Consider the following 1,142,431-nt stretch of genomic DNA (forward strand, 5'->3'; position numbering starts at 1 on the left):
CACGGAAACTCAAAATTTATGACTGGGAATGTTGGGAACTTGATGAAATTTCAATTACTGTGAGATTTGAGTTAAAGATATTCCAGCAAGGTGCTGGAGAAGAAACATCCTGGTGTGACTCATCAGGGGTCGCGCCCACACTCCAGGGGCAGAGTCAGTTTTTTAGGGGGGTGTATCGGGAATTTTTCTTCGTACAAGGGAGATCAAGACTTCGTTTTGTCCTCAATAGTGCACACAAATCAAGGCAAGGGGAGGATTTGAACCCCACACTCTTCTGAATTCGCAGCTGATCCCGCCTTCCCCAAGCCTGTCAACTTGGATCATTCTCTCAGGTTCCCGTCTGATTTCCTACATACAGTGCATCTGAATTCTTCCCAGCAAATCGTTCAGCTTACCAACTGGAATGGCGCCGTCGGTGTACAGCCAGTGCCGGCGAGGATCCCCGCCACCGTAACGACCACCGTCGATGTCCCAGGCTTGCCCGTGTCTCTCACTCCCTGGCCCCGCCCGACCGTCGTACCGATCGCGGTAAGCCATGACGGTACCTATACTTAGGCGTGGCCCGTACTACCAACTTCTCTGTTCGTTCAGTTTCCTCCGAAGCCGATTACGTGCAGACGGTAGCCGTTCAATTTCCCATTTGGTGTAGGAAGATTAACTCAAATCACGTCATGGCGGGAGAATCGACCACCTGATACTTCTACTAGTCAAAAAATCTCCACGGTTGACGACATTTTGATAAAGGTCTTCATTTTTAACGCAATGTATACTTGCTTTCCGGCTCATCGTTTAAAATTTAATATACGCAGTTATGATTTTGACTTTTGACAGTAACAGAAGCCCACGGTCTGATGAAAAAGACATCGCAAGTCCAATTTGCTGTCGCTCAATTCCTGCTAAAACACAGCAAAACTCAGACTACAGAAAATTCGGACTAAATGCTGTTATCAGGCGGGGCTGAGATGCAAAACGCATGGAGCTTCTATTGGGCATTACACAGCGCTCTCAAGTTTTCAAGTCACCGAGAAAGATCATTCAACCGTGCGTGCTGCTGAATAGAGTCGATTCAGTTTCTCCAAAGTGGCATACCGGCATTTCTTTAAGTGCGCCACGCCAAGCACGATTCTGACCTTTTCCTCTGCGGGCCATTGTGTATGTTTGCCAAGTTCACTACATCTTGTTTTGAAAGATGTGGAGCGTAAGTTATGTGCCTCAATTCTCAGTTGGGTAAGTTGCAATTCGATTCCGTTTCCAGCAATTTCTGTGTTTAACTCTTTTCTGGGGGGGGGGGATCTCCTTTTTGCTGAACGTAAGTTGTGCCATGAGAGTTACTCGATAGTTACGGCTCCTTAGCCATCCTGCAGGGGTCAATTTTCTAATGTCTTTAGTCTTATGTCCAATAATTTTCTTAGCCTGTTCATGTAGCTCATCCATTTTATGTCCATTTTTAATGTTAAAATGTATGATTTACTGTGTCTTTCCTCTTCCTGAGAACTAATGACTTAAATGAAATAAAAATTGATTAAAAAAAATACAACCACTAAGGAAAACCGTGTTCCCCCTTGGTTTTTCCTCCCCTTAGCGACACTTTAATGCAGCGTACGACGCCAGCACGTAATAAACCTAAGACGGATTTCCTTTGGAAAATTCGCAACGCAAAAAAACACCCCGATTCCTTTCGAGCTTCCTGTTATTTGACACTTCATTTAATAAGAATGCGCATCTGCTGTACCTATACGACCTGAATAACTTGCAAGTAGATTCGAAATATCTGTATTTATTGCTAGAGAAAAGGGAATGACATTACTCTGCAAAATATATTTTAAAAATCCGAACAAATAGTGCCGAGAATGGAAAAGCAAGCAGGCAGTGGTCCCATGGCCGCAAAATTACTGTCAAGTTTCTGAAAATGTTCGAACAGCATTTCATGGAAACGGACCAGAAATACATACCTTCTAACACAATATAAAGTATCGAGCACAGACAACTCATAGCTAGATTCGAAGTACTTTTGCTTGTACATACTGTTAAATCAAATGCAGATGCGTAAAGTTTAGACAGTTTGAAAAGTAAATTTCAAGACTGTGCACATTTGAACAGAGCATGCACATATAACTGTTTATGTACATACACACGTGGTTTGGTGCATACAACTGGACTTAACGACACGCAAGAATGCCTGTACTGTATCATACTGTCTCTCTCTAGTTGTGTGCCACTGATTGGTTTTTTTTTTCCGGTTCGTAAGTGACTTCGTCACAAAGGTGGACGCGCCACGATTTGCAGGCTCTCATTGGACAACCGCTGTTGCGCGTCAACTTCCGGTTCCATGGTTCCATGTAAACGGCGATCATCAATGCATGTACACTATGTGCGGTGCATGTGTGCAGTGGGCGTGGTTTAAACCGAAGTGGCGTCACACTTACGAACCGGGTTGACCACTCACGATTTCTTTCCGACATTGTACCGTGCAAACCAAAGGTGAAAAAGAAAGTCGACTACATGTACCGTGATACAACTTGAAGCACGATTATAACAAAATACTGTTATTAAAAGGAATACTTATTTGGGAGCTCCAACTCCTTGAAATCGTTTGATTTTTTGTTTTTCCTCGGTTTTCATAACAAAGTCCTAGGTGTAAAAAAAATTGCCTGGTTCCCGTTACTTTGTTATACCTTGAGTTAATTGTATTACTGGAAAAAGTAGTCTGTACATTAATGACTATGAGGAACAAGGGAAAAGGCATGCCAAAATTTGGCAGCAGGCAAAAAATGTTAAGGAATTAAGTGACAGCTGTCAGTACTAAAATGTAACCATATGAAGAGCATGTCTCCACACTACTGTTTACATAAACCTTTGCAATGCGCAGTTTCATGTATAAAATTTCGTTCGACGGGGTAATACAAGTCAAACACCATCGAAAAAAAGTCATCAACTATACTCACTTGATTAATTAGACATCTTACAAAACACCCACTGCGAATGGCAAATATGTACAGTTTAATCTTACATTTGGTAAAAAAATAAATTGTCTGGTGGTGCCAATTTCCGACAAAACCTGCGATGTGAACTAGCAAAACTTAAGAGCAACATCAAAGTCACTGCAGCAATCCGGAACCAAAACGTGATACTGTTGCTCTTACATACATAAAAATCCATCACTTTAAGACATATACATGAAGTACAAAGCAACATAATTCCACACTTTGGAGGGTGTATTCATGAACGTGAGTAGAGGTTTCTAGGCGTTGGCGGCGTCTCCATGGTGTCAGGGGCTGCTTTGCACAAAAGGTTTACCAAGTCTGTGCCCAGGCCAGTGATACAGAACTTTCGCCCTCAAGAAGATGCATCAACGCAGAACCTCTACTGCAAACTTAACTAGCTCTTCGCTCGTTGCCCATCGCCCGAACAGGGCGTTGGGAAGGACTGATGGCCTTGCACAGCATGGCCTTGCACAGCATTGTGGGTGAATTTTTGCCAGAAGCGTGAGTTTCCTCAACGCATTTAATTCACAAGCGGCGGCTATCAATTCCGTATTTTTTTCTTTTTCTTCCTCATTGCTGAAAACATCCTCACTACACTTTATTCGTTCATCCAAAATTGACCAAGATAACCAATGATTTGAAATATATCGCCAAAAGACGCGTGATCAGTTATACTTTAAGTAATAGTGAGAAGATAAATTATCACACTGTGATTGTACCAAGGCCATGTTTTTTTATCATATAAGCCGACATTGGCTGCGTCACAGCATTGCCACTGATGAACCAAAAAATTGAAATAACGCATTGCTAATAGGAAGTGATAACCTCATGGTCACAGGTCGTTCACAATGTAGCCAATCCGCAGTGCAAAGCCATCAGCTCTTCGGCAGGCGACGAGCGAAGAGCTAGCTCTAGTGAACAACGCGACATCAACTTCCTGTGTACATGTACTATTTCACTAATTGTTTGTGTACAATTCTTGACACATGTAGAACCCAAAGGCTTCAGTAAAACGTGAACGTATACCTTTGCCATTTAAATGCTTTGCTGCTATAATGCAACGGTTGTTTTTTACAAGAATAAAGTTTCCCAAATCTTGCGACAGAGATAACTGTATACACATACATGTCCAGGCAGAGAAGCTTTGCAGCCGGGTAATGGGAAAAAAATAGACCACATATTATCATCTGATGTAGTTGAAAATTTCTCTACATCTGAAGAAGTTCTCTGAACACAATTCACATTTATATCAAAATAATAAACGTTTATCCGAAGGTTGCATGATTCATCAGTACTTGAGTAGAGATATTCTTGGTACACAATATCAAATATGAACAAAATTCACATAAGCTTGCACTGAACATCAAAGTGATAAAATCGAAAGAACTTACAAAAAATTAGAAATAGTACATAAAGGAGCTTGCAGATTTGACAAATTGCCTGAAGAATCCCGATCAAGACCTGAATTTAAATATGCAATCTCTTGATTTCAACAAGCAGCAGCTCTGTGCATTCGTGTGAATAAATTAAAGTACTGAATGCTATAGTGCAGAAGCTGACATCACAGTTCAGAATGTGAAAACGTAACATACCTGTATAATTAATACAAAGAAGTACCAGAAAATATCCTGAAAATATTTCAATAATAAAATCCATTACACAGAATTAGAGCTTCATTAAACCTTTCAATTAGACAGAAAGATCTTTTTTTTTTTGGTCTGTTAATGCAGCAGTGAATTGTACAAAAATCGGTGCATGATTTCCAATAATCTTACATTTAGTACATTTCGCATGAACTTGTTTAATGAAGGTTTGCAGCCTTCCAACATGGCATAGTTGGGCACAAGGCTTTTTGCTATATATTGACAAGAATAAAATAATATAATCAGTGCTCTGAAATATGTAATTACCGAACTGAGTACCTTCTCCAGGGAAAGCAGATTCAGGCTTCTTGCTGTTTAGTTACACTAGGCAGCTCATTGAAAATGACATCAGGGCTAACAGGGTCCAACATTTCACACAGACGCCAAATAGTTGCAAACGGAGCCACTTCAACTGAGTTTGGGGTGATTGGGCACATTTTGAAGCGCCCAGTGGTGGTAAATCTAACAGAGACAATATGCCCTAGAGCTGACCAATGGCTGGGAAATCGTTCACGGAAAGAATAGTCGCGGGAAAATGAAAACACTGGAGCAAACTGAACCTCGCCCGAGGTGACACGAAGGAAAGCCTCTACAGAATAAAGATGACATGTACTTACACTACCCCCCCCCCCAAAAAGATCTGATTTTTGGCCTTTGTGGGTTTGTATGGTCCCTTCAATCCCTGGGTATTTAAGAAGTAAATGGTCCAGATTTCGAAATCCCGTAACAGCTGTATGTTCGAAAGAATGTTCGGAAATGACAAAAAACTGCCATATTGGCAAAAACGTTTGTGATTTTTCTTTGAAAGGATCCAAAAGCCCTTTTTGAATACATTTAGACAGTCGACGAGAAATGTTCCCAGAGAATTGCACAAACACATTTCTCGAGAAAAAGTCAAATCGTGAACCCGATATCATCAGTGTCTCCGTGTCATTTACCACTCTAGAGTTGACCTTCCGTCAATTTAAAGGAAATGGGTCCAGGGACTAGACATGATTGGATGGGGGGACAAGGGTTACGCCCCCCCAAAAAGAATTTCTTGACAAATAATGGGAGAATAACAATTTTTTAGGCCTACTTCATTACTAGCCTTTCCAAAAGCATGCTACAAGCCCTCAAATGTAGTCTAAAGATTACACGAATGGTCCCCCATAAAACGAGTTTGGGCCGCCCGAATATTATGGTTCTGGATTCCCCCTTGGGACAAAATAAGAAATATTTAGAAGCTCCTGGATAGCGCTGATCAACTATTGGGCTCCTGAACCAGACTCCCCTACCTAGCGTTACGAGCAGCACCCAAACCGGCGTCGGGGGGTCTCCATGTTGCTGACAACAGTCCACTCGTCCTCCTCCTTCTCGTACATCTCCACGGAGCGCAGGTACTCGTTGCCGTCGTAGCCTCCCAGGGCGTAGAGCCGCTGGTTGATGGCGGCCAGGCCCACGCCGCTGCGGGGGTGGTGCATGGCCTGGGCCTGAGTCCAGGTGTCGTTGGCCGGGTTGTAGACCTCTACGCTGGCCAAACTGGGCGAGGAAAGGAAGACCCAAGTGCAAGCTTACCAGATAAAGTCTGACAGATATCATCCTAACAGGTGCATAACTTTCATCACAGCATTTAAAATCATCAATTTTAATGCTCCTTTTTTACCAACTCACAGACTTCCCCCCAAGATCCTGGCTGTCCCGTGGCTGATCTTTTTTTAAACTTAGCATGCAGGTAAAGACATACATTTGTACATTGTAAGAGTGTGCAGAATCAACATGTAACCCAACAAGAGTCTGGTTGTGCTCGGGATATTTTTATAGTTGGGGGCGGGGTGTCTGCTCCCAAGATCTTGGTTGCCCTAATGCCTAATCTTGTTGAACCTTGGCATGCATGTAACATCTATTGTGAGTGTATGCGTGAAGTGGAAATGTAGTCCGACATACATGTGAGGCGCAGCTGTTATGGTTATTTATGGTCCAGGCTTGCCGCCCAAGTCCGGCATTTTCTCAAGCAAGGTATGAATGTGGGTCTGATTTTCATAATATTGGCTTCAAAATGATGTTAAAGACGTTCTTGGAAAAACCCCTGGAGGTTCAGTGCCCCCAAGAAAGTTAAACAACATCGGAGAAAAATTTCCGTGCGAGGGGGGGAGGGGGACTGATTACCTCCCTCGCTCTTTTTGGGGTTAAATTGAGTTCACTCTCTGACGAGAACAATCCAATATACCTGATGCTGCAATGGCATCCACCAACCACGTAGATCCTCTCTTTGAAAGCTGTCGCAGCCACCATGGATCGAGCTGTGTGCATGGGGGAAACTGTCCGCCACTTCTTGACCTGTTTCAATCATCACAGCACAGGGTATTACTACTTGTCATCACGACGTGAGACGACACGGTGAGAAATTGCAGTCTTCTTAAAATGAGAATCCTCTAATACACTAAGTGACTTACAGTCTAGTTTGCCAGACAGTTGGTGAAATTATCACCAATGATGAAGCAAAATTACCATTTTTTATGGGGAGGACAATTTTAGATGTAGGTTAGATGAGTTTCAGAAACTTCAACTTTTCAACTAGCTGAAAACATTCTTCTGGGTGTCAACGGGAAAATTTTCACCCGCATCAGTCAGCTTCAACATGTGAAAAGCAAGAAAGTTGATGGGTAGACTTTACCCCTGGTGAGAAGCACTCCACACTGCTCAAATCGGCTGAGCCGTCGTAACCTCCGATCACATAGATGCTGGTCCCATGGGTAACGGCAGCAGCCATGCTACGCGGCGATGTCATTTCTAAAAATAGTGAGTGAAACAAAAATGCTGTCAATAATCTTCTATGAGATTCACTTGGAGTTAAGCCTGGTTTCCATATGGTTGTTGTAATGCCGACGGTCAGCATGACGTCAAGACGCAGACAGTCGCGGCAAAGATGCTGTGCGACATCATTTCACCAAAAAAATTTAACAAAAGGGCATGCAAGACTCAGAAAATTTTACAAAAAAAATGCCTTTTATAGGTGACAGTGTTGTCTCTTGAAGCCAAATTGATACTGCAGTTTGATGTACCGGTAGTTTGCTAAGGGTCAGCGATTTTGTTGACAATTGGGGCTACATATGCTAGTAATAAGGAAAAAAATGGATAAATGAGTGGTGCCAGGTGAGAGAAACATTGTTGTATGCCCCTCATGCCAGCATGCATGTTTGTATACCTGTAAGCCTACTCATTTACATGTACTTGACGAAGACAGTCGGCACAGTTCAACCAGGCTCAATTTTGCCGATCCGTCTGGGGCTGGTTTGCGTTTGTGGCGACACTTCCGTTTGACATTGTTTCCATTTGTCTGCGTTGCAGTTTGCGTCCTGATTGTGTCGCTCTCTGCGTTTCTCATGCCAACATGGAAACCGGGCTTCACTCTCTATCAGACTGAAATGTTGACGGGGAATTCTTTCCGTGGTGGAAGCTTGGCAAGCCAAGGGTGGATATTGAGGAGAGGAGGCCAACAGGGGCCACACATTCAAAATCAAAAAGGGGGGGGGGAAAAATGGTTTTGAAAAAATGAAAGAAAGGAAATATTTCAGGGTCTAGTTCATTTCCCTTTCCTTCAAAAGCATGAACAAAGCCCCAAAATATAGCATCACCCCTCAGAAAAGACATCAGAACCATTGTGGGATACTGAACTTCCATCACCCGCTCAGGACTTCCTCTCCAAAATTGATTCTCGATTATGGGCCTGAAACGTTAAAATTAAATTCAAACTGAAACATTTGCCTCTTTTGCGTCTTAGTGGACGTTTCCGTGTCACTGTTAGACTTACTGCTGAGCTAATACAACTTCAAAACCAGGAGGCAAAACACAAAAGATGGAGCCCCAGACAGAGACGAAGTTGAGTTTTGGAAAAAGGCCCAGAGGCTGGATGAATATTAAAACTACAGATTATTTGCCCTTCCAAATAAAAAAGTCCCCCCCCCCAAAAAAAAAGGTCGGTTCTGGATTTGCCTTTGTAGGTTTAGTAGACTAACAACTTTCAACTGCCCATTGATCACTTTCCCACACTGTTTTCAAGGTTTCTGCTATTGAATGAGAAGTACATGTACAGTAAACTTTAAGCTCCACTGGCAGGCTGTTTCAGCCAGGGGACTGACCTATACTGAATGGCCAGCTTACGACCTTGTAATTCAAAGGCAATTCACTCAATTGAAAGTCGCTCCTTTATCCAGTGGAAAACGAGTGGAAATCTACCATAGAAATTCAAGAATACAATCATTCATCCACCTACAGACAAAAAAAACCTACGGGTGCAATGTCAGTGATGGAAATATGAAAATAAATTTGGTTGGCAAATCTGCGAATCATATTGTCATTTGATTAGCATTACATGTATGATGAAATTGACTAGCAAAACCTACATGTAAATGGACCTAACAGCTTTGATCTTGGCCTCTTGCAATTTACATAACTCACAGTAAAGGACAATGCCATCCGGCAGATTCTCTTGTTTCAGCCATGGCATATCTCTCTGCCATTTTTCAACGGTATATTTAGAAGGCGCTTTCGGCATTTTTGTGGTGCATTGATTGCCTCAAAATGACAGAAGTAAATGTGCTTATATGTACATGTATATGTGAAGATATCACGCTTGGGGTGTATGTACCTACGTGTAGTTCATGGCGCCACTTATCACGCACTGAATGCATACATGTACGCTCGTACTGTACTGTACTGAACCACATGTGCTAGATAATCCCACAAAATCGCAGCAAACCTTGTTTTCCTCATGATCCGTGGGCCTTGAGCTGCACGAAACTACATGTAGGACAAGGAAAAGGGGTTTTTTTTGGGGGGGGGAGGTTGTATGACCGTTATTATGCATGATTTTTAAAAGAAATTTTCGTTCACAAAAATTGCACTAAATAACTTCCACGTTTGTCTCGCTTTTTGTGCAAAATGCAACGCATTTTGCGATGCGAATCCAGCTATTCCCATCACTGAATGTTTATATTAAGGGTGTGACATTTGCACATTTACATGTAAATGTTCCAAATCCGTTTACAGATTTTCCTAAAAGATTTTTGGAGGTTTGATGTTTTGATTGATGCGATCTAGCATTCATTTTTGTCATGAACGATGCCTGTTACATGCTGGGTTTTTTCCTTTCGGCATCCATGTACTTTTTGAGAAAAACAGTGGATTCTAAAACAATAAACATTGCTTGTTTTATATGCCCCAACATCAATCTACATGTATACATTAGTCGGACCATACATTGTTGAACTATATTTTTATATATTATGGAAAAAAGATTTTTTCAAATTAAACATAAATTCCCACTCTTAGTTTATATACACATTTTTTCCTCAAAATGTAAACTTGTGTACTGAACGCACACAACATGAGTACCTCCAGCTAATTTTAAATCGTTGGATTAAAGATACGAACTGAGAAAAAGTGGCAAAGTTAACAAATAGGAACAGCCATACAAAGCAACAACCATAACCAAGCTCTACTTCCTATTGGACTGCAACTGAAAATTGGGGAGTGCATGTGATGGGGATTTTTGTTATTGCAATGTATTGCTACTGGTAAGTACTACAATAGTACTACACTACACTTCAAAATAACAGGAAGAGAGGTCAAATGGCATTTGTTTCAAATGAAATGAGCCACACTCCGAAGGGCACTTGTTTTGCGCAAAAGTCTGCTCAGCCTTTTTTGCACCACATTGAAGCTGAAACAAGACACATTGTTTCTTTCTGTACTTCTAATTTCATGTTTTCCTGAAAATTCCCTTCCCGCTGAAAAACTATAAGGTTGCCTTGTCAAAATAGGTTAGGTAGGGAAACATGAAGCATAACCACTTTTTTTTGTTCTTTGGTAGCACATTTGTAACGATGACCAGCCACTCAACCACTCAACTCAACCACTTGCTACCAATCTACATGTACCTTAATACTCAATCCTTCCAAATCCTCCAGAGTTGCCTGGTGGATTCTGAAGGGTCTGGGAAGGTTAAGGATTTTCTTTTACACAAGATGACAAAGGAACTTGACATATAAGGCAGCTTTCGAAGTGGGATAGAGTTTGAGTTTAGCCAAGCCTTTTCAGTGCTGATACCTTAACCCTAACCCCCGAGGGTTGCTGGCCCTAACCTTCCCCATTCACACAAAGTTGAACACCCATAATGGGACTTTGTGCACAGAGGCTGTTGGGCTTTGATATTTCTGAGGTATGCCAAACCCAATGCAAAAGCCAGCTGTCTGGGCCTACCAGACCTATCCCCACAGAATTCAACACTTAACTACTGTTTAATTTTGTGTGGTCAGGGAAGGTTAGGGTTAACATGCGAAGTATAAACAAACGTACATGTAGACTGTAAGTTTCTTTTATTGAAGGAATCTTCATTAAGATGATGCATGTACGGTACCTGTCGTGTGTTTCCACTCATTTGTATTGGGATTAAATCGCTCCACTGTTCGGGAACTGGTCATCCCATTGTAGCCGCCAAATGCGTACACGTAGCCCCCGGCTGCCGCCACAGCCACGCTGCTGCGGGGCTCCTGGAGGGGCGCCAGGTAACGCCAGCCCCCCGTGGCAGGGTCAAAGCACTCCACCACGTTCAGCGCCGCGTTGTCCGAGCCGCCCACCGCATACAGGATCTTGTCCAGCATGACCGTGCCCACGCCCCGCCGTGGCGAGCCCATGGGGTTGACCGAGGTCCAGCAGTTGAGGGCCGGGGTGTAGCGCTCCACCGTGCTGGTGGTGGTGCGGCCCGGGTTCAGTTCACCGCCTGAAAACACAAGGATATAAAACCTCCCAATTTAGGCCCAAAATGTCCCGCATGTGCATGCATTTTCAACTTCAGTTTAAGCGACAGATGATAATCAAATTTTATCTTTGGTGAGCGTCAAGACACTATTACAGTCAAACTTGTACAAGTTGTTACAACACACTATCAGTGAAATACACACATGTGCAATGTACGTGTAGGATTAATCACCATATGAGAGGATAAAGGGAAACAGCATTTGGAATGCAGTCAGTTGAGGGCACAGACATGCAAGAGCTGGCCAATGTTTTGCAATTTGAACGGCTTTAGAATATCAAATAGTGAAAAAAAACAAGATGATACATAGAAATCAGTGCCTGGGCAGGCACAACAAGTTTTTGCATTTTTTAAAACTCTTTGACTAATAAGATGTAGGCACTTTACGTTCTGCATGATTTTCTGGGTTAGGTGGGGTAACTCTTTGACTAATAAGATGTAGGTGCAGGACGTACTGCATGATTTTCTGGGTTAGGTGGGGAAACTCTTTGACTAATAAGATGTAGGTGCAGGACGTACTGCATGATTGTCTGGGTTAGGTGGGGTAACTCTTTGACTAATAAGATGTAGGTGCAGGACGTACTGCATGATTTTCTGGGTTAGGTGGGGTAACTCTTTGACTAATAAGATGTAGGCACTTTACGTTCTGCATGATTTTCTGGGTTAGGTGGGGTAACTCTTTGACTAATAAGATGTAAGCACTTTACGTTCTGCATGATTTTCTGGGTTAGGTGGGGTAACTCTTTGACTAATAAGATGTAGGTGCAGGATGTACTGCATGATTTTCTGGGTTAGGTGGGGTAACTCTTTGACTAATAAGATGTAGGCGCAGTATGTTCCGCATGATTTTTTGGGTTAGGTGCGATAACTGGAAGCAAAGCTGAGGGTCAAATGTGAATAAAAGTGTTTGATTCAATCACAACATACATATGCATATATGCAAAAAAGTTGCAGGTACCAATGTACCATAGGGTGCCACACACAACATACATATGCATATATGCAAAAAAGTTGCAGGTACCAATGTACCATAGGGTGCCACACACAACATACATATGCATATGCAAAAAAGTTGCAGGTACCAATGTACCATAGGGTGCCACACACAACATACAGGAAGCGTGTGACGACAAGTGTATGCAGAAAAATGTCCTGGTACAGGTGTAGGTTCAAGTGAGTTCAAGTATTGAGTGCAGTAGTAGGGTTTCCCGATTTCCAAAAAAATGGAATATCGAATTCTCCGGTTTCCGCACCTAGATTCCAAAATCAAGAACTTCAGGAAGCCAGTCTAGGCCCACTGCAGTTAGTGGTTGTTGAGAAACATGTTCTCTTTATTGCATAATTTTTAATCAACGGGAAAATAAGTTATATATGTATGCTGAACGTAGTTCATGATGTACATGTAAGGGTATATTTTACTTTCGAAGCACCTTTTTTCAGATATCTGTACCCGGTTACAAAAATAGAAACAGGATAGTTCAGTCAGCTCAGAACTGGATGATGAAAAAAATCTGACTCAAGTCCCACCAACTGATTGCCAATAGAGGGTTTGCATGGTTGCCATCTTGCAGGCAACGGGATGTGCACAAAGGAGGCTTCCCTGTGGAATAAAGGAACTGCCCTGCAGGATGGCTTCCATGCCGGACCTGTGAACATACCAGCGGGGCCCGGGCCCTTAAAGTGCTGGGAAACGGCCGACCTTGCCTGACCTCTTTTAGGAGGCGCTGAGTGTCTGGAGGATTCTTCAAGCCCCCTCCCCTTCCAATTTAAGGTCTCTTGTTTAAACGTACAGTACATGTACATCAGTTTGGAGTTGACTCTTGTTAACTTGCCAACACTCATTTAGGCAGACTCCTTTATCTATCCAATACATTTCTATTGCATATCTTTTCTCTCTCCTTGGTGCACTTTTACAGAATGTGAGATGATTACCCAAACAACCTACGAGTGACGCTGACTACACTGGTTGTGGCAAGCAGGGCACTAGTCTGCCGTATGTGCCGTTAATCAACAACAACAACATAGCTTCCATGCAAAGCCTCCACATCATATTATGATTTCTTTGGCAAAACAAACCGAGACAACAGCACTGTGAGTCTTTAATACTCAGAAACAGGAAAAACTACATTGCCTGATACGTGTACAAGCTGACAATGTGAAATGATGAATAGATACTTTTAAGTTGTCTTGCACTTTTAACGATGTATTGAAATAACAACTGAATGGGAGTTTATTTCTGGCAGATGTTATTTAAGACGTCGTACTTACCAACCACATAAATATAAATAGACCGGCTGAATGAGTGCCTGGGTAATGTTCGAATGCTGACTTCCCAATGCAAGCCAGGGTAGAACTGGCTTGCGTGATACCGCCTCGCCTCGTCGAAAAAGCTCTTACATTTCTCGTCCGTGGTGACCACGTTGTCCTCCTTGACACGGCTGTGGAGGAACTCCCAAGACAAGAGAGGCAGGCGGACATGCTCGAAGATCTCCCCGACCCGCGGAATGCGCTCCTCGCGATTCTGGTCCACGTAGCGCATGACACCCTCGTACACGTCTTCTTCTTTCGGGACGTTCAACGCGTCCCGTCGGATCATGTCGATGAGGTCCTCCACGCCAAGGTGGAGGAACTCCTCCTGCTGCGCAACCTGGCAGAAGTTCTGCTGGGCGAACGTGTCGGCGGCCTGCTGCAGCTCGAAGCAGCCATGCCGCTCAGCGAAACCGCGGATGCCAAGGCAGTTTGACGGGTGCAACTGCGTCTTGAGGAACTCGCAGCAGAGGCTAATCACCGGCTCGATCTGCAGCAGGCACGCAGCCTTCAGCACCGACTGGACATTGTCCTCCGTCACGCTGACCTTGGCCGAGTACGCAAAGTTGACGATCTCCTGGATGGCCACATGGTCCATGTCCTGCAACGTGACCGTCTTCTCGTTGCACTCCCTCAGCTCGCTGGTGAACATGGCATTGAAGTAGGGGCTACAGGCGGCGAGCACCAGCCGGTGGGCCAGGATGGACCGGCCTTGCACCACTAGTGTCACATCGCACAGCTCCCGGCGCTGGTGCATGGACTGCATGACCGCCAGCATCCCCAGCGCGTGCTGTTGCCGCATGAGTAACGCGTCGTCTGTCTCGCTGCTGCTTATAAGTCCGTCTTGGATGCGAGCTCTCTTGTTGGGCCTCCAGGTCCGATCTTGATGGATGAATGTTGGTGTTTCGCTCTCTTCCATCACCTCGGGAATGTTGGCAGCCATGAGAGCAACTCAATTCAATCCCAATGGGAACAAGAGATCATTACTCAGAACTACTCTAAATCCTAAATATATAACAGACACAGAAACAACTCTTTAAAGTTATACCACCAAAAGTATTATAAGGTACAGTACACCATCCTCAATAGAGCTGTGCGGAATATCCGATCGACCGTCGAATATTATTTTCGAATTTGAATATTCCTGATGTCAATAGAAGGGAGCCAACCCACGCTTTTGTATTCGGCTCGGTAAAATGGCTGCTGATTGGCTTCTTTTTCATACAAAGGCGTTGCAAGTCCAGGTTTTTTAAATACGTCCGTGGGTCATGACGGAGTTAATGTACCTGACGACAGAGGCTTTGCATGTTTGTAACTGTCTAACTCCATGATCCAATTAATGCATTATGATTTCATCACATGTACCTCGTGCAACTTTATACAGACCTGCAAATGACAGAGGACACCATCCAACTTACCTGCTTTGGGGGTAGAGTTAGACAAAAAAAGTTAAAAAGGTAAAAACTGCTTGGTACATCCATACATGAGCTCTATATGGTAAGATGGTCCATAGACATCATTTAGAGGCACATACGTACAGTACGTACACGTACGTATGTGCATATAGAAGCCGCAACCGACCCGGCGCCTCGGTGCCTGGTCATGTTTAAGACGCATGCACACAGTTGCATAACCAGTCTGCGCTCCTCGTTATCAAAAACGCAAAATCCCATGAAGGGATATTGGAACACAGACTGCATCCCCGGCGTCTGGGTGGTTTCATTTTAAACATGGGGTTTTTCCTCTCTAATTGGTAAACAAAAATCAGCGCAGACTGCTCAAGATTGAGTAGAATCTGTTATAAATGTTCATTTTAGCAATAAGAATGATAATGTTGCTGTATAAAATTTATAAATGAGGGTTGAACTCGTTATTACCCACAATAATTTAATTTGATGCTCCCAAAGAGTGCAATACAAAATGCACTAAAGCCAGCCGTATATGGCGCGTGGCACGTAGCGGAGATCGATATAGCATGAACTTAGCCCCACTAACTCACGTCGTTGCTGCCCATGCAGAGTTAACTTTCTGAGTTTGAGAAAGGTGACGATGAGGTCCTGATATTCTTTAATCTTTTGGAAGATATAGGTGAGGTTCTGAGGCTGTTGGTCCTTTCATTGTCAAGTTTGTCTTTAGTCGTTTCGTATCAGGGATGCACCTTGACGAGGAGATAATGCAGGATTCCCAATTCCACCACCAGAACCAAACAGAGTAGGCCCACAGCGTGTAGGCCTATCATACCATGTTTTATTTTCCACAATATGAACATCAAAGGTTGCACTCGTCAAGTTGTTGTCGAGAAGTCTTAATCCTTCACAAGACAAGATGGCATGGAGGAATTAAAAGACCACACAATACCACATAAACACTGAATCTGCTTGCCCAGAAGAAGGTACTCAGTTACCGAAAGCTCGGCAATCACATATTTCAGAGCACTGATTTGATATTATATACTCGTCGATATTCCGATCACGGTGCCATGCAGCCCTTCCATATTTCTCCGAACCGCATAAACACAGTTGGCATTCTGTCTGAATCCAAGTCACAAGCTATTCAAATGTACTTTAACGTGTTTAATAAAAGCATTTCTTGGTCATTGATCACCCTGTTACTTGAGACAGGTCTTGTGCATAGTCTTGTGCACGGAGACTTGTGTCTCTGGTCTTGTGGTGGCCTCGACTACAACACTGATAAACATGACTGATCTGCTGATGTTGTTAACATCTGTTTGTTGTTGTTAACTCTATGGACGGAATTCTTAGAAACACAATACCAGGTTGTTTTTTTTTACTGTTAACTGAGGAGTGTTGGACAAGCACCAGTCTATTCTATTTTCATTCCAAAATCATTTCACAGTAAAGAAAGAGCGTGGAAAGAGCTGAAACATGGCAGAAAGTAACAGTCAAGGTCGGATCAGCATGACAGAAGGAAACATGGAAGGGGGAGGCACTGCCCCTGACCCCACGCCATGCAAGGACACCCTTCATCCTGAGGCTAAAGTAAGACTGATGAAAATTCTGAATGAACGGCAAGGGACGGCAAGAGTCAAGGCAGAGTAAGCAGGCCTGTTGTTTGGTTGTTTCGCTCATCCATCACGTCCATGTCTTCAAAATTTCCAAATGTTACTTATTCATTTCAAGTTTAAGCGGTGTGTCTCTGGACGTTGGCAATTGTTCTTACGAATATGTGCTACACGTACCCCCTCAACTCGTGTGGGCCAGAAGTTCTAGTAATTTACAGATCCCCTTCATCTGATTGGAGGATTGGTGGTGATATGTCATGAATTATTCATCCCAGTGCATGGTTATCTTAACATTCCTCATTCCTCTGTTTCAGTATGATTTACATACACCAAAGGGGGTAAGGGTTAAAACTCCATTGCAAAATTGAAATTGACATATTATCCATCAATTTTTAAACATGAAATGGAACATCCCATCTGTCACCTTGGAAGCATTGTTACACTGCTCTCTCTCAAATATTTGTAAATATAATTTTCGCACTGTTCAGTTTAACTTTTTGGTGACATCACGATTGAGCTTTTCATATGACCTGTTTTTCCCAGTTTTATCGATTTTGAGAAGATCCACTTGAAGTACGGATTTGGGAGCTCTGAATCTCATCAGCCACCTCCAAACAGCGAAGGAGATAGCAGCAAAACCCCAGGACAGACAGCAGATGCCAGGGGACCTCCGAAGAAAAAATTCAAAAAGGAAAGGGGGATGAACCACAACCGGCCCCGGAACCGTTGGGTGCCCGTCTCGGAAAAGCTCTGTCCATCCATAATCAGCGGCATGGTGTGCTCGTACGGAGAGAGATGCAACTATTCGCACGATATCGCCGCAAAGGCAGCGGCCAGAGAGCTGGACATCGGAGACCGCTGTTACAATTTTGAGACGTTTGGCAAGTGCCGTTACGGCGTGGTGTGCCGATTTGGGAGCTCCCACCTAACAGAAGACTTCAGGAACATCACCGATGAGGAGAAGTTTGAGGCAAATGCCAGCAAATCGACCACACTGAACAACTTGGCAATTGATCTCAAAGTTAAGCTCAGAAAGAAGAAGGTCAAGTTTGAGAAAGCCGAACAGTTCCTTTCCCTGTTGGCGAAATCCAAGAAAAAATCTCTGAGGCAGTTTGACAAGAACGAGATCAGAAATGGTGCGCCAGAGGAAACTAGGTGTCTTAGTTCTACACCAGGGACTGCGCCTTCCAATTTGCCTACCCCTGTCGATGAGGTCGGTCAAAACAGTGTTGCTGTCGATCAAGAAAGCACAGCCAATCAGAATCAGGTTTTAGAGAGTGGGAGTGTCCAGAGAGATGCAGCCACCAATCTGGGCCCAGATGACGCTGCACCCACCGTAGCAGCTTGCCAGGCGACTTCCAATCAGAGTGGAGACTGTGTTCCCCTGGCAACACAGCAACCAAGATCTGGCATTGTTACCAATCAAGACATCATAAGAACGAGGAAATGCGAGAAGAAGCAGGTGAACTTTGAAGGGAAATCATATTTGGCACCCTTAACCACAGTAAGTAAAGTGTTTTCATGGATTTGTAGTTTACCAGGAGAAAAGTGTTTTTCACAAATAATATTATCTTTGATAAGCAGAGTACAGTATTTACCTGTATATTGCCATCCCTATGGTTGCCATTCTTATGGTTGCCATTCCTATGGTTGCCATCTGTATGATTTGCATCCCTATGGTTGCCATCTGTATGGTTGCTGTGAAGAGCTTTCCCATACACGGTTTAATGTCCTCCGTGCTTCGGCACAGGGAATCCTTGCTATTTAGATATCATTCAGCATGAAGTGTTAAATAAACCCAAAAATAACGATCGCCAAAGTTGGAACTATTCCTCATTTGGTGACGGTGTCAAATGAAAATTTGAGCCCCGCATGTGCCGTTGACAGTGTGTGATGGCTTCATGCCTTCATATTTTTTTTCTCATTTTTGCTGTGATTCTAGGTCGGCAACCTTCCTTTCCGGCGTGTCTGCAAGCGTCTGGGTGCTGACATCACTTGCGGGGAGATGGCCATGGCTACCAACCTGCTGCAGGGCCAGCCCTCGGAATGGGCCCTGCTCAAGAGACACTCCAGCGAAGATTGTTTTGGTGTTCAGGTTGTACAAATAGTATTTTTTTGTTCAGAAGAATTGAGGATCTGTTTACAGAAATATTGAGGTTACATTTACAGTTCTCTTGGCATCTTGTTGAATATAATACATGACAAGTAATCACCCGTCTTCAACTGTGAAGGAACCCAAAACTATCCATCTACTCCGGCAAGGAAAGAACTGATTGTGATAAAATGCCCTGCTCAGGGACATCGGTTGATTCTTTATTTCCTCAGCTGGCTGGCTACTTCCCTGACACCATCAGCAAGTGTGCGGAACTCATCAACACATACTGTGAGGTGGACTTTGTGGATCTGAACGTAGGTTGCCCCATCGATCTGGTCTTTCAAAAGGTCAGTAAACCACATTGAAATAGGCAAGGAATGGCCAAAGAAAAAGACAAGACACTGGAGATTTGTGTCCTAAATGCTCGTCAGAATCTAACACCTAGTTTTACTTTGTGTTGGTGTATTCAGAGCAGAAGCACCAGTCAACTTTCCCAAATACATTGTCACCAGTTTTGTTGGATAAAGTCGTAGCATTTGACCTTGGACCCTGTCCATCTTCTCTCCTTTCAGGGAGGAGGCAGTGCATTGATGGGCCGAGCCAACAAGTTTGAAGACATCGTCCGGGGATTGGACGCAGTAAGTTTATTTTGAAGATCTCAGACTTCTTCTGTCATGTCAGGAACCCACTGCCTCTTTTTCTGTCTAACCGCATATCTTCCATTGCATATGAGACATTCATTCCAGTGAAAATATCAAATTAGTAGAGGGGAATTGGTCACTTTTGTATAGCAAGCACGTTGAATATTGGTGACCTAACTGTTAACAATTTCACAGGTGGAGTTGAACAAAATGAAATTGATACACAGATGAATTTTGCAACATCAGTCTTTCTTGAAAAACTTCCTTTGCAATCATGTTCGTGTTGAATTTTACTGTAGAATCCATCGGCCAGTGTTGTATATGAGTCCATCGCAAGTCCCTGTAAGTCCATCATAAGTCATTCAGTCTTAAGCCAATTCATAAAGTATTCATTAAGACAGTGAGCTGTGACAAAAGTATTCTTTTGTTATTGTTCACCCTGTTACTTATGACTGGCCTTCTGATGGGACCTGTGACTGGACTTGTGAAGGAACTTGTGAAAGGACTTGTGATGGACTCGAATACAACACCGCCGCCGGCACACTTAATTTTATGTGTGCTCACATTTTATATTGTTTTGTTAGCTTCTATCTTCAGTCCGTTAACCCCTCAACACCGGGATTCTTTTGACGCGACTGCTGGGCTGCGGTATGCCCAGTACGCAAAGCTCTGTCCATCAGCAGGCCCACATTGAAACCTCAGGTTCATGATTAATAGAATGTATGTGTGGTATGCACTCATCCTCACACAGAGCCGCGACTGTAGCCGTCTCCTGGCGTTAAACTCCTTTGCTTGTTTGATTTTTTTTTTCCTCTAGGTTCTGGACGTTCCCGTGACGGTGAAGATGCGGACGGGCATATCGGAGAAGCACAATACTGCCCACAAGCTGATCCCAAAGATCTACGACTGGGGGGCATCCCTCGTCACGGTACGTTGCGAGTTGCGTCAAGGCTGGCTGGGAGTTTGATTTAAAGTGGGTCTGGAATTCTGGTGTACGGATTTTTAGGTCATGTCCAACCATCCCCCTTCGCCCCCTCCCCCCAGCTTGTCACATTTCCATGGCTAGCAATGTTTTTCTACACAGTCATCCCCCGCCCCGTTCCCGGCACAGATTTGTGCCAGTGCTATCTGTTTCAAAGCAGGGCGCGAATAAAGGCGAAAAACAAACAAAATCACGATTTGGGTTTTTTTTGTACAGCTGCACGGCCGGAGTCGGGAGCAGCGCTACACGAGAACGGCCGACTGGAACTACATCCGGCAGTGCGTGGAGGTGGCCAAACCCCACCCCCTCATAGGTACATTTTTGGCTAAGTATAGAGGATTTTCAGTCACTTGATTTTTGATGGTCGGCATTCAGTTTACACTGTCGTGTGCAGAAATGTATGTGCCATTGAAGTCACTAAACAATCTGGCATAAATGAAACTGCCATTAGACCTTTTTTTACCCACATGACTAGATTGCGCTAAATGTAAATAATACCACCACAAGTGGATCGCCGTGGCCACGGTGATTGAATATATTCCTACAGGCAGCTTCAATCAGTACCACGCACAAGCGCACGTGTGAATGCTGCAGTTTATCTTGAATAAGTAGATCACCATCGCAGCACATAGAGGTCCAGCACGATTGTGACAACACAGGAAAAAGGTCTATCGAAATACCGAGATTCGAAACTGCACACGCCTCCACAGACAAAGTACGCTTCCTGTATGTTGTGTTTGCCCATCATTACATCACGCAAAAAACCTCTGTAGAGAATGCAGGATATTCCATATCAAGTAGTGGGTACCGTACATCAATGCGCCTTTGAGGAATGACGAACCTGCTTTGATTGAAACAGCTCTTAGACGCTGATGACGAGCTGAACTTGTCCTGTTGTTGTCCCTGCCAGGTAACGGAGACATCCTCTCCTATGAAGACGTGAAGACCCACTTGGAGAATTCCGGAGCCGCTGGAGTTATGATTGCAAGAGGGGCTCTGATTAAGCCGTGGATCTTCACTGAGATCAAGGAGCAAAGGTGGATCATGAGTATTCATATCTGTAAAGATTTGTAAGATTTCATTGAGAGATGAGACTGAATATGCATGATTCCCGGATGACTATGGCTGACTAATTTTTCTTGATGAGTTTTTGAATAATTAGAGCCCAAAACTCAGTTCTGTAATTTTGTGTTCCGTGGGTTTTTCCCTTAATGTTTTATTCATATTTCGTGGCAGACATTGGGACATCTCAGCAAATGAGAGACTGGACATTCTCAGAGAATACACCAATTATGGCCTCGAGCACTGGGGATCAGACACTGAGGTACGACTGAATGTAACATGTGATGTGATTAGTTGGCTGCCGTGGTTGGAATGATAAGAAACCAATTATTTATGACTTTACAAAATTTCGGCCTTGATAATAGAAGGAAGGCGCTGTTTGATTGACCAGTTTTAGCTTATTCATGTACATGTATATTGAGCTGTATAAATTTCTGGCCGTGTTGTTTCCAGTTTCATTGTTACACTATGCAATCGGTTGGTCTTCCAAATTGGGGGTTGAAAACCTGTTGAAAAAATTTGTGGACAGGGAGTGGAGAAGACCCGGCGTTTCCTGCTGGAGTGGCTGTCGTTTCTCCACCGTTACATCCCTGTAGGCATTCTGGAGCGACTGCCCCAGAAGATCCAGGAGCGACCGCCCTACTACGTGGGGCGCAGCGACCTAGAGACGCTCTTCTCCAGCACAAACTGCGCCGACTGGGTCAAGATAAGGTGAGGCCGGGAAACGCCTTTGCAGAATTGGTTCCCCCAAAGGCTGACATGATTGAGACTCAGTCTGATTTCCAGAGACTGGAATTGTAAGCCACTTACCGTGGAGGTGTTAGGCTTGTGTTGCAGGTCACACACATGACCTATGGGTCATGCCGAGATACTGTGGTGTGATAACGTAGTGTGCCAAGACACCTAGAAAAACAAGTGTGTCATTCAAGTGAGTTTCACAACAGTGGCATCCCTCAGAGTTAAACTATAAAGCTAAAGTCCAAAAAATTACAGGGGAATTATCTTTATACCCCACATGTACTAAGAAGGCATCAGATGGTCCAAGTTGCCGGCTAAGTTGCAGGTTAAGGGAAGTGTTTTCTGTTCAGCTTTGTTGCAAGTTTGGATGGCTTGAATTTGGTATTTCTGAAAAGTAAAATCATGGGCCTCTACTCCGTGTGTGGACTGGTGTGCATATCAGGGGTAGTATGGGCGATTCACAATAGTGTGCCCCTAAGAGTCTGCAACCAAACTGTCAACCCTTTCCGAAGGCACATTGGGTCGACAGATTCCGCGTATTGTGATTGGCCAATGCATTGCAAACTCTTGGTGACGCACTCTTGTAAATCGCCCCTATTGTAACCTTCCTCTGTTGGCAGTTTAGGCTGGTAATTTATTCTTAACTAGCCAATTAGCACTGGGCCTACACGTCAAAGTATCGTTTTCCTCTGTTCTTAATTTCATCAAGAAATCACAAATTTCTGATTTTTTTTTTCCTCTGTAGTGAGATGCTGCTGGGTCCAGTTCCTGATGGTTTTCAGTTCCTGCCTAAGCACAAAGCCAACTCTTACAGTTAGTGCCGTCAAGGGACCAGTCTGCTAAAATAAAATACTAAATACATCAGATCTAGAGCAAGGATGGAAAGGAGAATAGACTTTTTATTTTATCAATTTTATGAGAATCCAATCGGTCAGGCTCATTTTCGTTGAAAGTTGGGACACGTCATAGTTCAACAAGCTCCGCCTGTGTGCTCAAATAAGCCACTTGCGAGTTAAATTTGAATAAAATCTGGTACACTGTATTGTCTGATCGCACAGAAACGTAACAATTTGAATTCCCCAGACTAAAGACACTGTTGCTATACCTCGTGATTCAGGGCAAGCTTTTGCATAGCGACCACCATCTCTGGAATGGACTGGTTCCTTTGTGCCGTTCTTATCCATCGAGAACAGTGTATTATTGCAAGGCGTATGTTATGTAACTAAGCAAAAGTTTGTCCCGAATCACGAGGTACAGCAACAGTGGTTTTAGTATGGAGAATTTAAGTTGTTATGTTCACATGAATTTAAACAACTCAGTTTACCAGATTTTATTCAAATTTACCTCTGAAATGGCTTATTGGTATGTCTTTTTCCCAGCTTACATTCTTTGAAGGTCTCCAAAATGCCACTTTATACACAAAATACACGGTGCAGAATGCTTTAGCTTATGGTGTTGGGAATGGTGCGATAGTAAAAGTAGACATTTTGATTTTCACTCCGGGTGATTCTTAATCCAATTTTTTTATCAACTTTGTTGCGAATTCGTATTCGTCAAATGGTGTCAAGACTGATCTAGTGAGTGCACTGATCTAGTCGATGAATCCCAGGACCATGGTAACGCTATCACTAATCATCAGCAGTGGCCCCCGCCAATGGCGGTGAGCTGTGGGGGTAGCTGTTCCCATACAATGCCTTGTGCCATAAAGGAGGCCATGGGGAATGCCCAGTCAAACATTACAGGATACGCATACATTAAATTGTCATTGGCCAGTGTTGAGTATTATCGATTATCACTGAGATATTGGAATATGATTTATTTTGAAAAATCAATTATCAGGAGGTGAAAATCAGTCGGAAATAAAAAGAGAAGAGTCAAGTTCTTTTGTGCAAAATAGCATTGTAAAAGTATGTTTTATGGTGTTTAAGTAAATGTTACTGGCAGATGATGGAAAATGCCCAACAGTATGGCCACACAATTACTTCCCCTCAAACTTTTATTTTCCCTGTTTGTGTTGTGTGATCTCGGGGACTTTGAGAATAAATCATTTACATGTATTACGACTGAACATCATGTGGATTTCCAGCCTCCTTTTTTAAACTAGCAAGTGATTAACCCGTCTTGAAACTCACTCGGACCTTTTTCTACACAAACATGACCCTTAAATTCTGTGTCATATTTTGAATATGAATAATGTGGAATAACCGAACGGGACATGTTCATTTGTGTGGAAAAAAATTTGATTCTATTTTTTTTGTGAAATCATGGTCGGCCTTTATGAGGGGCGGGGCATTTTACACGCTATTAGAAGGCAAACAAACGAATAGATAAAAACCGCCCTTGTCTCGATATCTTTCAAAATCGGATCCTTGGGGGAAGGGGTTATGACCCTTCGGATCTGTCCTGGAAAATGACGCACACGATACAAAAAAAGGCGGTTGGTCGGGAGTTCAACAGAGGGCGCACTTCATAAATTCCATTGGCAGAAATTAGAAAACAAAACACTCCGGTCAGTTCAAGATGGCGGCCCCCGGAGACGCCGTCGCCAATGCCAACGAATCGGTAATGCAAGATCTTCAGAAACAGCTTGCTGTGGCGAAAATCAGCGTGCCTGAGTTGTCAACACTTGCCCAGAAAGGCAACGAAAAGGTAAGGATCAGAGGACGTGAAGCACCGATTCCCTTCTTCTGCAAGATTGTGAGTGCTTTTCGTGTTTTTCAATTCAAATTGGCATAGCCTAGGACTCGGAGCACTACATGTATCAGACCATGCATGCTCGCAGACCAGGCAGCTGGATTTATGGTTCGGTCATGTGATTTATGGTTCGGATGGTGTTGGGCGCGATCGGTCGGTCGACCTGAGCATGACCTGAGCGATCACTTGATTGCACAGTCATACAAAATATAGGTCTAGGCCTGGGTTACATGCAGACCTACGTCCGAGTTTATTTCGGAACTTTCTAATGTAAAGCAGGATAAACGGTGATACTCCCAGAATTGTGAGGCATGCCCACTCTATGTACATTGTGTGCCTCACAGTTCTGGGAGTAAACAGTGATCGTCTGATGATGATAACATTAGTGACAGATTGCACAGCAAGACTTACCAGTCATCATGGTCATCTGATCATGCAAAGACATGGTTATGATGACAGGTCCATCATGGCACATATTGTCACTGGCATAGATTTACCAATCACGGCCTGTGATTAAATCAAACAGCTAATCGGTTCATTGCACTTCCTTTGTAATTGTAAACAATTGTACGTAATATAAACAAATTTAAAACAGTTGTAAACAAATTGTGAGCACTTGTAAACAAATTGTAAAGTCCCATACTAAACATCATCATTAGAGTAACGGATAAGTGTTTTACAATTTGGCTTACTTGTTTTGCACAGCTGGTAGAGAAATTCCTTTCGGAGAGTGTGGAAGTCCAAGGGGGTTCCGAAAATATTCGCCAAAGCCAACTTTATATTGGTAAGTTAAACTCTGGCCAGTCCAAGTGGACTTAGTTTGTTTCAAGAAACAACCATTCTTGTTCACATGATATTGGTAACATTGCCAGATTCAGTCTTACTCACACTTCAGTGCGTTAATATTCCAAATTTTGGGAGTTCGAAACTTTCCATGGTCCCTCAGGTCTGGAAATCTTTCAAATTGATCCTGATTTCCAATTTGTGATTTTGTCAGCTGCTTTTTGGGGGTTTCCTGACGTTGTCAAGACCCTCCTGGAAGCTGGAGCAGATGTCAATTACCAGAACAAGGACACTTTGTGGACCCCACTGCATGCAGCTGCTTTTCAGGAGCATGGCAAGGTCAGCTTCCAAACTTTTTAACGGTATTCCCCCATGTACCGACTTTGATTTGTATTATTTACTTGTATTTATATCTGTTCATCCAACACAGTTACAGGATGGAGTGGCAGTTTAGAAGACAATTATGTTCAGCTTGAGAGGTGGGAGGAAAACCCTGGATGACTATTCCATAGAAAACCCACAGAGTCAGGCAGGAACTGAAAACCCAATCCACAAGCTGACCTAGGTGGGATTCGAACCTGGGTCGCAGAAGTGGAAGGCGAGGAAAGCGTCACTGCACCGACCCGACTCCCCATTAGAGCCATTGACTCAACTGTGGCCCATTCCCTGCCACATCTTTACAAATTCATTCTTGGCCTTTTTTATCTCGATGCCTCATCACTTCTCATCAACAGTCCATAAATGGTGACCATTTTTATGTTTGTTTCGTGCATGTCGTTGTCAATGTATTTTTTTTTACCATTTGCTGCCGTTTCATTTTGCTACTGTAATAACCGATTCACAGCAGTCTTTCATTTACTTTTGTCTTTCTGTCTATACACCTGCTAATTTTCATCTGCTGGATATTATCACAACCCTGTGCACCAGGGAAGCCACACGATGATGAAGAAAATCACGTTTTTTACATCCTTTTCTCCAGATCATAATGATTCTATTGGAGAATGATGCCAAGCCAGAAATCCCGGACAAGGAAGAAAGGTTTGTTTTCTGAACATCCTTTCAAATTTCTTTATTTTACTTTATACTGGTGAACAATCCTCAAAGAGAACTTTTGGCTCACTCGCAAATGACTTTTTCTTCTCAGGACTGCCAAAGACTTTGCGTCAGCGTCCGACAAGATCTGGTCTCACTTTGCCATCCTAGGCTGCAAGCGAACATCAAAAATAGAACTGATTGAGAAGGGAATCATCAAAAAGGTAGACAGAGAAACTGGAATGTGAATCACCCAGGGCAAACAGTAATAATCATTATTCAAATCAGCGATTCAGTTGGAGAAACAAGGTAGATGGTCCAACACATCCGTTCTTTTGGCCCGTATTTGATAATTCATATCAAGGTGTACATGTTCGTTTCCTACCTTACGATTGTTTGTGTGCAGCCGTCAGAACTCTGTTGCAAAAAAGTCATTTTTTGTTCACGAGAGTGAAAAGTTTCAAAAGATCAGTAAAAGATCATGGGTGGATCAGTGAGGGGCAGGGCCATGCATCCCCCACCCCTAAAAAAATGAAGGTTTTTCTTTTTTCAAATCAATCAGAAGTTAGATATTAAATGTCTTAAGCCGTTTTGTCCAGGAAATTGTGTCTGAGCAGCTGTTTAATTGTCACTGATGCGATCAGTTAATGCAAAGTGTACGGGGGCGCTGTTTACTTGGTTTCCCCTCCCCCCAGAAAAAAACCTGGCACCTGGATTTAGCCTTGTGAAAGATTGACTTGTGTGGGGGTTTTTTTTCAATCTTGTTTGAGTGAGGATATCTGCATAGTTATGTTAATGACCTTTGACCCGTGACATGTTTGTGAACAGGTAACTGCACCCCCAACAAGGAACACTCCTTCACCCTCGTCTATGGCAGGAGGGATCCGCATGGTGGGTTTATGAATGAATTGATTGGTCAAGCCGATACACATTTAAAAAATAACTAGAATTAAGCAAATGGTTTGATCCTAGTGACGCAAAGCCTGTGCCTTCGTACTCTGCCTTAACGCATAACTTCGATGGGCACGTTCTGTTAAGCTTCCAGGCAAGGAGTATACAGAAGCATTTTGCTCTCTTAGGCCGTGTCCGAAACGGGCTTCCAGAGCTACGGCTAGGTCTATTGTCTACGCATCTCCATGCATTTCTAAAGGAGTGAAGACCTAGACCTAGCTCTAGACAACAGATTCGGATGCAGCCTTAGTAGCATTAATGTGCAAGTTGTGCAGGACTAATGCTATTCAGTTTGACATGACCTGACCTGTACATGACCTGTTCTCAGGCAGCATCGTTCTCCAGGCCTGGGTCGGCCTACGCCATCAGACCAGACCCATTTGTCCGAGCCAAGAAGAACCCCAATGATTGTAAGTACTGTCCTCTCTCTTTGGGCAGGGGCGTCAGTGGGATGATATTTTCCGACCAGCGCTGATGGGAACATTTTTCCAAGGGAGCAGGGAAAAGCACATGAACTGTGGCTGGTACACACGGTGTGTTTATTTCAAACAGTGCACCCCTGGTTGCATGGAAGCCCCAGAGCTGCGTAGAGAGAAACTAGCACTAACCTTTAGACTTTGGATCCAAAATGGCTCTTTATTATCTGTGCAATACAGCATACAGTTGTGTTCTAATAGTCCATGTGCACCAATGGATAATCCACCATTTTGGTTCCAACAATTGAGACACTCATGTCGCAACTCGCTCTGTAAACAGCTCTTGGACACCCACTGGTATGACGCCCCCAGTCCCCAGTATCCCACTTGTTCCAAACTCTTTGGTTTATGCTGTTACTAAAACTAGCTGAAGCACAGCCCAAAATTGTGACAACCACTCCCGACTCTGTGATCCTCTTGACCCTGTCTTGACTCTATTACCCCCATTTCAGACAGGCATTCCAGGGTCGTGCTGAACCAAATAGAATTAAGAGCAACTTGGGTCAACCCAATTAACTTTTGGTTTTACACAGACAAACTTAATACGGACATTTCCAATGGGTTAGGCTCATGAAAAGAGCTGAAACGTCTGAAACCAAGTCGCTCTGGTGTTGTTCCGAGCATCTTCAAGTGTTGATCTTTCACCAGGTAGCACACTTGGCTCCTAATTGTTTCAGACATCGAGCTTTTGCCTGTCTGAAGGTTCTTTTTTTCCCCGCCAGTTGAACTATTGCCCGAAAGATGACCTTTCATTTATTGGTTCGACTTTTTTAACAGCCTCTCAAATGCTAGCAGCGCTGGGCGGAGACGTCTTGGCGGACGAGAAACCCCCAGATGCCGGTGGAAAGCCTCAGGTGCAGGATCCCTCTTTCTCTGTGTGGAGGAATTAGCAAAAAACATCTGGACGTCTTGTGAAATCGGTCTTCGAGCAGAGTTGGTAGCAGATGCTCCAAGTGGGCGCCTTTGATCAGCAGTTGCAGTAGACAGCCAGATGTCCTAATTCGGCCCATGTTGCTGAGCTGGACAAATGACCACAGATGACATTATGGACAACAGTGGACAGGTGTGTACTACAGACAGATGGTCGAACTTGAAGGAGACGCTTTTGAGAGGCGGTCAGGGTGGACGGGTGCACCGTCTGAGAGATGGCCCTCGTCAGTCTGTTGGATACAGAGTTCCATTGACAAGGATGGATGACCACAGGTGACAGATATGACACTATGGACAAATGGAAAGATCGGACTCATGGTTGTTGTGTTGGTGAGCCTTCGACTGGTGGTCAGCACTTTTTTTAGAGGCGGCCACTGCAGACAGATGAAATGTTGGAGAGATGGCAAACCCCAGTCTGATGGATCAAGTGAGCTTGGTGGCTGCGGGGGGCAGATGACCACACATGACAGATATGACACTACGGGCAAGTCGCTGCATAGGACAGGTGGCTATTATGGACAGATTGTCCCAAAGGATTCAAGGCCTTCAAAGTGAGAGGCCATCACTGTGCACAGGTGGGCATAACAGCTAGCCCTTTTTTGGCAAGTTATGGCAAAAGATTGCCGGTGTTTGACTCTGAACTGGCTTAGTTGACAAACCTGCTCAGTGATATATCCAAAGTTATCTCTCGCAGTTGTTTAATTCCCATTTTTTTTCTGTATAAAAATTGCAAACTTACTCTCATCCGCTGAGTAAAATTGCAGGTGTCAAAATACTTTACCAAAGTGCTGAGAGGGACAGGTGCATCGGTGCAAGAAAAGCAGTCAAACTCTTGAAATAGGCTTTGCAAACTTGCACAAAATATGTACATATATTTATTAGTGTACAGATTTTAAGTGATTGCGTGATATGAAAATTTTGTTATTGTATATTGATTTTAAACTGATACAAATGAATTGTACTGCCAGCAGTTTCAAGGTTCATTTATTTCCGCATTGTTCCAATCAATTTTAGAAAAAAAACAGTTAAATAGTTACAATAACATACATGTATTCCACAGATTAAATAAAAAAGTAAGCATTTTAAAGTCAGTGAAAATGCACAACTGGTCTATTGGTGCATGGGATGTATCCATTTGCACTGTGGTAACTCTGGCCTGGCTAGCGTACGTCTGAAGATATGGGCCATCACAGAAGTGAATGTAATGACTTTGGGAATTGCCAAGTGCACCTTATCCCCACAACTCATTGTGAGGGATGAAGTACCAAGGTGCCAACGTCATGCGTACAGTTGTGTGAGGAAAAGTCATTAGAGCGAGAGTCAGTTTGACTTACACGTGTAAGCTAATCGAACGCACCCAAACTCACGGTTATACGAGCAGTACTGGCGGTCTTAGCCTTTGATCAAGGCGCCCGCTGCGAAATGGATAGTCGCTCAAGAGCGAGGAGCTGGAGGAGACTAGTTTAAGCACCAAACCAACGCACGAAGAAAGACTACACGACGAACCGCACGAACGCCCTGCACTCGCGCGCACGCACGCACGGTCTACGACACACACAGCTCGGCTACTGCATGCGCATGCATGGTTAATTTCGGGCTTGTGCAACTCCAATCGGCGAAAGAAAGACAGTGTATGGAGACCTGCATTCTGGAGTAAATTCACATGCGTACTCGGCGTGCTTCGCGCCAAACGCGCGTATGCCGCATGCGGGGACTGTCAATTTTACTTTAAAACACGCCCTCGTTCCGCCAGGAGCGGATTGGTGCATACAAAGAGACATTTGAGGCGCACACACGCATGAATGCAGTAATGACCTGTTGTTGTGCACGCAAGCACATTAATCTTTACTGTTGTCTTTTTAAATGGTAGAAAAAAAAACACATTTTAAACGGTTTTAGTTATTGAAATCGAATAACGTCCTCAAGTTGGCAGTTGAAGCTTCAGAGGGCGAAGGCGCGGTTACTCCCTCATCGCCACGCAGCAGTTAACGACAATATAGGCCATGTCGAAGTCTGCATCGCTCCCCTCGGTCGCCAGGATGCCGCTGAGATTGATGAAGAGCGCCGGCAACTCGCGCTCCGCCAGCCCGCAGGCCATATCACCGTCTTGTTGAGCCGAGCAGATCTCGTCCATGATCCATTGGTTGTGCCCCGCAACCTGCAGCGGCCAACAGAACAGACGAATAGTGAGTGAAACGTATTACGATCAGAAATCCTTGTCCCCTCAAACAAGTTCCTATAAGAAAGCTGATTTAGAGTGCTGAACAAAAGAAACCATGCAGAGCATATACGGGTACAGTCCATGAATTTTTCGCTGGTAATCTATATCTGTGAAATTTCCAGTAAATTTTCAAATTAACTGGGCAGGGGGTACGTTGGCTCGGCGTGAGAGATTGAACTTCTTGAAACTCCAACACGTGCACTGGTGCACATAGACTTGAATCAAGTCGGACTTACGTTGCTCTTTACTCATAGTATTAAGTGGACACCAGGGCGCGAAGCAAGAAAGGGCGCGCAGCCTCGATGTGTGTCCAAAGCAGAAACGACGACGTCACAGAGATCCCGACTTGAGTCAAATCTATGGTGCACATAATTCTGAAGCGATCTTATTTATGAGGTTCAAAATCACTGCCTTCTTTTTTTACAGTTCCACACTAATGAGCCCAGACTGGACCAACAGAGGTGCAGTTTTCCTAGCAATTAGGGCGCCTTTGGCTGGAAGACCCGTGTCCGAAACGGGCTCCAAGAGCTTCGGCCATTGGTCTGTAGACCTGAAATATAATGACGTAACGCAATTTTTCCTGTAGTGCATTGTGGGAGTAATTTGGGACAACCATGCTAGTCTGGTTCCCTGCCCAAAGATTCGATTCCCTGACAACTCTGGATAAAAAATCTTAGGTCAGGCATCGCCGACGGATATAAATAGATATGACGCAAGAATCAGGGGTCACAAGTTGAGAGCCAGGGTATTTTCGAATTCATCAGTGGCAACATCCCAAAAATTGGCTTTTCCCATATCCAGTGGGCAATACAGCAATTGTATATTTCAGTGTATAAAGTCAAATACTGTGGGATCAACAGCTGGCATTAGGATATACGGGAGGTTACGTTCAACAGCTAGCCTACTTATCCAGCCGGGAATAACCGAACATCAACGGTACCATATGAACATGGCGAATGTACATGTAGACGGGTCAACTCTGGAATATTTTGGCTATTTCTGGAAAACTGGAGGAATTTCTCCAGTCTTGGTCACGTGCACATTGAGTGATAAGGGACCCTTGATTCATTGAGAAGTCAGAATCATCAGGTCTGTTCTGGTATTCAGACTACAGTCATGCGAGCTGTGGCGTTCGTCAACAGTTAGCACGAACCCTTTTGGAAAACATGAGCCTTCTCAATCTCATCTTTGTGACAGTTTTCCATGCGCGTAATGCTCTAGCAATAGCACGCGTAGGCCTACTGTCGTCACTGCCCTTTCCCTCAATGCGTTATGTCATTAGGTCTATTGTCTGCACGTCTCCACGTGTGTCACATGAAGGGAAGACCTAGACCTAGCTCTTGATCCCAGATTCAAAGGGAGCCAAACACTGATCTCAATTGTAATGGGGACCAATTGGTGTAAACTGAATTTCGCTGGTTCACAGACGACTTTCAAATGTTCGCGTTACGGTCACGTTACTACCAACCTAATGTACACTCTTTTGACTCTTTATAACTGGTGTGGTGGATGATCTGAGCAAGGCGAACACCGAAAGCCATTTTGTAAATATTCTACACTGCTGTGTGAACCATATATAAAAACTGAAGAAATCATTGTGAATTAAAAGTTTTATGAATATCGCATAATTATCTTGCATACTTCAATGCATCAACTCTGGTAATGCCTTGAGCCCCTCCCCTCCCCCAAGTGCGGGGGAGGGGATTTTGCCTCCTCTGATCCTCCGGCTTGAAATTAGAAACTTTACACAGGAGGAATGAAAAAAGGTCGGGGCACGTACCTCCTGCACCAACTGGACCACTTGACCGTCGGCCGTGCGTGCCAGGATGAGAGGTTCCGAGTCTGGCCGGGGCGGGCAGACCCTACCTGCTGTGTTCCTCCGCTGCCTGGGGTCGCCGGCAGACGTAGTCCCGTCGCTCTGCCGAAACAGGTCAGGGAAGCGCCTGAGAAGAAGGCGCTTCTGCCGGTACGTCAGCGTCACTATGGGGTGTTGATGCTGCGAGCTTTTTAGATAACTGGGGTTCTTCTCGAGCAGTCGGACGAGGTCTCGATTTTCCCTAACCTGCTGGATTTGACTCGCCTCAAGGGAAATGGAGCAGGACGGAGAGGGGAGACCTGGTCGAAGTCGCCAAAGGCCCTGAGGAAAACATCCCGCTATCATAGCGGTGAGAATGAGGGCTGAAAACGTGCCGAATGCCATTTTTTTTAAAAATTAGGATAGGGTTGGTCTCCTGTCTTCAGAAATATAATCTTGGTCCAAGTAGCGAGAGAGAGAGGTTTTACTGATCGTCTCGTGTCAAGCCTCTTCGGTAAGACTGCCAAGAATGTAGGTGCCCCATGTAGCCCGTGTGGCTTTTATAATGTTCGCAAAGACGCCGGGTTTTCGGGGGAAAGTTAATGACGGCAATGATATTTATAAGTCTGGGGTGAAATCATTCATGTTAACCGTCTTCTTTGTGAAAAGTCGTTCCCCCTCCAGCTGCAACCTGGTATTCCTTTTAAGCCTCCGAAAGATGGAAAATCTCGTTGTTGCGTAAACAGGGAGAACACTCACACTTCCTGGTGTCATGATCCTTTTAGCTGCCACCAACTTCCCTTTTTAAAAATGAATTAAAATTACCAGCCAAGGTATTATTCATGCCTAATGATAGTAACTTCGTCATACCCACGCACGCACCACTGACTGTAAGCTCAAATTCGATTAACACTGTAAATGGTACAATAACCTCCGGTTCAATGATTCCATGTAACTCCATGTGAAGTGGGCGTGATTTTGAAATACTGAAGGGACGTTACACTTCTACTGTTTGCTGGTGTTGGGATTTGCTGATACCCATGAATGACGTCATTGGTGTCTGTAATAAAGTGCTTTGAACTTCAAGCCGGCAAGTCTGGTTTCCTACCACAGATAATGTATTTGAGTAACGAAGGTCCGTATAGGCAGCTGCTAAAACAATGGATTCCTTCCCCCCCCAAGAAAATACCATCAAAAACACTCACAGAACCGTTTAATTAAAATCACATCTCTATGAAATTTTGGAAAAGGAGAACATTTCTTCGATGCATTAGCAAATTACAGTTTTATTGGCGCAAGAAAGTATAAATCTGATAACGTTTGTGTACAAACAGTTGTAATTCCATAGTTTGACGTGCTCTAATGACAGTTCTAAAAGAGAAAGGCCCATCTCTCCCCAGAACAAAATGTAAAGAAAATATTCATACAAAAAAGACAAATTTCATTTCCCCTTCTTCCTTGCAAAAGGCCTCATGAAATGCAACCTCATTCTCCAAGAAGACCATGCAAGTTACAGGAAAAATTCCCAACTCTCCTGCACCCATCCCTCAAAAAACGGTTCTGGATCCCCCCCCCCTGACGCGTTAGCGGAGGAAATGAACTGACGGGGGAAACCGGCGCGGTGTCACGGTGCAAGTGTCACGCAGCTTTGCACAACCACCTCGGCGAAGTCGAAAGCTCGACTGCTTTCCCGGCCCCCCGTCCGTTTGATCTCGCTCAGGTTGACGAACAGCGCCAGGACGTGACGGCTGATCACCCCGCACTCTTGGCCAGTCGCCAGGAGCGCGCTCACGGTGGTGTCGCACACTTCGTTCAGTATCCACTGGTTGACTCCCTGAGGCTGCAACGAGAATGAGAAGAAACTGAAGGGTGCACTGAACCAATTCAAGCTCCATTGAAAAGAGTATAAAATCAACCAAGTTTGGAGCGCCATGGCAGGCAACTGAAGTCCCCGAGGCCTGTCAAACATAAAACAATGTGTTGTTTGGTCCTTCAGATTTCATTTGATTTTCAATTTTTAGTAGGTTAACCTATGAATTTTTTAATTATCCGCCCAAAACAAACTCACCCCCAAAAAGTGAATGTTGCCAAGTCTTCCCAGCGGCCATTTTTCAAATGACACCCCTCACCTTCCTGGGGCTCTTCTGACTAATTTTCAATCGAATTTTTGTCTGCTTTGCCCCCGGATGGGTGCCCCTGAATCTACAGAGATGATTCTTGGCCATACTGACACAATCCCACTATTCCTTGGCCCAAACAGACCCCTCTTTTCGAAACAATCTCTGGGGGGTACTTTTTGTGCGGCTCATCCTGGCGGAGAATTTTCCTTGAATTGGGACACTGCACCCTGAACAGTCCACATGTAATTGGAAAGGCTGCATCCGAATGTGTTGTCTGGAGCTATTGGTCTATGTCATCACTCCATTGGGCATAATACGCGGAGATGCGCACCCATATAGTTCTGGGAGCCCATTTCGGACACGGCCTTGAAGGCTCAGCAAGGGCAGATTCAGAGCTTTTTTTTGTCCGGGTGGGAATTTCTTTCTGGGGGCAAACACTTTTAGGAATTCTGTTCATAAGCATATGCGGGCTTTCGGAGATGTAAGGTTAAATTTGGGGGATATTTACACGCACTTTGGAGGAATGATCCCACAAATCGCCTTTTACCGACTACTTTACAATAACTAAAAACCTTACACTATTTGTAGTGAACCACGTCTTCTCTGAATGACGTCCCAACACCAGCGCCCCCAGTTGCACTTTTCATTACAATAAAATTTAAAGGAATGTCAGGCCTTGTCCAGATTACTTGGCTGGACTTTGAACTTACACACGACTCTATGGAAAGTGGCCGCAGCCATTACCGTAGACTGATGCCTAATTTCAAGCTGCGGCCAGATAATTCGGATCCTGTGGCCTTAATTAATACGGGCGACTCCCAAATAGTGCCCCGCGAAGAGTTTGCAATGCGCTGGCCAATCACAGTGCACAAAATCTGTCTACCATTTTCAAACGCGCAATGGGTCGACAGATTTTGGGCATTGTGATTGGCTAACGCGTTGCAAATTAGAGAACAGGGTTACAGGGAAGTGTGTAATATGCGGGGAAAAAATTATTGTTAGTATCATTTTAACCTGTCGTTGCTTTAATACCTGTCCTAACTGGACGACTTGGCCATCCGGTCGGTACATGACTACCAACGCCATCGTCTGCGATACCGAGGGGCAGACCCGAGGGGGCTCATCCGCCCGACGCCTCCGCGTACTGTTCGCCGCAGCCAACACGGTGACCGTGCCACTAGTAAGCTGGGACTCGGCAAACTCCGCCTGGGTCCGGAACAGCTGAGGGAAGTTCAGCAGCATCTGCTCCTCCTGTCGGCTGGTGAAGTTGACGATCGGCCTCTGGCGTGCCTCGTCCTGCAGGAGCAGAAGCGGGTTCTGCTCGATCTCCTCGAGGAAGGCGCTGCTGCTCATAACCTGCCGGACTTGATCGGCATTCAGGGGGTCGATGGCGTGACTGGAACAGGTAGGACAGCAGACGTGAAAGTCACCGAGCACTAGGCCTGTCCATTTGGACAGGACACTCAATATAGTCAGGTACGTTCTAGCTGTCATGTTATTCCTTCGGACCGAGGGTATCTGGTGATGCCGAGGCTATGATTTTTGCGTGTTACAACTTAGGGAGTCAATTTTGAACGTGTAGGCTCTACCGTTTTACCGGTGCTGAAAACGGTTCGTCCAAGCTGACTCATCTGTGTCTCGATAGCATAAGGCACACAGAGAACGACCAATCCATTTATTCTACCAACTCACGACATATTTAGCAGCAACGCCTTTCGCAGCTGCCAAGGTCGTTGATGGGAGTATTTCATATACGGTCAACATACATGGCATTGTTAAGTTACGCTCGAGTTCCCATTTCCCATCAAAGTATTTTTCAGGCTTATGGGAACGCTCAACTTGTAGTGTTGTTCTAGTTTAATTGTGAATTACTATGGATTTTTTACTCCCCACAAGACAAAGATTTTATATAGGCCTATAAGACAGCACCATTTTGTTCCATAGCCTTTTATGAATACAAAACTGGTATGTAGTTTGCAACCTCACCTCTATAATGCTGAGACATTCTCCTTGTCTGTCTGTGAAGAAACACATTCACGTACATGTACTGCACGTGTTAAAAAACGCAGGTCTCCGACCAATCACATTCGCAGGTGGGTGGTTTTGGTTTTTCTGCGGGTATACTGACTGATTTTACGAGGCAGCCGTTGACGTTATGTCCGGAAGCACGCGCCACTCCGCGGCCATGTACAGCAGAGCAATATTTATAGGGGCACGGGCATACCATTATCTTGTCTCGCACTGAATAAACCGGGATGCGTTCGGCGTACGTTTACTATTTGTAAGTTCTGTCGGGAACACTCATAATTTCTAGGCCCACTTTGACCGTTGGCGTGCAGCATCAATTTCTTACTTTCTGAAAGCATCGTAGAAAACGGTTCGCTAACCGGCTAAAATGAGTTTCTTCTTGAATGGCAAAGTAGCTATCGTCACGGGTAAGCATTGTGATTTCCCCTCTGAATTGGGTCGATACGATATTCAGTCACCGCGTAATACCAAGAACATAGATCATACAGATGTTTATATACGTATACAAAGTTTTAATTAACATACATGTGGCTCGTATATTTTAGCTGTCTGCAGCTGGTTGCAAATTTACAGGTATTATGACAATCCATTTAACTACGCTTTCCCAGTAGTGTTTGTTTCTTTCCCGCTTACGCCATACAACGTCATTTTAATACGGCACATTGTGCTCCTAAGGTTTTTGGTAACTTTGGCCGTCCTGCGTGTGTCTTTTTGAAGGTGCTAGTTCAGGCATAGGCGCAGGGATTGCGCGCCATTTCGCTCTCCTCGGCTGTTCGCTGGTACTCGTGGGTCGAAACGAGGAAAACCTCCGGCTCGTGCATGCAGAATGCGAAGAGAGGGGCCTGGATGACGACAAGGTTTGTATGAATGCGGAGCTGTTGTGACATGAGTGTCTCAATTGTTGGAACCAAAATGGTGGTTTATGTATCACTACACGTGGACAATTAGCACCGTTATAATTATAGCTGTATGCTGTACTGCACACATAATGAACTGCCATATTGGTTCCAAGGTCTGAAGTTGGCGTAAATCTCTATAAACATACTATGGTGTATTCAATGCACGATGGATGTTTAACCTTTCGAGTCACCGGTTAGTCATGGTTCGATCAAGTCGTCCCGTTCTGACCTCATATGACCTCGCATAGTGTCGAGATGTCGCTAAAAAGACCAGGAAACCATAAGCTAAATTGGCTTGATACAAAGACGTCGATCATTCAGGACGCTTTGTCTCTTTGTAGGAAAAGTACCTTTAAAATCACCTTTAAATTCGAGTACGAAATGAAAAATATGCTGCAAAGGGCATGGTGTTGTGCACAGTAATTTTTACCCGACCTTTTGCCTTAATTTAGTGTAGACTCATTTAGTACTGGAAAAAAGTTATACCAAGAACTTTCATGCTACACCGGTTCTGAAAGGTTTCGTTTTTAATAACCGACAAATTTATGTAGCGCCCTCACCAGTGAAGAGGTTTCAGGTGACTGACTAGTGCCATTTACGTACTGTTCTGGCAAATGGGCAAAACCGCGTGAAGTACCAGTACTGAACAATTATCTTCCCATCAGATTTTATTGGTCAAAGCGGACTTGGAGAGAGAGAAAGACGTGAAGGAATTGATTAAAAGGAGCATTGAAAAGTTCCAGAAAATCCACATTTTGGTGAGTATGGTTAAGTATAACTGAGTTTCTCCCCCATAGGGCCAAAACTCATTTTGAAGTTTTTGAATGTCATACCGGTAACTAATTCAGACACCATTTTGGGTATCGTGGCTTGTTTAAAAAAAACGCCAGTTCGCTGAATCATTCCCAGAAATTTCAATGAAGACCTGACTATGTTCTACGTGTTAATGTTGAAACAGTGCGGTAATAGTGCAAATGTCAAAACAAAGAGATAATGAGAGAGAGGTACGTTTAATTGTTAATAAAGGTAAACAGTGCTGGCGTTTTGTCCTACGGCGGCCTAGAAGAGATGACCGTGGACCAGTTAGACTCGCTGGTGTCTGGCAACCTCCGATCTCTTTTCCTCGTTACTAAGCACACTGCTCCCCATCTTGCCAGGACAAAAGGTACCTATTCCTTACTTCGGAGTGCCATTATTTGGTTAATCTCGACTGGGAAAGACCCGGCATCTATCCAGATTTAGGGTCAATATTCTAACATGTATAATGCAATTGATGACACCAACTTTGCCGGTTCCCTTTTTTTCCTAGTGTTTTCGTTTATCGTGATATCTTCCTCCTGTTACCTAGTATATTTCCTCACTCCAGGGTCGGTCGTTAACATTTCCAGCACGTCCAGTCGTCGAGCGGTGAGAATTGTTCCAAATTTGTTTTTTCCTTTCCTTCTAATTAAACTGTTAGTCTTCCCCATGCATGTTGCTCAAGGATACCGAGGCTGAGCCTGACGAAACGAGGGAAGAGAGCCAAAAAATATCCCAATTTTCTCCGATTTGATTACTTGTTAAGACTACAATTCCCTCGAGATCGTCTCTACACCTCATAGGCCTACACGTAGTCATCTACACATAAGTGCTCGAGAAAAAAGATCTACTTAGCGAAGGCTCATTTAGGCTAGCTTTTCTTGAGGTCACTGGGCAGTGCTCCCACTAATTAGAAGTAATTTCCACGCTGAAATTGGTATTTCAGGTTTTGTTTTGCCTTGGGTCCCTCTGTAAGTATGTGAATTCGCATTTTCAATGCATTTTGTGCCATTGTAGTCTCCAGGTCTCCTTGGATACGGGATGACCAAGGCGGCAGTGGACCACTTCACAAAAACAGTTGCAATCGGTGAGCACCATTTTAGACACTATAGGTGGAGTTAATGGAACCGCTGCGAATACAAGTCTCCCGTATACGCAGTGAAAGAGGGGGAAATGACTGTAATGACCAACTCTATGACATCCCTAAAGCAATACATTTCTTTTTAAAGAAGGTGAAGCAGCGAAGTAAAAAGGATTAATTTTATGGTTACCGCGTGACACAGCGCCCTCTCTTATTCAAACACCGTGAGGATTATTTTTTTCTCACAGCCAGCTGGCTTCAAACTTGGATGTGCTGTTTCCCATTTTTACGCGGATCTGGGCTACCTTTATAGCGGTCGTAAAACCTCTTACATTGAGAATTTTGTTTTTGCTATCAAATTAATTAATTATTAAAGTCATTTGGACCAGGGCACTAAAATAATTTTGCGCTATTCATTCTTACTTGTTCTGTGAAGGTATAGAGGCTATTTTCATTAATTATCGCAGGATATAACGCATACCTTCCATCGTTTTTTGACACACAGAACTTGCTTCTAAACAGATCAGAGTAAATGCAGTGAGGTAGGTGGATTTTTTTTGTCAGGCTAATTTGATTTAATAAGATAAATAGACGACATTGTGTCCACTGTCAAATTTAGAAATGCTTATCCTTTTATATCCTTGTAGTCCAGGCTTAACTGTGACTCCGCTGTACAAAAAGGCCGCGCCAAGGTGGAATCCAACCGACGACAATGTGAGTTTCGAACCGCTGAGGCTATTCCATGGATCAAAAATTAAAAATTACAGAACCTTACTTTTATTAGAGCGCCCTTTATATGCTAAGGCGGGGTACTGAAACGCCCCTGCACACGGTCCCTGCTTGAAAACTGTCCGGTTCGTCAGTGACTTCGTCAGAAAGGCGGACGCACCACGATTCGTAGGCTCCCACTGGACGATCGCAGAAGTTGCGCGTTCACTTCCGGTTCCATGATTCCACATAAACGGCGATCAATGCGTGTAACTCTATGTGCAGTGCATGTGCAGTGGGCGTGGTTTAAACTGAAGTGACGTCACACTTACGAACCAGATTGTGGTCCTTTATGTTACATTTTCATGTCTGCACATAATCATTGATTACTCATTTTCCCCTTCTTTGACGTACATGTATGTTCATTCAATCGGTATTTCATGTGACCAAGGTCAACAGAATCTAGAGATGGCCAAAACTGGCTGTTAATTTGAATTTGCTATGCTCAATTTTAGCGTTCCATCCAATTACAAAGCAAAAGATAGAAACTGTCACCGAAATAGGAAGTGACCCACCGCTCGTGAAAATTTCGACCATCAAGTTTATTGTAAATCCCTTTCCACTTCCATTTTCAAGTTGGAGGAAGAGGGCAAGCGATGGCATCCATTGGGCCGGGCCTGCACTGTAGAGGACGTCGCCCAGTGCGTGGCGTTCCTGGTCTCGGACGAGGCGAGCTTCACCACCGGCGAAATCATCCCGGTGGATGGAGGCCGCCATGTTGCTCAGTCGCTTCGCTGAGGTCATTTTTGAACTACCAGTTCTGGCTGGAAATAGGGAATACCATTAATTGCAGCAGAATTCAAAAATATTCTTGAGTGATACGATTATTGTGTTTCCAAGGAAACCTGGAGTTAGGAAACGGTTTGTAGGCTGTGATCATAACTGAAACTTGTGGAAACTTCCAAGACTTTTCCGGAATTATTTTAGATGCTGGTGAGCATGGGGGGGGGCTGAAATTTTATGTCTAGTGCGAGTCAATCACAAGCCACTTACCAGTCATTCCTCCCCAGACACGGCGCCATAAAACAATGCAGTAGCCTACAGACCTGTCTTGAGATAACCAGGATCCATTGTGACCGACCAACGACAAAGTATCGTCCAGTCTTGATTAGAAAGCAAATAGCTTATGGGCGTTTTCGTGATATGTTTTCCTTGAGCCAAACCACTTATTCCAGGGGCGAAATTTCTGCTAAAGAATTCAATGAACAACTGACGGCTGGAGGAGGTCAATTGTGGGGCTATTTCAAGGAAATTAGAATTTTTCATCCCCTTGCACCTATTTTTGATTTCTTTCTTTCCCCGCCTATTTCCCCCTAGTCCCCTCCCCACGCCCCCACGCCCATGCAGCAATGGCAACATAAGAGAGAAACAAATTTACGGTCTGTGTGATTTCTCCTGTTTGATTGATAACTTGAATGAAATAAAACAAATTCCAATTATCCAAACCACATGCCTGAGATTGCTTATTATGTGCCTCGTACACGTAGACTGAAATAAACCCCTCGGTTTTTATAACTACATGTATCAGGGGAGGCTGTTTAATTTGCTGGGGGAATCGGCGGGCCGGGTGCTGCCCTGCACCGGGCCGTCCTCACCTGTGGACAGTGGACCGAGTAAACAGCAAGCAGCCGCGGTGTTTCGGGGCTGGCTCGCATTTAAAGACATTCAGTAGTGGCGTTTCACATCAGCGGGCCCCCAAGAGTTTGTAACGCGTTAGCCAATCACAGTGCGCGAAATCTGTCGACCCAATGCTCGTCTGGATATGGTCGACATATTCGGGCGTTGTGATTGGCCAACGCGTTGCAAACTCTTGAAGTGCGTTGTTGTGAATGGAATATACATGGAATACATATATACAATACATGGAAAGGAAAAATTGGCGAGATAAAACAGTTGTAAAAAGCCTACAGCAACGTGTATTCCCAGGTGGTCTCCCATCCAAGAACGACCTTGTTGCTTAAATCGGACGAGAACCGGTGTATTCAATAATGCGGTGTGGCTGTAGTCACTTGTACAGGCAAATTAATGAGAATTTATAGCTTCTGCAACCTGCAGAAAATTGAAAATGCCCTTAGTACAACACTGCACCAGGGTGGTATGAGTTTATTTTCTTAATATAATTGTGAATCCAAAATACTACAATTTACAGTGAACAAAATTATTAAGAACCTTGCGTTTCGATCACTTAGTTCATTTCATGCTGTGTATTTATCAAATTATCCAATAAACCATATGACTAATCTTTGCACATTTAATGTCAATCTTTACTATGTTCACATCAAAAGAAACAGCCAAGGCAGTTGAGTTGAAGACATTTAATCCACTCATGATTTTGTGTTGCGATTGGTTTTTACACATGAAATGATTCATCCCAAACTACTATTATGAAACGAGAAACTTTATAGCAAAATTGTAAAAAAAAAAGAGAGAGAGAGAATGAATTCTGGTTTTCCCTGCACGTGTTATGATTTAACCGTGGAATTGGCAATAAAATTCAAAATATGTATATGCAAAAAGCCTACAACACCTGGATGCAAAGGTGGTGATCGGCGGTGATCGGGCATCCTGCTCTACCCGGGATAAGTCCATTGCAGGGGTCATGGCCCATTCCCAGGTGGTCTCCCATCCAAGTACTGATTCATCCTAAACCACTCGAATGTTTGCCTGTATTATTCGAATCGAGAAACTTTATAGCAAAATAGTAGAAAAATGAAGAGAATGAATTCTGGTTTTCCCGGCACGTGTTATGATTTAACCATGGAATTTGCATTAAAATTCAAGATGTGTGTATGCAAAAAAGCCTACAACACCAGGTATAGACCTCGTCACGAATACGTTCTTATTTATGCAGTATGCACGCGTGCGCACAAATGACCTTGGCGGCAAGAAGCCTGAGCGTGCCATTGAAAATGTACAGGAGGGCGACTAAGTTGATCGTCTCCTCTCGGGTTTTTCTGACTTTGTTCAGTTTTCCTTCAAAAAATCAATCCCATTACCACAAATAGGTCATTTGGGAGACACTTTGTGGTAAATCTTTCAACCTTAGGGAGACATTGGTCATTAGGGAAATGTCTCCCTAATGCTCCAATTACCAGAAGGAGGCCGAATTTACTGTCCACAATATGAGAGATGATACATTAGGGTCTAAAATGAAAACATGCAAACTTTGGTTAAGATCAGATTAGGGAATATTGAATTATGGGACAGCACAGTTGGAAAAATTTTTGCACGTTGTTATGGGAATGGTTTCCCTAATGACCCGTTGGCGGTAATCATTATACTACTTATGATGGAAGGGGCCACACTAAGAAACGAAGATCTCGTGCACACAAGAAAAATTACGATTCAAGTTAAAATCTAACAGATCGTATGCACTGTATACATGTACACTGAACATGGGTAGGCTATGTGTTTTTACAAAATGCACAGGTTGGCTCCAAGAACACTAACGATGTAGTTTATTAAATCGTTTTTTGCTATTAGTTTGTAATTTAAGAGTTTTTTTAGTGATCACCTTCAAGATGGTGGCCTTCATGGACACCATCTTGAAGGTAAAATGTTACACCCTGTAATTCTGCCTTAAGCCTTGAGGGATGTCAGTCGGCGACAAGGAGGGGCGGTGCCCAGTACTTCTCCTTTAATTACACAACGCCTGTCATTTTCCAGAATCATTCACATTCATGACACCGAGCGTCTCCGGTTTGACATTTGAGGGGAAAAAAACAAGTGTCTCCAGCTTCGAAACATAACCGTCCCAGCTTGAAGTTGTTGGAGGCTGAGGAGGAAACATTGTTGGATCTGAAGCGGACAATTTAAAGAAAAAAAGAATAACAGTCGAGAGAGTCCATCGTTAGCCCCACAAACAGTAGTTGAATCTGCCATGTTTCCTCGTTAGGGAAAGATGAGGTGTACATGTACAAGTCTGAACACAGCATGCCTTCGTCTGCTAGTCCGTTTTTCCCAGTCCCGCTCACTGCACTGGCCGTGTGCTTCCCAACTTCTTCCTTGTAATTTTCCTGATTGTAAAATGCCACTTAGCCTTGTTTTCTTTATTAAAGAATAATGAAAACAAATGTTTGTGGGTACTTCTTGTTAGAGACACACTATTTCCGCCAACAAATGAGGTTAGGGGTTGCATTGTGCATTTTTAAAAGAGCAACCGTCAGGAAACATTCCCCAAGATCTCCCTGTCGTCAATTTGTTGGAGGGGGGTGGCCACTATCCATGGTCTTTCACTGAGTAAACAGCGAGCGTAAGATCGGATGATCGTAGGACCTGCCGTGGGGTCATGTGGTTCATTTTTGAAACTGTGAAGTGAAATAGTGAAGTCTTATACATAACCATAAGGAGGCAAAAAGCCACTGGGTTCCAGTTATTCAAAACGATCGAGTACAACCACTCGCCGAAATAACAACGCAAGGCATACAAAGTGCTCTTCAGTGCAAAATGACTTGGAGATGTTGAGTCCAAGGAAAGGTGAGGTAGTCTGTACATGTATAAAAATACATGTGCAGGCTGCTGATTACTTATTTGGCCGAAAATTCTTGCCAGAGACCATGCCCAAATTTGTCCACTGATTTATGTACATAAGGTGAATCACCACCAGGGGCCCGGCTAGTCATAGGTTATGAACTGGGTGACGTCACCCAACAGGCCCAGCTCATTGTCATTTTTTATTGGCCGTTAGGATTATGCAAACAGCGCGGTGCTCTCCCCGACCACAAGCCACGCCCGATTATTCAACGGCCTGGTATGGTGACGTCACTGAAGGGGGTTGCCCGTGGGCTCAGTGGTCTGGCCTGTGAAGGCTGTCCATGGAAACTGGCACATGTTGTCAATATTTTAATGCTTTAATATTGCTGAAAATAAAGTCCGTATGTATAGTTGCACCATGAAGATTTTATGACACCCAGGAGATGGCTTTGTCGCAGCTTGTCATTCGCCGAATGGGATTCTTTGAATTATTTTATTGCGAAAAAATCCTTACGCTGAGTTCATGAAGAACCCCGTTGTACGGTACTTGTCCATATCTGGAAATATCTCACAGTCACACAGCCAGGCTGGCTTGGCTTACATACGATGTTTCTGAAGGTCTAATGGTTACTTTATTCCTAAAATATCTTCTATTCTTTGGTTTCCTTTCAGTTTGGTTGCTGGCATATCAGATGTGAATTTTTTCATGCTGTATACCCATTTCCTTGTATTGGTGAGAACACCACTGCTTTATCTGTTATTAATACATGTATTAGATTCTGTGTGAAATATCAGTGATTTGAAAACATTTTTGTAAAAAGCTATTTTTAGAAAGTCAATTTGTTTTGTAAGAAAAAAAATTAAACATAAAGTCCCCTGTGGCTCAGAAACACGTAAAAGACCTCATTTATCATGATCAAGTGCAAGTGTGTGCTAAAAACATGTTCAATGTACATGTACATAATACACAGCGTATGCTGTACAAAGACTGGACACAGTGGTTGATTTCTTCACCCGAAGCACAATGCCAACATTTCGTCATCACAAAGCAGGTGGTATTTCCCCTTAATCAGCCACTTTGAACGCTCTCAATGAGCCCATTTATAGCTCCATGATGAGCCCAACAATTATTGTAGCAGGCACCAAAGCCACGATTTATCACCCCGGAACTAACCCACCATTCTCCTTATTCTCCTGAGGCGGCTGTGTCTGGCGACCGTCATTTTTGTCAGAGAGGGTGCACGTTTTTAATACTCAGTGACCTTTCTGCGGCCCTGTTGAGGTGAAATCTGCACGCACCCAGCCACCACGAAGAAATAATGAATGTTTTGAAGTCTCGTCAGTTCAACCTTGTCGGCATGCAGTATTTAACCTCGGTTATATAGCCTGGTGACCAAACACTCTCGACAACTACAAAAGTGTTTCACATTTAGGTTTTCAATTTTTTATCCAGTCGTGAAAGCAAACTTTGACAGGCAAGGTTTATTTCACGCTCAATTCACACTATACCTTCGGCGTTTGCCCCAAAAGTGCCAAAAATCTATCGTGGCACGGTACATTGCAACCAATACTGAATCCGACAAGTGGTCGATTTGTCAGTACAGCACATGCGCGGCTTGGCTGTCATTAGTGTCAATGGAGGTCGATTGTGGGAAGGACTCTCGTTCTGAAGAATGCGGAAGTGAGATTTCGGTCCACGTTCTTCGAATACAGAGCCTTCATGTACAGTACATGTACTGTACATGTACATGACTGTACAATGTACATGTACAAGTACTGTACGTGTACATTGTGCAGCCGTGGTTGGCGTCATCTGCAATTGTGAGAGACATTTTTGTGGTGGAAATATTTTGATCCCATAGTCTAGACCAAATGTGCATACATTCATTTTATGCGAATGACTCAAGTGCCCCTCAGAACCTCGCCGTCTATTCCTTCCTCCATGGTTCAACAATTCTCATACCGCTTAATCTAATTGTACAGAATTTGAGATTTGACCTAACCCTGCAGAATAAACTACACTACAGGACTGAAAAGCGGTTGCCTTGTGGACTGAGTTCTGCCGAACCAGCGGATGCGACAAACATGACGTTTGACTTTGAATGGGAGTAACCCCACCGTAAATTAAAAGTGTCCCCGATGAGTTTTTATCATGAAGATTATCGTCCACGCAGTGCAAAGGTTAAGGGTGGGCCGTATTGACGCTGACATCAATGGCGCCATATCGCTTGTTTATGAATGGAGATATATAGATTATTAGTTCCGAATATGTCAACATCCATTTGCATTTAAATGCCACCGACTTCCTGGAGTTATAAATGTAGTAGACCGGGCCCTGCGGGAGCTTGGGATCGGTTTCGAGTTTATTTTACCAAACATGGCAAATTTCAGGATCGAATGCAATCTCTTCTCTCGCTTTATCAACATCATCGTGTACACGTCACACTCGGCATTTTAATTTCTAACTAGGGCAGACTGCGTGATTGTTGCATTCCGAGGTGACTAGTTAACACCCAAAAGGGTTAGTTTCTCCCCCAACTTATAAATTGTTTGCACCCACTGTTGGCTGCTGGATGTCAACACTTATAATCATTATGGAGTCTGAGTCGGCCCCCACCCAGCTGACATTGCTGAAAGGAGGCCACCATGGCCACATCATGACCATCCTACCGAAACGTATCCTCCACGAGAAGTTACACGCCATACTGAACCATTACACTAACCATGCATGGCGGCCAGCGTTTTAGTCAAAAAGTAAGCCTGTTTAGAGATTTTTCTGAACAGACTGGGCGTCGGCAGTCCATTATTTTCGTGCATGTGGGAAACAGTTGAAAATTAACAGCAAAAGACTCCATGTTCAGTGGATATCGACAGAAAAATGACATTTTCTGGTCCAAAAAGTGCTTTTCAATTAGTTGCATGCTTAGCACAGAAATGGCTACCTAATGTGGGATATTTTGTTCAAGAAGACATGGAGGTATAGGAAAAGAACTTAATCAACTGTAATAGGTCATAACCCTGCAGTTCAGCGTTTTCCCGATATCACGGATTTTGCACCAGGGATGCAACAAGTATAACAAATTCAACTCCTATATGTTTAAAACCTGCTTCAGTATTAAATTGCATGTCTTTTGGGTGGCTATGGAAAGGCTATAATACGGGCCAAGGTTGCGAGCTGCAACCCTCAAAACTTTTAGTGCCAACCGCGCAGTGTAAGTTTCCAAAAATGAAGTCGAGGAACACGTCCCAGCATAATAGACCTGACCCTTCGATCGTTATTTTCGTCTTGAACGGCGGCCAGACTGCCGCAGATCGAGACAGGTTGCTTTGGGAGTAAACTTGGTAGCTTTACCACGTCCATGAACCCTGTAATTTGACACCAAGTGAGGCAGGAGGGGTGACTGGAAGACCGTGGTTTGAACTGGCGGTAAACAAGGGCTTGTATTATCCGCAGCAGTAAAATAAGCAAGTTAGACCCCTCCATGGTATGGGCATGTACATGTAAATTTCATTTCATTTATTATTTCTCAGGTACATTTATCAAGACATAGACAATAAACTTAACACAGAACACAATGCAAACTGATAACACCCCTGAGAGATTTCCAAGACGCAAACTTAATATCGTGTGGCTCTCCTAAGATGCTATCAGAAAAAAAGAAAAGAAATTACATATAATTATTAACGAAAATAAACAAGACACTAATTATCAGCTGCTTGTACAAATAATTAACATGCAATATTAAAGGTATAAATAATCTCAATCCTCATTAAAAATAAGATACATGTACACTGCGCTAATTACACAAAAATACACAAATTGCAATAAAATTCTTTTAAAAAAAGCCCTGAATACTTCCAAGCGCTCAATGCACATGTACATGCACATTGTACTATAGTATACTGTACATGCACCCATACATGTACTATATGCACATGTACTGTACATGTACATGTACATGCATGCCACACCTTAAACTTTTTATTTAGTTTCCAATGCCGGTTTTTCTTGGCAAAATAGACGCTCAATGGGTAAAGCTGTTCTGGTATTTTATTTCTGTTTCCTGGTTAACGGTACTTGCTCCGTCCAAACACCACTCCCCATGCCTTTTCCTCCAGTGGTAACGCAAACTGTGACCGGTGACTGTAATCGTATTCTCTTCTGTAATGAATATTTATTGGGTGTTTACGAGAATGAATCGTGACCATATTTATACTGGGTTTGTCCATCATTCTTCCATGGTTTGTCAGCCTCAGAACAGACCAAACATGGTCAAGTGAGTGATGTAAATTGAAAGGTGGTTCGTGTACGTTTGAAATCACGTGATCACATTGCCGAGGACATGGACCATGTTAGTAATTACTTCCATTCAAAGTGAGGTTGAACCCACGACCTAGATCAAGGACCGTACATGTAAAAGCTGATGACTAGCCGGCTCCATCTTGCTGCCCAAGCGGGGACGTACACAAAATCTGCACACACATATACAAAACTTCAAGATGAAACCTTCCATTTTTACACCAGAATATCATGACTGTGGAATAGTGCAGATGTGGAACAGATATTGTGGATAACATCAATTGCACACCTACATGTACAAGAAGGCCAATCTCGCGCATCATGGATTGCCCTAGTACTGTGGAAGTACATGTTCAGTACATTGTACATGTACGTTACATTTTAGTCAAGTTACACGAACTGCGTGTTGACTGACCATGTAATGAAAGTCCCTTTAAACAGATCCCACTTCGCGTATCCTGTAGCCGGACGCTGAGCGTTTTAAAGGGGTTGTCTTTCTAGATGGGAACCCGCCACTTCCTGCAGTTCCTGGTTTGGCAGGAAACGGGTTCACGCCACCCGAGAAAGTAAACTAATTTTTTTTGTGTCCAGGTAAATTTCACCTTGTTCGTGGGAAAAAATCTCCAATTTTACATGTTTGTCACTTAAGGTAAACAGCAAAAACAAGCTATACATTTCGCAGTTTTCAGGAAACACCGGCTCCATTTCTGCAATTTCCTGATACATGTAGCACTGCTCACGTTTAAAACATCAAATGTAGCTGCAGTCTTGAAAACAATGTCCTTCTTACAACTCTCATCCTGAGATCTTTCATTAGCAGTAAAAAAAAATAAGACGTGCATTAGTGGGGAAAATTTGAGATTAATTTCAGAATCAATTCGGAACGTGGGTCTTATTCGCTCTGTCAAACGCTTTGTGTCTGTTGAAAATTACCCTATTAATTAATGGTGGATTGTCATCGATGGTACAGGAAACAGCATAGAAACTAACAAATGAAAACGTTTCACAAACTTGGAACATAATTGGGCCTGCACAAAACCAGTTGTTTGACAAACGACAGGCCCGTTGGAAAGTATTGATCCCACTTTTTACCTCGACAATTGTCTGAATGAGAAAATGCGAGGGCATTCATCTTCTTGCTTACATTCAAATTTTTGAAATCTGCAACTGCACTCGCAATGATGTTAACTTCAGTCAGACATAAACTCGAAGGAGTGTGAATCATGCAAGTCGACTGAATTTTGTTTTTAACTTCAGGGGTCACAATCAAGTCTTTTTTTTTTTTAATATTTCAAAAATGTCTAAAAGAAGTGTGCATGTTCAAACTCAAGAAGTATTTTGCATAAGGAATGCATCATGCAAACACTTTAGAATTTTCTTTCCAAAGGGAAATCATTTTATTTATGCATAAACTGCCAACCACCTTGATTCTGTTAGGATTTACCTATTTCCTTGTAAAAATAATAAAAAAAAAATACGCCCACATTTTTCCCCAGCATTACAACCTTCAGGGAAAATTAGAATCAAGGGGGGCACAGGTATCGCGCGACCACAGCTGGACCTCGATGACTAAACCCGCCCCCAAACCAATCGCTGGCCTATCGCAAAGGCTGTTGTCCACGGTATTCTTTAAAGCACAACAAGGCTGTGTATGTTTATGCAAATCAGCTGCACGAAATTGTGACCAAATAAGGCGATGCTCGGCTATCGCGTGTTCACGTGGTGCGCTAGCCGCGCATATATTTAAAGGCTGCTTTCTCACCCACCTGTTATTCTGCCAAGTCTAAAGCACTGTGAACGGACGCACCTCGGGGAACCTATCTTGCACACTTGGTGAGTCTTTTTCCGTGTTTCACGTTGTATTACATGTTTCATGCAGTAAAACTGTGGTGCATCTCTGGGTCGAGGATCCTTTAAACACAATGTGCTTAAACGGGAATTGTTCCCAATGTTTGTGCTGAGTTGAATCAACCATGAATCAACTGAGGTTGAAACAAGTGAAATGATTTTGGGTTTTGTGAAGTATTGTCTGACGGTGTTAAAATTTAATGAATTTTGTGAATAGATTGCTCCAGAGCTGTTCCATGTCGCAGATTTGTATTTGATCAGACTGTATTTCCTATTATACCTGATGCCTGAATTGTAATGTTATTGCACGATCTGTGATTCACCCACCATCGATCATTCTGATTAGTGTGCTGTCACAGAATCGTACATCGGCCATGACTCATTTGATACGTTTCTGGCCCTGCAGCTCATGCCCTCACGGCCCTGCTTCCCACAGACAGAGAAATTAAATTTCTTGGAGTAACCATCTTGATTTACGCTCCGTGAAATTGCTTATTAGGTCTAAGTTTGCAGCACTATTTAAATTTCAGTTTAAATGTAAAGAACAAAACCTTTTAGAGAGATTTAATCTTGATTCTGGAAATTTGATTCTGATTTAAATTTGCTGAATAAATCTGGGATCGTTGAAAATACCCATATCTACCTTGGTTACATAGAACGTCGCCAACGCCCCTCTCTGGCACTCTTTAGCGAGCGCGTGTAGCGAAGCTCAAATCTGCCACCTGTACCGGCTTCCCTGAGCACGTGGCTATCTGACGAGACACACCCCGCGGCGGTGCAGTGTGGTGCATCCTCATTGGCTGTCATATTGCACATGATTAGGATAAATAGAATATTCATAGAGGGGCGTTGTCGATGGCCTTATTTGGGCATGTTTCAGCTCGCGGTCGCGCCCGGCTGACTTCCTTCAATCCTGGCTATTACTTATACACAGTGCTCTACGAATCTAAACGAGCCCTCGGACAAAAAGCATTGTGTATCCCGTCTCTGCTTTCCCTGTATACAAAATGTTAGCCAGATTTTCTTTCGCCGTTAGGATTTTTTCATTCAATTCTGAAGTCATTTTATTAACCCTAACCCTCCTCAGTTCTCCAACAGGTGAAGGATTGAGGAGGGTTAAGCATGTTTTGTTCCGTATTTTGTTTCCTTCTACCGAAAGGCCTGTAATGAATTTCAAAGATTATAGTAGTACTTCAGGTAATAGATAATTATTCAAATTTGTTTTTGCCCCACAGCTTTTCGTGTTGTGACTGAAACAACAAATCTTACAAAATGTGTGACGACGATGTTGCCGCTTTGGTTGTAGACAATGGCTCCGGTATGTGCAAGGCCGGATTCGCTGGAGACGATGCCCCGAGGGCTGTGTTCCCCTCTATCGTCGGAAGACCACGCCACCAGGCAAGTTTTACCAAAATTGCCCACAGAACATGGATCTAAAGAAATGAAACCTAAATCTAAAGTGAAACATGATTATTCTTCAAATTATTTTAATTTTAAATGTTGTTTGTTCTTTTACCAGGGTGTCATGGTTGGCATGGGACAAAAAGACAGCTACGTTGGAGATGAAGCCCAGAGCAAGAGAGGTATCCTGACTCTCAAGTACCCCATTGAGCACGGTATCGTCACTAACTGGGACGATATGGAGAAGATCTGGCATCACACCTTCTACAACGAGCTGCGTGTGGCACCAGAAGAGCACCCTGTGCTGCTGACTGAAGCTCCCCTGAACCCCAAGGCCAACAGGGAAAAGATGACACAGGTGAATAACTTCACATTATTTCAGTATCTGTATTTAATGGTAACGTCAACTGTTTCTCGAATATGTCAGTCTTTTGAAATGTCGGTTTTGACTGCAGTTTATTTGCCTCTTTTAATTCCAGATTATGTTCGAGACCTTCAACACACCCGCCATGTACGTTGCCATCCAGGCCGTGCTGTCTCTGTACGCCTCTGGCCGTACCACCGGAATCGTGTTCGACTCTGGTGACGGTGTGTCCCACACTGTGCCCATCTACGAGGGCTATGCCCTGCCCCACGCCATCCTCCGCCTGGACTTGGCCGGCCGTGACTTGACTGACTACCTGATGAAGATCCTCACAGAGCGTGGCTACTCTTTCACCACCACTGGTAAGTTAATGATCCATTGTTTGATGACGTTCGAAGTGCAAGACTGCTGTTAGTGAATCTGCTAAAGTGATTGTCAAAGTTGGCAAACTCATGGATGTTCATTTTTGTCCTTGCAGCCGAGCGTGAAATCGTTCGCGACATCAAGGAGAAGCTGTGCTACGTTGCCCTGGACTTCGAGCAGGAGATGCAGACTGCTGCTTCCAGCTCCTCCCTGGAGAAGAGCTACGAGCTTCCCGATGGTCAGGTCATCACCATCGGCAACGAGCGTTTCCGTGACCCCGAGGCTCTCTTCCAGCCGTCCTTCCTCGGAATGGAAACCGCCGGCATCCACGAGACCACGTACAACAGCATCATGAAGTGCGACGTGGACATCCGTAAGGACCTCTACGCCAACACCGTGCTGTCTGGTGGCTCCACCATGTTCCCCGGCATCGCCGACAGGATGCAGAAGGAAATCACGGCCCTGGCCCCGCCCACCATGAAGATCAAGATCATCGCTCCACCAGAGAGGAAGTACTCTGTATGGATCGGTGGCTCCATCCTTGCCTCTCTGTCCACCTTCCAACAGATGTGGATCAGCAAGCAGGAGTATGACGAGTCTGGCCCCAGCATCGTGCACCGCAAGTGCTTCTAAATGGACAGTAAAAACCTAACCAAAGACTGAGAACAGACCGGGTTTCAAGTCTCGCTATCATGATGGAGACTTGCTCCATAAAAACCTTTCCACGTTAACTTGCTATAATCAATGTCAACTCATTTTTGTGCCTAAAATTTTGTTCAAGCGCACATAAACTGTCCTGTTCATTTGACGTGTATGCATGCCTCAAACTATACAGGCCCAAAAATGTTAAACTAACACCAATCTAAACTTGGAAAATCTTATCCTTTCGAGGCGGTACTTTGTTCTATTGGTACTAAAGCTTAACTGAAATGTCCGTTTCCATCCTTGGCATTTCTAGCGCGGCTGTTTATAATGGTTGCTTCAACGGTTGCATGGGCTGTGGTAATTCACATGAAGTGAATTAGAAATGGTTAGCCCCTGTGGGACATGCCCCCATAGGAAATGAACTTGGGGCTGTTGAAACATCTGAAGCCATGAATCGGGAGGACTCCCAGCGCCGCAGTTTTTTCTTTATAACTTAAAAAAACTTGTATATTTAGATAAAAGTAATTTTTGTTACTGGTGAGGGCAATTTGTTGGTTTGTGTACTATTTTTTGACTTCTAGTGAGAAAGTTGCTAAGGCCAAAAAATAAAAAGTTGTAATTTCTTTGTAAATTGAAGAACACCGGATGTCCTTCATTTTGAAGTGTTGCTGTGTTTGATGTGGGTGGGTAAGCAGAATTTTGCATGCAATTTGAAAGGGAAATGAGGTCAGAGATATGAATTTACAGCTGATCATTTTTCAGTGTTTCTGGGTGGGAAGTAACCGATGTGTCGTGTTAATTTTGACATGGCCACTCGAGGGAAAACTGCAATAAGCAAATGTAACTCGACTTGAGAAAATTTGCATAAAAGCACTGTTGAAGATCAGGGGTTTTACGTAAAGCGGCTCTCCACATCTTTCATTTTTGGTACGTGGAGTCTGATCCCACATCTAAAGCGTTTACAAATAGCGACGGCTCACTTGCCAATTTAAAGCATTTTTAAAGCCTTGGTTCCCTGGCAACAAAACGTAGGCCTACAGCAGTGTGGTGCAGGTTGGATGGGGCCATATGAAAGGAGAAAAAAGTAATTTGACCCCAGCATCGAACTAACAGCGCCCTCGCGCTCACAGTCTTCCAATTGTTCCAATTGCCAAAACAAGCATCCCTTTTAATATATTAGAGCGCCCTCATACCTGGCTGCTAGAAGAGACGCAATCATGCTGTAGACGTATCAATCAAGCAACATTCATTTCCATAATGAGTTTCCAACTGGTAAAAAAATGAAATATACATGTAGTTTATATTGAACATATCGAAAAAGGTTGGGGTGAAGAAAGAACGATAAATTCGTCTGCACAATTATGGAGACATCTGCCGAAGCCGAGGGCTTATTATGTAGATGCCTTAACAAAAACTAAACCAAAAACAATTATAGAGACAAAATAACATGGAAAACTGTTCAGAATCCTGCAAGCTCCCTTCCTGTCCGTTCTATTCATGTCATTCAAGTTCGAGTGTTGTTTGGAAAACACTCCTCATGTTGGAGACCCGGAGAAGTACATATGTAAAGACTGAGTAGCGCCAACCTCACACTTCGAACCAAAATGGCTGGTGTGCGCTGGCGCATGATACCGCCATTTTATTTCCATATTTGTGACATTCAGCAACACGTATTTCCTCAACGGCAGGCCCATGATCATTTTGCCCCGTTAAAAATCTGCGAGCAGATGGTAAGTCCATGAAGGCCCGGTTTGCTACTTAATTACTGATTATTTTTAAATGTTAAATTGCCTTTTTAGAGAGTCTCATTAATAACGTGCATTGTACTGAGAACGCTTTGTTGGCGAGTTAATTGAGCTGGGTTTTTTTTTGGCCCATCTCACAGTCGCTGGAGGGTGGCGGCGGACGCCGCCCTTCCCTCTAAGAACTCGGCTGTGCAACGCCCAATTTTTTTAAAAACTTAGCATGCTGTATACACACTCCTTAATATTATTACAAATGTGAAGTTTGAACTCTGCAGGACGTGTGGTTTTGCTATGGTCAATTTCATGGCTACACTCGTGCATGGAGCACCGCAGTGGAAAAAAATATACATTTTTGGCTCTGCGCGAAAACATCATGTTCGATGTTTGCAAAAATGGTGTCAAAATGACCGCAAAGAGTGACTCTAAAAACTCCTAAAAGCTGAACTCCTGAAAAATTTGCACTGCGGCAATCTTGGAAAAAGATGTTTTACGGTTAAATCAAGTCTGCTGAGTTGTTAAAGGAAAGTTTCGAGACAGAATGCATGCTTCCTTCTTGTCAATACCGACGATCACCCACCACTTATCCCCCGCAAATCGGGGGACGTTTGCTAGGCCGAGTTCAGCTCACCAGCACACTTCACAGTCGATGAGAAGTGCAACAAACTGGAGGGTTTACACTGCAAAACCCATGGTGTCACATTGGTGTCAAATCAACACCTGTGCATTACAAAATGATTGAAAGTAAACGTAACAATGGGGAAACTAGGCTAAAAACCCTGTCTACGCTTCCATCGCATGGACCTTCAAAACTTCGAGGTTTTTAATGGTACTGATTTAAAATTCTTCAGACCTTGTCTTAAACTTTACGATACAGAACTTCAATGTACTTTATGATCGTACATTTCTAATTTTTTAAATTTTAATTGCAAATACCTGGTCTGGGTTTTCATGAAAGTTATTTATACATGCCGAATAGATATCTCCCAATGCATATAGAGTTGAAATTATCAAGTTTGTGCGTTTTTAGTGACTACGGGACAAGTTTACTTTGCAATCTCGTTTCTTCCGTGGTGTCAAACAGTATGCTCCCGTGTAAATATAGGAACAAAGTAACCTGTGAAGACGAGGTAACCTTAAGTGGATAACCACTATCTCCATTAAAAATTGGGAATGAGGTTGCAAATCACTATAAAAAAAGGTGCCCTAGAAAACGATGATGAACCCCCCCCCCTTGAAAAACCACTCCAGGAAAAATACAAATTTCTCAGTACCACACATACCAAATCAAAGCTCATTTCAGATACATATGTTTCATTTTCCTTACAATTTTGGGGGCTTAACCGATAACTTCTGAAGATATTTCTCCCCAGAAAAGATCATCCTTGAAGCAGTTGTGAAGCTATTGCCAATTCGAAAATTGATGCCTGACTCTCCTGCAAAAAAATACAACAATTTCGAGGACCCCGTTTTGTCCTATGCTTTGTAGTGTCGGCCCCGATAGTATTGGCCCATCGTTTCTCCCTTTTCCCAGTGACCCCGGACATTGATCATCGTCAAGCAGATATTCAACAGTAATTTAAAAGTATAAACGATGGCATGAGAAGAATTGATAATTACTGTCAGGGTAGTTGCTGGTCGGAGTTGACACGCTGCGCCGGCATCAGATGTAAATAAATGCCTTCAACGGACTGTCTCCGAGCTCACCTGCGTTTATACATTCGTTAGAGAAAGTCTGAAGACCGTTTGCGAGACCTCCACTGGTCGTGAGTATCACTTTGTTCCCCGAGAATTCACTTGATACACTTTCCTTTAACTGGTCTGAAAGGAGAGATAGTGGTTTTCGGCTTTCGACTAATTTAAAATATTGGTATATAAATCAGGACTATTCATTCATCTGCAGCATTCACACTCCCTACACTTCAAAACCGATTGCAGTAGGCAATCGACTAACTTGTCGCTCGACGGGTTGAGTTCTTTTAATTTTCTGTTAGCTTTTTCAGTAGATAGACCGAATGGCGTTCAAATTGAGGTTGTGTTTCTTCTTGTGATTTGCTTCTTAACCAGTCGGCTTGTTTTTGTGACAGGCGCAGTTTTCAAAACAAAGTTTTTTCTGATTTCAGGGCTGATTGGTTCTGGACCTTCCAATTTTGGGAAATTTCTGGTTCCACGCTAAATCTGGAGTGGTAGGATGGCCCTGTAGTGGTGTTAGACACCTGTTCCATCTTGCCAGTATAGGCTAAACTGGCTTGTTCCCATCCTGAGTGGGATTCTTTTTCATATAAAATATAGAAATATATATAAATATAAAAATTGTATCAAAAAAATGAAAAAAGGACAAAAAAAATTCAGTTAAGACAGTCACCAACCACTTTGCCATATGTTTCTGTATACACAGGCGGTTTGAGTTTGCCAAGAAAGTTCAGCAATAAGAATGTCCTTGCCCGTATTGTTCGAAAACGGTTCCACGGTGACCTATGCCGGGTTCGCGGGGGATGACACCCCTAGAGTCTCCTTCCCAACGGTCGTTGGAAGGCCAAAACATCAGGTGAAATTTCTTCGTGTTTAACGATCGCTTGTTCACCTAACTCTCTTTCATTTTGCTTGTTGTTCCTTTTTTTCCCTTCTCTTATCTTATTGTCATATCCTACCCTGTGCAATAGAAAGATATTCACGTAATTCTGTTAAGTTTAACTCGTTACCGAACCTTACTTACCTCCTTTCATACGGATGAATGCAGAAACTTACCGCACCATTTGACTTGAAAATATTGTTCCAAAAAGAGAACCGCCAGGCGTGACTGTGCGGCGGCAAAGAGCCAGTTAATTCCAATAGTTCATTCCGTCTCTATCTGTTCGAAGTTGAAGGCACCCCCAAGCGGCAAAAGAGAGACAGACGGTTGTAGGTTTTCTAAGCGAGTTCTTACGCGCGTTCTGCGTGTAGGATAAAGACAATCGCTGAAGTTGGGTGTTAACTTCCGGTTCCACGGTTCCATGTAAACTGCGATCAATGCATTTAAATCTAGTATATGTGCAGTGCGTGTGCAGTGGCCGGGGTTTAAACTGAAGTGACGTCGAACCGGACAAGGATAAATTCGTTACGCGTACTCAGCGTGCTCCGCGTGAATTCAAAGCCCATAAGTTTCGCTTTTGACAGGAGACTAATCAAGGAAACATAGTCTTTATTTGTCCCATGTGTCTTGTAATCTGTGGAGAGCTTTTAAATTAAAGGTTGCCTACTTTGGCGACAAACAACGAGGCAGCCTCAAGTATTACAGGAATGCACTGTAAGCCCCCTCCTCCGAATTTGCTCCCGTAGCTTCTGCATGTAGACTGTTGATGTTTGACATTTTGTACTTTCCTGAACAGAGTTTTTCGGTTGGCGTGGGAAAAAAGAATAGCTACGTTGGAGATGCAGCCCTGAGTAAGAGAGGGATCCTGACCCTCAACTACCCCATTGAGCACGGTATTGTCACTAACTGGGACGATATGGAGATGGTCTGGCATCACACCTTCTACAACGAGCTGCGAGTGGCACCAGAGGAGCACCCTGTGCTGCTGACTGAAACTCCCCTGAACCCCAGAGCTAACAGGGAGAAGGCGACAGAGGTGATTGGTAATGTCTAGCAACTCGTTTCCCCGACGATGCGAACCGAAAGTACGACTGGGTCGATTAAAGTCACTCATTGGCTTTTATTTTTTTCACAAGTCGGCGTCTTGAACTCAAAACCGAGTCAACCTCTGCAGATTTTGTTAAATTTTTGTTTTGTGGAACAATCATGATGAAGTAACTGGCAAACCATACGTTGCATCCAAATTATTGCCGCAATATCATGTCACTTCTGTTCAAATATTTTTTACAAGTGATGGTTTATCAGTATCTATATAGTAAATAGTCTGGCTCCATGCAATTTTAAGAGTGTTCAGTCAATAAAGTTGATTCGGGAAGCACCTACCAAAATAGTCATCTGCTGAATAAAGCCTGTAATAACTACTCGAATAAAGAACAGAATGAGGCAAGCTGTGATACAGACGTGTATGATGCAATCCCTGTCTAGATAATGTTTGAGACCTTCAACATACCCGCCCTTTTCGTGGCTAGTAAGCCGAAGCTGGCCCTGTACGCCTCCAATCGCTCCACCGGCGTCGTGGTCCATGTTGGTGGCGGCGTGGCTTACATTGTTCCCATCCTGGAAGGTTATCCGCTGCCCAGTGTCACCCGTCGTTGCGATATCGGTGGCCGAGACTTGACCGATCACTTGGCGAAGATGCTCACCGAACGCGGTTACGACTTCAACATTGCCAGTAAGTTGTCATCACAGTTTTCCGTATACTGCATTGTTTTAAGTTGGACGTCTGAATGAGTCACGAAAGCTTCGGTCGCAGTTACAAACCCTTCACACAGAATTGATTTGTAGTCAGTCTATTTTATTTTTCTCTGCCTTTCTTTGGTGAGGGAGAGGATTGTTACCCTGTCTGCCTGATTTGGATTAGCCTAGGTCTCAAATCCACATGTGCACACTCCATTAAGGGAAGGGAAGGGAACGCAGTCATTACCGAAAAAGAGGCTAGACTAGCACTGAACGCCATTGATGGTTGCATGGTTTAGGACCTTGTAGTGATCGATTTTGGTTTGAGCATTGTGGCTTGAAGTCTTTTGTCCCTCTTTATTTAGTATCTATTGAATTGGGGTGGTGTGTCCTGCCAAGATATTTTGCGAATCACTGAAGACAGAAGCAGAACGGTTGTTTTTTCACGCTGATTCACTCTGTAGCTCAGCGAGACATCTTGCGAGACATTAAGGAGAAGCTGTGCTACGTTGCTCTGAACTTCGAGCAGGAGATGCAGACTGCTGCCTCCAGTTCGTCCTTGGAGAGGGGCTACGAGCTCCCCGACGGTCAGGTCATCACCATCGGCAACGAGCGCTTCCGTTGCCCCGAGGCCCTCTTCCAGCCGGCCCTCCTCGGCAGAGATGAGCCGGGAATCCAGGAAGTGACAACCACGAGCATCACTGGGTGCGAGCGGGAATTCCGGCATGATATGTATAAAAACATCGTTCTTGCCGGTAGTTCCACCATGTTCCCCGGGATCGGTGACAGGATGCAGAGGGAAATCGTGGCCCGTGCCCCGCCCACCATGAAGGTCAACGTCATTGCTCCCCCAGAGAGGAAGTACCTCGTATGGATCGGTGGCTCTATCATTGCCTCTCTGTCCTCCTTCCAAGAGGCATGCATTACAAAGGAGGATTACGAGGAGTCTGGCCCAAGTGTCATTAACACACAAAATTATCATTTCTGAATGGAACTACCACACACTAAGCCTTAACACACTCATCATGACAGGGTTTAATTACATAATCACTTTTGACCTTTCAATTGGTGTATTTGGGAAGTTGAATAACGTAGGTGTGCCTCATTCATTATTCTCAATCATTATTTTGTTGAAGCAGTTGCTGAAGGCTCTTAAAGTCTCGTTATCGTCTGAACAGTTTATTTCAGGTTATATTTGTGGGAATTACAACAGAAGTGTGCTTTCAACCTCGTCGCAGTTCCTGTCTATATTGAGAATCAAAGGTTTTACCATTTCAGTTTTGATAGTTCAATAAAGTGGTTGAAGGTTAGTAAGATATTATTGATTTGTGAAACATAGAATAACAAAAGGCTCGAGCGCCAAAAACATATAGTTGATTGCTCCCTTCCAAATGAAGCCCAGTTACGCCACTGACCACAACATTACTGTAGGTCATAATCTTTGTAACAAATGAAAGATTCTCTCCACTTTCTAGGTCGAGATCGTTGACACCGTGGAAGAGGAGAGCATTAGTTCATATTACATCCAAAATAAAACTTAGAACTCTGCTGGTAATAACAGAATGTACAAAAATTATCCCTTTATCCCTTAATTTATGTATCACACATTCAAATGCATTTCCGAAGCCTAATACTTTTTGAGTGTAATTTTTAGGATGAAAATGGTTGTTGCTGATAAGGTAACTCAGAAACTGTAAAGGGTTTTCTTGATGGATGGTTACAGCGTATCATTGTCAATCAGTGACGTGTGCAATCTGTGTTCCACTCGTTTTTATGTTTCAGTTGGCGGCAAAGGAAGTTTGCAAATTTGCTGTGAATTCCAATCGTCGTACAATGAGCGCAACTGGCGCTCCATACTTTATCCGGCCGAGTGCAGGTGCGCACGCGCACAAAGCGATAACATCCTCGAAATGACATGGCAAGGACGTAGGCACGCCCCGGCACGCGCACCCCTATTAACTATGCATTGAGCTTGTTTACGTTTGTGGATGGCTGGCAGTCTGTGTCGCATCTCGTGTTATTCACGAAGGCACTGCTGGAAGTAACTTGCTAGCTGTACACTGTATGTTCAGACAGGGAACAGGACGAGACCGGGCCACCTGGAAGTGCAAGCAAGTAAGTTCAATTAGCCTACCTGTGACCTAGTAGTATTAATATAGTAATAGGTAGTATATAAGCCTAGTATGATCGTTGAGTGGTTAATATAATAAATGGCTATAATACAAGACTAATAGTAATACCAGTAGGCGTAAAGTAGGGCACGTTAAACCCTCGTTCAATGTCTCATAAGTAAAATGCAAGCCGCAGGATAGTTTGTGTGCATTATGGCAGCAGAGAATTTTTCCACTCAACGCCGACAGCAGTCGTTTGAGTATGGAGGGCCTCCTCCATGGTTCGAGCCACGGATTTGGCAACCCGGAAGTCTTAACCTCATACTCGAATGAATGGCGCCCCCACGCGTTGTATGTATACTAGTGCACGCATTTTCCCCACGCCGTCGCGTGTTTGGCTAGGCATGGGGAGGGCATATCCCTAACCGAATCTTTGGAATTTCTTCATGTGGCCCTTGTGGTCTCTTTCTGAGGGGCTGTAAGTCTTGAAATTTCGGGGAATGCATAAGCTCCCTAAATCGCCTTTCCCTGGTTATATTTCCAAAAATTTAGGGTTCCAGTAGTGCTTAAAAGGTAAACAAAATCACTAATTTAACAGCGAATTATTAAAACAAGATAATGTCCCAGCGATATTTCAACAGAGCTACCTCGCGAACAACTACGCGCGCACGCGATAAGTCTGTCCTGTCCATAGATATCGAAAGAATAAAAAACGTCTCATATGATTTGGTCCAATCAGCGTAGGCATACGCTAATTAGCGCGCGTGCTTTGTTCCCGAAAGACCTCGACTTTTTGAAATGCTGAACTGGCTCATTGTTCCTAGAAAAATGTGTCCCAGTTAGAAAAATGTGTGTCCAAATTAGAAATATGTGTCCGAATTAGAAGTATGTGTCCGAGTTAGAAATATGTGTCCCAGTTAGAAATATGTGTCCGAGTTAGAAATACATGAATGTGTCCGAGTTGGAAATATGTGTCCCAGTTAGAAATATGTGTCCGAGTTAGAAATACATGAATGTGTCCGAGTTGGAAATATGTGTCCCAGTTAGAAATATGTGTCCCAGTTAGAAATATGTGTCCCAGTTAGAAATACATGTATGTGTCCGAGCTGGAAATATGTGTCCGAGTTAGCAATGTGTCCGCCGTCTGGGAATTATGTCGTAATTTCACCTTTTATTTGATGTTTCCCTTTTGTTACATGTCAACAGCTTCAGGTTGACATTTTTGTGACACGATAAGCATTTGTCAAAATGTCTGGCGATAACGGAGCAACCTCCCTGGTGATAGACAACGGCTCTGGTACCATCAAGGCCGGTTTGGCTGGAGATGAAGAGCCGAAGGTTGTGTTCCGCACCGTCGTCGGGAAACCTCGCGATTCTACGCTGCAGTATGCACAGGTAGATTTTAAAAACCTCACTGATCTCCCCAAGAACCTCAAAGAAAGTGCAGAATACAAGCGAGGGTACATCCAATCCGATCTAATCCAATCCAATTCAATCCAATCTAATCCAAACCGATTCGATCCATTCCAATCCAATTCAATCCTATCTAATCCAAACCGATTTGATCCAATCCAAACCAATCCATTCCAATCCAAACCAATCAAATCCAATACAGTCAGGTCCAGTCCAATGCAATTCAGTCCAGTACAATTCAGTCCAATACAATTCAGTCCAATCCAATTCAACCAACCAATCAATCAATCAGTCGGTTTGGAATCGATCGATCAGCCAGGTATTAAAACTGTCAGTGTAGGCAGAAAAAGATATACACAGTTGATTTAATACTTACACAGCCGTTTGTTTGCCTGTGCTGGCTCACGTGCAGTCATTCACACATTCGGTCAGCATTTCTCGTGCGACCTCAGCTGTAGTGTATTGGATAGTCAGCCTTCTAGAATCAGTCAGTCGCTGGGTTGGTCAGCCAGTGGGCTGGTCAACTTAGTTCATCACTGATTCTTACAGGCAGTTGCTTCAACATCTTATTCAATCGCTCCAGCCACTCGATCATTCGAGCTCAATCACTCACTCTCACCCATTCCCTCCTTTGTTCATCTAGTCGTTTAACCATGCAGACAAGGTGCTTCGATCCATATGCAAATCCCCAGTGGAAAAGTTGTTCATTATGTATTTGTAAGTTTTCCCACTGTGGTGGCCAAAGGGTGTCTTTTACTGATCCGACAAAGTATCACTCCTGAATTCTTATAGGGTGTTGAGAATGTCTTTGAGAGGTCTCCATTTTTTTTGTAATAGACACATGTACTTGACCTAAAGGACACGTACTTCGGCGCTGAAGCTTTGCTGAAGAGAGGTATCCTGACCCTTAAGCACCCCATTGAGCACGGTATCGTCACCAACTGGGACGATATGGAGAAGACCTGGCATCACACCTTCTACAACGAGTTGCGTGTGGCACCAGAAGAGCACCCTGTGCTGCTGACTGAAGCTCCCCTGAACCCCAAGGCCAACAGGGAAAAGATGGCGCAGGTGAAAAAAATGTTACGTCACTTTGCTCAACAAAGTTGTTAGTGCCACTGAAGATGCCTGGGATTTTCCTCGTTTTGCAGCACACTAAATGTATTCCTCTGAGGGTTCTACTTTAGAATAGTGTTTTCTTTTCAGGCTTACTTTGTATCGTTTATGGAATCCAGTTATATGTATAAAGTTTTAATTCACTGTTTTTACCCCAACTATTTGAAGTTAACATGTTTTATCAGGACTTTTTTTAAATAACAGCAGTTTGGAGATTAGAACATATTTACTGTCAACAGAGATTGATATTTACACGGTTTAAAGCAAAAATGTACCTTTTGAACTCACAGAAGTTGATCTGTAATGTACTCATAGATCATGTTTGAGACCTTCAAAGCGCCTGCCATCTACGTGGCCATGCAGCCTGTGTTGTCCCTCTACGCCTCCGGTCGAACCACCGGACTCGTGTGCGAGTCGGGCTACCGCGCTTCGCACGCCGTGCCCGTCCGCGACGGCTACGCGGTGACCGACGCCATTCTCAGTGTCGACTACGGCGGTTTCAATCTGACGTCGTGCCTACTGAAGATCCTTACGGAGAGTGGTTTTAACTTGAATACATGGTGTAAGTCTTTTACACCACCTTCTCAGGTTGACACACAGCCACTGGAATCCGACCCCAAATTATCTTGTGTCCATAAGCCCAGGATTTACAGTTGAGACATTATGTAATCATTTATACAAGGAAACAGTAAAACGTTACAGCACAGTACAACTTCCAATTTCGCAGAGCTTTAGAGCACGAACGTATGTTCCCACCTGATTCTTGCTAGGTGCATCAATTTGCTAAGCGAATATATCTGGTTGCCGTTGTTATGTAATTAATTTTTGCTTGATGGACTTATCCGAATTACTTGGCTGTGGCTACAAATTACCCATGCACGAGTCCGTGGTAGTCGTCGCAGCCGTTCTCAGCTGTAATTTCCAACCGAAGTGATTTGGACGCGGCCAAGTCTCCTTGTTAACTTGGCTTCTCGTTCAAGGCTGTTATGGTAATGTGTCTGTTTTAACTTTTTTACTTTACCTGTGGAAATTCCCCCATAAAGTATGGCGATCGATGTTTCTTTTGAAGTCCAGACAACTTAATGTTCTACGTACTTTCAAAGATAATTTGCTCTCAGTAGGGCTCTTAGAATTAATTCCTTTGGCTTCTTCATTGCAGTGGATTTAGACGTCATCAGCGGCTACATCGAGAGGTCGTGCTACGTGGCGCTTGACTTCGACCAGGAGATGCAGAAAGAAATGCCCGACGTGTCCCCGGAGCACAGCTACGAGCTCATTAACGGAGAGGTCATCACCCTGCGCAATGAGCGGTTCCGTTGCCCGGAGGCTCTCTTCCAGCCGGCGTTCCTGCCCTACGGGGATTCCCAGCCCGGACTCCACCAGCTCGCGCACGACAGCATTGAGAAGTGCGGGGCGGAGCACGCCAAGGACCTGTACGCTGCCGTGGTTCTTGCTGGCGGCTCCACCCTGTTCACCGGCTTCGCCGAAAGGCTGGAAAAGGAGTTGACCGCCCGGGCCCCGCCGTCGACGAAGGTCAAAGTCTACGCTCCCCAGGAGAGGAAGTTCTCTGCGTGGATAGGTGGCTCTATCCTTGCCAAACAGCTCACCCTACATAAGATGTGGATCAGCAAGCAAGAATACGAAGAGTCTGGCCCAAGTATCGTGCACCGCTGCGGTGCGAAGGAGGCGAAATAGGCCAAAACTTCGATGTCTTGTGTCAAAAGAAGGACTTACAAATTGAGGATGCAAAGTTATATACTAGATGCAATATTGTAATTGGAATGAATTTTTAAATGGGGTCATACCTTTTTACAGTAACTGTTGCGGGTTGCCTAACATCGCGAGAGGGCGTTTGACAGCAGAGCCTCCGATTGGACACTGGATGTCAGTAAAACATTTCGAACAGCATGCACCAAGTGCTCTACTCTCTTTCTAGCTGTAAATGACAGTACTTTACTCACGCAGTTGTAGTTCACCCGCCATTTTTTTAACCTTCTGCTGTGTCTCTTTAGATTGAACCACTGAAACAGCAGGTTCAAGTTAATTTAAGTTCTCTAGATTTAAAGTTAACCTGAGAAGGATTTTTGACAGCCTTAGCTGTATAATTATTCGAAAAGCACCTTCTGTCAGAAATACTCTGAGCAAGCACAGTTTTATGGGAAGCTTTTCAATGATTAAAAAGTAGGGTTTTACAAAAGGTCTATATATGTTTAAATTGTGTAATTACGCCAACGGTGACCCAGGCCCAGTGTGCCTCAAGGTTTTTATATACTTCAAGGATAGATCGAGCCGACTATAGAAAATGTACCAAGTTCGCACCTACTCTTAGCTTCGTGCTAACTGTACAGGAAAGCCACAGCAGACATCTTGCACAGAACCCAGCACAATGCATCGCCGACAACTAGAGTGGGCTTTAAATGAGATTTATAGGGCCCCTGCAATGGAGTTTTCTCAGAATCATTTTTGTGTGTGTATGTATGTACTCTTTGTCAATGCATGAAGACTGTTGGACAACTCTTTTGGAGTTAAACAAACTGAAACTATACGTTTTGAACGCAAGTGAGGGCGCTTCCGCCTTGATGTAAATCCAGGAAGACCCTGTACAATTTGCATATTTTCATGTTCAGGTCGTGAACTCCAAATTTGCTATGTAAAAGCATTTCTGAGAAAATGTTGTTCACTCTATTATTGCAGTTTACTAACGGCAATTAATTACCAAAGGGGAAATGAAATCTACAATGGCAGTATTTAAAAAAATCTATAATTTTTGGTGCACAAATAGTGCAGCGTTGAAATTCAGTGTCTTGGATGGCATCATGGTTTACTCATGAATACACAAATGTGCGTTAGCGCTAAGACAAAAAGCTACTAGATGTGTGAGTGGGTTAGAATATCAAAACAAAATTTAAAGTAAGGTTAATTGAAACAAAAGTGTAGTTTCAAGGCTTTTAGTGAAATTTAGTAGAATGTTTCTATTGTATGGTCCCATTGATCAATCCCCTGCCAAACACTGAATCAACTTGAAGGTTTACTCTAGCTCCGTATTCCGTTTTCTTTAATATAAAGGGCGTTTGTTTGAAAATCGTGTGGGTTTGCTTCGGTTTTGGCAAACTGAGCGTCTCAACTATAAAAACGTCCGAAGGAAGTGGAGTCAGGTTTTATGCTTTGTTTTGTTTACATATCAATAATATTTTTTTGTTTTTTGTTTGTTTTGGTTGTTGGTGTGTTTGCTTCTTGTTGTGTTTGTTCGTTGGGGTGTTTTGTTGGTTGTTTATTAGATTTTGTTTTTTCTCTCTTTCTTTGATGGGTATTCCTTGGGTTTTTTTTCTTCTTTTTCATTTGGTTAATTTTTTTTCCTTTTACATCAGTTTGGTTTATCTAAGGCCCAGCAGCATTATACAGCAGGCAAATCGAACGCTCCGCGTCGCGATCGTTACTATTAACTTACAAGCACAGTACCGTATATATACGTGTACTGTGCATGTACGTGCACTGTAATCTTGCATTTTGAGGCTCATGAAACGCAAGCAGAGCACGTACTGATCATATACATGCATTTTAGCAATTAATGTTCCTTCAGAACTTACAGAAGTTGATTTGTAATATATCCATAGATCATGTTTGAGACCTTCAAAGCGCCTGCCATCTACGTGGCCATGCAGCCTGTGTTGTCACTCTACGCCTCAGGTCGAACTACGGGACTCGTGTGCGAGTCGGGTCACGGCGCTTCGCACGCGGTGCCCGTCTGCGACGGCTACGCGGTGACCGACGCCATTCTCAGTGTGGACTACAGCGGCTATGATCTGACGTGGTACCTAACGAAGATCCTTACGGAAAGCGGATACAATTTCAACACGCGGTGTAAGTTTTTACACCACCTTCTCAGGCAAAATCTCAGCTGACTCCACCCCGAAGCATTTTGCTGCTCAGTAATATGACATGCATGAAAGCCATGCGTTGTTTAAGAACGAACGAATGGGAAAGCAAACCCGTTTTCTTCTTCGTATCACGTCCATCAAAATAAATGTGATTGGTCAATTTAGGATGAGTGAGCTTCAAATCCGATTGGCAAATACTAGATTATTCATGTTCACGGTCATGGTTTCAGACAGAAAGTGGTGGTCAGGGAAGGGATTCTCCTTACTCTCTGTTTCGATTTTTGTGAAGAACTTTACCCTAAATGTACAATGCATCACCATTATGTGAAAAGAACATGGCGTGGTTCTGAGCTGAGCATGTGATCAATGGGAATCTTTGAGACGTTTGGTGGCGGCAAACATACCAGTCCATTGTTCATGTTGAAGTTCTGTGCATGCGCGCGTTCTGAGCATGCGCGCATAGTTATGAGGACGCGTAAAACTGTGAAAAACACAGACATATAAACGCATAGGCCACCAGATCCTATTCAAAACTACAGGGGGTTTTCGTGATCTGCGCGGCACCCGACTGAAATCAAAATTATGGGCAAATTCACCCCTCGGTTTAGGGAGTTTACTCACAGTTGAAGAATCCCAGCCATAAAATTCTATGAAGCCATTTTTCGATTGTAAAAAAATCCACTGTTTACTTAATCTAACCCCAAGGGATTCAAAATAATGCGGTTGCAACGTTTGAAAAGGAGATAGCAGAACAGAGGAGCAAATAAAGCTGAACGTATTTTGGGAGCACATGTTAACAAAATTTGAGGCAATGTAAAGTGCGTTGCGTGTAATGCGCACTGAACGCGCTGCCATCCATCGCTTCGCCTATTGTTTGCCCACACTTTTCAAAATCACGGTCATACGCCTAAGACTGGCGGTCTGTGCATAATGTCTGTGGTGAAAAGTCCGGTATGTTTGCTGCCACCAGCGTCTCAAAGTCTCCCATTGGAGACAGACTAATGTTTAGCAGGTACACTTCCTCAGAAGGGTTGTGCATAAAATTCCTTGATTGTTTGTCAACCTATCCCAAGGTGCATTGCGAACGTCGCCGAATATTCTTTTATCGTAGCCGATGAAACAGTCTTCCTTTTTCATTGACTACGAAGCAGGAGCTAGAACTTCATAGAGCTGCCAAGCAGGCAAATTTGTAAGCGCGAATAAGGTTTGCTCTATATCAAAAGCTGATTTCCAGCCAAGATATGACACACCTGCATATTTCCAGTAGCTGGTTCCCGCTTGGTTTTTGCCTAGCACATCAATTTGATCTGTCAAATCTGCCCACCATCTTTGGCATGAATATTAAACTCTCGCTGATCTCCATAATTTGTTGACGCTGGACTGTACCTTTTTGTCAGTGCTTTTGGAAAAGGAATCAAACTCATTTTCAAAGATAATTTGCAGCCAGTAGGACTCTTGGGACTAAGTCATTGGTTTCATGTCGATCCGAAATCACCTTTGTTTTTATTGCAGTGGATTTAGACGCCATCAGAGGCTACAAGGAGAGGTCGTGCTACATAGCGCTTGACTTCGACCTGGAGATGCAGAAGGAAATGCCCGACGTGTCCCCGGAGCACAGCTACGAGCTCAGCGACGGAGAGGTCATCACCCTGCGCAATGAGCGGTTCCGTTGCCCGGAGGCTCTCTTCCAGCCGGCGGTCCTGGCCGACGAGGAGTCCCAGCCCGGACTCCACCAGCTCGCGCACGACAGCATCGCGAAATGCGGGGCGGAGCTCGCCAAGGACCTGTACGCTACCGTGGTTCTTGCTGGCGGCTCCACCCTGTTCACCGGCTTCGCCGAAAGGATGGAAAAGGAGTTGACCGCCCTGGCTCCGCCGTCGACGAAGGTCAAAGTCTACGCTCCTCAGGAAAGGAAGCTCTCTGCGTGGATAGGTGGCTCTATCCTTGCCAAACAGCTCACCCTACATCAGATGTGGATCAGCAAGCAAGAATACGAAGAGTCTGGCCCAAGTATCGTGCACCGCTGCGGTGCGAAGGAGGCTAAATAGGCCAAAACGTCGATGTCTTGTGTCAAAAGAAGGACTTACAAATTGAGGATGCAAAGTTATATACTAGATGCAATATTGTAATTGGATTGAATTTTTAAATGGGGTCATACCTTTTTACAGTAACTATTGTGGGTTGCCTGACATCGCGAGAGGGCGTTTGACAGCAGAACCTCCAATTGGACACTGGATGTCAGTAACACATTTCGAACAGCATGCACCAAGTGCTCTACCCTCTTTCTAGCTGTAAATGACAGTACTTTACTTACGCAGTTGTAGTTCACCCGCCATTTTTTAACCTTCTGCTGTGTCTCTTTAGATTGAACCACTGAAACAGCAGGTTCAAGTTAATTTAAGTTCTCTAGATTTAAAGTTAACCTAAGAAGGATTTTTGACAGTTAAGACCTGTATAATTATTCGAAAAGCACCTTCTGTCAGAAATACTCTGAGCAAGCACAGTTTTATGTAAAGCTTTTCAATGATTAAAAAGTAGGGTTTTACAAAAGGCCTATATATATATATATGTTTAAATTGTGAAATTACGCCAACAGTGACTGTTACATGTACATTACTGTACATGTAAGTCGGCAAGTGAACTACGTGTACGTGACCTTCCCACAATCAAGAACATTAGCATAAATTATTATGAATGTCCCTTCCTCCAGTTGTGATATTGAATCTACCATCCGGAGACGGGTCGCATTGCATTACTGCCGCATTAAAAAAAAAACAATCTGACCAGAGTTTTGGCACGTTAACAGGCCTAGTAGTACGGTGGACTGTACTGTGGCTGAAGTAGGAAAGATCGTCGACTAGTTGGTCTTGCATGTATCAAAGTTCACGTTATTATGGCGTCATGCACGTTGGCCACCGCGTATGATAATGACCGTAGCTTTTAAACACCGACAGCTAGTCTGATCGACCCATTCAGTACAGTAACACGATTGCTGCTACTTAATACTAGTGAGCATTTTTGCAGCCTAGTATACTGAATTTTCCACAAGTGACAGCAATCGTGCGACTACGTTTTTGCAACCCGGAAGTCTCTGCCCAAACTGCCTGTGATTTCCGTTCTGCGGCCAACTAGACTCAGTGCCTGCGTACTTCAGACTTTCTTCCGACGTCGAGTGACGAGGGATAGGGACTCGAAAAAAGCAGGTAATTAATTCTGGATTTATGTTAATGAGGACAGAACTAGATGCTCACAGTGTAATTATGTGAAGAGTAGGGAGCTTTTCCTCTCTTTTTGTTTGGCGACATGAGTGTAGTATGTAATGCTTGTTCATGTGATAATTCAGTAGGATGATCGGTGGTAGGGGTTAATAATATTCCCAAATGATATGGTCAGAGAATTTAGCAGGAAAATCAGTAATTGCGCCGTGATAAATACATCTATTTGTAGGAGCCAACCATGATTGGGAATGTCGAGTGTCGATGTGTGCCAAGGCTGACTTGAAGAAGATATACATGTATGCAGTAGTTCAAGTTCAAACCAGTTCATCGATAGTATTCAAAGCCCTAAAGAATAGACCTGATTTACGAGGAAACCATTTTTTTCTCTTGTTTCCTGAGTATGCGATTCCATGTCAAATTGGCCGAGTATAAATAAATGCCCGGTAATTATCACTTGTTGATTATTGGGATTGGAACAGTCAGGTACTGCTGCATTCTCTAAAGAACTGCGGCCTACGTGGTGCGACGGTATGCAGATTTCCCCATGCCATGTTTGGCTATTGAGACCACTTTTTGTTCACTTTGTCCCCTGACAAGGGCTGAACCAAAGCCAAAATTTCGTATGGGGGGCAACACTTGCCCACGCAGACAGTAAAAAGTTGGATATTTCTTTATGTGACCGACTATGGCCTTCCTAAGGGTAATAGTTAAGGCTAAACTGAGGATTTTTACGTGCTTTGGGAAGAAATGTACTAGTTTCCAAATCGCTTTTCATTTTATGTAGCCTTAGGAAGTTAGGGGCGTGACCCCTGGTGCCTCGGAAAATTATGGTTCACCTGTGCGAAAGTATATGTCGATTGTACTGTATTGAACTAAATCAAACGGTTCATCAGAATAATAATATGTAGTTGAATGTAGATCATCGTTGCAATCTATTGTCTTTAGACAGTTGAACTATATTCCTCTTCTTTATTGTTGCAATACAGATGTTTATAAAGATATCCTTCATTTCACAGATTAAATTTGGCGTAAAGCGATTATGTGACTATGGTAACCCTGTCTCATACGACGTGGATTTCCTGGTCGAATTCCTGAAATAAATTTTCATCACCACATTTGGCGACAGTTGATCTATAATTTTTACAATGGTTTTCCGCTTTTATGGCCTGTCAACGACTTTAGGTTTTACAGTTTTGTGAAACGCAAAATACACCTTTGTTAGAAATGTCTGGCGGTAACAAAGCAACCTCCCTGGTGATTGACAACGGTTCCGATAGTATCAAGGCCGGTGTGACTGGAGAGGACGAGCCGAAGGCCGTGTTCCCCAACGTCGTCGGAATACCGCGCCATGTAAGTCTAATAGATTGTACGTTCAGAACCCCTCCAATATCCCTACTACTAATTCGAGGAAAGAGCAAAGTTGTAAGGAGCGACACATAAAATTGATGAAACTGAATCAATCACTCGATCATCTTGCAAGCACAATTGACCCAATTTTAATTTTTCCGTTTATTAAACAAGTGGTTACTCGGGCAGCCGCGTATTGCCTGTGTTCATTCGCTTGGCCGTGTAGCCATTCAATCATAGTTTAGTCGTCCAACCAGCGTTTTTGGTGAGCAGTCACTCCGCTCCCCCCCCCCCCCGAAAAAAAACATCATTTAATCGGTCGATCAGTCGTCGACCTGTCAATTTGACAGTCATAGTCAATCTTGCAGAGAGCCATCTTTACGGTCATTCCCCCATCACTGTGGAGCTACCCAGTCATTCAAGCTTAATCGGTTATTCGTAAGCATTTGAGCGGTTGTTCATTAAGCCGTTGAGCCGGACAATGCGACGACCTACATGCCAACCCACATGGGGAGATGCTGATATATGAAACCATTATAACACACGTTTCTTGTGTTTGCACGCTTCAAGTTCCGACAAGGCATCACTCCTGATTTTTTAAGGACGTTGATAACTTCTTGAAGACCTCCCAAGACCTACAGTCACCTGTAGGCTGCTATAAATACAAGATGGCGTCCAATGACACGGAAGAGTATTGTCTCCTTAAAGAGGTTTAGTTGAATATGACAGAAAAGTCAAACATTGGCCTAAAGCTCTTTGAATTGTGGGAATTTTAAATCTGGGTGCTTTTTCTTCATTCACCAGGCTGGCGTGGCTGGCCCAGGACAAAAGGACACCTACATCGGAGGTGAAGCCCGGCGCCTGAAAGGTGTTCTCAGCATAAGGTACCCCATTGAGCACGGTGTCGTCACAAAGTGGGACGATATGGAGAAGATCTGGCATCACACCTTCCACAACGAGCTGCACGTGGCACCGGAGGAGCACTCTGTGCTACTGACTGAAGCTCCCCTTAACCCCAAGGCCAACAGGGAAAAGATGGCACAGGTGAAAAAAGTTATTGTTACATGCAACATCACTTTGTTCTTCAAAGTCGCAAAGTGCGCCTCATTTTTGCAGCCCCGTGATATTTATTCAACCCCTGTGAGGGTTCTACCTGAGAAAAAAGCTTTAATTTCTAGTTTATTTTGTATAATTTATTAAATCCTTTTATAATGATTAATTACTTTTTCACACCAACCCACCATTGTATGTGTAAAAAAGTTAATGTTAAATTCGATGGATCGAAGGCTGCTTACGGTTAACGCTTTGTGTCTGTGAAAAAGCAGTATAGTTTGGGGCTTAGTTTCCTGCGAACAACGATTGATTTGTTAAATTGCTAAGACCAATTAATGTTCCTTCAGAACTTACAGAAGTTGATTTGTAATCTATCCATAGATCATGTTTGAGACCTTCAAAGCGCCTGCCATCTACGTGGCCATGCAGCCTGTGTTGTCACTCTACGCCTCAGGTCGAACTACGGGACTCGTGTGCGAGTTGGGTCACGGCGCTTCGCACGCGGTGCCCGTCTGCGACGGCTACGCGGTGACCGACGCCATTCTCAGTGTGGACTACAGCGGCTATGATCTGACGTGGTACCTAACGAAGATCCTTACGGAAAGCGGATACAATTTCAAAACGCGGTGTAAGTTTTTACACCACCTTCTCAGGCTAGATTTCAGCTGACTCCATCCCTAAGCATTTTCCTGCTCAGAAACATGACTTGAAAGGTGCATTGCGCAAACGTCGCAGAATATTCTTTTATCGTAGCCGATGAAGCAGTCTTCCTTTTTCATTGACTACGACGCAGGAGCTAGAACTTCATAGAGCTGCCAAGCAGGCAAATTTGTAAGAATAAGATTTGCTCTATATCAAAAGCTGATTTCCAGCCAAGATATGACACACCTGCATATTTCCAGTAGCTGGTTCCCGCTTTGTCAAATCTGCCCACCATCTTCGGCATGAATCCTAAACTTTCGCTGATCTCCATAATTTGTTGACGCTGGACTGTACCTTTTTGTCAGTGCTTTTGGAAAAGGAATCAAACTCATTTTCAAAGATAATTCGCAGCCAATAGGACTCTTGGGACTAAGTCATTGGTTTCATGTCGATCCGAAATCACCTTTGTTTTTATTGCAGTGGATTTAGACGCCATCAGAGGCTACAAGGAGAGGTCGTGCTACATAGCGCTTGACTTCGACCAGGAGATGCAGAAGGAAATGCCCGACGTGTCCCCGGAGCACAGCTACGAGCTCAGCGACGGAGAGGTCATCACCCTGCGCAATGAGCGGTTCCGTTGCCCAGAGGCTCTCTTCCAGCCGGCGGTCCTGGCCGACGAGGAGTCCCAGCCCGGACTCCACCAGCTCGCGCACGACAGTATTGAGAAGTGCGGGGCGGAGCACACCAAGGACCTGTACGCTACCGTGGTTCTTGCTGGCGGCTCCACACTGTTCCCCGGCTTCGCCGATAGAATGCAGAAGGAGTTGACCGCCCTGGCCCCGCCATCGACGAAGGTCAAAGTCTACGCTCCTCAGGAAAGGAAGTTCTCTGCGTGGATAGGTGGCTCTATCCTTGCCAAACAGCTCACCCTACATCAGATGTGGATCAGCAAGCAAGAATACGAAGAGTCTGGCCCAAGTATCGTGCACCGCTGTGGCGCAAAGGAAGCGAAATAGGCCAAGACGTCGATGTTTTGTGTCAAAAGAAGGACTTACAGTTTGGGGATGCTAAATTATATACTGGATGGATGCAATATTGTAATTGGATTGAATGTTTAAATCCCGATACGTTATGGGGTCACATAATTTTACAGTTGTCGTTTGGCTGACATCGCGAGAGGGCGCTTGGCAGCAGAATTGCCAACTTGCTACTGGATTGCGATGGAAGCAAAAATAAGAAACACCACTGAATTTCCTGCTTTCTCCAACCTTAAATGACAGGAACCGTACTTTCCCTACGCAGTTGTTCTTGATCACCTAACCCATCAGTTTTTCAGCTTCTGGTTTACCTTTGGTGTCATAATTTTAATTTTATTCACCGACAGTGCAGACCCAAATTTGACTTAATTAAGTCCTTCAAACTTTGATTCAAGTCAACCTGAGTGGTTTTGTTTGGCAGCTATGCGCTGAATAGATTATCATAGAGATACACTATTTAGAAGTACCTTTCATAAATAATTCAGCCGAGAGCTGTGTAGATTTCATAGATGGATAACCTCTGAAGTATCTTTTGCCTCCTTTTAATTGTGATGTTGCAGGTTTACATTAAGGTTTATGCCATTTCATCAATGTAATCTGACGATACAATTCCGGGGTAATTCTTTTCCTCTGTCGCTCACTCATTGTTTACTAATGTTTTGGCATACTAACAGTACATCAAAGCAATATGCGTTCGGTGCCTTTTCATCGGCAACCCACATTGTTTTTTTTATTCCATGAAGGGCGAAATCCATTCAGTTCGTTTTCTGCAGTGCTTGAATTTCATGCCTTTTAGAGGCAATGTGTGAAGTAATGAAAAAAGGATCGCATTCAGACGTAGAGGATCGCCTCTCAGTCTTCCAACTGCAGTTTCGTCAAAGCAGCTAAGATGGTATGTCTATAGCATCGGCTACCGTACTAGTTCCTAGCGTTGCTTCCGAGTCCATCACACTCCCTTGACAAGTGCAGCCACAACTCCCTTCACAAGGTCAGTCCTCAGTATCTGGATGAACAATGACAAAAGAATGCTTTTGTCACAGCTCATTTGAATAGTTTGCGAATTGGCTTGGGACTGAATGACCTGTGGTGGATTTGTGATGGCTTACTCGAATACTGCGATTTCGCTGTGTCCTTCGTATCATCAAGTCCTTATTCAATTTTATCTCTGAAAGTTAATTCTTCACTATACCGTAAGTGATTTCAATAGATTGTAGCAATCGGGGACGCTATTTTAATCATAAGTTAGTATTGATGTACACATGTCCTTGCATATTTGTAGGCCCGTGATAAAAAGAATAAAATGGTGGTGAGGCAGTCAAGCATTGGGTTTGATTTGGTTCGATTTATTGCTATTCACATACAGCATGACAGAAAATGTACCAGCCAGCATAAAAATCTGTTACCACGTGGATACAAACAACACGATGACAATATTTAAAACAGTGCTTACCAGTTAACTTGCCGCCAAATACTGGTTTCTGTGTCAGAAGTCTGCCACTGAGCTATAATTAGATCCAAATGAACACTGCAAAGTAGAGCATCATCTGAACTTTGGCCAAAGTAAAGATAACACACTGCGACAGCATCGACAGGAGTGCAAATCACAGTGCACACGAGTGTGTCGGGTTTCCCCACTTCCTCGGATAATGTGATGCTCAATGACATTGCAGATCGTTGCAGCCCGAAATAGGTATCACATGGTGTATTCGGCTGAAACATATTGTGCTTTCACTTACTGGATCCTGGTCCGCCCTGCCACACACGTCGGCTTGTTCATGTTGTCAATAGGCCTCTTCATTTCCTGTGTTCATACTTTAAACTTATTGCCGCTCTCATTTGACTTGCAAGCAATTTCAAACTGAGGACGTTCTCAAACGGAACACGTCCTCGGATGTCGAAAACAACTCCTCAGATGTCCTCAGTCTGTAAGCGAGTCTTAAGCTGTTAACTGTAAGTCTGACAAAGAAAGTAATGGTTCATCTGTTGTTACTGATACTCACATCTGCCAACCCCGCGGGGATAAAAGTCTCCACATATCACCAAATAATTATGGTCATAACTTTTTGCCAATGGGCCAATGGTTAAACATTTCATATAATCTTCACCCCTGGCATACACCACAAGCCTGTAGACTCCCATTGGCCAGACCTCAACCACTGCAGAGTAAGAATGTTTTAAAGATCAGTGTCCCAAAGATGCCCATATGATCGGGAAATGACCTTGTAGTATAAAACATCCACCTCGCAGCTCGGAGTTATTTTGGGGGCGTGGCTACAAATGTACTTCCAAAGCAGCATAATGGAATGTAGTTAGGGAGGGGACCTGAGGGATGTATTGGCTACCATAAAACAGTCGTCCAGGCCTAGCTCAGGCATGACCGAGGGCTCGGGAACTGCTGTGGGGATGATTTTCTCCGCGTGGAGAAAAGGTCCCCTTTTTGGCTTTGCGGCTCCGAGGGCTTTAGATTAAATTAGCGACTCATGATCACTACTTCTGACTTTCCCGATTAGCATGCTATACAGTTTTCCTCGTATAGATTTGATGTCCTCAGATTTACAACTCATGAGCACTCTCAGATGGGAATTGTAAAGCCCAAGTCAACTTTTTGTAGTTCTTTGAGACCAAAACAACCATCTGCAAAGCTCTTAAAGTAAATATGAAGTCCCGTATCTCTATCTCCCACATCGGTCTACCGGACAGTGCGTTTGGACGGGAAGGATGTCGCACAGCGTTGAACCTTGACCGCGTTGGCTGTGCAAACTTAGAACTCCACTCTATATTAATTAAACCTAACAGTCCTGAATCCTCCAATTTTAACATGATTTTACACACACCCTAGTTAGTTAGGGTTAACGAAAACTCCAATCAAAGTTCCATAAAACGATCCTTCGATCCTTGAACGCGTGCACACCGAAGGACTACATTACACGGACAATCAAACTCTCAAACGAAGTGAAACTCGAAACGTAATGGAGTTTATATTGACCGTTAAATTGAACTATTTTACAGCACGAACAATGTGGTACGTGATCAAAATTTAATCAGGCCCACCAATCAGTACGATGGGATTCGTTCAGACGACGTTCAAAAATGATCCACTGTCATTCTTATATCCAGCAAGAAATGAGACCAGGGGTACCCCCCCCAACATGTCCTATCGCTTTACACACACTTGACCATTGTTACAACCCCCCCCCATGTCTGAAAAGAATTCCTCAGATTCTAGTGACACTGTGACCAACACAAAGCAGGGGGGAGTTCTCTCCGTCTCGTATATTGCTTCATATGGTCATTCTTGCAGCCCCGTCTTCCCCGTCAAGATCAATCCCGTCAGCTGTGTCATTCTCACTGATCATGCCAGTGATCGCTTAATTACCATCACTGAGACCATGACTCCTTCGGCAGAGAGAATAGAGATCTCTATCTCTTTCTACACACCCAGTCACAGTTTTGTTGGCCTACCACGATGGCTACTAAACCATGGCTGGCCGTCAAAGTGTCCAGAAATCTCAAGCAGCTGTTAAAATATCGATTAAAACAAATGCGAACAGTTTGTGGGGCAAATGTACAACTTGAGGCAAAAAATCTACCTCCAACCAGCTCAAAGGATGAGTCCTGCAAACTTTGGCCGCCTGTGGGGTTACATTTTGCTGGCAATAATATCGTGATTGAGGGTAGGCCTGAGTATGGCCCACAGATGACCGCGGACATACCACAGAGCTATAAATTGAAAATAGTCCATGGAATTTACACAGCTCTCTACAGCACGGGGAACCAAGCGGAAATGTGAAGGCGACCCATTTTGTTTTAGATCCGTGTTTGTCTGCCGCCTCACATGTAATTCAGGTCAACTTTCTGCTCCCCGGACTATTCCATTCCGCCATTGTTGTGTTAGCGTTGCAAACCGGAAGAGCTCTGAATGAACTGACTTTGCCCAATTGGGATACTTAACAAGCACAGAGACGCACGCAGTTGACTTGGCCAGGAGGTCGGCGAGTAGATTCCATGTGAGTATCTTGGTCATTTTCTCGTGAATACTGGTTCAATAAGGCACATACCGTAATGGCACCTATTCCACTGCTTGTTTGTTTTCGGCAGTATACGGAACTGCCACGAGGCAAAATCCCACTTGCAAAACTTCCTCTGAAAACGAAGTTCGTGGGCATGTTTTCAAAGAATCTCTTCATGTTAAGCAGCATGCTCAAGTTCGACAAACCGGACGATCTGTTGGCACAATAAACATTGACCAAGGAACCCTTTTTTTCCGAGAAAGGGATATCAAAGACTGACGCAAGTTTTGTTCACGTGAAAAAATCGCATGACCTCTCGACTGCAACGATATTCTAGTTTTAAATTCAAATGCTGATATCGGTCGAACTCACCTAATAGTTCTTGTACAGAATTACTCATTTGGAATGCAAACCTGTATGTTGATGTACAAATCACTGGTATCACGCCATGTTTGTTTCTTTGGTTTTTTAACGATTATGTTGATTGTTGAGTGGGTTCCAGCTTACGAGGTTAGGAATCCGTAGGACACTCGAAATGCATCTAATTTCCCACCCCCCCGTGGGAAGCGAAGGTGAAATAAGTGTAGCGCGTATTTCAATGTACGTTCAAGTGGAGTTAGCTTTTGTATAAAAATCAACTATTGTAGCTGGACAAACAATTGTCCAAGGTCGTGTCTTGGTTATTTGGCTACGGATGGAAAGAAACATGTGCTTATGGGAGATGCAGGAAGCCGCTCGCTGGCGGTTTCCTGACAGGTGCGCGTGTTAGAGCCAGTCGCAGCCGAGTAACCCGGACACAGCCTGTGATTTCTGAGTTGTTCGCAGTTGTCGAGCGTATCCTGTACAAGGCGGAGAATGAGCTCGGTGCGTACCATCGTGATTGACTGCGGGGCCTACCAGACCCGTGTGGGGATCTCCGGCCGTGACGTGCCGGAGGAGTCCTTTCGCACCCTGGTTGGGCGTAAGAAAGAGGTAAGTATCTTCTGTGAACTATGCAGATAAACTTGTCATAACAGCAACCGTGTATTATCAGATTGGGTCCTAAAATTTCCTTCTCAGTAGCAGTGTTGTTTTAACGTTGTTCTTATTAATGGAAATTCTACTGTAGGCCTACATGATATTTAGGTGTTTTGTGTCTCATCTTCCCTACTTGTACAGGGTTTCTCTTAAAAGTACTTGCTACAATTTAGAGGAAACTGTTGTAATACTTTTGCATGTGTTCGTTGACTTTGTTTTTCTTCAGTTAAGCGAGTTGTATTGGTTCCATTAATAATTTTCTCCACTTCTCTTTACACCATTGTCGTTGTCAATTAAGTTTAAAGAGGAACTGAGAACATTCACGTTTTTATCAAGCCTTCTAGGTTGATAAAAAATGCATTCTAAAAACCCAGAGTGTTAGAAATAAGGTTGTGTGCATAACTAAACGAATCTACCATGGCGCAGCCATGCTCCGTGTAATCAATCTCGGGAACTATTTAACCACTTCTGCCCCGTACCCTCTTCTCAACTGTCTTGCCGTGGGGTGGGGGTTGGGAGAGTATGCCTTGGAGGACTCTCCAGAATATCTCAGGCAACCTTCCTGGTTGAAAAATCCTGCACCTTGATTAAAACAAGTACAAGATGGTGCTCCTCACAGGGATCAATCTCGACCAGCGAGGCGTCGGACGTCTTGATCGGGGAAGATGCTTACGAGATCCGAGACACGCTAAATCTCAGCTACCCAGTGGACAAGTACCGCTTCGCGTTCGACAACACGGAGGACCTGTGCAACATCTGGAAGTTCTCTTACCTGGACGTGCTGGGCTGCGACTCGCTGGAAGAGTGTCCCGTCCTGCTGACCGATGGCCCCCTGGAGGCGAAAGAGAAGGCTAAGTCCAGGGCCAAACTCGCCGAGGTACCAACAACGAAATAACAACAAAACGACAAAACAATAGTACCAGCGGCAAACACAAAATAACAAAACAACACCAGCGGCAAAACAAATTCAACAAAAACAATACCAGCGCCAAAAACAATTCGACAAAAACAACAACATTGGCAAAAATAATATTCAACGAAAACAATACCAGAAGCAAAACAATTCAACAAAAACAATACCATTGCCACAAACAGTTCAACAAAACAACACCATTGGCAAAAACAATTCACCAAAAACAATACCAGCGGCGAAAACAATTCAACAAAAACAACACCAGAGGCAAAACACAACAAACAATAGTAGCAACAACAAACAACAACAATGAAGACAACTGCGTCAAACACAATTACAACCCCGACAACAAAGTCATTCCTCTGTAAGAGAAATTAATTCATTAAACCAACAACTTCGGCTCATCTTAAATAATCTGGCATTCCCAAGATAGCCAAACTAAAATGGCAACAAACACTCGTTTCTGCTACCAGTGTTCTCACATCTGTTGTGAAGACATTTACGTCCATGTATTTTACATGCCTTCCTTTTATACGTTCGCACCATTTTATTTTGGTCTGTTTGCAGATCATGTTCGAGAAGTACAAAGTGCCCTCGTTCTACATGGCCCTGCAGCAATTCCTGGCCCTCATCAGCCTAGACCGAACCACGGGCCTGGTGGTGGACGTGGGAGACAGCATGGCCAGTACCGTCCCCGTCGTAGACGGCGCCGTCGTTCATGAAGCGATCGTGACCTCCGACGTGGTGGCCGGCCGACAGATGACAGATCTCTTGATGAAGTTTCTGAACGAGCGAGAGGACATCTCGATAGGTGAGTCTGAAAGATATTTTGTATTAAGGCTCAGTTCTTCCTTCTTTGTTTTTAATCACCCTTAATTTTTCACCTTTTTTAACCTATCGCAAAACAGATTGAACCATCGATTATCAAATGGGAAACAGCTTACAATGGCATTGTATTGATTGTGACTAGTAATCGGCGACGTATTGGCTCGGGGGGTAATCTGCAGTTGTCTGCTTTACTGTTTACGACCCTTCGCCGACTGAAGTGAAAAAGTTGTCACAAAGCATGGACCAAGCGCGAGTTGGTACTTGATCAATATTGTCTTGCACTTCAGCCACGCCACTGTGACGAACCTATAATGTCTTAAGAGCGAGGGTGGAGAAAAGTAACACAAACATATCACAAAATCTCGCTCAATCTCGCCCAATCCAGCTGATCGCGAGATTGCCATGGCCATCAAGGAGAAACTGAGCTACGTGGCCTGCGACTATGAGGGAGAGTTCAAGTTTGCAGGGTCGGCGACCAAAGATTACACCTTGCCAGACGGGCAGGTAAGGTGTCAGTTCAAGTCTCATTATTTTCCCCCCCTTCGTTCGCAAGTGACTTTGTCATACATGCGCGTCGCTGACTTCACCACCATCGCCACGGACTTCATATAAAGAATCTGGACCAGTATACTGCCTTTTATCAGCACACGGATTTCATATGAAGCCACCGGCAGCCATCTTACCGTGCAGAATGCAAAGCTAACACCAAAGCTTGCTGACCATTATTAACCAAATTCGTTCGTGGCATCAGTAGTTAAAATGGCAAGCGAGCCAACCATCACCTTTGTATTTGGCACGGTAAAATGGCCATCAGCACGTGGCTTCAGTCGGTTCGAAGGCATTGTGGGTGCAGATTTCCTTAGATGGGGTCCGTGCTGATATGAGAACTCACGTCACAGGATTGGTTGATGTGTTTGGATACTTTTATTACCAGCGTGTATCAGTCTGAATTCGATCCAGACAATGGCCCATCGTTGCAAGGGGGAGACACGCCCCTCATCTAGTGTTTCTCACCCAATCATCTACATTACACAGTTTTACATCTCTTGTTTAGGTTATCTCCGTCGGAACGGAGCGTTTCCGATGTACGGAGCCCCTGTTCCAACCCTCCCTCCTGGGCGCGGTGGATTCCCCAGGCCTCCACGAGATGGCCCACCGGAGCCTAGAGCTCTGCGCCGAGTCGGCCCGAGTGCCGCTCCGCGGGGCCATTGTCACCGCCGGCGGCTCCACCCTGACAACCAACCTGTCTGACCGCCTGAAGCTGGAGGCGAAGGCACTGCTAGCGGGGCACGGGGCAGAGGTACGGGTGCTGACCCCGCCCATGAGGGCGTGGTCGGCGTGGCTGGGCGGCGCCCTGTTGGCAGAGTGGGAGGGCTACCCAGAGTTGCCCGTCAGCAGGCAGGAGTACCAGGAACACGGCGCGGAGTTTGTGATAAAGAAATTCAAGAACTAATCGGGCACCAACCGCGACCTCAACTGCCTTTCCCAAACAAAGGCTTCGTTTGAGATTATGCATTCCATCTCGAGCACCACAAGCAATTTCAAACAAACATCTTAAAACTACTAGCTTTGATAAAGTCGTACATCCTAGTCTCCTTGTGGCGAAACCGGGGGTGGGGTGGGAGTGGAGCTCGGGGTGGGGCTTGAGCATAACGAGCTATTTTGGGTGTAATTTCAGGTTCGAGCCCCTCCCCCCGACGAGTCCTGAGTGCGCCACTGTCTCATATCACACGAGAGGAGGTTTTAACCGAGGAAAGTGGAGCTGCATTGAGCTTTAAAGATCTCAACCACGAGACTGAACTCATTAAAGTAAAAGACGCTAAAAATGAGAAAGAAGAGGAGATTCTGGAAAAGTCACCCAGCTTCCGAAGTTGGAGTCTTTTGTACAATTTCTTACGCACACTTCTGATGTACATTTAAGAGACTATGTATTAAAGGAAAGGGTATAAAATGTCTGTGGATGCCAAATGAAAATCTCTTGTAAAAGTTAACACTGAGAAATCCGATATCCTATCAGCAAAGTATATTACGGAATGAAAGACTGTTTATATATCGTCCAGATAGTACCTACGGTTCAGTTGTATAGAAATATTATTTGACACGTTACAATAATAATAATTGTACATGTGTACGTTTTCCTACTGCATCTTATAATAAATGATGGAGTATTTTGCAGTAAATATCTCCAAAGGTTCGGTAGATCATTGGATGTTCTCTTTGTCAATGAAATCCAATTCTGTGCATTTGTTAACTGTTTGGACATTTTGAGATTTTTGTCTGTCTCTAAAAAACAGCGCCTTTTGGATTGGTTGTATTTTTTGTGAATTTACTCATGCATCCTTCTCCGTTTGTTTCATGCTTAAGAATGGTAAATTCATTTTAACCAACACTTTGTGCGTTATAGGTCGCGGCAAAGTTACACAGCAGTTGGCTGGATGATGGAACGATACTCGTCTCTTCATCCCAGGATGTGATCGGTGGCAAGCTCTTGTGTGTCGTCAAAACTATAACTTCCCATTTTTTTTTATCTCAGAGAGATAATCGCAGATTTTCATCCGTCGTTTTCAGTTTGAAATTTTCTGTGGTTTAGCCTAAATGTTAAATGGAAACACAATTTGTGGATGCCTCGTTTTCTCCGGTTCCTCCACGTTTAAAGGGGGAATAATGCTTCCTTTATCATGTTGGTTGTACCGTTTAAGGCCATTCTGATGTTCGTTGGATTTTATGCTAATGACAATCTGCACATATTATATGAGTAAAGACTGATGTCATCCAAGGGAAGCAGTCATCAGTGTAAAAGCTTTTTCTGCACTTCAATTTGCTAGAATTTGGAAAGTTTGCTGTCATAAAATTGTGCTTGTTTTGAAGATTCGTTGTTAGCTTTTGACATGTAGCCAAGCCAGCAAAGCTTTCTCATAAACATATTCAAATGAAAAAAATCCAGGTTCACTGTTTGAGGAGAACTCCTCCTACATGAACAAGTAACAGCGTCTTCATTTCTCAGGAAAACACGGGAGCTGTTAAATGTTTGAAAGGTGCGCTTTTCAATGAAAGCAACCAATAAAAAGAGTGATGTCAAGTGGTATTTTCAAGGGGCAGCAATTCCACAAAGTAAGCTTCTAAGAAAAATTCATGGTTAAGAGATCACATCTGCATTCAGCACAGCCATCTTGAATGCAGTAACTGTTTAAATTCGACGTAGGACACCGATACCACTATGAGCTCCTCTTTTTTAACGTCACAACTTGCTCAGGCAACAATTTCGAATTCTGAATAAAAGGTGGATTCCTGGGATCGAGCTTTATATCCCAACACTTAATTTATTCATTGGAATGCCCCAACTCACATACAGTTATTTGCTTACTTTCCAGTCTTAAAGGTTTTTGAATTAAGAAATCAAGAGTTCGTGTCTGGAAGCCACTTAAATGATGATGAAAAAACCGTCTTTTTCGAGTTCATAGTTCGCCTCCTAGAAGCATTTGCAGTGCACGATGCTGGGCCCAGACTCGTCATACTCCTGCTTGCTGATCCACATCTGTTGAAAGGTGGACAGAGAGGCAAGGATGGAGCCACCAATCCATACAGAGTACTTCCTCTCTGGGGGAGTGATGATCTTGATCTCCACGTCGGGCGGGGCCAGGGCCGTGATTTCCTTCTGCATCCTGTCGGCGATGCCGGGGAACATGGTGGAGCCTCCAGACAACACGATGCTGGTGAACAGATCCCTACGGATGTCCAAGGCGCACTTCATGATGCTGTTGTATATGGTCCCGTCGATGCCAGGGAACTCCTCGCCAAGGAGGGCGGGCTGGAACAGGGCTTCCGGCGTGCGGAACCGCTCGTTGCCGATGGTGATGACCTGTCCGTCAGGGAGCTTATGGCTCTGCTCCAGAGATGAACTGGAAGCAGCGGTCTGCATCTCCTGCTCAAAATCCACTGCAACATAGCACAGCTTCTCCTTGATTTCACGAACAATTTCCCGTTCGGCTGCAAGAAAAAAAATAAGAATCCCAAAACAGTAATTTCAAACAGACTGCTTTTTTGTACTGAGTTTCCCCGTATTATGTCCTATTTGCCCTTAAAACAGAACTAACCAGTTGTGAAGAGACGATAGCTGCGCTCTGTGAGAATCTTCATCAGGTAGTCGGTCAATTCACCACCAGCAAAGTCCAGACGGAAGATGGCGTGGGGCAGGGCATAGCCCTCGTAGATGGGCACAGTGTGGGACACACCGTCACCAGAGTCGAACACGATTCCGGTGGTACGGCCAGAGGCGTACAGAGACAGCACGGCCTGGATGGCAACGTACATGGCGGGTGTGTTGAAGGTCTCAAACATGGTCTGTTGAGACAGGAGGAGAGTTAGGCCGTGTCCGAAACGGGCTTCCAGAGCTACGGCTAGGTCTATTGTCTGCGCGTCTCCACGCATTTCCAATGGAGCAAAGACCTAGACCTAGCTCTAGACAACATATTCAGATGCAGCCATATATCCATTTAAACTAATGGAGGCATGATATGTTCGTTTTGGGGTTCTGGCGAAAATATTTCCTCCCTGCAGTTTTCAGAAAATTACCTGTGCCATCTTTTCCCTGTTGGCCTTTGGGTTGAGAGGAGCTTCAGTCAGCAGCACGGGGTACTCGTCTGGTCCCACACGCAGCTCGTTGTAGAAGGTGTGATGCCAGATCTTCTCCATATCGTCCCAGTTAGTGACGATACCGTGCTCAATAGGGTATTTGATGGACAGGATACCTCTCTTGCTCTGGGCTTCATCTCCAACGTATCTGTCCTTTAGTCCCATGCCAACCATGACAGGCTTATTATCAACGAAAAGGGTAAAATCTATAAAAGAAACTTAACCAAACCAAAGCTGCTACGTTTTCGTGCTGTTAAGAAAAATAGTCATTTTCTTGAACCATGAAGACTATTTAAAGCTATCTTTGTATGGCACCCTTAACCGTCCCTCTTCCTTTTTAGACGACAACCCTAACCCTAAATATCCCTGTATCTCTTTTTCAGGGAAGAGAAAACGTCCTGTGGGCGTGGGTAAGTCTTCAGGACATCTTCCCTTCCTGCATCGCGTGGACATCTTTTGTTCACGAGTCCACACTCGTATGTATGCGTGTGTCTCATTTTTAGAGGCATCCTACTTTTGATGAGAATAGTTAACGTGATATTTGCCTGGTGCAGTGGTCTTCCCACGATGGAGGGGAACACGGCTCTTGGGGCATCGTCTCCGGCGAACCCGGCCTTGCACATACCGGAGCCGTTGTCGATTACAAGGGCAGCAACGTCGTCGTCGCACATGTCGGTCTGAGATGTCTGTTGTTGCTGCTGTCGCTGTAGTTATTGTTTTTGTATGCTGAGCGCAAGTGTATCTACACAACATTTACCGAGCACGTGAAACTGAAATGGTTACGGCCCGTCGCGAAGCCTGTCTGTTTCAGAACCATAGCGGAAAGAAACGTCCGTTATGCTGGTTCGAATGTCAGCCGCCATACTTGTGCCAAGTACCTGTGGAATATTGGCCCACCTTTTCGACCCAAACAGGTCGAAGACTCTGGATAATTTTGCTGGAATGAATTGCAAAGTCCAATGATCAATTTGATAAAATCACGATTAAGTATTGTGAGAATTTATAGCACTGCAAAAAGACCAATTTCAGAGTGTAATGATTTCATTGCTACGATCATCTTGTTTACACAAACTAGATCACGATGCTTCAAAAAGGTTCCAGGCAATACTTGTTAATGGTTGATTCAAGAAACGTCCGTAGTTTACAAGGTAATCGTTCCAAAACGGCTTTGATTTCACTTCCCTCTGATCAGCGAAACTCTTTTTTTTTACACAACGCGCTGAGGAAGCTCGACTTGAATAAAGACTATGATAGTGGCTCTGAAAGATTTTCTTGCAAATGGAGGGCTGACATGTCAACAGGTTAATCGCTATGAGGCTTGAAGACTAGTCGCCTCTCAAGACTGGCTATCCTAGACAGGTTATACAAACGTCTCTGGTCAAAGGGTAAAGTGGGTATTAGACGCTCTTCGTCGGAGCTAATAAGTACATCAGGAATTTCCTGAACACAAAAAGAAGCCGAATTATATAGCTCAATGTCTGGGGCTCAAAGTTGGCAAACATTTGATGTTGTAGAGGTGTCTTAGATGGTTTAAACTATTCGGGGGTAAATAAAACACTATTCTCTTAGGAAAACTTCTCTTTCTCAGTGTGACCAGTTCCCAGCGTCCACAAAACCGACACACACACCAAGACCTTTCTTTATGACTTTCGTACATTTATAGAAGTTTAAAACACATGTAATATGGTATAATGTACTTGTGAATACGTAAGTGTTGTAGGAATCAATTTGTCGTTTCAAACAAAGGAAGTAGTGTAATACTCACCCAATCGCAAGAAAACGTTACCATGGAATAGGAAATTATCTTTACCCAAAGAAACAAGTTTTACTTTCTATCCACCCAAGTATTTCACCCATGTTGGCATAAACCCAGCAGCACTCAACACATTCGTCCGTGAATACAATATATGATTTGAATATGGCCTCAGATATTGACGTTATGCTTTTACTCAATCATTCGTTGAGTTCATTCTGCTGAATAACAGAGCAAATTACAGATACCCTGGACCAAAAGGTAAAATCGTGATGAATTTGTTCTTTTGTTGATTAAGCTGTCAAAAAGGACACGTGTTGTCTCCACAGTCATACAGTTTTTCACAGTCTTATAGGTTTTGAAAGAAAGCCAGACTGAAGGCCAATGTGATATTTCGAGTTCAAAGTTCGCCTCCTAGAAGCATTTGCGGTGCACGATGCTGGGGCCAGACTCGTCATACTCCTGCTTGCTGATCCACATCTGTTGGAAGGTGGACAGAGAGGCAAGGATGGAGCCACCGATCCATACAGAGTACTTCCTCTCTGGGGGAGCGATGATCTTGATCTTCATGGTGGGCGGAGCCAGTGCCGTCACCTCCTTCTGCATCCTGTCGGCGATGCCGGGGAACATGGTGGAGCCACCAGACAGCACGGTGTTGGCGTAGAGATCCTTACGGATGTCCACGTCGCACTTCATGATGCTGTTGTACGTGGTCTCGTGGATGCCAGAGCTCTCCATGCCCAGAAAGGCGGGCTGGAACATGGCTTCTGGAGAACGGAACCGCTCGTTGCCGATGGTGATGACCTGACCGTCGGGGAGCTCGTAGCTCTTCTCCAGGGAGGAACTAGAGGCAGCCGTGTGCATCTCCTGCTCGAAGTCCAGGGCAACGTAGCACAGCTTCTCCTTGATGTCACGAACGATTTCACGCTCGGCTGCAAGAACCAGAAAGAAATATCAACATATACTTAAGAGTTTTGACAATCACTTCAGACAAACGCCTAGTGCTGACTTAATGGACTTATGCCTCAAACATAGAGACGAAATGACAGTAACTTACCAGTGGTGGTGAAAGAGTAGCCACGCTCTGTGAGGATCTTCATCAGGTAGTCAGTCAAGTCACGGCCGGCCAAGTCCAGGCGGAGGATGGCGTGGGGCAGGGCATAGCCCTCGTAGATGGGCACAGTGTGGGACACACCGTCACCAGAGTCGAACACGATTCCGGTGGTACGGCCAGAGGCGTACAGAGACAGCACGGCCTGGATGGCAACGTACATGGCGGGTGTGTTGAAGGTCTCGAACATAATCTGGAATTAAAAGAGGCAAATAAACTGCAGTCAGAACTGACATTTCAAAAGACTGACATAATTCGAGAAACACTTAACGTTACCATTAAATACAGATACTGAAATGATGTGAAGTTATTCACCTGTGTCATCTTTTCCCTGTTGGCCTTGGGGTTCAGGGGAGCTTCAGTCAGCAGCACAGGGTGCTCTTCTGGTGCCACACGCAGCTCGTTGTAGAAGGTGTGATGCCAGATCTTCTCCATATCGTCCCAGTTAGTGACAATACCGTGCTCAATGGGATACTTGAGAGTCAGGATACCTCTCTTGCTCTGGGCTTCATCTCCAACGTAGCTGTCTTTCTGTCCCATGCCAACCATAACACCCTGAACAATAAAAAAAATAAAATAAAATGCCACAGATTTGCTTTAGCGACATTTCAAGACAACACACCCAACAGACGCATATTGTTATTGATGTGATATGATTTGACCAGGAAATTTACCTGGTGGCGTGGTCTTCCCACGATGGAGGGGAACACGGCTCTTGGAGCATCGTCTCCGGCGAAGCCAGCCTTGCACATACCGGAGCCATTGTCGATCACAAGGGCTGCAACGTCGTCGTCGCACATGACGTTTTTCGTTGTTTGTTCTGGCTGTGAAGGTTATCTGCAAGAAACATAACAAGCGAAAGAAATGAAATTGTGGAGGGACTATCACTGGAAACGATGCAGTACAGTTAGTCCGTGAAACGAGGAATCGCAGAGAGTTTAATGTACACACACAGTCACGAATTTAATTTAAAAGTGGCTTCTCGTCATTCTGTTAAAACACGAAAACGTGGCTTTTACAAGACTCCCAACTGTTATTTATCTTCAGGAAAAATTGTTTAAAAGATTTGTTAAGAAATGGGATTCATGGTACTATGAAGCCGTTTCATTTCGGGGTTGTGGTTTTTTTTGTAGTTGCTCGTTTTTTTTCTTTCAGGAAGATAATGTTTTGAAAAAAAATCACTCTTTTAAAATGTACAAAATACTGGCCAACCGTACTTTCCCTCTTTTTTTTCATTTAGGCTTTTCCCTTTATTGAACTTCCTCCCCCGAGACATACAGAGTATCAACGTGAAGAAGCTGTCGGCTTTGAGGTCGATGATTTATTGGTTGTTTTTGAAACAGGAAGGAAAATGGATTACTGATGGGAAGGAGACTAAAACAAAGACTGGTCTGAAGGTAATTCAAGGAAATTGGAAAGCAGAACACGCGGAGGACGATTTTAACACAACAGCGCTGGCAGCCTTGACCGGACACAAAATCGAGTTAATCGCCCGCTTGTCTCAATCTCATTGTCCAAAATTTTTCTGTTCCGCTGTTCATCTCCACAACCAGACCTGCGGTAATTACCCATTTCAATTCAGGAAAACTACTATTTCCTCGGCGGTGCCTCAGAACAGGAGGAAAATAATACCGCTTTGTCTAAACCAGTTCTGGAAAATTGAAGATGTCACAACACCGGCAGGTGGTATAAAAAATATATATATAAGCATTTCACGAGATTGATAATCTTTGTGAATGCAATGCGCAGTTTCTTAATTACCGCGCAAAAATGTCCTGACTTTTTTTCTGAACAAAACCTTCTCTCGCGGGCTGCATGCATAATTATATGCTGTACCCGCAATATTTTCAATCGTTCCGTTATTCCAGTCAAGCTGAAAGAATGTTATGTCTGTAGCGCTACGATGAATGATTTATAGCTCTAGTTGTTTTTTTTTCCCCTCAATAATTTGCGATGTCGCCCGAGGTCGGACTGAAACCTCAAGAAAACTGATAATGTTCGAAGTTACGGCCCGACTCATTTTACCACCTGCTTATTTATTAATTCATTCATTCATGTCTGTATGTTTTTAGAGATGATTTTTCATATTTGGGATAGTTTTACCAGGTTAGTTTTGTTCATGACAGGCTAGCACTGAAAAAAGGGAGGGGAATATGTCAGTTTTAACGTTTAGCTAGACGCACTTCAATTTTAGCTTTTATTTGGGCCAAACATTATTTCACAAATAAAACAAGTCTATTTTTTGTCTCATGTAGGTATAGGTGCTGGCTAGGTTTCCTTTTGTCTCGAATTTCTTTACATCGACCCCATTGTAAACATTTAGTTCTTTTTATGAGTCAGTATCGGGACAGATCCCTGGAAACCATCTGTCATCTTGTAGGGGCTTCTCGGATGCTCTGTGAGTCATATTTTAGGCTCCCCGGAGGGACGTACATTCGCCAACGGGCAATGCGCTGCTCCTATGCCGTCCACGAACACAAGCGTATTCCTTCAAGTTGCTGGTTTTTAAACCATGGCATGTTTATGTACAGCGTCATTACGCCGACAGAGGCTGGTCTGATTTTGTGAAATGAGCGTGGCATGGCACGCGATCTTTAATCATTAAGCAGGTTTTCGCTGTTATCTCGGAGCGCAATAACGGAAGCATAGATCAGGCGGCCATTTGGGCGAATGCCACTGCTCGTGGGTGGCGATGTTTCTATGTGAATCGAAAAGAATTGTTTCAATGCCAAACAGCGGTATTCAGCTGTGGACATGGGGGTCCTCTTGTATTAATATTGGACCCAAGAAACACAAAAGACAAAACGCAAATGCTCGTATTTCGATGTGTGCTTCATTTTCATCGTCACAAGCGTTAAGTAAAATGAATTCATTTCATCCTAACTTCAAGATACGGCCAAGACATTTCAGCAGAGGGGAGGGGGTTGACAAGCTGATTTCAATCCAATTTAACCAACGAAAGTAGCCGGCCCTGCAGTTTGGCAACTCAGCCTGAGCACAAAATACAGTTCGAGAATTTCCTATTTTAGTTCATGGGAGAAGTTTCGGTTTTGCCCGTATCGATCTATTTTATTGTGCACGGCATTGCACAATGCATTAAATTTAACATCATCTCGCGTGACAACAGAGACCTCAGAGAACCTTATTTGTTCCAAACTTTGTTGACTTTGTACAAACCTATACTTGACATTCTCTCGAAAAGCAAATACCTAAATTAAGGCAAATTTCAAAAGAAAAATCAACAAAACACCTACTCACCCGAAACTGCCTTTTGTGGGCAGGAACAACCACCTGTTTACTCGCTGGAGTCCCGCTGCGGTGTGCGAGGCGCAGCCGCAAAACTAGAGCTCATATTGGCTGGCCTCCCTAGCGACCGCTCTGCTTTCGTATAGCCAAATATGGAAATCGTCGCAGTGCCGATTTGCATATGTTGCCTGGGTGACGCCCACTCGTGTCAGCGATAAGGCCATTTTTTTCTAATCTCGAAGACGGAAAGAATATATGATTACACCTTGGCCTCGGAAAACGCAGTGCCATCAAAACAGGTCGAGGACTGTCAATCATTTACAGCAGCGAACTTTAAAGTCCAACACTCACGCGATAGTGAAATCTAAAATAATTATCCTGAATTAATTGCTGTATTAAGTACAGTTAAAAGACATTTAATTCCGAGGAAATTAATATGATAGATCGCACGCCAAGGTTGTTTTAATTTAACAGGTTCGATGTTTCAGAAAGGCTTTAGAACTAGCTGCAAAATGTTGCAACTGGTTTCAAACAAATTCCCACACCAACAAGGGGTGAAGTGAACTCGTTTTCATTTCTGAACAGTATTTTGAGAAAAGCTACAAACTAGTAGCCTTTCCTCCTACGGAATGGCATACCTGAAATGCGAGTCTGCTGGATTGGGCTGGGTCAGATTGCCGAAAATAAGGTTAACCCTCCTCCCTCCTCAAAGAAATTATTTGAAACCTGCTTCGGAAGTCGGCACGCACGGCTTTAGGCCCATCGTTGGTTCCGTCTTCGGATATTTGTACTTTCCTCAACTATGACTGTATTTCAGTGAAACCAACAGAATACGGCCTAGAGAAGGATTGAACATGTTTGGGAATTTTTCTCAGGTTTTGTTTCAAAACACAGGTCCAATTTTCTTGAAAATGGCAGCATATTTACGGAACCCCTGTAGTAAACGGTGCACTGATATTCTTCGCATGTTTATTTGCCTCAGTTTCGTGTCTGCCATGCTTGGTGCAAAATGATAGGTTTTCACAGTAACATTACTGTTGGTCATGGTGGATTGAGAAATTATCTTGTCAATTTGTGCCACCCAATCAGTCCAATGCCCCCATGGAAAGACTTGTCTTTTTCCCAGCGCCACGGTACTACGCTGACGTTCGCACTTTGCTTATTTTCATGAGTAAATAAGTAATTTCTGGTCCGTTGCCAAACACCCAGGGTAGGGAAAGAGTCCCAAGGTGCATTGAACGACCCTCCTCGTAAATTGAATCGGTCGTGCACGCAAGCATGTCCAAAATTGGTCATGATTTCAAACCGTGGGCGGAGCTTAGGTAGGTAAATATTTGGGTGTGGTTATTCAAAAATATGATCTCAATAGATTGTTTCGGTGGGGCTTTGATGCCTTATTAGGGCAGGATATTCCGAGGTCACGCATAACCAGGAAAACCAAACAGCTGGCTCTGATCGAAGAAGGCTTGCGCAATGATTTGACTATCATGCGCCCGTCTCTTAATGAATTGAAAACGTGCTCATCAACCTTCACAATGTGCAAACTGCCCCGCCCCAATACCGGCCAAGCCCAACAGAGGGCGTTATCATGCCCGATGGCGGGTGGTCAAAAGAACCAAACATACCGTGACGAGCAAAATGGGTTGCCAAAAGAATGTTCTTACAACATGGAATCATATAGGCAAAAACGCAGTTATTTTACGAGTGCCAAATTCAAAAGCTTTCAAATAAAAGAAGAACACTTTCCTCAATCAAGGTAACATGCCGAAAATAATATGACAACTTCTTGCTTTCAAATCACTTTTTTATATTTACAATGTACATTTTAAACACGCTATACGTTTTTCATATTGACTTTTAAAATTGTTTGAAGCAGAGAAACACATGCAGAGGGAGAAGTCATGTCCAGCTTGTAAAGTAACTGGATCGAATTCGTGCACAAATGATTGAATAAATAATCACAAACCAAAACAAGTTCCGATTGCTTTTGACGAATAATTTATAAAAGTGGTGGAAAAAACTTATTATGCTTACCTAAACGACATTAAAACCACCCTGAACTGACTTTTTCAAAAAACAAAGGACAATACGGGCTAGTCACAATACAGTGTCTATCAGCGTCTAGTTGGTGAAAACTGTTACCTTTACACCCAAGTGAGCAGTAGCACCTTAAAACCACCTATCTCCTCTCCAATAATATATTATTTATTCATAAACGGTCATGGATGGCCGACTAATAATTCTTTTGGGACAATGGGACAAAATGGGCTTGGAACCAAGTCCTAGACACTGCAATAACCGTGGCATCTTTATTAGAAACTAACTTGACAACAATGAATGAATAATCACAACTTAACATTGCTTTCTTCAGGATATCTTTCTGCAGGGCTAGAACCTGTAATAAGCACATTAATGCAACACACATTTGATCCAGAGATTATGAAATGACTCGCCTGTCTGAACATTTCATAAATGAGATGGAGAATTGAAGAGAATTTATGCTGGTGTAACTAAACTGAAACTTGGTCCCAAGCCCATTCTGTCCCATTGTCCAAGAAGAATGATTAGTCGGCCATCCAATTTTCACCAACTTGAACAGAAATCTTGTTGCCTTTTTTTCATACTCACTGTAGAGCGCCTCCAAGAGTTTGCAGCGCGTTGGCCAATTACAACGTGCGAAATCTGTCACCTCTTTCCAAACGCGCATTGGGTCGACAGATTTTGGGCATCGTGATAGACCAACGCGTTGCAAACTCTTGGAGGGAAACTATTGTGAATTGCACGTATTAGCCAAAATAAGCAAAGAAATAAATATACAATTTACTTACATCATAAGCAGGCAAATAACTTCTGGAGAAATTATTTTGAAAGATTACATACTGTTTTAATAGTTGGTTTTCCCTGTCCACGTAATTTAATTATCACCGTAACTCTGTGATTTTGAAGATTTCTTCTTCTCTTGTAGACCCAAGACAAGTTGTAGGAAAATGAAGGACAAAAAACAAAATTTAGGAAATTTACATTTCACCCTCCGAAAATTCCAACAGTGAAGCAGGTTAAGCTATTAAATAAAAATGGTGTTAATATAGTTTCCAATTTCAATATTTACGTCTACCTACAAATCTCGGCATCATGATTGGTTGAGATCTCCCTTTGGCGTGAGATTATTCCTCGGGTCGGATCAGAATAATCAAGAGATTTGTGGTAACTGGAATCAACCACGTTGAAACTAAAGACCAACTCCGACAGGTAGCTACTACACACGGGTTACATATCTTTCCCGATTTGACCACTGTACAATTTGTCTCATCCAACATGACCACACTCACACTAGGAAAGTCCAAAATGTGTACAGTTCAATTAAACAATGACTACCTTACCACCAGCATTTCACCACACTGATAAAACATTTGGGATCGACACATTGTCCAAATCATTATCGACCCAACGATTTTTAATTTCATGCAAATAATTGCTTTTTGAGATCTTTCTATGTACATTTGCGTGCTTTAACACTGAAAGATCCGGGGGAGGGGCCTCAACATCTGTCTGATATTGCCGCAGTGCATGTTTATAGGAGTTGAGCCTCAAAGCCTTTTTAAGAGTAACTCTCTGGGGTTATTTAGACACCAACTTTGTGAAAATCGATCATACTATTCTTGCGCAGTGCATATTTTTCCGAGACAGGTCCGCCAAAAATGTATACTTTTTCTACGTGTGTAGCCTTGTGCTTCAAATGACCACAACAAAACCACATCTGGTGAGATGGGCCAAAACAGCCCGGTTCTTTTAGGGTTAAAGCCGTGTTCAATTTCTGCTGGACCACAAAATGACTTTAGCAATACTCTTTTATGAAATGGCATTGTGTAAACCCGACTCCAATTACTACATGTCCTAACTGTTCCCCTATCATAATGTCCATTTCCCCCCGCCCCCTACAAATCAAGCACATCTGTAACTTCAATGATCCAACTTCAATGATCCAACTGAAGCTACATGTACTTCGTTTAGCAATAAAAACACTGATGCAAGCCTCATCGTGGAGTAAATCTTTTTAAATCCAACAGCATAGGTGTTGAAAAGAATTATTCTACATTTGCACGGATGTTAACACATACTTTGATTTGATCCATGCCTTGGACAATAAAGTATTTTTTAAAGAATTCTGCCCCCCCTAAACAAAAATTTCAAGGATCTTCATATTTTTCCATGATATCAAGCCATGGCATTTGAGAGTCTCCAAAGCACTTCACACCGCCTGTCCGGGATAACCAACACTCTTATTTCTCCGATTTGACGCAGCTTCCAGAATTTGCCCGGCAGACACTGCTGCAAATACTTGTTCAGGAATTTCCATGACTGCGGAAGACGAATCCAGGTGATAGCATGGTCTCTGATTCCGTGATTTGGTTCCAATGTGGAGATCTGATGCCCAATGCACAGTCTTGTGAAGGTGTGGACAGCGTCTCATATGACGCTGCAGTAGCCACTGCAGCCCTGCCCTGCCGCCCCTCCTTGGCCCCCTAGCGACACCCCTCTGGACTTGCTGTCGTTCTCCCACAGACCTGGCGTTTGAATAATCTAGGGTCAGAAAACAGAACAGGAATTGGGGTAAGAACTCAGACTCGACGCACTCAAAGATTTGTTCTTACATTTTTGCCCAAGATGAAATCTATGAAGGTATGTTTGGATATAACCAATGAGTTCTGCAGATGAAAGGACGTGTCTGGACTTCGAGTCAAAGACCCAGAGTTTGGACCATTTATGATCAGGAAATAACCCCAATCAGGCCAAACGCAGCCAGATTCCCTGTGATTCACAGAGCACCTAGAGGGTTTTAGGGTTAAACCACTTGCAGAAAACCCAATTAAATACATCAAACAATCGTAAATGGTAACAACATGCTAAGTGTAGTGAACAAAGGGCATTCGAAAAGACGAGCGTTTCGAAGCTTCTGAGGTGGATCAAGTGAAGTGGATACACGAAACAGAAGAATAACCAAGAGCCGACATGATGATAGGATCATATTCCACTTGCCTTTTCTACGAGTTCTTCGAAGGCACACTGGACACCGTCTTTTGTCTTGGCACTGCATTCGATGAATAGCATGGCGTGTTTCCTGGCAAACCTCAAGCCTTGGTCCCGCGTCACCTCCCTCCTTTCCTGTAGGGGGAAAATTCATAAGACACAAACGACATCAGGCTCTTCATACGCGTACGTATACTGGCTTTTTTTTAGAACAAAATCCTGATTTTTCTGAAGCCATATGGTTAATGATACCTGTCATAAACCCCTGCAAACATTCTGTATTAGTGTGGAGACCGTCGCAATAATAGCTAGGGACACATAGATGAAGGAAACTACCCAATCATAGAATACAGACGATATCCCGGTCTCTCAACCATATGATGCAAGATATGGGGCGGAGAGAACCCCCCCCCCACCTTTGTGTTGGTCATCATTTGATCGGAATCTTGGGAATTCTTTACAGACTTCTATGGGGGGGATGTGTTAGGTAACAATAGTCTAGAGTGTATATAGGGTTTGAACATGTGAGGGGGGGTACCCATCGGCCCCATATCGTGCACGGTATCCTCTCAACAGGTGACGGTTAACCGGGATGAAGACTAAACTAACACTTTCTTCAGAAACTGTCTGTGTTACGTCCGAAATTCAAATACGTTGTGGTGCATTCAACTCATACTGCACACCTCTGAGCGCTAAATTGCCATAGTTGATTCCGTGCACAGTGACGGGTTGTGAACTAACTTTTGGCTCAGCACAAGAATTTGACAAGCAATGTTTCCCGCTTAGCGGGACCATCGTGGAATTGGATCCAGCGAAGTCCTCGCCCCCCCCCTTCCCCACAGAGCCTGGTGGGAGCCTGACCTTGTCGATCTTGTTGCCCACCAGCATCTTGATGATGTCCCCCTTTGTGGAGTAGGTGTCCAGCTCATTCAGCCACTGGTCCAGCCGCTGGAAGCTGGTCTGGTTGCTGACGTCGTACACTGACAAAACAAAGCACGGCCAAATTTGTCACCTTGGAGAAGACTTCTCCATTGATTGTTATCAAAAGCCCAATGAGGATCTACTGGGAAATTGTAAATTCTTTCTAAGACAAAGAAAACCCACATAATCCTGCAGCTTTCTCCATATCAGACTCGCTTTTTTCATTATCCTAATGAAAGCCTCACTTAATAAACCATGGACAAGTTTTAAAGACATCACACCAGCAGATCCATCAGTTCAACAGACTATCAGATCTGAAACATGAAGTCTGGCATTGCCTTGTTATACGTATTTATAAACAAAATTCATTCACGTATACCTCACTTTCATATGACATAATGTGATATCACACTTGCAAATGACATACTATACCACACTTTCATATGACATAATGTGATATCACACTTGCATATGACATGCTATACCACACTTTCATATGACATAATGTGATATCACACTTGCATATGACATGCTATACCACACTTTTCCTACCATATAGTTTAATATACATGCATTTGATGGAAAGAGTTCCATATACAGACATCACTTGACACAAAGTGCGCAAACCCTATGAGCCTGGTCTGAAAAATTGTGTTTTCTAAGTAAATGATTCAACATTTTCACTGCTAAATTTGACTTTTAGGGATATGTTATGATGTTGTTATCCCTTTCTGATGCCTTTTAAATCACTGCAAGGGGAAATAAGTGATGTCCGTATATGGAACTCTTACCTACTTGATATACAATAATAATATACCTAATATGACACCCTGTGCTCCTCTGTAGTAACTTGGCGTTAATGTTCTAAACCTCTCCTGGCCTGCTGTGTCCTGTGAGGAAGATAGTTTCGTAGAATCAATTATACATGTGTGACCGACACTTTCAGGGCAACACCATGGGAACGCCGAGTTGATATTCACCGATCCAAGCATGATATAAGTTTATATATAGGATTTAATAGTAAGAATCCAGTGAATAGGATATTATGCTGTCACGTCTCAAGTGACATCGGTCAAGTCTGGAATAGTTTGATGTTTCTTTAGCAATGCTCGACGTTTGGTTGAGCTAGACACTCCAAAGTTTGGTGGTGCCAGGGATGCGAGAAATCAGGCACATCTAGAGACAGACTAAGCCTAGACTTGGAAACACTCAAGCCAAAACCTTCCATTTAGCAGGTGCTTTCAATGTGGCTACTCAGGAGAAAAATGTGAGCATGGGGGAGGACTCAAATCACAAACTTACCCATATCGCTAGTTTGGCCGTGTTTCCATCTACCGACAGCGTCTTCACTTTGAAGTCGACACCTACGATAAAGAGGAGTGTGATTTTTTTAGATCTTCACATTTCACAATCATAAATTTCCATGGCAAAGTTATCCACTTTTTTTCCAGTGTTTTCCGATAAATGCTTACAGATCAACACAGATAAATTACAGTTTAGGTTTTTTCCTTTACGATGCAATCGGCAGGAAAAATAATTTCTATCAAAAAATGACGTGGTTGAAGTTGACAAAGCCAGCGATAAAATGATCATTTTCTACAAAATCTACAATAACAGGTACAGGGACATCATCATTATCCCAGTCCTCCATGATCCAACATTATCAACAAGGCCATTTTCGTGGAATATTGTAGGATTAAGGATGGCAGGGCTTAACGAAACCACTAACATTCTACAAAGGACTTCATTCCCAATCAGTACATGTACAAAGAATGTGCCATTGGTTTCCTGCACAGCAGAGGAGTGTGCAGGAGTTGGCAATGGTTTCGTCCTTACCAATGGTCGCCGCTTGTTCTGGATCAAATGTGTCATCTGTGAACCTCAGCAGAAGGCTGTGTGAAGGCAAGGAAACAAACACAATTTACAGCAATTCCTTTTTTTTTTTATTGCTCAAACTAAAATACATCTGTCAGGTTTGTATGAAGGTCTTAACGCTAACCCCCTTGGCCTTTTTTGCCAGGGACCCTCCTCAATCCTCCAGAATCCTCCAATTTGGGGGGGGTGGTGTGAAAAAAATTGGACTCTTCCTCAATCCTCTGAAATCCTCAAAAATTCCTTGAAAATGTTACTTGGTGGTGTGGCTACTGCCTCAATCCTTCAAAATCCTCCGGCAATTTCTGTCATTGTGTTGAGGCAGTGTGAATGGCATTCTTGAGCAGTGCGGTTGATTCAAAAGAAATATCGAACTGAAGTTATGTACGACTGAGCAAGAACAACACATGGTCTAACCCACAACCTTCACTCGTGGCATCCTTCGCAATCAGCCATGCACTTTTGCCATTCACCCTCAATCCTCCAAAATCCTCCAAAACCGCCCGAAGAATTTTGGAGTATTGAGGAGGGTTAGGGTTAAACAGTTCGTTTGAATATTGCAAAACATGATGACGCATTAACAGGGTGCATTAACGGGGATGACACCATTAGTTGATTTTGTCGTGGGACCTGGACGCGGACCTGGACGCGCACATGTGCTGCGCCGTGTGTGATGTTATCCTCCGCCACTGAAAATGGTCAAGCCAAGACGCGCAGCAGGCTCGCGGTCATTGGTGGGCTCAACACATGTGCAGTCTGATAAACACAAACGGCATGAATGGACCGACAGTCTACAGGCGGAAGCGAAAAACTGATAAGCAAAAATCTCTTTTTTTTTTCAAAAATATTCTGTCTCATGCTCTGAAATTTTTGTTATCCCCTTTTTAGGAGGTAAAGATTAAGCAGGTATGCATGCTGACAGGGGAAATTTGATTTAATAGCTTTCTTACAGCTGTGAACCATTTCACCATAAAAACTCGCTTCCAAAACCCCATAGCATTATGACGCCATGTAAACCTTGTCTCCTCGAAGTCACACGGAGTATCACAGAGTTAGTGACTAGAGTTCTCGAAAGTAGGGAACAGGGTGCTAGGCCTAACATGTAAATTAGACACCCTTTTTGCACATGGTCAACACCTCTAAGCCGGACACATCACTGGTTTGTCAGTATGACCATCAACCATGGTGTGGCCAACAATAAATCTTATCGATCCAGTTTCCTGAAGGTGCGTACGCACTATACCGTACGTTTGGCAAGCTACTGCAGTACTTGATTACAGACGTACGTAGGCCTACACCGACAGAAAAATATTGCAACACATCAGCTGGTCAGAGACAGAGTCTCGATCATGTCGATCGAAACCTGGCCTACCTCGATTTTCCCACACCACTTTCTCCAATAATAAGAATCTTGAGTGTTGTCAATATGTCGTCTTCGTCCATTCTCCTCGAAAATTACTGATTTCTATTTACAAAAGGTACTATAATTTACACGTATGTCCGCCTTCTTCACGTCACCTGGCACATTCAGATCTTCAGAAACTTTTTGTTGATTTCTCAAATCTCAATTAGTGATGACGTTATCAGTTCAACTGGATTTGACCTTGCCTCTTTCACAACTCCTAAAAGAAAATGTTTATCAGTAATTTTATCAAATACGACAACGTTTTTCCTGCATTTAAATATTTGTAAGTTTACAAATTTTTTTTTGATTATTTAATTGATAATATGTATTTATTTCTGTGGACAAATTATTTATTTAACAATCATTATTCGGTGTCAACTTTAACCTCAAATTTCCGCCATTTTCAAACTGTTGAGACAGTCGGAATTTTGTACGTTTGCATTCTTGTTTGTCTGCCATAGATGTATGCAGGTAAAATACTCAGAGTTCATAATTAATTGGGTAAAATTGTAACGTATAAAATAAAACTTTGCATGCAGGGGTTTTTGATTAAGAAGACAGAGGCAAACCAAAGCAACTTAACCCTCCTAATGCTGAAGTCACTCTTTCAATTCAAGTCTTTGGGTCACTTGCTTGGTAAACATCTCAAAGAAGCACAGCTAGCTAGCTGTGTCGTGTTGTGCACTGCACCAACATGCAAGAGAGTGATCTTGGGCACTTGTGCATATTTGTGCTGTAAAGCCAAAGAAGGGTTAATGATATCTATCCATAGGCATGATAGGCCTAACCAACCAACCGTACTTCATGTCATCATCTAGCCCCACTATTGTGGCACGGACTCTCACTCCCGATCCATCCTTAGCCATGTCAAGACATCCTGCTGCCAAAGTTTTGGAAGAGCCCATTGCTACATGTAGTATCTTATCGCTCGGTCCATTTATTACATATGTCTTGACATGGACATGATGGAACAGCCGACGAGACGATGAGGGGTCAAGTGACGTATTGTTCAACGATCTTTTTTAAAGATGGTGACTGAGAGATGGAGCCCGTTAGATTGAATGGATAAAGGCGAAAAGACTGGAAAATACCTGAATAACGTGAGGGAAATCATTCAATAAATGGTTTTTAGAAAACGGAAAGCTCAAGGATCATGTTCGTGTGCAAAAAAAATTGCGCCCACGATGATAAGTGGGTGCGCCAAAAATGTTCAGTACGCCGACACGAAATTGCGTATACGGATGTGTGGCTAAGGATGGATCAGGAGTGAGAGTCCATGCCACAGTAGTGGGGCTAAGCCTAGGCCTAAACCTTATCGCAAATAGGCCTAGGCCCCACTGCATGGGTGATTTTGCACAGTGGTAGAATAACTAGAAAGGCATTGTGGGAAGGAAAAAAGGGCAAATGCCTTTCTACCATTGTGCAAAATCACCCATGCAGTATTTGCGATAGGCTTATATTAACATCGAGTGGTCCATGAGACCATGGAGCTAGCCTATAGCTCCATGATGAGACAATTTCATTATGGTCATGTTGTGGTGGACTCTGCCACAGTGCCAGTGCCACACAAGTGACAAGACAAGAGAGGGCGGGATTCAAGGGTTACGGAAACTTCAAATGCTCACAGACAAAATCTAAACTGAAGCCTACTCCTACTTTCATTTCATAAAAGTAAAAGTGAAGCCTGTCATGCCTGTTTATTTGTCATGTTTTTGGTGTTCAGTCCTTCGGCCTGAGGTACACTTGCCTTCAGCCATTGCCACACGGCAGTCATGCACGGCAGTGCTCTCAATTTTTGATGCATTTAAACCATATGCATATCATTTCATGACCATGTGCATGTTAATACGTCCCTTGTAACGTCTATGACGGTATAGTCACCGGGCCCCTTATTTCACCACTTACTGTGAAAACCAATTTGACTTAACAGTAGGTGGCGAAATGAGGGACCTCGTGACTATGCAGTCGTGGAAAGAGTTTGCTACAAAACTGCTGTCTAGTGCTTGGTTCAGTCGTAAACAGTATGGAAAGAATTCCTGATTGGACCATCACAACCTTCAAAGTTGGAAGTTTTTCTTCTGTCCCTTATCCCCAGCACTAACTCCCTCAGCATGATGGCGGTAACAGCAAACCACGGCTGTCCTGGCATAGGCGAGCCCTCCGAACTGGACAAGTTAACCAATAACCTCCTGCAGGTCCAGGACACCTTCCTCAACCACTGGACGGGGGACCGGCTGCAGGAGTCCCTCCAGGAACACTGGCAAGAGCACCAGCTGGCCGTCCAGCAAGGCAGAGGTTGCTGTTATTTTCACGATTTTATTTTAGACATCAGAGAGCTTGCACGGTTGACCCTCACTGAGGGCGGGGCCAGAGTCGAAAAACTAGGGGTCCGCATTTGCCTTGAAGTGAAAAACAGGGCGTCTATGTCACAAAGATGTCTAGACACGTTTGGCTCGAAAATTTGGTGGGTCTTTGTTCCTCTGTGATCTGCATGAGTAGATCCTTTGTACTTTGTTGTTGAATTCGAAATAAAAAGATTCACCCGAAGATGCTCTACAGAAAGCCTCCCTTCAGTTAACACGGATACTGGATAAGTCCTTAGAGGGTTTGTTTGGGGGGTGGGGCAAGGAGAAGGGAGTTGTAGCTTTGCCTATCTACTCCGCTTTCATTTCGTCACATGAGCCAGATTTTTCCCTGAAGAATTTTCTGAATGGGTGCAGATTATTTTCCTGATTCCACCCCCCCCCTCTCATCAAATTTCTAATAACTGCCTCATTGGAGAAATCACTTTTTAGGGGGCTGCAAATTTAGTTTGATCTTTCCTTGAAGCAGTGGAGAACTAGGCTTCAAAAGAAGACAGGTACTCATCTGAAAATACATAAAGTCTGACTAGTTAACCTACAAATTCCTATAAGATCTGAAAGTTTTCATTTTGGGTATACTTACGGCAAGTGATAAAAGGAGCCACACGTGCCCAGGAAGAGATCGATCTTTCAAGCTAAGTGGTGTCACCGCAAACAACTTTCCGTAGTATAAGTTCCTATCTTGCCCCAACTGCATATATTGTTATTTCAACCTACCGCAGCAGTGGATGTGAAAACTGTTGCCTTGAAGAAAAAACTGAACAGCACTTGAGTTTGGTTCCGTCATTTTTTCCCCCCTTTGCAGACAAAATTGCATCACTTCAAAAGGAACTGAAGGATTTGGAGCAACAAGAGCTGAGCAATAAACAAGGTGAGTGGATGGAAGCGTTAGGAATACTGCAAACAATCTCTCCCTGCTGGGATAGTACGTTGCAGGGGCGTGGTGGTTAGCGGACAAGGAGCGGGCCTCCCGGGTAAAGGTAGTCATGTCTACGTAGCCGTTCGATCTAGCCTTAAGCAGGGTTACCGCAGCCTGGAAATGTCATGAAAAACTCAACTACAACACTGGTTACAGTACACTGCCTCCCCCCCCCAAAGAAAAATGTGCCACTGGATATCTGCTCTGCTCGAGACTTGCTTGTAACTGTGGCAGTGTCTGAAAAGTTTGGAGCAGGAACTTGTGTTCTGTTTTAATCGCAGTTGACGAGAGCCGTTCACTCCTAGAGAACTGCAACACATCCTTTTGCCCCAAGCTCAATTTAGAGGGTAAATTGCCAAGCGATTACTCATGGTCAGTCAGTCGGTCCTTTTCGCATGAATTGAAAAATAAAAGCTTGCTCCCGCAGATAACAGAGATAAAAGAAAAATGGGCTGACTTGTGGGAACTTTGAGGGTCCCCACACCAATTTTGGGTCCCAAAAAGAACTATGGGAAACTCATGTAGTCGAAGCCCCACAAACTCAGTGATGTTTGGATCAAACTCCGCCTTTGACACTCGTCAATTCTCCCAGTGGAAGAGGTCAACAGGAGGAGACTGCAGGAGCTACGAGAGCAGATCGAAGAGTCGTCGGCCAGATGCCAAGAACTGCTCTTCGAGAAGGAGCAGAAGGAGAAGGAACTGCAGGCCGAGACGGCAAAGTACAACCAGCAGAGAGATTGTAAGACTGTGTACAGATACTGGAATTTGTTTTTTACTAGGGCTGTGGCTATCTGCCATTAGCCTGCTGTTGTAGTAAGCCAAAGCCCATAACCAAGAGTACCTGACTTTTGATGAATGAGACAGTGAAAATCCTATGAGAGATAAAACAGTCCTAGTTTTCAAGTTTTGTATTGCATGCTACTTTGATTGCTATGCATGCGCTTTAACCTCTTTCACGGATGTGGTTTCTCAGGATTTTCCTTGATTTCAGGAATTTTGACGCAAGGCTTCAGGATTTTTATTTTTAGAAGTTTCATCGTTCGGGTTTTGCTACTTTCTGCAGTTTGCCAAAATTACTTTTGCCCTGTGAGTAAGCAGACTCACTTCAAACCTTTTAAGTTCAAAGTGGTCCTTCAAACATTATGGACTTAACAACATCATTATGTTAAGGTTATAACAGAAACCTTCAACTGTTCTTTTTGAGATGGATTCCAGCGAAGCCTTCACTTCAGACATGTTTCAGTTGATAGTGGAGCTGTCTATCACAGTTAATACGGGCGATTCACAGTAGTGCACCTCCAAGAGTTTGCAACGCGTTTCCCGATCACAAGGCGCGCAATCTGTTGACCCTTTCCAAACGCGCATTGGGTCGACAGATTTCACGCACTGTGATTGGTCAACACATTGCAAACTCTTGCAGGCGCACTATTGTGAAACCAACCGTATTAACACTTACATGTAACAGCACCCTTCACATGCAAAAAACCGAAGCAGTTTGCTGAGTATTACTTTTCCAAGTGCAGTGAAACCAATGAACAGGTCACTCTGTAAGTTGAAAACCGTAAATATTTTCAAAGGGCTTTGAAAGATGAGTCACAATGGTAAATTACAATTTCACTTTTTAGATATAGTTAATACAATCTATTGTGTAAAAAAACGAAATAAAGATTGCTGCTGACATCAAAAGCACGCGTTGAAGTTCTCTTTCATGTCAGGGAAACTGAAAACAAAACTTTTAAGGTCAAAGGTCAACTTCCTGTTGTACTTTCATGCACGCAGTGGTAGAGGCTCAAGAGAAGGCCACCCAAGCCCGACTGCGAGAACTGAATAAGGCAGGGGGACTGTACCGTGACAGGCTGGGTCTGCAGTTCAAGAACATCGGTGGTAGGTTCCTCAGCCTTTTACAAAGATCTTTTTCTGGTGCGCATCAAGTAACTCTCCCCTCACATTACAGCCCTTAACCTAAATTCCCTTGAGGTTTTGTTTTTTTCACCGAGCAGATTCCAAATGTTACATGTGAGTGTATTTCAGCAGGGTGCTTGGAGGAAGCACTTGAAGGTTGACTGGAGGAAAATGAGAGATTTGGTACTTCAGAAACTTTTTTGTTATATGTAATTCAGCTGGGTCAGTAACCCTTTCTCGATCAGTGATTTTTCTTAGGTGTTGTTCCACCACAAATGCGTAAGATATTTGAAATGCCACAAATGGGCCATCAATGATCTGAAATAATCCAAGAAATAGATGCAACGTGAACGCTGTAAGAGTAGTTTTTAAGTTGCATTTATTTCTTGGATTATTGCACGTGCACCACAAAACTCAGTCCAAATCACCAGAATTAGGTTCTCCCTACGTTTATGATAAAAACCGTAGTCTAACAATTTTCTATCAATCCCTTGTCTAGGCGGACAGCTGCAGTTTGCCTTCACCCAGCTCGACCAAAAAGACCACAACAGAGTGTTCCTCTTCACGATCAAGATCGAGAACAATAAATACAATCGTAAGCAACCTACGCAAGGAGACCACGTCATCCTTAAAACAACAAAACTTACACAAGCATTCCTTGAACCCCTGGCCTGCTTGTGGGAACTGTAGGGAATGTGTCCGAGATTGGGCATGCGACAGCAATTGGGCACAAGCCCGCCAAAAAGAAGGCTGTTGGGTCTAGACAAGGTGCATTCATTTTGAGCAGTTAGTCAAACTTCCAATTTATTGTAAACCTCACAGACTTCTGTTCAGTCGAACTTAGCGAGCCTTTTTCTTTTTATCCAGTTGTGAAACCACAGTCCCCCGTTAACACTCGAGGAACATGGCTTGGCATTAGCACAAAACTAAAGATTTTTACCCCAGCCAAATAGCGCCCTCTTCTGTGTCTGCCATAACTCAAATAGGCTAATCCTACGTCTCGACTGTTTCCTCGCAGTCACTGGCCTCACCACACACTCCCGTTGTTGCTTGCCGTTTTTTCTTTCATAGTGACAGACTGCAACCCGACTATCGAGGGCCTGGACGAAATGGTGGAAGAGCTGAACAAATCCAACGACTTGATGAAGTTTGTCATCACGACCAGGAGAAAGTTTAAAGGGCTCCTCTGAACCATTCAAGAATTTTTAAAGATGTAATTATGTCATTCCATCCTGTACAGGTATAGTGTAGATACATGTCCACTTCCTTTTCGTTTAAATATCGGGCCGAAGTCAACACAAAATTAAACGGTATCTTTTTTTGGATGATAGGAAAGAATACATAGGCTTTTAGTTCATATACGTGTATGTAGCTGCTTTGGGAGGTTTTTGGAGTGTTTCCCTTTTTAATAAACGTGACCAGCAGATCAAGAATATTAAACAGAAATCTTAAATGTTTTTATCAATTAAATGTAAAATCCATGAAACAGTCGATAGATTTTAAACACCATGAAATGCATATCCCCTCGCATCTTTCTTCTTTCAGTTTTACAGGCAACAAATGAAAACTGAAACTATTATTCCTCATATTATTTCCTTGTAATATTTGTGTTACAAAATGTGCAGTGTGTGTTTTTGTAGAATAAAAAAACATGTATTCCCGAATGCTACCAGAGTTTTGTACGAATAAGTTATTTGAATGTTTGAACATTTGCAAAGGTGAGTTCTTAAAATGTCGAATAGAGCAGCATTAGACTGGGTGGGAACAAGCTTTGAGTGAGGAGAGGGGAATGCTAGACTGAAGTTGAGCCTGGAGCAACACCAGGCCGACGGAGGTAGAGCATGCTTAGAATGAGGCTTGGGGGCAATGTAAGTCCGGGGCGGATTACGCTTTGAATGAGGGCTAACTATAGGGGTGCAGCAAAGGCACAGAATACGGTGGCCCACAACTGTCAAGGCGCTTTTGCTTTTTCCGTGGCGCTTTTGCCGTGACAGTTGTGGGCCATCTTACACAGAACGAGTGGAGCAACCTTTGAAATATAGATGGCTTCATCATATTTCTAGATATCAACTCTCTTTTCCCTACGAATATTAAGTTGGTTATACCACATCTTACTCCAAATTACTAGCCGGAACACAATATCAGTGAACTTCCACGCAGGATGCCCATGCTTTTCGTAAAGGGCGCCCTCTCCCGAACAGATCACTTTACTGGATAACATTGCTGTTTTATTTCGAGGGAACGAATCCACACCTTCTCGCTCAGCCATCACTTACTGATTTCTTGCCTTCAGTATATTTTTATTTTGGTATTAAAAGTGGACGGTTCTTCATAAAAATCTTGACGGATTGTACTCACTTGAAATTCGTGTCGAATCGGCCAGTAGATCCTGAATACACTTTGGAAAAGAAAGTTTGGAGAACTTGAAACCAATATAAAAACTTGGTTTTGCCAGTCGGTGTTTGTTCTACAATTGGTGTTCTGTTTCTTTTATTTTTAATAGTGAGCGCTTTTTTTCTCTCTGTAATTCCCGTGGATTGCCTAACCGCTTCTCAGTGATGACTAATTTTACGTGGGCAAAAGAGTTTTCAAAGTCGATTGTTTCACCACAAAAGACTTCGTGAATGAAACCAAAAGTTTACAATGGCTAATAGCGGTTAATTTATGGCACAAACCACCAATTAGTTATGACTAAGGCATCATAAGCCATCGATTACAGACCAGACGGGTGACCGGAAGTATTTAATGGTTGGTTGTTGATCATCATACTGATGGATGGGAGCCATGTGCGTGAGCGAACTGCACGTTAATTGCAACTTGTCAAGTCCAATTTTAGGGCAGTTTTCTTTCTTTTGGCAGTGGTGCACCTTTGAGTTGCACTTCAACTTGGTGCGGAACTAACTTGCTCTGTAATGAATTTGATTTGGATCAGATCAGATATTAGATTGGACTATAGATTAGATTAAATTGCATTTTAATTCAATTGTTTTCTAGCTCTGTAGTTCATCTAACCCTTCATAATTTAACAGTTTACCTGTCATAAGAATTACTTAAACGTGGTGGTGAATTTAATTTGGTACCGTTGTATGTGACTTTTTTTCACCGCAAAAATGTCGGCTCGTAAAAAAATGCGTCTCACGTATGGTCGACAAAGTCTTTCGTCACTTGGAAAGCCGTCCTGTCAGCCTGTCAAGTTTCCAATAAAAATCCTCTTCTTTCGTGTTTTTTATGAAGAGTTTTATCTGGCGGGCTAACGCTGAGCAAAAGCCTCAAGATTTCTACCCAAGATTTCTATTTCTTGCGCACTTTGCCCAGTTTTATTACCCCCGTGGGCAGCCTCGTCTAACGTGCAGTTGAAATCAAAACCACAGCGTCATGTAAAACGTGTACGACATATGAATCCACGGTACACACCCACTACACGTCTGTCAATATGTGTATGCCACTCTAGACAATTTTTTTCATTCATGAAGTTGGCAACGCCGCGACGGGAAGTAAGGTACAACGCGCAGGATTTTTGTTTGTAAAAAATTTAAGTTTTCGACCGCAAACTATGGCTTCTGAGGAAGACAGGCATTCGGGGGACAACATGTGAGTATTTTCTACAAGCTTTTTAGGTGAAAGATTCTGTAAATATAATTTCACTCAAAAAAAGCAGTATTCTGAAAGTGACAGAAAGTCGCCTGTGCTCTGGCGGTCAACGTAATGTGCACTGTTGCATTAGCGAACTCAACTGTCAACACTGCACGTTGTAGGCCGTAGGCCTGTATTATTTCCACAAAATTTAGGTCTTCAATTTCAAACATTTCCAAGGTTCAGGAATTTGGGAGAGAAAATAGCCTAAGTCGATGTTTCCTGCTTGAGTTTGAGGACTGCTGCAGTGTAATTTACGGATGGACAACACCAATCTGCTAATAATATGTTCCCTCTTACAACATGTACAGTGATACATTGTAACAGCGGTCAGAAAGTGATAGGCCTAGGGCCTAAGCCTACGTTGTATGTCCTAAAAAGTGAAATAGGCCTACATAGAACTCTTTTCATGTTTTCTTTACAAGGATGTGTGTTAGGGTAAGCCGCTGCAAACCTTTGTGAAGAATGTTTTTGATTCCATTACATGCAATTGTGAGGATTTCTGTTTTGAATTTGCAAACTGTTGTACATGTACATGTAGGCATTCACACAGTGGTCTGCCAACTGATTAACAGGGTTACATTTTGCCGTCTTTTGGATAGCAAACATTTAAAGAACTAATATTTCTTTTCATTTATTTTTCTTGAAAAGAATGTTTTTAGATTTCATGTCAGTACATGTACTTTTCATTGTTTTGTTCATTTACACGGAATGGTAATATGGTGTCGCTGATAAAATGAGACAAACCAAAAGAATGAAACATCAAACATTATGCAAAAAAGCCAAAAAATGATTCTCTGTGTTATTGAAGCAGTCATCCTGTCCGCTGCCTTTTGTTGTGAAAGTGAAAGGAAGCGAACAACATTTGAGCCTGTTAGATCTCTGAAGGGAAATTTCGAGGAAAATGCTGATCAATGCTTTTGAATTCCCTGCTTCCCTGTTTGTTGTTTTACATCAGCTAATCTTTCATCCTGTCAACACTACATCTGTTATTTAATAAGAGCTATAGGTATGTGATGCGGCCTACACCTTGGCCACTTGGTAACAACACCTTACCAGGAATAGTGTGGGACATGCCTGACTGGGTTGACGTTGATAGTCGGAGCTAAATTGCCATATGTTGAAGGAATGTCTCAAAGATCTTTTGTCGCTTGCAGTTCATAAGAGTTCAAGGAATGCTGCTCTGACATACTTTTGCTAAATTTGTCGCAGTGGGTTAATTTTGGTAATCACGAAAGAAGATGTTGACGTCTTTGGATATTCTTCACAGTCGATGTCTTTGGATATTCTTCACACTCATAGTTTGTTCAGTCCCAGTTCATTTTTATTCATGTACATACATGTTGTACTCCTGTGCACAGAACCTTGTTTAGTAAGATCAATATGTATACCGTACTTACATTGGTATTACCGTACGTGTTGTGAGAAGGAACTGTGTTAGGTTCAATTTTGAAATAAGCAAGTTCTGATGAGAGGCACGCACAGCTTGGAAAAGATTAAAAAGAATCTTACAAAAAGTGTATTCCTTACCTCAAAATGGCTTTTTCCAATCTCAAATTACACACTGCTGCAGTGTATCAGAGTGTGTACTGTAGACATTGTAAATAGGCACTTCTGAGTGTTGTACTGCTGGTAGGCCCAATAATATATTGTACATTGTAGTAACTCTTTTGAAATGGTAAATGAGGCCATACTGGGCCTGATCTTTCTATGTACATACATGTACATGTGCAATATGTAAAAGTCATATTTTTGTCAGCCAGTGGCTGGTTAAACTATGGCTGGCTGTCAGTACAAAAGTGATGCTTGTCAAATTGTAAAAAATTTCCAGTGCAGCTGTCAATACTGAATAATGTCTCCCCTTGAAATTATTGGGGCAAATGTACATTCAGAAGTACGGTAAGATCTGAGAAAACCAAGGATTTTCTGCAAATTTTGGCTGCCCGTACCAATAGTACTTATTCTGTGGACAGTATGTACACGCATGTATACATACATGTACAGTCCCCTTTGCACTGCACCGTACCACAACTCTCCACACTTATTTTTGCCCAATTTTTAAATGGTTTCCAACTGTGGGAACAATTCATCCACAGGGCCCTGAGGCACAGATGTTGGAGTGATTTTGTTTCTACCCACATGTGGGTTTCCTTCATTTGTGGCTTCCTCTTTGTTAACGTTTGTGTACCCCACCTCCGTTATGGGACTGAAGGACCTTCCTGTCAATGGATACCAGAATCTTAGCCACGTACCGGATAAAGGAAGGCCTACCTACTTGTACATGTACCCCGATACCATACATGTACATGTACATAAGAAATGGTTTCTAAGTGTATTATTCCGGATCAATGGGCATGTATATATTTTCCATTAGGTGCAGTTTGTACTTTTCGTTTTAACCCTAACAGTCCCAAATCCTCCAATTTCAATACGATTTTACATACAGGGTTAAAGTTAGTACATGTATGTCCCTGTCCTTTCAGAGTGGACTTATCTTTTTGTCTTCAATTGTGTGGGATTAGCCTTGTATCACAGAGCTACATTAGCATGATTTATTTCAAGCAAAGGTTTGATAATGAAGGTACATGTACATTGTACATGCTAATTTCTCGGAATTTCTGATACACAGTTCTTGATTTCATATTCAGCGGAGTGCTCAACATCTTACTTACAGTGCTCCGTTATGTACTGGTAGTGGCAGAAGCAAAGTACTAGATTGAATTTATGGTTGATAAATAACATGATCAAATAGTAGTGAAGGGATTATATTAGCAGTGAAGGGATTGCATGTACATGCACACGCTTAATTAATACGAGCAAGCATACAGTGTGTGTACTGACAACATGGACACACTGAAAATTGATGTAAGATATCAAATCTTAGATTTGTTACAGTGAGGATTCCGCTGAACCGTTGTGTAAACTCTGGGCCCGTGGTTCTCCTTTGCAGTACATCTACATGTACATTGAAAAGTGTGTACACATATTTTTCTCATACTCGTAGCATGATGAGATTCTGGAACAGTGGAAGTGTAAATCCCCTAGACTATGCCATGCAGTGTTTACATGTTCTGTCAGTGTTACTGTCTGACGAGTCGTTTTTCAGTCTCTTTTCAACTTTGTGCAGTTTGTGTACTATGTACACGTATGCACTGGTACCAGCTTTAATTCATTACTTTGAGCAGACCATTCGGCCTACAGTATTATCAGACCTTCCCTCTTTTGCAACTGAATAAACCCCACACAATAGCCACCACATTCCAGGGTTGGGCCAAAAGCTCCATGGCTAGTCAACGAAGATCAGTTGGAACCCAGTCAACTCGTTGCCAGAACAGTTGCAGGTGATTCTGCAATAGGAGGTCACAGTAAATAAATAATAACTGACTGCACAATAAACAAGGCCATGGTCGCTTTGTCGGTGGTAAGGAGGTTGTCAAAAGTGCTGGTTCAAAAGTGTGACTGTTGAGTGAAGATGCAAAGGCATTCATGACTCTAACACTGAATTAGTTTCAACGTGCATGTATTGCAAGATTTGACCTACTTAATGTCTTTCAAATGAACATGAGCAGTTTTAATGGAAAGAATGGGAATCGTGCTTTAATTTGGTTGTATTGCAAATCAAGGGCTTTTTCCAAGCTGTAGTGGGAAACCTGGCTTAATTTAACCCTAACAGTCCCAAATCCTCCGATTTCAACACGATTTTACATACACCCTAGGGGGTTAGGGTTTTAAGTGAGTGCTAAAGTACAGGGCAAATGGTATGATATTGTACACATTATGTACCAGTATGTACTGTACTGTACCAGTTTGTGGATGCACGTCAGCATTGTACATGTACATGCTTTTAAAGCAGTCTAAAGAAATACTTTTAGTCCATGAACCCTATATGCACAGTTAAGTACTCAGATTTTTCAAATCACGCTATCACAAATGGCCAAACTTATAATCTGTACATAGTGTCAGACCAGTGTAATGCACAGAAAGAAATTTCTCTTTAAATGTTTGAATTCGTGCCATTTTCAGCACTGATATTATTTCCTCTCCAGGAATTCCTAACTCCCAACCACATGTACGCCAAAGGAAATTAGAGAGACCCTGGCAATGTTGACATAGTCACTTCACTCGCTCATAATTGATCCCTGGCTGTAATTACTTGCTGACGGTCATTGAATGTAATTACACATAATTTCATTGGACTGGGTGAACGAGCATTCTCTCCCGCAAACTACAGTCCAGAATTCTCATCTTTAATTAGTACACTGGGCTGACTACACAGCTGATTGCGCATTCCTGCATTCGGTGCTTTCAAAGGGAACATTTTTCTCAATGTCATTTTGAGCTTAAAGTGGGGTGTAATGCTAATCTCAGTCTTTTTCAAATCTAGCTGAACAATATACATGTATTGGAAAAGGATTGTTCACTTTTTTACAAGATGTTGGCAGCACTAACAAATCTGTAAGTGACAGTACAGCCAGTTACATGTACATCAGCTTGCTACATTTAACTACCGGCACCCCCCCCCATGTGGATGTGTTCATCGTACGCACATGTAGTATGTACATTTTTTTTTTAATTAAGTATCCATCCCATCCCTTGATACTGGGGGCATTTCAAGACAGAAGAAAAAAGAAGATTTGTAACAGGTGCGGTGATACATGTAAGAAAGTCTTGGACTTAGAAGTGTTGTATTAGTATGCATACGTTGAATAAACATAGATAAATTTACATGCACGGGTACTTGGGAAAATTTCAAATATATGTTTATATATACCGGTACATGTAGCTAGACATCAAATGTTGCAGGTGCTGTTTTCCTGTACAGGGGTACAGTTCTTTAATTTTCACTTCATTTCGAGTTTTAATTAAGGATGCCAGGGAGTCTGCCAGAGGACTAGAGTTGCAGCTCCTTTAGGCTTCGAGTCTTGACCAGAGAGAAGAAACCTGCAAATTATAATCTGGCCGTTAGGAAAGCTTGCATGTAAGATGAAACACAGGCACAAGCCTCTGTCTGGCAGATTTGTCTGCGTTCTGTCCACATGTATATTGTACATGTGCAGGGTTGCTGAGCTTAATCAGAATGCTTCAGGATGAACTGGCAGATTTAAACCTTGCGCAGAATCTGAAGTTAGTATCGTACTGTAGTAAGGGCAGGGGGTCAGACTGTACATGTACATGTATATCAAGGGACAGGTGAATGTGGAACATACAGGTGACTGTCATTTGTATGTACATGTACATGAAGTGTACATGTAGGAACACATTGCAGAGCTGGTGGGCATATAACATATTGGTACGTGTACATGCACTGTACCTGTACGTACATGTACGTGTACATTTACATACATTGTACATATACTACATGTACATGTATGTTAGTTTGAAGGTTGCAGTGTCCATCATCTGACATACCACATCACTATGAATAAAACAGGACATGAGGGGATCATCGTGGATCACAGTATCCATTCATGATTAGGTTCTGATGGAATTTTTATGTACCGGTATACATAATTTAGCTGCTTGTACATGTACATCATGCAATTCCTACTTCATTAAGACTTTTTCTCGAGACCAAACTTCACTTTTGCTCACAGACATTTGCCGAGTGTCATCACCTATCTGTTCATTAAACATTTAAAAGCTTACAGTGACGACATGCCTATACATGTATATTCATGGGTTCACTGAGTTCAGCTTCACATTATGAACCGATTTAGATTTCACACTGTGATAAAATGCCAACTGTTTGTGCATGTTACATGTAGGTAATTAACAGCAATTGCAGTCAGTTTGGCGCACTGCACACTTTGAGTCTGATTAAAAATGTGACCGAGATAGAGAATACATGTAGGGAGAGAGAGTGAAGATACAAGTACAGCATTTGAGAGGAAAGAACCTTTCCTTTCCCTGACACTCTGTGTTCTGAACTAAGTGCCTTGTGGGAAGTTAGTAAATTTGCCCTGAAAGGACTTCCTGTGGCAAAGTGATGTTTCGTATTACTTTCCTCTCAGAGCCAGGTAGGGCAACAGCATTCTCATGTTTCCAGCTGGCTAGTGACTTGTCCATGGAGTGCCATTTGTCCCGATTTGAGCTTCCATTTAAAGAGGGAGGGACTTCAATCAAGTTTGACATGTAGATCATTGATACCACAGCCTTTTCTGCCATCAATGTGTATGATACATGTACATGTATATTACAACTGCAATTTACATGTACATGTAATGTATTACATGTACAATGTATTACCTACTATTATGCTTTTTTCAGAACTTTCTGTATTCCTTCTTTAAACTGAAGAATATTTACATGTATACATAGTTTGGTTCTCTCTCATATGATTGCTGTCATCATAACCGCAGAGAAATGTTATTTACTTGTGTACACTCACATGCTCCAGATACATGTGCATGTAGATTTGAAGTGTATCATTTTTCTTATTTGAACAGAAATGATAGACTTCATCGACTGACGGGCGGTACATGTACATCTGTAATGGATGATTCCCTGCATATTCTGCACACATTTTACCCGTGTGCCTGCTCTGTCCTACTCAGATCGTTCTGCCCTGTAGTTTTTCTATGGTTAGAATGCAAATCCCAGATTATTATGAATTCCAGCATGTCCTTATCGTAGATCTTCCCACAGTCAGTTTACACAGATGATAAACCAACCCGGGTCAAGTGATACGCAAAGAAAAACAAATTATTCAGATGGTTATCATATCAGCAGGAATAGCACGCTTTTTTCGTCTGTTCAGTGTTCCAGGTAGGGATACCCACAATAAACTTCTTTAAGAGTGGAGTGTGTAAATTGAGCAGTTATGATTTTGGCAGTTTTGATAAACTGAAATAAATTGAAACATAATTCATGATTTTTTCTGATGCAATTTGGCTTCTGAAAGTGTTAAGAACATGGTAAAAATGTTAACTCCCTAAGCAATCAGCAACAAAATATTTGAGCTGTCTCCAGTGTACAGGGGTACCTGTCAGTTAATGCAGTTAATGTACATGTATGTATAAAGTTGTTTTTACCATGCAACTTCAAGTGTGGCATCGGTACATTATTAGTATAAAAACAAACAGCATATTCCCTGTAATCCTTCAAAAAGTCCCCTCTCTTAAAAAAGTCATGCATCTTGCAGTCTTGATCAAATGTACCACAGAGGTGTATACATGTACATGATCATGTATCCTCTGCATGGTGTGTCTGCTGCTTTGGTCTCACTGCCAGAACCCACACTCCCCACCTTGTGCCCGTCAGGGTTTCTCTCTTTTAGAAGAATTGGAGGACATTGATTTCTTGGATTCCACTGCAGCTCTGCCTGTTTCCCACGCTTCTGTCTCCAGATCCATTTACATCTTGGTCTTGGTCTGTTAGAAATTCAGGTCGGCCAGGCTCTCGTCGTCAACATCAGTCCGTTATTACTGGAGGTGGTTACTGATGACTGATAATGTCGTGCTGAGTAGACCGTAAGACAGATGAATAATTTCATGGAACGGACTGTACATGTATTGTGTGTTATTCACCTCAACTGCGGTATTGATAAATACATGTACATGTACTGTACAGCCCATACACAAACTGTTGTTATACATACATGTATACTGTTATGTGCCCTGTTTATCCGACTGCATTGTAGTTTTATGTGTCAAATGTATTGGCCCATTACATGCACAAAGGACATAAAACCTGTACATTCACTGTGTATATCAGTGACAGCCTGTTACTTGTGCCTGTTCATGTACATGTATTCTGTAGTGTGGCACTTGTTGTAAAGTATGCCAAGTGCATTTTGTTTGTCATTCAAGGAGTAATGCAAATTTTGAAATAATATCAAAAGTTTCATAACACGTGCCAATTAAACACAAGATAAAAAGTACCAGTATCCTGTTCCCTCTTCCCATTCAATAGTGAGCAATGAAAAGAAATGAGTAAAAACCTCACAGTTGCAAAAGTTACTTTTATGTACATTGGCCTTCCTGTGGCAGGCTAATTTAGCTCTTCATTCAGTGATGTTCGAAATTCTGAAAATGCAACATACATGTAGTATGTGTAGTTTTGCTTGTAGAACCTGTCTGCGCAGATTACCATCACTTAGTCCTCTGATCTCCTAACCACATTTCACTGTGCTAGACACAACCCTATAGATGGATTTCAGCTTGGACGAATTCATTTTACGCTTGCTTTACAGCAATAACCTCAGCAGAGATTTGCCATTTCTGATCCCTCCTGCCTGACTTCCCTCGCTGAACATCATGCCCTCCCTAGAGCAGCACAGCCCAAGGTTATTGGGTTAACTTGCATCCAGCCCACCCGTGGTCCAATTCTTTCCCTGACAGAGGCTGTTGCCAAGCTCCGCCTACTTCAGGGAGCGAGGGGACAGAACTGACAATCGGGCCAAAAAAAAAACAGATTTTGAGTCACTTGAGACCTCATGCCGGAAAGGCTGCAAGAAAATTGAATTATGCTCACAGTGAAAATCTGACACATTCCACCAGTGTGAATACAAACTCTGATGTACAACACACTGTATGGGTTCATAGTTGTCTTTGATGAACAGCTTCAGAAAGCATGAATGCGTGCAGAAAATGTGAACTGACCATGTACAGTAGTGGTGTCCTGACATGAGTTGCACTTTTACTGTAGGTACATGTACATGTTTGTATTTGTCAGCAAAATTCTGTTTTGTTTTGTTCATTATGTACATGTATGTAGATAGATACCCGGTACCAGCAAAAATGGTAAGACCCTGAGTAATAGGGTCACAGAGACCATGACCATTGTCGCCCGGTCTTGGCCTTTGTACTATCTTGCGATGTTCTTATACCCCGGTAGGCTTTCAGGTTTTTAAAATGTGATTACTGTTTCCCAGATGAAAAGAGCTTGTCCTTTTGATGACCAAATTTACCTGCCTCATTCACATGTATTCCCACGAATTCCTGGTGTTTTTGTTTGCCTTTTTGCCAAACTTGATGTCACGAAGAAGGTTCATTTACCCATTTGCCAGGAGTCTGTTGACAGGTTGCCGCTCTGTATTTCTTGAGAGATGAATCATCAGTTTACAAATTTGTTGTCATGGAAACGAGATGGATGCGTCATCAGTGTTAAGGGCAGTCCTCCAGAAGAAGTTGCATTATATGCAATTTGCACCCAGCCACACAAGAGACTTGTTATTGTATTCTGCTCACCAGTTGCCTAATTCACGTCTGTAGAATCATGCAGAGTGTGGGTGTGTGAAATGTGAGATTTGTCATGTATACCCCAGTGTAGCTTTGGAAAAACAGATTTGCAGGACTCACTGCATGTTACTGTCAGAATCAATTCTGTGCCCTGAATTGGCCTTTGCTATTGTGCATGGCGAGTCCTGTGGACTATACAGTTGACTCACCAGAGAGGAATTTCACCTGTCATGCACGGAGAATGCACACTGTCACTGTCCATAAATCTCGGAGTGAGCCCTCTGCAGGTCAGACTTGTCCACCCTGTAGCACGATACCCAGCTTGTGGTGTCAATTGCTTGTCTCCCTCGCATTGAGTGAGTAAATTAATCTGCTGTAGATTTATTATTGATTGTGAAGCCAGAGGTGGTTCAGTGTAAGGCACAATTGGACAGCACTGTCAGTGCAGGCACATGCCATGAGCCGGATTTACATTATTGCCTATGGATTGGATAGCCACTTGAAAATTTCGACCAGGTGAAAAGCTTTCAAGATATTTCTCTGCTAGCACATGTACTTGAACATTCAGAAGTACAACTGTACAATGTACATGTAGGTACTTGGCCGCAGTGGTTTGTTACAGAAATCAGCCACGTTGTTATCACTATTGGTAGGCAGCACGGAAAAGCAGGTGAGAGATAGTAATGTGAAAGTGACAGCGAATGTTATTTTTAAACACCAGACATGCAAGCTGCAGGTGCAGTGCATTGTGTGTGAGTGCGAAATATGGATTTCAGATGGCAAAGTCTGTTACCACTGTGCCTTGCTTACAATCAGCATTGCACACCAGCATTATGGTAATTACAGATGTGATCAAACCTTTGAAATTCGTAGCTGATGTCCATTTACCTACATAGATGTGTAGATAAAAAAATGCAGAAATTTATTCCAGAAATATTTGACTATTATGCAACCATGTGTTAATTTCTCATTTGAAGTACAGAATGATGTATCCTCTCACACTTTGCAGAGGTGAATACACTTTGAAATAATTACATAGGTCTAATAATTACTTAGAAAGATCCAGAATTATGCCTCAATTTGAGGATTTGCTCATTGCAATAGGGTTCATACAGTGCCTCCTTCCCTAAGTAGACATTGCCTCTTTTAATAAATGGTTTCCCAAACTTGTGGTTGTGGTTTTAGATTGTACACTGAACAATACAAACTGTTATCCCTCCACCTGGCCCCTTCTGTGGGTGGTCACTCCATCACTTCGCGGTCAATTTCACAACACAAGACTGTTGTGTTGTGCCTTCCATGCTTGGCTTGTTTGCTTTGTCACCCAGACTAATTATAGAATAACTGTAACCAATTCTCTAAAGACCAATTAGAGCACCCCACACTATTAATACTGTCCATTAGAAGTAAATCAGTTAGCACCCTACCATATACCAGTAGGCTACTTACCTACGCAGGGCACTTGCGTGGCTCACTTGTGCATAGGAGGCTTTTTTGTGAGGGTCTCTTAAGTTTTACTTGTTGCTTGCCTCAGTCATAAGCCGGTATGGTTTCAAGAAAAGGCATTCAGCTAAAACTTCATGTCACAAAAATTGGTGGAAAAAGGTAAATTGCTATGTACATACATGTACATCTTATCCAGACACTTTATGGGATAAAGAGACTGGCATGGCAGACACACCCTCTGATTTTCTCCCCATATAAAATAGAGACTACTTTACTTCTGTCTATGCCTTCCTGATTAAAGTCTCCACCTGTAATCCATTCACATTCCCTTCCTGATCCCGGTTGAGTCACGCCTTCTGGGGGTGGAACACTGGCTCCCATTGACCCAAGTGCTGGACTCAGACTGAGCACAAGGGCCAATTTGTCCCAGACAAGGAGAGCCAGGAAACAGTGCAGTCCTGAGGTAGAAGATGAGAGGGCATTCTACATGTAGGAAGCAATTGGGCAATGTCCACTAAGTACATGTACATCCTACATGTATCTAGCCCCCTCCCAACACAGGAGTTGTCTTTAGAGGTGCTCTTAATACCAAAAACAATTTTGATTTTGTGGTGCAGTAGATTTTGAAGTATTTGTTGCAGCATTTGTTGTTCAAAAGGGTACACATGAATTTCTCTTACAAGATAGTTGCATGCTTTAAGTGTGAATAAGGTTTGCGTCCCTTGTACATGAATGCAGCATGGACCAGGAAACCAAACAGAATTACCTAATCCACTGAGAAATTTTCAAAAAATGGCATATGTGTTTGTACCACTAAACATAATCATGTAATGGATGTGCTCACCATCACTGATTACTTGTGCACATGTAGCCTTACAGTATGTAAAATAAAACCAGGACAGTTCATCTGAAGCTAGACTTCCCTGCACATTTACATGTAGGTTGAACCTGAGTGTCTCGTGATCTGTTTTGCATTGAGGTTGCATCTCATATTTCATATGTATGCATTTACTTGCATTATACCCCTGTACATGGCTACAGGTGCACAAATGCTTGTATGCAAATCGCATGGGTTGGCTAAATGCCTGTATTGCGTGCAGTAGTATCTCCAGCCCCTGTGATTGCAATCAGCATATGTTTTTGCACTTCTCCTTTTTTTCATATTTTGGGGAGAAATTCAAGCAGTAAACATAACCTTTGACCCATTGGCGTATATATCCCGAGGTCGGCTATGTGACCCCCTTGTCTTTTTCGCAGACATCAGAGGCTTAATGATGCACAGATGTTAAAAGGGCAGATGACCCTGTGGGACACTTTTCTTCCACTGGCGCTGTCCTGCGTATCATTACATGTCTCGCTGTTTCATTTATTAAAGTGTTCCCTGCCTTGAAATATGCACAGTGTACTGTAGTACGGTTCGTATGAGGAAAAGACTCTGTGGACCATAAGCAAAGCTGAGAGGGTGGTGGTTTGTTTATGGAATTATTCCACATATATTTTATTATTTTAATAACAAAACAGGAGTTTCCGGATGGCCACAGTGGAATAACAACATACATGTACATGTACTTCTGCATACATGTACCGTATATTGTTGCATGTTCATGTACAGGATGCATGATTTACATACAAAAGATGGATGTTTTTCCATATTTTTTTTCATCCTGCGACATTCTTTGAATTCTAAAAATGTATAGTTTTATAGTATTCAGTCTTTTTGAAATACAAAAATATGCACATGTAGTTCTAGAAAGTGTTAACAAAACCAGCTGAACAGGAAATTGTCTACAGTAAGCGTGTACAGGGAAAATTGTATCAGAGAACTAGACCGTGAATTCATTGGAAAGCCTTTTTTTCCCCAAGTTTGTGATGGACATCTGTCATGAAGCCAACAATTTTACTCATTGTTTTATCTACTGGGGCCAATTTCATCGAGCTGCTTAAGCACAAAATCTGCTTAAGCACAAAAAAATCTTGTTTAAAAAATAATGGTTACCTGCTTAAAATCTATGTGATTGTCAGGCAAACCAAAAGACAGGTGAGTACCGTTCCAAACAAATATACATCACATGGAATTTTGGCTGGTAACCTGATTTGTCAAGCAAGGTTTTTTCATGCTTAAGCAAATTCTATGCCTAAGCAGCTCTATGAAATTGGCCCCTGGTTGCTTCTTAAATGTAGATGCTGTTGGGAACAAATAAAACAGTGGCAGAACCGGAGGAGTGCCTTTGATAAAAAAGAAGTAGGCCCTAATAATAAAACTGCATGTTATGCATCAGGTGACTCAGCTCCACCGGTCAGAAATCTGACCAAAATATAATCTAATTCGTGGGCATTATTACCGGCTCAATTATTGACCAGGCATTTCTTGCGATCCTAATTATTAACAACCCCCCTCCCCTTGGGCACTGCAGAGGACCCACCCCCTTCCGTTAAAATGGAGGAGTCCATACTTGGTATATTTTTGTCCTGGCCAGTCAGTTATGATATGGCATACCAACATTTGTGCCTCATCCATTAGTCACTCCAGACAGTGCCATATCGAACCTCTGCAAGTGACGGGATTCCAGATTTCTGTCAAGTTGTTCTGTCATCGACACAGCAGAAAAATATTGGGGCATTGGGTACATCGCATAGAGTTTGTGGATAGCAATCAAGAACAGGCTCATTTGTGATACAGCCCTTCGATCTTGTGTGTTTGTTGTACTTCTTCAATCTGGTGTGAAGTTGCCTCCTTTTGGATTGGATTTTACCCCCACATGGATTCCCCGACTCCTGTTCTGTCAAAGTGAAAGTCTTTCGGTGGGTGATCATTTTGGATACCAGGGATTCTTACCTACCGGTCCAACAATTTCTGCCAATCAGTGTCGTGTTTGGCCTGTGTTGCTGTCCACCACAACCTAACATTTCTGAGGTAGGAGCAAAGTGCAGTTCACCCTATTGTCATTTTATTTTTCTCTGGGGAAAACACTTCAGTTTTTGCAGGTGCCCCTGTGACTTCCTTCTTGTGTTGTATTCGATATGATTCCTGTTAAGACTCATTTCAAAAATTGCCCATGATTTCTATTGTTTCAGTTCACAATACTGAGTACCGGTAAGTCTAAATTGAATTTGATCTCATAGTGCTTCATGCATTAATATTGTAAAGTTGGGGATTGAAAGACAATCCACTGCAGGGTGGCTATCAGTGTTCTGTCTGAAGAATCATCATACACCCAAGTTAATCTACAACCACAGCCTGACAACATTTTGTGGTACAGTGTACACTGTACATGTACATCACCTAACGTTTGTCGTACATGTAGATAGTATAGGCATAGTCTGCATTGTATGTACATGTACGTGCGGACATGTAGAGCTGCACAAGTGATGGAATGTGACCACTTCAGCCTACAGTGAGAATGGATTAAAGCCACACACATGTGAATTGCTCTGTTTTCACAAGATGTTTGAATGTCCTCATCAGTGTTTAACAGTGAGGATGCCTGCAGTACAGTGTACATGTACGCATGTCCAGTGCTTAGTCTTCTTGGCAGTTTCAAGGATGATGGATCAATTACCCGGCATTTAGTGGCTGAGTGTTTTTACAAGATCCAGTCCCCTAGCCCCCTGTATAGCTTCTAATTGATATTTGAATACTGTTAGACCCGTGACTCACTGATAATGACGCCCACTAAACCTTTTATTACCGACTAAGTGCCGCATCACAGGATTACCAGATTAAATTTCATTGGGCTTTCCCTAAAAGAACACGTGGCTCCCCACCAGGAATTTGCTGGTTTGCTAAACTGTGGTTAAAAATATTGTCCCCTGTATAACGTGCTTGTGGTTTTTGTGGCACGAATGATCTTTGAAATTAATGCTGCGCTCAATGCATGTCCACGTACACTATTCTGTGCCGGTACACTGTAGACATCTATTGACAATCTCTGCTGCGTGAATGCCCAATTACTGCAGTCCTCTGTTTACTCTCTGGCTTAGATGAATGAGTCATCCAGATTAAGTCATAATAATGCCACAATTACTGTACTGTGTGCACGCACAGTTTCATCCTTTCATACTCCGCACAACTCTTTGGCAAGGAAGAATTGCACCCATTACTACAAATTTTTGTTGTCAGAAAACGTACAAGGACTGCTCCTATATCTACATAAGCTACCGTATTTCATGTATTTCGCTACAGTATTATAGTGTACATTTATAAGTTTTTCATCATGAATGGTAGCAACTGTGCCATACAGTGTACATACTGTACTTGTGAATGTGTACATGTTCAGATTTATTAGGTATTACATGTGAGTGTATTCGTGTAAAGCACTTTCCCTAAAGGCAGTGAAAATAACAGTATTTGCCTGTGAAACTGAAACCAGTGTTTGCTGTTGGGATCCTTTGACTTCAAGCTCACCAAAAAAGCCAGGATAGATTCTCTTCCAAATATTGACCCTCTGAGGGGAATTTAAGTCAAGGACTGATCTTGCTACCCCGGTAGCAAACATGTTTGATCTGGATGCACTTGTAGGCACCAGACAGGTTTTAACTTGTGTGTGCGAGAAGTTTTTAATTGCTTGCACAGTAAAAGTACAAGAATGTACCCTTGCTCGAGATTCTACCCTTGAAAAGCAGAGATCAGTTTAACAGTATTGAGTGTTTGTACAGTCTGGTGCCTCCTTTGCAAGGAGGTGCATTACATTTACACACATGTACGTGCAGGTGTTTCTCCCACACCTCCCACTATTACTCTTATGCAGTTTGCTTCAACTGTGAAATTTGTACCCGTTTTCCTCATTGTATAAGTAAGGAATGTACATACATGTAGTTATTATTTTACATGTACACAATGTATTATTATTATACACGTATACATTTACCTTGCATTATTTCTATGTAAATGCCACATTTTTTCCAGCTTCATACCTTTTTCCTCCAAACACTGTAATTGTGCCGTACCATGACGGACGCCATGTCATTTTCAGTTATTCTCACTGATGCAGAGATACAGTACATGTTTAAAAAAATGACAAAACTCTGATCTCATTCTCCGTTTTAATATCCGGTAGCTCAGCGACCTACAGAGTTGTTTCAGCAGCTTTTAAGCTGCACAGTGCAGAAGTACATGTACTGTATTTTTTGGTTCAAGAATGTATATGTACATCCATGAAATTGACATGACCCTGTACACAATTTTGCCAAAATACCCTGGGTTTTGACTGTCTGTACAATCCGTTAGCTCCATGGTAGTGATTGGTACAACACGATGTACACAGTGCACTGTCAGTTCCTGGCTGTGTCAGACTGTCAGATGTAGCCTACATGTACATGTGCATGTACCAGTATGTACATGTTTGGGTACATGGGGTTGGAGGGGGGACTTGAAGTTGACATGTGTGCCAAGTACATGTGTGCATGTGTACCTTCGTGCATATTCTTAGGTACATGTACATGCACCCAACACCTGTACAGTACAATTACAAGTTTGTTCTAACGTGTGACTGTCAAGCCCAAAACACCTGTAGACATGTGGGTACGGTAGCTGTACATTTGTAAATTGCATTACGTATGTGACTGGTTACTTAAATTCTGATACTCGGAAGTGTTGGAGTTACACATTCATTTGTGCAAAATTTGTATACTTTGCTGGTACTTTGTCAGTGCAGAAATTTTTTTACGTTAACACTTATAAGTTGTTCAATCACCAGTTTCGCTTGTCCAGTCAGTGTATATACTGTACACGGTAGGTACGTTTATAATACACAAAAGCCTATCAATCCATGAGTCAGGACCATTATATCATGTTTACCCTCAATTTGTAATCAAATAGCAAACAGTGCCTATTCAAGCTTTTACATTTAATCCGGAAATGGGATTTTATTATTTGGACCTGCCATGGGGAAATCGCACTTCATTTCGGGGACTGAGCTACGAAGTGATTGTGACAGCTTTACAGAAGTGTATAAAAACGGAAAGTGTGAATTACAGAGCCAAATATTTAAAAAATTCAGGTCAGTGACTCAGACCTGCCCAAAATACTCTTCTCAAAGGGATGAAAGAATATGTTCATTGATGAAATACTGGTACAGTGTATGTCCAATTTTGTTACACTCCAAAATCCGCAATTTCCTGAGAAAACAAATGTCGTTGACCATGTCGACGGGATGCGCTATGAAGGAAATGAGACATGGAATACTGATAATCGACAGAGAAAATACATGTAAATTGTGTGTGATATAAACTATTGCCCCGTGTTTTTATGCATAAACCCTCGTTATTTACTTTTATAATCCAGTGTCATCGGCCACGTCTTGGCATTTGTCCGTGAATAAACCTGCACCCATTCCAAAGCCCAATCAGCCACAATCCAATCATCCAATCAATCAGTGACTTCTGACAAAAGGGCTGCTACTCTCTGTCCACATCCTACCCCCTATCTTCACTGTTTAGACACACTCTGTCCAAATGTGTTGCAAACCTTGGCTCCTTTGATTGCCATGTTTATCCCCAAGATGTCAAGCAGCCGAAAAATATGCAGCAATTTATGGCCTTGTCCCACTAACAGTGTTGGGGCACTGTGTTCCGAGATTTTTGCCCCGGCAACATACGCAGAAATTCTTTTAGGCTTAATCAAACTTATTTTCATTAGTGACAGTAAAAATATGTAGAAATTTTTCAAATGCTTTTATTTGTTGGCTTATTTTGTAAAATGTTATTTGCTCAAAGTGGAAAGTGAAATCATTGAGCCTACTAAAGATATCAAATGAAAACACTGTCGAGTGTGTTTCCTCCTGTGTTTAAGGGTTGCAGTTTTGCAGTTCGTTTTGCCCTTACAGCAAAGTCACAGGAACACTTTCGGAGTGATATTTTTGGGTTTACAAATTATTTGCTTAAGGCACTACATGAGTTTTTTTCCTCTTTCACTTTCAGTTGTTGTCAAAAGTTAATTTTTTATTACAATGTACAAGAACCCACATTTTGAAAGCTACCTGACAAAAGTAGAATTTAATGATTTGTGTACTGTGGGCAAATCAGTAGACCAGCGGACAAATAAGCTGAATAGTTGTTATGAAGCTTCCAGTTTTTTTAATTATGCATCACTATATGGTATGAATTGGTGTACATTTATTTTTTATTTTATGAACATTTAGAAACATTTTTGCCTCGACCTGGCTGATTTTATACTGATGTATGCATGAAGCAAGGAAGCTTTTGGTGAAATCATGTTATATGTGTACATGCATAATTCACAAAGATTCATGACCGTGCTAGAAAAATTCAAGCCCCCCCATGTCACAGTTTGGGAAGTTCTCTAAGTACACACCCATCCAGTGGTAAATACAGAAATGCTGATTAACTCAAAGAAGGTCAGTCAACAAGGAGAAATATCAGGAAAAAGCTCCCTCCGCTGAGAATAATTTATAGTTATTGTGAAGCGTAATGTTCTACTCCTTGTCATTAATAACGGTACATGTACTACAGTCAGCATTTGTTTGACCTCCTGGTTAGAGAAGGATGAGACAGATGATTGGGTACATACATGTGCATGTGTGTACATAACCCTGCCAAAATAAACTCACTCCCTCTGCAGCGGATATACATGTTTGATGTACATGTACATGTACCGGAATGTGTGGATTGTTGTTTCCAACTTGCATGTAGTCTTCTTTTCAGAGTTTAGGGGCTTGAAGCCAAAGAAAGATAAACTTCAAGAACAAATGAATTACGGTATCATTGTAGAACTCTGGACATGCGCACACGCAGTACTTGTTTGTCAAGGAAGGAAAGGGCATTGTTTTGTGGAGAATGCGCAGTTAAAATTGTGGTTTTAAAAATGTTCTGGTGTACAATTTATGTACTGGTTGCAAGACTTACAGTGCACCAATAATTTGAAAGTACATGTACATAAGTAAATGTACATGTATGTACAACAGTTTGCTGTACTTTGCTTGGATGCTAAAGCCATTGCCTTGTAAACTAATAATTTTTAAAATCATAGATTTACATGTACACGTTCATGTAACGGTACCCTGCATGTCTTTGTGTTGGGCCAGTCTCTTGTCATTGTGTATCAATGTTTGGCACATGTTTAACATACCCGGTACAGGACTGTACATGTAGCCGGTACAGCAAGAGTGCTGCATCTGACAGGTACACGTAGCTACATGTACATACATTACATGTACAGTACATGGATCATTTTCCAAGAAATGGTTTTGTCTTCCAGGTGGTGCATGTGCCATACTGTACATTTACATTTTGACTTCAATCCCACCCTGCAAACTTTCACTTTCCAAAAGAAACTGTCATTCAATCTGTTGCTCAGAATCAGCACAGGGATATCGTTCAGAGGCCCCAAGAGGTTTCATTGGCATTAACGTGGCCCCCAAGATCAACAAAGAAAGTCAGCCACAAAGTCAGCTAGCACAGCAGAGTGTAGTTTGTATTTTGCTTGTGTGGTAGCCTGATGCCCAAGATCATGATGCTGGGCAGGTATGGGTATATTTCAGTGAAGAGTGTCAGTTTGCTTGAGGGATGAGGTACTAGGTAAAGGATCAAATGCGCAGTACTCAACAGTGTGTGTACATGTACATGTCTCTGTACTTGTCATCTTGGATGAATGGTGCCAAGGTCTGGTGTCAGCAACTCAGCACCTTCCCCATTTTCTGTTCACAGCACTTGACTGAAATGTGGTTTGCTTACATACATGTACTTGCCTACAGTGCACATGTACAAGCTTGTACCGGTAACTTGGGAAATTACAAGAAAGTTTGCTCCTAATTCCTTGTGTTTGTTAAAGCAAAATGCGGGGTAAAATAGCTAAATTTCAAGATCAGTGGATGTGCTATATTTGACAAGAATCTGCATTTACTTGAATTTCAGAAAAATTTCGAAGTTTCTTGCTGCGATTTGCACTTTGCAAAACTCATTGTAAATGTTCTGTTCTTGTACATGTACATGTATGTACTACACGTAGCCTGTAGGTACATGTACATGTACATGTAGCAGAACCTGTGGATATGCACATTGTACTTAGGCATGTTTTTATTTTCAGTACATTGTACTTGCATATACATGTACATGTACTGGTATGTAAAATTCTGTAAATTTCACTCGAGGATTTTTTTCATCAATGTTGGAATTCGTAACAGTCAACAAGGAATTTTTCAGCACCCTAGTAAAATCTTTTTTAAAAATCCCGAAATAGACCCAATCATTAAGCATTCCCCTCACAAGCAATAAGCCGGGGTGCTGGGAGATTCCTGTTGACGTGTGGAAACACTTCATTAGGAGCCACACTGAAAGCACCAGGATGCCAATAACGGTCCCTGCACCGGGGCAGGTACATACACCTGTACCGGCAGGTTTGAGGAAACCACAGCACTCAGCATGCCAGTAATGTCACACCGGATGCCCTGCCCGCTGTGCTGAGAAAAACTTTCCTTTTGCCCTTCCTCTGGAAAACTATATTCCTTGAAATTCATATCCATATGTATTGGACAGATACATGTACATGTACCGGTACACGTATGTAAGTGCGATGCAGCATCCATGATAATCTGATGTGCATACGCGCAAAGGAGGAAATTTAGTTAGTGTAAAAGTATATAATCTTTGATTCTACACGTACATGTAAATTCTCCTAGGTCCAATTTTTACATGTACATGAATGTACCAGTACTTGTATTACAGTGCACATGTACGTGTATGAAAAAATTATTACTTACTGGGAAAACACCATTTGGGGAGAAGTTGGAGAGCCAATCAAGCAGTGATGCAGCACCTTAGGTATGCATATTATCAGTTTCTGACATGTACATTTACAGTGTAGTGTTTCTGTGCTTAGGTTCGATTTATGATGATACATAGTTTATGGGAGTGTATTGTAAAGAGCTAGATGTATGTACATGAACATGTACATTTATTGGCCCCTGGAGGCTCCGTTGCACTTTCCATCTACAATTTTTTTTCTTCCCTACATTTAAAAAAAAAAATCCCAGACATGACTGCATGCATACTGGTACCGTCACAGATGCTGAAATTGTATGCAAATAAATGTTTATTTACACACTATACCGTACATGGAGCTCAGAAATTGATTCAGCACAAACACAGGTCACCAGCGAGTATGTTACATTGCACACCAAGTGTAACATTGTACTTTTTATTGTATTGTAATATATTTTTGCTTAATACCACGTACATTTGCTGAGCAGAATTTCTGCTTTGTATCATGGCTGCATGAAACTGGGCCCTGGCCTCTGAAAGTGACCCCTGGAGGCAACAGCGTTCTTCTCTCCCTGTCTCACAAACATGACTGCATGCATTCTTACAGACGTTCAACTTGTCCAGCTACATGTACATACTAGCACAGCTTATCGTGTACGCGCGAACTAATGATCATTGGCTGGCTGACTCATTATGATAATTGATCCAGATGGTCGACAGTAATCGCTATATGATGAGACTAAAGTGCACCAAACCTGACTGTTTACACAACTGCAACAGAAATGGAACTAGTGATAACTGATGCAAGACCGTACCTTTTAGATACATGTACATGTATATTGTAATACAGTGTGCAGTTTGCAAGTAAACAGCAAATGTTGGAAGTACATGTACATCACTGTTGTTTTAAAAGTGCACTGTGCACGTACAATTTGTACATGAAATTTATTCATGTTTACCGGATAGTTTGATAATGTACATGTATCTGTATGCCAACCACCCCTCCGGATGTTTTCTAATTAATTTTTTTAAAAACTTTAATATGATTCCTTCAACTTTGATGATGATGAAATAGAGAAGCATTTCACTTTTTGTTGAAGCCAGATGCTTAAAATCTTCTTTCACAAAAAAAGGGAAACCACATGTACATATGTACGTGTTTCCATTTCGTGAGGGCCTGATTTGGAGGAACTTTGGCTTCAGCCTACGGTACTATGGGGCAGTGCGGACATCTGGGATTCTTGCAAAACTGCAGGTACTGTACTGCGCCAGTGAAAACAGCGACCATTGCGATGTACGCACGCACCAGCCAGTCCGAGGATCGGGCTACACAAATCTTTTCTTTGATCAGTATGTACATATACACGTGCGCTCGTTGCAGTTGTTTCCATCGGCGCGGTGTGGTTGCTACCTGCTGCCCCATAGGTAAAATTTTGCTGAAGTTTGAATACTCCAGAAATTCACTTTTAAAGGGCATTTTTTGGGAGGAGGGGGAGAGCCCGGAATGCCCATCCCAGGACCCATCCCAGGTCAGTTCATGTAAAATGTAAAATATATAAATTTTCCAGGTACAAGTACCTTTATATGTACTGTACATAGCATGTACAGTACATGTACATGTACATCCATACAGTGTTTGTATTGGTGGCTCACAATATACCGGCAGCCAGCATACCTGTATGCATAATGGTACATGTACCGGTGCATGCACTAACCATGAAGGATATTTTATGATACTGGTATGTACATGTACATGTCCATTTACATGTACACTGTGTGCCCATGGAATCAGGTGCATGAGCATACATACATGGATAGACAGTATGATCTGTTTATCTTGTGCAGTGCGAGTTTAGGGTGGAGGTGTGTCTGCAGTGTGGGTTGAAGAAGTGTTTCACAAGTCCTGCAGACTGGATTAAATTCCCAGTCAACAATGAGGTCAGTGTACTGCTGGAGTATGCATGTACTTGTAACACACTGAAACAATGCGAGGAACAGTTGGTTATGAACTAAATTACATCGACTTACAGTAGCAGTGAACTAAATTACATCGACTTACAGTAGCAGTGAACTAAATTACATCGACTTACAGTAGCAGTGTACATGTACATGTACCATACAGTGTACATTTGTACTTTATACCTTTTTCTGAATTGGCGGAATGCGCAACATGGTTGCCTGCAAAATGCCTACCGGGTAGTAGTGCCACTACATTTATCTCTCTCTCGCAGCAAGGCTCAGCAGCTGTCACTGCCTAGCAGCAGATATTGGCATTCAGAAATGCTTCCATCACAAACCCATTAGGAAAGGAATTTATTTCAGGCAAGGTAAAGAAGATGAAATCAAGGGAAGAGGGTGGGTATGTGGGGTTGAGACATACAAACATTGCAGCAGGCCCCCCAAGACATTTTTACCGCCCCCCAAAAAAAAGAATTAAAGAGGGTTTAAATCTGAAAAAAAAGAAGAAGATGATTCTTTACTTTTTCTCCAAGGAACCAGTTCCTGGCTGATAAATGCAATGAGCATTAAGCAGATATGTTTAACCGGACCATGATTTTACACTCTGACTGTGTGTACAATTGCACTGTACATGTACGTGCACATGTACAGGTATATGTGAGACCTATGCCTTGATGAATTTGCTGCCAGCAATCGGCTTCGGAGAAAATTAATCATTGGCCAGCTTTCATTATCAGTGGGTTTGGCCTGTGTACAGTTGGAAGTGGACAGTACAGACTCTAGCCAGAGTGACCCCCATAATAATGAAATCTGGCACTCAAGATCCATTTTGATTAATTTTCACGAAAGTGCAGGTTATAATTACGGCAAGGGTCATCAGCAGGCAATACGGCACATGAATACCTGTATTTTGTAGTAAGCTTGTAGCTCTAGGTATTTAAATAGATGTCAGAAAGCTGTCGCAGGTGCTGGACATTTGAATTATAAAGTAGCTCTGCTTATTGGACACCCTTGAACACTACCTGTACACCGTACATGTGTCTACCGGTATTCCAGATGATTTGTACAATTTTGTGAGATGATTTGTTTCAAGAATACAGGGACTGTTTCATACAGTGCACATACTATTTAGAGCATCGGTGGGTATACAGGTGCACATGTATGCATGTGTACTGTGCAGTGTACATGTAGATGTAATCTAGTACTAGGTGATGATTTTTGTATCCTGAGATGCACTTATGAAATACCCAGTACATTGTATGGGGGGAGGACTTGTTTGTGTGCACATAGATGTATTAGTTATGATACACAGTACAGGGTCTACATGTACATGTAAAGCTGGTTTTTACAGTTTATTCTGTTCTTTTTAGAGATTGTGTCTAATTGGGTAACGAAAAATGTGACGAAACTGCAGTTGTTTAATATGTTGGCCCAACATTGGCTTTCTTTGGTATGTTTGTTGTGTAAGTGCCAGGGGCATTACTTGTGAGTTACATGAAAGTCCAGAAAACATCTAATCTGAAGTCCCTGTGTACCTGTGCTTTCAGTTGAAGCCCGAATGTTGTCCATCGAGAGGTAAAGTACTTGCCGGCCCTGCTTTATAATTGCCTGGTGTACGTCTATCTGTTGCATTGCAGGGGTGACCAGGACAGTCTCAGTGACCACTCGGGCGACATGGATGCAGAACCGGACAGCGACCAGGAGCAGGACTTGGACAAGATGCTGGGGACATGGCTGGGCGAATTGGAAATCATGACCAAGGTACTGTACACGGCATATTTGTGTCGCACGTGTACATCTTGAAGTACAAGTACTCTGTTAGCCTATATGTATTTGAAGTATGATGGAGGAGATAGGACGGCATTATTCCAAGTGAGTAAAATTGGAGAAAACACAATTGATTTTACCCAAACCAAATAGCGCCCGCCTATTACCTCAAAAAGGATTAAGACCTGCTGTTAAGACAATGTTTGTTTCACACGGATCTGGATCACGATCAGGGATCCGTCATTGGTTTGCAGATACCAAAACCTGCATAGTGGATGGTGCGAATCAGACCGAGCTCCAGATCTGTGTGAAAGAAACAAACAAGCCCAATGCTAGAGTTGAGTCACCAAGCATCACACAGATGCCTCTTTTAGACCCTGATTCCTAGCCCAATTTGCTGTGCACTTCTGCATGCTCTGTGTAGGAAACTGTTTTTCTGTACTTTGTCTCTCTAGGGCTATCAATCAAGCCCCATGAATTGCTGGTGTGGTGCCGGTCTCACTCTGGCTTTTTATTACAACCACCTGGTCCATTTGGAAGGATGTTGGAAGGCCAGGATAGAACTAAACTCTTGAATAGCATCAGAGTCTAAGACCTTGTAAAGTGTATGGCTACAATGCATTCATGTAGGCTTATTTTATTCAGATTGTGAACCCAGAATTAACTCACTGAAAACATTTCTGAGAAAGGGTTGCTTCTTTATTTCTTTATGTATGTACTTACAAAACAATAAATCACCACATAAAAGTTCAGGCTACCAAAATCTGTTAACAAATGATTTTTTTGTACACAAACCAATGTAAAATTGAGATTTTTCTACCCAGGATGACAGAACAAGTTTGCTCATGAGTATGGCAATTCTCATCAGCATTAAAATCTAAAAGGTGGCAAAATACCTTTCAAAATGAAACATTTTGGAGGTTTGCATGAAAAAGTACCGGTATTCCACAGCAGCTACACTTTAGAGCCTGCCGTAAGCACATCATCAGCTCGAGCCAGCAGTGTTGCATGCAATTTAATAAAGTTGCTTTTCCCTATGTCCATCTTCAGCAGTGTCTCGGAGCATCTCATTAATGTGTTAAATGTACAAGTACATGTACTTCTTGATTTTTTTTTTCTTGGCCTTTTTTTGGGGGGAGGGGGTTGTCAGCAATGGTGGTCTTAGTGTGTTAATCCTGTCCCTTCTTGTCTGCCATCTCAATCTCTCTAATTGGGATTCATTCACCTCATCAAATGTTAATCCTCTGTTTTCAAATGAACCTGAAGCTGTTTTTCATGGTTGAACGACACCTTTCTATATGTATGTTTTTATGGTGCATTGCATTCACGATGCCTTCCAGGGTTTCACTTTCATGGACACAAAAATCGACTCCATTAACATAACACACATGTGCATTGCGTTCAGACACGCAACGCTTAGCGCAAGTGCTGACGTGCATGCGCAAAGGCACGTTTAGTCTTTTTCTGTCAATGCGTAGAAGTACAGTAGAACTTTCTCTTAAAAGAAAAACTGTTTTAACACAACCATCCCCGCGAGGGCTTTACACTGTTAAGTACATGTACATGATAAGAATGTGTCTGCTTTGTTTTGCAGAATTTGGACAGCAACGCCCCAGCGACTCCAACCTCCCCTCCTCTTCCTCCTCCCATCACCCCGTCAACCAACGGTCTGGACAACTTCCAGTTTTCCCTGCTCAATCTTGAAGGTACACATTTGTCTAACCGCTCCTCAATTGCATGCGTAATTAACATGTTTAACTCAACCCTCTTAAAAAACCGAGAGCCAAAAAAAATGTCTGTGTGCAGCCCTTGTGGCTTAACCTTAACTGCCCAAAACCTGCCATACTCCAAAAGCAGGTGTTGTGAGGTTTTGGCAGGTTGGGTACCATACCTGAGGAACTGGTTGTTGGATTTTGTGAGACTTGGGATGAAAGGCCCAGGGAGATGGTGTTGGATTCTGTGTGAGTTGGGACACACACGGGTCACTGTGTGCAGGGTCTGGCTTGCTGTACCAATTGTTGGACTATGCTTGATTTTGTCAGGCTTGGTACTGTTCAGTGCAAGTCATCCCATACTGCATAGACCCATCCATACCATATCACTCAAACTCCAACGGGCTCATTCTGTTGGAGTTTATCAGGTTTGGTACAGTGACCTGCATGTACGAGTACATAGACAAGTACATGAACCCGTTGGATTTTGTGAGGTTCAGTATGCTTTCTAGTGCAGGAGCCTAGGGGGTGAGGGTTAAAAATAGCTTTGGAGGGCGGAACGGGAAGTAAGTCTTGGTTTCAATTAATGCTGCGCAATTTTGGCCACCGTACAGACATGTATGTTTCAGAAGTGAAACAGCAAATTGTTGTTGTCACTCTTACATCCGGACCCGTAAATAACACAGATGTGTCACTTTGCATTGCACGATCAGATGCTGTTCGAATTCCTTTTCCTATCTCTCATGTGGCACCCTTAGACGTGCTCTTTCTCCTGTGCGCATCCTGTTCTTGATGTATTGCATGCCTAATTGGCGGCGTCAAAGTCAATTCTTGTTACACTGTGCCAAACGTCTCGGATGAGAGTCGCCCAGCAGTGCCCATGCGTATTCCTTATTGCGAGGTGGGAGAGAAAGGCTGCTTATCTCAAGAACCTTTGACAGATTCAGAATCTCAAAAGAATCCAATTGAAAGGCTACATATACCGGTAGTAATGAAAGAACTGTATAGGTCATCAGGTGTACTGGTCACAATGTTCTGTTGGATTGATTTACCGGTAGCAGTTAACATGCACAGTATACTAACATGTACAAAATAATGTACATGTACATACATGTACAACTGTGTACATGTGGGGTACCGGTCCTGTACATGTACATATAGTTCCCTTCTTGACATATTGCTCCATGCCTCCTGTGTACCCTTCCCCGTAAAAGGTGTTTTTGTCCTTACACTAAATTTGAACAGTAGATACATCCATGTACCACGCTTGCTACATACATACTGTACATACATGTACATGGCCGTATTATTGGGGCTGCATCTAGGCTTAAACTTTTGAGATGAAGGTGCTTTGTTTAAAGAAACAACAGTACACTGCAGTTGTTGAAATCTTGGTAGCCTCCTTGTATCAGCATTTGTTTCTTGCTGGAAAACAACATGCTGACCTCAATTGACCTCATCCTACACATTCAAAGCCGGTGGATTTCTAAAAGACAGTTTGTAATGATCAATTCCTTGGCAATTACTTAGACACGTTGACCCCTTCGCAAAAAACCGTCTGGAAAATCCATCAGGCATGTATTTTAACGGTGGCATCGCAGCTGAGCAGGTTCAGCGTGGGCTGGCACAGCCACTCGCATCCTCAGATCGCATCAGAATTGTTCGGTAATTGAAACAGGCCGAGCAAACATGAAGAGTTCAAGGGGCTGGGAGGATGCCATGACCAGTACCACATCTGCCGGCCATTTTCTCGATGATGAGACCGAGGGAGGACCGAGCCTGTGCCCCCCATCCTGGCACGCTGCGTCACCATATTGTAAATTGTCGTCCATGACTCACAGTGGTCATCCATATTTCATTTCTCCCCGGTATTACCAGAGATCAAGTTTTGATCTTAAGCATGGATTAGCGTGGGGCATATACAGTAGATACCTGCAGACCAGCTGTCCCTGCCTGTGAGTCAGGCTAATTCTAAGCCTCGGGCAAAAAAATTACTGGGTTTTGCACAATATGATTAGGACTTTCTGTATGATTTGGTACCAGGTATGCAAAGTGACGAGTAATGTTCAGTTTAGGTTTACATATAAAATGTACATATGTGCACACTAGAGGTATTGGTTCGCACTAGCATTGTGGATTAAGGTTTATCATGAACTTCCTGCAAGGAGATGTCCTTTGCTAAAACCTACAGTTTTAAGGAATGCAGTAGTTTTTTAAGGTTTCAGAAAGAAAGTCAATGTTCATTGGTTCTCCCAGAATATCCCTCTGAGGAGAAAACATTCCGCTCATCAAGTGCATTTGGAAGAGCGCCAGGCTTGTGTTTGAGGACCTCGAAAAGTTGGTTGTTTTTTCTTGTCCTGGTTGCTGGCATCATTTTAATGGCTTGTTTGTTTGGGCCATCGTTGAATGTAGCCATATGGTAAAGCTGTTGACCCAACCTTCAGCATTTATGCTGTGTGTGCCATAATCAATACAGTGGTGCATATTGCCCATAGGGCTAGCATTCAAAACTACTGAATATAAGGGAAAAGAATTTTCTTTACATTTGTATGATAAGCATCCTGGTGATTTGAAAAAGAACAACACACTTCTTGGCAGTGTATCATGTTTCTATCTGTGCCATCCATCCTCCTCTGCCCTGGGAAAAAAAGCAATTACATCCCATAACCAAAGAGCCAATTTTCTGATTATCAGGCCATTTCTTTGGAATTAGATCCCTGTACCACCGGGCCATAAACCCTGATTCGGGAAATGTACCATGCTCTCATCCAGACTGCCCTAATCTCTCAAAGGCACTTGCCACCGCCTGTCGCAGAGAGCGTATCAGTAATTTTTGCCGCATGCAGCCTCCAGTGTTGATATTCAGAGCACTCTTCATCAGGGAGGCATGACTCACCCCCCCCCAAAAAAAATTGGTTGGGAAAATATTCACTATTGGTATATTACGCTCATTGCCACTGGCACTGTCCAGTTTCCATCACCATGGTATTGGTTTACCAGTTGACCTAAAAATGCACTTTCTTGTCCATGTACTTAAGTGTGTACAGTACATGTACTGTGCATATGTAAGTATTACTCAAACATCCAATGAACTTACGGTACATAACACCCAATGCATTCTGTTCTTTTGTCGTCGTTTTTTCTGAATCCTGTGAGATAATGGACATTCACACTCTGGTACCACATGTGATGACAATTTCTACAAATCTGCCAACAGAGACAACCTGTTTTCTTTGGCTAAGATTAGTGGAAGTTTATACCCCTCCCACAATGCAAGGAGCAGGTCCACTGTATTTTCATTGTTTGTTGCTGTAAACGGCTGCTGCATTTATCAAAGGGGTCAAATATCTACCCCGGTATTTCAACACTTTTTAATTTGTTTTTGGGCTGTTCTGAACTGAGTGATTCAACCATAATTTTGTGGCCTCTCAATAAGTTGTCTGGCTTGATAAGGAACATGCATCATCGAAAGACTAAACCACACTGGAAGATCCAGTTCCAATTTGTGTGGTGGTGTTGAGTCCAAATTACATTTATTTATCAATGGTAATCTACCCCCAACTTATACCCACCTTGGAACGAGGAACAGAGAAAGCTTACGCAACACCATAACAACGTTTTGTTGACAGTCGGCCCATTGTCAAAATCAGACATCTCACCCCACCTGTTAAAGGAAGACCCCTATCAGCTCCAATTGTTAAGGGTCTAGACAGATAGTCCAAATGTAATTCGCAGCTTCCCCCTCCTGAAATAAACCTACCCCTTGCAGTACTTAAGCCACTGTGCAGAATTGAGTCTAATGTTCAGTATTTTATAATTTAAGCCCATTTTTTCCCTTTTTTAAAGGTTTAAGATTATATTCATTTAATCTTTGCGGCCAAAAGGCTGTATTACAGTTTAATACACATAGACGCATGTACATGTACATGCATGTACATTGTACATGCGTCTGTGTATGTGTATTAAACTGTAATTCAGCCTTACGGGTGTGTGCACACCGGTAATTTGATTGTCTAGTCTAATATTTGTTAGTCATCTGTCTAGTCTAATAATTGATTGGCATATCTGATTCACACAAACGATGTTTGTATGTTTTTATGAACAATGGATTTTATCTCATGAAAACAGGCCATTTTCAAATCTGATCAGCTCCATAGTTCACAGTGCACGTAATTTATAAACAGGTGCTTATCACGCACATGGAAGTTCCCAACACATTCAGATGTTTTGTTTGTTTTGAAGCCCTGTAATTGTAGGTTTTACTTAGTTGCATTGTCTCAGTCATTACCGGTCAGCAATGACCATGTGTGGAAGGATGTGGGTACTAAGTAAACCCGGCCAAACTGAAGACGTCAATTATGAACAGTAACAAGTGTTGACCATTAGGCATGAGGTGGTTGAAATGTGGTTTGCCTCACATCTCATAAAGTTTGCATTATACCAGTAATCGATTTGAAAACTTACAACCACCTTTGGTTTGTACTACATGTACATGTATCTATCGGTACATCATCAGTGTATAATTAAAAAAAAAATTTTTTTTGTCATGAGATGAAGTACATGTACCATATTTGCATATCTGACGTCAATTATAGAATGTATTTCACGAGCAGACATTTTTACATACATGTTTATTCCAATGGTTGACTGTGGCAATTACATGTATGGTACATGTACATGTACATGCCAGTATATACATGTATGTACATGTACATATACAGTTCTTGTACCACTTTACTCAACATTTTGACCAGTGCACTACCGGTATATGAAACAGCATACATGCACATAGGGTACGCTCAGCTGTACATGTACCAGGGTGTTTATTTATATTCAGTTCTGTTGCAAGCCTTACACACTTCCTTGTGTCCTTGGAGCTTGGACCCTTGATGTTTACATTTCTCTGGTTTTTAATTGTCAGAATTGTTTTAAGATCACTGCCAAAATGGCTCTCTCAAAACTACATGTACTTTAAAATGTACTAAAATTAGTTTTGTTTGTGAAACTTTCTTTACACTTCGCTATGCACCGGTACTGGTATTTTACGTGTATTTTCAAGATGCAATGCAAAAGAACTAACTTTGCCTTATTAGTTTGTTTTCATTTTGCATCATTGCTTTACAGTGCTGGATTTAATTTGATAACCCTTTTTATTTTGCACTTTTTTGTTTTCAAGCTGACAAGCCCTTCATCGTGTTTCTCTCTCTCCTTTTTTCGGTTGTTCTTTCCTGATTTCTTTTCCCTCAGCTGCCAAGGACTCATTTGACACCAGCTTACAAGGTAAATATCAGAACCAGGGCCACTTAAAATAGCTGCCTCCAGAGATCAGGCAGGATTTGGTCTGAATGTTTTAAAGGTGTAGACAGCCTCTGATGCCATTTGGTCGTGAGACATCGCGATGCTCCATAAAGTTGGGAGCTAACCACAATATAGTTCAAAATTACTTAGTTTTGGCTCCTAACATGCTGCCACATTGCCCTCAGACATTATTCCTTGTCTCTGAATTTTTTCAGAAAGAATTTTTTTATAGCCAGAGCTTATAAATTCATCAAAAGCCAACACACACTTAGTGAGATACTTACTGGCAAATGGACATGACGGAGGGATTGACAAAGCAGGTCAGGCGGTGTCCCAATATTATGGCTGTGGCTAACAGTAACACAGCACCTACAGAATCCAGTGGTTAGGGACTTAGTCATCTCCCATAGATACATGTACATGTGCCATTTTAGCCACAGCCGGTTAATTCAGGTACACTACCTCAGTCTGAAAATTTCACTGGCTCCACGCTCAAATCATTGAGGGCTGCTGGATTGCATGTTCCAATTTTGAAAAAAATCCAAGCCGCGTGAATTTCTGAAGTTAGTCTTTCGACCAGAGAATCAAAGGCTGTGTGTCCTGCGTTATGCATTTTGTGTGGGTACTGTTGTGACTGTGTTGTTTTGCTCAGGGTATGGCCCTGTGTGAAATATCATTGAGAAGTATACATGTTTGTGTGCATGGACTTGACTGCAAACTATGCATGAAATATCACCCTGCCTGAAGTGATGGGGTGCCCTTTTGTGCAATAATGACCAAAGATCCCTCATGTTTTCCCACAGGAATTGGATTTATTGCGCAGTTGGCACACCATACTTATTGCATAGTTTCACTCGTTCTGTGTTTTTGCTGACTGAGTGGTATTTGATCCCTTAACGGACTTTGCTTTCAGCCCGCCCCTTGGCGAAGGCATATTTGCCTGAAGTGCTTTAGGAGGCGAGAAAAATAGTTTAGCCATTAATCACATGACTGCATATGAACAATGTGATTGGTCAGAAATGGACTGTGATATTCCTATCACCCCTTCCGTCGCCAGTAGACAGATAAAAGGTCTCTGTGATGGAATTTACTTTCCTTAAAACGATTTTCCTAGGTAAATCGGGAAATTGGATTGCAGGTTCATTCAAAGGTTATTGAATTGTAGAAACGAAGCGATCATGAGAAAGGATTGCCAGCGGGAGTAATCTTGTTGCTTAAATCGTCGTCTGGGACTGCACGTGTACACAAAGAACAGAAAATGAAAAATGCTGCCAGTGCTATATCCACCAGTAAGCAGGGCCAGTGATGTAGCTGATATCTAGCTGATATTTAGTTGATGATGTACATGTACACCGTAGCTGAAACAATATCTAGCTGATATGTACACTGTAGTTGGCGAGGCCATTTGCTGTGCACACTGCAGTCTTCTCTGTATATAGAAAATGGATGAATTTATTTTGGGGAAAGTTAGGTAAAGAAGTTTGCAGTAGCACCATGCGAGGATATCTCTTTTGAGCATATGTGGTCTCCCGACAACGGATAGAGCATACTGTCCGAAATGTTGAGTACCCTGTGGTTCTTTTCAGAGCCACACGTACTGAAAAGAGATATCCTTGCCTGGTGCTACTGCAAAGCTCTTTACCTAACTTGCCTCCTCACTGTGAAAAGCTTCAAAGCTCATCAAAGCATAAAAGGTATTTGCCAAATTAGGGTTTGTGAGGCATCATCACAGACCAGACAGTTTGGTTCGGCAGAATTACGATGTGAGATAAAACGTGACGGTCTTCGGAATGAAATTGCCAAATCTCTTTGCACAAGTCAGAGTACATTTAGTTTTTAAAAAAATGTAATAGTGCCCATGCTTAATTGCAGCTTCACTCGTGGGAGAATGAACAAATGGAATTCTTGTTCAAGTCTGTTGAAGGTTCACTTAGCCAACATGAAGTCAAGGATTTGTTGCCTTTCCTTAATACAAACCGGAACGAGTCAACCTTTCATTTCACGTGTGTTTCCGTGACTTGTGAAATCACACCATTCTTGGAAGGCAGTGTTTAACGCTCTCTGTATGTGATTCATAAACAGTTGTGGTTGTAATAGTTTTAAGTTCATGTTCCTTGTCATGATCAGCAGAGTTCAAGAAACAGCTTTTTTTTCATTTTTGAGCGTGAAATAACAGAATACATTTACTTGAAAGAAGAATGACTAATGGAGACGAATGTAACCAAATTAGCATAAATTGTACTGTACGGTGATTAAGTTTTGTAGAAACACTTGTTCCGTCTACGGAAACAATCCAGTTTGTCATCGTGGGAAATTAATTCCTGGTTTTGCCCAATTGACACATTGCCCAGTTTCTCATTAGCTTTCAGCTAATGAAGTGTCGAGATAAGCTTTCAGAGAGGATGTGGCGAATTGAAAATGTGTATTTCTAGCAGGTTTGTTCCTCAATTTGTCTAAGTGAAATAAAGCAATTTCTTGATTGCAGCGTCACATGTGTTTGCAGTCAAATAGTCAGATTTGTATCAAGAACAGTGTGTTGCATGTTTCTGTCAGGAACAGTGAGACAGTTTGAAGGAGACATGGAACTGTTTGGGGCATGAACGTAATGTGTTGGTGAATTTTAGAGGTTGTGGTCTTTCTGTTTTTTTTGGGGGGGGGAGAGTTATGACAGAAGTTGAACTCAAACAAGAGAACCGTAGACTGTTCCGTATTAAGCATGAAAGTGAATATGAAGTCCACATTTTGACAGCAGATCAGATATACATGCAAATTTGTGTCTCCTGACCACGGACAGAGCATACTGTCCGAAACGTTTGAGTACCACCGGTTCTTTTCAGAATCTTATATACTAAAAAAAAGAGATATATCCATGGTGCTTGCACAAACCTATGTGGTTTACTTGCTACCTCCATTTTGAAAAGCTCCAAATCTCAAATTTGCAAAAGTTGAACACCTTCCAATTTGGCTGCAAAATGTTTTGTGACATCAAATTGGTTTTACTACCACATTTGCTGCAAGCGTGCCCTGGCCCAAAATTGTCCATTATGTGCATGTCGGTGTTAGCTTTTAATACAGGGCAGCAATGAGATTGGACAATGACAGGTTACTGTAGATACAGTTTTGGATCACAGTGAGCCATCTCAGTTTTGCAGAATAAAGTAGAAATGTGTGGTTATCTGTGTAGAAAGTAGATGCTCGTTATTTTATGTACTGTAAAGATTGCCCATTATTGCATAACAATAAGGCCCACATTTTGCAATTGCTGGCACCTACATGTACATGTACATTGAGAGGCTTGGCTCATCTTAGACAACCTTTCCACAAACTTGGCCCATGCCGAGTTGGTTAATCCACAGCGGAAGACGTTAATGGACCCCCAGAGCCCCACACTATACAGCTCTTTCCTACTCAAGGAGGAACTCTTCGTTAGCTGTCTCAAATGCAATTTCCTGTGGGCCCGTGATGGTTGTTTGTGAATCAGTCACTGTCAACTAGTGGAACTTGTTAATCCCACCGGATGGGCTTTGACATTCCGTTTGACCTTTATATTGCTTGTCGAATTGGGCAATTTGTTAATTTCTTGATAGATGGTATAGAAAACATAACATGTTTTTAAAAATCATACTTCTGGCATTGTTTGAGTAGCAGCACTTACTGTGTACTTTTGGCGTCCAAGTAAATTACTCTCTCCTACAGTTGGTGCTAGGTTTTAAAAATGGAGTGAAAACTTACCGTGATTGAAACTGTCAGCTGTCTGCCAAACAGGAATCGGAGTTGATAAGCAAAAGGGAAGTAATTGTAACTTTGAAGGAGTTCCTGAGATGTGCTGCAGGAACTCGACTACCCTGTCCAAGAAATTATTCACGTTTCATATGAATTGGCTTGGCCTCTGTTTCATTGATACTGCACATGGCTGGCATGAAATGTACGAGTATGGGATATTCATGTGTTTGTGTATTTACAGTGACCATCCCAGGTCTTTCAAAATCTATCAAGAAGTTTAGGAAGATTTGTTGGGTTTGGCACAGCCATGCATCTGTTACTAGATTTGATGCTCTTGCTGTTCCTTTAAACTAACAAGTGCCTTTTTTTCCTGCATTGTAAAGGATTTGGAGGATTCAGGAAGTTTCTCACAACTTCCCCCCCCCCAAAAAACAGGAAATTATAAATTTTTTGTCTAGCTTGTTGTCCCATTGATTGTTCAACTTTAGTTCACTTTTCTGCTGTGTCTAGCAGCATCCAACAGAGAAAAAATATGTGATATTTCCAATGAATAGTTGGTGGATTTTGTTAGATGCAGCAGGCATGGCATTTTGAAATGGTTAGATTCCATCAGATATAATGTGTGGCTATTTGAGGAAAAGGGGAAGAGGTTGTAGACATATACAGTGCCAGTTCTTGCTCTGATATGTACCAAGTTGTAAAAAGCTTTAGAGCGCATGTGTGTGTGTTTCGTACAGACTTTATTTTCTGAAGCCAACCTTTGTAATGAATACATGTAGCTGGATTTATTTGGCATGTTTTCTGCACTAGAAAATGACTGCATGCTTTGTGATTTGCACGTTATTAATATTGAACTCATCAATCTATGCAATTCGGACTCTGCAATTGAAATACAATTCAAATGCTGCAAAGAATATCAACTGTATGTAACTAAGATCCCCAATACACATGTCCACACTCTGCAACCCTTTATATTTACGCACATGTACATGCATCAAATGTTGTACTGCAATCATCTGCAGCTTGTGTATTTCTAGGAATTCATTCCATGCATTTCTAGTCTCGCGAAGTTATATATACATGTCTTTGAGATGTCAGGTTTGGTAAGTTGCTGATGTCTATTCACTAGTCTATAATGTGATGAAAAAGGTTAAGTGTACACCTCCAATTTCTCAAGGGGTTTAGTTACTGTCACAACCCCTACAGTGTTCATCGCCAGAATGACTAAGCCAAATGTATTAGAACAGTTTATCAGATTGTGTTGTTGAAGTTAATTGAGAACTTCATGATAGTTTTTTGTACTTTTTCAAATCGATAGACTCACCAGATGTGGACTTGGACGCCCTCCTGGGCGACCTGTGCCAAATGGAGCAGAGCCTTAATGCTCAGATGCAAGACTGCGACTCCAAGGGTGACACCACCCCACAGTTCCCCAGCTACAATGTCACAGACAGCACCGGCGCCGCCTCAGTGACCCGGGCCCCGCCCGTCATCCACACTGTGCCGGCCACGCCCCCCGTCACTGGTAATACCCCTCTCGGCCTGGCTGTGACGCCAGGGGAGGAGGACGTGGCCATGCCACCCCCTCCCCCACAGGCGACTTCCGACGCTGTTGACAGTGAGATGCCCCTGCCCCCTCCGCCACCTCCCCCGCCACCCCCGGCTGACATCCCGGACAACCAGATGCCCTCACCCCCACCTGAACCCCCACAGGCAGCCCCACCTCTTCCCCCTAAGTCTCAAACTGCGGACACAGCCCCGATTCCCAATTCGACGTTTGTGTGCGCTATTCCCCCACCCCCGTCAGTTGTCACAGCACCCCCGTCCTCACAGAAGACAGCACCAGCGTCACTATCGATAGAAATGGGAGGCGGGACCCCAGCAAAATCAGCAACGCCAAGTTCACTGACACCCATGTCTCCAATCAGCCCCGGGCAGACCCCGGTGAGTAACATTATATCACAGTAGCATCGGCCAGTTTGCTCCTCTAGGTCTAAAATCCAGCCCTGTTGTCAAGTACATTCTAAGTTGGGTGGGTAGGCTCATTTACTCAGGTACTGACAGTTATTGGTGAAAGTAAGAAAAAAACCTACACAACTATTGTTGCAAAAATGTGTGACCTGACCAAAGATAAGATTTTAGATTTCAGGGTGTCAATATTTGAAACACTTGCTCTTTCTGATGAAACTCTTTTATTATTGAAATTACACATAGCTGTTTGGATAGTGGCTGCAGAGAATAGTGCGGAATTTCAAGCCATAGTCAATTAATTTGGCCTTCACATATAACCAGATCAGTATTGAATAAGAGAAATGTGGACGGTGTGGTTAATCTGCAGTATTCCATGAGCGTGCGGGTCAAGCTACAGGACATCGAGGCCCAGCTGGCCAGCGACACCAGCCTAACCGAGGAGGAGAAGGCGGCCAAGCTGAAGGCTGAGAAGATCAAGATTGCCCTGGAGAAACTCAAGAAGGCCAGGGTACAGAAAGTAAGTAGCCCCTCTTCCTAAACCCCCTCGTTCTCCAAATTGGGACTCTGCCAGATAAAAGCCTCCAGCTTACAGAAGCGGTTAGCAATTGCTTATGACCGCAGAACCAGTTTCCGTCTCCAAAGCGCTTCCTTTCCCTAATTGCCCTTGCCAGATTCTTTAATTAAGATACTTCTGTTTGAGTTTTAGAAACAAATCATCATTGACACACCCAACTTCACCCATTCACTGCCAGTTCCTTTTTTCTTCTGTTTCCCATTTCCCTCCGTTCGATTCACGTCAGTTGCAATAAAAGAAATCTTTTGAGGTGATTTTCTTGAAGAGTCATCTTTTGATAGAAGATTAGAAAGTAATAAAACATTAAAGGATGCCGCGTGCGAGTTAATAAGAAAAAAAAAGACCAACTGTTCCGCAGGGTTTTAATGAAAAAATAGCGGAAAGAAACTTTGGACATTGTTAAAGATGTTCTGCCCTCTTTTTTCCCTCCTGAAAAAACTGTTACAGCTGATCATCAGGGTGTACAGTGAGGACGGCAGCTCCAAGACGCTGTTTGCTGACGAGACCATGACGTGTCGGCAGATCGTCCACACGCTGGTGGACAAGAACCACCTGGAGGAGAAGGCCGACTGGGCCCTGGTGGAGCAGATACCCGAACTGTACATGGGTGAGTGTGATCAACTAGGGCAGGTGTCACGAGACTGGCCAAGGACACGAAATGTGCACAGGACATAAATGCCAACCAGAGGCAGTTTACCGGCCAAAGAGCCGTGCAGTGTATATTACTTGAGACCGGTTCTCACCGTATTTTTGCTGGGTCACAAAAATCTACTACACTGTATTTTGCCAATCGTTAGCTTCCTGAAATTGAGCCCAGATCCACAACGAAGAATAAAAAGTGTTGTTGCTCTAAGCACGCCAATAATGCTCATTAATCTGTCAGGGAAGGGATATGGGAAAGAAGATGGACATGTAGAGTGCTCCTTATGGAGGAGAGAACAAAAAGAGGTCCACATAGAGATGGCGGTGAGGAGTTGTTAAAGTTCCCAGTTTAACTCTTCTGATAGTGCTAAAACCAGTTCGGGTTGATGCCTTCCTTTTACTCCTCTCTGTTGAATTGTTCTCCTTCCTCAGAGCGAGTTTTAGAAGATCACGAGCATCTTGTGACCGACGTCTTGCTGCACTGGAAGCGAGACACGACCAGCCGACTCCTCTTCTCGGAGCGGAGGGAGAAGTATGCCGTCTTCAGAAATCCACAGGTGAGAAAAATCGATTGACTTCCTCCAACTTAAAATGGTAAAGTTGGCGACTTCTGGATAGCTCGGTTTGTGGCGAACCACTGTCGTATTCTGGAAGTTGCAGGTTTGACAGAAGCCTGTACTACTGACAACATACTTTCCTGTGGGGCTTAGTAGACTGTGGGCCCCCACTGGCTCCATAGAAATGGGCACATGTAAACAAAGAGAGATCTCATCAGTACGTAGGCTTATTCCCATCCCCTTCTATGTCTTTGGTCTGTCTGAGGCTTTGTCCACTTGTCTTGGCTGGGGCTGAAATAAACCACTGGCTTCTGCTGTAGCCTCTTCCCATAGCCAGTTCATTTAGGCCACAGCCTGTTGATGACAGAAACACCTGTCATTTTCCCTTTGAGGTTTAGCAAACAAGCTTGTAGAATTACAAGCTCCAGTAAGTGCCCCAATTTATCACGTTCTCTTTTTTTTTTCGGGCGGCTTGTGACCACCCGCAGAATTTCCTCCTGTCGTCCCACACCTCCCAAGTGGCCACCGAGTTTGCCGAGAAGTCCAAGCAGAGCCTGATAGACGAGTTCTTCTCGGAGGGGAGGCAGGGCGTCCCCGAGATCGAAGGCCCGCTCTTTCTGAAGGCGGAGGGCAAGAAGTCCTGGAAGAAGTACTTCTTCGTTTTGAGAGCATCTGGGTTATACTACACACCCAAGGGGAAATCCAAGGTTAGTACCAGAAGTCCCTGTAAGTTCAAGGGGGGGTTGTTAAAGGTGTGTGAAAGCTGTATGACCACAAATGACTCTAAATTAGCATGAATGACTCTCTACATGAGCATGAAGGACTTTCTGAAAATGACAACAAATTACTCCAAAAAATGACCATGAAATGACTCTATAAATGACCACAAATAACTCAATAATACAAATAACACAAATGATGCTAAAATTGACCACAAATGACTCTCTAAAAATGGCCATGAATGACTCTCTAAAATGACCAGAAATGATTCTATAAATGACCATAAATTACTCTCTAAAAATGACCATAAATGATTCTTTAAATGACCACAAATGACTCTCTAAAAATGGCCGTGAATGACTCTCTGAAATGACCACAAATGACTCTATAAATGACCACGAATGAGTCTCTAAAACTTCAAAGTAAAATGACATCATTCCTTTTTTTAGAGCTGGACTAGTACACGTACGTGTTTATGGGGTTAAGCAATACTGTACTTGCTGATCTACCAGGATATTTTAATAATATTTTTCCACATTGATGACAAGTGTACTGTATGACAGATACAGCTATGTTACAATATTTTTCGTCATGCTTTTCCTTTCTGCAGTCCTCAAAGGACCTTGTGTGCTTGGTACAGTTTGAACATGTGAATGTCTACAATGGTGTGGGATGGAGAAAGAAGTACAAGGCACCGTCTGACCACTGCTTTGCTCTCAAGGTAAGATTTCTGTTGCAAAGAGGATCCAAAACCCCCTCTCATTAGTCTTCTCATATGTTTACCCCGTAGATTGGGCAAATCGTTTTAGAATTTGTGGACAGTAGACTCTTAGAATTATGCAGTTGAGCTATTGAAATCCATAGTGATTAATGACGATGAGCAATTCAATTCACTGGAGTGGGATGTCAACCTGTGACTTGAAATACCATACTGGTGCTCCACCCACTGAGTTACCCAGCGTTGTGTTGGCAGTTCCGCTTCAGCTGGTGATATCTTCATTCAAGGAGCACTAGTCAGAAACCAAACATATTACCAAATGGGAAGAACTGCTTACCCAGGGCTAGGTTGCTTAGTTGCTAGAATGTCAGTACAGTGTCCAGGAGGTGGCAGGCTCAAACCCTGCTCTTGTCGATTTCTTGATTGATTTCATCAATACGATTAACATGTAAGCACGTACTCAGTTTCCCCGTGTGGCTTGTTTGCTGAGTTTGTGCAGTCTAAAATTTGATGGGGGGGTTACCTGCTTTGGTGTGGATGGAGTTGTCTGTTGTGATAAGTGCTGATGTGATAACCTGTTATTCTTTGCTCACTCACAGCACCCCCAGCTGCAGCAGAAGTCCAAGTACACCAAGTATCTGTCAGCAGAGGACTACCGCACCTGCCAGAGGTGGATGGCTGGCATCAGGATAGCTAAGGTAGAAGGCACATTGCACCACATAAGCTGAACGTTTTAGCATTAAGGGTTTTCTGTGTGTTTATGGGTTTTTACTACTGTCGGGTTTCACTGAGTTGATTGGGAAAAGTAAAAAATGGTAGGCGACTGTTGTTTGGAAAAGTTAGCTCAGGCAGACCTCAGCCAGACACGTATAAAGCAGTGGTGGGTATCACCAGAGTTTCTGCATGACTCGCTTTTCCTAAACCCAATGTCAGAGTTCCACACAGTCTTCCAAGTTCATTCCTCACTACATATATGTGCTAAGCAGGACTGTCTCCCCCAGCTGCTCCTTGAAATGTGGCCCTGACTCCCCTGTCATTTCTGTTGAACTTCTGGCTGCAGTACGGACGGGTGATGCTGAGCAACTACACGGAGACCCAGCGGGAGATGGTGGACTACTCCTCCAGCGTGGAGAGCATGTCCACGAGCAGCCTGGGTGACAGCTCCTCCATCTCCAGCATGCACTCCAGTGCCAGCTCCCACAGCACGCAGAGCTCCCTGGGTAATGGATTTTCCCCCAAAGGGGTGGGGAATCGGGAGGGAGAAGGGATGGAGAGAGAACTTTTTTTTCTGTATGAGTTTGGAGGGTTATGCCTTGAATGCATTCTCAAACCAATTCTGTGAATTTGGACCAACCTTTCTCATAAAGTGTCAAGATTTTGACCCACGATGCAGAAAAATTATGGTTTTTCTTTGACCAGGCCCATGACAAAGTAGTTATTTACAGCACTGGTATGATATACCAATAATTAAACTCATCAGATGCTTTTGAAAAAAGTTGAAAAAGCATTGTCTATATTTAGGCTGAGTTTCTGTAGAATCTGCCCTGCATTGACCTCTGAGGGGTACTAATTGACAAGCTGTTTCCAGATCATTTCAAGCCGAAAGAGTTTGTTAGAAAAGTTTTTAGAATGGAAAACCAGATAGTTATTGGTTTGGGCTACTTAGAACTACTAAATTTTCTCTAAATAGTCACCTGTTGACTTTTTATATCAGCAGGTGTTAGTCCCAGTGGGAGCACCCTGAGCGTACCTCCAGTGCAGGTGAACACCTTACCAACCCGTCAGAGCAGCATGGGCAACATGTTTGCCAGTGCCTGGAAGAAAGGCAAAGAGAAAGAGAGTAAAGTCGACTCGCCAAACCTGGTAAGAGGCAAAAAATCCACCAGACCTTCCTTTGGGGGCACCATGCACAAAGGTGCCGGTACTGATGGTACATCTAATGGACGTGATCAGTTCACTGAGGCCAATGATTTGGCTCTACCAAGGGGAGTCAACCCGCCTGATTTGCCAACATTATTGCTTAGAAGTTGTGTCGACATTTGAGTACACATTGCACATTAAAACACACCTTTAGTTTTAAACGGTGACCAACACTGAGGTTGTAATGGTGTATTTTGCTCAAGCCATGCATTGACAGACAAATTATGAGCAGCAGCCATTTGCCAACTACCAGTCAATTTTGCTTGGCTCTTGGATATAGTTATTGCCGAGGTCAGCGGGGAAAATTTGCAAGTCATCGACAAATGGCCAATGCTTGGACATGCCCCAGGTTTCCTCCCCCATCCATTACAGTGCAAAAAAATCACAGTGCAAGTGGAAACAGGTTTACCCGGACATGCAGTAACCACTATTGTAAATTATCCCGTTGGGCAGAAGAAAGACGTTTGGTGCACAAAATGCACAAGGCAGAACAGTGGGGGGGTGTCTAAGGTCATGGAGGGGAAGTCACCAATGCTGTGGTCGTTCTCGATTAATATAACGTGTCCTCTCTGATGAGTTTTCAGTGAAATTTTAAGCAAAGATCGTAGAGTGACTCATTGTGGTGCAGAATGGAGAACTTCACCGTGAATACCCGTAAAACGTTGTAATTGCACGGGCACCGTTTGGGTAGGAATATGCCTGCGACAGGTACGCACACCTGGTATGCCTGCGCCTATGCATTAATGTTCACACTCGAATGGCACCCATGGTGATTACGCCTTTTTGGCAGAGTTCTCCATCTTGTGCCACCACTTGGCGCTGTATGATCTTTGGTTTTAAGTTAAGTATGGCACTCCTTGCCATGACACAGTCAACAAAGAGGCCTTTCAATCCAGTTTGGTAGGTTGCAGGCACTGTAAGATCGAAGCTTTGTGAGAGAACAAAAATAACTTCCTTTGGCTTCGTCTTACAGGATCGCTATTGTGGGAGATCACCAGGGCCAGGAGAAAGGATTCCAGATGAGGTGGGTGAACTGGAGTGGTTGTGCATTGTTTCACGGGCATATGCCTTCACTAAAAATATGCCACTGGACACCAGTCCATTACATGCAAGGTCTTTGGAGAAATCCCCTTGAGACAAATTATGTGGGACTGATTGTTAAAGTTGGTGTTATCTTTATTTGGCTCATCAGGGAACGTTCCAGTTCAAAGCGCCGCTAGTGTCCCAGTCGCATCCCACAACTCAGCGGCAGACCCCCAATGACAACGACGATGTGGAGCGGACCCTGATGGAGCTGGAAATGAACCTGGCCCACGACCAAGAGCCTACCCAGCTGGACCGGCAGCAGAGCCAGGTACATGCGCGCCCAGCATTTTACAAACTCCCAGCTCCGTTGGGCCCCAAGCCCAACCTCAACAACTCCAACGCTGGGCCTGTCCATGTCCACGTGACGGCTCGCAATGCTGAGGCGGTGACGGTCAAAGTCAGCCCAATGTCACCGTCATTCTCCACATCATCATCACCTTCATCCTCGCCCTCCTCTTGGACATCGTCCCCAAGCAGCTTCTCGGGATGCGAGGCGAGGAGTAATCCTCCTCCCGTCGCTCCCAAGCCCACCTTTTCCTCTTCTCCTTCATCGTCTTGCCTGTCATCTTCTACTAACAAAACCTCGCCGGGCTCTGATAGTAGTTGTGCCAAACAGACTTCGTCCATCATTAGCTCACGGCCGAGGGACACTAACCTGGGGCGGAGCGAGAGCAAGAGGGTGCAGTTTAAGGAGGTGCTGGAAGAGAAAATCCCCGTGCGAGGCCGCGCCGCTGAAAAGGAACCCATTGCATCACCCCCCAGTTCCCCCCTCAAGCCCATCTTGAATACCTCACCTCAAAACCCCACCCCGCCTTCCCAGTCCTTCTCCAAGACCTCCTTTGCGTCCCAGTCACAAGCCCCAGTTTCCTCCACCTTTCAATCCCCCACTGCCTCCCACCCTCAGCAACCCCCTCGCTCTTGCTCCTTCACCCCCAGCTCTTACTCACCCCCGCTTCCTCACACCACACTTCCTCACACCACGTTCTCACCCCCTAACACTTCTAACATCAACACAATTCATCAGCTGGCAAGCGGAGGGTTCTACAGCACAGCAAGACAGCCCAGGGCACTCCCCACCACGCCATCGACCCAGAGTAACGGCTACGGTCACCCCCAGCAGCCACCAGCCCAGCAAGGACCACCAAGGCAAGCCAATTCCTCTTTCCTTGCCGAACTCAACAGCGCTCTCGTCAAGCCCAAGCCCGGGGGTCCTGCAGGGAAACCCCCTGTTTCCCCGCGGCCCCCTCTGTCCCCTAGGCCCAAGCCGCTAAAGCAAGAAACAGCAACGCAGCAAAATATCACTAGGCCAGGGGGCCCCTCATCTCCCAAAATGCATTCTGTATCCCCCATATCGCCCAGAGACAGCATGACGACATTCAGTAACCCCCCTAAGACACAATTGGCTTGCAAGCAGGGATCGCCCGTCCCAAGCAGGGCACAGTATCCACCCACCTCCCCTGGCACCCCACCAAAATCTAACCACCGCCCAAGGGAGGGCCCCGCATCCCCAAGAGTCAGGGACTCCCCACCCTCTTCCCCTGCCTCCCCTGGGGGAATTTTTGTCTTGCCCCCTTCCCCAACCGCCCAGCTAAAAAGGGCATTCACAGCAGGGTCCCAAGTCAAAAGAAGCGGTTCCAATAAGGGAGCAAAACCGCCCCCACCCCCAAGGAGAGATGGCACAACCCAACTGACAACGGGGGACAGAAAACAACCCCCATCCCCACCCCAAAGGGCAACATGATGGCAGAATTAAATATTAAATTTCCGCCATATTTTTCTCAAGAAAAAGAGCCTCATTTCTACTCAAGTTCTCGAAGTATTTTCTCCCACCTCAATTTTGTTTTTGTTTTTGCATTACAAAAAAGTGGAAGCTTTGTGCTAATCTTGCCTGTTGATATTAAAGGCGACATTTTTCTTTTCTAAGTTCTTTTTGTTTTTGGCAACTTGGGCAATTGAAACATGAATGCTCTTGTAGTTGATATCAGCCCTGCCTCTGTCCCTCTTTGCAAAAAAGCTGCAAAAGTGGCTCTTAGAAGAAATGACACGACAGACATTGCACACCACATGTTCCCGTTCTTCAGTAACATTTTTTTGTCATCAATTTTTGTTTGTCTTGCAAATTGGACACATTTTTAGGGGTAATATAAAAAAAAGTCGGCTGTTGTTAAAAGTTGTGGAAAATGCTTTTGGTAGCAGGGTAAATATTGAAATGAGGCTCAGTATTACAGAGATTTATTTTAGTCAGAATAATTACTGCATTTGAAGAAATTTTAGCTACTGGAAATTCAGACTATTTTGCATTGCATTGGGGAAAGATTTCGTCACAAAAGGAAATCTTGCCCCAAATGCAAAACATCTTCATGTATTTGTACAATATGCAAATATTTGAAGCAAGTCAGTCTGATACGATGTGTTTTAATAACTTGATTACAAATATTTTTGTACAGAACAAAATACAGTAAACACTTGTACATTTATTGTTTAATGCAGTAGAGTTCTCCAGATTCTGAAGATATTGGACAGAAGAATTTGAAATCATTAAAAGTGCCCAATTTGAGGTTTTCCCCTTCTTACAGCAAAGAGTGTAGCCCAATTGGTAAAAATCTGACAGTAAGCTTTAAACAAAAGTCTTTCTTTAATGTTTTATAAAAACTAATCTTTTTGTACACATTGTCGGTTTTTGAATGTTGGTCTAAATAATTTAGAAAATGGAGTCTTTGTGGACTTTATCAAAATCATGCTGTATTTATAGGGCCATTGTAACCAGGCAAATAGCGACTCTACAATAATACAATTCAAAGGATTTAAAAACAGTCAAATCATCAGTATTTTTTCACGAGCAACTGTAAAATAAGTAACTAAATTTCTATTTACAAATTTATTAGATTTTCTACCTATTTATGACGTATATATACATGTATCTCGGAAAGTTAAACCATTAGATAATCTGCATGCATCATTAGCTGAATGTACTTAGGATAATCGATGGCAGTAAGTACGGAATCGGTCAGCCATCATTTAATAGACACAACTATTGAAAGACACATGCAAACTCATTAAAAGTTCATTTCTGATATTGTTTCTCCTATTTTTGAGTTGACTCTCGTTTCAGAACCTTTCTCCACAGTCTCTGCAGTTGGACCAAACCCTAAAACTGAACCACTTAGACTGTGGGGGGCGGGTTTTCCTGTAACCAGAAACAGTCTCACAGGGCCACTAAAACAAGAATTAATCAGAGGCTTGGCCGAATGTTTTGGCTGCGGCTCGCAGTGACACGCGAGTCTATTGGGAACTGGCAGTAGCCGCTAAGAAGTGGTTTCCATAGACACACGTGTTTTACCAAGCCACAGCCATGGCATTTGGACACAGCCATAGGTTGGCCCAGCAGCTTCATCTCCTTGTACGTACTGATCCAGTGGGGGTTTTTTTTGGTTGATACTCAAAGCTTCTCATTTTCCACTCAGCAGTTCCCAAAGCGACACAAATGGCACTACCTAACATTTCACTTCTTATGGTACTTAGATGTCACTCGTGGTGTGCGGTTTCGTAATCCATTTATCATCATTGGTTTCAGTGTTTTTATTTTCATTCCATTGATTTTGTGCCCCTTTGTGAACGTTCATGTCATATCTCATTTTTAACACCAACATTGAGATCACTGAAACTTGAAGGGGATCATTTGCTGGCATCAGTCAGGAACCGGCCAATTGGGGTTTGGTTTCTGCCTCAAGAAAAGAGTGGGACTTCACTTGGCTTTTATATACCGGCCTTCCTCTCCAAACTTGAAGGGGATCATTTGCTGGCATCAGTCAGGAACCGGCCAATTGGGGTTTGGTTTCTGCCTCAAGAAAAGAGTGGGACTTCACTTATATACCGGCCCTCCTCTCCAAAGTTGAGGGGATCTAAACACTAAATGTACATCAGAGAATTTGACTTGGGCCAGGTGGGGGTTTTTCAAAGGGAGCTTTTCCGGACAAAATTTGTTGTGCTCAGACAAATGAGTGACTGGCCGAGACGAGGTGTTACACTGCTTTGAACAGTTTCTCAGTTTGGAATTGCGAATAGCACTGTAATTAATTGAGCGTTTCCTGCTATGCAGTTGTAAAATGAGACACAAGCACCTTGACCCTTGGCTAACCCTTGATTGAAATGGGCAAATGCATGTACATGCAAATGGATTTGGAGAAAGGGCCTCTAAGCTGGCATTGTGTCACATCGCTGAAAACATTAGCACAAATCAAGCTGAAATGCTGACTCAAGCAGTATACGTGGAAACATCTTGTCGGGCCACATTTTTCTGTGCTTATCGTGTCTGGTCGCAGCACTAAAGACTTGCCAATCCGATCACTTCCACAAAGCTTGAGAAACACGATGTGTTTGGCGGAAGGGGGAGGCACTTTTTATGGATACAAACTTCAACGTACTCCCTGTCTGTTAGTAACAACGAGCTGTTTAACCCCACTGTCAATTTTGTGCAGATAGTGCATTGTGTCATAATTATGTGCAGCTTGTGGTCTTTGCGTATGAAATTCATGAGTCTCTTTGTTTTGCACCTCACAGGACACAGAGAGCTGATTTTGCAAATCATGGGGACCAGCATGTGCCGTGGTCACGCATGCAGTATTACATCTAGTCGTGGCATGTATCTTGTGTCCGACAACCTCGACCCCAGGGTACTGCCGGCTCCATCCCAAACTGTAGACTTGTTTTCCTGTTCTTCAAGACACAGTTGCTTACAAGTAAGTAAACAACTGGTAAAAGGGAATCCTGCAGAGGGTGAACAGGAAATGGAAGAAAACTGGTTGGGATGGAGGGTTTTTGCAGGGCTCCGGGGTGAAGGTTCGGACGCCATCTTGCCCCTCTCTCTGCAGCTCTGCATGATCTTTTTCTGATGCTACGCACTGCACACGCTCAGTGTGTGCCTCCTGGGATCGTCCGATCAAGATATGGGCTGTGCATTTCCGATGAAGTTTATGAGTTTGCATGGTTGTATTGGCTATTTTTTTGTTTGTCATACTTTGCAGACATGTCCAAGTCATCAACATCTCCATTCCACATTGAGATGATCTCAAACTTAGCAGCATCATTTTGAAACATTTTAAAAATTGTAGACTTTGAACAAATATTTTTCATAGTTTGACAAAATATGTATGCTGCTTTCATAAGCTTAAATGCTGAAAACCCAAAGGTTTTTTATACAAAGCGCTGCACTATAGCACACTTAGATTTAAATCCACATATCAGCTGACTTGGACAAGTCTGCCAGTTGCACTGTGCAATTTATTTATTTTTTTGCTTAGTTTACTTTGGTTTTAGTTTTGGTTTACAACAACGTAAATTGTCTCTTCGAGCTTTTACACCAAATGTTTGCAGAATGAAATATGTGTCATGCATTCAGAACAAGAAAAATGGCAAGGACTGTCTGGCTGACACTGAACTCCAAATATGTAGTTTTGTGTTTTTCGCTTTATATTGCTGTAACACGCATTGGTCTGTTTTTCAGCTTAAAAAGCACGGAATCATGAGTCTCATGTTTGAAAATATTTGTGTGATAGATCGCAAAATTGGTAGCATTGGCACTTCTTTCAAACAACTCATTTCAAATGTTCGAGTTCTGTTCAAACTCATGCAGTGTTTCCTCACGAAAAATTATTTGAACCAAACACTACATTGAACCAAATCTGTGATGGAATTCCCCTGTCGTCTGGAGAAATGTTCATCGCGTTTTGGTCCTGTGGTTTCAAAACCAGTGGCGTAAATATTTTGCCTGTCTAAAGTGAGCTGTCTGCTTGAATGAAAGCATGAAGCAGAGCTTGGCAGCTCCGTTGTTTGATCGAGGATTTTTCTGTTTAGCTTTTGTTTAAAAATGGTCAAAATTTTCAACAAACCTGGCAACACATTGGGATGAGTGTGAGGGTTTTGCATTGTTGTTTCAAATTGGGTCTGGAGGGTCGGCTGTCCCAGGCAAGTCAGCGTTTGCATCTCTCCAGGCAGTTTGGTCTCCACATTGCAAACTATGGAGATTCTAGCCCTCAGGTAGTCCAAACTCCAGGACAGGACCATCTCTCGTTGCTTTCGTATCTCAAATTAATCACGTCATCCACAAGACATTGCTGTATATCGTACCCTTCTGGAATATTCTGTAGCACAATATTAGTGTTTTTCAGATTTCTCTTTATATGGGTTTAGTGTTTGGCACATGGTGGCGAATCGAAGGGGCGGAGTCACAAAAAGAAGTTCGGGGGAGGGGTTACATTAAGCAAGGTCCAACAGAAAAAATACATTGAGCCTGGAGTTTCAAAGACATCATTTCAAGAAAAACAAGTTACCATTGCTGAAACTTGTTTAATGCAGCTTGGCTGTGGTTATCGTCTTGCGTTATTATTATTGGGATGTTCTTAATAGAGTTTTTTCCGTGCCAAGTGAGGACTGCACACCATGATTGACCTGTCTGTAGATATGTCTTGCCATGCTTGTGTGAAAAATGTACAGTGATGATTTTTTTGTGTGTTTTGGTTTGGTATCATGTGGATAAAATATGTGTATGTAGCTCATTGATTTTTATTTATTTTGTATTTTTCCTTTTTCATCTGCTGTTGTGAATCATGTTCCAATTGTATAAAAACTCATGCCCAGTTTGGTCAGTCTCTCAATACCAACATCTCTTTTTCCTGAAATTTACACCTCAAAATTCCCAGTTTTCTACAGAGGAGGTAGGTGCCATCTTTTGTGTCTGGAAAATGCCAAAAGAAGCCCTGACTTACCCGTGTGTGCTTGTTCATCCCTAATTGGGTGGCCTCCTTGACACAAACTCAGTGTGTCATTGCTCAGTCAAACTTGGGAGCTTTCTCTGTGTGGAGGTCAATGAGACTTGGCTGGTTTCTTAGACTCTTAGGTCAGCACAGGCTGAGGCTAATCGAGGCCATGTCCACAGGTTGTGGCTTTGGCTGGCAATTATGTTGTGTCCGTTGAAGCCACTGGCTACAGCTATTGGCGGAAGACATCCTCCATAGGCACATGCATTATTGCCGGCCGTGGCCACAAAATTTGGACACAGCCCAACATGGCACTGAACCTCAGTGACCTCCGACCTGCACATGGGCGAATGTGCATTGAACTTGGCCTCCAATATGGCTGTGTCCAATTCAACTGGCTACAGCTCAAAATATTACATGTAACTGTGGAAACCACTTGCTATTTAAAGTCAAAGTTGGCCTGTTTATCCAATGTTTAACCTCTGACCCTACAATCTTTATCTACTGCAAGGTTTAATAATGTGCTTATTGTATCGGTATTGACCCCGTGCCGCTGACGAGGTTACTTTACAACCTGTGATGAGAGCGTGCAAAGAGTTTTTTTGTGCTCACTGGTTTGCATACACTTGTTATTAGGCTATCATTATGAAATGGGTACCAAGACAACTGTAAACTGAGATGAGAAGGCCAGTTCCAGCCCTCTCCATTATCAATATATTCTAACCTCATCAGGAAGGACCCAGCTGATTACAGTATGGCTCCCCCACCCCTGATTAAAACGTACTTTGGTGAAACATCTTTTCATCAAAGGTCACAAAACCAGACAAAACTGAGAATTATTGCCGTCTGTAGTGAGAGCACCCTACGTTGACAGTACACGGAGGCTTGTATCGTGGAGAGTTGCAATTAACCACAGGATATTTGATCATGTATTTATTAGTTTTCATTCTGCACAACCTTTCCCCTCATTTCCTCTCCCTGTTTCCCCTTTTTTTCTTATTTTTTATAAGTTTGTGCAAAATGTGTGTCTGACCTTGTACATTTCATAATGTAATAATCTCCTAGTGTGCTGCAGTACCAATTAGTGGAGTACATATTTACAATCTCTACATGTATATTAGATCTGCAGAGTAACAGCGTATTTTATTAGAATATTTTACTTATATTTATTACCGGCAATATATGTGGTTTATTGCTTCAAATTGATAATCACTAGCTGTAGAGGCTGGTTACATTGTTATTTCAAAATAAATCCATAGATTGCTCATATCGCTTTGGACTTAAAGACTGCCCTCTCTTGTTTCGGTTGCTGAATTGCCAGTCAAAAAAGTAGGTATTATACACGCCTTTAGCATGGGTTCCGGTTGTTAGCAGGTGGTTGTATTGATGCTGTAATAATGGCATAACTTAGGAGGGCACGGGGGCATGCTCCCCCCCCCCCCAAAGCTTGTGCTATTGGGGGATGGTCTGCCTTGGTAAGTTTTTACTTTTCACTCCATGGGAGCAGGGTTTAGTTCAGATCCTAACATGCCTCCCCTTCCAGGAATGAGGGACTTCCAAGTCCCCCCCCCTGCAAAATCTAACCCCTGTTACTACCCCGTGAGACAGGTCAAAATATTTTATAGATCCATCCTTCCAGGGGTTAATAAATTCTTGCCTACTCCGTTCTTGTGGAAGACAATTGAGGGGGCTCTGTGACAAGACAACATCTTGTGACAAGGGTGTTTGATCATTATGTTGATACTCCCTACATAAACAATATTTTTACTGCATAGGCTTAATAGTGTGTAAGTAAAAACTGTTATTTCAATTAAAAGAGAACTTGATGCTTTTTGATTAATTTGTGTCAGTTTTTAATCAGTCATAAAACGACTCCCTACCTGCCTGTCTCGTTGTTCAATGTATCAAGGTGCCATTCCCCTGAAAGCTATAAAGCAGACAGCCCCAAGAAACAGGGAATTAGTCTTCATCAAATTTGTCAGCTGTTTTTTCTTTCAAAAATAATTCTGTTTGGCTCTCCAGAAAATTAATGTCATTTATCAAGTGGTCAATCATGCTTTGTTGTACAATGTATTATATATTAACTAAACTTGTATGAAGAAATATATAGCCGACTTTCAAATTGAACCATTGTATCCTGTGTGTGTAAGTTTCTTGTCTGTCAGGTAATTTGTAAGCTCTGTAATGTTTAACTGACTTGGCATTAGAGAATATTGGAAATGCACCTGTAAAAATACAAATTAAAACAAAGTGAAAAAGAGCTTAAAAATGATGGATTTTTACGTGTAGGCCATTCAACTTCAAGGGAGACATCTGGGGGAGAGGTAACAGGGCCATGACCCCATAGAATGAGCCATTTTTTTTTCTTTTGAAAAAAGGTGAGAGACGATATTAGGTTTTTTTAATTTCCTTTCCTCCCAGACACGTGGGAAAGCCCCAAATGTAGCCCCACCCTTCAGGAAAGCCATGCAAGGTTACATTTGAAAATTTCTAAGCCCCTCCCCCCATTTAATTCAGGTTACGTTCCAATCATCTTGGGAATCTGAAGCAAGGGAAACGGGTTTAGCACTTCTTCGATGGTGACATCAAAGGTCACATTGTTCGAAATCCTGCACCCAGATGGCAGCCAGTTGGTTAAGTTACTTTAAGAAAAAAGTTTTATCAGGGATTTTTTACAATATTTTTTACTGGGACATGCCAGTGAGTATCGTCACATGGAAGTGTGCGGCCAAGGCCGAGTCACTCGCTGTTCTTTTTTATTCGTGGTTTTTTTTTTTTTTTTGCCACATAAAACTTGGCAAATGACTTCACGAGTCTGTGGTAACGTAGTATTTATCCAAAGGATGGAACAGTTTTTTGCGCAACAGTGATGACTGCCATGCATAAAGCGCAGTTCTGAGGAAAATACGTTACTTTTGTCAGTCGTTTCTATTGACCCACGGAGGAAAAAGCCAATGTTCGGCTTACATTTGTTTGATTGCTCTGACGTCACAACGTGAGATAGGCGGCACGAAGAGCATGACCTCATCAAAAATTTTCTATTAATACCTGGCAGGGATTCCCCCTTACCGTTGGCGCAATCATCACTGGTAACACGACGTTATGATGAGGGTATGCAGGTTAATGGCCAGCTGCGGATACCAAGGAACTCTGGGCTTTCTTTCGACCGGTGATTTCCGATTGATCAACACTGGTAAAATCTGCTTTGACTAAGTATCGAATTAACGTCACTATATGAACTGCTCCTGAAAGCACTCTATGGCTGACCTGTCGTCAGTCGATAGTTCTTGAGTACTGACTAAACCATGGAGGCATGGTTGTCTCGCACAAATGAAATCAGTGCACTTTTGTTGGTTGCCGTTTAAAACCTGATGCGCTGGCCCGCCGGCACGTACACGCGGCCATCTTTAAGGCCGTGCCGGCAATGGGAGAATTTTGTCACTTTGCTGCTTCGCAGCAAACGATTAGAAGGCTATAAACAGTGTCCATGATGATTGCCCCTCGAACAATAGGGCCGGCTGGTCGTTCCATATAAATCTCCTTAGACTTGTAGGCCTAGACTAGTTGTGCGCACCTGCTTGATTGCACTGCGTGGTTGGTCGATCCTGCATGAAATCTCTATCTTTATTTTCCTTTTTTGAAACGATGGTGGAATTATCAGTAAATCATGCAATAAGAGTGGCAGATTGATGTTCTACAAAGAGCAAGAAACGGACAGAAGGGATTATGCAGATGGACTGGTCGCACCCCAACAAAACTATTTTCAGTTCGCACAGCTGTTGCTTAGGGCACGATTGAATTTCAAAAATACATAAATAATAAAAATAGAAAACAGTGAGTATTGGAAGTGGTCCCCAATTGTTTTACGTGCTGAAAATGTGGCCAAGAATTCCATGTATGGATGCCGCTAATTTTGCTCTGCTATTGCCTATTAGCCATCCGAAAGTGGTACTGCATGACCTAAAAGTCAAAATCAGCAGAGAAAATATTAAAGTAGTCACTTATTCACATAATGTAAGAAAACACTGAAAATTTTCAGACCATTCTCTTAGGGTTTGTGCACAGGGTTGCAAGTGGCGTGCAAATATGAAACTCTCACCAAAATGTGCGATGACTTCATACTTTTTTTGCAGTGACAAATCTTTGTGAGGTTCCATTCTTGTATTGTTTTGAGTTTGTATTTATGATGTTCGCCAGAGGATCATGTAAACATAATTTGGCCACCTGACAGGTTAAAACATCACGGGGAGCTTTGACTCAACTCCAGCTGATGTTTAAACAAAATGAAATAAAAATACAGTGTGTGATGGATTCACTACAAGTTAGTTTTTAAAAAATCTCGACATGCTTAAGGTTGTCATCCAAGCAAGATAAATAATAATAATGAATACTTATAGTGTGCAGGTTTCTGCCCGAAAAGAAGCTCACAGTCAGGAAAGCAAAAAAATTGATAAGAAATTCAATAGCAGTTAACGAAAAAGTGAGATTTCAAGGCAACTTTGATCTCAGAGACTGACGGGATAGAGTGAATATTACAAGGTATGAGTAGATATCTGTGTGAAGCCTTCCGCAGTTCCACTTTGTGTTGACTTATTTGCGATGCATGTGTTTCTTCAACTCCCATATTCAATATTTCTGTCAATGTCCAGATTATTCCCAGCGTGAATTGGAAGCAACCTGAGTGTCATCATCACCTGACAACTGTGACTTGAGCACAGACATTAAATGACATTTGCTGAACAGCTTCATTTCAGCCATTAGTGCATATAGTGAACAGCAAGCAATTAATGATGGCTTCCTACGGAACCGATGGTGATGCAGGAATATCGCAGTTTCTTTCGGCACTCTCAGCCATTAGTGATGAGCTGACAAGTTCAGAGGTTGACAAATTGAAATTTGTCTGTGGTAACCACTTGACCGGAACCGAGAAGGAATCTGTGAAGAGTGCTCATGATCTGTTTACCAAGCTGAAGGAGAAAGATCTAATTTCAAAAGATCGCTGGGACTTCGTCATAGAACTGCTGAAACGCCTTAGACGGAAAGACCTTGAAAATCGTTTCAAAAAAGCAATGCAACCGAAAGATCAAAGTAAGTTCTAAAGGTATATTTTTTGACTTTGACATTTCTTTTAATAGCATTTTGATTTTGTATAGTGAACTTGCTGTCCATCCAAAGTTGACTCAGACAAGTCAGGTGTACACCTAAAATTACATGTAAGAGGCATGAAGATTTATCTACATTGTATTTGTATTTAACCTTGCTTATTGATGGATTGATTTGAGCTCACCTGCCTAATGGATGAGTGTGAACATACGAAGATTTATTGGTGGAAGTAGGAAGATTGGCACAAAGTTGAAGCCTGTGAAAAAAACCGAAGCTTTGAGGCAGTGTTGCGACACCGATGTGTCACATTTGCAAACAGTAACTGAAAACTGGACCTGTAAACAGGTCCAGCCATATACACCTTTGTCAATGCTTCAGTTTATTGACAAAGGAGTATACGTCAGTAGGGCCCTGTTTACGGGTCTAACTGAAAACATGTCTTCTCTTCCCAGGTACCCAAGGACAATTTCAACCAGTCCCTAGCTACAGCACACGCCCACAAGAAATGCCGAGTTTGAAACCACCCAGTCATTTTTCTCCCACGGCTCGACCACCTGGTCCCACCAGTGTACTTCCTGAGTCATCCAGTCTTCCGAGTGGCCACCCTGCCCGGGCATCTTCATCATCTGGCAACACTGGTCAGTGTTAAGCCAGTTAATGTGGTTGTTGTAGTTTCGTGCAGGCAAATGGCAATAATCAGGTTAGGCTTTCTGTTTAACTCCTGTTTCTGCCTCCATGATGTGACCCGGAGGGGCAGTATGTTGAAGGACAAATCAGGAGTTGTTCTTTTTTATGAAGTTGAAGGCTGTTAGATCTGACAGACCATTTTATGACCTTTGACTCCTGCTCACAGGTAGCTCGTCTTTCTGAAGTTACCAGTACGCAGTAATGAGTAAAGGCAATTTAAAGCACAAACATTTTGCCATACATGTAACAAGAATGCTGTGCCCGAGTGCAGGCTAAGTTAATGCAACCTTATTAAGGTGCAAACTTGGTGCAAGCTTACATGTACGATGTGTACGATTGCGATGACAAGTTTGCAAGGGGCTGAGCCAGTCTTCCCTCCAATGTGGGTGTAAAGTTGCCAAAATTTATCCCTGCCTTCTTCAGGGTTGGTCATGGTTGGTGCATATTAAGCACTTGTAATGGTAACCTGTCTTCTGTTGTATGGAAACTTATAAAAACTTATTAAAAAGGTTGCATTGTCGTTAATTTTGCAATGCAATCATTTTATTTGCATTTTCAAAACAATGCCTGAAATTACTCACACATGTTGCATCCCCAGTTACCCAACCACAGTCTAATCTGGTGCCCAGTGACGACACATGTCAGCCAGGATTTCAGAGTTTGACATCAATGCATTCTCTTGCCCACACACCTCCACCGCCCACAACAAGCCCCTCCCAGGGATCAATCTCTTCTGGGAACGACCAGTCAGGGCACAGTGCACTTTCAGCATCATCTAGTCTTCAGTGCGACCCCCCTATTGGAAAGGCTTCGTTATCTGGTGACCCTGGTCAGTGTCAGATACTTTGTTAACTGTCTGGTTCTAGTTTCCAGAAACAAAATATCAGTAGTCTGACTCAGTATGTTGAAAGGTAAAAAGGCTGTTGGATCTGATAGAGCATAACCATAGGAAATATTCTTGCTCCGGTACACAGGTTGGTTTTCATTTTTTATTTCTGGAGTTAAGCCTGGTTTCTGGATGGTTGTTATAGAGATTGATGGTACGCAAGACGTTGAGACAGACAGTTGTGGAAGAGACCCTGTGTGGTGACATTCTGCCTAAATAGAAACAAAATGGCATCTAAAATGTAAAAAACTTGAGATAAGACTTGAAGGTTTTCATGGTGAAAGAAACTAGATGAGTAAAACAACTGCAGTGACACCATGTATCAATCTCTTTCTTGAGTATGTGTGGTTCTGAGAAGAACCGGCGAATAACCCGAAGTTTCGAACAAAAACTTTTGCCCTTTTGAGATGGTGATATATCTCTTGAGTAAACTGATACACCACAAAGCGAGAGAGACGTTGTACACTTATGCCTGTCATGCCAGCATGCATGGAGGCCCACTGTGGCCATTCAAAAGAGACAGTCTGCAAAGTTGAACCAAGTTCAAGTTTGCCAATTGTTCTGTCCCTGTTTGTGTCAGTCACGGATAAGTGTTTCCATATGGTTGGTGTCGTTGGAAACTGATCGTGGATGCTCTCTCCGTCCCTCTACGTCAGTATGGATTGAAGACAAGGCATTGCTGGAATGAGCGATCAATGCGATTGGAAACATTTTAACTCAAACCAGCCAAAAACAATTATCAGAGTTTTTGAAATGTTTTGCCAACTTTTCAATGAATGCAGGGTTTCGTGAGGATGCCACCAGTAAAGGTTAATGCCCTCTCATATTCCAGATGCTGAGCTAAGTTTTAGCAAGGGCGCACAGACTAAATACCGGATGGATCGCAACCCAAGGGGACTGTGTGTGATCATCAACAATATCAAATTTGAAAAAGGATGGAAAGATCGCAAAGGCAGTAAGATCGATGGAGGTTAGAGATTCTGTCCGTTATTTTGAGGAGAGTGGCAGTGTTGGGGTTTCAGGTACTATCTGGTAGTACTCGCACCCGAGTACAATTCGAATACGCTAGAGTACCCCACCCCTACTAGATTAACAGTACTCAAAAATTTGTTGGTATAGTACTTGATTCTTTGTTCTTGGATGTTGGGTGTACTCGGTACTCAACTCTAGTACTCGAGAAAACTTTGAGTACTTCACTTTTTACCGATAGCATTTTAGGGCACTGGATGACGAGTGAAAATTGCATTGCTCCACCCTGAACACAACACAGCGTTACAGAGGGGTTTCACTGTGTATTCTGTAACATGCACAGAATGCTTACCCTGCCCTGGGTACAAGGAACCTTGCTGCTTCCCCAAGATGCACACATATGGACTGACATAGAGGTATTTTATTGCACCTTTTTGTAGCGTTTTCATGGCTGAATAGGTTGGCGATTTCCGAAATTATAAAGTGGGCTTCTTGATAGTGTACTTGTACGTGTACTCAGACCTGGACTTGGACTTTGCCCAGGACTCGTCCCCTAAAGTACTTGGAGTACTCGGATTTGAAGACATGACTACAGCACGGGAGAGTGGTTGTACAGACCAGGGCTCCCAGTTTGTCTTAAATTCTGCGAAGACTCATATTTGACAATAAATGAATTTGAGAATAACTGACGTTCTTGTTGCTTCTTGAATTGAGTGGCAAACAAGCCATTCATGTTATGCATGCACCCTCAGAGACAGTGAAGTGGACAAACGTGAATTGCATGTACGTGTATTTTTCTCTCTTCAGAATTGTATATTAAGAATATTTTCAAGTTAAAGAAAACTAAGTTTTAAATTTTGAAAAGTAACAGGGCATGACATTGTGATCGTAGGGGAATCTTTCTCAGTTTGGAAAATGTTTTTGAAGTCAAGGAGAAAAAAATAGCCCTCAAACATCTTTTTAGAAAAGAGCAATCAGCCAGCCACTAGGCCGGAAAGTGAACGTGATTCCTCAGTGCAGAATTAATGAATGTCAAGTCTTATTCCGAGCAGTGCTTGTTCATTGACTGTTGTTTAACAGGTAGGGCCTAGTGGTAATTCATCACTCTTGGAAACTAAAGATAGTGTACATACAAATAAACAAACATACAAATAATCCACCAAATTAATAGTGACAGGAAAAATTGGACTCCAGATTTATAGCAGGATCTTCAGTGAAGATGGGCAGGATCACGTTTACTGATCAGGTGTATGTAATATTCAAATTGATTATGTTTATTTATGTGAAAAATGCCGATTGCATTTACAGACCAGCCATCAAACTGAGCAGAGCTGCAAAGGGATTCATCAAATCTATGAAAGTGTAAATAGATGAAGTGCAAGTCACTGGTCCAGATTTATTTGGTTTGACTACTTTCCAATATGAATTTTTCAATATTTGTACGACAAGATTAAGCCAAACCTCTAAATGTATGTTTTCTTGTACAGCTGACCTGCGCCATCTCTTTGAGAAGCTACATTTTAAGGTGGAATTCCATGAGAATCTGGAAGCCATCGAAATGCAAGATGAATTGAAAAGGGTCAGTCAGCTTGGCCATGGGGCCTATGATTGCTTTGTGTGCTGCATCCTGACCCATGGGGAGATGGGCAAAGTCTACGGTGTTGATTGGGAGAGTGCCCCAATGCACAAGATAACGAAGCATTTCAAAGCTGCTAAATGTAAGAGTCTCGCCGGCAAGCCAAAAATGTTCTTCATACAGGTATGTTTTTGGTGTCAGCATGCCACTGTTCCTCATATAAATCATAAAACTCAGAAAAAAGAATTGAAAATTTCAATCGGAGTACAAATCTACCCAAAGACTGAAACATTCCCAAAGCATTTTGTAATTTTTTTTTTGCTTTGCCTGTGACGCTTCCACTGAAAACATGTATGTGAATTGCTTGAAATATGTTTTTATACAAGCAAAAATACGTCTCCGTGTTATATTTCTACTCCAAACCAGGGAGTAGGTCGTTGTGGTTTTTAGATATTGGTAGGCCTACGGTGAAGATGCTGTCTGCTTGTAAAACGAACTGATAAGTGGCATGATTGTGTTCATAGAAAGTACTGACAGTTGAAATCATAATCAATTTATTTTGGAACAAATTAGTAAGCACTCCACATTTGTCAGGTTATGATAACACATACTGGTTCTCACTATGTGCATTTATGGAGAGTGGGTGGAAACAAACTACAGCCAAACCTCGTCAATAAGAGCACTGTCAGTACAAGGTTCTCCTTGTAACAAAGACATTTTTAAGTCCCAACCCTTAATTTTTCATTGTTTTCATTCCTGATAAGGTTTCTGTTACAACAAGGTAATTTGCCAAGACACGTATTAACGAGGTTCGACTGTATTTGTAACTTTTTTCAGTGATATGCGCCCTGCTGTTTGAGATCATAAATTCTATGATGGTTAAGTGGGGGGAGGGGCCAGGGGGTCATTGCCCCCTTTTTTTTGACTGGAGGGACCTGCCCCCCCCCCCCCACTTTTTGCAGGTCCTATAATTGGGTTGGGCTTGATGGAGCGAGCCCTAAATGGCTGATGCCTGATGATGGTCCAACAACTGCCCCCCCCTTCGCAAATCATTCCAGTGCTGGTGCATGTACATGCATGTTTTAAACAAGCCAGCTTCGTGGGGGGGGACAGGATATGGTAACTCAAGTCAAAGGGCCTTGACCCTTTGTGACTGTGCCACAATAGTGCTGCATTAGGAGGTATCCTCAGACAGATGGCAATTAAGCTAATCCAATCAGTTGCTCAAGAGCCCAACCCCTGTCCCCAGGGCAAATACCCCTTCGCCACTTATCCCCACTCCTCTTATAAGTGAACCCGACCTGACTGCACTCCTCAGCTGAAATGATCAAACTTATTTATTTTTTGCTCAATAAGCGATACATATATTGTCACATGTACATGTACCTATTCTGATATGTAGCAGGAAGTGTACCGTAATATTGTCACTGTTTGACTCTAGGCTTGTCGCGGCACGGACGAACAGGAAGGAGTGTCGGACGTTGAAACCGATGAACCGCAGCCACGTGGGATAGGCGCTGATGTCGGTACTTTGCCCAATGAGGCAGACTTCCTACTGAGTTTCTCCACTCCTCCGGGATACGTGTCATATCGAAAGGGCAACTTTGGCTCTTTGTACATCAAGACTTTAGTTGATCAAATAACCAAACACCACAACTCTTTAGATTTGGTGAGTATCTTGACCAAGGTGAGCAAGCGTCTTAGCAAATATACTGTGAAAACAAAAACTGGCAAATGGAAGCAGATACCAGCTATATGCCTCACATTGCGGTTTGATCTTTATTTGCCTAGTTTGGAGTGAAAAAAAAGGAAATATTTGAATATTTGTATAAATGTGATCTTGGTTAAGATAAATTTGTGGCCTCGCATTACATTAAATTGAGTTTGGAAATCAGTTTTGTGAATTTGTAAATACAGTAGATTCCCATTATAGCACTCCCGGATAGACATGTAATGCTCTTACCGATATAAAGCTTTAATTTCATTTCCCCAACTGCACACACGTTCGCTTTGTACTGTTCTCCGTGGTTATAGTGCTCCCATTTATAACACTTTTCGGAATATAACGCTCAGGATTTTCAGTCCTGAGTTAACCATATAAAGCATGTGAAATGATTCTGGTTACAGCGTCTTTACCTTGCAAAGCCAGATTCTTTGAAAATCCACACATATTAAACTACATGGCAAGGCTGCCGTGATTGGCCATCCTCTGGGACACCATTACAAATGTATTTAATGAAAACTGACACATTTATGTTCTAGGAAAGGGAACAATAAAGTTTGAATTCATACCTAACACTGGTGTGGGAAACAGAGAGGAAAGTGGTTTTCTTGCCTTTAAGCTGTGGTGACAGTGAACTCATAATTTCTATTTTTAAAGTAGACATGGTACACCATGTCAGTTGGGTGAGTGTTTTCTGCATGGAGACCAGGTATTTAAAAAGTAGGAGGCCAGAAAATCACAAGACTTTTTCCTAAGATCAGTAAAATTGAGCGATGTTTGACACTACAGATCATGCCACAAATTGTAGAAATTAGGTACAAGTTTTAATTCTTAAACGTCTTGAAACTGCTTGGCATCTTTTTCCGGTTAATCATATTGAATGGTGCACTTGTTTAACATATCCCAAAGTTTCCAATGTGTTTTTCCAATAACAAAGGTTCAATTGCAGTGATGCGTCCAGGGTTTTAATCCTAGGGAGGGCAAAACGTCTTTTATTTTTCTCAAAACAACTGTGCAGTAGTCAGACTACACTTTCTTCAAGTTGTTTATATTTTAATCTGGTAGGATATGGCGGTTTCAAAGAGACTCAGTCCAATGGTGTAATAGAATGACAGACTTTTACGCATCTATATTATATAGGGATATGTCATGATAATGAAAACTGCCGGCGGACAAGCAGAATTTAGTTTACAAGAGAATCGTCATTTACTGTTGATTTGTGGATACAAGACTCTAAACCAATGGCATTCTGAGAAGTTTGAGGGAATAATTTCCCTGCCTGAAAAAAACATGTAAAATTTAAAAAAAAGTAGCAATTTATAAACAAATGCGTAGGCTCTTACATTGTAAATATACATACATGTACACAGACTACAGGCCTACTATATTGGAATATTATTTGGTCTACACATTATGATGCAACAACAGATAAGACATACTTGAGATCACCATTTATGTGCTAACAATTCAAAGCATGTGTGTACCCAGGTTTCCTGCTAGACTGCACTAGTTTTCATTGTTCTTGTAAAAATTTGTGCATTTCTGTGTGACCATTTCAGCTGTGGTCATTACCATTTTAAAATGTTTTAATACTTGTACTCAAAGTGGTTTTTTGGTACTCTTTCTTGTGAAAATGTGCTCACATAAAAACTCCCATAAAAATGTTCCTGTACTCAAACTCTTGTTCGCTGTCAGTACTCATATTCATGCTTGTACTCCTGACAAGGTGTGATTTATACTCTCTAAAATGTACTTTTGTGTCCTGTGAAATATTTGCAGTTTTATAAAGACTTTTAAAAGAGTCAATTTCGCATCCTGTCAAAGTTCTTTTAGTCCTTAAATCCTTTGAGGTTTTTGCATTTTTATCCAGTACTTTTTCATGAATAAATCATATTTTGTCCTGTTTTGAAGTCAAATATTGGTGTCTTAGTCCTTATTCATTCAGTTTCCTGTGAATTTTCCCTCAAAGATTCTTGGTTAAGAGTTTTCGTTGTTTTGTGAGTTCCCAATCATATGCCATTTTCCCCTGTTACACAAATACAGTTATGCCCAACCAAGAATGCCTTTACTTTCAAGCCATTACGAGAAATCTCTTGTCTCTTTTGAAGAGGTTATGAATGAAAAAGTTGTGGAGCTCTCAGACAGTACTGTTAGACTCACACTCACACTCTTGAAAATGAGCTTGTACCTTGCTCTCGCAGGAAGGAACTCATATTCTTTGAAATGTACTCAACAACCTTGTGGCAGGCTTTTATTTAGCTTAATGTTCTTAATCCTTTCCTCCTTTAAGTTCAGAAGATTTAGCTACATGTCCATGTATGCAGACAAGTCCAGAGGCATTTCACAAGACGTTTCCGATGTGGTTGGCTTTTGTATCTTGATACTTGCTACCACCGGCAGGGGCCGCTCAACATGACTCAAATTTGTCAGACTAGTTTTTGGGGGTATATGTTATTCCACCTCTTCTGTTTGACTGTGTCATGTAAACAATACTCTAAAATACCCTTTAATGTTACAGAAACCAAAAAACTTACCTGCGGTTAAATCAGATACAGACTTGCACTTTGAAGGATTTCAGTTTTAGAAAAAATACATTGCATAGTCTTGTTATTCTAGAAGCTTAAGGGACTGATCTTTTTATATCCAAATATGCTAAGTGACATCAATGTACTTAGCAGTGTAATATTTGTAAAGGAAACTCCAAAAAAGTGTAAATAAATATATACGTACCCGTAAATACTGAAATTCCTGGAGTGAGTTGGCATCAATTTTATAGGCATTAGAAAGATATGCGACTAGTGTCTTAACCAGGATGAAATTTTTTAAGGTGGTTTTTGATTTATTTCAGAACATCACTCTCACTATAAGAAGTAGTTAGTTACAACACTACAATCTATACAGCCCAAGAGGATGAAAGATAGTGGCTGGCAGAAAGCTTATACTTGGTCATATGTCACCATGAGATACATTTATGCATGAAACAAATAGAAACTAATCAATTTGGGGAGAAAAGATGGATTCACTTAAACTAATAATTTACTATCATACAGAGATAACTACCACATATACAATATGTAACTACAGTATATAGGACATTGGGCAAGATGGCATCCAGAAACAAATGAAAGGTTTATGTCCAAATTTGTGATACATCCATTTAAAATACATGCAATTTTTCCACAAAGATGACAAAATGAAAAACTGTAGCGGGGTGCCATATTTCTCTAACCTTTTTAGTATTTTGAGTCATTAAAGTTGTACTTGGCTGTCTTAAAGGTGTAGAAACTGACTGCAGGCAACTGAGATGCGGTACTTATCACATTTTGTAAATAAAGTCTCAAATTTTGGGGGATGTGGGATTTTTTAGAGGGAGGCAAATATTTGGAAAGTTTTCATCATCATCTAACAGCCTTTCTGACAAGTGAGACAACATTTGGGACTGTTTACATGCTATTAGAAAAGTTAACAAAGTAGACCCCTCCCCAAAACACAGACTTTCTCTTTTTTGGAATTTTTGTGGGGCTTGGCTCCTTTTCCCCTTCCCCCCCCCCTCTACCCTCTGGCAACAGATCGAGGGGGTTTACACATTTTTTCAAAAAGGCACGCAAATAATCGGATGCTACAAGGCCTACATGACATTTCCTTGACGAAGGAACACTTATGTTCCTAAAGTGTAGCTGCAACTAATTTTTCTCAGACACAATTTTTATGCAACTTTGTACTCTTCTTTAATGTATGAATATTTTTAAGTGCACATTTTTCAAACGCTTTAAATTATCCATGCTTTCTGAGACTACTGAGACACTGTGGCAGCGTCACCCAGAAGAGACAGAGTGCAGTGTGGAGTCGGGTGTTAATCGCTAGCTGTATATAATAAACGCATGGCCCGGCCAAATCGAAAACAAACTTTCACGGACTTCAACAAATTGGAAATCGCCCAAAGTAATACATCAGAGTACTGACGGGGTGAGTGATCCATACACGCAAAAGTGGTTTCATGGAAGGCATTCTCGCTGAGTCCGCATTTTTTGAGTGGACCATGAGTACAGTGGACCGGATGGAGTCCAGTAGACTGGCCCCCCAGTCTGGGGCTAGGTCAGTGCAGGTCGTGCACATACAGGGTATGCGCATACACAGTTAAAAAAAAACTATGAGGTAATGTCCATTTTTAATCGGATGGGAATTCCCCCGATGAGCAATACTACGGCGCTGGTAACACGACACTTAAGGCGTTAGAGTTGGATACCAACAAGGTGTCTAGTCTGGGTTTATTCGTTCTGTACTGTGTAGGCCTATGGTTTCCCTTTCGGCGAAATTCCGCGAGGAATTTTTTCGGTTTGTGCCCTGGTTTGGAGTAACATCACTGCTTTGGGGCTCTTTGTAGCCTCACTGTCGTCCTTCAACATACTGCACAAACCATTGTGACCATATATGGTAAGTTTCTTGCCGATGAAGACAATTTTATTAAGCATGTTATGTACTAAAAATCATTGTGAAACTCCATTGTAGGCCTAATTGTTGATGAAAATCATCTTCAACTTCAAGCGGTAACATAATTGACCGAGTCCCCAACTGTGGCCACGGTCCCAACTGTACTTGGGCCGGCAGTGCCGTCAATTTTTGCAGGAAAGTAGGGGGGATGGGGAAATTAAGGTGGGGGAATGACATGCGGGGGGAGGGTTGACACAATGTGACTATGCTGCTTTCGAGTCTACCCATACCTTGGGCAACTCGCACCTTGGACAACTCTTACCTTGGGCAACTGGTACCTCGAGTTAAGACCACTCGTATCTTCATGTTATTAGTTCGGTTGTAACTTTTATGCTCTTCCTTTTCAGCATGTTTAAGATCAGATTTGACAAACAAATCAATATGATCAAGAAAATATCTTCATAATCTCGAGCACCAGCATTATTTTCTGCATAGTGCCTGCTGCAGGCTTTTGCGTCGTCAGGTTATGTGACGGACGTTGAGCAACCCAACCATTTGCCAACTTGACTTCCTTATTAAACATGACAACTGATTGCTGTCTTGATCGGAACAAGCATCAGCGCTGGAATTCTCGTCACTTGGGTCTGCCATGATGGCACACACTAAGGCTACTGCATTACATACGTGTTAACGCGTCGTTGCATAACAGTAAACAGTCACCGGATAAAGTACTCCGTCCTATGACATCATGATTCTTGGGAATTTCTTCAGACAACTTTCTATGCCTGGTGGCTGTTGTTTAGCTTTTGCTCCAAGAACCGAGTGAAATAGGGTCGTGAAAATTATAATTTTAACATATTTCCGTGCATTTTGAAATTAAAGCAGATGTGTTTTCTTATTATATACATGTACACGTATATGCTTGTTTTATGTGCTGATGCATATTTCACAAGAAATCTTCCCAGCACGGCCCATCCCCTTTAATATAAATCTGTAATACACTGCATGTATTCAAAAGGGCATATAGCTTTTTAAGATTTTTTTCCCTTTTTGAGTGACAATGAATGCCTTTGAGTCACGGAAAGTCCGAAAAATTCTTCACAATCCTCTTTTATTTATTTTTTTTTCACTTCAGAAAAGTGGGGGGGATGATTCAGTAGCCCATCCCCTCTCCGAAAGTAGGGGAATGTATACCTCCTCATCCCCCGGGATTTACACCAATGGGCCCAAGTGTGATTGGGAGCGAGCTAGGCCATAGTCAAATGTTTAAATAAAATTCTACAGATATTACAAGGGCCCTGTTTAAAATATGGCAAAAAAAGTGATGTTGAGCACCTGAGGTTTAAACTACCTGGACCATTCATCGTCCACACACTGCAGTCTATCCTGTCAGTCGGCCTGTTTTTTTTGTGTAATTAATTTGTAAGAATCCCTCTGTTATCTTTATGTAGCTCCACTAGTTGGTTATTTTTCTTCCCTGTCTTTGAAACATCCAGATGTATTTCAAGCCCATATTGGAAAGCTGTTCTGATTGATCTCCATCTTTAACTTGGGTTTGTAGTGACCATTTTGTCGGACAGCTGCAGAAATAAACACCAGTATAGAGCAAAAAAGCATTGACTATGGCTGCCAGCACTGACAGAGGAGTAAAAGTACCTCTCTTCCGCATGGCCCTGCTTCAAATAAGTGATGGATTGACAGAAAAAGAACTTAAGAAGTTGAAGTTTTTATGTGAATTGACTGAACCTCAAAAGGAATCCGTGGAAGCTGCACATGAGCTGTTCACATTTCTTCAGAAGCGTGAAATAATTACTCCTCAAAAGTGGGACTACCTGATGCAACTCCTGAACAGCATCAAGCGAGAAGATCTTCAAAATAAATTCCTGAAAATCATGGCTTCTGGTATGTGGCGTGCTTTTTAGCACAATAAATGCTTTGTACTTTCCAAATCACATTCACGCCCGATCTCATTTTGCTCAGCCAAGCCAGTATTTGTTTTGTTTTGTAAAGCAGGTCATTGCCAATGTTTGTGAAGTACGAAAACTTACTTTTGGTAGCCCCAACACCAACACCTTTCCTTATTTACTGCTATGATTTATTTTGAAATGCATTACTTCTGTCATTGGTTAGGCACTTTTGTTAGATCTCAATGAGTTCCAAATAATTGCATTTTTCAGTTTAGATTGGTTTTTAGTACTGCCTAAAGAGCTATAAAAAATCAAGAAAATGAACTCAGAGGAAATGCTCTCATGGATTCAAGTGATTAATTTATTCCCCATTATCACAAGCTCGAAGTGTAAAGTACATGTACATATATATAGGTGTTAATTTTACCACATTGTGCATGATGACTGCTTCAAAAGACATAGTTGAAAATTATGAACATGGGGGCCTGGCAGAAAGGTCTACTTCACTCAAGGCTAAAGTCCCTCTGTGTTTTGAGATTGTTTGCAAAATACCAGGCCTTTTTTTCTTTTTCTGTCATTCTAGGCACTCAACTTCCACTCAATCCGCCCCCTAGTCAGGGCAACTCAAGTCAGCAAGGAGGGCTGAATTTGAAACCACCACAAGATTACTTTCATTCTTCCCTGCCACCTGTTTCAACAAAAGCTCAGCCTCGCATATTTGAAGGAATTCCTAAGCCAATGAGAAGCTTTTCTGAGGGCCCAGCTTCCGCTGCTGACAAGAGCGACACAATGAAAGGGATATATGATGTTGATGGCACACCCAGAGTCACTTCTGGCAATAGCAAGTCAGTGCCCAGGTTAATTGCGAGATCGTCCAGTCTTCAGGGTGACCCCACTTCTGGGCAGTCCCCCTTCAGGCCTCCGTATCCAAATACTGAGGCATCTTTGTTTTCTACTAGTCCTGCTCAGTTCCAGAAAATGGCCCCTTCATCAAGCAGCTCATCTGGTTCTGTTCCCAAAATGCCAGTGTATGGTAGTTTTACCCCAGGAGGCAATGTTGAAGCGTCGATGGGGAAGCTGTCGTTGGAAGATTCTGGCCAATCAAAGGAAGCCAGTAACAGCCTCAAATTAGCAGAGCATGATCTTGTGACTGATTCGCCCATGCAAGTGAAACCAGTTGCAGGAACAGGTTCAGGCAGTAGAAGCCATCCGCGTGAGGTGTCATCTTTGCATCAGGGTCAGGGATCGGAATCTTGGCGTGTATTTGATCAATCCCTTGGTTCTCCCACCAACACTAGTCAGGCCAGAGAATTAAGGCAACCTTGTGGGATGTCCACTCCCCACCATGATCAGGGGTCGATATCTCAGCCTTTGTTAGACCTGTCAACAGACTCGCCCAGAGTCACGGAGAGGGGAGCAGGAGCAAGACGTCCCCTTGGCATGGCCTCCCCACAGCAGGGTCAACAGTCAGCATCGGGGCCTCTGGTAGATTTGACAACTGATGCACCCAATGGCACAGACCGCCAGGCTAGGCAGGGCAGGTGCGCACCTAAAGTGCCCCTAGATGAAAGGGTCCGCCACGTGGATCAAATGTTTGCACAGCATGATATCAGGGAGGAGGCCAGGGCTGCTGATCGAGTACAGCCTAATCTGAGGGCATACCAGAGAGAGCTTGCAGAGAGGCCCCTGGATGAGTTTCATAATTACATCATCTGTGCTCCCACTGGCAGCGGGAAGACCCTGACAGCAGCCTACATCTGCTACCAGTATCGGGCCTGGTTTGAGACCAATGTACCGCACAAATACTTCAAGGCTCTTTTCATTGTCAACATGCGTCATCTGACGCTGCAGCAGAGGGATGCATTCCAGTGGTACTTTCCCAATAAGCAGGCAGTGCGAACCATTGGAGAGCAGCAGTCATTGACAGAGGCCCTGAAGATGGACGAGGCCATGCCAGCTGTGTTGATGTTGACGGCGCAGATTTTTGTCAATGCCCTGAAGTCTGGCAAGGTGGATATCAAAGATCTGGACATGCTCATCTTTGATGAGTGCCACCACACCGACCTGAAGCATCCCTACAATGAGATCATGAAGACGTACCTGAAGCAAAAGCAGAAGCTGCCAAGGCCACAAAGGGTTGGAGTCTCTGGGCCACGTCTACCATTCATCATTGGCCTGAGTGCTTCCCTGGGTGTTGGAAGCGAGGCCCTGAGTCATCTTCTTACTCTTTGTGGTAACATGGACTCGAAGGGAGTTGTTCGAGTTCTTAGAAATGAAGAGGAGTTGCTACAACATGTTAACGCCCCAGAGGAGGATAGCATAGAATTGGCCTCTAAAAGAGCTGACAGTGATAAGCAGTTTGCAGATCTGCTGGAGGCACTTATGATCCAAATAGAAGATCAGGATCCTGATATTGAGGAGCATCCTTTGCCTCCTCGTGGATGCCAGGTCTTCGAAGCGGAAGTGATGAGACGTCTAACAGATGCACAGAAGTTGGGAAATCGTACCGCCATCATTGTCTACATGTACCTGTATGAGTACAACAGAGCCTTGATGTTGTATGACGATCTGAGGGCCGCAGACAGTCTCGCACATTTGGAGATGTTCCACAGACGACGGCGCTTGATTGCCAGCCAAGAGCAGGTGCCTGTTGAGGAGTACTGCCAAGGGCTTTTCAACCGGAACCTGAGAGAGCTAAATCGACTGGCCCATTCTGAGGATGAGCATAGCAACGACAAGCTTGGAAAGCTGGCAATTTTGCTATACAAAATCTTCACAGACAATCCTGAATCAAAAGGTACTGGACACATTTTTTTATTCGGATGAAGGGTGTCATTGTATGCCAAAGCAAATAAAGCAGAAAACGTTTTCCTTTGAAATATGTTTCCAAATCTGTAAAGCTATTGAAATGTGGATAAAAATCTGTTAATGCAACCCCATGCCTTACTATCGCATAATTCTGTATGATTTCATTGATCTTCTCCACAGGAATTGTTCTGGTAAGAATGAAGGTAGCTACAACAGCTGTGGCTGACTTTCTCAAAAAGTCCACGTTACTCCAAATACTACCTTGCAGAGTTATCCCTCAGCGATTTGTTGGACAGGGGGACATAGAGGATGGCTGTTTGACAGAGGCACAGCAGAAGGCAGTACTGAAGAATTTCAGAAAAGGTATTTTTTTGGGCTGTGTAAATTGCTCAGGCTTTTTCCCTGCCATTGATAACTTGCTGTTGACTGTTCCCGGTAAATGCCTATGACCAGATTTGGTTACACAGAAAAATGCTGGTGGCGGAACGATTTTCAAAGTGGGTTGGTGGGCAGTTGTGATACCATCGGGCCATTAATACGCTGATCCATTAAGCCCACCCCCTTGTAGACGTGCAAAAAGTGGGGGACTAACCCCCTCTGTGAAAAAGTGGAGAGCCACTGGCCCTCCCTACTTCCGCCACCAGTACGTATATAACTACATGTAGATCTGAAAGCAAGTTCAGTCATTGGAGTACAGATTTCAGAGCCACATTAAACTGGTAGACATACTGATTGGAAACATTTGGGCTTTTCCTGGAACATTTTGCCTGTAGAGGAGAGTAGTTGTTCACGTATCAATCCACACATTTAATTGAAAGAAAATTTTTTAGATTGGAAGAAAACAAAAGCTTGAAGTCAATTTCAAGGATGTTTCCCTGTCAATGTACATACCTGAACTTTAATTGGGGTGTAACATGGACACCAAAGTCACTCTCTGGACCCCAAATTTATAGGAATGACCAATACACTATTGGAATGAAATATGATTTTTGGCATGGAAGCCTTGTTTTAGGGAATTACTCAACACAGTGATAATTTTTGCCCAATTTTGACTGATGTGGACTTCAGCATGGCAAATTTATTTCTGTTATTGAGATCTGGTAGCTGTGCTTAAGTCTGCCCATTTTGAAAGGAAGAGGTATAAGGCCACATATTTAATGGAACAAAAATGCTCATTGGAATCCACAGAGGATGGCTGCAACGTGTTAGTAGCCACTGACATCGCCCAGGAAGGGCTGGACATGCCAGCCTGTAACTTTGTCATCCGTTACAACTTTGTGAGCAATGAGATAGGCACGGTGCAGTCCAAGGGAAGAGCCAGGGCCAAGGGCAGCCAGTGCTACCTCATTGTCGAAAGGTGAAGATCGTGGATTATGCCTTGTCACATTTTTATTCCCAAAAGTTTCCACGTTTTAATGAAGTTTTGTTCTATTTGCTGGACTTTTTGACTTCATGACATTCAAGGATATCGCTTTCTCAGCATTTCAAATTTTACAGATAAAATGTCATATGTGGAAGCATTTACATTGACTTTAACGTGCCTTTCTTTATTTTGTAGTGGATCGATGAATGAAAGGAGAGAACTTGAAAACCGTTACAAAGTTCAGAAGATGAAGGATGCAATGGAAGAACTGGAGGCAATGACAGAGGATCAACGACTTGACAAGATCACTGAGAGACAGGTGAGTAGGAATGCTCTTGATGCCATATTGAACCGCTGAACTAAACTTGTTAGTAACTTTGAGCCCTGTCCACGAAGAGCAGCGAGGCTTTTGCTGTGGATTCCACGGGGGATAGGGGAAAAGTAGAGGACACCTACATGTACTTATGAGGTCCACTTGTGAAAGATAATGTGCATGCAAGTGCACTGGTTCAGGTGCTCATGGCACGGAAAACATTCAGCCAAATTTTATCTGAATGTGCACATTAACTTTAAGGAAGGGTTGCCATGTGAGTGACAGGTGCGGACGGAAAAATGACATTCAAATGTTGCCATTTCTCTGACATGTGGCAAGTATGGGGGTTTCTATCATGTTTGAGGTCCCTGTTTTGTGCAAATTTTGCCTCTGAAACTCTGCATGCTTTTTGTCAACCTTGTCAAGATGGAGTCGCCTTTAGAAGGACGAGTTGTCCTCATTAGTGCCATGAAATTGGACCTTGATCACCCTGTACCAGCAGTTCTTAAGGAGCACACTCTCAAACCTTTATTATTCAGATTGAGATACTGGAGAAGATACGGAGGGCTGAGGAACAGGCGGAACTACAGGCGGCCATGTTCAACCTTGATAGAATCACTGTACATTGCAAGGAATGCTCCACCCTGGTCTGCAAAGCTTCGGAACTCCGACGGATGGGGGATGCTGGCCACGTGACGTGCATCAGTCCCAACTTCAAGAGATGGGTGAAAGAGATCAAATACAACAGACCACAGCGTTTCCGTGACACTGAGACTGTTGGTGAGTAGGACTCCAGAATGACCCTCCAGCATGGCTGTTACATTGCTGCTAAGTCAGAAGTTATATTTCGGGCAGTGTTGCCAAGCTTCCCAAGAACAGCAAAAATTCTTCATCTTTGTTTCGAGAGCCTCTTAAAACTCAGAATGCTCAGGTGGTTTACTGGTCACAGTACCAGTCAGGTTGGTACTAAATGCAGCTCTCATTGGAAGTATCAAACATTAACGTAGTACTAGCTCCAAATTTCCTTTTTGAAAACATGTTCCAGTACTTACATGTGCTTGGAAACACTAACAAACACTTGAACAGAAAGTTGGAAAACTGGGTAATGCAAGTACTTGTTTAATAAGGGAGTAAATGTATGGTTGGTCTTAAATGTCATCTAAGACCAGATTAGAGAATGAACCCTGAGCTGAATCCATTCATGAATACCTTACTCAGAAGGTCAAAGCAAGTTAAAGAATTATCAATTTCCAAAGATCGGGTTCATCAATGACTTCAGTTTTGGTTCCGAACACCCCTTCAGCCATGTGGTGCCACCCTTGAGCTGGTGCTCCAGCAACTAATTTAGACCAGCCATGTGACAGGCTCTAGACCAATAGGAATGGTTTAACTGTCCTAGGTATTCACTAATCCTGGCCAGCCCATTCTGTCTTATCGCAGGGGAACCCTTGACACACTGCTTCAAGTTGAGAACACACCTTGCATTAAATTGACCATTGCAAAATGAAATGGAAGAGGAAAATTGTGAGATGGCTGGCAGAGTGTGCCCCACTGTTTTTTTCTTATTATCATCAAACATTGGGGCTATACACCAAAAACTGGCATGTTGAATCCAACAACTACACGTGTGCACTCCGTGACCACACTTTAAAAGTGGTGAATTCAACATGTTGATTATCAAATCCAGCATTTTAAACTCAAAATCTTCCATTTAAGTGGTTAGTTGAATTTTCTTTTCAATGCTGATTCAACAATTCAGGAAAAATGTTGAACCGGCACTTTAGTTGTTCCAAGGATCCATGAAATGAAATTTTTCTTAGAATCACTTTTTGTGTATCTCTGTACTCTTCTTCTGTGTATGAAGACGGTGTCACATTGTTTTGTGTTATGTAAACTGAAAAAAGCACTTCTAAAACGTTCAAAATTGACCAAGTATTTCTGGACAAATGATGGCACTCTTGCTTTGATGTGAATCCAGGGGACTTAGTTCAGTTTGCATGCTTTCTAGGTTTATATTGTAATTAAACTCTAATTGTGCTATCTGAAAACATTTGTTTAAAGGATGTCATTGCCGTATATGTACTCACACAGCAATAAATTCCAAAGGAAATGAAATCTATGATGTGTTTAAAAATATCCAGAAATTTTCTGTGCACATATCAGTACAGCATTGATGTTCAGAGGCTTGGATGACATCCAAGTTCTGCTCATGAATATGAAAATGTGCATTAGCATATAAACTCAAAGAGTTTTAAAAAATGGGTTAAAATTACAATACATAGATTTAAGATCAGGTTAAAGGAAACCCAAAGGTGCAATTTCAGGGGTTTTAGTAACATTTATTAAAATATTTCTATTCCATTGTTCGTTTAACTGTCAGATTTGATGTAATTGAAAAGGATGGATTTTACATTTTATGCTTGTTTCACTGACTGCATACATGTAAATGCTATACGTGCAACATGTTAGTTTTTAGCTTGTGGTGTCATTGCTAGGCTACCATGAGTGAAACTGATCATGTGATCATGACATATCCAATGTAAGTATGACCAGTGACATGACCCGTTGCTACCCCCTGTTGACAAATGCAGGCCTCATCAAGTGCGGCACGTACGACTGCGGCAACCAGCTCGGCACCATGCAGAACTTCCTGAATCTCAGCCCACCTGAGGGATATGCCCTGAAAGCCCAGAGCTTCAAGATCCACTTTGAGACGGGCGGCGTCAAAACACCCAAGATGTGGAAGAAGGCGGGATTTCAAATCTTGAAAAGTCCAAACAATTAAAGGAAGGTGTCGATCTGCACTCTGCTGAGGGTTCTAGAAGGCAGAAATAGGGTACACCCGGCCTAACTTCAATAGCAGCAGAATATTACATTTTTTGTAAAATGAACATCATTTGCAGAAACTTAAGATTTCATACATTGTAACATTTTTCTCTGCAATGTCTCCCTTGCTAAGAATTTTGACCAGCACAAAACTAAAAGACGACTTTTAGTATCTGTATTGCTTGGCTTGCTAATAACTTGCTGTGGAAATTAAAATTACCAGAAAATGATCTTACTTTGGTAATTACTTATAGATGTGAGAAGCCCAAGGATCTGTTGGCTGTGGTTGTGTCTTGATAGAAACTTCTAACTTAGCTATAAATGTGTAATAATTGCAATGAGATATTTGAAATTCATTTTACAAGTAACAATTTGGAACAACTCACTGAGGATTAGATTACTGTAAATATAATGCTAGAGTTGCTATTAAAATAATGGGATATATGTTTTAAAAACTTGCTATTTTAAGCTACATGCATGTATTATGTACAACATTAACGATATGAAAGAAGCCAAGAAATAACATGATTCAAATTGAGAAGCAGCCCTATTTTTTCAAATCAAGCTTGACGATGACCATTCGTTAATTGCATCAAAAATGAATTAATTTGGCTTATCTGCTTAAAACTGAAACGTCTCATTGTATCAGCCAGCCTCTCACTTAAAATGTTGAAATCATGAATTAATGCAAGAATTTTTGCAGAGATTGCTAGAAATAGTTTGATTCTAGATAATTTTATATAGGATTTTATTTATATAGTGTAGCTGTCATTTTAAAATGCAGCGAAAATAGATTTTAGCATTCTGACTATTCTATCAAGTGAAACAAGAAAGGGGTGTCTTTTCTGTTTTTTTAACAATCTCAGTTCACATCGAGCAATATTGTTTTTAATTTTAAAAATATGCGTCCCTGCTAATTTGGCCTTAGCCGTACACATATCATGGCTTGAACAGAGGTTCTTGTATAATTACATAGTTGTAGTGCTAATGAAATAAGATTCAAAGAAAAAATGCAGTGGTAAAATATATAACCATACAATAATATATAATTAACAATTATGGTAACGAGGATGGAGCGGTAACTATGAGAATGCAGAAAGAAGCACACAGAAATCTGATACCTAGGTTGGCTGCAATACAAAATTAAAGATTCCATCTAAAGTCACCATCTACTTGGTGACTAAAAAATCCTCGACGTTGAAGTTTTCTGTTAAATTTCTCTTAGTACAGACTGGGTCATACTCATTGCAGATGCGGATTAACCGACTTTCGATTTCAAAAAACGTTTGCGGAGATAGTGAAATTCGCCAAAGTTGAAAAAGGATCTGTGTTCAACTTGTTCTAAATTGCAGCCCAATTTGGTGCTGAAGTCACACAAATTCGATCCGACTATCCGCATTCGCACCTTGATCGAATCAATTCATATGGAACCCCCAAGGGGACAGGCGCAATGAGAATTTTTGTTTTATTTTGTTCCCTCAAATTATTATTTCGTTCCCTTGATATCGTTTCGTTCCCTCGAAATGTTACTTCGAGAGAACGAAATAATAATTCAAGAGAACGAAACAGTATTTCGAGGGAACGAAATGATAATTCGAGATTACGAAATAATATTTCGAGAGAACGAAAAATTAATTCAAGGGAACGAAATGATTTCGAGGGAACGAAAAAATAATTCGAGGGAACGAAAATAAAATAAAATTCTCATTGTGCCTGTCCCCTTAGGGGCTCCGTAAATTCAAGCTTTACCTGCAATTAGAATTACAAATGACGTATGCACATACAGTATGCATAGTGTAACCGATGTTACACTTTCACTTCTTCTTTGGTAAATTCTGTTGTTTTTTTTCGAGGTATATATTTTTGAAGTTATTTTAGTCTGCATTGACGTCACCTTTAGTTTGCAGTGTATAAGATACAGTACTGAAGTTTGTTTCTGTCGGTTTTGTCGATTTGTTCTGACATGAACCATGTTCTCCAAGCACGTGACATCTTTTTTTGTCGCGAGTGAAGTCTGACACGGGGACAAAGGTTTTCTTTACTGCTAAATTTCCGACAAGCAGACACAGGGCCTGCTTTGCGCGCCAGCAAGCCTACAGTCCACGGTAGGTTTTCTCTGTGAAAGGTGCAATGAATATGAGGGGCGTTCCTATCGGTGGAAACCTTGATATGTTTTAGGCGTGTGTATCGATGTTGACTGCCTCAGTTATATATGCTTAAAACACCATGAAAATTTATGTCTGGATATGAGAGTATTTAAAGTACCTGATTACTGTGCTTCCCTATTGTATTGTTCGCTGTGAACTTGTGTTATTTTGGATTTGGTTTCAAAGCCACAAGGGTGTAATTTTTACAACTTTAACCTTTACATGTTGTTTCAACCAAATAAACACTGTCTTCACCGTTAATTAACATTGAGTAATTAGAATAACAACAAGGAAACGCTTGACAAAACTTTAAGGTATGCTAAAAGTACATTGCAATGCTATCAGTAATCGAGAAGAAATGTCATGAACTCGTATGATATTATTTGAACAATTATCTTCGACTTGAGAAGCATCATGCCAGTAACTATTTACCAGTAAGAAAATAGAGTATATTATAGTAAATTTGTCAACTGGCTTGGCCTGGCGTATTTGATACCGATTTCAGAAGATAAAAAAGGAAAATCGTTCCAAATTAACTTTGACGGGAGAAATTGGGTGATAAAGGTAGGCAGTAAATCATGCATCAACGCCATGAAATGTAGACTCACATTTGGTCAGATGTACATGTATAATAGTACATAGAGTGATTTTTAAAACTGTTTCCACATTAATGTTGACTCTTTTGTGAGATAAGGAGACCTCGAGAACTCCATCCGCCCAGATCTGTTGCGGACTATAATGACGAGTCTTAATTGGACTGGGTCTGGGTTCTGAATGACCTCTAGTCAGACATATTTCTGTCTGGTTCGTAGAACTTGAACCACTTGAAGTTCGGTTCATGCTCCACGTGTCAGATTGCAAATACATGTAGTTCCAATGGCCCCTTGTAAATGACGGAAAGCATAGTGTTTCTTATGGAGCCACTTTGTGGTCACGGAACTGTGACTTCATACGACTTATCACAGCGTTTACCACCATTTGCCAGGGGCCGGCTACTACCGTTGGCCGGTAATGACGTTGTTATGTGGTCATCGGTTTGATGTATACAAATTATGAATCAGTGAACATGTAAGAACGATTTCATGAGATGGAATGTTCCTTTCCAAGAGGCGATGGCACGTGGAATGGAACATTCCATCTGCCGCTGAATGGAATTTATATGTATTCTGTCTATTATGGAAACGTACTTTTTTACACACCGTTTAAATAAATCTTTGCATAGCCTGCGTAAAATTCAACATGAATTTGGGATTCTAATCCTTACTTCGTTTTTATCAATCTTTGGAGATGGTTCATCATTATAAGCCAACTCGAACCCACATGTATCACTTCAGGAAGACAAATCCGCATCATCCTGTTGACTGAATCGCGGTTGAACAATGAACTACCCCGTTGCTGTTTTCTGTGGAAGGAGACATTTTCATCGAAATTGACTGAATTTTCAAGGTTTAAATTTGCTCACATTTTGCAATCTTTGCGTTCATGCTGAGTATGAACTGGCCTTTGACCATGCACTTTGAAAGGAAATAAACATCACGCAAAATGAATGGCATCAGTTCCTTTTTTTCTGTTGGAGTGTTTTTGTCGTCTTATAATTTGTATTCAGGGGGCGTGTTCCGCGGGATGAGATCATATGACGTCACGTTACTCTGTCGGTTTTACAAAAGACTTCCTGGCTGAATTCCAAAAGCATATGGTTACACGGTTGATTGATGTTTGCGTTGAACAGTTACCTTGGTAACTGACTATAGATGGCGTAATCTCTTCAGTTAGCTATCTCAGTCACACCCAAACATGCAAGCGGGACTACAGTGGTAAACAGAAATTACATAATAATTAACTTTTGGAGGTATTAAAAACAAAATCTGTTTGGGGTAAGAAAGTGGCCCCATTGTTGAATGAAATTTAAGCATAGTTTCTCACAACTCCTGCAGTACTGCGGTCCTGCAGAAAATGATTGTGCCTACTGTATATTAAATTGACTGCGTCCATCTCTGACTATGATTAAGGCAAATTCCAAACTGTATTTGCAAGGAGAACTACATGTACAGCTAAATTTATAAAACGGGAAAGCTCTCACCTGGTTAATTAAAGACGACGCGTGTGAAAGGTGCCCCGATCACAGTTTTATTAGAAAGAACGATTGTCCACCTGTAAATTGGATTTGTAATGCACTCCTAAGCCGCGAGCTCTAACATTGTGTATAGTTCAACCCAGCACACCCTGCCTCTTCGTAGTAACCAAGGGCGAAATTTTAAATAGGGCGATGAACACCTCGCAGGACTTCGAAAGCGGCAGGGTTGATGGATGCCGCTATTTTGAAGGCAAGTTGATCAAATCGTAATTGAAGAACCCACGGTACAGCTTTTTTTTGGGGGGGAGGCCTGTTCCAAGGTCTTGCTACATCCCTATTTTGGGTAAGAAATTGATCCATTGTTCCGACCGCCGACTTCATATGGCGAGTCTGCCGTATTTCCCAGATGACGTCATAACACGGGCAAAATAAGTCCGGCGGGAAATTCCCTTTTCATCATCATTCTGGTCCCCGCGCTCACCGGCATTCATGAACACTCTAAATTCTCACTGGTAAACGGTCGGTCAAGGGTCAGGAAATGCGACATTGCAACATCGGCTTCAAAATACGGATGGCGATTGCGATTATTGCTGTCAAAATACCTAAGCCTGGTGAGGCTTTGCCTTGTGTTATCTGAACAAAAGACATCAGATGAATTGTGCATTGTATTTTTTTTCTCATAAAAACCGTGCACTCACCAAACACGATGGCAAATGATTGAGAACTAACTGGATTCTGGACGGACACTCGACACATGACTGAGTTATGCGCGTTTGAGCTTGTGAGTGCATATGCGCGTAACGTACAGCGGGACAGATGAACCTCAAAACACGGAAATTGTGCTGTCGACGCGGTTTTTTTCCTCCCAGTGTATCATGATATATTAATGTACATGTCTGTGATTTCAAGTAAGTTACTAACTCTTTTATTATAAGTCTCACTGAAGGAAAACCCTACATGTAATTGAATGTTGCCATGTCAGCTGGTCAACATAGGCCTCTGTATGACACGCATAAAGTGTATCATAATTCATTTGTGTTGCACCGTAACTAAACGTCTGGATAGTGTAATTCGACCACTAGAGTTAGAAGCCATTACTGCGGTGGCACAACGCTCGTGGACAGGTGGTACGCGCGCGTTACATGCCTCTTCGACCAACAGGGTGTCGTGGTTTGCCAAATGCATGCACGTGTCAAGCTGAAGAATGTGCGTGTGAGTGCGGTGTCACCAAAGTTATGGCAGCTAATCGGATTAGTCTATAGTGACCCAGTCATAGTTGCGACAGTACAGACTAGAGTGCTACAGTTGAGCTAGCACAACTGTAGCAAGAGTGCCAATAGGCAGTGAGTCATGTTTACTTCCCGTGTACCTCACAATTCAGGGTGTAGTTATGTCCCGACATCATTTCGTTTTGGTAATTGTGCTAACAGATCCAAGTATTTATTTGCCTTTTTGATGAAATTCTTAGGTTGGCATGTTTTGTTGAAAATCTTTGTTAGGTATGAACTGCAAAATCTTTCTTTAGAGCTTTATCCGACTGAAGTTTGTCCAGCCCAACTGTGGCACCACACGGTAGGAACTGTCCTGTCTGTAGTTAGGACTGATACCATAGTTGGGACAAGACGTACTTATCATGTTATGCATCTCCCTAGGTGTTTAATTTGTAGCTGCATGAAAACAGAACAGAGCTCTGCATTGGTCTCCAGCTAGCCATGGATGATTCTGAGATTTCGCCCTATCGTCAAACCCTGTTCTCCATCTCAAGAGATTTGACTGACGATGAGGTTGGGGAACTGAAATTTCTGTGTAAGGATCGGCTCACTGTGAGCCAAAAGGAGGGCATTAAAAATGCACGGGATCTGTTTGACGTCCTGGAGAAAATGGGGATCATCTCAGAGGACAATTTCAATTTCCTTATTGAAATAATGGACCACCTGCAGTGCCAAGTCCTGAAGAAAAAGTTGCTGGATCTACGCAAAATGCTAGGTATGTAGTCCCCAGCCTGAGGCCATATCCAAAAGTCAGGGCTGTGGCTAGCAATAACATGCAGGCCTATGGGAGATGCTAGCCAGAGGCTACATCCACCATGTCCACTTCCCACCTGCTTGTGTGACTGTCAGCCACCGTCAAGACAATTTGGAGGTTGAGGCATCCATAGGCTAATGTAGACCGTTACACTGTTAAGTGACTTTAGGTGTAAGAGGGTATGGCACATTGCGACAATACATCAATGTGTCTTGTTAAAGGAATTGTCAACAAAAAAGCAGTGCTTGCAATAAATGCACAGGAAATCAGACTCATATGCAATCAGTATATGATTCTGATGTTCTTCTGTGTATCTGATTTCATGTTATGCACAGGAATGCTCTTCCAGGCTTTTATTCTCTATTCTGGTTTCATTTATGTGGAAAGAATTAATGATAATGATATTTATTGTACATCCTGGTCGAGGAAACATAGCTGCAGCAGAATGGAGATGGTGTCCACGGTCCATGTGATGAAGCTCAGTTTTGCTCATCTACAACGTCCATTGTGAATTGAAGTGCCCAAGAAAGAGGAAAAGACAGAAAGGTGATAATCAACAAAGGGCATTATGGAATTGACAAGTATTTACTGTCGTTCCACAGGTCACTCAGTTGAAATGGAGGATGAGTCACCATCACCCCCCACAGCAAGCTCCAGAGTAGGAGCTGGCGCAGGCAGAACCCCAACTAGCAGCAATGCAGGTCCCAAAGGTGGAGTGACGATCAGGAATAGTCCTACAACTCGTGGGAGTAGCATAGGAAACACATACAACTATGGTATGAAGGTGTAATCAGTATTGCAGTGAAGTACATTTCTGTGAGTGTGAGTACGAGTATGAGTACTTCACCATGAATACGTAGAGAAATTTTGCTTAAGAGTAGGAGTATGAGTACATTTTATGAGTATGAGTACTTTTTCATAAGTACAAGTATGAGTACTAAGTACATGAAAACGAGTACAAGTACTTCACCAGGAATCCAAGTACAAGCACATGGAATTTTTCTTAAGAGTACGAATATGAGTACATTTTATGAGTACAAGTATGAGTACTAAGTACTCAAATACGAGTACAAGTACTTCACTAGGAATACGAGTACAAGCACATGGAATTTTTCTTAAGAGTATGAATATGAGTACATTTTATGAGTACAAGTATGAGTACTTTTTCATGAGGACAAGTATGAGTACTAAGTACTCAAATACGAGTACAAGTACTTCAACACTGATGCGCAAGCAGGGTTATAGCTACACTGGTCTGGGCCGGTCGGGGATCTCCACCACAGCATTCTAAGCTTGATGAAACAGCCCACTGACTGGCACAAAAATCCTTTAAACCCCCAGAAAATATATTAGTCACTGTGAAACTTTTCATATTTTTACCTGGAAGAATTAACAAAACGTGAACTCTGAATTAAATTGGAATAAAAAAACTCACTGAAACTCATTCATCTAGAGTCCCCTTAAGCAGGCCTTTGGATCCCTGGCTGTGACCTGATGGACTCCGGTCACTTCACTCTCTCCATTCGCCATTATTGAATTAACCTGCACAAAAATATGGTTGGCTGTAACACTGTGCACAAGTATATACCTGAATATTGCCAGTGAGATATCTCATGAAATTTCCAAAGTGCAAACATACATAAAAATACCCAGTATTTCAAAAAAGTGTTAGAAATCAGATCAGCACCAACCCTTCCAACTATTTTTTTGTAATTTTAGTGTTACACATTTGATGGCGTTGATGATGTCATAGTTTCGTTATGTGGAATAAATATTAGCAAGATTTATTATGTAGTCACGTTTAGGACACCAAAAGCAACAAAATAAAATTAAGTCCTAGGCAAATCCATATGGGTGATAACTTAACTCTTCTGTCGGTATTTTCTTATTTCAAATTGGTCCTCCGAAAGAAAGTAAGAAAGAGAAAGGTGCTCATCAAAAGTATTTATTTTCATATGGACTGATGTACTCATACCGCATACAGGCCATTCAACTAGGACACAAGATGGGTTCGCGTCACCTCCGGCAGCAGGCATTGGCACACAGAGCACCCCAGGGGGCAGTGATGCTCGTCCCGTGGGTGGAGCAACGATCACTAACAGCCCTCTGACTTTTGGGAATAGTTTCAGAAACACTTACAACTATGGTACGTACTTGTCCTGTGACAGCAACATATCTGCACAGGATCTTGTATGAGACATTCTGGAAGATTCTGGAATTTGAAATGTTGTAAATTGCTCCCTGGCGCTCAGGTTGGCAGGTATCATCTGAAGCCAAAATCTGGGTCAGATACTCGGTACTGTAAGAACTTAATAGAATAGAACTATTGCAGAAAATTGCAATTTTTTCTTTGATTCTATTCCCATAAGGTTCCAAGAAATCTCCTCCGACTGCCTCATCTCACTTTCAATCCCAGGGGATGGAGCCAAAGGCAGGTCATTCCACTGGCCATCGTCAAGATACCTCCCCAGCATTGTCGTTCTCCTCCTGGCAGACCAGAACCAGCAGTTCATCTCCTCTTAATCCTGGTGTACTGAAGACGCCAGCGGACTTCTCCCTTCATGTCCCAAAGGCGAGACCAGCGGAAGCAGCCATGGATGTCGACCCAGCTGATGGCAGCAGCTATGTTATAAATCCTCCTGATGACAGCCAAGATATACATGCACCCCTCACTGACAGCGCAGCTCCCAAGAGCCCCTTGCTCAATGCCACTCCATCTCCCTCCAAAACCAAGTTGAAAAAAGCCCGGATAAATGAAAAGCCAATCCTGGATTGGCCAAATATCATGACTCCCCAGCCATCAGAATCCAGAGCTGGTGATGAGGGCTGCCTTCTGAGACCAGTTTCTAACCCAGATGCAAGCCCACAAGTGGAGTTCCAGTCGAAAGGTATCAAAGTACACACGCCAATCGTCGGAGAAGAAATTTTTGTTTTGAAAAATTGATCAAAATATAAGTAACAAAAGTATTGGTGTGAAGCTTGGCCTGATATGAGGAAGAAGCTTCCCTGCACGTTGAGAAATAACTTCACAGGCTTTATTTCATTATATTGCAGGCGATGTGGAGACTGATGCACCTGGGCAGGCCGAGCTGTTCAAAGCACCAGCTTGTGATGTTTCCTCGAATGGGGCTCAACTGGAAAGCCTAATATCTTTGCTATCACAAAATGGCGATGTTGTTAACGGTAACAAAGAATTGGACAAAATTGGTCACGGAGTTCAGGATACGCAAGCAAATGGCGATGAGACCACAAAAGTGGTCCTTCGAGACTACCAGAAGGAGCTTGCCCATTACCCATTGATGACAGGAGGCAACTACATCATCTGTGCCCCAACGGGAAGTGGCAAGACTCTGACTGCAGCCAGCATCTGCTACAAGAAGTATGAGGAGTTCCAGGCCAACCCTACCCCAGGCAAGCACTTCAAGGCACTGTTCATTGTCAACATCCGCCACCTGACACAGCAGCAGAGCAATGCCTTCCAGGAGTACTTCCCAGACAGGTTGGCCGTCAGGACCATCGGAGACCAGCAGCCGTTCGAGTATGCCCTGATGAAAGACGAACCCATGCCGGTCGTGTTGATGCTGACTGCGCAGATCTTTGTCAACGCCCTGAGACAGAAGATAGTGTCTCTCCAAGATCTTGACGTGCTTATCTTTGACGAGTGCCACCACACGGATCTCCTGCATCCCTACAATGTCATCATGAAGATGTACCTGAAGGAGAAAACCGCCGCATCTCAAGGGGTGGGAGAGCATGTCGGAAGCCTCCCTCAAGTGATAGGGCTCAGTGCCTCGCTTGGTGTGGGCCACAGCCAGGTGGCACTGAGCCACATCCTGAAGCTCTGTGCAAACATGGATGTGCGTGACGTGATACGTGTTCGCGATCGCAGGAACAAGAAACAGCTGGACCAGTTTGTGAAGGCCCCCGAGCAGGATGACGTCATATCTGTGCCTCCAAGAGCCCCCGCCGAGCGACACTTTGGCAGCTTGCTGGAGATGATCATGGGCAAGATTGAAGATCAGCTCGGAGAAACCGCGAAGATTTCTTTGCCTCGCCACGGCTGCCAACCATATGAAAATGAAGTCGTAGCTCGTCAAGAGAAGTCCCCCGAGCACAAGCACATTGTGGTATACAAATATCTCAACGCATACAACAGAGCTCTGATGCTGTATGAAGATCTGCCCGTCCAAGACTGTCTTCGCACACTGGAGGAGTTCTACGAAAGTCGATCTGTTTGTCAGAATGAGGCATATACTCCAGAGGAGAAAATCTGTCGTGATCTCTTTGACAGGAATCTGGCAGAGATGGAGAGGGCAGCTAGAGAGGAAGGCGACGGCAACCCTAAGCTGCAGCAGTTGATCAAACTCCTGGCCGACCAGTTTACACTGAATCCAAGTTCAAAAGGTATGCCCCTTGCCTTCAGAAGTGCCTGGCCCAAGTCAGGTACAACTGCCCATTAGTTGTACGTGCTCAGTCTCATTGTCTGCATCTTGACTGTTATGTGGCCACTGTGGTCAATTCGGATGGTCGCAGATTTGGTCTTTCAACAGAGAATCTGATTTGTGTGCACCAGAATGTTCAGTTTTTTTTAGTAAAATGCCAAAAAATAACCCTGATGTGGAAAATTTAGAAAATGGTTGTTTTGAGAAGAAGCCATCCAAAGGTCAAATGTTTACCCTCAAAAGCTCAGTTGTTGTCTATGCCTCTCTTTTTTCCACAGGCATCATCCTGAACCGTATGAAGGTTGCCACTGTGGCTCTCTGCGAGTTCATCCGATCGTGCCCATGCCTCAACCAGCTGCCCTGCCCTGTCCGGCCTGAGCGCTTGGTGGGCCAGGGAGCGTTGGATGAGTATTGCATGACGGAGAGCCAACAGAAGATGATCTTAGAGAGCTTCAGGCAGGGTGAGTTATTTCTCCTCTTTACTACTGGTAAATGAAAACGACACAAAGTAACATTTTGGGATTACAAAGGTATATAATTTAAAATACCTAATTTCATAATAGGATTATTCCATTAACAATTATTTTTCGTATCCCTGTCATATCTGATTATGAGGCTCAGAGCACATTCTTTGATTTCCGAGAGTGATATAAATTAATTTCCAAATGCCTTAAGAAGAAAAGTTTGAAGTCAATTTCAAGGATGTTCCTGTCACAGTATGTACTTGGGGTGTCACAGAAACACCGGAAGTCACTCTTTGGACCCTAAATTTATAGAATGACCAATACACTATTGGAGAGAAATATGATTTTGGCATGGAAGCCTTTATTTTAAGGAATTACTCAATTAAGTGATAATTTTGGCCGAAGTTTGACTGATGCAGAAAATTTGTTCCTTTTGTCAACATCTGGTAGCTGTGCTTAAGTCTACCCATGTCCAAATATGTTAGGCCCTTTTAATCTCATAAATGCAAGTATTCACCTTGGAATCCACAGAGGATGGCTGCAACGTGTTAGTAGCCACTGACATCGCCCAGGAAGGACTGGACATGCCAGCCTGTAACTTTGTCATCCGTTACAACTTTGTGAGCAACGAGATAGGCACGGTGCAGTCCAAGGGAAGAGCCAGGGCAGAGGGCAGCAAATGCTACCTGATTGTCGAGAGGTAAGCACATTTTGAGCAACATTTCTTGACAGTCAGAGAAATTGAAGATGAATCAACAGAAACATTGCTGCCCAAAGACGCCATAGTGCTGTGCGGCCATTGTTTACTCCACTGACACTCAAAGATTGTGGTCATTCTTGACTATTTTCATCTGAGCATTAAATATTGTTCTTGTCAAACCAACATCTCCCTAAGCTGCTTCTAATGAGGCAATTTTGGTATCTCAAAAAGGCAAGGGGGGTCATTCTGTAACTTTGGGGTCCATTTTTTCCTGTCCTTGTTACGTCTAATTACCTGCCAAACAAACAAAATACTCAGTTGAAGTCAGTTGCAATGACATATCCCATGTCAAATGATACAGGTCAGGTGTACCAGGGACAGAAAGACATAACACTTTGGACCTAAGGTCAGTTAAGAATGAAGGGCTGTTAGCAAATAACCTTGGACATGCCTCATTTTGGGCATGTGCTATTGGAAAACCATACTGGCTCATTCTCCAGCCCTTGGTGATATACTGATCAAGCTTGATACTGTGGATTTCCAGCAGTTTGTAAAATGTATCCATAAGGCTATATCCTGAAAAAAAAACAGAGTTCTGCTGGTATTGTATATACAGTTGAGCCTCTGTAATTAGAACACTGTTAAACAGGATTCGGCTAACAAGAAGGAAATCTGTAGGTGGGTCATTCCATGAGGTTGGGGCACAATTTGTGACTGCATCCTTGTTACATGGGTAACTTTCACCACCTATCATGACCAGTAGAGTAGGTCATTTACTTTGTAAAAGTAACACACACTTTTGTATTCAGCCTTGCAAGATGTATAATTTGGAATCCGCATGCAAGGAAATAGCTGTTCATTTTTACGGAACCCACGTAACAATTGCCACTGTCACAAATTGTACCCCAACCTCATGGAATGACCCAGGTCCCAACCCTTTTTCATTGTTTTATTCCTGATAATACAAGGTTCCTGTCGTAAAAAGGTAATTTGCCAAGTCTGAAGAACCTCCTATTAATGAGGTTCAAGTGTAACGTAATAATTTTACAAGCCACATACTTCGCTTCTCTCCTCTGTTAGTGGTTCTACAAATGAGCAGAGAGAGCTTGAGAATCGCGACAAGGTCAAGAGCATGGAGAAAGCCATGAAAGAACTGGAGGCCATGCCCCAGGAGGAGCGATTGAGGTGCATCCAGGAGAAACAAGTAAGGAAGCAAGAAAACATCCGGTGAAATCAAATCATGATGAAGAGCAACTTTATCATTAATTGACGAATTAGTTGACCAACTGATTCATATAGGTTTTCTTGGCCTCAGTTGGTAATATACATGTATTTGTGTTTTTACTGTACCACACTGAAAACAATAAACACTCAATGCGTGCTTTCTGACATGACAATAACCATCTCTTTTCCGTGGAAACAAGCTTCCTTTTGTCATGCCGACAATGTTGTAAACTCCAGTGCTCACTGGTGGATTGATTCCAACTTACCAGGCAAGTTTTAGTAGCTTGGTTGTCAGCTAGCAAGACGTGCTCGCTAGTAAGCAGGAGGTGTTGTATTCGGACCATGACACTGCAAGTTCGTGGAAAGCACTGAGCATTCAGTGCATACAAATAATTTGGTGATAAGCAAAACTAAAATTCATATTGACAAGACTAATGATTGTTGTTTTTGACAAGCGAACTTTTGTTGTTGGAGAAACTTGGGCACAAGTTATATCCTGTCAACAGGACAAGCTTCTGCTAAGAATGCAATGAGGTTCTATTGCCATCGTGATTTTGTACTCGACAGAGGGAGGTTATTGCAGCGATGCAAGAGGCAGAGCGCCGGGAGCAGCAGCTGGCCGCTCAGATGAAAGGACAGCAGATACTCTTGAAATGCGCCGAGTGCAAACAGCCAGTCTGTTACAGCTCCGACCTGAGACGCAAGGGAGCGGGGGGCTACGTGACGTGCATCAATCCCGAGTTTGAGGATCGGGTGACTGAGATGACACTGGAGAAACCACCGACACGCTTCCGGGATTCCCAGAGCGTCTGTGAGTTGTGTTTGCATTTTCCTCTTAGCGTAAATCATTGATTTGGTATTCCTTCAGGTGGAGGGTGGATCCAGGCAGGCCAACAGGGACAATACCCCCAACACAACAAAAAGGAGCTGCAAGTTTGTGTCTAAAAATAATGAAAGACATTTTTTCTTTATTTCATTTACATTCCTTCCAAATCCCCAAACCTAGCCTCACCCCTCAGAAGGGCCATGAAAGGTTACATGATAAATTCTAAATTTTGTCCCCCCCTCCCAAAAAAAACAAGTTTGTCCCCTCCCCCATTAAGTTGGTTCTAAATCCATGGTCCATCTTTGCTTCTGGTTCCTATAAACCCAAAAAGCAAACTTATAAGCAGTGTTCAGTAAAATCAAGATTTTGTAGTTACAAAAATTCTGTTTGTCCCCTCCATGCATCATTTTAATTGTCTGTGAGTGTTTTTCATGTCATGTTGCATCAAAGCAAGGAGATATTTACCCTGGCCAGCACAAAGGACACCGTTGAAATTGAGGACATTACAAGCCCCTGGGAGTCCATCACAAGTTATCCAGTCTTAAGCCAGGTCACAAGCTTTTCAAATGATGAACTGTGATAAAAGAATCCATTTGTCATTGTTTCTCCTGTTATTTGTGACTTGTCTTGTGGAAGGACTTGAGACTGGACTTGTGAGGGACTGTCACAGAGGCATTTGAATTGCTTGTGGCTCAGTGGGAGACTGGCGGAGTCATGATGTATTTCTGATCGAGCGACAAGGTCCGTGCAGACTCGCATCGTTGACATTGGGGTTAACCCTTCTCCTCACAGGCAAAATTATGTGTGGCACTCGCACCTGCAAGAACCAGTTTGGCACCAGGGAAACGTTCTTCATCTCCTCCGACGAGTCACTTGGCTTCAGCCTGCGAGCCAAGAGCTTCATCGCTCAGTACGGGTGCGGCGGCGAGAAGAGACTGAAGAAGTGGAAGGAGCTAGCCATCGTTGAGGATGCTGATCTGTGACCAACAAGTCCGACAACTCACAGCCTGTGTGCCTTGAAATTATATTAAAAATATCAAGTGGCACCATTGTCGTGATCTGTTGTGGTTTCCACTTCCGTCTTTGTATTGAATCTTTTAAGAAATACTAAAAATGCAGAAATTCAATTGACTAGCAGACAAACAAAATTAATCTGTAAATTCCACCCAGCCAGTTTAAATATGCTGTTGGGAGCTTGTCGTAAATCATGTATTTTACCCTGAAATCGTAATACGTGTTGTTTTAGGCAGCACAGAGATTATGGTTGCAGTTTATGTCAAATTATCAATCATGCTGACATTTGTGCAATGAGGAACTTAGCCCCTGTGTGACCCTTACATGAGAATTTACATCATATTAAGAACAGTCCGGTAAAATAGGTCGGGTCTTTGTGGTGGGTAGAAATAAGGGTGGAGTTTGCCAACTGAAATGGGTGGATACGTGAATTCTGGATTCCAGTGAAAACTTGTTCAAAATTCTTGACTTCGTTCAATACAATACACTGCAGTGTTAGCGTCAATTGTTTGAGGTGTATATAATTGTGTTCAACTGTATAGTTCAGATAACAGCTGGCTCTAAAAGTAAAGTTGTCAATTCGACTGAAATTAACAAGTAAGAAAGTGGACGTCACTCTGGCCTCTCGCTCCAAGAGCTCCCCATGGACATGTGTCGTCTAGTGTCAGATTTCAGGTTCAATCCTGTCCTTATTACATCGAACCACCTTGTGTTCTTGAGCTGGACACTTTGCTTCAATACCCTCTAGCATTGGTTATACTGATTACCCCACAAATTGTAAAATAGTAGCTCATATATAGTCCTCTGTAAGATGTTGGAGAAACAGATGTGATCTAGTAATGTTAAATTATTACTACATATATATTATTATCGCCACACCTTGTTCTTTAGTATTATATTCTATCCGAATGTGGGGTAATTTATCCTTTTTAAGATGAGTACTATTTTCTTACTGCATTTCCAGAAATGTATATCTTTTGCCGTATTTCTTTCCTTTTTATCTGTTTATCTTGTAAAGCTCAAGCAAAAACTCTGAAATCTTCAAAAGCTGTTTTTCTTCCTTCAGAACAACTCTCTGAATTTTTTTTTTTTGGGGGGGGGAAGTAACTTTCCTACGAATTAATCAAACATTTCAGGTTAACCCCGTACCATTTTAATCAATTCTACTTAAACTTGTAAGCCTTTTCTGTTTCAGTACAAGTTTAATTGGTTCCCCTAAAGTGATCGGCATATGTCTAATTCCTTCAGAATGATTTGCACGGAGATAAAGTTGGCCTTGGTTGTTAAAAATGCAATTTTAAGAAATTTACCGTTCAACATAAATTTATTCATAGCTAGTTGACACCAGACAGCGTCACAAGCTTCAGTGACTTTATAAATGCAATTATTAAAACAAGAACACAAATATAATGCAAAGTCCAATAAAAGTGGTTGGGAAATATACAAACTACGTCATCGATCCATACTTCATAGCTTATCTTGACTGAAGCCGAAAATAGTGTGGGCCTCTACCGCAGATACAGTGAGACCTTCCCGTTTTCCTAGAGTAGATTACGATCAAACGAAACAGGTCATGTGAAAATCTGGTCAGCAGTCTCGTGCATCTCAAAGTCTACGGTTTATAGTCGACGCTGCAGAAAAACAAGCTAATTATGCTGATAATTTCAGGGTAATCAGGGAAACTCTCAGTACGTGATACACGTAACAGTCCCATCAAGAGCGCCCCCGTACTTGTGGCAAAATTCTAAACAAAGGGGGGGGGGGATGATATACCAAAATGTAACCCTGAGCGTCGAACTTTGATGGGGCTAGATTGAAAAGGAATCCGAGAGGATAACTTTTGGAATTGATACTTCCTGTAATTGCGGCTCATAGAGTGGCTTTCCATCAAGTAGAATAGCACCTAAGGATTATCGTATGGGGCGTAGCTACCGATCACACCCCCCCCAAAAAAGGTTTTTGCCTTTTAGTTCCAAGCTAACCACGCACGTGGTTTACTTTGGCCCAACATTACAGTCATTTATCTCCATGTCTCGTCTTGTGACCAGCATGACAGTGACCTTTGAATTCGTCATGTGATGAGCGTTTTGCGTCAATTTCCCACTGGATATAAATTCCCCGAAGTGTGCATTTCCGAAATCATTTTGCCTAGTTCCACTGGCCGAAATCGACCTTCCCAGTTTCCGTACAGCTGAGTAAGTTGAAAATCTTAGTGCTTATTAACCTATTCAGTTTGATAAATTTTGTTTTAAGACACTGAAATGCAAATGTCGTATATTGGTGGAGTACGGAGCCCTTAAAGGGGCATGCGTTTAAAACAAACTCGGAATGCAAAAAAATCAGTTTGTATTTCGTGCATAACTGAAATTATTTTTGTATTCCCAGTTTGTTTTCACTGCATGCCCCTTTACGGGCTCCGTAGTGGGGTATCTAGTACGACAACTTTTCTGCAGAAAAAAATTTGTTCAAGTTTAATTTATGCCCAACTTAGTTTGATGCGAGAATTTATTTTGACAGACATTAAGGATTCGAAGACGATAATTTTTCCGAAATGCACATTTTCGCATCTTTTCGCACTAGATGACGGCAAGTGGCGTAGGGCCCACTAGATCTGTAGTTACAACTTTTAAGTAGGTTTCAACAGTTGTTTCCATTTCCTCCTTAAGCCTCCCCAGTTGACCTCGATTTTTCCCCTCTTTGCTGATGATCAAAGCCTGCGCTCATCACCCGGGAATATTCACTTAGAATAACCCGCCTGCGCGAATAGCATAGCGCGCGGTAACGCTCATTGCTGTGAAAGGAATGCAGCTTGGGGGTTCTCACTTTTTTGCGGGGGGGGGGTTAAGCCCAGTCCGAAATGTGATTTCTACTTCTCTCGGGTCTCTTTCTCCGGTACAGATTCATCTTTTCTTCCACGATGCATCTCCTCCTCGTCCTGTGCCTCGTGTACGCTGCTGCGGCCGAGATGGCGCCGCTGTACCTACCCAAAGCTTACGGCATCAAGGGACGCTACATCGTTTCTCTCAAGGTAGTGGCTTTTGGTCGGCTGTGCCTTCAGAATCGCAATGTATGCTTAAGCTAGACAAAAACAACTTTGGGATATGCCTTTGGGGCGATAGAAGGTTTGCATAAGCTGTCGGTAAGATCATGAAGTAAGGATGGCTAAACTAGCTGTTTCTCTTAGTTCTACGGCTTTTAATTTGTTTGAAGGACTTTGCAAATTGATGTACGGTCTGGGAAAAGCTTGTTCTTAAAAAAAGATATGACGACAAATGTTATACATTTTTTTAGCTGTTGGGTAAATGCAGTGTCTATTATTTACACATTTACAGGACGAAAGTCCAAGAGTTGAGGAGTTCCTGAACGCGACCGGCAGAGCGACGGTTACACCGACGACGATATACCGAGGCGGAGCCTTCAAAGGGTTCGCTGCCGCCATGGACTCTGTCCAGCTGGCCAAGGTGAGCCAAAGGGCCGCTGAGGGGTGGCCTGAGTGCATTTCGAATTATTTGGCTACGGCTCGATAGAGGGGAGTCGATCTAAAATGTGAAGCCTCTATTCCAGCTTTCATATTCGGGTTTATCATATCAAGTAGGCCTATAAATTCGGACACGACTTCATTTACCTCTTGACAGGAAATAACCATGCTCCCGAATAAGAGCAATACGCATGACGAGAACACCGGTACCGGTAACAATTTTGAACAACTTCAAAGGTCCCGTGAATTGCATTTTCCGTTAGCTTGAATGAACGCATGCTAATATACCCCCCCATCCATTTATTTTCTTCAAGATCCGACGAAGGCCCGAGGTCGCGTACGTGGAGCAAGACGCTGTCGTCCGAGCGCAGTGGGTTGGGTCGTGGGGCTTGGACCGGGTGGACCAGCGCCACCTGCCGCTGGACGGGATGGCGAAGTTTACCGGTAAGTTCTTCCATCACAGAGCGCAAGGCAGCCTGTATCCCTGTCACAGACCCCAAATCGTTGTGCAGTTATGTGGGAAATTTCACTCTAAGTCATTGCGAAGGAAAAAAGTGAACTGGTATGGAACGTGTAATCACCTTTTCAAATTTGAATTTTCTTTTACAGATTCTGACTTTAATTTTCAATATTTCATTCTGCAGGAACGGGTGAAGGAGCGCATGCGTACATCATCGACACGGGAATCTATCCCAGTAATTTCTTCTTTGCAAACCGATCCGAAGTCGCCTACAATGGTGTTAAGGACGGATACAAGGTCAACATTTTAAGGCAGTGAGCCACACGCGTAGTCCTATCTGTAAAGAGCCGAGGTGTATGTTATGCGATGGCCCATGTACGAGTGACGGCTTTCATATTTTCCCTTGCCGTTGGCTCCTAATCGGCCATATCAGAAATTTCAAGATAAAAAGAAGCACAGAAAAGTTGGCGGAAGAAAACGTTTACCCGGCCGAAAGAGACAATAATTACAAGTAAATTCCTGCCTCCGACAGCACAAATTCCGAACAAAGCAGTTAGAGAAAATGATCCAGATTTATTTGCAGTAACGAGCATTCGCTGAACTGTTGGTTTCTACATCGATAGTGGACTACCAAAGTTTGATTCCCGATATCGATTTTTTTTAGGGAGTCGATTGCAATGGCCACGGTACTCACTGTTCGGGCACGATTGGCGGCGAGGTATTCGGTATCGCCCGGGAGGCTAAGCTGTACGGCGTGAAGGTGCTGGGTTGCGATGGAATCGGAACTGTATCTCAGGTTATTGACGGTAAGGTCCTTTTCTTTTTTCTTCATTCTTTTTGATAACCATGTGCAAACAATGGCTAGTCACTTACCATGCAGGCCTACATTTTCTTTTGTTGACTTTGCCTCAAAAACCGGTTGTGCTACTTTGAAGCCGAAATCGGATTGTACGAAAGCCCTAGAATACCATCATTTATTTTCAAAAAGCGAAGTATCTTTTTGTTTCAAGTTCGTGTTTATGAAGTATATTTTTTCAACGTGGTTTATACGAGATAAAGTTTCCCAAGTTAGTTTGTTTGAGACATATACTCTCCAGTTCGTTCTAATGAGATCCAGTGGTATATTTAGAAACATATTGTCCCTTTTAGGTGAACAAATCGTTTTTATGAGACATAGGCCTACTTTGTCAGGTTCGGATGTATTTCTCACAAAAAGAAATTTCCAAAAAATAATAACTCATAAAAAGGAACTTCAAAATCTCCTAAAAAACGAACTTGGAAAATACTTCTCATAATAACGATTTTTTTCTACAAATTGAAACCACGTTTCTATTTCTTGATCTTTACGGGAACAAATATATACATGTAAAAACAAATTTGAAAAACATATATTTCATTAAAACAAATTTAAAAGAAATGAAGTTCACTTTTTGAAAATATTGACGGCACTCCAGGGCTTTCATATGAGTGTTCTCAGAAAACTCTTTAGTAACCGGCTGATGGCGAATCGTAGGGACTAAACGCTAAACGTCGTTGAAAAATTTTATTGATTGAATCAAAAGAAAAAAGTGCACACGTGATTCGAATGAACGGCTGGGTTTTGGACAAAAGACTCCTAAATTTTTAATCATTTGTATCTAGGATTTTCATCAAAGTGACAAATTGGACATTTTTTTCAGCAATACTCCCCCAGTAATCTATCCCCTTGATGGGAAAGGTAAAGTGGAATTAATTCTAAAGTGGTGGTGCTCTTCGTTTGTTAATCGTTTTGGAATTTTGAAGTGAGAAACATGCCGCACCCGCCCCCTTTCCCCGACATCTGCACACGCCAACACCATATTTTTTGGGGGGGGGGTCCTTCAATGCAGGGATGGACTTCGTGGCTTCGGAAGGCAAACGCCCGGCCGTTGCTTCCATGTCCCTCGGGGGACCGCCGTTGGAGGCCATGGATGAGGCCGTCACCAAACTGTTCAATTCCGGCGTGACGGTGTCCGTGGCTGCCGGCAACAGTTTCGATGATGCTTGTAACTACTCGCCCGCAAGAGCCAAGAATGTAAGAAGGGGGTGTTTCCTTGTCGCATCTAAAGAGCAGATGCAAACCTGGGTTTTTGGAGAAGGGATAAAGTTTTTTGGGGGGGGGCAAACTTGAAAATTTTTGTAACCTTTTATGGCTTTTCTGAGGATTGGCTAAGTTTCGGAGCTTTACAATTTTTTTTTAAAGAGAAAGTAAAACAGTCCTAAAAATAGACTTGCTCTTTTTCAAAAGAAAAAAGGTGGTAGATCGATCTAAACAGACACAATTAAACAGTCGGTCGATGGAATTTCTGTCATTTGGAATGCCCACTTCCTACAGGCCATCACTGTGGCGGCGACAGACATCACGGACCACAAGCCGGGCTTCTCCAACTTCGGGAAATGCGTAGACATCTTCGCTCCCGGGGTCTCCATCCGTAGCCTGTGGATTGGGGGTGAATACGCCATTCACGTCGACAGCGGGACCTCCATGGCTTGCCCGCACGTCTCTGGTATGTGATGGTACTTTTCACTGTAACGCCGGCTTGCAAATGTGAAGACATTGCATTGAGATGTTGTTCTGGTGTATGGATATACTGATGATCAGGAAACGCAAGGAGAGATGAAGGCACTAATGAATATGCACCATGCGCTTTGTATGCCAGATTTTATTCAAATTTGACGCGCAAAAGCTTATTCAAAACTGCAAGCACCATTACGTACAATGGCAGCAAGTAGCTATTTCAAGAAAATAGGGGTCCATTTTTTCGTGTCCCTGTCACATCTGAAGTATGATTTTCTACGTTCAGAACACATTTTCTAATTTCCACGAATGATGAATTGAGGCAAATTACCTGCCAAAGAAAGAGTAACAGTTTGAAATCAATTGGGGTGACATTTCCATGTCAAATAACAAAGGTCAGATGTTCCACTTTTGGACCCCTAATTTCTGGAATTATCATGTAAAAAGACAGTGGCCATGGCGTCAAGAGGGACGTTTTCCTCAAGACCAGGGTCTGTCGGAGGATTTGAATGTGTGAACTTCCACAGCGTGTTGGGGGTCATGTTCTAATTAAGGGGTTTTGCGTCAACAGCGACATCTGTGAAGTGAGTTCAGCGGTATTATCCCAAAGACCGTTTAGAATTTCGAGCTGGGAGAGCTGTGAGTGCAGTGGAAGCCATCGCCGCCTTGTCCTCCCCCCTTGTCCATTTGTTTTTCACCTCTGAAGACATAAATTGAACCCGCATTAAGCAATACAATTCTTCAATACTCGTGTTCGTATTACCGGTGCTATAATATCACCATTATTTGGGCTTCCCTTTCGCAAATGTTGGAAGGGTATGCAGCTTGTACTCTTCAACTTGAAAAAGATCGTCTCGAGCGTTTCTCTTAACCATGATATACACGTTTTTAACATCAGTTTTCTTTTTTTGTGTACCGTGCAGGTGATGCGGTTCTCGCCGTGAGCAACCATCCGGGGATTACGCCTGCCGAGGTTAAAGCCCAGATTCTGAAGAACGCCACACGTGACGTGGTGATTGACCCCGGGAAAGGGTCACCGAATCTCTTCCTCTACATCCCGTAGTAGATAGGGTAAGTGCCCCCCAAATGTGACTTCATATTCGGTCGTCACCCACAGCGTCCGAAGGGCTGGTGGCTTTGCACTGTGATTGGCTACATTGTACACGACCTATGAGTGCGAGGTTAGCACGATCCTGTTGGTGAAGCGCTATTTAAATTTTTTTGCTCGCCAATTGGCAATGCTTTGGTACGGGCAAAGAGTCTGCTATATGTTACAAAAAACAGGGCCTTGGTATAATCACAGTGTGGTAATTTATCCTCTCACTAAGTATCACGATTTATTGGTCACATGTCTTTTGGTGATATGGTTATCATGATCTTGGATGAACAAATGAAGTGTAGTGAGAATATTTTCAGCAATGAGGAAAAAAAAATATCGAATTCATAACCACCACAACGAGCGAGCTCATCCGCCTGGCACTCATTTACCCACAATCCTCGGCGCGTCGTTAGCTGTGATGATCTCTACGACGGTATAGTAGAGATCAGTGGCTGTGACCCAGTGGAACGTATTTCCTTCACGAAACTCTGTGCACGGCCATCAGTCCTTCCCAGCGCCCTCTTCGGGCTCTGGGCGACGAGTGAAGACTTCATGGATACTTTCCACTAATTCAAGCCCCATTGAAAACAGTGTAAAATCAGCACTGTTCAGGGCCCAATAACATGCACGCCAACATCCCTGATATTTCTGAAACACAAATGAAATTCTTGTCTGGTCACTCTTATTTCAATTTCTTTTCATTTTTTTTTGTGGGTTAACCAATTACATTTTCAATTTTTCCCACAAAAAACAAAATCACCCCCCAAAAAGTGATTTTCCGAACTTTGATTGCAGCCATTTTTCAAGTGGCAACCCTCAACTTTCTCGGGCACTTAGGACCATCTTTCAACCGTTCTGCTCTCATATTAAAGCTTAAAGACCCAGGGAGTTCATCCTGGCAAGGATTTACACAATCTCATCATTTTGGGGGCCAAACAATCTCCTTTTTCAAAAAATACTGTGGGGGGGGGCACTTTTAATGCTAATGAGCCGGCCAGAAATTCTCAGTTGAATTAGTGGTCTGCACCCTCATAATGCATTCGCAGCGTTGCATTCTGGGAATGGGGATACCAGAACTGCATGCATTGTCGACCTCATTCGTGACAGATGTCCCGACTAACATACATGTAAATGTAATTCAATTAAGTGTGCACTAACGATTGATTTTTTAATGTGGAAAGCACACCACCTTGAGAAGTTAAATTGATCTTTCTCAGATAACTCTCGGAAAACACTCCCTACAAAACAAAACAAAACTTCAAAGCATCAATTCCCCAAAGGTTATGCGACGAAGGCACGGGAACACCACCCATCTAAACGGCAGAACAGCCAAAAGCCAAAGCCAAAAGAAACTAACAAAATCAGCGAGACCGTCCTGGCAAATATTGTCAATAGGTCTATCTTATCCCAACGTAGATAGCTGACAGATAGAAACACTGCACTGAAGAATAACACAAGGCCGGAAAATCTGGGTTCCGATTCCTGGATTTAAATCACACTTATGGGAATATTTAAAACTTATGGGAATAATTTTTGATGTTAATCTCGATTATTCACAAATTCATTTTCTTAATACTTTCAGGGTTTTTTTCAGGAACTGTCTACGTGGTTGGAGATCAGTTAGCCGAGACCTTCTGTTATTCACGAAGTCTTACCGGTAACTTCTCAAGTAGATCTTCTTTCAACACGAAAACACAAAATTAGTTGTGATGCAAATATAAGTTCCACTGCAGCTGTATATGATCTTTAAATTAATGAATGATTTTTCTTTAAACTTGAAAAGTTTGCTTTCGAAATCATTTTGAAAGCTACAGTAATAAATGTCGAGGAAAATTTAATTCGTGCTTTGTGCTGCTTCAGTAAAAGAAACAGCTGAATTAAATAAAGGTCAGTTACATTCCTTTATTGAATATTTTCTAATTGTATTTTTGTGGAATCTCAATGATATAAATGAACGCTTTACGTCTTTAAAAATTTAATTGGCTGTAAATGACCATTAATCTGAAATGAAAGCAATGCAGCTTTAAATGTAACTTTGCCCCACGTTTCGTCTTTGCATCTTTAAATTATACTAAAGGTTTTCCAGGTGAATATATCATGTTTAAAATTTTGTAGAAATGTGGAACTCGCTTTTTAATTTACACCATTAGATTCCGCATGGTTTGGCCGAGAAGAACAAAATAATGGAAAGTGGACTCCTTGGAGATTTTCTCTTTATTTTCAACAAGTCCGAAGTACAAAATCTGTACACCTGCAACGAGCTTCTCCCCTTATTTAGAATCTGCATTGCACACTTTCATTGGGCCTCCGTAATCTTATCTCTCAGAGCAGGGAACACTCACTGGTGAGAACTTAGTTTGCCGAATTGATAAACAGACATGATAGGAAAGGGGGTAAAGGAAACGAACTTGGTGCTACCTTCCGTCTATTCTCATGGAGCAAAGGAAACTGCTTTTTTGTTTGTGACTGTAATTCTTGCAACCAATAATAGGTTAAAATAGATGCACCCCAAAAAACACCGCTTCTCTCCCAAAAGATTTTCACTGAAGAAATCTATAATAAGCAGCCGGCATTTTGTAATCCTCACGCCTTCAGACACCGCCCACTTTCCAACACAGATCTTTCCCAAACGACCTTTATGCGGACCATACCGCAACGTCAACAATTGACGTTCAACGCACGGCTTTTTTCCTGGTTGAAGGGTCTTTATTACCAGCGCCCATTGACAGAAGGCTTGCGTAATTTGCTGCGCGTGCCTCATTGCAGTCGGCACGCGACCGGCACGCGAACCTACCGGCCAGAAATACCGATGACGACACTGCAGCAATGATCTGCGCAGGCCGCATATCTGGCTACGGCTCGAAATTACACACGACTCTATAAGTAAAACAGTCGCTGCAGCCACTAGAGTCGTGTTTAATTCAAAGTCGTAGCCAAGTAATTTGGTTACAGCCCTCCAATACTGAAGTACATAAACGAATGGAAACCAGATAGGGTTGTGATGATTTTTGGATGGCCCGTTAATAATGGGCACAAGCCATCCAAGTTATCTTATCACGACATCACCGCCTTTTAGTCATAATTGACCATCATTCTCAAGTCACATTACACAAAATAATGGCACATTAAAGAGTATGTTGCATTTACAGTTTACCTTGAACCTCCTAAAGCAAAATGGATCTACCCAGAAACATAATTTCCTGTCTCACATATGCTCCATTCCCACTACGCCGCGGGTGTGACTCATGTTAATAATAATTATGCAGGTCTCTGGGTGCCAGCATAATATTTCCTGCACTGCCACGCGTTGTTTCATGAATATTGAATATTGTTCACTCGTGACAAAATTTCCCCTTCGACATCTCTGCGTTATCAGTGAACGCCGCTACGTATAAAAAGCAACGTTGTTTTCAGACGTCGCTTTTGCTGTAAACGGGCGGCAAAATTTGCAAGACTGCTGCAGATTTTTGGCCCTACTATCGATACATGAATACAAAGTGGAAAGGAAATCGAGTCATTTGACAACTGCAAGAGATACATCCGCTGTCCTCTACACCACCATATACTAGACAATGGAGGTGAGTACATTGATATTGCATTGATATTTTACTGTATATCTTGCAATAAAACACATTTCTGTGCATCTGGAAACCTTTGTGTAGGTACCGAGCAGCATCAAGGACTTGTATTTAATTAAAATGATATCCATATCGAAGTGGGAATTCTGGTCGGATCGTATGTTTTGTAGGAGTAATCGGGGAAAAAATTATATGCAAAAAGTAACTATTGTACAATTGTTTGTTTTTACATGTATGTCAAAACGATAGGGGCAGTGCATCTCAAACTTCACACAGCGTATACAGTGCCCACCATGGCAACGCCCCCATTCTCTGTCTATTGAGTTTAAATATATTGGCGGCATGAAAATGGATGCTTGCCCTTCCCCAAAGTGAAATAAAAAAGGAAAGACAATTAAAGGCAAGAGAAAGAGAGTAATCAAAACTAGAAAACGGGATGGAAATCACTCGTTTGCTGGGAAAATACCTCGGAACTGGTCCCGTCCACCGTTCAAGTTATTTTGCAGTTTTACAAAGTCTTCATTTGAAAACGTTTACTTTTATCATTATATCTTGAAGTCTTTCACAAACAATTTGTCTAACCTCAAGTTCAACATGTTGAGTGTTTGTCAGCCCTATAAAAAAAAGAAAAACCAAGCCAATCCTATTCCATGTAAATAGCCATCATGCATTCATTACCCGTATCATCCCAACATAATTTGGATTGTCGAGTTGTTTTTAAAAGCTCCAACACTTTAGACCTGTAACTATAATCACCTTCCATTTGGGAAGAAGATGCTTTTTAAATGAAAGTTCCCAGTTTCAACCCTACCCCGCCCTGGACAGGCTGTTGAGTGCATGCATGTCGTGGTGTTCGGCTGCTGGCACAGCCAGGTATTTTGGAAATCAACGTGGCCTCATTCTTGCTTTTTCATTTCGTTGGGCTACTTTGGCAAAAATATTCAGTTTTGTTACTTAATTATTTTTCAATTTACAAATCCTTGTGCAATCTTCTTTCTTGCCCATCATGGCAGTGGAGTCTAGGTAGAAAGGTTGCCATCGGAGTGTGCATCCTTCTCATTGTGGGAGGCATCGTGGCTGCCGTGGTCGTCACTCAAGTCGTCAATAAATAGAACGGACGAACCCGACTCGAGGTGAAACGATGACGGCTCTGGAGGAGAATGGGGAGAATGGGTGGAGCTCCGAGGCCTGGCAGAGGATGCTCTCTACGGAAAGTGGCTACAGGGGTCAAGATGGTGTTGTAAAGACCAGCAGCTGAACGGGATGGGGTTCATCATATCTTTGGTGCAGTCAGCCGGTGGTCAGTCTCAGTTGTTCGAATCTCGGTGACCCCCGGAAGCCCGCCATTTATAATCATTAGGTTTGTTATTTTTTAAAATTTATTTTCGGGGAAGGCTGCAATTGCATGTTTTATACACTGTACCTGATTTTGAATGGTGTGTATTTCAAATACGTTAACTCAACAGGAATCCCTTCTTAAGATGTATACTTTCCAGACGGTTACTTTTTATTAGACCTTCGGTGCACTTCGGGAAAAACATTATTCTTTGCACTGTGCATATTGTATATGTCCATGTACAGTTTTATACTCAACGAGAGCCTCAAGGGAAATGTAGTGTATGAACTCTCTTCAATCTGCGGGTATCTTTAGAGCCTCGCTTTCGTACACTGAACTCCCGTCTATCTTATGCAAACGCGTTCTGGACAGGAGCGGTGCTTTCAGTGCAAACTCAGTGATAAGATCATGTAGCTGAGAAGGGAAGTGGGTTGAAATTTAGCCAATTGCGATTGTACATATACCGCGTACTTCAAGGGACATTGCTTCCTTTGCCATGGCACGACTAAGTTCCGGGCCACGTCCTAAACGGGTACCTGTTTCTTTTCCAGTAACAGATGACCTTGTCTTTTATACCCTGTCATTTCTCTTTACCATGCGTATGATTTTTAAGTCCTCATTAAGTCCTCCCGTAGAATAAAAGATTTTTGATATAGTACCATTTTGTAAAGATATTTTTTGTTTTCTAAGCCACAGCTTCCATCACATCAATTATCATGCGTCCTCGTCACTACCTTTGCAACTGTGTCATTTTTCTTCATATCGTAAGCTACGTGTATTTTATGGAGTGAAGAGTTAATTTGTAATCGCGATTTTTTTGTTTTCTCAAGTTGAAGTTTGTACCAAGATTCACTTTAAAAACTTGTCAAGTATTTTGAGGTGCTGAACGACTAGTAACCACTTTCCATACGCTTTAATGAACGAAAACATGATAAACCATGATAATTCAATGTATGTGTGTTCCTGAACTTCAAGTGACATGTGAACTTGTACTTCCTCGTGCGAAGAACCTTTCATAATGCCACAATTACGTTGCTTCACAGGGTTAGGTTTCGGTATCATTTTTTTGTGCAATGTTCATAACTGAGTTAGAATACTAAACGTCTGGCCCAGTTCAAGTACGAGGGAAATTCATCTGCATGCACACTATGCCACTTTTCGCCAAATTGTTTTGAATGGTTTACGTTCTCCATTTGATTTCTATTAGTATTTTTTCATCTTTGACAACTTTCAGAGAAGTGTGTACGTGCTACCCGTATAATCAGCACAATTTTTAAGTAGAGAAATATTATAGATAAGGTGTTTGTCAAGTTATTTTGCAATTTTAAAACTCTTTATTTCAAAGTTTATCACTATTTTAAATTAAATTTTCTTTAACCGTTTACTTTCATCATGAAGTGGAAGCACGCCTGTAACACGAAAACAAAATGCCTTCAAACGTTTTGATTAAATCGACATTTGGCTTTTGCCTGTAGCCCTAGCTCTTTAAATGGTGTCTGTTGTGATTCCATGTCGTTCCACATTAGGTGGATTCTCGTCCACTTGCACTTTGATCATAGTTATTCAAATGAGCCATCTTTCATTGAGCAGAGTATTGTTGTATTGTTATGTACATCATCATGCCAATTCATTGCCCGCGGCACTGAGTGCGTGCCAAGGCACAACCGTGGGTGATGAATTAAAGGCAAAACTCCAGATCCATTGTCCGCATTCGGCATGGAATAAACCCACTCTCGGCCACAGCCTGGCCACCGAGTGGTAATTCCTTTATAAAGATTATGTCAAAAATCTTTTAAAGTTAACTTTTCAATAATTCAATCGCAATGGACCAATGGTAGATACTTTATCGAGATTCAACCGAAAAAGAAGTCCTTGTGTTGTATTCACACTTCATTAACGGCTGCGCCACGCGCAAGCCTTTTGTAATGCTAATTTGGCTGCGGACGGGCGATGTTACGCAATACACAATGCCATTAGAAAAACTCCCTGAGCTGGTCAAATCGACACGTCGGTTCAATGCGTGCACTAGCCACGTGTTAATTAAAGATGGAGGAAGGAAACCGGATCAGCCATATTTTTGTTCGTGCATGGAGCAGTGATGTAAGTTGGACCACGGGCTGGTTAGCCTGGATTAATAATTGACCACCGCCAAGCTATCTACCGTGCAACCGCGTCCAAGGTCCCTGGGTTAAGCCAAGGCGCTCTGCTGAATGTCCCTCGCCGTGGACCGGACCCGAGCAGCCAACAGATCAGCCACGCTATCCTTTTTCCTTGTTTTCAGTTTGTAAGACCTGTAAGACCTCTGTTTGTTTATCTTTTTGTATCAAGTTGCATTTTTTAAGCGTTACTTCCCTGTTTTAACCGTTCTAATTAAGAACAAATTCACTGGGTGATTTCATGCCTAATTTCCTGCAATGTGATCAGGGATTTTGTGGAGTGCAGAATTTGTCCAATTTCTCCGTATCGTTTATGTAGCCGCTTGTTCCCTGGTACTGGTAAAATTTGGTTTACATATTTTCTCACGAAAATGTTCAGTTTAAGTTTAACAGCACTGTTATAGTTGAGACCACGGAAAACCTTCACAAGACCAACACAAGTAAAACTTCCGCTCTGAATTCAAATCACTATTCAAATGAACTGCAACAAAAGCATGCCTTTGTCATTGTTCACCCTGTTACTTGTGACTGGTCTTTTGCATGGTCTTGTGTCTGGTGCATTATCTCTCCTTGTGACTGGTCTTGTGTCTGGTCTTGTGCATGATCTTTTTACTGGTCTTACGTATGGTCTTGTGTCTGGTCTTGTGCATGATTTTGTGACTGGTCTTGTGCATGATCTTGTGACTGGTCTTGTGCATGGTCTTGTGCATGATCTTGTGTCTGGTCTTGTGCATGGTCTTGTGTCTGGTCTTGTGCATGATCTTGTGTCTGGTCTTGTGCATGATCTTGTGTCTGGTCTTGTGCATGGTCTTTTTACTGGTCTTGTGCATGATCTTGTGACTGGTCTTGTGATGGTCTCGACTACAACACTTTAACCAGTTGCACATGTAGTATGTGGTAAGGAGAAAAGGGGTACGCCTATTATTAAAAGTAATACTAATACCAAAGCGTCTTGAAAATGCAAGTCATCCACTTTGATCTTTCAGCGACTTAACCACGCGACTCTGTGATCATACAAATTCGACTTCCGGTCGTTCTCGTTATCCGCTCTGAGCAGAAGCACCCCCTCATCGGTTGAAAAGAGCCAGGTTGGAATTTTGTTGGCAGCGGTGCGACTGCAGCGCTTGCGTTTCAGACGCGTAGTCTTTCGTGAACCAAAGGAGCCTCTGTTGCTAGGAAAATTGCTCTCCCTCTTTGGTCAACTTCTGAATCCCATGTCTTCCAAAGGAAGCCTTTATTTGTCGATACATGTACATGATTTTTAATTTAGAGTCACATAGTGCCCTTGTCTCGGACAGGTCACCCTGTGCACGAAGGGTGATCTATAATATTGTTTTTAGCGGCCCGTTTTGACGACGGGTTGGCGTTTGAAAAACAAAAGATTTCTCAAAAATATCCTAGAATTTAATTGAACTGGTGTCAAATGCAAGTCGCGGCAGAAAGACTCGTTTGGAGATTTTTCCCCAAATGTGTGAAATTTGTTACTGTTATGCACCCCACAAGCAGTTAATGTAATAATTTCCCTGATTGTTTCACTCCTTGGCAAAGTTTGTCAGGGTCGTCGATCGCAACTGAAAGTGTTTTAGTGCATTTTCTGAACAAGATGGAGGCCCCGAAGCACCACAAGATAAACTCGAAGAAAATCTCTGCTCAGTTATGTTTCTCCTTCAAAATTGGCCGATAAATGGAAACCAGTGGAAACTAAAGAAGCAAAAATCCAACCAAAATACCGTTTTAGAAAGTGCTACGACGTAGGTACTGTCCAGCTGTGTGTACAAATTCATGTCACTGTGCATGTGATATTTTAGAGTTTGATAAACATAGGATGCGCACACATGTTATGTAGAAGTTATTATTATTCATGTTGCGATTGGTTCTGACGGATTCCGCCAGCCCCGAGCTGAAGTGCACCCCCAATCGGCAAAAAAAGGACAGGTGGTTACTGGCGGGTTCTTGCACGTGATCTGCGTGTACGCAAAGACCATACATGCCGGAGTAAATCAGCCTTGATCAAGGCGTTGGGCGATGATTTTGACAACCCCTGCCGTTTGGTCTGCTGTCCGTGCGTGGCGGAAACACTGCAAGGTGTGATGTACAATACCCTCCGCTGCAGCAGGCTTGCTTTTAAATTAACACGTACGGTACATTTCACAGTACGTCGGGCCGTTGTGCTTTGCGAGTGACCGTCCGATTCCCAGTGAAGCCGTTACCCCACTCTCAGCTTTGCTCGCCCTTACGTGCGTGCCTTGTCCCGGTCCGACTCGGCATTATGATGATAAGGACAGCTGACGCACGTACGCACGTGGGGTTATACGCACACGTGTCTGCAGTGGTTCAGTTTGTATTACAGCAGTGGCATAGTTAGTGCACAGGGATCCGTTGTGGTTCCGGTTCGCCGTTGTACCGCATGATGGTGGTCGCTCGTTTGCCGTGGTTCGCGCGCTTATGTTTCAGAGGGAAATTATTAACTGCGCATGTCCCGTTTTTAGGGTCCTTTGCATGCGTAATGAGGGCCATGAGAATTCGTGCCAAGCAAACAGCTGCTTTATTTCGTGTCTTATTTTCACTTTTGGAAATAAAAATTCCTGACCACAATATTTCCATGGTAAGATAAGGCCTCTTCCTCACGTGTTTTGTGAAAGTAAAATTGAGAAATAGTACCAGAGTCATCAAAACTAGTGATTTCTTGAAAAGCTTTTCTCGTAAACGGTAGTTTTTCACGTTTTGATGAGATTTTTTGAAGGCTCGAAACATTAAAAAATTCGAAGTTTTCCTGAAGTTTTCAAAAGTGGGCGGTGGTGGAGAAAGGTGTGAAGGTTTTAGAGTTGCTGACGGTTTTGCGCTAGATTTATTTCTCTTCCCGACCGGACGCGTTTGCATATCGACCTAATTCAGCACCGATTCCGTTCATATTTTGGGGTATCTTCGGAAAGGCGAATAAAAAAATTTCGCAGCAAGCTAACCCCCATAAAATTGTAACGAAAAGTGATCTTCTGGCCGTAATCTTGAAATTTCCAGTGAAAAACGGAGGCCAACCTCTTCACGAGAGTCAACAGGCGGCGCTATTTCGGTCTCAGTGATTTTGAACTTGTTTTTATGGGCGCGTATTTGGTGCTTCAACATGGTGCAAGCCTATGCAGTGATTACCAAAAAACGCCCTCTTTTGTTCTGCTCGGAGCGGGTACATTGAATGATACTTTATTCAGTGAAATCAGGAAAAATTGAAATTCCCTATCCGCACGTTTTTCAATCACAGTAAATTGAAAAAGATATTGCTAATAAATTTGGAGGAAAATGCCTGTGTACTTGTTCACATGCAGAACATTTTTGACTCGACAAATCTGAAACATTTCATTAGGTGCTATCCGTGAACGCCGTCACCTTTGGTTGCATATTAGCATAACAGTGTCTTAAAGAAAACAGGCCTTCAATACCTTTTCAAGGCAGTTTTATTTCGACTGAGGCTATGTACCTGTCTGGGAAATTATCGTTTTGTCTTCCGTGGTCTGTCGTTGGGAAAATGTTGCGAAAACGTTTCTATGACTGATGAAATTCAAGGTCAATGTGATGATATTTTTGCGATCTGTAACGTGTCGCGATCTTACTGAAACCCGCATGCTGCAGTACCAGAAAGAGGGCGCTCTTTTATAGGCCCGCTCAGTTGCAAATTTGGGCATTTTTTTCAAAAATAATTCCAACCTTGTCGCTTGGCCTTCTTAATTATTCTAATCATTAACTTTAGGGACCTAGCGAAGCAGGACAGACAGAGCTTACATTTACAACGTGCAGCGAAAAATAGTGTACACTACCCGGTTTAAGAATGAGGGCGCTATTTAAGTATTCCGTTAAGTATTAGTAGAGGCTTTGATTTGATTTCTTCCAGCCAAACATTGTTTAAAATGACACACGTTATTCTCACCACTCTGAAAACGTTAACGGAAGCCTTCTATAGTTTTGGTCTGCAATTGAAGAAAGTTAAAGGGCAGATTTGGTTGTTTGCAGAGTACTTGGTTTCGTGAAGGCGTCACAAGCTCTGATCTTGCCTCTGTCCGATTTTGAATTATGGCAAACCCCCTCCACTAAAAAAGTAACAACTGCATTTACAGTTCCGCGTGATTCCAAGTACAACTAAAGCATCTGTTAGACAGGTGCAATATCCAAGAAAATTCTTTCCAAATCAGTCATCGTAATCCGAAGTCCTAAATTCAGTATTTGCCAAAACCCGTTTTAGGGACTGTAAACCGTGTTTCACGCCTAGAACGTTTAAAGAAAGTTCTTTCCCAAACTCGGAACTCACTTTGCCATCAGCTGGCAAGGAAAAGAATTAAGGCGTTCGAGAATTCTTCGTTGCTTTGTCGAAGGTTTTACCAACTTGCAAATTACCTGGTACATGATTTGAGCTGTATAATGGTCTTGGTATTTGAGAAGATCGGAAAATCTCAAGGGTGCTATTTTTAACAGAATAATCATGAACAAGGGTACGGTGAATCCAGGATTTCCCAAAAGGGGGCGTGAACGAAAGCAGCAAGGGTAAAATGCCCATGAGCATGTAGCGCGAAGACGTGATGGCGTGGTGTCCGGGGCATTTGTGTATGCTGGGTGCTCTGTGGTGTAATTTCAGGCAGTATCCAGTGTCTGCGTTATGACCAATGAGTCTGTCCAGACGCCTGCGCTATACGTGGCCTCAGAGACAAGCCTTCGAACTTCTGATCCTCGAGTCTCAGGTTCGAATCCCAAGAGGGCGCTTGCTTTATTTTTCGATCTCCTTGCTTGAGTCTCATAGATAAATATATGGAAAGACAAGTTCCTATTGGGGACCCAAAGTGGGGGAGTCGGTAGAGCTCCTGCCCCCAGAGCGGCTGGACCCGGGTTCGAGTCCCGTCCAGGTCGGAGTTCCGTGGCGGTTGTCTACCCCAACTAGATAAAATAAAATAAAATGGATATTTTACTCTTTTTAAACAAGTAAAGGAGAAATGGAAAAAGAAGTAAAACGCCCCTTTTTAAATCCCCCAGCGGGAATCGAACCCAGGTCTACAGGAATGGGCGTTAGACTGCCTACCAACTAGGCCAACACGCTCTTCCTGTAAGTTAATGTTCGGATGATATATTTAAATATTCTAGTCTGATCGCAAAAAAAAATTGACTAAGTCAGCGCACATGCGCACTTTAGTAAACCCTTCTAAATTGTGTGTACCGCCCTCTATAATGAAGAATCGGTCAGGTGGTCGGAAAACACGTGAATGTGTGCTGAGAGAACTGGAGAACAAGTCACGTTTGACCAGCCTACGTACAGAGACCCTACTTTGCTTCTGCCTTTTATGGTGGGTATGAGTTGCTGTCTGCAAATCTGCACTCACGCCAATCAAATGCCGGCGCGTTAAAGCATTTTGCAGCTTGAAGTACGCACGTCGCTGCCTCCTGCTCGCACAGTACACAGAGGAAACGTGCAATATGCACACACTCCCAGAACAGTACTTTTGTGTTCATAAACAATTTTAAGAGCACTCGTGTTTTATTGTGTACAAAATCGAGCCTACAGAATCTCTGTATATACAAATTTCTTTTAACTGAGTTAGATTATACAACTCTTTGACTGAAAAAAAAAGTTGTGGCTTTACCCCTACAGCAACAATATGACTGGTGACAAAAGTGCTCTAACCTGGTGTAGATCTCAAGTGATTTTCCCTTCAAGAATAAAATCCCAAAATGTCCAACAATGCTTTTTCTCTTACGTATTCCATGTTTATGTTAAATGCAAAATGAACGCTCTAAAAATAATAATAATAATCAGTTCTTACAGAGGGCAAAATAACGTAATGTCTCTATGCACTTATGATCATTATCCCTGCACGTTGGGCTCACATCATCTGAACATTCCTGACACCACCTCGGCTTCTAAGGGAGTATACCGAACTAGCCTGATGCTGCCATTTCAGAGCAAACAACACAACCATGTCTGCCCTCACAGGTACCCATTTACTCCTGGGTGGAGAGAGGCACGTTGGGGTAAAGTGACTTGCCCAAGATCACAGCATGCTGCCACCCAGCTGGATTCGAACCCCCGACCATTTGATCAGAAGCTACGAACCCTAACCGCAAGGCCACATGCCCCCAAACATACCCTTTTCACTGTTGAAATGAATAATGCCCACACCAGCGTCAGAAAATTTTTTTACTTCTGTCTGAAAACATGCATCTGTAAGCAATTGGTCTTACTTTGGTGAGCTTTCTTACACGTATTGGGAAATTTGAGAATGCAAGGTTTACATGTATGTAGTTCTCCCCAAACCCGTATTTGATTTTTCAAAATAAGTTGAGATTCCCCACTTGCTGTGTAGAGTTCCTCCAAAATGAAGTAACTGGCCCGTATTTGATTTTTCAAAACAAGTTGAGATTCCCCACTTGCTGTGTAGAGTTCTTCCAAAATGAAGAAACTGGCCTGTATTTGATTTTTCAAAACAAGTTGAGATTCCCCACTTGCTGTGTAGAGTTCCTCCAAAATGAAGAAACTGGCCCGTATTTGATTTTTCAAAACAAGTTGAGATTCCCCACTTGCTGTGTAGAGTTCCTCCAAAATGAAGTAACTGGCCAGAAAACACCGTTAACTCTTTTCACTAAAATTCCTAAGATTACATGGCAGAATAACGTGAGTCTCCTAACAAAATATACAACATAATAGACAAATAAAGAAATGTACATGAATCATGATTAAATGCAATCAACGTCAACACGGAAAAAAAGCCTGGAGAAACCAACGAGTTGTTAATGTGAATTCATCCGTTTTGTAACAACTGTCACAAATCTATGTGCACCAACATATAAAACTTTGCTTTCCCAAACGTAAACTTAACAAGTCTTGTCATTGGTCATTAGCCTCCCTCCACCCTAAACATCTACCAATGGCAGCTCGCCTTGCAGAGTTGTCTGCATTCTATTAAGCGCCTACTGATGTTACTTGATGCCAACAAACCAAACTCAAATTTATCATTCCCCGTGAAAAATAATTTTGCCTACAGCATCAGATAACCACCCTTTAAAGCATTCTAGATGGGCAGAGAAGGCAAAACTAAGGAGATGTGTATGATAAAGACACGCCAATGTACGGTACGATTTTGAAGAAACAGGAAGCAGGCAATAACGGTGCACTTTCACTGGCAAAAAGAAAAATTCTGACTTCCTGTGCAAAAAAAAAAGCAGTGAATTTTGCATGTGTGGGCACTTGACAGTCTGACACTGCATGAGATAGGTGAATCAAGGCATTTCACTGAACTGTGTACTGTTAAACGTCTGCCACCTTGCATCAAGTTGGGAAGTAGAGATGTACATGACCATTTTTCTCCGTCGCAGACAGGGCGTACAGTCAACAATATTTGGATGTAACGGGAAATAGCCACAGTATTTCAAGCATGTCTCTTTCCTTTCACTTGTAAAAACATTCTTTTGAAGGCTGTAGTCGGGCTGGACCAATTAACCTTGTCAGCGTCGACAGCAGTTTGGAATGTCGTAAAAGACAAAACTGATGTGGGAACCATTTAAGCTAGCAGTTCTTCTTGGACAAAAAGTAACGACAGGTAGATGGAGTATTTGGCATTCAAATTAATCTGATAGCACGGAAGCTCTCTCATTGTGATATGGCTCTTTGAGCAGATCTAAACAGTATGTACTGGGCCGTTGCAAGCCATAAATTATTCCAAAGGGCAGATCACCCTCCCTGAAAAGTTTCGTCTGCTCAGGTTCGCTAGACGACCTGGATGCATATTCTCTTTGGCTGGTTCAGGTCTTTGGGTAGAGTGTCCTTGCTCTTGAGGAGTACGCGTCGGTTGACAGAGGGGCTGTGGTAGGGCGACCTGCAGCCCTCGTGCTGCTCGGAGGAGTCCGAATTTGTTGCGACGGATTCCGTAGTCTCCAAGTCTTCCTCTGAATCAAGGATTCTCTTCTCGGAGTCCTTTCCGCCATCGGTGCAATCGAAGTCCAGGGGCACCGTTCGGACAGTTACAGTTGTAGTAGTGGTGAACGTCTGGGCTGTGGAATGATTGCAAGTCGCGGGGAGCACCTCGGGGGAACTGTTGCGACGAGATATGAGTGAGTCCGGTGTGTCGCGGGGAAAAGATGTTGTTTCTGGATCATCTGCGCAGCATTGGTCCGCGACATCCTCATCTTGGTCAACGTCCTCCTTGAGCTGGTTATTGTTGTCTTCGCTCACTCTATTTCCCGATGTTGTCAAAGTCGTCATCGCCTTGCAGCTGGCGTGAAGCCACCGGTGGTTAAGGCACTCTTCAGCCGTTAGTCGTTTCCTGCGAGATGAAGATAAATGTAAACGACTCAGGAATGGGGTACAAACGATGCAGCAAAATGGACAGCACAGGACAGGAATGGAGAGTCTCCAGCTACAGTGATGCTTGTAATTGTGAAAAGAAACGCTACAAGACACTCTGCCTTCAACTTCTGATGTGTGTGAGCCATCAACTGAAACTGCCGCTGAAAACGGCCTCAGAACAGGCAGACCGTACTTGGCAGGGATCGGCACACTTACTCAGGTTCCTTGACGCAGACCCGCCGGATGAAATCCTGGGCGTCCTCCGAGATGTCCTGGAAGTACTCCTGGGGGAAGTCCAGGCTGACCTGGGAGATGTTGAGGAAGGTCTCCTGTTTGTCGTCTCCAGCAAAGGGCGAGATGCCTGTCAGCATGACATAGGTCAGCACGCCGATGCTCCACATGTCCGTAGCCAGCGTGATGGGCTCATAATTCAGGACCTCCGGTGCTGTGGCAAATACAAACGATTCAATTTTAAAAATCTTGAACTGTAATTCTTAAGTTTATGGCTGACTGGCTCTTTTCAAGGCCTTGCTCTTTTGAATAGGAATTTTTTTCCCTGTCAACCATATTTGACAGAAGCCAGCACGTCCTTCCTACAAGACCAGTTGAAAGTAATGGGTTGGACTGTGACAAAGGACAACTCCAGTCACACACCAACTGAACAGCTTGTGATTTGACTTGTGACCGGATTGGCAAATTGAGTACCATTAGGGCTATTAATCATTTATCACTAAGCTGCGGCCAACATTTATGTGCACAGTTACAAATGGCAACTTATACCCTTCCCTGACCCAAAACTTTCCATTCACAAATGCAACCCTTACCGACAAATTCAGGCGTCCCGACAATGTCGCGGATGACGTCGCCATTCTGGACCAGCCTGGCGATGCCAAAGTCGATGAGCTTGATGTCGCCGAGGCATGGCAGTCCTGAGGTTAACAGAATGTTCTGAGGCTATAGAGGAAAAGAAAAAAAAAACCAGAGAGATTCATGATTAAAACAATGACATATTCAGATGCCACATTTTATTGAAATTAGCCTCAGAATGGACACGATGTAGCCCAACAAGTTGAGTGTAAGAACAGGCTGCTGAACCAGTTCATGCTGTAACTCTTTATGCAGTCATGCAAAAGAGATGCACGCTTATGCATGAAAGTTACTTTTTAATTTCTAAAAACGCTTCGACTGAATTCCAAAGGATAGACAGGGACAGGTGCATTTAACACTTTGCTAAGCATGTATGATCTTACATGTATGTTGCTGAGCCACTTGAAGTGGGAGATGCATGTACTTGTACACACAAGTGTGTATTTGCCTGCAACCGGGGACCCCCTATTGTTCCTCTATTGTTTGTACAGCCATATGTTTTGTACACAGTTGTCAATCGGGGACCTTCTGTCAATCGGGGACCTTATTGTCCTCTATTGTTCAGGGTCCCCAATTGAATGCAGAAACAAACTCAGGTACACATACACAAAGATTTGAAATCGGTACATGTACCGCGAAAGCGACAAAACCAGTGAACACCTCTGTCTTCAAATTCACTGGGTATCTCCAGTCAAAGTCTCCCAGGTCCACTTTCAAACCCGCCACATTCTTCACCTGTGTCCCACAGTGATCCCTAAGGGAACATTCTTGAACTCCCAACGCTCTAGACTCTCCAACAGCACAGACAAAAGTACCTCCCCATGCTCCAAATTAGGGTCAAAGGTCACTACAGGGCGAGAATTCCCCATCAGGCAGTTGGGTTGGGTCAATTCAAAGCTTGCTCCGTGATTCAAAGGACAGAGCCCATGTTATTACAAGCCAGTTGCAGTTTGAAGGCTGAAGAGAAGACAGTGCAGTGCTTTGGTCAAAAAAAAACACGGAGGGGGGGAGGAGGGGAATTACGGTGGGCAAGACGTGAAGTCTGATGACTACTGGAGATAAATTACTAGAGTGAAAGAAGAGAATGAGGCATGGGCTGAGGCAAGGGTTGTGAGCAACCGAGCAGAGATGTTGAGGGAGTTGGTGGAAAGGAGAGCCCGAAGTGTAATGGGGTGGTACACTGTCAATTTCAGTGGAATGAAATGTGCAGCTGCTGGACACTGGAAGATGCAGAAATTTTACGGTACTTCAACTAGTGGTACCGGTACATGTAAGACGTGACATATCCAGCAGGGGACCGGGGAAATAGGGCCAAAGGGGGTGGGGCCAAATGGGGCAGGGGCCAAAGGGGTGGGGGCCCGAGGGGGTGTGGCTCAAGGAGATAGCGGGCACAGCCATTTTAAAGGGAAAGCAAAGAGAGAGTGGCAACATGTTAATGTGTTTTGCCTTGGGTAGGCGGACTGTTATCACCCGGTGTCCTTGCAGCGTCCCTGACCTCAGTGGTCAGTGTATTACCGATGGCGTGTCTCTAGCATCTATTTTTCCTGATTGATTTGATCACTCAACAGGACGAATTACAAAAACCGGGACTTCCTCCGGTAGAGATTCGGACAGTTTAAACTGCTAGGCTGGCCTTGGGGGTGCTGCCAGTTTGAAACAAAAGCCACAGCATTCTGTGTGAGATTTGGGTCACACGAATCAGTGTCGCGTCTAATTAACGGCACCTCTCAAAACATCGTGGACCAGGAACGGTGAAGCACAATACAAGATGGCCATTGACAAGATACAGCCATGGTTTCATCTTGTACATGTACAAGTCTTTTTATCAACAACTTCCGTAGCTTTTTATGTGTGCCCTAGAAGTACATTTAAATGTAGCAGAGAAAGCCACAATTCATATCTTTTACATCGGGGAAAGATCACAGAGCTCGTTATTGGTTGACGTTGGGTAGAACATAGAGCAAGGACAGAGACACGTATAGCACTGTAGCTGCTTGACAAGAGGAAGTTCCCAGTACAAAAGTTGGTCAGGATTTACATGCAATTCCGGTTGGCACGATGACAAATAATGATAGTGGTGTTAAGCATAAATGCACCTGATAAGCTTTTTTTTTCTCACACTGAGTACCAGTGCAGGCTTGTAAACATTTCCCCAGAAAATTCTGCAAACCATTGTGTCATTTATCAAGATCCCAGCCATAACACTGCTTCTGACACAACACCACTGTTTGTTATTGGGCTCAGGGGGTTCACAGAAACACCTGTACATTAGGCTAATTGATTGATACCTCTCCAGTAACAGTAAACACCTCAGCTTCAACACCTTCAGCCTCAAGGTGTTAACAGGGAATGTCAAATAATGAGCCAGCTATAAATCTGTCCACAGCAATGAAGGATTAAGAGAACACAGTTTCATTTTGTACAGGCGTTAAGTTTTGCATAGGTGCGCACAGGTTCTGGGCACAGAGAAACACATGCACACAATGTGTACAAGATTACAAAGATACTGGATTGACGGCTGTCAAAAGTACGGTACCATAAACTCCACCCCATACAGCAGTGTTTAACCCTTCTTTATGATCTTCTGGGAAACTTCCATTTACAACAGTATGTTGTTGGTCACGTTGTTCAAGCTTAGGATTCTGACGACAGATTAAATACACATTCATGAGTTAGTACACCACTACAGGTACACACACGCTGTATACATGTATGTACAGTACATGTACACCACCATGTACAATCACCGGATACTGGCATGTGTACATGTACATCAGTGCACGTGTACATGTACATCAGTGTACGTGTACATGTACATCAGTGTACGTGTACATGTACATCAGTGCATGCGTACATGTACATCAGTGCATGCGTACATGTACATCAGTGCATGTGTACATGTACATCAGTGCATGTGTACATGTACATCAGTGCATGTGTACATGTACATGTGCATACCGGTATGTAAAATCACCTGAAAGATGGAAGGAGTCAACTTTGACACCTGTGCAGTTTCAAAAACTGCTTCTCCATCATCTGATCCTTTTGAATAAACACTGAGGATGTATACTGCTTTTGGGTGTACAAAACTTTGGTGTGCACAGACGTCAACATGTTTAGTCTGTGGTAAAAACCCTGACTTCAGTTTGCTGCGTCTTGAAGTTGAAGACAATTGTTTTCATGAACAATTATGGTTGTATATTGCTCAACTCCACTAGAGCTGTCACCCAAGTACAACCAATTCCTATTGTCACTGAAACAATTAACCTTAAAAAACCACAAGGCAAGCACGAAAGGAACCGGACAGTTATTTCCAGGCTGACCTACGCAGTAACCTTCTTTTCGGTATGGCCATTTTCTTCTTTTATTTTGAGTTTAAAATAGAAGTGCAGTGTCCTCTACCCTTGACCACAGTCATTCAACTGAACCTCACCACAGAGGAAATTGACAGTGTGAATTTGGATGCCACGGTAAAAAAAGTATTTATAATTACCAGTATCCATAAAATTAATCTTATCATCCCGAATTCACACTGCGAACGACTCAATTTTCCTTGAAATGTACATGTGCATGCCGTAAGTGCAATGCAAAATATTTCCACCCAAAATGGCGTGTGGAAAATGGAATAGTTTGGGAATGTACGTTTCCAAATTGGGGAAATCTAATGCAAAACTCTTTCAGATTGGTCTTAAAATGCTACACGTGCCAGCAATTCATTTGACTGCATCCATAATTAGGAGCCCGAGAAGACACAAATTGCACTGGAAACCGCAAGCGCGGGGTCAAATCCGTGTACCAGTACCTTCTCAAGCTCAGGTAATCAAATCCTTTATCAATGAATGTTCCATGCCTCATACATGACATACATGTACATGTGCGCAATGTTGAAACTGTCGCACGATTCATCTTAAGATTTATTCAATGAATCTCAGTCTAACGACATATGAAATAACAGCTGTGGCACACTGACATTAAGAAGCATCCATACCAGTACACATGTAACCATCAGGGTTCTGTCCTTTCTTTTTTTGTTTATCCTTTTTTCCACCTGTTTGTTCACCTTTGGCTGGCTCCAAGCCATGTTTGTTCACTACATGTACATGTGTACATTTAGTACACATTTGCCTAATCCCATTGCAACAGTACACACTTGTCCACAGATCAGCCCAGAAGCAGACAGCAGGCTCCACACGGTGGGAAAACAAGGGAACCCAACGCCCACAGAGCAGCTCTTCATGGGAAGGATACCAAGTGTTGTCCTCCACAGAAACCCTCCGGAGGTGGGAGCAAAGACAGGACGCGACTTCCTGTTTTTTCAAAGTCCTCTTGGTGCCAAAAGACGTAGGCACTGAGCGCTCACTAGATGATAAATAATGTATCACAGAAACATGTGTGCACACAACTGGATACACATGTCTAACAGCAAGCTGAAATCCCCCCCCCAGGATAAAGTACATGTACATGTACATGTGTAGGAAGAAGGTGCAAACTGAGTTAAGGGAACAACTCCCCTCCCCTTCCTCATCCAAGCCCCCTCCCCCCATTGGATTGCTTCTGCACACCTGGTTGCAAACCAATCCTCTTCAAAGTGTCTAACAATTGAGACCCGCACAGTCTGAGTCCAAAATTCATTTATTCATGCAGGCAGCACCCAGACCTCTGTACATATGTCCCCTAATCCCCTCCCTTTGCAACATAACCAGACTCCCACAATTTGTCTAGGAGCCCACACGCCCCGGTTAGGCCTGCTGCTCCCTCCGGATTCGGAGAGCCCACCGCAAGGGCCGAAACAATGCCCCAACAATCAGCCCACTGATTGTCTTGGGCTTCCTCTCCCTGGGCAGAGATGGCCGGGAAGTGATTATATACATGTAACTGTCCCCCATGAGTAATGAGGGGCACTTCCGATGAGACCACAGAAGGGTCAACTTGAATTTCCATAACAAAATGTACTGTTCATCCTCAGTGAGGAAACACTCATCAGTGTACATGCACAGTCCAGCTGACTCAACACTTTCATGCATTGCAAAGTATAGAGCCAAATCTTCATTCCATCCTGCTTTACCGGCAACACTTCCCTCCAGGAAATGTTACCATGAAAGACCCTTTCTTAATCCCTTTAACCCACCACTGAGCAGGTAATGGGCGGCACATTCTTAGCATTTAAACCTTTTCAGGAAGCTTCACCCATCAACATATGATAGAGCTACACATTATTAAAGCCTTTACAGATGCTGAGCAGAGGGCTCAGTGGTACTACAAATACACTGAACATGTACATTGAGTCACTGATGGCCTATGTAGAAGTCATCCATCCTGGTGAATTTTCAAATTTTTGAACTCGCTGATCTACATCCATGTACAACAATTTTTATACCATCCATTCGGTGAAGATATTATGAAGTTTAATGGTTATCATCACAACATATTGCTGACTGTTGATTTGTGCATTTTGTTCATGACTGCAAGACCAAAGTGTAGACAAAGGTTCAATTTAGGTACCGGCAAAGTTATGTGTACTGATTAAAGTATTACAATTTCCTATATTATACTTTTTCCATTGAGGTTTACTCGTACATCCATCCGTGTAAGGTTTGTAAACAGAGCGATTCTTTACTTTGCGAGCGACAGCAAAATTGACAGTTTTGAAGCAAGCAAGCTGTCAAAACATACAAATGCCCATTTGAAAGGACATGATTAATCTCTCAGACAAGCCAAATAGGAAACCATTCATCTCTCCTACTTCAAAACTCCAAGCCCTATTTCAAGGAACGTGTCGTATTCTCCCCAGTGCCCATCATTTTGTGCTTTTCTTTGCTGTCCCAACGAGTCAACAAGGGTCCTCGAGGCCCTCAAGGGGGCTGAGGACCGCGGGCAGATAAAGCAGGCAATTATACCGCTCACGCATCGGGAGATTCTGAGGTAATCGCACCGTGGACGCTGCACAAGAAGACCTTGCTCAGTTCTTCTCGTTTCGGGGAAACCTTCAACCGAATGGACAAAGCGTCTTCTGCTCCAGTGGAATCCTGCGATTCCCCTTTCACCGGCTCTAACACGCTTGCCAGACACATGTCTCCAAGACAGTCAGAGAAACCCCACGAGTGTCTGTCCTCCGATGCAGTGTCGCTGAAATTTTGGCCCCATCCAGTTTGTTGGCAGGAAAGACAAAAAAAAACCTGTTGTCAGGTTTGTTTGTGACTGACAGGTACTAGGGACAGGCTAGAACAGGCAAGCCCGCTTAAGCCTGCCTTCTCAAAATGTGGAAACACTTCCTTTATTTATTCTGACAATGAAATCTTTACTTCTGTTCTAGTCACTGAAGTGAGATTGTCAACTGTAGTGTACTCTACCGTACAGCACTGCACTGCAATTTTTGCAACAAAACTTCCACTTTTGTGCTGACACGTGCAATTAATATAAAATGACACCGATCTAAGGTGTGGTTTGTTGTGAACTGTCTGGTATGCAGAAACCAATTAAACTAATGACAGACCACATAAAAATTAAAAAACACGCACTGAAAATTACACTTTCCTCCTGAACATAGTGGAGTCCAGTGTTCAGCAACATGAGGCAGTTTCTCACAGCTCAGTCAGCCGTCTGTCAGTCCCCATTAAAGTTCATTTCCGTCAATTATGCCCAATCAAAACAAGTGTTCCCCCTCTCCAAGCCCTGCAAATTCCAAGCTTTATGAGGTGAAAACGTGAGACATTTTTTCTCAAGAGTTCAAGGCTTGGAAATGTTGTGCATGGAGACACAGTAAGGGGAGGAACGAACAGTATAACCCAAATAAATTTCAAGACTATCCAAAAACTTCAGGAAAAGGAAACCCCAAATAAAAAAAATGCAACATATACATGGTGTGCACGTGTATAGGGTACATTGTAGGTCATGTTCAACCACCTAGATACCAACTAATGTAGTCTACACATGTATGCAATCCTAAACATGTATCTGACAATTTGTTTCCTTTAAAATATCATTTTTGTTTCTTTCAACTGCCGACTCTTCCCAGAAAGCATGGAAAAAAGTTTTTTTCCCAGTTTATCTTTCCTTCTCAAAAAAAATTCTGCTGCTGCCGTTCCCTGAATTTCTCTTGACTAAGAAACAAACACCACAGATTGGTCAACAGGCTCATCAGGAGGATGGCCACTCCGCACGGACACCAGGCGGCCCAACAACAATTCGCTGTCATCAGGTCATGGCAGCAACAGTCCATGGACCACTGAACCATTGAGTGACTGCCACAAACCCATCTGACAACTGAACAACAAACATGTGTCGGTTCCCCCCCCCTCAAGTCTTTGACCACTGCACGGCTACGAATATGTCCCCAACAACGGTTGGAGGGATCCTTTGTTTGCATAGTCTCCCTACCTTTGGTGTGGTGCAGCACAAAGACACCAATTTTGCACTCTGGGCAATCTTGTGGACGCCAAGAATTTGACCTACTAAAAAAAAAAACCCTCTCCCGCAAAGATGTTCAAAAGCCCCACCGAAGATCCACTATCTCACATAATGGTCACCTCTGGGGGAAGCAAATATGTTGGCTAAAAGCTGGTTGGCAAACAAATTTGATACACTGATCAAAATCACCTACGACACTCTTCAGAAAGTTGATAAAAAATTAACAATGAACCTGTCTTACAACAGATTTTATTTACTCAGGGCAGGACGGACTTGAGTTTAAAAATAAAAACTTGAGTGACATGTACACTGTCAGCACAACTTCCATCTTTTCTGCTGTTTGTGTCATTCTTCTAAGCACATTTTGTTAGTACATGTACGGTAATGTTACTCATTCACAGCGGGGGAAATCAATTCACAGTGGACCAAAGGCATTTTTTTTTTAAAGTCTGGCTGTTCGGGAGGTGCATGTACAGGTTCGGAAGGTGAAAAACTGCATGAATAAGATCAGGGATGAGATTGACCAATGATAAAAACAGCTGAATACAGCTGAAAAAAAGACATAAAAAAAGCTGAACTGTGAAAATCTATACTTTTGTACACAGCCAGTGAAGAAAAAAAGCTGAAATCCAAAACAAAAAAAGGTGAAATCAGCTAAAAAGCTGAGAAATCTCATCCCTGTAAGATTGGATGACAGGCAGTACAAACGCACAGAATTAAAATGTACTTGGAGCAGTGAGATTTCAAAACTGATGAGGAAGTCTGGACAGATTTTTGAATTTTAAGGAAGTTCCGTCCCCTACGAGAATTTAACCACAATTTCCTCCTTATTGGAACCAGTATCAAAAGCCCACAAAAAACCCCCAGGGGGGGGGAAAGAGCCAGAAAGGTCACCCTCTGGTAATCCAGACTACATGCACACAACATTCCTTCTCATTCCCAAGGATTATCGCACCACAAAAAAAAGGCCAAATATATCTAATCTGCCTTGGGGTTATCCAGAAAGTAAAAGCCAGGGCAAATTATCACATTTCCTTTTTGGGCCAGCCAGCATTCTGACAGGAGAGGAGGAATTTCTACATTTTCTTTGCCCTGCGGCAAACTTTCTCTCTTGTTAGTAAATACAGAGGGGAAACCTTCTCCAGGGTAACTACTGCAGAACTTTATAGGCCTCCTGAGTGGACTTTTTACTCTTCCTACTTTTGCTACTGGAGTACAAGTTGGGGCGATGACAGCTTGGAGTGGAAACAAAATTTGGGAAGAGTTTTCTTTACCACCATTGGGTCAATCATAGAGCCTAAACATTCCCCGGGGGGGGGGAGAGGAAATTCCAACCCCACACAAGGAAGGATTAGAATAGCGGACAACTTCTTGTCAAGTCTATCGCCTCTTAATCTTACAAGCAGGGGAAAGATGAAAAGGCGAAACTGGTTCGATTTGCTCCAAAAAGCAAAAAAAAAAAAAAAGCATAATGTGATGGTAAGTAGATGTAAACACTTTACGGCAAGGCTGCATGTGGTCTCACCATTATATGTACATTTACCAGTACATGTAGGACTACAGTACACTGTACATACACATAGTGGAACCCTTGCTTATATTATCAATGCTCATGGTTCAATTAACGGTTGGTTTTTCCATCTGTTTCTTAAATCACTGCCAACTCTGCTGGACAAGGTTGAATACATGTGTACCAAGAGTGTCGGACTGCCCACTGTGAGGCCATGATTCAGACATACCATGATACAGCAAGCAAATGGAGACCTACATGTACATGTACAGTGTACATGTATTCAACAGGTTGCCTTGATGAATTCTTCTTATGCACGCATGATGTTACCCAGGCTATTTCACAAGTTTTACACGACAACCTTGGCTGAGAAAACTGGAGGTACAAGTACATGCATACATGTGCATGTACATGTACAGTACATGTACATGTACATCAACTGGCAATCCATGCACATGTACATGTAATACAGTGTCCATGTACATGTACTGTATACTGCTATTTGCATACCTACACAAGTGTGTAATGTTGACTGGATCAATGGAATGTGTGCGAGCAAATCATGTGCCCAGAAGCACCTGTACAGTACCTACATTTATCATGCACTGCCAACTCCTTTCTGCAGACCTTGGATCAACCAGAGAAAAACATCCCGTCCCCTAGCAACCGGGAGGCCCACTGCCTGACGTCAGGCCCACAGGGTGTCCCCGTAGTCTCCATGCTTAAGCGGGCTCAATGCAATAAGGGTGTTTGCAGAAAGAGTCTCTGAAGGACACTCGAGGAAACAAGATAACTACAGACTCACAGATTTCTTCATCTGACAACGATGTGATTGAAGGGCAACTGAAGACAATTTCCCCAGCAACCCCCCCCCAAAAAAAACTCTCTTGACAAAAGATATAGGGCATGTGAAAAGACCTACTGTACATGTACAGGCACATACATGTACATGGACATGGATCCTTTTATGGGATGGGAGAAATCAACAATCAAATCAACTTTTTATTCAATTTTTGTTCTCTTCATTGAGTTGACTTTTTAATAAACATGTGCCAGTATACATGTATACAACAGGTCTCCCCCTTGCAGGCAACACAAGCAGCACTACTGGAGGCTCCGAGACCATTACAACTTAATCACAGGTGAATGAGACTTGAGAATGGCAGAGGCAGAAGTTGATGAAGACACAGACTGGCAGGTTCATGTAGTTCTTCCTAGAATGCAAGGACACTTCTCCTGAATGCCAGGGGAACAACTCAAAGCCCCAATACAGATCTTTGAATACGAAAAAAAAAAGCCTCCCTCACAAATCCTTGAGGTTTCACAATAATATTTGGATACGGAGGATAAGAGGAAGACATGTATGTTTAGTGGAGCACAGTGTGGGGGTCTGTATGCAAGACCTTCTGTACCCAGACAAAGGAGGGGCGAAGCATTCCGTTGCCCCTTTCGGTAGCCTTCATTATGAACACAAAGACCAGGCGTAAGCAGATCTGTCTGGCAAATAAAACTTCCTGCAATCTCACTTCCTTGTGCCACCATGGTCACGTTCTGGGTACAGACATGGTACAACTATTACGCATGTACTGTACATTGTACAATGATCCATTACATGCACTTGTAGCCTTAGTTTTATTTCAGTCAGAACAATGTTGCACGGTACTGTACCGTTATACTGCATACATGTATGTACAAGCAAAGCTGGCGGTGTTATGGTCAAGTGGCACTAAGCACACACTTTTCTGCTTACAGAGTTTTCCTTCATTCTTTTGATTACCTCCAGGCTCACAGTAAATACATGCAAAGCAAAGAGGAACACGGACAAAGAAGAGCACTGAATATTGCGAAGTCATGTTTTACAACCCAAAACATTTAGGTCCTGCATGTAAGTCTGTGGATTTTCTCTGTTTTTCAAATACTGATAATGCAAAGTACCGGTATGCACCGGTACTCGTGCATGTAGAATGTACATACTGAGCAGTGAATGCATTTTGTTTGGGTTTTTTTTGCTGAGCATTGTTCACTGATGTACGGTACTGCAATAGAGCCCACCGTCGTGAGACCATCTCAAGTCCATCACAAACCATCCAACAAGAAGTCAAGTCGCACGCTGTTTAAATGAACCCTCTGTTTGTGTTCGCAAGGACATGACTGGACTTTGAAAGGACTTGTGACTGGACTTTTGCAGTCAGCTCGACTAAAAAAACTGACAGCAATCAGCATGCGCACATGTCCGCGTGCGGTATTTTTGTCCCACTAAAAACCATACCCTCAAACTCAAGCTGGAGACGAGTTTTGGACTTTGGAGGATCGAGAAAATACAGCCCCAGCTACTGCCATAGCATGTGGGTAAGGCCTGGTTTCCATGTAGACGTAAGAAATGCAGAGAGCAACGCAATCCAGGCGCAAACTGCAACATGGACATATGGAATCGTGCCAAACAGAGGCGTCGTCAACAATGCAAATGCAAACCAGCCCGCGAACGATCAGCAAAGTTGAGCCAGGTTCAACTATGCCAACTGGCTGTGTCGAGTAGCCGTGGTATCCCCATACAAACACACATGCTGGCATGACCGGAGTGCAACGATGTCCCTCTCGCTTAGTTCCACGAATTTTACCCATATCTCCTAAGTAATGCTTAAATATTACATCTTTATGATCATCTAAATACCCGGTAACTGACCATCAATAAAAGGAATGAAACTGGAGTAAAGGTTTGGCATAATGAGGCAGAACAGTCAATCTAAAAGGGTATTTTCCGAAAAAGTCACAGAATTTGGGATGCTGCTTTGTTTCAATTTGTCGGTGAAATGTCGTCTTGCACCCTTTCTTCTGTTCATGTCTGCATCCTCACGTCTTGCGGACCGTCTGCATTACAAACGACCATATGGAAAAACTGGGCTTATCTGAGCTCCAGCTCGGCGGGAGATTTTGAAGGATTCCGGAAGATACCAAGCGACAATACCTGGAGGATTAAGGGGAATTACCATACCGGTACCCACCAGTACAGAGCAGACCCCCACAAACTAAGGCCGTGTGCGAAACAGGCTTCCAGAGCTACGGCTAGGTCTGTTGTCTGCACGTCTCTGCGCATTTCCAATGGAGCGAAGACCTAGACCTAGACAAGAGATTCGGATGCAGCCTAATACTGGAACAAACCGGTGTGCAAAGTACCGGTACATCAGGCTCAAATACAAAGCGTTGTTTCAAGTGTACATTTGTTTGTACATGTATGTACTTGGTAACACAGACTGTACATGCACAGTTGCCAACATTTCTCCTCATTCCTCAAGGCCCACCACTGTAAACACTCCATGAGGTCACACGCACAGGCAGGAAACTGCACAAGTTCAAGTTGCGTTGTTGAATTTTTTTTTTTCTTCCCCTCTGTCCTTCAGACAGCCAAAGATTCACAGGGTTGGAGACCCTGTTCTGGATTCCAAACTCCACCGTTTCAATCCAGGGCGGCACTCTACCACTCGGCCTTCAGAAAATTTGTTGTTTTCGGAATTTTATTTTGATTTAGAAGGTTGTCTCTCTCTTTGCATGGGGTAACTTTCCCCAAGTTGAACAAGAAAAAAAAAGAAAAAGTTCAAATGGGAACCTTGGGGGACCAGATGCGTCCATACAGAAACCATTGATGACTGCATTATTATATTAAGGGAAGTTTTAGTGACACCCTTAGGGGGAGCCTACGGTGATTTATTAGGGTGGCTGACTTGACCCTGATCAAATGGTTTTTGTTCGGGAGTCAGTCAGGCAGAGTCCTCAGAAAAAATGAAAATCATCTGTGCAATACGGTAACTGAAGTGACAAGAAGATTGAAAGCTACGGGTAAATAGAACAAGTTTGAGTCAAACGACACACACACACGTGCTTGACCTTGTTTCTGAAGGCAGCTGACACCCAATCCTGTTGCATTTACGGCTGTCAGATTTTGTAACTGATGTTATCAGCAATGCACACGTACATACAGTACATGTACTATATTGCATACATAAGTGTTCATGTAGGTGTGCTGGTGAATTTCATGTGTGCTCAGGTGAATTACATTTGCCAAACATATATCAGAGATAATCTGTGTCCATAACGAAGTACATAGGCCTACAAGTACAAGAATGGAAGTGTGGGTAAGTCTTGTGCTAAGCACACTGAACATCTGTTCCAGTAGGTTTAATCACTGTACTGTATGTACACTTCATGGATCTCTACAGAAGACTGTACAATCATGTAAGGTGACTGTATGCTAGGCAGGTTTTTAACCCTAACACTCCTCAGTCCTCCAACAGGTGAAAGATTGAGGAGGGTTAGGGTTAAGTTCCCTGTGCAGGTTTTAATTTTGTTCACAACAACAACATTCAACCAAACACATTGTCAGTTGAGGTAGCACCGTACCACACCCTGCACAATCTCCAATAGTTCAGGCCTGTGTTCACCGGCACCCACATCATATCACTCATAATAATCCCGAGAACCCAAGCCCAACATTACATGGACATCTCTCTTTTATCTCCACCCTGGGGGGAGATACAGGCTCAGCAGGTCTACCTTTTTGACTTGCATGCCTGGACTTGCTCCCACAATGCCAACACCTACATGTACATGTACATCTAGCCTACTCATTGTTAAGCACCATGGTTCAACCACAGAGCTACATGTGCATGTAGGAAAACCCTTAAATCCCTAATAAGATTTTACAACCAGGCTACCCTTTTTTGTGTCCGTTTCTCACACTAACCCTTCCTTTGAAGATTAACTGCCTGGCGAGACAAGCTCCCCCCCCACCAATGCCTCTTTGTCTCCTCCCTCTTTATTTCTCCCACAAAGCCTCATCAGTATCCCATAATCCCTAGCCGGCCTCCTTTTCTCATTCAGATTCAGGGGCCACTTCTCAGCAGCAAAGTTTTTATCCTCCAACCCAGGGCAGCATCCCGCCACAATGGACGTCTGCATGGGACAATGGCGCGATGCCAGCTGTTGATAACATGCAAGGGAAGTCCATTCACAGGCCCACTTACGGCCCAAGGTGGTGATGAGAGGTTTTTCAGAGAGTTGACAGCCCCCCCCTGCAACATTCCTTTTCTTTCCTCAGAAACTTTGCTAAATGAAGCCAGAACCAAGATGTGTATGCACCGGTAACAGGTACCGTACCTGTACTCTACAGCCTACAGATATGGTACGGGTACATGTACATGTACAGTGTATGAGTGCACCTGTGCATGGTGGCACAACCACGCCAGGGGCAGTTTGCAAAGAACTGCCAAAGGGTGACTTTCAAACTGATTAAAAAACTGCGCACATGCACATTGTCCATACATTTAACACAATAGACGGTTGCAAACTTAGCATGCGCTGTAGGCCTTTATCTACATTTAAATGCACCAAATTTGGTGCATACATACATGCACATGTCCCGTGGGTTCAGAGAGTGATGAGCGTTATTTCAGTTTGTTGCTTTGAGAAATAAAACAGACAAAATATGGCCTGAAACCAAAACATATACAGGTGCATGTGGACCCAACAATGAATCATTCCTACATGTACATGTACCTACATGTACATGTACCCTTTGTGTATACTGCCTTGAGGTATTTAGCTCTCCAGGGTATTTGAAGGAACAAATGATTCAATTAGGTAGTTGGGATATCATCTGTTTCCTGTCTTTAAGCAGGGCTTCCTAAAAAGAGCGGACGACTCATGACTTTGCACGGTAACTTTTCTTCCGGGTACAACACGAGACCGCATACCGAGTCCCCAGCTCTGTTAAGCTGGACACTTAACAACCCTTGGGCTGCAGAACCAATTACTGTCCACCGGTTCCGGAACTCAAGGGATGTGGAAATGTGGGAATAAAGGTCAAAATCGGTAATGCCGTCAGAGGCTTCGGAATGAGATTAGGGTCCAAGAGGGACTCCTTTCATGCACAAGTCTAAATTTCTGAAGTTCTACATGTAGAGAGATGAAGAAAGGAAAGATTAAGATGTTTGATGGAGAGATGGGTAAGCAGTTTGGGGGTAGACAGACGCAGGCATGGAAGGCATTTACTGGATTAGACCCATCCACCAAGTCCCACCCACGATGTTCTGACCAATCACGGCCATGACCTGTGTCTGAAATGTGCGGACTGGGGTCTGACGTGTGTTAGCCCGTACATGTACGCGATGTGCATGGCTGGAACACGTATAATCTCAGAACGAAACATGATGGGGAGAAAACAGGATCTGAACACGATGAGGATACTGCCCTGGAATCTAGACTACGAAACAGGGACGAGACAAACGGGGACTTAGCACCTCGGAGGCACAAAGACAGCTCTCATTTCAAGGCTGCCGAGGATGAGCTTGATCAAATGAGGGGTGGAGAGAAACGTTTAAACTCCCGGAAGGTCCGAGGACGAGCGGAGGCTTTTTTCATGTACATGTACCTTGAGGTCGAGGTGGACGATGTTGTTCTGATGCAGGTAGTAAACCCCCTCCAATATCTGTCGGACCAGCCTCACTACGTCCTGCTCTGTGAAGGCATCCTCCTTCTCCGCCACGCAGTAGGGATGCAGCTCTCCTCCCGCAGCACTAAAATAGATTAAACACACACGCAGAAAAGAACATGATTCGAAACTGCAAGTACAGGTTAACAGGACATGCAAACATACAAGTACATGTACAATGCGAAAGGTAAACAAAAAGCATGGCTCTTCCTGTTATGGTTAGTTTTTAATCGTGCTCAAAGTACGGCTTAATTGGATCTATGTTTTATATTTGTCCACTGGCACGCAACTCAAAACGGCTTCATTGCCGGTTTACAAGATGGCTGCGTCCACTGCGATAAGATATTACAGTGTAAATGGAAGGATGCTCAGGCACCACTGGAACGCTCAAGTATTTTCCTCGCACACAATAATACTATGGGCTTGTGTGTATTCAGCCAAAAAATTAGTTTCAACTGTATTTGACAGGCATTTTCAGTGCTCTTGCGAGTTATGAGTGCATATCAGGGTGATGTGTGTACAGGTCACACAGACTTACAAGCCCAAGTTACTCAAAACTTTTGTTGATTCCAGCAATCAATACGGCCGTTTCACAATAGTGTGCCACCAAGAGTTTGCAACGCGTTGGCCAATCACAATGCCGGAAATTTATCGACCCAATGCGCGTTTGGAAAGGGTTGACAAATTTCGCGCGTTCTGATTGGCCAACGCGTTGCAAACACTTTATGGTGCACTATTGTGAATCGCCCGCATTATCAAGGTGCCCACAGAAATTGGGAAAACAAATTCCACATTTCCAGGACTTTCCCTGACTAAAACACATGTACATGCATGATCATGTCCGACAACATTTAGCACCATTTTGTAGAGAAAAACTGTTTGGTATTTTGAACTGTTAGATTGCCATAGCCACTGCTACAGTGAAGCCAACAAACCTATCATTCCATTATCACGGTACGTAAAAAGCAGCCCATCAAAAGCAACCCTTGCAGGATTATGATTTCTGTGACTTTTCCATGACTTTCCAAGACAACTTCTCTCCAGGATTTCTCAAGACTGTGGGAACGCTAACTATCTTCAAAACAAACTTATGCTTTCATTCTGCTCTGACAATCAGCAAGTACATGTGTAGAGCCCATTCTGGAATAAAAATCAGGCTTGTGCAACAAAAGCAGACTCACAATTCACTTAATCTCTTCGGACAGGCCCTGGATGTTACCCCACGGGGGCGTGCTGTATTAAAATCAATCATCGATACATGGATCTAACATCTGGTCGGGGGACCAATCCATTTAGCAGGTGTCCCCAGAAATGTACACAAAGAGTGGGGGTTAACAAGAGCATTTCCCTGGAGATCGCTCCGACTCCCCCAAAAACCAAAAATCATAGTCGCAGGACTGAGGTTGGCTGGGGGTTTGGGTGTGACCTGGGCAACAGCAGCTGTAGGAGGAAAAAGATTCTTGCACTCAGTTGAAATGAAGATGGTGAAGGAGTGGAGTAGGGGGACAATGAATTGAGTTGTTGGAATCACAGTCGACTGTAGTCAACCAGGGCCTACGTACATGTGCACGTACCTCATACATTTACCAAAAAAATTCCATAATTTGGTTTGGTCATGTATGCGCTGTACACTACCAGTATGGAGACTTACATACATGTATAAATGTATTCCACATTAATAAGTAGAAACCAATGGCAGTACATGTACTGTATTAGCTGGGTACCCTACAGAAGAGTACATTGATGTGAATGTATATGTTCGACAAATATGCATATATTTATAAATAAAATGTTCCAGTGCCTCAAATTTAAATCAAGGCAACAATCAACAGAGGTTCATGTATAAGTACATTTACATGTAGGTACATGTATATGTAATGTATCACCTCAGTTACAACTCTCTGTTGCCAATTTATGCCCTAGTCATGTGCCTCCGTGCAAATGTTGAGAGTCCTGAAAATGTTCCACGTGGTCACTGGCCAAGTGAACCATGTTTGATTGTTGGTGTCCGCACAATAGGGGAAGGAGGATTGGGAGGGAATACAAGCCCTTCTTGCCAAGTCCTTTGATCCACCCGGACACGCAGGCCACCATACTCTTTAACTGGCAAGCAGACACTTCTCAGTTTACATCAGGGCTGAGGTGTCTCATAATATCCATTGGAGGGTTCAATATCCTTCTGATTTTCCGCAGTGCTTCTCCCAAATCAGTTTTGCTTGGCGAACTGATCGGCCCACACGTCAACCATGAGATGAATACCTCTAACCTGGCAGCGAACCAGGAAATCAGCAACATGATGCCACCATTGTTTACATCACTAGGTCCCAGAAATTTTTAACGACATGCCGATACATTTTCCTGTTTTCTCATAGTGCGGCAACACTGGGGGAACATGCACTTTCACAATATTTAAGTGTTCAGTTTCTAAATGTTTATAAGCACTGGTCTCAAGTTTCAATCTAGTGAGCCCAAGCGCACATGTGCATTTCATGGAGGGAAAAAATTGGAAAAAAATCTGGTGCAAGCAAAACTTTGTACAAGGTATCCATTTTAATTTCCAATGATCCAAATTTTGACTGTGCGAACAATGGACGCTCGGAGGTTTGAAAGAAATCTGCCAATACCCGCCTAATCTACACGCCTATCATGACACTTCTCCACCGTCGCTCAAAATGAAGCCAAGCTGAAGAGGCTGCTCCAGTTCCCCCCAGCCTGTCTCTTTTGTGTTCCTATCCCGGCACTCCAGCTGGCACTAGAACACTATCTGCGCATCTTCTGACTGACAGCCCCTCTTTGTGCGTCTCCACTTGAAACTTTGCGTCGGTTGATTTGTTTGGGACATGTTGGGAATTTCGGGAGCCGCAGATCAGAGGCTGGCTGGTGGATGTTGAGGGCTGAGGGGGCAGAGGGATCAAGCCATGGGGGGTTGGTTTCGTTTGTCCCATTATCAAGGTGACGTCAGTTGGTACTCCAACCGCACAGATAACACCAAGGAGAAAGAATGCCTCAAATAGCACCCGTACATGACAAACTCGTAACTGGTCACCAGGATTGTTATTTTTGTTTTTACCAAAAAATCGGGTCATCACCAAGACTGCAGGGTAGGTACAATGTACCTGCCTTTCAGAACCTCCCGGTACCTTGGCAACTGCACATCTGGTGGGAATTTCGGGTCAAACAGGAAATGTTTGATCTGTGCAAAAGTTGAAGATCTTTCCTGTTAACAGAACTGGTGAACAAATCTGTAATTCTAGTTTCATTACGCGTACAGTATGTGACATTTGCTGATGAGATTACCGCAAATATTTGCGGGTTTTTGTCTCCAAAAATACATTTCAGGGCATGTGTTTCATTACCTACTGTCCATATGTACACGTCCCATGTACATGTATGTACAAAACCTGTACCTCTGGCCTAATTTCTTATAAATACATGTACCTCTATGAGATTCAACAGAGGTAATTCGGTACAACTACACGTTGGATGCAAATGCAGCTCCTCGGGTCACATTGTGGTGGTGGGGGGGAACATATAGGTAAAAGGTTACAAGTAAGTACATGTATGCATGCCTGTGCCCATGTGAAATGACAAAACTGGTTCACGGCTCATCCACAAGTCCCTGCACTGCAAGTCACAGGTATCGCCACATGGACAGTTCACACTCTCCTGCGACCTCCCAAATAAACTTGTGCCAGGCCTCCAAGAACCTGTGCAAAGCACCCCCTCCATCCCTAAGGCCTTGTGTGGGTTTTGCTTTTATTTTTCCCCCCTCCCCTGTGCGGAATGTGGCCAGCACATTGCTCCATGTGTTAGCCACATTACGACACCAGGGCCCAGACAAGGCAAGCTTCCCACTGTTCGCCAAGCAGTGCCAATTACTCTCCTTGTCACGGCCGAGTGGGAGACAGTCCCAGTTATTTATTTTCCCCCCCATTTTTTTTTTCCTTCTCCCAGCATGATTGGAGAGTTTTCACGGTGAAACGCACGCAGTCGCGCTATGTGCACACGCTCGAAGTGGCTGCTCCAGATGATTAATTATTTTCTGGGTCAAAAATTCAACGAACGCTGTTCGGAAATGAAAACCATAAAACAAGAAAATAGGCAACCACTAAATTATCAGAAAAGCGGAATAGAGGAAAAGACAGTTAAAGTGCAGCAGGATTTAGCTGATCACACAGCATGACTGTAGGATAACGGAGTCCAAGCATGCTTGACTTACATGTAACAGACCAGAACAAAAGCCAGAAGACTTAAGAGATTAGGCAGCAGGGATTGAACCAATGACTGACTCTTCACTCAATAGGAGGGCTGCCGGTAGTCAACACCCAAAAATTTAAGAGTAGGGGTAGAGCAACACAAATACTGGCTAGACCACAATCCCATAAACACAAAACAGAACTTCCGCAAGCCCTACACAGGATGGCATATTTCCAAGGTGATCGCCTGTTAGTGTTCTGAAGAGAGATAACCCTAATCTGCCAACCTTCACATTCTCAAAGGATTAGGAAATTACATTCTTATCAGTCTGGCTAAATTACACGCAGTAGATGTTCATGTGTGTAGCCATACCTAGCATATTCAAGTTCATTTACACAGAAGTGGGTTTTCCATCATTCCAAGATAATAGCCATCAAACAAGGGAAAACAACACTGGCAAGTGTTTATTTTTTGTGGTGGGTGCCAGACAACCACGGGCATTCCATCAGCCTGTGTGGGTGCACTGACTACATGGGGAAGGTTGGGCCAGGGGCCCGGGTCTGCCTGGATCCAACCTCTGAGGGATCGAGGTCACGGTGTGGGTGATGGAACCTGAAAGGAAGCATTATCCCACCGAATGGGGGTTTGGAAATTGCTAATGAGGGGTCGGGTTGCCGAAAGTGCAAGTTGCTGGGACAACAGAATATCACTAGGGTACTACTGGGTCAGGGGGTGCAGGTTGGCAATGCGGTGCTCATAAAGGAAGTACTGTATTGTGACGAGCGTGGGGCTGCGTATTCCGGAAATGGCGCATAAAAGGACAATTGTGCGGTTCCCCGTTAGTCACCACAGACATCGGATGCTCTAAATTCCTTTTCCCTTTTTTCCAATCCTGATAGAGTGAGGTAACAATGCAAGATTTGCACTTAAGTTTTGGCCTGCATTGCTGGGCACAAATTCCACTAACTGACCACAGTGACTGATTGTTTGCCACTGGATAAATTCATACTCCACATTATAGGCTCGAAGCTGACAGGCCCTCCACCCACCCTTCACAAGTTTGTTTAGCTCCTGATCGAATTCTCATATCAAATGCAATGTCTCACAGCAGAACCAGGCTGTTCTCAGAATTGCTAAAACGGCATCCAGCTGACAAGCAAATAAAAAAAAAAAGATTCCTCCAAGAAACTTGTTCATGAAGTCAGGTTGTCACACCCGGCTACATTATCCTGCTTTGGCAATATCTCCTTCAATAAAATGTATTCAGGCGTGGAAATACAGGGGAAACGCTCAAAATGGTTGGCACACAAATCTGAATGTAACTTGTAACATTTGGCGTGACAAAAATCAGCCATTCTGAGAACCAAAGCTGCATGCTCGCATTCTGTTCCAGTTTCAGATGAATGATTTTAGCCACTAAGTGCCTGCTTTTGACATCAGATATCAAGAGCACAAGATAAGAGAGAGCCACTTTCCCCTTCTTGATTCAAAAGTGGTCTTTCTTTGAGCTTGTAGACGACTGTGTCCCATAAAATGAGTCTTCAGGCCATGTTCAAAGCAATTCTGTTTGCATTAGGTCTTAGAGCAAACTGAGCTGAGTGAGATCTTTGGACACGTATCGCTTTAAGTGTAGTATGGCATCCTACTGAAAATGGGCAGTGAACTGCACTAGCACATTTATGTGGATGAAAAAGTTGGACGAGTTCCTTCCACAATGCAAGACTCTTCCAATGACCTTTACATGTAACTCTAACAGTGGCTCTGGCGACTTCAACTCCTACTCGTCAGGCTGGATAAATAAATTTCTTGTTTTGTTTGTTTGTTGGGGTGTTTGTTTGTTTGTTTGTTGGGGTTGTTGGGTTGTTTGTTTGTTTGTTTGTTGGGGTGTTGGGGTGTTTGTTTGTTTGTTTTTCCTCAGCACTTACAATTCCAGCACAAGTATGACCTCACTGGCCGTCTCAAACACCTCATGGAGCCGGATCATCCGGGGGTGGTCGGTGGACATCTCCAGGATGCGGATCTCCTTCAGGATGTCCTCACGGCAGGACCGGCCCATCTTGCGCTTGCGCACAAACTTGGCCGCAAAGTCCCGGCTGCTGCTGACGCAGGTGCACTTGCGCACCACAGCAAAGCGCCCCCTACAAAGTGCACAGAAACAACAAACAGTTTCAAAACTAGCTCTACAGGTACAGGTACATATGTTCGAATTAAAAAAAAAAAATTGGAAAAGTTTGGTTTCATAATGAAATACCATATCTGACTACATGTTTACATGTATACAGAAGCTGATCACAATCTGTGACAATTATTTTTCGACTTTGAAATAAATTGTCCAAAAGTCCACGAGGCTATTTACACGAAGCAGTGATGTACATGTACATACACCAAAGTAGACTCTGACAAGCTATAATGACAGGAAATTTGATCGCATGTAAACATGTCAACAAAACCCACTGTGTGCATGTGAAATACAATGTCAGTCAATTGTATAACACTTGTCACTACTTATGTACATATACATGTAGTACTGTACATGTACTCTGTACAAGTTTTCAAAGAACATGCCTACAATATGATATACATGTAACTGCATCCTTTTTAGGCATGCAGGAAAGTTATTACAGGGTTTGTTCACAGTTTCTGGAAGTTTTGAACATTAATTTCCCTCATCACATACCCACAGGATTTTGCGCTTTGCCGTAAACCATGCACATGTACATGTATGTACCTGAGGTTCAGGGAATTTTTTCTTTCCTGATGACAAACATGTGTCAGCAACCACAGCAGAGGCTAACTCAAACAAAGTACCGTAAATTATCGTACAGAAACTCAGCGAGGATTTTCATTTGAATGTGCACGTCTTCCAATGGTTTTCCTTTCCTTTCCGGCAAAATTACCTGAAGCAATGGCATGTACAGAACTACCAGTACATTGTAACAAGTGCCCTTAAGAGAGTACAAGGAAGTAATTCTGAACAACTTCAGACAGTTACCACTGCCACCCTCTTTGCCATAATATTGAAAGGGTCTATAAAATTTACACAGACAGGGAGTGTGGAGTCTGCCTTATCTACCAAGACCTTTGTTCTCCAACTCCAAAGCACTTCTGTGTAGAGAAGGCAGGCACCAGACCCTCTCAAATCTCCAGCAATCTAATTGTGTAATGGGCTGTGTAAGTTTACACATGTATAAAAATCGGCATAGGCTTTGTTGTTGGCTGAAGACACCAACATGTCTATACCCCAATAAAAAAAATCCCCCAGGAATTCCAGCAATGCAAAGCCGAAATAACTTTTGTTATCAATCCTTTATTAGACTGCTACCTTCTGCATACCAACCCCATTAATTTCCACATCCTGGGGTTTCCCAGGCTGCACCCCCCACCTCAACGCACCACCACAAAGGAGAGTAAAAATGCTTCACTGAAATACCGTAATAGTGTAAAGAAATAAAATTGTTGCAAGACACTGACAGAGTCCCAAACACACTGGTGAACTACACGTATTTGGTTTATGCTTTTGTATGGTTGCTACTCAAGCTTGTGCCTTGATTTGCCAACCAGAGAACAGTGACACTGTTTTGCACAGGACCTTGAAGCAGAAATGTGTACTTTCTGATTTTTTTTCCCCTGCCTTATATGTGCCAATGTGGTCTGTTAGCGCACATGCTGAGTCTCACTATGGCATGTTGACATTTTTGTATGCACCCCCCAAAGGTTTAAATATAGCCACAGCCTTTCCTTGATGTTTAATGTCCCGTGAACATGAATTCTCACTGCTCCTTTTGCTTCTTTAGGGTTGTTCTAAAGGCTATCTTTGTGTACCTGGAAGACTGTGCCCACCGAGCAACATCTTCGCCTTCAGAAACTGAAAGAAATGTTGTTTGCATTTGCAGTCTTGCAGTTAAGTTTACTCAGCTGTTGGTCTGTGCATCATAAGACGGAAGTAAATTTTACTGAAACTGAAAAAATGAATCACAAACCGAATAATTGCCCTTCTTGACATTTTAAAGGTTATGGAAGGTTTTGTGGTGACACTTTGCCACTTTTTTGAGAACTGAGAACACATCAGTCCGTGGTGTATACATGAGCAGGGCACCAATGAGATCCAACTGTAGCCCTAACAATCCGTTAATGTCTTTATTATGTATCACACAGGAATAAAGCCGATTGTCACCTTTCAGTTGGGGAGGGGGGTGTCAGGACCCAGGGGTCAATTTATGTTAGAAGTTTGTGCGTATTTTGTTGGACATGGGATCGTGAAGGTCACATACCTTATGCCTTCTTATCAGATCTGTAATCCAAATTCCATTCGGCATTAATCAGTTCTATAATCCCAGTGCCTAGCAAATCCCCAGCAGATCCCCCTTTGATTAATAATTAATCCGAGTGCAGAAGGGGCAGGCGATCGATGCACCAGCCCCCTCCCCCCCTCTCTGGCTTGGTACCAGTAGCAATTTTGATGATGCATGGTACAATCTTTGATGTACATGTATATGAAGCAGTATATGTTTTAATTAGTTTGACACCTGCCATTAGCATTTTTATCATCTTTGATATTAAAGCCTGGCACCTGCCTATATGATGTACAATGTGCACTGTACGCACCCGGTAAAACAAACACTCTCAGACATGAGCAGCAACTTGAAGTTCTGTGCAGTTAGTTTTTTTAAATGGGAGGCACAGGTACACACGTACATACATGTACATTTTAGGTGCCTCATTAATTTGTGATTTTCTCTTCTAACACCGATAATAACAATATAATATAAATATATAATAATATTGATGCCATTGAAAGTATGGACTGGGGGTGGGGGGTGTTGTGGGCAGTGGGGGTGGTACATGTCAGGGTGCATACAAACTGTGTACCGTTTCAGAACAGGTGTATAATCACCTTCAACAGCATACAAACAGAGGGAGTGGAAGTACATGTACGTAACGTGCATCCATGTTTCTTTATCATGTGATTTCCTTGAAGATGTTTGAGCTTCAAATGCACTTGACTCCATCCACTCTCCACAGAAGGAGGAAGTACATGTACATGTAAGTATAATATTCACAAGTGCAGTGATGGGCTCTTTCAGCCACTGCTGCTACCGCAGCGCTCCGTCCAGCTCATGTATAAATGGTGAGCAAACACAAGACCCTGGCGGGTATTTTTTTTATGCCACAGTCACGCGATCATTGCTGGCACTTGGGACGGTTAATGTGGGGAGACGGCTGATCAGCGTTTGTAGCCCGGGACCAGGAGAGATGAGTTGCATAATGGGGCCTCCGTCTGTCAATCAATACTCGATCAATTAAGTTTTGTTTGCGCAAGTTGGTAGGGAAGTGACTAAAAAAAGAAACACAATATTTCAACATTTCAAAGTTGATGGATTGCTAAGTGCCAGATACAGCCGAGGGGTTACAAGCACGTAATGCATGTACATGTACACATAGGTACCAAAAAGTATGTACAGCAGGTGAAATAAGTAAACACAAAAAATGCTTGCATAGCACCAGCTGTTAGTCTACTTTATAAATACCAAAGTCAGGCGAGCAAAGTGTCATCCACATGCAACGTACCGGTACCGGTACTGTACATACCGGTATGTACCACATGCACAGTTTTGATTGGTCAAATCATGGAGCATTATGGATAAATGAGGCGCCCTGGTACATGTACCGTACATGTTCCCTCTTAAGTAGCAAGAATGGTCAGAAGGTGCCAAAGCTCAGAATGTATTATTAAGGGAATAAATATGTGCTTGACCAGTCTTAAACGCGCAAGTTTAAGACCGGCTCAGGAGAATGGATGCAGCTAACGCCCGAGCAAGGTCTTAAATGTTAGTTTAAGACCGGCCAAGCACATATTTATTCCCATTCATTATACCTTTTTATTCAGAGAGTCAAAAGAAGTCAACATATGATGGATGTCCAACGATTTTTGTTCTAAAATTGTACTTTCATTTTCCTGAACACCCCAGTTTATTTTCCCTTTTGAAAGTTGTTCGACAGAATTCCCTTCCAATAAACTCGGAACGCGCGATCAGACCCCATCAAACTGTCTCTATCCATGTGCCAACGTGTGATTTACGCGGTGGGCATTATCACTTCTCAGCACTCAGGCATTATCAAATGTTAATATATACTGTCACATGATGCATTTCGACCAATAAGGATAGAAAAACAGTCTGAGGTATTTATGAATACCCTTTTTCAAGATGTTAGAATGCAAACTTGACTGTCTCCTGAGTACATGTATGAGAGATTTCACGTTTGGACTTGGGGCACAAAGTACTTTTACATCCATTAAAAACCCACAACACCCCCACCAGCATTGTATGTGACCTTGCTCCCACAACAGTCTGCTGGAGCCCCATTAACTCAGCTCAACCAAGGACTGACCATTGGGCCTAAACACAATGGTCACTTGGTCAGTGGTCAAACCTGCAGATCCGTTGGTTGAAAAGACCCATACTGACCACCACAATGGAAGGCAACATCTTCAAAGCCACTTCACATCAAGTACTCCCTAGAGAAACAAAAGAACTCCTTCCCAAAAGCTTGGCATTGGTAGGGAGGACATATTTAAATGTACTGGTACGCATGTTGTTCAGAGGTTCCAGTAAGTACTGGTATCTTGAGGCTAATCACTGATCGGAACTGAAAACTTCTACAATTTTTCTTTTCACTACACCAGTTCTTGTTATTTTCCGTCTCCTTTTGAATCACTCTGTTAAGCTTTGGTTGATTTTGCATGGCAAGGACAGGGCAACTTTCCTACTGCAGTCAAGGGAAGCCTGAACACGTTGCCAATACTTAGCATTAGCAAAAGAACACAGTACCTGAAGGTGTCACTCTGTGGCAGTAAAAGTTTGGTTGAGTGCAATGCACCGGTAGGTAAGCAGTGACAAGAAATCAACACAACACTCTTGTGAATACTGGTAGCAACGGCAACCAAATTGTGCACAGGAATACTGGTAGCTATGGAAACTAAACTGTGCACAGGAAGACTGTTCAGTTTGAAAGAAAACCACAATGTTCTAATGGGTCAAAGCAACAAGCTATTGGTACAATGTATGCAGAGGTGCCAACACAATCTGAGTGAGATTTTGTTGTACAATACAGAGTTTAATTGACTACAGAACACGTTTTACGCACATGTACCGGTACATGTACACAGAACAAAACTGATGACAAAGTGAAGTTCACTGCTCCAGTGGGTCAGAACCAATGTGCCCAACAGAAAAAAAGATTCCACAAGCTTCAGCGGAGCCCAGACTCAATGTTTGATTACCATGGCAACAAAAAAATACTTGTGTATCTTTCTGCAAGACTAGTGGCCAAGCATGCGTGACGAGAAGCTGGGTAACGTGGAAAGAATTGGAGTCAATGGTTTTCTGGTACATGTGGTTGCTGGTTTCTGGCAACCAGTACCACTGCACACATGTCCCGGTACATGTACATTTACCATAGAGCTACCCCGTAGTACTCCATGTTGTGGTATGAAAATGGTGCAATTGTACATGTACAGTGTACAGTATGTACCGGCATTGCATGAACAACTGAAACTATGTATGTATTTCAATTCAGTTGAGGTACGGTACATGTACATATATACACACCATACATACACTGTACATGTCAACGCACTGGTGTGTTTAACAAATTCAGGAGTTCATAACATTTCTACATGTACATGTATGTACATGTAACTGTGATCAATTTTTTAAACGGGAGGTCTTGGAGCGTACATGTGCCGTGTTGCAAATTTGGAGAACATTTCTTAAGAATTTCAATTTCTGGACAGGGGACACCAGTATTTACCCGGTGGACACATCCACATTTCAATTTCTGGACAATGGACACCGGTATTTACCCTGTAGCAGTCTGGGCAAGCAAACTGTCTCTCATGCGAGCTAGACAAGCTCGTTAAGTTTCAATCAAATGACACGGAAGTCATGGCAGTGTGGGAATGAAGCCCTACAATGACAATACCCTGTTACTTGTCAACCCACCGCACATCACAAGTGACGGTGCAAAATGCATTTTATCCACAGCTAATTTCTGTGAAGGCATCTTTATGTACAATAGTTTTTACAGTTGTTTCTTTAAGATGGGCTTCTGTGAGATAACACACGCTGTGCACATTGTTACTGGTACTTATCACATGCTGAGAGTCACATGGCCTCGCATGTGTCTGGCACCACGCTGGGGGTGGCAAGTCTGTATGGAAAAAAATTATGCAAGCGCATAATAAAGGTTTCGCTGCCAGGTGAAAACCACTTTTATTGGGCCATTAAAAACTGGGAATATCCTTGGCTGGAAAGGTGCTGCAGACTGTGAAAATAAACAGGCCTTTTGAGTGAGGTTGCACTAGGTAAATGTACCAGTAAGCTGTATTCTCCCCCAACCCCCCAAGCTTTGCTTCAATTTTATTCTGAAGGTTTCTCTGGGTGTCATCTGGAGAAGGGCTTTCTTTTTTTTGCTCTTTTCCTAACTGAAACCTTGAGTTGTTTACTTAAAACAGACTTACTGGGCGCCAGACTGGTCTGAGTTCGGATGCAGGTACATTGGAATGGTGGGGCCAACTAGCACTGCAACTCTCCCAATTAAACTATGGGTGTGTGTACATGTACAATCATACACTGTACAATGTGTGCATCAACCAATTTTATTACAAACATGATGAAGACAAGTGTGTTAAGAAGTCAGAATACCTTTACTCCTTGAAAGTTTGTTTCATGGGAAAAATGTACATGTACACTTCATGTTGCCCTCCTCATCTGGGCACCTTCAATGTGTTCAGTTCTTATTAACCCTAACAGTCCTAAATCTTCCGAATTTAATATGATTTTGCACACACCCTAGGGAGTTAGGGTTAATAAGTAATCTATGGGTACAAAGTCTGTTACAGTTAAAAACTGCCTGTCAACCTTCATTTTAAAAAACTTGGCATTTGAATATACGCGTACCAGTACCCAAGGGGCCTACATACTTTTTTTCATCAGAAAACACAGACATACTGTAGTCTGTACATGTACTGGTACTGGTACATATTATTTGGATGAACATATCGTACTGTACACTAACAAGTACACACAAATATGCATTTAAACGTCTTGCCGGCATAAAGATTGTTTATTGGGGCAGGGCTGATCATCCTTACTTCCCACCCCTACACTGAATTGCGAAGAACACAGCTACAACATGGACGAGCCACATGTATGCATGCAAAGTTACTGTAGTCAGCCAGCAGACAACTCAAATTGACCATGGAACACAACTATGTAAATGTTGGTTTATCGCGGAGGGAGGAAAAATGCAGGCGCAGAACCCAGAGAAAAACCCTCGTGGCATAGGAGAGAAGTAACGTACAACTCTACTCACATATGGTAGGGCTGGGAATCGAACCCAGGACCACAGTGGTGAGAGGCAAGTACTTTACGCACAAGCCACCTGTGCCAAGTTGGTTCTGGTACGAGATAAAACTATGCAGCAAATGTGTGAGTGGAATAAATAAAAAAAAAACAGATGTGCTGTAAAGAAATTAAAAAACTCAAAACCGTCAGCAAAAGAGCTCTGCATGTACTACATGTAGTTGTACTAGGGTAGAAAACCAATTAATTAATGACCAAATTTAAGTTAACAGGTACATGTACAATGTAGGGCATGCATACTACATGTAGTATGACCAAAGTGCTGATGTACATGTATATGAATAGGGGCAATTTTTCCCATATTAGCCTGTTTACGAAAGTAGGGACGAACGTTAGGGTACTGCAGTTTGCTTGCGTCATTCGAGGGGTATAAGGAAGCACAGCAAGGGGCAGTGACTCAGGGTTGACAGTTCTCCATGGCAGTTCACAGGTTGTTGATCCGGGCCTACGCCAGTCAGCCAGTTCGGCACATGAAGCCATGCGAATGATGCTAAACACCTTTATTGTAAAGGTGGCTGCAGGACACAATTACCAGTGAGCACCACTGTTGGGGCTGAACAGGGGCGGGTGAAATCATGCGTGCGCACAGCAGCTTTGGAGGGGGGTAAACAACTCCTAAATGAACATGTGAATAAAATGGGGTACCCTTGCATGGGACAACCCATATGTGGTGCAACTTGAAACTGTGTTGGAAACTGCCCACGGATGACTTCGGTTTGGCTCTTTGTCTCAGGTGAGGTGTGGTGGTTTGTAAAGGGGCATTCCTTGAGACTCTAGACAAACCACGCCACATCACTTAGACATGGTTAGACTAGAAACCAATAAATTTAGCAGTGAATCAATTACGCCTACTAGACGTACGTAATTCCACTGTCATCAAATGAAAACCCTATGATTTTTTCACTTTCCATTCTATTTCTGTGAGCGGTCTGTTACAATACATGTAGTTCAGAATGTTATCAATAGAAATGTACAAGATGACTGTCACACCTGCACATGTTCCCCTACATGTACATGTTGTGTATTACTACTGGATCAACATCAATGATTACCATTTTTCATGCAGATAAAAGTAGTTTAACACAAACATTCTGTGACCCTTTCACTGTGAAACAGGATGGGAGAACTTCCAAAACAAGGACTCCCCAATCTTTGCATGACAAATCTGGCAGCCCAGAAAAGCAGGTCACCGATTCAATGTTGGAACAAAAGTCAAGAAAACAAATTGGGGTGGGGTGGAAGTTTGGTATGAAAACATTCAACTCTGGCCTCGGATTGCAAAGCACCTTGGGAAAGACATGAACTCTGAATTTCATTTAAAAAAAAAATGTACATGTACTAAACCGGATCCCTTTGAAAAGCCTTATATGACCAAATTCACAGACTATTTCATATGTGTACCAGTAGCAATAGACTTGCGTCAAGAATTAAAACTTTGGACTCATGAACAGATGGCTGTGTTCCTGTGTCACTGACAGAAAATATACCCGGTTGTCTGATGTCATGTGTAATTTGATAACACAAACTTTTGGAAAATTGCATGAAAAAAAGGAGGCCTTCTGAAAACATTTGAAAAAACAAATGAAAGGAAATAACAGGATGAAAATCCACATGTAACTTCTATGAACTCTCTGCAGTATGGAGGTGAAGTTTGCTCAGTACTCATTTTGCTGCATGCCAACAAGGGCGTCCATTTCTAAACTGTTTCAAGACCTTGACGGTGCTTGCATGTGAGAGACTGTCAAGTTGGCTCTAGTCTTAAACACTGAGCTCAGATTTATTGTTACGTTGAAGCCTTCTCCAAGCATGCAACTACATGTACTTGTAGGAGATGAGATGAAAACAAAAAATTCTCAATTCTCATCAGCAGTGTTAAGCATCCGATCACCATGTCATGTGTCACTGAGTTTTGCAGGTCAAATTCAGAGGCACTACATGCACAGTCCCTGATATGATGTAGATGTACACGCACGTGTGTACCATCCCAGAAATCTGTCAATAAATTTTCACTTTTTCGACCTTGCTGACGTAGACTTTTAAATGGATAATCAATACTCTCCACAGCCCGAGGCTAACATTCCTGTCAAACAAAACAATGGTCTCCACAGAAAATACCTTGAATAAACGGGCGGCTAGTTGGTTAAAATCAAGCCACAACCAGCTATTGTGGTTGAACTTGGAATGCTTTAAAAGTTGAAGTTACATGTAAATACCGTGCCCATCCCAGGCCAGAGAAATTACCTTGAGAAAGGGATACGATACTACCTCCATGATATTACAAATCACAGTTTGGCACATTCTGTAGCCTACCCCATGTCTTGCATTATACATGTAACATACAATGTATGTTTAAGGTCAGGTGTGCACATTTTATAATGCTAAAAAGCGATTACAAATTAGCATGGATAGCTTGAAGTTGCACACTTAAGTTAGATACATAAGAATAGCCTATGCCATAAAACTAAAACAGCAACATGTGTACAATTAAATGAAATTAATACAGGCCTATAGGCCTGACTGAACAATTTTTATTGTTAGAACTTACAACTCTTATTCAACTGAGACACATTTTGGTTGAGCCCGTGCTATTCCTGACAAGTCATGAATTTTTGAAAGCCAATATTTTAAGTCATTCTCGCAGATGGGATGACGTCACTGAGTCTTGATTCTTCTCTCTGATTGGTTAATTGATGGCTATTCCATATTTTAGACTCGAAACTCAAACTGGCAAAATAGTATTGCTGTCAGGCTGCCAACGGGGAAAATCATAATTATTGACTAAACTCCCGACATTAATGTGCCTGAAATTTCAATATTAATCCGCTATGAATATCTCCCACACTGTACCAAAAAGGTTTGTTACTTTTATTATGCTCCAGCAAAAAAGGAGGAAAACATGCAAATCCCTCCGCAGTGTGAAGGGAAAGTTGCTCCTTTGCTTAGACGTGAATGCAATAAATCAAAAACTATAAAAAATAGCATCATACTTCTCCATGTCTACACTGGCACGAATGGAACAACCCTCTGGCCGCAAGAAATTTGATGGATTTGTGAAATACATGTATCGGCATCAATCGAAATCAATCATGCCAATGGCATTTTAAACAAGCAAACAGACATGAGAGAAGGAAACCAATGCTCAGTTATCATGATTACGTAGGAAAATAATGCTCAGTTGTGATAGGAGCATTCAGTATCGAGTATGTCTGTATGTAGAAAACCAAGAAGTTTGAAAACTCACCTTCCGAGTTCATTCTGGACCGTATACGACGCATGGAAATCCCCTTCCCGAAATCGTGCCGTGACATCCCGTGTGACAACACGGCTATTCATGGTGAGCTCTCGGAGTGGCATAAAGAACTTCCCCGATGATGAACACGAAAATCCCTCTTTTCACGCCGTCACTTCCCAACCTTACGCCAGTTGACGCTAGACAGAGCCAATAGCTAAAGCCTCCCGAGGTTGTTCATTTATGAAGGAATATCTGAAGGCTTTAAGAATAAGAAACGAAGAAACAGCCGACGACGATGAAGCACTGGACCTCGAATGTGCACGGTTACAGCATGTGTGAATATTGCGAGCTGTATGTACATGTACATGTACAGAGCAACCACTGGCTGTATGAACAATCAACACACTGTATTCAGTCTAACGGCCGGACTAGAATGTTGTCATAGAAGGGAACGCAATTTCCGTCGGATTTCCTTTAGTGTAGGTCCAGACCAGTTACAATCAGGTGACTAAGGAATGTCCAAACTTAAAAGATATTTAGAAATAAATGAGACTTGTGTCCACAGAATTAATTACATGTGTTGGCCTACATCACCCAAAATTAAAATCGAACTGCCGTTTTGACGGAATTACGCATCGTTATGCGCATTAAGGTCGATCGACCCGCAGCCTGTAACGGTTTCTATCCAATACCTACCCCATACTGCTCAGAGCTCGTATTCTTCATTTCTGCCTCTCAGCACTTTTCTTCTGAAAATACCTTTATTTTAATCAATCAATATGATAATGAATACATGCAGCTATTCTTTTTCATTCATATTTGCGACTGTTTAACGTAAAAACCTCAGAGAAAATACCAAGCACTTTTTATTGTTTAGAAACCGTCACAGAAGTTGTTATTCAATTTGACCAATCAGCGCGTCACCTGTGTTTTAGTCACTGTCGATGTCAGACGATGCATTTAAGCCAGGGATTCCCCAAACTCGGCCTGCGCAGCGCAGGGGGCGGCACAACACCACCAAACGGAAGAAAAAATAAGTGAAAATTCATACAAACTGTACATAATGACCAATTCTTGTACAGCATTTATTCGTCAACTTATTTTTGGCCGTGATCTAATCTCGATATCGACACAGTAGGCTCTTTGAAACCAGCTTTTACTTACGGAATAAAAATACTATACATGTACATGTATGTACATTTACATGTATGCATTCTCTGGCATTTACCATAAAAGGGAAAAGACGAGAAATGAAAAGTAAATTGAAGTACATGTATTTAAACCTACGCACACCAATTGTGACGAAAATTATACCTGAACTTAAATTGAAAATACAGTCTGTATCTTGTCTTAGTTGTGGAAGTTTGCTTTCAATCTATGCAAACTTTCTACCCAGCTGGCCTAAAGTAAAAAACTCCTAGAACTTCGGTGAATTAAAAAAAAATACATGCCAATTTCTAAAAATAATTAAGAATCAGTCCCGGGGGATGGAAAGTTTTGTGAGATAGTGGAAGCAGAACAATTTTTAAAGGGGCCGCTGATCTGTGGGGGCATCAATACTGAAAATTAAACAAAAAAGAGTCGGGGAGTCGTTTCCCGGTCACCTTGGATGCGGCTGCCGTGGTTGTAATAAAAATAACGGGGGCAGACACAAAACCGAGGAGATGCCTTTCTTGCACGGCCATCTCACTCATGCACGAGTTTGACATTATCAATAAATGCATTTGGACAAGTCACAACACCCTATCCGCCTCGAGTAGAAGCACCCCCTCATCGGTTGAGAAGAGCCACGTTGGTTGGGAGTGTTCAATTTGATGGTTGCATATATCTCTCATTTGTTGGTAGAGATGCGACCGTGGTGCATGCATTTAGTAGTCGTTCGTGAACCAGCGATACGAAGTTCAGTTTCTTCCAAATTCGCTCGCCACCCAGCGCCCAAAGAGGGCGTTGAGAAGGGCTGATGATTTTAGAGGATTTTCCGAAGACAAAAGTGAAAAAAGTGCTGAAACTGAAAGAAAATGACGTTGAAATTTGTGCCGTTGTACATTTTCAATGGCCGCTCAAGCTTTATGCCTCCACATGCCATTTACGCGCATGGACGCATAAATTGGAATTTATTAGTGAAGGGTCTATTGGCTATCTTAAAAATGACAACTTGCAACCAAAGCGGAACATGTGACTAGACGCAGTACATTTGGTTTAAATCAAAACTGAAACAGTCACCACAAATCAATGAACAGCAGCTCGCGGAAAAGTCCCCTTAAAAGGGAAAAGTGCGGCAGAAAATAGATCTCATTGCTGTACTTGTTTGGTTGCAGAGACGCGGTCGGCTTGAGAGGGCGTGGGAAGTGGGCTGAATTTTGTGAAGAGGAGGTGGGGTTGTTCAAATTAAGTTATGAAAAAAGGTCTATGGGGGCGTGTGCATACAACCCCTCCCCCAAAAAACTCCACCAGTGGTTCCTAATTCAATTTAGTAAACATGAAGAAGGAAATGATGGAATCGATAAGCCAAGCCAAGCCGACACTTGGTTCCCCCAGCACGTGACATGCACGCCCTGCGCTTACGCCCCCTTGCTTGTGGAAATTCCCAATTGCGACAATAGTTTCAACTGGATTTATTGGTGAATTGACCAGAATTATTAATTTCTAAGTAAGGAAACTTAAAATCTCTGATTTAGATCGCAAAGCCATTCGATCTTCCCCTTCTCTCTGCAGTTTAAGAAGGATCTTAAACTCATCTCTTCAAGTACACATTTAAGGATTAATATTCTTATTATTAATTTCAATGTATTAGCACCATATTTGATATTATTTGATATTATTATTAATGGGCGAAGCCGGGATGTCAGCGCGTTCAGCGCGCAATGCGCATGACGCACTTACATTACCCTTTTTTACTCTTCGACACTGCTATCTCTTCTTTCAATATGTTGCAAGCGCATCGTTTTGAATCTACATGGGCCAGATGGAGTAAATACAGGAATTTTTTCACAATCAAAAACAGCTTCGTGGAATTTTTGGGCTGGAATTCTTCAACTATACGTAAATTCCCCTTACCGAGGGGTGAATTTGCCCATAGTCGGGCGCCACGCAGATCACGGAATACTATTTTGTTACTTTTTTGAGAATGGGAATTAGGATCTGGTGGTCTATGCGTTTACATGCCCATGGGCCAACCTCTTCCTGAGAGTCACCAGGCGGCGCCCTTTCTGTTCTATTGTGCACAGTTTTCTATGGGCGCATTTTTATAGATTAATGCAACCCGAGATGCTCCGTTGATAGGAATCGTATTTTTTCCCTGTGACTGATCGAACTAAACCATCACATGCACTGCACCCAATGTCAGAATATTCCAACAAGGAGGACCAGGTCTATCACCGCTGTCTCTTATTGTTTTGGTGTTGGTTAGTTATCAAATGAAACACAACTGAAAAGCAAAAGCTTAAAGAAAATACCCTACACCGAAATTTAAAAAAGCGCTCGTTAATAGACCTTTGAGGAAGCTACATAATCCCACTGCATTAGAAAGATCACAGAGCAAGAATAAACGTAAACATAATTACTACCGATATTTAAGCAATAGATAGTTGACAGTTGGCAAAGGAAAGCACGGGCTAACATGGATCCATCGATTGCAGGTTGCATGAGTTTATCATTATTTGAATGATCATTTGTAAATGTCACAACCGTTGTATCTTCATGCTTCTTCGGGCTTAACAGGTAAATTCCTGCATATTAGGTCGACTATATCACTTTAAGAAAAAAAATTAAAAAGAACTTAAAGAAAGATGAGGAAATTATGACACTATAAATGCTAGGTTTCAATCCTTTCCGGTTCAATATCTCGATGCTATCTTGCTCACAGACGGACGGTGCTGGGATTCTACGTCCGGCAAGAACCGTCTGGCTGACAATTGTAGGGTGGCAGGAAACAGGTGAAGCCGGTACTGCAGCAGGTGGCCTATGATGAGGAATAAGATAAATGGGTGAATTAGGCTCCGTCGACAAAGATGGCATTATATGGGTAATTCTTGAGGTCCACCACATAACATGTTTTTCTGTCCGTTACACTGACCTAGTACCTGTGTAATTTGCCAGGAGGTGTGTCGCTGAAACTGATTTCAAACTATTTTTTCGCAAAAGTTGCAGAAACGCAAAAACCGAAAACTTAAAAAAAATAAATAAAATGTCTCAACATTGGGCGCAGGGCAGCATGTCCAAGATCCACAAGATCAGACTGCAGCAGGTGGAACCAGCCGGGCAAGTGTGGTTGCTTTCTCACTGGACTGGCGCAGCATCAGCGGGTAGTGTCTACATAGCGGTCATCTTTAGGAAAGATTAAACAGTACAGGAAATCGAGACCTCATAAACCGAAGGGTGGTCAAAGGGACCAACTAAAGTGGTTTTTCTCAGTGGGCTTGCAAGCAGATTTTGTGTCTCATTGTTCATGTACTGCACGTGTAAATTTTAAAATCAATCTATTTGCTGGATACATTTAACTATGTACGCATAAAGTTATTCAATAATATGCAGACTCCATAAAGACTAATGAAAGCCATGTTTGATTCAATATTTCGTTCTTTATTCAGAACATCTTCAGGATGTTCTGAATAAAGAACGAAATATTGAATCAAACATGGCTTTCATTAGTCTTTATGGAGTCTGCATAATATTGAGTTATCTGAATATTATCAGTGGATCACCTACTGGTTTTTGAAATAAAGTTATTTTTCTTTGAAATTGCGACGATTCGAGGTGAACACCTTGAAGGTGAAACCAAATTCTTAGGGGTTTAAGGGTTATTTAGAAAATATCCCTGAAATAGTTATTTGGTTCGACCAATCAGCGGGCTTGTGTGTTTACGAGTCACCGAACAGACGATGCATCGGTGTGTTACCGCGCGGCTCCACTTTAATAAAGACAGGTGAAACAGGGTATCTCGTTGCCTCTTAAATTTATCTATTTACAAAGCAATTTAGGGAGGTTGAACTGTCAAAGTGTCAGACCATTTGAAAAAGAGCAGAGTGACAACCCGACCTGGTTACAGGTGCATAAAATAACACAGGTTCCTGAACGCGGCGTCGGCCAACAGGGTGATAAAGTGAAAAATGAGGAACTACAAGCGCATAATTATATTTCACAACTAATTGTGCAATGCTTACTTTGCAAATATGTGTTCTTTTGGGCAGCGATTTAATCGCCTCTTTAAATAGCGGGAAAAGGAAACGCTAACGGGAATTAAGCAGGTTCAAGAGCAACGGTCTACACGATAAACCTTAGCATGTGAAAGTCCTGTGGACCAAAATATACCGAAACTGATCGATTACGTACACTGCAGCAGACAGTGGATAAACAATAATACCGCAGCTGGCTACAAGCAGACTGAACGACGCTTATTCGGAGATTTGAAGTTTCTGTTTTACATCTTGTTCCTTTTTCCGACTGAAAAAAATCAAGGCAAATAAAAAAAAGCAGCAAAAGGGAAACCAGCAAAGGTTGGTAGAGGATATCGGAGGAATTTTGGGTGTTTGTGATCAGTGATCTTTATGTTGGTTCACTGGCACTAGAACCTAGTCTGCCAGTGGTTCCCCGCCCAAAGATTCTACTCTTGATAAAAAAAATCTTACTCTAGGTCAGGCATCGCCCACGGATATAAATGAATATATAGCAAGAGTCAAGTTAAGAGCCCAGGTGTTTTCGATTTCCGTAATGCACCCTGTTTGTGTAGGCACTTGCCATTGTCCTAATTCGTCCTAGATTCTCTTCTAGGGAGATTACTAAGAGAGACCTTCCATTTCAATGTAATGTCAAATACTGTAGGACCAACAGGTGCCATTAGGATACGGGAGTTAACGTTCAACAGCTTGCCTGCGTGCATCATAATGTACGTACCGGCCGGAAATAACCGAACATTAACGGTACCATCCGAACATACCACATACAGAAATTTCCGGAAAACTTGAGGAAGCCACTTATGAGTTAAATTTGAATAAAATTTGGTACACTGTGTTATCTGATTGCAAAGAAACGTAACAATTTTAATTCCCCATACTAAAGACACTGTTGCTACACCTCATGACTTGCGGGGGGCAAGCTTTTGCATAGCGACCACCATCTCTGGAATGGACTGGTTCCGTTCTTATCCTTTGAGAACGGTGTATTGTTGCAAGGCGTCTCTTATGTAACTAAGCAAACGCTTGCCCCGAATCACGATGTTTTGCACCAGTGGTTTTAGTATGGAGAATTCAAGTTGTTATGTTCGCGTTAATTTAAAGATCTCAGTGTACCAATCCCCGAAACCAATCCCCGATATTGGGCCTGAAGCGTTTAAATCAAATTCGATTACTGTAATTTTTGCTCTCTTGGATCTTATTTAATATTTTGTGGCACTATTAGACTAATAAGTGGGCTTACAGCTTCAAAGTCAGGTAGTAAAAAGCAGTTCAAGCCTCATACGGAGCCGAAGTTGAGTATTGGAAAACGGCCTTATTCCTCTAGTCTTGGTCACGTGGACATCGGGTGGTACCGGACCCTTGATGCGTAGTGAGAATCATCGGGTCTGGTATCCAGTGGGTGGGTGGGTTCTAACTAGAACCCACGTAATGCATAGCGGGAACCAGCTCCCTCTGGGATCACTGATCGTGATCAGGATCGGTATGAAACAAGCGAGCCTGTGATATTGGTGAGGTCGTTGGAAGCTGAAGACAGGACAAAAGCCCAGACTTGGGTCCAAGCGTCCCGACTCCCGACTTTGGCTGAAGTGTTGGCCCTATTAACCATTCTGAGTGGTGGTCTGTCTACCTGTGAGGGAAGATAGGGTGGGGAAATAATAAGGCGCATACCCCCCCTCCCTCGGTCACCCACTTCAATCCAGATAGCATCAAGAAACTGATGCCATCAATAAGCAAACCTGACATTACGCATATCCCCATGCCAGCGCACTGTGAAGCAGCCCCTAGCCCCGTCCGCTTGTGGTCGTCCCGGCTACGACGCTCGGCTCGAGCTTCGACGACACGCGCTGTACGCGCTGCTAAAATTCAACACAGAAACTCTGGCATCAATTGAACAAGGGTAACATTTTTAATGACTTTGTTTCAAACTTTCGTATTTTAAAAAGTAATCCCGGATGCACACTAGAACGTGACTGTGCAACTTTGGCTACCGACCACGTTAAATAGAAAACACACATCGACTTCCGCCATCATTTGATCTTTCAAATCCAAATTGCCAAGTATAAAAGAAGAACATTTTTGGCATCATTAAAACTCATACAGCGTACAATTTTTGAAGGGCTCGAACGTGGAAGTCAAAATAATTATATCGGATATCTAAATATATATATTTAAATATTTACCTGAATAAATTCAAATAATGTACACATAATCGTACAACTCAACATTGATCGGTAGAAATCAAGACCCAGGAAAAATATCAAATTTATTTGTTGAACATATCTTTCTGCATCAGCCATTTCGTTGAGAATGTATATCAAAAATCTCTATCCCTAGCAAACGACACTTGTCAAAGAAAGGTACAAAGAGCATGAGAACAATCAGAAAAAATAGAATGGAAAAACTGCGTTGGAAGTAAATGAAGTTCAAGTGGGGTTACTGTACAAACTATGAATACAAAAATCCAAGAACACAGTTGCATGCTGTGGCAATGACAAACTATGAAATATTTCTCTTCACTACTTTTAGCCAATCAGAAAAAAAAGAAACGCCAAGTCATGATTTCCATTTCCAAGTGAATCCTGGATGAGGGAGTGGTGGCGGGAGGAGGGCCTTAATGATTGCCTCTGACAAAACAAATTCCACAGGTCTCTAGTTTTAATACGCAACACTAACTGGTAAATTCTCATTTTGTTAATGTTTAATTTTTCTTTAACGTGAATGCTTAAAAAAAATTTACAACAGACGTGGTAGACATCTTATTTACTTCTTTTTGGGGCGTGAAAATCAAACTTGCGATAAATTTTTTCTGAAGGGGGAAGGGTTTACGTAACTGGAGTTGATAAATAAGTAAGTAAGCGATACACCACAAGGAAGAATGATTCAAAACAGCCCCGAATTCTGGTAACGACATTTGCATAGATTACAACTGTGTTTTCTCTAGTCTTTCTACGCGAGTTCGTTGTTCAAACATGTCAGTTTGCATTCTCAGCGTTGAGCCAGTAGCTCTCTGTCAGAATTTACAAAAATTATATGCTACGTTATTTGCATAAAACTACCCATGTGTATAGGCGATACAAATGCCTGCTTTATTTTATTAATTACATTTGTGCTTAAAATTTAATGCCATCGGTGTCTGCATGCAGAATATGTCCACTTGCGTACAACAAAATGTTGTGAACATTTTTTCAAGTAAAATTAATTTACAACATAAACTCCGTAGCACGGAATCGTATAATATATATGTATAGCTTTCTAGTTTATACATGTACAACCACACCACGAAGCACATTAATGTAAAAATCAGAGAAATAAAGTTTTAAATTAAATATAGCTAGGTACACAGATGTAAACAAATTCTGTTATTTTTCACAATGGTGCCTTCATCTTTCAAACAATTGGAAAAGACAACTCACCAAAATATATAAATTACTTTGATTAGTGTAAATGTCCATATAAAGAATTATTACACATACAAAACAAGTGAGATTTACATTTCATGCCATTTCCATCAATGCTAGCACGATTCTGTAGCAAGGTGAAACATTTCAACACTGAACTTCAGCTTTTGCGAAACTGAGCACGGGGACAGATAACCAAACTGTGAAACAAAATTATTACTTATGAACTGACCTAAAGAAAGGTTTCTTGCATTCTCACACAAAAAGAAAAAATATTGTTCAAAACAGCAATTTTTTTTCCACAGAGAGGGAAAAGGTTCAATTAACTTTTTTTCTGATTTTCTCATGTGCATTACCTCTCAAGTTACAGTGGGGGAACAGATTAAAACGATAGGCAGTAAAATGTATTGAAGAACAAGTGAAAAAAGACAAAACAGAGAGGAAAGGGTAACAGGGGTGTGAGTGGCCATTTAAAATTAAAGCTGAAAACAGATAGCAAACAGTTGGAATAAAAGAAGTCCCCATACGTTTGCACCCAGCAGGCGCAGGAAAAAAGACAAAACATCCAGAGTCACCATCTAAACCATAAAAGCTGAATTTTCACACCTCTGGGTGGCCAGCGTTCAACGCTAGAGAATCGAACCAAGACAAAAATGAAACAGTTGGTTCTGTAAGTAATTATATCATTTGCACGACCTGGTGGTCAACAAGTAATTATTTATTTAATAAATGAAAAACCTTTTACGGACAACGGAATAAACAGGAGGGAAGCCAAATCTGGGAGAAGGAATGGACCCAAAAAAAGGACTTAGGGACAGCGTGAAAGACAATGTTCGGCATCAACAGAGCTGTACTTTACAATTAATTTCTGGCACCTGCTCAGCGACTTTGCTTCATTTGATGTTTAAATAGTTTGACTGATTTCTGTCCCTAGAGGGAGCTCTCCAAGCATTTTGGTCAAACCTGCCAATGAAAATGTCTGCGGCAACGTCAACTGAAATGTGTGGTTTCCCCTTTGCTTAATGCAGCCTTCCAAGTCTTTGCGGGACAAGCTAGCTCAATAGGGTCTCCGACCTACGATCTCCTGCTTACTGGTGAAGACGTCTTGACCCCATTTGGTCGACAATTCTCTCTCAAACAGAGTTAAGATTGTCGGTTCAGCATGCTTAACTTGTAGCTGGTCTCTAGACCTTAGATATCATGTACTTGGCCTTCATATAACTGTGGCCAGAAATGGCCAAGGTGTGAAGTATGCACAAGTGACATGCCAAGCCAGGGATGGCAGTGCCTGACATCGTAAGAATTTTTCATGAGGAAATGTTCCCTAATCCTCCAAAATCTAGCCAACGTGGAATGCATTTAGAGGTGCTACAACTCCCGTAAAAAGTAGCCGGCTCTACTTTCCTTAATCATACAGAATCCTCCCAAACCTATTGATTGACTTTGATGGACATTGGCAAATATGGATCAACACTGCCTAACAAGTTTACATTAAGTTTTTTGTTTTAAACTTTGGTAAATCAATCTTAAGTGTCTTCACGTATGACCCGAGGTTTAAGTTTGCTTCTTTTCCAAAGAAGTTGTCCTAATCACTAATTACACTTCTAGTCGATTCCGAAGGTACTCGTTTCTTCAACTGCGATGACCAGCTTCTCAAGCAACATTGCATAGGATGTGTAGGGCGGGAGGTCCAATCGGTTGAAGCAAGTGTGGGCCCTGAAACATGGATAAGAGAAAGAAAACAGTCAGTTACCTTCTAGGAGAGGAGTATGGAGACGGAGCCCACACTGGCAGATTGTCCAGGACTTTTACTGACTGCAGGAACCCACACACCCAAACCTAACTTAATCATATGCTGCCGGGGAACCTGGTTTCGGGTACCTTGGGTTTATACTCAAAGCCGGGCGGCCCGAAATCGGACAGAAGAGCAGGGCCTTGTAACAAAAGACAGTACTCGGAACAAAAGACCGAGCTGCTGGGAATTGCCAACATTTTTTCAGTTGTCAATAACTGAGGAAATCCGTCATTCTTTTGAAAGTTTACACCACTATTTGTGTCAATCAGCGTGAGCGGATAACTATCATGGACAAAGCGCTCCAGTGATGAGCGATACAATACCGCTGAATGCTAATCTGGTCCCTATTGAAAAGACGCCTGCAGTGCACTGTGCCAGTTTCGGGAACAAAAGAAACTTATGTAACACCGCACAATCTGGGCTCTTTTTACCAGGCGGCAGGCCTGGCTGAAATGCTTGGGCATCAATTGATGTTGTCTGTCAGATCAGAGTAGCCACCAGACAGTCATTCATGTGGGTGTAAACCTCCAGAAAATGAAGTTATGATTTTTTAAAGAATTTTGAACACAGAAAATCTTGAAAATCCCCTGGTTTTACGTCATGCAACTTCAAATTAACCCCGAAAGCAAATGAGCTGCCGAGGAGGAAACACCACTTGGTAAACTTCTGTGCTCAGCAAAAACGAACAGAGAACCAGCCTCAAATAATACTCTTTGCATGGCACTTTGGTTGGTACCCTGTTCCTGTTGTGCACACAGCTTTGGCACTAAGTGCTTAGCATAGATCAAAGTGCAGCCCCTACCTGGGAAGGCTAGTGACTTTCCCCCACTTCTCGATGCAGAACTTCCGCGGGCCGTTGCTGCCGCGCAGCGCCGCGAACCCTTCATAGGGAATGCTGGACGTGCCGGTGACAAACTGCAGCAGTCGCAAGCGTCGCTCGTTGTCGAAGCACTCCACGGCCGTCCAGAACCAGTTAATGACATGGTGCTTATCTTGATAACCTGGAAAGGACAAAAGAAACAAAAATATAGATGCTGAATAAACTGTGGACTGTTCTCACCTTCCTGATTGGATCGTCAAGAGGTGCTGCCCATTATCAGGTTCAATCCAAGTAAGACGAAGCAACTGACTAGACGTGGTGTCAAGACTTGCTACCTCCGTAACACCAACACTGGAGTTCCCCACGTTCCAAAATTCACACACTCAAATCCAGCCCAGTCACTCTTAACATTGAGGTATGACAGGCATCAGTGTTACATTCAGTTAAACTCTATTGCCTTGACTGTCCACGGCAGCAAACTTTTGAAATAATCACGGCATTTCTTTCGTCTCGAAAAATATTTCACACCACAAGAAAACGACTGATGTCATCCGCGATGCCACAGAGTTATTGAGGTTTAAGGGGTTGCGAGGACATCTTTGGCACTTAGCAGACTGCATTGCCAGTTTTGGATGCAAGGATCGCATTTCAAGTTTTTCACTGGTCCCTCAGTCACTGAGTACCAGCCGCGAGGATTCCATTGTTAGGAAATGTAGATACAATTATCACCTCCTCTGTATTCCGTGTGTTTCCGCCAGTCATGGACGTCAATTTCTGCCGTGCCGGCTATGACAAGCTCTAGCTCTCTGGCGTCAAAGACGGAAATCAACCTGGTGTCTACAACCTGTAAAAAACAGGAAACAAAATGAGAAGTGCAAGGTTCCACATCATCAAGCTCACAGGCCCCGGCTCAATCCGGGGTAAAACATGATACTGTCAGTGCATCGACCTCAGCCTCTTCCCCGGTGTCAATCACAAGGTGCCTTCTTGGCTACTCAAAAAAAAAAGCTTTTTGACAGTTCTATTCACGTAGATGTACTTTCCGCGAGAATCAAGTGTCAGAGTCTGGCATCTGTAATTGGCAAAACCCATTTCAAAAGATAACGAACATGGAAATTTGCTAGGTACGTCCATTTTTGCTGAACAAAAAATAGGTCATATGCAAGCAAGGGCGAGAGTTAGAAAGAAAATCTAGAAAAACATCCAGCAAAGGGGATCCAGTCTGGTTACTGCGGCTCGAGATGGTTGGCAAGCCTGCTGACACCAGCTCCTGCTCACCTCATAGAAGCCTCTAACGAGGCTCTCGGTCTGCTCCGACACCCCTCGCTCTATCCGCCACTTCACCATCCTGTCGATGTACTCCTTCTTGTTCTTCTCCGTCACTGGGATATTCTTGCCGTTGGGCTTCAGTTCCCGCTCCACCAACTGAAGCAGAACGAGAAATCAACAGACCTTACTCACCAGGAAGCCATTTTTTATCCTGTTCCCCGAGTCTATCGTATTCAACGTAGTCTGTCAAATGGGACGGTGCCAGACTATTTTGGGTTCCATGTCTCACTTTCATTTTCTTTTTAAAGAATGGGTTATCGACGTAGTTGCCTCCTTTCAGTTCCTGTCCTGTAGCACGCAGGATCTCCCAGTCAATCTTTCCAAACTTAACTTAACTGCCTCTTAATTGTTGGTTTAATTTGACATGGAGAATTAGCACACAAAAAAATGGTCAATGTGATTAACTGAAACAGTGCTCAAAATGGGCACGATTATAATCCACTGCAAAACAATCAGTCAATTTGCAAGCTTAGCAGCAGGTGCCGCAATGAGTGACTTAGCCCTAACAACCTTCAGATTTTCTCTAGGAACCCGTCTGAATCTAATGGAATACAACAGAGAAGTGTGAAGCCTGCTGAATCCAACAGTTTGGACAAAAGGCCTTTACTTCACTGCTCATATCAACAGATTCCCACAGGAAGAGCCCACTATTCGATATTGTTGGGTCCAGCAAGGTTAGGGTTGGGGGGTAAGGGCATTTTTTAATACCTGGCCAAAGGTCTCCTCGTCGACCGTGAACGTCAAGTCCAGCACGTCGGTGATGTCGTTCTCCTTCATCCAGAGCAGGCTCTGGTAGAACTCCTGGTCCAGGGACTCCAGGTCCGACAGGTGACTGGACGACCGCAGCAGGGCCTTGTAGAAGGGGCGGGTGAAGAAGGCGTCCAGGAGGAAGTGATGGAGGATGGCCAGGCCGATCACGCGGCCGCAGAAACGGAACCTGACACCGCAAAGGAAACAAAACGATAAGTCGCTTCAAGAACTGCTGGACGGCAAGGTTTCCAGAGTAGCCCGGCCTACAGTTTGGGTTTCCGTATCCACTCCGAGCAGGAGCGAGACATGGTGTGTGTTTTCCCTCGAGGAACGCATCCCTCTGGGTTGAGAGAACACCACGTGCACGTATGCAGGTGCACGTACATCTGACGCGAAATACGCGCAGCAAGCGCCACCAATTTTTTGTTGGAATGTGCGGTCTTCCCGTGACCTTCAGTGTCCCAGTGAAATGATTCTTGCCAGCTTGTCTCTTCTTTGCCAAGGAGGGGTGGGGTGGGGGGGCTCTGAGTCGGGGGGGGCGCACAGATGGAAGAAATGCGGGAAACAAAAAACAGGGGTAAACTTTCACTTGGAAATGACCCATACAACCCACGCATGTCTCGATCCGACAATGAACTTCTACTAAGAAACACTTTCAACTGAGCAAAGCTGACGCATATCTGATGAGCACTTACCACTCCAAGTAGTTGTCCACAAAGGCAGACATGGGACTGATCTGGACGGTGTAGGTATCAATCGCGGAGTATTCAAAGAGGCCGTAGTAAGGATTGAAGAGCTCTCGGGATAACAGGAAGAAGAACTCCCGGGACGGGCCGCCATAATCCAACCTGCAAAAGGCACCAGATTTGGGCTCTTATTTTTCTGAAATAATTGGCATCACTGCCTTGATTTTATTCTACTTTGGCTGCTCACGCCCTCTGTGCCTTGCATCTTACATCTTGCTAAACTCTCTCCGATTTCAAATCTCAAAATTCTCCAAAAAAATCTGGGACCAAGTATGTTCTCTCTTGCGCCTTTGCTGTGTCACAGAGACCTAATAATCCAAAGCAAGGTCTATATCAACTGGCTATGGCTTTGAAAAATGCACAAGGCTATGGGAGGTGGCCAAAGCCACAAGTCACTGGCTTCCCATGGCTGCATCCATTATTTCTAGCCAAAGCAACAACTTCTAGATACAAACTTAGGCCCTGTTCTAATCAGCTAGCAGCGGCTGTGAATAAGACTTGTGTCCAAGTCAACATGCCATAGCCGCTAGTTAAATGGCTTCCTAGGTCCATATGTTATATGCAGCCACAGCGACAACTTCTGGGCGTACCCTCAACATCAACATCTCGTGAAATGACGAAGAGGCCATATCCAAATCACTTGGCTGCTGCTGGGAATTGCTAACGAGTCTATGGCAGCGGTTGCGGCCAGTTCCCATTAACTCTGTATAAATACCGGCCGTAGCCAAGTGATTCGGACATGGCCATACAATCCATACAGGACGCCTAGTCCTCACCCTTCTTCCCCGGGGAAGCAGATGAAAAGCTTGCATTTCTGGATGTCCTTCCTGCTGATGGCCATGATCTTCCCAAAGGCATCTTCCAGAAGATGGTCTCTTCTGATCGTTAGCCTATGCAAATTGAGAGGACATACATTATGACACTGTGAATTTCACTACTTTTTCAGCCCAATTTCAGAAAAAAATTTCACACTTCGCCTAAGGTTAGAAGGATGCTCTCATGGTGTCTGTCATCTGCAAAACCTATTTTACGATCTGCCAACAACATTTTATAGATTCTACAACCTTAATCTCAGATAGCCCAACCATGAATCTCACATTCCCAGAACCTCAATCTTCAAATCCCCCAAACCTTGTTCCCAGATTCCTAAAGCATCACTCTGTGTTTCCCAAAAATCCATTCCGAGATTACCCGAACCTTATGCTCAGATTCCCTATTAACTTCATTTTCAGATTCCAAAAACCTCATTCTTAGATCCTCAAAGATTATTTTTAGACTTCTCAAACATCGTTCTTAGATTACAAAACTGTAGCCTTCGATTTCCCCAAACCTATTCTTGGATTCTGACAAGTAATACGAAAGCAAACACAACCAGATAACACAAAGCAATTTTTTTTTTTACGATTTGGAGTAAACCTACTTCAACTTGGTGGGCCCTTGACCATATCCCTTGGCCTCCATCTTCCGGTAGAAGCCTCGTAGCTTGGCATCAAAGTCTCTGCGATACGGGGCTGGGGCTCTGGCATTGGCACGGCTCACTACTGTAGAAATGAGGACGGATAAGGGGCAAAAACTTCATGATGAGGGGGCCACTTGTTACTGATCATTACATGGGCGTCGTGATATTCTCACATCCAATCTATAGATGGCTGTGACTTGAAATAGCAGCAGAGCTGAAGAAAGATTTCTGCGGGAAGATTGTTTTTATTTGACGGACAGATCATAGGTGACGCAAATATCCTATTGGCGTATTTCCACCCTCAAGGTTACATACGTGTACAGTAACCAGGGGTCTGAGCACCATTTTCGTCAGATGCTAATGCTTAGATATGGTGCTCTTCCCTGTGATATTCAAGATCTGTGCACATTCAAATGAAAAACATGGGCTAACTTTGCAAAGCTTGCAAATGAAGAAGTTTACCGAGTCAAATAAAATCTTGCTTGGCAAAAACAGGTTACCGGCCAAATTCCACACACTGTGTATTACTTGCATGACTGCCGCCCGGCTGATTTTTGACTTGGCAGTGTTTTCTGCTGAGCCGTTCCATTAGATTGACTCATGGTTAGATGGACCCTGTGCCTGAAAGGCATCAAGCTTCGCATCCTACATCGTATGGCACCAATGACAATTTGAGGTCTCTTCCTGTCCCTTACCTGGTGAGGAGTGAGGCGATGGCTGGGGGGTGTTGTGCGGCGAGATGTTAGCCAGGGACGAGCGGTGATGCCCCGACGACGTCTGCAGCACTGTGGGCGTGTAGCTCATGACGTCATCCTCAAACAGACTGATTGGCCAAAAGACACAACGTGAATAGTAAACTTACATCCGCTCCATGCAGGAACAGAATTTGAAGGAATGCCATCAATTTGAAGGGGAAAACAGATTCTAACGCACTGGGCACAGGATGCACTGAGCACCACATGTGACCAACTGTATTTGAAATGTACAATCTCTTGAGTCTTGGACGCACGATGGGCCGTTGGATGGAGAGTTGGTGCTGGCCGTGTGTGGAAGTCCCACCATGTTTGGTTTAAACTTTTAATCAATGTTAAATTGTGTTTATTTAAATTATTTTGGGTCTTTGTAAACAGGTGTTTTAATAGGTATTTTTTTAAATATTGTTAAGCGCTCCTGAACATTTTTTATGAAATGAGCGCTATATAAATTGAATTTAATAATAATAATAATAATAATCTCAGGTGTACGTCGCGCGTGACATTGAAAGTATTTCTTCGGGCCCATTTCATTCTTTTGTCAGTTCAGGGGAGCTTCAAGTCGGCACTACCTGAAGGTCGCTTTGTGCCAGTGAACCATGGATGTAGAGCAAGCATTGGAGATTCAATCATGGCAATAGTGTCAACATTTCATGAAGTTTCCGTGCAATCCAACAGAGAATGGTTTCGTTGCGGTCACTCAACGTTCACACTCTTACGCATGTCGGCTCGATCACAGAGCGCGGTCAATGCGAAAACGTAAACACACTTTGGCCTAATTGTCTCAGAGCAAACGGACATAGTGCGAGAACGGTTTGTCCGATTTTCTTAGAATTGGAGTAAAAAATGACTAAGAGGCGTCACTGAAGGTTTTGCGTGACTGAACCGCAAATTACAACGATGTCACCAAAACAAAAATCTTTCCTGTACCTCAAGAGAATGATGAGTTCCATGTCGTTGCTCAGTCTCTCCAGGGCCGAGATGCCTTCCTGCCGGACCAGGTGCAGCTTATCCCTGCAACCAAGAAACAATTAGATGATTCTCAATCATTTCCGGGATTCCTGAAAAAAAATGAAAACTTGTCTGGGGTTCCTTTTCCAAGCCACGTCTTTCCTTCTGTTGTCTCAACTTCACGGGGCGTCTCACACACGCCTCCCTCGTAAGATGGCCGATCGTCCAGGTTGGTCTTGAATCCGACAGAATTTGACTCAATGCTTTCTCCACTGGTCTTGCTGCCGTGCAAGCTCTTCCCTTCACTGTTAATTTTCACCACAAATCTCAGATTTCTGGCAATGAGTCGGAAACCAAAAATCACTGAGACACGTCTACGTAAGGGCCGGCGACCATTTAGACCCGGTTTGAAAAGGGCCCTCTGGTAAGCTCGCCCTGTTGCAAAAACCCCTTTTATATCAGCTTGGCTACCGGCCTGGCTACCGGCCTGGGATGCTGGACTGGTTGTTGATCTCGAACTTCTCCATCCTGGGGTCTATTGTTTGCAAGTACTGGTACATGTAATCTATCCCAGAAGGAACCTGCTTGTGGTTTTTAATCCTTCAGCTCTATACAATGTTTGCACTAATCCGCTTAGACCCCTATTCATCTGTAAAAGCATGGTGGGGGAAGCCTTTCATCAGGGACTTTGAAATGCCAATGTGCAGACAGGCCTGATACCGGCCTGGAGCAGCCTGAATACCGGGCAGGCATTATACCGGGTGGGCTACTGGGGGGCCCTTTTCAAACCGGGTCTAAATGGTAGCCGTCCCTAAAGAAAACAGAACACAGGTTTCCAAATGGGGGTACGCATACAGGGGATGCAAAGGATGACATTTACAAACTTCCATACTGCGCGCTACACGCCAAGCAAATCTTAAGCCTTGTGGGGGGGGGTACGTAACTAAACCCATTGACCTTTGACCCGACTCGGGGACCCACCTGAGCTTGGGGTTGTTGCTGAGGTCTGCTTGCCTCTCCTTCAGGATGTCCATAATGTTGGGTTGTCGCAGGAAGGCAACGACTTTCTCGTTGTAAGCTTTCACGGGAAAAGGGACAAAAGACAGACAAGTACACCGTAAATGAGCACCGATATGAATCCCTTCGTGGCGGGATTATTTTGACCGCGACTGCTGGGCTGTGGCATGCCACGAATGGAGGGCTTTGTCCAGCAGCAGGCCCCATTGAACCAGCAGCTGCATGGTGAATAGACTGTATGCGCGGTATGCACTAATCCTCACACAACGGTGCGGTAGTAGCAGTCCTCCGTAGCAAAGGGGTTAAAAGCCCTGTAATTTCATGTAAAAGTGATAGTGTATTCCAGGACAATGCTTAGTATTGGTCATTATTCATAACTTGAAGAAGGTTTTTTGATAAAAATCGAGACAAACGACAGACTGCAGCATTACCTTGATGTCAATCTTTACTTTTCCAAAAACTTCACTATTTTGTAAGGAATTACACATTTCCACTTTGAGTGGAAATACCCAAAGACTCTAGAACTATATCACCAACAGGATTGGAAACTTCTTCTCTAAATGACGAAGAAATCCAAGCAGCAATACCGCCCTCAGCGGGTCATGCACGGAGGGCATGCGAGGCCAGACTACAGGCTGATTTTCCTTACCCATTGGCACAGCCTCGTCATGGCTCTTGGCGGGCTGATCTCCCCGCAGGGTCTCGATGGGCCGGGGCTGGACCGGAGGTCCCGCCTGGTTCCTTGTGAATCCCGTTGCTGACGCCTGAAGGAAAAAATGTATGCGTAAGATCTTAGTGAAACAAGAAAAGTCCCATACATTGTAGAGAGGAATTTGGATCCCTGAAAGTAAGAGCTTGAGGTCTCATAAAGCGAAAATAAGGTGGAAGCCAGGCTGCAAGATGTATATAATACATGAAGTTTTGGCTGGTACCCGTGAAATGCTAAGCAAATTATTTTCTTTGCTTGGCAACCTTCTGAAAAGTGGCCTCCATAGGATCAAAATGTTGCCTGAAGTTTTCAGTGGTTGATTCTCTCGAAAGGTTTCTGAAAAATTCTTCCTGTGCATGGGTCTCAAACGTGTCACTATAGTCACATCAGAATTACTTGACTGTGGCTGGCTTAATTCATTTCCCATGAAAGTGTGCATTACTGTTAGCCATAGCCAAATAATCTGACCACAGCATTCTATTTTGCACTCAGCTATGGCTTCCGATAAAACACGTCTACGGAAGCTACTTGCTTGTGGCTAGCAGAATCCACAAACACACTTCATTTCCCACAGAAACATATCCATAGCCAAATTAGTTTGAACACAATTTTCCCATTTTTTTCCTACTCACAGCTGACAGGCCGGTGTCGTGGCTGCTGTCGATGATTCCCTCCCCCTCGCTCCGGCTTCGCATCCGCCCCCTGTTGGGGGCCTGGAGTAAGCTGGCGGTGGGGTCAGTGACCTCCACAGGAAGGCGGGGATCGATGAAGGTGGTGCAGTGAGTGTTGTGGTCAATAAAGAACACCTGAAATGGTAGAGATGAAGGAGTTGTTACGATTGGAAAACTGGCTACCTCGTAGCGTAACTGTGCAGTAGCAAAGTACATTTTTCATGGCGAGCAGGTTTATTGGTAAATTTTTCCAAAATCCAATGAACACAGAAGTGTTTTTTTCGGGGGGGGGGGGTTGAAGGGGTGGATTGTACGCTTACATTTAAAGGCCGGTTTGCACCTGGCATGAAAGCAAATACGACTTTGTGACGTCAGACAGATTCACACAAGTTGAAGGCATGTCAACTCCAGTGAATGATGCTGCAAAGGTTTCATGACGTCAAAGTCACTTTGCTTCCAAATTCACTTGATGTACGAACAAGCGGTCAAGAGAGCATCACAGAAGTTCAAAGTCCTGCTCCCCCTCATCCGGCTAATTCGACAAGCTCCACAAAAGAAAGCCCCGAACATCGTATGAAATTTTAAAAGCCTTGTTAGGGACATGTATAAATGAGTGAGGGCGCTGTTCATTTGGTAGCTAATTTCTTAAAGATCTTAAATAGGAAATTGTAATTGAAATTAATCTTTTTCTGTACGCTCTAGCTCCTCTATTTAATTTCCAATTTCAATTTTTTTGGAAATTTCAAGTGAGCCAACATTTAATTCATTGAAATAAGGCACGAATACGTACAAAGATTTCATTAAAATATGGATTTTAAGCTTTTCAGTCAAGATCCACACTCATTTTTGTGTACAAAAAAAATCACATTTTGCTCTGCATTACACTCAAAATATCCCTACTTTCAATCTGTATTTCTTTGCTTTGCAGAGACCGATGGAATCCAAACTTATATAAAAATGTTTCTTATGACATCCTCTCCAAGATCAAGTCAAAACAGAACAAAACAGTTACAAATTTATGAGCCTCCCTGACATTGGTATTAACCAGCTTCTGCAAAATCTTCCTAAAACAGTGTTTCCCACAACTCAGGGACTTTCAGAGCTGAGCACGTCCTCTGACCTTTCCACTTTGACCTCTGGGCCATTCTCTACCTTTCCAGATTTGTCGTGCTTGCTCTCCCAGCCCCGCGGCAGCTCGGCCTGGTGGTCCACAAATAGGTTGAGCAGCGCCACCAGGTCGCGGTTGTGTTGGTAGTCCGAGAACTTGCCCGGGTCGCGTCGGATGCGGTTGACCATGTGCTTGACCGAAGTGTTCCGCTGGAACATAGCCTTGGCCTCCTGTGAGAAAACAATAGGAAACGAACAACACAATGAAATTCAATGAAGTCTTGACGGCCACATCGTTTCTCACACCCCTGGGCATATGAAGAAACACAGGTGTTGGGGCAAAGCCCACAATTAAAAAATTAAAACTTTCCTGATGCACAAGTACATCTTGGAAAATTTATGATAAAGTATCCTGCCCATGGACACATGCACCACTATCCCACTGGCTGGAATTAAACCCACAGTCAGAACAGTTACCCACTGAAGTCATTTCCGGCCTGCGGGATGATTATTCAGTCAGCTTGTATGGTTACAAAATATCCATAGCAAGGCTTCAGAATGAATCACACCAGGTTATGAATGAGAAATAGTATACTACATCCTGATTGTCAAGGTCGTGAAAGCTGAATGGGAAGCACGGCCAGCAGGGAACTACATGTAGGGTTGTTTTCATGGAACACCAGACGGACATCCACTCCGAATCAAAGGCCTGGCCAAGTTGGGAAGTCGATTCATTCCCAGAGTGCAGGAAACAACGACAGGGGAGCCATACAAAGGACAACACTGTGTCAGCCGTCTAAAGGAAGACTGTTCCAGCAAAACGAGGGTTTCAGTTTCAAAGAACCTGCATGTTTTGAACATACCTCTCTTGACACAAACCTATTACACTGTGACTGAACTGTGAGCTACACTTCTACGTTTAATGAACCAACAGGGCTACGCTGAACTAAACCTTCCATCAGTTAATCTACAATAAACGTTTCTCTGCTAACGCAATGATTCCAATGTGAACAGGTACCATCATCTGTGGATGCGGCTAGGGATGTGGCTACTTGCCACAGAGGAGAGGACAAACTCACCGCATTAGAGTGCAGGATGGTGAAGAAGTCCGGCCTGGTGATGAACTTGACTGCTGGCGCCTCCAAGATTGAATGCTGCACTCTTGGCGACTGAATCTCGGGAATGCTATCCGTTGACGCTGTACAAGGGGAAAAAAAACAGGCTTTGCATATTTTTACATAGAATGTAAAAAGTTTGCTGTGTCCAAAATACCTGTTGGAGTTAAGAGAGCATCTCAACGGTTTCAAATGTTCTCATTCCAACAAGAACACTTCTTGACGGAATGCCTCAAGTTTATTTCGCCGTGTTCCTAATGGGAACGGGTCAATCCAATAGAATGAAAATACATTGCTCCCAATAGGAACAGGTATTCCCAATTAGGAAAAGCAATCGTCACGCCGGAATGTTCAATGGTATTGTAAACTTTGGAGATGTTCTCTTGAGTGTGATGTCGTGATCAGTTTGGGGTTGCCATGACAACAAGAGAAATCCTACTTGATGCGGACGAGCTCTCTTCAGATGCGTTGTCTTGTCTTTGTAAGGTTCTGTGGATGCTCTGATACCTGAAGGGAAAAAAAACGAAGAAAAAAAAAGCCTGTGTCAGCAAACAGTACCGAGAAAGTTCTCGGGTGAGTTCTTCTCAGGCTTACTGCCACTGAAAACATTGGAAATTTTGGGGCAATCGGCTATGACGATCCTTTGTTGGGAACTTGACATCTGCTTGCCCATCTGACGTGTACATATCTAGTGTGGACTTGTGAACAAAAGATGTCCACACAGTGCAGGAAAGCAAGCCGTTCTGCAGACTTCCTGGGCACAGCTTCCTTTTTCTTCCCCACTTACCTTCGGTCCAGCTGCTGCCTGCTCTGTCGGGAGTCCCTCTCGTGGTGCTCTTGCTGCGTGGCGTGGCTTATCTTTGGCTTGGTCCAAGTGGTTGTGCGCTGGGCGTGGTTGATATAAAACACTCGGCCGTACTGGTCGATCCGAGCTTCCCAATCTGAGAGGAAAGTGCATTTCAAATTATTGTACCAATGTGTAGGGCCCCATTAAATCAACTGAAATTCATACATTTCCTTTACTGAATCCAATACCAGAAGTATCAAAAATCTCATGCAGTACACGAGCACATGAACTCTTAGTAAGTTTTTGCTGAAAATTCCTTTCCATGCCCAATTCTACCATACCAAAAGAGCCTGGTAGCGAACATCACTCACAGCAGCACACACTTGATATTCTACGCTGTGGAAAAATGCAATGGCTGAGCCACTGTACGGTAGAAGTACATCAGAGAGTCTGTACACCAGCTCTAATGTACATTAATAACAATACGGCTTGGCCTACAGGATGTACATTGTACATGTACACGCACACACACAATGTCCTTGTCATGTGGTTGACTTGGACATTTCTTTGGTCACATAGGGTACGTTTCGGAGTTATCGAGTGAAAACCAAATAAACAGAACAGAGTACCACATTCTCCACTCAAAAAGATCAAAGACATTCCCATCTTGACTTTCACAGTCCCTGCGATGGGCCACTCCACAGCGGACAACGATCACATAGGGCACTTACTGTCAGGCAGAGGGTCTTCGCCAGCTGGTAGCTCGTAACGTTGGTAGGTGACGCGTTGCGGGGTTAGCACCGGCGTGGTGGGGGTGCGTTGGGCTTCGATGTCTGTGCTGTCCGAGGTCACCCCGGTGATATTGACTGTCACAAATTTTCAACAGGGAATTAATTTTTAAAGATCTGTCCGGTGTGCAACATCCATCCTTGGAAACAGTTGTTCGCGGTACCCGCTGCCACATCTGACTCGATCCAGCCAGCCGACACCGGCAAGCTCGGCGGTCAAGTGGCTAAGACATCTGCACTAGTAAGCACGAGGTCATGGGGTTCAAGTCCCACCCGAGCACGCTTGTGTTTTTTGCAAAAGCCTTCGGGGGCATACACTGAGTATACAGTGTTATAATACGCATCGGGCAGGGCAAACAATCCAAAATTAATTAACAATGTGTTTCACATGCCTGAACCTCAGATATGCCACAAATTGTCACAGAATGCAGGCTTCCATAGCAATAACATCAAGTTCTCAAAAACCTAGTTAACTGCTAACCCCAGAAGATATTTTCTAAGCAAGAGAGGGCCATCGGACAAAGTGGCAAGGGACTAACACTACTTACAGGTTCTTGAGCTTTTTCTTGCTTAGCACATAAATTTGTTAAGCAAACTTTAACAAGTATGAGATTTGGTCTTGAGCTTGTTGTCTTGTACCACAACCGTACTTGAAAGGCAAGCAGGGCTCAATAAAGAGATATACCAAAATATTTCTTGGTGGTAACAGGACCCCGAAGAATCATGATCCTAAGGGAAACAGTGGTTGGGTTGTCCTGTCTTGAGCACAAAATGTGACACTGGAGATGGGAGGATTTGGTGTGGCCACAACCAGCTGTAAATATGCCAGTTAAATGTAGTGCTTTATTTTTTTGGACAAGACGATGAATATGGTGGCTGCTAATACCAGTAATTGGACTCATGAGCCTGGTTTGAGACAACTTTTACGAAATTAACACAAAGCCCACCTCTTAGATTTGGTCTAGACGACTTGTACTTTTTCCTGCGTTGCCAGACGTTGTCGGATTTACCAACAGCCCCTTTGGCTGTTGCCTGTCCATCGGGTCTGCTCGAATCTCCTCCGCCCCTGGCTGCAAGATCTGACGATTCGGAACCAGCTGAGTGACTGGTACCCGATTCGAAGCTTTCTGATTCGGTGGTGGATCTGGTGTCGTGGGATGATGCATTGCCATCTGGGGGGGTCTCGCTCCCGGCCTCTGATTGGCCAATGTTGTTCTGGTTCATAGCCAATAGTGTGCTGCTGCTGCCCTCTTCAGCACCTGTTGTGTCGGTTGCGCTGGACAGCATGGTTGTTTCTGAAGTCGATGTGCTGTTGCCTGGCTGCGTCTGGCTATTGTTGTTGTTTCTGGGACCGGCAGAGCCGCTTTGGATGTTTTCAGTTCCAGCTTGATTTGTCGCATCTGTGCCAGTTTGCTCCAAAGGCATGTTCTCCGGCAAACTCAGATCGGGGCCCCTGGAGGCAGCTAAGATGGAATCCACCTGCGGGGTGCCAACCGGTGTGTTGGTGGGAGTCTCTGGCTCACGGGCTGGCATGGCGGTCGACGAGCGCATCCGCAGGCGGTTCACCTCTTCCTCGATCTCTCGCTGCAGGGCGATGTCACTGATGGCGCGACGCCGGCTGGCCGGGGAGCCCAGCGGAGAGTTAGAGGGGGAGCCAGAGGACGGGTGGACCCGCAGCGGGGAGGAGCTGAGGATGGCGCGGGCGACCAGGTTCTCGTTGCTCAGCAGGCGGTCCGCAGCCAGTGCTGATGTGGAACTGGGCTTGGAAGGCAGGGACGAGCTCAAACCAGCGTTTTGAAGCTCACGAGGAGGCAGCAACAGAGTGCTCCCTTCTGCCGAAGCCCGCCGACCTGACACACCGTCCAAATCGTTCACTAAATCCGATTGCGATTCCTGTCGCGTTCCGGTATCCATTTCAGAATCATCCAGGGTTAACGGAAACATGGTTTCCTCCACCACATCAGGGGTTTGGGCTTTCACTGCGAGGGACCCTTCCGCTTGCATAGTTCTCCCCCGAGCAGCATCAGGCGAAGGTTTCGGCAAAGGGGAGGTCTGGGTGGCCACTGCAGGTGGGACGACATCGGGCTGCGAAGTTGCACCCTTTGACCTGGGTATGTGCAGATGGAGTTCAGTCGGCCTACTCGGTGACGTGCGTCTCTCAGAACCGGCTCTCACCCTATCATCATTATCATTCGGTGCAGTCTTGTCCGGCAGTATTAAGGAACACTGTATACTCTGAATTTCTCCAATGGATGGAGAGTTCGTCCGTTGCGCAGCAGCCGAGAGCTGTTCTTGGGTGATGGGATAGGTGATCTCATCCGTGGGCGTCTCAGGTGCCCCAATGTTGGTCAGTCGGGTAGCTCCGGCCCGATAACTGGAAGGAGCCGATATTGTTCGGTCGGCGGCCAGGTGCTGGGCACCGGCTAGTGCATTTGCTGACGTGGGTTGCGTGCTGGCTCGCTGTCGGCCGTCGCCTTCATCCCCCAAGTTTGAGATGGCTGGGACGGACAAGGACCTAGTCACCTGATCAGGAATGCGCTCCTCGTCGCCGTTGGCAACAGATTCACCTGAGGAAAAAAAAAAAGAAAATCAAAATTTTTGTACTAACCCAATCCCAGAACACTCTGTTTGTGACAGTCTGTTAGGATTGCCATCTCTCCTGCTGTTCCTGCCTACCCTGGTCAGAAAAATATTACTTTAGCAGATTTATGACCAGAGCAAATTCAATTGAGAGCTCCCACATACATGATGTACATGATATTCTTGCCGGTAAGGTGTTTTGCTAGAACAAATAACAATGTACATTCTGCCACTAGCCCAAATTCTGATAGATGGGTGCTCTTGTTTGACCAACTGTCTTTGAAATCTCCTTCGCCAACCTAGTTTTGACAAATTTATTATTCATTTTTATAAAATTATTATTATTATTGTGGTTTATTATTAAAATTTCATTTGCAGCCAGAAGCTGAATTCCAGAGAATTTCCATTTTAGGCTATGACAATTGTCAAATACAAATTAAGAAATATACCCGGTACAATACATAACAACTAAAAACATAAGAGAACAAGCAGTTACAAATTTATAACCCTTCATTTTGTTATTTTGAAATATAAATCTACTGGAGGCATCTTGTGCCATTTTCAAACCTTTGGTCAGCCAGGTTTAATTGTTGTTTCCATCCACTCCGAGCGGAACAAAAGAGGGCGTGCTTTTAAATGAAATTGACAGTCTTTTTGGCACCAACTCATCGCATAGGCGTGCAAGTTTATGCGTGTTTGACGCTGAGCACGCTGAGCACACGCAACAAACTTATTCCCGAACGTGTGGTCTTTGCGTACACGCAGAACGCGTGCAAGAACCCGGTTGTAACCACCTGTCTTTCTTTCGCTTCAGCTCAGGGCGGATTGTTAGGCAATTTGAGGCATTTTCAGATTAAGCACTGAATTCATTCCTTCTTATTTCTACTGCAATTTTTAAAAGATATCCCCATTCAAGCAGTGTCAAAACTTACAACTCCCACGGAGACAAGACTTACATGAACTGGTCCCCTTGTGTTTTGTGTCATATGCCTGTCATGCTTTAAAAAAACAAAGCTGTTACATCATACCAGGAATAACACGAAAAAAAAATTACCAGTAACGCTAATACCCTTATGTAATAGCTGATGGAATTTATGAGCCGATAACACAAGTTGATAATGCACATTTCCTGGTCTTGATCCTACTCCTGACAAGCGACTGCACGGTGTGACAGATTGGGTGACTGGCCTCTCCGACTGAGCTTTTCTGAAGGCCACAGTTTCTAAAATTATCTCCGCATCATTCAGGGACTGACGAGCTGAGCTAGCAACACAGCACAAGGGGGGCTTTATATCTGTCACTTCTATGGAAGCTTCAATCAAGTTACGTTTCCTGAAGTACTGGCTTTTTTGGGGGGGGGGGGCGCCGTCCAGTACAGCGGGCTTATGTTTTATCCTTTCACAGAAACTGGTGTCTTTACAGTTTTTAAAAAGGAGATCCCAAGTTTATTCAGTGACATGATAGTCATTCTACTTGTATCAACGGCACAGTGGCTGGGAGAAATTCTGAAGAAATTCGTGAAAAAATTTGATTCCAACAGTGTGAAGATTTGGGAATTGGGCGGTTAGCTCCAGATCGAACAGGTGGGTGGGAATCTAGGTGAAATTCAAACCTTCACCACAGATGTGGGACACATGGAAATTCAGTTCCAGGGGACCAACCTCACTGTGGAAGGAGAGATGGCTTTAGCATGCGTTTAGCCGAGTGGAATCCTTGGTGTAAAGAAAAGATGTTGTGTTGTTTGCATGTACATGGTGTCCTAAGGAGTGAACATACTGCATGCAAAGATTATGGAGCATTTTCGTCGAAATGTGCACAAATCCTTAAGGTCTGCATGAACAAAGAGGGCACAGCGGAAGTCATTCTAAACAGCTCAATCCCTTTCTATTTAAGAACATGACAAAAAGTCTGCTCCAGTTAACTTTTTATGTGCAGGGAAGCAAGAGAAAAGTTGTTCTAACCTAGAAAGTCCTCCTCTGATAACTTGAAGATGTAGAGGGAAAGTACGGATGCCTTAGGCAACACTTCAAAAGAGATGCAAGTCACACTCCAGAAGAACACACAGGAATAAAGCCTGGACATCTCAGTCCAGAGTGTTGCATCTGTAGTACACCCTATGGGATACTAACTGCAACACTGGACTGGATCTTTAAGGGAGCTGACTACGAAACAAAAAAATTAAATTTCTACTTACTCTCCGGGCTGTCCTCTTGTTCGATGTCCACAGTGAATGTCAGACAGCCACTGACATGATCCGAAGGATGGCGTTTGGTCAAGTTGTAGGTCACCGTCCGCTCTCTGAAAAAAAGCCCAAAGAGGGATACATTCAAATGAGCGAATGAAATTCATCATAAAAGAGGAATTCGCATTACAAGAGACTCACCCAACTGCTAATTTTTTTTGTATCAGATGTCAATGGACATTCAGCTGGAGGCTTACTGATTGTGCATTCAGAAGGGATATGAACCCTGAACCAACCAATTACAGGAGCAGTAATCTACTGAGAAACAGACTCACAGAAAGTGCTGCTTCCTTGACAAGTCATTAGATGTGAACAGCCAATCAGCTGAGCAAAACTAATGACACACGGAAGAGGGATTTTAACCCAAGACCAATCATTTACAAGCACAGTGCTCCACTAAGAAAAGTACTGTCTTGACAAGTCACTGTGTGTCACTGGCGGATCAGCTAAGGCACTGAGGAAGGAAATGAACCCCAAACCAATCACTTACAGGCAAAGTGCTCCACTCAGAAAAGGACTTACCAAAGTGCAACTTTCTCAACAAGTAGCTGGATGTGAAGAGCAAATCAACTCAGGCACTAACTGATAATAGATGGAGGCAGGATTCAAAGTCAAGCCAACAATTAACAGGCTGGGGCGATTCAGCCATGACAAGGACTCACCCAAGTGCTGCCTTCTCGACGAGCCGCTGGATGGGAATGGCCAGGCGGCCGAGAAAGCGGCTGATGATCGGCCGCGATCGCACAAACTTGTCCTTTACTTCCATCTCAAGGACGTCGGTGCGCGCCGCTCTGAAGTGGAACTCCTACGGGGGGAAGGAAGACAAGAATTAGGGAGATGGGCCTAATTGGCAGAGGTAATTGGATTATTGGCTGCCGCTGCCGTCTTTTAAGTGTCAGGTGTCGAGGTCTGGGAAACCGAAACTTGCAGGCAGGGAGTCAAGACGATTTTAAGCTGCGCCCAACCTGTTTAGGGGGCATCTGAAGCGGACACATACAATTAAACACAAAACATAGGCGTACACGATAGGACAGATTTTTAATCGTTTCAATCTCGAGCAATTCCTTTTACTTACAGACAAGCTCGCTCGTACTAAAATCTTGCTTTGTTCTGATTTATTTGGTCAAAATGTCAAGGTAGAAAAGCCCAACCACATGTCCAGGAATACTTCAATTAGACTCAAGACTTCATGCACCCCGTGGATAGTACTGCCATGAACACGTGCTCTGTACGTGTAGCTGTCTTTTACAAAAACTTTATTTTAACAGTGGAAAGTGTCACTTATTTTTGGAATAAATTAGCACTAGTTCCCTTGTTTTTGCAGTGCCTGTTTGTTGTAAATGTGGCTTGATGAAGTCAATTTGTTCGTTTTCGTGAAATCACCAAAAATAGCAAGCGTCAAGGATTTCCAGGTGTGACCAGCACTGTGATGGATGTTCCACAGCTTAGATGGGAAAAATCAAGTTGGGGGGCCAATCTCTCGCAAAGGTGACCCCAGTTAAGGTAGGAGGGCCGATAGCGAGAGGATGGTCAGATGGCTAAATCTGATGGCCAGACCGGCGGCCAGTTTCAGTGGCCGGATTCATGGACAAGATCCGGTAGCCAGATCAAGTGGTCCAAACCAGGAACAAGGTAGAGCAAGAGGGCACAATTCCATGCTAACCACAAACGGCGCACCAAAACTGGTAGCCGGAGCTGGTGGCCACAGAGAGTCACCAAAGCTGGTGGCCATGAATGGTGGCCTGAACTGCTGGCCAGAAGTCTGGCTATCATAGTAATGATGGCCAGAATTGGTGGCCTGGAATGATGGTCAGCACTAATAGCCACAATTGGCTCCTGAACTGATGCCAAGGATCCAGTGGGATGAGAAGATTTGTGCAAGACACTGCTCTAAGCTGATTCAGACATTTTTTTTAAGCTAAAGATTCTCTACACATCAGGTTTGCAAATCGGAGAGCAGAAAAAAAATTTACAAACCAAACAAGGCCTTGCACGCTGTGTTTAGATATGCAATAGACCTCTATCATGGGGTAGCCTTCTTGCTTTTTCAACCATTCAAAGCAATGCAACCGATCGAGGCTGGACGGAAAAAAAGCCTGGTCCCTTTTATCAATATGTGAAGTTGTATTACTTTTGCCGGTGGATCTACAGAGAACAAGACTCTTTACTGATAAAGGTCTACAGTACACATGGAAAAAACAACGAACACTGGGGTGATCTACGAAAAAAATCACAGGCTGTAGCCAGACAAAAAAAACTGTTACAGGCCCTCGCTCTTTAATTTTCTATTAGTCTTAGTCGTCTAGCAGATATCCTGGAATACGTATATACACAGCAGAGTCTAGCAGAGTTTCTGAATGATTATCGGGCCCCCGGGGGCTCCGACTGTGCTATGGATCATTAGTCTCTATGCTTCTCCAATTTCAGGTTTTGCCATCCCCTGAGTCCGATGGATCTCCTCGACAGGGGTTCCTTCGCCCCCCTTCACACCTGATGCATGGAATGAGTTTCTGGAACTAATTCGGCAACCCCAAAATCTTTCCGTTTCTTCTACCTCCCCACCAAAAAAAAAAGTGAGTCAGAAATGCTGGGTACTTGCAGAGATGGGGTCGGGGGACGCGGGTCAAAATCGTTCTAGTAGGTTCTATCTTACTGCCATAAATCAGGCTTTTTAATGCCTCAGCCCCTTAAACGTGGCACAGTTCGCTGTAATTGATGCCTGCAGATGTTCACATGTTCTCCATTCCGGGCAAATTTCCCCTTTGTGCTTCTCTGGAATGAAGGGGGGTAGAAGGCAGATGTGACAGCCAGGGAGGGGGAAGGGGAGAGAGAAGGGGGGGGGAAATGAGAGAAAAGGTGAAGCCCTATGGATGGAGTCATATCCTCCAGGGGGAGAGGACTTCCCATCAACTCGGATGCATTTAATCTCTACGCCCTGGGACGGAACCCCCATCTGACGGATGTGCCCGCGCAAGTCATTGATCAAAAAATTGACGGTCATTCGACCATTGAGCAGGTATGCGTGTCGGAGGGAAAGCGTCTGGAATTCCTTGTGTAATCTGCATATCCTCTGTTTAACAAGACACATGAGCACCGTGCCCTTTCACGTTTTGGGAACAAGCATTTCTTAACATTTAAGCAGCGCGCGTGAACGACTTGATGCGGTCGTCACAATTTGACAGCTCGGCATTGCTTGGAACACTTTCAGTGGCTGCAGTCGAGCCCATCACCAAGTCCCCCCACAAGTCCAGCCACACCTCCTTCAACAAGACCAGTCACGGGTAATAAAGAGGATGAACAATGACAAAGGAGAGCTTTTTGGTCACAGTTTGTTTGAAGAGCTTGTGACTTCAGACTGGATGCCTTGTGATAGTCTTGCAGGGACTTGTGATGAACTAGACTCCAACACTCAACATTTCTCCAATGACTTGGCTTTCAGGTCTGGGGCTTCACTTCTTTCCTAGCAAACAAGGAAAAGCCTGAGAAGCATGCAACAGACAACCCTTTTTTGAAAGAACGCCCATAATCGTCATGAGCGAACCCCACTGCCCCCCGAACCCTCCGGCCTTCTTATACCTGATCATCCCAGGAAGGCATGACAGTCTTCTCCGCGATGGACGTCCGCTGCTCCTGGCCATAGTAGCTGTCCGACAGCGGCAGGGTGTGGTTACGGCCCGGCTGGATGGAGAACTTAATGTACGGGTCCGGATTGAAAAACATCCCCTTCTTCAAACCGATACCTTTCAGATCTAGACAAAAAATCACCAATCGGGGAACAAAATCAAGAAATAATCATTAACTTCAATTTCTGTAATTCAATAGAATGGTTGGAAGGCACAGAGTGTGTGCTGCATATTAAGCTATATAATCCATTTCCAATATTTTCATTGTTCACCTTCCGAGGGGTCTATTTGTGAACCAAACCCCATTTTCCTGAGAATTCCTGAAGGAGAGTCTCCACCCAACATGTCAGGAATCAAGGTTCCTACATTAACCCTAACCCCCTAGGCCTTTTACTAGGAACCATCCTCAGTCCTCCAAAATCCTCCAATTTTCAAGATGAAAAAATTGCATTCAGCCTCAATCCTCCGAAATCCTCCAAAATTTCTTGAAAATGTTATTTGGAGGTGTGTCTACTGCCTCAATCAATCTTTCAAAATCCTCCGGCAATTTCTCTCATTATGTTGAGGCAGTGGGAATGGCATTCTTGAGCAATCGGTTCATTCAACAGAAATATCGGGCCGAATTCATGCATGATTGGGCAAGAACAACACAACGTCTAACCCCTGACCTTCACTCATGATATACATGTACTTTGCAATAAGCCATGCACTTTTGCCATTCACCCTCGATCCTCCAAAACCGCTTGAAGGATTCTGGAGGATTGAGAAGCGGTTAGGGTTTGATAATGCTTCCAAAAGTAAACCGATTCACAACTACATGTGTGTACGGCAGGTCCATGATTCCCAGCGTTGCTCTCATGTCTCATCTTAGATGGACATGGGTCACTGTACAAAAAATCCCCTTACGTCTCACAACAACGTGTCTTCTCACTGGCCAATGAGGTAGTACTACATGTGTGAAGACTTCTAATAGCATGTACAGTACATGTACACGCAGCTACATGGGCCGTACATGAACACACAGTAGGATTATTCACACCTTTCAGTTTACAAGCATTATTTTAAGGGCAGCTCGGCTGATATGGGTACAGGTTGCTACAAGCCTGCCCGGCAACTTAAAAAGTGCATGCGCAGTACATGTACCAGAGGGTGTAAGTTTATGACACTTCTATTCTTCAAAGAGCCTACATGTAACATATTGCGGCGTTTTGAAGGGTCTCCAATGTAAGTTTTCCCATACCAGCCTATCAAGTCCCTTCTCTGACTTGGAAATGGCTCTGTTGTACGGTACCCTGACTTCAGAAAACCCATATCCACAATGAACACGACTTGGGGCCATAAGCCCTGTATCTGTGTCCACATTAAGCTACAGCTCTCCACCTGTGCGCCTTAATTGAGGTCTAAATTTGAACAAGTGTCAAAGGTTTACATGTATATCCAGCTGCCCGATATCAAAGCTGCACCTGTTGCCAAATTTGGACACTGTATGTAGGTTATCTAATGTCAATATTGCCAGGTGGGGCACTGGCTAACAGCCAGAATGAGTCATATATCTACACTGCACTGGTCATAGTTTTGGGATTCCGTACAAATGGTGCTTTTCACTGAGGCCAACTTTCCCGCAGTGAGCGCATGCAAATGTACAGTACATGTACATGCACATGAACCTGAAATAAGCATGGGAACTATGTACTTCAACTATTCTTGTGGTCAAGTTTAAGAAGTACATGTACATGTACTGACTGAAAAAGTACATGGAATTATAAATGGCTATTTATAAAGTACACACACACAGTCTCCACCATTACTGGTGTCTGGGGTCTTATCGTGTTATCCCTGCTCATCAGACCAACAAGTATTCCTACTACCATCTCAGCTCCCTGGGGTAAATGAAGTTTGTTTCTGCATTCAATTGGACAATTGAAAACCTGTGTGTCTACACCAGCAGTCTCACCTTATCAGTGGAAAGGTTAAGTGATGTTACCACGCCATATCAATTTGTCATTAACACATTCTACAACCCCCCCCACCTCCGAACTTTTTTCTTTACTCGCTCTGGAGGGGAAATCTAGACTCTGCGTACAAATGCCTCCGTGACATTTTCAGGGAGTTGTGTTTTTAAAACAGCACCCATCCCTCCACCTGGAATCCGTTTCCATTAAGCGGGTGTCGTTTTTCAAGTCTGGAAACTTGACCTGCAAAATGTGACATGTATCCCCTCCCCCAATTCCTCAGGGTCCACGTCTGTCTGCCTGTGATAACATTAAGACATTGAACAACTTAGCAGTTAGTGTTGCCGTTTTTATAAAGAACGTGAAATAGTTTGCAACTGTTGTCAACTGCTAGTCTTTCTGTGGTTATAGTTGCTACATTAATCAGGTATAGTAACACGAAGGAACCCGTACGTACCTGCAGGCATGTACATGTGCATTATGGACATGTTCACACACCGTACATGTACATGGGTCATTCCATGAGGTTGGGGCACAATTTGTGACGGTGTCCTTGTTACATCGGTAACTTTTACCTCTGCATGACCTGTAGAGTAGGTCATTTACTCTGTAAAAATAACACACACCTCTGTATTCAGCCTTGCAAGATGTATAACAATGTCAGCTGGAATCCACATGCAGGGAAATGTCTGTTCATTTTTACCGCACCCATGTAGCAACTGACACCGTCACAAATTATGCCTCAACCTCATGGAATGACCCACATACACGTACCGAGTACATATTAGGCATATCATCTATTACATGAACAGTCCCCAGACAAATATTTATGAAAAGCCCTTGGTCTCCAGTCATGCCAGTACCGTCACCATCCCATGTATAATACACGTCAATACATCACGTGCATGTAAACATTGATTGTACATGCACATGTACTGGAACATGAACAAATGCATGGGTGTTGAATTCAAACAACCTGTGCATGAATTACAGGCATGTACAATATACATTTACATGTTTGGAATAAAACCTGCACGTATAAAAATTGTAACATGTTGAAGAACAAAGCAAGTTTGTGTGCCCTTATGTTATAAAGAGGGCAACACTAGGCAAATTTGTGTCTCAAATAGACTTCCAGCACTCCCAGCTGCATTGTACAGTGCACTGCAACTGGAAGTTAACACTTGGGAAATTCTGTGCAGAGAATTTGCTTTCACACTTGCCCTCACAGTTCACAAGGTGTGACAGCGATTTCCCTCTTGGGGGAAAACCTTGTGGAAACCTCTTCCCACTTGTAGGAAAATCCGTGCAAATCTTTTCTTACTCGTGCCAATATCTGTGAAAATCTTTTCCCACTTTTTTCCCACGTGTGGGAAAATCTGTGAAAATCTTTTCCAGGAAAATTTTCTGGTTTTGTGAAATGAAAAAAACTGAATTCGCTGAGAAGACAAAACGTGTAAAAAGATTTTCCCATTCCCAAGTTAACTTTTAGTTGGAATGTACTGTGCGCCTACTTTCAGAGTATCTCCATATAGTGCCAATAGACAAAGACCTACATCGTACAGGCAGACCTGAAAAATATACATGTAATCTGACGAGGCCACAGTGAGCGAACAAATAAATTGAGCGGTGAACCAGTATCAAATAATAGGCATTGCATGGCAATAAGGCTGGTAACGAGTTATCACTGAGCTCACTTCTATGCTTGGAAGACATCGGTGCCTGACTGTGAAGGTCAACCACTGCCGATTCAACGATATCGGGCGGAAGCTTTCACTTGCCACGCTCCGCCGCACCTGCTACTTCCATCAGCTTGACGGATGGGAAAAAAAAATTAAACGTTTCCCCCCCTCCCACACCCCTTCTTCTGTCCGCCGCGGCAACCGCAGGGGCCTTGGACGAGTCAGTGTTACATCGTATGCTTGCAGAGCGCAAAAGTCAGTGAGGTTTCCTCCCCTGAAGTGTGTCAATTCTCGTTAACGGGGCCCACGCTTGATGGACGGGGACGTGCCCTACATGCCTGTTGATGTTTTCATTTTGCAACAGCAGCTTTTCTGGAAGTTTGCCGAGCAGGTAGTGTTGAAAGATGCCGCATTTCACAAGTGCCCCTCCTCCAACTGGTTTTTATTTAACTGATGCCGTACACTCAGTGATGTCGAATCCATCGCAAGTCCCCCTGCGATCGAGTCCGTCGCTAGACATTCAGTCTCGAGTCAAATCACGTTACTCACATGAACTGACAAAAAGCATTCCTTTATCACTGTTCACCCTGTTACTCATGACCGGTCCTGTGAAAAGACTCCAGACAGACTCCATTGCAACCCTGGCTACATGCATATAACCGGTCTGGTGACTGGACATGTGATGGATTCAACATTACGTACTTATGTACATGCATGCATACTTAACTTTTCTTCAGGTTTCTAATCACAGGCCGTTTAGGTACTAAAAATAATGCTGTTATGCGTAACTAAAAAAAGAGTCTTAAATTCTGAAGAACCAGTCAGTAATCCAATGTTAAAATATTCTACTCCTCCCCCCATGTTTGTGGGCTTTCCATTTTGTAGACTCTTTCATTTTATATTGGGCTAGCCTCATCCCACTCTACCTGTGCCCTGCACTGAAACAAACAAAAAAAAAACTCAAGATGGAGTTCGAAATTTAAATTATTCCTAACTCCAAGGCCATTTTGGGGGGGCAGAATAATCCCCAAATGGTACAATCTTTGCAATCTCAACTCCAAGCAGTTCTGGCAGTGTCTATGTCAGAGAAAATAAATTCAAGGGGACGCAAGAGTCAAAACTGAGGAAAGAGGATCTGCAGCGATACCCACCGCTGATGGCAATATGGAAGAGCGGGCCATTGTCTGGGGAAGGATCTTCCGCCTCACTGGCATGGGGGTTCCTGACTGTTATCGTCGGAGTGACAGCACGGAGTTCCCCCGTCGTCCCGTGATAGTACTTGAAACAAACTCTGGTGACGGCTGCAAGACAGAACAAATTTCAATTCAATTACAATTGTTTTGTAGTTCATCCCCCCCAATGCTGAGTCGACTGTGTCTACGTGCAAATGTGCATGGAAACTGGTTTCGTAATCCAGGCAAAAATCATGACTAACAAGGTGAATCACACGGCATCATTTCCATTGTTCTAAGGGGCAAGAAAAAAAAAAAACAAACTTGCTCACTGTGCTAAGGGGACCTTGCGTTTCAGGGCTAGCTCGTCAAAAACAAATCTCTGGAAACTATACTATACAGTACATGTATAAATCTGTGTAGTTTCATGTGACGCAAAATGGGATCTGATTTTTAATGTACAGCAAGCTCCCTGCATCCTCAATTCGTTGTGCAGTATGTGCACATGTACATTTGCTGCCAAGGTCATCAGACTGTCGAGAAATTTCTGAAGTAGGAAAGGAGGAGACACATGTATTAGCCTAATTCCTGTCCCAACAAAATCTTATCTGACTCTTTTCTGGAAATTCTATTATTCACAACCTCAGACTGAAGCAGGGAATTCCGTCTTCTGAAATTCAAGGCTAACTGCATCCTACATGGACAGGTACTTCATTTCGACCCCCTTGGAAATCTGTCAATTTTCCCCATCAAGTTCAAGGAGACTAATTACTGTTAATCTAGCTTATTCCTGCGCCCCACGTCTCTCTCGTTTCCCCTCTAACGACAAGTTCCTCCCTGGGGGAAAATCCAAGAGTGCGGGTGAGGGAAGAAGTGGGGAGAGGAGATGTTAATTTTGACTTCTGTGACTTTCCAGTCCCAGCAGTTTCAATTCCTGTTGCAGTTCAAACACATCCCGACAAGAGTACATGAAGCTGAGCCAATTAATTAGTTTTTCCCTTTCAGAGATCACTATCAGTCCGGAAAGTCAAATTAGGTTTTGTTTCATACTGACATCAAAGCTGAAGGGCAAGTTTTTTAACCAACTCAACGACTTGAATACCATGCCATCCAATGTCAGTGAGTATGATCCCAAAGGACTAAACTTACATGGATCAGGGTCAAAAGTACTCGTGAAAAAGTTTTTTCCTGAACTGAAAGAAACTTGCCCACGGTTTTCCTTGTTTTTGAATACAAGTGTCCAAAACTGTATCCCACTAATGATGAAAATCTAACATATCTAAGAGCAATGTGAACTCATTAGGGCAACAGAAAAAACTTGTCATAAATGAAACTGCAAATTTACGTTGACATCGTCTCATTTGGATCACACCGTCTTCAAGTAAATGTGCATACTGTACAGTATGTATGAATAAGTTTTGGCTGCACAAGGCAGTACTGTACATGTTCGCACAAACTGCAACTCTGCAGCCCGGGGTTCGAATCCCAGGGACACAACATTTCCTCTCTCCACTCTTTCCACGACCTTCTCCTTCACAGCAAAAATCTTATTCAGTGCTGTGCTCATGCAAACAAGAGAGCCTGTTGTGTTCGTGCAAACAAGAGAGCGAGTTTTACGGACATCTTTGCTACATTAACAAAAAACAAAGTTAACGACTTTCAATTTCCTGACACAAAATAAACAGAATCAAAATCATTTCAAATCAACACAACTGACGAGTACCAGTACATGCATGGTACACGTACAATGTATATTGTAAATGTATCCAGAACTTGGCAACACCAGGTCACTCAAACTGTATGTACAAGTATGTGGGTAATTCCAAATTGGGGGTCCAAAAGTGTGACATTTTTGTGTCCGTGTTACATCTGACCTTTGTTATTTGACATGAAAATATCACCGGCATTGATTTCAAACTATTGAAACTCTTGAAAATTAGAAAATTAGAAAATGTGTTACAAAATATGATACATGCACATCAGATGTGACGGGACACCAAAAAAAATGGACCTCTAATTTCTGGAATTACCCATGTACATGTTTGCGCACGATAATCTGACGAGCATCTCACAATTTCTATTCCTCAGCACACAAATGCCCAACATTTGAAATGTTTCTAAAGCCAAGGATTCCACTGCCACTCCTTTGCAGCAGTAGAAACTTGTTGCCACCCTTCCAAGTACTGCCCAGAATGCCAGGACTCACGTTTACGGAAGCAGCTCTCCGAGTCCAGGTGCCACAAGATCTGTCCCTTGTGGGTGGCGCTGACGCCCCGGTTTTTGAAGCTCTGAAAATTGGCCGGCGAGTTCTCACCTGAAATTTGGAACAAAACAAACAAAAAGAAACTTTCTTTAGACATTGAGCCTGTCAATACGGGGAGTTACATGAACCGGAATATAAGAATAGTCAGACAAATAAGATGAATTAATCATGTTTACACAAATGACAGAGGGTGCTCTGACATCAAGCAACACCCTCCTGTTCAGGCACTGGCGGGAGAACATACCGGGTACGGCAAAGAGTACCAGTACGGTCAACCTATTGTACGTACACAACCCGTCCGAACATGGCCATCGCAACAATGCAAGCAGGTCGCACTGCCAGGTTGAAGTAATGTACACATGTACATACACATGTACATGTATGGGTGTTCATATACATGAACATTTTATTATATACAAATGCATTTCCAAGATGTGGTACTGATCGGTGAAGTACATGCACATGTTCAGCAAATTGTTGGGCAAGAAATCTTACAAACCCCACCAAGCAGCAAAACTGTACCTTGCCTTTCACCGCGGCGCCTGTATCTCCTCCTAGAGGCCCCTTTCCGTTCTGTGTGAGGATCCATCTTTTATTGTTCTAACGAGTTGGTAAGCGGCACGTCCTTCCTCAACTCACATTTCCTACTACCGCGTAGGATCTCGTTTTATCCCCCTCCCTTCAATGCACCGTCCTCTTCTGTAGAGGATGTCGCTACTTACGGACTTCTTGTTAGCACGGGAACGATAAGCTGTGTGGAAGACTTAATGGCACTTCCTGTAGAATCCGGTAACAGTCAGTTCAAGGGAAGCCTTTGTACACAATGCACACGTATTACAAGGCACAAGACTTTTTTTTTCTTTTTTCAATTAGTCCCTTGCCGAAGCTTCACGACCACAGCGGAAATGACAGCACACTATCAAAGTGAATTCTTTCAACATGTTTGCTAGGTATCAAACTGTACATGTGCATGGGTACATGCACATGTACACGTTGACATGTGCATTGCACAACCTCCTAATTAATGCCAACAACATTCCTGAATCCCCTAAAATCCTCCGCTAAGCAGGAGCCTAAAGGCACTGCATTTCCAAGTGGTCTAAAGCCTGATGTAACAGTGACTGGCCTTTGGGCTCTGTATCATTTATACCTTCGCAAATCTTCCAGAATCTCTTTTCACATAATGGGCATCAACATGAATTGTTTTAAAATAGTATACATGTATGCGGACATTACATGTACAGTGTACATGTAAATCACATCTAATGTGTGTTGAACCATAGAGCTACAAAGGGTTTGTAACTCTATGGTTGAACGATGACAGGAAGTCCTGAACAATGTTTTACAGGGCTGTGTTTTGCCGCAGTCGTAACCCAAAAAAGAGATTCCTTCATGTCCATTTTCCAGTTTCCTGTGTTGGAATATTGCGTCTTTCTTGCCTCAAATATTGGCAAATTCAATGTCCCTTTTATTATTCTATAACATGAATACTTTTATTTGAACATACATGTACATGTAGATGGGCAGATATATAAAAAATACTTCTTCAGTGTAGAGGATTTTGCCAAGTTGACAGCAACCTTCACGCTTGCCTGTATTTGCTGGCATTCCCAATGAGCCTTGGCTTCTCACCACTGCTCTTTGATGATGCAATACTCCATGTAAAAGACGACCACAATATTTGTGAATATCGTGATATTTTTATCACAAATAGAGTGATCTAAAAAAAATGCAAGCCCATCTCCTCACCCCCCCCAAAAAAAATTCAGTGTCATGCTGTCAAAATAGGTCGGGAAACACGTTTTGGGGAGAGTGGCCTTGTGCTGTATATCGGTATGTGTGTCCTGTTATGCTAATGCATGGCAAATGTGACGAAATTCATGTACAGAGAGATGACACACAGTACAGTACATGCACCACCGAGGTTGACTCTTTTTTTGGTACATGTATCTGCCCACCAGATGTCATCATATCCTCCTCGTATGTGCTTGACCTTAATCACCAAAAATACCCGGTACTTACTGGGGTACCAGCCAGGAATTTCGTGCAAACCTGCTCTGAGCAGTATTTATGTCCATGAATAGAAAAGCATGAACTTGACCCAGAATTCTCTGCCATACGGGCCAAGTTCTTTCATTGCCAACTTGAAATGCACAGGGTCAAGGGCTTCATGTGGTCACAGAGCAAGGAGAGGGAGTGATAGCCAATGGACCAGGCAGCTGTGTATTAGAACCATGCTGGGGTGGTTACAGGAGAGCCTTTATGTACATGTACATACATACATGTACATGTACATACATACATGTAGGCAGGGCACTCAGCAAGTTCACATCAGAATACCGGTACCATACATGTACAAATGCATTTATGATGAAACGATGAACATGCACATGTACAGGTTCACTTTACCATAGAGGCATGCACATGTACAGGTTCACTTTACCATAGAGGCGTGCACATGTACAGGTTCACTTTACCATAGAGGCATGCACATGTACAGGTTCACTTTACCATAGAGGCATGCACATGTACATGTACAGGTTCACTTTACCATAGAGGCATGCACATGTACAGGTTCACTTTACCATAGAGGCATGCACATGTACAGGTTCACTTTACCATAGAGGCATGCACATGTACAGGTTCACTTTACCATAGAGGCATGCACATGTACAGGTTCACTTTACCATAGAGGCATGCACATGTACAGGTTCACTTTACCATAGAGGCATGCACATGTACAGGTTCACTTTACCATAGAGGCATGCACATGTACAGGTTCACTCTACCATAGAGGCATGCACATGTACATGTACAGGTTCACTTTACCATAGAGACATGTTCATGTACAAGTTAAAATTACCATAGAGGCATGTAAGGCCTACCGGTACATCTTGTACCTGCCAACATTGCTACATGTACATGTACGTCTAAAAGCAGAACACAAAGCGTGCGTGCAATGCGAACACCTTGGTGCGAAGCCCCCGGAACAGTTGGGTCCGGGCGCCTGTGCGTATGCAAATTCAAACCGCAGCCAAGTACAGTTTATGAACAGTACCCCAGTTTATGTACGTGTGATTTCGGAAATGATTTCAACTCTTCCACATGTCACTTCGCTGTGCAGTTGTGGCGGCAGGGCAGAGCAAACTTCCCAGACAGTGCTGGGTAATTTGCGAGATTTTCTCTCTTTTTTTTTTTAATTCATTTTTATTTTTCTTCCCCCAAAATTGCTAAGTCTGATCGGTCAGATTTTCGGCCTTTGAAAACTCACAAATCTGTACAGTTCTGATTAAATCTGAACAGTCGGCAGGCAGATACATGTACATGTAGAGCACAGACCCTACAACTGAAAGGAAAAAGAGCGACATGGACTGTTTCCTTGTCTTCATCAATGATCAGCCTTTTGTCCTTGGTGGTTAAGTGCCAGCGCTTTGTGGGAGCTAGGAGGATGTAATACTGTTGGATAAAGAGGAAACAAAATACATGTATACATACATGCACCCTCTTTTCATAGTGGTGTAACAAAGCACAGTTTGTACACATGTACATTTGCATATACCGATGTACATGTACCGTACATGTAAGTACAATGTAATGTATGTGTGTCATAGAGGAAGCACACGTACATGTACTTGTACATGTATTACGCATTTTCAACACACATTTGCTTACTTGTTGGGGTGAAGGATATCAGAATTTCAAGGACGTCTATTTTTCCTCCAAGTTGTATAATTTCCATACATGTACATGTACGTGTAAATTACAACTTCCTTTTGTTTACATGTCCGACACCTGCTATAAGACTCAGGGCAGAATCACGTATCCATCTTTGGTGGCAGTGTTATTGCATAGGGCAGGAAGTTGGTGCTCTAGAAAAAAAAAGGGGGGGAACGATGTAAACACGGTCCATGTTCAACAAAATCTGACCACGTACGGTGCAGGTGATGTTTCATGCTCTGACCTCAGGGAAAAGGTTTCTCTATTTTCTTGTAACCAGAAAGGATGGATCCATACAGTAACCGGGTAACACAATTACTTTGAGTGCTGCAGTGCCTATATGAACTCCGATGTGACCCAAACACGCAATGAGAACCACAAGTCGCCAGAACCACCTCTGAGATCTATGAAAGGCACGCAAAGTGTTAAAGAAATCTTTCACCACATCCTAAAGCAACAGATAAACGTACCTCCGCATTTTTTTCCATCCACAAAACGGTGCACGTACGGTATGCACTGTGATAATGTGATTATCAGCATGCCAAATACACAGACGTTCGGCCAGTGGCAAAACTAGGGTTATTACCTCTGGGGGTGACAAAAGACAGTGAGCTGCAGCAGAGTTTGTTCATGAATTCCAAATGCGGGGACACCCAGAGGGGCAAAGGCATTCTCCCCCGTAGTTACACCTGTGCGTTCAGCTAAGCTGCTTTCAAGTTTACTCTCAACACCATGAAATAAATGTACATGTACTGTACACTCTAAGAATGCAATTTTGTAACTAATCGATTGAGTTTCTCCCTTCTTTTCCTTTCCACTGGTTTTCCCCTCTGAAGATTGGATCTTGAAATCACAAAATCACAAAATTACTGGAACGGAATGGCCTGAGACTTATTTTTGATGGCTGATTTGATGATTTTCTGATGGCTGATCCTGTACACATGCGCAAATGGCGCACGCGACACAGTGTGTTCTTGTTGACTGGCGGTGCAATATACCAGTGCGTGTAGACATTGACTAGTGAAATCAAAGCGGTGTTGCAAACTCCTGTTGCATGTATCCAAGTAAAGTAGGAACTCTTCAACTGACATCCAAAAAGTTAAGGTTTACATTATTTATTGATTCAATTCAATGATGGAAATACCGTAACTTCCATATTCAAATGGTAATGTTTATCGTTACATATACATGTACAGTATGTACATGTATATGTAACATGGACAAGGTCCACGTACTGTATACAGTGTACATGTACATGTACATGCTGCAAATGTTTATAAACAAAGGCCATTTGATGACATGTGCGAAGGCACGCTGGTTTGATAATCAAAGTATTCTTGGAATTCGGATTTATCAATATTGCAAGACCGACCCTTGACCATGACGAATTCCACAAAAGTACTGCACATGTCCGGGAAGATTTCTTCATCTTAGCACTTTCTATCGGCATTCCTGTAAATGCAGGGTGTCAGTTGTTAGTCATTGTAGTCGCCAAATGGAGGAGACAGACATTTTGGCCGTCATCCTGAGCAACTAGTAAAAAAATCAAATTACCAGTAGCCTTAATGGTACCTCTGCATTTAAGAAAGTGTATTCAGCTGAGAATTTGGATGCTACCATGACAGTTGAAAATTTACCAATGTGCACACGGAAACGCTATGCCAAAAAAAAAAAACACATTCTGAAATTTACCTGTTTATGCATGGTCAACAGCCCCTGTTTCAAGGAACAGTACAGAATGATACTTAATTTTATGCAATCATCACTCGTCTACACAATCTGAAACATCGCATCCCATCTTTGACTCCCCAAATCCTTCAAGTACACGGCACACTGTTCTGGTACACACATAGGCCTACCAGTACATGTACATGTACACATGTATATAACTGTAGTATGAGGCTGTACCTCATACACACGTAAATTATGATGTGGGGTATTGGTGCAAACACACCCACATTCCATAATACGCTAACAGTGTACCCATACATGTACATGTACATCTACATGTACAGTACAAGTACCTGTACTGGTAGATCACTAGCCAGTACGGCCAATTGTCGAAAGCATACCGGGTTCTGTGTTACAATTCCTGAATACACCTGTGGTGTGACAGGTGAATCACTGATGAAGTGCCATAAATTACTGCATCTGTTTCAATGCACATTGATTAGATTGCTGTATACTGTACATGTGGGTAATTAGAGAAATTAGGGGTCCAAAAGTGTGACATTTTGGTTTCCCTTTTACATGAACATCTGACCTTTGTTATTTGATAAATATCGCCAGAATTGATTTCAAACTATTTCTTTGGCAGGTGATTTGCATTAATTAATTCATCACTCGTGGAAATCAGAAAATGTGTTCTGAACTTACAAAATCATATGTCAGATGTGACAGGGATACAGAAAAAAAAACGGACCTGTAATTTCTGGAACTACCCATGTACATGTACACATGTATACACTTGTACAATCTATCACGCTACAGGTAGATACATACATGTACATACCGGTATACACTGTACATATTATGCATACTCCAATTTTGATGAACAAATTTCAGTATATTTCTGAGTGGGAATGTGCACAATTCACAATCTATCTTAACCTATAAATTTTTTGGTTACAATTTAACTTGTTCAATTTCAAGAAGTGAAAAGTTTACAGCCCATGCATACAGCACATTTAGAAGTGTTACAATGTATTAGAGTTTACTCTGCGCATGGACATGTATGTACAGTCGAACACACATACGAAGAACACTGTAAATACAAAGTAACGTTTATAACAAGGATAGTTAATAGTTTTAGGTCCAAGTCTTTGTTTTTCTTTGATTCCATGACTGATAACACAAGGTAACTCTTATAACAAGGTAATTTGTAAAGTCCAAGGGACCTCGTTGTAATAGCATTCCACTGTACATGTACATGTACATGTATGTCGGCCTGCCGGTATATTTTACATGGATATTCGATGTCTTACCGTGACTGAAATGGTACATGTAGTTATAACTCTCCATTCTGCTCTTCATGTGTTTCCTTGATCATGATCAGAACATCTGGTGTACAGCGTGCAGGTACGTGTACGTGCGTGAAACGATTAACGTCTTTGTCGCTGACAGGTGGGGTGAGGTGGTACAGTGGATGTGCACACACGTCTGGTAAGTCTGGTTCAACAATAACCAGTGTTCATTCTGGCAATACAGTGTACAATGCAACTGCAAACTTATTGTGAATAGCGCGCTCAAATATCTGAGGTCATTTGACCCAGGGTACAAAGATCGGTTGCAATACGAAGAAATAAAAAAATTGTATGTACATGTAAACATCATGTACAACGTACGTGCACCGGGAGGGGAGGTACCAGTACTTGTGTCCTGTACAGCGTGCGTCATGTCCTGCTTTTGTTTTTTACAAAGCGCGTTGTTTTCGAAGTAATGCATGAAGATAAGTTGCACATCACGTCAAGGTGGGCTGACTGAATTAAAATATTTACTCAACTTGTTTCTTCCTGATAAGGACCGGTTAATGACTTTACACCATCCAAATTCCAAGAATACAAAAAAACCCAGATGACCCTACGACAGAGCCATCCGGGCAAACAGTGATGTAACGTGACAAGAATGTCAGACAACTACACACGTACACATCAAGCGTTGGGCAGCGGGGATTGTGTGAGCAGTCACATTCGCTCTCTGACCAAGTGTCAAGTGCAAACTTCAACTGGGTGCAATTATGGCACAGATTGTTGGCTAAAATGCAACAAGTTCTTTGTACCGGTAGCTAGAAAAAAAAATAGGGTATGACACGAGTTAAGTGGAAATGAAATTCTGATTCACACCATGTCTAACTTCCTTTGAAGTTCCCAAGAATAGGATGTACAATGTACACCGAGTACTATCCGTTCTCAAGTTTACATGTACAGTGTACATGTGTACATGTACATGTGCATACGGGAGTAAACTCAATTTTCTGTGACTGTTTCATGTATGTACAGCAAATGAATGGTTTGATGTACATGTAACAGTCACAGACGGTCAAAAATTTTCCACTTGATTTTCAATGGTACACAGACAAACAGGGGTCATTTGACTGATTTTGACTAATAGGACATATTTGTCGAAAAATACAGGTTTATACACATTTTGGTCTTACACCGGGCAATATATACCGGGTGTGTATTTCAGAGGGGTCAACAACGCCAAGACCTTTTGCAATGAGGGAGGCCTTGATCAAATTATTAAGTGCAGGGATTGGCAGGGACTAATGTGTAAGTCCATGTACATGTACATGTAGGCACATGTACAGTACTGCGTACAGTACAGAACTTTTTAAGCTTTCAAAATTGCTTTTTAGCTTTCCTGGTCATGTGAGCTCACTGTTGCTGTGATGTAGATCGGAAAGACACAGTTCATGCAATTTGCATTTTTTTTTCTCTACTGTTGCTCTTTTGAAAACTTTTCTGAAAAAAAACGCTAATTGTTGTCCTTTTGCTTCTGTATGTACGGCACATGTACAGGGTACATGTACCGGGTACATGTGTACATGTGACCGACACCAAAGACATGAAAACTCAGCAAAATATTTTTTAAAATTCCAGTAGTTTGAGTACACTAATCAATGCAACACTGAGGTTCAGTGCCTGGGATGACATCACCGTTTTGCTCAAGAATATGGAAATTTACCTGTACAATGTCAGCATGGAGCCCCAAAAGGCTTTAAAATACCAGTAAATTTAAAACAAGGTTATGTGTCCATGTACCAGGGTAGTTGAAACACAAAGGTGCGTACATATGTACAGTATAAGGGTTATATAGTAAAATCAGTGCACATCACGGACCTTTACATGTAAATTCTTTGCTTTGTTGGAACTCAAAACTCAAACTCGGCCCTTCCCCCATTGTAATATTTATTATATATACATGTACAACACAGTGTAACGTCCTCAGGAATATCGACTAAGAAAACTGCTGCCAAGCCAACACGTACACCAATGTTTATCTGCTCAGCCAAGGGCACACCTGTGCCAGACTACACCACTGCCTGAACAGTTGGCATAATTACAGTATATGTATCGTACATGTACGGAAAGTTATACATGTACATGTATGTACATGTCTATGTACACATGTACCGGTACATGTATATTACACAACCGTCCAGCATGAGCTCACGGCAGCATTAACGATTTCCTGTTGTAATTTGTCAAAGGTTTGTGAACCAGCACAGGTAGATACATGTGGCTTTGCCGCGTAAAAGAATGTACAGCTATAGATTGAAGGGTATTGCTTTCTGGAAGACTGTTTTAATTTGAGGTGATTTGCCAATTGTAAAACTGGCCAAAATGGATCTGGGTACCGGCCTTTTGGGGCTTGGTTTCGGTCGGTGTTGCAGTTGAGTACTTCGCAGCCAACTTTCTTCACCAATTACTGAGCTTTTTTTTTAGAACACAGTGAAGAAAACATTGGAACCTGACAGTGTGTGAAGTCAGTGGAAGAAGAGAGAATAAACTTGGGAATGCGGATACAATAAGAATACTTTTTAAACGGACACAAAAACTACTCAGTGAATACTTCCTGCAAACATTGGCTTTTCAGATTAGTTTGTACTTGGTACAAGATTCTAATTGCCCAAACTTTGAAATTTCTTATCAGAAAAGTTCCCTAGTAGTGTCTGAAATGCACCTTATCCCCAGTAAAAAAAAATTTAATACCAGTATCTGTAGCCAGAACTAAAGAACACCAAATTACATGTACGGGTAGTTATATGTGTGTGTACTGTACAAATAACATACATACATGTACCTGCCTATTGGGTACTAGACATGTACATGTATGTACTTGTCACAGCCATACATGTACCAGTATATGTACAGTAGCTAGTCTGCCGAGCAAACAAAACTCACCATCAAGGTAGAGTCCGATCCAGTCGCTGGCGCTGACGCTGTCCTTGATGTCCCAGTAGACGATGAGCTGCGCATCAGGCTCCAGCGTGATCTCGTGTTTGTTGACCATCAGGCTGGACAGCGACCAGCGCTGGAGGTCCGGGTGGGCCAGGTTGGAGTCGCTGCTGGACCGGTCGTGCACTGACAGCCGGCGGATGCGGCGCAGCGTGGGCAGCTGCTGCAGGGTGGCAAACAGGCCCAGCCGGTCGTGGGCCGCCCCTCCCCCGGCCGAGGCCGGCGGCACCGAGGGCGCCGGCCCGGGGTTCGCGAGGCCCGGATTCGCTGCCATCTTGAGCGCCTCGCGATCAGTCATAATTTAGAAACACTCGACCAACTCGACGGCCAGCGCTTATCCCTTCTTGTTGGTCCAAGCCTGGCAGGTGGGGTGTCCTTCAGCCAGTGGGATTTTCCCTCCAATTGGACAAATGTGGGACGCAGATAGGCAAACTCTATTGTAGTACATGTACATGCAACATACACATAAACTGCTTTTCAGAATGCCATTGTGACTCCAAATGAAGCTCAAAATATCTATGGCAAAGAAATCAAAACAAAGATTATATTTATTATTAGATTATTATATTTATATTTATACATGTAAGAACAGGTGAATTAGAAATCGGGTAAACGTGTAGCTTTAAATGTACATGTACTGTGACTGCATGTTCATGTACATGTATACATAAACTTGAAGAAATTTGGGCATGGGCACTAGGCACATACATGCATGTATACGTACATGTACATATGACAAATCCAGGTTGCAATGCTGAAAGAGTGAAAAACACACTTTCACCTTGAAATGTTCAAACAGAAGAAGCACGCTGCATGCATATGTACAAATGCGCACTTGTTGCAGGGCTTCAAGTGCTCATTCGCATATCTGCATCCCCTTTCGTGCTGAGCATAAACCTGCCTTCAGTCTCGGGACGGAAACAAGCTGTAACTAAAGGCGACGAAACTTCAAATTTAGGCTTGAACACCACGGCGACCTCAGCAGCAAGTTGACAGCATCGTGCGGCAAAGGTGGCCTGAGCCTTTCACAAAAACTGCCTCAGTGATGACAGTCCCATAATCAGGACCCCCGCCTCAGTGCACAGTCTTTACCGAGCCTTCCATCCAATTACATTCAATGCCGAGTGCAGTGCCCTGCATTTACATACGTAGCATGTACCGTACGTGTAGCTGAGCATCACCTGACAAGCTCCTCGTACTGTGCATGTGCATCATCTTTGCATTATGATCTTCGGCATTATCACACAAATTGCCATTACCAGGGACCATACATTGTACAGTACAAGTACCATAGACGGTGTGCATACTCTAAACCTGCCTCAGCGCAACATTCTTTGTTATGCAAACGACATACATTATATACAACCTCGACCACAGTAATAAATATGTATACATGTACATTTTGCATACTGTTGAATTTTCAATGCATTGTTCCGCCAAAATCTACAATTTTTTTATACAAAAGTTGCCCAGCCTTCACTTCCAGTGTTTGAACTCTATGTAAAATTGTTTGATAGAGCAGTACTCAGTCAGTGAAATTAACGGTTATTGTTATAAACCGATGGCTAAGCAATGCTCCTTTCTTCAGGAAATAACAACTACAGGTGAATAGCAACACACACCTACAGAGGTATGCATGCATGTGCAGGTACACGTACATGTAGGTAGGTGTGTAACGTACACCGTACATGTACCTCGCGGTAGACTAATGTCAGTCTTCTCAATTCCTAGCTGAACAGACATTGGCGTAAATAGAATCAGTGTTTGTGCCTGTACTGGTAACTAATGCTGCAATGTGCCCAATCTACCCAGAGTGTATGTAATGTACACCACACGTGACATTTAACAAAAACACCTGTTCTACTCTGTTATGCAGATCTATGCACATGTACATGTACGGTGTACTCCCACGTGTACATGCATGCTTGTCCTGGTGGGACTGCATTTTCGCAAACCCTTAGCAAAATGTTAATCCCTGGGGTGACATGTACGGTAGGTAGAACCATGGTAGAACCTTGCCCATCATTGCAATATCCCAATACTACATGTACAATGTAGGCCTTTGTACATGTACAATATAGTAGTCAGTATACATGTACATGTGTGTACTGTGCCCTCTGTTCATGCATCAGTGGCACAGCATATGCCAAGTACGGTTGAAATCCCATGTCAAACACAGTCAGTTGCTAGCTTTATTTACATGTAGGCCTACATGCTTATCATCCTGGTTCTAACAAACCCTTCTGATGTTCATACATACGTGTACATGTACACACCATACCACTGTATTTGTTTGATATATACATGTACACGTAAGTTGTACTGGTATGCCAGGCACATTTCTGGAAATACAGTGTATCCCTATGTAGCATGCAGTATATACATGTACATGTACATTGTATAATTACAATTTACATGTACACTGTAGGTATACAGAACTGCATCCGTTCTGTGAAAAATGAGTGATCAAAGACCCTTTTTTTCCCAGTAATTTTGTTTCACTTTGCATTTTCCATGTACTGGTGGAGAGAGCAAGCACATTTTGTTGTTTTGGATACATGTTTCACTCATTTTGGCATCCCGATGAAGTGCGGCTGAAAAAGTTGACAATTGGGTCATTCCATGGGTTGGGGCACAATTTGTGACGGTGTCCTTGTTACATGGGTAACTTTTACCACCTGTCATGACCTGTAGAGTAGGTCATTTACTCTGTAAAAATAACACACACCTCTGTATTCAGCCTTGCAAGATGTATAACAATGTCAATTTGGAATCCACATGCAGGGAAATAGCTGTTCATTTTTACGGAACCCACGTACGGTACCAATTGACACTGTCACAAATTGTGCCTCAACCTCATAGAATGACCTAACGGTAATGCCGATTGACGTCCATGCAGCAAGTTTCTTTAACAAGGCTGCCACATCAAACGAGCACGGTTCTGGCGACATGCGACTTATTTCCAAGGAGGAGGTCACATACATGGCCCATATCTGGGCCTGCATACCTGTATCGGTATGTGTGTGCTCACGGGCAGAATTAAATGAGCTTGATGTTTAGATAACAAGCTCGCCTGTGCCTCGAAACATTAGGCCTATTCACTTCACACAGCCTTTCAACCCAGGTTGAACTCAACCCTGGGGGAGCCCATGGCCGCCCTGGGTTGAACATCGGATTCTCCAGCCCTAGATTTAACCCAGCATTGTTTCACACATGTTTCGTGTGAATTGAGCTTATCGTTCAATCCGGAAATGAGCAACAACAATTTTCAACCTGGGTTGAAATTTTCAACCCAGGCCTGGAGCAGGGTTGAGTTCAACCCGGATTGAAGTCAATCACGAGGTTGACGCAGGTTTGGTGCAGGGTTGAAAATTTTGAAGCGTGAATCAACCCTGCTTCAACCCTGCTTCAACCCTGCTTCAACCCAGCTCCAACCCTGCTCCAACCCTGCTCCAACCCTGCTCCAACCCTGCTCCAACCCTGCTCCAACCCTGCTCCAACCCTGCTCCAACCCTGCTCCAACCCTGCTTCAACCCTGCTTCAACCCTGCTTCAACCCTGCTTCAACCCTGCTTCAACCCTGCTTCAACCCTGCTCCAACCCTGCTCCAACCCTGCTTCAACCCTGCTTCAACCCTGCTTCAACCCTGCTTCAACCCTTCATCAAGCCTGAGATTTGTCTGGTATGAATAGGCCAATTGGTAGCTTTTGCACTGACCCTGCCTAAAATTCATTGCACATTGGGGTCCTTTTCCTGCCAAGAGTACCCTGTACGATAGTAATGACATTAAATGTATACCCGGGCACGCCAGTGCATTACTATTCATATGGAAAGAACAACCAAACCCTCTTATTGAAATACCGTGTGCATACATGTACGTGTACAGTACATGCTGCCCAGTTCATCTGAAACGAAAATAAATTATGCATAACGTGTATGTGCATACTGTACACAGCAAACAAACCACAGACCAATGAATTAGCGCAAAATAGATTAATCCTGACAGTCTTGGGCAGTTCGGGCATCGTTGGCGGGGCAGATAACGCCAACTAATTAGGTCCGGCCTCGAGGCTCGTGTACCGTACATGTATGCATGCTTGTGCAGGCAGTAATGCCTCACGCTCCCCCGTGCTCCTTCGGAACGGGGACAGAGGAAGAAGAGGGAAAAGGTTAGTTGGCAGTGGCAGATATTGGCCATGGCATTTACATCCCACTGTCAAAAGCTGTAGAGTCAAAGGGGAGGGGGGGACGATTCAGACGAGGGCTCTGCCTCAAGTTTTTAACAAGATGACAATTGCTACAGCGTTCATATCAGTATCAGTACATGGGGTAGTGATGTGAGTCCAACGCGGCGAACATTGCAAGTGCTTTACCTTGCTTAATGTAAATCTACATGTATACTACAGGTACTGTACATTCTATGGTCAGAAATTAATCACAATAAATACACCGGTACCCTGCATGCATGCACATGTAGGGGCCCTGTACGTGTACCCGTACTGGTACAAAACTGGTCATATACTATAATGTATGTAATGCACAAGTCCTACCGGTACAGTGGCGTGGCACTTCAACCAATGCACAGAGTTCAATGGTACATGTACATGCTGTACACATGAACGTGTTTTGTACATTTTGATCAGCCTTCATGTATTCCAGCAGTCCTTGTAGAAAAGTCCACGCCCACAGCTTAATATGAACACTCTACAGATTCTCCAAATCAAGTGTGCAAGTAATTCTGTTCAGATTGATGAAATTTGGCTCTTTCTGGATAGCACATACACATGTACCGGTACATGTGCACCTACAAGAGCTCTGAGTGAGAAATACATGTACATGTACATACTTATAAGCATAAAAAACTACATAACATGTACATGTACATGTATGTGCATACATGTGCAGACCTGCATTATCTCACAAGACTACATGTACATTGTACAGCAGGCATATTGCAGAATGGCCAGCACACACATGCCACGGCATACGGAAGTAACGAAACGTGCACATGCCTAATTTTCACCAGAATGTGCACAAAAACCTACAGTGGAACGATGAAGCGGCCCGTGCTTGGGCATGAAAACACAAGTCCGAGATGGAAAAATCCCCAATGCGATTTCTGCTTCCTACTTGCTAATACGTACAGTTTGTACACGTACGGACATCCAGCAGGGAGCAGGTCTACAGAATGGAGACGAGGAGTCCACGCACCTGCAGTGTGCATGCACATGTAGTGAGGAATGCAATGTATTGATGGCAAAGACCTCTGTACTGATGACGCCACACTTTGTTTACATGTGTGCTTTACTATGGAACTCCGCGGACAGTGGGCCCCCACCGGCTTCAGTCCCACTTCACAGGAAAGTGCACAGGTGAACAAAGTGTGACATCATCAACGGGTCATTGGAGTGCATGCATGGTAGAACAAGTGCAAATGTGCATATTTACATGTAATGCATCTGCCCAGTGTCCTAACACTTTGTGTGGATACAAGGTCATTCACATCACCTGTATTGGATTTCACACTATAAACAAGGCCGACTCTGAAACAAACAATTGATGTTGCTGACACCTTAAACTGGAAACTTATGGCATGTATGGCTATGTGTAATATGACTCGCGTCAAATTTTGCTAAATCATCATGAAATACACTATACATGGGATGTATGTCAGTGTAGAATAGAATGCCATCGGTGCACTACTCCGCATGATTCATTTTTTGTCCTCATGCCATGTTTTCCTCGAGGCCAGAAAGTCACAGGCCACTGGTGTCACTGCGTACTGCCAGCAGGCCAACGAAGGTCATCTCTTAAAAAAAACTGAGGACTAAAGGTCACTCAGTCAATACGCCCTTTGATCCCCATTCAAGCCAGCCAGGGGGAGCCATTATCAACGGCGGCGGGATTAAGTGGGTAATCAATGCAACGTGTGCTCTTGCGCCACAGTGTGAGGAATGGTGGCACGTTCCATGGATCAGTGACGGCATGTTCAATTGTGTGGCACATACAATGTCGGGTGCCGAGCACTTCACACTACAGAGAAATACATGTGTAAATGTGGGCCTGATTTGAATGTAACTGTACATGTACACCTATGTATGCTGTTGGGCGGCAAATAGGGCATTTTCAAAATGACTGGATTTGGCTTAGACTTAGGCTTCGCTGGTCCCATCCATTTTGAAGCAGCCTTCGAAACCAAAGGTTCAAACTCTGACAGGAAACAGCGAAACCGAAGTCTAAGCCGAATCCAGTCATTTCGAAAACACCCTTTATATACATGTACATGTACGTACTAACATTCCAAACGGTTCTTTCCAGCATAATGAATGCCTGTGATTTTGCCTAGATAGCAAACACACATCATGTACGAGTACATGTGCTACATTGAAAAGACCGCTTGGCAACCAAGCACTGTTATCTGTACCATGCATTTGTTTAACAATTCCCCTAGATTTAATCAACCCTTTTCTATCAAAGTCGGCCATCGTTTGCCTACCAGTGGTCGGCTAACTGTGGCTGGCCAACTAGTTACAGGTCAAAGAACAATTCACAAAGCGAGTTACATGTACATGTAACTCCAGAAGATCTCAGAACTTTGATCTTTGATTAGTTATTACAAAAATAACACTTCCAGCATGCAATATATATGATTTAGGCACTCTAAATATTTTAAATAGTTTCTAGTCCACTTCCTTTTTCTTCATCAATTTTCTTTCTTACACGTGCAACGTAATTTTTCATTTACTTTGTGTTTCTAACAGATATTGGTATCTTTTTGAGACAACTGATGATACATGTATGTCTCAACTATTTTGCCTACAATACCAAAGTATCAGAAAAAACAGCTAAGTTACGGAATGTCATCTTTGAAAAATAGTCCCCTCTTCCAGTTATTTTTTTAGGAAAATGAACACAGGCCATACTTTCTCCATCCTCAGCCTACAAGGTCCTCCAAACTCAGTCTCTGCCCTTTTTCCCAGAGGTGTTCACTTCAGCTGATTTAGAAATGTCATGTGGATCGTCAAAGGACATTTCTGCAGTTGCTGAGCTTGAGCACAAAACTACCACCTACAAGAATACCAGCACATTAATAATCGCATGGATCGTGACAAAACAATCACGAATTAAATGCGATGATGGGGCCAAACATTGCAGGGAAAATGAATGACAGGCATCCAACCTGCCACCTCACGCTGTAACCACTAGGCTATGTGATGACTCATTCTATGAGGGGAATTTAAGAACATGCATGGTACCCTATGGTATCAGTGCACTGGATGTACATGTACTACAAGAAATCTAAACCCTTTGTCCAAAACTTAACACCTGTACAATCAAATAACAGTACACTGTAGGCACAAGAAATCAACATGATCAGGCTTAGCAGACCTAGGATCTATTGTGAGGGGAGGGGGCTCGGACCACAATTTACAGGTATCCCATATATAGCTAATGATGCTCAACTTAGCTCAAGAACCCCTTTTTCCCTTCTCCCACATACCGCAGGAGACTGGGATTTACGGCTAGGCCCTTTATGTGTATAATACGGTAGTTCATGTACCAGTATCTTCGTTTTTCAGAAAGAAATACAAACCAAAGCACAAAATAAGACACGAGGGAGGGGGGACAGAGCCCATGGCCCCCCTCCGATCCTTGGTGCGCCATCGATGATACTTGTGATGAGCGCAACCAGTAAATATGCGCGATCACTCGACCTCTACTCTAGACTCTGTGCGCGCGTGATTGGTAACGTTGAATCTTCATTCTTAGTTTTCCTACCCTGCTTAATGTACGATTTGTTGATACACGTAATTCTGCCATCAGTCACTTGCCTGTTCTTTCTCATTCACAGTTGTAAAAAGACTGCTTCATGAAGGGGAAGTGAGCTTGGAGATTTCATGTTGGCTAGAATTGCCCAATGGTGCAGAGCATGGAGGTAGGAAATTCCTACCTCCATGTGCAGAGTGAGCAATTGATTGGGCAGATTGTCCGATCATGCCCACTTAGTGACTTACCACGCTCAAACAGCATCAACAGTTAACAACTAGATCTGTACATCATTTAACCAAATAAGCACGTTCTTCCATTTCACAGAAAAGATAACTGTGTTAATGTTAAGGACGTTATACAGGTTTCTACACACTGCGGTAGGCCTGCTGCAGTATTTTTTAAAAAGAGTCCTGGCCCTGGGTTTATTCGTACATTTGTATTCACCACGATCGATCGCATCAACCACTGGAAGATCATCAACAGAATTAGGCCTATGTAAACACCGGAAATGTCCTCGAATCAGGATGGCATGATTGCCGCAGGGAAAGCAGAGGAAGAACCTTAGAGTATTTGGATCCTTACCAACACGCCAAGGTTGAAAATAATTCCCACATTCAGCTCAAAATCGCACTTCTTTTTCGACCTCATCATTGATCCGCCAAACGTGTGCACTGTACTCGTCAGATGAGGGAGTATTTTTTATGCACTTAATGACGTCATTGAAGGCCGTCTATAAAAACACTGACAAAAGATGGCGCTATTGAAAACAACTTGAGGGTACCGGGTGCATGCACTGTCAGATAATCCAAGGCAAATTCTCCGCCGGGTAGAGGCGCTTAAAAAATTTCTTTTGAAAAAAGGGGTTTGTGTGGTCCAAGAAATTGTGGGATTGTGTAAATATGGCTCAGGATCAACTTCCTAGATTAAGGGGCTTCCATCCGAGGGCAAAGCAGACAAAAATGCTTTTAAAAATTTGTCCAAAGAACCTCAGATGCACAAAGTGGAGGGATGTCACTGAAAAATGGGTACTTACAGACTTTGGAACGTTCACGGGGGGGGGGTTGTGGATAATTACAATCTAATCGGTAAATTACTAAAATTTGAAAATCAATTGAAATATAAAGGACCTGACAACACACCTTTTTTATTTGAGAGGCCTCGGGTACTTCAGTTGCCGGCATGTGGGCTCCAAACTTTGTTGAAGTTACAATGTTTTCAATCGGGCCTAAATTAGTTCAGTACACCCAGTCTGAGGCCAGAGACGTCTCTGGAGCTTTTTTTCGGATTCGGGATTCCCTAACATTCCTCTGAGGACACAACATCTTTACACAGAAGGATTGCAACACACTTATATTCTTTTCATTCGCGTACCGCGTATCACACTGACAGCGTGACTTATACGGATTGGAAAAAAAATCCGGCAAAAGGAAGGCTGTGGTATGTTGCTACGAATCAACATTGCTGATTCTGACAACCATGCACAGAGAAATCCACCGAGAAGCGACAGTTCACCGTTCGTCCGTGTACCGTAATTAACTCGTGCCAACGAGTGGGAGAATGCCGGCAGCATGAAGGGAAAGAGAGTACCAAAAGCAAATAAGAAGTAATCGTCGGTGTTCCTTGCACTTAATGAAAACGCCCGATGTGGGGCTCGAACCCACGACCCTGGGATTAAGAGTCCCATGCTCTACCGACTGAGCTAACCGGGCTTTCGAAGTACCAAAAACAAACAAGAAGTTATATCATCGGTGTTCCTTGCACTTAATGAAAACGCCCGATGTGGGGCTTAGCGCACCTCAAAGTCCTAGTTCAAATGCCACCCTGGAAAGTGGGTAACTCCCTCTGGGCATGAGGGGTTCGACCTCTCGACCAAGAGGGATATATACTGATCGATGGCTTACTCTATACAAGCCATACATTACCCAAGCTTGGCAGCCCCGGCCCATCGCGTATTCCGTATTCATCAGATACTTTGCAACACCCGAATAAATCTGGCCTCACTTCGTGGGACAGAACATTCAATCTCTCACCACATGAACTTATTCTTACCGAGCACTCATAACCTGTCATCATTTGTATACTGTAACCCGGTGTGGCAACCCTGTGGAGGTTCTTTCCCGCGGACAGGTGTCAGAAACTTAAAGGCGTTTGTTTATGTACTTTTCAAAGTCACGATTGCACTGTCGAGTGATACAATAAGCCTTTTGCGAGTTAAATTCGAATAAAATCTGGTAAACTGAGTTCTTTAAATTCACCTGAACACAACAATTGGAATTCTCCATACTAAAGCCACTGTTGCTATACCTCGTGATTTGGGGCAAGCTTTTCCTTAGTTACATAAGAGACGCTTTGCAACAATACACTGTTCTCAATGGAAAAGAAGGGCACAAAGGTCCAGAGATGGTGGTCGCTAAGTAAAAGCTTCCCCCCCCCGAATCACGAGGTATAGCAACAGTGTCTTCAGTCTGGGGATTCAAATTGTTATGTTTATGTGCAATCAGATAACTCAGTGTACCAGATTTTATTCAAATTTAACCCGCAAATGGCTTAACTTCGGTGAGACCTTACTAATATGGTTCTAGCAAAAAGTTATAAGGTTTTTATTGCAGTAAAAATGTGTCATACGACGTAACGGTCGGGTAGACTATCGCTTGTTCGTGCTTCGTCAACGCCATGAGGCAACTCGTAGACCGAATAAACCGTCCTTGCAACTAAGGCCGTGTCCGAAACGGGCTTCCAGAGCTACGGCTAGGTCTATTGTCTACGCGTCTCCACGCATTTCCAATGGAAAGAAGACCTAGACCCAGCTCTAGACAAAAGATTCGGATGCAGCCTTACTTTGATAAATAACCCAAATGTCGCCCTCTACAGACCTCTTCGTTGCTCTGTGCGAGAAACAGTCACCGTTAATTGCTTTTGCTGCCTGAAGGCAATTTATTAAAAAAGGAAATATTTTTTTCCACGTCCTTGTCGAAGCGCCAACCAAACACGAGGGAAAGTCGCCCGATGTGGGGCTCGAACCCACGACCCTGGGATTAAGAGTCCCATGCTCTACCGACTGAGCTAACCGGGCTTGCGCTGTAGTGACACTGCAACATAGCTCCTGTGCAAGCGCCTTTACGCATTTGAATTGAAAGTGCATGTACGTGCAAACTGTACCATCCGACAGGGGACTTAAAAGCGGAGGTGACCAAATATAACGACAAGGTCTCTTCTAAATCATGCCGTTTGTTTCAGGATACCAGACACTCTTTAGATTTTGGAGTGTTTTCCCCCGTAAAGCATACGCTCTTCGTTCAAAGAGCTTTCGATGTACTGTACAAACGGGGCTTGGCCACACTATACACAAACTGTGTTTAGCAATTTAACACTTTCTCACTGTCAGTTTGCAAATATGTTCAGATGCGAAACATTTCCAGGGTATAGGAACCCATTTGACAATTTTACATAAGACGTACGTTTACGAAAGAGACAGGGTTGAGAACTTGATCAACAAAGTGATAGCAAGACTTTCCTGAATGCACTTTCATTCAATTGTGGTATTGTTCCGGGACACAATTTCCCAAAGCAAAATGAAGAGGAAGGAAACGACGACTGTCTACTAGATCACGACATCCAGGCAAAATCGACCGAGGATGGATGGAGTGAATAAACTACAAGAAACGGGTCGGGTCTCAGACTGTGACCCCGCGTGTACTATATGATACGTCGAATGATATAAAGGCTACAACGTTAAACTATTCACCTCATCCCCATCACACGAGGAACGAGACAGATCGCGGCGACCCTCGACCGTCGGGAGACCTCCTGGGTAGCTGGTGGCAGCGCTATCACAATGAAGGCCTCGCTCAGCTCTAGGAATAATGTTTAGATTATACATCTTGGGGGGGGCTGCCGATGAAGGCCAGCAAACTACCAGTTCTGAATCGCGTGGTTATGTTCAAGTTCCCCGTGACAAAATTGCCTCTCGCCAAAGCAGCGTGCGCGCACAACCGATTTCCAATCAGTGCGAGGCATGCGTATCGCTCAACTAACAATTTTTTTCTTCTTCAAGGGCATGTTCAGACTGAACTAATGCTCGCGGCAGGGCGACATGATAACCCGGCTTTCTATGCTGATGACAGGTGTGACATTTTCCCCCCTTGCGTGCCATGAGCAACCCCTCCCGCTTTAGACCGCGGTTTGTTTAGACGAAACTGTCGGTATTTACTGTTTTTAGGCAACACCGATCCATCCCACGGGCCCCCAGGATTGGTGGAGAGGTTTCAGCAGCTGATATCGACGTGAGTGATGTCATGCCCAGAGCGATCCTGACTACGGAATTAATGAGTATACGGGGGCGGGGGGAAAAATGATGTACGAGTCCTGATCGCCGCGCATGACAGGGATGAAATAATGAGCAGTGGCTGCTGGCCTAGTATTTCTACTCATAAACTATATGTTCAAAAAGGAGGGTTTTTGATATAGGTGGCGTGTGGACGATACCACAAGCGCGGTGTATATCGGCGCAGAGAATTTAGCGTCATGTCATAGAAGCAACATGGAAGTGAACCGGCAACATCATCAACTGTAGTATAGCTATACAGAAGTAGCTCCATAGCTAGAGCTCTGTGAAAGCACCCAGCACTGAAAAAGCAGCACAGCATCATACACCACCAGCAACAGGATTAGCTGATGGTTCTCTTCGAACAGTGACATTTTGCCATTTTTTTAAAAAAAGTATATCGAAAGTGCAGACGCTTTAGAAATATAGCACCTTCCTGAAGGAAGGTAACGGTTCTTTTATGGATGAGGGACGATTGTTAGTCGGACGAGAAACAAAACCCCTATTTGCCCCCGCCTGACGGCAGGTGCCACTGGTATTGTTGATATGCGACACACCGTGTAGGGCCTATCAGTGCTACCGACTGTCCTTCGATAAGCTTGGGACTGACTGATTGTCAAGCTAAAGTCTCAGTTTTTCATGAAACAGTGACAGCTGACAATTTTGTGAATGTGGAACTAACCATGAAGTCATAAAGTCCGTGACTTTTCTTTGCTAGTTCTCACCCTTTGCTAACACCAAAAATTTGTTACCGTTTTCACGAAGAGGCAAATTTCTGGATGGAGAGTAAAACCTATAAGTTTCGAGAAAATTGCATTTGAAGTTGGTCTCTTTTTCCAGCGCTTATTTTCCCGGTATCTAGCATGCCTTTGACTTCACCAATTCCTCTGTATGAAAGAGGGGAAACTGAAACTGAATGAAACTGAAGTCGAATTCGCCTCTTCGTGAAAACGGCGAAACGAGTTTGCCCATTAATTAGCCCTTTATTGCCAACGCTATTCCTAAGGGAGACAAATTCGCCTCTTTGTGAAAACGGCGAAACGAGTTTGCCCATTAATTAGCCCTTTATTGCCAACGCTATTCCTAAGGGAGACAAATTTGCCTCTGGGTGATAACGCAAAATACGGTTCAGTTGAAATTTGCCCCAGGTAGCTCATCGTGATTTGGCTGATTAATTTTTAAAAAGAATCATGATTTGGAGCCAAATTATGTTGGTAGCCCGGCAGTTTCAACAACCCTTAGGAGCGCCAACAGTCCCTGCAGGTGCTGGGGCTGTCGCTGTTGGTGTGGTCCGTGGTGCCGCTGTTGGTGGTATATCAACATCGGTATATAAAGTCGCCAATTACTGACACCCAAGTAACGCATTAAAACCGTCGCAACTCTTCCCTTTTTTGCGCAAAACGAAGGCCCGTTTCAAACATCGTGCTTGTGCCGTGTCGAATGAAATTTAATTGAGCACGACGTTAGCTCGGCGTAAGCACGGCAGTGGTTTCTCACGAACTTAATTCAAAAAGCCTTGCAGTCGAACTTAAAATAAACCCAACATGGCGGATCAGCACAATAGGACACGTGATTTCGCGATCTGTCAACCTGAGTCACAAAGAAAACAACTTCAGCTTCGGCGAGCACTGCTGGTACTTTATTTCTCAAAAAAAGGAGGCCTTTTTATTCTAAAGACCGATGTTATGGTTCCCGGTGACTTTGCAGTGACGTCTCAATAAAATATCACCCAGGTGAACAGTTCGATATCATTTAAGAATCTTCTTCCGACATTCGGACGGGAGTTTTAGTTTCAAAGGTCACCTCTGAGTTTATTTTATCTCACATCAAGCAGGAATTTGAAGAGAAATTGTGTAATTGCAACCCCTAGCTCCGTCTTGTAATCTGCCCCGTGCGTTTCGAGAAATTTCCATTTTAGTCGCCATATTTGTCAATGTGCTTGTTTGTTAATGATTATTTCTCAACTCTACTACACGTTCTGAACATGCGCATTCCTAATTTAACAACGAAGCTTAGGACCAACTTTGAATAGAAATTGTATGCGACACTATAGCAACACGACGTTTGAAACCAAAGATCGTATATGTAATTACCATGGGCACCATTTGAGCAAGCGATACGCCTGTGCAGTTTACGGTAATGCTTGGGCGCAGGCTCACCACGTGCACGTGCCTGTCGCGGCGCCTGCGCCCCAAGGTGCATTAATGTGCATTGCGCAGGGGTATCGCTTGCTCAAATGGCGCCCATGCAATTACAACGTTTTACGTGTATTCACGGTGAAGTTCGCCATCTTGCGCCGCTTTGCGGCGCTATACGATCTTTGTTTGAAACTACACCGTGGTTCTGCCAAGCTGAAGAATGTGCGCGTGAGTGCGGTGCCACCGCAGTTATGGTGTCTAATCGGATTAGTCTATACCTGATTCAACTACACTTATCAGCCTTAACAAAATGAGACGTTTAGGGCAAAATGCCACGATATGAAACATAGCGGTAATATGGGCCTCGAGCTGAACCAAGAGAGGGCGTTATTTTCTTAGCAACCAAGGCTCCTTTGGTCGGAACTGAACTTCGTTGGTTCACGAAAGACTATGAAATGCACACGTCACGGTCGCATTGCTACCAACAAAATGTTCACTCCCGACCAACACGGCTCTTTTCAACCGATGAGGGGGTGCTTCTGCTCGAGGAGGATTACAGTGGTATTAGCCTGCATGTTCAACGCTTCGTACCGTGACATTGTACTGTTAAAGCATCGTTAATTTAACGGCATGGGGTGTCTTCTTCCCATTCCAATTAAAGACCCAGGCACAATTTCTCATTCTCCAAAGTCCAACAGAGAACTGACGCTCAGCCTTAAATTCATCCGAGTGCCCATCGACCTGCATATGAAGTAAACTGCTGGAGGGTGAGGTCACGACAGGAACAGTAAACTCAAATGGCAGCTAAGAGTCCTCGGAATGCATATTATGCGTGTCCCAAGACATCCGTCGACTCAAAGGAGTCAAACCTATTAAGCGAAGTATCAGTTGGTGTAACATCCATAGCAGTGAATCCGGGCCAGAATTCCCTCCCCGCTTCTTCTCCCCTTAAAAAATAATCAACCGCGGAAGCTTTTCCGTACTCCTCATCAATTACACCCGGCCGCCGAGCGTATAAAAAAGACCGAGTAACGAATTAATCTTCATCGGGGAGCTCCAACCCGCAGCATCGATAGCGAGCGCTCGCTGCTCCTGGTTGAACCTTCCCCTCGAGCACAGTTGACTGGAGGGACTTCTGTTTTGATTTTCTGCCAACAGGGCACGGCAAAGTAGTAAATCAACTTACACAGAGCCCCAAGAGTCCGCAGTTATCATACAATATCATAGCCATTACCCAGTACGGCAGGACCCGCGAGTTGTTTATAGAAAATATGGCACCAGTAAGTTTTTTCCCCTAGAAGCCGACTTATACAAGAACCGCTTCTTTTTAGTTCTTTCTATTTCCGACTGGATGAAATTACAAAATTGTAATTCAAAGTTAAATAAACACAGAACCGAGTGTTTTGATGACCGCAAAGAGTTACGAGTCGGTGCGACGTCTTTCTGTAATGTTGCATCAAAGCGTGCAGTTATAGCGACTGAAGCCAATGATTAGTTTGCATAATGAATTGCTTGCGTTCACGCGTATCAATCATAACTGCACCGTCAAACAGCTGCGAGCGCACGAGACATAGGCAAACGGCATAAATGGGGACTGTGTATTTTGACACGTCTATAGCGTGTGGCCAAAGTTTTCAGACAATTCAAACTCGTAAATCATCATTACGGTAACTCCTTCTTTCAAACACAACGAGACATTTCCAGTAATCCTGGACAGTGACCTGCCATACATCGTGTACTTAACTGCTTCCACTGTGACATAAAGAAAAAGACGGTTGGTCTTATCTTGTGACCTGACGTATCACGCTCAACATCCATGGCCCATAGTGATGCTCATGCGCAATCCAAAGGTTTGATTTCCTGGTCGCAAAGTGGAATTTTCGACCCACCTGGGTTAAGATGCGAATTAGGCGCCGAAGTAAGATAAAAACCGATTGGGGGACTATATTCAAAATACAGAATTCCATTTTTTTAAATCTTTTTTTTTACCACTTTGGTTTTGCTTCGATTTCACTGTTCTAATTCTCTGAAAACCCCATAGTCTGTTGCCCGTTTTGAGTCTGCTGCTGTACCCCGGCTAATGTCGCTTTTTGCGGGCAATTTTGTAAAAACTCGAGCTAAGTCAGATTCTGGGTTCTATACCCATCCGAAGTGTTATTCAAGGCTTTATCTGTTCAAAATGTTATCGCTGAAGCTGGACCACTACCAGAGTCCACGCTTTTAACGACTGACGATATGATTGTGTTCCCCGTAACGTCAACATAACGCCAACTAAGGTGATCAAAATTGCAACGCCGGCACTGCGCGACGCCGACATGCTGGCCCGGCTCCGTTCAAAACAATTATTGTGCGGTGCTGTAAATTGACATTGGACATGTTTAGTTGATGCCGGGCCAAAACAGTCCTGAAAATAGGTCAAACACAAACCAAGTTTGTTTTTTTTTCAGGAGACCAACTCGAAGGTTGGAAAACCGAAACGTCATCGATCGGGGTTTTCAATTCTCAGTGCATGCCGAGTGAATTGTATTCTCAATCGTATACTTCATGGCATTTAGACTGGTCACCCCCCCTCACAACCCCATCAGTGAGCGGGAGGGGGGCAGAAGGCAACCTTTCCCCTTGACGGATTTGTTTTCTTACAGAGAATACTTGAAAGGTGAGCAAGAAAGACAGTAGTCGGTATATTTAATTATCAAATATCAGCACCAAAATCCTAAGAAAACAACACCAGCAAATAAAAGTAAGTATGCCGGGACCGTGAGTAAGGCTTTCGATTTTTTTTTCTCCCCCAGCATCGTGTTGAATGAGCCCGAAGCTGCATTTACTTTTGAACCCCCCCCCCCTTACCAAAAGCTGGATACGCACCTGTCTTTTAATGCTGGGATTCGTTGCCTCCAAAGACTAAGACAAACTACATGCATCCTACGGAATGGCAATAAGGTCACTGTTGCATGATTAGGAACCCAGGGGGACTGTGAGCGACCAGAAAAGAGACCTGTGGGACCTTCTCTGGGGTCGCTCGCTGGTCCGAGGGGGTGATGGACGTGCACTAGTGACCGAATTATGTCAGTGACCGAGTTATGCCAGTGACCGGATTACGAACGGAAATTGTTCAGGGTTTATAACTGTACTGTTTTCAATCGACCATTAACTCATCGACAATTCAACAAGCAATTTGAACAGCTTCAAAGGACCGCTTTTAGCTTTTGAGCTCACGTGAGGGCGTACGCGTCCAGTTGACCTTGACGCAAGTTTTATGCGCTATTGTCGAACCTCATGTGACCAGTCCCGGCCAACCGCGCACGATAAAGAACCAACAAAACAAGTGTTGTAATGATTTAGTACTAGGAATGCGCAGCTAGTTTTGGATGCAGTGGGGGATGGTCAAACATTGATCAAGGGTGGAAAACAATTTAAAAGAAACTGAGAAAACTGAGGAAAGTTTTTAGAATCGTTTACGCAGTTGGGGGAAATAAACAAGAAAAGGTGATTTTCACATGCCAGACATGCGCAAACATTAACGACTGAATTCTGAAAGGAACAAAGATGGAATAGACAACTCCCTGACATTCCTGGAAGTTTTTCTCACGTGACGGTGGCTGTTACAGATCCATGGCAAGATTCTCTCGTAAGAAGCAGGTTCGTTTGCTCTGGGAACCAGACAAAGAGGCAAGAGGCATTCTAACGGTGGGGCTTTTTTTACACAATCGTCTGGGGACACATCACGTACTTTCCTATTGGAAAATGGTTTTCTTGCCAGTCTTGAAAGGTAACTATAGTCTCCACGCCTCGTTTCTGAAATTATGCGTCCCTCTAGAGCTACGATCGTAGCCTTTATTCAAGTTGGCTTTTCCCAGTGTATTTGTGTAAAAGAAAATATTCGCGTTTTGCCAACCGAGAGTTCATGGAAATGAAACTGGTGTTGGTGTCTGCCCACCTTTTCGCCCTGTTTATGCGTTTAATCAAACTAGACGGGAAATAACAGATCGCTTCTTTGGGATGAGGTTTCAAAATACGAAACTTCAGTCGCTAGCAGAACGTAACCAAATCGAAATCGAGAGATTAATCGCGATTTCTCCAAACACTCTCCGAGCACGACTAAGCCAGTTGTAAATCTATGTCTATTTCCACCTGCCTCCAATAAGGCTAACAACAGTGTCGGTGATTTCCGAAATCGCATGACTTTTTTCCGAGATTAAATGTCAGAACTACTGGGATATCGTAGGCCTATTTTGGAATCTTGTAAATCTTCCATTTGGCAAGCCAAAACGAACGGAGAAACACAGAAATAAAAAATAACGCAAGCGCTGTTAAGGAGTCGATGGAAATTACAGGAATCTTGAGAAAAGTCTTGAGCCGCGAAGCATGATTTAAAGCGTAACAATCTCTGCATGACGGATGGTCTCTGGGGTCTCGTTGTCATGGTCACCCGAGGTACCTAGAGACCACAGAAGAGGAAAAAAATAGGCGAGTAACGCAAACGCTGAGGTCAGAGGGGTATTATTGTTTTCGATATACTCCACCCCCAGTCGAACATGAGCCCGGTTACCATGGCAAAGACATCATCGATTGTTCACAACAGCTGTCATGTGGCGGCGAATCGGCATGCTTTCTCAGCACTTCAATCAACCGAGACCCCCGGCCGGCGAGACGTGACGGGGCCAAAAGCTTACTCGGCTCTGGACCAAGCGCTCGCTCGCTCGCTCGGCCCCGTCTCGATCGCGACTGCTGGTGTCGATCAACTCCCGCATCGGGCCCACAAGAAGCCGAGAAATACCAAGTGCCATTTCATCACCACTCTTCATCACCACTCTGTGTTCGCTAGGCCGGACTGGATGTATCCCACACGGACTTGCCAACAAATCGAACCATTAAACGAGAACTAATCTTTCGGGTGGATTGCATAGGACTGACGTACCCTCTAAAACTCCTCGCCCCGTCGGATCCTTGTGGAAACGACCGATAACAACATCCATCCACTCGCAAGTTTTCAAACAAGGAACAATTTCTTGACTCGGAGTAAGTGTTAATTTGTTTTTCGTATTAGATGAGCAAAATCCAAATCGACTTCACCCCTGGCGCTGCATAGTGTCAGTTTTTCCCTTTGCAAGTTTTTTATAGGGGGATTTGATTGTCATTTTTTGAAATTTTAAAAATAATGGAAATGGTTATGTTCTAGCAAAAGGGGGGAATGGTTTAAAGACTTGATGTAAATTTATGCGTGTGCGTGCGTGAGTGGTCAGGGTTAAGCTGCCTTGATCTCTCGAAACGCCCAGATTCTTGGATGGAATCAATAACGTCTATATTATATATATATAGTAAACCTTAAAGAGTGGGACGGGTTTTGTTTGGTCATATCTTACCATCATTTTGGCAACAATTTAGAGAAAATCGGACACACAGTTCTTGCGCAGTGCACATTTTTCCCGAGGCATTTCAGCCGCAACGTACTATTTTGTCCATTGAGTTGCTTGATGCACGCGGGCTGAAACAGGCTGGTGACAACTGGCTGAAATCCGGATGACGGCGAGAACAAAAACAATGAGTTCGACTGAGCTGAAACTGCACACATGTACAGGTCATCAGACATGGGACGGCTAAGTTTTTAGGGAGCGAAATTCGGAAGAAACGATTCTCTCCAAATTTGACGGAAAGAACTAGTCCTATTTACCAAAACTCCCGCACTCTTGCCCCATTATGCAATTATCTCCTCAAGGGATTTCCTTTCTCTTTTAATTTATGTCGTTTCACTGTATTCCAGTCGGTGTTTCATATTTAAGTGTTACGTTTGTTCTTCATTTGTTTTGTGTGACGGCCATAGCATTTGTAGGGGTTATAGGTTCTCTGTTCTAGATCGTTTATTTGAATCGAATAATTTTCATTTATGCGTGGCATGGCGTTTTGCTGAAACTCAAAGAAAATACTCTGGGATGGTTGTATCTGATCGAGTAACTTGAAATACAATCTTTTAATGTTAGCGATTATAAAAAAGGTAAGTCGCACTTCCGATTGTATTTTCCGCTGTTCTTTCCGTAGTGCAAGGCATGCAGCACCCTAGTTGTCTTCGAAGTTTCCCAGCCCAATTCATATCTCCCTTTACGTGCTAACGGGACGGAGAGGCCATCCGCCGCAGCGAACAATTTGCCCAAGTCTATTTTCGCGCCCAGAATGTACCATGTCAATGTTTGCCGTTCACGGTGGCATTCCTGCTGCTTTGGTCATACACTCTGTCCCATAGCAAAGATGTTCCAGTTCTGGTGAGAGCTGTCAACGATGACAGATAAACCTGCGAGGGAATTACTCTGCGGCCCCTGGCTTATTTAGTTTTCTTTTTTCAACGTCTTTGAAAATTTGTTGTATTTCCAAAGCATGCGATGCAATTTAAAAACGATTTTTCAGTGGGGGAAAACTGGAATGCCCGTCGGTTCAGCGATTCGTGCTTTAAACTTGGGGATGCACATCAAAATCTCCTCGACACATGTGAACGTTTACGATCGTGAAAAAAAAGTTGCTACAATCATGAAAAATATTTTGTGACTGCCGTGGGAAAAATATCGCGACAGCCGTGTGATGTCTTGAAAACATGGAATTTGTGTGTCTTTGGTGTTCCTTCAGTGCGACTGTGTGGGAACAACATCAAGGAAAAATGGGCGAACTTTTTCTACAGCGTGATGTATTTGCCCTGGTAGTTTGTCTTTTCATGATCGGCGATATTTACGCATTATGGGTAAAAAAATTCCTGCCCCGAGTTTCGCAAATTCCCCGAACGGCAAAGGATGGGATGCAATTAACATACTTCATTTGTTTATAGATGTACCAGGGTTTATAAAGACGAGTCGGAATGTTAACGGTCGGCATCAGGAATCGTGCCTTCTACCAGTGGTGTGACTTACCCGGCCACGGACATTTGAAAAGCTAGGGGGTGCATGACGGAACCCAATTACACTGGGGGCGAGGTTCATGACACAGATCTGTACATCTGTATTATGTGTTTCAATCCTGCCGAACAATAAATCAAAACGACGTACTGGTATTGCTGTTTAACACGAATCTCCTTTTTGAGTGATATTGAATTCATTTTGGTTCATGGCAAGCCCCAAAAATTCTTCACAATTTATCAAAAGCCTGGGCTATACGCCGTACTACTGCCGTACTGAAGTCAGTTTAATATCTTTAATTCTGGCGCGGCAATGGCACGGCGCGCGCGATTCGGCTCGGCAAATTGATTTCGGCACAGCAAGCCCTCCAGTTCGCCAGGGTGTGCCGCACCATCGGCGTTCCAAATGGAAGTGGCACGACGCTGCCCTATTTGAGTTCGGTGTTTAGCGCCCAACTGCCGCAGTTTTGCCGTGATGTTGCCGCACTCGTAGGAATTAAGTTCGGCACGGTAGCCGCACGGCGTTTAGTCTTGTCCTAAGTCGTTTCTCACCACGAAAACTCTGGGGGTTTGATTCAATGGTCTATTTCCCATGCCCCCCAAAAGAATATAACCCCTCCTCCCAGTGATTTACACCCATGTCTACCGACCCCACTAAACGAAATGCCGAGAGAATATCGACTGTGGTCTCAAGGAAACAGCTCAGCATCGCAAATGTTGGCTCATGTTATAAAAACACGTTTAGTTATCGTTACATTTCCCCGCGGAAACCCTTCCACCTGCAAATTCACTGTTCTCCTTAAAGACAGTGAAGTAACTGTAACTGTAACTGAAATGGGAGGAAAGCCCCAGATGAATATTTTAAGGAAACATGGAGTCTGGTTTGGGACCAGCAAACCCAGTTCACGGGTTTTGAACCCGAGTCGCAAAGCTGGGGCATAAAAAAGAGTACCATATGGCATATGCCAATCTGGCTCGAAAAATAGAAATTGACGATCGGAGACCTTGCAACGCCACTTTTCATTAACTTTGGTTTGAATGTATTAACTTTGTCCGCACTAATCATGTTCTGTCCAAGGACAGATAGAACCAAATTTTGAGGAGCCAAACCTTTTTTGGTGATCCAAAAAAGTTTGGAAGATTTTTTTGGGGGACCTTGTATTGTCTTTATGAGAGTTGAGACTCTGTGTTTTTTACGCGACTTTTGAAGGAAGGGAAATACCCCCCCCCCCCAAATCACCGTTCAGTGTTTTCCTCCAAATTGATTCTTTTGGCTGGGGGCATACCTCCATTTATCCCCCTGGATCCGCTCTTGACTCGGTTAAACTTAAGTCTGATTTGGGCTTAGTGTTATGAAATTACTATGCTTCGTGATGTATAGGTCCTTCTGTTTGTATTTAATTGCAGTCACTTGAGGCATTTGGGGTACACTGTTTTTGAAAACTTTGGCATTTGACGATGGATGGTTAGCTCAACATTCGGATCCAAACATGTTCAACCCTCTTACCGGACAGTTCATGCTCGTCATAGACAGAACTTGACGACAGTGTCCAGAAAATATACGACCGAAGTGTTTAGAGTGAAGCTGTTGCCATAGAATAAACTTCAAGATGATAGGTTGCACTCTGATCTTAATAAATAGGCAGACTTATAGGCAGGCACTGCGGCCACTGGCCATTAAATTGAAGTGTTGATAAAAACAGCGCGTGGTAATATAACGTGGTGTCTATGTAGAACTAATGGTCTGCATGCCGTAAACATGAACAGTTTTGCAATGTATGCAAAGATGTCGAGGGAAGCAGTTCACACCTTCATTTGCAATCAAGTGAAGTTAGGCGGGAGAAACGAGGACGTGGTCTGAAAATAACAAACTGGCCATAGGGTCCTATATCAAGACAGGGGTCAGCTGTTTGAAAAGCTCCCGGCCTTTTTATTGCTCCGAGTGTGGCCTGCTGACCACCATCAAAGGGTCTGTTTGCCGAAGCAAAAAATCGGCGGCTGTTTGCCTTAGCTCCTCATTTTGCTCAACGCTGGTCAAAGCATGGATGGTCAAAATATCAAGCGACTACACTTCCGAGGAAATTCGTCCACAGAGTGGGTTAAAATATTTGTTCCAATTCGCTGACAATGGGTTAGAGCAACAATGCCCAAGAATTTCCCATCACTGTTTTGTTTTGTTTGGTTTGGTTAGGTTTTGGTTTTGGGTTGGTTTTGGTTTTGGTTTGATTGGTTTGGTTTTCATTTCAACAGTGTCGCTGTCAGAGTTCTATCAAAAGGATTCTTTATAGGGTAAAAATAGACAAATTCCCCGGGAACACCATAACGAGACCATGAGCCCCGAGCTGGACCAAGACAGGTCTCAATTTTCCTAGCAATAGAGGCTCCTCCTTTGGTGGGAACCGCATTTCGCTGGTTCACAAACGAATATGAGATTACACGCGTTACGGCCCGGTCGCTACCAACAAAATGACCACTACCCATCAACATGGCTCTTCGTAACCGATGAGGGGGTTCTTCTGCTCGAGATGGATAAAGTAGACTTAAGATTCCTCTTTAATTGATACCTTCTCGCTCAGATTTAAGGAATAAGACTTCATGGCAGTTAGGTCAGAGAAAGCGCGCCAAAACTTGATGAGCCTTACTGGACGGGAGAAACTGCCGACCATCGTCTTAATCAATTTCATGCGTCTTCCGTGACGAGAAGTGTTCGGTCAAATGTCTGGCAATGACAGATATCATCCAGCCGCGAAAGCTTGCAGACCAGGGGGACTCCATCGCAGTTTCGTACACAGAGTTTGAGCGCTCTTTCCCTTCGAACCATAAATTTTGGGTCTGCATCCCTTGTTTTATTTTCCCATAAACAAAGGCATAAAACAACCACCCGTGTCACTTGGTCCGAATTCTGGTTATTACTACAACGTTTTATCAGGCGATTCGTCGTAGAGTTTACATCACACGCGGTCAAAAAGTGGCTGAGGAATTTCCCGTACATCTTCGTCATGTATTAGAAACCATGCAGTGGGGAGGGGGGGGTTAAATCAATTCCTCGGTTCACACCCGCCTGCAATTTTGTTTAGACGGAGTCCCGTTGACAAATGAATCATGGGCTTTCGGCACAACATCGTTAAGTAGATCGGGGAGAACGTAAGCGCTCATCGAGCGGCGACCGGCCCAGCTGGGGCGGGGTTAATTGCAAACAACCTCTGCAGGCTCTGTTCGCTCGCTGATAGTGATCAGCGGATGACAGTGATCGCATCATGGGGGACACGTAGGCCTACACTCTAATTCCGAAATGTGCCTCTTCCTTGTAATTTCTCATAGTTATGTAAGTGTTACACGTACCGTCTCTAAAATATGACCCACTCCCAAAGCCATCCTGCATGAAGTTACCAGACGAGCCTCTTGGATACTGTCTCACTGTTGGAGCCACTGCACCCAAATCAAATTGTCCACGTCTACTGCAATGAATGATCCCGATTACCACTGATTTCTGCGTGCTGCTGGCTGTTTAAGGAATTGGATGATAGGAAACAGCGTTCAGTGGACATTTCGTTCCTCAAGAGGATAAGTGTTCGCGCACTCTGACGCGAACTCGCACAGAGGTAGTCAAAATGTTTAGCCACTTTGCTTTGGAAACCGGCAAAATTCCTGCCGGATAGTAGGATCTCGCCCCACAAGCCCAACTCCACGAACACAAATCTGGACCCAGAATTTTTTTTTTTTACTATCATTTAATGTCTTCTGATTTAAATCACTGCAGCTGGTAACCTCGAGGCTAAAGTTGACCTAAAAAAAATGCCCTGCCTGGAGCCGGAATTTGGGGACGCTGGGTGGGCCAACGTCTCGTACTACGACGACTACCAGTCTGATGGCAGACCCCATCCGGAGACGATCTTGGTGCCCTTGTCCTGGTCGCTGATCGTGGCCGTGGGAGTCATCACCAACGCCCTGGTGGTCTTCGTGGTGGTGTTACAGATGAAGATGTCCACGGTCACCAACTACTACATTGTTAACCTGGCTCTGACCGACCTCACCTTCCTCCTGTTCTGCATACCTTTTACCACCATGACCTTTATACCTCACAGCTTCCTGAACGATGGCATCTGCACAGTCGTGATGTACGTTCAACAGGTAAGGTTGAACTTGTGTACCAATGGGACAAAGGCTTTTTGGCACAGTGTGAATCTCTTCTTTGAGTGAGTGGGTGAGTGAGTGAGTGAGTGAAGGATTGGGTGAGTGAGGGGTTGGGTGAGTAGCGAGTTAGTGAGCAAGTGCAATGCTCTGTACAGTGTGCTCTGAGCGCCCGTGGAGTATACAGTCCAAAACTTTGAATCCACTGTTTCTCTGAAGAACCCCACTCACTCACGAAAGAGATGCACACTGCGTTACTGTTAAGAGCAATCTTGAACCTTGCGCAAATGTATTTTAATCAATCCTGAGTTGATACCTCTTTGAATAGCATTCATTCATAGGATAATCAACCCAGGAAGAAGTACAATTAAATAGCGCAAGGATCAAGATTGCGCTTAGCATTACCTCAAACCTTCCTCTCGGGTAATGTTGGTTCTCATCGTAGGGGGAGCAAAGTGTGGAAATGGAGCAACTACTCCTGCAGTGTTACGGTACATGAAATAATGTTTCCATCTCGTTACAAAACATAATCAACTTCCCCAAACCGCACTGTATCCTTTTTCTAAATCTATTTATGGCATACTGTTACAACAGCTAACTTTGACATTTTGACATCTCTTGTCGTTGTCTTTTGTTTGGGCTGTCCTTTGTGAATGTGTCCTCTGTTAAATGGGTTAGAAGAAAACGTTTCCTTCACCCAAGGCCCTGCGTTGTAATTTGTATAACCTGAAGACGGCAAAGCCAAGTATTACAGACGTGGAGAGGACTTTTTTGTTCTGAGCTCAGTCTTACGGCAAACCGACGAGAATTATAAGCACGTTTCTTTTCTCCGTGGAAGGTACTTGTTGCTAGGTTCACGCGGAATTTCAGAATGTCACCTTTTGGTCTGGTTCCCCAGGCGTCTGTCCATGCCACTTGCATGACGTTGACAGTGATGAGTGCAGATCGTTACTTCGCCATCGTGTTCCCAATCAAATCCTTGAAGTACAGAACCAGGCGACTGGCATTTCTCCTCAACCTTGGCGTCTGGATACGTGAGTATAATCGCCTAACGAGAGGCATACGATCTTTTTCTGGGACTTCTTGGTGGGCAAGAGTAGAAGAAAGAAAAGTGCCTTTTGTTGGACAGTCGCTTTGAAGATAGTAAGGGCATGACCAGTCCAAACTGAAAAGTGTCGGGTATTATGCAAAGTTTCCGCAACAAGCCAGAAACTCTGAGAATGGATAATGAAGCCACCGCGTCTCGATTTCGGGGGCTTCTAAGGATAGCTGCAACAATTTCAGGTGCCGAATTTCAGAATTGCCGAGGGGTGGCAAGTCCACCATAGCGCCCTCAATGGGTGAGAGGGGAAGGCAAAATACAAACAGAGGTGCATGTGCAAAGTGAAAGGTATTTTCAATTTCGACTTCAATATGGCCTCTCGCGTCCCGCCCGGTGCCACGGTCTCATTTTTCCAGCGTGCTCGAATTTCCAGAAGAACGCACCGGATAAATGAGCACGTTGCCGCAACGTGCCCATTTAGCCGGTGGGCAGATTTTTCCAGTCGAACAAGTATGAACACGCTCGTAGTCAGGTTCCTCATTTTGGCTCGGTTAATACGAAGGAGTACACAGAGGAGACTGGAAGATTGTTTGATCCACACAGTCTGAACATCAGAGCCGCACGAGGGGTCGTAATTTCCAGTGTTTCCTGCATATATCAATGCTATATTACTTTGAAACAAAAAGCAGGTGCTTTCATTGTGCTCTGCAAATGCCGCCGTCGCTACACGGGCGATTCACAATAGTGCGCCTCCAAGAGTTTGCAACGCGTTGGCCAATCCAAACGCGCAATGGGTCGACAGATTTCGCACATTGTGATTGGCCAACGCGTTACAAACTCTTGGAGGCGCACTATTGTGAAACGCCCGTATTGGATATGGAGCAAGATAGTTACTCTCTAGAACTGGAGGGTCGGTTGTCCCTGGCGCTCAGACAACGGACGATGGACCCCACAGTTCTGAGGGTAGTTTTACACGTTAAAATGTTGGGTTGTGATGAATGCTTGTTTATTTTGATGATTCTCCATCTATTGGAATTGAGGGCTGCAAATGACGGGGGACGAGGTGGTACGTCTGCACAAAGGCCTACACGCCATCATCTATGTGTCGTAGGAACTCAGCACACCCATGAAGTGAACCAAAACGGGATTTACAGCGCATACGTTCGGGTCGCAATGCAGATTGCTCGGCGGTGTTCGGCTACTACCCAAAAATCCGAGCACGCCGGCAAAATGAGACTGTTACACGGGCGATCCGCCCCAAGAAAGGTGACATTTTGTCACTGGCCAGCGGAACCGCCGAATTGACCTTGACCTGAATTGATCCGAATTGACCTTAATTGACCTTGTCTCTTTGCAGTCTCGTACATTATGGCTGTGCCGTCGGCCGTCTTTGTTGAGGTCTTCCACCAGGATGATTACTGGACCTGCTGCGAAACCTTCCACACCCACCGCGATCGGGGGGTGTACTACACCTACGTGTTCCTCACTACCTACATCATACCGCTGGCCATCATCTCGGTCTGCTACTCGCTTCTCCTGTTCGAGATGTGGACTAAGCACAACCTGACGGCCAGTACCACCCTCCGGGCTCGCAAGAACCTTCAGCAAAAGAGGCGCACCACGCGCATGCTCCTGATGGTCGTGTTCCTGTTCTTCGTCTTCTGGCTGCCCACGCACATCTTCAACTGCTGGGATCGCTACACCAATGGCGGGCCAGACTTCAGCAAGCACGAGGCCCTGTACAACTTCCGGATCTTTTCCTATACTCTGGCATACTCCAACTCCTGCGTCAACCCCTTCGTCTACGCCTTCATGGGTAACAACTTCCGCACCAGCTTCAAGAAGGCGTTCCCCTGCTGCTTTCGGCGGCAGATTGGGGCCAGGGGCTCCACCCGGCGGATGCAGAGGCGCGGGACCGTGGATGGCGCAACGAGGGTGACAGTGCTTGCGCCGAGAGAGGATATTGAAATGAATATGAATAACAACATGGCGCCTATGGTGCAGGCAGCGTTGTAAAAACCAAACACAGTAGCCGAACTCATTCATAGTCTTGGAAGCATGCGGGTTCTTCTGTCCGAATAACAGAATTAACTCATTAAATTAAACCTTTCTCAGTTGTAAAAAGTGTGATACACTCATTGTTTAATAAGCACGTAATTAAAAAAAGGGTCACCACATCACAAGATGCTTCCATTCAAGACTTGGTCATCTAATTAAGCTCAATTATTATCATCGACTAGTAATCAATGCTTAAGACTTTCGTGTGAAAAATCGTGTCCGGCGACAAGTTGCGGATTCGATGTCTGGTTTTTTGTTGTTGTTGTTGTTGTTGTTGCATTAATCAATGATTGTGTTTCAAAAATTTGAGCGACGATTTTTTGTCAACCAATGGTCGATTTTGCCTGGTACCCAGGATTGTTTTGTGCAAAGGTTTAACAAGGGGAAATCGAAAAGTGGTCCGCAACATGGTCGTCGCTCGAACGTGCCCACAATACCCCGTGATGATGAATGGCATTTGAACTTAAGGTATAATTAGGTTAGTGAATCTCTGCTGAGTGACAATAAAGGTTTGGAGTGTGTCAGATCAGACCAACTCTGTGCTGTTGTTTGGTGTCAATATATGTATTTATGAACGTGCACGTGTTCAATTCCGTGGCTCGGTATAATCGACTGGGGTGCCACAAGTGATGAATCAGCATAAAAAGTTTTCCAAAAAGTTTTTTGGGACATGCTCATGCTTCAAATTATCTTAAAGTGAAGTACGATGGAAATACCTGTCTTGGTTGAACTTGCCAAGGAGTCCCGGATACCGGCAGAGATAATGTTTTATTTGGGAATGGCTCGTTTATACTGATCAGGGGTCAGCTGCGACCTGACTCGGGTCTCCACTTTGCCGCAGGACACTTGGGGGCGCACTCGGCTGAGTCGTATTCACGGCACGCTGTGGTTAAGATCACCCGCGGAACCAAATAATAAAACTCTCAAAGTCGCCCATTGGAGGCATGGCACCCTCCCTGGCAATTAGCCAGCGGATGGATCACATTAAGGCGACGATTCAGACCATTTATCAACCCCTAATCGATTTTGGCAGGGATATATGAAACAAAATGATCGCATCTCGAACCACGGACTTAAAAACAAAAAACGATCAGCACGTAGACGTCACTGAAGCCACCGACGACCATCTTACCGTGCTGAATACAAAGGTAGTACAGAAGCTAACTTGTCATTGTTAACCAATTCGTTCACAGCATCAATTTTACAATGGCAAGCATGCCAACCATCGCCTTTGTATTCGGCAAGGTAAAACGGCTGCTGGCGCCTTCGTTCGCGACAAAGGCATTGCGAGTCCATTTTTTAAATAATTATACGACGTCTGTGGCTCCAACTGACTCTCAAATCAAGGGCGCCTTCTTGATTCCATGTTAGCTTGGGTTTGGTCTTTAGGACTTTCTACATGTATATTATTTCAAGGATGGATTTGCACCGGGGAAATGTTAATTAATTTTAGATTTTTTATCCTTCCCGGCGTGTATTATAACACTGTTTACTTAGTGTTTGCCCCCAAAGGCTTGTGAAAAAAAAACACAGGCCTGCTCGGGTAGGACTCGAACCCACGACTTCCTGCTTACTATAGTGCTGACGTTTTAACCACTCGACCACCGAGATTGCCAGTATCGGAATGTCAAATGTAGCAACTATTTCCAAGGATGGATTTGCACCGGGCAGTTGTTGATTAATTTTGGATTTTTTTTGCCCTGCCCGACGAGGCCCATAGGCTTGCGGTTTTTTTCACAAGCCTTCGGGGGCAAATAAATGTTATAATATACGTTAGGCAGGGCAAACAAAAATTCAGAATTAATTACATGTATATTATTTGTGTTGTATGGGTTTGGGCAAGTGCAGAGGTGATGTCGGAATTCTAGGCTTCAAGCTCGAGATTTTCCTTGAAGGTAACCCTCATGAAACGGAGGAGGCAATTAGAACTTTTAGAACATAAAAGCCTCGGCTGAGTCCGGGTGGCTTGTTTTCGTATGTTCAAGAACAGTCCAATTTGTTGTTCGTGGGTCGGCTGCTTGAACGCCGGGAACGTACAACCGGTTATCGCTGGTAGTTAGTATCAAGCAACAAGCAACATGGCGGCATCCATGTACGTTCTTTGAGGGTCAATGTTTGGGTAACTGGGCTGAATTCGCTTCTGTTTAAAAAGGGAATATCCATTTCTGTGTCATAGAAAATTAGTAATGTTAAGTTTGCAAAACTTCCCATAGCTAGTCTCCGTCTTTGTAAGCCATCACGCTATTTTTTGTGGCAGCTCAAAATCACAATCTCACGAGTTTTTCCGTGTGTTCCTGTAAAACTCTGACGAGGAGGTGGCGTGTGATCCTGTTCCGAGAACAGTGTTCTTGCGTCTTGTTCCCGCCGTTCGAGGGCGAGAACAAGAAACTCGTGTCAAGAACAGGCCGCCCGAGCTCGACTATGATGTTGCTTTTTGCCGATCGACGAAGCTCGGTCCTTACGCCGACAGATGGCGCTATACAAAGAAATCACAAAACCTTCTAATATCACTCCAATATCAGAAAACACGGTTACTGCATTACTCAAATAGGCCCTAGCAAAGAATTGAGTGGCCTTGATTCCGAGAATTTGAAAAACAAGGTTCTCGCACTTCCAAATGCCCTGATGAATGACTTAAGGTTTGTGGCCCATTTTTGGATGACATGCGGTTTTTCACTCTCTCAGCCCGAATCTCAAGATGGTGAGTAGCTTCAATAGTTGCACCATCTACCAATAATTATAGCAGTTGTGCCTACAGGGGCGGATACATAAGTTTTTGCCAATGTTTTCAGGAAATGTTTGTTCGTGTAGGGGGGGGTAGTTATCATCGATGGTGAAAGCCATTTAATCTCTTTGTTTTGCCCTTAATCGTCTCAAAATAAGACCCCTTCATGTTCATACTCTTGGGGGGGAATCCAGTCTTTAAACGTGGGCCCCTGAAAAGGTAGAAAAGAAAAGCAAAATGCAATCAAAGGGGGGTCCTCCAAATCCCTCCGGATCCGCGTCTGGCATGGCAGCCATTTTTTTAGGTCAGTGTTTTTGTTCCACAGGGATACACATGAGTAGACCCCTTGCACATATTCCTCCACAACAGCAGCGCTGAACTGATATGGCTGCCATTCGTAACCTCAATTCTGAGTCAGAATTCCTAACTCATTCATCATTAGTTTGTTCACCTACCGTGAAGGCGCCCAGTCCCTCAAAATATCGACCCGGCTCTCAATGACTGTCACGGTAACGGTTGGTCTTCAAGGAGTTCCTGTCGTGCCGTTTCGGTATCCCGCAGGCACTGAAACTATGGTACGTCACATCATGAATGTATACACAGAAACAACTTGGAGCTGACAGGGAACTCTTTAGGGTGGATGACCGCCTATCCCACCAAACTCGAGAGAATGCATGCCTTTGGGTAGATGGTGCTGGACAGCGTCAGGTTCTGGAACATTTACATTCTGGAATGTCTTTCAAACTCACCATCCTCTGTAATGCGGAATCCGAGAGAGCACAATAAACCTATTTCGCGGGTGTCAGAAGGCCCTTGCTATTGATGAAATTCTTGGTGAAAACTTTATACCCAGCAAGAAATGAGACCGAGGGGTACCCCCCAACATGTCCAATCCCTATACACATTCCAGACTATTGTTACTTAACACATCCCCCAAGATGTCTGAAAGGAATTCCCCAGATTCCTGCGAGACAATGACCAACACAAAGCAGGGGGGGTTCTCTCCGTCTCATACCTTGCTGCGCATATGGAAAACTCCTTAGTGACCTCTGTTAAAGTCGATGTCTGAATGTGAACAATGCGAGTCTATTGATGCAGCACCTGAAGGTAAACACACGTTGCTGACAAAGCTGCCACAGTCTTCATACAGATGTGGCCTTTGTGTTCTTTGTAATAACACAGTTGTTTGGTGTTAGGTTTTGCGTGAAGTCTAACAGGTTTTCTTACAAACTCTTATCTCTCTTCTTTCTTATATTTAGAATCTGTGTCACAGCGGTCCTTCGAAGTGGGAAGCATTTTAGCCCTTGTAGACCGATTGCGCCTGCTCAATCACGTGACATATAGTGGTTATCAACCCCATAGCAACGTGTGCTTTAAGTGTTGTTTACAAACAATACAGGCAACTTGCGATATATAGGCCCTTTTCCAATACTCGACTTGGGCTCCATCTCAGGCTTCGTTCCCAAAACCAATCCCCGATCGTGGGCTCGAAGCGTTTAAATTAAATTGGATTACTCTAATTTCTGGCTCTCTTGCATCTTATTTGATGTTTTGTGGCACTATTAAACTAAATACTGCGCTAACAGCTTCAACGTCAGCTAGTTAAAAAACAGTTGAAGCCTGAGACGGAGCTGAAGTTGAGTATTGGAAAACGGCCCTAGTACCCAGCACACCAGTAGTCTGAGTATGGTACCTACCGTCGGCTTTAGTTTTGGTAAATGATACTTATGAAACATTTTGGTGGACGCCGTGTTTGTTGACATTTAATACGCACTCTAGCTCACGTGACTTGGTGGACGCAATCGGTCAATTGGAGTTTTTACTTGGACATGATTTTTAAAAGGCAATGGTTGTTCTTCGTGTTTGTAAATGCATGTATACTTTGGACTTTTTTGTTTTCCTGGGTTATTGCTTTTGAAGAAAAATACGGATTGAATAAAATGGATATAAGGCAATGAAACATTTTGAAGTTTATCTCCTGATCTCTTTCTTTTTTTTTTTAACAGAAAACGTTCCGGATGTCTCATTCTGACATTTTACTTAATATTAAAATGTTACAGAAGGTAAGGGGGTAATCCTTTTTTCAAGTGGGTGGAATGAAGTAGTTATGTGGAATTTCTATTTTCATAAAAGGTTTGGCAATCAAACATATCGAACTAATTATAGAAGGTACTGTAAATAATAAATACACACAATCCAAACCAGGCTCAGACCACAATCCTTTCAGCCTTTTCAGTTAAGCTGACATTTAATTAAACTTCTTTTTTTTGGACACCGACATCTTACCTTACACGTATAAGGGAGAAAAATATACTTATATACTGAAATTATTTTATAGATTGGTACTTTAAAAGGCTGTTTTACTGTTTGGTATTCACAGTTAATGCACACCTTTGCACATGGAACGACCAATTTTCATCTCAAACGACCTGCCTTTTTGGTAGCTTCACTGCCCATAAATTTTGAAATAGTTCAGCACACGGAGGCGTCAAAGTACTGTGCGCAAACAGGCACAGAACACGGTTCCTCAAAATTCCTTTTCCGATGTTGCCCTTCCCGACGCATGTTGGCGCCTCGGTCCCCCACTGCGCTATGTTTAAATTTCATACCGGTACATTAACTGAAACGTTCGAGGTACGAACATGTTGTCAACCACTGGCCGATGCCGCTTGGTACCCGGAATATATACTTCTCAAAAAAAAGTTAAGGACCACTTTTTATTTTGTGTATACTCTATTTATATGAGACAGTTTGCTACTGAAAATGTGCATTCAATGTTTTAAAACAGTTTGTCAAATGTTTATTCCAATGAGCACATCATCTAGACAAACAAAAAAGAAAGAACTAGACCCCACTCATTGCTTGGAAAAAATACAAGTTAGGAAAAAGTGGTCCGTAACTTTTTTGAGTAGTGTATTAAGTGCACAGAGTACCAGGGAAAATCGATTAGTGATTGGCAAATGGTTGCTACTCGACATTGCCCGAAGCTATAAAAACTAGTGCAATGGGATAAAGGTCCAGGTCATGCAAACTAATCGTCTCTTTTCCCTCGTTTCCCTCAGTTAAGCATCTGTTCAGACACCCATCATACAAGCATACCAATACAGATCACCCATTGGCTCATCCAGGGTAGGAAAAACCGGAGCCTCATTAATTAACCTTGTCCCAAGCGGTAACTTTATATCAAGCACAGCTTTCAATGGTAAACTCATGGAAAGGAAACTTTCCTCCTGCATCCAGTACCAACAGGGTGGAAACAATTTATCCAGTGTATTTGGTGTTTCAAATATCAACGTGCATTACGTATTTGCCAGTTTGCTGTGAATTATTACATCAACTTTCACTTTTAAATCCCCCCGTTCGTTTTGATAGTAATTGTAAAAATTATGAAACGTTCAACTTTTCATCTTCATTTATCTGTTTTAATACAGACACAGTATGCTAAAGCGAACGATAAATGAAAACACGGTCATGCACCAGACTATTAAGATCTTAGAGATGCAAAACTGAAAATGAGAGGGAGCGATGCAGGTTGCCGTTGGGGTGTCAATGCTCAACACCATGGGGCGTCACCAGGGGGAGGAGGCGTTTTGTTTTAACACAGCCTAACGAGGGAGACGCAATCTGGGGAGGTTGTAATATTCCGGCCTTCCCAAAGCCTGTAAAGGCCCCACCTTCGTTTCTCCTGATCTATCTGAAAGCCTACAGAAGGATGCATAAAGAAATTCCCAAATTTTGGGGACCCGGAACAGAATTGCCCCTCTAGAAACAGCGGTTCTGAATGCGGCCTTGAGGTCACCTGTATTCGCTCTCGTTATCATCCGCCTGTGATTCGTCTCGTTCCCATTTCTCTTTTATCCTTACCATGGATATACCTCATGAGAATTAAGGGAAGTTACACGAAGAGAGCTTTTTGTTTTGGGTCGCCAATTCTGGCAAGCTCTAGCAAACTGTAACCGCTGTTTACATAAATCAGGAGAACAAGCCAGTTAGGTATCTCGACAGCGCTTCAATGAATGCAGCGCGTTCGAGGTCATTGGGGAACAGCCAATGCGATTGCACGACTTCCGTCCCAGCTGCACGGCTACATACATTCGAATGTATTCTTTGTCCTCGAATGACCCTGCCTTGTTGAAATATCGAACAGGCTCGTTCAGACGTTTGTGAATTCCACAATTTGAATATGTAATACAAATTCAATAAATGAAAAAACGGGAAACATTTTTAACATTTTTAATGTCGAATGCTTGGAAATATCGGGACAAGCATCGATAACGACTGTAACTTACCCCTTCCATCATCCCTTTGCCACTCACCTCCCTGTCACACTTTTTGTTGACACCATACAAAAATTCACCATCATTCATCTCCCCTCTCTGTTACATATCCACCCTTACCCGCACGCAGCACAGTCCTCTTGCTTTTCCTCAAACGCACTAAATTCACTCAAACATCGCCCACATTTAACATTTCCTCGACAGCGAGCGTCCATCCATCCGCCTTGAGCAGAAGCACCCCTCATCGGCTGAAAAGAGCCGTGCTAAACTGAATCTGCTTGCCCTGATGAAGGTACTCAGTCACGAAAGCTCGACAATTACATGTTTCAGAACACTGATTATATGTTATATTCTTGTCAATATGCTGGTCGGGAGTGTTTAGCCTGTTGAGAGCGACGCGCACGCAAAGCATGCATCTCATGTCGTTCGTGAACCAGCGAAATGAAGTTCCTGCCAAAGGAGCCACCGTTGCAAGGAAATCGCGCCCTCTCTTGTCCAGCTCGGGGCCTATTGCTGTACCAAGAACCGTGCATGCCCCCTCAATTCCCCGAAATCCTGTCCCACCTGACTTCCTGCTCCAGATACGCGTAAAGAGTTGTATTGCAGTCAATGCGTCCATTTTCCGTTCAATCATACCGCGCTAGATAGAATAGAATCAAGTAGAGTGAGCAGAAAATCAGAAACCCAAAATGTTCGAACCTCTTCAAGAAATTGGAGTCCTACGAAATTCGGACTCAGTGGATGGCGGCATGGAATCAGAACTCCAGGAGAACTGGAGTCTTCCCACTCACTGAGACAAGCGAAGCGTGGACACCGAGTCCGTCAAAATTGAACACCGGAACGGAGCAACCCAAACGTAGTGATTAGGCACCTCGTGGGAATCGACGACCTATAACTCAAATATCGAAAATGGATCCATGGTCGCATTTTACGCCCTCGAGATAACCGTTGCCGCCAAAGAGTCTCCGGAGGTCCACGGAGATCACATTATACTAGAGAGTTCATAAATAAAATAATTTCGAACCAGGTTAACACAATATCCGTTAATAATAGAATGTCGTAATCACCCTAATTTCTAGTACACATCAACTCACAAAATCCGCCATAGTGATATTATCTATGCATACTGTATACTACAAAGTAGGTCATGTGAGTCGTATATATCCTGCACTATACAAAACGTAAATACTCGTTGCATTTTTGTCCACGTATATACATGAATAACTTTATGTGTAAACCACTCCAATCTTCATACTGTTTACACACGACTCCAGACATTCAAATTAATGAGGTTTCTCGGAATAAATTACAAGAAATGTAACGTAACAGCAAATAACAAAAGCACGCACACGTACGACCGAAACAGTCTTTTGGAGGGGTCGGGGATCGGGCAGAATCTGAACGAATTCAGTCTCTCCTGCCCCCCCCCATCCCACGCCCTCTGACCCCTAAACATAAGAGAGAGAGAGAGAGAGAGAGAGAGAGAAAGAGAGAAAGGGGGGGAAGAAAAAAACTCTAAACAAGACTATCGCATGAACTTTATGAAACCGGCGATAGATACCCACGCAATGTCGCAACTACTTGGGAAGGGGCACACACCTTGGTACCCCTTCAGATTTTGAAATGTATACAATCTATGCACAAGCCATAGAGGGTTTGCATGGCTGCCATCTTGCAGGCTAGTGCTTTTGTTCCACAAGGCATGCACAAAGGAGGTTTCCCTATGGAACAAAAGAACTGCCCCGCAAGATGGCTAAAAAAAAGGTGTGCACCGCGAGCTGCCGCCTCAGAAATTTCTTCTTGAATGCGCCAATATCCTCAGGCCAAAAGAGTCCATCAATGTCGAGCATTCACATTAACACATGGGGTGCTGTGATGAAAATAATAAAATTGCCATTGAACCATTGCTTCGTTGACGACATAGCACATGAATATTATTCACAGCCGTCTATGATACATGAATTTTACGCCAAGCTCCATTCTAACTCAATGCGTTTTCATTTTGATCAGGTGCCTTTTATCGATTACCCTCGTCTTAGCCGACATGTTTCTGAGTTCTGCCAAAATGTGAGTTTCGATTTAAACTATGCATTATGGTTCGGTACAAAGTATATTCTAGCATGCTTGCCATGTGTTTTATTTCAACTACTGTACCATTTGATTTCTTGTGTACATGTACAATAACGCATGGAAAACCTTGACAGCAACGCATTTGACACCAGAGAGGCTTTGGTTGCACCATCGTACCCAAGAAGATGCCAGAAGCTAGCGTGATACACTCAGCAATCCGAGCGAACCACAATAGCGCGCCTCCAAGAGTTTGCAACGCGTTGGCCAATCACAATGCGCGAAATTTGTTAACCCAAAGCGCGTACGGTAGGGGTCGAAAGATTTCGCGCATTGTGATGGGCCAACGCGTTGCAAACTCTTGGAGGCGCACTATTGTGAATCGTCCTTATTCCCAGACTGGACCAACGCCTGGCTGCGGCACGTCAACATAAAACCATTTCACTTTGACAACCGGGGGGAATAAATGGTTTGACCGAAAAAAAAACTTGAGGTTTTTCGAGGGCAATTCGGAGAAGACGTTGCCATCACGGACCGCTTGTACTGTGACTGTACAGTTTTCTCGTATTTTTAGCGCTGACTGCCAATATCTCAGACGGATTTAGACTTGCGTGGATTTGGACTTGATCAAACTACCCGACGGGCCGTCGTTGGCAGAGTTCCTCTTCGTCATTAAGAAAGGAAACGCCCGGGCCATCTGCTTTCGGAAGTTGCCGCCCATGAAGGCATATACAAATGGGTTGACGCACGAGTTCAGGTAGGACAAGATGTGCGAGAAGATCTGGAACACGAAGGCGGCCATGTTGGTCTCAGGGAAGTTCGGGTCGAAGCTCCGCCAGAGCTTCACGATGTGGACACCAACCCAGCAGGCGGCGAAGGCCAGCACCACAGCCAGGATCATGCGTGTGACCCGGCGTTTCTGCATCAGCATTCGCAGGTGGACCGGCGCGTGCGACTCCTCCGTCGGCGAGACGGCCTTCCAAAGCCGGCTCAGGACAATGACATAGCACACAGCTATGATGGACAGCGGGATCAGGTACGTCATGACGAAGCTGTATACGGCGTAGCCAGGAAAGAAAATTTCGTAGGGCCACATCTCCTTACAGTAATAGTAAGTCTCGTTTTCAAAAAATGCTTCCACAGTATTAAAGTACACGGCGACCGGAATAGCAAACAGTGCAGACCCTGCATAGATAAAAGTATAGACCAAACAAAATATGGGAAATGATGCGGATTAGTGGAGTACGATGTGTTGATGATTTGTTCAGTTATGTAAAGATTTAACAAATCAGCCTCAGGTGGCGCTGTAATTCACTTGGAGAGCTTAAATTTGTCGTTGAGGGTTAAACAGACTGCATCTCAAGTCCAAAAACGTTTAGTGGCAGTCAAGGGAAACAGACACGTCTGTTTCCCTTGACTGCCACTAAACGTTTTTGGACCTTTTTTTTCTTCGTTTTTTTTCCTTCGAATACTTTAGAGTTTGAACTGAAAGTTCACAAGGCACCAAAATGTGTTTGGAGTGTTGTTCTACCCCGACAACATCCAACTTTGTTTACTTCAACAATCTTTCCAACTGGTAGAGACTTATCTCTGTATTCGTAAATCAACTTTCGTCACAACATTTTGTGGATACCCTTTAATATCCACAGTATTTCCACTTACAAGTCCAGATAGCAACACTGACGACAATCGCGATTCTCGGCGTCCGAGTCTTGAGTGATTTGAGCGGGTCGGTGATGGCGTAGTAACGGTCGATGCTCATTGCTGTCAGTGTAGCACAAGTTGCTTGGGCCGTCACCTGACAATTACAACCAAAAATGCACCTTATTGAATAGCTAGTGTAGCTGAACTATTGGTTGGTCAATGCATTTATGTTAGTACTGGATTAGTTACTTGGTTTGGTTTGGTTGGGGTTTGGTTTGGGTTTGGTTTAGTTTGGTTTGGGTTTGGTTGGGGTTTGGTTTGGTTTGGTTTGGGTTTGGTTTGGTTTGGTTTGGTTGGGGCTTGGTTTGGTTTGGGTTTGGATTTGGTTTTTGGTTTGGGTTTGGTTTGGTTTGTGTCTGGTACTGTTATTGGTGGCAGGTTTAAAATGGCAACGCTGATAGAAATCGGAAGTAATGTGTCTCGTGAACATACAACGCAACCATGCCTATCAAGCGCCTTTATGGCTGCTGAGGTCGCATGTACAATACACACATTTGAGCAACTCGGATTGTTCGTTGTATACAGGCGCTTTGATACAAGCAGCCATACTGTAAAATACTGGCCGTTGATAAACAAGCGTGCGCGCGCACCTATATGCATACGAAGTTTCATTTGCATCTGTCACTGCAAAGCCAGGTTTAAGAGAAAGAACTAAACTCGCACGGGCCGTGATAGGGTGAGGATCTTTCAGAGTTTATCTAACCATGACCGTGATTTGTGTGAAAAACAGTGAAAAAAATGGAGGTTTTTTTAACCAACAGTCATGGAAAAAGGTTTGTGACACCAGAATGTATGATTCGCTGAAGAGACCCCATAATAAAGGGGAAACTATGCGCTGGGCCGGTCTTAACCGTTCGATTCGGACCGGACAGGGAGAGGCACTGTATTGCTAACACTTTATGAACGTGGTGTGCTGTTAATAATACCAAACTAAACACGATGTGGTGTTTATTTCGTAGACAAATACGTGTTGACGCGTTAATGATATATTCAGACACTTTGGGTGTTGATAAGACACCAAAACATGTTTATCGGGTCGTTAACACTTTCTCAACACCAAATTTTCTTTTTTAAAAAGGTGTTAAATTTTAAACGGTTACATGGTTTAATGTTAACGCAAAGACACGTTTATAATGGGCGTTGGGTTTTACTGTGTGGACGCTGATGATGCAAGGGACATTATCAGCGTCCATCTCTCAGTCGTAATCATTCTCGTTCATTAATACCTTTGATTCGCAAAGTCAGATGGCGCACAGCCAGCCGGTGCTTTATCAACCCTTTAAGACCGGCTACTTGACGGGCTCTCGACAAACAGCGAGCTGAAGTGCACCCCAATCGGTGAAAAAAACGACAGGTGGTTACAAGCGGGTTCTTGCACGTGTTCTGCGTGTACGCAAAGGTCGAGTTCGGGCGGCTTGTTCTTGATACGGGTTTCTTGTTCGAGGACGCGTAAATTAGTTACGCGTACTCAGCGTGCTCCTCGTCAAACGCGCATTATACTCGCGCGCCTCATGGCGCGCCTATGCGGTGAGTACCAAAAAACCCGCCCTCTTTTGTTCCGCTCGGACCAGATAAACCTCTCCCAGTGAGATTTGAAGGCCTAGATTACCTGAAACATAAATAGGCCAATGACACCGTTTCCCATCCAACCAAACCGAATTCCGTTGGACTGGTCTGAGAATGTCGTTAACCAGCGTTAATGGCAGCTTTGGGCGCACACAACCAGGAAGTGTTTACGCACGGCTTTAATAAAACCGGCTGTAAGCTCCTTTTACGCCCTCCAGAGAAATGTTACGATGATAGCAAAGGGGGTAAGAGTGGAACATTTTTATGCAACACGACCTACGGGCGCCGGGCAAATGTCTGTCGCACTGAGGCGAATTAAACTTACACACACAGGTTCTTAAGAAGGAAAATCTTCCAGTTCATTGAGAGGAAACTGAGCATTATCCAAACACTTCCCCTCGCAAAGCCAAGCCCCGGCCAGATGAAAGAGGGGGGGAAAATGACGAGGAAAGTCATTAAAGGGGAGCATGTTTCCCGCTCAGGAATTGATTGAATTGTGTTGACCGTGTAAACACGCTCGCGCGCCTAAGTCACGGGGTAAACACCCTACCCGGTCTTAATGCCAGCAGCCGGCTCGCCCCAAGCGGCCCGCTGATTGCTGCAATCCTGCCGGAATCCTGGCTCCCGTCCCCTGCTAATTCGTCCCTCAGCTGAGCAGCCAACAGTGACGCTCACATACCGCGTTTAGTCTCATCCTCGCCTCGCACGTGTGCGCACACCTCCCTACTCCGGTCTCGAGCAGACGGCGTCTAGACAATCAGCTTGTGCACCGTGATAACGTAAGAGAGGATTTGACACTATTTATGAAAGAGATCAGGGCTCCCAATTTCAAATTCCTGATCTTCACGCGTACGTGTCGTCCAGTGACTCCTTAATAGGTTAATACGGCCAACGGGCGACATAAATGGCCAATACTTGGCAGAGAACTTGATAAACAAAAAGTTGCTCTCGGAAACAACTGGTTTGGTTAACAATCTAACATGGTGGATTGTATTCAGCCGCTTGGTGGCAGCATGTAAAAGTACTCAATTGCCGATGGCATGGAGGAGATCAGACTGGGCAGTCTCGTTTGTAGATCAAAATCGAAGGTGCAGAGTGCAGAGGATGTTTACAAGCGACGATATTTACACATCCAGTAAGTGAACAAGATATTTTGTTCTGCTAACCGTTTGCGTAAATGTCCTCCTTACGTTTTGATCAGGAAAAACTGACTGTACGGTCCTTCAGTCAACAACACTGTTCATAGAAGTAAGATTAGCGTTTAAGAGGACCAACTGCAACCAAAAGAACCGAGAGCCTCCAAAACGTAAACTTAATGTAAACATCATTACATACCCGCCTGGAAAATGACGTGTATTTAACCGAAATATGTATTGTGCACATTTGGTACATTGTATATCCATGCAATGTGCGCGCATTTCTGCGTTAATCTTTATTAAAAACATTGCCAAGTGATGTCGAATACTTTCCGTCCTCCCGTCGTGTCCACAGATTTCTACAAACGTTTTGAAATTCCAGGCTTGAAAATGTTCGTACTTTTCATCTTTACAACCCGTTGCCGGCACAAACTCTTAGTGAAATTACACTGAAAACATGTTGCAGTGGTCTTCTTTAAGTTCAATCCATGTGCGTGTGGATGTCAAGTTGTAGGGACAACTGTGCTGAAGTTAATCTTGTTGGACGGGAGGGGGTGCAAAGCGGCAAACAGAGCACAATATTCTCACATACAATGGCGTCTCCCGTCAATTTCAGTCCCGGTCGTGACGTCGGCCCAGCGAAGTGGACTTGATGGTGTGTGTCCCCGACGTCTCCGGGCGCGCCGCACGGGTGAACACAAATAATCGGCACCGTCACATTAAAGTCTGGCCTACCGACCCAAATGACAACGGCAGGGATTCTGGAGCACTTAAACACGTCTTCTCCAAACACACCATCCACATGGGCCCCCTCTGGTAAAACCTTTTAAGCTTATGAGACATCAAAAGAAGAAGAGGAAGAGGAAAAACGAGTGTGTGGCTTGTCAAACTCGGTTGTCACGCCGCGCGGGTATTTATGGTATCAAATATTTTCCTGTCATCTGACACCTCAGCGCTCCGTCACTCCAGCCACAGAATACAATAACACAACTAACAACATAATTCCATAAAAACAGCATCCGATAATTAATGGAGTGGCGAGCATATAGGCTCGTCGGAGAAGCCTAGCAGCCATCTATTTATACAAAGTGCAAGAAGCATGGCTTCTGTGTAGTACCGAAGATTCAAAGACACTGGCGAAATTGAGATACAACCCGCACTGTGCTAATATAAGGCAAGTCAGTGTAACACTAGTACGGAATTCGGGGAGTCGCAGGTTCAATCGCACTCTGGCCCAACCCCCTTTAAACCTACTTTTCAAATTTGCAAAAGTTAAATCAACCTTTTCAATTACGGAAAAGTTAAATCGACAAGGTTAGTCGGTGTCACATGTGAAAACTTGTGTCAAGGCGATTCATATAACCAATTGTGAATGTAAAGCGAATTTGACGTCACGAAAGATTTGCAGCAAAATTTCATTCAAGTTGAAATAGGTTATTTTTTCGCAAATTAACAGCGATCTGATGTCGGAAATCACTTCCCAAAGCCTTTAGTTTAAGGTCATGAAGAGATATTTGTCAATTATGTTGTCATTAATAGCCGACAGGCGTTGATGAACCATAAAATCCGCTGGAATGTCAACATCACAGGCTTATTTCTTCCAGTGGAGTGAAAGGGTAGGTAAACATTTAGCGTGAGCTTCACTTCTGTCCTGTGCACACGTTCAGGTGCACTGACGTCAAACGTAGGTGGTACAATTTTCTTGTACTTTTGAACAGATGTCCTATACAAACGGAGATGTTTGAGGATCAACGGCCTTTTGTCGATCATTGGTTAAAGGTGGGCGGGTGCTGGGTGCGATATGCGCGCCATCCGAACCGATGTGCGCACGCTCTACTGGGCCACGTGTTCAGGCCATGCTGTGCCATAATTCCAAAGGCTGGAAGAGTGTTTTGTTATTACGCAACTGTCTGGGGATACACGATGTATCTTTTTATGGGAAAATGGTTCTTGAGAAGAGACTAATCTCTATGCCTCGTGGAAGCTATTGATATGTCAGACTTTGCTTCCCTTTGACAAAATCCTCCACGGCCATAATTATAGCCTTTACTCAAGTCGGGATTCCCAAGAGTATTGAGTAAAAAGAATCGTACGCTGGAAGGAGGCCTCAGCCGACAGTGGGGCGTAACTTGATCGGACAGCGCACTGAAACAGTGCAATGTACCAGACGGTTTTTCCGTCCCTCTCATCTTCAGCTCCAGTTCTGCAGTACACCATTCGCCCCCAAGTAACCGCATTTCCAAGCCACCCCGTCATGCTGCATCTTCATCGCAACTCATTGACTCGTGGGTAAAACAGACCCGGGCAGTCACGATTGATGTCCCCAGCGATCGGCAGAGACTACACGGCGACGAGACCCCTCTCCTAAGTCGACGAACGCATTATTATTAACTGAAAACTAACTAACACAAACGTAAATGATAAATGCTAATGGTAAAGCAGAAAAATAAGTCTAATTTCTTTAATAATACACATTAAAGCAAAGATTGCCTTCGTTTGTACTATCTTGGACAAAACATGCCTCTCACAAAAGCAGCAGTAACGATCGACAGTTGCGAGGTTGCAACAACATCCTCTCCTGAAGCTGATTGTTACAACAATGGAGAATGCCCCAATACTGAAGATTCACAATAGTGCGTCACCAAGAGTTTGCAACGCGTTGGCCAGTCATAACGCGCAAAATTTGTCGACCATTTCCAAACGCACATTGGGTCGACAAATTTCGCTCACTGTGATTGGTCAACACGTTACAAACTCTTGTTGGTGCACTATTGTGCAACGGCCGTATTTTAATTTTTTCCGAATTACTTTGAAGATCAAGCTATTAGATTTCAATGTTTTCCAGAGACGTGCCTTCCCTTAGCCGAGCGTGCCTCCAGCATGCCTTACAAAAATCACCAATACATTCACACACACTGCAAAATAAGTCCTTGGCACAAACAACAGGAAAATATGGTGAAAATTAGCTCCAAATCCTATATGCTGCCTTAGCTATAAATGACGCTTTCAGGGAAATTCTACAGCGGCGAGATATAGCATGTCACAACAGCACCGAGTCAACGAACTCAAATTAAGGCAGAAGTATATTCCCCGCACAAGGAGCAAACTACGTTCGGTGACAACAGTCCAATTGCGCCATAGCCCCGTCCAAGAAAGGCCAATACTGGAGGACATTCCTCAATAGGGTAACATCAGTGGCAGTGTTCAAGTCTCCCAACTGCCGCGTGTTGACGAGTAAGCTCGAATTCAGTCAATAAAGTGTAAAATTGCAGGATGAGCCAATCGTCTCAAAACCCGTTTTTTCTACTCATTTTTTTCTCTCTTTATTAAGAGCAACGGTCAAACTTGACAGTAAGTTGGACCGTGCCGATTAATTCGAATATTTGGATATTCAACTTTTAATAGAATTTTCCAATATTTATTTTCAAAATGTGTCATTGGGAGGTGGAAATTAATACAAACAATACATAATTCCGGGAAAACTCAAGTACTTTGTTACAACATTGCATTCTAATAACATTGATGAAGAAGTTAGAAGTAAACCTTACAGGCAGCTGAATGCAGAAATTAATTACTGGTATAACCGAATTCACGAATACACGATTACCAAAATGGAAAGAGGAATATTTGAATATTCATTTATTGAAATTGACTTGCCCTGTACAATTAAGAGGGGACATCAGCTTTGACGGTTACTTCTTGGACAGAAATGATTTCTCTGGGGCAGCTGTGTCCTAAATGGTATCAAGATATGGCATAATCGGATGAAAAACACTCACTCGAGTGTACGGGCGATTAAACAGAAAACAGCAGTAATTTATAAGCGGTAAAATCGCGCGAACGCGATTGGTGGCTCGTTGGTCACGTGCCATTGAATGATTCGTTCTATTTCACGGAACACGGTGAATAGAAGTCTATTAACACTTGACTGCTTTCCACCCCATTTCACATAATTATTTCGTTTCCCTGTAAGAAAGAGGCAACTAATGTAGGGACGGGAACTAGTCTAACAGTGCACGGTATTGCTAGTGGGTGGCACTTCGGACATACACGAATCGGTTTTGCAAGTGGCAGACGCAAATACGCGATCACCGTTTGTATACAGAAAAGGAACGGCGCTGGATTTATGTGGGTATAGTGTATAAAACAAAATAATGACTGTTTCACATTCGTCAAGCGGTAAGAATTACATGAGGTGACAAATGAAATGTTCCATTCCATAAGGCGAATGTGAGACATTCATTATTTGTATAATAAACGAAAATTGACGTGGGACGCGCAAATCTGGGACGATAGGATTACGGTGGTGTTATTTTCCCCGATGACCGTGTTCATCGACCGCAAGACAAGGCAGTTCTCTGAACTATTCGGCTTTCGATCAACATCGGACCGATTCGTCAGGACTTCTTCCCACATCCTGCAAAATTCTCCCCATCCTCCAAAGACGTACAAATCAGGCAACTAATAATAAAGTATGCACAAACAAGCCGCCAGAAGGCGTCTGATGTTGTGGTGCGATCGGACGGAGTCTTACCTCTTCAGGGAAATTGTCTAAAAACTGGACTGTTCTGAACAGATGTATTACACGGAAGACTGTTAATTTTTTTCTTCACAAAAAGGTCAACTATATATAAGTGTGTAGTGTTTTTCACCTGCTTTCAGGAAAGCGATTTCGGGGTAGAACATTTCCGAAATGCACTGATTTTGTAAGGATGTCTGAAAACTCTTTCAAAACAAGCGCGGCTTACGGCAATGGCAAGGGGCTCAGAGGATGGATTTTGCACCCCAAGCTTCTATCCGGCCTCGCCAGAAATTGCCATTCCCGCGCGAGCACAATTCCACAGCCTCAGGGGGACATCGCTTTCGTCTGTCGCCGGGGAATTGGTCAGGCAGGCGAACAAAAGTTGGACAAGATGCACTTTTCAAACGAGTGTGCGACCATTAGAGGTATGTTCATTTTACGACGAAGCTTAGTCGAGGAGGCTTAACCAAAATACAAAAAAGATAAAAGCATTATGGCTAAGGGCTGTAAATATGTGCACCACAAGTCAAAATGTTCGATCGTATAGTTTCCTTGTTTCATGATCTTCTCTGTTGTGATTTTCGTGATCTTCTCCGTTGATCCGAGCTGTATTGTGACACTATTTAAAGAAAGGTTTGAGTATTGCCCGTCGATTTGAGCATTGAACGGGCACTAGAAGACCCCCTTCACGGGCTTATAATGCGGCAATGAATTTGAATGGTAGGCCCACAACGGGGCTTGTGCTATTTTCTTAACGAGCTTTACGGAACAAACCTCTCGTTTTGTCTAGAGCTGGAAGTTTAAAACACTGTCAGAAACAACTGAAGCAAAACCAGGTTGAAACGAGGAATATTTCTTTAAGAGAGAGCCAAGGGGGCAGTTTCTCAATCAGTTTGGCTCCATCTCGTCCTCTCGGTGGATTCCGTCTACTGATGGATGGAGGCAGCGGGGTGACGTACAGTGAGCCGGCCTCCATTCTCGTTAGCCCTTCGGATCTTCGTGCCCCATCCCCGTGATATCGCAGCATCGATGATGTTTTTAAAGACAGCTTATGGAACTTTTCGGCTGTCTGTGCATGTAAGGGCTGCCTTAACTCTGAAAGCTCCCAATACGGCCATTTCACAGTAGTGCGCCACCAAGAGTTTGCAACGCGTTGGCTAATCACAATGCGCGACATTTGTCGACCCAATGCGCGTTTGGAAACGCGCGCTTGCTCGAGCCTTCTGTTTGCAAATTTTCGTGACGCTGAATAGCCTCACTTATAAGTTTGCCTACTGTATTGCATCACACGATAATATATTAGCATCACAGTTAGAGCATGGCTATTTTGCTGCACAGGCCTCACTTAAGAGTAGCGGTGGTAGTCGGATCGAGTGCACCAACACGTCACGCTGCCGTATTTGTTATTTCCAATTCTACAGCAACATCAGGTGGCTCGAGGGGACCTTTCGATTTAAAGTCTCGTTTCAGGATTCGAATGACTTTGACTTCGGTTATCACACCTTCTCAAACAATCTTTTTTTTTGCAATTGAAGACCAGTGAGGACCAAAGATTCCTCATGTATCCGATTACATTCTAAGATGTGAAATTTTCTGCGCATTTGCCAATACACGGAACCCAGATTACCTCTTCAATAATCTTTCCTCGGCTAAGCATCGGAATTCTGAAAAGTGTCCAAGTACTACTGTACTTGTAATGTAGATCACGTGGGCATCATTATGGTGATGGGGCTTAATGCCTGTCAAAAATACCTCCCAAGAACAAGGCAGGCATTTAATTCTACAAATCATTTTGTATTTCTTTTGGGCTCAATTATTATTCGTAACCAGGGACGTTCCCATCTGAGCAGAAAAGTGATTGTCAATTCTCAGAGAGGTCCGATTAGTGTCCAAGATGCATTGTTAACTGCACGTGCTGCAGGCATTCGTTATCTTCTGTCAGTACTGATCGAGGGTGAGGTAGGCTATAAAGGTCGGAGATCCTGACGAGACATGTAGAGTGCAAAGGGAATGGGTACTGGGCCCTCAGTCTCTTCTCAAGCTGGAAGCTTAGACACGGCAAGCATCGTTAGCAGATGGCGCTGACGACACTCCATTACGGAGGGTCGTCTTATGTGTACTTCACTCCAAGCCACAGTGCACCTTGAGTAAGGAAATCGAAGAGGTCCATAGGTTTCCGATGTCAAATTGCCGACGGTAACTGAACAGAAATCGTTATTACTGAACTACTGTGAGTAAAAACTGGAGTTCGTAAGGACAGCCCCGTGTATACAGAAACAGTTCTGCTCTCCACGGACCTACGGGAAAACCTGCTGAGTGTGACTTTTTGTTTACACTGACTTTCTCAATATTCCTTTGGGAAGACTGCCCACGAAATGGTCGAACTTCTCATCCTTGGCTCGTGGAAACGGCAGTGGCTTGATAAGAATCACACACGGAGGGGCCGTTTACGAACCTGGGCCGAAGGAGGCACATCCCCCGTTCCAAATAAGCCGTCAACCCCATCTAGGCGATCGCGATCATCTTACCGAGTCTTCAGGAGTTAAAGGATCTGTGTAATGTTTCGTCAGGGACCTGCCCTGAGTCCTCCTCCGTCGTTATCTGCGGGCTCGCCGGCTCGGATTACGAGGAAGCTATAGTGGCTAGAGGAGCGCTGACCAAGCCGCCATTAGGAGACCCCACTACCTCGAATCCCGCTACTCCGATACTTGCAACCTGACTGTTGTGGGCACACACAGCAGCTCAGATTTCCGCTGTGAGGAAACAGGAAAATCGCTACTGGTTGACTTAGTTTGTAGCGACCGTGTAGCGGTCCTATCAGTTCACGTTGTGGGTAGCATCAGGCCCCTCGGATAATATTGACCTATTGGACACTGAAACTGGGTTTCCAAGGTCTAGTGTACGGATTCAGGGGGCCTTACAACGGGTGTTAAAAATACCAAAAGAGTCTGATATGTTTGATTCATGTGCCACTGCTTAAGCATGACGTTTGTTGGATAAGAAGTGGCTCTTCGTTGCAGGTCCGTCACACCCCTTCGAAAGTAACGTTCCAATGTTCGCCTCTCAAGGTATTATTCATAACCTGGGTAAAGTGTTCTCTATCATCATTCCTGATCCTTCCCATTTAAGTGAGGGGGTCTTCCAGTTTCTGCTTTTACCAACAGAGGGCGCACCTGTTGGTGAATCAAGGCCGTATAACGTGATCAAAACACCATAGAATCCTCCGAAAGACTTCTTGCCCCAGAATGTGTCTTTTCTTCAGTCTAAAATCTCAGGAGTAATCTCGTATAAGGTGTAAAAACGACAAGAGCACTGTGTCACTTGTGTTTGAACCAGCCAGCGTAGACAAAGTAGCGTGTGGGCGGAATGAAGTTTCCCCGCGATTTTCAAGGGAAATTAAGCAAATGAAACAAAATGTGTTTCGGGGCAAGGATTTCTGAATATGTGAACGCCCTCTATCGGGGAATATTTCGCATAAGTGTGGTGCCCATGCATGCAGACATGGAACACAGCACGAAAACAGTCAAGATGGTGGAGTAAATCACAATGTCATGTTGTGAATATCCTTCTACTAAGCAGGTAATTTGGACGCGTCGTGATTTCCATTAGTCATTGCATGCCTTAGTTGCGGTAGCAACAACGTTGAAACAACACTGTCAGGCGGCCCTATATCCGTAATTGAAAGCACTAGTCGTAATAATTTTATCACATATCTCCATGGTTATCTTTGCATTTCCTTTAATGTGAAATCATGCTTTGTCTATAAACTGTTAATTCTTGGCACCGTAAATGTGTGGATACTTGACCAACAGAGACCTACAGAGTAAGCACAGTAACATTCAAAGTCACTTGCCTCTAATCTGCAGCTCCTCTGAGCTTTGCGGGCTGGCACTTTGTGCAGCTCAATTTCATGCGCCTCTTAAACTTGATATCCCGGCCTAGAAATCCCTCGGGGGGATCGCAAATCCCTCAGTCACAAGCTTTCTCGCCTTTTTCGCCTCACGAATCAGTGCATTACAACAGGGGCACCGAGATCCGTAGATTCCTCTCAAGTCTCTTTTCCCCGACTTATATGCATCAAGGATAACAAGGATTGGAACTAGCGAAGATGGTGGTATTCCATGAAGGCACATTAGTGCATGTGTGCAAGGGGGGAAGTGACGTCATTAATGTATCCCACCTCCAGGAACTTGCGTAGACCAACACGAAATGACGGAAACACTTTATCCATAGCTGATAAATGGGTACAAATTACCACCGGATATTAATTTACATGGCACACAGAAGTCAACAAGTCTAAACGTCTACATGAGATATTTTTTAGTTGAGTCAGGCCCTTTTATAATATGAAGCGAATGCCAACATTCGTGAAATTTTTCGACGAAAGGTTGGATTGGATTTGGGCGCGAACGGCGTGTCGCTGCCTGCCTGGTTGTGGCGTCACAGAAACTATTCTCGCTAAAGACGAACGCGTTTCAAAACCGGCGACACAGTTCGTGAAGGCAAATTTGCCCCGCGCCAGGCAGTCAGACGCGAACCGGCCCTCAACACATTATCACAGGTTCGATCGCGATTACAAAACCATCACGGCTAATGAGCGTGCGTGACAACGTCTCGTGTGAAGTGACAGCCTCATGCCTTGGGGCACGGTATTGCAGGCAAGACTTAAAGGAGAGATCTCACAGTCATTCAACTGCCGTGCTAACAATCTGCTAATAGCGGATAGTATGGCAGGTTGAAATAACACAGAGACCGAGCAAAATGCATTAAACTGATGATGCTATTACAAACGCGTTAACTGAAAAGACTGCTTGCTAAATTTCACCCTCAGGTAGTATCGCAACTTAATCCGGAAAGTGCCTGGGTAAGTCCAAACGCTCCGATAAACCCTTGAACAGCCTCGGGCGGGATTCGAACCGTCACTATGCCTAAGTGCAACGTGGACAACATGAGGGGCCCTCTCCACACGAGTCAAAGCCCGTTTAAATTAATGAAATTTTCGGAACTGCCTGATAGGCCTTTGTACAGGAATCCTGTGGCAAAAAGGAAAGAATATGACAAATTTACTTGCGGGCGTTTGGCTTCTAGTGCTTTACTAGAAGACAAACTAATTCCAGGGTGAATGAAACCAAGCCAAGACCAGTAGTTCAATTCTGATCGTGCGTTACCCTCAGCAAGGAATAGAATCGGTGTTTCTGTACAAACATTGATGAATCAATGCAAAAACAGTGGTGTCAATTTTACACCCTCGGTGTCAAGGGTTTTAATTTAACACCAATTTAACGCCTCAGCTTTTGTGATGCGAGTTCATTATTCGATACGAGAAAACAGCGCCATTGACAAAAATTCTGAGCGACAGCGTGTTCAACGTGCACGCGCATTACATGATGGAGGTATTGCATCACCCCAGTGTTGACAATGGCGAACTTCCTCAAGCGTGCAATATCGACCGCGGTATACTCGTCCGCAACCAGGGAATTCTTGTATTTACTTCCTGTTATGTCAGGGCGGAATATCAATTTAATAACAGGGGTAATACCGCCCCGTATATTTCCATCAACCGCAGGTTAAAACGGGGTTCCAATTACCAGTCACGCAATAACCGGCAACGGTCGAGTACCGGAAAGCAGGTCTACGATCCGAGGGCCAGTAACTTTGAGCTCACGAACAAAATCCGATATTTGGTCACCCCACTACGTTTTCAATTTGAGACACGCATTAAACTGTCAAGTTTCCTTTTGATCATGTGGCATTTACAGGAGAAGGCCAACACATGAATTGTGGTCTAGTAGGTTTTAATGCAACTGCAGTACAACTACTCCTAATGAAATCGTCCGTCTGTGTTTTCTCTGCCACCGGGTGAAGGGGAGGAAATTTTTTTAAACATTCTTTAAGTCGCTGATCTTTTGGGCAGGTGATGTACTGTAATTTCATCGGGCGATGACGAGGGACGGTTTCGATTTCGACTAGGCCTGTAACCGGCGCCCGCCCCGCACTGCTCAAAGTTCCACCAGGCGTTGAACCTGGACGCCGGTCGAATTGGATAGAAACTTGTTTACATGTGTCACGGATTTGGAATCATGCGGAGGAACAACGGCCTCGCCAAGATCGAATACCTCGGATGGTCCTCAGAGGAGGAGATGAATCGACACACACGCACGACCTGATACATCTATCTAGTCCGGCTCAATGGGACAGAAATAGAGAACACTTACACAAATCAAAATGCGAAGTCCTCAAAAATGTTAGACAACAATAAAGGGGCGTAAAGATCGGGGGATGGAGGTTATAAATCCTCTCACGTTTTGGCAAGGGGCGGCCCAGTGAACTAACCCCCCAAAAAAACTTTTTCGTGGTGAGAAAAATTTAAAGCAGATTGTGAAGAACTTTTCGGACTTCCCAACAACCCAATGCATTCAGTATCACTCAAAAAGGGAAAACAATAACAAGTCTACAAATATGTCGTTCTGACGTATGATTCTGCACGAATGTAATACATATCGCAGAGGTACATCTGCATCATGAACATCGCCCTCTTACGGTGTCAGGCCTCTCTCCAGAACAATACGGGGTATTGTACAATATAATTTGTTTGGTCCCCCGCCAACGGACTCAAAAAGGCACTGTTTCCAAGAAAAAGTTGAAATAGGCAAACGGTTGACGTCCATAGCCGACGAGGAAAAACGTTGACAAGAAAGTACTTCGCCTAGTACGCCTTTCCAATCGCTTCGTTTCATTAACCGCTCCATCACTAAGTAGGACACGCCTCATCGTTTACCGGTCCAAGGAAAAGAAAATGTGTCGACATTTAAAACGCGTGCCCAAAATGCATTCGTACTCTTCCATCCGTTTGGAATTAAGAAAATTTCATTTTGATGAATTGTGGTTCCTGTTTCGATTTGTAGTAATATATTTCGTAATTAAATCCAACTAGATCTCCCGTCTCTGTCACGCGCTACATCATTGGAAAGGTTCGTGTGGAGAGAAACGACACAGTTTCTTGAATAATTATTAGAAATGACGAGCCATTCGCGCTCCTTTAGCATTTCATTCGGGCGACCCTCCTCAGTAATGGCCTATCAATATTTGAAAAGAGTTGTATACACTGGTCGGACGTCGCGTAGTTTTTTTCTTCCATTCGCTGATTATTGACTTGAACTGCTCCGCCGGACATCTGTTTATACATTTTATCCAAGCGGGGAGGTGGCTAATTCTAGCATCGCTGCGCGTCCCTACATGGTGGGGCCCCTCCTCCGTTGCTTGGACACCTTGCCGTGGGTCCGTTGGCGTGGGGCATTTTGCCACTTCCCCGTGTCGAGGTTGCACGTGGCTCTATCAACGAGCATAAGTCATGCAGTACTCGAAAAAAACGAGCAACACGGCGGGTGAGTTGACCCTGTCGGCTCCCAACGGCCCAAGCCAACACCCTCGACAGTGTTCACGGTCTCGTTTGAATTACGATCGTGAACTGCACGACAGGTCCCGTCACTTCGTTGACATAAGCACCATGCTGCAAGTAACCATCCTCTTGAGGTTTCGGTCACTTGATACGTGGCTCGTGTAGGCTCTGCTCTTTGACTTCTTTATTTTTAAGTCGGTTTTCACGCCACATGTCGGGTGCCAATTTCAACATACCAAGCGAACCTTAAGTTTTGTTTTGTTTTTTAGATGAAATTCATTCACGTGGCACATGAGGGAATATAAGTCAAACACTGTCTTTGGATATTCTCGACAAAATGTACACAAAAAAGTGTGGGGAAAGAATAGGGCCGAGCAATTTGAGGTGACTGTGAAGTGCCTTCAATCCAACGCTGGTTAATGTGCTAACTCTACCAAGTTCATACATGTTACTGAATATGCGGAGTCAGTTCGTCTCTCCTAGTTGAAGCATCCAGACAGAGAATCTGTCATAATTGCAGAGAAGATTGCAATTATCTCAGCTCGAGATTATACAAAAAACCTGAGGCGACTTTTCTTTTCAAATACCACATAATTCTGTTGCCACGAGCGCCTCTGGGCCCGGCATTTAATCACAGGCAGTGTCCGTTTAATAGCTTGTAAAAGAAAATCGAAAGGTCTGGTGATTTCGGTGACAAAAATTTGTGAGCTGACGTCCATCTACCTTTCGCCACGAATGCCTACCAGCGAATTGTTGTCAAAGGACCATCGACCCCTCTTTGCAAAAGGCTTTGTTTTTCTCTGTGAGTTTGATACTATTAAAAAATAGAAGCAGACCTCAGCTAGACAGAGTTCTGTGACCAAATGTATACCAACCATACAAGCCGTGAAACAGCCGTTGGGAATCCCGTGCTTGGACTCCTGTTCGAAGCTTGGGCCGTGTCTGAAACGGGCTTCCAGAGCTACGGCTAGGTCTATCGTCTGCGTGTCTCCACGCATTGCCAATGGAACGAAGACCTAGACCTAGCTCTAGACAACAGATTCGGATGCGGCCCGAGTCTGTTTTACCTTGTGTGGATCATTGCACGCGGCTTGTCTTTATACATGTTTGTTTCCACCCAGGTCCTAATTACTGCTCGAGTCGAGTGCTGACGCTATCCCTGCTTCAAACTTTACTTCAGACCAGGATGTCCTGTGTCAAACGGGCTAGCCATGCGCGTAAGCAAAGCGCGTCCGTTTATTCTCTCTGGGTCCGCCAATCGACGCTTTTGCTCCATCATATCTGAACGGGAACATCACGAAAATAAAAACACAACGTTTGGAGAGCACTGGAATGATGACCCTGAAGCCGTAGGTTCAAATCCACACTGCTGGAAGGATTATAATGCAGCTAGGCTCCGGCGCATTAATTGACCACTTTCATTTTCGAGGACAATTGTCCTCTGTTGGCTAGTTTTCGATCTCATAAACTAGAGCGTTAGCAGCGCAAGGTGCCCAAGGGGGGTTACTCAGTGTCGATTACCACGTTAGGCATTGGAGACACGAAGATGACTGCAGTCCACTGTCGCCCAGAATCCTCCTGACTGCCGTATTACTCTTAACGTCTCTGGAGTGGCGGCGGGAGGGATAACCCCTTTTCCTCCGTTCGGCCATAGCCTGCCGGCCGTGGCGGGAACGCCGGTCAAGTGCTGAAGTCGTCCTGCCTCGCCAAGCTGGAAGTCACGAGTTCAGGTCTCAGGGGAGCCAGCTGCAAATTATGCTCACCCGCAATGTACAGGGATAATGTCTGCTACACGGTTCCAACTGAAAACCCTTTTGCGGCTCAAAGGGAGCTATGTTGTCCGCCAAGAGGCGGAGGGCAACTTTTCAATCATTAGGTCTTGATTGACAAGAGGAGAACGCCAACCAGTGATGGGTCTTCCTAACAAGATCGAGTATGCGACCCTTTTGAGCACAACGTTAGACCGAGCACCTGCTAGACGCCTGCTCAAATAGAAAGGTCAACCTCAAGTGCTTTTTCAATGTGCCCGCCTTTCCTCAAAGGACACTGCGACAGGCAACAGCCGTCGCACTGGCAGTGCAAAGGCTGACGGAACGTGCAATTACTCTTGGCTTTAACAGTGCCCTCAGCACACTGAAGGTGCTGGACGTTATTTCTCCCGTGCTTGCAGGCAAAACAACTATTGTGTCATCTTTAAATTTGCCAATTTGACATGTAACAAAATAGAGGAACATCTTGAAGATTACCAAAAGGTCAAGGAAGTAGCTTGAAAGGATGATATTTTCCATGTTTTCTGCCTGTACCTGTCCACCTGAACCTGTAGTATGGCACCTGATAAACCACGCGGACTGCCTTTCTAGTCTCGAGTCTCTCTGCATAATGCCAGGAGCTGTGTCACAAACGGGCACCGTCTTCGGCTACGGCTTTCACAGTGGCGCGCGAAAGGAATCAATAGCCATTTGAGGTATTTTCGGAGAAGTGAGACTTTTCTTCCACTCTTTCAACTGTCACATTTTCAACTGTCTTGACTTCTGGGTTGCTTAGGGTGCCAGTTAAAGCCTGCATTTCAGGAAATAAGTGGTTTCATGATAACTTCATTAACAAACGGCCTTATCCAAAAGATCAGTGAACTATTGAGTTTTTGCCAAAGGAAATTTGATCGCACTCAAATTTAAACGAATTGCTCGAGATGTAAGACAATGGTACGGTAAGTCCTTTATAAATTGATTTTGCTTTGACTACCCGGATACAGCACCACCGACAGCGTTTTACACAACTCCCTAAGGCAATCTGAACATGGTGATTCTGCGGTGCACAATAATGCGTGATTTGATGCGCTGTTTTGACCGTCCAAGTCCCCCGATGATGTCGAGCTCAATTAGCAATTCGCTTTTTCGTTTCGGCGGCCCTAATATGCCCGACTTGCTGGCTACACTTACGGAAATAATTGGGGTCGAGAAGACCTTGAAGCAAGGTACTTTGTTCATCAATTACTGACTAAAGGTCCGTTTCATTGATGTACATCGACGGGACACTTTCTTGCACCATCTGTGTGTTGAAACGAAGGGTGAACGGAGAAGGGGCATCTGAAAGCGCACTCAACTCATCGCAACTGACGTCGACAGTTATTATCCAATCAGCGAGTGTCTGCTTTCATCAAAACTTCACTCTTCGGTGACGGTGATGTATGTGATAATTCCGATCAAGTTCTTCCATGAATGCAACTTTTGTTCAGAAGAGAGCTCTTTACGTTGAGACAGTATGCGTACCATCGAAAAAAAGTTTCATGGTCATTATCCATAGTACAAATGTATACCGAACATTTACGTCAACAAGGAGCATTTTCGTCGACGTTTTTAAGACGTGAAAAAAGGGCATTGAAGTTACTTTCTTTATTAATTTCCAGTTCCCACAGTTCATGTTCCCCAAATCTTAAGTAGTTTCTTTTCACATGAAATTTGATTTTAAATCGCAGATTAACATATTTCAAACTTCGTTAAAATACTAAATATTGAGCAATTGATTTGCTCGTCCGGTCGATCGTGAGAAGCGGAACGTTTTCCGTTAATTCTGAACTCTTCATGAAAATCACGGCTCCCGCCCCTTAGTGGAGGTAAAATTAACGCTTGTAGTCTTACCTGACCTACAGAGTAATAAGTGACTCAAAGTGGAATGCAGTCATACCCTGGCAAGACGCATAATATAGACAGTCAAGTCGATGCTTCTTTCTTTTGTATAGACTCGTTGTTGCTCAATAAGCCACTTTCCAGTTAAATTTGAATAAAATCTGGTACACTTTGTTATCTGATTGCACAGGAACGTAACAATTTGAATTCCCCAGACTAAAGACACTGTTGCTATACCTCGTGATTCGGGACAAGCTTTTCCATAGCAACCACCATCTCTGGAATGGACTGGTTCCTTTGTGCCATTCTTATCCATTGAGAACAGTGTATTGTTGCAAGGCGTCTCTTGTACTGATTCCTTCCAAACGGTTAGCCATCGAAGTGCAATCTTCCATTCATGCAAGGCGCACTACGTACATATTTACGCAGAAGTGTGCTGGATAGCAACCGCTCACGACTTACTTTACTTTTAAACAAGTAAGTAAATCAGAAGTCGAGTTTCAGAGAATCGCAGACTAATGCTTTCAATAATAAAACAACCAATTGCCATTATTTGGATGGTCTAAACCTGCTGGACCCTTTTTTAAAACATCCTAAACCATGAAGAGTACAAGTTCGTCTGCTGCCACCAAGTGTCAAAAACTCGCATATCAGCAATAGGCCTCGACATTACACATGTATTGTGTCAAAATGCAATGCAATTTATGTGGACAAGACAAGATCATGCTAACTTACTTGCATCATGTAGAACACGAATTTGCACATGAACTGCCCGAAGAGCCAGCTGTGCGTGGCATATAAAGAGGCGGTGAAGGGAGCGCAGCACACCAGGAAGGAGATGTCTGTAATGGCCAAATTCACTATGTAGTAATTGGTAACCGTCTTCAGGTGGCCCTGGCACACAATGACGTAGACAACGATAGAATTACCAACCAGGCCAACCACCGTGATCACAGCTATGATGAGGGGCACCAGTATGGGGTAGACATCTCCGGGTATACCCAGATCTTCCGAAGGGCTTAGGGACAAGGTTGCGTTGAGGATGGTGTCAGCCACCGCTGCTGCGTACTCCATCTTGATTGGCTGGAGATCGTATAAGTTAGCAGTTCAAATTCTGTAATGAAAATTAAGTGGAAACAAACAATGTGAAATACTTTAAAGTATACCTGTTACTCATCTTTAACAATTAAGTTTGACGCACAAGTTGTGAGTTTACTCATCAACGACATTAAGCTCCAAAGCTTTGATCCAGACAAGATGTCCGAATTCACATCTTATGTGCTCATGAGGAGAGACGACAATTCTGAAGAGATTCTGAAATCGCATCGGCCTATGCGGTTCGCTGACAAGTTCGCATGCGGATTCATCACAGGGTGAGAGTTATTCAGGTTGCTGTTCAATGCGACTTCGTGCCATGCCTTAAATGAAATGAAATGAAATGAAATGAAATGAAATGAAATGAAATGAAATGAAATGAAATGAAATGAAATGAAATGAAATGAAATGAAATGAAATGAAATGAAATGAAATGAAATGAAATGAAATGAAATGAAATGAAATGAAATGAAATGAAATGAAATGAAATGAAATGAATTAAAATGGTAAATGGTGACCAAACATACATGTACACCCATTTCCCACATGCATGGCACTTTATCCACGTATCTCCAAAGGAATATGTCCGGTTTAATGGAGATTCTGTGACTTGTATGCGCATGTTCTCAGCGGTAGTAAGTCGAATCTCGTAGGTTCTCGAGGTCAAGTGGTCGGAGAGGCCGCTTCCGTGATCTGTGTCCCAATCCACTCGATTCGACGACCAGTGTAACTGATACTGCGCCCATTCTGATTAAACCCCGTTTTGAGGTATGTATATTTCCGCATTGGGCTGGGGAGTCGATCGGCGAATCGCAGTACAAAAGTGGACTGGTCTTCCTCCCTTTTATGTAGGGACCAGTAGCTAGCTGCCTTTTAACGTGTGCGATTAGCCCTGTCAGTTTGGATGCTGAATATGTAACTTTTTGTCAGGCCAATACCGGTAGCAATGCTTTAGCATGAAATACGCTTCAGCAGGAATGCGAAAAAAACACAATTACCCGTCCGTGCTAAGCCTGTGTTGATCACAGAGTGCTAATTTATTTTTCAATGATTATCATCAATAAATCATTGTGTGGCACTTTATTTCAAATCAGTGATTATTGTGTCAAATTTTAGATAAATGAACAAATTATGATGAAATTATTTTCGGTAACGAAGAAAAAAAGCAAAATATGCCATCGGCTCCTGCTTGATTTATGCATTAAGCGGGCATCGTTTCTCATTTACATACATCCAGCAAGATTCTGTCGGATTCATTACCCACTACGAGTCCCTACGTTTGGAGGACGTGTGTAAGACGTCTGGAGACTACGTACGGGACGGGAACCAGTCTAAGTAGAAAAGCAGCTGGCGAAACTCGATGCAATGCACGCGCGCGAGTGGCGAGACGACGGCCGCACTGAGCGAAAAAAAAAAACACAGACTACGTCATTGGGAAACTTCTATCCGTTGGGAAAACAAACTCGCCCATGCACTCTTGGCCCCCCTTGGGTGAAGAATAGAAATGTTACGCGAGTTCACTGGATCTCTGGGGGGTTTTTCGGGACGCAATGACTGCTGCAATTGGGCAGTGTGCTAATTGAAATGAATGACGGCAAACGTTTCCATTCCATATCTTTGTGCGTAGGAATTTGAGGTACTTTTGAAGATGTTAAGCGAATGTCTTTTCTCCCTGCGTTGCTGGATTATGGAAATAGGAAGTGGTGGTAAGTACAAACGAAAAATGGCCGATTTGATTACACTTTGAACAAGATGAAACCTTGGCTTTTTCACCCTACACAGCGTCTATGTCTTTCAGTTTGCATGAATGAAAAACATCGGTCAAGTCTAAGTCCTCGAAAAAAATTAAGCATCCTGTTACAGCATGAATGTTCCATCTGAGAGTTGAATTCAGGGGTAAATTACGAGACTAAAAAAACACATACATCTCTATTTTCGATTACGATTTTTGTCCACATCTGTAAAAAGCAGCTTATTCAATCCTGAATCCATTTGACACGGTAACGGGTAAATGGATATATTTTCTTTATCGCTTACTTAATACTAATACTACGAAGCATGTTGACTGGCGTGGATCTTGAAAAGCTCGTTTAAAAACAACTCTTTTAAAGTTTTTACCAGAACAAAACAGGTAATGGCAATGGGCAAAATTATGTTTAGTTACACAAAAATAAGGGATTCAGTTACAGGGGCTTTAGCGGAAAACCCACATTGTTGACGGAGATAAAGTACCCTGGGGATTACTCTGAACTTCGACAACACTTGAAAGGGAATGAATCTCGTCACCGTTGATAAACCCCCACATCTGCAGAGGATCACGGAGCAATACAGAGTTGCTGCAACGCTTTAAGACCAGAACGCCACGGTAGAAGAAACTCGAGAAACGAGGAAAAAGTTTAAGTCCCGAACTAATCCCGCCTCAGCGCAAGGCAGCGGCACAGGACAGTATCAGCTTTCAAGGAAAACTGAATTATAGTCGACTATTTCACCATCGGGCTGTAATCGATATTCATCCGCGTCTACGGCTTCAGTGCGCTTTTTTCCAGTGAGGACTAAACGTGTTGTTAACGTAAACACCAAACACTGTTTTGAACTATTTACACTCGAGCCTCTCTCCCGCTCTCGACTCCGGCGGATGTCGAGTACCGTACTCGAAGCGAGAGTTTCCCACTAGTGCAGCGTCTACACAGCATAGCCATCGACAAAGGCCAGTAACCATAGCAATATCTCGCTCTGCGCAGGACCATGGTGCTAGGAGCTACATTATAATGAACTGAATTACATTGAAGGTTTTTCTTTCCAGATACATGCAGAGAGGGACTGCCCGCTTCACGTCCTATTAACTAACCGACACCGTGCGGATAACACCCCTCACCAGCCTACTACTTTGGAATTGCAGACAACCCGTTTTACACGGACCACGCTCGCCTGTCACAGCTCCTTCCTTGTACTCCTTTGGCCTACTCATCTCCCCCCTTCCCGTTATTAATATTCTCTGTACCTTCTCGGTGTGGCGAATTTGACCCGCGAAAGTACAGCTTTCTGTAGGAGCGTTTCCAGGTTTGTATTTAGGAGTTTTCGGAGGCGAGGGAAGTCATGACAAGATGGTTCAACGGGTCCAAGAACGTATCAATATTCGGGGCACGCCAAAACAGAAGAAGTGCAGAAAGTGCAGAGCCTCCGTCCTCTCACTCCCCGTCGTTCTCTAAACGCGCTAACTACGCGATTTGTCCCAAATTGAAACGTTTACTAGGGCATTCAAAGAAAACCCACAGCGCGAGGGAGTGTTTTACCGGACCTTCAATGTGGTAACCAAGAAAGTACAACTCCTGGGATCTCGGCTATCTATGCGTGCAACTGTACTGCTTGCTGCGTGATGGTGGTTAGATAGTCAGGACTGAATTGCGAAGCCTGATAAGTCAAATTTTTGACGGAGGCATAATAGCTGAACCGTGGCTTATAGAGATCGCAGGTTCATTTAGTGGGTAATTCAGGAGGCAAGATCGGATCCAGACCCATTTTTTGGATTGGGGGGGGGGCAAACAAGTAAGCAGCGTCCCTGGTACACTTTGCATTAATTGATCGCACCTGTCACAATTAAGCAGCTGCTCACAAACAGTTCCCCGAACAAAATGGCTCTGTCCATACAAAACAACCTCCATTTAATACACTTAATACCTTCACTGTGAGTGATTACTAAAGCAAAATTCGTATTGGGTGGGGTTTTTTTGGGGGGGGGCATGGACCCGTTCCCCTCCCCCAGGATCCACTCTAGGCTGATTACCGCGTTGTGAAAATCTCAATGTTTGCAGATCTGTGTGCAAGAAAACTGACGATTTCCTACCGTGGCATTATTTGAACGACCTATCCCTTCGCATCGTGCACTTTAATAGTCTCCACCACAAGCACGGTTTGCCTGTACTCGTCGCCTCATCCCTCAGTCGCCCTCGTTTTTGCGGGAAAATGAGAATCAGACATTGTGCACTCTCTGCTCTGGATGAAGCTTATGGCACGTGTTTACAAAAGGTACGAACCTTGTTACCAGAAGTGGCCAAATTGCTGTTTCCGCAGAGTCTACATTTCAACATCGATTCTCTATTGTTTTTTGCGCTGGCTATCTTCAGTTGAAAGAGAGGCGATTGCTATAATATAGTGTGAACACTTACGAGAGGTAGAAGAGACGTTGATGTAATCTGGGCGCATTATCCACCTCGAGCAGTAGCACACCTTTATCGGTTGACTAGAGCTATGTTGGTCGGGATAGTTCATTTTGCTGGTAGCGATGCGACCGTAACGCATGCATTTCATATCGTTCGTGAACCAGCGAAGTTCAGTTCCGATCAAAGGAGCCTCCGTTGCTGAGAAAATTGCGCCCTCTTTTGGTCAAGCTCCATGCTCATAGACCTCTGTCTTTCCACGTTGCAGTATAGTGTTTTCCTGACAAATACCTGACACCAATCGAGGTTGATGTTAGAATAGCAGTAGGTTATAAGAGATCTCCACGGTTACTGCATTGCACTGAGGCATTCTAAATCAAGTCATTTCACGTTTTTCAACTAACTCAAAAAGGGAAGACACGATCCCTGACGTCGTGATGTAACCTGGAGTGTTTCCATTCAGTAGAGAACTTGAGGAGCACGACTTAACAAATGCGTATTCATGCGAACTGCGAACTCCGCTGTGAAGATGTTAAGAGAACGACAATTTTCGTTACTTCTGACGTGGGCCCTAAATGTGATACTATCTTACAGTTGAATGAAAAGTGAAGCAAAAGGAAACAGTTCTTTGTGTTCTTCGTTTGTGAGTTATACATAAAAAGGACACAAGCGACAGCCTCCTTTCTCAGAGGCGGAATTTGGTACCACGCACACATCTATAACAAGCGCGGGTCACTAACAGTTGCGGCTTGCGGGTAAAGCGTCACCTTCCTTGTCATGAATTCCCAATCGCCTTTATGCCAAGTATGAACCTGTATGTATTATTATTATGGCCACTGCGCAACGAAAAGAGTGTGATGGGCTTCTTTTGTGGGTGTTCAAAATGCCTCCAAAATAAGCAGGCGCACATCGAAGACTTGCATTCCAATGAGTTTCGTGACACATTTCACACCGTGGGACTGACGGAATTCCATTAAAGTATAAAATATAGGTCGCAGTGAGTTCCAGAGGTGAAGCCTGTCTCGGCTTAACACACTGTGTCAAATCCATTAATAACGGCAATTGCCTGATATGATTAGAGCCCGTTAGGAAATGCAAACCATCTCAAGGAAAATGTCAGGTAACGCCCTGACACCCTCGGCAGCGACTTCCAACACAACCGTGTCTTGCACTGATGATGGGCATCAACATTTTCGTGCGGACCGTCAGCAGGGTGACGCACTGGACGTTTTGGGCTTTCCGCTGTTATTAAACGCAATTCATCCCGAGCGATCAATCAACGCCGTCGGGGACTCGCAGGAGCGGGACCTTGTTTTTTTCCGAGTGATAATGCGTGCCATACACCCTTTAGCCCCCATTCTACTTTACTGTTCAGTAACATGTGCAAATATTGACACAAGAGTTGAAGCAATACCGATCCATTTTGCTGTCGTTAATTCGGATCAACAAAGAAGCGGCGGGGGGGGTATATAAAGTGCATGATGGGGACGCTATCGCTGATTGGGACAAAATAAGAAAATCGCGGGTACTGTGAATGCACCACGCAGCAGCAATTTATGCCGCGATTCAAAACAAACCTGATAAGAGATCGATATGAACAGAAATACGCGTTCAATTAAAAGTTAGTTAAATGGCAAAGGCGTTTTCATTAAGTGGAAAAAGTGCATCCTTGTACACGCGCAACGTTGAATTATATTCATGGGCGGAGATTTCTTGTCACATGTAGGGGGATTATTTCTGAAAGGTCATCATGCCTCGTGCGCGCGGAGCGTGACAGGGAACAGGGTTCGAGGTCCCACTTTAATACAGGCGTTTCCACAATAGTGCACCTCCAAGAGTTTGCAACGGATGACCAATCACAGTGCGCGAAATCTGTCGACCCAATGCCCGTTTGGAAAAGATCGACAGATTTCGCGCATTGGGATTGGCCCACGCGTTGCAAACTCTTCGGTGCACACAATTGTGAATCGCCCGTATTAGTGGTGCCTAAAGGCCACTTGGTGGGGTGCAGGGCCGAAGCCAGGTGTGCATAAAGTCAGTGATTTGAGAAGTGGGGAATGGTTTATACGGTACTCCCTCTAAGGGCGAAGGCCTCAGTACTGAGCTGAACATGTCAGAGTCGTAGCCAAGTCAATCAGAGCTAATTTGTGCACTGAAATTAACACAAAAAGGTAGAAATAACCTGTTCAACTTTAGTATTCAAAACAGCAAGATGTCCAGATGTCATTTTGACCCCAGGAATGTCCTATCAATCACCTTCATGTAGACGGATTTGTGAAATTCTACCAAAATGCCTAGAGATGTGCCATCCAATTCGGTGCAATCGGGAATTTCCGATTCGGACAGCCATTATGAATTCCATCAATTCGGGGCCTCAATTTCCCCATCCGCCGTGATCTTGTTGTGGCGTCCAAATTAAAGCTCGACATGGAAGCCCGCCTCGCGGTGACACTTGGGCAGTATTACTCCTAACTCAATCAACCTGTGCCTGCGGACGTCACGGGAGGCGGGGACGCGCCGGCCGTGCGCGCGCGGCTCTCCCTGTGTGACGGAGGCAGCCCGTGGACACGGATCTCTCGTATCAGATCAAGAGCCTTCACAGACTTTCAGCCAAGGGGACAGAAAATGGAGAACGATGCGCTCTTTCCTGATGGAGGGAAAGACTTGTCGCTTTCAGTAAAGGCCAGTTATACTGTCGGCAGAATCGGGGATAGATTCGCGATGATATAGCCGAAAGGGATAGACAAGAAATGGTCATTGCATAGACTATTGATAGATTTGCTCTCCCAGAAGTTGAATGTGCAGAGAAATGTGACCGCTGTCTGAGTGGTGAAGGAAAAGACAACTAGCCAACTATGCATAAAGTCGAAGCGAACCCAAACGAGCAGAAAGCAGAGGTACACTAATTTAGCCATTCACACTGGTCGATTGTAGCAGCCAATACCATCTCAGATATCGTAAAACGTCATGGTACTAACAATTCAGATTGTAAATGCCACCGTCGACATATTTTAGGTGCAACGAACATAACTTATCTCCACAAGAGTTCACCGATTAACTTTTATCCATTAGGCCACACTTTGAGAGGAAAGTGCGTGTAATAAAACTCCACTTGGAAAATACAACCACAGAAGAAACACCAACAAGACAAAAAATACAAAAATCACTCAATTAGATAAAATAACCCTTAGAAACCCAATCTCTGAGTGTCTGCACCAAATTTCAAAGACGTCGTACAGAATGACTTCGGCAATCCGGTCTCATGTATTCATGACAAGGACACCTGAAAGAAGATAGGCTGACGTGCTCTTCCAAAGTATGATAACAAGATAAATACTTTTTGTAGTCATCCGATTTTTTCAGTGCAAGCTGGCGATATCTGTGCCCCGTGGTCACAGCATTCCGAAAGGGCATTTCTATAGGCCAGTCACGAGACTTGGGGTAAAGCAAACAAGCACCCGATACCAACACAACGCGACACTCGTTCCCGGCACAATTCCATAAAAGACTGTTCTTGATACCCGACCCGTGAGCTGTAATGTTAGGCGGTAAACGCTATTGAGGCGCTGTACATGTTTGTCTGTAATGGATACTCGCGTTTACGTGATAGCACAATGATAGTTCCACTTTTAATTAAAGCCTTTTGCAAGGGGCCGAAAGTGTAACATTGCGATCGAAAATGCTCCGTATATTTTATCAAACGCAGCGACGATAAACGCGACTATTAAAAATCCAGACGAGAAAGATCTCAAGGTTAGAATTTCATTCATTTCATGTGCTCCAGTAACAGAATTATATCAAATAACACAGTGGAAGGCAGCCTGCACACCGCGTGACCACATTTGGTTCAACACTGAATAAGCATAATACTGCTTCCTCCGCCGATATCGTGGCCGAAGTTGTTCAAATTGGTACCCCAGTAATACTCGGGTGAATTAGGTACGAAGCCAGGACACATGGCGGACCTTTAGTGGATAAATTGAATTTCATTATATCGGCTCAGAGCGGTAGCAGCCTGTCACGTCCAAAAATGAAGGCAATAAGTCATGGATCAAGACTGCTTAGCCAAGTCGGATCAAGCCGGATATTGTTATACTCCCAATAAAACTCTTCTTATGAATGAAGCTATCAATTCAACTGTCTTACCCGGATTTCTTCCTCTTTTTCTTTCTTTCTTTCTTACAAGTCTTTTTCCTGTATTCTCGGCCAAGTGCGACAGGCGATGCTTGGTAATTGTACGCCATTTAGATTAATGTTGTCGTGCCCGTGTCTACACGAGTGGACCGAGGGCCAGTGCGTTTCCCTAGATTGATTTCGACGGTGATTGAAACACCAGGGGAATCGGATTTCTACAGGGGGACAGCTCGGTAATGCTCCCCCGTCAGAATCGACTCTCGCTGGATACGTGAGTATAATTAAATGCGATTTTGAGGTCGGCAGCGCCTTTTATCGGGGCTGACATCGACGGTGCTTCGCTGCCGACCGCCGACGTTGAAGACGACAGGAAATATCAACATTTATACACAGAGGCTTGTCTTTTTTTTTCAAGCGAGGGGAGGGTGCGTTCACCGATGGTACTCTGTGGCCGGCATATTGCGAGAAAGATGAGGCAGATAGGAGCTGACAAACCTAGACTTATGTCACTCTTATATTATTGTTCACCTCCTCAGACTCGACCCTAAAAGAGACTGTCACGAGCTTTCCATTATTCGCCCGCTTGTATTTCGATTTCTTTTCACGCTGTCGTTAAGAACATTCAGTTATATTTCTGTGCACTTACCACGTTCTGACTGAAAGGAAATATATTATTTTTGCCGTAAAGAAGTTACTCTTTCCAATTTTGTCCCGTGTCAATAAGAGTGCGAGCTTTAAGCCTTTGCAAAATTGCTGTTTTGATCAACCGATGCAAGAAGTGCTACACCTAAGAAGGTTATTCGTATTGAAGAGCATTTTCGTATACGGCGACGTGCCACGTTTTGTTGATGTGTTTCTGTAACGCATTCTTTGTGTTTAATGATAAGCACGGAAAACATTGCCGAGGTAAGTACAACACGTTACTGACAATCAGGCTTTTCTAGCATGTTACACTTATTATGAACCTGCCGGAAATTTTCTGATATTACTCTGGAAACATTTCTACTAAGAGCACAAAAACAGTGCAGTTTCCCAGAATCCCAAATCACGGCCCTTATGTTGATATCCTTCCCGAGATTGGTCAAAATATCAAGATCGTCGAGCAAATTATTCCCAAGGGTTTGATCCAACTCGTCTGATTAAACCAAACAGTTGAAGCAATTTTGTATATCAGCTGAAGAATAAAAACAAAGCGAAACACTGCACAGCATCTTGTACCAGTTTGTGTAAAGACAACATACCCTCTGTGATATCTCTATAAGATCTCTGTGGAGGCAACGAGGTTATAAGAGCCTCCTCCCACGTCCCCGGCTTCCGGTACATTTTTCCCAGCCAACCCAGCCCGATCATTCAACACCTCGGTTCGGTTTACGATATCCACGGAGATAATGCGTCTTTAAAGGCAGTTTATAGGATTTGCAAGATCTCCAAAACGAGTCTGTCAAATTATCTTGAAACATCTTATGGCAACGTAAGTACACAATAGTGTCAGACAATATGTGATATCTTACTTAGGAAATACAGTTCGTTCAAATACTGCAGCCGTTAACGGGTGCAGCGAAAATGTGTGTGAAGCATGGAGCTGTTGGAAGAGTCTATATTAACGGGTAATATATAAATCACGAACATGCCTTCAGTAAGCCTAAAACTATTATTAACTAACGAAATAGATACATTAAACCGTAGCTAACAGTATAAAGGAGAATTTGGGCTGGTTTAAATTTAAAGTATCTTTATGAAACTTTGGAAGTTCTACCCACGTGAATATCATATAATATATTCACGTGAGGTAAACTTCCAAACATGTTAGTATCATCTCGCTATCAACCCCTTAAGATAATGGTATGGCCCAATGGCTGTTCCTGCGAAGCTCAGAACCGAAGCCTGGTTTTCTCGAACAAAATCTCCAATATCGAGACATCTAGCTTTCTGTTTTCCAATAACAGTAACTCTTGTGCCCAAAATGCAAGGATAGTTACCATATTTGTTTATTTGTAAAGTGTTTATGATGGGCACAGACGGTGTGTGGACGGTTTTTTGACCGACGAACGTATGTGTGGAGAGCAAAAAAACATGCGTGGTCGATCCTCTATACATGCTCATATACATGCACATGGAGAATGGCGTGGCATACACAGTGTGGACCTCTACACAAAAGAAGTCCACATAATGTAGGGTATGATGGTGTTGTGTGGACTCACACACGTCCACACAATGTCCCCCCTCTCTGTAAAAAACAGTTTCATATTGGGTCACGCTTATGCAGTGGCAAAATGAAGAGGAACAGTCCAGGAAATCATCATCAAAAATCCAGCTCGAAGGAGTTATCCTAGCTGGAGAAAAAGGAGCATTTCCTTAACCACAGGAGAACAAAGGAATGTCCACACTTTGTATGTAAAACAGGTAGGTTTGTGGTCGCACAGTGAATGTGGTGAGTGCAGTTACTTCACTGCGCGATGAAATGTTTATAAATTCCCCACGTTGCATTGCTAAAGAGGAAACACAAACTAGAACATACATTTTCCAACCACTAGTATTTCACGAAGCCACGTAAAGGGACAAATCGGTCTGCAGATCGACCTTGCCTGTACAGTGTACAGGAACTCTGGAGCATCCAGTGGCCCACGGATTTTTACGAGACAAATTACACAAGCTGTGCTTCGAGGGTTAATTAAAAATGAACAGCGTTTTTCAAAATTTTTCTCAAAGCAGTGATCTCAAAAAAATGAAACAGGTTCATGGAATGATGAACGACACACAAAGTAAATCACAAACCCCCAAATCGGCTAATTTTGACAACTTGTAGTACGTGCAAATCCTATGTAGTAACCTTTCATGCGCTGGAAAACCTCCCCTTTGAATCAACTCGTTAACCCCCGAATATCACCAACGCGGCAGGATATCCCCAGGCACATCACAACGAAGGCAAAACAATCGATGATTAGCAAGTCTTCCCCGTAAGCAGGGGGTGCAATTTTAGCCTCAGTGGCCAGCTGCGCTGTGCACCGACCTTGCCGCCTGGCATATCAGCTCTGCCACGACTGCATACAAAATTATTTGAAAACCATGGCAACGCAGTGTGGGCTAACCAAACTGCTAATGACGTCATTTTGCCTATACGATCATTTCAGTTCCCAGTGTTTGTCCGATTCAAGATAACAAGAATACATGTAATACTAACACAATATCTATTATGTAAAATTTTCGATTGTAAATCCCTTAGAGATTAAGCTCGGCGAATACTTTTAGCTTTACTTTGTAAGAATAAATGTGTTTCATCTATTCGGACTTTCTACTCGGATTTCGCACTGTATTCATCTGCAGGAGCTGCATCAATCGTCCGCGCCAAAAAAATGACTGTAGGCGCGGTCCAAAATTAAAACATTTCGGAGCGCTGAAATCTTACCTTTGGCAAAAGTCAAACAATTTCTTAATCCTAGCTGAATTGAAACACCTGTCGTACACTCACTGTATGTACGTAGGCTTAGCCTCCATGGAATCGAATAAAAGACTCCGTCCGTCCAGGTTTTTGCTCTTTGTCTTCATTATTTAAGACAAATGGTGAAAAACTGTAAGGCGATGTTTTTTTCTAATCAACACTACCTCCAGCGTTAGTTTATTCAAGTACAGTACAACGACCGTTGGGAAAAATTTTGCCCTACTAAAAATTGGACAAACATTGCGTAGAACGTTTGGCAAGAATTGCCCACTTTATTTTAGGGTGCGCCCTCTACATTCACATCCGTTGTTTCTATTGTTGGTGCCACAATTAGGCTTTATAGCTTGTACCTTTTTATTCATTTCGACGGTTCCATAATCCTTTCCCTCTTGGTTCACCTTGGTCGTCCAATTCTTTGCCTGGAACCCTCTGATTTAGCCGAAGCTTGTCCTAATTCCCAGAAATAGACGACAACCCACGCGTTACTCTGAGCCGGTGTACACCAGCGTCTCATTTATCAATTTCCGCGCAGCAGGGAAAGTAAAAATCCGCAGACGCCTGGGGTAGCAAGTTGCAGTATATCCAGTCGTTCCGAGATTTTCAGTGCCCAAGCTGTGTGGTTTGCCTGAAATCTGCAAGACTGAATATAGAATGTGAGCGGAAAACATTCAGCGGAAATGCCTCCAAGGAAAGCGTCATGACAGACTGCGCCGATGTTGTACGGATCGTTTCTAGTGAGAACGGGGAAGTTTGGCGAAGTTAGTCATGTGCCGAACGGGAAGAAACATCTAAAGTCTGGTGACGTGCTCAAACGACGGAGCAAGAACCGGCAATGCGTTCCAAAATGCAGCCCAGTTCATATGCCATTCAGCGTGGTGGATACCGTAGCTCTGAGTCATTGAATAAAAGGCAATATCCCTACAACTATGTCAGATTCTTGGATTCCTCAGTGTTTAAAGAGTACCTATAAGGAATACTTGTTTTATCTGATTTTATCTGTTTAAATAAATATGAACGCATCCGATTCGACTGCAGTGTCTTCAGAGCTCAACTAAAAAACAAAAAAGGGTTTTTTGTTGCACATGTTCATGCCAAGATGCAAATTCTAAATGTAGACTGCGTCATTTGGAGAAAGCAGATAAAACGAGGCACCCTCGCCCTGTGTTTGTAGTGGATAAATACTGTGCATGCCAAATAATGCGTGTAGCTATTGTTTGACATGCACAAAGTCTCGCCTATAGGGTCTAGGAAGGGTCAGCCCTTCCTAGCGCACTGTTCGGGCGCTGGGCGACGAGCGAAGGGCGTGTGTTAGTTGTATTTTTTACAGAAGAGGGCGCCCTTGGGACTCCGCTCGTCGGGTATGACGATGGCAGTCGTCAGAGGAGGCTCCGTTCTTGCACAGATATCGCAGGCCAAAGGGTTAGCAAACACGTCCACAATTTCCATGCTTTGAATGCAACACCCATAATACAAAAAGGAGGCGGGCCGGGTTACGGACCGCTGGAAGTGATTCAATTGTCAGCGGATCATATATCCAAGTTTATCTCATTTTGAAAACCTTTGAAAGCCCCGGCTGTAACAATGCATTGCCAGGAGATACCAGAATGGTCACACTTTGCTGCTGCTACACGTGAAAAAAAAAAGAAACAGGGCGTTATGCACGATGATACTTGGAGATTGACTCTCTATACCGACTTGCTGGAATGATTAGTGCATCGTGCAAGGGGAAAATAATTCATGGAAATTCGTCCCAAGAATCACTGACGTACCTGCTACCATTAGACCAGCCTCTTACATTGTTATCAACCATTCAGAGTTTGGTTTGGTAGCTAAAAAAATTCAGGTATCATCTGCCATATCTGTAATAATTTGCCAACAAGGACGCGTACGCTGTATGTTCGGCACTTTAAATTGGTACAAAAATTTCAAGCCACGCCTTTTAGATAAGAGCGTCTTGCAGAGATCAAGTCGGTTTATAGAAAAAAAAATAGGGTTCTGTATTCACGGGGACGCCAGGGCATATTTACAAATACAAAGCAAATGTCATTCCAATCACAGTATACGCATATTCTGTTCATTTCTTCTTCAAACGGAAAATTCAGCAGCGACAGAGGTCACCACTATGCTACGGGACGTGGGTGGTTTATTTTGTAACGGTGTGGGAGACTTCTCGCACATAAGGCATGCACTTCAACACACCGTTGAAATGACATGCACTGCTTTCGACCAACTAGATATCGTGAATAAAAAGACATTCACGTTCCCAACCAAAAATGTAAGGGATGAATGATGGCATTTCGCAAAGATCTTTTAACGATGACTCAATTTTGAAACCCTTCGTTATTAAAAAAAAAGGGTTTTCTTTTGGCTGAGTACTGATTCGTGCTACCTATCATTATTACCTACTCTACCTTGGATTACCTTGGAGTCGACAGCATCAGTGGCGCTACGCCATGTTCATTACTGTGTGGAGACCAAGGTATATTGAACCTTTGACAAACACTTCTGCGACCGAATACGACATTCAAATACTCAGGTACTTCGTCTTTTCTCTCTCCCTCTCTTCATGCGGAATCGAGATGCTAATCTGAACCTGCATTTCTTTTTCCTTTCTTTCCTTTTCTAGGGCCAGCAAATATTTGCCTAGGTTGCTTGGCGAGGACCCTGTCGTCTGCACGCGCCCCAGTTGGAATCCGTCCCGTGGTGACGCCAAGAGAGCACAGCGTTCACGCGCGAGGTCACGGAGATCGAAAACCCGGGAGACCCCCCGGTGACCGTGGTATTGCTTTAATGAGCGTCCGATTCCCGGGACGACCGCGAGGGGGACTGAAGGAGAGTGTCGACTGAATACCGGGCGAGGTTGGTGTGTCAGACACAGATGGGCAACTCCCCGTGGGAGTGGCCCTGCGTGGCTGAAAGATGCTGGAGCCGGTACCTCCGTGCGTCACTCCGTTATTCAAGAGGCTACCTCGGCATGTATTTATGCGCTGGCCTGGCTGAATGCTGAACTTCACCCCCCCACAATTGCGGCGTGTTATTGATACCCGGTGTAATAGCTGTATGTAAATAGGAGTCAACCACGCCCATCTCGTTGCCACAAAATCATACTGGATAGCGAGAACTAGAAATAGCATACAGAAAGACTTCTTTTCTGACTTTGTGTAAAGGTCGATTCATACCTGGCGTGAAAAACAAGCACGAACGCGAACTTCAGATCCAATATGCGCGCTACGAATTCGCACAAGTCAAACAAATGTCAAACCTAGCGAATTTCGCCGGAAATGTTGCGAGAAGTCACTTCAACTTCGATTGCGCGTTCCCCTCAGATATGAACTGGGCCTCATTCGTACTCTTTAATTCAACGTGTCAATTTCATACGGAGAAGCAGGGTAGATTCAACTTGAGTTTAGCAGCCTATGTTCAGTCGTCGAGGTAAACTTACTGCAGCTCGAGGCATTAACGTGTCCGCTGTATAGTGGGTGGTATGAACAGCACATGATGATGAGAGCTATAAACTTGCTCTATTTGATCTATCCTCGATGATCCCACTCCTTAGAAATCAGGATCGGGTTGGTTTTTCGTTCGTAAACTTGAAACCTGGGCACGAAGCCCTTCTGATGCGGAGATGGTAAATCTGAAACTGCATATCAAATGGTGCGAAAACATCTAATGCCAAGTTGATGGTTACAGCACAAACGAAAGGGAATAACAACGGAGAAAGGCCATTTTTGACATGACATACGCCCCGTGTTAAAACAGTAAACAAGATAGATTTCTTTTTGTCCCCCAAAATTGCAACCGGATATTTCTCAGTGGACATGGTACTATTCCTGGATATGAACCCCGCAAGTCCCTTGACGCGGCGCGGCGCGACAGCAGCTGAGATTTACGGCAGCCCAGAGCACATGTAAGAAAATCTAATTTCAACCCATTCTCGAATTTGTCGGTGAATCGCTGGAACGGGCCCCGGCATATTTGCGTTTGAGTGGCGCAACAGTTGCGCCTCATTTGTCACCGCGTTGATGGCATGGACCTGACACCTGAGGCAAGGTATTGATTAACTTGGACTGTGGTATAAAATCTGTGTTGTCAGCCCATGTGGCGCGCTTTCAAAAGGTACATCAACTCAAATGTGTGTTGTAATGAGTCTCGAGCTGGACCAAAAGAGGGCGCAATTTTCTTAGCAGCAGGGGCTCCTTTGGTCGGAAATGAACTTCGCTGGTTCACGAACGACTTCTAAATGCAAACGTTACGGTCGTATCACTACTAACAAAATGAACACTCCCAACCAACATGGCTCTTTTCAACCAACAAGGGGGTGCTTCTGCTCGTGGCGGGTTTAGTTGCAAAGAGGGTGAACTCTAAAAACACCACTTGCACATTTAAGCCGTTTCCTGTTCATGCATGGGTCTACAATCATTTCAAGAAGGAAGGCGCTCTTTAAAAAACTGTTCAGTTTCCACATTGAATCACTCGACTTTTAAGAAATGCCTCCATAAAAACTTAATTGTCCCGCAATTTATTTTGCTTCTTTAGTGGAAATGTTTCAAACAATTTAATCATTTTCCATCGTATCAATACATTCGGGATTCCTCGTTTTGAAATACAGGGAGATCGAGCATAGGCGATGCGTCCAAGAAAAGGCCGCCCCCACACGTCTGCCTCACACATTCACAGGGACCAAAAACGTTATACCGGATTATATTCTCCAGTAATTTGTAAGGTATCGATATTCCCGGTAACAAACATACAGTTGGTTTACATTTGAAAGTGAACAACTGGTGCCACGCGACCAAAAACGCACAACTTGCGAGCACGTAACTTGTGGTCTAAACACTATACACAAGGAATTAAATATAGAGCTGCTTGCAAATCGCGTATGAACTTCAAAATGTACTTCAATGGGAAACGAACCTCCACACGTATCAAATGATGCCACGAATAGATAAAGTTACGAAAACGAGATTATGATTGATAGGTGCTGGTGTTTCATGAACATTATAGCCCACCCTGAAGAACGATGTAAAACAATAAGGGCGTATTTCTGGAATGATATATAGTTATACGCTCGTTGTTTCTTTAATGTAAAGCTCAACCGGAAGGAATGAGAGTCTGCTCGTGTAATTGCAAGCAGGTGAGAGATTAAAACAAATGAAGAAAAAGATTCCAATTGAAATACTGACTGGCATGGGAATGTCTTCTAGAGAGGCAGTGCAAAGAACTGTGTTGGAGAGTCCAGGGTTTTAATCGGGAAGCCAGACCCGTGTTCACGATGATGTTCGGACGATTGGCCGGGTAAAGCGAAACGCGTTAAGTTGGTGATTTAAGACTAGCCGCCCGGGCGAGACAGCAAAAGTTTGAGCTAAGGATGGACACTTCAAGCCTCGTTGAATCTCGACAAGATGAGCTGCTCTTGTCCAAAATTGGTACAAAGACTTGAACATGACGAGCCAATCAACTAGTTCTCATGAATTCTTCATCTCGCGTGGTCCTGATCACAGGCGCGTAAACACTCAAAGCAGGAGGTCCATTCATTACTTTAAAATGCGTTCTCGGAACCAACGGGGATAGGCCTACATGCGGTTCTCCGTTGACCTGTACATATATACGGTTCATCATACACCGGCATCACATCAGCGCATGCAACGGCCTTAACCGCGATGTAAGATTTTTCATGAAAAGTGGAGGTACATGATGGATGGAACCTCCAGATTGGCTTGTCAGCTGGCATCAATCACAGCGTGGTATTGAAGCTGTAGACGATGAAAAGAAACGCATGACGACCTCATTTTTGACGAGAATTCCACAACGTTGAGACAACATTACTAATTAACAAAAGTTGTTATCAAAAAGGCAGGGTTTTCGACAAAGTAGAGACAACAGGTCGGAAGAGGAGAAAGTGCACAATACTTCTTGCGCCTGACAGATTAATTTTCCAAAGTACCGATAGTCAACCGTAAGATTACACTAGCTAGAAATTAATGATGGGCTGACTGGAAATAAACAAAAATAACATGAATGATGGATGATCAACACCGACGCGATAAAAATTGTTTCACTCGACCAGTTAAGAGGCTTTTGCAGTCATCTTTCCTTGCAGCATAGTCACAGAAGAAAAAAAAGTTTCATGCCAGCGTCCTTGCCAAAGCAAAGACTTTCCAAAAGGGGTCCTTACATCTTCTAAAGGCCTGTATTGTTTTTACAGTTGAAAGTTGAGGATAAATCAACATCAGCTAGAGAGCTCTTCGTTTCTCAAAGTCCATTGCTACTTCCGGTTCTCTGAAAGAAGTTTGAAAGCAGCAATGAAAAGTGGATAACAGAAGACTACCCAAGTCGGTGCTAATTCACCGAAATCCTTTATCCCCCGAGTCGTGTATTACTGCTGTTTTCCAAGAGAATGCGAATGCTCCACTGAATTACATCACAGAGTGGGAATATTCGTAGTGAAATTAAGTGGGGCGGGAATATTTCTGTTTATAATTATACAGACAAAGTCTGTATATGCAAATTGTCTGTTGGTTATTCTTTAATTCTTTAAAAATGAGCATGAATATTTCGTATGTGGCCCTGCGGTTGTCATTGCTCATATGGGGAGTTCTCGCTCATTTAATTAACACCAAGGACTAAAATGTTAATTCCTGGTCTAGGATCTAATTTCAGTTTTGAGCTGAACAACACAGTGCTGTTTGGCCTTCACTGATTTTCCGATTGTTTCTCTTACTGAAAGAAACTCCATACTCTTAGCCGTAAAGTGCAACAAAAAAGTGCAATCGCCGCTATCGAGTGTCACGTTTATTTGACCGTTACAAAGAACTGTGCTGTTTTGTTATTATTCCGTCTGCCACACGAGTGATATGCGACCCACTCTGTGAAAATGAGTCATAAGTCGCCCGAGCCACTTTTTGAGTTTTTATTTGTATTAGAAAGAGCAAATTGAGCTTTTTGTTTTGACGTATCACTCAGTTTGGCACCCTGATGAAAGTGGATACTCCATGGTGAAAAATGCTGTGGGTTCCTATTGATTTACACTGTGCAAAATTATTCTAAGGACTTTTTACTCTAAAGTGACTCTGGCGATTTGTGACTCATTATTACAGAGTGGGTCTCATATACGCAACGAATGGCATTACATCCGTACTGAGCATTCGACGATCAAGGGAAAATAGTCCACAGTTTTTTGCTTTAACTAAATGCTTATGTGCTATTTCGCTGTATCAATTGATGCGAAAAACTACTCATAAATAATACAGTGCCACTTTAAAGTTGATTTCCAAAACCACTTAGTGGGTCTGTCCTGCATATTAATCTAGTTACACTGCACAATGATTCCCCGGTCCGGTTTTGCACAACGTACAACCCGACTTTCTATCCATCTAATCTTTCACCTGACGACGGAAGACGGACTGCAATTATTTCAATTTAGCAACTGAAGTGGAAAATGGGAATTCGGTATAGTTGTGAGTATTGAAATTTCTGTACAGGACAGGAACTTATTACTTTCTCGAAAGCTTAATTCTCTTGATTATTTACCAAATGATTCCCCTGGGTCGAATTATGTGTTTGTTGTTTTACGAAACGGCACATGCAATCTACACCTTTCGTGCGAAACATAATTATTAGGAGACAACGTGGAAATGTTACTCTATCTATAAAACATTCCAAAGTCAAAAATTACGGGAGAGTCGCCGCCACAGTTCTTGCAATTTTTTCTTCATAAAGTGAAGATACGCAGAGTTTGATGGCGCAAGGTGTAGAGAGGATTATTTTCATGAGGACAGAATTTCAACATCTACTGGACAAAATTCTCTCTTCGCTCCACGAATAACGTCGATATCGTGACCCTTTGGCCCCTAAATTATCGTATAAATACGTCTTGAAAGGATTGGTTTTCCACAGCATGTGGGACTACATCCCGCACTGCAATTAATTTTGTTGAACACAGCTTGGGATGACAGAGATAGTGAGAAGTTTCTAATATCCGAAACATGGACAGCTTACCTTCCTGATCGTGAAACCGTCCCGTTGTAAAATCAGCAAGATGTGACAGATTCGATTCTGTTTGTCCGGGCCGTCTTATAGCTCTCCGATCTGATAAGTGAGATATTTCATCGCGGTTTTGAAGGAAAAAGGGGGGAACAGGCAGCGAGCGTCCTAACGACTTGTGGTATAAAGGTAGGCCGACTAAAGCTCGAGGAAGTATCGTGTCCTTCCGCGGTCAGTTCCAGATATATACTGCCAACGGGTGAACCAACCCGCCCACTGCATGCAAGAACACGCTTACGAGGAGCGCCAGCGAGACAACCCTTCGATAGTGCGCAAGCGCGGTGGTTCGTGAATAATTTCTGCGTTTTCGTAAAACGCACGCAGGGCGAGCGGTGATCCACTGAAGTCCGTCAACGAAATCATCGGCGCTTAATGCACCAACTTGGCAAAACACGCTGGTAGACATATGATACGTACGAACGTACGCCCTGAAGCGCCGTAAGGTATATATTTTCAAAAAGTGAAGTAGATTTTTTCAAAGTTCGTTATTTATTAATTATATTTGTCTTATTTCGTTTTCGCGAAGTATGTTTTTTCATCTAACGGTACGTTCTTACGCAATATATTTTTCTAAGTTCCTCATAGGAGATTTTTTTACCCTCACCCCCGAATGTAGGCCTATTTAAAATCATATTGAAATCGGAGGAATTTGCACTGTTGGGGTTTAAAACTTCGGTTTCATGAGTTATATTTTTAGACGTTTGTTTTTATGAGAAAAATAAATCCAAACCTGACAATGTATATCTCCTTAAAATTAACATGGACAAATATATCTCATAAAAACAAAGTTTATCAAAAATATAGCTCGTTAAAGCGATTTGTTTCAAAAAAAATGTTTCTGAATATAGATCTCATTAAAAGAACTGGAGAATGTTTGTCTCGAACAAACGAAGCTTGGAAAAAATGTATCTCGTACGAACGAAATCGGAAAAAATATCTTTCCTAAAAACGAACTTTAAGAAAATATATACATGTACTCCACTTTTGGAAAATATATTTGATGGCATCACAGGGCTTTTGTATAAACGAACACCATTTGTGTTTTTTCTGTATCGCGAAGTTAGACTCGCAATGTATCCACCGTACCATTCACATTGGCTTATTATAGTTTAATAAATATTAACCATTTTTCACGGCTGGCCAAACTTAATACTTGATCAGACGAAGACTGGGTCAGGCTTGAAAGGAATTAGTTATTCCTGGGTTCAGGATGAGACCTGCTTTAATTACAAATTCATTTGCTCGGTTGGGCGTGGATTAATGTTTATTTTCTGGGAAGCACATAAAGTCTTTTTGCTCAGATAACTGAGCCGCATATTAATGTTTGCTCAAGGTTACCCGTTAATTTCCGCATGTCTCTGCGCCTAGGCTGTGAAAACTGCCCCTAAATCAGTAGGGACATTTTTCGTTTGCACGAATGAAATTATATTTATACAATCATGTTTCATATTACTCTGAGTATTCACAAGCTGTGTTGCAGCGGGATAATACCGGTACCTAACCTCACATATTTGCGAGACTATTGGCGAAAGACTTCATTTCAACCGCTGCAAAAACAACTAGCCCAATTTTTGCTGAAATATGGCGAAACCGCAGACAACGTTGTTTGCTTCCTTCCGCTGCGTCAAATGAAAGACTTGTCGTGGTTGACAGGAATAACTAAACAACTAAATAACTAAAACTAAATGACTAAGGAAAAATTTGCTCACGTATTTGCTGAGTATTCAGACCAGTTCAGACTTCATGCCAAAGCGAACACGAATTTGTGAGGGCAGATAAAGCATTCGTGTCCTAAATTCGTAAAAAAGACGGACACGTTTCAACTCGAGCGAAATTTAGCAGCAGATCTTTCGTGACGTCAAATTCGTTTCGCATTAGCCTGAAGTATGAAACGGCCTTTAGACTGGATTACCTTTTTTAAAAATATTGCCCTGGTGGCATTCTACTTTGTATTCGTGGGTGTCAATCAGCAGGCACTTTTTAAAAGGCGAATTTTGATTTCATCATAAGATCCTGCAGGGCACTTGTAGTGGTCTTTGAAGACGGACGCCCCCTCCCCAATTCACACACAAGCGCTCAACGCCCAAATTTCTATTGAGTGATATAATGAGATTATTATGGCGAGCCCGATTGCTGAGTCTGACAGTGCAGAGTTTGTGTGCAGCGATCCCGAAGGGCTGTGGGGACTGAACAGCCATTGTGGAACAGTAATAAACATGATATTTCGCTTGGTGTGTCATAGCATATGCCCATTTGTGTACATTCTGGTTGAAATAGGCCTTACATCATCGCCGTCTGCGCTGAGCTACGAACACGGCCATTTCGGTTGTTGTCAGTAAACTCTACTTATACTGAGCAACGCCAGACCGCCAACGTTACAACGGCCTCGCTCCCAGGAGTATACAGCCTTAGACTCTGTTTACAGGATTTTTATGATACGCTTTCCGTACGAGGTTGATGTTATTAAGTTAACTAATTATAGTCATAAAAAGGACATTAAAAAGGACTAAAGGTCCCGCTGGATGTGTAGGCTACACTGCTTCATTTTTCAGCACCTTTCGTAATAGAACGTTGCAGAAATGCTAGTTTTTCTGACAGACTCCCGGTGAAATGTTCCTCTATAGCGTTGGTGCATACGCTTCAACGGACGCATATGTTTCAGTGTGCAGCTGTGCCTAACACTAACTTGGAGGCTTTTGCAAGTTGGTTCCTCTGATTGCGAGCCTATGAGGGCGCCTTTCTGTAGGATATGCGTTTTGGTGCGTTCCGTACGTGTATCTGTTGCAGCATTTTGATTTATTTCGAACATTACAAAGGGCACTTTTCACAACTCGTGAATACGGACAACGCGAACGGCAAATGCATCAAGGGAAAGGCGCCTTTAACTAAGTCGTATGCTCGCGCAGTTCGATCACCAAGCGCGAGGAAAAAAGCGCGCGTAATATGATGTGAAGTCTTACCACCGACCAAGTAAGATACCTTACATGAAGCCTGCAGGTTTGAGCACAGGAGGTCCTCGTATCAACTTAATGGGGGAAGCATGATTCGCACCATCGCAATTAACTCAGAAACCTCAGCAGTATGAACATTCTGTGCAGTCACTGTAATCATCGAATTGATCTTGAAGATCAAGCGTGTGCCAAAACCCCAACTGTTTTACCCGGGAAGTAGTTCGTATTTTCGCAACCGAGACGACCAATGAAGGCTCTGCATTTAAGAATGAACAACCGTGCTGTTTGTTGATTTCCACCTTAATGAGCAACCTCAGTTGTACGGACACTTCGCAAGCAGACTAACGATCTAATCGGCCTTGCAGATCCCTTGGAAGCTTTAACTCGCCTTCCTTTAACTTCGTCATCAGCTGGTGCCACTCTGTGTCTCTGTTGGGACATTCAGCCCAAAACGCAGAGTCTACTTATTGCTTTTCTCAGTGTTACTGAGAGATTTTTTCAAGATTCAAGATTTTTAAGAGGCCGTTCTCAAGTAGCGCCATGAAAGAACTGGTCCCTATCAATGTTGCGCTTGCAAAGGGTATTAGTATTAGCAGCCAAAGGCATGCTTATCATAGAGGAAAAATGTGCTAAACTTAGTGACGTAGCAATAGAAATCTCTGTGTGCTCGCAACCCTTAGCACAACCACGTCAAGCACCGCAATGAAATAGTGCTTCAGGTTAGCAAATTTTTCTGCTAAGTGTTTTCGGCTAACTGTTAAGCAGCTCCGTGAAATTGGGCCCAGGGCCCACTTTTTCAGGGCTGCGCTTGGCGTGACTGTGCCCACGGCCGTGCCGGCATAGATATATTTCCATTATTTTGTCACTACATTAAGCAAATTTTTCCTCCAAGGTAAGCTTGTCTTACTATTTGCGGTCTTCATGAAACACAACGAACCTCTGTTGGCATAAAATCATGTGCCTAGCGGCGCAATGAAATTTGGCTCCGTGAATTTCATGGAGATCGTAACTTTTGTCAGCAGTGAGTACACCAAAAGACGCGCATTTTTTGCACAAATATTGCTGAACTTATGGTGAACCTACCCCAGTGCGCCCGCAACCGTTAGCACAACCACGCAAACACTTGCTGTTTACGATTTGTGATTCACATCGATGATCTGACTTGCGAATTTGGATTTGCAATATTTGATTTCACATCACTGAATAGTGATTTGTGATTTTCAGTTTGAATTCCTTGTTTACAGTTTTGGATTGATTTGCGATGTTTTGCCACCTGAAATTACACCATGACATCTGGGAATTGTGAATTTGATTTGAATCCCAGATCTGTACATATCATCTGTGAATGGCCATTTCTAATCGAACATATGCGATGCAAGACTTACGGCTCGTGATTTTCTTCGTGACCGCTACAAAACGTATACTAACTGAGCCATCGCTCGGTATGAGGTTATATGCGCAGTACCCTCAGATGTGACTCCATTTTATATATACATGTAATTACAAGCTTTGGTATTTCAACACTGCAAAATTATGGTGTTATATTGGTGTTAATTCAAAACCCTTGGTGTTATCAGAGGACTACACCCAGTGCGGTATAGTCCTCTGTCACCACCGAGGGTGTTAAATTAACACCACAGATTTTGAAGTGAACATGATCCACTCTTACATCACATACATGTGCTTTAAGCTGTCCCTCTTGCTGCGTGGGGAAAAATGGCTGACTGCATTTTAATTTGCCCGAAGCACGTTCAGCTAGTGACGTAGTCATCTGAGGTAACGCAACAGCCTCGCTGAAGCAACTAATAACCGTTACATAAACCTGCAGCTTTGGTCTGAGCTATTTGGATTGACGTAAGTACCAAATCAGTCCAATATGATCCTTCATTTCCTCTGTTTTGAGGAAGCGATGTGTCATTTTAGGTTTATAGCTGAATGAAAACGGAAATTCTAATTAGGTACAAATAACCCCTTGGGATGAGGGACAATAGACAGGTTTCTTATTGGTTTGCATTTTCGCTTGTCATTTATTACTTTCATTGCTGAAGCCCAACCAGTTTTCAGTTTGTCTGTATAGAAAATAATGAATTGCAACACAAAGATATCCGACTTGAGCTGAAGCACACCCTCATCGGTTGAAAAGTACCATGCTGGTCGGGAGTGCTCGTTTTGTTGGTAGCCACGCGCACACAACGCCGGCCGACCGGTTGGGAATTCTCATTTTGTTGGCTCAATGCGTCCGTAACCCGTGCATTTCATTGTCGTTCGTGAACCAACGAAGTGAGGTTCCTACCAAAGGAGCAACCGTTGCTAGGAAAATCGTGCCCTCTCTTGGTCCAGATCAGGGAAATTTATTATTGTTCGTCCCCATAACTTGCTAGCATACTGCTGATAATATGACTTGTCATGGACTTTTGATATATGCAACAATCTATCACTGTCTACCGTATAGAACTAGTACATCACCTCACATTAAATGTCGTTACTTGTCACTAATGTTTTAGTGACAAGTAACGACATTTAATTTTGTTGTATACATGTTATTTCGATCCGGGGACATTCCCAATGAGGATCTCATGATTTTATGGGTTTTTTTGCGAAACTAACCGCACCGTAGTGCTTGACACCATACAGGTGGCACCCGGTACACGCACGCTGTGTTAAGTGCACAGAGCGACATCGTTGCCAAGTAACAAAGCGCCCTCTCTCACTCACGTATCGAGTAACTTTAAATGTAGCTGTCTATAGAGAGAGTTGCGACATGAGTGTCTGAATTGTTGGAACCAAAATGGTGGATTATGAGTCAGTGAACGTGGACAATGAGCACATAATGAACACCCATTTTAGTTCCAATGCCTGAGGTGGGCGCTACCCTCTCTATACACAGCTATGACTTGTATAAGTTGCCCTTCCCTGTATTTTTTCCACTCGGGTTATTTCAGTCAATACAACTTCTCCTTTAATACTGACTTCAGACAAGAAACTGATTTTTCTCTGCTGTATTAGTGTACTGGGTCAACCTTTCAGTACTGAGTTTTTTCCACCTTGAAAGACACTATGCATTAGTTTTGACATTTTTCAGAGTAGGGATTTCAAGGGTTTTTCCCTTATCATAGTTTTTGAATTCAATCCCCATCACCCGGTCATCTTGAGAAACCGTCACCTACTGGGAGGCAAGGGAGATCTCTTTGTGCGAGCACAAAGAGATGGCCAGTCTCTAACAAGATAACATGGCGGTTTGGCAATTGGCGAGCCGTGATTGGAAAATGTTCTCTGGGACCTGCCTTTTGTTGCCTGGACAAGTGCACAGTTCCTATCATTTCCCCGAACCCCGCAAACACCCTTTGTGTGCCCCTGTTTGCTTGAAGCTTATGTCCTTGCCGGGAGGCTCAACAGATTTGCCACAGACTCATCACAGGCTCAGTTGGCCCTCTCCAGTTTGTTTTACAGCAACTTTTTACCAAAATTAACTTTGTCTCCAGGTAAACCCTGACGCACTCCCGAGTCTCAACAACACTCAACCGCGGTTCAAATTTACAGGAATCAGTCTGCAGACACTGAAAATTTCAACTCTTAACTTGCGTTTTGTTCTTTATGAACAGTGTCAATATGTTTAGTTAGGTTTGTCATTTCTGCATATCGGCAAGGGGAATTTGGTCTACTTTTCGTATCTAGAAAAGGCCACAGAGTTCTTTGATGTCCTACCATCCAATTTGAAATCGGAGATACATGTAGACCAGCTAAGTCACTTCCCAACGTCCTGCACTCAATCAATCACATATAGGAGAAAAGACGGGAGGCGGAGGGACGATAAGATCATTTTTCGATTAGTACCGACATCTCCTTTTGAAAAGTTTCAAGAGTTAACTAATGCAATAGGTGGATCCAGCGACCTGGCGGCTAAATGCTTTGCGTGTTGCAAGGAATCCATTCTACGGTGTACTCTTTTGTACCACATTTTTTCCCCGGAAGTACTTATTATCCGCGTGTGCAAATTAATGCACAAGTAAATTGATGTAAGCGAGTTTTACCTGAATTTGTTGGTTATCACCAATGAACCTCCTCATTAGAATCGTTTATAGCTATCCAGCTTGGGAGGTAGTCCATTAATTCAAGTTACCTTGCCCGCGAGAAACCAAGATGTATTTTGGAGCAGGAACACAAAAGAAGGGACAAAAAGTTACCGGCGTGAGGAATTCACGCCGGTGCCTATGTCTGGAGTTGGGGCCGGGTGTTAGGAGGACATCTGTAGGGCCTACGAAGCACTCTAATCGGGCGCGAGACGAAGCCCATTCCGTATGTTACGATCAAATAGGACCGATACCGCTGGCAGGCAATAAAAACATCGAGGGGGACAGAATAAACAGACAATAAGGGCATAGTTGTACATAGTTATTGTTCAAGTTACAGAAAGATCCGCAACTGCATCCGCGCTATAGTGTGGGCTGTGCCCAAAAGCCGCGCTTGGCATGAGGCTTGAACACAAGGCTACGTGCAACCTGTGAGTGTGGCTACATAGGAGGCTAGCAAGAAGCGTCAGCCCGCATAATCTGCAGCGGACCGTTGTACGCGCCACTGTCTACAAAGTATCATTCGTTGCACGTATCAGTCATAAAAATTAACAAAGCATTTCGCTTGAAATCCATTACTAGCAACAATATTTGTTATCTAACACCCTTGCAAATCATATACGAATTAACCCCTGAGGTAATTTCACACCTATATTAACCATCACCGTTAATCAACTTTTTACACGATATGCGGAGTCGCTGACCTGTTGTGATTTCATGGTCGTCTGTAATGCCACCCTTCATCCACCACCCCTATTGATTTTCCAGGGCCCAACTCTTACCAGCACCCTTTTGCCCATTCAGTTTCCTCCTCGCTGTGTCCTTCAACCGTTCTGAATTATATTCTGTCTTTCATTCGCAATGTAAAGTCCGCTATGATTGATTGGGAGCCACAGAACAGTTCTCTCCAGTGGATGGGCCCCGTCAACTCAGCTCTTCAGCCTACCCCCCCCCTCCAGCCTGCACTTGACCTCCGGTTTTAAGCACTCTCTGATCGTCTGAGGTTACAGCCCATCTCCCACGTCGCTTGTAAGCGCATCAAACGGTTTTTCTCGTCTTAAGGACAAAACGCAGGCAAGATCATCGCTACCGATTGGCGTCCGAATTGGCAATGACTCGGGCATACTGATATATCCACAAGAGAAAACTTGATATTGAAAAGCCTGTCCCAACTCTTCCTTCCCATGGCATTAGGACTGCTGAGGACATCCCGCGTGACAAGATTCTCTACAGCTTTCTAAATCTGCCCAATTCTTTTAAAGAGAACTGAGTCAATGAGAAAACTTTTAGCCCGGCTGTTGCTGGTGCATCCTATCCGATTACCCACCGCTACTTATAAGTGAGGCCTGTGCAGCAAAATAGCCATGCTCTAACTGTGATGCTAATATATTATCGTTTGGTGCAATACAATAGGCAAACTTATAAGTGAGGCTTGTTCGAGCCTTCTGCTTGCAAATTTTCGTGACGCTGACTAGCCTCACTTATAAGTTTGCCTACTGTATCGCATCATACGAAAATATTTTAGCATCACAGTTAGAGCATGGCTATTTTGCTGCACAGGCCTCACTTATAAGCAGCGGTGGGTAGTCGATCAAGTTGCTGCTGCCGGATAGGGACTTTGTAAATTACACAAACTGCGCGAGGAGTTGAACCTTACGAGGGGCAACTCATCATCACTACTGATGTGGTTGAAAGCATTGTCACAGATAACCACTATTGTCTGTAATGACTGACATACCCACGTACTTGTATGTAATGCCTGTTGACATTGAAATGTTATTTATTTCAATCTCATTTGCGCGCAAATCGATTTCAAGGGGGACAGAATAAACGTCGACCTTTTCTTCCTCCGAGAACTCCTCCTGTCGAGGCGTGTTCCTTTTCACTTTAACGACTGTATGTAAATGCCCTTCGTCTCTATCGGTCAGAACGCTGAGACATTCGTTAGTTCTGCAGCCAAGAGAAAAGCATTTGACGAGATTTTTTGCGGGATAAAATGTTTTGAGAGTGTCTGCCGCGATTTTTGCCATTGACTTTGCACGTTTGTCACGAATGTGAGAAAGGAACTCGGCAAATATTTGAAGCGATTTGAGGCGACATCTCCAAAATGTGAAAATTCCTGTTATATCGAGACTTTGTCAACGTTCCAAATGAGGAGACACACATCGTTCAGGTACCAATGGTGTAAACAGTGCTCTCTACTGATCATGCACAGATGACAACGAACGCGGTCCTTGACAGTTATACCAAATTGTTCGCTGGTATTTTAAGGAAAAAGACTATGAATTGATTAACGACCGATATAAATCGTCTAAAGAACGAGCTGAGAAGGCTTAAACACATTAGGGTTGAGAATTTCTACAATTTCTACTATTTTGTTCTATATTATGCGTGCCCTGTGATATACTGAGTTTGGCAACGGAGTAAAAACGTATAGGATATAATAACAATAGAATGCACAGTACCTTAGGAATGATGCAAATGCAAAAAGATATAGACCTACAATGGATGTTTGCAGAAACGAGAAGGCTGTGGCTTGATTTAAATCAAGGGAAAAGCAGTGGGCAATTATCTATTGATACTAATGCATTGGAAATTTCTCTGTATTGCCAAGCAAATATTAGATCCGTTTATGAATAAATACGTTCCCTCTTCAACAAATACCTCTGGTGCATGTGGGTTTATCATTTGGTGTTCCAATTCCCCCTCGGCTTTGCGAAGTGACAATATTTGGCGAAACTGAGCCACATAGGAAATTGTGTTTGCCGCACCAGGCAATCAAACCGTAATTTCCAGCGATTTTCGTGGGTCGGGCTCGCCGGTCGAATCTTCATGTCCTGTCACGGCCCGCAAGCGGACTCACGTCAGGCCCGGCAAACACGACACGCGGTGAGCGCACACATTTTTACCCGTATGGGTGGGTGCAAATTTACCCGACATCTCCGGGGCCGCGATCGGTTTTCAGAGGCGGTATCGTTCCCGATTGCATACTGGCCACACAGACATCGTGTTTAGAGATTTCCAATTTCTTCCAGGGAGGTTGATGGGAGAGAGTTCTCTGTTACAACGTTGTTAAATATCCCTTGGGTGTTGGACGGCGGATTAGGCAATTTGATTCCGCGAAGACATTAGCGACCCCTTGATTGAAATAGTCAACATCCGCCAGGGATCGAGATCGCACAGGGCTGACATGCCATAGGCGCGCGCGATGTCAATTTGTACACGGGTTGCAATCTGCGGCACTTGTGGCGATTTCGAAGGGGGGGGGGAATACAGGACTGCCTCAGAGGTAAGTTTGAATACCTGGAATGCCCGCTAATCAGCTGGAATAGGAACCGAGGGGATTACTTTTAAGTTCACGTCGGTTGCAATTGACGACTGATTCGGGAATTTACAGATAAAGAAATCCGATAGTGGGGGAGCATTACAGTATCAGCTGCAGTCTTTCCCGCGCAATTTACTCCGGGATATTTTGTGCATATCCAATAATTGGCTCATTCGTCGCATGCGGTCTCGGCCCCGGACGGGGCCCCACGGTCTCGGAGGCCAGCCTGGCCACGCGCCCGGCATTAGCCCCCTCTTGCCTCAGCAAAGGGGTTCGACCCCGAACCCTCGACACCTCTCGCCCCTCCTGTACCCGCGGGGAGCCGGCAGGCGGTGGACTTCTGTCCAGCCCCCGTATTTGGTAAGCTATGCACCAAGAATTTGATGAAACCGATGGTAAAAGACCAATACTGGAGTGAAAAAACTTTGCTCCCCGGAGACCTTTCAAATTTTCCAAGAAGTCTAATTACGTCTTGGTCAAACTAAGTCTCGGAAGAGGACTTTGATATTAAGTTTCTCCTATGAAATGGTACATGTAATAAAATTCCCAAAGACTCCATTTGGGAATTTCAGAATTTTTGTCTACCGGGATACCGAACAGGTCAATCAGTTCCTGTGTTTGTGTTCGTCTATCGTTGATCAATCGTCCTCAGAGACAAGACGAAAACGAGCAAGAAAGGGAATCCGAAATTCTGAGGCAAAAAAGTTCACCTGGGACATTATCTGGGTCACAGTTTCACTGAAGATGAAACAGCTTGGCGTAGCCGCGTCACAAATCCAAGATGACATGACGATTCAACAACTACGTCAAAAATTTGGATACCAAAGTAATTGCAGAAATTAGGGGTCCATTTTATTTTTGGTGTCCCTATTACATCTGACATATGATTTTGTGAGTTCAGAACACATTTTCTAATTTCCAAGAGTAATAAATTAATGCAAAGTACCTTCCAAACAAATGGTAATAGTTTTAAATCAATTGGGGTGATATTTCCATGTCAGATAACAAAGGTCAGATGTAACAGGGACACAAAAATGTCACTTTTTGGACTTCTAATTTCTGGAATTACCCTGTAACATTTTGGGGCTGCTCCACCTTTAACATAACAACTTATAACTGCCATTTATCTACGTAAGCATAGGCCTACGTAGAGAGATTATCATAAAGCTGGAAGCGAACCGCAGGTATAGAGGTTTAATAGGCATGGCGGCAGGCATCCTCCCCGTCAGTTTTTTGTTCCATAGGAATATACATATAACATAAGTAATGACCTTGAAGACGCTTGCAGGGCATAACTTCTATCAACACAGGCGCCCTCTGTTTATAGTGGAAAACAGCTTTTCCTTTAAGTTGTGGCAAAATTGCTTTTGTAATTTTCCAGAACCGTATTCAGAGAATCAATGAAGTTACAAATACGCACACCTTGGGGACGACTGACAAAACAGCACTTTCTGTGAACCCAGGGGTTTGCACAGAAATGCCAAATTCGTAAAATTTTGACAACTAAGAGATTTCTGGTTTTGTCGCAGGTGTCTTTCCAGTATTTTCAATTATTATTTACGTATGCATTTCGTTTTGTAAAAACGGAACGTCTCACAACCCTACAGCCGAATTTCACATGGTTAGTGCATCAGGTAAGAAAGTTTAGATTAATATTTAACAATCGAAAGAGAGCAGAACATACGGTCCAAACGAGAACATGATTGAAACGGAGAAGAATATGACCATGAAAATGGCAAAGTAGGATTATATCAAATCATTACTAAAACAGGGAGAAAAATGTACATGATAAAAAAAAAGTGAAGACAAAACATATGAACATCGAAAAACTTCCCATTCCTTTTGCAACCTGGGGATGTGCTTTGGGGAAAAAAGCAAGACTGTTATTTTTTTGTGTTCCTTTGGGTTGCTCCAGGCATAATACTCCCGATGTGATTCTCGAGTAAAAATTGTGGATTTGTGCAAAAAGATCACGCGCACACGTCCACTGCTCGGGCGTGCGGGGATTGGATTTTCGACTCGGAAACTGCAGCCTATCCTTATCAAAATAGCCAGGGAGCACGCACATCCATCAATACTTGATCGTGTCGAGCACCGTGAAATTCGATTCGAACATAGTCATCGGCAATCATAATTCTGTCCACGGGTGCATCGACTTTAGACTGAATGTGAACGACTCCAGACTTCACTGTGCGAAATGAATGCAACAGTGCCTCCACAATTGAGGGGGGTTGGCGACGAGGGACGAGAGAAAATGGTCGTGTTCCACTCTTCAGCTCAAGAAGACCATCTTGTTAGTAGTTTATTCATAATCACATTCTGGCACTAAATTAGAAGCGCACGGGCGCGCTTTAGTCGCACCAGAGCAACACGACCGCGGGCCGTACTTACACGCAGTGAAGTATGCCCATTGCACAAGCTCTCCATAAGTGTAAAGTGCTTGTGCGCCTGGCGTTTACAGAGAGTCCCCCGATGCGCCAATGACTGGACTCGTCAAGTGAATTATGATCATTTTCTTCCATGAAATTCTGTGTGTTTCCGGCAGTATACTTGCCCTGCATTCCATGGCACTGACAACTCACTTGTCTCTGTCATTTGGTCACATTCCCGGGAACACCCAGCGGACCCCTGATGAAACCGGACGGCGGCCCCGAGCCGTGAAACACTATGCATTAAAAAACAACAACCAATGCTCAATATTTATCATAGCAAGTTGTGACTATAGCCTCTGTCACCCTCAAGGAACGATTGAGTTATTACATCGTGTTTAGCCGGAAAATGTCCTCGAGATATTGGTTACCCTAGAACGTTTGACGAATCAACAGTTATGAGAGGAAGATAAACAATCGTGTTTGCTCTCCTACGCTTTGCCTATGAGCCCCAAGCTGGACCAAGAGAGGGCGCAATTTTCTTAGCAACGCTGGCTCCTTTGGTCGGGAATGCACTTTGCTGGTTCAAAAAAGACTATGAAATGCACTGGATACGGACGCATCGCTGCCAACAAAATGAGAGTTCCCGACTAACAAGGCTCATTTCAACCGATGTGGGGTTGCTTCTGCTCAAGGCAGATTATTTATGTGAATCGTTTTTTTCGCTTTTTATGGTGTTATTTTAGAGTGATTCACTTTAGCTCGTACTTTTTGGCGTCACTGTTTTTAATTTGATTTTCGTAAATTTGCTGTCATGTTTATTTTGCCTTTTCATGCATAGTACCACAAAGGAAATAGCGCGTACAGGCGACATGACAGCGAAAAAATATGACTTCCATCAAAGCGTTAATGTTTGGCATATTCACACGGTCCTTTTAGTACCCGCAATATCGTGGGGATGCAAACAGTACGTGTGATGAGAGCCTTCGGTCTTTTTAACACTCAATCAGCAAGGATAAGGGGTCTGTGAGAATGAGATGCTGTCTATGTTTGTTCTTCAGCTTTGACAGCAGCCGCAGGTCCCAGGGAAGCGATCAGCCCAGGGAAACGGACAGGAAGGATGACGAACGCAGGATTATGGATGTTACAAAATAAACGGCCCGTACAAAATGAATGAATTTGCTCGCAGAACCGTATTTTTTGTTGTGATGGTGCTAGGCGGGCATTGAACTTGTACGACGCGGGAGTTCGCTCTCGATTTTTGACACAACACGCTGGGGAAACTCAACTTGAGTAAAGGCTAGAATCATGGCTCTGGAGGATTTTTTGTAAAGAGAAATGGAGTCCGACATTTCACCAGGGGAAGTTCCCAGGAGGCATGAAGACTAGTCTCCTCTCAAGAACCAGTTTCGATTGGAAAGTGTATGGTATATTCCCAGACGGTTGGGTAATAAACAAAATAATACGCCGGCGCGCAAACTGTTGCGGGGCCTGCAGAGAAATGAGTCCAGTGGGCGAGCGGTCTCCGTAGAGCAGTCTCCGTCCGGCGTATTGTATTGTCAGTAACTGCAATTATACAAGGCCTTGTTCCCAGGAAGGTAACTCAAGTTAATTCTTGCTCTGGAGAAATGAATCAAATCAGTCTAACGCCAATGATTGCCTGTCGGTTGAGACAAGCTCTGTGACACCTTGCCAGTCGGGTATTCTATTTCGACGGCACACGCGCAAACTGAAGTTCATCGATGGTTATTCGGAATAATCAACACCTATACGTGCGGCCGAAGGCCAGTTTCGACCTTCAGTTCATGAGCGCCAGCATGGTGGGGACCAGCGTGGCGTGGGAAGATCGTATCCATGGGAACGAGGTTAAAGAACGCCGACTCGGTGCTCATTGAACATGTTCGAGTCGGCGTGACGTAAGTCGTCATGTTTCAATTTTTTGGGAGAATTGTACATGTCATAACAAGTGCCCATACGTCTCTTCAACGTTCCATCTCTAGTGCGAGTTAAGATATTGAAATTCAGCATTCACTATTGTGCGTAATGAAGGCAATCCTAGTTTCTCTGTCTTTTGAAATACATTTTTTCTAGAGATGACTGGTCAACGTAGCAGGCACAATTTATTGCCAAGCTGGATTTGTCAGTGAAAGAGTTATGTACCTCCATGACACCTTCACGATTGGTCGGTGTACAAAGGTGTCGAACTAATTTTAAGAACGTTTACTGTTGCTGATTGACACCACCGCTATCGGCAGCCCTCGCGCAAAAGCCATTATCAAAAGTAAACACAAACAAACTGAGAAAAACTTAAGTTAGATGAGGTTTACCCCAAGGGTATCTGCTATTTGCCAATGTCTCGTGTCCATTCTATTCTGTGGTTGGGGTGCTGTTTCTCGTAGATTTCCCATCGACCGTTGTTAATACATGTAGTGCCATTTGCATTTAGGGCGACGTAGCCTGTTATGACCTATCAAATGATCACTTAAGTCCTATAAAAGACAGAGGCATATGCAAAAATACGAAAAAAAAACTAAAAAGTTTTTTATAGGCTTCTCATTAGCTTCAAAGTCCCACAGGATTTCTTGTATTTCAATTGCAAATTTTCCACGTATTATCGGAGCCAAATGGCGTCCGTGTTGTCTAGGAGGGGCTGTTTTCACACAGAGGATAGCCATAGGCCTAATTATCATTAATTTGTAGCATTCACTAATTCGACCATGATGAAAGCTTAATTCGCTATTTAATGCAGCTCCTGCAGCCGATATTAAAGAACTGCAATACGATAAAATAACCAAAAGGACTATAAGCTTTGACGGCTGACTTTTGGATTCGCTTGATAGACCCCTCGTGCAAAGTCAGTTTGTAGCATCGAACCTGTATGCATTAAATCAAAATACATGAGCATCGCACACGGCAGATACTGCGAGGAGATGATCGATTGTCATTGAGAGAAGCACACATTGAAATCCTGCGTTTTTTTATCCGTCAGCGGTCCACCATATAGTCAATGTGTTAGCCCTTGTCAAGATCACTGTGGCTCGTCCAGGAAACCCGGGCAGACAGCCAGAGTAAACCTTTGCAACGACAAAAAAATATGAATTGGTCAGACCTCCTGGGTTTCGACTGCGCATCAGATGTTCATTACCGATCCAGGGGCTCGTCTTAAGTCAACAACATTCCAAAAAAAGCAGATGGAGTCGTTACTTGACAGGCGTATTCCGTTGCGTGCAGAAAGCTTCCACTCCACTGGCGGGAGAACCCGTGGAAGCTTACGGCGGTGTAGAAATGTTGCTTTTTGCCGTCTTTTTTTCACTGAATGACATAAAGCCGCAAATTAAATCAGTGCAGCTGTAAGGAATTGCTCAAAGTAAAACTTTCTCTAAACGGTATTCCAAATTTATTATGAACGCCGTCTGAATAATTGGTCGTTTGAGTATTTGGGGGTATTTGGTGCAGTTATTTTTAATGACTTTGGTGAAAAATGTTGGAAATTTCTCTAAAACACTGGGATAACTCCAAGCATCGTTTGTTTTCACATCATCACTAGGCAGGGGAGAATCCGATCAAATGTGATACCTTGATTTTTGCCGCAGGCTCGAATGCTTGTTTATGACTTTTGTCTTTAAACGGAACAAACGGGGAGCGGCAAAGCTAGTTCAGCCAAAGATTAATTTTAAAAAGCAAGCCGGTCATTTTTTTTTCTCGCACTCAAAAAAAAAAACCCTCCGCCGCAATGATTGTCGCTCCCCGAAAGTGGTACGTTTGCCGATGTGTAGAGTGCACGTCGTGCCCACTTCACGTCGACGATCACGCTCCTTTCAACAAATCATAATTTCACAGCCAATCGGAAGCAGGCCTACACTTGGACAAGTCGACGGATACGTGCCGGCCGCGAGCCGACCCTAAGGCAAACGCCCGGCCGATCGCCAATGGCTCTCATCCGGAGACGTCTGTAATAACACACAAGAATGAGGAGCTGAAAATTTACACATGTATTTGCCAAATCTACAGTGATGAGTTTGCTAATGGGCGTAATATCACTGGTGCCGATGCAACTTGGAATAGCAGCAATGTTATTATCCTGATTTCCGTCTTCAAGTGCGGTCGTTTGACTGTGACACTGATCGTTATAAGTCTGGTGATAACGATCAGCAAACGTGGTAAATGTGCATCAAATCTTGGGCCAGGTAATCATGGGTACATATTCCCTTCTATCTGCACCCTAACCAGCTGCATTTCGCTTGATATTAAAACATGCGTGACTTATTATAGGAACATTTGTCAACAATTGCGCCGCAGTGTTTTGCTAAAATACGGCGCGACATTTCGTTTGATTCACCGTATTTCTTCTGAACGCAATACGGGCGATTCAGAATAGTGCGCCTCCAAGAGTTTGCAATGCGTTGACCAATCACAGAGCGCGAAATCTGTCGACCCTTTCCAAACGCGCATTGGGGTCGACAGGTTTCGCGCACTGTGATTGGTGGACGCGTTGCAAACTCTTGGAGGCGCACTATTGTGAAACGCCTGTATTGCAGTCGCATTAATGTCATTTCCTCGCACGCTGGCAACATGTATCCTCCTCGCAATCTGCTCAACTGAACCATGGTTATGTGAAATGACAGTCAAACGACATATGGCCGGCCACCAGGGTCAAAGACTACCGAACAATCTCAAACGATCCATGCAAAGAGTTTTTATTCTAATTGTGCATCTTTAAACTCTTCTTAACTGCATGAAAAAAAATGTTTGGAATCCTTTTGGCATTAAGTCAACTTTTTAAACATCGCAGATTTCCAAAGTGAGAGCGCTGCTGCTGCGATTTAAATCACGGAAGATACCGCCCTATTCAGTTTACATGTTTTCGTATTTAAATTTTGAACTTCGAATTTACCTTTGAAAACATGTCTGAGAAAAGGTTGCTGGCTGGCTTATTGCTCTAATTATACTTACAAACAACAGTAAATAGTCAAAAAATGGAAATCTGCGACAACAAAATAGAAAAATTCCAGCTGTTTCTTTTAGCACAAATCAATGCAACATAGAAGTTCAGTGCCTGAGATGACATCACAGTTGTGCTCATAAATACGTAAATTTAAATTAGCATAAAACCCAAAACTGAGGTCCTAAATGCAGATTAAGAAGATAGCAAAACAAACTTGGGAATATTAGTAACTGAAACCCGAACGCGTAATTTCAAGGTTGTAGTAAAATAATTGTATCGCATGGTCCGTTTCATAGCAATGCCATGTGCATGTAGATTTCAGGAAGCACTTGAGGTAACATATCCTGCTCGTGGACACATCCCAGATAACACGGTTACCTGGCTGTACGTAAACAAGTAGCACAGCAATAGCATTGGCCTTGATGCAAGCCAGTTTCTCCATTACACTGACAAAAACTGTAAGTGTTATACACCAGACTGGACGCAGTTCTCTGTTATCGGAGGGTGTTAAATCAACAATTTAACACCACCAGTTTGCACTTTACTTTCTTTCTTTTTTTTACGATAAACCCTTCAGTGCAAGAAGATTTCAAAGTTTAATGTGTAACCACAGTGAGGTATACTTCTTGGTTTCAAATGGGAGGCCTGTAAACTGAAGAAAAAAAATTCGTAAAAAAGTACAGCGGACAGGCATTATGAGTAAGTACCAATTTCTATAAAAATGGGTTTTAAGTGCCAACATTACCCAAGCATGTCCATGAACACAGATGAAATTTACATGAGAGGTTCTTGTGTACGTAGTAATCTTTGAAAATATTCCTCTGTGGCAACTTCCCACCCCTTCTCGCTTGATGCATAAATCCCCTTGATGAATTATTTAAGATCTCCGGCCTTCCTCAGATCTGAACGGCAGAGGTTTTGCCTCTACAGTTTAATGAGTTGAATTGTTAGAGATATCAGTATGGTCGTTCCCTTAATGAGCCTGCATTGTTCAAAAGTGATTGTCTTTTACACTTCCTTGGCCAGGTAGAGGTCAGGAGCTGGTGTACACTTCACACGAGAGATGCTCGGCCAGTCTAAGAGGTTAAAAACTGATTTTTGTTACATTTGTGCAATAATGCATCAAATGACGTGAGCAGGGGTTTGTTTGTTTGTTTGTTGTTGTTGTTTTAATAATTTTGTTGGAATGAAAATTCTGGTCATATTGGTATTGGAAAGTTTCGAGTCCCTGGCTTTAAGTCTAGATCGATTCAATTCTTATTCTCAATTAAATCCGAACGGTGAAGGTTTTTGTTTTATTTTAAATGATGAACTACCACCGCACTAGATTAATGAATTCAACAGATCTCGTACGAAATGGAGTCCAATAAATAACCTTTAAACATCTGAAAATGCCCACGGTTCTTCAGGCAACCCAAGATCCACAAGGCGGACACTCCACTACGCCCAATCGTCGCTTCACGAGGGGTGTCCAACTTAAACGTTGAGTACCACCAGTTCTTTTCAGCCTGAACCCCACATATTCAAAAAAAGGGATATCCATGGTGCTATCGAAAACCTATCTAGTTTACTTAACATCTGAAAAATTGTCGTTCATACCAACAGCTTCTTTGAGGCAAGTTGTGAATCATTCAGATTTACTTGGGTTCTTTTTTCCAAGAAGCTTTGTGCAATGCCCGGGCCCTGACCGCGCCTAACGGGCCATATTTTGGAGGGGCCATGGCTGTTTCACCGTACCGGGGAGGTGAAAACAGCGACACTCTTTGTTTACATGTATATCCTCTCCACCTGTCCGGATAAGTCGGATATTACTTGACTGGGGACGTGTCGGGCAAAAGCGTCGTCCACTGATTGGGGAACGACACCTCCGTGGCGCATAATTAGAGCAAACACTCCAGCCCGAACGCTGCTCAGCAACAGCCGCGGCCATCTGCGGCGAGCAGGTGACACGAGCCGATACCCAGAGGTGTGTTGTAATTGAGACGCAGCAGAGTCGCTGTGGTGGGCGGGATTACGATTAAAGAACAACCATCATCTACAGCATTTTAATTACACTCAATCAACCGCAGTGACCACAGTTTAGGGATTAGTTAGTGAACAGTAATAATAAAAGTGTTTCTCGTTAACAAATAATAGAAAGTTTTCAGCTACTGGCTTTTCCTTGCTCAACCCATGGGTGACCTCAAAAATCACTGATTTTCCTCAAACGTAGTTGATAAGACAAGCCACATGAACAATGGGTCACTTTTTATTCTTACGAACAGTGCACGCTAGCGACTGCATGCGGGGAGAAGACGTCATCAACCGGGGCACATCGGCTTAGAACGTCGTTAACATGCTTGTTTAGGCACTAGCAGTCCCGACGTTTCTGTTCGAATGAAAATCCATTTCTTCAGCCTGAAACTCAGGACAAGACACATCAGACTGACATTTACTCACTCGAATTGGTCGAGATCCACTCGAGTTTCCAGTAGAGTGGTTAGCTGAAATTATTTTAGTGTAAATATAAGATCATTTTCACTTTGGAAGTAGGAAGAAAACTACTGAACGCACTGGCGTGAGTGTGAAAAAAAAACTTGTAAATTCAAATTGATAGGGGTACCCCTGTCGCTTCATAGGCCTATGTGTTATTTGTACGACAGAATGTGAGAGCTGGCGATGTTTGGTACACAGCTTACACTGCAAAGTAACTGAATAAAATGCCCTTTGATCCACTAAGATCACAAACTGTTATATAAAAAACACATCAAAGTTAGAGAGGCAAAACGCGCTCTGGATGTGAAGAGAAACATAGGTTACAAGGTACATGCAGCCCTACAAATATATACCACATTGTTGCGTGTTCTGTGTGGCGTGTCAATCAGAATTAAGCCTGAACTGTACTCAACGCCGCCTCCGCGTGATACATTTTGTAGTGATCTGTTGGGCGGCATTTTGTTATTTCTTACACCGCAGGGAGCACAGCCAGCAACTGGCTCAGCCCTGTGGACATATTTCAGATTTCTATTAATACTGTTTGACAGCGACAGGTTCGACGTTTTGAGTTTCGAGGCGTGATTCTCTTAAATTCGATTTACATCTTTTTTATATTCTATTTATATCGTAGTTTTCGCCTCAAATTTCACAACACAGAATCGTTACAGTTTCCTGAAAAAACATCCAAAGGCATGCCCTTTGCAGCTCGACATAAACGGCGTCCCAAATATATACATTATTCTCGGTTTTTTTCCTCTTGTTGTTTGGAATGATCTTCCTCCAGATCAGAGAGTCACGAAGCACGTAGGATAAAACTGATTTTCATGACGCCTCAGTCCAAATGGACAATTTCGAAACAACATCCCTATCAAACGAAGGGTTTCTATACCTCACCTTTGAAAAGGTGAGGCCATTTTGGGATGGATTCCAAAAAGCCTCATACGCAACGCCAACATGCAGAAAACATCCAATTAATTACATTTCCGAGAAATCACTTTTAATTATTAAAGATCTATTTGTGTCCTTTGAACAAACGTGTCCTGCTGCTCGTTTAAGGACATTCCTGCAATTACTCCTCACAAAAGTACGGGTGAAAAAATTGAGGATACCAACAAGTATGAGTTTCTATGTATTACAAAAGCCTTCAAGTGCACGTTTCGTCTATAAATGTCAAAAGTTTGATGCATCGACAAAGCTTCATATGTAATTTCATGCGGTCTTCCAATCAAAAAAATTCCTTCGGCCGTACAACCGTACCGCTTTGGGCGAATGAAACACTACGCGTTCATCAACGAAAATGTCATATCTTCGTCAGGCACAGCAACGTTTGGTTAACTACCGGTACCGTTTGTAAAATAAAGAATACATGAAATGACGAAACAGCTCACCTCTGTCCTGGTAGGAGCAGATTACTGGAGTCCTCCGGTGACAGGTTATTGTTTTTCAGAGTCAAGAGGCCGACCTTCTGTAGCGTATAATAGATGATCTTGACTCTCTACCAATCGCGAGTGACAGTGATCGCTGTCTGCTGAGCCGGCTCTGCTCTCAACGGATCCCCGGGGAGAAAGTGGCTTAAACTCTTGATCGTGCGTCTGAAACGAAACGGCGAGAGACCTGAGGAGACCAAAAAAAAATGAATACAAAAATTAAGAGAAAAGAATGACAGCTGGTATCATGCCGACCTCGCGAGTTGGCTAAAAATTCCTGGGGTACCAACGGGCGGGTATTTACGTCTACTAGAGGGCGTCGTTAAAACCCCCGTCCAAGGAAGATGATTTATGGAGTAATCTTAGCAGGTTTATCACTGATGACGATTGGGGGGATCTTGCTCTGGGAATAGGGAATCCATATGGCAAGAAAATATACGGGGACGATCTGATCTGGAACGCTACTATATTACACCGTGTGTGTGGCCACAACAGATGCTCCGAACTGTCAACCCACATAGACCTTTTTCCTGTGATGTCACTATCGTGCCGGACCACTATGTGTTGTGATGGTAATGGTGCATAGTGTTGTAATGGTAATCTACTTATTCAAGATTAACTAGTCAAGCACGCAACGTTCGCAGGTGCGCTTGCAAGTGGTTGAAGCTGCCCGTAGGAATATATGCGATCACCGTGGCCGTGGCGGTCCATATAAGGTGGTATTGTTTACATTTAGCCCAATCCAGTCACGTGGGCGAAAAAGGCCTATAAATGATCGATACAGTCAGAATAAAGTACGCTCACTGTCTCAGAATCATATCATTCAGACAGCAGATACTTTCACAGTGTTGTTGCACGACCATTGAGCTTAAAGAACCTTTACTAAGAAAGGGAAAGGGCAAACACCATTTTGCGGTGTATAAGCAAAACAGCGTTGATCCCATTCCTAACGAAGACATTCCGAAACCAAGCAACTGGGGCTGCCAAGTAAACCAAAAGGAGAAACTCGTACGACCAGCCAATGCAAACGACTTCAAACTGCTTGACTCCCACCCCCCCTACCACCTCAACGAGCCACGGGAATGCGAACGCAAAGCTGACGCTGCAGGGGCTAAGTAGGTCAATTGAAACGAACGGTAAATTGGCGACAGTCATTATGACACGTACAGCCAGCACCACCTTGCAAATTACACCGGTATCATATTCAATTCAACGCAACATTGATTTCTATTCAACTGTAGGTTTAACTGACAAATTCTCACTTACTGGAAAATTGAGAAAAACATGTACACACCCAGACGAATTTGTTTCCACGGTGGAGTTTTGGGAGGGACTATCGTCAACTCTGAGTATGATAAACATATCATGCTGAGAATGTTCCGAATGCTGTGCTTCAAAACGTTAGTTACTTACTGCAAATACCATCACATCCAATCTCTCCACAGTGACTCGATAGCTGGATTCTTCGTATTTATTCCATTCTGTACCATGCGTCATGAAACGCGACCAATTTGTCAATGGCTGTCCCTGACTTGTGCGCCGTTCACTTCGTTTGACACCCTTACGTTTGAGAGGCTAGCCTCATCAGGAATTTGTGGATTACAGTCAGTTATTGAATATCACACAAACGTTACTCCCAACCGATTGGTAATTCTTGTTTGCAATCAGGAGCGATGTTATCCTTTGTAGACTTGTTCTCTCATTGAATGCACACGTATTCAAGATACACTGCAACTACTGTTTCACCTACGCACTACCTAGAGCACTGAGGCAGGTCTGTTGCCAATGGTTACGAGGCTCCAAGGTTTTGTGTACAACAGCACATTGTGATCTCTATTGATAAATGGTGCCTAAGTCAGATGAGTTAATACACGATTTGCTGTGCGCTGATACAGCCGTTCCAGCAGCCAAAGAGGTTGCTATAATTATGTATAAAAACTTGCCAGAACTGTGCTACTTAAAACTAATGCGATATCAGGGTATAAAATGTACCAAAGGACAATTATGTTAACCTCATTCAGAATGATTGTCTTACTTATTATAACGTGGTATACGGAGTGTCCCTGACATTTTGCTAACTGGGCTCATGGGCTCGCTTTGTCACGGTGTCCGCCTTTTCACTGGTTTCAGCTTTCACTGCGCGATACCGAATAGAAGCAACTTTTACAGTTGCTTTATATACCAAATGACTTGCCGGATGCACGGTTTACAGCCGGTGAAACTCGCGCCTGACCAGCCACCAAACCCCCCCCCCATAAAGAAAGAAAAAACCTGGTAACTTCATACCGGTGGGGAACAACGGGGATTTCAGAGTCTATTGGTACCGATATCACCGTGGTCGGTACGGTGCTGATGACCCGATCCCTGCAGGGGTGTATATCCATCTACGTAAACAGTGAGAACCACCACCAAAGAACCTCAATATCAGTTGAAAAGTGCGTCAAAGAGCCCGGGAAAGTTTGCCTCAACCGTGTCAATCTTGTACTGTTGCCATGGAAACTAGCCAACACCTGTGGCCCTTGGTATTTGCCGAACGAATACCTCTTTTCTGACTTATAACGAGAAGTATAACGTCAATTCAAAATGGAGCGGTACTGCCGTGTGATTCCTCTCTGTTTCTTTCCAAGCGCGAAGCTCATCGATTTTTTGGTAAATGCGTTTTGCCTGTCAAAAGAGATCTAGTGCAATTGATGGTAAATCCGTGCGATTAAAGGTCACAATTCCAACTGAAAAGGGGGGGGGGAACCCCGGTCGTTTCCTTGACAGTTTGGAGGGGCGGAATTCGATCCCGTTTTTGTCGTCGCACTTTCTCCACCCCTCTGACGCCTAGAATAACAAATTTTCCATGAGCTGACATTTCAAAAAGGAACATCGCCTGGGGTGCTCCGCTTATTTGGTGTATCCGTCCCTTTAGAAACACCGACAAACAAACGATACCTGATACTTCCAGTTTTCAATATCGACCAGGAGAGAGGTGCAGAGCCGGATGGAAACTCAGCTATTGCTGTCTCGAAATTCTGTAGGCGCTCAAAATGAATCTGTTCCTAGGTCTAGACTTGTGAATTTATAAAGTTTATTTGATTTTCAGTCGATTTTTTTAGGAATGTATGTTATCACTGTTGTACCGGTTAAGACACTTACACAAGCAAAATCTAAAAAAGATCTTTTTTCCCGCACAAGGAAATCCGACTTTGCAAAGTAAATTCACTTGAATTGCGTCAAATTACGTTTCGTATAGGTAGTATAGTTCATATGACTGCACGTAATATGATTGAAATGAACTTTGCTAAGCCTCACGGGTCACGACGGGCAATGACGATTTCCAAATTGGCGTTGTAACCACGTCATCTGTCTCAAGCCAAGTTATGACATTTAAGGTTGAAAGAGTGCAGTAGCCCATCATTTATACCACCCGTAATAGGTTACATGGATTTTTGTTACACTGTTTAGATAATGGTATCAACGGCAGCATTTTCTTATATTAATTAGAGATTCTGATGATCCATGCTTGTACAAAAAATAAATAAATCACCTGATGCATGTTTTCTCAACCAACCCAATTTCAATTTGTTTGTACTAAATACAGCCAATCTATAGACCTTTTAGCGACGGTTTAATATGAAGTACGACATCTGCAATGACGACGATCAGTTTGAAATAACAAACGGGCACTTTTCTTCGGTTGGTCTCCCCTTTGGCAAGCCTCGAGAGTTTCACCAGCAGAAAACTCCAGGCCGCCCAAAGCACTCGCTGAGAAGAATGAGGATTTATGGAGGGGGGTAATGCATCTGTCAGCGCTGGCAACCTGGCAATTTTGCTGCTGCCAACGTCTTAATTGTAAGGATTACGTTCTTTCATTAGTCCTTCGTATGAACTTCGTGGCCTGTTAAAACAACCAATTCACTTGTCTCAACCTGGGCACGGGGCATCCGTGTGGAGAAAGGTTCACAACATGTCCGCGTGCGGCCATCTAATCTGTCAGCATTAACGGCTGAAAAACACCAGGCGGGAATATAAAAAAAAATTCGATGTAAACACTCGCCAGTGACTGTAATCACAACATTGAATGCAACATGAAATACAATAGACAGGTAGACAGGCATGATATCGCTCATGGGGTAAATCAATTCTTGGCGAGGAAGCTTTGCACTCAGGCACGTCAGAAAGAGACCTGAGCGACATTATTGCCACGGGCGGTAGATGCCGTTAGTCTTCTTTGCAGTCTGTAGCTACCGTCCGTTTATGCCAAGTCCATAATTTTGTGCATCTGTACAAACCTGCAAGGCAAACAGTGATTCTATTCCAATCTGGATGCAGGATTTTTTTTTGTTTGAAGCTGTGGCGTAATTGGGGTACATTTGGCAGGGGTGCACTATATAGACACTATATAGACCACTCTCATTTGCCAACAACTTGTATGGGTAGCAAAAGTTGGCAGAAATGTCTTCTTTTGGTTGGTTTTCGATTCAACCTTAAATGGACATCTGTCCAATTAATTTTAAATAGGTCTGAATCTTCATTTATTATTTATTAGTATGTGTATTATTGTCCAGTATTCTGATAGCTGTGTAGGATGTTGAACACTTTGTGAATTATTGTTTTACTTTTGTCCGAAAGGCCCTCCATAGTTTAAGCAAGTACTTGTATCAAAAACACGACTGTGGCGTCGAAAGAAAAACAGACCCTCTAGGGGCGCTCATTCACGGGAAGGGGCACTCAATGGGTGCAAAGCGGACTATGACCAGATGCTTAGCTTCTTTAATTTCTGAGCGGGGGTCACAGGCCTCAAGCTGCGGAGGGGGGAAGCCCTTGTACCCATTCTCTCCTCCTTAGTTACGCCACTGGGTCCAAGGTCCAAGAGTTTGGGGGTTCGAATTGTAAATAGTTACATGGAGAACTCTATGCATTAAATATATGGAGCGGTGACTGCGCCATTGCATTTTGTATATTGTGTACATGATCCGAGTGGTTGCTGATGGGGTCTTTCCCACTGACTAATACGCTAGCGCACTGAAGCCACCCCACAGTGGCGTTGCTAGGATTTTACTAGTGGGGAGGGTGCACAAGGGGGAACCAGCATCTTCTGGGGGGCACCAGCTATCAGTAATGTGGTTTTTGGGGGCAAGCTTTTGTTAGCCTTGTTCAATATCTATTCAATATTGCAAAGTATGATTTTATTCGGTTTTTTTTAGTGAGGGGCACCTGGAGAGCAGCGGGAATTTGTGGGGGCACGTGCCTCCAAGCCCCTCCCCCGGCTACGCCCTTGCACCCCCACCACCTTTATTTTCCCTTGACGCATGCGCAGTATGATTTCACACCCCTCTTTTTCTTCAAGGTATTGAGGCAAACATCTGTATGTGTGTCGACTCTTGAAGCAGACAGAGTACCAGAGTGTGACGTCATTTTGAACCAGAAAATGTAGTGCAAACAAAATCGGAGCATGCGGCAGGTTGATTCATGCTCTGGTTCTTGCGCTAATGCCTTTTACACACTTGTGCGCGTGACATGGTGACATGGTCACTTCCGTAATCGGTACTTTATAACCACAGATTTTAGTGAAACTTCAGCATTGCGTGTGTGGGTTGTTACGTGAAACGCATGAGCTCGGGTAACAAAAACAGCAGAAATGTGGCTTCAGTTGACAAGCCAAGGTAAAAAAAGAAGTAAATTTTTCCCCAGGTTTCATAAACCGTTTACAATATGGTTGCGTATAGTAATGACTGTCGTTTGATGGTGGTCAGGAAGTTCAATAATCCGGAGGTCTTTTATTCCGAAGGTTCAGTAGTCCGAAGGTAAGCTGTTCTAAGTCAACAGTGAGCACCAGTTAGTCCCAAAGACAATATCGAATGCTGGAGGGAAGTGAAAGTCAAATTTGGACTAATGGAATTTGTGCGCTATTTGGATTAACAATCCTTCCGGCCACTAAACCATTGGCTAGTCTTATTTACGGACAGGTGAATCCCTAGGTAAGGGAAACCCATGTGTTTGGACTGTCGAACCTTCGGACGAATTAATGAGCGTCTGGGAATAGGGATCCGCCTTGGGGATAGGCATTTCAAGTTACAATCCCTCAGCTCACTTCACTTTTCGGTTCGGGTCGTGGTTCCATACGGATCGTGATTCGGGTTGGGTCGGGTCGGTTCGGGTTTGTTGCAGCCACTGAAAAAGTAAGTCTCCGGGTATTACATTATTTGCCATCTCGGCACAAGTTTACGTACCTTACCGAAATGAGGGTCCCGTATTAAGAGTTCACACGAAACATCCGAGGACGTGAGCATTCTTACGATTTCATCCTTGAATTAAGGCTACCGCACGACCTGTCTGAAGATGAGTGTCTGAAACCTGTCCCTCAACAGCAGTCCATCCCGACCAATAATCCAATCACAGACTTGGGAAGTTTCTTGGGAAATCTGAACGAACATAAGGTGCACCAGCGCGCGGGTTAACGGAATATTGACCTCGATAATTCAATACGATGACAACGCAGACGGACGCGGACAAGGCAAATGTCGTCTGTCGGTGACAGGAACATGGATTGTTTCGACAATTTCCATTACTCCTTGGTACGAATTTGTGTTTTCCAGAAATTTAGTAGCTGATGCCTTCACATAGAAGGGGGGGGGTGTATGAAGAAAGATTGTACTGCCCTAATGAAGAACGTACAGAATTACAGGATGCATTAAATTGCACCATCTGATTAACAGATAGGGTACAAAGCCATGTTTGCCAGTTATTGAAAGCTGCCTCCCCAAGACACAATGTTACCAGACACGAGGTCTGTACAGGAACAGGGTAATTTTTGATGTCGCCATAATCAAATGTCACGGGCAGACGGATTTAAAAGCATTCATGCGCCACATGTCTGCCTGAGGACCTCAAACAGCATTCAAATATCCGCAGTCCGGAAACGGATCCATTTTTTCCGCTCTCTCTTACTCGTCAGCGGTCGTTCCACTAAAAGCCGTGTTTACACATTCAGAGGCATCCAAACGAAATGAATAGGAATGCACAGTTGTTACCATTCCCCTTTTTTTCAGTGACAGGGATGAGCAATTGGTTGCATCAGCGCAGAAATAATGTAATGGCTCTGCAGACAAACTGGCCACTAGACAAATAAGCAAAGGCACATCGATTACCTCTTTGTCAAGCATTCCCCGTTGAAGCTAAGCCTGTATTTCATCCTCTGATATAATTTCATTAAACCTTGGACGAATACTGCAGTACTATTTTTGATTCAGTTTCAGTGTTCGATCCCTAATTACCTTCAGTATGTTTCCCTGATCTGAACTATACTTGGTTCTAGACGAGTGAGCAAACAAGAATGTTGGATGCCGATCTCACATACTTACATTCGATTTATTGTTACTAGATCTCTTGTCATATGGATAGGTAATACTGGTAACTTTAATAAACTATACTTATCATTTACATTTCACACGAAGTTCCTGCACAAAACAAAAGCAGAATTGCAAAGAATTTCGTGAAATCACAGTGGATTCTCCGCAGGTAGAAGCTTCTTCGCTCCACCAATACCTTCGTCTCTCCTACACCCTCCAGAAAGGTAGAGAGACGGTGGTGCAACAACAACCTTGAGATCTTGTAGATGGTGACAAGTAGGTAAGAAAGGACTTTGAGTTAGCTGGAGCGGAGATTTCTCGGTGGTTTGTAGTGGTTTGATTTGGTATAGCTCCAATACGACTTCGAGGAAAACCGATGCACCGAACATCTATATTAGTTTTCCACTACCATTATCTGGTTTGCATTAGGTCATTTTTGTTGCTTCCCGTGTTAAAGCGGGTTAACCTCTTATCTACATCCCGTTGCAAATGCACTTTCCGCCGCTACAGAACGTGGTCTCTATAGGTTCACATGCATGAACGCCTCCTCGAGCTCCTGGATGATGATTCCCACGTGCACTTCGCACCAACAGATGCCTCCAGCATTTGCCTGCGTTTGGGACATTCATCAGAACTCCCCACAGACGTTTAATAGTGACCCTCTTGGTAAACCATGAAACCAACTGTCAAAGCCTGGCACATGGAACTAGATAGGGTAGATTTTGTTTACGATGGACTAAAAAGAATGTATTCGACTATTGAAAACTTCCCTGAACACTTTTTGCTAGCAGATTGTAAACATGGTCAGTGTTTAGCAGTTGAACTTAGGCATTCAGGATTTAGACTTTCATGCATTTTTACAAACTGATAACCAGATTGGTTCAAATTCTGTAACAATTTGAAAGGTGTACTACCAACAAAACGAACCAGAATGCGTAAGCAAGCATCATTAGGGTGAATATTGCTCCTTGCTTATACCAAGATGATGATCTCTGAATCACGACACACCAGATGCCTACTAACTGAAATTTCCCAGCCAATATATATGTATATAAGTCACAGCCCGAAAACCCACGAGGTTTCCGGCGAGGGGGATTACTGGGGCGAAAGATTCCGGCCAAGACGTTGACAACCCAGATGATGAAACCAGCTTAGATAAATACCAGCGTCTTTGATTAAATCAGACCATCCGATCATGGCAGCGGTCAGCAGCCGGCGGTACTTTTCCAGATGGCGCAAGAAGTGTCAGACATCAGTAAACTAAACTATTAATAAGCACCAAGGCAGTGTTTCACGTGGCCCTCCAGTCGTATAGACCTCAAAGAGGAATTTAGCTACGCTTGGCTGAAAAGGCAACCTTGCAGGAGAACAGGGCAAATCAAAGATGGACACAGAGAAGACCACGGACACTATAAGTGGAAGCCTCAACTGAAAACAACTGGAGTCTTGACTAGTGGAGGTTTTTCTTGAACAAAAGCTCTACCGTAATGATATGTTGGAAATGCTGTCCAAGGCAGCCAACAAGGCTTTAAGATTTTCGTTTTTATGTAAATGGAAATGTTTATTCTGTCCTGGCTTTTTCTATTAAACTACTGACCTTTTTGCATGGACCAATGCTCACTTTTTTGCACAAATGGAATGAACATGCAAACGACCATCTCGACAAACATCAGTGGTGTTATTCATTACACTGTGAGGAGAACGAATTACAAGTTACAAGACAGAGGATATATTAACACCGTTGTAAACATACGGCGATTTCCTGTTTGAAGGTGCGATAGATGAATCAAGCATTTGCTCGTCACCATTTTCTATGGTGATTCCAGGGTCTACTATACCACGTGCTTCAGTTCGTTTTCAAATATGGACTATTCTGCCACGAGACTGTTGTGCCCGGAAGGTAACACGCTCTCGTATAGTGACACGAGCTGACAATTAAGTTGGAAATAGCAACCATACGTGCAGTATTTCATGATTGGTGGAAAGCAGGGCAGGTGCTCGTCCTTGTAGGCTTTGTCAATGAATGAACTCGACGGGTAGAGAAAGTAATTTCGAGTGAATCTCTTTGATCTTCCGGTTTAAAAACCAATATTTTGGGTGCCAATCTCTGATTCTGTTGAACCGTCACATTTAAAGAAAAACAGAAACTCGGAGAAAAGTACTATTACCCTCCTGTAAGATATAACTGTCCTGTCGCTGACGCTGTCCTGACGTCTCACATTGCCCACAGGACCGCGTGCACTTGCCGAAATATGTGAGGGGCGCTTATGCTAAATCCTCCCACCGATTGAAGGGGTCACTCGAGCCCCTCTCTCCGGTGCTTTGGCGACTGTACCAGCTGCCTTGGATAGTATTTTCTTCAATTACCCACCCATCACGGTTGATTGCTCAGAGGAATTGGTAGCGGTGTCCTCGCATCCTCACAAGGGTGGATCGTACTCTTACCGACGGTGATGGTCGTTATAAAATTACTTTTGATACGGAGGTCCAATTTTAATTACCTCACCATATGCCGTTGTACCTGAGTTTATTTTTTTGTTACAGGTATACTGCGTTTATGTTTATCAAGTATATACAGCTTCATACTTCGAGTTCACTGCTCTTTTCGATAAATCTGTCTTACCTCTTAAGGTTTCATCCTGTCTTGTATTCGACTGATTTGATTGAAGATACTTGTACCTCTGGTTGCGGGGATCATTCCTGCCCAGCTAACATATCAGCTAAAATCGTTAATTGTGGTAAAGCCATTAGATAATTAGGCCATCCTGGCCAACCGTATCAGTAGGTCCAGCTTGCGGAGACAATTTTATCCACAAATCACCGCGTATGCTCATTAAAGATTGATTAAGGCGGATTCTTCAGAGTGAGAACGTCGGTTATAGTAATTCTCTTCTTGAGCCGTGTCGGCGAGTTATATTGTTAAACCACAGTGATGCGCACAGTATCGCCAAGATGAAATCCCGTTAGGTTTCCTGTCATCGGCTGGTTTATTGCCCTAACTGGAGGTACTGCAGGGAAAAATTGAATTTCACGCGCCAAGAATCAGTCTCAAACCCCGTTTTAAGATATGTGTTTGGCTTTTTTTCGCAACGCAGGACGTTGCTCTGCCTGCCGGTATTTTGGCCCAGACCCAGGCGATGTGAGCCGCGCAGAACACCACATGCGCTCATCCAAGAATTACATAAGGCGGGGGCTGCCCGTGGCGCGCGGGCATTCCTCACACGAGCATCCCCCGTAATTATTGTTTAGCTCTGTCTCAATTGGCACATGTGTGCATGGCATTTCTATGCGAACTATTTGCAGGTGATGAATAGCGGGCGAGTGGTGAAATCAAATGTCCTCAGAAAAAAAAGCCGGATCTGGTGAAGATTATATTGACTAGTCATGACAAGTGGACCTCTCCAATTTCTATCCTCACATCTTGAAAGTCAACGACGTGGAAGGTCGAGGGTAAATCTAAGTTCAAATGATCGACTGGAGACCACTCAAGTCCAGCAAAAAACTTCCTACGTCACAACACACGGCATACTGGAGGGACGAAAACACAGACTTGCTCGTGCTTGCCAGCACTGATGTCAAGAGGCTTCATTGGCTCAGAGCAAGAACGGGAAATGAGATTGTTATAAACACAGAGTGTTTATGTGCGCATGGTGCATGTGCATTTTCCTCTGAATGTGCACCATGTGTAGGGCCTGCAAGCGCATGGGCCCCAGCGCACAGTGGGAGCGCTGTGGTGTTGAAATGTCGAGGGGTACTTAAACATTACGGAGTCCACGTATCAGACACCGTCCGGAACACAACGCGGATGTTCACGGCACGCGTTCACGCCGAATCCAAGCTTGTTCCCTGTCGAAGCAGCATGCTCTCAGAGGTAAATGTGATAGCAATCCCCGGCTTTCCTCTGAGAAGCACAGTCAGTGTTAGCTATATCAGAAACGAGGGAAGCAGTCTCATTCTAGAGATCCAAATCCACTTATATTTTCCGTATCAGACGAGCAGTTCACATCAAAGACTTCCCTCGACCACACTTCACGCTCCACAGCTAATGAAGCTTTTTGAAGTTTGATTAATGCCCTCGAACACATAAACATGAAGCTAATTGGGCATTTGTTTTCGAAAGTAAACAAAGTGCCTCACGTCGGTACATGTTTTGAGGTCATGAGGGTGGTGCATAGTCAACTATAAGTGTAATTAAATTTACAGTGAAAACTGAGTCTCAACGATAATTGGGTGCTCGCTAGCGCGCGACTCCTTACTTTAAACGTAAATCCAGGGCCGAGGCCCAGTTCCAAATTTCCAGTGTCGACCGGTCATTTTCCTCGAAATTAAACCTTAGTGACATGATTTTTATCACCGACATGTATATGTCATGTACTTAAGGCTCCATCGATTTACAGGAAATCAATTCAGATTATGCTAATGGATGGGGAATTTCCGATCCGTCGTATCGCACAAACCCTCACAAATGCGACTAAAAGCATCAATTTCCAAGCGACCTACTAAAGGAATCACAATATTTTCAAATTTTGAGATTTTTATATTGCAGAGAAAGAGCAGATACATTTGAGTGATTCCGAAATCTGGTAAAAGCATGCTCAGTCAACTGCATCTTTGAAAGGGATTTGTACAATGATGGGCTTCGAATATGCCGTCAAGGCAATGACATCTTTCTCCTGTTACAAGTCAAAGGGACTACTGTTGTGATGGGATTTTTTATGAGGTCCGTCTCATTGTCACAGTACCTTATATGGAAGAGTCGGAGCACATTTACACATCCCTCAACACTCAATTCACCACCCCCGGCGATAAATGGTAGTGTCAATAGGCCTATAAAGTAGCAGGAGATCTCTCTTTCAATACGGCCACTTAATCGATCCTGCCACAATAAACTAAAAGTCTGTACAGCCCGTGAAATAATTGCTTAAATCTGCACTTTGCGGGTTTCACATTTTCGTGGGCAATTTTCCATCTTAGTGAACTGGCAGAGAATGCTGTATCCTTTACGCGCTAGAGCTAGAGGCGACCGTGCGAAATTTTACACCATCCCACCGATGAAGCACCCGCACAACTGCCAACTATTCGTGTCCGGCAAGCCAACAAAACACAAAACATTGGCAATAAACATATGGTACCATAGGTAAAGAAAATGGTGAGGTGGAAAATTTGAGCAATTAGGTGAGGTTTAAGGAAAGACTACCCAAGCCTGTTCTTTTTTTTTTCTCAGAAAATACGTCTTTCGGCAGCAGCAAAAGAAGGAGCATGAGGAATGTTACTGTCTTTCAGTGAAGATACAGAGACGTATTTGAACGTTGCTTTAAGTTCAGTCGAGATTTCTAAAGGGAGGCAAGACTCTTCGCTGTGGTCAGGGAAAGTCAAGGTTGATCAAAACCTAAGCGGACAAGGGATGGAGGAGAACTTTTACCAAGGCGGAAGGATAGCTAAGAAGCGAAGTGAAAGTGAATGGATCTTCAGTTCTTGCCTAAATTCCCTCGTCCATCTTGCCCAATTTAAGGGAGGGGTAGGCCTAATTGATCTGACCAGGCCGACGAGCTTTCCGAGAGGCAAAACATTCCCCAAGCCCTCAATAATTAAAGTGCCCCTCGCTTCAAATTAGCTCCTAATGTGATTTATTTAACAGACGATTTCTTAATACGTGTTTCAGAGCTTTTGGCGAGGCAGTTAGATTTAAACCGTGACACGAGGCTCGCTTTTAATGAAGCGCGGTCGGTTTTACTTTCTTCATACGTTTTGCAATTAGTAATACAATGTACTTCATTACATTAGTCCTCTCCTGTTCCTCGTGAGTTTGGACGGTTCGTCCATCCGTAGGAAGGTAAAGAGACATTTTCCTTGAATTTTTCAGAATTTACACGTCTTTTCTGCACTCAAATTAAAACATTAGAGGTGCATGCAACAGGCACATGAAAACAGGATTATAATCGCAAGGGGAAATAGTTCAAACCAGTTGGTTATTCCCGCCAGATATCTCTGGTGATAGTTTCCCAGTGTTTTGATTGAATAAAATCGTTTGCAACTGATGTGCATTTTCCTGTCGGATTGTGGGATCTAACGTCAGATCGATGGCGCGTGCAATTTGAAACGAACGCACACATTGCCATTATGACGTTCACTACGCTTAACTATTCCCTAGGTACGCACTTGTCATGAGTTGGGAGAAAAAGTAGCCTCCTCATTAGAATGGCACTGCAATCTTGCCGAATGAACCGAAGATATTTTACCCTCTACATTCTATAAGCATGAGTCTAGTTACAATTACATCCTAATTTTATTGATGATCTGAAAGTGAAAGACAGCGACATTTTGGTTAGCGTTAATACCACCCCTTAAATAACTTCCATCCTGAAGTAACAATTTTTCAGAACTAACAATTGAAAAAGGGACGCACGTAGTAACTACTGTGACGTCATTGTGTGAATATTAAAAAGATATTGTTGACAGAAAACCTAAGAAACCAGCAGAAACCGTCAGCGATCGAAATCGTGAACACTGAGAGTACTTTGCGAACGTTTTTGTGAGAAGAAAACTTTGATTTTTGCATCCATACATGGGTTGTACGAATTCTACAATTGGTCTAGAGCCCTTGGGACCTTGCCAGCAGGCCTGGGTGGGCAGCAGGCCCCCCTGCAAAGGGTGGCGGAGGGTCTTTGGCAGGGTCGTGTTACCGATGTGTGGTGTCTCCAACAGGGTGGTGCCTATCGGAGTCAATCCCCACCCGGAAGAGCCGGCCGAGAGGTAGGGGTCGAAATCTTTCTCAGAGAAAATCGGTTAAATCCTCCAGAAAACATCAACTTCCATACGACTTGGGGTGACGCACGTTATAGGACACAGAAGGGAACAGAGGAATACAAGAAATAAAAGCGCAGAATGGGTAGAAGAAAAGAACCTAAGAAAACAATATTTCAAACCCTGTATGGAACAACACATTACCCGCGAAAGCCCCAAAGCTTTTAGCAGTGTGTGACTTTGTATGAAACAAATAGAGCTCGCAATGATAAAATTATCTACTGTCGTTTTGTTAGCGATCTTCTACCAGTTGGGCATACCTGTCAGGTATTTTATAAGAATTGTTTTACAGGGCAGCACATAATGTGTAGGCCTACAGCATGGTATATGTGACGTTACCAATCTTCTACCTTCAGTTGGGCATTTATTACACACTTTGTTTTTACAGTGCAGCACATAATGTGTATGTACAGAATGGCATAGGTGACGGTTGAGGAGAAACTGTGTGAGCAACACTGTAGCTGACATGTTGGTTACAACAAAGCGATGGCAAATGTTAATACTTCGAAATATCTTGCACTACCAACCAGTCTTGTTTTATTTCTCGAATGCCCAACTTCGAGGGAAAATTTCAGAATGATATCGTGCCAAAAGTGTATCAAAGAAAATGTTCAATACTTTACCGAATTTGCGTGAAGGACCGACTTCAACAAACCAACCAGCGAGCCCCTGGATATCCCGGATGATGATGACGTTGTCGATATCGTAGACCCCGCCATGGCTTCCCCAAAATACAGGCCCGAGTCCTCCTCCTCTTGGGACCTACCACGGCCAAACAAAGAAGGCAAGGATGTTGAGGTTATTGACCTGGAAGAAGAGGCGGAAGAGAGTAAGTCAAGCGCCCAAAACTGATAAAATGTGCGGTATTTTCGTGCCCGTGGTTTTGTCGCCACTCCGGTTCATGAAGCTGTGAAGCTGGTTCACTTTTAGTGGTTCACTTTTACTTATTCTGTTTGTTTTGGTTTTCATCTTTCCTTTTTGAACTGATCAGTTTTGTTGATAGCCCACCTGCTCCATCTAGATAACAAATTGCAGTCATTTCTGAAACATTTTGGGCAAAATACACTGTTTTCTCAACAGCCCCGAAAGCAAATAATTCGTTTTCTGCCCCTAATTATTGTTGGATTCAACTTGCAGGAATATCGGCACATTGCTGACTCTTTAGAAATCCAAGCTTCGGTCGACCTGTATTTCACTTGCGGGATAATATCCATTTTTTTCATGAACAATACGCCATGATATATTTCCAAGTTTCACCTGCCTTTTTAGTGAGTTGATTTTACACGTTTAGTCAGTTCATAATGCATGTAATTTGTAGTACTGCAGCACCTACATGAATTTATAGAAATACCGTGTAAGGAAAGACACCTGTGTACACACAGGAAGTAAAAGAATAACTTGTCTTTTTTTTTCTTCACTCAGTAATCATACACATCAAGGGTGCTCATGCACTTCTCGGTAGTGAGCCTTTTGTCAAAATTTGTACTGGGTAAATTACGGTAAAATTCATTAAATCTGAAGGCAGCGCTGAATTTAATTACCTTTCGAAATGTATGCTAATGTACAACTGTAATTGTTTCGAATAATTTTAAGAAACTAATATATTAAAAATTTCCAAAACAACTAGATAGGCCTATAGCCCTTCACAAAAAAGTTAAATATTTGCGCAACGCAAACGCCACAGGAGGAAACCCAGATTGATTATTCAACACATCTGTTGACAGTGACCGCCGTTCAGTATTTTGCCAGTCGCTCGGCAAGTCCCCTCCCTACACGCCTGCCGATCCAGAGAGCCTGGAGAGAGCGCCCCCCATCACGAGGAGGCATCCAAATGGAGCTTGCCCTCTACGGTAAGAATGCGACTAGGCCGCTCCCGTCATGCCTCAGTCGCGCCGTCCTGGAGAACAACTTCAAGGACAAACAACTGCAGGATGACGTCAGAAGAGCTCAGAGACAGCACCTGGTAAGTGGAAAACCTTTTCCCCATTTACTCAAGGATGAACTGAACTTTTGCAAAACGCTGAATTCCAGAGTGTAGATACGAAATTGTACTCTCTAAATGTAAGACTGAAACTCTCACTCTCCAAAACAGTGAGTCCCTTACAAAACCACCCCACAAGAGTGAAAACCACTCAAACAAAACAAGAACCGCTTAACACGAGGAGCCATATAAGTGAAAACTCTTTTACGAGTTGTCTCTTACATTGCTCTTTGAGAGAGTATAAATTTCACTCTTTTATTTTGGAGTGGTTTTCACTCTTTATCAGTGGTTTTTAAATGCAATTTCTCTTTTTAGAGTGATTTTTTTCATTCCCTTAAATCAGAGAGTATCTTTGAAAATTCATATTACTTTGACGGACGTTTAGTTCACCAACCACAAAAAAATCAACAAAAAAAGTTACTCCTTTAACCTTTCCTAAAAATCTAAAAATGGGCCCGACTTGATCTGTTAGCATTGATATTGTTACATGCGATGATTTAGATTTGTATCAAAGGTTCCAATTTCATTCAAGTTTTATTTCCAAAGCAAGATGAAGGAAAACCATATTTTGAAGCTCATGTTTTAGGCAGGTACTAAAACAGGGCATATATTGAAATATCAACATGCGTAATACATGCAGACACTGAAATACATTCCTGCAGAAAAATCAGGAATGAAGGTGAGGGAGGGCCACCTGGCATTACCTACTTTGTATTTCTGTCATTTCACAGGAGACTCATCTGAGTTCTGTCTGTCACCATGACAGCAAAGCTAGGGATACGACGAGGAAGCCATCCGCCGTCCAGTCTTGCCTGGATGCGTTCATGCAACATGAACAAAGTCGTCCCCTCACCAAGTTCGGCCGAAGACTGCACAAGGTATGCGTCAAGACTTTAGTGTTGTAGCTAGGTTCCCTTAATTGTTCCTAACTTAGCTGATATACCAGATTGTGGCCATCTGGCCCAGGTACCTGGCTGGTGTTGGCCGAGTTTCTTAAAAGAGAAGGGATAGTGTTTGGGCAAACAGATGATACGGATTTGCAGTGATTGGCGATTTTCACTTGGCCACTTCCGCCATACAATTTTACACAAACACTCAGATGCTGTAGAAAGCACTTGTACTCCGAAAATATCGTCTGATTTTTTCAAGCCCGATTCATGTCGTACCGCTTCTCAATTTGATCTTTGATGGACTCGGAAAAGGACCACCACACATTAGCACATTCAAACTTTCCGTCTCCTCTGTCGACAGACGTATGGATTTCAACTCTAGCCAATGCCAAAGCGTTGAAGTACCCATTGGACGATATAAAAAAAGAAGGCTTTCTATACAGAAACATCACTCACGTCAATTTTACAGTATCTGAGCCAACTTGGGAATGTTTGCCCAGCGAATTTGCTCAAACCAAGCCTGAAAGACGTCCTTAATTATCTCCATCTGGTGTCAACACTTACAAAAGGGGTTGCAAACAGCGAGTAAATATTCAAAATAGACATGTCATATCATCCTTTTTTTTTCAAGGTCTGCGTGTCTCCAGTGGAAGAGCAGGCTGAAGCAGAACCCCAGGACACGACTTCCCCCCGTGCCTCTAGGGTTTCCTCTCCCGAGGAACGTCCCGAGTCGACGTGTCGGGGCGAATATGACTTCTATTTTTAAAATTTGTTTCAATAGAGACATATAGGGAAGGAAGGTTACGGGATGACATTTCCATGCATCCCCCCCCAAAAAAATGAGGAAAACAAGCCAGAATTATAGCACTGCAGTCAAAATAGTGACAACCAAGATAAGGGAAAACTTTGTAAACCTGCTTCCCAGCCACCAAAATGACCTAACTGCTTTCAATACAGTTTAAAATTCAATCCATATCACCAGAAGAGCAAAACAATCTATTTCCTAAAAAAAAAATAAAATTGAGAAAAGGACACATCGGTGGAAAGCACGCACAGAGACCGGATGATGGATAAACATTGGAGCGAGCAGATTATAAATGAGGCAAGTTCGATCATTGTAACACATAGCTGCCTAGTATCTACCGGTATTGTGTTTGCACTGTCAAATTCAAATCGTATTTGTGACAGAGGCTCGACTCTTTGGCCCACAGCCAACATAACGACGGAGAGGTCTGACCAAGGTTTTGAATAAAAAGAACTTAAAAACTTAATATACTTGTACTGCATAAGGTTGGGCGCGATCGGTCGATCTTTGCGCATTGGTATGTCGTTTAATAATTCCACCATCCGCCAATCGCCCTTTCTTTTTTATTTACGGTTGTGAAAGAAGGGTTCCAAAAAGGGAAGTAAAGTTGGGGATTTCATGTAGAATCGACCAATCGCGCCCAACATTAAGTGTAATTGTCACATCACTTGATTTCAAATATGGAAGCATTGCTTTTAATGTGTTAACCTTATGCCGTATGTCTGTAATCCTGCAAGGGTTTTCAAGGCAAAGACATTAAATATTTATTTCCTTTCTTACGTATTTGCTTGACCAGGTAGCCGTCGCACGGTATTAGTCAACAGCGACAAGTGATCTTCACTCTTGGCTTAAGTCCTCTCCAAACCAACGCCAAATTTGGTGCACATAAGGGCGGCTGTGATGTCACGCATCATGCCTAAACCTAGGGAACACAACAGGTAACTACATGTGCCAACAATCCCAACAATAACCTGTCTTTCCTGAAGCGTACCTTGTGACTGTTTTTCCTAGTGTCGAGAAACTCTGAGCTGCTTGCTTTTTGCCAGTTTACTGATACTCCGTGCCATCGGTTTGGAAGACATCCAACGACAAACTGGTTTCCTTGAAGACCCAACCACCACTTTGGCCCGGCTCCTCAACAACCTCTTCTGACTCGTACAGTGTCACCTCTGAACAAGTAGCGAATACAACCCGTTTGCAGCCACCATACTGCAAATTCTGTCACGTGGTCGAATCGATTGAAACGCAGCATGCCCTTTGTTCTGCTCTGATACCGGCAAATGGTTTAAGTCTAGAACAATGTGTGTTCTTTTTCCTTATTCAGATGTTGTGCATCTCCGGAAGAGACTGGAATGTCAGATGAAGAATCTTTTGAGCCAGTGTAAGAGAAAGACAAAGAAGATGGTCTCAATGCCAGCGGTTGTCGTCCTCCGTAAATGGCTGTGCAGCTTTCGACAAACGAAAGATGCCATTCATGTTTTTTTGTTCGAGGCGAAAGGGCTTGGAATTCCAGACATGACTTTTGGAACACATTTACTTCAATATAATGCCAATGATTTCTTTGAAAAGTTTCTGCAAGCTCAAACATCCCTCAACGCGGTTTTTAAGACCGTTTTCCACTTTCTCCCCAGCCAAGTGCTGTACAGCTTCAAAAACTTTTTATGTGCACGAAATGGTAGCTCATAACATTTTGAAATTTTTGGAAATTCAATCTTTCCTTCTCCTCTTGCGTCCTTTCTTTCTCTCAACTTTATCTTCCATTTTCTGCCTTTCCCTCGTTTTCTTTGTATTTAATTACCCTCCCGGGTCCACGAAGTCTATCGCTAATCGTAAGTGGGTTCCGAATCACCCATTGCTTTCTTGTCAGTTCTTCTTTTTCAAATTCTACTTGTTTGTCTGTTATTCAGTCTACCAGTCTCATTTTATTTTAGACAGGGATGAAACTGATGGGTGATGTGGTGATGGTGACGATAATTCATGTGACAGATTGCCGATGGATAAATACTTTAAGGAAAACGGTGAATTCTCTTGAATGAAATGCAGGATGATCAGGGATGGTAATGGATAGTTTGAGTGTTAGTGTATGGTTGAGATATGCGCGCATGATTGGGAGTAATATGGATGATCAAGGTGATAATGGATGATTAGAATGATAATGGATGACTGGTGGGGGATAATGGATAATAGGGGTTATAATGGATGATCGGAATGAAAATGGATTACAGGTATTGGGTGAAAATGAATGATCGGGAGTGATAATGGATAGTTTGAGTGTTAGTGTATGGTTGAGATATGCGCACATGATTGGGAGTAATATGGATGATCAAGGTGATAATGGATGATCAGAATGATAATGGATGACTGGTGGGGGATACTGGATAATAGGGGTTATAATGGATGATCGGAATGAAAATGGATTACAGGTATTGGGTGAAAATGAATGATCGGGAGTGATAATGGATGGTCATATATTGTGATTTTGCGCTCAGGAATGACTGTTGATGAGCATGGATGATAATGAACGATCAGAGGTGACAACGGACGAGAAGGGATTATGTTTGATAATATGAGGTATTAATGGATGACCAGGCAGTAGTGGATGATCGAGCTGATTATGGATTATCAAGGTGATAATGGATTACATGTATTGGAATGATAATGGATGATCTGAGGCCACACAGGATGATTACAAAGATTAGAGTGATGATGGATTATTGGGAGTGACAAGGGATGGTCAGGCTAATGGGTGATCGGGCTGATAATGGATGATCAGGTGACAATGGATGGTCAGGTGATAATGGATGGTCAGGTGATAATGGATGATCAGGTGACAATGGATGGTCAGGTGATAATGGATGGTCAGGTGGTGTGAAGAATAATCAGCTTCAGAATGACAGCGAATGATTACTGGTGGTAAAGAATGATAAAACGAAAGAATGATAGTCAATGATAAGCGATGATGGGCGACAAGGGATGATAACGGATGGATGAAATAATAATTGATTATTCGGGTGAGAACAAGTTGCACGTATTAGAGAGGATTATGGATGAAGGAACTATAATGGATGGCAGATGCTATGGATGGTTGCCATGGATGAGTAAGAGATATAATAGAGAAGAGAAAGAACTAATAACAGATGATGAAGACACCGGAAGTGGTGAGATCTGATTAGGGGTGAGTAAAGGGTGTGTATGAGTGGTGACAGGTAATGAGTTGGATGTTTAATGAAGAGTGATGGATGCCTCGGAGAAGGAATGACACGAGGTGAGAATGGAACACCGGTAAAGGTCACTGTTTGCAGTGATAGAATAGTGATGTTAATGGTAACACTGTCCATTTTTGTTCCTTGTTAAGCCTCTACTTTTCCACTCCGTTCTTAATTTTTCCTCTTCGAACATTCTCATCACTCCTTCATTTTCCTCAATCCTTTATCCGGACCCGGACCTGCTTCGGCTTGCTCAACAAGCTTGATGTAGAATTTTAGCAGCAAAGAAGTACATGTACTTACTCTGTACTTGTAATTGAATTCTGCCTTTGAATAAAGTCATAGTTGCAATCACTAGCGTAAAAATTAGCTGTGCCTTCATCCGAAAACATTGCTGTTCAATCAGAACTCTCATTATTGTATACCGCATCCTGTCTACTCTACCCAAGAACCTATATATTCTAATTGGCAAAATAAAGTTCCATTTTCTACCGTGGACCCAAGGAACAACCCACAGCATTTCCCCTGTATAAACCTAGATTTTTCTCTGTAAACATCACGGGAGAAATGTGAATCTCGAAGTATCACTAATGTTTAAAAAAAAAAGAAGTATTTTATCGAAACAACAAATTCTAAGGTTAGAAGATCCCACCTTTTCACCTGTTTCATAATTACAATCCTAAATTCACTTGGAATCAGTTGTGAATCACAGTGGACCTCCAACCACAAATTTTGGTTCAGGTGCAAACAAGTATCTTTTTAAAATCGGATTGTACGCGTCATCTAAAGGCAAGACTTGTCTAAGTGTGGTCATAATGAATGATTTTTCTGCACCTCAGTCAAAAAGTCATTTTTTAACGAAAACAACTGTTCGTTTCCTTGAAAGCTTATGTAAGCCTGAGAAACCTTCAACCCAAGCCCTTTCACTTCGATTCCTCTTAAGAATACCGACACTGGCTTTTAGCACATAAGATGTGAATGGTTTGCATTGGATGAGAAAAGCAGTGAAATATAAAGATGGATATAAATTTTGTGACAGTTTTAAGAATGTTCGCCGATAGGTAGAGTTACGATATTGAAGTTGCAAAGACATGTTGCGCCGAATGCATGAAAAGATTTTGCTCAAAAGGGACAAAGCTGTGCTGACAATTAAATCGCTTTCCAACTATCGGTGTCATAACCAGAATAACTCTTTATAAACGTTACCTTTTCGAAAAACATGAAAAACTAAAAAAGCACATTTGGGGGATTACATGCAAATGTTTTTAAATTAGTTTCATTGAATCAGTCTGTTCACTTCTGAAGCATCTGGAATTATGCAGTAAATTTTGAAATCTTATCTTACTTTGTTCTATGGAGCAATAAAAATGGTGTAGGAATAGTTACAATTGTACACGATCATTTAGAATTCTAAAACAGCAGCTTGATTACACAAAAACTACTGGGAATATTTTCATCATCTTTCAGATTCAGTTCGAAATATATTAGGAAAATTATATAATGTTCAGGTCGTATCACCCGTAGGAACTCTATGAAATAAGATTTCTTACGAATTACCATTTCCAAATAATATTATTTGTAAATTCAAACAAATGTTCAGAAACCAGACACGAAAATTTCACGTGATTTATTGTACACGATTTTATCTGCAAATAAAATACAAATGAATACATGAAGCGACCTTTCTGGTGTTTTTCTTACAGGTGTTAAAGTACTAGCAACAAAACACAACACCTGATGGACCTGGGCCACAAATACACTCTTTCAAAATGGGAAATATCGTAGTGCATTTTACACCTCCTTAAAATTGTGCTCTCTTATCAAAATACAGAATTAATAAGGCGTGTGTCAGAAGTACAAACCAACAAAACACTGAGGAAATGAAGCCAAAGACTTGGAGATTGCGTGTTAAGATCATTAAAAAAAAGAGGAAAAAAGAGCAAGTTCAGAATTTGGTTTGTAGCAAGCAAATCTTATTATCTGTAGTTTGACAAACCACAGCAATGTCATAAATAAAAAAAACAAAAAAACTGAAGTAACTCCAAAAGAAGTTACCCCAACATAAATAATCTTCGTCTTCAGGCGCACATTAGCCACCAAGAAGTTTGAAATAAACACTCAAGGCATGTATTTAAGCAAACATACACACGCCAAATTGCGCAAAAGAAAACAATAAACTCAACGGATAAAAATGACATCCAAGTCCGTTATTATTGGCCCGTATTGTCAAATATATTTACAAAGGAATGAATCTGCAAACTGTCAAAAGATAAGCCGGTCTTAGGTGACTACATTATATTTCAGTATTTGTGTATTAAAGTCCTGAGTCACTGTGGAATGTACAAACAAGCGCTTTTGTCCAGTGGATGCAGGCCACACTATTGTCTAGGATATATGCAACCTTGAATATGTGCAGACTGTAGAACCACGGGTCTATCATACTACACATGTACATCGTAACCGCCTCGTAATAATACCATAGGTCCTATACAGATCCCACGCCCCCATTTGAAGCAAGATATGAGGCGAATGGCACCCCGCCTTTCTGTCGGTCATTGTTTGACCGACACAAAGAAATTATTTTCAGACAGCTAGGGGGTAATGTGTTGCATAACAATAGTCTACAATGTGTATGGGGATTGGACATGTACGGGGGTACCCCTCCGTCCCGTATCTTGCTAGGTGTACACACCCCTGATCTTGCATTGAAACCCTTGGTTCTGTATACATGTGGATGCTATAATACACGTCGATCGTAAAATATATGCTGTCCTGATGAGACACCACTGATCATTACACACTGCAGATACCACGTGGTCCTAGATACTGTGCGGTGTTAAATCAAAACCAAAAGGTTTAGTTCAACACCAACCTTTTGCGGTGTATCTGGAGTGTACTTGACTAACTGGCATTGGGCTTTACTTCTTACTCACGATCGGAAGCACTTTGTATCAGCAACGACGTTGGTCTCACTTACTCCAGCGAATGAGACCGAGCAAGACCAAGTGAGGGCGCATTTTTCCTAGCAACGGAGGCTCCGTCGGTAGGAACTGCATTTGGCTGGTTTACAAACGACTGTGAAATGCGTGCGTTGGGGTCGCGTATAGCTACCAACCAACATGAACACTCTCGACCAATATGGCTCTTTTTCAACCGATGAGGGGGTGCTTCTGCTCAAGGCGGACGGAGTAGCTACACGTACTGTTCTTAGGAACCAGTATTCGTGGGTGAGACGGGTAGTACAGCCAGAGGCGTACCGGCAGCTGCTGTCGCTTTCGACTCCTGCTCCTCGCTCAGTGAGGCCACTTGGCTTGGGCTCTTCCTTCTGTGAGTAGTGGGCAGGTCGATCGGTGCGGGTGCAGGCGAGCTCTGTTTACGGATCGCTTTGTCTGGGTTGCGCGCTGTCCACTGATTCAAGAACGTTGCGGCTGCCCGTTGCCCTTGCTGTAACAATAGACAGAGTAAAAGCTTGATATTAAATATGAATGAGATTACACGAGTTGCAACCCGCGCAGAGTCCAAAATTAAAGACAGTGGTCCAAAAGGTACAATCTCAATCCTTACATCACAACATTTCAGATCACAACAGAAGAAAGAGGTTTAGATATTTTCTCCGGAGCTTGCTACAAAAAGATATCAAAATAATTATGATCAAAATATGTCTTCCCTTCTGCGGTCCTTCTTTTCATAGGCTGTCAATAGCATTACCTTGACGAGAAATTGGCGATCCCCCTCCTCAAGTTGGAAGTCGGTGGCACTCACGTAGAGCGTGTCGATGCCCACAGTGCGTTCCAAGTCACCATCCTGCATGCCAAAAGTCAATAAAAAATGTACTCGATGTTTACATTTAAAGTGTGCTTATTGGTTGCTTGAGCTCACCTTACCCTTCACGACAAAGTTCACATAACCATCACACTACCAAGCTTACGTACCCGAACACTCATACAAACGAATTGGGTTTTTGTGCGTGTTGGGTCACGCACCGGTTCCGTCGCTGATGCCTTTTACAAACACAGGACCTGTTTTTTTTCACACGGATCTAAATCTTGGTCTGTGATCCCAAACCTGGTTGGCTCCATCCATTAGGCGGGCCCTTGTGTCAGCGAACCAACGACAGATTCCTGATTTGGATCCGTGTGAAACAAACAGGGCCCCTACTATGCTTGTGACGGATTCACTGCGGGACTCTTTGGGTCCCAAGCTGGACCAAGAGAGGGAGCGATTTTCTTTGCAACTGAGGCTCCTTTGGTGGGAACTCTACTTAGCTGATCACGATCGACTACGAGATGGATGCGTTGTGTACGCGACGCTACCAACAAAACGAAAACTCTCCACCAGCATGGCTCTTTTCAACTGATGAGGGGGTGCTTCTGCTCGAGGCGGATACCCCGTAATGCCCTAGTATGTCTTGGGGTCTTCCGTAAAGCAAAAAATAATTCAGATCCATGTTGTCATGGAGAATATCTCTCTCTCCTTAAATGAGAGCATTTCTTGAATTTCACTGGCTCACCGTGGTGAAGACCCTCTTGACGTTCACGAGCAGCGTGTTGGACAGCGTGTCCAGGAACCTCCGGAAGGAGGTGATATCCTGTCGCTGGTAGCCGAGGAAGTAGCTCTGCAGACCCAAGCCCTTCTGCTCGGCCAGGCCCATCAACTCGTTAAACGAAATCTGGGACGAAATCGAAAGTCCAATTATTAAAGAAAATCGGAATAGATGGTGCGTGGAGCACCGGTCACAGTTATTGTTTACACCCGTGTTGTTGTCACAGAGGTTTTGGTGGCAATAGACCTACATGCCTTTCCACTGATAGTTGAAATGTTCGAAAATCCATAAAACCAGGAGTCTTGACGCAGGTAAAAACTATGTCGACCCATGGTCATATCTATATGTCATTACCTGGTCGTCGCTGTTACAGTCCAGGTAATTAAAGACTTCCTCCATTGTATATTTTTCACCGAAGAGTATTTTGGCGTGTTCATCGGTGAATTCGTCAGATTTCTGTGGACAGAAGCAATGATCACTCTATCGCTTTTATCTATAATCAACGACTGTGCCCGTGGTGTACTTCCGGAGCTATCCGGCTGGGCTTTACAAATGATCTTGTTTTTAATGAGCCCCCGAGCTTGACCAAGAGAGGGCGTAATTTTCCTAGCAACAGAGGCGTCCTTTGGTCGAAATTGCACTTTGCTGGTTCACAAACAACTATGAAATGCATGCGTATTACGGTCGCGCGACAACAAGCAAAATAAACTATCCCGACCAACAGGGCTCTTTTCAACCGATGATAAGGTGTTTCTGAGGACATTCAGGAATGGAAAACAAAGGCTGCATGCGAATCAGTTGTCCAGAGCTAGGTCTAGGTGTTCGCTCCAGTGGAAATGTGCGGAGACGCGTAGGCAATAGACCTAGCCCTAGCTCTGGAAGCCCGTTTCGGACACGGCCAACGATGCAGGTAACTTGGACCTAACATTTTCCTTGTAGCAATTAATTAAGCATTATAATTATTACATGGACAGTGTTCTTATTATCAGGGTTGGACAGGTTGGGTAAAGAATTTTGAAAACATGAAACGTTATTCTAAAACCAGTCTGAAGTACTCAATTAAGATGTTTGGCACTTATTGTTAATATTTTAAACTTCAAACTGATGAACAAAAACACATTTTTACAGAAAGCGTTGATAGTTACAGGCGATGAAAGCCGTGGAAGTGTCACTGTTGAATTGATCGAATGCACATTGGTAGGCCTATATCAATTTCCATATAATCACTCATAAAATACATGTAATAATTTTTAGCCTGCGGTTTGGGAATGGTGGGCCATTAAGATTTCGAACCCTACCTCTGCAAAGACTGCTTCGAGTTCCTTCCTGCTGATTGAAGCGATATTCCTATCAAGCTGACTGTCAGATAAGACCGCCAAGAACTTGGACAAGGCCTCGGTCACAATCTGGTGCTCCCGGGCAGCTTCGCACTGCCTGATTTTGGCATCTTTGCGATTTCTAATGGGAAAACACACAGACAGTTAAATGATGGTTGCAGTTTTTCGGAAAGTATCCACGATAACAAGAGGAAATGATAGTATGATTTTCTTTCACGTACATTGCTGATGTAATTCCACCCTATCTTGATCTTTCGTATTTTGAGGTTCGGTGTGCGACTACTACAAGAACTTAAAAATAGGAAAGATCGCGAAAGAAGGATCAGTTGTTCGATTCAACAAGTAGAGACCTCGGCCTGATCTGTTTGCCTTTGCGGTTTGAGCAATGACATTACTAATGTTCGTGATTTGCGCACTTGATATGAAGGCGTGTAGAATACTGTATAAGAACTGAGCACGTTTTCAATCGTGTGTGAACCACGGACGTTTATAATAAAATCTAGACTCGCAATGCCTTTAATCAGCTTACAGAGTCATTGAATCCACTCGCAGCCATTTTACCGAGCCGAATACAAAGCTTTCCTGGCAATGCCCGCCTTTGTTCTTCCTGACGTCAATAGAAGGGAGCCAACCCACGCTTTTGTATTCCGCCCGGTAAAATGGCCGCTGCTTGGCTTCTTTTTCATACAAAGGCGTTGCAAGTCCAGGTTTTTTTATATACGTCCGTGGTGTGAACAGCCAAGTCCCGTGACCACAACTTCCAGCGTAAGATCAGCATTTCTTGCGTCGGTCAATATATACCTTGAGAGCTTGGTGTTAGGTCTGTCGACCGGTGTGCAGCGAGCGTTTTTGAGAGCTAGCTGATTGACCATCAAATCCTGTTCGTCGCTGGAATACTGGAACAATTGAAGCAAGCAACATTACACCAGGCAAGATATGGGACGGAGGGGTACCCCCCTTACCTGTCCAATCCCTATACACACTCTAGACTATGGTTACCTAACACACCCCCCCCCCCTAGAAGTCTGAAAAGAATTCCTGAGATTCGGATCAAACAATGACCAACACAAAGGCGGGGGGGTTCTCTCCGTCCCATATCTTGCTTCAAATGAGCAACATTGCTATAAGCATGTTTATCAACACTCCGACTGTGAAAGTACAATGGAGCAGCAATGCTTTGCATTTGAACGTAGAAAATGGTAACATCGCATGTTAAACTGAATATTAAAAAATACAATTATTCGACTGTACAATCCCCCCCCCACAAAAATTGATTCTACTTGGCAAGTTGATTTAACATTATTTTGATAGAAGACTGGCGACAGCAAATCATGGGTGATTAATTTTAACATTCTTGTAGGTTTTATCTGTCTTATTTCCTTAAAAGTTGTCATATCTTTTATATTTGCCAACGAAAAGCCTTGAAAACAGTTCCTAGACCTGCAATCCGGCACAGTGTGGAAGTGAGAAAGCTTACAGGAAAGTTTTTAGTTTTTTGCCTCACTTTCAACTACCAGAGCAGCAGACTTCGAGTGTTCTCGCGGGCACGAACACTGCAGCTCTTCCATGTGGTTTGCGCTCACCAAGAGAAAGCCGATAGTCTTTTCGTTGACAGGAGCGAACCTTGCGCTCTTCTGCATGAGGATAGCCGCGTTCTCCAGGGGCTGAAGTCGCTGCAGGAAACTGTCCTCTGGTTTCATGGACAACCACCAACCTGTTAAAAAAACGGGGAAAAAAGTTCATCAAGGGCTTTGTGACTCTTTGAGCAAGCATCTCCTAAACGATGGCAAATGTTTTGTACATTTTTAGATTATAATAGGCCGAGTACAATACTCTGCAACCCATGCAGTTCACTCGCACGGACTCCATAAAAACACTTGCACTCGCAATGCTCTTGTACTGACTGAACCCACTAGCGGCAATCTTACCCTGTAAAATACAAAAGTGATTGTAGGCTTTGCGTGCCATCCTAACTACTGCGAGTTAAATTTGAATAATATCTGGTACACTGAGTTCTTTAAATTCACGTGAACATAACAACTTGAATTCTCCTTACTAAAACTGATGTTGCTGTACCTCGTGATTCGGGGCAAGCTTTTCCTTAGTTACATAAGAGACGCCTTGCAACAATACACTGTTCTCAATGGATAAGAAGGGCACAAAGGAACCAGTCCATTCCAGATATGGCGATCGCTGTGCAAAAGCTTGCCCTGAATCACGAAGTCCTTATGATATAAGATATGCAGCAAAGGTGGACCCCTCTATTGTGTCTTCTTTTGTGTTGATGGAATCTTTGGAATTCCTGTCAGATTTCCGAGGGGGGCTGCAGTAGGCACAATAGCCTTAGGGTATGCAGCTTGTGCATCACGTTAGGGGGGTCCCCTTTTACCGCATACATCGTGCTGGGTGTCACGAGGTATAGCGACAGTGTCTTTAGCCTGGGGAATTCAACTAGTTATGTTTATGTGCAATTAGATAACCAAGTGTACCAGATTTTGTTTAAATTTAATTCGCAAATGGCTTATTTGGTTAACAGGACAAACCCTTTCTTTGTATTGATTACTGAGATGGCCGCCGGTGGTTTCAATGACCTGTGTGGGCTGAGAGCATTGTGAGACCTTAATTTGTTTTACAATTATGACATCGTGTGTTAACTTTTTTCAAGAAAACTTGAAATTAGACACTATACCATGTGATTTGATGGGACCTGTAGCCCATGTAAACTTCTTCCTGTACGGTAAAATACAACCAAATGGAGGTAAACCTAGACCGTACCATCAAAGCAATGGATGGGATAGTTGCAGAGAAGGCCTCCATCCACGTAGCAATCCTCGACCCCAAATCGTTTGTACTTGACGGCGCAAAACAAGCCTGAAAGTAAGAGGAAATCAAAGAGAAAATAGACGCTGTGCTAATAACACAATAAAAACAGAGTCAGGCTCAGGATGACAACTGAATTTCAAAGGTTGCTCAGGGCATTCTTTAAATATTTACCTTTAGTAAAGTGGGAGTGCACAATTTTACCTGGAATAGCCATGGACATGCGCATTGCCATCCGGATCGACATGTTGGGTGTGGTCTTGACGTGGCAATACTCGGCATCCATGACGTTGACGTTTGTCACTACAATACAGATTTCCTTGTTGAATCGGTCATAAGTCTGACGGGCAGAAAACAATTCCACGAACGTATTCGTTAAAACGATTGCGTTACCTTGGACGGATTCACACCTTCATTCAGAACAATGTTGGTGAAGCTAATTAGTACATGTATGCTGAGGCATGTAATAGGATAGTTTTGTTGGTGGAACATTTTAGGGATGCACCAAATTGATATGGTAAGCACCCCGCCAGTTGCTGTTCCACACACAAAATGTTCATTAACCTAACAGGTACCGCTTGTGAAAGAAATGAGAAAGAAATTGTGATAAAGTGGCTTCCTTGTGACATCTCGCAGCACACCACATCATGTTTCACTTTAGCACTTACTTCAAAAGAAGAGTTACCCTTTTAGTACCTGTTGGAATGTGATGTCTCTACACCCTGTGGCGTCCTCCAGACGATCCCCGAACCAGCTGTATAGTTTACTTGCCGGGTGCCAGCCGTAGTGCTTCATTACGTTTGGAACAAGCGAACAGACGCCACACGAGGCATCTATGATAGCAGAAAAAAAAATGAGAGTACGGAACAATGCAAGACATTAGGCACGAACGACTGGAAAACAATCCTAAAAAAAATAATCCACTTCCATTTCGAACACGGGAAACTATAAAGACTACACCAGCGCCTTTCCAATGGAACAGAGCATGCGGTCTTTGCACGCGGACCTCAAAAGGACATTTTGAATGAACAATAGGGCCCAATTTCATGGGGCTGCTTATCGCAACCGAAAAATCGGCGCTAATTTTGTTTTTACGGAGAACGTATTTTACGGGTTAGCGAGGAATTTTGGCTTTTCGTTGGTTTATGGACGCCCAATATAGTCTAATAGATGGTGCCAACCAGCGTAAGGATCACTGATCGAGATCCAGATTCGCGTAAAACAAAAGGCCCTTCATGACTCAATCTGCTGAAGGCCGTTTGCCTTCGCCAATCACGTTTGAGCTTTTGGTGTCCCGCACTCATTGGCGCATGATTGGTAAATTTGTGTCCACAAACAGTAAAATGAAGTTGAGAACGACATGATTTGAGCGTGAGCGTTTACCCCGAAACTACATATGACTCAAACAGCTCCGACCGGTCCTTGTTTAGAACAACCTAGCCGGGCAGTTCCATCGGTTGTCTCACCTAGAAAGAACTCCTTGAGGTCAAGACTAAGGAATCCCTCGACATCGTGCGAGGAGTAGCCGACACCGAGGAGAATGGCCCACATTGCCCCGGCACTCGCTCCTGCCAATCGTCGAATGTTGGGCCACAACCCTGCATTCTCAAAAACCTACATCAGGAAAAAGAGTCGGGTATAATACGGGCGATTCACAATAGTGCGCCTCCAAGAGGTTGCAACACGTTGACCAATCACAGAGCGCAAAATCTGTCGACCCTTTCCAAACGCGCAGTGGGTCGACAGATTTCGCGCACTGTGATTGGTCAACGCGTTGCAACCTCTTGGAGGCGCACTATTGTGAACCGCCCATATATTATACCTGATTGATGGGGTCTGGTATCCAGACTAGCTCAATACATGGTTAGCGTGATGTTAGATGCAAATAACCCTCTTTTCAAAGTGATCGCACAAACGTACAGTTTTAGGTAAAATTTGACACTATAATGGTGTCATTGTGGTATTTCTACCAACTTTATCTGCCCTGACGAAGAGTATTCACCAAATTGAAGCACGGCGGGCATTATAGGAGGGCGCTGTTTAAAGTGGTCATATTTGAGCAAACTCAAAAGATTTTCCCAAACCAGGTAGCGCCCTCCTCTTTTCTCTGCCATACTTCAAATAGGTAGGCAAAAAGCGAGTCTGGCATTCCAACAGCTAGCGTCTGTCCTACCGGGACGGCCATTCGCCGATTCGCGCATGGCCTTCCATATTTCTTTGTTCTGGAATGGTCTTGCCTGGCCCATTACGAGAGGGGGCTATAGCGCTCGTGTTTCAGGGTTTAGCCGATCCTAAGCACTTCGTATCCCTAAAAAATTCTTCGCTGTTCGCGTCGCCTGAATGCCCACAAATCGCACCCATTGTCACATCAGGGTCTTACTTTGCTAGTAGGCATCCTTCAACCGAAACGAAGTCATGAAAATGACCCCACTGAGGGGTGACGATTACCCTACCACGAGACCGTGTCCTTATCACTTGGATAGGGCTGGCGTTAAAACGTAAGTGTGCATGGAATCCACTAGTTGGCTTTGCAGCCACTTCCCAGAGTGACTTGTCTCCTGTCACTCCAACTGCAATAGTTTTCTACACAAATCCTCCAGAGCTACGATTGTAGCCTTTACTCAAGGGGAAGTAAAGTCCGACTTTTCAATGGGGAAACCTCCACGAAGCATGAAGACGCGTCTCCGTTCAAGACCCGCAACACCATTTTCCAACAGGAATGTACACAGCTCATCCCCCGACAGTTGTGTAATAAAATAAACAGCCAGACTGCCCGTGGTCAAGTAGTTCAGATGTCTCGTACGCATGCCCAGGCAAACGTGGAACAAGCGAATAACCGCCGGAGTGTAATCAGCTTTACTCAGAGAAAGTGAGAAAGTAAATATACATGTACTCTGTTGAGTGTGTCAATGCCCACGAGTGAGGCATAAATCTTCACGGTATCCTACTATTCTCCTTTGCACAGATGTCGGCCTCTATTATCTAGAGATGGCTTTGTCGTAAAAGCCGCCAGACAGGCTTCGAGACGCTCCAAGGACAGTTTTTGAAAACGAAATCCTGTGTACTCGTTCGACTTCGAGTGGCCAGATGATAGCCTTTCAAGCCCTACTCTACAACCGAATTTGTCCACGCTGGCAATCTCCAATGAATTTTAAATTAACAGCACCCGTATGCATGCAGTACGACAGGCTTGACTGCACCTTCACCGGCAAATAAAATGTGGGCATTGTATATCTGCGTGATATTGAAAGTTACGGTGACGACAGGCAACCGTTCAGAACACTATTATCTAGCATATGTGACAAGAACAAACCTACAGGAGAAAAAACGGGGAAACAGGTTACATGAGAAAAGTGTTTGATCATAAAAAAACATTTTGGAGCCCCCCTCTCTAAAATTTGGTCCTGAATCCACCCTTGTGGATAATGGAATAATGCTGCCTGCAATTTACCACTTACAAAACCAGATAAGAAAACCACACAGAAAAAGCTGAACCCGGAGGCAGTGAATTTACTTCGTGGTACTTAAAGGTTACACTTTAAGTTTAGGCTCTGCAGTCTAAACTAGCAAACACACACACACTCGAATTAAGTGGAGATGGTGTGCGCAGTTTCTAGCACGAATGGATCAATTGTCTTACCCTGACGGCCCCGGCATAAGCCAGTCCCTTATTACCGCCTCCTTCAAAGACCACATTCTCGAAGGGGTACTCGAAGTCTTCAAACCTGACACTTGTCAATATAGGCTCCTTGTAGCTGCCTACCACCGAAGATGCAGCACTGCCTGTTAAAGGATGGAGGAAGTAAAAGTCGAATTGGAATGTAATTCCTGCATATACCCCAATCGTAGCGTCATTAATGGGTCTGCAATGATGTTATGTTATGGCTCTGGGTAATGGTTCGTACATTTGGACACATCTGCAGTTGGGGTAAAGTATAAGGTGTGTCACTGTTTTTACAGCGTTGTTTTTAACTGTTTTAGTTCAATATTCAGTATTATCATCTTCCAATGACTGTAGGTGTGACAACGGCGGTGCACCATGTTTGTCACGTTTAAGAAAAACGTGAATAATTTGGGCATTATGTTTTCACTGAATACACTACAAAATAGGGACTCAGGAGGGGCACGATGAAAAATTATCCATGCACGGATGAGATTCAAACCCAAGTCCAAGAAGGAGCTTACAATAACCTGCCCTCAATGATACCAATCATTCGTTTAAATATGGCTCCACTGTTATGTTTCAACAAAAGTGACGAAAACACCTCAGCTCAAGGCGGTAGAACGTCATACAGTTGGAGTTCTGTGCAGCCGTTCCGCTTCATCAAATGCGATATTGTGGTTTTATACATGGATATTTCAAGCACCTGCCGGGACGTAGTTGTGAGCAGTTAAGATATTGTTCGGGAAAGAATGCCACAAAGGCCAGGAATTGGTTTTGTAAGTAAGGCCAGTAGATCTAGAACGGGGTTAGAATTTCTGATAGGTATTTGGGTGTTACCTGCTTAGGAACCAGCGTGATAAAAATTATTATAAAATGTTATTTATTATTAATTTAAGTCGCTATCAATATTTTTAATTGATTTCAATATTTAATCTTCGTAGGGACACTGCATTCTTTCCTATATAGAGATCTAAGTGAATTTGTATGCGCCAATGTATACTAAAATCCAGCTACGTTTTCCGTCATGTCCATGGTGACAAAATAATCAGTACTCTTCTTAAAAGGTGTTAGTTTCGTGACCCTACATCGTCACGGATTTTTATTAAATTTTATTTAAACTTTAAAATACTGCTGCATATATTATTCTTGATAGTGATCTTAAACTATAAAATGACAGTGGGCACTTTGGGAATTGAACGTCTTCTTACATGTGCTAGAACCCCATAGCTAAAAAACACAATTGTCCGGGCATGCTGGGGTAGCAGCGTTTCGCCGGGCCTCTGACTTTTAAACTGCCACTTTGGACAATTGAGAGCAACTGAGAGAAAACAAATACCTACCGGGCCTGAGCGAGCTATGTGAGGTGGTGAGGTTACTCGTGACGGTGAGCGAGGTGAATTTCTGCCCTCTCTTCCGATGAAACTCCCCTGGGATTTCGTCCCCCTGGTGAGCCACCAACGGATCCTCCCTGTCTTCCACGGAATACCCGCCTACGGCGTCGACATCCGTTTTCGAGCTCTTCCCTCCCATCGCTTGGCAAAAATCCGGTGTTGGTTGTTTGTCTTTCGATCACGCGCCAAAATCTCTCCAAAACTTTCCAACCGAGACTTTACCACATATTTTGCCAACAGTTTCTGCTCTCAACTCCAGGTTTAAATACACAAAGGGGCTTCCACTCGCCAGCGGGGAGTTTGTTTTCAGGTGTACAGAGTTCCTCTCGCCAAACCGCACGAGGCCAGGAACCAAAGAAGCAAGTAGGCCTACCTTAACCTATGGTTGAAGCGCAGGCGATGATGGTTCGATGTGTATGTCCGGTTCACGCTGTTACCATAACAGTCTCGTGGTAATTCAAGTTTCCCCTTTGTGGCGAACCCTGTGGAGGCGAATCTAGAATACCTATAGTAAGGCTCTTTCACTAGTGGTGATCGGTTACTTACGGTATCGGCCTTGACGATTACCAAAAACAAGTTTTCCTATTGAACGAATCAAAACCGGATGAAGTGTCAAGGTGGATCACTCAAACTACATGTGCGTGAATATTGTATGAAAGTGCTCACGTTTCGACATGTACATTGTACAAACGTGCTCACGTGTCGACAGGTCTGTATTTAGGGCAGGGATGCGTCCAGTGGTTCCCGTTACTTTCGAGTCAGTCATTTTCAACTTTGAAGATGAAGGTTGACCTGCACCACCGACAATATGACGACGATGTTCGTGGCCCCATTCATTTACAGTCTACACGCTGTGGGCAAATCCTCAAACAACTTTTTCAGATCTTTTGCAGGACAGGCCTGGGACGTCGACGCTCGTTTCTCTGAGGTCAATATTCGGGTCCATCCACATGGAAACTGGAAAGACGTCAGAATTTCAATTGCTGCTCGGATATTAGAAGAATAGAACGTACTGATCGTGCAAACACATGTACATCTCCTATTCACAAGACCGCTATATAGCAACATAAAACGCTGTTGTTCCGTGGAGGAGGTTTACGTGGCACAGGTGGCTGCATTTCTCAAGAGCCCGTGGATTGGCCAATTGTTCGAGTCGTTTACATGAGAATGGTAACCAATGACTACAGTACACTATGGCGAAGGCTTAATGTGGGAATAGGTCAGTGAAACTCAATCGATAGAATCACTGAAACAGAAAATGGCACTTTTCTCAAACAGCTATGCGGCCTAAAGTTTGGGTGATATGCTCGCAGCAGGACACACCGGTTTTTTAACACTCCTTTCTCCTAAAAAGATCAATAATAAAAATACTTTGGTGTGGTACAGCAGCTCCCATTGATCATTTGTAAACATGCAATGGGTAACTTCCCATTGCTCCACCTCGTTTAATAAAATATAATAAAATATTTAATAAATAATGAAATAAACAGGTTTGTCTTTGTTAGTTTTTTTTTTGGGGGGGGGTCTGTCTCTGTAGGATGTAATTTCTTATGTTATAGAAAATGAGTCATTGTTTTCAATGTCTGTCATTTTAAAGAATATTTGGGTGCCCTTATGGTTTTTATGCTGATGCACATTTCCACATATCGTGAGCAAACACGTGATGTCATTCTGGGAGAAACCTCAATCATCCTTACAGCTACTTCAGGACAAAAGGTGATTGATATGTGTTAACTTTTCCTGATTTGGCGATTGATGATCGTGATATGCAATAGATGACAGGAAGCCTATGAGCAAACCTTCCTCACACGTTTTCAGCAAGCACATACAAGTTTCACACGCACAAACATCCCAATACGAACGCTGTCTTCCGAGCACAAGAAAGAGCCCCCTTTGGGTCCGGAAAAACGTGCCGCCATTTTTAAATGCTGAAAAGTGCGCTGTTCAAAACACTTGACGAAAAGGGTGTCAAAGGAGTAGAGAATTGCACCGAGTAATATTGTGGAAAATGTGTATCGACCAAAATGCATCGCGTGAAGCCTTAAGTTTGTTCACTTAATGAGTTTCGCAAAGGCTTCCAGACAACGAACTGAATTTGTAGGCGACGCAAAAGACGCGAATGCGACACTGATAAACGGGTACAATTACCAAAGCTTGCTTCGTGATGTGAATGATTTTATTTTTTTGGCGAGTGCAAATTTCTTGCATCGTTTGTGAACGAACATACTCCCAAATATTCTGCGTTTTGGTAAAATTCTGGTCCATGTTCAGCAGATGACAGTGAAATAAATTCGTTAACAAAAAATCCATTCTTAACGCATCTACTCAACTAACTCACTACATGTACATGTCGCACTGGTATAAACTTTGCATATTACTCCCTGGTATATCACGACAGCGCTGATGCTGTTGTTACGTAAGTCGCTTTTTCTTTCTCTTTCCTTGAGCGGCATACATAAGTGTTACACAGTAACATTCCCTTTACCATAGGCCAGTTTTCCACGCAGACGTCACTAAAATGTGACCACTAGAGTGTCAATAATGAACCACGGTCAAATCTGAATATGAAACGCCGTCAACTTTTGTGAACTGTACAGACAGATGTGTAGTGTACACGTGAAAGCTAGATAAGGCGTGGTCATCGAACGAATTAACACTGCATTAGTGCTCTCTTATAGAACAAAAGAGGAAACACGATTTCAAGATACCATGTATGGAATCTGTCCCAAGATTTTCCAAACAGAGATAACAGAAACATCTTCCACCGACCTGACATCAATTCAGGGACGGCACACACTGCTCTTGGTGGCAGCGGTGGGATAAACTGAACACGTATGTCAGGATTTACAATTTTGCCATATCAGTAGGGATGACTTCAGAGGGAACTCCGTACTGCACTCTAACGTGTATTGTACACGAATGATTAAACAGTGAATATAATTTGGCCGTTACGCATCACAGATTACGCCTATCTGTCTGTAAGTGAGTAAATTACTACCTCGACCTTCAGTGAACACTGGTAAGCAAGTCCCATTCTTCCATCATAAACATGCTTCATATGAATAAACTACCAAGTATATCTGCCTTTTCCCTGTACATGTAAGCGTCTGCTACAATCTGGCCTGGTATACGCTGGTTCCAAATATCTATTCATCTTTATAGCACGTCTACTAAAACCAATATTTGGTATGCTTACGATACGATCCTACGCCTGTTCACATTCAGAGTAATGAAACTGCCACACTGCAATATACATGCAGTAGTCAACGAGCAATATTTCCTCTGAATGAATACACTGTATTAAGAAAGCGAAAAACCGCTTTGGCATATAAATAACAACTTCAAATCAACTGACTGAATCCTTACAAAGCTATTAATGATTTTTTTAAAGGAAAAAGAGAAAAGCTAAATAAAACAGAAAACAAACACCAATTTTATTGTATGCCTGTCCAGCAGGTATTTTTGATTGAAACTTAAAATTCCGCATGTTTCCAAATCCAATGACCAATGGGTAACAAATAAACCATGGTTCTCTGGAAGTGATCTATGATGGCATCTTGGTATGAATTTACAACATCGCCAAAAAGAACTTTGAATGAACAACAACCATTTAAATGCAAAAGCCAAAGAGTTGTGGCCGCGCCAATGACGTCAAGTCCATTACAACTATGGTAGGGTGAAACATGGGTTGAATAATGACAGGAAAACGCTTTACGTCTCGGTTTATTTGAACAATTTGAGACTTGACTTGCGACTTGACAACCTGTGCTTGGCACTGACCTCAAACAACATTAACCCTCATATTGCCAGACGCAGCACTGTGCATCAGGTGAAAAAGTCTGACGCACTGGGCAATTAACAGCAACTTAACAAACTGGCCGTGTTGAGACATTGGGAGCTAGTCCCATTGAACGATGCCACTGATGGATCTTGTGGTGACTGGCAACCACAGACTCCTAGGCTGTTTGGCCTAGGTGAAAGTTGACCTATTGGATCTTATCACACTGGGCCTGGGCAGCCAAGCCACTTTTGACAAATGATGCAGACTTGATGTGCCCGGCAGACTTTCTAGCCAAAGTACCCCGGAGGGTAGGTTAAAGAAATTCCAACTTTTTTTCTGCAGCAAAAAACTTCTGGCATGAGCTGTACATCAAAATGCCTCAGTTAAAGAACAATGTAGTTAGGAATCTCATCATTAAAGTGGCTTGCTTACACCGACTAGAGTAACCCGCAATTCCGGTCCACTCGATCCATGACACACAAAGGTCTGCTCCCAGCAGCAGGCCGACCTACTCAGTGCATTATTTCTATTTTTGGAATACATGTACATAGACATACTATATTTAGCTGTTTGCATCCAGCACGGGGCGTGTCATCCTGCTCTTATGATTGCCTTTTGTTCACAAAATGACATCAGCTACATGTTATTTTCGTGTCTGAATTCTTGTGCTAACATACAGATCAAGCTGGCTTGGCTATTACTGTGTACACAAATTGTTTATAAAGACAATTCAAATAACTTAAATAAACCCTGGGTACCTCAACTACGTACGGTTGCCGTACAAAACTGTAGATTGGTTAAATCTGCAGAGCAGGAAACCCAAACTATGAAATTCCGTCAATATTACTATTCCTAGTCTCTATCTCGTGCACCAGTGACGTACTACCGGTGTATATATTTCGAAGTGTGCTCTTTAAAAGCATATGCCAATATCACGTTCAACTTTCACCAACAGTCGTCTTATATGCCACTCAGTTTGATAACTGTTTGTCAAAACTGAATCACAAAGTCTATGTAGTTTGCAGGGTTTCTTATCTGCCACACAGTTTGTTTGGGCGGTCACAATGGCTGTAAAGATATATGTGCATTTTTTTTTCTGTAAGTGTATATGAGCTTGGTGCATTTCAGTCTTGATCCCACCCAATTCCAACCTTTTCACAAGGAGGGTGGCACTCTCCACAAGGAGAGCGTGGCTTTTCACAAGGAGGCTGGGGCTTTTCACAAGGAGGGTAGGGTTTCCCACAAGGCGGGTGGGGTTTCCACAAGGAGGGTGCTTTTCCCACCAGGAGGGCAAGGCTAACACAAGGAGGGCAGCCTTTCCACAGGGAGGGAGGAGACCTCAGATGATGGAGGGGTTTGCATTGTCTTTCCACTCCACCTCAAAGGTGGGCCACTTGGTGCGGAGGCAGCTCTTGATGGGGGTGGCATCACTAAGGCAGGTCAGCTCACTGGGGTCTGGAATGCAGGCCCGCCCTTCCACGTAGGCAACCTGCAGGAGAGGGAGCAGGTATGCCTTTGTCACGTACACGACATCGAGCTAAATGCACTCTTAACGTACTAGACAAAACCCTTCTAAAGAGCCAGCCGTGTCAAAGTCAGGGTGGGTTGGGTGTCCTTCTAGGATCTCGGCCCAAGAGTAACAGACTCCAATGAAATTTGACATGCTTGTAGTCTTACACAGACTTGATCAGTCTCTTTTCAATCTGATAAAATGAGACCTTTTGGAATTACGATATTCAGGTTATGGGTTACAACCCCACAGCTGATGAAGATTCATCCATTCATTCTACGGGACTTGGGGAGAGTCTGTGTTTGGCACCATAAAAAGTTCAGATTAAATGTTATCGTATGCAAACTGTTAGGCATTTTGAATTTAGTCAATATTCTTAGCCTACCTGTCTGTTGGGGCAAGATCTCTTTAGGCCGTTGTAGTGATAAACTGTAAAGTACTCAGGAATGATCCGATCCGGCTGCAACACAAAACAAAATTCGCTCACCAATCATGCCACCTGCCAATAAGTCTGACGTTAACGTCGCCGGGAAGCGTGAAAAAATTGTTGGCAGCACAAAAAAGATAACATTCACCATCACGCTGTGCACCTCTGCAAACCACGAGTTCGAGCCTTAAAGAGCTTGGTTATTTTGGCCCATCTCACAACGGGGAGGGGAAGAACTAGGCTCTGCAAAGTTTGAGTTTTCTAAGTTGGCATGCAAGTTTGTGACGATCATTTGAAATTCACGGCGACAGGCCTGACGGCCCACTTGCATCGAGCACCGCAGTGAAAAGTATACATTTTTGGCTGACCTGTCTCGGAAAAATGGGCACTGCGCCTGAAAGGCAAGTTAGATTTTCACAAAACTGCTGCCAAAACGACACCAAAGAGTTACACTTTAAAAGTCCTCAAGGCTCAGCTCATGAAAAATGCACTGCAGTGCTATCAGAAGACTGTCAAGGGAGGCGAATTTCACCCAATGGCTCTTTTAGGGTGAAGTTTGAAGTTTCATTTAATTATAACATTTATATACATACACAGAGGTTTTTCCTTCACAGAGGTTCCAATTGAAAAATAAAGCAGCTTTTGGAATGGAAGCTACGACCTTCTGCTTTCCAGTGCAGATGTCCTTGTCATTATTCTGCCAAGATCAACTGGTTGATTTGAGTTAACATGTCGATATGAGTCTGGCATGACATCAAGAAACCCAACAAACCATCAGGGAAGGAGTGATTTGTTTTAAGACTAACCTCGTTAGGGAAAAACTCGGACATGAAGGAGTTGAGGAGAACGACACCGAAGTCGTCAGGGTCCAAGCGCTGCTTCACAAAGTCAACACTTTGGGAAGAAAAGATCGACCAATCAGAACATTTAGTACGCGGAAGTGAGAACAAATGGACCAATGAGGGAGGCAGAGGATAAACCAGTCAACCGATGAGAAACCAGGACCATTCATCAATCAAACTAGGGAAACTTAGAGAAGGGAAAATCTGACCCCGCATGGCCCAAAGAACGGATTATCCCTTGGCTAAGGCACTCCCTCATTAGTTCATGCACGGAGCCAATACAAGTGCACCAGACTGGAACAGAACAGTGTTAAATGGAGGTCAATATTACATGTTGAGTTCCACCAGAAAGCACTGATCCTAGCTACAGACAGACACACCGAGGTACCCAAGTATGTGCCACATACGCACAGTGTAAAATGAAACCTACTCGGGTGTCAACCCAAGTACTGTAAGGCTGTGTGTGTACACGAAGAACATTTCTTTCGTAAATTTGCATAATCTTCATTTCCCCAAGTTCACAATTTTTGACTTATAACTTTTTGGCATAGAAAAAAAAATTTGAGGCAAACCTTTCAAACTGTTTATTCTCAGATTGGTATTGCCACCGCAGGCTTGCATTTGCCAGTTTGCGGGAACCAAACTCATTCCATAACCTCGTGTCAATTTGGGACATCAACGATATTCACCAAGCAGTTCTCACCGAGAGACTGCGTATAGGACTTTGGCTGCAGTCTGTGAAACTGGTGACACTACCAAGGGATGAATGGGACTATTTGAACTCACTATTCCGGCATGGTGGCAAGTCCTAGGGCATCCAGTACTTCTTTCAACATGATAGTGGTGATGAAGCCACTCCCCTCCGTGTCGTACATGCTGAAGATCCGGCGAGCGCGCTCCCATTCAGTCTCTTCAGCGACCAGCGTCTCTTCCTGTGAAAACCCAATGACCGTTGACGCCATCACTTGTTAGTCTAAAACTTCCGGACAGTCGACGCACCTGCCGACCAGGCAGCTGATGGCGGTGCTGTCACAAGTCATCTGGTCACGAGTCAAGTTCCGAGCTATTCAAACCAGCTGTGATAACAGCATTCCTTTGTTATCGTTCACCCTGTTCCTTGGTGACTGGTCTTGTGACCGAGACTTGTGAAAGGACTTGAGGTAGACTTGACCGTAACACTGCTCAACTGACACTCATTCCAGCCGTAAGACGTACAGCTGTCAGAGCCTAACTCCAATGGTCACTTCGGAGTCAGGGCCTTCACACTTTCTGGTCCCAAACTGCACGGCACTATTTTTTTGTTATTTCAGCTCAGCTAAACCCGCAAAAACGTGGGCATCAAGACTAACGAGGAGAGATTCACTTTCTGATCTGAGGTTGCCACACAGGCTGGGACTTGGGGTGACACTAGTCGGACATGGATAACGGACCAATTGGATCCTTGTTGAAACGATACGCTGTGGTTTACTTCATAGCCACAACATCTCAATCTGACAGCTATTTCAAAGGACGACTTTCTGTGTTTAAGACATTCATGAGGTTCATTTTTCTTTTTGAATTTGCTGGCTTACCTGAGAGAATAAGACAGTTAGGTGCGTCTCACTGCCGACTACCCAGATAGGCTTTCGTGGGTTCTTCAAGAATGCACCAACCTGACGTCAGACACGGAGAGAAAAAACATGGAAAAGAATACAGTAGGCTTCACCATGTGTCGCAAGGGCATGACTCCGGATGTTAAAAGTCCCAATTATAATTGATTTAGAATAAAATACACCCTCCACAACAAGTAAAAGATTTCTAGCGACAAGTCAGGGTCGTACCTCGCAGTATCTTAGGTTTTCCAGGAGAGTCAAGAACCCTACGTTGCTCTGCTGACAAATGCCTTTCATTTCTGTAAAAACAAGTCAAAAGAAAGACTTTCAAAATTGCAATCACAACTATCGTCATATAATTAACTCCACAAATGCAAAATAGTTCTAGATTTAGAGGAATTGAAAAACTTGTTATTTAGAATGCATGCTTAAAAAATTGAAGATGTGGTAAATTTGTAAGTGGCATAAATGATTAAAGACTATTTAGTCACTCAACATGGCGCTAAGATTTTGCAGAAATCTTGACAAGATTAGGCCATGTGCAGCCTTCACAAAAGGCTCAGCCTTGATAAAAGATCTGACTACTCGGAAGGAACAACTTGGCTGGACTCACGCAGACCGGCGACTTCCTTCTCCTTGTCAAAGACGTTTGAGACAGCACTACCCGTAAGCATAAGGTTGATAAGACTTTGGCTGCAGCAAAACAAAATCAGGAAATAACTTGAATTAAAACCAAGACAAAAAAACAACATTTTGCTCAAAAACAAGCTCAAGTAAGGGAAATCCTACGACGAATACACGACAAAGTAAAGGTTTAGCTGGCTCATCGTTGGATGGAATCATCGGATATTTATCGTACATGTATTCAAGAAAGCCACCTGGTTCAAAAGTGTGACGTCACTTCAGTTTAAACCATGCCCAATGCACATGAACTGCAGATGAAGTTACATGTATTGATCGGCATTTACCATGGAACCGTAAGTTAATGCACAACTTTACTTCAGTGATCGTCCTATGGGAGCCTGCAAATCATGGCGTATCGGCGTGTATGATGAAGTCACTCACGAACTGGATACAATGTGCCAACTACAAAAGCATCAACTTCCATTTCTCAGACTTTCTGCGCATTTTTGCCGGTAAACGTATAGCAAATATTTCATTCTCAACATAAGCCTCAACAAATTGACGCCTCTGTCAAGCATCTATTAAAAAAGTGGAGAAACCTTGTTATACTTGGGCAGATTTGCAGTTTTAGGACTAAAAAATGTTCTACAGAAACATGAAAAGTTTTTCAATAGACAAGATATTTGATTCCATCTGAGACCACCATGTCCTTGAAATAATATCTCCATCATCCCTGAACTTTCCTCAACTTTAGAAAATCCACCAGGATATATTTGGAGGATTTTGCAGGATCGAAGACAGTAGAACCCCACCATCAATGCTTCGTAAAGGGCTTGACACCCCTTGAAAGACTAACGCATACAATTTCAAATCAAGAGTTTCTGCTCAATAGAAGATCTTGAGGGAGAACTCTGCAAAGTCACCCAGAAGACAAAGTTAAGCTAATGTCTACAATTTCTACAAAGGTGCATGTATTCCTCTTTCCTTGTTTGATGAGATGGATTTCTTAAAGACACATGAACTATTTTGTTCACTTCGCTCTTACCTTCCGTGTCCGTAGACGCCATCAATCAATGGCTCCGAGGTATCTTCAACTTCTTCCCTGATATTGTCTAGACCCTGAAAGACCAACCAAAACTAAATCAATATCCAACGAATTACCAAATCTTCCTACAACGGCCACTGTTTCGTTAGAGTCTGCGATAAGTACATGTCCACCATGTTAAATGGCTGAAAAATATCACAGCCATTATGCGCAAATGCCTTTTTTCTTGCTATGGACAGAGAGCACACGAGAGGTTTCCAAATCTTGACTTAATCGACAGACTTCATCCCTAGGAGACATTAAGACCTCCACTTAGAAAGCCTTCTTTCAGCTTCAGTGACATCATCAAAACCCAGGACATGAGGCCGTAACTTAGAGTAGGGCCTATTTTTAATTTGTTGAATGGGTCATTCCATGAGGTTGGGGCACAACTTGTGACGGTGTCCATTGCTACATGGGTTCCGTAAAAATGAACAGCTATTTTCCTGCATGTGGATTCCAAATTGACATTGTTATACAAGGCTGGATACAGAGGTGTGTGTTATTTTTACAGAGTAAATGACCTACTCTACGGGTCATAACAGGTGGTAAAAGTTTTGGATGTAACAAGGACACAGTCACAAATTGTGCCCCAACCTCATGGAACGACCCGAAACTTCGACCTAGAGACCACACCAAAGCTGGAAGCACAGCCACATTTGGAAAAAATGGCCCCAAAGGCCATTGGCTGATGTCATGGCTACAGCCCTCTGCCGCAGCTACATGTGTGGTATCATTGTGGCTTTGACATCCCTCGATAGTGCATGCACAGACCCAATGTAACAAACACTCATAGGCTGCGTCCGACAATCTCTTGTCTAGAGCTTGGTCTAGGTCTTCACTCCATTAGAAATGCGTGGAGATGCACAGACAATAGACCTACCCGTAGCTATGGAAGCCCGTTTCGGACACGGCCGGAGTCTAGGGCCATGGGTAGTGGGATGTGGTAGACTTCCCTGTTTAATTTAGAAGGCCTGCTTCATTTAAAACTAGAACTTTAACTCAGGCACTTGCCTTAGTTAGAAGTACCGAGTACAGAAAGAGGAGCAAGCCAGAGTCTGCTAGGAACATCTCATGAGTCGACTCCAGACCTCGGTTCACATCCTCAATGCAGTCAAATGGCTGTAACCTACCACGAAATATAGAAAAAGAGCGCTATCCATGACAGTAAAAAGGAAAGAAGATCAAATCACAGAAGGGTGGTAATAAACACCAGTGTTGTAATTGCGACATCACAAGACCAGACGCATGCAAGACCAGTCACAAATAATAGGGTGAACGCGGACAAAGGAATGCTTTTGTTGCAATTAATTTGAATAGCTTGTGACTTGAATTCAGACTGGAGGCCCAGTCATGGTTCTTGTGATGGAGTTCCAGGGTCCTGACTTAAACAATGACAAACATGTAATGGACGGTAGCTCCTCAATCTATTCTTATATTTACCTCAAACCGGCGTGGAAAATCTCATGGTTGCTGCCCTCGCCCTGCGCCGCCTCCACTACATTCTCAATCACCGCCCCCTCCTCCAACATGGCGTCCTGCTTGTCCGCCTTCAGGACGAGGTAGTACCCGCCCCCACTGCTGACAGTCTGCAGAACCTCCGTCATGGCAGCCAGTAGGAGAGCCCGGCACTGATCACCTGACATTTGATGGCGGGATTATAATAGCGAGTTTTGGCTTTCAAGCACGCACCTGGAACTCGGCTTTTAATCACTGGTGTTTTGAAATGAGCTTTCTGAATTTGACCATAAGGCACAGTTGCAAGGTTCCAAATGGGATCTCTAGATGAAGCTGATCTTGGAGACCCTCTGAACTGATTTTAGGTACTTCTGCAGTCCGCTGGTCACAGTCCAATTGAATGAAATGTGGTGAGTGTGTCCTCAAGCAAGACACTGTACCACAATCTACTAAGATGCTATGTCAGTGATTTATCCTCCCATTCGAGGGGCAAACAGTCCCTATGAGGTGAGATGGACTCGGGCAATCTCAGTGATGCTTCAAAGAGGACTTTTAGTCAAATGGTATTTGATGGTCACCACTCAATTTTTAGATGTACGCTGAAATGTGCATGCCTTCACAGTCTCTCAAAATTGTTGAGTACGGTACACAAAATGGACAATAAAAAATGTGCTTCCACGGACGTGGTACGCTTCCTGATATACATCTGAAAGTCATGCTATGTCATGTGAAACACCTCAATAGGCCTAATGGGCAGAGATAAATGCAAATACAGTGCACTTAATAATGTGGTTCAGAACAAGTATAAGAAACACCCAAATGGCACATACGTCCACTGATCCGCATACACACAATACATGTACCAGTTGTGTATGCAGAAATGGTCTGAGCAGATGGGGCAGAATCCTCAAACTTACCGTCCAACTGTCTCCACTCCACCGGAGGTTCTCCCTGGAAGAGCAAAGCCTTGAGGATGAACGCCTGCAGGGGAGCGATCACGGCACACGGCCCACCCTCATGTTGCATGAGAGCAGTGGGCTCGTGCTCGCTGAAGGTAAAACCTATCACAAGGCAACAACAAGCAAGAGGCCCAAGTTTGTAGGTGGCAGTCATAAGCACAATTGTTTTGGCATGATCAGTCAAGCAAACAGGATCGTGTGACTGTGTTGCACTATGAGTCAATCCTGTATGAAATCTCCAACCTTACTTCATGTTTTTCGAAGAAGACTTCCACAACCAGGAATGGGAACAGCCATCGCCCGATTGTGCAGAGAGCAACTGGTCACATGGATCTATTGATCTCATTTTCAGGGACCCTAAGCCATGTTTGCGACAGAAACTCTCAACACAAAAAGCTGTAAAGTGGATGTATCAAGTATTATGTGGCTCACTGTACCTGCCCGTAGTCCAATACATCTATGGGGGCGGCGCAGGCATCCGGGAGTTTCGCAAAATGGCGGGTGGCAACCATTGAAAACAACTGCAATGAACGCGCACGTATGTACTGATCAAAGAAATGATTGTGTAATCCGTATACGTTGCCATAGTTGCTGTTTTAATTGGTTACTACCCACCATTTTGCGAGAGTCCCGAATGTCCGTGCTGCCTTATGAATGAGCCACCTTATGGGGCTGGTTTCACTTTGCAGCCTCGGGAGATTTTTTTTTTATTTTACCTTGTGCACGCATTACAATCTGACAATGAAGCAACTGAAGTCACCACGGTCACGGATTGAGAAGTGATCTGTCATGATTACAAGCCTTAATGCTAGATCTAACACCACATGGGTGATTTCCCCAATGGCGGAAAGGCACTGTGGGAAGGATTTATGGCCCTTCTTATATCTGGTGATTTAGGGGAGAATGAAGCTTACTGCATAAACATTGAATATATATGTGTTCACAAGAAGGCAGTGGATATTGAACCGGCAACGGCAAATACGTCATGGATTTGGACCAATCAGAAAGGTCTACCGGCAGAATCCCGTTACAGAATTTTTGCCGTAGCCAGTTTAATAATATCCACTGCCTAACAGTAACAGGAAGCCAAGTCTTAAAAGTGAGAATTTCCCAATAAGCTGTGACATAATCCCCAAAACTAGTAAGGACTGCTACTGGAAGTCACTGTATACTCGTAACATTCATACGTGGAAAATCAGCACCAGATGTGAAAACGTTCAAGGCAATGTTGGACAACATTAAAGTAATGGGGCGATGCAAGAGGACTGCACGTTAACAGTCACATCTTGGGCGATTTGTGCAGTATACCGATAGCATGACAGTGGTCGCTGTCGGAAATACATGCCCCACCCTGCTCACAGCCTACTGTCCCAATGGCTTGATAATACAAAAAAAAAAATCACCTTGACACCATCTCGCAAAGACATCCTCCTTCAGCTGTGGACCCCACGTCAAACGCACCACTTCCTCCAGCATACTAGCCCCCAACGATGACCCTTGCTGTTCCTGCTTACTAGTGGAAGCCATTATTCTGATACAAACTGTGATGCTTGCGCCAAATGTCCACAAAAATCAAGCAGGGCAGCGAGTTGGCACGTACATGTACATATATATTGTACATGTACTTGCATGTAATAAATTTAATAGACCTCTACTATAGAGGGCGCGGTCCATTAAAAACGGGCTTCCAGAGCTAGGGCTTGGGCTCCGTCTCAGGCCTCAGCTGTTTTTTATTTCCTGACTTTGAGGATGTAAGCGCAATAGTAAGTCTGATAGTGCCACAAAACATCAAGTAAGATTTAAAAGAGCCAAACATTACAGTACTTCAATTCAAGTTAAATGCTTCAGGCCACAATCAGGGATTGGCTTCCTACACGAAGCCTGAGACGGAGACGAAGTTGCGTATTGGAAAACAGCCTATGTTAGCGTACATGTATTTAAGTCCAATGGAGTGAGACCTAGACCCAGCTTCAGACAACAGATTCGGACACCGAATATGGCGAATACTGCGGTCGGCTGGAGCTTATCCGGCCGCAGCCTATAAATCCGGACCAGTACCGGCATGTTCCCACAGATTGCGTTTTACACGTCTAGTCTGTGAGTGTTTCCCATGCCCGTCTACGGAAACCCACTTGTGCCATAAAGTATAGCATAATTCAAACCTTCATCAGACCTACTGTTTAAATTTTTTTAAATAAAATTTTTCAAGGCCATTTTAAGGGATGGGCTGTAGGCAGGGACCTCAATGCCCTCGAAGCCTACTATGCATCACGCAAGTAATGTCTACTTATGATGAATATGACAGCAATGAAGCTATGATCTGATCATATTACGGCCTCAATCAGTCAACTCAAAACAAACGATTTCTTCTTGGGGCAATGTCCAGTAAGAATGAATCCGAAAATAAAGAAATAAACTTATATATATCATATTTTATATTATATATATAAACTTATATATATATTATCATATTTTTTAGTCAGTTAGAAACATTTCTGAAAGTGGATCTCGTAAAAGCCTGGAAAAATCGTGAAAAAAACAAACTTCTAAAAAACAAACAGGAAAAATCATCTCACAATACAAACTTTGAAAAAAAATCTTTTTAAAATGCGTACGTCATGCACTAGTAGGCTAACGTACCTGTCAACTCAGTTTTATTCTTTGGTGTTCTTACAAAAAGCTTAAAAAAGGTTTTAGCTCTGTGGTGACTTATTGTTCAGGACCATCCACTGAGCGCCGGCAAGGTAACAAGACGTCTGAATCAGTTCGTCTGTTCACTCAGTGATGTTGCGTTGACTCGAGGAGTCTTTTGACACAAGCGGTTTTGTCTGTTGCTGTCGCGATGTCCATGACATTACTTTTTTTTTCTATAGGAATGTGAAACCCATCTGGACACCGTCCCGTTGGTCATTAACATATAGAAAGATTCTTCAAAGTCAAGCTCAAGAGCTTAAATCTGGCGCGCTGTGGTTTTCAATATTCCCCGATGGTAATTCATCAACTGGCTGAGAGATCGATCCAGTTGATTTTCGAATAAATTGGCTTTTGGCGTCGATACAAATCAGCACATGATGGGTTAAGAATCGACACTCGCTTCTGTCGACTTCACATGTGAACGAACGATGTTGAATACAAATCACTGAATACAAAATAGCCTATTACTTTTCGTGCATTTTTATGTTTTGGTTTTATCACGTGTTTCGGGTGACCTTTGCAAAGACGTTTGGGGTATTTTTGCATAAATATTGTGAACAGGTAAAGTCGTTGTAACGTTTGCACTCTATGCCAGCAACACAACACGCCTTGGCGGCCTCGCAGCGTGAGGATCAACCTGTATCGCACTAAATACGCGCCCATTGAAAACAGTGCAAAATCGGACAGAAACAGCGCCGCCCCGGTGACTCTCAAGGGGAGGCTGACTTCCCGCTTCCCTTTGGAAATTCAATATTGTGGCCAGAACTTCCCTTTTATTTTCAAGTTTATGGGAGATAGCCACGCGAACTGTTTGTATTCGCCCTTGGCCTTCGCCGGAAACACCCGCAAAATTGGAGTAAAACTTTGCACTCAGCTCTCAATGTAGCCGCCCGCCTCTAGGCAAAATAGGCCCACGTGTTGGAGGTTATTGTGCGCAAAACACGCCGAGTTGGACGCCAGAAGTCCGATATTCGTGATTTATGAAAATATCTCTGTAATCGCTCCCGATGATGGCATGTAAAATTCCAATGGGACCACAATATATTAGTGAGCCTTGAGCGCAGAAGAAACGATGGAATACGCGCGCGTGTTGGTTCTCGCCCTGGTTCTCGCTCTTGGCATGCCATTTACACCATTGATCTCCATTATTCGGTTCGTAATTGTGACGTCACCGCAGTTTAAACCACGCCCATTGCACATGCACAGTTAACGCGCAACTTCAGAGATCGTCCAATGGGAGCCTGTACATCGTGGCGCGCACTGCCTTGCTGACGAAGTCATTTACCAACCAGAGAATGTTTACACCAATGTGCTTCACATCAAGACACATACCCGCTGCTTCACCTGACTCGTTGGGTAAAGGGCAAAACCCGTTACATAAATAAACATCTCCCCAACGCAAAAATACATCTTGAAAATAGTTCGCGGTACCCGCTGCTTCACCTGACTCGGACCGGCAAGCCGACCCCGGCAAGCTCGGTAGTCGAGTGGTTAAGACGTCTGCACTAGTAAGCAGGAGGTCGTGGGTTCGAGTCCCACCCGAGTAAGCTTGTGACTTTTTTCGCAAGCTTTCGGACAAGCACTGAGCATACAGAGCTTATTAATATACGTTGGGTAAGGGCAAAACGCGTTATATAAAAAAGACACATACGGTTCTTCAACGCAGCCTGACAATGGCCCAATTCTAAGCCGTAGCCACAATCTGCTCCGAGCGGAACAAAGGAGGGCGTGTTTTTTGGTACTCCCCGCATATAGGTGCGCCATGAGGTGCGCAAGTATATGCACGTTTGACGTGGAGCACGCTGACTACGCGTAACTAATTTACTCCGGCATGTATAGGGTGCGTTTGATTACCTTCCCTGCAGTGTTACACGCAAGGGAAGCCTCGAAATGAGGGTAATCGAACGCTGCAGTGTACTCGCCAAGGCATTCTAGGAAAAAGGTCAAGTCCCCGCCACGTTCCATCATGTACGTCCATGCACGAACAGTCCATCCATGACGTCATTACACTCGGGCAGCCTCCAGAGATCCGCTCGCCAGCCGGGGTAGTAGTGCCTGACACCAGAGCGGGCACGAGGATCACGTGATGGCTAAACGAACGCTCTCGTGTAAGTTTGACTTACACGTGTAAGCAAATCAATACACGCAGAACGCGTGCAAGAACCCGCTTGTAACCACCTGTCTTTCTTTCACCGATTGGGGGTGCAATTCAGCTCGGGGCGGATAGACCCGACCCGGACATGACTCAAGCTGTCCTCTGTTGCAGAATACGACCTGTAACACCAACACCAGCAGTGTCTCGAAAACACGCAGTGGGCCTGCATGTGCTCCTAGTACCCACGGCCGGAGGACAACGGTAAGTGTGTTACATATTATTGAAAACGGTGACCTGTGGGTAGACTGCGCCTCTTATCTCTCGTAGTTATTACAGCTGTTGTTTCAGTCTTAGAAAAGTTTCAACGTTCGCGGTCGATCGATACTTCGGACAAAAGAAAAGTTCACAAAGCACATGAGGAAAAGTGGCAGACGGCTTGGTAGAGCTCTACGATCAATGCACCGCGCAGGTTGTGGACAAGACATCTACGGGTGCAGTCTAACTTCAAGTGAGAATTTCTGGCCAGCTCATTAGCATTAAAAATGCCCCCCACAGTATCTTTTGAAGAAAATGAACGGAGATTGTTTGGCCCCTAAAATGGTGAGATGGAATCTTGCCAAGATCATTTCCGTAAGTCTTTGGGCTTTCATCGGAGAGCAGAATGGCTGAAAAATACTGTTGAACAATGGTTGTCTCTTGAAAAAATGGCTGCAAGCAGACTTTGGAAAAAAAATGGGGGGGTGATTTTGTTTTGTGGGAATAAAATAAAAGCGTAATCTTTTCACCCGCAGAAAACTGAAAAGATATGAAAGATTAGGGACCAGACAATAATTTAATTTGTGCTTCAGAAACGTCAGGGATGTTGGTATGCACGTTATAGTGCCTGAACAGTGTCAAGTTTACACTGTTTAATGGGCTGGAATTAGTGGACTACACCCAGCAACGCCCCTCGCCAGTAATGTGGACATGTACCTGTACAATATACCCGTGTATAGAAAAAAAACAGAGTCAGTTGCATGAACCTGCTTTTCGTGGGGGTTCCTGTGCTCGTCACGTCAGGAAATCTTGACTCGTTAAATCTGACACACTGTTAATATTATTTCATATCAAATTTTGTATGATTGTTTACACACGGACGAAGGTTTGTTGAAACAACTGCGTACTGAGCTGAGTATATTATTCCTGTTCTCGTTCTGGTGTCTTTATTATAGTTACAAAACAACGTACTCCAGAGTTTGTAGCATCTATATTATGGCATGCAAAGTTCACATTTAATCCCGAAATAGGAGCCGTGGGTTTGTGTGTTCGCGCGGCTACTCCTGTTACATGCAGTGCTAACACGAGTAGGATACTAGTCCCCGTTTCATAGCAAGAGTATACTCTCGCTGACCCGCGGGTCGTACTCAAGCCGTTCGAACGCTCAGGAGTATACTCGTGTTTAACACGAGTAGCTCGCTCGCACGCACCCTATAAGACCAATACGGGATGACGGTACGACGATGTGCTCAATCGTTCTTGCGCGATATCTTTGAAAAACTGGTCGAGTTTTCAAACCCTGCGGGTCATTCCCCTTTTGCGCTTGACTTAGGCTAGTTGGTTTGGTTTTGTCCTCCACGCACGATCCACGCGGCGTGTACACAGCGGCGCAACTATTATGTTGGGGGGGGGGGCAGCCGGGGCGATCACATTTTAATCAAGGGGCACCAAAAACAATGAGCTGCAGCAGAGGTTGTTATGCATGGATTTCAAATGGGGAAGGGTCACTGAGCATACACATGTTCTGAATCCGAATCTGGATCTGCTGAAACGTCTACACGTACTTGCATATTTTTCACGTTGTTGCGAGGGGACGTTGGTTGTTCGTCCTGAACTTCCAGATGATCGACCGTCCAGTGATCCATTTAGTGATGAAACTGTCAATTACCCTGTTATTAGAGCCGCGCTGATGGCCGGATTTCCACTGAAGTTCTCGGGGGAAAAACACGATTATAATGACTCGTCCAGTGGTGTATCCGTGAGGGGGTTGGCAGGAGGTAACTTGCCCCCCTGACGGGTTTTGTTTAACTGTTTCCCTCGTAGTATAGACAGGTCTGACGTGAAGAAATAAAGAAGAGCAAACACCCCACCCCAACATCATGTTGGATACGTAGGACCTGAGACTTACCATCGCGTCTACTATCGAGCTGATCTTTGGCAATCAGCGTGAACAGTCCCATAAGAAGCCACAGTGTTGGATTGAATTTATAACGTAAACAGGACGCAGGAAAATGTCGTCGATTGTTGGCGTCGCGGTTCCACTGATTCAGACTGTCGTACGAGTTCAAGACACGTTCTCCACAGCTTATCTGCGCAGTGTGGTTTGTGAAATGCACACGTCTGTTTGTGAGTTCGTACCACAACCTCTGCATAAGTGCCATCAAAAGTACATTGTATTATCTTTCGGATCTACATGTATTATATGTCCTCGACATTGAGTACAGGGCGTGTTGACCTTCAACTTGTTGACTCTTTAACGGTGGCTCGTCGGGAATCCCCCACAATGCTTTTACTCTGAAGTGATGGGGATGTACATGTAATAAACACTTTCATCCGGGTTGCAAATCTTTATGCCACATGACGATTAGACTTGACTCAAGTCGGGATCTCTGTGAATTCCGTTATGCTTTGGATACATAGTGAGACTGTACCGCGTGCCGTGACTTGCTTCGCGCCCTCTTGTGTCCACTTATTCAAGTACTATGAGTTTGGTCCAGAAATCCAGACTTGACGAATCTGCCAACCGTACACAGCGAATGGGCTTATCTACCAAAAGTGGTAGCAGCCAATCACAGTGCCGGACTTGTTTTTACGTCGTTCAAACCTGCATTTATATAATGAACGAGTCTACAAGTCTGACTACTTTGATCGGTGGAAATTTAGTATGCATTATGCAAAATCATGTCATTCATATGCAATTATGAATAACTACACATCACCGACGGGGGTCCGATTGACATAAAGTCGGACTTACTGACCGGTGACGTATGACACGCGTTGTACAATAACGGCTATCAAATGAGGGCGCCTTAAAAGGGTTATGCAAGCTGCCGGGCCGAGCACGACGACCGTGTAGTGCATAAGTCTGACTTGATTCAAGTCTACATGACGTTTTCATTTGAGAAATGGAGGAGGGTAAGGCAGGGGCGCAAGATGTGCTTACGAAATTGGCATTTGCAGTAGAAAAGCAGAGCTTGCTTGTTTGTGAAAACGTTACTTACGTGCCCGCGACAGGTATTCTAGTGGCAATCTCCACTGCCGTGTACAGCCGCCGTCTCAGGTATGGGAGAGGTGGATCCTACCGCAGGGCTGTAATACAACATAGGCCTCAGCGCCAGGTTCTGCGCGCACAATTCTTTTTTCTTCATTGTTTCTCAAGTTTCCGGCCGGCAAGCTACCCGTTCGTGGTCGATTTTTATCGGTCTGGCAAGGACCAAAAACGCACTTGTTCACGCTCCACCGTTTACAACGTCACTGTCAACAGAACATGTGCCGAGCTTTTTCCAAAACTATACGCGTATTTCCTGGCAACTTCGAGCTGAATTGATTCCTGTTTGTTTGCATAATTTACTGGTGTCAGGCCATGGACTCCTTCATGCCATGTCTCGTCTTGTCTTTGCCCACAACAATCTCTGCCCCTGTAAACTGTCGCAATGTGTACAGGACCAACGGACGATTCACAATAGTGCATCTCCAAGAGATTGCAACGCGTTGACCAATCACAGTGCGCGAAACCTTTCGACCAATCGCGCGTTTGAATGGGGTTGACAGATTTTGCGCACTGTGATTGTTCAACTCGTTACAAACTCTTGGAGACGCACTACTGTGAATCGACCGCATTGTTTAAAAGTCACATACATGTATAAAGTAACAGCAAATACGAAATACGTGCTACTGTGCTACTAATGAGAACAGAAAGGCGAATCATACATGCTTGAAATTCGCGAATGATAACATTTTATGCAAGAAAAATCAGAGGAATGTGTTGGGAAAAAATATGGATAAGCTCAGATAAGCAAAACTGGCAGATAAAGACCCAAATCAAACCGAAGTAAGTAGTGGCTTCCGACGTACATATTTTCCTTCAAACAGAATTCTTCTGCTTTGCAACCATACTAGGTCTGCGAGTCGGTGTCAGGCACCGACTTGTGCACACGTCCACTCAGCCAAGAACTTAGAGGATCAGTCGTGCAAAGATCCTTGACAGTGGACAATAACAGTGGATAGAAGGCACGTGAAAAGGCTTCAAAGTTCCAGCGCTGACTGCTCAAATCACAATTTTCACGCCATGGTCTGAAATATGTCCATTTTAGAGTTTGTTTTTTGAAAAAAAAAAGGACGGAGCTGGTATTCAGGATTTGAACTCGTTAGTCAGGACTGGACTTGTATTTCTTGAGGGAAAGAGTAGACCCAAAAGACGCACTTCAATCAGGTTTAAGACGCCATTTCTTAACGAGACCGGCTACCAGACTATTTTGGCAGGGATGAAAGTACCTTGGAATGTCGTCCCGAATTCATCCTATTACTTCTCAGAACTTTAAAAGGAAGAGTGTCGTGGGCATTTTTCTTGATTTTCGGGAAGAGTTGGGGTTACTTTTGTTTGGTTTGGTCTCCAACTTTTACCCTCCAGGTGCAGAATCGATTTTACCAAAACTATGGGCTGCGCAGTGGGAAAGCAAGATGACGATGGTGAGGATTCGATGAGTATACTTAGTCATACTTAGTAACACTGTCCTGACATTGTTTGCTAATCCCTGTGAAACGTGTATTAATAAACATGCACCGGTAATTTTCTGTTGTCTTTATTTGCAAATCAATTGTACTCAATAAGCTGTGGACCTTGGTTTCGATTGGCCATTTCTAACTCGCTGACGTTCACGGATGTTCATGGATGGGATTCCCAAACCTATTTCTTGTAAACTGTAGACTTTAAAATGAAGTGTATTTCAAATCTTCTGTCCAAACACTGTGCGAAAACAGGAGGCTTACAGCAAATGTATCATGCATTGGAAACTGACTGTTTTTGTATACTGTTACGCTGCAGCATTGTATGGAAAAATGCACGAAGTTTGTGTTATAACTTCCTTGCTCTGTCTTTTTATTCAGCTCCTAACGATCCCCAGTCCGCTCAACAGGAGATGAAACAGCAAGAAGGAAGCAGTGGAACGAAGGCAAGTTATAGTTACAAATCATACACACGCAGTAGGGTACCAGCAGGAAATCACTGGCTGCAACATTTTGGAATGAGTGCCCGAGTCTGACTGTTTCTGGCTGAGGCTGGAAACGTAGCTCACACGCACTACGGAAGTCACTGGCTAAAGATCTAGAACACAGACGCGCGTGTCCAGAACGGCCGCAGACACATGTTCGAAAACTGACAGGGCTTCTTGAGATTAGTTAAGAGTTACACGGGCCTTGTTCGGTCAGCCAGCATTTGTCTGATTCATTTTTCCACGGTGCAGCTAACTTAACGCTCAAACTGTATACTGCATGGGAGCCAGGCGAAATCGAGCAAATAGTTGACTATCACGGTCATCGATCGGACATGGTCACGCATGTCGTCCCCATGTTGGAGGACTGTAACCTCGTATTATACGCGAATCAAACCGTGAAATATTGGGATTTTTTTAAATTCTATGAACATTACTACCATTGCATGCGTTCAGTATGGCACCCAGATGGGTCAGAACAGACGCCACCCATGGTCCATGCCAACAAACTATAAGAGCCAATGGTGCTAGAGCTATACCTGCCAGCTACGGACCAATCTTGAGATGCAGAAGACAATACATTCTTTCACCGCATCAATAAAATAAATCTTAGGGCTTGGCGCGCATCTTCTTTTTATTGCTGACGAAAAAATTATGAAAAAAAAAAACCTTCCCAGGTATCATGTCATTGTTATAATCTAGGTATCCCGATATGTAATTGGCTCTCGATCAAATTATGGAGACATGGACCTTTTTCTATAGCAGAGAGGTTGTAGGTATGGCTCCTTCCGGTGTCAGAGTGGTCCGGAAATAAGGTGGATTCGGTGAGCCCAATCCCAAATGTTCGTCTCGTTAATAAAGCCCACGATATGGCCACTTTTTGCACAGGTGCTAGAGGAAGAGATACGTCTGCAAAACCCCAGCGGGTCTGGGGACGCGGTACACTTCCAAGCATGGATTGGGCATACCGTCGGGCCATACACCCTGACGAACGTGACAGCAAACGGACTGGCCAGTATGGCGGGTTTGAGGTAATCATCCATATTGTGTTTCGCAGTGGGTTCCGTAGATATGGCCTATACTTAAAAAATTGGTGGCGCTTTGCAATGTCCGCTTTGTGGATGGATCTCCTTCACAGCATCGTGTTTCAAATCTGAACGTATCGTTTCAACCGATATAAGTTTGGGCTCCAAATTACGAAGAGCAATTCCCTGCAATGGAGCTCTTTAGACCTGCTGTGGTCCAACCGTTGCCAATTGCCGAATATTTGCATTTTGGCAGAGTTACCCGTTGGGGTGATTTTTAGCAACCCGACCTCTAACCACAAGCGTGTTTGTGCATGACAATATAGATACGAAAACGTCCAACAAATGACCAAAGCAGAAACATGAACGTTTCTGGTCGCTGTCAAAAAAATCACTGACTCCATTAAACTCCTTTTTAGGCGAGGCGACCAGCTCATCGGAATGAACGGCCAGAACATCGAAAAATACAGTCTTGAGCACGTCTTATATCTTCTCTGCGAAGACATCGAGACAAAACTCCTACTGGTAAGAAAGCCTTAAGAATGTCACTGCACGTTCTACGTTCGTGGGAGTCACACTAGTGGGGCCGGCCTCCCTTGCTATGAAGCACTGGAATATTTCGGTGAAGTTGCATCTGCAATTAGACAAGTTTCACCTGAATATATGTGGGCCAACGTCACAGTTTCACATCAAAAGGGCGCGCTGGTCAGTATCGGCACCAGGACTGCACTATCTGATAGACAATGTGCTTTGGGGCCTCAAAAAATGGGGTCCTATATCAAATCAGAGGGCTGGCTCCAATGTTCGTAGCTGACTTTGCCAATCACACAATTCCATGCAATGGGCTGCGATTTGCCTCAGTTTTTTAAAAGAAGGTTGACGATGTCACTTGTTTTATGAATAGGAGCTGAAGCGAACCGACGGCGGAATCACCAAGTACGTATGGTCGTTCTTCGAACTCTCCATTCGAGGTACGTGTATTGATTATCGGAGGCAGACTTCAGATGCTTGTCCAATGACCAATACGTCAGCAGATAGTTTCACCTCTAGGACTGAAACTTCTCCGAGCAGTTTCTGGTCGATGTTGATCAGTTTGTGAACAGACACAAGGATGAAATCGTGATATTAATAAATATCTTGCTCCTTTTTCGTATCATAAATACCCGGTAACTTCTGAAGTGGGCTCAATTTAACTTGAACGAGGGCAGAATCGCTTCCTGGTAACACTCTTTGTCAAAATGACAAAAAAAATTTAAAAAAAGCGCGGTACCATGACTGGTTCCCTCCCTTTTTACTTTCAGAGGGCAACCCAGTAATTCAGGTGATACAATTACTCGAGACTCACATCGATGCCATACCCACGGAAATTTTGGACGCTGCCATCTCGTGGATTGGTGCTCCAGTGAACGCTGTCGAGATCTACTTGCCTGATGAGAATCTCTATCTGGGCATTGACGATGAAAAACTATCGTTTATGAAACACGACAAGGACAAATGTAAGTGGTGTATTTCTGGCCGTGAAGGTGAAGCTCGTGGTCTTTGAAAAATTTCCTATTACACTCATAACGGACAGTGGTGCAAATTCTAGAGATTGTATTGCTGTCGCCGCAGTACGCACGTTCAAAATTCAGGCGAAGACTTCTTGTGAACACAGTGACAAAGTTTAACCTTGTTTATAAGTCAGCCACGTAGAGTTACCGGTATGTACGGTAAATTTTTATTTTGGCAACCCCATTACGCATAAATTTCATTTATCATGATGACTAATTTGAAATGAGAGGCATGACACCTAAAATAGTCTGGTACCACCCCATTTTACGCATTACATAGAAGACGATAAATTCGGGAAACATGATCAAAATGGCTCACCTATGAATAAGACCTATGTGATTGCCAATCATTATAAACAGAAACGACACCTCTGCTTCACTCCTCTAAAATATACTTCTTTATGTTGTTAATCCTTGTACCGTTTCGCATTTTGAGTTGGGAAGCGGGTATTTTTCCATGTTCAGTATGGAGCTGTCATTCCACTCCATATAGCAATCCTTTAATCGTGCAATGCTTTTATACTTTGTGCTTGCCAGTGGACAGAACAAAGCTGTGAAAATTGTGATTCAAGCTTTTTGTCACATCCAGAGGGAGTTTGTCTGTGAATGGGGAAAATTAGATTAGTGAGATGTTACAATATCAAGTGATAAAGGTTGAATGAACTAGCCGTTCGACACTGAATGGACGTCAACGGGACGTTGCACTAGTGAGACGAAGTGATTCGATTGAGGAATGAGTTGCACGTATCGACGTAATTCCTCGTTGCAGGCACGTTTTACAGATACAACTATGAAGGCGGCGACTCGTCCCAGGGCAACATCGTAGCCTACACGCAACAGAACTTCAAGCCACCGCCGACTGACATTAAAAATACACCAGCCACAACAAACGGCACTTCAGCACCTGAGCTTTTCGTAGAGGTTAGTAGACTGGCGCACGAAAAGACGCAGGATGCAAAGGGAGACTTTTACGGGGCGCTCCGCGTTATCTGCTCGTTCCTCTTCATTCAATATAAGACGTTTAATATGTTGCGTAGCGTTTTTCTATAAATTCTGTACTTAGTATTGCGGATCGGACAGTAGAAGCAGCCTATACGCTTACCCTGAAAAGAGGAAATTCTAGTATTTTTCTGTTTTGTCTGTTTACCCCCTACCGCCCCCCACGAAAATGTGCTTCTGGATTTGCACTTGAAAATAAGCCACTCTTCCCCTCTTACTGGCAGGATTTTCCTTCTTCGATGGTGACGCAGTTGTCATTTCCACCCGATCCCCGTCTGTGGTACGAAAAAATAGATACTACGGGAGACCAGGAAGGACGTACACTGCAAAGCATGACTCAACAGGGTAAATTCTCCTTACTCTAACTGTTTGCCTAAAACAGTGCATCAGTTTGCAGCCGCTGTTTAGGTTAATTAAACAAGATACGGGAGAAACAGCCTGGGAGAAACCTGCCGCAGACTTGTCGCAGTGCCAATATTCTCCAAACTGTGGACACAGCATGCTTGCTGTGGGAAATGGTGCTTCCCACATTCTGGTGTACCCCTTATTGGGAGCATGCATCCATTTTGTGTCCAGATATTAAGACGTCATTGACTGGGGTACGGTGTCATAGCACCCGCGTCCTTGATTTCACTCCACCTGCCACGCCATAATTATCACTCTTTCCTTCGTGTCTTCCAAATCAGGGTGGTACTTGGCCAGAGATCCGGCAAACAACGCTGCAATTTTGTCCAAGTATGCCTTGGCGATGAGCATCTTGCCAGTGGAGCTCCCAATCGTTAAAATAAAGACAACTGAAGAAGCAGTTTCTACTTAGTCTGATAGCTATTATACTCTGTCACATCCCCAAAAACGGTTTCCTGAGAAGGAAAAGTCGATCGGAATTCCCCTGTGTTTCCGAATGCTATCTATAAAATCGCATTGGTGGTCTGCGCCACCTTTAGTACACGCCACTTTTCGTATGTAAGATGGTACTATTTACATTACACTATATGATACGTAATAAGCCAATCCATAACTTTAGTTACAGAATATGAATCATATTCAGTACTCCTTTTTCTGTATTATTCACACCTAATGTTTGGAAAAGCCGTAATGTCTCGTGATAATTATCTAATCAAGGCCGTTTTCCAATACTCAACTTCAGCTGCGTCTCAGGCTTCAACTGGTTTTTACGACCTGACTTTGAAGTTGTAAGCGCACTAATTAGTCTAATAGTGCCACAAAACATCATATAAGATGCAAGAGAGCAAAAAATTACAGCAATCCAAATTGATTTAAACGCTTCAGGCCCACAATCGGGGACTGGTTTTGGGGACAAAGCCTGAGACGGAGATGAAGTTGAGTATTGGATAACGGCCCAGGGCAAGCTTTTGCAATGAAGTTCGCTCTCGCCACAAAACGAAACACATCACTGTCGTTGGTATTTATGCCACTTGAAAAATAGGCCCTGTTCTTATGATCGGAATGACCCATCTGGCTTTCAGATTAATTTTGTTTTGTTTTATTTTGGCCCAAGGGTGATCCATCAATAACTGAGAATTTTAGCCGCCAATGCACAGTGAGGTTAATGTATCACTTGCCTCAACTTCGGCATCGACATTGTACTTATGTTAAACATCCAGAAAAAAATGTTTTTATTGCACTGTGAAATACATTGCGTACATTTATGGGAAATTACCAGTCAGTCACGCATGGGTGTCAGCACTATATTGTATGTAAAGTGTTCCCTAAACTGTGAACGGGAAATTATTTACTTACCCTTTTCTTGCCCGCACAATCGTACCCATGGCTACCAGGCGATTTCCCGAAAATCTACGGGATGGACGGCTATACTTTCGATCTGTACCTTTTTAAAAGTTTTGTGGTTTGAAGTATGCACTTTATCATATGGGAATGCTCCCCTTGTTTCCCAGTTTGTACCCTTGCTGTTGACTGTCGTTAGCCGAGTGAAGATGGTCTAGACGACAAAAGTCCAAAAAGTGCATGGTTTGGGGCGTCACGTGATATAAGAGAGTCGGAGCAACAGCTCAATCCCCGCAGAGAATCATGGGAAGTGTCTCATAAATGCGTGCCTCTTCAGCCCCGAGTGTGCCGCCATTATTATCGTCACCATTTTCACGGAGAGAATTGTCAAAAACACATTTTCCTTCCGATCTAGATACTTCACCAATTTATTCAGGTAATAACGTCATTGGCCTACTTGGCCATTTTGGCGTACTCCTACAAGCGAAACATCATTAACGTCAAAATTCATATCACGTGGCTTGGGGCAGAAATCTCATAACCATGGTTATACATGTGCACATGTATCAGTACGTTTTCACAAAGAGACACGAATCTGACTGCACCCCTCGTGCACGTACAAAACGTATTGCACGCAAGGGCCTCCAAGTTGGTCAACCGAGATGTTAGTTTTCAAGAGACACATAACCTTTGTTACATTAATAAGGATGGGTGCCACTTCCTTATGGAAAAAAAGCAAATTGGACAGAAGGGCGTCGATGTTTGGAGAACGTGGCTGTTCGTTCTCACGAACGGACGCAGATCTTAACTCAAAGATTTTGGCTAATTAGCCACTGTGTTCATTCCAACTGGGTTCAGGCAAACGTTTAAGAATCACTGGTCTCAGGTTTTGACTACATTGTTGCAAAATCACTATAAAACGCTGCTGTTAAAAGCAACACTTTTTGGTGTTGTCAGGGGTGTTACTTTAACACCGCTGGTGTTGCTTTGCACACCTATTAGTGTTACAGTGCACTGGAGGATGTTAACAGTAACACCAAATAACACCAACATCTTTAACACCAGTGAAAAATGTTGGTGTAGTCCTCTGATAACACCAAGGGTGTTGAATTTAACACCCAAGTTTTTGTAGTGTTCATATTTTTTTGCAGTTAGGCCTACAGGATAGGAAAAACTTCTCTGGCAATTATGTCAAAAACCCTTCTTTTCTTCGAAATCCACACGTCTCTGTCTGAAAACAATGATGTTGTATACTATAATTCGCTGCTGCTACAGCTGTATAAAGGCAAGGAAATATGAAAATGCTTAAAGCTGGAAGTGTTGGAAAAAACCTTAAGAAAAACCTAAAAATGTCTTATAGGCGAGACTCTACAGCCATGAAAATTTGGAAATTTAACGGTTTCTGCTGATGACGAGGCTGGGCTATTGCATTTACTGGCTGCGAAGAAGGTTAAACAAAATGCTTTCATATGAAAAAAACTATTCCAGTACAGGATACTAGTCTTGTACCTTGCACGTAATTGCTTACCTCAGATATGTTTATGTACTTAGTTTAATGGCGGTAGCAGTCTGGTAACCTTGGTGTGCATACCATCTTGCAGGCCAGTGTCTTTGTTCCTCAGGGTATGCACAAAGGAGGTTTTCCTGTAGAACAAAAGAAGTGCCCTGGAATATCATGGCTACCACGCAAAACAGCCAACGGGTTTTTGCACTCAGCCGCTCACTGAATTTGATCATAGAGCACAGTTGCAAGGTTCCCAATGAGATCTCCGCGATGAAGCTCTATGTCATCGATTTTTACTTTTAACGGTAAACAGCCCCGTAAAATTCGGCCCTGGAGCGTGAACTTGTGCAAAGTGATGAATGCTGAGTGCATCTACCTGTGCCTATGGGAAACTTTTGTATGTTTTTTTTTTGCATAATTGTTTAGCTATATGTGTGTACCTTCATAGGTAAATCTTTAATGGTGTGTCAATAGATCCTGTACTCCAGAACCTTGGTGCATTATCGGTAACTGCGTACGGTTTTGTTTGTCTCGATGCAATTAATGCAAACTGGTGCACACATCTCGCTGCCAGTAAAGTTTGCTGAGGCCTTTTAACGCATCAGACTACGAACAGCAACATGATTCTGCGTGTGTGTAACTTAGTTGTTATACTTTCACAGTGCATTTCGGGTAAATTGTTCGGAATTCGTTCCATCTTAATATTCCATTGTCTTACAAGACACGTACGTAATGAAGCACGTACTTGAATTCCACATGTACGATGAACCACGGACCATAATGACAAGCATGACCAGTTACTGCTGTCGGAAATGCATGCCCCAAAGCCTACCTTCCAGTGACTTGATACACAAAAGAACAATCCCACCCTGACACCATCTTGCCAACTTATCCTCCTTAAGCTGCGGACCCCACGTCAAACGCACCACTTGCTCCAGGATACTAGCCCCCGACGATAAGGGTCCAGTCCACTAATTCAAGCCCCATTGAAAACAGTGTAAAATCAGCACCGTTCAGGGCCCAATAGAATGCACGCCAACATCCCTGAGATTTCTGAAACACAAATGAAATTCTTGTCTGGTCACTAATCTTTCAATTTCTTTTCAATTTTTTGTGGGTTAACCAATTACATTTTTAATTATTCCCACAAAACAAAATCACCCCCAAAAAAGTCTGATTGCAGCCATTTTTTTAGTGGCAACCCTCAACTTTCTCGGGCACTTAGGACCATTTTTCAACCGTAGTTTTTAGCCCTTCTGCCCTCATATGAAAGCTCAAAAACCCAGGGAGTTGATCATGGCAACGATTTACACAATCTCACCATTTTGGGGGCCAAACAGTCTCCTTTTTCAAAAGATACTGTGGAAGGGGGCACTTTTAATGCTAATGAGCTGGCCAGAAATTCTCACTTGAATTAGTGGTCTGCACCCATAACGCTTTCTGTTCTTGCTACCTGCTGTGGCGCTTGCGCAAAATTTCCATAAAAATCAAGCAGGCTGCGCCAGCGAGACAGACAGACCCCTGACCCGCGTATGATTCACACTACCCTCTGTGTAGGTTGAAACAAGTGCGTTTACAAAAACAGGCCAGATCACCAGCAGTGTTCAGAGAACACACGGTGCATGCACAGGTACCCCAAGGGCGGCGGTAAGTGTGGTGTAACCTGTAAAGATTGTTGACTATTTTTAGACCATCAAATAGACCGCACCGCTTTTCTCTCCCAGTTACCGCGACATTCGATATTTTGTAGAAAACAAAGAGTCCCTTTATGCAGCAAACAAGGAAATCGCACACAACGGGCTCTCGGATTTCCAGTGATCAACTTGCAGCGTACACCTCCTCCACGCTTAAATAACAAGTCGTTAGATGGTCGTGTTTTGAACTTCATACTAAACCAAAGTTCGGTAAGTTCGCTCGAAATCTGTTTGTTTACGAGGCAACCAACGTCCCCGTGCAGATAATTTACAAACCGACTTTTCACCAAATACAAGGGCATATTTGTGCTCAATGAGCTTCCTAGTTAATCATTGTTAAGCGTGTACATGCCATGCATAGACATGAGAGCACCTTGCTCTATGATACATGTAATGAAGTATCTTCTGACACACTGTAATGTATACACATGATTGTGTACAGACAGACGTGGGCTTCTCGAAACACAGCGCAAAATGGTGACTAACTTCCCTGTATATATTTTCTGATGATCATTCAGTAATGAAACCACCACATGCACTTTGGTGTCTGTGCACAATCTCCCGTTGTTTCCTGGTTTCATTGCAGCATTAATTGCCATCTGGTCTGTTTTGTGCATTCGTCCATGCTGGGTTGATTCCTCGTTTGCTTGTTTGTCCCGTCTACAGTAGGCCTACTTGTTATTTGCCTTTAAGAAAGATGCTACTGGGATCAAAACGTCAGGCCCTCCATTCGTGATTTGCATTTTAAGTCACTGTAGTTAGCAAGCAGTTTGCAACATGCAGTTTTGTATTACATTTCTCCTAGAATCTATAAGTGGATAGACAGGTCTGCCACACCGAGCACTTGGACCAGCTTCTTGAACTTCACGATCCATGTGCATGAAAGTCCCCATGAGAAGAACCCCTTACCCTGGGTAATCGCATTAAATGCCTCATTGGCGTTCCATACCTGGGACCGCACCGCGTCATGGGGACTTGGAAAGACCACAGAGCTACAACCCTTTTACCAACCACACAGACAATCGGTAAAAATCTTTCTCCCTCTGTCTGCCCGCAGGAGGAAGTGCGATGGTTTAAATTTAGTTGGCCTGAACACAGGGCTCTGTGAGCCCTTGTGACCGTCAAGCAATTACACTCGCACGGGAAAAAGCAGTGGCACGACCTATTCATATGCTCAATCGTTCCAGCGCGGTATCTTTGTGAGATCGGTCAAGTTTCGGTTGCATTCCCCTATCGCTCTAGACTTGTTGCTATAAGTTGGTAATTGATATAGTTTCGTCCTCTAAGATCCACGCGATATACGCAGACACATATCTAAATTTAAATCTGAATTCTGGATATTTCCATATTTTCATATTTGCGCGGCCTGCCATGGAAAGTTGGTTGCTCGTCCAGAACGGATGATCGACTGTCCAATGATCCAGTTAGATAAGTCAAAACTCTGCCAATTATATTAATTATTAATATACAACCGCGCCGATAGATTTCGACTGAAGTTTACGGGCAAAATACAATTATCAAGTCTCCTATCGCACTGTTAGCCTCAGTAGTTCCATAATATATGAACCACTATGTTGGATCAGGATCGTAGTATGTTAGATCTGTTTTGTAACGTAAACAGCAAGTGGGAAATGTCGTTTCCGTTGATTGTTGTCGTCGTCGTTGCTGTTGTAATCATTCCTGTTTCGTGTGTAAGCCCACAATGACTGTCGTTCACGACTTGTGCATAATAGTCCACGCAGCGTGCAGTTTACACTGAAATGTATATGGGCGTATAGAAATATGTTCTGTGCCCTCTGCGCACGCCATTAAGGCTACCGAATACAAAGTGCGTTGACCTTCAAGTTGTTGACTCCCTAACGGTGGCTTCAATGGTATATCCTACAATACTTCTCAATCAAGGTAATGATTTGATATAACTGTTTTTCAGAACGCAAGGGTGATGTGTATATTCGTGTGTATTCGGGACAAATCTTGAAATCCGCATTACTATTGGGAAGTGGACGAGGGCAAGGTTAAATTTGATCTGGGCGTAAATCATTAAAGATGGATACATGTCCTTGGGGGAAATAGGCATTTGGGGAGGACAGTTAAATTTGGTTTTTAAGTCTCATGGAAATGTTGCTGCCGGTGACAGACGACAGTCTGATCAGCGTAGCCGCAATGGAAATTATTCTAGCGGCAGGGCTTTGGTACAAACATACGATTTCAGCGCTTGAGTCTAAGCGCATTCCCACAAAGCTTTTTTATTCAGTGCTCAGCACTTAATTGTTCACGCTCCTCTGTTCAGTTTGCACCAGCATTGTCAACAGAAGGCGTAAAGAGTATTTAGTCTCGAAATTCCTGACAACTGTCAGCCACACTGATTCTTGCTTGTTTACATATCGCGTCAGGTCATGTGCGTTATGTCTTGTCCTTCCCATGGTGCAACGATCTCTGTACATACTTTCCATCGACTTCCGTCACAGTTTTGCCCACTGGCCGTGACGACCGGTGTGGCGGTCCCAGCTCAGTGTCTCCCGGTCTCAGCGGTCCCTCTGATCAAATATGGTAAAAATACGTCATGCCATCTGTGTGCACAACAACGGGAAACTGTTTACAATGTCCGGCTATTCAGGAGGGGGGGAGACCGCTGAGACCGGGAGACAGCTGAGACCGCCCTAGCGGACCAACTTGATGATTCACGAAGTGTTTAAAAGATTACTGACAAATATCAAAACACAAAACGCCTTCTATACTATACTTATATACTATAGTACTATACTATACTTATATACTATACTAATATACTATACTTATATACCATACTACTATACTAAACTTATATACTATACTATACTGTACTTATATACTATACTACTTCTACTTATAAGAATAGAAAAGCAAATTGTAAACGAGTAAAATTCGCGAATGATCATGAAAGAAAGAAATCAACGGAGTGTGCTGAGACAATTCCTGATGAGGTCGGGTGTTAAAAAAGACAGGTCAATGCTTAAATCAAACCCACGCTAGTGGTGGCTTCCGACCTATTCGAACTTGAACATTTCCTTAAGTTTAAAAGACAGAATCCTTTTGCGTGGGAACCATACTGGATCAACTGAAGTCGGCGCCTCGTCATCGGCTCAGTAATCTACTCCGCTGGTGCAAACGTCCGCTCCGCCGAGGACATAAGGATCAGATGTGTAAGGATACTTGAAAGGGAATAACAACATTGGATGGAAGGCACGTGAAAATGGTTCAGAGTTCTTGCACTGAATGAACCACAGTTTTCATGCCATGGTTTACAATACGTCTATTGAGGGTTTAAAAAGGGTTCAAGCGCGGATTCACAACTTGACCTTTTCTGAATTGGAAAAGTAGACCCAACAGGTGCTGAGACGCCATGTTGAACGTAGCTGCTAGACTAATATGGATAGGAATGAAATTAGCCGAGAATGTCATCCCGAATTCATCCTACTACATGTACTTCTCAGAATTTGAACAGAAGGTCATAGGTAGCCTGAGTTTTGTTGATAGGACAGATTCGGGGTTCATTTTGTTTGGTAAAGGTCAGATTTTTATCCTCCAGGCGTGGAAACGATTGCACCAACACCATGGGCTGTGCAGCGACAAAGCCAGATGATGATGGTGAGGACTCGATGGGTCTGGTTATTCCGTGGCACTGTCCAGATAAATGTTCGCATGTCCGTGTGAAACGAGTACCAATAAAACTGCAAGTTTTCTACTGGCTTTTGTCGCTGACGGGCCAGTCGGGTCGTTTTGCAATCACAGAAACGAATCGTTTTACACTGTTGCGGATCAGTTATTGTTCAAGAACCGCCGTGGGCGGTTATTCTGAACAGCTAGTACGTCGAGGAATGCCTTTGACATTGTTGAGGCGCCCTCTGAAAAGAACAGGACTGTTTCAGCGCTACTTGCTGAGCCAAACAAAACGCGGGTGGAATGTGTCTGGCTGAGCAGGTCAGTAATAATCTTGGGCCAGTAAACAAGAAATATACTGAAGCCACATCTGAACAGTAAAACTTTCTTTTGTTTCTTTTTTGGGTTTTTTTGTTTTTGTTTTTGTTTTGGGGTTTTTTTGGTTTTTTGTGTTTTTTTGGGGGGGGTTGGTGTTTGTACATGGCATGTTTGCGCATGCCCCCGGCGCTTAGGTGTAATAAACCTTTCTGATATTGTTGTTGCATCATGGGGTACTGAATGACAAGCAATCCTTAACAGGGGAGAAATAGCCGTTGAATATCTCCTTCAAAGGGCACCAGGGTTGTGATTGGACAATGCCAGACGAATAAGCTGTAAGTCTTGGTTTTGATTGGCCAGTTCTAACTCGCTAACCTTTGTGGATATTCCTGGTTGGATTCTCCAAGCCTTCCCTTTCTTGTCAATTTGGGGAATAACTTTACTTCAAATCTGCAATGCAAACACCGTGCAAAAAGAGGAGGCTTAGAGCGATCGTGTCGTGCAGTGGAAACCGATTAATGTTTTGCCGACACGCTATAGGATGTTGTGGGAAAATTACACTTCTTGTTTATAATCCAAATCCCGTGATGCATTGCGAATGTCGAAAAGGTTGTAACTGCCTTGTCTTTTTATTCAGCCTCTAACGATCCCCAGTCCGCTCAACAGGAGATGGAACGGCAAGAAGGAAGAAGTGGAATGAAGGCAAGTGAATAATGATTATACATGTAGGCTTAGTTACAAATGATACACACGTAGTAGGGTACCAGGAGGGATCCAGGATCTGTCGAACACCTCGGTTAAGGGCTAAGGCCAAACGCGTCTGGCTGAGGCCAGCAATAACACGTGAACCTTTGGAAGTCACTGGCTAGCGGCTACGGCTGGAAAAACTCTACATACAGACGCCCATGTCCGACAGTGGCGGCTGCAGCCAGATCCTCGCAAGCAGGGCTTCTTGAGTTTGGTTAAATTTACCAGCCACACGGGCGGGTGCCGCTAACTTAACGTTCAAAGTATATACTGCATGGGTGCCAGGCAAAATTGAGCAGTGGTTGGCAATAAACAGTCACTGATCGAATTTGATCACGCATGTCGTCCCCATGCTGGAGGACTATGACCTCGTATAACACAAAAATCCACCTGTGACATAGTTGGAATATTTACCATGTGACATTACTAGTACTACATGCGTTCAGTGTGGCATCCACATGGATCGGATCAGATAAGACCCATGCCAATGAAATGTAATCGTCCAATGTCGCCAGAGCTATACCTGTGAGTAATGGACCAATTTTGTAATGCAGAAGACAATGCGTTTTTTTCTACATATCAATTAAATAAAAAATGCCACGCTTTGGTGCTGACGAAAAACATTGTCGAAAAAAATCCTTCCTGGGATTTTGTCGCTAATACTCCAGGTATTCCGGTAACTGGCTCTTGATCAAATTATGCAGATATTGGCCTTTTTTTAAGAGAGAGGCTGTACTGTGATTACAAAAAAATATCACTTTTTCCAGGGTCAGAGGTTCGGTCAAAAAGGGGGGGGGGGGTTTGGAGAGCCAATCCCAAATGTTCGTCTCGTTAATAAAGTCCACGACATAGCCACTTCTTGCACAGGTGCTAGAGGAAGAGATACGTCTGGAAAACCCTAGCGGGTCTGGCGACGCGGTACCCTTCCAAGCTTGGATTGCAGATACCGTGTGGCCTTACGTCCTGACCAATGTGACAGCAAATGGACTGGCCAGCAAGGCGGGATTGAGGTAATCATAACTGATATAAATTGTGTTTCGCAGTGGATTCCGTAGATATAGCCCACTTGAAACAATGTGTGCCGGTTTGCAATGTTCGCTTTGTGGTTGGATCGGTATGACGGCATCGCTTTCCAATTCTACACACATCGTTTCCGATCAATCTGAGTTTGGGCTCAGCAACTCCTTTCACTGTGGACACTCTAGACCCGCCTCTGGAATAAAAACGTGAATGAATGAAATGTAATTCAAACAGTTTGAGTTCCACAGTTGTCAGAAAGACTGGCAAAACTACGATTTCCTATACATGTACTAGTCGCTGTGACGTATAATAGTGAAGTACTGGAAGTGCAAACAGCTTTGGTCGAAGTATGTCAAGGCGCTATCACAGCGAGTCGTTGACCTGGTTCCCTGCATTACACCGTGAGGTCATAATTATCCATTATTACCCTTCCAAGTTTCCAATGTTGGGAGTTTGAAGGAACGGGTTTCCTCCGCACATTCCAGTGGAAGTATCCAGAACTAGCTAGAACCTTCACTCATGTGTAAAGCTCAGAATGGCCAACGGGCTTTCTATCTTTTTCTATCTTTCTATCTTTCTATCTAGACTGGTCCAACCATTTTCCGAACCATATTTTTTTGATCAAACTTGCTAGGAGGGGATGAGTTTTTGCAACCTCGAACCACAAACATGTTTCTGACGTCAAAGCAACAACCAGGTAGTTTCCGACAACATGCTATCCTCACCTTTCACATTCTACAAGGACGCATTCGTTTTTGTCCGTTACATCCGTTTAACCAACAAAGTGCAGGGAAACGTTATTCAATAATTTTGGAGAGGACAGAAAGGCCGTCTGCTTATTTGACGTCTCTTTGATCCCGCGATGAACTCCAATTATCGGTTCTCGTTCCGCAGGAATAGATAATGACGTTACAAAGACGAATAGATCATGACATGGGCTCAACCGGAGACAAGAAAACGTCCAACAAATGACCAAAGCTGAAATATGACCGTTTCTGGTCCCTGTCAATAAAATCTAAATCCATTAAACTCATTTTCTAGGCGAGGCGACCAGCTCATCGGAATAAACGGCCTGAAGATCCAAAAATACAGTCTTCAGCACGTCTTATACCTTCTCTGCAAAGACATCGAGACAAAACTCTTACTGGTAAGAAAGCCTTTTCTTCAGCATAAATTTCCCCTGAGTACTCTTGGTGCATATTATGGCACTTTCAATGTTTGTGGGAGTCGAAATCGTGGGTCGGGCCGACCTCCTTTGCCATGAAGCACCCAAACATGTCCCCAAAGTTGCTCTGCGTATTGACAATTCACCTGAAAGTATGGAAATGGGGTCCTATGTCAAATCAGAGGGCTGGCTGGATACTCCAATGTTCGTAGCTGACTTTGCCAATCACACAATTCCATGCAATGGGCTGCAATTTGCCTCAGTTTTCTTTTAAAGAAGGATGATGTCACTTGTTTTATGAATAGGAGCTGAAGCGAACCGACAACGGAACCACCAAGTACGTATGGTCGTTCTTCGAACTCTCCATTCGAGGTACGTGTGTTGATTATCGGAGGCAGACTTCAGATGCTTGTTCAATGACCGATACGTCAGCAGATAGTTTCGCTTCCAGGACTGAAACTTCTCCGAGCAGTTGATGTCGATCAGGTTGTGAACACACGCAAAAATGAAATCGTGAAATTAATACATTTCTTATTCCTCTTTCGTATCACATATCAATTGTAAATTTGGCTCAATTTCAAATTTAACGGGGGCAAATCGCTTCCTGGGAGGGATCTTTGTCAAAATGCGACCGCTATTGAAACGATACCACGACTGGTTTCCCCCTCTTTTTTCCTCTCAGATGGCATCCCAGTAATTCAGGTGATACAATTACTCGAGACTGACATCGATGCCATACCCACGGAGATTTTGGAAGCTGCCGTCTCGTGGATTGGTGCTCCAGTGAACGCTTTCGAGATCTACTTGCCTGATGAGAATCTCTATCTGGGCATTGACGGCGATAAGCTATCGTTTATGCAGTACGACAGGGACAAATGTAAGTGGTGCTTTCGTGGCCGTGTGCGGTCACGATCGTGGCCTTTGAGAAAATGACGTACTACTCTCATGTACCGCTGAGAAAACATACACGGAGCCGGGCAAATACTAGCGATCCGACTGCTCTCGACACCATACGTTAGTCCAAAACTCAGGCAAAGACTGTTGGACGCAGGCAAAGACTGTTGGTGAACATCTTGACAAGTTTAACCTCATTCAGAGTCGGCCATTTTGAATTAAATGAGGTTAACTTTTTTGGCAACCTAAAGATAAGAATGAAAGCAATGTTTACAAATTGATTTCATTTACCATGTAAACCATGCATAGTGAAGTGAAATATGAGCAATTTGTAGCTACCACTTCACAAAATAATCATCGTGTAATCGTGCAATGCTTTTACACATTTTGTGCACGCAATGGAACAGAAACTGTGATTCAGACTCTGTCCTGTCCAGATGGAATTTGCCTATACTTATAGGGGGAGAATGAGATTTATAATACGTTTCTTAATGAAGTGATGACGCTAAATGAAGTGGCTAGTCGCAACTGGGTGCATATCAACTGGAGGTAGCAACAGTAAGGTGAAGGGATTCGATTGAGGAATGAGTTACCCCCATCTGTGTGATTCCTCGTCGCAGGCACGTTTTACAGATACAACTATGAAGGCGGCGACTCGTCCCAGGGCAACGTCGTAGCCTACACGCAACAGAACTTCAAGCCACCGCCGACTGACATTGAAAATACACCAGCCACAAGGAACGGCACTTCAGCACCTGAGCTTTTCGTAGAGGTTAGTAGACTGGCGCACGAAAAGACGCAGGATGCAAAGGGAGACTTTGGAGCGGCGCCTCATAGTCTAGGACGTTATCCGATCGTTGGGTATTCAGCAGTGGTGTATAAATCCGTGTTGGAAATTTGGGGGATGGGGATAGGGGGTGTGGAAAGGTGGGGGTGACGTGCCTGTCCATGGAAAGTTGAAAAGTGGGAGGGAAACTACATTATACACTATGGGCCTATAGAGGGCGATGTTCATGATAAAGACGTACATCTGTAATGTGTATCAGATTTATGCAGAATATTACATAAGAATGGCATGTCTATGGCTTTATATTATGCATAGTATGTATTAATATTATGTATTCAGTAATCTTGAGGCACTGTGTTACGTAGCGTTTTTCTACGAATTCTCTTCTAAGCATCGGCGGATCGGCCAACATGCTTACCATTAAAAGAGGCGATTCTAGATATCTATTTATTCTGTTTATCCCTACCGCCCTACTAAAATAGACTTCTGGATTTGCACGTAATACTACACCACTCTTCCCCTCTTACTGGCAGGATTTTCCTTCTTCGATGGTGACGCAGTTGTCATTTCCACCTGATCCCCGTCTGTGGTACGAAAAATTAGATACTACGGGAGACCCGATAGGACGTACACTGCAAAGCATGACACAACAGGGTAAATTGTCCTATTAAACTCCGCGAATCTGTCCGATATGAATACGAGTATTTGTCTCCAATGGTGCATCAGTTTGCCACCGTCTTTTAGGCTAAATAAGCAAGATGTTTGCGACGGTGATCGCAGTGATCCAATATTCTCCAAACTATGAACACAATATGGTTGCAATGGGCAATGACGTTTTTTACTTTTTGGTACCCATTCGTAGAAGCACATCAGGTGCATACATCCATTTTGTATCCAAGCAACAGCACTGGATTGATGGGGGGGGTAGTGTCGTAGCATTTGTGTCCTTGGTTCTACCCTAATGTTTCGGGTGTTTTGCAGCGCCTTAGTGATCACTCTTTCCTTTGTGTCTTTAAAATAAGGCTGGTACTTGGCTAGAGATCCGGAAAACAACGCAGCGATGTTGTCCCAGGAAGCCACGCTGGTGAACGTCTTGCCACAAGAGCTCGACCGTATCCCTAGGAAGACAACTGGAGAAGCATCCTCTACTTAGTTTTATACCTAAAGCCTCCGTGGCATCCTCAAAACGGTTTCCTAATGAGGCTCGAAGAGGAAACAGTGGATCAGAATTCCTCTGTGTTTTAATAAATTCAAAGCCATATATAGCCGAATGCTCTCTGTAAAAGCGATCACACTTGTGGTCTGCGCCACCTTAATACACGCCACTTTTCCTATGCACAACTAGAATTAGTATTTACACTGCAGTAATGTCAATCCGTTAATTTGTAGTAACTGATCATATAAGGTACTCCATTATGATTACTATTTACTCCCCAAGTTAAAAAAAATTGTAATGGCTTCTAATGATTTTGTAACTATAGTTACCATTTGCATTGAAGTTCGCTCTCGATACAACCAAACACACCAATGTTGTTTATTCATTTTGGCAGCTATTCCACTCGAATTGATAGGTCTTGTTGACAAGATAGCCGCTTATGTGCTATCATTCAATGTCTTTTTGATGGGTACGCGTTCTCAAAGAAGTTGGCTAGGCAATCTTATGATTGGAATGGCCATCTTGCTTGCAGATTTTTATTTTTCATATTGGCCTAAGCGTTCTGGAGCAGTAATTGGAAAGTTGTGCTCACAAGAGCACAGTGGGGTTATTTGTCACTTGCCTCAACTGCGGCATCGACATTTGTATCCATCTTATTTATTTGAAACAAAATAATTTTTATTGCTCTCTCAAAGGTATCCCGTACATTTATAGGAAATCATCGCGGGCAGCGATGCATAGGTGTCAACTATTTTCCGTGAAGTGTACGCTCTGTAACGCTCACCATAATTGCGAAGTCAAAATAGAAAACAATTTTTAAAAATGGAAATTTTAAGGGAACATTTTAACTTACCCTTACTTGCCTGCACAGTCGTACTCGTGGCCGCCGGCCAGTTTCCGGTGAATTTACGGTTTATTTTCAATTAACGATGGGCGACACGTAAAAACGGTGAATCGACCAGCTTTATTTTTTATGTGCGCTTTATTTCTCTGAAGTTTAGTTGTATTATACGAGAAATTTCCCAAAAGTGCGCCGCCAAGAGTTTGCAACGCAGTGGCCACTGTACGCAATGCGCGTTTGAATGGGTTGACCCATCCGGACGCGAAGACCTAGACCTAGCTCTGGACAACTGATTCAGATGCAACCTTAGAAAGTCGGAGCAAATAGGTCAGTCTCTGAAGGGAATCCTGGAAAGTGGCACCAGTGAACAATGTACTTCTTCAGCTGCAAAACTGGCGCTTCTGCTCCCACAAGCAAACTACTTTATTAACATCAAACTTGCATTCATGTTGTCCGGGGTAGAGATGGCCATAACTGCATTTTGCGTTTTTTTCGAAGGAAAGCAAATCTGACTACCCCTTCAGAGTAGACTTACAAAACATACTGCTTGGAATGGCCGAAGATGGGTCAGCCGAGATTTCCGTGTTTAGGAATAGACCGACTAGCACAACACTGTTATTAGCTACACAAGCCCGCATGCTTCTCTATCAAAATTATCATTGAACAGAGTGGTGTTGAACACAGAAACGCGTGGATTTACGTTTTCACGAACAGGTGGGCACAGTACACGAATTGATCGCGGCTCTAACTGATCAGTGTGCTTGATTGGTTCCATTGTATTTGAGGGTTTTAACTGCATAACGTTGGTGAAAGTTACTATTTCTTTTGCAGTTTTAGAGCGAGAGAAACTTTACCTCTTTAGACGTTATTTCGAGACGTTTTTCTTCAAACTCCATGCATGTCTCTTCTTGTGAAAAACACAGACGTTATAATGTATTATTGTCGCTGCTGCTGCAACTGTGTAAAAGGCGAGAAAAACATGAAAACATATAGCGCTAGGAGTTTGGGAAAAGGTGCAACTTCTTAATTAAAGTCTAGGTTCTGCATTCATGAAAGTATAGGAATTGGAACTAAGGGTTTCTACTGGACTATTAGCATTTACTGGCTTCGTCGAAGGTGAAAATGCAGTATTTTCATATGCTTAAAATATTTTTGTTAATAAAGGCTGCAAGTCATGTATGTTATACGTTATCATTTTGCCTCGGATGTGCGGTACTTTTTGTAATGATGGTACCAGTCTGGTAAGTGATTGTTGACGAAGTCTGCAATGGACATAGGAAGGAAACGAGATCGGTTGAGTGAATCCCTGGAGTCGCCAGCTACCACTCCAACCGCCTCCAAGCATTTCCTGACACCTACGTCCTTGGCCTTGTAATCCCTCTAGCACCCTGGTAGTTATCCCCGGTAGTAGCAAACCATCCCAAACCGAGTCAAGGGTGGTTTCTTATCCCCAAGTTTTCCCAAGTCAGAGCAATGAAGTTATACTTTCGTCTCAAATGCAAGGGTGGTTCATATCGGGGGAAAAAAATCAACATTACTGTCGTTTGAAATCGGGGATTGGGGAGGACGAGGCAGTAGGCAAACTTCATTTCAAGATGAAGTTTGGGCGGGATGAAAATTGTTGCAAGTGTGTGTACTACGGGTTTTTTTTAGTTGAAATCTGCGCAGCCGCAACAGCAATTGTTAGGGCGGCAGATTCTGTCCACCGTGCTTCGAGGCAAGCATCATTTCAGTATTCAGTTCGACAAAAACCAGTCTTTTTTCTCCGGCGCGTCTAGTGCTCTCGAAAGGTAAGCTGCTATTCAACGTAGCCTTCTATGGTCTGAAAACACCCGTAGAACTAAACAATACGCATTCACGTAAATATGGAAGGGCTGCGTGACACCGTGATCAGAATATCGACGAGAATATAATATCAAATCAGTGCTCTCTAATATGTGATTGCCGAGCTTTCGGTAGTACCTTCTTCAGGGAAAGCAGATTCAGTTCACACTGAAGTGAACTGAACTGAAACTGCTTGCCCTGAAGAAGGTACTCAGTTACCGAAAGCTCGGCAATCACATATTTCAGAGCACTGATTTGATATTATATTCTCGTCAATACTCATTCACGTACACGTTTGCAGCGGGATTATTAGATCATGCAAGTCTGCGCTGCACTTCTTTGCAAGCTGTAAATATCTCCAGTTCTGACAACAATGAGTTGCGCGCCACGGGAAACCAATGAATTTGAAAAGGTTTTCCTGGGTTATTGCTTTGTCATATGGGATCAGACTGCTGCGGTAAATGACCCGATAGTAGGTCTATATTTACAATTTGTTATTTGCTATGGAGAAACAAGTACAAAAGATGTCGGATACCAGCTGTCATAAAATGACATTATTACCTACCTTGACTTATTGCTTGTTCACGAACCCTGTTGACCCCAGATCCAATTCGTCTGCGTTAACATGAATATGCATATCTTACAAGTCAGTGCCATTGACAACAGTCAAATGTTTATCAAACAATCTGGAAAAATTACTCTTTTGACATGCTGTTCAAAAATTCTGCTTCAGAGCTTCCTCACTCGCAGAAGTAATTATTCATGCTTTAATTAAAGTCAAAGGCTTAATTACTGCAAATATCGAGGATTTTCAACAGGTAAGTCAACATTAATGATATTTTCAAGGTCATTCAGTTCATGTCATGTTTGGTAGAAAAGGTGTACCGGTAAGCCTGTCCTGGGAAACTTGCTCGTGAGGGGTGATTTTGTCAGTGCACTGGCGTATTGAAAATGGCTTGCAGTGAAATTTCGGCAACCTTATCCCTTTTTGTTTTACAACAGTCCTTCGATTGGAGCTCAGCGCGTGCGCACACAGCATATAGATAATTTATTCTATAACACCCAACCACAAATTCTGGATCTTGATTTGTCACATGGTATTAGGTTTTGCTGTCTTGCTGTCCACTGGCTGCTCGCCCAAACAAAAACAACCTAGAGTTTACAGGCTTGTCGTGTTTGCCTTGGGTGAGGATTGCAAAAAACATCTTTGCCAAGTTGGCCCATTTTGGGTGATATATGTCGATCTCACCGCGCCGTTGACACCTGGGGTAAGCTATATCTATGGCACAGACATTTTTTGCGCCGTTGGTGGGGGACGTGCGGCATTTCTTTCTGATTGTGTGCGCTGAAAGCGTGCATGCGCTCAGTTGAAAAAGTCCCCTCAGGGTGTCCATGAATCTCTGCCGGCAAGGGTGCACTTCGACTCCGCTTGAAAAGAACTTCAATTTACTATCAAAATGTTGATGTATTAAAAAAGAACATACACTTATAGATCAAACTTGCTTCGACCTTTTAAGGATTTATTTATTAATATCATGTGGTTTCAGACAGATTTTCATCCTTCGAGCGCAGAAACGACTGTACCATCACCATGGGCTGTACACCGGGAAGATTAAATAATTCTGGTGAGGAATAGACGGGTGTAGTTATTCTGTAATACCGTCAGCTTTAACATTCGCTTATTCTTATGATGTGCGTACCAATGGGACGGTAACATTCTACTGACTTTTTTCATTGGTACATTAAATACTGTATGTGTCAATTCAGACGGGCCTGTCAGCGTTCAAGTCGCAGTAACAGGGGTCATTTACGTACACTTTTGCTAATCTCCTACTATTCTGAACAGTTTATCTGCCTACGGATTTGTTGAGGCACCCCAAGGAGAGAACAGCACTCAGAACGGCATTTTCTGGGGGGTTTTAAGTGCATCATGGGCTTGGAGATGCATACCCTTACACAAGGGGGCTATACACGTGGAATTATGGTAATTTGTGCGCATGCGTTAGTACATAATAAGTAAATTTTGTTTGTGAAAAGATCAATGCAAGATTTCAAAAACAAGACGTGCCTCGTGTCATTGTTTATAACAGGGCGAACACCGGCTTCGCTGCACGGTTCAATGAACGCGTACGTTCGCGCAAAAAATCGCATCGCACAGGATGTCTTGCACCCTGAGTTCAAGCAATTTGGAAATGTACATTAATATATCATTTAATGGGCAAATCAAGAGGAAACGTCTCAGGATTGATTTTTCAGCAACTTTGGAAGAATGAAAGATCGTTAAACAACTTTATTGCAGTATGAAATTTAATGAAGTCATCATGCTGTCGACCTTGTAGGCACACCTTAGGAACAGGAAAGTTGTTCATCTACCAGCTTCCAAGTTATGGATACCCGGCACGGTATGCGGTATAAGGGGAACCCTCCTAATGTTATGCACAAGCTGTGGCTACTGCATGTGCCTATTGCACCCCCCTCAGAAATCTGCAAGAAATTCCAACGATTCCACTAACACAAAAGAAGACACAATAGAGAGGGCCCCCCTTTGCAGCATATCTTGCATCATATAAAGTTATGCGTTGCACAATGGTAAAAAACATGACCAGGGGAATCATTCTTCGAGAAAAAATAAGCATGAGAAAGATGGAATTGTAAAATTTAAGAAAAAAGGGATTGGCTTGAGCTAAACCATATAATAAAAGCTTGATTGAAAAGTAAATGCCCTAAAAGGGCTCTAGTAACTATGAACCACAAAGTAACGTGATTGGTCAAGGTTAGAATTTTGATTTTGACTGGCAAGTACTACCTTCTTTGAACAACTCTATTTCAATTTCAAATACAAACAGTGAATAGGAGGGTTTGATCGCTAAAAAGTCCAATCCTATGATGTATTGCGAAAGGTTTATTGTGTTGTCTTGTCTTTTTTCAGCTTCAAATACCCATCAGATTACCCTACAAGAAACGGAACAGGTAGGCGGATGAGAGAAAAAAGCAAAACGAACAAATAAGGCAAGCGAATCATTACGTAGTACAAGCACAGATAGTATAACGCCGCGCGGCGGCGCTATACTATCTTTTTTGGTACAAGTGTTGGGGAAACCAACGAGTGGAACACACTGACAGCGCGCGGGTACGTTCACGAGGTACTTGAAGAGAGGGCTGCGTCCGAAACTTGGATTCTGGTTCGGGAAGCAAGAACACACATCTTTTTGAATTTTGGAGTAAAACAATTAAAAAAATAATAACAATTCTAAGGATCTGGTCAGAATGTACTCTTGATTATTCCGTTGGCTCTCGGCAGAAGGATGACTGACATAATCGATTCAATTAGCCTTACTTCATCCCACAATAAACCTTACTGCACTGCATCTTGTACCCAAAGCTAGGCGATACCTGCAACAAATCTTCGAAAGTTCAATATGTATGGAAGCGTGGATGATAGGGCAAATTATCCTTGGACTCCGATGTGTTGTTCCAAAATGTAGAAACAGAGTCACCTTTATGACATTTCGAAAACATCGAAATGAGGTCGCACCGGTAATTGCAGCAAAATAGTCAGGCTCCTCTCCAATTCAGAGTATTCGAAAAATCGGATGGATTTGGGGGACTCCATCCAAAATGGCCATCTCGCGTATAAAGCTGTGACCGTTAATCCGTAGGGAAGTGACATACTTTTGGAAAACCCGAATGGGTCGGGTGACGCGGTAAACCTCCAAGCCCAGATAGCAGATGGCGTTGGACATTACACCCTGACGAGAGTGAGAGCAGATGGACTGGCCTTCAAGGCGGGATTGAGGTGAGCATAACTTATACCAATAGTAGGTTTACATTGCACTTCTTATTCTTAATTAAACACTAGATGACACTTTGCCCTGTATTGCAGCATCGCTCTTAGGTCTATGAATATCATTTCTAACCGAACTATCTTTGAGCTCCACATTGCCATTTCAAGAAAAACAATCCCTTTTTAACTGTGGATATCTAAACCTGCCTTTTGAAAGAAATCGTAGAAAGAATAACAAGTAACTGAATTTTATGTACCATGCACGTTGATCACCGACCTGGTTCCCGCTTGCATCAGTACGTAGTGAAATTATCTCCAACCCTTCTACAAACGCGTCGATTTTTTTTTACTATGGGGATGACAGTATCAAGAACCAGTCCAGAGTTACACTTGTCTGAACGGCTCAGAATGGCCAATTAACGAGCTGAAATTTTCGTTAGGGAGTCTAGTGGACCCGTCCAGCCGTTGCCGATTTGCACATGTCCAGTCATACCCTTTCTGATCGAACATCTGTGGGCGTGTTTTCACAGCCCCTTACCACAAACGTGCCGTCAAAGCAGTAACCAGGGCAATGTTGGCAAGATGGCGCCACTACAAACAAATATCGGAAAGCCTCCAACAACTGCTGCTCTCTTCGACTAGAGGGAACTTACCAGAAGAAACATAATTCATTTTTCTTGGAGACGAAAGAAACATCGTCTGCTTCCTTTCCACCATTTTGAACCGGCGCAGAACCAACTCCAACCTTTCGTTGTCTTCTGCAAAAACAATGATGTGACACAGGCATGGCGCAACCGAAGTCCTTAAAACACCAAATTATTGACCAAAGCAAAAACATGACAACATTTGCTCGCGGTCACAAAATGACGCCCCTGATTATATCGAAACCATTAAACTCATTTTCCAGGTCAGACGACCAGCTCATAGGAATAAACGGCAAAACCATCGAAAAGTATAGCCTTCAGTACGTCCTACAATTTCTCCGTGAAGGCATCCAGTCAAAACTCCTGCTGGTAAGGAGGCCCTTTTGTTTTAAAAGAAATTTCTCGTGTGTATTCTTAATGCATGTTAATTGGCACGTTCAGTGTTCGTGAGAGTCTACTGCAGTGTACCTGAAATACCATTATGGCGCCGGCCTCGCTAAGGCACTCAACATTTTTGGCAACATTACTCTTGTATGAGACAATTTTTGCCTAAGAGTGGATAGGAAAGTGCCCAGCTACTTTTCATGTTAAATGGACCTGCTGGCTGAGAGTGGCACCATGGCTGGATTGTCCAATATTTATTGTGCCTTAGGGCCTCACAGAAAAAAGAAGCTCGGCAAGAAATCCGAGAGACTACGAAATTCCTACATTCCTCCTTAGAATACAAACAGCTACGTTTTAACATCTTCTTCTTTATTTGGAGAGCTTCAGGCTGGCTAACACAAAGCTTAGTGGAGGCACATACAGTTTTAAATTAAATCTAAGGTTCGCAGCCTTTAAATACTAGAACTGTAAACTTGGTCACGGTGCCTGGAGTAAATCAAAACCTACGAAGCACAGATGCCGTGGGCCTTTGGTACCTAATTGGGCACCATATATGGTGTCTTGGACCTATGGCACATAATTGGGTCTATTCTGCCTGCTAGGGCATGTGCTACTCAATTGTACCTATGGTGCCCAGGGCCTATTGTGCCTGAGGCTTATGATACTTGAGGAATATGGTATGAAAGCTTATTGTGGTTCCAGTTCTGTTTCTGGTGGGATACTGCATAATCTCTTCAGCAGGGACGTAACATGTAGGCGCAAGGTGACTAGGCAGCCCTATGGTACCTGAAGCCTATGGTGCTAAGTCCCGGAGAAATACCTAACCCTTCCTTGGCTGACATGATGGCAAGGTAGTTGTTGGGTACAGTCAATATGGCGAATATCAAACGCCAGTTCAGGGTTGACATTTTACTTATCAAAGAGGAAAAGCAACTGTAATGGTCCAAAATGTTTAATGGCATACACTGTATGGGATCGATTCTAGGCGTGAGGCATAACCAGACTTTCGGTTATGCATGAGGGGGATTTTCTCTGTAACGACAATTGTCTAAATCTTCTTCCTTGGAACAATCATTTCCTCCCCGAGAGAAGTTCCCAAGAGCTGTGTCTAAAGTGTTAGTCTTTCAGTTAAAATTGGCACCATGCGCCCATCCCCTCCACCTGTGTGCAAGTACTAATTCCCTATCCCGCCCCCCCGCGCTGAATATACCAACGCTCTTAGAGCATTTTGCCAATTTACGCAATTCCGTAGAAACGGACACGAATTTCGTCAGTTTCTAAGAAAGTTGATGATGTCACTTTTTACCAACAGGAGCTGAAGCGAAGCCACAGCGGTTGTACCAAATACGTATGGTCGTTCTTCGAACTCTCCGTCCAAGGTACATGTATTGACTATCGCATTCGGGCCTCGGGTGATTGGTTGCACAACATACGACACACAGTTTCAATTCAATTACAAATGTATTACCAATCGTATATTAATTGCGATTTCAAGTTAGACGCAAGTGAACTCGCTTATTAATATGCTCTTTGTCGACATGTGGCAATATACGCTGAACGACATGGCATTTGGCAAATGAAAATGGGATGGCAATACCGGCGATTCACAATAGCGCGCCTTCAAGAGTTTGCAACGCGTTGGCCAATCACAATGCGCGAAATGTGTTGACCCAACGCAGGTTTGGAAAGGGTCTAAAGATTTCGCACACTGTGATTGACCAACGCGTTGCAAACTATTGGAGGCGCACTTTTGTGATTCGCATGTATTTGGAGGAAAAAAAACAGCGATTTTGGGCGGACGGAGTTGACCCCTCAAAAACTAAGGGAGGTTGAGCTTAAGAAATGAAATAGTTAATTGATTATCTAAATGTAGGCCCCATTTATCTTTCCGCTATCTCAGAATGAATTTGACTCACCATTCTGATTGCCAAAACGGGACCTCGAACAGCGGCATATTATTAACGTTCACATGCCAATTTCCATGACAAATAGGCTGGTGCAGCGTCATCTAGTACGCAATACCAGGTCCAGCACCTCCCTCACTATCATGTGAAGGGATCTTACGGAGTAATTAAACCTCAAAACAAACAAGCAACAACATGGTGACTGATGTCTCTCCTTTTTTCCCCTCTCAGAGGGAAACCCAGCAATTGAGGTGATTAGCCTACTCGAGACTGATATCGATGTCATACCCACGAATATTTTGGATGCTACCATCTCGTGGACTGGTGCGCCAGTGAACGCTTTTGATATCTACTTGCCTGACGAAAAACTCTACCTGGGCATTGACGACGGAAGAGTATCGTTTATGACGTATGACAAGAAAAAGTGTAAGCTGTAAATCTGTAGCCGTAGAGGTGACGACCGTGGTCTTGGGAATTTTAGCGGTCTCATCCGTGCACGACTTCGTTAACGAATACGCAGAGCTTTACAAATATTACACGTGACAGAACCACCCGACCTGACTAAACCCATCACTGTTAGTAAACGAGGCCTTTTCACCAATACGCCAATATTTGGAACGTGGAGGTAACGTGGTACCAGTGTGACGCTCATCACAGAGGCTCAGGTCACGAGTCGAAGTGAGCGTTATTTCCCTTAAATGAAACCAACTTCACCTGCTGCATATTCGAGCAGATAATGAAACCAACGTGATCTTTTCCATCAGGAAAGAGCCCGAAAAACTAAGAGGAAAACAATACCCACTGGGCTTTGAGCCACGGATACCAACAAGACTAGTTGTTTCTCTTTCCGCTTTGTTCAAGATGCTGAAAGTGATACATGATGAGGCTGAAAGAGGTAAAAACGGCCATGGTTAGAGCGTTGTCATACTGACATCACTTGAGGTCTTGGATAAAAAGAGAGAGAAAAGAAAGTACCGTGGGGCTGTAGTTTGCTTAATTTGTGTAGTGTGTAGGAAAAGGCTTCGTCATGTTGGTGCCCGTGTCTTGAAAATCTCATTCATTCATAGCGGTAGGATCGGGTGAGCGGAAACCTGTTGCGAACACGTGCCTGAGACTCTTTGCCGCGTTCGGATACAGTTTGGGCATGAGGGGAAAAAAACATTCCGCAAGCGAAATCATTATACAAACAGATATTGAGTCAAATAAATTAGCTGGCCGCGACCGAACGCTTGGTAACAGAAGGTTTCTGATCTGAGAATGAGATCTGATTCCTCGTTGCAGGTACGTTTTACAGATACAACTATGACGGAGGCGACTCGTCCCAGGGCAACGTCGTAGCTTACACGCAACAGAACTTTAAGCCACCGCCGAGTATGAACAGAAATACACCGGCTGCAAAAAAGGACCGGGCAAAGCCGGAAGTTGACACAATGGTTAGTACACCCTTAGTAACCTGTGCACAAATTACACTCGGGGTACGAAAAATTGGCAAAATGGAACTCAAATAGTCCTCACGTGAACCTGTTTGCGCAACGTTGGAGAATATTTGGTAGAGTTTCCTATAAAAAAAGAATCTCAAAACCTCACAGAATATTAAAAAGCATGTCTGGGCGAGGTATTACGTATGGCATCAGTAAAACGAAAATTAGACATGCCGTCTGAGGAATAGTGGATCTTTTTTATTCGACTAATATGGATGTACTAATCACTGACATTGGGAGCAGACGGGCAATTGCCACCTCCCTTAAAAAGAGGCAGATTTGTTTTCCTTAGAAACAGAGCAATATAATTGGAAACCATTTTCATCTTCCCATTCCCCAAAGCCCACTTTTAGCTCCACACCGGAAAATAGCCAATCAAAGCAACAGAAATAAATCTCCAATGTTTTTGCCCCTCCACATAAAGTTGCCACCAAGCAAAATTGTCCTTTTCGATCCGCCTTTGATACTAAGCCACTGTTCCCCTCTTACTGGCAGCATTTCCCTACTTCGATGGTGACGCAGTGGTCATTTCCACCCGATCCCCGTCTGTGGTACGAAAAAATAGCTCCTACGGGAGACCAGAGAGGACGTACACTGGAAAGCATGACACAACAGGGTAAATTTCCCCACTTCCACGAATCGGTTTTTAATACCTTAGTACACGCATGTCTGAAACTGTGCAGAAGCGAATCCGGGAAGATGGTAGCAACTTTGAGGAAGTTCCAGTCATCCAATCGGCCAAATGTGGACACAGCATGGTTGTTGCGAGCAATGATGTTTTCCATCTTCCGGTATCCTTTCTTAGCAGTGCTGGTGAATGCATTCATGGGGCGGTACCATTGTAACTGTGTCCCTGTGTTGACTTCACTGCTCTTGTTTTCCTTCATGTCTTTAAATGTAGGTTGGTATTTGGCTAAAAGTCCGACGGACAACACTGCAATTTTGTCCGAACTGCCCGCAGTGCTGGGCATTTTGCCACATGAGGTCCGAGTCGGTCCAACGAAGACAACCGGAGCCGGAGAAGCATGATCATCTTACTCGAATGGCTAAATCCTCTGTCGCATCTGGAAAACGGTTTCACAACAATTTTCTAAGACGGAAAGGCAGATCGAAATTCCTGTGTTATAACACGTATTTAATGACATATTGCCGGACGGTTGTCACAGCTGACATAAGTACTCTCTTTAAGAGCGTTCATTCCAACGCTGGTCTGCACATTTTGGTTTCACGCCAACTTTCGTATTTTGTATTACATTACAGTAATGCCAACCCATAAATTTACAGAAAATGAAGCATATGATGTACCGGTAAGCCTTTTTTGTATAATATCCACACCGGACGTTTGGAAAATTCGTAATTGCTTCTAAAAATTCTTTGTTACTAGCAAGCCTTCTTTGCAATGAATTTCGTTCTCACCTGCTTCATTCTGGTAGCTATAGACCGCTTGCTTCAATGAGCCGAATTGACTATTTGAGTGGACTCACTGAAGTCTGTTTTGATCAGCACGCACTTTCAACAACGACGACAGGCACATTTATGAATGGAGGGATCACTTTGCCTTCACATTTTTGGTTTCTTTTTATTTTGACAAAAAGGTTCTCCTTCCGCAATTTGGAATCATTCACCAGAGGAGAGTGAGGTTAATTTGTCATTTGACTCAACAGCGGCATCGCCATTTATACACATCTTAAGATCTGGAAACAAAACAATTTTACAGCACTGTCAAATATACATCCCGTGCGTTTAGGCAGATCACCGGGCAGCTATGCATGAAAGTTGAAGCCTTCCAATAAAATGCACGGTCACTGTAATGAAAAACAAAATTCTACGGGAAACCGACAGATTTGCTCTTATTTGCAAGCACAGTCGTGCCCAAAGCAATGAACGGTTTCTTTTATAAAGATGTACAAATTATGAAAAAAATAATTGGCTTACTTAACTTTCAATCTATATTCATAAAGTTTCGTTTTTTTTTTATAATAGTGGAATTTATTACACGAGAATCGTCTGGTTGCTTCTCAGTTTGTATCTACGCTGTTGACTGTCGTTAGCCGAGCGTAGATGGTAGATGACAAAGTCCAAGAAGTGCATGGTTTGGGGCGTCACGTAATGACAGGAGATAAGATAGTCGGAGCAACAGCTCAATCCCTGCAAAGAATCATGGGAAACGGCATATAAAGTAAACGTGTGTAATTGGGTGTGTTATATTCGCTGCTACTACGCCGCTGTACATAGGCCAAGAAAAAATCAAATTGTTTGTTTGTTGTCGGGGCTTTGAGAAAAAGCTCTGTGGTTTTAATTTTTATAAATAGGCTCTGCATTCGTAAAATTGTATGAATTTAGACTTAAGGATTTCTGCCATTGCCGCAAATGGTGGGCTGTTAGTTTTCACCGGCTGTGTTGGAGGTCAAAAAAAGGTATTTTTTAAGCGTCCAAGATGATTTGAATAATAGCCATAAATCTCGTACGTTGTACGTTACCATTTACCTCGGATGTGCGGTACTTTTTGTAATGATGGTACCAGTTTGGTAAGTGGTTGTTGACGAAGTCTGCAATGGACATAGGAAGGAAGCGAGATCGGTTGAGCGAATCCCTGGAATCGCCAGCTACCACTCCCACCGCCTCCAAGCATTTCCCGACCCCTACGTCTTCAGCCGTGTAGTCCGTCTTACACCGGTAGTTATCCCCCTTTGCGAACCGTCCAAGGGCCTCCCTGCTCAGTACGTAGCCTGCTCCGCCGCTCATGTACCCCTGCTTGGTGAACATCTTGAAGTTGTGCCCGTAATACAGCGGCGCGCTGCTGTTTTTATCCCGCAGGAAGTAGCGCAGGTTCTCTACGATGACGTAGGTGTCGTCGTCGGCCTTCATGAACCACTCGGCCTCCTGGGAGTGGTGCTCGTAGACGTATTTCAAGGCGGCCCGGGTCTTGTTCCACAGGCTGTTGCGGCCCTCTGCCACGTTTAGGGCTACAGCGGGGAACGACGGGTCCGCCTGGGAGCTCATGTAGAGTGTGACGTCACAGCGCGGGCCCCAAGTCTCTTTAATGTGCGCGGCCTTGCTGTGCAAAGTGGAAGGTGATGTCAAAATCCAGCAAAGAACTTTGACTTTGGATATCTCCATAGAATTGGCAGAAGATGCCAACTTTAAAGATCCTATGAAAAAAGAAGCAACAAGTTAGTTTTACAGATGTACCTATATTTTGGCTCCGAGAGAAACAAAAGAGGGCGTGTTTTTTGGGGGGGTGGGTATTCACGGCATAGGCGCGCCATGAGGCGCGGAGGTGTATGCATGATTGACGCGGAGCACGCCGACTACACATAACTAATTTACTGATTGAGTTTTGCAGTTTGGGTTATTATTCTGGCCTGTCTACGCTACGATGCTCTGGGAATTATTATTTTGCTTGTGTACCGACGGCTAGCAATAGCCTCCCAGCTGTGACGTAAAGCGCGATTTACTGATAATTATGGGGAAACACTCATAAAATGACAACCAACCGCGTACTTTAGATGCATGATTGTCTCCGGACACGATGCTTAACCTGTCTCTTCCCCGAGGCACTGATTTAAACCTCGTGTTTTAATTTTACACTATATTCATGTGCACAGAATTACGAAACAGAAATTATATGGAATCCCAATGCTCGAGAGAGACTGGGGACATGTAGCAAAAGCAGCTGTCTATAGTTATTTATAATCGAAAAAAGAAAGAATTGTAAATTACACGACTGAAATACAGGATGTCAACAGCTTCAGAGGCCCGTTTGCAAAGGGGAAAATAAATTCTATAGCAGCACCATCCGTCTGACTTCTGCTTTGTGGATAAGCAATGACCGTGACGCCTTTTACTGCATTTCAGAGCCAGTCGACCAAATCCAATTCATATTTTCATGGACGGTGGAAGAATGCCACAGCAAACCTGGAGTCAAAACAAGAACCACGGTGCAGATGGTCCAGAATACGTATCTACCAATCAGTCCAAGGAAAGTGTCCCGAGAAATTATTCTTTGAAAATTATATTTCACCCATGCTAGTTAGAAAAAAGACACAACTTACAGTTTGAAACGAGCATTGAAGGAAAATTTCCCCAACTAATACAATCTAAACGCACTTGCACCTACGAAGCTCCTTTTTGTACAATCTTTGGCAAATCGTGTAATTAAGTCCATTTACCACACATTATGCGTTATTTTATGAACTGTATTGAAACGGTGCAAAATCTTTTATTTTCATCTGAAGAATAACGGGATGGTTGCCTAGTTGTTTATGATTTCAATACTCCCTGTTAGTCGTTGGAGAAATTAGATATAGGTTGTTATTATCACTTTTCTGAATTTGATACGGAAAGTCAAATTAAGTGGTCGTCGGTCACTTGCCCCCAGTCGGCCGGCCATACCCTAAAATATGGCAAGAAAAAAGTGTACATAGCTTTTTTTGTTCAAAGCTAGCAACCATGCTAGAAAGTACTGCCGGTACTATGGTCTAAGGTTTCAGAGTGCCAAAATCGTCCTTGACCTTGAAGGTCAAAAGTTGAGGTCAAAAGGTCAAATGAGGTCAAATTTTCAGGGTTCTCCAACTTGATCTATATTCTCGATGGGCAGACCAAGAAGCAGTGATTGGGCTAAGTCATCGCGACATGGATCTGAGGATTTAGAATGACGATCTTTCGTCTTTTTTACCCGCCGTTCAAATTCCACATAGCATTGTTTGCGGTACTTCCCTTCAGCAGCTCCCAGGTCGACAACTTGAGCCATCCTCACTGACATAACATAGTCATCTTTGGAGTATCTCTTTCGACTTTCATTGTCATAACATTGTGCAGCTTATTTTTCCTGGCTTTTGGCAGAACATGCAAAAATTACAATCAACGGTGAATTGACTCCTTTGGGGGGCATTAAGCTGGTATCTGGACAATAAGCTTTCTGGTCATTCCCTTCGGTTGTCATCTGCCTTCTTTTCTCTTACTATCTTGACAAACGGGTTTCTGAAGCAAAGTTCATATAGCAAGTCTTGCGCCATTTCATTTCTAACCTTGATTAGTCGTCATTAGATATAATCCTCAGTCTGTTCAAAACTGTCAGCCTGGAACACCGATCCCGAAGCTGTTTCCTCTCAGCCAACGCGCATCGTATCCGTCATCAAAACTCTGTCACAATGCCCTTTGTCCTCCTGGCAAACTATACATCTTGAATAATCCAGCGTGTCGCAAACATCCCGCCTGGTGGTGGTTATAGATGCATGACCACAAAGCACTCCACAATACCATTATTGGTAAACTGAAATATCTTTTTTGTCAATATTTCATTGAAATAGTGGCTTCTCATTGAAATATAAGTAGAACGAAATAAGGTATAAAAATTGACGTCATTTGACCTTTGACCTCAATTTTGGTCAAAGATCATTGTGGCAACTGGGTGAATCTAACTGTATTGATACATTTTAGTATGACTGTTACCTTTGAAAATAAGTAAGGCAGTTAACACGAATGTTTACACGTGTTTTGCGTGAGATCGTGCATTCAGGAGTAATTTGCAATTCTTTTCATGAATTCTTTTATATTTTACTATTATTTCTTCCAATCAAACCTTTGTAATTTGGTTATTTGTCACAATTTTGAGACAAACTTTACCTTATTTGAAAATGGGGACCCCTAAAAATTTGACCTCATTTGACCTTTTGACTTCAATTTTTGACTTTCAAGGTCAAGTGCCATTTTGGCAACCGGGTGTTTCTGAAGCCTTACACCATCATATTGATACGTTCTAGCATGGTTGCCAGCTTTGAACAAAAAATGCAATCAGGGTTTTTTTCATACTATTGTGCGGTTACTGCATGCTTACAGAGCTCTAGTTTGCGAATGCGTCTATGCTCAACGCGTCATTTTTGATAGCGGTTGGAACCGTGTGTTCAAGTTGTCATATTCTGATCCTTGCACTCAGATCCAATCTGAATCACCCCATCCCCATGGGCCCACTCATCGAATTCACGCTACAGTCCCGCATAGATTTACCACAAAAAGAAAGTCCTCATCAATTCTATTTTCTCTTCAAGACCCACCAAATACACGCACGAATTGTCTTCCTACAGACATGTTTGAGTAAGCAAACCGGGTTTGCCTTGAGGGACCACAAGAGAAACACTCGTGAAAATTTAATCGCAGAGTTAATTTGGTTTCGCACCCGTGGGTAGGTGGAGCGTGGCGAGACGTGACCGGAACTAAGATGAACTTGAGAGGAAACGAAGCAGCCGTCCCACCTCCAATTTCTTCACAATAACCGAGAATCGCATATGCAAGAGGTTCGTGCCGTGCTTAAATTGGGGAGGGGATGTGTTGAAAACGTTGACATTGTAACAACTCGCAGTTTTGAAGAAAAGTATCCAAGACAAGTGGAGTCACCATTTCCAAGACGCCAAAGCTCAAAACTGTACGCTATAAGTCTTCTTGGACAACGTGTAGGCATATACCACCCCGAGGATTTTGGAGGATTGAGGTGGATTAGGATTAGAGTTTGGAACTCAACTCGAAAAAAAAAATTATATTTCCCAACACTGTGCTCAAGGGGCGCAAACAATTATGAAGCACTTGGCAGCGACAGTTCAGAGCTAAAACCTGTTAGAAACTTCTTTTCCCGTCTCACACTCTGACGTTGGAAATACTCTCAATTCCAATACACCTCGTTTTATCACAATCATATCCCGCCTGCATTTCCCGCTCAATTACCTTGTGTCTGTTCATCGCCCCAACGCAACCCTTTAGTTTTTAAATTTGAATTTCATAGTCCTTGATATACCAAATTCAACCTGAGCCAGGTAAAAGCTTGAGCTTGCTGCAAACATGTCTCTCCCGTTTTGAGGGTAAACATAAGCGTCCTATGTACCTAGAGCAAACAAAAGTGAAATTTCTTCGTATTCCCCCAAACTTGAGCGTCCTCTATGTAACCACATAGACCACTAGCCTGTAACCTATAATATCTGATATGCTAAACTGAAATGTATTGATGCGGTTGCTTTGTTTCGTAAATAATGCTACACTTTATTTTTGTGCAATGGATTTTTCAAAATGTAAGCTTTAGTATTAAAAGAACCAAGGCTATGCACAGATGCAGGACCTAAAATCAATAGAACGCATTGTCATTCTATATTGTGTAGCCTAGTACTAATGATGGTGGTTCTGTTATTATTTTGAGACAATCTCAAATATCAATCAATACCTGTCGCTGCTGTGTGGATAACGAGTGTGAAACCAAAGGCAGCATAGCCTCTATTTTTCCCAATGTTTCAGTCAACTTTAAATTGAGAATTTTGCTGCAGAGGCTGGTTCGACCCAACGATTCCTCCGTGTTTACGGTGTTGGAACGGGAAACGCGGCAATCAAGGGCAAAAAAAAACTTTTTCTCCAAGCAACCGGTAAGCCCGATAGGGAATTCAACATTTAGCAAAACATTGGATTTTTGCCATAAACAAAAAAAAATCGAGAACACAGATAAGGGTTTCATACCTGCGTGTCCCCTTAACTTTAAGAAACAGCCTGCCCTCTGACAGGGAAATTATTAAATCCAGCACACTCAGTGGTGTTCTTTGAGGCTCTATTTCCACTCACCGCTGCCAGTTATTTCGCAGAGAATTAATTTTGGATTTAGACGAAGAAAACTACTTGTTCGCCGGTGTTGAAGATTGATGTAAAAATGGCGATTTGTAAATTGTGAACACACAAAAACTGCCCAATTTTGTTTTTGTCTGTCCCCGGGGCAGGTGGCTATAGGAGACCTTCCATGGGGAAAAAATAAAGAAATTGCAAACAAACCATCATGCCATCAATTGAATTTAAATTACTCATAGTGGTTGGTTGGTTGGCTGGTTTGCTGGTGTCTGATCTGTCTTCAAGAGGGCGGTCAAGAGGGGTGGTGGGTTTTGTTTTTTTTATGACGACCAAAGTGAAATGCTCGAAACGTCGGTAACACCTTCAGTGCATGCATGGATCGCTGTTTAAATGAAACAACAACCACGCAACCACATTTCTTCAACAGAAAACTGATGGTATTTTATAATAACTGTATCTTCACTCACAAGTTATAGCTGCTTTGGGGTTGGGCTTTTCACTATTGAAGCTATTTCTCCTTTGAATGAAATGACTCACCCAGACTGGGCTTCCTTCTCGAGAGACTTTTCTCCGCGCTGGGCTGGCTCGTGTGACTGCCATTTTTGATGTTCACGGGAGGCGCTTCGGGCGATGTTCTCCGCCAGGGGAGAAACTGAAACACGTCCATTACCGAGGACTTGGTGCGCCTACCCAAAGGGTAAAGTGTCTGGCTAAACGTGATGGTGAGGATGTACAATACCAAGACGGTGAAGAATAGAACTGGGGCCATGCAGCGAAGTGAGCGACGTCGAAACATTTTCAGAGGAACTCCTATTAGAGGCGTTTAGCATCGATCTGCGCACTTCCGCGTTGAAAACGAGGCTGTCAGCTTCACACGCACATCGACAACGGCGCGGCGAGATATACACGACGGTGTATGCACTGTCAGCCACAAATTGACGCTGTGCCTACTGCTCACGTTAGTCGTATTACGATCTTACGATCGAAAGCAAGGAGTCAAGACACAAAATGCATGAAGTTATATTAACTTCAGACTTTTTAGGTGGAAACTTTTGGTGAAAGAGTCTTTCAGGATGACTCGAATGCCGCTTAATTGAGAGCTGATGTGATCCTTAGCCCGTTGTTACTTGTATAAAGTTACTCCCTGGCCCGAGGAAACCTTAAAAAACCACCTCGACTTTGACTTTCTAAATAGACCGTTAAGTCAGATTGCTTTTTTTTAATGCATTAATTTGTTGCGCTCGTCATTAGAGGGCACTGTTCAATGGGCACGTTATCTGGAAATTTCGGCTCACACTTTGTTGGGAGTCGCCATATTTTTGGTTTCAATGCACACGTCATCCCAAATAGTGGGCCAGCCAAAATGGAATATTATACTTGGGACGGCATATTTTGGTACTAGCTGGCAGTTATGTTAGATCAACCAGTCACAGGATGTGGAATAAAATGCGGGTGGATGCCACCCTTGATTAAAGGTCAATTTGAGGTCAAAGTAGATAAAATGCATATTAATTGCGGTTGACTTTTTAGTGCTTGCGCCTAATTTTGAGTCAAAGGAAAACTGAGTTGAATGGCAGGACAGTTACCTGGGATCTGTGATTAGGATGGGAAGAAATTATGGGTGGGTGGCAGCTTTCATTATGACCCAAAGGTCGATTTGAGGTCAAAGGTCAAGTCAGGTAGGGATGCGTATTTTGAGGAATTTTTAAGCTTATGAGCCCCATTCTGTGTATGCCTTTTCAAAGAAAAACTTAGTAAGAGATTTACTAGAATATTTATCCTCGGTGTTTGACAGTACAGTACCCACACAAGTGTTTATCGTCAATTATGGTATAGATACTTGATATGTCCCTCATGAAATTTTAAATGACAGATGGTCTTAACTTTTGCAAACAATTATATATAGCTCGATTGCTATATGAAAAGAAAATTTTATAAGTAAGTAGACACGTACATCCACCAGATGTTTGTATGTACACTGTTCATATTCTGCATCTAATCTTGGCCGGCTGGGATTCAACAGGCAGAGGCATCCCATACACACACGCAGGTGTACATCTCAGGTTCCTTCTGAAACAAGCATCGAGTACCACCGCACTTTGATTTGACAGCACAAGTAACCAGCCCCGAGACAAGTATAAAGTATTGGAGAAAGCCTTGTCCAGAGAGCTTTGAGAGAGCCCGACTCCAACTTCCAGGCCGAGGGGAACTGGGAGACAATTCTTGATCAGCCTGCAACCGGATCTTTGCTTGGTGGTTGGCATGGGTAGCATGAAGTTCCAGTGCGTCCTTGGTCAGCGGCAGTGCCCCAAATCCCACCTTAGCTTCTCTAAAGAGATGGAGTTTAGCCTGATCTACCATCAACAGCTCTTTTATGCCATACAAATTACAAACAAAATGCTCGATTTACGGTGCAAGGTCTCCGTCACGACCAATTCCCTCAAGAAACTGTCTTTTTGTGGATGATTCTGGAAGATTTTTGGGCATGACTTTTTCCATGCCAAGTGAATGACGAGGTTGTGTCACAGCCTGTCGGGGCATGGAATCCTAGATTGTGTTCTTTCACAGTTGGCTTGAGTCGTTCTTAAATCTTGTGTATATCGTTCTCACTTCTTTGCTGTTCCAGCTCTCATCCAAATTTCAGCTTTAGTAGAGGAGACGTGTATCCGGAGAAGCATGCCATTGGTATCCATGCAGAAAACCAGCGAGCTTTTCTATCCATTTCTCATAGCTTCACGCGCATGCAGAATAATCCTGGTGTCAGCTTCTTCATGGTTTCCTTGCAGTTCTGTGGTTTGTCTTCTTGTCGATTTGCTGTTGTAAATTTGGAGAATTCTCCTCCAGTTACCAACTTGTACATGTCTGATATTTCCTTACCTCTCTCTAAGATAGCTTCCGACAAAAGTCGGCAAGATCAGCTTCGTTTTCACTGAGAGCGATGAATTACGTTCCACACATGCGGGAGTGGTACACGGCATCCTTTAATGAGTTTTCTGATTGGTTTCTTGTCCCCATTCGCCTTTTCCTGCCGTTACTGCCATGATTGAGTTACCTCCAATGTAGCCATTTCAACTGTTGTCTCTGTGCTCTTCAAAATTACCCGTGACAATTTTTACGAACACGTCGGCATAAAATTCGCCAAATGACGGACATCTGTCATCCGAGGCTTTCCTGTAAGCTTTTCCCCAATATCATGTAGAATTAGCCCAGAGGCGCATTCACTGTTGAATTTGACCCCCCCACCACCACCACCAAAAGCTAGATATGCCACTGAAGAGTGCATGGACATCTACCAAAATACACGTCTTCAGATGAGTGTATGGAATATCTGGGAGTATCTCAAGTCCAGATGACAAGATGCTAAACAGCTCTGCTTTTGGGGTAGAGTTCATCTCACCTCTAGGCTTTGCCAGGGACAGAGGGATTAGGGAGAATTGCACATAAATGGGAAGCAGTGCGACAAGAACTCTTGCCTTCTTTTGCAGATATTTCCCCAACTACTGCAAATCTGGATATGAAACTCACATCAACGGATATGGGAAAATGTACTCTTTAGATGCCACCACCAGATTTCGAATATTGAAACTATCCAATCTTAAATATTGAGGCCCAACCTAAGGCCAACGGGGACAATCTACATGGGGAAATGAAAAAAGTAAGCTTGACTGACCATAATCTCACTGTCATTTGCCGATCTTTGTTTAGCTTTTGTGGAATGACGTTACACAGCGTCTCTTTCGCCACCCTCTACGTCCTGACGTCTTGCGTGCCGTGAGCGATCGGTACGACGATATGGAAACCAAGCTTTGCCGTTCACTGAATACGCTTTGACCAACGGACCCCTCGCCACTGTTCTGGACCGCCTACTGTACTGATCGCGGCTAGCATTACTCGGCCCGATATCACAAAAGCGTGCGACACAACGCACCACAGGAATCGCAATGTTGTACAGTTTGACCGTAGTTCGACAAGGGATGCTCGCATACTTTATTCAAAGTCCGCAAGCACATGCTCAAGATACGTACAATCAGTTGGTCAGTCCGTCTAGCTTTTAAGAAACATATAGCTACCTAATTTTTCCTCTTTCTTTAAGTCAGTCGCGGTGGGTCGTGGCCAGTGACTTATCTCAATTCGGCATTTGGGTTCCTTTTTGGCTCTTCAGGAACATGTCTCTCGGGTAACAAAGAGCGTTTTGGAGGGTCAAAATCTGACCAAAAATTCAAGTCTGAGACGAATCCCAGAATTGAAACGAGTACCCTGAAGGCGTTTTCCATACGCGCTCTTTCAGTGCGCATCGATTCCGTACGTAAGCTTCAGAGACGATAATGTTCATTGAAAGTGTATAGGGCTAGAACACAAACGGATGTGGGTAGGAAACGGACAAAAATCTACATAGTGGAAAGGACGCCATGATATAAGCTTAATGAGCAGTGTACATACACAAGAAAAAACAATTACGTAACGCTTCCACTGAATGTCTAACAACGTACGGAATCCCCATTGTGCCTTTTAATTTTGTCTTTTATTCGTTTTGTAACATTCTTGGTCGTATTGTGCCTTTTTCAATATTGTACGATTAAATGTTTTAACTACACTGTGAGAAATGGATGATTTATGTTCATTTGTATGCCCTGTGTCTTAGGTCCTTTTCTGGGAAGTTCTTTCAAGGGATAGATGAATTGACACTTTGGATTGGGACGAATATTTTCATTAAAACGAAACGGTTTGAAATAATTGTATGATGCAAGGATGAGTATTAAAAACTTCACATTATTTGCTGGTTTTTTTTTTTCATGGATTTTTTCTTTTACAAGGATACAAGGGTCACACCAAAAATCGTGGGTTATACTGAGCTGACGTGACTGCATTTCAACACTTTGTGTTCATTAATCCTGTTCCCATAATAAGGGAACAAAGTCTACTTTTTCGAAACAACTTATCCAGACAAGTTGTTGGTCATGATGTCCTCTTTCATATCGGAAAGAAAAGAGTACAGGGCTTTTGGTTTTTGAGAGAAATTCTGGGGTAAAACGGCAGCGTACATGAACGCCCCGAAGAGTTGTGAACGACGACAAAATTAGCGAATGCAGTCTGGTTCCTTGACCTGGAGATTTGTTTCGATGAATCCAAAAAGCCTGAGTCGGGTAACCAGACGAGAAACAAAATGGCGTGATTTGACAGAGCGGTTGTCTTTCGTAAAACTCGGGTTAAAAATTTGTGATTTTCTTGCTTAAATATTGCCAATATTTACCTAAACTAGGCCTATCCAGATTGAGTTATGGTTTGTTAAGGTCAAAATATTAGGAAGTGGACTTTGTTTCCTTATTATAGGACCAGGTAGCTGGAGGTAATGAACACCAAGTTCTACAGGCTAACCTCAAAATGTCATGAGCTCGATGATGGCTAGTTTCACGTTTCAAATGGCCAATTGGGGTTAATGGACGGTTTTGCCAAAAAATGGCACATTAAGTTACCGTACAGATTGGCTTTGAAGGGGTTTCAAGGATCACATCATAATTTTGCATCAATTGAGACTCTTCTCTAAGCACTGCACTGATTGGCAATGGCTAAAATATAAGTTGCTAGCTATAATGAGCATCGTAATGGTCCTGCATTCCGAGACCAACACTTTGAACCTGTGGCCTACCTGATACAGTACCGCCCTCTGCAAAGGCTGTGCTTGATTCTTGAGTTTGCAATGCCCCGCCGAACCGCCCTCCTAGATTCCCACGCTATCTCCTGCCTGTATGCATGTATTCCCTTCGCACTCTAGTCGCATCCAAAATGTACTGCCAAGAAATAATGCTCCATGCTCACGGCCCTTAAAACACTTGCCTAACTCGACCTCCGCGTCGGAAGTCCCAAATGTCAAAGTACTGCACAAGTAACTAGGGGCCTTCTGATTCCAGTGACATTCCAGAGACCGGCACCGCCCATACCACCACCGCCCTTGGACTCTTGCCAAAGCCTTCCCGCGTGAAACCAACAAAAGAGCCCCATTCAATGAAACGATTGGTGATAGGCCTATGGGGAAGGATTTCCGGGCGTTTGTTTCTTAATTGTTCAAATGGGGTTATTGAAAATACTGCGTTGTGGTTCCCGCTGCATGATGTCCGGTGTCGCTTTGGCTTTACAATTGAGACTCGCGCAGTGCTACCTGCCCAGAGTGGCGCATCCAGCGCGGGCAGGAATTTTCTTAGGAATCAAAAACGCCAACGTTTTTTAGAAACGGTACTGGCACCTTCAGGGGACTCTTTATGAATGAAAAGATGGACAACCCTTTTAGATAAACAAAATACTTTTTTGGTAGAAAATGCAGCCAAAAGTCTCTTCTCGCAGTGTCCGAAGTAGACTTCATACCAGCCTCGTTCTTGGGTTTCAGCAGTCTGGTATAGGCCTACTCTAAGAGATAAATCGGTTTAATAATCAGAAATGTTGGTGGCAAAGGTTTGAAAACCTTATCTCATGTAAAAAGCAGCGCTGATTCCCAAAAAAGCTCTTATAGACCCCACGTACATTTTTTTTTAGATATTTGCCAATTTTTGCCCCAAAATGCCATTTTCAACTACATTTTGGTAAAAAAGAACTGTGAATCCAAATGTTGCAACAATCTTATCTTATGCATAAAGTGACGCTGATTCCAAAAGCAGCAGTTCCATTGACCCCATTCCCACTGTTTTTGAGATATTTGCCCTTTATGCCCAAAAATGTCATGCCCATAGAAAACAGTGAAAAACAGCCATTCCCATAAACTTTTGTTGATTCGCTAATTTCACGCTATCTAATGCTGCTGATACAGCCAACAAGAAAGGAAAGAATCTGACCTGCTTTATTAAAGATTGATTAATTTAATTCAACCAACATACATGCAGCTGTAAACTGCAAGCAAGGAATATACACTCATTAGTTCCATCTCAGAATGCCTGCTTGGACATGAATTTAGACACTCTAATAATGGCTGTTTATTTACTTCTAAATGTTTCTTTCTCATTATGGCAGGCTATAAACAGATATTCCATCAAAGACAACTGGAGTTTATTGCCGTGCTGGATGTAGCAGATTTTACAGACCCTCCAGACGGCCTGACAATCCTGGCTCAAGGTGCTTTTGGTGAGGTTTCTCTGAAGTACCAGGTCTCCCTTGCCAGCTAGGTGGCCTACAAGTTGCTACTGACCAACAGTGTCCACGACAACGTCATCCTCTAGGGCCAGGCGATGCAGCTGCTAAGCAACCATCCGTCCTTCCTCAACGTCCACGGTGTGGTGGTCTGTGACAGCCACTAGGGCCCTCTTGACTGAGTTCCTTGGAGATGAGCTCAAAGCCTGGCCACTGACACTCACTGATGCCCCGTGCGGAGGGCGCCCACTGGAGTTCTCACCGGACGAATGGTGCGAAATTGTGCTTGATGCAATTGAAGAGTTGTGGTGCAAACATCCCTGCAAACTACTGCATCTGGACATCAAGACAGACAACATCCTGCTTGTTGAGGGTGCAGCCCACTGGAGGGCATGCATCATCGACTTCGGAGAGTGCCGCCAGTCGTCAAAGACACTGGTGCTCCCCTCAAGGATGAGGACTTCAACCTAGACACCCCTCTGGTGGGAATGTCAGCAACCCAGGTACACTGGACCACATACAGTGACATGGGAAGGTTCCATTTCTTGAAGAGGGGGGCAGCTACAGTCAAGAAGACTGCCCAGTGGGGTTCTAGATACATCAAGTATCCCAAGATTGAAGTTGTGAGATTCCAATTGCAGAATAAAGGAAACAGTCTGCCACCTGCCGCATATTAAAGGTAAACAAAAAGACAATAATTCATACCTTCACAGGTCAAAATTTCCTTTAAACCAAAAATGTATTATTTATAAACTTGATGCGATTTTCCTAAAACAAACTTAATGCATACATCTGAATTATACCTTTATGGTATATTTACAACCCAAACATTGTTCACCTGTCTATTTCCTTAACTATTTTTTACACACAAAAGAGTTTGACCATTCAGCCAAAGAATCTGAAACTCAAGTGAAATCCTGAATGTGTAATGATTTCTCAAAATACTTAGCAATATAAATACTTATGAGTAAATAATGAATGATATAAAAGTGAAAAAAGCAACTTAAAAAAATGAGAAAAAACCTACAAAAAATCTGAAAAATAAAATAAAAACACTTCCCTTGATTTTGTGCCTGAGGGGACCTAAGTAAATTATGTCAGAAAAGTGTTTTCAAAAGTTCCAGTATCATCTCTGATGCACCTTCATACTTATCAAAAAGGAATTTCGACCACCTGGAATAAAGTAAGACTTGGTAACAAGCAGAGGCAATTTGCAATTTAGTGTGTCACCAAGAGGTGTCCACGCAGAGGCCATTTTTCAAGTTTACAATCAACAAAAGCATGGCTGTCTTGCAGCAATTTGCTTTTGAGCACGTCAGCAGAAAACGTGGGGAAGTTTGTGGTAGACTGGGACATTCTAAGCAGTAGAAATGATTAATAAAACTGTTACTCAGAAAACACTCATGAATCTTTTCTGACAAAAAGATCAGGAATAATTCAAGTTCCCATGAAATCTAAAAAGAAAAATCAGCCTTTCCATGGCAACCTCTTTGTGGCACAATGTTTTGTGAATCGCTCGTATTAAGAATGGTGGAGGATGTACCTGAGACACCGCTCTTTTCATTCGGCAACCACCTTCCTCCAGAGACCCCCACACAGGCACGACCTCGCCCAGCGCTGTTCCCATGACTTCATGGCAGGAGAACGGCTTGGCGAGTTCAGCATCGAAATAGAGGAACACCTTCAGCGAAAGCAATGCGCATACACATAAAATCAGGAACCATTAACAAAACACTTGACAGCTGTTCATTTCAGCTCAAACATTTTCAAAGCCACATTTACCATAATCCTCTGACCACGCCCCCTCTCCATGGGCGTAGTGGCGAGGCAAGCACAACCCCCCCCCAAAAAAAAATCATAAATACTTTTTTAAAAAGTTGAAAACAGAAAAGCAAACAGCAAAGAAACGAGGCACAAGGGTGAGACCTCACCAATTTGCTTTAAAACGGCTCAGAATTCACCTTTCACCACTGATGGTTTAATCACTTTGCAGGCAATGAGTGCTTCCCCACCCCCCCTCCCCACCCTCAAAAAAATCCTGACGACAACCGTGCCCTCCTCCCATGACAGAATATGTGGGAAATTATGACGGTCATATGTCATGTTTTACAGTTTATGAAAAGTGTATGACAGACTGTGAACTATGCTTCCCATAGTGTACATTTTGTTACCTTTAAGTAAAATGATGGGGGAAAAAATGGCCGCCTATCTGAACCCATAACTTTGACGAGTCTCTCGGAGTGGTTTGGAAATATATTCATATCTTTGAGAAACAAAATTTCAACATTGGCTTGGCCAGGTTTTACATTGCAATTCTTTTGCCTTCAAGCTGCTCAGACCCTGGCTACGTTCCCATCACTTAGATAAGGAGGACCAGGAAACAATTTTAATGCACTGCTAAACACTTAGCAGAAAAGTTGAACTTACAGAAGCAGAGCATTTTGTTAACCTTAAGCACTATTTCACGACAGTGCTTGGTCTGTTTGTGCTTACAGCCATGCATGCATGGAGATCTCCATTGTTTTGTTACTCTGTTAAGCAAATTTTCCTCCAAGGTAAGCGTGCCTTTTGATGTGCTCACTGCTTATGGTCTTTGTGAAATACATAAAGTCTCTGTTAGCAAAACATCTTAGCTAAGCAGCTTGGACCCAGTTGAGCAAAGCCTTTTGCAAGTTGAATCTGAATAAAATTTGGTGCACTGAGTTCTTTAAATTTATGTGAACCTAACAATTTGAATTCTCCATACTGAAGACACTGTTGCTATACCTCATGATTCGGGGCAAGCTTTTGCTTGGTTACGTAAGAGATGCCTTGCACCAATACACTGTTCTCAATGGAAAAGAAGGGTACAAAGGAACCAGTCCATTCCAGAGATGATGGTTGCTATACAAAAGCTCGCCCTGAATCACAAGGTATGGCAATTGTGTCTTTAGTCTGGGGAATCCAGATTATGTTTATGTGCAATCAGATGATCCAGTGTACCAGATTTTATTCAAATTTAACTTGCAAAAGGCTTGTTCCAACTTGACAGCGAGAAGGCTAATTCAACAACATAAATTACTGCCATTTAATACCTTGTTATGGAACACAATTTCACCTCGATTACAACTTCACACAGACCAACCTGGTTCACACAAATTTAGAGACACTGAGGTACCACACTCAGGCAGGTCACACATATTCTACAGTGAGACACGTGTGCATTGTTGGAAATTCGTAAAGAGCTATTAGACAAAGGAGCGTTGCGTCTGCGTTGGCGTTTTCATCCTACCTTGTGCAGCTACGTATTTCCTCCGGCGGCGACACCCCGAGGTACAGCCGGCGAACAACATCCGTCTTCTGGTGTACCCGGTCGGCCAGCGACCTGACATTGACCTCCGACCCGGGGAAGATGTTCAGGCTGTGGCCCAGGGTGGCCATGTTGACCATGTGGGACGGGGAGGTGTGGAACTGGAAACTCATGGCCTGCCGCAGGATGAGCAGCTTACCAGTGATTCCTAGGAAATCAATACACAGGAAAAAGGAGAGTGGAACCAGCTCAAGTGCAGATCTTGGATAAGGCTAAGGCCACATTGGCAATGGCAAAAAACAGCACGTATGGAGAACTGCATGAAGCCACTAGCTAGCGGCTATCACAGGCACGTGTTATTTACAGCCATAGCCACATAATTCAGGCACAGAGTTAGTCTCAATGTCTCATCAAGAGAAGTTTCCAAAATCTGAACATAATTTCTCCCTCGAGTCTTTGGCTAGAATTCCACCAATTCAGTCCCCTGAATTCAGACCTTTAACCACTTACCTATGGTATTGCTTTGGGCCAGAAATTCTTCCTTTCCAAAAAGCAAGATAAAGCAGTCAACGTTTGACATACAGCCAAACTGTGCATAAATTTGGGGTCTGACGTGTGACATTTGTCCTTCCCTGTTACACCTGACTTTGACAAAGGATATATCACTTGTATACTTTGACAAAGGATATATCACTTGTATACTTTGACAAAGGATATATCACTTGTATACTTTGACAAAGGATATATCACTTGTATACTTTGACAAGGGATATATCACTTGTATACTTTGACAAGGGATATATCACTTGTATACTTTGACAAAGGATATATCACTTGTATACTTTGACAAAGGATATATCACTTGTATACTTTGACAAGAGATATATCACTCGTATACTTTGACAAGAGATATATCACTTGTATACTTTGACAATGGATATGTCACTTGTAGACTTTGACAAGGGATATATCACTTGTATACTTTGACAAAGGATATATCACTTGTAGACTTTGACAAGAGATATATCACTTGTATACTTTGACAAGAGATATATCACTTGTATACTTTGACAAGGGATATATCACTTGTATACTTTGACAAGAGATATATCACTCGTATACTTTGACAAGGGATATATCACTTGTATACTTTGACAAAGGATATATCACTTGTATACTTTGACAAGAGATATATCACTTGTATACTTTGACAAGAGATATATCACTTGTATACTTTGACAAGGGATATATCACTTGTATACTTTGACAAAGGATATATCACTTGTATACTTTGACAAAGGATATATCACTTGTATACTTTGACAAGGGATATATCACTCGTATACTTTGACAAGGGATATATCACTTGTATACTTTGACAAGAGATATATCACTCGTATACTTTGACAAGGGATATATCACTTGTATACTTTGACAAGAGATATATCACTCGTATACTTTGACAAGGGATATATCACTCGTATACTTTGACAAGGGATATATCACTTGTATACTTTGACAAGGGATATATCACTTGTATACTTTGACAAGAGATATATCACTCGTATACTTTGACAAGGGATATATCACTCGTATACTTTGACAAGAGATATATCACTTGTATACTTTGACAAGAGATATATCACTCGTATACTTTGACAAGGGATATATCACTTGTATACTTTGACAAGAGATATATCACTCGTATACTTTGACAAGGGATATATCACTTGTATACTTTGACAAGGGATATATCACTTGTATACTTTGACAAGAGATATATCACTCGTATACTTTGACAAGGGATATATCACTCGTATACTTTGACAAGAGATATATCACTTGTATACTTTGACAAGGGATATATCACTTGTAGACTTTGACAAAGGATATATCACTTGTAGACTTTGACAAGGGATATATCACTTGTAGACTTTGACAAGGGATATATCACTTGTAGACTTTGACAAGGGATATTTTACTGGAATTATTTTTGAATTGTTTTTGTTTGGCGGGTAATTTGCCATACTTATTCAATCTTGGAAATTAAAGAAAGAGTTCTAAACATTAAAAAATCACATTCCAGATTTAACTGGGACGAGAAAAAAAAGGACCCCAAATTTATAGAACGACCTGTGTACTGATTCAAGAGAGTCATTTAAACAGTATCTCTATGCTATACTGTACCACAATCTCACAGTTTTCAACACTGCGAGCAGAGCTTTAGCCGGGTCCATCACAAGCCTCTGTAAGTCCATGACAAGTTACAAACTATTGAAGTAAACCTGCTGTAAAAAAGCATTCCTTTGTCATTGTTTAACGCGCCTGATTATGACTGGTCTAAGGAAAGGTGTTTCTTGGTGTTGGGCAGAGATTTGGAAAGAGGAAATTTTCTGTGAAAATGACCGCCGATGTATTTTCCAGCCGTGTAAGAACCTTCTTACCTTCTGTGACAGGTGTCACGTCCAGTGGTTGCATCATGATCTGGCTTGGCAAGAGACAACACTCGTCTGACGAAAAAAACCAAGTCAAGTGAGAGAAACTGGTAAATAGCATGTCAGGCCACCCCTTCCAGCTCGTTTCACTCTCACTTCTCAGCATCTTGTGTCAAATCGCCGACAGGTCGTCCAAGAGACCCACTAACACTAGACAAGATTCATTCTTTAAAAAATTCATGTCGGGTGCTCAAATGAGCACCTGAAAACTGGAGCACCCCGCCCAAGCTGCTTCCGAGGTACATCCCCCCCCCAAAAAGACCTCCTCCTTTTTCCCAATTTCAGTAAAAATGCTTCAGCTCAAAGAAGCTTCCCCAATACGAGTGTGGATTCTTATTGGAATCTTCAGGGAATCTTTTTCACCTGCAAGGACCACAATATTTCAAGACCTTAGTTCTTCAAGGATGCAACTGTGCCCCCAAAATTACATCAGATGCCAAAAGGAATGACTCAGCAAAATCACTTCAGCTTCAGTGTTGTAGTCGGGACCATTTAAGGCCTTCACAAGACCAGCACAAGACCTCCAGTCTGAATTCAAGTCACAAGCTATTCAAATGAACTGCAACAAAAGCATTCCTTTGTCATTGTTCACACTGTTACTTGTGCATGGTCTTGTGCATGGTCTTGTGCATGGTCTTGTGACTGGTCTTGTGACTGGTCTTGTGATGGTCTTGTGTCTGGTCTTGTATCTGGTCTTGTGCCTGGTCTCGTACATGGTCTTGTATCTGGTCTTGTGTCTGGTCTTGTATCTGGTCTTGTGTCTGGTCTTGTATCTGGTCTTGTGTCTGGTCTTGTGCAGGGTCTTGTATCTGGTCTTATCATGGTCTTGTGTCTGGTCTTGTGATGGTCTTGTGACTGGTCTTGTGTCTGGTCTTGTGTCTGGTCTTGTGTCTGGTGCAGCCATAAACTGACTCACACAGGGGCACTGTTCTCAACTGACACTCCTTGCAACACCTGTAGCCATTGCGCAGAATTGACTACAGCTGAGGCAGGCTACCCACCGACTGTGTTATCATCCAGGTCTGCCGGGGGCATCTCCTTGCTGGCCAGCCACAATTGGGTTGTGAGTTTGTACAGATGGGACATGCTGTCCAAGGTGTCTACACGGGAAGACAAAAGCTTATTACTAAATCAAATCTCTCATGAGACTTGGGCGAGTTCGATGGACGACCACATGTCGACCACCAGTCGATTTTCCTTGGTAACCTGTGCCCCCAAAAAAATCCCCCGGTACCAACATCAGACAACATCGACCAGTGATCACCAAAGGGTGGTTACTCAAATGTGCCCGAAGCTACTTCTGACAGTTGGGACTATAAACCAATGAAATGCACCAACTCAGTCACTTGACAAAATATCGGCCAACCTGTTTGCCACAGAGTTTCATACTGGTAAATACCTGGCATCGCATGGAAAATGCATTTTACGGCTGGATATTGATGTGAATTCACCAATTCTCATATCCACTCAGAAATATGTCACCCACAGCCAGCCCCAATCAGTCATACAGAATCCTTTCTTCAATTGGCTAGAACAAGTTTCCCTTGGTGTAATACCAAAACCAGTTTGCAAGTGATGTCAAGATGCAAAAGTCCAGAATACGCTGGCACTGAATCAGTTGCTGTGACCTGACCTAGCGTTGTTGAGAACACCGGCAGGCACGTCTTCTTGCGCGTCCCCCACATCTTGATGAGCACCAGCATCTCGCGTAGTGAGCCCAGCGTGGCCGTGTCCCTTAATATGCTGACCTGCGGAGGGCAAAGGTTAAAAGATGGCATGACTGTTGCCACAGGCATACAGCCAAACTGGTAAAAAAGCAACCACAACCCCATTCCATGCTAAGCAAGAGGAGACTGCTCAGCAAGTTTATCTGATCAGAAAGAAAAATGGAAATTTCAACAAAAATCAGAAGCAATGAGTCTCCGGAAATAAGTTTTAACAAATTTACTGGAAGTACTTTTGCCCTAAATACTTCAAAATTCTCCCCCAAATAATACTCTTTTTCACATTCCTCTATCCTACAAAGCCCCTTCATGGATTTGGAAGAATTTAGGTAGGCTTGGTTGAATAGCCTTGGTGTTTAAATTGCATGGAAGTTCACACACTGGAAAAATTCTAATAGAATTCTAATAGAATAATAATTCTAATAATTCAGATAGGAACCCTCAACCTGTTTCACCCACATAATGTCCATTGTCATTAGGATGCCATATCAAGTGATTCATCCAAACGAAGAGCCCAGTGGGCTCTTTGTAATGTAAACTAGAACAAAATCACTCAAGACGACCTTCAGACACATTTCGTGGGATCACATATTCGACTCTAGAGCACCGAGAGCAGACGGTACGAACTCGGTTCTTTGCCATTTCAAAAGTCCAGAGTAAAGATAAACATTGGGACAGAAACTTGTGCTGATGTTACAAACCCCTGGCTTGGTTGGGTTCAAAGCCTGCTGCGGAACGGTGCTCAGCGTGTGAAGACAGTAGTCTGCTATCCACTGGATCAGTTGCTGCAGGGACTGTAGGGTATCTGCAGTAACAGAGAGGAGACCGAAACAAGATATGAGAAAATTGAGAAAAAAAAACAGTAAAGTTAAAAAATAGGACGGGGGAATCAAAACATTTTATCAATTACACATGGGCACAAATTCTAAGCAGGCCCTCCCCAAAAAAAACAATTGGCACATGGTCAGGGCTTGGATCTTCTTCACACAAAAATGAAAACTTCACTGATGAATTGACTTCTTGCTCATAACTCTTCTCTTCAAGGAGACAATTTCTGAAAACAACATTTTCAATTCAAAAACAAACAGATGTGCTATAAAAATAACAAACACAAAATTCTTTTCTTGAATTTTTTAATAAATAAATTGAAAGGGTATAGAAGAAATGAAAATCTGTATCTATCTATTCCATTAATTTTGATTTTGTATGATTTTTTGTATGATTGGTGCCAATGTCCAGCCTTGTCCGATATCATCCGGACATGGCTATGAGTAAGGCACATGTTGTATGGGCAGTCGCATGGGAAGTCACAGCAGCCGCTGGCTTGTGGCTTCCATATGCATGCATGATAATTCCAGCCGCAGCCACAATGTCTGGACACGACAATGTCCGGGTAACTCACTGGGATCCAGAGCAAAGTCCTTGGCATCTAGGTTGGTGAGGACCTTGTTCAGGTCCAACTCGCTGCTGTGGGCACAGACAGCTGCGAAAAGGAAAAACAATGGAATTGGGGAGTGAACAAACCTTCAATGCCAACACAGCCTAGTGTGTATTTGCCTGCAACCGGGGACCCCCTATTGTTCCTCTTTTGTTTGTACTTTAACTTTTTTACAAGACCACCCATATGTTTTGTACACAGTTGTCAATCCGGGACCCTCTGTCAATCGGGGACCTTATTGTCCTCTATTGTTCAGGGTCCCCAACTGAATGCAGAAACAAACTCACACACCCACATGCAAATTCACGTATCTAGCGTGCGCAATCCTATGTTCTGTGGTTAAGAAGACTCATGGATTACAAGACCAGACACAAGACCATGCATAAGGCCATTTATAAGACCCATCAAAAGTAACAGGGTGAACAATGACAAAGAAATGTTTTTGTTGCAGTTCATTTGAAAAGCTTGTGACTTGAATTTAGACTGGAGGTCCTGTGTTGATCTTGTGATGGTCTTGTGGGGACATGTGATGGTCTGAAGAGGTCTCGACTACAACACAGTCATGCAAGATGCTCACTTAGAACTCCTCCAAGCTTCCTGGAGTGGTCCTTTTCATTTTGCCACAGGTAACCCTGAACCCAAAGACCTCTGAAACTGCTTTTTGGAGACAGGGAAACAGTCAATGAACAGGTACAAGTTCACACAACATCCTCTAACCCTACACTGTGAGGACTTCTTTTGTTTGTAGGTCAACACTAGGGATGAAGAGCATAGCACACTCAAATCGGTGCATTACCCTTCTCTTAAAAGTAAAGTAAACGTATGGCACTTACATGCTTTAACCTTGACAAAAAAAAACAACTCGGAGTCCATTTTAAATTCTCCTGAAACTTTACATGGAATCCTAACCCTGTTTGCATCTTGCAAAGGGGCCCCCAGGAAGAACACTTTACCAGCATGTAACAGAGGTCACCCTGGTTGAAGTAACTTCATTATATAACAGCAATTAAGAATGAAGATTGTTTTTTTTAAATACCGGTGAGTTTCTCGGCGGGCACCTTGTCCTGGGGCGAGACGCTGGCAGGCCTGAGGAGTGACTTGAGCTCTGAGGCAATGGCATTGAGAAGCAGCTTACAGTAGCAGTCCACCGACTTCCCTGCACCGCTGGTGGTCAGTCTGGATTTGCCGAAGAGGAAAATGAACAAAAAGAAACTGTAAAGGCTCCTTTCCGTCTGCGCGGTTTTTTTGGGTGCGTTGCGTACACGATGCGCTCATGTGTTTCACTTTCACGGACACAAAAATCGACTCCATTAACATAACACATGTATGCGCTGTGCTCGGCCATCAAAATTGCCCCGGGAGCGATTTTGATGGATACGCAACACTTAGTGCAAGTGTTGAGGCACATATGGAAAAGTGCCTTTAGACTCTGGCAAGTTCAATGCTAAACACTTTGTTCCGGTCAAAACACCTGTCACCAAGCATTAATGTTCCGACCATTTCATGCAACATTTTCATTCCATGTTTACACTGTCAATGAACCCTGCCAATTGACCCTCACAGCTATGTCTTGGTAACTTCAGTTTGAGTTTTCAGACATTTCTAAAGAGGTAAACATTTAGACTCACTTAGTCCTGCAATGCAAAACGCTCGTGATATTTGCATAAATTGTATGTAACATTCTTCCTATAAAACTGATCTTCCACAGACAACCTACAGCATTACGGAGGGACTGTCGACAGCCTTTGACACCTGTCACTCCAGCAGGCCAACTCAGATTTCTTAAGCATTGCTTTTCAAGCTGATTACCCTGGCTCGCAAAGCAGGAACAGGTGGCGGGTCTATCTTCCCGACTCCTAAATAAATGCGCATGTACTTTCAAGGGGCATGAAGCCCCATATAAAATAATAAGAGCCAGGCTCTGCCTTCCTCAACCCTGCAAAATCCTCCTTGGAGTTTGCTGAGATTCCAGGAGGGTTTGGGGTAAAGGGGTGGGGGGGTCCGTACCTGTGGAGGGAGCCCTTGACGGCCACCAAACGGGAGAAAAGCAGCTCCTGGGTGGACTTGGCTTGTCGGTTGAAGGCCTCCGTCAGCCGATCTATCACCGTGTCCACCATGCCTGAGGGCAATGACAAGACAGTGACCGATTCATTCAAGAAAACTAGCAACGTCTGGGGGACCACATTTTCAACTAAACTGGACCAGCCAAAGAACTTACACCATCCCTTGGTGACGAATACAAATAAAGAAGCTCAATTCATTGCTCAGTCGTGAAAGCCTGACAAGAATGGTTTATATTGCAGCTGTGCTGAGCTGCCATTTCTCTGAGAGGGAGTATTTATCCGTTTCACAGGAACAAGACGTCAGTACATTAACTAATAGGCTTACTTCAGAGGCCAGGTTTGCTTATAACAAAGACTTAAAGACAACTGGCAGTGCATCTAACAAACATTCATATGTCTATCTATGTCTTTGAATTCAAAAATGTTTACACAGTTTTCTGTGACACTTGGCACAATTTTTCTGCTAACTGTTGAGTCAGAACTTTAAAATGTGGTTCTGGGATCAAAGAAAAAATCATTAATCCATCAAAAAAAAATGGAAAAGAGCATTAAATTGATTGGAATTTACAGATCCTAGCAGAAAAAAAAAAAACATCAAAGTAACCTGGAGTTATAGTGTGGAGCAGGTCCCACCAGTCGTAGCCTGTCACCAGACTATACTCCAATAGGTTCACAACCTGGGCAATGGTATGGGCCCTAGCAGCACCTGTGAGGAACAAGGGGAAAAAAAGACACCTGAATGAATAACGTCACAACGTTTACATTTTAATGAGGTTTGTCGTTTTGCTTTCCTTCAATTCAGTCTCTATTTACATGTGGGTTGGCTTTTCAATACTATTTTAAATTCAACAGGTTCACTTCTCCGATATCCAGTTTTCCTGTGACTTCAAACGAGGTCTCTACAGTGCAGTTTTGTAAACTAATGCGTACAATCATCTCGATGAACTATCTTTCCATCTTTACCACTCACATAGTCCCATGCAGCATACAGCCATTGAAACCGACTCTTCTGTGTTCCTTGGTCTAGAGCCTCTCCTAGAGTCGGCGCTGCCTTGATCAGACACAGCGATCCCACGATGCTACTGTACCCCACAATTCTACATACCTTGGTCTAGAGCCTGTCCTAGAGTCGGCGCTGCCTTGATCAGACACAGCGATCCCACCATGCTACTGTACCCCACAATTCTACATACCTTGGTCTAGAGCCTGTCCTAGAGTCGGCGCTATCTTGATCAGACACAGCGCCCCCATGCGGTCCACAGCCATGATGCTGCAACAGGTGCTGGACATCTCCATGTACACCAGATGCTTGCCACTGTAGACCTTCTGCCGCTTAGCTGGAATTGTTCCAACAAAAATGGAGATCGCATCAGATTCCCCACAAATAAATGTGACAAACTCTGCAAAAAGGCATATTAAGTCGCACAATGCAAAAACGCATAATGGCCCATTCCATGTGCCGAGGGTGAAAATATTTGGAAATATTTTGAGGCCAATTGCCTGACCAGAAAGCCTCTGTTGCTAAGGAAATCAAGAGAGTATCTAATTTAAGTTTAATGTTTCCGTTCATTATGTTTAAAGGGCATTATCTCAAAAGGCACGTGTGATAAAATGAAATTATATGAATATGCAAATGGCAAATAACTCCAAAATGCAAAATGCCACTGGGATGAATTACACATTAAATGAAAGCTTAAGATGCGAGCAATTTGATTATATATCTAACTCAAATTCAAAAAAAGTGACATAATACACTTTTTTGCAGAGCTGGTCACAGATTAATAAGCTTTAAAAAGAGAACAAACACATGTAAGCAACTCTGAAAATGTCAGGTAATCCTTCGAACATAGCAGTATAAATGACAACTGTTACAGACACTTTGGAATAATTGGATTTCTATTTACCCTGTGATCCTGTGTCAACTTTGATTCCTTCGTACTTGAAAGATGCACATGGTTTCAAAGAGACCCTACAAACGTACAAAATTTTTAATTTAAAACATAAGAAAATGATATTTTGAAACATTCAACTTGAACATTTCCAAAATGCATGGACTACATACTGCGTGGGGGATCACATACTTCGTCAACAACAATCCTATGGAGCTAACGCACCACGAGGGCACAGCTCCTGGCAAATAAGGTATGCACTGTTAGTTTTCATGGGAATGCACACAAAATCCACAGAGTTTTCCTGCTATGAAGGCCAGGATCAGGGCAACACTGGCATTTCCCATCCACCCAGCCTTCCTCTTTGCTCCCAGCGATAAAGTATTGCTGTGTTTTGCTCCTCATGAATAAAAACCGACTTCTGTCGGTGGTCCACGACTGAATTTACCTGTGGAGTAGTTTGACACTGCCATCTTGGAAGGCTACGGCCATGACCATACCTGGCCCATTATAGATAGACTTCATGGACAGCTTCACCGGCAGTTTTGGAAGGCAAAGTCCAGTCACTGCTGAGGTATTGGTGTAGCAGGAGCCAAACACCCATTTCTGGATGAAACAGGATGTTCAAACATCTGTCAAATGACTGGAAAAACTGGAAAGTCCAACCCAAGACAACGTGCCGGTACTTAAGGAGAAAAAAAGGTTATTTTTCCGGCCTTTCAAAACAGCAGATGACCAAGACCCCTTTGTATACTGACTGTGATGATAACACACCTGAGTGAACTGAAAGTCACAATGATGTCAAGGGACACACATGAATAAACTGACAGTGACAATGGCAAAAAGAGTGACAATGACAATTAGGGACACACCTGAGTGAACTGAAAGTCACAATGATGTCAAGGGACACACATGCATAAACTGACAGTGACAATGGCAAAAAGAGTGACAATGACAATGAGGGACACACCTGTGTGGTTGGCTGTGACTCCCTCGAGGGTGGGGGGCTGGTCTGGAAGATCTTATTCAGGGGGATGAACTCCTTGCTCAAACTCCAAAACTCCACGCAAGAACCCGAAGAACCTTTTGGGGAAATGTGGAGAAAAAAAAGGAATTTGAACAATAATGCAATATACATTACAATATCTCCATTTCCGTGGTTCCATTTTGTATGCACGTACATTGCCAACTTGACTCATGTATGTTCAAAATGGACACTCTTCAAAATGTACAAAAAACATGAAAGTCACTAAGATAAGAAAACTATCTTTTATTTTATTTGCTCCTATAGATTTCTCAGAAAATTTTCTTGAAATGTTCACTTTCCTAAACAAATCCCTAGCATTTCCTTCCTTTTTGAAATACTATTTGGAACCTCATGCTGTTCAAGCGTTCACTAAAACCTCTTCCGAATTTTTTTTCAAATAGAGATATTTTTAAAACACATCTGCAGAGAAACATTTTGACAGAACACCAGTGCTTATCTCTAATCTGTAATTATCAAGATACAGAGGAATTGACTGGGGGATTGTAAATTTGGGGAGCTTGTTCCTATAATCGAAGGGAGACCTACAATTTAGCTTTTGGATTCACCTTGGGAGATGACTGTGACATCGTGCTCAATAACTGAGGGGTTAATGTTGTGAAAAGAGGGCAGGGTTTTGAGGGAAATTATGAGGGGAAACTGTGAGTGTTGTAACACATGACACCTGGTGGATTTAACTTTGCATGGCTAGTTTATCAGTAAGAAAGTCACATTTTCTCACAGTTTTAATTTGAAATTTAAAAAAAATGGGGTCAGTGCAATAAAGAGAGAGGTGCTTTTGTTTTGGGGGACTGACCAGTTTTGCAAGATTGAAATGACAAAAAATAGAGGGGTGCTCAAATATGCAATCCCCATTGACTGAAGTAAGATTTGAACCTGCCACCATCAAAACATCATGCCAGTGGTCTAGCAACTTACCTGTCAACATTTCTGTTTGGTAAGGTCTAGGTCATTCCTGATTTGTACAATATATGCCCATCCTTGAAAGTTGTGCATTCTAAGCCCTGAAACAATGATCGAAGCTTACCGATGGCCGAGATTATGAGTTGCTCTGCTGGGAGTGACGTACTCTCCTCCTCGTAACACTCCTTGTTGATGAATCTCAGGTGCGTGATGGTCACATCTAAGGACGGTGAAGACGTAGAGCAAAAGTTGGGAAGTGACTTCAAAACGTTTCCAAATTGCATTCTCTTCATCCCGAGTCCCTCTACGTTAGCTGTTACTGTAGATGTTCCACTCATCCAGACGGGACATGTAACTGGAACAGCGCCCTCAACAGGACTGGACAATTTATGCACACATATTCCGCTGTATTTTCTCACGCTCCTTCATCATCAGTTTTTTGGTCAAATAAATCCGAGTTTCTACAGTTTTCCCCAAAAACACACGCCGGTAACATCAAAGTGTAGAGGGCAGAAGAACAAAACGATGGAAGAGAGTTGCCAAGGAGACGGAATAAACAAAAAACCTATCAGACGAACAAGATTTCTTGTTCTTGAACTGCATTTGGCCTACACTTCCTGATAATCTAAGAATGGTAGGCATAAATTCCCCTTAGTTCGGCAAAACCCTGTAAAAACCTAAACTATTGTTGGATACTGCAGGATAAGGAATAGGGTTGATACATCACAAACAATTCTCCCGAGTGATGCATTCCCCACAATCTCACCCTGGACAGAGATCACTCCTTTCAGTTTTCAAACTTCACGATTATTTCTGATTTTGAAAAAATACTAATATATATTCTCTTACACTTGTCTTTGTTACTGAGGTCCACACAGCACTGCACGTGGAGCGAGGGCAGGTAGTCAGTCTCGATGCACAATTTGTCTTTTAAGTGCTTCAGTCAAGGGCATTAATCAGATCAGATCGCGGTAATCAAATTTCCAACTTGCGATTCAACGGGAGTGCCTCAACCACGTAAAAAGTTTTCAGCCTGAAGCTCTTCTCTTGGAAGCCAGCGACAGTTTCTTCCTTGTCAAGGGATAATTTCACCGAGATGACAAGTAAATAGAGGAGAGGCGGGAGAGTAAGGCGCCAAGTCAAAATAGAAACGGTTGACCAAGCGGGAAATGGTTGCCCTTAATCCCCTTTCAAACCGTTGCCCGATTCAACTGCAAGTGGGTAATGGTTGCAAGGCACCGTTTCCCGAAAGAGAATTGGCTGTGCGGCAACCCTTTTGATGCATACTACCATCTCCCCCACCTTGGTACAAAAGCCCTGACTCCCAGCTTACCAGGAATGGTTATTGTGCATCGGCTTTGTTGTGTAAATTGGCCAGTTCATCCACAGGCTTAGCACAGCTTATTGAGAAGGGGAAGCAATTAATCTCTTAACAAAAGACTAACTCCATCAGAGTCAACGGGCCTATGTGCATCACTAAGTCTCGTGTCACTGAATTAAGATCTGTAGTTTTCTTTACCAAAATCTAGCACTGTCAGGCAGTGATTTCCACATCACAGATTTGTCAATAATTGGATTAGACAATAGAGTAAATGGAGAAGATTATAGATGCAACAATCACAGGACTTCAAAATCAATCTAAAAAGTGATGTAAGAAAAGTCCACTAATGTTGGCAAGGGTAGCGTGGCAAACTGATGGAAAAAAATCCTTATCCATGTAAACGGTAGTATAAACCCATCCCCAACCCCCCCTAATTGTTGACATATCAATGGGCTGGGGTCCCAGCTGTTGATAAACAGCTCTAATGACTCAACCACCAGCCACAATGGAGTGTAATCCTTAAAGCTCTCTATTGTTAGAAAACATCACCCAGGAGTGGCGTTCATCAAACCACAAGCATTTAGGTAGTGACTCCCTATCGTTGCCCGCTTTACTCTGAAGCGGGTAAGGAGCTTATCGTTTATGTATCGTTTCCCACTTCATGAACCGTTTCTATTTTGACTTGGTGCCTAACTGAGGTTAAATTTCCATAGGGATGGAGGAGCCTCATTTTTCTAGAGGGGGGGCACTTCATGGTTTGATTATAGTATGGAAAACAGGCCTCTTTTTTTTCTTCATTTTCCAATTTCTCAGCCCGGGGAGGGGAGGTGATTGAGGCACAGATTTTGGAAAAGTGGGAGTGTCCCTAATGTTGCCCCTCCCCATCAAAAATGCCACTGCCTTGTTCACGAGTTTCGCCTCTGCTTCTGGCAAGTCGCGATGCCGAGTCAAGTAAAGGATACCCTCTTTCCAGCTGAGGACGACTTTGTAAATCTGCACGGGGCTTCGGCAACTCCCATCAGACGTGGCTATCAGGATGTCACCAGCTGAAGAGAAATAAAAGGCTCATTAAGAAGCCTAACCACAAAGACACTGGGCATGGCAGACCGAAAGACGCAACCTGATATTTCAACGAAGGAGGCTTCAGACGCGACAGTAAGGACTTGGGACTCGACTGTGAAGACTTTACATTCAAGTTTTTAAAACTGGCCGTTTAAAACAGCTGACAATTAATCACAGGCCTGGCATGAACAACTGAGCAGTGGGGGACTGACAAACTTTACTTGCTCATAAGCTAACAGAGGGCGAGAGGACAGGGAACAGTCGTAGGATGGGAGAGGAGGATGAACGCTGTCACTTACAGCTTGAGTAGGCAATGTCAGCCAGCTCTGCGTGGCATCGCGTGCTGCCCAGACACTCCGTCACCGTGACGGTCCCTCCGCCATTCTTCAGAACTGTCACAGACACCTGCAACGAGTCCGATCAATCCTGAGTGTTTTCAACAGCTGCAAAAACTTCGGTGGCTTACGTTCATTAATACTTCCTCTCTTTCAGTTTGTAAATGTTGACGTGTTTTGGCAGATGTAGCATAAAAAGTACTGAAACAATTTCAAAAGTCGAACAAGAACCTTCAATTTGCTACCCAAAGAACCTCATATCTCAAGAATCGCACATGAACTTTTCAGTGGGCTTCTCTTTTAAAGAGCTTTGCTGATCTTGTATGGGTATAAAAATATTTTACTGATGTGCCATGACATTAATGGCATTGGAGGCAGTCAAGACCAACCAACATCACAATTAACTTCACACTTCCTTTTCTTCAAAAACTGATTTTACATGATCCATTAGGCAAAGCTGAGAAGAATTGAATTTCAACCTGTCAGAGGATAAAACTCTCTTGACACAAACTTTATTTGCTTTGTACAATGCCTAAATATAAATCCATCATAAATTCTCCCACTTCCTGAATAAATCACGAATCAATTCCCACTTGAATAAATCCTCAACTACAAGTTCAGAAAATGAGTGCGACTGTGAAAAATGGAACTTCCATTTACTGGTGGAATGGATATTCCGTTTCTACAATGCTGTGCAGTGAGACCAAAAATTCAAAGATACGTAAAAGTTCACATTACACCTGCAAATCAAATCATGCATCGTGGACCTACCAGGCCAGTCGAGGTCACCGAGATCCAACCAACGGCAGGTTTGGTGCCCACCTGGGCTAGGGACGGGGTGAACCGAGATCGCGTGAACTTGTCAAGCATGCTCGGCGAGTCAATGTTATCGACATTGTAGGATATCTAAAAAAACAAAATGAATTTGCACACCGACCTGGAAAATTTTCAAAAAGTATTCAAAATGCAATACCGTCCAAGCCTACTGTCAACCACTGGTCGATTCTACCTGGTACCCATGATACTTTTTTTAAAGGTTACCAAGGAAAATTTACCAGTGCTCGACAAATAGTCATCATTCAAACTCATCCAATTATTTTTGTTCACCAAAAGACCATCCTCAACAGGCTGTGCAGCATAAATGACCTTAATACCAATGTACGACCAGCGCTTTACTTTTGTTACGCCCCAACTATAGTTGGGACAGTCCCAACTGTAGTGCTGCAGTTGGGCTGGACCAACGATTGTTGGCCAGTGTCTGTGGGAAATGTCTCAACATTATCCAAGTCCATGTGTCTCACACTTGACACAATTCATCTAAAATGTGGCACTTTATCTGTTCATCTAGCCCTATGACAAATGACATGACATTTGTAAACAATATGACTTTGGCACATGCTGGGCACATCATGCACACAGGACCTCTCTGCTGTACTTGGGCCGGCCCAACTGTAACACTCTAGTTGGGACGGGCCCAACTATAGTTGGGACTTAAGCTATAGTAGGGGTGTAACACTTTCAATAGGTTTAACAACTGCTTCACATGATACGCTCTTTCCAGTCTAGTTGTCCAATACTGCAGCAAATGATCGGTGCATCTCACAAGGTACACGTAGGGCGCCCTCAATGGGCTGTGCATAAGGGGAGACTGACCACGCCTACACTGACCTTGACACCGCTGTGCAGCCACCCCAGAGCGACGATGGGCTCCCCTGCCACGTGGCTCTCGGCCACGCTCTCCCAGTTGTTGAGCAGGTGGTTCTTCATCTGCCACAGCACGGTGGTCCCCGAGCTGTCCCCAGACAAGAGCTGGGTGCCGCTGGCATTCCACTGGAGCACCTGGATCAGGTCCTTGTGGACCCCGGTTATGCTGGGAGGTAAAAAGTTGTCAAAATGAAAAGTCTTCATTTTGCAGTCATCAGGTCACGCTTTATTTTTTAGAACACGCTTTATTATTTTCTTTTTAATATGGCCACTGAACCAATCATGAAATTCACCTCGTTTTGACCAAGTGATCACGTGACCAAGTGGTTAAAGGCGACGACATCTCATGCAGACTCCGGTCAGGATCTGTAGCTAGCCATTTTGAGGGTTTTTCTATTTTTTGACCAACAAAAAGTCGCAAAATTATCCTGCAACTTTTTAAAGTAAAATCCTACATTCAATTGCACAAACTCTCACAATCTTTTTGTGGTTCATGCCTCTGGAGGACTTTTTTCAACAGAAACAGTCGAAAATTGCACAAGGTCTGAATCTCGCGAAAACGAATTCACACTGACAACTTAAGCATTGAACCAGACGATGACTTGTCACAGTAACATTTTGAAGTCTCCCAAAACATGTACCACACATGCTCAGATAATGTGTTCATACGAAGCACAAATCTATCTGGACCAGTTCACTTTCAAACAGAAAATAATCTCCTGGCTCAGGGTAAGTAATGGGGAGTCAGGTTGGCATGGTGGTTCTTTCCTGGCCTTTCAGCTCTGCGGCCCGGGTTCGATTCCCAGCTCGGTCCACATGTGGATTGGGTTTTCAGTCCCTACCTGATTCTTTGGGTTTTACCCAGAATGTTCCCCTGGGTTTTCCTCCCACCTCTAAAACTGTCTGTTTCTCATACTAGTCTCCTCCTTCAGATGTGGGCCGTTTGGTGGCTGCCTGGGGCACCCTTGTAAGCCTTCAACCCTGAGGGACTCTATCGAAAGCAGTACTGTCAGTGATCGGAGCTTACCCTCATTAAAATACATGTAATGACCAGTTTGGTTTCCAGGGGTTTTTGCAGGTAAGGTGATAGCCTTGATGAAAATTCATGCCCCTGGCATGCCTAGGTGTGCTTTAAATTAATATGCACCTGTGAAGTTCCCATGGCCTGTCAGGATCCACGATGTGTATCTTGGGCCGATAGGTCTCCTTCTCTAAGGCCTTGGTGTTGCTGACGGTGCTGAAGGCCAGGATATTCCGGCAAGACCAGCCACAGGCTGTGTCTCCGATCAGCCTCTTGGAACTTGGTGTAAGAGAACAGAAATTCAGGCAAGGGTTCTGTCATTGTCTGTGTCCAGTTGCCACGGACTCACCAACAATTGTAACAAATTCCATCTCACCTTGTCATGCTTCTGCTTGCATTGAGGACAACATTCTCCTGTCTGGGGGATTGTGTACAATGTACTTCAGGACCCCTCCATTTTGATTGTTATAACAAAACTGATCAGTCCCCAAAAGACACGAAAGAGTGAAGCCACGGGTAATGTTTTGTCTATTATCTTTACCTTTTTTGTGAATTTAGAATTGTAAATTGTGAGAAAATCTGACATTTTGACCAAAACCCAACCATCCTTTATCATCATGATCATGTCTATGTCACATGTCATGGGTATTAGGCCAATTAAAATTAATTCCTTGTTTATCATCACCACCCGACCGGATTTTCCCTACCGCCCCGACTTTTTATATTTGATATTTCCAACTTTTAAACTAATTTCCGGCCCTTTTCAACCTTGCAGGTGTGTCTGTACCACAAAATGATCTTGTGGGTTTTCGTTCTTTTTATTCTCTAGTCTTACTCTCAACCATGACCAATCTGATCATGCTGTGTTCTGATATTTCATTACATGGAACAATCAAGTATTATAATACTATAGAAGAATGGTATTTTTAGACTATCTGAAACGTTTGGAAAATACTAACTTGAAATATCAAATATCAAAAGTCCTCCCGGCCCGCAAATATAATTTTGAGTGATGATAAACAAGGAAGTATAAGAAGCCTTACAAGAACAGGTTCCCAATAGGGCCTACACAATCCCTGTTAATCTGCATGTATTAATACTATGATCTAATGATGTAGGCTAATGATCAGATGATGCTTAAATCTCCAACTTTCACGTGACTTTACTTCCCTTTTTAAACGATGTTTCACAGCGTTGAATAAGAAAGAAAAGGCAATTGGCTATTGGCAGATTTATCTACAAATCGTGCATTTCGTACAGAAACACAGACTGAGCGATCGCACATATCGACCGATCGCGCCCAACATAACATAACACCGTGTACGAAACTTGACGAACAAAGCAAAATGGCATTGGCAAGGCCAAGGCCCCCAAGACAAGTCTGAACTTACCACAAATTTGCATCAGTTTTGGGCCATTCTGTCACATAAACAAGTTCCATTATGAGTCTAGACGAGTAATTTCAAAACTATGTAATTATAACCTATAATTTCAAATTCAAGAGAGAAACAAATATAAAGTTTAACGAACACAGGCAAAGTATCAGAAGCGAGTCATGGGCGCTGCCATTTTGTCCTCCATTCGCTAACTGACTGCCAGTGCTTTATTTTTGTACAAGATGTTAGTTTTGAGAAATTCAAATATATTCAAATGTCTAAACATTAAACAAAATAAATATAAATAATCCAGAGAGAAAGGGTTGATGAATTTGGAATATAGAGATGTGAAATGAGTTTTCAATCTCGTAAGACTCTTGAAAAATAGTCTTACTGAACGAGGTGTATTTTCCTGCGATACATAGTGTCTAGTTTCTTTTCTGATCAAGTAGTAAAACCACGGCATCCAGCTCCTTCCAAAGGGGGTACTGTCTACTGTTGAGTATGGCCGCGGGATTTTCAGAAACAGGGGCGCAGGTAATGTTGCCATTGGTGTAGAAATCATGGTCTTGGTATTACCAGCAAATGTCCTGGTTGCAGTTCTCACCCTCTGGAAGACGATTTGCAATGTGCTCAAAAAGACAATCACTTTAAATGTAAAACTTCAATCAAAAGACCAAATAAGTCGAGGCGTAGGCTGGTAGGCATGCGCATGTGGTCATGCAGGGTTTTTTTCCCTGTGTTCATACCTTGCCAGGCCTCTCCAATGCTCTGCGTTTGCTTTCTCGCCTGTGTCCTAGGTCGAACATTCTTTTCTAATTGCTTGTTTTTACAATTTTAGTGTCTTCCCTTGGTGCTCTTTGGTTAAATTGTGCAATTTGTCTATTTGTAAACTTCTGCGACGTACGTTTATAACTTTAATTCTTTCTAAAGATATCCTGCTGCAAACTGCTTGCTGACTACAATGACCTAAAATACATTTCTCAAAATAAGGAGGGCCTGACGTTTCAATCCTAGCAGAATCTTTCTCAAAGGCAAAATGACAAGTGGACAGGACAATCAAGCACACTTGTCATTTTGCCTTTTGAGGAAGATTCTGCTAGGATCAAAATGTCAGGCCCTCCATGTTTTGAGATTTTATTCTGTCTGAGCTTTTGGTGTTTCTTATTGACAATTGTTTGATGTCAATAAAGGTATTTCGAACACAAACAAGAGTAGGCCTAGCTAGGCGTAGCTCTGTCATCATGGTCATGTCTGTAGTATTCTCCATGATTTAATGAAAAAAGCATAGGCTGCCCAACCACAAGGTAAAAAGTGTTTCTGATCATGCTGACGATAGATCAGCATAACAAAGTTATATAATTATACTTTTTTTTATAAGGCCTACATGATTTAGGTCCAGTTTTAAATTAAAGTCACAATACGTCCTTATTCCATTAAAAAGGTTCAAACAATTTTGAATAGTCTAGTTTCTTTTGTCATGTTGGTCATTTTTAGCTTTTTGCCCGACTGGGGAGTAAACCCTCTCTCGAGTCTCTGGACCTCAGACTTTTCCCGCCTCCCCACTTCCTTCGTCCCGGCGATGCGGTCGAGTTCTATGGGCCCAGTGGGTGCGGCAAGACCGAGATTCTCCTCCACCTGACGAGCAACTGCATCCTCCCCGAGACCTGGAGGGGGGCAGAGCTGGGTGGCAGAGGGGTGGGCATGATCTTGGTGGACACAGACTTCCAGTTTTCCATGCTGCGGTTGTTCCAGGTCCTGGAGAGCCGGATAATAGATGCCATGGAACAGAGGAAGGCAGGGATTGAGAGACCAAAAGAGCCACGAGCTGCATGCTGTGCATGTAAGTCATAGCAGACTCCAGTCGTTGGTACCCATCGAAATGATAAATCAATACATTCACAATACTTGAACTACGAAATGGCCTGATAAAGAGACTAGTCATTGCAAGGTTTGTGTCTGTGTTGGATGTAAAGTGTAACGTTAATTAAAACTTATTTATGAAGGTGAAAAGGCCAAGTTTACGTACTTGGTTAGTTTCCTGCTGAAACATCCTCTAGGGATCTTGACTAGGAGGTCATGGGGAGGGTGGGCGTCTAATTCTTAGTCAGGTACTTGGTTAGAGTGCCAGTTTAGGCATGTTATCTTATTCCTTCTGTGAGGAGAGAATTCAGGTCTGGAATTCTCACACTTGGTGCCCCATGTAACTGAAACTGTGAAAACGAGGTTCCATTCATATTTGCAAGGTTTTAGTTTGAAGGTAGAAGCGAGTGTTATTTTTTTAATTGTTTTGCTTTGTTTTAGTGGGGGTTTTTCTGATCACTCCTAATCGGTCACGGTATTGTCTGTTAACTGCTAATCTGATCTTTTTATTATGGCATTGCAGCAGATGCATCAACTCCCAGAGGGAATGCAGATCTGAAGACCGAGCCTTCTCGGCCTGAATTGGGAACCTGTAAAATGTGCGAGACACAACGTACAACCAGTGATGGGACCAGTGTGAGTGACCGTACAGAATTACTCAATGTTAACAGAAAAATCTGTTTGTGTGATGACGTTCAAATGGGTAAACAGACTGGCAGAAAAAGGACAAGAACTGGCCAGATCATATCATGCAATGGTGAATGCAGTAAAAGGATAAAAGAACAGGTGGGCAGTGGGGATCCGGCAGATGGTGGAGACTGTTTTGAGATGCCCACAGCTGACCAGATAGAGGCTTTCATCAAAACCTGCCTGAACCGGTTCTATCTGGTCCGCGCCGGCGGAGGGAGCGACCAGCTCGTCGTTACCTTGCACTCGCTGGAGTCGCTCATCGCCAACAGGCCTGACGTCAGCGTCCTGATGCTGGAGAATGTTGGCGCTTTCTATTGGACAGACAGGATGAGCGGGAGCGTAGCCTCGGTGCAGGAGGCCAATCAGCGGAGAGCGGTCGCCGTCATCAAGCGTCTGATTGGTGAATACCAGCTGGTGCTGCTGACAACCAAGCCAGCTCTCATCCAGCGCGGCCAACGGAGCTACTTCCGGACCGACGAGGACTGTGTCACGCCGACTACACGCTCAAACCCGTCTCACTCAGATTATGAACATCATGAGTTTATGTGCAGTGCCTGGAATAAGCTTATCACTCATCGATTTGTAATGAAAAGACATGAACATGTAGTTCATGCACACCGTCAAATATCAACTCAGTCTCATTTCACAGCGCTGAGAACTTTACCCACTCCGGGTTATTTATGCAGGTTCGCCATCACAAATAAGGGTGTTGTGCACCAGTGAAACGTTGTACCAACAAAATCCAGCATCTCGGGCTAGTCTTAATTTCCAGCCACATTTTTCACGGAACAAGACACTAGCTACAGTTGTTTCAACTTACAGCCATATTTCTGACTGAGTATGACACACTTTTGACCAAAATAAGGATGAATTTCTGACAAACAAATTCATGACTTCAAAAAATAAATATTCTGTCAGACAATTTTAATATCTGTTCCCTTTTTTAAATATTTGTTTCCATCTGGCAGATCATTTTGTTCAAGCAGAAGCATGCCTTTCATTAAAACATCTCATGTAACTCCAATGAAAATAAACAAAAAGAAGTCATATCCAGATTCTTTAATCACAATCATTCTGAGAATTTCCACACTGCTCGTTTTGTGTTAAATGAGCTCTCGTTCAGATTCCTTTAACACCTTTCACATCCACTTGTTTCACAGAACGAATGCATGTACATTTATTTTCTACTTGAAAAGTAACGCACATCTATTTAAATTCATACGTGTAGGTTACCAACTCTACAAACTTCACGGTTTACTTCCACAAAGATGGTAGAGTTCCACAGAGGTCTCGCAAGCCCTTTTCTTGATCTTTTTAACCCCTTCGCCCCGGGAGAGGGCGAGAGCCGGGGCTTTGTGTGAGGATTAGTGCGTAGCACACACACAGTCTATTCACCATGCAGCTGCTGGTTCAATGGGACCTGCTGATGGACAAAGCCCTCCATTCAGGGCATACCACAGCCCAGCAGTCACGGTCAATAGAATCCCAGTGCGAAGGGGTTAACCCAATGCGCCCATTTTCCTCTGAAAGTATCTTTTCATACAAAAGACTCCACTCCCTACTGCCTCGCCCCCCCGGACATTTAAAGGTCTGATACCTTGTCCCTTGACCAGTATTTGAAGTAGAACTGATGAGGAAACAGCAACTCCAACCATAAGGTCAATTTTAGCCACGTCCGAATTACTTAGCAGCTGCTTGAAATTACGCACGAGTCTATGGTAGTGGCTGCAGCCAGTTCCCATAGATTTGTAGGCAATTTCTAGCCACAGCCAAGTAAATCGGACACGGTCTTTCAAAGCTTCCCACGTACTGTGCCACTACAACTTTGACTAATGTTTCTCATACACATCTGGTGAGCATCTGGTTCGGTAGGTAGTCAGTGAGTCACCTGTAGTTCTGAACCATTTTAAGTTTTGAACCACCAATGAGGCTGTCACAAACCATCCTCAAAGCGCCCTCTAAAGTTGTTCCGCGCACGGTATATGTTTCATTCAGTTGTTGAATTGAGATAAGACTATTTTTGTAGTGACTACGAGGGCACAAACACAGATGCGCAGATGGGGCAGCATTGTTGTAGAACTTTCCTCAGCCAGACACAATCTAACGAGTGAGGAGAAAGCAAGAGCGCTAGTATACATGGAAGTAAAGCCAAGGTGACCTGAACCAGCCGACACTTACAACAACTCTCAAGGAAAGCTTGCATTTCAACGTCACAGGTAGCAGGATCTTGAGGGTAATGTTATATGGGACTTTCAAAAAGCGTAACTCCAAAAACAACAGGGATGTGTTAACAAACCAGCTCAGTTATTTCAAAAAGCTTAAGTTATCCGAGAACAAAGCACCCAACGTCATTCCAAGTTGACCAAATTTGGCATGTGAGATCTGGAATATGGTCTCCAGCCTCGCGTACAGCTATTGCGTTCTCCAGTGACCTATGATGCGCTTCATCTCGAGCGTACACTTCTGAAAGATCGATCAGGTGTTATCTCGCAATAATGGCATCTTACTTTGTTTTTACACGAGGGAATACAACCATAACCAGACTCGGTGCTTGACCAAAAATATCTCTTTTTTGTAGTGTTGAAAAAATTCTAGTGAAATGCTTGAAGGAATGACAGAGCCAAAATATCATATGGGGCATAAAAAAATTACTTCTGTTCTTTATCTTATAGGAACAACCAAAAACAGCAGCATTGGTTCGCACACGAAAGCATCCCCTGCTTGTGTAGTACCTTACCAGAATGGTCTTGTGCTGACAGGGCTAAACCGTCACAGTGCACACACTCGCGAGTCTTGGACGTTGTCTGGCACAGCAGTAGGCTCAACTGACACCGAGCTGGGAAGATGATTGAGAAAAAGTCTGTGATTAAAAATTATGTTCATTTGCATATCCAGGAGGAGCCTGCCCCCCAAAAGGAACAATCTTGTTTTGTTTTTAAATCATTGTAATTGAAGGTGATTTCTCAGGACCTCCGATTCTCTGCCACCCCGATCTGTATAAAAAGCCCCCAAAGTTCCTCAAAAAAGGCTGCATTATGAAACTCCCACATTCTCCCCTCCCCCCTAAAAAAGAAACTTGATCCTGTACCCACCCTAGACTTGGACTGAGTTTGTAAGAGAAATGAGGTTAACAAGTACATTTATGAACACTTGTAGGTGCTGTGTTATATTATCCATTACCTAGTCCCTGACTTTTTTAAGTGAGCACAATTTCCCATCGAGAAATGGACTAATTTCATAACAAAACCAGTGTTTGCATCCCCCCCAAAAGTTAAATACCAACACTGCAATAAAACAAACACAAAATGCTATCAAAAGACCGAATAAACCCTCTACTCACTCCATCTGTGTCCGTTGAGGCAGGCGTCGTAAATTGCACTGGTGAATGCTATAAGTATGACATAGTCAAGGAACATGCTCTTCCGATTTGAAATGCATTTCCTATCCGAGTATCCAGGTTCTAATCCCTGAAACCGCATAAAAGACTTTGTAGTTCTGGTATTTGATCATTTTAAATGTTGGTTTGTGTTTGCTGAAGATAACACCGTTCATGGGAAAAGTACGAACACTGCCCAGGGTCAGCTCATTTATATAACTGCATACTCCATAATACGGTATGCATTTTAGGTGTTTCTAGTTTCTTGGGGGTTGAAAATTCTTCCATTAAGACAACAGTTCTTAAACTCTTTGCAATTTTACAGAGGATATTTTCTCCGCACAGGTCACATGACTCTCTCTTCCCCACCTCTGTTACGTGAGGATTGCATTTATAGGCCTCTGTAACCAGACTCCTGATTGGCTCATCCTTGCTTCTGCTGCAGGTTGACAGCCAATCAGCCATCAGCAACAGTGCGGTGGTATGAGATGTTGCTATGCAAGAAAGTAAAAAGTTTTTAAAAATTGAATTACAATAGCTCTGCTGATTATCGAAATTCTTGTTTTGGAACAAAAGTTGATTGATCTCATGTCAGTGGATTGTCCACCACTATAAAGAACTGTATTTTGAAAGTGAAATTTCAAATGCAAAGGACAATTTCATTTGGAAACTTTAAAACACAGACCCTCCCACTTCAATTTTCTTCCTTCCAGCAAAATTGATGACAGGCCAACCACACCAGTTCCCTGTTGTGATATTCAAATTACAGAGCCAAGAACAAGCACACAAGTGAAAGTGCACCAGATGCTTAACCTACCATTGTCGGCAACTTTTTCTGTGGACATTTTTTGCCACGACTGAAGGGCCTTCACTATGTGCAGTTGTCGCAGCTCTCTTTCGATCTCCAATATGCCCGCTTCCTTTTCAAATAAACGACACACAAAGATCAGGAAAGAAAACATCTAACACTAACCGAACAACAAAATCCAAGTTAAGACTTAAAGTCCAATTTCCTGATTTTTTTTTAATCAAAAGATTCCCAAGGATTCACAGGACAGTTTACAATGGAAGTTGTGTTAGCGCATCCTCAGGGAGCAAAAGCTCGTGTAAACCTTTTGTGTATTCATTGTAACTAAACGGAATAACAAAAGCAGCCTCTGGAGACACCATGGAGACACCAGCAACACATAACCTCTTTTACCAGGAAAAAGCTGGTGAGAAATAGTTGACCAATTTTAAGTCGCATCAAAATCTGATATTGTAAGGCTCTGTCTTTGCCTTTAGCATTGGCCCAGCACAGAGAATAGCCATAGCCATAAACAGCAACTGTTTTGGACAATGAATTATATAACCAATGCGGCATTGGCCGATAAGCCTATTTGGTACCTCAAAGAGGAAAGGCCATCCAAGAACAAAGCACGAGTGCCAGTTGGCGTATGGCCACAATGATAGGGCAGATCTTCCACGTTGATAGCCGCCTCGGGTAGAAGCACCCCCTCATGGGTTGAAAGAGCCGCGTCGGTCGGGAGTGTTAATTTTGTTCATAGCGACTTGCACGCAATGCATGCATCTCATATTCATTTGTGAAATAAACCAAACCAAACCAGTAGTGGCCATAGACAGATGCAGTAAGCCTAGCCACTACACAAGTGGGGACTTAGCCTGTGCTCTTCTCCAATGTTCCAGCTGCACACATCGTACGCACCATGCATGCATTTCAGACTGTTGTGCACGCAGGTCGGACGTTACACGGAGATTGGTCAGAAAATAATGGAGCGGGGCTTAATGGATCAGTCTCTTGTCTTAGTAAACAAAATGAGATGGAATGAGCTTTGATCCAGTTGATGAGCACTCTCCTGGTGTACCTACCAGCTGCTGTATCTGTTCCTCCTTCCCGTTCTCTCCCTCGGCATCCTTGCCCGCCCCCCGGGCCCTGCCCAGTCTCAGCCTCAGCAGGAACCGCCGCAGTCGCAGGGTGTAGCAGTAGGAGCGGTCCTGTTCCCGGCCCTGCGAGGCCTCCACGATCGACTCCCCGTCGGCGAGGGACTCTAACTCCGGAGGGAGGCCGTTGACTGCGTTGACCGCCGTCTGGCGGATGAACTCTAGCAGGTCAGTCTTCTCGCCCAGGTCTCCTGGAAGAAGCAATTGTTAAAAACAGAAACCTCCATCAAGCCCAATTCAGGGGGAGATCAGAAGACAATGGTGGCAAAAGAGCACCAAAAATTGGGTGGGGAGAAATAATGAGAAAGGCAATTTTTTTGGGGGGGGGGTTCATTTCCCTCCCTTCCAAAAGTTTGTCATGAGACCCGACTGAAGCCTCATCCCTCAGAAAAGCCATGAAAGGTTACATACAAACATTTTAGTTCACTGATTTTTCAAGTGTTGAATATATAAAAAATGAATGTTTCACATTTTAAGTGCGACGGATAGAATAAAAAAATTGCAGCCAGAAACATTCATTCTTGTACACCAGCATGCTGTTGGTCAGACACATTCAGTGTTACCCATGAATGACAGTTTTAGCATTGGTAATAAGACGGAAAGCGGAAAGTGCACAATCGCTTCATCTGGTCATCTTTCTGTACCAACAGGTGTGCTGGACAGGTGGCGACTGGGGCTGGTGATTACTCACTTCATGGTTATTCACTTACTTTGGCAGTCCAGCAATCTGGCCAGGACGGTGTCCATCTTTCCCAAAGTGTGAAAATTCAGGGACTTTGGGTAAGGCTTCCTCTTGCCAATGCGAGCCCTGAAAAATTTAAAGACACCTTGACATCACCCTTCATGACGTCATCACATGTCCTCACAACCTTCCACAAGTCTATCACGCATACTATTCAAAACAATCAATCAAAAAAAGTGCGTCCTGACGTCAGGCCGCGCTATTTTTGATTGATTTATTTCACTTCTTACCAGTCAGTGAGCAGTTTGCGGCAGCTACATCTTTGCTACTGTTCAAAACAACCTTGACAAAAGCGTTCCTACGTCAACTGTTCACCATGCTTAACTGGTGACTTGTCTTTATGAAAGGTCTTCCGGGCGGGGTTGGAAGGGGCAAGTGACAGGAGAGCCTGGATGAGTTTATTGGTTCATTTAATGATACCCGAGGACACTTACGTCACTGCTTTTGCTACAAAGATGCCATGGGGCGAGAGTGCAATACCCGAAGACTTGGTGTTTGCATCTGGGGGTTCCAAAACTTCCATCTCCCAAACTCGGTCTACGTTTGCAATTTGAAGAAAAGAAAGATTTACCAGGGAACCAGTTGGAAGCAATAAGCATTGTATAATGTTTTGTTGAGCAAAATGCTAGTGCGGCAAGCAGAGTTCTGTGGTGAGGAACAGTGAAAAAAAGACATTTACCCGACTTTGTCCAGTCGATGACGGTCTGATGAACCGCGCCAAATGTGCTACTTGTCAACACTATGCTTCCAGAAACACACATACCTTCAATGAAAGACAGCATTTACTGAAATGATATATTTTGGTGATTAAGGTACAGTGGTCCAAAGTTGTTGCAATGCAATTTCAGTGTTAAGTACTGCTGTATTTGGTGGGGAGCTTGTTTTCAGCTGCGTTGCAGTTGTGTTGTGCTTGTGTTTCGTTTTGTCTTCAGCATGGTTCTCATTTCAGCCATTTGTGGCCCACTGTTGCATTTAGTAAGGTCCTATTACAGCTGTGTTGCATTTTGTTGTTTTCAGTATGGTTCCCATTTCAGCCATGTGTTGCAAACTGTTGCATTTAGTAAGGTCCTATTACAGCTGTTTTACATTTTGTTGTATTAAGCACGGTTCTCATTTCAGTCGTGTGTTCCACTTTGTTGTATTCGGTAAGGTTCTACTGTGGCTGTTTTGCATTTTGTTGCATTCAACATGGCTCTCATTTCAGTTGTGTCCCATTTTACAGCATTCAGCAGCGGTCACCAATTCAGCCCTGTTGTATTTTGCTGCACCAAGTAGCATTTTCATTTCAACTATGTGCGTTTTGTTCCATTTCAATAACACGTTACCAACAGTAAAAGTTTTATAGTCAAGACCATCACAAGTCCCTGCAACTCCATCAAAAGCCATTCAGTCACAAAGAAAGTCACAAGCTGTTCAAGAGAACTCTGGCAAAAGCATTCCTTCATCATTGTTCACCACGTTACTTATGACTGGACTTCTGACTAAGCTTGTGATGAAGGGACTCATGAAACGACTTGCAATGGACTAAACTGCGACACTATAGAGATAAGCGTGATTAGAAATACAGAACCACTTATTTATACCCAAATTTCTCTTGATAAGCTCTGGCCAGAATATTTCTTACTTGATGCCGGTACAGTGTGTTGGTCAGGGGTGTGGGTGTGCCGAACCACAGTCCTGCTGCCCAGGTCAACCAGGAATGCCATGAGAAATAGGCCTTTAGTCACAACAAGGGTTGCAGTACCTGGCGACTCCTTTAAGGAAAGATATTATAACTTGCACCTAAGTAAAGGCTTAAGACACTTAGTTCCTTTTCAACAGACACTAGAACTGCATTTTGGACTTAATGATAAGGATTGAAGATGATCATAATAACAATCAGGGATATTCATAAATTAATTGTGGATTTTTGCCCTGCCCGGGGTGTGTTATAACACTGTGTACTCAGTGTTTGCCCCTGAAGGCTTGTGAAAAAACCACAAGCGTACCCTGGTGGGCCTCGAACCCACAACTTACTACTTACTAGTGCAGACGTCTTAACCACTCGACCACCCAGCTTGCCGGTGTCGGCTGGCTGGTTCGAGTCAGATAGCGGCAGGTACCACAAACAAGTATTTCCAAGGATGGATTTGCGCCGGGGAGAAGTCACAGATATTCATAAAGCACATATATCTACCGTCACTGGTGTTCAATGTGATACATCATTATCCCAGCTCATTGGCCCATTAACATTCTCTGAAACCCCCTCAGCTCCTGGGGAAGTATACAGCTTGATGCCGCCATTTCGGACACAAATGGAGAATCAGACCATCAAACACAAGAAATCATCCGTACCCTCACAGGTAACTATTCATACCCCTGGATGAAGACGGGCAAGTGGGCAGTAAAGTGACTTGTCCAAGGTCACAGCCTGTAGCCAGCAGCTGGCTTTGAGCCCTGACCCTAATTTTTCAGAGTTCTAAACCCTTAACCACTCGGCAACATACTTCCACAACGAACACAAACAACAGCGCATGAGGAATGCCCAGCAGTTGAATCAAGCTTGCCATCAAAGACACTGGACAGCAATCTTGCTGAGATTTTTATTGGTGGAGGGTTTTCATCAATGCTTTAAAATGCATCGTTTCCACTAGGCTGATAGTTTAATGGACTGGTTCCAACCTATTTTTCAATAAGCCTGTACTTCTCCCAGACATGTCCTCACAAGATGTGACAATTTTTCAAGGGACCTTTGAAGGCAAGTCATAACGCTCTTAGCAAAATTATTTACCTCTGTGGGAGCAACCGTGGTCCACGCCATGTTGGATACGGACATCAAGTCCTTGTCTTTCCAGACATCCAGACATTTATCGAAAGTCGGTATTGACTTTTCACTGTCTTGCTGTAAGCTCCAAACTGAGATACGCCCCTCTCTATCACCAACTGCAAGCCATGCTACAAAATAATTAATGACAATGAATATTTATCAAATGCATGTATCTGCCAATAGGGATTCCCAAAATAATGACAATGAATATTTATTAAGAGCATGTATCTGCCAATAGGGGTTCCCAAAATAATGACAATGAATATTTATCAAACGCATGTATCTGCCAATAGGGATTCCCAAAATAATGACAATGAATATTTATCAAACGCATGTATCTGCCAATAGGGGTTCCCAAAATAATGACAATGAATATTTATTAAGAGCATGTATCTGCTAACAGGGGTTCCCAAAGCTCTGCATTATTGTCACCCCTGCTCAACGAGCCACTGAAGGAGCAAGCTGCTAAGCCATAGGCATTAACTACCTCTGCAGACAGAAAGATGCCAATTCACTCCAGGGTTTGAAGCAGCTTGTGATAAAATGTCTTGCCCATGAACACAAGCTGTTGCAAACACACTGGCTGGACTCAAACCAACAATTGACAAAACAAGCCCCCAAAGATGTTGAGTTTACTTTTGCAGGCCAAACGGCCACAACGTTCCACAAACCAGAGTATGGAGACAACGAAGTTGCCTCTCTACGAGAGTTTGACCACCAACCCAAAAGTCTAAAAATAAAGTTTTCTTACCTTTTGTAGTTTGACCGGCAATCAGCACAGCTGGCTCCCTACACCATGAGAGGGACACTGGCCACTGGTACCCACTGTCAAACGTGCTGTATAAACTGATGTCGGCCCTGTCCAAAATCCAAAATGAAGCTAAGAATTATCCACGCAACTTGGTGTGTCTGCAAGTAAACCAACCATGTGCATGCACCACCGATGTACCTGCTACTGCAGTCTAGTTTAACTTCAAACACAACATAGAGACAACATAAGCTTGAATAACCACTGTTGTCAATAGTTAATGAGTACATTAGATCACAGAATGAAAGCCATTGTAAGCTGCACCATGATTTGTGCTAAGGCAAAATGTTTGCTCAATGAAAATATCTTTATCAAGCCTTACTTACTCGCTCTTCAAATGCACTCGGAACTTCCAGATTACAACGTGTCCGCTTTTCATAGCAACTGCCAATAATCTGAATGAGTTTTCCTCGTATTCACTTATGCCATCAAGTGGAAGTCCCTCTGCCTGGTTGAGACCCGACGTGGGGCCAAAGGTACCGGACCAGTCCATTGCTGAGAAAATAGAACACACCACAACATATCTCCGGTGATGATTGTAACGTTGTACAACGCTCACAGGCCTATAATGATCCGGTGTTGGCAATGTTGCTGTCTTACTGTTTATGTTTGATCATGAAACAAGGATGCCTCAAAATACCCACAGTACTGTCAGTTTTGAGCCTTGAGAAACTAAAAGGTTAGGATGATGGAAAAATGTTTGGTTGCAGAGGGGAGAATCACTGATAAACAATGTGGAGAAAAAAACAACGGTGTCAAGTTGAGATTTAAACAACACCAGTTTCAGCTGAGATGGGATTTGAACCCGGGTCAATGAAGTGAAAGGTACAACTGCAATATTTCGGCTATCAGAAACAACACATTAAACAACAATCAATTCATTAATACCAAGTAATGCTAATTTCCACTCGAGCAGTGTCCTTGATCGCTTGATCTGTGCATGATCGGTTGATCTTATTCACAATATTTTCATATTTCTGCCATCAGCAAATTGCCTTTTTCTTTCTGATTCACGGTTGTGGAAGATTGTTTCACGAAAAGAATGTTTAAGTTTTAGATGCAGAAGGTTGGCCCACTGCACCCCGTAGTCCTCTCCACCTCTCCCATTTTCACCACCGAGGGGGTGCTTGCATTGTGGCCTCTGCACTTACTGACAGCAGCTAGCATGTAGACACGATGCCTGAATTCTGCGCATTGAGCCTCTGGCGAGGCTGAGGTGGGTAGACGAGGGCGTGGTTCCTCACTGATATGAGCGTACCTTCGCTGGGAGAGGAGCTGGCTCAAAACGAGGGAGAGATCCTCAACCTGTAAAAAAACACCAGATGAGCACAGCTGAATAAATCTAATTGCACTTGGGCCACTGAACTTCATGAAATTAAATAACCATTAACCCATTCACGCCGGGTTTCTTTGACCGCGACTGCTGGGCTGCGGTATGCCCAGTATGCAAAGCCCTGTCCAGCATTATGAATAGAGTGTATGTGTGCTATGCGCTAATCCTCACACAAAGCCGTGGCAGTTGACGTCTCCCAGAGCGAAGGGGTTAACCCTAACCTTCCCTGATTCTTCAATTCCACCATAGGGCTTATAAGATTTGTTAGGATTAACAAATGCACAGCCCAGCCACTTTCACATTCTAACTTCAAGGTTCTTGTCTGTCAACTTCAAAATAACCCTGAGCTGCAACTTAGCCGCACGTATAAACATTTTGTTGCTTACTGACCCATACTGCATCACAGTGATTCTGCTGTGATTCATTACTTCCATCTGGGGCCAGATGGGGTCCTCTGAAGGTAAAGTATCTTGCTCATGGACACAAAGTCAGAGATAATCTACGCTGGAGAAATGACCTCACTGAACAGTGGCAGGTTGTGGTCGTCATGATTCTAGCTGCCGTACGCTCTACCTGTACTCTGACTGCCAACATTCAGTTATTCAAATTTAGCTGACCTCGGGTCAGAGTTTATCAAGGCAACATGCTCCATCCAAGACTGCGGCTGTGTTCAAACACAAGATAACTTACGTCTCAAGGCAAGACAGTTTGCCATTATCACTTCTTTGCCTGAACTTACCATGGCCAGTTTGCCTTTCTTAGACGTCCTCTTGTAGACTGTGAGTCTGTGATCCAATCCCAAGCAGGCTAATAAAATACTGAGCAAATACGAAAGATTTCTTGTCAAAAAATGATGAAACAGAGAACAAGAAGGCAAAGATACATGATCAATCAACGTTGCTTCTATTTCCATTTTAAGGATATATCAAGAATTGCATCACATCTGCAGCATTTAAACATTAGCTCTTGCAGAGATTCTTGGCTCAAACTTGGTGGTATTTCAATTTGGACTGAGAGGCAGACCTGTCAAATCTCTGGGTGCCGGCCGGTGACCACCTGACCAGCTTGAAGCTGTTCCTCTCAATACTGTCCTCTTGACAAATGTGCGGAGGTGGGCAAAGCGTCCGGTCTGTCAGGAAGGGCCGCACCACATCTGAAAAGGAGAAAAACTCAGAAGTCCATTCAGATGCTCCTTATTAGTTGGGGTTGAAAAACCTCACTCTAGAAAATGTAAGAGACATCAGACAGCTTTTAAATAACGGCAGAATTACTGCAATCCAATATTCTGCAACACTCCGAATCACTGCCAAGGAGTAATATTTGCAGTGTTGCAGTTTAGGCTGTCCCAAGTGAGCCATTCCGTGTCATTTCAACAAGGATTTACAGCTGACCCTCATGGACCGAAATGATATTTGGTGTGACAATTGGCCTGTTTGAGAAACTGCCGGAAATTTTTCTTTTTTTTATTTCATTTGCTTATTCTTGAGATACAGGTCAACGAACGCCCAAGTAATTTGCATAACCTCCAAACTTCAAACACTTGGAGTTCATAATGTGTAGCACCTGTAAAGCCAAGTGACATATTTTAAATCTCTTGCCAAGGCACTGATGTATCTGTCAAAACACAATTTTTCCCCTTTTAGAGGAACCATTGCTCATGCAAATCATTTGATTCCATTAACTTACGGTATTGTCTCTTATCCTCCTTTAACGTGCTCAAAGTAATGCCGACATCAAACTCCAAAATGGTGGCATGCCGCCTGATGATGGACTTGTGATAGACAAAGTCACTATTCTGTTCAGATGGGTCACACTGCAGAGACTGTTGAAAAAGGGAAGAACTCAATAATGGGTCATGTTTATTTCACATTTTGGAGTCACTAAATAAGTGTTATTTCTTTAATGTTAGGGTACGGTAATTTTGACTATCATGACGGTCATGACGGTCTGGGTACTATACTACGGCACTCAGCTGTCACCGTCACTGACATTGACAATCTGACATAGGCCTGTAATGTAAGTTATAAAACGCATAGCCAAGGCACGGGGCCCGGAGTCAAGAAATTTCTACATAATAACCCCCAAAACTTTTGTTTTTCTTTATTACAATTGTTCTTCCTATTAACTTACGAAAACATAAACACATTTTGGAGTTGCAATGGCTATTCTATTGTCTTCTGACCAAGCAACAGCGTCCAAACTGACTGGAGAATGAAATAGCTTCATGGGCGCCGCCATCTTTCTTCTCAGATCGTTCCATAATCTAAACGGGTGAGTGCAAGGGAATTCAAAGACAAATTCAAGTGCATATATGGGAAAAGTACAGCGAAAACTTTGTATTTATACAGAAAAAAACTAAGAGTAAATAAAAAATTCCATTTTTCGTCAGTTTATTTGTTTTGCAAGCACAACCCGCATAGTTCTACATACAATTTTAAAAATGTACAGTTCTTTCCAACTGGAAACCCCCACGACGTGGAAAAGGGTACCACCTGAAAAACAACACGTGCAAGAGCATCGATGAAATTAAAGATGGGAGAATAATGTTTGTCCACTTGGGAAATGGCTTTTCAGTTTAATTTTGATATAGGCCTACAAGAGCAAGATAATTGTGATGATGATCACGTTGTAGGTTCAAGTTCAGGTAATTTAGGGCTTACAATAAAACGTGGTGGTCTTTGACTCTTGACTTGCATCATCATGATCTTGCACGGCTTGCCTAATTTTAATTAGGCCTACTTACCGTGACTGCAGTACAGTACCAGGCCTGCGTGAGTTACCGATTAGGCCAGGCCATAGGCCTACCTAGCTTAATACAGTGTTGTTGTCAAACCTCTTGTTGAAAAACTTCTGATTCATTTAAAGTTAAATACTGAAATGCAGTTGAACCTTTGTGAAAATTGCTGTATCCATGGTACTCCGCCCTGGTAGGCTATCAACAGTATAATGTACCATCATATAATTTTGTCCGGTGCAGCAACGCTTGGAAATTGGGCAAGAATTCAGCTGCATGGTTGTGCTATTTAGCGTCAACAATAGTCAACACTCACAAGTAGCGTCAACAATTAATGCATCAACAACTTGAAAACTCCCTCTACATGCTCTACAGATTTAAAACTGGTTTTATCATATTCTAGAGACTCTAACAACTACATGTACCACTCTGTAAGAGAAACACAAAATTTGCTTCCAGTTTCTCGCAGGAAAACGAAGATATTTTGCGTTTTTTTTTACTTAGAAAAAAAGGTTGACTCCTAATTATCTCATAAAGTAACATTTGCATGCCTGGACTTCTAGTATCCTTTTCCTTGGCACACAATGAATTTATTTGTATGAGACCCAAATTGTTACTTCTGTCATTTCACTTGGCTTTCAGAGCCGCTGTCACACTATCCCACCTCCCTCATAGGCCTCTTCCTTCCCAGTTTCCCCTGCAGCGTGAACTTGGCAAACTTATCCCCATATGTCCACATCTGCTGCAGATCTCTATATATACATACATATGGCTGTGTTTCCTAATATTAGGTCCCAGCAAAGATGATTCAAGCAAGACCAAGGACATTTTAAGACCCGCCAAGGAATTGTACGCTCCTCCCACTCTGACAGCAACTGAGGTAATCTATGGGGAAAAATTTGAGTCTTCAAAGGTCAAGTGATCCAATATCCTAAATGGTAAATGGTAAAAATGCATAGGCATTTGAGGGAAAGAATTCCATATACGAAGTTCACTTTTTAGGAGAAATTTTTGCTCCAGGACAGATTTAAAAAGGGGCGACATTTATTTTTGGGGGATAGAGATGTGAAAGGGGGTTCAGTAACTTAGGGGGACAGGTTTAAAAAGAAGGGGCCCCACGCAATAAAACGGCAAAAAAGTGAGTCCTTTTGCCGTTCTTTTTTTCCCTACTATATCCTCTACCGTTTCCTCTTTCCTTCACTATCCCGTCCTTTTATTTCTCCACAGTTTTCCTGTCATTAGTACAAGGATTATTACAGTTAGTATACACATTTAAGACATTTAATCCAAATTGTGTCGTAAAGGGGAAGCGAACCTGCAATGAAGAGAACTGTTAGGTATAGAAATACAGCAGTCTAACTGACCACGCCACACGAGCGCTTGTTGCCGGAGAAAGTCGATATGTTCCATATAAAGTTACGGTTGAATTAAGGAGAGGTCAAGATGAGGTCAAGATGAATATTTAAAAAAATTAAATATTTATGAAACTGAATATGTAATTATTCACGAATATTTGTATAAATTAGAATATTTAAATATTAATAAATGTGGCTATCCGTTGTTAATATAAGTAGGTTGTGCCAAAGGAAATCAACTAGGTAAGGTACATGTCTGAGCACAATTGACTGTATGACGTGAGTTATCTCCGTACGTCGTATTATGTAAACCAAGAGAGAAAGAACAAGTAGAAATGCAGTCGGCCGTACGAAAGAAGGAATTTCAGTCCAATGCTGTATAAGAACTCAGGCTAGGTGGAGTGTTGCTTCATCCATTAGCAATACATGCACTATGAGCGAGAATTGGAGTCTTACGCGCAATTGGTGACAGAGGTGACTATCCACACCATACAGTGGAAGCGACCAGTTTGGGTTCTACCTGGCCGAATACATGTGGCGCTGCCGACATGCCGGAGTAGACCACTTCAATCAAATCCTTAAGGATGTTCTTCTCCTGTACAAGCCTACCCTCACATTTTAGAGCGCAGATAGCCACACAATAATCTAAAGACAGGTTTCAGCTCCCTTTTCCCCTTCCCTCTCTATAAATATAGAAAAAAACTCCTCCAACTGACAAGCACTCTCTAAAAGACTGAAATTTGGCCCTTTTTTCCTTCTAAACAAATTGTCCAACTTACAAACTGTCTGTAAAAGAAATTGGGCCCATTTTTCCTTCTAACCAAATCCTCCAACTTAAAAATTGTCGCAAAACACGCACTATTTTCCCCCAAGTAAAAATTGTATATGTACATGTACAGTAGGGCACATTGCGCGGCACCTCGTGAACTGTGTAGATCCATCCAGACAGATGACGGCCCTCTGCACTCCTCGTGTTGCGGATTCATGCATAAAATTACCTCAATGCTTGTGGCAGCCCAACCCCTTCCGGATATGATTCGGTTCATGCGCACACGTCGTGCGCATTCGCCATGTTCTTCAGAAGCAAAGATGGCCGCCTGTCGATGTAAACCTGGTCCATGTGTAGCTCCAAAAGTGTGCCCAAAACTCCACATTTCTGTCCTATGATGTTCAGCTCTTCAATGCCTATTGGAATCGTCTTCATTCAGCGATCAAAGTAAGGATACTTTTGTAGTAATTACGCGATATTACAGTGGACTTCGTATATGGAATTCTTCCCCATTTGAGTACTGTTCAGGGCAAGACATCCTATACTGCATAGATCCATCCATACCATATCACTCAAACTCCAACGGGCTCATTCTGTTGGAGTTTATCAGGTTTGGTACAGTAACCTGCATGTACAAGTACATAGACAAGTACATGAACCTGTTTGATTTTGTGAGGTTCAGTATGCTTTCTAGTGCAGTTGCCCAGGGGGTTAGGGTTAATGTCGACCTAGACGTTGACATTAGATTTACCTTGACCTCAACTCCCTTGGCACCAGTGGAAAGAACTTTCCTGAAACTGGCTAAAATTCACCCATGCAGTGAACTTGAAGTTTGGTAATATTCACATTTTGTTCATCTTTAAACCATTCCTCAATCATGAAAGTTATTTGAGATGTGATGTTCAAATTTTAAACCCCTGAGAATTGGTTGCTCCCTGGCTTGTTGCTGTATAATTACACGGTATTAAACTGCCAACAAAAATAGAAAGTTACTGCAGCAGAATGTGAGTAATTCCAGTTAGTTTCTCGTGCACAGTTCAGTGCAACATTGAGGTCCAGTGCCTGGGATGATGGTTTTGCTCATATAATATGGAAATTTGCCCGAGCATAAAGACCAAAAGGGCTCTGAAACAAAGATGACAACAGGGAGACAAAACTTGAAACAATGTTAATTGAAACAAAAGGGTGAAAATTTCAAGGGTTGCAGGGTGAAAATCAAATCAATAACGGAGTGCTAGTTTGCTGTAGTTGCTAGTGGTTGATTTCCTTTTTCAAAAAATATTATTTTTTGGTACTTGTATTTGTGGTTTTCATTTTCCCAGTCTTGTGCAGTGGAAACCTTGAAAATTGGCAACTTGGAGTTGCACTTCCTGAACCCTGAGGCCGTGGAATTTGACAGACTGCTGGGCAGCATCGAATATGGCAGTGACATTTCCAAGGCGGCAGAAAGTCACTCCGACCTCATACCCAATGTTTATGAGGGTAGGACTGCATATCAATTACTTAGCTGTGCCTAACAGAAATTCCCCGGTCTGTGAAAGTTAGATTGAGCCAGTAGCCATCTGGCTTATGTACGATCACCGACTGTTACCAAGGACTGTTAGTTTGGACATGGCTTCCGTCATTTGCCTATTTTAGCAGCCTTGACTGCATGCATTACCAGCAAAGGTCTTTTTTTCCTATTTTAATACAATTTCAGAATTTTTCTCCTTTCATTTCTCATCATTTGAGTCTCCTCCATTTCAACATTTTGTACTGTAGTCTTTATACATGTACTGTTGGGGGGGTCTGCAGGGAACTTTTTTCCCCTTTTTTCCTTCAGATTCAAATATCATACCTGATTTCTTAAGCCCTGTTGATTTCAAATGGAGTACTACTTGTCGTCATTAGTGTACAAATACTGGAATGGTTTAGAGACAATTTCGTCTAGGATTTATCTCTTAGCATAATCAATTTACTGAGTACCGTCCACTTTCCTGGAGGTTTATAGGCCGTGTCTGAATTACTTGGTTGGGGCTAGAAAGTAAGTGTAAGGCTGTGGTTGTGGCCACAGCCAGTTCCCGTAGAGTCGTGTAATTTAAGCTGCAGCCAAGTGATTCGGACGCAGCCTAAAAATAGAAATTTGCTAAGTTTAAAAAATTCCTGCTTAGCAAAAAAGGATACCAGGATACCATTTTGTTTAGCAGTGCTACCTGGTATGTACTCAGAAGCTCCACGACACAGCCTTAAGAAAAATGTCACTGCTTAAGAAGTTAAAAGGATGGTTATTTATTTCCCATTCAGCTCGGTGTGTCACGAATGCTTGAATAGAAAACTCTAGTCCTTCAAGACTCTCTCATATTTTAAAAAGCTTCTGTTCTGAGTTGAGAGTCTCTAATTGCAATAGGTAACTAATTGTATCATTTCCTTGAGTCTCAAAAAGGTTTTAGTCTGCAATTGGAACAAGTAACACATTACAGGTGTTTTAATCTCTGAAGGTGGTCTGAAGGTTTGGGAGTGTTCCATAGATCTGGTACACTACCTACACGAGGCAGAGTTACCACTTGAGAACAAGGACATCTTGGAGCTGGGCTGTGGGGCCGGACTGCCAGGCATCTATGCCCTCAAGAGAGCAGCAGCTGCTGTCCATTTCCAAGATTACGTGAGTCAGCATTGCTACTGTTAACCTCTTGTTTATTGCTTTGGCTGGTCGTGACCTAGGTCAGCGGCAAGTTTGAATGAGAACCATATTTTCACCTTGATGCATATTAAACCTTTAGGAATAGAGAAAAATTGCTGAGTGTTGTTGTAACCTTTTTCCCATAGAAGGTGGCTATTGTAAACTCTATTTTATTGTATTTTTATTTGAAGAATGAGGAGGTGATTGAGCACATGACAATCCCCAATGTCGCATTGAACCAATCTGACAAAGCACCAATCAATCAAGACCTTCGATTCTTTTCTGGAGACTGGAGCTTGGTACAGGAGAAGATAGTCTCTGCACATCCAGATGCAAAGTAAGCGCAGCTGAAAAGTTTAATAACAAATCATATTCATTGACAGCATCAAGTCTTTTTCAAACTTTAGTACCGTAGCTTCCTTTTTACCATTTATTTTTAGCTAATCTTTTTTGTCCATTGTAGGTATGATGTCATTCTGACTTCGGAAACAATTTACAGCCTGGAGTCACATGACAAGTTGTATAAGATTCTGCGAGCTCTGCTGAGACGAGATGGTGTGGTGTATCCTTACAGCTGAGAAACTGTGTTTAAGCCCGGGAAGTTCTTCCCTAATCCTCCAAAATCCATCAGGAAGTCTTGGAGGGTTTTGCAGGATCTGGGAAAGTAGACCTAGCCACTACAACTGTACATAGGGCTGTGTTCCCTATGAAACATTCAGTGCCAAGTCTCAGCCATTGGTTTGCGAAACTGCAGAGGATTTTTGAAAGGTTCCAAGCCAAATTCCCAGGTTTGAAAGAAGCCCGATAGTGAAAAGCGATCCGTAGAGAGCACAGTGATGTAATGTACGCAGTTGGCGTGGCGTCATGTTTTGTATCATTCTCAACATAACACTCTCATATATGAAGCACTCACTTTCGAAGACTAGTTTTGAATGAAAGATTATCGAGGACAGGAAGTCATTTTGTTCCCTCTGTATGCCTGTCCTATGTTGAAACAAAGTCGTACAAGGACACAGATTACAGTCATTTGCCACACACTCGCACAAATAGAAAACACCAGCCTCAGAATCTGTGTCCTTTCTGTATGGTTTGACCGACTGTCATTAATCATCCTCAATCAAAGACGGCTATCCAGATATATTGCTGCCAAGACGCACTACTTCGGCGTTGGAGGAGGGACTAGGAGTTTCCAAGATGTGGTGAGGCAGCGCGAAGAATTCAGCATCCAGGTCTGCAAGACGTTCACCGATGGTAAGGCTTACTTCCAGAACAGAAAATGTGGCCAGTTACTCTTAACCCCATGCTGCATACCTTTTGTTGATACACAATTACTGCTTTGGGGTTTTATCAGTGTTTCCATTGTTGCTTTCACTCAAAAAAACTGCTGACATGGTTACTTTTTATCAATACATGTATCACTGTCATTGCTCTTGGAACAAAACAGATGGCTTTGTTCCACCCATAGAGTTTAAAACATGGCATCTTTATAAATAAGCATTATGCATTCAACCTCCCTGCCACCCTGCCAGTTTCAACCTCTGTAAAATTGATGGTTCAACGTTTAGACTAACAGTAATGTAGATGACAACATGTACATGTAAGCGCTTTCAGCTGATACGTGAACAACAAGCAGAACATTTCTGAGGGGGGCCGTCATCATCTTAAATGTGTTTCAGTTTCCTCTTGGAAATTGCTGCAAGTTCCTGAGACGTGTAAGAAGTCCACGATTTCCTCCCTTTCACAGGAGTGAAGCGGGAGATTTTGAAGATGGCATTCTTGGAGACATCTTGAAAATTGCAGCAGGATGTTGCCATAGGCTCTGCGGGATGCCGAGCATGAGAAAGTGTTACCGCTGAAAGAGGATGCATCCTTGAAGACTTGACGAGATTTTCTTCCTCCAAGGGGCAGGAGTCCTGGTACATCATTGGCTTGTCACTTCGAGAGCAGTTTTGTAGCCTAGGCCAACAAATCCAAGTCCGAATTTGGCCAGTTTGAGTCCAAGTCCCTCAAAAATCGACTGAAGTTTTAACATTATGAGTCCTGTGATACCGAGCTGTTTGAAAAGTCTATTGATGTAATTTACTGCCCCTCCAAACATCAAAGATAAAGATTGGATCTCTGAACTGGAAGCAAAATGCTGGTTTTGTGACAGGCTACATGGAGGCAACGAGTCCGGCCCAAGCCCTTACATTAAAAATGAGCTCCCCACTTGAAGACACTACCGTCACGAACAACAAGAAATTCCTTCCAAAGAGCTCAGTTGCAGACACAGAATTGTTTTATTGTTAGCATCATGATTATTTTAGATAAACCAAGACAAAGACATCAACAAAAAGCATTATGTGATATTATAGACAACTGTAATATTGTCTTTTAAGATTATCAGATCCCCACTAATTACAACAGATGAATATATTCAATGTATGTGCTGTGCACTTTCAAATGATCCATTTCTAGAAATGAGAGATCAGTCATAACTAATCGCTTGCGCAACTGTCAAAGGACAGTCTACAGCCATGTACCCACTTCAACTTTCCAGAAACGGTATACTTTATAACTTCTAAATCCTCTACCCTAACTTTTTTAGAAAGCTCCAAGAGCCCAATTCTAACCCAACAATGTGCGGTAAACATGTGACATAGTCTTTGTACATGAACAGAATTAACATCTAAGACCCAAACGAGATGAGTGTGGCCGGGGATTCACAATCTTATATAATACTGATCAATTCAGGATAAATTTGGCATAGTACACTTTAATAGTACACTAAAGATACATGTATATCCAGCCATAGGATTTTGGGCCAATCCGCTCCGAGCGGAACAAAAGAAGGCATTTTTTTTGGTACTCACCGCACAGGAGCGCATTTATAATGGAGATCAATTGAGCGTTTTACGCGGCGCACGCCGAGTACGCGTAACAAAATTATTCCCTAATGTTTGGTCTTTGCATACACGCGGAACACGTGCAAGAACCCGCTTGGAAAACTTACAACCATCTGTCTTTCTTTAGCTGCATGGGGGTGCACTTTAACTCTGGATGGGCAGGGCTCATAATAAACTGCCAAAAAATACCTTAGAAAGCAGTTTTTGGTCCGTACCCCACATGGCACCGAATGCAAAGATCACATTCTGCTAAGGTTGTGGCATCGAGGACACAACACGTGTTGCCGAAGCCTGCAGACATGTAAACGTACAGGGCACTGCATTTGTGTTGTAGCTTGATTCTGCCCAGCAAAGTACAATTCTATATGCACTACATCCATGTTAATTCCCCCTTGGTTCCACACACTATATTAAGCCAAAGTATGGCCTTCACTGTCCAAGGAGTTCTTTTGAGCCATTTTGCACTGGCTGGGACCATAACCCTGTTGAATTTGGTTTGAGGCAAATTGGCTCATTCTTGCATAAGTTTTTACCCTTTTTTTTCAGTAGCATTCTTGGTTCTTCATTTCTGAACTCTGTGAAGAACACAGATATGTGATTTAGTCAGCCTCTGCTCATAAAATCCGTGCCTTTGCCGATCTTATGAGTCATCCAATTTTTTAAATGTTTAGCACACATTCCTTAATTTTGAAGATAAAGTAATGCAAATTACCTGCCAAACGAAAATAGTTTGAATTCATTTTCAGTGATATTTCCATTTATCAACTTGAGTACTTTCCACCATCGGATTTCTTCAAAGCGAAGCTCAACACGAGCCCCCCCCCAGGTCTTTAATCAAGGAGACAATCTTTCATACACCCATCCGTTCTCCCCCTCGTGAACAAACGTGCCGTCGGCGGTCTCGCCTGGCTTGAGACGGCGGAAGACAACGCGGTCGTGCAGGCGGTTACTCTGTCCCTGCCAGAACTCCACCACCTCAGGGATGACCCTGAACCCACCCCTGTGATGGAAAAATCAGAACGAACGAAACTGTCAACATAAATTCCTCAAAAATTTCGGCTGTTACCACTTTAAGATGGGATTATTCCACAACAAAGTGATCCTAGCGACAAAAAGTTTTCTCAGCCAAAGAATGCCATTTTTTCTAAAGGACGAGATACAGCTGCCAATTTTCAAATTGAGTTAAACATCACAAAGTGTAACTCTAATGTAGTGACTCATATCGAGGCTTTGCATTGTAGCCATCTTGCACAGTAGTTCTTTTCTTCCACAGGGAAACCCCCTTTGTGCATACCCTGTGGAGCAGAAGCACTGGCCCGCAAGGTGGCACCCTTGCAAATCATCTATAGTCATACCAGTGCTGTAATTCAGCCATCACCAAGACCTTTCACTCGACCTTTCAAAAGACCATGCTCAAGAAGTTAAAAAAATGTAATTTTGTTTGGTTGAGTGGCAAATTAGAACGGAATTAAGTTCTTGATTGTGGGATATCACTCCGTGAGTGATACACGGATTACTCTATTGTGATAAGTCTATAAAAGTGCAGTCTGGACAGGAATTCGTCATCTGCATTACCGAAGGCACCTGGCAAGACATATTGTTTATTAAAAAATAAAAAGGATGTATATAAAACAAAATAAATGAAACAAATTCTGTCGCTAATTAAAATTGTCAAATCTATTCTTAGGAGTTGCAACTTGTCAATACATTTGCAAAGTTTTTTCCAGAAAAGGTTTTTTTCATCCTACAAATGTCATTGAGGAAGTTGTAATCCTTTGTTAGATCCTAGCACAGTTTTTGCTATACTGCTTAACTGTAACAGAAGCAACATGGAGATTTCTATCAATGAGTTCTCATCGAGTTGATAAGAATCTTTGACGTAAATATTGTTAAAAGACGAGAGGAGAATAAAAAGGGTTGGTCTATCCACTGGCACCTCCCAAAGTTGCAACCAACTGGTGATGTGGAATGATCAAGAAAAACAGGATGAGCAAGGACGGAGGAAAGCTTTCGTTGCAGCTCATTTGAAACTAGCTTGTGGGGTCTTGTGATGGTCTTCAGAGGTCACCATCTACAACACTCTGCAGGGTGTTCCACGCCGATGTGACCAGTCTGTGAGAACTCACCAGTAGTTTGGCTTTGGAATGGCCAGGCCTGTACTGAGGTACTTCTCCTTCAGCTCGTTGTCTTTGGATGTCAAAACCTGATGTGAAAGGAAAAACTGGAAATCAACCCAAAGTATACACCCAAGTGTATAACATAGGAAAGTGTATATGTAAAGAAAATGTTTTTTATATCAGACATCCCATGGTGCATAACATACATGATGTATGTATCCAATATTTGGTTGTGCAAATGGCCCCATACCAGGGCAAGACGGGGAAGCCATGATGGCACTCTGCCCGACACCTGGGGAATGAGGTTGAGCAACTCGTTATTACTCTAGAAATAAAAGGTTGCACAGTCAACTCATTAAAGCCTTTGGTGGGTTCCACTTACATCTCGGCTTTCTATGACCGTACTCTGATGACTGACGACGGCTCCAATCTGACTGGTTGGCGGTCGACTGTGGAAATACTTGGTGGACTCTTCCTCCGTCAGTCGCTCCACAGGCCCCTCAATGCGCACCTGAGCAGCGAATGGGATTCATCTTTCATCACACAGAAAGGTACACACTTTATCCATGGGCCAGCCATATTTGAAATTGAAAGGGAGGTTAACTCCTCATTTTCGGAATATGAGAGGGAAATGAAAGAATTACAGTCAAATTTCAAGACGTAACCAAGTAGTACCTGTCAACTCTAAAGATTAATTTTGTGCTTTAAAATACCTCAGTTTTTGAAGCCAGCTTTTGAAAAAAAATGTTGAAAGGGATGCTTGAAATGATGGCAATCATAAATAGTCTGGTACCATCTAAATCAACAGTTTATACTTTATTAAACACATTCAGGGAACCAAATGGAAAATGACTTCTTCGTGAATTTAAGGTCTATTGTTTCCTTCGGGGATAAATCTGGCTAACAGCCATTGAGCCACTCTGCGGCTATGGCTACGTCTCAGTAGCCTTCAACAGCTGAAGTAGAAGCTGTAGCCAAATGTGACTCTGGGTTCTCTTTACGATTTTGTCCAAATGATTCCAGTGCCCTTTTGTCAAATATTTGGGCATTACCGGAGGGTCATTTAAGCGTATAACATTTCAGACACTATTCTGTGGATGAATCCTCAGCAGGTAAACAAGTTACATCAGAAACTGATAAAGTTTTGATCAAAGTTCTGAATTTGCAATTAAAAGCAAATCTTTGAATACATTTTTTTCAAAAAAAGTTTGAAATGTTACTTCAAGACATTCAACTTACAGATCTGCTGAGAATCTCCCAGTAGAAACAGAGTGCAGCGTGTGGGTTGTCAATCTGAGCAGAAAATCACAAGGCAAATTCTTTTATACAAAGACACTGTTCATAAACATTTATTTCCAACTTGAACAGTGTATACACAGAAAGCTTTATGAAATTAACAACATTTGATTACAGAACATCCAACTGGAGACCTTGCTATAACAATTATTAACTTCTTGCAGGTAGATCCATAATTCCATAATAAAAGTTGAGACTTCAAATAGTATAGGCAATGGAAATGCTTTGGAAATATAACTTGCAAGTTCTAATTCACTGCAAATCCACACCACTGGCTATAATGCACTTTAGGTTCAACTGGAGGTAGCCCAGGAAAAGTCTGTTACCAAGAGCAGTTTCAGGAGACCAACAGGGCCATTTCCCTCCCCCCAAAAGGCCCCCCAAAAGATTTTCAAAAAAATGCAAAAGGTGACTCTGTTGGTATATGTCATTTCCCTTCAAAGAGGCTGTAAAAAGCCCCAAAATATAACCTCATCCCCAAGAAAGGCAATAAAAGTTACATAAAAATTCCAAACTGCTAGGAGCCCCCTCCTCAACATTTTTCAGGTTAGATCCATCCTTGTCTCTTACCAGCTCCTTTCCTTTTCGGCTTTCGTAATTTGTGTAAAACTTGAATCCTTCTTTATCGTAGCCCTTCAGGAGCACCATGCGGGCCGATGGCCTCCCTTCCCTGAAAACAAAAACCAGGAATTTTTCCTCCCTCAAGTATGAGCACCTTCTCCACACATCACTGTTCACCGGCACAGTAAATGTACATTGCCTTTTGCAAGCCAACAGTAACTAAATAGGATTGAATGAGGGTACAATGTAATATGTTGATACACATCAGTCACAAGAATTTTCCACACCGTGGCAAATACGGTATTTCAGACGGATTCAACACCTTTAAGTAGACCTTAATGTCTATTTGAGTTCAATGTCGTCGGCAAAGGAATAGTGAAAAGTTTGTTTTGTTTTGTTTTTAAAAAGGATTTTTCTAAACTAAAAGAAATTTAACAAGGATAAGTCAACAATTCCGGCCTTATCGTGGCTTACTTGCTAGCTGTCGCCAGCGTCATGGCATTGGCCTCGCCGATACTGTCCTGCTCCGAAGCAACCTTAAACCACGCCGCAAACTGGCCGATGGGCTCCTTGGACACCAGTTCGTCTTCCGTGAACGCCTCATGGCCCGCCTTGTAGGCCTTGCGCATCCCAGCCACATCGATGCCGTTAGGGCTGCTGATGATTCCTGACATGACGCTGTCGCCGTCCCAAGTCTCGTCTCGCGAGGAATACAACCGGCTTCTAACTGGTATGTCACCGAGGGGGACCGCAGTGCATGTACGGTGGAGGCTACCGACACGGCCAGAGACGTGTGCTGCTCTGATGCTGACAACTGAACAACGGCATACAACGCAACTCATCTGAAAACTGAAATCACAAGTTAAAAGTTGGCTGGCCATAAATCCAGATACCATTTGGGTGGAATTCTATACATGGACATCACTAACTTTTCCCTGCAAGGCCTGCAGTGACAGATCAGCCATGAAAAAGCAATAGGTCCAAATAAGTCAACTTTAGTAGCGAAATTTTGAAGCATTTACTTGGAATGGCTTGAAATTGTCCAGTTCGTCGTGCTCATCCGGGATTGTGCACAGGGTGTAAAGCGATGTCCATCCAGGAGTGGAACTCTTACCGTCCATTTTTCCTTACATTTTTTCAAAACAGAATTACAGCTTGCTTGAGTCAATCCATCCAATAAACTGTAACTTGGCTCTATACATTCATGGAGTTGGAAGGCCACGTAGAAGTACTGATGAACCGTAGGTAATATGTTTACATTAAGATTTTTAAAAAGAATTCCATATATGGACATTTGATGCCCCTGTGCACAAACCTTATGAGACTTGTCCGAAAAAACCTAAGTGTTTTTAAGTAAATGCTTCGGACTTTTCTTAGCTAAATTTCACTTTTAGGACATGTTGGTACTTTCTGACAGCTGTTGTAACATTTTATGGAACTCTTTCCGTCAGTTGCACCAGTAGGCCCACAACTGTTACAACCAGGAAAGAATGTACTGATACAGTGTGGTACATAGACCTCCCTTTAAGTTAGTCGTGATTGGGTCAACAAGCATCACCGAGCTTCAACAAGTTATTCAAGCATACTTGTGCAAAGATTTTTTATTTACAATGTTAATTAGGCTCCTACATATTAAAATCAATGTATCATATCTGAAATGATATTTGAGTGTTGAAATTTGAGTGAAAAAGTCGGCCTTGTTTGTGCAGTCCAACCAGCCTGCATCTTGTTTTCCCGTGGACGGCAAATTTGGTGTTTCTCTTACACCACGGCAAGTGTGAGAGTCTTTAAAATAAGATAAAACCACTTTTAAATCTGTAGAGGGTATTTTCAAGATGTTGACGCTTTGTTGACACTACTTGTGTGTGTTGACGCTTGTTGATGCTAAATAGCATGACCGTTGTGATTTGATGCTTTCTTTCATTGGTACTAGCTTAACACTAACTGTTCCTATAATAGAAGGGAGAGCTACATTTTAACTTTTGAATTCACCTTGGGAGATGACTGTGACATCATACTCGGAAACTATAGGGTTGATGTTGTCAAAGGGCAGGGTTTTGCATATTTACAGGGAATTTTGAGGGTAAATTGTGACTGTGAGTGTTTAAACACACGCCATGGTGGATTCAAATTTTCATAGTTAGTCTATCAGTGACCACGGTAAGAAAGTCACATTTTTTCACAATTTACAATGTGAAGTTTAAAAAAAACAGCATCAGTGCAGTAACGAGAGTGTTGCCTTTGTTTTTTTCAGGGGGGCACTTAAGATTAAAATGTCAAAAAATGGGGGGTCCCCAAGTATACAACTCCCTGTAAAAGTAAAATGTATTAACATTAACAATTAACAGGCATGACAGGCTCAGCTGTCAGACATACCCCTAGAACTGTGGGATAGGGCGGGCCTAGTACTTTACTGGGTATTTTCAGACAAGTCTCATAGGGGTGCAGTGTCCCAATTTAAGGAAAATTCTCCGCCAGGCCGAGGTGCACAAAAAGTACCCCAGAGATTGTTTTGAAAAGAGGGGTCTGTTTGGGCCAAGAAATGGTGGAATTGTGTCAGTATGGCCCAGGATCATCTCTGTAAATTCAGGGGCACCCATCTGGGGGCAAAGCAGACAAAAATGGGATTGAAAATTAGTCAGAAGAGCCCAAGGAAGGTGAGGCATGTCATTCGAAAAATGGCCGCTGGGAGGGCTTGGCAACATTCACTTTTTGCATTTTTGGGGGGTGAGTTTGTTTTGGGCGGATAATTAAAAAAATCATTGGTTAACCTACTAAAAATTGACAATCAATTGAAATCTGAAGGACCAAACAACACATTGTTTTTTGTTTGAGAGGCCTCAGGGACTTCAGTTGCCTGACATGTGGCTCCAAACTTGGTTGATTTTACACTTTTTTCAATGGAGCTTGAATTGGTTCAGTGCACCTATAGGGTCTGTGCACAGAGACTTCAAATGTTGTCTGTATTATTATGGAACTCTTTCCCAAATAAGCCTTATCGCAAACACAATGCCTTTCTACCGTTGTGTAAAATCACCCATGCAATATTTGCGACAAGGCTCTTGTTCACGAAATAGGTTAAACGTAATTACTATGGAGTCTGCCTCTAACGCGTGTCGACCAGTCAAAATTTGCGGTCAGTTAGAAAAGAACTCACCTTTGGGTTTGATCGGCAAACCTGATAGCACAGCTGACGGTCGTTTTGGCTTCCTAAAGCTATTCGCCTGAAGCAAGACAGTCCGCCAAACCTGCAAACTACCCCGCGAACATTGCACACATAGGCCTGATCTGGTTTTATTTTGGGACACCAGCCCTTGGCTGTTATCAGCTGATTGAGACTATGGATACGGAATATTAGAACATATATGTGAACACACATAATAGACATAGCCACAGCCCAAACTGCCTTGTTATTGTGTAACCCAGGAATGTCTTATGTAGGCATTCACGTGTGCAAGTGCACTTGGCACGTGCATTTACGCAATGGAATGTGGCACGTGTATCATCAAGGAATGAAATGCGGGGAAGTCCCCGGCCGAGTTTTATGTTCACTAGACCGTGCCTATACCTCGAGCTCCATGAGTACTAGGTTTATAATATAGTACACAGTTCGGGAGTAATTTCCTACAAGCACCAATGGTTGTCTTAGCTGTTGATGAAAGTTTCCACATTATATTCCAGCCTCGAATTTGTGCTAGATCGTAACCTCAAGCTTTTGACGTTAAAACCAAATTTAAAAATACTTCCCAACTGTGTGCCGTGTGCTGTGTGCTCAAATTTGGCCTTTTTAGCTCGAAGTCAGAATAAAACTCGGGCGCTATTTTGGATGAAATCTTTGGGGGCACAGGGAGTACACGCTTTTTTTCAAAGGAACACTGAATTTGTTAAATCACTCATTTGTACGCAGGGGCAGGTGCCTCCACCCCCTCCCCCGGTAAGCCATCTGCGGGAACGCTGCACAATCACACAAAGTGGTCCCAATTAATGTCTACAATTTTCAAATGTCTATTTTACCTCAAGCCATATGCTTCTTTTTCTTGTTTTACACGTACACTCGTTTTACACGTTACGCCATGTCATAATTTCCATCCGTTGACATGGAGATCAGAACTGGCTCGAGCTCAACTTGGCAATGATGCATGCTTGGGACCGTCACATGCTAGTCACTTTTTCGCCCCCAGCAAAATCTATCCTTTTCACATTATTAGCACGATTCTAATCTTTATTTTGCTGATCGCCTTGTCGAGAAACATAGCTCAAAGTGCAGTCGTCCGTCCGTAAGCAGGCCCCTGCCCCCTGCTCCCAACCCCCCCCCCCAAAAAAAGCATTTCGCAACAGTTAGAGAACGGCCCTTTCCGACTTTTTCATATTCTTTCCACCTCAAAGAGTGTATTGAGAAGACCTCAATATTGAGCCTCAACCCTTCGGGGAAGCCACAAAGGGTACTAGCCCTCAAATTTTTAACCCCTCGAGGGGAGAGCCTTCCCATTTATAAAAAATGGCCCACGAAAATTTGGTTCTTTAGAACCGCCCCTTGCCGAAGTACCACCTCGCGATGTTATTAATTATATACGCTTTGACATTGGCTTCCGGTTCCTGCTATGCTGCCAGCGATCAAAAAGTTTTTGATGAATAATTCATGATGCAAAGTTAGGGACTTTTATAGACATGCGTAGTTGTACCTCATCGTCGCAACCATATCAGCCGATATACGAAAAGTTACCGCGCCGATGTGAAGAGGACTTGACTTCCAGTGACTTCTGTGGCTGCCTGTCCAGAACCGTCAGTTTCGAGTAAACTTCGTGTGAGTAGGTTATTTTTCCACTTTCTGTATCTATCACTGACAGTGACTTTAGTTGGTGTTTTTTTTCCCACAACGGGCCTGTGGGGGTCGCTCAGTCCCAGGCCCGAAAAAATGAACCGCTAGCGTTAGGCTTCAAATCATGCATGTACATGTACTTGTAAACGTCATCATGAAGCTCTAACGTTTTCAAGAATCAAGTCATTATCAACCAGTTAAATTGACACATTTGATCGTATAAGAAACATTTTGCTGTTCGTGATGGCAATCCTCACTTTTTAAGAGTCCTAAATTAGGACTCTGCTGCTCCATGTAGTACTCAGACAGAAGTTCTCAGTCTGAGTAAAGTAGGAATATTGGCCTCCTTAAGTTATAGTTATACCATGTACTGGTACATGTATACCAGGCGAATCGCCTCTTTCAGTTAAACACTTGGACATGGTCAGCGAAAGTTAATAGAGGCGATTCGTAGTACATGTGCATGTACGTAGTCTTAGTTACTTGGACTAGGGTGTCTTAGAAGTATGATTTTAGAAACATCCAACAGCTTCAAGCAACATTCTCGATTTAGATCATACGCTCGTATGCATGTCATGTCATCAGTCATCAGAGAATAAAGTAAGTAGGTCAAAAGGCCTGTTGGGGCAAAAAGAACTGCACTGTGTAGTTTGAAAATCTAACATAAAATATCTCACTACACATGCACTCTGTTCAGAGTAAAGGGAGTTTCATTGCGGTGATGTGCTCCTGCTCGATTCATGTTCTGAGTCATGCCTATTTTAAGGTCACTTCCTGTGAACACATATGCTCAGAATTGCTGGGAGAATTGAAGTTTTTGGAACGTTACCAGTGACTGGGGGATCTCAAAAATTAAATACTGCAGGTCACTGCATACTTTGGAATTTATGTGCAAAGCAGCACAGATTACTGAGATTTGTACCCACCACGATCTTGGGACCGGGTATCTATTGTGGAGCTCAGTGCTGTACCGTGGAAAAGACTGACAAGGATCTGTACCGTGCTTGAATGTGTGCAAGCTATGGAAAATGTCAGCTCTCACTAGGTAACAAAGCGCCGTATATTTTTCGTGCATGCAGCTGACAAAAAATGGAGGTCACTGACCCCTTCGGTGAATTAATGGGCTAGCTTCTTTTCAATCTGTGATGATTGTCATAGGAAACGGTCAAATTGGTTTTAAAAAGTCATCCATGGCAAAGTTTCTGGGGGTTTTTTTTATGTTAGTGTAGTGTATTTCCCATCCAAACTCGAATACATGTAAATAGTTGTATTGTATGTATTTAATTTGCACAAACCAACCCTTATTCATCATGTTACTTGGCTTGGTGGTCAGGAAGAACTACACTGTACATGTACCGCTAAGTAGGCTGTGGAAAGTTTAAGGTATAATCTGTGATGAAAAAAGTAAGGTCCTGTTGTAAATTGTAATTAGGAATAAAGAAACAATATGTTTGCAAGAATTTCAAAGACTGTCCTCAGAATCTATCTTTACTACATCTAGTTTCCATGGTTACCTTAGACTAGAGGTCATATAAAGTTTTATCTAGTTTATACTGAAGTTTATTTATAGCAGTGTTTTTGTCAAGGGTACATTAGGTTGACCCCAGAGTTTTCCAACCACAACTCCAGACACAAGTACCAGCATTGTCAACCCCCTCTGAGTCACAGTCGTGGAATTTACCACATGTCTCCCCCTAAAAAAGTTGAGTGTCCCTTGGAAAAGTTGGGGGCCCTTAGGACACCGTGTCTGCTTTTTCTGAACAGTTTTTATGACAAGGACAGGACTTAAGAGGACTTCAAGGTTTAGTGCAGTTTCAGTGGATGTGTTCCTGTCAAGACCAACTAGTCAACGGAACATAATTAATCCATCACCTTGATTCTGTACAATCAACTTTTAAACTAACATTGGCTAAACAAATATACGAAGTTCTTGATACTGAAAACAGGATTTTCAGTGCAGAGACAAGAGTTTGTGTCTCATACATGAGGTAAGTTCTGAGAAGATTTAACTAGGTCTTACACTTCTTTTTACATGTACATCCAATTGCCCCCCCCCGGGTTTGAACTTCAAGGCGAGTCTGTCTTAAGCAGTTGCACCACTTTTGTGGAAGAATTTACCATGTGTATTATTGCAATGCATGGATTCCAAAGTAGTACTCTGAGAGTTTCTGGGCCAGTTTGGCTGCATGTTCTGGTACCGGAACTCTGTAAACACCGGTAAATGGTTTGCCCCATTCCTAAAATTAAAAGGAATTTAGTCTCAAGAAGATCCTGCTGGAATGGAATGCTTAATTGCTCTCCAACTTGAAATGACCGAGGCCGTGAATATCAAATTCCCTGCTCAAGTTCAAGTAATGTTTTCACTGTACAGGGATGCTCCCTCTCCCTCCCGCTGGGTATCTGCTGCTTACAAGGAAATCAGTATTCTACACAAGGTGCCCATTCTACTGATGGCAAAAAGTTAATAGCCCTCATCACACATTGTGATGAGAAGCAGGAACAGGTCTGTGATTGGTGATTCATGAATGGTATTGAAGGGTCTAGCAGCAGGAACTTTGGGGGGTAAATGATGTGATGTCCATGCATGGTGATGATTTATTATTCTCTGATAAAATTTGACAGGCTCTGAATGGTGCCTGTGGAGATGTCGGCACTGGTAGTGGTTAGTGACACTGACAATATTCTAAGCAAAGGAGTTGGGCAGAGAAGAAGCTGCTCATTAAATTACATGAATAACAAACGATCAATATCTTTGGCAGGGAAACGTGTAATTATGCAATGTTTAGCCCTAAAAGAGCCGGGGGGGGGGAGAATCCATCCCTTCAACATTTTTTCCAATATCACCGCAGTGCATTTTTTCAGGAGTTGAGCCTTTAGGCGTTTTTAAAGTACCTCTTTGTGGTCATTTTGACACCATTTTTACAAAAATCAAACATACTGTTCTCGTGCAGTGTGCATTTTTACTAAGACGGGTCAGCCAAAAATGTATAATTTTTCCACTGCAGTGCTCAATGCACTCATACAAGCACGCATGTAGCCCTGAACTTCAAACGACCATAACAAAACCATACTTTCCATTGAGTTCAAACTTGACAGTTGTAATAATAAGCGCCTGTACATGTATGCCAAGTTTTTAAAAAATCAGGCATGGCACGGCCAAGTTCTTAAGGGGGTGGAATCTGTCCCCCACCCCCACTGTGAGATGGGCCAAAATAACCCAGCTCTTTCAGGGTTAACCCATTGCCGAGATGTCTAAAGCACCAGAGGCCAGTAATCTCTTATTAAATGCATGTATTCATCTGTGATGTGTCTATCTGGAAGCAGGAAAGAAAATTTGCATTTGTGCTCAAGAACGAAAATACTTCTTAGAGTAAAAACGGATGCGGTGCAGTAATTTAATTTGCGACTGTTTTCCTGCAGGGAATTAATTGCACAGAGTGCAGTAAGGAAAGGAAGTGTTTCATTCCAACTCTTAATTGTGATAAAGATTGTCATTTATTTTATTCATCTAACTCAAAAGTTTTTGGCACAGCGTTACATGAACAGTGTACAGTTCAGTACTGGTATTCTTGTAGGTACCTAATGCACCGGGGTACCATACTGTACCAGGTAGGTGTACATACACTATGCATACCTGAAATGAACCCTGAATACCAATATAAGGGCATAAAAGCTTAGCCAAAGGTTACGTTGGTCTGTCCACACTAAAAGACACATTTGCGTGACATTCAATACAAATTTTAAACTGTAAAATTTTGCCATTATTTCCTGCTTACATAAGTCTTCACTGTTTCTGATTGTTGCAACAGAAAGGTAAAGATACATTCAGCATTATTTGAGAATCACGGAAGTTTATTCTTGAAGGTATAACATTTGTCATGTGGAAATATGAAAATTAAATTTAAAACACAATTGAAAAGTATGTGCAAGGTATTTGTCACAGTTACCAATGCAAACCTGGCGCTGTGACCGGAAGGATAAGAAAGAGTAGATGGCAATCCGAAATAATTACTAAAGGACAGTTCTTTTACAAATTCTTTGCAGACAATTTTTATTATTTACAACCTCAGATGTCTACCATATTTAGATCATAAAACAATATATATATAAATAGATTACCACCTTACAATTAGAATTTTTAAAAAAAATTTAGACGTCAATTGACTGTTTGGCCAAATATCAGAGATATCTCATAAAGTGTGGTTTTCACCCAGGTGTAACTGTATTAGTGGTTTCCACTTTACATCATAACCTGTTGTTGCAACTTGACCTCCATGGATGGTCCAACTCAAATACAAAACTACAAATATCAATGGCGTAACTAAAGCGTATGATAAACGTGCACAGTCACAACATTAAACGTGTACGACCAGAGAAAATCTATCCAAGGACTATACCTGTACATATAAATGAGTTTGCAATTTGCAATGATCAATCTTAGCTTCACCGAACTCTATCCAAGGATTATACATATAAATGAATTTGCAGTTTGCAGATGATCAATCTTAGCTTAACCGAACTCTGGTCACAACTGATTATCAATTGGCAATAGCAATACATTTCACCGCGATAAATGCTGGATCCTGTTATGCGGGTCCTCTAGTCCTTTGTAGACTCAGTGGCAGTTGGTCAGGTGTTGCTCAGCTAGCTCACACTCCGCTCATCAAAAAGCCCTCTCACAGTGCTCTCAGTCTCTGCGACGCAAGTTCAAGGCAAGGTTTTGGCGACAGTCACCCCAAATAGTGGTCTGCAAACCAGGCTTCACCTTCATCAAGAGTCAGGCACTTCGTGCAGGATACAACTTGGCCATCTAATTTTCAAAGAAAGATTTGCCAAAATACACAACAAAACATAATAATGCTCAAATGTACTACCGGTACCATCTTCTAATAGGCAAAATCTGACAAAATGCCTTTCAATCACAATTTCTTAAATGTTTCTCAATTATTGATTTCTAACACTCAGCAAAAGTATGTCCTTTGATTAAATCTTTTAAGTTAAAAGAAACAACTCAAGAATGAACTTACGGTTTTCTTGCTGTTTCAAATCCTGGATTGCTGCTCTAGCCCGCTCTTGGATTAACCTAATTGCCTTCTGGTACAGCACAGGGCAGCAAACAGGCTTAAAATGTGCGCGGCTCTGGCTATCCACAAGCTACATGTCATCACGGCAATCATCAAAGATGCTCTCATCCAGCACACCCAAAACTAGGTCTTATACTAGGTACACATCTCATTCTCATGCAAAACAAGTGACATTGTATCACACTCAGTACCATTCATGAACCCCTGGTGAAAATTCCCACAAAGAAGTTGGGGCACTGGGCGCATTAGCTTACTAAACAAAGCTAAGTATGCATTCCACTATAGAAGAGGGATACTGCTGCTGCTTCCTGGCCTGTGTTGTCAAACAAAATAGCAAGTTAATTTAAATGTGGGCAAAGAAATCCATGGCCCTGGGAAGTGAACTGGATAAGAAAATTTACTTGTTGCTGAATATGCATGAAGTGCTACAAGCATTTGCTCATCTAATAGCCAGAGTGTTCAGGGGAATTCTGACAGTTAAGACTTGAGTTATTGCCCGGTTCTTCTCAGAACCACACATACTCAAAAAAGAGATTGATCCATGGTGTAACCACAATCGTTTTACTCGAATTCTGACAGTATTAAATACTCTTTTTAGTTTTTTTACTTTTAGAAACTTTCATTATCTAATGAAAACAGATCCAGTGTAGATCACACTGGAATTGAATGTGAAATTAAATAAGTTAAATGAATAAGAAATTAATGACAAAGACGCAACAAATAAGTACATAATAAATACAAAATAATACATGTGTAAGAGAACAGTAGATAAGTGTACAATAAATGTAATGAAAGTCTACGGGATAATTGACAAACAGGAGGCTGAAATGGTACTTAAAATGAGAAGACCTGCTGCTCCTCATCAAGGTATGAGTAAATACATAAATGAATATAAATAAGAACAAATAAATATATTCGAACATATGAATATTCAGATAATATTTCGATATTAGTGGCAGAAGGTTGACCCCCTGCACCACAGATCTGCCATTCATGTAACACATGAGCGTGAGGCCCACCCTCATACATTGAAAGGGGGAAGGAATTGGATGAATTCTTTCAACACCACTTCACAGTAAAATGCAGTATCAATACGTCGGGCATTAGCAGAGACACTGTGACATTTTGTCTGGAGTTTGTGGCATTGTGTCATGATGCAAGCGATTTTTTTTTAAATGGATGTTTTGGGTCATCCCAATCGCAAGGTCAAGGTGCCACGCTAGATCCACCGGAAATCACTAACTTGGAAAGCAGAGCTGCATGCACATGCAAGAATTTATGGTACTAGCAGGAAGGAAGGGGAAATTTCCCAAGTGTGTCATGGTAAACGTTTGTTGGGGAACCCAAGGTTTGGTTAATTTCAAGGTACTCAGTGATAAGATCAGATGATATGATTTATTCATATTTTACAAAGTGAATGTGTCAATCTCATCACAGATGCTGCAAACAATTTAATTATTAGAATTTCTTTTTGGGAATAATGAAAAGTGCAGAAAGTTACTTCAGAAGCAAGTTGTGAATTTGGTTAACCGCAGTGATGTCAGTGGTGTCCTGTACAAGGACTGTCAAGGCGCCTTTCTATATATACACGTCGACACTTGCGACAAGCGTTGCTTATCTGTCAAAATCGCTCCTGAGGCCATTTTGACAGCAGAACACAATGTGTAAATGCTACTGGTGTCGATCTGGGTGTCCGTGAAAGTGAAACACATGAACGCATCGTGTACACAGCGCACCCAGAAAATATATGTATGGAAAAGCACCCTTACACATTAGATGCCTGCTGCCTACTAGGGTACAATATTTTCATGCAGCAAGCTCATTACACCTTAAGTGCTTATTGTTTAGAGATGGGGTGGGCCCACCCTGTTGGTTTTGGCCCCTGTTGACCACCCTGCATGTATCAGGTGCTGTGAGCCTACAGCCGACTCTCGTTATAACCAAGTTTCAGGGACCAGACAAATGACTTTGTAACAATCAGGCCTTTGTTAGAAAAGGAGTGGAAAAACCAAGAAAAACATAAGCAGTCAAGATATTGGGATTCTTGAAATCTGTTCTTTATAACAGAATTTTGTTATAACAGCGTGCTTTATAATGAGAGTCAACTGCACATAAAAAAGTGTGCTAACATTTACCAGTACATGTCTGAAAGTTTCATTTTAAAGGTAGTACAGTGTACATGGATGCTGTTATCAAAATTGGCCAATTTGGGGGTTTGTTATTTACATGTAGGGCCTACTTTAGCATAGTAACTTACCTGTACGCTGTATACATGTGTACGTGATCATGAAAATATCTACTATTAAGTGACTGTATCAAAAAAAGGCACTCCACAGTTCCCTTAAGCTGGATAAGTTCCATAATTTTCAATTAAATCTCCCCAAATAGAAATTCCCCACATTTTTCCATGCATTTCAACATCGTGTGGTTAATTGTCAGGATATTGACCTGATGAATATCGTCCTGAAAATTCACATTTGAGAAGCTGTGCAGTAACTCAGTTTGACTTTCTCCAGATGCCTAAATGTTATCCACAGTGCAGACGTTTACCCTTTAAAGCCAGAGATTGATGTTAACAGCTCTCTTGTGCTTATTTTCAGGGATTTTTGTCAGTTCAGGCTCAGATCTCTAAGGTCTGATGGGACCGGCAGTCTGTTGTTGCCGATAGCAACCAGCTGTGAGTCAGTCTTGGGAATAAGACCTGAATCATGTGCGACTGTGTATCCGGCTGCGTTGAAGCCAAGTGCAGCTTTGCCAGCAAAACTGGAGCAGCCAAGGCCTGACATCAGCTGCTTTTAGTGCTTGATTTGTGAATGGGATGGGAACTCGGAGCCCATCCAGCCCCGTAATCCGCATCAAAAGAACTTGAACGGCAAATCCTCCAGAAGTCCTCACAGTCCACTCTGCAGCTAATTTCTTGTGGCACATGGGGGGACGCCGTCAATCATATTGGGGTTCAAGTTTGGACAACTTGATCGTGGCCAAGACCTAATGCACAACTTGGCTCAATAACGCCCACTGCTGCCGCACGTACCGTACAGGCAGTGAACTGCTTCGGGATTTCCACTTGGAGAACTGAAGACTTTTTGTGACTGTTATTCTCCAGTACACGGCTGCATATACATGTATTTGTTACTAAATGTAGGTACATGTACATGTTTAGAAGGCCTTGTACATTATGTTTTAAAACTGTGTGATAATTTCTGCCATCAAGTCTACGTGAAAGTTCACTGGAAATGTTTAGTTCTTCCGTCACCCTGTGGACTTCATCCATTCCTGATTTTCTTGGCATGTGAGACTGCACACAGACTTCTCGTCGGGAGTAACGAGCCTAGCTGCACTGAGGTGTCATCCAAGGAATAAATCCACTTCGTCTTCCTTGTACAGATTTCCATGGATTTATTGTAACGCGCAGAGAAGAAAAATACCGGAGAGCAAGTTAATCGGGAGTCATGGCCAGTCGGAAGATCTACAGGAGGACCAGGTCCGATGCTCGGAATGAGCATCGCTACGCCGCCCTCTTGGGCAGCCGACTGTACACCTCCTCCAACAACAGAAAAGGCAGAGCATCAGGCCTGCTGCTGACAGTGACACGATCCGAACCATCTCTGGGTAAGTCTGTGACTTTGACCCATTCCAGAGGAAATACCCAAATGTTTGATACTTCTGTCTGTCCCTGCTCATCCCTGTCAGTGGGCCTTACAGCAGTATTATTGTCAAGAAGAGACAATCAACTAGGAGACCAATGAAAAGGAGATGGTCCCCTGGCATGTAATTGGAATACAATAGCTCCTGACTTGAATTCAGACTGGTGGTCATACATTGGTCTTGTGGTCATCTTGTGTGGTCTTGGAGTGGTCTCACACAATCATGTACCCTGGGTGATGTTGACTACAACACTGCCTCTCGTACAGCGTCAAAGTTTACAGTGTCCAAATTGGCTACAATTGTAAAATTGGGCTTCCAGATCACAGTCCCAATTCTGGCTCCTCTCTTTTGTTTTAAATTCAGGTCATCAACCTCTATACTGTGAAACTCTGTGATTGGTCAAAAGTTTGGCTCTTATTTACATACATGTGTACTGTATACATGTACATGTACGTACCTTGGTGCACACTGATTACAGTACTACTGCACTAGTACACTTCACTTCCTTCACTACACAGCAGTGTACGTGTACATGTACACATGCAGCTCACGAATGGAAAACGGGTAAAGTCTGCATGCACCACATGTACATGTACTGTATGTTAGAAATGAATGTACTTTTACAGGTATTTTATTGCTTCATCAAATGCAAAGAACATACGGGTACACATACCGGTACACTAGAGCACCCCTAACACGAACAGTTGACAGAATCAACTTTTAAAAATTCACTGTGCTAAAATGACGAAAAAACATTCCCCTCCCCCTCCAAAAAAGGGGGGGGGAAGGAGTGCTTTATTATGGGACTGCAGTATGATAGGGCAGCAACATGGGGCTGTTGAACGCTGGTACACGCTCAGACAGGAGGGAGTAGTGGTGACTCTCCTGACAGTTTCAGGACACTTCCAATCCCTTGTCTCTCTGTGCCAGTGAAACACTGTCCACAGGGTGCTGCTGGAAACCTTCCTAAAGTGACGTCCTGGTCATGATTTATGAGCGCCCTGGGCATTACAGAAGCTATCCGTCCTAATTCCCCCCTTCCCCTTGGACCTTGTTAAGGATTTAGGAATCCTTCTATGGAACCCCTAATCTGGCCAGGACCTGTCCTATTCCATCAAGCTTTCAAACACAGGAATGCTGGCTCCTTGACCTTTTCGCAGTTCAGCAATGCAGATGAGAATATCTCGCCAAACTTCTCAAAGTTACTGCCCCACCTCAAGCTTGTTGAGGATTAAGGTCCTTCGGTGGAAGCCCTAGTCCTTGAGATCCCTTCTCTCCCATCCAGCTTGCAAACACTGAATGCTCCTTGCCGTTTTGACAGTGCAGATAAAGTATCTTAAACTTCCCAGAGTTATTGTCTCGACCATTTTATAAGGCCTCCCTCGTCACTGCATAAGAACCATGTTTCGTTGCTGATTACTTTTAATGACTCCAACTGTAGGGAAGAGACCTTCCTTTCCCTTATTAGCAATAATTCAGCCATACGTTGTACACTGTACATGTACATCTATGTATCTTATGGCTGCAAATGCTGATTACTTAAAGTAAACCATTAAAACAAATGAACATACCACTCATATTGTCCTTTATGGGCACATTCTGATATGCTGTAGGCATATTGCTTTTGAGTTACCTGGTAAGATTTGGTAAACTTTCCAGCTTATAAGTTGTTCAGTAGTCAACAGAGGGCGCTGGTTCATTTTGTCCATTGACTGGAAAGGTGGTGTGGGAGGGAGTTGTACTGTGATATGTACACTGCAGTCTGCAGGTTGACACTATGAAGCACCGGTAGACCTCTGTTCTGGAAAATTACTCTTTCTCTTTTGTTCATCGTCTCTTCTTTCCCAAAGTTCTATTGCTACAGTAACTTTGTGATGCATGTATAACACATGTCCCCAAAAGGAGGTTGCCCACGAAAACAGTTGGAGCATTTAGCAGTAACTCTCCATCACTAACCTTCAATCTGCCAATGGATGAACTGGAGAGCAGCTTTATGGCTCACTGTGCACACATGTACCGGTACACACATATACATGTACTTGTACATACCGTAATATACTGCCATATGCTGTTTCCTGAAAATAATCATATTTAATATTTTCTTAATTTGTTTTACAAGTGAAACAAAAGAATGTAAGGGAATGGATTAATTTACAGACTTTTTGTGCCAGTAATTACATGTACCATAACGGTAGTTTCAAAACTATCTTGCATATCTGTATATTTCAGCATTCAGATTCCGTGTTTGTATCCACATTCACACGAGCATGGTTGAAATGAGGAAGTCTTGAACTGACTGTACCGCTAGAATTTCTAGGCATGAATCATCATAATATTTCCAACTTGGTAGCAGCGCTGTAACTGTATGATTGGATCCATACTTTCAGACTCATTGAAACCACAGGCCCTGCGTCTTCAAGTCTGGTCTTTCTGTCACCAGTCAAGGTGACCTTTCTGTTCTTTTTCTAAAAATGACAGTAAACTCGTCTGATCCCTTCCCCTCTCCCCGTAAAGAAAAAGAAAATCAGTATACCGGTGCATGCATTTCTGCCGCGGAAAGATAATCTTGATATTGATTTGGAACAAAATATGACATTTTTTATGTTTCAAGAGTTAAGATGTGTGTTAGCAAAATGCTATACATGAGGTTTTTTTTTTCAATAGTGATTGCATGGAAATACTGGTTTTATGCACCGCTGTGAAAAAGCCACAGGCCGGTTCAGAGTTTAATTGGAAAAGCAAAACCCAGAGTTTATCGCCCAGCTGGACCTTAGGATTGCCCACGGCTGCTCACCAGATACCGGAAAGAGGTGGGCATTAGCACGTATTCCCTTAAAAGGCAAAGAGTTCTGTACCGAATTAGGCCTTATGGGGGGATTTGGTGGAGTTGAGTTTTCTACGTGATTGAAGGGAAACGATTGCTCTCATCAGAACCTCTCAGAAAAGGACTCGGGAAGACAGAGCTCAATTCAGTACCATACATGTACAGGGGTCAAGATGAATTGGTCACACATAAAACATACATCGTTGGTTACGACTGCAGGAGAAACTTAATTGCTTAGGACTACTGTACGTGTACTGGTAGGCCTGTGCGTGTGAACGCAATATAAATAAAGGTTTCTTGAGTACCGCCGGTATAATGAAAAGAAAAAAGAAATCTGAACATCAGAAAGGTGTCTTTGGGATTAAGATCTAGTGTTTTAGAACTTTGTGTCCAAAGAAAATCTCCTTTTGTTGTGATGAAAATTCTGCCAAGCGCTCTCAAAAAATGATGTACCCGGTAAAATGCGTGGCATAACGGGAAATTGAACAAAAAGAAAAAGGTTGTTATTGCCCAACTGAAATTGGAAACTGTAATGAAGGCAACGTACCAGGTATGTTTTCGATTAAAACTTTCATAAGTAGATTGTTTCATGTATGTATAGTGTATATGTTAAGAATATATCAGGACCCATCAGAGTCATGGCCAGTCTGTAAACAACTTGCAGCAAGTCTCCAGTTCTCAGAAAGGGCCATCAACCTAATTTGTACAGGGTTGCAAACAAACACCCGCAGTCCCTCCCTCAAGCCACAGATTGCCCCAGGCTGGCACTTATCATTGTTGTCACTTGACCAGTTTGTGGTTTGTCTATTGGAGGTGGCCTTATATATACTGTATATCAAGCCGATGACTGCATTTTGGGCTATAGACAAAATTTAATGAACACTTTGTTGCCTTTAAAAATGACACAAGAACTGGTACTCTTAAAAAACATTACATGTTTGTGAACATAGAATAGGGTGAGGGTAAGTAAATGTACATGTATACCAGCAACTATTGCTGTACACCGTAGCGTGCACAGGAACACATGGGTGCTGAGGCTTGTCGTTTAGTTCACACAGTACATTATAATGGAAAGAGTTTACTTTAATACCCCCACCACTGAGAATTGGTCAGGAACACCAAAATCCCTGACAAGAACTGTCAAGCTTGCCATTTCCAGATTTATTTCAGTAAGACCAGTGAAAAAATGAGCAGAAAGTACGTGTGTATATATGCCTACCCTTGAACACTTTGAGTCACCATACAGTGCCAAGAACATCAAACACAGAAAACCGGAACTTTCTTCCCCCTGAGTTGCATGAAGATTTCCTGATGAAAGTCTTAAAATTGCAGGTTGTGCCAAGCATTTATATAATTCTGAAGACAAATGGATAGCAAATCTAAGATTTTGCTGAACATTCCAAACTGATTGCTTTCAGGTTGACTTACATGTACATACACATCTATGTTCTAGAACCTCTGGTTCTTGAGTGTTCAGTTACTGCATGGTTACTGATTGGGGGACTACAACCAGTCACCAAGCAGCCATGCAAATGATCCATGTCTTCATCAGCTGACTCCAACCCTATTAGTCTCATTATCAGTCACCCAAGGCCATCCCTGCTTTTTTGTGTACAGGTGGGTATTTCTTGACTAGAGGATAGTGGTTATCAGTGTTTTCACAAGAATTACAAGAGGATTAATTCCTCACTTGGAGTTCTAAACAGCTTTTGTTGAAATGTTTACACAGGAAATGGAACTGTTTTCTGTTGTTCTTTTAAGATTTGGAAGAGTCCATTATGCAAAGGGTCAAACAGTGAGAAATGGCCACTATACTCATCCCTGCAAGGTTAATTGGCAACAGTTGAGAGCATTTTTTTGAAAAACTGTCTGATTTTAAAATTGAATGTTATTACTTGAATTCGAAAGTCAGTTCACACCAAATACTGTAATGATTAAACTCCAAGCAGTTGCAGCATCAACCCCTGTTTTGGAAAGTGGAATGAGCCAAGCTGTGTTTGCAATACAGTTTCATCAGTCTTTCCCATTACATCACACGGGTAAACCCAGGCCACCTAGTCCATGCTCAGGCCCAGGTGGATGAGCAACTGGTGGAATTCGATGAAATCTCTGCACTGTTTGGTGGTTGCTTCTTGTGGTTTCAGTCAACTTTGGTGACATGTAAGATTCACAGCCAGTGTCGGGTTTAGCTTCGCTGCTGGGGATTTCTTTGACTCACACCATCGGTCAGTGACTTTCTGTGCAGATGCAGTGCAACATCTGGAACTAACAAACATGACTTACGCTACACATATGTAAGCAGGGCTTTAGCTTCTTAAGTTGAGGCATGGAGGAGAGAATGTTTTGATTCTGAGGATCTTTACTTGTTGGAGACTTAGATGTGGATCTAGTTCTGTAGAGAGCTCTGCAAGTGCTAAATTTGATCAGGCAGTTGTTTGAAATTCAGAGCAAGTTTGGTAAGAAAGTTTTAGTTCTTTTGTACTGTCTTGTCGATTCAGGTCATACATGTCCAGATACAAATGTATCACTCTCAGGAGTTAAATATTAAAGGTGCATTTTTGTCCTTTATCTCTGATTCAAACAAGAATCTGGAGTTAATTTTGGATTTTTTTGCCCTGCCCGACGTGTGTTTTTAACACTCTACATGTATACTCAGTGTATGCCCCTGAAGGCTTTTGAAAAGACCACAAGCGTACTCGGGTGAGACTCGAACCCACGACCTTCTGCTTACTAGTGTAGACGCCTTAACCACTCTGCCACCAAGCTTGCCGGTGTCGGCTGGCTGGTTCGAATCAGATGTAGCAGTGAGTACGCTTGTGGTTTTTTCACAAACCTTCGGGGGCATACACTGAGTATACAGTGTTAAACCACACGTCGGGCAGGGCAAAAATCCAAAATTAATTTCATTTCCCTGGCGCAAATCCATCTTTGAAAGAATCTGGAGATTCCATTTGATTTCAAACAATTTTTATTCTGATCAGTCCATTATAAACAGGTATTTGGTAGTTATGGGAAATGCAAACTTTGTGCGCCGTTGAAATCTTGGTCCATGCTTTAATGGCTTATTTTCTTCATGAAATCATGCACAGAGGGAATGGATACTAGACCCAATGTTTCTGACTTCTCTAGTAATCAAGGGTACGGTTTCACCCAATGTCCATGTGACCAAGACTGGAGGAATTCTTCCATTTTTCCGGAAATAGCCAAAATATTCCGAAGAGGTAAGTAGGCTAGTGGGGAACGTAAACTCCCGTATCCTAATGGCAATCCAACAATATTTGATTTTATACAGTGAAATCGAAGGTTGCCTGGCTGATATGCAGAATATAACTTTCTTCAACCAATGCAGGCTTTGCCCCTGAAACATGCTGTCAGTGGGAATACACTTGCAGTATTGCCCACTGGATATGGGAAAGGCCTCATTTTTGAGATGTTGCCTCTGATGAAATCGAAAACACCCGGGCTCTCAACTCGCCACCCCTGGCCCTTGCGTCATATCTATTTATATCCGCGGGTAATGCCTGACCTAATATTTTTTATCAAAAGTCGTCAGGGAATCTTTGGGCAGGGAACCAGACTAGCACAGAGGGGTGGAAAGGTCAAATTCTCCCCCTCACTGCCATTTTCGTTGTTGTTTTAGTGGCCCGCATACCTGCACATGTATGCTTTAATGTTGGAAGACCCCTAGAATTTAAACACATTTATAGCTACCGGTATGTAGAGGTCTTGCCCCGGTACTTTGCATGTACATGTACATAAGGACAAAACACACATTAAATTGCTTCACCAATGGCGACAACTACATGTACATGTAGTAAATGTCTCCCCCCCTTGTACGAAAAAAATGCAATCCCCTCCTCCCCCCAGCAAAATATCTAGATCTGCCCCTGATTGTCAATGTCTCTTCACTTCCTAAGAAGTTTAATCTCCTGCAGACATATGTACGGTACTTCCCTCTTGTGGACCTCAATTTTTGTTCAGTTTCTTGTGGTGAAACTTCTCATCGTCAGTTGCCTTTAGTTCTGCCAACAGTACAGTTGCTTGCTTTCAATCAATGTTAAAACCACAGCCGAAAGCCTACTTTGATACCAGAATTGTTTTGCATAATCCCATCCGGTGGGTGACTTACACTGTACATTCATTCATCATGTCTAACCGGTCTTGGAGCTGTCATGACACCATCCAGAGCCCATTCATTTATTCCCAAGATGCCAACGAGATGACTAGCCCAACACCAAACAAAAGAGACCACACTGCACTGTGCATGTACTGATGTAGACCATCAGCAGAGCAGCCCAATCAATGATTTGCCCACAATGCTCAATTGACTGTTAGGGAAAAAAGTACACATGTACCTTAACCACAGGGAAGAGCGGATGGAGAGATTGACTGTTACATGTAAACCGGTGCATCAGTTTGCATTGTGTGCCCGCCCAATGCATGCCCGAGTACAGACAGTGCGTGTGACATCGCTCCACTGCATCCAATGTGACATCACGTTACTGCAGCTGACTGGTGAAGAGGCAGATCAACTGCGCCCGTCTGTCTTCAGTTAGAAGTGCGACTTAGTCACTGGCGGCTGCTGGAATTTCCCTTTTGGTTCGTACCTGGAGCCTCTTCCCTATACCAATGAGATCGAGATGCAAGTTTGTCTAGAAGTTGTGGCACATGTATATCCCGGATTGTCTAAAATTTAATGGTGCATTCGGATGGTGCTTTGCAGCATACTTTGATAGTTTTGTGAGTACTTTGAGGCAGCTGAAATTTGACAGGACTTGAATACATGTAGGACATTGAAGGTGAGTTGTCATTTGGTTAAGTTTCATATCGGCTTCATTGATCCTTGGTTTCTGAAAGAGATTGTGTTTAATGTGACTGAATAATTGTCCTATCAATAACACATGTATGGCTATCAATAACTCATGTATGGTCGCAAAGTTTTTCTTATTTACTCAAAAGAGTTTACTTTTTGTTGGGGGCAGTTTTACAAGCAAATCTAGTCCAAGTAATTTGGAAGCCACATGTCCAACTGGCTTAACAGATAATTAACAGCCCCCCAAAAGTACATCAGATTTCACTTTTCAGCCTCAAAAAGGCCACAAAAATATTAGAACTTAATGCCAACCGGGGCACAAGTACAGTTTGAGGATTGTGTTACTGGTACCGGCGCTCAGGTTTACTTACAGTGTTGATGAAAAATGCAGTTGCTCTTTCAATTCTGAAGGCTTTCCTACCAGTCGTGCATCTTGCATCTTTTGTACTAGGTATTTGGTTGAACCTATAGTGATCTCTGTCTGTTTTTTCCTGTCTATTGCATGACTATGTAGGATTATGTATGTCTGTCCTAAAAGTAGTTGTTGAATGATTACAGTTAAAAGTGTGGTGCCACAAAGTGATGTGGATTTTAATGTGAAATGCCTTTCTCCTTTGTAGTACTAGGTACATGTATGACAATTGCAATCTTCAAACATTGATTCACGCTTTCCTAAACTTCACATCAATTCAGGGGCCACTGAAGCATGGGCAGACACAGAATCAAAAGCTTATCAATCCCGTCCAGACCAAATTCCTATCCTAAGGATCCGCGCATCAAAGGGAAGTTGGCGGCTTAGACGCGTATGTATGGAATTTATCAGGCCATTGTCAATAGGAATACCGTATGCCTTTCATGTTGGTCATTGGCCTTATTGAGTCATGCTGAATGGGCTTTTGAGCCCCATCAATAATCAGGGAGATTTGTTGGAGTTCTTTCCACATGACCAAATCTGTGAATAACATGTTGATATACAACAATAAAGTGGTGTTAGTGTTAAATCGGTTAAATGAATGACAAAATATGAATTTGCTTTCCAACTCAATGCCATTTGCAGAGAGAGATGAGAACGACGATAAATAAGACAAATAATGTTTTGTTGGTTTTTTTCGTGAATTACACTGCTTTGAAAGTAACATCTACCGGTAGGGGTGTTATTTTAAAATTGGAATCATACATGTATATGAGGCAAGTGACCCGTCTTTGATGAAATTAAACTTTCTTTTAAGCAGTTTGACATAAAAGATATGTGAAATTAACCGGGAAACCCATAAAAATTGTAATTAACGCAGGAGAAGATCACAGTTCGCGTCACTAAATGCGTGTACACTTAGCCTGCAGGTACATGTAGGCCTGTACTTTTTCAGCTGGTGAAAGATCAGTCAATCTTGAAGGTCGGAGACATGTCAGGAAAATTCATCTTTTCTGATTGAAATTTTCAACGTTCATAATTATTCCACTTTTAAACAGAGAAATCAAATTCATATAAATTTTACTCTAATTATCCACGGGTCAGAGCTAACTTTCCAAAATCGTTCCTCTGTCAAATACCACAGATGCTGTGCATGCATGTGTATACACTCATCTTGTCCACGTGGCAGCCAGGTTTTTAGTTTGACAGTTCATAAAACGGGGCCATTTGACAGCTTATTTTAGGGCTTATTTATAGACCTCGGTGCTGGACCGAATTTGTTCTTAAAGAAAAAAAAAACACTGGTCACAGCCAGAGGGACATCAACAAGAATTGATGATCTGTTCTAGTTCCTACACAGAGAAAAATCAACTCGTTAATTACAGCTGTTTGCCATGAACCTGACACTTATTACAAGCCTCTCCAACAAATTTCAACTGAAGACTTTACAGACTCTGTTCCCACATCCACGCACATATCTAAACAATTCGGACCAGATATTGTTTGGCAGTTTTATGTAAACAGTGAAGAGAAACACGCCTGCTACGTCTTTCCTCGCTGTTCTTTCCTGCACCACCGTACGTCATCATTTCTCTGGCAGCAATCTACATACCATACACATGGAGTCCTCTTTAAATTGCACAAGTACACCAGACATTGGTGAAATTTCATTTTATTGAAACATCCATCACAAAAGGTAACACATTTCTGCCGGAGTCTGTAAGATTTTCTGTGTTGAGCAATGTCATTTTAGCCACATACAGTGTACGTGTACATGTACATGTACGTGTGCATGTACATGTACCGGTACAGGTTCATACCATTGGTGTACTGTTTGCTGTATTCAGTCGGCATGTACATGTACATGTAGGTCCATATACCAATACTGACAGACCAATACATGTAACTACGGCACATGGTATGTACATGTACATGTACATGTGTTATTCTTTGAGAAACCTGTACAGATATGTAATGATCCTTTATTATATTTTTCCAAGTTTCTCATGGTAGGCGCACATTCTCAAAGCCCACAAACACGTCCATTTACCTTACCAGCTTTTACGTCGACTGAGAGTTTTACCTTACATAGACCAGCACCTGTGAATAGCTCCCAGAGAATTGCACATTACAAAGAAAAAGTGGTCGTCTTACTCTGGTCCAAAGGGCAAAAGCTTGGAATTTGAGAACTGTTAGCCTTAAAATGTTTTGTCACAAGTGTTGCACTCTACTTAAAATCTGATATCATAGCCAAGGGAAAGCAGGGAGTTTTTAAAAAATCGGTTCAGTAACCTTTGTAGCGCCTGAGGGTCGTGACATTTTTTCTTGTCAAGAACAGTCCTGTACAGTGTAACATTCACTCCTGGTTTCAGCTACAACTCCTTCCTAAAATACCTCAAACCCTTAAACTTAAGGACATCCATTGTAGCTCTGGCCGTCCAGTTTATCCCTCCGCCTCCTCCCCAAAACAAGGTGACAATGGGGCACCGCCTGCGGTTGTTTCCGCAAGAGGAGTGGGGACAGGAGTGGGCATTGTCTGCGGCAGCAATCGGCCCTGCGTGGGCCTCCACGGACAGACAAAAGGGCTGATTGAGTTGTGGCTGGAGTGTTTAAAGAGAGGTATGTTTTCTCGGTAAGCAATGCCTGGGTTAGGAGGTGCTCCCTCCAGGCTACGTTGTGGGTAAGAGCAAGGACCAGGGGATGGATGCAAGTGACATTGAAGGCTTTCTCACCCTGAGTGGATGCAGGGATGAGACTGGAGAATAATTCAGGCACTGGTTTGGCCTGTCACACCTGATAATTTGGTGGACAATCCCCCTCCTAAAGTGGATGGAATGGTCATAGATGCATGGGGTACATGTACCCTGCCTTGACGTACCTGGTAGATTCAGTTATCCTACTTGATGTCCATGAAAACTAAATAATTCTATTAGTTTACAAAAAAGTGTCCCAAATTTTAAGTTTGGCCCTGCTGATCAAATGTTGAACATGACTTGATTCAAACCACTACCACTCTACATGTACATTGATTGGATCATCAACATCAGACCGGCCTAGGCATTTTCTAAAAACTCCCACTTGCATAACAACTTCCTTTTAGTTAATTGAGAATGGGCCCCTAATGTCCACATGATTGAATGGCCCATTTGAGGCACTGACAGACACTTAGCATGACAGGCCCAGGAAACAGGTAAGCAATTTTTTTGATTGCTTAGAACTGTGTCCTGCAAATAAGAGAACTAAAAGGAAGAATCACTGACCAGTCCTTTACTGAATATAGCAAGTTAGTGAGCAGTTTATAAATCTTTCTCCTGTTGAACAAGTGCATTAATGAACAGCTCAAAACAATACACAGAAACTAGAAAATGTTACACTGTAGAAGACACATTACAGCGAAATTAGTGCACCTGCGCAGGTAGGTGCACATGTACTGAAGATTACTGAATGCCAACCTATAGTACATATCACCAGGCAGAATTTTCATTCTGCTTGAAATACTGTACGGTGTACCAGAAAAATGTCTAAGATAACAAGACATTCTCTGTATTATACTGTTCTTATGAGTTCACTCGTTGTACTGATAATTCCTCTGTGTACATCAAATGTATCAATGACAAGAAACTGTGCTTTGATGATATGGGAATTCAGGTAATCAGAGTCGGTTTGTTTTGACTTTTGAGGACACAAAGTGCACTATCCTTCCACAGGCTATCTCCAATCAAAACCGACATATCCTGGGGCATATCATCCCATTCCTCCCCCCCCCAGCACTTTCTAAAGGTGTCTCATGCCCATGGTTTGTTTTGGCAGCTGACTGACAGTCCCTTTTTCTCAGGGCACCAATCTCCAGTCCTCCTCGTTAAGCCTGAGTTCTGCCCAGGATCTGGTTTTCCTTAAGTGAAAATGAGACTTTGGGAAAGATTTGAAATGGGTGATATATCACGGTCACCTGAGGCTAGGGACAAAAAGATTGCCTGCCTAACTGGTCCGTAGTTTAAGGCACAGGCCTAACATTTCAGGATCCCTCAGTGAGAAAGAAGCACAGACTACCTGAAAGAATTATGCACCATTAAAACAAGGATCTACCTGTAGTTTTGGATAGAAGTACCATGTAAGTTCATGTTTGTCAGTTGTCACTATGGTTTAGCCTAAATTCTTTAGAGCATCCACTGAAGAAAACTTACCCCTGGTACACTCTCTGTTCTTCACAATGCCGACACTAGTGACAGGTTATTTTTTTTTACCTTTATACGTACTTGTATTTGATTGATTTCCAGTAAAAACGCTTGCAGCAACAATCAAATTAATTATTTGAAAACATTTGAATGGTTTTTATGTACATGTACGTACCACCCTTTACTGGGACAGTGTATACATAATAAAGTTCCTTTTTGTAGCTTTTTCCCAACATTTTTAAACTTTTCACTTTAAGAAAATGAAGCCAAAAAAAGGAAAGAACTGATTAACATCAGGCTGTTTTGACAAGCCACAAGTATCCTGTTGAACTCCCCTGATTATTTATGCATAACCCATCTGGCAGGAGGTGACAGGTGAAGTCCCAGGGCCCCAGTGTTTATACTCTCTGGCTGATGTCATGTAAACAGTCAGCCCACACTCAAGAGGCAAAGAAGAAGAGGCCTTCACTGGGGCCAAGTTCACAGTTCACTGGTAATGAACACATTTTCTTTGGAAGGGATGGGGTACAAAAAATACTATATTAATGTATGTACTGTATGTACATGGACTAAATCACATGTACATAATTATTATTGGAACATTACTCTATACCTTTTCGATCACACATTATGACACATACATGTACATGCATGGTACATGTATGGTACTGGCACATGTACACGTGTTGTACATGTAGAGTACATGGAGGCCGATGCTGGTACGTGTACATCGGGTTATGGGGGGAGAAGTTCACTCTAGTCCTTCCATGTTCAACTTGTGGTACACATAAGAAGTCTTGTGCAAATGTTGGATGCAGGATAGATTGTATACATGTTTGTACATCACAGGGCTTCCTCTGCATTCTGAGGAAAAAGTACTTTGTTGTGCTGATGCCGAAATTCCTTCTGTATGGGACAGGCACTATCCACTGTATGGGACAGGCACTATCCACCATATGGGACGGGCGCTATCCATCGTATGGGACAGGTGCTATCCACTGTAATGGGACAGGCACTATCCACTGTAATGGGACAGGCACTATCCACTGTATGGGACAGGCACTATCCACTGTATGGGACAGGCACTATCCACTGTGTGGGACAGGCACTATCCACTGTGTGGGACAGGCACTGTCCACTGTATGGGATAGGCACTATCCACTGTGTGGGACAGGCACTATCCACTGTGTGGGACAGGCGCTGTCCACTGTATGGGATAGGCACTATCCACTGTGTGGGACAGGCACTATCCACTGTAATGGGACAGGCACTATCCACTGTGTGGGACAGGCACTATCCACTGTGTGGGACAGGCACTATCCACTGTAATGGGACAGGCACTATCCACTGTGTGGGACAGGCACTATCCACTGTATGGGACAGGCACTATCCACTGTATGGGACAGGTGCTATCCACTGTATGGGACAGGCACTATCCACTGTATGGGACAGGCACTATCCACTGTAATGGGACAGGCACTATCCACTGTATGGGACAGGCACTATCCACTGTATGGGACAGGCACTATCCACCATATGGGACGGGCGCTATCCATCGTATGGGACAGGTGCTATCCACTGTAATGGGACAGGCACTATCCACTGTAATGGGACAGGCACTATCCACTGTATGGGACAGGCACTATCCACTGTATGGGACAGGCACTATCCACTGTATGGGACAGGCACTATCCACTGGCTGCAGTGCCACCCGAGATAAAAATCAATAATTTATGTTGACATTTCAGTATCGAAACCACCGATGGTTTTGATAGAGACATAAAGGTACATGTACACTGTAAAATGATATTTTGTTTAATTAACGTCTGCAAATACTGTAGGGCCCCTATGCCTTGTTCTCATCCACGTGAAATGCATCTCGCTCTAAAAAAATGTTACAGAATACTCGCAATGAACAGATGCCCCGTAAATTTAGTTTCTCCAACCAGGTGTACATCGGTATTCTGATGACTTTGTTTATAAGTTTTTGAAATGAAACTACAGACTTCACTTTATAAATAATTCCCACATTTCAATTAACATACATGTACATGCACACAGCCATTTTTTTTTTTTTTCAAGAATTCCTGTCCTGTTTGATTTACTTGTCCTTAGAGCATGCCAATGGCGTGACGATTCGGGTCGCCAGTCGGTCAGCTATTCCCAACCCAGTGGGGGTGAAATTAAATTACCCGTAAAACCTGTGATTGCTGCTTTTCATGGGTGCGTGTATATAGTTGGCAAGTTAAGCACCCCGCTACTCGACAGAGTATATCGGCATTTGGAGGGAGGTTGGAGGAGGGGTGGTCGGTCAGCCTCGAGTTTTGTGTCCTTTCTTGGTAGTGTGCTTCGGTATGCCGGGCACTCGTGTTTACGCCGGTCGAGTTCAGACAGCAACAATATACATGTAATATGCCGCAGCAGTTGTCGGGGAGTCGTGATTTACGCCGGGTGTTCATTAATGTCAGAGCGATCGGATGAAGTAAGAGGAATCCAACAAGGAACTTTGTTGCAGTGTTAAGTGGGGTCTGACTCCGGAGACTGTGTACATGAATGCAACTGAACGGCCATATACTGTACATGTACATATGTGTGTACACGTCGGCACTGTATACTTGCAAGTATAATGCCTCATACTGAAGCATTGAGAGAAGGACTTGATGAATTAATCTCCTCACATGTAACAACACAGGGTATATTTATGCAGTATGCAAATGTATGTAAATTTTTTATGAATGTGCTGTAATTCAGTGAGTTCCCTCTAAATGGCATTTATTTACCAGCAAGCCTTTTCAAGATTTACTGTAATTCATTCTGCTTGATGGATCTAGCATTTAAGAAGAAGAGGGAGCGTAGCGTATGTAAAGAAAAAGAATTTTCAGCACACCACCCTAAACGGGAATGGGCAGGGGTTTACTCTCAGAAATTCTGTGTTGAAACAAAGTTGATAAAAGTGTCCAGTGAAATTTAAGTTGCTGTTGATTTGTTTTGTTAAATTGGAGCACTTTTCTTTTCAGTGCAGTGTAGAATTCTTGAACAATTAGAAGTGATGAAGGTTGTCAACGTTCATGTAAGATTTTAACCACAAGCCAGTTATTATTTAGTACCAGTGTTGAACATATTTAGCCACAAATTTTGAAACGTGGGCCCACAATAGATGTAGCAACCCATTTCCAGCTGTGCTCCAACAGTTGTACAAATTGTTTCAAATTGGCCAGTGATGTGATAAACCAGGTTACCACTGATTTCTGAGCTGAGTGGAATGTTTGTCATCAGTAGAGCCTGCAACACAAAAAGCCAAATATTTTGGAGAGACTGTAGTGTAGTAGGCTGGCTTTGACAAATAAACACAGTGCTTGCGTGTACACCAAAATATGATCCATAATTCCTCTTTATGTAACCTTGTACATGTACTGATGTACATTGTACATGTACATCGGTACATACATGTACATGTACATTACGGTATATGTGGTACAAGTACACGTGCACTTGTTGTGTACATATGTATACATGTACATGTATACTGGTAGGCCTACGTGTACATGTATGGTACATGTATTACAAGTGGACATTTACGGATAAATATATATATGTTGACTATTCTTAACACTGCTATACAGTGTATATTAACAGATATGAAAGAAAAATAAACCCGAGATGAAAGAAATCAATCTTTTTATTATTATTAAACAAAGTACGTTAACTTCTGTGCACTCACCAACTATTGTTATAAAGTCTGTCTTTTTAGTTATTGGTACTTGTTTTGTGCAAGATAATTATAATGTTTAAACATTTCTTTCCAAGGAAATCTGACTTAACCAATAAAAAAGGGGGATGTACCGGTACTTGTAATTTGTTGGGAATGAATCAGGAAGTTTCCTCACCTAAAACCTGAAATTATTGAAGCTGACTTCTCAGAGTCTCTTACATGTCCATCCAGAATCCTTCAATCACATTTAAAGGGGAGAATCACAGGTGTGGAGCCAATTTGGAGGTTTAGCTGTGGATAGTTGTTTCGTTCTTTGGTTTTTTTTTTTCAAACAGCGATCACCCTGTCGTCCCTGAAAGTGACAGAGGGAGGGAATATGGGCCCCATCCAACAAAATCATGATCTGAAACAGAGACTCACAGTCACATAATGTTCTTATCTCAAAAAGGATGGATCCAGAAACCATGGGGGAGGGGATAGGTGAAGGGGCCAGTTAAAACTTAGCAACTCTTTATGAGCTTTCATAGGTGCGAGGCTTAATTTTAGGGTCTTTTACGTGCTTTGGGAGAAATGAAAGTGAAATACTGTATTTCTCACAACTCATCCTCAGTACATTTTTGAAAATGACAAGGAAACCTATTGAAGGGAGGGGCGTGGCCTTGTTTCCCGCCCCGCCCCTTACCAGTAGATCTGCCATCATCTCAGTTCTTCCTATTGCAATATTCCAATCAATTCTGGAAAATCTTTTGATGCACTCAAATATTGGTACTGGATTTCATGACTTGTTTTGAAATTCTTCGAAGCGTCGGCAATGAAGTCCGTCATTTTTACAGTAATGTTCACATTAAATGAAAAATTGACAACGTGAAAAAGTGCAGGATACACGGTACAGGTTCATGAACATTGAAATGGTATCATTAGTGATGAGGCTTTATGTGTCAACCAGCAGTAAAGTTTATTGTGATGAGGTCACTTCACTGTTTAGTGCCCCAGTGTTCCTAGTCCATCATTGCTGGTTGCTTGTAGCTCATTACGTTAGGGCCACATTTCTGGATGATTATATTCCTTGTCAGCTCGCTCCAAGCCATTGGAGATGGAGAGCACCTGTTGTCTCGCATCATCAGTCTGCTCTTGGCCACAGGTGCAGTTGTACAAATGAGGCACCTAAATGTCATTAGTTTATCTTCCCCTAGCACCTCTTTCATAGCATAGTGTACAATTGTCCATGTGTACAGTGAAGATTGAAGATTATTCCGGGAGTACCACTCTTCTGAATCCTTTTTTGAGCCCGATTTTAATCAGACTTGTGTTGAGATTTTTCTTACTTTCCCAGGTACTGTTCAGGGAACATTTAACATTATCAATTAGGCCGTTCTTCTATTTTCCAAAAAGTGCATTTCAGACCCCATCTTCCCTAAACAACTGGTGGAGAGCTGTGCCTGATTATAAATTTTTATCATAGCGTTCATGTATGTGGCACCCTCTTGATTCGCTCGCAAATAGCAAGACCCAGTTCCTTTCGACCGTGCTGTGCACGGCCCATTCGATCACATTTCTCCTCTCAGCAGACAAGACTAAAAAAAAAAAAAATAGAGGAGAAGGGGAGTGGACTTCAGTGAAGGAGAGCAGTTGTCTCCCATCCTTCACCAGCAGACATTAAAAAATAACATCCAGACTGACTCTCTCTTGGCCTCCTATCTTAGTAGGAGGCAAGGAGGAATCTGGCCAGCCTGGAATGGCTGGAGGACGACAGGCGGATTAGTGTCATCACATGCCGTGAAAGGAGGAGAATAATACATGTATGTGGGTTGGCCGCTAGGAAGTCCAAAAGTCTGCCAGCCGGGAGCCCTGTTGATCATCATCAGCTGGCCCGCTTATCTCTAGTTTCTCGGTGGGCTTTTAAGTGACTGGGAGTATTGCCCTCCATCTCCCCTCGGATTGATATGGCCCTCCATTAGCTGGGAAACTGGTTATGCTGGGACTTCAGTGGAGGGAGGAAGATAGGGTTAAGTGCCTTGCTGGAGGACAGCCTCAGAAATTGTGGCACATCAGAAAACTGCAGAGCGCCATTCAGAATTTCCTTCAAAGGGACCTGGTCTTCATTTTCTGATAGTAGTCCAGATTACTAGTATATGAAGGACTGCACCAGTACATGCATGCCTGTGGGAAAACATTTTTCTGAGGGAGTGCCGAGGTTGTTAACTCATTAGTATATAGGATTTTTCGGTGGATCTCTGACATTGGTGAGTTTGATTATGTTTGTGGATTAACATGGTGAAAGTTAGGGGTGCTATTTTGAACACCAGCGTCCCGGTCCAAGAAAGTTACTGGTGCTTCAGCACCCACAGCACCCCTCCCCCCGTTCCTCACATGCACACATTTTAGTGATGCAGTGTGTCAAGTCTTGGACCTTAAAGGTTCTGCATTGAATTAAATTTGCTTTCCATTTTAGGTACCAGTACTATACGCAGATATGCCAAGACAAATTAGAGTACTTGAATATGTAGGCTTGCTGTGTACACCGTGATTATGATTAATTAAAACATTTGCACCTGCTGTAGTGTACAAGAGCTTCAACCAAGGGGCGGATATTTTCACTGTTAAGCTTCTCTATTTGCATGTGCTGTCATGAATATTTGCAAAAAATCACTTTGTCAGGATTTTTTATTATACTAATTATATAAGATTAAGTTGGAATTGTTATTTGATATGGGCCAATGTTTTATTCATATAAAGAAATTCAAACTTACATGTACATCACGTGTAATTTGAAGCCATGCCTGGTCATGTTTACCATCAGTGTGGTCCTTGGCCACATGCAGACAACCTTAACTTCACACATGATATTAAAAACCTTCACAATTTAGAAGGTGGCCTAGTCTCCCTTCATAATTGAACTGCATCTAGAGTGGGACTTTATTATAATCCACCAAAGTACACAAACTCCAAGGTTTGTGGTCCTAGACCCATGCTGTGAGTGACATGACATTTAGGACCCAAGCCTGACTGCACAGTTTTCTTTTCATCCGCCAACCATTGCTGAGTGCTGACCAAAGGTCTCCCTGGTTGACCAATTAAGCGGTACTGTGATGAAGGTTTATTACTTCAACGCACTCACAGGATTGAGAGTGAGACTGTCCTTAACAAAAATATCATGATTCAGTCGCATGCAGCCTTGCCACTTCTTTTAGCCTGCCAGCAAAATCAACAATGGTCAACAACAGGAAAAATTCACCAAGGTACCGGAACATGTACCACACGTTAATAAAAGGCTCAGGCATAAGAGCCATTGAAACATCAGTGCTGCCAGTAGTGCATGTACATGTATGTATTATGGTGTAATTAAATAAATGTACAATGTAGTCAGAGCGAATACACACATTACCGTGGTGAAATAAACATTTCTTCGGCCAGTTGGAATGACATAGTGTGGGGTTGGTGTAATGGCTCTTTCCTCACCTTCCATCTCTGGGGTCCAGCCGTCCAGGTATGATTACCAGCTCGGTCCATATGTGGATTGGGTTTTCAGTCCCTACCTGATTCCATGGGTTTTACCCAGAACCCCTCTGGGGTTTTCCTCCCACCTCTAAAACTGTAACTGCTTCTCATTGTCTCCTCTCTACAGGTTTCTCCAGGCTTGCGAGCTACAGTGCCTAGGGTGCTTTTGAGGAATCCTTAGTGTCATTACCAGAAATAAATGATAATTATAAATTGTTTTTATGCAGTTTTGTGCACAATAATTATTCAGCATTTTACAAACGAAACTAGAGTTCATAACAAGTCAAACCAGAAGTCTAGTCACATTGACCATGGAGGTAGAATGCATTGACTGATCTGTTGTGAAGGAAGGTCTCCATAGTCTCTGATTCACATGTACATTTATGACTTGATAGCTAGTATTAGACTTGTATGTTTTTATCACAACAGTAGTTTTCCATCACATATTTGTTAATATCTTTTTAGATCTATTACAATGTGTTTTCATGAAGGAAATGGAAAAACAAAGGATTTTTTATTTCTCACTGTCCATTTGGGGAGGCATTCACCAGACCTGCAGACCATCAATACAGAATTAGGCCTGATGAACAGACTTTATAGACTCACATTCCCAGATGAATGCTGTCTGGATTCTGAGCATACCAATTCCCCAGACTTATGTACCTTGCAGAGAGGTTTTTTCCCCCTAATGACCCTGTTTAGCTTTTCTCTAGTGCACAAGCACAGTAGGGTGTAATCCAATCACAGGACCACAGCTTGGCCTTACAGGCATTCCTCACAAACCTCTTCAACCCTTTTTCCAGTCTCTCCATTGATGCCCTTCTTTCAAAAGTGACTTCAGACCAACCCAAGGTCATCACATGGTCTCTTGGTTTGCATACCCCAGACACATTGTAAGTTCCATCTGTATGGAAAATTATTTTCTGTAAAGGTTTGAAAACCTGTGTTTCAGGAATTACATCATGATCTAAAAATAGTCATTTTTCTAACTAATGAGAGATGCAGTGTTATGTGCCAAACAGGCAGGCTTTTTGTATACATGCAATTTTCACATTCAAGGAAATCTATCCCAAAATAGATTTCCAATAGCATTACATGTCATAAGGGGATCTTTACTGAGTTTGGTACGTGTATATGTATATCCTTTACATATTTTAAAACAAATGCCCTCATTTATAAACATATTAGGGATTCATCACAATGCCAGATTTAAGTATATTTGTAGCATATTATTGGCTTTTAGATTTCAGGAAAATCCAGAGGTAAATTTGTACCAGGCAAGATATGGGACGGATTGGTACCCCCCCCTTACCTGTCCAATCCCTATACACGCTGTAGACTATCGTTACCTAACATATCCCCCTAGAAGTCTGTAAAGAATTCCTGAGATTCGGATCAAACAATGACCAACACAAAGGCGGGGGGGGTTCTCTCTGTCCCATATCTTGCTTCAAATGTGTAAATTGGAGTTTGAAAGCATACTACTATACATGTATTTAACCAGGGCTATAGTGGTTTCCAGTTCACTTCATCAAGCCCTAGCTTTTATTGAAATCTGCACCCCTCACAGTTATAATGCCTTAAGGTAAACACAGCCACTCTGCCACACAAGGCAGTGTATTGTTGCACTGACCACAGAAAAAAAAAGAACAATAGAGGCTTAAAAACACCCTTGTGAGTCATTCCACTAGTCTGTCACTGGCCCTCTGCACAGCCATGCTCACATTCACTGAACACACAACAAACAGTCGGCCCTATCAATGCCATTGACTGGGTTTACACAGTGCAGAGATCGGTGGACTGGAAAACTGACTCCCCCTGATTATGTGAGCCATTGAGGTTCTTGCCTTCCTGTGCTGTGGTGTGATTTTTGACAAACTGGAGCCGAATTGAGCGGGAGAATATTTCTTTTGTAATCTAGGATGACATCGGATGTCTTTGTGGATTCTCACACCTCGTTCTTGGGACGGGAGGATCCAAGTGTGCATGCCTCTCCATTGTAGCATTTGTACACGTACACACTTGTACATGTAGTGTTTTCGGCGTCAGCTCGGTCGGTGTCATTATTCTTGTCGGATACTGCTTCATTGTGGATGATGTGATTGTGAGGAACCTGGCCAGTTTGTTGATACTGTCCAGTGGAGACACCTGTGCTTGACTTTTCTGTGGACTGGTGGATGTAGATCTCAACTTATTAGTTGAATTGTGGAGGTACACGTACCGGGTAGGGAAAGAAAAGATTGCCAGCAAGTGTTGACCGAGTATTGCACATCACGCATTTTGTGTCTGCAGATGGTTACACGAGCAATAATTGGATACCCTCACTGGCAATTACCCCACAAGGAGATAAATGTGTTCAGTGACAGCCTGACAGATTTGCCAACTGACTCCGATGCCACTGGATACACTGTATGTGTCTTTCATTTTGGTGATAATTGCATTCAGATTGCGTAGACCTACATCATTGCTCTTATGCAGAGTTAGGGATGAACCTTTTCGTTTCTGCTTGCATTGAGAATTGTTTCACTTGTTGGAATACCAGCGGAGTCACAGATATCACCTACTTATTTCCCAGCATTCCCTCTGATTGAACCAACGCATCTTTATCTTGGTCACATGTACCGGTACAGTACATGCTCATGTACTTGTTTGGACAGATATTGAGTATATTGCCACCACAGGCAGTGTTTCGGACACACCAATATCTCAGTGTGATCATTAACTATGCCTACTCAACCAGGCACTGAGTAAATGTGTACACAGTACGGTCAGCTGCCATGATTCACATCTGCAATTTGGAACAATAAACTACCTGGAATCCCATCCCCTTTAACAGTTCCAGAAAGCGGCTGAACGTATTTGAGTTAGAGCATCAGCTGCTGTGGTGCCCACCAAAGTGGAACGTACATTGTACGGCGAGACGGCTCTGACACGGTGGTACGATCGCCTCAAATTTTAAATGACTCCCTCACTGTCTGCTGTGCAATCCACGCAGATTAAGGACCAGAATCTGCCAATCCACACATGCAGGCAGGAAGGAGTTTTGGTTTGGACCTACATGTATGTAAAGCCTTTAAGCTGCTGATTGCTAACTACGTCATAGCTGACCAGTACGCACTGGATAACCTGCACACATCCTCAGGATTGTGAAATTGTGCCAAATCTCTGCATGCAGTAATGGCTCAGTCTTACGGTAAGTGCTGTTCTGTTGCTCATCAACGTGTGTGCATTTTTGTACATTGCCATGTTTGGAAAAATGGGTCAATGTACAATGTGATTCATAGTGGGCATTTCCATTTCATTTATCTTTGACGGACTACCGGTAGGTGTCAGGTGTACATAGGAAATTATATCAGTGGCTAATTATGGTACATCATAATGCAGACATTGCACATGTGCAATCTATGCACTGCAGTACACAGATACATGTACATACATGTACATGTATGTTGTGGTTGTACAATGAGTTTAATTATATACATGTACCACTAATCACTATATATAGGAGGAATTTTCCAGTATTTCAGACACATTTCAATATTCGATCCATTGTTGACTGAAAGGTTTTATGAGCAGCAAGGAATTGGACGACTTGCATGTACACACAGCATATGCCATGCTATTTTTCACCAATACAGGTAAGGTCTGACTGTCTTCCATGAGTGCATTAGGGTTATGGATGATTTAAGCGCACGTGGCAAATTTATGGTCGTAGCACCCTTTGTCATCGTTTCACATCCTTTCTTGAAATCACAAGAAGGCTAGCGTCCAGACTCAAGATTGGGGTCAAGTTCACTGGACTCGGTCAATTTATGAAGCCCAAGGGCGTCAGTGTACAAGCATGTCCTGTACATTGACCTGCCCACCTTAAAAATGGGATCCATGCCACATTTTTATAGCCTGCCGTTAAGTGGTCTTCGGGAAAAATTGGAGGACAGGAGAAAGAACAGGAGGCAAGGAGAAGAGGATGTGGATGTAGCTGCTGGGACTTTACAACTTGATTATTTACCATCATCTAGTGTAGACTAGACGCTGAAGGTATTACTTAGTGAACTTCAAGCTTGAGTATTAGTAATGATAATGAGGTAATTGCATGTTGTACATGTGTACCAGCACTGGTACCCGCTACATTGTACATTATGGGGAACTTATGGGCTACATGTACCGTACGTACGAGTACCGGGTATCGTACAAATTTACATGTACATTACCGTGCACTGTACTTGCACTGTCAATTTTTTTCTTTAAGCATTTTACAGTGCACATCATCGTTTTTGGATGGCCATGTCCACATTTGAGATTTTCTGTAATCATTGGGTTTTTGCCTGCAGTACCCCTCTGTGACAACTACAGTTACACGTGTACAAGCAGTTGCAAAGATTAGAACGCCTGATTTTTATGTACATGTATAAGCCCATCTTATTGCACAAGCTACCGGTACTCATGTAGCTTGTGGATAAGATTGCAAGAAGATTCTGCTATGCTTTCACTGAGCCGTACATCGGAAATAGACTGATGGCACCTGCTAAATTACGTGACCTTCAGTGGGTATCAACCCCATAGCAAGGTGTGTTTTGAGTGTTGTTTACAAACAATAAAGCCAAGTCACCGTATGATACTCGGCACATCCACACTAGTCTGAGTATGGTACCTATACCATCTACTTTCTTTTTTGGTAAATGATACTTATGAAACACTTTGCTTTGGGTGGACGCCGTGTTTGTTGATATTTACAATACCCACTATACCGTAGGTCACGTGACAATCAGTCTATTATGAGACTTGCGGTACTTTAAGTCCTCCTGGCATTTACCATTTTTAAAAACGTGCTGGCACCATACACACCGTACATGTGTAAACAACGTTTTGGTTTTTTGTTTTTTTGATAAATTTCACACATACCAGTAACTGTCAGAGCCCACTTTTGTTCTATGCACAGACAGAGTTGATGTCAACAATCTCTGCATGTTTGTTTGCCCCTGTTACAAAGAAGCATACCCGTACAATGGGAGATCCTTGGCGATCAATGCGACAATACCACAGGACAGGAATGCTAATCAATACCGTTGAATACAGCTATTACTGCCACTAATCAATAAGGACAACTACTGACCACATGTCCATTAGTGCTTCCTGTCTACCCTAAGTTCAGATGTACACGTAGAACTGATCTTTTAAAGTACATTCTGCGTGTCCTTGATCAGGACAGCCAGGCAGGTCACAATATGGTCCTGATGGGGGCTATGATTGGTGAATTCACAGGTTTTTCCATCACCCTTAAACTGCTTAATTAATAGTGAGAGGTGAATGTAAGTGTGAGCTGCATTGTGGGAAAAAATTTACTTCCCAGTTCCCACAATGCTTGCATTTCACAATCAACTCGTACAATTCCCACTTCTTGTCAGCGTCACATTTAATCACCCACAAATTTCTTGTCTCTGTCGCCTCACATCAATCTCAAGGGCTAAATGCCCATCATACAAACATCTCCGGGGTACAGTCCGCTAATTCAAGGCCCGTTGAAAACAGTGTAAAATCAGCACTGTTCAGGACCCAATAGCATGCACACCAACATCCCTGAGATTTCAGAAACACAAATGAAATTATTGTCTAGTCCCTAATCTTTCAATTTCTTTTCAATTTTGTAGGTTAACCAATTACATTTTTAATTATTCCCACAAAACAAAATCACCCCCCGAAAAGTGATTTTTCCAATGTCTGATTGCAGCCATTTTTCAAGTGGCAACCCTTAACTTTCTCGGGCACTTGGGACCATTTTTCAACCGTAGTTTTTAGCCATTCTGCTTTCACATGAAAGCCCAAAAACCCAGGGAATTCATCCTGGCAGCAATTTACACAATCTCACCATTTTGGGGGCCAAACAATCTCCTTTTTCAAAAGATACTGTAGGGGCAGTTTTAATGCTAATGAGCCGGCCAGAAATTTTCACTGGGTTAGTGGTCTGCACCCTCCAAGAGCTGTAGTCAGTGAAGCAACACATTGCTTGGGGATGCATGTCAACCAGGGAGCTGAAGATACTCGTTTGGGAGATACATGTTTGGGACACCCTGTATTTCACATCCTTTCCACACCCATTTTGGGTTCTTAGATTTCTTTTCTTGGTTTGATTATCTGGAATGTTTGTACATGTAGATTTTAAAGAAGCTTTCAGAAATGCAGTTCTAACCAGCAGTTGAATATTGAGCATCCAAATTGGCCTTGAAATGGAAATCCAGCTGCACATGCACTGCACATTACACAACCAACAGTTTGTGAACCGTTTCTTTAGCCGTAGTAGTAATAAAAAATTAAACATGGGAAAAATTATAATTTGCTACGTGGACGGATCAGGTGCAAGTTCCTTGTGTAGTCGTGGGAATTTAAAAAGGAAAATGAGTCATCTCCATCATAGGAATAATAGCCCAGATCAGATTGCAAGGTTCAATTCGCTGCCAGGTGACTGTCATTACAAAATGTAACAGCAGGACATGTGTGTGTTGGAAGGTGATGCATCATACCAGTGCAGAGAGAATTCTGCGGGGAGAGAAACCCATGAATATCAAATCATAGAACACAGGGACCAGATCGGAAGGCAATCAACAGGATTGGTGAGATGTTGGGGATAGGAGTCAGTTCATCCATAATTGGCAATTTGCACATGACCAGGAAGCAGCACGTTTCAGAATCATGAGAAATTCCATCTGTGGTGACTGATTGATTTTTAACAGTTTTATCTGTGGAGGATCATTGGTCTATATATGTGTGTCTATTTCTTGGTATTTCATGGACTCATCCGTGGTACGTTCATGTACATTTGCTGAGATTTGTTGATTTAACGATTTAAATTCTATTATTCTCTTGTTTTTGAAGAGTCGTTCTCTGTGTTATTGACCTTCAGAGCAACTGCGCTGCGGAAACCCGCACATATTATTAATTGGGGCATGAGTCTAAAGATCCCTCCAGTGTGTCACGATTCATACCGCAGCATCCAAGTGTCGGCGCGATCAATAACCAAAGTTCACTGTCACAGGTTTGCTTAGCGTTGTGCGTCAGTATTTACACAATCAGGACGCGCTGATCCTGAAAGAGGGAATTGTCAGACGCCACCGATAATGGCCTGCTTGTGTAAATTTATCTAGCACAGAATGGGCGAATGCCTAACATGGGTTTGGTGAGAAGAAGAAAACGAGAATTGGGGTTGCTGCGTTGAAACAAGGGTCAACACTGAACCACAACCACTGCAAACTTCCTGCCTATTAAGAATGTACATGTGTGTACAGGTATTTGTCACTGTTGACAGGTTCATGGACAAGGCATTTTACTGGGGTATTTCATATGTTGTGAAGAGCCAGGATCTCTCTGATTGCTTTGACTGTGGCCTTAACCACTGAATAGCCAGATTCACCTTTAAAAGTGGAATGTGTTGGATTCAGGTCTGTTCAGTTGTCTTCAGATCGTGGCTGAGCTGAGATGGTTACAGGTGAAATTCAGTATTGTTTTGTTTTTGAGATAATTATTTCATTGGTGTGATTTTCTCTGCTAGGATTGCTCAACCCAATTGGTGCTCTCCAGATTGCTTTCCAGCTTTTCATTTCCTTCCTTAAATGATTTTGATTCAGGTTTCTTCATTCCTTTTGATCGACACTCCTGAGAATTTCATATTGAAAATGAAAGCCTTGCTTCAAAAATTGTAAACCCACCCTTGGGGGAAAAAAAACAAAAGAAAATATCTGACATGAATCTCATTAATGTGAAGAAAACAATTCAAGAAAGAGGTCAGTCCAATCTAATTATGACCAAAGTACCACCATAGCAAGAAAAGCAGTTCTCAATCTACATAGACACGTATTTCTAAGCCACGGTTTGCTTTTACATGTACATACATAGATTTTACTTCTTTCCTACCTCTATTGCATTTCTGCATAGCAGAAGTAGAAGGCGCCATTCAAAACAACAAATAGAGCTTCGATATGATTTCAGTGGAAGCTCTGACTCTGAGCAGAGCGGTAACCTGCATTGTAACCTCAGGTATGGACCTGTGCATGTACAGTTGTGCGCCCATAAAGCTAGAGATATACTCAAATCCCAAACACACCCATACCCTCATCTCCTGGGTACTGGGTTTATGCCAACACCAGGATTTGAACATGTGTTCCTCTCACTCTGTGTTAGCCTTATTTCAGATTACATAGGGCCTTAAAGGACATTACCCATGTACATGTACCGGTACATGTACAAATGTGTGTTTAGTAGGCACACGTGTACATGTATGATACATGTACATGTATCTGAAATTGTAGGCAAGATGTCAAGATGCAAGTGCCAGCATTCTTGCTGTGTACACTTGATGTACGGTGCTCATGATCAAGTTCACCTGGTAGACTTGCGGTTTCCACTTCCCCATCTCGTTTCATCTGACCAGGAGCCACCTGTGGTTTAACAATGAACACAGCGCCCTGAGGCGCCAGCTCAGTCACAGTCTGTGTGTGTTTTTCTCTCTTTTTTTTTTTTTGGTCATCCCGAGGAGCCCTTTTGTGCTCACCTGGTATTGTCTCCAGGCTGCACAATCCAAGCCAGGTTGAACGGTACCGATCTGACTAAATTTGTTTTTATTGGGCCTTTCTCCTGCGGGGGGGGGTCAGAAGGGAAAAGTGCTTGGATTTTAGTCTTTTGATCGACCCTTTTCAGTCTGTAAAGAATGTACCAATGCAGTGTGAAATTGGGGCTCCATCATAAATGAAGCCATTGAGCCTATAATGTTCAATAACTTTGTTAACTCCGTAAAGGGTGTCCATATTTGAGGAAAAGGAGTCTAGATTTTTCAGGAGTCCAAGTTTCATTCAACGTCATTATAGAGGTTGTGTTTTTACATACATGTAGGCCCTACATTCTACATGTATGTAGACCATTTTTGGAACGTTAAGAGCCAGCTAGTGTTCCACATCTTGAAGGTTCTTTCTGGAAAGGAATTTGTGTACAACGGTCGTAGACTCACCCTATAATGAGGTGTGGAATTTTCTCTTTGAAAAGAAAGTTATTGATTATATCTTGATATCTTTCACTCTGCAAGTTACAATGTATGTTGTACGCGTACTTCTGTTTAATCCATCATTTACCATAGAATGCTCACACCCGTTGGTACAGTCATCTGTACCTACGGTGATACAGTGTGGACAGCAGGTACAGTAGTGTCCACCTGGTCAATGTGTCCAGGTACCAGACACCAGTACTTAGCAAAATCTGTCAGTAGTTCCGTACATGCACACACTCTCTGCTTTACTGACCAACCATGAAATCAAACTTGGCCAAGCACAAAAAAGGGGTGCCCAGATTCACTTAAGCTTGTTATTATTTTAGAGAACGTTTGCTTTACACATAAAAGCAGACAAAGATCCTTTGGTTCCAAGCCAAGACAGATGAGATTAGTCGGCAAGTCAGTCAGCTTGGTGTACATGGTGGACCCCAAGGGGGGGGGACAGCTGCCGGTAGTGATAACTCTAAATTTGAGTTTTTATGGCCCATTCCATCCGACCAGTTGAAGTTTGAACTTGCATGTACATGTGTAAAACTCGGGGGTATTATTCTAATTATCTCCAACATCTCGAAAACGATGTACTTGTAGACCAACATATGTACCCGATACATTCTGAGTTAAGAGAAATTGTGGCAATGTACTAGTACATGTACATGTATCTTGCTCAAGGATACAATATGGGGCCGATGGGTACCCCCCCACATGTCCAATCCCTATACACACTGTAGACTATTGTTACCTAACACATCCCCCCTAGAAGTCTGTAAAGAATTCCTGAGATTCGGATCAAACAATGACCAACACAAAGGCGGGGGGGGCATTCTCTCCACCCCCATATCTTGCAACATATGTGCTCAGAAACACAAGCACGTCAATCAAAACCACTTTAAGGTAGAGAGGTACAGCTTCACATGATGAGCCCGGCGCTATAATCACTGACTTTCAACTGTCATCATCACACGTACTGGTCCATTGACACACCACAGAAAAGTTGAGAGAAAAATGGTGCGCGTAGCTGCTGATAGATGTTGAAATCCCCACCCATTTCATTTCAGCAGGTGGTTTTCAGCAACAAAAGCAGGTGGAACAGCACCTTGGATGCAAATGTTTCTTTTGTCATGTTGTCTTTGTTAGACGGACACACCTGCATGTGTATGGTATTGCTAAAACCTCTAAAGTCCTTTCATGCCCAGCCATAGGAAACTGTGACATGAAAGGTTGATTTATGGGTGCTGCTAGTATATGTAGGTGCATGTCGGTCTTTGGACGCATGCCTTGGTGAATTTCAAAGAAATGCTTGCAGTAATCATGTTTGTGCACCTTTCCAAGCCTTGGTTTATTCTGCGGTATGACAGTCTTGTGTTCAATTTCCCGTCCTGTTTGTTTTCAGCGGATGGAAAAGTTTCCCATTATTTTTGACGCAACACGGAAAATTATTTGAAGATACAAACTACACTTTCATAGTTGTACTCAAATTTTCATTTATAACTCCTGTGTAGACGCACATGTACATGTAAGGAGGCTTTTGAAAGTTCAAGAAGAGGCAAATGTCTAACAGTTAGGGAATTTTGACCACTAACATAATATCTAGCCTCTATTACCATGTTTGTGTCTTTTAACCTGGTAAATAATTATGCATTAAAAATAGGAAGAATCCCAATATTGGGCTTTTTTTTTTGCACATTGTTAGAAAGCAACTTCTGAAGTGTGATCTTTTGTTGTAAGTTTTATTTTCAAGAGGGAGTTGCTTTAACTTCAGATTTTTCCCCCTTTTGTGCTGCAACCGACCTGTAAAAAAAATCAGATTACATGTAATTCATGATTGGCAGGTTTTTTTACAAAGTTGGCCTTCTACAGGATAAATAACATCTCTATCTGAAAGTTTTTTCAAAGTCCAAGTAAAGTCAACAGTATGCCTTAACTACCCTCCTCAAATCGGCCTTGATCGTACATGTATTTACCACAGTCTGTGGCCTTTTGTCCCCTAGATGTTGCTAACCGGTACCCTGTATGGTTCTCAACCCAGCCGTTAAATTCCAGCTTAAAGCCCGATTAAGTCCAATCAAAAACCGCGGATTTAAAGCAGACTTCAATTTCGCATTTTCAAAACAACAACAATATTTGTCAGAATAAAATCTGTATTGTGGAGTGGCAATGAAGCAGATTTCCCTCCCGAGACTTTTTGAGCATTTTGTTAGGATACAAAGCCCGGTCTCTGGGGGTTTTTCATGCCTGCTGAGATGAAATGATTTACCTCTTAACCCAATTCACCTCCTTGGGAATAGGGATAATTTGATTGCTGTGGGGGTTTGATGCTGAAAGGTTACAATGGTGCTGCAAATTATACAGGGGCCCTCATGGGTGGAATTCTTGATCCCAGGTTACCACAGGCACTGATCGTGATAAATACCTGAAATGGATTGCTCAGTTTGATTTATTGGGGTCGTTGATTCACAAGTGAAGTGATTGAAAGCTGAATTAATTGAACATGTTCAGCGTTTGTCTTCAAAATCTTCAGGTTTTTCATTGTGTATACTGGTAGGTTTAAACTTATTGATGGGTTTAAACATATTGATTATACTGGTAGGCATGATTTCTTTAAAAAAAGGGGGGGATCTCTCTGTTTCCAAGTCTCGCTTTTCAAGACTGCAAGCAACTTTGGCCAATTGTTTCAGGTCCACAGAGTTCCTGCTCATTTTTTGGTATCATGCCAAATTTACCAAAGATCACAGTCCCCTCTGTAGCCCCACTTAACCCTTCAAACCAGCCAAAGCCAACAAACCATCCCCTTAAAAGGTGTCTGTTTCTCTAAGGACCTCAACAAGATTTCCTTTCCCTCCCACTGGAAGTGAAAGAAAAGCCAGTTTAACACAGAGGCCGGAAATCCTGTCCAAGCCCAAAATATGTTAGGACTTAACCCGGGGATTACACCATTGATTCTGGAAGGGGGTCAGTGCCAAATTTATCCCACCAAATAGTCAAGTTCTACTGTTAGTCTGACACAGAAATGGAAGCCTTCTAGTTTTTCCCTCTGGAGATTGAACAGTGATTAGTTTGTGTTTGGATTCATTTTTTGTCAGGATTAACAATGAGTGCTTGCTTTTCTCAGCCCTGGTTGAGGGAGGGCTGTTTGACTTGGAATGGGCATTCGGGTCACCAGTGTTCAGGTTTCCTTTGTGCCAGGGACTGTGAGAAAGTTCAGATTTTTCTTCGAGTCATTTGGGACTTCTGTCAAAATTGTTCTCTAACAATGATTTGAACTCTAGCATTTTCCTCTTTCTTTTTTTACCAATTTTTTTCCCAGATAACAACCCAACAAGTTTTTAATCAGGCCAGATTCCTACCAAAGCATCATGGGCTTTCAGCAATGAAACTTCATTGGACTGTCATTCCAATTGTGACCAGCATTAGACGGATTTTTTCATAAATAGTCTCTGTTGAATAAACAAAACTTTTTAATGAAGCTCAGTATCAAGCACAAATTCCTCCATTGAGCTGCGTTTATTGCTCATCGGCAGAGTTTTATTGGTAAAAAAAAAATCAAGTAATCGCTGCTTGCCCTCGGTGAAAATCATGGACTAATAAACCACATTCAGACATGTGTATACATGCATCGAAGCAGTTAGATGTAAGCTTAGTTACCAATGTACTCCCACTTCATGTTGCAAGTGATTAGGAGCTGATTCTGATCTTATCCTCTGCAGGTTCCTGGATACTGTTTTGTATGAGAGTATCTTGGTAGACCACAACTTTTAAAGACCGCCTAAACGAGAGTAATTCACCCACAATACAGGAAAAGGCACTTGGTGCCACATATCCTGTATTGGTATGAGACAAAAGCCAAACCACAGACTAGTCAGGTTGGGCCCAGCTAGCCAAGCAGGTTGGTGATACCAGCCAGCCTCTTCCAACAAATGACTCACCTTTGATTGACCCCCCTGACCTCCCCAAATTGTACATTAAAGGAAGCAAGAACGTAGCAAAGTGGTACCATTGGATCTTAGCACCAGTTACTGAAGGGGTTACATGTGTTTGGTCTTTTTACCCAACCAATCGAGGGCGCTCCTTGGTCTGAATTGAGGGTGCTATTTGCAGGTCTGTGCACCAGTGACTGAAGGTACTATTTGGTCTGGCGTCTGTGCATACTGTAACTAACTGGAGGTACTAAGTATGCGTGTTACGGTACTTTGGTCTGTACACAGCCAATAAGCCTTTTGGGAGTTAACTTTGACCCAAATCTGGTACACTGAGTTCTTTAAATTCACGTGAACGTAACTTGAATTCTTCTAACTAAAACCACTGTTGCTATACCTCATGATTCGAGGCAAGCTTTTGCTTAGTTACATAAGAGACGCCTTGCAACAATACACTCTTCTCAATGGATAAGAAGGGTACAAAGGAACCAGTCCATTCCAGAGATGGTGGTCGCTATGCGAAAGCTTGCCCCGAATCACAAGGTATAGCAACAGTGTCTTTAGTCTGGGGAATTCAAATTGTTATGTTTATGTGCAGTCAGATAACTCAGTGCACCAGATTTTATTCAAATTTAACTCGCAAATGGCTGATTACCAAGGTTTTTTTCTATTTGGTGTGTGCACAACCAACTTAGAGCATGGCTCCACGCTTAGAGTGCTGTTTTAGTCTGTTTGTCATTAACTGAAGGTGCTGTTTGGTCTGTGCACAATCAAGGTTTTCATTTAATCTGTGCACAACCAACTGAGGAAGCAAGGCTGCTGTTTGGTCAGTATACCTAAACTGATCAAGGATTGAAACCTCTTAGGGCCAAGGGTTGGGTTTTGTCTGTGCACACTATTCAGGGCATTATTTGTGCACAAAGCTGGAGTAGTTGAGGGGCTACCAGTAGGGTACATGCATGTGAATAGCAGGTTGTGGGCAACCTGTTAACTGCTGTCTGCAGTTGGAAGTTCTGGGAAGTGTTACCCTCAATCAGACTGAGGTATACATGTACATGTACATCGTATGTAGGCACCTCTTCACATGATGCCTGAACTATCTAACCATACACATCTGCATTAAAAGAAGAAGGCTTGAACATTTGTTCCATGTATTCTGTGAAGATACATGTAAACAGTCTGTAATGTAATGAAATCCATGTATCTCTTGCTCGATCCACTCAACACTCCTGTCTATGATTAATTTCCCACATTTCACATTTCCACAAGTAGGCTACATGTTTAAACCATTTGGTGTGACATAGACAGCACATCCATGAGTAAGAGAATGCATGTAATGATCAATTGAATGTTCACATACATGCATGGTATACACAAGGGGCCCCATTCATTTCCTGTGGAGGCATGTATAACTGGTGAGCAAATCCGGAAGCCCAGATAACATACTGTACATGTACCGGTACACTGGCACAGGCTCTCACATGAATCTGAGTGTGGAGAGTGGAGTCATCGTCGAGCTGTCTCCTGGCTGTCGGCGGCGTTTTCTGTGCAGATCCAGCGGCCCTTCCCCAACTGGCTTGTCCAGAGCTCTTTCCAAATCTGGTCCTCGTGCACACGAACAAGCTGCCTTGGAAGTGCCGAGCAGTCTTGTTGCGAGTGGCGGAGTTACTCTCGTACCACAATGGAGGGCTCAGCGGCTCACACACCCTTATACATGTACTTGTAGGGTCCAAAGAAAAATGGGATATCTCAGATAAAAACCAACCGCAGTTTTGCACCAAAGAGAACGTGCCACATGTTTTAACATACGTGTAAGTAGAGCTACATTGTAATTCTCTAGAGCCTGCGTCATCCGGTGCCTGTGGCTACTCCTTCATGTACAGTCCATAGTTCATCTTGGTCCTCCCGCCCATTGGGATTACGGCTACACGGGGTGCACCCTGCAGCAACTGTAGATAGCCTCCATGTATGCACAGTGTACCAACAAGTGGCGAACACATTTTCTTGGGGGGAACAGGAGTGCGTCTGTTCCCCGTTTCTATTGCACTGGGAGCACTCAGCGTCCGGATTACAGATCTACTGCACCGCAGTCGGGCTGGGAGTTTATTGGCCTGGTTCAACCTATTGCTGGGCAAGTTGTTGAGGAAAGCAGAGAGGTCTGAAATTGCATCGCTAGCGGAAGGAAACTTCTGTGCTGCACATTATTTTGTGGTGTTCAGTGTCAGCTGCACACCAACTTGTAGGCCGAAGGTGAGTATCATTATGTATGAGGCTATCTTCTGGGGTAACTTTCTTTCTGTGCCAGTCATGTACCATTTTTTAATGCTGTGGCATTATCAGCATTCACTAGCTTATGTTAATACTTTGGTAGCTCTGCCTTGTACCAGCTGGGATCTGCATCATGGATAATGAAATCCTATATGTAGTAGTGAAATTAACATGTACATGTACCTGCTCTACCCCTGGTTAGTGGACGTGTACTTTACTCCTGAAAGTTCTCTGGTTGAAATGCGTGTTTGTGGTTAACAGGTATGCATTTACTAGTTTTCAAGTATTTCACAATGACCTGGATCATTGGCCCATCTGATTAATACATTGATGTTGGGGCTGTTTTCGAACCCTACTGATACATGGTTTTTCCATCTTGTAACTCTGTGCAGTGTGTTAGTACATTTACCGTACATGTACTTGGTTGAGTGCACCAGCTGTGATTAATTTTTCAAGGGTTCCCCTTGAAAGTGATGGGTTCGGTTGTCGGTGAAATCTAAAAAGTGGTGCGAAATTACACTAGTTCTTGACCTTGAATGACCTCAAATGACCTTGTGACCCTAGCATCTGCTCCAGTGGGAGGGGGTTTACAGAGCCAGTGTTGACAGTGTAAACAAACTCCAGATTTAGCGGGGAATGTTTGCAGGCGAAATGTTTGGCATTCTCATGTTGAGCCAACAGATTGTTGTCTTGGTTATTTAGCCTTGTGCCACTCACTTTTGAAGGGTGCCTGTTCCCAGTGTCCAGGCAGGAAGCAGGGAACACTAATAGCCATCAATGCCAGTCTAGTTTCTGTGAGTGGTTGAACTTAACGGCTTGCATAATATCCATTCATATCCACTGAGGTATCTCCATATGTACGGTACCGTTAGATGTTAAACTTGAATGTCAATTAGTGTTTAAAACTAACCCCTAGAATTGTTCCTCCTGCTTACACATACATAATGCAGGGCCTAATGATATGCCTTGAACAGATGGAGCCTTGACCTTCAGGCTGCCTCAAGGCTTGAATTTAGGGCCCCAGCCTTAATGCTTGAGGGGTTAAAGCCTTGGCCTTGAGGGTCACAACCTTGGTCTTGGCTTTGAGGGGTGAAAGCCTTGGCCTCGGGCCTGAGGGTCACGGCCTTTTCTCCAACACTGGTAGGACCTGTAGGTATTGAATGTTTTCTTCCAAGAGTAAACACTACCGGTATTTCAGTGGCAGACTTCATGATTGCCGATTGCGGTCGATGCAGGGGCCTTGAGGGTCACAACCTTGGTCTTTGCTTTGAGGGGTTAAAGCCTTGGCCTCGGGCCTGAGGGTCAAGGCTTTTTCGCCAACACTGGTAGGACCTGTAGGTCTTGAATGTTTTCTTCCAAGAGTAAACACTGCCGGTATTTCAGTGGCAGACTTCATGATTGCCGATTGCGGTCGATGCAGGGGCCTTGAGGGTCACAACCTTGGTCTTGGCTTTGAGGGGTGAAAGCCTTGGCCTCGGGCCTGAGGGTCACGGCCTTTTCTCCAACACTGGTAGGACCTGTAGGTATTGAATGTTTTCTTTCCAAGAGTAAACACTGCTGGTATTTCAGTGGCAGACTTCATGATTGCCGATTGCGGTCGATCCAGGGCCCTTGAGGGTCACAACCTTGGTCTTGGCTTTGAGGGGTTAAAGCCTTGGCCTCGGGCCTGAGGGTCACGGCCTTTTCTCCAACACTGGTAGGACCTGTAGGTATTGAATGTTTTCTTTCCAAGAGTAAACACTGCTGGTATTTCAGTGGCAGACTTCATGATTGCCGATTGCGGTCGATGCAGTACATACTGTACATGTACACAGATTGGATTGGATTGATCCTCGCAAGCAGAATTCGAAACAGACACCATGTGTGAGAAATATTTTGCTGACAGTTTCCCCAATGGAAACTTTCTCATTAACTGAAGAACCGAGGGCAGATGCGGATGAAAGGAGATGTGGATGTTGCTCCCCTCTTTTGCTTTGTCTCATGTTAGGCCCTAGGGAAATTTACATTTCTCCTAGCTTTGATTGTTGACTGATTGAGTACCTATGTTTTTGGGGTTTTTTTTAACGCACAATCAATGAGATTGCTTTCATACGGTAGCCCAAAAGTCCCCTCCCCCCTTCAAAATGTGGAATGCATATCGTCTGTGAAAGATTCCCCGGGAGCATATTTGTATGCAGCCCCCAACATTCGCAAATTATGCCTTTAAATGTGTGGCCAAATTCCTCGCCGGTCGTCTGTCTGCGCCGATGTCTCACGTTCCTAATTCTTAGCTGGCGAAAGACACAGAGGCCTCCCGTAAATTGAAGATTGTAGATTTGGTTCTGATCCGAAAGCGCATGTACATGCCTTGTGCATAATAATCATTAAGCACGGTACGAGCACTGTGCTATTTATTGTTCATTACCGAGGTCCTATGCCAAATTGCCTATAAATTCAATAACCAATACACGCCGTGAGGTGTACATCCCTTTGTAAGTTAGCTTGTACACATACCATTGAATTATAAAAATCCCAAGCAACTGCTTGTTTGAACCACGCTCACATACTGTCTTCAATTATTGTCAGTTTTCTGTTCGTACATGTATGTTTTATTGATTTATTAATTGATTTCTGTGTCCCGTTGAATAAGTACGATGTCATGAAAGGGGACATTCTCTTATACAGTTTTCTTAAATAGACTCTTATATAATTTCAGGGTTTTTATAGTACAATTGAATCATCCACTGTTCCTGAAGTTCAACACATGTGCTTAGTCATTCTCCTTTAGTCTTGGAAAGTTGCCAGCCACTTGTCGGCAACCTCCCCAAAGTCCCACCATGCAAGTCCTGCATTTCTCATCATTTTTGCAGTATTGTCACCTATTCCGATGTTTCCATTTCAAACCAATGGATGATCACTCCAGTCGGGTTCAAGATACTAATTTATCACAGAATTATCCTGGGTATTTCAAAGGATTTTTAAAAGCTTGTTGCAGGAAGTTTCCGGTCAGTCATTTTCCAAATGATTGATGAGTTGCATGGTTTGCCCATATTGTCTATGTACATGTACAGTGTACATGTATGCCCATGTGCTGGTAGTGTACATGTATTTACCATCCAGAGGCATCAAGGGACCAGTAGCCTTGCTCAATTTTTTTCTTTCCTCGGATGAACCAGAAATTCCGGAGCAGATGTCTACTCAGCTGGGGTCCCTTACCAGGATGGATGTCAAGATCTTTTACAGTCCTATCCTTGCTTGATTAGCTGTCAGCTGTTGTTGGGGCTTCACTTTTTTTTTAATCAATGCCAAAGAAAACATGGCCTGAACTGAAGAATTTTGGCTGACGAATATGACAAGCCAATCAGGCATCAGGGCTTAGCCAGCTGTGTCATGTTTGGACATGTTCGCATTTTCAGTGTCTGCTCATTGAAATTTTGTGTGACTTTGAAATGAAGTCATCTAATGTTGTGATTTTTGTCAAATTGGTGCCTAAATTGACGGGGACTAGGCTTAAGACATGAGTATTGGCTGCATTTACCGTACACTCTGAATTACATGCAGTAGATGCATACATGTACACTTCATCCTTGTACTATACATTGTATGTTTTGGGCCTAGCCAAGAATTTCACTAAGGGGAGAATCTGCTGTGAGCATCAGCAAGAGAGGGCGCAAGTTTCCTTGAAACAGAGGCTCCGTTGGTAGGAACTGCACTTTGCTGAATTTCACAAAGGGGAGAATCTGCTGTGAGCATCAGCAAGAGAGGGCGCAAGTTTCTTTACAACAGAGGCTCCGTTGGTAGGAACTGCACTTTGTTGAATTTCACAAAAGGGAGAATCTGCTGTGAGCATCAGCAAGAGAGGGCGCAAGTTTCTTTACAACAGAGGCTCTTTTGGTGGGAACTGCACTTTGCTAAATTTCACAAAGGGGAGAATCTGCTGTGAGCATCAGCAAGAGAGGGCGCAAGTTTCCTTGAAACAGAGGCTCCATTGGTAGGAACTGCACTTTGCTGAATTTCACAAAGGGGAGAATCTGCTGTGAGCATCAGCAAGAGAGGGCGCAAGTTTCCTTACAACAGAGGCTCCGTTGGTGGGAACTGCACTTTGCTGAATTTCACAAAGGGGAGAATCTGCTGTGAGCATCAGCAAGAAAGGGCGCAAGTTTCCTTACAACAGAGGCTCCGTTGGTAGGAACTGCAGTTTGCTGAATTTCACAAAGGGTAGAATCTGCTGTGAGCATCAGCAAGAGAGGGCGCAAGTTTCTTTACAACAGAGGCTCCGTTGGTGGGAACTGCAGTTTGCTGAATTTCACAAAGGGGAGAATCTGCTGTGAGCATCAGCAAGAGAGGGCGCAAGTTTCCTTACAACAGAGGCTCTGTTGGTAGGAACTGCAGTTTGCTGAATTTCACAAAGGGTAGAATCTGCTGTGAGCATCAGCAAGAGAGGGCGCAAGTTTCCTTACAACAGAGGCTTCCTTGGTGGGAACTGCACTTTGCTGAATTTCACAAAGGGGAGAATCTGCTGTGAGCATCAGCAAGAGAGGGCGCAAGTTTCCTTACAACAGAGGCTCCGTTGGTGGGAACTGCACTTTGCTGAATTTCACAAAGGGTAGAATCTGCTGTGAGCATCAGCAAGAGAGGGCGCAAGTTTCCTTACAACAGAGGCTCCGTTGGTGGGAAGTGCACTTTGTTGGTTCACGACCAGCTACATTTATGAAATACTTCCATTGCAGTGGTGTTGCTGCCAACAACATGAACACTTTCCACCAACATGGATCTGTCACTGACTGAGGGGGTGCTTCTGCGGAAGGCTGTAACATAAACGTAGTGACCCTCCCATTTTGTATCCATGTGTGCTTTGCTCTGGGAGAGTGACTTGGGATGCAGTCCATCAAGGTCCCATAGAAAAGTGCACATGTAAACAAAGCCTGACACCAGTATGTTTTATTGGGCACCTGAGCTCAGCTAGTGTGTTTTACATCTGAAGTCACATTTCTGATTGGTAAGAATTTAGTTCAGAAAGAATGCAGATGCCTTCTTCCCCTACTCCACCAAGCACTGACCCCTCCTCCCCCCCTTGGCAGTCCTATTCAGCTTACACTGTCAAATAGTAAATATGAGAGATATGAGAAGTATTTTTCTTTTCTTCCTCGCCAACTACTCTTAAATTATGGTATTCCCTCTGTACCCTGCTCTAGAATGCAACCTCAAAACAGTAAAGGTAACGCCAGTAGTTTAACAACTGGTACTTTAACATCTCTAAGAAGTGAATGCATGAATACTTTTCTGTGCATTCAACCGTAGAGGCCCGGGCGTCTTCCTGCTGTGACATTCTCTTTCGTCTCGCTGACAGAACCCACATCTCACTGTATCCGCATTCTCGCTGAGCAAATCATAACTTCAAACTCATGCCGTGCACAAACGATCCCTGGGACGTCACGGCGTTCAACTGAGCCGTGGCTGATGATGATGCGCTCGGAGGCCCGGCCAAGTCAAGTCACATAACTATTGCATGCGAAGTGGCCTCGCTTGGTTGCTTCTTGATTCTTGGCTCAGACCGCTGATGTGACAGAAGATTAGACTGGGTTGTCGCAAATTGCAGTGAAGTGTAACAACTGGAATGAAACTGGTACATGTGCGTGTTTGCCTCATTGTACTCGAAAGATCAGGATCAAACTCTTGATTTATGCTTTTATTACTAAGGGTGCAAAATGCCAGTGGTCAGCTTTTGCACAGATATTGGAAGCACAACAGCTATCTCATAAGCAGTTTTATGAGCCCTTACACTGAACGAGATAAATTGCTTGTTGTAAAGTGCAAGGGAGGTGACTGCTTCAGTCAGACTTTGTACTGTACGCACGCATACACGCAAGTACTCGAGCCCCATTTGACAGACATGTCAAGCAATCATGTCATGACTTCAGGAATTTATGTGCTTTGCAGAATTCCGCAGTGAATGCTGCAGTTGCATTATTTGCAGTATTCATTGTATAACATTTTGGCTGATAACCCATTTCCGCTGAGCGAATCTTTTCTGTGCTTATCAGCTCCTTGAAATCTGTCTCTGATGTCGGCTCATGGTTGCCTGTTGGAACTCGGTAAGTCTCATGTGGGTTGAAAATCGTTCTTGATTTGGAAAGAGCCTGATTTAGTTATACTTCCTCCAAACACCTATTCATGATGCATGAAAGGTGATTATTCCAATTTCCATTAGGACCAGAACTTCTGAGCTGCATTCCTGAAATAGTAGCCTTTTTCAGCATAATCATACAGGGGTCTTATATTTCTAGACAAACACCACAGGGTATCCAAGACCTGCATTGGAGTCTCTTGATATGCTCGGTTTTAAATTGCATCCATTCCTGGAGGAATCCTGTGTCCTGGCTCTGTGGTTAAAGCCCGATGGTCGTGGAATTTGGAGGTTTTTAAGAAAGTTGAGAGTGCGATGGGATACCCACAATCACATTTGCCTTCTACACTGAGTTGCTTGTAGCTTTATGAAGCATTGCTTGAGTGATGCAGAAGTACAGTGCAAGTGGAAATAAAGTTACATTCAGCAGATCAGCATTTGTTTGTTTAAGCGCAAGCATTAAAGGCAAGATACTGGAGCCTTTTGTAGGCTTTAGCCTGTGAAAGTTTGAAAAGATATGTTTCTACGCATGAAGCTTTATGCAGTCGTGATGCACCCATAAAGTTTGTTTCTTCAAATTTCGATTGAAAGAAAATGACGTTACTGATATAGGGTTCCTTTTGTTATGCATGTACATTTATGCAAGCGTAAACCCCTTCATAACCAACAATGGCTGCATCTGTCATTTCCCCCTTCACGCAAGTACTTAAACTTAGTACAGTACCTACATGTACATGTACGTGTAAACCACCGTCAGCGCGACAGGGGAAGAAATCAGTGATAAACAACAGCAGTAAAGTAACTTAAGTCTTAATGGTAGCACAGTAAATCCCTGATTCATACAACGTCCTTTGCGTTTGAACCAAATGTTCATCGCAGTCAAAGAATTTTTGTCACGACACATCCCTTTAACAGCTTGAGCCAGGTCTAAAGCCCTTCAGGCTAGGTTTACATTTACTGGGCTTATTTTACCTGGCCGTTAATTGAAAGGGGAAACCACTTCAGATCCAGCCAGCAAGATTTGTTGCATTTTGTTAGGTCAAGCGGCAAATTGAATGGGCAATTGGACAACAGCACCTGTAGGTTTTTCAATTAACAGCCTGATGTGAAAGGTACATGTACATGGGTATGCCCCATGGGATCTATGCATGGGGGGGTTGGACTGTAAAATGTGCATTTGCCTGTACATGTATGTTTGGAAGGGCTCTGCTGTTCCCATCAAGAGGTGTAATGTTGTGGGCGCTCAACAGGTTGATGAACATCGTGCAGCAATAATGTTTTGGGCATCTGGTGGCCAAAGTTGAAACTCCTCGGCTCCGCGAGTTGTTTGCCGTTCGGTACGAACATGCGCATCACAGGTTTTGGATTTGAGATGAGTTTTATAGGTCTTTTGTCAAAATGAGGGAGTGGAGAGAACTCTACCAAACCACACGGTTTAAGTCAAGGTGCACCTTGCAATGCCAGTAGGGTATCATCAGGCTGAAGTTATGGGGCAAGTGGCTGAAATGCTCCTACAGATCTCCACAATGTTCCTCGGTACCTGTACATTTACAGTGTACGTATCCATGTACATGCCCGTGTACCTTTAACCCTCCTGTGAAAAGATGCATTCTCGACAAAGTTGTCCTCTCAGTCAAAATCAGTCAAATGCATGTAACTCCTGTGTGTCTGTGTACCGTGGTCCATCAAGTGGAAGGAATTTTGGATTATCAGCGACTGTTACAGAAAAAGGAGGGCTACACCGGTGGGATTGATACACCGGTATCGCATGATTTCAACCAAAGGGGAAGTCTGAAAGTGAGACAGGGTAGAGCCAAACCTCCCTCTGACTTCATTTCAGTACAAGGTGGATTGGCCTTGGAGCTTTCAAACTTGCCAAGGGCCAACTTGCTCCCACTGACCAAAAATGTCCCCATTGCATTGTGAGGTTAAGCGCTGTATCTTTTTTGACAATATGGAATCAAAGTTTGTTGCAGAGTTTTGCCATGTGCATTGTGCATTGTCATCGGGATGGTTAAAAAAACAATATTGTACATGCACATTAAACATGTGCCGTGTACATTGAAAAGGCATGCACGCAATGCCATATTTCCATCCACTGTGTACATGTACATCAACAAGTTTAATGTATTAACCAGCACATTGCGGACCTTGGGTCATCCGTCTGATTGTGTAATCTGACGCAGGGCCGACCTGATTGTGAGGCTGCATTGTTCATCAAGTGACTCTCCTGCTTTGCTGTGACTGGCTGACCAGTTTGTATACAAACATGCCACGTCGCTGACTCATTGTTGTGATGCACGGCAGGCTCCCAGGCACATCATTCACACCGTGCGTCCTCACAGATCAATACCACTGGACCAGAACACCAGTTTAGCTATTGGTGTGTGGATAGCCCGGGGTGGACGTTCTTAGAAGAGGGAGCGATTGGATTTCTAAGATGAGATGAGTGTGGTGTTCGGTCTCTCACACAAAAAAAGCATAGGCTTTACTGCTGGAAGTGGAAAAGATACGTTCTTATAATTGGGGGCCATTTTAATCCCAAGCCTGGCTGAGTGATGAGTGTTCAGCAGTATTCAAGCTGATCAATGCAAAGAGCCTGAGGAGAGCGATTACCTGAAGCGCTGGGTTTACGAGCGACTACAGGCCCCGCTGGCTGAGTCACGGCCGCCGCGGAGCCTGGAGATTCAACCAACATCTTGCAGAGCGATTAAGCCAAGTACAGATTACGTTCTCAAAGACTGTGACATTGGTCGGAAGTTCTTAATATGGCAGGGCTACAAGTGGATCTCCATCCCTGTTAACCCAGATACTGGAATGTAAGTCACACGTGAACATGTTCCACTTCCCCATGCTTTTCAATTTCACCCACCTCAGACCTCCAGGAGGACCGGTACATGTACACATGTACAGGACGTTGCTGCTGAGGCAAAGGCACAGCACGTACACAACTCGTTCGAAATGTGTTGAAGCAATTGGCTTTTTTACTTAAGCGCCTTATTAAATATTAGTGGAAGGCACTGTGTTTGTTGGTGCTGAGCAAAACTCAACTGTAGCTAGCCAACAGCATTAGTGACAACATTTACATTTTGTCTTGTTGCCTGATGTACTTGTATACACCTGTGCATACATCTGTAGGCTTGGTAGCAAATGATGAAATACTGAAAGCTGATTTGTAAGGTTTGTATCGCTCATTCCGACTGGGAAGACTGAGAGAGGTACCAAACTTAAAAACCCGTAGTAAATTACAAGTTGGTGTGAATTCAAAATACAGGTTGGTTTATAGGGGAAGAGCTGCCTTTTATATTGTTCATTTGAATGGTTTTTAACTTGACTTGATTCTGGTTGATCTCGAGATTCACTTGCGATGACAAGCATTCATGAAGAGATAATTTGCCAAATGAAGAATTGTTGTATTGAAATGATGCATATTTTTCAAACCTTTTGAATTCAGTGTCAAGATAAACATAGCAGTGTTGTAGTCGAGACCATCGCAAGACCATGCACAAGACCAGTCACAAGTAACAGTGTGAACACTGACAAAGGAATGCTTTTGTTGCAGTTCATTTGAATAGCTTGTGACTTGAATTCAGACTGGAGGTCTTGTGCTGGTCTTGTAAAGGCTGGCACATAGAAATTGACCGGAGTGGGATTTGAACCAGCAATCTTCAGAATACTGTACTCGTGCTCTAGCAATCGAATTCACCAGCCTGTATGTATGTTTGCAGTTTTTCTTTATTTGCTAATGTCTTCGGGATTCATAATTTTGCACTTGTTTTTTCCATCCTAAATTCACAGGAACAGATGAACAAGGAGGAGGTCTCCGGGTGAACCCAGCGTACCTTGAACAGGGCCAAGTCGCCACTTCGAGTACGACAAGCGGACAGCGGCGGGCCACGCACAGCATCAGCAACAACTCGGCGCAGCGACCACACCACTACTACAGGGAGAGAGACAGGAGGCACACGCTCGCATCGCACACGCCGGCGACAGCAGCGGCCCCCTACAGTCAGGTGAGTGGGACAGCTTTGCTTAGCAGGGGAGGAAGTTTCCTCGAGCTGGTTGCGAGATAAAGCTCTCTCCTTTCAAGCAGTGCGCTCTGTGCGTCCCCTGAAGATTATTGAATGGAACTGTTTCTCAGCAGAGATTTTAACATGGTTTGCCTGCAATCCTCTCACTAGTTCACCATGCACAAATTGAAAAAACTCAAGCATTGTAAAATGTCAGATAAGAGGAAGTCGTAGGCTTTCCTAATGGAGTGGGTTCAATTAGTCACACTGGTGTTAAGCTACAGCCAGATTCAGTATGGAATTTCTGCATTAACGTTATTGGTAACTGTTACTGCCACATTATTTAGTTCAACACAGTTACTGACAATTTAATTAATCTTCATCCGATTAGAAAAGCTGTCAATGATTTTTTTTTTCTACTGTGGGGAGATTATTCATGGGTTCTTCACCTCCTGCACTCTGCCTGTTGTGGTTTGAGAAGATTTTACAGCGTCAAACTCAAACCTTCCCACATGTGGAATTCCAATACATGTACATGTACGCCAAACGCATGACTGCTCTTTGTGTACTTTTCATAGAAATGCAGAGTCCTAGCAAGAATGGGGGTGCCTGTTTCATTCGTGCTGACCTACTTTCAAGCTCTCCTCTCGGTCTCCCCCCCTCCAATTCTTTGCAGACCTGTAGTGCACACTCCAGCCACCTTCCATAAATTCTGGGCTAACAGAATAGAGACTGTTGTATGGTGTGACAACAAACCCGCTGTAAAACCTGTTAATTGGTGGGCTCTCCTTGGGAGGCAAAAACAGTTTGCCATAGTTAAGGTGCCACAATCCATTAGAGAGCAGTAAATCTCTCTGCAAACATGGCCCAGTTTATATCTGGAGAGTGGTACAGCTCATCAGGGATTACATCATGGGACCCTTTTCTCCCAGCAAAGCATGGGCCTACCAATACAAGGGAAGCAAGGGGCTTTTATTCATAGGCATGAGGCCCTAACACGTTTGGATATTGGGCACAGGGGGTACATGCAGGCTTCCCTTGTGCCATTCTTGTCCGCCTCCTGTAGTTTGTGTACACAGCACTTGGCGCTGGATTTACTATTGTCCAAAGGAGGAAGTGTTGACAAATGAAAAGTCCAACAAATTAACGCCAAGCAGTTCAGTATGAGTTACCGAGAGCAGCACATACATTTGTACATTTCAGATCCGAGAATATTCCTTTATGCTGTACATGTTCGTGTAGGATGGAGTTTGGAAAAGTCCATTCAAACATTGGACCTTTTATCCTGTACAGTGTATATCCCCCCAGCACATGTATTTGGGAGTGTTAAGTCATAATTCATGTGTTGTTGGCCCTGTCGACAACATACTGGGACACAGAGGAGCGTCATTGTTCAGAATGCTTGCTGAGCACAAGCACACTTGTACCAGTCACACCCACAGTTTATTTTTGCAGGTGCGACAGCTTCAGCAAAGCCCCTAAACAATTATCATCTGTGTCATAAATCTTGTGCAGAAAAGTGGAAATGGAATGCGCGTACATATTTCACGTGACTCATCAAATTCAGAATCCGTCACTCCCTCCCCTTTTTTTTTTTTTTTTACCAACAGTTTATGGGTGTGATATGTGTAGGCTGCCTGATAGTGTTTGTAAACTTTCTGTGCGTGTTGGGGCGGACCAGGCAAAACATTTCCATGCTTACATTTTGCTGGCCTGAAGCCAAACCTCGATTGGGAGGGAAGCGTCATTTCTCATGCATTGTTTTCAATCTCAGTGCACGGCATTCTGTAACCTGACAAGTGCATGTGCCATTTGGTTTCAGTCTCTGCCCTGCCGGCTTATCTCCTCCCCCCCCCTTCCCCATCGTAAAGTTCACTGCTCTGTGTTCACTGACTGCAAACGGTCGAGAGAATGGAAGGTGTAAGGCATCAAAACGAATTTATGAATATGACCTCGGGGCAAAATGACGATTTTTTTTCGGTCTTCACGCCTGCTGGAGGGAGGTAAAGTGATAGTGTGAAAATGTTAACACACACAAATGGAATGTGGACATTCCACTCATGTAGACTGTAAACCTTAGTACAATAATATCACAGCAGTTTTACAGTGTATAAAGGTGCACAGTATGGTGTCCATCATTCAAAGGCGCCATTACATACAAGTGTACATCCCTGCTCGTTGGGTTTGTAGGATCTGAACCAACCATCTCAGCTCCCTTGGGAGTGTACATCACTATCCCATTCTGCTGTTTAAGGCGCAACTAAACACAATATCGGTACCTGTGTGTACCCCCCACAAGTACCCGTCTACTCCTGGGGTGGAGAGAGGCACGGAGGGGTACAGTGACTGACATCACAACGTGTAAACCACCTGCTAGGATTCGAACCCCGACCCTACGTTAGAAGCTCCAAACCCTAGAAGTAGATGGCCACATGTCCTCAGCTCAACATGTACCTCGAGCTCTAGCTCAGACCAGGGCCCAGTTCATTGTGGCACCAAGCAGCAAATAAGGCCACGTCCAAAGGGCCGTGGCTTGAAATTACATACAACTCTTATGGGAATTACGTGTAGCTGTGGCCATTACCATAGATTGTCGCATAATTTCAAGCCCAGCTAAGTACCGTAATTCTGACACGGCCTCATGCTCAGCAAATTTATCCATTTAGTTAAAATCGAGGGCCAGCTGTGCTGAGCAAAGAAAATTTCGACTTAGCAGAAATGGTCTGCCGCGCAAATAAAAGTACCACACAGAGTACATCTCTCGTCTTTGGTTTCCAGCTGATTTTGGCTGCGCGTAAAAATTTACTTAGCAATTTTCTGCTTCAAAGCTTCACGAAATTGTGCCCAGCAGAGTGAACCAGTTTCGGTAAGCAGGGCACCTTGCATACATAATTGGTTAATACATGTACTCTCTTTTGCCAATCAACTCTCTTTCTTGATTAGTAAATCTCAGATACTGTGTGTACACATGTACATGTAGGTTCAGTGTAAGTGGCTATGCAGAATTTGTCCCAGGCCTGAGCTTTGCAGTACAAAAATACATTAAAAGCAACGTCTGGAGAGGTGGAGTTTTTAAATTCCATGCTATTACAGCACCTCAAAAATACTGTCTTTCTTAACTGATTTCTGCTCCAAAGCCTGTTCCCATTGTAATTACATGCAGCAAACACGTTGGCCTACTTACAACACACCTGCCCTGCCCTGCATATTTCTACCTGTACTGCACTCAACATCTACCCACGTGGGTTCATAATTGTTGAAAGCCGGATATCGATCGCAGCCGCTGTCTCCCTTCAAATCAAATTAATGTACCGATATCGCTTTAGCCTCCCCTAGCGTTGGGCTGCTCCCCCCCACATTCAAGGAAATGAAAACCGCCAGAGTAAATGCCTTCCCATTTATATGGGCAACAAAATGCATTGTTCTGGTCGCTCAGCGATCCCGGCCATAAATACTCAATGCCCGGCCATAAATACTCAATGCCCGACAAGGTGATTTGATATCATCTGTGGACCAACGGGAGATGCAGTCTTGTTCCCTTTTTTTTTTCTCTCTCTCAACCAGAGAAGCTGAATCCCAAGTGTAGGGAAATGGTAGAGAGTATTACCATGGTACATAAATTATTCACAGTGGAATACTAGCATTCAAAGGTCGGGCTGGGCTAACGCCCCGCATGGTCATTAAAACAGGCGGTGCAATTTGTCAGGAATTGTTTGCGTCTTTCTTCTTGGTCAAGAGGTTCAACTTCACAGCCACCCTGGTGGTATGTTGTTGTTGTTGTCTGGTTGAGTGTGTGTCAGAATGCTGGTAAATCATCCTGGCTCCAGATGCAGCTGAGCCTGAAGTCCGTATCTCAACGAGACATTGGTGCCAGAAATGTATATCAAGTTCCTTACTTTTTGTAATGATCGTCGGTATTTATTACTCAGATATAATGACAAGTTGTTACCACAGAGAACTTTTGCAGACGCGATCAGTTCTAAGGATAGTTCATACTGATTCTCCTTAATACAGTCAACCACTCATTCTTGGGGATGTTGAAGCCTTGGTCATTTAGCCATAATACTGTTACATGGACCTTCGTTTTGTTGCCTCTCTCCATCAAGATCAGACCAAAGATCATGTAAACTGACAGGGTGCTTGGCAACATTGTTTAGGCTAGGTGCGATAATGTTGAGGCATTCACGATAATGTTGAGGTATCATGGCATGCCCTTGTTCGGTGGACATCATAACCACAGTGTCAATATTGCCGGGCACTACACATTAAAGGAATGCTTTTGGCCTTGGTGGAATGCAGTCGTAAATTTTTTTTTAAGATTCGTCAGACTCGATGTGAAGTTTTTTGGACAGATTTGCTAGCACCCCTTACGTCTACCGGTTTGTTGATGCAGTGTAATATGGTATCATAATTTCACCCAGACAAAATGAGCCACAAGTCACCTTCTGCTGTGCAAACTAAATGAAACTTCAACGTCTGTTATCCACATAATATGGAATTTCATCAAGACGCCACATTGGGCAGTTCACCAAAACAGAGGCCAGTTTATTCTTTCTAATGCAAAGTTGAATTTTTTTAAAAAGAACAAGAACAAATTATGTGAACATTTATTTTGTGGAATGCGGTTACAAAATTGGTCACGTGACTTGCACCTCCTGGTATGGCCCCATGGGCACTGTTCCAGTGCTTCACCAATTCAGTTATCCAAAGTTGGCAAAAGACTCAAAACACGAAAGCAGACTTCTCAGTTTAACATTTCAATTCAAGGGGAGGGTAATTCTCACATAGGACTTTTTTCTACCCAATTGAGGATTCAAACAAATTAATTGGAGAAAAAGAAACTTACACATAGTTGCAGTCCAAACAGCCTCTTTAAATGTGAAAGATTGACCTATTTTGTCAAATCAGTGCAGTGGCCCACTGTTATTATCATTATTATCTTTTTTGACATTTCATTGTTGCGAGACATTGTCGGGACCTCATTTATCACCGCATACTCCTCCCAGTCGCTGTGATGAAAAACAATTTTACATCAGCTGTCATAGGGTAGGGCTTTTGTCGATGTCCCTTTTTTTTTATCAAGCAGTGCTTGAAGAATCCTCCAGGGGTATGGAATGAGGTGTTCAAAAATAGAAGAGCAAAGATCGCTATGGGCCAATGTCAACCCTTGAATTGATTTGCCCTGGTAGTTTAGTCACAGTGAATGGCAAAGACATGTTATGATTAATGTCGAAGGCTTGTCAAATATCTTGTTTTTTTCTCAGTGGCGATGGCCTCACATCAGTGCAGATGAACTTGAAGAGCTTGTGGTTTCAAATGAACACCGCAGTTCTTCTTAAATGTCATCTGTTGTTATGTTGTTTATTTACAGGCTAGTCCCAGTGAGTTGTGGCGTGCTGCATTACACGTGCAACAGTGTTCATGTGAGACTGAAACGCGCCGCTAGTCAACTGACTTGTCTGTACCACAAAGTTACTGGCGCTTGTGAAAATACCTAATGAAGAGGAATCTTGTTTGTCACTAAAGCAGTAACTGTAATTAAGTTCCGTGTGAGCAGTGAGTAAAGGGATTAATGTTTAACAATGATTGGCCATTCTTAATTTTGGGGGTTTTTTTGTTTTGTTTACGTGCTTTTGTTTGTTGGTTGTATTGTTTACTGTAGCATAAAGTGTGATTATTCTTTTCCATCACTTCGCAGAGACCCACCACTAACGAGCAGAAACGGGAGTTGTTTTTGGAATACCTCAAGCAGAAGTACCCAGAGCACTCAGGCACAATCGAAATGGCCAAAAAACCTGATCAGGTGAGTTTTGACTTGTTTGTATGCTTTATGTACAAGTACGTAGCGCCAGCCAGCAGCTTGTGGTGTGCAGCAGCGCCAGCCAGCAGCTAGTGGTGTGCAGCTAGGTTCGGTGCGCAAGGCACATTCTGATGCAGGCCCAGTCTGTCTCTTCAATACTGGGCCCAATTTCACAGAGCTGCTTAACGGTTGCCACAAAAGTTGTGCTAACTTTAGCAGAAAAATTTGCTTAAGCACTGTTTCACGGTGGTGCTTAGCGTGGTTGTACTATAAACATATTAAGGTTGTGCGCGCATGGAGATTTCTATTGTTATGTCGCTAAGTTTAAGCAAAATTTTTCCTGCAAGGTTAGCATGCCTTTGGCTGTGCTTACTACTTACGGTCTCCATGAAATATGTGGCACCTCTGTCAGCTGAAATCGTGTGCTAAGCAGCGCCATGAAATTGGGCCCTGCTGGGGGAGTATTTGTGTATAGAGCCAGTAAGGAACAAAGTCTTGTACCCATTAACTAGCTCTGAACATCTTATGGATGGAAATTTGTCCAGGAACCCTCCTGAATCGTCCTCAATCCAATACTTTGCAGAAAAACCATTGACACATTCCAAAAACAAATTAACTCCAAAGCAAGTTATTCCACCGGGCTATTCAATACATCAAGCCAGGCCATTCATTGGCTGTTAGAAGCGAGGCCGCTGTCCTCCATTATTATCGGTCCCACTCCTAAAAAAAAATTGGGGGGTAAAGATTTTGTCAATGAGGGTCATTGATGGGAGGGGTTGGCACTGGTTCCCTGTGCACATTCCAGCAGAAGGATCTATGGACCTTTTTCCTATAATGTCACAATCGTGCTGGACCATGATGTGTTGTGATGGTAATGAGTGGATAGTGTTGTGATGGTAATGAGTGGATAGTGTTGTGATGGTAATGAGTGGATAGTGTTGTGATGGTAATGAGTGGATAGTGTTGTGATGGTAATGAGTGGATAGTGTTTTGATGGTAATGAGTGGATAGTGTTGTGATGGTAATCGACTTATTCAAGATCAACTAGTCAAGCATGCAGCATTCATATGTGCGCTTGTACGTGGTGGAAGCTGCCCATAGGAATATATGCGATCACCGGGGCCACAGTGGTCTACGCGTGGTGGTATTGTTTACGTTTAGCGCAATCCAGTCTCGTGGGTGAAAAAGGTCCATAGGGAATCAGGGCACCGCTTCACTCCTTTGCGCAGCTGCAAATGGCTGAGGAGCTGTCCTGAGTGTTACATCGAGATCGGTGTGCCCCTGCCTCATTCCTCGGCATACCATCAAACTGATTCCCTGGACCACTTATAACCAAATGTTGACACGCGTTCATCAGTGTTATGTGACATGACCCATAAACACATCATTGGTCCCATTAACTGTGAATGATTACTCACCCCCCCCAACCTCTACCCCCTTTCCCTGAGGAATGACCCTCAGCTTAGGTCTGGTGCCCTCCTCCTAGCTGAGTACATGATCGGTGATTGATGATGTTGCTCGGAAGTTGGAGCTGTGTGGGGTCTAGTCTGCATATTTCCATTTCTATATTTTAAGAAGACAAAAATTGAGAAAATGGGAGAGTTGCTGATCAGAGCTTTTGAATGAAAATTAAAGGTTCCCTGGAAAATCCATCTCTTTGTCGTTTGGATATGTGCTGAACTTTCACCAAGCTGAAGCAAATTCATGTGTTTTTTTCATTTGCCTTGTTACAAAAGGTTCCTAAATCATACATAGGCTGCCTGGAATAACTGATTTTTTTTATTTATGGATACACATGTAGAGTTTTAGTACCCGTTTCACCTTTGATCTGCACATGTACATGTTGGGTGGGCACTGACTACAAATGTTGCTTGGAGCTGTGTGGGGTCTCAGTCTGCATATATCAAATTCGTTAACAGACAAGATGGAGAAGTTGTTGATCAGAATTTTGAATGAAAATTAAAGGTTGGAAAATCCATCTCTTGGTAGTGTGGGTATGTCCTGAACCTTGTCTGAGTCGAAGCAAATGCTTGTTTTGAATTGTCCTTGTCAAAAAAGGTTCTTAAACCATGTGCAGGCAGCCTTGAAGTACTAAATTTTGTTACTTAAGGATATACATGTATATACACCTACAGTTTTACTACTTTTAGTACTTTTGGTACCCAGAAGGTCTATGTATAAAATGACAAGATCCTACTCTTCAGTTACTGCACATTTCAGTTTACTATGTTCTGCACTGAGCTCTTTGCTGTAATGTACTACCAACATGCATCATCATTCCCATTCATCATAGATGCCCTAATGGTCCATAAACAACCAGCCCTCTCAATCTGCCGCCCAGTGCAAGGTGTTTGCACCAACAGAAACAAAGGCCTTAGTGTAAGGAGGAAACCGCAACTTTCGACCTGGTGTCACCAGGCTGATTTTAAAACTACAAATCATTCAGTGGGCACTTCTCAATATCAGGAGGGTAGTAAATTCAGTCATCAGGTAGTGTGGGTTGTCACCATTATGCCCCTTCAGGAATATTTAGGCAAGGATGTCTTGAGATGCCAATGAGATGTTGAAAAGTGACCACAGCCAGGTTGTTGCTTGACAGATGGCACCGATTTATATATTTTGTATTGCACTGTATTCAGTGTGATATATTTTGTAGTAGTTGTTTCTGCTACTGTGTGAAAGGACAGATTTTGGGGCTTGAATTTTGATGTTTTGATGTCAAGATCTTTCAGACTTGATCAAAGTGAAAGAGTAAGAAAATTAGGGAGTTTGAATCATGGAGCTGAAAAACAGATGGCTGTCCGTCAGTTTTCTGTGCTAAAATAAATCTCATCACAGTTCAGCAAAAGGAACTCTGTCTTGAGACCTACCAGTACATTACTAGCAAATTTTATTTTAACAACCACGCAAAACATAATTCTGCTTAACAGAGAAAAGGCTCAGAGTCACAAAGTGGATGGTTTCAGTTGCGTCTTCAGTAAGCAGGCCTGCATTTCCAGTGCAGATGTAAGATCTTTGGGGGGGGGGCTTATAGGATCCCTTCCCCCCTCAGCCAGGGTCCAGGAAATGCCCGGATTACATCAGGGAGCACAGTGCTTCCCCGCCTGCACATTCTCTAACAGAAGCAAACTTGTCAGGCTTGGTTCAGTGAGCTATCGTACAACGTAACGGCTTAATATGCTCTAGCATGCAGCTTAGCCGAGGATCAACTGATTTCCTCTTTTTTAATAATGCCTCCCAGCACATTTGTGTATATGTGTGGTATCAGCCCTTCAGTAGGAAGTCTGGCATAGGAGTGTTTCCTTTCTCCAAACTACTTGTAGCAGCACTGCTAAAATGTGACCGGCTCTGGAAAAATGGGTAATAAGTCGTCAGATTCAGGTTATGAGTTTTTTTATATGGCTGGATTCTGTACATCAAAAGCTGCAATTTGATACATGAATGACCCCTGTAGTGGGCTGCGTTCTGGATATATACAGACATTTGTATATCCACAGTTTTGGATTCAATAAAAGCACTTGTAGCGCTTGCAAACACAATGCTATGTAGGATTTCATCAATTTTCATCTTTATTCATCAGTATCCATGTTTGTAGTCACAAATTCTGGAAATATAACTATTATAGAAAGTATTAAACAAAAAAACACAAAATCACATTTTTGAAGAAATATTGCCCTCTAAAAATTGAACAGGCCATAACATGTTTGGGCATTGCACGCGACTTACATGTATTACCCTTTTTTGCAGAGCGGGTCACAACTGTACTTGGAACACACCTAGATAACAGTTGCTGTTATGTTACATTACTACTTTTTAATTGGTGTTATTTAATTCGGTACTACAAGTCTTGGTTTGCTGCTTTCAAGCCTTTGGTCTCTGTTCATGAGTGGACTTTTGTTCCTGATCCGCCCCCCTCTCCCTTCAAAATCAGGATCCACCTCTGGACTGCAGTATAACCCCACCTTACATGCATCAGAGACAGGTACCGTACATGTTGGAACTGGAAAGCCAATCCACAAGTTGGCCTGGGTAAAGGCCTATGGGAATTGACCCTGGGTCACAAAAGCAGTAGCGCTGCATGTACCAACCTGGCAACCTTATCAACTGTCTTGCCGCATTTAGCTGCCAGAGGTGGCCTGTTGTTTCATTGCTTTTCAAACATAGTGATGTCACCTCAGTGGGAACATATCTCATGTGTGCACAGGTTCCTGCACCATTTTCCTGTTATGTACAGGGTTTGCATGCGGGTCGGCACATGCACAAGCCCAGGTGATCGATTAACACCCTACCCAGCCATCTCTCCTATGTTGGTGAATGGATGCTTCTAGCTAGAGTGGATAATCGGAGTTCAAAAATAGCTTTTCACAGCTTTACCCTCTGAATGTGGTTCGTTTGTAAGGACCTTTTCCATTCTGATTGTGCTTACAGAGTTCCACAAATCCCTACACTTCCAACATCCTCAAATCTAGGGATTTTTCACTTCACCACAATCAATCATGACAATACCTGACCAAGTCCAGCCGAGTTCATAGAGCATTTTTGAAATGAGTGGATTCGGCTTAGGCTTTGGTTTCACTGGTTCCAGCCATTTTGAAGCAGTATCGAAATCACATGTTCAAGCTCTGACTGGAACCAGCAAAACCGAAGTCTAAGCCGAATCCACTCGTTTCGAAAACGCGCACAGTCACCTACCAAGGAATGTCCAATTGCAAACATTGGCACCTTGGGTCGCACTGAGAGACTTCCATCTTAATTACAGAATGGAGGAAATGACCGGGCGGGAAAACAAGAACTCGCATGCAATGAAGGCGTTCTGTGCATGTATACCTCCCCCAGGGATGAGTGGGGAAAGGTGTTTCCCCTGTATTGTGTGGAAAGGCAGTAATTATGTCGTATCCTGTGCTTTCTCAGTTGGCTTGTTTTACATTTCTAGAAAGAAGAAGGGGTTCATTATTTCTGAGATAGTTGGAAATGGCTGAGAGATTTGTGTTCATTATTCAGATAGGTAATTCTTTTCATTGCAAAACTGCTTTTGTGAAAGGGAAAGTGGATGGAAAGGGTGATATTTGTCAGGATTTTTCCTCAGTGGAGGATTTTTTCCACCAGGATTTTACAAGCAGACTCTTTCAAAGTCTAGAAAAATCCTGAGTTTACCAGAACTGAATATTGAAGTACACAAGAAATGGGTATTTTTAAGGGGTGCCTTTAGGTAAACACAAATGTATACTGGAGACCCCACAATGCTGTCGTTTGTGGATGTTTCATTTTCCCCTAACCTGACCCCTGTAAAACATAAATGCCCACATATTTTGCAATTGCCCTGCATCTGACGGACGGAATGGACAGTCACCACATTTCTTGTTTGGCCCCGTGTATCGTGGCACTGGGTAGCACCAGATTGTCTGATAAGAGAACCTGGGTTGGATGGCTTGATCAATAAATCACACAGCGAAGAACATGCTGGGGCTTCATCCAGGCGTTGGGTCTAGAGTTTAAGTCTCACTGGTTTCAAATTCTGTACAATGAGAAGAGATGCCTGTAGCTTACGAGGGCCCCCCCCCGTTTGGACTTGGTTGAACCAGAGCAGTAAACGTGGCTTCAAATCGGATAAGACAACAATAGAAATGCCCTCTCATAGAAAAAAAAAACAATGGTTTGGAGGGCAGTGGGACAGTAGACCTAAAACATAATGACAGCTGTAATGGCAGTGTAGTGGGATGGTATCCATGGAGTCCTCTTTAAGAAAGCGCACGTGTAAACAAAGCGTTACTTCATTATGTTTTAGGTCTATTATTTGAGTGGGTGGGTTGGAGCAACAATGTAAGGATTTTATTAGTTGCCTTTTCGTAACATGGGGAGGGGACCAGTTACTCAGACCCTTTGATGTGCTTGAAGGTCAAGCACAGTCCTTACTGTATTTTAGCACAACTTTTCTGCCAACCAGCAGGCAACTCCTTGAAAATGTTGCTTTGGTCCAATTTCATAAACCTGTCTGTGCAGAAATTTGCCCAGCAAAGGAAATGTTCCCTTAGCAGAATGGAGGCTACCAGCCAAAATTTCAGCCATTCATTATCTATTGTTGCTGGTTCCAAGCCGTATGTCCTGTGTAGCATCTGTGGCATTGGTACCCTCCCATAGCATCTGTACTGAAGAAAATATCTTTTGGGGGGGGAGGCGGAGTTTGTCAGTTGCCCTTGTTGATGGAATTTTCTATTTGCAGGAGTCGCTGACTTTTTCCAACGGCTTCTATGACGACGATGGCACCATGTCCGAGATGGACACCCAGGCTACAGGTTTCCAGCGAGGGGTGCGAGTCCGAACCAGTCTGCCAGGCTCTCGGCCGTTGGTGAACAAATCCAAAGAAAAACCACTGGGTAGGTATCTGGTCTGCTGTTCTTCATTGTTGGATAGTTGTAGAAGAATCCGGTGACCGGGGTAACACCATCACTGGTCATTTGCAGTGACCCCCACCAATGGGGGTAAGCATTATGCTGACCACTGTATGTTGGCACTATACAAAAACACTGTGTTTTGCCATTAAAGGAGACTATTTGGAATTCTCTGGATTCATTAAAAAAAAAAACAACTGCCAATGATAAAATCCTTATTTGGCATTTTGTGATGTACAGGGTAGTCAAAATTTACTTGGTGTTTTCTGTAGAATTTCCAAATATGCTACATGTTCATTACATATTTGAACAACGCTCAGAATTCAAACAATAGGGAGACACATTTTGCTTTTGTCCACTTCTTTATTTGGCCGGAACTGGTTATTTAGTAACTTTAAAAACATAAAGTTTCAATGAAAAAGTGCCCCCTTTTGCAAATTCTGGGTGTCCCCGCCCCCCTTTTTGTAAATGCTGGATTCGCCACTGCTGAAAACTCGTTTATTTCAGGCCTTGTGTACCTCATCTACATGAGTGAGACCAAGCGGGCCCTGATGCCTAACGAGGTGACCGGCATGGACACGGTCAAGGCCCTCTTCGTCCGGGCTTTCCCCCGTAAGCTCACCATGGAGATGCTGGACAACCCTCAGAGGAAAATCTACATCCGGGACAACTCCAGCGAGATCTTCTACGAGCTGGAGAAGTTAGAGTAAGTCGGATCTTAACTGACTTGATGCGTTCTGTGGTGTGTCAGTTTTCCAACAACAAAAAAAAGTTTTTTAACAGCTATTCTACAGGGCCGTACTGATCTCCGAATTCATATTTACAATGCAGACTTCTGATGTGTCTTTGTTGCTTGGCTGTGACTTGAAACTACATACACATGACTCTAGTGGAAGTGGCTTCAGCTACTACCATGGACTTGTGTGTAAGTTTGAGCCGCAGCCAAGTAATTCATGCTTAGCCATACTTGGCAGTCACTTGTCACAGTGTAGAATGCTTGTACTACCTTGTGTCAAAGAGGGCGCTGTTACAAAGTCACATTTACACAGAAACATTTCACAGAAGTTTATCTTGGATTTCATTGGTCACTTTTGAACTGTTTCGTGCAGTGAGGTCAAAGACCGAGTGGTCTTAAAGATTTACGAGCCCGGCTTTGTCGAGGAAACCCCTGTTAACATCCGGAACTCCACCTCTACTCCCTTGGACCTCAACATCTGCTCAGATTCAGAGCTCGCCGACATTGAGCTCCCAGATTTCCGAGAGAGGAGCTACAAGACGATGGGGTCCAGGCCCACTGGAACTGGCCAGGACCGGTTTGATCCACTCATGAAGCGGCCAAACAGCACGACCCCCATGGAGATGGGCAGTAGGAGAATGCATCCCCAACAGGTAATTATCACCAGCTAATTATAGAATCAATACTCAGTGGGAACCTGCCAGAACCAGTGGGAACCTGTCTGAGCCAGTGTAATTCCACCCAAAAAATTGACTCCCTATTCATAGTACCTAAGTAAGAAAATGAGCAACCAGTTTGATCAGCATGACTCCAAAGCTCGTTTCTGGGTTCTAATAATAGAAACTAACCTCTCTTGAAGTCATTTGTGACTAGTGTAGTAAGACGGAGGTGCCCTGTGATACAATTGAACTCCTGGGCCTAAGATATTGCTCGGTAAATTCTTATACTGATCAATTATTTGCTAAAACCCAATTAGAGTTAATATACATCTCACAGTGTTTTGATTGGTGACCAGGTTTTACTGAGTAAATGATTCTTCTAATGCTTAATAAAAAAAAACTTCTCCAACAGTTCAACAAAATAAGGCCTAGTTTTCCAATAAGATCATGTCTAATTTCTTGTTCAGTTCTACACCCTTGCTTTTATTTCTTATTAATCAGTCCATTCTTGATGTTATTTTAGGGAAGACCCAATACCAGTACACCCCTCCGTTCCCCGCCCAACAACGAGCCTTTCCAGCGAGGTGCCCCAGAGCGTTCCACAGCCCCCGTCCGTCCCTCTTCCCAGGCCCCCTTCCCCAGGGGCAGCCCCCAGCGCCTGAGCAGCAGCACCACCCTCCCTCGCCAGCAGCATCACCAGCAGGATGGGCGGAGGACGCCCACCAACGGGCGGAGCCTGACCATGCCCAGGCCCGGGGAGAGGGGACCTGTGCACCGGCCCCACCCTGAGCACGGCAGACAGACAACAGCCATGAGTAAGATTATAAGCTCGGCATTATATTCTCATCACTTTAAGAGGAGGGTGCAAGATAAAACAGGCAGTAACTTGAGGTTTGCCTGGAGGTTTTACAGGGTTTTCTTGGCTACCACCTCCCGTTATCCCTTGTTTAACTTTGCATTCTTTGCTAAACCTTTATTCCTGATGCAGTGTTGCTTAGGACCCTTCCTAAATCCTCCACAATCTACATCACAAGAGAAGACCTAATACATAAGGAAGCCATTTTTGATCCTGTTCCCTGAATCTATCACATTTAATGTAATATGTCAAATGGGGTGGTGCCAGACCATTTTGGGTTCCGCGTCTCATTTTCTTTTTTTCTAAATGTTGCTTAATTAAAACATTTAGATATAATAAATCACAAATTTTAAATTATTCATCATCTTAAAATAAAATGAATCTGTAATGAAGTTTATGTCATTGCTTTCATTGTTATTTGTAGGTTCCTATTGAAAAAAAAATTAACCTTGCTTTCAATTCAACATGGCCAACTTGAAAATAAGGCCAATTCAGTGGCACACTCTGTAGGCCTGCAGCATGGAATACTGATATCCTCATATATCCTATGGCATGTCTGAAAACCTTTGCGTTAAACTTTTCTAGGAACATTAAATGTCCCGCAAACACTTCCAAAACCTCTCAGAGGATTTATGAAGGATTTAAAGCTAAACCGTCAGTATTGACTTAATATCATTGAATGAAATGCAATCTTTGTAATGTTACAATTGCCTAAACCTGAGCATGGAAGTAAAGGTATAAGTTTCCCCATCTGTAATGCATGTTCTGTGAAATCTGAGAGAATGACAAGACAGTTGTTGAAAAATTACCACAGAGGTTTATTTTTTATGCCCAATCAAATGTAAAAAATTATTTGCAAAGTAATCATTTCATTCTGGAAGAGAGTGGTTTCTGTGTTGGTTCAGCACTGGGGTCTTGGATTCACATCACCGAATGATCAAATGTGGTTTGATTGCTGAAAATACTTGTTTGTGTCTACAGTGCCTGGGCCGGGGCCAGACCCATCTAGGCATCCACCAGTAGATCGACATAGGGACCCCCACCACCCTCAACAGGGTGGGGGTGCTCGCACCCTGGAGCGAGGCATGGGCCCACCCAGGGGAACCCCACAGCGGACGCCCGACCCCCGGGATGGGCCCAGGGGTGGAGTCCCACCTCCCCAGCATGCCAGGGACCCACCATACAGGGACAGCCCAAGAGGCCACCCCCCACCGTCACAGCAGCAGGGAGGTGGGGGGAGTCCCGTTAAGGCCCCACGGGGTGAGATGCGGACGGACGGTCCACCATATCCGCGGCAACCACTGCCTCATGAGATGCAAGGACGACCCCCGAGCCGGAACTCAAAGTAAGTCGCTTTCATTGATATTTCATCACTTTAAAAGGTGACTTATCTCTTCAGCTAAGTAATTACATGTTCGTTTTTTGCCACGGTCAAGGAGTAAAAATGGACCTAAAATGAATGAAATTTCATTTCATGTTATTATCTGCCGGTAGTTATCATGAATATATCGATGTCTTGCTGGAACACCATAGTAAACTAGTCCCATGAAATGAATGTAAAGTCACCAGTTCAATAATAGACAGAAATCTTGAGATTAGGTTTGCTGCAGTTCAGTGGAAAATGAAACTCATTAGGACTCATTTTCGGAGTCCGATCACAATTGATCCAGGTCAGTCAGGTTCATTGATCTGTGATAATGACAGTAGAAACTTTATCTTTCAATTGTAGTCAAGGAATGAGGCAACCACCTCCGAATCACATGCATCCTGGCCCCAACAGACCCCACGACAGAACCATGGACAGAGCTCATGACAGAACCATGGACAGACCCCGCGACAGAAGCATGGAAAGACCTCGTAGCACACCTCCACACCGCGTTGAGCATAGAGGGCTAGGACCCCCACCCATGAAGCATCCTCACCCCCCTCAGGCCAACATCAGAGAGGTTGAAGCAAGGATGGTCAGACAGGGTCAGATCTCATCCACGTCACCACCTGGAGCAGAAACCTCGTGAGTGCTTCATGTTTCTGAAATTTGTTTTTTCTTGACAAGAAGTGAATGACCTTTAAATACTTTGTTGGGAACATCTAAATCAAAATGATAAACATGTCCCGAGGCTGTCACAGATAGCTCTCAAAGATGGTCACCATCCATTCTGTTAGGCATTCAATTTCATTGGAATTTTATGACCAGTTTAATATTCTTTGAAATAGTGCAAAAGTTTTTGTGCAAAAACACCTCTGAGACTCATATTTGCATCTTATAAGGAGAATGCTTCATCAGTTTTCTAAGAATAGATCTCTAGTGTTTAAGCTGTTGGGAGACAAACATTTAGCAGTGGCTGCTTTTCCGACTTGTAAGCATTTTTCAAGCATTCCAGTTTTGTTGGGTTTGCAAACTGCTGTGCCACATGTGATTTTGAGAAATCCTTGGTTTCACTCCCAGAAAGAAGTAATAAAGCTTGGATGCTGTAATCTGTCCCCATCTTCCACCCCCCCCCAAAAAAGTTGGATCTGCATTTTGACAGGTGCAATTCACCTATCTCAATCATTACAAGTGTTTATTCCCCCCCCCATTCCCAAGGGAGAGGATAACTGCCATGGAGCAGCAGATTGCCAGCCTGGCCGGTATGGTACGCTCGGTCCTCAAACCAGGCGAGCAGCCTCCACCAGGCCAGCAAACACCACCACCACCTTCACAGCAGCAGCAGCAGGTGGCCCAACAACAACAGCAGCAGGTCAGCTCTCCGCAGAGACAAGTGCAGCAGAGGGCCATCACAGATCGATTAGTCAGCCCTGTGCAGGTAAGAACCCAAAAGTTGCGAATTCCTCTGGGATGTAAACAGCGACAGCCAAATTTTGTCGACTGGTTGACTTGATTCATGCTTGCAAAATTAGAATACTGCCGAGTCTTAAACTTTGAACAGGCCCTGTAAAAAAGGGGTGTGCTTGGAGCTTTCCAAAAGAGAACAGCAACGCTACAAATTTTAAAACTTTTTTCGCCCCAAACTTTCAAAATCCACTGCGAGGTTCTCATGATTTTGGAGGATTGAGGAAAGTGGAGTTCAGTTACTGCTTCTTCAAATGGGATTTGGTGGACGTTTAATACTGGAAGGTGCTATTTGTTTCTCTACGTAGTACGGAATTTTCAAGAATTAAGGAGAGTTCCTTGGAATACCTAGGTGTGTGCTTGCAGTTTAAGATTCATCCCTGTGGTATTGCACCACCATTGATTTATCCAACTTGTCTGGCAGACCCCAAACCGTAGTGGGAGTGAGCTGACCGGCCTGAATGAGGAGGTTATCCGAGCCACGCAGAACCAGAAAACATTCACAGCTGTGGATAGTTACCGGGGTAAGTGCTTTAACCACTTCGCCATGTTGATTCTGCTGGGCCAGGTAATTTTTCATTTTCTTTCTGTTTTCAATATTCTTTAAAAAATTCATAACTTCATTAATTTACTAGACGTTTTATGCACCCATTTGAGTGACTGTCTGGTGGCTACTCTAATCGGACAGACAACATCTATTGAAGCCCGAGTATTTCAGCCAGGCCTGCCGCCTTCTAAAAAGAGCCCAGATTGTGCGGTGTTATGTAACTTTCTTTTGTTCCCGAAACTGGCACAGTGCACTGCTGGCGTCTCTTCAATAGGGGCCAGATTAGCATGCAGCGGTATTATATCGCTCATCACTGGAGTGCTTTTGTCTCCAGTGGTAATCCGCTGGCATTGAATGCCACAAACAGTGGTATAATCATTCAAAACAATGACGATTTCCTCCACTATTGACAACTGAAAAAATGTTGGCTATTCCCAGCAGCTCAGTCTTCTGTCCCGGGTACGGTCTTTTGTTACAAGGCCCAGCTCTTTTGTCTGGCTTCAGGTTCCCCGGCTTTGTGTATAAAGCCTTTCTGTAGAAAGCCGGGTACCCTGACACGAAGTGGTTAATAGACCAATCCACTTGGAGTAGAGTACTTGCCATAGACCTTGCCATTAGCCTTTTAGAAGAATGGCGAACACAAAAGGAGGGTGCAACTGAGTATTGATTTACACCAGACCAGTCAAGAGACTGTTAACACGGTCTTATCCAAACACCACTGAATCTAATGCCGTCTTCCTTGTTTGTTTTTGTCAAGACGGAACTGACAGTCAGTCAGTGACCCCCCAGCCAATGTCGGCCATCAACACCAGCGAGCTACGGGAGACCACGCTGAACCTCAAGCATACCGTCCGTGACCTGAGGGATCAGCTCAAGCAGATACGCAAGCTTCAGCTCAACATGGTATTGCATAAGTCCTCCCACACAGCCATCTTGGTCTAGTTCTCTTTTCGGCTTGAACAAAGATGACTTTCCAAATGTTTCTCAAGGGCACCGGGCTAGTTTGGGACAGAGATTTGTCATGTTATTTTCAAAAGATTCCTTGTGTTAATCATATGCCTGCCTTACCCCTCCTCAGGTCCAGGACATGAATGTGGCCTTCAGGGCCACCAACCGGAAGGTGCAACTGGCCTTAGAGGCCACGCCGGCCGGCAACGAGCACCCCATCAGGGCACTGCGGACCAGAACCCACCAAGACTATTTGAAGTACCAGATAAGCAGAGACAGGCTGGATAAACAAATCAGGTACTGCAGCTCAAGCAAACTCCCTGAAAATCCCTGGATTCTCCCTTTTGAAATTGTTTATAGCCACTCGTATGGTTGTCATGTTCAGCACAAGGTCAGATGTGTTTATGACTGTATTTAAAGCCGTCGGCTATTTCTACCTATCTACAATAAGTGTGGGTCAAGCACTGACCAATTTTACCAAAAAGATTTCATCAAATTTGTTTGACAAGGTCCCTTTTTGAAACCACCCGTAAACAGTTGGGTCCTCAAAATTTGGCTACCTTTCTGTAATTCTATCAGTCCCCTTTTCTGTTGTATGGCAAACCTAGTTTACAGATACATGGACACACCAGTAGAGTGCAGAACTTGTAGGAGTTGATTCAAATAAGATCACAGGTGATGATGCTGAGCTGCTTTACAATGTTATAGTATGTTCGGTGTTTGTAGACTTACAATGCACATGGTTCAGACTTTAACATGCTCAAGGGTTTTGCCTTTCAGACTCCAAACAAACCCTTTATAACTGCAAGATCCAGGAAGATTTTTACAGCAGACTTTCTGCCCCCTTTTATTATTATTTTTTGGGGGGGTTCTTTTGTTGTTTGTGTATGCGACTTGCAGGGACTTGGAATCGGCTGTGGAGGAGATGCGCGACGACGTCGTCAACCGCCACTGTCATGTCAACTTGGCCGAGGTGGATGCTCTGGCCCAGGCCATCGGTAACAGCAGCAAGCACATTGCCGAACAGAAAGGTTTGTCCTGAAATTTCTCCTTATGAGGAAGGAGCGAAAAATAAAACTCAATACAGTTCCCAAACATAATTGCCTGTTAACACGGGCGATTCACAATAGTGCGCCTCCAAGAGTTTGCTATATGTTGACCAATCACAGTGCGACAAATCTGTCGACCCAATGCGCATTTGAAAAGGGTCGACAGATTTCACGCGCTGTGATTGGCCAACGCACTGCAAACTCTTGGAGGTGCACTGTTGTAAATCGCCCGTATTCTAGAGATGGAAAACAGATGTGCTTCTCAAAGGACCATCCTGTATGATACATCGTGAATCGAGTTGGTAGTTCTAAGGATTTTAAGCATTGTTGCAAATCACAAGTAAATAATCAAACCATGTGCCATCCCCCCCACTCTAAAGATACAATGCTATCTATGGTTACTACTTTCAAACTAGAATCGATAAAGTGTGGTAGCACTTGTAGTGAAAATTTCATAAGCGTGAAGGCACGAACGTGGCTGCCTCTTGCCTCGTTAAACACTGCATTTTGTGACTCTCTTTGATCTTCTCCAACTTCCAGTTGCGTTCCCAGTCCTGGCCGACAAAATGAAAGCTGTCATGCAGGGAGAGATGGAAATCGTCGTCAGCGAAGAAAAGTGAGCGTTATTCTAATGGCAGAGTCTTGGGAGGATAGTGTTTATTGTGGAAACAGTGTCGTTGTGAGTCCAGGCTGGCATATACTAATCTCAGCATCACGTTTGCTTGCTGTTTGCTGTTCACAACTATGGAACACAACAGTTAGATTTTTATTTCTCATTTTTGGGCCTGTCTCCACATTCCTGCTCACAAGATAATGCTCAATGATACATTTGACCTCCTGTCGACCTTCTACGGATGCATCTGGATCACTTGTCTAGAGCTAGGTCTAGGTCTTCACTCCATTGTAAATGCGTCGAGACATGTAGGCAAGGGACCTAGCCGTAGCTTTGGAAGCCCGTTTTGGACACGGCCTAAGGACCTCTTCAATAACAACAGTCTGTCATCAGTCTGCCTTAGTGATTGGTGCTAAGGAAAAAGCCTTCAGGGTCCAATTTCATAGAGCTGCTTAAGCACAAAATTTGCTTAAGCGCGAAAAAACCTTACTTGATAAATCAGGTAACCAGCCAAAACTCCGTGTGATGTATATTGTTTTGGGATTGTATTTAGCTGTTTTTTGGTTAGCATGACAATCGGATAGAGTTTGAGCTGGTAACCTTTGCTTATTAAGCAAAGTTTTTTCCTGCTTAAGCAGATTTTGTGCTTAAGCAGCTCTATGAAATTGGCCCAGATTGGTGCACATCGTAGCCCCTCGCCCTTTTCTTCCGGTATATTTCCAATCCCTGTCTCTCCATCTTGTGTGTTTTTTCCCATATTGCCGAGATAACAACTATGCAAACAAATTGTCTCATTACTCAAGTTTCATCAAAGACGAGCCGGGCAAACTGGACGACTACATGAAACGCTGCAAGAAGGTCACTAATACGCTGTGCACACTGAAGAGGTAGGGTGATCCTTTGTGTGGTGCAGATGATGAATTCGAGCCTAGTGCGGAAACCTTATGGCGTAGATTGAGAACTTGTTTCCACTTGCATCTCTGTGCACCTGGAGAGTTCTTGGTTAATACAGCTGTACACCTTAAGGAACTGAAAGAGTCTCTGTATAGAACAATTTATTGTCAAGTTGTCCAAAACTTAGAGCAATTACAGGATTCAATTTGGAGTATTGCACGTTTAGATGGGAATCACATGCTTCTCTGGGGAAGCAGTCTGGGTGGACCAGGGCCACATTTGGAATAAGGACTTGGTTTCTTGATTTCACGTCCCTGACTTTGGAGGTTCTGGCTCAGTATCAGTCGTTTATTGCACTACAGCAATATCAAGCCATACGATATCAAGCCAAAGGTGGGACTCGGAATTTGTTTACATTTTTGAGGGCTAGACAAACAGTTCTGTAGCTAAACAGCCAATGCCACTGACTAAGTTGAACTTTGAGAAAGCACCCCGATGATCCTACACGAAAACATTTGCCCAACCAATGAAAAGTGCACTTGAAAGCACACTGCCACTTTGCACAAGGATCGTGTATGATCCATTAGCAAGATTGCACTTTTTTTTCCCACGTTCCTGAAACCTGAAGATCCACGATGTAAAGACAAAGGGAGAATGCAAGATAAAACAGGTGCTAACTCACGGTTCAATGCAAGGTATTTTCAAGTCTAAGAGGATCTGGTGGGTTACATTTACCTCAGCGTCAAACCTGGAGTTACCCTTTGTGTCATTTTGCATTCTTCTTTCACCCACATGAGCACTTAATAAGGTCAAAGTTCACTTATCCCGACCTCATATTGTTCCATCCACTTGCCCTGCCAGGCTTGCCTCAGTCCAGGAGCACCGCACTCCTGTGGTGCCGGTCTTTGAGCAGACCTCGCAGCCAGTTAACCGGGAGGCCTTGATGGAGACCATCCAGAGCATCTCTCCTAACCATGAACAGAGGGTTAAGAACCTACAGGTAGTAGTGCACAGGCATATTTCCACTTTTATTTTCCCTAGAAGAATATTATTTTCCACGACTAATTTTGTTTATCCGGTCCACCGGAGTAAATGATTTGCCCAAGGTGGTTAAGGTAAATGTAGCACCTCAAAAGTTCAAATGCTGTTGAGTGTATCTATCAGAACACTGCTTATACCAATCGAGAACTTTCCTGTACTTTCCTATAATATCAAAATGGTCAATTCCTTTGCAGTCTTTACTCTGGAACAGCAAGTTCCCATTAGGAATCTTGCAAATTTCTAAAGAAATGTGACCGTGTGCCTTAAAAGAGCACTCCTGTGGGAATAGGAACGTGAGGCTTTTGAGACACCTCCTGGGATCATTTTCAGGAGTGCATTGTCCAGTTCAGCATTAAAAGTTGAAAAACTAGATGTATAAAGAGAGCTCTCCATTTCAAGGAATGTTTTAAGAGAAGTTTTGATTCAGATCAAGAATTTGGATTTATTCATAGATTTTGTGGCCAATGGAAAGTGTTTTGAAATGCTGTATGTGTTTTATTTAAGGTATCAAACATACTTTTGTGCGTTATGAATAACATGTTTCTATGGTGAAATGCATGTTTTTATTTGGACATTCTTTGGGATGATCTGTTTCTGTGGTTGGAATTCTTGCGGGTAATTGCTTGGTAAGTTGTGTTGCTGTTGGCTTATTGTGCACTCACTTATCCAGATTTCAAAGCAAACCTGTGTTAACCACTTGCTGCCGGGTGGTTTGAAAAATGCAGTGCACATAATCGGGACTTTTCCAAGATTTTCAGTTCTCAAAATTCTTCAAGAATTCATCATTTCAATTAATGGACATTTACACCCACACAAATTACTGTCTGGTGGCCACTCTAGTCTGACAGACAAAATCTATTGACGCACGACTATTTCCTGCCAGGCCTGCAGCCTTTGAAAAAGAGCCCAGATTGTGCGGTGTTATATAACTTTCTTTTGTTCACGAACCTGGCACAGTGCGCTGCTGACCTCTTTTCAATAGGGGCCAGATTAGCGTGCTGTGTGGCTTATCGCTGCGGTGGTGAAGCGCTTTTGTCCCCGGTGGTAATCCACTTGCTCTAAATGCCCCAAACTGTGGTATACTGTTTCAAAACAAGGCTTGATTATCTCCTCTGTTGAGAGTGAAAAAAAGTTGTAAATGCCCAGCAGCCTGGTCTTCTGTTCCAAGTACGGTCTTTTGTTACAAGGCCCAGTTCCCTTTGTCCCATTTTGGGTTCCCCGGCTCCGTGTATAAAGCCTACGTCCTCGAAAATGGGTCCCCCGGCAGCAAGTGGTTAATCTTCAGGTTCCTCTCTCCAAACTGCCATGGTGCTCAATCTTCTCACTAACCTTTCCGTTAACAGGCGGCCAACGAGTCCCGCGAGCGCAAGCGGCGCTTCCACACCGCCCAGGAGCTGCACCGCTTCCAGATGGACATTGGCCGAGGGCGGCAGACACTGCGGAAGACGCCGAACCTGGAGCGGGTTGACCAGCAGCGCCGGGCGGCTCTGCGGAAGCTGTACCAGAGCGAGGAACATGACAGCTTGACCCCGATCCTGACCCCGGAGAAGATGGCCAAGCAGGAAGGGAGCAAGGGGGGAAAGAAGAAGCAGCCCCCACCCCCTCCTCCCAAGAGGACCTACCTGTCCCAGCAGGCAGTGGCCTCACGCTCGCCCGCGACATCCCCCAGCTCTCCTGGAGTTCCAGAGCCTGGACCCAACCCGACACCCAAGCCCAAGTTGGTGGTGACTAGTTCGGAAGACAGCGAGGCCGTGCCAGTCGTCCCGCCTAAGCCCGCCATGATGATGCCCAAGTCCAAGCTCCCGCAACAGGTGGATGATCCTAGTTCTGCACGTTCTGCCCCAGACCTTAGTTGCATGAATAGCACGAGTAGTGTGAATTCCGAGTGCCTGTCCAGTCCTGTTAGGGACCTGCAGCCAACGTGTGCCCTGTCCCCCTCAGGTTGTAAGAGTGAGCCCTTCCTTGCCACCTCAGAGAATGCCCAAAGTAGCATGACTAATCCTAGAAAGGTGGTCCTGGCCGCTCAGCGAGTCGGCAAGCCTGCAGCAGACAAATCTCACCAGTGTGTCTCTGGTCCCGTTCCCGGTACTGTCATGACGACCCAGAGTGCACCAATGAGGTCTCCAAGGGGTCAAGCCACTCCCCGGTCAGGACAGACCTCCCCTAGGGGCGCGACCTCCCCACGTGGGGTAGTCACCCCCGAGGGGGGCATCATGCTGTCTCAGGGGGCAGTGATGATAGCTAAAAGTGGGTCCGCCACTTCCCCTGGCTTGGCCACAACCCCGCAGCGCCAAGCACCTGTCCGTCTCCTGAGTTCCAGCTCTCAAGCGAGCCCAACCAAGACCAACTCTCCAACATCTCCACAATACAAACAGTCTTGCATCCCCGTTCTCAAACACTCTCAGCATTCCAGGGTCCAACCACCTACCACAAAGGTCAGTGAAACAGCAGTTTCAAACACACACACTCAGCAAACTAGTCCCCCAAGCAATCCATTGCCCCAGAGGCGGTCCAGCGTCCCTTCAGCAATGGATGTTGCACCCCCTCCCAAGCCCCCAAGAGGTTGCATAGATGACCCCAAAGAGCCAACGGATGCACCACCCCAATCTGCTTTCCGTCCCCTTGCCATTCCGGGCTGGCGGGAAACCAGCTTAGACGAAGTCCCACTGAAAAAGAGCAAAGTGCGGCGACACACTGTGACTCTACCTCAACACCAGAAACGGAATGGGTGGGTAGCACCTGTTACGGATCCTCCCCTGAATAGCTCCCCACAAAAACCACAGCCCTCACAACAGACCTTGCTTCCAGTCCAACAGAAAAGCCCAGTTGGCAGATCTGTCATAACAAATGAACCAAAAGCTGCACCCGTCAAACAGGGTGTCTTGAGTAAATCCCAGTCAGGCACGGATGCCGAGCTCAATCCAGACAGGAAGCCCTCTTTGCAGAGACAGAACTCCGATCCTGGGGCCCGGCCACAAGTGACCATTGTGGACAAGAAGGGAGCCCTGAAAATCCAGCAGTTGAAGGAGCAGTATGCCAAGCTGCGGAAGCTCCAAGAGGAGCAGAAGTTGCTGGAGCAGCAAAGCACCAGGAGCAGCCCATCTCAACCAGAAGCCACTCAACAGGAGCAGCCTCCTAGAGAAGCCACTTCAACCGACTTGCTAGACAAGATCCCACCTTCAACAACTTTACAAGTCGACGTCTCATACAGTCAAGGGGAGTCCTCCAAGACGGAGGACCAAGATGAGGTGACGCCCCTCCTCTCCTACAACTCTCACCCTTCTCCCCTTCCAGCACCTCAGGCTTCTCCTCCTTATGCCAACAGCCTCTCGCTCATTTCAACACGTGCTCACTCCAGCCACCCTAAAGCTGGCTTTAAAAAGATCTTCAGCATTTAAATCTGACTAATCCCATGTGCTTAATTCCTCGGCCCATATTGTCACCACTGGCTTCAGAAAGTCTTTGAAATCTTTCATATCAATCCTTAACACTTTTCCTTTGTCCCGTGTAAGCAGTTTCGTCGTGTGTGATTGCAGTGTTGAAGAGAGTGCATGAACAATCAGATACAATTAACTACTGAATGTGCACATTGAGGGATTTCTGAATCAAAGAAAGGCAAACTGAAAGATTATAAAAAAAATCTTAAGATTTCAAGTAAAATACAAACAGTCTCTTGTTTGGGAAAGTACTACAGTGATGATGCTTTCTTTGAAATCTGATGTGGCACTTTGACGAGTGTGTTTTCTCAAACACAAATTTCTGTAGTTTTAAAAAGAAAACATTGCTTAAAATGATTTGTGCTTCCTCCAGAAATATCGCTGTCATTTCTAAGAGTCCAGTCTCTACAGTGGCAACAAATGTTATATGTTTATATTTATTGCCTGTTAGCCTTCGTCTTCTCAACATTTTCATGACCTGTTACCAAAAGAGGTACTACCTATGACCGATGTGTGATCTGTGAAAATCGCACAACGAACATGACAGAAGAATTGAGTACTGATGCCTTAAACTTGCACTTTCCTGCTTTGCCATGAATGTAGTAGCACTAGATTTCACTCAGCCCGAGTTTGATAATGTAAAAGCTCCTGTGCTGAGCCATTTCTTGTCAAACATCGAAAGCAGCTTTTTTCCTCCTCATTGTCCACTCATTATCTGTGTTAACGCTTGCTTGAATTTTCTTTTCCCTTCAAAGGTTCTTGCCAAGTAACTCGGGCTGATCACTAGGGTTCCTGCATCTGCTTTCATGGCTTCCACCTGATACGGAAGTAATGGAAAAGCCATTTTATTCAAATGGCCAAACATGGAAAACGAGGAATGGATTTAAAGCTTCTGAGAGAAATTTGAAAATTTTTTTTAAAAGCTTTGGTAGAAAACTTTCAGGACATTTTCCCTCATGTTTTTGTTTTCACCTCCAGTGAGACATTCTTTAAAATAGTCAGATCAAAAACTTGTCAGAAAGAGTGACCGATCGGTTTCATATGTTGTTTTTGGATGTCTCATTCACCAATATGTCAAGACTGTTGCCCTTTCTATCCAAGGATCAGTCAAAAAAAGCATTCCTCAAAATGATGTAGGAACCCTATTTATTTTATCCTTGAAATAACCTGGAGTGACCCTTAAAATTCTGATGTAGATCCCAATGTAAGTAGACACTAGGTCCCTTTTGGCTACATTTGGTGGTTAGAGCGCCCTCTCCTTTATTTTGCAGTTCTCTTTAGTTGCGGAAGTGCAGTGTAGTGTAAAGGCCCGATTCTTACTTGTCACAAATGTGAATACAAATGCGATACGTGATGTGTCGGTAAATATTGATACAAAAGACGAATACATTAAGAATCTGGCAAGTTTCAATGCAAAACGTGATGTGACACCAAAGCCGTGTTTGTGTTTGCTTTTGTTCCAAATATGAACCAGCCTTTATACAGTTCAACATGCAAGAGTATGGTTCCCTTATTGCACATATGAGACGTTCAAAGCTTGAACTATAGGCACCCAGCTGTTGTTGCCATATCCTGCAGGCCATGAGTAATATTCATTTATAGAATGCTTTAAACCAAGTGCAAAGGGTTTCATTATTTCAGTTCATCCCAGCCAATCCTGATCTTCATATCTTGCTTTTGTTGATCCTAAACAGAGTGTGTTTTTTTAGAATCACCAATGTTCTGCTTTCTGCTATCTCAGCTTTAAAATTTTGTTTGGCAGCCATTTGTTTTTCCTTTGAAATAATTGCATCCTGTTCCTTTCTCTTTTTTTACCAAACTGTGATCCATTGAGTAATAAATATAAATTCTGGTCTTTCAGTCAAAATCACCACTTTTTATGTCAACTTCTCTTTTACCCTGGGATTAAATTCAAACCCTTTGTCCTCTGTGATTTTCTTGTTGAAAACCACATCCCTGATCTTTTTCCCTTTCAAATTAGCACACTGAGGCATACTTAGGTATATAAATCTAAATTAATAACTCATGCAAATTAGCCTAACAGAATAAAACTGTGGGATAAATAACACTACTACTTTCATGCTTTGAAAAATCTTTGACGTTTTACCCTTAACGGCTATAGAGCAAATATGACTATTATGTAAAACATTGTTCACATCACAGAAGTTTCTGTACTTGTAGTTTTCTCTTACATCCAGGGTTGAAATTTCTCAGCTTTTTAGCTGATGTCAGCTTTTTTGTTTTGGATTTCAGCTTTATTTTCCTCACTGGCTGTGTACAAAAGTATAGGAGATTTCCACAGTTCAGCTTCTTTATGCCTTTCTTCAGCTATTTTCAGCTGTTTTTGTCATTGGTCAATCTCACCCCTGTACATCTATCGCTAGATCCTTATTTGTTTCAATTTGTTGTGAATGAAAAAAAGATTGGATGTTTTGGGCATCACAGTGAATGCTGAGTGCTTTCCTAGAGTTTGTGCAGTGGTGAGCTGATGGTTGTTGGTTCAAATCTTGTCCATGTACCGGTAGGGATTGTTCTTACAGGCCCTCACATTCCTGGAAACACTTGGCAAGGAGTAACACCAGAATGGCATTTCCCTTTTGATGTTTCACTCAGTTTGTGACATCATGATGCTTACAGACATTCTAGGAGCAAAAACATTGATACTTCATGTCGATTTCTGTCATGTAAGACTTGACCGCAGTCAGTGTACCTTAAACATGGCTGTGGTGACTTGTGCTCCATTTTGTTAGCTTGGATGACAAATACTCCGAAAATGCTTTGAGTTAGATTTGTATTAGACTGTTCTTGAAGACCAAACACGCATTCCAAATTTTTGCATCTTGTGGCTACAGCTTTGATTGTTTTTTACCGTACTTGCACCACTGTAAAGAGCCAAAGCCACAAGATATTAGGCCTTGTGGGACTTGGCCCAGAACCTGCTGTTTCATTGTCCAACTTTCCTGCCTTGCACATGAACTTCTTTCAGTAACTAGCTTGCAGCTGCTTTGATCCCTTGCGTGCGGAGAGGGAGTTGGTTGCATGATGTTTACAGCTTGTCTTAGTTTTGCACTCGGCACTGCATGAGTGTATGTCACAGTTGCATGGAATACCGAAGTGTGACATCATATTGGACCGGGGGTGAAATGCCGAAGGAGCACGTGCGTGTGTTGGTTCACGTGCTGGTTCTGGTGCTCACGTCCTTTTACACATAATTGTGCGCATGACCTAGTCACTTCGGTACTCTTTTATTTATAAACAACATTTTAAATACTTGTGCGAATTATTTATTCTTGCTCAATGAATATTCACCATCCAGCTTACGTTGGCTGGGAATATTCATAACCATGAGCATGCTCATTATAAACAATAACTATACTAGAAAGTAACACACACAGAAAATCCCTTCAGATGTTTGGAGTCATCAAACCATTGCTTTCATTAATTAAATATTTAGACAAGGTATCCTTTCTACTGGCTTTTATTCAAATCTTAAAAAAGTCCTTCAATAACTGTTTGTTCAACCGTTAAGCCAATTACCGATCCCCATATTCATATCAAGGCACAAATATTCATAATCTGTAAATTTAAGCTGAAAACATACTACTGATTTACTCATACATATTCATATTTATTTTTTGAAGCGCACATTTCTTTGCCCTGAATTGACAGCGTCTCACTCCACTGTACTGCCTACTCCCCTGGTGCCCTCAATAATACCCCTGAAAACACATCTGTTCTTAATAAATATTCAGTGCCCTCCCTTAACTGCATATTCATGATTTGTCTGGTCTCCTCTCTCCTCAGGGCTCAAGCTACACCAAACAGACAGTAGTCTACAGGGTTGGCCCCAAACCCTTTAAATCTGATGAGGGAAAACAGAGCAGTGTCCCCTTGGAAGAGCTGGAGAAGACCACCACTGTGGTCTCCACCAAAAGAGAGGTCATAGCCGATAGGTGAGTCTCCTTCCTCACACAAGCACGACATTTTTTCTTTGAGCAGAAAGACTTTATATCTGAAAGAACAATCTTGATTTTTTTCTGGGTCTGTCCTTAGTTCATACCTGGTACATTTTATTTTTGAGTGGAACTAAGAGATATACATGTACACATATATATATACATGATTACTTGTCTACAAACACTTTAATGAAATTAAAGATGTATTGCTCCTGAATGACTTGGAGTTTTCAAGCTCAGTTTTGCAATTTTTTTTTATGAATTGTTTTGAAAGAGTTATTTTTCAAGAATTTCTTTAGGAACAGCTGAAAACTGGTTCAGTCATGGTTCTTTGAAATTCATCAAGTGAATTGATGAGTCGAATCTCATAGAAAATCTTTACATTGCAAATCCATGTACATGTTTAGTGTTTATCAGGTGTGTTTGATTGAAATGGATAGGCTTGTGATCTTTAGCATATGCATTTGAAAATTTAATCAGACTTTCAATTTCCTCTTTTTCTTTCCTTCTGCTCTACTCTTACCCCCAAAATGTCCTTGCCTCCCAAACACGTTCGACTTATCAGAGCCTGAAAACGTCCCCGATTTCCCCCACCAGGCAGACTCTCGCATTTGTAGGTTTCCAAATGCTCTGTTGACTGTTGGCAAGTCTTGTCTTTTTCAGTGACCTTTGACCCCAGAGAGCCATCTTAAATTTTGACATGTACTTGAAAGGCTGCATTTGGTGCAGCCTTTCATTTGAAATGCACTGGGTTCTTGATATCCCATGGGATGATTTTTGGCATCTTCTGGTTTGGGTCCAAAGGTCCTGTCTCAAAAAAGTATTGGTATGCTGTGGTGAGTTCTCCTTCCTGGCACTGCTGCGTTTGTTGAATTTCTGTTGCTATGTGTGATTTTGATTCGATGGGGGACTCTTTAGACGCTCGACGGCGGTGAACATACTGGTCCCATGTGACCCGTCCACTGTTTTGTTTGTGCTATTCCAAGCAAGTGCACGTCGGCTCAAGCGTGACACAAACAACAGCCAGTCGTGGGACTGGTACACTGCCACCAAAGGTCTCAAAGTCTCCCATTGCTTGAAAACTTTCCTTTTGTTTGGCTCGTTCTGTGTCCGTTGGTCGGTGTGGACCTTTCAAAATTGTCCGTATTCTTTTCCTATACAACCTGTTGTTTTAAATTTGGTCAGAATTTAAATTTTTGTGAAACAGTTCCAATTTCTATGTATAGCTGGGTCTGGATTACTCGGCTGTGGCTTGACCTTACGCATGAATATATGGTAGTGGCTGCAGCCACTTGCAAGAGTGCTGTGTGTGTGTAGCCGCAGCCAAGTATTTTGAATATGGCTTAGTTAATAGGCTCAAGTAGTATGGTTGAGTTGCATGACCATATATTGTGTGAGCAAATGCTTCCTGCAGCATGTGACTTTTCTATCTCTGAAAAAAACCTTTTCCTGTGCTATTAGCAAAATACCAGGTGACCTCGGCATTTGATAAACCATTGAATACACCACTGTTCAACCTTGGTGCACGTTGTACAAGTGCAGGTCACCTTATGCTTATTGTGATCGGTACTGGAAAAATTGTTCAGTTGTTTCTGAGTGAGGTTTTTTTGTCCTTTTTCAGTGTTGATGTTGATGAGTTTGTAAGGTGCTGTTTGTGGTGAATCAAGTTGAAGTATGTTATAGACCTTATTCACGTGGAGGCCATGTTTGATCTTATTCCCCAGACTGGCACCAGACTGTTTTATAATTCTATGCATTCCAAGCTTCCCTTTCATGAATTTTCAGAATCTGGCAAGGTACAATCCTATGTGTTCAATCATGACTTTGAAATCATTCATCCGAGTAGACAGGTGCCAAATTGTCATGAAATCTCATTTGATTGATTTCATTTTTTACTCTCAACATTCAAAAGTGAAGAGTTAACCTCACTTTCAATTTCAATATGGCCGACCCCATGAATAAGGAAGTGACTAGATACTAACCCGTGAAACCTGGTCTGCTATTTTTCTCAAGACTCTTAGAGGGTTCATGCTTGGACTCTGTTTCTGCATCAATTGAAAAAGGAAATCCCAAACACAATGATAGAATTAGAAAATGAATAGCATAAATGTGTCGGTATCGAACCAGGGTCTATGGATCTGTAGTTCAAATCACTACCAACTAAGCTATGGAAGCGACGTAATGGATTCCCGTTTTTGAAATGTCTTAAATGGTGTATTGCATTGTCCCCTCTTCATGAATCATTGGTCGCCCCAGCTACTGAAAAAAAGTAGCGCACCAGGTTTCACGGGCTAGTATTAAGTCACTTCCCATGAATAAAGTCTATTGTGCTTTGGCCCCAATCCAATTCCAACAGACCGAGTTCTTCTTCGGTGTTGCTCAGTTTGGCTTCCTAGGTGATTTGTCACAACATGTTCCTGTGTTTTCTCATTTTGATTCTGATTTTGTTCATATTGTTTGTAAAGCTGAACTGCATGTGCTTTTGCCAGATCTTTCCTCAACTTCGAAGCTGGCCAAAAGTACTCAAAAGCCAAAACTGCGGCAAGGGCACCTGGTATATCTCTGGCTTGGTTAACAAAAATTCAGCTTCAAAGAGGAAAGAGCTGTCTGTTTACTTGAGTGCAAAAAAAACTCTGCCCTGTATGACAAGATGGGATTTCAACTACATGTAATTGTATCTGTAGGTTGTCTGCCAGTCTTTTCTAGGGGGAGGGGGTAGGTTGGTCATTTTGTTTGGTTCCCCCCCTGCAGCTCACAATGCAACAGATGGTTTGATTATTCCCTTCTGCCAGACAGGAGGCCAATTGCACATTTATATTCACCCAGTGAATGACCTGTTTTGTTCAAGCAAGCCTGCATGAATATTTTGGTCAAACTGTTTGCATCCAAACTGCATGAGCCCCGTGTACCTGTGTGTGCTTGGATGTTCATCCTGTTTCTTCTGTCCTTTTGCCTTTTCCTTTCTGCTGTCTGCACTACAGCATCCCCGTCACCAATGGAATGGTCCACCAGCCAGTCTTCTCTCAGTTCAAAGTGCACGAGATGGCGCCGCGGAACTTTGCCACCAAGGCCAAACCGGGGGTGGCCCAAAGTCCGGCGGCGATGGTGAACGGCAACGGCATGGAGGAGAAGCCCTCGCCGCAACCCAATGGCGGCCACGCCCCCACTGATACCATAAAGTCCAGCCCAGTTAAGGGCGATGTCGTCACAAACGGGGGTGGGAAGTTGCCACTGACAAACGGGGGGAGTGAGGTTGCGGAGGGACAAGGAGAACGGGTCATTGAAAGGACAGAAAAGGAAATCAAGAAGTTTAACGCTGTCAACGTCAACCAAAATGGGAAACCAGAACTGAAGACAGTCTACACCAAGAGACTGGAGGAAACCTTCATTTTCTAGACACCATTAGCCTTTTTGAAGCATGGTGGACATGTAGAAGGGTACTGTTTGTAGTGGATGAATTTTAAGTCAACAAAAGATTTTACCCCAACCAAATTGCGCCCTCCTATTGTATCCGCCATACCTCAGTAAGTTAATAGCAGACTTGTAAATTATTATGTAAAAAATGGCCAATAAAAATACAAAAAGATAATTGCATTTTTGCACAGGTACAACAAAATATTTTTCTTCAAAAAACACCTGCAAAGATTTGGCAACATCCATAATTCTGATTTTCCTGACGTTAAACATAATGTTATCACCTAAGTTAAAGACCTCAAAATATTTGTCATAATGAAATTCTCAATACTATTTATGCAGAATTGAACTGAGATATTTATTCACAAAAGAAAATACGATTTATTCATTCAGCATATAGTGACATGTATTCAAAAAACAACGTCGTGTCAGAACAAACTAATCAATGCATAGTCTTGTAGTATACAGAAATGTTTGACTTGATTATAATAATTCATGTAAATTTGTACAGAGCAGCATGAATATTCAATAGATGTGGTATAATAACTTATGACGGTCATTCTTTAATTTTGGGGTCCAAAAGTGTGACATTTGTGTGTCCCTGCTTCACCTAACCTGTTTAATTTGACAATATATTCATACAAAGAAATCAATGAGATTGATTTCAAACTATTTCTATTTGATTGGCAGGTAATTTGCATTTATAATTCATTCCTCTCAGAAATTAGAAAATGTGGTCTGACATTAGAAAAATCACATGTCAGATGTGACAGGGACACAAACAAATTGGACCCCTGATTTATGGAATGACCCAATATGCAGAACTTTGACTGCCTTTTTACATTTCTTCCCCCTTTAGCCTACTGCAGTCCGTTTTATATTCAGCTTTAGATACTCACATCAGGTGTATTTATGAGAGTTGAGTGCCTTTCAAACTTCCCTAAATAAAAGAAGTATTTTCAGAATCTGTCTTTTTTTTTCTTTCTTTTTCTTTTTTTCTACCTGGAAAAACCCAGTCCTGTTTTTATCAGTCACTTAATGTAATGAAGCAACAATTTGCAACGAAACAGTGCTTCTTAAAAGCAACACTTGAAAAGGGGTATATACTCCAAGATTCTGGAATTAAATTGCGTTTGTTTTCATCTGTAATGCATTTCTTAATGACTGATGTCTTCCAAACTTTGCCTGCTGACAGGTATTGCATTTTTGTTTCCTGTTCTCTTATTGGCTGAATAGGATTCTCTTTATTTTGTTTCCTGTTCTGCTATTGGCTGACCAGATTTTCTTCGAACATTCATTTCCTTAACCCTCATCCAGTCTTTATTTGTGATGTAACCATTTTATGACTGGCTGAACATTTTTATCTCGGGAAGGTGTGTTTTTATTTCGAAATGGTATTTTGAGTTCCAATTCTAGGATTGATCATTTACAATAATGCTTTGTTATTGCGTCATTTTTTCGGGAGTATTTCCAAAGCTTCACTTGAGCTTCCTTTTGGAATGATTAAGTGGAAAGAGTCGGAAATATCTTATTTATTTACGCTTTGATTGCTGGGGACCATTTGGGGTTCACTTTGAATCGAAGACAAATGGGACTGTTGTCACCACGGAAACAGAGCCGTGGAGCCTGGAAGAAAACGTGGTGGTTGTCGCTTTTTGTACATAGAGTGTGGTGAAGTTTGATTGCAAGTTGTAAATCTTAACATGTTTGTAGAGAGCAGCCAGTGAATAATTCAAGTAATTTAGTAGATGAGTGATAGAAAGTCGGAATACATTTTGCAGTCGATGGAAGTTGTTAAAAGCCCGTTTGCTACAGCACTGTGGAGGGTATTCAGTAGCAGCCATGTTGATGGGCAGCGTTGCATATTTCACTAAACGCTGACTTCTAAGATCCACCTGTTCACACGAATATCAACTCCAACTTCCGCGCTGCCTCCCTCGAAAACAGATAAATGCTTGTGAGCCTGAGGACATCAGCTTACTTCCACTAAGTCACTTTGACAGTTTGTTTATTTCTGCAACATTAATGAGCAATCTCTGTACACCCCGAACCAGTTACCATGCGGTGCACCCCTTCACACTTGGGTGTGGAGTTGAAAGGTTACACAACATGCCGGGGGAAAAAAATCATTGGAACCATGTAATTTACCCGTCGGCAAAAGGGCCGTAATTGAGTCCTACAATAAGTCCCTGGAAGTCCGTCACAGGCAATCACAAGTTATTAAGTTTGAAGCCAAGTCACCGGTTATTCAAGGAACCTTTGGCCGAACCATCGTTCCTTGTCATTCCGTCTGATTCTCAGCATTGCTGTGCTGGGTCAGTCCATTTCCTTTTTGCAAATAATGCCGCACCTGTGGGGACGGAGTCGGTCGTTGGTATCCCTTTAGTATACAGTGTACAATTTACCGTGCCTTTAACTCCGCTGTAAAAAAAAAAATCTTCCACAACTTCGAATACCTCGGCAGCATCGTCTTTGAAATCTCACCGCATTAGGCAAACGATCAGCTGAAATTTAGATGTGTATAATAGAATATGATTAACCGATTTGAAAATGTTTGTATAGATTCTTCTGGGCTGGCCAGGTATTTTGTTGAAGTTTCCAAATAAGTTCACGTGTAGAATACTGTGCATTTCTTGGCATATTTCCCATGTCTGTATTTAATTTTATATTCACATTATAAGTATTGTGTTTGTACGCATGGCATGGAGCAATTTTGTGTACTCGGAATGGGGGCGTTTGCGTACTGTGTGGCTATTCTGTACAAAGCGCACTTTGGTGTTGGTTGGAAACTGCAGCTATCGTGCTTTCCTTTTTGAAAGGCTGCAAAACTGGGTATATCAATAGCTGTGAACTATGCAATGATACCATGTGGAGTATCGAATTCTCATTCTCCCCCGTGCGATTGATACGTAGTATGCAAGTTGATTGAAGTGTTCGCCTAATAAATGATGAATTTTTGTTTCATTTTTTTAATGGTAACTGCAGTTTGTGACCAAGCAAAATATATCCCTTGTGGACATTTTGGGGGAGATATTCTTGTTTGCTATTGAACCATTTAGATGGACTAGAACCACGTTTCACGCAGATTTTTTTGAAATTAGATTTTACCTGCAACTCAGTTTTCGCACTCTTCTGAGGAAACTGGATCTAACTCGATTTAGCCTTACTACACAGTTTCTTTATCGTTTGAATTTATTTAGGGATATTCAATATTTCGTTCTAGGAAGGAGTAGCTTTTACCTGAGTAAATCTCATAGAGAAAAAAATACCAAATTGTTGAGGTTTAACGTACCGTGTTTGCTTGGATTGGGATTGCGACAAGGAATGAAAGCAAGAACGTTTAGAACTGCATTACTTTGAGGGGTTCATTGTACAAAACATCTATTTATTCAACTAAAACAATTACATTTATAAGTTTGATATAAAGTACGACAAGTGTTATTGTGTGTATGGGCGTCGTAGTTTATGCTAGACATGACAAGGAAGGGTTGGGACCTATACGAAGTGAAGCATTGCTGTGGAAAGACTGTAGCTCTCACTGTGCAAAAGAGATGGGCGTAATAAATGAGCGAGGACCGGAAGTATGTTTACATGTACCACTAGCTGCGTTTTGGGCTGTCGAAGTTGTGTTCCAAAGACGGCTGTTTTCCAAGACTCAAATACATGTATGTAGGTTAACGATGGTGACTGATTGAAATCTACAATGTCAACGAATCCTAGGCGTTGATAAATATTGATGGAGTGATAATAAGCCATTTGCGAGTTAAATTTGAATAAAATCTGGTACACTGATTTATCTGACTGCACAACACATTACGATTTAAATTTCCCAGACTAGAGACACTGTTGCTATACCTCGTGATTCGGGGTAAGCTTTCGCATAGCGACCACCATCTCTGGAATGGACTGGTTCCTTTGTGCCCTTCTTATCCATTGAGAACAGTGTATTGTTGCAAGGCGTCTCTCATGTAACTAAGCAAAAGCTTGCCCCGAATCACGAGGTATAGCAACAGTGGTTTTAGTAAGGAGAATTCAAGTTGTTACGTGTCACGTGGTCACGTGAATTTAAAGCACTCGGTGTACCATTTGAAGCAAGATACGGGACGGGAGAACCCCCCCCCCGCTTTTGTCTTGGTCATTGTTTGATCGGAATCTCAGGAATCCTTTACAGACTTCTAGGGGGATGTGTTAATTAACAATAGTCTAGAGTGTGTATGGGGATTGGAAAGGTAAGGGGGTACCCCTCCGTCCCACATCTTGCCTGGTATACAGTGTACCAGATTTGGGTCAAAGTTAATTCGCAAAAGGCTTATTGGAGCACGTGCGCGTGATACCCTGCACAGTAATTTTTATGCGGTGAAGGGGGACTCCCCCGTCATGGGCAAGTTCTATACACTATGGCTATTGTGCCTACTGCACCCCCCCCCGGAAATCTGAAAGAATTCCAAAGATTGCATCTACACAAAAGAATTAGACACAATAGAGGGGACCCCCCTTTACCACATATCTTGCGTCATATGGCGCGTGTACAGACTCGCAATATTTTTTTAATATGAGCTCCCGTGCTTATGAATAAAGTTTAGAAGCTTGACGAGCGTTAGTCAAATCTGCGTCTCTTAACAATATTGTACCACTTCACAGCTGCACTGTTGCAAATAGGAAACCGTTTCACCCCGGTCAGGAACTGCATTCAGTTTGAGAAGGCCGACCTCTACAAAATTCAACCAATCAAAAAAAAAAAAAAAATGAAATTCGTAGAAGTAAAGGCTGTTTCAACCGCAGAGGTTCCGGCAAACTCGAATTTAATGCTAATCGTTTTGCATTGGTTTCACTTGAATGAAGTCGACTATCCACTCCGAACGGAACAAAAGAGGGCGTGTTTGTTTTTTTTGGGGGGGTGGTACTCGGGGTTACCATAAGAAATAAATTCCCATAGACAGCAATGATAAATCCCCATACTTCACAATTATTTTTAATAATAATACAGTATTAATACAACTCTCTGATATTAAAACAACTCTCACAGGTGTCCAGGCTGCACAGAAATTGATGATCGACATGTCCCCTTTCGTTTTCCTTTCATTTTTTTGGGGGGGACCAATGAATTTTTCAGAAATTTTCTCCAGAAGCAGACTACCCCTAAAATGAAGAAAATGTCCTTGCCCAGAAAATTGGCAATTTTGAAAAACCATCCCTCTGCAAAACGCCCAAGTAGTGCCACTTTCGGACCCGATTGCACCCAAATTGCTCAGAATTGGAAGCCCATAGTCCGGGCCAGAGGTTCAGTGCCATATTTCTCTAATTCCTCAAGTTCATGGCCCTCAGGGCTCTCTGATATAGAATATTTTGCGTGTATAACTTTTATTAATGAGCTCAGCGGCGGACATATTTTGGGCCTTTTTGCGAGGGGGCACCTCTCACGGCATCGACACGCCATGAGGCGAAGAAGTACATGTATATATGCGCGTTTGACGAGGAGTTCGCCGAGTATGCGTAACGTAGCATTCCGGCTTGCGTACATACAGAACGCGTGCAAGAACCCGTTTGTAACCACATTCGCTGATTGGGGTGCACTTCAGCTCGGAGCGCCTAGTCGACTTGAAAGCGAACTCGGAGCAGATAAACCTGTCTTAGATTAAGTACGATCATTCAAAATTTGATGCGCAAAGTTAAAACACTACTATCACTAGTTTTGTCACTGTAGTACATGTATAACGTGTCTGCAGGTGTAGAGATTATCTACACCATTATCAAACTCACAAAGTTCACCGTGCACAAACAGTACTTTTCCCAAGGTCAGTAGTTCCTACATATTGGTCCTAGAGAACGAATTGCTCAATATTTTTCTGATTCGTTCCTTTTGATTGTGGAGGGGAAAAAACATATCCTTAAATCTTGGTTTCCGGCCGCGCAGGTGGAAAAACCTCGTAATTTTGTTTGTATGAAAAGATGAGGACTTGGAGTCAAGGTTGTGACGTCCAGAAAACAATTATGTGAGAAAAAAAAATGACGAAACGAAATGGCCAAACCCACAGGGACAAAGTGAATGAACAAAATTGACGGGGTCACAATCCGTAAATTGAAACAATTTGTAAACACCAAATGGACGGGAAATGGACATGCAGCTTTTACAACCTTCAAATGATTACGCGTGTTCAGATGGATTGACACAGATCGTGGCAATACTTCCAGGGAAACGTGGATACAATGGAAAGTACATCGTGCGAACGCGCACAGATGTGAGGTCATTACCGTACGTGGAAACACCCGTACTTGTGGTTGTATTGTTGATGAATAATAATAATTGATATCGTTAATGTTTGCACGCTCTCTCGTTAGTTTAGAGAGAAACGGTGAATGTTAAGAGCGTGCATTTTGGTCGTTGGTGTTGATAATGGGCCAGAGTTAAGCAAAACCACCGGCTCAGTGGTGTGTGGCTCTTGCTACACATTGACAGTTCTGGACTCAGTTTCCAAAGTTAATCCTCAAAAAGGTGTCAGATTTCAGCATATTTCTCTTTGTCGATAAAAGATGACGTCTTTTATCTTCGAAAACCTCGACAATAAAAGGCGTAGCGTGTGAACTTAAATTTGTCTTGGCATAAACCCTTGTACGATAGTTTTCCTTGTGGAGTCTCAAACTCCATTTTTTTCCCAGGGGCTATCTTGCGAAACCCAATAACTCACATGATGAGACAGGTGCAACGCGAAGATGCATCTCCTACCTTTATGCATAATTAATACACATTCATCCCAAAGTTGGACAATATTTTTAATATTTTATTATAAGCTCTCAGCATTCAGCCTATTCTAAGGGCACAGGGGGTATTTTTGTTTCTTTCAAGAGGGATCTGTTGTGATTTTGCGTACATCTTAAAGGCGCCTTGTCGCCGTGTTGAAATCGTATACGCACAAGGCCTAAGGACTTGATGTGAGAACAGTTCCTAATACACTGAAGTCTAAAAGTTTCCTCTTAGTTTCAAACATAAATACCGAGTATTATTACTTTTAGTCGAATTTTTTAAGTGCGCGTACATTGATTGGCTGACAGGTTACTACGGTCTATCAGTCTATTGCTGTCCGTTGGCAGCTTGGTCTCTCTCCTGCGTTGGGTGATCGGTACGGTTCGCACTGCAGTCGGTTAGTTTGTCGGTAGATTGGTCTGTTTAATGTGTTATATCTTGGTTGTCAGTTTCGGATTTAGGCAATAGTTCCGTATCCGGCTACTTCGTACTCACTGTAGAACACGCACTTGCCATGTCGAGAATTATATTTAATAATATTGCCCCTGCCCTTGAAAGTACGTTGACCTCCGTAAAACCTTCTGTGAAGGGAGGATAGAGTCTTGGCTGTGTAGCCAACACTACAGTGACGCGCAGCTGTCTATGCCCGAGCCAGGCAAATTACCCTTCGGCTGGGCACGGGCCAGGTGTCCGAGTTGAGTCCAAAAAAACAAGGTGTAAAGACAGATCCCGACCTTGGTGAGACGGGCCCGAGCCCACACTCGGTTCACCTCCCAATGACGCTTGAGCCACCGCCAGGCTTGACTGCCGTTCGCCACTGGGCGGAAACGTCTGACGACAACCGCCGCAGACTTGTCACGACGGTGTTACGTGGTCTTGGACGGTACGGACAGGTCAGTCTCGCTGGTGAAGGCAAGGGTGAACGGTCATCGAGGACGGCCAGCCGTTTGTGTATGAGTGGTACAAAATGCGAAGCGTATGATAACTAAAAAATAGGAAAATTAGGTACAATGATGTATATAGATTTCAGCATAGAGCTACTAACAGCAACACATATTAGCAGCACACAATGCTGTCACTGCCTAGCCCTTAGATCAAGCCTTAATCTCGAAGTTAGTGACGCTTCAGTAGGTTCACGATAATGATGATTTCCTCCTGTGCACACGCAGAGCCAAAGGTTTGGTCTTTTTAGGCTCTATTGAAACTTATAAGACTTAGTTTTGTCACTTTTACTACAAAATTGGGGTACATGAAGAAGACCGTATAGACAAGGGAACATTTTGTAACACAACATTCAATGCTTTGTAATTTACACGTACAGATGTGCTACCATCCCGGTTTTGCGTCACTAGCTGTTCCAAAGTTCCCCAGGCCACGACTGGATTCACACAACTTGCTAAGGTAACCGGACTTGAATAAAGGCTACAATTGTGGCTCTTGGGGAGGGGGGTCAAGCACCCCAAACATTTCAACGGTGGAAGGGGATTTCATCGAGGCGAAACCTAGTCTCCTTTCAAAACTTGATACAAAACCATTTTTCCATAGGCAAGTACACGGTGTATCCCCAGACAGTTGTGTAATAGAAACAACCTCCCACTCTGCATCAACTTTGCCATGTTACTGCTTCGGCGTGTTTACCTGGCAGCTGCGCAGACATCAAAAAGGGTGCATGAGAGCGCGGGAAAATATGTTGAATGAAAAAAGTACCTGTGCATTTTGGGACAATAAAGTCTCTTACATCAACAGTTGAGATATAATTGCAGCTCGTACCGTGTACTCGGGGGAACATGGAAACAGGAAATCAAACAACACAGAGTTTGCTCTTTGTCCCGCTCCTGAATTCAGTGCATTACCTAAAATCAAGTAGATCCACGTCCGGACACTTTCCCGCCAGAAGGACTCAGTTCCAACGGTCAAGGATTGTGACGAGTATGTATAGAAATGTATCCTTACTTGAGTCGAACAACAATGAAATTTGCTGATCGGTTGCAGGGTTGGAATCTCCCCACCATTCTTTTGCAAGAATCGACGTGGGTTTACTTTTGTTTAATATTTGTTATCGTTATCGATGGTTGGAAAGAAGTCTGAAGAGCTACGTGCTCATCTAGATTTCGAAAATTACCAACAGTGTCATTGTTACACAAATAAACGAGGGGAAATGACATAATTCAAACTCCAAACTGAGGAAATTAATCGGCCATGGTTCCGTCGTGTTGTGATCATAATATGCTGATTGCAACTACATGTGGAAAGAGCTCGCGTAACTTCTTGCCCCATAGAGAGGGGTTCATTTTTTTCTTTTTCTTTTTGTTGGGGGAGGGAGAAAAGGAAACTATGCCCTTCTCTCTCTCTCTCTCTCTCTCTCTCTCTCTCTCTCTCTCTCTCTCTCTCTCTCTCTCTCTCTCTCTCTCTCTCTCTCTCTCCTCTCTCTCTCTCTCTCTCTCTCTCTCTCTCTCTCTCTCTCTCTCTCTCTCTCTTTCTTTAACATCAAAATGAACGTTTGCATGCTCGGTCATAATTATTAGTAGACCATTTTCCCCGACATGTTTTGGTTGATGATTGAGTCAGGTGTACAACAGAATCATTGCCCATACCTGTACGCAATATTGGACGAGATTCGAATACCGCCGAGCACTCGAAGCGATTTCTAACCCTGCGAAATAACCACAGATCGTTTTTCGTGGCCAGCTCCTGACGATAAGTAGTTCCATTCATAGAGCCACGAAAATAGACAGGTGTTTTTGACAAAGGGCAGCGCGCGAGCTTTCTTTGTTCATTTCCGGACATCGGAGGACTCACAGACAACCGACTGGCAATGCAGCGGGATCTCGTGGGCAAGCTACGGGTCTGGAGACAGCAGGTGGTTTAGGCGTTTCACCGATCGTTACTTTGTCACGCTGGATGCGGGGATACCATCTCATTTGGAAGAGATGATGGTCGCAAGATGGGGGAAATTGACTTCCTATTCGAGTCCGCAATACAGTTTCATCACTAAAGGAGTGAAAGAGACAGGAAAGTGGAATCTGAGATGTATTACAAAGGATTCCGCTGATTCCCCATTAAAAATGACGACCTTGGGTTTTATTGTAAGGATGGATTTTGTGTATCAATACCACGAAGCTACAAGTAGTTATCTCCAAGATTGAGACCTAGCAAACGTGTGACGCAAATAGCATCATTTAGTTGAGGAAGCTTTGCTTCCAAAACCGAAAGGCGTCTTCAATAATGCAGGGCCCGTTTCCCGTCACCTCCGAGCTCTCGTGGTTTCCTGAGAGATCCGTCAGAGAGTTTCAATAAAAGCCTCGCACCTACGCGCCACCGTGTGAATTCACAGCTGAGGCGGCGATGGAGTGCGTGCTTCGGGGGTGAGAGCCAGAATTCTTTCATCAGCAGTCGAAAACGGAGTGGTAGTGTTGTTACTTCTGTCATTCCCTTCAGAGGGGACTCTGGCGTTGTATTTTTCTTCCAATGGAACAAGTAATATTTCACTCAAAGCCTAGTATGCGCAGGAAAATATCCTGTGCTCAGAAAAACTTATTTCTGTGTGTTTATTTTCTGCGCAGTTTTAAACAGATGTTTCTAACCAAAATATGACTAGCGCTAAAAAAGCAGACAAAGCAACAGCTTTCACTGGCCACGGCTTCAAAAATCCAAAATACAGACAAGGGTAAATCCCGAACAAGAAAGTTATGCACGTGACGTCACTTCTTCGGTTGCAATGGTGAACCGTCTGGAGGTTGGTCTGATTTCGAACCCGTGGTGGTCATCGAAGAATGCATACGGGATAGTATTCATCCGACGGTGAGTGTGTACGTGGTGTCGACAGAGTTGTAGGCCTAGTCACGATAAAGTTCATACGAAGCTTAAAGTTATATATATTAAATACAGTGTAGTGGTATCTTTTGAGTTGAGCAGCTCGGGGCTCGAGGATGCCAGTCCGAGAAAGGCCACCGTAAGAGAGAAACAAGGGTATGGATGTTTATGGGCACTTTATTTATTATGCAAGTGAGCGGTAAATTGAGATTGATTGATAAAACATGGGGTACTTATTACAGACCGCTAGACTAGCCGAACCGCTTGGCAATTATATATATATATATATAGCAGAAAACTCTTAGCTACGAAGTCAACGTGATTGGTCCGAAGTTCATCGGGGCCGTGGCCATGGATCTTTATGCATATGAAAAGGTTCTTATATAGAAATATTTGTAGGGATAACTAATGTTTTGGAGGTCATCCTTCAAAGAATTCAGGAGCCCAGGTTTGTGGGGGTGTCTTTAAAATGCCTTCTTTTGGCGACAACAACGTTAACAGTTGCGCATCAGACTGCACCAGCAGTATAAATATAGGCCGCGTCTCCTGTCAAGTTTGAATAGGTATTCAATGAGCCCGTGCACTTGGCAGACGATCAACTTAGTTTTTCCCCTCGGCATTATGGGATAGCACTGACACGTTTCTAGAAGAGAGTGGTATTGTTTCGCGCGCGCCCAACGTGCAAAACCTTAACAAGTTCACGTGTTGTTTTGTTCGTTCGGCTCGCGTCAAATAATGGCCACAGTTCTGCACATGCTGCAAGGATAAAATCTCAACTTCAGAGAACTTCAAGTTGTTACTGTTGGAGGACAGGGATAGATAACAGCGAGCGACGTTTTTGAGGGAAAATACCGGCTTTTGAAAGATTTGCAAGTTTTGACGATAAGGTAGGCCGTTCAAGTGTTGATGCACCGAAAAATATGTAAATCTACGTTATAGTAAAACGTACATTATACGCATAGGCCTACGTTGACTTCTTTTTATATGACCATTTTGTCAGCTTTCGCTGTGTGATATTGGTGTTGTCAATTTACCTCAACAATTTCCAGAACTTTTAAAGCAATTTCGAGCCTCACAAATCGGGAAAAGGCTAGGGTCCATTCTGCCATTTTATTTGACACAAAATGTGTCGTCACATTTACGCCGTGAAGAGAAACTCTTATTTTCTCTTTATTAAACTTAAAGAACGTTTCCTTTCTGGTGAAATCAATTTAAGGGCGTCACCAGTCCCAAGTCTTTTTCTTTTTTAATATATTGAACCCGTTGCTACATAATGTTGCCCTTGCTATTATTACAACTGTAGGTTCAGGTAGATCATGCTAGGTGAAGTTGACGCTTGCTCTTTTTCAAATAAAGCCGAATGAGAGTACAGCACCTTGAGGTACTGTAGTTACGAAAAGGCGCCACACTTAAAGTGTAGCAGCAATGAATTTTTCTTAGACACATTTTTTGGCACCTTTTACTCTTCTTAAATGTGTGATAACTCTTTTACATTTATTTTGTTACTTTAAATTTTTTTATTACTTTAAAAATGATCTATTTTTTGTGGTCAACTGAGGGCTCTCTTGCCATGATGTCATCTAAGGAAGACCTTAGTCAGCGCATAGATTTTTTGGTTCAAATTTTAACCAAGAATTTTCTCACTGAAAACATTTCTAAGAAAGGGATTGATGCTGCTTATTGCTATGCACATAAACGAGGAATCAGCAAAGAAGACAAAAATTAGTCCAGCAAAATCTACAAAAATGCAACACCTTTTGTGTACAAACCAATGTAACATTGAGGCTTTCTCTCCGAGATGACATGAATATCATCAGCATAAAAACCAAAAAGGCAGTGAAATACCATTGAAATGGTGAAAAATAAGGCAAATGAGGTTAGCTGGGACATAAAGGTGCACTTTGAAGGTTTGTATTAAAACAAAACACCACTTTTAAATTTTGTTCATTTAATTTATTGATTGCTCACTTTTTACTTGAAATAGTCTAAAACTACTGGTAGATTTTTTAAAAAGTCATCAGTACTAAAAGAGAATAGGTTAAAGAGCAAATTTCAAATTTGATATTATGCCAAGTCATAGAATCGTAGAATCTAGTAATAATTATTTCATATCAATAGACCCCTTGCAGCTGATACTCGGTAATAGTTCCTTTTACATGGCAGGGAACCATTAAAAAAATGTGTGAAGTGCAATCTCCCCACATTCTGCTTTTGTTTTTCAAAGAAAGCATTTCAGTCTACATCATTCTCTAACCACGTATTGTTCTCCAATCCCATACAAATGTTTCCTGTGGGTCAGAGGCTCCAATTAATTACGTGTTACCATCACCTGCAGCAGGTGACATCTTGACAGGTTCCATAGAATTCAGCATACAAGATGATCACACTGTCAGGATAAAACGTGCATTGTATGAAAATAAAAAGCTTAAAAAGACGATTTGAAAATAAAGGGGTTGTATATAACACTTTAGTCAACTCGAGATGGTTGGGACACTTTCCACAGAGTTTAACAAGTGTAACATCAACTGATTTCAAATATTACATATCAAAAGGTGATATGTTAATGATATTAGTATAAGTATATAAGTATTATCAAGTTTACATTGCGAGGGGTCGCAACTCCTGAAAGTTTACTTTTGGGAGGCAAAGGACTGTACAGTTTGTGAAAGAGAGACAAGTTCAAGGTAAAATGTCTTTGAGTTGTGAGGACAGGATGGTTGGAGGGGCTAATGAGTGCTCTACCCTGCCCAATTACGCACTGAAATCTTGCTGCCAGGAAAAAGGGTAAAAACTTGATCTACTAAGAAATACAAGGTGGAGACAATTAATTTCTCTTGATCCATTTATTCTTTTCTTTCACAGTGCATTAATTGACGTGCATACCAGTTCTAAGATAACAAAAATGAACTTAGGCCACAAGCATTCCGTATTTTTTTTTACAGATTTCTTTACTTTAAGCACTAGAAGTGCTGTTTTACCTTTGCAACAATGCTTATGTAACCATGACTATCCTGTGACATGAGTTACTTCTAGTTATATATTGCTGTAACAAGGCATGGCACCAAGGAACTTTACATCTTATGACTGTCACACCTATTAATTATATTTAATACTAAATCAGAGTTACTTCATTGGACAACTAAAGTCCTTTTTTAATTAACAGTCTTTTAAACAAAGAATATACATCAAAATTTTGCCACTTTAACCTGTACTTCCAAGCACTTCTTGTCTCAAATCTGACAACTTCCATTAAAAATGTGAGTGCATTTACTGCAAAAATGACCCACAGTGAACACTGAAAAAAAAGTAAAGAGATGTGACACTTTATACCAGTAACACAAACACTGAATGACAAATTTTGTACAATACCTAGAACATCATAGGTAAGTTATCATATTACAGCCAATACAACCATAGAAAAACATTATATCTATTGTTTACAAATAAGTATAATTCTTTTGCAAAAAGCTCTTTGTTAAAGTGCAATTTATTTTATGTTTGTAGATGGAATTAGCTTCACAAAGTTATTGAGAAAAACATATACAAGATCTAAGCATGCCTTTGCCTGAAACAAGTCTTCCTTGTCAGTCTTAGGTATAAATCAAAATTAAAATTTTTCTGTTTCTACAATCATGAGGTGCATTCATTAATCAGATGAAAGATGCTAAAAATATATTAAATTTGTAACTAGATATTTTACAAAATTAAACATGAAAAAACTTTAGCCGAACAGCTATTTTACTGTATATACAACCAAAACGCTGTTACAGCATACATATATTCTGCCAGAAAGTCTGAAGGAAAAGAGCTCTGACTCATCAAATAGTTTTACGATTTCACTTTTGTCAAAGTATAAATTCAACCCACACTCACTCGTAGTTTGCCACATTGTGCAATATTGGTTGACTCTGTGTTAATGTTGGAAAACTTTTGTCATGACAAAAGATAGCATGCTTGTGTGAAGACAAAGGCATTCCAACATTGTGCACGCAGTTCGCCCCTTCATAGGACCATTGATGAAACGGAAGCGCCTTCAGTTGTGCACCTTTTATTTTCCGCCTATTATTTATACTCTACTCTTTGAGGAGGAGCCCTATCAGTTTTGCTATGGACCCTACGGCTTTTCAGTGTTTAGATTCAAACCTCCCTTGCCAATTTCCTCTGTTCACCCTGAACATCTATTCAGCAGTTTGCCATTTTCCTCCAGACTCTGCATCACATGGCACAAGAAACAATATTCTGTGAAATACAGAATAGGTCTACTCTGAGATTATTAGGCTTGATGAATTTCATCAGAACTGAGTAAAAACTTTTAGATGTAAGTAAAATCACTTAAAAGTTAATGCATATTGGCAATACTTACATACATGTACATTATTTATTCTTGCAAATTAATATAAAAGCTAACTACTTGCCGTTATTTCTGAAAGCTATGGAGAATGTAATATTTATTATTGATTTAATTAACATCAATTTAACTATAAACAGGATAACCTTAAACATGCAACCAGCATTTTATGCTATCCTTGCAATCATGCTAAATCTTACAAAAGATATAAATGTTTACTAAATCTTGAGGCTTAGGGCTACTAGTGACATGCAGTAACCCTCATTTTTTGAGGTATATCAAAAGTCTGCCCTTTTCCCACTTTCCTCCCCCAAGCATACCTACATATCAAGCAACTACCTACACTGCAAATGGTAGTAGCAAGCACGCACATGTGACAAAGCTCCACTACAATTTAGAAGTTATTTACAGAAAAGTTAGGCGCAACAGCTGATGAAGTGATCCAACTCAGACACCTCATTGCTGCAGTGGTGCATCTCTTGCACATGTAAGGAGTACGTATTTAGATTACATGTAGCTGCCATGTATGGACATAGAAGAGTGTGGTAATGTCAAGAGAACAGCAGCACCCGATCTGAAGGAGTAACCATGGCCCAATTCCATGGCGCTGCTAAGCACACAGTTTTACAGTAAACAGAGGCTATGTGTATTTCATGGAGGCAGTAAGCATGGCAAAAGGCATTGCTTACTTTGGAGGAAATATTTGCTTAACATAGTGACAAAACAATGGAAATCTTCATGTGAGCACAATCGTAAGCACAACCAGGCCAAGCACTGCCATAAAATAGTGCTTAAGGTTAGCAAATTTTTCTGCTAGGGTAAGCCAGACTTTTCTGCTGTTAAGCAGAAATCGGGTCTATGTTTTTTTTTTCCCCACAGGCTTTCCTTGAAGAGCATGCCTGCCAAATTGCATACTGTGTAACTTCTGGGTATCCCTCAACCCTACAATTCACACTCAGATTTTTGGTAAGATGTTCATTCTATCCGCTCCGAGCAGAACAAAAGAGGGCGTGTTTTTTGGGTACTCACCCGGCATAGGCGCCCATGAGGCAGAGCACGCTGAGTACGCGTGACTAAGTTACTCTGGCATGTATGGTCTTTGCTTACATGCTTGTAACCACTCGTTTTTCTTTTTGCCGATTGAAGGTGCCTTTCAGCTCGGGGCGGACTGGGATAAATTTTGGATTTTCATTGCCTAGTTGTGGAAATATTGCCGGCGATTGACAGCAGGGTGACCCATCTATCCCAAACTTTGTGGGCATTTTTGCTGGGTACTTTGTGAGTTCTTGCAAAATCCATCAAGTACAGCATCCAAATTCTATGTAGCATATCTTTGAACCTCCTAAAATGTGGACATCTTAGCCCTGTGTAAAGTGACAGTAACAGGCCTGAACACTTCTTCACCCACTTCACCTATGCACAACCATGTGTTGGATTTTACAGGCTTTAGGAGGATAGATTTTACATTTCCTGAAATATCTTCCCTGACAAGAAATGCTGGTCTTAGGAGTGTGAGTCTTTCAGGCACACTATCCTTGTAACTCACTCAAGTGACCTGGAGAAGTGATGTGTCTTTCATGCGTGCCTCCCACCTAGCAAAATAACTCTCTGAACAGCTGTAAGGAGAGAGCTATCCGCGCATGCCCCCTGCTGAGTCACAACAAAAAGCAACTTGTCAACTGATGACTATGATGAAGATCTTCATCCTACTAGTGGGTCATTACAAAGTTGCCACAGCTCACTGGTTGACACGGAGTGGAGGTAATCATGGCAAAGCTCCCAGTCAAGACGTCTTGCAAGCTCATCCAGTTCTCTGAAGAAAAAAAAAACAGATTCAAGAATGTAAGGATCTTTACCAAAGTTGTGCTCAAATGATGGTTTAAGCCTTGAACATAGCACTCCACTTCTAACAGAAGCCTGGTTTGTACATTACCTTATCTAAGCTATATTAATACCGTCTCCCTGAGGCTCTAATTTTCTTGTGTAAAGGTCAAAATCTCAAGGCTGTCCCAACTCTAGATTAAAAAGACTAAGTTGTGAAGCCTTGTGAAATTATTGAGTGATGACATCTTGCAGGTATCCTAACGAAAAACCCCTGTCTTCTTCTTTTTCCACTTCTTTCTTGGACGAACCCATTGTGCCACTTCCAGCATATGTGAACAGCACTTTACCTTGTGTTAAGTAGAGGAGGTGTTGCAAGCATCCTGATGTCCTGTGCTTGCACCCAGGCATCCACATCTTGAACTGAGTTGACAGCAGACAGTCTTGGGCCATACAGCAACATAGCAGTCCTAGAGTGAGATAAAATTTGTAGATAAGTTGAGAGGTACCTGGGGTCCTTTAACCATTGGTACTACGGAGGGAATTAAAGCTTTCTACTTTCATCGAGAAATGTAGAGCAAGGAAGTCTGCTGTGAGCCATTTGGCTTCATCAGACTAGTATTTCTCTCCAATTTCCTTTGCATGAGCAAATGACCGAGATATTTTCTATCCCCCAGATGGGATACCAGATCATTGCGGTTGTTCACAAGCTGATGCTGATGCCCATTAATACTCCTGTGTGAAGGGAGGCAAGCAGGGGTGAAGCGACTTGCCTAAGGCCACAACTTATGGCAAACAGCCAGATTCAAACCCTCGACCCTCTGCTCATGAGTCACAAACCTTAACCACAAGGCCAAATACACCCCTACATGTAGAGCAATCTACTTGAAAAGTTTGGAAGTCTTTTGCATGGACGTCTTTTATGGACAATCAGTTTACAGTGAAAGCAATACCACAGGCAATTTTTAAAGAAATAGCAAAGTTAGTATCGGTTGTGCTGAGCCATTTTCTTAACAAGAAGTGCTGTAATTCATCCTCTGGAAATTGAGAAACTTTTAACTATCTACATTTGAAAAACCATTGCTGTGGTGCACAGAAGAAAGCAATCTTACCTCAAAGTTGCCTCCTGCAAAGTAGGTCTCTCTGCTGGGTTCTCTCTCAGAAGACGCTCAAACAGAGCCTTTACTTCGCTGGATAGAAACCCAGGAGGCTGGTATGAAATTTGAGGTAATGACTTTGCTGTCATGTCAGGTTGTTGTGTGGACTCCTCCATTGGCAGCTTAGTGAAGAGGCTACATAGCATGGCAGCAGCACTGTACATATCTGAACTTTCATACACATCTGTGAGGGTCAACTGAGTTTGGAAAGCCAAAACAACAGTAACAGTTAAGTATTCCATGTTACGTTCCATTTAACTAACAGTAAAGCATACTTTCAGGGAATTTATGAAGAGATGCTTACATGTAAATGAATAAATTTATATCAGGTACTGATTTTGCTCCGAGTTGGCAAATATTGCAATGATGTAAGTATTCAGAAGTTTTCTCTAAAGCCATTTCAAATCTGTTTTTTGAGAGAGTAGATGTACACAATTTTGCAGGTCAAAACTTACAACTTTCTGCCACGATTTTGGTGGTCCGTTGACAGAGTACTGCAGCAGCTCAGGAGACCAAGCGAGGGGGTTACCAGCACTGATCTGGCTTTTCTCAACGAACGGTATTCCTTGTCCTTCGTCATTCCTCAACTTTCTTGCATGCCCAAACTCGCCGAGCACCAACTTCATGTTCCAGTCGATGACGACAGCTTTGGCATTGATATCCCTGTGAGCTATGCCATTGGTCTGCAGGTGTGATAAGGCTTTCAAGAGCTGCAGCAGCAGTCGTAGCACAAACGCCTCGTATGAATTGTGAATAGATCTGGACGAGGTCAAGGAGTGATCAACACCAAGTGATGAAACCAAGTGGTCTAGAGTTGTACAGTAATCTGGAAAGATGACCATAGCAGTCCTGTCTGACAATGGTCCAAAGCTGGCACTGTCCAGAAACGATGAAACATCAAAGATACTGCGCAATTCAGAGGTTGGAACATCGAAGTGGTGGCATATTCTTGTGATGTGAGGGTGAGGGGCATCGCATAAAGACTCCAGAACACTGAATTCAGCTCCTAGGGAGTCTGCTGTACACTGGTGGATTAGTGGTTTAGGTGACCGTCTGTGGCTCATTAACACCTGCACCCAAAGTACCACAAATTTGTAGAGTTCAATTTGTAGTCCAGCCATAAAAGTTACACCTGTTACTGGTAGCTTGATACAGTGATAGTTTCCTCCTCTATATCAACTTCAGTGACCAAAGACCAAATTCAAACCAAACCAGAATTGTGTCTTTCATTCCTACCTGTAGGTTTACCATACTTCAACAACATCCTATGCCAACTTCCACTACACCCCCTAAAAGTAACCATCTTCAGTCCTCTTAGTTTTCTGAGACTACAAGCCGAAGTGCACCAAGCACACTGAATGATGTATTTTGAGCACGATGCTATAAGTGCATGTAAACAGGCATCACATGGTAAAGAAGCAAATAAAGGGTATTTCAGTTTTATACTGGTACATCCAAATTTAACAGAATTTGACATCAAACAAAGCATTCTAGGAGGCACATTTTGACAGATAGCTGGAGCTACATGTAAGTGGACTGGTTCCTGATCTCTGCATTGCGTTTTGGAACTACGGATGGGTGCAAGTTAGGAAAGACAGAGGTCTTGACAGCTCACATCATGACTTAAAATGGAAAACAAAAGTCATTCACTGACAATAGTGTTTCACCTTAAATGCGGCTGATGGAGGACTTGTTCAGCCTGACTATGACTTACCTTCATGATGTATGTTTGATCCTTGTACAGGACCCGAACACACATTTGAGCAATCAAACCATCTTCAGACTGCCTCAACTCTCTGTCAACAGGCCTTCCATCCATAACCTTATAGTCTTCCTCTAAAGTCCACTGCTTCCCAGCCTTGTCAATTGATAACTCTTCCTTCAGTTCATTCAGGCTTGATCGTATCGAGCACAGCCTGTTAGTGGTGGAAGTCTTCAGGATCTGAATGGCAGCCTTGCCTTCCTGCATCAGTGCAAAGACGTGCTGAAGACTAGAGTCCTGACATAGGTAAGGTTTTTGGAGGTAGGAACAAATACTCTTTGTCAACGATCCTTCTGAGTTCTGCTTCATCCGACATAAGCTTTTGTACTCCGAGATCAAGCTCTCTGTTCCTACAGACGTATCTGAGGATGAACAGGTTGGCAAGTCACCCAGAGAAGGTCTTTTCTGATATCCCTGCTTTGAATGTTTTAATCGAAAGAGTTCCATTGCCAGTTGGCGACTACGAGCATCTGATGCTCTCCTTTCTTGATGTTGCTTCTCAAGTTCTTTTGTCATTCCACTAAGTTTCTGTTCTAACTCCTTTCGGATCAGCTCCTGGCTGGGGCTTCCGCCACCCTCACGAAGCTGCATCTCCAGGGCTTCCTTTTGCGAAGTCAGCAATGCCACCTTAAGTTGGAGGCTGTCAATGGCCGCGATGTAATGATCCCGCTCAGTCTCTTCCTGCCTTCGATGGAAATCTGTTTCATCTGACATGATGTTGTTTAACTTGGCTGGGTCAGAGAACTCCTCAATGTTTAGCGGGCCTCCAAGTAGGGAAGGGGTTGGGTCCGAGAACGGCCTGTGGTGGTGATGGTAGGCTGGCGAGCTCCCTGGATCATCAGAGAGCCGATTGAGATTACACGGAATTAGCTTGGTTCCCGGTCTGTTTGAAAACAAAAAAGCAGGGATTATAATTCATCTGTATCATGAGGGTCTTTGTGCATTTGGTAAAAAAGGGTCCAATAGGCTGCGACTCCATGTGACTCCTGGCAACCAGATGACATTTCAGTCGATAAACAAGTGGACAGACGGCTCAATGAAACCGCAAACGAAGACAAGGACTCTTATGTGGTTACCCAGAAGAGTGGGGACTGACTCTGGTACACTGGAATGGATTTGTCACTGTGTAAGTTGTCACTTTTTCATGCCTCACTTTCCCAACAAGGAAGGAATTAAGAACTTCCCACTGGGTTGTATGAAATACAAAAAATGCAAAGTCTACATGCAGTTTGTAAAAGACTCCATGGATGCTGGAATACTGCACTCAAGAACTATTTTGTTTTTCTTTACTTGAGATTCATGAACAAGTATAACTCTCATACTAACATTCAATGCAATATACACGTACTTGTTTTCACAGATGTGTACTTCAACACCGGTTGGGCAGGGGTAGAACTTTAGATTGAATTTGGTACAACAATCGCACTCCTCAAATATTTCTAATAAAACGATCAACATTTTACCTTTCTCGCCTTTCTACTTGCTTTTCCAGAGATGAGGCGAGGAGATTCTTTCTTAGGCTTGTCTTCTTTGCCCGTAGCAGCGAATCATCACTATCGCTCGCGCGTAGTCTTTGTCTCGTTGTCGCAACATCCTTGCTTGCTGGTAATGTAAGTGGGTATGACGAGGCTCGATAAGCTTTGTTGTTTTTTGGGGGGAGGAGTCAGATGCAGAGGAAGAGGGGAGGAAAAAAGCAATATGCACATGCTGTGGTTAGTGGTTCAACATGCAATGCTCATTAGTCATTTCATGAACTGTGATAAAACAGTGTTCCTATTGGACCTTAAACCCTAGCCCCCAGGCCCTTTTTGCTAGGGAAACTCCTCAATCCGCCAGAATCCTCCAATATCGGGGGTGACAAAATTGGATTTTAGTTAGCGAGAGTTTACTGTTGTCGCATGGGGTCTGTACAACAGTCTACCTCCGCTGACTTGCCATATGTTAAATTATATACTGGTACAAACGCAATGGGAACTGCTGAAGGGTAAAAAAAAAAGTCATCAGCTACTTGGAAGTTTATTCATCGGCCATCCCTATGAGTATCAATTTCCAAATTATGTTCACATAAGTTTTCAAGCATGAACCTGTGCAAATGCTTAACCAAGGAGTGTGCCATTTTATAAAGCCAGTGCTGATAGAATGCGCGGGAAAGCACAAGATCAAGTTGGTAGTAATTAGTATAAAATAAATCATGACTGCATTTTCAACGTGCGAAGAAATGAAACAACAGAAACCAATGAACGAATGCCACATGCAGGCAATGTAGCAGATTGTTAAAAATGTTACCAAAGGGTTCAAGATTATTGGAAAAAAGTTAATACCAATTCCCTAATTACTGCACCACATAAATCCAAAGACAAAAATCTCCATCCACAGCACTGCAGTCACATACCAGATTTCTTTTCCGTGAAGATCTTGGTGATGTCCTTGTGCTGTGCCCCTTGGGCTTCTTGGTGTGACGTCTTGCCGTGGTTGTTGAGGATGGTGGGATCAGCACCATGAGATACCAGGATGACGCAGGCCTCCTTGTGGCCTCGGAACGAGGCCAGATGAAGTGGCGTGTCGCCATTGTTGTTCTGGGCGTTGATGTCAGCACCACTATGAATTACAGACAGAAATAAATTCCACATTTAAATTTTGCCATTTCAGGAGGAAACATCGCTACATTCCTTTCAGGGCAGTCCAAAAGTCAGGATCAAGATAAGTCAAGAGAGTCAAGAAGCTGACTTGAGTCCAATGTTGTTCGATTCACTGAAGCACTAAATTTCATCAACAGTTCGGCTGGCAAAAGCATCAGTTATCTTTATTTCTACATGTAGAACTAATTAAAAAGTTACCAACAGTCATCAAATTATGAGAACGGAGAGTTAATTTGAAAAGGTGTTTAGTTTCTAAAAATTCTTACTATCTGAGGAGGTACTTGATACAATCAGTGTGACCTCTGTCTGCTGCAGCATGGAGGGGAGTTGACCCCCACTGAACAGCCAAGTTGGTGTCTGCTCCTTTGCTAAGAAGTAGCCTGCAGATCTCAGAGTGTCCACTGGAAGGAGATAACAAGGATTTCAAGTGAGGCTACTGGTACAGACTTTACTGTGACCACTGTGAAAAGTTCAGAGTGTCCACTGGAAAGAGATAACGAGGGTTTCAAGAGAGGATATTGGTACAGACTTTACTGTGACTACTGTGAAGAGTTCAGTATGAGAACTCATTATCTGTCAGACCCTTGGCCTTTTTTGTGGCAACTTTGGAACTATTCTTGCTTTTTTTCTCTAAAACAAGAATCACTTGTTTTATACACACAAGAACGTGCATGCCTGGTAAAAAAACAATCCGAATTCTGAAATGGAAATACTGCTTTTTGGTTATAACTAGAACGGCCAATGTGATGGCATGTAAATCAGGAAAAGAAGGAAACTCCATTTGTACAAGTCAGTGGTATCTGCAGAACTTCTAGATAACTCCATACTGCCCGTTCAGACAATTTAGCACCACCACTATCATATCCCTTGGCAGGACCCAACGGGATCTGCTCCTGATTAAACCTTAGATCAAGTTAGTTGTAGAAGTCTGCGGTAGAACCATGCGAGGATATCTCTTTTAAGACCATGTGTGGTTCTGAACCCTCCGGTTCTTCTCAGAACCACACATACATGTACTCATAAAAGAGATATCCTTGCACGGTGCTGCCGATACCTCTACAACTAACTTGCTACCTTCACCATGAGAAGCTTCAAAGTTCAGCTTAGATCAAGCTCAAAACACTCAAAGGGATCAAGATAATGTGCTACATTTCTGCTGGTTGTTGACGTACATGTAATTACTGACCTAGGTAGGGTCAGACAAGGGTAGGTTGAGATGTTACTGATGTCATCACGGAAGGCTCAAGTAATTCTTTTCATTAATTCCCGGCTGGCGGGACAGACATACAAGTATCCCATACTGTGGTTCAGGCATGGCTCAGTGATTTGTCTTTATCATAGCTTGCTCTTCAATCCTTATGTCTTTTCATATGTTTTATCCTTTTTTCATTAAAGTACACCTTTGATCATTTGAATGCACCTGTAAAAGGCAGGATATAATTTTTTTTCCATTATTGTTACTATTATCTCTTTTCTATCTTCCAGACCTGATTAACGATGGTATATCAACCCTCCTTCCAGTAAGATCTAGGTAAACAAGGCAATTAATGAATACAAATCAGGGACCAATTCCACAAAGCTGGTCAGCAGAAAGCCCTGCTCAAAAATTGATATTCTCAGCTAAAACTGGCATACATGTACACATAGTACCAGTCATGAGCAATATCACACTGAGACCATCAGGCTGGCAACCGTTTATTTGCTAAGCAAATATTGTCTGCACTAAGCAGTTTTTCAGCATGGCAGCTCAGTGAACTTAGTCTTACACAGGTCAAAGAAAATGAGCGAAACTTACCCACAAGCTGCCCAGTACAGAGGGGTTGCATCCTCGTTGTCCGTGGCATCGATGGAGGCACCTTCCCTGACCTCGGCCAAGACACGGTGGTACAGCCCTCGCTTGGCGGCGAGAATGAGCTCAGACATTTCGGGACCGGGCGGCTCCTTCCTCTCTACCCCCTACTGCTGATTGGAGTTTGTCATCCAACATCGGGGTGACCTGGTGAGAGAAGTGATCGCTAATGAGAATGAATTCAAAATTCATTTCTCTTTAAAGAATAAGAAAAAAGATCCTTTCGTTCCCTGGCACAGCACATCCAAGATACGAGTACATATAAAAGCTCACGGAAGCGTGCTGGTAAATTGGACAAGACGTCAAGAGGATACTGCGAATTTGTATCACACATTTAAACAGCCCACAAACCTTTTTTTCACAAGCAGATGCAAACAAAAACAACAAAATATGCTGGTAAAAGTTTCTTGACTCTGGTCATTTAATACATGTACAATACTGGTGCAGATGCAGTACATGTACATGTACTCTTACACTGCTCTTAGAAGTTTCACTTTCATTCAGCTGCATAACCCGTGGCATTTGTTGACACAGCGTGAAAGGTTCAAAGAGGTTCACATCCATTTGTGCAAATACTTGGAGCATGGCTTTGAACCTGACCTACTTTACTATGTTACTTCTTCTTGCGATCTGAATTTTTTTTTTCCTTCCAGGAACAGGTCCCAATATATTTCAACCTTTAATTCAGGTTCAACATTTCAGCAAAGAACGTTCTGGTTAAATCCACAATTATAAAGTGAAACATACATGTACATGTAGAGTACATGTATTCGCAAAGAATTGTGGATTTTTAACAATGAATATTCTGATAAGGTTTCAACTTAGTTCCTCTTTTCAAAAATGCTGGTAATTATTTTACCACATGGCCCCAAGCCAATAAACTCTTGTGTTTAGTTTCTGTCATCTGTTTGTGCAGCATGGACACACTTGGAACAAATGTAAACTTGTACAAAACAAATATTTGGCTTCTGTTCCATTTTCCAGAAAATGTACTAAAAAAAGAAACTCAATAGTTTTGACAGCTTACCAAAAAAGGCTTGCACATGCAGAAGTGTAATGATGGAAAGAGCACATCACTGACAGAACAGCAATCTACATACATGTATCCTTGCCAAGAATGCCAATGGCCAGTGACTATGCAAAACAAAGCCCTCTGTCAAATCAGGATGGAGTCAGGCTTTTAGTCCCAGCACAGAAAGCACACATACTTCTATCCACATACAACACAAAAAATACAGGAACTGAAGTGACCACAAAACAGGACCTATAGTGCCGGGGAGACCACCAGTAAACATAAGAGCTTTGCTGGGAAAAACCAGAACGACTCAAAAGCCATCTCTGTTTCTATACAGAGTCACTCTACATGCATTTGTATACCCAAAGGTTGCAAAGGGAAAAACTATACAAATTCCACGATAAACTCTTGTGACCAGCAGCTGGTTGACAACTTTTCAAAGTACATCAACCGCGTTTCCTTTTCTTTCACTATTCAAAACAGTCACTTCGAAAAAGGGGTAAAAGGATAAAAACCAGCATCTCAGGCCAGCAGTGTTGACAAAATTTACAGCCAATGTCATATCCACAAAAAAAAAATAAAACTCCTCTTAGAGGGAGAATAAAATGTTTATACCTTTCCATTTATACATTTAAAAATGGTTGAAAAAGTACCAGCCTGAAGAATTAGAAATTCATGTTACATACCGGTACGCACATGTTCATTGGTGATTGCAACATAGCATAAAGTTCAAGATGTCTCTACGTACAATACTGAATATCTACTAAAAAAACATACAAGCTGGCTTAAATGGGCACATCCACTAGCAATTCATACTGTCTTACACTTTTAATGTTTACAGTAAAAATCTCACGGAGGTCAACCCTTCCTTACCATATCAGGCTACTGGTGCCCTCATGTCCATCAGCATGGTAGAAACATCCATTTTACATCAGTCCAACTAAGTCCGCAGACAAGTCATACCACTCCAAGACAGCCCCCAAATTCCAAAATCAAAATTCAGATGTGGGATTGAAACGTCAGCTGGTGACACAGGTGCCTGTACATGTAGATTCTGTATTTCTTCTTACATGTGCGACATTTTAAAACTTACAACAGTGACATCCAGTTGTACACCTGCAACCCATGAGGCACCAATTTACCACTGCAGTTGAAACCTGACTTCAAAGTTTACTGCATCCCCTTGCACTGACCATGCACTGACTAAGTTCATCCTGCACCTAGCTGTCCCTATACCTGTCATGTAAACTTGCTCCCTCCAACTTATTGCACCTGCCAAGTGTCTAACAGAAGCACCTGTATGTTCAGCTGGCACACCTGCACTGCAGAAGTCACTGGACAAAGTTAACAGTGTAATGATAATGCATGCTCTCCTGCCGGGTACGAGCAGCAAATGCTGAACAACAGCTAATTCCTCCCACCTTTTTATAGCAGTCGGCAAACAAGGAAGTAAAATATGCGCATTCCTAAATGAGGACCAGTTGTACACGTACTAGTTTTATTTCCTAACTTACAGTGCACTTATAACAAGGAGCACTTTTGTTAAGGCGAAAAGGGGAAATGCACTTCCTGTACAGAATTGTTCAAACTGCTATAACCTTCCACAAGAAATTATTACAAAACACTGGTAACTCTGCAGAGTCACATGACATCATTGGGTAATGTACATGTAACTTCAGAATTTCATAACAGGGCATTTTGATAACTTCATCAGTGAAATACAATCAAATGCCAGGCACAGCTGGGTTACAAATTTGACACAGAATAAACCTGGATAAATGTCACCTACATATCTACTATAGGTATTGTAAATTTTATAATTGGTTTACATGTAGTCAAGAAAATTCTATGAAATATATCTAGCAAGAAATGAGACCGAGGGGTACCCCTGAACATGTCCAATCCCTGTACACATTCTAGACTATTGTTACCTAACACATCCCCCTAGATGTCGTAACACTAACAGAGTTCCTTGGATTCCAGTGAAACAATGACCAACACAAAGTAGCGGCGGTTCTCTCTGTCTCATATCTTGCTTCATATGCTGTGAAAATACACATTTCTGGTACTTTGAACACTCTTTTAAACTAGTTTTTTGATGGTTTCCCTCATTTTTCCTTTTCCTTTTGCGGAAGATAACACCCCAAAATGCCTCTAAGCTTGTTATTCAGGAAGAGGGTAACCTTGAGTGGACAGTGAATCTCTTTTGGTCCACACTACATGTAGGTACCGGTACCTGCAAAGTTAACACAGCATTTGCCTACATGCACAGACTTTTCTAGTTGCACTACTATTTTAAACAAATTATTAAAGTTCTCAAAAAAAGTAGCAATTAAAAAACATCCTTTCACTGACTCAGGAATTTTAATTTTGAAACACTACATGGAGGAGTTTATAGGTCAGAATAATAACTTGAGTATTTGAGGAAACTCACGACTCTTGATAGACTTTTGATAGACATTTCTGATTGCTGTGGTTTTCTGATTTGCTGACATGCATGGAAGTCAGCCGGTGATTGGGTAAACTTTCAGTTTGGTGCACGAATGTACATTCACATACTATACTACAATACTGTGTCAAATTGAGGATTTAGAAATATTTCATTTACTTTTATTTCAAAGAAACGCATTGGTACTCAGAAACCGTAGCATAATTTCACAATTGTTTGCCCGAATCACGGTTTTTGGGTTTGGGATATTTCAGTCTGAGGCTCATACCGTACAAACAAAACAACAACACTTTAAACAAAACAACAACACTTTAAACAAAACAACAACACTTTAAACAAAACAACAACACTTTAAACAAAACAACAACACTTTAAACAAAACAACAACACTTTAAACAAAACAACAACACTTTAAACAAAACAACAACACTTTAAACAAAACAACAACACTTTAAACAAAACAACAACACTTTAAACAAAACAACAACACTTTAAACAAAACAAATTCTGATGAATGAAAGATGTCATAAACTGTCAGGGCAACGACTGATTCATCACAAACAGAACGGACTTCCATTCACAAGAGCAAAATCAACTACATGTACATATTTTTAAATGGAAGTTGTGTATCCACTTGTCCAGTTCATATAAAATCCTTCATTAAGAACTCCTGAGCTTGATCCATTTGAAACAGGAAAAATGATTTGGCATACAATTCAGATTTGGTGTGTATTGATCAGAATTGGAATCCAGGGAAGCAAACTCACTTGTCGCAAACTCACTTGTCAATTGACTTTTAAAAGTCCACAATCATAATTTCATTTTTTTTCTTTTTCAATGCAATTCTTCTTTCTGTCTGCTTGCTAAATTTCCTTCCATTTGGCATAATCTCATTTCAAAATTCTGGATAATTGTTTGCCCCCACCTCCATTTACATAGATGCAAAGAATGATCTAGGGTAGCAGACAGTCTGTCAGGCAAACCAGATAGATATCACCTTCCCCCCCCCAAAAAAAAGGCTCCTGAAGACAAAAAGCCCCATTGCTATTGTTAACAGCAAACTTTTTAAAACCCATTCCCCCTGAATTTCCCCTCTGTTGTTTGAAAAAAAAAAGTCTCCTTAACCTGGCTCTCCTGGAAAGAGAAATCCAGGGGTCAGAAAAATTTCGCCAGGTGTGTTGAACAAAGAGCAGCCTGTAGGCTCTAAGGCTTTCAATGGTAAACTTCCCTTATTCATTCAATTATCATTGTACAACAGTTAATGACCGCACGCTTTGCAGACGGGAAAATCCCCACACAGTCCAACAGCAGTCCCTACAATATTGCTTGCGGTCTGCAGCGGCCATGTGCATTGATCAATTACCATCATGCCGGTACATCACAGTGCAGTTCACAATGCTCATTAAAACATTTTGCACGTTGACAAAATTCCGACGCACATGCATATTTCACATTGTGCAATCTATGACTTTTTCTTTGTTTCTGAATGGAAACTCAAAATGGAAAAAGCCTTCTGATTGAGTACCAGAATTTGAAAGTGTCACATCAAAATCTGCTAAAAAAAACAAAACTTTTGGCAGGAGCCACACTGTAGCAGATACTCCAAAAAATTCAGTCTTTTAACAGTACGCATTGTCCTTCATTCTAAATATAATTTCTAAAGAAATTGCTTCTTGGTAAAAACCTGAGTATCAATTGGTTAAAATAGTTTCCATGGTTCCATGCATGTCAGTCTATGGACAATACTGGGATTTGACCAGCATCTGTCTTGCCGGGCGAGAAATCAAAAGGACAACCCTCCGTATCAGAACCAAGTCTGTTACCAGTGTTCCCCTCAGCTAGGCATTTTATTTGGGCATGGAGTCGATAAGCGGCTAACTTTGTTGGATATGTACAGGTCCACTTCTTACTCTCTGTCAGTAATGTACAGATTTGGGTTGTGTCTGGAGATATCAAGGAAGGACAGGTTTGTTCTTCCCCTTATTGCGGATCTCAGAATACACGGTTGATCACGGTCACCTCTTGTGGCAAGGATTGTTTTTTTTTCTAAAGTTCATTAGCTGGCTTAGCCTCGACTTTAATCCCGACAATGCTAAATTTGTCTAAATTACTCAGCCTCACGTAAATATCACAAAATTTATGTTATTCCATGGATCCTTTCTCTTGTAATACCTGCTTCGGACTGAGTGGAAGAAAATGACAGACATAAGAAAAAGAATGATCATTGAGTATTCCAAAACCCTAACAGTATACTGTGTACGTACTCAGGCAAACCTCTTCAAGCACGCACGTGCTTACTTGAAATACATGTAGCCAACTACAAGACCAACTATTCATACAGCAAGTTATACAAGTCATACATGTATTTCATCGTTTGAATTTTCCCTCCCGGGGGTTGACCTACAAGTTCATGAAGTGACAAAATTCGTAAAAAAAAAAAACAATATAGAATGTACATGTACATCGTACCACACTTTTATGAAGTCAAGGGGCAGTCCCGCGCATTTTACACAAACCAAAGTTCCTCCTATTTCATCCGCTTGACAATACTAGTCTATTGTCCAGTCCATGGGCAGGTGTAAAACTGGCAGGGTCCCCTTAAAGAGTTACAGAATGGAATGAGTTTTCAGCTTAATACACGTACACCAACTTCCTTGTCTGAAGCTGCACATGCACCTGCAGTTGTTTATTTGAGTACCTGGGAATTTTATATAGCAGGAAAAATATTACTACACATATTACTGTGTGTCTTCAATGAAGAAATTTTATTCTGGTTTCAACTTGATTTAAGTCCTACAGTCGTTTCTACAACCCAATCTCTCTCCTTTACTAATCAATTTAGTATGCACTGTGTGCATGTACAAGTAAGTCTATGACAAGGAAACCCACAGAATGCATACCCATACCACAAAAGCTAAAACAAAACTAAAACAGTTCAACTAATGCAGGACAAACAGGAAAACAATTAGCAATAATCTAACGTTGTGCATGTATACCCTACCCCTCAGTTCTAAAAATAGCACTCAGCAGCACTTCGGTCTAGCAGACGCCAAGGTGTGTGTCTTACCCTCAAATCCATTTTAACATCACCAATCAACCAGGAGACTACAGATGCCTTTTGTCTATGATTGAACATGGTCAACAAGCAACTCCTGACAGTGAGTAATAGCACACCTGGCCCAAACCTTGGCATTTTCAATCTCAAGCAATAGCCAATATCATTATGGAGATGGACTGGCACCCAGGGCTGTACAGGTACAATGTACATGTACATGTACGCCTACAGTGAACCACTCTCAAGACGGATACAAGTATCTCAGTCTAAACACGTGGGCTCCCCAAATCCCAGCTTGTTTTTCCACAACTTGTCTCAGAATGGAATCACTGGGCCAAGAAGTTTCATGTTTAGTAAAGGTACTCATACAAGTGTCTATCTAAGTACTAATTTGACATTTGATCACTGACGTACAAATTAAAGGTGCAGTCCACCTATACATTCAAGCATAATTAGAAACAAGAACTTACAATTTATACAGAGCAAGTTGAAGAAATGGCATCCAGTCCATTGAATTGCGGAATTGACTCAAAGCTAAGTTAACTGTCTTTGGGCAAATCAGATACAGACTCAAGAAATTCAACCAATATTTATTAGTACCAAGCTGGCACCCAGCTGGTACCAAAGGTTGTTCAGATGATTTTCATTGCACACCAGTCAGCCTACCGGTACATGTAGTGGTACGAGTAGATAAGCACACCATACCAGGAAGTTGATCTCAAATCTGGATCCTACTGTATGAAATTGGTCCAATTGGTGACCTATGACTTTTTGGTCGGAACAGACAACGACTGAATCCCAAGGGGTTTCCTTTTGTCACAACTGGTCTGACATTTGAGGGAGATGAAATTGAAAGTGTCGAAACAGAGTCTTGATGGGGCTAAAACTCACAATGGGGTAAATACACAATGTTCCATTCCCAAAAAATGAGGGGCATGTACATGTATAATACCCTTAGATTTTTTCCCTTAATTTTAAGACCTGAATCATTAGACACTATATTCAACAAAGAGCCTCACCAAGTTTAGAAGCACTCATGTTATAAAATGCCCAACTTGCACACGTGTGCCACTGTAGACTCGTCTCGAAGCCAGAGTGAACCTATGCTTTTATTGCATGCAGCCTTGAGCTCAAATGGTTACTGAACCGACTGCCCCTTTCACCATTACACAGCTTTTACGAGGTGGTGTAGCCACGACAGCTTTAGAGCATTCAGATTAATGACAGTTAATCTCTGCATCTTACATGCCACCACAAAAACCTCAGGAAGTTTGGGAGATTTTTAATTCTGGACTACAGAAAGCAGACATAAAAAACGGAGGGATCAAACGATCGATCGCAATCAAATAGCCAAGGTGTGCATCTAGGAATTTTACTACTTACACAAACAACAATTTCGATACCATCTGCTCAATAAACACAGAGGAAAAGACTTTGGGACTGACCACACATTTTGGCCCAGATCAATTTTCCTTCCTTCCTTGCTCTAGTTCTCCGAATAAAAGAATTGTACACTAATTTTAACAACATTGTTTACTCCTCGCAGGAAACCATACTTAGAGGAGAAAACCTAAAAACACAATTGATTTGTTGACAAAGGCCAACTGGGAAATCCCTCCCCACAAAACAGGATATTTAATACAGACGCACAAGTGACCATGTTCAAGCCATCCTTAATGTGTCCTTTATGAAATGTACGATATGTTCTATTTATTAAATTTGTACATGTTAATTACATGTACATGAATTTTAAGGCAACAGCCGTGGCAACAGCAATATGGATTGTACTAATTACCCGGTACCTACTTGTATACATGTACCAATTCTCCCTACAATTTATATATATATACATGTACAATGCACATTACATTACTCTACATGTACATAGTCTGTCTGTATCTGCTTTGGTGCTATAGTCTTTGTCCTTGTATAATTTCACAACAGTTTTTTTAAGCACTCGTGCAGTAGCATCATGTAGCATTATTCCAACCAATTTCAGCAAGATGAGTACCGGTATCACCGGTCGTATGTCACGCTAAATGTACATGTACCTACCTTGTAAAAAGGCAGTTTTCCTTACAAGTTAATGCAAAATGGTAGTGCATACTCAGCAGCTGAGCTCTCCTTGAGCTTGAATCCCACAATCTTTTGAACAAATTTCAAAAGAAACTGAGAAATTTGTTGCATTTTCTTCACAGAACTGAAGATATATGTATGTAATAAACATTTAACAATATGTACATGTATTGTTTATAATATGGACCAAATAGGAATAAACTATGGATGCCTACATGAATTTTAGTAGGATGAACACAAACCACGTAGCAACTGAACTCATATATACTGTACATGTACAGTTACCAGTACATATCTGCAGTATCTCAGGGTTTTTGCGGAAAAAGCTGCAAGAAAGTCAAGTGCAGTTACCTACAGTACGTGTTCCGTAAGTGGAATCTCTTCTGCTGTAGGTCAAATTGGTAACCAAAGTCTGCCACTCTACAGGTGGGACCCAATCTGATAGACGTATCACTGGTACATGTACAGTACAGCAGGTCTTAAAAACCAATTTTGTTCTTTGGAAAATTCTCAGTAAAATCTCTCAGTGTTCAAACCACTAACGTCCGTCTTTAAATCAAAATGCCAAATTGATTTATATTTCAAAATGGGCTACATGTAAGAATTTTTATTGACACTTTACGTGAAAAGCAACAAGAAAACACAGGATTCATTTAGTGGAAGGTTCAGTTACTGTTGGTAAGATGTAACTATAAATAATAATGCAATGAAATGAACCGCAACACGAACTTGAAAAATGCTGGCAGAACAACACAAACTCTCGCAGGTCCAGACTTACCTTGCAATGAGATTCGAATGCAGGGGTATACGCGAGCTTGAATTATTTTTAGGGAGACATCTGGCTTTGTTCCAGCCCACTGGTATGGTATACGAGAATTTCCGCAACGGATATCTTCTCGAGACACACATATAAAGGGCAAGATCAGAGACATCTGCACAAAAATGATTCTTATCCAAAAACTCAGCACCAGTTTCAGGTTTTGTATGTGCCTTGGAGCCTTAGACAAGAGTGCGTGTACATGTACCAGTACATGCACAGTAGTTATGGGCTGTAACTTGTCATAAATCTTCTAAAACATCAGTTACGCCAGCGTACACCTTTTTGTTCTACGTGGATAACGGCCAAAATACAGAACTGTACTTTTGTATCATACAGTTCAGTACAATTGATGAACATCCATTAATTAAATACACAATAATTAATCACCCAGAGGCAGCATCGCTGCACATAGGGACAATCCCTACCCCTTGGGGAACAATGGAACAGTCCATCTGACAGAAGGGGATTCCCCAAGTCAGTCCCAGCAGCAGGTTCATAAATATTCATGACAGATGGTTACAAAGTGTTTAGCTGTATGCTTTATCAGGTGCACTGCGCTGGTCCGCACCATTCGATATTGATAACTGGCCAACTTTGATTGCAAAGTTAGGGTTTTCTCCATTAAGCCCTGATTTCAGAGAGAATGAACCTTTGGATCTTTAACACGATGAAAAGAACTTTGAAATTGATTCTACTGGCAAAAGTTGACTTAAATATCTAGCACACACTCAATTCCTCTGTGCGAAAACCAAAACCGCATACACATGTAAATTGACAGTACATGTATTGTGTACAATAGCATGGTTTTTAAAGCATATTTATAAAAACACTTGTTGTCAAGTACTTTTTGATTCAGTCCTTGCATTTTACGTGCGTCCTCATACCTCTTTCATTACACGGCCCCCTGGTCAGTGTCAGGTGTTATTGTCAAAACCCCCACAACTGATGCATGTCAATGGTCCTTTATAAATGCCAAATCTCTCTGGCATGCACAATTAAACAAATATAGATGTTCAGCTGTTCCACGGAGAGTAAACAAGTCAACTCACACATTATACATCACAGCCATACACAATGCAGTTTTAGGCCAGAGCTCCTCATGTATGGTACATGCCCATGAGTACCTTAGCTTCTTTTGACAGGAACAAAAAATATTCATTTGGATTAACAAATTAAACAACAAATCAGGCCTTTACAGTACCTCTGACGGTCCTGTTCTCTGAGTTGGCAAGTCCACTGGGCAGTCTCAGTATAGAGGTAGCCACATTAGGAGTAGAGACTTGTTTCCTGATCATGAATCCAACAGCCTTCTTTATGCGTATGGCCTGAAGTGAAGTAAGCTCTATCATGAATCATGGGAAGACACCAAGGCTCCACTGGCTGAGTCAGGGTTACACATCATGTCCGCCTCATGAGGTAGCAAGAATAGGAGTAGGGCTGCAAGATGTCAAGGGAAGCACGGCAGAGTGTCAGCAGTCGGCAGGACACAGGAAGATGCATGATAAAGCACTGTCCACTGGACAGTGCATGATGTACATGAACATGTATGGGGCTAACGACTGTTTCAATGCCTGTCAGGGAATGATGACATTGAATCAGTTGGCCTAGCACAAGGGAACTTACACTGAAAAAAAAAAGACTGCCGTAAAAAAAAGACACAAAATCAAGTGTAAGGAAGCAATGGCAATGAACCGAGTTGTGCATTAACTGTAGCTAGTGAAGAAAAAAAAAGGTGAAATTATACATGCTTGACAGAACCAGATGACATGTCAGCTTTCAAAAAAGGTCTTAGTTATAATGGTCTTGGCAGTAAACTGCATCCCACCAAACAGATATTGGTAACAACAGGTCAAGTGCTATATTTGGATCAAACCAAACAAAATTTGCTGTTATTTGACAACTGCATCCTCTGACCTGGAAAACTGCCAATAGGTACTGTATTGGTAGATACATGTAGGTGTATGGTATATGTAGGTTTATCAAAACATGTACATGTAGGAAAACTGATCACTTTGTTGAGGCACAGCAGAAAGCAATTGCATGGGATTTGATTAACTGATCAACCTTCACTGTGCTGTTGCAACTTTTATGCATGCATGTTACAGGTGCAAAGGAAATTAGATTTGCACATCCAAATTCGTTTACATGCATTTACAATCTTAAAAATATTTGGGAATGTGACTGGAACAGTGCAACACCAAGCAAGATCCCACTGAAGGCAATTGAGTTCCTGGTGATCCCAGCAAAGAATTAAACGCATACTGGTAACATGTTAATTCTGTTCTCGTTTCAGCCCTGGCAAGCAGATGAAGCAGACTGCTTGTGAATTTTGGTACGGTCGGCACTGCTCAGCCCCCCCTCCTCCAAAACTTAGCGTCCTCTTTTGTGTTCGCCATTCCTCACTAATACCCGGAAATGTTCTTAGGCAAGAGAAAGAGAAACAAATCCCTAATTGAAACACAATCGTTTTTTTTATTTTTCATGCTGCTCTGGTGTCCCTGATGTTCTTCACACACCACATGGTTTGAATGCCCGCAGTATAACAGAAACAGAAAAAAAAAACATGCAAAATCTAATATCTGGAGAGAAGCTGTACGCGTAATACAAATACATGTTACTGCATGTGTAGTTTCTTTTTTAACGTGAGCGCAGGTTTTTTTTTAATTTTCATTCAACGTAAAAAAAAGAGTGCAGGTACCGGTACCTATAGGTATGAGAATGTATAGCAACAGCGTCTTTAGTCTGGAGAATTCAAGTTGTTATGCATACGTTTTATCAGATGACTCAGTGTACCAGATTTTATTCAAATTTACGGTGACTCGCAAATGTCTTGTTCCACTTCACATGTAGCATTCATTAATTTTCTATGTACATGCATGTAAGTTGTGTCAGAGAATGAGGCAACACACATGTACAATGTACATGTGTACACTTTGATGAGTTGGAAAAACATGTCCATGGAGAAATAGGAGAACATACATGTAAAAACTGTAACTGAGCATAAACTGGTATTTGTAAATATACATCATGCAAGAAGATACTCTACCAAGAGAATTATGGTTAGCCGGCCAATTATATCTTCTAGGAAATACATGTATGTTTACTGTGTCATCTGTTGTAATCCCTGATCTAATGTGCTCATGTTTGCTTTCTTTGCATGAGGCAGAGATAACAGGCAGCGGATCAATCTATTCAGGCTGCCAATTTTCTGAATGAAAAGCAGGAACTATTAAGCTGCAGACAATGCTTGTGGAGCAGCAACAAAACCCATAAACCATTAAGACAAGTATATCCAAACAAACTGAGAAGTCATATCAAAACAGTGTGATTCATTTGCATCTGTTGGTTCAAGGTATTTCCTCTATTTGCATGGACATGTACCAGTGCAGAAGTTTCTTGAAGCCATATACGGTATGTTATACAGAACTTGATCGACAGTGTAGGCCTTGGTACCGACACATGGTGGAACAATAGCATTTAAAGTGAAATGCTGAACTATGACAACTCTAATTGTGGTATTAATTCTGCAAGCTCAACAGAACTTGAAGCTTGTCGATGAACCCACAGTTGTTGTCCTAGTTCAGTGAGGGTACATTGAAAGAGGTATACTGAAGAGGGTCTGAAGTGCACGTACATGGAGCTCAAGTCAAGAATTTCTGTGCCCAAAGACACACTGAGAAAGACATGAATCGTGGCTGAACTACATAAGACAAGAACCTTTATACTGCAACAATTTCAACATTTCCTACTACAGCCAGAAGCCTTTCCCAACAGGTGCAATCTACCTTACAGATGTAAGACTAATAGCCTGACATACACAGTGCTACAGTGCCTGAATGGTACATAATACGGGTACATAAGTGTACGTGTACATGTACATGTACATATACAGTACTGCACTGAGACTCAGCATTGGAACCTAGTACCTGAGGAACCAATCATGGCATTGGGAACCAGCTGCATTTTATCAGTTCCATTACACGTCAGACAAAACTATATGCAAGTGGGAGGTTGTGAATTCAGAATCAACACTTTCTTGGCAGTATCGGTATAAACATAAAAATGTTTCCCATATTTAAAACTAATTCCCAATACGTCACATGTTTTACGTTTTCTCACACATACATGTCATTCGGTTTCCCTGACAACTACATGTACCAAGGAACCGTAGCCTCCAAGATAGGAGAAAATCAATCTCCTCATTTTACTCCTCTTCACATAACTTACTACAAGGAATGGGGGGCTCCGACGTTCCATAACAAATAATTAACAAAATCGTTGAAACTAATTGAATTAGTACTTCAAAGGATACATTGTTGGTTAGGGTGAGGCTGACATGGTGTGCAAAATGCTTGATTGGTTACTTGGAGGCAGGAAACCAGAGTTGATTCAACAAGATCGTTACCGTCAATGAAGCTCACAAAAGAAGACTTTCAAAGAGCAGTGCTTCCAAAGAAGACAACAAGTCACACATGATCACTGTTTGCTGAAGCGTGTGGGCGCTGGAAAAGGGAAATGGGTGTGGGCAGCTGACAGCTAAATAAAACAAAATTTAACCCAGTGGTTCACAAGAAAATCCTACCACATATGGATTAACTAACACAAAGGTGGGGCTTCCCAAAAAGTCCAAGTCAACAAAGGGTCGACTGAGCAAGGATTCAAGCGTGTGGGCGTCAGATTAAATGAGCAAATGGGCCAGGGTGTAGAGGAATCACCCAATCTGCATAACTGCACGAATTTGAACAGAAAGGCACAATGATACACCATTTGTTGCTGTGCAGGCCTAAATGGACACAACTCGAAATGCAAACACTTTTGACACCAACACTTGCAGTTGCTAAAAAACAGAAACCTACGGTCTATTCATTTTCCAAACTAGCTTTGTACAGCATGTAGCTTACAAGAAAACGCTATGTCCAAATGATATATACCAGTACTTCAACCAATTCAATTTTGTAAACATATACGGCACATCTACATGCAGGATACACAAGCGTGTGTGGGGGGGAGGTTGGCAGTTACCAGTATATTAAGGTAAACTTTCAGATTTTCAACAACCTTTGACCTGGATGACCTAAAGAACTCCTGCATGGACCAACCGATACTAAATGACTTTCCCATGCTTGTAGTAATACTATTACATTCCCTGAATTACTTGGAAACTTTGTCAGGATTTCTTATTCGAAAATGATGACTCTGTGGTCAAGGTCCACATTTGAAAATACACTTTAAGAATACATGTGTACACAGCAAGAGTACATAATGAGTCCTGAAATGCAAACATTTACCATGTACATGTAAAGCTTTTGTTATCTACATTTTTTTCTCCTGTATTATTTCACAGCAGATTTGCTCCACAATTCTTCCAAACCCTCTGAACCCTTTGAACTGACAATTACCCAACAGTGGTATAGCCAGGGGGGCACATGCCCCTCCCCCGTGTCCTCCCCCCCCCCCCCGAAACATAAAGCTGAATGGATGTTGGACAAGGCTCACACAAACATGCCCCCCCCAAAAAAAAAAACCACACCACTGAAAGCTGGTGATCCCTCCCATAAGATGCTGATGTCCCCACACTTGTAAAATCCTAGTTACATGTACGCCACTGTTTCCCAGGCACACAAATTCCTGGACCGTTCAGCCTTTCTCAATCACTACATAGAAGTCCTCTGGCACGCTTATGATAGAGGGTAAAAAAAAATGCTGACTTGTCCCTCCCTCTTCAATGAGGAAGCACAACAAACCCCACTATTGTGGCTCAGTCAACAAAACTAGAACCAAGAAGAAACCTGACCGACTAGGGGAATCCCATGAGCAACTCTGAAATCTATTAATTGTGTTGTTTGTTTTTTTTCAAACCATACCAGGAGGATTCCTTGCATAATGTATCTTTCTGTTTCTGCCATACATGTACACAGTCAGCTTAAACCAATAAACCACCTGCACACAGTGAACTCCCACATTGTACACTCTACTGTCATGACTTTTAGAGGGCATGCACGTTTACAATTTATCAAAATCTGTCTCAAAAAAGTTACAAGATGTAATCTTTCAAATTTGAATTTTTCAGTCGGATAACAAACTTTAAAGCTCTACTTACAATGGCCCAATGCTCTTACAAGCAGATCCAAATACACAGGGCAAGTTCCAACAGAGACCACTCGTCAATAACTGGTTGATTTTCCCCGGTAACCCTGTGCCCAAAATATGTCCTGGCTACCGGGCAATTTCAACCAAGCAGTCAACACCTGGTCCTCGCTCGAACTTGCTCAAACGGAGCTGAAATTTTGTTGATTTCGCAACAGTGTCAACTTTTTTTGTTGTGCTGGTTTTTTTATTTCAATGTTCAATTCCTTTACATCAGTGAGGATTGCATTTACAGGTAAGCAAGTTTTCAGGACAGGTAAAGATGCCTAGATTAGAGATTAATGATAACAATAGACATTCTATTACTGTGTTCAATAACTGGTCAATCCCTACAGTACTCAATCCTGCCACAGTTGTTTAACTGGGCAAATATTTGCCTACAGTATCGGTGGAATCTCTGTCAGACTGCCTGCTATTACATGCAGTTCCTGTATTTAGCCCTTATTGGAAAGAGCACACAAAATACATGAACTGTAATGCATCACCGCATGTTTTCCCAATGGGATCTGAGAGTAAACGAGATAGGTTTGCGGTCGCACCATGGATATATCTCTTTTTTGAGTACGTGGGGTTCTGAAAAGAACTGGTCGTACTCAACATTTCGCACTGTATGCTCTGTCTGTCGTCAGGAGAAAAAAAAGGGATACATAAGCATGTATATCCATGGTGCTACCACAAACCTATCTCGTTTACATGCTACATGTACCTCCACTCTGAAAAGCTTCAAATCTCATATGGGATCTGCGAGATCATATTTTTGTCAATAACCGTCGAATTACGACTGCATGTACATTGTACTATACATGGGAATGCTTCAAGTGCAGTGTATGGGTTAATTCAGTGCACAGGTGGCAAAAGAGGCCCAAAGGGGAACTTTCTGTCAGCCTTCCTGTTCAGTTCATTTTATTTCTGGGTCTTTTCCATGTTGCTTTTCTTATTTCCCATGGGCAACAATCCTGAGATTCGAGCACCTCATGCCCTTCCATGATTTCTGAATTCCTTTGAGGCTTCTGTTAACAGGTATACGTGTACAACTACACATGCCCCACATGGTGAATATCCAGAAAAAGCATGTCACCCAAAGACTCTCCCCCTTACAAACGTGGAACAGGATCTACAGCAGACAGCACTGACAAGTACAAGTACACGCTGGGGATGTGGTAGTGATACAGAGAGCATGTGTTGATGTTGTCAGGTTGAAAAAATATTGACATCTATGAACACCGTGCGCACAGGGGGTTAAACTTAAAGGGCAGCGGTAGATGCAATCAAATTTGGTTAATACCAACCTTCAAAATGCACCTTACTTTGTGTCTCACTTTTGTTTCACTGTTTCAAAGGGCATTTTTACTGTCTTTTTGGTTTTTATGCAAATGAGTATTTCCACATTCACAAAACTGTGATGTCATCCGCGAAGACAGCCTCAATGTTACACTGGTTTGCACACAAAAAAGTCCAGCATTTTTGTAAGATTTTGCTGGACTGAATTTTCTCTTCTTTGCTTATTTGTTGTTGTTGATGTGCACAGCAATAAGTAGACATCAATCCAATTCTCAGAATGTTTTTTTCAGTAAGTAAATTCTGGGCTCACAATTTGAACAAAAACATTCACTGAACTATGTCTTGCATGGATGACAACACAGAAATAGCACCCTCCGTTGTCCTGAAAAAGCATGGATGATTTTAAAAGTTTTTAAAAGTGCACTTTTCAATGCATTTAACCAAACAAGAATGAAAAAGAGTTTTCATACATTGAAGAAGAGTAAACAGTTGCAAAAAAATTGTGTCTAACAAACATTCATTGCAGCTACACTCCTGTATTGAGGAAAAACAACAACTGGCACTCTTCCCTGGAGGGAGTTGAGATGGTTTTAGGTATTTTTATGGGTCCTGTGAGGAGGGGTACTAATCACCGCTGGCAGAAGGGGGGCAAGGGGGGGGCAGTGCCCCCTCCTCCCATTTTTGTCAAAGGGGGCCTGTTACCCCTCCCCCCACACCCACACCTTTTGCAGGTCCAATATTTGGGTGGGGCATAATGGATTGACCCACATGTATGTCTGATGGTCTAACAACTGGGCCCCATCCCACTTTGAAAAGCGATGGTACATGTAGTTGCAAGGTGCCTTGCCTTGATCAGCTTCCCAAATTATTAAATGCGTGTTCGATTTTCAAATTATTAATCCATCATTACTGTTACTGAGACGTGTGAATCCAAAGACAAAACTGCACAAGGAACTTGTGTGTGAATAGAGAACATGTGTGTACAGTATGCAGAGCAAGAGGTCACAATACTGTACGTGGTAGCTCACATAATTGCAACAATGAAAAAAATCTGTTGTCAACCGACCCCAAACTACAGTGTACTGTATCGTGGGCCTTCCATAATCCACACTGTATTGTGCACCTGCATGATTTCAAACGAGATCCAAAGAGGGAAAACATTTCGGAACCTCCTTCAATTGCCAAACTGTAAGGTTGCCCTGTTTTCCTCAGAGGTTCGATGCAAAGACCGGACTAACCCATTCAATCAAATTGACAAAAATACATGTACACCGTGTATCTTTCAGTACATTTTCCCTACTTCTCTTTAAATTGGGACTCGGCAACATACCTGATACCAGCTTTTGACAAAAGTCCAGGGGGATGAAAGGACCCCACCAAAGTACTTTGAACTGGAATTAGTTCAAAGAACAGTGAATGCCAGCACATCTAGTCATTCCATCACGGAGCTTCGTCTAATGATGGCCATAAAGCCCCACCATATCTAATTTCCAGTTCTAATTGGGGCCACCGGACTTTGCTACGGTATTTCCAAAGAACAAAACCAGGATGTGATACCAACCATTCACTTTGACCTGGTCACTTAACTTTCCAATCAAATGAAAAGGGAATGCACAAAAACTTCCTTCTGAAAGATAATTAAAATCTTTTACACGGATCCAACCACAAACCCATCCTTGCATTTTCGAATCCACTACCGGACTGCAAACTCAACATCCCAACAAATGGAACTTGCTTGAAACTACACCAACATGTACATGTAGTATTCCTGTACTCTTTCACAAAGTCAGCACGGCACCTTCAAGAAACGCCTTACGAGGGTAGTTGTTGAATCCTGAGTAAACGTTCCAAAACTGCCCTCATGGTCCCTGCCCACGATTTAAATTCTCTCTGTATGAACTGCTGGGTATCCGTAATGATTGCAGTTGTTTCCTCAGTGATGCACACACTATACATGTATATATGACATGTTGCATTCCGTGAAGTGAAATTGAGTGGCATGGGACATTTCATCGCGTACAGACATTTACTCGTACGTGTACACGCACACACAGATGCTGATGTACATGTTAGTGTACTAAGATACTAGAAATCTGGGCAAGAAATGCACGTTTCTTGCACAGGTGTTTGCAGGGACTTTCCGAGTGAAATACCGGTACCACTTAAGCTGTGCACATTTGCTCAAAAATGTGCCACCGTACCCCTCTCAACTCTGATGGGAATTTGGATCCCTAGGGTAAAATTTATACTGGTGCCTGTAGCTCAGAGTAACTGAATAAGTCTGCACTTACCGCTGTGTGTACAACCAATAAGCCTGGTTTCCATATCGATGTGCGAAACACAGAGAACAACGCAATCAAGATGCAAACTGCAACGCAGAAAAAGGGAAACATGTCAAATGGAAGTGTCGCCACAAATGCACTTCAGCCCCAGATGGATCGGCAAAGTTGAGCCCGGTTCAACTTTGCCGACTATCTGCGTCAAGTCGCTGAGTAGGCCTACACAAACACGCACACTGGCATGAGGGCGTACAACGATGTTTCTCTTGCTTAGTACCACTCATTTTGTTTTCTCCTTAATGCAGCCCCAACCATCAACAAAATAGCTGACCATTAATTAACAAATTACATCAAACTAAAGTATCGGTTTGACTTCAAGAGGCAACACTGCCACCTAAAAAAGGCATTTTTTGCAACAATTTTCTGAGTTTCGGACGCCATTTTGTTTAATTTTTTGGTGGAACGACATCACATAGCGTCTCTTCTGTGACTGTCTGTGTCTAGACGTCTTGCGTTCTGTCTGCATTATAAACAACCACATGGAAACCAGGCTTAAGTGATACATGACTACTGGACGGTACATTTGTGTTTGATTATTCTCTCAATTGAGGTAATTTTGTACAAAATTCAAATGGGTAATTTCAGCATGGAGGTTAGTAGGCCTAAAGTTACTTTCACTTTACAGGGACAAAATAACCCTTTGCTGGAGTTACTCAAGGCTACATTACTAATGCATTCTTTCATGTCCTTGCAGGATAAGAATTACTTTCCCCTGTATCTGTCCCATTAATTTCCGTTAAATTATGACTATGACTGGCAGAGGCACACCTTGCAACTGGGAGACTGTCCTTGCATGAGGCCCAAGTCCATTCAAGGACAAAATCAGTCCCCGGGGAAAGATATAATGTCCAGGCTCTATATGGGGGAATTTTTTTTTAAGTGGTCATGGAGATCCTATTATTGCCCCGGGGATCCATTTAATGCCTAAATTGGATTCAGCAGAACAAAAAAATACCCAAGGCTGCTGTTTAAAAAAATTCTAGGCCTACCGTTTTCTTCTAGGATTACAAGCAGGAGTCTGCACTGGCACACAAAGGGTGAGGAAAAGACAACATCAAAACAATTTTTTAAAAAATCATTTCTTTATGATATATTTAATCTAGTGACATGGCACAAATGTCATAAACATATGGAAACCTTTGGTGCCAAAAGGACTCCATCAAAATGCATGGCTGAAGCTGCTGTACACAGATGACCTTGAATTCCCCTAGTTCTCGGGAGAGCTACTTCACATTTACATCCTGTTTACGGCATGTACAAGTAGGGGCGAGTGCACCCATGCATGGGCACCCACAGGATAGTCATTGTCAGCTGAGCCACAAGTAACTTCAGATGGTATGTCTTTCTGAAAGAAAGAAACCTGAGTGTTTTCCTGAACCAATCACGACGATTCTTACGTTATTAGAAAGTTGAAGGCTTGCCCAAGAAACACTTTTTGGAACAAAGCCACACGGTGACACTGTTAAATAATACGACAAGTTGAAATTAGGAGTTGCATGCCAAAAAAAAAGGATTTTTACAACAAATGTAACATTTGTCATGAAATCTGTGAGTCTAAATGATTAAAAATTTTATTTTATTGGTTATTTTCTGTAAAGTATAGCATCTTACATGTAGCTTCGAGCTCCTTCAAGAACTAAGAGATATTGTGAAAATTATGTGTACAATGACGAAGGATGCCAAAAAAGTTCATTTTTTGGGCAGTTTTTCCACTGATGTGCAGCAGGAAATAAACTCTCGCAGGCTTAGTCCCCCAAGGTATCGATATGAACAAATGGTAATAGTATAACTAAATATGAATGAAAAAAAAATATGGGAGAAAAAAACAAACGAAAATAGCATACCGATATTTTTTTTTACCTAAAAACACTAGGGAAAAATGTCCCCTTTTCAGGAGACACTCTCTCTTTCAGGGGACTGAGTTTGTTCCCAAAGAAAGAGACTTCTCCGAATACAGGGATAGTCTCCGAGGTGTGATGTGTGCCTCTTGTGTCATGTCTGTGAGTGTGATCGTGCATGGCCCTAGTACTACGTACAACCTGGAACGACGCAGCCATGGCCCGGCAGACACTGCACTTGCAGGAACTTTTCTACGCTACTAGCCTATGAACGAGTTCATTTAAAAGGATAAAATTGTCCAACAATACAGCCTCGCATGAGAATCTGACCATACCTTACCTTTATCGCGATTAGCGCAACATGAAGATCATATCTTGAGATGTACATAACGAAGAATGGTCTGATAACGAATACACCGTTAAACACGCGCGTGATTATGGAGCAGCTGAGTAGATGGGTGCCGGATACGGCTGCCTTCCTTTAGTGCAAGAGGCGACAGGGTTGCGCTGCAATTAGCGCATTGAAAGGTCACATCGGTCAAACTGGTAACTGGGGAATTCCCTCCGCCGCCCGGTATCAACTTAGTGATAAAGGTATAATGATGCACAGATCCGGCTTTCAGGGCGGTTGCTTTTCGGGGGAAACCTGACCAATTATGAATCGTTTCACAGTATTCTAATGATGTACAGCAGACGGGATGCCCATTTCATCACAAAAAAGGTTGTTCTCTAATCGTGTTTTTCCTCAGGGCAAGGTCGACATTTTTCATTTTTAATATACATGTACATGTACATAGCGAAGCACAATGTTACGTAATAAGCAGATCTAAAATAATCTTTTCAAGCCATTTTGTCGTTTGCAAAGCATCAGGGGCATACGTAAGACCCAAGGGAATACTGCGAGGAGTGCATGCTCCAAATTTTCTGGGCTGAAGGCGAGGATGAAACAGCATGCAAAGTTCCAAACCCGAGGTGCATCAACTACCCGTGGATAATCAATTTAAACATACGCAGGCCTATAATGCTATCATTGGAGACCGCGGACTGTGGTTGCCGAGGGTACACAAGTAAAAGAATAATTAATTAATTAATTAATTATAAAGTGTTAAAAATTCCACGCAGCTATCAGAACACCGGATGATAATACACGCACTACTAAATACTAAATGAAAATACAACCTAATTTAAAATAAATGAGACAAATGTGCATTTTGAAAGAATTCGAGGTAAAATCGAAACCAGCTAAAAGGGGATATTTCTGCCACCTCTGACCGCCCAGACAAGTTGCGGGCAAAATGAGAGTGGTCTATAACTTTGTGGTGGACTTTGGAAGTTGAGGTGATCCTCGACTCCCTTAGTAACTTGATTCCCCCTTCCCACAGCCCAATCACCCTGCTCATCCCAGCATGCCACATTTGTGTCCGATGTGCTTGGATACGTAGGTTCTCAGCAGGCACAATTCTCATCGTGAACGGGGCGCATCAAGGGGAAGGACGCTGTGTCAAACAGGCTACCCTGTACATAATGCCCCTGTAAACGGAAAATATGTCCCCTGGTGAAGAGAATAACTTGCACACCCTTTTAATGAACCTCTGCTAGTAACTAGTTCAAACCCTTGAAATCCCTGGGGCCCCATGGGTCCCATTCGTAGAAACTACGAGCTTCTCTCGCGGAACCCCACCACCAAGCCCGTCAAATCCTGCTCCTTCATTTCAAAGGGAAAATCCCTGATCGTTGAACCTACTTGAACGGAGAAAAGCCATCCATTTTGTGACCCAGACTTCTCACTGTACCCTCATGTACTTACAAAAGCAAACAGCTCTTGTGTCAATGTAAACAAATAATTACAAGGTTGCCCGATATCGCTGTCTGTTGCAGTAAATCCCTGCTGGTGCGGCATTTTGACTGCTTGGACAAGCAGTAAAAAAAGAGCAACCTATCCGAAGGTCCGTTCGGGGACTCCATAGATCCGCCTCATTGTATAGTCACAGTATCCGGGTCATGGCAAACAAGTACTGATAATGTCAAACAGTGGCATTAATTCAAACAAACTTCTAAAAGTACCGAAATGGGCTGATTGAAGCTTGTTATCACGTGATTTCTTTCATGTCATCGAGTCCACTAGAAAAGCATGTGGCGAAATCCCATTGGCACGTGCTTTCATGCAAAGTTTGCGGCCTGTACAATAGACTCCACGGTGCCACTAAAAACACTATCGGTGGATATGACATCATCTTTTTTTAAATATAGGTCAGTTATTGAATAATAAGATCCAACATCCAATTGTTATGCAGAAGCTTAGATGTATTTTCAGTGCAAGGAATGTGCATCTCATTGTGTTATTATTTCTTGTCATCTGGTAACAAGAAAGAGAAAAACAGGATGTCGACGATTGACCGTGGTTTTGGTGAAAATTCTAAGTATCTGCTAGAGAAGATTCAATTAACTCATTATTTTGAACGCAAACATTGCTGGTGAAATTAAAACGCAAAGTCACATACATCATGAACTTTTATTTACTTTCTCCCGAAGTTGAGTCCACATTTTCACCAAACAGTTTCTCAGTACAGACAAGGATGCGTCACATGCACGGTGAAAATTTCATCGTTGAGCATTTTATGCTCACGTTGATGGCCTGCTCCCCACTCCTTTGGTTTCAGATTTTATGATCGTTTATCCATAAGTTATTAACTGCTATGTGAACATCGTTTCATTCAGCGCTCTATCATGAATCAGCTGAATTCTGCTTCTGAAAATCTCCCAAGTTCCTCAATCACAAACTTGAAAAAATGGAACTTATGTTGGTGAAGAAAATCCAATCAAACTATCATGGAGTTCCCCGGAACGTTGTCCAACCCTCCTTTAAGCTGCAACCTTTAAGAAAAGAAAATCCTGCCTTGAAACAAGAGAGATAGGGCAGGTAGCGTCCGAATCAAGTGGCTGCTGCTGTTAAACCACGGAACATGAAACTGGTAAACACTCCTGCATGGGAAGTGGCCGTGGCCGCCGATACTACCGAGAGCCGCAGCCATTTGGCCACAAGGTTGCAGAGCAGTAAATAATCTGCTACATATATGGAAGTGTATTTAGGACTATGTTTATCCAACATTGATAAATAATATCCCCACTTTAAAAAATAAATCGGAAAAGAACTCCAAGGTTTCTCAGGTGCTGAAGATACACATCAAATTGGAAGTTATTTCATCTTCTTTTATTTCTCTTTCCATATTTTTCTGGGTTAACCAGTGACTGTTTAAACATATTTTTCCTCCATAAGATGATCACCCTTAATTTAAAAAAAAGTCGAGAAGTTCATTGCAAACTAAATAGAGCTATTTAGAAGGCCTGATTTTGTCCAGATTGCTCAGAAATTCCAACTGAAAATCATGTCAGTGGCTTCAACCTTTTCTCCGCTCAGTCCACGGACCACAAAGTGCTTTAATTAACAGAGAAGGCAAATCGTGATTTGGTCCGCGCAGGCAGATGCAGCTTGTAACACACTGGGCTTTGCGCTTGTCTAACTCCGTCACGGATTGATGGCGCCCTGTAACAATGGTTCGCTTGTGTGACTCACGGGTTGCGACAGCAGGGAATGGAAGAGGAGGGCGGGCCGGCCACGTCGCGCACCGCTAGTCCAGAGATCAGACATTATGGGTACAGTCCACTTATTCAAGCTCCATTGAAAACAGTGTAAAATCAGCACTGTTCAGGGCCCAGTAACATGCATGCAAACATCCCTGAGATTTCTGAAACACAAATGAAATTCTTGTTTGGTCACTAATCTTTCAATTTCTTTTCATTTTTTTGTGGGTTAACCAATTACATTTTTAAGAGCTGCGTTGGTCGAAAGTTGTTGGTAGCAATGCGACCGCGATGCACGCCTTTCCTAGTTGTTCGTGAACCAGCGAAGTTTAGTTCCAAACAAGCTAGGTTCGCTCGTCACTAGGCGCTTGCTGGGTGACGAGCGAACGACCTCCGTTGCTGCCCACCAAGCTTTAGTAAACAGCGTTAGCTACCACAGCAGATCCGAGAGAGGAGATAGCCCGTTGGGTTTAACACTGAAGCCTTGAGGGCGCTAGATTAAAAATAATGATGCTTTTGGAGAGCAGAGAAACAACGGGTTTACCCTCAAATGACTGCGTTTTGTTGCTTTTTGCGGTGCGACGTGCCAGCCTTGGTTACCTTTCACTTCGGTGCAAATAATCAGCAGCGAGAGAAACCTTTGATAAACAAAGAGTAATAATGAAAGTCACGCATACTCTCCAGAAGAGAAAAAAGCCTGGATCCACGATGTTTTGAGGGGCGTCCCTGTTTGGCTATGTTGACAATCACAAGGACGACACTCGTAAACACAGCACTCGATCCAGCTAGAATATCTGGGATTAGATTCATGACGTGCCGGGGAGATTCTCAAGCACTTCAGGCTACACCCAGTCGAGATGTTCCTTTGTATCAGGATTAAATTACTGGGCGGCCAGATAGCGGAAAGCGAATTAAGAAAATATCGTGCTGTATTGATAAATTGCAGATCATACTTCGGTTCATAAACAAATTTTGTTTGTTTGTTTGTTTGTTTGTTTGTTTGTTTGTTTCTTATTATGACTACCTCTCTGCAATTGCAAATTGTTATGCTCTAATATGAATGAAAGTTATTTTGCATCAAACGTTGTCTTTTGCTTCGCTTCATCTCGTTCGTGTCCTCCTTGAGCTGACACGCATCCTTTCTCATTCTTTTGCTTACAACTTGACTACAATGACCAACGGCACGCTTTACTTTCATGGTGTTAGGTCCTAGGTGTCAGGTCCCAGTTTATAGGCCTAGTTTGGTATTTCCTTTTTTTTCTTTCTTAATGGCCTAAAATGTAACTCACTTTGACTCCTAGGCCTACTTCCATATGGGTCATGGGACGCGTTTCCTCAAGATGCAACTTTTATAATGCCTGCCGTTAAAGGTCTAAACGCTGAAACGCCTATACCTATTTGCTCACGAGTACACGTATATGAACAAAAGTCCGCGTAAGCATAATTCAGCAGCAACATGTCTGAAATATGTATCTTTTCAGTGGCAATGCAAAAATTGTGAGACACAATGTGCATTTTAATGTTCAGTTCAAACTATTAAGATACTGGCTTTGATAATCACCAGAGGTGCTCCTAAATTGCCATATGCAGCAAGGCATGAGACGGAGAGAACCCCCCTGCTTTGTGTTGGTCATTGTCTCGCAGGAATCTGGGGAATTCCTTTCAGACATCTTGGGGGGTATATTAAGTAATAATAGCCTGGAATGTGTATAGGGATTGGACATGTTGGGGGGGTACCCCTCGGTCTCATTTCTTGCCGGGTATATAAATTGCCTTCTGGAACCAGGTGCATTGATGTCACAAAATGCATGAACCAATTGACTTACAAGTGTTTGCGCCTGTTCACTCATCAGCGGCGCAGATCGCGATTGTCGAAAAGTACCACCTGTCATCGACATTACGTCATTCTCAGTTACCTGATAATTTTTCCGTCCAATGCATCGGTGCACGGATTTCTTCGAAGACGCGCAGCAGGGCCATGAATCGGACATGCACCATAAATATCATCATTCCTTATCTTCTGTCAACGATGTAGCGTTGATCGCACCGTCTTCATTGCTGGCTCCCAATTTGTCCTCAACACCATCCGGAATGTGTCATCCGTCAAACAATTTTGTTTCTGAATTGTTTAAACCCTAATTTTATTGACCTTTACTTCATTTTTATCGAAGCACTTTTTTTTTCTCTCAGGAAAAGTAGGCTGGCGCTATGCATAAAATGCGGGTTATTATAATTTTGATGATCGACCTTAAAAATGGCAAAGATATGGTGACAAAACGCGCAGCATGGTGAATAAGTCGTTATAAAACGTAAGGATTAGTGCCCAAACTTTAGCGTAAAATAAACAGCCTCAGCATTAAAAGCGAACACCAGTCTGGTGTTGTTATGAAACATCGGGGTTTTAAACCATTTTGTTGCGGTGAACATCTGAAAGAAACACCTCCATAAACTCAAAACAAAGCAGGAGATAAATGCTAAAATAAAAACTGACGAAGAACGGTGAAAAGCAGGCTTTGCTTCGGCTCTTTTCGTTTCTAGTTTCTCTTTCGATATCACAAAAAACGATGCTTCAGCGAAATTGAACTATTGGAACTCCACTGTTTAAACAGTTTGGTAATAGGCCCCCCCCAATACTGTTGAGAGCTAAGACGTTTTTACCATCGGTACACTGTAAAATGGTGCTTAGGATCCAAACACATCTCTAAACGCTAAGTTTGTACCCACATGTTTAGGTTTGACATGTTTAGACTCTTGTGAACTGTGACAAAGTAAACATGTTTAGGTCACTTCCATGTTTAGGTCACGTGAAACATGCCTAGCTTTCAATGTGTTTGGAGGAAAGATGTTTAGCACTTCAAGATGCAGTTTCATAGTTGGTGTTTCACTGCCTCGGTCCAGTTATGCAGTTGGCATGGCAACACTGAAGGACCCTGGAACAACAGCAACTTAAGCAACAAGACAGCGAAATCTAACATCACTTTGAGAAATTGTACAAATTTCCTTCTCTCTGATGAGAATTCTCAGTGAGACAACTCCCTACACACCGACATGGCAAGCTCCGACACAATTACAGTCTCAGGCTCTGGAAAATATTGGAAAACATTCCTTCCAATTTATACTGGGCCAATCAGATGACAATGATGTCTGAATTTTTTTATTGTATGAAGTTTGAAAAAGCAGAGTGTTTGAATTATTTTAAAAAATCGGGCCACGGTGCACAATCAAAATTCAATGCGTGGCACATGTAGCCCAATCTCTCATATTTTGTTTGAGGTGTTTTGTAGTGTAAAGCTTTGAAAAGAATCCTCTAAAAAAGCAACAGATTGTGTCTTGCATCTAACAGCGTCATCGGGGAGGGGTAGCAACGGTACTGGACTTTATCAACAAAGTTGGAACGCCGATACTATAGCGTAAACAGAACAATGAAAAGAGGGAACACTAGACGAAAATTCTATAGTGTCGGGAAACAACAAAATCCCTTGCTACGCGTCTTGGACCTTAAAATTCAATTCAATGGCTGGTCGATATACCATCGCTTGCTGGAATGACCTTTTCGCCCGATGATTTAAGAATTTTACTTTCCTGTTTAAAAAAGTCCATTCAGATCTATTAGTATTCCAGCTGATGCGGTGAGTGGGCTTGGCACACTCTCCGACATCTATTTGCACCCGGCATCTTTTTCCCCGAACTTCCGATTTTTGTTATCTTTTTTTTTTTTTTTTTAGCATAGTTCTCCAAACCATATCCACTCGCCTACACATCTCCTGTCTTGCAGGTACGTCCACCCCTAGCCCATCCAATTAAATTATCATATCTAACCTAGTTTCCCGCCTGCGAACGTGACGTGACATCATCACTTTCTCGCCCGGCTCAATGTCAATCTCAATATATCAACGTCGGCGCTTCTCAAAATAACTAGATTTGGAGTAAGGCTTCAGCTCTGTTTTCTTTTCCGGAATTCCGCATGGAATTTTGCAACGAAAACGTGGTCATTCAGGAAAGGGAAGATGACGTCATGAAAATATTCAAACTTTGAGGCGGAAATTGATTTCACCCTGACCCGGCTACTGCAGAATTCGGTGGCAGGGTTCAAGGATTTCTTGCCGAAAAGTTCCGAAAGGAGCCGAGACAGACGGTGACGTCAGTCGATACCGGCCGAGACTGGTGACATATCCACACACGCTAGAGTAAAAACAGAGGTGTTCGTCGGCGCATGCGGCGCAAAACCTTGCAACAATTTCCAGTTAAGAGGTGGGATTTCATGTTCAAATTCTGAAGTGTATTCTGTAGACAATTTTTGTTTGTTGTGCCTATCGTGGTGAAGTTTGTGCAGTAGTTTGTTTGAGAAAGATTGAAAGATGTTTACGTCTCTGGGTAGCAGGAAAGCGCCATCTTGGATTTTTTCCTGAGACCGAATTTCTTAACATGTATTGAAGTTCTCTTATGTACATGTACCTTGCACGATTTCTGAATGGAATGCATTTGTACTTACTTAACCAGACACTTCAAAAACATTTAACTTCAGATTAGGCTTTAGTTACAGCTTTTCTGCGTTGTTTAGAGGTAAAATTTGGTCACCAATTTACAATGCAATTAAAACAAAACTGCAAGGCTACAATTGAGCCATTGGCATTAAATAGGGACTCATTCAGCTTTTTTTCATTTCATTTTTTTGTGTTTTTCTGTCGCATGGTTTTGTTGAAATGATGATGCTGGATTGCAGTGTTGTTTAGGTGTAGGAGAAAGAAAGGATATATAAGTGTATGTATTTTTATTTGTCATGTTTGTAGGCCTATTTTCCAAGTGACTAGTGCAGTAGCAGGCCTAGACCTACATCATGTAGTAAACAATTTTGGAAAGAGTGGTGCACCTGTTGAGCGCAATCTCGACTATCTCTTGCACAAATTTATTGCACTCCTCCTAATTGATTATCTTATGAAGGGATTTCATTCAACGTGTTCAAAGGCAAATCATCTCAGCATGGAGTGCAGTAAATTTGTGCAAGATTCCAGATAGCGCCGTCTGTACAGTTACAATCCAGCATTCCAGCAACGCTACAGGTGGTGCAACGTACGTGTACATTATACACAAGATTGGTAACACATGCCACAGTTTTATTACCAGAGACTTTCAACAAATTCACAAATGGGACTTGCCCATAATTTGGCAGCGATACCGAGTGTGAGCTGGTGGTACTGGTGTGCTTTTTCTTTTTGTTGCTGACATGGCAATTGACCATGCATAGTGAGTCATTTTGGAGACTAACATTTTACCACGACAGATCTGTGTCTGGTTTTCAGATGGAATTCATACCTTATGCAATTTTCCTTCTAAAAAAAACCCTCTAGTGCCATAGATAACGAAAAGCAAAGTGAGATATATCCTGCAAGTAAACTGGGTTTTCGATTCACTAAAGGAAAATATTTGGTCTTTTTTGGATAGGGAAACAAAATTGCTGCTTGCTGGCATGGCCCTTCCGGGATTTGACCGCGTGCTCTCAAGACTTGATAACCCCTGGGTCATGTTATCACTGGCTTGGATGGTCAAATGGATAATGTTGATAATCCTGGATCTTGAGGCCACAGGTTCATTTCTCAGTAGTGACTATTTTTCTCCATTCACCAAAATATCACAACGTAAGCCCCAGACGTCATTGAAATGCAATTTCTCGTTTGACTTCTTAAGGCTTTGGAGGATTTTTTTTCAAGGGGAATTAAATCAGAAAACCTGTTTGTAAGTTGTTGCTACCTGTTACGGAGTCTGGCAGAATCAGGGACATGTGCAGCTGCACATGGTGCCTCACTTTGGAGAAAAGTAAACCCCATTGCCACACCTCTTACATATTCGTGATTGAGAGCCTAATTTCTCACTGATCCAATAACCGTCACTTGTGAGGATTTGCGCACAAGTCAAGTATGCTAGCTTACTGAACTGTTTCTCGGGATCAGTTTTCTGGAACTTTAGTCCGGATGAAGTACTCTCGTGCAAGCATTGCCCCAGCTACTCTTCATGGGAGACATGCAAAGATGACGACACATGTATCACCAGCATTTCTGTGATGCCATACAAGAGAAACAACATGGTATATGTCAGATTGATGGTTGATATCAGCTTTCTAAGATACTGGAAGTTGGGGATCTAGTCTCTGAGGTGAAGCAGAGAGAGTTAGTTTGTCAACTTCCAGTTCGGAGTTATATTTGTTCATTGACTTTCAGAAATTGTCTGAAAAATGGTATGATAAATGTGACATTTTGACCCACATCAGGATTGGTCATGCCTTTTACGCTAAAAGAAAACTTGTCAGTTCACTGTTTCTAAACTTTGTTTCAGAATACGAAGGATGTAAAACACCGTCTTCGCTAGTAGCACACATGTCAGTCATCTCTTCGCTTCTGTGAGGCAGGCGCAATGCAGGACTTCCGCAATTTTGATCCCCAGCGGCTGGAGCGGTTGGAGGCCCGCTTCAAGGGCACCCGGAGCCAGCCGCCCATCGTTATCGACGATGATTCCAGTCAGAGTGCCGGCAGCCACAGTCCACAGACAGAGGACAGCGATATTCAGGTATTGGCCCCGAAAAGAAGATTGTTAATGGCTATGGCACCAGTGGCTAAAGTCCAAAGCCATTGCCTCAAACCAGTCTGTCCAGACGTGGCCTCACATTCCTAGATTCAATCTGATTCATGATCAAAATGCATAGGCATACACACACCACTGTGATCTATTTCTGGCTTTAGTGGTTTTTTAAGACCATATTGTGCGAATGGGTAAGGATTAAGTCACAATGATGTCACACGCGTGAGCTGGACAAGGTTGGGAGGTAGAAGACGAGGAGAAGCTGTGGGATACTTGGATGGGGATGAAGTCACACACAAAAAAAGTGCTCAGACCTCATCATGCCATTGTACGCCATTTGTGAAGGCCAGGTTTATTCCGCAGTTGCGTGCACTTAATCTTTCCTGCCCTGTGTAACCAGGCATTGCGGGCGGCTACGACCGGAACGCCGGAGAGAAAGGAAAGGAGAAGAAAAAGGAAACTACCGGAAAATCACGATCAGAACTCCGGTGGAGGTGAGGAAAGATTCAAAGGGCCGTCAACATTAAAATGTCATTTGAAGTAAGATTTGTGCCTCTGGATTGCGTAAATGGAACTCTCATTTTGGTTTGAGTTTATTTGAAATGCATTTTTAAAACCGGATGGACCTTTGTGGTGTTGATGCTAATGCCTCATGGCAGTTGTAGACACTTATGATCTCACAACTTTAAACTGTCATTGGATTGGCACAGGGACTTCTTAAACTTAGGATGCATCTCACTGCAACAATTCATGTGTACAGCTTGGTCGTGGACAAAATTAATACTAACCTTCTCAGTTCATTTAACATTGACTGCAAATTTTGGAGGATTTTGCAGGATTGAGAAAGGTAGATGCCGGTCTTGATTACTTAACACAGCGTTTGATGTCAATTTGAATTAAAAGGGTGTTCCATTATGTCCCTGCGTATTGGAGGATTCAGAATACTTCAAGCAGAAATTTCTGAAGTGTTACGGTGAAACGAATGCTGAAAAAAGAAAGTATGCTATGACGCAAAGCAGACAGATTCAATTTCTGTTCTTGCGTTTCTGGTCACAAACTAAGGTTGCTTCAGAGAACACCCACACAAGGCATCATAAGCGCAGGAGCGTAACAGTGTAACTTTAGGGAAAGACAGTGATGATGTGTTTCAAGCTTGGTTGGCGTCAGGGAAAGGCAAAAAAATACAAGTGCAGGCATGAGCCCCCATTGGTTAAATTATGTGTGTGGTTTTTCTTTTGTATCTCAGGTCATGGTCACAACGCCAAAAAAATTAGTGAATATTTCAAGACGACAGGAAACAGCCCGGGACGAGCTCCAAATCCTGTCCTCTTGCCGAGATCCCCCTCCACCTCACAACCACCGGTAAGAACCCAGGCACACACTCTGCTTCGTAAAATATCAGCAGGGAACCATTCACAGGAGACGCACAATGACATTTTGGCTTATAACCAGATTTTGCTGAAAGCCAGTTTTTTGAGACTTAGCAGCAGATTTCTTTGTTGAGCTCATCTGTAACTAAGTCTCGCAAATCGTCGCTTACTTATTCTTACATCAATACTAAACTTGCAAAATGATAAAAACTTGGCTCTGCCTCAGGTTCATGTCCGTAGAGCATGCTCAGCAGCAGATGCCATTTCTGAATTTGAAACCCCCCCCCCAAATTGTTACGTGTTCTTAGGACATCTGAATCCCTACAGAAACCTTAACCTTCCTATGCTAAGATACACTCTTGGCACAGTTGTCATATCAGTCAAAACCAGTCAAATTTCCCATATGTGTCCGGGGGAAAATCAAGTGGAAGGCGTTTTTGACGGTTAAAACAGAAGGAGGGTTATAGACTTGGTGAGATTTGTCAGGATTTTTCTTGATTTCAGGATTTATTCAAACAATCTCTTTCAAAATCCAGAAAAACCATGGTTTACCGTTACAGTGTTTTTACATATAAAAGTTGACAAAAGTTGACAGGAGAAAAAGGTACTTTGAGGGGTGCCTTTATGCCAACGCAGATAATTTTGCGGATATTTCATTTTCCTCCAGTCTCACCCCGGATTTACTAGGGTTTGGTGAGTCCATATCTACATTTTGGTGATGGTTGCTAATCTTCCTGGTTGTGTTTCTTTTGTCGGCAGTATCCTCAATCGCCGTCTGGCAGCACGAATCACATGGATCTGTCCACCATTTCATACCCACCGCCGCACATGCCACGCAAGGAAACTGCTACATGTGCCACCCAGGTAGTTGTCCTTGCCACCAAGAGCTTAAAGTCTTGAGTCAAACGTTGCTAGTGCTTGTAGCAGAAGTTGACCCTAATTCTGCAAGATCCTTCAGAACTGCCCATTGTATGGTCTAGCATCTTACCTCACATTGGGCTTGATACACTCTGAAAGTTGACCCGACAAGACTGTTGCGCTCCTGCCCCGTGGAAGAGATTGGGGAATTCCCAACCAGATTGCCTGGGGATTTGCTTCAAAGATAAACGTTATTGGGTTTAATATGACAGTCAGGTGTTTCAGAAATGTATTGTGATTTGTTAGTGACAGGGGTCAGCTTGCCTGTGGCAACGGTTTTAAGTCCACATTACCTAAGCAATAAGTTTTTGAAGTTAAACAGAAAAGCACAATCCATATTTTTGACAGATTTGGGATTGTAAGGAACACCTTTATTCTTTAAAATCTATCCAAAGATGTTGGAGGATTTTCACAGGAGGTAGAGCCCCATCACTAATACTTTCCATGGAAGGTACAAAGAACACATTGTGGGTTTCCTTCACGTTGATGGATTTCTGAGAGTGTCTAGAAGGTTCCTGGTGGAAATGCCAGAGGACTTAGGTGGTCATGTTGTGCTTTTTTCTTCTGTTTGTTATACAGACCCTTATGACAATGGAAGATATTAACAGCTTGGAAGGGAAAGTAACAAGCGGCATCAGGGAATCACAGACAGCTCTACAGTCATTGAAACAGGTGAGGCAGGTTACACACAGTATTTGCTCACTCGCGACTTTGGAAGGTGTACGGATCAGCATGAACTCGGAAGTAAGCAAGATTAACAGAAAAATGAGGCTGTCAGGTACTTCAAACACATCAGAGAGCCCAAGGGACAGCATTAGTAGCTGTCCATTGCAAGTTGTCGGCCAGGACGCTTACATCCAATTTCAAGCTGGATTCTCAAGCTGCTGTAGTGACAAGTTATTTTAGCCACTTTTGGAACCCGAAATCACTCATACACTGGGTCATTTTCTAGTTCAGAAGCTGTGTAATTATTGTGTGCAGGTTAGTGAAATAGCCATGAATTTTACTTCATGGAACACGACACGCTTTGCATAGGCTGAACTCTTGCTGTGGATACTTAACTTTCAAGAGTCTGAATGGTGATTCGTTGAGTGTGAGGTGTACCTGCTTGTTCTCTTGTATTTGTAGACACACACAGAGGCCCAGAGGCAGCTGGAGATGCTACAGAAACAGATGGCCAAGAGCATGAACATGACAAAGAAGTTGTTGATAGAGAAGGTTGGTATGGGCTGGACTTCACGGCAGAACAAGGCCTTCGGAGGGTTAAAAAAGAAACAAAATCAAAGGAGAATTGTCTGAATTGCGCACCTGCAGTCAGTAGTAGTACACAAGCCTATGGGATGTAGCTACTAGTTACTGGCTTCCACAGACGAATGCATTACTTTGGGCAGTGGTGCACCGTCACCGACAGAAGTTGCTGAAAGACACTTTATCATGCATCTCCTGTGATGGCTGTCCATGTTTGTGTGCATTCTGTTGAAAAATGTTGGCACTCCGTGCAGTGTGAGTGCAAACCACATGGCCCCTACATGTCCATGTTCAGGTACAGAGCCAGGCAAAGTGTCTGCTATAATGAGAGAGAATGGCTTTTGTAGTGAAGAAACAGGTGTCTTGAACATAATGCGTAAATCCCAATTGCAAAGTTACCAGAACAGGAGTTGGAGTGCATGTTGGGAAGGAAATGGGGTCGGAATCAGTATCTTAACCCTAACCCCCTAGGCTCCTGCACTAGAAAGCATACTGAACCTCACAAAATCCAACAGGTTCATGTACTTGTCTATGTACTTGTACATGCAGGTTACTTTACCAAACCTGATAAACTCCAACAGAATGAGCCCGTTGGAGTTTGAGTGATATGGTATGGATGGGTCTATGCAGTATAGGATGATTTGCACTGAACAGTACCAAACCTGACAAAATCAAGCATAGTCCAACAATTGGTATAGCAAGCCAGACTCTGCACACAATGACCCGTGTGTGTCCCAACTCACACAGAATCCAACACCATCTCCCTGGGCCTTTCATCCCAAATCTCGCAAAATTCAACAAGAAGTTCCTCAGGTACGGTACCAAACCTGCCAAAACCTCACAAAACCTGCTGTTGCAGTGTGGCAGGTTTTGGGCAGTTAGGGTTAAACTGTTCAATGTGTATTTTCAGTACTACTGCCAATCACTGGGAAAGTAGCTTCTCTCTGTCGTATGACAAAATTCTTTCCCATCTGTCATCAACAGTCTGATATCGACATGAAAGAGGCGCGGCGGAAAAGCATGGAGAACCGGCTACGGTTGGGACAGTTCACCACCAAGAGGCAAGGGGCGCAGTTTGTGGAGACCTGGCAAGATGGCTACGCATTCACAGATCTAATCAAGTAAGGCCAGGCTCCTCTTCTGTGTGACGCTTTTCAAACTGCTTAACTTTGTGTAGATGACCCACACTCTCTCAGTTGACTGTGTTTTTGTTGTCCTGGAGTTTCCCAAGGAATGCCAATAAGATGTGATTTCTGATTGCTCAAAAGTAAGTACCATTATTTCAAAATAGTTTATGACTGCCAGTGTATACAACCACAATGGCATTGTTATCAGGAAAGAATGTTGAATAAAACGAGCAGTAACTCAAGGTTTACCTCTAGATGCGAAGTTTAAGAGGCTTTTGTAGGATATCTCAGGGTGAAACCTCCAGGTTCCCGTCGTTTAATTGTGCGTTCCTTCCTATCCGCTTCAAGCAGGAACAAAAGAGGGCGTGTTTTGAAACGAAATCGACCGTCCTTTGATACCCACTTACGGCATAGGCACGTGAGTTTACACGTGTTTGACGCAGAGCATGCTGAGTACGCGCAACAAATTTAGTCTGGAATGTATGGTCTTCACGTGCATACCGAACGTGTGCAAGAACCCAGTTGGAAAACTTAGTACCATCTGTCTGTCTTTCGCCGTTGAGGGTGCACTTCAGCTCAGGGTGGAAACCTACATTCCTCTTCATTCTTGTCGTGGCCCAGACGGTGCAAATTCAACAACTCCAGGTTTGCTCTGAGGTTTTATGAGGTTTAACAGGATTTTTGTCGACCTCAAGTTGCCCCTCAGTTCAGTAGTTTTGTATTCTTCCCTTACCTGCATTCCTCCGTCTTTCCTGTGGTGACCCAGGCAGCAAGAGCGGCTCAGCAAAGAGAAGGAGGAGATCGAGCACCAACGGAAGCTGCTGACCAAGAAGAAGCCCCCTACCACGCCCCAGGCGGCCACGGCCAAGGCCAGCAAGGCCGCCAAGGCTGCCACCATGGCCAACGGGCCGGAGGACGTGTTTGCCAAGCCTGCCGTTGAGCCTGCCATGACCCCGCTGGAGTACTACGAGAGGGATGAGATCTTCAAGCTGCGACTGGCCTCGCTTAGGAAGGTGAGCTTGTGGACAGAAAAAATTGTGAGATCAAAAGATGGTGAATCGGCGACCGATCCTCAACATGTTCATCAAATGAGGGGATGTGATACTAGAATTGGTCTAGTTCTGTGTCGGAGTCATGATGGCATTCGACAGTAACTGAGGCCGTTTTCCAATACTCAACTTCGGCTCTGTCTCGGGCTTTAACTGTTTTTTTTTTACCACCTGACTTTGAAGCTGTAAGCGCACTAATTAGCCTAATAGTGCCACAAAACATCAAATAAGATGCAAGAAAGCCCAAAATTACAGTAATCCAATTTGATTTAAACGCTTCAGGCCCACAATCGGGGATTGGTTTCGGGACGAAGCCTGAGACGGAGACAAAGTTGAGTATTGGAAAACGGCCTCAAGCTCCAATCACACTCAAAGCATTATTTATTTCGTTTATTTTTCTCAGATGAAAGCTTTACCCACACACAGAGAGCATACACTCAATTTCACCTGAATGATTGTTGCCAAATCCCTCAGTGTCTCTTCCCTCAATCACAGGAGGAAGCTGATCTGCAAGCTGAGCTGGAGAAACTGGAACGAGAGCGGAACGTGCATATACGGGAGCTGAAGAGGATACACAACGAGGACCAGTCGCGCTTCAACCAGCACCAGACCCTCAACAACCAGTACCTGCTGCTGGGCCTACTGGGCAAAGGGGGCTTCAGCGAAGTACACAGAGTGAGATGAACAGGTTTTCTTGAATTCCCCCAGATGTGGACATTTTCCATACCGTTGTCTTCGCCTCTAGCTCCACGCTGTTACTTCATGAAGTTAGTTGTTTGAGACTCTTTGGCTCGAGACAATTTAACTTTCTGCCACAGAGGTTTGTAGCCGTGCGATGAGGGGCCAGAGATTGGAAGTATTTCCATTTGGTTCTAATGGTAAACTATCAGAAATGATTCTGTGATGTGGGAAAAAACGTAGAATTGAAAAATGGCCCTTGAGTAAAACGGGGCAGCTTGCTTTTGTTGTACGACTTTCCGTGATAGGACCATTCAAATTTGAACATTAACCTACCGACGTAGAAGTTGTGCATTCCACTTGTACATGAGATTTGAGCCCCCATCAAAAAAGCTCTTTTGGTCAATAAACTCAACTCGTGTTTTTGTGAGAGGTCACTGATTTTCCTTCTGTTTTCTGTCTTCAGGGTTTCGATCTCAAGGAGCAGAGATACGTGGCCTGCAAGATTCATCAACTCAACAAGGAGTGGAAGGAAGATAAGAAAGCCAACTACATCAAGTAAGGACGGCAGTGCTCACGCACTCAGTCCGGGACTTTCCTCACATGGAGTTTCAGGATGGCCCATTCAGTGTTACAGTAGCCAGAATGGGTTCTTGCATTCTTCGTAACTTTCTCCGATGAAATGAGCATAAAGTTTGAATATTTGTAAATTGCGATATTGGTATTTTTAACTCTGTAGAAAAATTCCTGTTTGCTTATCCCCACGTATCCAGTGTTTTTTTAACCACTCTGACACAGCACCGTTTGTCCGTAGATTTTCAGTCTTTGTTTGTTGTGAATCAAAACAAATGATATGTTAATTTTTCACCTCTCTTCATTTCAGACACGCGCTTAGGGAATATGAAATTCACAAAAGCTTGGATCACCAAAGAGTTGTCAAGCTTTACGATGTCTTTGAAATCGACTCAAATTCGTAAGTGAGAGTGGATCAATGTACCAAAGTGTCATCTAAGCCTACTATGATTTGGACTGTCAAATCCCTTCAGAAACTTCATTCGTTTCAGTAGAATGTGAGGGGTTTTCATGTCTGTCAGACGTTGATCACATCAATTTCAAACTCCAACTCGTATTGTTACCTCCTTTGGGGGAAAACACTACAGAAAGAAATAAATCTTTCCTGCAACGATTCTTACAGTTTATCATATTAACTAACTTAATGTCATGAAATACAAGACTAACGGAGGAAAAACCCGTGCTCAAAATGAGGTTAAAAGCAATAAGTTTACTCCAAAGCAAGATGAAACAAGATACAGAGCAGGGGCCAGTTTTGGTGACCTGCTTGGCACCCACTTCTGCTTAGCATGAAAGAAAAAAAAACACAGCTGAGAACAGCACACTAGCCAAAATGTAATGTAGTGTGTGTTGTTTACAACTGGTTCCCAGTGGACACTTGCTAAGCGTGTAAATTTGATACGTACTCCTCCCCAGTATCATGAAATCCTTGGTTGGTTAGAATAGAGAGATGAGCTAGATGCATTAACAAACTATGAAAAAAGTAGCACACAGAACTGAAAAAAAAACAGGAGATGAATCAATTCCTAGCAGGTATTTGAACCACAGAAACCTTACAACAGGAGAAGGTACATGTATGATTCGACAGCTTACAAAAGACATGAACAGTGAAAGCAACAAACCAATTCCCTGTTGGCCCCTTTTGTTTGTTGGTCAGATTTTGCACAGTGTTGGAATACTGCCCGGGTAATGATCTAGATTTCTACCTGAAGCAGCACAAGATCATCAGCGAGAGGGAGGCACGCTCCATCATGATGCAGACTGTCTCAGCCCTGAAATATCTCAACGAGCGCAAGCCGCCCGTCATACACTATGATCTCAAACCAGGTGAGTTAACCCCTTCGCACCGGGAGGCGGCTATAGCCGCCGTAAAAATTGACATCCTCAGCCCGCTTTTCAGCTATTATTCTCGGCCCAAGCTCGAGCAAACACGGTGAAAGAAGGCAGACCCTGGCTCTTGTATATATGGCGATTGGTCTTTGTGCGTAGCCCAGAAATGAAAAGACCGATTTTGCATCATAATCACCAGCTTCACAATAGACCCCACTTTGAAAAGAGGCAACGGGAATGTGGAAGCGTGAGTAGAGCCACATGCCACCGAACAATCGGCCTTTTCACCATGTAATTTAAAGTGTGCAGAGCACGCTGGGCCACAAATCGAATTTGCAGTTTGGCAGGTAGCCTTCGTGGCCAAGCGAGGCTGGAATTCTTGGAGTCGGCTTTCGGAAAGAAATTCCCTCCGAGAAGGGGTTAAAAAACCAATACTGAATTCAACACAGAGTTCAGCTGCTGTTTTCTTTCCTTAGCACACATAAATTCACCAAGTAGTTCTCTTTGGTAGCTGTGTAATATTGGACCAAGATGTTGAATTTTGGGCAAATTAGGGTTTGTGAGGATTGACCCGCTCAAGTCTTCCCAAATCATGTGTGGTTTTGTGAGGATTTTGGAGAATTTATGTTGTGTGCTAAAAGGGTTCGATGGAATTTGAAATTGAGGGATGTGAAGGTCTTGGGCTGGACCATGTCTTGTCTGTGCCCATCCATGCATAACTTTAGGCCTAAATTATGTATGGAATCAACGGCACTGCTCCAGGATATTGTTTGTACTTCCTCACTTTGTTGACAGGAATTTCTTAAGGACTGATGCACTGACCGTATCCATAAGGAATACATTAAAGATACAGTTGAAGATGTTTTCATTGGGCCTCGAGTCTATATGCATAAGCTGAAGAGAAAGTGTTTGTTGAAATAGCATAGGAGTGAAACACGGCTAATGGATGCGGATGTGGAATGGACTGAAAGACATGTACATGGAAAGGCTCTAAGACTTCAGTCTGATTTTTTTTACACGGAGGTAGTTGGAGGATTTTGTAGGATGGACCCAATGGCATCAGGAGTTAGGGTTATGTTAATCTTGATATTGGTAGAGCATTACAGTCCCCGACTTGGCGACGTTTAATATGCCAATGTAACTTCCATTTCCATACTGCAGGTAACATTCTTCTAAGTTCAGGTAATGTCAGCGGGGAAATCAAGATCACAGACTTTGGTCTGTCCAAGATCATGGACGATGATCACTTCAACTCACAAGAAGGTGGTATGGACCTAACATCACAAGGGGCGGGAACATACTGGTGAGTCTCACCGATTGATGGAGTCAAGAAATGCACTCGCGTGAATTTGTATACACCCACTTATCAATGTCTTAGCCTTGTAACATTTAATAGCATGGGACTTTAAGTAGGCAGGGACCCTTGAGGAAGATGCTTTTTAAAGTTTTAATATGTTTAAAATTTGTTTTCAATCTCTGAACTTCTGTTTCATGGGTTCATCAAGAAAAGCGTTTCACAGTCCGTCTTGCATATGCTTTAAAAAAAGGACTGTAAGCAATGACAGAACTTCTTGAAATATACGGTGTGCATTTGTGTGTTTGTATTTCAGGTACCTGCCCCCAGAGTGTTTTCAAGTCGGCCAGGAGCCCCCCAAGATATCCTCCAAGGTGGATGTGTGGTCCGTTGGCGTCATCTTCTATCAGTGTCTGTATGGGAAGAAGGTGAGCCTCCCTCAACTCCACCTCACCAATCTGTACGGGGCGCAGTATGTGAACAAGAGAGGGCGCTTTGTTAGCTGGCAATGGCATCGTGCGGGGCTGACATCAAGAGTACTTTTGTGGAGATTTCTTTGATAACCGTCCAGACTTTGTTCCTTTCCAGCCCTTTGGTCACAACCTGTCCCAGGCATCCATCCTGGAGCAAAAGACGATTCTCAAAGCCACCCAGGTCCAGTTCCCAACCAAGCCAGTCGTCAGCCCCGAGGCAAAGGTTGGTGCTTTTCTCTGGGCTAAATCAACTCCAAAGATTCCTGCAGGCAATTTTGTTAAGGATCCTTCCTAAATCCTCCCCTGTGCAGGAAATTTTTCTTACTGCGATTTAATTGGTCCCCAGTCCCTACACAGAGCTGCCAACTAGTGCGATTTTATCGTATTTTGTACGATTTTTCAGTGACAATACGACACAACAGTTTTTCTCAATAAAATACAATGTACCAAAAAAATAAGCTGTGTAGTTATTTTAGCTTTTTACCTATTGTTTGGCATGAAAATTGACATTTTTCATGAGTTAATTTCGCGTGGTAACATCAGTCGTCGACAGTGTCGAAAATGCCATGCAAACGCATGCAATACGCATGACCTGGTGTCCATCCACGAGGCCCTCTATCGTCTGTTGCTGCTTCGTTTGTACAGTTTGTGCGCCGTTCGTAAACTATGGATGTATAAGCAAAATCAGTCTGGAGCCCAGACTATACATCGCGCTTGCTCGATAGTTTACATACAAATCAAGCTTCGAGTTACGCGACAGTGAAGAATAGGATTTTTTTCTTAAAATAGGATTTTTAAGGTACCATCATAGGATTTTTGGTTAAGTGAGGTGGATAGCTCTTATTATATTTTCTGGCAAAATCATCCTGGTTGATTTTTTTAAACCTGGGAGGACCCATAACACTATAAATAATACCATGGCGTTGCTTATTAATCTTAAGGCCTGCCATCGCTGGTGCCAGGCATTATATGATTTAAATTTTCCCAATACACCTTAATTCTTTGCCATTTAGGGTAAATAGCCGAAGCCTCAGAACTGCATTGTCTTTTTTGGACAAGATGCCAAGTCAAGAGGCTCACGGGAAATCACTCATTTTGCAAACCTGGAACCCTAACTAAATCCCTTTTTTTTGCCACCCTTTTGTCTAGGACTTCATCCGCCAGTGCCTAGTCTACCAGAAAGAGGATCGAGTCGATGTTCTGACCTTAGCCAAACAACCCTACCTTCTACCTGGAAGGAAAAACCCAGCTGACAAAAATAATACAGCAACCGCAAATAGTGTCAGCAGTTCTAGTGTAGCCGTTAGCTCTTCAAGTACGTCAACTCCAGAGGCAGCTTCTTAGCAACTGTTTCTAGCCACCATTGGCTAGAGTTACAAGCTCTCCGTTCATTCTTCAAGTTTCAACACCCAGGGGGTTTTCTCAGTCATCCTGCAAAAGAAGAAATACGTCCTCAACGTTTGTGTTCCTAGTTTGTCCGTAGTGATTGATTCTTGACGGGCTGAGTCATGGAAATTGATTCTTGGTACCGGTCGAAGTGCGTTCGTGGCACCAGTGAGCTCGGTGGTTGGAGTTGCAGGGAGACGTTCTAAGCGCAAGAGGAGGCAGTACCAGGAAGAATGTGCCACTTGGTCAGGTGTATCTGGACTTCTGCACGGTGTACTTCAGCGGAGCTTGTTTCAGCTGCTAACACATCAGGCAATGATGGAAAGGGCTACCGGCTCTGCGCCCAGGTTCCTGGAGATGCTAAGCATAGAAATAGCGGCTTGCCAAAATTAGGTTACCAGCCAAAGCAGCATGCCAAGTATCCGACACAGGCGCAGTAATCTGCTCATATTTAAGCTAAAAAAAAGTCCCAAGCAGTGGATGAATTCGGGTCACGCTCTCATGGTATTAACTTCTTGAAACAGGGGCTTCAGTAAGCTGATAACAGTTTTGGGGCGGGAGTTGATGAGATTGCTGATTCCCTGCATCTTGAAACTTTGAAGTGGTCGCTGCATGACTGCCTAAACCTTGGCATTGTTGACGATTTCAGCATCCCCGTGTCAAGTGCGTTCTTCTCATTTTTAAAGTGATTCACAGATTTTGAAGAGCAAGCAGAAAACTGTCCGCAAAGACGATCCCGCAATAGAAGTAAAGCTGGGTCTTTAAAATCAAAGGAAAGGTGCCGGCTTCTTAGGCTGCATCCGAATCTCTTGTTTAGAGCTAGGTCTAGGTCTTCACTCCATTAGAAATGCGTGGAGATGCGTAGACAATAGACCTAGCCGTAGCTCTGGAAGCCCGTTTGGGACACGGCCATAATGTTAGATGTGTATTACAGTCCGGTTCCATGTTGTATTAGTGTTTACCCAAACCCTCCCGGGTACTGTGGCTAGAAACTCTGCCAGACACATCAAATTGCATCAGTTGTCAAAGTGGCTTGCCTGCCCAGTGTAACATGATCAACTCTGGTCAACTCTACATGATCAGCAGGTCAACTCTTACCACCGCCAAACAGCCTTGGTGTCTGTGGTTGCCACACACCACAAGGATCCAACAGTGGCATTGGTCAATGGGACTAGCTCCCAATGTCTCAACATGGCCAGTTTGCTCGGCTGCTGATTGATTGCCCAGTGCATCAAAGTGCATCAGACTTTTCCACCTGATCCACTCTGCTGCGTCTGGCAGGGTGAGGGTTCAAGAAACAAGTTCCGGGTCCAGCTCTCGTTCATGGGTTGATTTCCTCCTTGGTTGCAAGTGTACCAAGGGGTTTCACCTGATAATTAGTCTTCAGCAAGTAATGATTTCTTTTTCACATCCCAAATTAGTGGCAAGCTGTTCAAGTGTGTTTATTCTCGCAAAATTCCACAAATGATGAGAGACCTGAAAAGCGTTGTTGGTCCTTTTGTGGAATTTGGTTCCTTCAGTTTCTAAGCTCAGCTCCCATATTGCTTTGAGAGGAGAGAGTTCCAGACGGCATGTTGGTTATGTAGTTTGTGGGGCATATGGTGAATGATCTTTTCAGTGATTGTGTTGCAGCAGACATGACTTCAAAGTGGCGGTTAATCACTTGCTGCCGGGTGGAATTTGAAGTTGCATGATGTAAAACCGGCAGATTTTCAAGATTTTCCGGTTTCAAACTTCTTCAAAAAATCACAGCTCGATCTTTTGTTCTGAGTACAGTCTTCTTTTACAAGGCCCAGCTCTTTTGTCCGGTTTCGGGCTCCCTGGTTTCGTGTATAAAGCCTATGTGCCCGAAACCCGGCTCTCCTGCAGCATATGGTTAAACTTGAGCTTGGCAGCATACAAGCAGTTTCCTTACACATGTACACGCAGGGCCAGAGATGAAGTAATGACAACCGGCCATGTTGGGCCCACGTGCCACATTCAGTGATGCCTGCAATTATTTCCTGTGCTTGATCTACCTGTACACCGGCCCATGGAGCGCCATGTTTTGCCCATCTTGACCGCTCTTGTCATAACATTGTATCTGCTTCTACGTGGTTGCATGATGGGAAAAAACCCAGCTCAACTTTGTAAGTGTTGACAAGACACAGGCATGCATTCAGACCAGTATGCACGGTGATATGTTATTAGTGAAAGTTCATTCTATTGGCGTTTTTGTTGCTTGGATGAAAACGGCACAGGACCCTTGTCCAATTGATAACTTGTCATGGCTTACGTCACAAACAGCAGAAGCACACTCATTTACTTGCCTAACTACTTGTTCACTGTGGTGTCAAATGCCAATACATTTGTACATGTAGTTCATGTACGTTCTACATCCTCTGTAACACAGTGCATATAATAATCATGGTGACGATGAGCACAAAGTGTAGCCAACTGAAGTTTTACTGGACAGAAAGGACGCCACGTTGGAAAAATAATTCACCGAAATTGCCCACTTATATTCGTCTTGAGTCAGAGTGGTATGGTCATCACATTTATCACAGTGCTGTTAGAGTGACCGTAGCTACAGCAAACAAACTTTGTGTCCGGGAAATGTAAATTGGCCCATTTGCCCTTTGAATTTGATTAACATTGTACATGCTCAGTGCTTCCCGAGAACTTCTTCGGGAGAAATTTAAGCACTTGTCAATCACACCTTGCAAATCACAGGCTGGTGATTTTGCCCCCCCCCCACAATCTCACTGGATAGCTCCGGACTTGCAGTGCTGAATAAAATGCGTCGGCAAAGGGCAAGCCAGATGTTCAGACTGGGTACAGCACTTGATGACCACTTTACAAACTCTTTTTTTTTCATTTCCCTACAAAACCCACTATTGCTGCAGTTCTGTGGATGTTCAGAGAAAATAATATAATGAATGTAAAACGAGATGAGTATTTAAGAGCATGAGAAAAATGTTTGTGATTGACCAAAGCAGCTAATTAATTTTATAGAAAGCACATCTATGGCCAGTTCGGACAACGATTCTTGTGAACAGCGCACATTATATTTAGAACAGGTAGCCTTCCAATGAGTCCCAAGCATGTAAAGTTTTTGAGATGATGTCTCTCGTGTTCAAAACCTTGGAACTCAAACCTCAGAATTGACTTCAGTAGCTCCATAGGTTTGTTGCAAGAGTTACACAATTTAAATCAAAGCTCCAATTTCATTATTTCTTCAGAAAAGATTTTTACCGTTCAGTCGAGTCACAAGTTTCTTTAGTACCTTGCCAGCTCTTCACATTTTTGGGAGATGTACCATGTGTCAATTTGAATGTATTTTTGATAATCAAAAATGCTTTACAAGATTTTACTTGTTTTACCAGATTTTGCTTGGTCATTTGATTTTGAAGATGGCTGCGTATAGGATGACCAAAATGTCCAACATTTAGAAACAGCTTGTTTTCATTGTGGAATCATGGGTGACAGTGTGATTTTTTTTGTGTGTTTCCCCCTCCGTTTACGAAACAAATTCTTTTTTAAATTTTGGAGCTTTTTCAGAATCTGATTACCATTAACAATTTAATTTGTTAAAATACGCCTTCCTTTGAAAGAAAAGATTCATTATTATTGACTAGTGTTATGTTGCATTCCAGCCCCCCCCTTTTTTTAGATACATATTTTGCTGCGGGAAAAAAGCCTCTGTTACATGAGTTAACTTAGGGCAGAAATGGAGATTTGTATGTCCCATTTCATGCTATGCCACATAACGACAACAACTTGGCATCATTTAAAGGGAAGAACTAATACATTATCACCGGCTGGTACAGAGAAGACTTATCCTGTGGACACATGTCCTGCCATCATGACGATGCTCTCCATCATTCTGCAGCTCGCAGAAACTGAGAGCCAACATTTTGTTTTCAAGCATACACAGCCTTTTCTGCCTCTAATTGATTGGTTAAAAGTGTTAAGCAGTCATTTAATTTATTATTTATTTTGGGCTTTATTAATAATGCAACTGCTGCCTATCTAGTCAAGCGTTTCAACCTGAACCTTGAAAGTTGTTTGTGGGTGAAGTGGTATTTTGCTCTTCATTTCGCCCACAATCATTCAAGAAGTGTCGACTCATATTCCATCTCATGCGTACTCATTTTTTTAACCAGTGCTCCAAGGAAAATATGTTTTTACAATTTTAGGGCTTGTTTCACTTATTTATTTTTTTTTCTTGAAAGTATGTGTTTAACATTATCAGTTATTTTTCAAAATCATGACCTGCAGCCGTATTTCTAGCCCAAAAAATTGAAAAAAAAAAGTAAAGTGAAGCTTTATAATTGTTCATGAACTCGGATATTTGTCGGCGGACCGCAATTTGCATGCATAGGTCTTTTAAATTAACAAAAAAAAGAGAGAAACTTGTATAGTAATACTGTGTACATAATTCTATAAATAAACATCATTTGCATAAACAGTGGTCACACTGTACATGTGTCATGCTTATGTCTTCAAGAGGTCCAGTTGTATAATTGGATGTAAAATAAAATAAAACCTGAAGCTTTCTAGCAAATGTGTTGGATGTGTGTTGTGTTACAGCCAATGTCCTGCTTACTGTTCTATTCCAAACATCCCATTGGTTACTTTCCGCGTTTCTCAGTCTTCTCCTGTCATGGTCATTGTATGAACAACCTTTTCCTAGTGGTGTTGGCGAAGGATGCCACCACCAGCAGCTGCAAATGAGGTGGTTCAAACCCCTTCACTCTTCCGTCCGTTGGCCTTTCCATTCATGTTATTCCTATCTCTTCTACTCTATTTCGGTTTTACAACTTTCCCTGCTTGTTTTTCCTTCCCCTTTCCATTGCTTTTCTATCCTTTATTGCTTTATTTTTTCTCCTTTATACAATTTACCCTTCAGCATTTCATTTGTTTGTGTGAGGAAGGACACAAACCTCCTCCGCCATGTTTCCTTTCTCTCTCCACTCCTATTTTCAAGACCTTGCAACCCATTTGTTTGTATTTTAAAAAAATATATTTATTTAAATAGTATGAACTGAATGCATTATATGGATTTGATAAAAAAAAACCATTGCACCCTGTGGTATTAACTTAAACTGTTCCTTTTAGCTATTGTATGAAAACGTTGACCTAAGAACTTTAACCCTTGACCCACCGTCAGTGGTGTGCGGCAAATGTACGGCCACGTGCACTTTATAATGGAGATCAACGTGCACACCACGGGCTTCCTCAATTTACAAACTACCAGTGGCAAAGGTCATGCATAATCAACACATCCATGTGGCATGGCATTTCGGTCTGTCAGAATTGCCGTATGTTTACGTCAGCTTTTTCGTGCTCGGAGTCCACGAAGGCATCTAAGTTTGAGTGCGAAAGGTCTATCCTGTTCCTGGGGATCTAGACAAGCATCGCGAGGCGGAAAGGCGCTCAAAGTTTGGCAAGAAAATAACATTTGGGGACTTGGAATGGGGGATACCGATGAAATTCTTGCGCCGCTGCGGGTGGCAGTGAAGGAACAGGTAAAACCCGGCTACGGTGTCGTGGTAGTAGGCCTGCCCATCTGGGCCTAGCTGTATTAACTTCACGATGGGCGCACGGACATGCAGGGACGGATTACAGTCAGTAGGCCTGGCCTATCTATGTCTAACCTGAACACAGTTGACAACGTTTGGCGTGCCCAACTGTAGCCAGGTAGTTGGGAAGGAACATATGCTTTATAGCTAGGCCCAGTTTTAGCATGTAGGCTAGCTCCTGCCTGTTCGGCATGATCGGCCCCGGCCGTGCATGCCGTGTCAGATAAGGCTATGGCTACATACTATTTCAAGAACTCAAAAGTCACTACTCCATCATATGGGTGTTGGTCACTTCACCCCATTTTCCACTTCGCCCCATTTCCACTTCGCCCCATTGATTATACTTTGCCTCCTTCGGTTTCGAATCAACTTGCATTCTGCTGCCTGCCAGGGCACCCTCACCAGTCTTTAAATGAAAAAGCTCTTCCCGCCACACCAAGTGACCTCTGACCTCTTCTGCTTACTGCAACGGGCGCTTCGTGTGAGTAAATGTTTTCGTGCGAGAAATTGGCATATATCATTGATTTATACTTGTTATTTGTATGCCCTTTTGGTGTGTTATTATCCTTTAACTTATTGTCAGTCTTTCTTGAGGCCTTGTGTGTCCCAAACTCAGTCCTTGCAGCCGTTTATAGCCTTGTTTTAGCAAGGGTTCTGTGGCTACCAACCACACGTGCAGGGACCATGTCGAACGTGTCGGCAGATGAATCTGCGGTGTCACGACCCATGTCATGCTTCCCCATGCGGGACCGGGACGACCCTGATGATCATCTTTCACACTTCCCTATTGATCGGGACCTTTACATAAGGCCAGATGCACGCCTCCCTTCACGGGGCCGTGATCAGGCAGAGGCATCACATACTGGATGAGGGCAAAGTGGTTCGATCTCCAGACCCCCACAAGATGGAGCTACAGCGGGATTCTCACCCCAGTAAATGGAGGTCTTGACTGCCATGCAGCAGACCCAAACTGAAATGTTTAAAGGCATGATTGAGAAAGCTTTTGAGAAAATAGAGACATGCCAAGAAAGAGTCTCCTGTCCTACTTCTCGTTGGCAACACACAGCTAGAAGTCATCGCACAACTGCACCCAGATGGCCCAAAATCCCATGCAATCAGCAGAGCCCCTGGCGAGTCTCATTGGAAAAATGAATGCTACAGCCGAAGATGTTGTTTCAGCACCAATTTTTCTAAGGGCCTTATAGGCGGATCTAATTCAGTCTGTCCGAGTAGATCCCACTTACCAGAGTCTGGTCTCTCTGTCAGAAGAAAGTCTTCACGAGTTGCAGTGGAGGAAACACTGCCTCAGACACTGGAATGGCAAACCACTGGTCCTGTCATATCCTCAACTGACGATAACGTCGGATGCCTCAACTCATGGTTGGGGAGCTCATTGCCAGCTTGGCAAAATGGGGGGGGGAATAGACTGCAGAGGAGAGCACCAACCATATCAATTATCTAGAACTTCTTGCTTCCTTTCTAGCCCTGCAGACCTTTGCCAAGAACAAGACAGATTGTCACATCATGTTACATCTGGGCAATACAACTGCTCTGGCGTACATAAAGCACAAAGGAGGAACTCGCACAGAAAATTTGTCCCAAATGGCTGTGAAAATGTGGAAATGGTGCTTGACGAGGAATATCATGCTGACAGCCTCTCATGTTCCCAGGGTGGACAATGTGTTGGCGGACCAGCAGTCCTGAGTCTTTGTGGACAGGTTAGAGTGGATGTTAGACCCAAGGTTATTTGCAATCAATCAATTGGCGATCACAAGTAACTCGTTAAGGTTCATCCACTCCAGATTACAGAAACAAAGCCGACCTGGCCATCCACTAAAAAGTGTTGAAGTTAAGGCCTTTGAGAAGAAATCCTTGTGTCCAGTGGAGGCAAAGTCCTGTTACATCAACTGTACAGCTCCCCTCCGGAATGGGGAAACTCAGCTTCTGATCAATCACATGAAACCTCATAAAACGGTGGTATCTTCAACAGTGAGCCGTTGGATTGTTGAAATGTTACGTCTGGCTGGGGTTGACACCACAAAGTTTAAGGCACATTCCACGCGTGGTGCAGTGACTTCAGCATCTTTTAGTTCAGGGATATCCTTGCAAGTTATCACAGATTCAGCGGATTGGGCGTCAGATTCCACTTTCCACACCTTTTATCTTAAGAAATTGACAAGTTCGCCCATGGCGGAGGTAATCCTGAAATCAGCTTCAAAATTGCAAGTTGATTCGAAACCGAAGGAGGGGAAGTATAATCATTGATTATGCAAGGGTGAGTAGTTACCTGAAGTATGATCGAGATTATACGAGTCCTCCGGAGGTGAGAATCAACTTCCAGCCGGTTGTTGGGGTAATGTCAGTATCCCTAGCCCTTGATTCTCCATGCTTGAGATTGATGAGGCATGATTTGGACAGCTGGTATGCGTTGACCCTACATGTTTCTAAACTCTGTGAGTTTGTTTACTTGTTCTGATGCAAATATTTGTCATGATCTTCTTATGCACATATGATCTGGATGCATGTGCATGTAATGTGTATTGTAAGTGGCGTAGAGCTAAGTTTGCTCATTTTACAGTTCAGTTGATACTTTGCCTTTTGAATGTTTTTGAAGTTTCACTTGTTAGTGTTAAAGTTGTGGCTTTTTTCTTGTTCATTGCTATATTGTAGAAGATGTTGCCTCATGGCGTGTTTCAAAAAAAAAAAATTTTTTAGCCCACCCTATCTTCATCCCGTCTTGGCGAGCCATAGGGATACGACCCACCCAGATAGTGCAGTACTTTCAAAGAGGTCAGAGGTCACTTGGTGTGGCGGGAAGAGCTTTTTCATTTAAAGACTGGTGAAAACGCCCTCGCAGGCAGCGGAAGGCAAGTTGATTATCACCTCTGGAGGACTCGTATAATCTTGATTATACTTCAGATAAGTACTTACCCTTGCATAATCAACGATTATCGTTCATTTTGTTCTTCAGTAACAAGAGGCATAGGTCTAGATGCAACAAGTAAAAACATTGACATTTGAGTACCCAAATAACGATTTGAGAATCCAACTTTCAAAGGCCAAAACAATGCTTCTGATTTCCCGACCGCGGGACCCAAATTTTTGGCGAGACCCTAACATTTTTATTGGCAAGTTAGCAAAAAAAGTTTTCTTCATGTTTCGTTGTCGCTTTGATAAAAACACGTGCGCAGAGTGCTGGTTCCCGCCGCACCCATGTAAGAGAATGCATGATGGAGTGTGGTAACCAGTCTATTCATGCCGCGGCGACCATACATGTACGTGATCTGTCACGCATCGAAAAACATCGATGATGCAAGATTTCTTCACGTTAATACTTAGTATTTTGTCTGTGTGTATTTTCTATGTTGTTCAGTTTAATTTCAGGTTGTTTTGCTCGTACTTGAAGTTAGCATTGTTTCCACAAAATTTCCTGCGTGCTGAGCTTCATCCAATCGCCCAGATACAGCTGTCTGGATGCATTGACAATTATTACCAGAACAATGTCAACGGAATTGTGTGTCACTTTTAAATAAACTTGAAGAGGATGAGAAATAACCCTGATGCTAGTCCAACCATACATGTAGGCCTCTGTATCAATTCACCATAATGGACAGTGCAGTCGACAGTAATTTAATGCCATAGAGTTTTCTAGAATAACTACATGTCGTTTGTGGAACTCCCCTCTCGACCATTTTTGAAGAGGCTTGTAACACACTCGAGCATGGATGGCAAAGTGGAAATGGGGCGAAGTGGAGATGGGGCGAAGTGGAGATGGGGTGATGTGGGGATGGGGCGAAGTGGTTGGGGCGATGTGGGGATGGGGCGAAGTTGTTAGGGGCGATGTTGAAATGGGGCGAAGTGACTGTAAACCCATCATACACAGAGTATGACGGAGTAGTGACTTTGAGTTGTCAAAGTACATGTAGCTACATACTTACTAGTACATAAGGGAGAACAATGATTTTTTACTTTTTGGTCGAGTTTGGGCCACCCGTTCTTGACACGGGTTTCTTGTTCTCACCCTCGAACGGCGGGAACACGACTCAAGAACACTGTTCTCGGAACAGGATCACACACCATCTCCTCGTCAGGGTTTTACAGGAACACATGGAAAAACTCGTGAGATTTTGATTTTTGAACTGCTGCAAAGAGTAGAGAGATGGCTTCCAAAGCCATAGACAGTGGGAAGTTTTGCAAAATTAACGTTAATTATTTACCGTAACACAGAAGTGAATGTTCCTGTTTATATAGAAAAGAATTCAGCCCATCCAAACATTAACTCTCGAATAACGTAGCCTACATGGACGCCGCCAAGTTGCTTGTTGCTTGTCACTAACTACCAGCGATAACCGGTTGTTTGTTCCCAGCGTTCGAGTGGCCGACCCACGAACAAATCAAGCTGTTCGTGAACATACGGGAACAAGCTGCCCGAATTCGGCCCAAAGGACTTCCTCTGTGCATGGGATATGTTATCACTTTGATAAGAGATCCTTTTTTTTTACATTATATTTTTGGGGGATTATGTGCCAGCTGTCAGAAAGTGGTAACAAGTCCTAAGAAGAGTCAAATTTAGAAGAGAAAATATTGACGAATTTACTTAGTAAATGCTTCAAATTTTTCAGACAAGTCTCATAGGGTTTGTTCACAGGGTGTCAAGTGATGGTCTGGGTATGGAACTCCCTCCCCGGCTTATGTGTGAAAAGTTAGCGATGCCCATGTGTGTGGAAATTCAGAACCCTATGAGACTGGTCTGAAAAATTCTGTTTTCTCGGTAAATAACTTTGTATTTGAAGTTTGAACTTTTCTGGACATGATGTGCTTTCTGATGGCAAATAGGTCCCTGGAGGGAATAATTACTGGCGTCCGAATATAGAACTCTTCCCGATAAATGCCCACAGGAGCATTTAAAGTAGCAGTGACAATTTGGTAAAGAACTCCGTGTAGTTAAGTTGGATTTGCACGATAGCTACAGTGCAGTGTATTGTGGGAAAACCAAGGGAAGAGCGTCTCTCTCTTTCCTTACCCACAGTGGTCTGTGGTCATTATTCCAAGCCATCCAAGTGAAACACCTGATTCAGCTATCTGTGCTTCATTCCCAGTGCTCCTGGCAATGTCGTTACAGTTCACTGCACCTGTTTTGACAATGAAAAGCACATACACAAACCAGCACATGTAACATTGTGCAAATAGACTACAGATGAGATTCAAAGACTCACTCATGATTTACTGAGTACAACGAATTGTAAAATTCCTTTTTTTAAACATGTTTTTGTTTGTTTTATTTAAAGCCAGCAAACCATTCCATTTAAAAAAAAAAGATTGTTTCAACTTACAAGTTTGCCTTCACGTACATGTAACGGTATGTACATAAAAAACTAGTTTTGCCCAGATATCTCTATTAACCTTTTATCAGTATGTATACCAAACACCATCTTTATCATGAATATTATCGTCACAAAGTTTGGGCTAATTTCTTGACTTTTAACCACAATTTTGAGTACACACAGCTAGTAATTGAACGGAAAGTGAACACGTAATTTCTTTTACAGCAGACATAGAAGTAGCTCCAGATTGTTCCTGCTGCAAATCTGCTAGTGTGTAGCAACGATGTTATGCGCAGTGGTATTTATTTTTTCAGGGAGATTTAGTTCGGAAGTTGAAGGAGGAAAAAGCTGATGTAAATGAAGTCAAGAAAGCAGTTGTGGAGCTGAAAGCTCGCAAGAAAGCTTTGGAAGACAAGGTATAAGTTAAAACAAGACGTTTTTGAGAATTGCATTTTACATGTACCTGTCTGCCCACTTCCATCATTCAGGGATTTATCAAATTAAGCTGGGCACTTCAGAAACCTAACCTCTGTCTTGCTATGAATAGGATTGCCCAGTTGTGTTTCATTGAAAATCATTTGAAAGATGTGCTGTGTTGAGACGGATCACCAAGTTTACTTCCTCGCGGGCATTTATGCTGCAACTATTTTTATCAGTTTCTAGATGTCTGGAACTTTTCATGAATCCTTCAAATTTCTACAACTCTTAGTGGATTTTAAGGGTTTTGAAGGGTTAGAAAAAAAAGCGTCATTGGTCAGTTGCATGTTTTTTTCCTCTTGAGGATTTAGGAAATGTCCTGGTAATTTTGTATCGGGGCTCTTTGTTGTAGTGGTCTTTACTCTTCCTGTTTGTACCTTGGATGATTTCAGGAGCTTGCCTTGGCTCCCAAGGATGACTTTGACCGCCTCAAGATGGAGGACACGCTCAAGAGGCGATTCTTCTACGACCAGTCCTTTGCCATATACGGAGGTAAGGCTAAGGTGATGCGTTGGCCTTCCAAGACTTCGCGAACGTGAACAAAGAGGTCAGGTTTTTACCCGGCAGTGACAGTGATGTCTGATTGGGTTGGTATGCCGTGCTTACACAGGTTTGCAGAGAGTCAGTTTTCATTGAAAGGTAGGGCTTTCTGTGGGCACTTGCTTCCCAGGTTAAACTGTTGGCCAAGGTGGTCTCCCTTTCCATTGAGGGAGCTTTTGCAAACATCCTGTGTTTGCCAAAGCTCTCGCTCTTGACTAGGCCATCAACTTGTTCAAAAACAATCCTCTGATGAGCAAATTATGAGTAAATCACTCTGTTAACCCTAACCCTACATAATACTACAAATTACTTCCTGTGGTAAAATGTAGTACTGAGCGCTGTCGCTTGTAAGAGGACATGACTTTATTGTTCTGTGAAGCCATAAGATACAATAGATAAGACAATGTACCATACAGTGCTGTGGCACTATGAATGCATGGCTTCATTGTTCTCTGTACGAGTAACAATGGAAGTAACCTAGCCAGAAGTAGTAATCTGTAGCGCTAGGTCCTTCAGGCTCAGACTATTACTTAGTATTTTGTAGTACTGTGTAGTGTAAGCCAAACAATATGCTTGGCGGTTAGGGTTAACAGGTTTTCTATCCTGCTGTGCACATGGAGTGTGTTTACAAGTCCAGCTGACAGGCAAAGCAGTTGAACTCGGACAGCGAGGGAAAGGTACCACAGGACTGAATCAAGTATTGAACCTCCAAAAACTTTAGAGCAGGTCTTTTTTTAGGTTTAATACAACTCACAATTCAGTGATTTTTTTTTGCAATTGCGTAAGTCCTGTTAGTCTGGACTTGTCTGTTACCTAGGGGTAAGCGGCCTGTATGACTTTGGGCCCGTGGGCTGCGCGCTGAAGGCTAACTTCATCAACCTGTGGCGGAACCATTTCATCATTGAGGAGGGCATGTTGGAGGTAGACTGCAGTATGCTGACGCCAGATGCCGTCTTCAGGTCAGTTAAGATCGACGGCATTTCCTGTGCATTATCATCCTTGTGCAAACTTTCTTAAAACTCACTCGGCCTTCAGAATTACACGTGACATTATTTGGTGAACACTTGGCACCCAATTTTACATTTTTTTTATATTTAGGATATCTTGGGGTTGGTTTCCATCAAAAGTTACAGAAAAGATCATACACATTGACGTATATCTTTGGCCGACTATTTTTTTGCATGCTACATCTCATGAAGATTGCCAAGTGGTAAATACTGCTTGATTTCAGGGCTTCTGGTCATGTTGAGCGGTTTGCAGACTACATGGTCAAAGACCTGAAGACTGGGGAATGCTTCAGGGCGGACCATCTACTCAAAGGTAAATACAGGGGGATATTCCATAATCTGTTTAACACAACTTGAAGCAGTCTTCTCTAAAATGTTTTCCCACATTCAGTTTGAGAAGAATTTTTATATTGTCCTGCCACCACTGGACCGTTTTTTTTCTAATTTCCCCAAATAAAATTCATGATTCCTGGAAATACTACAGGGTGTAATCAAGAATGCCAGGATGTGATCAAGAATATTGATTCACTTTGAAATGTTTTCAACTTCAACTCAAACTTTACTTGGTAATTTTTAAAATCTTTATGCAGTTATGTTAAAGTGTTTGTTTCTGTTCCCCTTGATACACTGTAATTTTCTTGGTTTTTTTTTTCTAACAGCACATCTTGAGAAGCACCTACAAGACAAGAAGACCACAGTCGAGCAACGTGATGAGTACGCAACCGTCTTGGCCCGGCTGGACTGCTACGGCAAGGACCAGCTAGCCGAGTTCTTCAAGAAGTACAACCTCAAATCGCCCCTTACCAACAACAGCCTGAGCGAGCCCATGGACTTCAATCTGATGTTTGGCACGTCCATCGGGCCCACAGGCAACTTACCGGGGTGAGCAGTGTTCAGTCAAGAAGTTCACGTTGACTGATGCCGTGTCAGAAAAGAACAAGAACTTCAATTGTTATCATTTCTGAAAGGCTTTGGATCTCTTGTGTCTGCGTGGAATTGAGCAGTTTAAGGTTTTCCTTTCCTCCATCCAATACATGGGCTAGTGCGGCTGAAGTTTTTTGATACGTAATTTGTATTGGCTTTTAACCGTTGCTATTTTGATATGATTTTGGACCACTCCAGCAGATATGCCAAAGCCATCCACGCAGAGGGCTTTGGAGGGTGCAATTCATGACCAAGACTCCAAATGGAGTACTGAGTGAAAAGGATAATTTTGGAGTATGTTGTAAACCTCTAGTTTTGTAGAGTTTTCTACAGCAGAGCAAAAGGGGGGGGGGTCATGTTAAGTCAATATTGAAGTGAAGTAAAATAACGGAAACTCTCCATCTGCACTGCTTATCACCACATTTGTTAATTGGTTGGCTCTCTTTACAATGAGAGATGTAGGTCCTTAGATAATGCTCTTATTTCTCTTGCACTGTGAATGCTGTTTGAAGCTGGATTCTTGTTGCTGGTTTCCTCGACTGTTCCTCTTCTTTCTGCTATGATAACCCCTGCCCCAAATATGCCTCTAAAATTGTTTCTCAAAAGGATCTAAACCTTGTGAGAAACTGGCTTTGTCCCCACATGGTTAGGCATCACGTGGACCTCTTGTATTCAAGGGTCTATATAGATATGAGGTTGGCCCCTGCCCTTTTTGACTTGCGGTTTCCTTACTCCTTAAAAAAGCTATTACTTGAATTTGTTGTTGCAGCTACCTGCGGCCTGAGACAGCCCAGGGTATTTTTGTCAACTTTAAGCGTCTTCTGGAGTTCAATCAGGGTAGGCTGCCGTTTGCTGCAGCCCAGATTGGAAATGCCTTCAGGAACGAGATCTCGCCCAGGTCCGGCCTCATCAGAGTACGGTAAGCGTCTGGCCTAACATGGCTTGAGAGTATCATATAGCGTAATTTTCCTGGAGCCAGTAAGTGGTAATCATTGCTTGACTGGTAACAAGTCACAGGCAGTAAATTTTCCCTAAAATTTTGGCTGATAACTGTTGTTTGTTGCTAACCAGATTTTTGAGTGCTTGGCCAATTTCAGGCCTCGGTATTTGACAGGACCATTCATTCTCTTGCCTCAATGTAGGGAGTTTACCATGTGTGAGATTGAGCATTTTATTGACCCGACCGACAAGGACCATCCCAAGTTCTCTTCAGTGGCCGACCTTAAGGTGGCACTCTTCTCCGGCTGCGATCAGCTGGATGGCAAGTCGGCCTGCCAGATGACCATTGGCGAAGCTGTGGAAAAGGTAAAAGCTGACGCCAGGCTGATTGGCTACTTGCAGGGAGCAAGAGGGTGCGTTGATACCAAGCAGTGACGTTCTGTCAGGATGAGACCTGAAAGTGTTTACTGTCAACTAAACCTCAATGACTTCGGTTTACAATGACTCAATGAAGTTGTAAATCCGTCACTTGTTCCTGTGCAGAGAGGTCTGAAGTTTGTGTGGGGGTGTATGGTGGGTGTGTATCAGTAGCCCAGGCCAAGCCACCTGCCAAATATCCCTCCTTTGCAGAAATATCCATATGCAAATTAGGAGGTTCAGTTGGCAAACTATTTACCCAGTGCCTATGTGAATAAGCTACCAATTTGCAAACTTATTGTGTAAACTTCATGCCTGGCTGTGTGTGATCAAGCATGCATGGTGTGTTACCCAGAGAGAGATTGTCACTTGGTGAAAAGGGCTCCCTCTGTTGTTCATGCACAGAGTAACTGTGTGCCCCAACTTAACAAAAGAGAGGTAACTAAAAGCCTTTGAAATAATCTTGCACTCCATAAATCAATAGGAAGTCTCAACATTTTGTCACCCACACAGGTCCTGGTTTTTATCAGGATACCAAAACGAGTGCTCATACATCAAACCAAGGAGCTCAGTTTATAATAATAATAATAATGACCTTTATTTTCATATGGTAGTCATGTCGTCTAAAAAGAAGATGCTTTTCAATGGAGTATAAAAATACTTATCTTACGTAAATTACTCAAAGATACAAAACACTTTGATTTAATAATAAACACGACGATTAAACATTAACCACTACCAGCCGGGGACTCCGAAATCGGAGCCATATGGTTTATATGTGTGGCCGGGGTCTCCGAACTCGGACAAAGGAAACAAGGCCCTGTAACAAAAGACCGTACTCCGAACAAAAGACCAGGCTGCTGGGCATTACCGGCATTTTTCACTCTCAAAAGTGGTGATAATCCAGCGTTATTTTGAAACCGTATACCAGGGTTTGGGGTATTTAGAGCAAGCGGATTACCACCGGGGACAAAAGCTCTCCACCACCGCAGCGATGAGCCACACAGCACCGCTGCACGCTAATCTAGCCCCTATTGAAAAGAGGTCAGCAGTGCACTGAGCCAGGTTCGTGAACAAAAGACAGTTGTATAACACCGCACAATCTGGGCTCTGTTTACAAGGCTGCAGGCCTGGCTGAAATATTTGGGCGTCAATGAAGGTCACCTGTCAACTTAGAGTAGTGCCTGAAGATTACTCTGTGTGGCTATAAACGACTGTTAAATGGAATGATGAATTGTTGAAGGATTTTGAAAACGGAAAAAATGATAGTCATGCCGGCCCAGCATCCTCAACGTTGAAAAATGCCCCGGCACGAAGTGGTTAAATAAAAAAATGAAAATTATAATATTGGAAAATGTAATCACATAAAATCCGTACAATACAATTGCATAAAAATCATGTTACGTAAAATAGATTAACAAGAATCGGTTAACTATGGTAACAAAAACCCTTTTGCAGTGAAACCCCACCCCAAGAGGCTGTTGGACTTTGTTTTTTCCGAACCCAATGCCAAAGCCAGCTGTTATGGGCCTACCAGACCTATCCCCACAGAATTAAACACTTTACTACTGTTTAATTCTGTGTGGTTGGGGAAGGTTAGGGTTAAGGCTCGAACTGGAGCAGTACGTACCCTTCTCAACCAAATGGGTAACTGCAGATGACAAATGAAATCAGTGTTCATGAAGTCAGTCAAGATACGCTTTTTTTCTTTGGCTTCTGCAGGGCATCATAGCCAGCCCGGTGCTGGGTTACTTCATGGCCCGCATCTATCTCTTCATGGTGAAGGTGGGTGTGGACCCAGCCAAGCTGCGATTTCGTCAGCACCTGGACAATGAGATGGCCCACTACGCCTGTGACTGCTGGGATGCTGAATGCAAGACGTCGTACGTGAGTGACAGTAGAACACGAATAAGGGGTGTAAAACTGCTGGCCCACTCTCGATGTTGTCGACAATATTCATTTAGTTGTGGGTTGGAGTGCATATTCTAATGGCAGAAGAAGCTGTTTTGAATTTTAGTGCTGGGTGGACCGTTGTCAACCTTATTGCCAGTTAAGGCGATTGTGAAAGTGAAGCAACCTGTTGTCACAAAATCTTTGCAGCAAATTTCCCTGAAGTTGAAATATGTTCAACTCTTGCGAATAGATTTCAATCCGCTGTCACAAAATTGCATCTGTACTCAATATGAAGCAGCCTTTGGTTGGTTTGCAGTCATACCATCATTCATTTCTTCCTAGATGTCCAGAGATATGATGCATATGATGCAATGATGCCCACGTCATCACTGTATTATGTTGATCCCTGGATAGAGAGAAGCATCTTATGATAAAGTGCCCTGCTCAAGGACAGCCAGATTTTGAATCCAACAGAATGGAATTATTTAGTCTGACATTAAATTGGGTTTCGCAGGGTTTCTGGCCTAAATTCTGCAGAGGGTAATGGTCAGTAAAGGTGTTACAGAAATGAGATTTGAAACTTTGCGCAGCAGAGGAATAAACTTGATTTCAAGTTTTTTTGGTGGATGGCATCGATCACTAATTCGTTTGAGGACCACTGCTTTACCACTCAAAACAGACACTTCAGTGTTCTGCCGCCAATCTGTCACAAGTAGCTACCTATTTCTGTGTCATGTTTCAGGGTTGGGTGGAGTGTGTGGGATGTGCTGACAGGTCTTGCTATGATTTGAGCTGCCACATGAAGGCCACCAAGGTGCCGCTGGTTGCCGAGAAGAAACTCCCACAGCCGATATCCTTGGGAAATATAGGGTTTCAATGGATAAGTGACATAACAAGTTGCCTAGTGGTTTTCCGAGTCCAGTACCCGAGGTTTGTTTTGAGATTTGAAATGAGGAAAGTTTTGTCTTTCTTGCTAAATTTTAGGGCGAAAACTGAAGATGGAAAACAATTTGAGTGCCTATGTGATCAGAGATCCCACAAAGTGAGTCTTAAGACAAATTTTTCAATAATTTTAGGGTTGCATTGGAAGGAGCAAAGTGAGTTCTTTGTTTTGATGAATCACTCGGCTTAGCATTGTCATGAAAATGGACATTATGTGGGTGAAAATGTTGAGGGTTTCCGTTGATTTACACTGTCCAAGATTCTTGGAGAGGCCTTTGACTCAAAACAGGCTTCTGGCTGGGCAGTACTCGGGTCATTAGTTTTTTTCAAGGTTATTGGGGATGCACTTGCTAGCCCAAAGACCAGTCTTGCCTTAACCTCTAACCTCCACAAGACTGTTGACGTCATCGAGGTGGTCCCACAGAAGGGCATTGTGGGTAAAGCCTTCAAGAAGGATGCCAAGGCGATCATGGAGCACCTGGCGAGCATGTCGGAGGATCAGGTCGTGGAATTTGAGCTGGCCCTCAAGGAGAAGAGGTGAGTTACTTGCATGCAATGTGGCTGAGAGTCCAGTAGGAACCAGCGTTTGTAGTAGAGCTAATATTACATTGCTGTGTAAGTACACACAGATACTCCAGGCTCGATGGAGACATTTTAGCGAAACCTAGACCAGTTGCGTCTTAAGAAAAGTGACTCTTTGTCAAAAGCTGGAAGAATGATAATCATGCCCAATCATCACCCCAAAAAATATGTATTTAGTATTGCCTCATTTTGAAAACCAAACGTGGCTCACATCCCCCAAACTGTTTGTTTTGAAAAACCTGATAAAAAACTTCCAAGGTAAAAGATTTTCCAGTTTGATGTACAATGTATCATTGCCTCGATTGGGCCCTTTTAAGTTTTCTGAGTCGGTCAGTGTCTGATTTGTGTCTTGCTGTTGGATAGTGAAGCAGAAGTACAAGTGGATGGCAAGTCGTTCAGCCTGAAGCCCGACATGGTAACCATCAAGAGATACCAAAAGACACTGCATGGTATGTTAACACGGTTAAGGTTATTGTTGGTTCTTATAATATGCGACTAGATCCCATCAGCAGAGCCAGGATTTTTTCCAGACCTCCAGGCAGGAGAGAGATTTTGCCCCCTCCCAAAATGTGGCTATTCCATGCCCAGTTTTATTGACACGTGGTATGCATGTAAAGACATCCCATTCTGAGTACGGCTGTGAAGTTTGAATTCTAGTCTACATGAGGCTTTGTTGTTACGGAAATTTCTTTACTTTTAGGGTTTCATGTGTGCAGGTCCTTGCACATTCAGCATCTTTGTTGAAAGAGTAAATTTTTTGATTATCTTGGAAAGATGGTCATTTAAAATGAGAATGATTGCCCCATTATGACATTGGTGTCAAAATGAATGGAAGTTATCAGTGGGAACTTCCTGGAGATTTGGCACAATAAAGAAATGAATTTCTTGTTGCAAATAATGAGTGGTACCATCACACCCTCACCCATCTCAATTCTCTTTTCCAACAGTTGAGGAGATCAAGCCATCTGTCATTGAGCCCTCGTTTGGAGTGGGCCGAATCTTGTACTCCATCCTGGAGCACAACTTCAAAGTCAGGGAAGGAGATGAACAGCGAACGGTAAGATGGCCAGCAATTTCAGTAATAGATGCTTGGAAAGAGAGACCAGTGATGTGACCTTGTTAAGGGGCGGCATGAAACGTGCTCAAGTACAGTCGCTGTGAAGTAGTTGTTCAGAATCTCCTCTTGTCTGTATGGGAGTGTGAGTTTTAATCACTTGGGATCTGGATCAGTTTGTTGGTCCTTCTGAGGTGAATTGTCTCTTTTTTGCATCACTCGTGATTAATCTGAGTTTTGGTTAAGTAGACTTCTTTGCTGGAATAGATTTTCTTTTTATTATTTGTCTTATTGAGTTTAGCATAACTTCAGTTGGCGTGACAATGCCAGAAACCCAGTCGACCAGTGTGACCCATTTGTAATAGATTATGTTACCTTAAAGACTTTAGTGTCAAGTGTCGAAGTGGAAGTCTCAGCCTCATCCTGACCAAACTCTTTAAGAAAGACACGTATCATTCCTAGCAGATTGAATGGGATTAAATCAATATGGTTGAGTACTCCGTAGCAGCTACTGAGTGTGTTATGACTCTCCTTCTGTCTCTAGTATTTCACCTTGCCAGCCATCGTTGCTCCCTACAAGTGCTCCGTGCTACCTCTCAGCAGCAACAAGGAGTTTGAGCCACTGGTGAAGGACTTGTGTGAGTGCAAACCAACCGAGCTGTTTGACCCTTCTGTTATGTTTCAGTTTGCAGCATTTGTGTGTCTCAGATTGAGATGACTGTCAGAAAAATGTAATTGGATGACATGCGTGACGGAACCGTTTCTGCTCCACGGGCCATACTGTGTAGCCCCCCCCACCAGTGCCATCACTTCTGTTCAGCTCACAGTGAACTGACATTGAACAACTTGAGATGTTCTGGTTTTGTCCATTTTGTTTAATAAATCCCCCCGGTTGCATGCTTTTGGTGCGTTCTTCTTTTTAAATTTGTCTCCACATTTGACCAATTGCAGCCAAGGCCTTGTCTGACGCCAACATCTCCCACAAGGTGGACAGCAGCTCTGGCTCTATCGGGAGACGTTACGCCCGGACGGACGAAATCGCTATCCCGTTCGGGATAACGGTGGACTTTGATTCCTTGAAGGAGCCCCACACGGCAACACTGCGGGAACGGGACACCATGAAGCAAATACGCGCCCCGGTGAGTGGCAAATCAGGGCCGAATTTTTTTCCCCTATCCTGTTTGGTAACTGTTAACCTTCTTGATACTTTTGAACATAAGACTTGGTGGTGATACTCACTTGACGTACATGTACCTTATTGCCTATCATGCACGGATATTTCAGCACCCACCTTCTGAAAGTGGCCATCTGATGGACTTGATAAGGAAATCAGTCTGGTTTAGGCATGAGCAGATCCTGCATGCACAACTTAGGCCTTGTCAAATAATTCCACAGTGAAATTTTCCTTGACTAGTCTTTAAACACACCTGTGCTCAGTTTGGTTAGCTCTAACATTTGGTTAAAACAAAAAGATTTTGCTCTTAAGAATTACTGAATAGCTGGCATGGTAAAATATGAATTGTCACAAATTTGCATGCACGATAAACTCCATTATTTGGATTTGCATCTCACTTTCAGGTGGATGAGTTGCCCACAATTGTGAGCGATTTGTCAAACGGTAAGATAACGTGGCTGGACGTTCTGCAGAAGTACCCCAGCTTTGAGGGACAGGAAAGCACATCTGGCCAATAAAGGATGATGCTCATGACATGCTCACCTTCAAGTCCGTTGCAAGTAATACATTTGAAAATATCTTCTTCTTTTTTCAATTTTTGTTTTTGAACATATACTTGTGAATTCAAATTTGAGATCCTCTAAGTTAGCAACTGTTGCCGGATAAAACGCGGAAAAAAAGAAATTTGCAAAGCACTGAAATAATTTGTTCATCCAGTAAAACTAAAACTAGTCTAATCTGACAGGCAACCTCCATTTATGCCCGATTAATACAGCCACACCTGATACCAAGTAAAGAGCCCCCATTGTGCGGTGTTGGCCCAGTGCATTGCTGGATGGCTGTGTTGTCTTTACTAATGCAGCCAGATTCCATGAGCGTGCAGTGGTATGGTATCGTGCATCGCTGGAATGCTGGAAGGCTTTTGTCCCCGCTGATAATCTGCTGGTGCTGGCAGTGACAAACAGTGGTATTGTTTCAAAATAATGACGGATTACCTCCGCTATTGCCAGCACTCTGTGTTGACAGCATATGAACCTTGATTGGCTAGTCCCAGCAGCTCGGTCTTTTGTTACGAGTTCGGTATTTTGTTACAAGGCCCAGTTCGTTAGTTCCGATTTCGGGTACCCCAGCCAGGAATATACGGTCAATGTCTCCGGTACCAGGAATCCCGGTGCCGAGTGGTTAATGCACTCCTGATAGAACTTGCCCGAATCATATAACACAGCAACAGCATTCCCAGTCAGGATTCATTTCAAAGTCATAAATATGTCAGACTTTGGCATAAGTTGATCTTCTAGGTAGTTCTCAAATTTATCTTACACAACTGGTCTCTGGATACTTAAAATCATGTTTACAAAAAAATCTGTGTGAAAGAGTGAATAAAGAAGTTATAAAATGTAACTATGTGGTATTTGTGGGTTACCAATGCCAATGAAATCAGTGGATTTTGTGCATCGAGTGAGAGAAAGTGGACAGTAGATACAGTGGTCAGTTCCAATGTCTTAACCAACTCTATCGCCTTGTCATTGGGGGGAGGGCGGTAATACTGTAGGTAAGGGAGGCGTAAGTGGTCGAGTGGTATTGTAATATGTTATGGGTTTGTGCATCAATGAAAAGGAGCACTTCCTTGCCCGTCTAGTGACTTCCCGTGGGGCTGACACCATTGGCATTAACCTGGTCGATGCTCGCCGTTCCCTATTTAATACATGCCACCGGGGACTCTGAATAAAGAAGCAGGCGGTCAACTCAGCTCGTCAGCAATTCAGTGGTACTTGGAGGCCTAACACATTATCTCTTACAATTGTCAGATTGTTTCAGGCGAAACAGGTCATATCTGTGGAACTTACGGATGAGAAATACATGTAGCACCCCTGAAATATGGCCGGCAAATGTGGCACATGTAGTGTATTTGTGGTATCGTGTTGTATTCAGTCTGATAATAGCAGTGCTTAAGAAATTTTCCAGGGTTGCATTGCATCACTACAACATCTGGCAGTTCAAGTGGCGTTAAAAGTTAGTACATGTAGGAATCCTTATAAGGGGTGAATTAAAGCGTCCGAGACTTTGGTTGGGGAAATTACATAGGAGTGATTTTCAGGGTGATTAAAAAAACAAAGAAACGGTTAGGAAATAAAAAGCAGTGTTGACCTCAGATTCAAAGTATTTTTAGACCTTGTGCAAAGCAGAATGACGCAACTATTAACTTTTAATTATTATGTCAATAATATATCTTTCAGAGATTTACCAAAACACTGAAACAATCCCCAAAATGCTAAGAAATGGTTACAACTTGGTATTTACAGTAAATAGAAAGAGGCTTCAAGTTACTACATGTACATTGTAAATTGTTTTTAAAATCAAAGTCATGCTGACGGGTGAGATTTGTCAGGATTTTTCTTGATGTCAGGATTTTTCATCAAGATCTTCCTGATTTCATGATTTTTCAAACAATCTTTATAAAAATCTGGAAATCTTAAAAAATCTTATATGTAAATGTGACTCACTCTGTGAAAATGAGTTTTAAGTTGCCAGAGCCACTTTGGAGTAAAAAGTCCTTTAGAATAATTTTGCACGTGTAAATCATTAGCAACCCACAGCATTTTTCACCATGGAGTATCCACTTTCATCAGGATGCCAAACTGAGTAATACATCAAAACAAAAAACTCAATTTGCTCTTTCTAATACAAATGAAAACTCAAAATGTGGCTCTGGTGACACAGGACTCATTTTGACAGAGCGGGTCACAAATGCTGATAAAAAAGTTAGGCTATAAGAGTGCTCTCAGGAAAAAAACAAATATCATAGACTCCAGCTGGGGGCCCTCAAAACCTTTAGTTATTTTGTGGCTATTTCATTATTCATCAATCTCACCCTTGTACTAAGGTACCGGTATTCTAAATACATATACTAGCTAAGTGAGCCTACTTACAAACATCACTGGAACAACATATTGCTTAGCTTTCCCTTTTTGAAGATGGTTGATTATCATGGAAAGGCAATGTTGGCGTTTACAAGAATTAACAGAAGAGCCTAACTGATGGCTTTGAAAGAAAAGACTGGTCAGATGGTCCCGCTTTCAATGAGGAGGGCCCAAATTTTGCCCTATGCTGCCTGGCAGGAAAATTAACAATCTGATTTAAAAAACAAGTGAGCCAATTTCCGCGAGCTTCTGAACTGGAAACTTTATTCGGCCAGGAAAATATTTAAGAGTCAAAGTAACATGTGGCACAGGGTGCCTGTCGCAGCTGTTAGAGATCATTGCTCAGTACGCTAGAACTGTTTTTGAGCAAGGTACACCCTATTGGGCCTGGATTGTAGTCTCACTTGTTCATGTATAATTTATTCAAATGACTGACTTTCTACTGTGTGAAAAGTGAAAAGATGTAATTTCCAAACTGCTTACATTAAGAACAAAACAACCTGACTTTAGAACAGCTTCCTCAATCAACAAGCTCTCATTGGTTTTCTTCTAAGTGCATATATTTTGTACTTCTCTAAACTCCACACAATACACAATAACAAAATCTTCAGGCATCTGTATATGTTTCCTCAACCTGTTCCCCTATTCTAATATTCAAAAAGCAAAAGGTAATACCCTACTATGGAAACAGTGGGGCATTTCACGTTTCAAACTAACTATGCACCACTTTGTAAACCCCTGTTGCCCTTGTAATGCATCTGTAGGATGCTCATTATGTGCCTATTATTTGAGATCAAAAGGCCGTCCAGTGATGAATCTGTCAATCATATCAAAGCTACGACGAGGTTGGTCGTAGGGTAGGATATGCCCGCCCCCTCGCACTAACACCTGTTGATGTAAACAAACAGACTTTTTACAGCACGAAACTGTACGACTTAAGTAAATGAAGATGTAAAATTGCTGTTGTCAGTTCCTCAAAATTGCACAATCGCTCGAAAATGGTTTCAACGTCAACCACTCCAACTATAAAGGTCACAAAGGAAATGCAATGTCTACATCTTTAACCCACAAATTGTTTAGTTGATACTGTTCGAAATCTTGGACAATTGCAAATGTGGATAGTGCTCTGTTGAAATGAATGTTATGGCAAGAGTCTTTGAGGCTCCAAAAATCTATCCCCAGAGGCAGCACTTGTTATGCACAGGGACATTTGAACTGCCCAGTCAGTGAGTGTGCGCATAAGTGACTCACCTGCTGAAGATTCTGCACCTTCTTGGCGTAGCCGGCAACTTCGGTGTCGCCCTGCACTTTCCAGATCTTCCTCTCGGCAAAGATGTACTCGGCCATGCCCTTCCATTCTAATTGGTCCAGGAAAGCTTCCGTCAGAGGGGCCGCGACAATGACGTCCAGCTGACCGCTGTAAAACAGAATCTGTGTGGCAAATTGTGAAAAAAGATATTTGGTTAATTCAGTGTCCCAGAACATACCTCGACAGTAGCAAAGGGGCCTTTGAAAATGTACGAAAAGGCATACCAGTGTTAAACTGATATTCCACAAATTTGCATACTGTTCCTTATTTGCATGTAATGAATATTGATGATGTGCGTACAGAGTGCTTATGGGTAATTTTGTTTCGAAATATTCCATCCTAAGGTTTAAGTATAAGGTCCGAACGCTTAATTTAACAAGAGCTCAGTAGCTCAGGAGGGTAGTTCCTGGGATTCTGATCCAGGGGTTCCTGGATCAAATCCCAGGGGTGGCCCTGGTGGAAAAAGGATTTTTTTACTTTTTTCGCTCTATATTATAAGTTTTCTGACGAAAAAGAGCATGGGTGGGGATTGAACCCAGGACCCGATGAGTAGAAGTCCCATGCCTAAGCCTCTACCCAATCAGGGTTTTCTTGTTTGAAAGAAGGATTTTCGCACTTATAAACATTAGATTTGGAGATAGTCTCTGGAGAGAGCTGAATATTTCAGGGGTAAGGCAAGGGCCTTTGGAGTGGAGTTGGGTTGGTAGCAAGGGGTATACATGTACCTTGGCAGGAAGGCAAGCTTGAGGGTTACTACAGTGTAAACTTGCCAGTAAGCCAACTGACTGATAAACATCTACCAAGAGTCTACCATGTCTTAAGTGAGAGTGAACCCTGAATATTCAGCTGTACAGTGATCTCCAGACTTGTTTGTGTTTTCAAGGCATTTCTTCCAAGTGCTTCCAAGACTATTAACTTCTTTGCATTGTTTAGTTTGGGCTAACAGGTTTGCCTTCAAAGACCAGCACACAAGAACAAGATGGTTACAATGCCAACATGTATAAGTTGCCGTGCAATGGTATAGGAATTTATTTGAAAAGGTAGGTACCATACGAAATTTACATGTACATCTACATGAGCGTGCTAAATATAAACACATGTATAAATGCATTATGAGCTGTTACTATTATTTACATACATACACTGCCTCTGCAAATTGAGCAAATAAAAGAGACACTCTCTGTAACCTGGCCCCTGCACCCACTTATAAACACACTTTGCTAAACATTATTTAAAATTTCCTGTTTTTTTACTGGCATTCAATGTCAGCTTAGTTTTCAGGTTGTCTCAGAATAAAAATGTAGGCGTACTTCTTTAGTTAATTTAAATACAATGCGTATTGTAAAAAGTTGAAGATCACAATATCTGGCCCTTGTTTTAAGCTACGTGTTAATTAAGCAATCTATTAATACATTTTCCCTTCTCTAAATTTGTTGCACTAAGATGCAGTCTTGGATAAATCCTTCAAGTTACAATGCACATTCCATAATGGCGAATAATTACAAACTCTGGCTGTAATCCTGAGCGAATAGTTAGGAATAAGTTGTATTTTGCACCCAAAGGGTCTTTAGGTCAAAGTTTGGTTTTTATTTCAAATTTGCTAGCTCAACATCTTGATTTACAGTTTGCTGTTTATATCTTTACTTTTATTTTCCAGGCAACAAAGTACCCTCTAACCTTAGTTTGTGGATGAGTCCATTCAATCAATTTTCCAAGAAGTTTACACAAGAGACAAAGACGTTTTTTACCAAATTCTGTTTCTACTTCATATAGATCTTAACACTGCAGATGGCAAAACTGGTTCCAGCACTAAGTTGTCATTGCTATAGAGGTCAAAAAACTCACTTATTCCTAAGACACTGTCGGAATTGTAAGATTTCGTAAAAAGGGTAGCTCAAATCAAGCTTTAGACGAGATTACTGTTTTTGTTGTAAATAGCTGGGTGTAGGAATAAACTTGATATTTATGCATAGTTACTGTAAATTGTGAACTAGGTTTAAAAAAAATGTAACTAAGTCCTTTGGCTCTTATTGTGGTGCTTACTGTGGCTTTCTTCCTAGAATAACATCACCGTTTTCCTCATGAATACTAGAATACTCACTGGTATAAATCCATAAGGGACCAAAATTTTTACATACAGCTAATTGAAAAACAGGTGAATTTTCAAGGGTTTGATTAAAAACAATTGCATTATACATAGTACAGGCAACACCAACCTTGCGAACAACACTGCCTGTTGAAATCAGTAATCAATCAACCGAAAACAGGTCAATCTGGTTACACAAATCACTTCATGCAACAGTACATGTGCAAGACATTGGGGATGTGATGAAAGGAATGTTTTGCCCTGATGTACTGACTGACACATGAGTAAAAATCTTGACTGATTGTGTCTGTTAGCAATTGGAAGGCATATGACAGCATAGGTGACAAAGTAAAGTATGCAATCTTAAATCAAAAACTGACAAAGCAGACGACTGAAAAAAAATTGCTCAGCAGAAAAAAATCCACATACCATGCTCATGAAATTTGACATGTACTCATGCCAAAGAACCCACACTCATACTCCAAAAAGCCTACGCTCAAACTTGTACTCATAAAAAGTGGTACTCATAAAATTGGAATGAAAGAAAATGCTTGCAAGCAAACAAATCTGTACATCTCAAGCAAACAAATTTGCATGCTCATCCAAAAAAAGCCTTATGTTCCGATATTTCTTCATGGCATAGTACTCGTACCAGTACTAAAAGGAAAAATCCTTAAGAGTTGTCACAACGTAAATGAAACCGTACTCTCATGAAGAAAGTGCTCATACTTGTCCTTACAAGATGACAAAATGGCTGGGCCTTGTGATGATCAAGGCAAAGTGCCATCCTGCACCTGTGGAAATGTGCCAAATAATGCAGCAGCAGCCTGTCAACCTTAAAAAGCTCCTTACACTTGTCATCAAGAACTTGTAAATGGCACTTGGGGAAATGTACTCAAACTCGAAACTCACAAGAAAGACTCGCATTAATGCTCCTGGCAAAATACTCGGACAGCATGCGAAAATGAACTGGACTACTTCTCTACCGGCTACCAACCTGGTAGTTTTGGTCAGCGAGAAAGGCCACCTCTGCCTCCACCGACTGCATGAAATCTTCCCGGAGGTAGTCAGAGACCTTATCCCCGTTGTGGAAGGTCAGGTTGCCCACGTGGATGGCCTTCCTGACCTCTGGTAGGGCCAGGTAATTATTGAAGTAGCTCTGGTCAACAGGGGTCTGGGGAAGTGGGAACCAAATTCATCGGTTTAATCATGATTAGAGTTGTAAATGGACATTCCACGACCATCAAGCTTCCTGGGGTAAACCGGTTGGGTTTGAATCTGGTGAAGCACAGTAAATGACTGTTGATGAAATTTTCTTTCGGGAACGTGTAAGCTGAAAGACATTTTGATACTCACGTTGGTTCTCATGTAGTTGTAGTAGTCGGTGCAGCCGGTAATGTTCCGGAAGAGGCTGTCTGTGTCGCTGTTTATTAGCAAGTCAATCGCCTGAGAACGCAGATCAAGTTTGCAACATTCAGCGATAAATTTCACAATGTAAAGACCTGCATGCAAATGCATTCCAAGCGAATACAGGAAATACCGACAAACAACAATAACAAACTCTGGTCCATACAAAAAAGGCAACTCTTTCTTGTCCTTTCGTGGAAGCGAACCCCCCCCCAAATTTCCAGCTTGGATGGTTGAAAGGGGAGGGGAATAGATATTTAACATGGCAGTCAGTAGTTCTGCTTTGAACAAATGACAGGCATGACATTTGACCTTAAGGGAAAAATAGGAAAAAACTACAGGAATAAGGTGCAAAATGTTGAAAACCGAGGAAAAAAATAGTAAATGACAGGAAACAAAAACCCTGGGTCCTGTTAAAAATATATTATGCCTGACAGGTTCTACTTTATTTCTCCTTCACTTTTTTACCGATTTTTTCCTTTACTGGATTTGGGGGAGGGGGCATCTGTGATTTTAACCAGCCCTTAGAGGAAAGAAGAATGTTCAATTACATGGGCTGCGCCTTCCCAGTCTTTGGCATTAATCAGTAGGACAATTTCGGCTGTGGCCTTGTCTATAATCTCCTTCTGAAGGAAGTCGGCCTGCCCCGTCTGCAGCATGAAAGCACCATAGCCTGGAATCAGCTGCGGACACAAAGGAGACGTGGGAATGAATGACGGAATGCAATGACACAGGCTATGGAAGTCTGCCTGACATGTCCCATCCACGGCACAGCCTTGAACAGGCTCTACACACACACGAAAACATGGACATGAATGAGGGAGTAAAATGGCACAGGCTATGGAAATCTGCTTGCCCCATCCATAGCATATAGCCTTGAACGTGTCATGGTTGATAAATAAAACACGTGAAGCAGAGAGCAGAAGTGTACAGGCTATGGAAGTCGATCTCTCTGTCCACATGCAACGCCCCGTACGAAATTATTGGCTAAACATTTTAATAGGTATGAAGAGTTTGCACAAAATGCTTTCCAAATGAACCATAAATTCCCATCCCTCAGACAGAAACCAACTTCGCGACTTACTTTGACTGGGGCAGTGAATCCATCTCCTATGGCCATTCCTTTAAAATTAATCTTGATCTTGGCTTCCGGGTTTTCCACGTGGATCACGTAGCTGAGAGCAGGTACGTACTTGCCAGCATAGGACTTGGGGGGCAGCACAAAAAGGTCAAAGGTTAACACCAAAAGAGCCCCCCCGTTTGACCTCATTACTGAGGAGGAACCTGGTTCAAAGATCACACACTGTAAGTTGGTGGTTGGGATTCGTAGCTTCATAGGGTTAGGGGTTTGAAACCAGCTGGTGGCAGCATGCTGTGACCTTGGGCCAGTCGCTGTACCCCTATGTGCCCCTTTAAATGTACCTAGAGGTAAATTACCTGCGAGGGCAGCTATAGTACTAGTTATTACATTTAGCCGTTAGTGCCTGATGTGGCAGCACCAGGCCAGTCGAATTCCCGAGATATTAATGATAATATATTGGCACCTATGAATGAGAGATACTCTTGGACACTGTGCACCTTATAAATGCTTTGCTATTATTTTTATTATTATCAGAGTGCAGATGGCACTGAAAATTAGTACAGGTGCGTATGAACCTGCAATATAAGGCCATGTCCGAATCACTTTGCTGTGGCTTGAAATTGAACACAACTCTATGGGAACTGGCTGCGGCCACTGCCATAGACTCGTGCATAATTTCCAGCCATAGCCAAGTGATTCAGACATGGCCTTATAGGGTCTACATAGTTTCCCAGCATTCTTTTCAGTGAGTAATTTGGCTAATCTGCATTTGTAAGTTTGATGTCTTGACATTCCTACATGTACCCCTCTCAGACTTCAAATCCTGACCCACAAAAATGGGCCTCATCAGCTTGGATAGTAACCACATTATGTACACACATACCTCTTACTGAGTTGTGGGGACACAACACCTGTTGAAATGCAGGTGTTGTGGGGACGATTACAGAAAATGGGGACAAAGTTTGTCCCAACAACTCAGTCCCGACTCTCTAAACAAAAGCACTTGATGTACCCTTAATATGGTGAAGGCCTAACCGGCGTACACATGCCACGCATACAGATCTCAATTGCTGTATGTGATCTGTATACTCACCTCACCCGTTGCAAAGAAAGCACTTTTCTGATACTGGGGAAACAGCTCAAAAAACTGGACCAAGGCACTGAAAAAAAAAAGAAAATTGCCAAGTTTGAAGAATTCCATTTCACTAGGAAATATTAATTTTGAGAGGCTGTCCACTGAGAAAGCACATGTATTCACAACAAAACTAAATCAAATCAACAGTATTTGGAAAAACCCAGTGAATTGAGCTTGTGTGTAAGTTAATTAAACTAGATATAACCCTGTTGGACATTAATTCTGAACACAAAAAAACTGGTTTTCTTCAGGAACCATATATTTCTAAAGACCTGTAAATTTCTGTCTGTGAAATCTGACAGCAACTCAGTTTAATAAACAAAGGAAACACGGCAGAAGAACAGAGGAATTGGCTACGTTTTTGAGAATGGCACCCTACTCTACAAGTGAGAGACATCGCTCCTCAACCAACTTTTCTCTGCAATTCAATCAATCCACTCTTCAACTTCAAATTATTGGCAGAAAGCTGAAATTAACACAAAAAAAGTGCTGACCTGTTTATGGCAAACAGTACCACTACATAAAGTAAGATGGCTATGACATTCATCCTACCATGCACAACCAAATGATCCTACCTGTACAGGTTGTGTTCCCCTGTGGTACCAGTGCATGGTCCTACCTGGACAGGTTGTGTTCCCCTGTGGTACCAGTGCATGGTCCTACTTGGACAGGTTGTGTTCCCCTGTGGTACCAGTGCATGGTCCTACCTGGACAGGTTGTGTTCCCCTGTGGTACCAGTGCATGGTCCTACCTGGACAGGTTGTGTTCCCCTGTGGTACCAGTGCATGGTCCTACTTGGACAGGTTGTGTTCCCCTGTGGGTACCAGTGCATGGTCCTACTTGGACAGGTTGTGTTCCCCTGTGGGTACCAGTGCATGGTCCTACTTGGACAGGTTGTGTTCCCCTGTGGGTACCAGTGCATGGTCCTACTTGGACAGGTTGTGTTCCCCTGTGGTACCAGTGCATGGTCCTACCTGGACAGGTTGTGTTCCCCTGTGGTACCAGTGCATGGTCCTACCTGGACAGGTTGTGTTCCCCTGTGGTACCAGTGCATGGTCCTACCTGTACAGGTCCTTGGCCACCGCTGTCTCATTTCTTGCATAGCCCTGGTCATTCTTGGTAAAGCTAAACCCTGTACCAACCTACAGGTGCAGCAAAGAACAAGTAAGACAATGTCAGTTACCTGGTACAATACACAAAATAGCATTAATGAAAGACACATGAGTTGTTGTTAGACTTACTGGATTGTCTATGTAGAGCATTGAATACTTGGTAGTCCAGGAATACTTCCGCGGCAACACTAACAACGGTCCAGATACAAAAAGAAAAATCACAGGTTTTGGAAACAGTTTGCTATTAAACTACCAGTGACTGGTACCAGTGAAAAAACCACCAGATGGGATTCGCAGTCCAGAATTTCATTTTAAACTGGGCTTTAGGTTCTAGTACCGGTATATCAGTACTCCATATTTTGCACCTGGAAGCTGCTGTATCTGGGGCAGTCAGAGGCAACTTAAACTTCATAGATGAATAAACAATTAGTGATGTTAAGCAAGTACGACAAGGGTAAGGAAAAAAAATCAATTTCCGTCTTAAAGACAGGCACTTGCTCAGTTGAATGTTTATGCCATGACATCAGTTGGAAGGACCATATGGACCATCTCAAACATTTTAAACTTCACTCGTAAACATTTTCAGGTACAATTGGGAAGGATTAAAGGGGTGGGGCTTTGTTTTTGGGGGGATGGAGGAGCTATAATGCCAATTTCAGAACTGATCACACTTCATTATCAATTAAAAAAAATTTAAGCCGTGACAAGTATTGCCCTCTCTACTCTGAGGTCTTGAGTTTTTTAAACCTTGGGTACAGAGATACATGTACGTACATTTTAAGTCCTTTGTCACTGAAAACGGGCCATGCTCCACAAACAGGCCAAACAGGGATGTGCCTCCTGGGCCTCCTTGTAACCATAGCAACACTGGAGCATGCTCCGGATTTAACTGCAGAGGAGAAGGGTGACAGAAAAACAACATGTAAATGGATGTACAATGACTGTACCTCACCCTGTTACCATGGTGATAATGTCACAGTGGATAGGGTTGCACGCGTGAAAGCAATAGCGAACAGTGGATTAATTGTCTCCAGAAAATGTGACAGAAGTTTTCACTGATAAAAGACCAAACCTAACGTACAGAATCTAGACAATGTCATTCCTGTGGTAGCACTTAAGACATGATTTAAGAGTCACAGTCACAACACCCTATTCACCCCTTGGTATTATTCTAGCTGAAAGTCTTAACCTCCGAAGAAAGCATGATATACCAGCCAACCTTTGATATACCTGAGTCCCCTGTATGAATGGCCCAAAAGTCACAAATAATTAATACATGTGCGGTAGTTCTTACTTACATTGGCCTCCGATTTTTCCACACTCCAGGCAGCAGCCGTGGAGCAATTTTTGCTACCAAAAGGGGGCTGTGCACAGTGGTCAAGCCCATGCCAAATTCAACAATCTGTCCACCTCCATAAACTGCTGGCACTCTGTGCCTCTGTTTGAAACCTTGGAGAATCAGCATGTAGATGTAAACTCCAACTGGAGGTCAGCCGTAGCTGTGTACACAAATGACCTGATGCAGCTTACATGACTTCCAGCATGAAGTGGTTTATGACAAGTCTGAGAGCTTTGCACGAGCCTCGCACAAATAAGATTGGCTTTTCACTCCAACTGTCAGATATTTCAACATTCACCTCAACTATCACACTCCTCGCCCTAACCTAATCTTCCCTAAGAAAGCTCTTTGAATCCTCTCAAAATCTTCCCATGCACTAAAACCATTAAAACAACACCCTGGTGAAGTAATCAAGACCGAGCTGAACAGCTTGAACCAGGTACATTTTGGGAAAAATAAAAATTGAATGCATTTTTTCAAATTGGCTTTTTTTCACTTCTTTTATCTTTTTTTAGTCCTTTAATCTCAGAGTGGGTTCCTGTTACAAGTACCCACGTACAGCCTACCTGTTTTGTTGTACAGGGTACGTGGTTCCCAAATACATGTACATTGTACCACCCCAAAAGCAAACCCAAAATGTAAACCTGTGGAGTTTTACAGTGTCTCGGATGAACACTGTATATACAGTGTTATGAATATACCTGTCCGTCGGTGTAAAGACAAGTTGATGTACTTTCATGAAACGCAAAAAACTGGATCAGGCATAATTGCCAATAAAGGAAAGTGCTTGCCAGAGTAACCTTTTGTCCCCAATGCATTATGGAACTGAATGGGTGCTTTAAAGAACACAATAGATGAGGCCGCACTCATGTTTGACATTTTAAATATTGAAACAGATACATTTACCTCCATTTTTTAAGGGGAATTAAGTGCGTGCGTCACAAACTGTGTGAAAAAAAATTATTCAGAGCAAACTAATGATTTAGTTTTGATACTGATAACAATGTAAGCAGACACCGTGCATATCCCAAGCTCAGTTAGTTCTCGAAAGCAGACTGGGTGATACAGAGACAAACTGAAATTCACCAGAGTCATGATATTTGCCCTGACAGTGATCATTCTGGTTGTTGTAGCAGTGGGCATGGACACCTGCCCTTCATCAATTACTGTACAGGCACCTTGTCCCCCATCATGGCAGTCATGGCGACACTCTTGTTATCGATTCACTGATAAGCCAGCTAACTGGTATCAGTCCAAGTTGGCTTGTCAGACCATGGGAGGCAAGATGGCTGTTCCATATTCACAGGAGGAAAACGAGTTCATGATGCAGATGGCCCAAAGGCAGAATATTGGCCGCCTCTGGCTTGGATGCGGTGACCAAGAAACAGAAGGGAACTGGGTGTGCGAAGGACAAGGGGCAGGTGAGCCATTCTTCAACTGGACACTCGGAGAGCCAAATGATTCTGGTAATGAAGACTGTATTGAAATATTCTCACGATATTACAGAGGTGGTTGTATAAATGACAATGACTGTGGCACCTTACTCCGAGCTATCTGTGTACAAAGACAGCCTAGTTGCATCCATCGTTCAACTCAACCTGCATGTGGTTATCAACCACAGCAAGCCTGTCACTACTGCTTTGCCACAGATGCAAACGGACGGCTTCTCAACTCCTGCCTTCTCGATCATGTAATCAGAGAGTTTGTTACCCAGAGTAACCTCAGTTGCGCCTCGGCCTGCATTGTGGAGCCTGCGTGTCACTCCTTTGACATCAAGCACAATGACCAAGGACAGACAATCTGTCAATTAAACAATGCAACTCGCTGTGAAGACCCAGATAGTTTTCAAGACATTGGTTCTCTATGCGTCTATGCCCAAGAGTGTGTCAACTAGCCGAGAACAAACAGGCAAGATTTTCTTAATCTTCGTGTGCAAAACCTAAATTACATTCTGACCCATTACAGTTTCAAAACTGGGGGAAAAATCTAATATCCTAAAGAAACATAAATTAACCAAAAATCCATTGTAAAAAGTCCATTATTCCAGCATATTAGTCACTCATAATATGAAATGCAACCTGTTCTTTGTGCCAGATTTGGCTTGAAGAACAAGACAAACCATGACAATGAATGAAAATATTCTGTAATCATTTGGCAACATGCACCGTTCATGTAAATTGGTAATTCTTTTCCTTCAATCTAAAACAACTGAACATGCTGAAACACAGAAAGGTACATGTACATCTTGTCTGTGCCTTTGGCTGTTGTGATCCAAGAGTGGTATACCTCACTTGTTTGTTCATCACATCTGTTGTTCGGATGGCGCCATGTCTAGCCTACCAGTATGCTGAGTTGTAACTCAGCCAATTAGTCTTCTATTCAACCTGTCTAGATAATGGCAAACCCCAAAGAAAAAGTGTCACAGTCTGTTGTGGTGCCAAATTGTCTCAACCCATGATTGCTTGCGCTACTGGTATGCATTATATATTTTGTTTCCTTCGTTTTTCTCAAATTTCTGGGGAATGCGGTGGCATATTTAATGGAGAGTGTCTTCCCCCCTCACCCTTTTGCTGGATCCCTGATACAGAATAATCCAACGAAACGACCCACATACACACAAGTAACAAATCCAATGCCATTCTCAAACTTGAGATGAATGTGCATTCACAACAATCACTTGATGGAAGATAAATATTTGCAACTACGGTGCAGCTAAGTAATGGTTTCAAGTTCTGCTGGCTGGACAGGTATGTACATGTTATCCCATCAGGATAGTCCTCTGGCTGACAGGAATGGCTGAGACCTTAGTCTGTAGAAAATTTATCGTTGATTTTTTTTTCATGATGTGCTTTTTAAAAGAGTCCTAATGTAAAACTTTGGAATATTGGTCAAGCCTGTTTCCATAAAGGCCCAAAATACTTTACTAAGTCTTTTGCTAACGAATTGGTACTTTTTATATACTTGGAGATTTGAGAAGATATTGCACAATCCTAATAATAGCACAAATAATTCTGTTAATGGAGTCAAATTGCTGGTATCTGTTATATGCAAGCTCAGATGTCACAATCATTTCAGTATACTACAATGAAAAAGGACAGAAGATGCAGGCTCTTTCTAGAACTGAATGAAGAGCTGGCCCTGGTTGGACTATGTACCACTTCTTGTCAATCGAGTAGTAATCAGAGAGCTTTAAAGTGCCGACAGACTTGAGCATCTGGAATTTCACCATGTATGTGAAATGGTAAGCAATGTTACCAGAGAAGAGGACGTACCGTACATGTAATAATTGCAAGTAATAAGTAAGGGCCACCCAAGGTCTTGTTTTGTGTAACAGTACCATAACTGCTTTCCACTGATATATGAGAACTGCAAATTACCCTAACAAAATCTCAAATGAGATTGACACTTAACTTCACTGATGCCATTAAAGCATGTCAAGTTTTAATAACAATTGGGCATGAGACTCCCCTACTCTGCAAGTTGTGAGAGGGTCTAAAAAGTCAAGTGTATGCATTTGAAAATTCACCATACTGCATGCATACATGTACATGTACTCTGATGACGTACTGTAAATTTCCCTCAAAACTGTACCCGGAAATCTCCTAAATTAATGTCTACTGCTTTCCACTAAACTCAATCTCAACCAAACTGGGACACTCTGCTTGATGTACAGCTCAGTAATTTCCATCATTGTGCAGTGCTACACATATCCAAACATTGCCTGGGCTTTCTCTGCCAATTTCAACACACTTGCGAATTTGTGCAGAATTAAAACTTTGCTCATGCTTGGATTTGAATTATTTTTTAAATCACTGAATCACATTCAGTTTTGTATTCTACAAACACACTGGTTTGGTTTGGTCATTCAATTTTATATGCTAGTATTTGAGAGTTCATTTTCACCATCTGTAAAATTAATTTATGAAGGGTGTAAGTAAAAATTCAGTGTCGTCAGAGCACACACCCTTTTAATTTCTGCAAGGTTTTCTTTTGTTCACAGTCAATTTACATGTATTTGAAACATTTTGCTCTCAATAAGCCTTTTGCGAGTTAACTTTGACCCAAATCTGGTACACTGAGTTCTTTAAACTCACGTAAACGTAACAACTATGATATACCTCATGATTTTGGGCAAGCTTTTGCTTGGTAACATAAGAGGGACGCCTTGCAACAGTACACTCTTCTCAATGGATAAGAAGGGTACAAAGGAACCAGTCCATTCCAGAGATGGTGGTTGCTATGCAAAAGTTTGCCCCGAATCACGAGGTATAGCAACAGTGTCTTTTATAGTCTTGGGAATTCAAATCATTATGTTTGTGTGCAATTAGATAACTCAGTGTACCAGATCTTATTCAAATTTATCGCGATTCTTAGCCAATCGGAGTGCTCCATCCAATTTTGGTAGCAAGCCCCATTTGTTGTGCACACAAATGACTTATTCAGATGTTATACATGTATGGCCCATCTGATAAGGGCTTGACATGTTCACAATAGATGATACTCGGGAGTGCTCCATTTTGTGCAGCACACTGAGGCTCATGGGTAATTTAGCAAGTCTCATAAATGTACAGTTAGAAGAGGCATTCGATGTACCTACATGTATACGACCTTACTCTAATTGCCGGATTAGCCTGAAAGGCTCCCACGTGACAGACTACTGGCCAATTGGAATGGCTGAGCTGTCTACCAGGCAGTTTAATAGGCACAGACAAAACCTAATTGGCCTACATGTAATGAACTGGTAACGGCCACGGATACAGTTTGTAAGCCTTAATGTCTCAGCCATTTCCGTGACTTATGGAATTCCATAAATGAAAACAATGTGAAATGCAGTATCCTTCCAGATACTGAATGGCTTGGCTTTGCATTACATCTACCCTATCAATCATTCTGGCCCTCTGGTTTGCAACTGTATGATTAAGATACGGTTAAAGCACTGGATGCTATATGTGGTTACTAAGCCTACACATTTCTGTACGGTTCACCTTTACTTTTGTGGGGTGTTACTGGGAGGATAGGCCAAATTGTGTGGACTGGCTGAATGTGTTTCCACAGACAATTAATGACGACCATTGTTCTCAGAGGACCACAATCTCACACCAAACTTCTTTGCTAACTTAATACACCTCTGGCTTCAACTGTAACCATGAAAAAAATCTACAGAGTTATCGCTGCTGTGATACTGAGTTCTGTGGTGACTGTAGTAATGGGCACAAACACCTGCTCCTCATCAGCCATTGCAGCTTGCCCACCGTCATGGCAACCATGGGGGAATTCTTGCTATCGATTCACTGATGAGAAGGCTGACTGGAATCAGTCCAAGTTGGCTTGTCAGACCATGGGAGGCAAGATGGCCGTTCCATATTCTCGGGAGGAAAATGAGTACATGATAAAGATGGCCCAAAGGGGAAATATCTCCCGTTTCTGGATTGGATGCACCTACACTGAAGGAGGAACCTGGGTGTGTGAAGGACAAGGGGCAAGTGAGCCATTCTTTGACTGGATGCCAAACCAACCAAACAAGAACCACAAAAACATATGTGTTATTGCTAATACCACCTACAAAGGAACAGGAAACCAGAATGACATTCGATGTTGCTGGAAGAAAAGAGCTTTATGTACCTTTCCTTTAAGCACTCAAGCCCATCACTACTGCTTTGCTACAGACAACAGTAGACAGCTTCTCAAGAACTCCTGCCTCCTCAATCACGTCATCAGAGAGTTTATGACTAGGAGCAACCTGAAGTGTGCGTCAGCTTGCATCAAGGAGCCCGTATGTCGCTCCTTCAACATCAGGCACAATGACCCGGGACACAAAGTCTGTCAACTCAACAATGCAACTCGCCGGGACGACCCAGCTCAGTTTCAAGATGTGGCTTCTTTCTGCCTCTACGCCCACCAGTGTGGAAACTAGTCAAGAAGAAAAACAGGCAAGATTTCCTCCATTATTTCCAGTTCAAAACTCAAAATAATCCTTCCGAACCTAGCATTCTAAGTAACCATGGTTCAGTTTATGTTAAACTTTCTCCCAGGTGACTTACATGTGTGACTATGTAGATCCTGCTGGAGCAGGGTGTGGGAAGGCAACGGCAGTATAAGGGAGGGAGGGGAGAGGTAACGGCAGTATAAGGGAGGGAGGGGAGAGGCAACGGCAGTATAAGGGAGGGAGGGGAGAGGCAACGGCAGTATAAGGGAGGGAGGGGAGAGGCAACGGCAGTATAAGGGAGGGAGGGGAGAGGTAACGGCAGTATAAGGGAGGGAGGGGAGAGGTAACGGCAGTATAAGGGAGGGTGGGGAGAGGCAATGGCAGTATAAGGGAGGGTGGGGAGAGGCAACGGCAGTATAAGGGAGGGAGGGGAGAGGTAACGGCAGTATAAGGGAGGGAGGGGAGAGGCAATGGCAGTATAAGGGAGGGTGGGGAGAGGCAACGGCAGTATAAGGGAGGGAGGGGAGAGGCAACGGCAGTATAAGGGAGGGAGGGGAGAGGTAACGGCAGTATAAGGGAGGGAGGGGAGAGGCAATGGCAGTATAAGGGAGGGAGGGGAGAGGTAACGGCAGTATAAGGGTCTCTGTTTTTTTAGGGGTTTCAAAGTGTGACACACAGGCCAAAATTTGAACACTTCTTTTGTGCCCATAGTTAGCTGCTTTGCATTTCATAACACATGATGATTACACAAAGTTTGTGTGTAGCCGAAAAGTGGAAACACTTAAAACACATAGTTTGCCCAAGACTTTTGTGCTCACCTGTTACCCATAACATGGGACACAAATGCTACTTGTAACAATTAGTGTGGTAGTACTCTTATTCCTCAAGTACCATTTTCAGAGTCCCGTGAAGTACTCGTACTTGAAGAAACGTACTCGGGCTGCAAAATACTCAGAAGCAAACTATACCCGAGCATCAAGGTACTCTATTATCAGTACTCGAATAAAAGATCCTTTAACTTACCACGGCCATTGAAATATGATACCAAAAAAATCGACCCTCGCAAACCAATGGTCGGTACAGTCTGACAAACAGAGCCTAATACTAGAATGTGGAACATTTACATATAATGGTACAACATCTGTAGGCTTACTAGCCAAGCACATTTGCAAAACGCTGGGTTATTGGGCATTCCTTGTCTTGGTTTTAAGACCTTCCTGATTATTCCACAACACAAACCATCATAAGACGAATCACTATCATGGGAAGTGGCTGGCATGCCTGAAAAGAGGGGGTTGTCACATTGAATTGCATTATACACTGCACACTGCATTGACAGATCGAAGTACCACGAAAGGCACCTTGAACCCAAAACTAGGGTGTAAGATGGTCTCTTGATTATCTTGGGTGTTGCTAGTCTGGTACCAATACCTGGAAAATTCGGATGACGCATCTGGCGTATAGAAAAACACAGGCATCAGAATAAGAACCCAGCAAGCAGACTTCACCATGCACGTTGTGCGTGCAGTATGAATATGTGTTGTTTACCGACGGCGAGTATATGCCAAGTACGCGTGCATGTACATTTTCACGTACTGTAAATGTACATTGCCACGTGTAAGCCCACGTTGCCCACTGCTCCTTCCCTAATGTTGACTTTCGGCTTTTGAATCTTTGAATTCGAAACTGCTGGTGACATACAAGTACATACAATGTAGCTATTATACAATCACGTCATCTGTATTGACATTAGTAAAGTTTGGTCTCAAAGACAGAGAGTACAAAATGGAATTAAACGCCACGGCACAGCTTGCCTTTGTTAAACAAACTAGAAGTACTCGTATGTACAAGTACTTGTACCTGAAAACCAGTACTTGTGCTGAGCTAGCAAAGTACTCGGACTTTCATGTACTTGGAAATCTAAGTACTCGGCAGTACTCTGTACTCGAGATAAAATTACTCGACTACAACACTGGTGACAATGCACAACCGTGAATGAAGTACTCAAAATGGCCTAATTTCTGGTTGATTCCATCTTTTCTGCTGAAGTTGCACGAAAAACTTCCCTGAAGAGGGAATGAGTTTTGATTTGTCACCACGCATACCTCATCCCATGGGGGGGACCCACTGCATACATGTCATTTATTTGCCTGTGCGCAAGCACTCTGCCACTTCCTTTGTAAATGATCTGCAATTCTTGCCAGTGCCGGTCTGTCTCCCAGCATCCCATGTGACCAGCAGCCAGCCACTATGAGGCATGGTTGAGCTATGGGATTTTTTTTCAATGCCGCTGGTGCTGTGCAAACTTTGCTGATGCCCAGCTGCTGACTGGCTGTCGCACTGTCATTAAAATTGATTGGATATATATTTTGCATCAACACGACTAATTGAACTGGTAATGGCCATAGATGCAAACCAGCAGTAATAAACAAGACTCAAGTGTTTTACTTGATTCCATAATGAGGACGACAAGAAATGTAGCCTGGTTCCGGAATATGGATAGTTTGGTTTTTCATTAAATACGCACACACGTCAAGCACTCGGTTCCTTTTGCCCATGGATTCGTTTCCTACATGTAATGAACTATAATGATTAATTTTCAGCTGCTGGTAATTGTTGAGCAGTTTGCATCTTTGGGAAGTTTGTGGAACAAAAAGGCCCAGTAATGTGGTTCAGCTGCAAGGGTAAAGTAAGTAATAACTAAGCATGGCTGTGTTTCCACATGAAATTACTCTGAGGACTAAAAAAACGGTTGTACTCAACATAAACAAAAATATTCACAAGCTTAGCATTGCTACTCTCAGCCAACCCGTTGCTTGACACAAGATGAGATTCTACCCAGTCACAGCTGTTTTCAGGCCGATGAGCTTCTTGGGTCCTATAATAGTAGGCGCAGACATGTGCCCTTCACCAGTCATTGTATCTTGCCCATTTTCATGGCATTGATGGGGACACTCTTGCTATCACTTCACTGGCGAGCCAGCAGACTGGAATGAGTCCAAGTTGGCTTGTCCGTGGAGGAAGGACAAGGCTCCCTCCATGGCTTCTCAGAGCATGGGAGGCAAGATACTGTTCCACAGTCACAGGAGGAGAATGAGTTCATAATGAAGATGGCCCAAAGGGAGAATATCACCCGTTTCTGGGTTGGACGCAGTGAAGGAGAAGGGATCTGGGTGGGTGTGGCAAAAGAAACAATGCTGTGCTTCCGTGAGGTCCTTCTTACAGCAGAATGGGAGTCTGTGGTAGGAAACAACAAACTTTGTGCATCCGTCAGTTTAAGTGCATAATCCCATCACTACTGCTTCGCCACAGACACCAACGGACGGCTTGTCAACTCTCGCCTTGTCAATCATGTCATCAGAGAGTTTGTTACCAAAAGTAACCTCAGCTGCACCTCATCAGCCTGCATGTCACTCCATCAACATTAAACACACTGAACAAGGACAGAAAATCAGATAACTAGATGAGACTTGCCATGACAACTGGGACAAATTTCAAGATGTCAGTTCTTTCTGCACGTACGCCCATGAATGTATCAACCAGCCAAGAACAAACACGCAAGACTTCCCCCATCATTTCCATTTTCAACCACAATAATCCAAACACTGACTCCATTATATTTAGGTTAGAGCAACTGGATTTCCTCTCTTGAACCATTTGATCTAACACAGAACACTAACGAGGACCAAATTTCAAACCAATCAGAAATGCAATTTTATACAATGGGGGGGAGAATTTTTCCGCACGTTGTTATAAAGAAATGGTAAATACATGTAATGTACATATGAAACTCTACTTTGGCTTTAAAACAAAGAAAATCAAAATTGTAAAAAACAGTGCTCCGACGGAAGAAGACAAGTGAGCTCAACTGGACAATAAAAATCCCTGCAAAAACCTGCAAAATATCAGAAACATAAAAATGCTGCATGCAAAACTCTGATTAAAGTATGAAAAGATGAAGATAAAAAGGTGTGTACTCAGCTTCAGTCCTGAACAGTCTTAAAAGATCAGGGGAAATTATTGTGATAAAATAAACATGAATGTTACTACTTTCTTTTCAATGTCTGCAAGACTTCAAGCGGCACGCTCATAAGAAATGTTGCAAATCTTTTGTCCGGGACATATGCAAACTACTGCACTGAATGTACATAAAATAAAAGTAACTTCTCCAGGGCTCCTATTTGGTATTTAGTTTTTCTCTGATCTTTCATTGTTTGCTATGAAATCCCTTTCTGGCATTGCAACTCACTCTGAGACCCTGCTGCTTACTGCAAGTGAAAAATTCTGTGCTTACGGCAAGCGTAATTCACGGGTTAGCGAGGAATTTTGGCTTGTGCGCATGCATATACATCCCGTAACTAAGGATTCTGTGCTTAAAGAATTGTTCTGCTTGCGCGGTTAGTGCAGATCATAAGCGCGGAATTCTGCTGTAAGCAGCGCCATGAAATTTGGGCCCTGAACACGCACTAAATAAATACTTCCCTGGCCGTTTAACACTGCTGATGAGATGAATACAAACCGTCACACCTGAATAATCCGTGGATTTTGATTGATGCAAGCAAACTATCCATTTCCTGTATATTGCTTTCAATATGCATTGTGTTTTTGAGCAATGAATTATGGTAGTGTCATCGGCAGTGGGACTGTACTTTTTATATACGGGGAAAACTGCTTAATTAACTCCCCACTCTATGAATGCAAGGCTCATTTTGGCTGAGAGTTTCTGATGCTAGACAGTGCATGGAGAGAGAGAGTCGAATCTCCTTCCTTACAATAAGTTATCAGTGTCTAGCATTCACACTGAGCGACTGCTGCAGCATTGGAGTCCAGCAACAATATTCCTTGGCCTTCTACCATTGAGCTGCACCAAAAACAGTTTAAGATTATTATTTCAGCAGGCTTGGTGGTCTGAGTGTCAGCCTTGTCCTCATCTGCAAGCGAGCATCTATTTTGTGGATACAGGCTGGGCACTTCTGTGAATGTCTCTGGTCCAGTCAGAAGTCCATGCACATACTCAGGCTGCATCTGAATCTGTTGACTAGAGCTAGGTCTAAGTCTTCGCTCCATTGGAAATGCGTGGAGACGCATAGACAATAGACCTAGCCTTAGCTCTGGAAGCTCGTTTCGGACACGGCCATATAATCAGTCCACACTCGGCACTACTCATATAAATACATTTCCCAATCAGTAACTACCAGTGACTGGCACAAGATGTGCTTGCTCATAGTTCTTCTGAGCTCTGTGGTGACTGGAGTGGTGGGCAAAGACACCTGTCCCTCCTCAGCTACTGCTTCTTGCCCACTGTCATGGCATTCTTGGAGGCACTCATGCTATCGCCCCACTGATGAGTCTGCTGACTGGGATCAGTCCAAGTTGGCTTGTCAGGCCATGGGAGGCAAGATGGCTGTTCCATATTCACTCGAGGAAAATGAGTTTATGATAAGGATAGCTCAAAGGGAGAATATTAAGGACTTCTGGATTGGATGCAATGATCGAGAAAGAGAAGGAACCTGGGCATGTGAAGGACAAGGTGACAGTGAGCCATTTTTCAACTGGATACCTGGTCAACCAAACAACTGGCGAAAAAACCAACACTGTGCTATAATAAAATCCGAAGGTGGGATGGTGTGGGACGGTGAATGTGACAAGAGACTACAAACTCTGTGTAATCGTTCTCCAAGAAGTGGTCACTACTGCTTTGCAACAGGCACCAGAGGAGAGCTTCCCAACTCCTGCCTTCTTGATCACGTCATCAGAGAGTTTGTTACCAAGAGTAAGTACCCATACCTTGGATGCGCCTTCTTGTGCATGAAGGAGCCAATGTGTCGCTCCTTCAACATCAAGCAAAACAAACTGGGACTTAAAATGTGTCAACTTAATGATGCAACATCCTGTGGCAACATGGATAATTTTCAAGAAGTCGATTCTCTCTGCATCCACGCCCAAGAGTGCATCGCCTAGTCACGGCAACCAGGCAAGACTTCCTTCACTACTTTTTAATTCCTCTCTGAAAACGTTCTGTCCAATACGGGCGATTCACAATAGTGCGCCCCCAAGAGTCTGCAACACATTGGTCAATCACAACGCGTGAACCTTGTCGACCCTTTCCAAATGCACACTGGGTCCACAGATTTCGCGCATTGTGATTGCCACCGCATTGCAGACTCTTGGTGGCGCACTATTGTGAAACGCCTGTATTGCTAACCCAATTATTTCTAGGCTAAAGCAAGGCAGTTTTCTCCAACGCTTCCTGTTTATAACACACTGTCCACAGACTGCATCAAATTCCAAAAGAGACAGGGGGAACCGCTTCCTGAATTTCAATCAGAAAAGTTAAGAGAGGTTCTAATTCCCTCCTACTGAAAACAGGTTCCAAGATTTTCAGAAAAATGACTAAACTGAAATTATTTCTGTAATTTATTCCTGACGACAGAAAACATCCAAAAATTTGGTGTCTTGAAACGACTGCAAACACTTTTCTTGGCTTAAATTTTACAAGTGCTTTGCTGATAACTCTCTCTTTTATCATTAAAATTATTAAAGTTTATTTCTGGTAATGATGCCAAGAATTCCTAAAAAATGCCCTGGATACTGTTGCTCGCAAGCCCGAAGAAATCTGTAGAGAGGAGACAATGAGAAGCAGTAACAGTTGTAGAGGAATATTCTGGGTAAAACCCATGAAATCAGGTAAGGACTGAAAACCCAATCCACATGTGGATTCAAACCCGCACTGCAGAGATGGAAGGCGAGGAAAGAACCACCACACCTACTTGACTCCAAAAACTTATCGCATCCAAGCTCATAATGATCCACCCAAACACAAACTCTAATCATTCCTAGGTTAAAGCCTCATAGTTTATACAGCACTGATTGCTTCAAAATTCAACATTACACAATTCTGAGTCAACATTAGGGAGAGGTTTTTCTGTTTAGAAAGAATTGTATACAGATTCCATAAAAACTGTAAATAGCCTCACAGGTGTTAGGAAAGAGTTCTCACAAAAATGTTCACGTGGACCCCTGGACTGGCCAACTCAACAGCGGACACAAAACCATGCATAACAATGCATAAATTTGATTTGACCTCTTCAAGAGGCTTGGTTGACAGAAAACAGGTGCAAGGAAGGGAATGAAGGCACCTTAAAAAAGTTGAAGAGGGGCAATAACTTTTACACTGTGCGACTTCTTGTTCAGTTGTATCGGAGGAAGAAGATGTGCAGGTCGCTTTGAAAACGTTTGTCTCCCTTCATCTTCAGTCAGCCTTTCACAAGGTGCTATCTCTTGGGTGTCCGCTCCAAGTGGAAAAAAAAGAGGGCATTTTTTGGGGTACTCAACGCATAGGCGCGCCATGAGGCGCGCAAGTATATGCACGTTTCACACAGAGCACGCTGGGTATGCGTAACTAATTTATTCCGGCATGTGTGGTCATTGCGCACACGCAGAATGCCTGCAAGAACCCGCTTGTAACCACCTGTCTTTCTTTCGCCGATTGGGGGTGCACTTCAGCTCAGGGTGGATAGAGGAGTTTCCACCAGACTGTACAATTCATAGGGTAAATATCTTACAGACTGTGCAAGGAAAACTTGTCACATTCCTAAACCCTTCTTTTCCTTTATCATCTGTCAGAATCCAACATGTGCTGTGCCATTGTTTAAAAACCCTCCTCAGCAAAGATGCGTTCTTGACACAGTAGTCCAATCAGTCATGTGACATTATGATATGTGATGGTTACAGCAAAAGAAGGGTTACTCCATAAGATTTGTATTACTAAATGAGGCCCAGCTGCATGCAGTGCTTTTGGACGGGACTGTGCCATTTTGTGTTGGTGTTGAATTGTGGAGGGCTTCGACAGCTGAATCTTTAATTTGTTTCTGATGTTCATTTGTCAAAAACAAATTCAATTCAATGAGATCCCTTCTTGGAAATGCTTGAAAAACTCCTTTTTTGACCTAACCATGCACAAGATAAATTCTTTCTTTGACAGGTAAGGGCGCTTGTGAAATGAAGATAAACTTTGAAAGTTGACTAATCCTTGGATTGGGATTGCCTGGGAACTGTACATTCAAATGTACTGGAGCAGAAAACACACTCCCTGTGTAAAAGCCATCAATGTCAGTGTACACGCACCTGTATGTTTACATTAAGTATTGATTGTGTGCTTTTTATGGAATTAAGTTTGGTACGTACATCAACTAATGAAATGAATAAATAATTTGTGTTGGCTGCAAAATGTCCATTAACATGCAAATGTACTGGGGCCTTGACGGACAAAATGCATTATCCGAATAAAACCACACATTATGGATTACATTTGGATATATATACATGTACTGAGTGCTTTTCATTACACATGTCATAGTAACAATATATGGGGCTGTGCAACCCCCCAAAAATGGTTTGATAAACTCCCCACACAGCAGGTGCAGGCTCATTTCTACCGAGAGTTGTGATGCGAAACATTCTGTATGTTGACAGAGACAGCCTCATTTGTTCCTTGCATCAAGTTATCAGTGTCTACAGTGCATACACTGAATGACTGATGCAGCCTTGAACTACCTCCGTCGCACTCCTTGCGCTCTAACAGTCTCGCTGCTGGGTATCTTGTTGCATCCTGACAGTTGGACATGATTCCAGCAGGCTTGGTAGTCTGAGCATCATTCGTTGCTCAACACTGCCTGTGGATCATCTGCAAGTTAGCACCTGCCGTATTACTTGTAACAGATTTGGTACATCTACTTCTGTGAATGTCTCTGGTCTAGTCGGAATTCAAGAGAGCCTTAGGCGGTGACGAGTCATGCACGCTCAGCGCCAATCAAATTTCTACTTTTCCCACTCAAATTGTCGGTGACTGACACAAGATGTGCTTGTTCCAAGTTCTTCTGCTTCTGAGTTCCACAGTCCCTGCATTAGTGGGCACTTGTCCATCAGCCGTTATATATTGCCCACCGCCATGGCAGTTATGGGGACGCTCTTGCTATCGGTTCACGGATGAGCTTGCTGACTGGAATACGTCCCAGTCGGCTTGCCAGACCATGGGAGGCAAGATGGGTGTTCCATATTCAATGGAAGAGAACGAGTTCATGATAAAGATGGCCCAAAAAGAGAAAATCACCAAGTTCTGGATTGGATGCACTGACATTAAAAGAGAAGGAACCTGGGTGTGTGAAGGACAAGGGGCAGGTGAGCCATTCTTCAAATGGATGCCAAACCAACCAAGCAACTTCCATGGGAATCAACACTGCGCTAATTCAAATACAACATACAGAGGAGAAGGAAACCTCAAGGACCTTGCATGTGACAGGAAGAGTCGAGCCATATGTACCCTTCAGTACCCTTGCAGTCCTCTTTACACCCAAGTCCGTCACTACTGCTTTGCCACAGACACCAACGGACACCTTCTCAACTCCTGCCTTCTCAATCACGTCATCAGAGAGTTTGTTACCAAGAGCAACCCCAGCTGCACTTCAGCCTGCATCGTGGAGCCTGCGTGTCGCTCCTTCAACATCAAGCGCAATCACCGAGGACAAAAAATCTGCCAGCTCAACAATGCAACACGCTGGGATGACCAGGCAGAGTTTCGGGATATTGGTTCCTTCTCCATCTACGCCCACGAGTGCGTTGACTAATCAAGATCAAACAGGTAAGATAATTTTTCATTGGTGCCCGTCCATCCCAACAAGCCATGTAGTTTACTATTTGAACCCCTCCAATCACGTAAAACTAATAAATAGTAATTTATTCATTTATAAAGCGCAAATTTCATAAAAATATGTTCAAATGCGCTGTACATTAAAAATAATTTAATTATTTAAATTTAAAACAGTACTTTTAAACACTAATTATTAAAACAGTAATTAAAAACACTAGATACACCGAAACCAAACGATCATATTGAACATATTGAATTTGACAGCAAACAAAGAGCGTATAAAGCATTGATTGCATCAAATTCAATGTGACACAAATTTGACTCAATAAATATAGGTAGGAATTTTTTTTTTTCAATTTACATAAATTTCCTAAAACTGTAAATACATGCAAACCTACAGACCACTGTTGTGAAAGACCTCTCACAAACGCGTTCAGGTGGACAAATGAACAATAAAAGCTCAACACCTGAACACAGAAAGGACTTGGGAAACTGAGAACAATCTTATTGACAATGAACATTAATGCAAACCGTGCTACAACACAAATCTTACTCAATGCTTCAATTCTTCCCGGTCTTTTTGCAGTCTGTCCCCTTCCAACATCTGCTTCTCAAATGTTTTGCAAGATTCAGCCCAGCCACATACAATGATTTCACAAGGGGCGTTGATGTGTCCATTGTCTGTGCTGACTGGCTAGCAGTACAGTGTATCACTCGGGGAACTTTCTGACAAACTGCTAAACAGACAAGTTGGCATGGAATTTTATGTTGTACATGTGTATGTAAACTTGTCAATCAACTTTGTCCCAGAGGAGGATCAAACAGAGGAACATAATAAGTAAGGGCCATGAAAGGCCTTTGCTCATGTAAAAGAACTGCAAGTAAAATGTAAAGCTTCTCTTTCGGATGACAATGACATTTCAGTAGAACGCAAGCTAAGACTTCAAGAATCATCTGTCTGCATTATGCATACACATACACAGATGTACCGACTGACTGACAGATTGTGCCAGCCAAGTCATGTCACCTATAGGTATCAAACATGAACAAACATGGCATCCTTCCATAGCAAAATGTGTCGTAACTGTTGTTTACCAAGCCGATTTTCGCTCTACACATACTGCTGAGCTCATCAGTAGTCTAAGTACTTTATCGACCGTCGGCTTTATTATTGGTAATTGCTGTGGGCTTTCAAGACGAAAATGTGACTGAGTGACTACCAGAACTTGCTTGTTGACTGCCAGGGTGCGGCTTGGCTTTGCTGTGTGCTGTGGCAGTGACAATGACTGTATCATACATCCATGCGTGGACAGAGACAAACTCATGCATCATGGGTTGTAAATCCCACACCTTTGTGTCTCACCATACTGCCTCTTCGGCTCCTTCAACAATCCTCCCTGAACTTTTACTTTCAAGCTGGAAAACGTTGAGTTTTGGGGATGACTGACGATGAAATCACATGTACACGTACACAAAGAAAGAACATCTCATATCATTTCATATCTTACACTCGTCACATCACATTATGTTCTACATGTGCAGTGTAAAAGTTTTATTAAAAACAAGCAGTTTAAAATGTTGTTTGATAAACAAGAGCTACGACGTGTCAGTAAAGTACTGCACAGGAGCATGAGCACTTGAGCATGTGTCAAGAATCAAAAATTTTTTTTCAATATTTTGAAAACTATATAACAAATTTCAAAAATACTGTGACTCACAATTGCACCCTTTGCCCTCAAGGGAGGCACGTCTCATTTTCCATTTTGAAATTCAAATGAACATTAATTCCAGTCTCAAAATGGTATCTGCAATGCAACTTTGAAAATACAAACCTCCAAAATTCACCTTTACATCTAAAGTCAATCAACTTGTCAATTTTTGTTTCATTATTTTAAAGGGTATTATCCTGCCTTTGATTTTTATGCTAGTGAAATGTTCACGTTCATGAGCAAAACTGTGATGTCATCCCAGGTAGAGAATCTCCATGTTGCATTGGTTTGTACACAAAAACTTGCTGAATTTTAAAAGATTCTGCTGGCCGCAGTTTTTTTTCTTGGTTGATTCATTGCTGTTTGTGTAAATGGCAGCAAACAACCCTTTCACAGAAATGTTTTCATGAGTTCATTTTGGGTTCAATTCGAACAGAAAAACCTATGCCCTGAAACATGTCTTCCCTAGATGACATCACAGCAACAGCGCCCTCAGTCGTCCAGGCAAGCAAGACCAATGTTTAATGTTTTAAAAATTGCACTTTTCAATGCATTTAGCCAAAATGGGATGCCACATAAACTTTCATGCATTCAATGAGCGCCCAAAAAAAATGCAGAAAAAATGGGTCTAAGAAAAACTCACTGCTGCTACACTTTAACTGTAAATGTTCCTTCATATTCATGGTACAAGGGATCCTTGACAATCTCATGCTAAAAACTGCTGCATCTCATTTGAGACTGTACATCCATCCTCTATAAATAAATTATCCACCATCAGTCTTGCTGAGACTTCTGCTGACACAAATCCTTGGTTTTAATCGACAGTAGAGCTCACTGATGCATGTACCCAACAAATGTGAAGGGTGGATCCAGTCCATTAAGGCTTTGTCACAAATGGTTGAGGTGGGTGCTTGAATTCTGCCTGTACTTTTCATTGCAGCAACATTGGCTGTGAAGCTGTGATAATAACAATGAAAATACTTGAGCATTTACCAGCACTGGTTGAAGAGGTCATCTCCAGAAGGAATTCTGACAGCAAACACTTCACATGGACCACAAGAAGCACATCTCTTCCTTCCATCGAGTTATCAGCGTCTGATATTTCTATCACACTCAATGAAGCAATCGTCGTAACCGTTCTCAAGCCGAGTTCTGTGGTCCCTATAAAAGTGGGAACAGGCCTCTACACCTCATCAGTCCAATCTTGCCTGTCATGGAAGTTGTGGGGGCACTCATGCTACGAGCCAGCTACAAGTAGTTGGCTTGTCAGGCAGCGTGAGGCAAATTCCATCGTCATGCAAAAAAAGTGAGTTCACGATGCAGGTGGCCCAGAGGAAGAGTACTACAAGTGTTCTATTAAAACTGAATGTAATGACCACAAAACGCAAGGACCCAGGGTGTGTGAAGGACAAGGGGGGAGGCTGAGTGGTTTGGACACCAGACACCAAATCAACTGAACACCTGACGGAAACAACCCTGTATTGTTGCAAATTCTACTTACACGGAGCAATGAAGCCTGCACGGCAATAGATGTGACAAGAGCAGACAAGCTGTGTGTGTCCATAACCCATGCAGTGCCGGTATTTCCTACGCTCAAGACCCTTCACAACTCCTTTGCTACAAACTTGAATGGATAGCTTCCCAAAGCAGTAAAGGCATGTTCTAGCCAAAGGACAACAAAATGAGGAAAACAATGAAATCAAATGATATTTCTCTATCACGTGCCTAAACTTTCCTGAATGATACACGTAAAATAAAATCATTGCTCGTGTTGACAAAAGTGATGAAAGTGAGAAGTTACTGTATTGACTGGATGTTTTCTTTGTTGTTTCAATCAAACTGCTTATCTGGAGACTTGTTCGACCACACATGCCAAGATATTTGAATGTTCAATTATTTGATTTGACACAGACCTACTTTTGTGCTTGAAATTAACCTTAACAGTTCTCAATTCTTCACCTGTTGGAGGACTGAGGACTGTTAGGGTTAATGCAGATATACTGAAGAGACAACACCTTCAAGGATACATCTGAAGAAATAGCTGAAGCGGTAATACCTTATGCTTCTCGTCAACTTCAGTCAGTCTTTAAAGGTGCAAACCCTTCAGCGTATTGATGCTTCACAAGCAGATCAATGTTACTGTACACTCTTAACATTAATGCAGACTATGCACAAATAGCTGAAATCTTCCTTTCTTTATAATTCGTCAAGATTCCAACACGTGTGTTTTTGCAATGCTATATAGATATTTTGACAGATTTGGCCGAGCCAACTACACTGACTATTCATCTGTTCATAATCTTTTTGTAACCTTCTATACTTGTCAATGACAGATTTAACTCCATCCCTGCTCATACCTGCAAATGGCTGCAACTTTTAGTCATGACTAAATGAGGTTACGGTTAACACAATGCGTTTCAACTGCATTCACCACAACAGAGTGACAACAGTGATGCCACTGTACATGTACAACAGTGACACCGCCATTCTCATTCTCGGACTTTACAATGCACACAAGATACAAATGTAAAATCTTTGTTGGAGGTACAAGGCTGCTAACAAAATGCATAACCTTTAACACCCAGCTGATCCCTGGATTTACACTGGCTGTAAAGTGCACACTCAATTCTACCAGAACTATGCCGGACAGAGCCCATTATCCGTGTAAAACGATACATACATTATTAACTACGTATTAAGTGCTTTTCAATAAATGAATTACGGTACACAGTAGTGTCAAGGGGGGGGGCTGTAAAGAAAAACACTGCTCCGACCACTCCCTACACTGCGGGCGCCAGGCTCATTTCTGCTGAGAGGTCTGACACTCAACACTCTGTCTGTGCACATGTATGTGGAGAGAAAGAAACTCATCTTTGCATCAAGTTATCAGAGTCTGACATCTGTATCACACTGACTGAGCGGACCAGTGACTTTCTGTAAAATACTCCTTGATCTTGTACTATATTAAGCAGCACCAAAGACGGTTTCCAATGTTCAACAGAGCCTGTAGCTCATCTGTAAGCATCTATTACACTGATACAGGCTATGTCTTGGCAAACCTGTGGTATTTTGAGTGCCTCTGGTCAGGTCAGACCTAACTCAAGATACAGGCAGTTAGTCCACAATCACTGTCATTCAGGTATTTTCTTCTCCCACTCCAACTGTGAGTGACTGAAACAAGATGTGCTTGTTCAAAGTTCTTCTTCTGAGCTCTGTGTTGACGGCAGTAGTGGGCACAGACACCTGCCCATCATCAGCTGTTAAATATTGCCCACCGTCGTGGCAGTTATGGGGACACTCTTGCTATCGGTTCACCAATGAGTCAGCTGACTGGGATCAGTCCAAGTTGGCTTGTCAAACCATGGGAGGCAAGATGGCTGTTCCATATTCATGGGAGGAAAATAAGTTTATGACCCAGATGGCCCAAAGGGAGAATATGGGCTATTTCTGGATTGGATGGAACGATCTTGCGAGAGAAGGAACCTGGGCGTGCGAAGGTCGAATGGAGGCAAAACCATTCTTCAACTGGGGGCCTGGTCAACCAGACAACCCAACAAATGAACTCTGTCTTGGATTAAAGTCCTCACTGGCAGAGAATGGCAATTTGCATGATGTAACGTGTAACAGCAGAGCAGCAGCTCTCTGTACCAGTCATTATACTGGTACAAGTACGAGTTGTTCTTACTACACTCAATCCCATCACTACTGCTTGACATCAGACATCCATGAACAACCTCTCAACTCCTGCCTTCTTGATCATGTCATCAAGGAGCTTGTTAGCAAGAGCGACCCCTGGTGTGCCTTAGCCTGCATGAAGGAGCCCGCCTGTCGCTCCTTCAACATCAAGCACAACGATCACGGACAGAAAATTTGTCAACTCAACAATGCAACTCACAGCGATGACCAGCCAAAGTTTCAAGATGTTGGCACTCTCTGCATTTATGCTGAAGAATGTGTCATCTAACACAGGCAAGATTTTCTTTCCTGCTTTTCTGTCCTGGGAAGCCAGATCTATCATATCCTATCATATTCAAAGCAAATTAGTGAGCTAACTTCATTTCTACTTCGAAAACAAATGTACATACATGTACATGTAGATACATATACATGTAGATACATGTACATGTGCATGGAAAAAGTATACAAGCTGGAAGCCACACTTTCTACAGTTGAATCCTATTAAATGTTTATCACTTAAGAGTGTAATTTGTAACCATATCAGTAAATTTCGCCCTGATTTATTTCACTGATTTCCATGTCCAAGTGTTCGGCACAGCCCTGGCACCACTCTCATAGGCTCTTCTCATGCATGCATTCTCAAACTGGAGGTGCACGTCCAACTCGGCAAGTTAGCCCTCCTCCCTCCCCGTTTTTTGATGGAAGAGCCACCGCTTCAGTTTATGCTTGTCTACAGCCTTCAGACAAGCACGATACTGCAGCAGTTATGGCGTCCAATTCTGATAACCAATTACAGCAAATGTCGTTGTGTCTGAAAGCCAATGAATAAGAATGGTTGAGTCTTACATGGCCAGTAGGAAATATGAAATCTTTATTAACATTCCCCAATTATCACGATGTACTATTTCACAGATAGGCTTAAAGAATAGAATTGGAATTTCAGTCATACCTTTTTCCTGAAATGGCCCATTCCATTAATGAGCCTATTCAGCTGTGTGAGTAGTTGAATAGACCCTGGAATTGAGAAGCTGTAATGTGACTATAACTAGTGCTCTAGTATTTGCCATCAACACAACTTTTACTTGGTAATGTCCACCCATACAATTTGGCTGAAATATGCAGGAATTAATGTCCAATGCAATAAAATTTTCAATGTTCCTGACCTTCTACAGGGATTCCCCTGACAACTTGTTTATCTCTATCAAAGCCACATCTCCCAGTGGCAACTTACTTAAGTACAATCCACGCCACTGCTCCAGAATCAAAAGGCTTAGTTTTTCAACACCTCTACCTCAACCATTATGCCCCTTTTGTCTGTCATCTCCAATTGGCTTTTGCTTACAGCACCATATATATTGATTTTCATCTTTTCCAATGTCAATGCAGTTCGTCATTACTATAGGTGGAGTAATTACGGAGGAGGGGCTGGTGGCTTATCTGTATGCATTACTACACAAATAAAATACCTCTGTGTTTTCACATACGGTGCAAGTACGCTACCATGGTCCTGCAATGTACGCGACTACACCAGTATAAGATACGTAAGTCAACAAACCTGTGGCTTCAACTCCGCAACATGAAATTCTACAGCGTAATCACCACCGTGGTGACGATTTCTAAGCTGACTGCAGTGGTGAGCACAGACACCTGCTCCTCACCAGTCATTGCATCTTGCCCACCGTCATGGCAGCCATGGGGGGATTCTTGCTATCGATTCACTGATGAGAAGGCTGACTGGGATCAGTCCAAGTTGGCTTGTCAGGCCATTGGGGGAATGATGGGTGTGCCACATTCACAGGAGGAAATTGAATTCATGATGCAGATGGCCAGAAGGGAGAGTATCACACATTTCTGGATTGGATGCAATGATACAGAGAAAGAAGGAACATGGGTGTGTGAAGGACAAGGAAAAGGTGAGCCATTCTTCAACTGGAAGCCTGGAGAGCCCAACAATGCAGGTGGTAATGAAGATTGTGTTGAAATCAGGCTCGATAGGATAGGCAGTATGAATGACCGACCATGCAACACGTCATTCAGCGCTACCAGTGTCTGTGTGCAAAGACAAGCCAGTTGCCTCTCTTGTTCAACTGAACCTGCATGCAGTTCTCATCCACACCCAGCCCGTCACTACTGCTTTGCTGCAGACACCAAGGGAAAGCTTCTCAACTCCTGCCTTCTTGGCCACGTCATCAGAGAGTTTGTCACCAGGAAGGAACCACAGTGTGCCTTAGCCTGCATGAAGGAGCCTGCATGTTGCTCTTTCAACATCAAGCACAACAACCAAGGACAGCAAATCTGTCAACTCAACAATGCAACTCGCTGTGATGACCCAGCTGAGTTTCAAGACATCCATTCTTCCTGCATCTATGGCCAAGATTGTGTCAACTAAAGTAGGCAAGATTTCCTTCATTGTTTTCTTTTCTGAAAGGCCAGAGTTAATCTTGAAATCTCCAATTCTATCAAATGCAAAGTAAATTGGGAGGGGGAATTTCTTTTAAAGATAAACACAATCTTGCAGAATATGCACGGATAGGATGCCACCCTGATTCACATTATCTGTATCATTTAAAAGTAAAGAAATGGAAATAAAACCTATCACTTAAAAAGGGAAGGAGTTTGATTGATCGCCATACTATGCAATGCACATCTCAAGCATTCCTTAAAGGTGCACAAGTTTACAATAAACTTGGCAAGTCTAAATTACAGAAGCAACCAAAAGTATGAGCAAGAAAAGAATCACTATCCACACTGTACCGCCTACACAGGGCGACTTCCTGCCCAAAAACATCTTTCATAACTTCTGACCACTGCACCAAAAGAGGGCAGCTAGTATTCTCAACGTCAAAAAAATGCAGGAATTGTGATGTGTGTGCCTATTAACCCTAACCCCTAAGGGTGTGTGTAAAATCGTATGGAAATTGGAGGATTTGGGACTGTTAGGGTTAAACAGGCTGCAATATTTAGACAATTAACCATTATTGTTTGTTCCTTTAGCATTTCTTTGTAAAGTGCTTGATATCTTGCTCGAAGCACTAAATAAGTAAGTGTTGTATGGAGCTGTGAACCATTATCATCATCCTCACACTTTATGTAAAGCACTGTTGGCAAAAGCTCTACAAGCGTCCAGTCAATGTTCTACAAATTCCTACGGGCCCAATTCACGGACTTACTAAAATTGTCAACTGCTAAGTATGGATAAATTGTCACCCACCAAAAATGATTCCCGTGCAGAATGCATGTATCGTGCAAAGTACCAGTATATTGTGAGTCACAAGTTTTTCATTTAGCAGATCAATATCTGCTAAGCACTACATCTCACATATTATGTAGCAGATCAAGCCTTGCAATTTGGATTCTGACATAGGCTTAACATCGAGTCACAACTTCAGAAGAAAATACTGACCACATCACCCATTCAATATCATTGCTCCCATTTCTACTGCATTCATGTACAATCCGAGTATGCACAAAGATCACTCCCAACATATACCAATGTGTGTATAGCTACTGCAGACGAAGCCTCACATAATTACATGTATGTCTTATATTCACTCTCTAACTTGAGCCACGTGTGCTGCTTGGCAAGTCGCAGGTTTGTTCAGCACAATACAATTTCCATAAAGGCTTCCACCAATTCTGGTGACTGGATTGGTCTATAGGCATCCTATGTGACAGGCTGCTAGCCAATAGGAATGGCTGAGCTGTTGGTCGTCATCATTAGTTCTTTGCTGTTGCTGTAATTATGATGCCCAGCAGGTTTCAGAATTTCAGTCAGGCCCATCCCAAGAGAAGGCCCATTCTTTTCAATTCCATGGATGCTTTGATGGGTTTCAGAATTGAACAGTGGTATGTCATCATAAAAATTAATTGGATGGTTCCCACAGCACAGCTAATGATACTGGTAGGGTCCATAACCATGGAAATTAGAATCAATAAGCCCGAATGTCTTGGTCACTTGAGTAATTTACTGGTATTCCTAGGATGAGGATGATCGGATGTGATGAAGTCAATTTGCTGTAACTCCCTTTGTTCATCAATATGCCCACTTCAACCAATCTCAGTTTCTATAAAGTTCATCCTAATGGGGAAGGGGGATTATGGATGGCATGGTTATTAAATTATATGGCTTAGCAACGACAAAAATGAACAACTTTCAATTTCCATGTACAATGTCTGTGCCACTGCACAGTAGTTATAAATGAGATCACACCCCAAAGCAACAATCTCATGGTGTCTTGAGATTTTGTCGTCTTAAATGAACCTGTGGCTTCAAAAGCACTATGTGAAACTCTACAAAATGATCACGGTGATGCTAACCTCTGTGGTGACTGCACTACTAGGCACCTGCCTCTCATCAGCCGTTCTATCTTGCTCACCGTCATGGCAGTCATGGGAGCATTCTTGTTATCGTTTCAATGTACAAAATGATACAGTGAACTGGGATGATGGCGTGTCAGCTTGTCAGGCCATGGGAGGAAGGATGGCTGTTCCACGCTCACTTGATGAAAGTGAGTTCATGAAGCAGATGGCCCAAAGGGAGAATATTGAGGTTTTCTGGATTGGGTGTGATGACCGTGAAACAGGAACGTGGGATTGTGGAGAGGTGGGTGAGCCATCCTTACACTGGGCGCCTGGCCAACCAAACAACTGGAAAGGCAACCAACACTGTGTGGTAATGCAAACCTCACACTCCACTGGATATTTGGGCGACGCTGTATGTGGCAACAGATATCGGGCTCTGTGTATCCGTCACCCTAGTGGTGGTTCTCCTTACACACAATCCCTTCACTACTGCTTTGCCCGAGACACCAACGGACAGCTTCTCAACTCCTGCCTTCTCAATCACGTCATCAGAGAGTTTGTTACCAAGAGCAACCCAAGGTGTGCAGTAGCCTGCATGAAGGAGCCTGCATGTCGCTCCTTCAACATCAAGCGCACTGACCAAGGACAAAGAATCTGTCAACTCAATGATATCACTCGGTACAACGACCCGGGTACCCTTCAAGTTACTGGCTCTCTCTGCATCTATGCACAAGAATGCGACAACTAAATCAGGCAAGATTCCCTTCAATGTCTTTCTGTTTTGAGAAGCAGTACTTACATACCAAAGACAGAAAAATCTGTCACCTCAATAATGTGACCCATGTATAATGATCCAGAAAAGTTTCAAGACAATAATTCTTTCTGCATCTACGCCCAAGAAAGCAATTGGTAATACATACATGTAATTTCACTTTTTAAGAAATTTAGTTATATTTAACAATATATTTTGTAAAAACAGAATACAGATTGCAACTGACGTCAAAAGCGCAAGTTGAAGTCCTCCTTCATATCAGGCAACTGAAAACAAAAGTCGTCGGGAGCATCCAATAGAAGCCTCTTTTGATGACGACCATGCTCCCGCTCTGCAATTAAATGACTGTTCCATTATTTTGGGGGAACACTCCTACTTGCCCTGTGCTTGCTCGCACTTAACTGTAAATTGAAAGAGGTCGGACAGTGAGAGCAACTTGGAATGATAAATACATAATTGGACAAAACATTTTTGTATAGCGCCAAATCCACCTAATTGACGCTTGAGGCAATTTACAGACAATGATATCATTAAAACGATAACAAAGTGAGATTTAAATTAAGAATCAACAATTTAAAAATGACCTAAACCAATAAGAAACTTTAAGAACCTTAGACACACAAGTTAAACCAGCCTCAATAAAAAATCAAATCTCAATTTAACCATTTTAATTAATAATACAAGTTAACAATATAAATTAAAAACCTTTCCATCAACAGCATTGATCAACGCTGGACCCTTTGATGAAGTTGAACTGTCCCAATTTGAACTGGAGCAATTTCAGACAGATAGTCATGGTCATTCGCCGAGAATGACATCTAACTTACATGTACTTTACCCCTTTTATCATCTGCTCTTGTGTCCCTTACTACGGCCGCAAGGTCAAGAAACTCTGGAGGAACGTATGAGAGCCGTATCATTCAACCATCAAATGATGATTTTTGCCGTCCCCATTGACACTTTTTTTTTTAGTCTGAGCATTCTCACAGTGGAACTGAACTGAATTTTGTATAAATGCTTAGAGAAGCTGCCACGTTAGGCATTATATGCGTAATCACGTCCAATTCCTTTTTGTTCAAAAACCTTTTCCCATAAAAGCCATGTGATTGATTTCCTAGGAAACAAGACTTAAACTCTGAATCACTGATTCCACCTGATTCAAAGCAAAATGACTGGGGTAATTTATTTCAAGTAGAAAAAATTACCTCATACATGTAAATGTAAGAAGTGCACGTATACTGTACATGCATACTTTGCAAGAAGCAAAACACCACTAATTACATAAAAAGATCACTTGAAGAGGTCCGAAGTTTCACCATATCACCACAGACAGGTTTCGTGCAAAAGCACCGAGGCAAGCCATGTTACCTGATGGGGGAACAACCAATGAATACAACGTATTCATAAACTGATTTACATGAACATGGTATTTTCCACCAATGCAAACATGCCCAGGTACACAGAGGGTCAGTAATATTCAAGCCTTAAAAAGGCCAAAATCACTTCTGATATTATGATATTTACTGATTTCCATATGTAAGCTACACGTACACGAGGAGCGATCAGCTCCTTTTCTGTATACAGGCCTTTACATGAATGCATACATGTGCGTACTCAAGGAAAAGCACCAGAAAGAGAGGAATCAATTTTCATCCATAGCAAAACTGTACAGCGACTTGTTCAGGTGCATTGAAAGTACCCGCGCCTGAAACTTTGGAAACCGATGTCCCTCTAATTACCCCCGTCATCTTTTCTGTTCCATCCCTTCGATATAATGAAGTTTCTACCCGACTAACACACGGCTGTGTTGTGAAAGAAGGTCAACTTTTCACTTACTAAAACTCTCCTTTGCCTTCCTAATCTGTCTGAGTCTAACATGCGTGTTTTTGCAATGCTGGCAGATTGGCCCGAGCCACAATAACGTTGATCTTTCCATTCTGTCTGCCTTCTTGTCATAGACCTTATAACATGCACAAGAAAATTTACTCGGTAATGACAGACTGCTGATGGAATGAATACATGTATATAATTGGTATCTACAGCAGAATGCACTTTAAATGTACTTGAACATGTGCTGGACAAAATCTGTTTTATGCTTAAAACCATACATAAATAAGTATGCATTGTGTGCTTTTCAGCAAAGGAATTCGGGTAGTAGAAAAAATTGCTTCACCCACTCCCTACACCGCAGGTGCAAGGCACATTTCTGCTGCAAGTTCCAATACTAGACACCGTGTATGTGGGTAATTCCAGAATTGAGGGGTCAATGTTTTTCATGTCCCTGTCACATCTGACATATGATTTTCTAAGTGCAGGACATATTTTCTAATTTCCAAGGGTGATGAATTTATGCAAATAGTAATAGTTTGAAATCAATTCCGGTGATACTTCCATGTCAAATAACAAAGGTCGGATGTAACAGGGACACAAAAATGTCACACTTTTGGACCCCTAATTTCTGGAATTACCCATGTACGATAGAAGACCCTGTCTCTTGCTTGATTCGATTTACCAGTGTCTGGTATTTATACTGAGTGACTGCTGCAGGTTTAAAGTCTCTCTACAATACTCCTTGTACTTCTACAATGGAGCTGCACGGTGCACCTGGTTTTATATTTTGTTAGCGGGCTTGTTAGTCTTGCGTGAACGGAGCCTTTGGCTTATCAACAATCTAGAGTCGATTACAGGCTTGGCATTTCTGCTGTAAATGTCTCTGGTCCAGACAGAACTCAAGATACATGCAGTTTAATTGTCCACACTCGGTGCCAATCAGATAACTACTTTTCCCACTCCCAAACTGTGAGTCTCTGATACAAGATGTGCTCATTCAATGCTTTTCTTCTGAGTTCTGCACTGACTGCAGTACTGGGCACAGACACCTGTCCCTCACGAGCCAAGTGTTGTATATAGTCATGGCAGTCACTGGGACACTTTTGTTTGTCGTTCCACAAACAAGAAGGCTACCTGGGATCAGTCCAAGTTGGCTTGTCAGACCACGAGCTATGGGAGCCAGAATGCCTGTTTCCATATTCACAGAAGAAGAACGAGTTCAAGATCCACCTGACCCAAAGGCAAACTATTGGCCATTTCTGGATTGGATGCAAATGATCAGGAAAGAGAAGGAACCCAGTTGAGTGCAGGACAAGGGGAAGGTGAACCTTTCACTTCAATTATGCAGAAGCAGCAGAAGAGGGAAAGGTTCTTGCATGGTCCAACCCTTCTTTTCTGTTTATAGAGTCCAACATGTTTCGGCAAAAGTGTCTTTTGACAGATTGGCCTGAGCCACATACAGTGATATGGTATTTGAACGAGAGTATGATGTTTCATTGTGCGCAAATGGCTTACTGCCATGCTGTACTGTGGACAACTTCGGGAGCTTGGTCTTTAATTTGTTTCTGATCTTTCGTGTCTCCTCAAGTTTCAATAAACTACCTTATTGGAAATGGTAACAAACCAATCTTAGACTGTATAGCACGCAAAATTGTTCACAGTGCAAATTGGCCATAAATGCACGCAGACATTTGCCGGAGCTATGCAGAAAAAAAAATGCATTTTCCAAATTTCACATTACCATCCAAACAACTCCAAACTATTGGTGATTGTAAATGATTTAAAAAACCCTAAAGCTTTGGTGATGCAACAAAGAAATCAAACAAGATCAAACTGATATAAAAAGGAAAGAAATGCTGGTGATTTTTTAATGAGAATATTAAACACTTCCAGTGTTATTGGAGGAGGATGAGGAAAGGTGTGTGTACGTGGGGGGGTGGGGAAATAACTTGCCCAGCCATGAAAATCACAATGCGGGGTGGGCGTGGGATAAAATTACAATGCGGGGTGGGGGTGGGATAAAATCACAATGCGGGGTGGGGTAAAATCACAATGCGGGGTGGGGTAAAATCACAATGCGGGGTGGGGTAAAATCACAATGCGGGGTGGGGTAAAATCACAATGCGGGGTGGGGGTGGGGTAAAATCACAATGCGGGGTGGGGGGTGGGGTAAAATCACAATGCGGGGTGGGGGTGGGATAAAATCACAATGCGGGGTGGGGGTGGGGTAAAATCACAATGCGGGGTGGGGGTGGGGTAAAGTGATTGAACAGGTGAAACAGGCGAGGACTTGAACAGGCTCTATAATGGATGACTGCGGGGACTGCTGTTCCTGAATTAATGATGTAAATACACTAACAAGGGGGGGGTGAATTCACCTCCAATGAACAGCCGGAGAACAGACGAAACAGTGAGGGCTGCAAGCGGACTCCTGTTGCTAAACTATGGGGACTAAGTAACCCCAAACTACTGAACTGCAGTACCTAGTTAACCCAACGTCTCTCCTTGTACGGGGTTCAGTTCTCAAGCACTTCTTCAGTCAAGATGAACTTTCTCTACCCACTCCACAGACCAGGCGGCAGCAGACGTTTCAATGAAAGTCCCGTACTAATCCAATCCTGCAGTAGTCTCCTAGTCCTTCCTTTATACAGGTTTTCTTACTTTTACAAAAAAAAACGGTAACTCTACCTTTCTAGAAACTTCTTATAATTATGCAAGTTTCCAAATGTAAATCAATCAACAGAGCACCAGAAAATTCTGGAATAGACAAGAAAAGACCGGTCATTTGTAATGCTTGCCTCCATCAAAGCCAGGTCGAACCGAGTTTTTCTTACTTCCAGTGCAGCCGCTGGCAACAGTACCAGTACATAACAAAGAGTCTGTGATCTGTGCAAGTAAAGTACCAAGCAATACATTATTGAGTACATGAAAGTACTGGTGCATGACCATGTCTTTAAGTGTTTTCAATAAATAAATGATGGCAGTGTCCCTGGCACTGGGCAGAGTGGGGAAGTCACATTAGCAACTCCCTGTCCTTTTGGACTGATTCCAACGTAAAATGTAGGAAAGGAATCCTCTCCAATGTTGACAGAATTATATATATTGACAGAATTGACAGAAATATTGACAGAATTGGTACAACTGCTTATGACATGAACAAGGCTTTGATACATGTACCTCCATTGTGTGTGCCACTGGCTAACCGACTTGCGTTGTGGAAGCTTTGGGGAACTTAGTCTACCATTTACTTAATGATCTGTAGTCTTTCTTCAACAATGAAATCTCTTCTTGGAAATGGCTCCAACTCATTCATACACCTAAGGTAAGGTACTTTTTGCTAGCACTGCCAGACTGCTAATGAAGTGAACCCTTTACTTTGGTGTGGTGTCAAAATACAATGGGGCTGTGCCGGACGAAATTTATTTTTAGTGTAAGCAAATGCATAATTAAACATGCATATGTAATGTATCATGCACTTCTCACTAAAAGCACATCTACAGTTTTACATCAATTCAGTGACTTGGTAGTCTGAGTGTCAGCCTTTGTTCAATAAAGCCTGTGTCTCATCTGCAGTGGCATCCATGCAAACTTGACATTTCCTCTATAAATAGCTCTGGTCGAGTCAGAAGTCAAGATACAGGTACAGGTAGCTAGTCCACACTCCTGGCCATTCATCTACGTTTCCCACTTGAACTGTCAGTGACTGACACAAGATGTACCTGTTTATAGTTCTCCTACATCTGAGTTCTGTGGTGATTTCAGTGGTAGGTAAAGACACCCGCCCCTCATCAGCCATTGCATCTTGCCCGCCGTCATGGCAACCATGGGGGGGTTATTGCTATCGATTCACTGATGAGAAGGCTGACTGGGATCAGTCCAAGTTGGCTTGTCAGGCCATTGGAGGAGAGATGGGTGTGCCACATTCACAGGAGGAAAATGAATTCATGATGCAGATGGCCCAAAGGGAGAGTATTATCACCAGTTTCTGGATTGGATGCACTGACATTAATAGAGAAGGAACTTGGGTGTGTGAAGGACAAGGGAAGGGTGAGCCATTCTTCAACTGGTGGCCTGAAGAGCCCAACGACTTAGGCGGTAATGAAGACTGTGTTGAAATTAGGCTGGACATAATGGGCAGTATTAATGACCGACCATGTAACATATTACTCAGAGCTATCTGTGTGCAAAGACAAGCAACTTGCCTCCACTGTCCAACTGTACACACCAGTACCTGCAGTTATCAACCACACCCAGCCCGTCACTACTGCTTTGCTGCGGACACCAAGGGAAAGCTTCTCAACTCCTGCCTTCTTGGCCACGTCATTAGAGAGTTTGTCACCAGGAAGGAACCACAGTGTGCCTTAGCCTGCATGAAGGAGCCTGCATGTTGCTCCTTCAACATCAAGCACAACAACCAAGGACAGCAAATCTGTCAACTCAACGATGCAACTCGCTGTGATGACCCAGCTGAGTTTCAAGACATCCATTCTTTCTGCATCTATGCCCAAGATTGTGCCAACTAAAGTAGGCAAGATTTCCTTGATATATTTTTTTTTGTTCTAGAAGGCTGCAGTAGACTTAACTTAAGTTGTACATGTATGGCTGACTTAGCAAGTAACCAAAAATTATGAGCGAGAAAGTAATCACCGTTCAGAATTCTCCCTTCATAGCCAACCCACTGCTATCTGGACACAGTGCAATTATCGATAGATAAACAAACGGGCAATCCCACCCAAAAACATCTTTCAATACTCTTTAACAGTCAACTGTGCCCGAAAAATTCCCACAATTACCTTTTAGAAATCTGCTGCTGTGCGGTAACCTCAACCAAACTAGGTTTTGTGATGTGTGCAATAGTCAACAGGCTGCCTCAGTTGGGAGATTGTAATTGTTGGTTCCTTGATCGATTCCTTTTCTTTTCAAGCGTTTTGGTCTTGCTCAAAGCATTATATAATTAGAATTGTCATACCCCTGTCTTGGCCCAGAATGATAACATGACACTGGGCAATATATCTCTTTCTGCTGATAGTGCGTGCACGCACACACGCTCATACGCAAGACAGAATAGCTGCGGGAAGTTCTGGAGTGAACATTCCACTCCTGTAGTCAGTTTTGCGTGGTACCGGTGCTAGGTTTTGTGCACCGTCTACCAGGGAATTCGATCAATAATCGCACTCGCATAACAGATTCGCTCCTGTTCCCGCAGCATGTAAGGTAATTCGGGGACCGCTATCCATGTAATCACTGGTACCCGCACTAGCTTCACATTAAAGTTTACGCAATAAAAGGAGGTGAGGGAACTGTCCTTTCTACTGTCAGCTGAACCACAGGTAAACTTGAAGCCAAATCCTAACACAAGTACTCAGGCACATGTTACACCAAGTGCAGTGAATTCCTACATGCATTTCACTTTCCATTTCGTCAAACATTTGATTAACTGGTTGTGTCCAAGTCCTCATAAAAGTAGACTCAAAATGGTACACATTTTCACAAAATAAAAAAGAAAAACCCTGAGGAAAAGTAATTTTGGGCTGAATGCGGGCAATTCACAACAGTGCACCACCAAGAGTTTGCAACACGTTGGCCAATCAGTTAGTCTTTGTGGTACTATCTCCTCAGTACAGCAAGAGAGAGAGGCAAGTTTAGTGCCAGACAAAGCCCATTTTCTGTATAAAATAATACATTATTAAGTACAAGCTGATTGTTTTTCAGTAAATAATTGATAGCAATGTAGGAAAGCCAAAGTGCTTTAACCACTCCCTACACTGCAGGTGTAAGGTACACTTCAGCTGACAGGTCTGAGGCAAGACACTCTGTATTTGGAAAGAGAGAGAGTGTCATCTCTTCATTCAGTTATCAGTGTCTGACATTCACTCTTGGTGATTGCTGCAACTTTGAACTCACTCTAAAATCTAATCCTGTTACTCCTACTATCCAGCTGCACCCAAAACAGTTTTATATTATTTCAACAGGCGATATAGTCTTGAGTGTTATACGCTGTTCTACAGTGCCAAGGCTCATCAACCATGACAGTGAGCATCTGTTACACAGGCTACAGGCTTGGCACTCCTACGTTCAGTGTCTCTAGTCCAATCAGAACTCAAGATACAGGCAGTTAGTCCACAAACACTGTCATTCAGATATCTTCTTTTCCCACTCAAACTGTGACTGACTGAAACAAGATGTGCTTGTTCAAAGTTCCGAGTTCTATAGTGACCGCAGTAGTGGGCACACACACCTGCCCCTCCTCAGCTGTTGTACATGTACAGTATCTTGCCCACCGTCATGGCAGTCATGGGCACCCTCTTGTTATTGCTTTACTGACAAGCTATGTGTAGCTGACGGGGATCAGTCCAAGTTGGCTTGTTAGACCACGGGAGGCAAGATGGCTATTCACAGGAAGAAAAATGAGTTCATGATGCGGATGGCCCAAAGAAAGAATATTTTAGATTTCTGGATTGGATGCAATGAGACAGAGAAAGAAGGAACCTGGGTGTGTGAAAGACAAGGAAAGGGTAAGCCATTCTTCAACTGGCAGCCTGGAGAGCCCAACAATTCACATGATAATGAAGACTGTGTTGAAATCAGGCTGGGTAGGATAGGCAGTATTAATGATGCATCCTGCAACAAGCCATTCGGTGCTATCTGTCTACAAAGACAAGCCACTTGTCTCCATCGTCCAACTGAACATTAATGCAGTCATCAACCACACCCAGCCCATCACTACTGCTTTGCCACAGATGCCAATGGACAGCTCCTCAACTCTTGCTGGTCTTTTAAGTTTGTCTATTATGTTATAGCCACTGTAGGTGACTCCCTTGGACAAAAAAATTTGAAAATAAATATTCCACATTATTCAAAAGATACTCAAATATTTGAAAATGTGAGCAAAATTGCTACGGCCTATGGACCACACTCACAGGTATATTTCTCAATGCTTGCATTCTCAAACACGAGGAGCATGTGCAACTTAGAAAGTTGACCCCATCCTCCCCTTTTTTGATTGGTGGAAGCGCCAATGATTCAGTGTATGTTTGTTTTCAGCCTTTGGATGCTTTACTCCAGTAAATTTAATGACATCCCCTAATTATCATGATGTGCCATTTTATAGATGCCTGATTCTAACGTTTTGGAATATCAGTCATGCTCGTTTCCAAAATGCCCCTTTTCATCAATGAGCCTTTCCCATTCTGTGTAAGGCTGTGGAATTGAGAAGCTGTTGTGTTACCAATTAATATGGATTGAATGTTTACCATCAACACAACTACCCGTAATTACACTGGTAAATGTTCACTGATATAATTTAGCAGTAACATGCAAGACTTAATGGCCCTGGTCATTTACATAATTTACTGTAAGTCCATGATCAAAACGACAAGAAATGGAGTCTCTGGTTTAGTTAACCACACTGCCCCTTTGTCATTTCCTCTTGCACAATATGGAAGCACCAGAAATATTGATTTTCAAGTTTCCAATTTTCAGGTTTTCCAAATTAAGGTCATCTTTATGGGGAGGGGGGAAGAGCGGCCTGGCCAAATCATAATAAAGCATAGCTGTATACATCATAGAACCATGCACAGTAACTGCACCATGGTCCTGTACGGACTATAAATGAGCTCACACACCACAGCCCCAGACTCACTCTAGCTCAATGTTTAACTAACTCAATAAACCTCTGGCTTCAACTGTACAAGATGAAACTCGGCAGTGTCATCACCACTCTGATGCTGAATTCTGTAGTGACTGCAGTAATGGGCACAGACACCTGCCCCTCATCAGCCATTGCATCTTGCCCACCGTCATGGCAACCAAGGGGGGATTTTTGCTATGGATATACTGATGAGAAGGCGGACTGGAATCTGTCAAAGTTGGCTTGTCAGGCCAGATGGGTGTGCCATATTCACAGGAGGAAAATGAGTTCATGATAAAGATGGCCAAAACAAAGATGATTAAAAAAGTCTGAATTGGATGTAATGATGAGGAGAAAGAAGGAACCTGGGTGTGTGAAGGAGAAGGGAAGGGTGAGCCATTCTTGAGTTGGGTACCTGGTCAACCAAACAGCCTGACAAATGAATACTGTCTTAGATTGAAGTCCTCATTGGCAGAGAATGGGAATTTCCATGACATATCATGTAACAGCAAAAACAAAGCTCTGTGTATCCATCATCATACATGTACCGATATGAGAAGTTGTCACCACACTCGCACCTGTCACTGTTGCTTCACTACTGACACTAACGGACAGCTTCTCAACTCCTGCCTTCTCAATCACATGATCAGAGACTTTGTTACTGAGAGCAACCCAAGTTGTGAAGTAGCTTGCATGAAGGAGCCTGCATGTCACTCTTTCAACATCTAGCCAAACGACCCAGGACAGAAAATCTGTCAACTAAGTATATGCAACTGGGGATGACAACCCAGCAAAATTTTTGCATCTATGCTCACGAATGTGTCATCTGAAAAAGGCAAGATTCCCTTCGTTGTGTTTCTGTTTAGGAAGCAACACTTACAATTTGAAATCACAGCAAATTGGAGGGCTTAATTCATTTCCACTAGGAAAACAATCCTCAATGTAAAACATACGAGTATGATGAAATTTTCTACAGCTGAATCTCATTATCTCATCTAAAGTCAAAGCACCCTGACTTGAAAAAAATTTTGTATTAGGAACATGGTTTTGAATGTAAAACAGTAACTGAGCACTGCCCTAAAAGCTTAAACTTAACCAGTCAGTCTGAGTTTGATCTCTTTGGTATCTAAAAATTCTACCAGACTATAATGTGGCTATACATGTTTGTTCACATGTGCAACATTTGGTACACAAAATACAGACTACCAGTACATCCAAAGGAAAGTTTCTCATATGCTTAAACCTTCCTTTCTTTTATAAACAGTCAGTATCCAATGTGTGTTTTTGCAATATATTGTACACTAACGGATTCAGCACAGCTACATGCATGTATAAAGATATTCAACAGGGCATTAACATGTCCACTTTGTGTGCCACCTGCTAACTGTCTTGTTGTATTGCGGAGGATTTCGGGAGCTTAGTCTTTTAAATTGTTTCTGATCATTCATTTTTTCAACAATGGCTTCAATGAACTCCCTTCTTAGAAATGGCTCAGCCTCACACTCTACTTGGGGAGACTGGGTCAATCTCTGTAGCGGGACCTCATCTGTAAAATCGCAAACCCAGTCATGTCAGAAATTCAGAAACCATCCACATCTTCAAACCATCTCTCAAAACTCACCTCATGTCGTAAGCCTTCAATTAAACACTCTGGTGATTTACAGGTTTATTGTACTTGTCTGCTCTTTTTCTGTTCCAGTTTGTTCTTAGTTCATAAAAATTTTGCTTGTTTTGTGCAAAGCGCCTTTAGCACCTTTATGGTGGATACGTTTTGTTTTGTACAAATGTTAAGTATTATTACCTCCTTTTTAGACCTTATAACGTGCACTTGTGCAGGTTACATTGGTGTGCATCTTGTATTTAAAAGAGAAATTCTTTGTTGGCAGTTCAAAACTGAGCACACTGAGTAGACAGTGCATACTGAGCATACAGCGTTAAATGGACGTCAGGCAGGGCAAATCCAACATTAATTTACTTCTCCCCGGCACAAATCCATCTTTGCAATAGTTCAAAACTGCTTATGAAATAAACATAAACTTTCAAGTGAGGCTGATCCACAAATGCACTGAAGCAGAAAATCCATTCCCTGGGCGAAGCCATCAATGTTTGTGCCTGTTTGCATTGATGTACTCATTGAGTACTTTTCAAAGAATGCATAGGGAGTGTTTACTGAAATGAGTAATTTATATTGGCTGTAAAATGTGCCAGAGCTGTGCTGGACAAAATCCATTTTCTAAATTAATCCTTACATTATTAAGTATATCCTGAGCACTTTTTGTTAAATGAACTATCAAAATGTCACTGGCCAATGGGGCAGGCAAAGTGACAAATTTGGTTGATGAACCCCCTACACTGCAGTGGCAAGACTCATTTCTATCAAGCCTTCTGACATTAGACATGGTGTATGTGGCCAGAAGAAATCTCATCTGTTCTTAAGTGTAGCATCAAGTTATCAGTGTCTCAAACACACCGACTGATATTCACTCTTAGTGACTGCTGCAGCTTTGAGCTCACTCTACAGTGCTCCTTGTACTTCAACTATCCAGCTGCACTCAACACAGTTTTGTAAAACGAGGGCTTGGGGGTCTTAAGTGTTAAGCGTTGCTCAACAGAGCCTTTGGCTTGCCTACACGGGAGGATCAGGCTTTGCAATTCTACTACAAATGTCCCCAGTCTAGCCAAACTCAAAGTCCATATGGTTACCAGCAGTTCCCAATCAGCACCATACTTGTCCAACTTAAACTGTCTGACACAAGATGTGCTTGTTCAAAGTTCTTCTTCTCAGTTCTGTGGTGACAGCAGTAGCGGGCGCAGACACCTGCCCCTCCTCGTCAGAAATTGTTTCCTGCCCACCGTCATGGAAATCATGGGGACACTCTTGCTATCGGTTCACTGACAAGAAGGCAAACTGGAGTCAGTCTCACTTGGCTTGTCAGACCATGGGAGGCAAGATGGCTGTTCCATATTCACAGGAGGAAAATGAGTTCATGATGCAGATGGCCCAAAGGCAGAATATTGGCCGCCTCTGGCTTGGATGCAGTGACCAAGAAACAGAAGGGAGCTGGGTGTGCGAAGGACAAGGGGAGGGCGAACCCTTCTTCGACTGGATGCCTGGTCAACCAAATGACCACAACCGGAAACAACACTGTATAATTGCAGACTCAACTGGTGTGGGCCACGAGGAAGGAACCCTGAATGATGTTGGATGTCACCAGAAAAGACAAGCTTTGTGTACTCTTAACCCCTGCAGTTCTCACTACACTCAAGCCAGTCACTACTGCTTTGCTACAGACACCAACGGACAGCTTCTCATCAACTCCTGCCTCCTCAATCACACCATCCGAGAGTTTGTAACCAACAGCAACCCAAAGTGTGCCTCAGCCTGCACAAAGGAGCCTGCATGTCGCTCCTTCAACATCAAGCATAATGACCAAGGACGGAAAATCTGTCAACTCAATGATGCCACTCGCAGCGAAAACCCGGACAAATTTCGAGACATTGGTTCATTCTGCATCTACGCCCAAGAATGTGTAAAATAGACGCACGTTTACACGTAGCTAAGACTTCCCCTTTCTAACTTTGATTCCAAACTCTATATGAATCGTCTGAATATTTGTTTGATATCTAGGTCATTGGCAATGTCAGTTGCTCTTTTAATCACTGCTTTAAGTGTATATTTAAAAGGTCCGTCAATGGCACTGCAGATTACATGTATAGTGAATGTAAAACCCTTTTCCACTGACAAAGAGACATGTTTGGGTAATATCTGACAGCATTATTTTGAAAATCCCGTCAACCAAATGAATTTAACATGGTGTAAATACTGTGATATCCCAAACTGCACAAAGCATACTGACATTCTGATCTAGTCACCCGATTTGAGGCTTAATTTGCATGGTAGCCATCTTGCAGGGCAGTTCTTTTGTTCTGCATGTAAACCTCCTCTTTGTGCATACCCTGTGGAACAAAAGCACTGGCCCACAAAATGGCAGCCACGTAAACCCTCTATTGTTAGAGGTACAGTAATCTTTCCTTTTCATGGAACAAGCGTTCTCTATCATCTCTTCCAGGAACTTACTGGAGTCTGTTTTTAGACCTGAATTAAAGGCACACAGGATCAATCATTTTAAGGGGTTGAAAAAGTCAAACTGCTCCTATGTATTAAAAACAATGTCGAGTCAAATGACTTCATTCCCACTACCTAGCAGAATTGTTGAAGTTATGCTTTAAAGCTGTCAGTGATGGAAGTGGTACTGTCTGTAGGGTTGTCCATTCACTTCCCCCCCCCCAAAAATTTAACATCTACATGTACATGTATACTCTGCAGGTGCGATGCTCCTTTCTACTGGGACTTTTCACGCTAACCACTGAGGGCAGCAACGACCTCATCTCTTTGCTGCGTCCATGTGCACCATCTCACTGCCTTCGTTGCTGCTGCAGATCTGAACTCTCTACAGAATTCCTGAACTTCTCGCTGCATAAAGGACTCCGATACTCATAACTCTGGCTCTCTCCGCCTGGGTTAGAGCTCTAGGTACTTGTATCTAGTACTGACTGTGAGACTGATTAACACCTTGTGTCCTCTTGAAACCTAACTGATTGAAACAAGATGTGCGCTTGCTTGGAAGTCACGTGATGGGCTCTGTGGTCATAGCACTAATGAAATATCAGACCAAGTAAGGGCTGGTGCTGGCTCAGTTGCTGGAAGACAGTTTGGTGTTTCTAGAGTCGCAGGTCAGCGTTGCTATTCCCTTGACCCTACTCTCCATGCAGGGTGCTTGGAAGGGCAAATGTATGATGCCATTCATCTGACTCATTGGTCAAGAGTTCGTTCGAACAATAACACGGTTCAAAACCTCCATATCTGCATGATCATCGCGCGCTGAATGTAAATGCATTGATTGGGACAGCAAACACCCTGAAATGCTTTGCACATCGGTAACTATGATGCATGTCCTTCACAAGATTTTTTCAAAAGGCATTTGCCTTTCTTGGCATTCTCGCAGGGGGTTGGTAGATGAGCGAACAAATACATGTACCGCTGCATCAAACTGTGTTTGAACTAATCTCATGGTATGCCTAACACAGCTAAGAAAGCAACAATTATGCCCTTCTGCCTGAGGGTCTATTCATTAAGTCGCTTCGGCCATTTTGTGCCCACACTCTTGATGAGCTCATCCCTTGACAATGTGCACTAGGGCTATAGAGTACCGAAGTGACGGCGGCATGTCATGCATACAGTAGTGTGTGTAAAAGGCATTAGTGCGAGAACCAGCGCATGGTGAACCAACATGCGCATGTACTCCATTCGTTTGTACTACACTTTACGGTTCACACAGACATCACACTTCAGATATTAATGTGGTGGCATTTTGTGGGCAGACAGTTCAAGGTACATGAACATGTTATACGCATGTACGGCATCTAGTAAAAGTGCATCAGTCCTTTTAACATTTCTGCATTTCCTACAAGATGTTTAAATTTCTAAGCATTTCTTGTGCATAACAGTTCTGCTAACTGTCATTCATCAGTTTACTTTGGATCCCACAAAAACTGTTATAGTGGAATCGTATACACATACATTCATACAAAATGTATTGTACTCAGATCATTTCAATTGTAGCAAGTTGATAATCGGGATAAGCTTTCAATATTTAATGAAGAAATATTGGTAGACTAGAATGGTGTTAATGTGAAGTATCTAGTTATTAGGGCTAGTTTCCATACTCGCAGTGAATTCAGAAGCAGTGAATGCCTGCATCCTATGGCAGATGAGTCAGGACACCCATGTACACAATAAAGTCTTTGATGTCTAGGATTGGGATTTGTCATGGCATCGAGTGGACCAAGGTGCTCCATCTAAAACAAACACAAGCCATAATTGAGCATTTGAGGTCATAACTATTACATCACATATACCGACGTCTTTTCACGACCTCACTCTTCACGTTTTTGCGCCGCATTGTATGTGAGACTTCTGCTCTCAAAAAACACTGTTTTGATGCAATCCTGAGTGCTCTTATACATGGGGCCTTGTGGGATACCGGAACAATGGGAAGTACCAGACAAGCCAGTTTTTACCTTGTAGGGTGCCAAAATACAAGAATTTCACAACTCAAAAAGGGGAAATTTTTGATGGGTAAAAATCTGTCACAAATTGAAGTGTTTTCTATAAGGGACATACGGTCGAAATTTCAACCTAGGAAAGTGAACTTGGTTTAATTTGGAGTGATTTGAAATTTTTTGTCTGTTGTGTGGGAGTTTTGTAGATGAGAACAAAGGCAATACCCACAAGTGTAGCTGTGTAAGGACGTGTGTCTCTACTGTGTGTGCGTTACATCCAGGCAACTGCCGAAATTGAACCAGCATCACTTTTTACCAATCTCAATTAAAAGGGCTTGATATTGACACTAGCAGCACCTCCAATTGAAATGTTTTTGTTCATTTAAAACAGCGTTGCTTGTTTGCTTTCTGTCTGGTTTTTATTGCATAATTATGGAAACCAGCCCGTCGAAAGCCAGCATTTTCTCACCGTTACACAAGACACCAGGATAGGCAACCTGTGAATTTGTCCATGATGGAGCATTCTAATGTGTACATGTAGCTACTGGTAACATGTCCACATCACTGTCTAGTTAAATCTTTAACCCTAACCCTCCTCAATCCTTCACCTGTTGGAGGACTGAGGAGTGTTAGGGTTAAACCCATTTTTGATGAGGTTTTATACTGAATATAAAGATGAAAAAAAGTATAATCTGGTGTGTTAAACGTCCCGTCAATGTTGAAATGGGCGTACGTTCACATCAAGCGTGGTAACTCTCCCATCCTGGATCCGGTCATAAAAGTGAGAAATGTTGACATTGGTGTTGAAAATAAATACATGTACATGTATACTGTGTGGCATATTAATGAGTCTACGTGGTACTGGTGGTTAATTGGGTGTACACTGTAGCCTGTGTAACATTTGGCTGTCCTTTTTGTGATATTTACTGTACTTTGTGGCAAGTCCGTTGTGCACAGGTTCATCAAAATGCAGGAACATAAAGGGAAATGTACAATACAGTGGTACCGTTGCACGTACGTACAGTGTGATCACTGTACAGTATTTCTGTATTTTATTGAACCCAGATATTTCTGCCCATGGGTATACTTTGTAGTTATTTATTCAGTATTTTGTGGTATTTGCTGAATATCTTGTGCTATTTACTGCAATTTTATGGTAAATGTAATTCACTCAGCATATTCTGGTGTAAACTGGGTATTTTAACCTTTTATTGTGTAAGTAAAGTACAACTTATATCCAGGCAGATTCAGGGTGGACATAAAACTGCACATGGAACTCTTTTCAAAGAAATAAAAGACCATGCCGAAGCCAAAAGAACCTCTAGAACACATTCGTTCAAAGGAAAATGAATACTTGCTTATCAAGCAAAACAGGTTTACCAGCCAAAGTTTCATGTACCGGTGTTGACCTGTGGCTGGTACTCAGACTTTTCTGTTCAGCAGCTCCATGGTCCTGAACGCCAATCTTCACAGCATGCATTATGCAGGGGGGGATTCGGACCCAACTCCAACTCGATTCTTCTTGTTGACGATTGAACATTTAGAACTGGTGTCGCTAAACTGTCTGCAAAAGCAAACTGTCAACCCATAAATTGAGCTGCAGCTTTGGCTTGGTTTGGCTCAATTTTGGGGGACAACAGGTGCTTGAAAAACCCTCGGTTTGCAGACCTTAATCAAGTAAATAGTAAAGGATGGTCCTAACGAAGCATTATCTCACATTAGCCGCCACACTTACCAGTAACTGTAACTCAATATTTTGAGTCATCCCAAGGTGATGATGATGATGGAACGCAGAGAGCGCAAGGCAAGTTTCTTTGCATGGGAGGTACATGCAGAACCAAAACGTTTTTCAGTGTAATTTGAAAGTACATGCATCACAAAATGTCTCAAACTGACCAAAAAAAAAAAAAAAAATGATCAGCTTAACCCCCCATCCAAAATGCTAATAAGTCACGTGTAATGCAATTTGTCTACCCTGAATCTCTTACCTGTTCACATGGTTAAAAAGAAAAAATACATGTTTCTGCGTGTCTCCCACTCTGGGAAAAGGTATACAAGTCATGCTATGCCTCTCCATGCAGCGGCAAATTCAAAGTTGAGTTGGTGAAATTTCTTGCGGTGTTCTAAATTTTGGGGGGCTCTTTTGTTAAAGATCCTTGATCTGTAAAGTTTCAGGTTTTATGAATAAGCATGTTCAAAAGGAATATGTTGATTGCTAGGGAGATCTGAGGTGAGATGTCACAGCCCACGGTAAGTCTGTATTACCGGTAGACTTTTCAAAGTTGGTTTTCCAGTTGCGTTAAGTTGAACTCCATCTAATTAATACGAAAAAAAAAGTCACATCTCCAGACCACAGTGGGATACTGAAAGTTTAGCTTACAATGTGGGCAAAACGCACACAAGTGTACATGAAACTCTATTTTTTCCTTCATCTTTGCAACATAATATACCTTTTTCCAGAGTGGGTTACATGTAAATGTAAATAGAAAATATACAGTAACATTATAGAATGTGATTATAAATGTAACATGTCGAGTATTTAAGCTGTGTATTCATTGGTGCTGTATCAGCAAAGGAATTATCTTCACAATGGTTCAGCAAGTTGTGCTAATGTAATCTACAATTCATCACTGACTGCACCCAGTGACGGCTGGTACACAAGCCGCTTGAGTACCAAATTTGCAGAGCAGTATAATTTGGGGTTTCTCAAAGTGTACCGAGTGTGTCCACACACAGCGCATTCGTCTTTTCACAAAGTGACATTTTTTTCTGAAATTCCTCAGTTAAACGTTAAACCAGGTACAATTTGTCTTAATCCAACAAGTGAATGGATGGAGCAAATTTAGTGCCTGGCACACGTACATGTATGTACATCCAATGCACGCTTGAATCTCAGTTCATGAATACCAAAATGTACCATGCCTAAGTACCGTTCCCTGTGCGTGTGCACACAAAAGTGTTGGTTGAAACCTAAATTTATTATGAAGTTTTACAAAGTGTTCACACACATTACTTGCATTTCAACTGCATTTCTCAACTTGATCTACACTGAAATATTCTACATGCATTTATAATTACTGTGGTAGATGTAATTCCATTTTCTGTTTTGCTGTAGTTACAGAGTGGAACAAATTGTGTGGTGGATGATTTCAGTTATTGGTCTCACTTGAGCAGATTGGAATATTTTCACAAATCATTCCTTCATAGTAGTATTTGTAAATGTTTATTTACAAGAATATCGACAGGGTTCCAGCTGTCAGTAGCCATTGCTGCCAAATGACAAATATTTACAAAACTTCGCCAGCAATCCTGAGCAATCAGCGAGAAAAGAAATTATATGCGGCACAGTCCGAACAAAGAAGGTGGCTCCAAAATGTGCATTCAGCTGAAAAGGCTGGCGGTTAGCGGTATTTAAAGTTTGAAATACGGGCGATTCACAATGGCGCGCCTCAAAGAGTTTGCAACGCGTGGGCCAATCACAATGCCCAAAATCTGTCCACCCCTTCCAAATGCGCACTGGGTCGACAGATTTCGCGCACTGTGATCGACCGACGAGTTGCGAACTCTCGGAGATGCGCTATTTTGAAACACCCGTATTGATTCTGGAATAAAGGCTCTCAGAATTTGTGTGGGAAAACGTGAGGAAATGATTTGCGTTAATTTTTCTTGCCTTCTCGTTCATTTTTGATATTTATATTTGTACATGAAAGCTCCCTGAGGTATTGGAAGTTGACAAGCCATTTGCAGAGGGGGAAGCTGGGGGGGAACTACATGCACCATAGTGTCAGTTCCTAATTCTGAGAAGAGCTAACATTGACTATCCATGATGTTACCTTTGTTTTACCATACACGGTACCTCACATAATTGTCATCACAAACTCATGCATCATTTCAAGTGCTCATCAATGTACCCTATGTGTACATGTATCGCCATCTTTTCATGTGTAGCTACCGTTAGTTAGGGTGATGTTTATAGATGCATTACAGTGTTCGACTTCACCCAGGGAACAACTCCACTGACCTGTCCCAAGGTGTCGGTAATAGTTAGCATGTTATGCATCTGACTTGTACACGGATCCTCGCAAACAGGTATGAGGTATGGTGAGTGCACTATTCCATAAATGATAGTGGATTTGAAAAAACAATGTCTGGATGATGCAACAGAATCAGTGAGCAAAGGGCACAGTAGGGAACTCTCAATAAACTTACCGGGGCCAGGGGAGGGGAGTTTAGTGTCAGGTTAGTTTCAGGAAAAGAGGGGGGTTGGGGTGGTCACCTTTGATGTGAGGATGGGAGAAGGCCAGTTGACCTGATCAGAGAAATTAAACTCCTTCATCTTGCTATAAATAAAATAAACAATGACATGGGCAGGAAGGATGGAGGTTGGCATCGCAGGCAGTTTTGGGGGAGGGGGGGTAAAGGTCTGGAATGGTTGGAAAGGGGGAGGGAGTGGATGCTTTACAGTTGGAGAGGGGTAATAAGTTTGGTACAGTGGGAGGAGGGGGTGAGACGGGCACCAAAGAGGGCAACGTTTGGCCTTGGGTGGGTAGGGGCTAGCACAGTGGGAAAGGGGGTTTGAATTGTGGGGGTGGGGAGAGAGAGAAGTGGGCTGCTCAGGCAACATCTGCCACTTCATTGTTAAACGTCTCTTTGACCTTACTATTTAGCCAGGGTGGCTAAGATCACATGATCAAAACGTACAGCCAAGGAAGTAAACTTGTAAAATGGATGCTGTGATGTCTGGATGCCAGGTTAGGTGGGCGAGGAAACTGAGATAACAAACTATCGTTAGGCCTTCCATTTACTTCCACACAAAGGAAACATTCAGGCCTTTCTTTAGACAAACACAGAGCGAAATGTCAGACTGACAATAAGGAAAAAAAAAAGAGAGGGACAGATAGGCAATGCAGCGAAAAACCTGGGCATCATCACTCTGTCTCGCTCCAATGGAATATCTAATGACAACCTCGTCAAATGGCATTGAGAACATTGAAAGCTGATTGTGTTCCTGATAATGCCCGAATCCTTTGTCACTGGTTCATAGTGCAAAACAATTTCTGATGAAACTGTACGTTATAAATTGAAGTAGCCAATGATGCTTGGCATATTGACAATGGTACACTTTGTTTTGACAAGAGATTCGAAATTAATAACCTGCTGCTCAGTTGAATTGATACACTTTATCAAGTTGCAGCTTGGGAGGCCTTGCCTACGTGCGCCTAGGATCATCCTTTTTCCTCGTGGCTTTTGTGTCTAGAATTTATGCTGTTCCAACTACTTCAACCATTGCTGCCAGGTGCCTTTTGAAAATGCAGTGTCTCCTGCCGGGCGATTTTCAATATCTTTGGTTTTCAAAAATCTTCAAAAATTATTACTCTTTATTTTCTGAATGCCTAAACCCCATGGAGTGACGGTCTGGTAGCTACTCTAATCTATCAGACAACATCTACTGACGCCAGAGTATTTCAGCCAGACCTGCCGCCTTGTAAAAAGAGCCCAGATTGTGCGGTGTTATGTAATTTTCTCTTGTTCCCGAAACTGGCACAGTGCGCAGCTGGTGTCTTTCAATATGGGACAGATTAGCGTGCAGCAGTATGGTATCGCTCATCACTGGAGCCCTTTTGTCCCTGGTGGTAATCCGCTCGTGCTGAATGCCAAAAACAGTGGTATTATCTTTCAAAACAATGACGGATTTCCTCCACTATTGACAACTGAAAAAATATTGGCAATTCCCAGCAGCTCAGTCTTTTGTTCCGAGTACGGTCTTTTGTTACAAGACCAAGCTCTTTTGTCTGATTTCGGGCAGCCCGGCTTTGCGTATAAAGAAAACCTACTTGAAACCGGGCTCCCCGGCAGCAAGTGGTTAACACCTAATGACAATAAATTTCCACAATGCTCTCATAGGCAGGACAGGTTTTGTTATTGAAGCCGTGTCCCAATCAGTAAGCCTTTTTGTGAGTTAAGTTGGAATAACATCTGGAACACGGAGTTATCAGATTGTATATTGATTTGAATTCCCCAGACTAAAGACACTGTTGCTATACCTCGTGATTCGGGGCAAGCTTTTGCATAGCGACTAACTCTCTGACTAGTTCCTTTGTGCCGTTCTTATCCATTGAAAACAGTGCTTAGTGCAAGGCATCTCTTATGTAACTAAGCAAAAGCTTGCCTCAAATCACGAGGTATAGCAACAGTGTCTTTAATATGGAGAATTCAATCATTGTGTTCATGTGAATTTAAAGAACTCAGTGTGACAGCTTTTCTTCAAATTTAACTCGCAAAAGGCTTATAGGCTGTAGCTGGGGATGACACTCACATCTGTGGGAAGTGGCTACGGCCGTTAGCAAGCTCCCATAGCGCATGTGCTATCTTCAGCCGCAGCCATAAAGGTCGCACACAGCCTCATTTCCTAATGGGTACCTCTCTTCCAGGCAATATCAAAATTACAGTAGGGGGAGACTGGAGACCTGACTTCCCATGTCACAGATGAACACGAGGTCCTGGCCAAATTACTTGGCTGCAGCTTATACATGTAATTTAAAAGATCGGGGGGGGGTTTAAAGATCGAGAATTTGGTTGTCTTACCTGGGCTGGGAAAAACCAGAAGAACATGTTGCTATTGTAATCTTTGTTGACCGTCAGGAATCCTGGGAAGAGTCAAGAATATTTGTCAAGAAGATTTGAAGATATCAAGGAAGAAATGGAGACAAAAATCTCTTTCCAAAGACCAAATGAACAGCCTTGGCTGACACATGAAGGGTTTTGTGTTTTAATTTCTTTTTTTTTTTTCAAAAAAACCACCAAAACAAAACAAAAACAAAAAAACGAAAAAAAACCAACAAACAAACAAGGCTAACAACAAATCACAGACTGATGGCAGATGAGTATTTATAGTATTGGAACTAGCAATCACAACGGCAAGGTGATACTTATGGACAAGAGGTCACAATTGATACAGTAGGTGGCCTGAATGAACAGTTGGTCACTACTGACAGGTGCCCACTTCACACAGGTGGTAACTGAAGAGAGGTCGTTCTGGTCAGGTGGCCACAATAGACAGGTGTTCACCACTGACAGGTGACAACAAGTGACAGGTGGTCACAACCTACAGGTGGCCCTAAATGGATAAGTATTCGCTACTGACAGATGGCAACAATGGCCAGGTGATCACAACTGACAGGTGGTCACTACTGACAAGGAGAAGTATACGATACTTGTAGAAGCGTTCTTCTCAATGCCATTAGGATGAGGTTGCCTTGGCAATAAACACTTACCCGAGTAGCTCTTGACACTCGTACCGTTCAGGTCGCCCACCAGACTTAGTCTCTGTCCTGGAAAATTGAGGAAAAGGAATTAATGAATGTCAAATATCAGCCTTTTCTGTTTTAATAAAACTCCTGTTTGTGGATTGGGGGGAAAAAAAGACAATTTTCCAACTCCAGACCCTGTTTTGGTGGAAGAAAACTGCACAGAGCAGGACTCTGACTCAAAATCCTCTGTAACGGTGCTGATATATGAATAACCCAATCCAACAGTGTTTTAAGTGTCAGAGTTTGGTTTTTATCTCAATGAGTATTCCCATATTTAGGAGAAAATCAGTGTTGTCATCCCACAGAGAAAGCCTCATTTGTACCAAAAAAGCTGGAATTTTTCACAGGTGATTCACTGTTTGTTTAAGGGCATGGCAATAAACTGATGAGCAACCCTTTCTCAGAAAAGTTTGCAACGAGCAAATTATTTTGCTTTCACAATGTTACGAGAAAAAAAAAACCATAGTGATTTTGCATTATTAGGAAGGCATGGACAATTTTAAATGTTTCCAAAAGTGCACGGTAAATGGTAAGAAGGTATGTGTGATGCGAAACCGGGTATCAAGACTCGGGGTTTACCTTCCTGGATTTGACCCCGCTCTATGTAGGGCGTCAGGAACAGGGGCTGTCCCGGATCCACCCCAGTCATGTCGGCATGCGCCGGTGGGTTGGCGGCAAACATTGCCTGGAATGGTCCACGCACAGCATGCAGTGCACCAGGCATGATGGCCAGCATCAGGGCAACAACGATGGTAGTGAGGACTACTGAAGACATCTCTGCTACGATAAAAAAATACAAAGAAGTCAGACACTCCCTCATGTGATCATTTCACTAGTTTGTTGCAGCCCTCCTTGAACTTAACCCTAACCCTCCTGAATCCTTCACCTGTTGGTGGATTGAGGAGGGTTAGGGTTAAAGTCATAACCAGTAATGCTGTCATCAAGTGGATTGATGAGCAGTGTTCAGAACACCTCTAGATTCTGCCTTGAGTAGAAGCACCTCCTCATCGGTTGAACAGAGCAATGACCACCTAATGGATGGCCTAAACCAGCGCTTGGACCACTGATCCCGATCCGGATCCCGATCAGAGATCCGTCACTGGTTCATTGACACCAGAACCCACCTAATGGATAGCCCAAACCAGCTCTTGGATCACTGATTCCGATCCGGATCCCGATCAGTGATCCGTCACTGGTTCATTGACACCAGAACCCACCTAATGGATAGCCCAAACCAGCTCTTGGATCACTGATCCCGATCCCGATCAGTGATCCGTCACTGGTTCACTGACACCAGAACCCACCTAATGGATAGGCCAAACCAGCTCTTGGATCACTGATCCCGATCCCGATCAGTGATCCGTCACTGGTTCACTGACACCAGAACCCACCTAATGGATAGCCCAAACCAGCTCTTGGATCACTGATCTGGATTGCAATCAGTGATCCGTTACCGGTTCACTGACACCAGAACCCACCTAATGGATAGCCCAAACCAGCTCTTGGATCACTGATCCCGATCCCGATCCCGATCAGTGATCCGTCACTGGTTCATTGACACCAGAACCCACCTAATGGATAGGCCAAACCAGCTCTTGGATCACTGATCCCGATCCGGATCCCGATCAGTGATCCATCACTAGTTCACTGACACCAGAACCCACCTAATGGATAGCCCAAACCAGCTCTTGGATCACTGATCCGGATTGCAATCAGTGATCCGTTACCGGTTCACTGACACCAGAACCCACCTAATGGATAGCCCAAACCAGCTTTAAGATCACTGATCCCGATCCGGATCCCGATCAGTGATCCGTCACTGGTTCACTGACACCAGAACCCACCTAATGGATAGCCCAAACCAGCTCTTGGGATCACCGATAAACTATGGTAACCTATGGGCAAAAAGAATGACCAATTTATTTTTTTTACATCATACATGGCCTAAATAAGACAGTGGCCTACATGTACATGTCTCCTCGATCCTCTAGCCCAGGTTGGACGCCAGTCTTCATTTCATTACGACATGATACGGTCAAGGAGTCCACCTGGGCTACTCGATCCTCCTATTTCTGCGCACCTACCTGTGACGCTTTGAAACAAGATTTCCAGAAAACTACAATGCAGTTGAAATGACGTTATTTTATTTATACAACTCACAGTCTGTCATCAAAGCAATTCACACAAAAAAGTTACTTCTTTTTGGGACCAGGAGTGGCAGCTTTTAGTATGTGTAGGTTTGATCACAGATGTGTGTAAAAGTCCTACCTAAATCTACGCAACTGGCACTCTCTGAAATCTACAGTGGCCAAGACATGCTACACAAGATGTATTTATTGAATGGGCGAGTCCTGGTGTTTGGCATTGTAAAGCATTGTAACAGCACATATTCTGTGAATTGTCAAAGCAATGTAAACAGCTTTGAACTTCAAATCTTTCAGGCGTTATATTTCCAGTTCATTTAGATAACTTTCTTAAATCAGTAACGGATAAATGAATTTTAATAAAGAATGGTATTTTTTATCTTTTATAATATGAGGTTCCTCGGTCTACCGATATTTAACATTTTTGCATAATAAATTACAAGTAAAGTCTCTAAATGTGTCCTTTGCTTATTTACTTGTCAGTTTCGACAGTCTTTACAAGCCAAACACTAAATAAGGCACCCCGTATCCTCCCGAGGTCTGTCCCCTCTTCTGTGCACTCCATGATTCCATATTAACCATCCAAATCCACCTTACTCTAAATTCCCCTCCCAAAATAAATCTGTAATCACAAGAATGAAGAAATAATTTTTAGAAGAAGACAAAGCCTTAAATGGTCTATGAAAACACCTTCCCGGGGCTAATTCCATTCCTACATTTACTGCCATGTTCTTTGTACAAACACCATCACAGATTAGTGAACAACCCCCTCCCACACCCCTTGGTTTAGAATGTCTGTGCCCTCTCCGTGGTGACCAGGTTGGGCCACTCCCATCCCACCATTACCTGCACATGTATTTATTTTAAATGTTCATGAACATGGGCAACCTAGTGTCAACACACGTAATCTGCATGTAGCTCTCTTCTGGCGAAGAGAAATGAGACACAAAAACTGGACCCAGCACTACTCTTCATTCATATTCACTCGCCCCTAACCCAACATTCTTGGGTCTTTTGCAAAACTTTAGAAAACGGATAAACGACGCATGTGTGTCTGCAAAACCTAGGGCGTAGAAAATGGGACTGCATTAAGGCGCCTTTCCATATGTATGCTTTTGGGTTCGTTGCATAAGCGATTTGTTCATAACTTAGCCTTATTGCAAATGCTGCATGAGTGATTTTGTATAATGGTATAAAGCTTAAAGGCATTGTGGGAAGGCAAAAGGTTCAATGTTTGCTCCTTTTTCCTTCCCACAATGCCTTTCTACCATTGTGCAGAATCACCCATGTAGTATTTGCGATAAGGCTTGTGCGTTTCACTTTCACGGACACAAAAATCGACCCCATAACACACGTGTGCGCTTGGCCGTCAAATTCGCTCCCGGGCATGCCGGGGCGATTTTGACGGATACGTAACGCGTGGCTCAAAAATGTTGACGTGCATATGGAAAGGCACTTCTGGGTCTAGGCCCTGGGATCCGCGCACAAGACAATAAATATGATCAAACAAATTGCTATATTTCTACTCACTTTCACTGGATTTACAACTTCGATAAAAAACATATAGGGGGGCCTAAGTTATAAGACTTCGTCCCAACTTCTTCCCGTCCCACTTGAACTTCATGCACTCGCGGTCGATCTCTTACGCGCCATCCAGCTGTGAGCCCTCTGTTGGTGGTCGCGCTTCAAAATAATCCATAAATCGTCTGGTTATGCCGTACCGGTACACTCAACTACGCTCCCATAGAAAACAGTGCAAAATCGGACCGAAATAGCGCCGCCTGTTGACTCTCGTGAAGAGGTTGGCCTCTGTTTTTTTCCCCGGAAATTCAAGATTTTGGCCTGAAGATCACTTTTCGTTTCAGTTTCATTGGGGTTAGCCATGACAATTTTTTGTATTCGCCATTCAAGGTAGAAACCCCTCAAATAGCAGTAAAACTAAGCGCTCATTTCTGAATGTAGCCGCCCGCCTCTATCCAAAATAAGCCCGCAATTTGGGGCTTTTTGTGAAAGAAATACCCCAAAGTGGAAACTATCAGTCCCAAATTCGAAATTTATAGAAAGAGTTCTATGATCCCTCCTAATTATGGTCTGTCTTATTGGGAAAATCTCGTGGATCACAAAATATTAATGACTCGCGCGCAGAAATACAACTATTTGGTAGAATGCGCCCATAGAGAGTTAGATAAAGTGTCGTAGATAAGAGGTCAGACTGGGTACCTGTTGAATATTAATAATGTCACCGTCGTCCGCGGTACGATGTGGTAAAGCGCGCGGCCGTCGCATCGTCAGTGGAAAATCCCGTGCATTGACAAGTGCTATGCGAGCGCCACCTGCTTCGACGTAAGAGGGCCACCCCAGGACTAAACTGCTTAGCTGAATTTCATCGAAATTTGCCCAGCACCATGTCTGATAATACATCCGAGGGTTGACTCTGAAAGTGGATTCAATTCCAGTGAAAAGAAAAACACTGATCGTACCTCGTTGGGGATGTCAGCTGCGAGGAGCTACGTGTACGTGTACATTGCAGTTCAGGTAACAGCGGCGGCTGTGAGCGCCTTGTACCGTGTGATGATATGTTGAGTCGCGCTCGGTCCTAACCTATCTCGCTTGAATGCACGGAGTTTTTTCCGCTGTTGCGGGTCAAACACCCGATTGAAACGGTCGTGTGCGTCCCTATCGCCGGTCTTGTCAGTGTCAGCTAAGCCTAGCAAGTTGTTTCTGTTTGCAGGATAGGTCTAGGCCTTCATGTTAGAAGAACAAAAGTAAAGCATTTGAGGTGCAGTCGGACAGAGTGTTGTTCTTATCGTAGACGTCTGCACCGTTCGGAAGGAAGGACTGACGTACATCATGGCTGAAAGTCCGACGGAGAAGACCCACATTGCAAGTAATGAGGTAGGTGCATATATTAATGATAGACCCTTTTGATTTGTTTACAGGCCTTTTAAAAAAGTTTTCCGCCACTTGTGCAGCATTCCACAAAATTGCTGTTGTAAGAGTTCATTCATATCGGACCACCACGATATTCTTGACTTTAAATTGTTAATTATTATTATGCATATTGTTTATTTATGTGTCGTGGCCATTCTGCCAAATTGTGCATGAATTACAATATATTAAAAATAGTAAGAGTGGATAAGAATACAAGATATAAAGATTACAATATGAAAAAGTACAAATCATGATAGACATACAGCTATACCGTAAAAATACATCTGTAATATAAAGTCACAAATAAACCACAGGAACAAGATTACAGAAATTAGATTTTAAAAATTCAAAAACACAACGCATAAACTTCAAGAACTATCAATGAGAACATGTAGATATTAAAGCCAGCATCAAGTAAAAATACACTTAGATTGGGCTGTTTTGAAAGCGATGAGTTTTTAACTGGAATCTCGGAAATATTGTGTGAGTTTCGAAGATTCCTTCCATGGTTGGCTAACCTGGATGGGGGGAATAAAAAATTACAACGCTCATTATTCTGAAGATTTGTGGCAAATTGGAGACAGTGTCTGTCTCTGGGTGTACAACGAGTCAGTGTTTAGTACTTGAAGAGCTAATTCATATGGTTGATAGTTTGTACCTAAAATAATTTTACAAGCTCTTTTCTAAACACTTTCAATACTATGACATTGATAAGCAGTAATTCCAGAGTGCCATATGACATCTGCATATTCTAATATCGGTCTGATGTAACCATAATAAGTTGCTTGTAATTTCTCAATACTAAAACCAAACTGCTTTAATGATCTTAACATGAACAACTTACTACTAGTTTTCATGAGCAGGTAATCAACACGAGTGTTCCACTTAAGGTAATTTTGAACCCAAAGACCTAGGATTTTAGCTACAGAAACAAATGGCAGTGTTTCACCACTAATTTGGAGATTTTGAACGTGTGGGTTTCTTTTAAAACACACGCTAAGGGCCTGACATTTGTTGGGATTTAATTTCAGGTTATTTTCAATTGCCCATTCATTCAGGGAATCCAGATCGTGTTGAATATGGTTAGGCTTTCTGGGATTGGAGTTCTCAGCTTAAGTTAAATCATCAACATATTTCCAATATTCCGAGTAGGAACCCTGGGCAGCATCATTGATAAGAATTTGAAAACCAAGTGGACCAAACTTAGCATCCTGGGGGACACCGCCATTGAGTGACAAATACTCTGAAAGAACAATATTGTACCGCACTCTTTGGCGTCTGCCCTAAAGAAAGTTGCAAACCCAGGGAACAATAGCACTACCAACACCCATATCAATTATTTTATTAATAAGAATGGTGTGGTCGACAAGATTAAACGCCTTGGCAAATTCAGTAAGAACCACTGTACACTGGTTACCATTCTCCTCAGCGCGCTGAAAAAGATAATGCATCAGATTAACCAGGTAATGACGTGTAGAAATACCCTATATATTACCAAATTGACGTTTATCAATCTTACTGCCGATATCATCCAAAATCCACTAAGTGACAAAACCTTCAGCAACCTTGGCAAAACACTAAGTCAGAGAAACCGGGCGAAGTTTATCAATGCTGGGAGGATATTGTCTAGGGATGGGAACCATTGTAGCTTCTTTTCATTGCACTGGCACAATACCCTCACAGAAAGAGCTAAAATATCTGTCAAAGGGACACTTGACTCGTAAGCAAATTCTTTGATCAACCGTAGGGGGATTTGGTCCGCCCACAAGGGGATTTGGTCCGCCCGCAAGATTTGCCAGATGTTAATTTTCTGAGCACAGCATAGACATTCCATGGCGATGGCTTTGCAGAAGGCAAGAATGCAGGCAACTTAGAATACTCCGACGGATCCAAACAATCAGAAACACTGGCTAACCTGGTATTGATCGCATTTGCCATGCTAATGAAACCTTCCCTGTCAATTCCTGGAATGTCCATGTCAAGTTAGTTCTCTTAGAATCACCAACCTTCTTAGCAAATTGATGCCACTTATGAGGGTTAGAATGCTGCAAATTCATGATACGATTGGCATGATATGATACCTTGCCAGCTTTGATTTCCCTTTTAATGAAATTTCTCAGCTTACGCCAATGAGGAGGATTCGTCAAAAAACTACTCTGACATTCATGAATTAACTGTTGAATATAACTAGTAATCCAAGACTTATCTGTGTCATGCAATCTGGATTGTTTAATGGGAAACTACAAATCGTATGCCGGAATTAGCAAATTGTAAATTATGGGCCTAGGCCTACTACTGCCCCCGGAGTAGGGGCCTACATGTCAGAAAGAGTTCCTACGGACACTTCATGTGCAAACCTATAAGACTTGTCTGAAAAAAGACCAGTGTTTTCTAAGTAAATGTTTGGGACTTTTCCGATCTCAATATCAAATTTTAGGATATGTTAGCACTTTTTGATGGCTGTTAATGCATTTTAAGGGCAAATACACTGTAAGTGTTGTCTGTGTATGGAACTCTTTCCCTAGGTTCCCATAAGTTTGAAAAAATAAAGGCCTACCTAGTGAAACAACTTTCTCGGGCAGACTTTGACAATTTCAGTTTTCCCTGGCACACTTTGACAATTTCAGTTTTCCCTGGCAGACTTTGACAATTTCAGTTTTCCCTGGCACACTTTGACAATTTCAGATTTCCCTGGCACACTTTGACAATTTCAGATTTCCCTGGCACACTTTGACAATTTCAGTTTTCCCTGGCACACTTTGACAATTTCAGATTTCCCTGGCACACTTTGACAATTTCAGTTTTCCCTGGCACACTTTGACAATTTCAGTTTTCCCTGGCACACTTTGACACTTTTAGGTTTCCCTGGCACACTTTGACAATTTCAGTTTTCCCTGGCACACTTTGACAATTTCAGATTTCCCTGGCACACTTTGACAATTTCAGTTTTCCCTGGCACACTTTGACAATTTCAGTTTTCCCTGGCAAACATTGACAATTTCAGTTTTCCCTGGCACACTTTGACAATTTCAGTTTTCCCTGGCACACTTTGACAATTTCAGATTTCCCTGGCACACTTTGACAATTTCAGTTTTCCCTGGCACACTTTGACAATTTCAGTTTTCCCTGGCACACTTTGACAATTTCAGTTTTCCCTGGCAAACATTGACAATTTCAGTTTTCCCTGGCAAACATTGACAATTTCAGTTTTCCCTGACGCACTTGGACAATTATCTGGCAGAGTAAATTGGAATTGTTTGTTTTTGTTGCGTGTGCATGGTGGCTGGCTGGTACTGAACTCTTGCCCCCTCCCACAAAAAGGAATATAATTTTAAAAGTCTGACCGGGTGGCAATAAATCTAAAATTCATTGGCCCAATGCTTCTTTGTAACCAGCACCACAGTAAAACAAAACAATTACATGTAGTTACTCATTCATAAAATTTCAAAATTAGCCGCACGATCGGGCGCTTTTGACTTAAATTAAAAATACTTGTTCCATTTTTTTTCAGCGCATATGAATAAAACCTGTATTTTCAATCAGTTGTTCAGAGGGCATGCATTCAGTTGCTCTGTCTTCATTTAAAATTGATTTGATTGAGCACTTGAACTTACTGTTGTGCGATGGTGTGCAGAGAAAGCTGATCTGCCGTCTTTGTGATAGATTTCACGTTTGGTTTCTTCATATTCATTAAGGATGTTCTGGACTGAGACTCTTATGAGAAGGCAAAAAAGCCTTGCATAATTCTTGCAAATTAAAACGTACACAACTTAAAACGTGCGTAACTTGGTGAGACAGAATACAGTAAGTATACCCTGAATGATGGAATGGACATGTTATGTACCGCTGTATTTTTTTTAACAACGGAGAAGTGTTTTAATATACGTGTAGATTACAGATGAAAACAAGTAAAAAGTGCAGGTGCATTTTTGCCGTCTATGCTGCTGGTTCTTGGAAAGCAGAAATGGCTAATAAAGCATGCTAATAAGTACATACATGTCCTACCAGGTTACAGGTGTCTGAGATTAAGAAAGTTTAACAAAGGTTGGAAATTTTGAATAGAAACAAAGATTGTCATCTCAGAAGTCTTGTTCTCATTAGGGGTAGAGGACCTAGATAATGAATGCAAAACAGGAATACAAGTAACACAGCAACTGTGATGACAAAAACAGAAACAGCCATTCGCCTCCAGACCCTTCCTTCTCTGTCTGCTGGATTTCCAGCTCGCGAGGACTCTTGAAATGCCAGTAAAGTGGTTTCAGTCCAAAGGAAATTTCCCTTGGGGGAAGGGGGGTTTGGGGGTCGGGTCTGTGCATCTCATTATGGCGGTGAATGGCAAAGTGTCCTTTCGCGTACAAGGGTGACACGCGGTAGTGTACATGTATGTGCTTGTATGAGGATGTGGAATCAACCAGTGGAGAAGGCAGCGGTAGGTGTTTGAAGGCCAACAATTTTTTAATTTGTTGGATGATGAATTGACTTAACCCTAAATATATTTTACAATGTTTGAAAGAAAATAGAATGACAAACTTCCTCTTTTCTTTGCCGATGAAAGTTTTTAATATTTAGGGAAACATTTTTTCATTTTTTCCCCTTGATGCAGTGTTTTGAGTGAAATGAAACAACGTAAAACCCAAAAAAAAAGGAACACCACCAAAATTAAAATACCGTACATGTAGGTGTACGACAGTTACCGTTATGTAAAGACAGAAAGTTACTGAAACAGAGAAAGAAAGTGTTATTCCTGAAAATACTGGTAATTAAATTAATGATAAGAAAGCCAAAAACTGAAAGGTGGTCATCTACGGTACTTGTAATTTCATTAGGTGGTACAGTACCAGTCGAAAAACTACATGGAGGCATTGAAGCCCCATTTGTTTATTGACTTTACGGTCTATGAGGACAATTCAGTTAATGAACTTTCACTGCAGCTTACAAGTGTGTATTGAGGTACAATGCACATATATGTACCGGTACATTTACACGCAATGTACCCGTACAACTCAGGCATGAGATTTTTCAGACATTTGTTTGAGTTCAGACATTTTGAATCTGAAAGAAAGCATTATCGGTATAGGAGGAAATGCACCTTCAGACTTTTTATACCCAGTGTCAGGTTTTTTTTTTTTAACTGATAATCTCATCCCTGACAACTGGGGCAGAGAATGACACTGGTATGCATCGTACATGTACATACAGTCTGCATATAATCCCCGTCATACCGGTACATGTAGCAAGGTTTTCTGTACCTGTGGACACCCACTCATACCGGTAATTGGTACCTTGCATTGTAATCCCACATAATTAAAACTACCAGTACACCTACCGAAAGCATCAGTGGTGCGTGTAATTACATGTACCGCCGCCAGCATCAGCTTCCCTCGTCAAGGTCAAGTGAAGTGTATCAGCATGAAACTTTATCAGATCATAGTTTTAAGTCTCCTCTCAAACTGTGTTGCGCTTTGAATGTGGGATTCATTGTTCTTTTGCTGTGAGCTTTAGAATCGTATACCAATACTGGTAGTGAATGTTTATGAGTGCGATAGTAAGAATGATTGCATTTGGTGACGGACGAAATGGTCTATTATACAAGGAATAGACCGTTTCTTCTGTCATCGAATGCCGTTATTCTTACCATCGCACGAATGGAAAACATAAATCCTCGTCATCTGATTTTCTGATCACAGCTTGAGTAATTAACTGAGTTAAACTGGAAGTTGTCCAGGTCTGAATCTGTTAATTTTTCGATATGATATTCCGAGCTTGTTTTATCCTTTGGCAGCATTTTATCTGTTTCCATATGTTGGCAGCATCAGCGTTACTTACTAAAACAAGCTCTTGTAATTATTTCTTTTAATTATTTTGTAGAATTGTGAGCGGCGACGGCACAGTTGTTATAAATTTTGTGTGTGTGCGTCGCACGTGTCATGCGTCAGCTGTGTTGGTAAAATACTTCAATGCCATGTGATGTTGTATTCAAGTCTATCACAAGTCCCTTCAAATCCCTGTAAGCCCATCACAAGTCATTCAGTCTTTTTAAGCCAATTCACAAGCTATTCAGCTTTTCAGCTTTCAAGCGAGCTGTGACAAAAAGCATTCTTTTGTCATTGTTCACCATCATGCCTAAGACTGGCCTTGTGAAAGGAGTTGTGAAGGGACTTGTGGTGGGCAACACTGGATCAATGATCCACCAATCAGATGATGGGGATGCATGCAGGTGTTGTATAATAAACGATGTGTCCTAATTACATGTACATGTGATTCTGTATGTTGCACTTTTGGGCCACGCGCGCAAAGGTTGGTCAGTTTGGTAAGAAATACGACACAAATTACAAGAAACAATTATTCCTGTCTCGAAATTGGCTTTAATGTCAGGCAACATACAAAACCAACACAAATATTCATGAAATTTTTTTTGAAGATTTCTTTAGATTTAAAACACGGCCGTTAGGCCCTAAAGTTGACCTTCAATCCAGTGAAATCGGAAGGGTTGACATCTCTACAAATACACATGTGTGATAAACCAACGATCCAACTCATTTGTATTACATTCATGTGTTCTTGAAGTATTGCTTGGAAACGAAGTTGACTCATCATGTCACTTTTTATGCGGAAATAGTCAGTTACAGCCCATGCCAAATTAGATCAGCTTCTTTTGTTTTAGTGTCATCATTTCACCATTGGCGATTTTTTATTTAATATCCAAAGATCTATAAGGCATTCGAAAAAAATTGCCCAATTTACGATGATGCTGCTGAGCGCCATGGTCAGCAGAATTCTCAACTGGTGCACATGCAAACGTACGTGTACGTGTGTACGCGGCACTGGGTACCAGTACTTGTCGTGCTGCACGGTGTGGTGATTAGAATGAATGCGAAGGAGAAGTGATCTACAAAATTGAAACAGGTGAAATTTAATTAATCTGCTTGGCCACCACACATGGTGATAAAGAATCAACAGTAACATTGCCACAATCTTGGACTTCTTAGAACAGTTAGGATTTGTACGTTTTGTCATTGTTTCGGTAGAGTAGGGGAATATTTTCATTATATCAATCGTGTGCGTGACGCCACTTATGCACATGTACTAGTGCAGGCTATTTAAGCATTCATACCAAAGTACCGATACCTGTACATTACGATGAAGTTTCGTGGGTTTTTAGACCTTATGGATTCCTCATCCTCAATATTGGCATCTCTGGCAATCTTTTGTCATTTATTTTAGCCCTTCAGCTGTTCTCTTACATAAGCCTTACCACAAATACTACATGGGTGATTTTGCATAATGGTAGAAAAGCCTTGTGGGAAGGGAAAAGGGCAATGTTTGCTCCTTTTTTTCCTTTCCTTCCCACATTGCCTTTCTACCAGTGTGCAAAAACACCAGGATGCAACATTCCCAATTAGGCTCATGTACAAGTACATTTAAATAGGAAATAACATTGCAAATTTCTATGAAAAGTCCAGTCTGTTGACTTCATTTTATTGATTTTAAACATGTTTGAAGGATACCGGTACTTTTACTTTTTATTCAGGAAAAGAAGTCCCAGGGGTAATGTAAAATTGTGAGGGTCCTTTTTTTTGTTTGATTGCAGACAAATCAGGAAAATCGTAATGCTGTCATAAAGCATGAAAACATACCACATGGACAGAAGGTACATGTACAGTACATTGTACTTCATTTGAACATTGTTATATGTACAACAGACGTGCAGGTACGGTAGACCCCATATTTATTATTTTCAGTAGGTCTACAGCTACTAATGTACATGTACATGTAACTTTGTGGTGAACAAAATTTTTAAAAATTGATAAGAAGACCCTCACTGTAAATAGAACTTCCTTCAAACATTAGCCTAGAGTAGAATCTTTATTCACAAGTGCTTTTTCATTCATGCAATCAATCTGTTGGGATTTCTTGGAATGTGTGCCGACTCCCGGTATGTTGGGGTTTGTTGGAACATGTTCCAACTAGCTTCAGTGGCCGATGTGACATTTTTGACCTTACTACAGTACACAAAACAGGGACTACACTGACACAACTGGCGTGACTGGTTATCCTTGTTTTGTTGCTCAGTGCTACACGTAGAACCGAAAATACTGGGAGAGTAGTCACAGGTTTTTAATAAGAGATACACTGTAGTGTAATTTTGTGGAATGCTCAAAAAATTTACTCACCAGTTAAAAAACCAAACAACTCCATTTTTCCATTTGAGAACTGCCAAGGCACTTTCATGTACGTGTAAAATTTGTGATATACACGTGAGCAATATGGGAGAAGGCCATTGCTGAGGGACACCTCTATACAGTAGATTTAATCAACTTAATTCTCAACGTTTCAACTTATCTCATGTTCAAACTAACCCCATCTCCCCTACCCTTACAGGTTGCAGCTAAGGCCAAATTGTCATGGAATGGAATAAATTAGAATGTTAGATCCTACACATATATCCAACAAAATAGTGGGACGAAATGAAAGTGCCGAGGCAGTGTCTTTTCCTCTAAGTTTTAAAGTGGCATGGAGTACGTGCTCGGTCTCCAGCCTTTTCAGGAAAACTCTCATCTGCATGCTGGAGCAGGGAGCTACAATGTGTAATATTATCAAGAAGGGACTAGACAGAAGTTACCAAGTTCTCAATGGAGATGGGCTCTCCAGAAGGGGAATAGAAATTGATTTATCACGTCAGTCCTTCATTGAAAAACACCTGCACGGGCCAGTGCTGCAGTGATTTGTACATACCGGTATATTTGATTTCTCCGTTCAGGCTGAAACTGATGTGGGAAGGCGAAAAAAAAAATCAACAACGAAAAGAGAGACCAAAAGCAAAACAGAAATTAGCTATAAAGTGAAAATGTCAGTGCCAATCCTTACATGCATGTTACGCATATCACTTCAGTTTCAGGAAAGGTGCGCAAAGAAGTTGGTTCAACGTGTACATTTAGGGAGTAAACCTAGAAACTTGTACGAGTAGTTTGTCATGCTGAAGCAGTAAAAATTGCAAATGTAAATGTACTGTAGTATTGGAATTTTCCTCCTTAATTGATTGTTTATGATGAACTAAAGCGTAGTTTTGAGCTAAGATGTCAAATGCAGTGTACGTGTACATGTATGCAGACGTACCTTCACATTTTGTCAATAAGTGTTCTCACTGCATAGATGTACTTCTGCATTTGTATGCTCCGGTATGATAAGGCATAGGAAATCGCAATCATGCTCTTAATTTAAAGTCTGAACTGACGTCTACATTTTAACCGTTGTTGACAAGTTTATTAGCCTGACATTGTCTAAGTACCAAATGCTTGGTAGCCCTCCAAGTTCTGTTTGTCTCTCACTGAGTTAAAAAAAAAAAGGTAGTGTAACTTCCAAGCTTTAAAAATCCGGCAGCACAAATGAACACGATAGACCCCTACACTGCTGCAGGCCCCGCTAAAACTCCTGTAGACTATCTAGCGGACATTTCATTTTACTTTAATTGCACGCCAGGTTTAGAATTTGGAATTTGTGGAACTCTGCTTGATTTGATGTCATTGTACATGTAAAAGTCTGATTCGTGAAGGTTCAGTGGGACAAAATAAAAACCAGTCATAAAGCACAAACGTTACATTTTTCCATTACAAAACTTGTACACCTGCTTAAAAGCAAACACAGTGTAGCAGATTGCTGTGAGAAAGAGGAAAACTGAGACTGTGTTTTTCTTTGTCCCTTTAATGATAGCTCTCTCCTACAGACCAATTAAGCAAGCACAATGAAATATTGAGAACCACAGTTCAACACAATATTAACTTTTGATAATAGGAAGAATGGCCTTTATTTCTTTGTTTGTGTGCCTGTCCTGCGTGACCTCTGCGGTGGTAGGGCCAAAGACTTACTTTTACTGTCTACTTTGTCCTCATTTGTTTCCCATCTGCTCATGCAGTCAGTTTTACTCTCTGCTGGGTAAAATATGAAGTGAATAATGCAGATGTCATTTTCCAATTTCTTCCATTTCCACGTTCCAGCTCCCAATCCTTAACTCTCTTCAGGTATGTACAAGTACCGCTACGGTGCATTTTTTTTTTTAAATGATGGTATACATGTACATGTACTTGACGGAAGGCTTCCTGTCAATTGAAGTTTAGGACAGTATTAGTTGGCAGGAAGCCCATTCAGGTTGATTTGGGGTCGGGGGATTAATCGTTTATGGTACCAGTATAATATTCATTTGCATGCAGCACTGTACACCTTGCACAGCTCATTTGCCTCTTATCAGCACTCTTACTGCATCCAGCACTGATTCCGCAAGGTGTCGTTTATTGTCTCCAGGTGCCTACATGTCTGTCTACAGTCTATGCTCCAGTCTTGAGCTCCCATGCCTCCAGTGTGACTTCATAACACCTGTGCAGCATGTGTCCATTAATTAAAGTTGTTTTGCGGCCCATTTTGAGTTGAGTCTCACATCAAATCACAAGTCTTGTCTTATGTATGCGTTTAACCACTTTCACACAGTATTATTCCACAGTGAACTTGTCCCAGGCGTGATATTATTTTGGGCTAAAAATATTAACTTCTTTTAAAATGACCGAATGTCACAACTAATATAGTGTACAATCTTTGACAAGGATGGGTTTACAGATGTTTACCCTTTGTGATAATTGCTTCAATACTTACCGGTATGTTACATTTCTTAGCGCACTGACGGCACTTTTTAACTCTCGGAGACAATCTTGGCTAGTGATACGGTAGTTACTCCTAACACCCAGCAGTAACACGCTGTGAGACTGGAGGCACTTTACACTCAACTGTAGGGTACATGTTTATATTGCCTGCCTAGTCTGAGCATTCTTTTGTTTTCATGTGGGAGTTAAGAATACTCGGTGAAAATAGTCATTTTTCTTGCACCGTGTCCGAGTACAAGAATGAGGGAACACTGGTACCAGGGTACGGTAGCTTGTGCAGGCGCAGGTCCAGCGATGGAAACTCCCTTCCCCCCATCCTGAGACCGGGGGAAAAAAGGGAAATAATTAAATGGGGAAAACATTAAAAAATAACTTACTGGTACATGTAAGTGTACCAATACAATTGTAAACAATGTCGTGTATGGCGTAGGCCCAATGGTACATCGTTTCTGCTTGTCCACCAAAATGAGAGATTAAAGCGACTTCTTGACTTGACTGAAGATTGTACCTGCATGTGTCACTGTACCGGTAAATGAACTTTGAGAGTCCAACCGCAACATTGGGCAAGTGTAAGTGAAGACTGTAAATGCATGGAGGAAGGACACAGGAGTTTGAACTGCTTGGGCTATAAAATCTGGCCAATTACCGCTTTCTGGCATGCCGGGTATGTCCATAGCCAGAGCGCAGCGCAAGCTTGCTACTCACCACCTGTTTTGCAACCTTAAGCTCCCCTTTGTACCCCATGATCATTGCCGCAATTTTTCGTTGGTAATCTGCATCCCTGAAACGCTGTGTACTGCAGTATAGGAAGTTGAATATTCATGCCATCGTTGGTGCTTGATATGATCTGACAGCAACATCAAATTTAGTGCTTGCGCAGACCTTATTAGGCTGTGTACCCAAAGTGTTCATTTACAGTTGTTGCCTTATCGAACGCTTTCTTCTGGACTTTTGGGAATAAATAGCCAAGTTGCTTGTAAGATTTTGAGTTTTATTTGAATAATTTTTATTACAGAATTTACACAAAAAGGTATTCTATGAGATCTCATGATCACTCCCTGTGATGAAACAGCGCATTTTCTTTTTCATGAACTTAACTGTCCTGTGGTGTTCAACATGTTGCTGGCCAGCCAAACTCGTACGGAGATTTCGAAAACTGATGTTTTGGAGTGACAAAATAAAATTACAAACATATGCATGGATAATGGAAAAGGGCATCAAAATCTTTAAAAAATTATTCAAAACGGCAAAAGTAAATCTAATGTTAGATATTTTTTCTTTCTGCTTCCTGGTCACTGCGATAAGATGTAGTTATATTGCTACGATATTACTGGCCCCACTTGTCCAGCTAAGCTGCAGGCAGAAATCAGGTATTTTTGGAATGTTTACTATTGTTCATCGAGCGCTTTGATGTGCCAGAGTTGAAACTCCTATTGTGTCCTTCCTCCATGGTACATGTATGTGTATATAGTACTGTACACGTACAAGTAGTTGAACCAGCATCACCTGCATGATGGATGGTTTGGGGACAATGCTGTCAACCATTTGCAACCAGCCAGTGGTTAAATTGTGCATGTAATTCATCCAGGGGGAACTCGACCATTGGCACAGGTGGACCAGTGGACCAGCTCACCGCAGAGGAAAGTCTACAGGTACTCCCCTGACAATGTGCGGACTTACATGTTCTGTAGAAGGAAGGCATTGATTAATTAAATGTACAGGCTGCACGTACATGTACTTTGCTTTTCTGCACCGTGTCTGAGCTCGACTGCAACCCTTGCAGAATTTCAACCAGTGCCTTTTGTTGTCAGAAAATATAGTGCGTGTGCCAGTGTGCACAGCCTGTAATAAAAGGGTGTCCTTTTTTGGGGGGGGGGGTAACATGTACCGGTACTAGTACTATTCTCAGTTTCATTTTGCCCGTGAAAAATAGGCGCTGCACAAGAACGGTACGTTCCTTTCTCACAAAATTTGGGTCGTAAACGGTAGAACTCCTGAAAAGAATGGAATGCGCTTGGGCAATATTGGGGGAAAAAATGTTTTGAGGGGGCGGATTCTGCTATTGCAGACCCAGGTAACCTGACTGACTGGGGGGGGGGAAATGTTTTGAGGGGGCGGATTCTGCTCTTGCTGACCAAGGTAACCTGACTGACTCACGTCCTTCAGGCCTCATTGTCGCCGGCAAAGGCTGCAATGCCACACACAGCACATGTACATTCTTCAGAGAGCAGGCAAGCCCCTGAAGTTGTGGAAAATTGAAAAAAAAAAGTACAGTATGAGAAAAATGCGGAGCCATCAGCCAATACCCTGGATCAGCAAAATAACAACTACCTGTGCATACATGTACCGGTACATGGCACAGGTGGTGACCGTTTCAAACATGTATGCCCCTGTCATAAAGAATTCATGGTCATTTTCCATAAAAAGAAGCCTGCCTACTGGTATGGTACATGTACGAGTACAGTACATGTACATGTACTTAACTGTGTGTGGCATACGGGGTAATAACCTGGAAGTTTTTCATGGCGATGGCAGCTGATCTCAGGGAAATTGGTTGGCCATGTGGTACACCTTGACGTCTTTCAATTAGACCCGATATAAAAGATGCTAATAAAAATGTTGAGGACCCCCCCCAAAAAAGCTACATTGTAAAGGTACCAGTAAATTCCATCCAAAAGTATGCAATAAACTCCAAAATGTATCAACGGCCATCAGAATAAGGCCATAAAAAAGATACATGAATTCATTTCCAATTTTTTGCCCAAAATGTACATATGTACTTGTACATGTTAATAGTGTTGTGGATGATTTACGATAACATTACATGTAGAGCATAAGAGCCTGGGTTATATGGACCATCTGACAGGTGGGGATCAGTGCACTTCCATTGAAGCAGCTTACAATTGGAGCCATCTGTAATACCACTGTTCCATTATGTCTCATAAGTTTTAACTTTGTTGGACCAAAACATTTAGCTGTTCTTGGCACATTCACACATACTGTACGTCATCCATCTCCTTGTGTCAAAATTTCCCTTGTGCATGAGGGTCCGTGAAAACATTTTTCACCTGCCTTCAGAAAGTTGACAACAGCATCCAGTGTACCTGTACAGACATTGCATACTGGTACGTGTATATTGCATACTGGTACGTGTGTATTAAACATTGGTGTCAAAATGTACTTAAGATGGCGGACGAAAATTTGTGAAGGCTTGTAATGCAAAAGGTACATGTGTAGTACTATAAAGTGTAGTAGTGATATCAGAAAAGAAACTGGGGAGTGGGGCAGTTCCTGTTTCACTGTGCATGTAGGTCTTTTAGTTTCATTTCCGGGTAAACACAATCTTACACCTGTACCAGTATGTGATACACCTGCATGGATGTAAGGCTTGTCTCTTGATTTTGTTCTTATTGTGATAGCAATTTTTTTTGGGGGGGGGTTGACATTTGTATTGGGTTTTGTCATGAAATGGCTGTTTTGTCCGCGTCGCAGAGCCCCCAGCTTGGTACTGGTCCAAGTTTATTGGTCATGCCCCAAGAGTGCATTTGCTGTATTGGTGTAGCATGTTGTAGCTTGCCTTGCAGCCTTTTACGGGTAGAGCTGGGATAAAAGTGAACATGTACATTCACGGGGACCACCAACCCCTCCCCCATTCAAATTTACACAATGGAAACTGCTTCATTTTGCTGGTCCATTGCTCTAAGCCAAGGTCTGAACTATCCCTATGGCTGAAGGTGCAGGTGCTCATCCGTCCCATTAATGTCATGGTTGAAGCAGTACAATCAAAATCATCATACCAGTACAAGTACGGAAAGAAAAAAATCCTTTTGATATTTATTTGCCAAATACATTGTAAAGGAGTCCACTGGATAAAGAAAAGTGGCTTTCCTCGTGCCCTGCGGCAAAACTACAGACTCGCCAGACGCCAAATCCTTTTATGTATTGTATTATTTCAATATCTGCTGAACAGAGAAAGGACTGCGCAGGAGTTGAATTTCTTTCGTTTTTTGGGGTTTTTTTTGGTCCACAGCAATTTTACTCTTGTCAAGAAAGTGTGCAACAATGAAGCCATTGTTGGGGAGAGGGGGACAGTTTCAGGAGAAGGGGGGTATTGTGTATGCATGTACATACATGTACATGTATTACTTTACTAAAGGCAAATGGTGCTGCTTATATTGTAAGTACGGGATACTAACAGACAAGATGAAATCCTAGCGGTACAAATTTCTGATATCTTCACAAGTGTAATGCTACAGTGTGTATTTGCATAACATGAATTAACTTGTTCCCCTCAAAAATGTACTGGCAAGTACCGGTACATGCTTGGTACTGTACATTCTTCACTGTGACTGTACAGCTCTACATTTACACGTACATGTACATAATGGGTGCAGTACGTAGTGGGAATTTGCAATATTTTATTGCTGTTTCCATATTGGGGACCATCGCACAGCGCCTATGTCTGCTCATAATCTTGATAGCATTTTTATAGGGTATAGCTCAATGCACTGTGGGGTACATAATGTGCAGCTCGGCATGAGTGTGTGTTACCATAAGGCAGGGGGCAAGGTGCCCAGCTTTTCTAGGATCATCCCCTGAATGGAATCAAATTATAATATTGATCGCTGGTGCATTAGACATGTATCCACCATATGGGGAGACTCCTGTACAGTGTAGTGAATAACAGTTTGATTTCTTTTCAAGGCAACACCCTCAGTAATTAGCAAGAGACTCCGGTGCAAATAGGAAGAATGCTGAAAATTTGTGGAAGTACTGAAATGAAACTTGATTGATAGGCACAAACAGAAGATGTTGAATAAATCATGTCTGTGGTTTCCTGTACACAAAATTTGTGGAAGTACTGAAATGAAACTTGATTGATAGGCACAAACAGAAGATGTTGAATAAATCATGTCTGTGGTTTCCTGTACAGAGATTTCTGAATGGTTTGGTCAGCAAAACAAACAGCACCAATGTGAAAACAAAACAACTAAGTGGAACAAAAACAAATATTAGAGACGGTGGTTGTAAGTAAAACACCACAGGCCTGTTCCAGAAGTATTTTTTGAATTATCTGTTAAAGTAAATGAGAGCAAAAAACATGTAGGTAATGGGCAAATTTGCTCAAAACTCTCAAGTTAGAAATTTTCTTTTACAAATAATGAATATTCAATAATTCACTAAATTTGAAAAAATGATGCCATAAGGATGTCAAAACAATTTTGTAGTAGGGTGGAAATCTGTATTACATACATGTACATGTAATATAGATTTATATGGTACCAAAAAAGTCCTTTGATCATAAATGAAAAAAAAAAAAAGGAGAAAACTTGGGCGATGTCATCACCATGATGTCCCTTTATAATTTCCATCCATTGGACGCATTGCACCTATTTTATCAGGAAATTTAGTGATGATCAGAAAATGCCTTATAATGTACATGTACAATGTACATGCGGGTACTGTCATAAAAGGTAAATGGCTATTAGTAGAATATCACTTATCACGTTTGTGATGTCACACGACCAAGATGATGCCATTGTGACAACGCTCTTTTGGGTCATACCATGAGGTTGGGGCACAATTTCTGACTGTGTCCTTGTTACATCAGTGACATTTACGGTACCACCTGTCATGACCTGTAGAGTAGGTCATTTACTCTGTAAAAATAACACACACCTCTGTATTCAGCCTTGCAAGATGTATAACAATGTCAGTTGGAATCCACATGCAGGGAAATAACTGTTCATTTTTACGGAACTCATGTAACAACTGACACCGTCACAAATTGTGCCCCAACCTCCTGGAATGGCCCCCTAGTGAACCATCTGTAGATAATGACTAACAGTGTTGTGCCCTGGTTTAAAGTTGATCGAGTTGATAAAAATTCCCAAAGGCAACACTTGTGCTCTTGGTGATGAAGCATTTATTGGAGACGATAAGAAATGCATGACCCCCCTTTCGTCGCACATGAATGTAACCGTGAAAGGTGCACAACATTGCTCAGGGTTTACTGTGCCGGTACCACTAACGCCACTTTCAGTATTTGCATGAATGCACACGTACATGTACGTTCAGTACTTTTCCAGCACACAAAGAGTAACACAGATGAAGTCAAGGCAAAGCGTTGAATACACCTGTATCAATTTACGTACAGATAAATAACGCACGGTGATTTGCATTGTGGAATATGACAGGTTATGTGCCTGCTCCATGCTGGTGACTAGATTCATAATTCTGAGCCCATATCTCAGAGTAGCAATGTGCAAGATCAGCTGCCCTGACAGCTTTTTCAGTGCCTGACTGAAAAGAATTTGCCGTAAAGTACTTGTTTGAGCTCGATCACTTTTGGTATAAAGAAAGAACACAGCTGTCTCCACGCCAGCCTTGTTACCCATCGCAACCGCTTGTAAAAGATCTGTTCACTAGTCCTTTTGCAAGTCCTGTCTCAAGTGAACCTGGGGAAGAACGGTGATGGAATGTTTTGATTTGGATGTATGCATGTAGCTCGTGGCTCATTCCAGACTGGACAGCTCATGATCAACCAGACTGCTTGAAGTACATGCACCACTATAGATCTCTCTCATAGATCGCTGTCTTCCTAGGATTGTATGTACAAATCATTCTTTACGTGCACACTTTACTCCGAATATCTTCAAAATACGGCACTGCAGATGCATGTCATGTATGTAGGCCTACCAGTATTTTAAATAAAACATGTAAATGCACGTGGCAATCTGTAGGAAGTAGCATCATACAGAGAGAGCTGTAAGACCGTTCTTGCACCGGTCTGTTGTACATTACACGTACATGTTTTTTGTCTGGCCCCATATCGGGAAACAACCAATAATGTGGTTTACTCATCAAAATGATCAATTGAGTTTTTTGGGTTAATCTGTTTCAGATGACCTCCATGGCTACCCACGACACCGCCCAGCTGGTGGAGAAGGGGGCAGAGGCCAGCGGAGACTCAGATCAAAAGAGCCAGGAGGATCGCAGTGGCATCCCTGGCGCTAGCTTCAATGTGGCCAATAGTATCCTGGGATCTGGAATCATAGGTAATGTTGGGATGGAATGACTGTGTCAGAGTTTCTGTTTGTTTTGTGTAGAAGGCTTTAAAGGGGATGGGCCGCGCTGGGAAGATTTCTTCTAAAACATGCATCAGCACATAAAACAAACGTATATATAATAAGAAAACACATCTGAATAATTTCAAACTGTGCAGAAATATGTTAAAATTATAGTTTTCACGACCCTATTTCACTCCCTTCTGGGAGCAAGCGCTAAACAACAGCTGCCGGGTACCGAAAGTTGTCTGAAGATCAACATTAGTCTTGTCTGGAAACTTGAGTCCATCCAGTGATGTCACGTTTTTGCCCAGATTTGTCTGCTGCCCTCATCGATCGCTTTCGATAAATTTTTTGCAAAGAGCCCAGTTTTTTTTGCTGATTTAATGACATAAAAGAGGGGTTAATCCAACTTATTGCATGTAAGACGATTGAAACTACCATATAACGTCAAATTTACCCTGCATGGCCCATCCCCTTTAATTGACGTTTGCTGTGTAAGGTACATGTACCAGGAGCCATGGGGCTGTAGCGGGCGTAAATGTAAATTTGCATGTCAGAGGTATTACTTAATCTACATGTGCTTGTGCATGTAAACGTTTGCGAATGGACATTACATTACTTCTAAATGTAGAGCTTCAGAAAGTGCTGCCATTCTCAAAAAGTACTCAGGAATGTCCTGGGTAAGTCCTGAGACAGCATGAGTTACTGATAAGTCTTAAGTTGTTGCTGTACAAGTCAAAGCTACATGTGCATGTACGTACATGTACATGTAAGCCACGCCATGGTTTACATGTACGTCATTCATGAGTCAAACCATTTTTAAACAAATCTAGGTTTCCAGTCACTTGTTTTCAGTAGATTCCCGTACATGTACCCCGTACCGGTACATGTACATGTATGTACATACATGTAGGCTTGTTGATCAAGATCTACTTACTCATGCTGAAAATGGCTGAATCCCGAGTCAACGTACAATGTACATGTGCGGTAATGCGCTTCCTGTGTTTGCATAAAACCTTATCAGATTCTTGATTTTTTCCAATTTTCTTCATGGAATTTCATTCTACACGTACATGTACATGAACATGAGCAATCTTTCTCCTGTTTTCTCTCTTGGTGTGAAGGGAGGAAAGTCTTTCCCCTTGGACTTTGTGGTAAGGCTCATGGACATGTTATAAACTGTAGATCCTCCCTTGAAGTGCACATTCAGTACTAACTTGTCAAGGCGGAGTGTTGGCTGTACACAGGTCTTGGGTAGCCCATTCTCTACAGTGGGCTTTGTTGTTCGTGTAGCTTTTATCTCTACTGGTGTTCGGTATGTCATGTACATGTATGTTGCCATCCCTAAAGACTAACTCCAAGTTCACATTCTGCAAAGTGTTCACTCCTTGAGACTTTACATACATGTACACTTGAAAACCATCGACGTGTCTAGGCATAATTAACACCCCCCCATGCAAATTGCAAAATAAACTCGCCCTTCCTTTCTGGAATTCCCGATTGATTGATTCATCATTAATTGAACAGTGGAGAAAAGACTTGAAAGCGCTCATTTCACTTTGGGACAGGTGCATCATGTTCTTGTACATTTGTTGTCCTTTTGTGACTGATAAGGGCATGGGAAAATGGTGTGGTGTGATAATACATGTGCCAGTACAGTTGTATAATCCAAGGACCGGAGCCAAGTCCCCGGACCTGATGGTCCACTCAACAAAGACCTATACTGTCACTTGTGTGGACTACATGTGTGTATACACGTGTTGACCAACGCTGAAACATAAATGTGTGTTTGTAGATGTAGCACCAAAAATATTATGTGGAAACATTTTTGTCCCCACAACTCTGTCCTGAATTTCCTTGGCAATAGAAAGGGTCTCCTCAACGCTGTTATAGCCTGGACGTACCTGTACACGTATGTATAAATGTGCATACTGATATGTATTTACATGTACGAGTATCCGCTCCGAGCAGGAACAAGAGAGGGCGTGTTTTGAAATGAGATTGACAGTCGTTTGGTCTGCACTCTCCGCATAGGCGCGCATTGTTTATGCACATTTGATGCGGAGCATGCTTTGCACGCATAACATATTTAGTCTGGAATATACGGTCTTCACGTGCGCGTGCGAGAACCCAGTTGGAAAATTTAGACCATCCGTCTTTCTTTCGGCGGTGAGGGTGTACATCAGTTCTGGGCGGATAGTGAAACATGACTTCATGCGTAGAGAGGACAGTTTCTATTAAGAGAAATTAGAACCGAGTTGTGGGGACATTTCTCTGTCCTCATAATACGTGTATTCATCCTCCACAGAACTGGTGCAATGGCAAGCGCTGGTATTGGACAGCTGTGGGTGGGGCTCTTGAGGGCCAAAAAGATCCTGTATGCTTCTATAGTGTCAAAAAGCTTGTACATGTACACTGTACAAATGTGGAATTTTCTTTTACAGTTGGTTTCAAGGATGCATGGGGGGGGAGGAGGGAACAATGCAGGCATGGCCACCTCCCAAAAAAGAAGGATTTTTTTTAATCATTGAGAGTGAAGATACCAGTGTTAAGTGCTCAAATGGAAAATGTTCGGGGCGGACAGAGCAATTTTGTTCAGGAAATTGTTTTTAAGCAGCTGCTGAATTAATTGTGACAGGTGCATTCGGTTAATGCAAAAGTGCACCAGGTATACTGCTTACATATACTTGTTTTGCCCCCACCTCCAAAAAAAAAAAGAAAAAAGAAGAACAATTTGGGTCTGGATCTGAATCATTTCACGCTTATAGCTTGGAGTTACAAGTGACATTACAGTGGAATTTTTCTTTACGTACATATTTAACCATTAAGTATCCCAATTCAATGATATTGATACGCGCAGGGGAAAAAAAATCAGCTCCCATAAGAATGTGCCTGTACAGTGTACATGTATATTTAGATCCCGAAGAGTATCGGTGGTTGCAAACAACACGTACAGACTCACTTTGCATTGTCCAGAGCTTGCCCCCCCCGCCGTCATAAGCTGTGAGTAACAGCCACCCATCAACTCACTTGAATAATGCATCATCGCCAGCAGGGAAGTAGATCAATACTCGACCTGTGTACATGTACATGTATATGTATTATGCTTGGCGTGGGCAGTGATACATGGCTCTAGCCAGGCGCATGTACATGTATGTGTGTACATCAGAGAGCTCAGTATTTGCTTGGAACGGGCCATTGTGCTGATGTCATGTTATTATTTCAGTGACAGCTCTTGGACGGTTTTTAATTAGGGGGGCTGTGATTGTCAGCTGCTTGTATTTAATTAGACATTGTTCCTATTTTGACCCAATAACTACATGTACATGTACCTGTACGTCAGGGGAAATATTTTTTGAGTCAATAACTGCGTTGCAGAAAATCTATTTTTGGGCCCAATTGCACCATGGTATCAGTACCGCACCTCAGAAAAAATCGACATCGTACCGGCATTTTTGAGCTGACCAAAATTTCTTTTTTGCTTCTTGCCACAAAACACGATAGCATACATTCAGAAACCAAAATGTGCACTGGTAAAGCTGTACATGTACCAGTAAGATGTACATGTAGGCTACCTTTTAGGCAGCTTTTCAGGGAAAGTTAGCGGTACCTACATGTTCAGCAAGCAATCTGAGGTTTACTGTTTGAACATATTTACTTCTATAGCTTTAAAGTCCGCAGTACGGTACTTGCGAACAGTAGTGCATGTAAACTTGAAATATGGTGCTCCGGGTGTACAGAAAGGTAGTTTGCATGTTCCAGCACATGTGTACAATGTACATGCCTCCATGAATGTTTGAATTTATGAGAAAAACAGTGTTGATGAATACTAGTACATGCACATACATGTACTTTGTGTAAAGGCAAAACCCATAATATAAATTAACATCTCCCCAACACAAAAAGTACATGTGTATCTTGAAAAAAGGACACCTTGAAAGAAAAACAGAAACAGAATTCTTTCTCATGAATAAAAAGTTCCTCAGTCTTAACATTTGCTGTACTGTTAGCCAACCATTGCCTCTGTGGATAGGATTAAGTGCTGTACTGTCCATTCAGATCTTGTTTGTTCTTGGTAATATACTGTACACAAGTACTGAAGTTAACCTGCATACAGCTTTAAGTGTATAGTGCATAGCAGTGTTGTAGTCGAGTACTCTCCGAGTACCAACGTTCTCCGCAAAATACTGAACTGGGTAAGTGGGAATAAAGCCAGAGTGCACAGGCATTTGATGGTAAATGTGCAAAGGTAAGATTACAAAATAAATGTTAGACTTCAGACACTCCCAGTTGTGTAAAATTTAAGTTTTAAGGAGAAAAGTACTTGGAAAGTACTCCGCTGAGTACTTTTGTCCTAAAAAGTTAATTTTAATCAAGCAGTGATGGTCTGAAGTCATTATGTTGCTTTGTAATCTTACCTTTATGCATGTACCATCAAATACCGATGTACTTCACTTTTTTCCCTCCTAACTAGTTCAATATTTGGTAGAGAACTTGGTTCTCAAAAAGTACTCGACTACATCACTGGTGTATAGTCGTTCTAATAATATTTCTAAACTTCACCGTTCAAGCTGTTAACTGCGGTGGCTCCACACTCAGTGGTGCATGCTTTTTTGGGAGGGAGGGGACTTGAGGACTTTTGCCACCCCCCCGCACCGCAGTAATCAATAATCCTGATGATCAGATTAGTTGGCAGACATTTATCCGTTGTTAAACTTTGGATGGATGATGTTCCTGTACTTTATGTATTCAGCGTACGCGTTTGTCGATTTAATGTAATTGTGTAGTGACTATTAACATCGCTGCCTCTAATTAATAAAGATGTACCTGCCTATCTGTAATTTCTGATGTTAATTTGTGGTGAATACATTTAACATACAACATGTAATGTACAATACCATATGTACATACACGATGTATACTCTACATTTGTAAACATGTACAGGTGTATGTGTTCAGATTTACCATACAGGTACGACTAAAATATGTACCGTGTATGATGATGTACCTGTTCACATGAAGACCTGTTTTGCACATTTTGTCAAAAAGGATGTCTGCTGTAGAGACACGTACATGTACATATATAAAATTACCCTGTACATTATGTATGTACCAGTGTCTTTAATGTTAAACATTGTAAAACTGGAAAATGACATAACATGCGAACATCTTGTAATAAGCCCGAGAATTGTCCGTATTGTTTGTATATGTACATGTAAGTTTACATGTATATCAATTTAAATCAGAATGATTTCTGCGGAAACAATTTAGTGGTATGCAGTCACTGAGGAATTGTGCTCCAGTAGTTCTGAAAAGAGTCATTGTAATTTATTTCAGGATTGCCATACGCGATGAAAAAGGCTGGCCTACCATTTGGGATCCTTCTTCTGATGTTCATTGCAGCAGTGACAGGTAGTGTTTTTAGTAGTAGTAGTAGTGACACCAAGGATTCCTGAAAAGCACCCAAGGCACTGTAGCTCACAAGCCTGAAGACACCTGTAAAGAGGAGACAATGAGAAGCCGCTACAGTTTTAGAGGTGGGAGGAAAACCCCAGAGGAATATTCTGGGTAAAACCCACAGACTTGGGTAGGGACTGAAGATCCAATCCTTATGTGGACCGAGCTGGGTTTTAACAGCCCCGGACCACTGCTCTAGCTGTGGGTGGAAGGAGAGGAAAGATTCAGTACCCCAACCTGACCCCCGATGCAGCTGCAAAGCTGGTATTCGAACCTGGATTCGAACCCTGTGATTTTTTTTGGTTGCTTACAAGTACTCAGGTGTCCAATTTGTTTGTGTGGGAGGTGGGAGGAGAGGGCTTGAGGCCTCATACATTTGATGTGTAGGCTGGGGCACGCAGTCACGGACGTATATAAAAGAAATCTGGACTTGCAATGCCCTTAATCAGCTTATAGAGATTATTAAATCCACTAGCGGCCATTTTACCGAGCCGAATACAAAGCTTGCCCGGCAATGCCCGCCTATGTTCTCCCTGGCATCAATAGAACCGAGCCAACCCGCGCATTTGTAAAATGGTAAAATGGCCGCTGGTTGGCTTCTATTTCATACAAAGGCGTTCAAGTCCAGGTTTTTTAATATACGTGGTGCACGCAGTGGGATTACTCCAGTGCACTGTACTTCTCCAAATATGGATGCAAAAGGGGAGTGCCTTGCTCTTTATTCCACTTTAAGTGCACCACAAGAAGAAAGCTTCAAAAGCAGGTCCTTTGCCCAGGGACTGCCGTGATTTATTGGACTGAAGTGAAACGTATTGCCACCGCTGTGATGCTCTTTGTATGCAGCTTACAATGTGCAGGTGTGTAACAATGCCTGGAAAATGGAATGGTTACAATGCCCACTTTGTAACGTGGAAGAGTTGTCTACTGTCAGCAAAGGCAGTGGAATAATGTTCAAAGTGGGGTGGGCGGAAGCAACAGTCATCAGACCATCAAGCAACGGCTGTTATTTGGCCAATTCATTTAAAAATCCCACCTTATTATAAGACCTGCCAAGAGTGGGGTGTGGGGGACCATGTCCCCCTCCCCCGTCAAAAAAGTTGGGGGCTACCATTCAAAAACGTGGGGAGGGAGAGGAGGGAGCACTGGCCCCCAGCTTCCCTGGCCCCCAGCTTCCTGGTTTAACCACTAACCAACAGGGAAAGTCCAGTTACTGACAGGGTTTTTAGATACATGTACATGTATATCCTGTCCATAACAGGTATGAAACTCAATGGCATTGGTTTCTGCCACTTGGCAGCTGAAGTGAATAGGTTTAGATGACATTTCTGACTTCAAATTTACCAGTAGATTCATGACCCATCACCAGTAAAGACATTTTTATGGAAATAATTATGCTTCACTTTGTTATCCAGTTGAGTAAATGTACTGGTAGTTGCCAGGACGTTGGAATGGCATATCAGATATGACTGAAATGACAACTGGGTGAATGCCCATCTCTCAAAAAAATATCCCCTAGAATGAGACAGAACTCTGTTAAAATTTCAACTCTCTCCTTGGCCTTTCCTGTTGCTTCGTTTTTCAGAGCTGGCTGTTTTAATTTCATAAATGAAATCAAAGTATTTTAGGGGAGTTTAGGTTAATAATGCAAGGTGGCCAAAGAAGCCTCGGCTGGAGCTCTCACAGAAAGAATTGACAAGTAGTCATATTTCCAAGTTCATGTTTCCCCCTTGTTTCTCCACTGGGTCGGTTTGCATTTCTGTGTAGACTACTCCCTCTTGTTGCTGATCCGCGGCGGGGAGCTGTCGGGGACTAACACCTACCAGGGCCTGGTGCAAGCTTCTCTGGGCAGCCCCGGCTTCTACTTCCTGTCGTTCATCCAGTTTGCATATCCATTTGTAGGTGAGCCTCAATACCCAGTCAAAGAGACCCCGGAGAGTACAAGTACCTCCGTTTCATGTTGGGGATCAAGAAGTCGTAAGAAGGCGTTAGAAAACCCTGTCAGTGCTATTTGAACAAAATGCTACAAAGAAAGCGTACATGTTCATGCATCAACTTCCATTACTCGCCATCAGTAATCTTTCTTTCATATGTCTTCTTTGGACTTTAATGTGATGGTTGAACTTACAGAACATCTTGCACTGCACAAAGAATAAGAAGGAAAGCAAGCACATCGTGCTAGGGGGGAAAAACGGTACTGGTTGTTTCTGGGCTGTGTTAAATTAATTGCATTTTTCTTGTCTTGGTTCCAGCCATGGTTGGCTACAACGTAATCATCGGAGACACCATCACCAAGGTTTTTGAGCGAATACTAAGTGGTATGCCCACAATTCATCTCTTTATTAATCGCCTCAAACATTTTATTTGTCTTTAATCATTCCTGGCTTAAAAGCTATTGCCTGATATGCCTCTTTTGTAGAATCTACATGTACCAGTACATATTAATTCCATTTTGATATGTATACAGGCATTAACATTTCATTAACTGTTAATATTTACTTGATGTCAGGACTACACGTATATTAGTTAAGAAAAAAAACCAAATAACGAAACTTGTATTTCTCATTCCTTTCCATGTCCGTGCATTAATGCATGAGTGATTTTGTGATCGAGCACATCAATTCAATCTCCTTTTGCAGCTGACCATGTGCTAGCCAATCGCTACTTCATCATCAGCATCATCACTGTGCTCATCTCCCTGCCATTCTCGCTGTACCGCAATGTCTCCAAGCTGGTCAAGGTAAAGGCAGGACTAAATCTCATTGGTCTCCAGCCATTTAGGTAGCTGTCTTCAGCAGACTGTCACCTTCAGAGTTAAAGACCCTCTCATTTGGGTGATCAAACAAACCTCAGTTTCTTGGAGTCCACCAGCATTCTCATCAACCACCATTTCACCAGGTCATCCCCTTGAAATAAGTGTGGCCAAGTCCAGCAGTTGAAATATAAACTCCAATCGAGACATTCAAACCCAAGTTCAAAGTCTTCCGCGAATTCAAAGCCTTCCCAACTGATGTCGGCACTTTTGCATGGGAGCTTCGCTGCAGGGACTGTTGTCCTTATGAACATTTTTACCAGGGATGAAAATGAGCTGTTGTATATCACACATTGGTTGGGCAATACACCACATTTGGGCCTGAAAACCAAGGTTTTTCAGGCCTTGCACTAACTTTTTTTCCTAGCTGGCCCACTGGGCTACATGTAGTTAACTGGATATTTTACTAGCCCGTTTAGAGTTTTACTAGCCCGTATATACAAAATTAAAACCCCAAATTTATTATCAGCTCACCAATAAAGAATTTGACATTTCAGAAAATAAAAGGCTGTTAGTTAAATATCACTTGATTCACTGGTAACGGAGTTGGGAACAAAATCACCTCTTTGCTCCAGCTTTCCCTCATTTGGGTTGCTTATGTTAGGCAACAATTGCCACTTTTTGCTTACTTTCTGGTATTTATATTGATATATTGATTTATATTGAACACATGTATTTATTTTGATCTAAGTTTTAACAGGTTGGCTTATAAATTCTGAATTTTTCACTAGCCCACCGGGCAACCAAGGAACCAAGTTTAGGTAGTCCGGAGCAGTTCTAGCTAGAATTTGTACGCTGGGCTAGTATTATTTCGAAGCCTGTTTTTTTTTTTTTTTTTGCTCCTTTTTTGGGGGAAGTGTGGACAATGGGGGCTATGCCCGAAGGGCTATTCGGCTCCAGAGTGCTAAACCTTTTTCAGTGGTGAATACAAAGGATCTGAGAAATGAGGGCTCTGTGGCCGTGCACCTGCCTGGTACGGGTACATCATGTGCCTTGGAAGAGGTCTCAATGAAAGTAGGAGAACCAACAGCCCCTGTATTTTATGGTTGTGGTTGATTTTTCTGTCACAAGGGAAAGCTTGCGTTTTTTTTTTTTTTCTTGAATGATTCAGTCCGTGCTCTGTTGTGTCATCTAAATGTCTCTCTTGTGACAGGTGGCAGTCGTGTCCATTGTCCTACTCGCAGTTCTCATCGTCATCATCTTCATCAGGATGGGGACCTTACACATGTGAGTACATTTAGTCACTCACTCACTCACTCACTGACTCACTCACTCACTCACTCACTCACAGTATTGAACATTTTGAGCAACAGTTGGATGCTACAGTTTTGAAATAGCCAATGCCAAATGTCCCGACTTCCAAAGGATTCATAACTTTTCCAGTCACAGCTGGACAACTGCATCAACTTCTTATAAAAGAAGGAGATGGCCTAGATTTCAGAGATTTCTTATGTTCATTAGGTGGCCTGTCTTAAAAAGTCTGTGCATTGATAAATGGACGATCGAAGCCTCCACTGTTATCAGCTGTGACTGGAGAAATTATTTTGAGCCTAATTCTGTATTTCTGCACCGTTCTTGAAATTGTCTCTTTTATGGCTGAGAATCTTTTACACCTGTGTGATATTTATTTTATTTGTTTCATCAGTCCAAGCACAGATGGAGCCTGGAACTTTGCCAATCTGCAGTTCACAGAGTCTGTCGGCATCATAACATTTGGTAAGTGGCTCCCCCAAATATTCTTGAGTCAGAAGTGGCCGAAACACAATTTGTCCTTCCATAATGCTATTTGATGCTCAGAACTCTACCAGAATTGTCGGCCTCAGTGCCTGCAACTTTTTAAAGGGCACCAGAATCCACTAATGTCAAGGCCGTTGGGCAGACCACACTGTGCCAGAAGTGTCAGACTTCAATTCTCAGACAAGTTTCAATATGAATGTCCCTGGGTAAGCAGCCAATGCTCGCTTCAGTTCACTTTATTTGAGGCAGTAATTAAACGGTCTCGCAACATAATGGCATCGCGCTTTGTTTACACATGCCATGCACTTTCCAGTAGCCGTGAGATGGGGCACGATCCTTCAATTCCCGACAGGAAAGCACACATGTAAATAGTGGGTAACGTCGTTATGTTAAAGGTCTATTCCCCTGTGCACTCTTGCCTAGACTGTCTCAGCTTGTGAAACTGGCGGGTGTTTGATTTCAATGAGATCACATGAGATAGCTAGTCTGATATCTACATACGTGTACCAATATGGTGCACTGTAGATTAACCCCAAAGGTAGCAACCAGATTTGAAAGCCAACTGCAGAGGTGCCATCATGGGTCTGATTTACATTTGTCCCTCCTTAACCATCTTTGCCAAAAGGCAGTTGCATCTGGTGTTTAAGAGGGCATTGAACGTACATGCTCATGTAGGTGTATGGTAGAATCATTGCGATTACACTTGTCAGATGAGTCAACAGTATCAAATGACAAATGCAAGGGCTCACATGATGCAATTAAGCAGCAATAATCAATTTGGCCTTAAACACCAGCCATACCTACTATCCATGACCAAACTGCATGTAAATAACCACCAGGAACGGAGCATATGGCCTCGTAAAGAAAAATAAAAAGATAGTCGTTTGACTTATTAAATTGCCTATTGCACAAAGAATGAAATATACCCCCTAGGGTATTGGAATTGGAGGATTGAGGACTGTTAGGGTAGGTGTTTAGTTTCATGCCCAATTATTACTGTGCACGTTGATAACAACATCTACTGCTTGGCTGCTTTTTCAGTGACTTTTCATTTTGATGTAATGGACTGAATCATGTGATGTGATATCTTTTTCTGACAGATTTAACCAGGAAATTCATTGTTTACATAGGTGACCTTTTGAGTGAATGACCTTCCCCGAAAAATGGGTTCAAATAGAGATTCAAATATTGATTCAAAAGGAATTGAAGCCTAGCTTTCCTAAAAACTAAAAAATTTCCTGAAATTGGTGTACCCCCGGCCAGATCCGAAGCATAATCAATACAAACTTCCTCCCCCCTCCCCAATTTTTGTTGTCAGTCTTTTCCAAAACGGGTACCTCTTTAACTTAGAGCCAGAGAATACTCTAATCAACCCCATGCATCTATGAACATCTCAGAGGAGATTGGAAATTTTGATATGAATATCTGGCTCAGGGATGTAAGCTTCACTTGCATTGCATATTGGTGTATCCTTGCTGTAATGCTTGTGCTGTGATAAATTCCCAACTCATAATCATCGAGAGACTTACTCATACTACAAGTTTCTATGCATGCACATGCATCACTGGTAGATCCATATTCATTTGTTTCCTGAACCAGACACCAGGTGGCAGGCTGTACCACAACAGCTGACAGCAGCATATTATGGAACATAGGTTTTCATTAAAGACACACAATGAATAATGTATGGGTGAATTTTGTATGGCATTTGGGCTGTCAACGTGTAAATGTACGAAAAGGAGCATGGCGTGTTTTCTCCCAGAATGCCTCGTTTGGAGGGAGGCACGGTTTGCCCACAAAGGTGTCTGTGCGTAATGGGTATGGAGTTGGAGCCTGCGCGATTTTCTTTCAGATGTTCTGTTGCCGCCAGGCACCGGAGTTGAATGGGTCACCGTGCCAAGTTCTCCTGTCACTGTAGGTGAGGGAGAGCGGATGTGCAGGGCAGAGAGAAGAAATGTCCGAGTGTTGCAGGTATTCATGACCCAGCTGTTTCATGATATTTTTCACCTCTCCCTAATGCCCAGCCTATATTTGCCACCACAATTCCTTCCTGGTCTACTCTTCCTTGGAGACGCCCAACCCCCACAGCTGGTCAAAGGTCACGCACATCGCCGTCATTCTGGCCACTATCTTCTCCGCTTTGGTCGGCATCGGCGGATATGTGACCTTCACGGGATACACCCAAGGTACATGTAGCAAAGATTTGTGTTTCTAAATATCGTTCGAAATCCTAGGAGGTGTGTGCCAGCACCACAGATGTTACTTGCACCAGACCTCTGCATCATCACTGCAGCTTATGTGTTCCACATACTTGGTATGCTCAACTACATCTTAAATTGTCTTCTTGATTTAGCAAAAATTTCGAGGGGAGCCAGTTTAAAAATGTAAAACGTTTAAATGGGGATTTTAAAGAGAGAGTGTAAAGGGTGTTTTTACTGGACTTTGAGACTCCCAAGGTAGAGTTGTCAATTCTTTGTTTCTTGAGCCTGATATGTGTACGTGATGTGGTATACATGTACTTGTGTTGAATGAAGGGTCGTATTTGATTGAAAACAAATTCATTTATGTCAAAAGCACCGTAAGGGACATCAGGATTGTTTTCTCTTGGAAAACAATTTTGTTTCTCTGTTTCCGAAGCTCCTTAATGCCATTGCTGAGGTAGAGATAGCATTGGCTTGAAGGTGTTCTTTAGTTTTCTCAAATTTTTTTTTTCACACTTCGACATTTTCGTGTTACCCAGGTGATGTCTTGCAAAATTACTGCCATATAGACGACCTTGCCAATGTGGCTCGTGTCGTGTTTGCTATCACCATTGTCTGCACCTACCCACTGGAATGCTTTGTCTGCCGAGAGGTAAGGGCTTTTTGTCTCTGAGTTGATCAACTCTAGCTCTCTGGTCTAATGCCCAGTTGTTCCTTTAGCGTGCCGTTGACAGATCTTCACTGATTCATCCAAGTACTTCTTGCAGTACGCTGTTTGATTCACCAAAATCACAGACCTGTCTTTGTGTTAGCCAACTCTTTGAGACTGCAGATAATCACAGACTTTCCAAATGTTAACTCGTTCCCTTAGGGTCACGGATAATTACAGTGATTAGTACTGGCTCGAGAAGATGCCTGTCATGGTCAGAGACAATCACACATCCATCCTTGTGGTTCCGACAATGGTCACTGAGTATCACAGTTAATTACAGACCTCGCTGAGGGGTTCTCTTCTTCATTTACCCCTTTGCCAGGTGATGGAGAATTTCATCGTACATCACGGCTGGGCCAGCTCCCCCCAGCCCATGACCCGCCATCTCATCCTAACACTAGTGCTGGTTGGCCTGACGCTAGGACTGTCCATGAGCACCTCGTGTCTTGGTATTGTCTTGTCCATCAATGTAAGTGGTTTATATTTTTGCAAACTTGGTAGCCCTAACAGGTGGTAGAGCCAGTGTTGTTGTTGAGTCCATCAAAAGTCCATCACAAATCTTAAGCCAACTCAGCAGCTGTTTGAATATACTGACAAAAGCATTCCTTTGTCATTGCTCACCCTGTTACATAGGACTGGTCCTGTGAGAGGACTTGTGACTAGACTTGTGACTTTGCTGATAGACTCGACTGTAACTTTAGCTAGAACATGGTCTCTGTAGAGTTAAGTGTAATTTTTGCACCCTACTCCAATTTTTTGATACTTCAAAGGCAGACTTCAAAGTGTAAAGCAATGGACAAATCTATTATTCAAGAAGAGATGCTACAGTTTAGTTCTACGCAATAAAATTTGAACAGCACCTTGTACTCACAGTTCTGCCATTCCAATTCCACAGGGTATCATTGCAGCTGTTCCACTGGTCTTCATCCTCCCCACGTTGTGCTACATCCGGCTGCAGGAGGGCCACTGGTACTGTCGGGAGAAGGTGCCCTCCATCCTCATCTGTGTGTTTGGCTTCCTGGTCTGCATCTTTGGGATTGTCACCATCTGTGTGGACCCGTCCAGCACCCACTGTCACAGCCAGGACCTGGACTACTGTCTTGCGGTGAATGAGACGTCCGTCTCTCTTCTGCCGACGACGGAGATGAGTCCCACCTCCTGGATGTACACAACCGCAACATGATTGAAACAGTCCTAGGTAGCGATCGGTATAGAAGGAAAAAACGCAAATAGGTAATTATGTAAGTGTGGAAATGTTCATGCTGTTTGTCTGTGCTCTATGCACTAATTTAGCTTGTGGCACAAGTTTGCTTCAGAATCTTGGCAACTGTAGACATTATTTTGTTCTTTCGAAAATTTGAGAGTTGCTTGGCAGAAAACATGGCTTTGCAAGCCAACCTCCACTGTCAAAATCAGCTGGGAACCAATCTCTGGCTACACAGATCGCATGGTATTTTGGCCGGTACATGTAGCCTCTTTGGCGAAGGAATCTTTCCTGCGCTTGGCCAATTTGTTTGCCCTGAGCAGTGCCATGGAATGTACCCACAAAACATACTCTGATGAAGTTTTACCCCAGAGCTTTGTGACCCGCTCTGTGACACTCTCTATGACCTGCTCTGTGACACTCTGTGAAAAAAAAAAATCGTCCACATCTTTCATCTCTGGTGACTTCTAACTCATTTTCCTACGGCTAAGTCCATTCGAATAATTCACTATTCGAAGATGTGACCTTCAGTTTGATTGAATCAGAATATTTGGTCGTACCAACCGGCAGATTGTTGCTCAAATCATGTACAAAATCAGTTGCAATAACGCACTCAATTGTACACGATAATCACTATAATAGCTTCTCACTTTTAGAGTATCTCCAGCCACGATTGAGCAAGATTTAACAGACCAACAGTACTTCTTGCCCTGTTGAAAATTTCCATTCCTTTTAAATTTTTAATGAATGATTTACTTTTTGAATCGTTTTAAGATTTCTGTCGTTTTTCATTTGTATCTGCTTGAGACAAGCCTCCATAGTGCAATTTTTCTCATTTAAATCAAAGAAATTTCTCCCTTTTTGTGAATTTCGCATTCGAATCTTCAAATGCAGAAAACAATATTCAAATATTTGATAATATATCGAATGTTCGACGCAGCCCTAATTTCCACAGAGGGAGTTACAATTTTGCTTTGGAGAATGGTTGGAGCTACTAGACTGTGAGCAGACTATCCAGGGTCTTATCAAATTTGCAGTTATGGTACACCACCAGAAACAAATAAAACAGATTTGTGTTTGGCCAGTGAAATGTGGTAAAAAATTTTTATATAATTCCCACTCCCACCTCAATAAATTTCTTACATGTAGTTTTGGGAGCATTCCTCAGTTACTTTTTCCGTAGTTTTGGGAGCATTCCTCAATTACCAGTATTTTTCCCTAGATTTGGGAGCATTCCTCAGTTAGTTTTTCCCTAGTTTTGGGAGCATTCCTCAATTACCAGTATTTTTCCCTAGATTTGGGAGCATTCCTCATTTAGTTTTTCCCTAGATTTGGGAGCATTCCTCAGTTAGTTTTTCCCTAGATTTGGGAGCATTCCTCAATTACCGGTATTTTTCCCTAGATTTGGGAGCATTCCTCAGTTAGCTTTTCCCTTTGCAGTTTCCATCACATTCCACATTGCACTGTTTACATACAAAGAGCTTAAAAATCTTTAGTGTACATGTACCTTTTCTTGATCAGATTTTCAAGCCATGGCCTACAAGATTTATTCTTTCTTTAGCATTAGACGTTACTGTAATCGGAATTCCTTAATCAGAAATCATTGTATTCGATATGCACATCTTCGTCGTGTGGGTTTCTTTTTGTTCTTGACTTGGTGCCACTGAAAACTATTTCGGTTTGACTTGTAGTGGCATTAAAAGTTGTTTTTCAATTCTGAAAGATACAGCTGGTCGCACAAAATTCGAACCAAGCAAGTTTTCGGAGGAGGTCCAGGACTTGTTTTTTTTAAATGAGCATTTCTTTTAGTTTGCAAGCTCACAGATGTTCAGGATGGAAGTCCAAACTTCAAAGTGCATAAGTCTCTCCGTTTTATGCATGTTTTGTGTATAGCATAATGCTCGTGGGTAATCTCTGCTAGTTAACTAGTTTTATGTAATCACTGTGGATTGGGAATTCAGGCAGTTGAGTGTATGTATTGAAGCCATTATATATTAACAGCAATATTTGTAGCGTTAACTGAAAGCACAGATATACATAAATATATATATTTATTGATGAGTGTCATATTTATATGAGTGTCTTTACAAGTTACATGTACCATCGGTGTCTGTATTCGTGTACATGTCTTTCCCAGAATTAACCCCTTCATGACGGGAGACGGCAAGAGCCGTGGCTTTGTGTGGCGATTAGTACATACTGCCCATTCACTATGCAGCTGCTGGTTCAATGGGGCCTGCTGCTGGACACAGCCCTCCATTCAGGGCATACCACAGCCCAGCAGTCGCGGTCAAAAGAATCCCGGCGCGAAGGGGTTAAGAAACCGACAGTTGTAAATGTACCCATGACATTTTATTTATGTAAATATCAGGTTGGCCATTTTGTCTTGCATACAGGAAATCATTTCAATCCCATGCATTCAGTGTCACTGTTCTGACCATCGTTTGTGGTCCAGCATCTTTGAAGCCTCTGTATGTTTTACATCAGTTTGTGGTGGTTCAGACTCTGTTTTAGTATGCACACCGTACACTGCAGCAAGAGCTTCCTGAACCTGCTGTGTACATGCATATCAAATGTACATGTGCATGGCCAGTTGAACCTCGTTAATAAGAGGTCCTTTGGACTTGGCAAATTATCTTGTTATAACAGAAACCTTGTATTATCACGAATGAAAACAATGAAAAAGAAAGGATTGGGACGGAACAATTTCCTTGTCTTAAGCAGGATCTTGTATGAACAGTGCTCTTATTAATGAGGTTTGACTGTAGTCATACATTGTAGCCTTACATGAGGCCCAAGGATGGCAGTCTGCGAGGGGGTGAATGTTTACTCTCTACTTAATTTGATTCTAGTAGATGAAATGCACATCTACTGTACATGCTGCATAGCACTGCAGAGCATGGTGGAAATTGTAAACCAGACTGTGGGGTCAAGTTTTCGATGTACCAAACCACCAACAATAAGGGCTACATGCCTGATCTTGGTGAATGCATGTATGGCTAATCCGATAGTTGGTACATGTACCTTCACTGAACCTTGATCAGGGCAGGTGGCAATTGCCTTTGTAAAATTTCATCCTGCCAACAAGCTTGGCTACCGCGGTTGAGTGAACACTGTTTTATTTTGGGGTTTTCAATTTCTATGTAATATGCAAACAGATGGTATTGTATAACAGTGGTTGCTGTATCAAAATATCACATGCTTGTTATCCGGCAGATGGTTGAACCATTCACCCTAAATTACCGGTAAGTGGATAGTGTCATTCATCCACCAGCAAATTGTGCACTCATCAAAATTTACAGTTTTTGAAATACTTGTATAGAATATGAACTACTAGACGAGTGCTGCTTAATTTAAAAACAACACAAGAAACTATGAAAAAGCAACAGATTGGCTCCCCGTGTCAGCGATAATGGGACAGTATAATGACGGGTAATAGAGGCGTTCAAGGTGCTACGTTGCGAGTATGGTCATTCCTTCCCACTGGGCCTGTAAAGCATTCTTGAATCCATCTGGGCTCAAGCACAAAGAGCCGTCAGTTGCAACAACCATCCCTGGTAACCATTGATACCCCTGGGTAGATAGAGACAAATGGGAGTGAAGCTGCTTGCCCAAGGTGCGGGATTCGATCCCCGGACCCTCTGTTCAGGAGTTAGTTAGAAATCCCAACCCCAAGGCCACACACCTCTGAATGTATGCGGTTGAATCCTTTGGTAACTTGTCTTAGCAACTGACAGCAGGGGGAATATTTTCTTAGAGGTAAAGTTTGAACTTGCGCAAATCCAGGGGCTCAAATTCAAATCAGAAAACATTTTTGCAGGTGTTGTTTGACTACCACGTATACAGCTGGGGCCAATTTCATAGAGCTGCTTAAGCACAAAATTTGCTTAAGCGGGAAAAAACCTTACTTGATAAATCAGGTAACTAGCCAAAATTCCATGTGATGTATATTGTTTTGGGATCGTATTTATCTGCTTTCTGGTTAGCATGACAATCAGATAGAGTTTGAGCTGGTAACCTTTGTTTATTAAGCAAATTTTTTCCTGCTTAAGCAAATTTTGTGCTTAAGCAGCTCTATGAAATTGGCCCCAGTTGATCAAGGGATAAAACCTTCATTAAAGACAGTACTACTACTACTAATAAAAAAAGTCTAAATAAGAAAAGCCTGATGTGAAATATATTTTTAAAGGATTTAGAACCTGGTTTTTGTCAGTGATTCTGCTTGGATCAAAGATGTTGACCTTCTTTGGTGATTATTAACGTGTATGTGTTTGGTTCATTCTATTTTTGATTTGGTCAGCAGCTTGTTTTATCCAGAGTGTTTTTAAAAGTTTTTTTTCTAAGGGAATGCAATTATGGTGCAATCTGCATCTGATCACAAATGCTGAGATGTTTGGTAATTGTAGCAGTGTGTTAATTTGGGCTTGCAGTGCATTTATATGATGTGAAGATTTACTTCTCTAGGATCATGTTAGTTTTACAAAACAAATTTTAAAATGTCTTTCTCCAGAATGCTTGCGTGCAAGATTTACGTAGCTAGCCATGTCTATGTTATTACTTTGTATTCTTGATGTAGTTTCAGCTTGAATACATTTTTACTGTGTAGTGATGTGTAGGGTTTTGTTGCCAGAACTGGGTACTTGGTACCTAAAACTGGGTACTTGGTACCTAAAACTGGGTACTTGGTACCTTTGTGCCATATTTTCCTGGATGTGTACAGGTTACATGGCTGCTTGATGAAGTACCGTCCTTCTTTTATTGATTCTGTGTGACTTTCTCCAATACAATATTTACATGACAGCCATCTTTTGGGCAAGGGCTATCGTTCCAAAGGGTACAGACAAAGGAGGTTTCCCTGAGGAATAAAAGAATTGCCCTGCAAGATGGCTACCGGTACCACTCAAAGCCTCTATAGATAGGTAAACCAATGAGTACCATTGTGTTTCAATGCTTACACCACTGGAGTGCATGTTACCCAACCTAACAGAATGAGTTGCAAATCGTCAGAGTCACCTTTGAACCTTTGAGACACAGGCCTTTGAAGAAATTTGGCACAAAGTATTTGTACTTCAGTCCAAACCCTCAACAGTAGGCCCATGTACTGATTACTTCGCGCATTGTTTACATGTGTACTTTCCTATGGAGTCATTGGGGGTCTTTAGCCCTGTGAGCTCTGTAGGAAAGTACATCACATAAACACAGTGTGGCGTCATCAGGGGCCAATTTCATAGAGCTGCTTAAGCACAGAATTTGCTTAAGCGCAAAAAAACCTTGCTTAATAAACAAAGGTTACCAGCGGTAGCTCATACTCTACATGATTGTCATGCTAACCCAAAGACAGGTAAATACATGTGCCATTCCAAAACAATATACATGTACATGTACCTCACAAGAAGTTTTGGCTGGCAACCTGATTTGTCAAGCAAGGTTTTTTCACGCTTAACCAACTTCTTGCTTTATAGGCAAACGTCAGTTTATGCCCGAGTGAGTGTTAGATCAAATCGAGGAGCTCAATTTACCCTCACTTTGCAAACTAAATCATTTTACTGACAGAAAACAATAAAGGCCTTTTGACTTATTTTGTGGTATCTGGTCACATGTACATGTATCTCTTGTAGCTAAAAGCTGATGTCCACAAATACGTGTATGCACCTGTTACCACTTGGGAATCCCAAGTGTGGCTTTATGTAGCTTAAACAACAGTTGTGTTGACATCACTGATGTATACAGCTCCAGGGATACACAGAGGTCTGTTTGTCTTGTAAATCAAGTTTAGTTGCCAAACTACACATATGAACAAAGAATTTGATTTGTCGTGTGTCTAAGATTGTTTGATTTATATTTTCTTGCACTATCATGAGTGAAATTTTTGTTGGTACTTATTCATTTGCCAGGACAGTACTCTGTTGTTGGTTTTTTTTTGGGGGGGGTGTTTGAAGCCGTTGGTTTGAATTTCAGGCCTAATTTTGACGTTGTTGAAGTGTTTTTGACTTGGAGTTGAACTCCACCGATAAGGACAGAGAATGTTTATGTTCATTTGTGTGTTTAAAACCAAGTAATATTTTGTTCAGGGTGAAGAATATGTTGAAAGTGCCATTGCCTTTCTTCCTTCCAAACGTCTCATGCTCTTAGTTCTCTTCTCTAACTTAATTATTTAGCCCTCAGCCCGAGTGGCCTCTTGGGGTCTTGTGTTGGGTGACTTCCATAAAAAACAAACACAATTTGCCTGTTGAGTGACTATTATCTACGTACGCACACTGGTGTCCTTTTTATTGGGTCGTGAGCTAAACCTGATCATTTCTGTTACAACCAGACGTTTAGTTTTAAAAATGTTCTTCATGTACATTGAATAAATCTTAGCAATAGTGGATATGCATTAACATAACATCTAAAGAGTAGCCATGTTGCATCTGTAAGACATTTGACTAACTATTGTCTAATCGGGTTGGTTTCACAGTGAAAGTATACTAATCTATGTGTGGCAGATGATTTGATCAATCACTGCTCGTTAGCAAGCTGTTGTTGGTTTAGATCTTGCTATTTAGTTAACTAAGGGTAACGTTGGAACCAAAGCAACTACTTTATTTCTGATTCTTAAGATAAACGAAATTAAAGTTGTAGTGCCAGCCAGTACTTTTTCTTTAGATGGGATAAGGCTAGGCAGTTTGTACGTTTCTTGCCTCTTGTGTTTTGGCCTTTTTCTCCTTTTTTGGGAGGGGGTCCTTGGATGGAAATATTAACTACAGCTCTGGAGAAAATTGTGGGGTTGGAGGGAATTCACGCCGTTTGTAACGGTAAACTAGTTTTTTCAAGATCTGATTTTCATGTATATGTTCTCAAACTTGGGCAAATCAGTTTCATTCTAGGGACAAGTTACTGACGTCACGTAAAATCTAATTGTTGGGGAGTAGCCGTCCCCCCCTCCACCCCTCCCAAATTTCCATTTTTCAGAAATATTGTCAGTACATATGCATGGGTCATGCTCATATGGCCAGATTAATGAAATCTGAAAGTTTATATTGTACAAACTTGACATATGATGGCCCCTAAAAAAGGGGTCAGTAAAGTGTACAGTTGAACACTATTTAAAGTATATCAGGTGTAATAATTTATGTTCTCAGTGTTTATCTGGTTGCGTTGTAGAGAATTATTTTTGTGGCTTGTGAATATTTGGAAATGAGTTTTTAACTTGTGATAGATCTGTTGAATCATTAGAATGCAATAAATAGTATGAGATAATCGCTCATATCAAGATGTTTTTTGTCCAGGATTTCAGAGGTCTTGAAAACAGTAGCAAAAATACAGACTTATGGAGTGTTGTAAATGGAGAAATTCCATCTCTGTCCCTGATCACTGGGCCCATAAACATTCCCTTGGGAGTATACTGCATAATAATGCTGTGGTTTGGCTAATTATGAACACCTTCTTGACAGGTATCCATTTACACACCTGGGATGCCTCAGAGAGGCAAGCAGGGGTAAAGTGACATGTCCAACTAGTTGCTGGATGTAACCCCCTCCCCATCTGGATTTACAACTTTACTCATGAGGCTACATGGTCCACCCAAAAGGGGGCATGGGCATCACCAGGATTCTTCGAGGGGGGGGGAGCACTCTTCAGCTAAAAACTTACAGACAAGGGCTGGAAGGGATCCATTTTGAGTCATGCACTACACAGGTTCTAAAAACAGCAAAACGTATCCTAAAATCAAAACTTTGAGGATTTGGGATGCATCAGATAGCTCTGGGAGTAAAGAGGGAGTGTTTCGTTTGCAGACTTAATGTAGGACGAAACAATCGCAAAGAAAGGAAGCAGAGGGGATCTTTGAAGTACATTAGAGGAATCTTTTTTACTCACTATAAAACGTGTAATAAAAAATCAGGCTTTTAAACATGAAAATCCCGCTCCTTCACCAACAATGTAAATTACATTTCCTTTACATGAAAATGTGCTCTCCCTGATCAAAAGCAAAATGTGTTACATGTATTTTTTGTTTTCCTGATGAAAATCTTGAAAAGTAAGAACAAGATAAAAATAATTAAATGTTTATATATAATTCAATTCAAAAAAAGACTGTTCCATGTTCAATTATAACAGATCTAGATGCAGTCAGTGTACTCTTTTAATTTAACAGAAGACTGACTATTCAATTAACTGTATTAAAGTAAACAAATTTTTATCGTAATTACGTGCAAGTGCTGCAGGTCACTGTTCAAATTTGTTTTGGTTTCAATCAACAAAAATCTTAAATTTCAACAGAAGTACAACTTAAAATTAACAGAGGTTTACCATCCCCTATTCAACAATCACGAACACTTTGGCAAATTTCTGGTGATGGAGATTTTCCCCAATAAATTATTTTCACAGAAATGCAGCCATTATGTGTACAAACTAGAACAAATGGAAATGTCAGTGACTAAATTAGATGATGTACCATAAAAAAAATCAATTAAAAATTACTCAAATATTGATTTGTTGACTTATCTTGAAAGTATTTAATTTTTTGTAAGGAACAGGGTACGAATTTTTTTTAAGCAGTAAAGATTGAAAATGTTTGGACAACTCTCATAATCTGTGTAACTGGCCACAAGTGCAAAAGTGAACTATTTAAAAATTAATTCAATCTTCAAAGTTAACGCATTTGCCATGATTGCAGCTGGTTCAACCAGAATTAACTCAGGATCACCTTGGAGTAATAGGTTTAACAAGGATGGTAATATTTTACACGGATTAAAGATATGTTTAACATGTATTAGGTTAAGCTGAACTCAGAAGGCAAAATGATCTTGACAAGGATCAGCTGCTCAAGCTGGGTGACTTGACCTTGACCTTTAAGGCAGCCATGATAGATTCCATCATGTTGTTCACGTGCTGATGGGCCAGGAAGAGGCGGTCAGAAGGCAGCTCGGCCAGATTCTCCGTCGCCAACTCACCGACCAGATCTGCCAGCTTGTCCATGATCCTGGCCTGCTTGGGCAGCTGCTCTCCCTCGGCCAGGCCGCTGCTGCTCTCTTCCAGCTCGTCGTGCTTTCGTTTCGTACCCTGTTTGGGATGGGGCTCTTCTTTCTCACTTGAGGCTGCTCTGCTTGTTGACAGCTCAGATGATACAGCCAGCGCTTGGCGATCTTGTGGTCAAGAAAATGATAGGATAAGGTAACTGAGGCTTTAAAATTAACATATACCTGAGCCATTGGTGAGGCAGGCTTGAATATTACTGCTATCTTGGAAGAGTAAAAGGCATGCCCCAATATTTGATGCACTGATGCACATTAAATTGTATTGCAAACAGTAGAAATTATGTAACATAAATCAGGGGTGTGAGTGGCCACTTAAAATTAACCATAACAGTCCTCCAACAGGTGAAAGATTAAGGACTGTTAGGGTTACAGCTGAAAACAGCTGGCAAAAGCTGAAATGTAAAAAGTTCCCATACTTTGGTACAGACCAGGTGTACAAAAAAGCTGAAATTCAGGGTCAACATCTAGACCCAAAAAAAGCTGATATCAGCTAAAAAGCTGAATTATCACACCCCTGATAATACAAATAGGTGAGCTAACCACATTTGCTTGCCTTTCTTAGTGACTGTAAAGCCAAAGTTTTTAAATCTGACAAATGCTTGCTTGGTAAATACTCATTCCCTGAATAGACCATTCATGTTATGCAAGTTTTCAGTGACTGATGTTCCTTGTATGAAATGACCACACTGCCCACCTGCTTTGTCCGCAGCACTCTCTCCCACCTCTTTCCTCCCCTCTGTTGCTTTTGTCTCTGCCCCTCTGCCCTTCGCCTCCTCCTCCCCTGGCAACTCCTCCTTTTTCTTGCTGTCCACCACGGGCGCCCCACTCTTTGCCGACTGCAGCCTCTGGAAGTTGGTCATGACTTTCCTGAGGTTGCTGATCTTTGGCGAACGTATCGGCAGGGACCGTATCTCCGTCGGGGAGAGTGAGCAGAGATGGCCAACGGTGAGGATATTGCGAGCACGTACCAGCTGCCCTAGGCCTCTGGACCTACAAGTTTAATGAAAACAAAAAGGTCTTTATAAAACAAAATAGCAATTTTTATATCATCCTCTAACTTCAGAAAGAATATTTTTTCTTCTCACTGACAGAAATCATTCATACATGTCAGTTCAAGCGCTCAATGATAACAGCCAGAAATAGGGCACATAAAAAAAATGAATGGAAAAGGCAGGGCGCTCCTATTTAATTATTGCCAAGTTTGTTCAACGACCGTGTCAACCACCAGCAACTTTTTCCTAGTATACAGAATATATTCTATGTATAGGTTAGCGGGCACAATTGAAAAATGGTCTCTGATCTATCTGTTGGGCACCATTTTAAAATTCCTATCGGTTGACTATAGGACAGGGCCATCCGACCGATAAATAAATGTAACTTGTGTTTAGTGATTAATGGAGGGGGTGTTGCTGGACTAAAACCACAAAGCTTTGGGAGTAATGGAATGTAAAGGCATATGTCGGTTAGAATTGGCCCCTTGGGACCACTTCACCTTATATCCAACTGATGATTAATATAGTTGGACCGTTCTGTCCGACAACTACCTGATAAGAATTTGAAATGGTGCCTTAGCTTTTAAGAACTTTCATCAGTACTTTGTCTGGTATTTCTTGAGTAAATACTGCCCCCAGATTAAATCCATAAAAGCATAATGCAATCAAAACCAAAACAAATCCAAAACCTCTGTGAGAAGTGTTTCGAGGGGGAAAAAGTTTGTTGAGGAGTCCAATGTTTCTTGACATTTTGTCCAAGACGTACCACATTGAAGATGTCAGCTGGGGTAGGACTCTCTCCACGGGGGTGCTGCAGTCCGCAAGATCCGGGAACACACTTTCCTGGTTGTCGTAGTCACTGTCTATGCTGTTATCCAGGCTGTTCTGCTGGGTGAGTGGTGTCCCCTCTGTGTTTTGAGAACTCTGTCTGATGGGTTTCGTCTGAAACAATTGAAAATGGAATACAGACTCTCTTAACATAAAAAAGCCCTCTTTTTTTTACTTACCAGTTTTAATAAAGAAATTGCTATAGCCCATTTTCACCCTAGAATATCCTTCATATTCAAGACTTTTAGGGTTAATGGTAATAATACCATCAATCAACACCGACTTTCCTGAGCCCTGTGACAGTTCAAGGATCCAAGACTAACAAAGATACAGCAAACTCGTTACAACTATTTGGCTGCTGAGACCAGTCAAATTACCTCGTTATAACCACAGCATTTTGAAGAACTGGAAAAGACAATAAAGAAAAGAATACAACAAAAAACTGGAGACTTCAAGGTGCATTCCTCGTAACAGTGGCTTTTGTGCTCCTGATGTCTAGAGTTGACGGTAAGTCTAAAATCCAATGTGTTCCCTTTAAGCATCAACCCTCTCCAACTAATCTCAAAGTGAGACCGCTTGTACCTTTCTCCCAGTCGAAGGCGTAACAAAGCCATGCTGTTTGGCTTTCCACCGCGCTGTACCAGGGCTGATCCTACGGCCACTGGGGCTGATCCTACTCTTGGCACCAAATCCGCCGCTGGACGACCGCCGTGAAGGGGTCGTGATGAACTTAGAGTGGAGGCTGACTACCCTGGAGGGCGTGGTCGTGACCAGTGGGGAGGGCGGGTGGGTGATGCGCTGGCTTTTTGAGGTTTTGTCCTCTGCCGGTTCCGAGGGAAGGAGCTCGACCGCAAACTGCTTCACCGGGGACTGCTCTGAGATGGGCTCGGCAAAGCTCACTCGGCGAGACTGGAAAGAGCAGACACACAAAACTCAGAAATTCAGGTTTTCTCTTTATTCACAAAAATGGAAAATTGTTTGATATTAATGAAGTATCCTCGGCAAAAAATATGCTTTTGGGGTCAGTATGCTGTCCTTGAATATATACAGAACATCAGAAATTTCAAATCACAGACATATGAAGAAATTTGAACCTGCGAGAGATTTCAATTGTTTGTAAATTTTAACACCATGCTCTGGAAATGACAAAGATTTTATTATGGAATACCGAGCCCCGATCCCAGGAAACGTTCCATGTCTGAAGATCTTTAAAAAAGTGGAGATTTCTTTATGAAACCTACATTTAATGCAATAGTAGCTGGAATGGTTAAGTAGCTAAAACAGTCCATCTGCCTTTGAAAAGGCCAACAGTATCACTGTCAAGACCGTGCAAATTTATTTTTAAAAAAATCAACAAATCTGGAAATTTTTCACACACCTTATTGCTTGGAGAGGGGGATGCGGAATCCCTTCGCTTAAGAATTCCACCGCTTGGAGATCCTGCCGGAGAATACATGGAGGGGATGGATCCAGATGGTGACCCCTGATCGGCCGGCTTGGCCTTGGCTGCACTGCTGACATTGGGCGAGCTGTGGCATGACGGTGCAAACTTCAGGGGAATCACCGGTGACTTGGGTAATGCTGCAGCTTCAACAGAAGGTGTGAGGCATTCACTGGCAGGTGGAATTGCACCTTCGGCTGCAGAATCTTCTTGTTTCTCTGTGCTGTCTCCTGTGTTAGTTTCTGAACTCACAGGTAATAATATTGATTGGGAAGAAGTTGATGGGGCTTTGGAACATTCCATTCCCTCTTCATTTGGGTCTCCAAAGCTGCTGCTAAGGATCTCTTCGTTTCCAGCTGTTTCTGAATCCACATCTGGAAGTTTTGATGCTGTACCAAGCCTCATTTCCTCTCTGGTACCAGGAGGTGCAATCCCACTCAGAAGTAATGCCACTTCGTTGTTAAGTCCAATGTCTTTCTTTTGGATGTCCTCTTCAATGAAGCTGACAGGACTTGGCGACAGAAGACTCTTGCTATCTGGGAGAGGTAAGCTGGTGGACAGTCCGGCTATTGGAGACAGATCCTCCCAAAGGTCTCCTGTTTCTCCTGGAAACATCTCGCCCAAGATTTGGTCCGTCACAGCTTTCTCCAATTTCTCCTCAAACCCAAACTTGATACTGGGCTTGGAATGGTCATGTTTTTCCTGTCCTGCTTTCAATACTTTCCTTGGCCTTCTTCTCAGCTTGCTTGGCACACTAGCACTGAGGGAGCTTAGGTGCTTGCTGGTGCGGAGCCTTGTTGCCACTGGAGATATCTTAGCTGTAGTTTTGGCATTTGAGACAATTTTAGCCGGGGAGGCCTTCGTGAAAAGAGGTGACTTCCTGGCACGCCTTAAAATTTTTTTGGCAAAAGCTGCCTTTGGACTTGTTTTGGGGCTTAATTTTGGAGACTTTCCAACACTGGTCTTTTCAGACCTAGAGTTCACACAGGTCAATTGTTCCCTCTTGGTGTCTTCCAATTTAACCTCATCTTGGTCTTCGATAATCCTTGGATTTTCATTGTTTGCTCGTTCAAGTTTTTTCTTCGGAAAATCCACCTCAGAATCCGAAGTTTGGCTGTCAACATCCAGGTAGCAGTGCCTGATTTTAGCCAATGGGATGTTATCTTCTTCACTGTCTTCCTCCCCTTCCCAGTTCCGACACTTCCTTTTCCCCAAACCAAGCTTGCTCTTGCTGAGCCGTCGGGTCCGCTTGATAGTCCTCTTGGATGCTGGGGGTTCCTCACTTTTAGATGACATCTGCATAGTTTTCAGCATCCCTCCATCTGGGATGTCCTTCGGACAGCTTTCGAACAGATCGTCAGAACTGTTCAGCTGTTGATCTTGGGAGTTGGGAATGCTACTTGAAGATACTAAATCTTGTCCCTCCTGAGATTGTTTCAGATCAGCATTTTTCTCAACATTCTGGGGTTCCAAAGCAGTGTCTTCCGGTGTATCAGCAGGTGGTCCTCTTTGGGGCTCTTCACACATTTGAACTTCCTGCTGCTCTTCTTTTGAGAGCTCGGTCCCTGACCTCTTGGAGCTGCAGTTTGATTCAATGCTCTTAACCTTGTCTTCCACATCTAGACAGACAGGAGTTTCCTCAACTGGAGAAAGGACAGCTGGCTTCGCTTTCCTTGGGCGCCCACGCTTCTTTTTTACTTGGCAGTCAGCTTGAGCACCTTCTCCAGGTCCCAGAGTGTGAGAGCCTCGTTTGTCGGTTTTACTTTTTGGTTCTTTGGAATCTTCCACTATTGACTCATCAGCTGCGTAACTGTCTGACAAGTTCATGTTGGCATTTTCCTCAGTAGTTGTGTGTGATTTGGTCAGCTTCTGCTTTGCAGTCAGGTGCTTCTTGCCACTGACCCTTCGCACAGTTGCACTTCTCCCATCACTTCCATTATCCGTCTGTGAGGCACTTACTGATGTTTCGCCATCTTTGTTCAAGGATAAATTTGAACCCTGTTGTGATTGGCTCTCCTTGTCCATCTGGTCCACTGATTGGTCCACGTCAGTCTCATCAGCCAATGGCTCAATACCATCCAACTCAAATCTCTCTGCAAGCTCGGCCAAATCAGCTTGTGAACTCTGTAAGCTGTTCTTCGCAAGCTTCGGTCCTTTCCCCTTCATCACCTTCTTCTGCACTACTTTCGCAGATTTTGAACCAGCCACGGCAGGGTCGCTGGCCACTCTCTTTAAAGTATTCTCCTTTCTGTCACCCGTGGATGTTTCATCTGAGCTGAGCCGCTTATGTCGAGATATAAGCCTTCTGGGCGTGGCTTCTTCCTCACTACTTGTAAATATCTTAGGACTACTGTTGATGTCCAACTTTGCAAAAGAACACTTGGAAGTGTCAGGACTCAGATGAAGGAGGTCAGCCTCCTTCAGCTTCTGAAGTTTGATAACTGGGGTCAGATTTAACTTCAGGTCTGTTGGTCTTGAGTCACCGACTGATCTCACTGGAGATATGGCTAAGCTGTCATCTGCTATGTCACTGGCCATTTCTACACTTTGTGACTGCTGAGTTTCTGGAATGGCAAAATCGTCCTCCCCCAGTTGGCCGTCTTTCTTGTCATCTCCTTCATCATCAGTTGAATCTTTTGCTAGGACCTTTCCTTCAGTACTGTTGCTCCCTACGTCCTGACCTGCTTCCTCTCCAGAAACCTTCCCATCCAATTCCTGTTTCTGTGGCAAACGCTCCATGTCTTCTGCCAGTGCATGCTTCTCCCCATCACTTTCAACCTTCTCAGACGCAGTCGGGATATCATTCCCTGACTGTCTTTCAGAGGGAGGGAAACCAAATTCAATCTCCTCTTCATCACTGCTTGCGGGCTTTTCTGTCGTGCTGGCAGAAGAGCCCTCAGTGTCTGTTGTTGCTGGAGGGTACTTTGCTTGCGTAATATCATCGTTATCGACAGGTGGTGTCTCAAGAGCAGGTGCTACAGATTGTTCCTCAGACTTCTTTAGTTTGCTCAGAATACCTTCAAAGGTCAACATTTTGCCACTCTGCTCCTTTTCACTTTCCAAAACAGCATCATATCCCTGTAGTTTTCCCTCTTCCCTGAGCTCAGATTCAATGCTTGCCACGGAACTTTCAAGTCCTCCAGCTTTTGTGCTGATTAGTTTTGGCATTTCGGTGGAAGGTGGGGTGGGACTGTCTTCTTTGGTGGCTGGGTCTTCCTGGCATATTCCCTGTGTCTCCTTCTGCACTGTGGTTTGCCCTTTTGGGAAGCCAAACATTGAAGGGCTGTCGGCAGATGCTGATGTCGCTACATCTTCCTCCTGTTCTGCCTTTGGTGAACTGCAAAGACAGAAAGAGAAAAAAAATTTGTAAACCTAGAGAAAAATACTATAGATACACAGCACTAACCATCCTGTAACTGGCAATGCAAATTGTAGCAAAGGTTGTGAATGTCATAAAAGTTTATGAATCTTCTTAACTAATACGAGAAGTAATTAATTCACCGTTAACACCATCAAAAGGCTGTATAAATTTTCAAACATCTATCTACACTCACACCATGAAAGGCTTCTTTGTTTTTGAACGATCAGATAAACTTACTCTTGGGTTTTTTCTGTCTGACTCATGAGCTCACTGAATGTCTGAGTGTCTTGAGATTGCTCCAGATCATTATAGAGCGCAGGGAGGACACGGCGTGTCCGCATCATTTCCTTCTGGTGGTCTGTCAAGACTTGGGTCTTCTTCGGCGATGGGGCAATAAACACAAACTCCTAGAGAAAGACATTTAATCTGCTCACTTTTTGAAAATGTGTTTATTTTCCACAAATAATCTCCAATGATGATTAACCCTAACCCTCCTGAATCCTTCACCTGTTGGAGGATTGAGGAGGGTTAGGGTTAACCTATGTTTGCTTTCAATTCTCTGATCATTTTTTAACATTGATGCCTCTTTGGCCTGCAATTTCTGAAAGCCATTAAGAAATATATCACGGCTTTCTTGTAAAGTAGTCTTAATACAAGAAGTAGGCTAGCAAATTCACTGTCAACAACCAATCTATGATATCTATGACACAATTAACCACTTCCTGCCAGGGCAGTTATCAATGTTGACGATGCTGTCATTTTTTTTTCCCTCCTTAGAAACCAAGCATTTCTTCACTTCTTATTTAAGTACCCCAAATTGTCTTCAGGGTCTCTCGGTTTTTGACCTGAAATACGTGTCAATGATCCATTAGACATCTACTCACCCCCATACTCTCTTCATCAACATGCAGCCGCCTCCTGGCTGCAGCTCCGCTCACACCTGGTGATGCGTCTCTCTTCCCCTTCCTCCCCACTGGGGATGACAAACCCCTAAACACACCCTTCCCTGGAGAGACAGTCCTCTTGGTGATCTTGGGGGAGGGGTTCTTGTATCTCTCTGGTGAGGAAGATGCGAAGAGGCGCTCGGCCTGGGCAGTACGTTTCAAGAAGCTACCGTGCATCTTCTGGGGGGAAGGGGCTCCAAAGTTTGGAACGGTGGGTGCAGGCGGAGGTGGAATGAGACTCAGAGAGGCTTCGCTCTGGTAACAAATGGACAGAAGAAGGAATGACATTGATACATGTAATCAATATTCAAACATTAGTGGTTGGAGGTTGTTCAGAAGATCACACACAAGTAACCTACCTCTGACATTTGACTGACGGGTGTTTCATTTACAACAGGCTGTTCCGTGTCCGTCCAGCCTGGTAGAACCAATGGTGTTTTTTCCTTAAGTTTCACAAGACACAATCTATCGATGCAAATACAAAGAAAACAGACTATCGTCTCAAGGCACCTGTCTCAATCACAGAAATGGTTTGCATGCACAGATATGGGGAGAATACTAGTCCTCAGGAAGAAAACTGCTGATATGGGAGCTGGTTGATGTACTTTGGTAAGCAAGTGTACTAAAACCCCACATGCAGGAAATACTTCGTGAAAATAAGACAAGCAAAAATGTTTTACACACCATCTGAAGACATCACATTTCATTGTCCAATGCTAAGGGCAACGAAATTGCAAGGCACTCAGTGAGTGTGTGAAGCGTTAAGACCCAAGTCACAGCTTGGGTTACCTCATTCTCACAATCACCCTATGCATTTGATCAGAACTCACTTGAGAGACTCAGGGTATTCCAGGGACTGGACTGTCGCAAATGTAGCATTCCAGAACACCAAGGTGTGGCTCTTGATAGTCCGCTTGGGGTGGGTCAACCCGCTCTCCAGCAGTGGGGAGACCGTGGCAAGGAAAGCCGAGTTGTACGGCCCACCGTAGCGAGTTTGTACTGAGGTCAAGAGGTCAGTCCAGAGTTTCTCAAGTTTCTGCCATGAAGGCACTGGATAGGAGCTGCATTTGAAAGCTCTGAGATTAGAAAAAAGAAGTTTCTTTACTTTCATGTCCTGATTTTGAACTTCACCTGTTTGGTATCTTTTTTTGGTTTCACTACAGATAAAACATTTTGATTTCTTTTCCAACAATTTATCACAATCCCCAAACTGGGCTTAAATCACCAGGTGAGGTATTTCATAAAAGTACTTTATCTATAAGTTCCGCAACTGCCCTAAAATTCGCAGTCCCTCCTTTCTGCTGGTTTGGCTGTGGTTTGTGAGATTTGTTTGACAAATTGTGTATCTTCAGAGAAGCTAATTCAAAAACACCAAAGGCTAGATTTTTTAGCTCACCCAGAGTTGTCAAAGAAACAGGAGATCGGTCCAGCCAGTTTGTCGAGCAAAGCTTCTATGATACCTGGCTGGGAGACGTTGGTGAAGAGAATGCTCAAGATATTTGCCATGGTGCTAACAGACGGTGAAGATATGTAGGAATTGGATGCCTGTGGGGAAAAGCAAAGTGTGTCAAAAGTAAATAAAGCTACACTGAAAGAAACTGAAGCCTTAATTTCTCATCACTGAAGCATTTAACCCTAACCTTCCCCAACCACACAGAATTAAACAGTAGTAAAGTGTTTAATTCTGTGGGGATAAGTCTGGTAGGCCCATAACAGCTGGCTTTTGCATTGGGTTTGGCATACCTCAGAAAAACAAAGTCCAACAGCCTCTGTGCACAAAGTCCCATATGGGTGTTTAACTTTGTGTGAATGGGGAAGGTTAGGGCCAGCAACCCTTGGGGGGGATTAGGGTTAATAATCGGTGTGACATGCAGGCTTAGGGCTGGCATACTCTACCACAAAAAATCATCCCTGAATTCTGACAAACAATGCGGCACGTCAGTAACTCCATCCGATGTAAATATTTTTTGTTATTTATCGGAGCGTACTGTCCAAAGGTGAAGACATAACTGACCAGAAAATAAGTGACCAGAAGGGCAGACAGAGACAAATCTTCCAACTTTCTACTACTTAAGAGAGAATTGCGACAATCACCTGCCATATCTAAGCACAGCAGTGTACCAGCTCCCTTTACAATGGAAGTACAGACTCTGTTGCACACTATTACAGGAACTACTGCAAATAGTTACCAGTGATTTCGCACTGGTCCGCTATTATGTAGTATGCATGTTCATGTAGCATACATTATCCCCCCTAAATGGCACATTAGAAGCAGCCACGTAGGGTCTACAAGTATGCAAGAAATGATTTTATTCCATAAACTTATTCAATTGATTGCAATGAGACATAGACTTAGGTAGGAAACATTTAGCCTTCGTAGAATTGAAAGCATGTAAAGTGATATAACCTTATTGTTCTCTGAAGCCATAAAATACAATAGAAGACAATGTACCATACAGTGCTCAGGCACTATCAATGCATGACTTTACTGTTCTCTGTACAAGTAACAATGGAAGGTGCCCTAAACAGAAGTAGTAATCTGTAGCGCTAGGTCCTTCAGGCTCAGACTACTACTTAAGTATTTTGTAGCACTGAGTAGTGTTAGCCAAACAATATGCATGACTGTTGGGGTTAAAAAAAAAGCACACGTTGATAGCCTCTACCCATTGTATAAAATATTGGTTGGTAGAGACAAATTGAACAAAACAGTTCAGACGATTTAGAGTGTGTCTCATCATTTGGAAAAGTCTGAATATTTTGTTTGGAACGTCTTGTTCTTAGTCTAGAATGGGCAGCTGTTCCACTAGAAATACAGAAATGACAAAATTATCATCGAAACGCTGCCTTGGAATGGTCCTTGCACAGAGTGGACTAATCCTGCCATGCGGGAATGTTTTGATTGAACACTAGTGTTCCGGTGGATATGATCCAATGGAATGTGAGCTTTCCAGATTTTTAAGATGCTCCTTTACTGCTCATAAACTGATTATGCTTAGCAATAAACCATTTGTGAGTCAAATTTGAATAAAAATCTGGTACACTGAGTTATTTGATTGCACATAAACATAACGATTTGAGTTCCCCAGACTAAAGACACTGTTGCTATACCTCGTGATTCGGGGCAAGCTTTTGCATAGCGACCACCATCTCTGGAATGGACTGGTTCCTTTGTGCCTCTCTTATCCATTGAGAACAGTGTATTGTTGCGAGGCATCAATTATGTAACTAAATAAAAGCTTGCCCCGAATCACAAGGTTTAGCAACAGTGGTGTCAGTATGGAGAATTCAAATTGTTATGTTCACATGAATTTAAAGAACTCAGTGTACCAGAGTTTATTCAGATTTAACTGGCAAAAGGTTCATTCTTTGAATATGACTAACCTGAAGTACAAACCCAGCAAACTTTGGTCTTTCTGCGTTCACCAGATTCCGCATTTCTTCAATCACCCTGACAACCAGTCGGACAAATGCTGTCAGGTTACCCAGGGGACGAGCCCGCCCACGCCCACTTCCTCCCGGGGTGGGGAGATTGTTCAGGGTTGTGTTGGAAGCAAATGATGAAAAATCCAGACTGCCGGAGATGACTTGCAGGATTTGAGTCAGGGAATCCACAAAAGATGACTTCTGGAGTCGTTAAATTTAAACATGAGTTTTTCAGTGTACCAATGGCTAATTCATTACTGAACTTCGAAAATTGAAATGGTCGAAAAGTTTCCTTAAATGGTTTATATGATTTATAAATAGCTAAACTTTTTTTTTAAAACCCAGACTTCATACTGGTTTAAAGAGTTACGCTGCAAAACACACAGGGTTTACAACAGATAGGTAGATATTCCATGCAAGAATCAAGCATGTTCCATTAACTCCGCTTTAACTAATTTCAACTGATTTGCAACTGATTCAGACAAAATTCTGTGACTGAAGATTTGAACAAAATTAAAGTTGTCATTGTACCAGTGACTGACTGTCCAAGCAGGCCAGAACCTTGGTGCAGAGCTCCTCACAACCCAGGTTAGAGTCAGCGGTGGTTACCACGGCAGCACATCGTGCAAAGGCCTGGTACAACTCTGCCCATGTTTTCAGCAGAGTCTTCACAGTCATCTGAGAAGGAAACAAGACTAGAACTCAATTGAGAACATCTTAAAAGAGAACTTGTTTCTCTGTGGAAAGAGTGAATAACTTTTTGCCAAAAAAAGGATACTCTGCCAAACTAAACACCCAATTATCAATTGAATGTTGATTGAGTAGGTGGCACAACTGAGGTGAGATTACCTTCCAGAAGCGTGTTCTACTTTCGACAGTCTGATGAAGTCTTTTCCCAAATGTCTTTAGGGACTTGATTTGACCTTTGCACTGTAATGTTTCCACGGGGATCTGGCTTTAAGAGGAGGTTCCTCTCTGAAAGACATTTGACTTGATCTTTCAAGCACAAAATGTCCAAACTGGGAAGTGTACTTTGACAGAGTTCAAGTGTTCCTCTTTTTTTTTTACCTGTGGCAGAGAGCTTGATTGAAAAAGGTGTTGCACAGGAAGCATCAGGCTGGAATACATTGTGCTGAAGTCGTGATCTAGAGAATCGCCCTGGTTCACTTCATTGGTCTGAAAACAAAACCATCATTGTACTTTACATGCAGTTGATAATCCAAATGTAAAACAGAAATCTCGGGCTGTAAAAAATGACGAGTGCTGATCTCCATTCAAGAGGAAAACTTTCAGAATCCAAGTAGAAACAGTTGAAATTCATCAAGTAGAGCAAAATTGATATGAAATAACAAAATGGGCACTGCCACTGCACTTAAGTACCCTTCGCGTCTTTTCAAAACACGTACTGACATAAAATAGAATTACAAATACAATCTATATGAGTTGGGTAATACGGGCGATTAACAGTAGTGTGCCTCCAAGAGTTTGCAATGCATTGACCAATCAGGCAATCACAGAGTGCGAAATCTGTCGTCCCTTTCCAAACGCGCGTTGGGTCGACAGATTTCGCGCAGTGGTTGGCCAATGCGTTGCAAACTCTTGGGGGAGCACTATTGTGAAACGCTAGTATTGTTTGTCATGAATGGAAAAATCAAGTTTTGATGCTGTAAATATAAAAAAATAACACAGCTTGAAAGCGTACAGTCGATTTTTGACTCCCCGCGTTGACAAACTAGTTCCCTCAGCTTAGGCTAAGGAGATGTTTCAGCTTCCAATATCGACCATCCATCCAAAAAATAAAAACCATGTCATATTTGTCTTTATCTGAAACATATCCAGTTGCTACTGAAATTTCAGGAGCAAGGGAAAAGCAACATGAACATGAATGGACCAGAGAGAGAGAGAGGCAGCTCGGCTCTGGATCATGAATACAGATTAGGTAACTTAACTGAAATTGCACGATGTAACAAATTCAGGCAGACTTACTTCCAATGAAGCCACAGAAAGTTGGGACTCAACTAATTGATAACATAAGACAGCATCATTATCACGTGGATACCTGATAACCAACCATAAAGTGCCTCAATTTTCCTACCTCAATGATGTGACCCAGCAACGGGTAGACAATGCTGCTCCAGATTCTCCAAGTGACGCTCTCGTTATTCAGATCAGCTGCTGCCTTGTCGACGAGCTGCAGGACGGACCCGCAAAAGCCGAGCACTGTCCCCGCAACAGTGAGCCCGCAGTCAATCAGGGTCTCAAGAACACAGAAAAACCTGGGATACAAGAACAAATATCTCATTCACTTTGACTCAAGCTTTTTTTCTAAAAGCATCTTTGGACCTTCCAAAACCTCCGCTGTCCAGGAACCACTGGCATATTCACGTCACTGTGATTGTCAAGAGTCATCTATCACGCTTAAAGTAACACGGACGGGTCCTGTCTTCCTCAATTCTCCAAAACTTCTTGCAGTTTATTATTTTACATTTTTTTTCATAATTAATAGCTCCATTTGTATTTGTAGTCACCAGAGTGAAAGGCTTTCCAAGGTCTTGAGGCTGCCAATTCTTAAAACAAAAATTGCCGTAGAACTAATGTCAGCCTTACCTTTCTTCCCCTGTAGTCTGAAGCAGGCCTTGGCTCAGCAGGAGTTCAATCAGAAATAATGCCGGTGTTCCCTGAAAGTGTAAAGTTGGTTTTTACAAAACTTATCACGACACATAATGCTGATGAAAAGCAACCAGCGGTAAATGTCATTTATTCTTATCAGTAACTTGGGAAACTTTACAATTTGAAATATTTCTTGACTTACATGCATGAGTCCCGCATTGCCAGCGTGGTAGGATGGGGAACCCAAGACGTTCTTTGGAAGACGACTCACAGCCTCAAGAAACCTCTGAAAAAAACGAGTCATAATGTGATGGAGCAAATAATACGGCATGGACGCATGTCTCTCTTTACTTTGAGGAAAGTCAAACATTGATCTTTTTTATGTGTTTACAAATGTCCTTATTTCAGCAGGTTTTTCTCAGACCAATATGACAGCAACTTGGACTAATTTGGCTGGACAAAGTAAATGACCAGAGCAGGATTTGAGGCTGTAGGTTAAAATCCAGCTCCAGCTAATTTCTAACGTCGCCTGAATAATGCCACAGTAAGAAAAGCAAACGATTTATTTGAATTTTGCTGGTTGAGAAAAATGTACTTTCCTGACTTCTGGAGAAAATTCAACTTTCCATACCTCTGTGACTGGCATGACATACAAGCCACAGGCTTTGATTTTGATATATTTTGCAGACAGAGTTACATATACAAACATCACAAATTTTCCCTTCAAATATCATAAAAGTTATCAGAAAGTGATAACATGTCCTAAAATAAATGAAATTTAGCGAAGCAAATTCTGAAGCATTTACTAAGAAAACACTAAGATTTTTTTGACAAGTCTCAAAGGTTTGTGCACAGGGGCATCAAGTGTTGTCCATATCTGGAACTCTTTTCTAATTTCCATCATGACAACCATTATATTTACACCAATAACAGCGGTGTTCAAGCAAAACAGTTGATGCTACAGCATTTAATCTCTTTAGCTTAATCTAAGAAGATTTCCTCTCACCAGTAGAATCTTTGGTGCCAGACCACTTCCTCCAACTATGCACTGTAGGGTTGCCAGGAACTGCGTCAAGACTTCCACGCTGTCTTTCTTGGTTGCCGTGGAGACCATCTCGCTGACATGGATGACCAGGGAATACCACAGCTGGAACAGAAGGCCCTCTGCTTGGAAATAATTTCAGGAAAAAAGAAAGTGTGAATTTCAGTGGACTGACACAAAGAGGAATGCACAAATGGATAAATACATCCCACCGTTTTTGAACTGCCTGGTAGAAAAGGAATTTTACACCTACCAACAAGTTGATTGCCGAGGTTGCAGATGACATCTCTCACAGTGGGTATCAAAGTGGTGGACAATTTGATGAAGGTAGTAGAGGACGTGATCACAGGATGACTAAGCGTATCTACAAGAAGATACATTTAAACTGTATGTCTACTTCTTACAATCATTTGTAATGTTGGAGTAATGAATTCTTCAAATTTCTCCAATATAGTAGTTGGCGCTGAACTCTTCACATCACTAAAGTCAAGCAACTTTTAAAAAAATGTACATCCACTTACTGATACAAAAATCCCATAAAACGTAAGACAGTTTTTAAAGAATTTGGAATGACATGGTTCAAATACCCTTGATACTAACCAACAGTGAAGGTGTACACTGGGACTGTCCCTACAGCATCACTGGGCATGCCAAGAATTCGTGCCAGGATTTCAACTCCCTGGAGCTGGATCGATTTGAACACCGGGGGTGCTGCACCACCTGGGGTGCCCGGGGCGAGACTTAGACGGGGCGTAGTTGGACTGGCCAAAGAGAACGTGTGGGCTGTGGATGAACAATCAAGAATATTGACTTTACATTTTCAGTCTTGATGTTAACATTTTATATCACACGTTCAGAAAAAAAAATTGAAAGTCATCACACAAAAAAAGAAACAATTCACTGTGAACCTGTTCAGAAATTCCAAAAAGCAAGGTCATTGAAAGCAAAGCACCCAAAATCATATCAGCTCAAATGTGTTTAGCAAGTGTTATCAGCTAACATCTATTTTGAGAGGGCTGACCCATGGCACGCTTTGTTTTATGTTTGCACTGCCAGAACACCAAATTGCAGCGTTCTTAGACTAATGTATTCTACACAAATTTTGACATCGTTCCGCTGTTCAAACTGGTGTCTATTCAGCATCTTTCATGTTACGCAAGTGATAATAGAAACTGGAACATACAGTAGATGGAACATGTGTATTAATGAATGCCATCTGGAGACAGCTCCCGGAATTCAGGAGCAGAAGTAATCTTCATTATTGGGCAGCTGATGATTGTTGAATCAATGTTGTTCTGTCTCTTTATCGAAGACAAAGTTTTCCCTTTCCTACACATCGAAAAAAAAATAGTTTCCACACCTGTCTTCAAATTTAGTACAAACCTGATCTATGGAGTGGCGTGGTGAACCCCTGTCTGAGGCCTGAACCATTTGTGGTGATGGGTGTACTTGGGCACTGCATCCCCTTAATGGCGGTGTTTAGACCCAGGGCAAATTGAAGCAAGGGGGTACACACCTGTGAAAAAAGGACCCAATGGCTTTTATTACACTGCTGGTGGCACGCTGCAAAAACATCTTCGAGTGTTTGAACAATGTTTGTTATATAAAAAAGAAAGGTCATTTGAAAACAGGTTTGTACTGATCTTGTGCACACGTATTGCTGTTCATGATGACCCCAGATACACTTCACCTTGGGCATAGGCTGCTGGAATACCGAAATGGCTCATTTGCTTAACTGGAATTTGATGGACTCAGTGTCATATTTGGTATGTTATGAAACTGAAGAGTTGTTTGTTCACTTGTCACCTTTCTTCTGGATACAATACTTCACCGCCCTTTACTTGAATTCATTTGTGTTTAGATTCAGGATGGAATTCAACCCACACTGAAGAGGAAAGAGTAATCAAGAAGTACCACGAGGCTCCAACGCACCTGGTCAAAGTTCATGGCAGCCTTTGGGCCAAGCCTGAGCACCAGATGCCACCAGGTGTCCACCTTTGCCTGAGCAACCAGCTCCTGCTTGGCGCTGGTAGCTCTCAGGGGCTGCAATAGCAGCTTGAGTCTTTTGGCATTGTACAGGACATCTGTAAACAGGTGACACTTATTTTGAATGATAAATTTCAGTCTTATGAACATGCTGCCTCTGAAATGACAACTTTTGTATCATATCTTAAAATAAACAGGAACTTGTCGAAGTGTGGGATCTGCGAAATTAAATTGGATCCAATACTACTGAAATCTTTTTTTTTTAATAAAAACTGAAGTTCCATTGAAATATATCTCAGGAGAGTCAATAAGAATTACACAAAAAGTTTCATTAGTTTAACAACCCACTGATTGCTAAATCGTGAACTTTCAGTGAGAATACATCATTCAAACACACAGGTAAAAATTCTAATCCTTCAAAAATTCAATTAATGACTTGTTCTTCCAGACACAAGTGATAAATGTTAAGCCATTGTGTCACATCAACCTCTGACAAGCAGAACTAGCTCAACACTCAAACTATGGCCAATCCTGTAAGCTCCAATTCAATGTGTACCGTGTGGAAATGAAGACGAAAAGAGATGTCACATCAATCAGAAAGGAACTTCTGAATTTGAGGAGAGGTCCGCTTACCGGGTTCGAGGGCAAAGTTGTCAATGAGGACTCGCCAGGCAACAAAGGAGGCAAGTTTAACATCAGCAGAGGTGTGCTTGAAACCCTGCTCTACTACACCCAGGAGGCAGTTGATAAGCCCCCCTCCCTTGTGCAACACCTAGGAGGAAGTCACAAGAAAAATCTTTCACAGGTGAAGTAAAAAGGGCTCAATCTTTACCAAACCAGTATCTATTCAGGCTGACTTTTATCCTTGGTTTTGGAATGTGACTGAACTGAAACACAATTTTTACCCATGAATGAGATTCACCCTAAAGCAATTAACCAGCTTGCTTTAACCTTAACTACACCAAAATCAAAGAAGATTCTAAATGATGAAAACTAGGGCTACTATTGATATACATGTAATTTCTTTGGTGGGGAAAAAAATCAAATACATCATGGACCTGGTTTTACGTTAGCTGTCTCAGGCAGTGAATTTTTCTTATTAACACAAACAGTATTTAAATCCTATAAAAGCCTGTTTCTATATAATGTTGACAGATTTTAAGAAGTTAAGTTTAAGTTTGATGGCTATGCAACGTATCAAACTTTCTTCAAGTGGCCTTACCTTGCCCAGCAAAGTAACAAAGTTCCCCCAAGTCTTCAAGACGTGGACTTCACACTTGTTAGCAAAGAGTTTCATCATTTCGGCTACCAAGGTTGACTTCAGGTCGGTAGCCAGCTGAGGAGCAATGTCCGACTGATGTCTGACCATGGCCGGGAGGCCGAGGTTTATGGCCAGGGCTGCACGCTCTCGGACCTTGTGGGCAGAGCGGACAATTAGCGGGAGGAGGAGTTTGCCCCAGCGGACTGCATGGTTGGGCATGTCGTCCGGAAGATGCTCAAGAAGTCTGATAAGAAAAGCATATCAATGATTTGAAAACAACGTAAATTACATGGAAGTACGGGAACTTCATTTTTGCATGGGATTGACACGGGTATTGTAAAGGAACACACTGTTTGTTTGTCAACATTTGCAGCCACACAGCACTCAATGAAGACTAATTGTTTAACGATGACAGCTACAATTTGAGGCTTTGTGCATGAGCTGTTCTGGGGTGTAACTTTTTTCAACTGCTTAAACTCAATCAAATTTTGGTAAATTTAACATCTTGTATGAATTTCAGACTCAATAGAAATTATTACTACAAAACAAACTGTCCCGAAAGGAAATCCAGCCATTTCAAATGAAAGCCAGTGGTCAGACTTTGAGGTCGCTTCACCTGATGATGACGTTGAGAGCTTCGTAGTCCACAGTCATGGAGTGAAATTCCCCTTGGACCAGCGCATGCTCCAAGGCACACAGGATGGAATGGAGCTGAAACGAAACACATGAAAATACAAGCTTTGGAAATAAACATTATGCAAAGAACTCAAAAAGGCAACCCCACTTATTCAGTCTCCTTTATATTTTCAACTGTTGATTCATTGACTTTTCGTGGTACCATTAACAGGTTTTTTTTTTTAAATACATGGAAAGGTTGAAACGTTTAACCATTTCAGGACAGAATGGTTTCTCTCTAGTAGCTGTTAAGCGTTTAATACTGGACATGTAAGGCCATTTCCTTGACAATCATAAAGCATGCCAATAAATTTCTATCAGTTATGGTTATTAATTGTGCATAAACTTCATGACAAACTGGGTAGCTTTTTCTGATTTTTGTGACAGAATCCTCCCCCCCAAAAAAATTCAAAGCAACAGAATACATAAAATTACTGTAACGAGAGTAAACTGCAGTGAATATCATTGTCCACATAAATGTTTCCATGTGTTGCCATGATTTCACAGCCTTCATCAAAACCTCAGGAAAATTGAAATCAAAACTAATCACATGTCAGAAAGGAGAAAAGCCACAACTGACCTCATTTTTGATGATCTGTTGAGAGAAGGTCTGCTTGGATAGACACCAGAGGGCTCGTGTACAGGTGCTTTTGTCCTTGGTCTTCAGCAGAGCATTGCATAGGGCTTGAAAAATGGTGATGCAAATATTATCAGGTAAGATCAAAATTACCAAGAGGCATACAAATTATCCCAAGTTTCTTATGACCAATATCAGCAGTGGTAGGACAGCTTGAAACTGGAGGGCAAGCCCTGGAGGGGATCCAAGTTTCATGGTGGGGGAGAGGGGTCAATTTTTTCTTGTGCCCCCTCCCAATAGCTAAGCAGTAGAATGTGGGAAGGGTGGGGGGATAGTTATCTTTTACAAGAATATTTCAGGGATAATTTTCCAAATAAGATTACAAATCCTTACCTTTAACAACTGTGCTTGCGTCCTCTGGGGTAAAAGCCCTGCAAAAAGTGAGTAAACTTGGAATTATCATAAAACCATTAGGGAAAAACTGACCAGGTGCTTAGATTTTAACTGAAGAACTCTACAAAAAATCAGTCATATAACTTGAACTTCGACAAAAAACGAGGAAATTCCAATCTATACAAGACTTTGTACTTTGTTTTTCAATTTTCAGTGGCATGAATGTGAAGTGAAAAATGAGGAAATCAGCTGATCCCAGGAAATGTTGAATGCCCGACTAGAGCAGGATTCGAACGTGGAACCTCCTGAATACCATCATGGTGCTCTACCATCAGAGCTACCCAGCCCTTTGTAGGTGGTTCTTCCCATGTCAATGCCTTTGTTCAAGGGGTACTAGTCAGAAGCCACAGCTGAAATTTTTTATCTTTAGATCCTTACTGCCTTGTGAAAGAACAGGTGTTTTTGCCAGCTAACATAATCTTCCACATCCACTTTCTGTTTTGACTCCTACAAAAAGTTCTTATCTACAAAACCCAACTTTATAGCTGAGCCAATCTTTACCACCCACCTGGATATGTCCGTGAGGTGTAGACAGAACCCCAGTGCCTGCAAGGCAGCCTGGTTCAGCTCTGCGTCGTCGTGCATGATGTCCACACAGACGACGCAGGTCAGCTGAGCTGTGTGTCGACAGACCTCATGGGACAAACTGGCATCTTTATCACCCTTAAGACGTCTAAGGAACACAAATAAAGGATGGCCAATTGGAAACAGCATCAAGTTTTATCATTTATAAATTATCAATTAACCCTCCTTTGGTTTTACAGCACAAATGTGCACAAATGCCCACAGTCACTGGTGAGCATGTATTTTCTATATGGAACTCAAACATGCACAGGTTCAGTGTGTACACAGTAGATTGCCCGCACAAAATGACCCAGGGTCTTTTGTGCAGTCCTCTTCACTGCATTTGGTTTACTGCACAATTATGCACATGAAACAGTGAAGCACAGTTGTTGGGCAGCACAAAAGTGCAATCTGATATTCCTGTGAGGGACTATTGGTGCAGTGCACAACACAACACAGCTGTGCTTCATTGAGGTGTTTACCACGTGACCTAAAGCGTGACTTCACCATAGGAGGGTTAATGACTTCTGTAATGGATTTCCTTTTCAGCAATGTGGATATAGAAGCCCTTCGTTCCCAGTAGAGCATATTACACTCGTGTATGTTGTTTTTCACAAAACCAAAGGTACTGATGTTCAGCGAAAATATTGGATTGGATTTGATTACTGCTGGAGTTAGACCATCTGAACCCACATGTGAAAAGCACCTCTTTGAATCTGTTCCTTATGGAAACTTCTAATCTGTCTCCTTACTCTGCCAAGGTCATGTAAGCCCCAACTTTCTCCTTCAGGGGGCCTCCTTTCCCCTCCAGTGCTTCCAGGAGGGGGCTGAGGCCTGCTGCCTTGTCACATATAGCCCCCTGATCATCAGTGCACGCAGTCACCATCATTGCTTCAAAAATGACCCCTGATGGCAGATGGCGACAAGGTTCTTTTTTGGCAGGATCCTGTCAAAGACGCACAAAGCCGCACAAAGGAAAATGACCGATTTTAAGACTAACAAGAAGAAATTAAGACAAACAAAAGCACTGTGACTGGATGACAACAAATAATGTTACACATGGATACCAGGATGCATTGCTGTTCCTAGCATGCCCAACAAAATCTGATGCCAAAACTGATAACAAGTTTACATTTTCTATCATCTCCCCCCCCCCACAAACAGACAAAACGGAGTGTGCCAACATGGCCGACGGCAATGTTAATATTGAAGACTTCCCAGTGACTTTAACAGAAGGAAATGCTGTAGGCGTAGGCCTAAGTTTAACTTAAATACATGTCTGGGCCTTGGTCCTTGTTGGGTAGGATACAAGGAAAAATTAGAGATGTTCTAGAATTTGCTGAGTAAAAAAGTAAAGGTAAGGATTCCAAGGATAACAATTTACACAGCGGAAAAACCTATGCTAGCCAAACATTAGGCCTAACTCTGTGTCTCGTTAAATATTTCATGTATTTACAGTAAACATGATCATCATGCATGATCATGATGATAAAATTCTCCCAACAATAGGCACAATTTAGGCCTAGACTCTAGTGGTGGACGAGAAATGACGTGACATTCCAGATCTTGTTGAAAACAAAAGAGGCCTAGGCCTATCCAAGACCCCAGTGGCAAAAAGCCAAACATACATGATATACAGCCTGTACATTGCAAGCTGACCAGGCCCGGCCCTTAATCAAAATTGCTAACCCGTCATCACATGTCATGGCCTAGGCTGGGCATTGCTAGGCCTACTTTCCTTCCGCCATGTCCGACGTCCGTAAACTGGACGCACGTGAAAAGCTGAGCTAAAAACGACCAGTATAAAAATTTTGACTTTCTTTTCATATGGACATGGCAATTACCTCTTTTGAGTTCAGATCACGTAGTTTCCTCCATCCAAACGACAAAATCTAACGAGCTAAACCTTCTATCACAGTTCCGCCAAACCAGCCACGCAGTGATACTCGAGCGCTCCTGTTGACGAGGACACGTCGTTTGTAACCTTATTTTCCCGCGAAACTTGCCTGTACATGAAACCCAAGGCGCGCCAAATGGCATAATAAGGCATTAGCGTGTAGTTGGTTGCTTTACTGCCTTGGAACGCAAACCAAGTCCACATGAACTACACGTTCAAAAATCCAGCGCCGCTTCATCCCTTGTAAAAACAATGTACACACACCCCGTCTTTTTACTGGTTCGTTCCTGTATTTTTCCCAGGGTAATCTTCTCATCTAAAAATTATTTTCACACCATTCATACTCGAAGCATGCTCAAAGTTAACACTCACGTTTTGCCACTTGCTAAGTGAGGGCGACATTTACCTTCAACGACGTCGCCAGGCGCGACGCGCGACAGTGAGCCTCCGGTGCCGGTCGCCACCGCTTCATTCCGAACGAAGCCATAGCATTTGGTCAAAAATCCACGTGACGGTCCGAAGCCAAGATTAGCTTTATGAAATTTCTCCTCGTTCGATTTTTTGGGGAGGGGCGGTGGGTTTTAAACTGTCCCTTGTACATTTGGCACTCAGTCATGTCAATAGGTTCGGTCACAATCAGAACCAAAGATCGCATACTGGCTTAAGATAGAGAACTCGGCCAAAACAGGTGTTATTACTGTGAGCGCCATTCGATCGTGAATGAGCGAACATTAATGCATAGGCTAGGCATAGGCTTACAACGTGTGCGTGCCAGTAGCAGCCTACCCCTGTTGCATCAACGTTGTTTTATACGTATTAACGATGAAGTTCTCCATCTTGGGCGCAGAATGCTGACCAAGGCGGACTGCTACTCGGCCTAGAAGTAGTACTAGTTTCCTGGCCTATCATCTTTTTTTTTAATCCTGAGCAGCAGGGGAGAGAGGGTCACAAGCCTCAAGGGGGGAAGGTTGACGGGGGCGTGTCTCCACGCCCTCTTTAGTTACGCCACTGGGCCTTGCCCGTAGAATGACCATTTACTATAAATGAATGAGGGCCCCAAGTGCCCCATGCAAAATGTACCCCAGTGGGCAGTTCCACCACTGCATATGCCTGCTTCCCTTTTTCGTAGTTTATAGCAATGTACATTTGCAATGAATGGAAACAGTGAACGTCAACATAAAATTAATGGAATTGGAACGACTGGTTGAGACAACTCGACCCGTGGGACAGCTGACGACCTCCACATTTTGCTGTGCAAAAGGCCTATATAATGCTTTCTAGGTCTAGTTGAAATTATTTGGAGATAAAGAGATGTTGGGGCAATACTTCATCTGAAAGTTTTCGGATTTTTTTTTCAACGTTTGGCGCACGACCTATCCCAAATAAATGGCACTGAGTGCAACATAAAAGGTTACCAACACTTCAGTCCGGGTTGAACGCCAGTCTTGCTTACGTTAACCCCTTTGCCAATTCTTGTTTTCAGCTGAATTTTTGAACACAGCAGTTTTTCATGAACCAGTTCTTCAGTGTGGTGATCTAATCATCTAAATAAATGTTACATTTTTAAAACCTTACAAGAATTGAAAAGGACTGAGGCCTACCTTTTCGCAGAGAACGGCTGTCAAAGTAAAAGAAGTCTTTTTTCAAAAGCGCGCTTGCACTGAGTTGTTCGTCTGCGAGTCATTTTTTCGTGATTGACTTTCAGCCAATCAGAACTTCCCGGTAATTTTCCACAAATTGCAAAATTACTCATTGGAGGGCGCCCTTTATCCACAAGTAATTATTCGTATCAGAAAATCGAAGGCCGACATTCGTGGTAACGGGGGACGCGGTACGGTACGTGCATTCAGATCCGAATGAATGTGCGGTCCTGTTTCGGCTGCTGGCGATTGAAATTGGTAAGAATAATTCTTGACTAGTCTTGACATTTAGCTTAATTGCTGCTAGTTACATGGTATTTGTGTTGTGAGCAAACGCTAGAGTGAGATCGGATCGTTCAGCTATGGAACAGGGAAGCCGATTTGCATGATTTGGATAAGAATAAAGATGAAGAATCCAAGGCTAAATCTGCCCGTAGGCCCCAATCAGAAAGACCAGCAAGCATGACCAGGCCATGGGCCAGGCCCTTGCGGAACTTTAAGTCGCGTGTGACTTGCAGCCCGAAGCCCCTGTGACTACTCAGAGAACTCGGTTCTCTAAGTAGGCCTACCCTACAATGACTGTTTATACTATGGGTTCGTAACGCTATGGCCTGGACACGTGCTGTAGGCCTAAGCCCCCTATGGGATTTTGACGTGATGCAGGTGATGAAATGTGTAATGTGTTTGGGTCGTTTTTGTCAGGAGAATGAGACATCATGATAACATTACTGTATCTCTGCAAGTCAAATCAAACGTCCACATGTACTGGTATGTACCTGCATTTTGTTCGACCAGTACTGGCAGTACTGAAGAAACCCCCGCGGATCTCTCACGCAATTCACCCTTTCACGCTGGGATATAGTGTGCACACTGGACATCACCTGATGGCAACCGCTTACCCGATTGTAGCCTGTGTACTGACCGTCCAATCCATGGCTGTTTGGGATGGCCATGTGATGGCACTGGAAACCTGGATTTTGATCAGCCTGATTTCTATCGCTGGCCCACCTGCAGCTCATGGCTCGTGGAGGGAAAGCATGCACTCAACCACAGTTTAATGATAGAACATGTTTGTGGAAAGACTGCTAAAAAAATTTCGAACAAAAAGTCATAAAATATTTATGAACTACTTGTACACCCTGAGAATCAAGAAGATTATGTAGAATTTTGGGTGGCCCAGCTTCGCAGAGGAGGTCGCAAATTCCATGGAATGATGAGAACAGGATTCTCATGATAAAAGGCAACTCCTAGAAAAATCACAGGATTTTTATTTTCAATGGCAGGCCTTGGAAAAGTCACAGAAATTTATGTACACAGTTTTATTTTTGAATTTTAGACTCAGAACATTCATAAAAGTGGACGCATCTCGACCAATACGAGAATCCATGCAGAGACATGAGCATTCATTATGCCAAAGAGATAGACATTTATGAGCCAATAGGAAAGTTTGTTCCATAATATGTGTAGCTGTTCAGCCAATGAGAAAAGTCATTGTGCACTTAGGGCACCCCGATTGGGTATTGAGTTGCACAGGTGTTTGAGATTTCCAAGCCTCAATTAAGCTCACTGGTGGCTACTTAGAACAAGGATCAGAGGTGGTCACACCAATGTTAGGAATGTGTTTATCTCCAGTCATGTGCACAGCTTGCTGCTACATTGGCTGCATCCGAATCTGTTGTCTAGAGCTAGGTCTAGGCCTTCGCTCCATTGGAAATGCATGGAGACGCATAGACAATAGACCTAGCCGTAGCTCTGGAATATCAGCAATATTGATTTTGAGTTGATATTGAATAATCAAATAATATTAACACATTGCAAGATGTATTTTTGCCTTGGGGAGATGTTAATTTAGGGCACAACCTGTTATATAAATTATCACATTGATTGACTCTACAATCAACCAGTGCTTTAGTGCAGCACTATTGACTGATCGCGCAGAATTAATTTGAGGGCCCATTAACCACACACATTGAATCATAGTCCTTGCTCTATGACTGAATTGAGGGCCTCTTCACCACACACATTGAATTGAGGGCCTGTTCACCACACACATTGAATCATAGTCCTTGCTCTATGATTGAATTGAGAGCGCGTTCACCACACACATTGAATTGAGGGAACTGCTAAATGTACATGTAACGGTACCTGTAGAGCTGTGATCGCTATCAAAAATATGGAGTCAGGAGCATTTTGCCTCCGGACAGTTCTACCACAAAGTGTCCCCCATCACAGTGCCATGCTAGGTACATGTATGTTAGATTACGTTAAGCGGTGGTAACCGGTATTTTTGAGGCATCTTTTGGATATGAAAATAATGAATCTGTCTCAGGTACAGCAGGGACTGTGGATTTACCAGATATTCGTAATTACCTAGGACTGTTTTTCTACTGCTATCGGTTGAAACATGTCACGTGACCGTACGTGTATATTAACATTTGATAATGCCCGCTGAGAAGTGATAATGCCCCCTGCATAAATCACGCGCTGGCACATGGATACGAGACACTTTACTCACTTCTGATTGGTCAGGAGTCGGTGTGCCATGCACGCGACGCGCCACATGCTCACCAAGTTTAAGGGATTCTATTAGACAACTTTCAAAATATGTACTGTGAAATGGACGGGGTTGTTTGGGGAAATGAAAGTAAAGTTTTAGAACAACGTCATTGGAAATCCATCATGTGTTGACTTCTTTTGACTCTCTTAATAAAAAGTTATTCATGAATGGGAATAAATATGTGCTTGGTCAGTCTTAAACTAACATTTAAGACCTTACTCAGGAGAATGGACGCCACTAATGCCCAAGCCACATATTTATTCCCTTATTAAATAATGATGGGCTTTGTTTCGGAATTTAGGACCTGCAGTAGAGAGTATGGATTATAACCTCTTTGACCCCCCCAAAAAAGGTGGAATCGGGTACCAACAATTTTCACTCAGATTGGAAATCAAGATACATCCCAGCCTAATATGGAAGGGCTGCGTAGCACTGTGATCAGAATATCGACTAGAATATATGAGTACCTTCTTCAGGGTGAGCAGAGTCAGATTCAGCCTGCTTGCCCTGAGGAAGGTACTGAGTTACCAAAAGCTCAGCAATCACATATTTCAGAGCACTGATTTGATATTATATATTCTTGTTGATATTTACACCCCAGCCTTCTTGTTTGACTTTGATTATGACTGCACTTTGTGCATGATTGCACTGTGTGGCGTGTTGATATGCAAAAACAACTTACTTTTGAAATGGACAATGGACAATGTCAGTTTGCAGAGAAAGGTACAAATAACAGATTTTCCCAGTACAGTATGCGAATTCATGCTCATGCAGCAACTTACATGTACTTGTAGGGGATGTTTGCCTTGCGTTACCGGTACCTCAAATAAAACAGACAGTTCTTGAAGGGTTCAAATGAATTAGGCACTGTTCAATGTGAACCGTGGTAGCATCAATTTACATGTATTTCCATGTTACAGTTCAAGTGTGCATGTGTGCCGTGCAGTGTTTCCTGGCTCTGTATAGATGTTCACTGCTGTAATTTAAGCCAGTGTATGGCTGAGTGAGTTTGTATGAAATTCACAAAACAATAAATGGATGTGGGCAATTTAAATGACCTTTCATTAATTCAATTTCATTTTCAGGGTATTTTGGGGGGGAGAGGTGGTCAGAGAGACTTTCAAACGTACAAATTATCAAAATTTTCATGACAGGCAAATTCACATTTTTCAACATTTCAAGTCACTCGATAATGAAACTAAATGCGTAATTGGGTTCTATAAGAAAGAGTGCAAAATTATTGGTATATAGTTTATTTTTCATCATGTTTATTGCCAGCTTTGCTTTAAGAAGAAGACAAATTGGCTAATGCATTGAACCAGTGATTTGTGTGCCTTGCTGGGTAATTTTCCACTCAGCGAGTTGTAGTACGTGCAGACGTCAGCTCCCAGAAACAAAAAAATTACCCATTAAAAATTGAACAGGTGCCACACAAATGTAAATTGAGGGAGTGACAATTGATGATGGATCAGGGACATGTTGATTGATCTCCTCTGCGCTTCTCTGTACTTCACAGTCACATACGATGGAAGGGAATTAGACGCACTTGTCATATCCTTTAGAATGTAGCAGTGGGGTGGTTTAATCGCTGCTAATTGGTTTTATCTAAGTGCTCGTTATGGGAACTGTGCACACATTGACTGGGCACTGGCAGGATTGTGATGATGTGCCACTTTGTACAGTATCTTACTGCCCACCAGATTTGATTTATAATCATTAAACAAAGTCCGTAAATTTATCGTGAACATGTATAAAAATCTCTAATTTGGAACAAGTCAGACTGTTGAGTATCAGAACATGGAGTGATTTTTCGACCAAAGTGAAAATATACCGGTAAATGGATTGATCAGATTTGTGAAAAACTCTTAAGGTACATACATGTACATGTACGTGTACATAAACGAGTGGGTCTGCATACACTGTACATGTAAGAGAATAACGGCAGGTGTATTGTAACAATTCATGTACCAGTACACCAGAATTTTGTTTCCATTCTTTTCTTTTTGCATTGACAAGATTTGTCCAGTATTGTACATCAGCATTGTTTGAATATGTACATGTGGAACTTGACAACTCTCCTTCCGCCATGACAATACAAAAAACTGTTACATTCTCGATGGGCATTTTACACTGCAAAGCATCATGGAGGTACTTTTGTAAATAAAGTCTTGCAGTGGAAAAATATCCAGCATTTACCTTTAACTGTACTGCATGTATCTACATGTATGAACAACCATTGCCTACAACTTGACACTCATCATTGAATATTGCACGATCATTTATTGCACACACACAGGTATTGTACATGTACATGCCTTGTTTATATTCCCAGTAAATTTCCCCACTGCACTGTACAATATTTGGCCAGGCTTATGTCTAATCAATTTACAGCTCTGTTTACCATGCATTGATAGCCACCCAGGGCCTCTGTTTGATGTTTGCATCAAACCATGGCAACAGTTCTGCACATGTCAATGGGCATAATGAGCCTCCAAGGTGTAGCAGTGAAGTGCCCCGGACTAGTTGAGAATACATGAAGATGTTTCCATCTGTCTGTTTGGGGAGGCCGGACTGAAACTGCAAGTCTTTTGTGAACTGTCATGGGTATTCTGATAGAGGTTAATGCATTGCTGGCATCTCCATGCCGTTTCTGTTATTTCAGTCTAGCTACAAGGAATGCATAAAAGGTTTACTTGAGCCTGTCCCGGTGATTAAGCTCTTGCCCTCTGAGGATGTGGAGCGCATAATCTCTATGATACCAGTATATGTACATGTATACATGTAGATACCATGATATACATGTACATGTATGTGTGCACTGTACATTGTACATTCCGGTATATATACATGTAGATACCATGATATACATGTACATGTATGTGTGCACTGTACATTGTACATACCGGTATATATACATGTAGATACCATGATATACATGTACATGTATGTGTGCACTGTACATTGTACATATATATACATGTGGATACCATGATATACATGTACGTGTACATGTATGTGTGCACTGTACATTGTACATGTCCATGTCAATAATGACGACTCAAAATCCAATTTACAATGTACACATATATATAAGTATTTTTATAGTGTGCCAGAACTTAACTATGCTGTATCCCTGTCAATCCTGTAAATTTTGCACATTTTAAAAATAATGCATTTGCCTGCAGGTAAATGCACAGTACAGTGTTTGTTATGGCGTGGGTAAATGGACATTGTTTGAACAAAATCAGGTGCATGTACTATATGATCGCTCTGCTCAGGATACCTTGAGAGACTAGTACATGTACCGTGTGTCACTTTATTTCAATTTAAATTGAACATCTCAGAAAACATCATTAACCTTAAATAAACTATGAAATAAAAACTATTGTCTTTTAAAACGTAAAACTTGTACAATATTGTACATATAAAACAGTGTTAAGCTGAATATTCTACTGTTCTTTCTTTTTGCCAGACTGTCACTAATGGATGAGAGTGTAAAATCCCAAATCTTTGGAGTGATGGCAGCATCCATCATGTGACGGCCCACCGTTGCTATGATCACCCGCCGCCCCCAGTAATGGCGGACAGCCACGCATACGTCTGGAGGAGCCTCTTCCCAGAGAGCCCCTGCCGGCGGCCCTGCCATCGCAGCAAGCAGGCGGCCTGCCGTGACGGTGCGCAGATCTACGTGTACGGCGGGCGGGATGGGCACCAGACCCTGCAGGACTTCTGGCGCTACGACGTGCAGACCAACATCTGGACACGGCTGGAGCGCGGCGGGGACTCGCCCCCGCCACTGCACGAGCACACCATGGTCGCTCAGAGGGTACGTAAAGTGTGATTCTAAAGGCCTGTTTACACTTCATACAAATTTGCAAAAGCGATTTTAGACTTCATGAAACATTTGCTGTGAAGTTTGCTTGAGTTGAAATGTATTAAACTTTGTGCAAATTCACAGTGCCAATATTTGATCTGATGGCACCAAATCAAGTTCTTGTACATGTATGAACCAGCCGTAAATTAAGGATGGAACTCTGCATTTAATTTAGTAAACGGTTAGTAAAACCACGCTCCATTGAACAGTTCCAAGTTGTACTAAAATGATGTCAGCTTATTTATTTCTCTTAATCCTTCAATAAAAAAGTGTATGGGTAAGTGGCATGTTCCCCCAGTATGCATGTACATGTACCTTAATTGCTTCTGCTTGAAATGTCTTCCTCACACAATCTACATTTATGTGTACCCTTTTGCCTTTAAAGGTAATGATTTCTCAGTTAACAGTTGAGAGAAAAGTTGTGCTATTCGCTCTTTGCACGCTGCCGCCATAGGCATGCAGAGCCTTGATCAGGTAGCTTTACACAATAAATGTACATGTAGCTGGTTCACATATACTTGCTTCACATACAAATTGTGGAGGTGCGGACATTCCTTTGCTCTCTCGTGCTTAAGGTAACTTGGGAAAAATGTTCCTTTTTCTTCAACTGGGATAACTCCTTCGAGCTGGCTTTTGGTGGTGATTTCTTGGACTGTTCCTCTTCATGTTGCTACGGATAACCTTGACCCCAAACGAGTCCGCACAACACCATCGCACCCTACATTATGTGGACTTCTTTTGTGCAGAGGTCCACACTATGTTTATCACGCTTGCACAGTGATTCGCGTGTATGTTGCTTCGTAATTTTGCACATGCTAAGTAAGTTCTTTTACCATCCGATTGGACAATATTTGAAAAAGCTGCATTGACGTGATTTTGACGTGATTGTACAAGCTGCCAGTTCGAGGCTCGATCTGCATGCCTATGGCAGCAGTTTGTAAAGAGCAAATAGTAGAAGCATTTGCCAACCTTGAGCACTGTTTCATGGCATTGCTTGCACATACTGATTCCCATTGTTATCTTCTAATCTTAAGCAAATTTTTCCTTCAAGATAAGTACGTTTATGCCTTCTGCTATGCTTACCGCTTACGGTCTCCATGAAATATGTGGAGCCTTTGTAAGCATGAAATATTGTGCTTACCAGCATCGTGAAATTGGGCCCTATCCATTTGAATTGCAGGGGTGTTTGTTTGTCTTTGGAGGGGAGCTGGGCTATGGCAGCTGTGGCGAGACCCCACTGTGGGTCTACAGTCTGGCCAAACAGACTTGGGAGAAGCCTGTCATTGAGTCCGAGGTTGTAACCCCCACTGGTCGGCGGGGTCACACGGCCGTGGTGTGGTGTGGGGGAATGCACGTGTACGGTGGCTACGTTGACTTGAAGGGCTCATCCAATGAGTTGTGGACGCTCGACTTTGGTGAGATCCTCATATTTGCACATTGTATGGGTCCAGGGATCCAAACTCAAAATCCATTTTCTCATTTTAAGGCTGGGAATTTTGTTGGGAGCTGTGTTTTCTAGGGTTCCTTTTGGCAGTTTTAACCAAGAATTGGTTCAGTGGTAATTTGTTAGAGATTTACTTTGGAAATTTTAATTGGGTGAGAGTTACCCGCGATATTAATCAAATCTTCTGAGCAGTTAACCAAAGAGAAACAGTCGAACCAATTCTTGGTTTTAACCGCCCAGATGCAGTCCCTGTTTTGCGCTTCGTCTTGTGCTGCATACAATCGGGACATTCTTTTCTGTCACGCATGTTGTTTTCATTCCTCTCCTTATGCAATTTGTTTTATGGCGTTCACACTTTCCTCAAGAAAGGCCAGAACTGCTGTCCGTTATGGAGATTTAAAAAAAAAAACCAAGACCATGCTTATCCTGCGGTGTACAATTTTGTCGCCCATTCTAATGTGTATTCTCATCCAGAAGTTTGTAAAATGATAAAATCTGCGCGGTTGGTGCTGACAACTGTTGTGTCAGGATCTGAACATTTTTGTCATGTTGTTGTCCTTGAAAATATGTGGCAGGTTGTCGTGCCGGCCAGTTCCTGATACCTTTACTCTCTTGCCTTTGTGTAGAGACAAGATGGTGGCACCTAAGTGTGGATGCCCAGGGGGAGAACTCGCCCTCCCCCAGGCACTGGCACTCGGCCGTCATCCACGAGGGCAACATGTGGGTGTACGGAGGCCTGAACAACCTGCAGCCACTTAGAGACCTGTGGAAATGGAACTTTGGTAGGCTTTACAAGTGTTTGTTGGATGAATTGTTAGATGTCTTACTTCGCTTTAGAGAAGGTTTTCCAGATTCATCATTTCCTGGAAGACAGTCAGGCTTAACCCTAGAAACCAGCCTTAATCTTCCAAAGTCGAACATCTTTGGGAGGATTTTGGATAATCGAGGAGGGTGAAAGTAAGATCTTGTTCACAGTTACCATTCACAGGGCTTGGTCCCCAGGCAAGTTTAAGTAAAAAATAGTCTGTCGGTGATTACCCATACAAGAGTGGTGGTAAAGTTTAGGTCTTCATGCTCATTACAAAGTGTAGGTGCCAATAACAGGATGATTAGAAATTACACTGAAGAAGATATTGAAAAAATGTTGAATTTTTGAGATGGGAGGAAAACCATAGACATACAGTCCGAGGAAAACCTACAGTTTCAAGTAGGGATTGAAAACCCATCCCCACATTCTGACCTAGGCTGATTCGAACCACGGGTCACAGAGTTGGAAGGGGAGGAAAGTACCGCAACAAAAAATATGCCAACCTGAGCTGGTTCAGAAAATTCTTTCTGAAAAAAAACCCACATGGAGTCGAGTTCAGGGGTTTTCTGTTGGAATCCTCGATCAGTCAATGCACGGCAATCTCTTCATTCCAGAATCCAGGCAGTGGACCCGAATCAGAGGCCGGCAAAGTCCAGGCTTCCTCCACGGCCACAGCGCGGTCCGGGTGGCTAACAGCATGATGATTTTTGGAGGAGAGGACAGCGAGGGAGAATATAGAAATGAACTCTGGAAGTTCAACTTTGGTAAGCCCAAAAAAAAAAAACAGACCCAATTACAATCATGGTTTTGTTTTGGTGTGAGATTTATTCTGGCTACAAAACATTCTGGGGAAAAAAACGAACATGGATTGAGTTAAAGTCGCAGGAGTTTTGAAATTCCATTTTCGTAGTGACATACATGTACCACCTTGTTAGTGCTTTTGGCAGCTTTGATGCTATGCAATGCATGTTCCTAACCCTGACAGATGTAATGTCAAAGGTTCTGATAAAAGAACCAATTTTATTTGTTTGATTTTTGGAATGATAAATCTTTATATGAAGGCGTTTCTTTAAAAGGATTTGAGTGCATCTTGTGGAAAGTGGCTTCAAAGCTCCAGTGAAAAATTGACATTTGTTGTACAGGACGTCTTGGAGAGATTTACTAATTTTTCAAATGAGAAATACACACAAAACTTCCAGGAATGAGTTTTTGAAGTCCTAATATGACATGTTCACATTTTTACCCACTTCAAATTCTTATTTTCACACATTTTCAGGCTCAACCAGCTGGCACACTGCAACGCCAAACCGTAGAATCACCCCAACCTCTTGCACACGCCACGTCCTGCTGTCCATCCCATCCAACCACATCATAGACAATTCCTACCTCAGCACCCTACGAGACAATCAGCGGCCCCTGTCTGCCCCCACGCAGGCCCACAATGAGAGAGGTCCGGACAGGGTTGGGGCAGAAACCCCTGTAAGGCTACTGATGGATAGGTTTGTTGTGCGGCCCCATTCCTCCCCACCGGTCATCGGCAGTGAAAGGCAACGGCGGGATCTTCCGATCCACCGTTTTGCAAACAGGGTTCACCCGTCCCCGGATGACGATGTGGATCCCCTGGCTTCAGCAAAGAAAACCTTGTTCATTTCGGATCAGGACGAGGAAGGGGATGCCGAAAAAGTTACTGAGGATGGAAACTTGGTCACCATGGAAACACAGGAGAAGGCAAAGATGTGCACTCAGGGAGATGGAGAGAAGACAGAGAATGGCAGGTGGGCCGTTGCCATGAGAGCTGATCAGATGAAGGATCGTATCCAGGGAGACAAAGAGAGGACAGGTCACAGACACTGGGCCATCACGTCAGCCATTTCTCCCGAGGACGTGGATCAAGTAGAGGAGAAAGAGACCAGCAAACTCATCATCAACGAAGAATCTCCACTTCACCAGCATCACACCGACAAGAGATGGGCTTACCAAGATGAAACTACAGTGAGTACGCATCCTGTTAATCTCCAGCAACAGAACGGAGAGTGGGTCCTGGAGGATGTGCTGAGCGAGCCCTCGTCACCAGTGTCCGTCAAGAGAGTTCCGTCAAATACAGGATATGTATCAAGTGCAATGTCAAAATCAGGCCCCGTTGTTCCCCATGCCTCAGCCATCCAAGACTGCATAACACTGGACTATATAGAGCCAGATTACATGTGCAATAATCGTGTAGAGGCTGACCAGAGTTGTTCCCGGCTGCTCAAGAATGATACCTCAATTTTAAATACTGGTTTAAATGTTCAAGTAGACACTGGCTGCAGTTTTCATCGTGCTGATGTTTCAAGTAGATCTTTTGATAACGATGCTAACGTGGAATGTAATCGTGGTAGTTATTACGACACGGAGCAGTGTCTTTATTCAGAGTTTCCATCTGTTTTAGAGCCAGAAGAACGAGTGACTGTGTCGGCAACAGCCAGCCAAATGTCAAAGATGTCAAATGCCAAAGATGTCAAGTACGTGAGACCATTGGATGTGGGATCTTCTGAAAGTAACGTCAAGGTCACGGATAAACTCCAGTTGCTGCCGTCAGATGAGAAATCAGTGGTGACTTTTGTCAATTTGGGTTTCACATCTTCGCATGATGATCTTCAACATGCTGAATATCCACAGGGTAAAGATGTTCAAGTTCATTGTTCGCGGCCTTCGAAAAAAGTTGAAAGTAGATCAGTTGACCAATCAGACAGTGTGCATGTGCCAAATGACCAATCAAGTGTCACTCTATATCCCGAGAAGGGACATTTCCCGATGTATCATAGTGATGCTTTTCACCAATCAAAACCACCGGCACTCCTTGTAAATCATGCAGTTGACCAATCGCCAGCCCTCTATCAATCTGTCAACCCATCCCAGCCCCTCATGAACCATACAGAGCATCAGATGTCCCCCTTGAAACGAACCCCCTACCGACGAGTAATTCAGGTGAAGCCCACCAATCACAGAGTCTGCCACATTACCGTGGAAGAGACAAGCCAACCGAGTGACCAATCAGGCCCTACATTCCACCAACTTCAGCAGAGCCAAAGACCAACAGGGTACAGAGAGAGTAGCAGTAAGGACAGCAGGCCTCGGCTTCACGCCAGGTCTCAGACATTGAATAATCTGCCAGGCAGAAACCCAACAGATGTACAGCGACCCCAGAGGCTGCATTTAAGTCAACTTTCCTCAGGACAACACAGAGAGCTGCTGTTGAAAGATAGTCAGGAAGAGGTATGTACAATTTATATGGGATACGTTTGGCTTAAAACTTCCCTCTTAGGTCGAGTTCGGGCGGCCTGTTCTTGTTCTTGCGCTTGAACAGCTGGAACACAACTCAAGAACACTGTTCTCAGAACAGGATCACACACCACCTCCTCGTCAGGGTTTTACAGGAACTCACGGAAAAACTCCTGAGATTTTGATTTTTGAACAGCTGCAAAAAGTAGAGAGATGGTTTACAAAGCCATAGGCCATGTAGACAATGGGAAGTTTTGCAAAATCAACATTAATTATTTTCCGTAACACAGAAATGAATGTTCCTGTTTATATAGAAAAGAATTCAGCCCATCCAAACCTTAACTCTTGAATAACGTACATGGACACCGCCATGTTGCATGTTGCTTGTGATAACCGGTTGTTTGTTCCCGGCGTTCGAGCGACCAACCCACGAGCAACAAATTGAGCTGTTCCTGAACATACGGGAATAAGCCGCCCGAACTCAGCCTTAGAGTCTGTGAGAAACCTTGCTGAATTCCAAGTACATGTATCATGTTTCAAGCTGCATGCATAGCTTAACCCTAAAACTGATGCATCTTTCAGGACTCCAAAACTCTCTATACTCTATCTGGAAAGTTGTTAATCCAACGGATTCAGAACCAGCCCAACAGAAAGAGGCCTGTCAACTGATCTGCTAGGATAATCCACAGAAATGCTTGCTGTGGAATCTTGTGGATTTTGGGTTAGGGTAGACAAGCACATAAAATTGTTGCTGCAGGAACAGTTAAAATCACTGTCAAGGATATGGCATCATTTGGCTTTCTTGAGGTTACACAGTGTTATCCATAATTTCAGTGCAGATCCACTGCATGTTTCAATGAATATAGCAAATCTGAAGTGTTAATCCCTTGCACGGTCTTCTTTGACCTTCGTAGGAGGACGTCTGGGTGTGGCCAGTCTTCCTGTTCCTCATGGGCGGTGAAGAGACCGGCTCCTGCAGTCTGCATCAGAACAACAGCCCCATGTCCGTGTGGAAGTGCTGCATTGTGCGAGGTGAGGTACTGGGCAGAGGTACTATCCATGCCCTAGTGCTTTCAACCAGGAATTAGTGTCGTAGTCGAGTCAGTCACAACGAACAGGGTGAACAGTGACAAAGGAATGCTTTTGCATCATTAAAGTGAAGTCTCTTGGGTTTTTTTGTCCGCAGGAAAACTCTCCGACAGTGAAGTCCAGCACATGTTATCACAGTACTAGCATTCCGGCAGAAGTCACAACGGAACAGTTCAAGTGCCCTGCACGTGAGAGAAATACGACTTCATAATCCATGTGGGGTTTGTGCCGGGCAGGGTACTAAAATGTACCAAGCCCAGAGCCAAGAAATTAGGCGCACTTGGGCGTTTCAGAGCATCACAGCGTTTTATTTGTAGAACAAAGTTTGGCAATATGTACGTTCAACAAGACATGTCTACAATGCATTCGAAATTTTTGAGTGATGTTTCCCCCCAAAAGTTTGGACGTTTTATTTTACTGATGTTTGTGAGCCAAGAAAATGTACATTTTTTGAAAAATGATTGCCGAATTCCTAGATAAAGAGTCTCACAGAATTTTATATATGTAGTTATTTATTAGCAGATGAATGTGTATATTTTCCCATGCACTATATTCAACATTTTGTACGTTGCAAGCTTTCCAACATTGCCACTGTTTAATAGGTTTGAACTTGACAGTACTTGATGAATGTACTGTGTGTATTTCACTAAAAGAGGGGAATCTAAGTAGAAGTCATCTTTTACATTAAAAGCACTGTGATTTCACTTCATAGACATGGCATATCAAGACTGTGGCTACATCGACATAAGGCAAACAAGGAAAATTAGGGAAAGATTTCAAATCGGTACGGGAGCAGAATCCGGAAAATGCAAAGCTGGTGTGAAGTCAGGGTTGGGGAAATGACTTCGATGTTTTTAAGTCTAGCTTTGAGTAGGAGTGTTTGGCCCCAACTTGGGTATCTGTCCTAACTAGAGTGGGTAGGGTTCCGACTATAGTGCTACAGCTGGGCCGGCCCAAATATTAAAGAGCACTGAATGCCATTGTGTGCCATATACCAATTTGTTTGTCAGTAACTTGTGCAGAATCTATTTTTATGCAGTATGTGTTATGGATGAAATACCACTTTGGCATATTTTGGATGAATTCTTTTGAGTGTGAGCCACAAAACCGTGGAGGTTGAGAAATTTCCTGCTGAAGTTTGCCAACTGCAGTTGGGCCAGCCCAACTTCAGCACCACAGTTGGGACTGTCCCCAACTGTAGCTGGGACTGATGCCACCATTGGGAAGAAACAGAAGCACCGATGCTTACAATCATTCAGACCTTGGGGCCATTTCAGAGCTGTCAAGTACTGAAATGTGCTAATTATTGCTTAGCCCTTAATTTTGCTAAGCAGGATTTTTCTGCTCATAGGCTCTATGAAATTGGATACCACCTACTCGCCCCAGATAGGATACATGAAAATCAGACAGAATCAGTGTGAACAATCACTGTCAGAATGGCGTCATATTTGATAATCTACTAACCAACTTGAACAGCGTCAACATCCAGCGTACAGTGAGGAAACGCCCCAGTGAATCGGCAGCCCTTGGCAGCAGTGCAGCCGTTTGAGTCTATCACAAATCCTTTTCCCAATCCCTTCCAAGTCTAGTTGCAAGTTCATTCGAAAGAGAATGATAAAGTTGTTCACAAAGTTCACGTGTTGATTCTCGTCATTCGGAATCCTGTTCTCCTGTTGAGAACGGGGTTTCGAATACGTCCCCAATGGACTGGACCGATGCACTACTCGGCACTAACCCGATAAAATCCTCAAGCATTCCTCGACAAGTTCACAGCTCGACTTGGTTTGTAGTAGTAGCTCAGACAACCACCTGGACACAATGTTCAACACATCTATGCACTTGCACAAGCATTATTTGCTGACCTTCAAATTTCTGGATGAAAAAATGAGCGTGAAACTACAACAGTGCTGTTTTAAAGAGACAACATTATTTCCGTTGTTGTTTATATAGCTGTATGTAATCACTAGTCATTTGTGGCAAGTTTTTACAAGATCAATTTTCGTGTTTTTTTATGCACAGTTTACTTTACAAATGAATATAATGCAAAACATATGAAGAATTCTTACAACTTATACATATATATGAAAAAGTATCTTTGCAAGCAAAGTGTTACGAACAAATAAATTTTTTCCACACATATTTCAAGTGAATATGTGACTTTGTTTCTAATGTGTGGAAAGCTATGCGCATGCTTGAGTTTAACACATCAATTTATGGCCAGTTAGCTGAGTTCATAGCAAGCTCTCATTTGTGCTGTAATCAAGTTGGTAACACTACTTGTTGAGTGGTGGATTTTTGAGGGAAACTTCAATTGTTACGGCCGACAGAATCATAAGAATATGTCATTTTTTTCCCATACACATTTGGATGATGACACTGAAGAGCGGAGTGCTTGAAAATGTACCTTGATTCGTCCTTAAATGGTCTACATGATTCCGTTGACTAAAAAGCCCACATTTGCATTGAGAGGATACAGTGCATGTTAGCTGGGGAAGTGTCCCCGACATGGGTGTCGCAAGGTGGTGGCTTGGGCCCCAGGAAAATATTTAAGGGAAGGGGGGCAGGGAGGTGACTAAAACACCAATTTGCTTGAAACTACCTCGGAATTGACCCCTTTCTGCTACGAACGGTTTGCCCCCAACCTTCCCCCCTGGTGAAAAAAAGGACCTTGACAAAACAAGACAGTTTGCTGGAAGGCGAGTGGCAAAATTTCGAAGGACACACTCCAAGATGGGGCTTCTTTCTATCAATTCACGTAATTAGTAATTTTACATGAACAACCTTGTCTAATCTCTAATGGATACTGCCAAGGGGGCAAAACCGCTGACTGGCTGTTACAAAAGCAACCTCGGTGGTCCAGATGACACCCCTCCTCCACGCCAACGTCAGGCTGGTACCTGGCATCATCTGAATGCGGCCACGGAGCTGCCTGGTCCCTTGCGCTGTGAATGACATATCATGCAATGTTCCTGCAGAAAAAAAAACCAAAAAACGACATAACAGGGAAAAATGGTTCTAATGGACACCGCTTAGTTCGGAATTTCCAAATACTTCTTGTGATCCAACGCCTAATGAATGTCACAAAGCCTTGAGCATGTTGAGAGTACTTCACAGCTTGGTCTGTGTCTTAATTGGGACGCTGTTAAGGCCAAGACCTAGACCCAGCTCTGGACACAACCAATACACAGGTCAGACATGGCCTCAGTGTCCAAATATGCAAGGAGTTCTCTCCACTTGTGTGCTGCAGTTTTTGGAGGGCAAACCTCATCTCCAAAACTGGGTGTGTGCTCTTCTCGCTGGGGTCCACGAAACAGGCATATGTAACTTAAGGGGACATCAAAATGGCACAGTTAGATGGGTCCTGATTTTTGTCAGCTTTCTCACCGTGTTTTGGGCTATGAGGCATTCTTCGTGGAAGACGTGATGGCAGTAGAAGACGATCACGCTGGGCTGGGACTCTGCAAGAAACAAGGACAGACAGGTGCACTGTTCAAGACGGACCCAAATCCAAAGTACCAGAATTGGAAAAAATAAACGAAATCAAAATTAAGCAGCAACTTCGCCCCAGTGCCTGAACACTTTTAACTTTTAAAGACCTTTTTTTAAATGGCTTGTTAGTCATTTCAAGAAATTTCTGAGAATGAATATACATGTACTTCTTTCCCGATAATTCAAGAATGCAAAACGTTACAGGCCTCAAACATACATCAAATTAAAGCTTATTAAATGGTCTTTCCATCCATGCGTAAGGCACAATTTTGAAATTTTGCAACATAAATCCCTTTTTAGCAGCAGCTTGGCCACAGCGCCAGATCAACTGTGCTCTTTCTGAACATGAACAGACATCCAAAGCCAAAACAGCAAGTCCTTAAAAAAAGCTAAATATGCTTAAACTGCAGAATATTTTTAGCTGCTTCAAACTGCCCACATCTAATGCTTAGTTCTGCACAATTTCGGTAGCTCCAGTGTCACAGAGCCCAACCCCCTTTCCAAGCATTTTGAGCGCTTCGGGCAAAAGCCCCTGGAGTGCTTTTGAATAAATTTTCTTGCAAAAGCCCAGTAACCTCCACAAATACATTTAAAACTCACCGCCTGCCAGGATTGGATTGTGGCAACTATCACAGTGGTGATCCTCTGAAAATGGAGAAAAACATTGCAAAATTTAAGCAGAAACTTTTTAAAGAGCAACTCAAAGGAAAACATGTTTTCTCTGATTTTATCTGTTCAAATAAATATGGAAGCCTCCAAATCTAACGTAGTGTCATTCGTCTTCAGAGCTCAACTATAACAAGCTAAAAAGGGTTTTTTCTATTCATGCCAAGACGCGAATTATGGACATGGCTACAAACAATGGCAACATGCACTGTTTGAGATGCACAAGGGTTTATCCACTATGAACACAGGGCGAGGGTTCCCCTCGTTTTCTCAGAATGATGCATTCTACATTCAGCATGTTCAGAATTCGTGTCTTGGCATGAACAGAAAAAGAGTCCTTTTTAGCTCATTATAGTTGAGCTCTGAAGACAAACGACACTGCGTTCAATTTGGATGCTTCCATGTTTATTTGAACAGATAAAATCAGAGAAAATATGTTTTCCTTAGAGTTGCTCTTTAAAAATTAGGAAACAGGAACACAAAGACAACATCTATTTCTGGCTAAAGCTGTACAGGTCATTAACCCTCCTCTTGCTGCAACAGTCACAGTCAGTCAAGAATTCCTTCCACTTCTCCCTCTGCAGTACATAGACATATCATGTGTCACTCGACCGATTTTGACTGATAAGACAACTTGGTGTAGATTGCATCTTTGTCTAGGAGGATTCCTGTGGTTCAGAATTTGTCTGGAGCATGTACCAAGCCCATATTCAGAGTCTACACAGGGGGAAAGTGAACGAATAAACTTAGCATAGAGGGATTTCACATTAGCGCCGTCTCCGCATATCTGCATCGAAACTGAGGCTCTCTGTGTTGAACTTCGTCGCGCGCGCCCGGGAAGTCCATACAGTACATGGAGTATCCGGTTCGTAAGTGTGACGCTACTTCAGTTTAAACCACGCCCACTGCACAAGATACACGACCATCGCAGGTACGTTAGTTCGCGGTTAATTGTCGTTATTTTTCTTTGGGTTTTTACGTGTCGAGTCATCCTGAAGGTTTCTTCCACAAAAATTTTCAGCCTGAAAAGTCTGAATTTAACATACTTTTATACATTTTGTGACTTGACTCCTTACTTTCAATCGAATCGTCTGATCGTATTAAGAATTGAAGCTGACACATACAGTTTTCAAACGCGGAAGTGCGCAGATCGACGCGAAAAGCGCGTATTGGGATCCCTCTATACCTTCGATTTGGATTCCTCGTTTCTGTATCCTGTTGAGCCTGTCCAGCAAGGCAAAGCAGTCCGACACCAGAATTTTCTTGCAGCCCTCTCGCAGGGAGATCTGCAAGTTGTAGTCCTGGAGAATCTTGACCAGGGAATCCCGCAGGCCGGGAATCTCCATGCCCTCCTTGATGCGCTGTCAGGGAAAATGAAATGGCACGTTGAAATCTCTTTTCCAAAGTCGACGGCGTGTCATGCTATAGTAACAGTGGATGGGTTGGCAGTGTGGTGTGGTAGGTAGAACGGACTGGCGGATGCAGTGGATGGATGGGTTTTTAACGGGGGGGGCATTTTAACATGACAAGAATTCAACTGATAAACTTTAACAAATTTCAAGAATGAATACCTACTTTGATCAGAATTATGGGGTCAACGTGGGTTCCGATGTTGTTCAGGAGTCCCGTGATGAATGCTTGAGACAAATAAAATCAGAGAAATAATATAAGGTTTTGCCTAAGCTCAGCGGAGTTCCCACAGATGTCCACTTTAAACCATGTATTCCTATCCAATGCAAGAATGGAATGACCTTCATTTTGTCCAGATAAAAAGGTTTCTGTGCCTACTATGGTTCAATCAATATTAATCTACAGTTATATTGGAAAATTACACTCTCTTTTAAAAAAACTATGCAGTAAATAACAGCATCCAAGGCTTTTTAAAATATTGATCAGTATTCGGTTTAAACAATCCCATCTCTTCACTGTCACGTCATAAAAAGGCTTTGCCATCAGTCTCTGTGACCTCTATCCAATCAGAACTACTTATCACCATACAATGAATATTTATGATTTCACATCCCAACACGTCCACTTACAAGGTTTATCCATGGAGGCGTCAATCAGTTCATCCCACAAGCACGTGTCATCATGCTCCTTGGCAAACTCAATGGCTTTGTCCACGTCCCCCATTTCCTCTATGATCAACTTCAGGGCTTGGGTCGTGTTGCCCATGCGACCTGTGAGGCGAGTAGTTATGCAAATCACCGATGCAAAGAGGCGGGGTCAGGCATGCAGATATGACCACACTGGGTGGAGTTATGCAGACTTTCGAACACAACTGAATTCGCAGATGTGTGACAGGTGGAGTATGCATATTTGGATTTCAAGCTATTCACGGTGACAGACAACTAAGGTGGAAAGCTTGCGGTAGCATACTGTCCGAAACGTTGAGTTCCTCACGGTTCTTTTCAGAACCATACAGAAAAAAAAAAAAAAAAAAAAAAAAAAATACATACAAAAAAAATACATCTTGAAAGAACCATACAGACTCACAAAGAGATCGTATCCTTGCATGGTGCTACCGCAAGCTTTCCACCTTAGTCAACCTACATGTACAGCGAGCTTCAGCGCTAAAAAAAAAAATGAAGGTTGGACATACTCCGAAATTTTTGAAATAGAACCTTGGTCAAAGCTGTACTGCTGGTTCCGAAAACCTTTATTTTGAAATTAAGCAGAGAGGAGAAAATCGATGAAACTGTGCAAAGGGGCAACATTTCTCAACAAGAGAAGGTTAAGCAAACTACACAATGCTTACAGTATTCATCAGCAACGGCGAAAGAAAGTTCGAGAGGACTACAATGCACAGGTGCATTTGTCAGGACGGGTAATAATTGTCGAATTGTCATCAACCCTGCTCCCCATCTGAGCACCTTTGCTGGCTTGGAAAAATCACAGGTGAAATTAGACCCACCTAGCAGGAAGACCATCTCGGGGATGAACTGCCGCTGCTCGCAGATGGCCAGGGCCACCTCCATCGGGCAGTGCCGGCTGCGCCGCAGGAAGGGCAGGAGCTCCCCCCGGGCAAACTCCGCGTACAGGGGGACCAGCCGGGCCTGGAAGTCCTGGCTGAGGTTCGGATGCCGCTGGAACAGGGCATGCAGGTACTGGGTTTTTTTTTGGGGGGGGGAAATTCAAAGTGAGTCCAGAGGAACTTTTTTCTCTCATGGAAAAGAGAAACAATGCCTACTCTTTGAGTGGGTGGCCAGCGTCTGCAGAAATATCACCCTTTGTTGGTCTCAGATTTGACCATGAAGTGCACATTTGCCCTGCTAATTTTAAAGAGGCCCATAATTCTGTTACTTAGTTGTACTCAACTAGTTTAGTTGTTTATTCACTGGGGTTATGATCGATTTTAAAAATACAGCAAACCCTTAGTAGCTCTAAGCTCAGGTGAATGGATAGAAACTTCGAGGTCTGCAGCTTTTAAGCTCATGAAAGTTGCCAAGTTTTACACAGTCAAGTGATAGTTTAATCCACACATACATGTACGTGCATGTATGGTCAGTCACAGTGTCTACTGCACGACGCCCTAGGCAAAGGGACGTACACACTAGAGGTTTTCCTATCCTTGATCACACGACCTTTCCTATTTAATTGCTTGTGAGCACACCACTGAGCATTTCAGTAAACGTGCACAACATGAAGAGGGTTCTGTGAGACCTCCAGTGTGGTCACATGGCCACGGCAAAGAGTCAGTGGTCGGTTACAATTGGGGCCATGGCGGCAAATTGGGGCCATGGTGGCAAATTGGGGCCACGGCGGCAAATTGAGGCCATGGCAGCAAATTGGGCTCACGGTGGCAAATGGGCTAGCTTGCAAGCCAGGATTTGTTTATGTAACTACGTTGATCACAATGGTAGCCTCCATACAAGTGTCCCAGTGTGAAAAGACAAAGTGTGCTGGGCAGTACGGACTAAATTTAAGTTTCATGTTCTTTTTTTTACCCTTTTTGTGTTTCGGGGGTGGCTTCTTTGGGACTGGCCCCACAAAAATTTCAGATAAACGGATGCAGTAGTAAGGATTTTTTCCACTAACAGGGGTAGGTTTGTACATAAAAGCCACTTCTTTTAGCGGCAATAAAGTATGTCTTTAAGACAAACGGAGTTTCGAATTAGACAACTTGAGGAATATCGAGATTATACCGTACTTAGTGACACAGCGCATTAGGCTATTGCTTTTGTAATGGCGGTCAGACTGTACCAGGCACTAGTTGGCCAAAATGTGACTGGGACATAAGAAAGAAGAGACTTTTTGACGTAACGACGGCATATAATTCCTTGACACCTGCTTTTACCAGTCGTGTTTTAGCAGCTCTAAAATCTGCAACATTTGACATGTCAGTAAACTGTACTTACATGAAACAAAAGCTCCGGGCGTTCTTCCAGTTGCTTCACTACTTTTTTCACCTGGGGGTTTATAAAGAAAAAAAAGGGATGCTAATGATGTGTGATCTTAGACTGGTAACAACCATCTGATGACTATTTAACTAGCTGTCTCGCTCAGGGAAAATGATGTATTCATCCGCTTTCAAACCCCAAGTCTGTCGCATTTTTATGTTATTTTGAGTGAATGGGCTGGACCTGAGTTTTCAAACAACATGCTCTGCAGCTCAGGAAAACAATTGATTGCTGCGTCTCGACACTGGCAAGTCTTAATGACAATTTATGCTTGACGATGTAGCGAATCACAAAGGGGATGTGGTTGAGCTGTGCATGCTGTGAGGGTGAGATCATTATTCCTGCTAATGGCTCCCACTGGAAATGGGTCCTCCAGACTTTGACGATGAACCCGACACTTCACTACTCGGTCCCTCAAGATTCTGTGCCGTTTACTCTCTGCATCAGTGGAATTAGGGTTTAGCGGAGGTGGAGGCCGAGGCTTAGAGTCAAGCCTTTAGCTCTTAGATCGCTCAGTCGAAGCAGACACTCACTGGCACTTTGTTGACGTTCTCCATGAGCAGATCGACCGCCTTCTCCTTGTCAAACTCCATGAGCATGACAATCTTGTCCTGGATGGAATCAAAGAGGTTGTGGCGATGGATGAGGGGAAAGACGTCCTTGTGGCCTAGCCTGGATAGAGGGGGAAAAATGGAACCTGGTAGAAGTTGGAACCAAGCTAGTGACCGTTGAGGCCAATATCACACAACTGCCAAATAGGTGGTTTGCATGGCTGCCATCTTGCAGGCCAGTGCTTTTGTTCCACAGGGTATGCACAGAGGAGGTTTCCGTGTGGAACAACAGAACTGCCCTGCAAGATGGCTACCACTAAAACCTCTATACTGGAATTTGCTAAGTGTGAAAGAGTATTTACTTAGCTGGAACAGGTCACCAGCTGAAATCTCATGGCTTCTGGGTTTCTGGTGACTGGTTCCCAGCTTGATTTTGCTTAAAGCAGTACTTTTTTACTTGACAACCCTTCAAAAACTGACCTGTTTACACGGCATTTAGTGCTTCAACAATGCTACCCACCTTGGAAAGGCAGTGAAGGATCAACTTGTGAATGATATGGCTTTTTTGATATCCAACACTTTCCTCAAACATGTGAAATGACATTGCATGCACTGTCCTAAGTTTCAGCAACAAAACATTTTTCAATTTTCTGCCAAAGGTGACCTCCAAAATTACCTTCTTTTCCCTTTTGTTCTCGGAGGACCAAAAGAGTAAAATGAAGGGAACAAATTAATAAGCAAAAGATGTAGGCTTACTTGAGATAGATTGCGAGTGCCTTGTCGTATCGCTGATCGTAAGAGTAGAGTTCCCCCAGCGTCTGCATGAGAATGCGGTTATCGGGATCGCGTAGCAGCCGGTCCTGCACCGCGCACACCAGGGTCATGAGGTCATAGAGGTCGGTGGGCCACAGCTTGATGAGTTGATGGAAACCCTGAAGGCAAAAGAGACACTTCTCACCCCTTGATACCATCAACACCCCATGGATATCTGCTAACACCCCCTGTATGCACAGTCTCCAAAATTTGGGTACATGCAGGAAACTGTTCAGTATTACCTCAAAGATAGCCTTGCTGAGTTTCAATCCCCTCTGGGATGAGGGCTGATGAACCCTGGTACAGAAGACCCACCCCTTTAAACCTGGTTACATTGAGTATCATCTCACAGATGGCCCTGCTGAATCTAAGGTCTCCCAGGGAAATTTGGGGCTGATGATCCCTTTCACAGGGTACAAATTTACCCCTTTATACCCACTCACACCCCTTGTATGCCCAGTCACCTACGTATTGGTTCGTCTGCAGAAGTCGTTGAGTATTGTCATGTAGATGGCCTTCAGGTCCCTGTGGGATACAAGGGCTGATAAAACTCACAAGGTACACACTTATCCTTTTGTACCCACCAACATCCCTCATATGCCCAGTCACCCACCTCTAGGTCTGTCTGCAGGAAGTCGTTGAGTATCATCTCGTAGATGGCCTTGCTGAGCCTCAGGTCCCCCCTTGGGATGTAGGGGCTGATGGCCTTCAGGCGGTGCAGCTTGGCAAAGTGGAACACCTCCTGCTCCCAGAGCTCCTTGTGCTTGCCCAGGATTGGTTCACACATGCTTCCGAAAAAAAAACCAGCAACGAAAAAACATCAAAACACATCATCTGCAATTGCTGCTTCATCTGACAATCCCCACCAAAGGAGTAAATTAACACAACGGAGGAAGAAACTTTCACAGTTCCAATTCATGGGCCTGTACAGAAACACCACAGACTGCGATGGGGGAAGTCAACTGGGTCAGTGCTAAACAAATGGGTGAAGCAACCATTTGTTACCACCGAAAGTGGCTAGGTATTTGCCTCAAGAAGAAAAAAGACAGAAAGAGAAGAGTCAGCACGTGGAACGATGACAACCATGAGGGGTAAAGTTCTCAACGGGCGATAGTCTTCATTTTCCTTTTGGGCAAATCAAGCTTCTTGTCGAGCATTTACCATTTTTGCCATTTTCAATCCGCAAGAATTGTGACTCTGAGTAATTTCAAAGGACATTTGGCAACATCATGAGCGAGTAATCAGCAGGCTGAAGAGTGAAGATCTGGATGTTTCTGGTGAGGGTGCACGCTTTGGGGACTTCTGTAACATCTCTAAAATCTGACCAAAATATCTGAATGGGTTTGAGCCCGGCTCACCTGGCTGCCTTGTCAAACTCCCCTCCCGCGATCAGATGGTTCAGGTAAGCCCTGCCTACGTCTAGTACCTTGTGTCTCTGAAGTGTCTTGGCATGGGCTTTGGTCTCGGCCAGCGCTTCCTAAAAAAAGAAAAAAAGTCACTAGTTCAGTTTCAAAAGGGTTCTCTCTGATCTTCAGTTGAACGACACTATTGTTGCCAACTGAACTCACGTATAAAAAATTCCACATTTTGCTCGAGAAAGTTGAGAGAAACTGGTTAACGGTAGCTGACACGAAAACGTTCACAAGCAATATGGAACCACAGGAAGGGGTGCTTAACATGTCGACTGCCGACTACTTGTAGTCACAGGTGTACTGGATTCTGCCACGAGTGTACTCGTAGGAAATGAAAGGCTATTGTAATGTAAATTGAATACACTGGCAGAGGGCGTAAATCTGTGAAATGCTCCTGTTCTAATTGACACCTGGAAGGTACCTGTTAAATATGCACGCATGTGAACATCATGTGAGGATCGACTTACTTCAAACATCTCGTTTTCCATGAGCCACGCAATGTGATCGTCCATGTCTCGCTTTCTGGCCAGAACGATGTCCTTGGGGCTGACGATGTAAAATACACCCTCCCCCTCCAAATACTCTGCACACACACACACGCACGCAAAAAAAGACAACCAGGTGATCTCCCTGCTGCTAGTTCACGGTTTGAAGAAACCAAGTCATCCACATTCTCTGTGCATTTGCTGAAATTGGCCAGTGTTTCTGCGCCACATTAGGAACAGCCACAACGAAAGAGGTGCGACTAGTCAGGGGTATGTACAGGGTCGCGTTGAAATTACAAACCAACTTTGGAAATCCATGAGACTTCTACACAAACTAGTGCCACTACATGTATCTTCACCAAGTGTCAAATACGACCAGATTATTATCAACTTCTTTCAACTCTAACCAGTGAACCACTAGCATCAAGTCGAGGGTGACCAACGATGTACAACTTGCTACTTAGCATATGCATTAAACACTGAAATGCACGACCAGCAGTTTACACAAATAGGCTAGAAGACTCTGTGCTGCCATTTAAAACTGTTGGTCTTTTATAGCCATGAGAGATCACGTCTAAAACTTTTAAGTGTAAAAAAAGAAAGGAAAGGAGGAAAAATAATTCTTTATCGATTCTTTAAAAAATGGAAATGGTCCCCTGTAGACTGGTGACTCAAGCCTCACCTAGATGGTAGTCGCTGGGCCTGTACTCCTTGAATCCCCGAATAGACAGGGCATCGGAGGACACAACGTGATAGTCTTCAGGAAGCGGGGTGATAATCTTCAGCTGCGGCCTGCGAGCTCCTTCGTCTTCTCCATCCTCCTGAGCAGGGTAGGTCAAAGGTCAGAGCAAGAACAGGTCAAAGGTCACTTTTGATTTGAAGATAATTGATGTGTGGAGCTGATTGAGTGAAGTTATGCACTGGTTCCCAATCGGCCCATTGGAATGTGTGAAGTGAACCAGTCACCGCCAATCCCATCACTGAGAGAAGTCTTTACAAATCTACTGCCCATGAAATGGCGACATGGAAGACACGGAATTCACCTCTAACAGTAAACTGCCTATCCCAATTCTTTTCACAGTGAACAGTGCTAGACCTTACCTCCTCAACTGCTTCATCCATCATGTACGCTATGACGACTAGGTTATCCTGCATAGGGGCCAGGCCACACACGTAGAAGTCTGTCGTGAACAAGTTCACTGAGACAAAATAGGAAATACAAAAGAAGTGGCGATAAATAACCATCATTTTTGAATTTGCACCTGCGCAACAGGATTTCAATCGGCCAATTACACAATGGGCTTTCAAGCTTTTCATGGTGAAGGAAGCAAGTTAGTTGTAGAGGTTTGCGGTACCACATGTGGCTCTGAAAAGAACCGGAGGGTACTCAACGTTTCAGACAGTATGCTCTGTCTGTCGTCACAATAAAAAATTAACTCAATTATTAAACACTTACGAAGATTACACAATGAAAAATAAACTACGCATGGCTTCCTCAGGAACACTACACATACCCCATGAGGGACGTGCCCTCTGCCAATAATGATAAACTAGAAACTGCCAGGTGAAAGCACAAACCGTTAATTGGCAAGTGAGGCGTCTTTCTTTTTGCCAAGTTCTGCATTTTCTTCAGGCGTGATTTTCCTTTGGTCAGTCCTTTAGTCTTCCCTTGATCATCATATTCCGGGTATGTCTCTCTCTTTGCAAACCAATTTCTACCCATCTCCCTTTCCACTTTACTTACCAATTTCTACGTATCTATTGGGCATGTCTTTCCCTTCGAGTTGGTGTCTCTCTTTAACGACACATATCTGCAAAAACAAATCAATCTGCTCCTCAACAAAACTATTCTATTCTACACAACCTCGACAAAATCCATCACCGCAATTCGCGTCCCATTTTATCCAAAAGGACTGGCGACCTTCTTGAAGATTTCATTTGGGACTTTTCAAAGGGTGACTTCAACAAATCTGAGCCTACTTACATGCCTGAGTATTGGCCATCTCATTATGCATATTCAGTCCGAATCAAGAATCAAACAAAAGAAAATGAAAGAGAAGAAAAATCTTGTTCTAAGGACCAAGAGTGAGAGGAAACTCAGTAGAAAACCTTGAGAACTTCAAACAGAGGCATTTTTGCGGGTTACTTATCAGAAACTGTGAAAATGTTACAAAAGAGGTTAGGAATCCCAAGATTATTCTTCTACGAGGCTCTCTACCTTGATGGTGTTAGCCCAGCCCACGATCAGCGTGATGTTGTCCTTCCAGCACAGCTTACAGGGGTAGATCTCTGGCCGCAGCTTCTCGTCGTGGTCCTTCTTGATGAACGTGATGCGCCGTTTGGATGAAAGGTCGTACACCTTGACTCCCTGAATATTGAAAAAGGAATCGTGCTGTGCAGTAAAATCCTCCAAGCTACTTGTCAGGCCTTTCGAAGCTCGGTCAGCGTTTTAACCATTTTTTGTTGGGAAGACGGCCTCCCACATTCAAGAGAAGAATTTGGGTGGATTCGGGGAGAGGTACTTTACCAAGTCGCTCGCCCAGGCGATGAAACATCCCCTCCACTTGATGATGCGGATCGGCCCCTCGGCTTGGTGGAGAATAGTGGACTTGCTCCGGTTGAAGAAGCCTTTCTCGTGTAGCGTCAGCTATGTAATAAACAAAACATTCCAAAATGCGCGACAAGAGGGACTTCACAATGCTTGGTGGGGTTGTAACAAGCCAGTAGATACTCAATACCTGGCTGAACACGGCAGGTAGTTTGGGGGAGGGGGGGTCATAAACAAAAGGCCTTCAACAAGGAGGTACTACTTCTAATTCTTGATCGACAGACGACAGATTTCTTGATTTCTTGATTCTCACCTCCCTTATGCCAACATTTTATTTTCACAGAATCAACATGAAAAATGTGGGGCAACATTCTGTTATCCCCCTTGACGTCGGGACTTTTTTCTGAAAGCCGACTGCTCTGCACGCTTTGATTTACACAGTGAAAAGGCTCAATGTTCGGTGGCATGCGGCTCTACTCACGCTACATCCCCGTTGCCTCTTTTCAAAGTGGGGACTATTGTTGAGCTGGTGATTATGATACAAATTCGGTCTTTTCATTTCTGGGCTACACACAAAGGCCAATCACCATGTAATACAAGAGCCAGGGGCTGCCCTCTTTCGCCGTGTTCGCTTGAGCGTGGGCCAAGAATAACAGCTGAAAAGCGGGCCGAGGGATCTCAATTTTTACAGCGCCTCTTACTGCTTCACGGTGAGAACGGGTTAATAACAGGCTTCATTTTGAGAACCAAAAAATAACGATTTGGTAAGACCTGGTTAGTTGTTGACATAAAGGGAAGAAAAATCGTTACCTTGTCGCTGCCTGTCACAAACTGCCTACCGCTGTTTGGTTTGGAAAACCTGGGATCCAGGGCGAGAGACTGAAAGCAATGGCAGGAAGTGATTCATTCAACAGCAGCAGGGTTTCTCCAAAACAAACTACATATGTGAGTTGACTGCAAGACTTTCCAAAACAAATCTGGGACCTTGGTGCTATTTTGGTGACACAAGTTTGGAATTAGAGCGGTACTTGTGTCGCTCAGCAAGGTGCTTTTCCTCAACTGCTTTTTTCCCAAGGCCAGGTGTGTTTAGCATATCTGTGCACAACGCTTGTTTTGAATAAGCTGCTTGCTAAAGTCATATCCTGCTGACTTTTTTAACAAGGGAAAATTCAACTGCTTTTTTCCCAAGGCCAGGTGTGTTTAGCATATCTGTGCACAACGCTTGTTTTGAATAAGCTGCTTGCTAAAGTCATATCCTGCTGACTTTTTTAACAAGGGAAAAGTCAAACGGCTCTTCTCTAAACTACATTCATGCCTTTTGAAGTTTTTTAAGCAAAACAATATACTTTTGGTCAGGTAAAAAGGCAAGAACTTAGAAGGATGTTCCGCAGGCCATTTTGCATGGTAGCATTGACATGCATGATATAAAACGTGACATAAACTATTGCAGGACATCTCTGTCAAAAATCAAAATTGCAAACACTCAGAAACTTAGGATTTTGCTGCGGCAACAATTTTCTCATTAAAATAGACATACCTTTGACACGTACTGAAATCAAATTAATCAACTGTCCCTTAAATCAAGAATAATTTGTGGGAGAGGTGTTAAAAAAAAAAAAATACTGACTGCTTCAATGCGAGGTCTTGTCAAAGTAGCCACCCCGGGTAATCCCTGGAGCATTCTTTCTTCCCTTGGCTTCACTTTCGGAAAAGAGAACACTCCATGGATGACTTAAGAGGCTAGTTTTACCACTTCAAAGCCGTCAATATTTGTATACTACATATTGCCGATTAAGCATGCCTAGGGGCTCTTAGTTTACATGGGAGGTGTGTGAAAGGGGGTGGGTGGGGCCAGAGTGTCAGAGGGGAGGGCGGTTTGCCACACTCACCTTGACCGGACAGTCAAATGACTGGACCTGATTGTACTCATCTTCATATAGGCCTGTAATCGCAACCTGATCAGTGGTAAGAAATATCAACATTCAATTCTGAAGAAAAAATGGAACAGTTGAGAAACTGGTTGAGTTATAGGGAATCTCTAAAGGTAAAAACGCTTAGAATAAACGCCGGAGAGATTTGATTGATCAGGATAACAAAAAGGATTGCAAAGAAGGGAGCATGGTAATGGATGAATTTTCTGTATCTCTTACCCGTCCATCATCAGAACAACTGGAGAGATAGTCGCCGTTCATGTCCAAACTGATCTGATTGACTGTGGTGCTGTGCTGTTAGTGTCAAAGAATTCAGAACAAAATTCTAGGAAGTGTGAGTTTCCTGTCTTTATCCAAGCATAACACCAATATGAGTTGTCTGTCCAGTGGGTAAATGACTTTATCTACCCATGACTGGTAGTGCTTGTCGTGTTCCAAAATCCACCACTGTACGAAAACCGTGGAACAGTCTACATAAGTATTTCAAGGGGCATCAAATCTCTTCATGGTTGGGCTCTACCATCCTCACTCTGGACAAAAATGCCATACGGTATCATTTCCGAATATGTTCCCATCCTGAATAATGTGCCACTCACTCGCCCACCGAACCAGTCCTCTGATGAGACTACTTGAAAAGAAGCTGTTTCAAGTTGAACGAACAGTACTTGCCTTTGCAAATTCTTTGCCTGCTATGGTGTTGCCCTGCAGGTCCAATACATGGACCATTCCCCAGTGCGTTCCCACAGCCATGAACTGAAACAGAGGACAAAGGGACAGGGATGACTCCCTTTAGTCTTCAACCTAGCCGAACCCTTCAAGTTTTACAGTTTAGGAAAAAATTGACAGTGAAGAACCAAAACATGTACTGCAAAGTAAACACTGAATAGCCAAGAGCAGATATACTTGAGTTTTCGAGAAGTGATTTGTGTCTCTCTAAGTCTGTCAACTTGTAAACCCTGCAGGGTTTTGCTTTACCACAAACTTGTTCTGTAACAGTGGGGACCTCACACATTCTGTACAAGGGTTATTGTGGGGATTTGAAATATTGTACCGGTATACATGTACTCTTTCAGTCTGAACAACTCAGTCCAACTTTGCTTCGAGTGAAAACGGTCTCAGCAATGCAGCACCAGCCATGGAACTTGCGCCCTTCAAAATCTTCTGTGGGGCGAGCACGGGTGAGAAGCTTGGCTCTCTCCCAATGCATTTCACACATGCTCTGTCTAATCCTTAAGAACACTCTGGCAAGACTTATAACACAGCTCATTCATATTTAAGTCTCTCAGTGTTGAGGTCGAGCCGAGGGAGTGATGGACATTCAGTTTGCAACTGAATGTGTACAAAAAAATCCCCCCCCCCAAAAAAAATGTATGGGAGAAATTTTCCAGGCATACCTTGCCCCATGGAAATGATTTCATTTTTTACTATTTAAAGGTTATACCCTATTAACTGCTAATTGTACAAACTTCATGTAGACAGAGCACCAAAAAAGGAGATATAGCCAAAACTCTGGCGCAATACTTTGGTATGGACTGCCATGCAGCTCGCAGCATCCTTGCTGAGTATTGCCTCCAAGGTGTTGCGTATCCGCTCGTACTTCAGCTTGGGCTCTTCGATCTCCCCACTGTCGTCCTCTTCCGACTCGCTCTCGCTCCCTTCCTCTTCATCTTCTCCCTCTTCTTCCCCCGACTCCTGTGAAAGAGAAGAGCTGCTTCATGAGTGCAGTTTCCCTGGGCCTTCTTGATGATTCTTTCCCCTTATCCTCCAATTCATCAACGAAGGAATCATAGTACACGCTTTGACTTCTCATGGAGTAGAAATGTAAGAAAAGTTGTCGTTGGGTAGCATCTCTGTCCTTCCATATCCTGCCAAATGCCCTGGTAGATTCAACAACTGGGGTGAGGGGTGGGGAATTGAGATACACGTAGCTGATTAAGCCAACCCTCCATCTCAAGCATTCTACACAACTTGAATGGATTTTGCAGGGGAATATGGTAGTTCAAATAATGGGAAGGTTAACGACATGAGTTATTAGTGTCCGTCATGCCTGTATTGTCTTCGGAAAGAGTTCTACATACAGATGCCACTTGACATCGTGTCACAAACCCAATGAGACTGGTCTGGAAAATTCTGTTTTCTTCGTGAATACCTCAAAATTTTCCCTGCTAACTTTGACTTTTTAATATGTCATTTTATTGCTTTCAAATGGCAAATAGGTAACTGCAGGGAGAAATTAGCGGCATCCGTAAACGGAAGTCTTTTCCTTAACTCTCATTTTCTTTGACCCATGTGAGCACTTCAAATTCACAACACTGACACTGTCTCGTCATGAAGCTGAACACCCACTGACCCAGCTCCTGGGCCGGCCCGCCGGCTGGCTGGGGTGCGACCAGGCATGCTGGATGAAAATTTTACTGTTTCACTTTCAGTATGTTCAGTCAAATTTGGTTTTTGTTCAGTAGGCCCTATTTACACAAACATATATGTAATGTTGCCACTTCAAAGTGTGTGGCTAAACAAAATTCGATACATGACATGTTTTCGAAATAAGTCCAGACAGAGCTAACTGTGGTTGTGAGTTTGGAATTGGACTGAGCTGATTTGATCGACTTTAAAGTGAAAGCCAAGTTAAAGTTTCTTCAAGACTTCATGTACATGTATGATGTAGGCTTAGGCCTAAATCTTCAGGTTAAAAAAGCAGCTTCATCAGTTCTACGTGAATAGAACTCATAACTTAGCCGATAAAAATCCTGTTGCGTTTATAACATTCAGTCTCCTAATTCAATGCTAAATTGACTCAACCGTGTTAACGGCTGACTTTTACCTGCCAGTCCTCCACGGCTGAGACAAATTCTCGCTCCATGGAATCCGCCATCTTTGATATGAATATTTATTGCAGGATTTACATATAAATAATTTATTTTATTCATCCGCTGGTTTCTTTACATAAAATAACAAAGTTAGCCCTCATTTGAAATACATTACGTTCTGATATGTAAGGATGACTTAACTTTAATTTACCGGTTTGGAAAGGTAACTTTTGAAAAGATGTAGCTGTTAGCTCTTCTAATTAGTCCTATTAAAATATTTAGCGTATTACTATAACGGTCGTGACGTGGAGGCCAACCTGCCGTCATTAACATATTGGACAAGACAATCCAGGCATTGCTTGTAATCGTACACCGCGCTCCCATTTTCCAGTGATTTTCCTCGCCAAATTCTCCGTGAGTTCGGCCGTCGGAGTTGTCGCCGTTATTATCAGCTTGCTGGCGGGATTCTCGGGACTGAATGGAGCCGGAATTAATGATACAATAATGTTAGTAATTAGCATAATTTATTGACCATGGCACGTGGATTATATTCGAGTGCAGGATATTTATGAAAAACAGGGCCCGAGCAGGGACCCGCAATGGCGAGTCCGCGGCTGGGCCGGCCCCTGGATCACTCAACCGATTTCTTAGTATCTTACTCTCCCTTTTTTTTCCCTCTGTGATTCCTAGGCAAAAGTCCCATGTCGTTGGGGGATAAGACAATCAACAGATTGGAGAACACCTATCATTATTTCTCCCGGACGAACTTGCATCTCATTTAGTCCAACTTCCAGCCAGGTACTTTTTTCGGTAAGTAGACCGAATTGTAATTAGTGCGTTTTGGTCTTATTAAAAATTATTATCATAATTTATAAGCGCACGTGTTATTTATTTTTAATTTGACATCGCCAAGTAATATCATTGATGATGATTATGTTAGATGTTTATGCTCATCATGGTTGGAGTGAATATGTTTATCTTGTTTTGACTATGCCGTGATGATGATCGGGATATTAAACTGTGAGGGGTTTTGTAGAGAAGCTAGGACGGGTTTGTTGTGGTCTGTGAATTGTCAGTGAGTGTAGACTTGGACAACCGCGCCGCCGTGTTACGCGTCTTTCGCTCGGCGGGCACAAACGATGCTTTGTTCGGTCGACGAAGGTGCGGCATTTTCACCCTCGGAAAAAAGCCAAAAATCACCTTGCTGTCACTTCGTGACCTCTATATTTTGCCACAGAATTGAAACGGAAGACAGCCTCTCACACGCTCGCTTTCCTAGGTCATGGGGCCAGCTTCAAGGGGGTTTTCGTTTTCTCGGTGGATTATTTGTGGCCACCGAATTTACAGATCCTTTGTGTGGATTTTTTTTTAATCGCGAAGGAGCAGATGTACGTGTTTTGACTACGCCTTTGTGGGTTGAAACATATGGACACTTTTGGTTGACATATCGGCCTCAGTGTGTTGGTAACTGCACACACTATTTGCAAAGGACTTAATCCAATAATTTTCATGGTTGGTATTTTATTTTGTTTTACTTTAATTAATTTATTTTTGTTTAAGTTGTTTTCTTTTCACTTACCAATTTTTTTTGTTACAGTTTTTTATGCAAACCAAACATAAAATGAAGGTAGTACTGTTTTTTTTTTTCTCTTTGCCTATTGGTTCAACTAATTCTGATTATCTCAATTGTTCATTTTTAGTTATCTGTTTATTTTATTAGTGCTTCTGCAAAGGTTAAAATATAGGACAGCAATTTTCTTGTCTTTTTTTTTTTTTTTAGGAAAAATTGAAGGTATACTGTTTTCGCTGAACATGTTGGTTTTACGAAATTTGACTGCATCAGTTACAATGAACTGTTTGATTTGTTTGTTCATTTTTCTTAGCAACTCTCCAAAGGCTGAAATTCATGTGTTACATCGGTTCATGCATGAAATACAAAAAAGATAACATGCAACAAATTTATAAGACATCAAACCTTTTATTGCACCCTTTCTGGTGAGGCATGGACACAATTGTGTGTTCAGAAATCTTTGACTTGTTCATTAGAATGGTGCAGCCCATTTTGAAAAGGAGTTGGACTGTGGATTTTATTCAAATCTTAGGAAATTGTAACTGAGTCGTCTTCCGGGCATGGGAATAGCAAAGTATGGATATTGTCAAACAAGACAAGCAAGTACCCAAGTTGCCAGGAACTTACATTTATGCGTGCCCACCACTAACCTCGAAAGAGACAGTCTCCTGCATTTTTTAATTCAGAAACTACATACATGGTTTGCATGTATAAATACTTCAATTTTTGAGAGGTTTCAAAAACTGTCTAAAATTTGCCCACTTTCAATTTTGGTTTCCTTTTTTTAACGGCCAATGAAAGCGAGCTATTTGATGAACCACAAATGCATTCAGGATTGAGAAATGCAAATACACAAGTTTCTCTGTTCGGGGAACTCTGAGAATGCTAAATTGCTGTTACATATGCAGCAAGGTATGAGACAGAGAGAACCCCCCCTGCTTTGTGTTGGTCATTGTCTCGCTGGAATCTGGGGAATTCCTTTCAGACATCTTGGGGGGATGTGTTAAGTAACAATAGTCTGGAATGTGTATAGGGATTGGACATGTTGGGGGGGGGTACCCCTTGGTCTCATTTCTTGCTGGGTACATGCTGTTGAGCAGATTTACTGAGCAAACCCAGTGCCTCAGAGAACGACACATATTGAAATGAATTGGATGCAGATTTTTTTATTCTCAGGCAACAAGGTTATTCAGCTTGTGTGGCCAAATCCTGTGTCAAGATTCCAGTATGCAAATTTTAAACAATAATTTGATGTTTTCGCTAAATGCCAGTTTTTGCAGTAGTATGTATGCCTTTTGTGGCGTACTAACTACAGTTTTTGTGGCCCAATGCTCAGGACTATAGTCACACTTTGTGATTATGTTCCACTCGGCTGCAGCAGATCCTGTAGTAAATTTGTTCTGCAGAAAAGCCACCTTCAAAAAAAGTCTTTAATGGTGAAATAAAATATACATGCGTACATACAGCATTGTACAGGGGAATTGTTTGACACAGTTGAAGTGGTTGTAATATTGAAATGAAGATTCATACTAAACTGTGACCTTTTCAAAATATAAATCCTACGCTATTTACACATCTACATGTATGTCAAATTGTTAAAAAAAAAACAGGACAGAGGAGGTTATAAATTCGCTAGAGCTTTGAAGAATAAAAGATCTGAAACATTACCAAAATTTTCTTTTTTTAAAACAAGGACATGTGACCACATTCGTCTATTGAGTGTCTTCCAGGACACTGATATACTCAAACTTCCTTTCAGCAATATTGGGAGATTGAAACACTGGCCAGATAGGCCAACCATCGCCACTTTCCTTCCTTCAAATTCAAACAAAAACCTGAATGCTTGGTTTCCATTGTGGAGTGTTGAAAGCCACACATACCTAGTGGCTTATGTACAGATTGCATCTCATTACTGAGGTCATGATTACACATACATGTACTTGTACATGTATGACAAGGTACCAGCAATTAAATCACAACACATGTTGTGAACTGAAGTATGGCGTACGGCATACATGTTGCCAGTTCTGGCAGCTGTATTTTGTTGTGTTTGTTTACGCACATGTGTGCATTCAGTGGGGTTCTGTTTTCTCAAACATATTCACCTCTGTGACGTGACTGCAGCTATTGACTGAAGCTTTCTTTGCGAAGTATTCCGTCCGATACAGATTTTTGTGTCGCACTGGCATTTTTGTTTGGAAAATATATCGTACACAGGTAGTTACATGCCTTAAGCAGATGGTCACCTCACATGCTGTACCGGTACATGCATGTACCTTTATACGAGGCACAATGCATAATTTCCTCTGCTGAGAGAATTGCAAGTTTGTTTCAAAATTCTGCAAATTTACTGATTGGCGGTTAAATCACACCAGCTGTCTTTGCAGTTATTTAAAGCAGTCCTACTGACGTACATTGCATGTGTAGGGTGTGTAATATTGCGTGCATTTTAGGGCTGTCTTTAGATTTGACTTGTTTTGTTGCCTTGGCCTTACACAATTTTACAACTCTTGCCACATTGGCATGACAGGCGCCATGAGAAACTACATGTACAAGTAACCTCCGGGGTCAGAGTTTGCCATTGGAAGGCGGTACAACCCCTGAGTCGTCTGTAATGGCCGTAACGGCAGGTGTATAACTCTAGTCTGCCTTGTGTATTAGGCCCTTAGGCAGATCCATTTCGCAACTGTATCATTTTGAATGCATGGCCAGTTCTTGATGCGCGTGTGCAACCTTAATTTCTGCCCGTTGGGGAAGCAGTCACTGAATGTTAATGAGCAACAGATTTTATTCCATGCATGTCCAAATTTGATAGTCCTTTTTTTTTTAATTCAGCATTCGTAAATTTTTGATGATCAGGACAGTGACGAGTTTAAGATTTACCGTACATGTACGTGACAGTGAGGTTGAAGTAAAGGTGATAACAGTGTGGATAGTCATGATTACAGTCGTAAATTACAGTGATCATGAAAGAGGTCAGTGATCAAACGAAGCTGATGGAGTACAAAAAGGATGACTTCATGATGTCATCCTGAGATAATGGTTTTTGCCTCCTGAGTAATGGCCTGTTGGAATGACACTCTCAGATGGTACCCTTCCCCCCTCCCCCATCAGAGTGACAGGTGAAAGTTGAGGCAATGGATGCAGGAACGAGTACCGGTGTAGTTTGCTGCGGTTGTACATGTATCTCGCTGTATGGTCAGCTTATCCACTCGCCCAAGGGGTCGTTGAGTTGGTAGCTCCCGCGTCAATTTTGGCACATGCACCCAGAACCGCCTGCTGGGACTCCGCGCTCTCCCGAGAGTGCGATGGAGCGTGTACGTCTTAGCAGGGACCCTCTCGCTGGATTGCATCCTCGAAGAAAAGGTGCGACCGAGGGTGGAAAAGATAAGGGTTGTGGGTGGTCATGATTGGTGTGATGACAATTATAAGGCCAGACACTACAGCAGATGATTCTAAGGATAAATGGAGGGGGGCACCTTGCATCTTCTAACCATCCTTTGCTTGGGGAACATGTTCCGTCTTGAAAATTACTTTACGCAAACTGTACCAGTACATGTAAACGTGAAGTCAGTTTTGTTTTTTAAACATTGGCCATTGGTACAGTATTCTCGATGATTGAAGGACATGCCTGTTGTCAGTGAAAGAATTCACAACTCTGTGTGTGTCCAAGTACATGTACAAGCACATGGGTACATGTACATGTACTAGCACATGGGTACATGTACATGTACAAGCACATGGGTACATGTACATGTACTAGCACATGGGTACATGTACAAGCACATGGGTACATATACATACATGTAACAACTCAAGATGTGGGAGCACTTTGTTTCCAGTTTTACCCTCTGATGATGATGATGATGATGATGACAGTGATGACGATTTTGATTATGGTGATAAAAACCTCCCATGCTAAGATGCATCGGTCAAAATCAGTCAAATTTCCCATATGTGTCTGTGTACTGGGGGAGATCAATTGGAAGGCATTTTTAACTGTTTTTGACGGTTGAAACAGAAGGAGGGTTAATAGTGATGCAGCCACAGTGAAAGTGTGGTGAGATGATCAGTGACAGTGATTATCACCGATTATAGGTGAAGACGACAGTTGAAATCTTACGTCAATCTACTGGTAGCTGGGGTGATCTTTGAGAAGCTCTGCCACAAAATGACGCAGATTTAATAGAAGTTATTATGCCTATTGACCACGCATGTATGAGCAGAAAAGAATGTTAACACTCAGAGTCCTTACAGTGCATACATTGTATATCACAAACCTGCCCCACTCAGGTGAACAATTTTGATTGAGTCTTGTCAAATGAATATTTCTAATCGCTTAATGGTACATGTAGCTGAAGTCGTTTAATTACACCTGACCTTTGTGTTGCACGAATGCATTCATGCAGTCCGAATGCAAGTACTCGTACGTGCACTCTTTATGCTGGAGTACATGTTTGACCTTTCCACTGCTGATGCGAGTGCCTATGTACGACGTCAGCAATCCCAAACACTTGTTAGTCATTCCTCGGTAAACATTACCCGATACTCGGCGCCCCGCTCGGACATTTTATTAAAACCCACAGCATCCTCCCCAGCGGGCTCTCAAGTGTCCGTTAAATTTTTTTTTTTTTCTTTCTCCATCTCTCTCCATGTGCACCAAGCTGCATGATTCACCCGATGCCCGTCGCAAAACAGAGATTTTTCTGTGAGATATCGAGAACGGTTGACAGATAAATACCGGCTGTTTTTCCACCCTTTGCTTGCCGATAACTCGAATGTCCCCTCCCCCCAAAAGGAGATTTGAACGAGTGGAGGAAGGAAACAAGTGGTACATGTCCGTCTGCTACAGTATCTGTGCGCACGGAGGGCACGGGGCCTCATCGAGAAGTTACCGTAGAAACACTTAGGGGGGATCGGGTGACATTTTGGAAAATACTGACACAAAAATTTAATGGCCCCAGGGGCATATTTGGACCCGCACGTGAGCATGAATTGTTCGAAAAATTAAGCTCCAATTTTGAAGGGCCATGCTACGGTGTAAATTACAAATTGGCATCTTTCCGTCTACGTTGAAGAAGCTCCACGTATGTTACACACAACGTCAGCTTGAAAATAATTAGTGAAGTTTTACATTGAAACAATTTCGTGGGAATTTTATAGCTTTTTCTTTTGTTACGTAACAGTTTTTACTAACCAGTAGTTGGTAAACAGAGTGGATTAGGGTAGCAGAAAAATATTCTCATTATTGAAATGAAAAACCTAGCGGTAGGCAATTGTTTAAAATCACTGAACTATCAACAAACCATGCCACCAACTGATCATACAATGTAGATACAAAATAATGGTAACGGTACATGTACTATATGTACATGTACATGTATGCATGAACACACACGTGCATACATGTACATCACTTGCATGTATAGTACAGTGCATGTATGTACATGTACACGTAATTCTGGAGCACAACGGCTGCCAGCAGTGGTTTAAAATTCACATGAATGCTACATGTACATGTATCTTTGGCTGCTCATGAAAACAGAACTCAGTGTTCTGGGCCCAGAAGAGAAGGTCTGTTGTTCACGGCCCTGAGGCTGTGTGCATACACCGTTAACGGCCAGAACTTTATTACAAAATGAATCAATTGATTGAATGAGCTGTGCCCTAGATGTTCCTCCATCCTTGCTGCTCCCTTTTTTCCCCGTCCGTGATTGCCCGGGATGCTTGGGTTGTTATCGTGGCTCTGATGCATCACTGACGCATGTGTGCATGCTTATTAGGCTTACATGTGTGTGTGCCAATAACGCTGTGCGCCTCAGTCTGGGAGTTTAAATGTCAGAATGCCATCCAAATTCTAATCTCATTAAGAAAAAAAAAAAAAGATGAACGTCAGCGCGATATTTGTGATCTCTTGTGGTCGCCAGGTGTGAGGACATGGACATGTACAAGTACATTGTACAATGTACTTCCCCTCGTGCATGTGCCTGTAGTTGTAAAAAAAAAAAAAAAAAAGTGAGTGAAAAGTTCATTTGCCAGCAGTGGTGCAACCAGCATATTCCAAGGAAGGACGGGGGAGGGAGGGAAGGGCTGAGAGGACATCAATATGAAGTGGGGAGACCTGAGGAGAGCAACCAGGAATGGGGGAAGAGTATTGTGCAAGTGCATTCAACTGGGGACCTTGAACAATAGAGGACAATAAGGTCCCCGATTGACAGAGGGTCCCCGATTGACAACTGTGTACAAAACATATGGGTGGTCTAAACAAAAGAGGAACAATAGGGGGTCCCCAGTTGCAGGCAAATACACACTTGGGTGTACATGTAGGTGTTCACTCCCGATCCTCCCCGCTGTGTGTTTTTATAGGGGATAAAGCCGACACCTTTTTGGTTGTCTTTTTCTCTTTGGCATGGGATGAGGGATGAAATTAAATTCATCCCCCCCTCCCCGGCCCCCGACTAGGTAGGGTATGGCAGGGGACGTTTTACCTGTAGAAAGGCGAGCAGGGGTAAAGTACCGTACCGGTACCTTGCCTGAGGACAGGACAAATTGCGCACAGCCGAATTTCAGCCCCCGAAAGGCTGACCAGTCCATTGACTAAGACAGAGCAACTGCAGCAGGTTGGCCTGTGGTGTTGAATAAAGCTCGCGATAATGCTGACAGGAGCGCCAGAATGCAGGCAGAAATGTACAGGGCACCCCGCAGTAACGTGCAGCTAGTGCCATGCTGCAATTTGCCCAGGCCGGATCCCAGCACGATGCAGCCTGGCTTGGCACACAATTGTACCGGTACACGTGCATGTGTGCAAGCACTTTTGATATGCCGTACTATCGCTGGGTTGTCTGTGTCAAAAATGTGAGAGTGATCGGGGAGTACGTGATTGCTGATAATGTGCAGGTGGGGGGGGGCCTCGCAAAAGGACACCATTCACCCCTAGCACAACTGAGATCTTGAACTGACATACCAGTTAGCACATGACACAATGCACACCACTCTTTTGAATGGCCTCTGTTGTGTTGTTACAAGCACAGTGTGTACATAGCGCTGGCATTTGGCTCCCCATTAGCTATTGAAGCTTATACCTGATCAATCCAACAGAATGCGATCAAAAGATGCCAGAGTACCAGTACACGTACTGTACATACACCCATACATGTACTGCGTGACTATACGGTTTCCCTAAGATCGGGCCCCCATTGCAGTGGGCAAGCATACGTTACATGTATCAAACATGTTATGGTACATGTACATGTAGTGAACTACATGTGGACAGGCTCATTTTCGCACAAAAGAACCAGTGAATTCTTTATCAAATGACACATGAGTCTTCACACACTGCTCCGGCTGGCTATCATCACACCCGGCGATCCAGTCCTATCCTGGGTGCAAGCTCCACATTTTTCTCATACTTCTTTGACAATTTAGATAAAGCCTTATGAATGCTTGCCTACCATACATTGTAGTCTGCCTACATGTCCCGGCAGCGCCCAGGCCCATGCCTAAAGACCACAATGGCAGGGTCAGGTGGGGCATTGAGATTGCCCTGTACAACCTTGGGCCATGGGCCAAAGGGTCACTGGGAAAAATCCTTCCCGATATATCAAATAGAGAAAGGAATTTCCTCTAGTTCCAGAATTTGTTTAGTTTACATGTACATACAGTAGCAGGAATAGAGTGGATTAAGGCAAGCATTTTTTATGTGTTAGTGCTCCTTTTTTTAAAAGACAATTCTTGTCAAGGATGAAAAATAAAAAGATGGTTTTCTGTGGTCTCAAGCTAAACAAATAAGGGTCTACAAGTTGGAGGGAAGAATACAACATTTTTTTCCATGGGAAAAAGGAAAAAAAAAGAAGTATCCCTTACCACTAGCGCTAGAGCCTCCGAGAACCCAAGCTCACAAAATTGTAATCTGGGGACTTCGCTGTCAGTGGGACAGTGGAGCCCCCCCCTCCTTTTTTTTTTAAACATTTATATCGGTAAATTGTTGGTCAGCGGATCCAAGACTTCTCAAATAACAATTTTGTTTTTCCAGTTCTAAATCTGGAAGGGCAAATGCGAGCACTGACTTAAAATGAAAAAAAAAAAACTCTCGACTAACGTTGTACACATATGCGGTCATTAGAGTGTGGTTTGTCAGCAAACCCTTACTTTCCCTGTGCACTACAGTACATGTATTGACCTGTGACCCATGACCTGACCTACATGTACATGTAACTGATTGATACACATTGGTCTGCTGACTGTCACTGCCCTTAGAAATCCCAAAGTCAGATTCACTGCACAACCTTTGCCGATCTCAATTGAAGGAGTCAAAGATCAATCAGTTACTGTTATCGGAAAAAAAAATCAACAAATTAACAGAGAGCACATCATGTGTTTTTTTTTTTCTTGTTCCTGATCTCATTTCACGATTGGATTCCCAGAAGCATCATTTCGTGTCATGTATGCTTGCTTCTGAAGAATGGCGCTCCTCAGTCAAGTTGAGCGTAATCAACTCCCTGAATGCAGAGCAATATTTTGTATTAAAACAATCCCTAATTTGTATTGATTTGGTGTTGCACATTACAAGCGCTGGCCCCTAAGTGTTTGTGTGTCCAACTAGCAGGCCTGCAGCTCTGTGTACTGATGCAAGTTCAACTCGGGTCAAGATGTGTTTGTAGTGTTCGGTGGTGAAATGAAAAGAGGCTGGTCACAGTGGAGCTCATAGGTTAATAGACTTCTCAGAAGTCCCTCCTACATGTATGTTCAAAAATCTTGGGTAATTCTATAGATTAGGGTCCAGTTCTTTGTGTGTCGCTGTCGCATCTGACGTGATTTTGTAAGTTCAGAAGGCATTCGGTAATTTCCAAGAGTGACGAATTAATGCAAATTACCCGCCAAACAACTAGAAATAGTTTGAAATTGACTTCGGTGATAAAACTTCTTGTCAAATTACGGCATTGTTCAGTTGTAATAGAGAACTCAAAAATGTCACACTTTTGGACCCCAGATTTCTGGAATGACCCTCCGACATTGATTCTCTGTACAAAAGTCTCCTCTACTGATGACCAAAAGGGAGAGATCTGTGCATGTACGTGTATAGCACATTCTTCTGACTGTCATTGCTCAGCTGCTATGCACCTAAGTGTAGCAACGTGTGAATCCACTAAGTGGGTTGTACCCATTCAGATGAAAAACTGGTAATTGGCACCAGCTGTGTACATTTATGGTACATGCTTAAAAATTATGCATGTGTGTGATACTTGTGCTCATGCCTGCACATGGTCATGTGCCATCTTCAGTTGGCTGCTATTGGGTTTGATACATGGCATCTTTCATCTGTTACATGAAGTGTACACAGGTACCACGTGTGTACAGTTTTGTGCTTGTTCAGCTGGTTGACCTTTAAATTCTGTTTGAATGACCTCAGTACATATTACATGTACATTTATCAGAAATCAAATTTGAAAGTTTGGTGTGCACATGTTACCCAATAATAACCCTAACACTCCTCAATCCTTCACCTGTTGGAGGAATGAGGACTGTTAGGGTTAAATGCAAATTTCTTTCCACCAGAAATTAATGATTGGCAAGGTTGCATGCAGGCCTGCGCATAATATGCCTGTGTAGGCTCACTGCATTTAAACAAGAGAGAGGGTGCTCTGTTACCTGGCTGTCCCTACACGCCACATGCGGCACCTGTTTGAATGGGTAGACCTACACTGACATGTACATTTACACATGTACACCTGCTGTACCAGTACGTGGCAGATGCATACAGAACCTGTACATGTACCGGTACATGTGCGTACATGTACATGTGGACTGAGTGGGCACAGCTAGGCCTGTCAGTGAGGGGGCTGGGGATAAGGGGTCGGTGGCGTTAAGAGTTAGTACTGCTTCTAGATTTCATTGTTGCTGGTGGGGGATACTCTCGCCGGGAAGGGTAATGGCCGGTATTTTGGTAATATCGTGTAGTGGCAGTATTGATTAAAAAACCAAACGCCACCGATTTGCACTGCTTTTGCCTCGTCACAAGAACCAACTCGGTATGGAATGCTATTTGAAGTGAGCTGTTACAAATGAACTACTACATGTAGATGGTGAAGTGCATCCAAGGTCTGTTCTATCAGCATGGCCTCGTAGACTTGCATGCATGCTTTGTTCCCAAACGATCTTGCTTTTTTGAAATATATATACCAAACTAGCCTGAACTGTAAAGGTGAATTGGACACGCAAAGTGGGGAGAGACTGGGTCAAAGTCTACTGCCATTTCTCGTCAGCCCTTTCATGCATTTTCAGACTAAATTAGATTTGCCAGGATAGTGCTAGACCCGAGATTGGTCCTGGCAGATACTATGGAGAGAAGGGAAAAAAAAAAGGTCGCGCCGTCAAAAGTTGTCTGCGATAGGACTGGGAAGACTAACTAATCCCACCCAGTTGATGTCATTTCTTGTGCGCCACAAGGTGAAAAGAGAGTTCTTGAAATGTCAAAACTGCAAGTGCCTGCGAAGACAGGGGGTCAGACGGTTTCTGACTGAAAAGTGAAATTGGAGTACAAGTACATGCGTGTGGTAATGCTTATCTGAAAAGGGCAGCGTCTGCAGAAGCGAGAATTTCCAAAGCACACATATGAGGTGCTCGACATGAGAAATTCTATGAGATTGAGTTCATGACAACATTGGTCCATTTTTTAGTTTGATCCCAACTTCCCGTTTTGGGGTTTTACAGAATATACGGCAAATTCTGTTGACAAAATAGTTGTCTTGTCATTTACAAACTTGTATAAAATCAAGCACTTTTGAAAATGGGAGAGTTACATGTATATTTCCATAAGTCACAGCTTTCACAAAGACAGGACTAACATTTTTGAAAGGACAGATCTGTGTCTTGTATTTTTGGATAATGTTTAGGAAATACATTTGTTTTAGTGGAAAGCAAAGCTACCATACTGGGAAAAATTCCAAGTGACAGATGACTGGTATGGACGTGCCTTGTAACATTTTCTGTCTTCAGTTTATCCCGTATGGACCAGTATAAACCACTGGCAGATGACATACACATAACTCCAAGAGACTCAAGAAATTTGGTCACAGTAATTATTGGAGGGAAAAAAATACGGAAAGAGTAACTGTGAGTGGCGAGGTTCTTTATCCTGCGCTCTCTGTGGCAAACATGAAAATGTGGAAAGCAGAGATTGTTTTGGCACAAGACTTATTACAAAAACAGATCATTATCGGTGAATGTTTACATTGTGTCCCTGTGTACTCGAGACATGCAGCCATCCAGTTCTGCTTTGATAAATTTATTGCGCCATTACGGCCTTGCACATGCGTGACATGTATGGAATTTTTTCCTTTTAATATCAGAGGGGAGAGAGACTGAACTGAGAGAGAGGGTCTCGGCAAGTGGTCTGTCTGAACGTTGCACGTGTGCATGTGAATTAATTGAGCGAGGACCCTCTCTGCAGAGGTTAATGTGTAACCCGACGTAAACTGGGAAACGGTCTCTTATTTGAGATATCATTGGCACCATGGTGCTCAGATTACAAAAGAAGGGGAGTATGTAAAACGTTTTTTTGGGGGGGGCCATTTACATGTAATGTGTGCTTTGAAAAGTGAACATACAGAAGGACTTTTGTTCATGCGCATCAGACAAACAGGCAAGGGAATCTTTCTGACAGCCCTTATGTACGTGGGAAAATGTTGTCGAGGTCTCAAAATTGCTCCATGTTAATTGCTCGCAGAAAAGAGGCGAATTAATAATTTCAGACCGTGGAAGAGATACATTGTGTGATCTGCATAAAATTTGAAACAAAATTGTTTGAAAAATTAATTCCAAAGACGGGCACTGGGAGGGCAGGTGACAGGGCCAGACAAAAAATGTCACTGCATGTAGCATTTCAAAACAAAAAGGATATGTATAACACCTTACATATAATGTAACTGCCTCTGATGTGTTATAACCACAATTATGCAGACGCATCACTGTGATGGGGCAGCTGAAATATTTGAAATGCAGGCTAGTGAAAATGTCAGGCAGATGTAACACAAGTGTTGCCTGCCAGCAGGAAGAGAGATTGATAATACCAAATCGCAAAGGGTTAAAAAAAAACAGAAGATGGGAAATAAAGGGTTCTTGGCTTCATCTGCATTTTTTTTTTTTTTTTGGTGCCGTCGTTTCGTTGGTTGGCCTGCGGGCACGTCAGGCCGCGGCTCGGTAAACTCGGACGCACTTAGCGCCCGTGCAAAATGGGACGGGCCAGTCTAAGATTACCAATTTGGCCGGCCGGGGCTAATGGCTTCATCTGCATTCAAAATGAGCCGGGGAAAAGAGGAGGGACTCGCGTGGATGAGCGAAAGCAAACAGTGGCTGGCGAGGTGGCATGCGGTGGTACACGTACCAGTACAAGCAGGACCTGTAGGAAGTATATGAACAGTCTGGTTGCCAATCCCGTTCCTTGTCAGGTTGCCCGTGTCAGTAGATGGGAGGGAGTCCAGGCTCTGGACTTGACTGAAATGTGTAATCCAATGCTTGGAACAACAAAAGGCCCTGATGGGAGGGGGGTCGAGATTGTTAGCTGATGGCAAGACTTAGATTAAAGGGACTCTACACTGATATGTTTCTCAATGGTTTGTGACCCAACTCAACAAAATGCATCCCAAGTTGGCAGAGCTGCTTTGGAGTAACAGGCCCGGCCTCAAAAGAATCCTGCCGGTGTAAAATCAGTGGAAACCTTTGACCTTTTTTTTTAACACACGCACCACCCATTTTCATCAGGATGACAAACTGACTAAAGAACCAAAATTTGCTCCTTTTTTTGACAGGCTAAACAATTCAACTCAGCAAAAATAAAAGCCTGAAGACTAATCTTGTGGGGTCCCATCACATTTCTGTTTGCACTGCACTGTAATGAAGTTTAATTGGAGACCAAATTGAGCATAAAATGACTGAACACTCCCATGGTTTATAGCAGTTATGATTGAGAGTACTGAGCCAGAATTCAGTGTATTTGTCGCAGGGCTGTCAGTTGCATTCAGCACATTGCTTCTGTCAAAGTGGTGTGTGCACACTGCATAGCACATACATGTACATGTATGTGTACATATGTACATGAACGTGTGCATATGCAAATGACAGGCCCCGTACTGCTCGGAGTACTACTGCAAGTCATATGTGGGAGGGGGGTATGGTTCCCACCCTTCCATGGGGACAAAAATGAGAAAAAGAGGGAGAAAACAAAAAAGAAAAAAGCAAGAGAAACAAATAGGGAGGAAAGAGGACTAACCCTAATCCCTAGGGTGTATCCATGTGGGCAATCAGAAGTTAGGGGCCTTGAAGTGTGACATTTTTGTGTCCCTGTTACATCTGACCTTTGTTATTTGACATGGAAGTATCACTGGAATTGATTTCAAACTATTGCTATTTGTTTGGCAGGTAATTTGCATTAATTTATCACTGTTAGAAAACGTGATCTGAACTTACAAGTCATATATGTCAGATGTGACAGGGACACGGGAAAAGGACCCCCCCTTTTCTGGAATGTGAAATTATATTAAAGTTGGAATGTTCAGGTCTGTTAAGGTCAAAAGTCAGCCAATTAACTTGAAAATACATGTACCTCTGAATTGACCTATTTCCACTACTTCTGCTGATGAGTGTTTATCCCTTTCCTTCAGTTGATAAAATCCCCCTCCCCACCAAAAAAAAATACTAGCGATGCCCATAGCTCATTTCTTGTTATATTACCCAACCATATACGGTTTGCATGGCTGCCATCTTGCACGTCAGTGCTTTTGTTTGCACAAAGGAGGTTTCTATGTAGAACAAAAGAACTGCAAGATGGCCGCCATGCACCTCCTCTTTAATGCAAACATGTTTGTATACCATTAGGCTGGTTCTGGGAAGATGGTCCGCTTGTTTCGTGGCCTTGAATTTCGGGAGAGTCTAGCCACTGTCTCCAGAAATTCTCTGGCAGTTATGAGAGCGGCCTTTAATGCTGGTAACTGCCGTGATAAAACCTAAGGGCGATTCAGTGTTCATTTCACAGTGATAGTTCATCTGCATTGCAGTTTGCCACCCTGAGCCCAGGAGAAGAAGGGTTCTTAGAGGAGTCCTAAGACGATGGTCCTTGTTATATTCGGCTTCAGGACTGAAAAGAGATGGCGCATACTCTGGGTGTACTGTACATCTTGTTCTCTGTGAAGCCTTCCACCCCCCCCCCTGTACGGTAGTAGGCCTACCGGTACAAGTATGCCGTGTCTTGACCCAGAACACAAATGCAGTCCCCTCACTGGGGTCAAATCCGCGAACTGCATGTAGCATCGCTTGTGAGTTGTATGCATCGCTTGTGAGTTGTATGCTGAAACCATTAGACCACAGCACACCAAAAACTACATGTGATAAACAAATCTGCGTGTACATATAAATGATTCTTTATCCGAAGAAGTTAACAATTTGGTCCACAAAGACGATATTTGTCATGAAAAGCAATTGTACATGTACATGACACATATGCCCCGGCACATGCACCTGTTATTTGAAATACACATGTAGAATTTTCAACCCTGCAGACATGCCAGCTATTCCACACAGCCCTACTTGTATGTGGTTCTTCAAGTTATATTTACTGTCAGACAAATCCATGGTGACATAACCTCATTACAGAGGAGCTTGGCAGACCCTCTGTCTGAGGCCTTGCTTTACAGAATTCTCAGTCCTTTCATTTGCCCCCAGGTTTCATGGCCATAATAATAGTTTCTCTTTTCATCCAGTGTCCTTCTTCTGCTATTGTCCGCTTTGTATCGGTACATCAGGTTCTCTCGACTTTTCTCAAAATCAGATTAACTTGAAAAGGAAAGAAAAAATTGAGATCCGGATGCAGGCCTTGAAGTTGCCGAAGAGAATTAACCTTGCATCATCCGACATTGGGAGATTGCATTTTTTTTTCGTTTCCATCGCCATGACAACCTGCATCTTCCGTCTTCTCCCCGCCAACATGTGTGTTCCAAAAAGTAATTTCTGTGACAACCAAACCATTCTTGGGCTCCATTTCACAGAGATGGGCTGTTTAAATGGCAGCTGTTCCTGTGAGCAAAACAGAGATGTTGAGAGGGAATATGGGATTGGATGAATAATTGGACATCTTTTCCATTTTGTCAGGGAAACCTCCTCTGTGGTGCACTGTACAATAGATCTCTGTACATGTACATGTTGTTTGATTAAGAGCTTTCAAATTTCAAAGTGTCTGGTCTCATTTGTCCAGCCAGAGAGACACTTGAAGAATGGATGTCATCAACTGGACTCACCTCCTTTGTAAAAGGTCAGGTCTGTTCCGAGCCAATTTATGAGGTGCATTAATTAGCCCGGGCCCATTGCCATGGCAATCGCATCCACACACTGGCTTGCCTTGACGCTCCTCTTCTCTCTCCCCCCCCCAAGGGTCCCACGGGCGGTGCGGTCCGGTCATGAATCAAAAGGCTGGATCAATCACAGTTGAGGTTGATCGTCTCCATTGCCTAGTCACTAATTCTGCTGATACCCTACATGTACATGTATCTTTCTCAAGGTTTCTCGTTTTGCCTGCTTGTTTAAAATTACATTTTACATGTGGATTGATACTACAATTGCAAGGTGCATGTTCATGTGTAACGTAGATTTGATATTTTAATTTGATGAATGGGTCATTCCGTAAATCGGCTTCAAACTGCATGCACACAGTATTTATTTGTTGGGCAGGTAATTTACACTACTTAATCACACTTGGATACAGAATGGACGTGTTCTAAACTTAAAGAATAATTTACAGGAGAGGAGTGGGACATGAGAAACCCAGACCCCAAATTTATAGAATGACCCACAAGAGGCGTTTTGGGTTATTGATTGAAGTCAGTTAATGTTCAATTCGGTCAATGCTACCGGTACGTGGACAGGGATATGGTAGCATACTATGTGCTGTGCTCACGACGGTCTTTTTGCCTTTATGTAGATAACCGTTTGCTTTTCAGAACCGTTTTGGTGGCGTCCTGTGGATTTCTCAAATGGGAGCGTGTGGAACATGTACAATGTAAACACAAGAACACACACAGTTGACAAATTTCAATATTTGTGATATAACAAAATTGTTATTGGTTTTTCAAAAAAGAAAGTCAACATCGCCAACTTTGAATAATTGTTGCAGCTGCATCATTGGTGCTCTTTTCCCTAACCCTAACTGATGCATTAACATGCAAAGTTCATTTCCCATTTATCATAACCTCCTTGCTGACTCACAACTGTAGATTCCATGAAAAAGCAACAGGGGATGAAAGAGTTGATAAATCCTGGTGGAAGTGTATTTGTATGTAAATATATGTACATGTAAATTAGGTTAATGCATATTCATGCTGCCTATTCGATCCAGCAGGGGGTTTTCCAAGTCTGGAGTTGTGTGTCTGTCTGCAACTGATGGATAAATGTAGTCTTACAACCATCCATCGCAATGCAACGGTTGTAAAACAACTACCGGTACTACTTTGTTGGATTTCAGCCGTGTCATCGTATTGTAGGCTGGAATTTAATGCCATTTTGTTGCATTATTCAGGAGGGATCTCATCTCTCTGATGTTGTACCCGGTACATGTACCTAAGGAGATTTGTTGCCTGCGGACATAAAACCCGGACCGAGTGTTGTGTTGGTGGTTGTAACCCATGTGTTTCATCAACACAAACAAGATCTACTGGTAAACACTTGCTTTCATTGGAAGTGAAAAGAAACTCGTAGTTTTTTCAATTCTTAGAAAATACCGGTACTTTAAGTCATCAGGGTGTGCACGGGGCCACTATTTGATGTTGCCATACAGTGCACTCTTTGTCTTAAAAAAAACAAAAGAACAGTACAAAAACCATTCTTTCAAAATCACTTGACAATTTGTTTGAAGAAATATTGGCCACTACTATCATCCAAACAAGCTGTTTAACTTGGGAAGTGAAAACCAACAGTAAAGTGGGACGTACATGTACCCTAAGACAGTGTGGAAAAGTGATCAGTATAGTAAGGTATGTTGTGCATGAAGCTATGGAAGCGCTCCTGTTCTCCCTTGAATGACATCTGGCTTTGGTGTCTGAAAGTGGAAATCCAAATTGGTCAATTTTCTCCCACTGCTGCCAGTAGAAAAGGAGGTGGCAAGTCATCGTAACATGTAAATAAGGCTGTGTACGTTGTGTGAAAAGTACAGTTGATCCCACATCTACCATACACGTAGCTGACAGACTGGCGCCAAATGTGTCAAAGCCTTCATCAGAATTGATTATTTAGAATAGCTCTCGGTCAAGGTCGCATTTACAACTAAGTTTACTTGCCCAGATGGCATTTTTATTGCATGTGAAATTGCACACTTTTCATGAAATGTCCTGTCATCTGGCCAGGTCTACAGGTACCGGTATGCCACCTACGCCTACTTGCTTTTGTTGTTGTTGTTTTCCAAAAACAAAAAGCAAAACGAAAAGAAAAAATTGAAAAGACTTGGTAAAAATGGTGTTTCCTTTGAATGGACCTTGTTAGGTACATGTACATGTTTATGTAGTTGTCAATGCGCATACATGTATACATTTGGGATATTGGTGAGTTGTGCTGAGGAGTCAATTTATGCTTGGGCACATGACGTACATTGTTCAAGTACATGTATTTGTACACATGTACATGTACACATGCGCAGTTGTACGTGAACGACATTAAACACACATGTACAGCATGCACTTGCACTTGGATGTGCCGCATGTATAAATTTGTACAGTATCTTTCTTCATCGCATAATTAAGATAACCAAATTCCACATCTTTCATCTAGGAACACCGAGGCGTGAAGACAACAGTCGTTCAACCCAGAAAACTTGCATCTGTCTGCGTGTTCTACCTGTGTATCCCATACCATGTACTCCAATGTTTCCTGTTTTTATTTTGGCCCACCGTACGTACACTGGATGTATTATTAATGGCATAGGACAAATGTCAACGGATATATATTCCGGGTGAATGAATTATGTAGGTGTTGTTGGAGCAGACGAGGGAGCAGTGAGCATGCCTGAGCTCCTTCGATTACTTGTGCGTGTCCTCTCCCTGTCTGTGTCTTGGATTTCTCCTCGTTCCCGCAGACTTCCTGCCAAGTCCAGCAACTGGAAAGTCTTGTTTACTGTCATGTACATGTATGTATGCTCAGCTCAGACCTTATTGTTACTGACTGAAATGATCAAAATGCCGCCTATGGCTACAGAAAATCAGTCCCAAATGGGAGACTTTGAGATGCTGGTGACAGGAGGCAGTGTACTACATGTACATGTACCTGGTAATTCTCGTGCTCAGAACTATAAACGCATGCTCAGAACAATGCGCGCCCGCTCATATAACTAATACAAAAGGACCAGCACCATATGTTTGTAGCCCATCAAACATCTCAAAGACTCCCACTGTCGAGAAAATGAATCATACACTGATACAGCTGAGAATTGTTCAAGTTAATCAGCTGCTGCTGTGTCCTTAAAAAAACTTTTTTCATTCCAAGATTTGGACTCCATAATTCCACAAACAACGCTTTGTTTCTTCCTGGCCCCCACCACCTCTATTGCTTTATTACATGAACCAGGAGAAGGTTTGGCAGTAGAAGGGAGGCTCTAAGGCAGCTTTAAATTAAAGGGGCAATTTGTGGCATACTTCCAGAGGGCGTGAAGACTGCTCGGTAGTTTGAGTGGGGCTGAGTCAATTCGAATAATTTACTATTTGAATATTTGACCTTCAATTCGATCAAATATCTGAATATTCGTTCGTACCGACCGGCAGATTGTTGATGAACAAATCATACAAAATCAGTTGCAACAATGCACATAATTGTACTTTATAATCAATGTAATAGCTTCTTGCATCAAGCAGTATCTCCAGCCACGATTTAGCAAGATTTAAGAGATGAACAATACTTCTTGCCCAGTTGAAAATTTCTTTCCTTTTAAATTGTTTAATGAATAATGTACTATTTTGAATCGGCGAAAGATTTCTGTCCATTTTCATTTCAGTCTGCTTGAAACAAGCGTCCGCATTTCAATATTTCTCATTTAAAACAAAAGAAAATGTTCCCTTCCTTTTCATGAATTTTGCATTCGAATATTCAAATTCAGAAAATAGTATTCGAATATTCGGCACAGCCCTAAGTTTATGTACCAATCTGATTGGGAAAGAATAATTAGAATGTTCCTTTCTATTAAAACATCTCCCTCTGTTGTTCATTGTATGGATTCCACAGAATACTGCTGGCAGTATCACGTATGGTTCCTCTGCTTTACAGTGTCAGCTATTAAAGTTAAAACACGTAGAGTGTAAAGACTATTGCAGTGAGTATGTATAATCGCATCACTGGTCATTTACAGCGGCCCTTTTTGATGATGATAAAAATTGTGTTAACTATTCATACATATGTGAGTATGTACATACATTGTATGTACATACGTGTGTACATTGTATTGTCCACAGTTTTGTCAAGATACAAAATTCCACAGGGCCACCATTCCTTGAAAGCCTCCAAACAAAACCCACCACAGTGCTTTTTAACCGTTTACGGGGCCATCAAGAATGTCCAGTGAAGACATGGCTGAAGTCGTCCTTTGTCTGTGTACTAACACGCCCCCCCTCCCTCCATGCCGCACACTGTTCAGCAGACATGCCCCATTAAATCGTCTTGGCCTGATGGAGTTCAGGCATTGCTGCGGTTGACAGGGAGCAATCAAGGAAGCTTTTCTCCACCTGACAGCTGGGCCCAGCTGAGGACGAAAGCTGGCCAATCAAAAGCCTTGTTTCTTGGGCTTTCCTCCAACAAAAAGCTGCTGAATACAAAGGCCTGTAGTTTCTTGGGCTTTCCAATCTGGCTGTTCATTGCCACAGGCATGATATGGTACTCGGAATCGTGTCACATTTTATACATGTGCATACGCATGTATAAAACTGCAGGAAAGGTTAGGAATATGCTACTTGTGTGGATTACAACTGATTGGCTTAATATAAAATACTGACTGAAATTAGTTTCATATTAAAAATATTTTTACAGCGTCTCAAATCACTGTTGAACCAAGGTTTGTTGTCCTTTTGAAACCCAAAATTATTAACGCTGATCGTGTACATTTACGAGCTTAGAAACTGTCAAAAATGAAGCAGTCTTTTTTTTTACTAAAACTAAAACCAGTTTCCCCTATTGTTACCGTAATTGTACCTTAATTTGCTACATTATCAGTAGAACAGTATGAAGTGAAAAGCTGGTGACTGTTGAAAGCATTTACTTGTCATTGATGTACCCAGTATATCATATGTACATGTACATGGGCTGATGTGTTACGAAGGAGCCTCCTTACAGAAATGTCAGTTGTGACAGTGGTGGAGATCATGCCCTGTGCTATATTGCTTTCAAGAAGCGTATTATTGTATGCCTGCGATTGAAGGGCCACTGCATTCAAGGGGTATTCCTTGCTGCATACATGCACAGGTGCACTACATGTATCCTGCTTTATTACTGGTACACGTACATGTACCGGTACATGTATATTGCACCATACACAGTTTCACAGTTTTCAACCTCTGAGACAGGGAATCAAGGCTTTACTGGTTCGTCATGTAGTTCATTATATGTATCGGTACTTTTAGTTTAATTGGAGGCTTTCTTTGAACCTCCAATACAGACGACATCAAAAGCAGTTCATCTGAGTCCTCACTTGTCAGACTGTTTGCTATTGTGGCACAAGAGCCTATTCGTGACTCGACATGTACATACATGTATGTACATGTGGGTACCAGTAGGCCTTCACCAGGTTAAAGGGATAATTCATTTTTAGGGCTAAGCTGATTATCCGAATATCCAAATATTTAACTGATTATCAAATATTCGAATGTTATTTTCCGAATTGTTGAATATCTTCAAATGCAAAATTCATGAAAAGTAAGGGAAAATTTTCTTTTGTTTTAAGTGAGAAAAGTTGCACTATGGAGGCTTGTTTCAAGCAGATTCAAAGTGACAGAAATCTTACAATTCAGAAAGTAAATTTTTTATGAAACAATTTACATGTAAAAGGAATAGAAAATTTCAATGGGGAAGAAGTATTGTCCATCTTTTAGATCTTGCTAAATCGTGGCTTGATATAGTCCTAGAAGTGAGAAGCTATTACAGTGATTATCATGTACAATTGTGTGCGTTATTGCAACTGATTTTGTATGGTTTGTTCAGCAAAAATCTGCTGGTCAGTACGACGGAATATTTGGATATTCGATCAAATTGAAGGTCAAATATTCAAATAGCGAATTATTCGAATTGACTCAGCCCTATTCATTTTGTCAGGAAAGTTGGGCCAAGTTGCGGGGACAAAAAATTGTTTCCGTCACACTTTTGGTCCCCGTAATATTCTACACTTTAGCATGTGTGTTGCCACCATAACCCAGCATATGATGAAGGGTACAATCTGTCCTCTGTTGGGCATTCTTACGCAGGAAAAATCACACCTGCTCCAAACAATCATGGCCATGAGGCACAGCTGGCCTTGAAATTCAATAATAAATGAACAGAAGTGGAGAGAGCATTGGATCATCATTTCATATCATGTACACATGTTGACATTTTCATGTATTGCAGCCACTCTGGAATATTTTGTTGCGTGTACATGCAGTTTTCAATCAGTCAAACACTTCTTTTCAAGCCCAACACCACTGCAACTAAACCAGAATATGTTTCAAACATCTCACTGACTTCTGGTCATCTCCAGATTATGTTCAAATGGCTTTCTCTGACTTTTCAGCTGGAACTGTCCACCAGCCAAGTTGAGACGTATTTAACAAATTGCAATGCCAGTGGCAGACGTGAGTTTCCAGCCCCCCCTCCACGGAGACACTAGTTACATGTACATGTCCTTCCAACAAGAGACCCATAATTTCCCAGCAGGCCAGGCTGACGGATGCATCTTGAATGGCTTCGACTCTCAGCTCGGAAGTCCAAACTTTGTATGGCTTGCCAGCCAGCCGAGCTGAAACTAATTTAAGAGTCATAAGCAATTAATATTTATGGCAGCCCCACGGCGGATCGTTTCTGTGTACATGTACAGTGGTTCTCCCTTTGAAATGCCAGTTGACTGCCAGAAACAAAGACTGTTCCACACCGCCCACATTCACGCTTGGCTACCCACAGCTGATTATTACCGTACATGTATGTATGCATGTACTCTATTGTGCTTCAGCAGTCATGTTCAACACATCATAATTTCAAATATTATTATTCATTAAAATGTCAGATGCGTAAAATTTCTAGAATATCTGTCCATTTCATTGTTTTTTTAGTTATGTGTAATATACACCTTAACCTAACTGGCAAAATTGTTTTGTAATATGTGATGTTCTGGTAAAATATCTCTCTTGTTAAAAATGTTGAATGTTCACAAATCCCACATGTATGGTACATGTACAGTACGTGTATTAAAAGGAAAAATGATGTTTTGGCCCTCTCAGTGCCAAGCACTTGATGTCTCAGTGAATTTTTTAGTGTTGTTAATATTGATGTTGCGCAGCGCTCATACATTGCTGCAGGCAATCGCATTTCTATTCATAATGCACGCCACACCACATGCATACACGCAGACCAGCAGCTAGAGTGGAGGGCCGTACTGCTCCGGATGACATGCTTGCAATTCATATGTAAATTATCCATCCTGGGCCTTGGGCTCTGGCAGATAAATTAATTGGCTCGGTCCATTCGGAAGAGAGGGGTGCACAGTGCACAATTGACATTTGTCACGTCTGCTCCATTGTGGAGGTACACGTGTGTGAAGGGAAAAAAAAGGATCTACGCACATGTGCCTGTATAGGAGAGATGTACTTGTACTTGCAGAACAAAGACTGATTTGGATATTTGTGTTTTGGCCGTTACATTTCTGATGTTGGACCATTCCTTTCTTGTACGCCGTTCATTTACGGCACAATGAAACTGAAATCCTTCCCAAAATATGCGCATGTTGCTAAAGATAATCACTTGAATTAATTATTGACATCTCAATTATTCAAATGGCTGCATATTAAATTTTTCCATTAATTATTCGGTGAGAACAAAGGAAAAAAGTTAGCCTCACTGGCCTCATCTGCTTAAATTGGCGTTGGTTGCCATGGTAACCTGTTTCACTTGCACCGTCTCATCCAGGATTATTAGGCGGCATTTTACCAAAGAACAATGCTTACAAATCTTTAAATGCCCATTTGTTATTTTATTTTCATAATTGTCCATTTCTAACTCTTAATTTTTATGCTGGTGATGAATTGGAATCAGCCAATCTATCTTACTTGTAAATTTGGATCATAGCAGTTAACCTGCCGGTGGGCCTTCGTGTACATTTGACTTTACGGCAATCATTCCACAGTGCCTTTGCTATTGGATACTGTTGGAAGGAGGAGTGTGCTTGTAAAACAGTGCATTGTTGTAGTCAAGACCATCACAAGAGTACAGGTACAAGGCCAGATTCAAGGCCACTCACATGGGCAGTCCCAAGACCTGTCCCACTCACACACGCTGAACAATGAAAAAGACGTGTGCATGTATATTGCAGTTCGTTTGAATACCGGTAGCTTGTGACTTGAATTCAGAGCAGAGGTTATTTCTTGGTCTTGTGGGGTCTTAGGATGGTCGCCAGGGGTCTCAACTACATGTACAACACTCTGGCAAATAGGACTACAGGTGCAGTACATACAGGCCCACTGTATGTGCATAGCGATCGGGCAAGCTGGACATCTTAGTACATGTGTATATACATGGACACTGTCCTGTATAGATAATTGATATGAAATCAGTGGTCTGTTTTCGTCTGGAAAGTTTGATAAACAACTGCACTGCAGGATTTAATTATCACTGTAGAAATGCATTTTTGTTTTGTGATGGGTGAAATTCTCCAAAGAAATACAAGGGAAATGCCAGTACATGTACAGGTGGCTCATTGTGCCTTCCAACAGCATTTCCTGGAATGAGGCAATTGTGTGATGGTTCTACATCATATGACGGTGCATGTACAGCTGTCTCTTTCAGTGCTTCTCACAGTGAATGTTTTCTTCGATTAAAAAAAGAAAAAAGGTTGCATACCATCACGTACTGTGCCGAAAAACAAACAAGATATTTCATTTTCACTGGCATTTCCATTCAGTTCTGATATTTGTTTCTCTTTGGCTTGAGTGTATAAACCAGTAGGAATTTTTGGAGGGTAAGGTGTCTCGTGTAAAAATGTCCAAAAAAATTTGTTTTTTTATCAATACTAGTGACCCTGAAAAGAAAAAACAACCACCAGGTAACTGTAGACATCTTCGGAGCACAGTGTCTGTTACCGTACATGTTACCGGTACCTTGTATGTGTGTCACCAAGCGGGATACCAACACGTATGCTAGTCACTATATACTGGTGTAGCTGGTGTACATGTACATGTAGCTATCTACTATAAGTGTGTTCAATTTAATTTTCATCGGATGGAATTAGAATGAAGAGTTACTTCAAGAAAAAAGTTTGAGTGCTTGAAAAGCTTTCGCTTGTCTCTCCTGAAAAAAACCCAACAAATTCTCATTTGTTGAATGGAAATTTTGGTTTTTGCAGCGTTAATGGTCCAAACGGCGTGCAAAAGCCATTTGGAAGGTTTAACTTTGCCAGTCATTTGGCACGTTGCATTGTGTCCAAGCTTTACGCAATGGCGATGGCAACGTTTCCACACCCTAGGAAGTGTTTGCGCCTGTCTTTGGCGATATTAAGTGGCTCATGATTGATGGCGGGCAGACTATTTCTGAAATGGCTGAATTGCCAGGATACCAGAAAGAACACGGCAGGGCAGATGAAAACGAGAGAGGAAAGGGTGGGGGGGGAGAGAGAAGGAAACGTAAAGGAAAGAAAGTTATTGGTACCGAGAAGAAATTAAGGCCACTATGCATTACGTCAACAAATTGGATCAGATGAGTGTTTCCGAAAAAGGCACTTTGGATTTTGAGTCGTTCTGTCGGTTGCTGGTCTAGATAGATGGATGTGATAGTTTCTCCACGGGAGCATATGTTGGCTGTTGAGATGCAAGGTGTAATTTGAGAAAGGTATACAATACGCAAATAACTTTTTACTATTTGGGGAAAATAAATGGACTCTATAAATTTGCCTTGTATCTCTGCTCAAGAAGTAAGCCAGCTATTTGCGGATGCGAACTTGTGGATGTCATGTTGGAGAGGGAACACATTTTTTTTTTCACTTTGAAAGGTAATGGAGGATTTATACCACTGGTGAAAGTGCCCTGAAACTATCGCTATGGCAACGGTAGAAACAAAAGAAATAACACAAACAAATTATCAGAAAAACCAAACACATCTGACCACCAAAATAAATATCATGATCATGGCAATGCAAACCACCCGCACAATCTACCGGTGCATGTGTGTTTACCTTTTTGTGGATATCGTGCATGGCACATCATTTACACATACACATGATACATGTGCATTAAAAAGGCCCAAATCTGCAGGTCTCCGGAAAATCGGCGTGCACAGTACATGCGCACCACCCAGAACACACATAAAAAGAAGTCCGGCAAATTAATGTAAACATTTGTGGTATGGAAGCTGCATTTTACGACAACTGATGTGTCTGTGACAATGCAGCATCAACTTTCCACAGACCCTTCCCTCCCAGTATTGTCAGGTCCACCCTGGTTTCGAAGGATTGCGAGGCAAGTATAAATCATCCGGCGTGTCTGCCCCTGGTCAGGCTGTGGGAGGGATTCATCTCCCTGCTCCCACCTCTGATTTGATTGATGGTGCACCACTGTATGATTTCCATTCCCGCCCTCAACTGTATGTCTGCCAAATTATTTTGCCGAGTTTGGGGAATTTTTGGAAGTGATTCCCGGCGCTCTGTTACATGTTAGATAATGTTGGAAAGCGATGCCAGATTTTGATTCTAAATGTAATTCGTTTTGTGAGTGGTGCCAAAAACTTACGGGGGGGGATGATCCTATTGGCCTCAAGTGGGACCAAGAGGGGGTTCTTTTTTCTCGGCAATAGAGGCTCCTTTGGTCAGAACTTAACTTCACTGGTTCATGAACGACTAGGAAATGCACTTGTCACAGTCGTATTAGTACCAACATATTGAACACTCCCAACCGATGCAGCTCTTTTCAACCGATAAGGGGTGCTTCTGCTCGAGGCCGATAGACTAATCTGAGGAGATGGCATCTCACGTACAACGGCTCATGGCGCCCTATTGGTCAAAGAGGCATTCATTGTATGCCTGTTCACCTGCCCACAAACGTTGTGCCTCTGCAGTAATGACCTCAAATTCTGTTTGCCGAATTAAACTATAGCCCCTTTTCCCCCGATCAGAAAGATGGGGCCCATAATGCTCTGCAATCTCCTCTCTCGGAGCAAAATGTCTTGGCCTGAAATATCGATCCCAAAGACCATATGGACGGTCTATCTACTTAGGGGTTGGGACGATGTTTATGTACTTACAATATTGGAGCAATGTATGAAACACATGCATAACCAGCACTGACAGGTGTTGAAATGTTTCTTTTAAGCCAGAGCCCTCACAATATTTGCGTTCAGAAAGTTCTCCATTTACCGCTCTGATTGACAGTGAGGGACTTGGGTTTATTGGGAGCCAGTGCTAATTTTTTTCAGTTATTTTTGGAGGGCCTTAGGGCTTTTTAATTGTTAATTTTCCAGCTGTGTCGTGCTTGGAAGGGGTCGGAGGAGTGTAGAAGATTTTCTGTCGCCCATCCCGCTCGTGGGGAGAGTGGGAAATGGGATCTGGCGCAATCGCTTTCGCATGCTTGGTGGAATATGTAGCAATTACGACAGTTAGAGTAGGCGTGTCGACAGCGTCTTGCCCCCTGGCCCCGGACTGGAGCTTCGCGGTTTACCCAGGCGTCACATATCAATTGCGATAAGGATCTCACAGCGAAAAAATATTTGTACGTGAAATTGTCTCGAGGAAAAAGACGGCACCGTCTGGCTTGATGATGCACACATGTGGCCTACTCTCAAACACACAGTGGGTGTGAGAATTGGAAAAGATTCTCAATGTGTGTATTTTTGCCGACGTTGTGCCTTTTTTACTTTTACGACAGTATGTTATTGAACACCCCAGTTTATGGTGTAATATTTTTAATATGGAGTCCTCAGAGGCCGACTTTTTACCCGTTTACTCTTGTTTTTATAAAGGACTTTGCAGTTGCATAGCCTGTATCTTTTTGTCCGTGTTATTGATTTGGAAAGAAAAGGTACATAGGTACAGCACACGCTTATTGATAAGTAATAAATTGACAGTTACGATGTTATTAAAATAGCAGGAACTATTTACGCTCAGTTTTTGAAATTTGTAAAGACTTGGAGTTCTGTGACGCATAGGGTGCCATTGTCTAGGTGTTGAGTGAATGAAATGAGTAATGGCTGTACACGTACAGTATTCCAGCACACTTCAAGTAATTTACCCCTCCTTCTGCTGTAACCGTCAAAAACGGTCAAAAATTCCTTCCACTTGATTTCCCCCAGTATACAGACACATATGGGAAATTTGACTGATTTTGACTGATATGACAACTGTGTCAAAAATGTATCTTTGCATAGGAGGGTCTCCTTTTGCTGTAACCGTCAGAAACAGTCAAAAATTGCTTCCACTTGATTTGCCCCAGTACACAGACACATACATGTATGGGAAATTTGACTGGTTTTGACTGATAGGACAACTGTGTCAAGAATGTGTCTTTGCATATGAGGGTTGTAATGTATAGAATATTCCCAGTGGTTTTGTTTTGGGAAAATCTTACAAATTACAGGGTTGAGTGGATACATGTACTGTGCAGAAATAAGGAGACAAAAAAATTATGGCAATGATGTAAAACGAAGGAGCGATCTTAAAAATGTTTATAGAATTTTGTTTTACCATCTGTTTAAAAAAATGACGATGGGTTCATCAGAATTTGTGCAAAAGGGAACTTTTCCAAACAGAAAATTCAACCCAAAAAAAAGCCAAATCAGCCTGATCTCCCCCTCGAAAGGGGGGGGGAATGAATAGAAGTAATTCAGTGCCCAAGAAGCGCGATTTCTTTTCTTTTGTGCCCTGATGAGAAATTTGCTAAATACTAAAGAAACATCCCACTGTTGAATATTTGCCCTCTGGAGTGCACTCCTGTTTTTTTGCCTGCTATTTTCTGTCCAACATCCCTAACTATAGATCCCAGGCCCTCGTGACCGGAATTTACGACAGGTTGCCCAATATATATCTCCCTGCCTTTTTTGACTGGCAAGCACGTACATTGTACAACTGTAGGCCCATCTTGACTGGTAAACTGAGGCGTCCTGTGACGATCAATAGTTGAATTTCCCCAAGGGGCAGGTTTTTTTTTTCTTCGTCTTCTTTTTTCTCCCGGTTTGGTCTTTGCCTCGCAAATATCACCTGGTGTCTTGAAGAAACTACTCGCGGTCTGGAAATTTTGTACTTCTGGATATTCTTCAGCGATGCAGAATTAAAATAATCGACATGAGGACATGCGGACTTTCTTTGATGGAGAGGGGTGCGATAGTTGGCCACAGAATACTAACGTCTAGTGCACTGCGGAGGTGTTACCGTAAACGTTCTCAGTGCAGTGATAGATTGCCTGCACCACATGTACATGTACATGTTTATTAGGCCATCCCATCTGCAAGCATGCTAGCCCTGAGGTTGTTCGAGTATGTACATATTCATGAAGCTGTGACTGGATTTGTGTCTGAAAACCACATCAACCCTCGACAAGTTTGCATTCAACTCACAATTGGAAAAGTGCAGGTACGATTACGTGCATGTACATACCGGGGTGTTTCTGGGAATACATTATACATGAACGTGTATGTTGCAAGTCCCCGGAAATTTGGAATGGTTCCAAAGTGAATTTTTAGGAACAAAAAATTGAGCCCTAGTTACACTGTATCAGTGGAGTCGTCAAAAAAATTCCCCGATCAGCTCGTGCTAGTACTGTATGAATCAGACTATAGACATCGGAATGTAGTCAGCCACGGCATTTGGTGAAAACACGCAGAAAGCCGTGGAAGAGGACATAAATTTAGCGTAAAAGTGCATGTGACTCGCTAAGATTGCTTGAAATGCACATGTGGACGATACATTACCGGGAATGATGGCAGTTTGTCGCGTACCAAATGCACTGCTTGCAGAGTTCTTGCATGAAGGGCCAAAGGTGAAGATGTACCGTACCAGTACCCAACAATCCAGTGACTTGCCTCAAAATGAATTTGCAACCCAACGTAACAAACTGAGTCCCAAGTCATCAGAACAACTTTGGAGTCAGTGGCCTTTTGAGAGCATTTTGCGCTATGTTACATGTGGGGCCTACATTTTTGGTAATATCCCTGGGCATGTAAACTTACGTACATGTAGGGAATTACCGGTAGTGTGTTTCTCATGTACTGGCCGTTTTCCACGAGAATGTCATGTTAAAAGAAAGAGCTCAGTTTGCTCATTGTAATCCAGATTGAAATGCACATGTACATGTAAATACATGTACCACTGATATGACTGGGACAAATGGCTTTAAGACTCATTTTGTTGGACCTGTCACATTTACATGTACATGTAAGTCAGCAATAACGACATTTGTTCTCCAGTAAAGGGCATTTGCGTTAGACATATTCCAAATAGCAACATTCGAAAAAAAAAACCAAAGCAATAGATGTCATGACCTGTGCGACATTTCCAGGCGTAATCCTTTTAAATGATGCAGCCCCTGCCCGTAATTTCAGTTTCAATATTGGTCACCATATGTGAAAGTCAGTGTTTAAATGGCATTTTATTATGCATGTACATGTACATGCCATACATGCAGGAGGACATATACATGTACTTCATCTGTGCACTGTTGTAGGTCTGTGGGTACACACATGGTACTTGTGTGTAATGGGCTCTCTTCATGGTTCAGTTGAAAAGGAGGCTGGACTGGCAAATTTTGGTCAAGTGGCTCTTGTGCAGTGGCTGTATAACACTCTCCATGTATGAAGTGATAGTGTGTAAAGTCTGCTTTTAGCAGACTCACTTTTAACCCCGTCTGAAAGTTGAGCCTCACTTTTGTTACAGTTTGCAAGTGCAGCCTCACTTTTGTTCCTTTGTACATATGGGTATGTGTTGTCGGACTTTTTCAGAAAAATCATGTGTAGAAGGTGCTCCTTCCTTTTGTCACTGATCTTATTTATCATATGGCTTTGAAATTTGGCATGTGGAGATCGCACAAAAGCTCTTGTAAATGTAATAAGAGCCCCACAATGTCTGAAAGTATTAATCTGTGTGACCAACTTCTCCCTACTTTTGAAATTGACTGTAGGACATGTACGATAGATTCTGCAAGTTTTGTTTCAGCAGTTGTTTCATTATGTCATGTGCAAGCCCGTGCCATTGTCGCAACATCAACATGTCCAATTTACACGTATTCAATCACATGCTTGCTTTCTCTTACTGTCCACAGGATTGGTTGCCAAGGGGAGGAGCCTCAGATCCCAGTGACCAATCTAATCACTGGACCCCATGATCATGGACGGAGAATCGGCCAACCAGCACATAGTTGGCAATGGCAAACTGGACCCGGCTGTTACCATCTCCGGCGCCCTTCCCTCTGTGAGTGTGGCTAACGTCATCACTGGCACACAGGTTGGTTTCAAGGTTCTTTCCTCCCAAAGAAACTTCTGTAAGGAGTGAGTTTGCATGAAGAATCTTGATGTGTTAGTACATGTACGTGTACAGGGATATATTCATTTGCTGTCCACTTTTCTGTTTGATGGACTATTAAAAAAATAAGTGGCACATGTTGTCTGTGAAAGAGAATGTGCCCGCTTTAAGGGGGTACACAGTTGGAACATTCCCCAGTCAGTGGGGAATTTTGCCACATTCCTTAGCAATGACTTTGGTGTTTGTAGAGCTAATACCCTAATAATAATAATTCTGCTGAAGAAAACATCTGTAAAATTTCAGACTTAATCCTCGTTGCCGTGGTGCCCGTAATAAATGTGTGCGCTAATCCTAACCATGTGGATTTTGTCCTCCCAGGATCCCATGGTGTCGGGCCAGATGACCTTGAAGACGACCTCCAATGCCAAGCCGCAGAGCGCGTCGGACCAGCTGCTGCTGGCCATGCAGAGCGCCACCGGTGGTCAGGCCATCCGCAGCGGTATGGTAATCAGTCCCACCAAGCAAGCGTTCCAGTCGGGGTTGAAAGGTTAATAATCCAACAATTTCCTGCGATATGGGGCTGGGCACTTTCATTTCTCTCTAGTGCTGAATCCAACAATTACTAACAGGTGTCATGGGCACTGTTTTTCGTTTCCTCTCATGCTGCCGAGTCTGACATTTCCTTACTTATGGAACTCTTCCTGTTGGATACCTTGTCAATACCCAAGCCAAGAAACTCTCACAAAAATAATGAAGTCCAAAACATTCCTATAAGTGGAATTGGCACTGTTTAATTGTAGTCCTGTGCTACACCCGAGGATTGCCTCCTCCTCTCTCATGCCTGATTGAGCAATTTCCTTCAAGTGGAGTTGGCAATGTTTCATTCTCCTCTCACGACATTTCCCTACTCTTGGAAATTGTCTGATTTCCGGCCAGTGCCAAATCTCAGAAATTCTTACAAGTGAAATTTTTGTGGGGGGTTTGATTCTTGCCCAAGGCAAGTCCAACAAATTCTTACAGGGGCACCGTTTGATTCTCTTCTCACGCCAGATCCAATCAGATTTCACACGTTGAGTGTGACATTTTCCTTCTCATGGAATGTTGAATTCTCGTTAAATCCCTACCGGTGCCAGATGGAACGGTTCTTGATTCCTGTCCCAGCCACTTGCAGTCAGGTTTTCCCTCGCGTTCCTACCACAGAAACGCAGGTCATCATTTTTTTGATGTGGGGGGATGCTTTTGGGCCTTGCAAATTGGAGGGCAGAGTTCTCACTTGCGCTGTACAAAGCAAATATCAGGGCTTTTGAGTTGCTGTCCTTCTGTTGAGCTAAATCCTACAAATTTGTGATTTTTTGTTGTGTCGGGCACCCAATAATAATAATAATAATAATATTTAAATCAATGTTGCGCTTTCTCCAGGACATGCCTGTTCATAAGCACATTACATTAGTAAAAAATAGCAACTAAAATTAATACAAAAAGACCCGCACACAGTAAACCCCAAAAAAGAAAATTATAACTGAACTGAAACAAATAAGTATCATTAGTTGTATGTAAATATTTGAACTAAAAAAGAACCCAGGGCCCCTTCAGACACATCCAGCCCCAAAATACACCCAATCCTCTGTTTACAGTTATTGGTGACTAGTCAATTTTTGAGCAAATTTTTTGCCAATGCTTCTGATGGACTCTAAATGCGTTCCTAGCAAAATTGTATATTTTGTAAATAAAGTACACAAGTGTTCTTCATTTCACCCTTTTTAAATTTACAGCACGAGTGTTTGATCTGGCATCACAGTTACTCATTAGTGTTTGCCTTTGCCCCAGGTGTAAACTGGCCTTTAATTTGAGCAAATTTTACTGCACTTGCTTTCTGATGTCAAATTCACCTCGTGCTCACATTCACCCGAGGTGCATGTATGGATTGACCTTTAGGCTGTATTGAAGCTGAAGGAACTACAATGGATACACATTGTATATATTTTGTATTACTTGACATTGTTCCTGGTATTCATCCCAGGCCTCGGGACCACGATTCCCGCATCATTAGGCAACTCCACCTCCACCCAGCAGCTCCTGTTGTCTCCGCCCATACAGACACTGCAGTCACCCCAGCAGGTCTTAACCAACCAGGTTAGATGTATACCAAGTCGAGCCACTTCCCACTATTAACATAAGCCAAGTTAAAGATGATTTGCGCTACTCAAACAAGTTTGACACTATCTCAAAACAGTTCGAGTCTAACCTGTTCCACCTGCTCTGATGCTTCCATAATAGTGTACTATAAGGTATAGGTACACCACCTGAAAATTAACACAGATTTGAATTGGTGCTGGCAGTCCGAACTAGCTTGATAAATGTTACAGCCAGTGTGTAGTGTCTAAACCCTTGTAGAGTTACAGCAGTGTGCATCAAATAAAATCCAGAAAGCATTGTCACTTGAAATCTCTCAAAACATGTTCTTGGTAGGTCTGTGGGTACATGTACACATGAGTGAAGGATCGTCACTTGTAAAAATCAACGTACTGTACATCTACTCCTGTTTGTTTGTGATCCGGATCAGTTATTCAGTGGCATGCCACAAGGTTGGAACCAGAGTATGACTTGTTGTTCATAGTGCAGATGTGGTACTGGCTGGCCAAACAACTAGACTAGGCTAGTAATGCTAACAGAGGCCAGTTCAATGAGAATTTTTTCCCAAGTAACGTACATACAGTCATAAGGGACACTTATGGTGCAGTTTTGGAGAAGTTGGAATTGTGTCTTGTCATTGGCAGCTGTCGGCAGCCCAACAGATCTTCACCATCCCGTCCAACAATGCTACCGGCCAGCAGCAGGTCCTGACCTTGCCCATCACCAACGCGGCCGGCCAGCAGCAGATCCTGACTATCCCCGTCAGCCTGGCCCAGACCTCGGGCGGCATCCAGTTCCTCATCCCCACCAGCGGTGGCCAGCTACTGGCAGCCAACATTGGCGGGGTGGTGCCCACGATGGCCAACGCCTCGACTGGGGCTGCCAGCCAGACCAATGTCACGTCAGCTCTCGCAGGTAAGGACAGTTCCCCACCTCGTTCAAGTGGGCTGAAATTTGTTGTTGAAAAGGTTTTTATTTTGCTGGCCATTGGTGGAGCCCAGTTGGTGGCCACCAGCATTCAAAACTGGTTATTTCTCAAAGGCCATTGATTTTGAGGCCAACAGTGTTTGCCAGTGACCCCAAGTATCAGCCAGTAAACGGCCACTGATGTCCATGGCCAACTTACCACTATTTGCTGTTGTCACAAGTATGACTGCTCATTGCGAATTCCTTGTCAAAGTGACGTGACTGATGAAAATGTTGTACCAGCAGAAGGACATTTTTTTCGATTTCCTACTGGCCTTTGTTTTTTCCCTCCCCATTGCCCCGCAGGTCTGACGCAAACCACCTCCGTCACCTCGCTCAGCAAGCAGTACACCAGCAGCAGCAGCACCAGTGCCGCGGCTGCCGCACAGCCCGCCACGACTACCGCCGCTACCACCCCGCTGCCCTCCATGTCAGTTCTAGCCAGCCAGACCGGGCTGGGTCAACTCCCGCTGCCCCAGATGCTGATGAATGCCACAGGTATGAAAGGCGGGGGGGGGGGGGACGAGGTGAATCCCCGCCCACTTTGGGCCCAGAATTACAGGAACTGTGCAGTAGGGTCTTTATGATAGGTGAGGCACACCTTTGTCTACATATTGCTGAAACGTTGGCCTGGAGAATCATTGCATGGGATCCTTTCTCCTTATTTTTCCAGCGCTTTAACCCATTCACGCCGGGATTCTTTTGACCGCGACTGCTGGGCTGCAGTATGCCCACTATCCAAAGCCCTGTCCAGCAGCAGGCCCGCATTGAAACCGCACGTGCATTATGAATAGAGTGTATGAGCGCTATGCACTAATCCTCACACAAAACGGCGGCTGTCGACGTCTCCCGGAGCGAAAGGGTTAAATAAAATTAAAAGCAGACTACAAACTCAGTCTTGCATGAATTATAGATACATGTATTTCCTATTTGTTTTCCAAAATGACTTTGGTTCTTGAACATGAAAAACGTGGGCATTGTAAGCATTATATAAGATACAGTGTGAGAACTTGTGAATGTTATTTTTAAGCAAGATCAGTATTAGATGTGATGCTGCAAGGCACGTTATGAAATTGTCAATATCAGCTTCATGATGTTAATGTTTTTTCCGATTAATTTGCATGTACATTGTCTCCAGGATTAAATTCCTCAGCGAGAGCCTTAGCGGCAGCTGGTCTAGCCACCATGGTCAGCGCGCCACCTTTGACCCAAGTAGGTCAGCTGGGGGCCACCAACCAACAGACCACTGCCACGCCGGTCCTGACCACCACGCAGCGAGCGGCTGTGCCGGCCGCCGCGGCCAGCACCACGGCGGCCACCACCGATCCGGCTGCAGCCGGCCTGACCAGCCAGCAGATAGCGGCCCACGGGCTGGCTTCCACCGGCCAGCTGCTGGCCAGTCACGGCCTCCCTAAGCAGCTCATCACCACGCAGAGCCCCGTCATCGTCGGGGCCGGTCAGGCCACTGGCGCGCAAGCGGCTGGCGTCCAGCAGCTCATCGGTGGCCAGGTGGTGACGCAGGCAGTCGTCGGGAGTACATTAGTCACCACCCAGGCCAACAATCAGGTGACAGCTGCCCAGGTGAAAGCGCCCTCTTCGCCCACAAATAACACAGCGACGGTGACGGGTAGCTCATCAGGTAAAGGTACTGTGAGGCAATCTTCCAATTTTGCTGTTTTGGAGACTAACGGCGGCCCATGGGTTCTTACGGTACACAGCACAGATGTACATGTATGCTACCTCAAATGCAGGAACTCAACCATATCTCCAACCTGTTAAGTCTGAATGTTTCATGTGCATGGGGAACATTCCGGATCTTATAGATCAAGAATACAAGTATACACCGTTCACCTTGGTGCAAAGATGATAGAGGGCGCTTTATGTTTCTTACAGCAGGTGTGTACTTAATGTGGGGAATCTCAGTCTTAAAATGCACAGACTCGTGAGGTCGTGCTTGTGTGGCAATGGCATTGCTATTTCATCGTAGTCCTCGTCGCAGGTGAGGGTGCACTTAAGCATAGAGCTCATACATATGTACACGTAGAGAGGTACATGGGGACACCTGATGGATCCGCCCATATATACTGTCAAGCAAGCCTAATTATGGCTACTAAAAAGGGGCAGTTTTGGTTTGGTGACGACAGGGTATACAGAGAGCAGCTCACCCCTTAACCTCATTGCGGTTTTGTGGTCAGAGAAAAACTGGTGCAGAATCCCCAGTCCCGCCGCCGCCCTAGTGCCGTTGTGGCAACCTTAATTACCATACCTCATGCATATTCATGATCCAGAGTGAAACCCCTCACCGGTCCATGCACCTTCTCGTGTGAGCTGTGGTGTCGTTGCTCTCCACTAGGTGCGGGACGCAAGGATTTACCCATGGGTGAAAACCCGGTTTGCCTGGTACTGTGCATGAGCACCTGGTGAACACGCAAGAAAGAGCAGCTCATTCGAGGATGTGAATGGACCGACGAGGCAGGGTTTCCATGGTAACGTCCTGGAAAGGCCTTCAAAAAGTCATGAAATATGGTGTTCAGATTTCTGTGGGAACCCTGTGACGGGAACCAGTTCATCAGATTCTGGTGCCAAGGGATCTGATGTGGCCTCCTAACCCCCAGACCATGTTTTGATTGGAAAATAAGCAGCCAACAGCGGGGAGGTCAGGAGACTTTGTGTGCTAGTTTTCTCTTGATCTCGGGTCTGTGTTGGGGGAAGTATGGCAGGTGTTACTGGACATCTGGAAAATTGATTGTAGTGTGTCTGTACCGTTACCCATGGGCCGTCAGACGGCATTGCACTGAGCATGACACTGCTGTAAGCATGCTGCAGTCATCCAAAACCAAAGCGCATGGAAGGTTTGGCCCGCAGCTAACTCACATTAACTCATGTAACAACTTTCATCTCCTTATAATGCTAATAATGCCTGGGTCCAATTGCAAGGAACTTCTTTAAAAGCAGAAAAATTATCACTTAGATTTATGCGCCCAGTAAAAAAAAAAAGTGGCTGGGAACCCGTTGCTTGCAATACACATTGCATAGCATTTTGACTGGTAGTCTGTTTACTCTTGCAAATGTCCATGGTGATAGTTCCATGAGATTGGTACCCAGTTTTTCTAAAATGCATTGGTACTCCAACCCACATCACAGATTTGTACAGCCCCATTCTAAATAATTCCTTTAACCCACTCTACAATTTACTACACCATTTGTAAGAAACTATTAATTTTAGAATAATTTTATGATAATTTTATGATAACTCACATAACATGCAACTTCAGAGAAAATTGGCAGCCAAGTTAACATTTTAATCTGGTCCAGAGCAGCTCAATTAACATTGATGATTAACAAATGAACCTAACGTGAATCAAAGTTACAAGCACTAGATAATGCCAGGAGCGCATCGGCCTCCTCCATAAATATATTTGCCTGATTTCACCTCAGTTTCTTGAAGCTTTATTGAAACCGAGCAATGTCCTCTTGAGTAAACTCCTAGGCCCTTCCAATAATCCCACTCTGGTGGTTGCCTGGATACCGTACCACTTTGTGGGTAGGCCTATAGACCTTTTTCCTGTGATGTCACAACCGTGCCGGACCGCAGTGTGTTGTGACGGGAATGAATGCGTAGTGTTGCGATGGTAATCTATGTATTCAAGATAAACTAGTCAAGCGTGCAGCGTTCGTACGTGCGCTTGTACGTGGTGGAAGATGCCCGTAGGAATATAGGCGATCACCATGGCCGAGGCGGTCCACACGTGGTGGTATTGGTTACGTTTAGCGCAATCCAGTCATGTGGGTGAAAAAGGTCTATGTAGCTGTGCTCATAGAACGATTGTGCCCACTTCCGGTATGTCACATGACCTGTAGTGGGTATCAAACATGATATTCTCCGATAACAAAGTGTGCTCATACGTCTTGTTTCCATACAAAAAGCCAGTTGTCAGTACAGTACTTAGTGCGTCGGCAGTCTCAGCGCTGTACCGACGGTCGGCTTTGTTTTTGGTAAATAACACTTATGACACACTTTGCTATGGGAGAACACTGGATTTGCTGATGTTTGGTACTCAATATAGGTCACACGACTTAGCAGGCGCAGTCGGTCTATTTTGGGGTAACAGGACGCATGTATACCTCAAAGGCTGAAATTTGGCATCCAGGTTAAATTCTCAGTGCTTACCATTGTCCAATAGTAGTGCAGGCACTTTAATGCTAAGCACACCAACAACTCTGCTAAGCAGAAAGAGGTTACCAGTCAAATTGCATTAGACTGCACACTGCCAGTGACTGGTTCCCGGCTGATATTCTTAATTCCTACATTTTCAAAGCAATAATTTCTGCTGGGCAGCATCAGCAAATTTCGGCATCCTGCTGGACACCTGTTCAAGAGAACTTACATTGACACTGAAATCTTGAAGTATTTTGCTTCACCCTTCACTGACAGGCTTGATTTAGCACTGTCTGCTTAATGCTTTTGGACACTTCTTGTTTTAAAAAAGTTTCAGAGTTACTTAGTTAGGGGCTGGAACCCATAGCCTTCTGTTTTATCAGTACAGTGGTCTTACCACTACATCAATAAGCTTACCCTGGACCAACTTAGCAAACTCATTATTAAAATTAACATTTATGGGAAAATGCTCTTCAGCACTGATGCTCATTCTGCTCTAACAAATTTGCAACCGTACTTACGTTTTGTCCCTCTAACTTCCCGTCCCCGTGCTCCCTTCCATTCGGTTCCCCCAGCAGTTAGCAGTCTGGGCAATACCACCGAGGTGGACGGTATCAACCTGGAGGAGATCAAGGAGTTTGCCAAGGCCTTCAAGATCAGACGGCTCTCGCTGGGGTTGACGCAGACGCAGGTTGGCCAGGCATTGAGTGCCACAGAGGGGCCGGCCTACAGCCAGTCTGCCATCTGCAGGTGAGAGACGGTTTTGAATTCCAGCATTTCGCAAGTACCTCATTGTTGAATTTTAAGTACTTCACTGTTAAATCAAGTACTTCATAAGAACTTCATTGTTGTAGTTGACCATTTTTCAAGTCCTTCATTGTGGACGTCAAGTACTTTTGCCGATACTTCAGTGTTGCAGTCGAGTACTTCACAAGTACCTTGCTGTTGAAGTTGAGCACTTCACCAGTTCTTCATTGATGAAGTTGAGTACTTTACAAGTACTTTGCTGTCCTGGAGTGCTTCACAAGAACTTCACTGTTGAAATTGACTACTTCACAAATACTTCAGTGTTACTGTTGGGTACATCCCAAGTGCTTCAGTGTTACATTTGAGTACTTCACAAGTACTGTACATGTTCTCTTAGAGTGGAGTGCTTTACAAGGTATTCAGTACTTCACAGGTGCTTTGCTGCTGAAGTCCAGTGTTTAAATCAAGTATGTCACAAGTACTTTGTTGCCTTGGAGTACTTCACAAGTACTTCTTTGTTGACATCGAATACTTCACATCACGTTTTTTGACTGCAAATAATTTGTCATGTATTGTGACAAGAGAAAAGGCAGTAAAATGTAATTTGCCTCTGTCTTGTCACCCAGGTTTGAGAAATTGGACATCACCCCCAAGAGTGCCCAGAAGATCAAGCCGGTCCTGGAGAGGTGGATGCAGGAAGCCGAGGAGAGGCACAAAAATGGCCTGAGCCAGCTCTCCGACTACATTGGCAGGTTGGACACAGCTTTCCTCTCGTTCTCCTTCAGAAATGTGGCCCAGTACAGAAGAATGAGTTGCAAATCCCCTGAGTCTATTTTTAGCTTTATATCTTCAAACGAGTCTGTCTCATTGTAAATCAGTAGGAATTCTCAACCTTTTTTGCTCACATTATGCCAACATTTGCCACAGTATGAATTTGAGCAAAACATCCAAACAAAGCCCTCTGGTCTGCTTTTTCCAGTGCAAACAATACTATTGAAAAAAATGACCTTAATTAACACTCCACCTGTGGGATGCGGTCACCCAAGAAAGTTATGGGTCTGATATTGACTAAGTGCATGAACCTCAGGGGGCACTTTCCTTTGAAGTGGATGGAACAAGGTGTTTAGTTTCTGTTTGTTCCTATTATATAAAAACTCTTCCAAGGACTAAGTATTAAGGTGTCAAATAACACAGAGAACTGCTAAAGACTTGCAGAGAACCACTCACTACATTTTCATCTGACATTGCTGTCTGACCTATCAGCTTTGTCCTTTTCGATGTAATGCCCATTGAGATAGTTTAGGGGCATCCAAGCGTGTTTCATGAAGTGGTTGTTATACAAGACATGACCGTGTCCAAATTACTTGGCTGCATCTTGAAATTGCACACGAGTCTGTCAGAGTGGCTGGTGCCGCTTCCCACAGGGTCGAGTGTAATTCCGAGGCCACGGCCCTTGGTACTCAAACACACATGCACAATGAAGGAGTCTCCGAGTCTGATGGCCTGGTGCTGATTAGTTTGGCGTCCGTGTTTTTCTTCCTGTCCCCAGCAGTGAGCCCACCAAGAAGCGCAAGCGCCGAACCTCCTTCACCCCGCAGGCCCTGGAGTACCTGACGCTGCAGTTTGAGAAGAACACCCACCCCTCGGGGGCAGAGATGACGGCCATGGCCAACGAGATCAACTATGAGCGGGAGGTGATACGGGTCTGGTTCTGCAACAAGCGGCAGGCCCTCAAGAACACCATCAAGAAACTGAAGGCGGTCAACGATGCAGGGAGCCCGCAGGAGACGGATCCCAGTGAGACCGTTGTCATCAAGACGGAAGAGACATATGCCTAGGGGGAAACAGACAAACAACCTCGTGTCCGGCCACCAATAGACCAGAAGGGATTTGTATTACAGTGAACAAACACCCATGCCAAATTTCTTGCAATGCTTATAAAACATAGAGTTTTCGCCATGAGAATCAACTTTCCTAGATTATTGCAGAGTTTGGAAACGTCCCCAGAAAAATCCCAAAAGGTCCCAGAACTAATTTAGTTCATGTCCTGAAAAGCCTTGATGAGGTCTGGGGAAAGTGGGATATTGTCGAGGGGAAAAACCCTCAGAATGCGGCAAAACTTTGGATTGAAATGATGGGAAAAGTTCTGGAAAAGGGCAAGTGGGAAAAAATTTTCGGAAGTCCTTGAATTTGCCACCTTTCCTGAAAAATTGAGGAAATTCTTTCAAACTTCTAGGGGAGAGTAATTTGGGGAACATTGCAGAGAATCCAATGGAGTGCCCTCCGATCATTTTTCTGATTATGAATCTGTTTTCTGGCGCTACAAGCATACGTACTTGTACCTCTGCGGCACAAGGTCCCAGAAACGGAAAAATTGTCTTGCCAGAAATTCCACGAAATGTTAATTGCACAACTGAAGAAATACTGCTCCCGTGCTTCTCCGATAAAGCAGAGCCGTGACATTGTGCGCAGATATTAAAAGCAAGCAGCTTAGGTTCGCTATTTGCGCTGGTACCCAACCAGATGGTTCCCTACCATCATGCTGCCATTGAGATTACAAGAGGTCCACTGACAGTGGGACACTTGCCTCTCAATTTCAAACCCCCCCCCCAAAACCTTTTTGTCATTCACGAACCACTTGTTTTCAGGGGCAGTTTCCAAACAGCCTGGCTTTTCCTGCCGGATTTTGAAGGAGGTCTTGTTGAGAGTGAGATGCCAGGTTTTATGCCTTCAAAGCAGCAAGTTTTATCTAGGGGGGGTGGTTAAGTTTGAAATAAAAGAAATTTGCCAATCCATAGTGCAAAAAAAAACACCGTAAACTTACAGTTGCCAAACTTTGCCTTTTGACTTTTTCACAACTCGAAGAATAACTCGAATGGATGTTGACGAGACCGAGCGAAGGCCACTCTGACTAGCCACAAAACTCAAGGAATTCACGCACCAAATGTTTGAATGTCTTGCTGCAGCGTTTCACTCACCGTTTCCCGTGTATATATTTATTTTCAGAAAAGCTTAACAAGAAAACAAAAGAGAAGTCACTCTTGTCTTAAAAATTTATGTATCTACGGAAAAGTCTGTCTGTCACCCCAGTTACCACCCAACAAAGCACCCGGTGTTGTATTTATTGTGTCTCCCTAAAGGGTGATATTTTGAAACAGTATTATTAACCATCATGTATTTGCGCTATTTTTCTAAGATGCCCTTCAGAATTATATTCCAGTTCGATGGAACTTTTATCACGTGTAGATATTTACGTTGCGCCTTTCGTAATATTTATTTGTTTCAATATTTATTCTGGACGTCCCTAGAACTTTCCTCGCGAATATTTAATGATATGTTTTTGCTGAAAGCAAATGACTCTTAAACATTGTGACTTTTTAATGGAAAGTATCCATTTTACGAAAAAAAAAGGACTTTATATTTGTTATGGACGTGTATTTTTTAAGCACCATGTATTTATTGCCTCCCTAATGTCATTTTAAAGTCATTTGAGATGCCAGGGTAAGTCATGTACATGGCTTGTTGTGAGCCCACTAGGTAGTAATGATTGCTTGAGAAATTTCAGCATCCACTGTCAGACTTGTTGACTAGAAGTTGTTTCTTACCGCAGTCTTTGTAGAGGTCTAACAGTGCTGAATTTCGAGGGAAAAAATACAGAGAGATGATTAACCCCCGCACAGAAAACGAGCCCGACACTAACCAAAAGAATCCCATTTATTAAACAATTTCCTGGAGCCTGTCACGTATTCCTGTAGTTGGAAGGGAAGTCAGTTTTATGTTTCATGGTTTGAGCTTGTAATGCAGACAGTTTTTCATTTTGAAGTTCTCCCCCTTCTTCATTGTCTATTTTTTTTTTCTTTTCAGGATTTCAAAAAAAAGTTTAACCTCAAATACCTCAGTGGGTATTTGAGATTTTTCCTCCAACTCGTTTATTTTTGTTTCCAATCTGGTTGCTAAAGCAGAGCAAATTTCACTTGTAAATATGACCAAAAGATTTTTAAATCTGTAACTCCAAAGTTGGAATTCTTCAATCTTTTACTCTGATCACTGCTTGTCCATAGTTTGTCTCGAACCTACCACCCTTTTACAGTGTTTGAAATGTGGACATGGCCAGAATTCTTGAGGGTAGACTTCTTTTCTTTTGCTGCTTTTCGTTTATCGTACTTTTACCTAAATAACGCTACTTTTTCCTAAAAAATGCTACTTTTTAAAACTAAAAACCTTCAAACTGTTTTTACAAGTGCATGTTATGTAATGCGTGTAGAAAGCATGTGTACATGTATGCACAGTTAGGGTCACCATGTATACGTTGCCATAGAAACATGTAAATAATTATCTGGGTATATTTATGACAATCAATTCAATTTTTTTGTAACGAAAATGTATGTATGTCACAATTGTTTGTGAAGTTAAATAGTTAGACTAGTGCTTTTAAACGTAACAGAATTGTGTATTGTGTGGTTTTTAATTCAAATGTGGAGATGCGACTGAAATTGTGTCACATGACTGTCCACTGAGGTTGACCCGACTGCAAGATAATGTTGAAATCCCCTTGGTGCATGGGGGGGGTACCATATACCCTTTGTTGCGTTTTTAAGTCATGCTGCTTTTGTACACAAACAAGGGTTATTTATTTTGGGGTAGTTAAGAAACTGAAATCCAAAATTTGTCAATGATGGGTATCTGGGTATCCTCTTTAAAGATTTAAGTCTGAAAGTAAGTCATTAAGTTACATTGCTTTGGCACTGTTTTGTAACTCAATGGCACTTGGTCAAGACGATCTGTCAGCAAATTTTGAAGTTTGAAAATCAAATTTCCGTTCACTGAAACTGAAAGTAGGTGAAGCCAAGTGCAGACGAGGCATTGATGTCTTGGGCTAGGGCTCATCCCTGTGGCAAAAGGTTTAAAGCCGCATCCATAAATTTACCCGGTTAACCCATAAAATGGAACAGGGTTTCATATGCAGCAAGGAGGTGGGGAAGGGGTTCGTTTGGTGTCCGGTTCCAAGTTTGAAGCATGCAGTGGTTTCATGACCATAAGACTTGATTTGCAGTCGAGTCAACCTTACTTCATTGATAAGTTGTTCACCAGTGACCATCCCAATACTGTTACTGTCATCCACAGGCCGGTGGAGACTGGGCCCATGAGAAGCATCTGGGTGCTCTTCGAACTTTGACCCTAAGGTTTCATCCCAAATAAGTACATGTATTTTGCAACAGCTTTTACCGCCCAATCGGTTACCATCCTGATGTGTGTTGAGGCAAGTGCTCATTACTAATGTTCGCTGCCCTTCAGTATTTCTGAAAAAAAAAGTGTGCACTGTTTAAGTGTTTGTACAGTCTTCTGTTTTATTTCCTAGAAATTTTTTAAAAAGTTGTCAGTTTGAAGATGTGATTGTACATGTTTCAGTTTGGATTCTAGCAATCCAACAGTTGACAACATTACTGCAATTTGGTGCTTAGCTGTTATGCCTTTACTACTAGAAATATGCCAGAGGAAGGGGAAGGAGGAATAGAGATGCTTTTGTGGGATGTGTACGTAATTGTGTGTCTTTGTCTTCTTCTTAGTGGCGCTGGCCTGGTTCCGAGAATGTTTTGGCAAATCGGTGCAGTTTCACGGAGAATCAGAGTTAAGGTGCTCCTGTGTGGAAGCTTAAAGTTTGTTCTGGAGGTTGTTTGGGTGCTGTCTGATAATTTCTCATTTTCCCTCAGAATAATTGACAGAGGGACAGGTTGTAAAACAAGTGTGTTGAGCTAATGATTTTTCACTTTGAACAGAATTGGACAGTGTTCCGAAGAGAAATCCTGAGTGAAATTAAGTATACAAGGAGTCATTCCAAGCAAAATAGGCTTCAAAGTTCTCTTCAAATGAAGCTGTGGAACTGTTCAGAAAAAGTAGCTCAACCTGTTCTGATGGACATCAACTGCATGTTTTACACTTCGTGTACAATTTTGTTCCCTATAATAATGGTTAAAGTGGAATTTTAGGTTGCCGTAGGTAAAATCGAAGGTACACAGTTTGGCATTGAGTGAAATTATCAAATAGAACGTGCTCTGGCCTTCCTTAAAAATTGACACTGGAAGGACAATTTTGCACAGGGTTTTTAAAAGATTGTCAGATGGTATTTTCTTGGATTGCATTTCACTGAATGTCTATTGCTTTAAGAGCAGGTTCACGGTCTGCTCGTACCATTTTCAAAATTTGTTCCAAGGTGGTATATCCCTAAAACATCTTACCCTAAAAACATGACAAAGGTACAGATCATATTTTGTCAGGGAAGTAGATTTACCAGAAGAATTGGGGGGGGGCCTTGGAGAAGGGTCGTACTTACAAGGAAATTTGTTTTGTAAATTTTGTCAATTATTCCGTCACTCTTTGTTAATGGTATGCTAAAGTTGTTGATTTCTTTTGTTTCAATGCATTTCAAGAAGGATGGGTCCAAGAAGAAAAAAGGAGGAAGAAAGTGGACATACATGTACTGGCCATGTTGACCGATCGGCATCTTTCTCAAATGTCAACTTTCCTCAGTAGTTCTTCCATGTTTAGATTTTAAAAGAAGAGAGGAAAAGCTCTGCACCTGTTTGTAAATATGAAGCACTAGATGTTCTTTGTATTCCTAATGAATTGTTACTGGAATAACAATCACTCTTTTTTTTATGATTTATGGGACGATATTCCAACGCCTGTAAAATATGCTGACACCGTGCATGCTGATTGTATGCACAAGTTTGTATAGTTGGATCCTCTTGCAAGATTCAAAGCTTTTTTGTTCTCATTTTTGATGAAAAAAATTGGTTTTGTTTGTCACCCACCAAATTTATGAAAGTAATACTCAGAATGCCTATAAATATTCAGATGGGAGTACTTTTTGCTTCATTTCGACAAATGATGCGAGGTACGTCGTTTGAAAACAAAACAAAACGAAAAATGGATGGAATCTGTTAAGAAAAAAGGTAAAATTTGGCATTACCCGGGGAACCACGCGAATATGGTTGGCGGTTCACCACAACTTTGCTGGTGAAGTTTTTGGCTGCTCTCTCAAGTTGCTGATTTTGGCTATGTACACAACATGATCATGTAAGAAGATGCACATTTATAGTGAATTATGTAAAAAAAATTCAATTTAAACAACTGGATCATTGACGAATACTGCTTTTTTTTTTACCAACTGTGTACAAAGGATAATCTAATCAATGCTAGAATTGGACCAATAGGGTAGACCGTACTCGTACTGTTCTGTGTGACTGGAAACTTGTGATCTGTGATGTGGAACTTGTCCTTTGAAAAAACAAAGAAAAACGAAACGCTACAATGTACAAAATATCGGTCACTGTCGCCAATACAGAAACATGCATTAAGACAAGATGTGCACCTAAGAATTTAAAAGCAGGCTGTTTGACTATCCTGACAATTTCACACAGGCATGCTCTAAAAACCCTACGGTACTCTCAGATGTTGGCAAATTTGTTCTAACAGATCTGGTGTCTCTAACAATGAAATCTTCATGGCTACATCCAGTAGTATATTATAAATACAACTCCTTTTGTTAGCATCCAGTACAAACAACTCTTGATTTATGTAAATGTGAAAAAGACAGCCTATCCACTTCGTAAGTGTGACATCACTTCAGTTTAAACACATGCTCTGCACATAGGGTTACATGCATTGATCGCCGTTTACATGGAACAATGGAACCGGAAGTTAATGTGCACCTTCAGCAATCGTCCAATGAGAGCCTGCAAATCACGGCACGTTTGCCTTTATGACGAAGTCGCTTACGAACCGGATAGGTACTTCTTTATTCCATTGAACAAATAAGGATATCTTTGAGATTATTTCCACTAGATTTTGGGAGCAATATGAACATCATCAGATCATAGTTATATTTGAGACCCACGAAACCTGTTTCCGGTTTGTGACTTTGTCAGAAAGGCGGATGCGCCACGATTTGCAGGCTCTCATTGGACAGTCGCTGTAGTTGCGCGTTAATTTCCGGTTCCATGGTTCCATGTAAACAGCAATTAATGCATGTACACTGTAACACTATGTGAAGGGCATGTGTGCAATGGGTGTAGTTTAAACTGAAGTGACATCACACTTACAAACCGGATAGTATCAGTCGTTAGAAAAATTGCATCCGAGAAAGCTACAGTAATTTTTTTTTTCAATCATTAATTTCCTTTAAATTTTTTTGTAATTTGTCACAAATCTCAAGATGGAAAGTTGCCAATCTTCACTAGTCAGAGAGTTAACCTTGAAACATATACGGGCAAAAATAACGGGAGAATACAGTTTGAAATGTGAAATTTCTCGTCAGAAATTTTACTGAAATGTTCAAGGGCTTGTATCCAAGCCAGGGAAGGTACACTGTCGAACAAGTGCTTTAAAGTGCCATTAGCCTTGCCATCTGAAGGAAATAAATAGTAAAACTGTTCAGAGAAATGTTAATAACCTGGGCATTGTTTTTTAAGATTATGTCAAGGTTCTAAAGTCTAAGTTGGGAATAACTGGACTGTTATAAACTTGCAGAAAACCTGGAAAATAAATCATGACAACAATATTTTGCATTGCCTTTAGAAACATGTAACTTTAATCACTGTCAACTATATAATTGTGTTTAAAAAACTGAAGCGCTTTTCCATACAAAATCAGTGTAAGTTGTCTTGTAAGTGTCAAAACTTGTATTTTATGGTAATGATGATTAGGCTAATTACAGCAATTGTCATGTAAATATTCAATGTGATAATTTTAATAAAATGTGCAAAAGTTGAAGAAACTTATCTCTGCAGAACAACTTCAGCATTGCCGTCACAGGATAGTCTGTCTTATCACAGAAATATTTAATCAGCACAGCTGTATTCAAAGTCCTCAAAATGAGACGGAAGGATGTGAAGTTTAAACGAAGTTCACAGCTGCAAAATGTTAGTACCCCTTGCTTGACCTTGTGGCTGGGCACACAGCGCCCCCTTTAACGTGTGCACAGAGCCTATGCGTGGTGAAGAGATTGTTTTGTTCCAGGTTGGACCATGACTTGGTGTGTTTTACACATCACCGCCAGCGGTAACAAACTGTGCGTTCCACCTGCCATAATCCATTCACATTGTTGCCTGGTATTCAGGAGGTATTTCATGTACATTAGATACTTTCTGAGGGAGTATGCATTTCACATGCATGAATGCAGACCTTACAACTTGCTTCAAATATGAATAGCCTGGAACAAGCATGCAGATAATTGTGCCGCTATTTTGTACAATTGGTGACAATTTTCTCAGCTGTGGTTTGATTAAGTGCTTGATTATATATTAAAAGGAACTTGGTGTGTGATTTGGTAAATCCATATTCACTAATATTGTCACTCTGTCATTGAAATGTCATGTCACAGTGCTTATTTCTCTGCTGAATCTTCACAGCTGTGCACAAAGGATACAATTCAACAGTTTCCAGAAGATGGAATGAGCAAAAAGTTTTCAAAGCTTTGCTACAAAAGTAAGCATTAAACTGTTTTGTTATTTACTTGATAACACCAATACGTATACTTTCCTAACACTAATTGCTAGATTTTACCACAGTATAAAGCGGTGGTGTTTTACACGCTCGTTGAATAAATTTTGTGTACAATTTTGAAAGAGAAAACTTCCACAAAGATTGTGGTTGCCTAAAATCTGGAAAAAGTAGGTGAAACGGTGTTTCTAATCCTTTCCTTCTATGTCATCTACCTTCAAGTTGGACTGCACCACTTAACTAGCATTTCACAAAGTACCACAAAAAAAAAGGAATGCTTGATAAGTAAAACTTGTAAGCGTCAAAATGATGTGTGCAGTGGGCTTGCAAACATTTGTGTAATTGCTGGTGCTGAGCTTACGTTGCATGACATTTGCAGTTAGCATGCTGGCAAGCATACAGCGTGCTTGCAGTGAATGTGCAAGAATGCGATCAAGGTGCGTGTCGCTTTCAAAGGGGGTTTTTTTTGGCCTCAACTATGATGCTATTTACAATTTCTTGAGTTGCATATCCTTTAAAGCAAAGCGTTCCATACCGTAATGTTTTGACAATGTTTATACAATTTTTGTAAACACATTTACCATTTATACAGTTAATTTGATTATTGCTGAAGTGAAAATGGGCCGGTATGGAGACTTTGTCACGGAGTAGGCATAGCTGAGTGGTCTGGAAATCAGCCAATGAGGAGTTGTGTTATAACCAGTCTGTCCCTTTACTACTCGTTCCGTTTTTGCAGAGGTAGCCTTTCCAGTCGGCTACATGGTAGGATGCGATCCCGATGCGTTGCACATCCAGGGGGTCAGAAGACGGGTCCTGCCATTCTAGGAATGGCTCCCCACCCCCTCTGCCGACTTTGATCAAGCCGCGGCCGCTGTTGTAGGTGATCCAGAATCGCTGGTACTTGGCGCCGCTGAGCAGCTTGGGAACCTTGACGGTGATGTAGTGGGGCTTACACTGGACTCCACACCTGATGAATGACTTACTCCGTGCCAGACCTGTGAGTGTGTATTGGTTTGCTTTGAGAGATCAGCTCAGCAGACTTTAACCATAACAGAGCTGAGTGGCACCACCATCCCAACTTTTTAAGGGGTTTCTAGTAGTTTTGCTATCATTCTGACACCATTTTTATGAAAAGCGATCATGACATTCTTGCAAAATGCGCATTTTGTCCAGACAGCGAGGCTTTATGAATTATAATTGACCATAAAAATGAACAAAACTTGGAGGCTTTCTCTGTAACTATACAGACAGACCCATGATGAAAGTCTTTACATGCCTGCCAAGATTCAAAGAGAGTACGCTTGGGACAGCCAGGGTCTTAGGGGGTTGATGTGACCACCACCCCCTCCCCTCCCCCAGCTGGGAAATGGTTCAAGAAAGCCCTGCTCTGTTAGGGTTTGAACATTCAGAAATTAGCCTGTGATTCAAATTGATGAGGTATAATCAGGAAAAAACCGTAGCTGAACAATTGTCTCCCAGAGGATTTAACTTTTTGAAGCTGGGAGTTTGTTTCACGACATGGTTGAGGGTAATACGACAGCCGCACTGTTCCGCATTTGCACTCTGGAATTTATTTAGAGATGGTCAAAAGGTCTTCATCCTTTTTTACCTTACCTATTTCGTAGACGTTCGAGATTGTATCACTGTCGGCTAGGGCAATGAAGACAGTGCCTGCTGACCGTACGGCAAAGTCAAACCGGATGAGCGAGGAGTCGTCAGCTCGATGGGCAATGGGGAAGGGAAACCTGTACTGGTAGGTGTTCTTCATGGCAGGGGTGGACAGCGACAGATTGCACCTTGCTGTAAGGCAGCATGAGAAAAAAAACATCCGTTTGTCTCTTCACTGTAATGGAATTTCTGATCAGGAACAGTGAACGGAGCCACGCGGCCTACTCCTGTGAGCCTAGTTTACCTAGCTCAGGTCAGACCAGATGCGAGACTCAACGCAAGATCATTTACTACAAAACTTTGCAAAGAAAGACAAGTCTTCAAGTGTGAGCAGTGGGTCACAGGAAGGCTCCTGCTGCAGTTCATTTGAATAGCTTGTGACTTGAACTCAAATTGGTAGACTTGTGATATTTCAACTTAGGAGGGTGATTGCTTTGGAGGGTCTCTAACCAACAAGACTGGCTGCGACCGGCAAAAATGAACACGTGTATGTAAGGCACCTGCTGCAGGGGATTCAGTGGATTTGTTCAGTCCTAGCAGTGTACAATACATATATTTGAGTGGGCGTGGCAGGCACAGCAATCGGATGTAGGGGTGGTGACCAACCCCAAGTAACAGGATGAGCTGTGCCTCCTCCAGTTAGAGAACGACTCCCAAGTACACTTGCCCCAAGGTGGGCTTTACCTTCCACGGTTACTGTAAACTGGCACGTGGAGGTGAGACCAACTGAATCGACAGCAGTGTATGTGACGTTGCTCTGGCCTGCGGGGAAGTCATCGCCGGGGTCCCAGTTGGACTCGAAGCTGACCAGGCGGCCATTGTCCGAGGCCACGGGCACACTCCACATGGCACGGCCGGTGGCCGACCGGGGGTCAATGGACACGGTCATGTCGCCGGGACAATCTGTGATCTTTGGGCGAGTCCGATCTGGAACAAAATAGAGAGTCGTTAACAGTTACTGAGACTATGTCTTCTCGTGGAGAGAAAGCAGAGATGTCTCTGCAAAGCACTGCGCATATTCACTAGCTGTTTTCACAACTTGTGTTGTGACTTCACTAAGGTGCTTCAATGACAACCACGACTCTGGATACAAAGCAACAGGAAATGGATATGGGTTACTCAGTGATTTCTGTCTTCTGCTTTGACCTTTCTGTCCTTGTTACATTTGAAACAAAAAACTCCTCATTGCTTTGTTTCATCCCTGCCAGTACAGGTCTTTGTATAAGGCACTATTTCAACATTCTTGTCAGGCAGGTGTCGGACAGAACGGTCCGACCAAGACATTTATTACTGGTTGGCTATCAGGTGAAGTGTTCTCAAGTGGCCAATTCTAACTGATAAATGCCTTTATGTTGCATTACTTCCAAGGCTATGTGGTTTCAGTGGAGCAACACCCCCTCCATTATTCACTCAACACAAGTCACTGTTATCATTTATTTATCGGTCGGAGGGCCCTGTCCTATAGTCAACCGATAGGAATTTTGAAATGATGCCTAAGGCAAATTATGTATGAACCTTTCAGACTGTTGGTTGAAATCTAGTCGTGCTTAGTCAAGATATAAAAGGGTATCAATGCATTAAACTCAACCGGTCACACTGTAACAGCCACATGAGAAAACAGTTGGGACCAATTACCGTTGAGTGGGACTGTAATAACAGGTGTGTACTACAACTTGGTTCAGTGTACCTTTGACAGTCACATAGAACCTGCAGGAAGCTGTATTCCCGGCTTTGTCAGAGGCGACATACTCGATGGGCGTGGCTTCCTCGAGGGGAAATACCCCAAAGATGGAGGTGGTGGTGATGTTGGGGTTGACCCTGGAATTGTCTATGGCGCGGGGGAAGGACCACGTGGGGTAGCCAAATTTGCCGTCAGCATTGGTCTCTTTCTCGATGTCCCGAGGGCAGTAACTGAAAACAGGGGCTTCCGTATCTGATATAATAATTGCAATATCGACATATCATGGCACTTATCTGGGAAACCAATCAAGGCAACATGTCATTGTCCCTGCTAATTGGGTCTATAAACCTTCCTAAAAAACATCTCAACTGCCTGGGAAGTGTACAGCTTGATCCTGCCATTTCAGGCGCAAAAGAAACCGTCTCTGTCCTCACAGGTACCCATTTATACCCCTGGGTGGAGAGGGACAAGTGGGAGTAGATTGGCTTGCCCAAGGTCACAGCATGTAAACAGCTGCTGGATTCCAACCCCTCGACCCTATGTTAGCGAGTCACAAACCCTAGCCACTGGGCCATATGCCTATACCAGGCAAGATATGGGACGGAGGGGTACCCCCTTTACCTGTCCAATCCCTATACACACTCTAGACTATGGTTACCTAACACATCCCCCTAGAAGTCTGTAAAGAATTCCTGAGATTCCGATCAAACAATGACCAACACAAAGGTGGGGGGGGTCTCTCCGTCCCATATCTTGCTTCAAATGCATATGCCTCCTCCAGATTTGGAAGACAATAGCAACGGAAGTCATGTTGTACATGGTTTCATGTGTGTTCAAATCCAGAAAGTATATTTCTCTGCAAAAACCAAATTCGATTCCTATGTCAGATTTGCAGCGGTTGTTTTTTTTGTTTTCCTTCCGATAGGTTTACCCCATCACATAGCAACTTGTGCAACTTCAGGAGCTTTTGAAAAAATCTTGAGGATGGCTGTAAGTAACTGTCAAGTACTTCATTGTGGGGAGAGGAGACTTCTCGCACTACATGACAACGGGTATGAAACTCGTGAGTATTTAACCCACAAGATAATTTGAAAAGACGAGTTCACAATTACTTGAATACTCCTGGAGTACAGTTTGTGATCTCTTTTCTGTAAGAAAAGGTATCTTTGAACCCATTCAACTCCAAGATGTGCCTTGATTTGTATTAAAAAAAAATTATTGAAAGAGAAGAAATCAGCTCAACGCTCTTACCTTCCACTGTCACTGTAAACCGACACCTGTCTCTCAGACCCGCTGCATCCTCGGCTGTATAGATAACTTTCGTCTGTCCTAGGGGGAAGCGTTCGCCAGGGCCAAAGTTGGATGTCAGTAACACGTGGCCGCTGTTGTCTTCGGCCGTGGGCGGTGTCCAGTCGACATGGGCGGTGGGCTGGCGCGGGTCAGTGGGCACTGTCACGTCCGGAGGGCAGTCACCGAGGACTGGTCGGGTACCGTCTGGTGAATAAATATCATTGCGACTTTTTTATTGTTGTAATGGAGCGGGAAGATTTCCCCTTCATTTTCTCGTTTCAAGCTTAACGAGAGGTGTGTGGGATATATAGATTACAGTACTTTTACCCTGCGGGATTTTAAAGGAATTCTTACCTGGTTAAACACCATTGATTTGCCCAAGATCATATTTCTTGTGGAATTAGAATTTTTTTTTTAACTTAAGACGGGCTTACCGGAGATGGTGACAAAAAATGCACAGGTGGCCATGTTGTTGAAAGTGTCTGTTGCCGTATATTCAACCAGAGTGGTTGTGCCCAGTTCAAATGGCGCAAAGTCAAACGCGGTGGTGACCTCCGCCTGGCCCACGTTGTCCACCGCGTGGGGCGTCTCCCAGACCGGCTGGTCAAACTGGCCCCTGCCATTCGAGGTCTCCTCCATGTCTGGTGGGCAGCTGGTGAATCTCGGCGGCTCCATGTCTGTTGTCCAGAATGATCACAGTGAAAAAATATTTTAGGATGGTGCTGCCACACTTATCATTCTGTGAAACCATTATTTGGGACACAGCCGTATTTATGCAAAAATACAGCACGGATGTACTGTCTGACAAGTATGGACCTTTTTCGCACCGATGAGCGGTAACAGAAAGGGGTACGCAGCACGATTATTTTGCATTCTAACTCAATATGGACACCCACTCGAAATCCGAAGGATTGACTATGCACAATATCAATAGCGCCTAGCAAGGTGAATCACAGGCGTGCAACGAGTAAACGCTCAACCAAGCCAGTCAGTCTGTGACATCATACCTAACGAAGCTGCTGAATGGCCAGAAGGTCTCATCACAAGGTCTGTGAGAAATTGCTCAGATTTTTAAACACAGAGATCTCATCAAGTGGTGTGCCTGCTCTTAGTGTAAAAAGTCCCACAGAAAAACCATATTTTTATTGCGTAGAATTTCGTTACAACTCGGAGAAGGAAGAAAAAAGGAGCCCCATAAATATGACAAAGGCATCACACTGCGTCACATGGGGTCATACTGGCTGAAATCGCACCACAGAGTGCCTAGAATCCAAACTTTCCCGGGGCCCTTAAGCGGGCCCCAGACCCCTTTACCGAGCCATCAGTTCTTCACGCTGTGCTCACTCTGGCATTATACTATTGCTGCTTTAGTTCATGCACCCCCTTTTGGAAAATCCTTGATCCGCCCCTGTACTTCTATAACAAACAAAAGTTGTCACCAAAATGAAAGTTGGGATTCAAGCTAATGGTACAACATATTTCCACTCTCCTCTTTTTTCTGAAAACGTCTTATTGTTTGAGGATTGCCAAAGATTGTGAGGTTGGCAACAACACAATCAAATTTGCACTTTTGCGACTGCAAAAGTACCCTACCACCCACTTTCCTGTTTGCCGGGCCACGCCCCTCACCAGTATGCTTACAATGCTGACGGGTTAATAAAACAGTTCAAAAACGAAGGATTATGCATCTCACCAACTACAGTGACCGTAAAATGGCACTTTGCTGTCAGGCCTGCGGGGTCAGTCGCGGTGAACGTCACCACAGAGCTCCCCAGTGGGAAGAGATCGCCGTTCTTCAAGTCGGACGTGAGGCTGACGTTCTTGCTGTTGTCGGAGGTGGTGGGCAGTGACCAGTTGACCCGGCGAGTGGAGGCGTGGAGGTCGGTGGACAGGGTGAGGTCTTCGGGGCAGTTCTGAATTTTGGGCGGGGTGCCATCTACATAAAAGTAGTAATATGAAGCAGATTAATGCCATACCCAACTTCTTGGATTTCCAATGCAAATCCTGATCTCCCCCTTCATGTTTTTAGAATTTGCATTGATCATGTGCTTTAATTTCACCAGTAATCAGGGGCGTAGCGACCAAGAGAGCGTTGATAGGGGTGGTAACACCCCCCCAATAATTAATTCTAGTCAGCAAATAGAGCTTGGGTCAACAAATAAATCCGAAATTGGTCCGCAAATGATGTATGTTGACCATCGGCGTTTCCCCTGAACCCATGACTCTGGCACACCCCCCCCCAAGAAAATGCCTTCGTTACGCCCCTGCCAGTAACAGCTGTAAAATTAACATGCTTCTGTCTCTGAGAGATAGTCTCTGAGAGATGCACCCCTCTGTGCATAGAAAAGAAAGTCGTTCTCGTTAAATGGTCAAGGCGTTCATTGTCTTATCAACTTTACCTGTAATCAAAACATAGAAGAGGCACGTTGCATTGTTACCAGAAGGGTCGGTGGCTGTGTACACGATGGGCGTGCGCACATTCAGCTCAAACTTCTGAAACCGGTAATTTGTGGTGGTCTCCAGCGGGTCACCTGAATTGTCCACGGCCTGCGGGGTGCGCCAGAACGGGTAAGCGTATCTCCCAGTGACGTCAGTCGTCCGTAAAATGTCCGTTGGACAGTGGGTGAAAACGGGAGCTTCCTTGTCTGCAAGAAAGGGGCGACAAGTACTACATGTAGGTCGCTCAAGTGTGGATTCAAAGAATGGAAGGAGAATATCGTTGGGAAACAGGAATTCGAAGGGGGGACTCTGCCAATTAGGAGTTTGGATTCAGGACTCGAAATTACTTTTGCACTATAACTTGGCTGATTGAGGAGAGTTTAACTTGATGTTGACCCCCATCGTCAGTGGAAGGGAACTGAGTCCAATACAAGGCAGGACTAACTCTGTAATTCACGTGGTCAGGTTGACACCAGGCCTGGGAAAATTTGAGAAACGTTACAACCAATGTAGTCCTGGTTGTAACAGGCTCTTCCAATTCTTGTTCCGTTACTCCAGATATTTCTCTGTTGTTTGCTAACGAGGCTGTCCGTGAACACAATATTGAGAATGGTGGTGTGGTCCAGTTAGGATGAGAAGATTGAGCTCACCATCACTTGAAGGAAGCTGGTTCTGTCTTACCTAGAACAGTGACAGTGAAACGACAGTTGGTTGTCAATCCAGCATTGTCGACTGCGGTGTATGTCACCCTCGTTCTGCCGATGCGGAATAGGTCACCAGATCTCACATTGGATGTCATGGTAACATGCATCCCATTGTCCGTTGCCTTGGGCATGGTCCAGTTGCCCCTCCCAGTCGGAGACTGTGGGTCAGCGACGACTGTGACGTCATCAGGGCAGTTGCTGATAACAGGTGGCGTCTCATCTAAGACACACATAAAATGCCATGTAAACAGATTTCAGGGTAAAAATCAAGACTACGTCTTGATTCCCAGGCAAAATTCTCCCATGAATTATGACACCAAGATTAACCCAGGTTAATAGATGACTACAGCCTCCAAAAATTAGACTGTTTATCTCTGGTTTGGTCCTTGAGTTGTGCACAACTTGCTGACTCATTTGCCAAATCTATTCGCTGCAATGTCTTCCTCTAGTTACACTGACAAATGACAAATCACCGAATATTAAGCTTAAGAAGCTGCATACACAACTAACTCTGTTTTTATTTTAATAGACAGCAGTCGCTCTCTTACTTTCTCACCTACCGGAAAAAATGGGGACCACATCATCTCTGATTAATAACTCAGTGCCCTGTGCAGTGGAGGGTTAAAACAGCTGGTGGGCGAGAAATGTTGTAGGGTTAGGGTTAAGAGGAAGCTGGCCTTAAAATGTGAAAAATACAGAGACTGACACAGGTTTTTATTTAAATAGATACCTTTCAGTGCAGGTTGTACAACAATCAGATATAGAGGCAGGGGTTTGAAGTTGAAATTACACAAGAGAACTCCCCTGGATCGATATGTAAATTGGTCAGCAAGAAAAATTCTTGCCACGGCACTGGGGTGCTGATAAGTCTTGCTAATTTAACGAAGGGCTTTGACCCTCAACCTCATGAGTTAATTGAAGGCGTCATCCCCTTTCAGCCACCACACCCCATCCAATACGATGCTTACCTACAACTGTGACATAGAATAGGCAGGTTGCGTTGTTGCCAAATGCATCCGTGGCCGTGTACTGGATGGGCTTTTTCACCTCAAGCTCAAACTCTCCGAACTCGTGTGCCGGCGTGACTTGCGGCACCCCAGTGTTGTCAGTTGCCACAGGAACCGGCCAGGTGGGAGGGTCAAAACTGCCATCGGGATTAGTACCCTTCTCGATGTTTGGTGGACACAGTGTGAATCTGGGTGCTTCTAAATCTGTAGGAATGGTTTGTTAGTAGTTGACAAAGATTATCACCATTTATCGAAAGTAAAAAATAAAGTTTAAAAATACTGATCGACTTCCTGGCCAGTCAGGCTTGTCAAATATATGAAAAGAACTTGGAGATGTTCATTTGAACGAGTGTGGAAGGAAAATGAACAATTTTAATCTGAAATAACGGGAACATGTGAAATTGATAAATCCATACTCACTTGTTCATTTCTACTCTATTTAATAAACAGTTCCAACTTCAAAGTTATTTCAGTGAATCCTCACTGAAATCCAGTGGCATAGCTAGGATTTTACTTGGGGGGGCACAAAGGGGCATCAGCATCTTATGGGGGGTGCCAGCTTTCAGTGGTGTGACTTTTGGGGGCAAGTTTTTGTTAGTTTTGTTCAACATCCATTCATCCATGTTTTCAGTGGGGGGGGGTGCACTGGGAATTTGTGGGGGGGAACATGCCCCCAGCCCCCCCCCACCCCGTGGCTACACCACTGCTGAAATCTTGACGTGTTCCAGTGGGTAGATTTCACTCAAAATTTGTCTTGTCCCTTCAAGTTTCTATTGGACGGAGAGAATTTTGACTTTTGTAAATTTACAGAGAAACTGATAAATCCAGAAGTCCATACCCATGGCTCTCTGTGCTTTGCTCTATCAATGGGTTCAGCTTCAAATTTAAATGTTGTAATAAATACCTCTTATGGTAACGTTAAAGCTGCAATCAGTGATAAATCCTGCTGAATCCACGGCCGTGTACACAACTTCTGTTGTTCCGAGTGGGAAAATATTACCGGGCAGCTGATTTGCGTGAAAGGCCACCAGTTCCCCATGATCCCATGCAGTGGGTGGGTTCCAGAAGACATGAGCTGTGGGCATTCCTCGGTCAGTTGGCTGGGTGATATCGGACGGGCAGTCATATATGGTTGGCGGAGAGCCATCTGGACAGATCCGGGACGGGAGAAAAATGGCAAATGAACCAATGACACCTTGTTTTTGTAATTTAATTGATCAATTCCTTTTCGACAGTCTTTTCCTTTTGCAAGACTGATGTAAGTCAGGTTGGAAAATGGCAGTGCCCTGAAACCCAATCCACTTCCCAAACACAGTCACATGATTTGCCCTTTAATAGAGAAACTGCCACAATCATGCCAGCAAGAGAACACTTGCATTTGACTAATCTGATTGGTCAATAGTTTTTCTTCAGCTGTGGATGAACAAATGGAGGAGTGTAGTTTGTACATTAATTTGTGGTTTACATTCTGACTGTTTACTTGTGAATATATAAATGGCAAACCACATGACCCATGGTATTTTTAAGAGCTAAAATTTGTTTCTGTGTTTAAGGGATCACATGTTCTCACATGAAAACTTTAATGAATGTACTCAGTTGTTCAAAGGGCTTGCACCTGTTAATTTGTTTATAGACATATAACGGGCAGAAGCAGGCAATCAGTCAGTTTGATTTGGGAGAGAAATGTTGAGTTCATGTTCATGAAAATGTTAAGAAATAAGTGTGTGGCAATGCAGGACTAACAATGTACTTCATGTGATGGGATTGGAACTCTGCTTTGGAAAGTGGAGAAAATTGCAGCTGGTTGCAACAGGTCTTTTCAAATCTTGTTCCATCATTTCAAATATTTGTAGTTTTTGAGCCAGGCTGTCAACAAACAAGATATTGAGAATGTTGGTGTTTTTCACTTGCCCTGAGCAGTTAGGATGAGAAGTTGCAATATCTTTAGAAGGAAGCCGATTCTGTCTCACCTAGAACAGTGACAGTGAAATGACAGTTAGTTGTCAATCCAGCACTGTCGACTGCGGTGTATGTAACCCTTATTTGGCCAATGTGGAATAGGTCCCCAGGTCTTGCCATGGACGTCAAAGTGACGTGCACCCCATTGTCGGTCGCGGTGGGCGTGGTCCAGTTGCCCCGCCCGGTTGGAGAGTCGGGGTCAGCAGTGACTGTAATGTTTTCAGGGCAGTTTCTAATCACAGGAGGTGTCTCATCTAAGACCAACAAAAAGTTACATAAAAGAACGAGGGGAAAATATATGGTAACATTTCATTTCCAGGTAGGTCTTCCCTTCTATTTCTCTGAAATACACATAGAGGGTTTGCATGGCTGCCATCTTGAAGGTCAGTGCTTTTCTACCACAGGGCATGCACAAAGGAGGTTTCCCTGTGGAATAAAGGAACTGCCCTGCAAGGTGGCCACCGCGCAAAGCCTCAATTGCCATTGGCATATTAGGGAGGGGGGTGGTGGTGACGTGCCCCAGTGGAAGTCCGTGCCCACTATGGCTCCCCACTTGAAATGTTGCAATGTCTGCAACCTGCAAGCGAGCCTTTACTCATTTGCTTGAAGTGCCCTGTAACAGTGTCCCCCTACCCGTCCCTACCACCCCTCAGAAATTTCATCCTAGTTTAAAGGTACTACTTATCTTCCCCAACCCTTTGGGTTATTGAAGCGTCCCCTTCAGCTGCCACTGTATCCCACCACAGCGTTTCATCTGGGACTGTGCCCATCCCTTCTCAGGCACAGTTTTTAGAAAATAGTCCTCTCGCAGGAAATTTTTTGAAACAAGTCACCTGGCCACTAGGTGCCATCTGAGGCCATGTGTCCACTCCACCCAGTATCTTTGGAGTAAACGTGAGGACTTGTCCACCGGCTTGTAAAATTTTGAACATACACTGATTGCCCAAATATGTTTTTGCCTGTCCTCAGAACGGGTAGACCTGTTGCTAGATGAACCAAAATCCAATATGGTCTTACCTACGACTGTGACAAAAAACCGACAGGTTGCGTTATTGCCCGATGCATCCGTAGCAGTGTATTGTATGGGCGTCTTCACCTCCAGCTCAAACTCTCCAAATTCATAGGTTGGTGTGACTTGTGGTACCGCAGCGTTGTCGGTTGCCACGGGAACTGGCCAGGTGGGAGGGTCAAAACTGCCATCAGGATTAGTACCCTTCTCGATGTTGGACGGGCACACAGTGAATTTGGGTGATTCGAGATCTGTAGGAATGATGAGCTCCCAGAACTTCAAAAGTGGACAATGGTCAAACAAGTTTCATGTAAAATACTATTTGACCTTCTAGCCACCCAGGCTTAACAAATATATACAAAGAATATGAAGATGTTTATATGAATGAGTATGGAACAAAACTCTACCGTATTTGATATGAAATAAATGGATAAACTCGTACCATTTTATTTGTACACTACATGTGTGAAAAATAGCTCAGCTTCAAAGTTCAAGTTTTGTGATAAATACCTATAACTGTAACATTGAAACTGCATTCATTGGCCAATCCAGCTAAATCCACGGCCTTGTACACAACTTCTGTCATTCCCAGTGGGAAAATATCATCAGGCTGGTGGTTGGAGCCGAATGCCTCAAGGTCCCCATTATCCCATGCTGTAGGTGGGTTCCACACGACTTGAGCGGTGGCCACGCCTCGGTCAGTTGGCTGTGTGATATCTGATGGGCAGTCGTGTATTGTTGGCGGAGAGCTGTCTGTAGTGAAAAACGAAAAAGGAGAAAACAGCTGCCCAATTAGCACCTTTGTTTTTTTTACAATTTAATTGATCAAGGTTTGTTCTACAGTCTTTTTCTTTTGCTTTAGTGATATGCATCTGGTTGAAAATGGCACTGCCCTGGAACCTTTTCCACTTTCAAAAAACAACCAGAAGATCTTCCTTTTTATTCAGTCACACTGAATAGAGATGTTTGCTTTTTCTAACAGAACTACTAACGTAATTCACGTAACTTAATTGGAACCTGGCTTTGGAAATTTGAGAAAATTGGAACCAGTGCTGATTTGTAGTTTTTGAACAAGGCTGTCAATAAACACAATACTGAGGTCCGGCTGCCTCCCCCAGTTAAGGTGAGACTGAATAGCAATATTTTTTGAAGAAGGCCAATTCTGACTTACCTAGAACGGTGACAGTGAAACGACAGTTGGTTGTCAATCCAGCACTGTCGACTGCGGTGTATGTCACCCTTGTTCTACCGATGCGGAATGCGTGGCCAGGTCTCACATTGGAAGTCAGTGTGACATGCAACCCATTGTCCGTTGCCGTGGGTGTGGTCCAGTTACCCCGCCCAGTCGGGGAGTGGGAATCTGCAGTGACTGTGATGTCTTCAGGGCAGTTGCTGATTACAGGTGGTGTCTCATCTAAGACAGACATAAAATGCCATATAAGAGGAGGGAAGATCAGGGTTAGCATCCTAACTTCCAGCTAACCAGGAATTCTTTGCTGTGGGCATTGAATGACGTGTATATCTTTCTAGAGGCACCCAGGGGGGTGCCCCACCCCTGTGTGTCCCCCCCCCGTTTGAAGATGTGAAATATACCTGTGAGCAAGCTGCCTTTAGTGTCCCACTGCAAAAATATGTGCTCACCCCCCGAATTGTCCCTCAGAAATTTCAACCAAGTTAACACACTGCTGCAATTTCCCCAGCTCTGTGAATTAATTAATGCTTTCCCCTTTAAGGCTCGACACCCCTCATCCCATCCAAGGTGGCCCTTACCTGCAACTGTGACAAAAAACAGGCAGGTTGCCGTGTTGCCAGATGCATCTGTGGCCGTGTACTGTACAGGCATCTTTACCTCCAGCTCAAACTCTCCAAGTTTGTAGGTTGGTGTGACTTGTGGTACTCCAGCATTGTCGGTTGCCATGGGAACCGGCCAGGTGGGAGGGTCAAAACTGCCATCTTGTTTTGTACTCTTTTCAATGTTTGATGGACAGAGAGTGAATTTGGGTGCTTCTAGATCTGTAGGAATGATTGGTTCAGAGAATGTGAGAGGAAGACAAGTCTCTTGGTCAGACGCTGTTCGACCTATTGGATAATCCCTCCATTCAATTTGTACGGGGAATTACTTGTTTTGTTCGTTTTTACAGCAATAAAATAAATACAATGGAGGGGTTACAACGTGGGAGATATTTACACTACAAACAACGATGAAATTTGAATTTTGAAATATCTACTATAAAAGATGTAGTGTTAGGACAATAATTCAATCTTTAATTTTAATAATTTTCCCCACTGACCACAACACTATTTATGCCCCTTTGAGTCAAGAGGGAGCAATAAAAGACAGCCACAACTGACCAGTCAGAGACAAGGAACAAGACCCAGCCACCTAATGCCAACCAAGGGAATTATGACCATATATCGAACGTGTTGGTTTAGATTTATTTTATACCGATCAACTTTTTAACCTGACAGACTTGACAAAACCTGTGGAAAGAATATGGAAATGTTCATTTGACCGAGTGTAGATAGTTAATTTGACTTTAACTTTCTTAAATACAAAGACTTAAAGTGGCGACTAGATTGAAACATTTTGAAAAAGAACACCCTCCTGTAGAATCTCAAGTGAAATCTCGACAAATTCGATGGATTCAATTCCACTTGAAATTTTTCATGTGTCCCTAGTTTCGGAAAGAGTTCCATGTACGGGCGCCACTTGACAGCCTGTGCAACAAACCCTATGGGACTGGTCTGAAAATTTGTTCTAGGTAAACGGCTTGGTTTTTCCCTCCTAAATTGAACTTTTCTGGACAAGTTTTTGCTTTCTGACGGCTAATAGGTCTCTGTAGGGAATAATTACTGGCGTCCGCATATGGAACTCTTCCCTAGTTTCTATTTTAGGGAATGAAATTTCGGTCTTTTAAATTTGAAGCGAAGAGAACTAATTATTCAGAAACTAGTAAATCCTAAAATGCCAGCCCAACTTTAACGTTATTTGTGCTCTGCTTGATCAATGGTTCAACTTCAAATTTCAGTACTGTAGTAAGGCCTAAATACCTATAATTGTAACATTAAAGCTGCAATCAGTGGTAAATCCCGCTGAATCCACGGCCGTGTACACAACTTCTGTCGTTCCCAGAGGGAAAATATCACCAGGCAGGTGGCTTGAGCGGAATGCCTCAAGGTCCCCGTTATCCTGTGCTGTGGGCGGGTTCCACACGACTTGAGCGGTGGCCAATCTTAGGTCGGTTGGCTGTGTGATATCTGATGGGCAGCTACGTATAGTTGGCGGGGTGCCATCTGGAATGATTCGGGGAAAGAAAAAAATGACAAAGAGAAAGCAAAAACACCATTGTCACCTTTGTATTCGTAATTCTATCAATCGATATTTGTCCTGCATTCACATCTGTTTGCATAATGCAGCGTCCTAGAAGCTTGATTTACTTTTGAAAAGCAATCAGACGATATGTCCTTTCACGAGGAACAGGTGCGTTTGCCTACTCTGATTGGTCAGTTGTTGTTTCGTGGTGGTGGAAGAACACATAAAAGTGCGTGATAAGGTCAACAATAAAGTAGTTTCCACTTGAGCAATCAGTTACTTATTTATTTTTGGTTTACATTGAGAATGTATGTTTAAGAATATGTTAACGACAAACCAAATGAAATTTCAGTTTGACGGTTTAACCCCTCTACTTGCAGTTTGGAAATATGCAATTACACGAAAACGCGGATGAATATACATGTACTCAGTTGTTCAATAGTTCCTAGAGCTGTCAATCTGTTTAGTTTGTTTATAAGCATATATTCAGATGATGCAGGGAACCAGTCTTTTCGGAAATGTTGGGGATACTCTTGCATGTGGGGTTCACGGTAAGTTGGAGATCGAGAATTGAGGAAAATTCAGGCGCGAATTCAACAACTGTCTGACTCAGGGTTGCTGCATTCTTATCCCTAGTAAGACTGAGATCCCCTGGAATGCAGACGAATGAAAGGAACACAGGGACTCGTTCAAAGAGAAGAAAAATGACAGAAAACTCAGAGAAGACACGTGGAGTGTTGTTGCTGTGCAACATGAATTTGACCATGTTGCGGAATTAGCATTATTTTATGTGCCACATCAAGAACCCAGGACTGGAGGATCTTTTCTTAGGTATGTATAATGTTTTTGGTTGCTTGTTCTTAAGTAGCTCAAAATTAAATTGAAATATAGTAACTACAAAATTTAAATAGTTCCCTTAGAATACTTGCTCAACTGAAGTTGAATTGTAATTCAATTGCGTTTTTATTTCAAACACTCGTGAAGAAAAATATTGATGTATCACATGTTCTTCATTTTCGTGCTGCGTGTTCAGGGTATTTCCAAATTCGCCGAAAATATGTCGCACCCTGTTACTCATAGCAGCACTTGACGTTTCATGTTTAGACACATGGGCTCCATGTACGTCCTGTTCTTCGGGGAAAATTTTCAAGTACATTTTGTCTGGTTATAATTCGTTTTGAACACATAGTAACGGAAAGGAAGTAAGAAAGCCGACGATAACAACTGAATTATAATTTAAGCTCCTGCTGGGCTGTTTCCCGTAAGACTATATATCTGACCGTGGAGCCATTAAAAATAGCTCCTTGACAAACAACGTTCACTTGCATGGTGGGCCTACAAAAAAAAGGCCCACGTGCGCTTAAAGCTGTATAAAAAACAGGGCTTTTTGTGATAAACAAAGACCCTTTCACAAGCTTCGTGTACTGTATAAGAAGCCATTCGAATAGCCGGAGATTACCAGAGGTGGATTCAGAACCAAGCTTTCTGAAAGGACAACAAAGTATGAGGGAACTCCTGTATGAAACTTTTGGAAAGAGTTCCATTTATAAGGACGCCAGTAATTATTCCCTACAGTGACCTATTAGCCGTCAGAAAGCAAAAACATGTCTAGACATGTTCAGTTTAGGAGGAAAAATACCAAGTCGTTTACTTAGAAAACAAAAGTTTTTAGACCAGTCTCATTGGGTTTGTACACAGGGTGTCGAGCGGCTTCCTTATATGGAGCTCTCTCCTAACTTTTATAGCCATTCTGGAGAGTGCAGGCAATTTTCCCTGGCTGTTGAAGTAAGTGAAATGAATACAACCGCGGCACCCCCTCCCTTCCCGTTCGCCATTGAACTTCACAAGTGGAGCCTGTCTTTCAAGTTTCCACCCAACCATGCACTGGTCCAAAGAGTTCTTATTAGGCCAACTTGCCTTCCACAGTCACGTAAAAACTGCATGTTGCTCTGTTGCCGGAGGCATCCGTAGCCACGTACAATATCCGAGTAGGCTGACCGATTCGGAACTCTTCTTCGCCGTGATTTGTGGAAATAAGAGCGGGTCCAGAGCTGTCCGTTGCCTGAGGGGTCTGCCACATCGGCGCTTCAAACGAACCCTGCCTGTCCGTTACAGTCGTTATGTTTTGTGGGCAGTTGATGAAAACTGGACCTTCCGTATCTTTCAAACAGACAATATTAAAGGTTGCGTGGTGAAGGCCTGTGCATTTAGTTCAACTTAAAGTGCCCCATATCGCGGGGGTTTCAGGGCACGAAGGCGTAGCCAGGCGGGGGGGGGGATGTCCCCCACAAATTCCTGGTGCCCCCTATGTGCCACACCCCCAGGAAAAAAACTATGAATGGATATTAAACGAGGCTAGCAAAAGCTTCCCCCCCCCCCAAAAAAAAACACCACTAAAAGCTGGTGTTCCTATAAGACGGTGGTTTCCCATTGACCCTTGCCCCCCACTAGTAAAATCCTAGCTACGTCACTGTTTCTGGGGTAGACATTTTGATCAAAATATGCTTGCTCGTCAACCGGGGGGGCTGGGGCACATGTCCCCCCATTCCCGGTGGCCCCCCCTGAAAAAAAATGGAGGAATGGATATTGAACAAATCTAACAAAAACTTGCCCCCCCCCAAAAAAAAACACCACTGAAAGCTGGTGCCCCATATAAGATGCTGGTGCCCCCACCAGTGAAATTCTCGCTACCGGTACGCCACTGTTGCTCGTGTTTCATTTCACAACACACTTGCCAAGGGCTCAGTAGTGTAAAAGGGGTTTGGGGGTATGGAACCGGAAAGGGACTCGCTCGATACCTGATATGCCCCAGTGTCCTTCCGCGCTCAAAGGCTCGAGGGAAAAGAAATTTGTACCGTCTGATTCTGCGACAAAACCAAACCCGCTCAGTGACAGCAATAGAAACGAGATCACCTAAGTGCCCTTCTGTGCCCATTCTAGCTATAAATATCGCACTGACAGATTGGCTACATTAGTCTCCGGTCGACAGTTAGGCTTATCTTGTTGCACGGTAATATTACTTGGGGAAAACGTGAACCACGGAATTGTGTGCGATGCAGTTAACCTGCTACACAACAGGATTCGTTCAATATTAGACATGTGGTACAATTTGTGAGGTTGTAACAATAGTTCCGGGGTTGGGACATCAACACTTTGAAAGAAAATTCTCGGCGTTTAGGCAGGTGGAAAACGATCCTCTTCAAAGTGCTTACCCTTTGGATGAGCTGCTGCGTGTTGACCCCCAAAAGGACCTTATACATGGCGTATCCTGGGGGAGTTCCCCCCCCCCATGGATTTACTGTTACTTTTTTAGCACAGAATACTTCAAAGGTGAGTAGGGTAGAAAGAAATCGGTAAATTTATTTATCAAATATTAGCACCAAAACCCTAAGAATACAAGACTATCCAGTAAAAGCTAGGATGTCGGGACCATGAGTATTTTTTCTCCAATATCATGTTAAAATGAGCCCGAAGCTGCATTCGCTTTTAAATTTGCCCCCCCCCCCCGGCACCAAAAGCTGGACACGCCGCTGGCTGTATGAATGCAAAAAAGTCAGCTTCACCATTTATTACAACTGTTATAATTTTTTTACTTTAAAATTGGTCCTCTGTCAAGGCACCAGTGAGAAATCCTCACCTCTGACAGTTACAGTGAAGCTGCATTCAGTTTTCAGTCCAACCGAATCCTCGGCCACATAAGTGACCCTCGTCCGACCCAGTGGGAAGGTATCTCCAGGTACCCAGTCTGATTCGAGACTGACTAACTGGTCGTTGTCCGCTGCTGTTGGTACCGTCCACTGGGGTCGGTCCGTGGTCTCAGTGAGGTCGCCTGGGCAGTTTAGAATGGATGGCGGCGTTCCATCTATATGTTGGATATACAAAATGAAATATTCTGTCTGTTAAGAATCTACAAATCCATAAGTCAAAAATATTGGCTCAAAATAAACAAATGTATGGTTTTGTAAACAATTATACATTTTCAAATTGCGTGACTTGCCAACATGCGAGCTTCTGCTTTGAATACGATGTCACGATTTCGTGAGCCTACAGTTTGCGTTTGTTAACTCTATAAAATAGGATTACCTCCTTTTTTGAAACGCCCAATATAATTACAGTAATAACATACGACAGAGTCTTCAAAACAGTTTCGTTCATCTAAAGGCAGTGTGAACACAAGACATGCAAGCACATGCGCAAGTCATCAATCATTCTTAAAGAAACTATGTTCCCGGAAAAAAACTATGCCTCGAAAGGAGGCCACGGCAGCAGAGGGTTTAGGGGTATACGTCTCTTTCCCCCGGAAGCTTTGCAGTTCTGCAATGTAACATATCACATTTCTCATACACCGCCAGAATTAAATTGACTGGGAAAAAACGGAACTCAGACAGCGCTGCAGGGATTTCTGTGGGAAGCCTGAACCTGTCAATCCTACTCTGGCACGTTCGAATACTTCCTGTTTTTCGGTCAAGCCAGTTAAAGCAAAAATATGTTCAGTTTCGTTCGCCTCTTAACTCGAGATGAATGTGAAAACGATTTGCCAACATCATGCGCTGTGTTATGTTAACGGTCAGCCTACCTCGACCAGCTGAAACTGAGGCAAAATTTGATCGTTTGGGGAAAAACACCTTTACTCATAAGAACGAGAGTAGTGAATTTGTTTGACTCACCAGTCGACACAATAACGTAATCAACAACACATTCTCTGTTCATGGTGTCCTCAACCTTTTGCTCTCGCTCCATTCAGACATTTTAGTACAATTTACTTGATGAAAACCTCAATCTCTTTACCTATGATTGTCACTTCAAACACACATCTTGCAACATTTCCGGCCGCATCAGTGGCCGTGTAGCGGATCACTGTGGTACCGATGTCGAACCTTTCGCTCCCGCGGTAGTTGGTAGTGACTTTCGGCGGGCCGGCGTTGTCGGCCGCCTTCGGCAGATCCCACGTCGGTCTTTGGAAATCGCCGTCACTTGCATCAGTGACAATCTTGATATTTTGGGGGCAGCTCACAAACAGTGGTCTCTCTTTGTCTAGTAAAGATTATTAAAAATGCAAAGACGTGCTTCACAGCAAATGATATTGAAACTTAACGCTTTTCCTGAATTTAGAGAGGGCGTGACTTTTTCTATTTTGCATCTTGTGCAGTGTACGTTGGGGGGGGGGTGTCAACAGTATTATACATGTAGGCCCATACCTTTAATAATTAAGTCGGGCGTATCCCATCTGATATAGTTATAGAGAAGTCTTGTTTACGAGTGGTCGAATTTCAGTTTATTAATCTGTTGAATTTGTCATAGATCAACAACTTAAAAAAAAAAAAGGAATTCTGACATGTGTCCCACCTCTGACTTTCACATTAAAAGAGCAGGTCTCTTGACTTTTCTCCGGGTCTGTCACGGTGTAAACTACTTCATGATCGCCAATTTCAAAGGATGTGTTTGACTCGTGGTTACTCTGGAACGTGACGACCTCGGTCGTGTTGGCGTTTCCCTGAAGTACCGGTTTCTTCCACGATACCACGGCGAACTGTTTGCCCGGCTCTGTTCTTGTCACGATGTCTCCCGGACATTTCAGATTTAGATTCAGGGCTGTCAGTATAGAGTGCAGAAGAAATGTGCAGTAAACCCGCATTTCCTTTGTTTCTGAAGGAAGTGCTCTAAATCTAACACTTCCTTCAACATTCATCAGAAGATTTCAGAGGACTTAGCAGTAGTGAGGAACATATTGATGTCCCCTTGGAAAGTCGAAGAATGTTCTAAATTTTGTTCTTGCGCAGTGTTGGATTGTGAAGGACTTAAGGAGTCTCCTGCCAAACTTCTGTAACAAAACATTTGTTTTTACAAACTTCCACTTGTAATGTTACGATGGTTAATCAAGGTGGAACAGGAATTAGCTCAACAATCACGAGGCTTACCAGCAACTGTTACCATTTCTTCTTTTGCATCTGTGAAATAAATGTATAATTCGTTATAGAACCTGAAAATATTGTAAAATTAAAAATGGTTGGTTTAAAATTCATACAGCGCAGAGCAAAAGATTACAATTTGGCAGGCTGATCAGCTTTCCTCTCTCTCTCTCTTTCCCTTTCCTTTTTATACATCAGTAATTTCATTTATATGTTATTTCGGAGAAAAAATTTTCATCATTCAAAATTGGCAGCGATTTATTTGATGTAAGCCAATGTAAAGTTTTAAAAAGTCATATCCTCGAAGTTTTAGTTACTCTGTCACTTTTGCATAACCGCCGTTGTAAGTACATCATAAGTCATTGTTAATGCGAAGATTTGTAAAATTTAAATAAACAGCTAGAACACTTGGAAATAAAGTATTCTCGCATTTCTCGCTAGATTGTCACGGTTTCTCCTATAGCTAATAGAGGATACACACAAAATTTACCCAAATGAGTTACTGCTAGAAGTATACCGCCAACCAGTGCTGCACCGATTACCAGCATGATCATCGTCATCCCACACGCTATGAGAATCCGGCTGCAAGACTTCTCCGTCAAGTCTACGGCGTGCTTGCTGTCATCCCGGCTTTTGTAATTAGAATGGAACTGGGCAGGCGGTCGCCCGTGCATTGTGAGAATCTTTTCGCTCACGATGTCTGAGAGATAGCTATAGGTTAAAGCAAGATCAAAACCTCTTGCATCAACTATCCTGGAATATTCTCTCTCTCTTTAAATTTCTTAGTCTTTACTTCTTAATGTTATTTCTTTATAGGTAATCTGATAAGACGCCCTAACTGCGGTGGCACTGCACTCACGCGCACATTCTTCAGCTTGACGCGCGCGTGTTTGGCAAATCACGACACACTATTGGTCGAAGAGGCATGTAACGCGTGCGTACCACCTGTCCACGAGAGTTATGCCACTGCAGTAATGGCTTCCAATTCTGCTAGTCGAATTACACTAAATACACTCATTATAAACACTTTATCTTCATTAAGTGTTTAGTTGTTGATTTCTTTTAATCTTGTTTTGTTTGATTTTAATTCTTTTGTACATTTCATTTTCCCGTTAAATTTGTACCGAGATAATGTTTCATTATAATCCAGTGTTCATTGTGGTGGTTGGATTCCGCTCCTGTACTTAGTATAGTTTTTCTGAAGTTGGATATGGTTGATAATTTTAAACAGGTATGTGAGCACCCTTTGGGTTTTGCATTCCTCACAGAGGGCGTTACATGTGACTAGTTTTGAACGACAGTCACTGATACAGTTGTGGACGTCCCCCAACCTGCCGGGCATAAACGTGCCCCAGACGGTACCGAATTTAAGTGTATAGGAGCCGTAGCATTATTAAGTCGGGGGAGGGTTCTGAAATGCGAACGGTTTTCGGAATCCTCCCACAAAAAATATGCCAGCAGTGCTAGCACATTCTCTTCCTAAAAATATGACAACTTGTCTGCGGGGGGGGGACAAGTTTCCCCCTTCCCGTTGGGTACGCCACTAGCCTGTGTTGTAGTCGAGACCATCACAAGACCAGAAACAGATAACAGTGAGAACAATGACAAAGGAATGCTTTTGTTGCAGTTCACTTGAATAACTTTCGACTCGAATTCAGACTAGAGGTCTTGTGCTGGTCTTTAATGGTATCGACTACAACGCTGTCACTAGCGGGGAGTCTACTCCCAAACTTAACGACAAGTACTCGAATAACGAAGAATTTGCGTTGCAATCATATTACCAATAATACTGACAAAAAGGACAAAAACATACCTTTTAATTTGTGCGCCTTTTTCTACAATTTGGTGAACTTGGTTTGATTGCGGGGACCTTGGCCTCTGTTAATGGTAAACAGAAATAAAACCTGACAGATTTTACGCTGGGACGGAAGTAATGGCAGTAAAATTATATTCAAACAGAAACAGTAATTAGAACAAGAAAACTACCGTGGTTTGACCACATCATGCTTTTCCATCAAACACACTTCTACCTTAATACGTGGGTACGATCCATCTAAAAAAAACTCACCAGTCATTTTGGTTTTTATCCGTACATATATTCTATTTCAAAGAGCAACCGCGGTTATGAAACCCGAAATTAATTATTAGAAGAGAAAACCAGACTTGCAGTATATCTTATTGCATTCAATAACAATTTCAAATTTATGCATGCCGGCTGTTGGCATACGTGTTCCAGCAAACATGAAAATGAGCAGCTTAGACGGTTGGTGTAACGAAGTCCGTCGCTTTACTGCATGTATATCCTGAGTATTTTGTACAGGTAAAAATATACGCAGTCAAGTATGCAAATGCGTTGATATCAACGGAACAGAAAAACCTTACCCCGAATCTGCGTACAGCTCCGTTCTCTAACATTACAAGTGGCATTCTAATTACGGATTGTGGCCGATCTTTTTATTCAAACATTATTTTTTCATATCCATTTGGAGCTTTTGGGTACCCATTTGAGCATAACATTCTTCACAATTCTACACTGCAAAAATTGTGGTGTTGAGTTGGCGTTAGTTTAACACTCTTGGTATTGAATTACTCTCAAACAGACTGGGTGTTTTCCTATGATAACACCAATGGTGTTAACACAGAAATGTTTGCAGTGTGTATTATTGGCTCCTCAGTAATTTCCCCATCATTCTGGTGATCGTTATCCATGAATTTTAACCATTTGACATTGTAAACTATATCGAGGTGACTGCCATTTCTCGTTTGGTGTGTATATATGAATGAAATCGTGCGCAACCATCAACAATGGTTTTAATTATATGCTCAGTGCTGTATAACATAATTAAAGATTCTTTTCAGCTAGTTCTAGATATGTCACCGGGTTATTCAAGGTTGAGCAGGTAAATTAAACAGAACAATATTGGATTTTCCCCCAAGTGGATTGTTGTCTTCCTCGTGCGAAAAAAAAAACCTGTTGGGATGTGTGAGAAGGATACGAAAACGTAATTTTTGTAAATGCGCCCCGTTCGCCTGTAGGTTCTCGCAAATGTGCACAAAGGAACAAATGTGAGAAGAAAATGGAGCAAAATCAGAAATGTTTGCAACAATCAGAGTTAAATATTGCACGTATTTGCCCACTTCTTTGAAAACGTTTTCTAGCCTCAATATTATGTACGGCGAATGTGAAGCCAATTTGTTGACATCTTATGAAGCATTTTAACTTAATCTTCAGCCATGTAATACGCATCGCAGCGCGAAAATAATAATGCTTTAAACATTCCGCCCATTCTTGAAACAACACCAGGACTCTGCCTCTCTCGAGGTTAATGCGAAACATCTGCAGAAAGAGTTCTTTCTTTAGAAACCAGTGGAATCGGGAAGCATGTATTATTTTACATAATACGTGTAAAGGGGTGGGTTTTAAAGGAGTTAAACCTATTGCTGCTTGCCTCGTTAACATCTTGGGCCTACATGTCTATTACACCAACACATCAACCTTATTTACACGTTCAACTTTCCAATAGAAAATGATGTTTTATACTGTTGTATACACAACACGCCTAAGTTATGTGGGCCTATGCTATAAATGTTTCAGACAGTACCGCGAAGACATGCACGTGTAATGTTTACCAGTTTGTTTCAAACCTTCAAGAGGTACTCTTGTACCTTCAACCGTTTTCACAAAACACACACCCTGCGCAGGAAATTCTGAATTTCCACAGGTTCGGACATTCTTTCCTTTCATAAATGTTATTGCAAGCGTCGTTTTTAATAGTGATTGCCTTGCGTTTAAAAAAAGGTTGAATATTATTTACCCACAGGCCAGGGCCGGACTAAGTGTCCCTTGGGCCCTACTCCGCTATAGGAAGCTCTGGAGCCGTTGCACCTCGTGTTGGTGCTAAACTACACCGATAAGCTATGTGCTGCATGTATCTAGTCTGAAGCTTGTCCAAAATCGAAAAACCCAAAGAGAAAGGCACAGGCCCTCAATATTTTTGTCTTATAAAGCCCCGAATTTTTGTAGGCCCAACACTATAAAAATGACATTTTTGTACCCACTTTTCCACACGTTTAACCCGTGACAAGTCTATCGAAATATACTAAGGGATGTGTTTAAATGCTAAACGCTTTTCCATGGTACATGTTTATCTTTTTGAAATGTCTTGGTTGAACATGTTAAAAAAAAGTGGGTACACAAAAGTGCTTAGAAATGTGTTAACAGTCAGAGCACTTTTTTCAAAAAGCGTGTGGGTATGATGCCTACTGGATATTATCTGGCCAGGGTTTGGGCATCAGACGGAAATTACCAGTTACACATGCGTATCTGTAGAATCCATTTCCTTTGTTTACCAAATGGAACATGAAGTTTTTGTAATTTTTTTAAATTTGTTACAAATGATAGCAAATCTTTATTACTTTTAACGAGAGTTGCGCTCCATAATAAACTTCAAACGTGAAAACTACACACTCTTTTGGTGGGACCTTAAGTCACAGTCACATTCCATATGTATCACATTTGCATCGTTCTTAAGTGTCTCCACTCCTGCGAAATTGTGTAATTAACATATTATATCTCACAGATTGATCGATAAAGAAAGCGGATCTTACCATTTTCTTGTCAAAGCAAAAATACCCCGGCAGCTACGTCGATAAAACTTTATCATGTTTATCCCAATGAAGTCATCCCACCGAAAAATTTCCCGTGACACCTACCTCGTCCATGTTGTCAAATGCTTCTGCCCCCGCCGGTAGGCGTTCTTCATATTCCTCTTGGAGGTCTCTGCTATAATGAGCAACGGAACACTTGATTACATCTTGTGGCTTGCATATGTGGGAAGGCAAGCAGAACGATGGACGGTTCACCGACCGCGCGTGGCGCTTCTGGTAAACGCGCAACTCGAAGACGTCAGATCAGTTACAGTGGTTTGGGGGGGGTGACGGAAAAGAAAGCTCTCGTCGAAACATACAGGGTGCGTCGTTAGTTTGGGAGACGAAAGTTTTTTAGTTTGGGGACCAGAAACAAAATAGCTTACTCTCACTAAATCTTCCGCTGAATTGAGCTGGTGTGACTGCCATAAACTCGTCGATTCTGTCATCATCCTGTAGTAACTCTGAAAACAGAAGTTGTCGAAACGACTAGGAGGGCGTATCAGAGGAATGACGCCATTTCAACTCGTGCCCATAAAACTCCATTAGTCCTTTGCAGCTTACGTTAATAACCAGCAAGCAACCTTTGCTTATATACCACACCAAGTGCAACCGCGCCAGGCTGAGTTTCAATCACGGGGCTTGCATTATGGTCTTTCTGCTACTTCGTCTCGTTTCAACGACTAATTGTGGTTACCTCGGGACCGGAGTGGGCCGATTTTTCCCGGCACGATTAAAGTCGTCCAAAATGGTCACTAGTAATGTCTTGAGTACTGACTATATTGACAAAAGGCTGTCGTAGTACTGACAAGATGTCAACACCATCCAACTGTTATCTGTGGTGCCCGCTGCTATATCGCTTATGATCCAACAAACCGACCTCGATCAACTCGCTGGTCGATCGGTAAGACTATAGTAAGCGGGAGTTCATTGGTTCGAATCACCTCAGAGTAAGAGTGCGGTTTTGTTCACATGCCTCCCAGGAAGCACGGAAAACTTGTCTTCCTGATAAGTGAATTCTTGTCGTTACAAAGACTCCGGCAAAACAGGTTGTATCCTGTCAACATAACAAGCTTTTGACGTGAGTGCTTAAAAATGCATAATCTTGTTTCAGTCAACTTTTTTTTATTCTTTGTTTTGCTACCTTAAAGATGTTTTGACACCTTTTGACAGTTTTTATATCCATGTAGCAGAATTGTGATGTCATTTCAAGGAGGAATGCTGCATTGATTTGTGCTCAAAGAACTGCTGTACCAAAGCAACGTTCGTTTGGTTGTCGTGCAAGTACAAGGCAGTAAACCAACAAAGAACTCTGTGTCAGAAACATTTTCAATATGCGAATATTAGGTTCACAATTTGAACAGAAAAACCTGAACAGCATATTGCCTGATTGGCACTAGGGAAATAGCGCTTCATTTGTGTAGAAATACTTGGACATTTGTAAATGTAAACAAAATTACTTTTCAATACACTGAAATCCAAGAGGATGTTACATGATTTTTCATACACCAATGAAGAGTATGAAAGTGCACAAAAAGTGCGTCAAAGAAAAATTAATTTCATGGCCCCCTTAAGCCGCCTACCCTCGGTATCGAAAAATCGTTTACACTAAAATGACAGCAAAAACTTTCAGTTGTTTTTCTCTGTGCGCTTTGTTTGAAAACTGCAATAAAATTGATGCTAATTACAAAATGAATTTACACATTCTCAGCTATCATGCCGAAGCCTCGCGAGAAATGAAATGAACATGGCTGACAGATCAATAAGCGTGTTATCATCTCCTCCTTTTTACCTGCTGTAGTGTAAAAATATTTGCAATATTTTTATTTAAAGACAAAATGATCTCAAGTTTCAATTTTCTTTTACAATCAGAAATCTGAAACACATTAGATAATAGAAAGAATAACTTGCGAATTCATTGCACCGCCAAGCTGAAACAGTGGATGACATCGCAATTAAGGTTTGGATTTTTTTTGTCGAAGCATCCTACATGATGCACCAACAAGCACGCACGTTTCATCTGTAGCTATGCTCGGAGAGCTTTCGAACCGCGTCCAAGCCAAAAGAGGAATCCCAGACGGGCGGTTTCCATCCGACCGTTTCGTGTTATTCGGCATCCTCAGCAGCCAATCACCTGGTAAGACAGCACGTAACTCACCCTATGTCACCTTTCCAATTCATCCACGGCCATGTTAGTCCATATAAGTATGTAAAACAACCTGTCATCCGCAAAGTTAATCAGTTAGCGGGACTGTGATATTAAAGATGACTGCGGACAGATACGAAAAGGAGTCCCTAGGGACTCAGACATTCGACAACAATATGGCAAATACTGTTCGAACAGAATCTTTCTCTGAGGAGAATATTTGTGTGTTGTAATTCAAAATTGTCCCTTTTTCATTGCTTCCAACGTTGTGTAAGGCAAACTACGTTAAAAATTCTACTAGAAATGTGACTTTAAAATTAGACTCGGCAATAGACCAAGAAATTCCTCCAGCAAAGAGAAAGTGTAAGCCTGAGGACACGTATGCTCAAACAGTCACAAAGTGAAAAGACCAACAAAACAAGAACAAAATTACAGAACACCAAAGAGAGCCGGACAGATGGATAAGACGGTGTCAGGCGAAATTCCGAAACATTCTAAAGACCAACACTGCAAAAACTGTGTTCAGCCATTTAACACCCTGGTATCAGTTTTCAACTTCTTTGAAACACCAAACTAGGTCCTGTGTGTAGAGTATTCACAGATAGTGTTTAGCAAACTGAACTTTTAAGACTTAAAGGTTTTCATGGTGAAAGAAACTAGATCTATAGTAAAGATTGCGGTAACACCATGTATTTATCTCTTCTTTGAGTATGTGTGGTTCTGAGAAGAACCGGGGAATAACTCCCCGATAATTCCCCGGTTCTTCTCAGAACCACACATACTCAAAGAAGAGATAAATACATGCTGTTACCGCAATCTTTACTATAGATCTAAACTGAACTTTGGTATTAAGAAATTAGATGCAATCAGGTTTATAGTGTCTGGAACACATGTTTATAAAGTGTTACGAAGATTGTGTGTAAATGGTGAACACAGCTTTTGGAGTCAATCGTTTACGATGGAGCCTGGTGCCTGAGAAATCCTGCCGTATAAGAAAACAGCCACAGCATGTAAGCGGTCTCCCAACCTTTTCTTTCAAGAAACACACAAACAGAGCCGCTTTAATATTGTCACGCACAAGTGATACCACATGATGAAAAAGCGAGAACTCGGAGACTGTCAACGACGTCACCTTAGTCGTATTCACTGATCCATATTCTCAGAAAAAAATGCATCGTATTCGCAAAACTGAAAATAACGCCGTCAAATTACACTCACCATTAATGCAATAAACACGTTTGTTAAGGGTTTTTCACTTCGTTGTCGCCAAAAGATAATGTGTGCCTTGTGAAAAATAGCCCGTATATATTACAAACAAACTATTTTCATGTAAATCTACGGATAAATAAGAGCTATAGTTTAAGGTTTCCCGTAAAATTTCCTTAACTTTTTCCTAAAGTTTGTAATAAGTGGCCGTACATTTTACGTTAAGTCATTGGCACCAATGGCTGCCGGGTAATTTCCCGCAAATCACTTAACGGGAATTTTTGTAAATTTTGTTCCTTTGTGTGTTTTCACTGAATTTTCACATTAAGTCTAATAATGGAACTCTCGTATTGTAGTTAAAGAAAAGTCTTTGAACACAGAATGATTAAAATAACTACTCAAAACAAAATAAATTACTCTAAACAAAATGTTTGTTTTGAAAATTCAAAATTAGGAAAAATTCAGACCCATCTTACGGATCATCCTCGACATGATGCACTTACCGTTGAGAAGTTGGTGTTACTAATCCTTTTTATGGAACAGTTCATGGAAAATTACATTTACTGTTATTAAACCGCCGGTGAATAACAAGCATGCACGCAAGAAACACATTAGGATTAATCTTCAGGTAATTGACCTAGACTTATGTCAGAATGATCGTGCGAGCTGGCATTAATAAACCTTATGTCTTTACTAATGAATAACAACAAAGCGATGCACTTTGTGCACCGGGGACCGGCTGACTGTGACCGGCGGATCCAGACGAGTTCCCCGTTTTCATGTCTTGCTTTTTCGGTGCTTGCTCCTGTTACCTGGTCATTCAATTAATCCCAAGACAGAAATGTTCACCCCAATAGGCAAATACATGAAGGACCCTACGTCCAGGGTCACATCCATTGTAAGAAAATATGAGGCTTAGTCGTCACGGGGGACCATTTTTCCATGTATTTTCATTTTTTAAAAAATTCCCTAGGAAGGATAAAACCCCTACTTCCCGTGTCTGCATGTCAGTGGGACAGATTATAGTCAATTCAATGAACACACGCATGGTAAATTCGAGAAATGACCACTTGTGAACCACTTGTCGATTTTGCCGGGTACTCGGGGTATATTTTGTGCAGAGGTTACCAGGCAAAATAGACAAAACGGTCATCGCTCGAACTTACCCAATACTGATGAGTCATATCAGAGAATTTTATTCAACTGAGGGCGCGCTTAGGGTCCCTCGTATGTTTCTGGACATCTCGGATCCAGTTTGTTCACCTTATGCAGCCTTTCTTAACTTACTACAGGATCTGGTGGAAGAGCATGGACCCTAGCTCAGTCGATTAGGAAGCGCCATGTGTGGCGCTGGACCGCGACTACGTCTACGGGCAGACAGGTGAGAAAAAATTGATCTCAGACTTAATCTGAGGAAAGGTTATTTAACTGTGATGCTATAGACTTATTTGTTATTGATATGAATTTCAACTAACAACCACATTTTCTCGTAACTTCGATTTGGGTAGTACCGGTAGGCTTAATCAGTACTTGGAACACTTTGTCATCATTGATATCCCGCGTAATTCAGTTGCAGTTTGTATTTGGTTTTGTAGTTGAGGTTGGATTATGGACAAGTAAGTGTAGATGAGGATAAAACGTGTCCAGCGCTAGGTCAGAAAAAAATCACAAAAACTCCCGGTCAGAGTTCATGTGAAAAAGTCAAACAATGATTTTTAATTAACTAGTATTGTGAAGTAACATATGCTATATATTTTTTAGAACTTTACGATATATAGCGAAACAAGGGACATTTCACTCCAACATTGCCTGACCACTTGCATGACGTGTGTCCATTAGGGACAAGTTTTTGTAAAAAAAAGTTTGCTTCCCTAGACCCGCAGAATATTGTAATCCACACTCTTACCAGACCCACTTAAGGGTAACGGTGTTAAATCGTTAAAGAAAATTATCCATTTATTCCTTTGACACGCACAGTTCATGTAGATCGTGATCTTGAAAAACGCCTGTGGGAAACTTCAGTACATATAGGCACGGATAGAGTCGAATATAATTGGTACTTATAACTTGCAGGCATAGCGCCACCAGTTATTTGCGCTAGCGCCCTCGGCCCTATTGTAAAAGCACAGAATGCCAAACAAATGCAAAGGGCGGCAGCGTCGTTGTGATGCTACACGATTTCTGCTATCTTATAACTCTTCTTAACCAGCTTTCATGTACTGCTGCAAACTGCTAGCTAAGTGCAGTTTTCATGTTTGCGTCACAGCAGAAGGATTTTGAGTGGACAGTTGTCTTTTTTTAAAACATCTATTCGAAACACGGGCGTCACAGCTAGGACTTTTCCCAGGGTGGGCAGGACGTTTTCTTGGGGATGGGCAAAATACACACCGGTACCAAAACCATAAACTTTCTTCCCTGTTAATTTCTCTTGCATTTTCCTTTCTTTTCTTTTTCTCTCCCCCTGTTTTATTAACTCGGACGCACATGATTCCAAACTTGGTGAACCATCCTTTTTTTTAATACGGGCAATTCACAATAGTGAGCCTCCAAGAGATTGCAACGCGTTGGCCAGTCACGATGCTCGAAATGTGTGGACCCAATGCGCGTTTGGAAAGGGTCGACAAATTTCTCGCTTTGTGATTGGTCAACGCTTTGCAAACTCTTGGAGGCGCAATACTGGGAATCGCCCGTATTCGTAATTAAAGTCTCATACGTTGACTAAAACAATGTGAAGTCAGAGGTTTTGCTTAAAACGTGACTCGCATTTGATTTTACACAAGTGAGGAAATTCAAAATTGTCTTGCTCTGAACAATCAGCCTTTGTGCACATTTTGGTCTGGCGGTCATGCGAGAGATCATAGAGAGAGGAGAAAGCGTGTCGTTTTTCCCGTCCCCCCCCCAAAAAAACATTAGGCATGCTCGTCGCAGCCCCATCGAGTCAGCGTCTCGCCCCATCGCGCAGCGTCAACACGTCCACGAGAGAAGGAAAAATAACCCGTAAATAATTGAGGCGTCTTGGGGATCAAGGTTGATGGAGTCAACACTGGAGCCGACCTGATGATCTTCTCACTGCAAATATCTTTCGCAACTCCTGCGAATTTAATTTGCCAGGAACTGCATTTATTATTCTTGCATTTCAGACATCAATCGAAAAATCTCAATCAAAGTGGTGCAAATATAGACGGGGAGATCTGTTCCTTGCTCTGTGGGGAGATGGGGGCGTGCCCCAGTGGATGTCCGCACCACCCAGGTGCCACTCTGCCCCTAATTAAAGCCTTAAAACGAACAAAAACTGCCGTACATTATTTTGCTGTCAATGCTCCCTTTAAGTGTTTTCACCGCGGGCGTCCCACAGGTCTCACCCAGTCATGCCACACTGATCTCAGGACCGATCATTGATGTAAAATTTGGAGTACTGACCATTGAGATAAGATGTGGAAATGCACAACACTGGTCATTGTCGTACGTGACGTTATACTTGTAGGTCCTGCCGTTTCCGCTCATAAATAGAACTGATTATGTTCAGTGGAATATTTAACAAGCACAGACAACAATAAACCATCGTCTCCAACGCGACATGAAACGTTAAATACCGAAGGCTCATAATAATTTATATACTCATCATCCCCTACACCGTGTAACTCTGCTTCGTATCTGATGAACCATCCTACCCCTTGCGCAACCAATAAATGAATTGACACAGCATGCCTCTTGAAACTTCATCTTATTCCTTCTCGGTCATTAGGCCCAATTCCCTTCGATTTATCCCTATCAATTTATCGCGGTTTCTAAGCGCTACCCTCATCTTTTTACCACCGTATGGTCCATGCAGAATCCCCTTTTTTTGCTCGAGTGGTAAAGACAGATAAACACGTTGGGCGCAATGTGTAGATTCAGCAATTACACATTAACAAAGTGGACCTTAATGACATCAAACCCACCGTGCGCTAGTGCTCAATAGCTCACGCAGACTCATTGAGATGGAAATCGCATATATAATCCAGCCATCCTCTCTGGTGTGATGTGTGGGGTCATGTGACTCACCGCTCGCCCAGTATGTATCTCACACGCACGGCTCGACAGCGCTGTCATCTGTTAGTGGCCGTGGTACGGGCATTTTGGCGAGGCGCGAAGGGTATACAGCCGTGTGTGGTTGCCGCTCATAGCCCAAGGACTATCTACGGAAGACAGCGAGCAGCATAGAAGAGGGCGGCCCTGTGGTACGTCGGCTCTTCATACATTAAACATATTATCGCCCAGTGCTGGATGTAACAGCTGGTTAGGTAGGCTGGGTACGTCTGTACCGCCATCGAGCAAGGAACTAAATTTGTCTGGGAGTCCGCAACGAATTTGACCTGTGCATTAAGGTATGTACTGAAAGCCTACCAATTTACCATACCTGCCATGGACAACCATTGAACCGTATCACTGACCGTTTCATTTCACAATAACAGGTCGAGAAAGCTTCAGTTGTGGACAATATAATATAGACGCTCACTGTCACGCATGCTCACAAAAAGTTAGGACTTTTCAGAACGGTTTTTGCTAGGCCTATTAAAGCAAACTGTTGTTTGAGATGTGCGTAGGCTTTACAACTGTTCTTGCGCGATTCGGCATTATACACATATTTGTATCTGGTTTTAATGTGTAATACGTTGGACTCTTAATACCAATATACATGTAACTATAAAACTACACTGCGTACTTTGAATTCAGACTTTACGCAAACTGCATGCACAAAATATTGGGAAGCGTGCATAATTATGACAGAATATTTAGACCAAAGTTTTCTACATGGCATTCAACCAGGCAGTTTGTATAATCGCTCCAATGGAGTATCACTCCGTAGGCATAATCTACAAATAAATCAATTGAAAACTCAATGCATATCAACATTTTACTGTGGTAATTACTTTTATTGCTTTCAACCGATAATATAATTATTACCATTTAATATAGGCCTACATTATGTTAATTAAATGTAACTGGCAAATATTTGTACTTGCAGTATGTCTCCAATGTGAATTGGGATTTAATTTCAAGATGTAATCATACCTGTACAAACTACACATTCCATAAAATTGCCCTCATTCAGTTTAATCTGTGGTCCGCACATTTCAAATACACCCACATTGGTCACTTGTAAAATTATTTCTGTATTCCTAATCCAATGATATATAGAAACCCATATATTGAGCGTTAGTTTTTATACAGTTTATCTTATCAATTTAGGATTCGTTGACATGAGTCTGCGGGCACATGCCTTTTTGTGCGGCACAGACAATCACATTAGGTGTAATGGAAACCGCAGATAAATTTACAGCTAATAAGGTAATTTTAAAAACTACATTTCAGGGATGTATCATTCTCCTCCTGCTTTAGCGCATTCAGCGCTTTAGGCACAAAAGATCACCGACAGTACGAACTCCGCTTTCTCACTGCATTAAAGATGTCCAAGGAAAATGTACACGACGTTCGATTTGGCAGCTCGCGTAATAAGGAAACTGAACGTTGAGTGTGACAGCTACGCTATGGCTGTTGAGTGTGTTAATTTTATTATACGTCATTAAGGAAAGTCACGCCAGACGTTAATTGGCTTTTTATTTGCCTGGGAGCGGGAACTTACGAGAGCTACGATCGTAACTGTGATAGCATCCCGCTGACCCCCCCCCCCGATGGTTTCAGTTTGGAGTGTGCGGAGGTTAAGGTGCAGTGACAGGGGCGTAACGAAGCCAAGCGCGCCGTTTGATGTAATGCAGAGTGACGCGATTCAAAGGTACTCGTCTTTGAGTTTGATTGAAATGGAGGCATTGTGATCAGTGCCCTTTTAAAGAAAATGTGTTACTTCTGGTGTTAGAGGACATCAATTAATTGTAGGGACATTCTGCAATTTTATGTCTGGAACAAAGTAACGTTGGATACAGAAATTGTGTCGCACTCTTGTGTTTTGGTATGTCTTTGAGATTCGCGACGGCAAAATCAGTCTTCGTGCCCTTACCACCAAAAAATGTACGTACTGGTAAAAGCAACATGATTTTTTCAGTCGTTTATCTGGTTAATTCATCGAATTGAAAAACACGTTAAAAACCACTAATTCCCATGTGTTTATGATTGTTCTAAGAATCCTTCATGGCCTTTCCCCTACCCAACTTCAGATGATCTTTAAGTCGATACCAAGTGGTAGAGTTTTTTGTGGGTTTATCGAGTAGTTGTTTGGAGACTTTTATATATGACCGGATGAACGCGAGCACCATCACAGAAGCGGACTTAGGCCGCAGCTGGTTCTCATGTCATGTGGAGCCAAGTGATTCGAACACAGCCTTATTATATTTACCGAAGCGGCCAGTGTATAGGAGAATCCCCGTGTCGCGAAAGTCGTCGTACCCTGCAGAATGTGTCCGCTCCGTAACGTTTCGTATCATTAGCTTATTCAATTAAAAGGTCCTGCAGTGGCCCAGGATTTTCCTAGAAGCATCGTCCTCGCACCAGTAGCTGAGAAAACCCGTGGGGTGACGACTAGACCCCAGAGAATGCTCATGGTGTAGCCCAACCATGGACTAGAAAGCGACGCTAAATTGATTGCATCAGTATTGAAATTACGTCGGGCAATGTCCAATGGCCCAATCCCATGCTCCAGAAATTTTGTTTCATAGGCCGTCTGAGGAAAAGAATGCCAACATTCCCGCCGAGGTGTGGGAAGTTTTTAGTTTCGGACATTGTAATAAATGATTCAGTGTCGCCGTGCCTCTGTGGAGTATGTGCGAACCGTGCTCGTCTAGCAGGAAAATAAAGTTGAGTTTTTGGATGGTATTTCCCTGGCAACCATCGAATCTCCACTGCGAATGGATCATCAAAACATGGCGAGAATTATGCTCTTTGAACTACCGAAATGTCACCGTATAGCGGCGTGCTGTTTTTCGAAGGCGTATTTATTGCCCCACCACCGGCTGTGCACAGAGCCAATGGGTTGCTATGTTTCATTGGCATGTTGTCCTCTTGGAGGCCTCACACGGTTGAGTTGAAAGAGAGGCTACACTGGCAAGTTTCCGCCGGTTGAATGAGTTCTTACTGGGCAGCCAACATGTCACGTCAAAGTTCTTCGTGTTGCACGTGCAGCCTCGGTTTTGTTGCAGTATGGAGATTCCGTGCAGACTACTGCACATCACCAATAGAGGGTCTGGATCTTACTGAGATTTAGTTTCCTGTGGACAAAGCATGGGAAAATAGTAATTAATGCACCGTGAAAGATCAAACCCGATAAGTACTTGATGGTGTGCGCATCATGCATGGGCCAGAGACCGCATGATTGGCTTTGGAAAAGCATTAGCCGTGATTAATTGTGGTCGTAGTTGGTAATCATCACCGATCAGGCTGCGCGGGAGTTAAAGGCCGAAACACAGAGAGCTCACCATAAGTTTCACACGCTTGATTTCGTTTGTTCACTTGTATGCTTCTTTATAATCAAACACATTTGGTCACTTACTGAGAAAGAGCACTAACAGCTCGTTCCGTGTTAAAGAGAACTTCTTGTAAGGGCGCCACAGTTCAATGGTAAATCTGTCCATGCCATGCCCTGTGCGCGTGTTGTGTTGAGCTTGCGTTCCTAAGAAAGAAAGTATCTCCAATTACCTGTGACGAGAGTAACGCGTGGCAACGCAGATCCGATAGCCATATTCAGACATGTTGAAGTGATACATGTACATATTTATTGTAGTTCCCTCACACAGTATCGAGTGCTAGATGTTCATGTGCCACATCAAGTCACACTTATACAGAAACAGCACAAAACGATACAAGCTCCTTAGCAACTGGCGCAGCACTTTTTTTGACAAGATTTAACCGGGCATCAAAATGCCAAGGCCACGCTATAGGGTTGAATGAGGAAATCACGGCCGTAATTGAACGGCGTTGTTGATAGTCAACAACCTCATTATGACTAATACATGGTCGATCCCCAAATGGGTAGAATTCAAGTAGATCGTTAGGCGATAGGGCGTTCAACGATGAAGAAAAACCATCAAGTGTAAAGTACATACAGCTTTGACGACCTTGACAGCAGCAGCTCAAGTTTGTCATTTACAAGTGACAATATAATGATTGTCTGCAGGACAATGGTTTACTCGCAAGTATAGCGTGCCCTCCAATTTATCATCGCAAGAATAACTCCGCCTAGTACCAACCGTAGATTATAAATGATTTTTCTAATGGACGGAGAGAATCCTCAGTTCTTACGTGGACCGCCTTTGTAGGCTAAAAATGTCTAGACAGGGCAGAAAATCATCAAAGTAAACAGACACTTAATGAACAGCTGTTACAGCATCCTTTCTAGATGCATCGCTTGGCGTCATGTGTTGACAGAACATATGCAGTCAATGGTGGCTCGGCACCGAAGTCTGTTCGACGTTCTTGATGTTGAGAATATAAGCCGCGCAGCCGTGTCTCGGATATAATTAGGATTGCCATGGTAACAGAGCAGTCGGGAACGGTTGACTGCAACGTGATATCCTGCACGTTTTTAAGGGCTGTATACTGTGGGACTAAAAGTCCACATCAACCGTATACATTAACTACGACTTGGATGATTTCCCAAGACGGGGATTATAATGGAACAGTAGCAGAAAAACAAGTCGAAAAGTACTGATGCATTCTGATGCAGCAGACGACAGAAATATATTCTGCATTTAGATATATAGGTGACTGACATCGATGGCCGCCCAAAACCCCTTGGGTTTGGCTCATCAAGCACGAGAAATGTATTTCTTTTTTCTTTTTAGTTTAAGTGAGACTTGAGGTATGTCAGAAGTTTTGATTGAAATAATTAAACTAGGTTCAATTCTCTGACAGTTCTTTTTAGAGCTTTTCTTGGAATATGACACCCACTTGAATCATTCCCTACGCATGTTACATCTGGGGTCCTCAACCTCCGAAGTGCATTTCGGTCACGTCTGCCATTACAAAGCATTATTATTACTGGCCATTCCTTCAAACGTTAAAAATATAGTTATTCATCCAAATGAAATATGACATGTCGACATTTCATGAACCTACGTGCAGTGGCCTAGCTAGGATTTTACTAGTGGGGAGGCACAAACGGAGCCCATCATCTTACGGGGGTACCAGCTTTTTGGGGGGAGGGTACTTTTTGTTAACCTTGTTCAGTATCCATTAATCCGTTTTTTTGCGGGGGGGGGGCACCTGGGGGGCACTGCGAATTTTTGGAGGCACTTGCCCCCCCCCCGTGGCTACGCCACTGCCTACGTAACTAATGACTCTTTGATATTTTGATATACAAGCGAGCCTTTTCCCTTGTCATTCGCCGGGACCAGTGTCGGTGGAAAGACAACCTGCCAGTGTCTTTATGGACATTGTAAAATGCCCACCCAATCCTAAGGTACATTTAAATTTGAATTCATTATTTATGAGACAGAGCAAATGAAAATGTTCACCTCATTAATCCCCATTCTGTTTGTCGAAGACGAACAAAACAAATAAAAAACAGAAACAAGCAACAAAAACGCGGTACTGTCAAAATTTTGCTTTCGAATTTTCTTCACGAGTTAAAAGAGGATTCTAATGCAACGCTGTATTTCCACTTAAGGCGTCAATTTTCAAAGCGTGCAGCGCATTGGACTTGTATTCTCAGAGGAAAAAAAAATTCCGGCACACGCAGGCGCAGCCCAGTCTCGTGCCATATGGCGGGGGATTAGGTGAATATACCATGCACATATACCATGTGAAAGCTGGTGAAGTTCATGAAATTCAATATGCGGAGAGTTTTTGAGAGTCTATGCATGTGAGAGTAACATGTTCAAACATTGATGCTACCTACCTGTTTTCATCTCAGAATTCCACACTGCAAGGGAACTGCAAGCACTAACCCATTCCCAAATAACACGGACGGAACTAATTTGAGTATCAGTGTAATTCCAGAAATTTGGAATCCATTTTTTTCGTGTCCCTGTCATGTAGCATTTAGCTCAGAACACATTTTCTAATTTCTAAAGGTGATGAATTAATGCATTCTTACCCGCTAAACAAATTGTAATAGTTTGAAATCAATTCCGGTGATTTTTCCGTGTCAAAATTATCAACGGTCAGATGTAACAGGGACACAAAAATATCCCACGTTTGGACCCCGAATTTCTGGAATTACCCATCACCATCCGATGCCTTTACGGAGCAGGAGTGTGTTCGTGAGAGCAGCCGGTGCTTAAAAAACGAGCAATTAATAACGAAATTCAGACACCCCACGGGGTAATTAGACTCGCGCTCTTAGTCCTTTCGAGATAATAATTAACCAGCCACCGTGGTAGAACACATGCAGTGATTCGGGGTCTAGGTGTTCAACATGGGGTTATAAGTACTGCTCGTTTGTTAGCTGATCAAATAAGCAATGTATAACGTAGTAGTTCAGGCGTGCTTATCATTTTGTAGGGGAAATTGTGTTCCGCTGCTGCTGCAGGTGTGAATATATCATTGCGGCTCGTACAGTCACTTGAAAAAATAAAGCAAATAACTTCATGTGTTCATGAGTAAATTAATCAGTCAGAAACAAAAGTAACATTTGCTGGGTGAAGGTAACGTAGATTGCGTTTGAAGGTCAATTGAAGGAACTTTGTTCTTTTACATGACAGTTATGTTTTCGCTTATCGGACTACTTTAATAAAGGGAAATTAAATTCTTTGTCGATATTGTAATGTTATTCTAAATAATTCGTTCATTATTAGTTCTAGGGAAATAGCAACAGTTTCAGAATTCAGCACATGAAATGGATAAAAAATGATTTGTTTCAACGTATTATTTTTCTTAATATCGGACTTCAAGTTGGTTGAATAAGTATCCTTTGGTATCGCGTTTTTGTTTTGCTTTCCAAATTGGTTTTTTTTTTCAAATTTATACTTGTCACTCAGCCAAAGTGAATGGTGCCACATTTGCCATCATTTGATCCGACCCATTATGTTGGCGGATTTAACTCACATTGAGCATTTGGTTATCCAACAATCAGGGGTCTTTGTGTGTGTGTCCTTGCCTTATGCCCTTGGCCAGACAGTGCGCGGCAGTCCAAACCAATTTCTACCGACGACTGGTACCCGAGGCTACACTTAAATGTAATCTTATCACATCAGGACGACACACGTTAATCGTATACGATGATGGGAGCTGCTAGTTCTTTCATTTTGCTTCATTGTGTGAGGTGTGGGCGGGGCTACACTGTAACAAACGTTGGTCAAAACAGTGTCGGCCATTTGTTATTTGCCCAACCTTGGTTAAAGCTATCACATTGTTGGTCAATTTTCCGTCACTGTTGGTCAAAAATTGACCAAATATTGGGAAGAATTTGCCCAAAGGTTGCTAAGTTGATATTTTTTACCAACATTGGGCAAAATATCAGCCCAAAATTGACCACCCTTTTTACAGTGTAAAGGCGCTGTTCATATTCAGCTATGAGTTTTGTCGCTGTCTGCTCTTATGACACACTATCAAAGTTGCGAATAATATTTTTGTTCTCGTTGATTTCATATGATTAAACTCACCATCTGTTCATATTATGAAAACTTTACATAGGCAGAGCGTATCAACATCAAACTGTAATGTTATTTTATCCTCTTTGATATATTTGATTAAACTCACCGTCTGTTCATATTTATTCTTATAAAAATGTTTACATAGGCAGAGCTACCGTTTTCAATATCAACCTACATCTTAAATTGTATCTTTCCGTGTTTACATTGCACATTCCAGTGTTGCGCTTTCATGTTTTAAGTGGACTTTAGTTGCAGTAATGACAAACAAACACGTGATTAACAAAACAATGAGCATGTTCGGGACGATTGTCCTGGATGAACCCGTGGAATTAAGTGAGGCACGTTTTGTAATCATGACTAGATACCTTTTCAAATTAATGATAAAGCTTGCAGTTTTCCACCTTCGCTCTAGCATGGAACAGAGGGCAAGCAGAAATTGGGCGACGAGTAAAAAACAATGAGAGCTGTCTCGCGGAATACCTCATCGTATTATCGTCACGCGTTCACTGTTCGGGAATGGCAAATGAAATGACGCAGCGTGTATCTAAGAGCAACGGGGAAGATTGCCCCCCTTGTATGACGTCATATTGACGTTGTGGACTGTTCCCTGCGGCAACGATATGAACGAGAACCTGCAGTTGTGTTTCTCTTGGTGGATGCGGTGTTCGGTTCCCTAAGGCAGACACGTCCTACTCAGCTTTGCCGAAACTAACCCAGTTGTTTGCGTCATTTTGTAAGATAAACTCCAGATCTTACACAGGGAGCATCGGTAGGCCCCGTCTCGAAAATAGTCTGTGGGTTGTACATCATTGTCGTGCGGATTCATTACAAATGCCAAACCTCAGAAGACATCGACGCGCCTTCAAAAGCGTCGAACTACAACATTCCCTCTCACGCATTCACCTGATTTCGATCGCTTCCAAATGAAGCAACTTTTGTACGCACAACGGAACAGCTTTGGATACCCCTTTACTTGAAATTTCAGCAGCATTGTCAATTTTATATGTACTAGGTTTTTCTCTGTTTAAGTTAGCTCAGAAACAAAATAGCAGATCCGCCCTTCGTACTCTAAAAACTCGCGGGTCAGATTGACCCAGAATTGGGTACCATTCGGCGTAACCCTTTTCTGTGTCAAAATATGACTCCCTTTCGGGTCATATTTGACCCTTTCTGGGTTACACTTGACCCTTTCTGGGTCATAATTTGACCCGGAAAGGGTCATACCGAATGGGACCCTATTCTGGGTCAATTTGACCCGGGAGTTTTTAGAGCGATATAGGAGAATCCACATTGGTATAAAACGTTCCGTCAGTTCGAAACACGACGCCTATATCAAAGGAAATTTGATGCACAAGTTGCAGACATGGTTTGTCACAGTAACGTAGCCAGGCTGGGGGGGTAAGTTCCTTCGGGGGAGATTTTCCCTTCCCGGGCTACCCATCTGAGTTTGTATGGTGGCTGTCTCTTTCATGAACCTTGTCCACACTACACTCTAAAAACTGTGTTGCTATCACTCTTTTTGCTATCACACTGTTAACATGTTTGGATGCTGAACATTCGTTGTCCAGTTCCCAAACATCAATATCCAGTGCACTATCTGTCAAAACTGATACGTTTAGTGTCTGAACATGTTTACAAACTGATAGCAGCAAATCGTTTAGAGAAGTGTTTAATGGTGAATCTAGTTTTTGCTGTGATAAGTACATATCAAGACATCATACAGATGGCGTAGCAACAGATCCCAATTTCCAACCGGAGAGCGGGGGGGGGGGGATTGCCCCCCCCCCGGTTACGCCTCTGGTCTGTCACCTGCTGTAATTTACAACCAGAATCATCGCACTCCGTCATCCCATTTCCTCCAATATCTTTGCCGCTTCAGTTGGCTTTTGTTAAATCACCCAACGCTGGCAACTGTGCGTCATATTCTTTCTCACCGATGTCGTCAATTCACATGAAATAAAGTTTGCGAGGCAGCTGTAACCCAACAGGGCTCTTGCACGTCTAAAAGAGGGACCAGGACACATTCCATGCTAAAGCGACGGTTTTACTTGTACAGCATGCGCTCATTTAACCGGGCAGGTGGTGTCTTTGGCCCTGGCGTAGTGAAATGGAAAGTTTCTTGGGGCTTAAATGCTTTGAAATCCTTCGAACATCTTCGAGCGGCCGGGATGGGCAAAGTCCTCTCCCCGGCCATGCCATAACAGAGACGGCCAGCAACCTCAGAATTTACGAGGTCTGTCTCATTTCACCAAATGCGCGTCTCGCGACTTTGTTTGCTTTTTAATTAAACGTCTTGATACTAGACACTAGTCTTGGCCTATAAGTACAACGCAGCTTCCTTTACCTCCTAACTAATGATATCTGCCATCGGTGTGACGTTTTCTGTAAATGACATTTTAAATATCCTCAGAACCAAAGCAATGCACTTTCAAAGGACCATTTACAGTTAGAGGTTGTGCAAGTCCTTTATCTTTGCAAACTTTTTGGGCTGCTTTTTGGATAAGCTTTCACGCTGTATTAAGGGCTCTTCTATAGAATTGGTACAAACCTTGTAAACCTCTTCGTAGGGCTCCTTCATCTCATGATGCATGTTGTTAGCGGTCTCAAAGCGTTGTCGTTCTTCAAACAATTTGTTGTTGAAATTTGCTGATTATTTCTAGGCCTTATAGGGGTACCGTGACAATGAATGTGGGCCTCATTGAATGCCCCCAAATACAGTTAACGCATTACGCACATAACATCGAAAATCGTATGTCTGCCATGTCAAACAATGCCATAATAAAATGATGTAGCAGCTTTTAAGCATTCTCACTCAGTTTCAAGGGTCGTTGCTGCATGTCTATTCCGACAAAGGAAATGCAGAGGAACCTTCAACCTCGTTCCCATGCATGACAATCGCACCGTTAATTTTACAGCTGCGTGGTTTGATTCTCGAGATTTCTGTCCACAAAGATCAGGATTCTGCGCATGTCCATCCGTTGGATATAATTTTTTAGGCACAATCAACACGGCCCTCTCAGCTCCCAAATCTTCTGGACCCTAATGGGAGTCCACGTTGGACGATTATTAACCAAACTGCCCAAACAAAGGCATTGTTTACACTGGCATCTTGGGACAAGCGAGGCTTGAAATTCAAAATGACGAGCAAAATCTTATCCCGTCCATTCCCGACGAGATTTTCACATCATGATGCCCGGTGTTCATATTAGGATGATCGACGACATCAATTTTGAAAGAATTATCAATTACATGCATGCTTTGCTGTAAAACAGAAATAATAATAGCTTTTCCGGCTCTGCATCTGATAGGTGAATTCTTAAATCCTTACTGTTTGTGTGCGTGTAAATATAGAATTGCTGTCCTCCTGCTAAAATATTAATATTGATATGGTAACAACCTTCGGCCACAAAATTCTCATCGCATGAAATAAATAATAAATTCTATCCTTTCAAAGGAATGCCAAGTACAAAACCAGCATATAACTGTAAGCATCGGAACTGAAATTATGGTGCTTCTTGGAGCCGAAATTTGAAAGCCGAAACGGATCCGTTCCAGATAAAGGCATCAAAATCGGTGTAACACGTCGCTACAGATTTCTGACCATGAATGTCACAACGACGTTGTGCCAAGTTAATTGCTTTCTCAGTGTGGGCCGTGTAGTACACCCGCCAGCCAATTTCGCCATTTTGGTCTTGTTTCCCTTACAGTCCTCGGCCCCAGGCGCACTGTTCTCCTTTAATCCTACACTCATCCATCGGGTATCCCTTCGCCGTGCTAAAGTAGGGTCAGACCTAAATGTCACTGCCAAATTTCCAGCAGACGGTTTTACATCAATAAGATCCCCGATAAGCAAACAGCCTCTGTTTTCCATCTCAGTGGCCGCTAGAGCTGTCTCCGCGAAAGAGGCTATCTCAATCTTGGATATGTTCTAGTTAAGGGAACCAGGGGGAGGGTTGTGTAAATACGCTACAGAACCGTGTTACTGCAGCTGAAACGGTCATGTTTGTTTACCCAAAGCCTAAGTTTCAAACTATGAAAAAATTGTAAAATTTGATTAGAAGCATAACTTTGATACTTGGATTTGATAGTGGAGATGCTTGATTGTTCCCTTGTATGCCACCTAACTTCCGTCTTCCGTCTATTTTGGCATTATGTGTGTTGCTTGTCTAAGAGCGATGCTGGTTTATCTTAAAGCTTTGATTGTTTTGTTGTTATCGTTAGACGGCTAACAAAGTTCTTTGGCTTTTATCTTGGATGTGGTGATAATGTTTAACTAATGTTCTACGACGTGAGTTTATAGGGTGGCTGAAATGAGTTTTTATAAGACACCTTTTTGTGCTACTTTATACTCTTTTTCGATATATGAAACTATGTGACATGCTTTTTTTTAGGTTTAATGTGCCGAGAAAGGTGTACTTATTGAAACATTCATAATTATCTGTGCTTTTCTGGTTAACTGAGGGCACTATTGCTGTGACGTCATTCATTAACGATTCATTTATTTTTTTAAATTTTGAATCCATAATTTACTCACTGAAAGCATTTCTGAGAAAGGGTTGCTCACTGGATTCTGCACAACAATGAAACACTAAGGAAAAGAAAATTTAGGCCAACAAAGTATGAAAAAGCAGCATTTTTGTGCACAAACTAATGTAACACTGAAGGGTTCTTCCCGGGGTGGCGTCGCAATTTTACTCATGAATATGGAAATCTCATTAGCATAAAACTAGAAAGGCGGCAAACTTCCCTGTAAAATACTAAAAAAAAAATTGAAAATAAGGTTAGCTGAGACAGAACGGTGCATTTGAAGCTTTATATTAAAAAATGGCTTTGCAGAAACCCTTTGATTACACTAACAAAAATAAGTACCTATCTGGGGAGGAGAAGGGCAAAGGTGGCCACATAAATGATAAAACCAAGGAGTATCCTATAGGGTTCCAGTCTTGGACATATCAACCTCGTCTGTTATCTTCTTGGGTGGCGAGATATACGAATGGGTATCGAGGCCTGCTTGGCAGATATCGATTTTAGGCCGGCAACCAGTTGTCAAGGCCCGTTTCTGGGGGAGCAAAAAAACTTGACAGTTTTGCTGATGTAACCTTTTATGGCCTCTCTGAGGGTTGAGACTATTTTATGGCTTTACACGCTTTCTGAAGAAATGAGGATGACATGAAATAAACCCATATACCTTTCTATCGTTATTTTTCAAAAACAAAAACAAAACACATTGGGGGGGTTGTTCCTTTGAGAAAGGCCTCCTTTGCCACCCCTCCTCCGGATCAGCCCGTCGATGTGTCGATTAAATTTTCTCCTTAATAGTCTGCAAGTGAAAGTACTACATGCATATAGAATGGCTCTCTCTCTCGACAGAGACAAACTTCGCAGACCGCTAGTTGTGTAACTTCGATACACTCTGGAACTAAACCCATCCTACACGTTAAAAGTGGAAATGGGGATATTGTCGAAAAATGCAAAATACTCAACACGATGATTCTGCACTGCCGAATAGAGACTTTGTTCTAACGTCACACCTGAGGGCAAGTCTTCGCTCTTGTAAAAAAAAAATGCTTGGTTAAAATCTTGCAATGTTTTTTTAATAAAGGAGAAAAACCCTCTAGCGATTGTCGTCGGTGCATGGAAGTGGTCTACTGGTTGATTAGCAATGGATCGGACAGAACTTTGCCGTGTCTGTATCTTTAATCGCCTCATAATTATATTCTGCATGTGGAGGGCTCACTTAATATTCGACAATCCATTTTATGTAACAGCAGGCCTAGGCCTACGTGCCAATACGTGAAACTACTGTCGGGGCATTGCAGCTTTCCAAATACTCTACTGTACTTGGCTAATGGAATCGCGGTACAAAAAGTGCCTCGTCAGTGTTTACGCATGGTAGGAACCACTTAACATTCTCTGCCAGCCGGGCACGTGATAAGCTGTCATATGAATTATAATTCACAGTTTGAAATGGACGTATTAAAATGGCTCCAGCTTTTGCGTTTTAATTGTTGGCAGAGTTAATTTCACGGTTCGTCGCAAGGGCTTGGAACATCAGAGAGCCATGTATTACGTGTCTGGGACAAGATGTTTTTGACGGATGCAGCGTGTCTCACGTGTATGTAAAATCATATTGCAATCAGAGGATTTGGGACTGTTAGGGTTCAATATCCTACGACAGTTGTGGTAAGATCTGAAACTTTGCTTGGACGCATACAGCGTTAAACTAGACTTCATGGATGCCGCACAAAAATGGAATGATGCGTTAACGTTCACCAAAGACATCTCTTGTAGAAAACGAGCCCGATAATATTGGAAGCCGTAGGCCCCTATGCTGTTTTAATGAAATTGTTCGAAAATTCACGCCAAAATGACTAAAAATCACGACCGAGTGATGTATGGGCCTACTCATACGTGTACTGCCGTGTTATTCCGCCTAAGTTGATGAAAATTAACTTTCTGCTGTCGATCATAATAAGCCCCCTAATGTGTGGGGCAGTTTTCGCCTCTTCACAAACAGCCTACTTTTGCTCCGTCGGGTGCGTGCGTTTCAAGGATGCATGCATCTCCAGCTTTCGGCCGTGTAGGCTAGTACATGTATAAGCCTTAATTGTGTCGTCTGCCAACCGCCCGCCCAAATTAATCATTTCCGTTAGGAGCATACATGCAGGCAATCGCGAAATGCTTCTTGTAGGCCCTACGTGGGATCGGATTTTACATCTTCATGGGGCATGGCTTGATCCCCTCTCCCAACAACACCTGCCATTCCCGGGCCAAATTTGTACCATTCGCCTTAAGTTAACCGAGAGAGCTCAATTTTACCAGGGTGCTTATTAAGTATTGTTGCTCGGAAAAACAATGCCTATCAAGAATCTGCCGAGAACGAGCCAATTAACAATAGGAATTAGGGCTTTGATTTCGCTGAATATTTTCTTTTACTGAATGGTTATTTCTCTGCTAGGCTAGTTTTTTACATGACGTGCGGGAGCCCAAGGCCACTAATACATTTCAACTTTTCATCCGGGGACGGACCATGACAACTTTGCCTATCGACAGAATGCAGCACGTGATTTGTGTGCCTTATAAACTGATAATGAAATGAACGGACTTTCAGCGGAAGAAATCGCCTACTGATGATATGATTTCATAAAACCTTCTGATTTGAGCGCATCGAAATGGATAGTCTTGTTCATGTCCCGGATGCGGAAGAAAAACAATTTGTGGCATTTTGGCTTTGGCACGGCGCGTCTGCCGAACGTGTACACGACGCAGTCGCGAGTCCGCGGTCTCGACGAAGATAGAAGCGGGGGTGCTCTTTTGGTTGTTAGGTCGTGCAACCTTCACGTGGATTGAGATCGAAAAATGTGTGAAACTCACGAATCGTTTTTCGAGTTTACTCCCATCAGCCTGATGGGATCTGATTTTGGAACAAAAAACAAACAAACAGTTTGCTTATGAACTTTAGAACCGTCGTGCTATTATTAATGTTAAACTAAACTAGGAGATAACCGATCATGGAGCCATAAGGCTAACCAATCGCCGGGAGACTCAAAGGTTATTTCAACTTGGTTCGTCTCTTTCATAAGCTCGGTTGTGATCCTTGAAAGTTGAATGTGACTGTCTGTGGCAAGATCCTCTTTTTACATGATGGCAAGCGAGGAAATTCAAACGTCAAACAACTCGGAAGCCGCGGTAGAACCCCGCCGAAATGGCAAGTGATCTTTAGTGGTTATGCTCGTTATGATTGCATGAATAATCCGCGATCTGACGAAAATTCTTGTAAGCAGTCCTTGAGCTCCTAGTGAGTACGTCGCCGGTTGAGTCTGCAGGTGTTCATGTAACAAGTGGCAAATGGATTTCTCGGGTATCAATGGCCTATTCTGTGGAGATAACCTTAGTTTATTTTACTTTTAGCAGTCAGCACCTCAACTCATATTTGTTGTGCATCGCACTCGCCGCCACGTTTCTGTCGCACTATCCCACTTTGCCGAGGAACAAACCATGGCCGTGTGGGTGAGCAATCATGCATACAATTCAACCCGAGACCTTGCATAACACAGTTACAAAAGAAAACGTGCTAGACGGGATTTAAATCATGTCATGAAAAGAGCGTACGTTTTTTCTGAATTCTAGAAATACGACAAAGGATGTTATGGAAGTTTTACCACTAATGCATGAACTGACTAACATTGCAGCAAGCTATAGCCTACAGTATTTGACAGTCGTGCATTTAGTAAAGTTCTCCATGTTCCACGAGTTTGCAGTTATTTTTTTGTAAGTAATATACATGTACATGTATGTACACGTACATAATGTACATGTAGGGGAGAGTTATATAGAAATCTAGCGCTTCTGCACTAGGTGTGACATGCTAAATGTACATGTATACGGAATGAGAAGTTGGGCATCAATGTAACTTGTGAGGAACCTCTTAATTATTTTAGTTAAGATCTTGTCAAGTTCTGTGTTTTTCTGATAATTACTGATTGAAGATTTTTTTTCTTGTATATTGCATAGAAGAAAGGACTATCCAACCGAAGGGATCCAGTCAGCCAGCTGCCACCATGAGCGCCTTCTACCCCTTAGTCCTAGCCTCCCAGGTTGCAGTGGTCTTGGTCCTGATCCTGGCGGGCTACTGGACGGGGCACTACCTGGGAGGCTTTGCCTGGGACGGCTCGGCTAAGGAGTTCAACCTGCATCCGCTGTTAATGATTCTAGGACTTGTCTTCTTCTACGGAGATGGTGAGTTAGGCTGTGTGAGATTGGAAGACAAGTGAAAGAAAGGGAAGCTCATTAGTACGGCACTCCACACCCTGGAGTGACTGGATACCTGTGAGGCAGAAATGGTTCTTGTGGTCGATTTAGCTGCTTCGTGCTGAAATGGCAGCATCGAGCTGTATATTGGTAATTACAGAAATCAGGGGTCCAAAAGTGTGACATTTGCATATCCTTGTTTTATCGGGCCTTTGTTATTTGATATGGAAATATTACAGGAATTGATTTCAAACTATTACTGTTTGTTTGGCAGGTAATTTGCATTCGTTCATCACTCTTGGAGATTAGAAAATGTGTTGTGAATTTACAAAATCATATGTCAGATGTGACAGGGACACGAAAAAAAGGACCCTATAATTTCGGGAATTACCCATACTCCCCAGGGAGCTGAGATGGTATTTGGAATGTTTCATTGGCCGAATGAGCAGGGGTTATAATGATGGAAAGCGCTTTGAACTTAGTTAAAAGTGCGATATATAATCCTGTTATTATTATTGTTTTGGTACATCAGGAAGTCAGTATTGATTGCCGTTGAAACATGGGGAATGAGTGGGAAACAATTGGTTCCCATTGTTTGGATTGATCAAGATATATCCAGCCAGAAAGGAGACCGAGGGGGGCCCCTCAACTTGTCCAATCGCTTTACACACTATAGACTATTGATACCTAACACATCCCCCTAGATGTCTGTAAAGAATTCCTCAAATTCAAGTGAAACAATGACCAACACAAAGCAGGGGGTTCTCTCCATCTCATATCTTGCTTCATGTGGATCAAGATGGGAATTTTCTGTTTGTGCCAGCTTAGCTCTGGCATTACGCCAGTTTCTGATGGGTATAAATAACAGTGCACTGCATTCCACATTCCAGTCACCGTAGTTCCCTGAATCACTCGTCTCTTCTTTCAGCCATCCTGATGTTCCGCATCTTCCGCAAGGAGAACAAGACAGTGGTCAAGACGATCCACATGCTAATGCAGGCCCTGGCCATCATCTGTGGGGTCATTGCCCTCAAGGCCGTCTTCCGGTTCCACAATAAGGCTGGCATTCCCAACATGTACACCTTACACAGCTGGGTCGGTCTACCCACGTTCATCTTGTTCTGCCTGCAGGTATTTTGTTCACTGTTTTATCCGTGTGCTTTTATACTAGTCATATGCTTTTGATAGCTTTGCAGATTCTCCAAAGCCATCAGAAGACAGGACTTAAGTGTCAGCCCTGGGGCCAGTTTCATAGAGCTGCTTAAGCACAGAATATGCTTAAGGACGAAAAAACCTTGCTTAATTAAGAAAGGTTACCCCAGCTCAAACTCTTGTGTATTGTCACGCTAACCAAAAGACAGGTACAACACCACTCCCAAACAATATACATCACAAGACGTTTTGGCTGCTAACGTGATTTGTAAAGCAAGTTTTTTTTTCATGCTTAAACAACTTTTTCGCTTAAGCAGCGTTATGAAATTGCTCTTGTGCTTGTCATTCTATGTTCTCAAATTTTGGACGCATACATGGAGTAGTTGAAGGAAAGGAACATCAAACAGGCATGTATGACTTAAATATTTACGCAAGCTGAGCAGCAGATCCACCTCAGTAGGGCTGTGTCCAATCCACTGGCTATGGCTGAGAGTACCATACGTACATGTGCACAAACGCAGCCATTTATCCAGCAGCTTCCATAGGAGCACACGTAAGTTCCAGCCGTAGCCACAAAATTCAGTCTCCACATGTTCAATCAGAAGATTCCGGCATTGACAATGTTCCCCGACTTCTTTTGCAGTTTATCGGCGGCTTCGTGTCTTTCCTGTACCCGAAGCTGAACGAAACAAGACGGGCCGCCGTCCTGCCCTACCACAAGTTCCTTGGGGTTACCCTGCTAGGACTGGTCAGTGTCACTGCACTGACCGGTATTAACAACAAGCTCTTCTTTGCCATGCCGTGAGTATACGTAAACTCCGCCGTAACATCTTCACGACCACGCACATTCATCCAAGAAAGTCAGCTGAGTGTATAATTATGTATTTGGTGTCCTCAAGTACACTTAGTTTGACGAATTGTTCAGCATTAGTTTTTTTTTATGTAGATGATTTGATGCTCTGTTCACTGATTTTCAAACACAGGCAGAAGTAACCTCATGCTGGAGTATTCTGTTGCTTGGAGGAGCTGGTCCAAGTTGACTTGCAGAACTCTGGCGCGTTGTGTTTTATGTGCATTGTATGTGAAATAAAAAAGGGTTTCTTTAATTCTCGGTTGATGCATTCTGCACAACACAGCCAAAAAGGTCTTGGTGCCCTCTGCCAAATAAATGTAATCAGAAAGGTTGTTTTGGTATCTGTGAAGGATTAACTTGGAAGATGGAGGTCTATAGGCCCTGTGGACTTGGTGTTGGACATCCAGGTACTGGCCCGTCAAAACCCCCAGACTAAGTGCTTCAGTCCCCTTTTAGACACGTAGTAAATTTACCACTCCCTGCAGGGCGACCCATTTTTTAGTACATGCAGAGCTGGGGAGCCCGGAACTGGGACAAAAGAGTTGGTGCTCAGCACAAAAGACTGAGCTGCTGGGCATTACCAACATTTTTTTGCTCTCAATAGTGGAGAAAATCCAGCCTTGTTTTGAAACAGTATACCACGGTTTGAGGCATTTAGAGCGAGCGAGCGGATTACCACCAAGGACAAAAGCTCTCCACCACCGCTGCGTTGAGCCACACAGCACCGCTGCACGCTAATCTGGCCCCCTTTGAAAAGAGGTCAGCAGTGTACTGTGCCAGTTTTGGGAACAAAAGAATCTTGCGTAACACCGCACAATCTGGGCTCTTTTTCCAAGGCTGCAGGCCTGGCTGAAATATTCAGGATTCAATGAATTTACCTGTCAGCTTTAGAGTAGTGCCCAAAGAGTCCTTTATGTGGGTATAAACAGCCATTAAATGAAATGATGAATTTTTGAAGATTTTCAAAAACGGAAAATCTTGAAAAGGTCCCGGCATCTTGTCTTGCTCAAAAAAATTCACCCAACAGCAAGTGGCTAAATGCTGTGATATTCGTCATTTCAGTGGTGGCGAAGGAAAAGAGAAGTACTCCAGCCTTCCGCCCCAGGCCTACGTGGGCAACTTCCTAGGGCTGGCCATTGTCATCTACGCAGTCATTGTGGGCTTTCTGGTGACTTGCGAGGACTACAAGCGGGAGCAGGACGCCTCGAATCCGGAGAAGCTGCCGTTGACCACGGCCGAGATGAAGCAGTTCCAGTCGATGGACCCCGCTGACCCATCAGCAGGGGAGGGGGCCAAGTAGATCACCCTCAACCCCTCAACCTTGATCTGTCAACCCCTACCCAACCACCTGTGCTAGTCTGAAGGGATAGACAAAAAAGAAGGATGTAAGACCTTCTATCCTCACCTCCAAGCTGATTTCCTCAACCCACATTCCTAATCCAAGTTTGCATGCTAACAACTGACAAAGCTTTTACAATCCATCATTAGGAGCTATATAGGAAGATACTAAAATTAGCTGTAACCTTTATCCTTGCACTTCAATAATCCACAAACCCAGAGTTGCAGACTATACAACTTTGACCTCTAGCACTACCAGAGAGAGCCAATTAGAGTAGAGGTGTCATTTCATTATACGAATGCCCAGTCCTTCAGCCAGCAAATCCCTTCCACTCCACAGCCATACGTACCTGCGACAAATGATAACTGTTATCTTATTTACGGCCATGCAGCCTTTAATTCCTTTTTTGACTGTCGGCCCATTTCTAGTCTTTGCAAACTTTGCAGGTGATAAGCCCCTCAGGATGAAAATCCCGATTGCTTCGCATGAAAGCCTTTCATAGCCAGACTCCTGATGAGGCTGAATTGGTTCATGGATATATTTATAATTGTGTAAGGATATTACAGGGGCGGATCCAGGAGTGGTTTGGGGAGAGAAATTTCCAGACTCTTTTTTTATGTCCTACTGTTCTCTGTGCAGGATCCCACCTTTATTATTAGCGCTGTAGGGTACAGAAGCGTGACGGCATTTGACATATGGAGTGCACAACACGTTCATACATTCCGAAATTTGTATCCTTGTGGACGCATGGCTTTTTTCTCCAGCACTAATTTGGCCGCGTGTGAAACGATGTATTCAAAATGCTCCCATTTAAACATGAATCACTCTCCAGGACTGAAATTTCGACCGAATGTCCCTTATATGAAACACTTCAATTTGCTACGGATTCCTACGCATTAAAGATTTCTCCTTTTTGAGCAATTTGCAAATATCAGTTTCGTGAAATCATTGTGGAGACCTATACACCTTCAGAAATTCCTTGTGGAGACTTAATTCAACCCATTCTTCTGGTCTCCACAAGGCACCATATTTCGAAACATGTTGGTTCACGTGCTGGTTCTCACGCCTAGTGCCTTTGACACACATAATTGTGCACGTGACGGATTCACCCTGACACTCTTTAACTACAGTTTGATTGATTTTTTTTTTTTTTAAAGTTTATTGGTGTCAGAATGGAGGGGGGGTTGATCCCACTGTCTGGATCCACCCCAGCTAGACCCCCCAAAATTTTGAATTGAAATTTGAACAACAATCCTGCTTTGTTATAAATTTGTCTGCATATTGGTATTGTGATGACAGCAATACAGTTACCTTTGTTAGGATCTACAGTAGATAGTTGCAGGTGGTAGAAGTAGACACCAGTTGGAGACTTTGAGACGCCTGGTGGCGGCAGACAAAGCCGCTTGCCTAGAACTGCACGCGCATGCCCACATCAACCAAAAAGGACCGTTGTGCCTGCCGTCACCAACCTTGTGTCTCAAAGTCTCCCTTTCAGCTATATCTATGCCATAAGCAAAATAACAGTGAGAATAAGTGACTAGTGGTATCATAATGCAACACTCCATGATCAACTAACCCTAACTCATGCTAAACCCAGTGACACTTTTTCCTTGCTGGATTCTGTCTGCCTGAGCAGGGTGCCCAGAAAAAACCCGAAGGCGGTTAGGGTTAAATGATTTTTGAGCTGTGAAAAAAATTCCTTGCTACGGTTCAGTGTCAACATGTATTCCTGCAAATAAATAATATATCTATATAGAAAGTATATTGAGAGATATAAAAAGTGGGCGAAAGAAAGTGTTATTCTCCTTCATTTGTGGAACATAATGTATTCTATTTTGGTGTTATGATTGTGCAGTGGACACATGTTGCATTGCAGCGCTAAACAATGGTTGTGGGCGTGGCCATGAGTTTGCAGATTTAGGGGAAGGTCTGGGTGTATCATTGTAGACTTTTAACTTCCAGGACCGATCGTGGAAAGGTTTCCTGAAATGAAGCAAACTTTTGGCTTTGCGTTGCTGAAAACCTCACCACTTGTTCTTGTCTCGCATGAAGCGTGTTTCTGCATACGTGTCCTTGTGATATGCATCATGTATTGCACTTGGTGTGCGTATATGTAATCCTAGTGAAAGGTACTCTATCTCTCTGCCTTATAAATAGAATTCAACCGAAAGAAGGTTGCATTATTCAGGAATAGAGAAGTTTAATTTATGTACTTGGTCGCATTTTATTAGTTTTGAATGGACAAGTTTGACAGTATTATGGTGTAGGTGTCAAATATTTCCTGTACATTTGGGGAGGGGGATTTTATCAATTGTATGTAGTGAGAACGTACATTTACCTGTGCACCTTCCTGTGGAGTCAGTGGGGGCCCCATGGAGTACAGAAAGAAAGCACAGCCATAAACTAAGTGTGGCACCAATAGTACATGGGTTTTGGGTCACTTTTTCAATTACCTTCTTGAAAAGAATATTTGGGGATGAGTGCGTTAGCGAGGCACTTTTGGGACTTTTCTGTCCTGAGTATTATCAGTTTCCATCGTTAAAGTCTGTGTTTGGTAGAATCACAGAATGTGCTAATGACGTCTCTCGGTGTTTACTGCAGTGCATTGTGGTACAGAATGGCGGCCTTCATTACAGTGCACGTGACCGTTGTATGCCAAAAGTAGGGGAAATGACAGAGGTATTTGTATGATCTTTCCAATCACAAGAAAGTGTCGGGCCCAATCTTACTGTTTCCAGTTGTGGCAGATAATTCCCTCTGTGATAACAATGGTTACCAAGAAATCTGCCTTTTGGATACGGGTAGTAATACGAATAGGACAGCAGTGTATGGCGATAATGTGCAACGATGAGGCTTACTATATCCCATGTAAACACTGTACTGCGTCATTAGAGCATATATTTAGCTATTGACATAAAAACTTCTTGACTTGCTTAGGGGACTTCAGGCTCGTTTCATGGAATTTCATATTGATTTCCTTCTTGGTGACTTCTCTCTCTCCGTTTCCATCTTATGAACCCACCAACCCTACTTGAATTGGTGCTAAACTATTGCAATTATCAGGTGTATACCTTACAACATTACCTGTAATTTAAAATTTGGAATCATTATCTTTACACATCATCATGGTAAGAACTGTAAAATAATTTCAAATTAATGAATGGAGATATTTCAAGTTTGTGTCATTCATTATAACTTGATGCAGGGTTCTGTTTTTATAATTTTATTTACATATTTGATTTAGTAAGAAAAAGTTTAAGACTGTACCTAAGTAAGAAATATCTATCCTTTTCTGAATTAAACTTAAGAATTCTACCTTGTGAAACTAGCGTTGGTGAAAGGTATACCAAAAGAAATTATTGGGTCAACAGCTTTCTGTGAAATTACTTTTTAATTACTAACGTGCATTAGAAACTGTAGCTAGTGTGTATTGCCTGTGTTGTATGTGTAAAGTACTGCTTGTCAAAAAGTGATAATAAAAACACCAAGCAGCAGAAACTGACATGACTACCTTTTGATGATTTTTGTATCAGTTCCTGTTAAACGCTTACGATTTGATTGTTGGATAGTGCTACATGTCATATTGTAGTTGGATCGTGTCATGCCATATATCATGGTGAGATAGTGTGATATGTTTGATGTGACTGCCTTTTGATGACTTTTGTATCAGCTCTTAACGCTTACGATTTGATTGTTGGACAGTGCTTCGTGTCACATTGTAGTTGGATCGTGTCATGCCATATATCATGGTGAGATAGTGTGATATGTTTGATGTGACTGCCTTTTGATGACTTCTGTATCAGCTCTTAACGCTTACGATTTGATTGTTGGACAGTGCTTCATGTCATATTGTAGTTGGATCGTGTCATGCCATATATCATGGTGAGATAGTGTGATATGTTTGATGTGACTGCTTTTTGATGACTTTTGTATCAGCTCTTAACGCTGACGATTTGATTGTTGGACAGTGCTATATGTCATATTGTAGTTGGATAGTATCATGCCATATATCATGGTGAGATAGTGTGATATTTTTGATGTGACTACCATTTGATTTGACAAGCTTGGGAATAATATGAACCCCAGTTGTCATAGCTGTTTGCCGAAAATGTGACCAAAGCTGCCGAAGGTGATGAGAATAGGATTTAGCCATTTCTGAACATGTGGGTGTTATTTACTTCTCATAAGTAATTACACAGTATACATTTATACACGTTTACATATGCATTAAGTACCTAGAATGGACCTTCGCATGTTTCCATATGATTAAGAAAACTCGCTGAAACTACTCATTTTTCTTGGACTGTGAGCACTGTTTTCAGCTGAATTTCTTCTGATGGTTTCCGGATTGTCCCTCTTCTTTCTGCTACAAAATAACCACAACTCAGAAGTGCCTCTGACTCTTTTCTAGAAATTGGGAAACCTTGCGTGGACCCAGGTAATAGTTAAAGTGCACACCAGATTCTCACAACCTGCATGATGTGGACCTGTTTTGGTCATGGGCTCACACTAGATATATAAGGTTGGCACAGTCAAGTCACTGTAATACTCAAACTCTTCAGCAGTCTCTAAATTGCGGGCAAAAATATTTAAAGTTTAATAAGTAATTTGTGACTGAAGATCAGCATCGACTACTCTCTGAAAACAGCTGTGAATGGCTAAATGATAATAACATTCTATGATATATCAGAATTTCAAATAATTTGTTAGTAAAGATATGAACAAATCATTACAATGTTAAACAACAGAAAAATGGAGCAAGATGTATGAAATGTAAAATATACTTTTTTGTCAGATTTACTTTACTAAAATGACACATCAAGTAAAAATTGGACACATTAAGCTTGCTAAGTAAAGAAACAATTTCAGGAAACAAAATACACGTAGACTATCACTCTCAACAGGATACCAGATACGTCATCTCATTGCAAAAACGAAGCGTAAGAAATGTCCATGGTATTACTTCTACCACTGTTCATCACAAACCAGGCCGGTCCACCATCTGGCAGACCATCCATGAAAAGGTTCCAAACGTCCGGGGTTCACATCCCCATCCAGTGCATTCTTTCCTCCTCATCCTTCATTCAACCAGATTATGTGCAGTCGAACCATACTTTTAAACCCACTTCAAACAAAACATTACATGATTTGGAATCACTGTCAGACATCCACGTGGAATATAGAATTTAACTCACACTTAGTATGTATTAAAGAATCTTTGTTTAGGTTGCCATCACATGGAAATGAAGTTCATTTAAGAGTACTAATCTTTACAGAGGAACTAAAAGACAAACAACAGTTGAACAGGCAATGTGGCCTTACCCCAATATCCTGTTTTCCAATGCAGGAACATACTATTGGGAAATCCAAAGGTTATTATACAATACAGTTTTGCCTCCTTCTATCAAAATTGAAAATTCTGGGAGACTGTTGATTTGCTTTCTGCTTAGTTTAAAATTGTTTTACTCGGTGTGGACTTTAATTGAAAATTTGTGGCCATATACCCCAAACAAAGGTACAGTGGGTAATTTTGGTGTTTGAAAAAATTAATTTTCAAATTTTTTTAAGTGATCCAACCTGACAGTTTTGGCAGCAGAAAGCTTTGGTAGTTGTGACCCATGAAAGCTGGAATTTGCACTGTTCACATATATGGTCATATAATTTTCAGAATAGCCTATAATTCTTCAGCCAGGGTTTGGAATGATGGATCCCATTTGCATGAATCTTCAAATGGATCCACGAAATTCAAGTCTTTTTCTTCTGTCCAGCATCGGAAAATTGTAAGTAAAAAATAAGTGATCACTACACAACATACGATTTTTGCAGTATATGAACACTTAACTGTTTAACTGCCTAATATTTATAGTAAATCATCAAATACACACCAGTAGCTTTTTAAGTAAATAGCATCGACTTAACCAAAGATTGTATAGCGCCGCATAGCAGAGCAAGATGGAGAACTTCACTGTGAATACACGTAAAACGTTGTAATTCCATGGGTGCCATTTGGATTGGACTACGCCTGCACAGTGCATGTTAGTGCACAGGTGCAGCGACAGGCACGTACTACTAGTACGCCTGCGCCAGCGCCTATGCATTAACATGCACACTCAAATGGCGCCCATCGTGATAACACCATTTTGGCAAGAGTTCTCCATCTTCCGGCGCTACACAACGCTAAAATACCTTTGGACTCACATGTAACATCGAATAGTTTATGAACAAGTAGTTTTATCCACATCAGTGTTGCCCTTAGGTGCTGACCACAACGGCATGGGGGGGGGGTGGCTAGGGGCTCATACCCTCTATGAAGAAATCACTGCCCCTTGGAATTTTGAGATCTGACGTAATAGTGTTATTATGAATATACTGGGACTTGCACCTCTCCCCCCCCCACTGTAACATCAATCTCCTCCACTCATCCCCTACAGTGAGAACCCAGGCTGGCTTTGCTGCTGTCTGACAAGCATGGATCCAAATATTGTGTTTATATCTAAGGGCATGTACATGTACCTGCAGCTGCCATGTCTGTCCTGACTGCGCCCGCAAGTTACAGCATATACATAACATGCAGCAAAACAAATTCGATTATTACATAAGTTTTATAAGTTACACTACTTGCTCGTACGTTATCCGGGTGTGCTGAAACACAGTTACACTTATACGGTCAGTACATGAAATCCACGTCAGTGTAAACTAAAGGCATGTCAGGACATCACAGAGCATGGCGGAGTTAGAGTAGGAAGCCCGACAGGGCAGTGTAATCAAACACTTTTTACTGGTTGCAGCATCCTCATTTATTAAAAACCCTGGTCAGAGGTCCACATCTGGCCCCCTCGGGACCTATTTCCATGAACCCTTGGCCTCTAGAAACAGGGCCCCTTCTGGTCTACAACAGTCCCTTGGGTGGGCAGACATGCACTAGTGGCCTCACCGGCAGTCCGCGTATGTGTCTACTCTATACTTTGATTGCACATTTAGTCCTGATTCGCTCCCTCTACAAAATAAACCAATCTTGCATTCTGTGGCCTTCTTTGCCATTCACGACAGTCTCAAGGTGAGCAATTCCAAACAGTACCACGAAGATTGAAGCTACAAAGATTTCCGTTGTTTTTTGTTTCTTCTCGTCCTTAGTGTGATGTGGCAATACTTGCCCCAGAAGGCTGAGATGGGCACTAAACTTTGTGAGGTAGGCTGTCTCTCATTTGAGTATGCAAGGGAAACCCTGGTCAATGTTCTCAACTCTGTTCTAGTTGAGTATGAGTACTTCTGACTGGGTACAACTGAGATGTGACATGAGTACTTAACCATTGCAGAAGTATCAAAATGTACTCGAGTGCAAATGTATGCACAACAGCACTGATCCTCTCTGACAATAACCTGTTTATACATTGCCCATGTATCGAGCCTCTTGCTCCAGGAGTGGATACTCTGCACAGAGGGTACAAATTGAAGTGCAAATGATTTGTGTGACTTGTTATTTCCACTAATTTCTTGGTTTTTCCCTGGGTTGTGCACAGTGACAAAGCGGACCTCATGCATATATCTTATCTTCCACGTGTTAACAAAACTGCTCTTATAACTGGTTCTGTGCCAAGTCTGATGACTATGACCTTCCTCTTTCAGTGTGGAGTCTACTTGATTTACGGATTTTCAAATACATTACCAAGCCCTGTCATGAGTGGCGTACCTTTTTACTTGGCAGCTTGGCTGGTGACCTATTTCAACTGAATTAACATCTTTTGTGCCTAGCAAATGTATGTACATTGTACCAAGCAAAAGTGAGCAGAGCACCAGTTACATGTGGAATCTACACATGCTGAGTGTATTCTGTTATCTCTCTCATGCTTGTCCATGATCTCATCATAGATTTAGTCGGGCACATGTGCAATAAACAAACAAGCTTTGGTTAATAAGATGCCCCAACCTCGTCAAGAAGTTATGCAGTGATTAAGTTTGGAACACAAATTCAAACTGTCAAAAGCAATGACATCCTATGATCCAGCCTTGAAGTCACATAACTTACTTGACATGAGCCAACTTGCCTCTACAAGCAACCATTTTTTGAACCTTCTAGAATGGCATTAGCTTTTCTTGAAATCATTCAACCATGCCACCATGCTTTCACATTTCACTATGGGATACTTCCCAAAGTAACCGAATTGGCGAATCAGTTGTTTTTTTTCCCAAGCTCTCGGACAAGCACTGAGCATACAGTGCTTATTAATATACGTTGGGTAAGGGCAAAACCCGTTATATATAATTAACATCTCCCCAACGCCAAAAAAAAAAAAATACATCTTGAAAACTACTTATTCAAGATAAACTAGTCAAGCATGCAGCGTTCGCACATGCGCTTGCACGTGGTTGAAGTTGCCCGTAAGAATATACCACCATACCTGGTGGTATTGTTTACATTTAGTCACGGCAGTGAAAAAGGTCTGTGGTAAGTGTTGAAAGCTTTTTTCCTATTTTACTGTAATCTAAGGGTCTTCTCTCGGTTCTCCCTGCATTCAAGTTGCACAAAGGAGAATTTTATTAGTTTTTGAAGGGTAACATCATACTAACACAGTGTGAGCTCAATACCATGAAAAAACAAATGAATTTTTGTGAAGTCAGTTACCCAGACTCCATTTAGTCTTTTTCAATGTTGATTTGCTGCTCATAGGGAGGTGACTGTGGGGCCGACGCCTTGTACTTTTCGTTGTACAGAATGTAGCACACTAGAGCAACAAAGAACACGATGAACCCGCCCAGAACATTGGCCAAAACCCCCTGTGCTGGTAGTTCCGAGTAGTTCTTGCTGTGGGGTTGAAATGTTTGGATCAGAGTGAAACAAAATTTACCAAGCCTCTGAGCGTAATTTACGAATGACGGTGGATTCAAGTTCATGCTTTATCACCTCATGCCAAGGGCATTTGAAATACACGGGCTCTGAAATTTCCCAAACACCAGCTGTGCTGGTATCCTATACCATGCTCAGCCCATTTCAATTTCAAGGGATATCAAGTCCCATGTAAAAGAGTGATTGTACATGTAGGCCTTGCCTTCCGCAGTCCCAGAAAATCCTGACAAATTTCCAAGAGGATTTAAAAGGGTCTGAGAGTGTAGATTAAGAACTTGGTTCAACCAGAAATACAGGGCATGCAAGTGCATCCAAAAAGATAAGTCTTCGAGAAATTTTCTAGGCATGTTTTGAATTCTTACGGTGGGTTTTGTTGCCAGGAATTGATTTGGATTATTGTTTCTTTTAACGTCCAGTCTTCATGCACAAAAAGACCAATGGGGATCTTTTGCATTTTGCCTCGCCAGGAGGAATAATCTGGACATCCTTTTAAGACTCACATTTTGAAGGAGATGAACTCGGCAGTTCCAAGCAATGATGTAGCCGCAGCCATCAGGAAGATCAACGCGCCGCCGTAAACGTGCACATGGAGGTACACTTTGCGGAGGTACTCCGTGGACGACGGGAGAAAGTACCCGCCAATGATGAACGCCAAAAAGCCCAGAATAAGCTGCAGAAGAAACACCAAAGCTATGGTATACAAGTTTTCTTTTGGCTTCTTGTCGATTCTATACCCCAACTCGTGATAGGGTGTTTTGCTTAACCCTCAGGAATCTCCCCAGATCCTCAACTCTGCAAGAAACCGGAGCACGTTCCTTGTGCTGAAATGGTCGAGGGGCATCAACCATCATGTAGAGTCCAGTTACCAGTCACCTGGCTATACCTGCCTCCATCATCCAACAAGGCTGCCAACGCTGAGTGTTAAGATGTACCAAGCCGTGGCTCTCTAAGCCCGTTTTCAACACAGCCTTATTTCTTACATGTACAAAACACACGTACGACATCATGACACTTCAATTATTCTTAATCTACTTAACCAAGGCCAAGCCCTAGTAGTTCGAAACTGTTCTCCCTAGGGGCCCTGAGGTAAGAAAACATGAAAGGAATGTTCATTTTAATTGACTGGAGGAAAACTTGGAGAAACATTTTTGGGAGAACCCATGGGCAGTGGCCACAACCCAATTCACACATCCGGCTCGGTGGCATTCGAACCCAGGTCCCAGAGATGGAAGGTGACTGAGGAAAGTAGCACTCTTCTAATGTAACTCCCCGATACACTCACAGAACATGCAATGTTTTCACCATTTGGTAAAAGCTGGACACGGAAAACCTGACTGGATTTCGTTGTCGTTTTAGTATTTAATTTTAAGGCACAACAAATTCCATATGGGCAAGACAGTGTATGAATAGCCTGAAATACACAAGTCTCACACTTAATGTGCGGAAGTTGGCCGCCTTGCTCCGATATCCTCTGGAATTTCAAATAAATTTGACCCTCGACCTCGTTCAAATTACCTGAACACAGAAGAAGGCAAAGGTGGCAATGCCCACCCAGCTGTGCAAGGAGTAGAGGTTGGCAAAGCCACTGGCATTGTGGTAGTGGAAGACGCAGGCCAGGGCAAAGGAAGCAAAGACCACAGCCAACGTTTGCAAGATCAGGTGGATGATCTTGACCACTGTCCGCTTGAGGAAGTTGCCGATGATACGGTAGGTCATCAAGGCTACCCGGACATACAAGAAGAAAAAAAAAAGGACCAGTCAATTATAGAATAGGTAATTATAGCAGGGGTTGTCAGGCGTTTGGATGGGTCCTAAAATTTTGGATGGGTCCCAACGTTTTTACCGTTGTGACCTGAGGTCATTATTCCCCAAGCGAAGTAGGTTAATTGGTTTTCCAATCTTGACCTGATTCCCCGGGATGCTCCTGTTCATGACACATTCATGTACACAAATACGCATTCTGCAGCATTTTACACCTGGCAGTTTCTACTGTTGATTTTCTGTTCACATCTGAATTACATTGTTGCTTTGTGCCTTATCTCTCTTTTTCTCTGAGGCGCATTTGCTTTTGTGTGTGAGTTTTTAACTCATCTGGAGACCTCCAAATGTCCCCAGTACGTTTTTGGCTCCAATTTTAACTGCCACACATTATGTGTGGGTCTCAACAACTGTAGGCCAAGGGTAGGTTGGTTATCCATTATGACTGAAGACTTTAATACAATAAAGGGTCTAATCCAAAATCTCTCACCATTAGCATTTAGGAAGAGGAGCCCCAGCACCATGAATACGGGATGGAGGTTGAATTCCTTGCTGCTGCGGTCAAGGGCAAAGCCATCCTGGTAAACAACCATCCAGGCGATGACCAGCCCCACGACCACCAGGCCCACCGCCTCAGCCAGAAGCACCAGTGGCATAAATGCAGACACCATCTCTGCTCAGTGTGTGATGTTGAAAAAATCAGGATTCTGCTTATCTCCTGAAATGCTGTTTCTTTGAATGAAGATGAAGCAATGAAGATAGATATTTTTAGCACAGATTAGAGACAGCAAATCAGGCCAACTTCAGGCCAATCTGCCATCAGAAAATAGTTTCTACTCCAGTTTGTGAAGTTTTTAGGGAGAAAACAGCCTTTTTTTGTTTTATCATTGTGGATTTTTGCAAAATGGCAAATGGATTTCCTGGACTCTTTTTTTGGATACTTATGTGCCCACGCTTGAAGAGTTCTCTCTCTAACAACCTTTTATCTACAGCTGAATGGTGATAAACAAAGTCGGGATCTGCTTGGCCAGAAAACCAGACAGTGTTAAAGACGTATATCCCAATAAATAGCAATAAAATAGACCAATATTAGCAACGTTAGAGTGAGTTCTGCATCCAGTCCCAAAATTCTTGTGTTTCATAAACACCTCCAAGCTTCAAAATACAACTTAAAAAGAATCTTCCTGAATCTCAGGAATGACTTACTTTAATACCCCCACCTGAATTAGTCAGGAATGGGAACAGCAAAATCTTCAAAAATAACTATCCACTTGTGTTCAGAATTACATAAATGCTTGACACAGCCTTCAATTTTAAGACTTTCATCAGGAAGTATTCATGCAATACAGAAGAAGACAATTTTTTTCTGTATTTCATTTCTTGGCACTAAACAGTGACTCAAAGTGTTCACAGATAGTCCCAGGCCTACTTTCTGCCCAATTTTTCACCAGTTTGGCCGACTTTCGATTCCGGCTGAATCTTTCTCAGAGGCAAAATGACAAGTGGACAGAGACAAACAAGCAAGCAGGGAATCAACCAAGCATGGACGAATGCAGAAGGACAAAGAGAAGGGGCGAGGAAAACTGGTGGCTGGATGAAGGGGCCGAGGGTAAAGGGGACGCAGTGAAAGGCATGGTTGAACAACAAAGGGATGTGAGGTAGGAAGAGATCAAAGAACAAATACAATGGAAGGTGGTGGACCCCCGGTGAGGGGGGGTGTATAATCTGTAGACCAAAGCCAGGGAGAGAACAGAGTGTTAATTAGTAGTTTCCCTCTTGGGTGTTCAGGCCATGGGGTTGTATGTTGTGGAGACATTCGATCCAAAGCTTCTCCCTGTTGAAGCGAACAGCATCTTTACGGTGCCCATGTGATTCTACGCCCTGTAAAATCATGTCAGAAATGGAATGGTTTGGAAAGTTTAAGTGATGACCCACAGGGGTATCTAGACGGTGTTTTAAGTAGATCTGTAGCCACAGAAATGCTTCTTGAGTGTTCTTAGTCTCTCCGACATACTCAACACTGCACACCCTGTAAGAGGTAATATACATGTATCTGACATTAGAAGAGCTACAAGTAATGGTGCCTTTGGATCTGTGAGTGGCAGAAACCTGGAAATGACAGACTGTGCCAAGCGTTTATATACCAACACAACTGGACGTTTATTTTCAAAGATTTTATTGTTTCTGACTAATTCTGGCAAAGATGTTTCAAGTAAAATCTTTCCCAATTTCATTTTTCCCACACCAAATTTAACTATCTTGAAGATGCAAGGTTGGTGGAATTTATTGCGTTTGGACTGAAACCCTTTAAGCTCCCTGCAAAACGGACGTCGGACAATGCGAACGTTTGCCAACTCAACTTCGGCAAACTCGACCATTTGCCAAGTTGTCCGTTAATTAAGAAAACTGACTTTGACAAGGAGATAACTCGATCCTGTGAGATAACTACATTCAAATATCTGGACAACTGGTCAGTGCGGGTGCAAGTTATTTTAACCTATCCGTTTGGCACTGTGTGCGTCGCATGAAGTGCAACTCAACTCGGACACAGCACGGGGTGGCATCCTACCTCTCTGGTACTGCCCTACTCAGTTCTACATCTGCCCAATTTCCTGACGTCAGCTTGGTTTTCGAAATGTACAAAATTTAAAAAGCGTGCAGGCAAACTGTGATTAGCAGTAGTGCTAGTATTAAACAGTCTGAATTTCACATGTCTCACGTATTTCACACGTCTCAACAGATGACTTGACCGAATGGACATCTTGTCTCAACAGACGACTTGTCCTGAGGGTCGATTAGTCTTTCCTTTTGACTCACAGACGGTTGAGTTGTCGTAATGGTCAAGTTGTCTCAACGGTCGAGATGGCCCAAGTTGAGTCTTGCAAACGGTCCAGTTGTCTGGATGCCTAGCAAACACCGTGCATGCTTAGTTGCTGAGGTGGTAAAATGTTATCAAGGACCATTCAGGATAAGCAGGATTAGTTCACTATCTACCTATCCATTGCCCATTTTTAAGCAGGAAGGCCTGCGTTAGTATGTAAACTCAACATTTATGAACAGATGAACAGGAATGTTGAGACTAAAAGGACAGCTTGAAAAATGTCACTTAGGCCTACGTACTGTGAGTAACATTTTGCTCTGGTAGGGTACTAGACTTCTGGAGGCGAAAAATTAACATACGCCACGCATTGGGCAGTGTAATGGGGATGAACCATCAGCCATGTTAATATTATTCCCAGAATTGTGAGGCACTCTCCGTGCCCACGCGTCATGGAGAGTGCCTCAAAATTCGGGGGGTGGGAGTAGCCCTACAGCCTTGGTCACGTTGGTCTGTGCATGTGTTTTATTTCTCCATGGTCTGTGTATGGAAAAAAAATAAACTAGTAAAAGACAGTACTTGAAACTTGAGCTGGCAACCGGCTTTTCATCTACCTTTGCTCCGGAATTTCGTTGGAGTAACTGTTTACTCAGGACCTCAGCTACACCATATCCAACGTACGTGCCCCTATATAACACTTGACATGTTTGGTAATTCATGAACTATGTCAAGTGTTTATACCTGGCGATCACGTGCATCTCTGAGCATGTGACTCTCTACCGTAGATAAACTTCAGTCCTACAAAACCATTCAAACGTGAGAAGACAAGTTGACGATGCAAATTACGAGGGAAACAGTGAAGACACACAAACTCCCGAAGAGAAAAATGGTGATTCATCATACCATCCAAAAATATGAAATGATGTCGTACCGATGAAATAAAAATTCGTGAAATCGATTTAAGGACTTACGGCGAGTCAATGTTTGTGCAAGCGTATTAGATAATTACTTAAAACAGTGCCGAGTGGTGGCGCTCTTTTGACTGTAAGCCGTCTCCAAAAATGTCCAACGGTGAAGACCAGCAAAGAAACTGCTAACAGTTAATACCTGACCTTCGAAAATTCAGGAAAAATACTCACGAGTTTCTCAGGCGGTTGAGACGTTCATCAAATTAAAGCCCATTTTATGGATTTTCATTTTCTTTTCGAATTTTTATTCATTAACCGATGACTTTTGAAGGTATTTTTCCACAGAAGGTCAGTAGTAGGCGTAGGACTGTTCTAGATCAGCCTTACCCTCCTATAAATCTAGGTCGGTTTAGTCTACTCCCACTCCCACCGAGACCCCAACTCCCACCGAGACCCCCCCGGATGTTGGCTGTGGGCCCCGGTGGTAGTGGGGGAAAGTTGGTCTCAAGTTGGGACTGGTGGGTCGTCGAGCGGTCCCGGTGTTGGCTGTGGGCGCGCCCCGGTGGGTTGGTGGGGAAAAGTTGATCCAGCTAGAGTTGGGCGTTGGGCCGGTGGAGGGGGGGTCGACGAGGTATAGGAGGGTAAGCCTGATCCAGAACTGTTCTACGTCTATTACTAGGTCATCCCTTAAACGCAGCAGTCGCAGAGCCCAATCGTCATGTTGAAAAATCAATGCCAGTGCTACACTTCTCAAAAAAAAAAAAAAAAAAAAAACGTTTTCAGGCACCAATTTCTTCCAGATTTCACTTAGACGCAAGCTAGCATTCCGTTTGGTCGCCTAAACCTGTCCTTTCTAAAAAAAAAATTCAAGTTCATTTGCCACAAAATACCCTATTTCGCAAATTGTGAATTGGCAAGCGTAAGTAATTTTCAGCGTATTTCGTGTACTGGCCTCCACCCCAAATTGGTTGCAGCTCGCCCGTGCGGCTTGCGGCCAAAACGTGAAGCCGCTTGCTGGCGGCTTCCTGCAATGAGGTGCATTTTCCCGGCCATTCCTCATGCACATGCAGACGATTTTTAGTTGTAGGACATTTTTCCTATTATCCAAAATAGTTGATGACGCCATCCTTTATACAAGCAATACAGAATTATGCCGGGCATGGATTCAGAAAGGGACTTGGGCCAACCCCCCTCTGACGTACACGACATTCACCAGTACAAAGAATATGAAAAATAAAAGTTGAAATGAAGTAGTAGTTATAAACAAGATGACATCCTGTTAGGGTTGTTATTTGTACATACGTAAAAATGTAATGCATTACATATCTGTCCCGAACAATCGGACATAAAAAAAAATCAAACGACCCTGACCCCCTGGAAAACTTCCAGGATCCGACCTGCATTCGAACTTGATAACAGAGCTAGTCCGCACAAACAAACTGCGGGAATTATCGATTCAGGGGCGGATCCAGGGGGCTTGGAGCGCACGCCCCCTTTTTTCACCCCCCCCCCCCATGAATAGGCTCATGCTTGAAGTTCTTGGAACCAAACCGTCTCAACAGGCGCTTAAAGTTTCACTCGCGATTTTCTGCAATCATGCAATTCACTTCTTTTATGTTTATTATAATTATGGTAATTAGTATGAGAATACTGTGGAGCCAGTATATAACTGACGTAAGTCGGGGATTATGAATAAATAAACGCAAAAACCAGTATACTGCTTTTTTGATGCTTGTGTGTATGGGAGTTAAAGAAGATTCTCTTATATTTTTGACATTTCTCTAATGTAAATCAGTACGTGGCTGGATCATATTTCTTAATATCTTGAGTGTGCTTTAATGTGCTTACCTAATGGTTCTCATTCATCCATTTCGTATGGATTGTTTAAGATGTTTAATGGATTTTATTGTAATTGCTGGGCGCCTCTGGAAAACAGTGATTCACTGAGAGGTCTCCCCAGGGTAAATCAGAAACAAATAAAATAGCATAAAATAAATGTGTATCATTTCACTGACTGATGACACCATAATAAATCAAACTGCACTTGTTTTACATATCTTAAGACATTTGTTTAACAGTTTTTACATAAAACAGCAGCAATATAAAAAGTGCATCGACATGCTGCTGACCTAACTAATATTATCATCTTAATTCAGGCAAAAACTGAATAAAAATCGGTTGGAAAATTCGACTGATCGCTTAGGATAATCCAGTTTCAAGTTCATCGAAGGAAAATGCAGTTGGAGGTGAACATCAAGCCTCGCAACACAGCTGAACGTGCGTGAATAGAGCCTGAAAGTCAAAGGTCACTCAGCGAGCTTCCGGAACCGCGACGCGGTCCGCCTATTGGGATTTTACATGGGCCGTCCTATCATGTTCGATAATTTTGGGAAGAATAATTCCTAACTGAAATCACCGCATGAAACGCTCATGTTGGAATTTTACCTTTGTCTTCCTCAACTAATATTTAGGAAAAGTCACCTGGAGATGAGTAAAAATCGAATTTTATCCACGACAGTTCACATCTGGCGATATTGTACCTATGTCTCCTAGTTCATGCATGCTTGTTTTCACTCCCCGTGCTTACGTGAAAACGAGATTGTAAAGATTCACCTACCTGAAGTCGATGGGTTCCATGTTCCGTTGATTTGACATAACGCAGTTGTTGTCAGCAAAGGTTAAGTAAAATATTAGAATCTTTCGTAAAAGTAGATTATTGCTTGAAGTTTATGACCTTATAAATTAATCAAAACACTTTGATCTGTTTTTATTTCGGTTTTTACCGACAGACTACCATAAAATTTCAAATCAAATGTTCATCTGGCGTACGAGACCGCCGCATTGGACTGTTCTTCATGTATTTTAGATTTTCGAAAGGGATGGGTCAATTTTTGGCAGGATATTTCTCTTTTAGGTGAGGTAATTTTTCAGCTAGTAAATATTTTCCAAAGCCTTTTTTCCAACTTGGAAGTAACTGAACGAAAATATATTGCATTTGCACGTGATTTTTCCTATCCAAGGGTTCGGGATGCGCGCCCTCAGGGGTCAACTTTCAGGCTCGTTTTACAAGAAGAAAACCATCACTCAGAATAATTTGGTAAAAAGGTGTAAAAACTGATCGCCCGATGTGGGGCTCGAACCCACGACCCTGGGATTAAGAGTCCCATGCTCTACCGACTGAGCTAACCGGGCCTTACTACTCAAAGAGCGGATCACAAAGTATATATTGTTGTAAGAAAATCTTTAAAATTGCCCTTTATTTCCACTAATATGCGGCTTATTTGTAATAAACTGGTATGTAACCCTGATTCGGTCACCAAAATACAGCACTCCGACTTATGAAACATAAACTTCAATGAAAAATCCACCAGGGTAGGCAATACTACTAGGCAGGTGCACTGCACTGCACTGTTCATGAAGGATCTCACAAAACCCCGCGAAATGAATTTCCCGCGGTTGGGATATTGTCAATAAAACGACAAAGGAGTGCATTCAACCTTGTCGGCCAGACTAGCTTTACCAGTCCTCCTTATGAATGGTCAAGTGCGACCTCACACTGGTCCTTGAGTCCACGAAATTGATAACACCACAGTGAAGATCTCAACACGATTCTGCTAAAATATAGTTTGTAGGTGTACTAACAGCCTCATTTCTTTTCTTTTGACCATTATCATCTGATCACGGGGGAAATAGAGGGAGGAACGGTCAGGAAGTATTCACACAAGTTTGGTACGAAAATGTCCACATATGATATCCTGTTCTTTGTATAATTCTATCAAGTATTCTTTGAAATTAACGAAAAGTGGGTGTTTGGTCAATTTCAAAATCCCTCGTTTAAAAGTATTGGCAGTAAATTAATATTTAAATTTAAATATAAGACTTAATTGCTAAATAATTATTTATAGATAAAGATAACAGGTTTACTTGTATGGAAGTCCATGTTTTATTAATTTATATTGTCTTATGTTGTATGGGATGTGTAATCTCTTGATGTAACCTTAACTTAATTAATGTGGGGCCACTTCTAGACAAGCTTTGCTTTTTAGCGACCCCCGTCCATCCTAATTATATAATCAATCTTAATAATGTGTATTTACCCTTTGTAGTGGTAAATAAAGTAAAGTGAGACTGATTGAAAATGTGTCGTCTATAGAGGTCGCTGGTACACGTGAACGTAACACGTATGTGTGTTGTACGTACGACCAGTGAATGGTGAGCGCGTTGTACTTAAAACGTGTCTCGCTAGCTAGTTACATACATGTACACGGTCGGACGTCAGACTGACGACCCGGCCATACAGGATCGATTCGAAGTGTTTAACCTCGATATTTTCCAAGTAAAGGTAAGAAAAATAGTATCAGATAAATGGGCATCCTACCACCTGGAAGAAAACCATGTTTTTCCTTGGGTTTGCCGACTTTGCTCGCTCTGGTCGGCCAGTGTAACGTGCAACGATTGCAAACTTCATAAAACTCGGGCCGGGGATATGAAGTAAGTTGACGGTTGATATGCACACTCATCCACTGCTTAGTACATGTAGGCCCTTGATAGTCATGCTACTTGGTACGGTGTGCCATGGTTCACCTAGTAGTTACTGCTAGGCCTACTACTGTGTCTGCGCGATGTTGAGGTTGGTCACATTTTGCCGAGTCGGGACAATGATTCGGACGTTCACTGTCCTGTCACAACAACGTTCAACAACCTCAGTCATAGCAAAGCTTGCATAGCCAGTTCATTAGTTTTGTTTTCTTGTTTGCAAAATATCGAACCCCTAAATTACTATTTAGGACGTTGCTTTCAGCAGTTTGGTATTCTATTCCGAAACCAGCTGAGCTGACCATGACATTGGGCCATTCCAGTTTCATGCAGTGAAGTTACGGTCGTAATTAAGGGCAGTGCCGTTGATCATTTAATTTTACTGTAAGCAGGTACCATAGGTAGGTCAGTGCTTACTGTAGAAACCAATAGAAACAGTCTCATGCTTTCAAGGTACCGTATCTGATGCATTCGTTGCTTGCACCTGGGCCAGACACCAGCCAGTAATTTTGGCATCGTTCGGCGCACTCTTGAATCTTGCGCAGCTTTATTGTAATTACTCCATCAAGAGTTGATTTGCCTGTGAATGAAATCCATTCATTGGATAATTAATAAAGTCAGGTGGGAGTACAATAAATTTGCACAAGGGTCAAGATTTGGCTGAACAATATCGTGCCGTTTACATGTATTGTACATTTACCGGTACAAACATTGTATGTAAGCAGCTGTATTTTTTACATTTGTACAAATATACATATTTAATTTAAGTCAAGTAAATATGTGTGATTAGTTATCAAACTTGTGGAAACTGTCCTTATCCCTTGAGCAATGGGGTTCTTCTTTCTTTGTCATGGAGAAGCAGACCAACGAGCCCAATGGTTCTAGCGGTGCCTTGTCACCTCAACTGAGGAATGGGCATACATTTTTGTCCGCTGATGGGAAGTCATCTTAAAACTATTTCAGATGGAATTGTAGATAGGTGTACATGTGAGAATTTGGGATGAACATTGGCTTGAAATCACTTGGCCCATTTTCCCTCCCCCAAATCTGCCAAGAACACCTCCCTTTCCCGTTTAAAAAAAATTCTATTCGGGACTAGAGCCCAGACACTTTGCAATGAAATACATGTACTTAACGTCCCTAGAGAATTAATTAGGGCACTGAACAGAACTGGATTTTATTGGGATTCATGAATAGATACTGGTAGTGGCAAAATATGTCAAGGTGTTAATTACTACATGTACTGTCTGGCTACAGGAGAATAATATGTATGTACAGTATGTGGATTTCACCATTTTGGGGGGGATATTTGTAGATTTTACCCCACTTTATCTTGCTGTGGAATTCTCAAATTTTGTCTTTTTTTTGGTGTCAGTGGCAAATGACGTCATTTTTGAAGAATTTGGAGATTTCAGGGAGAAATGTTGGCTGCTGCAGAGTTTGTTAATTGATTGATCTTGCATTTATCATGTTTTGGTCACGACTGGCATGCTGTCAGTATTGCCCTTTTAAACGCAGGATTCATTCCAAGCCTTGTATTTTCTTTCTTTCTGGGGACCTCAGACTTCAAACATGTAGGCCTGCACACACAGTGTAATGGAGCTCTGAATGCTGTAACAAATCATGTTTGGTTCAGTACACTTATCTCCCCCCCAAACCTGTAGAGAATTGTGATTCATAACTGCGTGATCATATTCAAAATTGCATGCTTGCATTGCGAATACCATTATTAAAGTAAACCGCAATGGAAAACCTGGTGTGGCATCGATCCAAATACGCTGGTTCTGCCCATACTGTACTGTTCTCTTAGAAACATTCCTTGTGGGCTGTTTTCAGAGTAACAGCATTCAACAATGGAGGGGGGAGGGAATAACTGTAACATCTGGCATCCACCCAAATCAAATTCAAGGCCGTTTGCCCTTTTTTTCCCATCTGGGGTACTGCAGTCAGGAACTGTTGAACAGTAAGCCGGCAGTAAATGCCCCCAGCTTCTTTTCCCATACATGATTGTATGTGCTTCATGTGTGTACTTTGGAGCACAATAACTTGTAGCAGAAAGGGATGGGCCAAGGCTATGCACACATTGCCCTGTGTGCGCGAACCTGACCAAACTTTACTGGTGTCTGAATGAAAAGACGTTTTGCCTAACATCATAGGGCATGGAGTCAATTGGTTACACGTACCACAAGGTTATTATTATATATATATTTTTTTCAGTCTGTAAAGGGAGGAAGAATGAGTGTGAATGAATCTACCTTACCAGTAAGACCTCCCTCCGGAGTGAAATTAGTATTAATTAAGAGTGAACGTCTTTAGGTAGGCATACCAAATTGAAGAGAACACAGTTCCTTAACTGAGTGGCTGGTCTGAAGGGTGTGGGGAGAATCCAGTTGGAAATTAAAAGAAAAAACCTGGCTCTTAACTACACGCACATGTATTTCTAAAGGCGGGCAGCCTTGTTAGTTTGAAAGTCCCAACGAAATCATTCATTCACCTTCAAGAAGACAATTGAAGGCTGGGTGGTGTGATTTATGTCTGTTATTAGCCCAATCCTGTCACATTTTGACCCTGGGCTTGTTTGCCAGCAAGGAGCAAGGCCAGATTTGACTACACTGGTATTTTCCCCATTTGGGGATGACCAGTTGACCGGTCTCTTTTCCGGTCTCTTTTCCAGCAGGAATATCTGATGACCAATTCAGGGATTCTGACTTGACCAGAATGCCCCTAGAGACAGTGTGTCAAATGAGGCCCTGTTTACCCACATTACTCATAGGCTGAGGGCAAGGACATGCCGTACTCAATACATCCTACCAGCACATGTACTGGTAGACTCCAGAACAAGCCTGAACCTTGGTTGTTCATTGGCAGGACTTTGGGCTACTGAATGTGTATTCACGCCGTTCTTGTTCACTCGAAAATGTGTCATCCTAGCCAATTTTCTCTCAACCTCATACCTACTGTGCCTTCCATATTTAACACAAAGTAAAACTACTGCAGGGATTTTTCTGATTGTGTGGTAAAAATATTAGCAAAAAAAATGCGGAGCAAATTATTGAACGAGATTCATATACCGGTAGTTGGTGTCTTGCATGTAGCTTTTGCACTTGTAACCGCCTGCAATTTACTGCCGTGCAGAAAACCAATGGCACTTTCGTTGGGTCGAACTTTTCACAGGGCATCTAAAGCCATTGAAAGTACGGAAACAGTGGCTGGGCTTTATGGTACCTTTCCTCATCCTGCAAAATCCCACTAAAACCTGGCAGAATTTGAGAGATGTTGGAAGGTTTAGTAGGGTTTATGGCAGTAAAACACACGAAAGGGGCTCAGCAAGTTTTACCGCCATGTTTAGCAGTGTTTCCCCAATGGTTTGACACTTCTGACACCTTTTTCTGGAGCATTCCATGACCTGTTCTCTGTTGTGTATCAGCGTGGAGGTTATGTCTGGGTTGAGACCAGAGACTGATTTCTGTTTTCAAAATAAGAAAAGTCCATTTCATTTCCAGACAGGTAAATTCTGTTCCATTTCTGACTGCAACAGGAAATAACAACTTTGTGAGAACATAAAGTGGTCTACTGTTCCATTCAGTCTACAGCCTGCCTGCCTGCCTGCCTATTCACAAGTGGGAAATGTTGTTGAATGTTGAAAACGTATGTCTGACCATAGGGGAAATATGACTAGCCCCCTTATCTGTGTTTTGTGTCTTGTATTTTATGAGGGGGGGTGTAGGCTGTTATCAGTACATTCAGTGTTCACATACATGTACATGTACATGAATACATACTGTATGTTCCTAAGTTTATTGTAAACACCTCAGTTTTTTTTAAAGATGTATATTCAAAACAGGATGTCTGTCATTTATGCTAGCTGCCAGATGTTTAAGGATAGTGGAGTCAGGGGTTGTACATGTATGTACTTCATCAGTCCAGTCGGGGAAAAGAATTCTCATGAGTGACCGACTGGGCTGTTGTGTGTCTAGAGATAGTGAATTAAATTAGAAAAAAAGAAGCGCTCCATCTTCATGAAAATACACAGCACACCCTTGATAGATCTTTACCCCTTGCTGAGGCAGCTGGAGCCAAATTAATCCTCATTTGCGGACCTCTGGTCCCCCTGTTTACCCCTGATTGTGGTTCTTATAGCCCCTGGTGATGTCAGAGCTGACCCTGAGGATGACAACTGCCCTGACGTAGGGCTCCCTTGGTAGGCCAAAGACATTGGGGGGGAGGGAGGAATCGGGAACCCTTTTGGTGAAGGAGATGGCATAAAAGAAGCGAATGGTGCGCACGCAACCATATTCATTAACTGGTGTGGCCCTGCCGTGAAGTTTGCTCATGCTTTCTGGGCAACTCTCCGCTTGTGTGGAACGATTCAATGCCAGAACTAGAGTCAGTGCTAAACTTGGAAACGGAATCACAATTTCACCTTTTTGGGAGTCCATTCCCTGAGTCAGTGATTCAATCTCCTCAAGATTCAATTCCACAAAGTGCCAGAGTAGAGGCTGCATTGTGCGTGAAGACCATCCGATTTCTGCAAAAAAAACAAATTCAAGGGAGGAAACCAGTCAGGTTAGACAGAGATACCGGTACATGTGCAGTAGCTAAAATGTTTTCACGATTTGTCGTGAGTAGTTATGCACATGACCTCCTAATACATGCACAGTACATGCCATTTTACTCGTGTTATTTTTGTTTGTAAAAATTGAAGTCAATTCCGAGAGGAATCCCGATTCCTAGTTGGGGTTGGAGTCGATTCCCAAAATGCCGGAACCCTGCCAATTCTACTTTAATCATGACTTTGTTGCTTTTAGGACAGTAAGGTTGCACTTCTTTAAATTCAAATTATAATCCAAATTAGTGTTACTTTACTGCGTTTTCCTCCTCCTTAAAACACGCAGAAGTTTCAACCGAGGCAATTTGATAAGTACAGAATAAGTTTCCCTCGAATCTAATAAAGAGGATAATGCATGGAGCAGTGCTATGGGGACACTCAGTGCTGATTTGAAGATTAGTCAGACACCAAGAAGAGCTTTAAAAGTCCATAAATCACTCTGTGATGAGCTTAAATGGTCACCCCGGGGCTGTGTTGCCAATTGCCAAACAATTTTTTGAGGATGTTTGCACAAAGCGTGAGTCACGGCATGGAATGCCTGCAATACCGTAGCTCTCTCTCGAGAGAAATCTGCGGGAAAACAAATTCAGAGGTTGGGAGGGAAAAAGAGGTTGAAGTTGAACTCGTAGGATGCATTCCCTTTTCTTGAAAATCAGAGTGCACTTTCCAGCCATTCTCTATTTCACGCCGGTTTGATGCGTTTGCCCCTCGGGGTATGTGTGAATTTAGAGCTCGGTCGGTCCTTAAGCGTCCTTCCCCCCCCCGTCTCTGTGTATTGTTGTTTCATCTGGTGTGAGCACGTGCCGGAGATGGGAATGTCAGTATGCGGAGCAGTGAATGGCTGCGGATGATCAGTGCGAAGCATTCGCACCGAGAGATTTTATGGGGGATTTGGACAGAGTCTTCGTAAAGGCTCAGAAATGCCACATCATTTAGCAATTTACAAGGCGAGAACAGTCAGTGTTAGGGTGTACATGTACGCCAACTACATGTACCATACATTGACTCGGTACTTCAAGTGCACTGTTCATGAGATGTATGTGATCGGCCCCCCGGGGAGGGGTAGGGGGAATGCTGCAATGCTGCTCCCCCCCTGCCCTTGAGAAAAAAGTGGAAAATAGACAAGAAAAAGAAAGAAATGAAAATAAGGAACAGAAATCACCAATTTGCTTGAAAATACCCCCAAATTTATCCCTTTCTATTGTTAATGGGTCTTTGTCCACCTCTTCACCCCCTCCCCCCGACAAAAACTTGCTCCCCTTCCCTTTCAGATTAGCCATACTGGCCTGTGCAGTCTGTAGGTGTGTGCCTCTGCGTATCATGTCGCACGACTTGTCCTGAGTCGGGTTTTAGGCGATTAACAGTTTACCTTGTAATCTTAATGCTTGGAGCTTTTGATTTGGGTCTGGAATTTTATGGGGGGGGCACGGCCTGCCGATCACTATCAGGAAACTTTAAAGGCACTGCCGGTTGTGTTCCCGATACAGTGACCCGTGATTCATTATAATCTTATACAGGGCGCGCCACACACTTTCCAGTTTCACCTGTTGACCAGCCTTGGTCAAGGTGTCCAGTGACGTGCGATGGTTGATCCCGGGCCACTGTGTATAAATGACTGACCAGCGATCATTGTACACATCTGTTAAAAAAAACAACCGAAAAGCTCCTTGCTTTCGAGCACTTGGATAGATTCCAGACTGCACAATCCTGAAAGCCACATGATTACTTCATATGGCCGTGGGCGTCTCATTCCGCACCCTTACTTGACCATACACAGCGCCAAAGGAAAAAAATGCCTATAGACCTGTATGCTAGGCAAAGACTATACTGGACATGGAATATCTATATAAAACATTTTATGCTGACTGGCACGATGTGAATGATACTCAGACCACATGTGTGCACGTGGACCGGTACCTACCAGTATATGTTCATGTGTATCAGTGGCAACCTGTATTCCCTGCATCCCAAATGGGTACCGGTAGTCTGGATTTGCTTCTTGGATCGTGAGATTGGTCGGGGAAGGGATAGTCTCTTCAGGCCACACTGTAATAGGACAAGTGCATGTGTACTCTTATGAGCAACTTGTTACCGTTAGGTTAAGAAAAAAAATTGTACTACCAAAAGTATCCCAGGAAATGCTCTCAAGTGCCGGTACCATACAGGTGCAATAAATTTGGTAAAAGAAACAAAATATATACCGCACTGAAAACTCCACCAGTGCCTCTCAGTTATCAATTCAAATCTGAAGTTTAGTCCTGTCACATTCCTTCAGTTTTGCACAATTAATATCAATAATTTTCCATGACGGATATAATTTTTTTAATGGAAAAGAAGTTGGCTCAAACATTAACTCTCAAAGAATGTACAAGGACTCCCCCATGTTTCATGTTGCTTGCATGCTACAAGTAACTAATAGCGATAACCGGTTGTACCGGTACGTTCCCAGCGTTCAATCGGCCGACCCACAAACAACAAATTGAGCTGTTCCTGAACATACGAGAACAAGCCGCCCGAACTCAGCCATTGTGATTATGCCCCAGTTCTCACCAGTCATTCCATCTGCTGTACATGTACCTTGCTGTTGAGCCTTGGAGATTCTTTTGCACTAGGGGAAAAAACTTCCCAAAAGTGCATCTTCACACCGGTACATGTACATGTACATGTACATGTGCATTAAGTAGCGTGAGTCATGCTGTTGACATTGGGCTGAAACGATGCCAGGCTCAATCCGGTGGGTGTCTGCGTGCAAATGCAAATCTTGGGATTTTGACTTCATCTCTCCCTCCCTGTAATGGACTCAGATCCAACTCTGTGGTGCGTGTCGATTCCCCAGATTGATGCGAGTTATCATGCTGTAGAAAGTGACTCGGACCGGCATTTCCCCCTTTACTTTGGGAGAACAGGCCAACTTGAATAAAGACTACGCTTTTGCAGGCTCTGACGGAAATTGGAATGGGTTACCCTTACCCTTTTCCCACACGGCTGGGTACGGTACCCGGGGAACCGTTCTTACCATTTAAAACCCTTACATCAAAATAGATACCTTTTGCAAATTGATGGGTTATTCAGCCTCAAATGTGCCGCTGTACAGTGCTCTGTGAGAAAAAATAAACTGGAACTCATGTTTGACTTGAGGTATTTGTTGGACGTTATACAGTGTTCTTATTTCATTTTTATTAACATGGTGATTAGAGTATGGCACTTTGTCGCTTTGTTCATAGATTATTATTGGAATTTTACCAGTGGTGTAACTAAGGGGGCATGCCTTACCTCCCCCCCAGCTCCTTCACCTTCCCCCCTCAAAAAATTAGAGATGGAAAAAAATCTTGGGATAGTCAGCGGACCGGAAGGTCTTAACCCATCGAGTACATGTACCCCTCTCCAGAAAATAAGGGCTCCCGAGTGCCCTTCCCCCCTCCCCCCTTGCCAAATGTACCACAGTTTTTAACCACTGCACAAAATGCTTTGTCACAGGAAATGGAACACAGGTAGGTACTCGTACATGTATACGTCATTTTTAGTTTGGTATGGCTTGGGGTTGTTGCCACTACCCTACATGTACTTGCATTGTGTCAGCCTTCAGAACTGTCTGCAACCCTGGTCACAGTTTGACACCTTTTCTGCCCAGCAGTTTCCTAACCTTCCCCCCCCCCAGGGTGCTTGGTCCCCACTACAGGTCCTTTTGTTGTGGTTCACTTTGACTTTGTCATGAGTGACTGACCCTCAATGCCTTGTTCTGATAACTTTTTCAGCATTCACAAAAATCAGGAACACTGAATTACCCACAAGTACAGTTTTTGTACTTGTAGACAGGGCGCTGAGGCACAGACCAGGCCAGCCTACAATGAGCAAGATTTTCTGGGGTGTGCTGTGTGTGTGTGTGTGCTTCATAGAACTCAAAGTGAATTGAGCAGGTGCTTCATAGAACTCAAAATGAATTGAGCAACTTCCTGTGAGGTGTGGTATGTGTACTGGTGTTGTAATGTATATATACCGTAGGCTAATGTGAGCTCTGTAAATTTATGTAGATGAGCTTTGAAGCTTTTCATGGTGAAGGTGGCACGTGAAGGAAAAGGTTGGTGGTAACACCATGCAAAAATATCTCTTTTGTGAGTAACCCTGAAAAGGAACTGGGAGGGTACTCAAAAGTTTTAGACAGTATGCTCTGTCCTTACAAAGGTGCACATACGTGTACATGTACCGTAGGTTCCCATTATGTTTCCGATTGATTGCCTGCTGAGCTCACTCAGTCTGCTTAGCCGCTTTGTGAATGTGAAATTGTCACTGGCACCCACTTTACTTGCCTGTGGTTTTGTGGAAGCCAGTGGAGGGGAGCCAGTTCTTGGAACTGAAGTTCACCAGGCCTTTGTTTGATGAACCATCAGTGTGTGCACCTACGGTACATGTAAATATGTCCAGGAAATCTGCAGGGGGTTGACTGTGGGTAAGGCTGTGCCGAATATCCAAATACCGTAACTGAATATTCAATCGATTATTGGATATTCGAATATTATTTTTCGAATTTGAATATTCGAATGCAAACTTCATGAAAAGGGAGGGAGCATTTTCTTTTGTTTTACATGAGAAAAAGTGCACTATGGATACTTGGTTCAAGTAGATTCACATGAAAAGTCACAGAAACCTTACGGCGATTCAAAATGTGCATTATTCATTTAAAAAATTAAAAGGAATGTACACTTTCAACAGGAAAAGAACTATGTTCGTCTCTTAAATCTTGTTAAATTGTGGCCGGAGATACTCGTAGATGGGAGAAGCTATTGTAGTGATTATAATGTACAATTGTGTCCATCATTGCAACTGATTTTGTATGTGGTTTGTTCCTCAACAATCTCCCTGTGGGTAACTGTGGGAGTGAACATGTAGGTATTGCTTGTGAAGATGTGTGTTGATTAGACAATCGACCAGTTGGCTGCCCTCCATGTAACATGTACAGTGTACTTGTACACGTACATGTGCATTTACTTGTATAGTATACAATTAACGTTCTTACTTTCTCCGGTGTGTTACCAGTACTTGAAATGTAAAACTGAAAAGATTAGATTCTTGAAAATGAGCCACCAGCTGGACTGCATTACATATACATGTACATGTTAATGTCAGTGGTACCTTACTGAGAACAGTGCGACAATTATGAAAGGTTGCTGACCATGCTTTTTACTGAATCATCTAAAAACGAGCCGGCGAATTGCTTTGGTTTTTTGAATACTTTGTTAAGAAACTATTTTTTAAAACCGAAACATTAAGTTGTGTCATTTTTGTAACATAGTGGATTTTTATAAACCTTCAACTTGCACTTGTGGTAAAAATCTTAGAATTGAATACTGTACATCATATTATACACTACATGTTCCGGTACCAGGGATGGTTCTTTACGGTTGGTAGTACTTCCATCATCTTTTGTTTTGATGCAGAGAAAGAAATAGAAGGGAATGGCTACTGAACATTTTCTTGTAAAATTTAGATTTTCACAGAGCCCTACACCACAAGTCAGAAGGAAGCCTTCTTTTCCTCCAGCTTTCAATAATCTCATCATCCCAAAGATTCCAGATTAGCACCTTGTAATTGGCCCTCCTGTATTCCCATGGGAAAAGGCTAATCTGTCTGGCCCAGCTCTCTCTTGGTCATAAGCTGATTAATAAGGGATGATTTCCTGGCTGCTGTGGGATTTAGTTGGGGCTGCCTTAGCACTGGATGGATGGCTCTGGCTGCTATAGTATTGGCCTGAGAATGAATGGTGGGTGAAATGGGATTTGGCTGACCAGACTGGCTGCTCAGAGATCTCTGAAGTTCTTCAAATATTGAATGAGACATTGCATTGAACCTCAGTAATGGTGTCCCACTGTGTTCAGCATGTTGCATTCTTGTAGGAGGAAGGCCTCTGTTACTTAATACAGTGTATTGTGTACTGGTATCTCAGGGATAGATGTTTGTACTGTTCCCCGCTGACATAAGGTAATCTGTGTTCATGTCACTGTACACTTGGGAATGCTGTAGAAATGGTGGCAGTATTTTGCCAGTTTAGAAAAACCTTCAGATGCCACTTACATGCATGTAGGTCTACTTTGTATTTTTTTTGTTCAGTGTCTGGTAGAGTGCATCTGCTAGTGTTTAACAAATTCTTGATTCATTCTGCCTGATTCAGTGATCTCTTGCAATGGTGGGTTTTTTGGTGTTTGTGTTATTAATTTTGTTTAATCCTTCGTACGCTAACCAATCTCATGATTTGTTGCTCAGCACCTGCCTCTTAAGTAGTCCAATTACATTATCACACAATCCTTTGGGGAGTTCTCAGTCCAACACCCTCAAGGCCTCTGTAGTGAGTATAGATTTTGAAGGAACAAAATCTGGGTGGCAAACCTGTCTGGGCCATCTGTGTCTGGTAATGGGGCTTCCACATGACTGATGCAGTCTTCGTGGATAATCAATCTTGCCACCAGGCTCTGTGGCAAACAGATACGTGTACATGTTCTCGACACCTTTATCAACATCGATGTGTGCTATTTTGGGGGGAGGGGATTCGAGCTCCGATGGAGGAGGGAGGGCGGGCTTGATCGAGGGTTCTTCATATTTGATTTTGACGGATTTAATACATTTCGTATGCTAATTAGTGCACACAGTAATTAGCCAAGCAATTACATGTACTTTGAATTGTACCTACTGGTAGGCCTACACACATGTACATACATGTACATGTACGGTGCGTTTACAGTGCCTTATACATGTACATGTACATGTACATGTGACACTGTAAGCAGCCCCACCGGATACAGCATAACATACCCTGGTACAGTAACTGGCCAGAACCTTTAAGTTGTCATCAAGTACTGTACATTTGAGTAGCGCATTGCATTGAGGTTCACCACAGGTGGCCTAAAGCAGGCTTCGAACCGGGGACCTCCAGAATATTGTACAGTACCAGCTGAGCTATCCAGCCCAACATGTGCACGTTTAGCAGTAGTTTTACAAAGTGTCACCGAGAACTCTGGGAACCCTGCTTCAATAATAACAATTTATCCAGTTACGTGTATGTTGTTGACTGTTGTTAAACATCACGATACACCAAAGTTGTGTATGTTGATGCACCAGCATCTTCCCTAAGCACAGGGTGTAATTAATGTACCCCAACACTTTCCTGGTGGTTACGTGAACTCATTTTTCACTGCCACAGCCATGCGCTCTCACATTATGGATGAGTTAACAAGTTTGCAGGGAGAGTAAATTAATAAATTGTTGAGAGGATTCCGCAGTCTGAGATGGCGGATTTAATTTCATTAATCACGGGCCCCGGAGACATAGGGAAATTGCCTTGGCACAGGGAGTGATGCTTCTCAGTCGTGTAAATATTGATGACTGCATGCACTGGGACGAAGGTTGTTTTTACTTCTGCGCATTCAAGAGACACCAGGCTGCAGGTACAAAATGTACATATGTACATGTACGATGTGCCGGTAGGTATTGCAGTTTTTTGTCTGGGGCAGGTTCATTGCACAATAGGTAGGTTGGATGGAGAGTTCTGGCCATTACATTTGATGAACTGCAAAATTGGTTAACATGCAAAAAGGTGTATTAACTGTGGTTGGAAAAACTGCATGTGCGTTAATTGATAGTTGGTCCTTTGTTTTGTAAACTTATACTCCTAACAGGAAAGAAACCGGTATGTTGGTAGACCATGGAAAAATAATACGGTACATGTACATGTATGTGGCACTGTCTGATAGTTTAAGAAGGTCCAGTGGAGGGGACACACTGCTCTGTGTGTACTACATGGACAGTGTACCGTCACATGTAGGTCTGCGCAAAAGTACATGTACTTGTGTGGCATTTTGCAGACTAATTTTCGTCAGAATGTGCACAATGTTCTCCCGGGCAGTGGACACAGTGTCACGGATGTACATGCGCACACTCACCTGCAAGGGCAAACTTGTACCTGGAAGCCTGAGATGGTAACAGTAGTCTAAGAGTGTAGGATTAGACAGGTAAGGGGGTACCCCCTTCCGTCCCATATCTTGCCTGGTATAACATAGGCCTACATGATGTATCGGTACTTGTGGACACATGATATTCTGTTGTTGTGGGGACAAATAGTTATCATCACACCAAATTTTGTTGGGACTGAAAATGTTGCGGGGACCTAGAAAAAATGCCCCTACAGGGCCTACATGAAACTGGGTCCTACATGTCCATTGTATATGTACAGTAACTTGCCTCACAAAAGAATATTTTCCCGTTAAAATGATAAAGGCTAGCACATGAATACACTGTACATGTACATACACGTACAGTGTACGTTTTCACTGAAAATTCACTGCACCTGTCCATATTCTACGAGTATACTGGTATGTAACGGTAGCAAGTGCTATATTTAATGAAGTGCGTAATCAAAATGTCAGTTCAGATGCCATCCATGTGTTTCCAGCTGAAGCCTTTGACATGCATACATGTACATGTGCTTGACTGACATGTACATGTACATGTCATTGTGCTTGACTGACATGTACATGTACTGCTAGTAGCAGACGCTCAATGTAAACTTACATACGTATGGTGCGATACAGTCCAGAGATCTTGCCGTACATTTATTTGTACCAGGCAAGATATGGGACGGAGGGGTACCCCCCCTCACCTGTCCAATCCCTATACACACTCTAGACAATTGTTACCTAACACATCCCCCCCTAGAAGTCTGTAAAGAATTCCTGAGATTCCAATCAAACAATGACCAACACAAAGGCGGGGCGTGGGGGGGGGTTTCTCTCTGTCTCATATCTTGCTTCAAATGCATTTATTTGTCAAGTCACACAAGATCTGTTGGATCGTGACATCCCATTAAAAAGGATTATTTTCTACCGTTGCATTGCATTGGACAAGCACGCATGCAGCCACTCCACGTCATTTTTACTCAGTCACAAGCTTTGAAGTCGGTGTACAGGATCTCGTCATACGGAGTTAATTCCAAAATATTTCCTGTTCCACACGCAAAACGAGAGAAATAAAATCTGTTTTCCGGCAAGTGCTGGAGTTTGTCAAAAGGCAATCCCCATTCAATTGTCAGTGCTGCTGTGAACTTTTCATTGATGGTACAAAATATCCCATAGGGAAATACTAGTTTGAAAGTATGTCTGGGTTCAAGGTTATTTCCCCTCCCCCCCAAAGTTAACCAGATGGCACTTTTCGGCAGAATTTGTTTAAACTTCTCACAAAGGTTTTGTTGTGAACGTGAATATTTCCAGACTGTTTGAAAGTCTTGAGTCTATTGATGTGAAAGTTTTGCTGCTGGAGATTCACACTGTGTACGAGGTTTTCATAAAAGACAAATTGTTATCATTGGGATGTGCCACTGTGGAGGAGGAAACGGAATGTAACCCAGTTATAAACCCAAAGGATTAAAATTCCACCAATGCATGTCATGTTTTCTTCGATTGATGCGTATTTTTTTGTTTTGCTCGGAGCATTCATACATGTAGGTTTTTTGTCACCATTGTCTCCAGCAGATGTTTTGTCACCATTTTGTGCAAACAGGTGCATACTTTTGAATTAAAACTGGCCATACATATACATGTAGCGTCTGCACAGTGGAGAGGACTTAGGAGTGGATTATGGTAGCACATGTGACATTGTGAAGTTTAATGTACACCGTACCACGTACAGTTTTTTGTGCCATGTGTATACATGTACATGTATACTACATTGTACATGTACATAGTATATACAGGTACATTGTATGAGAACATCGCAATACATGTACTTAAATCAGTTTGGGAACTTCACAAACATACAGTGGGTGTGTACAGTAGATGTGTGTAAGTGACGTGTACACCAAATTTTTTTTTATGTTTTTAATATTTTTCTTTTTAATCTGCATTATCGACAGTTCAGATTTGAAAAGTCACTCGCAAGAATGTCCAAAAACCATAGGCTAAATTTCAGGGTCAGGTTTCTGGAAGTGATGGATAATTCCCTGCATGCACAGTTATTGCTACAAAGTGTCGATCATCATCATCTTGGAATGGTTGGAATTGTGGCTCATGAGACCTTGGGAAATGCATGGAATTCAAGTACATAGTGTTTTTACTGTGTACATGTACTGTGCAGTACACATGTATACCAGTATGTTACAGAAATGCAATTACATACATGTACATTTTTACAGTGTGTACATGTACCTGTCTGTATTTATTAAAGTGGTGATGTATTTTTTAGGAACAAGGGAAACAGTTGAAAGCTTTCAACTGTTCATAAATGCTTTTTCTTGTCACATTTGGCAGGCAATCAAATTTTTTTTCAAGATTCAACTTGGTATTTTATGTAGTAGGGGCCTATATGAAAAGAAATAAATTGGTTGTTTGATATGCGGTTCACTCTGTTAACAACGTTAATGGATGTTGACAAATTTGAACAGCAAATGGAAACAGGTACGCTGTAAGGAAAAACCTCATCAATAAAATCCATATAAGTCCAAGACAATCACCTCATTGGCAAAGAATTTGCAGAAAATTCCAGACGGGTCCCCATGGGTCCGGACAGGAATATATTTTTTTATTAGGGGTACCTTGGCCTGGCATGCAGAACAAGTTTTGATACCTCTGAGGTCACTGGTTTTGTTATTGGGATAGGAGCTAATGAGGCAAGGGGCTGGTAGGGGATGTTTGTTGAAAATTGGGGGAGGGAGGAGCTGAGATGTCACTTGTCAGGGTGTTGGGGGAAGGGTTGTCACAAACAAGGGAGCAAGAAAATAGGAAAGCCTGTCAGCCACGCTGTGGTGGTCATTGGACCGGTCAATCATTCTTTCGTCTCAGTTTTCTGGCACTTTCTCGTGGCAGACTTTGATGAGGAACAGGAAAGTGTGCAGTGAAGTTACAGGTAGAGGCCTTTGTCTTCATTTGCTTGAAAACCCAGTGTGTAGGGCCTCCTCTGTATCGGCAGAGTACCAGTATTTTAAAATAATGGGCATTGTTAACGTGTGCAGTGTCCATGTACTTCAAACAATTTGTAAAGTTAAAGTATGTTGGATGGTGTACCGATACATACATGTACATTGTAACATTATTGAGCCAAGCAAGGCTCACAGAATACACTGCTTTGCTCCCAACTATTCAAAGAATTCAAACAAGCTGTTCTACATATACCATAGCTGGTTTCTGCCCCCAAACTGAAAATGTATTGGCCCCACCATCACAGCATGACACATGTTACACTTCCCCACTGGTACTCATTCTGCCCCATGGCAGTGACTTTTGTTATCAAAGAATAAGTTCAGCACAGGTTTAGGCAGCATTACCAAAGTTTCAAGCTGCATTGATTAGGGCTGAGTCAATATACATTTTGAATAATTCACTATTCAAATATTTACCTTCAATTTGATCGAATATTTGGAAGCGCCCGCCTGGCAGATTGTTGATGAATAAACCATAAAATCTTTTGCAATAACTTACACAATTGTACATTATAATCAGTATGTAGTATACATAGTAGATCAGTAGCTTCGCGCATCTAGGAGTATCTCCAGCCAGGATTTAGCAAGATTTAAGAGATGAACAAGACTTTTTGCCCTGTTGAAAATTTGTATGCCTTTTAAGTTTTTTCTTGAACCATAAGATTTCTGTCACTTTTCATTGGAATATGCTTGAAACAAGCCTACATAATGGAACTTTTCTCATTTAAAACGAAAGAAAATTCTCTCTTTCATGAATTTTACATTCGAATATTCAAATTTGGAGATGCAAATGTTCAATAATCAATTGAACATTCAGATTTGGCACAGCCCAAGCATTAATGTAATATTGGTAAGCTCTCTTAGTGAAACCGTTCATCTAAAAATGAAATGGTGATAAACACGTTTAAGATACACTGTTGGCTGATTCATTTGCGACTAAATTAAAGAATTGCAAGTGCCTGTATTAAGCCTGCACACTGTCATCAGCACGTGTACAGTGTAATACATGCGCATGTAAGTATAGTCACCCGACAACTTTACATGTTTCTTCTGCCAATTAATTTGTAATCGCTTTCAATCTCTGCCAATTAAATTTGCTGCTACCGGGCAGATGCTAACATCCTTGTTGATAAAAAGTACTGTACACAAATATCCTATCTCTGATCACGGTCGCGTACCATGTACCAGAAGCCGTGACACACTTTCAACTACTGCAGGGTGCAAGAAATCTAGGAATCCAGGCCTAAAAATAGTGCCCGCCCGTAATTATGTGCTGATTTAGAGGCGGTAGGGGGCTTGGTCTGTTTGAAGGGGTCGATGAGGGTTCACAGCGGACAAATAGTGCATACTCGGTGGTCATAAGCATCATAAATATGCCAGCAAGTACAGAGTTATTGGATGCAGTCATACAGTGAAACTCGGCAGAAGTGAATGCATTTGTAATCAAATCACAGAGCAGATTTTATCTTCATTTGCACGTACACTGTACATGTAGGCCTACTGTTAGGTACATGTACGTACATGCGCAGTGCCATCAAGAAAGGGACATGAAAACTTTTCGTGGGGAAAGAGGCTTTTTAATCATCAAATGTAGACCCGGTTCTCCAAAATTGCTCAGATATTCAGCATTTATTGTGCCCAACCTTAATGTCGTCTTTCTGAAAGCATAATGCACCAGTATATTAGCAGTACGGAAATATGTCAAACAAAAAAAGAGCAGAAAAAAATAACTTAAATTACAACAAACGCATACATCGGTGCATACCGGTACGTGCAGTTGTAAAAGTATAGAATTCCGCATTGAGGTTTGTTATGCACATAAGTACATTTATTTCGTTTACATGTTAATTTATTAGTACTACATGTACAATGTACATGTTCATGTAGATTTGTCCAATTTGATGTAATGGTACACGCATGTTCACAACTACTGGTATGTACCATACATGTATCTGTATTCAGACCAGGCCTTTGGCTGTACTCCACCCAGCTCGGAATTTATTTACATGTAGGAAGGAAATTTTCCTCAGTGAAAGTTTCTGTGGCGTGTGGAGAGGTCCCGAGGGAAATTTCTGCCCAATTTAGATTGGCCTGATGCAATGACCATGTTTATCCTCAAGGGGAAAGATGAATTAACTTGGACGCTCACTGGCGTAGGTTCCACCCAGACTTCACCGACCGACCGGTCAGCCGTGCAATTTCTCAAGAAACACGTCAAGTAATTGCATTTTCTTTCCTCTGACAGAAATTTGATTTAACAAGTGTGGTTGAACCGACGTCCGGATTTAGACCAGCTCCCTGTCAAGTCTGAGAACCGCGACTGTTATATTTCAGAAATTTGTCAGTCAATGTCAGCTCTGATTCAAGCGCTTGTCACTTCAAGTTAGGAATTTGCACGTACAGAGGGGTGCTATAGCCAAACGGTCCGGTGCGACGAATTGGGATTTGTTTGGAAATGCAAATTGTGAGTTTGCGTCCCAGTTGGGTCTTGAAGATGAGGGCACTTATCATGTTTCTCCGGCCAGGAAATTCAAGTGGCAGTTTACATTTGTTGTACCTGTGAGGGGCAGCGGCGAGGAATTACAGTGCTGTGCTTGGCACCAAAATCTAAGATTGTCTCGAGATAACATGTACTCATGTACATTCCCTTGTAGGCCAGATGAGCTTGGGTAATGTCGCCTGTGTGTGCCTTTTACAAATCGCACATTCTGAGAGTTTCAACTGAGCACCACTGTGAAATAGTGCTTACGGTGAGCCAAATTTTGTGCTACAGTAAGCACAACTTTTCCACTAACTGTTCAGCAGTTCTGTGAAATTGGACCCTGGAGCTTGAAGTGAAGACAATCCGGCATGGTAAAGTGGAAGTGTTGGCAAGTTTTTGCCAAAAATTGGCCGCAAAATCCAAAGTGTGGTTTATCCCAAAAGTAGCCTAGTCTGGTCGACCCATTTTACACTGTGGCTTTTAATCTTTATGTATGCAAATCAGTTTTATGGGGCAAGAAAACCACAGATGCAAACAACTTGTCAGCAGGTATAAATGGACCTCCCTGGAGTCCAGCAGCCCAACAAAGTGAAGATAACAAGTCACTAGAAAATCCACCTGTAAGCCTTTGTTCACTGCAGAGACATGTTTTCCAGCTAGCCAGGCATTTCCCCTCAGTTTTGTACCTGTACTTGAGGTTTTTCCAAGTCCCCAGTCCACCACAAAGTATGACTCATCACACTGCCCTGCTGGACCAGGGTCTCGGCTAGAATGGTTAGCATTTCCTGACAACTTTTTTCCCCCCCTTCATTCTGATCTGGGGTGCGACTAGTTCTGCCTTACACAGAACAAACAAGACCAGAGATTAATATCACTTGATGCACCACATCTGTACCCCCTGCAGAAAGGCAGATCTCCTGAGCTGATCCTGGAATGGTTGAGTGACATTCTGTTTTATGAGTGGGGGGGGGGGTAGTGTGTATTGGGTTGCTTGGCTGTGGAGCTGCACAGTTCAGCGGAATTCCAAGGGATTGCTGATGCTAGAGTTTCTGGACTGTTGAAATTTCGTGGAGTTAAGTGGACTGTGTATGACTAACAATTACTCAACAGGTGAGCATATTTTCATACATGTAGTAAATCTTCTGGTTGCTGTCTTCAGGTTTAGTGAATGTACATGTACTGTACCAGTACATGTACATGTCCCATACACCCCCCCTTAGTTCATGAAAGGCGAGGGCAGTAGATTTTACCATGTTACCAAATGCTGTCTTTTCACGTCCCACATGTGTATTACCCTGTACATGTAGTTCATGCTCGTGTTCCTCAGGCTCAACCGTCCGCCAGGATTTGCCTCGACCCACCGTTCCAAAACTAGGCTGCAGTGCATGCAGCTTGCAGGTGCAATAAGTTTGATGTTAGACAGTTCCTCTCCCCCACGGCTTACATGTATTTTCACACTCGTACGGTCCAAGTAGTGATCTACAGGGAAAAGTTTGTCAGCAGGAAGCGTTGGAGTTACAGGCAATGAATTGTGGAACTTGCTTTACTCCTGGGTATTCCCAGATGATATATTTTACCTCACCCTGGTATTGGCGATGGAATTGTGGGTCAAATATCCAGTCTAATACCTGGTGCAAGCACGGTGTATGCCACCGTCCGTTGGACAGTGCGGGACAATTTAATGTCTGATTTTGCATCAACTACATGCTCTTTCAGTAGAACACCGACATGTTTCTGTCCAGTTAAATGCATTGCACTTTCTCTGTGGAGAATGCATCACATGTATCAACATTCAAATACATGAACCCCTCGGTACACAAGTTCTTGTTGGAGTGTACAGTATGTAATCATCCCCAGGCGCCAGCGGGGGTGAGAAGTGTGCTTACTCAAGGCATTTGTCACTTTAAAGGCTCATTTGTTCTGTCCCACCATGGAGTGTTTAATAGCTTCATGGTCAGACTTTGTTCATGCATGTACACATAGCCAAACCAAAGTGTTGGGATGCAGTTCAGGATGAAAAAAAGTGACAACTTGTCGAACTTGTCACCCCCTTAAGTTGGGGTTGTACTTGAAAGGCACCATTGTACTTTGTTGCCAAACACTTCCTAAAAGCTCTTGAGTGTATTTTATAAAGCCTGGTACCTGTGTGTAAACATTACACTGTACAACACTGAAGGCTCCTTGCTCTGGGAAAAAAATGTATGTGTGTGGACCTGTGTAGGCTTTGTGCATGAACAGAAGAGGGAGTTTTGTGATCCAGCACTCCCTCAGGGCCGACCAGTGTCTGGAATGGAGAGCTGCTCTACATGCATGCACTGGTGTGAAGTCAACTACAGCATGTTTGTATTTGAGTAATTTGGCAAACAGTACCGGTACATGTATGCACATGTAGTTTCATTTGCATACACATTGGGTGCTCATGGTTCAATTGATTGCCTAGGACCTGTTTTAGAAAGGGGGAGGGGGAATGTGAAGGGGGGATATGAGGGGGGCATGCTGGTCGACCACCAAAGGCACCACTATACCTATCTTACAGGTACATGTACATAGTACATGTGGTTTTTCAAATTTGTTTTTGGTTTTTTTTTTGCTGTCAATTCAACTGGTTTAGCTCGGACTAGTATTCATGTGCCACAGGAGCTCAGACAGAGATGTGCACATGTACATTACAGTGCCATTCATAAATGTACAGTGTGTGTCAGGGACAAGAAAGTTCACTGCACAGTGAATGGTACCGGCACGGTATGTGCATTAGAGCCATGCATTGCCTGCAGCCAGCATACACATGCTGTCCAATACATGTGCATGTGCTGGTACTATGCATGCGGTGTACATGTATAATTTACAGTGTACAAACTTGTATGGCTGTTCTGAATATCCAAAAAGGCCTATCCGAATATCCAAATATTCAATTGGTTATCAAATATTTGAATAATATATTCTGAATTTGAATATTCAAATGTAAAATTCCTGGGAAAGGAAGGGAGACCTTTCTTCTGTTTACATGTAAAATAAGAAAAATTACACTCCGGAGGCTTGTTTCAAGCAGATTCCAATGAAAAGTGACAGAATGATACAAGTGCTGCGTCTTACGATTCAAAAAGTAAATTATTCATTATTAAATTTAAAAGGAGTAGAAGTTTTAACAGGGCAAGGAATGTTGTTTGTCTGTTAAATCTTGCTAAATCGTGGCTGGAAGTGAGAAGCTACATTTGTGATTTTAATGTACTACAATTGCGTATGTTACTGCAACTGATTTTGTATATGGTTTGTTCAACATTCTGCCGGTTGGTACAACCGAATATTCGGATAGTCAGTCGAATTGAAGGTCAGATATTCGAATGGTGAATTATTTGTATTGACCTAGCCTTGCTTGTACATGTGGGTGGTAAACTCCTACATGTAGTTCATAGGTGCCATTTGAGCATGCACTGGTCCGGCCCGCTTACTGGTCTGCATACCCGTGCCTGTATCTCGCGCTTTGATCTCCCAGGAGAAGCTAGGGGAAACCAGCTCCCCAGAGAGTCAGCCCCACCACCTGATCATGGGGGCAGCATCCAGCCAGGAGACCCAGATGATATCTGGTGACGGTGGGGGCGAGGGGGAGATAGTAGGGAAGGGAAAGAGCTAATCAGATCCAGACCAGTCCCCGCGCTGACAGACGAGGAAGCGGATTCAAGTACACATGACATAATTTTCTCAGTCAAACCCCCCCTCCCCCTAGGAGTTGCGCATTTTGCAGCCTGGCCCTGCTCGCACCAGATGTCAAACTTCCAACTAGAGCTACAGCGTGTGCCGGTACATACAGGTAGCGTTGTGATATACCTAGTGTTTGATGGGTGTGACGGTCTGACTTTGGATTAAGTTTGGGCAATGCTTGTCATTACCGGGTACATGTAGAGAACAGTGATGCAACCTAGCTTGTAGTTGGGTTTTTACGAAAGAGTCGCCTTTTGCCGTAGAACTGCTAACATGTTGCCTGCATTTGTGTTGGATCATAGTACATGGTACTTGTCTCACTGGAAAACTTGTTTATTTTCTTTTTTGATCTGTAAGCATAACAGACGACTGGGAGTAGATCTCCACAGCTGTTGACATTTTGTTGAGTGGCATTTTGAGCTTGGCATTTCCATGTACATGTACGGTACAAGTATGCGGTAGGTGTACACATACACTACTGGACTTGTAATGTAACATGTAGTCAGCGTCAACTGTATTTTAAATGTCACTGTGCACTGGTAAATGCCATGAAATGACAGTTTCGTTGCCGCGCATGTATTTACGTGTATGCTTGGAGCGTGTTGAACGTCTGCTAGAAAATTAAATAGGCTGAGCTGTCTTGTCCTACTGAAGTGGAATCAGTGCATTACATCTATGTAAACAGTCTGTTTGTTCAATAACCTAATATGCCAGCCCTACTGATATTGATCGGGCAGTTCTGCAAGCCCATTTGCTTGACCATCCATTAGTGTGATGCCTGTTGTTTTGACAACAAATTGGACGCACTCAACAACATCCTATAACAGTTCATGTCCTGTGCCCACCTGGTATGCCACACCTGCCATCAGAATTGCCACAGAGATATGTAATTACCACATTCTTTCTTCTAGTAGCATAACGTGTGTGTACATGGGAATGCGCTGGTGCATACCGGTATAAACAGACATGTACATGTACAATACGTCAGATGCATGAACCAGTGTCGATCCATGAACCTATGAGCCCTTCAAAAATCCATCTGGTGGTTTGGGACAATTTGACAATATTGGGGAGAGTATCACACATATGTACATGTACATGTATGCACATTGCACTAGTACATGTAAATTGCCATTTCGGAAGGTGCCCAGTACCGTAAATGCAGGGGGGGGTGTCTGCAGGTAAATTCTAACCCTGCAGGATTGATGGAAAGTCAGATTCATATTGGAGGATTGAGGACTTTTGCAGGAGTACAGTGTAGTAAGCTGTCTTCTGTGTACATACAGACATACTGATACATGTACAGTGCAGTACGTACAGTACATGTTTGCCTGTAGCAATTAAACACACATACATGTACATGTACATACATGTACATGGTACCATAGCTTGTGCCCAGTGCATCATCCCTGGTCAGTGAGCTTCTTATCCAATGGACATGATTGGGTCAACTGATGTTCATGTGCACAGATGGGCACTGCATCTCATGCAGACGTGCAATGCACCTGAGAATGTGGTCTTGTCTGACTGCAGTGAGGGACAAGTTGTCCTTGTTAAGCCCATGAAATCCCCAAAGCTGCACGATACATGTACATGTATACCTATACACGTACGGTCCCTGACCTAACTGACCTAACTGACCGGTACATGTACATGTATACCTATACACGTACGGTCCCTGACCTAACTGACCTAACTTACCGGTACATGTACATGTAGTAACAAATGTTCTATGTCTGTGGTTTCGACCCTTACCTGGAAGATTTGAAAAGTGACTAAGTCTGAGAATGTCCTGACTCACAAGATTTCCTTTTCTGGTGTTGCGTCGCAGACACTAACGATCGACACCATGACGTAGGGACTACCGCCCACCGGCAGACCCTCAGCGATTCCTCACCATCTGGATAAACGTGCCCATACACACACATTTCACAACTCGTCGGTGGACCTCAGCAAACCAAGCATGGCCCAGAGCCCCTACCTGTCACCTTCCTCCCTCAGCTTGCTGCTGCAGACGGCATTGAACAATGACACCACGTTGGCCCCGCCCTTGACCCTGACGCCCACCACCGAGGTGCCCATGCTGCCCTGCGACGGGATCCGCTATGAGTACGAGGTGCCCATTGCCGTGGTGTGCGGCATGTGCTTTGTCTTCGGCATCATCTTCACGTTCTTTGGTAAGTGTCTTCATAATGACCCTTGCAAACATATTTGAGCATGTCTGTGGACGTAGCCTGTGGAATTGGTTCGTGTGCAGAGAGTCAGTCATTCCCCCACCCCATTTGGCTGACAGTGTGCGTGACCATTACGAGTCTCAACCCTAACACTCCTCAGTCCTCCAACAGGTGAAGGATTGAGGAGGGTTAGGGTTGACCCTAACCCTCCTCAATCCTCCACCTGTCTTAAAGGCCTGTTCTTAGTACAGTACAGTATTTCTCATGATTGCGAACGTAAAGCAACTTTCACGTCACTAAACATTTACTGCAGAATTCCCTTCAGTTAAAATGTGTTTGACTTTCGCGGAAGGGTATTTCAAAAAATTAGGGGTCCGTTTTTTTTCTTGTCCCTGTCACATCTGACATACGATTATGTAAGTTCAGAACACATTTTCTAATTTCCAAGAGTGTTGAGTTAATGCAGATTACCTGCCAAACAAATAGTAATAGTTTGAAATCAATTCTGGTGATATTTCCATGTCAAATAGCAAAGGTCAGATGGAACAGGGACACAAAAATGTCACACGGATTCGATGCACGTTGATTTGTTATATCTGACGTCACTTTCACATTTGTGTTTGCTGTTGCACCAAGTGTGATCTGACATTAAGTTGGTGGGGTCTGTTTAGAGTAGCATACCGGTGTGGCGGTCTCAGCTGTCTCCCGGTCTCTGGGGTCCCCCCCCGACGTAGCCGGACATTTCAGCACGACACAAGCACAGTCTCGTTGGTGTCCCGTGCTGAGATGTCCGCATGACTAACTCGCACGGTACTATAAGCGGTGCTATTATCTTTGGTGTAGGCCTATGTGCAGTACCCGTCACGTACAACATGAAACATGCATGCATTGCACTGCTCAGCATGCCACTTAAACGGACGACTCTCCCATTGTTGTGCGCAGAGATGGCATGACGTATTTTTACCGTATTTGGTAAGGGGGACCGCTAAGACCGGAAGACTTCTGAGACCACCACACCGGTACAAGACCCTTTCAAACAAGCTTGCACCATGGAAATGTGTAGAATCTCAATGTTTTCACCCGAGTGTGATGCCGACAATAATCAGGAAGTCATTGATCAAAATGGAGTGTGTTCTTCAGAATATGTTTGTTCTTGAGACGCATTTTGTAGGATCTTTTGTCAGTTGGAATGGGAACAAACCTCCAGCTCCAGTAAGGAGCCAACCTTGAATGGGTGGATTTACTTGTTCATTTAGAGTGTACCTGCAATGAATTTTTCGTAGACACAACTTTCGTGCAACTTTGTAATCTTCAAAGTGCATACTTGCGAAAGCACTGGTATTTGGTTATATGCATTGAAAAATGCACTTTTAAAAGTTATCCATGGTTTCCAAGACAACTGAGGGCACTGTTTTTGTGATGTCATCTATATGTAGGGAGGACCAAGCTCAGTGCATAGGCTTTTCTGTTCAAATTATGATCCCAGAATAATTTAGGCCTACTTACAGGTGTATTGAAAAGATTTCTGAGAGAGGGATTGAAGCTTATTGCTATTTGCATGAACAGTAATGAAGCAGCAAAGAAGAGAAAATTTAGTCCTATCTACAAAATTGCAGCAAGTTTTTGTGTACAAACCAATGTTAGCGGGTACATTTAGGTTTTTTCCCTGGGATGACATCACAGTTTTGCGCATGAGTGACGAGCACGGAAATACCTACATGTACATGTATATTTATTAGCATACCAGTACATGTACATGCACCAGACGTGTACAAACAGAAGAGGCTGAAAATTACCACTTGAAATAGTGAAAGAAATAGGTCTAGTCACGTAGGTTAACAGAGACACAAAGGTGCAATTTGAAGGTTTGTATAAAAACAAATTGGTGACAGCTACCCTTTAAATTTACTGGATATGTGTACACACTGTGGGTCCATTTATTTAGTCCAAGAGGGTATTCTGTTCAAAGGGAGTGCAGTCCATTCACTAACCACATGTACAGTAACACAACCAAAATGCCATCAGTGATATTCATTACAGGACATGTAGCTCTCTCCTGCAGTGTACAGTGAAATCAAACACCTCTTCCAGTAGACATTCCAAAACTTTAAAAATACAAACAGAACAGGACTAACCCAGGGCAGTTTGAAACTTGAGAAAACAGAATTCCCCAACTGCTGGGGGGAGCCATAAACAGTATCATTTTACCTTCCAGGACAAAGAAAACAACAATTCAAAAAAAAAAAGGTAATCACGAGTATCGCAGCTGTTAAAATGGAGTATTTGGGGTCTGGATTAAAAAAAAGATATTTTTAACTTGTTTTCAATTGCAGTTAGGCCAAATTGTTCTTCAAGAGCTGATGAGAAATACTGCCTTAGGACTTTGGATCTGTTGAGTACATGGATTTACTGGTACCTGTGGTATGCTTTCACTGAATAAACCTTGATAAAGTAGCTTTGTGAAAGAGAAAGATGTACGGTACATGTACATGTGCACGTGTTGCGCCATCTTCAAACTTTAACGGTATCAGTTGCAAATGGGCACTGGTGATGCAAGATAAGACATTTCCTTCAACTTTCAACCAATCAGCCAAGCTCTCGGCCATTGAGAAGAGACACAAAGGTACATCCATGACTTGACCAATCAGGTGCATCTACATGTAATAACTGGAACACATTGCTTTTGACAGGCCTGCAACTTTTCCTCGGATCAGCTGATTTCCTCGTTTTTCACTTCACACTGGTCCCATTAGGAATTGAAACACCCTGTATAAAATGTTGGAAATATTGGAGTTTCCTGGTTTTTTGTTTTGTCAAAGTTGCATGCCTGTTTTGACCAATCCAAGTTGGCCCTTCCCAGATGGTTTCGTCATTTTATCCTTCCAACCTGTCTTCCAGTTATTACTCCTTGTGTAAACAATATTGGAAGCATTTCCAGACATTACATCATTCATGCTTTGAAGAGACTTTGATGTGATATGTCGTCCAGACCTTGGTATGGCATCTTCAATTACAAGAGAGGAGATTTGTTTTCTACCTCAGTGCAGAAAGCAATGAGGCACGGTTCCTATTCATTCAAGAGCGATTCACTGTTCACTCCCCGCACACCATGAAATCTGCTTAGCGCATTCCAAGATCATGGGAGGGAGGGGGGGGTTGTTGGATCCACCCAGACCCAAAAAGGTCGTTGACAGAGACAAAGTGCACACCGCGTTCATGGACTTCAGAGGCACCCGATCACGGCGACCCGGAGTAACGTGGACTCGCGGGCCTGTCATCCTCGAGTTACGCCGGCAGATGCTGCGTTGCTAATGAGTTTTGCTGGGAGAAGAGTTGACGTGTCGTCAACAACTCACTTCAGTGTGGCATGGGCGCAGCGTGCGGCATCTGGCATGCTGAGCCTTGTGCAAGGGCAATTGAAGGTCAGCCCTGAACATATCTAAAAAAGTGGGCAATATCACCATGATCACGGTACCACACATGTTAAGCGTTGACGGTGCGGGTGTAGCAAATGCTGTCATGATCCGCAGTTGAACTTGAAGGAAAAATGCACCTGTAGGGTTTCCTCGTCGGTATCAATTTTGATTGCCCTAAGAATAATTGGGAAGCTACATGTACCCTGCGATTTCACAAGTTTTTGTGAAAACATGTACATGTGTACATGTAGCAGGTACACGGACCGGTATGTTCATGTACATGTACATGCACTTAAACACATGTACACCAAACTGCTGGTATGCCACCACCTGCTCTGTACGTGTAGTTGTGGGGACAAACACTCGACATTTCACCTATTTGTGGGGACTCAAAAATGTCCCCACAACTCGGTCCAAATATCCCTAACAAAAGAACTTGTCCCCTGGATGCAGTGAATGCCCACCCCTGTACATACGTACATGTCCTGTCTAAAACACATGTAGACTTGGCTTGAGGTGAACCCTCACATTTTGCATATTTTTCACCTGAAATAACAAGAACTTCATGTGCATGAAAATTGGAAATAATGTGCCATTGTAGACTACCAGTATGTTCTTTTGGGGGTTCACATCAGGTTCATAGAAAGTCAACTGCCCAGTATTTATTGGACCCTGTCTCTTCCCTCTGTAATACTGTACGGGTACCAGTGTGTACATGTATCTGTACTTTGACGTCTTATTTTTTTCGTAAGCTTGATTGTATTCCCCCCCCCCCCGCACAAATAGTGGCCACTTCATTTGCAGCCAGATCAGATGGCAAACCAGGAAGTATCGCATGGAGGTGATGACTGAAGATGATCCTTTGCAGTTCTTGTGAAATCCCAGACGAATTTGCCGGTTTCCTGTAAAACCCTGGGCTCCTAAAAATGGACCATGGGTTCAGCCTCCACTGCCCAATTTACATGTACATGTACATGATGGTCACCGGTGCACTTGTACTTGTAGCTGAGTGTTGGTCTGGGGCGTCCTGTAAAATCAGTCGCCAGACATGCCAGAGGGAACAGTACTGGGGATGCAGAAATTAGAAGCTGCTAATGTACAAGGTTAAACAATCAATGTAACCAAAGTGTGCCAAGGGAAAACATTCCTGGGGAGGAGGAAAATAGAAAACAGTGTCCAATATCATTGGGATGTGAATCCGTACATGGACAATCCACCTCCTGCCATTTGAGCGTCTAAATGAAATGGTGTCTTTGAGGTCAGTTGCGGTCTTTGCCCGACAAATAAACAGTCCAGTTCTTTCAATAAACTGTCATGTGATGTACCGTGCCATCACCTGATTTGGTACCATCGGAAGCCTAACTGAATTGCATTAAACATGGAAGCCACTGAGGAGGTTGAGAAAAATGCTCAGACAGAATTTCTTCCTGGCTTCCAAGCTCCACTTGACCTTTACTCTGGATATCTTTGCAGAGCCTTTATTCTTGTGGTGAAGGATTAGTTTTGGTTTTTAGTTTGGCTTGATGTAGTTTGATGTATTTTTCGATTTTGTAGCCCCACTGATGATGTCTTATTCCTTGAACCCTTATCTGCCAGAGCGGAAGTGCACCCCCAATCGGCGAAAGAAAGAAGGTGGTTACGAGCGGGTTCTTGCACACGTTCTGCGTATACACAAAGACTATACATGCTGGGGGAAATACCGGTAGCGTACTCACCGTGCTCCCCGTCAAATGCGCACATACGGTACTTGCGCGCCTTATGAAAAAAAACACGCCCTCTTTTGTTCTGCTCGGAGCGGATAGCCGATCCAAAGTTTAATTTTTAAAATCCTTTGTTTAGTTTTCCTGAAACTTGATGTCCACTCTGTAATTTGTAGCACACCCAGATCTTTTAAAATCCATTAAACGGTTTTGTGGGAGCTTGGAGGATTTACTTGTAAGGAGGTAGAGACCCTCACTACCAGTATGACCTTGAAGGATTGATTCCCTTTGACAGTGAAACAATTACACGTTACATACATGCAAAATGTGTCATTGTTTCAGTGAGCCTCCCTCTCCTGGAAGCCTTCCTAAATCCTCGATAGTCCTTCCATCTGGGCAAGAGCCAAATGGAAAAGTTTTCTTTATACTTCAAACTTGCAAGGGGCATTAAAAGTACATCTATACATCATTTGCAGTTGTCCAAAAAGTAACTGACAACACACTTGGTTTAAAGGGGGTTATTGGACTAAACTCCATATGAAATTATTCTTTCTGGCAAGCTGTCATTTTGAAGGAAGCATTGACACATTAATAATTAAGGCCATTTCCAGCGATGCATCTTAAGATGCATTTGTGGAAAATTGCCGTTAGAAGTGCACGCAAGCATTGACGTGGCACACTGTGCACGCATGGTTGATATAACTCTTCAGGATGTTGCGTACATATACATATAACTGCATTCAACTGAACCTGAGAACTTGTCCCAGATGCCAAATTTTATTCAGGCACATTTCAAAGCACGACTGGGCAGCTTTCGATCTGCAATTGACATTTTAGAATAGTGGTTTTCTTGGAGCTGAAATTTCTTGAGGCTTGTGTTCAAGCACACTTCTTTAGATTTGTTGTTATTTTGTTGCCTCAAAGGAACAATGCTCACATGACAAATGATGGACTGTACCTTTAGGCTGCAGCGTATAGCTCTTCATTCTTCTGGAACTTTCTTTAATCCTGCAGCATGATGTCTGTTGGATTTTCAGTGTGAGGAGAGTTAGGTTGGAACTTTTTTTCCCCCCTCCAATTACATGGAACATCAAGGTGTTAAAAAGTAATTCTTTCTTTAAAACAAAAGAATTTTTGTCTCCAAAATCTTGATGTAAAAACCCGATTTTAAGTCCTGAATCCTCCAATTTGAGTAGAATTGCACACACACCCTTGGGGTAAGGGTTAAGGCCAGGCGGTACGTCACACCCCTAACTCTCATCCCTTCCATTTAAGCCTCCTGATTCACTCCACTCCGACTCCAAACCACAACCACAAGAATCGGCAAGCATGAATCCCCCATGCCAAGGGGGTGGAGGGAGTGCGGTTGGCTGCGTTGAGCCCCTTTAAGTTTATTTGGCTATCTGGAGAGGCGTGCGTAAGAGCACAGTCAGGTCTTTGAATTAACTACATCAGGCTTAGTCATACACTCACGTGGCCTTTGCATACGCCTGCTTACACACTCGCCATCGATTTGGACCTTCTAGGGTTCCACTGCTGCATGTGATCTGAGATCTCCAATTTAGCATTTGAGGACCTTAATAGACCCAAAGTTTCCACAAACCCTGAGCGTTTCACATTCTCCAGATGCCGCACCTGGTTATTTCCTTAAATTTTAAGGATCCCGTTCAGTATTGCATTGCCGATTTGCCGGACTCCATCACTTTGCACAATGCTTGATGACCCAGTTTTAAGGCACAAAATAGAATTGTGTAGTCAGTGATGTGCATGTACAGTGTACATGTTCTGCATGCCATAGGGTTTTAAGGATTGTGGAAGGCTCTGTGCGTAGCATTATGGAGGTTTATGGGTCAAGGCCTTGAAAGCTGTGAGTACTACTACGGTGGAGATGTGGTGGAGAGATACCCATGTACCATCCATGTCTGTGTAAGATGGATGTGAAACTGTGGCTTTGTCCAAATTACTTGGCTGCGGCTTGAAATTACCAGTGAAATTACAGACTTCTGGTAGTAGCCACAGCCAGTTCCCAGTGGGCCATGTGTAATGACAAGTTTCAGGTTTGGTGGAAGATGGTCTAAGGTTGCTGTGTAGACTGCTACCCTGTGTGCACATGCATGGTGGTTGTCAGTGGCAGGAGTGCTAGTGTGCTCACGGCGTTAAGTCTTAGAACCATGCTGGATCTGGTATCATTGGAGATTAGAACTTCAAGTGTACATTGTACAGTGTATGAATGTTCAGAAATGGTTTCTCTTGTTCATTCAGAAATTGGTAGAAATTGCAGTCTGGTACAGAGCTCATCAATGTCCCAGTTGTATCATGAATTGCCAAACAAGCTCCCCTTAAATCTGAATATGTAGGACGCTTGCAGCCGTGCCAACAATTCATTCATTCACCCACATCTTGCTCGTCAGTCATCGGACCAGTTTACCTGATTCGCTCCCGACCGCAAACTTGCACATGGATGAATCGCTCATTCTGTCACCGTTCATCTTTCCTGTTACAATACGATAAAGATCCTCATCCATGTACTCTGTACTTGATGGGGCTTGTGGTAATCCTCGCACGGCTCACCGAGGTTTCTCATTTCTGAGATAGTTATCAGGTCTTTCATGTCTTGACAGTAATTCAACATCGTCGAGGGACCCTGCAGACACCCTCACAGTCAGCAACCCAGGGTTCACGAACTTCCATATGAACTTCAGAACTTACACAACAAGCGCATGTACCGGTACATGTACAGTGTACGTGACCTCATGTACTATATATGAGGTCACATACAAGGTAACGTGACCTCATGCACAATATATGAGGTCACGTACAATGTACGTGACCTCACGTGACCTGATACATTGTACGTGTACATTCACCGGTACTTTTCTGGCGCAGCAGTGCCTGGGTCCAACTCCAGAGGCTAGTGTGTCGTATGCATTATATCGCACATAATCCCAATACAATTGGAGCCGTTTTTTTTCTGAATATTTATTGAATCCCAGGGGGACATGTTGGTACCGAGCCGATACTGGTCTTTTCAAATCTGCTGTGGAGAGATGAAGTTCTTGAAAGCAGTTTATAAGTCTGAGGGCTCACTGCACGGCCCATTTCTGTGTGAATGTATGGTCTTGGCGTGCTCTGGGCACTTGCTCGAGCTTGGTTGAAAAACTTGCCTCTGCCCTGTCTTTTCTTTTCAGACGGAGGGTGCATGTCAATTCCAGGCGGCTAAAGCTGACTTCCCAGCGATGCTTTAGCTCGGATTTTTTTTTTTAAGGATTAACTTGGTGTTTGTCAATAAGAAGGCAGAGCAGTGATATTGGAGGACATTTTATGAACATGGTTGCCACACATCCAGAGAGTTGGTCCAAATTTTGGATGATTGAATTGCAGGGGGAGAAATGGTACTACACAATTTCCAGCCAGTACTGCCCTTTCATTCCTAACATGTCAATCACTGAGCTCTGCTCCAGCGCTCTGCTCCAGTCCACACATTCAGTAAGCAGCTGTGCACCATATGTATGTCTTTACGTACATGTTTATCTGTCCATTTAACGCTGCCATAATCTGAAGACTGTGCTCAAAATGTTTGATGTCTGAATATGCCCCTAAATCAAGCGAAGCCCAAACTATGTGTTTACAAAATTCTTTGGGCCTTCCATCACTCTGATTATTTAAAAAGTGAGATAAAATGTTTCAGTGTTGATAACTGCTGGGAGCCCTGATATTGGACGTTGTAAACAGACGGTGTGATGTGTACGGATATGGTGGGTATGTTTATGAAGATGTGGCCAGTTGCACTGGTTGAGAATATGGCTTGTCAGTTTTCCCATTGAGGCAAATGAATAAGTTTTGAGAAGGACGTAAAGGTTGCTTGGATATGTGTCGTTTTCATGAGTTTCTCTTACTTCTTGTGTTGGACGTTCCCGGTGTTTGTGGTATCAATTTTGATTTACTTCAGGAACTGTAATTCCTTTTAAAAATTAATTCCAATTTTCAAAAATAAACCAAGAAAAATGTTCTCTGGAGGTTGTGGGCATAGTGGTTTGGGCTCATTAAAATTTGTGATTTTGTTGAACACAATTTACGTATTATCTACGGGTACATGTACAAGTACATGAGCCTCTAAATACCGGTATTTTGAATCAAAGTTTGAAAGTTTCTTGTGAGCAAATTATTGGGTGATTTAAACCTCTCTGTGTTCAGGCCTTTGCAGAGGTGACTTTGAATTGAGTTTCATACTCTAAGGATTGGAGTGGTTTGTTAGAGGGAACGACTGGGTCCTCAAAAATTGTGATTGTGGTTCTCAGGTTGGAATTGATTCAAATCGATTCAGACAGAATTGCCCAACACTGCCTACACATCGACCGGTGCCTTGTTACATATTCAGTGGTATTAAGTGGTACATGTACTGAATGCAGTGAAGGGGGCCAGGGAGTTACTGTCACGCTATCGAGAGTTTTTCAGTTTTTTTACATTTTTGCAACAAATTTGAGTGCTCCCACCTGTGTCCATTTTAATGTCAAAACCCGCAGGTACCAGTAAATGTAGTGTTTTGTCTTTCCACATTTGACTGAAGGAGGGAAAAACAATCTACTCGGAGCGCAACGAAAGAGGGCCCTTTTTTTGGTACTCACTGCATAAGGACATGTTTATAATGGAGATCAAAGGCGGGTTTGACGTGGAGCACGCTGAGTAGGCATAACGATAACGTCATACGCATAACGAATTTATTCCTTAATGTATGGTCTTTGTGTACACGTCTAACGCGTGCAAGAACCCACTTGGAAAAGTTACAACCATCAGCCTTTCTTTTGCCGCTTGGGGGGTGAACTTCAACTCAGGGTGGATATTGTAAGAACACAAAATATTTTACTGGTCTATTCAATCACCTGCATGCCTGTGGGTTGTAAAAAGCTGCAGGGCTTTGAAGACTTACAGGAATTTCAAACCACAGGGGAAGCACTGCTAACATGACCGGCCCCCTTCACTGTGTTTTGTGTAAACTGTCGTAAGGGACCAATCAGTGACTTGTTAAAATTGTTATTTTTCTCTGCATAGCAGATTGTTATGCTTAGTAGCTCTTCCAAATTGTCTCCTGCTAAGGTATCGATGCTGTGATGTTGGTAGTATATCTGAAATCATTTTTGCAAAGTTACGTTATCATAGCTTCCATCCATTGATTTCTCATAAATTTTGGAACATTTATTTGTAGACAAATTTGCATGTTCATGTGCAGTCTATCTTCTTCTGTTCACGACACTTATTTTAGTTCAGTTAGGCTCTACTTAGAAACTATGCTGGTTTTTCTATGCACGTTTTTCCATGCATCAATTCCTTCCATATTTTAGGTGAGCAGAAATCCCAACTACAATTCAAGTATGCAAAGTTTCAGGGCAATTTACATCATGCCGTCATAATTTTTGTCATTTATGCTATTTCGTGGACTGTGCATGGTGACCTTAACCCTCAACAAACAATTTGTGGGCTCATGTGATATCTACGTTGGCCCGGCCCAGCAGCGCCTGGCGCATGGCCACGCTAGTGCTGCACGCACGTAGCTCAGGGCTTTTGTGCGGATGGAGTTTCGCACAGTGTGTGGGGGGGTATCGGCTCCATGATATGGTTCAGATTAGTACCGGTAATTTAGTCTCTCTGGTATTGTCCTTTGCAGGTTATCGTTGCTTCAAGGCCATCATGTTCCTGATTGGCTTCCTCTTAGCTTCAGTTGTCATTTTCCTGATCTGTCTGGAGGAGAGCACCTTGGTCATCGGGGTGAACGTGGGCATCTCCGTGGGGGTAGGGGTGGTGTGCGGCCTGGCCACCATGCTCTTCAAGGCCTTCGGCCTCTTCGCCACAGGCTTCCACGCCGGGGTGCTCCTGGCCGGCGCTGCTCTGGTGGCGCTGGAACAGGTCTACCACCCAGACGTCATCTGGGTGCCACTGGGCACCGCGTTCGGGGTGGGCGCCATCTGCGGGCTAGCCACGCTCAAATGGCAGCGGCACCTCGTTATCATCGCAACAGCAATTGTAGGGGGCGCTGTGGTGGCCACCTGCGCAGACTATTACCTTGAGCTGTTCAGGATGGTGGAGTACGTCTATGATCGGTTCCGAGTGCGGGAGTCGCATGAGCCGTGCTGGTACAGTTGGCTTATACTGGGCACATGGCCCATCATCATGCTGCTGGGGATCGTCATACAGTATAGAGTAACAGCCAGGGGATACAGTCATAAAGACGGTGAGTATTTGTGTAGCAGATTTGGCATGGAATGAACAGCAGAAGATGCATCAGTTGCAACTGTCCTGAGGCTGAATTCTGAAAGTTTGGTCTCCATACATCTACATGTATACCCTGCTTTAGTCAACAACAGATTGCACTGTAGGAACAAACAACTGTTTTTTTTGACAGTGTAATTACACGTGTACACGAACTTGGCATTTTTCCTGACTTTTTTGTTTTGCAGGTAAAAAGAAGGTGAAATCGCATCATGTAGAAATGCACAAACTGAGCAAGCAGCAGTCGAAGGACGGCAACGAGGTCCGACTACAAAAATACCAGAATCTTTACCGGGTGCGGCGGTGCAATGGAGACGTCGTGGCTGTGGTAAGGAGATACTCTTGTAAATACCAGCCGAGCAATAGTTTCAGGGTAATAGTTCTGGGCAATAGTTTCATCAGTTTGCCTCTCTTCTCAGGGGGCACTAGTTGCGGCTGTTCTCTTTTATAAGCACTCATGACAAGGAAGCCTTTCTGCAGTGCTGGATACTTGAGGCGTTTCTGAAGAAAGTTCTTTACATATTAAGATGGAAAGCTTGCGGTAAGCACCATGCAATATCTCTTTTTGAGTCTGTGTGGTTCTGATAAGAAAAAAAAAGAGATATTGCATGGTGCTTACCGCAAGCTTTCCATCTTAGTCGTCTGTCACCATGAATAGCTTGAAATCCGGTCTCTTTACATATTGTTGTTACTTGTTTATTTGTAATGAAAATATAGTGGTTAACATTTGGAAACTTTAAGATACTTGTAGTTTGCCTAGATATCTGTCTGAAATGAGAAAAAGGTGCAGGGCCTGGAGAGGTTCCGGTATTGGAGACAAAGGGAGTGCAATGGGAATAATTTTTTTTTTTCAAAATTTTTATCGCATTAGCCCCGCTTTTCCAAATGATTCATTTTTTTATGTCAGTGTTGGTACCTGTATTTGTGTGTCTTTGTAATGTTGAAAGGCAAATAAATCAAATCAAAAGTCAGGTTTGAAGAAATGGCCATTTATAATCTTCAGAACAGAGTTAAGATTCCAGTTGGAAGCTACGGTAATTTAGTCAAACATACCGCATACTGGTACCATCGTATGGAGGTAGATTTGTAACTCAAAGGCAGTGAGCTGTATAATGAAGACACCACTTGGGAGTAAGAGATACATGCATCACTTTCTGTCTACACCTGGGGACGGCTGGTTTGTTTGGTTAACACCACACCACGACACCTGCCGGTCTGCCTGAGCATGAGGGAAACCAAGCCCAAAACACAAAGAGAAGAAAAATGTTTGGAATCAAGACTCGGCATTGTGCCTCTGCATGGCAGATTGTACACAGGTGCCCCTCTACTCCTCTCCCCCCCTCTCTCTCTCTCCTCCAACCCCGGGGTTGCCAGGAAGCCGTCATCTGGAACGGAAAGCCGTCACGGCTCCCTCCGCTGTGGTCCCCAAAGCCATGTGCAAAAGTCCCGTAGGATCTCTTCCCAGGATACGTGACTCAAGCCCTTAACCCAATCCAAAAAACAAATTAAGGGGAGGCTGGGAACCAAACACGAAACTGACATTTTCATTTGCCAGTTCTTTGCTCTCCCTTCCCCTCCTGCGCTCTTTTTGTTTTCTTTTTTCGACACTGCGGTGTGAATCACCTTTTTTTTTTGGGTACCTGGCCAGATCAGCTCTCGTCAGTGGTTCACTGGTCCCCAATGTGACTTTTTGTTATTTGCGCGATAGGAAGCTTAGCCGGGTCGTGTTACCCGCCGGGCTCCCCCAAAAGGGTGATCCATCATAGAAAAAGTCTGGCACCCTGACCCCAAGAAACCTTGGTCCACGTTGCACTTTTTTTCCCCAACACCATTGCAATTCAGCTCGAGACTTCCAGGAAGGTTTCTTTTACCTGTTCTTGCTCTAAAAAAGGTGTGATTATGTAGTAGAACATGTATGTCTTCTGTGAGAGGTGCCTTTTTCCTGGTGAAAAATTGCGTTTTTAGCTAGCTGGGTGTGATAAAGGTGTGCCTTCATGAAAGTAGTGTTTCAAAAACTATTTGACTGACAAGTTTTATACAAAGGGGTGAGGGTCTTCGCTTTACACTGGGCAGTGCAAGGCACTGGTGGTGTCTGGTTTTTGTCCCAGCTTTTCCATTCGTCACCAGGGTGGGGAGCCTTGTGGAGAAGATGGATGTACGGTGGTACGTGTATCTTGCACCTGGCCTTATCAAACTCTTGCCACTCTTCAAACTAATGCGTGGACACTGCCACTGTCTCCTGATTGCTCAGTCACTTTTCTCCATCTGTCATCATGTTGACACCGTCAAAGATACGCTCTCAATCAGTCAAACTTGACAGGCTGTTTGGACTTACTTTGAAGGTGATCCATCACAACGGACTGAAAATGAATGAAGGATTGCAGATAAAAGTATGCTTGTCGTTAATCTCATAATAACCAGGTTGAGGTTCAGAACTTCAGATGCAACACTGCCTGTCGATCTCCCTGTGACCTTCGACAATCTCCCCTATTGCTTCCTCTTCCAAACCATTCTTCGGGCGTGCAACTTTCCTCCTCGTTTTTCGCTGAACACTCTTGTTCATTAAAAATTTAAAAACACTGGACAAGGTCTTGTATAGATTGGAATTTCCTCATTTTCTGTCAACGGCCAAGTTGAATGCCTGATTCTTTGACAGCTCAAAAAGAATAGCCTGGCTTCGTCATCCTGTCCAGAGATTATGTTTCACTTTTTAACCCCTCACTTTTGATCAATCTGGACAGTTCATGGGCATCTGTCCAACCCCACAGCCACTTTTTATCCCATCCATGGTCTGGTTCCCAAGGGTATACATGCAAGATCATTCGGGAGTGAGTCACTGTGTGAGAGACACCAGATTTTGGGAGCAGGGTCCCACAAGGGACATGTTACCCCCTCGACAGAGAACAGTATCCTTGCCAAAATTGTGTTGTGGAGTAATTTTTTGTTGATCACCTGATGAAACTCCAGGCTTGACAAAGAAATTCACACTCAGGTTCTACTGGTACACCTTGTTAGTTTTTTCACTTACATGTGAAACCATGAAAAACTATTAAAACAACACCATGTTTACACGTATTTTGAAATATTCTTGGTAAAATAAAAAAAGTTCTTGCTGCACAAGGACAAGATCTCAATCTACTTGGTTCCCCCCCCCCAAAAATGGACATCAGAAGATTAGTCGAGATTGAGACTTCTTTCCTAAATCTGTTGTCCTTTCCAACTTCCGGTAGAAGTTTCTTCTGTTCATGTGCAGTCAAACCTCATTAATAAGAGCACTGTTACATGTACATGTAATACAAGATTTTGCTTATAAAAAGGACCATTTTACGGTAGGTGCCAACCACTTGTTTCTCATTATTTTCATTCCTGATTATACAAGGTTCCTGTTATAACAAGGAAATTTGCCAAGTCCAAAGGACCTCTTACTAACAAGGTTTGACTGTTCATGTAGCCGCATGTTTGTTAATGTTAACCCTAACATGCTAAAAATCTGGTTGAATCTAACATCTGGAGTGGCATAACTGGGGTACATTTGCGGGGGGGGGGATAGGGGCACTCACTTTTTTAGGGGGGTTCAGCCTTGTGGAAGGGATGCGCCCCTTTTTAGTCATGCCCTTGAACACCTTGAACTTTCACTGTGTTTTGATGAATTGCTGCCTACTCAGTCCAGCCCACATAACTTGACTGTGAAGGCTTGATCATTTCCATCCTACAAAAGACTGTGCCATCTGATTATCACCGAGTGTTGGAATTTGGGCAGAAATTCAGGTAGTACCCTCCAATCAAGACGAAGGAGTTTAGAGTATGATGGAATGACAACCTCAATCTTCCAGATTGTTGTTTCAGAGAAAGAAAAAAAAAACTCTCTACAAAGTTGAGTGTGATATATGGTTGTTCAATATTTCTCATGTTTCCCCTGAGTTCCCAGTGGCATGCCTGGGTATTAGAATACCATTGCACATAGCCTGAACTAACTTGAAATAAAAGTTGTCAAGAAATGTAAAAAAATCCTCTTAAAAAGTCATGGAATGTGTGAAGATCTGTGGTTTGTCCCCCTCCTCTCCCATATTCCTCTTCCCTTCCTTTAAAAAGAACATTAAGTTTGACACAGCTGTCAGTTCTATATCTGGAGTAAAAAGAAACCACCCTGCAACCGTCCCTTGTACTGCCCTGAAGCCCCACCCACAGAAGGGAAGTCTATTAACAAAACATTCTGTACATATTGAGTGGATAGAGAGAGGATCGCAGTGCCACTGTGGCCTACTTTTGCCACTGCTTGTCGGAAATATATTTGGGGTCTCGTCCCCAGACGTGATGAGTCATCTTGCCAGGGCTTGGGGGAACAACAGAGGGATATAAAAAATTGGCAGGTAGCCACAGCCTTGTCCCGAGAGCATGAGGGACTCTAAATATAATGTGAGTGGATCTTGGAAAGGATTCCTTAAAGGACAATATTCCACAGTTTATTTTTTTGGCCAGTATCACTTCGGACATACCCACTTCTTCATCCTAATTTGTCATTTTAATTTGAAATCCTGATTGTCGAGGGCCGACACTGTTTTATGGACTGATTTCCGTTGTGCCCAACCACATTGGAGGGTCTCGGCTCTGATGGCTTGTGACTCATATTGCAAGATTTGTCAAGCAGAAACTCACTTTCTCGTTCTGCGCCTTTGCTGTGTTTTTGTGCTGTTGGGTGGGGAGGAGAAGGGTCAGGTCGCTTGAGAAGAATTTTGCAATTCTCATTTTGTCTGATGCCGGTAGTTGCTGTGAAAACTTAAGATTTCTTGGTTGCTGGATTGCAAGGTGAAATAAGTCCAGCAAGGCTGTGCCAAGTTTTCTGTCAAGGACAGACTTTTTGAATTCAAGAGTCCTGTTTTGTTGTTTTATTTGTTGGAACCTAGGCATATGTTTAATCATCCATGCAGTTTTGAGCATTTTTACAACTACAGTTATTGAAGCCTGCTATTCTGCAATATGCAAGAGAAGGAAAATGTGCCAATAGTGAAATACTTCAATTCTCCCAACCTTACTTTACACAGGTGGAAAAAGTGTGGAGTTTGCCTGGTTTGTGCGGGTATGAAGAGAAGACTCCATCTGGAAAGGATTGCCATTTTAAGTGCTGAATATTCAAATTCTCCCACTTTTTTTGAGATCTCAGAATTTGTTGAGAGGAACCTGTTTAATGTACTAGTAATTGTCTTTATTTTGGGCCTGTGTTGACACGGGACAAGGAGATGTCTGGGCATGACAATCTATTTACGCAACTGGCAGGAAGCTATTTTCTCAGAGGGAAGAGCAAGAGACAAGGTTGTGCCTTTTTATTTCCAAGATCCTGGAGATGTCTGTAAACACTTATCAGAGATGAATACAGTAGACTGTCCCGCCGCCTTCAATTTTGACATAATTTTCCATGCGCCCCAGGGGATCAGGGTAAGGTTTATGAACATTACAGCCTATGCCGTTCGACAGGTCACTTACCTCAGTGCAAATACTGAAGTGGTTTGGAGGATGTCACAAAGTCATGGTTGAAAGAGCCTCACCATAGAGATTGAGTAATCTGTAGATTTGTATTAAAGAGAGAGTGACCAACTGGTTCACAGAATGTTAGAGAGTGATAGACTATTGCACAGAATGTAAAAGACTGACAGACTATTGCACAGAATGTAAAAGACTGACAAACTATTGCACAGAATGTAAAAGACTGACAGACTATTGCACAGAATGTAAAAGACTGACAGACTATTGCACAGAATGTAAAAGACTGACTAACTATTGCACAGAATGTGAGAGAGTGACAGACTATTGCACAGAATGTGAGAGAGTGACAGACTATTGCACAGAATGTGAGAGAGTGACAGACTATTGCACAGAATGTAAAAGACTGACAGACTATTGCACAGAATGTAAAAGACTGACAGACTATTGCACAGAATGTAAAAGACTGACAAACTATTGCACAGAATGTGAGAGAGTGACAGACTATTGCACAGAATGTGAGAGAGTGACAGACTATTGCACAGAATGTAAAAGACTGACAGACTATTGCACAGAATGTAAAAGACTGACAGACTATTGCACAGAATGTAAAAGACTGACAGACTATTGCACAGAATGTAAAAGACTGACAAACTATTGCACAGAATGTGAGAGAGTGACAGACTATTGCACAGAATGTGAGAGAGTGACAGACTATTGCACAGAATGTGAGAGAGTGACAGACTATTGCACAGAATGTGAGAGAGTGACAGACTATTGCACAGAATGTAAAAGACTGACAGACTATTGCACAGAATGTAAAAGACTGACAGACTATTGCACAGAATGTAAAAGACTGACAAACTATTGCACAGAATGTAAAAGACTGACAGACTATTGCACAGAATGTGAGAGAGTGACAGACTATTGCACAGAATGTGAGTGAGTGACAGACTATTGCACAGAATGTAAAAGACTGACAGACTATTGCACAGAATGTAAAAGACTGACAAACTATTGCACAGAATGTGAGAGAGTGACAGACTATTGCACAGAATGTAAAAGACTGACAGAATGCAGCTCTGGCATTCGTCGTGTGCTTGATATGCACAGTGGCGCACAGCAGTTAAAACAAACCACTTTGGAAACTATACCGGTAGGCCTTCTCAGTGTCATGTTCTTTTTGACAGTTTTCCATGGGCCTGATGCTTTAGCATGAGCGCGCACTGTCTTTTCACCTACAGCGCACCTCTGCATTACATCATTAGGTTTTAGATCTGTTGGCCAAGAGTGCATCTCCCATTATTTGCAGTTTTAACTGCCCGACTCTGATACCTTGATAGCCCTGTTCAGAAAAATACTGTACAGGTACGTTGTTCACTATACCTACTGCTACACATGTACGTTTAGCGTCTGTTTAGCGAGTTCTGAATCCATTGAGAAGATAATAGTTTGGCTAAACTCCTGTCTAGTATGTAACTATTTCTGTTTCCCTTGTCTCATCTCAGAGCTACCTGCAGAGCATCCAGAACCATCTCTCGCCAGAGATGCAGCGCATCGCTTCCACAACGCACCTGCCTCCCGAGCCGATCATCGCACCCCCAATCCCTCCCCCTCCTGAGACCACCACCACCACACTACTCAGCAACGCGTCCACCACCATCACCACTGTTGGACCAGTGACCCACATCGATGATGCCGATATTGCAGACGTATAGCATGCTGAGTTTATGGATATCCTGGTGGTGCCAGTGTTAAATGGTCTAGACACGGACCCTTGATAAGGATGTACCTACTGGTAGTGATAGCCATTAACCTCATCTCTCAAGAATTGGTGCAGTGGCGTAAGTTAATCAGTGGAAATTCTCTTTTAGTCTGATCAGTTGGAAATACAAAGGAGCTCTAGCTGTAAGTTTCTTGACAGGGCAAGTTGAGTTTAGCCAACTCAACCTCAAAATGTCATGCCAACAGAAAAGTGGACGTCACTAACACTGCTTCTGAACACTGCACATGAATTCTGTGTAGTTGATGCATTTGTCTCCAACACGTGAGAATACAGTCCCTTTAAAGGTCACTATAGAGAAGTGTCAGGTGGTCACCATGTGAGGTGCTCACCATGTGTGAAAATGTCCTTTTTTTTATTCTCGCATTGGGTGGTAAAATCCCACATTCCAAACCGTAGTAGTCAGCGAGTATTTTGCTCTATCGTGGCAGTGTGTGGGAGAGAGAATTTCTGCCCCATTTAAGGTAAAAGTATTAGAAAAAGTATGTATTTACTCTAGGTCATGAATGTCATGTCATCCCATTGTAAATAAATACATGTACATGTATGCAAGCTATGCTGAGCCATCTGATTAAATTTAACAGTGAAAGTTCCCGACATCTCCAATGTAGATGTACACGCAGTTTCCATCCTGCCTGATTGTTGATGTTATTAAGCAGCTGTGTGCAAGAAGTTTCTAAGAGATGAAATCCAGTGTTTGAGTCAAGTCCTTTCACAAATCCCTTAACAAGTCCAGTCACAAGTCCCTTCACAAGGCCAGTCACAAGTCCCTTCACAAGGCCAGTCATAAGTAACTTAGTGAACAATGACAAAAGAATGCTGTTGTCACAGCTCATTCGAATAGCTTGTGAATCGGCTCAAGACTGAATGATGGACTTACAGGGACTTGTGATGGACTTGAATACAGCACAGACGAAATCGCGCCCAAGATGGTGTTTGTGTGATGTGAATAAAATATGCAGGGATGTACATGTATAGCCAGCTTCAGAATGGAGAGAGTTTTCATCCTTGTGACCGAGTTCTAGGCAAAGTAAACTATACCAAGACATAACCAGACAAAATAAATAGCATGGTTAAATCAACTGAATTATTGATACTGGGTGAGCCAGTTTTCAGCAGTGGTGTTGGGGGGGGGCACGTGCCCCTCCCCCATTCCTGTTGCTCCCCAGGTGTCCCCCCCCACAAAAAAAATGGATGAATGGGTATTGAACTAGGCTTTCAAAAGCTTGCACTTAAATACTACACCACTGAAAGCCGGTGCCCCCCATAAGATGCTGGGCCCCCTTTAGCCTCCCCACTAGTAAAATCCTAGCTACGCCCCCGGTTTGCAGTAACCTCGTGTGCTGGCATCAAGTCAGAGAAGCTGCGTTAAAAATATGCTAAGCACGTAGCTGCTCTGTTTAGCAACAAGAGATGGCATGTATTTGCATAGCAGTGATATCCCTTGTGTAGGAACTTGTGTGGGTGCACTGGGTTTATGTGTGCTTGATGCAGGACTCGCCATTTGAATGTACATGTAGGGTCTTCAGCACTCCTCACTTGTGCGCCTGACACGTCCATAAGCCCAGTTGAACAACTTGTCACCAGCCTGTCTCTAGTCTTATATGCAGGTGACAGAGCCCATTCCAGTCACAGTGGATGCTCAAATGACAGTTTAGTTAAGCACAATTCTGTTGCCCTCAGCAAATGCATTATACACTGTATAGCATTGCTGTTAACTCCCATAGAGCAAGGACTCACCGCTGAACGCACAACAGGTGTTTTGGGGGGGCTAATTTTTGACGCTTTCCTGGCAAACGTCAGCCTCATATTGGCAGAGTGAGTAGTGACAAAGCTACAGTGGGAGATCTTTATCGCCTCTCCATCTTTTGCAAGGAATTAACCCTAACTCCCGAGGGTGCGTGCAAAATCATCTTAAAATTGGAGGATTCAGGACTGTTAGGGTTAATATTCATATTTTACTTCCAGAACTTCCAAAAAATAATTTCCACTCTGTGGTATCTCAGCATAAAATTTGTAAAAATTGAGCACAAAAATGCAGTAATAAATAAATGAATATTGATATGTGTGTGTACATATACATATACGATGTACGTGTGGTTTTTGGGTATCTAAGATGGTGTGCGTCTTAATTGGGCCTGCTGAAGGCAGTATGATTCTAATAAAATGATTTGCAGAAAATGGCAATTTTAACTATTGTAATAGTAACAAATGTGAAAATCAAGACTGAGGTAATTGGTGTATACATCCTTTCGCCCATGTTTATAGCTGAACCTGTGCTTGGACCTAGACTCGGTGTTATGGACAGAAATTAAGATGAGAAAGTTACATGACATCTCTCAACACAAAATATTTGAAAATAATTCGTTTGTGAAATTGTCAGTGAGCCTTAACAGTTGAACTGAATTTTTTTGTGAGGTTCATATTCTCACAGTATGAATTTTCCTTTTGGCAGTTTCTGACATAAATGACTATGCATTAATATCTTCTGTTTAGGAGTTTCTCAACATTTTCTCTATGTGAATTTTTTCCATGGCTTTGAATACATTTACTACTGTACAAGCATTATGCAACCATATGTGTTATGCATCTCTTTTATACTTTTCTTATCTTCCAAAATAATATATTCAAGAAGTATGTGAAAAAAAGCTAGAATATGCCTTGTTCAGTGGTTGTAATTGTATTTGGAAAAGTGTTGGAATAATGAGTGCATGTTATATTTTAGGGGCTGATACTGTATATGATCTCATCCATTAGTCCTTGCTAGGAACCTCCAGCTCTGCCACCACTATGCCACCAAATTCATCACTTTTGTAGACTTTGTTACTGTAAAGTTTCACATTCAGTGATCTGCAGCTGCCCCAGCTGTTAGTAGGTGCGTACATGTGTATGGGGCACATTACTGGAGGTCTGCATGTCTTGATCTACGTGTATCAAAATCGAGTGTGAGATTTGGACAGATTTGGGTTAGTTAATGAAGTTCACATTCATTGATCTTTACTGCCCCCAATCTGCCAGCATACCTTTATATTTAGGGCACATCATTAGATACCCGCTGTCTCCAATCAATCAAAATCAGATGAGCGATCTGGGCAGGTTTTGTTGGACACGTAGTTGGAGTTATATGCTCAACACATTTATTAATGTACCCCATTTCTAGTGATATTTAACAACCCTCAATTTGCCAGCACATTTAACATGGCACTGTCGCACACGCACAACTTATTGACTTTAATGGCAGTCTTCAGACAGATTGAATGTACATGTTTTTGCAAATCAGTCTTTATTATTTCCAACTTATTCTTAAGTTCTTCTTTGTTACTTCCTAAAGGGTGATTGTGCAAGTTTTGGAAAGATTCAACATCGTTCTGCAGTGTATTCATGTCGAAAAACTTTCTGGGGGTCCATGTGTATATGGTGTAAACCGAGTGAAATTTGAATGTACAGTATTTATAAGTTGGTTTTTCTTTGAAATGTAAACTTGTTTTGTTTTGAAATGTAAATTGCTAAAATGTATTCGTATTAGTGAATTATTTTTAGTTTGGGTCTTGAGAGACAAAACAAATTTCTGATTTGTGACTGGGTTTGACAAAATTGGTGCCTGAAGCAAGTTTAACGTCAGTCAATGTTTTTCCTGATTGATATGTTGGAACTGTGGGGTTTCTTTTCTGTTTTCTAAGGATTAAGAGATTGAGGTGTAAAAAGTTGTTTAAAATATCACTTTTTACCATTGACAAATGTGAAGGAGACACGTTTTGAAGAATCCAGTCACACACTGATTAGTTACTGGTGCTATATATAGGAGGAACGGTTTCTTCTTTTGTATGCAATATTTGAAAAGATTTTCGGTTCAGTTTTACTTAAAATGACTTCCTCTTTTAGTTTATAATCAGTTGCCAGTATTGCAGCTACCTGTTTTCACATTAATTGCATATATGACTTGTAACTGTGAAAATGATACTTCATTATCAAATGAGGTGAAAATGAAGCTACGCAAGACATACAATAGTTAATTGTTCAGTAACTTGTACTTGTCATTGAAGCTCTGTCTGGAGAAATCAAATTTTGTTGTCCTTTTGTATTCACTAAGACATTCAGTTTCTTTTTTCAAGATGTATTTTTCGTTTGGGAGATGTTAATTTATATAACGGGTTTTGCCCTTACCCAACGTATATATTAATAAACACTGTATGCTCAGTGCTTGTCCGAAAGCTTGCGAAAAAAGTCACAAGCTTACTCGCTTTTTTCGCAAGCTTTCGGACAAGCACTGAGCATACAGTGTTTATTAATATATACGTTAAGTAAGGGCGAAATTCGTTATATAAATTTAGTTTCTAGTTACAAATGATGCAGCGTATAGCCACTACTGGTGAAATGTCTTTATGCATGTACTTATTATTTCACTTATGGGATTTGTTTTACTTTTTCTATATAGTTTCATTACAGGATTAATTAACGGTTTCGGGCACTGTAGAAAGGTGTGGTAGGTGTTGAAGAAACCTCAGAAATGTGATTTCTGTACACTTCTGGATACTGGTAGATATGGCCGTGTCCATTAAACTTAGCTGTGGCTGGCAACCACATACAGGTGTGTAGGAAATTGCCACAGGTACTGTCGAGAGGCTGCCATAGAAAAGCATGCTTTTTTCAGCCATAGCCAAGTGATTCAGATTCAGCCTATGGCTTGTGATAACTTAACTCATACCAATGACCACATTCTTGCTCCAGCAAGCACCAAGGTATACGCAGTACCTGACTCAAAAGTTTGTTCACAGACTAGGGTTAACACAAATTTTTATATCGACTTGAAAATTGCAAGTTTGATTTTGTAAAACTGCCTCTTATGTTTTCAATTGCAATATCAGTAACAAGATCTAGAATTTTCTTGAGACTAATTTTTAAATGGTTTGTGGTCGGAAGTCTGTAAGTTATCAATTATGTTATTAACCCCAGCTGCTGGATGTGAAGGTTTTGTGAGGAAGGACCCAACACATATATGGGTAATTCCAGAAATTAGGGGTCCACTTTTTTGTGTGTCCCTGTCACATCTCACTTGTGATTTTTTGTAAGTTCAAAACACATTATCTAATTTCCAAGTGTGATTCATGCAAATTACCTGGCAAACAAATAGCAATAGGTTAAAATCATTTCCGGTGATATTTCCATGTCAAATAAAAAAGGTCAGATGTAACAGGGACACAAAAGTGTCACATTTTGGGACCTCTGATTTCTGGAATTACCGATATACTTTATCGCTTTGAGCTTAAATTTCAGAGTCGGTAGGCCTGTAGGTACACAAATTCAATAGCAACTTTTGTAGTTTGTTTCATAACACAGAAACGGCTACCAGTTATGCAGGTTTGTGTGGGTTATTGAAATAAATGAAAACAAGGTAAAAAGTCTTGAAATAAATGGGTCTTTAATGTTTACCATACCTGATGGTCTTGTTCCTTGTTTCTTTTTTTTTTTTAGAACTTGAGCTGAAATTGTGTTAGAGGGTTTTTAATCCTTCTATGAATTCCTGTAATTTGATTGGTTGTTACAGAACCGGGATGAGTACAGTGTATTTCAGTTTCAGTTAACTGACCGACTTAGCCTTTTTGGCAGTTAGATTATAGGGTCTGCAGTTGATGCATAGTTTGCATTTGTATTTTGTTCGTTTTGGTTAAATGAAACAACCCACAATTTTAATATTCTCATGCATATAAAAATGCTCATTTTTGAATCTGGTAAAATCTCCTCTGCATTATAGCTTCAAAGATTTAAAATGCAAGATAAACAGTCACCATTTTATTGCAGTGTTTGGTTTTCTTGGGAGGTTTATAATTAAAAGTGATTTACTTCTATCTCTTCCAGATGCATTCTTGACACATAAAAGCATATTCCATATTTGTTCTATATAAGTCCATCGTTGGGCTAAAATAAATTGAAAATGCCAGCCAGTTTATTTCAAGGTTTTAGTTTGCCCCAAATGGAATTTTGACGAATCAACCGCACAGTCCATCTTTTTGCTAAAATGAATTCAAAATGCAAGGCTAGCCCCTTGCAATTTTATTTCGAGTTTTTATTTTCCCCCAAATGCAATTTTGACGAGTCTACAGCACAGTCCATATTTGGCGAAAATGAATTCAAAATGCAAGGCTAACCCCTTGCAAGTTTATTTCAAGGTTTTAGTTTGCCCAAAATGGAATTTTGACGAATCTACAGCACAGTCCATATTTGGCGAAAATGAATTCAAAATGCAAGGCTAACCCCTTGCAAGTTTATTTTAAGGTTTTAGTTTGCCCAAAATGGAATTTTGACGAATCTACAGCACAGTCCATATTTGGCGAAAATGAATTCAAAATGCAAGGCTAACCCCTTGCAAGTTTATTTTTAAGGTTTTAGTTCGCCCCAAATGGAATTTTGACAAGTCTACAGCAAAGTCCATCTTCGGACTAAAATGAATTCAAAATGCAAGGCTAACCCCTTGCAATTTTATTTTACGGGTTTATTTTCCCCCTAAATGCAATTTTGAGGAATTTCAAGCAAAGTTCATTTTGGACTAAAATGAATTGAAAATGCAAGGCTAATCCCTTGCCAGTTTTAGTTTTCTTCAAATAGGGATAAATTAAAAACAAGCCCATTTTCAACCAAAGTTAATTACAAATAGAAGACTTTTAACCCCTTGCCATTTTAAAGGTTTTTAACCAACATGGGATTTTGACGAATTTGAAGCAAAGTCCACTTGAGGTCAAAATTAATTTCATATGCAAGGTTAACCCCTTGCCAGGTTATTTAAAGGCTGAATCTGTTTCCCAAATGTAATTTTGACAAATTTTAACCAAATGCAATTTTTGGCAAAAACCTGTTGAAAATGCAAGGCAACCCCCCTTGGCAGTTTATTTCTACAATGCACTTTTGAAAAAGTTGAAGCAAATTCATTTTTTTGGTACAAAATTCTGGAAAACATTTGTTTGGACAAAATACATGTGTAAGTCAAAAAAGACACAACTACATGTACCTTGTACTGTAGTGCACGGTATAATGCAATGCATATTTTATTGCAACCACCTAGGCCCCCCACACAATCATTACAACACATCTTGCAGCTTAGGTTCCATATTCCGTCCACACACAATTTAATTGAAAACAGGAAGACGTCAGCCACTTTGTAAGCATAGCAGTGTCAGGAATAATGCATTGTTTCTCATGAGCAAGAATATCTACAGTTTCAGGAATTAAATGCACGGCTTTCTAGGTAAAGTGTCATTTTAACCAGGCTGTTTCTTGCAGAAACTTCACCAAGTTCTAGTTTAGCTCAATAATAAAGGGTTTGAACTATTTCTTAAGCACTTTTCATTTGAATGTCACAATTTGTTTTCCTCAAAACTGGCAGGGCCAAGTATAAGTTCTCTGACTCTGAACCTCTGTCAAAAGAAAACACACTGCACTAATAATAAGCATCCGTTGTTATTGTACGGTACACTTCTTTTCTTTGACGTAAAGTTTGAAATCTTCTTCCCAGCAGTCTACTGGTGCTTTACTTGCATGCACTCCATTTACTGCTCTGAAGGATCTATCCAAAGAACGACTTCTTGATGAACGCTTGGCAACTCAATCAGCACCAGCTGACATATTTTCAAAAACTAATTTAAAAGAAGAACCCAAAGGGGCTTGAACCCTAACATGGCTAATTCCCCTGATTTCAACGTGACTTTACACACACACACCATAGGAAGAGACGGTTAATTGACTACATTAAAAATGAACCTGAAATGACCACATCCTTCCTTTGGAAACTTCCAGCAATGAAAGATCATTTACCCTTGCTTAACTAAATCCACCAAAACGTTTTCATTTTTTTTATGTGCTCGAAACAGTAAAGGTTAATACAAATTATCGACTTGATTTATTCAGTTCTTTTCAGGATGTGTCTAAAAATAAATCTAATGTAAATTCCGGTTACTTCACACAAGTTGTCATGAGCAGTGTCAAGGTTTTTAACATACCAGTAATTGAAATTAGTACGTGGCAAAAACTTTGCTACAATGAAAAGACTCTCTACTCGTTTTCCTTTTTGCTTTGACTGAGCACAGCATTTTTGTTCAGAAAATTGGCCAGAAAAATGTCTGGATGTTTGAGCGCAAATTTATTCTGTGCAGGTCATTCTCATATCACTTGGTTTGGGGACTTGACAACTCCTAATCATCTTTCTTGGTACCCACACAGGGAACCGGTTAATCTGCTAGATCACGACAAGGTGTAATATTACCCTGATACATTATTGCAAACTATTGGAAAGATAAAATTTACAAAAATGAAGCCTGTGTTATAAAAACTCCTCACTTCTTATTTTGGTCATGCAAAAGAAAACATTTTTTGGTAAACAAATCTGAAACATTTCAAAAAATGAACGGCAGGTTTTGACACAAATAGGATCATCCAATTTAATGCAATACACATGTAAATTCCTTTGTGAAAGGCATGGCACTCAACACACCTGTTCCAACAGCCTATGCAACAGGAATGAATCTTTTGATAGTTACCATCAAAGTTTTCATACGCAGTGAAAAGGGTTTTCTTTAGTTGTACAACACCTGTTTCATGTTTGTTGACATGATCACACTTACACTCAAATAGAGCAACATACCGTTATGCAATAATGCTTCCCAAATGTTGTTCATTGTCAATTGTCTGACAAAGATGCATTTTATAAAGCCAACTGTTTGCCTTGTAAGCTGTGTGGGAAAAAAAATGCCAGACTGCCGGTTTGCCTGGTACTGTACACGATGGCATGCAGTTGTTTCATACACATTACAATGAGCTACAGGAATGGTTATGCACTGTGCCTCCCCCTACACCAAAACAAAACAAAACAAAATCAAAGTGAAATCAAATCTAGGTAAGCTACTCCCAAGAAAGCCTGTTCCTGATGATGATCAGGAATCAATGGCACACAATCTTCAAACTACTAGCTATGACATGGCGGTCAATCCTGCTCCCCTGTGATGTAACTGGGAGGGAGGAGGGCTGGAGCATCATGAGCTATTGTGGGGGTAAATTCTGGTCTGAGGCCCCCCCCCCCGGGCAAATCCTAGGTGTGCCACTGGAAGAATATTCTCTTGACTCTGCCCGAAAAATGCATTTGTGAGAAATTGATGGCATGCCTCTGTGCTTTCAAGAATTTTGGTAACAAATACAAAAAGGTAAAGACAAGCATTCAGGAAAATCTCGTGAATGTCACTCACAAGTCGAGTACACTGCAAAGAGTCACAAGTTTGGTTGTATTGAATGCCAAGAACTTTCAAGAACAAGATGATGTACCCTGCAGGATTTCTTCAGAATAGGAATTTGCAGAAATCGTGGAAACTTGTTTATGGGATAACACATTTCATCTTTTACTTCCCGATAAATATCTCACTGCGGATTCTTATTTTCTCAACAAAATAGCTTCTCCTGGATTACGAATGCAACACTTCAGGTTCTCTTCCAATTCTCCCAGCTGTTCAAGGTCGAAGCCATTTACAATTCCATTTTCACTCATTTCAGAACACTGAAAACACACTGTCTACATTGAGAAAACATAACATCAAACAAAGAGCTTTTGCCCCTTTTTGTGAATTGATAACATACAAGAATACAACCCTCTATTAAATACAGGGTTTGCATGGCTGCCATCTTGCAGGCCAGTTCTTTTGTTCCACAAGGTATACACAAAGGAGGTTTCCCTGTGGAGCAAACAAACTGCCCTACAAGATGGCTATCACGCAAAGCCTCTACAGGGACATATATGTAATTTTGGTTGATTAAATCCAAGTTAAGCATCAAACTTTGATGACTACCACATCACAGGCACCTAGCAGTCTGAAGAAACTGTTCATGTAACAGTTGCTACAGATTCACCAATGCTTCAGACAAATCTACTTTTGTTTGGTCCATTTTCCATCATCCCAAAACTGTCGACTCACACCTATCATCGTTTCATTACATTCACTGTTAGGAACTTACAAAGTGTAACTACCATTCTAACAAACATAGAAGATGATGTGCGATCATGAAGGTAAAATTTACATGCATTGTGACACTGAGAAAGGAGGGGGTGTTTTATAAGTAATGTGAAGGGGTAAGTTATGACGGGAAGTGAGTTAAAATTGAAAAGGGACATCATGCTGTGGGGACTTAAGGGGTCAGAAAGAGGGCCGAGAGGGGTCCAGTTATAGACCTAATTTCATTTTGTTAGGAAGGGATGAGTTGTTAGGGGGTTGAGCAGGAGTAGGTTGAGCTGGGTTGGCTTGGGGTAGGCTACCGTAGGTTTGGTTTTCTACGTCAAGTAGAGATGAGCTGCGTGTACATGTAGCTGGGTTGGGTTAGTTTGGGGACAGTTAGGTTGTGAGGGTTAGGTTAGGTTGGGCTCAGCTGGGTTGAGGTGGGTGAGGTTGGGTTGAGGTAATAAGTGGCGGACTGGGTTGGATTGATGACAGGTGTTACTGGGCTGGTGGGAGTTAATGTGGGACAGTGTGGGGATGCCTTGTGCTAGCAAGTCTTTTGCGAGTTGAATTTGAATAAAATCTGGTACACTGAGTTATCTGATTGCACATAAACGTAACGATTTGAATTCCCCAGACTAAAGACACTGTTGCTATACCTCGTGATTCGGGGCTAGCTTTTGTGTAGTGACCATCATCTCTGGAATGGACTGGTTCCTTTGTACCCTTCTTATCCACTGAAAACAGTGCATTGGTATAAGGCATCTTGTATGTAACTAGGCAAAAGCTTAGTTTCTTTAGTATGGAAAATTCACATTGTTATATTCACATGGATTTAAAGAACTCAGTGTACCAGATTTTATTGAAATTCAACTCTCACACGGCTTATTCGGATAGCTGAACCTGGCTGGGCTGGGTTCGAGTGGATGAGTCAGCCCAGGCTGGGTAAGGGTGGGGGGTGTGTTAGAGCTCCTGAGGCACTGGGTGGGTTGGGTTGCTGTGGGGTTGCTGGCTTAGGCCATACTGATGTGAGCTACATCAGGCTGTCACTGGGCTAAGCTGGGCTGGACTAGGTTAGGTTGGGATGGGATTTATAATTCAGCTTGGGTTAGGCTGGGTAGGAGGTAGGAACAGACCTATTACATTTTCACATGTGAGATAAGTCGAGGCTTTCCAGCAATTTACAATTGTTAGTATCAGCTGCACTGTTAGGAAGCGGAAAAGGCCAATGACTAAGGATTTCACCACAATGATTTATGGAACAGCACGAAGGAGCCAGTGAGTAAGGATATTGCTTGCACGCAGTGCTGGTTCAAGACTTGGAGCCAAACTCACTAATTCCGTGAAGACTGCCATTATATGCAAGGAAGATTCACAAGTCCAGTGTACACATTGCAAGATAACTTATTACCTTGGCTAAAAGAGAGTATTACACTTAGGCTGGTTAAACAGAGTGATGCAAAAGTTACAGACCCACTGTCCCAAAAGGAGCATTATGTGAGTTGTTTTCCTGTCAAAAGACAACCTTCACTAAAGATTCCTCACTGTACATCTTACCAAAGCAACAAAGAATCGTGTGTCACTGTCAAATTAGGAATTGAAAAAACTTATGAAGAAATTGCCCTTTGAGCAACTAATTTTTTGGATTGTGTTTGAGACAAAAATCTACTCCGGAAACAACTAAGGGTTGTAATTACATGTAACTTATGACCCAAGAGCAAAAACCCCTTCACTATTAAAAAAATTTTTTTAAAGGTTTATACATAACAATTTCATGAATACACAAACGATATTGATGCTAATTTTGTGGCAAATGGTATTACACAGTTACATATATGTGCCTGCAAAAAAAAAAGGTTATTAGCAATTAATCAGCACAAATACACAATGCACAAAAGTCAATATACTCCACATCATGAAGTGATTGAGATCATGTGACCAGCTCTGTAAAAAAAATATATATCCCACAGTACCAGACAAATTAAACTGGCATGTGAAATCAGAAATGAAACTTTTGCCATAGATTTAGCTTCGACCGCTCCTACTTTTTAAAAGGTTTTGTACCTAATATTTTAAGTCAATTTCAGAGTTTTGGTGAATCAATTCAGGATTTCCCCTTTCATTGTGAATTTATCAAACTGATGTTTCATCTGTACTAATTTTTTCAAAGTGTTATGACAGAAAAATATATAGCATTGGCACTCTTCACAAAATATGAAGACTTCAACATTACTTGTTTAATGGCTGTTTCATTTTTCAGCCAATTTTGAAGTCTTTCAACAAATGGTTACATGTCAAGGAACACAGCTAAATTAGAAACCTTGAATGCACACAGTCATCATGACAAGTACATGTACAGTCAAGCACTCTCCTTCAACATTTCCAAACAAGAGTGCGACTTCAAAAATGTTGACGTTATTAATCACTTCCTGTTGGAGAGCCTGGTTTCGGGCATCATGTGTTTATACGCGTGGCCGGGGTCTCCGAAATTGGACAAAAGGAACTGGGCCTTGTAACAGAAGACCATTCCTGGAACAACAGACCAGGCTGCTGGGCATTACCGACATTTTTTCACTCTCAAAAGTGGTGATAATCCAGCCTTGTTTTGAAACCCTGTACCAGGGTTTGGGGCATTGACAGTGAGTGGATTACCACCGGGGACAAAAACGTTCCACCACCGCAACGATGAGTCACACAGCACCGCTGCACACTAATCTGGCCCCTATTGAAAAGAGGTCAGCAGCACACTGTGCTAGGTTTGTGAACAAAAGAAAGTTACATAACACCGCACAATCTGGGCTCTTTTTTACAAGGCTGCAGGCCTGGCTGAAATACTTGGGCGTCAATAAATTTTGTCTGTCAGATAAGAGTGGCCACCAGACAGTAATTCATGTGGTTGTAAACGTCCATTAATTGAAACAATGAATTTTTGAAGAATTTTGAAAACTGAAAATCTTGAAAAATTCCTGATTATGTGCACTACATTTTTCAAACCACCCGGCAGCAAGTGGTTAACACTTCTGACCCATTTTTTTTACAGAGCAAGTCACACCGGTAATTCCTGACATAGCTATGAACATGACGTAATCTTTCATGTCATCTTGTCATGAAGAAGACACATTTTCCTGGGGTAAGATTTGAGGAAAATGAAATATCCACAAAATAATCCCCACTGCGCAACTGCAGCGTCGGGTCTATGGTGAACATTCATTTCCTAAAGGCACACCTTACACTTCCCGTATCACCTTTTATGCACAAAACAACACCTTAGTTATTGTTAAACTAAAGATTTGCTAAATTTCAAAAGACGCTGTTCGAAATATACACGGAAAAAATCCGGATTAAAAATCTTAAAATTGGGAAAAGAATCCCAACAAATCTCACCCCTGGATTTCTGACGACACGCTTGGCAAACATCCACTTCAAATTGAAAAAAAAAGAAAAGAAGTTTGATCTTTCACTCTACGTAAAACCTGTGGGGAATAATACTTTATATACCTACACAAAGATGTATAAAGCACAACATACATGTACACTTTTTCTGCAGATGTTTGAAGCTTTAACAAGAGAAACAACTAGATCGATTTGTCACCTGACAGAGTGGAAACCTTTCAGTTCAGAGCATGATTTGACTATTTGACATTGGTTTAAAACAACTCGATTGCCTTGCATGCACTTGTGAATCTTACCCTTGACATGCTGCAGTGTTTGTGCTGAAGAATAAACCTTTTTACAATTTGCAGTAAATGCAAAATCCATCCCATGAAAAGTGTAAGAACATATCTGGCCCACGCATTGCTAATTTCCACACAAAGTCTGATGCCGGGTGCAGATTCCAAATGTTATCAAGTCTTATAATCCAACCGATTCTAAAACATTTTTCCTCAACTTTTATAAAGGCCAGATGCTGGCTACCGTTCACTTTTTAGATGATTACGACCCAAGACTTGATCTTACTACATGGAGTATCTCAAATCTTTCTACCAGATGCTGGTTACAATTTTTCTTAAACTTTGGTTTTCTTCTGCAAATCCAAATATTGGACATAGATTATTCCGTTGATCACAAAGGTTTAAAATTCCTTTGCTATAATACAAAATAGAGTACACGCCCTGAGGCCTTAGAAAATTGACATTACACATTAAATTATCAGATATTTCAGTCAGTACAAAATACGAGAAACCCAAAACAGGATCACAGTAATTGATGCCGTTGACAACCTGTCTGCTGTAATCCTTTTCAAAAAATTGCAAAAAGTACACGTATACATGTACATGTTCTAAACATCAAACCTGCACAACTACATGTACACCCAAAACATCAACCTTCCACAAGGAAACAGAAGTTACAAACAGAAACTCTTCTTTCGGTTTCCAGAAGAAAAATAAATAAATTGCACACTTCCATTAAAATACCATCCAGTGGAAACCAGTCTTTGGAGACAATTGCACACTCTGTTTATAGCATGTCATCTTGTTGACAATTTCAAAAAGTGATTTATTGTTTTCTCTTCAACAAAGTACACCATACTTTTCCAAATTAATTGGATTCCTAACAGAAAAACGCCAGGCAAAAATGTCTTCAGCGGCTACTTTAGGGATCAAATTGATATTCTCACAGATTCACAATTGCCAATTTCATAATCTTACACAGAACAAGAATGTCATTACTTCGAATTACCCTGTATTTACAAAGTTTTGTTAAACAATATTTCTTTTCTGTTACTGAAACTTCCTCTAACAATGCAGGAAATGTTAGGCCCTCAAACACACTGTAAACCATGCCCACAACTATTCCAAAATAAAAAAACCCAAAAACTATTTATTCAATGTAATAAAAATGTTTAAAGCTTAAAAAAGAAATGAACAAAAGGAGGGAAAGTGATAACTTTACAATAGTCCTTGCACAAGGTACAAATTCCATAGTAAATTTCTTTAAAGCAAGGAAGTACAACTTTTCCTATTTTAAAAATAACTGATGTAAAACTGAAGTTGCTATAAAGACCTACAATTACATACAATTCAGCTGACACTGTAGAGGCTTCATTACAAATTTGGAACACATGCACGTTACAAGAATAGGATTCATCTATCATTCCGAAATTGAATGACATGGATCCGAATAACAATGCTGTAGTGAGGGCCATCACAGGACTGGACACAGGACTGAACACAACCCCAGTCACAGACCAGTCACAGACCAGTCACAAGACCAGTCACAAGACTGGGCACAAGAAATGTAGTGAATATAAAAAGGAATGCTCTCGTTGCAGTTCACTGAAACAGCTTCTGACTTGAATGGTGACTGGAGGTCTTGCGATGGTCTGGCAACGGGTCTTAGTAGCATTTACGAGATTCCAACTAAGGCTGCATCCGAATCTCTTGTCTAGAGCTAGGTCTAGGTCTTCGCTCCATTAGAAATGCGAGGAGATACGTAGACAATAGACCTAGCCGTAACTCTGGAAGCCGTTTCAGACACGGCCTAACATTGCCGATAAATGGTAAGTGACGGCTTGAGAATGCTTCTACTACACTGGTGAATGGAATACGAGCATTCAGCACACACTGTCTGACTGACTCTTCCCATTTCTGTACATTATTGTATATACGCAGCAAGGATGGGAAATCAAATTTTGTTCCTTTGCCAGATCACCCGAGGTTTCTTCTGAACAAACGTTTTGAAAAAAAAAAGGTTTGGCCTTGCAAAAAAACACAACTAAGTCCACAGTTTGTTCTGAACCTGTCAAAATTTCAATTTGTTACAAACAGACACTTTAAAGTGATCCTGCAAATAGACGCGACCAAAATGGTAAGGTCTGATTTGTCTTCTATTCAGATGATCTTGTTCTAGTTAAAAAAAAGTCTGAAGTTTCAAATGTTTATTGACCCACTCAGAAATTTGCTACAATTTCCATCCAGTGAGAGTACAAGAAACTTTTCCCTTCTTCCCATTTCTGACTTTACAAACATTACAGGGTTGCAACTGTACCAGAAAAGTTCCATTTTTTAAATTTTCCACAAGGGGACAACGTATACTACAATTTTTGAAAAAAAAAAAAATCCCAAAACACCTGATTTGAATTGCCCTCATTAATCTGTTTTTAACAGAGCACATTACTAGAAAAAGGAAGAGCACATTACACAACAGCCTGCCAATTTTCTAACTGTCCCAAGCTCTATACACCAAGACTACAGGGTGTCTGGTTTCTTTATGGGTTACATACTGATTTTGTGAGATTTGGTGTTGAAAAGGAAGGAAACAACCTGAAAAAAAAACAAAAAAAAGGAGCTTATCTGTTGGAACAAATTCCCGTATCTGGAGATTAGAAACATCTGGCAACTTTCACAAGTCCTGACAATATCTTCTGAGTCCCTCAGCAATCCTACAAGTCACCTGCTATACTGCCCAGGGCTACCCCAGCACTACAATGTATATGGTTGTATGGATTTATCAAGGAATGGATCCAATGTAAACTATGTGACACAAAATAATCACTGCCCTTGGACATGTATACATACCGGTATGTAAGGCATAATGAAGCAGGATTCAAACTTCTAACCTCCAGTGCACTGCATCAGTGTTCTACCTACTGAGCTGTTAGGCCCCAAATGTAGCAGTGTCCAAAAGGGGGAAGTAAACAGTCTATCTTTGTGAACAATGAAAACTGACAACCAGCCATCAAGTTATTGTGACTCAGTCAATCTAATGCATTTCAATCATTTCACTCAACTACATGTGCAGGTGAAATGTCAGATTTACAATTCCTCAACCTTTGTTACAAAAGTCTTAGGGATAAAGACAAACCACTGTTTCTCCTCTCTTTCTGTTTTTCAAATAAATCTCAATAAAAAACACTCTTCGCCCAGGCCCTCTCCGATCCTTGAAAATCCATTGGACGGTAAGTGTTGTAGTTGAGTCCGTCACCTGTCCATCCAAATACATTCTGTGGAAAGCCCAAGCTGTTGATGTGTCCTGTGAGCACAGCACTCCTTTGTCACTGTTCACCATGTTACTTATGAATGGTTGTATGACAACAAGTTTGAGAATGGACTTGTGACGGCCTTGACTACGACACTGGAAGATACAACTGGATTGAGGAAGGTAGGGCCCAACCACTATTACTCAACATGGGGATTGATCTTCCTTGGAAGTAAAGTAAAGTACATATAAGATTGTGTCATTATTTCCTGAAGGATTCTGGAGCATAAAGGCGGTGCCAAGGGAATTTAGTTAATCACTTTGTGGCTGAACAAAGAATTCAAAGAACAAAGAACAAGAGCACGATTTCGAAGTGCCTGTTTCACGGTACATATAAGATTTTTTTCCCCCCCAAAAATCAATTTAATATTTTCAGATTGTGTCCAGTGACTCATGGCTGAGGGGCCGAATACTTCCCTTCCCTGAGACCAAATTGATTGAGACAATCCTACAAAAATAAACCTCAATATATGCAGAGGATGAGTCAGCTTAAGACTGCCCGGGCCATAATCCCCGACTCAAGGTCAAGGTTCCGAGGGGGATTACGCCAGATTAAAAACTGTGGAAATGGAGGTCGACGTTCGTTGTATCTCCACATCGTAATCTATTAAAGGGAGTGGAACCGTATCAGTGTCTTGCAACTTGGCTGGTGAAACTTTTACAGACAATCTTGAGGGCACAGTTTGGGAATAAGTGAGCTGCAATGGGGTGATTAAAGAATGATTTTGATTTATAGCTTTCAACTGTCCCTTTGGGTGTCGGTGTTTGGGACAGTACAGCCCTGCCACTGCTACTTTATATCTATGGATTGATGTCCTTGTTTCATTAAAGTCAATATTGCAGTCATGTCCTCATAATTCATTGAATGTCCTCAGAGATCCTTGAAAGTCTTCCCAAGTCCTCAAAGGGCATTCAATCTGAGGTCATACCACAAGCTTTTCCAAATGAGCCGATTACTAAGGGTACCCCCTGTCACTCTTTCATTCCCTATGAAAGATTTATATGGCTGCCATCTTGCAGGCACAGGCTTCTGCTCCACAGGGTATGCACAAAGGGGGTTTGTCTGTGGGACAAATGAACTACCCTGCAAGATGGCTACCATGCAAAGCCTTTATACTACTTGCTCACACAAATTTATAAGAAAGCCTCTGATGGTCGAACTGTTTCAAACACCGGCCTATTGCCTCGGACAAACCTACAAAGAGTAAGTAGTGCCTTTAATCTTGGTGTTGAGGACAGACCAGGAAAAAACATCCATCGAGACAGGCCTGATGATCTCCTTAGGAAACGAAATCAGAAAACTGTCCAACTTGACTCAGCATGATGGATAAGGGTCCTAGGTATAAACAAACAGAAAAAAAAACCTTCCCAGTAAACGCAGTGGCAGAATTATGCCAGTCAAAATACTTCAAACTGACTTCAACTAAGGAAACCAAGCCTGCGGGCAAAACATCGACAGTCCCTGGGCAGGACTAGCAAAGTTTCCCTTGGCATCTTGTCCTTCCACTTTTCTTACATCCACGTACCTTGCTTATTAATTTTCAAGATCACTCCAATAACGTGTATCTATTTTAGGGTGTGATTATGATCAGCTCTCCATCAATAACTAGTTTTATTCCATCCGACAAACTGCTGAAAAAAACCAAAAACTTCAGAAGAAATAACCACTCGTCACTCCACAGGTATATTCTGGTCCTGCTTTGGAGTTGCAGAGAAAATCTTCTTTTTTATATGACCAGATTTACTATGGTTGGTCTTCAAGAACACATCACTTTGACTGGCAGGGGTCCTTTCTTTAAACTATGACCAGTCTGGTTATATGTAAAATATAATCCGAGGTTTTCAAACTAAACGTAACTGACAGGCCATCTGTTGCTGGTATCCTGCCTTTCATAATTTTGATTCATCAATCTGTGACTGACTGCAGACAATTTACTAGCCAAGAAGCCCCAAAGGCTTCTGGCGATGCACGGTTCCTTATGACTAGTTCTCGGCCATCTTCTGATACTGACGTACATTTGCTCGGCAATTTTTATTCCGTTTAGCAGATTTAGGTTGGTTAACGTGCCTTTTTTTTTCTACCGACCAAATTTTCAGCTTACAATCTCTCTGCCGTTTGATATGTGGCAATTATCAACCCTGTCGTATGCTCTTTAAGATGAGGAGTTCACATATGTACCCTTCAAGTTTGACCAAGGGGGAAACAACACGTCTTTGTGCCTCACGGATTGAATTGCCCATCTGTTTTGTTTCACCAGACTCAGGAAGCAAGACCCTTACAATGACAAAGACAAGTGCTTGTTTCTGACGTGGGCCCCTTCCTGCACAGCTGTTGCTATTTCAGACCCGGATGCTCCTATTGTTCTCGAAACAAGACAATTCACGTTTCCTCGATGTACCATGACGAGCACAAAGGCCACAGCAACAATGCCCTAGTCATTTCCGATCTCTGAACTTTAAAGTGGACGGGAGTTCAAAAATAACGCTCTGAACCTCTTCACAGTCAGTTTGAATTCGTGGAAGAAAGGCTGCTGCGTCAGTTCGGATGGGATCTGTCTTTTTTTTTGGCAACGGACAAAGCTAAAGGAAAACTCTGATCTAGTGCACCAAGCAAAACGAGGCAAGGCAGGCAATCTCCTCCTGGTAAGTAACCCTACATGTCAACAAGGCAGCTGCACCGTTCCACAAGGTGAGGCTGCAGTCAGTGCCAACATCTGCTGTCAATCAGCCCATCGGTGTCACAATTTTCCTGGTGATATAATGATGCACGAGCTCAAAGGATGCCAGAAATTGGCCTTCCCCTAAAACTGTTCTCCCATCACAGCGGGCAGTTTCCACACATAATAGTACACTAATTCAAGTTGTCACTCTTGGTGAAATCATTACAAAGTTTCGGAACAAGTTGGGTTTCCACGGAGGCCAAATTTTCTCCACAACAATGGTCTCCGTGTGCTTGGCCATATCATCCACGCAAAGACAAGAAATTGGAGATCTCTCAAAGTGGATCTCCCTTCAATGACAACATCCAATTAATGTAGGAGCAAAATCATGGGTGACTGTACAATACAGTCTCCAATCACTGAAAATGTTGTCATCTGGACTGTGAACAATGGTTTTTCATGGATAAACAAATAACAGTTCATAAGTAAAGGCATACGTATACAACATCATGGTAAAGTAAACATTTTGTTGACTGGAGATGCCTCTTACATGTACACAAACATTAGTTTGTGAAAGTGCCAGATGTTTCTAGCAAGAACATTCCACTGTACTCTTCGGCTGTCATGTAGCCATGGTACAAGCACCGCATTCAAAACTTTTGTGCTCATCACAATGAAATCACACTTTGCTTATGGTTCAAAGAACCATGCTGACTCATGCTCGAATATCATTGCAAATACAAGTACGCTACCTGAGTTATAACCGTTTTATATTATACACAGAGTTGATAGTTGGGTTCCAACATTCTTCGTAAACATGTGCATGTGTTCTTTAACAACCTGAGCCTGGGTGCCTTAGGCACTGGGTTTAAATGGTTGGCCTTATGAGAACTATTCAAAAAGTGACTACGAATGCAGGCCCTGACCAAATGACTTGGCTACGGCTAGCAATAACACACATGCCAATGGAAGTCGCCACCTAGTGGCTGTGGCCATTTCCCATAGACGTGTGTGTTATTTTTAGCCATGGCCAAAGTACTTGGATGCAGCCACAGGCTTACAAATTGTATTCAGGGATGTTGAGTGGTCTGTTACATTTTTGCCTGAAAAGTTTACAAACACGAACATGTCTGGCCCCAGTGTCTTGCAACAAACTTGAGGGACAAAACAGAGCCTGAAAACACGCTACCCCTGCTGGGTATTTACACAAACCAAAATGTGGCAGTAAAACAAATGTGACTCGCTCTGTGAAAATGAGTCACAAGACCTGGAGCCACTTTTTGAGTTTTACTTTGTATTAGCTTGAGGAATTGAGTTCTTTCTTTTGATGTGTCACTCAGTTTGGCATGATGAAAATGGACGTTGAGTAGATTTTAAAAAGTTGAGGATTCCTACTGCTTAAGCACCGTGCCAGATTCTTCCAAAGGTTTTAACTCAAAAGAGGCTCTGGAGACATGTGACTCACTTTCACAGAGCGGGTCATAAATTGTTATTTGAAATGTTCATAAACAAAGTGTATATGCTAGTATGATAAATCCACTAGGACATTAAGGGATTAAAGTTTCAAAACAATATATTCTATCCGGTCAAACAATGACGATTATCTCAAAACCAAGACACATGCTTGTACGTTTTGGTTTCATTTTCAAAACGGTAAAAATTCACGTCAATCCAGGCATCCATTTCACCTTCAGAAACTGGTCTGCTTTCACAGTGTGTGTTCAGTGACAGATCTGGTTCTGTTAATTCAATGATACGGCAGTCCATAATCAGGAATCGGATGTGTTGGAGTTTATGTTTGTTAGTCACATACGTGTGCCAATTCTACTACAAAACACAATTTTGAAACCTTTTCTACAAAGGTTTGGCTAATGCAAGTTATGAATTGACAGAGAGAGCGCTTAAAATGACCAACACCTTTTATCTGTTTTCATATTCAGTTTCTCTTGGACAGTTAAAAGGCAAATAAACATTTTTTCTGATTCAAAGTAGAATACAATTCAAAATGTAATGCTGGATGTTCCCAAAGTCATTCAGTTTTTCTGTGGCTAAATCTGAAGTAAGATTTCTGGGGGTACTTTCATAACAACAATTTTAATGTGCTAAAAATATAACACTGAATCTCGTCAACATTCTAGCACGCTTCAATTGCATGCAACTTCCTGGACCAATTCCTAAATATGACCAATGATGAACGGTGTCACTGTTGGGGGGGGGGGCAAGAGATGACACTTTCCCCAGTGTCAGAGGAACTTCTCTGCTGTGAAGGGAACTATACCATGCAACCGGCGAATGAAAGTCATATGCTCTAAAAGTCAGGCATCCAATTTTTATCTCGATGTTGAAATGTCTACCGCTGGAAAGTTAACAATAAGATCTGAACCTTAAAGTCATGTGAATTTATCAAAGCCAGGTACCTCAACCACTGGAGTAGGCAGCGGCGTGGTGCTCCAGGATAAAAGGGATTCTACAGGTACCAGTTCATCACTGTGTAGCAAATGTATCACGCTGCCAAACTTTCATGTAAACGCTACAGGCTCTTCTCTAGTCAACAAACGATTTCCTTCCCGGGGTCTTAATTTGATATTCATTCTTCCTAAAATGGTTTTACAAAATTTCAGAACAGATCCAAGTATGAGAACAGGAACAGTGAGTTCTATGCAAGCATGCAAATGACGTTGTGAATTGTCAAGATACATACTGCCAACAGTCTCCAAAAGGCAAATGGGTCATTCTATCAATTTGGGATCCGATTTTTTCCCTGTTACGTCTGGCATATGATTTTTTTAATGTTTAGAACTCTTTGTTTAATTCCAAGATTGAACATGTACTGCAAATGACCTGCCAGACGAATAAAAATAGTTTGAAATCAATTTCAGTGATACGTCCCTTATCAAACATGTCAGATGGTATACATGTCAGAGGTAACAGGGTCGGAAATGTCATACTTTGGACCCCTTATTTATAGAATAACCCAAATACCAGAAAATACTCAGTCGCATACATGAGAATTTCCAATCAAATATGACTTGCGCTAATATCTGAATGTATTTTCCCCAATGCGAAATTTGGGAATTTGATGTACAGGAATTTTCTTTGGTCCGCCAATGTTGACGAATCAATGGAACTGCACAAAACTGAAAATAACTGAAAAAAAATGGATGCACCAGATTGACGTGACTGGACAATCCAAAGGCAGAGACAAGCAGTGGCATTTTTCAGAATTTGAAAAAGATTAAAGTGAATGGGTAATGCATGTGCATTCCTGACAACTGCAGGCAGAGATCTGTGTACATATTTCAGGGGTTCTTTACTTGCAAACCTAAAAGTCCCAAAATAATCAAGAATATGACCTGACACGAACTGGTCACATATTCGCTAGAGTTGATCGATAAAAACACAGTTTTACTGAACCATAACCTTTATTTTATACTGTTTAATGATTTCCTATGAGTATTTTGAACACGGACCTACCAGTGTGCATGATTTAAGAGGGCATTTTAAACCCAGGGTTCCCAAGAACATAAAAAAGTGCAACAGCATCCATGACTTCAGACCAACGACAGAGACGCAACATGGCAGTGTGGTCACCTTCACGGGGATTCAGTCTTGGAAAACAGAACCGTTTCACAATAGTGCGGCGCCAAGAGTTTGCAACACGTTGGCCAATCACAGCGTGCGAAATCTGTCGACCAAATGTGCGTTTGGAAAAGGGTGGACAGATTTCGTGCGTTGTGATTGGTCAACGCGTTGCACACTCTTGGTGGCGCACTCTTGTGAATCGCCCGTACTCCAAATTTTTTTTCCCCGTCACGTCTTTTCTCCTGTCCTTTTCTGGGATTCTGGGAACCCTGGCAACCTTTCCTGCATTTCTGTTACAACTTGATCACGGGCTTCGCAATTTAAGTTTAGTTGAGTGTTCACACTCCAGTGGCCACTCCAATCTCATCAGCCAATCCTACTGAACTGATTTATGACACAGAAATTAGATGAGAACAGCATGAGTTTTGTGTTGTCACTTGTTATTAGCAGTGACAGTTGGCGTTGGTTTTTTGAAATTGTTTAAAACTGCTTATCATTGGGATGGCCACCGAGTTTAAGAACTGTAAATTTAGTTTACTGTGACGTCATCTTGGAGGTTGAAGAATGTTCTCCCAAGTAAGTCACTGTGGTTCATCACGTTCTCATCTTCTGGAATTCGTCATCTGGCAACTCTTGGTTTCAGTTTGACAGTGCCCATACTGTGTGTGTGCGTGTGTGGCCTTCTTGGAGTTAAAAAATGGCTCTTAAAGTGGCTTGTGGGCCATCTGGAAAGCTCAATTTGGTTGGGTGGAGAGTTGGCTTCCAGAATGGCTGGCATGCTGGCAGACGCAACTGGCCGGCATTTCTAAGCTGGCTTGTCAGTATTCTAGGCTTACCAGCTGTCTTGTAAGGTGGCTTGTTAGCTGACCTGTCCGCTGTCTTGCAGTCAGCTGATAACTCCCTGGCATGCTGGGCTTGTACACTGGCTTATAAACTGGCTCGTCAGCTGGCATGTAAGGTGGCTTGTAAGCTGACCTGTGCAGTGTCTTGCAGTCAGCTGATAATTCCCTGGTACATGTACGTGTATGCTGGGCTTGTACAGTGGCCTTATAAACTGGCTTGTCAGCTGGCTTGTAACCTGGCATGCAAGCTGGCTTGTAACCTGGCATGCAAGCTGGCTTGTAACCTGGCATGCAAGCTGGCTTGTAACCTGGCATGTAAGCTGGCTTGTAAAGTGGTCTACAAATTAACTTTAAACTGGCTACCAATACACTGAAATAAATGCATGTGAACACAATGCATTCTGACACTCTACATTGTGTTTAAACTTTCAAGGTAACATTTGTAACAAATTCTAGCCCGCTGGTAGCAATTCAGAGCCATGTCTCTGACCAGCTGCCCACTACAAGTAGGTATCTTTGTGCTCTTGCCAGCTTGCTTGCTGTCGTTGTGTTGCCTTGCTTGCTTCGGAATGACGTATCTCCCCTGAAGTCTACCAAATTTATGACGGTTGTTCAAGTGCGGATCAATGAGCCAACAGCTTGGCCAATAAGTTCCAACGTTCAGACACACACCACACAACTGCATATAGCCAGTACTGGGCATTCGCATGACGTTTAAGGCATTGCAGCCTGTAGTCAGTACTAGCACCAGCCTAACATGATCCAGTGAGTTATTATCCGCCAGAAGGTACAGGCACCAGACCCTTCGCTCTTCTGTGGTCTCAAATGGCTATGGCTGTGGATCCAATGCTTCCATAACATACTAGCATAATTCAAAGACATAGCCGCAACATTCAGTTTCCAAGACTCCATGATATCCACTCTCCTTTGCTTGAGGACTACCATCCAACACAATTCCACTGCCCCAAATGTTAACATAACTAACACAACCACCAATAACTCTTACCGGTGCATTAACTTTAAATAGCTAAACTGCTATGCAAAGCTTAATGCAGTTTCCTCTCTCACTTTTGAGGAGGGGACTTTTAAATGCAATCCCAGCATGCCGATTACTTTAAAATCAAAGCGCCACTGTTTTAACACGTCCATGTGAGTCAAAGCCAGTGAAAACTCTGACACAATTTCTTTGCTGTTGGCAAAATTACAATTAAAATAAGTGTAGGGATATACACAACTTAAGAAGGCAACAAATGGATGATACAAATTCACAGGCAGAAGATCAGTGCCCAAATACCGTTGTGTTGATTGATGCTTGGGTGCTCTAGATGGCAATGCCCTCTGTAATTTGTCTCCTGCAGCCTGTAGACAGTCTGTTGCTGGGTGTGCTTGTAGAGAGCGCTCCCCTTGTGAAAATGCTCTGCTGGCTCCTGTGCAACATTGTTGTTCTGAAGTCAGCAATTCTGGTGGCAAGAATCCTTCTGGTGGGCATGGACTCCCAGCAGTTTAGTCAGGAACCAGACTGACATTGATATGGGCCAAGTCAACCATGTGCCTGTAAACATGAAAATAATGTAAAGATTTTTCTAAAGCAGAGATTATGTCAACAAGTGAAGTCTTCTGGGTAGCTAAACCAAAACAGACAGTTGCATGGAGCCCGATGGGCAGTCAATCAGTCCGTCAGTCTGTCCGTCAGTCTGTCCGTCAGTCAGACAAATGGCCAGTCCACAAGCAAGGCAACATGTCAAGCAGCCAATCAGTCAGCATACCTACACGGCCGAGGTCGATCAGTCAGTTAGGTAATGCCTTCATCAATTATCAGCTTAAAGAAAAACCAACCAGCTACAGTCGACTCTTGACATTACAAAATCCGTGAGACTTAGTGGAAATGTCCGTTGTATCCGAAATTTCTTGTTGGCGGAACGCAGTGCTTCGGTGTGTTGTATGAATAGATCCTATTGAGTATAGTGCCATGTACACAGCACATTCACATGTACTGTACATGTATACACATGAACTTGGTTGATGTTAAGTGTGCGGGTGACAAGCCTCGTGCTGCGGCAGGAAATTTTGTGGAAAAGCTCGCTTTGAGTACGAGCAGTACAACCTCAAGTTAAATTCATGAACACAGAAAATGCAAACAAAGATATGAGATCCATTTCTGTGAATGTACTTGCAGAAATGTTGAAAGGGCAGTGATATTTTTGACTTGCAATTGTAGGGCTGCATTCATATAGGATGTAGTGCAACGTACGGCACTATTTTGGCTGAGTTACGTACATAGGCTGGTAGCCGCATTTCCACCGTGCCTTCTTTGGCAATGGTTTGGCGCAGTGGGAACCAGGGCAGCATTGCTTCAATTGCATTGCGCACGTGTTTTCACCAGTGCGATTTAGTAAACGCTTGCTATAAATGGGTCATCAACAATGGTTTTTCAGGCACAAAAACCTTTTGTGGTAACAGGAATTTCGTACAATGCGATTTTACTGTCACATGTTTTCTTCCAACAGAAATGTGCACATAGCCGGATTTTGTTGGAGTCGATTTCCGAATAACGAGATTCACTTTATGTCTGCTAACCATTCAAACAACACCTTACCTGTGGAACTTTGCCTGGAAAACCTGGGCATCTTCCGGCCGGCAGAACTTAGCGGTTGCCCTCCTCTGGTTTGGCAGAATTTCAACATTCTGCAGGCATTTGGAGAGTGTAAAATCATGATTATTCAGTAATGATGGTAGGCACGTGTATATGAAGGACCGACAATATGAGCTAGTTGCTGTAAGATGTTAAGAATCAGGGCATTATTAAAACATGGACATTGATTTCAGTTTGCAAGAAGCAAGCTGCATATATGCAATAAGAGTGCAGGAGTTAATTTAACTAGGGAAAAGAAACTAATTGTAAGCACAACTGTATCAAAATGGAGTCAGAACTACCAGGTACCTGTGGACTAAAAGTGGAACGTATCATATGAAAAAACGAGATGTGCAAATAAGGTGAAAGGGTAAAATAATAGTTTCTCAGCGACAGAATTTAAGAAAGAATGATCATCTAAGCCAAATGTCCTGGCTATGGCAAACAATAACACATGTATATATGGGAAACTACAGGTTGGTGACTGCAGCCAGTTAATATATTGGTGTGCGTTGGTACGAGCCACAGCCACAACTTTTGGCTGCAGCCTTACCTCGATGGGGCCACACAACTGCAGCATCTTCACCAAGCTGTTCCTGGTCGTCGACGCAGACAGCCCATCGATCAGGATACCTGTTAGCCCCTGGGCGGCCTGGTTGCTGTCTTCCAGTGAAGCCTGCTTGACGATCCTCTGAGGCGGCGGTTGCGAGCGAGCTGGCTGGCCCTGGGCCGCCTGCACCACCCTCTTCTGCTGCTGTTGTCGCAGCTGTTGTTGCTGCTGTGGCGTGAGCTGCTGGACCACCGTCCTCTTCTTGACGGGCTGTTCAGGTTGGTTTACAGAGGCTTGGTTTGGGCCGGCCTGCAGGGTCCGCTTCTGGGGGGATCGCTGGGCTTGCAGCCCCGGCTGGTTCTGGACAACTCTCCGCTGGGTGTCTGCTGTGACCCGCTGGGTCTGAGCATTCCCTTGTCGGGGAATCCCAATACGCTCTTTGACCGATCTGATCCCAAAAGAGAAGAGGAATTTGCTTCTGAAACTTCATTTCTGGGGTAATATCTACAGTGGAATATCTTATTTTCCATGAGGCAAACTGGAGACAAAGGTAAAATGCACTGGTTCCCGTCAGCAATGACAATGCCACGCACTGCTATGACCCTTCATGTGCAATATCAGTACATGTGAACCAGCTAACAACTCTCACAGACTGGCTCAAACTTCCTCCATTAAAAGGTTGGCATAGAAAAGGACAGGAGAACTACGGCTAAATCTTGGGTCTTGGCCGATTGCAGAAACGTGGCCACATGCTGGTAACAGACATGGCCGTAAATCTGGACATCTGTTCCAGTTATGGCCTTTGTCTCATCGTTAACCCTACCCCCCTACGGTGTACATTGTACGTAAAATCATATTGAAATCGGAGGACTTAGGACTGTTAGGGGTAGAAGCTGGTTCATACTTGGTGCGAAAGCAAACTCAAAATTGTGACGTCATATCATATATTCAAGCTGCCAATCGCTGCCAATTTGCAAAAGTTGAATATATTTCAACTCCAGAGACTTTTGCTGCAAATTTTGTGACATCAAATTTGTTTCTTTGTCATATTCACCTAAAATATGAATTGGCTTTCAGATAAACCTTCATCTTCGTGTTCAGTACGTACTTATTCCGCTATAAAAATAGAGAAATTGTGTATATATAGTGACATTCATCCTACCTCTTCTGTGGCCGAACTTGCCCTTGTGGTGGCATGGTTGCTCCAGGACCCTGTGGGCGTGGTCCTTGAGGGCATGACCCTTGAGGGCGTGGCCCTTGCAGTCGTGGTCCTTGTGGACGCGGCCCCTGTGGCCGTACTGCCCGTGGATGTGGACCCTGTGGGCCTGGCCCCCGTGGGTGTGGTCCTTGTGGGCCTGGCCCCTGTGGGTGTGGTCCTTGTGGGCCTCGTCCCTGTGGGTGTGGCGCCTGTGGATGTGGTGCCTGTGGGTGTGGTCCCTGGGGTCTCGGCCCTGGCATGTGCATTCTTTGGCCTACAGCTTGTGGCCTCACCTGGCCTCTTCCTCGTCCCCGTGCACGTGGGGATTGTGGCCGAGGGACCGCCCCCTGGGGGTTGGGGCCAGCCGACTGCAGCCGCATCTGCTGTTGCTGTGGTGCCTGGAACCTCTGCTGTTGTTGCGGTTGAAACTGTGCCCTGATGGGCTGGCCACGCCCTCTACCGCGCCCCATAGGCTGAAATTTTCAGATCACGTCTCCATGAAATTGCAACTTTCAAAGTGCGCGAAATATTGAGCAGATGACTTGTGAGACCAAAAACTTAGCACCCATTTGAACGGTATGAACTAAGCCGCAATTTATCACAGAATTCAGCACAACAATTTAAAAGTGTTGATCCGACAAGACCAAAACAGCAAAGTGGACAACAAGTTAAGATAAACCAACGCATGCTTAATACCCCAAACAAGGAGGAAACATTTTGGTACACGCTGGGACCCCTGTATTTTTATTTCAGGTTTCACACATTTCATTATCCAAAAGGCCACAATACCTCACACACATTCACCTGTTTTACATACAAAGTGTGGACATTCCTTTGTTCTCCTGTGGTTAAGGAAACTTGAGGAAAATGCTCCTTTTCCCCAACTAGGATAACTCCTTCGAGCTGGATTTTGATGAAAATTTCCTGGACTGTTCCTCTTCACTTTGCCACGGATAACCTTGACCCCAAAATGCCTCTGAAACTGTTTTTCAGAGAGGGGGAAACATTATGTGGAAGTGTGCGAGTCCACACTATGCCATCGCACCTTACATTATGTGGTCTTCTTTTGTGCAGAGGTCCACACTATGTATGCCACGCCTGCAAACACACCCATGTTCACTTACCATAGTTCCAGAAGGTCCCTGAGGTTGCTGACCCCTGACCGGGACCAATCCAGGCCTACCTCCTGAGCCCACACTGCCGCCTGGCTGTCGGGGCCTTGTAACTGTTCCCCCTCCCCCTAGCGTGGGGATGGGCTGGGGTGCCGAGTCTACCAGAACCTGCTCGGGGAAGGTGGGAAGACTTGTGTGAAAGTCTGACAGGAGGAATATGGGGCTTGAAGCTGGGTCTGAAGGACGTACTCTGTAGTTTTGGGTTTCTCATTTTGCTGCTCATTCTGATCTTCCCAAATCTTCCAAGATCATCTTAGCAAAATGGAGGGATGTGAGTGACCGTTTAATAAAATTAAAGTTGAAAACAGCGAGCAAAACATGAAATGTAAGAAGTCCCCACATGTTTGTTTGTTTGTTTGTTTGTACACAGCAGATACACAAAAAAGCTGCAATTCAGCGTCAACATCTAAACAAAAAAAAAAGCTGAAATCAGCTAAAAAGCTGGATTTTCACACCTCTGAAAATGGGGATTTTGGAGGACTAAGGGTCTTTGGGGGTCAGACCATCAACAATTGTGCTGCATTGAGGGCACAAGAGAATTTGCCTTCAGGATTCAGGTCATGCGACTCAATCCGATCCTTGTCAATACTGAAGGATTGCGGGTACTGGCATGTTTAGCCAAAAGATATGATTTTGGAAGATTCTGATTGTTTCTCACTCGACAAATGCACAATATCTCTGCACTGTACACATCCTGCATACACGTAAACGTATTGAAAAGGACACTTTATGCACAATGCTAATGAGTCAGGGTTTAGTAGGAAGCCTGTGTAAGGAGTAACGAAGTATGACACCACTGTGAGCTGGAAAATGAAGTGCAAACGAAGGGAATGCGGGCATGTGTTGGGTCACGCACTGGTTCTCGCTCTAATGCCTTAACCCTAACACTCCCATATCCTCCAATTTTAATACGATTTTACATACACCCTAGGGGGTTAGGGTTAATACACAGAAGATTGTGCATGTGACGTCGTCACTTCGGTAGTCTATACCGAGGGTTTGATGTACACTTTGCCACTCCATTGTGAAGTTCATAATTTTTTGCAGTACCTCCGAGTTAAGCTATATGTTTTTCCAGTGGAAGTGAACTGGCCAGTAAACCAATGGAAGATTTTGTGGGATCGAGGCAGTCGTACATGGTAAGATATTTTGGAGGACTGAACTTATCAGACAGGGAAACGTCGGGTAGGGAGTTCACTGACAGGTGCCACCCACCTTGACATTCTGGTGCTGATGCCAGGTTTGGTGTTGCTGATGCTGCTGTCCCCGAGGCCTGGGCTGTCGGGGGTGCGGCACGCCCTGCACTGGCCCTTGCGGCCTGGGCTGTGACACGGGTCTCTGGGCTCGGGGCCCGCCTGCCCACTGCTGCGGCGGCCCTTGTATCTGGGAGTTCGTCTGGGGGCTCTGCTGGGCGGCGGGCCTGTTGGCAGACGCTGCAGATGACAAGATGACAGGCAAGGAACAAGACTGAGATTGTGGGATGAAGTGAAATTCATGAAGTATCCAGCAGAAAGGTGAAAAACAATGACAACAAACTAATGTAACTTTTCAAGGCTTTATAACTCAAAAGGGACGATTTTTTTTAATGAATAACAGCAATCCCACTTCCGTTTCTTTTTAAGTAAAACTCGAGTGATTGAGGAACTAAAAATTGACAATTCTGGTTCAACCATCCTCATATCAAGACCAATTCTCACAGATCTCAGAAATAATTTCAAATTTTGAAAGATCTGCGACGGCATCGGACCAAAAAATTTTGCAGCTGCCTAAACTGGTCTCTGAACCCAAAATATCTCCACATTAACCCCAGAGATTTGTAACAACCCAATAATGAGGGCTGGCTAGCTTACCTGGTGAGATGCTCCGGTTACCGCCCTGGCCGACGCGCTGCTGTTGCTGCTGATGAGGGGAGGGTTGCCTGGGACTGGGCGTTTGTTGACCAGCTTGCGGTGGCTGTTGCTGCAGTTGTGGCGGAGGCTGTTGTGGTTGACTCGTGTCCTGCAAGGTCAAGAAATGCTCAGTCCAAGCTCCAGCATTGAGGTGATTAAAAAATACACAACTATTACTTGCTCTATCGAAAATGTCTTTTGTTTCTTCGGTTTTCACACCAGTGACGAGAGAAATTAACTCCAAGTCAGCTGACGACTTAAAACAACTTTTGACAACCAAAAATCGATGTTCATTACCACCAATGCAATCTGAGGGCATAATTTCATCAAGCGGCTAAGCGGACAGTGCTACTTAGCGACTTTACAGGTTAAGCAAAAATCAGCCATGAACCTGCTAGAAGACATATAAACGGATGACACTGTGGTCAACAACCTGATTTCGCTAAGTGAGAATTTTCTTCCCTCAACGAACATCTGTGCAGAAACTTTGGACCCTGGGTCTTGATCTCAACGTTATGTTTATACCTTAGCACCGACACCACCGTCCTGCTGCATGCTCTGTTTCTGGCTGGCCATGCGCTTCTTGAGCTCAGCCTGTTTGGCGGCGGCAAGCTGTTGGCGGCGCGCCTCCTTCCGCTGCAGGATCAGCTCCCGGAGCTTCTTCTGCTCCTCCAGCTGTAGGCGCAACTTCTTGGTTTCTGCATCTTCGTCGATCTACGAGCGTAAAAACCCCCAAGCATGTTGGCACATGGGTAGAGTTACGAGTGACATTCATGAATTTGTCAAAATCTGAACCACTCATGGATGTAATTCAAAGGTAACTTGAGGTTTACTCAAACCGTACACTACAAAACTTTGCTAAACCTCACAAAACCTCACTTTATTGTGTACTTTTCCCTAACAAGTGCAGCATGAAATTTGTAGCAAATTTACACAGGGCTGCTCTACTAAGAAAGTTGCTGGGCAAGGACAGGTTTACCAGCCAAAAACTTACACTATGCACACTGTCAGTGACAGGTACTCTGCACTTCACACTAGCACACAAATGTGCTAAACACACCAGGAGAAGGGATTAAATAATGATGATAAAATACTGCGATTTGGGAAGCTTTTAATAAATAAGTCATGAGGTCTCTCATTAAATGACTGAACTGTAACACAGTGAAGCTTACATCTGTTTTTGTACAATGACCAGAAAAAGATTACATCTCCAAAATGTCCAGCTTTGTGGAAAAAAAAAAGCTGAGAAATCTTGGCAAATTGCAATCTTCGTGTAAAGAGCAATGTCAACTCTTAGGCATATAAATAAGGAAAATGACACATGAATGACACAGAAAGTTCTCTGTGTCACACAAAGGCAACAAGCTCTAAATGACTCTTGAACCAAACTCAACTGGATGCCAAAGTTTTCTTTAAAAAAATTGGTTCCTCCACCCCCCCCAAATCAAGCTGTACCTCGCCCTCTGGTTGCGTGGGTGGGACCGCCTTTGACCCCTTCTTGGTGGCCTCCTCAATCAGTCGCTTCGGCGAGGGCAGGATCCGCCCCTTGTGGACGGGGTTCGGGGACGGAGACTGACCGCCCGGGGTCTGCTGCCGAGGCTGGGCAGATGGTTGCTGGGGAGACAGTTGCCGGGGTGATGGTTGTCGGGGCAACGGTGGCCGCTGGTTCTGAAATTGGTGATGGGGGCCGCCTTGTCTAAAAAAAAACAGAAAAAGATTTATGTCAGTAATGGCACACTGGCCGACTGACAACAGGCTCTTCACCAACAGTTTCTGCCCTGTCAACGTTCTCACCAACTTGATTGACAGCCCAGTCAGCTTTAATGCAATATGCTCGTGCACTAAATGGAATTGAGCAGGCTCCCCCGAGACGGCCAGACTTTAATCTGGCCAGGCCATCTTAAGGCCTGACTCAGTAACACCTCTATTGCGCGGTAGTTCCAGGTTGACAAAAGGAAGATTTCAGGCTTGATTTCATGCTCTAGCTTTGCTTGGTTTTTCACTGGCGCAGCCACACTTACATTCTCGGGGCAGGAACTTCGTTCTTGATAGGGTAAGACAATTTCTCATTTGCAAAGGGCACTCGTGTTAGAAAATCAACTAGTCTATGGTGATATTTCGATGGGCATTGAGGCAAAGACCAGGGGCTTCAGGGCAGTCGCCTCTGATTCCTCTGTGAAGTTCCTGCCCTGAATTTTCAGTTTACCCCCGATGGAGAATCTCAGAGGCCATCTTGACTCGCAACAGGGTCATTTTTTTTTCAGCAGGACCTACTAAACCAAACACACTTTTTCGAGTACCGAAAAATGCTCCTAACAAGATGAACAGGTAAACCAGTAGAAATGTTAGGTACAAAAACTTGCAACTGGTTCTTGGCACACTTCTGCTTGATATATAAATTTCCTGTGTGAACATTTTCCGACTCCTTGCAGCCGTATGCAAACTGGAGCTACTTGTATCCATCTGAAATCCTACTGTGGACTCTTACCTCACAGTAGGGGGTCTCTGCTGCTGAAACCCTGGTCTGTGTTGGTGGGGTGGGGGACCCCTCATATGCTGAGGCTCCCCTGGCGGTCGCATCTGGTTTGGCTATAAATGAACAGTAAAAAAAAAAAAAAAAATCTAGGGGCAATGAATCTTACACTTTAGCAAACATCGTCACTTTATATGGGAAAAAAAATCATGGTTAGATTTCATGGTCCCGTCTCAACACAAACTCCTACAAATCTATCACTTGGACAACTTTTGCTCCAAGTTTGACACCTGAGTTATTTGAGGCAAACTGCACGAACTGCATTTTGGAAAAAGTCTAAGAACTGGCCAGCTGACCGAAACACCTCCGTAGTTGCAGTGGTGAAATGATTGCGTGAGAATCTGCTTTGAGTTCAAGTCCAACTAGAGTCACCTTACGGAGGGTCTCCATTAAAAGCTCTCAGAAAGTATAAAGTACCCATTGTGCTATACCCACATCTCTTTGGGACAACATCTCCAAGTGCCCAACAAAGTTGTGTAAGATACTTTGAGTCAAAGACCCTAAATGAAAGTTTGAAGGACGGACACCGACGCACTCTCTGCGTAGAAGAGAGAGCGAGGAAAATGTTTCCGAACAATGACATCCCGCTGTCTGCATGTGACAAAAATACTAAGTTTGCCCTTTCTAGCCAAAAAAAACAAGAAAAGACAGACACGAACAAGTGAAACACATGTCACCAATTTTACTGGATTGAACTTTGCATCATTTGATTACATTAGAATGAAAAATACACATGGGTGTACATTTTTTTCCAAATTTAATGCACATTTGAACAATCTGTCTCCAATCTATTGGCTAGTGGCCACAATACCTGCATGCCCCTGGGTGGTGGCGGCTGTTGTGGCCGAGGCCCATGCTGGTCCAGATGGTGGGGTGGGGGGAAGCGCTCGTGGGGGGGTCGGGGACCGGTGAAGCCTGCCGGGTGCTGCTGGGGTGGCTGGTGGCCGTGGAACTCCGGTCCTATGCCAAGAGAAGTTAAGGAATGGGTGGAAAGGCTTGCGGTAGCACCATGCCAAGGAATATATCTCTTATGAGTATGTGTGGTTGCTGTCTTTCACCACGAACAGCCTGAAATTCCATCAGAAGTTGAGGAGCAGAGAAGTTTTCGGTGGGTCCGAGTTTGTTAGAGTCAAGTCTAGCCGCAAGTCACCTTAAAAGACCAGTTACAAGCAGCAACGACATGGATCACCCCAACAGCATGTGGCTTGGCTTGCGACTGGACAGTCTGTGATAGCCGATAGTCTCATGGACGTTTTGTTGGACTGTACGCACAATTTATTCTGCACACTTCTCACAATATCAGAGAGGTCTCAATTGAGAGAATAAGCTTTGGGGAATAGACAAAAACTGCCCAGGAAAGCACCAACAAATTTGAATTTTTCAATCTGCTCAAAATGAAACTCAGTTTATCTAAACAGAAACTTTGAAGAGAGTGCGAGAAGCAATGGAGCAAGGGACAAGAGATTTTCCACCCTGTCCGAATCCTGCATCTAAGGCTAGGTCTGTGTCGCAGCCACTTGCGTATGCGTGGGCCCGTGCTGACAACAGACGCAGCTGTAGCTCTGGGAGCCCGTTTCTAAACTAATCTGACTTACTTGGCGGGCCCTGGTGCTGGTGGCTCCAGGTGACCGATACAGGGTCTGGTCTGCCGGGCTGGTGGGACCAACCGCCTGAGGGCTGGCGCTGGCTGGCTGGTGGGGTCCAGGGCTCTGACTCCTGGGGTCGGTAGTGTGGATGCTGGGGACCCTGGGGGGAGGGGAAGAGGGGAGGGGGACAGTAATGGAATTAAGCTGTGGCAAGCGCTGTGATACCTGATGGAAAATTATGGCTGGCTGTAACTTCTTTGTAAATTCTGAAACAACCTTTCTGAAAACAAAGCATGCATTTTTTTTTTACAGGTAGATGCTCATAATAATGAAAATAAGTATTTTGGCCAACCAACTTCACAGCGATTTTAGCACATGGTTACATATAAATCTGACACAAACAACAGATAAATTTTAGATCATCCCAGTGGCTGTTCCAATTGAAATAACTGCTTTCATTTTTTTGCTTACTGTGAAATGTCCATCACTAGTATTTTTGTCAGTATTTTAAGATAAAAACACCACATAAGAAAGTTTTGATTCAAATCAATTTTTAATCTCAGTATACGTATTTGCTCAATATTCCAATTGTGCATTAAATATTTGATGCATTTTTTTGTATCTACTGTAAGCAATTTAGTAAGCTGTTCAACTACATGTAATTGCATTCAAGGGTAAGAAATAAGTTTAAATTGATCCTCAAATGTTAAGGCCACATTCAAGAGTCTTTCCATCTGTTCAAACATCCAGATCTTGGAACGATTCTGGAATCAAAGATGAAGTCAAGCATGGAACAAGTTTTGCTCACCCTGTAACTGCCCCGCGGCGGCTGGTCTATGACAGGTGGCCCCTGCGGGTGTGACGATGGCTGCATGTGCATGTGCGTTGGGGGCTGTGGCTGGCCGAGCCCCTGGGGTGGGGGCGGCAGTGACTGTGGGGGCCCTGGCTGCTGGTGTGTCTGAGGTGGGTACGGGGGGCCGCCAGAAACCGGGTAGGATGACTCGGGGGGCTGGTAGGGGTGACCGTGGGAGCTGGCGGGGGGCTGGTACTGGGATTGAGGAGGGGGCCCCGTGTGGGAGACAAGGTGGGTGGGCGGGGGTGGCTCACCTACAAAGAGTAACAAACAACGTCACATGGCATGAAGGCATGGCAGAATTTGGCAGCAATCAGGATAGGAGCCTTGCCACTGAAATCTGCATGGGGCTTAATGTTTAATTTCAACCATGCTCCATCCTCCAAAACCCATCTGGCAGTTTTAAGGAGTTTTTGGAGAATTGAGGCTGTACGGCAAAAATTGCGTTACTGACTGTGAGGGATGCACAGCGTCAACGGTCTCAGGTTAGACCTTGTGTTATTTTAATGCTCCGCCATGCATTAAGTCAAGCCAAGATCAAACATGAAATCATCCATATTACTCCAGGATACCATGAGCACTGTCTCAACATAATGAGAGGAATTGACGGGGGATTTTGAAAGATTGAGGGTGTATCCTGGCCAATATGGCCCAGGGGTTAAGGTTAATGAGGCTCTGGAAGCCTCAAAACAAATTTCAGCTTGGACAAAAATTCTTTTCGTACCTACTTTCTGCCAGAAAAAAGTGGAATGACTCACTCAACTTTTATTGTACATATGTTTCAGCATGCGACTTTCTTACCTTTCTGAGATGGAACTTGCACCTGGCCTTTAAAATGAGGGTTAATGAGGATTGTCTTGCTTTTTGGGGCCTGCGACTGGGAACTGGCCGGGGGACCAGACTGACTTGGGTGCTGCTCTGGCGGTGCCTGGTTGGAAGTGACGATTGAACTCTGACTTTCCTGGAAGGATAAAATGGATGCTGTGGAGTCATGATTGGCATGTACGGGTTTGATGAGCCAAGCCAGAGGCACTGACAAACCTCAGTGTACTGGTTGGGAGGTACGGACTGAGAAACGAAGTGCATGATTAGTTCGCACCTAAGTAAAGGTGCCCTAAGTATTAATTTAAAGCACTTGGGCATGACATCAAGGAAAAGGACTTCAGTGTGGAAACAACTTGAAGTGGCCCTTGTGTGTCCAAATCAGTGGATTTTGAAAGCTTCCCAAGGCCAGAAGCTAAGAAAAAGATTCCTTCCATTCCAGTCATATTCTGCTGAATTTTTGTATCATTTTCAAAACACGAACAGGGAAGATTTACCCGTGTAGTTTTACAAGATTTCGATGGTAGATAAGTTTATGCAAATGTGTCAAATTGGTTTTTTTTCTGGGTATTTTAAGCACCTTAACAGAAGAAACAGCCTGTTCCAGTTTGAAGTTCATCATGTGTTCAGTGTCAATAATTTGGCTGGCTTACCTGAGGTGGCTGGCTTGTGCTAGATTGTTCAAGTCCTTGGACTGTTAGAGGAGATCCCTGACTGGGTTTCTCCTTGCCCGGGTGGTAGGGCTCAAAGTCAAACCGTCCCCCTCGAAAGTGGCCTGCCGGGGGCCCCCGGACCACCTCCACAGGGGACTGCAGGGCGCCCCCGAGGGGAGGCGGCTGAGGCAGACGCTGTGGCGGCAGCTCGGGCCCCCTGAATCCCGGGTGCATCTCCCGTCCCAACATGCAGGGTGGCGGGCCCTGGCCGTAGCGATTGCCGCGGTGGCCGCGGAAGCCCCTTCCCCCGCGGCCCCGGTGCCGCCGCATCAGCTGCTGCTCTTCCTTCTGGCGTGCAAACTCATCCACTGTCTGCTGGATTTCGGCTGTTATCTCTGATACATTTGGGGAAGGAAATGATGGCAAGAATTCAACATTCTAGAATGACTACAAACCTGTCTATGCACAGAAAGTGTTGGAGGCATCCAGGAATGATCTGCACAGTTGTCTAGGTGCGGCACGACACAATAATGACAAGGCATACCAGACCTGGTTATTAGCTTAACCACTTCAAGCCAGACGATGACGCGTACGAACAGAAATGGATTTGCTGTTTTACAGCACAGAGTACGTTCAGGCGAATAGAAAGACTACACTTCACATTTTTGATGGTTCCTTGCCATGTTCAAGGAACTATTACCGAGTACCAACCGTAACTGGTCTACTCTGAAGGTGGTGCCAAGTGATGTATTTAACATGTACTTGTCCCGTACCTAGTGTCGCGGGGATGTCCTTACGCTTGGTGGCGGTGCCCCCAACTTTGACAGTTGTGGAAGGCTGGCGCTCTGATTTAAATCGAGCCCTCGTGGTGTCATCGTCCTCGTCCTCATCTTCATCGCTGGACGGGATGTCCTCCTTGGTGTCCGAGCCCTCTTCCTCATCCTCCTGCCTGGTCTGGGAAGAAGTCTGTTCAAAATACACGACAAGATTCTTTATTTTGGCCTCTTTACTGCTAATTTTACACAGCACCAGCGACCTCAGGAACAGGACTGGACAGAGTCTTTTTCATGAGAGAAAGTTTAATTAAGTGAATCCTGCAACCGAGTGCTACAATGATCGTATGAACGTTGTCGTTACAGTAACAAATTGCCAACCTCCGAGGGCCAGTGCTTAACGGTCACCTTGACTATTTGTCGTCCAGATCTAGGTTCAGACTCAGTTGAACTGTGGTCGAAGGCGGCCCACCCACAGTAGCCATCCTATACTGTGGCAAAAAATATCTCACCTGATTGTCCGACTGGGACGAATGCTCTTCAGTTTCTTTGATGTCGCTCGCAGACTTTTCTCTGGCAGGGGCACTCGGCGTAGAGGTCACTGGACCGGCGACACTGCCCCTCACTGTGTGATGTACACAATAAGGAGAGTAAGGGACCCGTCTGATGGCCTCCAAGGGTCAACAAGTGTTAAGTCCAACTCATGCACACAACTGTGGTTGTGACATCCCGTTGTTTTAAACAGTAAGTTTTTCAAGTGAATATAATACTGCACCTGAGACAAGTACAACACGGCATAAAACCATCAGCAAACGATTGAATTATGGGAGGGTTAAACTCCCCCAGCAACGCACCTGGCTTATCTTCAGGGGTATCTTCGATGAGGCTGTCGTCCAGGTCCTCGATGTCCAAGAGATCATCCATGCCAGGCTCCAGCTCAATTGCATCCTCTAACATTGCCACATCTTCATCTTCTACAGCCATCTGGTCGGGCATCGGCTCATCCTCGTACCTTTAAACCCAAACCAAACAAAAACTTGCACTAGTCACATTCTTGTCCAGAGCCTGAACAGCCAATAGAAGCCTGAGGATGCCTTCCTGAGGCCTGACGTGGGTCTACACTGACATCCCCGGAAGAAAGCTGTGAAAATGTATAAGTGGATCTGCAAGTGTGTCACATAAGCCCTTTTGTGAGGCACGGCGTCCTTTCATAGCCAGCAACCTACTACACCCAGCAAGAAATGAGACCGAGGGATACCCCCCCAATATGTCCAATCCCTATACACATTCCAGACTATTGTTACTTAACACATCTCCCCGAGATGTCTGAAAGGAATTCCCCTGATTCCTGTGAGACAATGACCAACACAAAGCAGGCGGGGTTCTCTCCGTCTCATACCTTGCTGCATATGTAACCTACTGCGCAGCCCGTAGCTCTAGCTGACAGGCCTCAAACCATTCAGTGTATTCACGTGAGTGACTTCTGATCGGCAGGCAGGATACAGAAGCCAAAGCACGGACTTAGTTACAGTGAAGGTCTTTGCATGGGTGACAAGGTTCCACAAAATTAGTCATGTGACAGGTGAGATCTCGGGGAAGGGGGGTGGGGGAAGGGGTGTGATTCCAACCCATTCCAGAAACGCTAGCTCTTTTAGGGTTGATGAGTTACTGTAACAAACCATGTAGACAGCTCAAGTCTAACTGCTGTATGGTTAACCCTAACACCCCAAGGGTTGCTGGACCTAACCTTCCCCATTCACACAAAGTTAAACACCCATATGGGACTTTGTGCACAGAAGCTGTTGGACTTTGTTTTTCTAAGGTATGCCAAACCCAATTCAAAAGCCAGCTGTCTGGGCCTACCAGACCTATCCCCACAGAATTGAACACTCTACTACTGTTCATTTCTGTGTGGTTAGGGAAGGTTAGGGTTACAGCACATTTCACAATCCTCACAACTGTCTCCATTAACCTCTGATTAAAGGAAAATCTGATTAAAACTCACCCTTCTTCATCGTAGGTTTCCAAGCCCCCTTCATAGGTGTCTCTGCCGTCATTATAGGTCTCCCTGCCCTCTTCCTCAAAATCCCCAGCTTCTTCATATGCCTCTTCAGCCCCTTCCTCATAGTCTCCGCTCGCCTCTCCATAGTCTCTGCCTATGTCTTCATAGTTGTCCCCGCCCTCGCCCTGGTACTCTTCCTGCAACTCACCACCTGCATCTTCTCCTACCTCGCCCTGCGTATCGCCCCACTCGTCATCCTGGGTGGCGTCCAGCAGGCCAGAGTAGTCGACCGAGAGGTTGTCCTTCTGCCCAACTGCGAGGCCGGCATCCTCGCCCTCGTAATTGACTGTAGTCTCAGGGGCTGTCTGCTCACCAGTCTGTTCATGGGTCTGGCTCTCCTCCCCACCATCAAAGTTCAACTCCCCCAGCTCCTCGTCACTGTCTTGGAGTAAGGCATCTTCATCAAGTTCACTTAATGACTGACCTCTCGTCTGGACAAAATAACCAAAAGGGAGACTCACCGTATTTCAAGAATGTCACAGTGTACTCTGGCAATTTATTTAAATCTGAACAAAATACATGTACTGTCTCAATATATATTTTTCAGTTAAAAAGACAATTATATCAGGAAATTTCCTTTCATAAATATACACAGTCCCACATGTAGAACAACTTATGATTAAACTTGTTACCAGATTGGTGTTAAAAAGTGGCAAAATTTTGAATTTCTCTAAACATGTTCCTGTACTTTTGGATTTGGTGGGTAGGTAGGTCATTTGAATGCAAATTTAAGGATGAACACATGATCTGGCCTGAAACCTTGCAAAATGCATCCTTCAAAGCAGTGTTGGATTCAAGCCAATTTCAAGCCCCTTCACAAATCCCTTCACAAGGCCAGTCATAAGTAACAGGGTGAACAATGACAGGAATGCTTTCGTCACAGCCCATTTGAATAGCTTGTGAATTAGTTTAAGACAGAATGACAGCCTCAGTCCCCAAACTTCTCACAACCTCACTTGGGAGAATTTGGCAGACAAAGGATGGACACCATCAGGGTTATTTCTGTACCTTCTTGAGTGGGAGGTTGTCTTCCTGCAAGAGCTCATCGTCGCTATCCCATGATGCCTCAGTAGGACGTTTCCTTTTGAAAGAGTGATCATCCTCGTCAAACTTGTCGAATTCCAGGTCATCTATAACCAAGCCAGTGGGGACACAGTATTCAGAATGGAACACTCAAAAGTAGAATTTTAAGGTGGTCATGCAGTGTAATTTGTTTCTAAATAGTTTTTGTAAATGTTCCTTGTGTTCCCGAGTTCATTTGTAAATGGTCCTTGTGTTCCCGAGTGCATTTGTAAATGGTCCTTGTGTTCCCGAGTGCATTTGTAAATGGTCCTTGTGTTCCCGAGTGCATTTGTAAATGGTCCTTGTGTTCCCGAGTTCATTTGTAAATGGTCCTTGTGTTCCCGAGTTCATTTGTAAATATTCCTTGTGTTCCCGAGTTCATTTGTAAATGTTCCTTGTGTTCCAGAGTGCATTTGTAAATGGTCCTTGTGTTCCCGAGTGCATTTGTTAATGGTCCTTGTGTTCCCGAGTGCATTTGTAAATGGTCCTTGTGTCCCCGAGTGCATTTGTAAATGGTCCTTGTGTTCCCGAGTTCATTTGTAAATGTTCCTTGTGTCCCCCAGTGCATTTGTAAATGGTCCTTGTGTTCCCGAGTGCATTTGTAAATGGTCCTTGTGTTCCCGAGTTCATTTGTAAATGGCCCTTGTGTCCCCGAGTGCATTTGTAAATGTTCCTTGTGTTCCCGAGTTCATTTGTAAATGGTCCTTGTGTCCCCGAGTGCATTTGTAAATGTTCCTTGTGTTCCCGAGTTCATTTGTAAATGGTCCTTGTGTTCCCGAGTTCATTTGTAAATGGTCCTTGTGTTCCCGAGTGCATTTGTAAATGGTCCTTGTGTTCCCGAGTGCATTTGTAAATGTTCCTTGTTAACGAGTTTGTATTTAGGCCTCATGTTAAAGTGTTCAAATTGAATTTAAGTACAATAATATTGTGCACTTTTGCATCAGATATGATGCTTCTTCAGCACTTTCGGACTTACTATTGACATTACAATTTCAAAACAAAGTGGTTGAAAAAACAGAGACGGACCACTAAATCAGGTATTGGAAAACAGCCTAGGCCTGCACTGTCTTCCACCAAAACAGGTCCTGCAGCATCTAGCAGTCATGCTATAAGGAAAAGTCCCACATACACGTCATTGGCCCTCGCAGAGATTAATAAGCCATCAGAAAATGGTAACATGTCTTAAAAAAAAGTCAAATTCACGAGTGCAAAAAATTGAAGCATGTACACAGAAAACATTCAGAATTTTTCAACTGGTCCCGTACATGTCGGGTGTGTGCACTGGGTGTCAGGTGATGTCCGTGTGTGGAACTCTTTCCATGCTGTTTAGCATCAACAAGCATCATACAAGTGTCAACACAACCAACAAAGCATCAACACCTTGAAAATACCCTCTAGAGATTCAAAAGCGGTAGCATCATAATAAAGGGACTCTAACATCTGTCATTGTGTAAGGTAAACAATGATAAAAATGAACTTTTTCAAGATGTACGGGGGCTGCCATCTTTGACCGTCCATTTGAAAACAAATGGCAGCCGGTCAGGCTGCACGAGCAGAGCCGACTTGGTCGCTCAAATTTCCACACTCAAATATCATTTTAGATAAATGTGCCCTTTTTTATACATCTAAATATTGAGAAAGCCAATATACCTAAATACGCTGCCTATATTCTTCCACTGCTAAGCTTTGGCGCATTATTTTGCGTATGACACAGATGTAAATTGGCGGCCCAACAGGACGTACAGTTTTTCCAGTTAAGACTGAAAATGTCTGCATGTCAAACACAGGGGGCTGTTGGACTGAGCTGAATCCTTGGAACACACGATGGCTTGCTGCAAATATTGACTTACGGTACATGTATACATGCATTGCACGCAAGATATGATTTGTTGCACTTTTAATAGTAAAAGCTTAATTAGAGTCTCCTTAACCATATGCTGCCGGGAGCCCAGTTTGGGGCACATAGGCGAAACCGGGAGCCCGAAACCTGACAAAAGAGCTGGGCCTGAACGTGATGACTTCTCTAAAATGGAACACTCTAGAGCTCTGCAGGATTCGACTTGGACTCACTGCAATTTACAAGGAGATACACAATATTATGCCATCAAATCTGCAAAGCACTCGGTGGAACCAATACCTACGCCACAGGACACAATACTGGTCCCCACATCATTAATCCCCAAACTCCAACAAACTAGGGCTGTGCTGAATATCCAAATATCTGAATCATTAATTATTGAATATTTGAATATTAGTTTCCTAATTTGAATATTTGAATGCAAAATTCATGACAAGAAAGGGAGAATGTTCTTTTGTTTTAAATTAGAAAAGTTGCACAATGGAGGCTTGTTTCAAGCAGATTCAAATGAAAAGCGACAGAATTCTTACAATGATTCAAAATGTAAATTACTCATTAAAAATTTGAAAAGGAACACATCTTTTCAACAGGGCAAGGATTATTGTTGGTCTCTTAAATTTTACTAAATCATGGCTGGAGAAACTCCTTGACGTAAAAAGCTATTTTAGTGAATGTAATGTATAATAGTGTGTGTTATTGCAACTGATTTTATACATGTATATGGTTTGTTCATCAAAAGTCCGCCGGTTGGTACGACCGAATATTCAGATATTCGATCAAATTAAATGTCGATCATTTGAATAGTGAATTATTCGCATTGAATAAGCCCTACAACAAACTTTGTTACCAATACTCTCTCTATCCAATAACACTAAGAGAATGGAACCTACTAACTCTAGCATACGATCTGCTCCTGATGTTAAGACATTCAAAAGTAGGATTTTAGCCGCTATGTCCCTCAATCCGACCTGCGCGATAATCACCGAGGAGGTGTTTGGGCAGTATAGAACCAGAACACCATAGAAAACAAGCCTTTTTTGCCGTAGGCTCTACATGTCGTTTAAAAGGGCACAAACAGGGATTTTATTCTTGTTGCGGACAAAGATCGCTGCCTGTCCACATCCATGTGCGGCCTCAATAGAAAGTGTTCACTGTGCAACAGCGGCTTGTTGCTCCTGCCGTTCGGGGCATAAATAACGAGGAGCCCTGCGATTGGTCAGTGTGACCCCAAGCACGCCACAGCCAACTGCCATTTCAACCATTCAGTCCAGTCACAAGTAAGAATTACACACACACGTACAGAAAGCAGCTGCAGCAAATTTCCATGTTCTGTGTATCGGTCACATATCTCAGCGGCTCATCTTCGCAAGTACACATGTGAACTGCATGACTCTCGGACATTGATCGGGAAATATTTGCACCTTTTTTTCTGAAAATCGGCATGGTTTTGGCCCTTTCATCTTGGTACAAAGTACATGAACTTTGTTATGTAAGCTACCATACAAAGAACACTTAAGGGGAATGAAGCAGGATTTCTATGAGTGCACAACTGGAATAAAATCCCTGTTAATGCCCTGTGAAACGTCATGTAGAGCCTATGGCGAAAATGGCTTGTTTTCTTAAGGCAATAAGGGTTCATGGGAGTGCGGTGGACATTGGACCCCACAGTTCTGGAGGTATATGTAGCTAAATACTAGCCTAACTGACTAAGTACTAAATACTAGGCCTACTAAAAAAAAAAATGACCGAATGGAAATGGTGTTATATTTCAACATGGGCCCTAGGCCTACCCACCTTGTGATGCAATGTCAATGCCATGGCATTGGGACTCAATCAGTGCCGATGGCAGACATGAACATGATGAAATTTAAAAAAAGACAACATCATCTGATCACGATATTATTAAACCGCGATTTTTATTTCACGATATTCCATTTAGGGAAAAATGGATATTGAACCAGCCTACTACTAGTACTGACTACTGGCAATCAAATATTTAGCCCCAATTATACATGGATATTGACGCTTTAACGTGGTCAAACAGCATCACTCGCATCTCGACTAGGCTTATTTCATGTATTTCCGACACTTTGCCAACATGTCCCCATCATCAACGATGTTTTTCTGGCAACATAGTACACGGAGTACATGAATTCCACACTTACCATCATCTAACAGGTCGTCCATCGAACAGAGTGTCTTTCAAAGAAGTCTGTTTTTCTTGTGATTCCTTTATGTTTGAATGAAAAGTTGAAACAGGTTAGATTTTCGACTTCTATCCTGCTCGTCCTAAAAATTGTTTCACACTAGTTACCCTGCAGCCCGCTGTGATGTGATACGGGCGGCCTCTTTGTGTTACATTTGTTAGTTTAGAAGAACACACATAAAGTGTGACTCGCGGAAACCAGACTAAAATCCCATCTTTGGACGCAAGGTGGCGCTCCATGTAAACGAAGGGTAAAGGGTGCAGTGTCCCAATTCAAGGAAAATTCTCCGCGAGGACGAGGCGCACAAAAAGTACCCCCCACAGATTCTTTCAAAAAGAGGGGTCTGTTTGGGCCAGGGAATAGTGGGATTGTGTCAGTATGGCCCAGAATCAACTCTGTAGATTCAAGGGCACCCATCTGGGGGCAATGCAGACAAAATTGTGACAAAAAAATTTGTCAGAAGAGCCTTAAAAGGTGAGGGATGTCATTTGAAAAATGGTCACTGGGAACATTCACTTTTTGGGGGGGGGGGTGAGTTTGTTTTTGGCGGATAATTAATAAATTCATTGGTTAACCTACTAAAAATTGAAAATCAAATGAAATCTGAACGACCAAACAACACATTGTTTTTTGTTTGAGAGGCCTCAGGGACTTCAGTTGCCTGTCATGAGGCTCCAAACTTGGTTGATTTTACACTCTTTTCAATGGAGTGCACCCTAAAGCGTTTATGGTTGCACTACACCAAGTACGCACAAGTAGAGAACAGTGCAAAATCGGACCGAAATAGCGCCGCCTGTTGACTCTTGTGAAGGGGTTGGCCTCCGTTTTTTCACTGGAAATTGAAGATTATGGCCAGAAGATCACCTTTCGTTTCAATTTCATGGGGGTTAGCCATGAAAATATTTTTTATTCGCCTTTGAACGAAGATACCCCCAAAATAGCAATAAGACTTTGCGCTCAGCTCTAAATGTAGCCGCCCGCCTCTATCCAAAATAGACCCGCAATTTGGGGCGTTTTTTGAAAGAAATACCCCGGACTGGAAACTATTAGTCCCAAATTCGGGATTTATAGAAATGTTGCTATGATCCCTCCTGATTATGTTAGTCTTATTGTAAAAAAAAACCCATGGGATCACAAAATATTAATGAGCTCGCTCGCAGAAATACAACCATTTGGTGGAATGCACCCAGCAGACCAGTGGTAAAAAAAGCTGCCACTGGCAACAAAATCCCCCCGCTTAAAAAAGCAGGAAAATGCTCCCAAGTTTCTCAATTGTTCAAGACACATATTAAATTAAAGCTTACTTCCTCATCTTTCATTTTCCTTTCAACTGTCACTGGCTAATAAACAGTGACAAGAAAAGGGTCTCCAACTCATTCAGTTATTTACCGTCTGGGCCATAGAGGCAGGAAAAGATGGTCTGGACATTCACTAGCTCCAAAAGCCTTATCGCAAATACTGCTTGGGTGATTTTGCACAACGGTAGAATTTTAGGCATTGTGGGAAAGAAAGAGGGCATGTTTGCTCCTTTATCCTTTCCACAAGATTGTACAAAATCACCCATGCAGTATTTGCGATAAGGCTTATGGTGTGGACATAGGCTGTGAAACAAAATCATCAGGTAGCCTAAATACCTTGGTGTCACTCTTTCATCTGATACGAAACGGAATCGTCATACAGATATTATAGACATCATCACAGCTAAATAAAGGCAAAAGTGTGATTGGGTTTCTTGGTAGAAATCTGTGTAATGCTCCAATTCCGATGTGATAACCCAGGCTTTGTAGCTCTGTATGGGCTCCCTATACAAAAGAAATATGTGTAGGCCTACATAGACAAAATTGAGGCTGTTCAACGCAGGGCTACACGTGTTATTATTTAAGATTATAACAGGACCAGCTTTGTCTCGGAATAGAAAGGTCCTTGCTTTATGGTCTCAGCAATGCTAAACCACCTCAGGCTACAGGCACAAGACAGAATAATTGCTTAGTGATGTTCCATAAAATCAAGTACTGTACCAAAACGTTGATAGGGCATAGGAGATTACCTCAGTACGAGAACCTCCTTCGAATCACGCACACGAATGACCACCCGGAGTTGCAAACCAAACCAACTATAGTCATACCACAATCAACGTCGCAATCCCATCTTCATTCCCTTTCCCCAAAATGGCCAGAGAATGGAAGGACTTACCAGAACAGATCACATCGATGAGCAATTGAGATTTAAAAACTCCTCGTATCTCCGGTTGCAGATATTACCGCGATTATTTTCTTATCTTGCTGTCGACAATCAATCCGGATTAGTGTGTATCATGAGATGTGATGTTTGTCATGTAAGTTTCCGAGCTGGGCGTCATGATATTAAGAGGGCTTCCAACTTAAGTCTAGTTGCTTTGGTGCGTTGATGACGTGCACAAACCGTTGTCGGTGTCTGCGGCGGGTCGTCATGTTGCTGAGACGTGACTGGCCTTACAACGGCTTTTCGTCACATGTTGACGGTGACGTGAATCATCGCTCACCCTTTATGAGAGGGGGCATCATGTAGATACTCTTGGGAGGACAGCGATGGGATTCACCTTCTGAGCGCTCGCAGAGACAAATGGGAACGTGTTGAGAAATAATTGGGGAAAATTAGGAAATAAACATAAGTTCGGGACTCTTTTATCAGACTAGGGAGATCTTATAGGCATTGCAGACTGCAGAGTTGAACCAAACGGCCGCTTGAATAACTTTATCCTGTGGTACACTCACTCCTACGGGAGCGTATAAAGGCCACTTGCAACATTTTTTTCGCGATACTATCTCGCCGCGGCGAGACAGTATCTTCAACAAGTTTTTTGCAAGTGGCCCTTATACGCTTCTGTACTCTCCAGTTTTGAGTTGTACAAGTCCAAAGAAAATTCTACGTTCATACTTGTGAGACCCTTGATGCTACTTTCTTTCTTCATTTTAATGAGTGACAGTTCAGATGCATCATCTGCCTTAAGTGTAGAAAACAAAGTGGGACGCTATTCCATTCAATAACGGATCATTCAACCCTCGCCGATTAGTTTTATTTTTTACACAACGTTAATTTTTGTAGCAGTCATTTGGGGGTAACAAATGATTGCCAGAGGCAAGGTGACAAATAACAGCTTGCTTTAGGGTGGAGGCAACGCAATACCGACGATTCACAATAGTACACAACCAAGAGTTTGCAACGCGTTGGCCAATCACAACGCGCGAAATCTGTCGACCCTTTCCACATGCGCATTCTGAAACGCCCGTATCCATTAGCAGCAACACCATAACACTAAATCTTTAATGTAGCATTCGACTAAAGCCGGTAGAGGATGATTATAATGAAGACAGACAATACCTTTTTTGGTACTGATTAATACTTAACACTTTGTAACGGCTATTTGAGGTTCTTTGAACCTCGACCATGATGGAGAAAAACAAGCCGAATATACATAGTTGGGTATGTTCACAGATCAGAATATGAACCTGTCTCCAAATTTGGTAGTGTCTACGACAATTTACCTACCAGCAGTAAAAAGAAAATGACACGTTCACTTCAAAGTCAAAGGAACATATCTCAATACAAATTTGAAAAGTTTCTGGTTCGTTGATCATAATGATGCTATCGCTCGCTCGCTTGGAGATAAAAATAAAATGGCTGTACCACAATGTGGCCTTGACGAAAAAATGAAAATAGACATTGGTCAAACTGAACATTAGTTAAATAATCGTTAATTTTTCCTCCCCTTAGCCTTTCTAAGGCTTGTCTCCTGCGTCTAGTTCACAGGTCCAACCAAGGAGATGGGGGGTGGGGCAAATTAGGATTTTGTTGTAAGGATGACTGTCCAAAACTTTCCACAAAAAACTCCCTAAAAAGAAAGGTGTTAGGACCGTTTCTAATATACTTGTTCTTTAAACTCCTAAAAACAAAAAAGGCAACCTGTCTCCCTGCCCCTGCTGGAAATGTCGTTGGATCCAACCTCAAAACCTTATCTTAATAGCCATTACTTACTAACGAAAACGATGACATAGAAGTTCTTATGAAAAAAAAGATAGGAGACACACGCATTATTACATTGTAAAGTTTCTAACAAGATGAGCACGAGCAATAATTCATTTTTCCTCTCAAGTAACACTGACTGGACATTCTTGGCAGTATATGAGCTTTATGTTCCCTTTGTGTAGGGTGTGCAACCAGATGCCAAAGTACCAGTAAATCGTTGCACTTTCCTTGGACTTGTTAAGAGCTGTAGTATCTAATTTATGTCGGTTAAGCAGCAGAAAAGAAAAAAATCACAAGATGCAATGACCAACTTTCAGATTTTTTTTCTTTTTTCTAACATTTTATTGCAAGTTTTTGTTTAACTGACAATAAATACTATAGCAATATATCAACAGCATGGCATCAACATCAACAGCAGCAGCGGCGGCATCAGCAATTATATACAACAGCAAGAAACAGTCGTTACTGCAGTAACACCAACAACATGCAACAACTGATGAAAGTCTGTAAGCAGCAGCAGCAGTGGTATAGCGCTGAAACACAAGTCGAGGCAAAACCGTTACCAACCGACCTACCGACTTAACGTAGGCCTTCCGTTGACCAGACTGACAAATCGGCAAACCGACCCGCTGACTGACAGCTATGTAGGACGCACTTCACTTTGGAAAATGTGAAGTAACATTCTTCTTAGTAGGTTATTCTGTTTGTGTGTTACAGCTGCCGGTTCTCGTTATTTGGTTTTCAATCTTGAAAGATTCTTTTTGTATCTTTCTATGATTCATTTTACTTCCTTCGAAGATAAAATTCAAAGATAAAAACGAAGTTTTTCGAACTATTCATATATGACCACGATATTCACGAGTGCACTGTTAAGATTTAAAAAAAAGTAGTTACAATTCTTTATTACTATTTACAACTTGTTGGTTAATGCCAACTACGACAAACTGAAGACCCAACCTAAAATCAAATCATTGCGAGCGACAGTATTTCGATACATCATTAGTTCAGCTACGAAGGAAATACGCGCTGGTACATGCACTGCAGTCGAAATCCAAATTTCCCATTGAAAAACACCATTTAATTGCAGAGGAACCGTAAAATAGCCTAACAAATAATCAGTAATAATGAAAAATAGTTTATTTTCCGGGAAAGGTTGAGTTAAAATGCAGTGCTTCTGCAATGGCTTTGTAATGGTCCATGAAGCAATAGTTTTCCACGGAATTAAAAAGGAAAATAAAATGGAGAAGAACCACAAGTGTTACCTGTACATATGCCATTGTTTTTGTTTTACAAAAATTTCCGTTTTAGTGTTCATTAGGAATAAACGCTCAATAATCAATGTCCTTTTTCAGATCGTTCCATTTCAACGCTTTTTGTTTCTTCATTTGGTGTGTTCATTCCCGAGCCTGTCTCCTAAGGCCCTCGTGCCTCATTCCATTTTTTTTCATGACTCGAGCTGGAGTTGTGAAAAATTTGGACAAACGTGCATCATTAAGTCATCTTTAAATTTACAACTTTGCAGTTAACACTTTTGCCTTTTCTCTCTTAAATTTACTCCAAGCCAACAAATGCCAAGCGATTTCCACTTTGTTTGAAAGATCTTTGTTTACATGCCCTTTTTGAAAAAATTATACTAGTTTCGAAATGAACCAAAAAAGATTATGCTATCCCTGTTGACAAAATTAACCTTTGAATATATAGTTTGCGAAATCTGTGAGTTTAAAATCATTCATTGCTATTTACAACTTGATTCACTAAAGACGACAAAGCCACACAAAAAATAATAAACATCCTAACATTTTGCACTCTCGAGAATAAATTCTAGTACATGTACAATTCATTTCGAGGGAGGCTCCATATTATACAACTAACAAATACCAATGTTTGTTGAAATGTTGACATGAAATGTAATAAAACGCACGTCACTACGTCCAAACTGCTGTATTGTCATAAGCCTGCTATCTGTAAAGTTCTTTGAAAAAGTCACCTGTAGTACTCTGGAGAAAACGTTTTAGGACAGACTTGACATTGTTCGTGTTTCCTCGCTTTGCATGCAGGTCTGAGTTCGGAAGTGTTTAGGACTGTGGGCGTCAAACCTGTGGCCGTGATGGAAAGAGCCGATGTCCTGAAACGTTGCAATTGTGACCAAGAGAGTTGCCTTGTTTGTGCGAAGGCTTGTCTGATTTTGGTCGTAAGTGCGATAAACACCTACCCTCTTTGATGTGGGCAAAGGTTCAGATGGGCCGGGTTGTTCTGGAAAAACGGACATCTGGTGGCAACCATTTGGTTTAGTTGAGATTGGCTGTCAATTTATTCTTCATAGGACCATCCGTAAAGTGTTGCAGGTGGTCGACACTACTTTTCGCATTCTTGGGCGTAATTGCAGAGAAAATCCACGTCTTGGAACTTATCCGGGTCATCAAAGCGTGTTGCATTATTGAGTTGACAGATTGTCTGTCCTTGGTCATTATGCTTGATGTTGAAGGAACGACATGCAGGCTCCACAATGCAGGCAGAGGTGCAGCTGGGGTTAATCTTGGTAACAAATTCCCTGATGGCGTGATCAAGGAGGCAGGAGTTGAGAAGCTGTCCATTGGTCTCTGTGGTAAAGCAGTGGCGACGAGGTCGGGTCATGCGAGGACCACAGGGAGGCTGGATTAGGGATAGGTACACAGATGATTGAGTGGGGGATGAGGTAGGTTGAGATGGATCTCTCTTTACACAAACAACTTGTCTACTGCCTCCACATGAAATGTCATGCCAGTCGCTGGGGTCGTTAATTGAAGATATTGAAGCGCAATCCATGGAATCGGATTGCTGCGTGGACATTCTCTGCCAGAAGGGCACGCCACCTACTTGCTTTTCGCACTCTCAAGTACCTTCGGCAGCTTTGTCATTACAGCCTATCCACAGGTAATATGTACCTCTCGTCTGTGCCCGCACCATGTCAATTACAAAACTGTTTTCCGCGGGTGATCGTGGAGCGACCATGGTTGCGCCCATCCCCTCGCATAACGATTGTTGTGAGTTCCACGTGTCTGTGGTTGAAACGTGGTAGTAACACGAACCCTCCCAAAGTTGCCACCCCGATTGGCAAGAGTCGAGCGCATATACGTGTGAATCTATGACTGAAATGATACACACGGCAGACAAGAACTGTATTATGCCGCTCACTTTCATGACGAGTGTAAAAAGTCGAGAGCGGTGAAAGAGAGGCAGACACTTCGGCGTATGGTCTAGCCGATGTAATGGGTCTATATGAGCGTGTCAGTTCTACTTGCTTGGCTGTTATACACTGTTCCAGATGCGTTACAGGCAACATTAGGTATGTGCGCAGGCGCAAATTTCACCCATCTGTATAGCCAAATGATTTATTCACTTGGAGCGTTCCTTATCTTTATTGAGGCAGACATACTTAAATTGTGGCTTAAATATTCAACAAAGCTCTACCGACTTCGGGTGACAAAATGCAACGTTTGACAAATTCTCCGATTCACTAAATGCGATGCGCTAATATCAATAATAAAATTATGACCGTTTTCGCCGGATGAGGGATAGTAATGATGGAGAATGCACACAATTACCCTATTTTTGTACTAGAATACTAGAAAGGATGTTAAGACTTTCTTAAAAAAAATCAAATATGTAATTATCTTTCCCATTAGCCTATACCGATTTCAACAGAGCAAAAACCCCGACTTTCTTCAAATCAAAGGATCACTCGCAGTTATTATATCACGGGGATTTAGACATGCATGGTTAGTAATAAATGAGTTTATATATTTTTTTGCTTGGTCGTTGGGCATGACGATAAAGGAGCGGCATTCAGGTTTAACAATGCAGACCGTGGGTGCAACTGTTTTGATATCATTGTTGTCGCCGTCGTTATATTATTGTCGTTGTTATTGTGTTGCTTGTTGTTGTTATCAGCGTTGTCGTTGTTGTCATTTTAATGACGATGTTGTTATTGCTGTCGTTAACCAAATTCTCTGATGACGTGATCAAGGGGGGGTGAGATGCGGTCCTTTGGTGTTTGGAGTGAAGTAAAGACGCCCGGGTCTAAGGTCGTCAGTTACCTCAGACAGATTTAGCTGGTCGATCGACACAGTGGTTTCTACGGGCACCGTAATACTTCAACATAGCCGCACTGTACATCATCGAGATTGAGATTACGGAGTTAGGGTAAGCTTTACCTAGGCCTATAGACGAATTCAAGGAGAAACCCAAACGGTACCAGTCTTCCTTACCAACTTCTTTTCATGCAGCGACATGGGAGCAGCTTGGCGCCCCGGTTGGAGGCAAACAGAATGTTTAGTCTAAAAACTATAGTCCGAGTTTTTTTTTTACCTCAAATAACCCCCCATGTAGTAGTACTGTTTCGAAAAAAATTCTGCTTTCAATAAAAAAAATTGCCCCACTCCCTGAAATATTGAGGCAGCAGTTACAGATAATTTGTGGCCCGTCAAACACCCGGCCCAAGCAGACATTAGGTCATGCCCGATTAACGACTGAAAATCACGCGTAACGCACGCGCCAGTGAAACTTTGAGCAGGGCGCTAGAGTGTCAATAATTGTAGCCAAGTAGATCAGATGCAGCTTATTATGCGAGCCTGAGACAGCCGGATCTACTATGACTTGGAAGAACCCCTACATCAGCAAACGCTCAAAGCAAACCGTGCCCGAAAGTGGTGTTTTCTACCAATTGGGACACTCAGTCCCAAGCTTAAAAAGGGTATCCTCGTGAGCGCTGATCCACCGTCAGCTGTTAGGGTTCAGGTAGCCCTATCCGTATTCGCAACTGGAGACTCGTTACCCCTCTTTTAATTAAAAGATACAAAAGAGGGCTGAGAGGCACGCCATTCACCCCTCTTTTCTGCACTTTTTTTTGGGGGGGTATGAACCTATAAAAATCCCAGTCAGGGTACTCGGCAAAGTGGTACGTCCGCGTACACTGCAAAGAAATACATGAAGCAAGCTTAAGCTACACAAATTCAAAGGGGCTGGCCTTGTCGGACTTTGTGTAAAATTTACTGCGCCAAGTCTGCCATGAAAGCTTTCACTGGTACCAATACATTAGTCATTTATAACAAAACCGGCACATTGTGCCGATACCATGCAATCCAATAAAAACTGGATTACCGACTGCCGTACTTAATATTAATTTTAAATGAGCCTAACCTTTTTTCAGGTGCTCTCGTCATTCTTTTCTTCTGAGGGGGGGCCAATAAAAATCACAGCGCATTTTGTGCGAGTGTGCACTGTGGGAGATCTATTTAACAGAGTACAACGGAATCTCCGAACGTTTCTCCAAAAGCCTTTGCAGATATCCTGAACTTGAAACCTTATAACCTTTACTTACACAGAGAATACGTGCAGTTGGCTTCAACTGCAACAATGATTTCTTTCCGACACGTGAATACAACACGCATGTCAAGACGACGTGACCGTGACACTAAAGGGCAATTTTAGTGCAGAATCGTAAAGAATAGGAAGTAAACATGAGTAAAACAACATGTACTGCCGGTATTGCATTCGTGCACACAGCGTCACTAGGACATGCTTTTTCTCAGATGTATATGTACATGTACAGTTGTACATACATGTACATGTACCTAACTTCCACGTGTTTGTACTCCACATGCGCTCACAATTTCAAAAAACCTAAGTATGATATTGTGGGCACGTATAGAGTGCAAACGGGCGCAGGTTAGGTAGAGTAGCCTACCTGAACAGCACGTTTTATTCATGTTACGTTATTTGTTGTATTATTCATGACCGTACCCGGCTTGCACCCGGACAACGTCTCCCTGTTGCTACTCTCTCTATAATAATGCAGCTCGGCATGGTGCAACAGTGCCCTCACGAGACCAAGGCCGTTTTCCAATACTCAACTTCGTCTCCGTCTCAGGCTTCGTTCCAAAAACCAATCCCCGATTGTGGGCCTGAAGCGTTTAGATTACATTGGATTACTGTAATTTTTGGCTTTCTTGAGTCGTATTTGATGTTCTGTGGCACTATTAGACTGATTACTGCGCTCTACAGCTTCAAAGTCAGGTAGTAAAAAAACAGTTGAAGCCGGAGACGGAGCCGAAGTCGAGTATTAGAAAACGGCCCAGGACGTATGAACTGAGCCATGTTGGGTGAGGTAATGAGTAGACCATATTCGCGGGGTCAGTCATATTCATGAACGTATTGTATACATTTGAAACCCTTAATGGGATGGTATCAGGTGATTTGGGAAGTCGGTACGAAATCGTAGAACAGAGTCTGGTTCTTTAAATATAACGTTTTCAAATAAATACACTACGTTGGGGAATTTGACTGGTCCCCGCGAATACGGCCTGTTCGAGAAAGAAAACATGGTGATCGCTACGAGATCTGATTTGTTGGAATACTTTCTGCCTTAAATCCGTCTGAATATACTTTCTGCGTTAAATCCATCTGAATATACTTTCTGCCTTAAATCCATCTGAATATACTTTCTGCCTTAAATCCATCTGAATATACTTTCTGCCTTAAATCCATCTGAATATACTTTCTGCCTTAAATCCATCTGAATATACTTTCTGCCTTAAATCCGTCTGCATATACTTTCTGCCTGAAATCCGTCTGAATATACTCTCTGCCTTAAATCCGCCTTAATACAACAAACATAGTGTCTACATCTGATTATTCCTTTCAGACATGGAGTACTGACAAAAGGGTACATTTTGTTATTTACCATAAAACAGTCGATTCATTGGAGCATTTCACAAAGCCGCGACCGCTGTGGATTGGACTGTCCTCAAAAGATGAACCATACCGCATTATTAAATGGTGGTATCACTGTGACAATATGGGTGCAGAGCAAAGTGAGCTCTCTGGCAAATGTTCAGGGTAAATGGAAATGGCCAAAATATGGGGACAGCTTCACAAAGCGTTGAGTAGACACAATTGAGCCTGATCGAGTTTCGACCAGAGACACAAGAACAGGTGACTATGTTCCAACATTTAGCGTTCAGTAGAAATTGATTTTCTGTTGACAGAGGCAGTTTTTATCCTGTTGAAAAGAACCAAAATTTTTGTAGTATGTACGGTGTCATATTGCATTGATACTGAATTACAACAAATAAGGAACTCCACAGCGACTTGTTACTCAGCTAACTGCGCTGTAAGTAGTTTTTATATCTGGCCTTTGTGATCAGGGAAACGCAATATGCTGAAGTATTTGCATAGAGCTGTAATCGTTTTAATAATTTATTCCAGAAGCTGTCTCGCGGCGGCATCCAAATCACTACGCCTTAGCTTGAAATTACACACGACTCCATCTATGGGAACTGGCTGCGACCACTGCAATAGACTGGTGCGTAGCTTCAGACTACAGCCAGCCTGGTAATTCAGACATGGCCTAGGTAGTCTTGATACACACATTGCATAGAGCAAAGAGTTGAGAGGGAGCGTAACTGTATGGACCACACCTATTAGACAGCAGGTGCACAACTCCAAAATTGGCCTATTGCATTTTATAGTTATTGATAAAACGATCGCTGCCGGTACTAGTAAATCACCCCCCCCCGGGAGACGCGTTAGTCTATAGACACCTTCGGCAGTTTCTTTTTAGAAGGGTGGGGGGTATTTTCAGTACGCTGCGAAATTGTGTAGGTTTTACGCTTATATAGTTGCGTAAAATTCCATCATTGCACCCTCCTGACGCTTGACAGGAGTTTGCATGCGACTTTGTGGTGGTGCAGCGACGAAGAAAGTCGAAACCGTACGGAAAAGTGACCGAGTTTTCAGATTTGATTATATTTCTCAAACGATTTCATTGGCTTTTTTATGTTGAACTGACGACAACAGCGATAATACACTTCAACAACAGCAAAACACCAATAGCAACAACAATAACGGAACAGCAGTCACAACAGTGACACAATAAATGGTGATTGGAGAATAACAACTATATAAGGAAGTCTGCAGCAGTAACGGCAAATTACTGTTGGTGGTGGAGTCACGTCTTTCCCTCCGCACCTTGCCTTGAATCCTAAACTCCAAATAGATCAAACCCTAAGACAAAGACTGACAATTATTGATGAACAGAGACAGTAAATCAAAAACACTGACCATGCCTTTAACCATTCTCATCATTCGCCATGTCATTCCTTCAAAATCAAGAGCACATAATCACTTAAACTTCAAGCTATCGTCTGCCTAAAACCATACACCACAGCGACTTTCCCCACAGAAGTTCTGTTCGCTATACAGCAGTGGAAAAACTTAGTCATATCGACCAATCAGAACTCGCGATGCTCCGTAAATTATGAGAGGTGTCAGTGACTCAGTATTTTACGGTGATCTTACCCGTAGCGTATGGTTGGTGCAGTTCGTACCCAGTCACAGTTTACTGTAGTGGTCCAGCCCTGCCTTCAACTATCAGGGGGTGATTCGTCCACCGGTGAAGGTATACCCAGCAAGAAATGAGACCGATGGGTACCCCCAACATGTCCAATCCCTATACACATTCCAGACTATTGTTACTTAACACATCCCCCAAGATGTCTGAAAGGAATTCCCCAGATTCCTGCGAGACAATGACCAACACAAAGCAGGGGGGGGGTTCTCTCCGTCTTGCTGCATATGGGTGAAGGAGGATGATGAAGGGAGACTGAACATGCCGAAATAACGACCCCAGACTTCTCGTCTTTACAAGTATTCGTGCATCTATTTATTCCATCACAAAGATCACACCAGCTGACCAGTCCCAAAGTAGCAGTGGAAAGGACAGGTTGCGCCCCAGTCGAAAATCCCAAGTGACGTAAAGTTACAAGTATAAAAGAAACCCTGTACAATTGAAAGAATAACGGACGTCTTTAGTCATGTAAAGGTTATTGTCATCAAGTACATGTACAGACATGTAACGTTATACATGCAGCTTCAAGTGTTTGATAGATCGTACCGATACATAAAGTTTTCCGGAAAGTTACCACTAATTCCTTTTAAACTAAACCCACCTTGACTGTTCGGGGATAATCTATTTAAGTGTGGGTTCCCACCCAAGCTGGAAACTCTCGGTTTTCCGGGGTTTTAGCATCAAAACTTGTTGGTTTGTTTGAAGGCTCAGCAGAAGACGTCAGCCATGATCTTCAGAATGCAAAACAAAAGACTCCGCGTGCGGGTTTCAGCGCGTAGGCCACGATGACGTCACCTTCATAAATTATGTTAATTTATTATGCCCCGGATCTCCACATTACCATACTCAACTATTTAAGATTACAGCCCCTTTTCTGGATATTTTGAATTCAAATAAGCGCCTTCGACGCTGGCTTTGAAATAGTCTATTTGAAGTTGTGACCTTATTCTTGTTTACCTACAATATTAATTGAAAAAGAATCCAATGCACACATTTTTGTGCTTCGTTTAGGTATACATTTCGAAAATAGATCCATCATTCTGTCATTGCTGTTATTCTGTGAGTTTTATGCTAGTTTGGAGGCTGGGTTGGTACATTCAAGTTCCTACGTTTCCTAACCCCGTTTCCTCAATCTCTCAGGCTTCATTCAGTGTATTTTTAATGAATCCAAACTTGAGTTGTGGAAAATTTGGACAAACATGCTTCATGTAGGCCCTAGTCCCCTTTAAAGTCATACTTCATCAGTTTACGCTTTTGCCTTTTCTCTGTTTAATCTATCAGATGCTAGTAATAGAGGTTCTGCGTGGCAGCCATTTTGCCGGTAAGAGCTTTTGTTCCACAGGGATACACACGAGTAGACCTTTTGTACCATATACCCCTCCGCTCCAAAAGCAGTTATCGGAAAGATGGCTGCCATGCAGAACCTCTATAAGTGCCAGGTGAATTTTCACCTTCTTTGAAATATTTCTGTTACTCTCACAGCTTCCAAGAGAACTTATTTGTATTAAATGGAACCGAAAGCAAACGTGGTATTTTTACTCACTAAAGCTAACGAATTCTGTATTGTGCTATTTGGCGAATTTATGTTTGCAATTTTATTCACAGGTGAGGCCAGAGTAGCGTGGAGTGAATATGCAAACAATTAATATATCATTAATGTATCATCACCAGAATAAAGTCCTGTTTCACTAATTAGTATTTACAGCCTGGTTCCCTGACACACATAACACCAAAGCAACAAAAAAGGTGTAAAATCAAAGTTCGCCACATTCTGTACTTTGCAGAATAATATTCTGAAAACCCACCAACTTAGACGGCATCTGTGTTCAAATTATGCGAGGAAAAAAGCACTTTTCTAATTATTAGATGGAATATCATAATAAAGCACACATTCGATGTCCAAACTAGTGTATTTTCATGAGCCAGTCATGCATTGTTCCTTTGAAGAAAAGGTCAGCCGCGATAATCACTTGACAACTTTTTCAGAGAACGTTGCGTCGTTCGTACTTTATCCACTTTTAGTGTAAGATAAGATGTGAGAATGATAATAGGCCTAACAGTGAAAGACAAGAGTTTGACGCAAGACGCTACACATGTGGACGACACGTTGTTGAGAAGCATAGCCGCAGTATTAAGAGAGCCGCCCTGTTTGTATCAAGGATTTTAATTGTCCTATCTCTATAAAGTCGAAAGAGGGAGATTTGCGAGTCTGTCAAGCAGTGCGAGGCACAATAGTTTCTGGTTGATCTTGACAACCAGCCGACTGCATGGTGACTAGAGTTAACACTTTCATACCATTTGCATTCCTCCTTGTTTGATCAGACTATCCGTATGGCTGAAAATGTTCGCAACTAATCGACGCATTCTTGGCAGTTGCAGACAATATCCACGCCTTGGAACTTATCTGGGTCATCGCAGCGGGTCGCATCACTGAGTTGACAGATTTTCTGTCCTTGGTCGTTGTACTTGATGTTGAAGGAGCGACACGCAGGCTCCATGATGCAGGCCGAGGAACAGCTGGGGTTGCTCTTGTTAACAAACTCCTTGATGATATGATCGAGAAGGCAGAAGTTGTTCACAAGCTGTCCGTTGGTGTTTGTAGCGAGAGCAGTAGCGACTGATAAGAGGTGGTCGGTAACCACAGGTAGATGGACCACGGCGATCGACACAAAGCTTTCGGCGGACGCACATGGCCACATTCGGGTCGTCGCAAAGATGGTCATCCAAGACGCCACCACGTCTGGCGAGTGATACAGCACAATTCTGGTTGTCATCTTCTCTTGGTAAGCCAGTCCGCCCGTGGAGGTATGGCTCTCCCTTTCCTTGCTCTTCGCACACCCATGTCTTTTCGACGTCCTGGTCGGTACAGCCAACCCAGAATATCTTTAAGCCCGCTCTCTGGCCAATCACTTTCATGAACTCCTTTTCCTCGGCCGACAAGGGAACGGCCATCTTGGCCCCCATCCCCCAGCATGCCGAGCGGGATTCATGCCAGCTGGCATTCGACAGGGTAAGGCGATAACAAGAGCCATGAGCAAAGTGCCACCCTAACGGGGCACGAGTCGACGGGGCGGATCGCCAGGACCACCACAAACAACGCAACACCAATGTCGAACATTTCGATTTCACTCGTCTTTTCGTCACAGAAACAATCGGTCAAAATCACCGTGTAGTTCAAACTTGGCTCTACTCTAAACACAAACCACAAACGCATGTGAAATGACGCCAGAGTAGGAACACCGACCTTTTTTCGTGAACTCTGGCAAATGCAAAGATGACGGTATAATAAACTTTCTTGCTGTAATACTGCTTGTAGTTGCAGTGCTAAACCGTGTGGTTGTGTGGGGATGAGACTGTGGCTCAGTGTAGGATCATTATAAGGACTGGATTTCCAACTTACCCCAACCAGAGGTGTATGCAAAACGTTCGTGTCTAGCAGGATTTGCAATTAAGGGATTACAGGGTAGAAAGAAGCGCTCGATAGCGATGAAGTGTAAATGACAGCTTCATTTCCACGTAATCAGCATGTTTGAGATTACAAAAATTGAAACGTTTCTGGCTGATTGATGATTTGATGCAGTCATGTGATATATGCAGTCTATCCTGAAGATGAAAACGAAAAGGCCACACCAAGATGTGTCATTGAAAAAGAATTAAAATAGACGCGGAGGATGAACAAACTGGGATTTTTTACGAGACCATCCAAACTTTTTATACAGCATACAGAATGTTACCCGAATGAAGGTGTTAGATCTGTTTAGAAATACGAGTGCATGCAACCCCTCCCCCAAGGGGCATTAAGTATAGGCCCGTGCGAATGGAAAAGACCAGACCTTTTCGTTAACCACCAAATTTTGATAGCAATGCATTTATTTGGGTTCAAAATATCTCTGAAAATTTCAACAAAATTATGTTAAATAAGTGAAAATAAAAAAAGCCACCGTACGTGCACAAACGTCTGGATCGGCATGTACAAACTTAAATATTTATATATATCTAACAGCATCAAGCGCAAAAAATAAATATTTTGACCTTTTTTCGAATTATGAATGTTCCAGGATACACGCAAAGTAATTGAGGCTTGCGATAAACAAGATAAAATATACTGTCATACTCCGTATGTGAATTCCCGTCACACGACATGGTCCTTGTACGCTATTGATGATGGTGGTCGTTGTGGCATTGACAAACGTCACTGAATATCACATCTTCACGTTGCGAAAAGTTAAGTTTAAACAAGCCTCTTTTAAATCCGCGCCATCATCGATGATCACGGCGTGACATTTTCTCACTTTCTTTCAAATTGGCGATGGATGCTGTGAGAATGACATTCTAGGAGCAACTGCATTTTTTGTGATGCATGCACATGTACTTTGCATCAACAGCTCAAATGTCACAAGAAAAGCCTATTCTAAGTATTCTTACTTTTACATGTTTAGCAACATTACCTCACCTGTCGTCAAATGTTGTAGAAGACTTTCCCATACTATTCTTGTCGCGTTTTCTGAAAACATGAGGAGGGTTCCTGAGAATGTAAAGGAATATTATTTCAGTAAATTGACTGTTGCAGGCTCGGTACCTAAGCCCTCTCACTTTTCAGGAGGTGACTGTGTCTTGGTGTGAATTGGCCAAATCACCAAAACTTGACGAGAAATGGAGATGAATTTTTTGGTAATTTACACTATTTTCAGTTTGGCTTGAAGTGGTGTTGCGCACCCGTATCAGCGTCTCGCAGAAACACTCAGTGGCGTAAATCTGTGCTGGAAATGGGGGGGGGCATGGGTTGCCTGGCCACAGAAATGTGGCGGGGGGAGGGGCTACACCATTCACATCATATAGGGGGCAATGTTCATGACAAAGATGTACATCTCTAATGTGTGTAAATGTATGCAGAATCTTACATCAGAATGACATATTTGTGGCTTTATAAATTTGTTTTCCATTTTTAGTGATATTGCAATCATTTTAGTCGTTCGGAAATCCTAAAAGTTCTTTACAATTCTTTGCTCATAACAAAAAGCTGGGGATGATTCAATAAGCCCATCATCCCACCTCCAAAAGTGCGCATGGGGGGAAACATACCCCTATCCCGGGATTTACGCCCATGCACCTTATCATGTGGTCACGTTGGTTGGGAGTACGTGGATTCATTTTGTTGGTAGCGATGCAACCGCAACGCTTGCGTTTCGAAATCGTTCGTGAACCAGCGATGCACTAGCGCTGTTAGTACCAAAGGAGCCCCCGTTGCTAAGGAAATAGCGCCCTCTCTTGGTTCACCTCAAGGCCCATTAAGACGGATGACTCTGATATCGGTACATAAAGAGGGCGCCAGACTGCCGCAACATAGATGGGTGCAGACCACTATTAAAATTCAAGTGAGAGTTTCTGGCCAGCTCATTAGCATTAAAAGTGCCCTCAACAGTATCTTTGGAAAAAGGAGATTGTTTGGCCCCCAAGATGGTGAGATTGTGTAAATAGTTGCCAGGATCAACTCCCTGGGTCTTTGCGCTTTCATAATGAGAGCAAATTGGCTAAAAACTACGGCTGAAAAATGGTCCTAAGTGCCCAAGAAGATTGAGGGTTGCCACTTGAAAAATGGCTGCAATCAGACTTCGGAAAATCTCTTTTCGGGGGGTAATTTTGTTTTGTGGGAAAAATAAAAAGTGTAATTGGTTAACCCACAAAAAAAAAGAAAAAAATTTGAAAGATTAGGGACCAGAAAATAATTTCATTTGTGTTTCAGAAATCTCTGGGATGTTGGAATACATGTTATTCGGCCCTGAACAGTGCTGATTTTACACTGTTTTCAATGGGGCTTGAATTAGTGGACTGTACCCAGATTAGTAACTCAGTTTTCCTCCATAAGAAATTGAGTCCCGTCCTTGTAGCAAGAATTTATTATTCCTTCTTCATTTTAAACCGTTTTATATGACACTAGTTGAGCACCATAGCAACAACAACAAAGACAATAGCAATTGGACAATGACAACTAAACGTCTGAAAGCGTCAGTAACGGCAGATTGCTGTTGGTGGTGAAGTCACGTTTTTCCTTTGGGACTTCGCCATTTAATCCTAAAATCCGAGTAGATCCAACAACCCTGGGGCATAGACTAACAATTATTGATGAACAGAGACAGTGAATCAAGAACAGTGACCATGCCTTTAATGCTTCATCATCATCTGCAATGCCATTCCTGCTCAATCAGGAGTACGTTGTATTGTTCCAATCATTTGAGAATCAAAAACTCATCCGCTTTAAAACCTTATCCTGCACCGCGTCCTTCAGTACTCCGCGTAGAGTACGTGCACATGTATATTGGGATATATACATGTACAATTACACGGGGCATCCCATACAACCCGAATTCCGTAGTTCACAATATTTACACTAAAAACGGGAAAGGGGGGAAGGTTTCTTTACCACATGTGATCCATATCTTTAAAAAAAGGCACACCAATGAAAAATATTTATTTAAAAGGAATTTTTATTATCAGAAAAATATAGGCCTAGGCCTCAATATTTACATGAAGCTAACACTTTATTTACAAAAATTATAGGCCTAGATACTATCGTCTTAAATCGAACATTACAATAAACAATTTGTCCACTATAGAGTCAAAGTTTTACATGTGAATATTTAATTGATTTGTTACTTAATTATCTTTATTACAAGAACTGCTCCTATGTCAATGACAAACAAATTTCTCTTGATGCTTAATTGTTTTATAATTGAGTCTCAGCATTCCTTCTTCCATGGTCTCAGCATGGAGAAATAGTCACAAAGAAATTGAAAGTATACCTCAAAAAGTGCATTTTACACCAAAATGGAACAGGTGCTATGTAATCCCCAATGTTTGCTCCATCTATAATGCTGAAAATGCCGTACTTGGCGACAATTTGATCAGTTTTGAAATCATACGATGATCAATCCAAATTGCTCACTCGCCTTTGTGTGTAACTGTTTTCTGATGAGCTTATCATCACTGACATGGTATAAACTGCATTCAAAAAAAGTTATGAAAGATGGATAAAAATGTCCTGAAAACCTTGAAAATCAATTTCAATCTCTTCATTACCAGAGAAACCCCAATAGGCCTAATAGCAGCAAATGTACACTGATTTTGGGAGACAAATTTCGCACTAAAATAGTATCGCTAATCTCACAGAATGGCTGCCATGTTTGAATAACATTCATGACCTTTAACGAATTATTCATGATAAGTTTCTTTGAAAAAGATAAAATTGTACAATGTAGGCCTATTCATATCGCAGTTTGAATGACCTTTTGTAACGGTCGTGCGTGCTGTCCAGCAGTCACAAGAGGGCGCTATATCAGACTCTCTAGGTTCCGCATGCGCACAACCGTATGTCGCGATGATTACAGCGGTGCGGGCCCATAGACAGCGATCATTCCAGACATTTCGAGAAACGAACTTATTAGATCATTCAAGGGGTAAATAAATCTCGCAATTTCTCCTCATTATGCCATTTCTAGTCTAATCAGTGCAACTTGCAATGGAAACATTGAAAACTTGATTTCTCATTCAACAGCACATTTTTCAAAAGGACGTGGCATGCATGTTTAAATTTTCCCTTTGAAAATGTCGGTAGACCGTTTTCTATCCTCAACTATTTAATTTAAAACAATTGCCCGTTTTCTGGTATATTTTGATTTCATAGAAACTTTTTCTATGCTGGCTTTGCAATAATCTATTTGAAGTGTGGACATTAGTTTTGTATGCCTATATACTAGGCCCTAGTGCTACGTTAGTGTATACATTTTGAAAAACATAAGCCAGAAATCTGTCGTTCTGTCATCGCTCTTATTCTGTGAGTTTCATTTTGCTAGTTTTGAGGCTGCGTTGGTAAAAAAGAACTAAAGTTCTTGCGTTCTAAACCCTGTTTCCTCAGTCTCTCAGGCTTCATTTTTTGATGACTCTAAGCTGGTGTTGTGGCATATTTGGACAAACTAGTCCCCTTTAAAGTTCCACTTATCAGTTTACGATTTTGCCTTTTCTCTGTTGAATTTGACCAAAGTTAATTAATAAGTGCTAGGTGATTTTCACCATTTTTGAAATGTTTCTGCTGTAGAGCTTTAACTAGAAATTACGTATTTAAAAAAATGAATCGAAACCAAAGGTAACGAAGTTTCTTTTTGTAATATTTGACGGTTGTTAACGAACCGTTACGATTTACAGTTTTGTTCACAGGTAAGGTTAGACAATATAGAGTAAATATTCAAATAATCGTATCATTTTGCGCTCAGTGCAGAATGAAGTCCTGTTTCAATAAGTGTCGACAACCTGGCTCACTGGTAACACCAAAACAGCATGTAGTAGTGCAATCCAAATTCAACACATTTTATATAGGTTTTTATCGGTAACTTACGCACTTCTATCATCTAAAATTGTTTAAATGAAAGTTTAATTTCGCTAAAGAGAGGTTACTCGCCCCAAATGTTGATTCGAATTTCGAAGTAATACTACTACTTTCAAAGCATTTTAATTCACACATGCACATACACACACGCACACAAATCTTATTCGTCCTATTTTATCGTTGTTTTCGTTTCGAAATAAGGTATTTTGTGGAGACCCGAAGAATGGGTCTCCACATTGCAAGGAATTTCTAAAGGTGTCTGGGTCTGCACAAGGATTTCACAAAACTGATATTTGCAAATTGCTCAAAAAGGAGAAATCTTTAATGCGTAGGAATCCGTAGCAAATTGAAGTGTTTCATATAAGGGACATTCGGTCGAAATTTCAGTCCTGGAGATTGATTCATGTTGAAATGGGAGTATTTTGAATACATCGTTTCACACGCGACCAAATTAGTACTGGAGAACAAAGCCATGTCTCCACAAGGATACAAATTTCGGAAAGTGAGTTCCCGCCCCGGGAATGGCTTTGAATTGTGCCTCTTCATTTGAATGTTTCGTCAATAGCATAATTGAAGAGTTTTTGAAAGACAAGTTTACCATGGTCATCTTCTGGTCGTTCTCGCAATGATTATTCAACTAACTGCTTTTATCGTGCAAATTTGGTAAGATCGCGTGAAATTCAATGAATGCGATGCATCCTAAAATGCTGCGGTTTAGCCTTTTCTTCTCACTGACGAAAATTAACGACTAAATTGGTGAAATGACAAAAGACGAAAGACGAAAGTGAATGATAAAAGACGAATTTACTTTTCCAATTCAACGCCATTGCCGGAGTGAGACAAAAATTACTATAAAAATGACAAATAATAATGCTTTCTTTCGTGAACTGCAATGAACTGAAAGTGAAATCTAGTGGTGTTATTTAAACAATTGGATTCAACATTTGAGGCGAGGGATCCCTCTTTGACAAAATTAAACTTTCTTTGAAGCAATTTTAATGAAAGAAGTGCAGAATTGGTTGGGAATATCTGTACTCTGTAGAATAACTTCCGGTGTTCCACCAACTGTTACAAGACTGCGTCTTCGCTCAAATTATGCAAGGAAAACATACTACTGTTTGTTCCTATTGTTACATTGAATAATTTCATAATAAAACACACCAATGTCCAAACTATCGTATTGTCATGAACCGGGCACACAACGCTTCTTTAATGAAAAAAAAAAGTCAGTGGTGGTATTCAGTAGACAAAATTTTTCCGAGCAAGTGGCGTCGTTCGTCCAGTTAAATTTTAGCCCAAGTTCGGATGCGACAAAAATAATAGCAGTGAAAAGAAAACCGCCCTGTTTGCTTGACGGACTGTCTGCTCCCCTTACTTCATAAATATGATAGGAGTAGAACGAGAGAGATTTGCGCTTTCTGAAGGCACAGTTAAGTCAAGTTGATTTTATGTGGCGACATTTTAATACCATCCGGATTCCTCTTATTTTTTATTGGACCGAGCGTATGGCTGCCAATAGGGACTAATCGACGCACTCCTGGGCGCAGTTGCAGATAAAATTCACGTCTTGGAACTTGTCCAGGTCATCGCAGCGTGCTGCATTACTGAGTTGACAGAGTGCCTGTCCTTGGTCACTGAGTTTGATGTTGAAGGGGCGACATGCAGGCTCCATGATGCAGGCCGAGGTGCAGCTGGGGTTGCTCTCGGTAACAAACTCTCTGGTGACGTGATCGAAGAGGCAGGAGTTGAGAAGCTGTCTGTTGCTGTCTGCAGAGAAGCAGTAGAAACTGTTAAGAGCTGGTCGGTACTCACAGGTAGATGGACTGGGGTGATCGACACAAAGGCCTCGACGGACGAACATGGCCACTATCAGCTGGGTGCAGTACCGGTCATTCACGACGCCACCACGTTTGCTGTTGGAGAGTACTACAGCGCAGTCCTGGTAGTCATTAACATTCAATTCGTCAGGCCGCCACTTTAGGTATGGCTCTCCCTTCTCTTGCTCTTCGCACATCCATTTCCCCTCGACGTCCAGGCCATTACAGCCAATCCACAATTTCTGAAGACCTGCACTTTCGGCCATCTCTCTCATGAGCTCGTTTTCCTGGGGCGACAAGGGAGCGCCCATCTCGGCCCCCATCTCCCAGCACGCCCAGCGGGAATCATTCCAGCTGGCTGGTGATGGGATAAAGCGGTAACAAGAGTCGCGACCCGAACGCATCCCAACGGGCACAAGACCGCAGGACAGATTGCCAAAGCCATCACAAACAATGCAACACCAGTCTCAAGCATTCTGACTCACGCGTCCTCTCGTCACAAACACTCAATCAGAATCACCGTGCAGTTCAAGTTCCGGTCTATTATGTAAAACGACACACAAACCCCTGTGAAATGACACCAGAGAAAGAGCACCGAGCTTTTTCTGAAGATCCGGAAAAATGCAGAAAAAGATGACGATATAATGAAACTTTAAAAGTAATCCTGAACCTTATTTCCTGGTTCCACTTTAATCCTTGTTCTGTTGTATACCGCTTGTAACTGCAACGCTAAACCACTTTTGTTGTCTGTTGATGAGACTGTGAGTCACTGTAGAAGTATTTTAATAAGTGGTCTTTCAATTTTGGTCCACCAGCGGTCTTGGCACAACGATTTGCTATTAAGGGATTACAGTGTAGAACCGCGGTATTGACGAAGAAAGACGCACCCGATAGCAGCGAAGTGTAAATGGTGCGTTCATTTTCAAGTCATCAGCTCGTTTGAGAATACAAAATTAGAAACGTTTCCGGCTGGTTGATGATTTGATGCAGGTTGATGTGTTCAGTCTATCCTGAGGATAAAAATGGAAAGACTATACCACCATGTGTCATCGCGGAAAAATAAAAATAGACGACGAGGAGGGGAAAAGTGTCATTTTGTACGACTTTTATTTTGCAAGCGAATGTTGCCCCATGGAAGGTGATACCGGCGTTTAACAATACTTGTGCATGGAACCCTGTTCCCCAGTCAGCATTTAATGAAGACACTGAATGGCACTGACGTTTAATTTATGATCCAATGGATCGACTGCCTACCAACCTGACAAAATTACGGATGAAAATTGAGTCAGGGTTTCTGACGGTGTCAAGGGTGCCATTTAGTAAAACGGCTGTTTATAGGCTAAGGAACTATCACTTTTTGGGAATTTTTTTCCAGGGGGTTGAATGTTTTAGAATGGAATTGGCCAACTTACCAAACATTGACAAGAAACAGAAATGAAGGACAAAAAGACAACAATTTCATATTTGTTTGCGAAACTTCAGTGATGCCGGCTTACATGTTGTGCGGCCCTGAACTTTGCTGACTTTTTTCAGTGGGGCTTCAACTGACATTTCCCACTCGTAATGCCCCGAGCTGAAGCAAAAGAGGGTGCAATTTTCTCAGCAATGGCGGCTCCTTTGGTTGAGAATGAACTTCGCAGGTTCACGAATGACGATGAAATGCATGCGTTGCGTTGCGGCGGAGTCACTATACCGACAAAAGAATGTACCATGTGACTCTCCGTACCTTCAAGTTGGGGCAAGTTCGAGCGACGATTATTTCGACTGACACCCCCGAAATGTGAGTGACACAGTGAAAGATGAGATAAGAAGAAAAACAAGGCCAACAAGGATCACTCGAGTGTTACCGAATTGCGCACGCGCATTGTTAAAAAGCAACTGACTACTGGTTGAACTATAGTTCGCGCCCGAACTTGCCCTTGGATGCACTGTGTCGACGTCGTGTGGAAAATTTATGTGTAGTTTAATGTTAATAATGCATTTTGGTGTTTTTATTTATCAAAATAATTTTTTTAAAGACAAGGACTGAGACTCTCATAAAAAATCAGACATGATCATGCAAACTAAAATCATTTATCTTAAGAATATGAGACAATCAGAATGAGTAAATACTAAAATAATGGAAAATAAAAAACATTGGGCAAAACGTCCAGTTTGACAACAAAACCAATAAAAATAAAAAAGGAACATGGCTCATCAAGACATCCAAAATAAATCTTATGCCAAATGGAAAAAAAAACTGTTAACTAATCAGAGGACAGATCTGAAGTTTGACCTAAAGGCCCAGCACCCTCTAAAATCAAACTGTTCCTGGTATCTTCATCAAACTCGGAAATTTTGGTCAGAAGCTGAATTCCAAAAGGTTTGGATTATATAAGGTGAGAACTTCTCGTCAGATGGATAGGAATCAAAATCAACTTCATAGACACAAAGAAGGCAGATGAGGTCATACATACTATCCAATGTACAGGCTTGGGCTGAATTATTAATTATAATAAAGATTTATATAACGCACTTATCTGGAAAGCAGATCAAGGCGCATTCCATTATTATTACCCCTGCTCATCGGGCCCATGAAACATTCCAAATACCAGCTCAGCTCCCTGGGGACTATACAGCTCGATGCTGCCATTTACGGCGCAAAGTAGCTAAATCAACCACAATGACCATCTCGGCCCTCACAGGGTACCCAATTACTCCTGGGTGGAGAGAGGCAATGAGTGACAAAGTGCCTTGCCCAAGGGCACACAGGGGCACGCGCACCAAGACACCAGGCTGTGATGCATATAAAAACACGGGGCAGTGCCAAAACGTACAATATAGGCCTACTGTATAAAAAAAAAAGTCTCAAGAGCACCTTTGCAAACAGTGACCCCGATCTGTCTGAAATGGAGACAGAGGGTCGTCATCGATGACAGGGGGCAATTGCTTCCATGCTCGAAATGTCAACCTTTCAACGGGGACACAAAAATAAGGCCTCTTCACCAGAGCCCGTGTGTTTATATAATTATCCAATAGATTCCAAGCAGCGACACAGCTGTCGAAAAACTGTTCATTGAGTTACATCTGCCACGATCTACGGGCATTATTAACTTTGAGCTGAGAAAAGCCGAGCCCCCTTCGCAACAGAGGGTCAATGGGGAAGATATATCAACGCTACAGCAATGCAGCCGTGCCCAATTTTTGTTACAGAAGTGCCTGGGATGATGTAATACTTTGTTTCCTGTTTCCCATTTAACCAGTTGGAGAGCCCCTTAATAGAATCCTTTGGGCAATCCAGTGCGAGCTGGTTAAATATTACATCCTGTACGTTTTGTTTCTAATGTTTAAATACATCTTTTGTGAATAGAATGTCTTTGTAAGTGTATCCCGACAAATGAAATAAATGAAATGAAAGAGCGACTTGGAATAATGTCAATTACCACCTCCTTTCTACCTCACCAGTATCGTTTTAAATCAAGAATCAAACCAAAATATACTCACCATACGAATCGTATAGCTTTCGTTGTAACAATGGGACTCTTTAATCACATCCAGTTTCCCCAAAACTCCTTTCAATGTTTACAGGCAGTAATTAGCTTTTTACTCAGTCCGTGCCTCTTCAGTGCATCTGAAGTAACCTGGTACCTACGAAAGTTTATGCTTCTTTTTAAATTTCGCCTTTCGAGATGCTGTCCCTTTAGTAAATTAAATGTTCATATTCACTGTTGAAGTTGTAACTGATTACCGACATTTGAGTGGAACAGATCATTTGCCATCAGGGACAGGTGGGAGGGGGCCACGGCCCCTATGGCACCCATCCCCCCAAACCAAAGCAAAATTTATTTTGCTTTCTTCCAAAAGTGAGTTAAAACCCCTATATATGTAGCCTCAACCGTCAGAAAGGTTATAGAAGTTACATAAAACAGGTTTGTCCCTGATCTTGATCCGCCCGTGTTTGCCATTCATATTGGTTTCCTAAATTCGCCGCGAGGTTCCGAGAACTCGAGTCCGGGATGAAAGCCGTTCATAATGGACTAGAAATCCTCAGACAGCCATCGACCTCCCAGTTCGCGAAAGTGTTGGTTTCCGTTGGCAGCATGATTCGCCTTGACAAGCTACCCCTCCAGCACAATAGTATGGCATGCAAAGTTTACATTTAATCTCGAAATGGAGATACCTATATTTTCCATTTCCGCTTTATGGAAGTTGGGTCGTGTGATTGTTGTTTGAAAACCTATTCTCTTAGGGAGTCGTTTGTTATTCTTTTCCTCTTTTATTAAGTCTAAATGGCAGTATTCGCGCTTGGGGTATTAGACAACCTTGCCTCCAGGGGCTGGGGGATCGCGAAAGGCATGTTCAGAAGCAACATGGCGCGGCAAGATCGTACCCATGGGAACGAGTTTCGGTATTGGACGATTTGAAGTTGAGGCTGCGTAAATGCAAAATGGAGGGACCTCAGGTGAGTACCGTAGATGTACTGATGCGTACAGAAGAAGCACCCGAAGATATCATTGAAACACACAGAGAGCTGGTAGGCCTAATAGGGTCTTTCCAGCTCAGTCGGTCGTCGGCCAATCTTCTGGAAGATGTTTGTCTCCACTGCACTTCGCTGCCCCGCTAGGCCCCCTTCGGCGATTCGGTGCATAAATTCATTCTAATGACCTTAGCGTTCATTAGGCATTCCAAACAGGAAACAAAACAGAGTTTATTAACAACAGAGATGTCTCTATTAACAATGGAGGTATCCATCTAATCTCGGATTAAATGTCACTTTCGCACGCCATACAGCAATCAGATTGGTCATTTTTCATATAAGCGCAGGAACGGTGCGCGCTCATTTTTGCTTACGTTATTCTGCGTGGCACGCCAAAGCCCTGATTGCAAAAAGTGCTGTGTTCTTATCCTAAGATAAAGAAGTGTTCTCTTCGTACTCGATGACATCTGGTGGTTATCGTCCCTAAAGATCAGTGCTTTTACCGCGAGGGATATGTTGCGTTACACGTTAATGGCAAAAAATCGAGGTCAGCGATTGACCTAACTGTTCATTCCAACCTGCGGGAACCTTCGATTGGGCATCTACAAAAAAGCACTCTGCCACGCAGTAGCAAGAAACAAAATGGAGGATTAAGAAAAAAAAAGTTGAAGAAGAAATCCATTTACAACCCCAGCCCTCAAGTGTTTATCTGGTTCTTCTGTTTCCGGCAGTTTCCTTGGCAACTAACTCTGCTCGACACGTCAAATAGCAGACACGAAGACCCACTTTGACTGACAACAAACGAAACCTGTAATAGCCAACGTGCTTGACGTACTTGAACGTGTTATGCAGGTCTTACCCGGTTGCCAGCGTACGTGTTCAAAATGTGTGCGTTAGCGCCTGTTTCTCTCTCGGATACTCCGGCGTGCAGGAATATTTCACGTGCGCATTATTACTCGTTTACCTTTCTGCCGTTTCGAAATAACCACTTCATGCAAGAGTATGTACCCCCGGTATAATCGACGGTATGCCCTCGCCTAACCCGCGAGCCGTAGTCCTGCCGTTCGTTCGCTGAGGAACAGTAACGTACACGCTCGAACTATGCTCGAAAGCAGTCAAGGATTCCATGAATTTGTAAAATACAATCATTAATTTTATTGTGCTTCCTCTCCGTGACCGCTTTTTGCTTGTCCTCAAAGACGCGACGGAACCTGTTGTATGGAACCGTACATGATTACATTGTAGAGATATAATGAGGAAATCAGCGCGGACGGTGTGCAGTCAGTGCTGATCCGGGGAGCCATCACTGGCAATTTCAAAGGCCGATCTTTTGCTCTGTATCACTTCAAAAGCTTTACAAAGTCCAAAATATGTAACCTCAACCCGCATAAAGACCATAGGAAGGTTACAAAAACTTTCCACAATTTTTGAGCTGCCTACAGATTTTTTGCCCCTGACAATTCAATTCGGTCAGGGACCCTCATTGTCTACAGTTGGCTTTCCTTCGCAACTTGCCGTATGCAGTCTGTCAGGGCCATCGGACAGAAAAATCCGACGGAAAAGTTAATATGATCAGTGCATATTAGATATTGATGAAGAGGCCGTCCACATCTGCGATTCATTTTGGCTTGACCAGTTGCCACACAGTAATTCAATTAGCCGGGTAGATTGTCGAAGTATAGGTACCGTGCAATCCAAACACATCTACATGAGGAGTCCCGCACGTGCGCAGCTGAGTGGCGCTGACGCGCAAACAATATTGATCAGGCGGTGGTAATGAAAATAGATGCGTTACCCCAGCGTGCAGGTGAAGACACAACGCAACACCTCCCGTGTTGTTGTGTTTTGAAGGCGAGCAGTACCGCGACGAAAGCCAGCCGGATCATCGGGCAAACTCCGGATTCACACCCACCCACCAAAGACACTTTTGTGTCCCGAGGCAGTCGGACGAAGCTTCCCTGTCGAAAGCCGAATGCGTGCATAATGGGTATCCCAAGTTGTGGGCGAAAATGTAATAAATCAAGAAATGAGGATGAGAGATGCGTTGTACAATCTACACATTAAAAAAGGAGACAAATCCAAACTTCTAGAATAAAATCAACCCCAACCATTTTCACCCAATGAGAAGTGAAACGAGGGACTTCATTGCTATATTAAGCTTTAAGTCCAAAGCTATTTTATGCTAGTTTCCTGTTCATAGTCAAGTTACGAATAAACTGGATATTATAAATCATTTCATTTTGAACACGCGAAAATTTATCGCGATTACGTCATAATTATTGAAACATCAGCTTAACGCTCATTTAGCAATCAGCACTAAACGACCCAAAACAACCGTATTCCCCTGTATATGAAGATTTTGAAGACCAACATTACAAGTAAAATACCACGGACTTACAATGGAAATTACCCAAATTATAATGATACATTGTCTAAGTCACTAGATTACAAAAAGCAGTCTCCTATATCATGTTGTCTCTTTCAGCTTCACTATTACACTAGCTGTGACCAACTGCTTCTTAAGAAAACGCCCAATCAATTATTTCTCGATGTAATGTTTTGTTCGCGTATATAACATGCTTGCAAAGTTAAGTTGTATATCTATTCTCTACAAGGTGCATGTGCAGACTAAACGTCTTCGACGCGATCGGTAGTTCTCGTTTCGTGAAAAGGGAATACATGAACACCAATGAGTGCAATTTTGAAATACTATGGTGCTCAGTAGGCCTAAATGTTTTACTTCGGAAAGTCTCAAGTAAACACTAAAATGCAAGCTCTCGCTCAAAGAAATTAGTTTCCCTATCTTTTCTTTAAAATTTTGGACAATACAGGAGAACTTACTACCTCAATTGTGTGAATGGTCGCAATCAGCAACATGCGACCATTTTTGCGTCCCAAAGGGCACTCGTTATGAAACCGGGCGAATCCCGTGGTAATTGCAGATGTGCCTCAGAAAATGAGCTGGAGATTTAGAGACTTGTCGGAAGAAGCCTCACTAGAAAATGCAACGACTCGTCGCCGTAATTTTCAACGACTTGTAAGGATGAGTTCACTTTCGCTGATTGCGTCTTAGTGTGTTCATTTACGTCTACCGTCGTCGTTTGGCTCATTATCCGCACGATATTGCGACTGAGAGTATCGCAAATCTCACTGCCACTTCATTCCCCACTTCAATTAGTCGATCACTGGAAGTGATCATTTCCAACAGGCTTATTATGACTGAACTGAAATTTTTTGCACGACCGACACATTTGAATATATAAGGTCATGCTTTTATGTGGTGGGTTTATTATGAGATCACCGCACATAGGGTGAAGGTACAGGAACTCCTTGGTTTATTTTGGCTTGATGTACTGCTGGTTCCACTCTCGGTTGATGTATTGTTATTGGTTGTTATCTATTATTGTTTATATTGATGACTGTGTTCATAAGTTTGAAAGTATTCCCTTATTCTCGGTCGAATTGTCTAAAGAGCTCCCATTGCAATCGAGCTTTCTACTACATTTCTGAATTCTGAGGACACCGTTTGATTCACCATAATATTGGGTCCCACATCAGTTTCCACATTTCAACCATCATCCGAATGTCTCATCGGTGGCGTAGGTCCTAAATCTGGGAATGGGGTGGGGATGACTTGAAAATTGCCCGGCCGTGGAAATTAAAAAAAGAAAAAAAAAACAAAACGGAGGAGGAGATTGCTGAACCTCATACGACTCTAGAGGGCGTTTTAGTGATTTTGTACTCCCTTTTCAGTAGACCTACAACTGGATGTATTTTGGTTGTGCCGAAATTCGAAAAATACCTCAATATCTGCCCATAGTTCTTACTAAGAAAATGTACCGGTATGTGTGTGGGTGTATGTACCTGGAGGTGTTCAGTAGCCCATCCCCTCACCGCTCCAGGGTTTATGTCCCTGTGTCTCATTCTCTTTCTTCATGGAACACAATTATTGTATGTACCTTCTCTCCTCAAATGCAAATTTATATTCCAGAGGAGCTGAGCCAAAATCAGATTTTAAATTCAACTAACTAAGATTAGTGTAGCAATCGGCCATAAGAGAATACAGGGGATCCCCCTCTTTTTGGAGGGGGGTCTTAAATAAAACGTGCTCTTTTAAACATTTCATTTCTACCACTTAGCTAACTTGACGTTACGAATTTTCATAAGTCTGGGACTGACTGATGATCGCCCGCCAGTACAGATTCGACTCCAGGCTTATACACGTATCCAACTACACTGCACATGTGCATCCATTTCTGCGCACGCTAAGTGTGTACCTAGCCTGCGTGTACAGGAATTAACGGCCCGGCGTGATCCAATGAACAGACTCGAGCGTGCATTACACAATGGCTGCAGTACAAAAGGTTATTGATATCATGCCGGTATAATGCGTAATCAGTGGTCAATGTACCCAAGGCTGATACAGCAGTTTGCCGTTGCCATAAATAGCACAAGATAAACGGCGTCGGCGATGCTCCATGATAATGTACCCAACAAAGGCAACATGGCATACTCTGTCACCATTTTAGGTCTCCTGGATTTGCGGACGGTTCTCGTGGCCTGTGTCGTCTTTCTGACTCTGTCATGGTTGATCCGGAGACCACGTAACCTCCCCCCGGGTCCCTGGGGATGGCCGCTCATCGGCAGCCTCCCCACCCTGGCCATTGCGCCCGGGGATCCCCACGAGATCTTCCAGCGTATGGCCCAGAGGTACGGGCCTGTCTTCACTCTGAATATCCTGGGCCAGAGGCTTGTCCTGGTGCATGGCTATGAGGCCATACGGGAAGCGTTCCAGCACCCAAGCCTTAGCGACAGACCTGAGCTGCACTTAGTTACACAAATGTTGAACGGCTCCGAAGGTAAGACAGACCATGGTTTAGACACAATGGCAGGACAGTAGACCGATTGCGTCCGCTTAGTCACGTGATCTATAGTGGGTGTTAGATGTCTACAACCACGGCGTCCACCAAAAGTTAAGTGTTTCATAAGTACATGTATCATTTACCAATAAAGCCATAGGTACCTTTAATACTCAGACTACTGATGTGCTGGTTAATATCCCGTAACTTGGCTGTATTGTTTGTAAACAGCGCTCAAAACACACGTTGATATGGGGTTGATACCCACAATAGGTCACGTAATATAGCGGGCGCAATCAGTCTATTCTTTCCAGTTTCCTGGACCATAGCAACAGACACATACATGTAGATAGATTGACCAAATGGACAACATAAATCGATTGGTCAGTTCACTGAAGTACGTAGGGGCCTATATGTGCCGGTAAAGTCGTCTCCAACTAGAAAACCATGCTCCGGTGTTCAGTAGGCCTTGATGAATACTTTGCTGGGTTGATATCCATAAGCATGTCTGGTTCCAAGAGATGTCATTATACATCGAATACATTGTCACACAGTTGTCCACCAGTATAGCACATTTGCACCTCATCATCTCGAAACGCTTGAATAGAGTATCTGCTGAGACCATCAAGAAACGCAGTGCGTTGCAAATCTGTCGGATCGTTCCATGTTATGAAAACAGGCAATTCAAATTCTATGAACAGTCAGGTTTTGAGATTCTGTATATTATTTAATGTACTTCATTTGAATAATCATTTTAGGAATTGCCGCTGCATCAGGTGAAATCTGGAAAGAGCAGCGCAAACTAGCACTGAACGTCTTCAAAAACTTTGGCGTGGGCAAATCGAGCTTCGAGGATCAGATAGCCACCGAGGCAGAGCACATGATGAACGAGATGCACAAACTGGAAGGGAAAGCCTTCAACCCGGATAAGCTCTTCATGACAGCCGTGTCTGACATCATCGCCGTCGTGGTGTTCGGGAAGCGGTTCGAGTACGATGACCCAGAGTTTCAGCGCATCCTGGCCTCCATTCACCGCAACTTGGAGCTCATCGGCGCTGGGGCAGCCATGCAGTTCCTTCCCATCACCAAGTACCTGGGTTTCCTCTCGAGCATGCAAGAGATGCGGAAGAACATCCAACTGGTAGTCAACTTCACCAAGAACATCATCGACAGGCACTTAAAGGAGTTTGATTCGGACGATAAACGGGACTTCATGGACATGTACATCAGCGAAATGAAGGAGAGGGAGAAGCAGAACACCAACACAGTCCTGAGTGTAGACAATCTGATCAGTGTCATCAACGATCTCTTCGTGGCGGGTACCGAGACTACGGCCACCACCCTCCGATGGGGTCTGCTGTATATGATCCTCCATCCTGACGTCCAGGAGCGTGTCCAGCGAGAGATTGATGCCGTGGTGGGCCGCAACCGCCTGCCCAGAATGTCCCACCGCTCAGAGCTGCCCTACACGGAGGCTGTGCTCCTGGAACTCCAGCGAATCGGTAACATCGTCCCCCTTGGTGTCCCGCACAGGGCGTCGGAAAACACCACCTTCCAGGGATACACCATTCCCAAGGACACGTTCATCGTTGCTAATCATTGGGCCCTCCATCGCGATCCGAAACTCTTCCCAGAGCCGGAAAAGTTCAGTCCTGAGCGGTTCCTGAATGCTGATGGAGAGGCAGTGAAACCAGAGGAGCTCATTCCTTTTAGCACGGGTAAGTTACCACTTAAAAAACAACACTGGCTTATTGTAAAATGGAGGTTTACAGGTCCTACCTTTTCTGAGCATTCTTACTCCTGATGTCTCTACGACCCTTTGATCTCTCTTCAGGACGTCGTGTATGTCTGGGTGAGCAACTAGCAAAGATGGAGCTCTTTATATTTTTCACCTATCTCTTGCACCAGTTCACCTTTAAAAAGCCTCAAGGATCCCCGCCGATCAACCTCAAGGGGCACCTTGGTATCACCTTAGCGCCTGTACCTTTTGAAGTGTGTGCCATTCCTCGTTAAATAACCTTCTGGAGCAAAACTTGCATTTTTGCTGTTGGAGGAAGTAGAAAAGAAATTCGAAACTGAGAAAATATGCAAGCTGCAGTGAACAACGAGATTTCCCGAGAATACGAGACTTCGCACCTTCATTTTCATTTTTACATACTTTTTAATAAACGAAGCGTGTAAATTGCAAATGTGCGATTTTGTGTGAGAGAAAAATTTCAAGGTGTTGACTACCGGAGACAATGCTTACTGGATGATTGCTTTCAAATTGTGTGTGAGAATCTAGAGTTTGAATTTTACAAAGATATCTAGGCTATCTGATCAACTGTCCTTCAAGCCACGTTTCAAACAAGTAGTAAAGACTGTAATGTTTATGCCGTAAAATCACTCCAAAGTTACCCACCCCTGCCTTATCAATAAAGTTTTATTTTTCCTCGCAAGGAATTTGACGGCTTATATTGAAAAAAAATCGCTTCAGTGAACAAGACCAAGATCTACAATAAATCAAACGCAAAATCAACATTTTAAAGTATCTTTGCAGAGATTTGTCTCAAGAAGACACAGAAAATACATTAATTTTCAACGACTTGTAAGGATGGGTTCACTTTCTCTGATTGCTTATGTGTTAAGTTACGTCTACCTTCGTCGTTTGGCTTGTTTTCCGCACGATATTGCGACTTGGAGTACCGCATGTCTCATTGCCACTTAATTTCCTACTTAGTCCATCACTGGAGGTGATTATTTTAGTTTGAACAGGCTTATATGACAAACAAATTTTTTGAACGAAAACATGAGTATGAGCCTCGAACTGGACTAAGAGGGCACCATCTAATTAGCAACGGAGGTTCCTTTGGTGGGAACTGAACTTCACTGATTCACGAACGACTAGGAAATGCACGCAT

At 42.8% G+C, this 1,142,431-nt stretch overlaps 57 protein-coding genes, 1 long non-coding RNA gene, 3 other non-coding genes and 1 pseudogene across 140 annotated transcripts in view; 34 read left to right on the forward strand and 28 right to left on the reverse strand.

Annotated features, from left to right (window-relative positions):
• Positions 1-1,029, reverse strand: part of LOC110982619 (uncharacterized) — a 155,295-nt gene extending 154,266 nt beyond the window's left edge. Inside the window, exon 1 of the mRNA XM_087148123.1 lies at positions 396-1,029. Coding sequence (XP_087004249.1) covers positions 396-537 — 142 coding nt within the window. The 5' untranslated portion in view covers positions 538-1,029. The remainder of the gene's footprint in view (positions 1-395) is intronic.
• Positions 1,030-1,684: 655 nt separating this feature from the next.
• Positions 1,685-15,319, reverse strand: LOC110982600 (kelch-like protein 18). The gene is made up of 6 exons (XM_022241140.2): positions 15,152-15,319; positions 13,695-14,738; positions 11,028-11,390; positions 7,284-7,399; positions 6,837-6,946; positions 1,685-6,148 (listed from the first exon to the last, which is right to left on the reverse strand). The coding sequence occupies exons 2-6, from the start codon at positions 14,674-14,676 to the stop codon at positions 5,911-5,913; spliced, it is 1,809 nt and encodes a 602-aa protein (XP_022096832.2). The 5' UTR covers positions 14,677-14,738; positions 15,152-15,319; the 3' UTR covers positions 1,685-5,910.
• Positions 15,320-15,678: 359 nt separating this feature from the next.
• On the forward strand, positions 15,679-24,341 carry LOC147796281 (tRNA-dihydrouridine(47) synthase [NAD(P)(+)]-like). Its single transcript, XM_087148268.1, has 12 exons — positions 15,679-15,821; positions 16,590-16,788; positions 17,299-18,259; positions 18,698-18,850; positions 19,081-19,197; positions 19,423-19,488; positions 20,309-20,419; positions 20,690-20,786; positions 21,384-21,510; positions 21,710-21,797; positions 22,065-22,246; positions 23,019-24,341. Exons 2-12 carry the CDS (start codon positions 16,619-16,621, stop codon positions 23,089-23,091), a joined length of 2,145 nt encoding a protein of 714 aa, XP_087004394.1. The 5' UTR covers positions 15,679-15,821; positions 16,590-16,618; the 3' UTR covers positions 23,092-24,341.
• Positions 24,342-24,770: 429 nt separating this feature from the next.
• LOC110982585 (inactive serine/threonine-protein kinase TEX14-like) lies at positions 24,771-30,244 on the forward strand. The gene is made up of 8 exons (XM_022241097.2): positions 24,771-24,922; positions 25,673-25,751; positions 25,965-26,089; positions 26,730-26,788; positions 26,895-27,006; positions 27,611-27,673; positions 28,062-28,143; positions 28,987-30,244. Exons 1-8 carry the CDS (start codon positions 24,794-24,796, stop codon positions 29,097-29,099), a joined length of 762 nt encoding a protein of 253 aa, XP_022096789.2. The 5' UTR covers positions 24,771-24,793; the 3' UTR covers positions 29,100-30,244.
• A 501-nt stretch (positions 30,245-30,745) lies between these two features.
• LOC147796282 (uncharacterized) lies at positions 30,746-33,962 on the reverse strand. Its single transcript, XM_087148148.1, has 2 exons — positions 33,141-33,962; positions 30,746-31,297 (listed from the first exon to the last, which is right to left on the reverse strand). Exons 1-2 carry the CDS (start codon positions 33,558-33,560, stop codon positions 31,100-31,102), a joined length of 618 nt encoding a protein of 205 aa, XP_087004274.1. The 5' UTR covers positions 33,561-33,962; the 3' UTR covers positions 30,746-31,099.
• A 410-nt stretch (positions 33,963-34,372) lies between these two features.
• LOC147796283 (uncharacterized) lies at positions 34,373-37,367 on the reverse strand. 2 transcript variants are annotated; one of them, XM_087148147.1, is made up of 3 exons: positions 37,262-37,367; positions 36,308-36,671; positions 34,373-34,995 (listed from the first exon to the last, which is right to left on the reverse strand). In XM_087148147.1, the coding sequence occupies exons 2-3, from the start codon at positions 36,626-36,628 to the stop codon at positions 34,780-34,782; spliced, it is 537 nt and encodes a 178-aa protein (XP_087004273.1). In that variant the 5' UTR covers positions 36,629-36,671; positions 37,262-37,367; the 3' UTR covers positions 34,373-34,779. The 2 variants fall into 2 exon arrangements, with proteins under 2 accessions (XP_087004273.1, XP_087004272.1); XM_087148146.1 differs by lacking the exon at positions 37,262-37,367 and having other exon boundaries at positions 36,308-37,255.
• Positions 37,368-37,501: 134 nt separating this feature from the next.
• Positions 37,502-42,297, forward strand: LOC147796284 (uncharacterized). 2 transcript variants are annotated; one of them, XM_087148144.1, is made up of 9 exons: positions 37,502-37,710; positions 38,021-38,160; positions 38,868-38,960; positions 39,229-39,367; positions 39,569-39,609; positions 40,018-40,087; positions 40,587-40,623; positions 40,729-40,795; positions 41,426-42,297. In XM_087148144.1, exons 1-9 carry the CDS (start codon positions 37,671-37,673, stop codon positions 41,585-41,587), a joined length of 789 nt encoding a protein of 262 aa, XP_087004270.1. In that variant the 5' UTR covers positions 37,502-37,670; the 3' UTR covers positions 41,588-42,297. The 2 variants fall into 2 exon arrangements, with proteins under 2 accessions (XP_087004270.1, XP_087004271.1); XM_087148145.1 differs by lacking the exons at positions 40,018-40,087; positions 40,587-40,623.
• A 9,029-nt stretch (positions 42,298-51,326) lies between these two features.
• On the forward strand, positions 51,327-54,874 carry LOC147796285 (actin, cytoplasmic). The gene is made up of 5 exons (XM_087147776.1): positions 51,327-51,455; positions 52,706-52,868; positions 52,990-53,229; positions 53,351-53,597; positions 53,714-54,874. Exons 2-5 carry the CDS (start codon positions 52,743-52,745, stop codon positions 54,229-54,231), a joined length of 1,131 nt encoding a protein of 376 aa, XP_087003902.1. The 5' UTR covers positions 51,327-51,455; positions 52,706-52,742; the 3' UTR covers positions 54,232-54,874.
• A 2,744-nt stretch (positions 54,875-57,618) lies between these two features.
• LOC147796286 (actin, cytoplasmic-like) lies at positions 57,619-62,038 on the forward strand. Of its 2 annotated transcripts, XM_087147777.1 has the most exons (5): positions 57,619-57,751; positions 58,384-58,533; positions 59,354-59,593; positions 60,043-60,289; positions 60,759-62,038. In XM_087147777.1, the coding sequence occupies exons 2-5, from the start codon at positions 58,420-58,422 to the stop codon at positions 61,280-61,282; spliced, it is 1,125 nt and encodes a 374-aa protein (XP_087003903.1). In that variant the 5' UTR covers positions 57,619-57,751; positions 58,384-58,419; the 3' UTR covers positions 61,283-62,038. The 2 variants fall into 2 exon arrangements, with proteins under 2 accessions (XP_087003903.1, XP_087003904.1); XM_087147778.1 differs by lacking the exons at positions 57,619-57,751; positions 58,384-58,533 and adding an exon at positions 59,013-59,081.
• Positions 62,039-62,175: 137 nt separating this feature from the next.
• Positions 62,176-71,374, forward strand: LOC110982555 (actin, cytoskeletal 1A-like). Of its 2 annotated transcripts, none has more exons than XM_087147774.1 (5): positions 62,176-62,409; positions 63,612-63,800; positions 64,656-64,889; positions 68,549-68,795; positions 70,325-71,374. In XM_087147774.1, the coding sequence occupies exons 2-5, from the start codon at positions 63,654-63,656 to the stop codon at positions 70,858-70,860; spliced, it is 1,164 nt and encodes a 387-aa protein (XP_087003900.1). In that variant the 5' UTR covers positions 62,176-62,409; positions 63,612-63,653; the 3' UTR covers positions 70,861-71,374. The 2 variants fall into 2 exon arrangements, with proteins under 2 accessions (XP_087003900.1, XP_022096737.2); XM_022241045.2 differs by lacking the exons at positions 68,549-68,795; positions 70,325-71,374 and adding exons at positions 65,250-65,496; positions 66,094-68,151 and having other exon boundaries at positions 62,178-62,409.
• A 136-nt stretch (positions 71,375-71,510) lies between these two features.
• Positions 71,511-77,428, forward strand: LOC110982545 (actin, cytoskeletal 1A-like). Its single transcript, XM_022241026.2, has 5 exons — positions 71,511-72,015; positions 73,213-73,380; positions 74,182-74,421; positions 74,812-75,058; positions 75,553-77,428. The coding sequence occupies exons 2-5, from the start codon at positions 73,255-73,257 to the stop codon at positions 76,086-76,088; spliced, it is 1,149 nt and encodes a 382-aa protein (XP_022096718.2). The 5' UTR covers positions 71,511-72,015; positions 73,213-73,254; the 3' UTR covers positions 76,089-77,428.
• A 2,493-nt stretch (positions 77,429-79,921) lies between these two features.
• LOC110982570 (uncharacterized) lies at positions 79,922-85,076 on the forward strand. Of its 3 annotated transcripts, none has more exons than XM_022241069.2 (6): positions 79,922-80,116; positions 80,920-81,091; positions 81,756-82,013; positions 82,617-82,860; positions 83,263-83,381; positions 83,932-85,076. In XM_022241069.2, exons 2-6 carry the CDS (start codon positions 80,975-80,977, stop codon positions 84,328-84,330), a joined length of 1,137 nt encoding a protein of 378 aa, XP_022096761.2. In that variant the 5' UTR covers positions 79,922-80,116; positions 80,920-80,974; the 3' UTR covers positions 84,331-85,076. The 3 variants fall into 3 exon arrangements, with proteins under 3 accessions (XP_022096761.2, XP_022096763.2, XP_022096764.2); XM_022241071.2 differs by having other exon boundaries at positions 80,935-81,091; XM_022241072.2 differs by having other exon boundaries at positions 80,945-81,091.
• Positions 85,077-86,158: 1,082 nt separating this feature from the next.
• LOC110982572 (actin-15B-like) lies at positions 86,159-88,415 on the reverse strand. The gene is made up of 4 exons (XM_087148111.1): positions 88,055-88,415; positions 87,450-87,689; positions 86,972-87,218; positions 86,159-86,864 (listed from the first exon to the last, which is right to left on the reverse strand). The coding sequence occupies exons 1-4, from the start codon at positions 88,178-88,180 to the stop codon at positions 86,347-86,349; spliced, it is 1,131 nt and encodes a 376-aa protein (XP_087004237.1). The 5' UTR covers positions 88,181-88,415; the 3' UTR covers positions 86,159-86,346.
• Positions 88,416-89,144: 729 nt separating this feature from the next.
• LOC147796287 (actin, cytoplasmic-like) lies at positions 89,145-93,764 on the reverse strand. The gene is made up of 5 exons (XM_087148110.1): positions 93,632-93,764; positions 91,048-91,210; positions 90,689-90,928; positions 90,320-90,566; positions 89,145-90,194 (listed from the first exon to the last, which is right to left on the reverse strand). Exons 2-5 carry the CDS (start codon positions 91,171-91,173, stop codon positions 89,677-89,679), a joined length of 1,131 nt encoding a protein of 376 aa, XP_087004236.1. The 5' UTR covers positions 91,174-91,210; positions 93,632-93,764; the 3' UTR covers positions 89,145-89,676.
• Positions 93,765-95,902: 2,138 nt separating this feature from the next.
• LOC147796288 (ras-related protein Rab-18-like) lies at positions 95,903-103,001 on the reverse strand. Its single transcript, XM_087148238.1, has 7 exons — positions 102,813-103,001; positions 101,405-101,460; positions 100,871-100,932; positions 100,386-100,458; positions 99,509-99,627; positions 98,657-98,782; positions 95,903-98,200 (listed from the first exon to the last, which is right to left on the reverse strand). The coding sequence occupies exons 1-7, from the start codon at positions 102,881-102,883 to the stop codon at positions 98,087-98,089; spliced, it is 621 nt and encodes a 206-aa protein (XP_087004364.1). The 5' UTR covers positions 102,884-103,001; the 3' UTR covers positions 95,903-98,086.
• Positions 103,002-103,219: 218 nt separating this feature from the next.
• Positions 103,220-109,698, forward strand: LOC110982542 (kinetochore protein Spc25-like). Its single transcript, XM_087148283.1, has 7 exons — positions 103,220-103,316; positions 104,941-105,140; positions 106,014-106,079; positions 106,720-106,866; positions 107,907-108,011; positions 108,529-108,624; positions 109,101-109,698. Exons 2-7 carry the CDS (start codon positions 104,957-104,959, stop codon positions 109,217-109,219), a joined length of 717 nt encoding a protein of 238 aa, XP_087004409.1. The 5' UTR covers positions 103,220-103,316; positions 104,941-104,956; the 3' UTR covers positions 109,220-109,698.
• Positions 109,699-111,469: 1,771 nt separating this feature from the next.
• LOC110982553 (ras-associated and pleckstrin homology domains-containing protein 1-like) lies at positions 111,470-163,533 on the forward strand. 8 transcript variants are annotated; one of them, XM_022241034.2, is made up of 15 exons: positions 111,470-111,620; positions 135,601-135,724; positions 137,325-137,436; positions 142,690-142,722; positions 147,782-148,407; positions 148,802-148,951; positions 149,456-149,615; positions 150,083-150,207; positions 150,696-150,914; positions 151,538-151,648; positions 152,245-152,343; positions 152,706-152,865; positions 153,360-153,508; positions 154,539-154,589; positions 154,758-163,533. In XM_022241034.2, the coding sequence occupies exons 1-15, from the start codon at positions 111,583-111,585 to the stop codon at positions 156,390-156,392; spliced, it is 3,792 nt and encodes a 1,263-aa protein (XP_022096726.2). In that variant the 5' UTR covers positions 111,470-111,582; the 3' UTR covers positions 156,393-163,533. The 8 variants fall into 8 exon arrangements, with proteins under 8 accessions (XP_022096726.2, XP_022096733.2, XP_022096731.2 ...); XM_022241041.2 differs by lacking the exon at positions 111,470-111,620 and adding an exon at positions 121,064-121,197; XM_022241039.2 differs by lacking the exon at positions 111,470-111,620 and adding an exon at positions 121,364-121,511.
• A 920-nt stretch (positions 163,534-164,453) lies between these two features.
• LOC110982622 (uncharacterized) lies at positions 164,454-170,690 on the forward strand. Of its 2 annotated transcripts, XM_087148259.1 has the most exons (5): positions 164,454-164,599; positions 166,056-166,494; positions 166,962-167,147; positions 167,795-168,025; positions 168,915-170,690. In XM_087148259.1, the coding sequence occupies exons 2-5, from the start codon at positions 166,194-166,196 to the stop codon at positions 169,055-169,057; spliced, it is 861 nt and encodes a 286-aa protein (XP_087004385.1). In that variant the 5' UTR covers positions 164,454-164,599; positions 166,056-166,193; the 3' UTR covers positions 169,058-170,690. The 2 variants fall into 2 exon arrangements, with proteins under 2 accessions (XP_087004385.1, XP_087004386.1); XM_087148260.1 differs by lacking the exon at positions 164,454-164,599 and having other exon boundaries at positions 165,260-166,494.
• On the forward strand, positions 170,523-174,266 carry LOC147796289 (caspase-8-like). The gene is made up of 3 exons (XM_087148203.1): positions 170,523-170,956; positions 171,590-171,602; positions 172,069-174,266. Exons 1-3 carry the CDS (start codon positions 170,523-170,525, stop codon positions 172,426-172,428), a joined length of 807 nt encoding a protein of 268 aa, XP_087004329.1. The 3' UTR covers positions 172,429-174,266.
• A 2,329-nt stretch (positions 174,267-176,595) lies between these two features.
• On the forward strand, positions 176,596-189,692 carry LOC110982589 (ATP-dependent RNA helicase DHX58-like). 2 transcript variants are annotated; one of them, XM_022241115.2, is made up of 8 exons: positions 176,596-176,784; positions 178,278-178,683; positions 179,272-181,485; positions 181,677-181,859; positions 182,685-182,853; positions 183,055-183,178; positions 183,712-183,952; positions 185,764-189,692. In XM_022241115.2, exons 2-8 carry the CDS (start codon positions 178,404-178,406, stop codon positions 185,955-185,957), a joined length of 3,405 nt encoding a protein of 1,134 aa, XP_022096807.2. In that variant the 5' UTR covers positions 176,596-176,784; positions 178,278-178,403; the 3' UTR covers positions 185,958-189,692. The 2 variants fall into 2 exon arrangements, with proteins under 2 accessions (XP_022096807.2, XP_087004383.1); XM_087148257.1 differs by having other exon boundaries at positions 178,343-178,683.
• Positions 189,693-190,724: 1,032 nt separating this feature from the next.
• Positions 190,725-202,364, forward strand: LOC110982617 (ATP-dependent RNA helicase DHX58-like). 2 transcript variants are annotated; one of them, XM_022241163.2, is made up of 11 exons: positions 190,725-190,830; positions 191,872-192,205; positions 192,847-193,020; positions 194,229-194,390; positions 194,614-195,132; positions 195,299-196,648; positions 196,965-197,147; positions 197,682-197,850; positions 198,931-199,054; positions 199,642-199,885; positions 200,693-202,364. In XM_022241163.2, exons 2-11 carry the CDS (start codon positions 191,932-191,934, stop codon positions 200,881-200,883), a joined length of 3,390 nt encoding a protein of 1,129 aa, XP_022096855.2. In that variant the 5' UTR covers positions 190,725-190,830; positions 191,872-191,931; the 3' UTR covers positions 200,884-202,364. The 2 variants fall into 2 exon arrangements, with proteins under 2 accessions (XP_022096855.2, XP_022096857.2); XM_022241165.2 differs by having other exon boundaries at positions 190,746-191,127.
• A 592-nt stretch (positions 202,365-202,956) lies between these two features.
• LOC110982597 (uncharacterized) lies at positions 202,957-214,891 on the forward strand. Of its 2 annotated transcripts, none has more exons than XM_022241138.2 (11): positions 202,957-203,109; positions 203,813-203,942; positions 204,247-204,375; positions 204,707-204,836; positions 205,037-205,149; positions 205,517-205,658; positions 206,721-206,905; positions 207,206-207,377; positions 208,312-208,459; positions 210,070-212,065; positions 213,079-214,891. In XM_022241138.2, exons 2-9 carry the CDS (start codon positions 203,832-203,834, stop codon positions 208,449-208,451), a joined length of 1,122 nt encoding a protein of 373 aa, XP_022096830.2. In that variant the 5' UTR covers positions 202,957-203,109; positions 203,813-203,831; the 3' UTR covers positions 208,452-208,459; positions 210,070-212,065; positions 213,079-214,891. The 2 variants fall into 2 exon arrangements, with proteins under 2 accessions (XP_022096830.2, XP_087004384.1); XM_087148258.1 differs by having other exon boundaries at positions 210,082-212,065.
• A 6,141-nt stretch (positions 214,892-221,032) lies between these two features.
• Positions 221,033-257,634, reverse strand: LOC110982616 (serine/threonine-protein kinase 17B-like). The gene is made up of 6 exons (XM_022241162.2): positions 257,006-257,634; positions 246,265-246,477; positions 240,083-240,227; positions 224,699-224,828; positions 224,091-224,319; positions 221,033-223,851 (listed from the first exon to the last, which is right to left on the reverse strand). Exons 1-6 carry the CDS (start codon positions 257,116-257,118, stop codon positions 223,296-223,298), a joined length of 1,386 nt encoding a protein of 461 aa, XP_022096854.2. The 5' UTR covers positions 257,119-257,634; the 3' UTR covers positions 221,033-223,295.
• A 6,419-nt stretch (positions 257,635-264,053) lies between these two features.
• On the reverse strand, positions 264,054-314,023 carry LOC110982573 (E3 ubiquitin-protein ligase HECW2-like). 3 transcript variants are annotated; one of them, XM_022241077.2, is made up of 26 exons: positions 313,907-314,023; positions 305,502-306,071; positions 295,822-295,929; positions 293,595-293,744; positions 288,763-288,935; positions 285,849-285,991; positions 285,139-285,242; positions 281,312-282,931; positions 280,308-280,442; positions 279,577-279,730; positions 279,229-279,296; positions 278,754-278,872; positions 277,720-277,905; positions 276,529-276,702; positions 275,837-275,951; positions 275,152-275,248; positions 274,150-274,233; positions 273,163-273,290; positions 272,429-272,549; positions 271,785-271,898; positions 270,958-271,110; positions 270,221-270,449; positions 269,462-269,608; positions 268,913-269,027; positions 268,166-268,364; positions 264,054-267,284 (listed from the first exon to the last, which is right to left on the reverse strand). In XM_022241077.2, exons 2-26 carry the CDS (start codon positions 305,851-305,853, stop codon positions 267,173-267,175), a joined length of 5,100 nt encoding a protein of 1,699 aa, XP_022096769.2. In that variant the 5' UTR covers positions 305,854-306,071; positions 313,907-314,023; the 3' UTR covers positions 264,054-267,172. The 3 variants fall into 3 exon arrangements, with proteins under 3 accessions (XP_022096769.2, XP_022096770.2, XP_022096772.2); XM_022241078.2 differs by lacking the exon at positions 313,907-314,023 and adding an exon at positions 313,757-313,886; XM_022241080.2 differs by lacking the exons at positions 305,502-306,071; positions 313,907-314,023 and adding an exon at positions 302,580-302,809.
• Positions 314,024-314,960: 937 nt separating this feature from the next.
• Positions 314,961-315,033, reverse strand: Trnak-cuu (transfer RNA lysine (anticodon CUU)). Its single transcript has one exon. It is a non-coding gene; the product is annotated as a tRNA-Lys (tRNA).
• A 1,291-nt stretch (positions 315,034-316,324) lies between these two features.
• On the reverse strand, positions 316,325-316,397 carry Trnak-cuu (transfer RNA lysine (anticodon CUU)). Its single transcript has one exon. It is a non-coding gene; the product is annotated as a tRNA-Lys (tRNA).
• A 7,990-nt stretch (positions 316,398-324,387) lies between these two features.
• Positions 324,388-334,429, forward strand: LOC110982543 (G protein-coupled receptor 54-like). 2 transcript variants are annotated; one of them, XM_022241022.2, is made up of 4 exons: positions 324,388-324,805; positions 330,424-330,794; positions 331,693-331,828; positions 333,194-334,429. In XM_022241022.2, the coding sequence occupies exons 2-4, from the start codon at positions 330,459-330,461 to the stop codon at positions 333,850-333,852; spliced, it is 1,131 nt and encodes a 376-aa protein (XP_022096714.2). In that variant the 5' UTR covers positions 324,388-324,805; positions 330,424-330,458; the 3' UTR covers positions 333,853-334,429. The 2 variants fall into 2 exon arrangements, with proteins under 2 accessions (XP_022096714.2, XP_022096715.2); XM_022241023.2 differs by lacking the exon at positions 324,388-324,805 and adding an exon at positions 329,817-329,988.
• A 4,397-nt stretch (positions 334,430-338,826) lies between these two features.
• On the reverse strand, positions 338,827-424,342 carry LOC110982575 (G protein-coupled receptor 54-like). 4 transcript variants are annotated; one of them, XM_087147839.1, is made up of 6 exons: positions 424,155-424,342; positions 420,111-420,249; positions 405,308-405,533; positions 363,652-364,030; positions 344,626-344,761; positions 338,827-344,148 (listed from the first exon to the last, which is right to left on the reverse strand). In XM_087147839.1, exons 4-6 carry the CDS (start codon positions 363,988-363,990, stop codon positions 343,565-343,567), a joined length of 1,059 nt encoding a protein of 352 aa, XP_087003965.1. In that variant the 5' UTR covers positions 363,991-364,030; positions 405,308-405,533; positions 420,111-420,249; positions 424,155-424,342; the 3' UTR covers positions 338,827-343,564. The 4 variants fall into 4 exon arrangements, with proteins under 4 accessions (XP_087003965.1, XP_022096776.1, XP_087003967.1 ...); XM_022241084.2 differs by lacking the exon at positions 424,155-424,342 and having other exon boundaries at positions 420,111-420,251; XM_087147841.1 differs by lacking the exons at positions 420,111-420,249; positions 424,155-424,342 and adding an exon at positions 406,760-406,988.
• Positions 419,125-427,816, forward strand: LOC110982576 (uncharacterized). Its single transcript, XM_022241085.2, has 6 exons — positions 419,125-419,436; positions 420,126-420,316; positions 421,212-421,450; positions 422,200-422,346; positions 422,990-424,101; positions 424,488-427,816. Exons 1-5 carry the CDS (start codon positions 419,249-419,251, stop codon positions 423,122-423,124), a joined length of 900 nt encoding a protein of 299 aa, XP_022096777.2. The 5' UTR covers positions 419,125-419,248; the 3' UTR covers positions 423,125-424,101; positions 424,488-427,816.
• A 148-nt stretch (positions 427,817-427,964) lies between these two features.
• On the reverse strand, positions 427,965-441,210 carry LOC110982574 (uncharacterized). 2 transcript variants are annotated; one of them, XM_022241081.2, is made up of 13 exons: positions 440,074-441,209; positions 438,710-438,852; positions 436,536-436,683; positions 435,766-435,902; positions 435,274-435,409; positions 435,025-435,120; positions 433,833-433,963; positions 433,051-433,145; positions 432,211-432,370; positions 431,267-431,368; positions 430,880-431,038; positions 430,078-430,173; positions 427,965-429,813 (listed from the first exon to the last, which is right to left on the reverse strand). In XM_022241081.2, the coding sequence occupies exons 1-13, from the start codon at positions 440,261-440,263 to the stop codon at positions 429,577-429,579; spliced, it is 1,830 nt and encodes a 609-aa protein (XP_022096773.1). In that variant the 5' UTR covers positions 440,264-441,209; the 3' UTR covers positions 427,965-429,576. The 2 variants fall into 2 exon arrangements, with proteins under 2 accessions (XP_022096773.1, XP_022096774.1); XM_022241082.2 differs by lacking the exon at positions 431,267-431,368 and having other exon boundaries at positions 440,074-441,210.
• A 1,068-nt stretch (positions 441,211-442,278) lies between these two features.
• Positions 442,279-454,041, reverse strand: LOC110982615 (ubiquitin carboxyl-terminal hydrolase MINDY-3-like). The gene is made up of 12 exons (XM_022241161.2): positions 453,805-454,041; positions 452,360-452,503; positions 451,428-451,623; positions 450,999-451,113; positions 449,946-450,019; positions 448,890-448,969; positions 448,505-448,575; positions 448,256-448,336; positions 447,471-447,616; positions 446,649-446,736; positions 445,801-445,875; positions 442,279-445,394 (listed from the first exon to the last, which is right to left on the reverse strand). Exons 1-12 carry the CDS (start codon positions 453,926-453,928, stop codon positions 445,245-445,247), a joined length of 1,344 nt encoding a protein of 447 aa, XP_022096853.2. The 5' UTR covers positions 453,929-454,041; the 3' UTR covers positions 442,279-445,244.
• A 2,811-nt stretch (positions 454,042-456,852) lies between these two features.
• LOC110982587 (uncharacterized) lies at positions 456,853-469,765 on the forward strand. Its single transcript, XM_022241103.2, has 10 exons — positions 456,853-457,451; positions 461,857-461,915; positions 462,333-462,397; positions 463,325-463,467; positions 463,881-463,986; positions 464,366-464,432; positions 464,763-464,957; positions 465,781-465,932; positions 466,235-466,355; positions 466,697-469,765. The coding sequence occupies exons 1-10, from the start codon at positions 457,336-457,338 to the stop codon at positions 466,825-466,827; spliced, it is 1,155 nt and encodes a 384-aa protein (XP_022096795.2). The 5' UTR covers positions 456,853-457,335; the 3' UTR covers positions 466,828-469,765.
• Positions 469,766-474,158: 4,393 nt separating this feature from the next.
• On the forward strand, positions 474,159-482,712 carry LOC110982596 (uncharacterized). The gene is made up of 10 exons (XM_087148164.1): positions 474,159-474,176; positions 474,523-474,581; positions 475,549-475,613; positions 476,526-476,668; positions 477,720-477,825; positions 478,149-478,215; positions 478,526-478,720; positions 479,358-479,509; positions 480,058-480,178; positions 480,547-482,712. The coding sequence occupies exons 2-10, from the start codon at positions 474,548-474,550 to the stop codon at positions 480,675-480,677; spliced, it is 1,014 nt and encodes a 337-aa protein (XP_087004290.1). The 5' UTR covers positions 474,159-474,176; positions 474,523-474,547; the 3' UTR covers positions 480,678-482,712.
• A 1,299-nt stretch (positions 482,713-484,011) lies between these two features.
• On the forward strand, positions 484,012-494,028 carry LOC110982626 (uncharacterized). Of its 2 annotated transcripts, none has more exons than XM_087147830.1 (10): positions 484,012-484,163; positions 484,893-484,970; positions 486,275-486,315; positions 487,005-487,141; positions 488,037-488,142; positions 489,470-489,536; positions 490,293-490,487; positions 491,343-491,494; positions 492,038-492,158; positions 492,444-494,028. In XM_087147830.1, the coding sequence occupies exons 2-10, from the start codon at positions 484,937-484,939 to the stop codon at positions 492,569-492,571; spliced, it is 981 nt and encodes a 326-aa protein (XP_087003956.1). In that variant the 5' UTR covers positions 484,012-484,163; positions 484,893-484,936; the 3' UTR covers positions 492,572-494,028. The 2 variants fall into 2 exon arrangements, with proteins under 2 accessions (XP_087003956.1, XP_087003957.1); XM_087147831.1 differs by having other exon boundaries at positions 484,897-484,970.
• On the reverse strand, positions 493,102-505,131 carry LOC110982627 (glycoprotein-N-acetylgalactosamine 3-beta-galactosyltransferase 1-like). Of its 4 annotated transcripts, none has more exons than XM_022241185.2 (3): positions 504,789-505,131; positions 494,030-494,694; positions 493,102-493,690 (listed from the first exon to the last, which is right to left on the reverse strand). In XM_022241185.2, exons 2-3 carry the CDS (start codon positions 494,660-494,662, stop codon positions 493,535-493,537), a joined length of 789 nt encoding a protein of 262 aa, XP_022096877.1. In that variant the 5' UTR covers positions 494,663-494,694; positions 504,789-505,131; the 3' UTR covers positions 493,102-493,534. The 4 variants fall into 4 exon arrangements, with proteins under 4 accessions (XP_022096877.1, XP_022096876.2, XP_087003954.1 ...); XM_022241184.2 differs by lacking the exon at positions 504,789-505,131 and adding an exon at positions 499,679-500,140; XM_087147828.1 differs by lacking the exon at positions 504,789-505,131 and adding an exon at positions 496,573-496,685.
• An 838-nt stretch (positions 505,132-505,969) lies between these two features.
• med16 (mediator complex subunit 16) lies at positions 505,970-528,160 on the reverse strand. Its single transcript, XM_022241171.2, has 23 exons — positions 527,938-528,160; positions 526,673-526,825; positions 525,490-525,691; positions 524,593-524,727; positions 523,786-523,891; positions 523,387-523,470; positions 521,953-522,030; positions 521,228-521,323; positions 520,126-520,238; positions 519,604-519,761; positions 519,171-519,235; positions 518,460-518,603; positions 517,871-517,972; positions 517,211-517,322; positions 516,240-516,379; positions 515,168-515,248; positions 514,467-514,570; positions 513,675-513,789; positions 513,043-513,141; positions 511,991-512,056; positions 509,529-509,754; positions 507,801-507,938; positions 505,970-506,920 (listed from the first exon to the last, which is right to left on the reverse strand). The coding sequence occupies exons 1-22, from the start codon at positions 527,985-527,987 to the stop codon at positions 507,818-507,820; spliced, it is 2,550 nt and encodes an 849-aa protein (XP_022096863.1). The 5' UTR covers positions 527,988-528,160; the 3' UTR covers positions 505,970-506,920; positions 507,801-507,817.
• Positions 528,161-528,361: 201 nt separating this feature from the next.
• LOC110982544 (DNA repair protein XRCC2-like) lies at positions 528,362-531,403 on the forward strand. 2 transcript variants are annotated; one of them, XM_087147826.1, is made up of 3 exons: positions 528,362-528,459; positions 529,420-529,765; positions 530,309-531,403. In XM_087147826.1, the coding sequence occupies exons 1-3, from the start codon at positions 528,427-528,429 to the stop codon at positions 531,196-531,198; spliced, it is 1,269 nt and encodes a 422-aa protein (XP_087003952.1). In that variant the 5' UTR covers positions 528,362-528,426; the 3' UTR covers positions 531,199-531,403. The 2 variants fall into 2 exon arrangements, with proteins under 2 accessions (XP_087003952.1, XP_087003953.1); XM_087147827.1 differs by lacking the exon at positions 528,362-528,459 and adding an exon at positions 528,483-528,722.
• Positions 531,362-544,331, reverse strand: LOC110982579 (general transcription factor 3C polypeptide 4-like). 2 transcript variants are annotated; one of them, XM_022241089.2, is made up of 19 exons: positions 544,225-544,331; positions 543,664-543,744; positions 543,168-543,303; positions 542,505-542,634; positions 542,221-542,299; positions 541,300-541,453; positions 540,475-540,643; positions 540,092-540,198; positions 539,305-539,468; positions 538,159-538,288; positions 537,214-537,297; positions 536,969-537,071; positions 536,503-536,600; positions 535,721-535,983; positions 534,669-534,771; positions 534,184-534,345; positions 533,816-533,869; positions 533,213-533,311; positions 531,362-532,575 (listed from the first exon to the last, which is right to left on the reverse strand). In XM_022241089.2, exons 2-19 carry the CDS (start codon positions 543,739-543,741, stop codon positions 532,505-532,507), a joined length of 2,184 nt encoding a protein of 727 aa, XP_022096781.2. In that variant the 5' UTR covers positions 543,742-543,744; positions 544,225-544,331; the 3' UTR covers positions 531,362-532,504. The 2 variants fall into 2 exon arrangements, with proteins under 2 accessions (XP_022096781.2, XP_022096778.2); XM_022241086.2 differs by having other exon boundaries at positions 543,612-543,744; positions 544,225-544,329.
• On the forward strand, positions 543,947-551,422 carry LOC110982580 (histidine protein methyltransferase 1 homolog). 3 transcript variants are annotated; one of them, XM_022241090.2, is made up of 8 exons: positions 543,947-544,125; positions 545,007-545,095; positions 547,662-547,821; positions 548,817-548,980; positions 549,190-549,335; positions 549,462-549,560; positions 550,122-550,249; positions 550,743-551,422. In XM_022241090.2, exons 1-8 carry the CDS (start codon positions 544,044-544,046, stop codon positions 550,787-550,789), a joined length of 915 nt encoding a protein of 304 aa, XP_022096782.2. In that variant the 5' UTR covers positions 543,947-544,043; the 3' UTR covers positions 550,790-551,422. The 3 variants fall into 3 exon arrangements, with proteins under 3 accessions (XP_022096782.2, XP_022096783.2, XP_087003958.1); XM_022241091.2 differs by having other exon boundaries at positions 543,948-544,125; positions 550,134-550,249; XM_087147832.1 differs by lacking the exon at positions 543,947-544,125 and having other exon boundaries at positions 545,013-545,153.
• LOC110982581 (pyridoxine/pyridoxamine 5'-phosphate oxidase-like) lies at positions 551,259-559,321 on the reverse strand. Its single transcript, XM_087147833.1, has 7 exons — positions 559,015-559,321; positions 556,332-556,706; positions 555,867-555,966; positions 555,240-555,293; positions 554,383-554,511; positions 554,010-554,086; positions 551,259-552,883 (listed from the first exon to the last, which is right to left on the reverse strand). Exons 2-7 carry the CDS (start codon positions 556,697-556,699, stop codon positions 552,718-552,720), a joined length of 894 nt encoding a protein of 297 aa, XP_087003959.1. The 5' UTR covers positions 556,700-556,706; positions 559,015-559,321; the 3' UTR covers positions 551,259-552,717.
• Positions 559,322-560,548: 1,227 nt separating this feature from the next.
• Positions 560,549-650,939, forward strand: LOC110976468 (SRC kinase signaling inhibitor 1-like). Of its 15 annotated transcripts, XM_087147724.1 has the most exons (22): positions 560,549-560,661; positions 568,361-568,901; positions 569,148-569,372; positions 613,963-614,177; positions 619,873-619,977; positions 626,195-626,348; positions 626,871-627,069; positions 627,473-627,752; positions 628,282-628,573; positions 629,596-629,959; positions 630,344-630,625; positions 631,199-631,418; positions 631,869-631,968; positions 632,749-632,894; positions 633,070-633,236; positions 633,840-633,970; positions 634,529-634,604; positions 635,405-635,488; positions 636,357-636,498; positions 637,880-639,784; positions 643,778-643,926; positions 646,911-650,939. In XM_087147724.1, the coding sequence occupies exons 3-22, from the start codon at positions 569,213-569,215 to the stop codon at positions 647,323-647,325; spliced, it is 5,586 nt and encodes a 1,861-aa protein (XP_087003850.1). In that variant the 5' UTR covers positions 560,549-560,661; positions 568,361-568,901; positions 569,148-569,212; the 3' UTR covers positions 647,326-650,939. The 15 variants fall into 15 exon arrangements, with proteins under 15 accessions (XP_087003850.1, XP_022085430.2, XP_087003849.1 ...); XM_022229738.2 differs by lacking the exons at positions 560,549-560,661; positions 568,361-568,901 and adding an exon at positions 644,495-644,542 and having other exon boundaries at positions 568,945-569,372; positions 646,911-647,051; XM_087147723.1 differs by lacking the exons at positions 560,549-560,661; positions 568,361-568,901 and having other exon boundaries at positions 568,947-569,372.
• A 9,787-nt stretch (positions 650,940-660,726) lies between these two features.
• Positions 660,727-692,989, reverse strand: LOC110976494 (uncharacterized). Of its 11 annotated transcripts, none has more exons than XM_087148019.1 (13): positions 692,835-692,923; positions 691,794-691,997; positions 690,609-690,685; positions 682,091-682,326; positions 671,421-671,621; positions 669,892-670,026; positions 669,379-669,584; positions 668,450-668,624; positions 666,939-667,869; positions 665,680-666,294; positions 665,180-665,421; positions 664,418-664,537; positions 660,727-664,059 (listed from the first exon to the last, which is right to left on the reverse strand). In XM_087148019.1, the coding sequence occupies exons 5-13, from the start codon at positions 671,546-671,548 to the stop codon at positions 663,948-663,950; spliced, it is 2,664 nt and encodes an 887-aa protein (XP_087004145.1). In that variant the 5' UTR covers positions 671,549-671,621; positions 682,091-682,326; positions 690,609-690,685; positions 691,794-691,997; positions 692,835-692,923; the 3' UTR covers positions 660,727-663,947. The 11 variants fall into 11 exon arrangements, with proteins under 11 accessions (XP_087004145.1, XP_087004144.1, XP_022085508.2 ...); XM_087148018.1 differs by having other exon boundaries at positions 691,794-692,001; positions 692,835-692,917; XM_022229816.2 differs by lacking the exon at positions 691,794-691,997 and having other exon boundaries at positions 668,450-668,588; positions 692,835-692,989.
• A 7,194-nt stretch (positions 692,990-700,183) lies between these two features.
• LOC110979335 (serine/threonine-protein kinase tousled-like 2) lies at positions 700,184-718,640 on the forward strand. Of its 2 annotated transcripts, XM_087147757.1 has the most exons (18): positions 700,228-700,327; positions 702,025-702,158; positions 702,407-702,637; positions 703,050-703,143; positions 703,896-704,011; positions 704,779-704,883; positions 705,517-705,609; positions 706,066-706,155; positions 707,170-707,306; positions 708,079-708,325; positions 708,857-709,036; positions 709,506-709,597; positions 709,923-710,012; positions 710,769-710,938; positions 712,103-712,244; positions 712,552-712,663; positions 712,824-712,931; positions 713,858-718,640. In XM_087147757.1, exons 3-18 carry the CDS (start codon positions 702,485-702,487, stop codon positions 714,050-714,052), a joined length of 2,124 nt encoding a protein of 707 aa, XP_087003883.1. In that variant the 5' UTR covers positions 700,228-700,327; positions 702,025-702,158; positions 702,407-702,484; the 3' UTR covers positions 714,053-718,640. The 2 variants fall into 2 exon arrangements, with proteins under 2 accessions (XP_022090733.1, XP_087003883.1); XM_022235041.2 differs by lacking the exon at positions 702,025-702,158 and having other exon boundaries at positions 700,184-700,327.
• A 681-nt stretch (positions 718,641-719,321) lies between these two features.
• LOC110979334 (glycine--tRNA ligase-like) lies at positions 719,322-736,332 on the forward strand. Its single transcript, XM_022235039.2, has 16 exons — positions 719,322-719,604; positions 725,297-725,398; positions 725,852-725,951; positions 726,817-726,958; positions 727,231-727,319; positions 727,666-727,888; positions 728,700-728,849; positions 729,073-729,235; positions 731,009-731,173; positions 731,922-732,029; positions 732,513-732,658; positions 733,067-733,152; positions 733,651-733,760; positions 734,302-734,395; positions 734,709-734,896; positions 735,336-736,332. The coding sequence occupies exons 1-16, from the start codon at positions 719,371-719,373 to the stop codon at positions 735,447-735,449; spliced, it is 2,214 nt and encodes a 737-aa protein (XP_022090731.2). The 5' UTR covers positions 719,322-719,370; the 3' UTR covers positions 735,450-736,332.
• A 787-nt stretch (positions 736,333-737,119) lies between these two features.
• Positions 737,120-800,023, reverse strand: LOC110979336 (putative serine carboxypeptidase CPVL). Of its 2 annotated transcripts, none has more exons than XM_022235044.2 (14): positions 799,865-800,023; positions 796,770-796,967; positions 796,155-796,211; positions 795,466-795,527; positions 746,757-746,871; positions 746,112-746,170; positions 745,933-746,012; positions 744,829-744,895; positions 743,739-743,861; positions 743,206-743,337; positions 742,604-742,693; positions 742,245-742,421; positions 739,104-739,283; positions 737,120-738,740 (listed from the first exon to the last, which is right to left on the reverse strand). In XM_022235044.2, exons 2-14 carry the CDS (start codon positions 796,963-796,965, stop codon positions 738,636-738,638), a joined length of 1,443 nt encoding a protein of 480 aa, XP_022090736.2. In that variant the 5' UTR covers positions 796,966-796,967; positions 799,865-800,023; the 3' UTR covers positions 737,120-738,635. The 2 variants fall into 2 exon arrangements, with proteins under 2 accessions (XP_022090736.2, XP_022090735.2); XM_022235043.2 differs by having other exon boundaries at positions 796,770-796,970; positions 799,865-800,015.
• LOC110979338 (CD209 antigen-like) lies at positions 748,229-749,445 on the forward strand. Its single transcript, XM_022235048.2, has one exon. The coding sequence runs from the start codon at positions 748,415-748,417 to the stop codon at positions 749,213-749,215; it is 801 nt and encodes a 266-aa protein (XP_022090740.2). The 5' UTR covers positions 748,229-748,414; the 3' UTR covers positions 749,216-749,445.
• LOC110979337 (uncharacterized) lies at positions 769,860-792,527 on the forward strand. The gene is made up of 2 exons (XM_087148197.1): positions 769,860-770,673; positions 787,145-792,527. Exon 1 carries the CDS (start codon positions 769,860-769,862, stop codon positions 770,670-770,672), a length of 813 nt encoding a protein of 270 aa, XP_087004323.1. The 3' UTR covers position 770,673; positions 787,145-792,527.
• Positions 778,565-792,527, forward strand: LOC110990968 (CD209 antigen-like). Its single transcript, XM_087148086.1, has 2 exons — positions 778,565-779,711; positions 787,145-792,527. The coding sequence occupies exon 1, from the start codon at positions 778,901-778,903 to the stop codon at positions 779,708-779,710; it is 810 nt and encodes a 269-aa protein (XP_087004212.1). The 5' UTR covers positions 778,565-778,900; the 3' UTR covers position 779,711; positions 787,145-792,527.
• Positions 800,024-800,584: 561 nt separating the features above from the next.
• Positions 800,585-840,353, forward strand: slc38a11 (solute carrier family 38 member 11). 2 transcript variants are annotated; one of them, XM_022235149.2, is made up of 13 exons: positions 800,585-801,229; positions 811,261-811,284; positions 818,822-818,975; positions 824,325-824,399; positions 826,209-826,343; positions 826,694-826,759; positions 827,081-827,181; positions 828,407-828,480; positions 828,899-828,969; positions 831,015-831,176; positions 831,731-831,843; positions 832,226-832,372; positions 832,799-840,353. In XM_022235149.2, the coding sequence occupies exons 1-13, from the start codon at positions 801,185-801,187 to the stop codon at positions 833,084-833,086; spliced, it is 1,455 nt and encodes a 484-aa protein (XP_022090841.2). In that variant the 5' UTR covers positions 800,585-801,184; the 3' UTR covers positions 833,087-840,353. The 2 variants fall into 2 exon arrangements, with proteins under 2 accessions (XP_022090841.2, XP_022090842.2); XM_022235150.2 differs by lacking the exon at positions 811,261-811,284 and having other exon boundaries at positions 800,586-801,229.
• Positions 840,354-840,930: 577 nt separating this feature from the next.
• Positions 840,931-864,317, reverse strand: LOC110979361 (uncharacterized). Of its 2 annotated transcripts, none has more exons than XM_022235094.2 (29): positions 864,126-864,317; positions 863,034-863,227; positions 862,226-862,390; positions 861,658-861,695; positions 861,268-861,371; positions 860,629-860,723; positions 859,974-860,256; positions 859,385-859,523; positions 858,698-858,849; positions 858,149-858,281; positions 857,366-857,548; positions 857,019-857,129; positions 856,730-856,887; positions 855,926-856,009; positions 855,721-855,791; positions 855,209-855,389; positions 854,182-854,289; positions 853,645-853,791; positions 853,072-853,314; positions 851,087-851,235; positions 850,521-850,766; positions 850,050-850,155; positions 849,631-849,945; positions 848,984-849,153; positions 845,323-848,722; positions 844,527-844,853; positions 843,883-844,058; positions 842,819-843,114; positions 840,931-842,232 (listed from the first exon to the last, which is right to left on the reverse strand). In XM_022235094.2, exons 2-29 carry the CDS (start codon positions 863,168-863,170, stop codon positions 841,904-841,906), a joined length of 8,046 nt encoding a protein of 2,681 aa, XP_022090786.2. In that variant the 5' UTR covers positions 863,171-863,227; positions 864,126-864,317; the 3' UTR covers positions 840,931-841,903. The 2 variants fall into 2 exon arrangements, with proteins under 2 accessions (XP_022090786.2, XP_022090785.2); XM_022235093.2 differs by having other exon boundaries at positions 856,730-856,890.
• A 1,664-nt stretch (positions 864,318-865,981) lies between these two features.
• On the forward strand, positions 865,982-879,562 carry LOC110979356 (uncharacterized). Its single transcript, XM_022235076.2, has 8 exons — positions 865,982-866,076; positions 871,848-872,201; positions 873,430-873,664; positions 874,320-874,475; positions 875,116-875,265; positions 875,778-877,756; positions 878,677-878,794; positions 878,949-879,562. The coding sequence occupies exons 2-8, from the start codon at positions 871,953-871,955 to the stop codon at positions 878,993-878,995; spliced, it is 2,934 nt and encodes a 977-aa protein (XP_022090768.2). The 5' UTR covers positions 865,982-866,076; positions 871,848-871,952; the 3' UTR covers positions 878,996-879,562.
• A 1,197-nt stretch (positions 879,563-880,759) lies between these two features.
• Positions 880,760-898,028, reverse strand: vps41 (VPS41 subunit of HOPS complex). The gene is made up of 24 exons (XM_022235078.2): positions 897,971-898,028; positions 896,668-896,838; positions 895,816-895,899; positions 895,366-895,440; positions 895,105-895,170; positions 894,026-894,094; positions 893,195-893,314; positions 892,886-893,035; positions 892,412-892,478; positions 891,769-891,866; positions 891,350-891,488; positions 890,650-890,765; positions 890,129-890,247; positions 889,384-889,558; positions 888,714-888,889; positions 887,940-888,078; positions 887,365-887,415; positions 885,921-886,113; positions 885,046-885,186; positions 884,582-884,643; positions 884,193-884,367; positions 882,941-882,985; positions 882,236-882,309; positions 880,760-881,820 (listed from the first exon to the last, which is right to left on the reverse strand). Exons 1-24 carry the CDS (start codon positions 898,019-898,021, stop codon positions 881,755-881,757), a joined length of 2,622 nt encoding a protein of 873 aa, XP_022090770.2. The 5' UTR covers positions 898,022-898,028; the 3' UTR covers positions 880,760-881,754.
• Positions 898,029-898,283: 255 nt separating this feature from the next.
• LOC110979435 (uncharacterized) lies at positions 898,284-947,002 on the forward strand. Of its 6 annotated transcripts, none has more exons than XM_022235216.2 (11): positions 898,284-898,462; positions 898,647-898,766; positions 930,018-930,199; positions 930,596-930,764; positions 932,238-932,350; positions 932,995-933,265; positions 933,623-933,814; positions 934,455-934,961; positions 938,051-938,225; positions 938,849-938,974; positions 939,772-947,002. In XM_022235216.2, exons 3-11 carry the CDS (start codon positions 930,077-930,079, stop codon positions 940,058-940,060), a joined length of 1,965 nt encoding a protein of 654 aa, XP_022090908.1. In that variant the 5' UTR covers positions 898,284-898,462; positions 898,647-898,766; positions 930,018-930,076; the 3' UTR covers positions 940,061-947,002. The 6 variants fall into 6 exon arrangements, with proteins under 6 accessions (XP_022090908.1, XP_022090911.1, XP_022090910.1 ...); XM_022235219.2 differs by having other exon boundaries at positions 939,775-947,002; XM_022235218.2 differs by having other exon boundaries at positions 938,054-938,225.
• Positions 947,003-947,034: 32 nt separating this feature from the next.
• LOC110979434 (hyalin-like) lies at positions 947,035-973,715 on the reverse strand. Of its 2 annotated transcripts, none has more exons than XM_087148263.1 (25): positions 973,416-973,715; positions 970,516-970,580; positions 969,193-969,413; positions 968,712-968,741; positions 968,140-968,385; positions 967,582-967,827; positions 966,431-966,655; positions 964,711-964,953; positions 962,532-962,774; positions 961,251-961,493; positions 960,652-960,894; positions 959,991-960,233; positions 959,489-959,731; positions 958,483-958,725; positions 957,417-957,659; positions 956,474-956,716; positions 955,483-955,725; positions 954,762-955,007; positions 954,056-954,298; positions 952,797-953,039; positions 952,324-952,566; positions 951,079-951,324; positions 950,076-950,318; positions 949,338-949,523; positions 947,035-948,718 (listed from the first exon to the last, which is right to left on the reverse strand). In XM_087148263.1, the coding sequence occupies exons 1-25, from the start codon at positions 973,422-973,424 to the stop codon at positions 948,417-948,419; spliced, it is 5,424 nt and encodes a 1,807-aa protein (XP_087004389.1). In that variant the 5' UTR covers positions 973,425-973,715; the 3' UTR covers positions 947,035-948,416. The 2 variants fall into 2 exon arrangements, with proteins under 2 accessions (XP_087004389.1, XP_087004390.1); XM_087148264.1 differs by having other exon boundaries at positions 973,311-973,429.
• A 7,033-nt stretch (positions 973,716-980,748) lies between these two features.
• On the forward strand, positions 980,749-1,003,823 carry LOC110979437 (ferric reductase SjCytb561-like). 6 transcript variants are annotated; one of them, XM_022235226.2, is made up of 5 exons: positions 980,749-981,068; positions 996,741-996,965; positions 997,906-998,108; positions 998,773-998,930; positions 1,000,045-1,003,823. In XM_022235226.2, the coding sequence occupies exons 2-5, from the start codon at positions 996,788-996,790 to the stop codon at positions 1,000,280-1,000,282; spliced, it is 777 nt and encodes a 258-aa protein (XP_022090918.1). In that variant the 5' UTR covers positions 980,749-981,068; positions 996,741-996,787; the 3' UTR covers positions 1,000,283-1,003,823. The 6 variants fall into 6 exon arrangements, with proteins under 6 accessions (XP_022090918.1, XP_022090920.1, XP_022090916.1 ...); XM_022235228.2 differs by having other exon boundaries at positions 996,744-996,965; XM_022235224.2 differs by lacking the exon at positions 980,749-981,068 and adding an exon at positions 995,552-995,934.
• A 650-nt stretch (positions 1,003,824-1,004,473) lies between these two features.
• Positions 1,004,474-1,014,497, reverse strand: cyb561a3 (cytochrome b561 family member A3). 5 transcript variants are annotated; one of them, XM_022234990.2, is made up of 5 exons: positions 1,014,357-1,014,497; positions 1,011,415-1,011,656; positions 1,010,682-1,010,887; positions 1,009,667-1,009,836; positions 1,004,474-1,009,124 (listed from the first exon to the last, which is right to left on the reverse strand). In XM_022234990.2, the coding sequence occupies exons 2-5, from the start codon at positions 1,011,593-1,011,595 to the stop codon at positions 1,008,956-1,008,958; spliced, it is 726 nt and encodes a 241-aa protein (XP_022090682.2). In that variant the 5' UTR covers positions 1,011,596-1,011,656; positions 1,014,357-1,014,497; the 3' UTR covers positions 1,004,474-1,008,955. The 5 variants fall into 5 exon arrangements, with proteins under 5 accessions (XP_022090682.2, XP_022090685.2, XP_022090683.2 ...); XM_022234993.2 differs by having other exon boundaries at positions 1,011,415-1,011,650; positions 1,014,357-1,014,494; XM_022234991.2 differs by having other exon boundaries at positions 1,014,322-1,014,476.
• Positions 1,014,498-1,017,769: 3,272 nt separating this feature from the next.
• On the reverse strand, positions 1,017,770-1,017,842 carry Trnak-cuu (transfer RNA lysine (anticodon CUU)). The gene has a single exon. It is a non-coding gene; the product is annotated as a tRNA-Lys (tRNA).
• A 1,024-nt stretch (positions 1,017,843-1,018,866) lies between these two features.
• Positions 1,018,867-1,067,187, forward strand: tmem198 (transmembrane protein 198). Of its 4 annotated transcripts, none has more exons than XM_022235142.2 (5): positions 1,018,867-1,018,992; positions 1,042,765-1,043,110; positions 1,053,886-1,054,449; positions 1,054,676-1,054,815; positions 1,061,474-1,067,187. In XM_022235142.2, exons 2-5 carry the CDS (start codon positions 1,042,897-1,042,899, stop codon positions 1,061,681-1,061,683), a joined length of 1,128 nt encoding a protein of 375 aa, XP_022090834.1. In that variant the 5' UTR covers positions 1,018,867-1,018,992; positions 1,042,765-1,042,896; the 3' UTR covers positions 1,061,684-1,067,187. The 4 variants fall into 4 exon arrangements, with proteins under 4 accessions (XP_022090834.1, XP_022090837.1, XP_022090836.1 ...); XM_022235145.2 differs by lacking the exon at positions 1,018,867-1,018,992 and adding an exon at positions 1,018,999-1,019,141; XM_022235144.2 differs by lacking the exon at positions 1,018,867-1,018,992 and adding an exon at positions 1,029,605-1,029,771.
• A 1,565-nt stretch (positions 1,067,188-1,068,752) lies between these two features.
• Positions 1,068,753-1,107,764, reverse strand: LOC110979428 (uncharacterized). 2 transcript variants are annotated; one of them, XR_015428118.1, is made up of 22 exons: positions 1,107,587-1,107,764; positions 1,103,510-1,103,631; positions 1,102,445-1,102,932; positions 1,101,294-1,101,451; positions 1,100,952-1,101,064; positions 1,100,440-1,100,632; positions 1,099,667-1,100,061; positions 1,098,993-1,099,152; positions 1,098,147-1,098,445; positions 1,097,348-1,097,498; positions 1,096,564-1,096,712; positions 1,095,708-1,095,808; positions 1,094,675-1,094,915; positions 1,093,745-1,093,933; positions 1,093,181-1,093,328; positions 1,092,546-1,092,763; positions 1,091,283-1,091,438; positions 1,090,123-1,090,631; positions 1,088,964-1,089,408; positions 1,088,375-1,088,463; positions 1,086,063-1,087,330; positions 1,068,753-1,086,014 (listed from the first exon to the last, which is right to left on the reverse strand). XR_015428118.1 is itself a non-coding variant. In XM_022235206.2 (21 exons), the coding sequence occupies exons 1-21, from the start codon at positions 1,107,606-1,107,608 to the stop codon at positions 1,087,282-1,087,284; spliced, it is 4,395 nt and encodes a 1,464-aa protein (XP_022090898.2). In that variant the 5' UTR covers positions 1,107,609-1,107,764; the 3' UTR covers positions 1,068,753-1,087,281. The 2 variants fall into 2 exon arrangements, 1 of the variants encoding a protein (XP_022090898.2); XM_022235206.2 differs by having other exon boundaries at positions 1,068,753-1,087,330.
• Positions 1,107,765-1,114,200: 6,436 nt separating this feature from the next.
• Positions 1,114,201-1,120,872, reverse strand: LOC147796290 (uncharacterized). Its single transcript, XR_015428227.1, has 3 exons — positions 1,120,621-1,120,872; positions 1,119,971-1,120,450; positions 1,114,201-1,114,285 (listed from the first exon to the last, which is right to left on the reverse strand). It is a non-coding gene; the product is annotated as an uncharacterized LOC147796290 (long non-coding RNA).
• Positions 1,120,873-1,122,166: 1,294 nt separating this feature from the next.
• LOC110979316 (uncharacterized) lies at positions 1,122,167-1,123,466 on the reverse strand (annotated as a pseudogene).
• A 15,589-nt stretch (positions 1,123,467-1,139,055) lies between these two features.
• LOC110979429 (cytochrome P450 2J4-like) lies at positions 1,139,056-1,142,122 on the forward strand. Its single transcript, XM_022235207.2, has 3 exons — positions 1,139,056-1,139,531; positions 1,140,290-1,141,249; positions 1,141,366-1,142,122. Exons 1-3 carry the CDS (start codon positions 1,139,144-1,139,146, stop codon positions 1,141,542-1,141,544), a joined length of 1,527 nt encoding a protein of 508 aa, XP_022090899.2. The 5' UTR covers positions 1,139,056-1,139,143; the 3' UTR covers positions 1,141,545-1,142,122.
• The last annotated feature ends 309 nt before the right edge of the window (positions 1,142,123-1,142,431 follow it).

This window comes from Acanthaster planci, linkage group LG17 (assembly GCF_054643075.1).
Source record: "Acanthaster planci isolate LZ-2023a linkage group LG17, COTS_SCS, whole genome shotgun sequence".
Classification (NCBI taxonomy): domain Eukaryota; kingdom Metazoa; phylum Echinodermata; class Asteroidea; order Valvatida; family Acanthasteridae; genus Acanthaster; species Acanthaster planci.

What these genes read in the sequence shown, in the direction of transcription:
- LOC110982600 (XM_022241140.2), bottom strand. Translation starts at nt 14,676, where the DNA reads ATGGCTGCCAACATTCCCGAGGTGATGGAAGAGAGCGAAACACCAACA. An exon ending in TATTTATATTTATGTGGTTG is followed by an intron (nt 11,391 to 13,694) that starts GTAAGTACGACG and finishes TTGTGTTTTCAG; the next exon opens with GCGGTGAACTGAACCCGGGC. An exon ending in TGGAGTGCTTCTCACCAGGG is followed by an intron (nt 6,947 to 7,283) that starts GTAAAGTCTACC and finishes TGATTGAAACAG; the next exon opens with GTCAAGAAGTGGCGGACAGT.
- LOC147796281 (XM_087148268.1), top strand. Translation starts at nt 16,619, where the DNA reads ATGGCAGAAAGTAACAGTCAAGGTCGGATCAGCATGACAGAAGGAAAC. An exon ending in AAGATTGTTTTGGTGTTCAG is followed by an intron (nt 18,851 to 19,080) that starts GTTGTACAAATA and finishes TTATTTCCTCAG; the next exon opens with CTGGCTGGCTACTTCCCTGA. An exon ending in ACTGAGATCAAGGAGCAAAG is followed by an intron (nt 21,511 to 21,709) that starts GTGGATCATGAG and finishes ATTTCGTGGCAG; the next exon opens with ACATTGGGACATCTCAGCAA.
- LOC110982585 (XM_022241097.2), top strand. Translation starts at nt 24,794, where the DNA reads ATGGCGGCCCCCGGAGACGCCGTCGCCAATGCCAACGAATCGGTAATG. An exon ending in ATCCCGGACAAGGAAGAAAG is followed by an intron (nt 26,789 to 26,894) that starts GTTTGTTTTCTG and finishes TTTTCTTCTCAG; the next exon opens with GACTGCCAAAGACTTTGCGT. An exon ending in AGAAGGGAATCATCAAAAAG is followed by an intron (nt 27,007 to 27,610) that starts GTAGACAGAGAA and finishes GTTTGTGAACAG; the next exon opens with GTAACTGCACCCCCAACAAG.
- LOC147796282 (XM_087148148.1), bottom strand. Translation starts at nt 33,560, where the DNA reads ATGGCATTCGGCACGTTTTCAGCCCTCATTCTCACCGCTATGATAGCG. An exon ending in TGGTCCAGTTGGTGCAGGAG is followed by an intron (nt 31,298 to 33,140) that starts GTACGTGCCCCG and finishes TGGCCGCTGCAG; the next exon opens with GTTGCGGGGCACAACCAATG.
- LOC147796283 (XM_087148146.1), bottom strand. Translation starts at nt 36,769, where the DNA reads ATGACAGCTAGAACGTACCTGACTATATTGAGTGTCCTGTCCAAATGG. An exon ending in AAGTCGTCCAGTTAGGACAG is followed by an intron (nt 34,996 to 36,307) that starts GTATTAAAGCAA and finishes TTCTCGTTGCAG; the next exon opens with CCTCAGGGAGTCAACCAGTG.
- LOC147796284 (XM_087148144.1), top strand. Translation starts at nt 37,671, where the DNA reads ATGAGTTTCTTCTTGAATGGCAAAGTAGCTATCGTCACGG. An exon ending in CAAAGTAGCTATCGTCACGG is followed by an intron (nt 37,711 to 38,020) that starts GTAAGCATTGTG and finishes GTCTTTTTGAAG; the next exon opens with GTGCTAGTTCAGGCATAGGC. An exon ending in GGAATCCAACCGACGACAAT is followed by an intron (nt 40,796 to 41,425) that starts GTGAGTTTCGAA and finishes TCCATTTTCAAG; the next exon opens with TTGGAGGAAGAGGGCAAGCG.
- LOC147796285 (XM_087147776.1), top strand. Translation starts at nt 52,743, where the DNA reads ATGTGTGACGACGATGTTGCCGCTTTGGTTGTAGACAATGGCTCCGGT. An exon ending in TCGGAAGACCACGCCACCAG is followed by an intron (nt 52,869 to 52,989) that starts GCAAGTTTTACC and finishes TTCTTTTACCAG; the next exon opens with GGTGTCATGGTTGGCATGGG. An exon ending in CTACTCTTTCACCACCACTG is followed by an intron (nt 53,598 to 53,713) that starts GTAAGTTAATGA and finishes TTGTCCTTGCAG; the next exon opens with CCGAGCGTGAAATCGTTCGC.
- LOC147796286 (XM_087147777.1), top strand. Translation starts at nt 58,420, where the DNA reads ATGTCCTTGCCCGTATTGTTCGAAAACGGTTCCACGGTGACCTATGCC. An exon ending in TTGGAAGGCCAAAACATCAG is followed by an intron (nt 58,534 to 59,353) that starts GTGAAATTTCTT and finishes TTTCCTGAACAG; the next exon opens with AGTTTTTCGGTTGGCGTGGG. An exon ending in ACAGGGAGAAGGCGACAGAG is followed by an intron (nt 59,594 to 60,042) that starts GTGATTGGTAAT and finishes ATCCCTGTCTAG; the next exon opens with ATAATGTTTGAGACCTTCAA.
- LOC110982555 (XM_087147774.1), top strand. Translation starts at nt 63,654, where the DNA reads ATGTCTGGCGATAACGGAGCAACCTCCCTGGTGATAGACAACGGCTCT. An exon ending in ACAGGGAAAAGATGGCGCAG is followed by an intron (nt 64,890 to 68,548) that starts GTGAAAAAAATG and finishes ATATATCCATAG; the next exon opens with ATCATGTTTGAGACCTTCAA. An exon ending in ATACAATTTCAACACGCGGT is followed by an intron (nt 68,796 to 70,324) that starts GTAAGTTTTTAC and finishes TTTTTATTGCAG; the next exon opens with TGGATTTAGACGCCATCAGA.
- LOC110982545 (XM_022241026.2), top strand. Translation starts at nt 73,255, where the DNA reads ATGTCTGGCGGTAACAAAGCAACCTCCCTGGTGATTGACAACGGTTCC. An exon ending in ACAGGGAAAAGATGGCACAG is followed by an intron (nt 74,422 to 74,811) that starts GTGAAAAAAGTT and finishes ATCTATCCATAG; the next exon opens with ATCATGTTTGAGACCTTCAA. An exon ending in ATACAATTTCAAAACGCGGT is followed by an intron (nt 75,059 to 75,552) that starts GTAAGTTTTTAC and finishes TTTTTATTGCAG; the next exon opens with TGGATTTAGACGCCATCAGA.
- LOC110982570 (XM_022241069.2), top strand. Translation starts at nt 80,975, where the DNA reads ATGAGCTCGGTGCGTACCATCGTGATTGACTGCGGGGCCTACCAGACC. An exon ending in TGGTTGGGCGTAAGAAAGAG is followed by an intron (nt 81,092 to 81,755) that starts GTAAGTATCTTC and finishes TGCTCCTCACAG; the next exon opens with GGATCAATCTCGACCAGCGA. An exon ending in ACACCTTGCCAGACGGGCAG is followed by an intron (nt 83,382 to 83,931) that starts GTAAGGTGTCAG and finishes TCTCTTGTTTAG; the next exon opens with GTTATCTCCGTCGGAACGGA.
- LOC110982572 (XM_087148111.1), bottom strand. Translation starts at nt 88,180, where the DNA reads ATGTGCGACGACGACGTTGCTGCCCTTGTAATCGACAACGGCTCCGGT. An exon ending in ACAGGGAAAAGATGGCACAG is followed by an intron (nt 87,219 to 87,449) that starts GTAATTTTCTGA and finishes CTGTCTCAACAG; the next exon opens with ACCATGTTTGAGACCTTCAA. An exon ending in CTATCGTCTCTTCACAACTG is followed by an intron (nt 86,865 to 86,971) that starts GTTAGTTCTGTT and finishes TTTTTCTTGCAG; the next exon opens with CCGAACGGGAAATTGTTCGT.
- LOC147796287 (XM_087148110.1), bottom strand. Translation starts at nt 91,173, where the DNA reads ATGTGCGACGACGACGTTGCAGCCCTTGTGATCGACAATGGCTCCGGT. An exon ending in TGGGAAGACCACGCCACCAG is followed by an intron (nt 90,929 to 91,047) that starts GTAAATTTCCTG and finishes TTTATTGTTCAG; the next exon opens with GGTGTTATGGTTGGCATGGG. An exon ending in CTACTCTTTCACCACCACTG is followed by an intron (nt 90,195 to 90,319) that starts GTAAGTTACTGT and finishes TGGTTCTTGCAG; the next exon opens with CCGAGCGTGAAATCGTTCGT.
- LOC147796288 (XM_087148238.1), bottom strand. Translation starts at nt 102,883, where the DNA reads ATGGACGAAGACGACATATTGACAACACTCAAGATTCTTATTATTGGA. An exon ending in AGCACAGGGTGTCATATTAG is followed by an intron (nt 99,628 to 100,385) that starts GTATATTATTAT and finishes TTGTTTTGTCAG; the next exon opens with TGTACGACGTCAGCAACCAG. An exon ending in TCGAAGAACTCGTAGAAAAG is followed by an intron (nt 98,201 to 98,656) that starts GCAAGTGGAATA and finishes TTCTGACCCTAG; the next exon opens with ATTATTCAAACGCCAGGTCT.
- LOC110982542 (XM_087148283.1), top strand. Translation starts at nt 104,957, where the DNA reads ATGATGGCGGTAACAGCAAACCACGGCTGTCCTGGCATAGGCGAGCCC. An exon ending in GCAGTTCAAGAACATCGGTG is followed by an intron (nt 108,012 to 108,528) that starts GTAGGTTCCTCA and finishes TCCCTTGTCTAG; the next exon opens with GCGGACAGCTGCAGTTTGCC. An exon ending in CGAGAACAATAAATACAATC is followed by an intron (nt 108,625 to 109,100) that starts GTAAGCAACCTA and finishes TTTCTTTCATAG; the next exon opens with TGACAGACTGCAACCCGACT.
- LOC110982553 (XM_022241034.2), top strand. Translation starts at nt 111,583, where the DNA reads ATGGCTTCTGAGGAAGACAGGCATTCGGGGGACAACAT. An exon ending in TCAGCCCCGGGCAGACCCCG is followed by an intron (nt 148,408 to 148,801) that starts GTGAGTAACATT and finishes GTTAATCTGCAG; the next exon opens with TATTCCATGAGCGTGCGGGT. An exon ending in GAGAAAGGATTCCAGATGAG is followed by an intron (nt 154,590 to 154,757) that starts GTGGGTGAACTG and finishes TTGGCTCATCAG; the next exon opens with GGAACGTTCCAGTTCAAAGC.
- LOC110982622 (XM_087148259.1), top strand. Translation starts at nt 166,194, where the DNA reads ATGATGGCTTCCTACGGAACCGATGGTGATGCAGGAATATCGCAGTTT. An exon ending in TTCATCATCTGGCAACACTG is followed by an intron (nt 167,148 to 167,794) that starts GTCAGTGTTAAG and finishes TTGCATCCCCAG; the next exon opens with TTACCCAACCACAGTCTAAT. An exon ending in TTCGTTATCTGGTGACCCTG is followed by an intron (nt 168,026 to 168,914) that starts GTCAGTGTCAGA and finishes CTCATATTCCAG; the next exon opens with ATGCTGAGCTAAGTTTTAGC.
- LOC147796289 (XM_087148203.1), top strand. Translation starts at nt 170,523, where the DNA reads ATGTTTTCTTGTACAGCTGACCTGCGCCATCTCTTTGAGAAGCTACAT.
- LOC110982589 (XM_022241115.2), top strand. Translation starts at nt 178,404, where the DNA reads ATGGCTGCCAGCACTGACAGAGGAGTAAAAGTACCTCTCTTCCGCATG. An exon ending in TGCTACCTCATTGTCGAAAG is followed by an intron (nt 182,854 to 183,054) that starts GTGAAGATCGTG and finishes TTTATTTTGTAG; the next exon opens with TGGATCGATGAATGAAAGGA. An exon ending in CCGTGACACTGAGACTGTTG is followed by an intron (nt 183,953 to 185,763) that starts GTGAGTAGGACT and finishes TGACAAATGCAG; the next exon opens with GCCTCATCAAGTGCGGCACG.
- LOC110982617 (XM_022241163.2), top strand. Translation starts at nt 191,932, where the DNA reads ATGGATGATTCTGAGATTTCGCCCTATCGTCAAACCCTGTTCTCCATC. An exon ending in CTTAGAGAGCTTCAGGCAGG is followed by an intron (nt 197,148 to 197,681) that starts GTGAGTTATTTC and finishes TGGAATCCACAG; the next exon opens with AGGATGGCTGCAACGTGTTA. An exon ending in TGCTACCTGATTGTCGAGAG is followed by an intron (nt 197,851 to 198,930) that starts GTAAGCACATTT and finishes CTCCTCTGTTAG; the next exon opens with TGGTTCTACAAATGAGCAGA.
- LOC110982597 (XM_022241138.2), top strand. Translation starts at nt 203,832, where the DNA reads ATGCATCTCCTCCTCGTCCTGTGCCTCGTGTACGCTGCTGCGGCCGAG. An exon ending in GCTACATCGTTTCTCTCAAG is followed by an intron (nt 203,943 to 204,246) that starts GTAGTGGCTTTT and finishes ACACATTTACAG; the next exon opens with GACGAAAGTCCAAGAGTTGA. An exon ending in CGGGATGGCGAAGTTTACCG is followed by an intron (nt 204,837 to 205,036) that starts GTAAGTTCTTCC and finishes TTCATTCTGCAG; the next exon opens with GAACGGGTGAAGGAGCGCAT.
- LOC110982616 (XM_022241162.2), bottom strand. Translation starts at nt 257,118, where the DNA reads ATGCCACTCCGAGAGCTCACCATGAATAGCCGTGTTGTCACACGGGAT. An exon ending in GTCATACTTGTGCTGGAATT is followed by an intron (nt 240,228 to 246,264) that starts GTAAGTGCTGAG and finishes AATCTATTTTAG; the next exon opens with TGCTGCGGGAGGAGAGCTGC. An exon ending in GTCTGCGTCAAGGAACCTGA is followed by an intron (nt 223,852 to 224,090) that starts GTAAGTGTGCCG and finishes TTCATCTCGCAG; the next exon opens with GAAACGACTAACGGCTGAAG.
- LOC110982573 (XM_022241077.2), bottom strand. Translation starts at nt 305,853, where the DNA reads ATGACTGATCGCGAGGCGCTCAAGATGGCAGCGAATCCGGGCCTCGCG. An exon ending in AGCACGACAAATCTGGAAAG is followed by an intron (nt 276,703 to 277,719) that starts GTAGAGAATGGC and finishes CTACCATTTCAG; the next exon opens with GTGTTCTTTATTGACCACAA. An exon ending in TGCTTCCCCGGGGAAGAAGG is followed by an intron (nt 271,111 to 271,784) that starts GTGAGGACTAGG and finishes TGCCTTTTGCAG; the next exon opens with GTTGGATTATGGCGGCCCGT.
- LOC110982543 (XM_022241022.2), top strand. Translation starts at nt 330,459, where the DNA reads ATGCCCTGCCTGGAGCCGGAATTTGGGGACGCTGGGTGGGCCAACGTC. An exon ending in TCGTGATGTACGTTCAACAG is followed by an intron (nt 330,795 to 331,692) that starts GTAAGGTTGAAC and finishes CTGGTTCCCCAG; the next exon opens with GCGTCTGTCCATGCCACTTG. An exon ending in CAACCTTGGCGTCTGGATAC is followed by an intron (nt 331,829 to 333,193) that starts GTGAGTATAATC and finishes GTCTCTTTGCAG; the next exon opens with TCTCGTACATTATGGCTGTG.
- LOC110982575 (XM_087147839.1), bottom strand. Translation starts at nt 363,990, where the DNA reads ATGGAGTACGCAGCAGCGGTGGCTGACACCATCCTCAACGCAACCTTG. An exon ending in TCGTGTTCTACATGATGCAA is followed by an intron (nt 344,762 to 363,651) that starts GTAAGTTAGCAT and finishes TGTAATTGTCAG; the next exon opens with GTGACGGCCCAAGCAACTTG. An exon ending in CAGTGTTGCTATCTGGACTT is followed by an intron (nt 344,149 to 344,625) that starts GTAAGTGGAAAT and finishes TTATCTATGCAG; the next exon opens with GGTCTGCACTGTTTGCTATT.
- LOC110982576 (XM_022241085.2), top strand. Translation starts at nt 419,249, where the DNA reads ATGGGTTGTACGAATTCTACAATTGGTCTAGAGCCCTTGGGACCTTGC. An exon ending in GGAAGAAGAGGCGGAAGAGA is followed by an intron (nt 420,317 to 421,211) that starts GTAAGTCAAGCG and finishes ATCTGTTGACAG; the next exon opens with TGACCGCCGTTCAGTATTTT. An exon ending in GAGCTCAGAGACAGCACCTG is followed by an intron (nt 421,451 to 422,199) that starts GTAAGTGGAAAA and finishes GTCATTTCACAG; the next exon opens with GAGACTCATCTGAGTTCTGT.
- LOC110982574 (XM_022241081.2), bottom strand. Translation starts at nt 440,263, where the DNA reads ATGGGAGGGAAGAGCTCGAAAACGGATGTCGACGCCGTAGGCGGGTAT. An exon ending in TCCCATCCATTGCTTTGATG is followed by an intron (nt 433,964 to 435,024) that starts GTACGGTCTAGG and finishes TTTTTTTAACAG; the next exon opens with GTTGGTGGTTGTCCATGAAA. An exon ending in ACTGTAACAGCGACGACCAG is followed by an intron (nt 431,039 to 431,266) that starts GTAATGACATAT and finishes ATTTCGTCCCAG; the next exon opens with ATTTCGTTTAACGAGTTGAT.
- LOC110982615 (XM_022241161.2), bottom strand. Translation starts at nt 453,928, where the DNA reads ATGGCTTCCACTAGTAAGCAGGAACAGCAAGGGTCATCGTTGGGGGCT. An exon ending in GGAGTGGAGACAGTTGGACG is followed by an intron (nt 451,624 to 452,359) that starts GTAAGTTTGAGG and finishes ATCAAATGTCAG; the next exon opens with GTGATCAGTGCCGGGCTCTC. An exon ending in GATCTTGCCCCAACAGACAG is followed by an intron (nt 445,395 to 445,800) that starts GTAGGCTAAGAA and finishes CCTCTCCTGCAG; the next exon opens with GTTGCCTACGTGGAAGGGCG.
- LOC110982587 (XM_022241103.2), top strand. Translation starts at nt 457,336, where the DNA reads ATGACTCAAGCTGTCCTCTGTTGCAGAATACGACCTGTAACACCAACA. An exon ending in GAAACACGACAAGGACAAAT is followed by an intron (nt 464,958 to 465,780) that starts GTAAGTGGTGTA and finishes TCCTCGTTGCAG; the next exon opens with GCACGTTTTACAGATACAAC. An exon ending in CACCTGAGCTTTTCGTAGAG is followed by an intron (nt 465,933 to 466,234) that starts GTTAGTAGACTG and finishes TCTTACTGGCAG; the next exon opens with GATTTTCCTTCTTCGATGGT.
- LOC110982596 (XM_087148164.1), top strand. Translation starts at nt 474,548, where the DNA reads ATGGGCTGTGCAGCGACAAAGCCAGATGATGATG. An exon ending in AAGGAAGAAGTGGAATGAAG is followed by an intron (nt 475,614 to 476,525) that starts GCAAGTGAATAA and finishes CTTCTTGCACAG; the next exon opens with GTGCTAGAGGAAGAGATACG. An exon ending in CTTCGAACTCTCCATTCGAG is followed by an intron (nt 478,216 to 478,525) that starts GTACGTGTGTTG and finishes TTTTCCTCTCAG; the next exon opens with ATGGCATCCCAGTAATTCAG.
- LOC110982626 (XM_087147830.1), top strand. Translation starts at nt 484,937, where the DNA reads ATGGGCTGTACACCGGGAAGATTAAATAATTCTG. An exon ending in CCCTACAAGAAACGGAACAG is followed by an intron (nt 486,316 to 487,004) that starts GTAGGCGGATGA and finishes GTTAATCCGTAG; the next exon opens with GGAAGTGACATACTTTTGGA. An exon ending in CTTCGAACTCTCCGTCCAAG is followed by an intron (nt 489,537 to 490,292) that starts GTACATGTATTG and finishes TTCCCCTCTCAG; the next exon opens with AGGGAAACCCAGCAATTGAG.
- LOC110982627 (XM_022241184.2), bottom strand. Translation starts at nt 499,937, where the DNA reads ATGTTTCGACGTCGCTCACTTCGCTGCATGGCCCCAGTTCTATTCTTC. An exon ending in GAGAAGGAAGCCCAGTCTGG is followed by an intron (nt 494,695 to 499,678) that starts GTGAGTCATTTC and finishes CTTTTTTCATAG; the next exon opens with GATCTTTAAAGTTGGCATCT. An exon ending in AAAAGTACCGCACATCCGAG is followed by an intron (nt 493,691 to 494,029) that starts GTAAATGGTAAC and finishes GATTCTTTGCAG; the next exon opens with GGATTGAGCTGTTGCTCCGA.
- med16 (XM_022241171.2), bottom strand. Translation starts at nt 527,987, where the DNA reads ATGGAACTTGTTTATGTGACAGAATGGCCCAAAACTGATGCAAATTTG. An exon ending in AGTCACAGCCAACCACACAG is followed by an intron (nt 519,762 to 520,125) that starts GTGTGTCCCTCA and finishes TGTTTCATCCAG; the next exon opens with AAATGGGTGTTTGGCTCCTG. An exon ending in GCCCGCCGAGAAACTCACCG is followed by an intron (nt 515,249 to 516,239) that starts GTATTTAAAAAA and finishes TCCTTTTCGCAG; the next exon opens with CTGTCTGTGCCCACAGCAGC.
- LOC110982544 (XM_087147826.1), top strand. Translation starts at nt 528,427, where the DNA reads ATGGCCGCGGGATTTTCAGAAACAGGGGCGCAG. An exon ending in TTTCAGAAACAGGGGCGCAG is followed by an intron (nt 528,460 to 529,419) that starts GTAATGTTGCCA and finishes GGTCATTTTTAG; the next exon opens with CTTTTTGCCCGACTGGGGAG. An exon ending in ACGAGCTGCATGCTGTGCAT is followed by an intron (nt 529,766 to 530,308) that starts GTAAGTCATAGC and finishes ATGGCATTGCAG; the next exon opens with CAGATGCATCAACTCCCAGA.
- LOC110982579 (XM_022241086.2), bottom strand. Translation starts at nt 543,719, where the DNA reads ATGGCGGCGCCCATGAAGCTATTTCATTCTCCAGTCAGTTTGGACGCT. An exon ending in CGAGTGCATTTGAAGAGCGA is followed by an intron (nt 540,199 to 540,474) that starts GTAAGTAAGGCT and finishes GATTTTGGACAG; the next exon opens with GGCCGACATCAGTTTATACA. An exon ending in AGAAAAAGTTGCCGACAATG is followed by an intron (nt 534,346 to 534,668) that starts GTAGGTTAAGCA and finishes TTTCTTGCATAG; the next exon opens with CAACATCTCATACCACCGCA.
- LOC110982580 (XM_022241090.2), top strand. Translation starts at nt 544,044, where the DNA reads ATGGCTTTTCAGTTTAATTTTGATATAGGCCTACAAGAGCAAGATAAT. An exon ending in CCACTCTGACAGCAACTGAG is followed by an intron (nt 545,096 to 547,661) that starts GTAATCTATGGG and finishes TCATTTTCCCAG; the next exon opens with TCTTGTGCAGTGGAAACCTT. An exon ending in CTGAGACGAGATGGTGTGGT is followed by an intron (nt 549,561 to 550,121) that starts GTATCCTTACAG and finishes CCTCAATCAAAG; the next exon opens with ACGGCTATCCAGATATATTG.
- LOC110982581 (XM_087147833.1), bottom strand. Translation starts at nt 556,699, where the DNA reads ATGAGTTGCGTTGTATGCCGTTGTTCAGTTGTCAGCATCAGAGCAGCA. An exon ending in ACGCTGGCGACAGCTAGCAA is followed by an intron (nt 555,967 to 556,331) that starts GTAAGCCACGAT and finishes TTTTGTTTTCAG; the next exon opens with GGAAGGGAGGCCATCGGCCC. An exon ending in CGGTCATAGAAAGCCGAGAT is followed by an intron (nt 554,087 to 554,382) that starts GTAAGTGGAACC and finishes CTTTCACATCAG; the next exon opens with GTTTTGACATCCAAAGACAA.
- LOC110976468 (XM_087147724.1), top strand. Translation starts at nt 569,213, where the DNA reads ATGGCCAGTCGGAAGATCTACAGGAGGACCAGGTCCGATGCTCGGAAT. An exon ending in CCACCTGGAGCAGAAACCTC is followed by an intron (nt 630,626 to 631,198) that starts GTGAGTGCTTCA and finishes CCCATTCCCAAG; the next exon opens with GGAGAGGATAACTGCCATGG. An exon ending in GCACATTGCCGAACAGAAAG is followed by an intron (nt 633,971 to 634,528) that starts GTTTGTCCTGAA and finishes TCCAACTTCCAG; the next exon opens with TTGCGTTCCCAGTCCTGGCC.
- LOC110976494 (XM_022229808.2), bottom strand. Translation starts at nt 671,548, where the DNA reads ATGTCTGAGCTCATTCTCGCCGCCAAGCGAGGGCTGTACCACCGTGTC. An exon ending in CTGTACTGGGCAGCTTGTGG is followed by an intron (nt 670,027 to 671,420) that starts GTAAGTTTCGCT and finishes ATCTCCTTCCAG; the next exon opens with TGGACACTCTGAGATCTGCA. An exon ending in ATCAAGTACCTCCTCAGATA is followed by an intron (nt 669,585 to 669,891) that starts GTAAGAATTTTT and finishes TGTAATTCATAG; the next exon opens with TGGTGCTGACATCAACGCCC.
- LOC110979335 (XM_022235041.2), top strand. Translation starts at nt 702,485, where the DNA reads ATGCAGGACTTCCGCAATTTTGATCCCCAGCGGCTGGAGCGGTTGGAG. An exon ending in AGAAGTTGTTGATAGAGAAG is followed by an intron (nt 706,156 to 707,169) that starts GTTGGTATGGGC and finishes TGTCATCAACAG; the next exon opens with TCTGATATCGACATGAAAGA. An exon ending in ACACTATGATCTCAAACCAG is followed by an intron (nt 710,939 to 712,102) that starts GTGAGTTAACCC and finishes TCCATACTGCAG; the next exon opens with GTAACATTCTTCTAAGTTCA.
- LOC110979334 (XM_022235039.2), top strand. Translation starts at nt 719,371, where the DNA reads ATGGCATTTCGGTCTGTCAGAATTGCCGTATGTTTACGTCAGCTTTTT. An exon ending in GGCGGACCATCTACTCAAAG is followed by an intron (nt 727,320 to 727,665) that starts GTAAATACAGGG and finishes TTTTTCTAACAG; the next exon opens with CACATCTTGAGAAGCACCTA. An exon ending in GCCACTGGTGAAGGACTTGT is followed by an intron (nt 734,396 to 734,708) that starts GTGAGTGCAAAC and finishes GACCAATTGCAG; the next exon opens with CCAAGGCCTTGTCTGACGCC.
- LOC110979338 (XM_022235048.2), top strand. Translation starts at nt 748,415, where the DNA reads ATGATATTTGCCCTGACAGTGATCATTCTGGTTGTTGTAGCAGTGGGC.
- LOC110979337 (XM_087148197.1), top strand. Translation starts at nt 769,860, where the DNA reads ATGAAATTCTACAGCGTAATCACCACCGTGGTGACGATTTCTAAGCTG.
- LOC110990968 (XM_087148086.1), top strand. Translation starts at nt 778,901, where the DNA reads ATGTACCTGTTTATAGTTCTCCTACATCTGAGTTCTGTGGTGATTTCA.
- LOC110979336 (XM_022235044.2), bottom strand. Translation starts at nt 796,965, where the DNA reads ATGTCTTCAGTAGTCCTCACTACCATCGTTGTTGCCCTGATGCTGGCC. An exon ending in CTTTCTTTGCAACGGGTGAG is followed by an intron (nt 743,862 to 744,828) that starts GTGAGTATACAG and finishes CTGCCCCCCAAG; the next exon opens with TCCTATGCTGGCAAGTACGT. An exon ending in ACAACTACATGAGAACCAAC is followed by an intron (nt 742,422 to 742,603) that starts GTGAGTATCAAA and finishes CCACTTCCCCAG; the next exon opens with ACCCCTGTTGACCAGAGCTA.
- slc38a11 (XM_022235149.2), top strand. Translation starts at nt 801,185, where the DNA reads ATGGCTGAAAGTCCGACGGAGAAGACCCACATTGCAAGTAATGAG. An exon ending in GTTCATTGCAGCAGTGACAG is followed by an intron (nt 824,400 to 826,208) that starts GTAGTGTTTTTA and finishes ATTTCTGTGTAG; the next exon opens with ACTACTCCCTCTTGTTGCTG. An exon ending in GTATTGTCTTGTCCATCAAT is followed by an intron (nt 832,373 to 832,798) that starts GTAAGTGGTTTA and finishes CCAATTCCACAG; the next exon opens with GGTATCATTGCAGCTGTTCC.
- LOC110979361 (XM_022235093.2), bottom strand. Translation starts at nt 863,170, where the DNA reads ATGATGGTGACTGCGTGCACTGATGATCAGGGGGCTATATGTGACAAG. An exon ending in AACAGATCATCAAAAATGAG is followed by an intron (nt 860,724 to 861,267) that starts GTCAGTTGTGGC and finishes GTTTCGTTTCAG; the next exon opens with CTCCATTCCATCCTGTGTGC. An exon ending in CCCCCTCTCCAAGCAATAAG is followed by an intron (nt 844,854 to 845,322) that starts GTGTGTGAAAAA and finishes TGCTCTTTCCAG; the next exon opens with TCTCGCCGAGTGAGCTTTGC.
- LOC110979356 (XM_022235076.2), top strand. Translation starts at nt 871,953, where the DNA reads ATGGCGGACAGCCACGCATACGTCTGGAGGAGCCTCTTCCCAGAGAGC. An exon ending in ACTCTGGAAGTTCAACTTTG is followed by an intron (nt 875,266 to 875,777) that starts GTAAGCCCAAAA and finishes ACACATTTTCAG; the next exon opens with GCTCAACCAGCTGGCACACT. An exon ending in TGAAAGATAGTCAGGAAGAG is followed by an intron (nt 877,757 to 878,676) that starts GTATGTACAATT and finishes TGACCTTCGTAG; the next exon opens with GAGGACGTCTGGGTGTGGCC.
- vps41 (XM_022235078.2), bottom strand. Translation starts at nt 898,021, where the DNA reads ATGGCGGATTCCATGGAGCGAGAATTTGTCTCAGCCGTGGAGGACTGG. An exon ending in GCCCAGCGACTACCATCTAG is followed by an intron (nt 890,766 to 891,349) that starts GTGAGGCTTGAG and finishes GTGTGTGTGCAG; the next exon opens with AGTATTTGGAGGGGGAGGGT. An exon ending in GCCCGGAGCTTTTGTTTCAT is followed by an intron (nt 886,114 to 887,364) that starts GTAAGTACAGTT and finishes AAAAAAACCCAG; the next exon opens with TACCTGCATGCCCTGTTCCA.
- LOC110979435 (XM_022235216.2), top strand. Translation starts at nt 930,077, where the DNA reads ATGATCATGGACGGAGAATCGGCCAACCAGCACATAGTTGGCAATGGC. An exon ending in TGTCACGTCAGCTCTCGCAG is followed by an intron (nt 933,266 to 933,622) that starts GTAAGGACAGTT and finishes ATTGCCCCGCAG; the next exon opens with GTCTGACGCAAACCACCTCC. An exon ending in CTCTCCGACTACATTGGCAG is followed by an intron (nt 938,975 to 939,771) that starts GTTGGACACAGC and finishes TCCTGTCCCCAG; the next exon opens with CAGTGAGCCCACCAAGAAGC.
- LOC110979434 (XM_087148263.1), bottom strand. An exon ending in TTTTAATGTGAAAGTCAGAG is followed by an intron (nt 967,828 to 968,139) that starts GTGGGACACATG and finishes AATCTTTACTAG; the next exon opens with ACAAAGAGAGACCACTGTTT. An exon ending in TTTCACTGTCACTGTTCTAG is followed by an intron (nt 955,008 to 955,482) that starts GTAAGACAGAAC and finishes CCTTTCTTGCAG; the next exon opens with ACAAGGAAGCTCCCGTTTTC.
- LOC110979437 (XM_022235224.2), top strand. Translation starts at nt 995,868, where the DNA reads ATGATGGCAAGCGAGGAAATTCAAACGTCAAACAACTCGGAAGCCGCG. An exon ending in GGTAGAACCCCGCCGAAATG is followed by an intron (nt 995,935 to 996,740) that starts GCAAGTGATCTT and finishes TATATTGCATAG; the next exon opens with AAGAAAGGACTATCCAACCG. An exon ending in TCATCTTGTTCTGCCTGCAG is followed by an intron (nt 998,109 to 998,772) that starts GTATTTTGTTCA and finishes CTTCTTTTGCAG; the next exon opens with TTTATCGGCGGCTTCGTGTC.
- cyb561a3 (XM_022234990.2), bottom strand. Translation starts at nt 1,011,595, where the DNA reads ATGGTGTCTGCATTTATGCCACTGGTGCTTCTGGCTGAGGCGGTGGGC. An exon ending in TTGCCTTCTTCTGTGTTCAG is followed by an intron (nt 1,009,837 to 1,010,681) that starts GTAATTTGAACG and finishes TTTCTTCTGCAG; the next exon opens with CTTATTCTGGGCTTTTTGGC. An exon ending in GAGTTCATCTCCTTCAAAAT is followed by an intron (nt 1,009,125 to 1,009,666) that starts GTGAGTCTTAAA and finishes TCAACCCCACAG; the next exon opens with CAAGAACTACTCGGAACTAC.
- tmem198 (XM_022235142.2), top strand. Translation starts at nt 1,042,897, where the DNA reads ATGGCCCAGAGCCCCTACCTGTCACCTTCCTCCCTCAGCTTGCTGCTG. An exon ending in GGGATACAGTCATAAAGACG is followed by an intron (nt 1,054,450 to 1,054,675) that starts GTGAGTATTTGT and finishes TTTGTTTTGCAG; the next exon opens with GTAAAAAGAAGGTGAAATCG. An exon ending in ATGGAGACGTCGTGGCTGTG is followed by an intron (nt 1,054,816 to 1,061,473) that starts GTAAGGAGATAC and finishes GTCTCATCTCAG; the next exon opens with AGCTACCTGCAGAGCATCCA.
- LOC110979428 (XM_022235206.2), bottom strand. Translation starts at nt 1,107,608, where the DNA reads ATGGACGACCTGTTAGATGATG. An exon ending in ACAACCTCCCACTCAAGAAG is followed by an intron (nt 1,102,933 to 1,103,509) that starts GTACAGAAATAA and finishes TATTTTGTCCAG; the next exon opens with ACGAGAGGTCAGTCATTAAG. An exon ending in GGACATCCCCGCGACACTAG is followed by an intron (nt 1,100,062 to 1,100,439) that starts GTACGGGACAAG and finishes CAAATGTATCAG; the next exon opens with AGATAACAGCCGAAATCCAG.
- LOC110979429 (XM_022235207.2), top strand. Translation starts at nt 1,139,144, where the DNA reads ATGCTCCATGATAATGTACCCAACAAAGGCAACATGGCATACTCTGTC. An exon ending in AATGTTGAACGGCTCCGAAG is followed by an intron (nt 1,139,532 to 1,140,289) that starts GTAAGACAGACC and finishes TAATCATTTTAG; the next exon opens with GAATTGCCGCTGCATCAGGT. An exon ending in GCTCATTCCTTTTAGCACGG is followed by an intron (nt 1,141,250 to 1,141,365) that starts GTAAGTTACCAC and finishes ATCTCTCTTCAG; the next exon opens with GACGTCGTGTATGTCTGGGT.